The sequence below is a fragment of the Trachinotus anak genome, unplaced genomic scaffold, assembly GCF_046630095.1.
Source record: "Trachinotus anak isolate AG129_WGS33_773 ecotype Australia unplaced genomic scaffold, CSIRO_AGI_Tana_v1 ptg000021l, whole genome shotgun sequence".
Taxonomy (NCBI): domain Eukaryota; kingdom Metazoa; phylum Chordata; class Actinopteri; order Carangiformes; family Carangidae; genus Trachinotus; species Trachinotus anak.
This window is the reverse complement of record NW_027273872.1, coordinates 14,739,774-15,734,926: the sequence shown is the minus strand read 5'-3', so window position 1 is coordinate 15,734,926 and position 995,153 is coordinate 14,739,774. Positions and strand designations below refer to the sequence as shown.

Sequence of the window (995,153 nt, the reverse complement as noted above, 5' to 3'; positions counted from 1 at the left end):
AGGTGGAGCCACTTGCTTTTCATCATTATGATGGCTGATACAGTTGCCTGGTTTGTTGTAAGACCTAGTAGTGGAGCTAAACAATATGAAAATTAGCTTTACTCAAACTTACCATATTGCAGGTAAATTACAACAATATATTTTTTCAGTTCTCTGCCACCACCATCTACATTTGATGCCTTAGAGAAAGAGGATGCAAGGCTTTTTACTCTTCCAGAGTCAAGTGACTTTGGCTGTATGTTTTAATGTTACATTAAACATTTTCATAGCCTGTTTTCTTTTTAGTCGTTGCAAACCAAATATGACATCAAAGAGAAAAGAATCAAGTCAAATTAAGCCAATGAAAAGTTATATTTTGTAGTTTACTTTATGCTTTAACTCACATTTTAAAGGTCTTGGATATTGGAATTCCAGTCTTGTCACTTTTTTTTTTTTTACCAGGAAAATTGCTGACATTTAGGTTTTGTATTGAGTTTTTCTTTGCTTTTACATCTGCAATCACATTCAGATGCAACAATATATTATTTAATGGGAAAACTCTTTTTTTCTGGACTTCAGCTTATGTTTGCAGTTTTTCAAACATGACAAGAGAGTAGCTCCCACTCTGGCAGCCCATTAAGGCTTATAGGGATTTGAGGGCCACAAATCAAGGTTTATTGCATTTAAAGGCTTGTTTCTATTTTCATGTTTACATGTTTAATGCTTAAAAAAGATAAAGGAAGAAAAATCACTTTACCTTACCTTTACCTTATAAAGATTAAGGATAGAGGTGAAAGTCTGCATAACATCGAGTAATGACACCCAGCTTTAAAAGCACATCCCTCACTGTGCCATCTTGTATAGGGAAGCACTGGGTGAATGGTGGAATTCAGCTTATAAGAAGCTTATGAGCTGAATTCCACTTGATTTTGACATTTAGGAGCTTTTACAAGACATTTATATGCAGTATATGTTAATAGTTTTGTAGCCTGTGTTAAATGGGTCCCCTGACATTTATAGCAAATCTGGGTAAAGTCGGGACGGTCTTGGAAATGAGATCAAGCATTTGTCCTTCAGCTACTGCCAAATGGCTTATTTACATTTACATTTATATGTACACTTCAGGGAGAGTGATCAATATGCATAACACCAGTAAAGATACATTTTCCCTGAATTGCTCCAAGCAGCTGGTGAGAAGTAACAAGATATCCTTAGGTGTAATTTAACACTGGGACTTTATTTCAAGTATAAATAGATTAATCAAATACCTAAAACTAGAAAATACTAGACAGAAACATTATGTAGCACAGTGATCTATTCACTTAATGTAAACTGTAATAGACAGTATGGTTGGATGGATGAATGTGTTACAGAGAGTAGTGAAGGTGGGTTTTTTTTTGTGTGGCTTTTTTTCTTTCAGATGTTACGAAACCCTGTGCTTTCAAACATCATTGTTATTGAGTATAGCAGCTTAGCCAGAGACTCACCACTCTCTGAGCTCAAAGGATCCAATCCAGGCCCACTTCAGGCAGTTATTCTCCTGATTTCCTCTCCCTCCCTCTCTCTCTCTCTAAATCCCAGCATCCACCAGGGGGGCTCTGGGAGATGGAGGATAAGAGCAGCTGCAGGGGCTCCAATTTTGAATAGTAAAGATCAAAATAAATGAAACAAAGCAAAAGGGAGCACTGTCTCAGCAGTAAATTTACAGTCATACATCCCCCACACTGCAAGTGCAGATGGTTAAAGAAAAAAGTGAGTGTGGAGAGAAGAGAAAAAAAGAATGATGAAACAAGATTAAAGTTGTGTGGTTGTGTGTGTGTGTGTGTGTGTGTGTGTGTGTGTGTGTGTGTGTGTGCGCGCGCGTAGGTGTGTTGGAGACGAAGTGAGAGAGAGAAGAGAAAGGGGAAATGTGCGGGAGGTGTTTGAAAGTGAGCAGTGGGGTGTGATAGACTGTTTCTTAATGAGCTTTGTACCTCGAACTTAACTTGTGCATGAGAACTTCAGTTCCGCTTGAGCAACTCCAGAGAACAGCTCAGTCAATCTGCCTGACAACGGACGATGATCATAAACCATATCAGCCTCTGAGATGATATCTGCCAGGGCTGTCCCACTGTGCAAGGTGCAAAATGTTGCAAAATGTAGCATTTCCATCACACAACAATTCACATTTCTGCTTACTGCTCTTGGGGGCATTCATAAATCCAATCACACATCTGACGTTCCACATAGGATGAAAAGAGAAAACTCATAGAGCATGAAACCCACCAGCAAATGGGATAAAGAGTATAAATGTCTCAGCATCCCGACAGATGGTTTAATATGCCGGATACTTATCCTAATCAGTTCCTCATCAAGGACTTTAGTGACAGTAAACAGAATATGCTGTTGACATGCCCGATCTAAAAAAGGACTAATTTAGCATCCAAATAATAATGGGATAACATTCAGCATGTAAACACGTGAAATCACCACAGATATCTGACTCTTTTAAAAGCAACCCCCCCAACCAGCTTTGATGTTTTCCTCCTCCTTCCTGTCACTCGGGCACTACTGCATTTATATCTCATCTTTTCAAAGGAAGAGATGGGTGTCTTTTTTGTCATTTTCCTTAATGTCTGTGTGAAAAGCAGAGTTGTCAAGGTTTGGAAAAGTTCTAAATCACCACATCTTCTTCCTGTTGATCCTAAAAAGAAATTTCAGCTTCAAAAATGCCAAATGCCAAATGAAAAAATGAAAAAAAATGTTTTTTTTCATTTTTTCACAACATCGATGTGAACTTGCCCTAAATAAAATGATACAAAGTGAATGTGTTTATACTATCAAAATATGTCAACTTGGTTAAATTTCTCTCCACTGAGACATCACTGGAGGATGCGATGCTGATAACACTGACTGACTGCTGACTACACTGAACAACCGCTGTCTCTGAATGAGTCAGAAGCTTTTAGCCATTTAGCGTCTCACTCGTGACTGAGAGTTTTCAGCTCAGCCATGAATACTTCCTGTTGAAAGCTTGCTGAAAGACCACAAAAGCCCTAGAAACAGTTTTGTACTGAACAGACTTTAACATGTTGAACTAGTAATAAACAACAGACAGTCAGATCCTGTACCGAATATCATGACGTTATGAAAAAAAGTGAACAAACTATATAGTTTGAAGTGAAATGAATGAAACAATTTGATGGGACTCATTACTTCCACCTCTAATTTCTTATTCTTAACCTGCGTTTGCATCACATTGAGACATAGAGGCCTTGGTGTCTGGTGGTGCTTTCAGATTCCAGCAGGTTTAATGAAGTAAGTGAACACTGCAGGCAGAGGAGCTGTCCGTGGTGCTGATGGTTGCCGTTCACCACACTTCAAACCTAAAGAACAGTTATCTAACAACTCAGAGACTGGCTGACTTTTGTTTGACCCTTGTCTTGAAATTAGGACATACAACATTAATAATCAAAAGTAGGGAACCACTTTGAAACCTCTACCGCAGGAAAACAGTAGGGAATAGCAAAACTTCCAAGATACATTAGAATATCTTCTTCTTTAATCAAAGATCCTCAAGTAAATAATGCAGAGTCCTCCTCCTTCTCAGAACCTTGAGACATTGTAGAACTCTCTGGGAAACGCACCAATTGAGCATACAAGATGAAATTGGAAGAACACAGAGAACATAATTCAGAATACAAGCTTTCTGGAAAAACTACATCAAAGTGAGAGTGTCTGAGACTGACACACATATTGCAGATAAGGAGAAGACAGACAGAATTAGAGGCAGACCAGAAGAGAGAGAAGCAAAAGAGAAAGGGTAACCAGCAGAAGTCAAAGTTTGATAAATTTTCCGACAGTGTGATGCAATCTATTCCTCTAGAAAGACAGACAAGACACAGACATGAAGACAGACACAGCCAGTTGTGGCCAAGGACAGGAGAGAGAGTAATGAATAGATAAATATTTTTAAAAAACCAAATATTGGATGGCATAGATTGTAAAAGCAGAAAAACATTTCAGGGGCTCTAACAACACTTCACTCTTCTGCTAGTGTTGCATTCAGGGTCTAAAGATTCCCAAGTGCTCAAGTAGATATTCCAGAGGAGACAGTTTAATATTATAAACCAACAATGACACAGAAAGGTTATCTTCTTACAGCAGCCCACTGTTAGAGAGGACGCCACAGAAAAAAAGAGATGCACTGCAATGCAGCAGAGCACCAAGAACTGCTCGGCCTCCCTCCAGGGTAGCAGTGAAGAGGCAACATGCAAGGTCACTGAGGTTTCTTGACTCAGGCAGTTCAGAGAGGCTTTCTCAGGAGGAGTTCCTCACCAGAGACCAGGACCAGAAACAACAGCACCCCAAGGGAGGGATGTTTGACACCATGCCAGAGTCATTATCTGCAATGAAGCAGAGCAGTTGAGGTGCTGAAAAATGTGACCAATCGCACCCAGATACTGACCAAGCAGCTACTCTGAGACAGCCTAAGTCATTTTCAGTGAACTACATTTTGCTTTCTTTATGGTGTAAATACAGTCTGGGTGTACCACAGGGTTGTGTGATATGGGCATGAGACACTTGTTTAAACTCAAAGCTAAACTAGGCACATCTGTCTGATTTTTCTACCAAAACATTTTCTACCAAAGGTTTTTTACCAGTTTTGGTAGGAAAATGAGACAAATGTGCCTAGTTTAGCTTTAAGTTTCTTCTGTCAATTTCCCAAGTGTTTGTTTCAGTCTTGACCAGAGATCACATTTCAGTATGTCTTTATTTCTGTGCTTCTCAAACCACCTGAAAAGAAAAACATCTTGAGCAGAGCAGTGTTTTTCAGTGAACCACACAGGAATACACTTCACATTTGGATTTGGTGCTGAGGGGGGAAGGATGATAGGTTGCCGAAACTGTCCAATCATGAACTAATTGACGGCTATTCGAGTCTGCTTGTTTGTTTGTTCTTGTAATAAGGCACCGTGAATACACAAGAGCATAAAATGATGTTATAGTGTCATTCTCTGGTTTGGCGGATGATCCAGAGTAAAGATGTAAACACATCCTCAGTCATTACTGCTTCCCAGCTTGATAGGATACAGGGCCAACTCTACCCACAGTGGCAGAGAGGAAATTCTTTAAATGACCACAGTGGTGGGCTCACAGTTGCCTCAGAGTGGGAGGAAATAGATTACCCTTATCGAGGTTTTCTCAAAGGGAAGTTGCAGCCGTGAAAGCTAATTACACTTTGGATCCGCAGAGAACAACTATAAAAAAACCCCACTCATTCCTTACATTTTATTATCTCTGAGCTTTGCTGACAGGTATATGTGCACAAATTGTTACTTGCAGTTCTATTTTGTGTGTAATCATATTATCTGGTCTGTGGTGGCGTGTACTGTAGTATATGTCCCCTGCAAATCCTTCTAAGAGCAAAAATTAGGGACGTTATAATGAATTTAGTGCTCTTACCACCCATAAAAACTGGAAGAGAGAGGGTAAGTAAAGAATGAAGGAAAGGGAGGTTCCTGAAGTATGAACAGTCCACACATTAATCCTGCAGAGAGCAGGTTTAATATGATCAAATTAATGCTCGAAAAACAGCCCCCTCAGCCCCTCCAAACCTGTCTCGTATTTGTGGATACTGTCAGTCTAAATCAGTCTCTTTCACTCCTGAACAAATCACTCATTCCTTCAAACATTTGACACTGACAGGCTCTGACTGCCAATTAAGAAGACTTTTCTCCCTCTCTGTCTGTCAATCTATCTCTATATGTGTTCCCTTTATTTTCTTTGGTGCAGGTCAAAATAATCCCTGAAGAGCGCACACTGCCTCATACAAAGACAGTGAAAGTGAAAGATGGATTCTTGGCATGTCTGATTGAAAATGTATCAATATTCCACAGGGAGGCATTTAACATTCCACCGGCAGCTTCTTAAAGTTCAAGTGCAGTCTGACACACAAGACGTTTTGCCAAGACAAGTGAGATAAAAGAACAAACTGGTATATATGTCTACAAAATAATGTATCTGAAACGATTGGCTCTTCAACTATAAAAGAGGCAACAATTGTCAGTATATGAGTTATTTAGTAGAATATGCCCGTAGAGAAGATTGATCCCTGTGTAAAAGCTTTAGTGTTTGGCCAAGGCTTGAAAATTGCCCTTCATCTCAAGTATGATATAATAAATGCAATACACAAAGAAAATCCAAACCCTAAAGTAGGTGCACATATAAAGAACCCACTTAAGAGAGGCAGAATATTTTGCCCTCTTTTTGAATTTTGCAGCAATAGACAGAGAGGAGAAAATTCAAACTCAGGATTCAGGGGATGGTTGGTATTGTAGATTCAAGCCTGAGCCCTGCTGCATACAGCTGAACCACACAGGAAACTCAGTTATCTCTGCTGCCTGCCCAGCAGCTTGTTTTTGTAGTCAGTTCCTGCAAATGAGTCTGTGTTTGAGTTTTCACATCACACAGTTATATTTCAATCAGGATAGACTCACTGAAAGAAGGGGTGATTAAATTAATACATTTGACTTAGAGCACACAACAGGAATAGAAGATGATGGTGACTGGACCTGGGGTGCTGCTAAGATTTCAAGACACTGGGGCCTTAGCCCAGACCTTTGTAGGGCTAAGGTCGGGTCGAGTCCACCATACGTCCTTGAGAGAGCTCCAGGGGGTTCACATAGTAAATTCATAAATTGTTAAACCTCTGCATTATTTCAACTACATTTCTCTCTCACACACTCAGTTCCATTTCAATTACCCAAAACCTTTCTTTGATTGTTCACAAAAAAGACTCTAGTTGACTAGAGCATTTTCTGTGCTCTCCCTCCACTCCTCTTTGTTGTCCCTCCTCTGTTACTGTTGTGTCTGGCTCTTTAGACCCTGGTAGTAAAGGGGTAGAAGGCCTTCACATCTCTCTCTTACACTATCTCACCAAATTAGCACATAATTATAGCATGCACCCTACACAAATCTTGAATTATCTTAATATCTTGATCCTAAGAAATAGTTGATGTAGTGTAGTGTAAGAACTGCTCACCTCCCTCTGTCCCTATCTCTACTGTCTTCTCCCTCCATGTCCATCATCTTTTACTCTATTATCTTTCTCTCCTGATGCTTTTGTGGGATAGGCCTCCATGCCTCCATTTGTGACCTTGTTTTTGTGAGTGTCTCTGTATATTGTCTGTCTCTCCTTGTCTTTCATCCTCTCCTGTTGTTGCTGTCTGTACATTGTCTGTCTCTCTTTGAGAACAACCAGTCAATGTTAGCTAGTTCTACTACAGCACTTATTCAACTTTAACGTTACTGTAGTTGTCATGGGACATTCTGCATCGCTGTCACTGACAACATTGATTGATCATGCTGGTTTAACATATTCTGTATCAGTTTATTTCTCTTACCTCTATTATTTTAATAAATAAAATAAGTAACGTTACATGCTCTGTCCACAGCTGCTGCACTAGTTTGATTTACTCAATGAATAAAAAGCTCTATTTATGCATGACACTGATTGGCTCCTATACCAACAGTTACAAAACCCTCTGTCTCTCTAAATCTCTGTCTCGGGGCTATGTCCAGAAGGTTTGAGGCTGAGGGCCTTGATGAATGGCCCTAATGATGCCACTGGATTAGACCCAACTGTGACACCATTGTCACACAAGGGTGGTCATGCCATGAACTATACAGGAATATACCCCTGATGGTGTATTGACACTGGTTGTGGTACAGGAGTGAAGAATCTGAATATCTGGATGTATATCATGTGGAGCAGCATTTCTGAAAAATCCACTGGAAGGACCCATTGAACAGCTGGTTTTAGTGGAAACTGATGGAGGTGGTCACATGAGTCCGACACTGAAGTAAGAGCTGACAGCAGCAGAGACAGGAACGGTTTGACAGCAAGGACATTAGTGGCTCACAGAGGTCTTGGCAAAATCTGAATGCTTGAATTGAAAAGTGTAATCACCCTAAGTTTGATGATTACATTGGTAGCAGAAATGGAAAAGAGAGAGAAAAATAATGTGTAATAAATAGAGTAAGCATAAAGATAGTCTTCTTGATTGAACTTTGGCTAAGCTCCTCACTGTGTTGTTCTACTTTACGCCTTTAATGGACACACACTTACATACACAAAATATTCAAACACTGGAATTTCCTGACTTAAAAACAACCTCTATTAGCTCAGTTTGTCTTCAGTGTATATGTTTGTACAGGTTGGTATCAGGAATAGCTGTGGTAGAGGGGTTTCTTGTCTTTGTTGTTTTATCCATATCAATAAATATACAGCTCAACACTATTTCTGAAGCTTTTCAACCTGTTCAAAATTATGTGTGATCAAATTACCTTTAGTGAAATTACTGTTTTTTTAGAGTGAGCCCTATCTACATGACCATAGTCATCATTTTTCTCTCACTGCCACAACCCATGAGATCAAAAGCTAAACTGTGCAAACCATGATGAAGATGGCTCTGTGCCTCAGACACTTTCCGCAAGGTTCTTGTGCAACGTACCTAGGTCATGGTGGTCACAATGGTCCTGGGCTTATTCTGAGCACTAGCATCACAACAACAACTGTGATCATGTAAAATTTCATTCCGACACATTACTCTAAATTTTACTGGTTTGTTGGCTTGAAATTTTGAGTTTGCTCAACTTTTATCTTTTTTCCAGCATAAAACGTTTTGTCTAAACTTTTGGGAGTGATAGCAGATTCCACTCCAAGGTATTTTTGGAGGTGGAGCACCTTTTTTAAAATGCTATATTACTAACATATTGAAGTAACTTTCCAGTGTTGTTCCCCATTCTCTCTTTTTTTTCTCATTTGAATAGAATTGAAATTAACTTAACTTAACTTAACTTAACTTAACCCTGCATTGTGTTCAGCATTGTGTTCAACAGAAAACTAAAAATAATCAAATTTCAAGATACATGATATTGTGTGGATTCTCTGTCCACACAATACCAACCTAAGGTGGTGTTTTTGTCTCATTGTAACTTTCTCCCATCCCTTCTTTGGCCCGATCAAGTGTTACTTATGTATTTGTCACTTTCCCTTCATAACTAGACCTACTCAAACTTTTTTCTCCCACTTCTCTCTTGGTCTTACTGGGGCTAAATTCTGTCAAGAGTCTGATCATCCAGCCTGTCATCCTCCATCTCGCGCTTCTTTTACTTTATTTTTTCACATTGGCGCTTTCTGTCTTTGTCAGAGTTTTTCAGTTTTTATTGCTCCCAAAACCCAAAACTGTTGTGACTGTAAGCTTCCTCTCTCATCTCTCTCTTCACTTCCCCTGCAGCTTTTTAAATGCTGAATTACATCTCTAGTTCAGACCCTGCACTTATTCATCCTCTGACTTTATATCACTCCTACCGCCCCGTCTCTCAGTCATTCACCCTCAACTCTCTGCAGACTTTGCATCATGGGCTCAGGATGAGTCTAAGTGCACTTCTCTTATCTGTTTCTCTGGGTGTGACCCAAATTGTTTTGGACAGGCACGACATGGCTGCTGCTGCCAGAGGTCCTTTTGTTGGGCAACAATTCAGAAAGCTGTAAGTTGAAAACAGTCACGCACTGAGAGGCACACAGATAAAGGGATACAACATCAGGAGACAACACAGCCTGTTAACTGTCTCTCTTGAAGCTCTGCAGCAGGGTCAGGCAGGTTTATACATTACACATCAGATACATTAACAGCATCAAAGCCTCTCCAAGGGCAGTAAAGAGGTTAAACGGGCTACACACTTAGAGCAGCACTTCATACTGCTGCTGTCAGTAAAGAAAACATCCTTGAATAGTAAAAAGCTCAGATGGTTTTCTGATTATTTTGATATTTGCAAACAGCAGGGAATAGGAAGCTGAAACATGAGATTTCTTTGGGAGAAAATGTGTTTGACCTGTTGGTTAAAGTACAAAAGACAACAAAGCAGAACGGCAAACACAGACAGAACTGACCAGGTGAGGAGTGGAGTCTTACAGGATTTGTTATGCTCTATGAATATCTGTGTTACCCTGATCTAGAGGCAGTGATAAACTCTACCTTGGGCGCCGAGTTAGATCTTTCATATTCTTTTATCACTCACCTGGAAATAACTTCTTACACACGTGCAAACACACACAGTGTGAAATCTAATCCCCAACTTCTGTTACCACAGCAGCCACCCGTGAAGACGCCTTCCTCTCTCTTTCAGCAGAAAAACAAATGAATCACTGGTGAGGGGAGAAAGAGAGAAAAGGAGAGAGAAGAGGAAAACAAATGAAACACAGCCAGGGGTGCCAGGTTGGCAGTTTATGAGCATCTAGTATTTTCAAAACAACAGATGAGGCAGGAAAAAACACAATACATTTGATAGTAAAGCAACTGTTAAAACAAAACTAAACAAGTGTGACTGTTGCTGTACAGTAGTTCATACAAGGCAGGTGAAAAGTAACTCAGTACGTGAAATCAAGTATTTCCATTTAACAATACTTTATACTTTTATGCCACAACATTTCAGACAGAAATATTGTACTTTTGCAGTACTACTCTATACTATCATGACCACACAGATTTATCTTGTGACCATTTGGAGGAGGCTACTTACACACTGATGCTTCAGCATTAACAATCTGATGATGTCATATATAGTAATAAATTAATCTAATAAATGAAGTAAATATCACTAACCCCTTTGCAGAGAGATAGACAAACCTGGAAGGTCAAGCTGCTAAAAATCAACAAATTGCCACAAGCCACAGTGGTTACAACACAAGTAAAAGGCGGGTTTATCACCCTTGGAATATAATGGTGGATGGCTGCACAGATCAAACTGCAGTAAAACAGTCTATAACTAAAATAAACCTGTAGTGTAAATATAAACTACATTACAACATAAATTGTTGGGATGTGAGAGGCTGAATAAATAAGATTGTAACTGGAAGGTCATCATTTCCAATCAGTCCAATTTCCAATCAATGGCTTTTGAAAGAAGTCATTGCAATCTACAGTGGAGGTGTTTCTGTAACTCAAATGAAATAATGATTCTACCCATAAAGGCAGTGGCCAGAAGAATGGGTAATAAAAAGCAAGCAGCATGAAGGACGAAAAAGCAAGCTTCTGACAGGGAGGCTGCTGCCTCACTAGAGGAATAAGGTCAGGCTATAATATCAGGGGATAGTGCTGGAGAGGTCTGGAAAGTTTTTGACAAAGAGTTTGTTCAAATTCTATGGATTTGGACTGCAGTGATGAATTGAATCTCATTTTTAAAAATTACCATTCACTTATCCTTGATCAATGTGCTTTTTGGCCTTGTCAAGCATTTCAGAAGCAGAAAGAGAGAGTAGAGTCTTATATATTTTAAACCAATAACAGACGCTTGATGGTGGGGCTTATGAGAAAGTGAAGGCCATGCTTGAATACATGGCAAACCATAGAAAGTAGATTCATTGGATGGCATTGAATAAGTCGGCACAAATAAGACCAGGACTTAGATCAAATTCTGATTTTAAAGACAATATTCACAGACCACTCTTTGGCTTTAAGGCCATATGTCAAATATCAAACATTGGATTATGTTTAACTCAAATTAATTTAGAATGACACTGAAAAAAAACCAAAAACATAACGGCCATCAGTTTTTTGGAGACACTCAGAAAACACTGAAGTGACAGCGCAGATGATATTGTCTACAGAGGTGATGTGTGTCTAATTATGCTCCTGTATGATTTGACTTTATCATGACATGTTGCATTGTTCTCAGACAGAATAATAATAAAGAAAGTGTCACCTGGGAACTCTGCTGGGAAGAAATGACACCTGTTACGGCTCAACAACCACTGCAAGCTGTTAAGAGGACCTGGAACAAAAACTTTGCTGTTGGGCCTCTACTGACCCCCCAGTACTCATTGTACTATATTACAGTGCATTGCGTTCCATCTGTGTATTGTTGCAACATAATTATACTCCAAAACCCAAGCACTGCTCCCATGCTGAAATACGACCTGGTATCTTGTTATCTTATAGTGTAAGGCAACTTGACTTCACACAACTATAATTTGGACCATATGCTGTGTGACCACTAAATGAAATAAACAAGGTTTTAAAATCAGATTTTGAAACAGGGTCCCTCTACAAGACAGGGATAAGGCAGGTAGTAAAACTGGATCCATCTTAGTTGATTCTGTATTGTAGTGGTTCTGTTGCCCACATTGAGCAGCTTGTAATCCAGCCTCACTAACGCGATTCCCCTGAAAGTCTGGGCTTCCAGAATTTCTCTTTCAGAAACTGTTGGTAAACTAAGTACATTGAAATAAACTAAATTTTTTAACTGGATTTGGAGTTGTTATTATGTGTATTGATTATCTAGAAAAGACATCTTAACAAAATACGATGTGATGTTTTTAAGTGTTGCCATATTCAGGGCTTCTGGAAAGAATCAAATACCCCTGCGGCTGTTGCCCTGGTAACCTGCTGTTTTTGGAAGAAGATACAAAGAAAGTTTGGTGAAATTGTATGGTCCCACTGGGTTTTGGTGTAGAACACAGAAATTTAATTGTCTCATTATTTCTCTTGGAACTGTGTGAACTGTGTGTGTTCAATGAGTCCCAAGGACATCACAGAATCTAGCACCCCACCCTCCGATTTTTATTGCATAAATGGGTAAACTGTGCAGACTGCTAAGATATCAGCAGTCTTTGCTTTGTTGTTTTTTTTTTGTTTGTTTTTTTGGAAAATCATAGCAAAGCAATTCCAGTTAAAACCATAGTTAACTGTCAGCGTCTCATGGGACATTGCACAGTGTGTGACTGGGAGGTGTGTTTTTTTGAGTGCATAATACAAGAACGGTGTGTTCGCAAATTTACACAAGAGTTCCCAGCGTGCCATTGTGCCTCTGCTGCCCCCTGTATGCATGTGAACCTGAATATGTTGTTGCAATGGAACCTGAAGTTGTGCCAAAGTCATTTCCTGTCAATGTCTGATTCCCCTTACCCAACACTAGGACAGTAAAGAGACACACACTGACCACAAAGAGATGCTCATTTCCCTGTCAGGTTGGGGGTGCAGTAGAAGGGGTGGGGGGCTCAAGGTCTGTGCCCAGGGGCCCATTGTCTCTTACTCCGTCCATGGCCGAACCATAAACTAACCCAGGCCCCTAACCTCAGCAGCTGGAGGAGGGCGCCACGGGAAACACTACTCCAGAGGGAAAACAGACGTAGACACAACACCTGCAACCTTCAGGTTACACCTTGAAAAACTGAAAGACAGCTGGAAAAACTTTCTTTAAGACTCAGTGGAGAGACCCTCACCTCCAGGAGCCACCAGCAAAAGAAGAAGCAAACGACTGTGGATTTAAACCATGGTGTTACCTTGGAGGGGTCACACTGCTGAGTCAGCGTTAGCCTGGACGGCTGCACAGGTTTCTGCCACCACTGCTAAGCCTGGGCCGCTGTTCTCCACCACCTGCGGGCCCTCGACCGAAGCTGGATACCGTGACGAGTGCGCAGGACATTTTTCATCCTTACAGTCGGAGTAAGAACTGTGAAGGGCGACTTTCGGCTCAGCACACGGACACACTTCCAAGGCTTTCAAAGTAGCCTACAAACGGTAAGTGAAAGTCAGTCTTCATTTGCATGGTTTTCCCGTCGCGGTATCGCTTCTAAGTTGTGTTGCCACGCTAATGTGTCGCGCGTTCAGCCGTGACCTCCGAAGCTGGACGCTGCTCTGTGTTTCAGCGGCTACAGACTGCGTGGCGATTAGCCTCCGACGCGCCATGGCACTGCGGGGTCAAATGTGATGCATATGGATAAATTAATTTGAAGAGAAGTCCTGGAGCTCTTCACAGTGGGCCTTCCCACGAAACCCTGCCTTTTTTTATTTGCATAATATGGTATATTTCATTAATTTGTAGTGAAGTCATGTAGCTCTTTACAGTGGGGTTGACACAAATTGAAGAGCTTTAACTCACATTATACCATATTTATGGTTTATAGTCTGCAGTCTGTTTTGCCCAAATGCTTGCCAGCAGTAGTTGGTAGATAATATATCCTGTAATCATTTTTGGTCTTTTGGCCCCAACTATAAGCTGCGGGTTCAGGGACATTTCTTGCAATAAATGTATCAGCTTGCATTTTTCCAGAATGGCTTGTTATGCACAGACTATATGGATTTTTCTCATGATGAGCTGTAACTGTAAGGGGCAGCATCCCGTATCAAAATCATTGAGTAATCAATCAACATTTAAGAGTAAATCTGGCATAACAGCCACCGACTTGGTGTTTTGTGTGTAATCTTGCTTACATTCGATAAATTGTATGAGTACCAGAAAACATATTTTTGTTAATATTGTGGTATGGATCTCAATCTTTTCGGCTTGGGCCAAATCCATTGTTGTAGAGTTCAGTTTATGGCCTGGGTGATGAAATGATTGTACCAGCGACAGACACCTTGTCAGTAGTAATAAGAAAATTGTTTGATGGGAAATCAGATCAAGATTACATGAACAAACCCAAAGCCCGCTCCCTCCCTGGCTCATAAACACAGCCAGTCATGTCCCTATCTTTAAGTCTTGCTGATATCAGAGCACTATTGTGTGTAAACTGTGCAGGAAAAGCGTCCTGACAAAGAACAGGAATGCAACAAACTTTCTATATCCTCTTAGCTGCTTCCACAGCAACACGTCGTCACTCACAGCCAACATCCGCTACATCTCAAGAAATAACCCACAGGCTGTCCACGATGAAGAGGTACTGAGAAACAACATCGTATGACAAAACATTCTAACGTTACAAGGACATAACTCACACAGTAGTCTTTTCTCCTGGTCTTTATTAAAGATAGCTCATTAAGAATTATCAATAATTATCTGATATGACAACTTTTGACAGCTCCAACCGATATGAAAACTTTCATCATGGCCATAATGCCCAGCACTAGTTTATGGTAGTTCACTAAAACTGGCGTACAAAGATCAGTGGCTCATCTTTGCACATTCCCCTGCACCAGCCAGCCTGAAGAAGTCAAGGTAAACTTTACAGGAGAAGGGCAGTGGAGCCTGAAAGTGAGAGAACTGGACTGGGGAATGATAGATTTGAAGGCTTTTGACAGCACATAACATGGGTTGGAGATACAGCAAAGACAAGTGAGTGTAAAAGATAAGATATAAGACACACACACACACACACACACACACACAATAAGAAAATAGGTGTTGTCAGCAAGCATGAGGCAGAAATACTTAATCTGCATGATATTTGACAGCATCAGCTCTGCCCTGAGAAATCCTGCATCCCTGTGCATTATATAAAATTTATTACAGAGTGAAAGTTAAGAGAGAGCATAATGGACATTGCTGGGCATTTTTAACTTAAACTTCTAATCAAAGATGACCTTAAAGCATAGAAAAGGGGATAATAGAACAAAAATAGAGCTGCAACAAATGGGTGGTTGAATGGAGGAGCAACAAAGACGTTCATTAGATGCACACAGTGATACAGCCACATAATAGGCACACTCTAAAGTCAGCAAAGGAAAGTTTTTTTTTTTTTTTTTTAAATATAATGATACTTGAAAAAGAGAGATGGATAGAGATACTGTAGTATATTTGACACAAACAGGAAACACGAGAGCCAGCACTGAAAATCAGTGTAAAGCTGTCAACACAGTCCAAGATCTGAAAATAGATCTTGTTTTTCTCCACACACACTCATCCTCTCCCTTTACTCCCATGGCCAAGCTCTTGATAAACCAAACACATAATTATAGTTTCCATTGAACAAAGATGGGTAGGAATTAATTAGGTAACAGTCAAGTTGGTAAAACACTCTCCATTACAGCGTCGCTCTCTGTTTCCTCCAACATTCAGCCTTAAACTAATGAAGAAGTGGATTAGATCAAGAGGCAGTTGTCATTAGTTGGCAGAGGCTTTTCTTCTGTATTAAATGTGCCTGATGAACTTCAGGATCCATATAAATGCTTTCCTATCAGACACTTATTAGAAAAGACCCTTCTGGGCAGAATACCAGTATGACTGTGTGTGTGTGTGTGTGTGTGTGTGTGTGTGTGTGTGTGTTGAATCTGAGCCACATATGGTGTCGGATGACTAATTGCTATCCCAACATAACATTAAATAACCCCAGTGCTTAATTTATTTATTCTGTACTCAAATTCAAAGTCTCATAAGTACATACCTCAAAATGTGATTTTGGTTAATGGCAGACATAGGTTCTCCAATCACACGCTGCTTCTAGCCGTCCACTGAAAAAAATCCCACACTGAAAGAAATATTGGGACTGCTCTGTACAAAGCAGGACGAAAAGTTATGCACTGTATCACTGCTCACGTTTGGGTTGCAGAAGATGTAATTTTCTGAGGGGTTTCTAATTGAGAATGTGAAATAAAAATCAAGGAAATTATACATTTATTTATCTAAAATTTATTTTATTAAAAATTGTAATTCAGTCATATTGAGTCAGTTTTGAATCACAGCATCTAGTATTGTTACAGATTTATCTGTATTATCTTTGTATACAAATGTGGACAGTGTATTGATTGTCAGTTGCATCGAAATGTCGAGGAGGGGGGATACATGTGATAGATAGATAGATAGATAGATAGATAGATATCCTTAAAATGCAGAGAACATCCTATCATAACAGAATCCATATTCATGAGCTCATAAGATAAAAATAAGAAAAGATGAAATAATATGAATATAGATAAAACAACATGAATTGTTCATAATCCCCATGGGGAAATTTGGCTCATCGTCTCTGCATCACTCAACATCTCAGGGGGTGGTGGAGGAGAGAGGAGCATTAATATGGGAAATACACTCTTTTATTCTCTTCCCGTCACTCTGTTAAAAAACGCACACGCACACGCACACACACACACACACACACACACACACAGTCTGTTTAGATATCTTACATACAGAGGGTGGTATGCAAACAATCAGTTATGCATCCACTAAACAAGATAATCCATCTGTCAGTGTGTAGGTAGTGAAGTGTGCTTTTGATTGCAAATATCAGATTAAGGTTCATTTTTGCGCAGCTTTTTCCTTTCCTTTGTAGTCAATACAGGAATGAATTTCTGCTCTCTCCCCATTTCACCTCCCACACAAGCCAAACGTCAAGCATGCACACAAAGTCAGACTATATTAGGACACATGCCAACATATCACAGATAACACACACACACACACATAGAAAAGAACAGTTGAGTCTCTTACTCCCCCATTTAGGGAAGGGGAAGGTGGTAACCATAACAATCCTCTCTTTCTGTGCACACTTTCTTCTAGATTGCATTTCTCCTCCAGAATCTCTCCATCCATCTGCTGAAATTCTATTTTCATGACAAACAAAGAAGACGCACGCACTCACTCCATCACTGCTGCATGTAGCTGTCAGAGAGCCAGACGAAGGAGGGGAGCCAGGGAGGGAAGAAAAAAAAACACATTGAGGGGGAGGTGACAAAAGGGGAACCATCCGAAATCACAAGAAACTATATGAATCACAACACAATTTAAGGGATTACCAGTGTGTGTGTGTGTGTGTGTTTGTGTGTGTGTGTGTATACACACACACACACACACACACACACACACACACACACACCTGGCTATGCTACATACTGGACAGATGTGAGGTTGCCAAGTGTTACAAAGCAGCTGGTGACTTCAAGTCTTTGTCACTGTTTCACATGTTTTGTTGATGTGTTGCTGCATCTGTGGGTTTGTCATGCACAGCTCTGAAACATTTTCATTAATGTAACCAAGCTATTTTTTTATTTTTTATTTTTTACTGCCTGTATGACTATGAAGTCAGACATTTCTTTGCTGTCGTTTCTGCTGCTGCTGTTGTTCAGAGAGAGTTAAGCAGAAGAAACATGGCTGCAGTGAAGCACTCCAGTGGTGCAGGCTGCCAGCACTTCAGTCTCTGAAAGGTTGAGTTTACATGTGTTTCACGTTGAGTGGAAACATCAGATTAAGTCTAATCAAGTGTGTGAACAATTGAGGTTAACGGTATATCAGAGGTAAACATTGTTAGCAAGTATGAGAGATGTTAAAAATGCTCCCTTATATGATCAGAATAATAGTTAAAACAAGGCAAACATCAACAAAATACTAAGTAATTTGTAATTTGTTGATGTTTGCTTTGTTTTAACTATTGTTTTTGTTACAAAAAGTACTTAACCGATTTCCACCAAACTTGGACGAGGGATGGGAATTTTGACAGGGACAGACCCTTTTAATTTTAGTGCCAATCCAGTTAAAGGGGTGGATGCATTTTTTTTATCAGTTTCTCAGGAAATAATGTATCTTGATGTAAAAAGTCAGATGTATTTGTGGAGTTGGATTCTATAAGTTTGTACGATGTGGTGCAAACCAGATGTGTAGTACTGTTTGGCCTTGGAGGTATGTGCTCTGCCGAACGCCTTTCAAGTTCATTCTTTTGTTAGTGTTGTATATCCTTGTATTTCTGTTCTACGGTTTTGGAGGTGAGGTGCACCTCAGCATGCACTGGAAAAAAAGGAGTAACAAACACACCCTTAGATTGACCTTTAGGGGGAAACAAAGCCTCTTTTCGAAAGTATTTGCTTGGGATGGATGTTCTCCCCAGTTGCTGAGCAAATCATTTGATATTAAACATCTGAAGAGATGTATATTTTCCTGGATGATGCACCTGCACAGTCCACATGTTGCTCAAATTACACCTGTACTAAAGTTAGGAACTTTTATCCAGTTGAGATGGTTTTGAAAGATGAATCGCTCTGCATTGAGAAAATAGTGTGAGAGTGTGTATTCTCAGCCTTTTTGTGGTATTTTGTCACAAAACAGATGCAGTGGTTTTAACCCGCTCTGCTCTGATTATTAAAACAGATGAACTGAGTCGGTCAGATTTGGTAATAGTTAGCACCAGGCCGGATTTATCGAATCAGAGTGAGTCATTGTTAGAAAACCTCTAACACACTGGTCTGTGAATCTGTTCTTCCAAAAGGCAAACCTCACCCACTGAAAGTTCACGAAAACTAACTTTAGGTTCGTGGGAAACTGTCAACAGACAACAGACGTCCCTTTGTAATGTCTTCTGTTGGTTTTCCTCTTCTCACAGTGACAGGATACTAATATTCAATATTCATATATAGTTTGTACCTCTTTGTCCTCAATAGTCAGCAAAGTGACTGTTCATTGTTTCTCTTTCCTGCACTTTCATGATGTTCTCAGTGAATGTGCGATGCCTTGTAGTGACTGCAGTATCCAACCCTTGTCTGAAATTCACTCCGCTCCTAAAGCTTCTTTACCATCTTCTTCCTCTGATTCCAAAAGGACCACTGTACAACTCACACATTCACAAAAACAATGAAGGGTATGTCATACTGAGCCATCTCAGTCAGGAAGGTTTTCTCTACAATACACAATAAAAAAACTCTAACTTTACTCAGCGTGCCGTTATCCCTCTGTAGCCTTTTTGCAACAGTCTGTTAAATGGATTGTACATTCATATTTTAGCACTGCCGTATCATTTTGGCAAGTGAGAATTTGGCTAATGTGATAACAAATGATTTCCATTTTAACATTTTTTTTAGATGGATTCATTTACAAAAGCAAATATGTGAATATAAGGAAAGTAATTCGAAAATGGTTCAGTTTCCACAAAATACCACGCCCAGCTTTAACTACCTCAAAAGGTACAGTAACTTAATAGTGTTTCTCTCCTCTTGGATAAGTGTGGGCCAAGAAATTCTGTGGGAAAAAATCCAATTACAAACTCCTTCCAAGAGAAATAATGAAAATTCAAATGGGTTATGTAAATTCTGCTGTTAAGTGGCCGGGGACAAGTGTGGCAAGTATGAGATTGTGCGCATGCACAGACACACAGACACAGACACACAGACACACACACACACACACACACACACAGACACAGACACATTAGGCCTTTTGCTTCTCCAGCACTTTCATTTTCTGTATTCTAATCTGAATCCATCATTTCCTCCCTGTCACCTCTTTGATAGCGCTGCTAATGTTGCTTAATGAAATTTGTTGACAAAGGAGCAGCGCTATGTCCTGTTCTCAACATATTGAATTAGCTGTCTGGGGAGGGAGGAGGCGAGAGAAAAAAACCCAGGAGATAGATGACCTCCCCCAGTCAGTGCCAGTCACTGTCAGCACACAGAAAACTGAGGGAGAGACCTAAAATCTTTCTCTTCCCACCTCTCTCTCTCTTTCTTAGGGTTAATATGGCTTCTATACACTGCTCACTGACTTAATGCTGCATGAAAGTAGAGGAATGAAAAAGGGAGAGGAGGAGAGTTTGAGAGAAGATTTAGAAAAAGTGTCACTGTGGGGATAGGCGGTGGATAAACAGTAAAAACATTCGAGGATGAAGTGTAAGAGGGAGGGGAGAGTGAGAAAAGGGAGGCTAAAGAAAAGAGAAAGAGACGAGTGGACAAGAGCGATAGAGGCCCTAATGAGAGGCAGAGTCAGAATGAAATATGAGGCCTGAATGTGAGCGATAGCAACCACAGAGGAGAATGAGAGTGAGGCATAAACTTTGAGAGAAAAGCACCAGAGAGAGAGAGAGAGAGAGAGATATGGGGGGGGGGGTGGTTTGGAAAAACCGTCATGATATGAAATTAAAAAAAAGAATAGTTCAAGACAAAAGGCAGGAGGAGTAGAGAGGAGAAGAATGATGGCTGAAAAGGAGGAGGCCAGCTTTGGATCTGATCTGTCAACTCTCATGAGATGGGAGCATCTTCATACTAGTAGGATATGGAGTATAAAGGGTCAAGGTCATGTGTGTATAAAATTGAAGATGATAAAATAAATCTACATTGGTCTTTGCTGCTTTTCATAAGGAACAGTGTGCCAGGGAGCCCTCAAGTGACTTGATGCTGTGCCAGAGGGACTCATTAGTATACCAGTGAAGTGAACCTCTCCATTGGATTTGCATTGATTAAGACTTTCATTACTGGTTATCACTCTCACCACTGGAAGACTCTGGACCTACTGGTCCTATTTACTCTTCTGCTTCTTCTTCTCTGACCTTTCCATGGGAGTACTGTAACGTCACTGTGATCCTCTTCCTCCTCCTCCTCCTCCTCCTCCTCGTCTTTTAAACCATCTCAGTCCTTGACACCGAGATCTGCTTTCTCCTCCCAGGATGGATGAGGTCATGTTAAGATATATGTGACAGGGTGTGTTGGTAAGAGAGGAGGCACTTTTACTGTTAGGCTGAAATTCCTTTGTCATTTTATCATAATAAAAATGACAAAAGGGGAAAGCTAGGGGGCAGCAGCAAAGAAGTGACAGCAGGAGACGGGGAGAGAAAGCTTAGATAAAAATGTGTGGGAAGATTTCAGGCAGCAAAAGGAAGTATATACAGTAGGACAGGAATTTTATTAGGCACAATACAGTTGCACAAAAGTACATAAAATCTATGGATAAAGTATTTGATTTCCAGAACTAAAGCTATGTGCAATGAGAAAGGGAGACAAGATAAACTGGTACAGACAGATAAGAGGCATGAAAAGGGCAAGAAGATGAATGCGTTGGCTAGAGCATGGAATGGCCTACATTTCCCATGAGCACCAACTTTTAGTGTATGCTGATGGATCCTGCTGAGTAGACAAAGGTGGCCTTGTTTCCTCTGCCCCTGTGCACCTTTGCTTCTGTAGCAGTGCAGAGGCAACATTCATGCTTCCAGTAATTTCTTCAGAATAAATACATGCAATTTATTTGTTTTTTTTTTTTACCCAGAATGCAAATCATTAGTTAGATTTGTTTCACAATTTCAAAAAAATCCCACGAGATGTGTACACACACACACACACACACACACACACACACAGACACACACACACACAGTATAGTAAAGAGCTACAGAAGAGTTTAGTATTAGCCCATGTGTGTCTCTACACTATTTGCAGTATGTGCTGCCACTTCAGTGATGTGTTAGACGCCTTCCTGCTGTGAGGCTGTCAAAACCAGCTGCCACTCTCCCAGAGAAACTCCTAAAGTATTTTTCCCACTCTCATAAATTCTCATTTGAAGGATTTCTGTTATTGTAATGACAATCTCACATTTCACGTCTCCTGGGTAATTAAATAATACAGTACGGTCATGTTATGGCTGTCAGTTATAAATGTTTCAAGTTTGTTTATGAGAAATCCTTGGTTATCTATAAGTTTGGTAATGTAAATGAGTATCAGTATAGTAGCCTTGATTTATTTTACATTTTTCTTAATTAGTCTCGAAATCTCTTAACATCCTGGCACAAATATAATTACCTTATCTGCTTGTTTCATAGAGCCCTGGTGCTTTAAATCACATATTCCTGGTCTTTTCACTCAAAGTGGCTGGAGAGGCTCATTTTAGCCTCTGGATCAGGACCACTTCAACTCACGACTCCTCAAACACAAATATACTATAACTAGTTTCACTCTTGTATTTGAAAGCCCTCTGTATAGTGGACACTTGTACTCACTGTTTTATATGTATGCATTTTATAAGTATAATGTTTTAAAGATCATGTCAGCAAAACGTGTGAAATCTGTAAATATATTGATTTGATACAGTTGCACACATTTGATAGATCTGTAAAGAATGCTTACAGATTGAATTTGTTGAAATTTGCCATCTGGGAATCATCGTAGCGTGGGAAAGTATATTTGCAAGAGAATCATTTGATAGACTTGTCAGCAGAGGGCACTTTAAATTAATATGAAAATAAATATGAAGTTATTAAACTATGACCTTAATAATCAAAAGGATAACAAAATGTAAATCTCTGTTCTGAATGAATGCATTTACAAGATATTATGTAATCACACAGAAGGCTAAAGAAGAAAGAAAGAGAAAATCTCTCTCAGCTGGAAAACATCCTTATACAGCTGAATGAGAGGAAAGTCCAAACGGTGACCCTGTCCAATAAAACATGACAAATATAACACCCTTCATGGTTTATGTTAAATGTCTGAATGTTATCTGTACAAAGTGTGTTCTAATTATTACTAATAACAACTGTCATCAATGAGCCACTTTAAATAATGTCAGTCTTTACATCCTGTCCTTCTATTACTCTCAGTCATTATGTGGACCACTGACCATACGCACCCTCATATACATTCATACACATGTCTGCTCAAACTCTGTCTAAACTAATGTAATGTTGAAAGATGGAGAAGACAATGTTATGTCACACTGCAGGAGAGGACCCTCTACTCTCATTCACCAACAAACATGTAATTTAAGCTTCCATTTTTAGATGTAGCCAATTGTTCCTTGTTTCTCCCAGTAGAATTCACTTCCTCTGTCTATCAAACACAATGAAGAAGAAGGGCAGAAAAACAGTGTCAGAAAAAAAAAAGGGGGTGAGAATCAAAAGAAGAATAACAAAAGATATGTCGGTTCTTTGTCTTAAGTATGAACAACTTATTAAGGACTATTTTCTCTGTGGCGCTGGCAGGTGTCCAAGGCGACAGACTCCAAAGCAGCTCATCGACTCTGAGTATGGTGCCATTTCACGCACGGCTAAAAGCACATGCAGGTAGACGCAGGAAAAGGCATAAGATAAGCTTGAGGAGGTGGAAATTAGTGAGGAAATGGCAGCAAAAGAAAGACAATTGAGCTTCTAGTACAGATGAAATACAGATGAAAAAGAGCAGGAGGTGGAGGTGAAGCAGACATCAGGCAGTGGACTCAGATCGGAGGTCCTGGTGAAGCTGTCAGTCTCACAGACTAAGTCAGATGTGTGTGAATGAGGGAGACAGATCATCATAATGACTAAAAAAAACAACTTTACCCGATCTGTATGCACAGACTACCTTTAAATACTGTGTTATAAAAGCAGGTTTTCAAAACAACTTCAAAGTCAAATTTAATCATGATTTTTATATACAAGTATCAAAGCCATCTGCTAAATTATTAATGTGTAGATGGTCCTCCCATTAATATGGTGTGTAATTGAATCACACAGCTGGTGTTTGCCACACTCACATGAGAAATTTGCATGAGATTCCAGTTGTTCCACATCGTTGGAAAAAAAATAAAGTTCAGGATTTGACTGCATATTGTGTCTGATTAAACAAACCAAGAAGACAAAACCAGTGGTGACAAAGTAAGAGAGCTCCTCACTATGTCTAAGATCACACTATGCATTGAGATCATGGTGAATCAATTTGATATAGTGAAAAGCAAAAATCATGCCATTCTGAAATATAAAGACATTTCAATCACTAGTTGACAGAAAGTTGTTGTGAATGAATTGGTTGGTTGCATCACATGAGTGACATTGTGTAAAGTGTCAGGCAGTGAGATCAAAGTCGTTAGAGAGTGATCTTCCATTAACACAATGACAGACTGAAAAAAATGGCTCAACAAACCCTGTGTAGGCAGCGTGTAATATGCCTCACTAAGGACCACTGTCAGTGTTGACATCTCAGGGCGTGGGTGTGAAACAGAAGACCATGAACTGTCTGCTGTAGGCATCTTCTGAAGTCAGTCATGTGATGAAAACAGATTTTGGACAGTGACTAGGCACCAATAAAGCTAAGATAAATTCCAGCCGAAAGCCAAGGCTTCTGCCGTAAAGATGCCTTGGGCCATGAATTTAAAATGTGTACTCAGGAGTTCAGAAAGAATGCATTGCAATTTGCAGTATTTATTTATTCTTTTTTTTTTCTTTTTTTTTTGCCGAGTTCAGCTTGACTGTGGACCCCCATAGGACAGGTGTGAGTGTCAGATGGTGAATGAAGCACATTTCCAGTTGTTGTTTCTCCATAAGCACATGGAGAGCTGTGCAGTAACCTACTGCAGCACTGGTAATGCAGGCAAGCATAAGGCCACTCTTTCCCACAAGTGTCAAAAGGTTTAATCAAGTGATTGGCAGACAGAAACATTCTTCTAAACTAAAAGTTGACGAGTCATTTTTGTATATTGGTTATGGTATTTTCTATAATCAAAGCACTTGGACAGGCCGAGCTTTGGCTCGCTCTGAGGGCCGCCACCTGTCATCACAAAGAGATGTTACTGATTTGAAACGTGTTTGCTTTAAAACAGCAGGATTATCTTAAAATCAATGTAAATTCAGAGTTACACTATTGTTAAGTGAAAGCCAGTATTATATCTATGACAGTGTCTCTTCAAATGTGACCAAACCAAGTTTGCAGAAACATGTCCATGACACAGGTCAAATAAAAGCTTGTTTAACCCATTAAGACCAGAGGCGACATGCATGTATTTCTCCCTTTAAGACTGGATGAGACACAGATGTGTACCGTTTGATTTCGTCGTTTTTAAGACATATTGACCAATGAAATGCAATGTGATTTGCTGCAGTTCGTGTCAGGAAGGTGGAGTCCATTATGGGAAATGGAGTTTGTTTGTTTTTTGAGTGGTTTTAGAAGCAAAAGAGTTTTTAAAGTCGAGGTTTGGACAAAGGCTAACAAGCTGTGCGAGGAGAGCGATACCGAAGCAGATTACAGCAGTCGGGTGAAACTTTAATCTCATCTGAGAGTGAACGTGATTTGTCCCATTCACAAAATTTCTCTGTTCAGTTGCTGAGTTGAAATGATAAAGTCAGTTTTCATTACTTTCACAGCAATTTCATAGCTCCCTCTGTTCTCCGCAGTGGTTTCCCTGACTACGCTATCAGAGGGTTCAAATGAAGTAAGGTCTTCTGTTGCCGATAAATGAGAAGAGGGTTATCGAATAAACAGTGGTGTCTGTGTGTGTGTGTGTGTGTGTGTGTGTGTGTGTGTGCATGTGTGTGTGTGTGTGTGTGTGCACGTGTGTGTGCACGTGTGTGCGTGTGGGATGAATGTGATGATTCCTCATCAGAGGCTGTGAAAAGACAGTGCTCAGAATGTCTGAGCTGATAAGACAGGAACAGAGTGGAAAAGGTCATTGATGTGGCCTGAAAAGTGTGTGTCTGTGTGGAAGTCTAATCACCACATGATGGTGTGAGCTGATGAGGGACGCACACACACACAAACACCCCACTGGCTTTTTGACCATTGTCCTTTAGCAGGTTGATTGGGTGACTGACAGCCCCGGGGTGCTGTCAGTCACCATGGATGGGCACAGATGGGGTGAGTTGGCAGATCTTTAAAGTTGAAAAAACTTCAGAGTAGACCTCCGTTACAACAATTTTGCTTAACATGCAAGTTACATTTGTGGTTCTCCTAATACAAAGAAAAATATATTGTGGATTCTCTCAGCTGTAATTAAGCACTGTGGCATTTAGTATGAATGCTTCATTTGGTTGTTGTAATCAATTTAATTAAATTTAATCAATTAGACCCACATTTAAGCATTTTCTTATACACGGGTGTTGAGGAATGAGGTAGTTTCTGTAACATAATGGCGTTCCTGCAGTTTAAATAGATTTTGTGCATGTGGTGTAGGAGTGCATTTATTTCAATTATAGTATAGCATTAAATCTACTGCTTACACTACTTACTACCTTTATTCTCATTTGTTCAGTAACAGTTTGTAAAGAGATGCCTCTTACTGTAACAATCAGGTGCTGAATACATTTGTCTTTATTGTCTTGATTAATTGATGGTATGCCACCCGTTTGCTCAGGTGTGTGGTATTCGCCTGTGAAGGTGAGATGTTTTGGGGTTCACTTGGTATTTCTGTGAGTTGCTGAAGACTGATGTGGGTGACGTTAGATGTGTGCGAGTGAGAGACCAGAGACCTGATACATTATTTTCAAGAGTGACTGCTTTCTGTATTGTTCATGTTCTTCTTGCAAGGACCGGGCCGGCGGCAAACTGCAAGGCACTGTGATTAATACTATTTTTGCCACTCGTTTGCAGACTCACATAGATCTGTTTGAATCCTCAAAAATTACACAAACATAGGGCTGGGCAATAAACCGGAAAAGTGTCAAAACCAATATCTAGAACCTCTCACTAACTTAAACTTGCTCTTGTTGGTTAATTTGGTTACTAACGGTCTCCCCAATTTGTGTGTTAATGAATTGTCTCCTTAAAAAAAATACTACCTCGCGTTCAGTCACATCAAACAAACATTGATCCTTGTTTGGATGTTGGCAATATGGATGACACGAGTGCAAACACTGAGCCTCTGATGCTCGGAGTACACTGCCTGCATCGCTTGTGTGTGGAGGCTGCGTAGCTAAACTGCATTGGTGCTACTGCCAGCTCTTTCTTTCTACATTGAGTTTGCCTTGGATATGGCCATGAATACTCGAGTGTTGAATTTCTTTTCATTATAAACCTTATTTACCCTTTTTCAGAGCAAGACACACATACACACATAAAGAGAAAGAGAGAGTGCACCGTTAAAATACTGCCCTTCACCTGGTATTGACATAATGTTATTTTAGCCTACTTTGGGTTTCTGCTGTGACCATTTCGTACATGTGGCCTCCACCGATAAGCGCCAAAGTAATTGTTCATTAATTGTAATGGAGGTAAATGTTTGAAATAATCGGGATATTGTATATTATTTCTCTTGGATTACACATTCTTCACTGAGACATCTACATGCACAGTTACAGTCCAGTTTTTAATCAGATTGTATGACGTTCCTCTTGTTTGCTTGATTGAATTGCTACAGTGAAATCAGGGTGTCAGGGCAAGTAGAGTGTGTTTGCCGCACTTTCAAATTTGAGGGAAGATTCACCATGAATAAATTACTGAAGTTGAAACATACTGTACAACCTGTACAATACAATGACAGACTGTACAATACTGCAAGAGCTTGTATTTTACCTAAATGGCACATCCTCAGATGATGTGATGAAACTAGAGAAAACCCACACAACAAAGGGAGGAGGGATTAGACTCGGAAGGGCCCCAGCTGATTTTGGTATGAACCATTGAGTCAATGAGTCACTCGGACACCAAAACCTCGAATTGAACCTCTGAGACAACTCTCATTTATTTTTCATGAGTATAGATGTGTACAATGTTCATATGTATTATAAATGCATTCATATAATTGCAAGCTTACAGTGTAATTTAGCAAATAGCCAGCTGCATGTCAAGATCCTCATGTTTTTACGGAATTATCTATAACTAAACTGAATTAAACAAAAATAAGCATACATGTTTTAATTCAGTTAAAACCCCTCTGTGTAGAATGTTTATGTGATTAAATCATCTTTCATATTATAATGATGGCATAAGGTATTGGTTGTTCAGAGATGAGATAAGCCTGGGGGAAAATTGGTAAAGTTTATGTGTGGCTTTGAACCTAATCAGGCCAGGGTCCGTAGCTTGGATCTGTGGGTGTAGCCACCTTGGTTGTGGTGTGCCACAGCGTCACTTTTGATGTTACCACAAGAACTCATCAAAGTAAGAATTTTTTAAATCCTACACAGAGGGGGTGTCACTGTGTACTATATCAATGTTACCAAATAATGGACAAAAGACAAAAAACTCTTATGTATGAGAACCGTTATAAATATAATTATCATTGACAATCAAACCAAGTGTAAAGCCAAAATCATTGCAAAATTTGTCAGATACATAGTCATGACATGAGTGCATCATATTTACATTCTGCCTTTCTCTATGCTAAGCTGGTCTATCTGTTTTGTTCTCTCCTACTCTCACATATACAACATTTTAGTACAGACAAATTCCAAATAGCTTTTCTCATTTATACAGTTTGCTGTTTCTGTTGTTAGAAAATGCAACAAGTATAAGACAATGAATAAAACATGGCTCATTAAGTCTACATGTTAACCAGCAGTCACTTCCAAGCCATTTCCAAGCTGTTTTCCAAGCTACGCTTCATCTGTGATTTTGGCTATATTTGCATGTAAAATGATCACTTAGAGAAAAGTTAGAAGCTCATTCACGTCTGTGTCAGCTGTTGAATGAGAGGAAAAGGTTGAGCTTGTGCTCACAGGACAGTATTGGCAACTCTACAGAAAGCAGCGAAGGTTTTTCGAAAAAGTTGCTAATTTGTCAATAGGTGCTTTTTTTTTTTTTAAAGATTAAATTTTTAAAATATCACACTTATGGTTCATACTAATATATTGTGACACCCTAAATAATAATACACATAAGGATAGTTGCTTTAAAAGTCACCTTTGCCTGTTAATAGAAGTGAAATAATGTAAATATAATGATGCCCCTGGTATATCACAATATACCAACACTTAGGGGACAGCACAATCAGAATTTTGTACCTGGTGCACTTAGACTGAAATGAGTAACATCATGTGCTTCTTATTTGACTTAATTAAACCTTTTGGTTACATTAGTTCCATATCCATCCATTCCTGATCTCTCTCGGCCCCAAGTGAAGGGATAGATGAGACAATGCTATTGAGCTCATCCAGGACTTTCTGCAAGTTGTCTGCCGTCTCCCTGATTGATCTGACAAATCTCATGACCTCAGATCTGACTTGGGTGGTATTTGTGGAGGACTGGTCCTGTGTCTGTGATGTGTCGAAGTTGTGCAGTTGCATCATTGAGCTGGACAATGGTGCAGCTTGGTCAAAGGAAGACATAGACATTGACCCAGAAGTAGTGCCCCCTCCTCCTGCTGCTGCCTGTGCCTGTCTAATGTGGTGAATCTCTTTGGCATCCATGGCAATAAAGAAGATATCTACTGCTACAAATAACCCAGAAAGCACACCAGTTGCTACCTCTGCCACACGTACTGCCCTGGATGCCTGTGCTGCGATCTTTCCGATGTTCATCACTTGAACTAGTCGAACCAGTTCAGCAATGCCAGCCATGCCCCTCCCTGCCCTGAAGCCAAGCCTTGTCAGGTTCTCTGGGTTTAACTGGCTGGCTTCAGTGTCAAGTCTGTCAGCTGAGCCACATCTTCTCCTGATGTTCTGCAAACTGTTGCTAATCTCCTGTAACCAGGTGACAACTGCTTGAATTTTTTGTGCAAACTCTTTCAGGATGCTTCGAACAGCTTTGCGATCAGAGGACTGGTTGACCATATTTGTGATATTTGAGGTACCAGCAGTGATCCCACCAAGTGCACCCACCCCCACTCCAACCCCAGTGACAATAAGAGAGGCTCCCAAAGTGAAGGGGGCCAGTATAAGGCCCACTATAGATGTAATCCCCCCGGCTGCTCCAATGACTCCTCCTGCCAGACTACCGATGGTGGCACCCTGATGCACACTTTCCAAACCATCAGCCACATCTCTTAGTTTGGTTAGCTTGGTCTGGAGTTCCTTCACTGTGTTTTTGCTCTATTTTGAAAAACAATGACATTAGAAAGCTAGCCGTCTAGACACAGTTATTCAGTTAAGAGTAAGCTACTATTTATACCAATTCCATTTGATCAAGTGAGGCAAAAAATCCAGTTCATACGCTACATACCTAATCTATAACATCAATTGAGCAGTCAAGAAGACTGCTCTACTGTGTCTAGCTTAACTGAAAACACTGGTAGTTTGTGGTCTCGTACCTTGTTTGAGAGACAGGTTATGATGATAGGACGCTGCAGGATCTCACTGGCAGTTGGTCTTGATTGAGGGTCTCTACTGAATATTTGCTCCAAGAGTTGACAAAGCTCTGGGGAGAACGTGTCTGGGAGAGGTGGGTAAGGACCACGAATGATCTTTGGAATGAGCTGGACTATGGTGCCTGCTGAGAACTAATGGAAGATTATTGTTAAAAAAAAAACCTCATAATAATAATAGTTGTAATAAAAATACTTAACTCATTATTCAATGAAGAAAATAAAACATTAATCTTTTTTTACTTTCTAGAAGTCATACAATTACTGCAAACAACGTAGGGGCTCTTACAATAGAGAAGTCAATGAGCCAAAGCAACTAATTTAATGGTGATTGACTTAAATATTCAAGGGGGGGGGTAGATAGTAATATCTTGATAAATTTGGGCTAAAGGGGTAAATTACTTTATTGAAAACTTAAACATTAAGCTAGCTTTTCCTGTAAAAACATTTTTGAGAGCAACAGTCAAAATTATTCATATCAAATAATAATTTAATCAATAATACATTTAATAATAATAATAATAAGTTTAAGATTTTAGTGTCTGTTGAGCTGTTATTTCTTTGTCAACTCTGGAAGTTTCCTCTGAAAAAGTGATCATATCTTCTTTCATGTGGTGTTTTTAGCTAACTCAACAAACCCTGTTGTGCATTTCATGATTTTTAGTGGGCTCTTTATTTTCTAAGAACTGCCTCATGATTTGTAAGGAAAAGCTTCATTTCTGTGAACATAAAACCTACCCAGTACACACATTTTAGAGAAGTATGTATTTTCGTAATGCATAGAGATTATTGGTTTTACAAAATAATTACAGTTGTCCTTACGCTCTGTGAGAAAGTGTAGCAGCATATCTATGATGTGGAACATTCTGTATATATACTAAAATTAATTTTACACAGGAATACATAGCCCAGCTGTGTTGTTTTTTAAATCTTATTCATATTGTGATTACATTTTTACCTTTGGGTAACTTACCGCAGGTTTTCGAGTACACAGCTCATAGAGTATGCATCCCACTGACCAAATGTCACTGCAAATTAATCAAGTATATCTATTATTATTATGTTAGTAGCAGCAGTAGTAGTAGTAGTAGTACAATAGAGATATATTTTTTTAAATGCGATGATAACAAAACGGGTAACAACATTAGACCAAAAACAAAAAAACCCTGTTATCTTGTTCGAGTTGATATTTGTATGCAGTAAAATCTAGCTATTATACATTGAACACCATGGGCATGTTTCACCAAATTTCATACATGTAAGCTGTGATTTGCAACATAAGACAATGAAGGTCAAAGAGAGAAGTTCCTGAGTTACAGAAGCTAGCAGAACAGCAGCTATCCCAGATGTGAGGTCAGGACTTCAGCTCTCTGCATTAGTTCTAAAATTATGATGAGACCCATCATTTGTATCACAATGTTTTTCTTGTCTTGTTCTCATTGTGTACAAACAGACTGCATCTTGAATAACATTCAGATGAGCATACAACTTGAAGTTTTACATCCTATTATCCTATTAACAGGATAGGTGAAACAATTTGTGTGCCTGAATGCATCCTGTGTAGATACAGATGAAGGACTGAAGCTGCTGGGGCATTTTAAGTTTGGTTAAGAACATTTTTACCTGTGAGAATTATAGATCCCCTCTTCAAAGACTTCTGGTGGCAGATATGCTGTTTCCAGCAGATTTGAATTAGCGGTTGACTGACTGCTTTTTGAGCTGAAAAAAAACCCCACAAGAATAGAAAAGGATAGAAAGGTTTATTGTCATTATATGTTAGATATAATGAGATTGCAGGAGCAACTACATTTGTGCTTTAAAAACAGATAAACATGACAACCAATGTGAATATGACACACACAACCAGATAAGATAATAAAAAGCGATGAAATACATGCTAAATGTAAAAATGATGGTTTACATATCTATAATAGAAAGTGAAACGTGGAGGGTAAATTGCACTTGAATTAGAGTGTAATTGCACTTGAGGAGGGTAATTCTACTTGAGCTAAATAGATAATAAATAAATAAAATAAAATTTGTGTATGTGTGTGTGTGTGTACACAATATACATTGTGTGTTTGTGTATAATTTTTGTGTACAGTACTTTTCATTGATATTTCCAAAATCGCCCAAACACACAAGTCCAAACTCTGTGAGGAGTATGTTCTACAAAAAGAGAAGAGGTAAAACTGTAAGTTAAGTCACTTTTTATGAATTCACACAATTAAAATATTTTTTTGATAGGATCCCTCAAAATACATATGTATATTAATGTATATTTCACAGCCCAAAGGTGCATTCATTTAATTTCAAATGAGAAAAAAAATAGAAAAAGGGTTTATTTGAATGTCATATCACAACATCAGCACATTTGATTTCTCTTCTGATTATTTAAAAAAAAAAAGCTAATGAGAAAATTCTGTGGAAATGCACAATTGTTTCTTCAGTGTTCATCTAACTACTGTACCTCTGGTGTCAGATTTTTGTGAAGAAAGCCCTTTTCATGAATGGCCCTCAAAGCCACACAGATCTCAGCAATCCAGCTCAGTATCTGGAAAACAGTTGATGGTACTTCAAGAGTCGCATTGTAAAATAGACTAACAACCAGTGGAATGGCCTGTGGTATGATGTACTACAGAGATGTAAATTTGAAAAGTCTCTTGCATTAAAATACTGTACCTCAGACTCTTGTGGAGATGCAGTCCTCTTTCTGATCTTTGTAGCAAGGTTCCCTCCCTGACAGTAGTCCATCACTATATAGTAAATGTTCTCCTCTTCATCTTTATGGCAAAAAGGAAAACAAGATCTGTTAGCATTTTAAAACAAATCATCTTCAGTATATGTGACTGTGTAAGATACTGCTCTTAAGTACACAATATTAGAGGTTTAAGTTCACTGTTGAGTTGTTTTTAGCACTGAAAAATAGAAATTACACCATTTATTTCTTGTATAATTTTGCTTTGAAAGCATCTATCTTTAGAACAAGTTGCAAACAAGTGTTGTCAAAGCAACAACTGGACTTGGGCTGACAGTGTCACCAACTAGGTGACTGCGTCACTAGATTTAGCAACTTGTCAGACTTTTTATCAAACAGGTGACCAGTGACAAATGTAGGGACCTTTTGGACAAACATGAACTACTTTACAAAGAGTCGCCGGGACTGCCAAAGCGGTGACCTCCGGGGCTGAAAGCCAACACATAAGTGCCTGAATTACCACTTGAGGCTGGCTCCAAACGCAAGTCAATCCCCATAGACTTTGGTCTCCTTAGCTAATTTCCACCTTCATGACAACTGTATGGGGGCTGGATTTTCATATAACTCACCCATTTAGATTTTATTAAGGCTTAAAGTTATGCATAATTGAGGGTGTGTCGCTTTAAGTGACAGGTGGCTGAGTGTATGCTTGCCACAAACCGGCATGCACTGAAGTCTTAGCTCCACTCATGTCCCATCTCTTTGCCCAATTTTGGATTAGCTAGCAGTTAGCAGTCAGGCACTGTCAAGATGGTGACAGTGGAGCAGCACCATCTGAGCTTCAAAAGCGCTCTTTAGAGCCCTGTGGGTGACTGCATGGAGGCTGTGTCCATCTTTATATAGAGTCTTTGGTTATGCCCCACAAGCTAGAGTCACACCTGTCTCTGTATCTACACAGAAAGGCGGAGCAGCACAATCAGCTGCTGTACACGTGAATGAGCTGTATGCCGTGTGAGAGACAAAATAAAGATATTCTGTTGCTTCTAACTTTTTCTCTGAGTGATCATTTTATAAGTAAATAAAACTGAAATCACAACACAGCTATTGTTTATAACTTGTGTTTATGGTGATTTTGTCAGATGATGTCGTGGTTATGAAATCAGGATTTTAACAGTGCAGAGCAGCAGCTTAGAAATGGCATGGAAGTGACTACTGGTTAGCATGTAGTCTTAGGCCGCGTTTCAGTCACTGTGTTAAACTTGTTTCATTGTCCAGCAACACAAACAGAAGCACATGTAAATGAGAACAGCTTTGTTGGAAATTCAGCTGTACTGACTTGCTATATACACCTGTTGGGGTGCATTCCTCCAGTTATCTAATACGGCAACTGTAGCCCTCAGCCAGGAGCAGATGTCATCAAGTGGTATCTAACCTTCACTGGGTGTTTCGACTCTTAACCACAACACTCTCCAGTTGGTGGCCAGCAGTGGTGGCCAAGTCCAGTTCCAGCCTCCCTCCTCTCGCTTACTCCAAATCCAGCAAGAGGCTTGTTCAGCCTCTTCGCTGATTCTCTGAGCTGCTTGTTTTTTTGCTCCTTTCGTCCAGGCCTAGAGCTGATAACGGCCGCCATGTTGATCTGGCTGAGAAACCTCTACAGCTGATCTCCATGGGAAAAAATGATGGCTCCCATCATCATAGAAGTGTGCAGGGCTGAGGCCTTGCCGCCTGATGTAGGGGCTGCTCATGATGCCTCACAGTTTCAGTGAACTGACTGCTTGCTCTACAGCTGCGCTGGCTGCCCATTTAAACCCTTATTTGGTTGTGATGCCTGCTTGCTTTACCAGTTCATCAGCTGAGTCCCTCAGGCTCAGAAGGACTCTGCATTTTCAATTCCTCCACAACTAAAATACTGTATATGTGAGCACAGAAAGTAGGAGTGAAGCAAACAGATAAAGGCTGAAATGGGCTAACACTGGGCAGAATATAATGCGATGAGGTCACAAATATGGTAATTAGCACATGACATCATTTAGCAACATTTAGGGTGTGTACATGGTTATTTATACTATATGTTACACATTTCTGTATTTTGTCTTTTGTATGCAGATACGAATGTGCAGGAGTTGTGTGTGCATAATTTGTATTGTTGTATTTTACCTCACTTTTGATAAACTTTTAAATAGTATTTAAGTATTTTAGTAATTTGTCACTTTTTACATTTTTATATTTTGCTAATGTTGTTCATTATTGTTTTATTTTTATATACAGCCCTTTGAAAGATATTCTGTCAGACTATAGGAAACTTTGACTAGACTTGACAGAGCAGGGGCGGCCCGATGGCGGAGTGGTTAGGGCGCGTACCACATGAGCAGATGCTCTGGGCAGGCGAGCGCCGGCCCAACTCTCTCCTGTGTGTCATTCCCCCTCTTTCTCTGCCCCTTTCCTGTCACTCTGTACTGTCCTGTCAATAAAGGCAAAAAATGCCCCAAAAAATAATATATATAATATATAAAATAAAAAAAAATAAATAAATAAAAAAAAAAGACTTGACAGAGCAGAATTGAAACTACTTTTATATCAAAAGTAAGAAAACCTGAAAATCTCCAAAATAAAGTTCACGTTGGTAATAAAGCAAATCACTGAAAAGCCAGGAACATAACCAACTCATCAGTATGTTATACAGTTTGTTGACAGGGACAACATTCTTTATGATGAAATGTCAATATATCTTTAGTCTGTTTTCAGCACCCTTTAATGAACACTATTTAACACAATTAGCCCTAAACAATAGTGTGGCTGTGGCTAGTTCAGACATGGCTGTAATAACAGCAGGGCAAAGAGGATGAACATGTGTTTCAACAAACCTTATTTGTGTTACAACATTTCAAAGTTTTAAATTCATTTTTTGACTGTATTTTTAACTTCACCACCTGAAAAATGTCAGGTGGCGCAACCAAATTTTTGTAAAAATGTATATACTTTATACTATACTTCTATACTTTTTTTCTAATAAAATGGAGAGTTCTATAATAAAATAACATTTTCCTAGTTTTACCTTGGTTGTACCATCTGACATGAAAAGTGTACCAGCCTAACTATGAGTTGAAAGTTGCTATTTTTATCAATATTTGAGAGAGCTCACTTGGGGTCCTCTGGATGATGCAATATCCTGTTTGATGTTGTCACTATTCAATTCAGAATAAAAGATGCATGTATGCAGTTGCACCACCCTGACATTTGACAATACACAAATTCCCGGACAAAAGTTTTTGAATTATCTCAACACCTTTAAAACTATTAATATTTGTGAATTTAGTTTATTTGAAAGGTCTCAAACATGAAATCATGCCATAGTATTTATTTTGAATTTATTATTATTAAAATATCATATTTAATACTTTTCTCAGGCTGTTCACTAACTTGGACGGTTGCGCCACCTTACATTTTGGTGGTTTGAGAGGCCAAAATATAAACTATATACATTATTATAATGTACTGAAAACATGGTCAAACTACAGCAGTTCTATAGAATAAAATGATGCATGTCATGAATTAATTAAAATTATATTAAAGGACAGTAATACACTTGGACACAAAAATATGCACGTCATGTCAATGACCCAAATCTGTTTAAAAATTATGTAGTGTCCTGTTACTTGCATCACAAATTAATTATGTGAATACTATGTCCAAGCAGAGATTACCATTAATACTTAATTCAGAGGAGAATAAAACTAAAAACAAATTTACCTTTAAAGGAGTTCTTGCTGCTCACAATATGAGGATGACTTGTTGCCTTGAGGAATTCTATCTCTTCCTGTAATGCTGGAACAGCATTGCTGGGCATCTGTTAAAAACACCACTTACATAAGAAAGGCCTTGCAGCAGACAAGTTAAAGTGCTATGCCTTAGATAATAGTCAAAAAACAACAGATTCTTTAGCAAAACCCTTCTCTTGCACTCCTACCTGCTGCCTCTCTCTCTGCCAACCACATGATTGAATAAATACAATAAAACAGGTATGGCTATGGCTGTGTTTGCCATAGGAGGAAATTTGAATAGCTGAAATAGAACCTGCATTTTTTTCTTCTCTTCTCAGACTTTAGATGTTGGGATCCTGTTATGCAATATTCTTTTGTGGTGCTCAATTTTATTGTTTTTGTGTCAATCTCTGCCCTGGGAAAGTTTATTTTAAACAATGGTTAAACAAAGGTTTCATTTTCGATCTTGCAAGTCCAGTGTCACAGTATTTGCAGTGGTGGCATGTTGTACACATTTAAGCATATTTGTGGAAGTAACTGAACAAACCATCTCTTATCTCTTTTGTAAATAAAATAATAAGAGAAAATATGATATATAATATAATAAAAGGAAGTGCAATATAAGCAAGGTTTGCTCAGGAACTTTTTACTCACCTGCTGTAAAGTGATCCTTTTAATGAAAAATGTGTCATCTCCCTTTGTGGCAACAACAGCATTTTTTGTTTTTCTTTGTAGCACATAGCCATTCTTTTTCAGGGTGCTCTGTTCTGTCCCCATCCTTGTAGTTGTTTCTTAATTATGAACACATTATTAAATCAACACAAAACTTAACACTATATAGAAATACATAGAAATACAAATAAGTAAATATATCTCCTGAAGCAAACACACAAAAATGAGCACATCTTCAAATATTCAGATGCACTGTTTTTTTCATGAATGTAGAAAATAAAAATGATTTGTGTCGCATCTAAGTCTTTCTGTTCTCAATTTAGGGATTTTCACCCACTCTTGCTTGCAGATGACTTGTGTTTGGTCATCAGTTGGCAATTATTAATGACAATTCTATATTGTATGGGCAGAAATATCCATCAGTAGAAACTACATTTGAATAATTTATGTTTGAATTTCAATTGCTAAACTTGAATAACCAAAATAAACTACTTTTGAATCACATGATTTCAATTTGTGTTTTAAGTTGAATATTTGCAGTGAAAACTGAATCTGAATGGCATCTATCTGAATAGCATAATATGAACCTGAATTTATTAGTTTGAAACTGAACTCCAGTAAGCTTGAAACTGAACATAATACTATGAAACTGAAAATGTATTATTTCCCCATTTAAAATTCATCTCTATTTTAAGCTCATGAAAAAAGGCAGTAACAGCATTAACATTTGAAGAAAGGAAAAAAAAATATTTGGTCTGTTTGCAGCAGGGGATGTACAGTATTTACCTCTTTTCACTTAAAAAAATCAACAATATGTGGAATTTGTCTTGCACAAACTTTTGCAAACAAGTGGACCTTATGATATTGCTGTGACAAGAAACATTTGTTAAATTGTTGCAATTTTTTCCATTTTATATATTAGAATGGAAAAATATCACATTTAAGTTCAAGCTTAATTACAAACTGTTTCTTGCTGTTTCTCTTTCTTTGAGCCTGTATTATCTGACAACATACAAGCAGGAACAATGCCCAATCTTCTCTGAATAATGAACCTACCACTCTTAGATGATTCTTTCATTTATTTGTAAACCTTTTAATTATCCAAATTATGTACGTTTACTAAACCAAAGCTCTTCCAGCAATATCCTGAAATATTTCCACATGTCAAATAGTTTTGAGATAAATACAAAATATCACAAATACTGTACATACCCAGATGAACCCTTGGGTGACTCTGCTCTGTCTTCAGAAGTGCAGCAAAACGTAATGTTCAGGTCTCCACCCATATACTGCTGTCATTCTACATTAGCCAATGAAAGCCTTCAAAGAAGTCTTGGTAGAAGAATAATAGGGTGTTGTGTTTGTGTGTCCGATGTTCTTATTGTGTTCTGTATTTTTATAGTATTGTGTTTTATTGTATTGTGCATATTGTTGCAGTTGTGTTATTTCTTACCTGTTTTTTCCCTGACTGCAATTCAAGTTTCCCACTTGGGATAATAAAATTAATTTGTGTCTCAATGTTAAACTACCAGTGAGTGATCTACACTGGTACTGTCTGTTCTCTTATGTGTGTGTGCTCACGTAACAAAACTCTGAGAATATGTTCTGTCTGACATAGAGTAAAACTAACCTCAATGTCTTTGCACACATGCACACACTGTTCTTGCCCTCACACAGGCAGTGTTTCTCACATCTTATACTGTTATGGTTTCCTGCATTTTGTCACCACAAGGGAAGTCAGTCCGCTCTACGTGAGTAATTTATGCTCGCACAAGCACGTACACACACACACACACACACACACGTTATTATTATTAATGCTGTCAATCGATTCAAAAATTTAATCGAGTTAATCACATTAACAGGCTGTGGTTAATCATGATTAATCACAAGTTTTAAGTATTAGTATTTACTCATATTTTGGAGGGAGGTTAAGCAAATACAAATGTGGAGTTGGAATAAAAAAGTTCAATCAGAGTGGAATTAGAGTGCTTTTCAACTTTATTATAACAGCTCGGCTTAGTTTTGTTCTGAATTTGAACTGTGTATCTTAGCTTGCCAAGTAAAAACAGTCCCAGGAAGTGCTTGGCATTGCCAATAACATGTAACAGTGAGCAGGCCTATATAAAGTACTGAAGAGACAAAGTCAACAGTCCCTTTTCACACTCTTAGTTGAATAACATTACTTGGAACAGTGTGAACTTGCGTGATGTGACTAGTCAACCAGTTCATAAAGTCTGCTTTTCTTTTAACCAGTTGCTCAGGCAGACTAGCATGTTGACATGTTCAGATGACAGAGCTGAACTCTTCTTCTGCACAATGTGGCCTGCCAAAGAAAACAGTCTCACATGGCACGGTTGAGGCAGGTGTAGCCAAGTACCTTTGCGCAATATGGGCCAGATTACCATGGGCACCTGCGTGTTAGGACCACCACTGCAGTGGGCATGTCTCTATGCTGACACTGGGCTCTGCCCTGTACCATTTAATCTCTGGGGGTTTGTGATGCTGGTTGCCTGTCCTTCAGCATCTCACTCAGCTTTTGCCACACCTCTTCTCTCTCTGCTCTGGGCAGACACCTGAGGTCCTTGAATCTGGGATCTAAAGCTGTTGCTACCTTTAGCCATGAAAGGTTTGTGTTCTCCTTTCGTCTATTGAGGTCCTCCGTGAATGCAGCCTTGAAGCGCACCACGTAGGCAGGGTCAATGTCTGAGACCTCCATCATATGCAAGAGGTGGCAGAGTGCAGGCATCACCACAGGGCAGGACTCATATTTGTCACCACCCAAGAGATCTGTGACATACCTGCGAAGACACAAGACCAACCAAATTACTGACTACAGTTTTCATTCAGATGACACCCATTTTGGGGGCAGACCTAAAACTACTTCTAAAATACAATAACAAAGTGACATTTGTACTAACTTTATTTGTTGGAAAGTAAAATTGGTGAGGATAGGGAAATCACCTTACCTGCATGGCTCCAGAAATGTTTCCAACTTAGCCAGCCTGTCATATTCAGCTGTTAGCATGGCCAAGTTGTGCTTGTGCTGTGCCAGCGTTGCCTTTAGAGGGTCTTTGTTGTGTTGGACCCGCTTTATCATTCCAAGGGTTAAATTCCAGTGTGTTGGTACATCCTGGTGAGTGCCTCCTATTCTTGACCTTGCAATGCTTGCTGAACTTTCAGCTCTGCCGTGTTTGCAGGACTATGTCAAAAATGTCTGACAATTTCCAGCACTTGGCTAAAGCGCCGTCAGATCCGCTGTCACGGAGCGCCACTGTAATTACCCTTTGTATAATATGCGCTACACAGGACATAAGCTCGAATGGTAAACTCCTTACTGCTGCAGTCATATTGCGAGCGCTATCTGTCCCTATGGTGGTGACCTTGTTCATTATCTGCCACTCCTTTGCAACCTCAAAGAAACTGGCTAGCGCATGCTTCAGCAAAATGCCTTTTCTCTGTTTTGACTACACCTAAAGCGAACGAATTCAGCTGCTATTTGTCATCGATTACGTGTGCTGTTACACCGAGGTAGTTAGGGTTGCTTACCGATGTCCAGTGGTCTCCAGTCAGAGCAATAAATTTAGCTTGTGCTAACTGCTCCGCTTTTGTTGCCTTTTCACTACCATACAATTCATGAATTCTTGTGACAGTAGTTCCCCTCGAAGGTGGCTTGTATGATGGGTCGTTTTAGGTGATCTGAATAATGCCTTGAAGCCCCTGGTCTTCAACGATGTTGATTGGCCTGCAGTCAATGGCGATTCATTTAGCGATTGCATTGGTTAGCTTAGCTGCTGTCGCTTTGTAGACAGACTTCCCCTGACTGAAATCTGCCAATGTAGTTTGTCGAACATGGCTTGATCCTGTTGCAATACTAGCATCTTTGTTCACATCAGCAAAAATGTGCTTTGCCCGAAGATGGTATTTCAACTTGTTATGCTCCGGTGGAAATACAGTTCATCACTGCAATATGTGCACACAACTTTGCTTATGTCCAAACTTCCACCTGGAAGCTTTTTAAAATGAAATTTGCCATTCAGGGGATGTCTCCTCAGTCATCGTGTTATCTGCGTTGCACCTTTCAGTAATTGAGTTATACTGCGCTAGAATTACGGGAGGGTCAAAATTGATAATGATTAATCTTTGTTTAAAAAAAAATATGCGTTATGCGTTTCCAGATTGATCACGTTAACATTGACAGCCCTAGTTAATGTGCATGCAAAAATTCAATGCCTGTGTAATAACTGCAGCGGTTGATCTTGTGCTAACTTGCATTTTGAGTGTGCATATCTGCACACTGGTACAAGCAGAAGATGAAACTTACTTTAATGTCCTTGGAGACACAGTGTTTGGATTGTTGTGTTAGACTTTCACATCTCCATTTTATCGGCTGTCATAAACTATCATTACACGTCATTTGAATTTTCATTTTTAGTGATAATGACACATACCCTATAGCTTTAAATTTTCAAAAACAACTCAGTTGCATTAAATGGACAGACTTTTTTTGTTGTTGGTCATACAACGAAACTTCGTGGGAGCAACCTAAACTGAGCACAAAAAGTAAGGAAATTTGTGTTTGGTAGATTATTTCTTTGTTGTAACAATGCTTCTTGGCAATATATCTTATACCATTGGAAAGCCTGTTTATTTCCCTTTTAAATTGTGCCACATTTGTAAGGAACATGCATTTGTGGGATGAGCAGCAGAGCTAAGTATGTGGGTTGCGCCCATGAAAGATTTGCCTAATCTTTGCCAATGCCAAACAGCTTTTTTTTGCTATTGACTCTTGTTTCGTGTTATTTGGAGGATTGGATGATTGAAGTCTGAAGAAACAAGACATATTGGCAATTCAACAATTTATTAATTTAACAAACAGGAGCCTCAGTAGCGTGTGGAAGAACCATACACAGCCACAACAGCCTGGCACCTCCTCCTCATGCTGGTCACCAGCCTGGTCACACACTGCTGTGGGACGGCATCTCATTCTTCAACCAGCCTTTGTTGCAAGTCTGTCAACGTAGTTGTGTTGGTCACTCTGGCATGAACAGCACGCCCAAGCAGATCCAACAAGTGTTCAATGGGGTTGAGGTCAGGACTGCTGGCAGGCCATTCCATCCTCTCCACTCCCAAATTCTGGATGTAGTCTCTGATAAACCCCACTCTGTGGGGACAAGCGTTGCCATCTTGGAGGATAGAGTTTGGTCCCAGACTGTGGAGATATAGGATTGTCACTGGTTGCAAAATTTCATCTCGATATCTCTCTGCATTGAGATTGCCTCCAATGATGACAAGCCTAGTTTTTCCAGTGAGGGAGATGCTGCCCCACACCATCACACTGCCTCCACCAAAAGATGTTACTCTTATTGGTGCAGCAATCACCAAAGTGTTCTCTGATTTTTTTTTTTCCCACAGTGACAGAAGAGGTGACTAAAACACAGCGGCCATTGTCGGTGAATATGAACAATGCAATTCTATAGAATTAGTGTATTACAATTAAAAATGAACAAACCAGCCATCCACTTTCTTCTGCTTGTCTGGGGTCAGGTTACGGTGGCAGTAGGCTAAGCAGGGCACTCCAGACATCCCTCTCTCCAGCAACGCTTTCCAGCTCCTCCTAGGGGATCCAGAGGAGTTTCCAGGCCAAATGGGATATGTAGTCCCTCCAGCAAGTTCTGGGTCTACCTCGGGGTCTTTTCCTAGTTGGACATGCCTGGAAAACCTCCAGAGGAAGGAGCCCATGAGGCATCCTAATCAAATGTCCAAACCACCTCAACTGGCTCCTTTTGACATGAAGGAGCAGCGACTCCACTCCGACCTGCCAGCTGAGCCCAGCCACCCATGAATCCCATTTCAGTTGTCAATACCTGCAATCTCATTCTTCAGGTCACAATCCAGATCTCATGAACATAGGTATGGGTTGGAACAAAGATCGACTGGTAAATTGAGAGTGGACACCCTCCTCACCTCGGCTGTGCCTTGACATACTGTCCATGAAATCACAAACAGAATCAGAGACGAGGGAAAATCTTCACACATGTTAAAGTGCTATACCTTACATAACAGTCAACAAACAACATATTCTTTAGCAATCCCTTCTTTTGCACTCCTACCTGCTGCCCCTCTCTCTGCCATCCACATGACTGAATAAATACAATAAAACAATTATGGGCCCTGCTTTCATGAAAATTAACTCAAAAATGCAGTACAAATGCATTGATACATTTTTGCAGTTTTGGTGATCAGTGTGACCATGTGACACAATGTGGAAGAGAACACTTTGGTGTGACTCTTCCAGTCCAACACAACAGCTTAAACTGAGACAGGAAGTAGCGTAAGGACTACAAACGTTAGCATTAACAAAACTGCATTACTGTCAACGCCTGAATATATTATAATCAACCAAAGTGCAATAATAAAGATTGAAAACGAAAACATATTTTAGCCTAGTTTGCGATCTCCTTCCCAAATGTGACTTCTCTGCAGTTTGTGAGAGAAGTGAATAATGACCAATGCTTGAGCTGCCCTCAAGCACTAGTCATATGTGAAGGTATCAACATATAGAAAATGCACAGCAGAGGCTGTTGGCTTCTCTATATATCTACAGTAGCTATAACAGCAGGAAAGCTACTAGTGCTATAACCAGGACTAGCTCCCTGCCATTAGCAGCAGAGCTGCTAGCATCCTTGGCACTAATGCTACATTGTGTGCTTGTATGCTTTGTCCTGATCTGAGTTCTTTATCAGAGTGTACATGGTGATACTTGGTCTGATCCGATACTTATATTTACTTAAATATTGGTTAATTATGTATCTGACACCGACTGACTAGCAGCTATAGCCTCCTAAGTATGAGACACCTTGTAACCTAACTGATCCCAATATGGCTGGTTCAAAAATATTAAGTTTATATGACATTTCATACTTTTTCACTTTTTTTGCAGTACTACAGCCAAGTCAAATTTCATTTTTTCATTACCTTCACTTTGAACAGTTTTTTAGCAGATTTAAGGCAGATCGTTTGGTCTGTTTAAATTCTTGTGAATATCAACCAAAGTCAGTACAGGTCACTTTCTGCATCACCTCTTTACTTTGGAAACTCTCTTGATCACTAAACCAAGATCATAGACATAAATGTGACTGTGCAATACGTTGATCCACCCTTTAAAAGATGGAACAGAAGTAATGTTGATGGATTCTGTATAATCAGTGACAGTCAGACAGAATAAGATGGATTTTCACTGACACTGAACAGAAACACATTTCTCAATTTGTGTGTATGTGTGTGTGTGTATTAAAAGTGTGATGCTGCACAACAAATATTTGCATTATTATTAGAACCAGGAAGACCTATTTGTGTAGATGGGCAAGTCTCCAGGCCCATGAATAAAATGAATAAAGCAGGCAGTGAATCTTTAATGCTGTTTATTCTCAACACTGGACCCTGACTGTGACATCATCACTTAGCAATTCAAGCATGACTTTGCCATTTTAATGTTGATGCTAATAATTTGTGTGCGTGCACACACAGAATTTCATACACAAAGCAGAAGACAGGGTAAGGACTGCCTGAAAGACAATCATCATTTAGCCTTTAACTTCAGTAAAAATCAAAGGAGGATGTTGCTTTCAGCAGTCATTTTGTAACATCAGGAGGTATGCACTTATAATTAATATCTGGACATGTTTCATCACATACTATACTGACATGACTTCTGCAGTTTAATAAAAGGGTAAAAGGCTCAGACAGTCTTAAGATTAGTTAACACCACTGCCCTAGGGAGGACTTTATTCTTTCTTAACTGGACACATGGGCTCTTTCCTCTTGTTTCACTTTGTCTTAGTAATATCCAATCTGGGCAAGATGGATCAGATGTAAAAGATGGCGGGGGGGGGGGGGGGGGTTTATTATAGAGTAGGGGGTATAAGCAAGCAAGGGGGTATAAGCAAGAGCAACAAACAACCTAAATATGATGAATGAGGATTCATGTGGGAAGGGTTGTTAGGCTGAGGGTTCAAAAGTAGAGATGAAGGTTAAGAGGCATTGAAGAGAATATGAGAGGGGAGACTACAGAATCAAAATCGCTGGGATAGAGAAGCAGAATCGCATGCATTTGAAGAAACATTTGAAGAAACAAATGACATACACACAATTAAACCTGAACTTCTTCCTGTACCTTGAACCCTCAGCCTAATCCTTACCTCATATTAAAGGGATATTCACATCTATTCAATCATGTTCCAATGTTCATGCTACTGTTTGTGGTCATGGGATCATGGGTTCATGCATTTATGACAGGTTTACATGACAGGACTAACACAGACACACAAATTAATAATCAAACCCATGGCCAGTTTAAAGTATCTTGTTCACCTTAGCACCTTAGCAGCACATCTTTGGTTTGTGGCAGGTATGGAAACATGGAGAAGATGCCAACCGTGCAGCAGAACTCAAACCAGGTCCAGTGCTCAGCTTTGAATTCCTGGCCACTATGCTGTCAAATTGAGAAACTAATAATGAATTTACTGACAGAACACACAAAATTCAACATGTGACACAATAAATACTATAATTATATTAAATATATAAGTTATAGTGTCTTGATAAAGTATGGTGATCACACTGTTGGCCATAAAACATACTCATGGTTGTTTCTTTCCCTTTTTCTTCTCATTTATCATTGCTGACTCAGTAAGACTCTGTTGATGTTTTAAAGACAAACCATTAAACCAATTGTCAAATGGCCCACTGTGGATAACTCACCTTTTTTCTTTTGCATCTATCTGTAGTTTCTCATTTTCTTGGGTAATGTAATGCGCTTTGGTTAATAGAAAATAACCACATGCTGTACATCTCACCTGCTTAAACCACAAACTGTACCATCATAGGACTTTAGACCGAAGCCCTTTGTCAGTATTGACAATATTGTTTCCATTCATATCAAGGCAGTGGCTGATGTTGTAGTTGGAGCCTCTACAAAGCAGCACTGTCAGAGAACTGCTGTACTGTTGGGTCTCAAGCTGTCTGGTGTCACAACCAATAAAATATCTCAGTTCTAATTCTGCCTTGGCCTCAGAATTGACAGAATTGAGCGACAGGTTTCCTGCGTTACTGTAAATTCAGTTCTCTAGTTGTTCATCTTTTTTCTCAGTCTCTTCCTTTAAAATCTGAGATTAGAAAATGTCCTTCTGTTCATCCAGGCACCGAGCACTGAACATCACTGTGGTCCTCTCCTCTCTCCTTTCCTCTCTCATCTTGTTCTCTCTGCTTGTACCTCTTCTCTGACTTCACTCTTTCATTCCTCATTTAAAGTAATTAGAGATAAGCCATGAGTCAGCTATAGCCTGCACAGTGTCAATCAAATGGCACTGCCTTTATTCCCTGTTTTTCTACCTTTCCATATCTGTCCCTTCTTTCATTCACTCCCTCTCTGCTCATGTTGCGCTCTGTTTTCCAAAGCCTTTTGTAAAAACATGGAGAGATCAGCATCTCTGCCAGACTGCTTAAAAACAAAAAGTGGGATTTACATGAGAACAGCTGTGTGTAACAGTTGAGCCACGCAGCAAAAACAAAGAGAGACGGGAAATGAAAAAAGATGCAACACAAATATGAGTGAACAGAAAAGAGAGGCTGAAATAGGCAGAAGCAAAAGTGCCTAAGTAAAAGTTTTCCCTCTGAAAGTTAGACAGTTATTTAGTCCAGTCAGCACATGACGCACCACAGCTGGAAATGTCTGCAGCTGCTGTAGAAGTTCAAGAGAAGAGTTGTGCTGGAGACCAGGGCTCACTATGGAAAACGCTTATCAAGCAGAAATATTGAAATAGCTACAGAGACACTGACCTTTTGGGAAACACACTTGTTTGCTGTTGTAGGCAGAAATGTGTAGAGTAGTTAAAAAATGTTGACAACAATTTGATTTAATTTAAGGTGTTTTCATCTTTTTTACTACAAAGACCGGAAGCAGAGTGAAACTGTTCATTGTTCTTATCAGCACTAAATGCAGTTTCCTGACCAACAGCAGTTTGGTGCAGCGCCTGCTCACATGTCACTTGTAGTGGTGGCCATCTTGTTAGTGAAGAAGATGCAAAATGCATCTATAATATTGTTAGAAGTCACTTGTAATGGTGAGTAGTCTTTTTGCTAAGATGGCAACAAATGTCTGAAGAAGGTTCAGTTTTGACTTTCTGATCCGACTGTTGATAAGATGCTAAACAGGCATATTTCCCCAAATGTTACAGTTTTCTTAAAATATTTGATGCCAGGAATAGAAAGGAGGGGGAATTTATCTGTGTTTTTAAAATCTAAAACAAAACCCAGTGTTTGGTCATTCTTAGTGTTACTGTATTGTATCTGTATTTAACAGCCAGGTTTGGTGCTTTCTTTTATGGTTAAAAGCCTTTCATTGTTTGACAATTTCCTGTGACTACACTGAATACATTTTTATTTTTTGCTTTTTCCATTGCTGTTATGAATCTTATCAGACTGATTGTTAGAGTTGATGTTTTGTATTTTCTGTGGTGACCAGGAAGCTGTGTTAGCCAGTTGAACTGTACACCTATCAGTATCATACTGCCAGTCCAAAAACAAAACAGATATGACATTTATTGGAGTCAGCTGCCCTCTAGGGAAATTATATTGTCAGAGGTAAATCTGTTTTGAAAGTGACTGATACGAAGGAGGCAGGTGTTGAGTGCGTGTTGCAGTATTGCTTATAGTAGGTTGAATAACCCAAGGAAGGAGAGAAGAGAAAAGACCATGAGAGAGTTAAAGATGATGACAGAAGTTAAGTGGAACATGGTAATGATTGGACAAAGAGAAGACTATGTTGTCAGACAGGAGATAGAGATGTGGATAAAGTCCTCTATCAAAGAATATGTGGTCTGATGTCACATTATCCATATGCTGTATATTGTGATATCATACATTATATAGAGATTTGTAAAGGAATAGTTATCATAACATAAATGTTATGGAAACATGACTAATTGTTATTTTCTCATTCTTTTAAGCTGCAGTTAATATGCCGATGATTTTCTCCATCAGTTGCTTAGTCTTTATAAAAATTATGAAAAATAACATTCACAATCTCTCAGAGCCCACATGGATGTCTTCAATTTGCTTTGTTACTCTGACCAACAGGCCAAGAGCTTAACATTTTTAATATACTGTCACATATATGAACAAAAAAAAAAACCCAATAAAAAACAGCAAAACCTCATATTTGAAAAGCTGAAAATACATTGTATATATTTTCATATTGTTATGTCGCTCTCCAAAACATCCGGGCAGGCAGGGACTTCACATTCATCGTCATATACATCAACACATACAACACATAATGTTAGAAATGTTTTATTTTAATGTGACGTTGACTCACATAAAGACAGTCATGCTGATGATCTGATGGGATTTTATGAGAATACTTTGCATATATAATAGGAGTGTCTCTGAAAATGAACTGTGCAAAATTTCACAGGAAGGAAGAAAAAACATGGTAGATAAGTGTTAGAAAGCAGCTGAGGAATAAAGGGAACAAGGCAGAAAAGCAGCATTAGGATTAAGCTGCTGAGTGATTGCTGCATCAGCTTGTGCAGTGCACTACATCCAGTGCTGCTGAATCCAATGAAAGCCTTCAGTGTCCTGTAGCCGTGGCGTTCCTTCAGCCCTTCGTAGATGTGGAGAACAGAGCTGAAGTTCTCAGATTTTCTTTGTCTTCTTTCTTGTCTTTCACTGTTTTCTAGCTGAGACTTTTTTGTGGGTGTGTTAGTGTGTGGGTATCTACAGCCTCTATGACTGAGAAGCTAGGACCAGTGGAAACCACTGTGGAAGAAACCTGCCACACATCTGTCCTTCCATTGCTGAATCTGCTTTTCACTATACATCCATCTCCTCTCCTCTCCTCTCCTCTCCTCTCCTCTCCTCTCCTCTCCTCTCCTCTCTCCTCACCTGGACAGTGAAGATGATATGGAGGGTTTTACAACTGCAACTGGTTAATCAGTTGGTGGTATTGGTTGGGGGATGTTGATGGCTACTAAGAAATAAAATGGTAACTGAATCCATACAATTGGCATTGATTATATGTGTGGCACTCATGAAAGCTTCACTATGCATCATTCAGCTAGAGCAGAGGAAAAAATTCATGCTGTGTTTGATCTGAATAAGCTCTGACTCTTGAGCAGGCCACGTTTAGTCAATTTGATTAACTGCTGCGTTGCAGTAATGATGGACTGGACCTAAGAATCATTGTTTTTGTTTTTGTATCGATTTTATACCGTGAATTTTCCAAAAAGGCACCAATTCTCACCCATGTGTTATGTCCCCGTGCGTTGTAAAGCTGCTGTGTTGTCTGCTGAGTTTACAGGAAACAATATCCTTGCAGCTCAGTATGTATATTTTTTTTTCTCTTGGAGATGAAGAGAAAAATGGGAAGAAAATGCAAATGAGCTGCTGATTATGCACCACTGTCACTCAATATAAGCAAACAACAAGAAAACAACAACAATAAATGGTTAAACTGCCATTTTTGCAGTAAGTTTAAAATAGTTCCAGTGTTATTATTTCAGTCCAATCAATCATTGTTTCGTCAGTCCAATTCCTCATTACTTTAAGAGTTTAATCATTAAGATAATGATCTCCACATATAATGTGACAGACAGACAGATCAACTTGCCCCTTTTTTCTTTTTATCATTCTGTCTTCAAGTTATTTTTCTCAAGCTCTTTTGCTCTGTCAGCTCATTAATGCTGCTCTACAACCCTCCACTCTTTCTTGTCTCTGACTCTTTGGCCACAGAGAGCAAATGTCAGAGAGAAGGAAAGTTCAAAGCTAGTCTTTAGGGATGTTTGTGTGTGTGTGTGTGTGTGTGTGTGTGTGTGTGTGTGTGTGTGCGTGTGTGTGTGTGCACTTTTCTAAACTACATTCAGAAATCAAGTTAAACTCAGTGAAAACATTAATATTAATTTAACAGTAATTGATTAATTAATTTTATGGATTTATATTTATAACTGTGGGGAATGACGTTTAAGGTGAAGAAGATATCTGGGGATCTATGGTTACGGTTTTGATCAAACTGAAAAAATGAATTTTGCAGTGTTGGCCTGGTCAAAATGTCTTCGTTTGACAAGACCCAAACTCCTACACAGGAGAGTTTGCTGGTCGTGGGAGTTGTGTATTTGACTTATTATAATTTTTTTTGTTTGTTTTCTTTTTTGACAGGGAAAAAAAACCTGCTGTTTTTCACTTCAGTGTGAAAAAAAAAACACTGTGTGCTTCAGAGTCTGCAGTGACTGCATTTACAGAACAATCTGAATTCAGCAGTCATTTGCCTCATATTGGGAGCTACTGTATAATATATAACATATGCATTTCTGCAGCCTAATGTAGTAATGCTTTTCAGGGTGACATTACATTAATTCCAGTGATTCATTACATCTTTTCATATCAGTTCTTCCTCCCCATCATGTCTCTCTCTATGACCACACAGCAACTTGAAAGATCCAATCAGTCAATGTATCCTCTCTCTGCTGATTCTCTGAATCTCTGATGGTTTGTGGTTGTGTAACTGCACATTTGCCACACTTACAGAGGACAGGAGAGAACATTAAAGGTAAAAAAAAAAAACCTTCAGGCTGTCTTGTCTCATTCCATTTACTTGTCTAATCTAACACACACGAACACATACACATACACAAGCACAAGTAATTGGCACCCTTGCTGAGGAAGGAAGCCTGGTCATTAATACAAAGAGGGGCAGAGAAAGATTAGGCTTCTGTTAGCTCTGCAAATTGGACAACAGAAAATCAATTCAAGCACAAACAGAAGCTACTATACATTTCCCCATGAGACAAGGTCTCACTATATATGTATATGTGTGTGTGTGTGTGTGTGTGTGTGTGTGTGTGTGTGTGTGTGTGTGTGTGTGTGTGTGTGTGTGTGTGTGTGGAGGTCACTGCAGCCTCATATGAAAATAATAACATGGAAAAAGAAAGAGAAAGTTACTGGCAAAGAGGGAAGTCACTCTGGAACTAATACACTCAAGAAACCATAAATGGCCCACCCCCGCCTCCCTCGCTCTCCCTAATACACACACATACACACACACACACACACACACACACACACACTTATCTACATACCCAAAGAACCATAGAGTGATCAATTACTTAATCTCTGCTGAGTGACAGCCTTGATTGGAACCTTGAAGTAATCAATAAATGCCCGAGAAAGTAGGAGCAAACACACACCCACGCCTGCACACATACACACAGGAGGGCAGATAAAGGTTACTGGGCCATGTGACCACTGTTAAGATTTTTGAAATAAAAAATATGTCAATTTGCTAAATTTTGCAACAACACAGCAGTCGACAAAAACACCAACACACAACTATAACCACTAAAAACACTTTAATTTTCAGATCTAGTTTCCTCATCAATCAGGATGACAAATTCATCCTCCGTGACACATGAAGGATGGAGTCCCGTGTTATCAATCACAGCTTTATTTGCAATTTGAATAGCAACAAAAGATGCAACACCTGATTTGATTTCTTATGGTGCTTTGCTTTTTCTTTTTTCTTTCTTTTTTTTTTTTTTTTACAGATAAGCAGCTATTTGCAGCATGTGGCTGATGAGCTAATAAGGTGAGATAAGTGCAAGCATCAACAGATGTGGATTCCACCTCTCCCCGCTTTCACAGCAAAATTGTCTCCAGCATTGCAATATGTTGGCACCTGGAACTTTTGATGTTTGACTCAGCACGGCATTAGTGCAGCTGAGACTGGATCAAATACCCTCCGTTAGCTTTTGTCTACACAGGCTGCGTAGTGAAAACATCATGATAGTAGAGCAGAGCAGGATGTGTTCAGGCACATTACTGCCTGTAGGTCACCTGTGTTTTGGCAGCACTCACAGCCCATTACACAATAATCAAGCATGTAAAATAAAATAGACTTGAGGTGTAAAAGCTAACTGTGTCAGTAGCAATTGATAAAAACAGAGGCATAGCCATTCCCTCAGACAAATTGCTGCTATTGCCTGTGTAGACAGGCTTTTAGTGTAATAAGCCAAATAGTGTAATGATATAAAAGTCATATTAAGTTATGGGAACTATTTCAACCCTGTCTCCAAGGAATTATGATTATATGTAACTAATTTGCAACAGCAAATATGTGTTATAGGAAATTTAATTGCAGTCAGATTACGTTTTCTATTAACTTGATGAGGAAATGTTGCTAATTGAAGAATTTGGCGAATTACAAAGATACTGATACTGAACATATCACAGACAGCATATTTGTTTTAAAGCAAAATATCCAATTTTGCAGTCCCATACCCACTTTTGTTGTGGTTATGTTTTAGTGCACGGGACAGTGTTAGAAAAAGATCCTGGTCCAGTTTAATACAGAAAAAGTTCACAATGACTTTAGACACAACATGTTTACCTATATTTAACCATCTTTCCCTATTTTTGACCAAAATGTTTTTGTTCCTGGTCTCTGGTGTTACGGTCGTGTGCTTTGAAATCCTGCCCTCCACCCCAGCCACCTCCTGGCAAGTGTGCTGCCATTAATTAATGTTCATTCATTCGTTTTATATAAACGTAATTTCTAGGAGACAGGGTTGACCTTTTACCATAATTGCTTTCAAATGACCTGTTGATTTGCATAACCAACAGCATCCAACCAGTCTTTGTAATGCAAAATATCTTACTACATAGCCAATTCTCATTAACATGATGTCATGTAATTGCTTTTTTTTTTTTTTTTTTTTTTTCAGTTCACAGCATAGTAGAGCTTCTGGTAACATTTGAGTTTGATAAAGTTTATCAATCACCGAAAAAGAACTCACTGTTTTCTCACACATGGATGGGAACCAGACAACACAATCACAGACAGCCATTAGCTTCAGAGTAACATTTGAGCCTACATAGTGTTTCACATCCTGGTCTAAGCAGCCAATCCCTTCTGATCACAGTCTACATCCTGGTCTCTCACAGATGACTGCAGCCCCAAACTCTGGAGAAGAGCAGCAGTGACTCCACTCTCAAGTGAAATCAAAAGAGAGGAGAGGATGACACATGTGGGGCTTGTAGAGCTCAGTCCTGTGCTGTGTCCCATTTCACCTCTTTACGGTCACCCTCAGCCCCCTCCCCACTGACTGTGTGTTCATGTGAAACGGAGTGGTCTGCAGATAGTGCCTGATAGATTAGTGGTGATTCAGCTAGAAGAGGAACCAGCTTCAGATGGGTTGCTGTAAAAGAGCTGAGTGGCTCACAGCAGCCTGCTGGAATTAGACCCATAAAACCACAGGCTGTTAGATCTCTCACAGGTGATCCAGGCACCGGCCTGGACATAGCAAGCACACACACACTGCGAAATACACAATGGTCCCTTCACACTGTAGTAATGTAAGGTCACAGCTATTTAGCTCAGACATTCACATTAAATTTAACTAGAGACATTAGCACCAAGATAAAAGGAGAAACAAATAAAAATATATAAACAAACAATATATTCTCTTCTCCACAATCTTCAACTTCTCTCATCTTATTCGCAGAAATCTTTCTCTGACCATTATTCTGACACCAAAGGAACTCCACTGACCCTTCTGAGAAAAACACTTCACCAAAGCCAAGTACAAATCTGTCATTGGTTGAGGAAAGCATTGTTCACCTTTCAGTGGTGAGATGTGGGTGTGCTTTATTGTTGAGAACATCCTGTTTCAGGCTTTAAAGGGCATTCTGATTTATTGTCTGGAGGCACAACAGGGCCGTCAGCAACTTTGTAGCTGCAGAGTAAAGGGCTTCTGTCCCTTCATTACATCACAGGGTTTTAAACCTGGATTAATCTGTATTTTGTATTTTAGCATTCAGTCTAATCATTTAGTCTACTTCTTCCATAGGGCTGAAATTTTATGCTCTTCAAGTTTAACCCTTTCACAAGGAGGAGGAGGACATTCTCAACACACAAGCTTGGATAATCCAGCCGTATGCACCAAAGCTTTAAACATTATGAGTATTTAGTTTGGTTGTCAGAAACAGAGCAACAAATGACTGGTAATATTCTTGTATGTCTGGTGGAGGTGAAATTGGCAAAATAACTGATTGTGGGGACATGGTGGCATCTGTCAGCTGTTTTTGATGTTGTTCTGTTTTTCCCCTCGAGGTCAAAAATCAGTGCTATTCTGAATAAAACAGGCACAATCAGAGAGGAAGAACAGAACAAGAAAGCCACTGTCACAGCTGTCATAGAAATGACATCCTCCAGATGGTGACTGGAAAACCTCCTTTGTACAAATTGGATTGTGGTGTCACTTATTCAACAAAGTTTGTCTGCTTCATTCAGTCATCCTGTATGATTTAGCCTGCTTGTTTCCATTTAAAAGTCGTCCTTTTGACTTTTTATTTACTTGCTCAGAGCAGTCACAGTACAAATACAGCATTTCTATGCCCTTTGAGATACTGAAGCCTGAACTCTTATGACGGCAGTGAATTTCTGCTGAGGACTCGGGGGATTTTTACAGTCATGTTAAAATCAGTGCTTGAAGCTTTTTGTACAATCTCTGCATTCAGATGTAGAAAACCCTCGACAGTGCTTCAGTCAGGGTCACAGAGGAGCTTGAGAACGTTTCCAGAGGCCCTGCTGTAAATGCAGATTTGTTTTGATTGCAGCTTTTGGGTGGTTTAGCGTGGTGCCGTGAATAATCAATAACATCAGCAGTGCTCACTTAGACTGACAGACTGTCAGATAAAAGATGGACACCTCTTTTGTTTTGACATGTCAGGAGGGTTATTCGCCATCTCCTCAACCTGTGACCACAACTACATTAACTGCACCCACAATGTAGTGATTTCCTTTTCAAAGTGATGCAGAAGCAACTCAGCAGATCTCTTCTTCCAGTGCCAGATTGATGACTTTTTCTCATCCATCAGGAAAGCCTTAGGAGGAGTATTTTTTCCTCTCCTCTCCTGTCATAGCAGCAGCCATTGTATCAGGGTGACAGCCGTTCTCTCGTTGTGACAAGCATCACAGGCAACAATGTAATGAGACGTGAAGGGAGAGCACCCAAAGTGTGGCACAAATGTTTGTAACACAAACAATATCAATCACAGTCAGCTTCTCACTTCTGTCTGTGTTTCTCTTTGTGTGGGTTTCTGTACGTCTGATGCTGAGAATGAGAATGTCTCCCAGGGATAAATCCCAGGATGACTGTTCAGACACAGAGCTGAGCAGGACAGAGGAACACACAGTAGAACAGAATGAAGCAGAACAATGTTAACTGTCCCTCCTGGTTGGACAGTCCTTGTGTGAACTCAGACTGTGTGAATTGCTGTGCAATAATTTTTCTCAGCCACAGTGTGTGGAAAGATCCCTGAAACTGGCTGGATAGTAGATTTGTTAGTGACAAAACTACAGTAAAGCTACACAGTGCATTCTCCAGATACAGCTTTGGGGGTAACAACCAAGGTATGTAGTTTTAGTGACCATCTTCCCATTTGAACCCCACATTAGCTTTTAAAGGGTTATATCACTGGTTACGCTTTTTGGTGACCGGCCAAGTAAATATAAAACAGTGATGAAATGAAACTGAACCTGAGCCTCAGAGAAAAAGAGAAATACAGTCACAAATCACAGCTGCCATATCCGCTGCCTGAGAGTATAATTGTCACAAAGGCACTGCATAGAAACACACACGCACACACACACAAACACACACACAGTCTGTGACTGTAAAGCCTTTCATTCGTCGAGTTTTAGCTTTTTGAAATTTGAGAAAAGCTAATTTATCTCCAAATGAAAATTAGACTTCATATGCCCTGCAGCCCAGACACTTACAATAAAGTCCATATAAACTTAGATGCCGTAATAATGTTTAACTCGTTCAGTGTGCTTTGGTGCTATATACAATTAATTACTGAGAGTAATCAGATAAACTGTAGATGCTGTTGCAAATTAGCATTAATGGAGCTTGAAATTCAGCATCTTGCTAAAGGCAGAGGATGGAATGGTTGATTATTTTACTAAAAGTCTGTTTGTCCGTCCAATAATTCACCACCGATGTCAGCAACAGTGTACTTGATCTCATGAAGCAACAGTAGGAACAATCACTTGAGACACAACTTCAAAGGAAAAACACCTCAGTTCATATTCTAACTAGTAAACTTGGTGAAGATCAGAGTAACAAAATACACACAGGAGTTAACATGGATTTTTTCACTCACATACAGACATATTGAACATGGATAACCTGAATGCTGCTAAGCTTAATTTCAGGAAAATATTATCTGTCACACTGCAACAGCGTGTTGCATGCATCGTTAAAACAGATTAGATGCAATGTTTTCCTGTGGCCCTGTTAAATATATTCATTGCAGGAATAGGGGGGGATGAGATTATTTTTCAATCTGGCAAATAATGTGCAACTAAAAACTATGACTTACACTGATTAATATACATATATAAAATAAAAATGAAAACTGAAATATATTTGTATTGTTTATGACTGTAAACCCTGTATTTAGATGGATATCTAACTATCTGAGGGGTAGATATACTGTATATCCCTACTAATATATTCTGACCTTTTTGTGCCATGGACTGTTAAAAATCTTAGTCAACTATTTCATCTGCTTCATGAGAAAATAATACATCTAATTTGCAGCTGTGTCACTGTTAAAGATCTCTTTATTAATCAGTGCAATCAGTCATGCTGACACACACAAACACACATATTGCTGCACTGTTGTATCAAACACTTTGAGGCACTGATGGGGGGATATTAAAGTGGGGAGGTGGTTAAATGCAATGAGTAGTTTCAGCTGTGAGCTCCAGCTTCCTCCTCTTCCCTCTGTGTCACAGTGTTAACCATGGGAACTGGGTAAGAGGGCAGCAAGGAGTGATTGTGAGGGGATGAGGGAGGATCAAAGTGAAACATGGCTCTGAGTGGTGACCAAAAAAAAAAAAAAAAAAGACCACATACACAATCAGAGGGTACCTCACAACTGAGATGCTGATGCTCCTCATTCCGTAGAGCTGGTTGATGTGTCCTGATACCTCGCCCTGAGTGCCTCTCGATGTGACACAATAGACGTGCCTTGGTGCAACAAGGAGGATTTTATACAACAGGTTGGGAATCAAAGCTCACGTTTTGTTTTTCAAAATATATTTTAAAGATTTAACCTTGGGAATCTTCTTGAAGTTTCTACTTAGATATATCAAGTAAGCATCAATGGAGCAGGGACTGTGGTTCAGGAATCACAAGTTAAACAAGGTTCCTGTGTTTCAGACAGTGATCCTGAACTCCTCGAGAGGTTCCTGCAAAGATCTGGGTGCTAGAAAAACACGGATTTTCACTAGACGGGAAAGAAACTACCTCTGCCTAGAGCATAGAGAAAATGCACATAGAGAAGTGTTTCTAACATTTAGTCTACTGTAACTGATATAAATGGGTTTGACAAAACATTAGTCACCCAAAAAAGCAGATTTCACACACAAACCCCCCCCAGACATTCACACTGTCATTACTCACCTGTGGATCCTGTGACAAGCTGTTTTAACAACTGACAACCCATAATTATTTTTGATTTTTTGGCTATCTGGACATACAGTTTGAGTTGACCACTGTATCAGAACGGCAGATATTTTCTAGCTGTTTCTGCTTGTCACAGATCTACCAGCATGAGCATAAATCCTGGTCAGTAAGTAAAAGAAATTGGTGTTTTATCATCTGCAGTTTTAGTTGGACCAGACTCACATTACATATACTGCATCTTTCATTTATTTATCATCAAAACATTACTTTACATTTTGACTAGTGATTATGCTAATTTAAGATCTCTCCAAATATACTCTGTCGAGTGCGACTTTTAGTGAGACTTATAGTATTAATTTCTCTTTTCTCTTTTCCAGGAATCATATATCAAAATTATTACAAGCTGTACAGTATAAGCACATCCACACACTGTGCTATATATGAGGTACTTACTTTCAAATGTGAGCAGTTTATATAGCTTTGAATCACTTTCAAATCAAACTGTACGAATATCATTTAATGATAAATATGATTTATCATTCATACACATTTACATCCACTGCATTCATCTACATGTAAATATGCCTCAAAGCTGTACTCAGTGAAGGGCATTGGCTAAATGGGCCTCCAGCAGCAGTCAAGAAGGCGCCTTTCAAAGAAAATCCATGTCTACAAGCAGTTGGCTGGGATGACCTGCTGGTAAAGTGATGGAGGGAGTCAAGGAAAATCAAAGATTCACATCAATTTGAGTTTCAGTGTGGTTCAAGTATTGATCAGTGGTAACTCGGCTCATGTTAATGCTCATGGCCTATGGGAAAGTTGCAGTCGGAGGAAACACAAGTCAAGGCTATGTCTCTCTCTAGAGGGCTGATTGAATCCACTGACCATCCAGACACACACAACCATATTCATCTCACTTATACCATAGCAAACAATGGGCTGCATACTGTAGTGTAACAACACATAATGATCCAGAACGTAACCAGCCATGCTACTGGTTTGTGTTTTGTATCAAAATTCCCAATAAATGTTGGGCACTAAGTTGATTAATGCCTTGTTAATAATAAGTCCTTCAACAGAAAGGACCATATACTGCAGGTGGTTTGTCACTGTGATATGACCCACAGGAGCATCTCCTGAGACGGAGCCCCTTCAGCTGCAGGAGATATGCTGCAGACAAACTTAAAAATCACAGTTCAAAATAACCCTTTTATATTGTGGCAATGCTTTAGTAAACGTTTGGTTAGGTTTAGGCACAAAAACAACTTGGTTTGGTTTAGGGAAGATCATTGTTTGAGTTAAAATAAGTAGTTTATAAAGATTAGAGGATGTTCAGCATCATGGCAACAATAACAAACGTGGTTAAGGTCTTGGTTTAAAAGAAACGGCAACGTTGACTGTGGAAACAGGAAATGAACAGCAGTCTCCCATATTAAAGTCCATTGGCTTGTCGATGCATCCCTCCAAACTGACCTCCTTACATGGACTTTGTTGCTCTATAACCATGACAACTGACTTCCTCCTTTGCTCCCGTCAGAATTACTATGGCTGCTAGAGGGCTTTGTCAATTGAAAGTAAACATGTGGTTTTGGGGCTTTTGCTGGAAAGAGTCATGGTGGGTCACATGACAATTCAATGTTCCTTAACAATAAAGCATAACTACCCACTATACATCTTATTTGTTGTAGAGTTGAAATGATTAACTAAAGAGTTCAGTTATGACCATTACAAATTCATAGTTATCAAATTCAAATACAATAGCATCTCCTGTGGCACAAGTGTTTTTCCATATGCTGTGGACAAGCAGCTTATCTCAGCAGTATCTACAATCTTTCCCTGTCTAAAGGAAACAAGCATGGATGGTGTTTTCTGCGGAGAGGCTGCTCCCATGTACCATCTAGACATTTTCAGCTACCTCCTGCAAAGACAGGTAAATGAAATGCACAGAGAAAGGATGTGTCAGCCAACACAGCAAGGAAGCAGTGATATATCGACGGCTGTAAGTTCCCTGTGGATACACTGGAAAGTGAAAGAACAACACTTATTTCTAGGTGCCAAATCTGGTGTGGTGACATGTCACCAATATTTAAAACCAGACTAAACTCGAAGATGAGTTATGCTTTTAAGGGGCGTGTATCTTTCAAAACAGTTTCTCTCTGTATGTCGGTACTGAAGATGTACTCTATGTCCTCTCTGTTACATTTTACTGTTGTGCAGGATCCTGCTGTTTCTGTAGCATCTTTTCTCTCAATCTGTATGTCAGTAAGCCTTAATTTTCTGTTTCTTTCAGTTGTTGCTTTTTTTTTTCCACTGAGAGTTTCACTGAGAGAAATCTTTTTCAGGAACGCCCTGATGACACAGTTACACACATTCACACCTGGAAGCTGCTCAGTGAAACCACAATGTGAGCTGCTGGAAACTGAGCAGCTCCAGTGGAGCAGTCGAGGATTAAGGGCCTTGGTGAAATGGTTGAAATGGGGGAGGGAGAGCGGTTCTTTTTAACCTGGATCTCAGTTGGATTTTTCCTGCCACACAACCTCAGGAGGACTGTAAAGTAGAGACTTCTTAAAGCTTTTGCTTTGGGTCTCCTGTTGCATTGGCTATTTATCGTTCTTCTGGTATTTAGAAGGTGCAAGAGCAGATTAAAGTGTATGTTTCACTCAGTGTGTCTGTCTGTCTCTGTCCTTGACCCACACCTCCATTAATATAACAGTTACTTTTAGTTTAATTATAGCTGTTGAAAATTGGCAAAACAAGATTTGTAATGATTTCATGTGCATGCCGTTTGCACCAATAAATACTTTATTATTCTGTGACATAGAGAAATGTCTTCTAGTTTGTAGCATATCAGCAGCTTTCCCCTGGAAACAAACATGAAAGAAAAACTCTGATGTCTCACATCTTACATCATACCAGGCCATCCAGTCCCGCAGAGTGGGATCTGTGTCCGGATCCACAGTCAGTCTCACTCATTGTTGGTGGGTGTTGTGCTCTACCAGAGCTCTGCCTTGTCACTGTTTCTGTGTGTGACCTTCACTGACAGATTCTCTAGTCTCAGTTGTGGAGTGATGGTGTCCAGTCCGTTTTGATGATGATGATGTTCTGTTGTTATCTGACTTTGACCCCCGGCTTGTTGATGGGTAATACCTCCAAGTCCAAGGGCGTGGAGCTGTTCGAAAGTTGCTGAGCTGAACTGAGGGATGACCAGTTCCAACCTATCAGAGGAGTTTGCTTTGCAGAGTGAAGGAGCCTGTAACTGGCACTTTTTAAAAAATGAGTTGAAGGTAACCGGTTGAGGTGGATGGTAGCAGTAGTGGAAATTGAACTTGCACATGATGAAGAGATTATGTGTCCTGTCTGGCCTGCACATGTAGGAGCCCCCAGGTGGAGCTACTGGATGTTGCTGGAGACGAGGATATGTGGGCCTGCTGCCCCTGCAACCTGGACATGGATAAGTAGCAGGAGATGGATGGATGGATGTGAGGCTGGTTGGGTGGACACTGTATATCTTAGAGAGACACTCTGGGCTGTAGGAGATCCCTGTTGATGTTTAGTTAAGGTTGGCATTCTCTCCTCTCCACCTGTTCAGTGTCTCTTGTCAGAATCTCTGTATGGAGATGGTGACAGAACGCTTGTTGTTGCCAATCAAACGCTCCCACTTTGATTCTAAAGAGGTGGGAAAGTTGTTGTCTGTCTCTAAGCTCATTGTTTGTTTCTCCTCAAAGGCTTTTTACCTCTCGTCTGTCCCCCTCCTCTTCTTCCATCCCTCCCAGTCTCAGTCGCTCCCTCCTTTTCTGTGAAGTGCTGACAAGGAGTTCTACTGTTTACTGCCTAAGTGCTGTCAAGGAAAGCAGGTGCATTTACTTGTGAAGAATATTTCAGCATCTACATCTCTATCTGTGTGTAATAATGCTCTCTTTCGGAGCATCATATGCCTGGTCGCCGTCTTGTGTGGCACCCATAAGCTCCAGAGCTCTTTCTGTCTGCTCTCTGTATGTTTAAAAGAGACACTCACTTGAGTCCCTCGACAAGGATTAGATATTGTCATCTTTTATCGGCAGTCATTTCTTTGCAAAGCTCTGACAGTCTCCGAGGGCTGCCATTCGCTATAACTTCTTTCTCTCTCTCTCTCTCTCTCTCTCTCTCTCTCTCTCTCTCTCTCGTGTGTGTGTGTGTGTGTGTGTGTGTGTGGATTTTGCATATTTTACTCATCTTGAAGATAACCTTTCTCTTAAGTGGTTTCACACTTAAAAGCTTAAGGACTTAACAGCATGCATTTATTTTATATTGGCAGCAGCCCAGTTGGTTTCTGCTTTACATCAGTGGCACCCAGGGTTACACTGAGAGTAACCAACTATGACAGGTATAAAAGGAGTATATTTATTACCGTCAAGAAGATTCACAACAGGGATATGCACTTTAATGTGCAGTAATTCACCGTGTGTCTTTTTCAATTAGACACATATAGCTTTTGCTTATTGTGCATGGGAGAGAGAGAGTTGAGGTATTAATATTCATGCTGTCATGCTGTAACGTAAAGGATCAAATGAAATCAGTTAATGCTGGACAACAGGGGAGAGAGGACTGCAGAGATAATGTAGTTCCAATAGGCATCACTGGGAGGGTGAACAGTCAGAGAGTCAAAGACCCAATGATCATTATTTAAGACTAGAGCTGCAATGATTGGTCAATAAATCAATTAATTGATTGACACAAAATGTATCAGTAACAATTCTAAGAATTTTCAGCTTCTCAGTAGAGGCTGTGGCATCAATGATCATTCTTTTCACCCTAAGTTATCAACAGTGTTGTTGTACTCTTCCTCCTCTCTTGCATTTTCTGTACCACCCGCTTCCTCTCCCACCCTTCCTCTTCCTGTCTATCTCTAGTGCTCAATCTCCTGGCTCTTCACTCTCTCGTTTCATGCTCCATTAAATGCTGATGAAGTGTTGCATATAGATAGTCGTATATACAGCAGCCCTGCTCACTTTTTCGACCTCTTCTTACTTTCTTCATCCGTTTCCGTGTACACGCTTGCCTGTGCAGAAAGAGAGGAGGAAGAGCGAGGGGGTCAGGTCAGAGGGGGTGACAACCCAAAAACACACAAGTTTTTCAACATTTCTATCTCTCTTCCTGTTTGTCACTGCTTCTCTTTCAGCTGTTAACATGCCCAGTGGTCTAGAGAGGAGCTTTAATTAATTCAGAATGATAAACACCTTTGTTACACAACCAGCAAAGAGTCATAGCAACACAATTCTCCTAAGATCAGGATTCATCTGTGGCCACATAACCGTTACAAATGTTGATTTCGTCTGATGACTTAAAGCTGATACAATATTCACCTGCCAAATGCAGAGATTTGCAATTAATTGTAGAGTTCATACACATTTAGTTATTTTGTGATAAATCAACCAATTTCTCGCTGACATTTTCACATCTAGACAAATGGCAAAGGAAGAAATAGTGTAATTTTACATAATGTAGTTGTGTCAACTTGTGTCTTAATGGTTGAAACATGAATAGCTTTTAGTTTTGTTTCCGTTCAGAGTAGCTTCCCTCTGTTGCGTCCTGTGTTACTTTTACCAAATAATTACTCATCAAACCCCACAGGTAACTTTTTCATGATGCCATTTTATCACATTTTCTGTTCATTTTTGTATTTTACACTGGTGACTAACAAACACTATGAAAGAAAAATAATAAAGCTTGATTCCCTGAATCATTTATCATCATTACCCAGCATGCAGTACTGCAGTGCTGATGATATACAGCTTCTTACTGTCCCTACTGTATTTCTCTCATACTATATTTCATTTCATGGTGATGACTCTAGATTGCTGGAGAAAAATCTTTGATCCCTGCTGTCATTTTGACCGGACTGATGGATGGATCGATTGAATTTATATTTATATTTGTATGCACCTGAATTGGATGAGTTCAGTAGGGTTATCAAACATCTACTCAAGTGCTGCACGTGACCCAAAGCAACTTCAGAGAAGTGTCTCTGCAGCAATGAGCAGAGCAGAGCAGAGCGATTGTGTAGATGAATGTGAACAAAAATAAGTTGTGATACTGTTGTTGTATGCTTCTGGTGCACACTTGTGCAAGTGGTTCTACATTCTTGCATGAATGTTTAATCACGTGTGGCAGCGTGTGCATGCTAAAACGCAGGCAGAATGTGTGTGTGTGTGTGAGAGAGAGATAGAGAGAGAGAGAGAGAGTTGTTGTTTGATGGCTCTTCCTCTCCATATGCCAGTGTCTGCTTTGTCTTGTTCTGATCTATGTTTCATAGATCCAGTGCTGAGCATTATCATGATCTGAGATGAAGCACAGCAGCACAGACAAGTATTGCTACATTCACATTCAGAACATATGTATGGGCAACTAGCTATTGTCGGCCATTTCTTTTCCAGCAATACGTTTTCATATAGTTGCAGACAATGTACTGAGAATGTGTGTTAACATTTGAGGTTCTTTTAATAATAATGATGAATTTCTACATTATAACTCACTAACACTGTACTCAACTATAATTTCCTTGATAGAGACCTGGTACTTTATGATAAATAATGTTATTATGTTATTTAGTGTTTGACAGAAAATTCAAACTACTATTTCCAATTCTGATAACTAAGTAAACAAACTGTTTACATTGCTCGTCTGATGATGTTGTATTTGTGTCTTTACTGCAAAAAACACCGGCTCTTACTGGGAGGATGACCATTTTTCAGTCCTGAGTAGTGTGTGCAGTCATCCTCACAGTCATCCATAGCCATCCTCACACACAGCCCAAACAGCCTCCCCCTGAGAAAACAGGGCAGCGTGCATTTTGCCTGTGAGGCAAAACCCAGGGCAACATACAGTGTATGTAGCATCAACGTAGAGCTTCTTTCATCTGCACTTTGGCATCTGGTCATCAAGAGGACATTGTTTAAAGAGGTCAAATTAAATGTCAAATTGTAAAAGCGACAGGCTTTTCTTAATGTTGATGGCATTATTCATAATTCTAATAATAGAAATATTAATAAAGATTAGTTTATTTTGAAAATTTTACAAAAGGATTTTCACCTACTTGTGTTGTTTCATTAATAATTAACATTGAAATTAATTATACAAACACGCTTGTATCTTCACTGCTAATTTTGTCTTTATTCCCAACTGTGAAAATATTAATGCCAAGGCCTGATTCATTTAGCTGGGCTATCATTAACTATAAAAAGATCATTTGCAGTGGGTTGGAATCAGGATGCCAACTGATTATGGGCATTTATGTTTTGCTTTTTTGCAATACAGGATGTTTAACATTTGACTCAAGTAGGTCATAGTAATTCTGTCAGAGCAGCCTGTCTAAATTTTTTGTGAAATACATATCAGCTGTCCTTTATTATGTTTTCTGTTTCCAGTCCTCTTTCTTTTCACTTCCCTCTCTTCCTTTTAAACCTTTCCTCTGCTGCTCATTTCCCACAGTGGCTTTCTTTCTTTTTCATTTCCACTGCCTTTTCACCTTTACCTCCTGCCTGTCTTTCTGTCTCTGTCTGATGTGTATGTTTTGTAGATCCACGACAGATTGAATTGGTCATTATCTGCTTTTATCTCCAAAGGGCAGGCATTCAGGTTTCCTGTGGTTATGTCAGTGTGTGTGTGTGTGTGTGTGTGTGTGTGTGTGTGTGTGTGAGAGACAGAAAGGTTGAGACAGGAGAAAAGAAAGTTGGATGGAAGCACGAGGTTGACAGAAAGATGTGCCAAACATGATCATTGTAGTCCTTAGTTTTTCTAAGCTCTGTAACTTCTGCTGCAGTCTCGTTAGTGAAAGTGTTAAAGTTGGAATGAAACTGTGAAGACAGTGCTGTTTATCTTGATGTGGTGCTGTAGTGTTTGATCATACAGTGTTGTGTTTTATGTAGCGTAAAGTGTGAATGAACTACAGTATAATGTTAGCATACAGAAGAGCCTTAACAGTCCTCTAATAATTTCTCTGTTTCTGTAATGTGTACATTTTCAGAGCCAAGCCATGTTTTGGAGAAAGTTTGTCTCAATGGTTGACACTTTTGTTTGGTCTGCAGCTGGATTGTCCTGATGTCCACCTCACATACAGCTGTAACACGTTCTAATACAGCTTCAGCACATCCAAAAAAGTCACTGTGAATCAATAACAGTTTGTTTTAGACAGCTAGAGATTACATCATAATTATTTTTTACCACTTTCTTACCACTAAGTGTTAGCATTACTCACCGTGGCTGTGAAAAAATCTCCAGATGTTTCTCTACATACATTACATCTACTTCATTATCATTATAGTTTCAATCAGGGAAATGTGAAAACTGAGCTGGTTCTGTTTAGTTTGACAATGACACTTTTCTCTTGTTGAGATCTCTCTCTCTCACTCTGTGTGTGTATGAGAGAGAGTTGCTAAACATAACAGGATTTCTCTATTGGCTCACTATCTCTCCTACTTGCTAACTCTTACCTCTAAGTTTGCCAGAGAACTCAGGTCATAAACAATGTTGTGTGTGTGTGTGCACGTGTGGGCTGCTGACTCTGCAAACTGCGATTGTGTCAGAGCTAAATTGCTCCAGCTCCCTTTGGTGTGGGAAACAGCACACAGAAGATAAAATATTCAAAGCTACTGTCCTGTTTGTGTTTGTGTGTGTGTGTGTGTGTGTGTGTGTGTGTGTGTGTGTGTGTGTGTGTGTGTGTGTTTTGTTTGTGGCAGATGGATTGCTTGATTGGATTGCTTACACACACACAGCACAGTGGCCAGTCAGCTTCTGGTTGTGCCCGACTTGTGAATCTCTTCATCAGTGAGAGTCCAGCAGAGAAATCAAGGGTTTTGATTGGAGTTTGGAATCTGTCATTGCAACAACCTCTCCTCGTGACTCAAATGAGCCTCTAATTAAAGCTGCAAATCAAAATGTAATCCATGTGAGACTCCTTTCCTCTTCTCTTCTCTCCTCTCCTCTCCTCTCCTCTCTGTCTTTTTTGTCATCTGGGTTGTTTTCATGTCTGGATCATTTTTCTGCCTCACAATGAAAGCTCTCCTCTGGCCTGACATTTTCATGCTTTTACTGTGAAGGAGCTACAGCTTTCAGTAACCTTTTTAACACCAACACTGTCGACTGCTCACTCACTGGTGCATACAAATAAGCTCTTAGAGAAAATGTGGACATTACTGGGTATTTTTGGTCAGTGAATCAGACATTATTAACAGACATTATTGCTCTTTGGGCAAACACCAACCTCCATCATGTCAATTTACTATACTGTGCTGTTTGTATTTCTGTTGGAAAACTGCTTGTGCTGTGACCTTTTGCCAAACATCTGACCACCAGTTCCACTCTGTTTACTCTCCACTTGCCCTTGAAAACACCTTTTTGACAGATGTTTAAAACATGTATTGTATTGATTAGATAATTCTTCATAAGGGCACCCTCCTTACCACACCTTTAGCTTCAGCTCTTGGAGTTTGCGCTGACTTTAGTGTGTCTGTATGACTTATTTTCCTCTTGAAACATTTAACACCATTTACTCATGTTTGTTTTCTGCATTCACGCTCAGTACATCAAGTTCAAAATGCACTGTATGTGTTTGGTATTCTTCCAGCACACATACAGTACACAAGCTGAAAAACCATTGGAAAGCATCACACACTCAAGGCTGCACTGCAGTGTGAGTTGGGTTGTCTGTTTATTGATGTCTACTGATTTTCCCTCACTTCTTACTCTGGAGTCACACATCAGTACATTAGCAGGCTGAATCCTGGCTCCTGCTGATGTTCAGGCTGAAGTTTAGTTGACTGTTAGATTTTCTCTCCTTTGGCATTTTTCAAGGTTCTTCTCTAAGAGTTTGTTAAATTTGTTTTGACCGTTTTCATTTTTATTAGCTCAGTGTCCTTGTAGTGCCGCATCCTAAAAGACTTTGCAAGGAAACCTTTTAAAGCTACTGTAATTTTTGGCTTTTCAGAGGTTATACTGTTGCTGTGAAACTGAGTCAGATACAACTGTGTAGCACTGTGATGTCTGGATTGACAGCAGATGACGTGTCTCCACCTTACACGCACTGCAACGAAGCAACAAGGCGCACAATTCATTATTATTCTTCCACACTAACTCATCAGCTCGTGATCACTCTGTTTATTATATCAGGCTTGTTATTCTGTCTCACATAGAGAACACGCAGGTTGATAGTGCAGATTATAATGAGGTTTTTCTAGCATCCAAAAATAACTTGGACGAGAGACAGACTTGCAGACTTACACCCTCCTGGCACTGTGGATATGACCGTACACATTACATTATGTTAGACATACAGGTGTGGATAACAGGCTGGGAGGCTAATAGATGAGAGATCACTTGGCACCTCAATAATCTCAATTTTTCTTGTTCCATGTTCATGATATAAAAGTCCAGTTTTAGATTTCCTTACTTGCTTTAGGCAAAAGAAAAGAGAAATTTCACTTTCAAGACTTATCTAGATTGACCTGTAAAAAACAAGCCGATAGGTTGTTTGTGCAATAGATTGTTATGACCCAGGAGCAAAGGGAAAAGTGTGGTGACGTAGTCTATAGAGTGACAAAGTCTGCGTCAGGAGGAGGTTGGGGTGGATGGATGGGTCAACAAAACACAGGGACATGACACAAAAGAGCGGTGTTCGATTCCCATGTGAAAATAGCAGTTCATGTTGTTTCTGTTATTCATGACTGTTCGACAGAGTTAACCACGTTGCTCCTACTGTAACCATGACAACAGAGGTCGTCAAATGTTGACAAAGTACTTGTTTTAACCCAAATCACCATTACTGTTATTGAAGTAACCATGGCGACAAAGATAGGTATGCTGCTATCAGTAGGGTCCACTTGTGTAGGGGCGCTATTTCAGGAGACGCTCCTACGGGTCATATCATAGGGTTAAAAAAAACAATCTATATGGTTGTTCAGGTTGGAGGAGTTGGACTCACCATAGTCCTTCTCTCTGTTTCTATTTATCACGATCAGTTAAGAAATGAATCCTCGTCCAACTAAACCAGTTCTGTACAGTAAATATACATAAATATACTGTAAACAGGAGTAATGTTGTACTTATAAGGCATCATGTAAATATACTGTACGACTAAACAAAAGGAGACTTGGTTGAAGAAGTATTTCCTGTCATATTGATTTGCTAGCCACTGAAATTCAGTGAGCCAATCACCCAGTGCTGTGCACAATTAAATATTGATTTCTTTCTGTTGCCATCTCTTCATTTAGTTTTAATGACACTACTGTAGATGACTGCCTCCTCTTTTTTTCTCAACTGTTGATGGACTTAACTGTCTACTGATTACTGTGTGCTTCACATGCTCTCGCCACGAAGAGAAAATAAAATGAAATAGTAACAGGCAGACTTAAGTCACATCAGTAATGATTCATGGTTAATTGTGGCAGCTGACAGCATCTCGATGTTGTGCTCATTCTCATATGTTTGAATCCTGTCTTAGTCATAATAATGAGGCAGAGCGTGGAGACCAGGCAGCTGCTGCAGTGTGTGAAAGTGGGGCTCTGAGCAACGAATGAATGAGAGTGATGGAGTGAAGTGAAGTGAAGGAAACATGAAATGAGCAGGGATGTTTGGAGCGTCCTGCTTGTCTTCCTGTTGCATCATTACATTGTGGAGTCTTTTATTTCCCCCTCTCTGCTCACTGCCCTCCCTTTCCACTTTCCCTGCTCTTGCTTTTACCTCTTTTTTTGTTTCACTGCCATGTTTTCTCACTCTCATGTTATCACCCCCTGCACCTATTCTCTCATGTTCTCTTTCACTTGTTCACTCCTTTATTATAAGTGACAAGAAAATGTAATGTATTTCATTGACCGTGAAGCACCGTGTTGAAGTCACATTTGTGGCAAGAACAGGGTCACCCAGGTATGTGTGTGTGTGTCTAAATTTAAATGCCTCTGCTAAGGTCAGCAGAAAAGTGAAAAATATAGCAGAATTAATTAAAAAAAACCCAAAAAAACAAGCATGAAACCCACCCAGGCCCACTGCATGATGGTACTTGTGCTGATGTTACTGTTGGGCTTTCAAAAGGCTTTTCTCTAATCGTAGTTATAATTGGTTGGTCATATTTAGACTCCAATATTAGATGAAAATGTTAACAATATTTGGTCTGATGAAATAACTCCAACCTGACCTGCAGATTGACCACAAACAAACAAAACACAGATTCTGAAATATGGAAATTATGACTGTAAATGGCACAGCAGCTCTGTCCGGTGTTGAGAAACACACACACACAAAATTAGAAATTCAGGGCTGTCACTCATTCCTTTTGAGTTTTCATATGGGTGTGTGTGTGTGTGTGTGTGTGTGTGTGTGTGTGTCCTCTGGGGTGGCAGACAGTGCAGTATACTGATAAGCAGGGTAGAGCCTATTAGCCGTTTGGCCTGCAGCCTGAATGTCGCTGGTGATTTTCTGTCTCTGGTCAGAAAGCACATCCTCAGTTATCAGAGAGCCAGTGGGACATGGGATGGTTTCAATCACGTGATTTCTGTTATTTCTTTCTTCATTAACCTCAACCTCCACAGCCACAAACCTCATTTCTTGTCATCTCTCTTCTCATTCAGTCCTCTCTCTCTCTTGTTGTGTGTTTGCCTCCAGCATGCTGCAATCTGAACCAATCCTGTGTCATCTGGAGAGGAAAAGCAGCATTCATTGTTTTATCTGCATTTTAACAAGAGCACCCCTGAGATTATAGCTTTTGTAGCTCTTCCTCTTTTCTTCTCCTCAAAGTCACAAAAAATCTCAATCTTGTTTTATTTTATCACCATAGCAACAGTCAAAATCAAAATGTCCATCTTTTTTTTAATTTTTAATTTTTTATATACTTTTCCTTTTTTATTATGATCTCTGGCTTTTTCCATCTACAATAGTTTACAAACTTGTCAGGGGCATGAAGCTAATGATCACACATGTTCTTGTTCATCACCTAATGAATGTGTGTCTGAAACAGGAAGCTAAAAAAAAAAGAATGGAGGGCTGCATCCATTTTTTTATTGATTCATCTGATGATTGCTTTATCAAGTAACAAATTCATTGTTTTCTCTATATAACATCAGGAAATAGTGAACAATGCCATGTTTGTCACATTTCTATGAATCCCAAATATAGAAACACTACTTTTGTCTGATCCTAAGGTACTCAGTTTACTGCCACAGAAGGCAAAGAAAACCAACAAATAATTTACATTTATACAGCTAGAACCAGTGAACTTTTGGCATTTTGAACTATTATTTAAGTATCACAACTGTTGGTGATAAATGTTCTGTCAATCTACTAATCAGTTAATGAGCTAACTGTGGTAGCTCTACATTATTGTATGAAATAGATGAAAAGTTTACCACTGTATCTGTGATTTGTTTGTGGGAAGTCATGTCGTTTTTTTCTAGTGATTATTTTTAGTTTATAATTATTTTTAATTAAAAAAGAACACCCAAACCACCAGCTGGTGGTTATTATTGATAACACCATTACCTACACAGCTGTTCCTGGTCTCTCTCTCTCTCTCTCTCTCTTCTCTCCCCTCTCCTCCCCCTCCCCCTCTTTCTATCTTCTCCTAAACCCAACCGGTCGAGGCAGACGGCCGCCCACCCTGAGCCCGGTTCTGTTGGAGGTTTCTTCCTGTTAAAAGGGAGTTTTTCCTCCCCCCTGTCGCCAAGCGCTTGCTCGTTGTGGGAACTGTTGGGTTTTTCTCTGTAACAAAGTAAGGTCTTGACCTTACCCTGTAAAGTGCCTTGAGATAATGTATATTATGATTTGGCGCTATACAAATAAAATTGAATTGAATTGAATTGAATTGTTTGTTGAATAGTAATTGTCGCCTCTGGTGTCTCCTTGTTAGAAAAACGTGTCATTCATTGAAGTCATTCATTAACTGTAAAATGCAGCCAGTATCTCACTAAACTGAGTCATTAGCTCTGATGAACACAAACAATGGAAAGAATAGAGTAAAATATAAAATCCTGTCAAATTCAATTACTCTGTTATCAGCATTTTGGTTACCACTAGTGTCAGCTCAGACTGGCCACCTGTCCAGGGTGTACCCCGGCCTCACCCAATGTTAGCTGGGATTGGCTCCAGCCCCCCCACCCCGCCACATCAAAGTCCAGACAAGAAAAGAATATTAAACAAAACCACACCTATCCCGTGTGTGTGGGTGGGTGTGTGTGTGTGGATGTGGGTGTGTGTATGATTGTGTGTGTCAGACTACAAAACAGACAAGGAGAGAGTTTGATGTTTAAAGTAAGACATCAACATTTAGGGAAAAAAGCGAGCTTATTTACTGTCTTTTTGAAAGTGAGATATGAAAATGTCTCACTTTATTAGTCTCAAGCAGGTACACTGTTTTGTATCGTTTATTGTGTAATCTTGAAGGAAGTCTCCAACATTTTGGGGAGATTCTTTCATTGGCTTTCTTGTGGAGAGTCAGGTGAAAAGATCAATACTGTTCTTACATCTGTGAGTCAAGTGCGTACCTGGAGCCATGAAGCAGTTAGTTTAGCTTAGCATAAAGGCTGGAAGCAGGGAGAAACAGTCTGCCTCTGTCCTAATTATGCCTATAATATGCTGAGTAGCAGCACAAAAATCCCCTAAAACCAATTTTCAATTTTACATTTCTGTTAGCTAAAGTAATAAAAGTGTATTGAGGTGCTGTAGGTTGTATTTTCCAACGATGAACAGAGCCAAGCTAGCTGTTTTCCCTTACATCCAGTACTAATGCTAAGCTAGGCTAACTGCCTTCAAACTCCAGCTTCAGACATAACTCACAGACATGTGAGCATTAGACCATTCATCTAATGCTCAAAAAGAGAGAGATGTATTTCCCAAAACACTTTAAGTCTTCCCTCAAGAACATCAAATAAATATTACAAAAGCAAAAGCAATGTTAGACAAGTCAGCTTCTTTTATCACTCAAAAATAAAAGTCTTTACCTGGGATAAGGTGGCATATCTGTCAGCAAAAGGTCACCTGGCAAAAAATGTCATGCCGTGACTTCCCATCTTAATTTCACAAGATTTCTTGATTCCTGGACGTGGCTCTGTCACCAAAATGTGAAGGTTGTTGAGTCATGTAGCAGTCGTTCAGAATACATGGCAGGTGAAATCACATGACATAGAAGACCCTTTCGTGACATACATGTGTGAACAGTCCAACAAGTTGAAATCCCTGGCAGTGTAGCTTTTATTGAGCCCATATGACGGCAGCATATGTGAGAATGGTTAGTGCTAAACTGCAGCTAAAGCAGAAGCTAAAATAGCTTGTAAAGCTTTAGAAAATATGGCCTACCCATTGATTTACATTTAGCTGTGATATAGACTAGAACTCTATTGTCTGCTTTATACGAGTGTTGGCATGTTGCATCAAAACAAGCATCATTCAAAATGAAGATGAAATGAGTTTTTCGTAATAAGGCAATAAGGGAAAGGGTTATTTGTCCAGCAGAGAGCTCTCCCAGGCAATACATATTCAGCATTTTACACACACCTCCCATTAATCTGAAGAACAGAAGCGCTCGCCTTGTTTATTTATTATTGATCAGGGTAAAATACCAGAGGTGCTCTTGCTGCCTGTTAAATCAGAGCAGGATAGATATGGCTAAAGCAACCATTGATTTTTTTCCTTTCTTTTCTGCATTTAAAGCTCCTTATTATCATTAAAATGCAATGAGACCTCAATTTGTTTAATATTTGTAAGTGGTTGCTCTGTGTGTTTGCGTTGTCTTATCCCCTTCTTTCTCTCTATTTATCTCTGTCTTTGTATTTATTGGAGGGTTTCTTCGGTCCCAATAATCTGAACAGATGATTCAGTGTACAAATAGAAGCTGTGAGAAGGACACAGGCACATTTCGGCATGCCACCAGATCTCCTGTGTATTTATGCACATAATACACAGTACACAGAAATCCACTGTCGTTGTTTAATGCCACTTATTTCACGATCACAACAGGAAAAGAACAAGAGGCTTATTTGCAAACACTGAAATTGGTTTGCATGTGACATCAGGAACATCTTGTGGCTGTGTAGATTTGTAATTACTGACAATAGTGTCAGCAAATACAGTCTAACTGCTCTCGTCAGCTTGTGTTTGTATCGAAACTCCTGCCACAGTTTGTTCCGTCTCAAGGTCATAGTTAGCTATAAATAACAACCTGTTTTGTGACTTTATTGTCAGTTTATATCGCACAACAGCAGCTGAACCTGCTCATTAGAGCTGAAATGACTGATCGATTAATTGATTAGTCGGTCATCAGGAGATCAATCAGCAACTATTTGGTGATTAATTGTTTTAGTTGTTCTTCAAGCAATAATGCCAAATATTTTCTAGTTCCAGCCTCTCAAAGGTGAGGATTTGTTGCTTTTCTGATGTGATATTAAACTGAGTATATTTAGGTTTTGAACTGTTGTCAAATGTCAAATGATTAATAAAGGAAATTATCAAATGAATCAATATTGGAAAATAATATTAGCTGTAGCCCTACTGTACACACCTCATCAAACCTTTTCATATTTGCTGCACTAGCAGTGATTTGTTTGGTAAAAATGGGGAAGGACTTCATAGTGTTAGCGTTGATGTCAAGCATAGGGGGCAGAAGAAAAGCAGGCTTCAGTCGTGGCAGTTTGTCAGTCTTCATGTTCTTTTTTTTTTTTTTTTTTTTTTTTTTACTTTTGTGTGCAGTGACATTCAATTCAATGAAAGTACTATTTGCCGTACACAGAGGAACAGTGGGGTTATTTCATACAGTTGTTAATGCTTGTGGATTTCCTGTTTGACAGCCTTTAACAGAAAGTGTCATTTTATTAATTGATCAGCCCACTGGCTGTCTGTCTGCGCGGTTTAGTGTGTTGTTATTCACATCAGCTCTCTAAAACTCCATGTGCAGCAGCTTGTGCCTCACAGAGCTTCCTTCAAGATAAATCAGCATTTACAGCACAGTGTCTGCAAAAGGTTATCAAGCTCCTCTGTTGCCCCGAGAGGATCATCCTACCGTAGATACAGCAGGCGAGGAGTGTGTGAGGCAGTCCTTCCAGTGGCCCTCAACATTTGAATCCAGAGAGATTCGTTACCAAACTTCAAGCATGTATTTAATACGAGAGCCTGTTAAAGTATTTGGCTTTAAATGTACATTCCTTCAAATTGGTTGCAGTGTCAAATGCAAAAAACTGCTACATGGAAAATAGAAAGCAAGCTTCATCAATAAATGTGTGTCGAGTGACTGAGTCCAATTTGCTCTACAAATATCAGCTGATGGAATAATGCGTAATGAAAAAAAAAAACCTCTCTGGAGCCCGGTTGAAAGGCAAAACTGACATAGTGTTTCAGATCTGAGCAGGGAAAAGAAAAATCATTTTCACCTCTGGTGTCGTCAACAACTGCTGATGCAAAATGGCTGCACAGCTGTACTGTACAGTCACTTTGCAGCCAGGGGAGGGTTTGTCACCGTCGTGTCCCTGTGACTCCACAGAGCAGCAGTGAACAGACCACTGGCACTGTCTGGGTCCTCGACCGTGTGAGGTGAAACCAGGCCTCCCTCAGCTGCTCAGACTGAAGATAATCCAACGGGGAGGGGGAGGGGGAGGGCGTAGGCGTGTTCCCAAGAGGGCTCATTAGATTTCTTGTAGTGTTGGTTGAGAGACAATGGAAAAAAAAACTCTAATGTTGTGGGATTTGATGTTATATGCTGTTAGGGTGACTGGAGAGGCAGCAACATCCCTCCTTTGATATACAATGGCATGATTGAAAAAAAAATACGAACTCTAAATTGTACTGGGCAATATTAGTCAGTCAGTGGAATCATTTCATGCTAATTTCATATTGTGTAAACCTTTTATGAAGTTTTGTCATCCAAATCAGTGATTCCAAGGAAATTATAATTAAACACATTTAAATGTGTGAAGATTTTTGTCTGATGTACAAAAGTGGAACACAATTTATTACACTGAAAATCAGTGCCTGCTAGTAATAATAAAACATAATCATCTCACGTACACTGTCTAAAACGTTACAGAGGTAAACTAAACCTTTTCGAAAAAGTGGGGTTATTTGGTCAAATTTTTGCCAAAGGCTTCTCCATCAATACTTTGACAAGTGGATAATACTGTTAAACAGCTGACACTTGAACTTAAAATCAAGCTGAAGTAAAATCATTATATCCACAAGTTTTTATGATCTGTCTTCATAACTTTCCGAGCCTTGGTGTAGTAATAATTAAATATTATATATCAGAAGTACACTTCTATATTACTTTTGGGTAAATTTAATGCTGTCTTTTTTAATATGTAATTTCCCGGTTGTTGGCAGCCACTTTGTCTTCTTCTGACATTATACTCTTCCTTTCTTTCTTACTCCTTCCAAACTTTGTTTCCAAGTGAGACTTTCTGCTTCCTGTAAGATGGTGTGAAATGAGATCACAGCTGTTGTGCGTCTGAGAGCTGAGCATGTGCACGTGTTGAGCAGGAATTAGTCTTTGAAATCTTCGCTCTTTGATCAGTGATAATGCGAGCTGCCGTGCTCTCGCTCCTGCTGTGTTGACGTTGAGACAATATGCAGTCGACAACAAACCGCATCTTCAATGTTTTCCAGCTGGAGAATGACTCTCATCTCACCCTCCGTTTCCACTGAGGGAAACTGGCACCTGAAGCTGAGTTACCACAGTTTATTCCATGTGGTGATGAGGACAAAGTACGCCAGGTGTAATAAAGGTCAGTGCTCAAGTGTTGGTTATGTTCTTTTAAAAAAATGCTTTACGCCGTAGGTGCTATATTTCAAAGTCAAACAGTGAAAGCCCAAACAACAACATTACTGGTCCAGCTTTGATGAAACTACAGTGGAGAGATGATGCAACATGTTAGCAGTGAGCCCGAGGCCCTGCATCACTCATCGACGTAAACATGGTTCACACGGTTTGTTTGTTTGTTGTTGTTTTCTTGCCTTAAGTCTGTTCCTGTGTGGTGTGACTCCCTCTCTACCACTGTGTTTAGTCAGGACAAGAGAGAGAGAGCACAATCCAAGGCTATTGAAAACACGCACACAATCTCACACACACAGCAGCCCATTTTCCGTGTAAAGGTACATTAACTAGTGTGTGTACTTTAATTGGATTTCTCTAGACCACACAAAAAACACCCTTTATTTTCCATTCTGTTTTCTCACTAAGCCTCAAACCTTATGGCAGGATTAGCTTACTAATTCAATTTGGTTCTGCACATACAAAACTACCCGTTATCTGCAAATACATACAATATATAACACATATATATATTTTTAGCCATGCAAGGCTGTAGCCTTTCAGTCTTGTTTATTTCAGGGCTAGTAACTGTTGATTAAGTCCACAGATGTAGAAACAAATTAGACACTAGACAATAGATAGAAGATAGATTATTTGAGTAGAATGAAGTCAAGTAAATACTGCACCATACAGAATAGCTGATGGATGGATATATACTCTGGCCTGAGAGGTGGACTGAGGAGGAGAAACAGTGAAGGGAATGAGTAAAATAAAGTATCCAAATGAGGAAATGATGGTGTGTTGAACTAGAGTAATGAATTTGGAGTGGATATATCTTCTTCCTCCTGATCTCATCCCTTGTTTCACCATATGAGCAGACAGTTAATACAGCGTCTCTGTCTGACTGGCTTAACACGTGGTCCATCACCACAGCATCAACGTGGCACAGATTCAGAGTTGTAGAATAGACAGAAAGGGCCTATTATATTATCAAAATATTACATTTGCTGTAAATCTCCCTTCTCATTTCCTGCTTTTCTCCTCCTGTGTTTTCATTTATCTCCCTTCATTAGTGCCTCCTCCCAGCTCATCACCGCAAATATATGGATTCCATTACTGTTAATGTAGCTAATGCAGGTTAAATTTTTAAATTCGCTCACGCAAAAGATCATCCCGCTCCTCTTTCATGAGCCGAAGGAATGTGTCTGAACTACTGAGTACATGTGCCTGTCAGTCGTTTGGATTGATTATGTGTGTGTGTGTTTGTATATTTGAGTGTGTCTATCTGCTGAAACAGATGGAGAGTCTCGTCAGCTCTACATTTATTTATTTATTTAAATCTAATATTTAGTGCTATACCTGTCTCTTCCTGTGACTGAGATGCTGCCCGTCAATCCAAAAGCTGTACACATGAATACTGGATAGAATCCAGATGAGCTCCACTGCAGGAAAGCCAGCTCCATCTCTCTTCCTCTCCTTCTCCTCCTCCCATTTCAAGCTCTCCTCTTCCTCTCCGCCTAAAATCTCCTCCCCTCTGTCAGTCAGTTTCTTCTCTGCACTGTATTCATTTTCTGTTTCTTGCTCCTAAGTCCTTGAAGCTGTCCTCTCTCTCTCTCATCGCTCTCACTCCAGTAATCCTTTCTCCACCTTACACACATTCATCTTTTCTTGTTCTTCCAATTCTGTCTCCCCTTCTATGTCCTATGTTTTACATTTCTGACTGCATAACCAGACTGTAAACAGTGCAGACTAAAACAAGAAATTCTGAGATGCAGCGGCTGTAATTAAATCCACTTTTATTTCATTCAATACTAATTTACCTCATTAAGTCATGATCTTGAGAAGAAAATGTTTTGCTTACACTGTATAGCATGAAAATGAGATAAAATAAATTCAAACAATGGCTGATATGTCAAAGAAACAGAAAATAAACTATGATTTGAGATCATGGGCTAAAATAATAATGGCTTATGTGTGGTTTTGTTATTTTTTTATTTAAATATTTTGGATATTATTTTTAGTAATTTTTCTAAAAAGTCCTCCAAATGACAATGAGAAAAAAAATTGCCAGTACCTTTAAGCCTTTTTTTTATAGCCTGCAACCCTGACAGCAGGACGACTCTAGTGCTCTCCAAAGTCCTCACAAATCACTGTTGGAAAACCAAATCTATTTTATAATCTGACAACAGATTAAGGTTAAAGTTTGGTTAGATTTGGGCACAAAACAACTTGGTTAGAGTAGAACAATCATGGTCATGCTTAAAATAAAAGAAGAGGTTGAGTGTGATCTCCACTCTCACCATCTCTGTAACTGTATAACTCTATAACTCACCATCTTCTTCGCTCCTGATGAACAAGAGCTTTGTAAGTTTGTTTGATCATTTTCTGAAACAATGGATTCTGTCATTTTTGCTTGTAGGAAAGTCTAAGTTTTTCCCACGTACCATGACCAAGCAAACTCAAAAGCGTTCTCCACCAGCTGAACATCACACACCGGCCAGACCAATATTTTCAAAAACAATTTTTAAAAATGGCTCAAAATGGATCAAAATCAATGCAGCAAAACCAGAGATATCATAATTCTTCTTGCCATTACTTGCCACCTACAAAACCCGCAATGCAACTTGACTGCCTTTCAGTTAGAGAGTTGGGTGTGTAATGCTAGCTATAGCTAATGCAGCCTCATGCAGAGATGAGTGGGCTGCAGAGGCCTGGTAAACACACTTGTTTCTATACCCACTACATCCAAACTTACACTCTTCCACCCTGTCTCATGGGACATCTCTTAAGGTAGTTTAGCAGATTTTGTGCAGCTCCCTCTGGAGCCACAATAAGCTTTCTACTTGTTTTTCGTATGCAGTAATGCTCCCCAACACCTGTAACAACACTTAAATGTGTAAAGTCAGCGGAGCTCCCTGTTAAATAAACAGTATATTCCCACGACGACCCTCTGGCCTGGTCGTTTGCTCTTCTCTTGCAGGTACAGGTAATTGGTGAGCGGGGGCATCCACCTGGGCTGACTGGCAGCACTTGGGCCCAATGCTACCAGTCATTATAAACCTCTAAAATCTGCCACTTCAGTCCTCCCGGAGAGAATCTCTCCATGCGCTTTGTTTGGTTTCTTTATAATATTTCTCATCTCTGTTCTTTGCAGTTTTGTAAATAACTGCAAAAGTTTGGCATCTCTCCCTTTATGTATCATAACCCTTCGAGACAACAATAAATTATGCTTTCACAGTCTGCATGGCTGATTAACTTTGAATCACTCATCACTGAAGCCATTGTAGGCTCACATTAATCACAACACATCTTATAATCTTAAAAAGTTAAATCTTAAATCGAAGTCAATCTGGAATTTTGGAAAACTCTCTTCCAAAGATACTCGGCAAGTCTGTGATGTACAAAGCCAAGCTAACATTCAGACTTTGAGGCGGTTAGCATGTTATTATCGATGGAGCTGGTTCAGTTTGCTTTTCATCATGACATTATACACTGTGGATGTGAGTCTGTTCTCTCTATTTTATATTTGAAGTCTTCAAATGTTAGCTGAGCCTCTCCGACTCTCATCTGACTGTGGCTGTTTGGGCTTGATTTGGTCCGTTACTGGTTTAATGGATTTTTACAGGAAGCCCATTGCTTAAATGGTCCGGAAAAGCCACCCCACCCCCCTCCCAAGTCTAAAAGTGGGGGTGGGGTCTTCTGTTGGACACCTGCAAATATTGAAACTGATTTCATTGAGGCATCTTAACCAGGTTAATAAAGACAACCTTATTAATGTGGCAGATAATCTATCAACATGTAGCAGTTACCAAACAGAAGAAGTCTGCACTCCTGCCCCTGCTGCTCCGGAGGGATTTCCTTTCATTACTGCTGGCTCTGCTGAGGCACCATCCCACTCTGACAAGTTACTGCTGAGATTCAGATCACCTCCACCCACAGCACTGTTAATCTATTGAAAATCTGTCCATCCCATCTCACAGAAAAAAAAAAACATCTAAAAAAATGCTAATATAGTTACTCAAGTATTTAATAAGGAACCTGCACAAGGACATGAACTGAAAACTGATAATAAGCTTCGTTAAATGTCTAAAATTTTTAAGAAACAGTTGCAGCTTCAAGCTGTGGCAACTAAAGTGGATAAAAACTTTATTGATCCTGCTTCCTTATCCTTTTCTAATATTAGACATTTAAATGAACTTCATGTGACTCGACTATTCAAAAAACACAAAAAGATATGAGTAGATGAGCAAAGGTGAGCAAAAGTAAGCATTGAACTGAAAATGATTTTTACTGAAGTTGTATTTAGAGGATTCTGGTTTACTGAAAGGGAGTCAATGTATTTACATATATGGTTAGGCCCAAACATAGCAGTCCTTTATATTTTCATGTACAGTATGAGAAATATCCCCATGTGGTCATTCCAAGATAATAATGGTATTCACAGACTCCTACCTGCATTAAAGAAAATCTATGCGATGTCTACAACATTTGTTTTGGGTCCTGCAGGTTATTTTCCTTCTCTCTTCTCTAAATTAACCTCTGATCTTTCCTGCACAGACAAACCAAACGATGTAGAAAGCTGTTTACTTGTCTTGCTTATGCACGTTTTCCTCACTTCCCTCTCTTTCTTCCATCCCTCTCTCTCTCTCTCTCTCTCGCTCTCTCTCTCTCCTCCCTCTCTCTCTCCCTCTTCTCTTTCAGGTAGTTTGTCTGTGTGTCATGTCAAATGAATTTCTTGCCTCTGGCCTGTATTCAGAAGAAGAGTATCAGCACCTCAGATGCACATCACATCTGCCATTGCCGTTATTCCCCTCCTTCTCATGCCGCAGAGATTCTTTAAAGTGAGTGCAGTTAAGATTGTAATCCACTGTTGTTACGCTTTGATAGGTATATGTAAAATTGACTGCAGGATCCTGCCTAACTTAATGTTTCTCTCATAGAGGAGATGTTGTCATAAAGCATTGCTGCAGAGCTGGAGCTGATTGAAATGCACATCAAGGTTTGGGAAGCTGGCCAGACATAGTGTTTTTAAACTGCTCATTTCTGTTGCACATTATCAAAATACCACCTATAAATCATTAGTCTCATAGTCTTGTGGTGCTGAATTAGCTAGACCGATCTGTTATAGTGAGATAACAGACACCATCTGCTGAGGAAGCCTTTGTCTTTGTTTGCATGGATGACCTATTAATATGCTGTACTTTTACAGCAGCTGACTTTAATTTTGTCAAGCCTCTTACAGTTCTGATTTATATTATAAAAGGTATTTTATAATACACATTAGATAAGAAAAACATTTCATGATTTTGAACTTATGGTTAAATATGTCTGAATGTCTATAATTATTCTGAGGCCCTTAAATTAATTAATTCCCAATTTAGGAGATAGTAGCTTTTCATCTGCCTCAAGACATTCAAGTGGACAGCAGAGTTACACTGTTTTGGGGAATTTGCCACATTGAAGTTCTAGTTAATCAGTTAAAACATAAATACTTGGATCACCCTCATACCCCTGGAAAGCTGCTGGCTTGTGCCACATTTAGACTGTCTAAATGGGTCAACATGTGTCAGGCAAGCCTCGTTTTAACTGGGGTCGAACGCGGGTGAAACACTGCCCGTCTTTGGTGACTGTAAGCACTTTATAATTTATTTATACCAAAGTTTAAGCATCATTTAACTGACTCTTGAAAAAAAAAGGAAAGGAAGATAGAAAACATACATAAAGAATAAGAGAGAGAGATGAAAGATTGGCAGAAAGAGGACATAAACACAGGAGTTGGGGGAGAGAGAATACAAGGAAAGAGGTGAAACCTTACTTTTATATGGTAATTGTTCAATAGAATTCAGTGCAATTGTGTGGTTTAGCATGTAGAGTATGAATGTAGCTACACTGCAGACAGGAGTCTCTGCTGGTGTGCCAACCAGTGCGAGAGCTGTGGGCTGGGCTGAGCATGCGTTTATCTAATCTGCACCTATGCACATCCACACCACCTATAAAAAGGTATTAACAATAGACATGGAGAATCAATTAGTCTTATAGTTTTAAACACTCTAATATCCCCAAACCTAACTTCAATTGTAGATTCTTAATCACTAACTATAGCTTTTTTCCTTCCGCCTGCCAATTTTACCATAATGTAATGTTATGCAGGTTAATGAATGTTCTCCTCACCAAACTTGCAGAGTTAGCCAACTCCTAAAAGTTTCCAGTAGGTTTCTAAAGTAATTGGCTTTCACTTGCTTAAATGGTAATGTACTTACTTTAGTCAGATTTCAGTCAGAGCTATTATTGAATCAGACTATAATGTCTTGATAATATTGCACTTCCCACTTTCATAAAGGTTAATTAAGTCTAACTCAGTCAGAGGGGAGTTAAATGAGATAGAGAGAAGCCGTGTGAAGATAAAAAGTAAACTCGGAGATGAAGATACACTGAGAAGAAAGAGAGGGACTGGTTAGAGTAAGCACTTGTTTCCAAAGTACAAGAGGCTGAGGTTTGTGTGTGTGTGTGTGTGTGTGTGTGTGTGGGTGTGGGTGTGGGTGTGTGTGTGAGAGAGAGTTATGTCTGTTTCTCATGCTCCATTTTGTTAAAAGTTTCTGCTTTGTCAAGCTTGACGTCCAGGTCACTGTATCTGTCTCTTTACCTCTGTTTCTGTGGCTCTCTGTCCATCACTCTCTTCATAACCTCCCTTTCTTCTTCTATATTTGCTCTCCTGAATACAGACAGTGTGAGGAACAAAAGAAAAGAGGTTGAGAAAGGAAATTGGGATCAACTCCCTTATGGTCTATTTTGTTTGGTAGAAAGAGCAGTTTCATGAAATTTAGGACAAACACAACTGCAAGCACAAGACAGACAGAGACAGACTGGATTAATAACGGAGGAAAACACAAGAGACGAGAGATTTAGACCCTAAAATATTTTCTCTCTGGAACAGAGCTGAGATGAATGTTTTTTTTTTTCATTAAAGGTAGCCAAACAAAAACTGAAAGGGTCCTCTGCTCGTTACTTACTATTATTTGTGTAAGCTTTCTGGTCTGCTAATTTCCTTTCGGGAAAACTCCTTTACACGTTGTTTCAGCATCTTAAAATAAACCACTCTTATGAATTACCCTGTGTATGTGTTATATAAATAAGGTTACCTTGCTTTGTATTACTGGTGAGTCCCAGTAATATGTAGATTACTGAGGACATAGTGTAGCATTTGATTGGAATTATTTTTACATGCACCTTATTTGTTTTTCCAGGTACATTTTATGAAAAACAGTAATTGCTGCCAGGTCGTAGGTCAGGTGGATGTGTGGTGTTGACTTTTTCAATATCTAACCAAGGCCAAGCTCCCAATCTTGTGCTGTGTGTGCTGAAACATATCCATAAGACATGTTTAATCCTGTATTACTGCTGTAAGTAGATTGTATTGCACCACTTTCTCCTAGAAATTACATTCATACATAACTAATTTTCATCAGAAAATATGTTTGACAGAAATGTAATGCTGGCTTTGCTTTTGACAAACTGATGAAATGTTGTTAATTGACATAACTGGCAAGTAGCAGAAATGTTGACACTAACCGTATCAGTAAAATGTTTGATCACAATGTATTTAATCTGTTTTAAACCAACCTATTCAGTCTTTCAAAAGTGAATACAGCATTACTGAGCTTTTCAAGTGTCATTTTTAGATACTTGCAGCACTTGGTTCAGTGTCAGGAAAGATGGTCATCTGGTTAAATACAGATAAAGTTCACAGTGACTCAAAGCACAAGATACAATTTAACCAAAACCACAATCTTTCACTGACCTTCACCAAAGTGCTTTTGTTGCCTAAAGCTAACTACAGACAGGACTGTGGATGGTGAACCCTGGTCTCTGGCACCAAAGTCCTGGACTAACACCCACCGCCCATGCTGACCACATCCCTTCAGCTCTGATGTGGTACAGAAATCCAAGAAGCCTTTACATTTGTCACAACAATATAACTGGGGAAACATTGTTGTCATGGAACTAGCAACTCAGTGTTGAGTTGCTGGCATCATTTACACTTCACTGAAGTGATCTGGGACACGAGATCCTGTTTCTGTTTACAAGACAGACACTGCGTGAACTCCACTTCTTCTCTAGTATTTTCCTGATTGGTTGGGCCTCTCGTCGCTGATTATTTAATTGTTGTGTTCTCATGCTAAGAGGGCTAAGCGAACATCCTGCACCTAAATATCAAATGCGTGCGTGTGTGTGTGGGTGGTCGGGTTGGTGTGAGCTCACTTGTTATTCTGCAGCAATTGCTCACTATGGCAACCGTGAATAGTCCTTTGTGTTAATTACAAGGACATAATGGACCCTCCAACTTCTCTTGACCTCCCTTTACACACTCATTCACCTTAATGGGGATGATTGGCTAGATTGCTATGCAACACCTCCATGATTGCAGTAATTGTCATTTATTACATTGCCTGAAGTCTTTCAAAATAACCAGTTGCATTGTACCATGAGACAAAGAGAAAGTATTCGGTATGAAATTAGCGCTGACTACTTTCTATTAGCTAATGTTTATCAGTGAGTTTTCATACCTCAACTTAATGAGGTGCAAAAGTGTACTTGCAGTTTACTGAACACGGAGAGAGTGTGTAGAGGGTGTGATCCTCCAGAGCACACAGTCTACTTCAACAATTGTGTTTCTGTTATCATGTGAGGAGTGTGTTCTGGCCAAGGGCTGCATTTATCCTGCTCTGTGTTTCCTTGACTCTGTTGTGTGTAAGAGGATCAAGGCCAGTTGGTAGCACCTCTGTTTAAATGGGGGCCAGTTCGTCCACATGCCTCTCGTGTTTATTTTTTTAAGGAATACCTCTCTGCCTTGTTTGTTCAGTCTCTTTAATTACTTTTCTCCCCCCCCCCAGTGTTGTGTTAATGTGAATAGTGTTGTTGGCATTGTACAGTATTCTTTTCAGGGTGGGTAATTTATTAAACAGCAGCACCTTGGTTACAAGAGCTTATCTGTTTGGTTTGGACACTGCATTAAGCCTGTGGCCTCACTCATCTGTTTTTTTCCTCATTATAGTCGCTCTCCCTTTGTTCTCTCTCATTTTCTATTCCTAACTCCGACTCTCTTTTTCTCTCCTGCTTCATTCTCTGTCTCCAGCTTGGTTCCTCCAACATATTTCTCATTTATGGCATCTTGCGCTTTTTTCTTTATTTTTTTTTATTTTCCCTCATCACTGACTTTCCACCACAAACTCTCTCTGCTTCCACATCCTCACAGAGCTTTCTGTGGTTTCAGACATATTAAGTCGATCGGATAAAATGATATAACGATAGTCTCACATGAGCAATGGAGTGGATAAACATACTATACTGATACACTGTACGCTCAGACGCAATTGAAGCCTGTGGGATTTATGTGTTCATATTTTATTAAAGACGCTTGGTTATTCTCTTCCTAATGGTTCTCCAGTGACTTCAGTCATTTCCTCCATCAACTGTATTGTTCTGCAGTAAATATTAGCATTTCTGTTTCTTTTTCATTTCTGAATTCCTCATTTTAAAGTTGATACTCACACTTAAGGGCTCATAAGAATTAGGCTGGTTGTGAAATTCACTGGTGTATTTTTCAAAGGTAATATGAGGATGAGCCATTCTATGAGAGACATTTGAATACTGGCTTTGTTTTCTTGAGTGTAGCTGTAGCTTACATGTGTTAGCTTCTCCCTCTAGTCACCTTGCTGTCCTCTACTGAGAAATTCAGATCTGGTTTGTTGTGTCATATACCCTGTATCATTGATTTAGTAAATAAGAGGGTCATGTTGACGTTACAAGGTCACTTGTGCTACAGCAACATGAAATAACTTCACAGATGCAACATTGCACTTACACTGTCACCTCTGCTGCAGTTTGAAGGTGCAAAAAAAGTGAGTGTAGTGTAGTGGTGTAGTTTTATGATGGGGAAAAAAGTTTGGGGATGCTTAGAAAACATCCCTTAAAAAATATGTGATATTTGATTCCTCTGAGCTGTGTTAGTTTTTGCAAGATTTGCCAAACATTCAGATTGAAACCTGTATTGTGTAGAAAAAGTACAAACAGCTGCGTTGTTCGGGTTACCAATGAAAGAACAAGGTAATATCCAGGACAGCCATGGAGTCATGAGCATGAAGATTTAACAGACAGCAAAACGCTGCACAGTGACAGTGACAGGATTTCACAACCTTGAAAAGTGATCACAATGGCAATCGGTGTATGGTCTGTCTCAGCATTGGTTGATTGTGTTGCAATGTTAGACCTGCTTATTCCTGAATCATGTAGCATCAACACAAAACTTGTCATGCCATGAACCAATACTGTATGTAACCATCTCTTATTTCACTGTTACACTCCCGCTTTTAGTCCTTCCTTTACTTTTTGTTGAGATCTTTTACTTTTCTGTATCGTTCTCTGGTCATGTCACAGTTCAGTCACATTCACTACAAGCAGGTGAAGTTCTTTCCACCGTTGCACTTACTGTAAGCGACAGCTGGATAACATCATCTAAATATACAATTTAAAAGGTATAGCTCAGACTGAAAGTAGAAAAATATATAGAGATGAAACGGTTCTGTGTGTGTGTGTGTGTGAGCGCGCGTGCAGGGGGGCAGGCGGGCGTGCGTGTCCCTGTGGAGGGAGATAAGGTGACAGGCGGCTCTGAGGTCAGTCTGGCCATATCTTGCAGACAGCCTTGCTTGCCTGTGGGGGGTTTAACCAGACATCTGCTGAACTGAACATCAGATCCTGCAGGGCTTCACATATCTGCCACAACTCCCCTCATCTGACCCTGGATCTGTAGCATGCAAGGATTTTCATAATGTATGATGGTGTAAGAGGTGTAGCCTTTATGCTGGAGGCTGATATCAGATCAGGTCTTAAAGGTTTGGAGATAATATTGTCTCAGTCATCAGGGGCATGTCCTTTTAAACACTGATTGGAGATTGGGGCTCAGGGAGTTTATACAAGCAACAGCATGTGTTTGATATGCTGCTGAGTTCTTGCCTTCAGATCAGCAGTTTTCATATTCCAGTTATTTAGTTTGTTTTGCAGTCATATTTAATCAGTGCTTAAATTTTGAAGAAGTAAAGGATTCAGTTTTGAATAAATTTGGCTGAATATGGTCAAAACCAGCAGTAATGTAGTATTCCACCGTGACATTGTAAATTATGTTAGAATTTCATGAATCCAGCATTTATGATGTATACAAATACAGTTTTTTTGCTTGTCGATTCTATTTGTTTAGCTTTGTATCAAGATGAATTAACTCAATCTGATCTTATTTCCACCCACATATTTTTATGCACATTTTCTCACTTGTCTAAGATGGAAAAGTTGGTGTATTGATAAAAACAAAATGCAACTAGTAGTGCAATGAAAAACATGTGTGCATGTTAACACATTACTGTCAACCTGTTGTTAACACTTTGTAATGTGTTGTCAGCGTTTTGTTAACGCATAAAATTCTCACAGCCTGTCAACAACAAAATAATGTGTTACCAGAACAACTTCAGAAGTTAATTTTACTTTTGGATCATTGGATCTATCATGTAGATGTAACTCTGAGTTAAAGGCGAGAACTCTTAGCTGTTTTTGATGTGTTTTCTGTTTTTTTTTAATTGTCCACTCAAGCATATCGTTTAAAAGCTGATGCAGAGTTCGTGGAAAAAAAAAAAGGAAACAGGAACACTACTGATACACTGACATCTCCTTTCTTGTGTCTGTGATGAACAGCAGCTCACCTTTGCCTGTGTACAGATGCCATAGCAGTTATTGTCTTATAGAAGACAAAAGATGAAAGGCAGTATGAGTTTAAGCTATAAAAACAAGCATTTCTTTCCCATCGCTCTCAGTTTTGCTCACAGTGTGGTAGCTGAACAGATGCTGCGTCACTGAGCCAATGATACTGAACAGGAATGAGACAGCTGACAACGATCAAGTAATGAACTAACTAACTAATATAGTAATGTTCCAGTTTGTTGCAAGGTGTCTCTCTGCCACTGTGGATGAATCTTATTACTCTTGAGATTGCAGGCCTTTGCACCCTGCATGTATCCTCTCCAGCCCTTCACCTACATGTGCCTTTGTTTACAGCCTCTCACCTAAGGCATGAATAAGGAGCTCGCAGTGAATCAGTCGTGCTAGACTTTAGCCTTGTCTGATTGCTTAGAAGGGTGATGCTCGCCAAAAAGCTTTTGATGGGAACATCTCTGCCCTGATACTGGGTTGTTAAATGAGTTGAGTCTGGGTCAAAGAGGCGCTTGACAGCACGACTCCACTTTAAGATATCTGGAGCATATTTCAACTAAGAGTTCTTATAGGTTATGGTGACTTTTCAGCTGTCAGTTTCTGTGCCAACTCAAAAAAGTTTCCTCAAAGGGTTTATCTTGTCTTGTGACTTCTTGTATCAGAACAATAGCGTGTTTTGTGTTCAGCTAACTCAGCCAACCCCATCTACAATAAGACTGCAATATGATTGATTAGAAATAGCGTTGTTTCTGTGTTAGAACCCAGTTGAGTATGTTGTCAAGTATATTGAGGTTTCAAATTTTTCCTTTTCAGTGACATCTGTTGCAGTCACTGTTTATTTGGCCTGGTCCTAAAGTAGCAGAAAGGGGGAAAAGAAAAAAGTGCAGAACAGCCCCTTAAAACCTTGAGTGTAAATGAAGGTGGAGGAGGTGAGGGGATAGATCAGACACACCTGTGAGAATGGAGGGGGGAACCTACAAAAGCATCATTGGGTAGAACAGAAAGAGGAGGGTGACTGGTTAAAGGGGGAGATAACTAAAACTTTCTGGACCTCCATCCTAAAAAAGGAAAATAAGTGAAGACATAAAAATAAAGAGTGAGGGTTGTTTCAAGAAGTGGCTAGATTTCCTGGACATCCCTGGGTATCCGTGTGTTTCTGAAAAACTTCTGATCCCCGGAGCGAGTTTGGATGAATTGTTTTCTTCTCTGTCTTTGACCTGTTCAGACATACAGTGCAACTGTGGACTTTATTGTATTTGTTGGGCTTTGAAAGTAGCACTTGCTCTAGGTTTCTCATATTCTCATATTCTCCTGTTGCATAGACTGTTGCATTTTTGCAACATAGAGTAGTCAAGTTTGCATTGCCTAAAAATCCTACAATGACTAAAATGACCAGAAAAAAACAGAACAAAATACAGGAGCATGAACCACAACTTTAGGTAGTACTTACTAACTTACTCCTGTAGAGCCCACAGCTCATGCAGTCTGTGTCCCACTAACCAAATGTTGCTGAAAAGAAAGCATTCATCATTACTTTTCTTTTATCCTTGTGATGTTTTTGTTGCTGTTGTTATTTCAGATAACATCAGTATCATGCAATGGCTTGCAACATTAAAGTATAGAACTTGGTCAAGCAACCAAAAAAATGAAATGTTGACTTTGTCTCAGCGATGATTCACAATTTTAACATTTTCTTCTCCTGCGCAAATGTCAAATGACTAAGACATGTGTGAAGCAGTCTTATTTGAAGGCTTACTTCTGCAAACTGTTGAGTAAGAGAAGCAATAGAACTGTCCCATTTGCAAGGATGTCATCATTTATGCATATTGAAAGAATAATGGCTCTCATACAGCTATGGACTATCACCACTGGATGCTTTACATAAGTAGAACATTAGCATCCACTTTAATAATCTCTTTCAGCACAGAACCTTAAAGTCCCTAATCCATGTTTAATAGTGAGTAGGTTACTAGTTCATTGGGGAAGGCTGCAGACAGTCACAAAGACATACACGCAAAGGAAAAAAAAAATCATGAGCTTTAATATGAATATATTATTTTTGATATAATAATTGTAACTACTTGACTGTATAGTATATTTACAATCTAAAAAGGTAGGACTAATGAATTTGTTGATGCATTTTAGCGCTGTTGCTCAGGACATGTAGAAGTATCCATTAATCAGATAGTTTGTAGTTCAATTCCCAGCCCCTCTTATCCATATATTGAAATATTTTTGAGCCGCTGAACAAAATGAGTTCCTGATAGCCAGGCTAGCACTTTGCATGGCAGCGATTAAGCCTAGTGAATCTGGGTGTGAATACATTTCCTGTCTGTTTCTTTAGTCTTCTCTTTATTCAGCCAAAGAAGAACTAAAGAAGACTCAGAAGACAGAGAAATGTACAGTTGTATGTCATCTGCGTATGAGTGACTTCCTATCTTTGTAATTTTGTTGTTCACTACTGACATGAACAAATTAGGTTTGAACATATCTATTGACCAAACAGTGGAAAGTGAAATTTCAAAGATTCTTCCCAAAAATTAAATTCATGCTAAATAATAAATGAAATAAAAATAATTGTCAAATTTCGTTGAACTTAACAATACTTTAAAAGAGCTTTGGAGTTCTCTTAGGTTGGTTAGGTAGCAGACCTTTGAGTCCATTACAGCAACAGATACTGAATAAGCACTGTACTGTACTTGGACTGGCTATGAGGATATGTGAAACAATTTGATAGACCAATCCTATTAAAACAGCTGCCCCCACCTCCGTCTGCCCAGTAACCAACACTATGGGCCAGTCATTCAAGTCACATACCAATCAATTTTCAGCTGTAGTTTTTTTCTCTCTATTTTGATCTCATTGCCCAATTGTCCAGGGGCCCACTGGGAAAACTCCCAGTACTCCCGGTGGCCAGTCCGCTCTTGGCGACAGGCTGAGCAGGGACTGTCACAGTCCAGACTGAAATAGTTATAATAATATGATAATATAGCAACTAATGATTTGATTCAGACGCTTATGGTCCCCAGAGTATGTATCCTGATAACCTAGGCGACCCATTACCATCATCTAGTCAAAGTTTTAATTTGGCCTATACTGTAATTCATGATCAGATACCGGCAATACTAATGACTTTCCCAACATTCTCAAATGCCAGATGTGTTTAGTGCTAATTTCCAAATGTTAACCATCTAACACACCAAATCAAGATTTTGAGCATCATAACATCTATATGGTTGTATTGTAATTTAGAGCATTTTTAGCAAAGTTGCATAGTGTTCACAGAGTCACTAGCTCAACTGTAGAGTTTTCATCCTTAGATTCAACCTGTGTAGCATTCTCAACACACTGGGTTCTGTGTGCCACTGCTTTCACATTATCACACTTTTACTATGAAACACACATTGAAAAAGTTGTATAAGCATTGGTAAAATGAACTTACATTGTCAAATTAGATTATTTCGACTCATCTCTTTTGGGTTTTAGTTTCTGTTTTGTCCGTAGTGGTTGGAAAAGTTGCCCGTAGCATCTCTAAGCTTAAACAGAGGCACAAGTGAAGAACAGATTACTACACAAGGTTATTACTATTCTAAAGACTTGTTGGACTTGCTATTTCATTCTGGGCTCTTGTATATGAGTATGCATGAGAGAATTTTGTAGTTGTGTGTTTGTAATTCATTATCTGGTGTAGGGTGTCAAAGAGAGGATTACAAAAAGCAGACAGTGCCTCATTATCACAGCCAGTCCACACGAGCACAGGAGAATCACACTGGCACAAAAACTAAACAGAGGACACAACACAGAAATAAAGTGTGCAAATGGAGGGAGGGGTGAAGAGAGACAGATCTGTATTACAGGATTACAGACCATGATGAGCTACAGCTTCTGGATAATAATGACTAGCTGAAACAGAGACATGGAACCCTTTCCCGCTGTATGGTGATGTATCAGGAATGGCTATTCACGCTTGCCAAGTTGGATAGCAGTTAATACATCCACACAAAAAATACAGGATGTCAACAAAAGTGATCTAACCAAAGTAAGCTGAACCGAGTATCAGTGCTCTCTGCCTGGGGAGACAAAGTCAACCCCAAGGCATGCAGAGAGCTTCCCTTTCAGAATTGCCACAGGGTATATGTGACCTGGCAAAGAGAAAATGCAAGACTCACTTCCTTTTGTATGTCCGAAATACACAAACCAACAAAGAAGCTTCACAAATGTCATAAGAGTTGAATCTTTTACACAAATTAATCTGTAAAACTGTTACCATATTACCACCTTCTTAAAGCTGTGGAACAGAACTGGCATCACTGTCAACAGTGAGTATATTCTTGGGTTTGAGTAAACAACCTGATATTAAAAGTATTGTAGCTCGTAGAAATGTTTTTTCTGTGGTGGTGGTTTTTATGCTCAGCCAGTACCCCAGGCATAACTGCACAGCATTTCAACTAATGGAATAAGACCCCAAAGTATTTTAGTTGATTCAGTTTATTTAGTTATTCATTGTTGTTTTCTCGAGGAATTTGACATTTTGTCGGAAGACCTACTTTGTTTAAACCCGAGTAAATTCATTCATTACTCATTTATTATTGGATATTATTTTTTATACTATATGCTGATTTGTATGTTTGTCTGTAGACAAATTGCACATTTTTGCATCTTCAGCTGACCTACAGTACACTCACCAAAGATGTCAAGGAAACGCTAGCGTAGCATTTGGAACTAATTGGAAATGTAACAACTGATAACTCCCTGTAATTAGTACCAAATTGTATGGATCTCCCATAGTCGTGGACAGTTATGTTCCATGTCAATGCCATCCATCCATCCCAACCTTCTTCCTCTGCAGACTTTTTGACTCCATACTGAAGTCGCACTGTTTCCGCCTTGGTACTCAAGGGAAGAGAGTTATAAACCTGCTGGTAGAGGACTTGGTCACCTGAGCGTAAATATCTCTGCATTTTACGAAACAACTGAAGCAGTCATTTTTCTTCAGAGGACAGTCTCAGACCTTGGGGTAATATAGCAATGGGACAGGGGAGCTTATGTTGTAAACTTTGACCAAAAAAAAATCTGTTGAGCCTTAACTCAATTTTATCTAAACATTACCGAACTGACGCCTTTGGAATAGATAAACAGAGCACTCACAAGCAGATGAATAACTGTGTATATGTCTGAGAGTGTGTGTGTGCGTGTGTGTGTGTGTGTGTGTGTGTGTGTGTCTGTCTGTCTGTCTGTCTGTGTCTGTTGGATCCTGACACTTCTCCAGGCAATATGACGAGCAAAGACACTAAAGTGATGATCACAGCAGCCTTCAGGCCAAACATCAGGAAGTTAGGCGGCACTGGGGGGAAGACATACTCAGGAGATACTCAGACAGTGTGTGTGTGTGTGTGTGTGTGTGTGTGTGTGTGTGCGTACGTGTGTGTGTGAGGTGGAGAGAAGCATGCTGTATACAGGCCTAGAAAAGACCTTGTAGAGGGACAGATTACTTGTGGAGAGGATAACTTTGAGATAAGAAAGACACTTCATGATGAAAAAATGGATGTTGTTGAATGGACGCAGCAAGAGAATAAGAGAAATGGGGGATAGGGTTTGAACAAGGACAAAAATAGAGTCCTTCTCTGAAATGAAATGTATTGTCCTGTATGGCTTAGCAGCAAACCAGGACCCTGTCACAACTCTGCGACACTATTTTGTTCCCTACTTTTCTCCACCTACCCTTTCTCACCATCCCGGCTTTCATGTTAGTACCAAGTCCTCCGGGGTGGAGAGTAAAAAGCTATCAGCTCAATCCATCAGCTCTTGCTAAAAAGCCTTGCTGGCTCATAAATAAAGGAGGTGGATGAATTAGGAAGTTAAATCACCTTGGGTTGTTAATGTCACAGCCTACAGACAGACATGAAATACTCGCAGCACCTCTCAGTGTTTGGCTGCTCTGCACCCTCCCTCAGGCTCTGCCACCATCACTATATGATGGGGTGTCATAGCATGAGGTATGTGTGGGCATGTGTGTCAGTGTGTGTGAGGAGGGCAATAAGTGCATGACTCCATACTTTTTATTTTGGAGTGTGCATATGCTTATTCTTCGATCAGCCTGTTTCCTGCCCGTTATATTTTTTATGTAGCTCTCTATGTTGTCATGGTAACAATGCTTCCTTTGAGCTTAACTCAACCTACATGTTGTGTTTTTATTTTGCGACTGAACACTAGAAATAACATCACATGTAGTTGTACACACAATCTCAGCAGGACAAGTAGCTGTTCCGGAGCTTTTGATCATGTCACATGATTTTCTTCAGTTGATGGAAGATCGTCATGGATGAGAAGTCCTTAAGTGCTCTGAAAAAGGAAAAAATGGGAAATGGGTGAAGTCCATTCGCTGAGGAAGATCCTGTGATATGATGAAAAGCTGCAGAACAGCGACTTGATGCACCTTGTGGTAAGATCAACCTCTGTTTCCATAATCAACAATGAACTTTATATCTCAAGTGCATTGCATATGTTTTAAGTGTAATTATATCATAAATGTTGTACTGTATGGCTTGGTTTGCAGACATAAGATGGACTTTTTTAAATTATTGTTTTCTTTCTGCTGTTTGATTGAGGAAATAAAGAGACTAAGACCCAAGAGGTCTGGTAAATGAGTCTGATTCATTTCATTTTGCTCTTGACAAGAATTCTATAAACCAGAAGCTGTTATAAACAGATCAAACTCTGACCATTTTAAATCCCTCTACACAACAGTTATGTTACTTTTTCGCCTCTTTACGCATTGTTCAAGAAAGAGAACAGTCTCTCTCCAACGTTGTCTCTTACACGTTGTCTCTCTTTTGCAAACACACAGAGAAAGAGTAGAGTAAAGCTGACTGAGGAAAGTCTGTCTGTTTCCATCCCTCCTGTCCTTTCGTTGTATTGATTTGGTTTTTTTCATCGTAGTTTCTGCCAAAAACTTCAGCCCAAATCTGATTCATAACCAACCTCTCAGCGTGACCACTCTGGCATAAAAATCTGGACAAACCACAGTCCTTATTGATTTTCTGAAGACACCATTTTTTCATTACTGGATCCTTCAGGATTTAATGGTTGTTGCAGAACATGAAGGCAACCCAACTTGTTTTTCTCTTAACTTTAAATACTGTGAGAAGTAATACTTTCAGTTTTGGTGTACAGTAATGTTTAATGGAACTATCACTCCACCCTGTGTGCAGAGATGTCAGTGTGGAGGAGAGAGATAACCAAGCCTACAGTCATCTGAACCAGATAGAGCATGGCTAATGCACACAGGAGGATCAAAGCTAGCCCCTTCAGTAACACAGAGCTATTTCCGGGGTTAGCTTCAATCCTAACATCATGGTCTATTAGTGCATTTTAACATGAAAGCTGTAGCATGGGACTCTGAAACATTGCTAACGTGTGGGTTGTAGATTAAAGGTCTTCCTCCACAGAACAACATGAGTCTTTACAGTAGCATGTGATTATCAAGGTTAGCATGGCCTGTGTTCTGGCATATGTGGTTGTAGTTCCTCAGAGGCTAACAGTCTTATGCACAGGGGACAGAGATTTGTATATTTCATGCACAGTAATATCAAACCTGACGTGTCTCAGTGGAGCCCAAGACTGAAATCTTGTACTTATCTGATTTGATAAAAGTAACAAAACAGCAGGAAGGGATTTCATAAGAAGTGTGTTTTGCTAAAACTTTTCAAAGTGAAAAACCTTGAAATCTATGATTTCTACAAGTACAATGAGAGAATATTTATCACACTAATATATTTTAGTTCCGGCTGCTGTGCAGGAACAAAAAAGAAAACAAAAGTCGCCCTCCTCTGCCTCCACCTTATTAAATCTGACCAAATGCTTCGGTGGTTCTCTCCATTTGTTTCCCTGCCATGCATCTGCTTCTCTATGGTTATTATGATTCAGCGGATAGATGAGATACAAATGAGATGAATGCTTGCCACCTCTGGCATTACCTGCGGGCAGTGTTTGTGTGTGTGGCTGTGTGTGTGTGTCTGTCACGTACCAGTGGGGAACCAATGAAATGAACTATCCTGCTGGCTGCTCGAGTGTGTGTTGAATGTGTGAATATTAGTCTGAACACACACACTGTACTGGACTGTTTGCCAAAGCTGCAGAGACACAGAGCACATAGACAGGCACACTCCAATGCAAACTACATTAAACAAAGCATGAGAGACAGTATTATTCTCTCTGACTTTATAGGCCAAACCAGAGGCCCAGTCCATAATTTACTAAATATTGAACTCTGACCTCACAGATCATTAACTGCCTCTATCTAAATACTGCAGTATAGAAAAAACTGTAAAAAGAATGAGTCAGTCATTCATTTTGAAGCACAGCACAGTCCCACAGCCTACTTTTTAAGTATGCAGCTGAAGGCAGATACTAAACTTCTACACTCCCATTTTTCCCAGGAGTCTCCCGTATTTCAGGGTAATTTCCCGGCGCCATCACGTTTTGTCGTTTGTCCTTGGTAACTCCCGTAATTTGCACAGCCCTCAGCCTTTATTATAAATAATCGTCGTACATGGATCCATTCATTTTGTATGTTTGTCTGATGTTGCCAGTGCCAAACTGTGTATGAAAACACACGCTAGTCACACAATCCACACACATACAGACAATTTCAACAAACCATCTGTTACCAAAACCTGGCAACACACAACCCGATTCAAGTGGTGTGTGCAGCAGCTCTGCACAGGCAGGCAGGACATTCATTTCAATTCATTCATTGTTGTTAAATTAACAAGTTTAACAAAACGTATACATTTTATGTTCGTGTAATGAATCTAATATTAATTAACATGTGATAGAATTTAAATTTAAATGAAATCTTGTTATGTGTTTATTATGTAGGTATGTGAGTAAATCATTTATTTAGTTACTGTAACACCCAAAAAAAAAAAAAAAATTGAAACCTAATTGTCGGCAGGTATGGTTGTGCCTGGAGGGAAACAAGCAGGGGAGCGAGTGTGACTCGCTGAGGAAGGAGGAGAAAGAGAAGGTCAATCATTCAATATTCATATAGACCATCTTTTATCTTAACCTGGTAATGAAATGTATTTGATTGAGCCATAAAGTCCAGGGGGCAAATGTGCTGTAGTCGTATCCCTCTCCTCACACTAAGTAAGGCTTGGCTTGAAGTGCTTTTCAACATTGACATTGTCACTGCTGTGTCTTCATTTGCAGAGTTTTATTCTGTTTTCATGTCAAAAATATTATAATATCAAAATTCAATGTCTGCTTTTAAGTGAACCTTGTTACGGTTTGTGTGTTTGTGGGTCTGTCCATGTAACTGCTCCGTCTAGGAAGCAGCTAAGGGCACGACATTTTGAAGGAACGCTTCGTTCCTTTCTATTTTCCCTTGTACTGTGTCAGAGGTGGACAAAGTACCGAACTCTGTCACTTGAGTCAGTATAGATCCTCCTGGTCAATTATTCCAATACAAATGAAAGTTGTTCAGTCAAATTTCTACTATTGTAGTATTGTTCCACATTTTATTTGCAGAAACCTAATGACTCTGAAACAACCTACTGACCACTCTAACTTACTGGAGGACCTGTAGAATAAACAGCTATTAGAATATGACACAAAGACGATAGAAATGGGCATGAAAACACAACTGAATCAACAAAAGGAGCTATTTTCATCTTTGTATTTCTTTTTTTTTTAAGGGTAAACACAACAAACATTTAAAAATGAAAGAAACATTTCTTTATTTCTAAAATTACAAACATGGGTCATGGATCTCTGATGAAGAATCTTCTGTCTCATCTTTATCTAACGTAGCCGTGAGATAAAGGCCATGTCATTAGGTCGCTGCCATGTTCAAACTGAGCTGTTCAAAATGGCTGAATCCAAGGTGCTTTAGTGTAGTTCTGTCAGGTCTGAACAGGGCCGTTCAGACCTGGCATTAACATGCGTCTCAGGCGATTCCATCAAAAGTGGACAGGTCCAAGTACGTCAGTTCACACCTGACTTTAAAACACATCTCCACATATGTCTCAAGTGGCCACTTGTGATCAGATCTCAGTTCCCTGCTCTATATGCAAATAAAAAGGAATGCATTGTTGTTTTTAACCAGTCTGACTTCAGAGAGAGAGAGGAGGGCCTGTGAATCAATGTGCTGCACACAGCTCTACAATGAAATAAGATTTTACCCATTTGAAATAGTAAAATATTCAATCAGTAGAGTAGGTGGTCCTTCATGTCCTTCAGGGCCCATCTGCGTTCACACTGCTGAGTAAATGTGGCCACTGAGTGATCTGATCTCAGATACGTCCTCATTGTGTCTTGGATGCATACACACCTGTACTTAGCTGTTCGCTTGTGATAGGACCACCTGAGATGGATGTTAAAACCAATAGGATATGAATATGAATAGGGCCTAGGTCTACTCTGCTAGTATTTTATTGGAATAAATAGTCTATATTATGCCCAAAAAGAAGCCAACAACAGTAACAGCAAATTTGGCAAGATGTGAAGATGCCAAATGCAAGAGATTTGTGCACTGTACAAAATCTCCAGAGCAGCCATAATTATTCTTAAGTACAAGAAAATGACTAAGTTGGCATCTTCCTCCCACAACCAGTGTTCACTCACAGCCAGCTCTACACAGCCTTCTCTGGGGGGAGAGAGAGCCACCAATATTACTGATGGAAATGAGGAAGGAATAACAGACAACACTGTGTATAAGGAGCTACTATAATTCTGTATAAATAGCTGTCATTTTGGCAACCAATTTCTTATCAGCTGTTAACAAACAAGTTTTGTATTCCATTTTGTTTCTTTTTTACTCTTTACCTTTTATAATGACATGTATATTTCTATGCCTCACCTAATCTGTTTGCACAATCTCAGAGTGAAAGAAGGCAAACAGCATGTGTATGTGACAAATAATAACTATCACAAAAAACAATAACTATGACCTTACTGTACAAAAAATATAATATTATTATTTGTACACTTTCTTATGACAAATGTTTTGCCACATCCCTTTTAAATTTACCATTAATACTGCTTCATGGTTCGTGCTTTGCATAAAATGTTTATATAAGGCAAGATATTCAAGGGAAATCAGGGACACTGATTGTAAAAACAATACTAGGGCCAAAGTACGGGTTAAAAAAAATCTTACAACCCTGGAAGGCTGAAAGACGCTTATTGCATGACCCAAAGGGAGCTTTGTTCTATACTACCTTCTTTCTTTCAACGCTTGTCTGTAGTACATCTGACATGGTTTATTTTCAGGTGTCTGCTGTGCCGCAGACAGTTCCTAACACATTTAGTTGCTGAGTTAAGCATCACTGTGATGCTGATGCTTAGAAACATTCATGTCTGGCATGCAGTTACATAAACTATGAATTTCTTTTTTGTTTTTTTTTTCTAAAACATACAGTAGTTTAGGAAATGATTTGCAGAAGCTGATGTATTAATTTCTGTAATTAAAGCTGAAATCCACATGCACTTCTAGGCTGCAATATGTGGGAACTGTTACCATGTTATTTCAATAATTGATATCAAGGAAAGAATTATACAGTTCATTACCATGTGTCATTGTCATACAATTGAAATATCTAGCATAGGTTCTATGTTCTCTGATGTTCAGCGTTTGTTTTTGGTGTTAAATAAGTTATGGTATCACCTTAATGTGTGACATGAATTTTGTCTTTTTCATTTTGCCACATTACAAAGTGACTACCTGCCACTTGATCACAAATGTAAAAGCTACCAGAAACCTATATTTGACACAGAGTCCATTTTGTTACCATTTGGGAACAAGTGCACTTGAATGTGTATTCATGAGTGCTGAACTCTGAAGCAGGAGCTTATGCGGTGCACTCAATGCTACATTGTACTGTACCTGAGCAAGAAAGGAACAAAAAGAAGCACTAAAGAACTACTGCTATTAAACTGGCAACAGACCTTTATTAAAAATCTGAGCAAAGACTTTATGTCACTGTGCCATTGCTGAGGGCACTTGGTATTTTACTGATAATGACACTTCTTGCTTTACTTTGCTAATACTCGAGTCATTAATGTCATGTGATCACCTGGAGAGGTTGCTTCATCTCCATAAGTGCTCTCAGTTTGTCTCCTTTGGTCTGTTATTGGCTGCCTGCATGGATGGAGAGGCATGTTCCCGCTTGTTCAAGTGATTACCAGATTTATACCTGCTGCATGTGGATAAGGGCGGCCATTGATCGCCTCAGCATGCTTGAATCTAATTGGCACTGTTACCAACAATCATTCAGGTCAAGCACTGGAGATGCCGAGGTAGCAAAGAGGAGTTGGAAGCCTTTCCACTGAGAGTTCAATGATGTTGTTTTAGGTGAATATTTTGCCATGTCCTGTACCAAGCCCATCTCTACCAAATAGAGATCCAAATCTGTCAGTTTGTAGGAGGAGCATCGAAGCTGTGCGCGTATCAAACAGTAAATGTCATCTTATCGAAATGTGTGTCAAGATAGAATGAAGGATTTAATTAGTGGCTGTCTTGACTTTACCAGTGAAAAACAATCCATGCAGGGTTGACAATGCAAAAAGCAGTGCAGGCAAATGTAGAGAAAACTTTAAGCAGTGTCACAGAGCTTCATTGTTTTTTTTCAGCTCTGTAATTGGTCACAATCAGCAGTGGCATCCTGTAGCCTGGAGGCAGAATGGCCTCACATTCCTCTGCTGTGCCTTCATTAACACAAGAGCACAGTAGATGCTCTGTGTTTCTCAAGGTCTGTAAAAGGAAATTTTAGAGGCTAGACTCAACTGGTCACCCTCTGACACCGTGCTTTCTGCAGCTTATTATTATTGCTGTTCTTCAGGATGTGTGTGTCACCTGGCCTGTGCGATTTTTCCTTAAGCCCCAAATAATTCTTCATTTTCCCAGCAGTTTATCACGATGTAACTGAATGTCGGTAAAAGAATACAGCAGTGTTGGAATTTTGTAACTTCTGTGAACAGTGTTGTATTTTGTCTTCAGTAAACGGAGACTGATCAGAGAGGGTTTAACAAAAAATGGATGTATGCAGATTTTTAGCGGTGAAGGAGCTGAAGCTGAAGCACAGACATCCTCTCACGTAGACCCAGGAAAGCAAAGTGTGTAAATGTCTACATGAGTTCCAAGTTACATGAATATGGAACAAGCAGAGAAAGCACAAGTTATATTCAGCTAACATACTTTGCATTGCGCTGTAGCCAGCTAAACTGTTTTTTCTGATCATGTCAAACATGGACAACAGCTTCCATAACGCAACACATTAGGCTACTGAGCTGAGCTGATGTTAGTCAGTTCAATTAGTTGGCTCACTCACCAGAGATATCAGATTAAACTAGGAAATAAACACTGAATCTGAATGATTTAGATGTGTCACAAACACATCACTGTAGGTCAGTGTCAGGTGTCAGTGATAGTGGTCATGAAGGATCATGAACGTAACAGGAGCCCTCAAACGGTGGACAAACAATGTCAGGAATTGCCCCGCCGGTTTGAGCTTTATCTAAATTACACACTCTGCGTTGTAATTTAGCAGGCAGCTCAATGCCTTCCCAATCAGCAACGTTTGGTTGTGAAAATGATGTGGTTTATTGATAGAAAGGCTGAAACTAGACAAAAAACCTCATGCTTCCTGAGCTGCATATATCTGAGTAGAGCATAGTTAGGCCTACTAGTAACAAAGCTGGGCTAAAAAAGTAGAATCAATGCATTTACAAACATGACAAGTAAACGACTTAATACCTCATAGCACACAACAACAACAATAATAATAATATCAATAATAACAAACCAGTTTTCACATTTTTAAGCTATGTGTAGTTCTCACATGCAAGAACAAAAAGTCTCTTTAAAGCATGTTTTTAAAAGTGTTTTTACTCCCACCAACGCTCCTGCTTCAGGATACACCACAGAGCAACAAGAACATACATTTTAAGGGACCACTGAATGACCTAGAGGCTTATGTTTACTGCAGAGGACAGGAGAGGACATGAAACTAACTCTGGATATCCAGTTCATTTAGCCTTGACATGTTCTGGTTGCACCACCACTCCGTCACATTGTGGTTTAAATGTGGAAGCATTTCTGAGGTGAGGTGCATTCAAGCAGTCTGTCCTTCAGGGGCCACATGGCCAATCTTGTTTTGGATTGTTTTGCCAGCTTTTGTGCTTTGCAAGCATGATCAAAACACATTTTCAGCTCATTAATGATCAATGCGTGAACATATGCACGTTGTTTTTTAATTTACTAGTTTTAGGACACAGCAGTACATTAGCAAAAGGAAAACATAGCCTTCCCTATCCTTCCTCACAGACTTCACAGCAAAAGAAACAAACAATAATAGTTATAAGTGCATAACATCAGTAACAAAGTAAATGTGCAGCATAATTAAAGAGCAACTTAACACCCCCTGAAAATCTTGTTTTTGCTTGTTTAACTTCTCCCCTTGCTGCAGTGACGTACAGATGTACCCCAGGATACTGTGACATCACTGCTGGGTGTGGTTACAGGTGCAACAGATCACACCTCTAACAACACCCAACACCACCCATGAAACAGGCGTCAGAAGTTTAACCAGAGAGGGCAGTGAAACACTGATTTTCACCCTGGTTGTAAATTACTCTTCAAATATAAATGTGCATGTCAATTGTAAAAAAAAAAAATCCAGGAATTTGTGTGTGTTCACAATTACATTTTTACACTTCAGCAAGAGAGACAATGACTTGAATGGCAATCTTCAGTAATTGTGATCAACATCAACATTAAACATAAGCACCCCCTTAAATAAATAACCCCCAAATACAGTAATTGATCAGTCCTATTAATAAAAATCTTACTTCTTGAAAGGTGCATGTGAGCATCACAATCCTGCTCTGTTAGTTCAAACACACACCTTTGGCTCTCTGTTCTGTAGTGAGATTTTCCATGCCATCAACCAAAGGATGAAAAATAAATCCTTGTCAGTCAGCTGCTAATGGGTTGTTTCTTTTTTTCTTTTTTACTGAGGGGGGAGCATGTCTCTGCAGGCGAAACTGGGGATTTGCAGAAGACTGAAGGACAGAGGCCACATCAAACATGCCACTGTTAATAGAAGTTAGAGAGAAGAAAAGGAAAATATCCTTGCTCACATCCAAATACAACAGGTCTTCTTAAAGGTGCCAAGTCAAGGATTTGAACCACTATTTTCTGTTATTTCAGTAAAATGGCTCAGTCAACTTCAAATTAGCCGAGTGTTATCATGCAGATGGCCTCCTCTGGCTAAATGTCAGACTTGAGTCTCTGTATAATACCTGAATGTGTCAGTGTTTTGGACGCATAGTTGTTAAGATTTTGTTGTGCTGGTGCTGTGAATCTATGCAGGGGTTTGTACAGCTCATCAATTACGTGTGTGTGTGCGTGTGTGTATGTGTGTTTATTTATGGGATATCTGTCCTGACTTCAACACAGTGAGTAAGTCCACAGTGACACAGTGGAGCCAAGTCTGTTTTCTGTCTCTGAGCAGCTTATGATATAATAAAGCATCTCAGTTATATCCACATTATGCAATCGCATTTCTTGCACATTAGTATGTCCTCTCCTCTTCTATCCTCTTCTATCCTTCACAGGCTGCTCCTTCCTCTCTGTCATCCCACACACCAGTGTCTCTCAGTGGTCAGACAGACTCACACCTCGGGCCCCCCCCCCCCAAAAAAAAGTTTGTTTTATTCAGAATTTGTCTTGTTTTATACTTGTCTTTCTTTCAACTCGCTCAAGTGTGAGAGGGGAATATTTTTATCAGTGTATCAAACACAAATCTAAAAGTCATTTGTGAACAGCACAGAAAGGTTCTTCATCGAGACACATTTTAAAAGTCTCCCTTATGTAATCCCCTCCTAAAACATCCTTTGATAACAAACAATTAACAGTGATTACAGAACCATTCAATGCAGGTGTCCTCACAACAACAGTCACGCTGCACAAACAACAATCACCGACTTGGATACCACTGAGCATCATCTTCCTGTTTGACTGAGAGAGAAAAAGACTTGTTGTTTCAAGGCCTCATAGATGCTAGATCATTCAAAGGCTGTGAATATGCAGCATTGTCAGAGTTTGCTGGCATCACAATGCATTACAAACATCTTAAAAGCAACGAATTTACCTTGACACAGGAGCAGCTCCCCAGGCAAATTTGTGCACAAGCATCTCTGTTTTGAAATCAACAGGACCTGCCATGGGAAATTACTAAAGTGAGGAAGTCAGGAAAGTGAGGAGAGAACAGCATTCTTAACGATTTGAGGGGAGAATATGAGGGAGGAGCAATGATTTCAATGCTCTAATGTCATCCACGCAGCATGATGCAGTGTTGTTCTCTTTGTCAGGTTAAAAATCCATAATATCTCATGAGTATTAATGAGTATCAATGGATGGATAGAGAAGTGATCTCATGTGTTTAGGAGAATAAAAAGAAATTTTAGGAAAGTGAAAAGACAAAATCCATTTATTCAGAAGAATAAAGTGAAGGACAGAGGACGTGTGAGTTAAATAGTAAGAAAGCACTTGGTGATGAAAATGTTTCCAAACTATTAGGGCTGTCACAAATGAGTGCTTGAATAAGACATGAGCACAAAAGAGGGTGACTGTGGAAAAGAATGGAAAAATAAATGGAGTAAAATGGAGTAAAGATACAATGTGGAAATATCAGTGGTTGCCAACCCCAAGACAGTGGGCTGGTACTGGGCCTGGGAACATTTGCTATGGGGAAAAAATAATAATACAACCCAGAAAAAAAAGAGTAATAATTATATACAATGCATTAAGGAAGTATTCAGGCCCCTTCACTTTTTCACGTTTCGTTATGTTGCAGCTTTATGCTAAAAGCATTACATAACAAATCTACACTTAAAGAATCGTCACTAGCACTTATTGCTGCGCTAAACTTCTTATTGCACTTAACCTTGATTGTTCCCCTTTCTGTAAGTCGCTTTGGATAAAAGCATCTGCTAAATGACTAAATGTAATGTAAATGTAAATGTAAAATACTTTTCCCCTCATCAATCTACACTCAGTATCCCATAATGACAAAAAGAAAACACAATTTTAGAAATCTTTTGAAATTTTTTCAAAAAGGAGGAACCAAATTGTCACACTGACATAAGTATTTAGACCCTTTACTCAGTACTTAGTTGAAGCACCTTTGGCAGCGATTACAGCCTTGAGTTTTCTTGGCCATGATGCAACAAGCTTCACACACCTGGATTTGGGGATTTTCCTCACTGCAGATCCTCTTAAGCTCTGAACGGTCATTTTCAGGTCCCTCCAGAGATGTGGGATTGGGTTGAAGTCAGGGCTGTGGCTGGGCCACTCAAGGACATTGACAGAGTTATCTATGAGCCACTCCTGCATTGTCTTGGCTGTGAGCTTAGGGTCATTGTCCTGGACCTGGACCAGGTTCTCATTAAGGATATCTCTGTACTTTCCTGTATTTAGCTTTCCCTCAACCCTGACCAGTCTCTCTGTCCCTGGCATGAAAATCAGTTCCACAGCATGATGATGCCACCACCGTGGGGTTGGGATGGTATCAGGCAGGTGATGAGCGGTACCTGGCTTCCTCCGGACATGATGCTTAGAGTTGAAGCCAAACAGTTCAACCTTCATCTCATAAAACCAGTGAATCTTTCTCTTGGGAACCTTCAATGCAGCAGAATTTTTTGTAGCCTTCTCCAGATCTGTGCCTCGAAACAATTTTGTTTTTGAGCTCTGCAGGCAGTCACTTCCTCCTCATGGCTTGGTTTTTGCTCTGATCTGCATTGTGAGCTGTGAGACCTTATATAGACAGGTGTGTGTCTTTCCAAGTTATGTCCAGTCAGCTGAATTTACCACAGCTTGACATCAATCAAGGTGTAGAAACATCTCAAAAGTCTCAAAAAATGTATATATAATATAATTTATATTAATACTTATATTGATGTGATACTTCAGTTTTTCCTTTTTAATGAATTTGCAAAACTTTCTAAAATTCAGTTATTACTTTGTTGTATTGTAATAATAATATCACATTGAGTGTAGATTGATAAGATAAGGGATAAACATAGGGCTGAAACATAAAATGTGAAAGAAGTTAAGGGTTCTGATAGAATTTGCGAATGCACAACAACTTTACATGATGCTGTTAATTTTATAATGGAGTAATGGACAAACTTAAATTTAGTGTGTTGGTAGAATACAAGCTGAGGGGGAGATGAAAGTGTCCACCAAATTTTATAGCAATCCATCCAATAGTTGTTGAGACATTTCACTCAAGACAACAAAAGTAAATCTCATGGCATCAACCATATGAAATATCAGAGGATCAACAAAGTCAAAAGTCTTTGTCCTGTGGGGACCATCAATGTCTGTATTTCAGCCCACGCCTGAGGACTGACAGACTGAAAATCTGACATAGCCACAGAGCCACAACTGCTACTAGGACTAAAAAGATAAGATGTTGCTATGAGGGAAGAGCTTTATTAGAGCTGGTTTACGAGTCAGTGCTGTTCACTCAGGTGATGACAGATTACACTTTTACACTCTTTAATGAAGATTCACACGCACATCTGTCAAGTGTTTACTCTGAGGTTTCCAAACACGAGGAGATGCTGCAACTGAATGTCTGGTCGATTCAACATTGCTGTCATTTACACAGTGTCTCATCTGGACAGAGTTGGGTTTCAAAACAAACAGGCACCAGCTGGGCTTTAAAACCGTCCTCTCTGTTCCATCATGAACATTAGCATCTACACACAGCTTGATCTACATACTAGTCATGATTAACTGATGATTAACAAGCTTAGAAATCATCTTCAGCCTTTTCACAGTGCAAATGTTTGCGAATGTGTGTGGATTTTCACTGGAAATGAATGAACAATTGTTTCAAGTCAGAGCATCTTTGATCTCTGCAACAGCTTGGACATCAACCGGCTGGGTGTCTCAAATGAAAACATCTTCAAGCTCTTCTTACTTAAGACAACTTGTTGTCAACTTCATATTTTTAATTATTCCTCCTCGATTTTTTTTTTCTTTATGACAACTTTTGTTGTTTCTCTCTCTTGGGCTTCATTGTGTTTTGGGTCAAGGCATTCAAGCATGAGAATGCACCAAAATACCAGACAACAGTTTGCCACATTCCAAACCAAATAAATCAGTCTCTTATGGCTGCTTGCCGTAAAAATTGTCAAAGCTGACTGAAAGACTGAGTGCAGGGAAAGAAATGAGGATGAAAGATAAAGATGTATCTTCCCGCACAGCCCGTTCCTCTGCTCCCTCCTCTTCCTGTTAGCATCATTTAATCAATTATGCAATTAAGTGGGAGTAAGTGTTCATTTCTCAATGTCACTGATGCCCCTGGATATGAAGCCTCAAATGTCGCTGAGCAGCAGCAGCTCATACAAATAAACGGGCAAATAGACGCAGTTTGTTTTTGTTCTGTCACTGTGGCTGTCATGCTTTCTCCCTCCCTCTCTTCCTCCTCTAAGTGCCAGCAGAAGTTTTAAAATGGAGTAAGCCTTTATGAATTCTCTTTCATACATAATGCACTGTATCTGAGTGTTGTTGTCACTCTATCTTAACTGTAACTGCTCACCACAGAAATAGTTTCTGTTTCATGCTTTGCTGCAGTTCAGTAGGTAAGTTTAAGTAATTAATGCGCCAAGTTTATTTGAACAAATTCAATTCCCTATCAGCTCTGACATTTATTTAACAAATTACTAGTGTTATAACCATCTTCTCAAGAGTATCACTCATTGAGGCTTTGAGCCTTGCAGTTGTTTAATCTCATTTATTTGGCTGCACTGTAATTAATACAACATTGATGGAGGGCCCCGTCATGGTATCACACACAGAAGACGGTAAATTTTGACTCGGGACAGATCGACATCCTCAGATAAATTTCATGCAACAGCTTTGACATTTATTTGACGTTTTCTATAAGAAAAAATATTGGCTATGGTCAGATGTCCTATCACCATGTGCCTGTGTTAAAATGCCTTTTACAGACAAGATCATAAACTGGTGTTTTCTGCTGGTTCTTTACTGTTGTCTTTTTATGTTGTATAATAAGCAGAAGTTTCTGCAGCGATTGAAAGATAAAAGACTGAATAACACTGCATTTACATTTTTTTTTTTAGTTTGTTAAAATTGTTGAATTAACACATGCATGTAAAGTTGTTCCATTCAGTTTATTTTGGTTGACATGAAGTTGAATCATGTAATACTCATACACACGTCCTCTCCTCCTCTGCCACTTAAATAAAGCAGCTTCAGACTAAACCTCTCAGCCACCATTAAACTCCTCCACATCTCTCTCTGTTGGGCGGTCTGTCTGAACTGTGACAGAGAGGCTATCGAGGATATCATGCGAAAGGGGAGCCAACACCTCAGCACACAAAGCACTCAACGCCCTTCTGCTCTGTTTGGTTTACAAGGTAGACAATGAACAGGCAGGAAGAAGACGAGGGGGAAGTCACACCTTTTATAACTGTTTTATTTATCAGGGTGGTGTGCATGTCTGATCTGTCATGGCAGTGATTTTGGCTCGGCCTGTGAGCTTGATACATCTCAAGAACCAGCGAGGCGGCTGACACCCTGTCTGGGGTGTGAGTGTTGTGGTTTTACAGATGTGACAGAGGTTGTAGGACTGGAATCTCCACCTCTTCACTTCAGTGGTTGATGCGATGACTGTTACAGGACGATCAGGAGGCAGCTGGCTGCTCTGTGAGAGCACTTAGCCAGGATACTGCTGTTGGATGTTCAAATGTAATTACATCCACTATTGAAAAGACCTCAATGGACCAGTCAGGATTTCTTGCTCTGGCTGACCCTAACAAAAAGACACTTTCCTCTTAGTATGAAACTGATTTTATTTCTTAGCAATCTATTACTGAATTTAACATCACACTTTCAACATAAAAAGACCAGCTTTTCAAAATGTCTGAGTAAAATATTATGGGACGATGTGCTGTCCTTTTCTACTTTCCCTCTCTTTCTGTTTCTCTTTTCCTGTCACTGTAGGGCTGCAACTCCCAATTTTGAACCATGTGAAACCCATATAAAAGTGTCAGACTAACATCAGACAAAATTTGTTTCACATTCTAGTTTTAAAGTAATCAACAGTATAAATGTAGTCAGCACAGCATCATAACATAACTAAATAACGATAGCGCTTTCAGTGGAAAATATTTTATTTGTTAAAATTGGATATGGCTGCTTTCTAAACATATAAACAAATAAATAAACATATTTTTATAATAGGTGATAAATGTAGTTTTTTGGGTTAGAGGTATAATAATAATCATATTTGTTCCACTTAATGCCACCAAGCAAAAACTATCACTGCTGTGATTTTTGTAAGATGAGCTATAGCTTAAGTCTTTTTCATGGAAGCACATGTGTAAATAATAAATTGAATAATGGCTGGATTCCATTTAGCTGCTTCAGTTTCAGGCTCCTAGTGCTGTGCATGCTGCCTCACTATCACACTGTCAGGGTTTGCTGGGACTTGAACAGATGCAGCAGTGAATGAAATGTGAATAAAACATGTGGCTAGAATGGGAGCTTGGACACACTTGAAGCAGGCTGGACTGTATGGTAGGATTAAGCCACATTCACATTATGAGGTGAGGATGGAAAGACATGAGGTGTATGTTTGTTTGTTTTTTCAGACGTGTATTAAAGCACCATGCTGTGTTAACTTAACATGTTGCCACAGACAGGGGGTGATGGAGGGAGCTCACTGTGGCTATGTGTGGTATGCCAATGGACACAACATTAGTGCTTAGGTCTATTGTTATCCTTTGTGTGCATCTTTAGCCATGCACCCAAGATGAGATGTTCTTTTCAGTTTATAGTATCTTTATCTGAGTCTCACAGCCCGGTCTCCTTCTTGTATGTCTCTTAGTTCACATTTCTCACATAATAATGAAGGTCCTGTCTGTTTAACTTCCTTTTTATGTTAACGTCAGTTAATCTGGTCTTTGTGTCATCAACTTTTCCTTCCCTTCCCACCTCTTATTTTATTTCACCTTCTCTCACCTCTTTTATCTCCTCTGTCTGTTTATCCGGTCTTTTTTTTCCTCTCCTCTTACTTCCTTCCTGTCTCATTTAATCTATTATGCATCGATTGACTCCTGTCCTTCTCTGCTGTGCTGACTTGAGTGCACGACATCCAGCCACCCAAACTTTTTATGCCTCCACACCGGCAACAGCCAGGGCAGGAGGTTGTCTGTCATTCCCACAGCTCAGTAACGCCTCGATGCAACTTTTTCATAATTCAAACATTTATTTGGACTGCCGAATAAACAGATTTTGGTGGACTACATTTTGGTGTTCAGAGGTCAAAGGTGAAGGTCATGGTGACCTCACACAGACCAAGACTTTTGAACTGTACACACACACACACACACACACACACACACACGCATATACAAGATCCTATTAAGACGACAGTGCTCTCATGACTGCAGACCACTGAGTGTAGCACATTACTCCTCGACTCTCTTAATTCATCATCTCTCCTCATCTCTATTCTGTTCATCCTCCAGTTAAGTGGAGCAACTCCAGATTGAGCCCCTCAGCAACTGTCATCTCCTGCTCGTTCTCCCTTCAATTTTCTGTTCATGCAGCATTAAAGGAGCGTTTTAAAACCATATTAACCCACTGAGACAGACCCACAGCTATTCCAAAAAAAAAAAAAAAAAAAAAAGGATATCATGTGGAGGGATTTGGGAAACTGGTAAAGTGATGAATGCCCCAGGTTTATGCTAAAATCTGGCTGATTGTCTGTTGTTGTCTGTTCATCCTTCACTCTTAGTAAATAAAACTGTTTCACTCTGAAGCTCTCCATCACTTCTCACTAATTTTCCACCATGACATAAACTGTTGTAGGGGCAGGCTTTCATTAAAACCATATTAACCCCCAGAGAGAGACGTGCCAGTGTCTTCAAGAGGTCATCCATCTCCTGGGTTTTCTCTCATTTTCTCTCTCTCCTCCCTAAGACAGATAATTCAATATGTTCAGAACAGGACAGAGCACTGTTCCTTTACATAATTTTATTAAGCAACATTAGCAGCGCTATCAGAGAGGTGACAGGAAGGAAATGGATTTGAATTACCACATAATAAAGAAGGCATCAGTGGTAGAACGGTGAGACAGTGCATGCTGCAAAATGTCACACTAAAAACACGTCAGCCCCTCAAATGCAGAATTTACATAAGCTACTTACATTCGCATTATTTCTCTTGGGGGGGGGGGGGGGGGGGGGGGGGGGCTTGAGATTGGATTGTTGTTGGATTGTTTTGTTGTTTTGTTTTTTTTTTCAAACCAAACAATTTCTTACCCCATACCTACTTCAGTGTGCATTCTGAAGTGGTTCAATTTGCTTTGACTTGCTCCCCACGTACCACAAAATTGGTTGTGTTTATTGTGTCTCTTTGCACATGTGCATATCTACTGCATTCGTGCAGGTTTCAGTCTGTGTTATTGTATCAGTTTTATCTTGAGGGCTGAGACGCTCTTGTTTTTCCAGAATCCCCCAAGGTGAGATGCACAAGGCTGCTGTGGGGATACTCACAATCCCCCCCAAGCCCTCTGCATTTTGCTGATTAAGCAGTTCTTTTAGCATCATTAGAGTGTAACCTCCAGGTTGCACTGGGATGGTTTTCTGCTAATTGTACAGCAGCTGGTGAAACAGTCAGCACCTTGAAGTCTGAGGCCATCGCCATGTGCAGGGAAATAGGGGATTGGCTCATGTGGTTTAGGAGTAAGTTGCTGCCCTAACTGAGAGTCTGTCTGGGTAGTATCTCTGGGTCTTCTTTATGAGTGGCGTTAAGATGATTGACAGATAGGTTGTGAATGTTGTGGGAAGAGGAGGCTGAGCATGATGGCGAAGTTATTGATTTACCAATTGCCCTCACATGTTTGAAACTAGGGGGACCAATTCAGAAAAGGGCTTCAGCTGGTGGGGGCTTGCTGCCTCAGGTACCAGTCAGACATGAAATACAATACCAAGCAGAAGTCCAGTTTGAGGTTAAAATGCCACACTGTGGTTTATAACATTTTGAGAGATTTTACAATTCTGAAAAGTTATCACCATGATGATCATCAAGTAAACATTAGAAACTAGTGTTCATGTTACAAAGTAATATACCATGGATGTTGCATGTATTTGATTATCCAATGATGCAACTTGTTGAGCCAGATTCAACATTTTTGCTGGAAGATCTTGTGTTTTCTTTGCCATTTTCTGGAACTAACACCTCTGGCAGCACGCTGGAGCGTTGCTGCCTTTTTTCCTGCAGCCTTAGTGACAAGGTGAAGAGCACGGGTCCCTGACAGGAGCTTACAGCACGGCCCAGAACTGAGAGCTGAGGAGCTCCATATCTATTCTATGCATTAGAAAGGGCAAGTTGATGCAGTTACACCATCTGAGGAAGATGGCTCCCAGCCTGTGAGGAGGAGACCCTGGGACAGAGCCAGAACACACTGGAGGAATTTCATATGGCACCTAGGAGCTCCTCGTCTTCAACAGGGAGAGCTGGAGGAAGTGGCTGGGGAGAAGGACGTCTGCTTGGTAGACGAAAACAAAGCAGCCCAGCTGCTGTTTTACACTCTGTGGGCTGCAGAGAGACTGAAGAGACTGATATTTTGCAGAGTAGGTCAATCAGAGTGATGATGAGATGTTTACTCCCAGGTGAGTCATTGCTGTGAGTGATAGCATTGATTGTCAAATAATTTGCTCCCACAGCATCCTGCAGCTTACTTTGATGTTTGAGGGCAGTGTTGTCGTGACAGCACATGCTGACTCCACATCTGGGTCCTGCTCCTCATATGTGGATAACTGAGTTACAGTTGAGCTTGTTGACAGTTCCGAAAATGCCCAGGATTGTCTGTTCCCTGGAGCAAACTTTGGTCGATCTTGCTACCAGAGCAGCAGCTCAAATCTTCAAAGTCACAGGTTTAGTCAAAGTTTGATCTTTTTTTCCATCCATACACATTTTCAATAGTAGCTGTCCCTTTCATTAAAAAACACCCCTGTAGATCAGTGTGTTATTATCAGACAGGTTTTCAGAGAACAGCAAGATCCTAGTTTACATACAGAATCATCCCCAGCAATTTATTTTATTGTAAAAGTGTCAAAATACATAAACTGATGAAAGACACCCAAATGTTTTTGACAGTTAAGGAAACAGCTTTTACAGTTTCTCAAACATTTAATGTATCTGAAATATTCTGCACTGCCTGTGGAGTAATGTTGGGACATTTTCTTAGATAAGATACATTTCACAGAGCCGAAAATATTTAACAGTTGATGAGCAGCACAACACTTTCTTAAAGCCATGGTGCAATGCTGAGTTTTGACTCATGTTGCCATTTATAGCAGATCAGTTAGTTGTATGGAGATTAAAAGATCATTGAACTGAGTAACATGATATTAGCCTATATTAAGCAGGCAGTGTATGAGAGCGGGACCTTCTTCCCTCCTCATCATTTTTAATTCTGCTCGATCCTCCCTTCAGCCCTTTCTCTGGCAGCTGCAGGCAGCAGTGATGGAGTGAGTGTGTGCGTATCATTGTTTGTCATGAAAATAGGATTTCAGCGGATGGATGGAGAGATTCTGTAGGAGAAATGTAATCTAAGGGGAGCAGGACAAAATGGATGGATTGTTGTGGCTATGCGTTTCCTTCCTCCCAAATGGGGGAGGTGTGGGATGAGTTTCCAACTGTAATATTTCTACAGATACTCATTTTCAAATTAAAGTAAAAACAAGTTGCAATTTGGCAAAATACACATCAGAGTTGTATTGTTTAAGAATTTAGATAAACAAACACATTTCAAAGTTGTAGCTGCTGTTGAAAGGTCCTATTTTTTAGGGTGATGTCATTGCCAATAAATAAATAATAAATCTGAAATCTGTCAAACACATTTGTAGTTCACAGTTAATCTTAAAGTTAAAGCTGAATCTTAAATTCAGAGTTTACCCATTAGAGAGATGCTCTATGAACGACACTGCAGCCTGGTGATGGAGGATTTGTGAACTGTGCATGCGTCTCTCTGTCTGTGTTTTCTGTGAAACCCAATGTGGCAAGTGTGAAAGGAAATGCGAGGGGAATGAAAATAGATATACAGAATGCAAAGTGAACAACAGCGACTGAAAATCCTTCTTGAGCATGAAAGTGATGACAGAACAAACCTATGGAGAGAAAGAAAAAGTGGGCAATATGGCATTTACAATAAAAAGCTGAGATTTTTCCATCACTGGATTGGAACACACAAATATGCAAGGACGTTTGCTAGATAGATGACTGTCTTTTTTGTAAACTTTTCAATTTATATTGAAAGCATACAACAACTGTCTGCACCTCAACTGTGCATCCTCCAGAAACATTTTAGTATTCAGGCTCACTGATCTCGTCTGGTTTCAGACTTCTGAATCTCTGCATCACTGATTTCTTCTGCATCAGTGTTTTACCACAGCCCTACAGATCACAGAGTAAAGTTTGTAAGTAAAATATTACCATAGCTAAAAAAGAATGATTTCCAAAACTACAAAGAAAAAAAATTGTCAGAACAACACTGAATAAGGCTGAATGATGGAGGAAACAGAGAGTGAAGCTGCATCATAGCAGTCTTTTACCATCTTGACTGCTTCCTAATTAATTCGTATCCATGTTTGATCAGTGGAAACTGTAATTATGTGTTTGGTTTGCTTAGAGCTTGGCTGTGAGAGGAGTAAGGAAGTGGATGAGGATGTGTGAAGTGACGAAAGATCTATTTCCAGATCTTGGACTGTGTCAACAGCATTACTTTGCTCTCCAATGTGACTCTGTGCTTTTACTCTCATCTCTGTGCTTTCTGTTACAGCTCACTCTTGACAATCACAGTCGGTACTTAAGATATTAATTTCAGAGGCGAAAAGCAGGCAGGAGCTGGATGAGCTGAACTAAATGAAGTCATGAAGTCAAAAGTCTGCTTGTTTCACATGAGTCTCTAATCTCTCTTTTCTTTTTTCTTCCTGGCAGGTATCTTTAATATCCAGACTTTAATCTCAACATCCTCGCTAATTAGTTTTAGTATTCAATCACTCTGTGCATGAAAGACTGAACTTTACAGACTCAGAATTTCATTTCTCACATTTTTCTTTATCTGCTCTGACATTTAATTGCCAACTCTGGGCTGTCTTACTGTTTTTGTAATTTTTCTCCATCATTCTGTAGCGAGATGGATGGTGAAGGTAGAGACAACGTGAGGCTTCCCCATTACTCTCTTTCTACTGCATCAGTAAATGGCAGCCAGGTAAATAAGGCTAGTATGCAATGCAGACAGATGTTCATTCAGTCATGCACTCGCTTCTTCAGTCCAGACAGCTTCCCTCAGTTTTTCTTATCTCTTTTCTGTCTTCCTCTGCCCATATGGGGACAGACCGGCGCATGCTGGGATAACAGCGCAGCAGTTAAACTCTCTCAGACCTTTGCACCTGTCAGCTCAGTGCGATGGGAGCTGCTCTGTGGTTATAGTGGGCGGAGGGAGACTGGCAATCTTGTTATGAAGGCATGCCCTCCTCACCAGCAAATCTCTCTACACACAAGGGATATCTCTGTGCTTTACAGGTGAGAAGGTATTTTTAGGTTTCCATCTTCACAGATTTTTCCAGAGATTTATTTTGTAGTTTTGGAAGGTCATGGAATATAACTTTCATTTAGAAACTCACAGTTTTATCTGCAAAGTGGAAATCTTAGCAGACTCACTGGCTGCTCTTGGTTCTACATGTTATCTCTCTTGGGCCATTAAAATGGTCTATTAGTCTACAGCGCTGGATACACACATATATTAGTTCACACTAATCTCTTTAGCCTCATATGCATTCGCATTCCTCATCCTCTCTGCTTATTTACCAAGTGATATTTGTGTTCTGCTCTCTAAAAAGCCACATGTCAATGTTTCAGCATTATCATCATAAGTGTAATTGCAGCAGTAAAATGTGTAAGTGTGGTGCAAATGTTGACATTGTTACTGGGGCTGATATGAACTCATTAGGCCACGGAAGTCTTTTACCGTTTTTAAAGTTAATTAGATGTTCAAATTGGAGCTGCAAAGGTGAAAGGGTTTGGATCTTTTAACTCTGCTCCTTCATCAGCGCACAGCAGCCAAAAGAAACTAGACATTCACAAAGAAAGTCAGTCACTGAATGGGCTAAATCCCCTGACTAAATTAAATTTGTCCTTGCAACATTGTCTGACAGCCGAGCTCACAGGAGGACGGATTATGTCCGTGCTCTCCACTCTTTTTCCTCCCCTCCATTCTGTCCGCTCTCTTATAATGGAGTGTCTTTGAATGCATGTAATTAAACATTCGCCTCAACTACTGCGGAGATATTCCCATCACCATGGACACACACACACACACACACACACACACACACACACACACACACACACACACATAATTCAAACAATTTCTCATACACTCTTTTCATTTTTTAAAAAACAGAGCTTTTAAAAGAGTACTTGACCATATATATATTATTAAATCCCCAAAACCAGGGATGTTGGTATTACAACTTGTTTACAAATAAATGACTTTTCTCTTATTGTGTCGATGGTTTGTACGATGGGTTGACAAGTTTGGCTTTTGGTTTGTACTGCCTATATAATGTATATACATGTCTAAGTGCAATATCCAAATCGCGATTTTTCTGATAAAGTTAAAATGTATCACAACACACCATGAATGAAGCATTGTGTTGCCTACAAATCATGTTCTCCAGACATAAATCACATTTGGTGTCTCTTTGGTGTAAATGAAACATAAAAATGACCATTCTGACTGAAATGGTGACTCATATTGCAATATCTGCCAAAATAATCACAACATGATTTTTGCATATCACTCAGCCCTTATGATGATAGTGCTTTGCAGCTGTTAATGCAAGAGAATATATTCACAGTGAAGGATGTAAGTACAAAAAAGTACAGAATAACAGTATACCCACTAAATGTGAAAGTGAAGTTTTCCTTTTGCATGTGTTCGAGCAGGAATACCAAAAAATAAAATAAAATAAACTGCTCGTGCTTACTAAACAATAGATGCACATTCATAGTAACAATATACTTAAGCCATTTTAATGCATTTTGGTGAAAGATTAAGTCAAGTCAATAGATGCATACAGAGGTTGACACCAAAAAAACTCCTTTTTGTGCACATTGTTGTTACTGTGCATCTCTTCAAAGAATTTAATGGATGTGCATGTGTCTCCTAATGACTGCTAGTTTGTAGCTAAACAAAGAAACCTTTACAGTAGTTTTCATTTTTGTTTAGTTTTTTTTTTCTCACAGGGTATGTTCTCCATGAGCAAGTGAAGAGGAAAGAGAGTAAGGGAGGACAGAAGTGAAGACGCAAGAGGAAATCTAACTAAATGAAGAGCTTGAGAAACAGACTATGTTGCCACTCAGGAAGACGTACGTGACAGTGTTGATCCTCTGTGTTCCCATGACGATAGTTGTCATATCCTCATCCTTCATGTCGAGGTGTCAGAAACCCCAGGCAACACTGGTAATCTCTATCAAAACAGTGTAGCAGCCCATCGGGGACCTGCCTGAATCATACATGAGTTATTACAAACACATGACCTCTGTTTGGACTGTGAGGTTCACCTGTCACTCAGTCTGACCCAAACAAAGCCTCCAAATAACATCTGTTTCCCATTCAGCATTCAATTCTGTGATATAGATTCCTGTAATCAAAATCATTTGCCAGGTTCTGCGTTACATTGCAGTTTAGTATTGTTGTTACTTCACTTTTCTTGTAGTCATGTCTGATTAATGAATGCTCAAGAACCTTTTTTGTGCTTGTTACATTGTTTAAAAATGTCTTTTCACTCCTCTTTTTCTGTCTTTGTTAATCCCTGTCTTTCATCCAGCCTCTGCACAATGCTGATCTCAGCGGTTTTATAGAGACAGATCATTCAGAAGTTTAGAGTTGAGTAAAAAATAGCCATAAATGCTCAAGGGAACTTGTGGGGGGAAAAAATGTACTTTTCAAAATTCCTTAATTTGTGCTGCAGTTCGAGGAACAGAGGGTTGGGAGTGGAAAAAGGAACTGAATGAAAATAAATGAGATTATTTATTGTGTCTCTACAAGTTGTTTGATACTTTACTGGTGTTTGTACACACTGGATGTACTGTATGATTACGTATCCACCAGTTTTCCAGAGGGAGGCAGTCAATGAAATTCATGTGTATGTGTGTTTGTCAGTGTACAGGTCCGTGATGATTCGAGAGAAAATCTGAGGGCTGCTGGGTTTTGTCTGCTCTGTGCCCCAGGAGTCTCCATCGATCTGAGACAACAGACATGAAAGACACACGGAGTGAGGCAGTGAGGGAGACAGGTGGAAGGAGAGAGAGAGGAAACAGAAAAAGAAAAGAAGGTAATTTCAAGTCATAAACCATTTTTTCATATCTGACTTGCAGCTGATCGATAGCTTCTCCTGTGAGGAGCACACTGCCTGTCTGGCTGGCTGCTTACTATCACTTCCTCCCGGGCACGACAGAGACATAGTCCCCCAAAAGAAATTATATGTGGAAAAAAAAATGTGAGAAGGCTCAAGTGTAAAAACGAAACATTCATAATGAAAGCTCAATCTGTTTTATTACTATGCAAGAAGATTTGGAGCCTATGTTTGCTGATACATCCAGCAGTTTAAATTATAAATAAAGATTTTCGTCTCTGAAGCTGAGACATGAGGTTTCATCTGTAAAAATACAATTTACAATCACTGTGATTTATTAGCCATACAAATCTGAGCTACCATACAGAAAGATACAAGCTTTTTGCAGGACTTAAGTATACCAATGTTGGGCAGTTATTAGAACAAATCCTTATGTATGAGGCTTAACCCTGCCTTCAGCACAACTATCTGTTCAGAATTTCCACATTTCCACAAATATCAATACACAATGGCCAGGTTATTCTTGCTTTCCAGAGGACAAACCCTCAGCATTGTGGACACTTTGTTAGTCTTCTTCTTGCACCACCATTGGGACAAAATTTCAGCTTTTCATGATATATTGTCAGATTGACAAATTATTTGCTTGGCCCTTTGATTCTCCTGAAGAGCGGGGATAAACCTCTGGGATTTTAAAAACTCTGTGTGTAGTTTTTTCTACACACAGAGTTTTTGGTTGGTTCCAGATATCTGAATCGCTGACCATGTTGAGGTTTGGAAACTAATTGAGGTTGAGTTTTGAAATCAGTTGACAAATCAGGGCTATGAAGCAGGATGAGGAATGGTAGATGTTAGTTTCCAAAGCCTGGGAGAAGTGACCTCACATGTCATGGTCACATGACCAGTGCCTACCTTATGACGGCAGTCAGCAATCACATCATGCTCACAGCAGACATCCTCAGATTTGTATTTGCTAATCCACCAAGAAGTTTGATGAACTGAACCAGGAAATGATAGAAAAAACTTAAAAAACTTAGTGTATATGTGAACATCAGCAATGACAGAAGTTTGAGCGATTTGTGCAATCACAAGTTTTATGTAGTTGTGCACCAAGTTGATGGTTAGGGTTATGTTATTGGTGATTCACTACAATGGAGATAACTTTGTGTTTCTCTTCAAGTCTTTCCAATATACCACGCTCAAGACCATTACATACATCTCTGAATGTGAATATTTCTGAAAGCACATTCAAGACAATACTACGCTGTATGACTTCAATTCCAGTACCATTCATGACCATATTAATACATCATGTCACAACACGACCTGTCTTAATATTCTCTTAAAAGAGGCCCTACAGCCTGATCAGACATAGGAGCCCTGTGCTGCAGCTCTCTGTCTGAGCCTATGGACCCTATCTTACAGCTGGTGCAAAGCAAGCTTCTTTGCTAGTTTCAGACACAGGTGTCATTTCCCTGTCCAGAGCTACACTTGCACCCATCTGAGTGCCCATGGTTGGTCTTAAAATGAGGTGTGGTTAGGCACATTGTTGGTGCATTGCTATCTCAAGGCAGTGGAAACTGATTATGCGATTGGCCAACAAAACCTGGTCTTAAGTCAGTGGCGCAGTATTTCACTGTTATCTTAAGGGCCCATTGTCAAAAGAGTAATATATGTCCAACAGGTGCACAATGTGTATACACTCAACGCACAAGCAGAGTGTGCCACAGCGTTTCCCATTCATCACCTAAACTTTTTCCCACCACAGTTTCATAATGAATCAAAAATGTATTTACACTTCTCATAATAACATAAGCAATGTCTAACGTTGTGATTTGTGCTTCCGCTTCTTTGTAGAGCTGTGCGCAGAACACTGATTCATTCAGCCCTTCTTTGCCCCTGGGGACACACCGAGCTGCTGTGTGCACTTGCCTGGACTGGGCTCACTGGTTAGTTACAATATCTAATCAACTCGGCACAAATAGAATCTAATTCTGTATGAAACACTGCGTCATTATTATAGCAAACCACCAAGGTGCAAGCACGCCTGGCTTTTTAAAGGGAAAGGGAGATGGCATTCTAATTGGTTTGTTTCATTTTACACCCAAAACACTCTCATGACTAAAGAGTAATCAGTACAACCCTTTGAACCATGCACCCATAGAGCCCTGTTAGTCTTCAAATTTCTTCTTTTCTGACACTAAAAGCAGTGTTTCTGACAGAAAACAAGATGAAAGTGTAACGCTTCATCTGTCAATATCATATGTCCCTAATGATAATGGCAAACACATGTATAGTGAAATATGTATATACACCATCTGTAGTAGTGATTATATATTCTTATACCATTGCAAACAGAAGTGTTTTGCTGTGTATTTCACAATGTGAATAAATTACATTTTCTTACTATTGCTATAACTTAGACAAGTATCAGATGAAGCTACTTGATATGAGTTTAATAGTCTCAATTCCCACATGGTCAGGGACAGCTGTGCAAGAGTACTGACATCATCTTCCTTCCTTGCTAGATTAACACAGCTGCAGAGATTTTTGTCTTTGAATGAACTCCTAAATCAGCACTTCTGCTGTCTTCAGAAAAAATAGTTAACTACCGCAATTTCCATGTGGCCTGGAACTGATGTTGGCAGGAAGGACTGGTCATTTGCTACGTTTGGGCAAAACAAAATAAGCTGAACACTAACGAGACTTTAGACTTTGTTCTGAATGAGCTGCCTCGTACTAAAGTCATCAAGATCTGTATACAACAGCTTTCACCTCTGTCTTTAAATTTAGAGCATCGATTACCTCTGTGATAATAGAGGTAACCCATGTGTATTACTCTGACCTGAGTAACTTCACAGTAATACATCAGTGTGACTTTAGTACTTCCTCGTCTATTAGATGTATCCTCCAGTAATAGCTTGTGTCTTCTTCCAGACCCATATGTTTTAAAGAACAACACCTAGACGCTGATAAGAGACCAACCTGGTACCTCAAGCTATGTTTATCTTTTACTTAATTTGCCCATCTTCTGCTGTTAGTAGAGCAGAGGGGTAGATTCACATAAAGAATTTAAGGGAAAAAAATGAGATCTAATGATAACATTCCTCTCCTCTATCTATCCAGAAGATGACCTATTGATTCCTCCAGCCCAAGCATCAATGTGTTTGTTTGTATCTGTGTAATCTAATGTCTTTGAGTGTAATCCCTTTTGCTAAAAGGTTCTGTATGTGTATGTGTGTGTTTGTGTATGTGTGCAGAAAATGTATTTCTCAGTGTGTGATAAGAGACTGTAGAAGATGCAGCTCAGTGCCCGAGGTGGAGTTTATCATCTGAATAACACGCAGCAGATCCACAGCGTATAACATATTGTTATGCCTGGCCTAGGGGGAACCTGAGCAGAGCATAAAACGACTCCCCTCTTTCCCCACTCCCAGGGATGACCAGTGCAGTGCCTCTGCAGAGTTGCAGTTCAAATAGAATTGATTTATCCATCCATTAGGGTAGAACAGGTATTGGGGAGAGCACAGCCAAAACAGAAAACTATTTTTTGTATTTACTACCAACTTATCAGTCTTCAACAAAAGACAATAAAGGAAATAAAAGCATCTTACCTACCTCCCTAGCATAACCAAGAGAAAAGATGTCAACAAAAATGGCATCTCAGCCCAACAGCTATCAGAACTGCTCCTTAGGAAGATATTTGCACTGTGTACAGCAGCGATCTGATGACACTAAAGCAGCGGTCACTTGGCAGCACAGCATGGCACAGTTTGGTTACAGCACATAATGGCACAGTCTGATTACGGCACAGCACAGTCTGACTGAGGGCCAGGAAAGGGGTGAAACCAGCATCAGCAGGTGCCAGTTTAAAGTAAGCACCATCAGCTGTTACCTGCAACACAGCATCATGAGAAAAACACACAGAACAGGTGAACAGCACCACCCTCAGGCAGGGAGGAAGAACAAGAGCACAAAACATCACACGATCACCATTAAAAACAGTGCAAGTTATGACTTGGGGTCATAACACCATCCTGACAGAGGTGGATCCTGTTTGTCTCTTCTCTCTCAAGTCTTATAACACTGTAAACAGAGTGTCGTTTGAGGGATCCTTTAACTTGAATCAACAGGTTTATAGGCACCTTCTTTTTCAAACACCATAGCAGTTTTTCTCTGCTGGTTTTTACCAGCGGCAGCATCAGTATCGTTATCAGTTTCTCCATGAAATCCATAATCCCCTCCACTGACCATGCTACAGTCAAACTGACTTCGAAGGGGCCCCTGAAATTCAGAGAAAGAATTACAAAGCAATGTGCAAATTTCAACAGAATAATGAGTAAAAAGATACCAAAAATTAACATGTTGACTTGCTTGCTAGTGTTAATAGTTTCTGTTACCAAACAGCAAACATATTATTTATCTCTCATATTATTTCATTGTGATTTATATTCAGAAATTACACTTAGACCAATGGGCATGTGTCTGATACACCAGAAGACTAAAGCAGGCCTGGAGTCATTCAACATCAGTTCAGTTCATAGAGGTGAAAGAGAGGAAGTCGCTTTACACTCACTTTGGGCCTCATGGCAAAATCCAAAGAGAGATGAGTGGGAGTCAGGAGAAGAGAAATTGGATAGTGGAGACAGTGAGAATCAAAAGTAACTAGAGTTGTATTTCAACACTTTAAAACTGTGGAGGAAGTGAAGAGAGAAATGAGAAAGGAAGCACTCAGAGCAACCTCAGGCCATCAAAAGAAGACATAAGAGAAAATACAGGGAGAGCTCAAGAGATAGAGTGTAATGATGTAAGAGAAAGTGGGATAGGTAGCGTTAGATAAGTGGCCTCTATTGACTAGCGGAAGATTGACAGCTCGGGAGAGAGAAATGGAGAATGGACAGGCAATATAGAGAGAAATGATAAGTCCTCAGAGGCGACGATGGAATGACAAAAGCAGAGTGACTGAAATAACAGAGAGAGGGATCAGTTAACAGAGGAGGAAACACCGGGTGTGGGGAAGAAGGAGAGTCAAATAAATTAATAAATGAATTCCCGAGGCTTGTGCTTGGAAAAGGCCAACATGCTACGGATCCACTTCTGCCTGAGGAAGAATGATATTTAAGAGGTGAAGGCAGATAATGTTTAGCTGTTGGGATCCTGCTCTTTCTCTCTCTGTGCCAGACCTGTGGAAATGAAGAACACTTTGAAATGTTATCTTTCTGTGCTTGCCAGAAGGGTTGTTATACACACACACAAACACACACACACACACACACACACATGCACAGAGTCAATTTGTGATTTAAGTAGAAATGTCAGCTTGGATAGCCAGCCTGATAATGTTGTTATTTGTCTTCTTCTCAGCTCCAATCTTTTTATTATTTTACAGCAGCTGAAATGACGTGACATTCTCAAAATATAATCATGAAATACAGTCGATTCATTCCATTGTGTACGTAGTTGTGCATACCTGGGTGTGTGAGGTGTCTGAGGCATAATCTGCTTTCACTTCAACTCAAAATCTATGAGAAGAAACAGTTCAGATTTAATGTGTTTTAAATTTTAAATTAATTTAAAGCTTAAAATCTTTAAAGGTTGTCCTTTTGCAGCAGATGTAGAACAGGCTGACATTTGACTGGTGTTGTGGTCTACCCCCTCAAAACCAAACATCCTTGAGAATATTAATACACTATTATCTATTTGGTTTGCCAAGATTTACTGACCTCCAGCTGTCGCAGTAGGAGTTAAGAGAGCACTGATTTTGCTTCCAGCCTTGTTACGGCCTTTGCAAAAAAACAGCAGAAAGAAAGACCTCACTGGTCACGTGCAGAAGCTCCATACGAAGACAGAAAGAGCTGAATATAAAGAGCTGAATATTTTATAGACCTGACATATTCTGATTTTTTGTCTGGCTTTTTTTATTTCAGAAGCATTTACCTGTTACATGAGATTGAACCAGTTCTCTCCTCTGTATTTGGAAACTAACCTTTAATCCTCAGGAAACCTCCCACTCCAGGACAATGGCTGATTCTTTGTTTTGTTCATTTTACCCAGCGCACTCCAGCTGAGGACACACAAATGTTTTACAATCCATCACAGCAAAGACATAATATCTCTCCCTCCTCTCTCTCTTTTAGTTCTATTTCTATTTTGTGTGGCTCTTGTATTTTCTTCCCTTCTCGCTGTTTCTGACTATTTATCACCAATTTTCAGTGACAGTGTGAGTGATTTTCTCTTTTTCTCTCCTCAATGTGTGTGTGTGTGTGGTCTGCAGTGACACAGAGCCTATCAGCCTGGGGACTGGCAGACTGACCTAGATGTATGTGTCCGACAATGCTTTTCTGGTAAACAGTTACTCCTTCCTATTCTCATGAGAGCTGGTGGGCGTCTTAACAGCAACACTGATCCTCTGTTTTCTTTAATGTCAAAATGATCTAAGACAACATAGCTTTTCCATCACACTCACACTGTCATTTCTACGATTCTACAAAATGTCTACTCCTAAAATGTTTACTTTCACAACTCGGTCTCTATTCATGCCTTGGTCTTTCATTCATCTAGTGTTTCACAGCATCCTGCCAATCCCTAAAGACTCACTTGGCTGGATGATCAACAAGCTCAAGATCAACTTTAACCTCCTGTTAGACGAATCAGAGCTGAGTGCCATCCACCTGGACAACTTCAACAACAAGCAAGCTCTCTAGCAAGCAGTGCTAGTGCGTCCAGACGCCTGAGGGTAAGGAGGAGGGAGGAGAGGAGAGATCAAGGCAGGAAAAGTTGAGTAAAGAAGGGAGAGATAAACCCAAAACCAGAGCTGTGTTGTTGCCTCCAGCAGCTGAAAAGAGAGGGAGGGTAGAATGAAAAATTGAGGCCGTAGAGTTGATGTGAGTGCAGGTCAAACCGATGGAAATGCAAGTGGTGCTGCAGTTTTTCAGAATATTGATGCCCAGAGTTGCAGTGAGATGGATGAAAAGAGGTGGGGAAAGAAGGAGGAGTGGAGGTAGAGGGATTGGCAGAGGGATGGAGAGAGTGTGAGGGAAAAACAACGGAAGGAGGAGTGACATTGGGTACAGATTGATGGAGGAAGGGAGGAACATTGAGCAGGTGGTTGTAAGGAATCCTGGCTTTCCCTGTCAAGACTAGATGAGTGGGAGTCAGTCTGGGGGTCATTGGAAAAGCTTCACAGGTCAATCAGTTTGAGTGACAGCTGTCTCACACTTAAATGCTTTTTCATATTGGAATGACATTTTTATTATTTTAGAAGCTAAAAAAGGAAACCCAGCTGGCTCAACAGTCATTTATATTTTGTCTGTGTGTGTGTGTGTGTGTGTGTGTGTGTGTGTGTGTGTGTGTGTGTGTGTGTGTGTGTGTGTGTGCGTGTGTGTGTGTGTACATGACCCCGAAAATGTGCCAGTCCTCTTAAGACAAGATGTATGGTTTTTGACCTCAGTCAGTGAATTAACAGGAGCTATATATTCATAGTCACACAGAGACTTTTATTTTTGTTCAACTGTGTTTCCATCTCGTCTCTAACTCTAACTTTCTATCTTAAATTCTCTTTCTAGCCTGCCAGCCTCACTACTGTCCCCTGTTATCCTCCTCTGTGTTGTCTTTCTTCCTCTTTCTAGCAGCATTGGTCATTGTCTGTGTGCTGACAAATATGGCCACAAAACAACACCCTTTCTACACAGTCCAGTGTGGAAAGGTTCGCCTTTGTTTTTTTTTTGTTTGTTTGTTTTTTTGCCACATTGGCTCCCATTTGTCTGGCTGTCTTTCAGAGTTAGTACTTTGATCCAGTTGGACTGCTGTGTGATTGTCTTCCCTCTGTTTGTGTCATCTCGGCTGCTGGAGACAGCCTGCAGAGCTCTTTAATATTAAAATCTGGGGAACATCACAATAACAAGTGCAATCTCTGAGAGACATGAGGCCTACACCAACAAAGTAGGGCTGCACACGTGATATATGACGATTAACTGCAGAACAACGTGACTATTAAAACTCTTTGTCTGATTATCTTCCTCTCTTCATGACTCCCATCACACTATTTCGAGTGTAGTTTGACAATATAGTACTGCATGATCACTGTTAAAACTGTTAAATCTCTTTCAAGTTTGAGATTTAAAAAAGAAGAGTAAAATCTTCCAAATTTCACTGCTCAAAGAAAATATTGTTGGCTCAGCCACCTCCTCCCCCAATTTCTATATAACATACTGTTCAGAAGTAGCAGTAACATTCTTGTATTTTTGAGTCAGTTTGCACCAATCTTACTGACACCAGTAGCAGCTCCACTGCCAAAGGTCTCATATATGAGCTGATGCCCATGAAAAAAAACATTTTCCTTTGTTGATTCTCTTAGCAAAAAATCTGAACATAAAATTTTTAATACTGCCTATGATAATTCCTTTTGTTGGTAGAGGTATTATTATGAGCATGTTATGTCATATCCCCCTCTAATGCTCTAATCTCTCAAGACTCAGTAATACAAAGAAATCTTATCATTGACTTTGACCTTTTCTAAATCTTGGTAAAAGCTGCATCCCTCTTAAGAGACATGCACATAAAGGGAAACAGCAGAAAATGCTCTTATGTCTTGGCTGTGAAAAAGAGGACATATAAAAGCGGCTGACAGCCGTAGAGGATATAAAGTCTCAATGAAGGTTGTTAGTTAAGTGTCTATGTCTTCTGAACCTCAGTGAGTGGCCTTTTTAAGTAAGTTAAATGATTTGAAGGTCTGGTCCTGTGAAGTTACTTTTTACTGTTTAAAGATTTGCTCAGCCAATACACTGGTTTCATGCAAACATTTACATAAGGTGGTTGAAAACACTACAGTGAAGGTGGTAGCCCTGGCTCACTGATCATCTGATGTCGAGTGCACATTTAAACACAGGATCCACAAAGACTTTACAACAATTTTATTTGTTACACTTGAAGATTACTCAGGTATATGGATGGATGGATGCGTGGGTGGGTGGATGGATGGTTGATTTTTTCTATGCACGAAGGGAGTTCTCAAAATACATTAAGACAAATAAGTACAATAACATCATCAAATTCAGTTTACTTAATTTATGCACCCACTATCTCAGGATTTCCTTTGCTTTCAGGGTATTAAACAAAGGAATCTAATGCAATGTAATACAAATAAACATTCAGAATGCAATGCCATGTAATGTTAAAATACTAACCAAATAAAATAATATCAGGTTTGAAAGTCCAGTGGCTCTCTTTGTTCTCACAATAGTTTGGAGGCACTTTATAGACCAAAATGATGTGGTTATATGACTTCCTGGGTGAGGTTAACAGGATGACAGGTGATTTCAGGTAAGTCTGGGTATTAAACTGATGATTCAACAGTGCTGGTGAAGATTTTGCTCCGTTAGAGTTGAAAAAAGAGTAGTTAGAAATAGTAGACTGAAGAAATATCATGTAATAGGGGTTGATGAATATAGCCATCAATGAAAACAACAACTGCAGAAATGTGTGTGTGAAAATGCAGCACAGGTGAAGAAAGCAGACAAACATATGTGAGTAACAGTAAATGCACTCTAATTTTGTTTTGCATCACCGATACAAGAGAAAACAAAATGTGAAAGTTGCAATTAAATTTATCATCCATCACGAGTACAGAAGCTGCCGGAGCCATGTGCACCACTTCTTTTTCGGTTTATTTTGAAAGGGTCCATTCTCAGTAATTGGGTGTGATTGCATGCGAGCCCTGGGCTGCTCTTGCAGGCGATGTGTTAATGAGCACAGCTTAATGTGAGGAGTTCCTGTTTTTATAAATATGAACGAATTGTGGAGGCATGGTAAACCTAATGGTCCACACACACACACACGCACACGCACACACACACACACACAAACACACACAAACACAAACACATACGTAGATCCACACTTATTCCTCAAGCAAGTGACCCTGATGTGGTTTGCCTCTGTCACTCAGGGTTTGTTTGTATGAGCAGGAGTTCTTGACTTAGGGAAACTGGAAGGTGGTTGAGACATGCAGTTGTTGCAAAGATTGAAAGTTGGTGGTGATGGAAGGAAGACTAGATGACCTCTGCTTATTTGAATGACTGTCCTGCATGATTAGACTGGTACGTATATTTAAAGATACCTGAGGAGCAGATACCATTATCCTCAGTTTACATTTTCTGCCTTTGATGAGCGCCTGCTCTTGAATATTAAGTAGGTGCGGTTGAAAATTCAGCCACTAACTCTGGCAGCACTAATACTTTAAGATGTGTCAGTAGGAGATAGACATATTAACTTTATTCTGGGACACATTTATTCAAGATTAAATGTGAAGAAGAAGTACTCAAATTCTTTACAACCCTGTTTCCAAAAAAGTTTGGACACTGTGTAAAATGTAAATAAAAACACAATACAATGGTGTGCAAATCATGTAAACCCATATTTAGTAGGAAATAGAACAAAGACAACGTATCAAATGTTAAAACTGAGAAATGTTATTGTTTTATAAAAAGATCTATGCTCACTTTGAATTTGATGCCAGCAACATGTTTCAAAAAAGTCACGACAGGGGCAACAAAAGACAGGAAAAGTTGTGTGATGCTAAAAAAAACCAAAAAAAAACCTGGTTGAATATATAACAACTAATTATGTCAATTGGCATGTTACTCAACGCAAAAAATTGCAAAGTTTTTGGGAATTTCAGCATCTATGGTTCATAATATCATTAAAAGGTTCAGAGAATGGCTGCATTAAAAACAGACACGATTCTATAGTGAAAATCACTGCATGGGCTTGGGAACACAACTGAAAACCATTGTCTGTGAACACAGTTCACTGCTTCATCCAGAAATGCAGGTTGAAACATCGCCGACTTCTCTGGGCCAGAGCTCATTTAAGATGGTCTGAGGTGAAATCGAAAACCACGTCCTCCGAGCTACAGAGGAAAATGACGATCCAGCTTGTTATCAGGGTACAGTTCAAAAGCCAGCACCCGTGATGGTGCGGAGGCGCACGCATTAATGCCCATGGCTTGGGTAGCTTGCACATCTGGGAGGGCTCCATTAATGCTGAATGATATATACACATTTTGGAGCAACATATGCTGCCATCCAGACAATGTCTTTTTCAGAGAAGGCCTTGCATGTTTCAGCAAGACAACACTAAACCATATTCTGAGTGGATTACAACAGCATGGCTCGGTAGCAGAAGAGTCACTAAACTGGCCCGCCAGCAGTCCAGACCTGTCACCCACTGAAAACATTTGGCATATCATAAAATCATGATCTTCGCATTCTGTTTTTATTTACATTTTACAGTGTCCAAACTTTTTTGGAAATGGGGTAGTACTTAAGTTATAATTGTAACACACAATGTAAAAAATATTGGTGAAACTACAAGTAAATGTTTTGCATTCAAACCTTTACTAGGTATTATCAGCAAAGTATACTTAAAATATTTCAAGCAGGAGTATTCATTGTTAAATATCATTGCATTATTACTAATAGATTTTTAATGTCTAGTTGGTCAAGGGGAAGCATTTCCAATTACTTAGTATAGTACTGTATATACTGTTAATTTGTGTAATCAATAAAAATGTATCATATTATATAGGCTACATATGTTCATAATAGTATATTATATGTTTATAAATTATATAGTATCAAATATGCAGTAATGAGAATACTTGTTACTTACAGCTTGTTAATTACAGCTCTATATATTTTGCCTCTGAAACATAGTGGAGTAGAAGTATAATATACAGTAGCATTAAATAAATTAATTGCAAGTACCTCTGAATTATCCCAGTAAGTACCATACTTGAATGTACAGTATGTACTTAGGTGCTTTCTCTCTTACACTTTTATACTTTTCAGAGTAATATACTTAATCCCCATTAACCACCAGGTTACTATGGTTACACAACAGAGTTCTGACTCAGTATCTCTTTGACAAAATCTTAAAAATAAAACACTAAGCCTCACAAAGATGGCATTTCATTGCAGAGCTGTTAGGTTAGATTACATTATACTGTAGGTTGCAGGTGGTCGTTTATTCAATAGCGACATGCGGTTAATGCCGGAATAAAAAATGTTTCATTACCAGCTTGAGAGCTCATCAGTCTATGGACCTGTTGGCCTCAGATGAGGAGTTTCAAAGATTTTTCACACCAAAGCATAGAATTTCATAAAGGTTTTATCAAGGCCTCCTATTTGACAAGATGTAGCCTACTGTTTACACTCAGATATTTATTGAGGTGTAAGATTAAGAGGTATTGAGGATGGAAGCAGATGGCCAAAACAGCTTAACTTATACAGTAGATAATTTTGTGTGCTTGTTTTTAGGCAGTGAAACTACTTGTTACTAAAACATGACAGGAGACCTGTTTCGGTGGCCCATAATGGTGCCTAGACCTCACCAGATGAATGGCTAGAATCATGCATGAAATACGGCCTGCAATTAATGAATGTGGTGCTATATGGGATCTTCTTCAGGGCCCTTACTGTACCTTTAACACCTGGAAATCTTCATACAGAGCAAATCTCCAAGTGGATGCGCCATGTCAACCACTCCATCACACATAGATAGATAGACAGATAGATAGATAGATAGAATGGTCTGTATGGCTAGAGAGGAGGCGGGCTCTGGTAGCAACTGAGTGCAACGCTTTCACATAAGAAATCCTGAGGAGCCAACCTGCTGCAGGACGGGGAGCAGTGGACCTAACTTCCACCAGGGAGCTGGAGTAATGGACACTTTTACTCCCCCCGAGCCACCGAGTGAATGAGTGGAGGACAGGAATTTGTGAGGGAAAAGAAGTTACTTGTCAGCAGCATGTGTTAACTTTCCCATCTACATTTGGAAAGTTAGACAGTCAAATGTAGCAAACATTAGCACTAGCTATGGACAAACTGTGGTTGTACGAATTTTTAAACTGACCATCAGCCTGACCCTCCAGACCGTTTAAGGTCATTCATGACGTAATAGTTACAGTTTTAGAATCCTGTTGCATCATAAAGACCGACTGTTCGAGAACTCGACTCTAGAACTTTACTTCTGCAGTGAAGAAGCGTAAGATACTCTCCTTGTTATTAGTTTCTCTAAGTGTGTGGCTTCTTTTTTTATTCACACCTCTTTCACGTCTTTTGCCTACTAGCTACCTGCCACCGGTCCTGGCTCTCCCTCTTCCAGCAGAGAAACGGTGGTCCCCGGTAACGTGGCTCAGAACAACAAGGACAGATCAGATCATGCAACAGATTCAGAGATGTGAGTTTCACCAACAAGATACTGTAGACTCACTTAAACAGTGCTGGGTGATATGGCCACAAATGAAATATTGTTTTATGTCTAATTCATTAATTATTAACAATTTTAGCCTGTATTATTGTCTCATCCAGAAATAACATAAAAAAAGATATGTAGGCCTATAGGTGTGTGTGTGTGTGTGTGTGTGTGTGTGTGTATACTTATATATATATGTATGTATGTATGTGTATGTATAATTGTATGTACAATTGTATAGCACCTTTAACCAGACAGACAAACAAAACATTTGATTAGTTAGTCAACACAGTGATAGAAGCACAGCAGCCTTACAAACTGTTGTAACTCCTATCTCTCTGAATAGATGTGCTGTCGTGTGGGATTTTGGTGCATGCTGAGTTATCACACAAGATGCAGCACCATAAATAAGGATTAATGAGATAAGAGTAGAGTTGCATTCAATAAATTAGGCTTCCTCAGTTTGTCCAAAGGGAACTTGCCTAAGCACATTATAAGTGTCTGGGCACATTAGTCTTCAGCTCTCTGTTAAGATGAGAAACACATCAGAGTGTCCAGTAGTCAGTGAACTGATGCTAGCAGTACTGTATAGTAATGGCTGGAGTCTGTAAACTCTCTGTTCATCGAAACTGACTCTTTATCCTCACTGATGAACCCAATCTCCCTCCACCATCATGTGTTTGTTCATATGCGTTTAACTGGCATATACATGCAAGGTGCAGATTCCAGGCCAAAAAATGTAGACTAAACTGAATTAGAAACAACCATGAACCTTAAGAGCGGATGCACCACATCTGAACATAGATTTGCAAGATTAGATAGATTTGTTTGTCCTTTTATTGTGTGCTGTGCTAATATAATGTTGCATGGTACAAATATGTAACTCTTTTAACGACTAACGGAGAGCTGTGTGGCTCAGCTGACCCAGGGTAAACCCAGGGTATTGACCCCATAAACTTTAGGCTCAAGTCAAATACAGCTTTCAGCGGGGGAGAGTCTTATTATGTGGTGGCCTGCTGTGCTGTTAGCAGCAGAGTGAGCTGGGTCAATCTTATCGCAGCTTGTGTGTGAGACTAAAAATAGGTAGCACACATCCCAACCCAGAGCAGCTGGTACAGCACTCAGCTGAGCTTTTTTGTGCAATGTAATTATAAATCTTCCTCTGTGAGAGAAGAGTGCCTTTGCTCATTTTAGGAAGGAGATACTCTAGAAATGTGTGTAGCAGTTATGATTACAGTGTACTCTCTTCTTCTTTGAATCTGAGAAACCAGTCCAAATGGACCACAGTCTTCTCTCCTCTCCTGCTTTTCAGAGTCTTTTGTCAGCATCTCTGTGTGGAAACGGCGACAGAAAGCATGTTGTTGCTGAACAAGTAGAACTGATTTGATCCTCAAGAGGGGGAAAAGCTCTTTTGTTGTTGTTTCCTCCTCTGCTTGTTGTTCTCCTCTACAGCCGATGCTGATGGAAAGGACTCACAGTTTTTTTAAGTCATAATGCAACATTTATGAACAGACAGAAGATTTTGCAGTTGTTTGTGTATTATATCTACGAACAGTATATTTGGAATTGTGGTTTCCTGCCACTTGAATAAGTGTCTGTCTTGGCTTTTTCTCACAGCCTCCTTGTCCCTTTGGGCTATACAAGCAATCAGTCAGAACACACACACACCCTCTCCTTTTCACTGGTATCTTCAGTTGTTACTGGCCAAAAAGACTCCTTGGCTCATTATCATTCTTTATTTCTTTCCTGATTCCCACTCCTTTCCCTGTTTTCCTCTTCTCATCTCATCTCATCTCTTCTTCGTCCTCTAAATCTCATGTCACTTCCCTCGCTAGTTTCATGCATCACTAATCACTGATGAAATTCTGCCATATTTTATTGCCCTGTTTCTCTCATGCTCATGTTCTCTTCTTCACACTTCACTTTCTCTCTTTTCTACCAATGACTGAGTCTCTCTATTCGCTTTCTCTTTAACCTTAGCCTGTGCTGCCTTTTTGGTCCATTTTCTGTCTTTGCCAATCTCAGGTGCTTTGAAGGAGAGAGAGAGGAAGAGAGAAGGGAAAGTAGTGTTTCTGGGTAGTCTCAAATATGACTGTGAGCTGTAATACCGGTAGACTGGTGGAAGTGCCTCATATCTCTCAGACAGACAGTAGGTTAACATCTCTGAGGTCCCTGGCGTGAAAAATTTTAGTCATGCATGAGTAATTAGAAAAATAACCTTGCCTCAGACCCTTAATTTTTATCTCTCTCTCTGTGTGTGTGTGTGTGTGTGTGTGTGTGTGTGTGTGTGTGTGTGTGTGTGTGTGTGTGTGTGTGTGTTTGTGTATGTACCTACCTGGCATGGTTAAGTGGTGCGAGGATTTCCCAGTGTAGTACTATATGTGTGGGAGTATTTAAAATGTATACTCAACCCTGCCCCTGCAGAATGGATCTACAGTACTGCAGAATTACTATTTAGCACACTTTTTTTCACACTCCTCTAAAGTGCTAATGGCTTTCAAATTCAGGCAGGCTTTCAGAATAAAAAGGGCCACTTCAGCTCACTACTATCTAGAGATTCCTACTTTAATCAGTTTCTTTAACTAGTCATTGGCTAACAAACTGAAACTTTTAAACTTACATTTCAAATAGTAAATTGTTCATGTTCATGATCATGTTCTTATACATTTAATAATTAAGGTATTTAAAACAGTATTGTTTAGGAACTGGTATCAAAGCCAGAGAACTGTCAGTATTAGTACCAGTGTAAAAAAAAAACAAACACACCTTACCCTGCCATTATGTACTGTGTGTTATTGTCAAGGTGTAAATTATAGTCTTACCATCGTGTGTCCCTAGCTCTGATCTGCAGACACTGTATTTCAGCACCATGGACAGATCCACATCTCCAGTCTGGATACAGAGTCATTTGACAGTTGGTTTTTATTTCTCACTTATACCTGAATCAACCAAGAAACCAATAGCGAGACCAATGAAGATGTCACTCCTTCCATTTTTCATAATAACCTGTTAGAATACCCTCAACAAAAGTACATCCACTGCCAGTGAGTTTGTTGATTTGGTATTAATATTGTATTTTTTCACTGCTAGGTCCATCCTTTTTAATCAAAGGTAATGCCCCCTCCCTCCACCTCCCCACCATCCCCACCACACACACACACTTAGATGCCACTCTGTGATGTGGTAACAGCTGGCTGGATGTCATGTCTCAGGCTGACCTTCCAGCCCTCTGTGTTTGTGTGTGTGTGTGTGTGTGTGTGTGTGTGAGAGAGAGAGAGAGAGAGAGAGAGAGATAGAGAGAGAGAGAGAGTTGCTGATAACTGATCTGGACCTTAAACAGATGGTGTTTGATCCCCTGATCATATAAACTGTTTGGTGTCGCTCATATAGAAATGTATTAAGGAGAAGCCACCATTTAAAGATTATTAAATGTCCACATCTGTGGTCTTGCTCTAAGCTATTAAGTTCATCATCCATCCAGGTGCTTAAATAGATAGGGTCACAATTTTTGAGGTGTGTCAAATGGTCAGGTGCCTGTATGAAATGCTGAAAGATGTTTTGTTTGCTGTAATAATTCCTTCTGTTCATGTTGGCCATTAAGAAATCCCTTCCTAATGCTTTTTCACAAAATTCACAGTCCCCCAGTACAAAAATATTTTCAAGATGTTAATATCAGCATTTCACACTGAAATTTTGTCAAATCAAGGGGATATCTTCCATGGTTAGTCTTGTTAGTATGACATTCGTTCTTTGTTTTTGCCCGGATAGTCTTTCCCTGATGAGTTGGTTTGGAGAGGAAGTAACTCAGAGAAGTTTTTGTACTAAAAAGACAGAAACCTTGGAAAATGTTCACATGATCTCACTTACTCAGACCTCTGCTGTGCCTGAAGACTGATACTAGTGTCAGATAGACTTTAGACTGTATTTTTGCACATAACCAGGACTGTAGAATCTGTCTCCCATTAGTTAGAATGAAATGGCTTTGGGAGTGGATGTCCTCAGGGCCAGTATGAACGGGAGGAATGACTGCAGCAAGCAAATCTTGCTGCCACCTGACTATTCTTTCTAGACATGGCCCGTAAAAGTGTGAAGTGTAATCATGAGGTCTTTTGTCATGTATTAGACGTGACACCATCAAGAGAAGTGGCTTCAGGACCTTTCCTGAATAGGCATTCAGCTGCATTACAACCATAAGTGTGTTTTCATTAGAAATTTTTCACTTTGTACTATGTTTTATGTCTGTGGAAATATTGAAAGTTTCCCCTTGTGTGTACATAATAGTAGAACATGTTTTGAGTGCATGATGTGTGAATACCAGGGCCAACTGTGCAGCTACTCTGCAGTCTCATTTATTCTTCACATCTGTGATGGTGGACTTTTTTAAACAGCAAAAAATGCAAAGAGTTGTATTCATGGTGTGTGTGTGTGTGTGGGGGTGTGTGTGTGTGTGTGTGTGTGAGAGAGAGAGAGAGAGAGAGAGGAAGACTTGAAGATAGAAGATAATTGATGAGACTGGAAAACATTTCCCTAGCCAAACAATGGTACAGACTGCAGATACCTGACACTGCAGTTTTGTGTGTCTAGGTGTGTGTGTGTGTCTGTGTGTGTGTGTGTGTGTGTGTGTAGCAGCTCCGAGGAGATAAAATGATTTAAAGAAACAGTATCAGTTTACTTTGTGTATTTATTTTTGAAAGGAGTGTTTGTCATTTCTTTTTTCATGAGTCCTCCATGAAAGCATCTCTGCTTTTTCCTCACCAGCAAATATGTGGTGGTGAGCTAGATTGGATCTCTTCTCTTTAAAGAGAGAACCTGTGCCATGTCGTGCAGTGCTGTTTTTGACATCCCATTGATTGTGAATCAGCTGTTAAAGTGAGTTTAGTTGCTCCTAATCAATAGAATCTCTTTGAGTCTGTTTGGTTTTTTTTATTTTTCTTCAAGAGACACAATTGGACTTTAAAATACCTAATCGCATGCTGTAAATATGCTCTCAGTTTATGTCCATCTGTCTCTATAAATGTGTTTTTCATATTTCCTGACATGTAAAGGTTTGTGCATTATTTATCAGAGTTGTAATTCTGTCAGCTCACCTGCAGTGTGTTGGGGAAGATGTTTCACTTCCTGTAGCACAGGATATCCATCACCTTGTCACACTAATTCAAAGGTCACCTAGTTGACCAGGTGGGCGGGGTCGTCACTCGGCCTTCCACTGGACAGCTGGCCAGTGGTTTGATTGATGGGCGACAGTGGCTCAGTGTTGCTTCTACCCGACAGATTGATGTATGGTTTATTTTTTCACAAGGACGCACACAAGATGGATTTGTTTGCAAAATGGGCAGGACTGTGTCGATACTGGACTCGTGTGAAATGGAGAATATGCAAATGTTGTTTCACCTGCTATTCTCTTCTGTTGCAGAAATTAATTCTGTAAACTGTCCATCCCTGTAGTGATAACACATACGAACACATAGCTTTGTTACTACTCCACAGTGGAAGGAATAAGCTGTGGCTCTTCCAGTGTCAGAGGGCTATACAGTTGTGATTCTACATCTGTATCATCTTTTACTGGGCCAGCCCATCACCAGAATATTATACTTAGCAAAATATCTGTCTTATGAAGTAGCTCTTTAAAGTTATTGTTCTCATAAAAACCATAAGGAAACTGTTTTTCACATTAGCACAATGAATGCTTTCCAATATCCAATTGCCAATGAAGTAGGCAAATGTTTTCCCAGTATGAACTACAATTTCAGGTATTGTGCCTAGTGTAATAGAAGAGTGGAAACTAAATCACAGTTTATGAAGGCATATGTTATTGATTCTTGCTAGAACTGCAGGTGTAACTACATCACAACCTGTGTAACTAAATGATCTCACCTCAAAAGTCCATTTTGTAGCTCTTTTCACTGCATTTCATGATTTTCATCATTATTCAAAACTGGTCACAGCATTGACTCGGGAGGGGCCAAAGTAACAAGAGGATGACCGAGAATGACATCCATATCTAGTACCAAAGAACGTCCTTAAACAGAGACAGGGGTTACAGCCACCAAGGTCCTGACTTAGATCACCTGTTGACACCAGACTGTTGTGGACTGTTGAGTGCTGTGATCCAGAAAGAACTTCCATGCTCAAAACATTGCATCCTGTTGAAAGAATATCTAGATATCTAGAGAGAGACACATATAAATGTGAGGGCAAAACCAAATAGTTACTTTTTACTATCTCTGTTAGAAACGTGAGTGTAGACAATGACAGCTCCATTATTTCTATCATCCATTAAGAGCCAGCGAAGTCATTAGTGCTAGAAATGCATCCTACGGCACCGACAAACACATCGCTGATCTCAAGCCTCAAACAGAATGACAATCATCAGCCATGTGTGTTTGTGATGGATGGTAATGAAACTGCGAGAAGGATGTCTGTGGTCCATCCTGTGTGAGTTCTCGCTGCATCGTTAACGCAGTGGATTCAATTAATCACACTGTAGAGGGAAGAAGCCTATTTCTGGTTTCCCCTCAGTATCTCACCTCTACAGAGAAACTTACATTTCATTGTGTCTTCTCCTTTCTTTTCACAACTGTCACCAGCTCCAATTTGTAAATATTTTCTCAACTACTCTTCTATTCCCTGCCACCTAGCTTTCTATGTACTGAACTCCAACTCAGTCATGTTGCATTCAGCTGACCAGTGGTGGAGATATGATCAGTTAGTCAGTCAGTCAGGGACATTTGCGATTGGCTCCGCTGTTGTGGTCCAGCCACAAAAATACAGTTGACAGCAGTGAGGTAGTGTGCTCACAAAGATGAATGCCCATGTCAAGTAGGAATGAACTGTCACCTTCCACCACACAGATTCCACCTGTTTGACAAAGCAGAGTTACGACAAGATTCTTAGTTACATTAGGACAACACTTCAGTTTAAAGAACGATGTGGTTGACAACATTGTGATCTCTAAATGTCATCTGATGAGATCAAGAAATTAGCATCAATTGATGTGATGTATGTAAAGCACATACACACGCTTTGTTTACGGTCTTATTTTACTTGTGGATATGTCATTAGAAATTTCATGTCGTATAATTTATCATGCATGTACACAGAAACACGCACAACTATTTGTTTTGTCCTATTCTCAACACACCGTAAAACACAGTCAGACTCTCACACACACACACACATGCATACAGGTACAGCAGGGGCAAATATACACAGGTGGAGTTTTGAATTGCTGTGTGAATGTATTTTTGAACTCAAGTCTGCAGCTTAGCCAGGTCTTCAAGTTCTCAGTCAGAATATACACTCACACATACAAATGAGTCCTGACTTGGCTTTTCCTAATATATGGCACAGACACCTCTTGCCCGCCCCCTCATCTCCCTCCTTATCAACAACAAAGCAGCACTTAACTGGCTTAAATCGTACGGCTCTCAATTCTAAGGAGAGGGAGGCACCACAGACTGAAGTCAGAAAAGGAGGGAGGCAGAGACACTCAGGTCTGTTGGTGTTGGCTCAACAGTCATTTATAATTGTGTGTGGTCTGGCAGACAGTGCACTATACTGTTAAGCAGGGTACAGCCTATTAGCTGTTTGGCCTGCAGCCTGAATGTCACCGGTGTTTTTTTTTCTCTTTGGTCAGCACAGTCATTGTTCCAGAGCCAGTGGGATGTGGGATAGTTTCCATCATGTAATTTATGTATGGGCTTGGGCTATAAAAACAATTTGAGCTTGTAAAGTAATGTTCACAAATAATTTCATAGTTTGTAGTTGTAAATCGAGCTTTGTGAACCTGTCAAAATAAATTAATAAAATACAATTTGACCCTGTTTTTGCACCAGAATCTGATTGGACAGTCTAATCACAAAGAGTCCAGTCAGAGGGCAGTTGGTTTCATTATTTTCATCTCCCTCACAGACCTTACAAGGTGTAGGCCTAGTAGATTTTTAAGATGTATGATGCCTTTACCGACAGAAAGGTTCCAACTATGGGCCCAACTACGGGGTCCAACTATGGGCTGCTGTGGCAAACTCCCCAGCGGCTTTGTGCAGTTGATTGGGTTCCAAACCAATCCTCTGCAAGAAATAGCACTGTGATGTTGCTGGAAAACTATCGCAGCCAACTTCAATGGGGAATATAGCTGTGTTACCTGGCTTGTTTCAGTTGGTGGGAGATGGTCAGCCTGTCTTCCTAGGGCACTGTGAGTTCCCCTACGATGGTTTTTGCACTTCTGAATAAAAGAACCATGTCTGACCTGAGTGAGGTTGCCGCCACCTCCTCCAGGAAGACAAGTCTCTCTTGGCCACAGCATGCAGGAGGAAGGTCAGCTTACCCTGGTCAATACCCCAGAGCTCCTTCCAGGACAGTGCTTGTTCAAAAGCCTGATCCTAGTACATCCACTGACTGTGACTGGCGAGCCCTGCTTAGTGTTCCTCTTCTGCTGCCTCTCGGACCCTCTGCACCACGACTCCTCTCTTGCCTTTGGAACTGGCCTTGCTCCATCACTTGGTGTTGTATTTTCCTAGTCCTAGCTGTCCTTGGCAGATTACCCCAACAATGTCCAGGTGTTTCCCATAGGCCTCTGCCTCTCTCACTGCTTGCTAGGGCTTCACTTCCTGCTGCAATTGATAGTCTGTTTACAAGAGAACTTCTTCTTTCAGTGTCTTTGTATAACCTCACCACTGATATGATTTTTTCACAGATCTTATCCACCAAGTCCTTTTTTATTATGAATACAAATCTTTTCTACTCATGCAAACTTGAATTTCTCATGCATTTTTATTTGAAAGGTTTACAAAGGTTGATTTACAACTAAAAGCTTTGGAATTATTTGTGAACATCATCTTTACAATTTTAAATTCTTTTTTGTAGCCTAATTTGAGCACACATTCCTGTTGCATTTATTTTGGAGGAAGCTGCTTTTCATGAAAAATGTATGTGTCTGTTAATGTTAGATAGAGTGATGCCTCACTTACGTGTATAGTAGCCTGATAACATTCTTAATGGTGACAGTGAGACTCTAACTACCATCTATAAAACAACAACTTGTCATTTTACTATTAAGTTTTACTATGTATGGATTAAACAAACCAGACATAATGTATAAATGAATGCACTTAAGACCTTTGAACAGAGACAGACTAGATGTTCCCCATTTTCAGTGTTTATGCTTCATAAGCTAATGATTTCCTTGCTCTATCTTCATATTTAGCCAACAGGAGGTTTATATTAATACAGTACATAGAGCAATTCATCTAATTAACTTTAATTGTTATAGAGAGAAATGGAAAAATGCTTTCCACACTTGAGTGTATAGTGTTTCTGCATTTTCTCCTTAGCATCATAGCTGCTTTTTAGACTGTGGCAATTTCTTTCCAAAAAGGAAACTGAAAATGGCAATTCAGTGCTTTTCTTTAACTTTTCCCCCTGCTCTTACTTTCAAATTAGTGAGTGTCAGAGTTACTATGAACTAACACTATAGAATGCACATTGTTAGAGCATGATTAGAAGAAATATACAGTTGTTTTTTTTTCTAAAACAACTTGCGTCGTACTAAATATTTAAAATGAAAAATACTTTTTTTTGATAAAATTTGAGCCCCGTCAATGAGCAACGTGAAACTTCTAATGGAATCAACATATTTACTGTAGTTTCAGATGGACACATATGTTGGAAAATATCTCAACAGTGCTTGAAGCCTGTTTTGTTTGTCCTGTTTACTGAAGAAATGCAGAAAAGAAGGATCTATTTTAATCTCACCCAAATATGTTTCCCTAGTTTGTGAACTAGTGTGTGAACTATTCTACAGGCAAATAAATCTCTTTTTGGATAAAATGTTACCTTTGTACCCAGATAATGTCTGACCTTTCCAGGCTACACACACATACACATCACAAGTTTTCTTCTAGCTAAAACTGTTACAAGAGAGGAGCAGAGTTTCTTCTGTATTTAAATGGTTTCAAATTAAGATTATAGGATGTCAGAATTACCAGAGAACAGTCAGCACCACATATTTAAATTTAATTATGTTACTTGTTAGTCAAGTTTTTTCCGTTAGCACTGGTTTCCTTGTCCTCTCTTGCCTCTTATCTCGAGCAAACAATGACCTACTGGTATTTGTAACAGCTGAGTGTCCTGTTGTGTTCCTGCAGTCTTTAGGGTGGCTCTTAGGAATGGGCAATTAACTGAAAAAGCATCACAACCGACATTTAGAAACTCTCCCTAACTTAATCTTGCCCATGTCAGTTAATTCAGTTAATACTTTATTTTCAGTTATCTGCCTCCACCCCGTCCAACCAACATTAGTCTGCATTCACTCAAAGCAAAGCTGGTGATATGGATGACACAAGCTCTAACACTGAGCCTCAACAAGAGCAACTATACATTAAAAAAAGGCCATGTCTGTTGTTTTGGCACATTCTGGCTTTAGTGAGGGCGACATAAAGTCAAATGTAAACACTGCAGAAAAACTCTTTCAGCAACCAAATGTACCACCAATTTTTTTAATCACTTGGAGCACAATCACATTGCTGAATATGAAGAGTACAAGATTGATAAGAGCAAAAGTAATCATTTATTAATTGGTATCAAGGTAAAAGTTGTGATATTGCTATGGTCAACACCGGTGGTGGATGGGAGACTGCGAGAAAAGCTGAAAATATCACTTTTCTACAAGTTTATACTTGTTTAACAGGTGTTATGAGAAATTACTCTTATTGGCTCACAAAGTAATATGTTTCACTTCACCCACTTCTCTTCTCCTCCAAGGCCTCTCTGCCCTGCTGTCTCTGTGTGTAGAGTAGTGTGTGCCAAAAATGAACCGATTAATCTTTGCTACTGGTATTTTTGAGAGTTCGATAAAAATAGCGTTTACACTGGTGCGTACTGCCTCCAGGAAATAGTTGTATGCTTGCACTCTTAGTCAGTTACTAACAAAAGCTGTCACCTTCTCCCTCCTACTTGCCTTTTATATGTTCCCAAAGTAACTGTCAGCCATATAAATGAAAGTATTTCAACCTTAAAAAGTGTTACAAACTCACTGACAAAGTTTAGCTTTAAACACTGCAGGTGGTGACTGACTGACACGTTTTCCCCTCAGGGCCTACAGAAGCTGTGTGCACTTGCTGCTGAACCGTTCAGTACTACACAAACCCGTACAAACCCATATACTTGTCTCAACTCAGCTGCTGCTGATACCGGCTCTCTTGCAGAGTTACTGCCCTCAACACTTCCCGTACATGCCAAACTGTAGTCTGTGTGGCAAAGAATGCCGAAGGGACTGCTTGGGAGCTTTGGAATTCATGGCTGTCTGCTATTATACAACTCATATATAAGTTGGTAGAGTTTTGTTTATTTATGGTAAAAAATAGTCATGTAGCATCAACACAATTATTAGTTAGGTAAACAAAAACTTACACTTACTGATTTCCCAAGTCATCAGCTTTATATAGCTGACAGCTGATATGAAGGATAATGAAGCATATTGCTACCAGCATATCATGTTAGTGTGCCTTGCACTGTTGTGACCTGAAAAGTGGCAACACCACATACTGGAAAACTCTAAACATCTTGCTGCCTTATGCAGAAAAAAATCAAAACTCTAAATGGTCCTTGAACTTTATTTAACTTTTTGGCCATATATCTACAACAAAATCTGGAGGAAGGAAGGATGACAGTTGAGCTACATACCTCAGAGGATTAAATTCTACCTCAGTCAACACTAACACAATACAGATCTTGGCTTAATGGGAAATGGTACACAGTGCCCTTCACTTGGGCATCTATCTACTTATATACATGTATATGGATGTGAACTTTTCACGCTATTACTATGCAGCACACACACACATAAAAGTCACTTGAAAAAGCAATGTGTCAAAGAGGAAAGGACTGTATGAAGTCATCTTTTCTTCCAATTTATAAGGTAAACAGCAGCCCAGCTCCTCACATGGTTTTCTATTCACATTCTTAAGACTTTCTCTTCTCTCCTCACAGCACTTCCTCTCCCTCCATCTGTTATTCCCTCTGCAGTGGGTAATGAGAATGGCAGTAAAATATGTAAATCATGAGATTAAAAACTACATAGAAATATTTTAAGAGCCTATAATGCTCTGTCTGCAGCATACAGACAATGTGCTGGGTGGGCAGAGATGCTCTGCAGCAGGAATGGATATACAGTATTGACTGTAGCAGACATAAAGGTAGTGATCATCTGGAGTCAGGATAGTCTCTCTAACCTCCACATCATAACAGTCTTACTGATATTAATGACACCAAAACAATCAGAGGTTTCATTGCAGTTACACAAAACTGAAGAATTTTCATAGATACATGCAGGGAAAATCAATGTTCTCCTCAATCGAATCTACCCTCTGCTGGCTCAACAGGCACCAACGTGAAAGTAAACTGGCATGATTCATGAATTTTATCATTTATTCACTCTGTTACTACTATTTGCCTATGATCACTTTGATTAAATGCCTGTTGGAATTGATGTAGCTGAAGAAGGTGAAGACATCATGTGAATCATGACCAGATGTTTTGTGTTTTTATATCAAGAAAGCCTCTTTCCTGGAATCCCTGTGCAGTTTATGGCATCTTGCCAATTGGTGGTATAGGTGTTGAAATCTGATTCCTGATGGGCAGAGAGCCAATCACATTTCCGTTGTTTTGTAATTGGAACACTATAGAAAATATTTTATTTCTCCTGCGAGAGACTTCTCGCTCTGACTTTAGATGATAAGGTTTGTCTCCTGTATTGTATACAGTACATTCTATTCTTCAGCACGCCACCGTTTTGTGTGTTTATTTTATATGTTCTGAGAATTTTGCAGTCAATTTCCACTACTACAGCACCTCTGGTATTTTACTGTACAATAATAGATATAAGCTCTATAAATTCAAACTGTGGTCCTGTGAATTGAGTGGATTATGGTTGACTGAATGACTTTCTGCAGGTGAACTGGATAGATGCAATTCTGGCTCTACACTGTGACTGGATGAACTTATCAACAAAACCAAATCAAAGGTTTCCAATAATTTTCACACAAAGACAGCAGTCACCATCAGGTCCTTCTTAAATTACTATGCACTACCTATTTATTTTTGTTTTATCCCTGAACCGCAGTTATTTATATCCCTATGGCAACACACACACACACACACACACACACACACACACACACGCGCACACACACACACACAAATTATACATGACTGTTGAGCCAAATGGGTTCCGTTTGGATTTTGTTTTCTTTTTAACCATATCCTGGATTCAGCATTGGTTCCATTTAATTTAGGTTCAACCAATAGACAGAGACAGAAAAAAAACAACATACTTCAGGTGTGATAGTTATCTTTCTTTGTCCATCACAATGTCAACAAATAGAGCTTAGTGCTTTCAGCAAAATGCCACCCTCTTCTTTGTTTACTTGCACCTCTCTTCTTTGACATCTTCCCTCGGGCCCACTCACATTATGTAAGACCCATCCTCTTGAAACTTGGCAACTAATCAAAAAAGACAAATGACAATTTGTGACTGTGACAGCATATCTGCAGTTTTGAGTTCTCCAGAAAAGTAGGGCAGTTTTATCACATTCACTCCTCTGCATCAGTACATCCCGGCTTTTTACTGCTTCTTCTGATAGAAGTAGTCATAAGACACCTGTTGTAGTCAGTCACAGGGTGCTATGCTGAAAACAAACTTGCGTGGAGGAAGCCTAATAAGACAGGATGTGACTGTCATTAAGAGGTTCTGTTTTCCTGTGGAATATCCGCTCTCATATGCTGAATGGCAAGAGGCTTTCTTTATCACATCAGAAACATAATTTTGCTGAGTATCAGTTGCTCACAGTAACAGCCACTCATTCCTAACTTCTTAACTCAGAATTCTTAACTCTCTATTGGGAAACCAGGTCTCCCATGGTTCAGATCTCCCAATGGGAAAACTACATCCCAGGAGGGCTCATTAAAATCTCAGTGGAGTTTGTGTTAGAGAAACAGTGACAGTGAGACCAGAAGAGCTGTGAGGCAGAGATAAAAGTCAGAGGTTAGAATAATGGATGGACTGGTGAGAAGGAAGGCAGGTCATTAAGAGGGTCCACCAGTGTCTGTCCTGATGTCCTCCTCTTAATTGATATAAAAAACTGACAGGTTGTAAACGTCATCTATCTGGTATTTGGCTGTGACGGAATATCACTGAAACAAGTTGTCAGATGTCAACATAGACGCAGCATGCATCCTAGACTTTTAGAAATGGTGGCCGTAAAGATAAGGTGTTTTTAATATCACATATTGTAGATGTCTCAGACTCAAGACTGTGGTGGCTAAATGGCTAAACCTACTATTTTAAGGGCCAAGGAATACATAAACACTAATTAGTAGAGGGGAATAGTTGGAGAGAAAATGTAGATCCTGGTATAGTGTTAAGCTTCCTCAAAAGTTGAGTGAGAGAAGGTTTCTTAGTATTTATTTATATAAAATTGTCTTCACAAAATCAACAGGTACATTTATTTATATCATGCCAGACACAGACATCTAGACTAGATGTCATTTTGGTGTTGCACAGGTTGCAGTTGCAAGAAAAGTTTGTCTTAATTTTAATCCTTTATATTCTACAAACATAGATGACTGCAAAGCCTTTATAATTTCTCTCTGAGGTCCTCTCAAAGTTCTGGGACTTTTAATTGAAAAAGAAGGTGTGTGAAATTAATTCAGCATTTGTTGTCAGTTCTATACTAGCAGTGAGTTATTGATCATTAAATGTACTGTAGGCTACATCAATATATAAAATTAGTTATTTAAGTGTTCCTAAAGGGAAGAAAATATCGGCTGGTTGGGATTTGGGCTGAGCTCAGCATTTACTACAAATACAATTTCTTTGACCTCCAGAAAAGCCAAGCAAGCAAAACATATTTTTTTCTAAAAGTTGAAAAGAGTTTTTTTTTTTTTTTTTTACTTCTCAGTTTTCAGTAACAACCAAATCTAATTTAGTTTGACACTAGACCATGACATGGACTAAATCTTATTAATTAGGTTATTTATTTGTTTGTTTATTTAACAGGGACCATGCAGAAAAACATTGTTACATAAAGATAAGTAGCGCAACAGATGTAACTGATATTGGATGTCTAGCTGAGGCTCATTTGCAGCCTTACATCAAAGGTAAGTTGGACGCCGCCTGATGACCTGATTTTCTCCTGGCTGAAAGCTTCAGTCATAGGAAAGTGACTGAAGGTGTTAGCATATCTAATAGTTTGATCAATTGACAGATTTCCTTAAGGGTGAGGCCATTTATAGCCTATGCTTAAACATTGTTTTTAGGAACCAGAACTTTTCAAACTTAGAAAATTAGTTTGTGATAAATTTGATAATGTCACTGTTTGCTTTTCTTGGTCCATTTGAAAAACCCTGACAGGCAGGCATATCAGCACTAAGGTACACAAACTCTCTCTCTCCCTTTCTGTCTCTCATATACACAAATCGCACTTAGGTGAAACAGGTGGACTATTAGCAGCTTATTATTTTCACTTTAAAGATCTATATCCTTCTCAGCAGCGATGGCATACCAGCATCTGTCAGCTAGAGGAGACACAGTGAAAATGAAACAGAAATGTTCAGAGCAAGTTGTTGAGTTCTTTTAGGAGCAGACATATATGGATAGAAATAAACAAAAGGTACATATTTGTTTTCCACACCACGGAGACGTTATGGAGGCATCAGGGCCGTACAAGCAATGTGTGAGAACAGGAACAAATAGCTGAGACTGTTAGCAGTGGTACCGAAAACACCTCAGCAGCAGCAAACACAATTTATGCTCTTATAGCTGAAACCTCACTGGTAGAGCTCACCTCACCCATAAACTGTGTAATTCACACGTTTAATTCACGTTTAAGTTTTAAGTATTTACGTGCCTATGTGGGGCTAGGAAACATATCTGTACTCTACAACATAACAATTTGTGTGTATGATTCTAAACATACTTGTATTCTTACTGATTTCATGTGCCATATTGTTTTAAAGTGCCCATAATATACTTTTTGCATTTTTCCCATAACTTCAGATTGCTATATGGCTTTTTTGTGCATGTAAAAAGTCACCTTAGTTACAAAGCCCAAAGCCCACGGCAAAGGGAGTTATTCTTTCCCACAGAAAGGACAGCTGCTGAAGTGTTTTAAATGCCTTGTTTGTATTCAAGGCTTTCCTTTTCTCTTCTTTCTCTTTCATCTTTAATATGAATATTTGGGCATCATTATTCACCACATAGACACAAGTATGTGCTGTGATAAACTTTATGATACATGACACTGATACTGATATTAATAATGTGTACTCCTGCTGCCAAATTGACATGTGATTATTCCTTCTAAAGAAAACCAAAACATACAAACAGTAGGTTTGAATCATTTGAATATCAATGTATGTGCATTATGTCCATAAGAGGGCAAAGCAATACAATGACAGACATAACCTATACCTGTATAGATGCTCATTCGGGTAGATATTTTCGAGACGCGTCCTCAGGTTCCTTCCACAATTTCAAAATCTGAAGTATTTACAAACAGTGCTGAGTTGGGTTGTGAACTCTCTGCCATCATTACCACAAGGTTAGAATATTCGTTGACATCCCTAATGTGTGTGTACAACCAGCCACCCCCACACACAAACACACACACATATAAACACACTTATAAACTCATGCAGTCCTAAAAAAAAGAAACAAAATTCAAAACAGTAACATAATAATGTTGCTGTGGAATTAGATTTGTAGATCATATCAAGTGCTGTTTTTTCCACCACAGTGGTATATCTCCTGCTCTGAAAAGTCTGTCTAACTACAGTGTTTATATTTGAACACAACAGTATGATTAACATCACTTGTCAGAAACCGAATTTGTACTGCGTAGTTGCACAGTAAGTAACCTACTTAGTGGGAGTTATAGTTCACTGTAATGACTCCCTAGTGGCCTCCTTCAGCTGAGGAGTGTGTGTGTGTACGTGTGTGTGTTATCATAATTATCTAGCTCTAAGGCGATGTGAGCCACCGATCATTAAACTTTCAACACGGCAACGCCCAGATTTTCTCTCTTTCTTTCCTTCCTCATTCGCTTTGCCAAAAACACTGACAAAGACACAAACACACAACATAAACATATAAAGCAAGCTTCTAATGACTTTATTGGACATGCTGATTCACATTTTGACATGCATATAGTTTCGTACAATAGATCTCTGACAAGTGGGTCAGTATATCAACCCAAGCTTTTCTATGAAGATGATTTTGTATCATGACTATCCTTAAGGGATATAATGTGGTATGGCCTAGAGTTTAATGCATCTGTTAGAAATACACAATACATCTTGTATATGAGCAAAATATTCTAAAATAAAAGCTTTAACTATTAAAGTCTACATCCTAAGTTTCTGTATGTGATCGTAGTGCAGAGTTTCTGAGGTTAATGAAATGTCCTCTTGGGGAGATCATATTTTAATCCAGAGTCTCTGCAGCTGTGCGAGCCAGACACTGTGAAATCTAGTCATCTATCCAACCAAATCCATGCTGTCACATCTCCAAATCTAATCTGCCGATTAACTGTGCCATGAAAGCAGCAAATGAGCTACTTCCAAATGGCTTAAATCAGTCTATCACCTAATAGATACAGAGCACTAAAATATTCCCCACAGTGTCCCAGGACACCCTGTCCAGCTGATGCAGCAGCTGTTACCAGAATGTAACGGATGCATGTTACCTGCAGATACACAGGAAGGATGTCAGCTGGGCCATCTGGGTTATACAAATCAGAGGCAAAACCTAGTGACTGAAGCCCCGTTTGCAAACACTGAGCATACTGACTGTCAACTAATCAAGTCAACTTAGTGCAAGCTTTCATTTTGTGATGATTTTAACTGTTTTTAGAAAGTTAGCAAACTGCTTTAAATATCATTCTCATTATTCAGTAAGGAGTGAAGAGCACTCTACAGGCTAATTCATTTTATTCAAGCCTGTATGACTCAGTGATTGTATCCTGTTTGGCATCTTTCACATTTATCCCTGCATGGCCTCACTAGACAGATGGCACAGAATAGGAATGAGTCATTTAATGTGTTAATGAATTCACGTATTAATCATTAATGTAATTTTACACATTGTCCACTGTCCAGTGTATTTTATAGTTCATTCTCTGTGTGTTAATTTCCATTGGCATTATAGCAAAGACTAGAAGACTTTTGAGTGTTTGTAACTGCGAGTGTGTGTCTCATCTCTGTGCCTTGTGTTTGGCCATTTTTGTGTGTGCCACAGTCTGGCTTTCTTACCACCGTAATGTAACACATGATAGCAAATGCATTATTCAATTTGATGGCATTCTAAATCTGTCTCACACGTCCCTGTCCAGGTTTTGGAGGGTGAGGGACGAAATACATGGACATAACTCTGTTTTTTTATTAGTTGTGAGAGAGGAAGCAGACAGGAGCAATAAAGAGAGGATACGATCACAAAAGGAAGTTTTATAATCTTGTAATCACTTTGACGGTTTTGAGTGACATCAGGGCGCCGTTGGGGAAGGCGAAATTAATGCTTTTAAAATGAGCATACTTCAACATTACTTGGGTTCTGGCAAAAGAAAGGTCATTTCTCAGGCAGAATAATAAGAGAGCCTGTAGCAACCACTGTGATAGTTCTCTCAAACATCAGCACCTCAGCTGTGCTGGATCTGACTTAGTAAAGGGGAACACCACTGATTTTACAATTTAAAATTGGTTTACTTGTGATGAGTAATACAACTGGACCTGTGAAAATTGTTGACTAATGTCATCTGTGGCTCTGGAGGGAGTTTTTGAAAGTCTAAGAAAATAATCCTAATGATGTCAACCTGTGTTACAAACTTTGGGTGTGGAGTTTGGAGGACAGGGCAGTTTCCAGGCGCAGAGGTCTTTGTCATGAAAAACTTAATTGGCGTTAGGGGAACAGCAGGAACTAATGTTTTTGGAGCTTGATTTACAGTTTACCATATGGACTAAACGTCAGTATATCTCAGCCTCTGTTGCATCAATTCTGACCATACTTATTTTAATCTCTCTCTTGTGAGTCCCTCAGCTTATATAAAATGCAGTGCCATGTCTCTGGAGTACCTCTGCACGTACTCGATGTTTGAAGAGAGCTTGTGAAAAGGTTTGTCACACTCTACACAGGGTATGTTTCTGGTCATAGTTTAAAGTAAGGTCACATTCAACAGAAGCACAAGTTGAGGGGAACATCTAGATGATACTAAAGTCAACATGACAAATATTTAAAAAATATTTTTTAAAGACATTTCTGTCTGCCTAGCAAATTTCCATTTCACAATTTATTAATTCATTGTCTAATACATGCAAAGACACACCATCAATTATTCTTAGGAATTTGCTCTTAAAGAGCTACTTAATAGCCATAATGCATCATGCTCATAACTATGTGTGATTGTCCACTAGTGAGGACAAATCTGAGGTAGTGAAATAGATAAGAGAAGGACAGGAACCTGCCTGTGTGTCTTCTCTCCTGGAATTTATCACTTTCTACACTCTCACTCTGTTCCTTTCTCTTTCAGCTTGTGTCATTTGCCCTCGATGTGTTTGGAATTACATGTCACATCAAATAGGCTATCTAGTGTGTGTGTGTGTGTGTGTGTGTGTGTGTGTGTGTGTGTGTGTTTCTACAAGGACAGGGGTATTCAATTTAATGAATCTCTGCCATGACTTCAGTTTCCAGAATGAGTAGTGGAGGGGTTGTAATGTATCTGATAGGCATACAGTATATCATTATCACTGACCTTTCTTTTATTTGTGTGGTCTTCATCTCCTTTCTTCTGCAGCCATTTAAAGGAAGCAGAGGTAAACACAGCCATGTTGATATTTTGTGGCACATTATATTAGAAATAAAGTGCAGCACCTTCCTCAAAGCCCCTGACATTTTACAGTTTTTCATTGCTGCAGCGCTGCACTAGAGAGAGAGAGAGAGATGTTGCTGATTTAAATGCACAACACACACAAGTTTGGGTAGTTGGTCATTCATAATTGGGTCCATTATTATCTCTGTACTCGATGCATAAATATAATTTATTAATACATAATATTTATGCATCAATGCATAAATATTATGTATTATACATATTGCAAATCTGCCTTTTGATAACAAGAATGAAACTTGTATAGTTCTAGTTTTGTTTTCTGCCATGTGATGCAATGCCTGTTTTATAGTCGCTGCAGGATTACACTGCCCAGTGAGAGTTAATGAGGATCTGTACTGCAGCGACACTTGCTGCGAACTAGTTGCTCCTCTGTTAACCTGCTCTAGGGTGACATGCCTCATAAATATTTGAAAAAATACCCACCACATTTTCATAGTGGGTGAGGCAGTGTCTATTACCAACACACTACTGATATTTCCATTTCCATAACAGACAGCACTGTGTGAATGAACTGTTTAGAATACAAGAGGTCACTAGATCACAAAAAAATCGGCTTATACGTAGTAGTTGATATGATCTATTATCAGTGGCGGCTTCAGCTGTTGTGGTAATATGAAGAGAGTATCTTTGAGAGAAAGAGTTTAGGGTCTGTCTTATTGACATACACTCCTGCTCTTTCTCTTGATGTCTGTCTACTTTTGCTCACAAGTTGAAAATTTTAACCCAGCCTAGCACTGATATGCTGTACACTGTATCTGTACAGCTGGGATACTGGCCTCATGTCTGTGATTCTGGTACAGTGGTAGTTCTTTTACATACAACACAACAGTGCTGTAGAAGTTGTTGCTTTTCTTGATGAAACTTCTAAAAGCACTTGTTATCTGCACCTCTTTATGTAACCAGCTCACTGTAGCAGCTGTGTCTTTTACATTTAAAGTTGATCCCTTGACCAAAAAAAAAAAAAGATCTCAAAAAAGGTAATAATGCCATTTATATTTTAATCGTTAAGTAGTCAGTTGATAACCTCAGTGGCAAGGCTTTTTCAGGTAGCTGCTTCACAATAAAAGCCCTCCACTGGTGACTCAGTTGAAAGCTTTTGTGCTCCAGTGACTCATTTTGCATTAGTAGCAGCTTAACACAGCAAGAACAGCTCCTGTAAATGGAAGTTGGGTAGAAACAGTGATGCTCCCATATTTAGGTAGGAATAGAAATGCATGAGTAAAACTAGAGTGTAAATCACTGAAGCTTTAAAAAGCGTTTCGTTTCTGTCTATCCACCTGCATAACCATAAGGTACAAGCCAATCACTGTAACACAACAACACTGCTCAGTTAACTGTAGGGCCTGTCACAGTTTGGCTCCTGTTCATAAGCAGGACCACAGTATCACAGGTCAACCACACAGGTTATCCACTGCACAGTGACAACACCGACGATCACAGCTCAGCGTTGGCATGACTAAAGTGTGTAATTTTGAGCCAGTTGATAAGTGGCCAAAGTCATCTTTCTCCCTGCTGACACAGAGATGTCTCTCCCAAGGTGCTATTCGACGTGTCGACACTACAACTAGACCTGGGTGTGCATGTGCATTAAAATCCCAGTGTAGTGGAATATTTCATTTGGCCCCAGGGTGAACAGGGACATCAGTGCCCGTCTTATGCTTCATGTGTCTTTAGAGGGTGCTGTTTACATGGCTGTCAGTATAAATGTTGATGTTAAAGTTTGGGCAAAAGACGAAGTGTTATGGGCAAAACAGACAAAACGGAGCCACAACGGAGACAGGTAGGGAGGCAAAGATAAATAGTTGGTGAAAAGAAGTCAGTATAAGTCAGCCTGAAGAGTTGCTGCAGCACTGGGTAGTGAACTGTGAAAAGCCAGAAATGGGCCAGAACTGAGTCAGCTGAGCCACTTTGATGAAGTAGGAGCCCTTTGTCTTAGTCAAGAACAAATTCTCACAGAGGTGTTTTCTGAGCTTGCTGTCACATTGCTAGAGCAAAACAGCTGTTGAGGAACCACCACCATAGCATTTGTGTGTGTGTGTGTGTGTGTGTGTGTGTGTTTGTCTTGTCCTGTCTTGTCTTATGTAATGTGTCATGTCATGTGTGTATATGAGTATGCGTGTATATGTGTATGTATGTTGATATTTTTGCATGTATACATGTGTGTATGTATGTATTTTCTTCACTCATTCATTCATATATTGTTTTATCTTGTTTATGCTTCTGAATGTTTTATTCACTTTGTAAGTGTCCTTGGGTGCTTGGGTGTCTTGAAAGGCGTATATAAATAAATTTTATTATTATTTTTATGTTACAGTATTATAGTTTTTGCCGGTGGCTTTGGGCTAGCCGTGTCCTAACCAAGAACCTAAGGCTTTAGCTGAAAACTTTTCTAAGGATGGTGCGATCCCCATGAGTGCGATCTTCTGCATCTCTGGGGCATGGTGATGGCCTGGGATCTCTTCAAGATTCTTCTTGAACCCTTTCTTGATGGTACCAAGAGCTCCAGCCACCACTGGCACAATCCTGACTTTGGTGCTCCACATTCTGCTGACTACGATCTCAAGATCTTTATATTTTCAGCTTCTTTCAGCATGATGTTTTGGTCATCCGGGGCCGTTACATCTACCAGCAGACATCGCCTCTCCTTTTTGTCGTGGAGCACAATATCAGAACAATTTGCAACAATGGTGGCGATCTGTTTGCAATGCCATGTCCCACATTATCATCATCTCACCGATCAACTCATACATCTGTCAAGCTCCCATCTCTAGCACATGCAGCATGCAACTGTGATCTATTACAAATATTCAGGTGCTGACATGCGCACCTTAGTCATACATCAGTTTGATTGTAATCACACCAGCACTCTGCTCTTGGTGGAAAAATTCACTGAAAGCTGCGTTAGATGAAGGGTTGCTGTGTAGGTGGGTGGAGAGGGGAATCATTTTCAGAGTACAACCCTCTAATCAGTATTTAACTTCAAACATTTGCTTATGCAGCTAATTGAGGATGACAGATGAAGAGAGGCTAGCCTGCTCGCAGAGTGTAATTGGAGGCTAATTCTCTGTGATTTGTCTCATCTCAATGGGACAGATCAGTGGTCTGGGGAGTGGAGATAATCAGGTGAACAAATCACTGTAATCTCTCTCTAAATTCCTGTTGAACTGCTGGACCTGATAAGCCAGTCTGATTACAGACGAGAGCAGCACAACACAAATCACTTTTTTTTTTTAGATCAAAAATAATCTCAGTCAGATAAACTAAATTATAACGCCCAGAGAGATTGTATATAACTGTGGAATGGATGTTCTTGTTTGAGCAGTCATGTTTGCTCTTCAGCGTGTATGCCCACAGTGTTTTAACCTGGGCTAATGCCGCTTGTTGTCAGTTTTGTCTTGTGGTGTGGTTTGTTGACATATTACAAATCAGTATATTGGAAGGATAAAAACCCACAATCCTTAAGGCTCCTTAAATGTTTGCATTGCGATAACAGGGGGAATAAACTCTGAGAGAAATTAGGGAGTTACAAAGAAGCTGCACTAATCTTGTTATCTCACTGACATTGTTTTATTTCCATTCTCAGTGGCCTAGTGATACATACATACAGTTTGAGATATAATCAGATTAGGCATGCCCACATTTCAGTTGACGAACACACATTTTCAGTGTCTGTCTTTCTGTGTACATTCAGTGGCACCAACATTGATTTCTTAATGCTTTTGTTCTGCTGTGTTTTTCCCAGGATGACAACTTGAAGAGCTGGATTCCTGCCAAGTCCCAGGACCAAGGTAAGACAGCTCTGTCTGGGTCCTGTCATGTATGTTTATGGGTAACTTGGCCTGGACAAGGAGAAAAGATTGTTTAGGAAGCGAGAATTGCATAGAAAGCGAGAGCTCAATCAGTGCCAATTGTTATATGTTACAGATGGAAAAAAGAATTTTGATTATTTTGCAGCTGATTAGAAAAATACAGTCCTGTTGTACTCCAGCGAAACTTACACTGAAGCAGGGAACACACTTAAACATTAGTGAAACCTACAAAAAGTATACACCCCACAGGTAACTTATTTTCATCAACACACATTGATGAAATTTTTTTTTGTTTTCAAAATCAAAGACACAGCACATATTGAACAACTAATCACAAGACACTCTGTAACAGAGACTTATTCCATAAGGCAGGTGTAGTGAAAATTGAGTTTATTAACTCTGAGTTGAGGGAATTGCTGAGTTTTCAGTTGAAGAAACAGAGATCACTGTAATGCTGAGGCAGTTACTGTGATATCTTACCCTGTGAAATTGAACTGCTTGCTGGCAGGTTTTTTTCTCTCTGTCTCTTCCTGCTTCTGACACAACGTTTCATTTCCTCATTCTTACTGTCGATAGCAGAGGGCATATTGGAGCCCACTATTTTTCTGTCCTTGCATTCATCTATTACTCCCTCTGGATTGCTCCCTCTGGCAGGATAAGCATAATCATATCCTGTATTTATTTTTGAATCTTGTAGTCTGTGTGTGTATTTGAGATTAGAGAGAAGAATAAAAAAATACTACTAGGCCTACAACTACTATCTGGTTTTGTAAGACAATTCCCCCATACTGTCCTGCAAGTTCACAAATTATTACATACTCAAAGTTTTCAGTAGAAATTATTCAAACTCTAGCACCCCAGGTACCCCAGGGTGCTGGAGGTGGAGTTGGCCTTATGGAAGTCTGCTGTTTAAACAAGGAGCATGTAGAAAGTGAGGTACAGCTGGAATTGTGCTTAATTTCAGTGTGAGGAAATTTGAACATGGTGTGAAGTTTGGTGCTTTCACTGTAATAAATCTATTGTTCACATCCGTCATTAAGACAGTTGTCACCTGACAAACTGCTCAACATTTGTCAGTTAATTATGGAGAATATCACATCAAAGATGTTCCAGTGTGCATGTTTATACTTCATTACACACAGTTATTTATCATATAACATTACACCTTAGACTAATGAGTTCCTATAAGAATGATAAGGTGTAGAAGGTGATTATAAGCTGAAGTCTTTTGTGCTCCTTCGTAAGGCTCTGGCAGCTAAAGGAATATGTCATTATTCACTTTTACCGTTTCTGCTGAAGTGACTAAATGCCTGGAAACAGGCAAATGAACAGAGCTGAAGAGGAGGCAGTATTAAGGGAAGAGGACAATTTGTGCCATTATGGACAGACCCTTTTGTGTCTTCCCATAATGCCTCTTTATAGTTGATATATAGGAGAAGGAGAATTTCTCTCGTCAAAGCACTCGTCACTATGGTGAGAGTAAAGAAGGAAGGTGATCTAAGGTGATATAAAAAGGACATCTGAGAAAACATACAAGGGTTTGTTACTGCAAGTGGAAAGCAGTAGATAAAGCTTGATAAAGCTAAAATGTTCAGATGGGATATTTACCTTCACAGTTACCTGGAGATGGTGGCATGTGTTCATGTATGTCATAATATGCTCTGCTCCAGTTAATTTTTATATCTCTTTCTTTAATTTCACAATGAGAAAAGCATTGCTTTTATCTAGTGCCTCAACTAACAGTAATTATTATTGATTTTAATGTGTTGATTTTTTTCTTGATTAATCCTGATTACTTGAGATTTATTTTTAATTGTTCAATTTTAAATTGTTTTAAATTATTTATTATTTTACTTTTTCATTTTTTTTATTTTCATTTTTTTATTGATTTTTAAAAAAAATTTAATTGATTGATTCATTTTGTCAATAATATGTCAAAAACTTCTAAAAAATTTCCATTCCAGTTTCTTAAATTTCAAAGGTCTTGTTTTTTGTCTGATACAAAGTTGAAAACCCAAACACATCTATTCAGCTATTAGTCAAGCGACCACCTGTACTGTGAAAGAGGTCGTTCGTAGTCATGAACCCACAGAACATTATCACTGGACATTACCCCCTAGGTTCTATAGAGCACTATGGCATCTTTCAGCTCTTTAATTTGTTTTACAGGGAGCATCAGTTCATACTTACAGTTCTCATAGTCTTGTTCTTTTTGTGAAAAAGCTCTGATAAACCTTTTATTCGCTCCTTGTCCAACAACAAAAAGCAGTTAGCGACAGGCTGGAGAATTTAAAGGAGGATTTAGCAGCTAAAGAGCCAGATTTTTCACTAGGAGTTGGTGGAGACCAAAACCAAACGAAAAAGGAGAGTGAACATTGGGCTCATGTTTTTTTCAGGCAGCCAGGAACATTACTCCAAATAAATGATAATGTAGCTCTGGGTCTGCAGGATGTATAATCGGGCAGAGAAGTGATATTATATCAGTGTTGTGTTAAATTAAAAACTAATCTCACTTAACATATGCTCCATCTCACCATGGTATTTGTACTATTTACACATCAGGGTTGCTCCTGTGGCTCATAGTTGTTTCATTTCATTATAATCTATTCTAAATCTAGGCCTGATTTTTTTAATCCACAGGGTTCATGTTTAAACAGGGACTTTCTGTCACAGTCAGTTTGTTTTACTAAATCAAGTTCTTTCTCTTGTTTGCACATCTGATTAGTTTTCTTCCTTGGCTTTCTTCCAAAAACTTCTGGCCTGCATTCACAAAGTAGATAATTTACCAAACCCCACAGTACATTAGAAGCAATACCTCATCTCTTTAGTTTGATTCGTCATGGAGTCTTTACTGACTCCACAGAGTATGTGCTGATAGCTTCTGGTGTTCTTTTGTGTTTTGGGCTTTATGCTTATTTTCAGAGAAATATTGGCTACCTAAAAACTAGTGTTTGACTCCCCAAGTTCTGCAGCAAATGATCACTTCTCTGGCAAAATGCAGGTACATCTTTTGGAAATGATGAGAGATAAAAATAGATGATACCAAACAAAACTGTTTTGTCCCCATTGAACACACAACTTTACTTTGGTTGGTCTCATTTCTTTGAACATTCCTTGCCTTTCTCATACACGCATGAGTATCTCTTTCTTTGCATTTCCCATATGCATACAGTAATTATTGCTGCTTCTTTGATTGTTATTCAGTCTCTCTCTCGGCCCTCTGGTATTTTATCATCCACACCCCTCTATGTATTTGACTTTGTCTTCTCTCCTTGAGAAACTGACAGTTCTTATGTGTTGAGACCCTTGGATAAGTGTTAAATTATTTTCCAGTATGGGTAATCGTGAATCATCATACCAAAGACCTGTGGGATTTAGCTGATAATTATTTGCATGAATTTCACACATACTTGAGCAAAGTGGTGTGCTCATTATTATCTCACCAGTCTTTTGTTTTATCAGCCTTCTTATGCACTGCTTTAAATCTTCATTAGCCCAAACAAGTGCTGGAACCATCTGCCCAGTTTCTCCCTTCCTCTTTTGAATTCACGCCCAAACACAATTTCAGAGTGCTTGTGAAGTTTTTGGCTGAATATTTATGGATAATTTGAGAAGCTGTTCCTTTTTTCCTAAATTACACCAATAAACACTTCAGACATCTTTTTATATTAACAGTGTGTTTGTAACAGTGTTTGCATGAAATAGATTTAAATATTGGTGTATCCTCCTGCCTGTGAAACATCAGACAGACCCGACAAATAGGATATCTGGGACCATTTTTAGTGGTGATTATCAGAGTGGATGTTTTAGTTGTCATTGTTTCAGTCCAAACATTTTCAGTGCTGGAAATTAATATAGATTCACAAATAGCCTCTCAAGCTATCACTGGTGTCTCCTATTTCTGTTCAGTTTTTGGCACTCATATAGCATCTACTTCTACTTTTTCCACAGCTGCACTATGATGAGTCAATTTAACAATTAGTCAATCAACCAACCACTTATTTTTCAAGCAAAAATGTCAAATCACTTCTCTGGTTCTGTTACATATTTAAATATCTTTGGGTGTTTGATATTTGGATAAAACAAACTATAAAAATACATTATTTCAGTCTCTGTGTTATTATAATGGATACTTTTCTTTTCTTTTCTTTTGGCGTTTTATACACCAAATAATGACTCACTTAATCAATAAAATATTCTGCAGATTAATCAGTAATGAAAATAATTGTTAGTTCTGTTATCCTGAAGGGCAGGCATCACAGTTATGTTGTACTGTATAACATTTTACTAAATCAGACAAATTTGACATCTCAAACAAGAAGAGGCCACATATGATTTAGTTTAAACATTTTATATTGTGACTGTTTTCAGAATTTGTGACATTTCATATGTTTCACACCCAGCTTCCCTGCTAAGTGAGGGATATTTAACAAATATTTCAGGTGTGCTCACTTGCATTTTTTGCCTCCAAATAAAATGGTTTAGATAATCTAGTCTAGACTATTGGCTTGTTTACTACCTGCCTTATCATCTAATCCCTTCCTGTTGCACTCCACTGGCCTCAGTAATTACTCAGGAGAGCTTTTGTGGTACAATAATCAATAGAAATGATGGCCAAAACTACATGAACTATTAGAAAAGTGCAGATGTTGATGTAGAAGATGTACTGTGGCAGATTGATCTCATCGACTGGCTGAACTCTTTCCAACTCCTTTCCCTTTTCTTAGCAGGACAGCACTCTGGCATTTCCATTATTTTTGTTTTGAACAGTCACAATGAACAGTATGTCAACACAAGTACACCCATAAACATCTTTCAATGGGAAAGTCTCAGGTATAATGCCAACACTGTGGGCAGTGTTTTCCATCTGAAACAATACAGGGACATTATTAATGATCTGAATGTGTGAGGAAAAGTTTTACCTTTTTGTCACCATGGGCAGTTTTAGAATTGAGTGTTTGAGGTGTTAAGCTGTTTGCATTTGTATACAGTCTCTGTAATAGGTGATACTTCATTATGCCACAGCTAAATATCATTGTGTTGCCATGGCAATGGTCTGTTGGCCAGCACATTTAATTTGACATTCAGCTGAGGGTGCCTGTAGCAACTGCAGTTGCTCATTTATGTGTGTATTTGTGTTTGTGAATGTGAGGGTTTGACAGTCTGTTTAATGAATGTAATACTTCAGAAGCAGTGACAGGGCAGCTCTGACAAACCTTCCTCACCCATGTGCATACAGAGAGAGAGAGAGACAGAGTGAGAGAGAGAGAGAGATGGCGTGTTGGCAGGAGTTTTAGCTTCAGTGCTTGTGTAAGAAGCTGATGTCAGATAAGGTGTTCAAAGCTTAGAGGTAACACTGCTGTCACAAGATTGATCTTGAAGGCTGACTGTAGATCAGGCGCTCACTGTCACTGGGCTTCATGAGGACAGTCCCAGTGCAGAGGATGTGTCGTTTTGGATGGTGAGACCAAACACTGACCAAACTTTAGATTTTTGCAACCTAATACAACATTTCCCAGCTGAGCTTACTCATACTGATCCAAACACTCAGAGATCACATAAACACTTATGGCAACACACCTATTTATGCAAAAGGCTTACACAAACACACTTACACAAACTTGCAACCAAACGTACAAGTGGTTGCCCTTGCTGTCTGCCCCCCAGGTGTGACTGACTGCTGCAATCTCAGTCTGGAGCTGCTGCCTCCTTGTAGTCATTAAAATGTCAGCCGTGTCCTGACATTTACTTCATTTCCCATTTACAGGAGAGAGGAAAACACACCCATTCTCAAACAATCTGACACACTCACTGCACAGAGAATAATGTGAGGATACATAGCAAAGTCACACTCTTTATTCACACAGTCCATTGTGACAGTCCATAGCGTATGGACTCCAGTGTCCAGCTCATGATATCCTCAGGGTTTGTGCAGCCCTCCTCCAAAATCAGACTGTGATTTGTGTGTGTGTGTGTGTTTCGTGTTTGTTTTCATCATCTGCATTATTTTCTGCTCTGCCCCATCTGTAAGGGTTGGAGAATTTCCCTGAAAAGACCTTTAAGCCCAAGCAGAGAGACAAGAGGGGAGGAAGAGTCCTTGGGAGCAGATAAGAGTTGAGCTGTCAGCAAGGCTTGCCCAACAGATTTGTGAGGTTGTGATTGTAATGCATTATCTGGTGAACGCAGTCAAAGGGAGGATTACAAATGGCAGGCAGTGCCCCATTATCACAGCCAGTCCAGAGGAGCACAGGAGAGTCAAACTGGCACCGAGACACAAAAAGAAACACTGTGTACAGAAATTTGTACATAGGAATAGTGGTGGAAGAAAGACATGTCTGACTGCAGTCATTGCTCAGTTAATAATCATTGATCATCTCATTGTCTAGCCAAACCCATATCAATAAGCAGTGTGTCACAAGAGCATGAAGAATCACACTAATGTTCAGTGCATGTCCAACATTCTGGTTTACATTAGACAAAACTCTTAACACACTGAAGTAAAAACTTAAATAACTTCACTCATTGATTAGTTTTTTTTACTACAGTTTGCTTGGCATCATTATTTTGTTACAAACTCTCCAGCCTGAACAACCATATAGATCACTTCTCCAACCTACATGAGCAAACCAACAGCAGGTGTAGCAGACCTTTGTCGTCATGGTAGTAACAATAATTAACATACAGTTAAGCTTTGGTTAGGTTAAGGCACAAAGACTACTTTAGGAAAAGACCATGTTTTGGGTTAAAATAAGTTCTTCCTTAAGGTTTGAGAACCAGCATCGTCATGGTTACTACAGTACGCACAGAGTTGTCATAGATTTTTTTAAAAAAGGAAAAAAAAGAAGCAATTTATTGGTTTCACACAGGTACCAGCCTTCCTGGCACCGGACGTCAATATAATGTCAGAAAGACGTTTGACTCTAACCCCTGATAATGTCAGAACAACCTAAAATTTTGGAAATGAAAATTGGGTTGACGTCAAAACCCAACATTTGCTAACTGACATTGTGATGTTTAGCAGATGTTTAGAAGAGGGTGGGTTTTGCTCATGACGAGAATGTCGATATTTTTGTGTCAAGATCACCTTGACAGGAGACATTTGATAGACGTTGGATTTTGGTCACTTAACAACACAACTTAAAACTAACAAAATATCAACGTCAGCTGTCGTCAGTATTCTGCGTCAGGATAACGTTGGCATTGGATGTCACCCTACATTCAACCAAATACCAACGTCTAATAACGTCAGTGACCAGCTGCGTGCCAACAGGGAGAGATCTCCTGTCAGAAAGTTATCACCTGACTTCCCTCTTTGCTCCTGTCATAACTACTACAAATGCCATATAAGTATTAGCTTGCTATGATTTCACTGAAAGTCACGTAACAGTAATATTAAATTACCACATTTTCTAACAGAAATGCTGACAACCTCTGTTTTCATAGTTCACTGTTTATCTGTCCACTCAAATCAGTGTCTGTCTCTGTTGCTGGGTATTCATTTCCTGGGGGAAATGATTCCCAGAGGGTCAGACTCTCTCTCTGCTCATGCCTGTTTCACTTATTCGTCCATTTGAGTGCTGGATAATGTCAAAATATTTCATTTTCTTAATGAGGATTTAATAAAGAGAAAAAAGAAAGAGAAAAACTAAGCACAACAAAATAAAAAACACAGTAAATAAACAAACAATGTATTAAATGAAGCAAGAGCAAATGTATCCCAAGTTTGTAATGTTCTTCAGGCATTACACTTGTTGTTTACTGCTCTGGTTCAATAGAGACTCAATATCACCACCCATGACCTCGACCTCAGTCATTATTGTTATTACTCAGCTTCATGGAGGCGCGCACTTCCAGTGATCTGTCTGTACCAGGCAAAGAAAGCTAGAGCCAGACACAAGCTCTCACCCACATCACATTAACCTGTCACACATATAATCAGTGATGTGGGGTCTACTGACACACACACTGAGAGAAACAAGGAAAAAAAAGGAAATAAGGCACCGTGAATTGAGGAAGCAAACTGCTCAGGGGAGATGAAGTCAATTAAATTCTAATCAAACCAAGATGATGCCAGGGATTTGATTATGGCGAAAGTCTGCATGTGTGTGTGGTTGTATGTGGTGCCAGTGAAGCTCCAGATGCAGGTGATTTGTAGCCCGCTACAATTTATGAGCAGAACCAAAGTCAACAACAAACAAGCTCAGTCCAAAATGAAGCTGTGAATCATTGGAGCTCTCACCCTGGTGTTTATATGACACTGAACTGGCCATTTTAAAAGGCAAACAACACACATGCCTGTACATAAAACAAAGAAAAATTGATATGTGTGTGTTGTAAAGATTGGTATGGCTCTTTAGTTAGCAGATAAATAAGGTAAAAGAAAAAAAAAAGTTGCAACATCGTTATAAGAAAAGACACAGACTTTGTGACAAAGCAAAAGATTTCGGTCGGTTCAGTATCTGCTGTGCATTTGGAGGCCAGCCCTAAAGCTCTGCTCTGTCTCAGGAGGAAATATGGAGCCTGCAGCCAGAAAGGCTTCCCAGTCACACTGTTGTGCCTTAATTAACACAAAGCTCAGTTGAAGCATGGTGTCTAGCTATGCTAAACTGCAGCAGCAAAAGGAGCATTGCATCTGTGCCAAGGAATCAATCTTACGACCCACTGGCACTGTGTTTTTCTGCAGTTCATTAGCATTATGGTAATCAAGGATGCACTGCAGATTATTGTAGCAGGATAATTGAGAGATGGTGTCAGCTACAGGTATGCATGGACAGACAGAAAACAATGCAGCTTTTATCAGTTCTTTGTGAAATCAACAACTGGTAATTTAAAGCAACGACAAAAGTAATGTTAGCATCCAGCTTAGAGCTAAAATGGGGAATCAACTGGTCAATTAACAACTTTTTTGATAATCAATAAATGTTTTTATTGTAAAAATGCACACAAATTTATTGGGTCTTGCCTTTCAGTTGTTAGGCTTATCAGCTTTTTGCTGCTGTATATTATTGTAAATTGAATATCTTTGGTTTTTAGACTTGTAGTTGGACAAAACACCTTGTCACCTTGACAGATATTTCTTTTTACTATTTTCTGGCATTTTATGGGCCAAACAATTAAGCAGATAATTGAGAAAATAATCTGCAAATAAATTAATAATAAAAAAAAATTATCTTGAGTTGCAGACCTTGTCCACTTACAGTAAGAGCAGCCATCTCCGTTTCTGGTGTACAATATAGAATGCTAATGCTATAGATGATATATGGTCTTTGCGATAGTAGACAGGAACGTAACCCCAGAGAAACTGTGTTTGCTTAATGACTTTTACACTTAGTGGGTTGCTTTAACGAGAGTGTGGTCAGAAACAGTTTGAATACCGCCTTACCTTGTCACAGAGAGCAGAAGTGAGATTGGATTTTTGGACTGAAAAACTGTTAATATGACTCCATATTTATGTATACTAGAAAGTATTCTGTTTTGTAGGCTCTAAAACATTCATAAACATGAAATTTGTATGAAAGTGTAGGCATAGTTGACTACACTGTTGCTTTTATTTGCTGGGAACACACAGTTTCCAACATACTTTACTGTCATTTGTATTGTGTCATTGAATTTTTCGTTGAACCAAAGTAATACTTCAGTCTTATCTGCAAGTTACTGAGAGTTAGTTGTTTTTCTCTGAAGTTAATGTGCTTTCTCTCTTGGATTTGGAGTATAACTGATATCAAAGATGACTTTGTGGTAGGAAGGATAAAACCATCCTACTGGCATGCCGGCATGAGCACACACACTCAAACGCACACAAAGTGAGTTCCTTCCTTCAGCATCAGTCTTTAGCTCACATACGACACGCACAGAATCACAGGTGCAGCAAATCTTTTTTTAAATAAATCTATTAATGGCCAAACCAACCACCAAATTAACACAACCTTGACAGGCTTCCTGCTTTATTTAACAGCTCCTGCTTGGCTTTACAGCTTTATCACGAATACAGCCCTTGATTGGTTGATGGTAAAGAGGTCTTGTGTCCTTCCCTCTGACCTTGAGCAGTTCCTGATTTTTTTAGTCATACACACTCACATCGAGTGTTGGACAGTGTATTGGTTTGAATTTAGTACTGTATAATGCTAAATGAGTGTGTACTTAAGTGTTGAACTGATAGCTTTATTTCTCTGGAGCACACATCTAGCTCCAGTAACTTGAAGTTCAATTTCAGTCACTATTTTTGTTGATCTTATTTATATTTTTAATTATAACAAGGACAGAGTTTGGTATTAATGTTGAAGTCATGCAATTAGCTTTTGAATGTTGTGTAGAAAACAGACCCACTCAATGTTTCTCATACCTCTGTGCCAAAATAGCTAATTTGTTAAATTTTCAATGCCTCGGTTTAAGGAGGCTTGATATTTTAGATCCGTGGGACCTTATCTTGTGTCATCCCTCTGTTTAAGCAGTGGCTGCCAAAAAAGCACACATGTAGGATTAGAATATAGAAATATGAAGCTCTGATGCATAAACAACCCTCCAAAAGTTTTGTTGTGTTAGAAAACTGTCTGTTAGGAATGGACTCAAATACCTCTTTCATTCAGACCCAAAACAGTATGACCAGTGATGTGAGTCTGGTCTGGAAGGAGAGTCCCCTGCTGTCCTTGGATAACAGTTACAGATACAGATACAGTTAAAAAAGATTTTTTCTCTGACAAATCAAAGGTTACTGAGCTCTTGGTGGAAGGATAAGTGGCAGCAGATACTGTAGGTTATATAGATGACTTTGATGGTTATAATTTATATAAGGTTAATACAATGTATAAGGATATATTCAGTTTACTTTTAATTATGTTGGAGGCTTTGAATGCTACAAATAATACTTTATAGATTGAAGGTTGGCTTCTATTTCTCAGTGTCGGTTATGAGTTTAATACCACGCTTGAAGGAATCTGTTTAAACAGTCAGCTGATCCTTGGGGTCTGGATGACAATCTATTGATTAAGCAATTGCCTTTAGTCTGGTTTATTTTGTAGCTGGATGCTGGAAAGAATTTATTGATCTCTGAAAACATCACTGTAAGAGCAATGTTGCAGGAACAGCAATGTGTGAGTTGCTTGACACCAATAATATCGTATTCATGTATAAAAGCTGCATATGCTCTTCATGTCTGGTTTAATACACCTGATGTTAATACGCACAGCAAAAGTTTGCGGTTCGAGTTTGATGGCAAATATGGGAGAGGACATGGACAGCCATTTTTTTGCGCTTTTATGTGATCATGTGATGCTGTGTAAAACATTCTCCTCACAACTGTCTGTACATCCCATATCATGTTCAGAGGTTTTCATATTTCATCTGCAAATGATCTGGACTTGATCTTGACACATTACAAAATAAATGGTGAGAGGCTGAGAGGAGAACCCACACTCTCTAACTTGGCCTCACTTTTTATGTTACCATTTCTCGATTACAGTTGCATTAATACTTTACCATGTTTTGTGTCCACAGGAATGAACACTACCCAAGTGGCCATGTTCAATACAAATTTTCTGGGTATTAAATTTGTTCTATAACTTTATCTTCCCAGAGGCCTCTTTGTGCTTTCATCCCTCCATCATTCCTCTCTGTCATCCCTCGCTCCAGTTGCTCTCAAAGGATGAACAATCAGACCCAGAGGAATGTTGACAAAGCAGAGAGAGAGGAAGGTTTTATCTCCTCCTGATTTGTTTGTCTTTCTGTTTTCTCTCTCTTCATCTCTTTCTCTATGCTGCAGACCCCAAGGTAAAAGAACACAACACCTTTTAGTTTACCAGGGCCGGAAAGTGATGCTCATTTTTCTAATAACAGTCAGAAATGTATCCTTTGGGAATGGTTGTTGAACCTCTCATTTATTTAGTTTTAACCTGGTTTATTTGCTGTTTGGTGCTGGGCAGAGAAAAACAGGAGAGCTATGTGCAAACACAACACAAACGTGTGCTCTCCACCTTTTCGAAGACCTTTCACCGGCAACATTTTTTTCTTAAGCTGAGGGCTAACACCTTAAAAATTAGAACTGGTCAAAGTCACCACAGGTCACAGAAATATCCTTACTCTGAAACTAAACTAAGTAAAGTACAAAAATACACAAACACCCCAATGACCCCTGTCGAGCTCTTTTGCAATTAATTAGAGGCCACCTTCTATCTAAAAGGGCTTGTTGGCAAAGTGGCTTGTTCCCTTGGACTGTCTTTATTATCCAATCAGTGCTGGCCTCTGTCCAGTATTAGAGGACACAGGAATGGAGTGTTTCATCTTATCCACCTCTTTTGGATGCACTTTTTGTCTGAAGGCACATTGGATTTGAAATAAATAAAAAAAAGATACAAGACTGTGGTTTCTAGGGAGGAGAAGGTGTTGCACTTAACCTTTCCTGTTAAGATTTTCTCAAGCTTGTGGTGTTATGTTACTTTCTGAAATAGGCCCAGCTGAAAGTGTTGCAGCAATTAAACAGTGGTGTTTATGAATCATGTTTTGAAACACTTTGAGTCTGTAACAAATAAGTGTATTTGTAGGTAGAGCACCACCGCTACAACCATCTTACATTCTGCTTCATATTATGATTTAATGAGAGTGCTTTCTCTTTCTGAGCCAGTGCCTGCTTCTGTATTTACCATTGTTGTCATTGTATAAAACCATGACAAATATGATGAAAGTTTCAGATTCAGAATACTGCCAAAAAGATCCAATATATAATAAATGCATGATTTGCTAATTCAATCATAATACACTGGACCCAGTGTGCTATGAGCTGCTAAGTGTCAGGAAAAATGCATAATCAAGCAGAAAGCTACTAAGGGACGCAATAAGGCAGAAAAAGTAATGTGAAAAATAATAGGCATTGCACTGCTGGTATTTTAAGTTGCAGTTTTGTGAAGCCAAACAAAGAGCTCCCATGAAGTGCACTTCAGTATTTTTCTTTTCTATGTAGAGTTGGTTGTCAAAGCTGTAAACTTTTATGTCACCAATATGACAGTTATGAAAGTCATGTACATAAGAACCATGGTATTATAGGACAGTCCCTGACAGAGCCATGGAAAAGAGAAAGGCTTAATTGTTGAACATCATTTCATTGGTTCAAAAAAAAAAAAAAGATAATTTTATCTTGGCTCTAACCACTGCCACCCTTCCTACATTAATAGTAAGACAGTTTAATGAAAGTGTACTTAAGCAAAAAAATAACAGCAAAACTCCATGTGAAGACAGGCATATTCTTAAACTGTTTCACTGTATGAAGTTATACAACAGTGTGTCCAATTTCTCAAATTTCATGTTTTTTTTCTTTTTTGTGTTTTTTATTGACTCACAGATAAGACAGAGTCATTACCTCCACCATGGCAATTAATTGCCCATGATTAATTAGTTTTATTGTGCATTTGCATAAATCTCCATTCCTTCCTCCCATATTTGTGGTCCTGCAACCACTAAAAACAGATAATGCATTGCATCAAACAGCATTTTGTTTTTTAACTATTCAATTTTGCCAGCACAAAAGCAATAGAATCCATTTACTTAATGATAAACAACTCTACAAATTGTAAGTTAATGAACGCATTATTGTTTACAATTAACTTCTGTATCCTGTATTATAAGCTCACACTAATAAAAGCTTTCGGTACATTATTCTATTAACATGTACAATGCCTTAACACACACACTGGTAGTCCAGCAGCCTTTCAGTTATATTCTGTTGTGTAACTCTGATGAACCCAAATACAGAACACACACTCAAAGTAAAGATGATTCAAGTAAAGACTTATTGCAAAGAGATTTGGTAATGGATGGAGTGTGTGCAGACAGACTGACAGACAGAGTGAGAAGTGTCACGTCCACACCACAAACACTCTTACACAGAGAGACAGACAGAAGAAGAAGGAATAAACTGAAGTTACCATAGTGATCATAATGTATTCACCTTATGACTGACTTCATTCACATACTGACACTCATGTGTTTTCTGCTATGGTCAGTGAATTGGAAATAGATGAAGGCACTTCACCAAAAAACATTGTCAAGTTTGTCAATGAAACTCTGATGTTTTCTGAATGAGAAGAAGAAAATAAGTCAATGTAAATAAGATCGAGAATTGCTAGATGAAGAGAGAGGAGAGGTGAAAGGTGGCTGAGTGTGGTGAAGTGGTCCCTAGATTACAATGGACTGGTTACTTAATGAGTCAGTGCTGCTCACTCTAATTTTAAATGGATCAAACTCTCCACTCTCGTACTTATCATTCTTCAGAGCTTCCCCTTTTATCTCTCCTGACCCCTCTTTTCAGTGTCACTACATCTTTCTTCTTTCCCCTCTTTTGTGGTTCAGTCATGCGATCATTTCTCCTCCCAGCCTTCCTTTGTGGATTATTTGACTTTTCCTTCCTTTTCCGTCCTTTATTCAGGATGTTTATGCAGGTATCACACGATCTTTAGCATAAGGAGACATTTTGTATTCAAAACTCTACTGAATCTCTTCTGATTATTTTGATATTTGTCTGAGTGACTGTGCAGCTGTGTGCTGGTGCATACACTCACTCCACTCGTTTTCCCATCTCAAACTGGCTTTAACCTTCCTCTCTCATCTCATGTCATCACATCCTCACAGTGAAAATGTCATTTTTTAAGTGAAGAGGTAAGTCATGTCACCTCAAGCAGTGATAAACCTAAACATTGGTAGAGGAAGTTGCCGTTTCTGTCACTGTTTTTGGTTTGTGTGAAGTTTTGCGATTTCACAGTTTCTCACATAGAGAAAGGGAATGATCAGGCTTTACCTCCCACTGGATCTGTTTTTTTGATGGTGTATAAATAAGCTATGACACCTTTATTGTATATGTGTAGGTCTCATTTTCCTTCTGTCACTCCTCAACATTTTTCCCATCTTTATTCTGCAATAGTAATCTGTTTTTTAGGCTCCCTGTGTGACTCCCTAGTGACCAGAAATAGACAGTCTACTAGCTCGAGTGAGTGATGCAAAACTATGATGTAAAAATATATTACATATGTGCAAGTTTTTACTTAATGATGCATGTTTATTTTATTTATTCAACATTTATTTAACCAGGCTAGGATTTAGAGATTCAGGAAAGGGGGAAAAGAAGGATATTACATAGGCTCAAGAAAAAAAAAAAACATCATGTCTGAGGCAGATTTAATTTTAGATTTAACACTAATAATCAAGCATGAAAACAGCGATGCAGTATGTGATCAGGCCAGGAACTAGTTAATGTTCACATCAGACACCAGCTGTGGCTCAGAAACAACCCATTAGGCCCCACATGGAGACAAGGCCGCTCTCTTCTTAAGAAGTTTGCATACACATGCTAATGACTTAATGAAAAAAAAAGATCACTGTACCACATGAATGAAAACAGTGGTTCCTTTTATTATTTGTGTAAATCCACAAGTGCAGTGGTGCACTGTCCAGTGTGCCTCTTTTGTAAGATGATCTTCCATGGTGGTCTCATAGCTTCTACACTTTCAGCTTTTGTTTGCCACACTTTTAACTGTCACTGTCTTGTTCTACAACTTCTTCCACCTTCATTTATTTTCTGTCCCTCCGTCTGTCACCTGAAACTACGTTTGTGCTGTGAGCCTAGTGTGAAATGACATAATGCTCAGAGTCGGTGCGCAGCTTCGATCTTCGTCACCTTGAACGCCAGCTGTGCCTCGGTGCCACGACAATAACATCACCATGTATATTGATGTGGAAGAATGTGGGCTAAATGCACCACAACAGTTATCATACTGCAGAAAAACATCATACACTTTATTTATTATGTAGTTCATAAGATAATACAGTTTATTTTTGTTTTTCTTGATAAGTCCTGCTTTTTACATTAACTTTGATTTATTGCCTGTTTTACTGTTTGTTTGTTTTTTCTATTATAATTTAAAGTATTTGATACGTTTATACCTTTTCTGTGTATGTGTGTATATTGTGGAGTGATTTCATTGTGCTTTCCTGTATTGTAAAATGAAAATAAAGCTGAACCTTAAGCCTCAAACCTTGAATTCATTGTTTTTATTCTATTACCTCTTGTCTTTCTTTTTATAATTTATTATTGTTGTCAGCCTAACTTCCAAGTTAGACATACTGATGCTTGTGCATGGGTAGTCCCAGAAAAGTTTTCTTTCTGAATTATTTTGCTTTCATACAATAGACTGTCAGTATACACTCACACAGGAAACATGGGGGGAGAGATATGCAAAAAAGGTTAACAGCTGGATTTGAATCACTGACATTGTTGTCATATGGTGTCTTAATCACTATGCCATCAGTACATCCGGGTAACAGAATAGTAATGGTTTCATCCTGTACGTGTGACTCAGATGTCAGCAGAGGTCATTTGCAGTGATCCGTGACACAAACAACAAACCCCTTTAATACTGATTATGAGGCTTGGTTTGTCCCTGGCATCTCATCATGTGTAGGTCCAATTACCATGAAGACTCCCTATTTGAATACTTGTGTTATCCGTGATGACCAGACAGCCACCTGCACCAGGCACAAGCAGCCAAGCCACAGGTTACATGAGATTTTATCTGTTTATTTTCTGCCCAAAAAACACACTGGAATAGTGGATCTTTTATTAAATCTTCTTCCTCACCATTCTTTGGCCTCAGTTCTGAAGCGCTCAGTGCTTTCACTCTCCTTTATTGTCCATGTCACCTTCACTGTGACAAAAAGATAAAGGAATCACAGTCTAAGGACAACGCTACCTTCTTTATTACACACACACATACACAGCTGTCAGAGATGCTTTATTTAGAGAGTAAGGGAAAGTGGAGGTGACTCTGTCCTCTCCTGTTCTCTCCTCTCATCCTCTCTTTTTTGCATGACATAAATAGGTGTTAAAACAGTCTTTCATTAATACAATATTAACCCACAAAGAGAGAGTTGAAAGGAGAGTTTTGGGTGTTTTCAGTATGCCGACAGTGACTGGTGGAGGTCATCTGTTTCCTGAGTTTTCTCTCTCACCTCCTGCCTCCCCAGACAGATGATTCAATGTGATGTTAACAGAGCGCTGTTCTTTTGTCAACATATTTCATTAAGCAACATTAGCAGCACCGTCAAAGAAGGCGAAGAAGGGCAAATGACTGATTTGAATGAAATGTTTGAACTGAAAACTGTTCGAAGGGAAGCTAAGCCTTTGTGAGGCAAGTTTTTTGTAAAACATGTGCATGCATGTTTATTTATAACCAAAATCAGACACTGGCAAAATATGTCAGCATCACCTCATATGCAGAATTTACATAACTCATTTCAGTTTTCATCATTCTTCTTGGAGGGATTGTGTAATTGGATTTTCTCCCCCAACTAGTCCAAACAATTTCTTACCCCTCACTTACCTGAAATGAGATTTATACTGTTAAATTACATTCTGAAGTAGTCCGTCTTGCTTTTTGCATTGCATTACATTTGTACTGCAGTGAATAATAGAATGTCACTGGGCATCTCTGTGTCTAATGGTGTGTCTACATGGCTGCCTAATGGACATATCTGTTCATCTAAGATAAATAACCAATCCTGTCTCAGCGAATGTTTTCCTCACCTTCTTCTGTAAAGGCTCAAATGTGAGTTACATACCTGTGTATGAAACAAAAGACTGTCCTACATAAAGAATCTTCATCACTGCACCTTTATCTAAGATTCCTCGTCATTTAAATAAGGCAACTTATTGATTGATTGGTTGTGGTGTGTTTTTGCAGTGTAAATTAGAGCTCCGGAGCTGCTGGTCTGGAAAGATCATCTCAGTGAAATGTAATGGACCATGTCCCTGTTTGACCATGACCCTCAGCAGACCATCACACAAGACTGAGAAGACTGGTAAGAGGCTCTCTATTACTCACTGAGTTTAATTCAGAGACTGGTGAGTTAGTAACTAGTAACTGTTTAGATTTACTTCTCACTATTACATGCTAATCCACCAACGCAACTTAAAATATAGAGTATTGGGTCTTGTTAGGTTTTACTGTTGTTTTTAAGTGTTATTGGCAGAGCTTTCTTATGAGAGCAAAGAGGTCTGTGGCATGACTTGTGTGTGTGTGTGTATGCAGAAATGATGTGTTCATGAATATGGATGTGTCCTTGAGTCCAGAGATGACCATAAATCTTTAGCTGTATCTTTTTGAAGCTTCCTTGCCTCTTGTAACATGAATGTATTTACTGTATGTATAGTACCTATGCATCTTTTTTTTTTTTAATCTACCAAAGCTCTACTCTGATACATTTAAATTTAACTCTGCAGCATGTCTGAAACTGACTTATAGGCACTTCATGGCTTTTCCGCCTCTGCAGTCACATTAGTGCAACAGAACCAGTGTGTGACTTGAAATTCAAAGTTGTTAAAGAAGTTTAAGAAGCTCTGAGAAAGTTTGGAGAGAAAAGAAAACTTTCTGGATCAGAACTCAAGCTAAATTATTCAGTTTGTACAATATGATTGTGTAACCTTCCAGTTATTCCTTCATAGTTATTCTTAGCAGGTAGTTTTGTTCTGTATTTCAGCTTGAATATTTGACTGAATGTGAGACTGGAGAATACTGTTTTCAGCACCGGTACACTGATTCACTAAAAACTGTCCTGATCAACCCATACCTATCTGGAAGATCAGTTGAAGTCATTTCTAATTCATAGTTTGCCAGTGAGTGTTTTGCATGGGTAGTTACAACCACACTGGTTTCAGTTGTTTCTTTATTGTAGTTGGTTACAATTAGTTTCACCTCAATGAATCAAGTCATTGTTTTCAAAAGTGACCAAATCCAATATGTGAGTGTGTGTCTGTGGGGGAGAAACACACAGCTGTTTTCTTTGCTCTCCCTGTTGCCACAACCCTATTGATCTGAGTTTACAAATACTGCATGAAAGACTGAGTGAGGGAGTGAGGGAGATGGACGAGGGAAAGACAGGAGGGTAATTCCCAGCCATGATCCAGTGTTTGATAACTGACTTGTGGCTCAGATCAATAGTGTGTTTGTGATGAGAAACACACAACCTTCCTGGCTGGCTGTTTACCACAACTTCCTCCTGGGCACATGCAAAGCCCTGAGACACACAAACAAATGCTTTGACACACGCCGTCACCTTCCTTCGTCACTCCATATACAAGCCACACACAACCCTCCTCTGTTTTTCCGTGTCTACTTACTCTGCTCCTCTCATCTTCCTGTCTCGCTCACCTGGTGGCCAGAGCACAACTTACTAACACATTTGCTATAAAAATTTTATGGGTCAGACATGTGGCAACTTTGTAGCAGCCCACTTGTGTTGATGTTTTTCTGCCCCTTTATTGGGTCATTTAATTAATGCACTTTAATACATTAGTGTGTCTAAGCTTAAATGTGACTTAGCTTCACATGACAGTCGTAAAATTTTTGACAGATGACTGTTAAAGGCAGCCTAATTTTACAAAACATTAGTGTTTTTTTTTTTTGTTTGTTTGTTTTTTTTTGTACTTGCAGCATATTTTGGTTTTCTTTTCATCAGAATCAATAAATATAGTTGGAATCAGATATCCAGCTCTACTCTCTGTGCTCATGGTTGTTTAAATTTCACTTTTATCCATTTTTTCCTCCTCCTTTCTTTCTATTGCTCTATCCATCTCCATGTCATCCCCCCCTCCCCTCTCAGTGCTCTGTTCTTATATCTGATCGTGTCACTTCTGCATAAAGGGCAGATGGATGACCTACAAATCCCGGCTGCAGAAATGAATTACCTGCCTTGCCATTTCTCTCTCGTCCTGTTTTATGAAAGCTCTTTCACATCCAGTGTTTGCTCTCTGTTTGTCTTCTGCTTCACTATCATGGCAAAAGCTTCAGGTTGAGGTTTACCCATACCTTTATTAAAACGTATCTTAGTCTAAAGGTTAGCAAACCTTATAGAAGAAAAACTGAAGTTCGGTTTTGCTGTATTTGGTGTCCTAATGAGATACTGCAAAGCTGTGTTGGAGGCGTTTAGAAACAGTGTTACTGATAGATAGCTGACAACTGGGCACTGCTGCTGTTTCTATTGTTAATAATCTAATATCTGATCTTATATGTTTATGAATTTGTGTACTGTCATTTCAGAGAGTGCAGGAACCACAGTCTAGTCCCCTCAGGGCTGTTTGGCAGAGTGTCTCATTCAAGATGACTTCAGCAGGGTGAATGCTGCCCCTTACACGGGCCTCTATTCAAGGTCTCTCTTAACCACTGAGCCCCCTTGTGCTGTGAAAGTACAAGTGTTTTCCATGTATTCCCTGTGGTACAACTTTGATGTCAGTTCTGTGTCTGACTATAACATCTTTAAGCCGGCCTGACCCTGTTGGGCTGCTGAAAGAAACAGTTAACAGGACATTTTGTCTCTGTGTGTCTTGTCCCTTTGTATGTGTACCTCCCAGTGTGCAAATGTTTTCTGCTCCAGCTTTCTGACTCACTGCCCAGCAAAAGACTTCCATCACAGGCAGCAGTGCTGTGACTGCCCAAAACAATTTGGGTCACACCAAGTGAAACAGAAAGGAGGGTTCCTTCGAGACTCATCGTGAGCCACAGTGCAAAGTGTAAAGAGAGTAGAGAGGCAAAGATGGAGAGAGACAGAGCAGCAGGAGAATGGGAGGAGGAAAGAGCAGAGCGAATGTCAAAGTGAGCAAATTAAGTTTGTGTCCAAACACCAAAAACTGTCAAAGGAGAGAATGGAAAAGGAGCAAAAGGGAATATTTACGTGAACAAGACACATACCTCAGCTTCTTAGTTTGGAGAAGTGAGGTTGGTTGATGTTTCTAACATTCTGATTGTTATATTTGAATATATGAATAATATGAAATGTTTCAATTATAAACTGCCTGCATTCATTCTTTGTTGTTAGAATAATTAAAGTAAATATATGAAAATTGTTATGACCCTGGCTCAAGCGGCCACAACAAAAGGGAGACATGCCATGTTTAAGATCAAAAAAGACAGGACACCAGCACCTTTAATTTATTTAATTATCTTTCATTCATACCTAAGATTTAGAGTCTCCAGTTAACCCTGATGTGCATGTCTTTAAACCTAGAAGGAACCCACAGAAACACAGGGAGAACATGCAAGCTCCACACAGAGCAGGGTTTGATCCCAGAACCTTCTTACTGTGAGGCGACAGTACTAACCACTATACCACCATGCTGCCCCAAATCCAGGTGCCACATTAAATCTTCTAAGTATGAGGTCTATAAATCATTAAAATCAGTAAGTGTATGGTGTGCATGGTTAAAGAAGTGTATGGATGCAATGTTGTATAGAGCCAAACTAAATATAAACCTTTAACCAAGACAACATAACTAAACTCAAACTAAGGGGTGTCTGTGGAGAGGAGCAGAAAGAGATTAGTTGGCAGCCAGGACTTTTATACCCTGGAGATATGCAAATCAGCTGCAGGCAGACAGGTTAGGATCCCAAACTCTCCAAGAGGACTTCAGGGGTCGTTGAAAAATTGACCATCAAAAAATGTAGCAAACTTTAATGAGTATTACTGTAAAGACAATATAGAAACCAGTGTATTTACTATAGTTTCTATATATTGCTGTGACTGTACATGGCTAGAATCAGTGACTCAAGTGACTATAAACTAACCAAGCAGTGTGTGTGTGTGTGTGTGTGTGAGAGAAAGAGAGAGAGAGAGAGAGAGAGAGAGAGATGTTTGATACTCATCTGTACATGTTTTCTCTCACCTCACTGACAACCCATCCGACAATAAGCTGTACAAGTGTTGTTGTGTGCAGTCCATCACACCACTGCAGCAATCTCACCCAAACTCATGAACATACACACATACACACATACACACACACACAGACACACGTCACATCTCCCTTCCCACAGTAACTCCTGTGTTTCCTTCGCATGTTGCCATTTCTGTTCATCAATTAATGCTGCTGATTAAATGAGACTGTTACTTTCACACATATACACCATCTGCATGTGTCAACATGTGCATGTGTGTGCTTCATGTGATATGGCAAGGATGTGGGATTTACTTCCTGATTTATTTATTCTCTTGAGAGCATGCAATTTATTTTGCATTACTGCCCTCTACTGTTCATCTAGTTCGTATTTACTTTTTACACTTGATGTCAAGTGTTGTGGTGAACAGTTTGTTTTTAGGGCTGAAAAGTCACATGACAGAGAAGTGTTTTTGATTGGGAAACCAAGACATGTCATTTGAATGTGCAATCAGAGGGGGTGGGCATAGGGTTGCAGAGTAAAAAGTGGGACACGATCAAAGGGTCTGTGTGACGCAATGACCAACAGGTTTTTGTTTGTTTTTTTTTTTTTAATGTTTTATGTTTTTATGCTATTTAATCGGTTGAGAAGTCAGTTTGAAAAGCATCACACTGGCACTTGCTAATCCCAGTTCAAATAAGGTGATTTTGAACACTGACCTTGCTATGTTCTGTGAAATGTAATTACAGTTTTAAAAGCGCATGTAGGGAGCAGTTAAGAAGGAAAGAAATGAAAGATGCAGCAGTGACAGTGCATTGAACAAAAAAAAAATGTTGGAGCACAAGATTCAACTTGAACTCGTTTCCACAACCAAAAAGTGTCCAAAAATAGGATACAGTGAGTGGACATTCTCTACAGGGGTTGGAGAGAAAGTGATGAAAACGTAAGTGGCTGGGCTGCCTCCTGCAGCCTTGTGCAGGGAGAATGATGGGAAAAGGAATGAGGTACAACATGGAAATAGGAGGGAGACAGCAAGAATGAAACAGAATTGATAAGCATGGACAGGTTTTTGTAAACAGAAATTTTAAAGAGGTTTGTTGAAAAAATGAATATTTGACAGGGTTAAGAAGCAGACTATTGAGTCTAAGGCAGAATCAGGAAAAGATAAAAAACAAAGTGTCTTTTATGTGTTTGTTACTAGGGCATCTTACTGTGTCTGTGGGGCTGCCTTGTCAAAGATAAAATATGATCCAGACTTGAAGGAGACACACAGGTCAGTTTAGCTGAGTGACAGCTGTCAGATGCTCATCTGTATCCAAGGACAACGTGCCCACCTTGGATGCTACACCCACCAATAAAATTACACATCACACTATATTTCATGTTCTTATTTCTTAGATTCAAAGGAATCAGGAACACATGCACATTTGACATCTTTCAAATTAGTCCCATTGCCCGCAGCCATTCATTGCTGAGCATATTAGTCTTTTTCTCACAGCAATACACAGCTTGACCGATGAGTGTGAGCGTGTGTAAATGTGTAGATGTTATTAAAGGTGACTGGCTGGCCTTAAGTAGATATATGGCTGTTGTCCTGCAGCTGTCACAGTGATAAGTAATTGCTGGTTATGATACCTTTGGCCACAGGGGTGGGTTTAGTTTGATCTGAGTAAAACACAGAGGCTTGTTTGTCTGCTCCGTCTTTTCTTACTGTTTAATATGCTAAACATTCCTCCCTATCATATATTTGTGTCTGCTTTGTTCCTCTCTTCTCTGCCTCTATATGCTCCTATATTCCTCATGGTACTGAGGAGGGCTCCCTCAAGCTTATCCAGTGTCATGGCAGCACCGGCCAGTGTCGATGTGTGGAGTAATATGGCAACAAGATCACCAACTCGAGAAAAGAAGGCAACCCGAACTGGTCAGAACACAGCACTGACTTTAGCTGCTGTAAATGAAGCATCTAATTACATTGCATGGGTTTGGTAATGTAAAGGAATTGCAAGTGTTTAAAAAAAAAAGAAGGACTGAGTGTGGATGAAGAGCACTGACAGATTAGTTCTTTTATGATATATTTTGATTTTTATATATATATATATATATATATATATATATATATATATTTTTTTTTTTAACTTAACGTATGCAATATACCATTTTCATTTCCAATAATCCCTAACTTGTCACTTTTCAAAATGCAAATGATTCCCATCCCTTTTCTATGCATTTGAAAAACAAAATACCACCATCCATCCACTGTTACAACCTGGGACTCCAGTTCCACCCTTTGCAAAATACTGTGTCTGTCTCTCAGAGTTAGCTCCTTGATGCAGGTGAAGTGCTGTGAGGCTGTCATTTCTGTGCCTGTGTAATCTTGACTGCTGCAGAGCTTCTCTTTAAACATTATACTGAAACATAGTGAACAGTACAGTTACAAGTGTACTGCCTTTTTACAGGAGCACGGAGAACAATAACCATTTAAAGCAATTTTTTTACCAATAGAGGGCAGATGTTTATACATGTTTATACATACAGTAAAATACACAAACTTTGGCTAACATGTTAGCAAACACCTCTCTAACATTAAGCAACATGAACATCCTGTAAGGAATAATCTTATTACTCTCCCGCCAACTGCAAATCTAATTGAGTCTGTTTGGTCGACCAGCTGCTGAAAAAATATCTACTGAAGGTCTCTTTGGTGTAACAGATGTTAACTTTTTCTCTGCCAGCCATTTGTTTACTTTGTCTCTCCACAATGTCACACTGTGTAGGTATCATTCAATCTGCTTGTGTCGGCTGTTGTGCTGCTCGCAGTGCAGTTGCATTGTTTTGAGAGGCAAACTGAACTAATTAACTGAGGCTACATCAGCCTGCAGACTTTAATGTATAATATTTGTGAATTTGGGTGCATTAGCATTAGCATTAGCATTTGATTCAGTGTTTGAAATTTTTTTTTAAATCTATCCACAGTGGGATCTCTTGAGTGTGGGCTTGTTTGCTTGCATCCTCCTTCATAGTTGCATTTTAGGGTATTTAATCATGATAAATTTCACTGATAGAAAAGATGTACTTCCTTGGAGCTCTAGCAGCATTTTTTTCAACAGGTGAAAAAAACAGCTTTATATACTTTATAATGCAACCCAAACGATTGCCCTGTGATAAATACGTCCTTTGTGAAACTTAACATTTTTGCTGCCATTGTGTTAGAGGTTTTTTTCAGGCTGTAGTCTTTTTGTGTCTTTTACATTGCATTGCATTTCTTTCTTGGGTGTTCCTGTTTTTTGTTTTTCTTTTCCCCCAGTACATGTGCGTGTTTGTTTGGTGTTCTTTCTACTTTTCAGCTCAATCTTCCCTGTGTTTCCCCTCCAGGGAGATAATGGGTTATATATAGGCTATAACTAAGAAAGACTGCACAATCCAATTCAATCTGCTTGCCTCTTTGTCCGTTCATGTGTTATTGTCTGTGTTTATTTTCCTGCAGATGAGGAAAAGTGGGCATCAGGGGATTTTGGCAGCGGGGATGATGTCACTCTCTTTGTTGACCAAGAAGAGGAGTTGAACGAGGCAAACAGAAACAGCAGCATAACCAGATCCACCCCTAAGGAGCAACTGAGAACAATGAGAATACGGAGATGGAACAGTTTCTAGCTGTGTTTGGTAGCTCTGTCCCATCTACTCTGCCATCAGCTAGCCAGTGGTTCTGTTCTCTCAGCACAGATCTGAAGCCATCCACTAACTTTAGGGTGCATAATCTTCCATTAGCATGATGGGTGGAGGAGTGTGTTGTGGGAAGAGTGTGCACAGACAGCCAGTAAACAACCCCTCCTCAAGGGGTGAAAAGAAGATTATAACTGAATTTAGCTAATCAGTTCTTATAAATTGTCCCATTATAAAAACTGGTATTGAGTATTGAACATTTCTTTCTTTTGTAGTTTACCCATCTCCCTGTTCCATATTTTTGCACTGATTATTTTTGCCTAGGCATCTCTGGAGTGACAGTCCTTTGCTCTCTAGATCAACATCTCTGACTCTCAACTAAAACTGCTGTCTCTCACCCCTTTGTTCAGTTTTTCCCCTTGTTCTGTCTGTGCCTCCTATCTGTGTCTGTGTGTCATGGTCAGATCCTCTGGTCTGCTTTTAAACTTATTCAGTGTTCATGCTGTCACACTCTTGAGCTCTGAAACGCTTGTATTTTTTGTATTGGGGATCTTGAATGGTGGGGAAAGTCCAATAAACAGACAGATTTAATTGTGCTTTTTTTATTTGATTTGACGGTTGCTTTTATCACAGTGCTGCATATAACCTTCTTTCTTTCTTTTCAAAACTCGAAGAACAGAAAAATGTCGATTACATGACATGAAGAGGAGTGCACTTTGGCTACCTTAATAAATTTGTTAAAATATTCCTAAATCAAAATCATGCCCCATGTGTGTTCTTTATATAAACAAGGCCAACTGCCAAAAATTTTGATCTCCTTAAACACATTGGAAAAGCAGCCGTTTTCACAAAGACTCAAAGGGAAATAAAAGAATCAGTGTTTATCAGTCAGCTTTGAAAATACAGACATAAATGCTGCAGCACCAAAGTGTCAGATAAAAATCTGAGAGAGTAACAACAATTCTTCTTTCGAAGTCTGATGCACGTCTGAAGCAAGTTCAAGTCTCTCTCTCTGGAGTCTCTTTCTCCTGACGTGCTAAAATAATCGCTCAGATTAGAAACAACATTTGTGTCTTTGGATTCTGTTATAGCTAACTAACATATCTAAGATGGACCACTTTTCTTTTAGAAGTCCTTGTTGCAAGGATCATTATATTAAACTTGGAATATGTAATGCAGCACTAACACTGTTTAATCTCCTCTCTGATAAGCAAACTGCTATCTTACAGGTCACAGTTAGTATTTTCTTTAAAGAAGCTTAAGCACCATCTTAAGTTCATGTTAAGCTCAGTATGAAGTGATGTGTGTGCTGATAGCAAATAAATTTGCCATAGTATCTCATTATTATTAACACTGGCAGGAAAAGTAATGAAATAATTCACTGAGAAGACTCAGCTTTGAGTCAGGTAGAGCAGGTCATACAGCAAATCACAGGGTTGGTGGTTCAACCCCCGTTTTGTCCTGATTACATATTGAAGTGTTCTTGAGTAAGACCTCTATGTGGTTGCAGTTATCAGTTCCACACACTGGTGGCAGTGTGTGGAAATGGATGAGTGAGAGGTTAAGTGCTACATACATGTCGTCCCTTCACCACATACAATGTTTATTTCACTGAAATTCTACTCAAGAAAGAAAATACTGTTTGTCTTGTAAATTAGAAAAGTAATCTACTACTGGTAAATCATGTTGTGCCTGTCACACAAACAAGTTGATTAATGGGCACAATGTTAACTGTAGTTAAATAACAGAAGAGTAGGACGCTGTAAATAAATCTTCCTGTCAGTCACTCAGTCAGCGTCATTCTCGCTCCTGTCAATCAAGCAGAATTAAAGTCCCCCTGCAAAATTTTAATTAGCCCTCAAGCATGTTTAAAAAAAGAGACACCAATGTCCACTTTTCCATTTTACACTCTCCCCTTTCCCTTTCCCTTTTTTCTCCTTCCAGTTGATCTTCCTGTCTCCTCTTAACTTAACTCTTAACTCTAACCAGGAATCACTGACATCTGTTACACTCCTCTTTCACTGGCTCAATTCCATCAATTTCTCTTTTATATGTTTGAATGTAAGATGTTGATTCTCTCATTTAAGAGGCAAATAAGCTCATATCTCTTTCACTGAGCTTTGCTCTCGTTGTCCCCCCGTTATCTTCTCAAGATGAAGTACTGTGACCTGCAGGCTGCAATTGCACTCTTTGGCTGTGAATGGTCCTGACTGGGACTATATGGGTACACACAGATATGTACATTCAAATTAATACACAAACACAAACAAAATGACAATATTTGCAAATCTTTTCCTTGCTTCTGTGAATGTATAGTTTTTACTTTGACAAAAAAGGCAAAAATATGAAATCAAAGCTGATACAGTGAATTACCATGTGACATTGTCAAATTACATTCAAATAAACTGACGTGTGAAATTTACTGTTTAACAGGCTTTCTGTCTTGTTTTTCATCATTTTGACATTCTAATGAAATGGTGATGTTGCAAGCTGAAGAGTGTTTGGTTTTACTGTGATAGTGCAACAATGTTTGTCTGAAAAATTTAAGTTTTCTTGTCCCCTTCTGTCTGTTCAGTAAAAGCATTTTAAGAATATAACCCACACAATTAGTCATGTATACTAGCGTGAATTTGAGTAATGCATTTAGAGAGTGTTGTACAAATAATTTCACTCTGAGACGTTTACATATCATCCAAGTGGCATTGACTTTTGATCATTCCCATCATCATCCTTCAAAATAAGCTCGCCTCACCAGTCACGCCTTTGTCCTCATTTAATATGCGGTGTTAAATCCATTGAACTGATATTGCCCTTTCTGCAGTCAATTTGATTAATGCTGCTCAAAGAAAATCAATTTTCCACCATCTTTCTGCTCTGTTTCATCCTCTCTTCCCATCTTCCTTTCCCTATCAGTCTATCTGTGAGGTTGTCATGGCGGTGGCTCTGATGTAATGAGTTCAGACTGGTTTAAAGCTGCACTGCATGAGTGATGGCGTGGATTAGTGCATGTACTGGGCTCACTGGTATGAAAACTTGATTTTCCTTGGGAGTGACAATGAAGACCTCTCCTCTGGTGCCCTGAGATACCACAAGAGTAAACGAAAGGGCGCTCCTTCTGGGGTAGATTCATCTCAAACCAATTCCCTTCAACTTCTATCTTCCATTAATTGTGCTAAGAGCTAAAGAAGCACAGCCAAAGAAGTGCAGTGTTTATGCAGGTGGCGGGCGTTGATGGAACAGATGTTTCAGAACAGCTGCATTTGGTACAATTTGCATACACAAATATATGTTTTTCTGCATGTACAATGTTAACATGTATTCCATTTCTCCGTTGTAGATTGCTGGCAAAACTGATATACCACCAGGCCCGGGGAAAGCTGTGAGATTGATGGGAGCATCTGGTAATCTCTCCTTGGGGAGTGATGGGTGGCATCCAGGCTTTATCAGCTGAATGTGTCAACTGGAACACAGCACTATCCTCCAGGCTAACAGTGACAGCTAGCACATTGCTTGCTCAAGCAGGGCTGCTTGTCTTTTCATATTCATTAGTCAACATATATTACAGAAACAGAAAATAAGGCAAATAATTTTAAAGTCTAACCTAAACTGCAAAACACATTGAACTTCTCCTGAGGTGTGAAAGACAATTGGATTATGCTCTGGGTCAGTAAGTGGTGTAGGCAGGCCAGCTGGTCCACATTACCTTTGGGTTTAACCCCTTTCCAATGCATCATTAAGACTGACTGTTTGTTCTGGCCTTTAAATTGAGGTTATTGGTCTTAATCCACTGCCTTGATAAACTCCTAATAGCCTACACTGTGTGGACATGAAGTATATCTCACCCTATGCCTCAAAAGCCCTCATTTATATTTATGACAACCTTGACTCTTCATTCCTGATTAATCCACTTAATATTAGGACACAGATCCGTAAATCTCCCTTTGCCTCTGTGGAAAGCAGTAAGAGAGCCAGGGATGTGACAAGACTGTCAACTCTGAGATTTGTAAAGAAACATACTCACACCAAACCCTCCCCCTCCTGCTCCTGCAATCCCAAATCTTTGCACTTGTCCCAGAACCAAAATCTCACAGTGGTGCAGGAGATGACTGCCAGACACCAGCAGTTGCAAATTCTCATACTCATACAGCACATCCTAAGAAGATTGGTGTAAGTCATAAGCAAGCTATTGAAGTGCTGACAATTATGATCCTCTCTTTTACTGGGGAGGACAGCAAAAAAGAGCCTGAGAGACAGACACATACTGAGTCACAGATTAGCTGGTCAGCTGAGAATAACTGCTGCTTAATTCCCTCTGAGGAGTTCAAAGGTTTTCTCATCTGTGTTGATGCTGCGCTGCACACACCAAGGAGCAAATTAAGTTTTCATGGGAAGAGAAGCTTCAAAGCTTTAGCACGTCAGTGACAGGAAGGTTAAAAGAGTCGCAGAAACAGACGTCACAGAGCTTTGATTTGTTTTATGTGTAAGCATTTTTAATCATTTGTGTCTGACTAACTTTTACAGGTCAGAGATGTTAGTTGTCTCTGATATGCAGCCCAGAAGTTTCAAGACCTCCATATCAATGTGTTCATTTGTCTCTGATTATGTAACTGCCTGCTTCTTTTTACAAGTGTCTGATTGGATGCATCCTCAGTCCCTCTGTCACTCACATTTCTTGGAGATGACAAATAAGCCCGTGTCCTTGAATACCCCTGGCAGTACCTCCTTCCACCTTCACTCACCCCTCTCTCTCCACAACTCTACTTAAGCAGATGGCCACAGATGGGAAAGTGGAGCCCCCTGAACTTGCTGGCATCTGTTTTGGGTCACGCTTTCCATAACTCTCCCACATGTATCCCTATGTACACCACACACACACCCACACAGTATCTCTGTCTTACTCATGGCCTGGTCACTATGGCGCACAAACTAGTCACTCCTATCATGACATCATTACCAGGAAATTGAAGATTGCAGTTTATTCATTACAGAGCACAATGTGACATTCAGGAAAGGGCAGCCATATTGGCATAACAGTTATATACACGTGAATTAGAATTGATCAAGTTGAGTATCTGAAATGCAATAACTCACCTTTCATACCCATTGATCTGTGTTGTTAAGTTATAACTGATGCAAAAATGTTCACATTAATTTACATTATTAAAGCCAAATAGAGTATTCCCTGGAATCTTTAATACTTTGACTTTTAATTCAACTTTCTTTATAAACCATTTACCAACCAATACAGAGACCTAATTTTGGTCTTAAAAGTGATGCACTAAGTGGGGTTGAAGACACTAGGCTACACCATATAGATTTACCCAACAAGCAGTAGCTTTTACTGAATTAGTTTTATTTGTCTTTGTAACTATACAAAAATACACTTTAAATGTTTATTTAAGACCAAAGTATAAACAGTACAGTGTATAGGTTCATTGAAATATGAGTTCAGTAACATATCTAATATGTACTTATAGTGGAGTCACTTTGTACATAGCATGTACAAAATATACAAAGTAGCAATAAAAATGAGAAAGTAACAGTGCAGTTGTATATAATGTATGTATGTAAAACCATACTCTTGTTAGTCCATACAATCGTGATCTATGAGTTGGTAATTTATTTGTTATTTTTTATATATAGACAAATGCAGAATCTTTGGAAGTATTATTTTTGCACTACAATTTGAGGATCTTTCAAAAGAGAACACAAATTTGAAATGAGAAAACCTTGAACTGTTTTTAATTTAAAAATTGGTCCGCAGGTCAATAAAGGTTGAAAACCTTGTTATGACCTCTTATGTTGGTTGTATTCCTTACCGCTGCTATGATTAGAAATTCCTGTCTTTTGTCTTATTTAGCTAAAATCCTGGGTACCCTACAATCTGTCCACTGTCTCTGCTCCTCTGAATGCTCGTGTGTGACGACCAGGTAAAATGAGGTACTGGCCAGGGCAGCTCCCATCCACGGCGCAGCAAGCCCCATCTATTTCCAAGCGACAGATCATTACAGCTCTGATGGTCGACAGATGGTGATGAATTGGCACTGATACTGGTGCTGGACAATTTTGGAAGCAGTCAGTTGCACAAACTGATATATCACTTTTTCCCTGTGATGTAGCCATCCTGAGAGTGCCAAATACTGACAAAAACAACACCCACCACCTCCCACTCCCCCATTTCACCAGAGATGGGTAATACCACAGGGATAATCCTTGGGCTTGTTGCTTCATGCACAAGCAGATGTTTGTTCTGACAGAAACAATCACAATTCACTAAAGACACTGACTAATATCCAGCATATGGCAACTTAATAAAGTCTAACAATTAGTGTGACAGATATACAACAAGACCTGACTTCTGAGTGTCCCATCAAGCAATACACAAAAGAGAAGCTTGGAGGGTATGACGCTACCTCTTCAGCTAATAAGAATAAGTGAGATACTGGAGAAATCTTTCATTTTTCAACTAACCAATGCTGTCATCTAGTGGTCAAAATCTGTATAGGTCGTACTATTCTTTCATTGCTCTGTGTAAAAGAGAAAATGTTGGCTGTTTCTGTGTAGGAAATATCAGACTTAGTGTCCACATATTTTGTCCATATATATTTTTTTTATAAACATTTTGGGTCTGACTTAGGCCCTTACTGCCACATCCTTCTGGTAAATATGCTCTGCAAATAAACCTTTAATATACCTGTTTGAAATTGAAACATTTCAGGGAAAGCAATGCATCAGACCTGGAATCCAATGTGTTCTTTACAAGTAAAAATGTATATCGGGAGATATTTAAAGCACATTTTAAACAGGTTTCAAGGTAGAAATGCAATGATGCATATGCATTTAATGTTCAGATGGCTGGCACAGTTTGTCTTTCCTGCCAGTGTACTTGAAACAGATGGAACAATTGCTTTCCATATTTGCTTTTTAATTTTTCTAATAATAGGGGGTCCAAAGACAGATTGGACTACAACCACAATACATAGGATAGAGCATATACTACATATTACAATAAATGCATATGCATTAACAGTGAACAGTAACTTTTGGGTTGCAAATATCTTTCATCACATTGTGATGTGAGTATAAAGTGTGTACTAGTGATGTTTTTTGTCCTCCATCTGCTTTTCTATGTCATCTTTTCTTGTATGTCTAAAAGAAACTCTTATAAAATCAGATATTTCACTGAGTATCACCAGCCACATCTACAGAAAGCTCAGCAGCTAATTGTTGTACTGCAGAGTGACCTAAAACCTTTAAGAGCTACACTATACTTATATTGTACTCACACTATAATCTTAGTCTCACTCACAGCTCACCCAGCTTCCTACCCAATAATTTGAATCTGCATCATCAGCCTCAACACCAGAAGGTAAATGGACTACTTAGCTGCCTGGCTTAGGCCGAAAATATGCCGTAAGATTTTTTTTTTCTTCTATACCACCAGTTACATTAATTGGATGGCTGATCTTTCCCTTGTTTGGAATCGCCCACTCAGCAATTTGGAAGCCACATGGTCCCAACACTCGTAGGCTGAAAAGATGGCTGAACCCTGGACTTGGATAAAGGAAAGCTCTCATATGTATAACTTTCAAGACACCTGTTGCACCACAAAGTGTGGCGGTTAAATTTGAATAATAGTCTAGAATATTTAAGGAGAAAATTAGTTTTATACTACTCGCTGTTCTTCCTTTAGTCAATCATAAGCTAAAACCTGACAAAAGATAAGTAATAGCCCACCTCTGCCAGTAGTTTACAGTGGATGGCTGGGTAGCAGAGTTATCTTAAGTCTTTGAAGGTTGAATGTTTCCCCCATGCAGTGTTTAAACCCAGTGAGGGTTGATCGTTTTGTTTCTCAAAACTAAAGTCATCCGACAGGTTGTGCAAAGAGAGAGAGTGGTAAATTATATTAAGTGTGGTTATCTAATTTTCTGAAAGGTAAATCAAACGGTTATAACCACAATGTTCTTGTGTGTGTGTGTGTGTGTGTGTGTGTGTGTGTGTAATTGATCAGATCAAATCATACTCAGAACAAAAAATTAAATTATGTTCGAGGAAATGTGTCAACAACAAAAAAAAAGCTGACAGCAGCTAATCTGCGTTGTTCCGGTGGGGAAGAATATGTGGTAAGCATGTTTTCAAAGTGGCCAGCAGATGTCACACTTCACACTAAATATTTATGTAAACCTGTCATAAAAGTGATGACGATGTAATATGTATAAAACTAGAGTAAGATGACGTTGAAATTGAGTTTTTGAGTTTTCAGTGTAAAGTACAAACTGTAATAGCACCAACAGCAGCAACCTACTAACTCCACAGAAGTCTGTCAGTCACATTTCACAAACGCCAAATCCCACGATTCACAGTTATGGACTCCCGCCCGGCTTCGATGATGCGTTTAGTTTCCGTCCAATCGTTGCTTAGATTTCCATGATTGACACAGCAACCAAAAGATCTCATTGGTTTCTATGTGGTTTCCAGGAAGTGAACGCCACCGTTCTAACCACCTCCCACATGTGAGCCCCGTCGATAGCACCACGCGCGGCGTGTGGAGGAGAGAAACCGGTCGGGAAGGCAACGTCATTCCTCGGACCACCGACCCGACGTAGCGCAACAGACCGAGAGCGGAGCGGAGCGGCGTTGTCCGAGGCAGGTACCGTACCGGCTCCATTTGTAGAGCTTATATTCTCGTGCCTGAAAAAAGCTAACAGTTGGTTTCCATATGGTTTCCACGGGAACGGGGGAAAAGTAGGTCGTATTAGATAAGAACAGGGTGGACACTAGGGCCTGGCAGACTGTAGGCCTGTTATTCTCCGCGCCCTGTACTGACAGAGACAGCCCGGGTAGGATCTTTCCCTCACGGTCAGTACAGCTGCCAGTGCTGGTCAGGTGCCTTAACAGACACCGTGCCACTAGTTTGGAGAGGTACCTAGTCCAGCTAGTTAGGACTAGTTCTGTCTACCTAATGAGACTGTGAATATCGGTCAGCCTTGTTCCTGGCCGGTTTAAAGCATATGTTTTGCTCTTCTTTTTTCACGTCTTTTCAGGTGCTGAAGCGATTACAGCAGAAAGATGGCGGACGACCCCAGCGCGGCGGACAGGAACGTGGAGATATGGAAAATCAAGAAGCTGATCAAAAGTTTGGAAGCTGCCCGTGGGTAAGGGATCGATTTGAGCTGTGTGTTGATGCGGTAGCAGGGCTAACGCTACTAGGCTTTGTGGCTTCGGTTGATGGCATGAATGTGGACCGCCGCAACAGCTGGAGATCGGATAAGTCTGGCCGAATTTGGGAGTGGTTAGCTTAGCATAGATAACTTAGCTTACTGTAGCTTTTGCTGCTAGCTTGCTAATTGCTAAGCACTAACCGCTGTCGCATTTACCTTGTTTGGAGGTCAGAAACATTGTGTTAATTCGGAGGGATATATGTTTCGATTTGTCTGTATTGTGGAGCATGTTGCCTCGAGTCCCATAAAGGGTATAAAGCTCGTAACGGTAATGTTAGCTGTGTTGCTAATGAGACCCGCTAATAGACGTCATCTCTGGAGAGAGGCCGCCATGGTTATCTTTAACAAGAAAGCACGTTGATGAGAAAGGGAGGCCGGTTAGCTTCCACTTGCTCTTCCACATGTTCCGTTAGAAGCATTTCCACAACTTCAAATGTCGTATGCCTGGCGTTTTTACGGGCAGATTATTGGTAAGAGCTTCTTAATTCCCTTAAGAGTCCACTAAGTTAGCTACCTCATGGTAGCTGAGTTACTGAGCGTTGCATTAAAGCTTTGCCAGCTACATAATGGTCAGGTGAAAAGAAATCCAGATCAGTTGTTTGCCGGTCGGGACACTGTGGCCTTGTTGAATTATCAAACACGGCATGTGAAATGTTGGTGTTGCTACACTGGCTTGTGGCTTGCTCTGCGACAGCTTGTCGTCTAGTGTTGCGCAGAATTTGCTGTCCTGTGCTCCACCGCCTGCCATGTCACACACAGTTGACCATTTGCCCTATATTCATTCAGCTACTGCTACCTGAGCCTGTATGTGGGTGCTGTTTCAACCTGCACTGTTATGCTTTGTCTTTTGACGGGTAGTGAATGGGGGACAACAGTGTAGAGCTGTGACACTAAAGCCCGGTCCTTGGCTTCAAGGGCAGAGACTGTATACTGTGTAACTGAAAGCTCACCCTGTTTGTCCCTTAACCTATCAGACCTTGTCAAGGTGATATCTTGTGAGGGAAAGTTGTGTGTTTACAATATGAGAGAGTAAGAGATAGAGTTATTTTGAAAGCGATAAAATAGACAGGTCAAAGTTGTAGTTCAAAAAAAGTTGATGATAGTAAGAGTGAATAACACCTGTCAGGCCAGTATCATTTTGACTTTTATTTGAATCATGTTATTATGTTGTGGTAAAGTAATACTGTTTATAGTGTGCTTGTCGATATTGCATCTCATAGCATCTTGTGAGTATTTATGCATAAATGTTTATGTAAACATCAAATAAATCATCTCTCTCTCTCTATAGTAATGGCACCAGTATGATCTCACTGATCATCCCTCCCAAGGACCAGATATCCAGAGTGGCCAAAATGTTGGCTGATGAGTTTGGCACTGCTTCCAACATCAAGAGTCGAGTCAACAGGCTCTCTGTACTTGGGGCCATCACCTCGGTACAGCAAAGACTAAAACTCTACAACAAGGGTATGTGTTACAATGAAAAGCTAAATAAATCCTTGCTGACGTCAGTGTGGGATTTTGGTTTTCAGGGGTGGCTGGACAGAACTGATTCTTATCAGGATGTCTTTACATAAAAATTACCCTCATGCTCCCAGTGATGGCCAGATTGAAAGTCAGATGTAGTGGTAAATTGACATATAATCAAATGTTACTGATGTAAAGACTTAATTTTAGTGGCTGAACAAAAGCTGCTAAATTATCATCCAGAACAGAATGTCTCATCTGATTTTTGTGCTTGTGTACACTTAAATCCAGATTTATAAATATGAACAGGTTTTCAGCTAGAGTAGGTCTAAATCGATCTAGAAATCATGTAAATGCAATTGTCCTGCATCTCTCTCACCATGCACATCTTTTACATCTTGACATTAGTTCATTGTAAGGACATTGATAGAAAAAACATAACCATTCATGGCAGTGCTGTTCCTCCATATCAAATATGCTTCCAGCCAGCTAGTAAAGGAGAGGGCAGTATTAAACTGGCAGGGGATATGGTGGTTATAGCATTGAATTACGAAGTAGGTGGCTATAAGGTTTGGAGAAAGAGTATGTATTGCCCATTGGTACAATGTCAATGCATACATCATATTGGAAACACACTGGGCATTTTGTCACATTGTTGTAGCCTTTCAGAGCCTTGGAGTTCAACATACACAATTACATATTTCAGCCTCAGAAAGCTTGATGAAGCTGTGCGGCGTCTCTCTACGCCTCCATTGTGCCACCTCCGACTTCTTCAGAAACTGTACATTGTGTATCTGTATGTACAAAAACGTATTTGTCTAATCTATTAGCCGCTGACTTTTCTCTCTTACCAGTGCCACCCAATGGTTTGGTCGTGTACTGTGGTACCATTGTGACAGAGGAAGGCAAAGAGAAAAAAGTCAATATCGACTTTGAGCCTTTTAAGCCAATCAACACCTCCCTGTACCTCTGTGACAATAAGTTCCACACTGAGGTGAGAGCTGCTTCATGCTTTCTGTGTCTGTTTATGATATCTTCTTCTAGAGAAGGTTTTTGGGATGTAAGCTTCTCTTTTGGTGTCCTGCAAGCTCCCTGTCACATTTTCATCATCCATTCTTTCTTTACTCTCATAACACAGGCATTGACAGCCCTGCTTTCTGACGACAGTAAGTTTGGCTTTATCGTGATTGACGGTAGTGGAGCATTGTTTGGCACACTGCAGGGCAACACCAGAGAGGTGCTGCACAAGTTCACCGTGGACCTACCCAAGAAGCACGGTACTGACCCACAATACTCATGGCACTGAACTTTTAATATTTTTAACTTTTAGTTTTGCCCTGAAAGAAACATTGCGTCTCTTATCTTTCTCTGTCCTACAGGCAGAGGAGGACAATCTGCTCTGCGTTTTGCTCGTCTGAGAATGGAGAAGAGGCACAACTATGTGAGAAAAGTGGCTGAGACGGCTGTCCAGCTGTTTGTGTCCAACGACAAAGTCAACGTGGCAGGAATGGTCTTGGCTGGCTCTGCTGACTTCAAGACCGAGCTCAGCCAGTCTGACATGTTCGACCCAGTAAGTTTGTGTCTGTGTTTAAAAAGCAGTATCACTTAGTATTTATTATGTAATGTATGAGCAATTAATAAACATGAATGTCTTTCAAAACAATTGTGGAACTAGACTACTGGGAAATTAGAATCTCAGATTTGTTTCAAACAATGATTCTGTGCCAAAGGGATACAGGAAATGATTGAATTGTTCCTCTTTTGTAATGGACAAATGGCCAACAAATACAAACAAACAAGATAAATGCAAAGTTAAATCATAATGTTCAGTCAAGACAACTCAATTACATGATGCACTGTATACTAATAGCTTAAAGTTAGGTAAAGGTTTGTTTCCCTTATTCTTTCTGTATTCTGGGTAAATATAGTGGCAAGAAAGGGTATGTAAACCCCTGGGAATGACCGGTTGTGCTTTAATTGATCATAAAATGTGATCTGATCTTCATCCAAGTCACAAATGTAGACAAACATCGTCTCCCTAAGCTTATATCACATAAACAATTATAATCTTTTGTGTCTTTATCCAATACACCCCTGAATCATTCACAGTGCTGGTTGAAAAAGTGAGTGAACCCTTGGATTTAATAACTTAAACTCCTTTGGCACCAATAACCTCAAACAAGCTCTTCCAGTAGCCGCTGATCAGACCTGCACAATGTTCAGGAGGAGTTTTGGACTATTCTTCCTACAGAACTGCTTCAGCTCAGACATGTACTTAGGTCTGGTGTCAGCAGGTCTCTCCAGGTCATGCCACAGCATCTCTGCTGGATTAAGGTCTGGGCTTTGAATCCAACAGGTGGATTTGAGTTTGAAGTCATTCTGTAATAGATTTAGTTTGATGTTTAGGGTCTTTGTCCTTGTAACCCAACCTCTACTGAGCATCAACAGGTGGACAGCCACTCTGATATTATCCTTTAAGATACCTCGATAAACTTGGGAATTGTGGACTGTATTCTTAACCATCACCAATGATCTTTCTTTTAAGCTTTTAGCTGTTACACTGTGCTCCATTTTTACCTCATACCCGATCATTCCGCATTGTGCTTTTGGAGTCATTTTAGCTGAACACCCAATTCTAAGGAGAGCAACCTCAAAACTAACTCGTCTCCTTTTAGAGACAGTTTTTTCTAACTGAGGACTGATGAACATCTAAACTCATTGAAATTATTTTGTAACCCTGTGGAGCAATTCTTGATCCTTAGTGTTCTGAGATCTCTCTTTTGCAAGGCATGGTTTACATCAACACATCAACAGATGTCAACAAAAGTCAAAGTAGCTCTAATACACAGATTTATAATCTTGTTTCACTGATTGGACTTAAGGTTTGATAACTCCTGATTCTGATTAGCTTTTGTTGATGTTGTTAACCGACAGGTTCACATACTTTTTCCAGCCTATACTATGAATGTCTAAATGATGTGTTCAATATGGACAAGAACAATACAACTATTTGTGTCTTATTAGTTAAGATAAATTGTATTTGTTCGTAATTGTAAAATTATTGTAAATCATACATAAATGGATGTCATTCCAAACAATTGCACCTTATTACACCCCAACATTAGTAATAGAGGTGTAATGTACATTCATTATTAAACAGTGCACCTAATGTAAAGTATGGACTATATTGGAAAAAGTACAGAACAACATGAGGAACAACAAAAACAAGTTGATGATCTGCATATCTCAGGCTTCATTTGGGGCTGAGGTTGGCAGTTCTTGGGGTGCACTAACCCTTGAGCAATGATTTAGAATCTCAAGCTGCTCGGTAAATGGGCTAAAGTTTATTAAGTATGCTTTTGATTGTGTTCCTTAGTTCTTGTGTGGATATCTCTATAGTGTGTTTAATTTGTGTGTGTTTGTTTTTCTACAGAGGTTACAGGCCAAGGTTCTGAAGCTGGTGGACATCTCCTATGGTGGAGAGAATGGCTTCAACCAGGCTATTGAGCTCTCAGCAGAGGTTCTCTCTAATGTCAAGTTCATCCAGGAGAAAAAGCTCATAGGTAACTCATCCTGCTGACACACTGGAACAACTCTTTACAGGTGGATCTAAAGGAAAACAAAGCTTTTGTTGTGCTTGAGATTTTCCTAATGGTTGTCCCTCTCTGTAGGGCGGTACTTTGATGAGATCAGTCAGGACACGGGGAAGTACTGTTTTGGTGTGGAAGACACACTCAAAGCCCTGGAGATGGGAGCGGTGGAGATCCTCATAGTCTACGAGAACTTAGACACTATGCGTTATATTCTTCGTGTGCATGGGGCAGAGAGCAACGGAGCCGAGAACGGTACACAAACCACATATGCCTCACCTACCATTGCTGAGGAACTTGGTCATATATTTTGGCGTTGCTAAAATCTTCATGTCCCTGCTTTGATTTTCAGATGAGAAGACTTTGTACTTAACGCCAGAGCAGGAGAAAGACAAGTCTCACTTCACAGACAAGGAGGTAAGCCCTGCAAAGGAAGGATTGATCCCTGTGATCTAAGTTAGACCAATTACTCATCATGCCAAGTGTTTCTGACTGTGTTTATTTTTCTAGACGGGGCAGGAACATGAGCTGATCGAGAGCATGCCGCTGCTGGAGTGGTTTGCCAACAACTACAAGAAATTTGGAGCCACGCTGGAGATAGTCACAGACAAGAGCCAGGAGGGATCCCAGTTCGTGAAGGGCTTTGGAGGCATTGGGGGTGAGCACACAGCACATGAGCACATGACCCTGGAATTGTACATTTGTACAGCATCAAGTTAGGAAGAATGAAAGATATGTGTGGCTCAGTGGTTATTTCATTCAGTAAGTTTGTTCCACAGCTTAGTGAGTAGTTGTGCTGCGCTCTTCAACTGGAGAGGTGAGGTTCAGGCCTCCACATATCCACTGATCTGAAGTGGCTGTGTGCAAAGTATGAAGGATACCTTTTCAAATGCTTTCTGTTTTCCTTCACCACCTCCTCTTATCCTTTGCAAACGTGAATAGTGTGGGAAACAAAATAAACCTCCCAATTATCAGCCACATAAGCTTTCGCAAAAGAAAAATAAGTATCTTTTCAGGAAACGTTTTTGTATCCCTTGTTGAAGATCACATTCAATCTGCTCTGCCCAAATTCATTTTATGCAGATGTCAGCAACAATTAAGATACTGATACCCAGGGCTATATGATTGCAATAATGTTGAATGCTAGTAATAATCTTTGCCTGAAGACTATAACCTATACATAGAGGTTACTTCCTGAGTTTGGATGGGAGGTACAGAGATCAACACAGTGGAGGCAAACTAGAAGCATCCTGAATTCAAATGAATTTTCCTGTAATTGTTTACAAATGTATGTTGTCCTCCTTGTGATCAATAAAGTTTCACATTAGCCCTTCTTCACCCAGTGATTCAATGTGCATAATATTTAACATGGTTTCCTGCTACAGGTAAGGCCTTTTTCATTCTGATGTGTTATTGTGACATAGGCATTTGTATTATAGAGTCATGTAAAACATTCATATTCTTGCTCTGTGAATAGTTGTGATACACAAGATATTACAGGACAAATGTGGAATTGTTGAGGGTCTAAAACCTTGAGCTGATGATCAGAATCAGAATCAGTTTTATTGCCAAGTATGTTTTCACATACAAGGAATTTTTTCTGGTGATTGGTGCAATTGATCAGCAACAGTGGGGCAAGTGATGACAAGTCAAATGAATTTAATAGGAGCACTTTTTAAAAGAAAGAAACATACTGAAAAGAAGGAAAGGCATCAAAAGTTTTTAGACTCACTTCTCTTTATAAAAGCAAGTATTATTTTGTGGGTTTTGTAGTTCACCAAGTATCACTTAAAAAAAGGATTTCAGGAATTCTTGCCTATTAGATACTAATACTCCCACCCCCTTAACTAATGAGGATTAACTTATTCTAATACAAGTTATTCCTTTAATGCTGCCACAACATAACCTAATATGACATAAGCTGGCTAGACATCATGTTACCCATGTTAATCTATCATCTTTGTGTTCTGCAGGTATCTTGCGGTACAGGGTGGATTTCCAGGGCATGGAGTACCAAGGAGAGGACGATGAGTTCTTTGATTTGGATGACTACTAGGTAGTCGGGGACTGATATTGGGAGAAAAAAGAAAAGCAAAGGAATGAATGAAGAAATAAGGAAAGAAAAATGCCACCTCTCTTGCAGCAAGTGAGAGGTGCAATCGTGTTGACCATATATATGACAGACACACCTTCCAATTTACCTGTTGCATACACAAACTTGCACATACATTTCATTTGTACACACGACAAAATACATCACACAGGCTGAAGAGGAGTGAGATTTTCTTTCATCCAGAGAGGGAGAAAGCCCTTCCTGAATAAATCCCTGCCTTAGAGTGCTGGTTCCTTCCCCTAGTTGGATTGGACTCGACTCATTTTTGTTCTTTTTTTTCCTCCTCCCCTCCATTTTGAATGAACACAACAGCAAGTTCCCAGATTCCTCGCTGCCCCTAACCCGGTCTGAAGATGAACTTTGGACTCACTCCTCACATATAGAAACTATATTTTCCTTTCTTGCCTCATCATGTCCCTACCCTCTCTCTCTTCTCCCCTCTATGCTTTCTCTCTCTTAATTTTTTTTTTTTTTTTTGCATTTCATTTTTTTACTGGTAACTGCTGCTGTTGTATTTTATGAGAGTGGGGGATTTTTTTTACCTGGGTTTCTGTAGAGAAAGGGGGACAAAGTATTAAATTTGAACTGCTGAAAACCATTGCTACCTCCTCATCTGCTGTGGTCTCAATCCTGTGCTGTGTCTGTCTGTTCCTGGAAGGCTGGACATTTTCTCTGCTTTCCTGACATTGAAAGAATATGTTGTGATAGTCCCGTGTGAGGGATGGGTATGCATGACCGTATTTAGGGGATTCACTTGTCTAAGTGGATGAGGATCAGCACCTCATGTTGAAATTAAATTAACTTTACATTGCAGGCAGCAGTAATATAATTCTTGGATAAAGGTATTCATTAGTGTCCCCCTCGATATGAGATAATATGTTTAGTTCAAAAGGAATTCTCAAGTATTTGAAACCCAATTACCAGATTCCACCTATGACATGTGAGTGCATTTGTAAATTAATCTGTGACAGCTTCATGTAATCAGAAATCTATTTTATAATCTACATTTATCAATGCATTCCTGTGGATGTGATTTTAAATGTAATACTATGGTCATCTAGAAAGTCCGATATGGCATTTGCTTGCCTCCAGTGAAATAAGCTCAAAGATGAGGGCAAATTATCAAACATAAAGCTTTGTGGAGAAATTGTAAAGACAGGGCTAGCCTGTCCTCACAATTGCTGTTAAAGAATGAAATACACCAAATGTACATCTTTTTTTCTTTTCTTTTCTGAAACAATTGATTCACAGAAAAAGCTAAGGAAGTAAAACTACAATAAGGAGTTTGCTTTGAATAATTCTTAAAGTACTCAGCCTGATAAAACAAAACATCTTGCACAATACAGCATTAAAACATTTCTATTTTAACATTACAGTTTTGCAACTTTGGCATGTGAGTAGTTCCAATGTGGTCAATTAACTGGAAACCATATGTCTTTCATGCCCGTGGGATTCATTTAAAACAGGTCACCTTATATCAGTCCATGTTCAGGCAGTTCCAGACTTTACTCTGCAGAGTTGTGCAGTTAACTCAGTGACCCTGACTTTTGCCAGGGGCCCCAGGTTTAACCGCTATGTTACTTTGGATTATCCCTCTTATTCAGTTGCATTAATTTTAACCATGCATGATCCTGGGTGGATTTACAAAAATATGCAGCTGGGTGGAAATGTACTGACACTGACACCCAAACCTCTTCTCAAAAAAAAAATGTATTTGACCATTTTATCACAAAGCTTTAGAAATACTGAACCTTAAATCCTTGCCTCACAATTTCTGTTACTGTTTAATGGAGCTGCATTTGAATAACCATTTACTTTGATCACATGTGACATTAAAACAGCCAACATCCTGCAGCATCTCATAGCAAAGCTATGCGGATGATTGATTTTGCCTTAGTGTATTCCTCTTCGGGATAGCAACAGCATCTTCATCCATTTGCCCTTTTGTTTGGGGGAGTCACCGGGGAAGCCTTGGTAGCACGGTAAGCCAATCAATAAAAGGCAAAGCAATGAAACCACCCCCCTTTTGACAAAATCCGTCCAATTAGCGCGTCTTTTTCATAGCTTGGGCGTTCCCATCCCCCACCCACCCTTTGACACTGCCCTACCGGAGCTGTGTGGTTGAGCGAAGTGAATGACGTCTCTGCATTTACGGGCCGCCGACGCAGGGCTGGGTTTCCATTTTCAGAGCGAGTTTCGGGGGGGATCGTCAACATGGAGCCGGAGATGGAGGACAAAACGTTGGAACTGATGGTAAGAACCGTTTCGATATGGCATCCTGAATACCCGAAGGTTTTTAGTATTAGTTTTATGTTGGGGGAAGCGCCGAGGCTCGGTTCGACGGCAGGAACGGGCTGAGGCGGCTTGTCGGGAGAGGTGGAGGAGAAAGGAGGGGGGACCAGAAATTAGAGGGAGGGCCTGAATTTATCGATACATTTTGCTAAGAATGCTCTGCATAGTGGCCGGATTGATTAACAAGACCTGGACATTAGCACCCGATAAATGTAAAACATATGTTCTTTTGGGTGAAATTGGTCATCGGCGGGGAAATTAGAGGGCTGATGTCCAGTCGTCGGCCGAAGACAGCCGAGGGTTCTCGGGGAAGCGTTCACTGCGGTGACGCTGCGCCACTTTAACTGGGCCCTGTCTGATACTTAGCCATCCAGCTAACACTGACTAGAAGGCGATGAACCACGTAAATTTACGGGTATGTTATTTTATCTAGTATTTCGAAGACAGCCTAGATGGTAATAGATGTGTGGAACAGTCGGTCCGTTTCCACAGCACAGCGGATTGGTGTTAATATCGTAGCAGGACGCTGCTTGTCTGTTTATATTTTTAAAGTGCGTAGAAGGAAGTGTATTGCTTTTCATTCACATAAACGAGGTAGCAATTAGCTTAATAGCTAGCATGCTAAAAATGCTAGGTATACATGACAGCAATTTCCATACCAAAACAGTCAATTGGTCAGGGCGATAGGAGCTCTTTTGGTCACCAGAAACATAAATTATCAGTATAATACCGTTTTCCTGTATACGCGGATAGATTTGGTCAATAAGTAACATAGGTTTCTTGTGAAATGATTAGCTACCTTTATATGCTAGTCAGCTAGGCTAATGTTAGCTTAACAATAGCTAACATTTACGTTGCAGGGGTCAAAGTGGTCGTAAAGAAGACATCAAATAGGGAAACGCTCAAATGTATTTTATCATTTAAGTTAGACATCAATAAAGTTATAGCGTTAGGTATTCACACTCCGTATCTGAAATACCGCACAGCCTTCAGTTTCCTAAACAAGCAAATCAATTGTATTGTCATGCAGACATGACATATATGCTGAGAAAACAATATTCTGGACAGTTTAGTAGATTTCATGGACCACACATATCCTGAGGGACATAAACGTACCTGAGTGAGTAGTTTGTGCCTATTTTTTTGGTTTAGGGTGCTATACACAAACACAATAGATGTTTATAGACCTTGAATAACTATCGTTGAGAGAAACTAAATTCCTGTGTAGTGATAAATTACTGATGGAGACAGCCAGTAGATTACACTGTCACCAGACTTTATGAAGTTGTTTAAAAGATCATCCAATTTGAACAGCGAATTCAAATTGCTAAATGAAAACATAAGAATGAATACAATATAATAGATACACTGTTTTTAAAATCTTTAATTGATTACTTTATTTTGGTCTTTATTGAAATAAATACATAATGTTTTTTTTTTTTTTTTAAGAGTTTAAATGGGTATATAATAATAGACATCAATGTTGGAAAAGATTATAAGTGATCATAGAGAATGAAAAGGGAACCTGCTGTATGCAGCCCATGGGTTAGATGAATTCTGCACCTCATCTGCACTTAAGCTGAGGAAATATTATACTCAGGTGCAGGGTTTGGGGACTACAGAAAATTTTGAATTTTGTCTGAGTTGTGTCTGTGTATTTAATTTTATTTTTGATTTCTTTGTCCCAGTGTTATTCACTAACCACTCATGAGAGTGGGGATGGCAGAACAGTGGGTGGGGTTTTCTGTCAAAACAAGAGTGACAATAATTGACAATTAATCCCATTGCCCCTCCCTCTCCTCTACCTATCCCCACCCAGTTCATGTCTAATAATGCTTCTGTGTGTATGTTTATCAGTCTGTATCTTGTGTGTGAAGGAGTGTGTGTTCCTGCGCTCACTGTGCCAATGTGTGTGTAGCTCTAATACTGGTTTTTCCCCTCACTATCCCCCACCTCCTCCCCTCTTCTTCTCTCCTCACCTTTGATGATTACACATCCACCTCCTCTCAATTTCAAACCAAACCTTATTTATTTATTTATGCATTATTTTTGAATTCTTACACTTTTCCACACACCACCTGTCCTGTTCCTTACCAACTCCCCACCACTTCCATCCATCTGTCCATTCATTGATCCATCCATTCACTTCCCTCCTTTGGTTTCCTCCTCCCAACTTCCCTCATAAACCCCCCTCCTCTTTTCCTTTACTTGCCATCTCTGGTCTCTCGCTCTTCCCTTTCTCCTCCTCCCTCACCCTGTCCACTTCGTTCTCCTCCTCCCTTCCTCCCTTCCTCTCTCTCTTTCACACAGTGCTCTGTGCCTCGCTCTCTCTGGCTGGGCTGCTCCTCGGTGGCTGAGAGTTTGTGTGCACTCAGGTGCCTGCAGAGCATCCCCTCCACCCGGGCTCACAACCAGGTTCTGCCTCTCTCCTCTTAATTCTGCTGCTCCTCCTCCTCTCCCTTCCCTTCCTCCCTTGCCATCTCCTCACCCTTCACTTTTCTTCGCCCACTCCACACGACTCCTCATACCACCTTGGTGCGGACAGCACCCACTCACCCCTCCTCACCCTCCTACCTCCTCACCTTCCGTTGTCCTTTCCTCCCTGTTGGAAGCACACTGCTCTCAGGTTCTTCTCTGGTGCGTCCTCAATTTTGCTCTGTTTGAAACTGAATTTTAGCAGTACAAACTGTAATTCACTTCTTTATAATCAGGTCAAATCACAGCTCTTGCATCTAAATCAGGCCCCAGAATGCATAAGAAGTCAAACGGTGATTGTGCGCCGTAACATAAACTGGACACTTTTACAATCACCTGAGTTTGAATAGTAACTACTTCCTAAGTAGTTTGGAGTGAGTGGAGAAAGGATGTGGGGGGTACCAGAGAATAACCCCACATTGAGGAGTAATGTTTTCTCCCCTTCTACCTGGAGGTGTGAGGGCCGAGGTGGGGGTTCTTCCTTCAAGCTCTGAGAGGCTACATGCTTGCTTGCCTGCCTGCCTGGCCAAACCTGGTCTGTCTGTTTTTATTTCTCCTCCCTTCTCTTCTTCTACTCTGCATGATCATCAACACCAACGAGCCCGTTTTGGCTTCTTGTCCTGTCTGCTTTGGTCTTGGTACCTGACCTTTTTGTTTTTGTTTGTGTGGTTGTTTTAGTGGCAACCACTAATATGTTCTCTGTTGGTTTTGCTCTCCACCTGTAGCAGCATCACCAAGTTAGATGGATAACTGCAATGAGCAAAACCTGGTGCAGCTTTTCCTCACAAATTTGATGCGGTTCTTGGTTTTACTTAGAAATGAATATCTAGATAACTTAGCAGTCCTGTTTTTAAGATAGATCTGTTGGAAACCACCGATGGCAATTCTTGAGCCTCTGTAGAAACACTATCAAATGGGCTATTATACTGGCAGGCCTATATTCTAGCTTTTTTGCCAACATAGCCATTTTCAAAGACTTTGACCTTGGCTCTGATATTCAATAGCACTGACCCTCTCCTAGGTAAAGGCCCTGTGTGTCCCATTCCCTCAAATTAGCTTTTGAACATGTTTGCTTAAAGGGAAAATACATTTTTAGAAAGAATTCCACACATAGAAGAGAACCTGCAAATAATAATGATACATTAGGCCCTTTTTGGTGTGTTTCACATGTAGTTATGCGTTGACAAGGTTGTGCTGTTCCTGCTCATTTCTGGAAAGTTTGCAGTGTATGCGTTACAGAGCCTTTATAGTTGATGGACATGCTAATTTGATGAAAATGTTTCTAACATGTTGGGTGAAGATGGCCTCCTAATGTCAGTAGTCTAGCATATCCTCAGTCAGAACTGAAACCAGTTGAGCACAAGATAAACACTAAAGATTATCAGATCTCTTTGGTGGTGGTGTATGCATGAAGTGATGTATGTATAACAGTATTGCTGCCTTACTCACTATGACTTCCAAAGAAGTATACATGCTATGAAAAACCTGCTACTTACCTAATGAGGCAGATATATATTTTGCATATGATGATGATGTTAATTATTTATTATAAATTGGACAAATGGTCTCTGTCTCTCACTCTGTCACTGTCAATATGTGATTTCTGCCATAACCCTGTAGTTAGAATGACTCAAGTTTCTCAAGCTTGCACTTGCAGTGCACTTGTAAAGGACTCGGATCATTGTAAGACTTAAGATATGCTAGAAATGGATGGGATCTTGTTACTTCCCAGTTTTTTCTGTCCTCTGTATGTGCTAGAAGACCACTATCTGACTTGAGTTTCATTACAGTCATGCTTGAGCTTCTGCCAGTGACATACCCAAGATGCTGCAGTTTAATTTCCTGTCCAGACTACTTAGCCCACATCAGACAAGCAAGCAAATAGATTCCTTTTGTTGCAGTGCTCAGTTTTTTTCACTCCATATGTGTGTATGCACGGGTGTTTGTGCGTGCACGCCTCAGAAGTCATAATGGTTACCCTTCCTTGGCTGTGTTTGTGGCACTCTTGTGTCCAGCGCTATCCACACCGCTGCCCTGGCTCTCACAGTGCCTTTAACACAGACACAAAGATACTTAAACACTAACCTGCAATATTTCTTTGTTCTGTTCTTTTTCTACAGAACACGTCAGGGATGGAGTCACAGAACCTCGTGGACGATCTGTCGCCAAAGAAGAACACAGTTCTCAAGGTGTGTGTGCATCTGCTTTTTTGTTCTTGGGGTGCGAGTGGATGAACCTTTCATTTATCCATGATCACAACTTGCTGAAGAAATGAATCTGCAGCTCAGATTACTTGAATTCACTGTAAACCAAATATTACTGTATCTGCTGTGCAGGAATAATCCATAATGCATTAACTTTTAGGTAAATCTCCCAGACAAGGGAGCCTTCATGAAAAGGTTGATGACATGGAGTTTAAAACTTTCATAGGCTTAAAAATCATTGAAAATTTGAGAAAGTAAAATTTTAATAATATTAAATTGGATGACAGACTGTGACACCAGACTTTTTATGGATGTCTTGTTCCCTTTATGCCTCCATTTGAGTAAACACCACACACTGATGTTGACAAATGCTCTTGACACGAACATTTATTTTAAAGCATTATTTTCTCCTGCTCCCGCACATACAGCCTCGCCACAGAGGGCTTCTAGTGGTGTAATGAACTTTCACCCTTAGCAATGAAAATTGATTTTGAACTTAATCCATTCTACAACATCCTGCACATAGACTGTGATAAGGCCCACCACAACAACTTTATGTTTCAATCCCCATTTTAATTTGACATACTCACTTCAGCAATAGAAAAATTATTGTGTGTTATTGTGTTAGGGCCACTGTGGTAACCAAATTTCAAATCAAATTTAAATAGTGTTTTTCAGTCATTCCCAATGTAAGATTTACACCTTGTTGTGGCAGTAAGTGCGCACTGACTCAGCAAATGTTAAATATATTCACCCAGTCTACAGGTGACACCACCATCCAGTGTTTTCTCTATATGCAAAAACAACACATTGGGCAAGAAAACTTAGTGTACAGCTCAGATTAGTTTCTATGTAATACCTTGAGACAGGGAGAGTGCCCCCACTTCACTGACTGCTTCATATAAATCTCTCAAATTTCATTCTTTTAAAAAAACGTCAATAAATCTGCATGTGCCCCTGTCTATTTAGCTAAGTAATGGTCCTGTTGTGGGGCCCCGCAAGCGTCCATCAGAGGGAAACTATGAGAAGGAGAAGGAACACTGCATCGCCCTGTTTGACCAGTGGTCGGAGGCCGACCAGGTGGAGTTTGTCGAGCGCCTGATCTCCCGTATGTGCCACTACCAGCACGGCCACATCAACTCCTACCTCAAACCCATGCTGCAGAGGGACTTCATCACTGCGCTGCCAGGTACAAATAGTACAAATAGAGAGGATTATTTGAAACCGATTTATCTTCCAGAATTGATATCTGCCCTCCCAAAAGTGATGAAGTTGATCATTGTTGTTGAGAGTAAATGGGGCCCTCATCTAATGAACACTGCAGCAACAAAAAATAAATAAAGCTGCAGAGATTTTACACTACAAATGGCATTCCTAAAATTTTCACCTAGGTTTCTGTTTCAGATTCTTTTGGGATTTTTTATATTAAAAATAAATACCAATAAATTCACAGATTATTTAAAAATAAATAAATAAAAAAAACATAATACAACATAATAATGAGCCTTAGGCGAAGAGAAACCGACCAGATGAAATCCTATTAATTTTCGAGCAAACATTTACACAGCTCCTTCCCTCCCTCTCTCTAGCCCAAGGCTTGGATCACATAGCGGAGAACATCCTGTCTTTCCTGGATGCGCGCTCGCTGTGCTCGGCAGAGCTGGTGTGTAAGGAGTGGCAGAGGGTCATCTCTGAGGGTATGCTGTGGAAGAAGCTCATTGAACGCATGGTCCGCACCGACCCGCTCTGGAAAGGCCTGTCTGAGAGACACCAATGGTGAGAATTAAAAAAACACACACAGAGGGGTGGCTCTCCTACTACTGTATCACATAAACATAAAAATGCCTCACAATGACAGAAATTAAGTGGATACTGGTTGAGAATAGAGGTTTACTATTTGTCTCCAGACTCCCTGTTTGTCTTGTCTTTGGTATTTAAATTAGGATAAAGGCTGAGGAAGAGGAGGAGGAAGTAAGATTAGACTTTGTTGGTCTTGAGCGTCTATTACTGGTGAAAAATATTCCAAATGGACACAAAGCAGCTGTCACTTACATATTTTTCTTCCCCACCAGGGAGAAATACCTGTTCAAGAACCGCACATCAGAAGTCCCACCCAACTCCTACTATCACTCCCTTTATCCCAAGATCATCCAAGACATAGAGGTAAGACACAACAGCTAAATGGATTTTAGTATTAACTAAACACATGTTGTGTAGACTTTAATAACTTTGCACAACTTTCATTATTACACCAGATAATTTTTTCCTTCTATGTTGAAAATGCCACATTTTTATATGTGGGGACTGTATTGAAGTATTTTGTAACAAAAACTGAATCGAGTGACTCACCTGGACTTTGAGAGTGACCTAACCTGCATCACTGAACTTCACTTGGCTTCTTTATTCCTTTGAAAGGGTGAATAGACTTTTATGCAGTATTTCATTAACCAGTGGGAAATTGGTTAAGCTAATAGTGTTTTAATATGCAGTAAGTGTATTCACACTTGCGCAGCTGCTTCATTTAGACAGAATGGTTTGCAAATGTTGCTTCACTCACACAGAAATCTAAATCTAATCATGTTACTCTCACGACCACTTTCCACCTTGTTAGATCTCGTATGTTTCTGTCCCTTCTAATAACATTACGTTGTATGATATTTGACTCTGTCCTAGCTGTTAAAATGCAGTTTTTTTTTCTGTCCTGTCTTTAGATGCCTCCTGTGCTTGTGTTTTCTTTCTCATTGTTTCTCCCTCTTCCCTCCAGACTATTGAGGCTAACTGGCGGTGTGGCAGACACAATTTGCAGAGGATTCAGTGTCGCTCAGAAAATAGTAAAGGGGTTTACTGTCTCCAGTACGACGACGACAAGATCATCAGTGGCCTTAGGGACAATTCCATCAAGGTATGTGTGTTTAAAGTTAAAAATGTCTAGGACAGTTTATTGTCATCTTTTCCTCTGCATGCTGCCACCCGCTGGCCCCTTTCCTAACCATTCAGTTTCAAAGCTATCTCACAGGTGTGTACAACGGATGTATTAGCAGAAACGTTTTCAATTTAATAAAAGACTGTTTGTTTCATCATATAAGATATAATTTCCTTTTGGTCTAACGCCAACAAAAAATCATTTCATATGATTGTAGCTGATAGCACCTGTTCTGTACAACAACAAAGCAGCAGGGTGTGAATCTCATCAGAACCAGTTGATTTCGTGACTTCAACTGTTTTGCCCCACCACTATGTCGATCTTTTTTTGATGACTCAAGTGTCTTGATCTTTCAGAACTGATATATTTGATCAGTATCAGAGCCTGATTGACATTTCAGTTGTGTCAAAAACTAGAGGTCATAGAGGTGGCGAAGCCAGTTTCAAAAGTTTCACAACTTGTTGTTTCCTGCCACTGAGGCAGTAAAAACATTCTGTAGGCATGTACCAGTTTGCCCAACCGGCCCAAACTGACTTGTATAAGTAATTAACATTGATCCCATTTGTGTGTTTAACACCAGCAGTGGAGAGAGCCAAAAGTATTGTGAGAAACACATGTATACTGTGTGTGTGCGCATGTGTGTGGTTTTCTTCCGACCTGTGTTTGTGTATTTATGAATTGAATTTTTTCCTCTGGCTCAGTATGGCTTATCATCTTATTGTCTATGGCGCTGAGCTAAACCAGCAGACACTGAGACAAAACACAAGTGAATTATAGGATAAAAGGGCTCAGCTCCAGACCCGTTGTGTGTTCCACTTATCAGCCTGGCCTGGGAGAAGAGAAGAAGAAGATGATGATGAAGAGGATCGAGGGAGGACAAGAGCGGATTTGTCTTATTGTTCTAGAGCAGGCTGACACACACACCCAGAGAAGAGCTGAATGGCTCTCTTTCGTGCACGTACACACACACACATACACACACATACAGCTCAGCACAGCAGTGGGGAAATAGGGCATGAACAGTGCATGAACACGGCTATAAGAATAGGACATTCTTAGCATGACCTAAATCTGCAACCTTTTCAATACCACTTATTTTTCCTCTTTTTCTGTCCTCTGTCTATATCTTCACCTGCTTCACTCATCTTCCTCCCCTGTCTTCAATATGCTCCTGTCTTTTCTCCTTACAGATCTGGGATAAGCAGTCTCTGGAGTGTCTGAAAATACTGACCGGTCACACAGGCTCAGTGTTGTGTCTGCAGTATGATGAGAGGGTCATCGTCACCGGGTCTTCTGACTCGACTGTCAGGTACAGCACACGTCAAAGCTGTGTCAGCTTGACACAAGATTGACACAGATTGTCAATGATTCACATTACTGAACAGAAAGTTGTTAATCACTGTTAATGAGGCTGGATGTCTGGATGATTACTCCATCATTTATTCAAACTATTTTCAGATTGAACACAACACACTGTAAATCCTTGGCAACTGGCACCTTAATTAGTCAAAAAGCAGAGGGTCATTTATAGATAATAAATGTATTATGCTCAGTCTGGAACGACTGAGCGAGGAACTGTAGAGCAGTCAGGTTATAAGTCAGATATCATGCAGCTTCTTCATATTTCTAAAGGTTGCATACTCACTTGAATTTATCAGTTCATAAATCAGTGTTGAAGTATATAAACACTTGTGTTTCATGAAGAAGTGTACAAAAAGCAGAACAGTTGATTTCAAAGTCTAGAGATTGGGTGTTATGAATAAGTGGGTTTCTGCACTACAGGTTCTGAGTGAAGGGGAATAAAGTCAGGGCAGATACACAAAAATATGCTCAAGTAAAAATACATATCATACATGTCATTAATAAAGCAATTATTAATCATAAATTTCACTTTCAAAGAAGCTTTGACTTATTTTAAATCTTGTGAAAAGAAATTATTTTAGTCATAAGTATTCCTGCTGTCTCGCTTTTAATGTTAAAATGACATGACTCTTTACAAGAGGCAGCTTTGACTACAGTTCTGCTCTTAAAGGGAAAGTGTATCTTTATCTGGTAATGAGATTATTTATACATGTATATGATTTTCTCCAAACTTAAACTTAAAAAAAGGACAGTGATGTGTTGTCAACAAATTCCTAATCGTATTTCTCATCTAATAAGTGGAGTCTCATGCGATGTGTAAATCATTAGTGATTTGTTGCTATGCTATAAAATCATAGTCTTAGAGAATAATCATGTGATAAGAGGATTTATTTTCAGAAGCTATGATCCCACTTATATCTGGTAAAATTGGTATTTTTTAACAAAAAGAATCTGTCATTCTGAAGATCATTGACCAGTTTAACCAGTTCAACCAGTTTAAATTTTTTTCACACCTCATGAAGGTTTTCAGTTTGAGTCATCTACAACTGACTGTATCTGAAGAACACACTGAATAGCCCATCCAGGTTGCAAAATGTACAAAACTACACACTGGCATTGTTTGTATGAAGAGAGGACAACAAAAACAGCAGATTTCAAAACCTGCCTTTAATTTGAGGCAAAAAATGTTACGTAAAATACATCTCTGCTTTGAAACAGGTAGAGTGTAGTTGATTTAAACAATATTAATTTGGAAAATAAAAAATAGAAAATGAATTTCATTATGTCAGTTGATTAATAACGTACAACATACCTTCCTTACACCCTGTCTGTTCATAGTCTGTTGTGTAGTCCCCAGCCTTACTATTAGTTCCCATCCAATCCACAGCTGCTCCGCACAGTCTGGCAGTAAATATACTAGATACAATATATATCGGATGCAATATAAAAGACTGAAGTTTATTATTGTATGAGCTAGATTTACTATCATTACCAGAGATAGTGGGTTATGTTTTATTGCAGATATTTAAAGACCTGGCTTGTGCGTGTACGTTGACACTTGCTTGGCTACTGCACACAGAAGCTCAACATTAATTCTCTTATTACTTCACACTTCAGCCGTACTCGCTGGGCGGTATCCAAGGAAAATGTGACTTCACTTCCTTAGCAACAGCTTGACAGGCACTTTGTTTGTAGGTCTAGTTGTCAGCTTTTCCAGTGTGTTCTGCGTTTGACTCTCAATGCCCAGCGGTGCTGTTCAGTAACATGTTCTTCACAGCCACTCCTCTGTGTGTGTGTGTGTGTGTGTGTGTGTGTGTGTGTTTGTGTGTGTGTGTGTGCATGCACAAGTGTGAACTCTGAGTTACTCCCCATTGTAAAACTAATAAACATGATTCTCTCTTGTCTCCATTGTTTTCCTTTTTCCTTCATTCCCATTGCATGTCTTTTCCACTTTCCATCTTCTTTTCTTTCACTTTGACCACTCTTCCCGATGCCCCCATTTCATTTTTCTTTCCTACTCACCCCTTACCCCTATCATTTTCCACTTTTCTCATCCTTTTGTCATTCCTTCCCTCACTGTCTCACACCTGTCCCCTCTCATTCTACATCCCCATTTTCCTTCCTGCCCCATTCCACTTTTTCTTTTTCTCCCTCTCTCACCTTTGCACTCATTAATTGACCCTGCCATCTCTCCCTACTTCTGTTTTCACTGCCTGCTGTTTCCATCTGCCCCTCCCCTGCTATCTCTCTGCCTCTGCAGGGTGTGGGAGGTAATGACAGGTGAGGTACTGAACACACTGATCCATCACAATGAGGCAGTTCTTCACCTGCGCTTCGCCAACGGCCTGATGGTCACCTGCTCCAAGGACCGTTCAATTGCGGTCTGGGATATGGCCTCACCCACTGACATCAGCCTACGTCGGGTCCTGGTGGGACACCGGGCTGCTGTCAATGTGGTCGACTTTGACGACAAATACATTGTGTCCGCCTCGGGGGACCGCACCATCAAGGTAGCACAAGCTGAGAACTTGATTGAGAAATATTTCTCTGATAGTTGCTGCAGGGTAGGATTTTATTAAATATCATTTACCTGATGAAGTTTTGAGCACACACAGGTTTTTTTCCATATTCACAGTCTTCTATGTTGGTTCAACGGACTAGACAGTGTTTGTTATTAGTTTTCTTTATACTCTACAGCCATTTGTGAATTAAATCCAGAGGTTCTGCCAGGAAAGAAAATTACCAACTTGCAATGTGAAAGATTGAAGGGAAAAAACAAAGGTGGACATTAGAAAGTTTTTAGTATTACGGTGTAAATAATATGGACTAAGATACTTTAAATTAAACTGGATGTCACACTCGTTCTGTAGTTTCAAATCCAGCAAGTGAGTGTTTTGGTTTGTTTGGTAAGTTGTACACATCTGAATAAATACTAGTCATTGTTTTACAAAGCAGTCTGTTTTGGCCCGACCCTCTAGGTATGGAGCACCAGCACCTGTGAGTTTGTGCGCACTCTAAATGGTCATAAGCGGGGTATTGCCTGTCTACAGTACAGAGATCGTCTGGTGGTCAGCGGCTCATCTGACAACACAATCCGGTGCGTATGTGAGACTTGAGCATAAAGCAGCATATTTCAACCACCAAGTTGTTTATGCTGGAGCCTTAAGTGTTACCTCTGTGCTAAAGATGTTTAAAGTTTATATAGTCACATATTAAAATATACATTGTTGAAATCATTTTGAACAATGAATACCTGTTTATTTACTCTTCAAACATCAATGTGGATGTCTTACTCAGAAATTGATGAGGCTGAAAACATTCTGTCATAAAAATATACTTGGCAAGAATAATCCAGGTGTGAAGTGTCATTATACTGTCATTTATTGCTGTGTTTGTATACTAAGGCTTTTCTTTCTGCAGGTTATGGGACATAGAATGCGGGGCATGTTTGCGAGTGCTGGAAGGTCATGAGGAGTTGGTGCGCTGCATTCGCTTCGACAACAAAAGGATTGTCAGCGGCGCCTATGACGGGTGAGTGTAAATACACTTGGTACACTTGGTCTTGGTCTTGTACAGAGACTCAATCTGTTTCTGACATTCTATTGTGTCATGTTTCTCTCTGCAGTAAGATCAAGGTGTGGGACCTGCAGGCAGCCCTTGACCCACGAGCCCCCGCCAGCACATTATGTCTGCGCACTCTAGTGGTGAGCATCATTGATTTGTGTTGCGAATGTGCTAAGTGTCTTCAAACCACAGTTTTTCTAAAAGAATTGGCTTCAAAAAATCGCAGCTATAAAGGATTCTAAAAAAGTCAAACTCCTAACTTCTCTCAAAATGTGATTTTCACATTAGTTTTAACTATTGCTAACGGTTAATTTCACTTATGTGTATCTTGTTGATCATTAAGGAAATATGGAAGAGGTGACCACTCAGTTGGCTCGTTTTAATTCTTTCTTATGCAACATTAAATCCTTATGTCCTGCTGTGGGGGAAGTCCAGCATTTGCCAAACTTTGTTCATGGATATTGTCTCGAAGGGGATGTGGCCCTGTAAAATCAGCACTGAACAGTGAGAATTGGCTGCAAAACAGAACTGAATTCACAAGCTATTGGTCACCCATGTGTTTACCCTGATTGGTTTTTAGAGCCCATGTTCTGCTTGAATGCACAGGATATGTAAACAGAATTTCTTAATGTGTTGTGTGCTTTCAGGAGCACTCTGGCCGTGTGTTCCGTCTCCAGTTCGATGAGTTTCAGATCATCAGCAGTTCTCACGACGACACCATTCTGATCTGGGACTTCCTGAACGTCTCGACCAACGGCCAGTCAGAGGGACGGTCTCCCTCCCGCACCTACACATACATTTCTAGATAGCAGGTAAAAAGACGCTCACACACATTCACAATCAGCTAATGAAAAATGCATCATCCTGCATTATAGATAAGGTTGTGCATAGTTCAGAGAGTCATATTCAGTCAGTAAGCAGACCAGTGTGTGACTAAAGACTCTCTTCTTCTCCTCAGGTGGCGCCATCCACCGCACCCTTCCTTGGAGGAGCCCAGGGCTGATTGACTGATGGGTGCGTCCATCATGGAAAGGAGCCCATCTCTTCTCTTTCCTCCTCGTCATCTCTCTGTCCACCTCCCACCCTGCCCCTGCCACCTCCACCTCCCTGCCCGTTCTGACAGACTCTTAAGCTTGTGCCCATTGCCTGCCAGTACCGTGACATGTACACACAGACACGCACAGACACACAGGTAAACACTGATCAAGATGCCCTACTACAGAACCAATGCAACTCTCCCAAGAAGTTCACCTTCTACTCTTAATTTATGTTTGTAAAGTACACTAATGACAGTATTAACGTAGATCTTATATAAGTCACAAGCTCCCTTTTGTCCCCTTGATAGAAACTTAAAGCAGCTTCTGCTCCTCCGTTTTCAACACCTGCCAAAACAGGTTCCCACAGATATGGAATTGCTTATAGATATATATTTATATATATATAAATATATATAAATGACACACAAACACACACACACACACACACAGTGGCACAGTTGGACAGAGGATGACCGGAGCTGTGATGTGGGAGACAGAGACTCTTTACTCAGCTCTAGGAAAGGAGGGAAGGAAGGGAGATTGAGGGAGTGAATGAGGGAGAAATGCGTTGGGGATGATTTCCCTGCTCCCTCTCACTCCCTCTCACTCCTCCCTGTTTCTCTCTCCACCCTGCCCCCCTCCCTCGCTCCCTCCCCTCTAACCCCCAGAGATGCACACTCGCTTGGAATACGGGGGGCTCACACACTCAAGTTTGCATGAGTGTGTGTTTGTGTATGTGGACTTGTGAAACGGCAGAACAGAGCAGAAGCGTCAGACAGACATGCATGTGAGGTTGCCTTGGATACAGCATCCTGGTACACCTCTGCTTTTTCTTTTTTTTTTTTTTCTCTTTAACTCTTACTTTCTTACTGTTTTTTATTACTGTTATTTTCTAATTTTATTTGAGTATTTTGGTTCTTAGTACAAAAATCATACTAAGCGTAGTCTTCTTTCTCTTTCCCCCTCTCTCTCTCTTACTGTCTTTTTCCTCATTCTTTCTTCTAACTTTGACCCTCTTTCATCTGTCCCTTTCACTCCATCTTTCTCTCCCCATCATCTACGTGCTTGCTTTGGTTATGAGAGAAGCTGGAACTCAAGAGCTCAAATTTAGCTGTAAACGGAGTTGTCTTGTCAAAAATTGTGTTGTATATTAAAAATGATTTTTTAAAGAAGAAAATGACCTTATTGTGAATAAAGTACTTGACAGTGGTGGAGTGTTGAGCCAACTGTAACATGAATGAGTGTCTAATTGTCTGTCTGTTCTTGTCTGTGTGTGTATGTGTGGGTGGATTTGTCCTGCGCTGAATCTCTGACATGTAGATACAACACTCACTAGACCTTTGGTCTCTTCCTTTTCTACCGCAGACAAACAGCAGGGAGCAAAGAATTTGGATAGTTATTTGTGATTGTTCAAAAAACAAATTCTTAACTCAAGATCAAGTTACTATATTTTTCTGGAGCATATTGTATCTTTCAGAGTGGAGTTTTCTCTGTTGACCAACTTAACAGTCACTAAATCAACTGAGCAAACTGCTGTGAAGGACAAAGGAAGATGAAATTAAAATCTCATTGAAAAAGCTAATATGTACTTTCAGTTAAGTTTTATTTTTTGGCAGAACACCTGAAGAGACACTGTTCACACCTCACTTGAATTGATCAGTGTGTTTACACACTCACTAGTATCTGGTTTTGAGTCTTATCCTGGTTTTGACCATATTTGTGATTTGATGCTTAAATGGAGAACTGAAACCCTGTTTGCATGACTGTGTAGCTTTGTCTTGATTGCTCACTATGTTTTGTACCAACAAAGAATGTTCAGAAGCCTGGACAAGGTGCTTACTGTATGTGCTTTAGTTTACTGGTGTGTACTGAAACTCCACGCAGCATATCCAGGTTTTTCAAATCTGGGATAATGTCTCATCCAGGTTTCAGAAGACAGGATATACCTGCACAACACACACTGGTTTAGATCACTACATCAAATGTGATGCTCAAAACTTGCTATGCAATGTACAGACCTGTCATAGCTGCAGTTATATGTCTGATGATCTTGTGTAGCTGTTCTCAAGAGATTATATGCAGTACGCATGCACACTGTTTCTTAAAAAAATTACAAAACTTTGTTAAAAATATAGAAATATGTGTGTGGGTAAAAATGAGAAAGTTAAGTGACTTGACACAAAGTGGCCTTTCTTTGCTTTTCACACATACTGACCCAGAATGGTCAGTCAACTATATTCACTTTAACAATGTTTCAGTCATTGGGTAAAATTAGTTTAGACTGTTGACATGAAACATAAAAATTAGTACAAGTGTTTGACGGCAACAGAAATCTTTGGTTCTGTGACAGTCAAAACATGTATAGAGTAAAAATGTTGCAAAGGCCATTTTACGTCAACTAAGTCATGTTAAACTCAACTGTGTTTCATTTCTAACCACATTTTATGTGTTATAACTCACTGCTAATAGTTTTAACATTATGCACCTGTAAGTAATACTTACTTTTTACAGTTGCTTGAAGTAATTTAACAAGTGTTGGTTTAACTGTGCTGTGCAGTAACTGTATTAAGGATGGCCACCAGGTGGGAGTATGAACTCAGCTATCTCTTACAGCGTAACATGTTTATGAGACTTGGGCTCTGACTGTGTGGTAGCCAAGTTTGGAGTCTAAACAACCTGTTACAGTAGATCACATACTCGCTCTTGTAAACACCATGACTGTGAAGGAGAAATGTATGTTTGAAATGCTTAAAGTGGTGCATTTACACCATTTAAAGCTCAGACGAGTGTATTTGAGCTCTGTAATACGTCTGCCTGGTGACTGTACAGTGTGTATCCTCTCAGCTAGGAGAAGGAGGGGAGTTGGCCGGCTGATGGGGTTGGTTTTCTGCATTTCTGGGTTTAGTTCAGTATAGTAGAATGTTTCAAATTCTGGGAATAAGTTATGTGGGATGGATTTGTGCTTGGTGGAGCACCATTAGTATATGATGTGTGTATGTGTTGGATATGGGTGTGTGTGCTTCCTCTGGGTCTGTGGGATTTTGGCCCATAATTCCTGCAGCTCTCAGGTCACAGCTCCGTTCTCACGCACATATTTGGCATTCCTTCACCGACATGATTACCATACACCTTCCACTCTGGGTTTGGCTACGCGGGATATTTCCATCATTCCCGAGTGGAACTGGAGCAACGTTCCAGAAATGAACAACTCACCCCACCACCGCTACCCCCTACTCAGTCGTCTTTATCCCACCCCCGCACCCTGCTTCTCTCCCACCCCACTGTCTCGTCTTTATACTAACCCCCTCCAGCACAGATTCCTGCTGCCTTGCAATAGGAATCCTCTGGTACAACCCTTTTTTTCCCCCTGAGTCAGCTGTTTGTGTCTGCCGGCATGATTGGGTCATTTGGCAGCGACATCTCTTCAGTGACCTCCTGCTAGGACAGGGAAGGAAGGGGAGGGATGGGGGGGGATAAGAGTGGGATAGATGAGAGGAGAAGCAGCTATGAAACTCGAACTACTGCATGTTTCCCCTCCACTGTTCTGTCTGACCCTTCATGCTGCATATTCATGGCTGAACTTTATAATGTGGAGCCCCAACTGTCGAACAGTTGGGCTCAACAGTTTTCTTAAGCAATTTCAAGGGGTTCCTGAGTGAAGCTGGCCCACCTTAGATTTGTATTTTTCATGTAATTTAATATCTGAGGTTCGAGCTTCAGTGCCTTCAAGCCAAACCGACAAGAACCTGAGAAGTCGCTTTTTCTGTGGCCTTTAGATGCTTGCACCTTGTGTCTATTAGAAATCTGCCAGTTGAAGACTTTTCCCAGTTTGTATGAAGAATTGTTGTGGGAAATTCAGATTTTAATAGCTTCAGAATAACTCTCGTACCTGTTTGTAGGAAGAGAGAGAAGTTGTCTACTGCTGGCCCTTGATACTTTCCCGGAGAACATTTTCACATCTGTGGACTTGTTGTCTTGTAGTTTCCTGATAACTCTGAAGCCAGTTGTTGTTGTAACTAAGTAACTTTCATGATCATGTCTTTTATTTAATCAGTCTTTTCATCTATAAAATGCAAAAAATAGTGAAAAATACCTATTAGGAGAGGGTAATATGGATAAAAACTATCATGATAAATGTAATTTCATATTAAAATATTGATAGTTATTGTGATAAAGTAAATTTTCAGTACCTTCAAGTGAGAAGTTTATGGATAAAATAACTAGAGGGCAACATCTGTTTTTGTTTTAAGCAGTGAATTAAATACCTCAAATATGAAGGCAGATGGATGCAAAAATATTTTTTCTTTCTTTTTTTTCCCCTCTAAACAGTAGTTTAAGCCATGTAAAAAAAAAAAATTCAATCAACCATTTGAGCAGTAAACCTATCCAACCACATCTGGAGCGACTGTGAATCTCTTTCTACAGTCAACTTGTTGAGAGAAAAGAGTGTAAAGAAGCAGTGTAAAGAGGCTTGGAGACACAGGAAATGTTTCTGTAAGGTTTACTGAGTCGAGAAAGACTGCTGCACACAGAGCTGAAATAAATAAATGAAATAATTTTATCATAATAATTATAGTAACCATCATAGTAAGATTGCTTATTTAGGATTTCTGTCTTCTTTTATATATATAATATATATAACTTTCAATAAATTGTTCCCTTTAATATTTTTTCTCCTGTGTGTATGCATGAGACTTTGGTTTGTTCCACTGAATGTCCTGGTAGCAGCACTCTGTATCCACGGTATCGCACGGGAGCATCATCCCCTGGGTCGTTTCTATAGCAATGCTAATAGAGAAGGTACCCTCCCCGCCGTGCTCGTCCCTGCGCTCGTCACCCTCTGCACCTATAAGCTGAGGGTGTTGTGTCCTTGGGAGAAGGGGGGCAGGGCGTGGGGAGGAGTCATGAAGAAGGTCTCCAGTTGTCTTTGGTTGGTCGTTGGTTTGGTTTGCTGTGATTGGCTAGCTGTATTTGGTGCAGCTTGGTTTTTATACATTCCAGTTCCTAAAGCTTCAGTCCCTGCGGTGAGTTGTCACGGGTTCATGCAGGGACTTTATGGTCCCTTTCCAGAGTCCCTCGTGATCCAGCTTCACTCATGGTTGTTGGTGCACTCACTCAAACACTCAAGCGCGCGCACACACACACACACACACACACACTTACGTACATGTCCTTGTCTTCTTACAAACATGCATTTATTCAGTGAGTCACTCACTCGATCATTCCCTCATTCATCCTCTTGTCATCCATCCTTCCATTCGTCCAACAGTCTCACAGGTTCCCACCAATTTAGCAGTGAGACAAATAAGTGCGTCACATGTCAACAGTTCATAATTGGTCCATTTGATCTGTGAAGATCACTCCCTTTGTCCACTCCACCGTTTTCTTGTCTTCTCCTTCCTGTTTTCCCTTTATCCTTAGGCTAAGCACCCCACTCTCTTGTTCAGTCAGTCTTTCCCACCCTTGTTCTCTCTGTATGGTCCAGTTGTAATCCCATACTTGACAGTGTCCAGCTGGTCCAGAACAGGAGACATGAAGGCCTTGTGGTTTTTGTGGTAAGGCCTTTGTCGAGCCTGGGACTCTGGCTGCCCTTCAGGTTCCCTGTCAGTATTTCTGGCCAATGAAGGGAAGCAGACCAGGCCCATAGAGCTTCCAGCTACGGACCAGTAATTGTCCAGTTGATCCAGTAAGGGAACCAAAACTGAGAGGAATGATCACTAACTATGGGGCTGTAGTGGCAAATTAGTTGGTGTAAAGCTAAACCCCGTGAATGATTCATCAAGTTTCTGGTCAATGTTTGTCCCTTAAAAGGGAGTTGTTCAGTCATGTGAGACAGAAGAGATGACTGGGTTAGCCATTGCCAGGCTCAGGTCAAGGCTTTGGATGACGAGACAGTGGGTGCTAGCGTTAGCCACTACTAGCGGGGCCCAGTAGCGCGCACTCTCTTGCCCCGCTTGCTGACTGTGGTGAAGCGGAAGGGGGTGGTGAGGTCAGGCTGCTCCCCAGGCGGAAAACGCTTCATGAAGTGCACGTCCTGCTGGTTGGGGAGTGTGTGGGGGCCACGGCGAGGACGACCTCTTTTGGTGAAGCCCACATACCAACCCGTGTAGCGCGCTGACATCAGAGCTGTGTAGTGGTTTTCCAGAACCTTTTCCACAAAGACACAGTCGGCGCTTCGATTACTGGCCTTCTGAGAGAGCAGAGAAACCACAGGTACCCACACACATACACACACACACACACATATTCACACATTGGAAGAAACCAAGAGAGGCAGGTCAGGAAACTGTTTGATAAAAAGATGTTTTTGATAAACACGTCTCTAGAAAAAAGAAGTCTCACCTTTCCTACCAGCTTGCCGCGGCGGTTCATGCACAGGTAGAAATTGGTTTCTTTGCCACGGATTCTCACCTGGCTACCAAAGGTATCGGCCTCCACTACGAGCTGGGCTTGTGAAGGGACAGATACAGAGACAGACAGACATTAGAGCCAAAGGCAATAGAGCAAAATACAGTATGTTGTGTTTAGAGAGCCTTAAGACTGTATCACACAAATATCACGGATGGAAAGAACAGGGACACCCAAATTCAGGGATCATTTAGTTTCAGCATTCAAGCATAACCTTTTACACATTACCAGCACTAACACAACACTAGCACTAACAGACCCAGTGCCAAGTAGGGTTACCCTAATTGCACAGATTACCAGCCACCATTAAATCAGATCTGGCTTTTAAACCAGATAAGGCATTCACATTGAATCACAGTTTTAGGATTCATAGTTGCTATTAAATGTGCTGATAAATCACAGACAGATGTAAATGTCTCTGGCTGTGCAGATGGTTGTCAGATAAGCCTGGTCACACACATGTGGATGTGAGGCCGCTGACCACAAATGGGCCTCGTAAAAAAGATAACAGCCAAGAGTAGACGGAGCACGGTGAGCCGAGAGGAGCGGGAGAACACTCAGACTGTGTGCCTGCGATACTGTTGTTTTAAGGTGAGTGCGTGTGCGCATACACCCCTGTGTGTTTATGTGTGCAGGTGCATGCATGTTCATCCTTCCAGGCAATACTGCTCCACTAACTGCACATCTTCAGACAGCGCTTGTGCCTGTTTAAAAATAAATCCCTAAAATGGTTCCTACATGACCTTAGTCAACAAAGGGGTCAAGAGAAATCAATACCTCCCTCCCTCTTGCCCTCTTCCTCTCTCTTCCCCCAACTCTCCTCTCGTCTCCCTTCTGCTCTTCCTCTTCATGTTTATACGTTCATGTACCCGCCCCTTCTTTGCTTTATGTCTTCTCTCGCTGCTCTTGGCTGCCCTCATCCCCACAGTTGGTCAGTTTTTAATGGGTTTTTCCTCTTTTCCTTGTGGTATTTGTCAAAAAAAAAATCAGACAGGCATTGGTATCTATTATCCCATCTACGGGTTGAAGTGGTGTGAAGAGCAACCCAACATGTTTGTGAATGGACGGGATGAGTAACACGAGCTGCCTCTGGGGCACATACAGAAATATGAACTCTAGCTTTATGGCTTGGCTTTCTTCTGCCCATTGATTCTGTGTGTGGTTTAAGAATGGGTTAGACATCATTACAGACGGAGAAGGTGGAGAGGAGGTGGAGAGGAGGGGGAGGGAGAGGGGGATGGACAGAAGGAGTGTTAGAGGATGGAGGGAGGGGAGGGAGAGGAAGCCTGCTGTTTTAAATCCAGAGGAGACAACAGGGAGGATGAGAAATCAATGGAGGGATCGATGAAGGAGATGAGTTTCTAACACTCGGTCCAACACTCTACCTGCTAGGCTTCTCCCTCTAACTCACACTTTTTTTCACTAACACCTTTTCTTTCTCTCTCTCTTTCTTTTGCTCTCTTGTGAATCATTGAGTCAGCAGCCAGTCGATGAGGTCTTTGTACTCCCAAGACAAGCTCCACTGCCCCTCTGCCAAAGCCTGGGGAGGCATGTGTGTGTGCTTTTGTGAGTGTGCTTCCACAGTTGCATTCTGTATCCACTCATGCACGCACTTGGTCAGCCTTTAAGTCTTTGTACTTGCAGCCGTGCATGTGTGTGCAAGTAAGCATCTTTCTCAGTGTGCATACACACATTCACCAGAGTGTTTGCTTGTGTTCTACTGTGTGTGTGTGTGTGTGTGTGTGTCTGTCTGTCTTACCATATTTGTCTCCATCTTCTCCCCGGGCACTGATTCGACGTCCCAGCACCTGGACGTGTTTGCCGCTGGTGCGGCTGTAGAGCTGGTAGACCCGGTGGTGTCGTCGACTCATGGTGTCTCGCACCTGTGTCTGGTTCTCCACATGCACACTGAAGTTGACTCCATCCACACCAAGTACCTGCTGGGAACACACGCACAAACACACCCAGAGGTTGGCACACACACACACACACACACACACACACACACACACACACACACACACACACACACACACACACAGAGAGTCATGAACAGGCTCGAAAAACTGGATGTACTACTGATGTACAACTTATCTTACAATCACTCTTTGTCATGCATGCACATGCTAACCTGTAATGGATTGCACATCACCAGCAACATCTGGATACATCTGGAAAAAGTAGAAACAGATGAGTTTAGAAATATGTAAGCAACACTGAATGCTGGAAGAGTCAGACTTGACACCATCGTTTCCATCTCTTTCTTCTCTGCCGTTCTTTCTGTTCAACATCTCTTTTCCTTATTGGGTGATTACTCACACTTCTGGGTGTGCAGCTGGCACAGCGACTTGACATACAGACAGGCACATGTCCAGGGATCAGCAGACAGACAACACCCACAGCACTGTTTATAGTAACACTACCAGCCTTCTGTCCAAACCCACTTTCTGACCCGTTCATGACTTTCGCCACACCAAAATCTGGCCTCCAAATGACCTGATTGGACCGTGGCGAAATGGCAAACATGCCGAGACAACTAGAACATGTTTTGGTTTGGACATCTAAGGGAAACTGGCTGGCTTATTTGGCTGCTCTATGTATGTAGACAGCTGGGCTGGACTACAGGTGTACACTCTGCTGTGATGTGGCTTTGGAGCGGGGTGGACTGTGGTTACATTTAGAGATGCTATGAATAAGTGAGAACATGAGCTACCAAAATGTGTGGAAAGATGATTTATGGAGGAATCAATTGGTGAGGAGTAATCATGGTGATGTAGCTGGCAGATATAATGTATAGTGTCCATATAAAAATATAACTTCTATATTTCTTCTTACTGGCTATCTGAAGATTTAGAGACATATATGATAAAACAGATGGTCACAGTTAGAATTTAAACTCTTCTCACTTTATCACATTGCTTAATTGAAGTTTAGACCTTGACCTTGGTTATATCAAATGTTATTTACAACTTTAGTAAGGGAGTGATTGTGTTACGCAAAATCTACTCTGACAGTCCATGAACTGCTCTGAATTAGTGGCTGAGGACGTGATGAAGTTCAGAACCAAGTGTGTGGGCTGAAAAGCAATTCTACGAATTTTGTCTTTCCCCACCTCATCTTTTGCTATCTCTCTGCATGCCTCTTCTCTCTCTCTCTCTCTGCTCCACTGTCTTTCTCTGACTTGTTGTCCTCCCTCTCTCCTCTACTTTATCTCTCCCTCTCTGTCCACTCTATCTTCCTCCTATCGTTCCCTGGCTCCCATCTTCCTTTATGTTTGGGGTTAGCAGGATGACTCCTCCACACTGTCATGGGCATGCACACAGATGTGCAGATGTGTGCAGGGTGTGTGTGTGTGTGTACAGGAGGAGCAGGCAGCTGACAGCTGGGCCAAAGCAAAGACATACGCGCTGCTGAGAGAGGGAGATAGTGAGAGAGGTAGGCTGAGAGGTACACAAAGGGATCAGGAGAAAGCAGGACAGAGGAAGGTGAAATAAGAATAAATAAAGGGGAGACGAAGCCAGAGAATAAAAGAGGTGGGAGATAAAATCAGAAAGAATGGGCAGATGCACAGACGTGAGACAGACAGAGGAGAGGGGGTCAGAAAAGACTAAGGTTACATCTCAGAGAAAGGAGAAGAAAAAGTGGCAAAATGAGAGACAGTGCTGTAACCACAGAGTGTGGTCTGGCGTGAGAAGTAGACAAAAAGATAAATAATGGGAAAGAAGAGGAAGGGGGTTCAGCTCATGCACATCGTAACATATGTCACTGCCTCCTGACTCACACACATATATACCATCACAAGCCTCTTGTTTCCTTTCTCTTTTCCCTCCTGTTTCACAACATTTCTTTCCCATAGCTGGTGTGTTGGCCCCTGAATCCTTCTAATAGATGCAGACATCCTGGGCAACGCAGTAAAGTGTTGGCCCTCACATTTTGCCTGCACAGCCGAAAAAACCTGAGCGCCTGTGCATTGTGAGGACTCTCAGCTGTTAAAACACCACGGCTGCACTGCCGCCGAGGACACTGCAGGAAAAGTGCCTCAGCACTGGATTCCCCCGCTCCCACAAAAACCACCGACACTCCATATTATGCCAGCCACAGAGAGAAAGAGAAGGAGAGAGGAAAGAGGGAGACAGGATCAGCCAGGGGGTGGGGGAGGGATGAGAAAACGAGAGAATAAGAGAGCGCAGAGTAAAAGTCGGGGAGAGTAAAGACAGAAGGAGGTATGGAGAGAGGGAAAGCCCGGTGCGCCTTGGCTGGCTGCCAAAACAAGCAAGGGTCTGACATCATAAACCTGCGTCCCAGCAGATCTACCATATGGAGGCTGCGGTTAGACTAGCAGGCCTCAGCACCGAGGACTGGGCACCAGCGTGGAGTGAGAGCGGTCGGCCTGGTGGGACTCAGCACAGAGCGGCGGTTTCAGCTGTGTGTAGCAGTGGTTAGCGTGGTAGGCCAACAGTGGAGCAGTGGGCTTCGGCGCGGTGCAAGAGTTTCAGATGTTCAGCAGTGGGCCTTGGTGAAGAATAGTGGTTAGGCTAGTGGGTGTGTGAGTGGGATCAGCAATAATAGGGTCTGTGTTGGAGCAATGGTTAGAGATGAGGAAGACCTTGCCATTAAGCTGTGGCTTTAGAAGAGGAGCAGAAACAGGTTGTTGTGGCAAAAGGCCCTTGGCTTTTCTCACTGGCTAAAAACTTCTGATGAAGTTGGTAAAACAACATGTGGATGAAGTAAAGTGGCTGTGGTAAAACTGATAGGCAAGGAAATGAACGAGAGATGATTGTCTCTGGTAGACCTAAACTAAAACCAGCAGACTAAACAGCGAGACTGCTCCTTCTCAGATACTGCCAGGGGTGCCATCATTCATCAGTTATTAATCCATACTTTTTATCTGAGCAAGTATCTGTGGAAAAAAGGGGGCATAGGCAAGACAGGAAGACAGATGTAGACAGTTAGGTGAGTAAGTGGAGAGAGTGTGAGGGAGACACAGGCGGAGAGAGAAAGTCAGGCAGACACCAGCAGCAGCAGCAGCAGCAGCAGCAGCAGCAGCACACACCCTGTCCAGGTTGTCTGAGGAATGAGAAGTATCTGGAGATGACTGCCATCTGGGAGAAGTACAGCCGACACAAAGAAAGAAAAATAAATCCCTTGGCTTTTAACAAGACACACCTCGAATGGGCAAACTCAAACCCCCTGAGCCTGTATCCTCCTCCCTTAGATTTGCTCTTGGCACTTTATCATTTTCCTATCCCACTAGATAAAGCCGGTGTTATTTGACTCAACTTCTGAAATATTTTCAATAGGAAAAAAAAGCATTTTCTTGGCGATGGGAAAATGGCCTTCTCTAGGCCAGCTTGGCCATCCCTGAAGTAAGTACAGATGGTGATGGAGATGTTTATGGCAGGTTTTATGAGTAACATGGCCCTGACTCTGACCCAGTGACCTTGAACTGTCAGCCAATCAAAACAGGGCCTTCCGTGGTATGTTTTCTATGGGGACTGATCAGGAGTGATGTAATCGTTGCAGACTGCAACCTTCCTCTCCATCATCTTCTTCTGTAGCCAGGTCTGACATTAAACTAGTTTAAACAACTGAGGAGAGAGATAGGAGCTAAGTACATTAAAAAGATTATTACATGATGAAGTCGTATAAGTGACTTACAAGACGGTCAGCGTGGAAAGAAGGGACCACATTGCTTCCCCCCTCCACTATGGAACTTGGCCCAGAGACAGTCTCCTCGCTCGGTCTGAGCCAGTCCGACAGTCCGGAGTGTTCCCCTGTGTGTTTCGAATCCGCTGGATGTTGTGCAGAGTCAAAGAGTCAGCGGTCACTCCCGTTGGCATCGGCGGCGGTGTGCCCCGGTTCCCCCGGCGTGGGTAAATGTGCGGGCGCGGGCAAGGTGGGGTGTGAGGCCAGGGTAAGTGTGCCACTGTGACCGCCGGGCAACCTCTAACAGCTGTCCAGACCGGTGGAGAGACGGATGGGCGGGGGAGCAAAGGGTTAGGGCTTTAAACGCTGCGCGTCCCCGACAAAGAGAGGAACAGGTGAAAGCGCGCTCACGCGTCACATATAACCAACTCCAATCGACCTTGTTGACCCTCAGAGTGACGCTCGGCCCCGCGGACAGCTGCGGTGCGTGCGTAATCTTCTGCGTAATCCAATGCGTAACGTTTCAGCGCAACAGCGATCTTCTGGTCTCCAGAATGACTTCTGCAGGGGGTGAGATGATAAAAGAAAGTGGCGGAGTGTTTGTCCCGGCACAGACAGACAGGTTTAGTCCCAGCAGAGCAGGGTCTGGAGCTGTTGGAGGTGGGATACCTGGGCTGGCTGATGGAGAAGACGGCGAGCTGGAGACGGGGGCTCTGCGGGCGCAGGGTAATGCAGGGCGGCCTCGGTCATGTCTGCTCCCCCACGCTGGCTCAACGGGTCTGTGGCTCAGGTGACACCGACCAACAGTGTCCGACAGAGAGGGTGATAAGGTCCCGGAGCGGTCCAGCTCAGAGGGGTATATGGAGAGTACTGAATGAGAATGGGAGGGGATAATAAAGGGGAAAGAAAGACGAGGGAGGGAGGGGTGGCTGGAGAGGATGGGAACAGCTGTGACTGGGTGGCGGACTCAGCCACCCGCGACACGGCGAGGAAATGACAGCCGCACTTTGCACCTGATTTTCCGGACTTCCCCTCTCGCCTCAGCCGCTGGTTACCGCCTGGCTGCAGCAGTCCTCCCTGCGCCCTCTCGACACAATACCAGCCAAAACACAGCACGATGACATCACCTCCAAAATGTTTGAAGGGGGAAAATGCAATCTGATCTTTTTATTTATTTTTTTAAACGTAGAAAGTTTAAGCAGTTTCTCTGAAGGGGGGAAAACACGAAAGTCTCTTCGTTCCGAGAAAAACGAAGTCCGCGGTGCAAGAGGAGAGGAGTCGAGTTCGCCAGTTTCTGAAGAAATAAAAAGTTAAAACGGGCGCACTGAAAACGTGTTTACCCCAAATCACACTGACAGATCGACTCCCAGTCCAGAACCTGCACCGTTTCTCTTATATCTGCCTTTCTCTTTCATTCAACACCAGAGGAGAAAAGGCAAGAGAGAATGCAAGAAGAACCCAGCCGTGCGTTGTTATCCACTTCACTGGTATTATGCTGATCTTTCTCCCTTTCAAAAATTCCAAGGTTTCCTTCCATTAAAAGCTCTTCTTTAGAGGGGGGCTGCACAGGAGAGGCGCGTCGGCAGGCACAGACCTCACTCCAAGAAAAACCAGAACAAGATTTTAACAGACGCGGATCAATCCTCCCTCCCTCCCTCCTCTCCTCTCCTCACTCCCTCCCACCTCTCGCTCTCCTCTCTCTCTCTCCCTCACACACACGCACATGCACACTTATTGGATCAAAATGGGATTAGTCAGTCGCTATGCGATGCCGACCAAACTTACACTGCAAAAATATCCATTTTAACAAGTGTTCCGTTCTATGTGAAAAACATCTGGTAATGAGGTGAGATAATTTCACTTGTTTACAATGCAAACCAACTTGTTTCTATAATTTTCCAGAATCAGGCAGTTTTCTTTTGGACTATTATCTGCGTTACGCTGTCTTGTTTCAACTAATATTTGTTTATGGAAATTCTTCAAAAAAGTAAAAACGCATTGGAAACAATTAGAGTGATGTCATGGTATCGGAAGGAATTCACATGTTTCCAGAGAAAACTATTGTAAACTGGATTTCAGAACAAACGGACTCTTCAAAGAGTCTCAGACCGAAAGAGAAAGTGGCAAAAACCTTCTCCATTTCTAAAAAAAATCTCCATTAAACAAAGACACCTGTCACAATCAAGTGAACATCTGTCTTAAAGCCAAGCGGACTGCTCGGCCTCCTGTATCTCCCCTGAAGATAACCTCACCCCTGCGGACTCAGTGGCCCCGGACTCAGGTCCGAGGGTGGAGGGCAGCGCACTCTCTCACACACCCTTCAGAGTCGCCGCGCTTTCAAGTGATGTATTTTGACTCCTCATTTCATAACTTTTGAGTTAAACCTTAAGAGGGAAAATGAAACGGAGAATGAGAGACAGTCGGGAGGGCGGTATGTAAGCACGGACACGGATCCAAAACGAACATTTCTCAGGGATTTCGGCAGCAACGCCCGCTCTGCGCTCCCAAAACTCCCTCTCACCGCCGCACAACCGCAGACGGTCAGCCAAGCCAACACAACACTCCTGCCATACCTTTCATTCACACACACACACACACACACACACACACACACACACACACACACACACACGAGCAGAAAGAAAAAGAATAGAAGGAAAGAGTAAAATTGAGCGTGTGTGCATGTGTGTGTGCATGTGTGTAATAGAGGTGGGAGGGGGTTGGCCTCATACATCAGGGACAGTTATCTTGGCTCCAAATGTAGGCTTATTCTTTTCAACATTGTACTTTCAAATCACACACAAACACACACACACACACACACACACACACACACAGAGCTAAGACTGGACAGGGTTGAGCTGGGCTGGGTAAGGTACTGTGGTTGAATGCCTTTCCAGTCATGCTCCATAGACAAGCCCCTGGCCTTCTTTCCTACTACTGGCTCTCTCCGTCTTTGCACCTGTGTCTGGGTGCTTTTTCGCTGCTCACCGCACCGCTGCAAGGGACACGAGTGTAAATGTTGTGGAGAGGGATTTGAACCACATTCTGGTGGTGAGGTATGGGCCTGTCTGGTACTCTTAAGCCCAGATGGAAGGGTTCAGAATGGGGACTCCAGCACATCTTGGTACAATGGCAGTAGAGTATGATCTAACAGGCAGAAGAGCCCAGCTCCATTTACATGCTGGACGCGAGAGCCTGGTTTTAACAGTAGTAGCAGATTTGTAGATAGCAGTAGGTCTTCCAAAAGAATCCTGATGCAGAGATGATCTTACTCCCATTGTAAATCCATAAAGTTTATGTTACACAAAGGTTCCCCTGGGAAACAAGAGTTAGTGTATCTGGCTCAGCAATATGAACTCAGATTGAGGTTGAAGTGCAAAAAGAAAACAAAGGACAAATGAAAGTCTTAAGGTCCATTCACTTAAGGCCATACCTGCAGTGAGTTACCAGATTTTTCACATTCACATTGTCAGTCCTCATAAAAAGACTCATTACTTGCTGTGTGTGTAGAGTGGATGATGGACAAAATGATCGGCAGGTGTTTGTACTTGAAGAAAGATGGGATTGGGTGCAACTCAGTGTTTTAGAAATGATAAACATTTAGCCTTACAGTAACCTCAAAACAAGATAAAGTTAAGAAAAACTGAGATAAAACAAACCAGGCCTTTTTTTTCCTCTCCCCCTCTCCTTCTGTCACATCACTCTTTCTCTCATACATTTTCTGTCCTCCCTATCTGTCTCTTTAATCTCCCCGGCTGTTTTTTATCTGCTCACTCTGTCCCTCCCTCTGTTTGCAGCCAGCATATTGATTGCCTATGTCTTTGCCTCTGCAGCTCCTGCCTATTGATCCTTAGCTTGCATGCACACACACACACACACACACACATCCTCACATACATGGATGTCCCCTTCCCGCTTCCCCATACTCAGAAACCATCATACTTTGATGCAGACCAACTTTGCCACACATATAATTTATAAAAGCACACATGCATGTACTCGCATGTGCACAAACACATATAAAGAGGCACACACCAGGACACATATTTTTTGCATATACCCTCTGTTGTGTTGAATAGACTTGGCATTGATGGACGTTATGCCTTTGTGTTCCTCTCTCGACTCATTAAAGTGAATGAGAGCCGTGTGTGTGTGTCTGGGGCCCTGTAGCTGCTGTAGGTCTGGGCCCAGCAGCTTTCTCTCTGTGTATCTCTCTCTCTCTCTCTTTGACTGGGCCTGCAGGCTTCTTCATCCAGGGAGCCTGGTCAATATGGCCATTCTGTCTAGCAATTAACATCGATCAGCGCTCGTCAATACCGTCAGCACCCAGACAAAGACCCAGGGTGCATTGCGTGTGCTTGCCCTTTCTCTATCACAGTCCAACAAATCCCCAAACAGCACTCTCATTATATGAGGGCATTCTGGCCTGACCCCAAGGTCATCGCGGAGTAGAGGCATGGTGTGCTGGACTCTGTGCTATGGGTGACTGGAGAGGAACCTAATGCAGAACTCGGAGTATCTGAGCCATGGGCCAGTTGTTGAGTCACTATGACAGTCGTGTGTGTGTGTAGAGGTTGTAGGTGAAGAGTCAAGTGTAGATACGCCTTAGTTTGGTTGTAGTCAAAGACAAGTTGGCAGACAGGCAATATCATCCCCCTGCTGTGTACTCTAAAGTGTTAGACACTTTGAAAACTTTGAGCAGTATAAATGCAATCCATCATCTTGGTGACACACTGTGCAGATTTGGGGTTTTCAGATGTGTCAAGTGCAGTGGATTGTGTCCAATTAGCTTTGTGTATAAGGTATGGGCAGTATATGTTTGGATGGGAGGAGGGATGGGGGAGGCAGGCCTGTGTGTATGTGGGATCTCTGGGGGGAGAGAGGGGGCTTGTGGCTTTGATTAATACCTGCAGACATGGACCTTAAACTTCACATCAGATGTTGAGATGTCAGCCTAACATTGGTTTCTGGGATAGATATCCCTACTCTGTTAATCACGGGCCAAGTTTAAACTGTTCCCCAATGTGTAAATGTATGAGACACTTAATAAAGGCCCTTTGATGACAGGGGGGCCCATGCGAAGTCAAGGAATGTGTACAGTGTGCCGGGCTTTGAAATGAGAACCTGTTCGCCACTTGTCCGCGAGATGAGAGAATCGACAGCTGCAACTAAGTAAGAGCAGGAATTAATTAGTGGAGGAGCCGATTGTGCGATAGTGAGCCGAAGTGAAAAGTGAGATGAAGAGAAAAGCAAAATATTGTTTTTATTAGCGGCGATGTTGGTGGTGCACAGCCTGCTCCCTTCTCTCGCTTAGCAAGATTAATCCAGTGAATATGAACGTTTACTCTCCTCCGTCCCGGAATCCATTGCAGCTGTTGTCTCTATACATAGACCAGCTGAAGCACTGGAATAACTTTACTTTGACACTTTCAAGTTGGAGGGTTTGATGCTGCCTTGGATTTGTGTCAGGGTAATTATTCTTGCAATCTAGCCTGTCATTGTTAGGCCAGAATCTGGTTTTACAGAGGGAATGGTGCCCAGGTAGTCATGTTCCTCAGCCTACACCTGCCTTCTTAGCTGCATACATGGCACGATTTTCATTATGGATCTCATTCAGTGGTTTTAGGAGTTTATTGTCATTGTTGTGGATGAGGATTGCCAAAATGTGTAATAATGCAAAACATCTGTGTCTTTCAGATTAACCAAGTGCATAATACTGCCCTTAAATCCAGCAACACATGCAATCCAGCAGCTAGACTGTCTCATCTTTGCCTCTTTGCCATCTGGCAAAACTGCTCGTTGGAAGTTTGGACACTTTGCATTGATCAAGTGGTATGTAAAAAATATAATAACATAAAGACATCAAACTTGGAAGGGGCCATATTTATGCACCTGGATCATATATCAACTTGATCAGGAACTCATGACAGAACCTCATGCAGGGGCCAACTGTTCAAGCACGTCTGACCATCCCAATAAAATTAAACCAGGGAAATAAATGTGAGCAACAACAGGGACCATCTGAATGTTTGATTTGACATTTAGATGCACAAAGCTAAATAAAATGCCACACAATGGGGTAAACACAAAAATAATTCCTGTCTGACGGAGATTTACAGCAGCAGTGGCGCTCCATGCTGTCTGACACTGATTGGCAGGGGCTGGTTAGTGCGCACTATGAGGATGTACAAGTTAATTGCTTTTGACCAATGAGGTTGTACATAAATATGCAATACTCAGCAACTGGGTGGATGTTTGTTTAATTATGGTCCTTGTGGTTGTGTGTGTTTGGTTGAGTGTGAGTGTCATGACCCTCTGAGACAGACTCTGCAAAGTTGAATGTGTGGGTTTTGTGGCTATACTGTGAACAGTGGCAAGTATATGCAAAGATTGTGTCAACAAGGGTATGCACAAAGTGTGTGTTTTATGGTTGCAGTGTGCATTTGTAAGTGTGTGTGTGTGTGTGAGAGAGAGAGAGTTATCCTGTGCTCTCCATGCATAGTGATGTGAATTGCAGCTGTGGTTTGTGTTGGACTCTGATCCGGCATGTTGATTTTTTTTTCTTCCTGTTTCATGTTCAGGCGCTCAGCGATGGAATCCATGAGCATGGTAACCTTCACTCCTGTCATCTTTTCTGTTCATCTCTTCCACACTCCTCCCTTCTCTCTTCCTCCCCTTCCTCTCCAGTAAGTGCCCTTTACTCTTACATCCTCCTCTCTGCTCCCCTTTGTGCTCCTTCTGCTCCCTCTCACCATGTCCACTTCTCTCATTCTGTTTTTTCCCTCTCCCTGCCCCTTTAGCCTTGCCACCGGGCAGAGGAGGAACTGTAATGTTTATGAAACCCTTTAATGTGCTATGTAATTACCCTGGCAACACCTCCCATCATTACTCATGCCAATAAAGCACCTTTGAATTGACATGTCAGAGTGGGAGATCGAGAGACAGAGAGAGGGAGAGGGGCATAGCACACAAACTTTCCATCATTCACCCCCCCTTCCTCCATTAATCTCTCCTCCTTTCTTGTCTTTCCCCAGTCTCCATTTATTCATCCCTGTTTTGTCGTTTCTTTCATTCTTTCCATCCACAGCTCCTTCCTCTCCCTCTGCATCCCCTTCTCTCCGGTTCTCTGTGACTTCTGCCAGATGCCCAGGTGGTGGTCAATTACAGCACAACTCCTTTTGGAATAACAAAAGCATTCTTAAACTTGCTCCACTGAGCCTATTTTAGGAAGGCTTCTCTGTATGTTGGAAACTGGGTGAATGGGCTTGAAAGAGAGAGAGAGAGAGAGAGAGAGAGAGAGAGAGAGAGAGAGAGAGAGAGAGAGAGAGAGAGAGAGAGAGAGAGAGCGAGAGAGAGGGAGAATAAATAACACTTACTGAAAGAGCATAAACGAGGATGCATAAAACAGACAGGCAGCTGTAGGAGTAGCCTGAGTGGTGCATTCCTAAAACAAATTGTTGTGCGTAATGCAGGAAAGTTTGTTTATGCTAAAAACTTCCATATGCAATTAACACATACTCGGAGACTGAGCAGTCTCGCCTTTCCCCACCCACCCATGCTAGTCCTCCGGTCACTATACCTCCCACTTCGACAGCTGAGGCCCTGGCCCTTCTTGTGTTAGCACTTATGCTAAGTCCCCTAGCTTTTCTCTACAGTGCAAATGCTCAAACCCCATTTGCTGCCTTAACATCGGGCTCTTACTGTAATACCCTTTGCCCACCCTCTGATCATCTGCGGCTGTAGCCTCTTACTCCTCCTCTGTCCTGGCAAAATCCTCATTTGTAAGACAAATATTATAACAAATTAAGCAGCCAAACAACGGGTGGGTGTCTGCCTGACGTCAGCCTGCATTTCATTAGCAATCGCTAGGCTAACGCGTTCCATATGGAGGAGCCTGCAGGGTAGCCCCTGCTGCCCAGCCCAGCATGGCCCAGCTCGGCTTGGTTGCCACGGCTGGCCCCCACCCTCAGTCTCAGTCAGCCCCCAGTTTGGACCCCATCCGGGCCCCCACCATTATGTCATCTTTAATTTGGACTTGTCACACATCACCTGACACCTACCCCCGTCATGCTATAACCTTTTGTCCCATTGAAGCAAAAAAGCACTCCGGAGGCTTTCTCCCTTTCCTTTTCTCTCCCACTTTGCCTGTTGTTTTATTCTCCCTTTTCTTCTCATTCTTTCTCCTTCTCTCACACTCCTTTCCCCCCTCGCTCACACCCTCTCTGTTAGCTTCTGTCACTTTCTCCCTCTCTCTCTCTTCAGCCTCTCTCTCCATGTAAACCCACGTGCCCTTCCCCTCTGCCCTTTGTCATTAAGACTTAGGTTAAATATGTGTGTTTGTGCGTGTGGGTGTGTGCAGAGCACAGGAAACAACTGAGAATAATTCAGACAGGAATCTGATGACACCTCTGCTCAGTCACCCATAGCCCTATTCCCAGACCCCCGACAGACGAGCCGAATGATAGTGATGTATGGGAAGTGACAGTCAGAGGGAAAGTAAAGCGTTCTGGAAAGAGCTAAATTATAGCACATGACAGGATTCTGGAGTCAGACTGGTGTGTTGGACAGAGCTGTGGACTTCTGGAGAGCGGCAGGGCTGTGGGGCTGTCTCCTGCAATGGAAATATGGAATGCAATGGATCTCTGGGATTTTATAGAAGAAGAAGAAGAAGAAGAAGAAGGGCAGAGATGGAGAAAGAAGCACAGAGTAAAAGATGAGAGGAAACGTGCAGATAAAAAAGGATTCATAATGATAAGCAGGAGTTTACATGTTCAGTCAGTTTAAGTGTACTGCAACAAAGATGACTGTGCATGTGCACTACAGGTGTGTTGTACCTGTAATTACTTTTGTGCGCAAGTGGTTGGTAGTGCGGCCTGTGTGGCTGTGTTTGTGTGCTTGCCCTTTCCTGGCCTGTGTATCTATGTGTGCTTTTTAAGGCACATGTGCACTGGTGTGTGTGGGTTGCTGTGCACACCCATGTATGTTGCTGGGTGTCTCTGGTAGCCGTCCCTCATCACTGCTCTGTTCCCCCAGGTCTCTGCTGTTGGCTTCACTCTTCTCTCGTGTTCTGCTGTGCTGCCGTATGCTTTGTGTTTGGTTCTATTTTTTCCTTTCCTATTCTATTGCATTGCAGAGAGGATGACAAAGTGGAGCACTTGTAAAGGGATTTGCCAATGTACATACAGTATATTTTATGATACATATAATTTTGGGGTTTGACGGGTTTGAAACGCACAGTTGCATTGTTGGATGATCAAATTGTGGTCACGATAAATTCATGAGTTTTGAAAGCTCTATTTTTATATTATGCAAGTCACAACTCCCTTTTGCTTCTGAATGAATCAAGTAGTGACAGCTGGTAGACAAGCATTTGGTTAAATTATTCTCTTCAGCTCAATAGCCTGTATTCAGCTTGCTTGGAGGAAAATTATTTTTATTGTGAAGGAACTATTTTGGACTCTAATGGTCTGGTGAGAACTGTGCTGACTGACGTGAAAGGAAACTTCAGAGATTATAAATACCCAAACAACTACATATTGCACAAAATGGAAAAGAACAGACAGATTTGCATTAAACATGGCAGATATTCTTCATCTGAATTCCTCCGTATTGTACAGAACCAAAAAAAAAAAACAAACATTCCCACACATTTTTTCAATTCTGCACAGCAACAAAGTAACTTTTTTTTATAACACTGACTATTGACTTTTTCAATTTGTTGACCAATGACAAATCAAAGAAAACTGAATAAATGAGAACTTATAAACATAACTAAAGCAGATGGTTACAGAGAGGCTGTGATGGTTCACTTATTGATTTAATAGGATTAAAATGATGTGAATCATATGCCCTGGCCTTCACAGTCATCAGGTCTCAACCCACTTGAAAAGGCGAGGGAGGATTGTGATATGATCACGTTATGTCTAACATCACTTATGTTATGATATTTCCTCTAAATGAGGAAATATCTTGGTGGAGTGCTCCTCATTCCTCCAGTGGAGCTCAAAGACTTGATGTTTACCTATCTGTGTCTTTCAGTTTCATTTCCAGTTTTATTTGAGTCAGTTAATGTTTTCCCTTCTGATTGACCCCCTGAATCATGATATTTCTCCTAAATCCTAAAGTAAAACGCTTAAAATATGTCATGCATCAGTCTGTACATGAAAGTTCATTCTTCAGTTGTATGACCAACAGCGACTCAGGTGAGAGTCTGTAGGATTGCAAACAGCAGACCTACAGACAGATGATGACTATCTGAGGCAGAAAAGTAGAGTGTGGCATAGTGACACTGACTTTGGGTTTGTGTATGAGGAAAATCTCATCATCTAAATCATCACATCAGGTGTTCAAGTAGAAGTTTTTCAGCTTTGTTATTCTTCTGCAGTGAAACAGAAACATAAACTGTGCCGACGTAGTGGAATTGTAGCACTTCAGCTCTGTTTTCAACCAATAACTGTCACATTATGTGAGCTGTACTTTCAGCACACAGCTAAAATCACAATGCTTGCACATTCAAAGTAGTGAGGCTGGCTTATAAAATGACAGTGGTGGAGTGGTAAATACCAGAGTGACAACATCAGACATTTGTTTAGTGAGTTTGGAGTGTCTGGTTGCACGGTATGCTCAGTAGCAGTGTGTTTTCAGTGGCTGTGTCGTACGTGTGTGTTTGAAGGCATGGTTTGTTCATATGCGAGCAGTTTACAATGTGTGTGTGCATGTGCGTGTACATGAATGTGTGTAAAGCGCGTCAGTTGCTTGTGTGTCCAGTAGTGTGTGTGTGTGTTGGTGTGTGTTAGTGTGTGTTAGTGTGTGTGTGTGTGTGTGTGTGTGTGTGTGTGTGTGTGTGTTGGCTCCCTGTGGGGTTGTCGGTTGCTCATGCTGGTTGGAAGTTTATGATCAGTATTTTCCGGCTTGCATGACTTAGCGTGTGAAAATCCATTCACACCCAACACAAACACACACACACACGCACACACACACACGCGCACACACGCGCACACACACAGTAATGGTGTGGATCTTGATGATGTTCCATGGTGTGTCCGTTACTGTATGGTAGTCTTGGTAGCGGTGCAGTGCGGGGGGAGTCGGTGTGTGTGTGTGTAACTTTGTGTGTTTGTGAGTGCAGCTGCATGTCGGTGTGTGTGGAATGAGTGTAAAAGACATCAGACACCACCGTTAATGGGCTTAATCAATGACAGATGAAATTCTTGTTGTTTTTCTCACCGCAGCACTGTCTGCTCCAATAGAAACAAGGCACAGAATGTGCAGAGAGACTGATGGGGACGACTGAGGTTGGAAATCTCTCTTACGCTCTCAGCCACCATACACACACACACACACACACGCTTCAAGGAAAGGTTATACATTGGCATGAACCTGCTTGCATTTTGCTCTACCACAGAGGTAACGAATTGCATGAAATATGCATATTACAAATAAACTATGCATACACTGCTCTATGACTACACACATACGTCCACACACACTCACTCACACACACACACTTGCCAAAGTCCTTTCTGTGCTCCAGCTGGGGACCCAGCTGCAGTGATGTCATTGCTTGCTGCCACTTTGCTGATTGTGACTCTTATTGAAAGCAGAGCACTTTGATTCGGCTTCAAGAGCGGTCACTGTGCACAGACGTGCGCACGCATACACACAATGCACAAATACTAAAATAGATTGCACGCATTATGCACATATGCACACATACGGTTCATACTATCGGCATATTTTGAGTGAGTGCTCACACACACACACACACACGGATGGACAGACGGACAGACGGACACACAAAGTGCCTTAAGGTTGGGTCATAGTGATCACATCACTTTCACAGCACTTTTCCAAAGTAGACAAACAGATTGAATACTCAGGAGATGAGATAGAAAGCAGGATGATGGGGGAGGAAAGTGAAAAGGTTTTGCCCCTGAAGACTTGATCCAGAAAGAGTGAGAGAAAGACTGAGAGAAAGAGAGAAGGAGAGAGGTGGGAAGGCAGCATTGACAGTTTGCTTTGAGAGCAGAGATAACAGAGATGAAGTTACGCAATGAGGGAATGTCTCCTTTGCCTCTCCAAGCTATCCCCAAATACATCCATCTCCCTCACACATGCAAGTTTATGTGCACAAACACCTACCACACAGCACGCTGACAAACACACACTCATAACTGTGTGCAGATTTTGGTACAGACACACATAAACACACACACCAAATAGTCTTTGCCAGAACTTTTTTTTAATCTATCAAGATCTGATATAAAACATCATTCTCTTCTTAACCTCCCCAGCAGACACACATGCACACACACTGACAAAATCAGTTACAAGGTTCTGTGAAAGTCCTGCCAGTGTAAAAAGCTGCAAACATATGAGAACAGGCCTGAACAGTTTCCCCATATTATGGTCCATCTGGAATTGTCCCAGCACCCCCCTTTTCCTTCTGCGCTGGCCTTCGCTCTGTGTCCTCACTGCCAGTGGCACAGTCTCAAGTTCTCAACCCTCCATCACCTCCTCCACCGCCCCAAGACCTTTCTACCCATTCATGTCCCCAGACCCTATTCGTTTTGCCTCTCTCTAAACCTTTTCGCCTTGTCCCCTTCAGCGCCCCCCACACCCCCACACCCCCTCTCCTCTGCCTTGTATACACTCGTCTGTTGGCATGTCCTCTGTCTTTCCAGCCTTTGAAGGCTTTTCAGGCTGCTAATAAAAGACAGGTCCCCACCACAACAAAAGGGCTCAGCGCTGCCTTTGAATAAACAGTTTATTTCGTTTTTTTTTTCTCCCCATCATAACCCCCCTCCCCCCCTTCCTCCTCCCCCCTCCCCTACATCCTACCCCACCCCTGTGTGTGTTTTTTTCAGTCTTGGCTAAGGGGGAAATATGTGCACTTGCTATGTTTTTTTTCCATGTGATCACAATGCTCTGGAACAGATTAACAGAAGACGAGGGAGGGAGAAAGAGGGATGAAAAAGAGCAGAAGAGGGAACAGAAAGAGAGAGCAGGTAACTGTGGCAACCTTGGCCTTCAGAGTAGACAGGCAGTCTGCATGCGCGCGTGTGTATGTGTGTTCATCTGTCAGTTCGTCAGTCAATCTGGCCCTCTGTATCTCTGTGCTTGACTCGGACCATATTGCTCAGGGGTTGTGGGACACATGCTCTCCCCCCGTTTCAGCATCTTATCTTGTGAGCAGCACAGCACACTCCTACAAGCACCTGTAGTCTGCACTCTGAGGTAAACTCCCCAAACCATGTTAGGCCTGTGTACACTGGCAACACCTGGCTTTTCCTAAGGGGATTCAAATAAACATCTAGTTGAAGAGAGACCTGTTTTGTTGGATAAACTGGAACAACCTGGCTTTGAATCTGAGCGTAATCCACCACATCCAGGGGAATCACGTCAAAGTTGAGCTGACAATTTGTCCTGTTTACATGTGTAGAAATATTTCTCTGGCTAGAAATGACTTGCAAGGCATATTTGAAAAGGCGTATTTTCCCCCAAATGTAAATAAGTTCTCAGTTTGTTGGAACTGGACCCAGTGTGCCTGCTTGGAAAGACACTCTGCTACTGAACGGAGCCCCAATAGTCAGGCCAGGAACAGGCTGGGCAGGGCAGAATGCTCCCTCCAGCAGACAAACATAAATACGGCTCAAAATCTTTGAAATGAACCTTAATTCATCTCATCAGACACTGACACAACATCCACATGAACAAAAATTACTTGGAGGATTATTAAGCACTTGTAATGTGTGTTTTCAAGTGCTCGGAGTGAATTCAGCTACTTTCTTGCCCGAGTTTGTTTCCCTGCTCATTTCAGCCCAACCCACACAAGCCACAGCCAGACTGTAACACAACCAAACGCAGCACCGGACCAAACCACAGCTGGCTACTTCACATCCACCAACAAATCATCTCCCTCTCTGTCTGTCTCATTCTTTTCTTGTTCGTCCACCACTCCTCCCTCTGTCCTCTTCTGTTGTTTGCCTACCTTTTGCCTTCCTACCCCCTCCTCTGTTTTGCTCTTTGACTCCTTCTTTTTTCTCTTTCTGGTACTGGCAGGCTATGTTGCCGCAGCCCCAGAGCTCAAAGTAAATAAATGGTCATTTTTCGGCCTCTTTCTCTTGGAAGAAGAATAACAGCGAGAGGAGCATGTGTGTAAAGGTTTGTGTTAAGTGTGTAAGTATGTGTGTGTATTTATGCGTCAGTGTGTACATATCTCTGTATATATATGTGTGTGTGTGTTGTGTGTCTGTGTGTGTGTGTGTGTGTGTATGAGGCAGCAAACCACAGGCTTATTGGAGCTATTAGAGAGCTGGCTGAGCAGCACAGCATAGCAGCACCAGATGGGCAACTAGAAGTAGACACATTGCATGTAGACTCACACTACAGACATACAACACACACACACACAATATATCCCTAAAACACACACTTTGTGCACAGACACATGGTGCACATTAATACTGACAGATTGACAGAAGGAATATTAATACATACAATACACACATGTGCATAAACAGACTTCGAAACGCATGCAAACAAATTGATTACACACATGTACACTTGTGCACAGCTGGCATGCACAGCTGCCACACACTCTGGAGCCCCATGATGCTCCCGAAGAGTGATGGACGGAGTGAGAGTGAGGATGGGTGACACCAGAGAGCATCCCTTCATCTCTGTCACTCAGCTAATCCCTCTCTCCTCTCATCCATTACGTCACTCCACCTCTCGCCAGGCAACACCCCCCCCCCCTTTCAAAACCCTCATCCCGCTCTGTGCGTCAGTCACTTACTCTTTCCCTTCTCTGTTTGCCTACTTTCCTCCATGAGATCTTTTTCTTTCTCTCTATTCCTATCCTTCTCCAACTCTCCTTCTCCTTTGTTTGGTTCTGATTTTAAAACATGGAAATTTGGTTGATGTTTTCTATGACGTTCTGTTGTGTCATGTGCAGGGGTGGATGAAGTACTCAAATCCTTAACTTCAGTAACACCAAACTGTGAAAATACTAATTTACAATTAAAAGCTGTGCATTCAGAGTTTTAAACAAATGAAAGCACCATTATCGTCAAAATGATTTTCGTGTATCAAAAGTAAAAGCCCTCAGGATGAATGGGCCCTTTCTGACTGTATTGTTAAATATATGCTATTATTGGATTATTATTTCTAATGGAATAACATGTAAGCAGCATTTTTATGCGGGTTGAGAAGGAGCTAATTTGATATTTTATAAATGTTTGGCCTGTAAAATCTACAACAACATTCCCTATGTTATGAGACAATGGTATATTTTCAATATAAAAACCTAATATCCAAAGTAAAGACTATACAGAGGTATTAACTTAATGTAGCCAAGTAAAAAGTACAACATTTTCTTCTAAGGAGCAGTGAGCAGTAGAGGTAAATAAATTGTCTTTTTTTGGCCTCTTTCTCTGCGAAAAAAGAATGACAGTGAGAGAAAGGTTTGTGTTAAGTGTGAAAGTATGTGTGTGTATTCGTGTGTCACCACAGCTATCGTTAACAGCGCTCGTTAACAGCGCTCAGTGTGTGCTCATCTGTTTATATATTTACATGTGTGTGTGTTCATGTGCGTATGAGGCAGCACCACAGTGGAGAAGAAGTACAGTAGAAATACTCAAGACATGCAGTACTTAGTAAAGAGTTCTTACTTATTTTCTACCACTGGTCACATGAACCCTCACTCATGGACCTGCACACACACATTTGTATGCACAGACACATTATGTATGAATAAAGATGGTGGCATAAAGCCTAAAACACAACCTTTACTCGTGTTGAAGTTGTCCTCAACATTCCTCTACCTTCCACTCAGTTCCATCATTTGTATCTCTTCCAGTTTTGTTCTTGCTGTGCATTTTATTGCAACCTGTTTTGCCCTATTTTCAACCTGCAGCGCTGCCGTCAAAACCAGACTTCTCAGGATACATGATTTATTCCCTCCACATCTGTTTTTTACACCTTGCATTATGTTGAGGATAACCTGTGCAAAAAAAACTCCCCTTATTTAATCCCAGTGTTTTGAACCCCACAAAACATTACAACTCACACTTATGTGCTTCCCAGCAGTCACAACAGCTCGTCTACAATTTCTTATTTTCCCTGCAACGTTCCCTTTGCATCTCCCTCTTGGCCAGCAGGAATTTACTACAAGCTCCAGAGTTACCCCGAACCTTCTCCCATTTGTCATCCATCAGGCCCGGAGAACTTATTGGAACGTTGCAGCCATGCTTCCCATGGCGTGAATGTGGCCGGCGGGCACGTTCTTGGGGTTGCAGTAAAACAAGCGTCTAATGACACCCCCTGTAACCACAGCAAAGGGGGGGCACGCGTCACTAGCACTAACCCAGGAAATGCTTTGGTTGGCCACAGGGTAATTGGGACTGTCCCATGTAATTTGGGCGGAGAGGCAAGCAAGTTTGGCCGGCACTCCTGCACTTGTCTCTCCCTGGCTGTTGGTCAACCACACAGCACCACAGAAATGACAAAAGGATTTGGGGTGGGGGGAGGAGATAGGGTACCAAAAAAAGATAAGGCTGAAGTTAAGGAAAATGGGAAAACCAGTGGAGATAGAATACTGAGAGGTTGCAGGGAGGGAAATCAGTGAATAGAAAGCAGACAGAAACTGTACAGATTGACAGAGCGGAGTAGCAGTGTGTGTGTGTGTGTGTGTGTGTGTGTGTGTGTGTGTGTGTGTGTGTGTGTGTGTGTGTGGGGGGGGGGTGTTTAAAGGAGTGTCACAGCAAGAGTAGAGAAAATGAAGTGTGGTGTGTGTATGGTGGGCATTATTTTTCCCCACGCAGGTTCTCCTACGCTGAGGCAGATGGAAAATAGGAAAGGGGAGCAGGGGGAAATTCAGCTTAGTCAGGTCTTCTGCTCCAGCAGTGCACTCATCGCAGTGTGTGTGCATGTGTGTACGTGTGTGTTTTCTCTGTCTGTCAGGTCCTCTTCACAGGCACTGCTCACTTTAAGTGGGACAGACAGCTCGAAGACTAAAGAGTTCTCTGTGTGCTGGCCTGAAACCGCAGGTGTGTGTTTGTGTGCACGCTTATATCTACTGTATTTGTGTGTGTACATTTTCTCTGTGTTCGTATTTCTGTTTTGGTGTGAGTAGGTTCAAATGTGGTGGTCATGCATCTGTCCATTTTTAATACATGTTTGTGTAAAGTGTGTTTGTGTGCATTGAGAATTGCACAGCATGCTTATGACTAGTCATCAGGTGTTTTTCGAGGTGTGTGTGTGTGTGTGTAACAGTGTGCATGGGTGCATACTTATCTGTTCAAGTTAAAACTCACTAAACACCTAACTGTGGACTAGTGTGTGTAATTTCTCTCTTTCTGTTTGTAGTGGCTGCTGTGTCATACCTGTCTGTGTCTGTAGATTTCTTCATATTAGAGGAATTAGACGGCCTGTTCCACATGTTGTCTGCGTGTGTGTGTTCTGTCTCCCTATCTGTCTGTGTTTTCTTGACTCGCTTGTGTGTGTTTGTGTGCACGAGCAGAAGTATGTCTGCTTTCTGCTTAGGTTTATGTGTGTGTGAGCGTGCATATAGAAATGTGCAAGAATGTGAGAGTGTGTATGTGTGTGTTGCAGGCTATGGGGTCACCGACAGGTCCTCATCTCCTCAGACCAGACCAGACGATGAGGAGGGGAGCGGCTTGGTGCGGTGCAGAGTGCAGTGGTGTGCTATGTAGCAGTCTCCAATCTGGGACATGGCCTTGGGCTGCGACTAAATGAAAAATGAAACAGCACAGCAGCGGGGCCTTAAATGTTTGTAAATCGGAGACTGACTAAACCGCGCTAAACACAAAAACACACACAGAGCAGACTCCAAACAGATCTCCCGCAGAACAGTACCCCCTGACCTGCTTTCCTGGCCTGGCTCTGGCCCCGGTCCAAACCTAGTCAGGTACACACTAAAGGCGATTCCTCCACCAGTGGCCTGCCTTTGGTTTATTTTCCTTTTAAAGGCTGCTTTGTTTTCATGATTAATCAGAATGACGGCTTCTCAAACAGGATTCATGACCGCAATTGAATGCATTTTTAACTTCAATAAACAAAATATTTAGCAAGTGTTGTTGTTCTTTGCCCCAGATTCTTGCGTAACAGTAATATGTTTAACAAAGCACAGATGCTGTATCAGCCTGGAGACATAGCAGGTCTGCATTACAGAGGGAGAAAGACAGGGAGAGAGATTTTTTAAGAATGTCCCTACCTTTGGTTCAGCCACGACAAACATGTCCTCATCCAGCCAGAGGCAAGGGCTGGCCAAGCCCAAGACACACTCTGACCTTTCTCTGGACCCTGCTGACCTATTAAGTTGGTATCATGTTATCGTTGTGACATTTAGGCTCTGCTCTCCACACGTGGCTCGCAGGGGGATTTGGGCTTATACAGGAATAAGCTTAAGTGAAAACACAGAGGAGGAAGGGAGGAGGTGTTAAATGTGATGGAACAGGAGATGAGGAGAGACAAAATGGGAGAGACATAGAGAGTGAGAGACAAAATGGGGTGGGGTGAGGTGAGGGGAGAGGGTCCTGCCATAAACAAAGGGAGTGTGAGGTACACTTTACGCTAGAGACCAATAGAATTTTAAGCCTTCTGTGCAGCAGTTGAGGTTACAAGTTGTTTCAATTCAGGAAGGACTCTCCAAGCCAAAACACTTCCAGTATCCCTGCACCAGTACAGCAGACAACGCCAAACCTCTGCACAGCTGGGAAAGTCCATTCTGACTCATTTGTGGATTCCATTCAAAGTCCATGCATCCTACAGATGGAGAAATGCTGCTGCAGTGTAAATAAGACTGGAATATTGAAACACAACACCATGCAGCCCGTGCTGTCATCTCATCCATTTTGATGGTAAGCCCAACTACCAGCAGCCGCTGACCAAATGTCATCATCATGAGTTACCCCCATCACGTGACTGACATTTGAATTGGGTTTCCCTTTTTGAAAAAGTAATTTAAAAAAGTCTTTGATATACAGTACCAATAGCAGTTTAACTAAGCAGAGAGATGGTGGCATGTTTTATCATATAGTCACATTTTTCCTGACTACTGAAATGGCCATCAGCTATAGCATCAACAAATGTCAACACTCATGATGTTTCTGTTACTTGTGTAGATGAAAAGACATTGCCATCTCTTAGTCTTATTTTCATTCATTCCATTGTTTTTAGGAAAGAAAAACACAGGCTTGAGTAACAGTTGCGGGAAAGAAAAAAAAGAAAGAAAACAGCAGTTACGGCTGGGGTCCGTTATGTGATATAAACTACAGATGAACCTCTTTAACCCATGTGCATTCCCATCCATCCATTCATCCATCCAACCATTCATTCATCCATCCATCAGTCTGTATAGTCCACGTTCTTCCTTGACTCCTTCACTCCTCTCTTTGCTCTCTCATCCCTCCCTCCTGCTCCCTCATTCTCTGTCCTCTTCCTCTTTCATCTCAGGCCAGACATGCCCAACTGTAGCCAATTAGCATTTTTCTCCCTCTCCTTTTCTCCCCCCCTCTTCTCTTCCCCTCCATTTTTGCCCTCTCTTCTCTCCTCTCTCTGTTTGTTGTGTAAATTAGATTTGGGGGCTCTAGACAGATTTTGTACTGTTTAAGCGCTCTCTTTCTTCTGCTCCTTCTCTCTCTCTCTTAACATGAATAAACCTGCTGGCAATTAAACATTTATGGAACTGGCATGCCCCCATTTATCCCATCTCACTCTGTCTTTCTCTTTCTCTCTCTCTCTCTCTCTCACCCGCTCTCCCTATCCATTCACCTCTAACCTGCTTTCATCCCACTCTGTCACTCTCTCTTTCTTGTCGGGTTTTTTGCTTTGACACACACATTGTCTCCTGTTTCCTCACCTTTCAACACCTGCTATACAGGTCGTCCAGTCCTTGTGCTTGTCCATCCTCATCTCTCTCACTCTGTCTCTCTCTCCCTCTCTCTGAGTGGAATAGGGGAATGATTAGTGAGAACACATTCAGATTTTCCTTCCATGTGTCGTGCCAGTGAAACGCCCGTGTGCCCGCAGCATTTGGGACAGCTGTGCCAGGGAAGAAGTGGTGTTAAGAGTGTGTGTTGTGTGCATTTGTGTGTGTGTGTAGGTGGGGGGGTGGGGGGTGGTGGGGGCATGCATGAGAGAGTGTGTGTGTGTGTGTCTTAAGCATAGGAGAGACCAGGGTTAAAAAGCAACAGAGCGTGATACAATAAGCAGCACTTGCATAACAAAAATGAGGAACTGCGTAGCTGGTTGTACAATGTGTGTGGTAACTTATGCGTATGTCCATGTGTGTGTGTGTTGAAGTGGTGTGTGTGGTGCTGGATGTGCACATGTTCGCTGCTTTCACACCACAGATGTTTGTGTATCATTCATGGTTTATCAAGGTGTGTGCAGATGCATGTGAGTGTGTGTAGGCTATGTGTTTTCAGTCGTGGGAACTCTAATTCTGCTCTCGCAGCCCAGATGTGCTGCATGGTGCTATGAAACCTGACCCCCCCCTCACCAACTATAGCAGCAGCCCCCCCCCCACCTCCCTCCCTTGTCCTCCAAACCCGCCCAGAACTCTGCGTTAAGACACATGTGGAAACAATTCAGTCAATACCCTGAGCAGGGTAGCCCTCACACACACATACACACTTCACTCATACACACACACACACACACACACAAGATACACACACACACATTTCACACTCACCCCTCTCATATACTATGCGCAGACATACACACGCCCAGCATATGCTCACATGTTACTCTCATCTGTCCTCTGTTGAGGTGCTCATTGCATGGCATTTGGCAGTGTGTTAACTCTACTGTGATCCTAAACTGCTATCAGGTTGTCCACACTCAATCAGTAAGTCATGTGTATCCCCGGGATAGCTCAGGGTTTATGGACGAGGTGAACAGGGGGCTACACTTTCAGAACAATATGCGCAGGAGGAAGAGTGTAGATTTTTTGGAGCTTGCTGTAACATTATAATGCAAGGTACTAATGCTATATTGACTTCTGATGTCATATTGCTGCCTGTGATGCCAGTGTGTGTTGTCTGTGTGTTGTCATGTGATTATGAAGCAAATGACTGGTTTTAAACTTTTACACATGATTGTCAAATAATCAATCTTAATTCTGTTTTGTAGGTTTGTTTATTTGTTCTGTTTTATATATTTTGAACCTGTCTTGCTTTATTTGAAGATGTGTTGTCTTTCACTTTCTCAAAGTAATCATTAAATTTACACAAATGTAACTGTACGTTGGTGTTTGTCTCCTTTTTCTTTGACTTTAGATGCGTCTGACTGTAGCTTCCAGTCATTATGAAAGTCTGGTACCTTTCAAACAGCCCTTGACTCGTCATTTGGTTTAAGTGCAGCAATAATCACCAAGCACATCTCTAAGAATAATTGCTTGGATTGTTTATGATCATTGACATTGTTTGTGCTACTATTACAGTGCTATTCACCTTGCTGAAGATATACATTGTAAATTCATGCTTCAGTAATATTGGTAATACTGAAATTAATTCCCTGGTGTTCATCCTGAGTGTCTTTATGAATACAAGTTTTTCCCCAAAAATATGTTGTGTTATGTAAAACTTAAGCAGGATATAAAAAATTTGAGACCATTTAAGTGAATGGGAAATAGTCATAGCTATTTTGCTAAAATCATCTTGAGAATGGCTGCTATAATAAGTAAAAGTAAGCTAAAGTAACATGATTTCTCTAATGAACAAGCTTACACTCAGTGGTGCCTTCATTAGGCACATCTGTAGAATCTAATGCAATCCAATAAAACTTTAATAGCATAAAATCTTCTTTTATGATGTACGTAATGGCCAATTTTCATTGATACTGTCATTGAGTTGTTAATTCAATTATATGATTTAGCACTGAGGTCATACTTAATGATGTGTTGTTCTGGACTGCATTATATTCAGAAGTGCTTCTAACATTTTCCCCCCTCATGTATGTAAATGTGAATATAATGTGGACTACATTATATTGAGATGTGTTTCAAATTCCCCACCGCTAATAACGAAACATACAGTTAAATTAACACATTTCTCACAATGTCAACAAAAGCTCAACATTGTAAACTTGGTAAAGGTAGACTTTATGTCAGAGCTGTTATACTCATTTGCAGGTGCACCTCATAAAGTGGCCAGTGAATTGTTGCTTTGCACTGTACATCCACTAATAGCCACTTCACGACTCTTTGTTGTTCTCTGCATAAAAACAACATCCAACTGAACTGTAATCTAATCATTACATTTGGATCACATGTGTACATACAATTTCACTCATACTGAAAGGAAACAATAGTTTTGTTGTCATATAATCTGTGGTGCTAAAAGGATGACTAGAGTCTGATCTTATTTTAAAAAATATATGGTCTTGAAATGTTGTTACATTTCTTAAGGTAAACTTTGAAGCCTGGCTTTGCATTGACCTTCATTACCATTTTTTTCTCTAATTATGGGCAATGTGTGGATCCAGCTGAAGCTAAAGAAGGTGTAGCAAATGGCAACCACGATAAATGAGTATGATAATCAGAGAAAATCATGCAAATCAATCAAGTAAACACACATACCATCCAAATATGGTATAATATCCACTTAATGGAACAATGATTATCACAATTAATGACACAAAACTTTTTAAATGTATATGCCCTTTAAATGCTTTGCTATGAAACACCTCAGATCCAATTTTAGCTACTGACTAACTGACATTAGCAAAAACTACAAAATGAAATAAACATTGACTCATTAACAATGTTTATATTAGCAACTGTGAAATGGTCTGTTGATCAGTGTAGTAAGAGTTTTCTTGGAGTGCAACTTAAGGCATTTATGTAAGAGCTCCAAGATCTATGTGGTGACTGCTGTTTGACTCTGTTGCAGTATGTATGGAGAGTGTGTACTCTAAAATTTACATTGTTTTGAAATTGAAAAATGTCAGAACACATAATCAAACCACTGACTAAAAGAAAAATGCGTACTAGCACACTCAATAACATTGGAGTACTTTGCTCCTATCACCTGTAGCGAATGGTCATAAGCAGTTTGACATGTGAGTGTCAAAGTGTGAGAAAGTGTGTGTGCATCAGGTCAGGAGAGAGCAAAGGCTGGCTTGTTTTTGATATAGCCAAAGTGCAGAAACAAGCCCAATTCTGTAATTTAATATTTCACTGCCTTCACATCTGGAGCTGCATGTAAAAATGGAAAATAGAGGGGTGGGATATAAGACTGACATGGAGAGAGGGAGGAAGAAAGAGGAGAGAAAAAATACACCCTCTTCTCCAGTGCACACATTCATAGCCTTCACTCAACTCACTACTCACCCTATGACCACATGCTTGTCTGCGCACACACTTTTTACTGTAACACAGGATGCATACTTGCTGCATGCACATATACTTCTTGTCTTTCATTTTCTTTCTCCCTCTCAATCAGTCTCCCCTTCTTTTTTTTTTTAGACAGACACACACATACATAAACACACACACACCACTCTGGGGTGACTGGTGTTGTAAGTTGGCGTGAGCGTGTAGGTGATCTGGGTGTGATTACTGCTTGGCTCTCCGACAGCTCTGATGATGACATTCAGTGCTTTGAGCTCCTCTGGCCTGGGCCCGCTCCAAACACAACCAGGCAGTACACTCTCTACCTCGCAACCATGCATACATGTGGCTTAGATACTACAGCAACATACACTCTGAGTGTTGCAGCTAATGTTCAGCTGCACCTTGGGGTTCTGTTATGCGAGTGTGAGGTTCAGAGACAACAAAAAGCAAGTCAAATGTCAAATGATCTCTAAAGATGAGGTATGACGTACACAATTATGCCACATCACAGACTCTATATACAAGCCCATGTATAAGTGCAACCTGCTCTTGAGTCTGCTGTTGCTCAAATCTCTTCTATCTGTCTGTGTTGTCACCGCCTGTCTGTATTCCATTTGCTCCAAGTGTCTGTTTGCTTCATTTAAATGCCAAGCTTAGAGAGCAGCTGTGTATTGGATCGTTGCTATCAAGACAGAGTCAACATATGTACACACATACACACACAGACACACCATTCTCTCAGTTGTGGGGCTTCATGCCCAGATTGTGTTAATCCTTGCTGTCCTCCACACATTTCTCTACACCCATCAACGTCAACGCCGCTTTGATGAAGACACACACAGACACACATGCACACACACACACTTACTACTCTCCATCATTATCATTGTTTCAGCTGGAGAAGAGTCAGCGCTTTTGTTTGTAATTACAGGGGTTTGAAGTGAAAGGGAAGAATTTTCAAGAAGAGAGGAGGATGGATGGAAAAGGGGAAAAAAAGAAAGAGTAGGTCAGAAAAAAACACACCAGTATGTCTGTGACATATTAGTCACATTTTACCGTAATTGTTGTTCGACCCCATCCCACACTTGTAAAAAGAAGAAAAAAGAAATACTTTGGGAATGTGCTTTGCAGTGGATGGCTTCCAAGGTTTTGTCTGGTGTGTGCTGTACAAAGGGCAAAAGGAGCTTTGTGGCTGGCTGGTATGGCTTTAAAAACATTACAGCTATGGGTAAAGGCCTGTTCCACTTCCTAAGCCTGGGGCTTCAGTTAGGATTGACCCCATCAAAGCAGAATAGATGTGCCATTTGTAGAGGTTCTTCAGCTGCAGTCTTTTAGTTTTCTTAAAATCAAAATAAATCTCTTGGTGCAAAACCCAAGATAAAGGAAACAGGACTTGGTTCCCTCCCATCTGGACGTGTGGTGATAAGCCAACCTGAGGATCATCAAGACAGAAAAACCAATTGATTGATGGACTGATTGATTTTCTATTCAACAGACTTATCGATTCAACTTCTAAAAAGAGTAAGCCTGTTTGTCAGAAACATAAGCTTGTTTGACTGAGGCACAGAAGTGTTCAGAAACAACAGTGCTGAATGATGACAGGCACGTGGCACACAGCTACATCCACACAGCTTGCTGGGATCCCTCAGGGTTCATAAAACACAAGCCTCGTTAAAGCCTGCGCCCCCACTGTGACAAGCAAGCCAAGGTCACACTTCAGGGATAAGGGTCGTCATGAGTAACATCAGAGGGCGATGCAGACTTACTGTAGTAAACAATACTTGTCCCTCCGACCTTTAACCCTTCCATTTTGAATTTTTGTTCTGTGGACATATTGTCACGGCAGTTTTTTGCATCTGGTGAGTTTCTTTTTCCCCTCCTTGATCCCCTGTTTCTTGGACAATTCACACACACTCCTACGTGATATTCATCACACATATTTCATGCAGCATCTTGGAAGTGAGCACAGCTTTCACTTGTTTGTTGTGCGCAGGCATATTTCTAAAAGGAAAAACTGGTTTTGCAAAAACAGTACAACTCACGGCTGAAACATATGCACAAAACGTGCATGCACACTCGCACACATACAACTGCTTTCAAACTCGTGGCGCTCGGGGAGGTGTGTGACCCATGTACGTCCTCTCCTGACTCCCAGTGTTGCCCAACAGGGAGTGTTTGTGTGGTATCCAAGGGCAACGGCTAGAGAGGGTGGGGGAGGCTGATGTAGAGAGGCAGGGCTGCAGCCACACTTTCTACTCTGGTTTGTTTGCATGTCTGATTGCTGTATGTGTATGTGTGTGTGTGTGCCTGCAGAGCATGCAGGTGGGCTTATGCACGATGTCATTGTGTGACTATGTTTGTGTATGGCTGTGTGTGCGTGTGTATTTGTACATGCATGTGTGTGCCTAAGCAGTGTGTGGAAAGTGTTGTTGTCTGCTGGCTAACTATTACTGACAAGCACACACTGACTACTGGAGTCAAAAAGTTAAATGCACTCTATGCTCTTTTCTCTCCCCGGAGGCTCCCTCTTTCTGCCTCTCTAACTTTCTCTCCTCCCATTTTTATTTTCTATATTTTTCTCTCTGTCATACTCTCCTGCTTTTTCTCTCTCCCTGACGATTTCTTTCTTTTGCTGCCTCCTCCCTCCCTCCCTCCCTCCCTCCCTCCATCTTTGATGATTTTAGCAGAGGTGTGACTCATTGGGCATCAAGCCACATTGTCAGGTAGTGAGGGGAGGGCGGGAATGAGGTGGAGAGAGAGAGAGAGACAAAGAGAGAATGAGACGGGGAAGGAGAGTTGTTTTAAAAGTGGTGAGGTATAGTTTGGGGGTGGAGGCGAGGGGGGGTCAGAGATATGCAAAACAGAGTGGAATGTGCAAAAGGGAAAGAGTGAGAGTGAAAGAGGGAGACTGGGGAGAAGGAGGGGAGTACAGTCAGCACAAGGAAAACATAAAAAAGGAGGGAAATGAATAATTTCTGCAAACGGTTTCCGTCACGATTGAGTTTTTTTTCCTCCTTGCATGTTTTCACGATTGCTGCTCGTGTTCTGCCCATGCAGCACACTCTGTGAGCTGACCAATGTGTTTATGTGCAAACCTGTTATGGGCAGGCCTCCATTCATGACTTTTTATGCTTTAAAGTAGCTAATTACCGAGAGGGTCATTAATATAAGCCTGCCTTCCAATAAAAAAAAGACCTGGAGGCAATGGAGAAGAGGAGGAAGGAGGGATGGTTGGGAGAATGATGTAGAGATTGAGGAGGGCTGGAAAGAGGGGAAGTTGAGTAGGGATGGGTGGAGAGGAGGGACAAAAGAGTAGAAGTGGTGTGATTATGAGGATTTGGTAGAGAGAGGGTTACGCAGGCACATTCATGTTCATGTGGCTTGTCAATCAACTGTCTTTGTGGCCCCTAAGGCAGGGGCTCTCCACTCTCGTCTCAGTCTTGGCACTTGCCAACAACACAGAGAGAGAGAGAGAGAGAGACAGAGACAGAGAGAGAGAGACAGAGAGAGAGAGAGAGAGAGAGAGAGACAGAGAGAGAGAGAGACAGACTCTTGGCTGATAATACAGACATTCTGGTACTTTCTTCCTTGTGATGAGATGAATGATTTTGTTTAATATGCCCTAAGGTTCAGGTCACCAAGAACACATACGCATGTGCACACACACACACACACACACATACACACAAACACACACACAAACACACTTGAGCTTTGACTTCTGTCCTCAGTAGACACTGTATTTGTGCCAGAGCCATGTCTCTGTCTCCTCTCTGTCTCCCTTCGGTCTTCCTTTTTTCCTTCCTTATGTTTTTCTTCCCTCCCTCCTCTCTTATCAAAGATCATCTTGTTGACAATCATGAGAAATTATAAACATTAAATGATTGAATGTGACTGTATTGACTGTGATGATGGCTGTAGTTTTATTTCACTTAAATACACCAAACATTCCCATGATGTTATTTGTAATGTTTCAGGTAGAGCTCAGCTCAACTCACTGGAGCTTCTCTCAACACTGCCCCCTCCAGATCATTTTCTCTCACTCAACACAGCAAAAAAAAAAAAAGTGAGCGGTGCCACTGCTGCCCTATCTCTGCTTTACTTTGGACAGAGCACAAGGAAGTGTAAGTAGGTAAACAGACAGTCAGCACTGTGTAACTTAGGAGGCCTTGCAACTTATTATTTATGCAACCTGATGTGCACTCATTCCATGAAAACTACAGTATTACTTTGCAAGTATTTCGGTGTGGTGCTGTCATTACATCTTGGCGTGTGTATGCACATTATGATTAATTGGCGGCCGGCCTGATCCATCCAGTGTATTTAAGCAGTGGTGACAGAGGTACGGGGAAGATCAAAGTCATCCTGATAGATTGCTATCGCCACTCCCACCTGTTCCCTCTGGAATTTCCTCGCTTCCCAGCATGTGTGCAAGCGCGTGCACGTCTGTTATGTCTATCAGACTGTTTGTGTTTCTGCATGTGTGCCTGAGTTTGCATCTGTTACCAGGTGGACGTGGACCTGTGTGTGTGAGTTTGTGTGCCTGTAAGCGTGTGTGTGTGTGTGTGTGTGTAGTCTGTTTCAACACGTCTGCAACTTGCGGGAATCTTATAATCTGGAGCTGGAATATGTGCTCATGTCTGTGTCTGTCTAGCCCTGCTCCACCTCTCTCTCTTTCTTTCTTTCTATTTTTCTCTCACTCTCTCTTTTTTCTCTCACTCTTTGACAGCTCTAATAAGTTCAGAAGATCAGGTTACACCCCTTGATACATGCCAACTTATCCTTGTTTTTCTGTTCTTTCTTTAATTCTGTCTTCATGCTTCTTTCTTTTGCCCATTTCATATAAATGCTCTGTCTCACCAACAGCCACTTTCTCACGAACATGAGGATACACATACACACACACACACACACACACACACTGACAGAGTGTGAGACACAGTGCATACACGCACTGTCTCTGCAGGCCTCTCAGGTTGCTGACATTTTCCATTTTTGTGCATATAAAGTAATAATAATAATATTAGTGGGTGTGACAGAGCAAGGGTCCATTCACTGCCACTGCCAGCCTCCTATAAATATCCCCCTTCTTCGAGGGAATCCGAGAAGCAGCAGAGACCTTCAGTTTACACAGCTGAGAAGCATGTGGACGAAACCCTCTATTCTCTCTCTTTCCCTCTTTTTCCTCCCTCTCCTCTCCCCTATCCCCGCTCTTCAGTTTCCTATCACTTCACCACTTGGTCTGCTACTGTGTATCTTCAACCTTTTTCTGTTTTCTTTCTTCGTCTTGTCTTATCTCCTCTCACCTGCCTTCCTCCCCCATGATTTCTTGCACTTATCTCTCTGTCTGGTATGACCTCCCACCTTTCCTCTCATCCTCACATCTCTGTTTTTATCTCCTCTGGTAGATATAGTGGTGACACAGTGAACAGAGTTCAGCAGGTTATTATGGAAACTGCAGAGAGTGATGAGATGAAGCTAATTGCAGATGGAAGTCACCCCCCCTCTGTGTTTTGTTATCTCTTCACTTCCCTTTGCCTCCTGTGTCTCTCTGTCTCACACACACACACACACACACACATATGCTGAAGCAATCAAAATAATCTCTGGGGTGATACATGCACATTCATACATCTTATGATGATCCACTCTCTCTCTCTCACACACACACACACACACACACGTATATATTGTATGATACACACATACATATAAGCCTTAATTCATGTGTGAATGCATGTCAGCGTGAGAGAATGAAAGGTGTAAAATCGAACTGTGGCTTGTGTTTTATTGGTCTTTGGCTCCCCCTAGTGGACTCTCTGTGCCAACGTGACAAAACGTCAGGCCCCCATCAAATGTTTAATTATGAATTACACAGAATGTCACTGCTCATTAATACTAATATGTATCAGGACTCGATGAAAAAAAAACAGACCAAAGCCTGAGCCTGATCACCTCTGAGTTACTACCTCTCTAACTCTCTAAGGCTCTTTGTCTGAGAATTATTCGCTCATGAGTATAGTAACAAAAAGATACAGACGGGTGACAAAGTAAAAGCTGAAAAAAATAGTGGAGAAACAGGATCACAATGCCCCCATCCATAGGGCTCTGATGTGAATCATGTTTTGTTTTTTTTTGGTTTTTTTAAGGGGAAGGGGGGTGGTTAGAAAGCGCCCCCCTTACTAAGACACTTTATGTTGGATTTACCTCTAATTTGTCGCCCGTCTGTATGTCCCCGGAGAGATAAACTGCTATGGCCGTGGTATGACACTGTAGCACAGAATCCTGCACTCACCATATTATGACTTTTGGACCGCGGAGATGAGGTTTATATAGCCTACTCCTATGCAAAGAAACTGTTAAAATAAAAACACATTGTCACCATGTTCTTGTGGTTTGCACTCTCGACAAACAGGATCGGGTATCGTGCTGAAAGACATAAATAAAAAACCCGAGTCCGAGTCACGTCAGTTTCTGATGATAGGTCTTTTTTTTTTTTAATATAGAAGAATAATAAAGAAAACCATATGAGACAGAGGCTAATTAAAAGCCTTTTCCACATTACATGAGCATACATTTACTCATGTGGCAGGCGCTTTTATCCGAAGCAACTTACATGTAAGGTCATTTGGGGTTCAGTGCCTTGCTTAAGGCCACCTCGGTAGGAGCACAGGAGGAGGCGGGGATCGAGGTGGGCGCTGTCTGATGTTTTTCCCTTTCCCTTCATATCTCCGTAAGGCTCTTTGTATGATAACTAAACTATAAAAAGCCCTACATCAGAACAAAAAGACATGTCTGTGGAGAAAGAAATTGCTGTGGTCGTGTTATGATACTGTAGCACACGCCACTTCTGGATAGTGAGAATGTGCTCTATATATTCCCGTTCAAATAAATCCATATAATGAAAACACATTTCGATAGTTTTTTCTTGTGATTCACTCTCTCCGCAAATAACATTTCACCTCCCTCTCATGGACGTGATGACAGCAGCTCAGACGTACAAGTTTGTGTCCAGTAGAGGTCGCTGTAAGATGGCTCCACATTTTACGATCCTACTGTTCATGTGGTGCTCTCATGGTTTCCCCAGCTTTCCATCTTTAGAATAAATTTCCTTTAAGGTGAGGCAGCCCAGTCTATCAAGTTAAAAAAAAATCAAAATGCACTACTAAGGTGCTGAAATAGGCGGTAAGATAACTTACCAAAATTAGCCGGCTAATATTAAGCAAATCAAATCTGCACTGATAATTCATATTTCACAGAAATATTTTAGGTTGTAGCATTTCTTGTAAGACCTCCACTCTGACAGGCATTTCATACTACAAGTAGTAATAGCTTACTATTATTATATAGATTACTTTTTCATAAGGGGAAAGGCTATTAGAATTAAAAGGACTGCTGATGGGCTGTAGCCCTGTGACAGACTGGCGGCCTGTCCGGGGTGTAACCCCATCCACCACCCCACACCCTCATGGAGAAGCGGTAGGCTATAGCTAATGGATGAATGGAAGGACAATGGCCTATTTTAATTTACTGTAATTTGTTTAATTTTGCTCATTAATAACCTTAAAAAATATATATCAAACAAATCGACAAAGGAGGTAATAACAAACACTGTGCAAACGACACAGTCATTGTCAGCTGATGAGGGAACGACGTAGAAAACAACTTTCAGGTGCAGAGGTCACTGCGTCAAACCATTAATTTGATTGCAGAATATTGACAGTACTATTCTTCTTTGGCGACAGTTACCGTTGTGCCGATCAATATCCGGTAGATGGCGCACTAGGATCACACATGAAAAAAGACCAAACCACATTACAGACAATAAATGATGGCCTGTGAGTTGGACAAAGTGAGAACTACAGAACTGACAGATCCTGATTGATGCTGCTGGGCAGCACCAATCACCAACCATTCACCCAATCACCTTTTAATATTAGGTCTATTTATTCCTATAGATTAATCTCGCCTGCAGTGTATATTACAGTAACACACCTCACCCTCATCCTCTCACTTTATGTTATTGACTCATTCATAATAATTTCCCATTGTTTACAATGTATTGTATATGAGATTGCAGATTTTTACATTATCAGTACACACAGCAGTTTTCAGCCTAAAGAACTTTTTCATGTAAACCCATGAACTGGTGTTTGATGAGCCCAGTTATTACTATGACATGTCTTTATGTTCTTTATGTATGAGAGTCTTTGATGACTTTGGGGACTCCAATTATAATGATTGAACAGAGTCATTATCCTCTAATCATGAGTCTGCAGTGTTTTCAGTCAGTGGTTTTCAAGGGACAACCATCATGCCAAGACTCCAGGTTAAGAAGGGCAGCACTTTGTATATGGAATGGCAGAGTGTTATATGTTTTATAAGGATGAAATGTAGTGCAGGAGTACTTTCTAATTCAAACAATGCCACAAACAGTAGGCCTACTAATTCCCTCATTAGAAGCAGAGCAAAAACTGGAGTGATTACCAACCCGTAATTTAAAACTGTGACACCAAGACTCTGAGCCTCTTGTGTTGGGGTATTTATATTTCTTTTTAAATAGATCGAATAGATCATATTCTATATTTATGAGATATGTTTATCACACATACACATACTGAGAACAACTGAGGATCTGGTTCAAATTCCTTTGTTGTCTACATCCTTGGCCAATTAAGTGGATAATGCTTCTATATTGATAAGCACAATACTTCTTTGAATGGGGTCGTTCAATTGCTCACCCTGTTGCTGAGACATGTCATTGAGATTACAATAGACCCACTCATTTCCACACAGATTCACATTACAAACTGCCAGTAGATGGAGCCACAAGATCACGAATGAAAAAAAAAGAGTAATGATTCCGTTGCCCTCTCTTGAGCACATTAAATAAATAAAACGTAGCCTATACCTGGTCAACTGAGAACCCTTGAACCATGTGCTTCTTTATTTAAAGCGTGTAAAGAATAAACGAAAAACTATCCAACCATCAGTATGTGATGTCCTTGTCACCACCCCTAGCCACCTTTTCAACCTGTGACCCTCTCTTCAGGCAGTGGAGGGACGGGTCACGGTCAGGTGGTCGTTGAGCGGTAGTTCACAGAAAGTAATGTCAGTGTCTCTGTCGGACAAAGGGGTTTGCGAGGCGATAGGGGCGGATGAGACCGGCTTAATGTTCCGTGTAATGCATGTTAATGTAACAGGCACCGAGGGACCGCCGGCCGGAGTGCTTTGGGATTATTTATCACAAAACATTTGTATTCTTCCGTCGGAGAACGGTTGATCCCGGATAGCTGCACACTAATCCTTCACTCCGTTAATTAAAAAGAAGGGGAAACCAATGGAACTGGTGGTGGTGATTTTTTTTTTCTTTTCCAGAAATGTAATCATTTCTGGAGAAGCTTAACCATCTGCTTGAGGTTAAGTCTGCAAGCAGATTGTGTTTTCTGCTTATTTAAACCTGGGGATTTGGGTTTTTTGCTGGAAAAGGGGAGGATGTTGCATTTCGAGGGCTTGTTGTTGGACAGATAGCTCAGGAACAACTTTTGTTCCCAGGGAAAGTATACGTGTTACTTCGATATGTAACGTCTTATTCCATAATGAGCATTTACTCATTTGATAACACTGCAGTTTTTATTCCGAAATAACCTTTGTTACCCCCCTGTTAAATACCAGACTGAACATGAATTATACATTAACTACATCCCACCCCCATTCCCTGATTCCTAAAGTTATTATTCTCTTATCTGCTTAAAAGGGAAATGTCAGAAACAACCAGCTTCTCCAAGTTGAAGTATTCCCACAAGCCCCGTTTGATTTTTTCAAGTGAAATGTCAGAGCAACATTAGACATCAGTATCTTGGTTTTAAACTGAAAATGTGGCGTCTAGTGTAAGAGAAAATGTTGCCTCTAGGAAGCAGAAATATTTGTTTCTTGTTCTTTCTCTCTTATCCCCCTCTCGTCTTTCTTCTTTTTTAGTAGCTAACAAGCCCAGCGCTGCCCGGGGGCCAAGGCTGTGTCGTCAAGTCCCAAGAAGAGACTTTCAGATTTCAAGCCACCGTTTTACATTAGGATGCCACTCGTGTCTGTGTGGAGACGAACCCGAATTCACAAAGGCATCCTTTAGTTTCTCTCTCAGTCTCTCTGTGGTTCACTGGTTGTCTAACTGACCAGGATTAACAGGAATAAGATTAGATGTGAACAAACATGCGCCACTCTGTAAAGAGGCCCGAGTTGTCCTCTTCGTACTATAAAAACTGTAGTGCTCAGTAGTAATACTTTTGATCAGCTGAAGTCACTTATGAAAGTAGTCAAGGATTTAGCATGAAAAACACCTCCCACTGTTCATGCGCGCCTTTCTCTTTCTGCTAACTGTAAACACATCACCTGTGTGACAATGATCTAATCCCAACTATAATGCCTGATTAGAGACAAGTATGATTAAGGGTTTATGAAATTGCTTTTATGTTGATTGTGTTGATACATGTTCAGTCCTACTTAGGTGAATTAAAGTCGTGTAATGCGCATTTGTATGAGTGTATAGCCCACTGATGATTGTCACTATATAATCATTTTAAGCTCCAAATGTCGCTTACACTCATTTAAATATTGATGAAAATTGAATACCCTGACCCATCAAAGATTCTTTTTGTAAAACCCAATTTCGTTTGTGATGATTAATGGATGTGGGACTGTTTTTGCAATGTGGGCATTCATCTTCAAAGGGCTCTCATTAAAAGCATCATGGACTCCCAGGAGCCGGTGGCCACCGGCCCATTTGAGGCAAAGCGAAAGAGTGCTTAGTCCTGTGTGTTTTTGTTTTCTGTACTGCAGCGTGCAATGGTAGAGCCCCGGAAGAATGGTTTATTCTTTTATTCTGGAGCTGGGAGTTATGGTAAATCCAAGCAAAACAATGGTATCATTATATGTCATCCTGGGCCTGTAGCGCACTGTGGTCACCAAGACAAATCCTTGTCCATCCTCATCTGTTAAACGCAGCCTAGAAAACGACACTCACAACACAATTTATCTCTTAATCCAAATCTGGCTCTGACGTCTGGTGTCAAACTTACGCCTTTTGGTCTCTTTAATGGGTCAGAAAGGAACAGACATGAGGATGTGAAAGGGTTAAACGTCTACAGTAATTAGAGTCGCACTTCGCGTCGGCGTCCTCCAATACGGAGCTGCGAGAGGCTACGTCCACCCTCTATCCTCCACCACCCACCCACCCTTCTCTCTCTCTCTCTCTCTCTCTCTCTGCGTGTGTGTCGCCCTCACTCACACACACGCCTCCCACCAGCTCCTCCGAGCGTCTAATACACTGGAAAATCAAAGTGCGAGCCTCCCCCGTTCACACACCACCGGTGTTGCGCTTGGAGCACAACAGAGAGCGAGTGAGAGTGGGGTGTTTTCACTCTCCTCTTCCACGTCCCCTCAGCTTAACTATCCAGTAAAGTTATCCATAAACATAGATGTCACAAACTTATGTCTGAAGATTTTTTTTAAAACTCGGGACTGTCTTCTGCTTCTGTGCTTACTCTTCAGCTGTACAGCTGAACGCCTTTATGAGCAGAAAGATGTCTGGGTGAGGTGATTTTACGCACGCCACTGAAATGGATCACAGACTCTCCAGAGGCAGTTGGGTACCGGTGACCGGGATGGTTATATGCCTGCTTCTGTGTGCGTGTGTAGTGGACCTGGTTCTTGCGCAAATTCGGTACTCCATTCCCGAGGAGCTGGAGCATGGAGCTTTTGTGGGAAACATCGCCGAAGACTTGGGTTTGGATGTAGCCAAGCTGTCAGCCCGTCGGTTTCGTATAGTCTCCGGCGCAAATAAGCAGTATTTAGAAGTGAACTTGGAGAATGGCATTCTCTTCGTCAACGAAAAAATGGACAGAGAGGAGCTGTGTGAACGAAGCCCGAGCTGTTTTTTACACTTACAAGTGGTTATTGAAAACCCATTAGAACTGTACAGAGTGGAAGTGGAGATTTTAGATGTCAATGACAATTCTCCGAGTTTCCCGTGGACTGAGTTTAATCTCGACATCACAGAGTCGGCTGCGCCCGGCTCCTGTTTCCCGTTAGAGAGCGCACAGGACCAGGACGTGGGCACCAACTCTTTGCGCTCCTACCAGCTAAGCGCGAACGAGCACTTCGTGCTGAACATCCAGACGCGCAACGATGGAAGCAAGTTTGCTGAGCTGGTGCTGGACACGCCACTGGACCGGGAGCAGCAGAAAAAACATGAAATGGTCCTGACTGCCTATGACGGGGGGTCACCGGAACGCTCTGGGACAGCACTGATAACTATCACAGTGTTAGACGCGAACGATAATGTGCCCGTGTTTGACCGCTCCGTTTACCGGGCGAGCCTGGTGGAGAACGCACCGAGAGGGACGCTGGTGCTGAAGCTGAACGCCACAGACCTGGACGAGGGCTCTAACGGGGAGGTGACCTACGCGTTTAGCGGGCACGCACCACTCAAGGTGCGCGAACTGTTCAGCGTGGACCCCTACACGGGTGAAATCCGAGTGAAGGGCATTGTGGACTATGAGAAGGCCAGTGTGTATGAGTTGTATGTGCAGGCAAAAGACAGGGGACCCTCGGCAGTGGCAGTGCACAGTAAAGTGCTGGTAGACATCCTGGATGTGAATGACAACGCGCCCGAAGTCATCCTCACGTCGGTGTCCACTCCCGTCCAGGAAGACGCGCCGCCGGGCACGGTGATAGCCGTGATCAGTGTCATGGACCGGGACTCGGGAGAGAACGGGAACGTTGATTGCCAAATTCCGAGCAACGTCCCCTTTCAGCTGCATTCATCATTTAAAAACTATTACACTCTGGTGACGAGCGAGTTTCTGGACAGGGAAGCGGTGTCCGAGTACAACATCACCCTCACAGCCCGCGACCTGGGCTCTCCTTCGCTCTCCACCAGGAAAACCATCCTCGTTCAAGTGTCTGACATTAACGACAACCCCCCGCGGTTCTCTCAACCTTCATACACGGTTTATGTGACTGAGAATAACGCCCCCGGCGCTTCCATTTGCACTGTAACTGCATTCGACCCCGATTCAAACCAGAACGCCTATCTGTCTTATTCTATTCTGGAGGGTCAGATCCAGGGCATGCCCGTGTCCACTTATGTCTCCATCAATTCTGACAACGGCAATATCTACGCACTGCGCTCTTTTGATTATGAGCAACTTAGAAACTTTCAGATTCTGGTCCAGGCGCAGGACGCTGGTTTCCCCCCTCTCGCCAGTAATGTCACAGTCAACGTCTTTGTCTTGGACCAGAACGACAATGCACCTGTTATTGTATCACCGCTGCCCAAAAACGGCACCGTGGCCACAGAGGTGGTTCCACGGTCAGTGGACGCTGGGTATCTGGTTACGAAAATAACAGCGTTAGACGCGGACGCAGGGCAAAACTCCAGGCTGTCTTATCAGGTAGTGCAGGCTACAGACCCGGGACTGTTCAGTGTGGCTCTGTACACGGGCGAAATCAGGACTATTCGCCGGTTAGTGGAAAAAGACGCAACAAGACAAAGGCTGGTAATATTAGTCAAGGACAACGGGCAGCCGCCGCTCTCCGCCACCGTTTCCATTGTCCTCACAGTGGTAGACAGCGTGCCTGAGTCACTGTCAGATTTCGGAGACCTCACACTCAGCCCACAGCCCCCCTCAAACCTCGCTCTCTACTTGATCGTGTCACTGAGCACAATATCCTTAATATTCCTGGTGGCTATTATCGTGCTGGCCGCGGTGAAGTGCTACAAGGACAGGGAGACCCTCAGCGGGTACAACCTGCCCCCGTTCGCCTGCTGCTGTTGCGGGGGGTTTCAGCCTGAGCCGCCCCCGGAGGTGTTCAAAAAATCCAACCTTAACCTGCAGATTTCATCCGCTGCTAAAGTGCCCACAAACTGCATGGAGGTGAATGGAAACAGCAGTCTCTCTCAGTCATATTGCTATAAAGTGTGCCTGACCCCCGAATCTGCCAAAAGTGACTTTATGTTTCTGAAGCCGTGCAGCCCCGGCAGCACACCGAGGAACAACGAGGCGAAGAGCGCAGAAAACTCGTGGAACGCGCAAAGCCGGAGCGCATCTGTGAACAACGGAGCAACTACTCCCAGCGAGGTACAGTGTACGACTCAAGAGCGTGTGTTGATCGTTTAAACCCGCCCGCTTCTCTCACTGCCACAGCAAAACACATCTCAGATTTCTATCTGACAAGAATCTAGGCTGTGACATTCTCCCATCAAGGTCAAATCACGCATGCCAGACACATCTGAACTCAACTTGAGCAAAAACAGAAAAAAAGCCACGCTTTCCTTCTCTCCCCTCTCTTATTAATAAATGTGTTATACAGTCTGTCGTCTCCCCTGCTTTTTATAATTATGGCAATAATTTATCCTAATTGTGGTGCCTATGGTAATGTTTTGCACCGGGGAGATTAAATGAGACTCCGTGAGATTACATTTTAATTGACATGTTAATGAAAGTGTAAAACTCCGTCTTGCGAGGAGCATATGCTGTGCACATACTGTGTCTTATCATCTGTGGAGAATGAAGTGAGATATCAATTACTGTGTGAGAGGAAGAGGAGATGCACTTCAAGTAGACTGCTCTATTCAGCCTTGGTAACGTTTCCATGTGTCTCCACGACACGTTTTGGATTTACACGTGGAGGAAGCTTTTCAATAATAATCCATGAATTTAATGATGATAGCTTGTGCCATCATTCAGTGTCATTGCACCATACTTTTCATGCAATGAGAGGACACACACCTGCTTCCAGCACATCCACCTGAGTTTGAACAAAAAGTCAAGGTTATATACGTGACGGACAAGGTGAATGGCAGTTGTTGGAAATCATCTGCCTTGGGTCCAGACAGTTCTTGTTCGATCAGTCGGGTTTGCGACACGCCTTCTTGTTCTCAAACTAACAACACAGGACAGATAACCTCACTAACTATGCCTCAAGGGCACAAGCACGGCTGAGCCATTATACTATACACAATGTGGCGTAATCGCAAGGGGGGGCTGTCCATTATTGATGAAAAATGGCAAATGGCTGGTTTTGGGGAGACAGGGGAGGACATCGAGAGGGGAGGGGGCAAGGAGAAGGAGGGGGTGCAAGGACACGGCTGGACTGAGACGTGGGACGCCTGTAGATCGGCTCCGGCGTTGTCCTCTGAATGCGTGGAGAGAGAGGGGGAGAGAGATGTGGCTTCATATTTGTCGAGCAAGGACGGGGAAGAGGAGGGGTGAAATAGAAGGAGGGGGAAGGAAGCAGACAAGGAGAGAGGGATTTCACGGAGGCAGGATGTCTACATCAGTGTTTTCTAATTCTAATAGACGGGGCAGCAGACCGTAAATGTGTGCGTATTGCTCATTGTCCTCTGCCTGTTTTCACCAAAAGGCAGAGGGACAAAGACTCAGAGCCCTGATACCAGACTCCACCAGGCAGACTGAGAAATGTCAGTTCGGTCACTGGCGCACACACCTCTGGCCACAAGAGGGATTTCGAGGTCACGGTGATTGTTCCGCCTGCAGCCATGCTCCTTCAGGAGAAAGCGTCCTTCCTGTCGTTAATTGGTTCCCCTAATTCACCCGGTGGTGTCCCTCGGCGTACCCACATGAGTCGTGGCGAGGTCGTCAGTGACACATTAAATTTCAAAGACAAATCACAACGAGACTATCTGAGCATTTCACGTAGTAAGTGCGTGGGGCTGCTTAAGTTGATGAATTGAAGGTGAAAAGAGAGATTAAACACACACCCGAGCGTGTAAAACACGCAGGACAGGTGCGTGCCCGTGTATAAGTGCCACGGTGTATCGGCCTATGCGTGTTGAGCTGTCTTCAGCTGTGTGTATACAGCTGCGAGGACCGCAAACTTTTCAAGGCTCTCTGTGAGACTTTTAATTAAAAACCTTGCTCGAGGAGCATCAGGCAAATATTAATGTAAAATGATGCATAAAATCCACAAAACAATGACGTGTGTAATTTTCTTAATTTCCTCCCTGGCACGGTTTCCTTTGAAGATTAAAATCATGTTTCGTTTCATCCCGGTGGGGTTCTAATTGGTTTTGTGCGTAGTTGGCGAGGAGTGTATTTTGAATACCGATTCTAATAATACGCTTACGTCGCATTCTCCTTGTTAACAACTTTAAGTGAATTAATAGAGCGTGGAATCCATACTATGAGACTCAGACCCGGAATAAACATCACTCGGGTGCTCTCCTTCACCCTCCCCGCTGCGCCACTGAGGATAAAAGCAAGACTAAGAGACAGGCGAGTCGTAGCTGGAGGCAACAGCACCTCTGCTCTTAAAAAAAAAAAAAAAAAAAAAAAAAAAAAAAAAAATTCTGTTCTGCCAAACATCCACAAGGCGGCAGCGACGATCCATCTGAAAACAAGCCACGTCTCCATTTCAGGACAAACACAACGACAGACCGCTACTCATGTCAATTATCACTGACCTCTGCTGATTCAAGAGGGCAGAATCAACACACATCGCCTGTTGTCACAGTGGGTTTGATTGAAACGTATTATTATTATAATACATACTTTAGAGTGAAACATTTCACACAATATATCTGAGCAGTGACATTGCGGCAAAGTGTGCATTTACATGACGATTTTGTAAATTTTATTAAGTTGACATTAAATTATGTTACGTTCCCTCTTTGCAGCTGAAGCAGCCAAACACAGACTGGACCCTCACAAAAAACCAGAACTCCTCCATTAAAAGGTACTGTTTTGACCTCTGCATGTTGTCAGCCTAATGTAAAGCAACCTTTTTTCATTTATCTCAATATCACACTGTGTTTAAGCATGACATCTCACATCAACAACAAAAGTAGATATACTGGATAAAAATCACTTCGTCATGTTAAATTGAACACTGAATTTACATCTAAGTACAGTATATTGCAATCACAGCCTGGTGTCTTGTTTGTAGTTACAACTCCATCAACATGGATGGCACCCTCATGCGTAAGGCCATGCATGCAGACCCAGAAAACTATGTCACCTCCATGGCACCTGGACAGTACTGGACCTGGGGTACTCACATGAGAGGCATGAAAGGTAAGGCAGGCCAAACACAGTGGGCCACAAACAGCTGTCATCAAGACGACACACATTTAAGGTTGTGAATGTATTTACAGTATGTTGTGCATACCTCATGCTTTTATGTAATGACATTTTAAGCAAGGTTATATTTAGCAAGGTAATGGCTTTGTTTTTGTTGCTGATGTCATCTTTTCTTGTGCGTCACCGTTTACTGTCCTCATTGCAAAGCACTAAAGTTAAAATTGCTATGAAAATAAAAACAGCACTACAGCAGTAAGTCAGTATTGTATAATTAAGTAGTGGCGTCTCGGCTCCTTTCTTTTTACCTGTGTCATTCTATAGAATATAAGATGTCTCCTTCAACCAGTGGGGTCCCCGCTCGCCCCTGGACTCCTCGGTGCACACCTCCTCCCCAGCAGCAGCAGCCATCAGTCCCCTCCCACCCTCACCCACATCCTCCGCCTGATTACCACCACAATGTGTACATCCCCGGGACACCATCGGGCTTTTGCACCCTGAGGCCCGCTGTACAGCGGAGTGAGCTGGACGTCCACAATTCCTTCTCCACCTTTGGCAAGAAGCGACGTCTTCAGATGTCCCCCCAGGGAGAGGCAGCGATTATAAATAATGACCTGTACAACGACTGACTTTTAAATGACTATCTGAATGGATGATGAAAATGATGGATAACCTCACATGAATACAGAGGAAAGCACCATTCAGTACATAAATTAATGAACATATAGCTATATGACTTACAGGTGGTGTGAAAGAAACAGGGGATGTGCAATTCCCTGAGTCAAAGAAATAATGAACGAACAATCCATTTTGCCTAAAAGGCTGAAGGGAAATAAAGTCTGGTGACTATTTATGTGACAAGCCACTGAACATGGTCATTATATGTCTGCCTATTATCATTGTTATTATTATTAATGTTATCATTATTATTTAGACAATCAAACTGGTGCAGCAGTTACATCCAAAATGTTTTGAAAAGCATTAGTGGACAATAATTTTGCACATCCTTATGAATTTATATTTTTTAAGTTTTATTGAAGAATTCTTTTTTTTTTTTGGTATATATTTTTTTTGCTAACAGAGCTTGTGTGAATATGGCAAATAGTATGATAATGTATATGCAAGCTGCAACATGACGCAGACAACTGTAAAGACGGGGATTTCCTCCACACATGTACTGTATACATTTATGAAAATAAAGTATTTTTTCCACATGGTCTTTCTTATATCTCTAACATATGCACGTGTGGTCTGCTGTAATTCATATAACTCAAGGCCTAACCCGGCCCACGCGCTCAGTCAGATTCAGTCCATCTACATGCACAAAGCATTTAGATGTAAGTTTCCGAGATCTATGTTTAATTAGCTGGAGTCAATTATTTTGGGGTGAAAAAGTTCTACAGCCACTCTTACAAGGCTGGAAAGCTTTTTGCCATGGTAAGCTGTTTTCCACAGTGAGGAATAAACATAGTAAAATGCTAACATATGCTAATTGGAGTGCTTGCATTTCCATTTGCCCGCAGAGAATAGTGGGGTTCATTAACTGAACAAACAGGACCTCCTTTCTCGAAATACCACTTTAATTAAGACCACCAACATGAATACAAGCGTCAAGGAGAAGGGGGGCTCAGCTCCAAATGCCACACCTGGATGTGAGCTAGGAAGCCTGTGGCTTTTCTCTCTGTGCCCTTTTACAGCTAACTTCTCAGGGAATTAGCTCCTACCATCAACAGATGAGAGTTGGCCATTGGCCAGAAATGAGCAGGGTAATTAGGTCGTTGCATGGTTCAGATTTAAAATAATTCGGCTAATAAGGAAACGTGTGCCCACAGAGAGCATGGAGGGGAACAGGCTAACCTTCTCTGTGGTAAGGTGATCCATAGGGACGGCTGAAGGGGCAGCCGTATTTAGGTCAGCTTGGCTTACTTTCAGATAAGTGAGGGATGGAGCTCTATACCTAAAACAGAGCAGTGAGATTTTTCTCAAACTCTAAAACAAGAACAAGTTTAAAGAAAAAAAAAGCAACAACATAGTCACAAAACCTGTTCGAGAACATCAAATTCATGTATACATCTACAACTGGAGACCAAACCAAATAGGCTCATGCAAATCTTAGTTTCTTTTAAATCCAGTGATTGGTTAAACTGTATTGCAATTATGGTACTGTGATTGGTAACACTGTAGTCATGAGAAGTCTTACATATCACAGTCTCTTCCATTTTCAGGAATATGACACTCACCATAGAGGAAGCTATGTCACTTCACATCCTTTAACCACATTGGTCATTCACACCAGGAGCTGTCCATCGCCATGGTTCTGAAATTTGTTTGACCAATGATTCTTTTCTAGCCAGTAGTAATTTTGTCAGTTGTCCACCAGAGGGCACACCTGACACTTCTCAATGACCAATCATGGAGTATGTTGGAATTAATGCTTTGTGGGCACAATATGAATATAAGAAATAAATAAACCAACAACAACAAATATACCAACAACAGTGCTGTTGGTTGGAGCACTGAGGCATTTATGTGCAAGAAACATTTGAATATTGGTACTAATTTAGCTTCTTTAATCTATAAGAACACATCACATTTTAGAAACTGATGTTTTTTTAAGTAACATCTTGAGCTGCAAATTAACTATAGTAACTGCAGTGAAGTAAAAGGTACTGTATTTCACCCTGAAATGTACAGGATTAGAAGTATAGAGTGGTATTAAATGGAAATACTTAGTAAAGTAAAGTACAAGTACTTTAAATCTGTACTTAAGTAAACGACTTGAGTAAATGCACTTAGTTACTTAGTTACATTCCACCAAGGCTTGGTGCTCAGGCTTAAAGAATATCACTCTTGACGTGGAACCTCACAAGCAACATTCTTGTGACCCATTTACATGCCAGAATGAGAAACTGTAGATAAATATGGTTAGATATATTTTACTACCTTCAAGGATAGGAAGGTTTCCTATTTATATGGCAGTCAAATACTTGATACTGGAACTGTAGTCACTGATTCATAGACCCAGACACAATGTATCCCCCTATGAAGAGCATCTGCACCATGTTGTAACACTGCTTTGGCAACAAGTTTCTCCAGCAGAGGGCATCATTGAGTAAAACTCATTCTAACTCAAACAAAGAGGGTTAGAAGAGTAGATTGATTTTATATAGTAAAATCAGGGACTGTGGGGCTGGAAGGATAAAATGACATAAACCAGAACTTTGTCAGACAAAAAAGGGAGACTGGCTGAATGCACTTGTGGGAAGAAAAATAAAAATAACTGAGAGAGGAGGCTGGAGGACCAGAGGAACACATTCAGTTCTGTCCCTTGGAAGTTTCCTAAAATATTTTCGAACATTCAAAACTACAAAGTTGTGCTTTGTTTGCATTAAACTTAGTATAGTGTGTCAAGTGTGTTCTGGCCTGCAATGTAACTAACAACAACTTTGACTTGTCACTTGATGTATGAAAATAACCAGGCAGTCTGACTGAGACCTTCAGTATGTTGTAGAGATGTTGTAGATGTGACTAGTAATATTGTTACCCTTGGCAAAACAAGAAACAAACACTAATATGAAAGATAACAAGCAGCAGAGAAACTCTCCTAAAGCTGGCTATGTAGAGAGGAGACTTGCAATGCTGTAACTGAGACAGAAAACATGCAAGGTAGAGCAAAACCTCCAAGCCACAATCACAAACACGTGTAGAGGGAGGGTTGTTATAACCCTCATCTCACCTCACCTCATCTTTTTGTAAATAATAAAGTGATCGGTGGATCCTTGGGATGAATCATGTGCGAGCACAGCCCTGTTAAAATCTGAACCACACAGCAACCCTGCACTGCTGGCTCATAAGGGGTTTTAGAGTACAGCCACTGATGGAAAGTGTAGGCCTATTTTAAAGTACTACAGTTAAGCACTATTTTCTGTAATCGTAGGTATTTCATAGTACTTCTACTCCACTACATTTTAGACAACCCCCTGGAGCAGTGGGGATTTAATCAAAACAGGTGCACTCTGTACACAACCCTTCTCAGCCTAAATCTAGAATGAACAGGTTCCCCTGCATTTAAAAGCTAAGATTACTGACTTTTGACGTTTTCACTTTGAAGGCCACAGCAGGGTGTAAATGTTGATGTATATTCAAAAGTAATCCAAAAAACAAGTCAGTACAACAATGACATATATAACGATTTAGAGAAATACATTTTCCTATTGGTGCCTTATTTGTTTCACACTCTAGGCTTTAAGATAGCTAAGCTTTTCCACAACCACCATGCACATATATTATTGTCTGTCAGAAATACTGATTGTTTCAGACTGTACATGGGCTATGAAACGTAAAGACACGAATGATGGGCATTCCCCAGTGAGAATGGTATTTTCAGGCAGTTAAATTATATATTATGATTATATGATCACCTCATCCATCACAGTGCATCTATGATCCCCAAAGGGAAAATTGCGAAGCAAGGCTCAAAATTAACAATATATCTTTTTCCAATTAGCTTGAAGTTAATTTAATTTGCATTGCATAAGTGGTTTTGAATGGAATTATGTGATTCAGAGAAAATAACTCAATGGATAAAGCTGCTGTTGGACTTGGAGTAGGAAGTTTAACTGGCTTGAGTGGTAGATAGCACTGCAGAGTTTTGGGATTGGGTAGGATTTGATTGATTAAATGGATATGAGGACTGATTAATTCAATATGAGGTAGTTAAAATAACTACATCATATCTATTGTCATAATTGGGCTGAGCTGATATTTGAACAATCAAAGTTATCTTAATATCTGCTCCTGATGAACAGGTAATATGCTGTTGGGGAAAAAACTATTTTTTCAGTTCCATTATCCATTTTGTATGGTAACAAGATGTTCTTATTTTCTTGTAGCTTATGTTGGCTCCAGGTGGAATAAAATCAGCAACCGACCAGAAGCCATTAGCTAACTTTTAATTTCTTTTGGCTCTTCTGTTTCACATAAAAGTGCACACTCAACAACAGAGAAAATCCCCAAAGAAAAGAATGCAATCAAACAGTGTAAAGTAGCAACTTAAAAAGAGACTCAGGTAAATGCAAGTACAAAAAGCTAGTATGAAAAATCACCAAACAGGATTAGTTTTTTTAATGCAATTTTTTTATCCATTACTATTATTGTTCAAAATCTAAATTAGAATGTTTTGATTTTTTTCTTATTTCTGATCACACAGGGGTATCCAGCTTGTTTTATTTTAAAATAATGAAAAAACAATCACTGTGGAAAGCCTGTCATATTATTTACATGCATAAAAATACATTTAACTTGCTCCAGTACATTTTCGCTTATCCGTGAGATGAAACTTTAATCTGCAGGAAATGGGAAAGAACACGCTGCCAGTCTGTAACAGGGCCAGGACAAATCAACAGGCACATTCACACTCAATTTCTAACCTGTTGGTAATTTAGAGTGGCCAGTTAACCTGACCTGCATGTCTCTGAACTATATAACAGCGAATAAATTATGTAATACCAACCAGATAGAGAAAATGTTAATTAACATATTTGGAAAGTCTCAAAAATGTTAATACTTAATGTTAATGAGTGAAATGTTCACTGACATTATTTTTCATTTGTTTTCCATCAAATCTGATCTGCAATATATTGCAATGCAATATTTGCTTGTCGCAGGATTTAACTTTTTGTGGTTGTGTTTAGGCACTTGTTGTTGTTGATTAAGTTCTGCAGCACTCATAGTATATCATCATCCCAGAAATGTCTTTCCGGCCTCCTGTTGTGAGAGGATTGTGTGTTTTAGGGAAAGACAAACCCTATGAATAGGCTCTATTTTTCTAGTACCAAGCCACTGAATGATAAAATCTAAAAGACAAGTTAAACGGTAGCACACTGTAAATCCCCCAAAGTGAAAAAGTTGATCCAGTCTCACTCCAGTTATTTTCCTGATGTCATAATGTACTATAAATGCATACATAAAAAATACAAAATAATCAAGTCAAGAACACACATCAAATAGCAAACGAAGCCAGCAATACTTGGTTCCACTCGGATGCCCCTTGCTGCATCAAAATAGCATATTCAGATAAGAAATATGTGTGGACTATTGAAAATAATCCACTACTAGGAGAATATAAACTGAACAAACTGAAGCAGAGGTGGCTATTTCACAACTAACAGTGGCAAACAACCACTAACCTTTACAATCCTAGAGCATTATTCAAATTATTGTATGATTGACCTAAAGGAGTGGGACAAACATTTGGATGCTGTAATGTTTGGCTTGAGGACAAAGCACCAAATAACAACAAAGTTTTCACCATTCTTTCTGATGTTTGGTAGAGAGGCAAGGTACTCCTCTCAAATTCCTGCTAAATATAGGGTGAGGAGCACTTACAAAGGCAATTTAGAAAAAATTAAATTGAATTTTTGTTCATTATAATGTAACTATAATAACATCAATATCATTTTATAGGTGGATAGCAGTGTTGAGGACAATTTGTCCATTGAAGTCATAACGGACATGTTGAAACTCGACAAGGTTCTACAGACAGCAATATCCAATGCCACAAAATGGTCGAAACGAAATAAGTTAGCTATAATTTCCATGTGGGGATGAAAGGTGGGGATGTTAAACATGAGGAGCAAGCAGAGGAAAGGGGGCTAATTAGATCCTAATTACCTTGGGCCTTATACCATAGCCGCTATTGTGGAGAAAAGTGTGGATCTTGTGTACAGCCAAGGAGCGACACCAAAAATTTACATGGATCACTTGAAGCCATATGCAAAAGAACACCTAAGAGTTCCACACAAGTGTTCTGGACTGCCCTCTGCTTCTTCCTCTGGACAGCCCACCACGTCCACCCTATTTTTTATTTATTTTTGACATTGCTAATTGTGTTTTAACCTTGTGTCTCATAACAGGTTATTAATGCATATCTGACCCTCCTGGTGAGCAAATATAATAAAGAGAAGGCAGACAGGGCTTTTGCAGTGGACACGTTTAAAAAACCAGTGTATGGGAATGGAAAAAAACTAAAATTAAGGTATCTTAATATTTTCTCAATTATTTAATCCTAAGAAGTTGTCCATAATATATTATCAGTGGGCCTTTATTTGTTTGTTGTTTTATTATCTTACAGATTGACCCAGGAGTGTACAAATAGATTGTTGGCATCGTCAATGAAGGTCATCGTTGGATGCCTGGGTAATTTTTTTCAACTTGGTCTTGTAAGAGCAAATTGTAATGTGAGATTTTCTTCCTAATAGATCTTAAAAGAACAGCTGTGTATAATATACACAAATGGGTGACAGTTTCATAAGTGTCTTAGTAAAGTCTTGTTTCACCTCAAGCCTCCAAAAAAAGCTTCATTGCTTCCTTGTCATAGATTCTCAAAATCTCTGAACTCCATTGATGGGATGAACAACATTCAAACAGAAGTCAGTCTCTCATTTGGTGTTTTGATGCTGCTCTTATAGAGTGACGTCTAACACATTAATGTCCCATGGGCGTTCATTTGAGATATGGAGACTGTGAAGGGCATTTGTTCACTTTGGACATATGAAGATACCACCATACACATCGTCTCCACAAGTTCTTCCATAATTTAACCTTGAACATTTCAAATAAAAATATTTCCTTACTCGAGACAACAAGAGGCCCCCATCTCAACACAAAGCTAACATAATGTTAATTTTACTTTAATTCTCCTAAAACCATCCAGTGAGCCTGTGTCACTCTATAGAGGCATCTGCATTTGCCACAATTGCACTCATTTATTTATTTCCATTTAATTTGTCACCCATCTGGTATATGCTGTATGTATTGATAGGAGTATTCATGCATTAATTAACATGTGCAGTCTGTATAGTGCTGCTGAAAAACTGCAGAGATGGTACAACATCAGTTAATTAACTTTTAAATCTAAAATATGTAGGTCAGAGAGGAGAAGCCTTTTTCTAGACCCACTGGGGGAAAGAAAAGGGCGGGTGGAACACTGCAAAAATATTATGAGTTAAACTAGTCTTCACAATATTTAAGCACAGTAGGAGGAAAACATGGACATTTAAGTAAGTCTGTATTGTAGAGGAAATGAGACATAAAACTAAATAACTGTTAATACTGTAGACCCTGAAGGTATATTCATTATATACAAAAATACTTACAAGTCTACGTTATGTGCCCTTTACTCTAAAACAGTTGTTACTGCCATCTTCTCCATTGCGCTGTCTTCCATTAAATTATTTCACAATCATATTCATCAGTAGAAAACAGCACATACTCTGTTAAATTTTTATATTTTGATAATTCAGCAATTTTTGTTGTGTTGTATAGAATTGCATTACATGTTACATGTTATTTATGTATATTCTATAAATTTAAGCATCCCTACTGTATATGTCTTTCAGATCATTCATGCGACAAAGAGGGTTCAATGCATCGAGACGAGCATGTGACACAGTGCCTCACCCAGTTCAACAAGATGCTCCTTAATGTGGAGTCTATGCACTGAAAGTATGTATTACAGCATGATATGCTTAATCGTGTTGGAATTTAAATGACAGGCATTTTGAATTTCCAGCAGCAATATGCAGCTCTTCTTTCAGCAAAATAAGAAATTGAATTTGCAAAATTCATGAACTGGCTTTTGAGATGACACAGATGAAACATTAGTAACTCTGATCTCTGCCTTAAATGTTTGACAATAACACACAAGTATGCTACGTAACTATGCATAGACAATGATATTAAAACCAAGGTCACAGAACAAGTGTCATGTTCTATGTGTCTAGAGTTACAACAAAGACAGTTATTCAGAGGATAGTTTATTTCATATATGTCAGGATATATGATGTAAGAATCTATAGCATATTAATAACATTGTCCTGGTGTTTCCCTTTTACATGCTTTGGGTTACTTTTGGGTAATAATTTAAGTCATACAAATAAAGATGACTGCTATTGTCTATTTTTCTGTAGTGGGTGGTACATAATATTTCAATCACCTATTGTAAGATAAGTGTCCTCCCCATTATAAATCAATTTTGTACATTTTATTCACAGTTTGCTAAATGCATCTTGAGTGGTATTCCGGTGGAGTTTGATAACTCTGCCTCAAGTACTGCCATGATGAGACAGCAGACTGTAGTCTCTCCACTTGAGAATATAGGTAGCTCTTGAACATATTATACACGTTAACATGTTTTTGCAGTAGGCTTACATATTTTTCAAAACCGACCAAATCTTAACATTATTATTACTGTAATATGCAGTCAGAAAAAAAACGTGGCTTATAATTATGAAAAAGAAATTATTATCTACATGTTTTTGTAGATAACCTGACTGACCTGTGTTATTTCTGGGGAGTAATGTTTTACATGTCTTTCTCAGGTTAGTCTTAAACAGGATCATTATCAAAAAGTAACTGAAGATTATTCTTAAACTGTACAGATCATGCACACATGAAACAAGAATGGCCATATTTTAGTTGTAACCTATGAAGGCTGACTTTGTAAAATGAGTAATTTGCAGCCATTACTATTACTATTGAAACTATTTCCATATAATTTTTTTGGTTTCCTTATGTCTACTTCAGATTGGGTGTGACATCTGCCCACTATGGTACCACAGGAGATGCGCCATGAAGCCCTGCACAAGCAAAAACAAAAAATGTATTTGCAAAGTATGCCAGTAAAATGCACAAATAAATGTATGTAGTTATATATTTGTTGTATATACCTGTATATTTTGCATATGTTGTCTGAAACTATCTTCTTCATCTGAGGTAAATAAATTGGTTTGATGCTTGAAAGTATTCCTCAAAAATGCCTTGCAAATTATTTTGAGGCAGAAAACACATGATGGTGACAAGGTAGAGGCTGCAATCACACTTTGACAAGTGATTTAGTATTTTCTGTGTGTTATATTAGCCCTTTACATGTATTTCAGCAGGTGAAATGGACTGGGTGAGGTATAATAATAAATAATATAAGGTTAATTTCAAATCATTTCTTTATTTTATATATAGCCTGACCCATTCGTGAATCATGTTAATTACAGGCACGTTTCCAAGTATAAAAAGGATATTAGACACACACAAAACATCAGGAACAATACTACAACAACACCTACACAATGATTAAATGTCATGTCGTTTAAACAGCAAACACTTCTTTGGCCACGATTTTTATTTTTCGTTTCCAATAAAATATGAAAGATTCAAAAAGACATATTTGCTCTTACCACAGATATAAAGTTATGTGCAGGCTACTTAAAGGTTATAAGTGTTTGATCGAGGTAAAAGCGGCCGCAGACCTATGTAAACTGGGAGTACAGCTTTAAGAGGCTGTGCGCGCTCCCGCGGATCACCTTTTGGCAGACAATCAGTCTTTGGCACGACACTGGCATCTCTTAAATTATGATGACTATGCGATGCTTGGGAGTTTAAAGTCCCAGAACTATTTTTGACGTTTCACTCAAAGAGCAGTAAAATAGATGTGTGGTACCTTAGCTATAGGAGTTCTGAGTCCAGTGTGCAGCCTTTACCGGTCTCTTTGCCTCCAGTGAAGACCCAGGTGATCAGCAGGTGTCCAAAGATGGCGACGTCTCTCCCAAATAATTCATTTAACTTTGAGAGTTGGCTTGGTAGGTCCTATCTCGCAACACTGTGAAAAATATTCCAGATTTCCACGTCGGAAACGCTGAGCTAGAGCCTATAGCATACGCTGGGTTAGCAAAACAGTGTCCAGGAGCCTATTCACGTTGCTAATGAATGCTGACGGTATACACTCAGTTGGCTAACGTACTAACATAAACATGTGAAGCTATTAAACGCATGTAAGCAACTGTCTGCCGAACTTCGAGTAGAAATATCCGCAGTTGCTCACAGAAAAATGTGCAGAACTAGTGTCCTGGTGAAGACTGTCGAGCACAAACTTCACACACGTAAGGTGTCGCGACTTAGTCTGTCAAGGTCCCAAAACATAACACACTCCCACTTCCTCTCTCTCTCTTTTTACCTGCACATCCCTGTGCCCCACCCACCCCAACCAACGAATGACTAATAATGCTGTTACTCTCTAATGCAACTTCCCCTTACAACCAATTAACTCTTCACAATAAAGCAGGATATTAATAACTATGCAACTGAATCCTTTTTTTTTTTAAACGTATATGTTTAATCCAGTTACACAGAAATGCATGTGTCTTTCAAGTTTATAACATTTTTGTGTATTGTTGGAGTTTTTGTGACACTAATTTAATTACAATTCACCAAGAAGCAAGACAATGTAATGAAAAATGCATTATGATTAGAAAACCTTTTTAATGACAGGATTTGTTTTATCATACATTTCAAAGGAACCTGTTAATGACAGAACACTGAAAAGCTTTCCCTTAAAGTACAAGAGTGAATGATGTTACATGTTGTGAAACCATATTTTTATCCAGCTCAAGGCCAGTTCCTAGACTGTGTGCTGTCTCTGTCACATGGTGTCACTATTGACCACTAAAGCATAATGCATCTCTCTCCCTGAAGTCATGACACACCCATTTGTAAACGGTGTAGGAAACAGCTTTCTGGAAGATATGCGTTTTATTTTTAAAGTAACAACAGGAGACCCTAAACGATTTTGTCAAATCTTTAAAATAAAGAAAAACAACCAATGTTTTTAGAATCTGGATTATTTTTTCCTGCAGATGAAAGGATGCATTTTTGGACCACTGTCTTTGTCTTGTGTGCAGTATGGCCCAGTGCTTTGTCTGTGACACGGTACTCCATAGCCGAGGAGATGGAAAGGGGCTCTGTTGTGGCCAACCTCGCTGCGGATTTGGGACTTGAGCCTGGAGGTTTGGCACAACGAGAGGTAAAACTTGATATTTTCACGAACAAAAAATATCTAGATTTTAACAAAAAGACAGGGGAGTTGTATATCATTGAAAAGATGGACAGGGAATATCTTTGTCCGGCGAAACCTACATCCTGTTTTCTAAAGCTTGATGTTATCATAGAAAGCCCCTTACGTATCTTCAACATTGAACTGGGAATAACGGATATAAATGATAACGCCCCACACTTTCGACGAGACAAAGTAGAGCTCGACGTCCCAGAATCGGCAACACCAGGAGAGAGATTCTCCCTGCCTAATGCTGCGGATCCAGATGTTGGCATAAATACCATTAAAACATACAGACTCAGTGTCAGTGAACATTTCACCATCGAAATTCAGACAGGCAGTGACGGAACTCAATATGTGGATTTGGTGTTGACCAAGTCTTTAGACAGAGAGGAGAAAGCTGTTCATAATTTAATACTGACTGCTGTGGACGGCGGGATCCCTGTGCGCTCCGGCACTGCTAATATCATCGTTAGAGTACAAGATACAAACGACAATCCTCCTCGGTTTGACAAGCAGACTTACACAATTAACATGACAGAAAATTCCCCGATCGGAACCTTAGTGATGAAGCTTAACGCTACAGATCTCGACGAGGGTGTGAATTCAGAAATTGTGTACTCCTTCACCCTTTACACGTCAGAAAAAACACAAGATGTCTTTGCACTGAATCCTAACACAGGGGAGATAACTGTGAAGGGTACTATTGACTATGAAGATATGAAATTTTATGAGATGCACATTGAGGCCAGAGACAAAGGAGCGCATCCCTTACTGGGCCAATGTAAAGTAGTAGTTCACGTGACTGATATGAATGACAATTATCCAGACATCATCATACAGTCTGTTAAAAACACAGTGGATGAGAACATCCCTGTAGGAAGTGTCATTGCTCTAGTAGGCATAAGTGACAGAGACACTGGCGATAATGGAAAAGTAAGTTTATCGATACATCGGCCTATGCCCTTTGTTCTTAACAAGTCATCAGAAAGGCCCATGCATTACAAACTCATAGTGTCTGAGCCTTTGGATCGCGAAAAGGTACCTGAATACGACATCACGCTAATAGTGACAGATGCTGGTACTCCACCTTTATCTGATAATGAAACAATAACTGTGCATCTGATAGATATCAATGACAACGCGCCACAGTTCCCTCAGTCATTTTATACTATACGTGTAATGGAGAATAACGCACCTGGGGCCTTGCTCAGTTCACTCACTGCCTTTGACCCTGACCTCCATGAAAACCAGTATCTAGTTTATTTCATCCTAGAGAAGGAGATAGCCAACACCTCCATGTCCATGCTGTTCTCCATCAATCCAGAGAACGGAAATCTTTACGCTCTAAAAACTTTTGACTATGAGATTGAGAGGGAGTTTCTTTTCCACATCGAGGCCAGAGACTCTGGTTCTCCTCCACTCAGCAGTAACGTGACTGTCCACATCATTATTGTGGACCAGAATGACAATGCTCCTGTTATTGTCTCTCCATGGAGAGCACATGGCTCAGTGGTGGAGGAAAAGATCCCCAGATCCACCGATAAAGGATCTCTGGTTGCCAAGGTGATAGCCTTGGACACCGACTCGGTGCACAACTCTCGGATTACCTACCAGTTTCTACAGGTGACTGACGCCACCTTGTTCAGTCTGGACCAATACAATGGAGAGATCCGGACTATGAGGATGTTCAGTTACAGAGATCCACGCCACCAGAGACTGGTTGTTGTTGCCAAGGACAACGGGGACCCTGCTCTCTCTGCTACAGTCACCATCAAGCTGTCCACGGTGGAGACTGCTGTTAAGGCCTACTCTGACATGACTGAGGTGCCTCTGGAGTATGACATCTTCTCAGACCTCAACCTGTATTTGGTGATCGGTCTGGGCTCTGTGTCATTTCTCCTGCTGATCACCATATTGGTCACCATCGTGCTCAAGTGTCAGAAACCCAAGAGCAGCAAAGCAGCTCCTCCCTGCAGGAACAGTGTGATCAGTGAGAGGAACTCCACCATTGCAGATTCCACTCTGGTCTCCAACGATGCCTACTGGTACAGTCTGTTTCTAGCAGAGACCAGGAAAGGAAAGCTGGTGGTCAGACAGCCTCTGCCAAAGGGCTCCAGATACATCGTGTCCAGTTTACCAAGAGGCACAGGGCTGACAGAGACTAGTGACTCAGCAGCTTCTACTCTGCAGGTAGGAATCCAGTGTCAACTGTTCTTTTTATATTTATATTTTATCAATATAAAGTCATAATTCGTTTTAGATTCTCGTAATTTTAAAGTGACTACACTTCATCACTTAAAGTCACAAAGGGTGTTAATAAGTTAGATTTGTCTTGTCTCCAATACTTAATTTGAACTCACGTAGATAAACAAAACAAAAAAAAAAAAGAGAAAAAATAATGAAAACTCATTGTATTAAATGCAGCTGTAAGAGTCTTGTAAATCCTACAAGGTGTCGCTGTTCGTTAGTAAAATTCCAGCCCATGAACGCCATGACAGTAAGGCCTTGACGTTACGGGCAGATCGTGACTCATCCGGACAGCTCCGCGGTGCTGAAACTCCGCTCCCAAAAGGCGCTCGCCTGATTTAGTGCTGAAATATCATCAGGATTATAATACAGGGAATAGGTATGTTTGCCATCAGCGCCATACCTGCAAAATTCAACATTACTGGAAACCAACATAATACAGAATGAACTGCAGCAAATTACGTACACAACAACGAGGTATTTTATAACAATGGAGTCTCGCAAAAGGTACGTGCTGCTCATTGTTCTTTTTTCTTTCCTTCGTAACACATTGACCTCAGTAACTCATTATTCAATACCCGAGGAAATGAAAGAAGGATCAGTTGTAGCAAATCTTGCTACTGATCTCAGCCTGGATGTTAAAACACTGAATCAGAGGAAGATGCGTCTTGACATCATTGCAAATAAGAAATATCTGGATGTGAACAAAGAGACTGGTGATCTATATATCGTTGAGAAGATCGACAGGGAATATATTTGTTCTGCAAAATCGTCATGCTATCTTAGACTGGAGGTAATACTAGAAAATCCACTACGAATCTTTAATATTGAACTAGAGATTGTGGATATGAACGACAACGCCCCACAGTTTCGTAGAGACGCCATACATTTAGACATATCTGAAGCGACGCCAACAGGAGAGAGATTCTCTCTCAGTAATGCAGTTGATCCTGACGTTGGAAGCAATTCAGTTAAAACGTACCATCTGAGTGAAAGTGAGCATTTTAATATTGAAGTACAGACAGGAAGAGAAGGGTCGAAATTTGCTGAATTAATTTTAAAAAAGGCTTTAGATCGGGAGCAGCAGGCTGTTCATAATTTAATACTCACAGCTGTAGATGGAGGCAAACCTGCTCGTTCTGGCACTGCCAGTGTTATTGTTCATGTCTTAGACACTAATGACAACGCTCCTACATTTAACAAAACGTTGTATAATGTTAAAATAATGGAAAATTCTCCCATTGGAAGTCTTGTTATTCATCTTAATGCAACAGACTTAGATGAGGGATCAAACTCTGATATAACATACTCATACAGTTTATATACCTCAGAGAAAACACAAGAAACATTTAATCTGAATCCTTCCACAGGTGAAATTACTGTCAAGGGAATGTTAAACTATGAGGATTTCAGGATTTATGATATGGAAGTTATAGCCACCGACCATGGAGCCAGTAGTTTATCAGGACAATGTACCATAAAGATTCTGGTTGAAGACATGAATGACAACCACCCAGAAATATCTATCAAATCATTTCAGAGTCCAGTCAATGAAAATATAAAATTGGACACAGTGATAGCTGTAGTTAGTGTCAGTGATAAAGACTCAGGGGACAATGGAGTGGTTGACCTTCATATTCCAGATAATATGCCTTTCAAACTGAGAGAATCCTCTGATAACTATTATGAATTAGTGGTGTCAGAGCCGTTAGACCGAGAGAAGGTCCCAGAATATGAAATCACTTTCACTGTTACAGACAGAGGTTCTCCTCCTTTATCTGACAATGAAACTATGACTTTAGAGCTGCTGGATATCAATGACAATGTTCCTCAGTTCCCTCAGTCATTTTATACTATACGTGTAATGGAGAATAATGCACCTGGGGCCTTGCTCAGTTCACTCACTGCCTTTGACCCTGACCTCCATGAAAACCAGTATCTAGTTTATTTCATCCTAGAGAAGGAGATAGCCAACACCTCCATGTCCATGCTGTTCTCCATCAATCCAGAGAATGGTAATCTTTATGCTCTAAAAACTTTTGACTATGAGATTGAGAAGGAGTTTCTTTTCCACATCGAGGCCAGAGACTCTGGCTCTCCTCCACTCAGCAGTAACGTGACTGTCCACATCATTATTGTGGACCAGAACGACAACGCTCCTGTTATTGTCTCTCCTTGGAGAGCACACGGCTCAGTGGTGGAGGAAAAGATCCCCAGATCCACCGATAAAGGATCTCTGGTTGCCAAGGTGATAGCCTTGGACACCGACTCGGTGCACAACTCTCGGATTACCTACCAGTTTCTACAGGTGACTGATGCCACCTTGTTCAGTCTGGACCAATACAATGGAGAGATCAGGACTATGAGGATGTTCAGTTACAGAGATCCACGCCACCAGAGACTGGTTGTTGTTGCTAAGGACAACGGGGACCCTGCTCTCTCTGCCACAGTCACCATCAAGCTGTCCACGGTGGAGACTGCTGTTAAGGCCTACTCTGACATGACTGAGGTGCCTCTGGAGTATGACATCTTCTCAGACCTCAACCTGTATTTGGTGATCGGTCTGGGCTCTGTGTCATTTCTCCTGCTGATCACCATATTGGTCACCATCGTGCTCAAGTGTCAGAAACCCAAGAGCAGCAAAGCAGCTCCTCCCTGCAGGAACAGTGTGATCAGTGAGAGGAACTCCACCATTGCAGATTCCACTCTGGTCTCCAACGATGCCTACTGGTACAGTCTGTTTCTAGCAGAGACCAGGAAAGGAAAGCTGGTGGTCAGACAGCCTCTGCCAAAGGGCTCCAGATACATCGTGTCCAGTTTACCAAGAGGCACAGGGCTGACAGAGACTAGTGACTCAGCAGCTTCCACTCTGCAGGTAGGAATCCAACACACAAATTTGTTTTTATATTTATCATGTATCAATATAAAGTTACAATTTTTTTCCCTATTGTAGTCATTTTTGAATAACTGAACTCCGTCAGTTAAGCTCACAAAGGGTGTCAATAAATTTAATGTTTCTTGAAAGAAACAATCAGTTGGAACTCACATTGATAATCTCCTGGAACTTCAGGTCATGGTGTTAAACGCAGCTGAAAGCGTCAACAAAACCGAAAGGGCGGCGCTGTTTGTTAGCAAAATGCCAGCCCATGAACGCCATGACGCTGACTCCCTGACATTACAGCAGATCGTGAATCAAACGGACAGCTCCGTGGTGCTGAAACTCCGCTCCGAAAACGCGCTCGTCCTGTTTAGTGTTGAAATCTCCTCGGTACGAAAACTGTGTAAATATGTTTGGGATCAGGGCCATGATAGCAAAATTCTATATTACTGGAAACCTACTTTATAAAGACTGAACTGCAGTAAAAACGCACTCAACAATGCCGGCCTTTGTAACAATGGAGTCTCGCAAAAGGTACGTGCTGCTCATTGTTCTTTTTTCTTTTCTTCGGAAAATATCGACCTCAGTGACTCATTATTCAATACCCGAGGAAATGAAAGAAGGATCAGTTGTAGCAAATCTGGCGATTGATCTCAGCCTGGATGTTAAAACACTGAATCAGAGGAAGATGCGTCTTGACATCATTGCAAATAAGAAATATCTGGATGTGAACAAAGAGACTGGTGAACTGTATGTTGTGGAGAAAATTGATAGAGAATATATTTGCAACACAAAGTCATCAGCTTCGTGCTATCTGAGACTGGAGGTAATATTGGAAAATCCATTAAGAATCTTTAACATCGAAGTAGAAATTCTGGATATGAACGACAACGCCCCACAGTTTCGTAGAGACGCCATACATTTAGACATATCTGAAGCGACGCCAACAGGAGAGAGATTCTCTCTCAGTAATGCAGTTGATCCTGACGTTGGAAGCAATTCAGTTAAAACGTACCATCTCAGTGAAAGTGAATATTTTAACATTGAAGTACAGACAGGAAGAGAAGGGTCGAAATTTGCTGAACTAATCTTGAAGAAGGCTTTAGATCGGGAGCAGCAGGCTGTTCATAATTTAATACTCACAGCTGTAGATGGAGGCAAACCTGCTCGTTCTGGCACTGCCAGTGTTATTGTTCATGTCTTAGACACTAATGACAACGCTCCTACATTTAACAAAACAATTTATAATGTTAAAATTATGGAAAATTCTCCCATTGGAAGTCTTGTTGTTCATCTTAATGCAACAGACTTAGATGAGGGATCAAATTCTGATATAACATACTCATACAGTTTATATACCTCAGAGAAAACGCAAGAAACATTTAATCTGAATCCTTCCACTGGTGAAATTACTGTCAAGGGAATGTTAAACTATGAGGATTTCAGGATTTATGATATGGAAGTTATAGCCACCGACCATGGAGCCAGTAGTTTATCAGGACAATGTACCATAAAGATTCTGGTTGAAGACATGAACGACAACCACCCAGAAATATCTATTAAATCATTTCAGAGTCCAGTGAATGAAAATATAAAATTGGACACAGTGATAGCTGTAGTTAGTGTCAGTGATAAAGACTCAGGGGACAATGGAGTGGTTGATCTTCATATTCCAGATAATATGCCTTTCAAACTGAGAGAATCCTCTGATAACTATTATGAATTAGTGGTGTCAGAGCCGTTAGACCGTGAGAAGGTGCCAGAATATGAAATCACTTTCACTGTTACAGACAGAGGTTCTCCTCCTTTATCTGACAATGAAACTATGACTTTAGAGCTGCTGGATATCAATGACAATGTTCCTCAGTTCCCTCAGTCATTTTATACTATACGTGTAATGGAGAATAACGCACCTGGGGCCCTGCTCAGTTCACTCACTGCCTTTGATCCTGACCTCCATGAAAACCAGTATCTAGTTTATTTCATCCTAGAGAAGGAGATAGCCAACACCTCCATGTCCATGCTGTTCTCCATCAATCCAGAGAACGGTAATCTTTACGCTCTAAAAACTTTTGACTATGAGATTGAGAAGGAGTTTCTTTTCCACATCGAGGCCAGAGACTCTGGCTCTCCTCCACTGAGCAGTAACGTGACTGTCCACATCATTATTGTGGACCAGAACGACAACGCTCCGGTTATTGTCTCTCCATGGAGAGCACATGGCTCAGTGGTGGAGGAAAAGATCCCCAGATCCACCGATAAAGGATCTCTGGTTGCCAAGGTGATAGCCTTGGACACCGACTCGGTGCACAACTCTCGGATTACCTACCAGTTTCTACAGGTGACTGACGCCACCTTGTTCAGTCTGGACCAATACAATGGAGAGATCCGGACTATGAGGATGTTCAGTTACAGAGATCCGCGCCACCAGAGACTGGTTGTTGTTGCTAAGGACAACGGGGACCCTGCTCTCTCTGCCACAGTCACCATCAAGCTGTCCACGGTGGAGACTGCTGTTAAGGCCTACTCTGACATGACTGAGGTGCCTCTGGAGTATGACATCTTCTCAGACCTCAACCTGTACTTGGTGATCGGTCTGGGCTCTGTGTCATTTCTCCTGCTGATCACCATATTGGTCACCATCGTGCTCAAGTGCCAGAAACCCAAGAGCAGCAAAGCAGCTCCTCCCTGCAGGAACAGTGTGATCAGTGAGAGGAACTCCACCATTGCAGATTCCACTCTGGTCTCCAACGATGCCTACTGGTACAGTCTGTTTCTAGCAGAGACCAGGAAAGGAAAGCTGGTGGTCAGACAGCCTCTGCCAAAGGGCTCCAGATACATCGTGTCCAGTTTACCAAGAGGCACAGGGCTGACAGAGACTAGTGACTCAGCAGCTTCCACTCTGCAGGTAGGAATCCAACAAACATATTTGTTTTGATATTTAACATTCATTGATATTAAATCTAAATTCGTTTTATAGGATTTTTGAAGAAATTAATCTGCATTAGATAAACTCACGAAAGGTGTCAATAAATCAGGTTTTTCTTTTCAGCAATACTCAATTTAAACTACCATTCATACTAATACACGACATTTTAAGGTCATTGTGGTAAATGTTGTCAAATGACACCCGAAAAACCTAAAGGGTGGCGCTGTTTGTGACTAAAATGCCAGCCAATGACCGCCGTGACAGTGAGTCGTTGATATTACGCCAGATCGTGAATCAACCAGACAGCTTCATGGTGCTGAAACTCCGCTCCGAAATCGCTCTCGTCCAATTTGTTGCTGATATATCGCCGGGATTAAATTGTGTTAAGATATTTGGGATCAAGGCAGTTGCAGCAATATTCAATATTCCTGGAAACCTATATCATAAAGACTGAAATGCGGTCAACTCACACACAATAATGCCGTCATTTGTAACAATGGAATCTCGCAAAAGGTACGTGCTGCTCATTGTTCTTTTTTCTTTCCTTCGTAACACATTGACCTCAGTGACCCATTATTCAATACCCGAGGAAATGAAAGAAGGATCAGTTGTAGCAAATCTTGCTACTGATCTCAGCCTGGATGTTAAAACACTGAATCAGAGGAAGATGCGTCTTGACATCATTGCAAATAAGAAATATCTGGATGTGAACAAAGAGACTGGTGAACTGTATGTTGTGGAGAAGATTGACAGAGAATATATTTGCAACACAAAGTCATCAGCGTCATGCTATCTAAAATTGGAGATAATACTAGAAAACCCGGTACGAATATTTAACATAGAAGTTGAAATTGTGGATATGAACGACAACGCCCCACAGTTTCGTAGAGACGTCATACATTTAGACATATCTGAAGCGACGCCAACAGGAGAGAGATTCTCTCTCAGTAATGCAGTTGATCCCGACGTTGGAAGCAATTCAGTTAAAACGTACCATCTGAGTGAAAGTGAGCATTTTAATATTGAAATTCAGACAGGAAGAGATGGTTCGAAGTTTGCTGATTTGATCTTAACAAAGAGTTTAGATCGGGAGCAGCAGGCTGTTCATAATTTAATACTCACAGCTGTAGATGGAGGCAAACCTGCTCGTTCTGGCACTGCCAGTGTTATTGTACGTGTTTTGGACACTAATGACAACGCTCCTACATTTAACAAATTGAATTATAATATAAAAATAATGGAAAATTCTCCCATTGGAAGTCTTGTTATTCATCTCAATGCAACAGACTTAGATGAGGGATCAAACTCTGATATAACATACTCATACAGTTTATATACCTCAGAGAAAACACAAGAAACATTTAATCTGAATCCTTCCACAGGTGAAATTACTGTCAAGGGAATGTTAAACTATGAGGATTTCAGGATTTATGATATGGAAGTTATAGCCACCGACCATGGAGCCAGTAGTTTATCAGGACAATGTACCATAAAGATTCTGGTTGAAGACATGAACGACAACCACCCAGAAATATCTATTAAATCATTTCAGAGTCCAGTGAATGAAAATATAAAATTGGACACAGTGATAGCTGTAGTTAGTGTCAGTGATAAAGACTCAGGGGACAATGGAGTGGTTGATCTTCATATTCCAGATAATATGCCTTTCAAACTGAGAGAATCCTCTGATAACTATTATGAATTAGTGGTGTCAGAGCCGTTAGACCGTGAGAAGGTGCCAGAATATGAAATCACTTTCACTGTTACAGACAGAGGTTCTCCTCCTTTATCTGACAATGAAACTATGACTTTAGAGCTGCTGGATATCAATGACAATGTTCCTCAGTTCCCTCAGTCATTTTATACTATACGTGTAATGGAGAATAACGCACCTGGGGCCCTGCTCAGTTCACTCACTGCCTTTGATCCTGACCTCCATGAAAACCAGTATCTAGTTTATTTCATCCTAGAGAAGGAGATAGCCAACACCTCCATGTCCATGCTGTTCTCCATCAATCCAGAGAACGGTAATCTTTACGCTCTAAAAACTTTTGACTATGAGATTGAGAAGGAGTTTCTTTTCCACATCGAGGCCAGAGACTCTGGCTCTCCTCCACTGAGCAGTAACGTGACTGTCCACATCATTATTGTGGACCAGAACGACAACGCTCCGGTTATTGTCTCTCCATGGAGAGCACATGGCTCAGTGGTGGAGGAAAAGATCCCCAGATCCACCGATAAAGGATCTCTGGTTGCCAAGGTGATAGCCTTGGACACCGACTCGGTGCACAACTCTCGGATTACCTACCAGTTTCTACAGGTGACTGACGCCACCTTGTTCAGTCTGGACCAATACAATGGAGAGATCCGGACTATGAGGATGTTCAGTTACAGAGATCCGCGCCACCAGAGACTGGTTGTTGTTGCTAAGGACAACGGGGACCCTGCTCTCTCTGCCACAGTCACCATCAAGCTGTCCACGGTGGAGACTGCTGTTAAGGCCTACTCTGACATGACTGAGGTGCCTCTGGAGTATGACATCTTCTCAGACCTCAACCTGTACTTGGTGATCGGTCTGGGCTCTGTGTCATTTCTCCTGCTGATCACCATATTGGTCACCATCGTGCTCAAGTGCCAGAAACCCAAGAGCAGCAAAGCAGCTCCTCCCTGCAGGAACAGTGTGATCAGTGAGAGGAACTCCACCATTGCAGATTCCACTCTGGTCTCCAACGATGCCTACTGGTACAGTCTGTTTCTAGCAGAGACCAGGAAAGGAAAGCTGGTGGTCAGACAGCCTCTGCCAAAGGGCTCCAGATACATCGTGTCCAGTTTACCAAGAGGCACAGGGCTGACAGAGACTAGTGACTCAGCAGCTTCCACTCTGCAGGTAGGAATCCAACAAACATATTTGTTTTGATATTTAACATTCATTGATATTAAATCTAAATTCGTTTTATAGGATTTTTGAAGAAATTAATCTGCATTAGATAAACTCACGAAAGGTGTCAATAAATCAGGTTTTTCTTTTCAGCAATACTCAATTTAAACTACCATTCATACTAATACACGACATTTTAAGGTCATTGTGGTAAATGTTGTCAAATGACACCCGAAAAACCTAAAGGGTGGCGCTGTTTGTGACTAAAATGCCAGCCAATGACCGCCGTGACAGTGAGTCGTTGATATTACGCCAGATCGTGAATCAACCAGACAGCTTCATGGTGCTGAAACTCCGCTCCGAAATCGCTCTCGTCCAATTTGTTGCTGATATATCGCCGGGATTAAATTGTGTTAAGATATTTGGGATCAAGGCAGTTGCAGCAATATTCAATATTCCTGGAAACCTATATCATAAAGACTGAAATGCGGTCAACTCACACACAATAATGCCGTCATTTGTAACAATGGAATCTCGCAAAAGGTACGTGCTGCTCATTGTTCTTTTTTCTTTCCTTCGTAACACATTGACCTCAGTGACCCATTATTCAATACCCGAGGAAATGAAAGAAGGATCAGTTGTAGCAAATCTTGCTACTGATCTCAGCCTGGATGTTAAAACACTGAATCAGAGGAAGATGCGTCTTGACATCATTGCAAATAAGAAATATCTGGATGTGAACAAAGAGACTGGTGAACTGTATGTTGTGGAGAAGATTGACAGAGAATATATTTGCAACACAAAGTCATCAGCGTCATGCTATCTAAAATTGGAGATAATACTAGAAAACCCGGTACGAATATTTAACATAGAAGTTGAAATTGTGGATATGAACGACAACGCCCCACAGTTTCGTAGAGACGTCATACATTTAGACATATCTGAAGCGACGCCAACAGGAGAGAGATTCTCTCTCAGTAATGCAGTTGATCCCGACGTTGGAAGCAATTCAGTTAAAACGTACCATCTGAGTGAAAGTGAGCATTTTAATATTGAAATTCAGACAGGAAGAGATGGTTCGAAGTTTGCTGATTTGATCTTAACAAAGAGTTTAGATCGGGAGCAGCAGGCTGTTCATAATTTAATACTCACAGCTGTAGATGGAGGCAAACCTGCTCGTTCTGGCACTGCCAGTGTTATTGTACGTGTTTTGGACACTAATGACAACGCTCCTACATTTAACAAATTGAATTATAATATAAAAATAATGGAAAATTCTCCCATTGGAAGTCTTGTTATTCATCTCAATGCAACAGACTTAGATGAGGGATCAAACTCTGATATAACATACTCATACAGTTTATATACCTCAGAGAAAACACAAGAAACATTTAATCTGAATCCTTCCACAGGTGAAATTACTGTCAAGGGAATGTTAAACTATGAGGATTTCAGGATTTATGATATGGAAGTTATAGCCACCGACCATGGAGCCAGTAGTTTATCAGGACAATGTACCATAAAGATTCTGGTTGAAGACATGAATGACAACCACCCAGAAATATCTATCAAATCATTTCAGAGTCCAGTCAATGAAAATATAAAATTGGACACAGTGATAGCTGTAGTTAGCGTCAGTGATAAAGACTCAGGGGACAATGGAGTGGTTGACCTTCATATTCCAGATAATATGCCTTTCAAACTGAGAGAATCCTCTGATAACTATTATGAATTAGTGGTGTCAGAGCCGTTAGACCGAGAGAAGGTCCCAGAATATGAAATCACTTTCACTGTTACAGACAGAGGTTCTCCTCCTTTATCTGACAATGAAACTATGACTTTAGAGCTGCTGGATATCAATGACAATGTTCCTCAGTTCCCTCAGTCATTTTATACTATACGTGTAATGGAGAATAACGCACCTGGGGCCCTGCTCAGTTCACTCACTGCCTTTGACCCTGACCTCCATGAAAACCAGTATCTAGTTTATTTCATCCTAGAGAAGGAGATAGCCAACACCTCCATGTCCATGCTGTTCTCTATCAATCCAGAGAACGGTAATCTTTATGCTCTAAAAACTTTTGACTATGAGATTGAGAAGGAGTTTCTTTTCCACATCGAGGCCAGAGACTCTGGCTCTCCTCCGCTCAGCAGTAACGTGACTGTCCACATCATTATTGTGGACCAGAACGACAACGCTCCTGTTATTGTCTCTCCTTGGAGAGCACACGGCTCAGTGGTGGAGGAAAAGATCCCCAGATCCACCGATAAAGGATCTCTGGTTGCCAAGGTGATAGCCTTGGACACCGACTCGGTGCACAACTCTCGGATTACCTACCAGTTTCTACAGGTGACTGACGCCACCTTGTTCAGTCTGGACCAATACAATGGAGAGATCAGGACTATGAGGATGTTCAGTTACAGAGATCCACGCCACCAGAGACTGGTTGTTGTTGCTAAGGACAACGGGGACCCTGCTCTCTCTGCTACAGTCACCATCAAGCTGTCCACGGTGGAGACTGCTGTTAAGGCCTACTCTGACATGACTGAGGTGCCTCTGGAGTATGACATCTTCTCAGACCTCAACCTGTACTTGGTGATCGGTCTGGGCTCTGTGTCATTTCTCCTGCTGATCACCATATTGGTCACCATCGTGCTCAAGTGCCAGAAACCCAAGAGCAGCAAAGCAGCTCCTCCCTGCAGGAACAGTGTGATCAGTGAGAGGAACTCCACCATTGCAGATTCCACTCTGGTCTCCAACGATGCCTACTGGTACAGTCTGTTTCTAGCAGAGACCAGGAAAGGAAAGCTGGTGGTCAGACAGCCTCTGCCAAAGGGCTCCAGATACATCGTGTCCAGTTTACCAAGAGGCACAGGGCTGACAGAGACTAGTGACTCAGCAGCTTCCACTCTGCAGGTGAGAATCCAGTGTCAACAACTGTTTCTATATTTATCGTTTTAAGTCATGCTGTGTTAAATATTGCAGATTTGTCAAGACTTACAAATCTTCATCAGTTAGTTTAATGAAGAACAGCAATAAATCTAACCGTTCTCTTTAGCCATATCTGCAGTGGTTATGCAGTTAAACGCAGCTAAAGCATTCTAGTAAAAACCTAGTGTGTGGCGCTGTTGGTCCCTTAAAAACCAGCCCTTGTAAGCCATGACAGTGAGTCATTGACGTTGCCGCAGATTGTGAATCAACCACGCAGCTCTGTGGTCCTGAAGCGCCGCTTTGTAAACGCTTTTGCTCTTTTTAACGCCGAGATATATTTGGGATTAAAATGTGTAAATATATTTGTGATCAGGACCTTGACATCAAACTTTAATATTACTGGAAACCTACATGACAAAGACTGAAATGCAGTAACCACGCACACGACAATGTGGTACTGTGTAACAATGGGGTCTCGCAAAAGGTACGTGCTCCTCGTTATTCTTTTTTCTTTCGTTCGTAACACATTGACCTCAGTGACTCATTACTCAATACCCGAGGAAATGAAAGAAGGATCAGTTGTAGCAAATCTTGCTACTGATCTCAGCCTGGATGTTAAAACACTGAATCAGAGGAAGATGCGTCTTGACATCATTGCAAATAAGAAATATCTGGACGTGAACAAAGAGACTGGTGAACTGTATGTTGTGGAGAAAATTGACAGGGAATATATTTGTCCTGCAAAGTCGTCTTGTTATCTGAGACTGGAGATAATACTCGAAAGTCCAGTACGAATTTTTAATATAGAACTAGAGATTGTGGATATGAACGACAACGCCCCACAGTTTCGTAGAGACGTCATACATTTAGACATATCTGAAGCGACGCCAACAGGAGAGAGATTCTCTCTCAGTAATGCAGTTGATCCCGACGTTGGAAGCAATTCAGTTAAAACGTACCATCTGAGTGAAAGTGAGCATTTTAATATTGAAGTTCAGACAGGAAGAGAAGGGTCGAAATTTGCTGAGCTAATTTTAAAAAAGGCTTTAGATCGGGAGCAGCAGGCTGTTCATAATTTAATACTCACAGCTGTAGATGGAGGCAAACCTGCTCGTTCTGGCACTGCCAGTGTTATTGTACGTGTTTTGGACACTAATGACAACGCTCCTACATTTAACAAATTGAATTATAATATAAAAATAATGGAAAATTCTCCCATTGGAAGTCTTGTTATTCATCTCAATGCAACAGACTTAGATGAGGGGTCAAATTCTGATATAACATACTCATACAGTTTATATACCTCAGAGAAAACACAAGAAACATTTAATCTGAATCCTTCCACAGGTGAAATTACTGTCAAGGGAATGTTAAACTATGAGGATTTCAGGATTTATGATATGGAAGTTATAGCCACCGACCATGGAGCCAGTAGTTTATCAGGACAATGTACCATAAAGATTCTGGTTGAAGACATGAATGACAACCACCCAGAAATATCTATTAAATCATTTCAGAGTCCAGTCAATGAAAACATAAAATTGGACACAGTGATAGCTGTAGTTAGCGTCAGTGATAAAGACTCAGGGGACAATGGAGTGGTTGACCTTCATATTCCAGATAATATGCCTTTCAAACTGAGAGAATCCTCTGATAACTATTATGAATTAGTGGTGTCAGAGCCGTTAGACCGTGAGAAGGTCCCAGAATATGAAATCACTTTCACTGTTACAGACAGAGGTTCTCCTCCTTTATCTGACAATGCAACTATGACTTTAGAGCTGCTGGATATCAATGACAATGTTCCTCAGTTCCCTCAGTCATTTTATACTATACGTGTAATGGAGAATAACGCACCTGGGGCCTTGCTCAGTTCACTCACTGCCTTTGACCCTGACCTCCATGAAAACCAGTATCTAGTTTATTTCATCCTAGAGAAGGAGATAGCCAACACCTCCATGTCCATGCTGTTCTCTATCAATCCAGAGAATGGTAATCTTTACGCTCTAAAAACTTTTGACTATGAGATTGAGAAGGAGTTTCTTTTCCACATCGAGGCCAGAGACTCTGGCTCTCCTCCACTCAGCAGTAACGTGACTGTCCACATCATTATTGTGGACCAGAATGACAACACTCCTGTTATTGTCTCTCCATGGAGAGCACATGGCTCAGTGGTGGAGGAAAAGATCCCCAGATCCACCGATAAAGGATCTCTGGTTGCCAAAGTGATAGCCTTGGACACCGACTCGGTGCACAACTCTCGGATTACCTACCAGTTTCTACAGGTGACTGATGCCACCTTGTTCAGTCTGGACCAATACAATGGAGAGATCCGGACTATGAGGATGTTCAGTTACAGAGATCCGCGCCACCAGAGACTGGTTGTTGTTGCCAAGGACAACGGGGACCCTGCTCTCTCTGCTACAGTCACCATCAAGCTGTCCACGGTGGAGACTGCTGTTAAGGCCTACTCTGACATGACTGAGGTGCCTCTGGAGTATGACATCTTCTCAGACCTCAACCTGTATTTGGTGATCGGTCTGGGCTCTGTGTCATTTCTCCTGCTGATCACCATATTGGTCACCATCGTGCTCAAGTGCCAGAAACCCAAGAGCAGCAAAGCAGCTCCTCCCTGCAGGAACAGTGTGATCAGTGAGAGGAACTCCACCATTGCAGATTCCACTCTGGTCTCCAACGATGCCTACTGGTACAGTCTGTTTCTAGCAGAGACCAGGAAAGGAAAGCTGGTGGTCAGACAGCCTCTGCCAAAGGGCTCCAGATACATCGTGTCCAGTTTACCAAGAGGCACAGGGCTGACAGAAACTAGTGACTCAGCAGCTTCCACTCTGCAGGTAGGAATCCAATACATACATTTGTTTTAATATTTATATTTTATCAATATTAAGTCAGAATTCGTTTTAGGCCTGTGTTGTAATTTTTTTAAGTAATAAAGCTCAAACGATTTCATAAATCTAATTTCTTGTCAACAATACTCATTTTCAACTCTTATTGATAACAAAACAAGACTTTCTAAGTTCATGATGTTAAACCCAGCTAAAAGAGTCTTGCAAACCCCAAAGGGTGTCGCTGTTTGTTCGTTAAATGCCAGCCCATGAACGCCATGATAGTGCATCGTTGACATTACGGCATGATTGAATCAACCGGACAGCTCCGTGGTGCTGAAGCTCCGCTCCGAAAACGCGTTCTTTCGTTTTAGTGCTGGATTTTCCTCGGGATTAAATTTGTGTGACTATGTTTGGGATGAGAACATTCCGGAAAAAAATCAGCATTACTGGAAACCAACATAATAAAGACTGAATTGCAGCAAATTACGTAAACACCAACGTGGTCTCTTATAACAATGGAGTCTCGGAAAAGGTACGTGGTCCTCCTCGTTCTGATTCTTTTTTCTTTGGGCCGTAACGTATCAGCCTCTGTGACTCATTATTCAATACCCGAGGAAATGAAAGAAGGATCAGTTGTAGCAAATCTTGCTACTGATCTCAGCCTGGATGTTAAAACACTGAATCAGAGGAAGATGCGTCTTGACATCATTGCAAATAAAAAATATCTGGATGTGAACAAAGAGACTGGTGAACTCTATATCGTTGAGAAGATTGACAGGGAATATCTTTGCCCCTCAAAGTCGTCAGCAACATGCTATCTAAAATTGGAGATAATACTAGAAAACCCGGTACGAATATTTAACATAGAAGTAGAAATTCTGGATATGAACGACAACGCCCCACAGTTTCGTAGAGACGTCATACATTTAGACATATCTGAAGCGACGCCCAAAGGAGAGAGATTCTCTCTCAGTAATGCAGTTGATCCTGATATTGGAGGAAATTCAGTTAAAACGTACCATCTGAGTGAAAGTGAGCATTTTAATATTGAAGTTCAGACAGGAAGAGATGGTTCGAAGTTTGCTGATTTGATCTTAACAAAGAGTTTAGATCGGGAGCAGCAGGCCGTTCATAATTTAATACTCACAGCTGTAGATGGAGGCAAACCTGCTCGTTCTGGCACTGCCAGTGTTATTGTACGTGTTTTGGACACTAATGACAACGCTCCTACATTTAACAAATTGAATTATAATATAAAAATAATGGAAAATTCTCCCATTGGAAGTCTTGTTATTCATCTCAATGCAACAGACTTAGATGAGGGGTCAAATTCTGATATAACATACTCATACAGTTTATATACCTCAGAGAAAACACAAGAAACATTTAATCTGAATCCTTCCACAGGTGAAATTACTGTCAAGGGAATGTTAAACTATGAGGATTTCAGGATTTATGATATGGAAGTTATAGCCACCGACCATGGAGCCAGTAGTTTATCAGGACAATGTACCATAAAGATTCTGGTTGAAGACATGAACGACAACCACCCAGAAATATCTATCAAATCATTTCAGAGTCCAGTCAATGAAAATATAAAATTGGACACAGTGATAGCTGTAGTTAGTGTCAGTGATAAAGACTCAGGGGACAATGGAGTGGTTGACCTTCATATTCCAGATAATATGCCTTTCAAACTGAGAGAATCCTCTGATAACTATTATGAATTAGTGGTGTCAGAGCCGTTAGACCGAGAGAAGGTCCCAGAATATGAAATCACTTTCACTGTTACAGACAGAGGTTCTCCTCCTTTATCTGACAATGAAACTATGACTTTAGAGCTGCTGGATATCAATGACAATGTTCCTCAGTTCCCTCAGTCATTTTATACTATACGTGTAATGGAGAATAACGCACCTGGGGCCCTGCTCAGTTCACTCACTGCCTTTGACCCTGACCTCCATGAAAACCAGTATCTAGTTTATTTCATCCTAGAGAAGGAGATAGCCAACACCTCCATGTCCATGCTGTTCTCCATCAATCCAGAGAACGGTAATCTTTACGCTCTAAAAACTTTTGACTATGAGATTGAGAAGGAGTTTCTTTTCCACATCGAGGCCAGAGACTCTGGCTCTCCTCCACTCAGCAGTAACGTGACTGTCCACATCATTATTGTGGACCAGAACGACAACGCTCCTGTTATTGTCTCTCCATGGAGAGCACATGGCTCAGTGGTGGAGGAAAAGATTCCCAGATCCACCGATAAAGGATCTCTGGTTGCCAAGGTGATAGCCTTGGACACCGACTCGGTGCACAACTCTCGGATTACCTACCAGTTTCTGCAGGTGACTGACGCCACCTTGTTCAGTCTGGACCAATACAATGGAGAGATCCGGACTATGAGGATGTTCAGTTACAGAGATCCACGCCACCAGAGACTGGTTGTTGTTGCCAAGGACAACGGGGACCCTGCTCTCTCTGCTACAGTCACCATCAAGCTGTCCACGGTGGAGACTGCTGTTAAGGCCTACTCTGACATGACTGAGGTGCCTCTGGAGTATGACATCTTCTCAGACCTCAACCTGTATTTGGTGATCGGTCTGGGCTCTGTGTCATTTCTCCTGCTGATCACCATATTGGTCACCATCGTGCTCAAGTGCCAGAAACCCAAGAGCAGCAAAGCGGCTCCTCCCTGCAGGAACAGTGTGATCAGTGAGAGGAACTCCACCATTGCAGATTCCACTCTGGTCTCCAACGATGCCTACTGGTACAGTCTGTTTCTAGCAGAGACCAGGAAAGGAAAGCTGGTGGTCAGACAGCCTCTGCCAAAGGGCTCCAGATACATCGTGTCCAGTTTACCAAGAGGCACAGGGCTGACAGAGACTAGTGACTCAGCAGCTTCCACTCTACAGGTAGGAATCCAGTGTCAACTGTTCTTTTTATATTTATATTTTATCAAAATTAAATCATAATTTGTTTCATATTTTCGTAATTTTAAAGTAATTACACTTCATCACTTAAGGTCAAAAAAGGGTGTAAATAAATTAGATTTTTTCTCGCCAGCAATACTTAATTTAAATTCACGTTGATTAAAAAAAAAAAAAAAAGAAAGAAAGAAACTCATTATATTAAATGCAGCTGTAAGAGTCTTGTAAATCCTACAGGGTGTCGCTGTTCGTTAGTAAAATTCCAGCCCATGAACGCCATGACAGTAAGGCCTTGACGTTACGGCAAATCGTGAATCAACCGGACAGCTCCGCGGTGCTGAAACTCCGCTCCCAAAAGGCGCACGTCGTAGCCCATTCATTGCTGAGATATCCTCGGGATTAAAACTGTGAAAATATATTTTGGATCAGGACCGTTACAGCAAATTTCAAGTATTATTGGAATCCTAGGATATAAAGACTGTACTGCAGCAAAAACGCATATAACAGTGCGGTTCTTTGTAACAATGGAGTCTCGTAAAAGGTACGTGCTGCTCATTGCACTTTTTCTTTTTTCTTTCGGTCGTAACGTATCAACCTCTGTGACTCATTATTCAATACCCGAGGAATTGAAAGAAGGATCAGTTGTAGCAAATCTTGCTACTGATCTCAGCCTGGATGTTAAAACACTGAATCAGAGGAAGATGCGTCTTGATATTATTGAGAATAAGAAATATCTGGATGTGAACAAAGAGACTGGTGAACTGTATATCGCTGAGAAGATTGACAGGGAATATATTTGTACAACAAAGTCATCGGCGTCATGCTACCTGAGACTGGAGGTAATTTTAGAAAACCCAGTACGGATATTTAATATCGAAGTAGAAATTCTGGATATGAACGACAACGCTCCACAGTTTCGTAGAGACGTCATACATTTAGACATATCTGAAGCGACGCCCAAAGGAGAGAGATTCTCTCTCAGTAATGCAGTTGATCCTGATGTTGGAAGAAATTCAGTGAAAACGTACCATCTGAGTGAAAGTGAGCATTTTAATATTGAAGTACAGACAGGAAGGGAAGGGTCGAAATTTGCTGAACTAATTTTGAAAAAGGCTTTAGATCGGGAGCAGCAGGCCGTTTATAATTTAATACTCACAGCTGTAGATGGAGGCACACCTGCTCGTTCTGGCACTGCCAGTGTTATTGTACGTGTGTTGGACACTAATGACAACGCTCCTACATTTGAAAAGTTAGGTTTAAGTGTAAAAATAATGGAAAATTCTCCCATTGGAAGTCTTGTTATTCATCTTAATGCAACAGACTTAGATGAGGGATCAAACTCTGATATAACATACTCATACAGTTTATATACCTCAGAGAAAACGCAAGAAACATTTAATCTGAATCCTTCCACAGGTGAAATTACTGTCAAGGGAATGTTAAACTATGAGGATTTCAGGATTTATGATATGGAAGTTATAGCCACCGACCATGGAGCCAGTAGTTTATCAGGACAATGTACCATAAAGATTTTGGTTGAAGACATGAACGACAACCACCCAGAAATATCTATCAAATCATTTCAGAGTCCAGTCAATGAAAATATAAAATTGGACACAGTGATAGCTGTAGTTAGTGTCAGTGATAAAGACTCAGGGGACAATGGAGTGGTTGACCTTCATATTCCAGATAATATGCCTTTCAAACTGAGAGAATCCTCTGATAACTATTATGAATTAGTGGTGTCAGAGCCGTTAGACCGTGAGAAGGTGCCAGAATATGAAATCACTTTCACTGTTACAGACAGAGGTTCTCCTCCTTTATCTGACAATGAAACTATGACTTTAGAGCTGCTGGATATCAATGACAATGTTCCTCAGTTCCCTCAGTCATTTTATACTATACGTGTAATGGAGAATAATGCACCTGGGGCCCTGCTCAGTTCACTCACTGCCTTTGACCCTGACCTCCATGAAAACCAGTATCTAGTTTATTTCATCCTAGAGAAGGAGATAGCCAACACCTCCATGTCCATGCTGTTCTCCATCAATCCAGAGAATGGGAATCTTTATGCTCTAAAAACTTTTGACTATGAGATTGAGAAGGAGTTTCTTTTCCACATCGAGGCCAGAGACTCTGGCTCTCCTCCACTCAGCAGTAACGTGACTGTCCACATCATTATTGTGGACCAGAACGACAACGCTCCTGTTATTGTCTCTCCATGGAGAGCACATGGCTCAGTGGTGGAGGAAAAGATCCCCAGATCCACCGATAAAGGATCTCTGGTTGCCAAGGTGATAGCCTTGGACACCGACTCGGTGCACAACTCTCGGATTACCTACCAGTTTCTGCAGGTGACTGACACCACCTTGTTCAGTCTGGACCAATACAATGGAGAGATCCGGACTATGAGGATGTTCAGTTACAGAGATCCGCGCCACCAGAGACTGGTTGTTGTTGCCAAGGACAATGGGGACCCTGCTCTCTCTGCCACAGTCACCATCAAGCTGTCCACGGTGGAGACTGCTGTTAAGGCCTACTCTGACATGACTGAGGTGCCTCTGGAGTATGACATCTTCTCAGACCTCAACCTGTACTTGGTGATCGGTCTGGGCTCTGTGTCATTTCTCCTGCTGATCACCATATTGGTCACCATCGTGCTCAAGTGCCAGAAACCCAAGAGCAGCAAAGCGGCTCCTCCCTGCAGGAACAGTGTGATCAGTGAGAGGAACTCCACCATTGCAGATTCCACTCTGGTCTCCAACGATGCCTACTGGTACAGTCTGTTTCTAGCAGAGACCAGGAAAGGAAAGCTGGTGGTCAGACAGCCTCTGCCAAAGGGCTCCAGATACATCGTGTCCAGTTTACCAAGAGGCACAGGGCTGACAGAGACTAGTGACTCAGCAGCTTCCACTCTGCAGGTATGGAAAACATCAATTAAATATATCTCAACATGAGTTGTTCTGAGTTAACCTAAGAAAGTTAGTTTGATAGATATTCAACCCTCTACTCTGCTGGCATTAATAGATTTAATTGTTTATTTATTTAGCACCCCATTTGGTCCTGGAATATAATGTTTGAAGAAAAGGTCCTGGTCATTTTGACATCCACCTTTTCGGGGCTATACCCTGAAACTTATAAACACATTTTTAATATGTCAATCTGTAAAAGCCACCGTCAAAACCCAAACCAAAAAAACCTCTTCACGTTCTAAAATCACCTCCATCAAATTTCTGATCACGACTGCGTAAATTGCGGCTCAAACATGCTGTACATTCACCTTATTTTTTTCAGCATACCCTCGTACCGACTAACTGAGTGACACAAAATAATTTTATCGTGTATTTTTAATTATTGTCACAATAAATGCTCGATATACTTAGAAATATTAAGATATAAGTCTCGTGTTTTCGTTTCCAGATGGTATCAGCAATATTTGACACACAGCGTCGCTCCTCACCACCAAAACAACGTCGTTGTGACGCAACTTCGGCTAGACGGTTATTGAAAGAAGCAGAACAGCCATTTCTGTACAGCTCTCTTATCAAGAAGGCCAGGGTCGCAAAAAATATTCTTATTTTTTTGTATTTTCATACAGTAACGTTGTCCTGAAACCAACATATAATTTCTATTTATTAGAATACCCTTTTATTGCTGACAAACACGAAATAATGATCATGGATTTTAAATTCCGCAACCGGCTTTGGAGAAGGTACGTCTCGCTGTTCATTTTATTGTGTGCGGCCATGTCTCCTACATCTGCCGTTACACACTACTCAATTCCCGAGGAAATGGAGCAGGGATCTGTGGTTGCTAATCTAGCGTTGGATTTGGGTCTTGATGCCAAAGCCTTGGGTCGCCGCAAAATGAGACTTGATGTCATTGCAAGTAAGAGATATCTTGATATCAACAAAGAAACAGGAGAGCTATTCGTTGCTGAAACGATTGACAGGGAATATCTATGCAACAGCAAGAATCCTTCCTGTTTTCTTAAAATGGACGTAACAATTGAAAATCCAATTCGACTGTTCAACATTGAAGTTGAGATAATGGACATTAACGACAATGCACCTCATTTTCGTAGAGACACAATGCATTTGGACATATCCGAGTCGACCTCACCAGGGGAGCGTTTTTCACTGACCAATGCTATTGATCCCGATTTTGGTTCGAATTCAGTAAAAACCTATCATCTTAGCGAGAGTGAATATTTTGCGGTCGAAATTCAGACCGGGAGAGATGGGTCGAAGTTTGCAGATTTGATCCTTAAAAAGGCTTTAGACAGAGAGCAGCAGGCTGTTCATCATCTCATTCTGACTGCTGTGGACGGTGGAGTCCCCACGCGCACAGGTACAGCCAGCATCATTGTCCGCGTGCTTGATGTGAACGACAACGCCCCTTCATTTGAAAAAGACAGATACGTGGTAGATGTGATGGAAAACTCCCCGATTGGAAGTCTGGTCATCAAACTAAACGCCAGTGATTTAGATGAAGGGTCCAATTCCGATGTTGTTTATTCATATAGTTTGTATACGTCAGAGAGAACACAAAATATGTTTAACCTGAATCCAGAAAATGGTGAAATCAGAGTGAAAGAGATGATTAATTATGAAGATATTAAACTTTATGAAATGGAAATTATTGCCAGTGATAAAGGTCAAAACTCTTTATCTGGACAGTGTAAACTGACAATACAGGTGACAGATATGAACGATAATCACCCAGAAATTTCCATCAAATCCTTTCAAAGTCCTATAAAAGAAAATGAACCAATAGACACAGTGATAGCTGTAGTTAGTGTCAGTGATAAAGACTCAGGGGACAATGGAGTGGTTGACCTTCATATTCCAGATAATATGCCTTTCAAACTGAGAGAATCCTCTGATAACTATTATGAATTAGTGGTGTCAGAGCCGTTAGACCGTGAGAAGGTCCCAGAATATGAAATCACTTTCACTGTTACAGACAGAGGTTCTCCTCCTTTATCTGACAATGAAACTATGACTTTAGAGCTGCTGGATATCAATGACAATGTTCCTCAGTTCCCTCAGTCATTTTATACTATACGTGTAATGGAGAATAATGCACCTGGGGCCTTGCTCAGTTCACTCACTGCCTTTGACCCTGACCTCCATGAAAACCAGTATCTAGTTTATTTCATCCTAGAGAAGGAGATAGCCAACACCTCCATGTCCATGCTGTTCTCCATCAATCCAGAGAACGGTAATCTTTACGCTCTAAAAACTTTTGACTATGAGATTGAGAAGGAGTTTCTTTTCCACATCGAGGCCAGAGACTCTGGCTCTCCTCCACTCAGCAGTAACGTGACTGTCCACATCATTATTGTGGACCAGAATGACAACACTCCGGTTATTGTCTCTCCATGGAGAGCACATGGCTCAGTGGTGGAGGAAAAGATCCCCAGATCCACCGATAAAGGATCTCTGGTTGCCAAGGTGATAGCCTTGGACACCGACTCGGTGCACAACTCTCGGATTACCTACCAGTTTCTGCAGGTGACTGACACCACCTTGTTCAGTCTGGACCAATACAATGGAGAGATCCGGACTATGAGGATGTTCAGTTACAGAGATCCGCGCCACCAGAGACTGGTTGTTGTTGCCAAGGACAATGGGGACCCTGCTCTCTCTGCCACAGTCACCATCAAGCTGTCCACGGTGGAGACTGCTGTTAAGGCCTACTCTGACATGACTGAGGTGCCTCTGGAGTATGACATCTTCTCAGACCTCAACCTGTACTTGGTGATCGGTCTGGGCTCTGTGTCATTTCTCCTGCTGATCACCATATTGGTCACCATCGTGCTCAAGTGTCAGAAACCCAAGAGCAGCAAAGCAGCTCCTCCCTGCAGGAACAGTGTGATCAGTGAGAGGAACTCCACCATTGCAGATTCCACTCTGGTCTCCAACGATGCCTACTGGTACAGTCTGTTTCTAGCAGAGACCAGGAAAGGAAAGCTGGTGGTCAGACAGCCTCTGCCAAAGGGCTCCAGATACATCGTGTCCAGTTTACCAAGAGGCACAGGGCTGACAGAGACAAGTGACTCAGCAGCTTCCACTCTGCAGGTAGGAATCTAATAATCAAATTTGTTCTGCTATTTAAGATTTATTCATATTAAGTCAGAATTTATTTTATATCCTGCTGTAGGAATTTTGAAGTAATGAATACTCATTGGTTCAGCTCAAAAAGGGAGTCAATAAATCTGATTTTTCCAGTCAGCATGACTGAATTAAATTATTCATACTGATATATGACATTTTAAGGTTAAATGTAGTTAAATTAATCTTGAAAAACCAAAAGGGTGGCGCTGTTTGTTACTAAAATGCCAGCCCATGAACGCCATGATAGTGCGTCATTGACGGTACGGCAGATCGTGACTCATCCGGACAGCTCCGTGGTCCTGTAACTCCGCTCCGAAAAGGTTCGCGTCTTATTTAGTCGTAAAAATACCCTCGGCATTAAAACTGTGTCAATATGTTTGGGATCAGCGCCATTACAGCAAAAGTCAATAATACTGGAAACCTACATTATAAAGACTGAAAGCCGGTGAACTCACACACAATAATGCGGTCCTTTGTAACAATGGAGTCTCGGAAAAGGTACGTGCTCCTCGTTATTCTTTTTTGTTTCGTTCGTAACACATTGACCTCAGTGACCCATTATTCAATACCCGAGGAAATGAAAGAAGGATCAGTTGTAGCAAATCTTGCTACTGATCTCAGCCTGGATGTTAAAACACTGAATCAGAGGAAGATGCGTCTTGACATCATTGCAAATAAGAAATATCTGGACGTGAACAAAGAGACTGGTGAACTCTATATCGTTGAGAAGATTGACAGGGAATATATTTGTACAACCAAGTCATCAGCGTCATGCTATCTCAAACTGGAGGTCATATTAGAAAACCCATTACGAATATTTAACATAGAAGTTGAAATTCTGGATATGAACGACAACGCCCCACAGTTTCGTAGAGACGCCATACATTTAGACATGTCTGAAGCGACGCCAACAGGAGAGAGATTCTCTCTCAGTAATGCAGTTGATCCCGACGTTGGAAGCAATTCAGTTAAAACGTACCATCTGAGTGAAAGTGAAAATTTTAATATTGAAATTCAGACAGGAAGAGATGGTTCGAAGTTTGCTGAATTAATCTTAAAAAAGGCTTTAGATCGGGAGCAGCAGGCTGTTCATAATTTAATACTCACAGCTGTAGATGGAGGCAAACCTGCTCGTTCTGGTACTGCCAGAATTATTGTACATGTTTTGGACACTAATGACAACGCTCCTACTTTTGAGAAATTGAATTATAATATAAAAATAATGGAAAATTCTCCCATTGGAAGTCTTGTGATTCATCTCAATGCAACAGACTTAGATGAGGGATCAAACTCTGACATAACATACTCATACAGTTTATATACCTCAGAGAAAACACAAGAAACGTTTAATCTGAATCCTTCCACTGGTGAAATTACTGTCAAGGGAATGTTAAACTATGAGGATTTCAGGATTTATGATATGGAAGTTATAGCCACCGACCATGGAGCCAATAGTTTATCAGGACAATGTACCATAAAGATTTTGGTTGAAGACATGAATGACAACCACCCAGAAATATCTATCAAATCATTTCAGAGTCCAGTCAATGAAAATATAAAATTGGACACAGTGATAGCTGTAGTTAGCGTCAGTGATAAAGACTCAGGGGACAATGGAGTGGTTGATCTTCATATTCCAGATAATATGCCTTTCAAACTGAGAGAATCCTCTGATAACTATTATGAATTAGTGGTGTCAGAGCCGTTAGACCGTGAGAAGGTCCCAGAATATGAAATCACTTTCACTGTTACAGACAGAGGTTCTCCTCCTTTATCTGACAATGAAACTATGACTTTAGAGCTGCTGGATATCAATGACAATGTTCCTCAGTTCCCTCAGTCATTTTATACTATACGTGTAATGGAGAATAACGCACCTGGGGCCCTGCTCAGTTCACTCACTGCCTTTGACCCTGACCTCCATGAAAACCAGTATCTAGTTTATTTCATCCTAGAGAAGGAGATAGCCAACACCTCCATGTCCATGCTGTTCTCCATCAATCCAGAGAACGGTAATCTTTATGCTCTAAAAACTTTTGACTATGAGATTGAGAGGGAGTTTCTTTTCCACATCGAGGCCAGAGACTCTGGCTCTCCTCCACTCAGCAGTAACGTGACTGTCCACATCATTATTGTGGACCAGAATGACAATGCTCCTGTTATTGTCTCTCCATGGAGAGCACATGGCTCAGTGGTGGAGGAAAAGATCCCCAGATCCACCGATAAAGGATCTCTGGTTGCCAAGGTGATAGCCTTGGACACCGACTCGGTGCACAACTCTCGGATTACCTACCAGTTTCTACAGGTGACTGACGCCACCTTGTTCAGTCTGGACCAATACAATGGAGAGATCCGGACTATGAGGATGTTCAGTTATAGAGATCCACGTCACCAGAGACTGGTTGTTGTTGCCAAGGACAACGGGGACCCTGCTCTCTCTGCTACAGTCACCATCAAGCTGTCCACGGTGGAGACTGCTGTTAAGGCCTACTCTGACATGACTGAGGTGCCTCTGGAGTATGACATCTTCTCAGACCTCAACCTGTACTTGGTGATCGGTCTGGGCTCTGTGTCATTTCTCCTGCTGATCACCATATTGGTCACCATCGTGCTCAAGTGTCAGAAACCCAAGAGCAGCAAAGCAGCTCCTCCCTGCAGGAACAGTGTGATCAGTGAGAGGAACTCCACCATTGCAGATTCCACTCTGGTCTCCAACGATGCCTACTGGTACAGTCTGTTTCTAGCAGAGACCAGGAAAGGAAAGCTGGTGGTCAGACAGCCTCTGCCAAAGGGCTCCAGATACATCGTGTCCAGTTTACCAAGAGGCACAGGGCTGACAGAGACTAGTGACTCAGCAGCTTCCACTCTGCAGGTGAGAATGTTTTCTTCTGGCAGCTTTATCAGATGTAATACCTTTGGATCGATGTTCCTTTCATTGACGACCACTTTTTAAATCCTAATATATTGGACTATATAATGTGTAAACTTTCTGTGAAAGTTTTCGTCTTTCAGTATTGCAACTTAGAATATATAGCCTACATATTCATTCAAGACGCCCTACATTTATTTCTTCTCTATTATGCAACAGAGGTCAATGTTTTACTTTTATAGTCAAATTTGTGCGGTGGCACTCAATTTACAATAATAATAGAAACCATAATATAGTAATTCATTTGTTTCAGTGACGCACTTCCAACAACTGGAATTTGTAATTCCCGTCTCTTACAATTAATCACTGGGAGCTTTTCTCATTCAGTATAGCAAGGAAAGTAGACGGGGAATGGGACATGAAAAACAAAAAGAAAAAACAAAAATCAAACAAATACATAAAACACAACTTAACATTATTTCAGACAAAAGAACACCGTTTGATTAGAATTGCGTTATATCATCAAACAAACCATATAAAAGAGAACGAAACAGTTTAAGAAAAACCTCCAAACCGACCAAGACGACGAAGGCGAATGTACAGCATGTGTTCCGGTCGAGGCTGACTTTGGCAGAGAAAAGTAATTTACATTTGCATATATTAACATTGCTGACATGGTCTGTGTCTTACATGCAGCGTCGCTGTTCCCCAGTCACGTAGGCTATACTTTTGTGACATCACGTTCACCATGACAGTTATCCGCTCAGTGAAATGGAGAGGACACAAACGAACAGCTCCTGGTGCTGAACCAATTTGGATTTTCAGGATTTTTTCAGTGTCTGTCCTCACATTTCTTTTGGGAAACTGACTGAAGCTTCGTGTCGTTCCTAAATCCTGCGCGGAAGGTTTTACACTATACTGAGGAAAACAAAGATCCAGGGTGACAATGGAAGGTTTTATCTGTTCTCAACATTGGAAAAGGTATGTGTCGGCAATTCTTCTTTTCGTTGCCACCTTAAATTTCACATCAGCTGTAACGCACTATTCTGTCCCCGAGGAACTCGAAGAAGGCTCTGTCGTTGCAAATTTAGTTGGAGATTTGGGACTCGACGTGAAGACGTTAGTCGAACGGAAAATGCGCATCGAGATCATTGCCAGTAGGAAATATCTGGATGTGAACAAAGAAACGGGGGAGCTGTACATTGTTGAACGAATTGACAGAGAATCTCTCTGTCCCGCCAAGACATCCTGCTACCTGAAAATGGAAGCAATAATTGAAAACCCCAAGAGGATATTTTATATTGAATTGGAAATACTGGACATAAACGACAACGCACCTCATTTTAGAAGAGACACCATAGATTTAGATATTTCAGAAGCTACACAACCTGGTGAACGCTTCTCTGTAAGCAATGCGGTCGACCCAGACGTTGGCTCAAACTCTGTCAAAACATACCGCTTGACGGAAAGTGATTATTTCACAACTGAGATTCAAACGGGAAGGGATGGATCAAAATTTGCTGATTTGATACTGAAAAAAAAATTAGACCGAGAGCAGCAGACTGTTCATTATTTAATACTTACAGCGGTAGATGGCGGTAGCCCATCTCGTTCTGGTACTGCCAGCATTATAGTTCATGTTTTAGACACAAATGACAACGCCCCTACATTTGATGAAGAGACCTACCACATCACTGTCATGGAAAATTCTCCCATTGGAAGTCTTGTTATTCATCCCAATGCAACAGATTTGGATGATGGGTCAAATTCCGATTTAATATACTCATATAGTTTGTATACGTCAGAGAAAACGCAAGAAACATTTAATTTAAACCCAAATACAGGTGAGATTACTGTAAAAGGAGTGTTAAATTATGAAGATGTCAGGATTTTTGATATGGAAGTTATAGCAACTGATAAAGGAGCCAGTGCTTTGTCAGGACAATGTAGAGTGAAAATTCTTGTGGAGGACATGAATGATAATCACCCAGAAATTTCAATCAAATCATTTCAGAGTCCAGTGAATGAAAACATAAAATTGGACACAGTGATAGCTGTAGTTAGTGTCAGTGATAAAGACTCAGGGGACAATGGAGTGGTTGACCTTCATATTCCAGATAATATGCCTTTCAAACTGAGAGAATCCTCTGATAACTATTATGAATTAGTGGTGTCAGAGACGTTAGACCGAGAGAAGGTGCCAGAATATGAAATCACCTTCACTGTTACAGACAGAGGTTCTCCTCCTTTATCTGACAATGAAACTATGACTTTAGAGCTGCTGGATATCAATGACAATGTTCCACAGTTCCCTCAGTCATTTTATACTATACGTGTAATGGAGAATAACGCACCTGGGGCCCTGCTCAGTTCACTCACTGCCTTTGACCCTGACCTCCATGAAAACCAGTATCTAGTTTATTTCATCCTAGAGAAGGAGATAGCCAACACCTCCATGTCCATGCTGTTCTCCATCAATCCAGAGAACGGAAATCTTTACGCTCTAAAAACTTTTGACTATGAGATTGAGAAGGAGTTTCTTTTCCATGTCGAGGCCAGAGACTCTGGCTCTCCTCCACTCAGCAGTAACGTGACTGTCCACATCATTATTGTGGACCAGAACGACAACGCTCCTGTTATTGTCTCTCCATGGAGAGCACATGGCTCAGTGGTGGAGGAAAAGATCCCCAGATCCACCGATAAAGGATCTCTGGTTGCCAAGGTGATAGCCTTGGACACCGACTCGGTGCACAACTCTCGGATTACCTACCAGTTTCTACAGGTGACTGACGCCACCTTGTTCAGTCTGGACCAATACAATGGAGAGATCCGGACTATGAGGATGTTCAGTTACAGAGATCCACGCCACCAGAGACTGGTTGTTGTTGCCAAGGACAACGGGGACCCTGCTCTCTCTGCCACAGTCACCATCAAGCTGTCCACGGTGGAGACTGCTGTTAAGGCCTACTCTGACATGACTGAGGTGCCTCTGGAGTATGACATCTTCTCAGACCTCAACCTGTACTTGGTGATCGGTCTGGGCTCTGTGTCATTTCTCCTGCTGATCACCATATTGGTCACCATCGTGCTCAAGTGCCAGAAACCCAAGAGCAGCAAAGCAGCTCCTCCCTGCAGGAACAGTGTGATCAGTGAGAGGAACTCCACCATTGCAGATTCCACTCTGGTCTCCAACGATGCCTACTGGTACAGTCTGTTTCTAGCAGAGACCAGGAAAGGAAAGCTGGTGGTCAGACAGCCTCTGCCAAAGGGCTCCAGATACATCGTGTCCAGTTTACCAAGAGGCACAGGGCTGACAGAGACTAGTGACTCAGCAGCTTCCACTCTACAGGTATGGGAAAACCTCACTTAAATGTGTGTTTGCACAGATGTTCTTGGAGAATTTCCATCCAACAATGGCATAAATAATCGCGTGCATCACTACATTTTATAACGGTTGTTGTTTTGTCACTGAAGGTGAAGATTTCCTCGAAATATTTTTTTCAGCATTCATCTTGCTGTCTTGCACATAGGTGTCCAAACCCTTAAAATGTACAATTCATTATTGTTTTGTCAATGAGTAAGCAAACATATCTAACACCTTCTTACTGATTGTAATCAAAGTTGACATCCAGATATTGTGTATATGGTATAACAACTATTTTATTTTATTTTTTTTTAAATATAAGACAAATCACTGTGTATTTCCACCATTGGTGCCTTCCATAAATCAGTTTGGCCTCCTATACTGTACATATGTACAGTTTAAAATCGAGATTACATAGGTAATGACAGTAACAGATTGAAAGAGAGACCAAATGAGTTTACCTAACTATATTGAACTGGTTTTACGCATACAAAACAGCGCCTAAAAGTCAAACACGAAGGAAAATGCTGTGACATAATTTATCTGTACTGACGGAATATTATATAGTCGTCTGTACGCATGATAAAAATCTTATAAAATAAGTGCCTTTACAAACGTATAAAAAAAATAGGCAACAGGCAATAAAACAGAACAAATATTTTAATACGTTCTAACCGAAATGAAAAGTTACTACACAACTCATAACAAAACCTTGAAATCCTCGATATTTCATGAGGCGCAGAGGCTGATAAAGGACTGTTCACGTCGCTACTCTCCACGAAAACATACTCACTGATGAAGTCATCGTTCTCAAGATAGTTGATTGGAGGCTGGGCAGGCAGACATATTCCACGCAAATCTCTGCTGATCCCAGTAGAAAGAAACGTTTTCACAGAGGAGCCTCGTTACCTTTTAAAGACGAAGAGAAGGACTTTTTCTCATTGCTCAAACACTCATCACATTCCAAGGCGTTAAAAACGGATTCTTCGCTATGGCGGATCATACTCAGAATTGCCTGAGAGGGTACGTTTCCGTGTTTCTTTTTCTTTCTGCCATCATGAACACGGTATCCACTGTCACCCATTATTCTGTACCCGAAGAAATGGAGGAAGGCTCTGTCGTTGCTAATTTAGCAACTGATCTGGGATTAGATGTAAAAACTCTGAATAAACGAAAAATGCGCATAGACGTTGTAGGCAACAAAAAGTATCTTGACATTAACAAAGACACGGGAGAGCTCTTTATTTTGGAAAGAATAGACAGAGAGTTTCTGTGCCCCTTGAAAACAGCCACGTCTTGTTTTCTTAAATTAGATGCTGCAATTGAAAACCCGATACGAATGTTTAATATTGAGGTGGAAATTGTGGATATTAACGACAACGCCCCTCATTTTCGGCGAGGAACGATGCATCTGGACATCTCTGAATCAAGCCCCATTGGAGAGAGATTCTCACTGAACAACGCTGCAGATCCAGATGTTGGGACGAATTCTGTGAAAAATTACCACCTGAGCTCAAGTGAACACTTCTCCATTGAAATTCAGACCGGGAGAGATGGGTCGAAGTTTGCAGATTTGATCCTTAAAAAGGCTTTAGACAGAGAGCAGCAGGCTGTTCATCATCTCATTCTGACTGCTGTGGACGGTGGAGTCCCCACGCGCACAGGTACAGCCAGCATCATTGTCCGCGTGCTTGATGTGAACGACAACGCCCCTTCATTTGAAAAAGACAGATACGTGGTAGATGTGATGGAAAACTCCCCGATTGGAAGTCTGGTCATCAAACTAAACGCCAGTGATTTAGATGAAGGGTCCAATTCCGATGTTGTTTATTCATATAGTTTGTATACGTCAGAGAGAACACAAAATATGTTTAACCTGAATCCAGAAAATGGTGAAATCAGAGTGAAAGAGATGATTAATTATGAAGATATTAAACTTTATGAAATGGAAATTATTGCCAGTGATAAAGGTCAAAACTCTTTATCTGGACAGTGTAAACTGACAATACAGGTGACAGATATGAACGATAATCACCCAGAAATTTCCATCAAATCCTTTCAAAGTCCTATAAAAGAAAATGAACCAATAGACACAGTGATAGCTGTAGTTAGTGTCAGTGATAAAGACTCAGGGGACAATGGAGTGGTTGACCTTCATATTCCAGATAATATGCCTTTCAAACTGAGAGAATCCTCTGATAACTATTATGAATTAGTGGTGTCAGAGCCGTTAGACCGTGAGAAGGTCCCAGAATATGAAATCACTTTCACTGTTACAGACAGAGGTTCTCCTCCTTTATCTGACAATGAAACTATGACTTTAGAGCTGCTGGATATCAATGACAATGTTCCTCAGTTCCCTCAGTCATTTTATACTATACGTGTAATGGAGAATAATGCACCTGGGGCCTTGCTCAGTTCACTCACTGCCTTTGACCCTGACCTCCATGAAAACCAGTATCTAGTTTATTTCATCCTAGAGAAGGAGATAGCCAACACCTCCATGTCCATGCTGTTCTCCATCAATCCAGAGAACGGTAATCTTTACGCTCTAAAAACTTTTGACTATGAGATTGAGAAGGAGTTTCTTTTCCACATCGAGGCCAGAGACTCTGGCTCTCCTCCACTCAGCAGTAACGTGACTGTCCACATCATTATTGTGGACCAGAACGACAACGCTCCTGTTATTGTCTCTCCATGGAGAGCACATGGCTCAGTGGTGGAGGAAAAGATCCCCAGATCCACCGATAAAGGATCTCTGGTTGCCAAGGTGATAGCCTTGGACACCGACTCGGTGCACAACTCTCGGATTACCTACCAGTTTCTGCAGGTGACTGACACCACCTTGTTCAGTCTGGATCAATACAATGGAGAGATCCGGACTATGAGGATGTTCAGTTACAGAGATCCACGCCACCAGAGACTGGTTGTTGTTGCCAAGGACAACGGGGACCCTGCTCTCTCTGCTACAGTCACCATCAAGCTGTCCACGGTGGAGACTGCTGTTAAGGCCTACTCTGACATGACTGAGGTGCCTCTGGAGTATGACATCTTCTCAGACCTCAACCTGTACTTGGTGATTGGCCTGGGCTCTGTGTCATTTCTCCTGCTGATCACCATATTGGTCACCATTGTGCTCAAGTGTCAGAAACCCAAGAGCAGCAAAGCAGCTCCTCCCTGCAGGAACAGTGTGATCAGTGAGAGGAACTCCACCATTGCAGATTCCACTCTGGTCTCCAACGATGCCTACTGGTACAGTCTGTTTCTAGCAGAGACCAGGAAAGGAAAGCTGGTGGTCAGACAGCCTCTGCCAAAGGGCTCCAGATACATCGTGTCCAGTTTACCAAGAGGCACAGGGCTGACAGAGACTAGTGACTCAGCAGCTTCCACTCTGCAGGTATGGGGAAATATGTGTTCACTGTGTGTACAATCATAAGTGACCAAAGCAGTCATGGCCTTTTTGTAAGGCTCGTGCTCAAGAAATTGCGCTCTTTTCTTTACTTTTTATGTGTGTGTGTGTGTTATCATGCATAAAAAAATAATAACCGCATCTAGATTTAGTTGCATTAATAAATAATCTGTATTTTCCCTTTCCTAAATAGATTTTCCTTGTTATTGTTGTTATTTTAGGTATTGGAAGGAGGAATGAGTTACGATGAAATCAAGTGTCCGTGTGTGTGCAAAACATGATGAAATCAAGTGTGCCACACATGGACACTTGATTTCATCATGTTTTGCACTGCTTTTACACACAGACACTTGCACATAAAACTTTCAGAACATGAAGGGAAGAGGATACAGTGATACACGCTGTCTGCCTTTGCAACCACTGTATACACATGACAAAAAAACAAACAAACCACAAAAATGTTTATACACAAATGCAAACATATAATGAATGGAAACCAGAATTCCAAGTCCCATACAAAACCCAAAGGTCGTTGCCAATTTAGTATTTAAGTTGAAAGTTAAGGGAAACTTAACTTATAGCAACTAATTTTTATGCAACTTCTACTGTTGTGAGAATGTGTTTGACATTTTAGGTAAAGCCTTAACGTTGTCTGAAACCCACTTTCACATTTGTGAAACCTTGATTGAAGACTGGTCAAATCTGGACTAGATTAGCCCAGAGAGATTTAAGAGTCCTTAAAACACGGTCTAGGATTTGTGAAACTCTTACAGTAGTTGTGAAAGTGCAAAAATAGGGAGATTTTACAGCTTTTTTCACATCTAGACCACATTGGTCCAGGTCCAGATTAAAAACTATTATACCGGGACTGGTCAAATCTTGACTATATCTCAAAGAAGCCAGAGACTCTTTAAAACACAGTTTCAGATTTGTGAAACTTTTGTTTCATCATGTAAATTTCTCTCCCTTTCATTTTTGATTCCCATGAAGAGCTCATCTATCTCACTTCACGACAAAAGTTACTTTTACCCTTTAAAATGAAATCAAAACATCTTCATAGATTGGTGAATTGGTTAATTTTCTTCTTTCAAACAAAAATTGCTGTGGTTTTCTCACCTTTCCTCTCACTTGCCACGCTCCACATCTCATTGTTTCTTCCAGTGCTATTTTCCTAACTTTTGCCAAGGTCTTTACCGTGGCCCGTGTTAGAACAATAATTTAGCCATTAATGTGCTTATATTTCATTTGATCTTTACATGAGGACATTTTGATTAAAAGGTTTCCGAAAAGGTTTTGTCAAAATTAACAACATTTGACTGAGAAATCATTTAATTCATCTTGTTTATCTGCCCACTCACAACTTCTTCTCCTGCCCACCAGTTGTCCTCATTGTGTTCTTTCCTTTACCAGTCACCTGACCTTGCAACTGCCTGCCAAAATGATCCATTATTACTGCACAGCCTAGTCATTGCCACGCTGTGGTTTATGTTTTCTAGTAGTAGCGTTGCAGCCCTTTTGTTGTGCCTGAATCTTCCTGCCTACAATTGTGATTTTGAACATTGTTAGTTTTTTTTTTTTTTTTTTTTTTTTTTTTCCTTTTTCCTGCCTGCCTTAACCCTTTACTTGTTAAACCTTGGTGTCCTGTGTCATGGCTGCTGATAGGGTCACTGCTGTTTTTAAGGCTCCTGCTTTTTGAGTTTGCTGTTGGGTCAAAGGCAGTGTTTCTCAGTTTCTACTCCTCTTATTGTCACGTATTCCTAATATAAATAGTTATTATTTTATACATTTATTATTTTATTTATTTAATTAAATTATTATAAATTGTTATACAGTTTCAAGTACCTACATAGCCCTTTAACTACTACTAAAACCTCCATATATAAGTGTGTCTTAGTTTTTCCTGCTGTACTCTTGGTCCATTTCTCAATTTCCTTCTGTCTGAATATTTGTCCTTCTTACACTTTGTACATTTCTGTCTCTCATTTTCTGTGCTTCTTTTCTTTTTTCTTTCCTTTTCTCATCTCTGTTCCCTTATTCCTGTTTCTCTGCCACTCAGTTACATGCTGTTGTTCTTTATCTGTCACTTTACTTTTCCCTTTATACTTCCCTATTCCCTTCTAACTTCCTTTTTATTTTCTCACCAGTTCTCTGTACTTTTTCCATGTACCTTTCTTTTGCTATTGTTTCTCACTGCTGTTTTCTTCTGCCCCTCCTTTCCATCTACCCCTCAACATGATATCATTTTATATCTTTTACGCTCTGTATGGAAAATATACTGACAATACAAATTTAGTGCATCAGACTTTTTTACAATGCATGCCATGTACCAGGCAGGACCAAAATGAGCTGAAACCAAGTTTCTCTCAAACCAAACTGCCACAATTCATACAATTCCTGTGTTAGGTATTTTATTCCAGAAGATACAGTCTTCTTCTCTACTTTTACATAGTGGAGTGAAAGTGAAGATGTTTGTAGCCTGCTGTAATTGTTTAGGTGAAATATTTTATAAAAACAAAGTAAAATATACTTTAAAAAAAAATGTTTGCAAATATCTCAATTATATAGAACAGAAAAAATACCAATATTTACCTACTTTAATCTTAACCACCAATAACTTATTTTTCTGAAGTATTTAAGAAACAGAAAAAAATGTGTTCATGGATACAAGTTCAAACTGCTGTCCACCTACCTCTGACAGCATCACATTTACGATGTATTTGATCCTGTCAGTGGACACCATTGCACAAACTTTAGCAGAGAGGGTGTAAAAGCTATCGAGGAAGTCTGACAGGTATTTGACTTTCCTATCCAGCTGGGTGTCATTGTCAAAGATGACTGAGACCCATCGATCTTCAAAAGTAAAGTGGGGCTGCTCCTCACCAGAGACACTGGCCTGAAAAGCATGCATTGAATAAACTCATTTTTAATGTACTTAGTCCACCCTCTTTTTCTGGGACAACAAGCCCACTTTGTTTGGCCCAACCCTGTCTCTGGAAGGTTATCACTCACCCTCATATGACAGCCATTATACAGTAACCTACTTTGCTGGTGTGCACTACACAGTATTTCCTCTGTTGTAGTATAATGTAGCATATTTAAAGATGATGTAGTGTCTAGTAGAGGAGACCAAGAGTTACACATGAAAGATTTTAATATACCTCCAGCAGAATGAATCATTATTAACCTTACTGCAGTTTCTGTAGGCTACCTTTTCATTACATTTTATTCCTTTGTGATGCATCATGTGTGTATGAATTTGGTTATTTGTCTTTAGCTACAAAGACTTTTTTGAGCTTGACCTGGTCTGATGTGGTCTATTGGTGAAAAAAGCAGTGAAATCTCCCTTTTTTGAATTTTCACAAATAGAATGAAGGTTTCACATATTTGAAAGGTTTCACAAAGTTTCAGATAGCCTTAAGGCTTGACACATGTTATGACTAACAAGCTTTTACAACAGTAAGAGATGCAGAAACGTATAATCGGTCGCTCAGCACAGTAACTTGAGTGTCCTTTATCTTCCCCTTTACTGCCGAATCGGAAACGAACTTCAGCGTCTTGTCCCTCCCAGGTAATTCGAAACCAGGAAGCAAAACGTCACCAAAGAACTTTAAGTTTCCGTGATCGATATCCACTACCAATCTAAGTTTGGAATAATATTCATCTATTGTTTTAAAAGGTTGCAAAGACTCAAACAAGACTATTTTCGTCGCTGTTCTCCACGAAAACTGTCACCGATGAGTTCATGTTCTCACGATAGTTCATTGGAGGAGGAAGATGAAATGTCGAAACGTCACTCCCTGACTACGCGTGGAGTGACGTTTGCTTGGAAGATCCTCGGCTCGTTTGTCTGTTCAACAAGAGGACAGTTTATGCACATTTCATCACATTTCCAGGCTTTGTATACGGGATCTTCATGATGGCGAAGGATATACGACCGTTATGCGGGAGAGAGTACGTTTCCGTGTTTCTTTTTCTTTCTGCCATCATGACCACGGTATCCACTGTCACCCACTACTCTGTTCCCGAAGAAATGGAGGAAGGCTCTGTCGTTGCTAATTTAGCGACTGATTTGGGATTAGACGTGAAGACGCTCAAGAGAAGGAAAATTCGCTTATACGTTGTCGGCAACAAAAAGTATCTTGACATTAACAAAGACACGGGAGAGCTGTTAATTCAAGAAAGGATAGACAGAGAGGTTTTGTGCCCCTTAAAAACAACAACATACTGCTTTCTTAAATTAGATACTACAATTGAAAACCCGATACGAATGTTTAATATTGAGGTGGAAATTATGGATATTAACGACAACGCCCCTCATTTTCGGCGAGGAACGATGCATCTGGACATCTCTGAATCAAGCCCCATTGGAGAGAGATTCTCACTGAACAACGCTGCAGATCCAGATGTTGGGACGAATTCTGTGGAAAATTACCACCTGAGCTCAAGTGAACACTTCTCCATTGAAATTCAGACCGGGAGAGATGGGTCGAAGTTTGCAGATTTGATCCTTAAAAAGGCTTTAGACAGAGAGCAGCAGGCTGTTCATCATCTCATTCTGACTGCTGTGGACGGCGGAGTCCCCACGCGCACAGGTACAGCCAGCATCATTGTCCGCGTGCTTGATGTGAACGACAACGCCCCTTCATTTGAAAAAGACAGATACGTGGTAGATGTGATGGAAAACTCCCCGATTGGAAGTCTGGTCATCAAACTAAACGCCAGTGATTTAGATGAAGGGTCCAATTCCGATGTTGTTTATTCATATAGTTTGTATACGTCAGAGAGAACACAAAATATGTTTAACCTGAATCCAGAAAATGGTGAAATCAGAGTGAAAGAGATGATTAATTATGAAGATATTAAACTTTATGAAATGGAAATTATTGCCAGTGATAAAGGTCAAAACTCTTTATCTGGACAGTGTAAACTGACAATACAGGTGACAGATATGAACGATAATCACCCAGAAATTTCCATCAAATCCTTTCAAAGTCCTATAAGAGAAAATGAACAAATAGACACAGTGATAGCTGTAGTTAGTGTCAGTGATAAAGACTCAGGGGACAATGGAGTGGTTGATCTTCATATTCCAGATAATATGCCTTTCAAACTGAGAGAATCCTCTGATAACTATTATGAATTAGTGGTGTCAGAGCCGTTAGACCGTGAGAAGGTGCCAGAATATGAAATCACTTTCACTGTTACAGACAGAGGTTCTCCTCCTTTATCTGACAATGAAACTATGACTTTAGAGCTGCTGGATATCAATGACAATGTTCCTCAGTTCCCTCAGTCATTTTATACTATACGTGTAATGGAGAATAACGCACCTGGGGCCTTGCTCAGTTCACTCACTGCCTTTGACCCTGACCTCCATGAAAACCAGTATCTAGTTTATTTCATCCTAGAGAAGGAGATAGCCAACACCTCCATGTCCATGCTGTTCTCCATCAATCCAGAGAACGGTAATCTTTACGCTCTAAAAACTTTTGACTATGAGATTGAGAAGGAGTTTCTTTTCCACATTGAGGCCAGAGACTCTGGCTCTCCTCCACTCAGCAGTAATGTGACTGTCCACATCATTATTGTGGACCAGAATGACAACGCTCCTGTTATTGTCTCTCCATGGAGAGCACATGGCTCAGTGGTGGAGGAAAAGATCCCCAGATCCACCGATAAAGGATCTCTGGTTGCCAAGGTGATAGCCTTGGACACCGACTCGGTGCACAACTCTCGGATTACCTACCAGTTTCTACAGGTGACTGACGCTACCTTGTTCAGTCTGGACCAATACAATGGAGAGATCCGGACTATGAGGATGTTCAGTTACAGAGATCCACGCCACCAGAGACTGGTTGTTGTTGCCAAGGACAACGGGGACCCTGCTCTCTCTGCTACAGTCACCATCAAGCTGTCCACGGTGGAGACTGCTGTTAAGGCCTACTCTGACATGACTGAGGTGCCTCTGGAGTATGACATCTTCTCAGACCTCAACCTGTACTTGGTGATCGGTCTGGGCTCTGTGTCATTTCTCCTGCTGATCACCATATTGGTCACCATTGTGCTCAAGTGTCAGAAACCCAAGAGCAGCAAAGCAGCTCCTCCCTGCAGGAACAGTGTGATCAGTGAGAGGAACTCCACCATTGCAGATTCCACTCTGGTCTCCAACGATGCCTACTGGTACAGTCTGTTTCTAGCAGAGACCAGGAAAGGAAAGCTGGTGGTCAGACAGCCTCTGCCAAAGGGCTCCAGATACATCGTGTCCAGTTTACCAAGAGGCACAGGGCTGACAGAGACTAGTGACTCAGCAGCTTCCACTCTGCAGGTATTAATTTTAACTCACTGCAGATTAAGCTCTTTCTCTTAAGTTTTGTGAGGAAAAGTATCTGTCCTATGGTCTATTTATTTATTTTTTGAGTAACTATTGTTTAAGGCAAGTAAAAGTGATAAAAAAGGTAAATAATAATATGTTTTGCAATTTCTACAATGGGAAATTTAATTCCAAATTAAAAAAAGCAAAAATAAGTAAAGTATCAATATACACATTGGGTAGCAGTACACAGTATAGACCCCATGCATCTTTTTCCCCTCTAACTGTGATGTTGCCTGTGTTTGTGTTTTACACTTATGGTACTTACTTACCTTACTTACTTACTTCTTCATGCAGTAGCTGACCATCAGCTGCCATAACAACAAAATTCCTCATCTATCACTCAGTCTATCATTGTTGTATTGTAAAAATTCTGTTGTCATCCCCCAAAAATGCAGTTAAGAGTTCAACTCCTAATTTCACCCGTAAGATATGATGAGTGGAAAAGTTTTATTTTTGCTGACCTAACCAGAAAATGGTTTAATTCACTTACTCACTAACTGTAAACTTTAATTCATCATTCAAATAGAAAGCCAAGAATAATCAACAAAAAGACAAATATACCAGGTTATACCATTGCTTCATAAAATATTCACTCTTTGTATTTGAATTTTTTCTGTCATTTTGTAGAGCAGGACTTGCTGAAAAGGCTATTCAGTTCAGATACATACTTGATACATTGATACATTTTTTGCACAGCATCAGTTTGTGGCCTGATATTACAGGAATGGTTGTCGTCACTGTTGTATTCACTGCAAATTAAAACACAGTCAAGTCTAAAGTAGAACAGAAACAATGCCTAAAGAGTTGTCAGACTTTTTTCAAACAAACAAGTCTGTAACTACAGAGTCTTGACTAATGACTAATAATCTTTTCTATCTAATCTAGTAGAGCTACATAGTATTTAACCAATAATGAAAACAGAATGCGCCACACAGTTGTCTCTGTCCTGAGCAATGACAGAAAGAACACAGTGTGGTGCATTTTAACACACGTGATCTCTGCTGTTTGCGTGGTGCAGGTCAAGCACAGAGTCGGAAGAACTGAAGAGTGCGGAGCTGTGTAGGGACCTTTTGTGCTCTGCATCACCACAGGACAAATACAGAAAGCTAAACCAACAGTTAAAAGTTCTGCCAGAATATAATGTAGAATAGCATCTTTCTGTCTATCTATCTATCTATCTATCTATCTATCTATCTATCTATCTATAATGGTAAGTATGCTGCTGGAAGAACAAAGAATTGCACAGCTAAATGTAAAACTGTTTTATCCCACTTTTATATGATTGATTGTAACAAGCTGAAGTATCTGTTATAAAGACACTAATCATGCATAGTCTGTGGTATACAATGCCAGGCAGAAGTTTGGACACACTTTCAGTGTCTCCAAATGTTTGACTCGTACTGTATTTCAAAGCTAACATAACATTCATAGTGCCGCGACAACAACTCTGTGATCATAGCATACACAAATACACAAATAATCCTTTTTTGTGCTTGCAGTGACCTGACCATTGAATTGCCTGTTTTTTTTCTCCCCACTCTTAAGTACCCTAAATGAGGGAAGTCCACTCTGCAGTTGGAGGTATGCAGGAGTCTTACTCCCCCGCTCCGGATGCCCTTTTTTGAATCATGTTACAGAACTTAGTGTTTGAATTATGTTTTGTGTTTGTTTTGTTCTCAGTGGATGTTTTATTTTTATTATTCCTTTGTCTTGTTTAATTTGTCTTGGAGAAGGAGATTTTTTTAATTGCAAAGGGTCACTTAGTTGACATCACATGCAGTTTGCCAAATCTTCTGTGTTAGCCTCTTCATGCCCACATTTTGGTTCCTGTTACTCATATTACAGCCCACTGAAACATGTCTGTGCAATCTAACTACCACAATATTTAACACTACTTCTGGCAATATTTTAAGATTATTTCCCCTCCCCTAACTTTTGTAGAATTTGACAGAGCCTAAACATATAGCCATAATGTCCTTGGTTGACCTCAGGGGACAAAGACATTAAGACATAAAAATCTAAATGGGACTGATTTTACAATTACATTTGAGTGCGACAGGCTGTGGTCTGTTTTGCAGACAATCAAGCAAACATGGTGATCCAGATAAACTGTTATTAAAAAAGGATTCCTGTCCTGGCCATTAGTTTGGGTGAACAAAGTGAGGGGTCAAGTATCGCCAGTCCCTGACCCACACACCTGTCCCCTTTGCTCAAGGAGTACTAATTATTCAATAAAAATAACATCAACATGTTGCTCCACCTGAAGGTCATTGATAACAGATCTAAAAAAAATCCTTCACTTCAATTAACAATGTTACCATTTGCTGGCTTTGCTATTTTCACAATCAGGCTTTTGCAGCTAATACACATGTCAAGAAAATATTGATTTGTCCTTAATTGAATCTCTATGTTCTCAAAAGGGTGCTGTGCATGTGAAGATTATTCTGTGTTCATCCCCTACTGATCCATCACTTATAGATTAGGAGTGTATCCTATTTTTGAATGTTTGAATGAGATTGGTCTGTATTATTGAATTAGCCAAAAATGTAATTCAACTGAGTGTTAATAACTTCACATATTGACACTTCTGAATTCTTGTCTCTCTGTAGTGTGAATTGTGACCTAATTCTTTGTGCAGGAGAGGCGCAAAGTGAAACCAGTCACCCAGTTACCTAGCAACCACTCTCCTTCACATAATCGTGGAGCATGGTATTCATTGATAGATGTGCTAACTCACCACTACATGTTCAAGGATCTGCCCAACCCCTTCACCCACTCTGTCTTCTGCCTGAAGCCCCTGTCTGAGTGGCAGATGTCGGCTGCATGAGATATATCAGTTTGGCCAGTCACACGACTGTCAGTGCTCTAGTTCTTCTCCAGATTTATGTAATTCTCTTGTCTTGTTGGCAGGCATCTACCACCAGCAGCAGCAGTTCCACATAAGGCCACACACCTCCAGCTACAAACTGGATCTACGTTGACAGGAAAGCTTCACAGAGGAAAGGAGAAACCCCTGCCCCCAACCCACCCCATGTCCTTCCTGCTCAGTCTGGTGCCTGTTCTTCATCTTGTGTAGTTGTCAAATTTTAACACCAAATGGGCTGTGGTGGCTAATCAAAGACACGACCCTCCCCCACTCTGTCTTTAAGAACATTTAAAAAATCAACAATGCCTCCCTGTCCATTGAGTATGCATGATAAGGCTGCATGGCTTCAACCACACTCCAAGACCTTCTTACAAAAAATTTTCAAGAGGAGACACGTGCAAAGAAACAGACTGTACAAAAAAATTGCATCAGTGGATTTTCAAAGAAGCCACAACAAAGATGAATAGAGTGGACACGGAAATGTTGAAATGCCTTTAAGACTGTTTTCTCTCTCTATAAAAGAAACACATGTTGGATATTTCATTTTTAACCTCTGTGCTTTGTCTTGCCCCATAACAGCATTGATGTATTATATATATCAGTTAACTAAGAAGTGAAACAGCACAATTAACTAAATATGAGAAAAGCACCAACATACATTTTTTAAGTGTGTAACTAACAGGAATCAGTATTTTATAAATGTGGTAGCTTTCAGTAGTTTTTTGTTTTGTACTTAACTTTATGCTTTATATATGAGCTAGGCCTGATATATGAATGAGAGTGCTAAGAGATTAAACTAAGTTCACCAGTACATCAAATAGAAGAGTGAGGCCTCTAGCCATTATGTATCTGCCTTTCAGTTGTTTTTGCATGGAATAATCAAAGTACTTTGATAGTTTTAGATATTTTCTGATATTGAGCAATCCATTGTCTGCAGTTAGGCATCATGGCTTAGACTTTTTCAAAACAAGATGGAATATAACATTTTAATGGGACCACGTTAACAAGTATAACAGTATTATACTTTCTGATAAAGAAGTCCTAAGATCTTCAGAGAGAGTCAACTGATTTGTAATTTCATTCCTGTTACCTAGGCAAAAGGAAAATGGCTGGCAGCAGTGGGAATTTTTTTTTTATGGATTTAGAAAGTTAAGTGTACTCTCAAGTGTACAGTCAGTGTGTTTGAATGTTACGTCCACTAGGACATTAGTGGAGAATATGAGTCTAGGTGATTAAACTGAATACAAGTAAACACAGTTAGTCTTTGTGAATGGATTAATAAATGTCTCATTATAACTACTTACACAAACATTACCATGTACTTTCACTTTTTTGATTTTTAAAGTCAACTCTGTTATTAATTTTTAACATTTTCTGAGACTATGTAAGAAGTTGAAAACTCAGAACTGAACATTAAGACTTTATGTTTATGTTACAATACTGAAACAACATAATTGTGATTGATTTTACTCAATGAAAGCTGTGCTCATGTGTATTACTGGCTACTTTATGTATCTGTATATGCAACACATACACAGAGATACAGATGTGACTGACAAACAGTATATCATATTTCTGTATCTATACATATGCCTTTCCATTGCAATATCAATGCTGAACTGAAACAAATAAAGTGTAACTCTTGTGCCATAAGATTTATGGGCCAACTAGTATGTGAAACTGTAAAACAATCAGACATCATGTAGTCAAACTCTTTAGCACAGCTCACATTGCATTACTTGTGTAGAATTGTAATGTGTTACAGGAAAACATACAGTATGTGCTTTTGTACAGTGGTACTTTTATGGTGCAATATGTAACAACTTGTGTAATGTGGGCTGATTGTATGCTATGGTCTGGTCTGTATGATATTAAACACAGAAACAAAATAGAACAAAGTTAATGTTGCTCTTCTTAATCTCTTGAGTTTTGCATCAAAAGGCATAATCTCCCTTTGGGACAGCTGCATTACTGTAATTCTGGTCTATTTTAAAGAAATTTTATGTTAACATCCTAATTGACATAAACTAGGTCAAAGTCAGATGATATTTGTGTTGACAATGTTATTAGGTTAAATACCTGTCCAACTATTGTGATTTAGCTAACCAACTTACCCTTATTATGCTCAATTTCAGGTTCATACTTTCATTTGGGTGTCTTGTGTCCCAGTCTGTTTCCCCATCGAAATCTGCCCCCCCCCCAGCCCAGCCACCATGCAAACAGTGAGCGAAGCACACATTGATGTAAAGCTCGTTCTTTTTAGCCTGATATTGCTCAAAGTCCTCATCATAACAGGGGGGAATGCATCCTGACAGCTGGAAACCAAATTTACTGGACTTACCAGATTTGTGATCTTCCCTTCCTATTAAAGTCACAGAGAACAGTATCTGACACCAACATTCCCAGCTGTCAGGATGTGTCCCCCCCCCCCCCCCCCCCCCCCCCCCCCCCCCCCCCCCCCCCCCCTCTTATGATAGGGAAATTAACAGGACTTACTTTTTATGGGTAGACAAGTCAGCAGGATGAATTTGAGAGATTTGTGATCTTGTGCACCTACTTTCACCCTCTAGCTGAACTAGCCCCCGTGTCTTTAAAAAACCCTGTTTTACATTTGTCTTTACAGGTACATTTGTGAACAGGGACCTACAGATCCCAATGAAGTAAAAAAGTATTTGTTGTGCCAAGCTACACTGGTAACGTGTAGCATGTGCATGCAGCACAATATGTAATGTAAACACTTACAGTCATGTCAGACCAGTGACATCATAATGAGGCAGCAACCTGTAATAGACTCATCACAATCTCAACATATTTGAAGTAATTGCACATCCTCTAAAGTAATTAGTATTTGCCATTTGCTCAGGTACAAGTGTACAAAGGCACTGGGATTCTTGTGCAGATTTCTCAGTTAAGTAATAGAAAAACACAATAAAAGATTAGATTAGATTAGATTAGATTAGATTAGATTAGATTAGATTTAATTGTCAATGCACAGAGTATAAGTACTGAGACAATGAAATGCAGTTCAGCATCTAACCAGAAGTGCAAAAAGCAGTACTGTATAGAGGTATATGAATAACTGAGAAGTATATATGAATATACTAAGATAAATACATTATGAATGGCATAACAGAACAGAGTGAAATGAATACACTAAATTATATGCAGCATGTGCATCAGTTATAGTAGGCAATTGCACCCCTGTGGAGGTGAACAGAGTTTTTTTTCTCCCACCACCTTTTTCCAAAACCACAAAGACCACAAAGATTTTTTCAAAGATGATATCCATCAAGTGGACAATGCTCCAGTCCAACATTTGACATGGACAAAGACTTTGATTTATATTTTTTTCTTTTTTATGTACGTATCGCGGAACAATGAGTCAAGTCTGTTTAAATTTTTCTTATTCAGACATGTTACACTTTATATAACTTTTTTGTTATTCTCAGATATATTTATGTATTTTTACTTTATTTATTATGTGTTGAAAATAGTGCAAAACTGAAGTGCAATAGCAAATATAACATGTACTAAATAAAGGAAAAATAAAGGATAAAGGGAAAAATAAAGAAATGTAATACTTACAGAATGTTGACTCAGTCTTCACTGGCTTGGCTCTGCATCTCCCTTGCTGGCCTTTGGGAAGCACACTTTGAAGAGAGGATATTCAGCAGATGTTCAGCAGATGTCTTGTCGACGGGCAGTGTAGGGTAGGCAGATAGAGTCTTTAAGTATAGTAAAGAGAAAATCAAATATGTAAATAATTGCAGAAACGGTACACATGTTCACAAGTTGTAAATAGCAAAATGAAGGATGAACCTGCCTCCCAAGATGGCAATGGAGAAAAAGTTTTGCAACGTCCTTCAGGATTCTCATGTTTGTGACCTTCTCCAGCTTGTAGAAGGAGCTGCTAAAAAGAACAAAAAAAATTATATATTACACCATGATACCACTTCTTAGTAGTACTTAGTACTCCTCTTAGACAGTATTTGCAATTAATTTATAAAATGTAATTAATTGAATGAGTAGGTGTGACTAAAGGTCCTAGAATATTTATGATCACCAATTATAAAAAGAGGAGTCATGTGATAATGTACATAACAAATGCACCTACAAAAAAAAGAAAATGTACCCTGTGTGTGTGTTTCCACCAATATCTTTTTTCTACAGCCTCACTGATTCAAGAACACAAGCTGTCATTATGGACTTCCCCACCGCTGGAATGTAAGTATAGATTAAAACAAAACTTCCTTCTTTTATTATATTTAAGATTAAGACATTAATAACAAAGACAAACAGGAATCTATAACATAGCACCCAAAATATCTGCAAGGCAAATTCATCTATAATGAATTCTGGATAACAAGACATTCATCTTTTCCTTATGTAACTACTTCAGCTAAATAATAAATTGTTTTTTTTTCAGACAGAAAGTTTTTTCTGTCTGAAAAAGAGTAACAACCTACTTATAGGCTAAAAGTTCTGTCTGTGCTTTCAAAGAACAGGTGAAAGATGGCACACTCTGTCCCAACCTCAGCAGTACTGTAGCATTGCACTAACATTGTGCTAACATGCAACTATTAGGACTTTAACTTCAAACTCTGCAGCAGTGCTTTTCTGCCACAAAAGATTGGTTGTGGACTTACTGAGTGTTTTTAAAATAAACATCATTGTATCCATTGGAATATTCATACAAGTAGTCATGGTAGCAGTGATACTGCATAAGAATGTTCTGATATTTCTTACAACAAAATAAACAACAACTTTCTGTCTTTAACATTTTAGTTAAATACTGTTAAAAGCAGCACAGCTTACCTACAACAATAAATATGTCTTTTTATGTGTCCTGGTTCACTTTCAGCAAGAATACATCACTTGAACATTTTAAGAATTAGGATTTTTGATTTAAAATACTTATCCAGGGGGCAATATTCTCTTTACATGCTTTCACATTTAAGTCATTACTTATAGCCTACCTTTTTATATATCCATCTATCCAGACAGACATTTTAGGAAGTGCATTAAAATACCTTTCTCATATATAATGGCAATGGAGACAGGCTCCAGCTATGTGCCCCTTCTGGGCTGTCTGCTATCAGCACATCCACCTTGCGTGAGGACACTATGGCCATCTTTATTCTGCAAAGAAAAACAATGACAAAAATAATTAACATTTATAGGAAAGCAGCAACCACATTGTGTCTCAACTGAAGCTCTAAATATGGTCTGATGAATTGTGTGTTGAAATTTGAAAAGCTAATTTAGTGTATAGTTATCATATGAAGATGCATTTTATTTATCATACTGTGATATACAAATTCATCAGTAGGTTTAGTTAAATGTTAACACTGTTTTACAGACAATGCATGTTTGCAGGATTATTTTTTTCTGAATGTGGCCTAGTGAATGTGTCTGTCTCTGTCTCATTGTGTGTGTGTGCGTAAACATGACCTCATCTCTCTGGGGAGATGAGGTCATACATGTGCAGGAGCGATTGAAATTGTAATCCCACAGGATGAATTATTTTGATTTAATATCCTCCGTACCCCCAAATCTTAGCAGCACTTGTTTAACACTCAAGGCTAGTGTCTTTGTGATGTCTTTTAAATAAAGAAAGAATTAATGCTTTTATATGGGGTCTGGTCTAGCTAATATTTGTTAGGTTGCAGTAAAGTGAGATAAGAATCATTTCTTGGTTTCCTTTCTTATCACCATCTGACCCTGAGAGGAGACGCTCACACTGCCTGTTGTCTGCAGCACTGGTCCTCTGAGAGAGAAGTACACTGATACATGACATAACAATGCACCCATGTGGAACAAAACACTAGAACAACCACCAGCTGGCACTAGTAGGCTAACACATACACACTATACATCGTGCTGTGATGTATCTTATTTATTAGCATATAGGCCTGTGTGGGGTCTTTCTATGATTTTTTGAAATATTAAGGTAAAATGATGGAGAAGGGTAACTTGTATCTTACATATTTTAGAGAGTTCACAAATTCAGGATGTGTGTATACAGCTGACTTTCTTTGTCTGCAGCATTCATAGCTCCTCCATCCCTCCCCCTCTGCGCCCTTCCTTCCTGGGAGCGTGCTTGCTTTCAGCACCACGGACAGCGACCTGCCTAATGGAGCTGTGTTGTCATGGTGACGTGCTGTCTGTTCGCTGGAGCCGCCTGTAATTTCATATTCTGACAACAACACCCCCCACCCAACTGCACGGGTCAGCATCCGCAGCTTGCAGACATCAGATGAGCATTCCCTGCGAAACATCACCGCCTCCTTTGCCTAACAACAGCAGATTATGAAGGGAATGAGGTTCTTTAAAACAATGCAGGCAGAACATCGGAGGACACGATGAACAATGCGGCAGCGCACATGCACGCGCACATGCGCGCGCACGTATACGTTTGGCCTAAATCACCAATACGTAGCCATAGCAGGTGGGAGGGGTGCGTAGAGTCGGGTTTTTTTTTTTATTATGTAGGTCACCTTGTTTCCTAGCTGCTGTTAGTATGGGTATAATTTTTGTCTTTTCTTTCATATTTTTTTCTGGATTTTGTCATGCGGTGCTGCAGTGTGGACAGACCACTGCAATGGGAACAAAGCACAGTTACATATGATCAGTGTAGAGCTGCCATGGGGCTCATCAGAGCAGCACTTGCGGGTTTAATCCATGAGATGTCACTGCTCACCACAGCAATAGGAGGCAGGTTGTGGGAGTGTGCTGGGCAAACCACAGAGAGTTTAAAGAGATAGAATGTGAATATCAGCTCTACTTATATTATCACCAACACAACGAAAAATAGGTAAAGTTTTATCTTATGGGTCCATGATTTTCGAATAATTTACAATGCATTTTCAATGAGTTTCCTGGAAAGAACAGTGTAATTTGGCCCCAAATTTAAAAAAAAAAAACAGAGCCAGTGTTAAGTTGATACACGTTCAACTCATTAATTAGTTTTAATTGAAACCATTATCAGGGAGTCTTTTGGCCACAGTTCAGCCGGTCAGCTGGGACATAAAACTGCGAGATTTGTCAAGAAAAAGCACATAATTCAACATATGTGGTGAATAAAAATAATAAGTGACAATGAATGAATATTTATCTGTTTGACAAAATTAAAGGTCATCTGTTCAGCAACAGTGATTTTGATGACAACTATTTGTGGGAAATAGATATTCAGCAGGACAAAATGAAATAACATAACTTGAACACAGACATTTTGGAAAGAGAAGCCCAACCTTTATATAAAGACCATTTTCATGACTGGTGTGCGTATAACTACTTCTACACAAGTGGGACGGTTTTTCAGCGAAAACACAGGTTAAACTGGAAGGAACCCTTTTATCGTCACAGCAGCATCGCTGCAGTGACAATAGGTGGTGCTGTTACACTATATATCACCACAGTGGTTGTGTGTGTGAGGGGTGCATCTTTTTTATGTGCATTCAATACCAAAAGAGAGCGACTGAAAGAACGCACTGAGCAGACTTCATCCTTTTGCTACAATGATGGTTCTCGCAGACCTTTATTGTTTATTATCACTAACAACAAACTGAAAATCCTACAAGAACTTTGCCGACGGATTAAAGACCGTTGATTTAAGGGCTTTTTGCCAAACCATGGCGATGACGGGAATCAAAGGACAATGGCTGGATGTGTGGATTTGCTTTTGTCTATCATTCCTGGTCGGGATTCAGTTGGAAGGGATATCTGCTCAAATAAGATATTCCATTCAGGAAGAATTAAAATCGGGGACGGCAGTTGGAAATGTGGCGAAAGACCTTGGGTTAGATCTTGGAAGATTGGCAGACAGAAATCTTCGCGTTGTGTCGGGAACAAAGCAGGATCTGTTTAAGGTAAATCCCAGAGATGGAGTTTTGTTAGTCAACCAGAGAGTAGATAGAGAGGAGCTATGTGCAATAACTGTTCCATGCATCACAAATCTGAAAGCAGTTGTAGAAAATCCCCTCGAGATGCATCAGGTTATTGTTGAAATACTCGATGTAAACGACAATTCACCGAAATTTCCCGAGGAAAACTACACATTAGAGGTGTTGGAGTCCGCAGTAGTTGGATCCCGATTTCAAGTCGAAGGAGCCCACGACTTGGATGTTGGTTTGAATTCCTTACAGTCCTATAAGCTAAACCATAACCAGTATTTTCGTTTGGAAACGGAGGAATTTGGGGAGGATGGAAAAGTTCCATTCCTGATTTTACAGCGACCTCTGGATAGAGAACAGACTGCTCAAGTCTGGTTACTATTAACAGCCACAGATGGAGGGAAACCCTCAAAATCTGGTACAATTAATATCACTGTTATTGTGTCTGATGTAAATGACAACTCACCAGTGTGTGATAAACAGAAATACACCATAACAATAAAGGAAAACGCACCTCCAGGGACATTCCTGCTGACAGTAAATGCATCTGACTCGGATGAGGGGATGAACGGTGAGATAGAATATACTTTAAGGAATAAATTTAGAGGACTCTCATCTGACCCGTTTGATTTGGATAGCAGAACTGGCAGACTAACAGTTAAAGAGGGCCTTGATTACGAAGAAAAGCAAGTCTATGAGATTAAGGTACTGGCTGCTGACAAAGGAGCCGTGTCTCTGTCCACGCACTGCAACGTGGTTGTTAGAGTGGAAGACGTGAATGATAACCAACCCGAAATAGAGATCACATCCCTTTCAAGTCGAATTCCAGAGGATGCACCTCTTGGCACGGTGGTGGCGTTGATGGGTGTGACGGACCTTGACTCAGGTGTGAATGGACAGGTGGTCTGCAGTGTGCCCAGCCATTTACCTTTTGAATTAAAGCCATCTCCTGACGGGCAGTCATACTCTTTGGTCACCCAGGACTTACTGGATAAGGAAACAATACATATGTATGACATTACAGTAACGGCCAAAGACTTAGGGAGACCCTCTCTTTCATCTACGATGGTGATACAAGTAGATGTGCTAGATGTTAATGATAACAGTCCTATGTTCACTGAAAACCCATATACTTTTTATGTGCCTGAAAATAACAAGGCCGGGATGTCAATTTTTTCAGTGGCCGCAATAGATGCTGATGGGGGTGAAAATGCGGCGGTCACATATTCACTCGATCGAAAGAGTGCGGGGCCAACTGTGACCTCATTTTTAAATATAAACCAAGCGAATGGCACGATTTCAGCGCTGAAAAGTTTTGACTTTGAAACATTAAAAACATTCCAATTCCAAGTTGTTGCGTCAGATTCTGGAACTCCGTCACTAAGCAGCAACGTCACAGTGAACGTCTTCATTCTGGATCAGAACGACAACGCTCCAGTCATCCTGTATCCAGTCAGCTCCAACGGTTCTGCTGAAGGTGTGGAGGAGATTCCCCGCAATGTGAACGCAGGACACTTGGTGACTAAAGTCAGAGCCTATGACGCTGATATAGGATATAACGGCTGGTTACTGTTTTCACTGCAGGAAGTTACTGACCACAGTCTCTTTGGTTTGGACCGCTATACAGGACAGATCAGAACACTTCGCTCATTCACAGAGACAGACGACGCCCAGCATAAACTGCTCATACTGGTCAAAGACAATGGGAACGTTTCCCTCTCAGCAACAGCTACTGTGATTGTCAAACTTGTGGAGCCAAAAGAAGCTTTTGCAGCATCTGATGTTAAAAGTTCAGCAAAAGACAGTGAAGATAATAATGTGACTTTTTATCTGATGATAACTTTGGGCTCAGTTTCAGCACTTTTTCTCATCAGTATCATTGTGCTGATTGCAATGCAGTGCTCAAAATCCACTGACTATACTTCTAAATATCTACAAGAGACTAATTATGATGGGACACTGTGCCACAGCATCCAGTACAGATCTGGAGACAAACGCTACATGTTAGTTGGACCCAGAATGAGTATAGGATCTACTATAGTCCCTGGCAGCCATGCGAATACACTCGTGCTTCCTGACAGGAGGAGAACATCTGAGGAGGTAAATGTTTTTTCAATTAATCAAATGACATCTGATGCATTGACACACTGTTATTGAATTGTTGTCCCTACATTTATATAAGTTGATACACTTTTCCTTTTGTGTTTTTCTTTGATCTTTTGACTCTGCTGGTGTAAAGTGTCGCTGCCCATGGTGGTGAAATTTTGCTCTCGGTTTTTTTCTTCAATATTTATTTAAATGTATTTTTTCTTGGCAGCACGATTAGGGCAAATAGAACTAAGTGAATAATCACCTGAAGTATTGTTCTGAATAAAGTCTGTGTTCCACATTTAGTTAGTATCCCCATATCTGGACACATGTTTAGGTTTAACCAAAGCGAATCCATAGTTTATTGAATTTTCAGTGCGTGTCTCCTGTTCTGTGCTGCATTGATTACATTACCCCGAGATAATTTGAGGATGACGAGGTGTGCATGTCACTTAACAATACATGAAAACAATGCATATAATTTAAAGTGTTATTGTTTGTCTCGTTAGTTGTTCAATAACCATATATCAGAGTCACAGCGTGATTGGAGGCTGCTGAGAAACATACAAGACATGTTGGTGATTTGCTGGAAGAGGCAGACCTTTTAATTAGCTCATCGCTTTTCTACTGGACTATGGGCGGCATATACTGCAATAAAAGTCCCGAGCGAAGGGGGTGGTATAGTAAAACACTTGAGAATTCATACTGTATTATAGCCAAGGGGCCACATGGTGTCAGTGTGGCCTAAATGATGGTTGTATTGCTCAATCTGCACAGGCCCTGCCCATCCCTGGCTCATCTCTGGTGGGGGTGGTATGCTTACAGAGTACACATCGTAGACTACGTATCAAGTTATATAAAAATCGATTCATATTTATGCGTGAATTCTTCCATTAGAGGATGGTGAAACGGATCTAATTGGACTGACTCGATTAGCAACTGGATCACTGTATTTACTTCAAAGAAAGCCGCCTGATCCGCCTTCTTTACTTCACAATGGGAAGACGAGGACAAAGGCGCCGAGTGAACTGCTGCTCGGTTGCAGGGATTTTGTTGCTGTGCTTTGTGGAGCGGGTTCTGGCTCAGCTAAAATACTCTGTCCCAGAAGAAGTGCGAGTGGGATCCCCTGTTGGAAATGTTGCCAAAGATTTAGGTCTTGACACAAGCACCTTGACAGACAGGCGGTTTCGTATTGTTTCGGGTCCAAATCATGCTCTGTTTCAGTTAAATCAGAACAACGGAGCCTTGTATGTTGGGAAACGTATGGACCGCGAGCAGCTCTGTGATGGAACCAAGGTTTGCCTGATAAACCTGAAAATTGTTGTCGAAAGCCCACTGGAAATACATTATGTTGGTGTTGAAATAACGGATGTTAATGACCATTCACCGACGTTTCCAGAAAAGGAGCAGCGACTTGAAATAGCAGAGCATACTCCTCCAGGTACTCGTTTCCAAATTCATGCCGCCAGAGACCCTGATGTGGGTACACAGTCAGTTCGATTATACAAGTTGAATCCAAATGATTTGTTTGATACAGACGTGAGAGACAGTGACGAGGACAAGATACCATTTTTAGTGTTGAAAAAGCCTTTGGACAGGGAGCAAAAGGCAGAACATCGGTTAGTATTAACGGCGCTTGATGGAGGCAGTCCCTCCAAATCAGGGAGCCTTAATTTAACTATCACCGTGCTAGATGCAAATGATAATCGCCCTGTGTTCAGCAAAGATACTTATAGTGTGTCATTAGATGAAAATGTCCCGATAGGAACTCTAGTAATACAATTAAATGCTACAGATTTAGATGAAGGCTCGAACAGCGAAATTGAATATTCCTTTGGAAAAACACAAAAGAAGAAAGTGCATGATGCCTTTGAATTAGACAGTGTCACTGGTGAGATTCGAGTTAAAGGAAAAGTGGACTTTGAGGACACAGAGATTTACAGATTAGATTTGCAGGCTGCAGATAAGGGTCAACCACCTTGGACGGCCGAAAGTAGAGTTGTGATAAAAATTAGAGATGCGAATGATAACGAGCCAGATATTGAAGTTACATCATTGTCCAACAATGTCCCCGAAGATTCAAAGCCGGGCACTGTTATCTCTCTCATTAGTGTGACGGACAGAGATTCAGGTGTTAATGGAAAAGTTATTTGTAAAATATCTGATAATGTTCCGTTTGATTTGACGCCATCCATTGAGGAGAACATGTACTCTCTTGTCACGAAAGGAAGTTTAGACCGAGAAATTGTGTCTCATTATGACATCACGATAACAGCAACTGACTGTGGGGAACCTCCACTTTACTCTGCAAAAACCTTGCGTGTTCAGGTGTCAGATGTAAATGACAACAGACCAGTTTTTAGTCAGAATCCAGTTGAACTTTATTTGGTAGAAAACAATGCACCGGGTTCCTTAATAACTGCTGTAACTGCTACTGATAATGATCTGAATGAAAATGCAGCGATCACATACCGTATAATGAGAGGGGATGGGCTGCAGGGTGATATGACATCTTTCCTCAATGTAAATTCGGAAAACGGACAAATATCCGCGCTAAAGAGTTTTGACTTTGAAACACTGAAAACTTTCCAGTTCCACGTTGTTGCGTCAGATTCTGGAACTCCGTCACTAAGCAGCAACGTCACAGTGAACGTCTTCATTCTGGATCAGAACGACAACGCTCCAGTCATCCTGTATCCAGTCAGCTCCAACGGTTCTGCTGAAGGTGTGGAGGAGATTCCCCGCAATGTGAACGCAGGACACTTGGTGACTAAAGTCAGAGCCTATGACGCTGATATAGGATATAACGGCTGGTTACTGTTTTCACTGCAGGAAGTTACTGACCACAGTCTCTTTGGTTTGGACCGCTATACAGGACAGATCAGAACACTTCGCTCATTCACAGAGACAGACGAGGCCCAGCATAAACTGCTCATACTGGTCAAAGACAATGGGAACGTGTCCCTCTCAGCAACAGCTACTGTGATTGTCAAACTTGTGGAGCCCAAAGAAGCTTTTGCAGCATCTGATGTTAAAAGTTCAGCAAAAGACAGTGAAGATAATAATGTGACTTTTTATCTGATGATAACTTTGGGCTCAGTTTCAGCACTTTTTCTCATCAGTATCATTGTGCTGATTGCAATGCAGTGCTCAAAATCCACTGACTATACTTCTAAATATCTACAAGAGACTAATTATGATGGGACACTGTGTCACAGCATCCAGTACAGATCTGGAGACAAACGCTACATGTTAGTTGGACCCAGAATGAGTATAGGATCTACTATAGTCCCGGGCAGCCATGCAAATACACTAGTGCTCCCTGACAGGAGGAGAACATCTGAGGAGGTAAGACATATTTCGATTTCAGTTTAAGTTATTGTTCATGAACTCACAAAGACTTTACTGTGGGTTACATTCAGATAATTTCCTCCTGACAGATAAGATGACCTTTAGAAACATGAAAAACAATGAATGTTTACTACTAAGAGTTCTTCAATTGTTGTATGCCAAATGCATTCAAGTCTTACCAATGTAACTAATGGCTCTCTTAAATTTAGAAAATGTGCTGAGGCTACTAACATGACACCATCATGATGCTATCAATGCTTTCTGTCCTAGTGCTGTCCAAGGTGCTGAAGTGTAGCTTTGGTGGTATTGGTCACACTGTGGTGACCGACGCTGGGATTTGAGTTGAAGTTCGTTTATGTCTTTTTTTAAAGCAACATTGTTAGGCTACTGCACGAGGAAATCAACAGCAATATAATGGCGTTTCAGCGCTGTCAATGGCGCTGACACACTTGAGTCACAATTGATCATATAAATGTGATTTTCAAATCAGAATATAAGTATCATGTATTTCATTTATGGATTTCAGGGACCAAATTCATAGTTTTCATTTCAGACTTTTACCCTTTTACTACATTAAGTTTGTAACTTACATACTACTGTGTTTTAGAAATCTAGATATACCACATATTGTTCACCTTTCCAGAATTTTCTGGTGGTTCCCATATATTTGCATTTTAAAGTCCATTTGCACCCAATTTTCAAACTTGCTTGAGTAATGTCCACTACACTGCATCCAGTCTGGATATGATCAAATTATTAACATTTTTCTTTCAGAAATGTAGTACACACTTTGTTTATGCTGCACTGACATGAGGCAATAATGTAACAAAAGCAAATTAATGGAGAAGACAACAATGCAGATAGGATGACTGTTGTGATGATAAGGTATTATCAAAATCTGTGCAGTCTTGAGGCTACTGCAGGCTACAGAAATTAAGTGAAACAAGGAACCTGTAACGGTGTAAAAAGATAAATGTAATTCATATCCAAAGTGAGTAAACTGCATTCAAGCATGATCACCAAAATGCTAATTATTTATCGTTAAAAATCTACAATATCATTTGAAACAAGTCATAATGTTTTCTGTCCAGAAGGTGTCAGTGTCATATCAGCATAAACTGTTGTTTTACACTGTTGGCCCTGCCCCTTCCAGAGAGGTTTTGTTCTGGTGAACGGACAGGAAACAGTGTACCTTCAAGACAAGCGAGTGTTGTCGTTGTGGCATTTGCAGGTAGTTAAACTGAAAATATGGGACACATTTAAACAGTGTATTTTGTGCCTTAGGCAATTTCCTAATTCGTAATGACTGTGAGTGGATAAAATAATAAAAACAATATTAAACTAAGCTGAAACGATGGGAGCCGGAGGACAAAGACGAGGAATACACTACTGGTGGGTAGCCTTCCGCTTCTCTGTGATGCTGAGCTGCGTGGAGCGGGTTTCAGCTCAGATAAAATATTCAGTTCCAGAGGAAGTCAAAGTGGGATCTGTTGTTGGAAATGTCGCCAAGGATCTAGGATTGGACATCAGCTCGTTGGAGGACAGACGGTTTCGTATTGTCTCTGGAACTGAAGATGCTCAGTTTGAAGTCAGTCAGAACAATGGCGTGTTGTATGTGCATAAAAATATCGACCGAGAGGAGCTCTGTGAAAGCGCTTTGTCGTGTTTGATAAACCTGAAAATGGTAGCTGAGAACCCCATGGAAATACATTACGTGGCGGTGGAAATTATTGATGTAAATGATAATTCACCCAGTTTCCAGGAGGAAGAACATTTATTAGAAATTTCTGAGTCCACGGTTCCTGGCAAACGCTTCCAATTACCAACTGCCCGCGATCCAGATGCTGGCATTAATACAGTACGGGTGTATAAATTAAGTCAAAACGAATATTTTAATGTACAAATTCGAGAGACAGCAGAGGACAAGATACCATTCTTAGTTTTGCAAAAGTCTCTAGATCGGGAAAAAGACCCTGAGCACAAACTTATATTGACAGCAGTTGACGGTGGAAATCCACCGAGATCAGGGACTCTTAATGTCACAGTCGCAGTCCTCGATTCAAATGATAACCATCCCGTTTTTAGCCAAGAAGTGTATTCAGTGACTATACCTGAAAAAGTGGACGCAGAAACAAGTGTAATTACGGTAAAGGCAACGGATGTGGATGAGGGTGTAAATGGAGATGTTGAGTATTTTTTCGGTGGCCAAATTGATCGGAAAGTATATGACATGTTTGTCTTAGATAAAGACACTGGTGAAATTCGAGTAAAAGGTGAAATTGACTTTGAAAAGCTTGACGTTTATAAGTTAAATGTCCATGCCACTGACAAAGGACAACCTCCAATGAGTACTGATTGTAGGGTGATCATCAAAGTACTTGACAAAAACGACAACAAACCTGAAATAGAAGTGACATCCCTGTCAAACATGGTATCTGAAGACTCAAAACCTGGGACTGTGGTTTCTCTTATTAGTATTACAGACAAAGACGCTGGTTTAAACGGCAAAGTAATATGTAGTCTTTCAGATAATGTGCCATTTGAATTGAAACAGTCATTTCAAGATAATATGTATTCGTTAGTTCTGAAAAATCGTTTGGACCGAGAATCAGTTTCGCATTACGACATCGAAATAACAGCTACAGACTGTGGACAGCCTCCCCTGTCTACATTCAAAACTCTGAGCATTGATGTATCAGACGTGAATGATAACAACCCAGAATTTTTACACAATCCCATTGAACTTTACCTGAGAGAAAATAACGTACCAGGAAACACGATATTTTCTGTGACTGCCTCGGATAAAGACTTGAATGAAAATGGGGCTTTAACTTATCATATCGTTAGAGAGGAGGGAAGTCACGTTAAAATTGTAGCATTTTTAAATATCAATCCAGAAAATGGACAAATATCCGCGCTGAAGAGTTTTGACTTTGAAACACTGAAAACTTTCCAGTTCCACGTTGTTGCGTCAGATTCTGGAACTCCGCCACTAAGCAGCAACGTCACAGTCAACGTCTTCATTCTGGATCAGAACGACAACGCTCCAGTCATCCTGTATCCAGTCAGCTCCAACGGTTCTGCTGAAGGTGTGGAGGAGATTCCCCGCAATGTGAACGCAGGACACTTGGTGACTAAAGTCAGAGCCTATGACGCTGATATAGGATATAACGGCTGGTTACTGTTTTCACTGCAGGAAGTTACTGACCACAGTCTCTTTGGTTTGGACCGCTATACAGGACAGATCAGAACACTTCGCTCATTCACAGAGACAGACGAGGCCCAGCATAAACTGCTCATACTGGTCAAAGACAATGGGAACGTTTCCCTCTCAGCAACAGCTACTGTGATTGTCAAACTTGTGGAGCCAAAAGAAGCTTTTGCAGCATCTGATGTTAAAAGTTCATCAAAAGCAGATGAGGATAATAATGTGACTTTTTATCTGATGATAACTTTGGGCTCAGTTTCAGCACTTTTTCTCATCAGTATCATCGTGCTGATTGCAATGCAGTGCTCAAAATCCACTGACTATACTTCTAAATATCTACAAAAGACTAATTATGATGGGACACTGTGTCACAGCATCCAGTACAGATCTGGAGACAAACGCTACATGTTAGTTGGACCCAGAATGAGTATAGGATCTACTATAGTCCCGGGCAGCCATGCGAATACACTAGTGCTCCCTGACAGGAGGAGAACATCTGAGGAGGTAAGACATATTTCGATTTCAGTTTAAGTTATTGTTCATGAACTCAGAGAGGATTTACTGCGGGTTATTAAGATAATCTGCTCCTAACAGATAAGATTTGATTTAAAAAATCTGAACAATTGTTTAATGTTTAATACACACAGTAAATGTTCTTAAGTATTTTAACACGTTTTTATCCAAGTATTATACATTTCTCCTATCCCTCTGTTGAAATAAGAAGATGCGATTAGGCTACTAACATGACACTGTATTTAATGGCGCTATCGATGAGTTATGGCCTAGCGCTGTCCGAGGTGCTGAAGTGTTGTTGTGGTGATATTGGTCACACAGTGGTGATTTTAAGTGGGGTTTTGAGTTGAAGTTCGGACATGTGTTTTTAAGATGGCATTTTTTCCACTTGAAACTTTATATCGACAGAACGGCATATTTTGTAGCCCTGTCCATGGTGCTGACACTGAGTCACGCTTGGTCACATTGAGGGGATTTACACATGAGAATGTAAATTTCCTTTTAAGGTTTTATGCATTTCATTGATAGATTTCAAGAATCAAACATGTGGTTGGTATTTTATACCAATTACTCCAAATCACTGAGATTGTTACTCATCACACCGCTGTGTTTAGATGTTAATGTATGTTGTCCGCCGTTTACCAGGAATCCAGTGGTTCCCATAGATTTGCACGATATTAAACACATGAGCACACCCTTGAAACTTTAATTTCCATTGCACTACATCCCGTCTAGATACATTTTTATAAAGGTATCATTTTTGTTAAGGAAATTGAATACTCGCTATTTTTACATAGCACTGCCACGAAGCGATAATGATACACGCACATAAACATTATTGCAGACGTCGTGTTTACGGTAATGAAAAGGTATCCTGTGGAAGACAATCGGTTAACTGGTTGTCATGGAGAAATGAAGGGAAACTAGTCACCTAGATTTGTTTATAAAAAGAAAGAAAGAAAGAAAAAAAAAACATAAAGCAAAACTACAACCGCAGAATCTATATTTAAACTCTGGTCAGCAAAATATAAATTAATTGTAGTTAAGACGCCATAATTACCAAACACAAAGGTATTTTCTTTTAATGTTGCGGGTTGGTTTAGAAACACGTCATAATGTGTTCTGTCCAGAAGGTGTCAGTGTCATTTCAGCATAATCTGTTATGTTATACTGTTGGCCCTGCCCCTTCCAGAGAGGTTTTGTTCTGGTGAACAGACAGGAGATAATGTACATTCAAGACAAACCAGGGTTGTCGTTGTGGTATTTGCACGTAGTTAAGTTAAAAATATGAGTCACATTTCCACAGTATATTTTGCTTCTTAGGCGATTTCCTCTGACATAAGGATTTTGAGTGGATATAATAATAAAAACAATATTAAACTAAGCTGAAACGATGGGAGCCGGAGGACAAAGACGAGGAATACACTACTGGTGGGTAGCCTTCCGCTTCTCTGTGATGCTGAGCTGCGTGGAGCGGGTTTCAGCTCAGATAAAATATTCAGTTCCAGAGGAAGTCAAAGTGGGATCTGTTGTTGGAAATGTCGCCAAGGATCTAGGATTGGACATCAGCTCGTTGGAGGACAGACGGTTTCGTATTGTCTCTGGAACTGAAGATGCTCAGTTTGAAGTCAGTCAGAACAATGGCGTGTTGTATGTGCATAAAAATATCGACCGAGAGGAGCTCTGTGAAAGCGCTTTGTCGTGTTTGATAAACCTGAAAATGGTAGCTGAGAACCCCATGGAAATACATTACGTGGCGGTGGAAATTATTGATGTAAATGATAACTCACCCAGTTTTCAGGAAGATGAAAAAATATTAGAAATTTCTGAGTCCACATTGCCAGGAAAACGCTTCCAATTACCAACTGCCCGCGATCCAGATGTTGGCATCAATACAGTACGGGTGTATAAATTAAGTCAAAACGAATATTTTAATACACAAATTCGAGAGAGAGGAGAGGATAAAATTCCATTCTTAGTTTTGCAAAAGTCTCTAGATCGGGAAAAAGATCATGAGCACAAACTTATATTGACAGCAGTTGACGGTGGAAATCCACCGAGATCAGGGACTCTTAATGTCACAGTTATAGTCCTCGATTCAAACGATAACCACCCTATATTTAGCCAAGAAGTGTATTCAGTGACTATACCTGAAAACGTGGACACAGAAACAAGTGTAATTACTGTAAAGGCAACTGATTTGGATGAGGGTGCAAATGGAGATGTTGAGTATTTTTTTGGTGGGGAACTTGATCCTAAAATATATGACGTCTTTGTCTTAGATAAAGACACTGGTGAAATTCGAGTAAAAGGCGAAATTGACTTTGAAAAGGCTGACGTTTATAAGTTAGATGTCCATGCCACTGACAAAGGACAACCTCCAATGAGTACTGATTGTAGGGTGATCATCAAAGTACTCGACGAAAACGACAACAAACCTGTAATAGATGTGACATCCCTGTCAAACATGGTATCTGAAGACTCAAAACCTGGGACTGTGGTTTCTCTTATTAGTATTACAGACAAAGACGCTGGTTTAAACGGCAAAGTAATATGTAGTCTTTCAGATAATGTGCCATTTGAATTAAAACCGTCATTTCAAGATAATATGTATTCGTTAGTTCTGAAAAATCGTTTGGACCGAGAATCAGTTTCGCATTACGACATCGAAATAACAGCTACAGACTGTGGACAGCCTCCCCTGTCTACATTCAAAACTCTGAGCATTGATGTATCAGACGTGAATGATAACAACCCAGAATTTTTACACAATCCCATTGAACTTTACCTGAGAGAAAATAACGTACCAGGAAACACGATATTTTCTGTGACTGCCTCGGATAAAGACTTGAATGAAAATGGGGCTTTAACTTATCATATCGTTAGAGAGGAGGGAAGTCACGTTAAAATTGTAGCATTTTTAAATATCAATCCAGATAATGGACAAATATCCGCGCTGAAGAGTTTTGACTTTGAAACACTGAAAACTTTCCAGTTCCACGTTGTTGCGTCAGATTCTGGAACTCCGTCACTAAGCAGCAACGTCACAGTCAACGTCTTCATTCTGGATCAGAACGACAACGCTCCAGTCATCCTGTATCCAGTCAGCTCCAACGGTTCTGCTGAAGGTGTGGAGGAGATTCCCCGCAATGTGAACGCGGGACACTTGGTGACTAAAGTCAGAGCCTATGACGCTGATATAGGATATAACGGCTGGTTACTGTTTTCACTGCAGGAAGTTACTGACCACAGTCTCTTTGGTTTGGACCGCTATACAGGACAGATCAGAACACTTCGCTCATTCACAGAGACAGACGAGGCCCAGCATAAACTGCTCATACTGGTCAAAGACAATGGGAACGTTTCCCTCTCAGCAACAGCTACTGTGATTGTCAAACTTGTGGAGCCCAAAGAGGCTTTTGCAGCATCTGATGTTAAAAGTTCATCAAAAGCAGATGAGGATAATAATGTGACTTTTTATCTGATGATAACTTTGGGCTCAGTTTCAGCACTTTTTCTCATCAGTATCATTGTGCTGATTGCAATGCAGTGCTCAAAATCCACTGACTATACTTCTAAATATCTGCAAGAGACTAATTATGATGGGACACTGTGTCACAGCATCCAGTACAGATCTGGAGACAAACGCTACATGTTAGTTGGACCCAGAATGAGTATAGGATCTACTATAGTCCCTGGCAGCCATGCGAATACACTAGTGCTCCCTGACAGGAGGAGAACATCTGAGGAGGTAAGACGATGTTTCAATTTTAATTGAACATATTGCTTATGCGCTTACAGAGACTTTACTTTGGTTTGCATATGATAATTTCCCCCTAACCAACAACATTACCTCTATAAACATGTAAAACAATCCATGCTCACTGCTTACAGGAAAAGTCTTTGGTGTTTTAAGATAATTTCATTTAAGTATTGTCACTGTAACTTATGTCTCTCTTAGAACAAGAAAATGTGTTTAGGCTACCAACATGACACCATGTTCAGTGGAGTCCTCGATGGTTTATGTCCTGGCGCTGCCCAGGTTGCTCAAGTTTTGGTCGTATAAGTTACAATATGGTGATTTTAAGTTAGGATTTGGATTTCAGTTTGGATATGTCTTTTAAGCATCATTGTTGGGCTAATCCACTGGGAAATCTACAGCACTTAGCCAGCATAGTTCATAGCACTGTCCAAGGTGCTGACACTGGGTCACTGTCAGTCATATTGAAGTATTTTTCAAGACAGATAGATAGAAAGATAGATAGATAGATAGATAGATAGATAGATAGATAGATAGATAGATAGATAGATAGATAGATAGATAGATAGATACCGTGTTCATTCCCTTGTAGAAAATCAGTTGTTCAGCAGTTCGCATATGTATGCAGTTTAGATTATTTTTTTTAAAGCAATGGACACACAGTTACGTGGTTTAAAGCTACAAGGACGTGTTGCTCGTCTGTCCGGCACATGTGCATGACAGTGTTATGTGAGTTTCATTTTAAAACTTCACGTACTTCATTTATGCATTTCAGGGATGTTGGTCACTTAAGAACTACTGTGTTTTTAAGTGTCAGAGTATCAGAACACTTCGCTCATTCACAGAGACAGACGAGGCCCAGCATAAACTGCTCATACTGGTCAAAGACAATGGGAACGTTTCCCTCTCAGCAACAGCTACTGTGATTGTCAAACTTGTGGAGCCCAAAGAAGCTTTTGCAGCTTCTGATGTTAAAAGTTCATCAAAAGACAGTGAAGATAATAATGTGACTTTTTATCTGATGATAACTTTGGGCTCAGTTTCAGCACTTTTTCTCATCAGTATCATTGTGCTGATTGCAATGCAGTGCTCAAAATCCACTGACTACACTTCTAAATATCTACAAGAGACTAATTATGATGGGACACTGTGTCACAGCATCCAGTACAGATCTGGAGACAAACGCTACATGTTAGTTGGACCCAGAATGAGTATAGGATCTACTATAGTCCCGGGCAGCCATGCGAATACACTAGTGCTCCCTGACAGGAGGAGAACATCTGAGGAGGTAAGGGCTTGAAAACAATGTGATATGTAGCATGTTATATGCATTCCACTCCATTATTACTATTCTTTATCACTACCAAACATCTCAACACAATCTCGACCACATCACAAGTCTGACTACAAGTTTTTAAAACAATGATACTCAACTAAGAAACTTAATACATATCATAATTTGTGCAAGCCCATTAACTGCAGGATGTTATATACACTTCAACTAATACACTGCTTAGAGTAGCTCCAGAGACATTCTATTCATCTTGTATTTTTACACAAACAACTTGAACAAAGATATCCATTTGGAAAGCTTTATTGTAGCCCTTATATGAGCACCACTGGTTTGAATTTTTATTTTGAGAATATATAGTCTAGTACTCCTCCTATGACCTCTGGGTGTCAGCATTACATTGGGAAACCATTGGAAAACTTGTCCCTCCCCTCTCGCAGCTTTTGTTTGCCCCCTGAAAGACAGAAGAGAAGGCAGTTGAATCAAGCTCGCCATCAGATGGAATCGTATTTGCAAACGTGCAATGGGTTGGATATAGAAAATCACAGTTTGCAGTAACAGGCTTTTGTGTATACATTGTATATTTTGCTGAATAAGGATGGGGACTAAAAGAACACCCAGAAAGAGAAACTCCTGCTTTTCTTTTTACTTGGCTATACTGCTGTTTTTCGGAAAAATGGCTTTGGCAGAAATAAGGTACTCTATTCCAGAGGAGGTTAAAGAAGGAACTGTTGTTGGAAATGCTGCGAAGGATCTTGGCATTGACATCACCTCTTTGTCTGACCGAAGGTTCCGTGTTGTTTCTGAATCTAAGGAGGGGTTTTTTGAGGTAAACCAGAACAATGGGGCACTGTACGTTCATAAGAAAATCGACAGAGAGGAGTTCTGTCACGGCAGTGGTGCCTGTCTGATGGAACTAAAAGCCATAGTCGAAAACCCTTTGGAAATACACTATGTAGTCGTGGAAATTACCGACGTAAATGATCACTCCCCTAGTTTTCCTGAAAAACAGCAGACGTTTGAGATAGCAGAGCATATCTTGCCAGGGAGGCGATTTCAGCTGCACACTGCTCGTGACCCGGATGCTGGAATTAACACTATTCGTACGTACACTTTAACGTCAAATGAAAACTTTGAAATTGATATCCGTCAAAGTGATGAGGATAAGATACCGTTTTTAGTGCTGAAGAAGCCGTTAGACAGAGAACAAAAGAGCAAACATACGCTCCTGGTTACAGCAGCTGATGGAGGTAAGCCTCCACGAACAGGCACACTGAATGTTTCCATTATTGTTCTTGACATTAATGACAACCGTCCGATATTTAGTCAGGAGATTTACCAAATTGAAATACAAGAAAACGTTCCAGTCGGTACGTCCGTATTTCAAATAAATGCGACGGATCCAGATGAAGGCACCAACGGAGAAATTGAATACAGCCTTGGAAAAACTCTTAAAAAGGTGGTGTATGAAACTTTTGAACTGGACAAATTAACTGGAGAGATTAGAGTAAAAGGAGCAGTGGACTATGAAGAAAACGATGTTTATAAACTGGATATTGAGGCATCAGACAAAGGGCAACCTCCATTAACGGGTGAATGTAGGGTCATTATAAAAATTAAAGATATCAATGATAATCCGCCGGAAATAGAAGTCACATCACTGTCAAGTACAGTGTCGGAAGAGTCAAAGCCTGGCACTGTGATTTCGCTTCTCAGTGTTCGAGACAAGGACTCCGGTGTCAATGGAAAAATAATTGCAAGTATAACCTCGGACGTGCCTTTTCAATTACAGCCATCCTACAAAGAGAACATATATTCAGTTATTACTAAGGAATTTTTGGATAGAGAAGAGGTGTCACTTTATGAAATAACAGTAAAAGCCACTGATTGTGGTGAACCTCCCTTATCAAATTTCAAAACTCTTAGCATTCAGATATCAGATGTTAATGACAACAGTCCACAATTCTCTCAAAATCCTTTACAGTTTTACCTGGTAGAAAATAACGTCGCTGGAAAGTCGATATTCTCTGTAAGTGCAACAGACAAAGATGTCAACGACAATGCAGCTATTTCATATCGTATTATGAGAGAAGGAAGTCAAAATGACATTTTGTCCTTTCTAAATATAAATCCTAGTAATGGGCACATCACCGCGCTAAAAAGTTTTGACTTTGAGACACTGAAAACTTTCCAGTTCCACGTTGTTGCGTCAGATTCTGGAACTCCGCCACTAAGCAGCAACGTCACAGTGAACGTCTTCATTCTGGATCAGAACGACAACGCTCCAGTCATCCTGTATCCAGTCAGCTCCAACGGTTCTGCTGAAGGTGTGGAGGAGATTCCCCGCAATGTGAACGCAGGACACTTGGTGACTAAAGTCAGAGCCTATGACGCTGATATAGGATATAACGGCTGGTTACTGTTTTCACTGCAGGAAGTTACTGACCACAGTCTCTTTGGTTTGGACCGCTATACAGGACAGATCAGAACACTTCGCTCATTCACAGAGACAGACGAGGCCCAGCATAAACTGCTCATACTGGTCAAAGACAATGGGAACGTTTCCCTCTCAGCAACAGCTACTGTGATTGTCAAACTTGTGGAGCCAAAAGAGGCTTTTGCAGCTTCTGATGTTAAAAGTTCATCAAAAGCAGATGAGGATAATAATGTGACTTTTTATCTGATGATAACTTTGGGCTCAGTTTCAGCACTTTTTCTCATCAGTATCATTGTGCTGATTGCAATGCAGTGCTCAAAATCCACTGACTATACTTCTAAATATCTACAAGAAACTAATTATGATGGGACACTGTGTCACAGCATCCAGTACAGATCTGGAGACAAACGCTACATGTTAGTTGGACCCAGAATGAGTATAGGATCTACTATAGTCCCGGGCAGCCATGCGAATACACTAGTGCTCCCTGACAGGAGGATAACATCTGAGGAGGTAAGGACATGTTTTGATTTTAACTGAAAACATTTTTCACACACTGACAGAGTTTACTGCGGGTTAAGCTAATTTCCTCCTAACTGATGAGATTAGAAACGTATAAAACATTTAAGTACTAAAGGGCAAATGTTATCAAATGTTTCATGCAATTTTCATTTAAATCTCACCAGTTTCACTTATACCGGTGAGTTTATGCGACTAACACAACACTGTATTTCATTGCGCTATCGATTTACAGTATTTGATAGTCACAAGTCAAAACTTTTGACACAGTGTGTACATACGTTTGAAAGTGTCTCCAAACTTTTGACAGGTACTGTATATATCCTAGCGCTGTCCAAGGGGCTGAAGTGTTGTTATGGTTGTATTGGTCACACTGTGGTGATTTTAAGTTTGGATTTGAGTTTCAGTTCAAATATGTCTGTAACAATATTTTTAGGCTACGCCAATCTATGCCAGCAGGACGGCGTATTTCATAGCGCTGTCCATGGTGCTGACATTGAGTCACACTTGGCCATATTTAAGCAGTTTTCAAGCCACAAGGTAGGTTCCCTTTTAAAGCTTTATGCATTCAATCGATGGATTTCAAGGACACTGTGCCACATTATCTAGTGTAGATCTGGAGACTGAATAAGTTGATTCGTTATGAAAACATAGTATTGATTATTTAGGAAAGAGACAGAGTATTGTTGTGCGTTTCGATCAAAGTCTTAACATTATTTAACGTTTTCCCTTTTTGTAAACTGTGGTGGTTTTGCCCACGTTTAAACACTTTAAAAGGTAGATAGTTTAGTTTGCCACCATAATAACGCATCGGCTTTTGCGCCGTCCATGGTGCTGAAAGATTTTTTTCCAAGTATATGAGGTTTCGTGAAACTACACAGTGGAATCCTGTCTTTCTCCTTTTTAACAAATGTAAGCACTGAATGGTCCACTGGGTGTCAGTGTTACAGTAGCAAATTGCTGAGGCATCAGGCGAAATAGACTGCCCCTTTGAAACAGTGTCTTTTTTCGGTTCGACCACAGAGAATGCCATCTTTTCGGATTTTGATCCCTACACTTCCGAGTGCGAACGTCGTTTTCTGAAATATGATCTCAGGACAACTGGAGGTGTTTTAAAAGGAAGATACATGTGGATGCCATTTTAATTGATTACACCAAAGGGGACAAAGGACAAAGAGCAGGATGATGTTTTGGTCGCGTCCTCTGTTTTTCTCTCTGCTGTTTTGCTTTGGTGAGCTGGTCATCGCTCAAATAAAATACTCGACTCCAGAGGAAGTTAAAGTGGGAGCTATTATTGGAAATGTTGCCAAAGATTTGGGCCTGGATGTCAGTACCTTGACAAACAGACGATTCCGCATTGTGTCTGGAGCTCAGGACGCGCTATTTGAGGTAAACCCGAACAATGGGGTTTTGTATGTTCATAAGAATCTAGACCGGGAACAGCTGTGTGATAGAAATGGCGCCTGTTTAACAGACCTAAAAATCGTCGTTGAAAATCCACTTGAAATCCATTATGTCACAGTGGAAATAACTGATGCGAATGACCATGTACCGAGTTTTGCTGAGAAAGAAAAGATCATTGAAATAGCAGAGACGACTTTACCAGGGGCGAGATTTCAGCTACCAGGCGCACGTGACCCTGATGTTGGAATAAATTCCATCCAGCGCTATAAACTTAGTCAAAACGACAATTTCCATCTAGAAATTCGAGATAGGGGAGAGGATAAAATCCCTTTCTTAGTGTTACAGAGACACTTGGACAGAGAGCAGAAAACAAACCATAGCCTTATTTTAACCGCTATAGATGGAGGGGCACCGCCAAAATCTGCAAATCTTAATCTTACCATAAAGGTTCTCGACATCAATGACAACAGACCTACTTTTTCGAAAGAGGTTTATTCTGTGATGATACAAGAAAATGTTGCTTTAGATACAGTTGTGATAAAAGTCGAAGCAACTGATCTGGACGAAGGAACGAATGGGGATGTCGAGTATGCCTTCGGGGGTGACAGGAATTCCAAGGTGTTGGAGCTGTTTACCCTAGACAGAAAGACAGGCGAAATTCGAGTTAACGGACAAATTGACTATGAGACAGCCGATGTATTCAAGTTAGACGTCCAAGCCTCTGACAAAGGTCAGCCGCCGATGACAACGGACTGTAGAGTCCTAATAAAGATTCAAGATATCAATGACAATAAACCGGAGATAGAAGTGACATCAATATCCAACATGGTCCCAGAAGATTCAAAACACGGGACCGTAATTTCTCTTATCAGTGTTACAGACGTTGATTCGGGCCTGAATGGCAAAGTCATATGCAGTCTGACAGAGAATGTACCATTTGAATTAAAGCCGTCATTTAAAGAAAATATGTATTCGTTGGTGACAAAAGAAACATTGGACAGGGAAACTGTGTCACATTATGACATTTCTATCACAGCCACCGACTGTGGGGAGCCTCCTCTTTCCACATTCAAAACCTTGAGCATTCAGGTGTCAGATGTCAATGATAACATCCCAGAGTTCTCACACAGTCCCCTGGAGTTATATTTAACTGAAAACAATGCTCCTGGCGCATCGATATTTTCTGTGTATGCATTTGATAAAGACTTAAACGAAAATGCTGCAGTGTCCTATCGTATAATCAGAGGGATAGGCGGTCATAATGATATGGCATCTTTTCTAAATATAAATTCTGATAACGGACACATTTCAGCCCTGAAAAGTTTTGACTTTGAAACACTGAAAACTTTCCAGTTCCACGTTGTTGCGTCAGATTCTGGAACTCCGTCACTAAGCAGCAACGTCACAGTGAACGTTTTCATTCTGGATCAGAACGACAACGCTCCAGTCATCCTGTATCCAGTCAGCTCCAACGGTTCTGCTGAAGGTGTGGAGGAGATTCCCCGCAATGTGAACGCAGGACACTTGGTGACTAAAGTCAGAGCCTATGACGCTGATATAGGATATAACGGCTGGTTACTGTTTTCACTGCAGGAAGTTACTGACCACAGTCTCTTTGGTTTGGACCGCTATACAGGACAGATCAGAACACTTCGCTCATTCACAGAGACAGACGAGGCCCAGCATAAACTGCTCATACTGGTCAAAGACAATGGGAACGTTTCCCTCTCAGCAACAGCTACTGTGATTGTCAAACTTGTGGAGCCCAAAGAAGCTTTTGCAGCATCGGATGTTAAAAGTTCATCAAAAGCAGATGAGGATAATAATGTGACTTTTTATCTGATGATAACTTTGGGCTCAGTTTCAGCACTTTTTCTCATCAGTATCATTGTGCTGATTGCAATGCAGTGCTCAAAATCCACAGACTACACTTCTAAATATCTGCAAGAGACCAATTATGATGGGACACTGTGTCACAGCATCCAGTACAGATCTGGAGACAAACGCTACATGTTAGTTGGACCCAGAATGAGTATAGGATCTACTATAGTCCCGGGCAGCCATGCAAATACACTAGTGCTTCCTGACAGGAGAGAAGCATCTGGAGAGGTAAGACTTAAAACAAAGTTGTATAAATATGTTTACAAGCATGCAGGCTCTTCTTTGTGTTGTGCTCAAAGTTTTCTTTTTATCTTGTCTTTTACAAAATGTACTGTTTCCTGTTTACTTTTATAGGGCTGTTTGAATTTCTTTTACCTTTTATTGTCTCATTTATCATGAAAACTGCTTGGTTACATAGAGATGTAAAAATTTAAGGTTGAAATGGATGTTGCTCTGTCTACAACAGCCACAGTGTCTTGTTCATGCACATGCACACTAAGGGCCTTGATGAATACTAATAAATGTGATATATATAAACGAGCTCATCTTTTGTAATAAGGGCAGTCTGCATGGACAACCTGTGGATGTGTCCACTCTTTGTGGTACTGAAATGAAAGCTTAACAGCAAAACAGAGCAATTGTATTCTGTGTTTAGGAATGTGTGGGCAGTGATTTTTTTGACAGTTGAGTCTTGGGCCATTCCAACTTTTACTGACTGAAAAGCTGGAAGAAGTTGTTGTGTTTATGTTTATTTCTTTGAGCAGCATGGATGTCTTTGTTGTTTAAGTGGTGAACTACTTTTGTGCTACTTTTGTTATTGGGAGTGCGACTACTCATGATTGCAGTCCACGATGCAGATGTTGAAGAAGGTATAAAAAGATGTGATGAACTGAGGAGTATGTTTTGACTTAGTTGTTTTAACACTGTTTTAACGAGTTTTTTATTGGAGAGTAATTACTTGTGATTGCTGTCCATGGTGCTGAAAGACATGAACAGGTCAAGCGTAAAACAATTAATGATGAATCAATAAGCCGTTTGGTAACTTCAAGCCATATAGAATATCAGAGAGAAAAGACAGAACATAGAGCAATGTTAAAACAATGTTAAAATGCTGGACGCTGTAGGTTTACAAGGCCTGTCACACCTCTCTGTTTCTGCGCTCACGGCTGCTGGGAGATTTGAAAAATGTGACAGTATTAATTCGCAGTACCAACCTCTGGGTGTCACCATTAAATCGGGAAACCACAAACGAGTTCATCCCTCCCCTCGCAAACCGATTGTTTGCGATCTCAGTCGAGCAAAGAAAGCTCTTGAATTAAGCTCACCAGCCGATGAAATCACGTCTACGTTCTGTAAATATGCGATATTTAGGAGGAATGATTTATAATTGTTTATCGCATTAACGGGCTCTTGCGTATTTATGTATAGTTATATAAGGATGGGAACGGAAACAAAAACTAGAACGAGGGACTGCCCTTGTTTTGCTTTTTGTGCGGCTCTTCTGCTGTTTTTCGGAAATCAGGCTTTTGCCCAGATCAAGTACTCTGTTCCAGAGGAGGTGAAAGACGGAACTGTTGTTGGAAACGTTGCGAAGGATCTTGGGCTTGACATCACTTCTTTGATTGATCGAAGGTTCCGTGTTGTTTCTGGAAGTAAAGACGCTATTTTTGAAGTAAACCAGCATAATGGGGCGTTGTACGTCCATAATCATATTGACAGAGAGGAGCTCTGTCAAGGCAGCGGCGCCTGTCTAATGGAGCTGAAAATCCTTGTTGAAAATCCTTTGGAAATACACTATGTAGTTGTGGAAATTACTGATGTAAATGATCACTCTCCTGCTTTTCCTGAAAAGGAGCAGACATTTGAAATAGCAGAACATACGTTACCAGGAAGGCGATTTCAGCTGCACACTGCTCGAGACCCGGATGCTGGAATTAACTCTATTCGTACGTACACTTTAACGTCAAATGAACAATTTGAAGTAAATATCCGTCAAAGTGATGCGGGTAAAATACCATTTTTAGTCTTAAAAAAGTCGTTAGACAGAGAACAAAAAAACAAACACACGCTACTGGTTACAGCAGCTGATGGAGGTAAGCCTCCGCGAACAGGCACACTGAATGTTTCCATTATTGTTCTTGACAGTAATGACAATCGTCCGATATTTAGTCAGGAGATTTACAAAATTGAAATACAAGAAAACGTTCCAGTTGGCACTTCTGTATTTAAAATGAATGCCACGGATCCAGATGAAGGCACCAACGGAGAAATTGAATACAGCCTTGGAAAAACCCTGAGGCGTAAAGTCTATGACATTTTTGAATTGGACAAATTAACTGGAGAAATTAGAATAAAAGGAGCAGTGGACTATGAAGAAAACGACGTATATGAACTGGATGTTGAGGCATCAGATAAAGGCACACCTCCACTGACAGGTGAGTGTAGGGTCATTATAAAAATTAAAGACGTCAATGATAATCCGCCAGAAATAGAAGTTACATCACTGTCAAATACAGTGTCTGAAGACTCAAAGCCTGGCACAGTGATTTCACTTCTTAGCGTGCGGGATCAAGACTCCGGTGTCAATGGAAAGATTATTTCACACATAATTAATGATGTACCTTTTGAATTAAAGCCTTCCTATAAGGAGAACACATATTCTGTTGTTACTAAGGAATTTTTGGATCGAGAACAGGTGTCACAGTATGAAATAACAATAAAAGCCACCGACTGCGGTGAGCCTCCCTTATCTACATTTAAAAGTGTGAACATTCAGATATTGGATGTAAATGACAACAGTCCACATTTCGAACAAACCACGTTAGAGGTTTATCTTGCAGAAAATAACATAGTGGGGAAGTCAATATTCTCTGTCAGCGCAACAGACAGTGATCTGAATGACAATGCAGCAGTTTCGTACCATATTATGAGAGAAGGGAATCAAAATGACGTACTGTCTTTCCTCAATATAAATTCTGATAATGGACAAATATCCGCGCTAAAAAGTTTTGATTTTGAAACACTGAAAACTTTCCAGTTCCACGTTGTTGCGTCAGATTCTGGAACTCCGTCACTAAGCAGCAACGTCACAGTGAACGTCTTCATTCTGGATCAGAACGACAACGCTCCAGTCATCCTGTATCCAGTCAGCTCCAACGGTTCTGCTGAAGGTGTGGAGGAGATTCCCCGCAATGTGAACGCAGGACACTTGGTGACTAAAGTCAGAGCCTATGACGCTGATATAGGATATAACGGCTGGTTACTGTTTTCACTGCAGGAAGTTACTGACCACAGTCTCTTTGGTTTGGACCGCTATACAGGACAGATCAGAACACTTCGCTCATTCACAGAGACAGACGAGGCCCAGCATAAACTGCTCATACTGGTCAAAGACAATGGGAACGTTTCCCTCTCAGCAACAGCTACTGTGATTGTCAAACTTGTGGAGCCAAAAGAGGCTTTTGCAGCTTCTGATGTTAAAAGTTCATCAAAAGCAGATGAGGATAATAATGTGACTTTTTATCTGATGATAACTTTGGGCTCAGTTTCAGCACTTTTTCTCATCAGTATCATTGTGCTGATTGCAATGCAGTGCTCAAAATCCACTGACTACACTTCTAAATATCTACAAGAGACTAATTATGATGGGACACTGTGTCACAGCATCCAGTACAGATCTGGAGACAAACGCTACATGTTAGTCGGACCCAGAATGAGTATAGGATCTACTATAGTCCCTGGCAGCCATGTGAATACACTAGTGCTCCCTGACAGGAGGAGAACATCTGAGGAGGTAAGACCATGTTTGAATGCCATCACTCTAGCTGGTTTGCAGACACAGTTTCACGATGTTATTTTACATTTATATCCAAATAGCAGGAATCTCAGTGACAAGAAAGATTACTTTTACAAAAGTAATACATTTTTCCTGGCTTAATATGGTATCAACAATAAGTGTCAACTTTGATTCTTTTTCATTTTCTTGATTTATATTCATGGGAAGCATCTCTCCTTGCTGGCTATATAATGGGAGCTTAATGGTCAATGTTTTTATACACCGTTTTTGCTTAAATTGTTGCCTTTCACGCTTAAAAAGGAAAGTAGAATGATTCATTCCTATAGAATGAACAAAGGAAATACACACAAAATTGTAATTAAATCTTATATGCGTGAGTCTAAATGGCTTGTTGTCATGTGAGATGACCAGTGAATTGCCTTCTCATGAACAGTGTTTGGTTATAAGATCATAAGAGTTAAAATAAATCCGTTTTTTTGTGATAGAATCGCATGGTGGCACTAAACAACAAGAAATACGCACCACGCAGTTCATTATATGTAGGTCTGTGACGCTGCCTCTGAAGCATTCAAGACAGCACCATCATAATCCGAGTGTGTTTATCTTAACGATTTTCTCCTCCATACGAACCAAGCGTAAGACGTGGCTTCTTTCTTCAGGATATGTAAACAGTATTTACATCACTTGGTATTTGCTGGATTTATCCATCGACATCAGACAATGGAACAAAGCGGACAGGATTCTTGGCGACAGGGCAGAAAATGGGTTGCCTTCGCGTTGGCTTTTACTTTAATTTTAGGCAAGGCCTTGGGACAGATAAAATATTCTATATCGGAAGAGATCAAAGAAGGGACTGCTGTTGGAAATATAGCGAAGGACTTGGGAATCGATCCAACTATATTAAAAGCAAGGGGATTTCGCATTGTTTCTGGCTCCACTGAACCGCTTTTCCAGGTAAACCAAAATGACGGGATTTTATACGTGAATCGTAATATTGACCGAGAGGAAATATGCCAGCGGACCAGTGTATGTTTGATAAACCTTAAAAGCGTGCTGGAGAACCCATTGGAGATCCATTATGTTGCAGTAGAGGTATTAGACGTAAATGACCATGCTCCCTCTTTCCCAGAGAACAACAAAAGGCTAGAGATTTCAGAGTCCACTTTACCGGGAACAAGATTTCAGCTGCACGCTGCTCTCGATCCCGATGGCGGCGTGAATTCCGTTCAACAGTATAAACTAAGTCAGAATAATAATTTTCGTTTAGAAGTGAAAGATCGCGGGAAAGATGGCAAAGTGCCTATTTTACAATTACAAAGCCCATTAGACAGAGAAGCATCTAGCAGACATACACTACTGCTTACAGCCCTAGATGGGGGTAAACCGCCGAAATCGGGGACCATGGAGATATTAATAGATGTTTTAGATGTGAATGACAATGCTCCAGTTTTTACAAAAGATGCCTATTCTGTAGAAATAAATGAGAATTCACCAACTGGCACAATAGTCATACGAGTAAACGCCACAGATTTAGACGAGGGTTTAAATGGAGAAGTTAGTTATTCCTTTGGTAATGTAAATAGCAAGGTGCGCGAACTGTTTGATGTCGACCCGGCCACAGGTGAAATAACTGTGAACGGACAACTAGACTACGAAGTGGATGACAGTTATGAGATAGATATCCAAGCATCCGACAGCGGTGCTGTTCCATTTAGAACTGATAAAAGCGTTACTGTAAATATTAAAGACATAAATGACAATGCACCTGTAATTGACGTGACGTCACTGTCTAACAAAATATCAGAGGATTCTAGACCAGGAACCACGGTGGCACTTCTTAGTATTACCGATCTGGATTCTGGAGTAAACGGAAAAGTTATCAGTTTTGTAAAAGGCGATGTTCCTTTCACACTAACGCCTTCAATACAGGACAACATGTACGCTGTAGTGACAAAGTCACAGCTTGACAGGGAAAACAAATCGATTTATGATCTAACGGTAATAGCGAAAGATGCAGGTGAACCAGCCTTAACATCTGAAAAGACATTCAGAGTTGTTGTATCCGACGTAAACGACAATAGTCCAGAGTTTTCCATGAGACGATATAATTTTTATGTTACGGAGAATAACCTCCCAGGAGCGTCGGTATGTTCTTTAATCGCGTATGATCGTGATGAAGGAGATAATGCTCTTATATCCTATTATATTCTCAGAGATGGAAGCGAAGATAGTAAAGTGACTTCATTTCTAAACATAAACTCTGATAATGGAGACATTTCGGCGCTAAAAAGTTTTGACTTTGAAACACTGAAAACTTTCCAGTTCCACGTTGTTGCGTCAGATTCTGGAACTCCGTCACTAAGCAGCAACGTCACAGTGAACGTCTTCATTCTGGATCAGAACGACAACGCTCCAGTCATCCTGTATCCAGTCAGCTCCAACGGTTCTGCTGAAGGTGTGGAGGAGATTCCCCGCAATGTGAACGCAGGACACTTGGTGACTAAAGTCAGAGCCTATGACGCTGATATAGGATATAACGGCTGGTTACTGTTTTCACTGCAGGAAGTTACTGACCACAGTCTCTTTGGTTTGGACCGCTATACAGGACAGATCAGAACACTTCGCTCATTCACAGAGACAGACGAGGCCCAGCATAAACTGCTCATACTGGTCAAAGACAATGGGAACGTTTCCCTCTCAGCAACAGCTACTGTGATTGTCAAACTTGTGGAGCCCAAAGAAGCTTTTGCAGCTTCTGATGTTAAAAGTTCATCAAAAGCAGATGAGGATAATAATGTGACTTTTTATCTGATGATAACTTTGGCCTCAGTTTCAGCACTTTTTCTCATCAGTATCATCGTGCTGATTGCAATGCAGTGCTCAAAATCCACAGACTATACTTCTAAATATCTGCAAGAGACAAACTATGATGGGACATTGTGTCACAGCATCCAGTACAGATCTGGAGACAAACGGTACATGTTAGTTGGACCCAGAATGAGTATAGGATCTACTATAGTCCCAGGCAGCAATGCTAATACCCTGGTTATGCCTGACAGGAGAAGAACATCTATAGAGGTAAGACTTTAAAAGTGTACTTCCTTGTTTACGAGCAAACACCTCCTATTGGCCTGTGATGGTTTACAAAGCCGGACTAACACGTTTTCAAAACCCTGAAATAACCATCAACACTGCAATTAAAAAACACACACAGACACATGAACATCACAATATGTGGACGGAGTGCAAGGCTCTCTGTCTGGAGGATTTCAGTTTCTTTTACACGTGTGGTTCTGTTTCTAACAGAAGTTAATGCTGTTGGGCTGTGTCCATGACTACAGTTGTTAATCTGCCAATCAGCTAAATAATCCATACTTTCCCTTTCTGACATTGACTATTGTTCTCCTAGCCCATACGATTTATATTTCCTGCACACATCAATATACTCTCAAGACCATTATGATTACCTGAAATATTTCAGATATGTGGAATAAATAGGCTAATTGTCCCCCATTTAAAAATGAAGTATAAAAATGTCGTGGAAAAGCTAGCTTCTTTTGCCAATATGTTTTCACACTGATCTGCCCATTACCTTTCCAACCTAATTCTAATTTCTGGCTACATTTGTTGTTGGTTCTATGTCATTGGAATATTTTGCAGGGGGCTTGATATTTTACCACAGAGCTCCTTCGTTCAGGAGCTCGGTTATGTAAAGAGGAGTTACCGCTGTCCAAGGTACTGAAATACATCGCCTTCACGGTTGTCAGGATAATAGATTGAACAGGAAATATAATGTTATAAAGAACTTGGTAACACTTCTTCAGAGCACTTAATTTGCATTAAACAGGCGGTTGAACTGTCTAGATCATGAGAATAAAATAGGTTATTGCTACTACAAACCGTTTTAAATATTTTTCATAAAACCGTTTCTCTCCAACTAAGTTTGCTGATAAAACATATTACTCTGCAAACGAATATTCTTTTATACACTTTAAGGTCATATAAAGTATTGTCCTCTTGGTGTCACTGTAACATCAATGAGTCCATAAAAGAGGTCGTCCCTCCCCTAACAAAGCTTTTGTTTGGTACCTCACAACAGACCGTACATTTAATGTGAGAACGGGAGTCAGATGACACCGTGTAGTGGTCGGACAAAAAGAACTTATCACCCGAGGGGAAGGATACTGCGTGTTTTTGTTGTTCGATAACGATGGAGAGCAAAAGACGATCGAGTGACTGTTGTTGGTTTGTTTTTCATTTGTATTTGCTAGTGTTTTTCGGAAAGCACGCTTTGGCTGAATTGAGATACTCTATTCCAGAGGAAGTGGAAGAAGGAACTGTTGTTGGAAATGTTGCCAAGGATCTTGGTCTGGACAAGACGTCTTTGGTTGATCGACGTTTTCGTGTTGTGTCTGGATCTAAGGAGATCTTTTTTGAGGTAAACCCGGACAGTGGTGCTTTACAAGTCAGTAAGAAAATCGACAGGGAGGAGCTCTGTCAGGGTAGTGGTGCATGCTTAATGGAGCTGAAAATCCTCGTTGAAAACCCCTTGGAAATGCACCATGTCGTGATAGAAATTACAGATGTAAATGATCATTCACCCACTTTTTCCGAAAAGGTACAGACATTTGAAATAGCAGAGCAGTCATCTCCAGGAACACGATTCGAACTACATGCGGCCCGTGATCCCGATGCTGGAATAAATTCTATCCGCACATATACATTAACATCAAACGATCACTTTGAAATAGAAATTAGTCAAAGCGATGAAGACAAAATACCATTTTTAGTGTTGAAGAAGTCGTTGGACAGAGAACAAAAGGATAAACACTTGTTATTTGTAACAGCAGTTGATGGAGGTAAACCACAAAGATCAGGCACACTAAATGTGTCTATTATTGTTCTTGATAGTAATGACAATCGTCCAATGTTCAGTCAGGATTCTTACCAAATTGAAATTCAAGAAAACATCCCAGTTGGCGCCGCTGTTACAAAAGTGAATGCAACAGATCCAGACGAAGGTAGTAATGGCGAAATTGAGTACAGCCTCAGCAAAACATTAGCACGTAAAGTCTACGAGATATTTGAATTGGATAGTTTAAGTGGACAAATTACATTGAAAGCATCATTGGATTTTGAGGAGTCGGAGATTTATAAACTAGAAGTGCAGGCATCTGATAAAGGGCAACCTCCATTAACAGGAAGGTGCAGAGTCATTATAAAGATAAAAGACGTAAATGATAATCCGCCGGAAATAGAAATCACATCATTGTCAAATAAACTGCCCGAAGATTCAAAGCCTGGCACGGTTATATCACTTCTTAGTGTGACAGATAAAGACTCTGGTGTTAATGGAAAAGTTATTTTACATATAATCGATAATGTACCTTTTGAATTAAAGCCGTCCTATAAGGAAAATATCTATTCAGTTGTTACAAAGGAATTTTTGGATCGAGAGCAGGTGCCACAATACGAAATAACAATAAAAGCCACCGACTGCGGTGAGCCTCCCTTATCTACCTTTAAAACTCTGAACATTCAGATATCAGATGTAAATGACAACAGTCCACATTTCAACCAAAATCCGTTACAGTTTTACCTGGTGGAAAATAATGTTGCTGGATCGCCAATATTCTCGATAAGCGCAACGGACAATGATGTTAATGAAAATGCTGCTATTTCATATCACATCGTTAGAAGACTGAGTGAAAAGGATTTAATGTCATCTTTTCTAAATATCAATTCAGATAATGGACAAATATCCGCGCTGAAGAGTTTTGACTTTGAAACACTGAAAACTTTCCAGTTCCACGTTGTTGCGTCAGATTCTGGAACTCCGTCACTAAGCAGCAACGTCACAGTGAACGTCTTCATTCTGGATCAGAACGACAACGCTCCAGTCATCCTGTATCCAGTCAGCTCCAACGGTTCTGCTGAAGGTGTGGAGGAGATTCCCCGCAATGTGAACGCAGGACACTTGGTGACTAAAGTCAGAGCCTATGACGCTGATATAGGATATAACGGCTGGTTACTGTTTTCACTGCAGGAAGTTACTGACCACAGTCTCTTTGGTTTGGACCGCTATACAGGACAGATCAGAACACTTCGCTCATTCACAGAGACAGACGAGGCCCAGCATAAACTGCTCATACTGGTCAAAGACAATGGGAACGTTTCCCTCTCAGCAACAGCTACTGTGATTGTCAAACTTGTGGAGCCCAAAGAAGCTTTTGCAGCTTCTGATGTTAAAAGTTCATCAAAAGCAGATGAGGATAATAATGTGACTTTTTATCTGATGATAACTTTGGGCTCGGTTTCAGCACTTTTTCTCATCAGTATCATCGTGCTGATTGCAATGCAGTGCTCAAAATCCACTGACTATACTTCTAAATATCTGCAAGAGACTAATTATGATGGGACACTGTGTCACAGCATCCAGTACAGATCTGGAGACAAACGCTACATGTTAGTTGGACCCAGAATGAGTATAGGATCTACTATAGTCCCGGGCAGCCATGCGAATACACTCGTGCTTCCTGACAGGAGGAGAACATCTGAGGAGGTATGACTTTAATATGTACCTATTGTGGTGTTATCTTTTCAGGTGTGGATCGCCTTATTTGACGTTTATAGACTTGTCTTAATCATTATGTTTAAACCGTGTTCAGAGTTATTTGGGACATATGCTATTGTGTCCTCTATTTCCATAAGAACAGACCTTCCTGCTCCTTTCGACAAAATCCACTGTCTGATGAACAGTCCTCTCTTGGCTTCTCTCTTCCATAGATTCATCTGTATACTCAGTCATGATCAAATCCAAGAGCTAAGCAAACATTTTACTTAATTGTGACCTCCGTGTGGCAACGAAGGGAAAGCTTTCCCACATACAATCTACAGTAATAAATCTATCTACTATAATACAACTCTAAATAATACCTGCCTACACTGACATTCTGTTGGCTATTTGCGTTTGTAGTATTTATCATCACTGCAAAAGGTTTACTAATTAAGGAAGCAAACAATGTTTTTTAAGACAGAATATACTATGAGTCTGCCTATAATCGCTATCCATGGTGCTGAAATCTACTGGCTATATTTGAATTGTTTTCAGGCACGAATAGCCTACGAGTTGAACTAAAATACACAGCATAGTGAATGGGCTTCTATTTTTTTGTTTCTCTCTGCTCCTTCATTTATACTGCCATTTAAGAGTGTTAACTACAGTATTTAGATTCTTGCTGGGCATAACATCCCACGTGGTTACACTAATTTGTGTAGTAAGAGGGTACAAACAGCAAGTACAAAGACCTAAAAGGATGTTGGAGTACTTTCTATTGTATTTAGGTGTTGGTAATCATGTTGATTTTGGGCAACCTGCCTGGTCTGTGTTTTAACGATTTTAAATCGTCTAAAATATTACCCTCTTGGTGTCACTGTTACATTATTGTGGCCACAAAATACTTAGTCCCTCCCCTAACAAAGCTTTTGTTTGGTACCTCACAGCGGATGATAGATTTGATTTAAGTGTGTGAGTCGGATAAGACGGTGCACTGTGTTTTCTAAACATACGATACTAAACGGCTCGGATATATTCATTAGATTTGCTTCAGAAACAGGGCACTGTGTGTATATGTGTTCTTGGATAAAAATGGGGCGCGAAAGACGATTCCGATGTAATGACCACTGGTTTGCTTTTCATTTTTTCTTCATAATATTTTTCGGAAAGCAGACCGTGGCTGAACTGAGGTACTCTGTTCCAGAGGAGATGAAAGAAGGAACCGTGGTTGGAAATGTTGCCAAAGATCTTGGCCTGGACAAAACCTCTTTGCTTGATCGGCGATTCCGTGTTGTGTCTGGATCTAAGGACGCTTTTTTCGAGGTAAATCCGGACAACGGTGCCTTACAGGTCAAAAAGAAAATCGACCGAGAGGAGCTCTGTCAGGGAAGTGGTGTATGCTTAATGGAGCTGAAAATCCTCGTTGAAAACCCTTTGGAAATACATTATGTGATTGTGGAAATTACAGATGTAAATGATCATTCGCCTAGTTTTTCCGAAAATGTACAGACGTTTGAAATAGCAGAACATACGTTACCAGGAACACGATTCGAACTACATTCGGCCCGTGATCCCGATGCTGGAATAAATTCTATCCGCACATATACATTAACATCAAACGATCACTTTGAAATAGAAATTAGTCAAAGCGATGAAGACAAAATACCATTTTTAGTGTTGAAGAAGTCGTTGGACAGAGAACAAAAGGATAAACACTTGTTATTTGTAACAGCAGTTGATGGAGGTAAACCACAAAGATCAGGCACACTAAATGTTTCCATTACTGTTCTAGATATCAATGATAACCGTCCAGTGTTTAGTCAGAACAGTTACCAAGTAGAAATATATGAAAACGTCTCGGTTGGAACAACGGTTACAAAAGTGAATGCAACAGATCCAGACGAAGGGCCAAATGGGGAAATAGAGTACAGCCTCAGCAAAACATTAGCACGTAAAGTCTACGAGATATTTGAATTAGATCGTTTAAGCGGACAAATTACATTGAAAGGATCATTGGATTTTGAGGAAGCAGACATTTATAAACTAGATGTTCAGGCGTCGGACAAAGGGACACCACATTTAACAAGCAGATGTAGAGTTATTGTAAAGATAAAAGACGTAAATGATAATCCGCCTGAAATAGAAGTAACATCACTGTCAAATACAGTGTCTGAAGATTCGAAGCCTGGCACAGTTATCTCACTTATTAGTGTGACGGATAAAGACTCTGGTGTCAATGGAAAAATTTTTTCAAGGATCATCGAGGAAGTTCCATTTGAATTAAAACCTTCTTATAAGGAGAACACATATTCAGTTGTGACTAAAATATTTTTAGATCGAGAGGGGGTGTCAAATTATGAAATAACAATAAAAGCCACTGACTGCGGCGAACCTCCCTTATCTACTTTTAAAACACTACACATTCACATATTAGATGTAAATGACAACATTCCACATTTCGACCGAAATCCGTTACAGTTTTACCTGTCAGAAAATAATGTTGCTGGAAAGCCAATACTCTCTGTGAGCGCAACGGACAATGATATGAATGAAAATGCAGCTATTACATATAACATTGTTAGAGGAGAGAGTGGAACTGATGTAATGTCATCTTTTCTAAACATTAATTCAGATAATGGACAAATATCAGCGCTAAAGAGTTTTGACTTTGAGACACTGAAAACATTCCAGTTCCACGTTGTTGCGTCAGATTCTGGAACTCCGTCACTAAGCAGCAACGTCACAGTCAACGTCTTCATTCTGGATCAGAACGACAACGCTCCAGTCATCCTGTATCCAGTCAGCTCCAACGGTTCTGCTGAAGGTGTGGAGGAGATTCCCCGCAATGTGAACGCAGGACACTTGGTGACTAAAGTCAGAGCCTATGACGCTGATATAGGATATAACGGCTGGTTACTGTTTTCACTGCATGAAGTTACTGACCACAGTCTCTTTGGTTTGGACCGCTATACAGGACAGATCAGAACACTTCGCTCATTCACAGAGACAGACGAGGCCCAGCATAAACTGCTCATACTGGTCAAAGACAATGGGAACGTTTCCCTCTCAGCAACAGCTACTGTGATTGTCAAACTTGTGGAGCCCAAAGAAGCTTTTGCAGCTTCTGATGTTAAAAGTTCATCAAAAGCAGATGAGGATAATAATGTGACTTTTTATCTGATGATAACTTTGGCCTCGGTTTCAGCACTTTTTCTCATCAGTATCATTGTGCTGATTGCAATGCAGTGCTCAAAATCCACTGACTATACTTCTAAATATCTGCAAGAGACTAATTATGATGGGACACTGTGTCACAGCATCCAGTACAGATCTGGAGACAAACGCTACATGTTAGTTGGACCCAGAATGAGTATAGGATCAACTATAGTCCCGGGCAGCCATGCGAATACACTAGTGCTCCCTGACAGGAGGAGAACATCTGAGGAGGTAAGATGGATTACTTTCATGGCTTAATTGGAGTGGCAATGGCACATACGTTTTCCTCTTTTTGTGTTGTAAAGATGTACATTTTGGGGGAATGGCTACCCATTCTGCTAAAACTGCATTTACCTTTGCTTGATTGTTCTGAAAGCCACGAGCTATAGTATGGAGGCCTTCACCGTGTATGTATCTTGGTAAAATCCCCAGTACTATTTTAATGAGAAAACCTTGAACTATGTCATTTTCATGGAGGAACAAAGTTACTGAAAAGTGATCACTTGGTGTCAGTATGCGAGAAGAAAAGTGTTTCAAGAGAAACCTTTTGTCAGAGATAAGGATCCTCCCCTTTGTGGGATGGGTTTTCACATTTTAGAACTGGATACATCCTTAACACTAAGCGAATATTTTGCATCTGCGATTTGGATAATATGGTGCAAACTGGAGCCTACATGTTATGTTAGGTGTATCGAATTGTCATCTAATAACGGAGACGTTATTTTGAATGATCGGGATACATTTTTGTGTGCTCGTTATGGAGCAGAAAGGATCTGGAACATCGAGAGAGCAATGGCGGTCGATCGCTTTTATTGTTTCATTAATTTTGCTGTGGAGCAGAGCTTCGGCACAGATCAGATATTCCATCGCTGAGGAAACTGAAGAAGGAACGGTTGTTGGGAATATAGCCAAGGATTTGGGATTAGAGATGAACGAACTGAAAGAGCGAGGGTGTCGTATTGTTGAGGGTTCAACAGAGTCAGAGTCATTTTTTCATGTAAACCAGAATGACGGAATATTGTATGTGGACCGATTAATTGACAGAGAGAAGGTGTGTCATCGGAGCAGTGTGTGCTTGATCAACCTAAAAACAGTGCTGGAAAACCCTCTTGAAATTCATTATGTGACCATAGAGGTGGTGGATGTGAACGATCATTCTCCCAGCTTCTCGGGCAAACAGTCACATATCGAAATTTCAGAGTCAGCTTTACCAGGCTTGCGTCTACAGCTGCAAGCAGCATACGACCCTGATGTTGGTCAGTTGTCGGTCCAGGAGTATAAACTTAGTTCTAATGATCATTTTCGTTTAGAAGTCAAAGATCGTGGAAAAGATGGGAAAATGCCTATATTAGTTTTACTGAAGACGCTAGATAGGGAAAAAAAGAAAAGTCACAAATTGCTTCTCACAGCTATTGATGGAGGCAAGCCAAGTAAATCTGGAACAGTCGAGCTTTTTGTTGACGTCTTAGACGTTAATGATAATATGCCACTTTTCACTGACGATTCTTACTCGGTACTTCTGGAAGAAAATGCTCCAATTGGTACAACAGTTATAAACGTAAATGCCACTGATTTGGACGAAGGATCCAATGGTGAGATTATCTATTCGTTAGGCAATAACGTGAATAACAGAATACGAGAACTTTTCCGTGTAGATCCGAATACAGGTGACATTATTGTTCAAGATCTAATTGACTTTGAATTAGAGGAAAGTTATGAAATTGATATACAGGCGTCAGATAAAGCATCGGCTCCTTTCAGGACAGATAAAAGTGTGCTGGTGAAGATTGTTGATTTGAATGATAACACCCCGCAGATAGAGGTTACATCATTTTCAAGGTCAATACCAGAGGATGCGAGACTGGGAACCACTGTGGCATTAATCAGTGTTCGCGATAAAGACTCTGGTCTTAACGGGAAAGTTATTTGCTCATTTAATGAGGATGTTCCTTTCACATTATCACCTTCAACGCAGGACAATATGTATTCTATAGTCACGAAATCGTCTCTGGATAGAGAAAAGCAGGCCATATATGATGTTACGATTGTTGCAAAAGATTCAGGTGTACCATCGTTGTCTTCTGAAAAAAGCATTACTATTATTATATCAGATGTGAATGATAACAGTCCAGAGTTTTCAGCGAGCCCTTACACATACTATGTTATGGAGAACAACTCACCAGGAACTTCACTGTTTTCTGTGAGGGCATCAGACCGCGATGAGGGTGATAATTCTCGTATTTTATATTATATTTTAAGAGATGGAAAAGAGAATACTAAACTCAATTTATTCAATCTAAATATCAACTCTGAAAATGGAGACATTATGGCGCTGAAAAGTTTTGACTTTGAGACACTGAAAACTTTCCAGTTCCACGTTGTTGCGTCAGATTCTGGAACTCCGTCACTAAGCAGCAACGTCACAGTGAACGTCTTCATTCTGGATCAGAACGACAACGCTCCAGTCATCCTGTATCCAGTCAGCTCCAACGGTTCTGCTGAAGGTGTGGAGGAGATTCCCCGCAATGTGAACGCAGGACACTTGGTGACTAAAGTCAGAGCCTATGACGCTGATATAGGATATAACGGCTGGTTACTGTTTTCACTGCAGGAAGTTACTGACCACAGTCTCTTTGGTTTGGACCGCTATACAGGACAGATCAGAACACTTCGCTCATTCACAGAGACAGACGAGGCCCAGCATAAACTGCTCATACTGGTCAAAGACAATGGGAACGTTTCCCTCTCAGCAACAGCTACTGTGATTGTCAAACTTGTGGAGCCCAAAGAAGCTTTTGCAGCATCGGATGTTAAAAGTTCAGCAAAAGCAGATGAGGATAATAATGTGACTTTTTATCTGATGATAACTTTGGGCTCAGTTTCAGCACTTTTTCTCATCAGTATCATCGTGCTGATTGCAATGCAGTGCTCAAAATCCACTGACTATACTTCTAAATATCTACAAGAGACTAATTATGATGGGACACTGTGTCACAGCATCCAGTACAGATCTGGAGACAAACGCTACATGTTAGTTGGACCCAGAATGAGTATAGGATCTACTATAGTCCCTGGCAGCCATGCGAATACACTAGTGCTCCCTGACAGGAGGAGAACATCTGAAGAGGTGAGTAAGTAATTAAATTAGCTTGATATACTTTTTTTTAGGATCACTTTTGTCCTCAGCCATTTTGCTGAATTTGGATTTCAACTGAACCAACTTTAAGAACCTTCTCAGTCAAAGCACTACGACGTATGATTATTAGTATTGGTCAGTTTAAGGTGATAAAATGCACTATCACACATATTCACAAGGTGGCGGTACCTTATCAGTATAACGCTCAATAGCGTCTCACCGTAATATACACAGTCCGCCCCTACTGCGTTCAGTCCTGTTAGACAACATTCTGCTGGCAGACTCGGAATAAGCGCACGGTGACAACAAATCGGTGACTTTTTTTGTCCCCGTGACTGTTTTTGTGTTTTGTAAATTACATTCGTCGGAGAAGCGAGTGTATTTCTTGCTGTAATGGACATAAAAATCTAGACAAGTGGACAATGATGGACGCGTTTGGATTCGTACATTTACCTCATATTATGAAACAAAGAAGACGGGATTCATGGCGACCACTATCACCATTGCTCACCGGTTTGGTTTTGCTTTTATTTTTCACAGCGACCTCGGCACAACTGAGATACTCTATATCCGAAGAACTAAAAGAGGGGAGTTTTGTTGGGAATATAGCTAAAGATTTAGGAATAGACCTCAGTGTAATGAAGCACAGGGGATTTCGTATTATGTCTGGCTCGGGTGAAGCTCTTTTTAAGGTAAATGAGAATGACGGGGTCCTTTACACGAACCATAAAATAGACCGTGAAGAAGTATGTAGGGAGAGCACTGTTTGTTTAATCAACCTCAAAACTGTTCTCGAAAACCCACTAGAAGTACATTATGTCAACGTGGAGATAATGGATCTAAACGACCACTCTCCCACATTTCCAGAAAAAACAAAAAGGCTCGATATCTTTGAGTCTGCATTGCCAGGAGCAAAGTATCAGTTACAAAATGCCCACGATCCAGATGGTGGCACAAATTCAGTCCAACAGTATAAAATTAGCCAGAATGACCATTTTCGTTTAGAGATTAAAGATCGAGGAAGAGATGGTAAAACCCCGATTTTACAGTTACAGAGACAACTAGACAGAGAGGCAAAAAGCAACCATAAATTAGTTTTGACGGCTGTGGATGGTGGGAACCCACCAAAAACAGGCACAGTTGAAATATATATAGATGTTCTGGATGTTAATGACAATATGCCAGTGTTCACCAAAGACACATATTCAGCAGTGTTACAAGAGAATGCCCCAATTGGCACAACAGTCATCCAAGTTAACGCAACCGATTTGGACGACGGCACCAATGGAGAGGTGGTTTATTCATTTGGCAGCGATGTAAAAGATAAAATTCGAGAGGTGTTTGATATCGACTCTGTTACTGGGGAGATAATTGTGAAAGGTCATGTAGACTTCGAGGAACAAGATAGCTATGACATTGATATTCAGGCCTCTGATAAAGGAAGCATTCCATTTAGGACAGATAAAAGTGTTATCATTAAAATAGGAGATACAAACGATAATCCTCCTGAGATAGAGGTGGCATCATTGTCAAGTGCAGTTTCAGAGGACTCTAGACCAGGAACAACCGTAGCTCTTATCAGCATTACCGATTTAGATTCTGGGATGAACGGCAAAATCATTAGCTATGTCGCCGAAGAAAGCCCCTTTACATTAACTCCATCAATACAGGACAACATGTTTGCTGTCGTCACTAAATCACTGCTTGATAGGGAACAACAATCAAAATATGATATTACAATAATCGCTAAAGACGCAGGTGAACTACCCTTAACATCCGAAAAGATTGTGAGCGTTTTTGTGTCGGATACGAATGATAACAGTCCGGAGTTTTCAGTGAGTCCCTACACTTTCTACATCACCGAAAATAACTCCCCAGGAGCCTCCATGTTTTCTGTAAGAGCGTCTGATCGTGACGAGGGAGATAATGCGCTTATTTCATATCATATTCTCAGGAATGCAGGTTATGAAAATAAAGTGACATCATTTCTTAATATCAACTCTGAAAATGGAGACGTTTTGGCGCTGAAAAGTTTTGACTTTGAGACACTGAAAACTTTCCAGTTCCACGTTGTTGCGTCAGATTCTGGAACTCCGTCACTCAGCAGCAACGTCACAGTGAACGTCTTCATTCTGGATCAGAACGACAACGCTCCAGTCATCCTGTATCCAGTCAGCTCCAACGGTTCTGCTGAAGGTGTGGAGGAGATTCCCCGCAATGTGAACGCAGGACACTTGGTGACTAAAGTCAGAGCCTATGACGCTGATATAGGATATAACGGCTGGTTACTGTTTTCACTGCAGGAAGTTACTGACCACAGTCTCTTTGGTTTGGACCGCTATACAGGACAGATCAGAACACTTCGCTCATTCACAGAGACAGACGAGGCCCAGCATAAACTGCTCATACTGGTCAAAGACAATGGGAACGTTTCCCTCTCAGCAACAGCTACTGTGATTGTCAAACTTGTGGAGCCAAAAGAAGCTTTTGCAGCATCTGATGTTAAAAGTTCAGCAAAAGCAGATGAGGATAATAATGTGACTTTTTATCTGATGATAACTTTGGGCTCAGTTTCAGCGCTTTTTCTCATCAGTATCATTGTGCTGATTGCAATGCAGTGCTCAAAATCCACTGACTATACTTCTAAATATCTACAAGAGACTAATTATGATGGAACACTGTGTCACAGCATCCAGTACAGATCTGGAGACAAACGCTACATGTTAGTTGGACCCAGAATGAGTATAGGATCTACTATAGTCCCTGGCAGCCATGCGAATACACTAGTGCTCCCTGACAGGAGGAGAACATCTGAAGAGGTAAGATCAATAGCTGGACTCTCTCTGTTGTTAGTCTTTTTTGCCTGTGTGCCATTAAAGGTAGCAGCTGTGCTGTAACTTGTTGTGACACAGCTTCTGATGTCTGGTGCCCTCTGGTTTGACAGACGATTGGATTGTCTACTTCTCTTTGTTTAACTTCCTGATAAATTAGGGAATATTTGTGCCAAACAAATTTTTTTGCCATTCTTCTTATCTTATCCATCATTTTGTGGAGTACGCCTGAAAATGCGCTGGTGGTTTCGCTGGGTATAAAATGTCGCTGTCTATGGTACTGAAACAGTCTGAAGCAAGTCCCAGTCTCTTTTTATGTCTTTCATACTTATTAATGACAAAATCCAACACTATTTTAAAGCATGATATTAATCATGGTTTTCAGGCATCTTTGCCTCCCGCGTGCTTTATTAGGGAGAAGATGACGGGCTTCTTTTCTTCATTATTTTTTTTTTTCAAAAGCTTTCTTTTTCGTCCAAAGTCGCGTTTTTAATACATTTTGCTATTATTTCAAACACAGTGATGCAATGTGATTCTCGATCACTTGGTGTCGGCATAATTACAAATAAAGCTTCCACATATTTTCGTCATAGCCACTAGACCCATCCCCTTTCTCTCAAACCATCACCAGCAGAGCCGTTTACGTACTAACCGCTTGAGCACACAATTTAGTGTAAAATAAGTCTCATGTTCTGCTGGAGATGGGTTGGATTGGGACAACGAATGTGACGAAAAAACTTTGCGTTTAATATAGGAGTATAGCTCTGTGAAAGCTGTTTTTTTTTTTTCATTTTAAATGTTTCATCTTCACGACATGGAACAAAGAGGACGCCAGACAGTGAGGAAGCGGACGAAGTGGGTTGTCTACATGATGATTTTGGTGACGTTTTGGAGCAGAGCTTCAGGACAAGTGCGATATTCTATCGCTGAGGAAGTGAAAGAAGGGACTGTTGTTGGAAATATTGCGAAAGATTTAGGTCTCGAGAAGAGCACACTGAAAGAGAGGGGGTACCGTATTGTCTACAGCTCGACAGAGCCTCCTTTTCAAGTGAATCAGAACGACGGTATCTTGTATGTGAACCGAAAGATTGACAGAGAGGAAGTGTGCGACCGAATAAAGGTTTGTGTAATCGACTTAAAAACCGTGTTAGAAAACCCACTGGAGGTCCACTATGTAGCAGTGGAGATTCTGGATGTAAACGATCACGCACCAAGCTTCCCTGAAAGTGAAAAGATGTTAGAGATTTTTGAGTCTGCTTTACCCGGAGCGAGATTTCAGTTACAAGCGGCGCGTGATGCTGACAGCGGTTCGTTATCCGTTCAGATGTATAAGCTGAGTCATAACGAACACTTTCGCTTGGAGGTCAAAGATCGTGGCGAGGACCGTAAAACCCCTAGTTTAGTTCTTCAAAAGCCACTTGACAGAGAAACCGTCATGACTCATGTGTTACTTCTGACAGCCACTGATGGAGGAAAACCTCCAAGGTCCGGTAACATGACAATAATTGTTAATGTCTCCGATGTTAATGATAACCCTCCAGTTTTCACCCAGGACTCCTATCGTGTAGAGTTAAAGGAAAACTCTCCTTTTGGCACGACTGTTATTCATGTGAATGCGACAGATATGGATGAAGGTTCAAATGGTGAAGTTTTATATTCATTTGGCAATGACGTGGATGCCCGTGTCCGTGGGCGTTTTGATTTAAATCCAGTGACTGGAGTTATTACTGTGGCAGGGGCCATAGATTTCGAAGAGAGTGGCAGATATGAAATTGATATCCAGGCATCAGACAAAGGTGCAGCGACACTGACAACAGACAAAACCGTCGTTATACACATTGTTGATGTAAATGACAATGCGCCAGAGATTGAGGTGACATCTTTTTCACGTGCGCTCCCGGAAGATTCAAAACCAGGAACCACAGTGGCGTTGATTAGTGTTAAAGACTCAGATTCTGGTCTCAATGGAAAGGTTATCTGTCATATAGGCGAAGGTCTTCCTTTTCTGCTCACTCCGTCTTTACAAAATAATATGTATTCTCTTGTAACCAAATTACTTTTGGATCGTGAGCAGCAATCGCAATATAATGTAACAATTGTTGCGAAAGACACAGGCGAACCATCCTTATCATCAGACAAAACTATTAAAATAGTTGTGTCAGATGTGAATGATAACAGCCCAGAGTTTTCACAGAACCCGTATACGTTCTACATAAGTGAGAATAACAACCCAGGAGCATCTATTTTATCAGTGACAGCCCGTGATAACGACGAAGGAAGTAATGCTCTTATTTCATATCTTATTTCAAGGGACAGGGGAAGAGAAAACCTGCCTACCTCCTTTTTAAACATAAACTCTGACAATGGAGACATTATGGCGCTAAAAAGTTTTGACTTTGAAACACTGAAAACTTTCCAGTTTCACGTTGTTGCGTCAGATTCTGGAACTCCGTCACTAAGCAGCAACGTCACAGTGAACGTCTTCATTCTGGATCAGAACGACAATGCTCCAGTCATCCTGTATCCAGTCAGCTCCAACGGTTCTGCTGAAGGTGTGGAGGAGATTCCCCGCAATGTGAACGCAGGACACTTGGTGACTAAAGTCAGAGCCTATGACGCTGATATAGGATATAACGGCTGGTTACTGTTTTCACTGCAGGAAGTTACTGACCACAGTCTCTTTGGTTTGGACCGCTATACAGGACAGATCAGAACACTTCGCTCATTCACAGAGACAGACGAGGCCCAGCATAAACTGCTCATACTGGTCAAAGACAATGGGAACGTTTCCCTCTCAGCAACAGCTACTGTGATTGTCAAACTTGTGGAGCCCAAAGAAGCTTTTGCAGCTTCTGATGTTAAAAGTTCATCAAAAGCAGATGAGGATAATCATGTGACTTTTTATCTGATGATAACTTTGGGCTCAGTTTCAGCACTTTTTCTCATCAGTATCATCGTGCTGATTGCAATGCAGTGCTCAAAATCCACTGACTATACTTCTAAATATCTACAAGAGACTAATTATGATGGGACACTGTGTCACAGCATCCAGTACAGATCTGGAGACAAGCGCTACATGTTAGTCGGACCCAGAATGAGTATAGGATCTACTATAGTCCCAGGCAGCCATGCGAATACACTAGTGCTCCCTGACAGGAGGAGAACATCTGAGGAGGTAAGATTATTTTGACAGTAGCTGATTATGGCATGTATGTGTTCTGGAGGATGAAGAGTAAAAGTGTGAATTCATTAGACATTTTTATTTTTACTGATTGAAGCTGTCAACTTTCACTGACTGTGGTGCTGATTTTCTTCATAAGGATGTACGAGTAGCCTATAAGTATGGATGTCACAAGTAGCTACTATGCTTTTTATAAACAATCACTCAGTTTAATGTTGATAGTTCAAGTGCTTTGATTTAAACACTTGACGATAGGTTTGAAAAAAATTCAATCATCACTCTACACTCTATATTACAGATCGGCGTCTTAGTTTTTTGGTCATGGTCGTGCCAAATCCTTTCCTCAAAGTCAAAAAGTCAAACCACATCTGTTTTGCCCTGTTGGCAGTAATGTTGAGCTATACCGTAAATTGTTAAGACTACTGCAATCTGTGTCAGTAACCATTTCAACGCTTGGTGTCAGTGTAGTTCAGCGATTCTGTGCATTTTGCAGCACTTTACGTCACAAGCTTTATGTGAACCAAGCCCTTGCATTTGTCGAAAACAGCAGAGTTGAGCGTAAAATCGTGACTGCCATCAGCGGGTGTGTTTTATTTTCAATGGTTTTTGTAAAAAGAGATGTGGGTCATCGTTAAGGACTGTGACGCATGAAGTCTCTGTAATAATACGACACGTTTTAATGGACTATTCTTTATCATCTTTAAATTATGGAACAAAGAGGAGGATGCAAAGCCAGGAGGGAACGACAGTGTTGGTTTGCCTTCATGGTTGTTTTGGATGTTTTATGGAGCGGGGCTTTTGCACAGATCAGATATTCGATATCTGAGGAGGTTGAAGATGGAACCGTCGTCGGGAATATTGCTAAAGATTTGGGTCTAGATAAGAGTGCACTCAAAGACAGAGGATATCGCATTGTAACAGGCTCAACCGAACCCCTGTTTCAGGTGAATCAAAATGATGGTATCCTGTATGTGAAACGAGGGATAGACAGGGAGGAGGTGTGCGAACGGACCAGCCCATGTTTGATCCAACTGAAAACTGTGCTAGAAAATCCGCTGGAGATTCACTATGTGACCGTGGAAATACTCGACATAAACGACCACTCGCCTGTTTTCCAAGAGAAAGAGAAAAGGCTTGAGATTTCCGAGTCGGCTGTGGCGGGAGCGAGATTTCAGCTTCAAGCTGCAGGCGACCCCGATGTAGGCCAGTTCTCCATTCAGAAATATAAACTCAGCCACAACGAGCACTTCAAAGTAGAAGTCAAGGATCGAGGCGAAGATCGTAAAGTGCCATTTTTAGTTCTGCAGAAGCAGTTGGATAGAGAAACGGCTGAGAAACATAAGCTACTTCTCACAGCCGTTGATGGAGGAAAGCCGGCGAAGTCTGGCGATACAGAAATAATTGTGAATGTACTTGATGTTAATGACAACTCGCCCGTGTTCACTAAAGAAGTGTATTCTGCCACACTTAAAGAAAACATTTCCGCTGGGACGGTAGTGATTCAGGTAAATGCAACTGATTTGGACCAGGGTGCAAACGGCGAAATAATATATTCATTTGGTAACGAAGTTGACTCAAAATTAATGGATCTCTTTAGTATAGACCCAAACACTGGTGAAATCCAAGTAACAGGCCCTATAGATTTCGAGAAAAGTAGGAGTTATGAAATCGACGTTCAGGCGTCTGATAAAGGACCAGTTCCTCTAACAACTGACAAAAGTGTTCTGATAACTGTTATTGATGTTAACGATAATGCTCCTGAGATAGAAGTAACATCATTTTCTAGCTCTATTAAGGAGGATTCAAAAGTAGGTACGACAGTGGCCCTCATTAGTGTCAGTGATTTAGACTCTGGAATCAATGGTAAAGTCATTTGCACAATCAAAGAAGATGTCCCTTTTACGTTAGCGCCATCGTTACAAGAAAATATGTACGCCGTTGTCACCAGTTCGCAGTTAGACAGAGAGATGAATTCTCTGTATGACGTCACAATTGTTGCTAAAGACAGAGGTGACCCTTTGTTTTTAACTGAAAAGACTATAAACGTCGTTATATCAGATGTGAATGACAACAGTCCGGAATTTTCATCAAGTCCTTACACTTTTTATATCACTGAGAACAACAAACCAGGAGCCTCGGTGTTTTCAGTAAGAGCATCTGATCGTGATGAAAGTGACAATGCTCTCATTTCGTATCATATTTTGAGAGATGGGAGCGGAGATAAATTGTCTTCGTATCTAAACATACATTCTGATAATGGAGACATTTCGGCTCTTAAAAGTTTTGACTTTGAAACACTGAAAACTTTCCAGTTCCACGTTGTTGCGTCAGATTCTGGAACTCCGCCACTAAGCAGCAACGTCACAGTGAACGTCTTCATTCTGGATCAGAACGACAACGCTCCAGTCATCCTGTATCCAGTCAGCTCCAACGGTTCTGCTGAAGGTGTGGAGGAGATTCCCCGCAATGTGAACGCAGGACACTTGGTGACTAAAGTCAGAGCCTATGACGCTGATATAGGATATAACGGCTGGTTACTGTTTTCACTGCAGGAAGTTACTGACCACAGTCTCTTTGGTTTGGACCGCTATACAGGACAGATCAGAACACTTCGCTCATTCACAGAGACAGACGAGGCCCAGCATAAACTGCTCATACTGGTCAAAGACAATGGGAACGTTTCCCTCTCAGCAACAGCTACTGTGATTGTCAAACTTGTGGAGCCAAAAGAGGCTTTTGCAGCATCTGATGTTAAAAGTTCATCAAAAGCAGATGAGGATAATAATGTGACTTTTTATCTGATGATAACTTTGGGCTCAGTTTCAGCACTTTTTCTCATCAGTATCATCGTGCTGATTGCAATGCAGTGCTCAAAATCCACTGACTATACTTCTAAATATCTACAAGAGACTAATTACGATGGGACACTGTGTCACAGCATCCAGTACAGATCTGGAGACAAGCGCTACATGTTAGTTGGACCCAGAATGAGTATAGGATCTACTATAGTCCCGGGCAGCCATGCGAATACACTAGTGCTTCCTGACAGGAGGAGAACATCTGAGGAGGTAAGATTATTTGAATGATAATTGTGGGATGACTAACTGTGTTCTTTGTTTGTTAAACATTAATTATGCCACAGTGGGAAACGTTTTGCATAGCATGGCATTGGATTTGTCAGCTTCCTTAGTTTCCCCTGGCAATTATGACTTGAAGTCTGTAAATTTGTGGTAAGAGCGGCTAATTTAGGTTGACTTGCAATTGTTGAACAGCAGACTTTATTTATTTCTTTTTTGCAGTCTCCTATTTTGTGAATATCTTCATCAGCTCTTTCAGAACATTTCTGACTTCATGCAGATGAAGAATGCTTGTAGCTCTATTATTTTCCTGCGGGATTTTGTTGTTTTACGTTGATTAATATGTCTAATTTTAACGTCTCAAAAACTTCTAATTTTACACAAGGTTGATCATTTAAATTTGCGGAAGAACAGATGAAAACGAATGTATTTCAGTTTGGTGCTTGTGCATCATCACTTGCCAGGACCATCACATTATGAAAAAGTAAGCTATCCATGCTGTAGAATTGCAAGTACACTATGTTAGTATGAAATCCTGCTGGAATCAACTCAGCATTACTGAACCTGATAAGATGTGACAGTCCCCTAACTGAAATGCTATATTGAACTGCAACACGTTGCAATTGCTGTCAGTGCTGAAAGTGTTGAGCTTCGTTTTCTGTGTCATCACAGGGACTTAATTCACACAACAATAATCACAGGAAATGAACAATGTTCATTCTTGATGTGTACAATCGTCGACATATATTTTGTTTGTTGTACCATTTTTGGGAGGTTTTTGTTTCATTTTTTACAGACCTTGCTCAGAGGTTTGCAATGGCTAAAAAAAGCGACCATTGACCTGCTGTAAAGAACATCCTACAAATTTCTGCAATGTGAAATAAGGACTAGTGGTGTCAGTGTAATGTAAACATTCAGTGTTGTAGGAGCTTGTCGTCATTGCTAGTTGGTTCCACCTCTTGAAACCACTCACTTCGACACTGACAGGACCGTTCATATGCTTGCTCTGTCTTAACAATCGATTTGCCATAACGTCTGCACATATAATAAGTGAATGAATATAAGAAAGTGTTGGATTGCGTTTTTTACAAAGTAAAAACCGTCTCTGGGATGGATTACTGATGCTTTCGATTTTGACGATGGAACAAAGGAGACGGGAGCCAGAATGGACGCGCAGGTATTTGGCCGGCTGCGTGGTTTCTGTGCTTTTATGGACTCTGGCCTCGGCGCAATTAAGATATTCAATCTCCGAGGAAGTTAAGGAAGGAACTGTGGTTGGACATATTGCAAAAGATCTGGGGTTAGATAAAAATACACTGAAAGACAGGAAGTATCGGATTGTTTCCAGTGGCGCTGATCCTCTTTTCCGTGTAAATCAGAACGATGGTATCCTGTATGTGAGCCGAAAGATTGACAGAGAAGAGGTGTGTGCGCAGAGTAATACGTGTTTGATAAATGTAAAAACCGTGCTCGAAAACCCACTAGAGGTGCACTATGTGGGAGTGGAGGTTCTGGATATAAACGACCATTATCCTACTTTTACAGAGAAAGAGACAACACTGGAAATTTCAGAGTCTGTGTTACCCGGAGCACGTATTCAGCTAAAAGCCTCACGGGATCCAGACAGTGGTCCTTTTTCGGTGCAACAATATAAAATAAGCGACAGTGATCACTTCCGCTTGGAGGTTAAGGATAAAGGAGATGATGGCAAAATACCTATACTGGTTGTTAAAAAATCTTTAGATAGGGAGACTGCAGCAAGCCACTCTTTAGTGCTGACTGCACTGGATGGGGGGAAACCTCCTAAATCTGGCAACATGAAAATTATAGTAAATGTTTTGGATATTAATGATAACGCTCCTGTTTTCACTAAAGATGTTTATTCTGTGACGCTCGATGAAAACGCACCAGTAGGCACAACAGTCATACAAGTGAATGCAACTGATTTGGATGAAGGACCAAACGGAGATGTAATTTACTCTTTTACCAACAGTATCAATCCAAGGTTATTGAAACTATTTGATATAAATCAGTCAACCGGCGAGATAATTGTAAAAGGATTAATAGACTATGAGGAAAAGGACAAATACGAAATTGAAATTCGAGCATCAGATAAAGGTCTCGCCCCACTTGCGACAGAAAAAAGTGTAATTGTCAAGATAGTTGACGTGAATGACAATTCACCTGAGATTGAAGTTACATCATTTTCCAGCTCCATCCCTGAAGACGCAAGACCTGGAACTACAGTTGCCCTTATCAGTGTAAATGACTTGGACTCTGGTCTGAATGGGAAAGTTATTTGCTCCATAGGTGAGGATGTTCCTTTTGATTTATCACCATCCTTACAGGACAAAATGTATTCATTAGTGACCAAATCCCATCTGGACAGAGAGAAACAGTCACAATATGACCTGACCATAAATGCAAAAGACTCTGGGCACCCTCCACTATCCTCTCAGAAGACAATTAGTGTTGTGGTGTCAGACGTGAATGACAACAGTCCAGAGTTTTCACTGAGCCCCTATACTTTCTATGTCACCGAAGCTAATGAGCCTGGTGCCTCTGTGTTTTCAGTTAAAGCTTTTGATCGCGATGAGAATGAGAATGCACATATTTCCTATCATATTTTAAGAGATAGAAGCGAAGATAATAAACTGACGTCATTTCTCAATGTAAACGCTGATAATGGAGACATTATGGCGCTGAGGAGTTTTGACTTTGAGACACTGAAAACTTTCCAGTTCCACGTTGTTGCGTCAGATTCTGGAACTCCGTCACTAAGCAGCAACGTCACAGTGAACGTCTTCATTCTGGATCAGAACGACAACGCTCCAGTCATCCTGTATCCAGTCAGCTCCAACGGTTCTGCTGAAGGTGTGGAGGAGATTCCCCGCAATGTGAACGCAGGACACTTGGTGACTAAAGTCAGAGCCTATGACGCTGATATAGGATATAACGGCTGGTTACTGTTTTCACTGCAGGAAGTTACTGACCACAGTCTCTTTGGTTTGGACCGCTATACAGGACAGATCAGAACACTTCGCTCATTCACAGAGACAGACGAGGCCCAGCATAAACTGCTCATACTGGTCAAAGACAATGGGAACGTTTCCCTCTCAGCAACAGCTACTGTGATTGTCAAACTTGTGGAGCCCAAAGAAGCTTTTGCAGCTTCTGATGTTAAAAGTTCATCAAAAGCAGATGAGGATAATAATGTGACTTTTTATCTGATGATAACTTTGGGCTCAGTTTCAGCACTTTTTCTCATCAGTATCATCGTGCTGATTGCAATGCAGTGCTCAAAATCCACTGACTATACTTCTAAATATCTACAAGAGACTAATTATGATGGGACACTGTGTCACAGCATCCAGTACAGATCTGGAGACAAACGCTACATGTTAGTTGGACCCAGAATGAGTATAGGATCTACTATAGTCCCGGGCAGCCATGCGAATACACTAGTGCTCCCTGACAGGAGGAGGACATCGGAAGAGGTAAGATTATTTTCAGGGTAGCCGATTCTGATATGTATTTTGAGTATTATATGTGTGAGTACTGTATGTCAAGGTCATGGCTTTTTTTTTAAAGTTATCATTGAATAGGCATGGTTAGGACTGACAATTAAAACATACTCGCATAATTAAAGTAAGTATGGCTCGCTGACGTCTAGTTACTTTCACTGTCCTTGGTGCTGATTTTTTCGAATGTTCACCGAACATTAAGATATGCATCACAACTTCCATTGCTTTTCGGACAGTTTAGGCAATTTCTGAGAGTGATTTTTCGTTCGATCTCAAAATGCTTTTGGGAAATCGAGATACATAAGAGAGGGATGCAGAGAGGGATGCTGTATATATATATATATAATGGACTGAGATATGAGACCAGCTAAGGTGCATACGGTAAAACTGGTGGGGTTTTTGAATTCTTCTCATTTTCTTGCGATGAAAAAATAGATCGCATGGTGTCAGCAGTGGAAAAAATAAGCTCTTCGGAAGAGCTCTTGCTACTGGAACCGCCCTCGTTGATGACATTACTCGTTCATAGTACCACTGTTGTTCATGAGCAAACGGTGTGCCATTGTAAGATTTCCTTTATCTCAAATATACTGAAAGGCGTAAAGGTTTTGCACGTAGTTCTGCGCAGGATGGTGTGTCTCTGATGCAGTCATTCTTATCCTGAAGGATTATTTTTACCATTTATATTGATGACCATGGAACAAAGAAAATGCGAGGCACGAAGGGCGACACGACGGTGGGTCTGTTTCCTGGTTGCTGTGCTTTTGTGGAGTGTGGCCTCGGCACAGATAAGATATTCCATATCTGAGGAAGTTAAGGAAGGGACTGTGGTTGGGAATGTCGCTAAAGATCTGGGATTAGATAAAAGCGCGTTAAAAGACAGGAGGTATCGGACTGTTTCTAGTTCAACGGATCCGCTTTTCCACGTAAATCAAAATGATGGCATGCTGTATGTGAGCAGAACGATTGACAGAGAGGAAGTATGCGAAAGGAGCAGTACATGCTTAATAAATCTGAAAACCGTGCTGGAAAATCCACTGGAGGTTCATTATATTGCTGTAGAAATTTTGGACGTAAATGACCATTCACCCAGCTTCCCCGAGTTAGAAAAAACGTTAGAAATTTCAGAGTCTGTCCTAAGTGGAACAAGCTTCCAGCTGCAAGCAGCACGGGATCCAGACAGTGGTCATTTTTCTGTGCAACAGTATAAACTTAGCCCAAATGACCATTTCCGACTAGAAGTACGAGATAAAGGAGAAGATGGTAAAATACCTATATTAATTTTACAAAAACATTTAGATAGGGAATCTGCGGGAAGCCACTCATTAGTGCTGACCGCGCTAGATGGGGGGAAACCTCCTAAATCTGGCGAAATGAATATTCTAGTAAATGTTTTGGATGTGAATGACAACACACCTGTTTTCACTAAAGATGTCTATTCCGTCATGCTGGATGAAAATGTTCCAGTGGGCACAACAGTCATACAAGTGAATGCAACTGATTTAGATGAAGGACCAAACGGAGATGTAATTTATTCGTTTGGCAACAGTGTAAATCGTAGGTTATTCAAATTCTTTGAAATAAATCCATCAACAGGTGAAATAACTGTCAAACATCCAATAGACTACGAAGATAAGGACAAATATGAAATTGAAATACAGGCTTCAGATAAAGGTCTTGCTCCTCTAACAACAGAAAAAAGCGTCATTATTAAGATAGTTGATGTGAATGACAATGCACCTGAGATTGAGGTCACCTCATTTTCAAGCTCCATCCCTGAAGATGCAAGACCTGGAACTACAGTTGCCCTTATCAGCATAAATGACTTGGACTCTGGTCTGAATGGAAAAGTTATTTGCTCCATAGGTGAGGATGTTCCTTTTGCTTTATCACCATCCTTACAGGACAAAATGTATTCATTAGTGACCAAGTCCCCTCTGGACAGAGAGAAACAGTCACAATACAGTATAACAGTACTTGCACATGACGCTGGTGAACCTCCACTATCCTCTCAAAAGACAGTAAGTGTTGTGGTGTCAGACGTGAATGACAACAGTCCAGAGTTTTCACTGAGCCCCTATACTTTCTATGTCACCGAAGCTAATGAGCCTGGTGCCTCTCTGTTTTCGGTGAAAGCTTTCGATCGTGATGCGGATGAAAACGCGCATATTTCCTATCATATTCTCAGACATAGAAACGAAGAAAATAAACTGACATCATTTCTGAACATAAACTCTGAAAATGGAGAAATTATGGCGCTAAAAAGTTTTGACTTTGAGACACTGAAAACTTTCCAGTTCCACGTTGTTGCGTTAGATTCTGGAACTCCGTCACTAAGCAGCAACGTCACAGTGAACGTCTTCATTCTGGATCAGAACGACAACGCTCCAGTCATCCTGTATCCAGTCAGCTCCAACGGTTCTGCTGAAGGTGTGGAGGAGATTCCCCGCAATGTGAACGCAGGACACTTGGTGACTAAAGTCAGAGCCTATGACGCTGATATAGGATATAACGGCTGGTTACTGTTTTCACTGCAGGAAGTTACTGACCACAGTCTCTTTGGTTTGGACCGCTATACAGGACAGATCAGAACACTTCGCTCATTCACAGAGACAGACGAGGCCCAGCATAAACTGCTCATACTGGTCAAAGACAATGGGAACGTTTCCCTCTCAGCAACAGCTACTGTGATTGTCAAACTTGTGGAGCCCAAAGAAGCTTTTGCAGCATCTGATGTTAAAAGTTCATCAAAAGCAGATGAGGATAATAATGTGACTTTTTATCTGATGATAACTTTGGGCTCAGTTTCAGCACTTTTTCTCATCAGTATCATTGTGCTGATTGCAATGCAGTGCTCAAAATCCACTGACTACACTTCTAAATATCTACAAGAGACTAATTATGATGGGACACTGTGTCACAGCATCCAGTACAGATCTGGAGACAAACGCTACATGTTAGTTGGACCCAGAATGAGTATAGGATCTACTATAGTCCCGGGCAGCCATGCGAATACACTAGTGCTCCCTGACAGGAGGAGAACATCTGAAGAGGTAAGGTTTAAACAAGATTTTTTTTTTTTCGTTTCAAAAATTACTTGCAGATATTGAGCACAATATGTTTCTGATAACCCACATATTTTTGTCAAGGCATGAGGCAAGCTTTCATATTCAACAATATTTGCAAAATTTCACCTCCGTGATTTGTTCCCAGACACAGTTAAAATGAAAGTATCTCAGAAGTTCTTGTTGCTCATTTATAAATCCCTTCTCTAACCTTTGTTGAAAGTAGCTATATCCATAAAGGACTGTGAAATTGTGGAAAATAATCAAAACACTTGGTTGAGATTAGAGAAATCATAGTGGTCTTGGAGTGGCACAAATTATTGCCAGTGTTAATTACATATGAAACTAATTCATAGCAGATGGCATGTTTGCTGACAGTCTGTTTGCTTACTGCACATACTGTCTGTTATAGGATTGCAAAATATGGTTTTAAATCCTTTGGCTGTTCTTTGGTTTTACATTGCTGGTGTGATCTTTTGTCCTTTTCACAACACATTACCTTTTCATACTAACAGCGGTTTCCCTGGGCTTAGTTAAACATTAATAGTGAAAGGCCATTTATGAGGCAATAATTGTGAATATTCTCACTTCTTTTAGATACAGATTTGCACTCTGGTCGCTATTTTCCACCTCTTACGAGTCATAATGTAATTAATGCTTCTTTGTCTTTATCTTGCAATGTTAAGTTGTGTTTGTTCATTAATTCATTGTCTTTCTGAACTTCAGATTTTCATATTGTTATATTCAAACGTGTAGCATGTGTATACCTGTAGTATTTGTAAAGTTGACACTAATTCGAACCTCTTTGACCGGCTTTGTTTCTCTTCAACTTTACTGAAAGGGTTATCTTTTTGTGTGTTAATTTACTGACAAGGAGAAAGCCACTTCATCTCTTTCCAATCATTCCACTGTTTGGTTAATGAATCATGGTCAGCTGCAAAACGATCTACTATTTATCTAAATTGCTAAAAAACATGTGAGGTTTTTCTGCAGTGAGGGGTTTTGTCGCATGGTGTCAGTGTAATGTCAAAAGTCTGGAGTACACGTGCTTGTCGTCACTGCTTTTGGACCCACCTCTTGATAACTGTCTCACTTCGGCATTCGGTTTTTCTGTTTGTATTGCCTGCCGCTCTTTTTCCCTGCGTAGGAGGAGAATGGACATATATATGTCAAAGCGTTTGAGTCTATTTTAAAACGTAATTGTTGTTTTCTTGTGACTGTTTACTGATGATTTCGGCTTTAACGATGGAACAAAGAAGACACGAGCCGGGAAGGACGCGCGGATATTTGGCCTGCTGCGTGGTTGCTGCGCTTTTGTGGACTCTGGCCTCGGCGCAGATACGATATTCAATCTCCGAGGAGGTTAACGAGGGAACTGCGGTTGGAAATATAGCGAAAGATCTTGGATTAGATAAAAGCACACTGAGAGACAGGAAGTATCGGATTGTTTCCAGTAGTGCGGATCCTCTTTTCCACGTAAATCAGAACGATGGTATCCTGTATGTGAGCCGAAAGATTGACAGAGAAGAGGTGTGCGCTCAGAGTAATACGTGTTTGATAAATCTAAAAACAATACTAGAAACCCCACTGGAGGTGCACTATGTTGGAGTGGAGGTTCTGGATATAAATGATCATTCTCCCAGTTTCCCAGAGAAAGCTAAAAGGTTGGAGATTTCAGAGTCGGTGTTGCCCGGAGCACGGTTTCAGTTAAAAGCTTCACGGGATCCAGACAGTGGTCAGTTTTCTGTGCAACGATATAAACTCAGCCATAACGATCACTTCCGTTTGGAAGTTAAGGACAAAGGAGACGATGGTAAAATACCAATATTAGTAATTCAAAAATCTTTGGACAGGGAGACTGCAGCAAGCCACTCTTTAGTGCTGACCGCACTGGATGGGGGGAAACCTCCTAAATCTGGCGAAATGAATATTCTAGTAAATGTTTTGGATGTGAATGACAACACACCTGTTTTCACTCAAGATGTCTATTCCGTCATGCTGGATGAAAATGTTCCAGTGGGCACAACAGTCATACAAGTGAATGCAACTGATTTAGATGAAGGACCAAACGGAGATGTTGTTTACTCGTTTGGCAACAGTATGAATCAAAACATATTAAACCTATTTGATATCAATCCATCAACGGGTGAGATAAGTGTTATAGGTTTAATAGACTATGAGGAAAAGGACAAATATGAAATTGAAATTGAGGCATCAGATAAAGGGCTCGCCCCATTAACGACAGAAAAAAGTGTAATTATCAAGATAGTTGACGTGAATGACAATCCACCTGAGATTGAGGTCACCTCATTTTCCAGCTCCATCCCTGAAGATGCAAGACCTGGAACTACAGTTGCCCTCATCAGTGTAAATGACTTGGACTCTGGTCTTAATGGAAAAGTTATTTGCTCCATAGGTGAGGATGTTCCCTTTGATTTATCACCATCCTTACAAGACAAAATGTATTCATTAGTGACCAAATCCCCTCTGGACAGAGAGAAAAAGTCACAATATGACCTGACCATAAATGCAAAAGACTCTGGGCACCCTCCACTATCCTCTCAGAAGACAATTAGTGTTGTGGTGTCAGACGTGAATGACAACAGTCCAGAGTTTTCACTGAGCCCCTATACTTTCTATGTCACCGAAGCTAATGAGCCTGGTGCCTCTGTGTTTTCAGTTAAAGCTTTTGATCGCGATGAGAATGAGAATGCACATATTTCCTATCATATTTTAAGAGATAGAAGCGAAGATAATAAACTGACGTCATTTCTCAATGTAAACGCTGATAATGGAGACATTATGGCGCTGAGGAGTTTTGACTTTGAAACACTGAAAACTTTCCAGTTCCACGTTGTTGCGTCAGATTCTGGAACTCCGTCACTCAGCAGCAACGTCACAGTGAACGTCTTCATTCTGGATCAGAACGACAACGCTCCAGTCATCCTGTATCCAGTCAGCTCCAACGGTTCTGCTGAAGGTGTGGAGGAGATTCCCCGCAATGTGAACGCAGGACACTTGGTGACTAAAGTCAGAGCCTATGACGCTGATATAGGATATAACGGCTGGTTACTGTTTTCACTGCAGGAAGTTACTGACCACAGTCTCTTTGGTTTGGACCGCTATACAGGACAGATCAGAACACTTCGCTCATTCACAGAGACAGACGAGGCCCAGCATAAACTGCTCATACTGGTCAAAGACAATGGGAACGTTTCCCTCTCAGCAACAGCTACTGTGATTGTCAAACTTGTGGAGCCTAAAGAAGCTTTTGCAGCTTCTGATGTTAAAAGTTCATCAAAAGCAGATGAGGATAATCATGTGACTTTTTATCTGATGATAACTTTGGGCTCAGTTTCAGCACTTTTTCTCATCAGTATCATTGTGCTGATTGCAATGCAGTGCTCAAAATCCACTGACTATACTTCTAAATATCTACAAGAGACTAATTATGATGGGACACTGTGCCACAGCATCCAGTACAGATCCGGAGACAAACGGTACATGTTAGTTGGACCCAGAATGAGTATAGGATCTACTATAGTCCCGGGCAGCCATGCAAATACACTAGTGCTTCCTGACAGGAGGAGAACATCTGAAGAGGTAAGGCTTAAACAAGAGCGTTTCAAACATTATTTACAGATATTGAACATTATATGTTTCACATAACCTATGTATTCTATGTCAGCATATGAAGTTAATTTTCATATTCAACAACATTTGAAAAATTACACCTCCAATTATATTTCCCAGATATAGCCAGAATTTAAGTTATCTGAAAAGTTCTTATTGTCTAAATTTAGCATGCTGTATCAGCAATGTCACATTACCCAATACTCATGTACTGACGACATATAATATGAACTCTCTCAAAACTGGTGCAAAGTTGTAGCATGAAAAAGGAGAAATTGAGCTTATGGTGCAATTTATGGAGTTTATGGTACAATGAACTTGACATACACTTACATTCCGCAAAAGTAGCTAGACTCAACTGCAGTTTGCCATAATCGCTGTCCATGGTGCTGAAAGTGTTTGGTCACATTTTCAATATTTCTTGATAAAATAAAACAAACGTCAAACCACGAAATTACATGATTATAGTGATTTATAACCAATTGAATAATGAATTTGCGGCCTTGTTTTTTAAAAGGTCCCATATTTTACACTTTACCTGTGTTTTGTTTTAAGAGTTGATAAATAAAAGAAGATATATTTGTGGCTTTAAGTATCAAAAACCATTTCAATGTAGTTTTACATCTCTCTCAGGCTTCTCTCGAGAGCGAGTAAGAACAAGTCGTTGACTGATTTCTAAGTGATCAAATTATAATATAGCAGATTTCAGGTAAACACTCAGATAAACCAAATCCTGCAAGGCGGGACGTGGGGTGGGCGTGGGACGGGCTTGGGGCATGGCTGACAGTGGTGACTCTGTTGTGACATCACAAAGGTTGTTGTGACATCGCACATTCGGTGGACTTGTTTACTTGATCTCCTTGCACTTACTAAATAGAAGTAGTACTTCGTACTTACGCCAAGGTTTCCTATTGCACTGACGCTTTAGTGATGCCCCTCATTTGTAAGTCATTTTAGACGCATCTGCCAAATGAGTAAATGTAATGTAAAGTTACGGAGGTCCTGACGGCTCGTTTTAAGGAACAGTTTCTGAATCGGGCTGAATGAATTTCTCTTTAGACTGAACGCTTTGATACTTTCACAGTATTAATATAGCACCGAGACCTGCTTTATAAAGGAAAAAAGACATGGAAATCTCACTTAATACAATATGAAACCTTTTAATTTATTTGAAGGATTTTCTGCGTGCTTGTTTACTAACCTCATCTCTTTCCAATGCCTACTGTTTGGTCAAAGAATCGTAGTCCGCTACAAAAGAGTTTACCATTTATATAAAGTGCGACAAACCCTACGAGGTTTTTTTTTTTTTTTTTTTTTTTTTTTGCAGCGATGGTTTTAGTCGCATGGCGTCAGTGTAATCTCAGAAGTCAGCAGTACACGAGCTTGTCGTCATTGCATTTTGGTTCCACCTCTTGACAACAGTCTCACTTCGACATTAGCTTTTTCTGTTCGTATCGTTTGCCACCATTTCTCACTGTGTAGGAGAAGAGAGGATATCTATAGATGTGAAAGTGTTTGGTTCTGTTTATAAAACTAAGTTGTTATCGTGATGGATTACTGATCATTTCGGATTTCACCATGGAACAAAGAAGACACAAGCCACGAAGGGCGAGTGGATATTTCTTCAGCTGCGTGGTTGCTGCGCTTCTATGGAATCTGGCTTTGGCAGAGATAAGATATTCAGTGTCCGAGGAGGGTAACGAAGGAACTGTGGTTGGAAATATCGCAAAAGATCTGGAATTAGACAAAAGCACACTGAAAGACAGGAAGTATCGGATTGTTTCCAGTAGTGCGGATCCTCTTTTCGATGTAAATCAGAACGATGGCATCCTGTATGTGAGCCGAAAGATTGACAGAGAAGAGGTGTGTGCGCAGAGTAATACGTGTTTGATAAATCTAAAAACAGTATTAGAAACCCCACTGGAGGTGCACTATGTTGAAGTGGAGGTTCTGGATATAAATGACCATTCTCCCAGTTTCCCAGAGAAAGCTAAAAGGTTGGAGATTTCAGAGTCCGTGTTGCCCGGAGCACGGTTTCAGTTAAAAGCTTCACGGGATCCAGACAGTGGTCAGTTTTCTGTGCAACGATATAAACTCAGCCATAACGATCACTTCCGTTTGGAAGTTAAGGACAAAGGAGACGATGGTAAAATACCAATATTAGTAATTCAAAAATCTTTAGACAGGGAAACTGCAGCAAGCCACTCTTTAGTGCTGACTGCACTGGATGGGGGGAAACCTCCTAAATCTGGCGAAATGAATATTCTAGTAAATGTTTTGGATATTAATGATAACGCTCCTGTTTTCACGAAAGATGTTTATTCTGTAATGATCGATGAAAATGTTCCAGTGGGCACAACAGTCATACAAGTGAATGCAACAGATTTAGATGAAGGACCAAACGGAGATGTTGTTTACTCTTTTAGCAACATTATGAATCAAAACATATTAAACCTATTTGATATCAATCCATCAACGGGTGAGATAAGTGTTATAGGTTTAATAGACTATGAGGAAAAGGACAAATATGAAATTGAAATTGAGGCATCAGATAAAGGGCTCGCCCCATTAACGACAGAAAAAAGTGTAATTATCAAGATAGTTGACGTGAATGACAATCCACCTGAGATTGAGGTCACCTCATTTTCCAGCTCCATCCCTGAAGATGCAAGACCTGGAACTACAGTTGCCCTTATAAGCGTAAATGATTTGGACTCTGGTCTTAATGGGAAAGTGATTTGTGCTGTAGATGAGAATGTTCCGTTCACTTTATCTCCATCCTTAAAAGCTAGAATGTATGCATTAGTAACCAAATCATCTCTGGACAGAGAGCAACAGTCACAATATGACCTGACCATAAATGCAAAAGACTCTGGTCACCCTCCACTATCCTCTCAAAAGACAATTAGTGTTGTGGTGTCAGACGTGAATGACAACAGTCCAGAGTTTTCACTGAGCCCCTATACTTTCTATGTCACCGAAGCTAATGAGCCTGGTGCCTCTGTGTTTTCAGTTAAAGCTTTTGATCGCGATGAGAATGAGAATGCACATATTTCCTATCATATTTTAAGAGACGGAACTGAAGATAAAACACTAACGTCATTTCTGAACATAAACTCTGAAAATGGAGACATTATGGCGCTAAAAAGTTTTGACTTTGAGACACTGAAAACTTTCCAGTTCCACGTTGTTGCGTCAGATTCTGGAACTCCGTCACTAAGCAGCAACGTCACAGTGAACGTCTTCATTCTGGATCAGAACGACAACGCTCCAGTCATCCTGTATCCAGTCAGCTCCAACGGTTCTGCTGAAGGTGTGGAGGAGATTCCCCGCAATGTGAACGCAGGACACTTGGTGACTAAAGTCAGAGCCTATGACGCTGATATAGGATATAACGGCTGGTTACTGTTTTCACTGCAGGAAGTTACTGACCACAGTCTCTTTGGTTTGGACCGCTATACAGGACAGATCAGAACACTTCGCTCATTCACAGAGACAGACGAGGCCCAGCATAAACTGCTCCTACTGGTCAAAGACAATGGGAACGTTTCCCTCTCAGCAACAGCTACTGTGATTGTCAAACTTGTGGAGCCCAAAGAAGCTTTTGCAGCTTCTGATGTTAAAAGTTCATCAAAAGCAGATGAGGATAATAATGTGACTTTTTATCTGATGATAACTTTGGGCTCAGTTTCAGCACTTTTTCTCATCAGTATCATTGTGCTGATTGCAATGCAGTGCTCAAAATCCACTGACTATACTTCTAAATATCTGCAAGAGACTAATTATGATGGGACACTGTGTCACAGCATCCAGTACAGATCTGGAGACAAACGCTACATGTTAGTTGGACCCAGAATGAGTATAGGATCTACTATAGTCCCGGGCAGCCATGCGAATACACTAGTGCTTCCTGACAGGAGGAGAACATCTGAGGAGGTAAGACCTTTTTTGTGAAAACCCAGCTTACTTCCGCTTATAGTGTTATTCATTTGTTTGTTCAGTCATTGCATTACCAGCCTACTGTTTATTTGGCGTAATGCTATACTTCACTAGGACAACGGAATGGCACCTTGTTGTTTTCAGTTGCAACTTTGATTATATTTTACGTCCTTTAAGTCACGTTATTTTACGTCCTTTAAGTCACGTTGATGTTATTAGTGATATTAGTGGTCCAAATGATATCATTTCTACGCATTTCAATCGTTTCGCCCGTCATTTACTGCCGCTTAGGATTGGAGGTTAGACATTAGAAAAATGATGAGGCATGAAATGACATTCGAAAAGCAACAAATGAGAAGTGAGGAGACGTGAAACGTTTAAAAAAGGGGGTTTCTTCATACATAATTTGGTGATACTGGACAGCGAGATTTAAACACTTGGCAGTGAAAAACATTCTGAACTTTCACTCAGATCAAAATGTGATTTGAGCTTTTGTAGTAATGCAACCTCAAATAAAAGGCCTTTATGTGGGCAGGCCAAGTAATAACTGGTGTTATTCGCTGTCCATGGTGCTAATACGTTTTACCCTCATGTTCTGATACATGTTAATAGAATATAAGAACTGGCAAAAGCCACTCATTGGTTACAGTAAATAGTATTACCTCATATGTTATTGTTTATAAATATTAATCGAACAAAATTAAAAGTTAGGCGAAAACATTAAACATTTTGGGAGGATTTGATGCCTCCATCGTCACCCAGAGCAATATAAGTTTTGCTTGTTAAATTAGGTTAGCTAAAGAATTGTTCTACTCATCTAATGTAGTGTTTGTCCACAACCTCAAAGACAAGTTAAATAGATATGAATTCTTGCCAAACTGCGATGAAAATATTGAAGAAACTGTGGTGTCCTTGTAGTATATACATGGATCGCATGGTGTCAGTGTGTTAGGAAAATAACGGCTTGTGCTCGGCGTCACTGCATTTTGGTTCCACCTCTTTATAGCGCTGTCAGACCGATAATGGCAGAATTGCTTGTCGGCTCGCTACTGCCTTTATAAATACTGTCTTGTATTTTCAACATTTTTGGAACAGAGCAATCATTGGTATATCCGGATGTGTGGGATACAATACGATTATTAATCCCGCAAGGAATTGACAGGAGTTTGGTTTTCAGTCATGGAACAAAGACGATACGAGGCGAGACGGGCGAGAGGACGGTGGATCAGCTGCGTGGTTGCTGTGTTTTTGTGGAGTCTGGCCTCGGCGCAGTTAAGATATTCAATCTCCGAGGAAGTTAAGGAAGGAACTCTGGTCGGAAATATCGCAAAAGATCTCGGATTAGATAAAAGCACACTGAAAGACAGGAAGTATCGGATTGTTTCCAGTCGTGCGGATCCTCTTTTTCATGTAAATCAGAACGATGGCATCCTGTATGTGAGCAGAAAGATTGACAGAGAGGAGGTGTGTGCGCAGAGCAGTACGTGTTTGATAAATGTAAAAACCGTGCTCGAAAACCCATTGGAGGTGCACTATGTGGGAGTGGAGGTTCTGGATATAAATGATCATTCTCCCAGTTTCCCAGAGAAAGAGACAACGTTAGAGATTTCAGAGTCTGTGTTACCTGGAGTACGTATTCCTCTAAAAGCTTCACGGGATCCAGACAGTGGTCCTTTCTCTGTTCAGCATTATAAACTCAGCCCAAACGACCATTTCCGTTTGGAGGTTAAGGATAAAGGAGAAGATGGTAAAATACCTATATTAATTGTGCAGAAATCTTTGGATAGGGAGGCAGCTGGAAGCCACTCATTAGTGCTGACCGCGCTGGATGGAGGTAAACCTCCGAAATCTGGTGAAATGAATATTCTAGTAAATGTTTTGGATGTGAATGACAACACACCTGTTTTCTCTAAGGATATTTACTCTGTTACACTCACTGAAAATGCTCCAATAGGCACCACTGTTGTACAAGTGAATGCAACTGATTTAGATGAAGGACCAAATGGAGATGTTGTTTATTCATTCAGCAAAAGTGTGAGTCATAAATTGTTAAACCTTTTTGATATCAATCTATCAACGGGTGAAATAACTGTGAAGGGATTAATAGACTATGAGGAAAAGGACAAATATGAACTTGAAATTCAAGCAAAAGATAAAGGTCTCGCTCCTCTATCAACGCAAAAAAGCGTCATGATCAAGATAGTTGACGTGAATGACAATTCACCTGAGATTGAAGTTACATCATTTTCCAGCTCCATCCCTGAAGACGCAAGACCTGGAACTACAGTTGCCCTTATCAGTGTAAATGACTTGGATTCTGGTCTTAATGGAAAAGTTATTTGTTCCATAGGTGAGGATGTTCCTTTTGTGTTATCACCATCGTTAGAGGACAAAATGTATTCATTAGTGACCAAATCCCCTCTGGACAGAGAGAAACAGGCACAGTATATTATAATGGTAGCTGCAAAAGATGCCGGTCAGCCATCATTATCATCTCAGAAGACGATAAGTGTTGTGGTGTCAGACGTAAATGACAACAGCCCAGAGTTTTCACTGAGCCCCTATACTTTCTATGTCACCGAAGCTAATGAGCCTGGTGCCTCTGTGTTTTCTGTGAAAGCTTTTGATCGCGACGAGAACAACAATGCACATATTTCCTATCATATTCTCAGAGATCGAAGCGAAGATGATAAACTGACATCATTTCTCAGCATTAACTCTGAAAATGGAGACATTATGGCGCTAAAAAGTTTTGACTTTGAGACACTGAAAACTTTCCAGTTCCAAGTTGTTGCGTCAGATTCTGGAACTCCGTCACTAAGCAGCAACGTCACAGTGAACGTCTTCATTCTGGATCAGAACGACAACGCTCCAGTCATCCTGTATCCAGTTAGCTCCAACGGTTCTGCTGAAGGTGTGGAGGAGATTCCCCGCAATGTGAACGCAGGACACTTGGTGACTAAAGTCAGAGCCTATGACGCTGATATAGGATATAACGGCTGGTTACTGTTTTCACTGCAGGAAGTTACTGACCACAGTCTCTTTGGTTTGGACCGCTATACAGGACAGATCAGAACACTTCGCTCATTCACAGAGACAGACGAGGCCCAGCATAAACTGCTCATACTGGTCAAAGACAATGGGAACGTTTCCCTCTCAGCAACAGCTACTGTGATTGTCAAACTTGTGGAGCCCAAAGAAGCTTTTGCAGCTTCTGATGTTAAAAGTTCATCAAAAGCAGATGAGGATAATCATGTGACTTTTTATCTGATGATAACTTTGGGCTCAGTTTCAGCACTTTTTCTCATTAGTATTATCGTACTGATTGCAATGCAGTGCTCAAAATCCACAGACTACACTTCTAAATATCTACAAGAGACTAATTATGATGGGACACTGTGTCACAGCATCCAGTACAGATCTGGAGACAAACGGTACATGTTAGTTGGACCCAGAATGAGTATAGGATCTACTATAGTCCCTGGCAGCCATGCGAATACACTAGTGCTCCCTGACAGGAGGAGAACATCTGAGGAGGTAAGACTGTTTTTGTGAAAACGAACCTGTTCCACTGGCAGTGTATTTTGTTCATTAATTAGTTCAGTCAATCAACCACTGCATATAGGCTACTCACTGCATGAGTCCTGTTTGCTTGGAATCACAACACTTAACTGGCAACCTGTGGTTTTCAGTTTCACTTCTAATAATACTGTTCTGCTTTTAATCATAAATATAACTATAAAAACAGTTGTTAACATAGGTTGACTAAAAAGGAGAAGAGGGGGTTCTCCAGGAATTAGCTGGTTGGTTAGAGCGGCAAGGTGTATGGTGTGTGTCCCCGTTAAAAGACACGGATACAGATGTCCAGTTTGTGGTGGATTTAATTTGGCTGTGGTTCTATGATAAAGATACAAACAACAATCAATACAGAACACACCATACATAATGTACATAACAACACAACTCCGGATAAAAAGGACCGTATTCAGTAACCAAACATATGATGAATGACTCACGTATTGTAAACAATCACCTCACACGAGGCTCACAGCAACACGGTGAGAATTAGCTTCTAGCTGAACATCACAGCGGTATGGGCTAGCATTAGCAGGTACACAGTACACATTAACACAACGTAACATTTGACTTGGACAGTGAAACATCATAAACTCACCTTCTGACATTTACACACAATAAACCCAGGATGTACAGGCAAATGTTGGATGAAAACAGGCAAAGGCAAATTACGAGCTGTTCACTGCTGCGCCAGGAGGAAAAAGTAAACTTACAGTTACGGCATCGCACACACAGGTGTGGTGCATTCAATAACGTCGGAACGCCTATGGTGCGTTCACGAGCGTAGAACATATGAAAACTCACCGTAAAACACAATATAAATGAACAGTATTTAACTGAAAACACCTAAACAACATGGGCTTTCTAACATTGACATACTCCTATATGCTGAATGATCCTTTCTTATTCCTAGTCCCCCACTTTTCACTTTACTCTCGAAAAACCTATCCATAGTCTGCACAGTATCAAACATTCTGCACTTTCCCTGAAACCAGAATGTGATTTGAACTTTCTAACCTCTGTAATTTACCGTGAACTCATACATGTGACCTGACCAGATAGTAAGTGCTGTTATTCGCTGTCCATGGTGCTGAATACAATATAGGAAATTTCACATAAATATGTGACTCCTTCTTTACCTCTGTTATTGTTTAGAATAAAATGCTAAGTTTTGCAGAAATATCAAACATTTTGGGAGGATTTGATGCCTGCATGTTTATCCAGAGTAATATAAGTTTTGCTTGTCAAATTACATAAAGAATTTATTTACTGATCTAATGTACTTGTCCACAACTTCAGAAACTGGTAAATAAATATAAAACTTTGCCATGCCGCTATGAAGAGAATCATAGAAACTTTGGTTTCCTTGTAGTAAATACTTGGATCGCATGGTGTCAGTGTCTAAGAAAAATTACGGCTTCCACTTGGCGTCACTGGATTTAGGTTCCACCTCTTTACAGCGCTCTCATTCTGATATTGACAGAATCGCCTGCCGGCTTTCTGCTGCCTTTATAAAGATTGTCTTATATTTTTAGCGGTTTTGAGACACAGTGACCATTGGCATACCCGGATGTGTTGGATTGATTTCTCTCAATACGATTATTAATCTTGCGAGGAATCGACAGGAGTTTGGTTTTCAGTCATGGAACAAAGACGATACGAGGCGAGACGGGCGAGAGGACGGTGGATCAGCTGCGTAGTTGCTGTGCTTTTGTGGAGTCTGGCCTCGGCGCAGTTAAGATATTCAATCTTCGAGGAAGTTAAGGAAGGAACTCTGGTCGGAAATATCGCAAAAGATCTCGGATTAGATAAAAGCACACTGAAAGACAGGAAGTATCGGATTGTGTCTAGTACTACGGATCCTCTTTTCCGTGTAAATGAGAACGATGGCATCCTGTATGTCAGCAGAAAGATTGACAGAGAGGAGGTGTGCGCTCAGAGCAGTACGTGTTTGATAAATGTAAAAACCGTGCTCGAAAACCCATTGGAGGTGCACTATGTGGGAGTGGAGGTTCTGGATATAAATGATCATTCTCCCAGTTTCCCGGAGAAAGAGAAAGCCTTGGATATTTCAGAGTCTGTGTTACCTGGAGCACGTATTCCGCTACAAGCTGCGCGAGATCCAGACAGCGGCCCTTTCTCTGTTCAGCAGTATAAACTCAGCTCCAATGACCACTTTCGTTTGGAAGTTAAAGATAAAGGAGAAGATGGTAAAATACCAATATTAATCGTGCAAAAACCTTTAGATAGGGAAATTGCGGGAAGCCACTTTTTAGTGCTGACTGCACTGGATGGGGGGAAACCCCCGAAATCTACCAACATGAAAATTATAGTAAATGTTTTGGATATTAATGATAACGCTCCTGTTTTCACTAAAGATGTTTATTCTGTGACGCTCCATGAAAATGCTCAAATAAGCACAACAGTTATACAAGTGAATGCAACTGATTTAGATGAAGGACCAAATGGAGATGTAGTTTACTCGTTTAGCAACAGCGTGAATCATAAATTCTTTAAGATTTTTGAAATAAACCCTTCAACAGGTGAGATAACAGTGAAAGGACACATAGACTATGAGGAAAAGGACAAATATGAACTCGAAATTCAAGCATCAGACAAAGGTCTCGCTCCTCTATCAACACAAAAAAGCGTCATTATTAAGATAGTTGACGTGAATGACAATTCACCTGAGATTGAAGTCACCTCATTTTCCAGCTCCATCCCTGAAGACGCAAGACCTGGAACTACAGTTGCCCTTATCAGCATAAATGACTTGGACTCTGGTCTCAATGGAAATGTAATTTGCTCCATAGGTGAGGATGTTCCTTTTGCTTTATCACCATCCTCACAAGACAAAATGTATTCATTAGTGACCAAATCCCCTCTGGACAGAGAGAAACATTCACAATATGACGTAACAATAACTGCAAAAGACTCTGGTGAACCTCCACTATCCTCTCAAAAGACAGTAAGTGTTGTGGTGTCAGATGTGAATGACAACAGTCCAGAGTTTTCACTGAGCCCCTATACTTTCTATGTCACCGAAGCTAATGAGCCTGGTGCCTCTGTGTTTTCAGTTAAAGCTTTTGATCGCGATGAGAATGAGAATGCACATATTTCCTATCATATTTTAAGAGACGGAACTGAAGATAAAACACTAACGTCATTTCTAAACATAAACTCTGATAGTGGAGACATTATGGCGCTGAAAAGTTTTGACTTTGAAACACTGAAAACTTTCCAGTTCCACGTTGTTGCGTCAGATTCTGGAACTCCGTCACTAAGCAGCAACGTCACAGTGAACGTCTTCATTCTGGATCAGAACGACAACGCTCCAGTCATCCTGTATCCAGTCAGCTCCAACGGTTCTGCTGAAGGTGTGGAGGAGATTCCCCGCAATGTGAACGCAGGACACTTGGTGACTAAAGTCAGAGCCTATGACGCTGATATAGGATATAACGGCTGGTTACTGTTTTCACTGCAGGAAGTTACTGACCACAGTCTCTTTGGTTTGGACCGCTATACAGGACAGATCAGAACACTTCGCTCATTCACAGAGACAGACGAGGCCCAGCATAAACTGCTCATACTGGTCAAAGACAATGGGAACGTTTCCCTCTCAGCAACAGCTACTGTGATTGTCAAACTTGTGGAGCCCAAAGAAGCTTTTGCAGCTTCTGATGTTAAAAGTTCATCAAAAGCAGATGAGGATAATAATGTGACTTTTTATCTGATGATAACTTTGGGCTCAGTTTCAGCACTTTTTCTCATCAGTATCATCGTGTTGATTGCAATGCAGTGCTCAAAATCCACTGACTATACTTCTAAATATCTACAAGAGACTAATTACGATGGGACACTGTGTCACAGCATCCAGTACAGATCTGGAGACAAACGCTACATGTTAGTTGGACCCAGAATGAGTATAGGATCTACTATAGTCCCGGGCAGCCATGCGAATACACTAGTGCTTCCTGACAGGAGGAGAACATCTGAGGAGGTAAGACCTTTTTTGTGAAAACCCAGCTTACTTCGGCTTGTGGTGTTGTTCATTTCTTCGTTATCAGTTCAGTCATTGCTTTATGAACCAACTCGTTGTTTGGCATAACAATATAACCTACTTCAGTGGGACTGGCACCGTGTTGTTTTCAGTTGCTTTGTTGTTTGATCGTACTGTCAGAGATGTATCCTTAACAACAGTTATTAACACAAGTTGATGTGGGACTTTATGCTGACTAATCCCTTTGCTATTTCGTTGTTTCCTCCATTTTCAATATACTCTGAAAAATATCGCGATATCATGGGATGGCGTATGAATTATACTCCACGTCAATACATTTTGCGTTTAATTTCTACTCATTTCAAGCTTTTCGCGTGTCATTTAATATTGCTTTGGTTAGGGCTCGGGGTTATTCATTCGTGAAATGACGTGGCGTGAAATGACACCCGACCCGAAAAGCAACAAATGCGCTGTGAGAAGACGCGAAATTACTTAAAAATTGGGCCGTTATTCATACGCCATGTGTTGATACCAGACAGCGAGAGTTAAAGACTTTGCAGTGTCAAACATTGTGAACTCTCACTCACATCAGAATGTGATTTGAGCTTTTGTAGTAATGTAACCTCAAGTCATAGGCCTTTATGTGGGCAGGCCAAATAATAACTGGTGTTATTCGCTGTCCATGGTGCTAATAATTTTTGCCCTTGTGTTCTGATGTCTGTCGACAATATGAGAATTGCCAAAAGACACTAGATGGGTAAATACCATTACCCCATGTATTTTTGTTTCTAAATAACACATGAACCCAAAAAGTTAGGCGAAAACATCAAACATTTTGGGAGGATTTGATGCCTCCATCTTCAGCCAGAGCAAGTCAAGTTTTGTTTGTTGAGTTAGAGAAATAATTGTTCTACTCCTCCGATGTAGTGTTTGTCCACAACTCCCGGGAAAATTTAAATAAATATGAAATCTTGCTGTACTGCCATGGAAATACTGTAGTAACTGTGGTGTCCTTGTAGTATATACATGGATCGCATGGTGTCAGTGTGTTAGGAAAATAACGGCTTGTGCTCGGCGTCACTGCATTTTGGTTCCTCCTCTTTATAGCGCTGTCAGACCGATAATGGCAGAATCGCCTGCCGGCTTTCTGCTGCCTTTATAAAGATTGCCTTATATTTTTAGCGGTTTTGAGACACAGTGACCATTGGCATACCCGGATGTGTTGGATTGATTTCTCTCAATACGGTTATTAATCTTGCGAGGAATCGACAGGAGTTTGGTTTTCAGTCATGGAACAAAGACGATACGAGGCGAGACGGGCGAGAGGACGGTGGATCAGCTGCGTGGTTGCTGCGCTTTTGTGGAGTCTGGCCTCGGCGCAGTTAAGATATTCAATCTCCGAGGAAGTTAAGGAAGGAACTCTGGTCGGAAATATCGCAAAAGATCTCGGATTAGATAAAAGCACACTGAAAGACAGGAAGTATCGGATTGTTTCCAGTAGTGCGGATCCTCTTTTCCATGTAAATCAGAACGATGGCATCCTGTATGTGAGCAGAAAGATTGACAGAGAGGAGGTGTGCGCTCAGAGCAGTACGTGTTTGATAAATGTGAAAACCGTGCTCGAAAACCCACTGGAGGTGCACTATGTGGGAGTGGAGGTTCTGGATATAAATGATCATTCTCCCAGTTTCCCAGAGAAAGAGACAACGTTTGAGATTTTCGAGTCTGTGTTACCTGGAGTACGTATTCCTCTAAAAGCTTCACGGGATCCAGACAGTGGTCCTTTCTCTGTTCAGCATTATAAACTCAGCCCAAACGACCATTTCCGTTTGGAAGTTAAGGATAAAGGAGAAGATGGTAAAATACCTATATTAATCGTGCAAAAACCTTTGGATAGGGAGGCAGCTGGAAGCCACTCTTTAGTGCTGACTGCGCTGGATGGAGGTAAACCTCCGAAATCTGGTGAAATGAATATTCTAGTAAATGTTTTGGATGTGAATGACAACACACCTGTTTTCTCTAAAGATATTTACTCTGTTACGCTTATTGAAAATGCTCCAATAGGCACCACTGCTGTACAAGTGAATGCAACAGATTTAGACGATGGACCAAATGGAGATGTTGTTTATTCATTTAGCAACAGTGTGAGTCATAGATTGTTAAATTTTTTTGATATCAATCCATCAACAGGTGAAATAATTGTAAAAGGAGTAATAGACTATGAGGAAAAGGACAAATATGAACTTGAAATTCAAGCAACAGATAAAGGTCTCGCTCCTCTATCAACACAAAAAAGTGTCATCATTAGGGTAATTGATGTGAATGACAATTCACCTGAGATTGAAGTCACCTCGTTTTCCAGCTCCATCCCTGAAGACTCCAGACCTGGAACTACAGTTGCCCTTATCAGCGTAAATGACTTGGACTCTGGTCTGAATGGAAAAGTTATTTGCTCCATAGGTGAGGATGTTCCTTTTGCTTTATCACCATCCTTACAAGACAAAATGTATTCATTAGTGACCAAGTCCCCTCTGGACAGAGAGAAACAGTCACAATATATTATAACAGTAATTGCACAAGACGCTGGTCAGCCATCACTATCATCTGAAAAGACAGTAAGTGTTTTGGTCTCAGATGTGAATGACAACAGTCCACAGTTTTCACTGAGCCCCTATACTTTCTATGTAACTGAGGGTAACAATCCAGGAGCATCAGTGTTTTCAGTCAATGCTTTCGATGGGGATGATCATGAAAATGCACACATTTCCTATCATATTCTCAGAGATGGAAGTGAAGAAAATAAGTTTACTTCATTTCTGAACATAAACTCTGAAAATGGAGACATTATGGCGCTAAAAAGTTTTGACTTTGAAACAGTGAAAACTTTCCAGTTCCACGTTGTTGCGTCAGATTCTGGAACTCCGTCACAAAGCAGCAACGTCACAGTGAACGTCTTCATTCTGGATCAGAACGACAACGCTCCAGTCATCCTGTATCCAGTCAGCTCCAACGGTTCTGCTGAAGGTGTGGAGGAGATTCCCCGCAATGTGAACGCAGGACACTTGGTGACTAAAGTCAGAGCCTATGACGCTGATATAGGATATAACGGCTGGTTACTGTTTTCACTGCAGGAAGTTACTGACCACAGTCTCTTTGGTTTGGACCGCTATACAGGACAGATCAGAACACTTCGCTCATTCACAGAGACAGACGAGGCCCAGCATAAACTGCTCATACTGGTCAAAGACAATGGGAACATTTCACTCTCAGCAACAGCTACTGTGATTGTCAAACTTGTGGAGCCCAAAGAAGCTTTTGCGGCTTCTGATGTTAAAAGTTCAGCAAAAGGCAGTGAGGACAATAATGTGACTTTTTATCTGATGATAACTTTGGGCTCAGTTTCAGCACTTTTTCTCATCAGTATCATTGTGCTGATTGCAATGCAGTGCTCAAAATCCACTGACTATACTTCTAAATATCTACAAGAGACTAATTATGATGGGACACTGTGTCACAGCATCCAGTACAGATCTGGAGACAAACGATACATGTTGGTTGGACCCAGAATGAGTATAGGATCTACAATAGTCCCTGGCAGCCATGCAAATACTCTTGTGCTCCCAGACAGGAGGAGAACATCTGAGGAGGTAAGAAAGATTGTGTAGTATCAAGGCAGTTCTGTTATGAATGCTAATTATAGATATAGAGTGATATAAGGTTGCCAAAAACATTGAATCAGACTTCCTATTCAGAACAGCTGGATAGATATGGACTATAAAATTCATCACTGTGGGATATGAGGAGGTTGTATATTTTTATGCTGAGTTAAGGTATTGATTTACAGGTAGTTCTACTGTTGGTTCTCTCACAGACCTGATCTTTAGTTGATTAAATCACACAGTGGACTGAGGATAGTCTGCTTTGTTAGCAACATAATGTTGTTGTGTCCCTGGGGATGAGCCCTTGGAGAGCAAAGTGCAATTAATACAATACTGTCTTTATTTTTATTTTTACATAGTTATGCAGTACTTTTGTGCAATCTGAGGACACATTTATCCAGGTTGCCATCACATGACATAGGGTAATTTTTTTCATGAATAATCGTTTGTTTGAAGAAATAGTCTCTTGATCTTGCTCTTGAACATGAATTAAGTGCAGCAGTTGATTTCCAATAGCTGAATGCGTCACAGAATTCACACTCCTCCTTATACAAAATTGTCAAATGCAGTGGGTGAAATTTAAGAACATAGATGTATATAATTTTTGATGAAATTCGGCACCTTTGTTGTGTCTAGCTGACATCATGTTGATTTGTTTTTGGATACACACAGCGCAGTCTACTTGTGGTTGTTATACTAAATTCAGTTTTCCGCAACATTCAAATATGCAGGGATGGTGTCACCATGTGACGACTGTAGTCTGTGCTGATTTATCTCAGTGCGACAGGAAGCGTCGCTCTCCGTGGTGCTGAAAGTTGTTCCATTAAACGCAACCATTTCCCCAAATGTCACAGGAATAAGTACTTCGTAGGAGTATAGATTATTCCAAATAATAGCTTTTGAAGTGGGAACTGACTGTCATTCCAGCCCAGTGCTTCAGACAAAATGGCTTCATTAATTTTTTTCTCATTACATTAAACGGACTGCTTGTCTCCTTTCCTCGTGTTTTCGTTGTATGAACTTTTGATTTTACAGTTTTAAATAAACAGCGCTGCAATAATGTTGTGGATCGCATGGTGTCGGTATAAAGGCAGACAGGGTCTTTTGATCTTTTCGTCATCACCATAAGGTCCAACCTTTTCGGCATTGAGTGAAAAGGGGTTGAACATGAAACTAGCTCTGTGTGATTCCCAGTGCTGAATTGACGATGGAGCACAATTTGCAAAGGAATAAGGTTGTTCATTATTTCTTGACCAAACTATTATAGATTCGGATTTTTTTCTGTACATAATGGAACATAGAGGACGCCAGGCGCGGACTGAGCGATGGGGATGCGTCGCTTACATGGTGGTTTTGGTAACGCTTTGGAGCGAAGCCTCAGCTCAGATTAGATATTCCATCTCCGAAGAGGTGAAAGAAGGAAGTGTTGTTGGAAACATAGCGAAAGACCTGGGAATTGATAAGGCTACACTGAAAGACAGAGAGTATCGTATTGTTGGCAGTTCAACGGAACCCCTTTTTCATTTGAATAAAGACGACGGTATCCTGTATGTCAGTAGGAATGTGGACAGGGAAGAGATCTGTGAACGAAGCAATGAGTGTGTAATTAACCTTAAAACAGTGCTGGAAAACCCTCTGGAAATCCATTATGTGGCCATAGAGGTGCTGGACGTAAACGACCATTCCCCCGTCTTTCCAGAGAAAGAGAAGCGGCTGGAGATCTTTGAATCGACATTACCGGGAGCAAGGTTCCAGCTCCAGCCTGCCCGCGACCCAGATGGTGGTCAGTTTTCTGTTCAACGGTATAAACTGAGTCACAACGACCACTTTCGTTTGGAAGTTAAGGAGAGAGGCGAAGACCGTAAGATGCCCTTTCTGATTTTGCAGAAGCAGTTAGACAGAGAGTCTATGAGAGATCACAAGCTTCTGCTCTCAGCTATTGATGGTGGAAGGCCGGCGAGGTCAGGAACAATAGAGATACTGATTGAGGTACTTGACGTTAATGACAATTCACCAGTTTTTACACAAGATGTATATTCTGCTATTCTAAATGAAAACGCGGCCCCTGGCACCTTAATTATCCAGGTTAATGCGACAGATTTGGATGAGAGCACAAACAGCGAAATTGTTTACTCATTTGGTAAAGAAGTGGATGTAAATGTACAAAAACTATTTAACATAGACTCAGAGACTGGAGAAATTAAAGTGATAGGCGTAATTGATTTTGAAGAGAAGAAAAGCTATGAAATTGATATACAAGCTTCAGATAAGGGCTCTGTACCTTTGTCTACAGACAAAACCGTGATAATAAAGATAATTGATCTTAATGATAATACTCCAGAGATTGAAGTTACATCATTTTCGAAATCTGTTCCCGAGGATTCTAGAACTGGAACAACAGTAGCTTTGATCAGCGTCAATGATTTGGACTCAGGCCTCAATGGAAAAGTTTCTTGCTTTATACGTGAGGACGTTCCTTTCGCTATTTCTCCATCCTTGCAGGATAATATGTACGCCATAGTAACCAAGTCTCCCCTGGAAAGAGAAGAAAAGTCTTTTTATGAACTTTCAATTGTTGCAAAGGACACTGGTGAGCCACCACTCTCATCTGAAAAGACAATAACTGTGGTTGTATCAGATGTGAACGATAACAGACCACAGTTTTCATTGAGTCCATACACTTTTTACATAACTGAAAATAATGACCTAGCAGCACCGGCATTTTCCGTCAGGGCATCTGATCTTGATGATGGTGATAATGCACATATTTCATATCACATTCCGAGGGACAGCAGTGTAGATAGTATTAGTCGGTTTTTAAATGTTAACTCTGAAAATGGGGATATTATGATGCTGAAAAGTTTTGACTTTGAGACACTGAAAACTTTCCAGTTCCACGTTGTTGCGTCAGATTCTGGAACTCCGTCACTAAGCAGCAACGTCACAGTGAACGTCTTCATTCTGGATCAGAACGACAACGCTCCAGTCATCCTGTATCCAGTCAGCTCCAACGGTTCTGCTGAAGGTGTGGAGGAGATTCCCCGCAATGTGAACGCAGGACACTTGGTGACTAAAGTCAGAGCCTATGACGCTGATATAGGATATAACGGCTGGTTACTGTTTTCACTGCAGGAAGTTACTGACCACAGTCTCTTTGGTTTGGACCGCTATACAGGACAGATCAGAACACTTCGCTCATTCACAGAGACAGACGACGCCCAGCATAAACTGCTCATACTGGTCAAAGATAATGGGAACGTTTCCCTCTCAGCAACAGCTACTGTGATTGTCAAACTTGTGGAGCCCAAAGAAGCTTTTGCAGCATCGGATGTTAAAAGTTCATCAAAAGCAGATGAGGATAATAATGTGACTTTTTATCTGATGATAACTTTGGCCTCAGTTTCAGCACTTTTTCTCATCAGTATCATTGTGCTGATTGCAATGCAGTGCTCAAAATCCACTGACTACACTTCTAAATATCTGCAAGAGACCAATTATGATGGGACACTGTGTCACAGCATCCAGTACAGATCTGGAGACAAACGGTACATGTTAGTTGGACCCAGAATGAGTATAGGATCAACTATAGTCCCTGGCAGCCATGCGAATACACTCGTGCTTCCTGACAGGAGGAGAACATCTGAGGAGGTAGGGAGATCGTCCACCCATACACGTGATGTACCGGCCTGTCTGTTTCCCTGTTTTTGAGTCACAGCCTCCTTAGTTCAAGTACTCTTACATGAACTAATGAGTAGCATACGTTTATTTCTGAATGTTGCATTTGTTTGACTTTGTACATCTCATCCCACAAAACCTACTTACCTTGTAATAATAATCATGATAATAATAATAATTCAGTTGAAATGGATCTTAACAGTTTTGCAATGCCCCCCCCCCCCCTTCCCTACACGTTTTAAAGATAGACAGACAGAAAGAAAGAAAGAAACACAGAAAAAGAAAGTTGTGGCTGTACAGACAATGTTGGATTGCTCTTGTGCTTAATGTGGATTCTTGGCAAATGTGTCAAATTAAGTCTGACATATTTTTTTTATTTTAGAGAAGCAATTTGTATTTCCTGCTAGGCAGCATCTGATCGCATGATGTCACTGCGCAGGCAGGGCTTCCTTTCTATATAGCATACCCTGATAAAGAAGCCCTGCCCTTCATGTAGGTAGTTTGGCAATTATTCGGTAAGGGCAGCGTTTTACGGTCTCAGTGGATGCCAGATCTAGATCTGTAAATTCCACAGCATTTTTTTTTTCTGACATTTTTTGTATGGGCGTTCTGACGGCTGACCTCTCTTTTTCAGTTTAGTTCTTTTCAGATTTTTGTGGATTTATATCCATTTTGCCCTTCAAATATGGCAGAACGAGGAGGATGGCGGACGGGACTGGTCGCTGTGGTGGCAGCAACGTTTATGTTGTGGGACTTTAGCACTGCACTGACAAGATACTCCGTTTCTGAAGAGCTGAAAGAAGGCACTCCCGTTGGAAATATAGCTAAAGACCTAGGCATGGATCTCAGAACTTTAAAGATTAGGGGGTTCCGGGTTGTATCTGGGTCGAGCGAGCCCATGTTCCAGGTGAATCAAAATGATGGCATTATGTACGTAAATAAGAAAATAGACAGGGAGGAGGTGTGTGAGCGCAGTAGTACGTGTTTGATGAATTTGAAAGCTGTGCTAGAAAACCCATTAGAAATCCATTATGTCTCGGTGGAGATTCAAGATATAAATGACCACAGTCCCACCTTTCCTGAAAATGAGGCTCGTCTTGAGATATTTGAGTCAGCGCTGCCCGGTGAACGCTTCCAGCTCCAAGCTGCGAGCGATCCAGACAGCGGGATGTATTCTGTTCAACAGTACAAACTAAGTCAGAATGATCATTTTCGTTTGGAGGTAAAAGACAGAGGAAACGATGGTAAAATTCCTATTTTGTACCTACAAAAATCACTAGACAAAGAAACTGAAAGACATCACAGGCTTTTGCTCTCTGCCATTGACGGAGGAAAACCTCCTCTGACAGGAACTACAGAGCTGTTAGTTGAGGTTTTGGATGTTAACGACAATCTACCCATATTCACGAAGGATTCATATTCTGTCCTGTTACCCGAAAATTCGCCAGTTGGCACAACTGTCATTCAAGTGAACGCCACTGATTTAGACGACGGTTTGAATGGTGAAGTCTTTTACTCATTTGGAAGTAATGTTCATGGTAAATTGCGTACACTTTTTGATATAGACGGAACAACAGGTGCAGTAACTGTTAAAGGATTAATAGACTTTGAAGAGAAGGACCGATATGAAATCGACATAAAAGCATCTGATAAGGGCACTGTTCCTTTAAAAACGGACAAAAGCGTAATTATAAATATAGTGGACCTAAACGACAACATTCCCGAGATCGAGGTAACATCCTTTTCTAGCGCTATCCCAGAGGACTCTAAACCTGGAACCACAGTCGCACTGATTAGTGTTAGTGACATGGATTCTGGATTGAATGGGAAAGTTATTTGTTTTATTCGTGAGAATGTCCCTTTTACCTTAAGTCCGTCCCTACAAGACAATATGTATTCTGTTGTCACTAAATCGTCTCTGGACAGAGAACAACAGTCTCATTATGATATCACAGTAGTTGCAAAGGATGGAGGTGATTCAGCTTTATCATCTGAAAACACAATAAGTGTTGATGTTTCTGATGTAAATGACAACAGTCCAGAGTTTTCACTGAGCCCCTACACTTTCTATGTCACTGAGAATAACACCCCAGGAGCATCATTATTTTCTATAAGGGCCTCTGATTGTGATGAAAATGAGAATGCCCTTATTTCTTATCACATTATCAGAGGTGGAATTGAAGATAGAAAACTGATTTCATTTCTAAGCATTAACTCTGAAAATGGAGATATTCTGGCACTAAAAAGTTTTGACTTTGAAACACTGAAAACTTTCCAGTTCCACGTTGTTGCGTCAGATTCTGGAACTCCGCCACTAAGCAGCAACGTCACAGTGAACGTCTTCATTCTGGATCAGAACGACAACGCTCCAGTCATCCTGTATCCAGTCAGCTCCAACGGTTCTGCTGAAGGTGTGGAGGAGATTCCCCGCAATGTGAACGCAGGACACTTGGTGACTAAAGTCAGAGCCTATGACGCTGATATAGGATATAACGGCTGGTTACTGTTTTCACTGCAGGAAGTTACTGACCACAGTCTCTTTGGTTTGGACCGCTATACAGGACAGATCAGAACACTTCGCTCATTCACAGAGACAGACGAGGCCCAGCATAAACTGCTCATACTGGTCAAAGACAATGGGAACGTTTCCCTCTCAGCAACAGCTACTGTGATTGTCAAACTTGTGGAGCCCAAAGAAGCTTTTGCAGCTTCTGATGTTAAAAGTTCATCAAAAGCAGATGAGGATAATAATGTGACTTTTTATCTGATGATAACTTTGGGCTCAGTTTCAGCACTTTTTCTCATCAGTATCATTGTGCTGATTGCAATGCAGTGCTCAAAATCCACTGACTATACTTCTAAATATCTGCAAGAGACTAATTATGATGGGACACTGTGTCACAGCATCCAGTACAGATCTGGAGACAAACGGTACATGTTAGTTGGACCCAGAATGAGTATAGGATCTACAATAGTCCCGGGCAGCCATGCAAATACACTAGTGCTCCCTGACAGGAGGAGAACATCTGAAGAGGTAAGAAAGATTGTTTTATATCAGGGCATTTGTGGAATGAATGCTAGTGATAGATGAGATACAGATCCTAATGTTTTAAGTGCCAAAAAATACTAAATCTCACCACTTATTCAGAATAGCTCGATAGAAATGGACTATAAAATTCATCACCGAGTTAGTGTGCTGCATTGGTACCTAAATCTGTGCTTCAATTATGGCAGTGTTCGAGGAATTAATTGTTTAATTTTTATTTATTTTTGTTGTGAAATACTGGATAAATTAATTTCAAAGTTTAGGGAGATGCTGCTGTGAGTAGTGCTTTCCATTACAAATGAACACATCCAAACTAAACTTTTTTTTCCTAAACAAAATGAATGCTTCCGTCCCTTGCGTCTCTCTCTGCTTTGTATTTTATGACATTCTGTATTTCGCGTACTGACCCGTTTGACTATTAATAATTTAAAATGGTATGTGCCTACTAAAGACCATGTGAGGTTGTGTCATAGTAGGCCAGAAACCTACTATGAAACATAACAAACGCCTCATTTTTTGCAGATCTGTGGAGTAAGGACAGGTTTATGTTCAGTTTTAATAAAATGAAGATTAGTTAATTCCAGTAGCCACTGGCCATTTGTTTTAGCTCATCTGAAGGAAAAGTTTGTTCCCACAATAACTGTTGCAGCTTTTCCTACCACCTGCATCATTTCAGCAACTGCATCTGGTCGTTCTCATAGAAAATATGTTCTTTCACAAACCTAAATATCCAGATCATCATTTGTAAGACATCACTATTATGTATCTTTTCTTTTTAACACAGGGTACAGAAATTGTGGTCTGTGTATTTTACACATGTACATACAACACATGTTTTCCTGCTCTACGTGCCTGTCTGTTAGAGTTGTCAAATGTGTGTGAAGGGAGTGACTGACCAGCTTACAGAGTGAATGGCTGGAGCTACGACAGAGAGAGGAGGGGAGAGAGCCTGCAGCTGATGTGCAGTGAATCACAATGTACAACCAGTGAGGTGGGGTTGGGACACTTTGCTTCAGCAGGGATCTTCATTCATTATGGAACTGCAAGCAATATATTTTTACCATTTTTCATTTGATTGTGCTTTGGACTAGACAATGATGTAACAGTGTATACAGTTCATGTACAGACACACTAGCTTCTGAGCAGTTGATCCCTTTTGACTGACTGAAAAATAGGTCATATTTTATCACATGTGTGAAGCTCTGATTCTCTGTCGAACACTGTGCGTTGCCCATAGCAACACACTGAGAGATCCACCTCTCCGATTCTACTGGTTTCCACAGACTAGCATGCACTCATTGGTCTTAGCAACAGCAGCAGAAGAGGATGCAGGAGAGAGGGAGGGATAGAGAGAGCAGTAGAAGAGGGGGAGGGGAAGTAGCTTTTGTATGGCTCATCTATAGACATCTCACAACATTTAATGAAAATAGGTTTATTTAGATAGAAAACACATAGATTATATGAACAAAATCTCCATTGTAAATCAGGCAGCAGATGGTGCAGATATAGAAGCAATTGTGAAGGCAGTTGAGCTTTTAATTAGATATTTTATAGTATGGAGATAATCTTTTCTCTCAAACAACTGGGTCAGCCTTGGATATCCCAGCTTGAGAATGACAAAAAAAAGAGATATATTTTAAACTGTCATTAATTTTGTCTTCGTTGAAAGCTGAGGGTGTATTTTGACCTACTGAGTAGCATGTGGAATAAAGCAGTATGCCAGAGTCGAGTCTGAAGGTAATGGATTGGTTCAGACTCAGAGTATGGCAGCATCTGGGCTTCATGGAGTGCAGGCTGAACACACTTTCTCTGCAGTTCCAGTCCAGTTCTATTCAGTGCTCTACTAGCAATAACTCCATCTTTGTGTGTATGTGTGCATGTATGCATATTTTATGTGTACATGTTTGTGTGGGGAATCGTGTGTTTTTGCATTACAGCGGCAGTGCTAAGCTGTGCCTGGACAGCAGATGCCCAGAAAAAGATTTATTTATGTGATTAAAAATGAGTGCATTTCATTAAAAGTGCAGGCTGATGTCAGTGGATCACATTAGTTCTCTCTGCTCACACTGATCCGGTTGAACATCTCTTACTGAACTGTGAGGCACTTTACTTTGCCATGGTATTTTTGCTTGCATAATTAGGACAGAAAAAATGGATGAGAAGATGAGTGGATGAATTCCAACTAGTGTTATTCAGAATGAAAAGCACACAGGAATTAAGAAACATATTGTGTTTGTATTATTAATGCGACAAAATTTTAAATGTGCTTCTTACTATTTGTAATTACACAATTTTGATTTTGATAAATGAAAAACAAGAGACTGTAAACTGAATACAGCATGTCTATCATTGTATATTCTTAGTATACTTTCCTTCTGGATGCTCTTCTTGGCGGGGGTGTGGCTGCTTGCTCCAGTGGCTTTGTCTGTCTGCTTGGCTGGCTCAGCAGATCTGTGCAATTGCGTTTCCATGTTGAGTGTCTGCACTGAAAATCATTCACAGTGCAATGAACCTTGTGTTTTGTGTGTTTGTGTATGTTGTCTTTGTTAAATGGGTGAGAGCAGTTTCCTTATTAAACTGTATTCAGTGTCACTGGGGAGTGAGGGTGAGAGCACAAGCAAAATGTCAGGGGGAGAGGAGACACAGCTGTTACAGCAGAAGTGGACTGAAGTGTAATATCAGCAGCTTGAAAGAATTAGCCTTATTTCATCTGGTTCTTCTAAATGCTGACAACTTTCTCTGAAGCAAACTCTTCTGCCTGTGTTTTACCTTTGTATTTCCTTTTCTGCATCCACCTTCCTGACCCATTCACCCACATTTCATATAAACCTTTCAAAACCTATGTTGTATCATGTCCTTTTTCTTTCACTGTTCATTTTCAACTCCACCAACAAACTGTTTTCCCCATCTTCTTTCTTTTTTGTTATATACTATAGTATGAATGTTATGCAATAACATACCATTCCTTGCTGTACTCCCTGTTCAGTTCTGCCTCTGCTCTTTTCTCTTTCATACACTGGCCTGCATTTCCTTCCTGCAGTTCCTCTTTGCATCTCCCCTCACTGTGTCCTCACTATTCCTCTCCTCATTCCTCACCCTCCATATTGTTATCACTCTCAGTTTTCCCCCTCCCCCATCCCACTCTTGGCCTCCTTTCCCCCTTTTATGTGTCTGTCCTTCGTTTCCTCTTTCATATGCCACACTTTTCTGTCTCCCTATCGTTTTCTGTCTTTTTTTCTGTGGTATGTCTCCTCTCTCGTTCTGCCACATGCTCTTTAGCTCTGTGTTGCTCTGCCTCATGCCTGTAGGGTTGTGGCTGCAGATGCTGCATGTGCTGTTGTGTGTCACTAGGGCACACTCTCTCTTATTGCTCAAGCTTTGTTGGAAGATGGCGCCACTCACATTGAGGTCAGCAACAGTGATGATAATTTTATTTACACACAAAGCAGAGTACAGTGAAAAGAGCTACTATCTTTATGTTCACACTTTATACATGCACACTTGCTCTCATATACACACGCTATAACACATCAGACATACTCACCTACATCTAATCCACCATACAGAAAGGCACAAAATGTCACTAAGGAAGGGGGTTAGATGGATGGAGGAAGAGGCATGCAGAGAATAAGAAAGCAGAGCCTAAGTAGAGAGTGCTCCCTTAGTGAACTAGTGACTCCCAGACAGAAACAAGGCACGCCCACTAAAGACAAATATATTATAATTAAATCCATAACATGAAAAATCAGATGTCCTGCATTGACTGAAAATATGTCTTACAATATCATAAGGACATGGCTTTTTGCCATGATTTCAGAGTTAAATCTTCTATCTCAGACCAAACATTCACCACTGAGATGATCCTGATACAGACAACAGCTTCCAAATGTGCAAAACTGAATAAAACAATAACACTGGCTGAACCATGTCACTAAGTATACTCAATAGGTGTGTAACTACACAGGTAATATAGCTATTTAATAGTGTTTAATAATGGGACTAACTGTAGCTACTGTGTCTCATTCTTTCTTACTCAATATACTGTATACTTCATTAAATGAATCTATTTCATTCTATCATTCCCCTTCTCTCTACTGTTGTGCTTTCCAAACTTTAAGTCTGTATGTTCTCTGTTCACCTGTTTGCTTTCTGTGTGAAACATCTCCTTTAAGCCTTGTTCACCTTTGATCAATCAATGAGACTCAATGATCAGGGATAAGCCCTCCCCCCATTCATTTTTGTTTCAATCTGGGAATCAAGCACTATACATGATTTAAAACTTTCATAAAAGCTTGTGGAGGCAGGTAATTAGCTGTGAACATAATGTTCATCAGTAACATTTAACCCCCTCACCTCTATATATGTAAGGAGGAAAGGTGAACGTAGACCAACTTAGGCCTGCCACTGATGATTCTGTTTTAGATACAGTAACAGTTTTGTTTAGCTAGACCTGCGCTGGCACAGCACACAAGTAGCACTGAGTTAGGTCTGGCAGTACAGCAACACTCACAGTACAGTACTTGAACAATGATGACCAGATCTGTCTTTCTACAGCAATGTAATTGCTGTCCTTTGCTTGTTTTTGTCATCTAATAATTCCTTTTTCTGTGTCATGGGGTATTGTCTTTTTTAATCAAAAATCACTAACACTTGACGAGGTTGAGTGGAGAGTTATTTTTCACTAATTAAGTTGATGTGAGTCTTTGACTAAATGGAGGAAATACTATATTAATTTTGGTTGGTGACCATTACATTGTAATTGTGTTGATTAGTAGTTAAATAAATATTTGCTGCTCTATTGTATAGAGCCACATAAACTCCGTCTGTTGCCTGGGTTGTTGACACTATACATACTCTCCCTGTGTGTGTGTGTATCAGCAGTTCCTGTGGACTATCCAGGTGACTTGTGGTTGGTGAATCTGCAGGGTGTTATTGTGAATGTCAGCAAGCACAGCCACTGCTGCAGTGCAGCTAATACATTATTTTGTCAATAAAGTGTTTGTTCATCTACGTGTATTGCTGTACTTTGACTGTGGAGTGGCAGAGAAGTAATGGACAAAAAAGTGAAATGTCTCTTCTCTGGAGTAACTGTAAATTAAGTTTTGTGACTTAAACCTTTGAGTCTTGTATATCTAGTTTAAATTCTGCTGTTTAGTGTGAATTGATCCCAGTTTTTTTTCTATTATGTGTAACACTGACAGCAATTTCAGCCAAATGTCTTCAGTATCATTATGGTCATACAGTACAGAAAACAGCCTTTTTTCCTAATGTTTCTAATTTGACAATTGTTAAATTATCTAGTAATAGTGTGGCATGCAGATGTACTAGATTTTTTTTACTGTGGTCAAAGTCAGTGGGCAAAAATATTCATGGCAGGCTTCATTCACAGCTGTAGGCTAAGACTCCCTGGCACTGCTCCTTTCACTCGTTGTTTGTCCTAGAACATGACGAGACTGGTTCAGAGCCATGTGTGGCTTTGATGTGAAAAGGTCTGGGCTAGTCACTACTCTTTAGTATATGGGTCAAACCTGGGTCTTTTATGGTAATAAAGAGATATGCCAGTTTTATTTGTGATTTTTCTAGCACATGTGACAGTTGTATCATTGCTGCAAAAATATTTTTCTTTTTTCATGACTGGTATTGTTTGAGCTGGTCTGACCCATTCCCCTCTCCTCTCCCAGTTATATAAGCCCTCAGTTTCATTATGTCTCAGTTCATTGACTCAGGGCTGTGTGGATGAGTCCTATAGCTTGGACCTTTCCACTTTCATTGTAGAATCACTCCATTGCAGCTGATACAATCAGGGCACTGAGGCTTTTCTCCAGGGTTTAGCCTAGTCAACTTCTATGATCACTAGCAACATCACACTAATGAAAATTATTTGTTTACACAATCTTCATGTGTCATTTTCAATCCTTGCTGGATGATATGAGCTTTGCTCAGGGTGCTGCATTATGCCAGTATGTTCTTTTGCTTTATTTGTGAATGAACTGATATGTTAACAGTCCAGTAATTTACCTGCAATAGCAATATTAATACAATGTTTAACAACACACAGGCCAAAATAAATGTTTATCTCTCTGATGTAATAAGCAGTCCTCAATAGCTGTGTTAAGTACAGTTAGCTCTGTGCTATGTTTAAATAGTTTTTCTTTTTTTTTCTGAATCAACAGAGATCAGAACAGATGTAGGTCTACGCTGTTGTTTGGCATCAGTGCTCATGCAGCCACAACATCTGCTGCTATGCTTAGGTCATCACTGCATGCCTGGAGGATTGAACTCACTGAGGGGTCAACACAAGGCAGCATGCAAGACAGCCGGCCATCAAGTGGAAAATGAGTGAAGACACAGTTGGTTGAAAATCCACTCTAAGTTCACTTTGGTGTGCCCAGTGAAGTATCCTGAGATCTAGATTTTGGGGATGGGGTTGCGATCTCTGCTTGAAACAATGTATGAATGGATGAGGGGAAATCCAGAGTCAGCTGCTTAAACACTGGATGCAGCCTTGGTAAGAGGATTGCCTTCTTACAGCAGTATCCTTGAACTGCTCACTGTGGTGTAGATGGGGTATACAGCCACACACTTAGTGCCATACACTTGTCTGATTAATACCGTATGTTGTATTTATTTCTGGCCATGCATAGATGGGATCAGATGTTAGCTGTGAGGGATCCAGTCTCTCACTGCAGGGATCCTTGTCCCCCTGTGGCTATTTGCCCCTGCCCCACTAATCATCATGGGTAATTTCTCAGCCTTGTTTATCGCATTACAAGTGTATTCTTGTTACTCTGAATGTTCCCTGTTTGGGTATTCTCAAAAATGCAGCTTTATAGTCAAACTTTTTGTATATTACTTGCTTATTTAATGTAGCAACAACACAACATTGTTGACTCTTACTAGTTACAGGTTATTCATTATGATTTGTGCATAGATTTGAGACAGGCTAGATTAACAGTCATGTGCTCCATCTGTTTGGTTGTAAAGCTTTAACTACAACTAAACAAATAAAGAAACCGCTTTTCATATCTTGTTTAGCATATTTTATTAATTAAAGGTTGAGTGCACTGAGTGGTCAGATCAAACTGGGGAGAACCTGCCTGTCTGTGAGCTAATGGTGATATGTGTGTCAGGCAAAGTGTATACTGTTAAGGTAAAATTCATGACTCCAAATGTAGTGGTTTTGCTTGTTATAACTTAAGGTCAAGAATCACATGACCCTCTGACAAGACCCTGCATCTCTTGAACTGTCAGGCGCAAAAGCAATAGATCAACTCAAACAAGCCTGACTATTATGCTGTAAATGAATTTTTGTTTTTCCTAAAATTTTAAAAGGTTTAGGTTTTCACCTGACATCAGTGATAAATAATTTTACCACAAAACAGCATTTTCTCCTGAAAAATGTGGTCACTATGCACTCAGCTATATATTTATAGAAATAATAATAATTCATTGATCTATGGTGTCTCAGGACTGCACACAGAGTCACTATGCTGTGATATCAAGTGTGTGTCATTACATGACATTGATATAGTTATGCAGATACAGAGAGAAGGCTGTTTTTAACACTGATTAAAGCTATAGTGTTGTTTTCTTATTTTCAAAATGATCTTTTTTGGTCGTCTGGTCATCTCTTTGAGTGTGAACCAGTGAGCTGTTCTGTACAGTGGGTGAGTCATCTCATCCCACATGTAGCTTTTCATTTTGTGAAGTTGGTCTGCTGTGTTTATTTTTAGGTGAACCATCTGTCATAAAAAATGAAATCAGGAATATGGGCATTTAGGGTTCGTGCTAGTATTATTATATCATGATATTAGGGAGATTAGTTTATGTGATGCCCGGTAGCTACACACACTTGAGTTGTGTATGCGTGTGTTTATGTGTGTCGATGGCTAAATGTTCTTCCATGATTGCCAGCATCTTATCAAGTAGCTGCAGAGAATGAAAATAACAATGAGACTTGGGTGTGAAAGATGAGTGGTAATGCTGTAAGCCTGACTCATATCCCACACTCTCCTCCCACCGACCGGCTCGCTCTCTCTCTGCCTCTTCCTCTGCCTTTGTTGTCGTTATCACTACCCCACTTTCCTACAGCATCATGTGCTTTTCCTCTCATCTTCACCTTTTATAGGTTTCATTTCTTACGCTACATCGTTTCTCCAATTCTTATCATTGCTTCCATATCTCTTCATTCTCATCCTTACACAAAGAATCCCTTTCTCTGATTTTCTTCATCCTTCACCTCCTCCTCCCACGCATCCTGATTTCCTCTGACTGGTGCTCTCTTATGCCCCCTCCTGTTTGTACACGTAACTGCAAGCTGATAGAAAATGGCTGACACCTTTTGGAGGCTGGGTTACTCTCTCCCTTCTTCTCCTTCACCTCTTTTTTCTTTTGCCTCTGTTATTCTTAGTTTGTTGCTAATTGCTATTAGGATACATATTTTTTCCTTAAGTCTTTACTCCATCAGGCACCCTCCTTTCTCCTCACTCTTTCTGACCACAGACATAGCCTCTCCTCTGAACAGTACCTCCTCTTTCTCCACAAACTGAAGCTGTGAAGAGAGCCAAATATGTCAGAGCACCTTTCTGTCTCACAGCCTTATGACTGCGGCAGAAGTGGGGAGATGGAAGCACTACAAAACCTTAGTCCAGCTCTTCACAGCCTCAGGCATGGAGCCAAAAGCAAGAGACTCTGAACCTGTCCTCTTTTACTGTGTGCATGTGTGTGTCTTGTATATGAACCCACAGTGATTATTTCAGCTATGTGTGGTTCAAGTGATTTTGCTTCAGTAACTGTAATTGACTACTTCATATGCAGCATGAGAAAGAGACATGGTTTTAAATTAAATAATGTTCTCAAAATAGGCTTTCAAGTTGCTACACCCACGCCCCTCATTTCAACCAACACTTGCCTTACAAATGTGTTGCCATCTTTTCACACTTACATTTTACATACATTGAACATACAGTAGTTTTTTATGTGTCTGGGTTTGTGTCAGTGTGTGTGTGTGTGTGTGTGTGTGTGTGTGTGTGTGTGTGTTAGTGTGTGTGTGTATCCACAAGTACACTATGAAAAGTGACCTACTTTCTCTAGCATTACTTATCACTACTCAAATTACTCCTCAATTTTCTTAGGCTTCAGGGAAGGATAGTTATTTTGGTTAATGCTGGGTTAATGTTAGGATACATTTTGGCCACAGTGTTGTTTTATTTGTTATATAAAATACTACATGGTCCTGTTCTTTCCCATCAGATGAAAAATATTTATTTCAATACAAAGAAGGGAATTTTTATAAACTTTTAAAAACTGTTGAACAATTAGGAACAAGTTACACTTCATATACCATGTGATACATGTTGCTCTGATTTAAAGATGGAACTCTGTGGCTTCTGGAGTAGAGTCTTGGGCCTAATCCTAGTGCTTTAGGTTGTTCATGAGCGTGCCAGCAGAAGTAATGTAATCATGATTATTATTATTATTACTATTTTCAAGAAATAGTACAGCATTGTGCTGCATAAATATGGTTCCATTGATAATGAATTAGTATTTAATATTCATTTTAATATAACTTTAAAGCCACCTTTGCAACAAATATATCATTAAAATTCGGAATTATCAGATTTAAAGCAAAGGGGAATCCTTTCTAGAAGTTTAATAATCATTATCAGATGCAAAATTGTTTTTCTTGCTTTTTGTCATTTCCTTTGCCTGCTGCCATCACATTTTCCAAAGCTGATCTTTGTTAACTTTTTCTTAAAATTTTGGTCATGCAAGTACATGTTACACATTCAAGGACTCTGTCTCGACATATATCACCTCAACACTCAGTGCTTAATTCTAATGGTGACTTTCTTTGACTTATGTGGATCTTAATAACATTAACATGCTGTTGTGATGTAGTTTTAGTTGTAATTGTGTCCCTCTGTATTTGTGTCTGTCATCTCACATACAGCAGCATATGGCCTACAGCCCAGGCCTCAGTGCCGCTGTTACTGTGTCATATAATTTTTTGCTGTGTTTAGTCTGATGGTTTTGATATCAGCAGCAGATAACAAGATCAGTCATCATGTGATGACCTGAATTTTTTTTGAAACTATGTCTTTCATGCACACCAAAAATAATTCATCTACATTAGAAACTGGGCAAGATAAACTAAGCATCACATTACAGATAATGAAGCAAGAATCTGCTTAATGTGAGTAAGAGGAGCAAAACTGAGCAGAGACAACAAAGGCGTTAAAAACAAGATACCAAAATAACAAGGAGTTTGGTCTGCTTGTTTACTGAATATTGCAAATGGGGTCTTTGCGATAAGACTGAAGTATAATTGTTCCCTAAGCCCTTGTTTACTCCCAAATGTTCGTCTTAATCCTGACTCACTTTGCTTTGCCCTCTAACTGAGAAATTAAGTGCTAAGTTGTGCCGACATTGCTTCTTATGGAACAAAGATATATAATTATATTAAAATAAACATAGAATTATATATAATTAATGCAGTAAACATTACTTTTGTTAAACCAATATATAGATCTCCATGTAATTATAATGTAATTATTTGTTGCACCAAAACTCACAAAACATTATCCATGTTCCTTCAGGTGTTTTTGATGGGAAATTCCTCTCAAAGCATTGTCTCCATTGTGCCACTGCTGTCAGCATTCTCAGCTGTCCTGGATTAGGGCTTCCGCAAAGTGTGGAAAGTAATATTTCTAGTATGGCACCCCTCTAATGCGATTAGGTGGAATCATCTTAATGATCCCATGAAGAGTAGCTCTGAAAAGCAGCAGCACATAGAGTAGGTCAGGATGCCACTCACCCTTAAATTCCAGGCTAATGTCCAGATTTCTATAGTTAATAGATAGTTTCTACTTTGTGTTCTTTTACTGTTGCTATGCATTTGCTTTGGCCTTGTCTATATTAGTCTTTGCATTCAATGTCACAGTTTTATTCATGTTAAAAATCACATATGCATAAAAACCTCTGCAATCTTAGCCTGCAATCTTTGGTGTATAATTTATTGTCAGTGGCATGGAAGGGGTGTTGATTGGAGGCTATAGTTTGTAGTATTGTTTAATTGTACTGCATTATACTGATGAATGTTTCTAATATTAACTCTAACAAAATGGTGTGGACACAATACTAGAAACATCTTTAAGAATAACATAATACAATTCAACAGCACCACAAACTACTCCTCAGCCTCAGAAAGACATTATAACTATCATGAAGGTGGGATTTATGCAGGGCTATAGCATGAGTCTTAGTCAGGTGTACCTAATCAACTGGCAACTGAATATATAATCCCTCTACCTCTCTGTGTTACACACACACACACACACACACACACACACACACACACACACACACACACACACACACAAGCTAAAATGTATGTTGCACCTATATCCTCATCATTCTAACCACAGTATAAGAAGCTGCTGTTACTACACATGCTGGGGCAATGGCCACAAAGCTGTTTAAGTTTTGATGCTGATGAGAGTGCAGGATGCTGTTTGCTATTCTCGGAGAGTGGCAGCAGCAGAGCCCAAGCTTAAATGATCAGTGGGCAAGTCATTATTTTATAAATAGTTATCTTCATTTTCTGTAGAAAGTGGAGCAACCTCACGAAACCATTTCAACCATTTCCAACATAAGATTCTCTGCAGGCCAGCACTCTCCTCTATTATTCAGACCTTTTTTTTTTTTTTAAAGAAATGGGCCAAGCCCTGGTGCAGCAGGCCTGCACCTGCAATGCACTTCCCATGCAGCACTGCCTGCTGCATATTCAGGACTGCATGACTAATAAGAAAGTAAAAATAGACATTACACAATACTACACTGATAAAGGTATAATGTGCTGATGCAGGGAAAATATAAATGAGACACCAAAGAGTGGTTGCCTTTATGTATTTGTCCTTGGGATGTGAATGATGTAAACAATATATGCAAGTACTCCATTAAAGATACCATATATTCTGCATAGTCTTCAGTTGTGGGTGATCCTCTTTGTTTTGATATGTATCAGTGTGGACAGGAATGTGCAGGCATTGTTAGATACATCCACATCTCCTTTCCCCTCTGGGAGAGTTGACATTTTAATTTCCGCAGGCAGGGGAGATGTGTGACAGACACCAAGACTGCTAGTGTATCTGTACCACTGATACAATTTCTGGAGTGTGTGAGTGTGCTAATCTAATATGAGGCTTTATAGCATTGCCTGCCTCCTGACACTAGTGAATCTGTCTGTGCATGTGGAAACTGCTATTGAGAACAAAGAAAAGAGCTGAAAGGCTCCCCCTTGTGGCAAAACAGTGGAAATTACTTCCAACTTCCTTTGTGCAGTATGTGTGTCTGTGTGTCAATATATTCAATTATTTAGCATGTTGCCACTCGGTATATGGTAGTATATTGACTGGTATTGTTATTGAGTTTTTGTGTCAGTATTGATCCACATATGGCGAGTCCTGTCCCATTTTCCATTCTGATTTAAGCCAAACAGAGACTATGCCCTCTTCCCCGGAGAACTGTCTGATTGACAAATCTAGGTTATTCATGCCTGACTATGAAGCTAGATTTATTCTTAATCCCACAAAAAATTGTTTCTTTAGGCTGTTTCTGTGTGTGAGTGTGAGACAGAGAAAGACAATAAGAGACAAAGGGTGTGCAGGGAGTGTGTGTATCTTCTATTGTGCCAGATGTTTCTTTTAAAAAAAATAAAAATATAAAAAAAAAGAAATAAAATAAAAGTGTTTTAGTCAAATGTAACAGAGTTAATAGGTGTTTGTATGGTTGTGAAAAGGGAAAAGTAAACACCCTGTCCTTGGCATATGTACTGAGTGCTCATAAAGAGGGGTGTGGAGGAAGGGGATGCAGGGAGGGGCACCGAAAGGGGCTGCATCTGTGTCACCATGGATACAAGAGGGGAGACAGTGAATCAATTATGGGTAAAGCAGAGATCTATCCTACACTGCCTTTGTCACTAGGCACAGTGTTGAGCCAATCAGAGTTTCAAGTGCAGTCACATTGATTGTAGCTGACCAATCACATTTCTATGGTACCTTTGCTGTTACCAGAGCATATTATACATCCTGTTTATTTATTGAAAGTTTTGATGAATGGTCTGTAAGTGTAAAGGATGACTGTGCCTGTGCTATCACAACTAATTCTCACTGTTCTACAATTAAGTATATATGAATGAAATTCATGAAAAGACACATCTTGTTTCTGTTTGTCTCTCCCACCCTTTCCATTTCTCACTCTCACACCTCTCTTACACACACACACAAACAAATGCAAATCACACAAACCCTGATCAATCCTTCCTACAGCGCCACTGCAGTCCATGCTGTAAAGATGCTTACTACTAATTACTGTAGATTTACCATTATACGTTCAATAACATAGAGCATGCACAGTACTGTACAGAAAATGTAGGAATACTAGGTTTGTAGACTAAATACTGAATGCTGAATTGAAATCTAAATTCTACTGTCCTGTCTCCATAATTGATTAATGACAGCTCATGACAACAATGAATGGAACAGTCACTCGTGCAACAACAGCATGCTGTCTCCCTTGCCTGTTGTTTTACAGTAGAGTAACTAATTATATGATTTTTGGGCATTGTGCCATTACTTTCCAAATGAGTGAACACTGGGTGGATGTGCTTCTTGTTTTATCTCTGGGGTATTTGCATGTGTGTGATTGGGCATGTTCCATATTGCTGTGTCCTGGTTTTTATCTTGTTCCGGCTCATGTTTCCATGGACCCCCCTGTCCTACTTACTCCAGAAACCAGTGGAGGCGAGCACAGATTTGGAAATAAATGATTAAGTGGTATTTGGATTAAATACTATGAGTGATTAATCTTCCTCCCACCTCTTTCTCTGTTTCTTTCTATCTACTCATATCATATGTCTCACAAATTTTTACAGATAATACCTTTCTGTCACTGTTCATGTGGAGATGTGTGCATATATCACTCTTGTCACTTAGTAAATGGACAGTATTCTATAGCATTCTACTTGTGTCTGTGCATGGCTGTGGATCCTGATATAAAATACAAAAATACAAACAAAAATAAATTAAATAAAAAAAAAAAAACATTTTTAAAATCTCAGTGTCACATTGTAGATATGGAGGTAATTCTCCATTTGGAAAATATCCTCTGCTGGAAAACCAAGTACATTCCTCTCTATTTTTAGACTTCTTTATCTTCCTGATCTTATTTTCCTTCCTCCCTCACATTTTACTTCATTTGTGTTGCTATTCTGAAATTTCTCTTCCCAGTAGTCTGTTTCTATTACATTATAACAATCATTTTACCTTCTTATCATCCCTCAACTTTATCAGCACACCTAAGTCACTGGTGTACTGCTGCATTAGGGTGTGGTCCTAGTAACACTGTTCCTAAAACCAAACACTGTCAGCAGAGAATGTCGACAAGTGAATTAGGCCCAGCTGCACCTCAGAAGAAAAGGAAAGGAAGAGATCCGAACAATAAGCATAATATAGTACTAGAAGATAGGTACTGGGTAACATGCACAAGGAGTAGGTTGCCCCCTTGTGCCGTGATGAGCCCTACTCAACACAAAAACAGCACAGTGACGTCAGTATCTCGTCACTTGAAGCAGGATGTAGTGTGCAGACTGCAGAAGTGGGGGTGGTCCCCAGAGCCCTTGCCCAGAGAGGATACAGTGGGTTGGGCTGAATGCAAAGGTCAGGCTCTGTGGGGCTGTGGGGGTGGTAAGAGAAGCAGGCACTGCTGCTAAAGTGGATCTGTCAGTGAATATGGTGCTGCAGTGCTAAATTACCAATGCATGAGCAGCCCAACTGCAACCCTGGGCAGCCTGGTTTGGTATGCATGCAGGAGTTGTGGTTTGTGTTTGCCTGGGTGAGTTTGTGTGTGTATTGCAGATGTCACTATGATGTGATCTGATTTGCTCAGAGAGATGAAACTGAAGAGCAGCAGATAGAAATGTAGGTGGATAAGAAATCCACTGTATTAATTTTAGTACGATCCCATGCCTTTTGAAAAACGAACCCATAAGCTTCTAAATTAGTGACGTGTGTGTGTGTGTGTGTGTGTGTGTGTGTGTGTGTATTCATCATGTCTGTGCCTGAGATGGCGTTGCTATGGCGACAAGAGAGCTGTGCAGAAGGAGAGAGGAAAGGGGGGAGGGACTCGCCTTGAAGCATGTTCAGATAGCACCCTTCCCCCATCTACTCACACACAGATGAACAGTACAGTACACACCCATATAACACACACTTACTCACAAGCACACACACAACTGATGGCTATGCAAGGCACTATCATGAGATCATTAGTATGGAGGAGATACAGAATCTAATTTGGTGAGTATATGTGGTGGCAGCCCTTTAATAATGCAGTGAACACGCCTAAAACACTGCTGTTGACTGCCTTGCAACCCCCACGCCCCTCACCTACCACTGTGTTCCTCTATTCCTTTGATCACACTGCTCACTCACACACACACACACAGCTCTCGGTGCTTTTTACTATTTCTCCTTTATCACATGATAAGTAAACCCCAGTCAGAGAAGTCAGAGAAGCAGGTTAACAGGCACACATGTATTTAACCACTAGATTTAATTATGCACAGCTCCATGTGTACAGGGAACAAATACTGTGTATTTTTCTTAACCGCCATTTATTCATTATTAATTATTCAGCAGATTCAATTATCATATCCTCAGGAAATGTGACTTTCATCAATGAATACAGAGTTCATAAAGAAAAACTGAAATGCTGTTTTCATAAGGACTTGGTTAATCAACTAAAACTTTATCAATTACAGGAGCAAATGTATTTGTGTATGTGTTTGCAAATTAATGTCTACTGTTACTGCACTAGTGCATACAGAGCTGTTACTAGATTACATGACCCCTCTGCAGACATGACAGTGTTTTCTCCACATGGCCTATTGAGCATGCTCAGTAACAGCCCTGACTTTGTTCTCAGGCTGGATTAAGTAGTACAGCCTCTGATATCATTCATATACTGTATGTGGTCTATGGAGTGCAAGGTTTACTTGTGGATTGTAAATGTAGACACTATTGTAGCTTTGTTTATTATTTCTTGGAAATTTGTGACTGGTAGTAGTATAGGTGTTTATAACTCATATAAATGGCTTGTTCTTTTAGCATAAAAAATAAGGTCACAGTGGCAGCAGGCCGTGAAGCAGAATTGAGACCTTTTAAAAGATAAATTATCTTTACAGTCCTGAATAAATTGTAGCATAGTCCATATATATCATGTTGATTTTATGACAAAGATAATCCAGGCTGAAGTCCCATAAGGTCAATTCAGTATAGACAGCGACCTAAAAATAAACTACAAATCACTGAGTTTTATCCTGGGCTGTCTGGGTCTGAGGGGTCAAGTGATCTTTATGTGTGCATGCTTGTGTGTATGTAAATAACCATGTGCATGTTAATCATTGTCCTTGTATAAAACACATACAATTTCATTTTGCCATACATTAGGGAAATTGAGCACACGTTCACCCTATTATTATTATTATTGTGTTTTGGGGTTAACAGATGACTGTGGCTCAGTGTGTGATGGTTATTAATATTTTCAAATCAAATCATGTTTCCAACAGAAGGGAAATAGGACAGGAGTTTCTGAATCCAGGGCTTAATCCTGGGATTACAAATGAGGGAATGTTCATAAACCCATGACGACACCCTCTGTGGAAATGTGGAGAAACACTAAAACACACTCAAATACACCACAGCACACAGAGCTCTTGCCTGTGTTCATGCATACAGCTGGACACTAGGATGCAATTAAAGCTATTTATTGGTCTCAAGGCTGACACAGAAATACAAGAAAAAAAGGAATGGGGAGTTATGTGGTTGCAGTAGGAAGAAAACAAATTATTTATTTCTACTATTTTTGGCTACTGTTAAGCCACCCATTGCACTTATACAAATATACAGTTTGTTATAAGGATTTTTTTATTTTATTTTTAAAAAGTATGTGGTAATTTAATACCATTGGAAAAAAAGGCATACATAACTAACAAAGAATGGCACACTAAAACTGAAACCAACTTTACTGACATAGTGTACACAATTAGCACAAATAACTGGCTAAATCAAATGACAGGGAAAGGATAGGGGTGGAGAAGTGCATGGTAGAATGAGCTGCAGAGAGAGGGAGAGAGAGATTTTTTGTGGGGGTTCATCATGTATTAATACAGGAACAGTCTGGACACAGTCACCACACTTAAGAACAAGCTGAACGGGCTTTACACCTGACATACTGTAGTGTGCTGTCCGAGGTGCTGAAATGCTCTCTTGTTCCCTTGCTCTTTTCTGTTAGACTATTCAGCAGCAGTTGTGTGTGTGTGTGTGTCTGTGTGTGTGTGTGTGTGTGTGTGTGTGTGTGTGAGGGAGAGAGAGGGAGAAGGAGAAAGAGAAAGAGAGAGAGAGACAGAGAAAGAGAGATAACAGCTGCCTAAAACTCAACATATGAGATTGACAGTGCCCTCTGCATGTTAACTCATTTACCACACGGCGTCGCTGTTGATCCATCAGAGACAGCTCGACTCTCTGAACCAGCTAAGCCCCTCCTGTTTCCAGGCGGCGGTCTTCGTTACAAAGAGACAGAGGACGGTGAAACAAAAAGAATTTTCGGCTCATCATCAGCTCACCTCAGCTGATATCTTCCATACTGATTAAAAACTCTGACCGTGATATTTGTGCTTTGGTTACATACAGAATTATGTCTCCACCTTGTAGATGGAGATATTTCGGGATATATTTAGGGCTTCTTCTACTGGATTGTTACTGGGAAACGGTGTCTGGGCAGCTTTCCTATTCCGTCTCAGAAGAGGTAAACCCGGGGAGTCCTGTTGGAAATATCGCTAAGGACCTAAATCTTAACTCACAAGACTTGGAATCCCGTATGTTTCAGATTGTTACTGGATCAAAAAGAAAATTATTCGAGGTAAATCTCAAGACTGGTATTCTGTATGTCAGCGAGAGAATAGACAGAGAGGAGCTCTGTGCAGAGGAACTTAAATGCTCAGTAAGTGTAGAAGCTGTGATAAATAACCCGTTGAAGCTTTATCGTATTGACGTAGACATTATAGATGTAAATGACAATGCCCCATTATTTACGACCAAATTACAAAATTTGTACATCGCAGAGAGTACTTTACCAGGAGTGAAATTCGCATTATCTGAAGCAAGTGATGCAGACGTGGAGAGAAACGGAGTCAGTACTTACAAATTAAGCCAAAATGAACATTTCTCTTTAGCAGTGCACAAAGCAGGCGACAGTGTGTCTGCTGAGTTAGTACTGCAGAAAGCTTTAGACCGAGAAAAGCAGCCTGTGATCACCATGACACTGACCGCTGTAGACGGAGGGAGTCCTCCAAAATCAGGCACCTCACAGATTATTGTTCAGGTTTTAGATATTAATGATAACATTCCGATATTCAGTGAAACGTTGTATAAGACAAAAATTACTGAAAACACGGCCCTGGGTACAACAGTAATCGCTGTGAATGCCACCGATGCAGATGAGGGCCTGAACAGTGAAATTGTGTATTCGTTGAGAAGTAAAGATCAAAATCATATACTTGACATCTTCGAAATTGACAGTCAAACAGGTGTCATTAAAGTAAAGGGCAAAATAGACTATGAAGAGAAAAAGGCTTTTGAAATACGTGTAGAGGCCAGTGACAAGGGCCAGCCTCCCATGTCTACGCACTGTAAAGTGCTGGTAGAAGTGATGGACCTCAATGATAACGCTCCGGAGATCACTGTGACCTCACTGCACAATACAGTAAAAGAGGACGCTAATGTAGGTACTGTAGTTGCACTTGTGTCAGTCCTCGATAAAGATGGCGGAAAAAACGGTGATGTGAACATAGAAATAAAAAATGATGTTCCACTCAAACTCGAAACAAACTACAAAAACTATTATTCTTTGTTAGTTGACGGGACCCTGGACAGAGAGATAGTCTCTAACTACAACGTAACCATTGTCGCCACTGATAAGGGAGCCAGGCCACTCTCCAGCACGACTGTAGTTTCTATACACGTTTCTGATGTCAACGATAACGCACCTCGGTTCCCAGAGCCCTTTATTAATATATACGTGAAGGAGAACAGTCCAGTGGGAGCAGTTATTAAAACAGTAACTGCAACCGATGCTGACATCGACCAGAATAGCCAGGTGAGATATTCATTTTTACAAAGTGTCAGTGACACCCTGCCATTATCTGCAATGGTGAATATTAACTCAGAGACAGGAGATATAGTCAGCCTGCAGTCTTTTAACTTCGAGGAGTTAAAGACGTTTCAGTTTAAAGTTCAGGCCACAGACTCTGGTGTTCCTCCACTCAGCAGCAACGTGACTGTCAACGTTTTTATCCTGGATGAGAATGACAACAGTCCCGCGATCCTAGCGCCCTATTCTGAGCACGGCTCCGTTAACAGTGAGAGCATCCCCTACTCTGCTGAAGCGGGATACTTTGTGGCAAAGATCAGGGCTGTAGACGCAGACTCTGGATACAATGCGCTGCTTTCTTATCACCTCTCTGAGCCCAAAGGAAACAACCTCTTCAGGATCGGAACCAGCACCGGGGAAATCAGGACTAAGAGGAGAATGAGTGACAATGACCTGAAAACTCACCCCTTGGTGGTCTCGGTTTCTGATAACGGAGAACCCTCCCTGTCAGCTACTGTGTCTATTGAGGTGGTGGTTGTTGAAAACACAGCTGACATCCAGACTCAGTTCAGACATGTGCCCATAAAGGAGGACAGCTTCTCTGATTTAAACCTGTATCTGCTGATCGCCATTGTGTCGGTGTCAGTGATCTTTCTGCTGAGTCTCATCAGTTTAATAGCTGTCAGATGTCACAGGACAGACGGCAGTTTCAGCAGGTACGGCGCCCCAATGATCACCACCCACCCTGACGGGAGCTGGTCTTACTCTAAAGCTACTCAGCAGTATGACGTCTGTTTCAGCTCAGACACGCTCAAGAGTGACGTAGTGGTTTTCCCCGCACCGTTTCCGCCTGTAGATGGGGAGCTGATCAGTATTAATGAAGGAGACACTTTTACCCGGACTCAGACTTTACCGAACAAAGAGAAGGTAAGAAAACTATGAAAATGCAACTCGTTTCATTGCATGTGACACTTCATTCTCAGGGCTGTAGCTGGGAATATGTAATTTTGTTCCTTTTTTTTATAAATGTAGTGAAATGAAAAACTTTACAAATTCATTTGTTTTGTATGATGTGTTAAAATACTAGGCCTCTCAGTCATTATTTTAAGAGCGCCTCAACAACGTGTCGTTATCCATGGTGCTGAAATAAGCACAACAGTGTGTGGTGTGTGCTGGATGGAGGGTGTAAACCTGAAATTTAATCTAGTGCATAGTGGCTTTTCTTGGTGTCACCCAGCATTTTCTCCTGAGTTTTCTTACAGTCCTTTACACTTGTTGATGCATGATGTAAACCAGATTTCATCACACTTGGAGGAAGTATGCTTTTGGATAATTCCATTACCTTAATTTAGAGACTTCAATAGAAATACAGAAAGGCAGCATTGTTAATGTGTATTTTTGTTTTTTCTATCTTTTCTATTAACAAGCTCCTGTGAATAAGTAGGCTAAATAAGGCAATAAGCCATTTTTCCGTGTCTTATGATTTGACTTGTTAGCTGTATGTTGACTTGGACTTTCGGAAGAATGTAGGTTATTTATGCTTTCTGAGGTGAGTGTAGTTATTTCAAATGACCACACAGGGACAGTGTAGACCATCACATACTGATGTTCCTCGTGGTTGCTTGAGGCTCCACCCAGATTCAGAGGATGATGACGTTTCTCAGGGCTTTGTGACAAAGAGACACAGGGTGAGAGTGGATTGTGTAGCCATCATTTTGTCCGTTTCCCCTACAAAGAGCAAGAATCTGGATTCTGCTATTTTTCTTTTATTCTGAATTAATAGGTGGGATTTTGGAGACTGGGATCCATATGCTCTGCTCATGTTGGATAAAAATATGTCGACGCGGAGGACATGCAGCCGTTTGGGGATTTTTGTAGTCGTTTTTCTGTTGGATTGTTGCTGGGAAGCGGTGTCTGGTCAGCAATCTTACTCTGTATATGAGGAGGTAAACGTGGGAACTACTGTGGGAAATCTCGCAAAAGATCTAAATCTTAATGTTCACGATTTGGAGGCACGTATGTTTCAGATTGTAAGTGGATCAAAGAAAAAATATTTCGATGTAAATCTGAAAACTGGTGTTCTTTATGTCAGTGAAAGAATAGACCGTGAGGAGCTCTGTGCGAAGGCTACAAAATGCACTGTCAATGTAGAGGCCGTGATCAACAGTCCACTGAAACTGTATCGTTTAGAGATAAATGTAGTCGATATAAATGACAATGCGCCAGATTTCGCTGAAAATTTGCAGACTCTTAACATTGCTGAAAGTACAGTATCGGGAGGGAAATTTGGATTTATCGGGGCGTCAGATCTGGATATTGGTAAGAATAGTGTTAGCACATACAAGCTGAGTCCAAATGATTATTTTTCTTTAGAGAATCACAAGGGTGGGGGTAGTGTATCTGCCAAGCTTGTGCTTCAGAAAGCTTTAGATAGGGAAACGCAACCAACAATAAAACTTACAGTGACCGCAGTCGACGGTGGAAATCCACCGAAGTCAGGGACAGCCCAAATTATAATAAATGTTTTAGACAATAACGACAATGCTCCGATTTTCAGCAGCCCTTTATACAAGGCGCGCATTTTGGAGAACTTACCAGTAGGTAAAACTGTGATGGTTTTGAACGCGACAGACGCAGACGAGGGTTTAAACAGTGAAATAGAGTACTCATTTAGAAGTAAAGGACAGGAACAGGTTTTAGATTTATTTCTAATAGACTCGAAAACAGGTGCAATTCTAATCAAAGGTGAGATCGATTATGAGGAAAATACAGCGTTTGAGATTCATGCACAGGCCAGTGACAAAGGCCAACCTCCGATGTCAGCCGATTGTAAAGTGCTGGTAGAAGTGATGGACCTCAATGACAACGCTCCTGAGATCACTGTGACGTCATTAGTAAATACAGTGAGGGAGGACGCTGAAGCAGGTACTGCTATTGCACTTGTTTCTGTATTGGACAAAGACAGTGGGAAAAACGGGGCAGTGAAAGCTGTAATAGCAAATGAAGTGCCATTTAAACTGGACACAAATTATAAAAATTATTACTCATTAGTAGTTAATGGTCAGATTGATAGAGAAACTAAGGCTCAGTACAATGTTACTATTGTAGCTACTGATGAAGGGACTCCACCTCTCTCCAGCTCCAACATAGTTACTGTTCACGTTTCTGATGTCAATGATAACCCCCCTCACTTCTCGGAGCCGCTGGTTAATGTTTATGTTAAAGAGAACAGTCCAGTAGGAGCAGTTATTAAGACAGTGACGGCAGTTGATGCTGACATCGATCAAAATGGTCAGGTCAGATATTCATTTTTACAAAGTATCAGTGACACCCTGCCATTATCTGCAATGGTGAATATAAACTCAGAGACAGGAGACATTGTCAGCCTGCAGGCCTTTAACTATGAGGACTTAAAAACGTTTCAGTTTAAAGTTCAGGCCACAGACTCTGGTGTTCCTCCGCTCAGCAGCAACGTGACTGTCAACGTTTTTATCCTGGATGAGAATGACAACAGTCCCACGATCCTAGCGCCCTATTCTGAGCACGGCTCCGTTAACAGTGAGAGCATCCCCTACTCTGCTGAAGCGGGATACTTTGTGGCAAAGATCAGGGCTGTAGACTCAGACTCTGGATACAATGCGCTGCTTTCTTATCACCTCTCTGAGCCCAAAGGAAACAACCTCTTCAGGATCGGAACCAGCACCGGGGAAATCAGGACTAAGAGGAGAATGAGTGACAATGACCTGAAAACTCACCCCTTGGTGGTCTCGGTTTCTGATAACGGAGAACCCTCCCTGTCAGCTACTGTGTCTATTGAGGTGGTGGTGGTTGAAAACACAGCTGACATCCAGACTCAGTTCAGACATGTGCCCATAAAGGAGGACAGCTTCTCTGATTTAAACCTGTATCTGCTGATCGCCATTGTGTCGGTGTCAGTGATCTTTCTGCTGAGTCTCATCAGTTTAATAGCTGTCAGATGTCACAGGACAGACGGCAGTTTCAGCAGGTACGGCGCCCCAATGATCACCACCCACCCTGACGGGAGCTGGTCTTACTCTAAAGCTACTCAGCAGTATGACGTCTGTTTCAGCTCAGACACGCTCAAGAGTGACGTAGTGGTTTTCCCCGCACCGTTTCCGCCTGTAGATGCGGAGCTGATCAGTATTAACGGGGGAGACACTTTTACCAGGACACAGACGCTACCCAGTAAAGAAAAGGTAAGAAACTATTAATTAGCAAAATGTCTTGATTAATATGATTTAACTCTCGTTAATTCAGGTCGAAAGCAAGCCTCGACGTTCTTTTTTTACTTATGAAGTAAAGTTACTTCGTAATAACTTTCCACATTGTATTTATAGACTTATTTTAAGGCTTTGGTTTTGTTTTTTAAATGTACAGTCGTATATGAGCCAAAGTAATAACAGTATTTGAACTTCATAAGCCTCTCACACGAGTCACAGTTTGCGTCGTTGTCCATGGTGCTGAAATAAACAACGCAGTGTGTTGTGTGCGGTCGACTGAGTCAAACGTGGAAACGTGTGTACCTGCATAAAAGTCATGTCTTTTTCTGGCACAACTACTTAGCTTTTATGACAATTATTATTACTATTTACGAATGAATGATGCAACCCAAGTGTATATCACATTTAGAAGATAACGAAAGATAAAGAAAACAATCGTTTTTTTCTTTTGAAAAAGAGGTAAATATGCAGATTATTATTTGCAATCAACGGTCAAAGTCTCTCTGTATCTAAAATGTGTTGTAATGTTTTACTTGTAATGTACGCCTTGTTTTAACATTGTGTAGCTTTGTAGCCAGTACATCAGTAAAGTGAAGGTCTATTTATGAATAATAATAATAATAATAATAATAATAATAATAACATAAAGAAACACTTTGGAATCAGAGAGCTTGGGCTATTGTGTCGAATTGTGTTCATTTTGATCGTCTCATATAATTGAACACAGTTCAGGTTGTCATTATTGGGAAATTGCTCAGTTTGGACATTTGGTTAGTTATTCCTGTGTAACTGTCAGAGGATGAATGCAATTATGTTGCATCACCACATGGGGACTCTGTAGACCATGACATCTGAACGTTATCTGGGAAGGCACAAGACTCCTCCCAGAAACACAGGATGATGATGATGATGTTTCTCCAGGCTTTGTTACAAAGAGACGCAGGGCGAGAGAGGAAAGGATGAGAAAAAATATCCAGTTGCCTTTTAATATGAGTGTTTGACGAAGAGTGGTTGGACTGGGTTTTATGCATTTTTCGTGTTGGATATAATTATGCATTTCTCAAGCAGAACGAACCTTTGTTGGATTTATCTTGCGCTCATGCTGGTGAATTATTGCTGGGAAGCGGTGTCTGGACAGCTCTTGTATTCCGTCTCAGAGGAGGTAAACCCGGGTACTTCTGTTGGAAATATCGCAAAGGACCTCAATCTCAACGTCCACGAGTTAGAGTCTCGTATGTTTCAGATTGTTAATGGATCAAGGAGAAAATATTTCGACATAAATCTGAAAACGGGTGTTCTTTATGTAAATGAGAGAATAGACCGTGAGGAGCTCTGTGCAAAGGCTACGAAATGTACTGTCAATGTAGAGGCCGTGATCAACAATCCACTCAAGCTTTATCGTTTGGAGATAAATGTGGTCGATATAAATGATAATGCGCCGCATTTCTCTGAACATTTGCAGTCATTTGACATTGCAGAAAGTACTTTACCGGGACTGAAATTAGAACTGATAGGGGCATCGGATTTGGATGTTGGCAAGAACAGTATTAGTACATACAAGCTTAGTAGTAATGATTTCTTTTCTTTGGAAATTCACAAAGGAGGAGACAGCGTGTATGCCGAGTTAGTACTGCAGAAAGCTTTAGACCGTGAGCATGACTCTGTCATAAAACTCACACTAACTGCAGTAGACGGAGGAAATCCACCCAAGTCAGGAACATCGCAAATTATTATTACAGTTTTGGATATTAACGACAATACCCCTGTTTTTAGTAAATCTTTATACAAAATTCAAATTCCTGAAAACTTGCCAACAGGGTCTAAAGTGATCATTCTGAACGCGACAGACGCAGACGAGGGTTTAAACAGTGAAATAGAGTACTCATTGAGAAGCAAAGGTCAGGATCACGTTTTAGATTTATTTCAAATAGACTCGAAAACAGGTGCAATTTTAATCAAAGGTGAGATCGATTATGAGGAAAACGCAGCGTTTGAAATTCGAGCCCAGGCCAGTGACAAAGGCCAACCTCCGATGTCAGCTCATTGTAAAGTGCTGGTAGAAGTGATGGACCTCAATGACAACGCTCCTGAGATCACTGTGACGTCATTAGTAAATACAGTGAGGGAGGACGCTGAAGCAGGTACTGCTATTGCACTTGTTTCTGTATTGGACAAAGACAGTGGGAAAAACGGGGCAGTGAAAGCTGTAATAGCAAATGAAGTGCCATTTAAACTGGACACAAATTATAAAAATTATTACTCATTAGTAGTTAATGGTCCGATTGATAGAGAAACTAAGGCTCAGTACAATGTTACTATTGTAGCTACTGATGAAGGGACTCCACCTCTCTCCAGCTCCAACATAGTTACTGTTCACGTTTCTGATGTCAATGATAACCCCCCTCACTTCTCGGAGCCGCTGGTTAATGTTTATGTTAAAGAGAACAGTCCAGTAGGAGCAGTTATTAAGACAGTGACGGCAGTTGATGCTGACATCGATCAAAATGGTCAGGTCAGATATTCATTTTTACAAAGTATCAGTGACACCCTGCCATTATCTGCAATGGTGAATATAAACTCAGAGACAGGAGATATAGTCAGCCTGCAGTCTTTTAACTTCGAGGACTTAAAAACGTTTCAGTTTAAAGTTCAGGCCACAGACTCTGGTGTTCCTCCGCTCAGCAGCAACGTGACCGTCAACGTTTTTATCCTGGATGAGAATGACAACAGTCCCGCGATCCTAGCGCCCTATTCTGAGCACGGCTCCGTTAACAGTGAGAGCATCCCCTACTCTGCTGAAGCGGGATACTTTGTGGCAAAGATCAGGGCTGTAGACGCAGACTCTGGATACAACGCGCTGCTTTCTTATCACCTCTCTGAGCCCAAAGGAAACAACCTCTTCAGGATCGGAACCAGCACCGGGGAAATCAGGACTAAGAGGAGAATGAGTGACAATGACCTGAAAACTCACCCCTTGGTGGTCTCGGTTTCTGATAACGGAGAACCCTCCCTGTCAGCTACTGTGTCTATTGAGGTGGTGGTTGTTGAAAACACAGCTGACATCCAGACTCAGTTCAGACATGTGCCCATAAAGGAGGACAGCTTCTCTGATTTAAACCTGTATCTGCTGATCGCCATTGTGTCGGTGTCAGTGATCTTTCTGCTGAGTCTCATCAGTTTAATAGCTGTCAGATGTCACAGGACAGACGGCAGTTTCAGCAGGTACGGCGCCCCAATGATCACCACCCACCCTGACGGGAGCTGGTCTTACTCTAAAGCTACTCAGCAGTATGACGTCTGTTTCAGCTCAGACACGCTCAAGAGTGACGTAGTGGTTTTCCCCGCACCGTTTCCGCCTGTAGATGCGGAGCTGATCAGTATTAACGGGGGAGACACTTTTACCAGGACTCAGACGCTACCCAGTAAAGAAAAGGTAAGAAACTATTAATTAGCAAAATGTCTTGATTAATATGATTTAACTCTCGTTAATTCAGGTCGAGAGCAAGCCTCGACGTTCTTTTTTTACTTATGAAGTAAAGTTACTTCGTAATAACTTTCCACATTGTATTTATAGACTTATTTTAAGGCTTTGGTTTTGTTTTTTAAATGTACAGTCGTATATGAGCCAAAGTAATAACAGTATTTGAACTTCATAAGCCTCTCACACGAGTCACAGTTTGCGTCGTTGTCCATGGTGCTGAAATAAACAACGCAGTGTGTTGTGTGCGGTCGACTGAGTCAAACGTGGAAACGTGTGTACCTGCATAAAAGTCATGTCTTTTTCTGGCACAACTACTTAGCTTTTATGACAATTATTATTACTATTTACGAATGAATGATGCAACCCAAGTGTATATCACATTTAGAAGATAACGAAAGATAAAGAAAACAATCGTTTTTTTCTTTTGAAAAAGAGGTAAATATGCAGATTATTATTTGCAATCAACGGTCAAAGTCTCTCTGTATATAAAATGTGTTGTAATGTTTTACTTGTAATGTACGTCTTGTTTTAACATTGTGTAGCTTTGTAGCCGGTACATCAGTAAAGCGAAGGTCTATTTATGAATAATAATAATAATAATAATAATAATAATAATAATAACATAAAGAAACACTTTGGAATCAGAGAGCTTGGGCTATTGTGTCGAATTGTGTTCATTTTGATCGTCTCATATAATTGAACACAGTTCAGGTTGTCATTATTGGGAAATTGCTCAGTTTGGACATTTGGTTAGTTATTCCTGTGTAACTGTCAGAGGATGAATGCAATTATGTTGCATCACCACATGGGGACTCTGTAGACCATGACATCTGAACGTTATCTGGGAAGGCACAAGACTCCTCCCAGAAACACAGGATGATGATGATGATGATGTTTCTCCAGGCTTTGTTACAAAGAGACGCAGGGCGAGAGAGGAAAGGATGAGAAAAAATATCCAGTTGCCTTTTAATATGAGTGTTTGACGAAGAGTGGTTGGACTGGGTTTTATGCATTTTTCGTGTTGGATATAATTATGCATTTCTCAAGCAGAACGAACCTTTGTTGGATTTATCTTGCGCTCATGCTGGTGAATTATTGCTGGGAAGCGGTGTCTGGACAGCTCTTGTATTCCGTCTCAGAGGAGGTAAACCCGGGTACTTCTGTTGGAAATATCGCAAAGGACCTCAATCTCAACGTCCACGAGTTAGAGTCTCGTATGTTTCAGATTGTTAATGGATCAAGGAGAAAATATTTCGACATAAATCTGAAAACGGGTGTTCTTTATGTAAATGAGAGAATAGACCGTGAGGAGCTCTGTGCAAAGGCTACGAAATGTACTGTCAATGTAGAGGCCGTGATCAACAATCCACTCAAGCTTTATCGTTTGGAGATAAATGTGGTCGATATAAATGATAATGCGCCGCATTTCTCTGAACATTTGCAGTCATTTGACATTGCAGAAAGTACTTTACCGGGACTGAAATTTGGACTGATAGGGGCATCGGATTTGGATGTTGGCAAGAACAGTATTAGTACATACAAGCTTAGTAGTAATGATTTCTTTTCTTTGGAAATTCACAAAGGAGGAGACAGCGTGTATGCCGAGTTAGTACTGCAGAAAGCTTTAGACCGTGAGCATGACTCTGTCATAAAACTCACACTAACTGCAGTAGACGGAGGAAATCCACCCAAGTCAGGAACATCGCAAATTATTATTACAGTTTTGGATAATAACGACAATACCCCTGTTTTTAGTAAATCTTTATACAAAATTCAAATTCCTGAAAACTTGCCAACAGGGTCTAAAGTGATCATTCTGAACGCGACAGACGCAGACGAGGGTTTAAACAGTGAAATAGAGTACTCATTGAGAAGCAAAGGTCAGGATCACGTTTTAGATTTATTTCAAATAGACTCGAAAACAGGTGCAATTTTAATCAAAGGTGAGATCGATTATGAGGAAAATACAGCGTTTGAGATTCATGCACAGGCCAGTGACAAAGGCCAACCTCCGATGTCAGCTCATTGTAAAGTGCTGGTAGAAGTGATGGACCTCAATGACAACGCTCCTGAGATCACTGTGACGTCATTAGTAAATACAGTGAGGGAGGACGCTGAAGCAGGTACTGCTATTGCACTTGTTTCTGTATTGGACAAAGACAGTGGGAAAAATGGAGAGGTGAAAGTTGTAATAGCAAATGAAGTGCCATTTAAACTGGACACAAATTATAAAAATTATTACTCATTAGTGGTTAATGGTCCGATTGATAGAGAAACTAAGGCTCAGTACAATGTTACTATTGTAGCTACTGATGAAGGGACTCCACCTCTCTCCAGCTCCAACATAGTTACTGTTCACGTTTCTGATGTCAATGATAACCCCCCTCACTTCTCGGAGCCGCTGGTTAATGTTTATGTTAAAGAGAACAGTCCAGTAGGAGCAGTTATTAAGACAGTGACGGCAGTTGATGCTGACATCGATCAAAATGGTCAGGTCAGATATTCATTTTTACAAAGTATCAGTGACACCCTGCCATTATCTGCAATGGTGAATATAAACTCAGAGACAGGAGATATAGTCAGCCTGCAGGCCTTTAACTATGAGGACTTAAAAACGTTTCAGTTTAAAGTTCAGGCCACAGACTCTGGTGTTCCTCCACTCAGCAGCAACGTGACTGTCAACGTTTTTATCCTGGATGAGAATGACAACAGTCCCACGATCCTAGCGCCCTATTCTGAGCACGGCTCCATTAACAGTGAGAGCATCCCCTACTCTGCTGAAGCGGGATACTTTGTGGCAAAGATCAGGGCTGTAGACGCAGACTCTGGATACAATGCGCTGCTTTCTTATCACCTCTCTGAGCCCAAAGGAAACAACCTCTTCAGGATCGGAACCAGCACCGGGGAAATCAGGACTAAGAGGAGAATGAGTGACAATGACCTGAAAACTCACCCCTTGGTGGTCTCGGTTTCTGATAACGGAGAACCCTCCCTGTCAGCTACTGTGTCTATTGAGGTGGTGGTTGTTGAAAACACAGCTGACATCCAGACTCAGTTCAGACATGTGCCCATAAAGGAGGACAGCTTCTCTGATTTAAACCTGTATCTGCTGATCGCCATTGTGTCGGTGTCAGTGATCTTTCTGCTGAGTCTCATCAGTTTAATAGCTGTCAGATGTCACAGGACAGACGGCAGTTTCAGCAGGTATGGCGCCCCAATGATCACCACCCACCCTGATGGGAGCTGGTCTTACTCTAAAGCTACTCAGCAGTATGACGTCTGTTTCAGCTCAGACACGCTCAAGAGTGACGTAGTGGTTTTCCCCGCACCGTTTCCACCTGTAGATGCGGAGCTGATCAGTATTAATGGAGGAGACACTTTTACCAGAACTCAGACATTACCCAATCAAGAAAAGGTAAGAACATGCTAATATTATGTAGTCTATGCGGGCATTTTATCATACTACACTTTGATAGATGTGTTTTACTTTAAGCAGTTTTCCAAAAGCTTTATGCCAGATGGCAAATAAATGGATTTCAGTTTTAGATGGAGTAGAAACTGTCACAAGCATTTGTGTGTGTTCACATAAGCCTGCTATGAATATTTCGATGCATCACTGTTCTTGGTCATAATGTCCTGCATATATGATTTTGAAATTACCAATTACAAATGAAAGACATCAGATTTAGTCGAAAAAGAAACATTTAAAAGTATTGATGTGTCTTGGTATAAACATGTTATAAATGTGTTGATGCATCAATGGTCTCATTCATTACTTGCTGTAATCAGTTTGTTGCTCAACTAGTTGGGCAAGGTTTGCTGTCCTGTGTTCTGTCTTAAGTACCGGAAAAAAAGGATCACTATATAACATGCACAGTTCTACTGACTCCTCCTTCAGTTATGGAATTGCTTGGCTAATCGTTCAAGGGAAACCAACAATGTAAAGATATGGCTGATCTTGTAATGTGTTGAAGTTGAATGTAGTTCCTGAAAGTGTCCACATGGGGACATTGTAGACCATCGCATTTGAACTTCCTCTTCAGTAGATCGGGCTCCTCCCAGGTTTAGAGGATGGTGTTTCACGGGCAACTGAAACAAAGAGACTATGTGGGCGAAACAGACCGGCGCGACGATCATTTGCTTACTGTAGAGTAAATATGACGAAAAAGGTGTTGAGGTCATGTCGTTATTCTGTTTGATTTCACTATTTTAGTGACTTACTGGGCAAATCTCTCTTTATACGTTGCTCGATGTATGGAATGATGCATTTATCAGGCAGAATGGGCTCTGTGTGGATCTATCTCTTCTTCGTGCTGCTGGATTGTTACTGGGAAGCGGTGTCGGGGCAGCTCTCTTATTCCGTCTCAGAGGAGGTAAATGTGGGGACTGTTGTCGGAAATATCGCTAAAGATCTGAACATCAACGTCCAGGATTTGGAGTCGCGCATGTTTCAGATCGTTTCTGGATCAAAGACAAAATATTTTGAGGTAAATCTAAAGACTGGTGTCCTTTACGTTAATGAGAGAATAGATAGAGAGGAACTCTGCGGCGATGAATCAAAATGTTCACTTAGTGTCGAAGCAGTTATTAATAATCCTTTAAAACTGTATCGGATTGAAATTATTATCTTAGATGTGAATGATAATTCTCCATCATTTAGCAGCAAGTCACAGATAATAAACATTACTGAGAGCACAGCAGCAGGGGCTAAATTTCCCCTGCATCCAGCTCACGATGCAGACGTCGGTAAAAATACAGTAAATACCTACAAGCTTAGTCAAAACGAACACTTCTCTATCGATACATACAAAGGGGAGAGTATAACACCCGAATTAGTGCTTCAGAAAGTTTTAGACAGAGAAAAACAGTCTGTGATTCGACTCACACTGACTGCCATTGATGGAGGAACTCCTGCTAAATCAGGGAAGATGGTCATTACAATTAATGTATTGGACAGTAATGATAACGCTCCTGTGTTCAGTCAAACTCTGTACAAAGCCAGTGTGTTTGAAAATGTGAAAATGGGCACATCGATAATAAGACTGAACGCTACTGATTTAGATGCAGGCTCAAACGGAGAAGTGTTTTATTCATTCAGTGAAGTAGGCAGAGGGAAACAAAGTGATCTGTTTGCTATAGATGAAAAAACTGGGACTGTAACAAATAGAAAGAACATCGACTTTGAACAGAATAATGCTTTTGAGATTCGAGTACAAGCCAGTGATGGAGCTTCTTCTCCTCTCACATCTCATGCAAAACTATTGATTGAAGTTTTAGACGTTAATGACAATGCTCCTGAAATTTCAGTGACGTCACTGTTAAACACCGTGAAAGAGGACGCGTCCATTGGCACAGCTATTGCGCTAGTTTCAGTGTTTGATAAAGACGGAGGTAAAAATGGGATGGTCGACTGTAAAATTTCCAATAACGTTCCTTTCAAATTAGAGTCAAACTATAAGAATTACTATTCATTGGTGGTGGACGGTCCTCTCGACAGAGAGAGCTCATCTCAATACAGTATCAGCATCACTGCTACTGACGAGGGGAGCCCACCTCTCTCCAGCACAAGTGTTATTACTGTGCACGTCTCAGATGTAAATGATAACAAACCTCTATTCACAGAAAATATAATCAGTGTCTATGTGAAAGAAAACAGCCCAGTAGGAGCAGTTATTAAAACAGTTTCAGCAGCTGATGCTGATATCGATCAGAATGGTCAGGTCAGATATTCATTTTTACATGACAACAGTAACTCAGTGCCACTCTCGACAATGGTTAACATTAACTCAGAGAAAGGAGATATAGTCAGCCTGCAGTCTTTTAACTATGAGGACTTAAAAACGTTTCAGTTTAAAGTTCAGGCCACAGACTCTGGTGTTCCTCCGCTCAGCAGCAACGTGACTGTCAACATTTTTATCCTGGATGAGAATGACAACAGTCCCGCGATCCTAGCGCCCTATTCTGAGCACGGCTCCATTAACAGTGAGAGCATCCCCTACTCTGCTGAAGCGGGATACTTTGTGGCAAAGATCAGGGCTGTAGACGCAGACTCTGGATACAATGCGCTGCTTTCTTATCACCTCTCTGAGCCCAAAGGAAACAACCTCTTCAGGATCGGAACCAGCACCGGGGAAATCAGGACTAAGAGGAGAATGAGTGACAATGACCTGAAAACTCACCCCTTGGTGGTCTCGGTTTCTGATAACGGAGAACCCTCCCTGTCAGCTACTGTGTCTATTGAGGTGGTGGTGGTTGAAAACACAGCTGACATCCAGACTCAGTTCAGACATGTGCCTATAAAGGAGGACAGCTTCTCTGATTTAAACCTGTATCTGCTGATCGCCATTGTGTCGGTGTCAGTGATCTTTCTGCTGAGTCTCATCAGTTTAATAGCTGTCAGATGCCACAGGACAGACGGCAGTTTCAGCAGGTACGGCGCCCCAATGATCACCACCCACCCTGACGGGAGCTGGTCTTACTCTAAAGCTACTCAGCAGTATGACGTCTGTTTCAGCTCAGACACGCTCAAGAGTGACGTAGTGGTTTTCCCCGCACCGTTTCCGCCTGTAGATGCGGAGCTGATCAGTATTAACGGAGGAGACACTTTTACCAGAACTCAGACTTTACCCACCAAAGAAAAGGTAAGACCATGATGATATGACATGCCCAGGCATGTTATTATACTACACTTATGTCGACTGATTGGAAATCGATGAAGTTTTACTTTCAGTAGATTAAAAAAAAGCTGTTTGCAATGTCACATGAGTGACGACCAAATTACAAATGAATAGACGTCAGATTTAGTCGAAAGAGAAACATTTAAAAGTATTATGTGTCTTGGTATAAGCAAGTGATAAATATGTTGATGTATCACTGTTCTCATTCATCATATGCTGCAATGAGTATGTCGCTATCCTTGGTGCTGAACGTTTCTGGTCGTATATTCTGTCTAAACCGCCGAAAAAAGAATATTCTGATTAATATGGAATAAAAGATTTATAGTGCAGTAGTACGGTAATTGGTGCAGTCTTTTAGAAATTGTGTGTGTGTGTGTGTGTGTGTGTGTGTGTGTGTGTGTGTGTGTGTGTGTGTGTGTGTGTGTGTGTGTGCATTTAAACATACTTAAACAGTATGCTCCTCTGTAACCCTAATCGCTGGCTGAACACATTTTGAATTAGATTTCTAAAAACAGGTCATATTATTAAAAGTACATTTAGGTATAAAACGTTAACTTAAAGGATCAGTATAACATTCACAGTTCACCTGACTCTTCCTTGAGATATGGAATTGCTCGGCTTCATGTTGTAGGTGTTTAAGTTGAATGTAGTTCCTGAGAGCGTCCACACGGGGACATTGTAGACCATCACATCTGAACTTCGGATTTAGTGGCTCCGGGCTCCTCCCATGTTCAGAGGATGATGTTTCTCAGGAGATTGAAACAAAGAGACCATAAGGGCGAACACATCGGTGCGACGACCATTTGTTATTGTAAAGAAAATATGGCGAAAAACTCCAGTCTTTTATTGGGTGATTCAGTTTAATTTCTTTATTTTTGTGACTTACTGGGCAATTCTCTCTTTATACGTTGCTCGATGTATGGAATGATGCATTTATCAGGCAGAATGGGCTCTGTGTGGATCTATCTCTTCTTCGTGCTGCTGGATTGTTACTGGGAAGCGGTGTCGGGGCAGCTCTCTTATTCCGTCTCAGAGGAGGTAAATGTGGGGACTGTTGTCGGAAATATCGCTAAAGATCTGAACATCAACGTCCAGGATTTGGAGTCCCGCATGTTTCAGATCGTTTCTGGATCAAAGACAAAATATTTCGAGGTAAATCTAAAGACTGGTGTCCTTTACGTTAATGAAAGAATAGATAGAGAGGAACTCTGCGGCGATGAATCAAAATGTTCACTTAGTGTCGAAGCAGTTATTAATAATCCTTTAAAACTATACCGAATTGAAATTATTATCTTAGATGTGAATGATAATTCTCCATCATTTCTCAGCACGACACAGGTGATCGACGTTAGTGAGAGCACAGCAGCAGGGGCTAAATTTCCCCTTCATCCCGCTGACGATGCAGACGTCGGTAAAAATACAGTAAATACGTACAAGCTTAGTCAAAACGAACACTTCTCTATCGATACATACAAAGGGGAGAGTATAACACCCGAATTAGTGCTTCAGAAAGTTTTAGACAGAGAAAAACAGTCTGTGATTCGACTCACACTGACTGCCATTGATGGAGGAACTCCTGCTAAATCAGGAACTATGGTCATTATAATCAATGTTTTAGATATCAATGATAATCCTCCTGTGTTCAGTCAAACTCTGTACAAAGCCAGTGTGTTTGAAAATGTGAAAATGGGCACATCGATAATAAGACTGAACGCTACTGATTTAGATGCAGGCTCAAACGGAGAAGTGTTTTATTCATTCAGTAAAGTAGGCAGAGGGAAACAAAGTGATCTGTTTGCTATAGATGAAAAAACTGGGACTGTAACAAATAGAAAGAACATCGACTTTGAACAGAATAATGCTTTTGAGATTCGAGTACAAGCCAGTGATGGAGCTTCTTCTGCTCTCACCTCTCATGCAAAACTATTGATTGAAGTTTTAGACGTTAATGACAATGCTCCTGAAATTTCAGTGACGTCTCTGTTAAACACCGTGAAAGAGGACGCGTCCATTGGCACAGCTATTGCGCTTGTTTCAGTGTTTGATAAAGACGGAGGTAAAAATGGGATGGTCGACTGTAAAATTTCCAATAACGTTCCTTTCAAACTAGAGTCAAACTATAAGAATTACTATTCATTGGTGGTGGACGGTCCTCTCGACAGAGAGAGCTCATCTCAATACAGTATCAGCATCACTGCTACTGACGAGGGGAGCCCACCTCTCTCCAGCACAAGTGTTATTACTGTGCACGTCTCAGATGTAAATGATAACAAACCTCTATTCACAGAAAATATAATCAGTGTCTATGTGAAAGAAAACAGCCCAGTAGGAGCAGTTATTAAAACAGTTTCAGCAGCTGATGCTGATATCGATCAGAATGGTCAGGTCAGATATTCATTTTTACATGACAACAGTAACTCAGTGCCACTCTCGACAATGGTTAACATTAACTCAGAGACAGGAGATATAGTCAGCCTGCAGTCTTTTAACTTCGAGGAGTTAAAGACGTTTCAGTTTAAAGTCCAGGCCACAGACTCTGGTGTTCCTCCACTCAGCAGCAACGTGACTGTCAACGTTTTTATCCTGGATGAGAATGACAACAGTCCCGCGATCCTAGCGCCCTATTCTGAGCACGGCTCCGTTAACAGTGAGAGCATCCCCTACTCTGCTGAAGCGGGATACTTTGTGGCAAAGATCAGGGCTGTAGACGCAGACTCTGGATACAATGCGCTGCTTTCTTATCACCTCTCTGAGCCCAAAGGAAACAACCTCTTCAGGATCGGAACCAGCACCGGGGAAATCAGGACTAAGAGGAGAATGAGTGACAATGACCTGAAAACTCACCCCTTGGTGGTCTCGGTTTCTGATAACGGAGAACCCTCCCTGTCAGCTACTGTGTCTATTGAGGTGGTGGTGGTTGAAAACACAGCTGACATCCAGACTCAGTTCAGACATGTGCCCATAAAGGAGGACAGCTTCTCTGATTTAAACCTGTATCTGCTGATCGCCATTGTGTCGGTGTCAGTGATCTTTCTGCTGAGTCTCATCAGTTTAATAGCTGTCAGATGTCATAGGACAGACGGCAGTTTCAGCAGGTACAGCGCCCCAATGATCACCACCCACCCTGACGGGAGCTGGTCTTACTCTAAAGCTACTCAGCAGTATGACGTCTGTTTCAGCTCAGACACGCTCAAGAGTGACGTAGTGGTTTTCCCTGCACCGTTTCCGCCTGTAGATGCGGAGCTGATCAGTATTAATGAAGGAGACACTTTTACCAGGACTCAGACTTTACCGAACAAAGAAAAGGTAAGAATATAGTTGCATTAAGCATTTATTATTGCAGTTTCTAGAACTGGAGGCGACATGTTGCAGTTTTAAGCTAATTTTGAATGGCTTTGTGCTGTGTAACAGACATGTAAGATAATTTGAACTATTGTTCAATGTAAAATGGAAATGACATCAAGTATAGGTGGAGTAGGTTGATATCTTATGAACTGTGGCCTGCTGTGTAGTCTACATGTCATGTTTTTTACATCACACTCATTGCTCCCTGCCTACTCAGTATTTTAACATGTGGGTCACTGTCCCTGGTGCTGAACTCCAGGTTCTGCATGTTGGCTGCTTGTCATCCTCAGAACATAAATGTGAAAGTAAAGACTATGTTGAAGTGTTTCATATGCTGTATTTGAGTACCTTTACATATATCGTATCTAACGCTGAACATTACAGTGCATCAAATGTCTCACTGATCGTTTTCAAAGTATCTGTGTAGATTTAATAGCTGTCGTCAGTTAGATTTGTAATTTTCATAGGTGACATATTTACGTTTATTCATAGTTTAATAAGAAAAAGGCTGGATCTTAAAATATTTAGGTGTATTATTGCACTATGTCGGAAAAGAAGTTAAATGCATTTTTGATTTATTAAATTGTGCCTTTTTGAGACATAAATGACGAGAAAATTAAAAGTTAAAGACTTGAACAGGACAAATTAATTTTTTTTGTAGGCTGATATACACATGCTCTGTTTTAGGGATTTAGAAATTCAGAGTCATTTTTGCACCATTTTTGGCATTTTTGAAGTGAATAGCACTATCCATGGTTCTGGACGGATGTTAGTGAATGTGTGGACCCTGAATTCCTCAATCCATAAGGAATACGAAGAAACAGATTGGTTAATAGCGAAAATTGTTACGCTATGGTTTTATGTAAACTTGCACACAAGTGCATTCTATGAGATTTTATCATTGTCAGGAAAGGTGTGTTTGTCAATATTATCTATATTTTGCCTCGCTATTTGCTGAAGCATAATGTTTGTGCATATGCAGGAGGTGAGTAATTGTTTATGTTGTGTATGTGACGTTTTTATTAATTGTGCATTTATAGTTAGTTTGCTTTCTGTTTGCAGAACAGTTCAGTCATTGTAGAAGCATTGAATTATGAGCTTTAATTCTAAGTTAGTTTCAGGACGAAACGGACTTTATGAAAAACAACAGTGGCATTAAATGAAGAGTTACATTGACCGTGCCTGTAGTACTTCATATTTGGCTGTGTCACTGAACATTAATATTATGATCGTTGTAATACTGTAATGTGTCGATGTGGAATGTAGTTCTTAAAAGTGTCCACATGGGGACATTGTAGACCATAACATTTGAACATACTCTTTAGTTGTTCGGGGCTCCTCCCAGATTCAGAGGATGATGATGTTTCTAAAGCTATTGAAACAAAGAAACGAAGAGGCTGAGGGAGACCGTCGCGGAGATCATTGTCGTGTTGCCGGTTAAATTCCTTTTGATTATGAGCCTATAAAGCGACGGTTCTTCATTTTTATCTCATCATCGTTCAAAATTGCCCGTATGAATTCCCTCTCTACATGGAATGATGCATTTATCAGGCAGAATGGGCTCTGTGTGGATCTATCTCTTCTTCGTGCTGCTGGATTGTTACTGGGAAGCGGTGTCGGGGCAGCTCTCTTATTCCGTCTCAGAGGAGGTAAATGTGGGGACTGTTGTCGGAAATATCGCTAAAGATCTGAACATCAACGTCCAGGATTTTGAGTCCCGTATGTTTCAGATCGTTTCTGGATCAAAGACAAAATATTTCGAGGTAAATTTAAAGACTGGTGTCCTTTACGTTAATGAGAGAATAGATAGAGAGGAACTCTGCGGCGATGAATCAAAATGTTCACTTAGTGTCGAAGCAGTTATTAATAATCCTTTAAAACTGTACCGGATTGAAATTATAATCTTGGATGTGAATGATAATTCCCCATCATTTCTTAGCACATCACAGGTAATAAACATTACAGAGAACACACCAGCAGGGGCTAAATTTCCCCTGCATCCTGCTTATGATGCGGATGTCGGTAAAAATACAGTAAATACCTACAAGCTTAGTCAAAACGAACATTTCTCTCTGGCTACACTCAAAGGAGAAATTGTAACACCCGAGTTAGTGCTTCAGAAAGTTTTAGACAGAGAAAGTCAGTCTATAATTCGACTCACACTGACTGCCATTGATGGAGGAACTCCTGCTAAATCAGGCAGTATGACTATAATAGTGAATGCGTTGGACATTAACGACAATCCTCCTATATTCAGTCAAACACTGTATAAAGCCAGTGTTTATGAAAATGTTAAAATAGGCACAGAAATAATAAGACTGAATGCCACTGATTTAGATGCAGGCTCAAACGGAGAAGTGTTATATTCATTCAGTGAAGTAGGCAGAGGGAAACAAACTGATCTGTTTGCTATAGATGAAAAAACTGGGACTGTAACAAATAGAAAGAACATCGACTTTGAACAGAATAATGCTTTTGAGATTCGAGTACAAGCCAGTGACGGAGCAGTTTTTCCGATGACCTCGCATGCAAAACTATTGATTGAAGTTTTAGACGTTAATGACAATGCTCCTGAAATTTCAGTGACGTCACTGTTAAACACCGTGAAAGAGGACGCGTCCATTGGCACAGCTATTGCGCTAGTTTCAGTGTTTGATAAAGACGGAGGTAAAAATGGGATGGTCGACTGTAAAATTTCCAATAACGTTCCTTTCAAATTAGAGTCAAACTATAAGAATTACTATTCATTGGTGGTGGACGGTCCTCTCGACAGAGAGAGCTCATCTCAATACAGTATCAGCATCACTGCTACTGACGAGGGGAGCCCACCTCTCTCCAGCACAAGTGTTATTACTGTGCACGTCTCAGATGTAAATGATAACAAACCTCTATTCACAGAAAATATAATCAGTGTCTATGTAAAAGAAAACAGCCCAGTAGGAGCAGTTATTAAAACAGTTTCAGCAGCTGATGCTGATATCGATCAGAATGGTCAGGTCAGATATTCATTTTTACATGACAACAGTAACTCAGTGCCACTCTCGACAATGGTTAACATTAACTCAGAGACAGGAGATATAGTCAGCCTGCAGTCTTTTAACTATGAGGACTTAAAAACGTTTCAGTTTAAAGTTCAGGCCACAGACTCTGGTGTTCCTCCCCTCAGCAGCAACGTGACTGTCAACGTTTTTATCCTGGATGAGAATGACAACAGTCCCGCGATCCTAGCGCCCTATTCTGAGCACGGCTCCGTTAACAGTGAGAGCATCCCCTACTCTGCTGAAGCAGGATACTTTGTGGCAAAGATCAGGGCTGTAGACGCAGACTCTGGATACAATGCGCTGCTTTCTTATCACCTCTCTGAGCCCAAAGGAAACAACCTCTTCAGGATCGGAACCAGCACCGGGGAAATCAGGACTAAGAGGAGAATGAGTGACAATGACCTGAAAACTCACCCCTTGGTGGTCTCGGTTTCTGATAACGGAGAACCCTCCCTGTCAGCTACTGTGTCTATTGAGGTGGTGGTGGTTGAAAACACAGCTGACATCCAGACTCAGTTCAGACATGTGCCTATAAAGGAGGACAGCTTCTCTGATTTAAACCTGTATCTGCTGATCGCCATTGTGTCAGTGTCAGTGATCTTTCTGCTGAGTCTCATCAGTTTAATAGCTGTCAGATGTCACAGGACAGATGGCAGTTTCAGCAGGTACAGCGCCCCAATGATCACCACCCACCCTGACGGGAGCTGGTCTTACTCTAAAGCTACTCAGCAGTATGACGTCTGTTTCAGCTCAGACACGCTCAAGAGTGACGTAGTGGTTTTCCCCGCACCGTTTCCGCCTGTAGATGGGGAGCTGATCAGTATTAACGGAGGAGACACTTTTACCAGGACTCAGACTTTGCCAAATAAAGAAAAGGTAAGAATATAGTTGCATTAAGCATTTATTATTGCACTGTTTCTATAACTGGGGCGGTATGTTGCAGTTTTATTTATTTAGACAATTTTTTAATGGCTTTGTGCTATGTAGCAGACATGTGAGATAATTTGAACTACTGTTCAATGCAAAATGTAAATGACATCAAGTATAGGTGGAGTAGATTAATATCATATGAGCCGTAGCCTGCTGTGTAGTCCATATGTAATGGTTTTCTTATCTCATTCATTGCTCCCTGCCTATTCATTTTTTCAATGTATGGGTCACTGTCCCTGGTGCTGAACCCCAGGTTTTGAATGTGGGCGACTTGTAATCCTTAGAAAATAAAGATTAAAGTGCAGACTGTGTTGAATTGTTTCACGTATTGTGTATCAGTAAATTTACATATATCTTATTCAATTTTGAACACTATGGTGTATCAAAGGTCTCATTAACCCTCTTCAAAATATCTATGTAGATTTAATAGCTGTTGTCAGTTAGCTATGTTATTATAAATGGTGGGGTATTTACCCAGACTGAGAGTTTTATAAGAAGATGGCTGGATCTCTGAATCTTTGGCCATATTATTGCAGTGTGTTGGAAAGGAAATTAAATACAATTTTGATTTGTGAAAATATGGCTTTCTGAGACACAGGTGAGGAGAAAAGTGATAGTTAAACAGACTTCATGTTTGAACACGACCAATCAAAATTTTCAGATAGGCGAATATATGCATGCTTTGTCTTAAGGGATTTAAACATTGAGAGTAATTCTTGCAGCATATTTGGCATTTTAAGGTAAATATCTCTATCTGTGTTTCTGGATAAAAGTAAGTGAATGTGTGGACCCTGTAATCCTCAATCTATTAGGCATAAGGAGAAGCAGATTTATTAGTATGTAAATTTGCACACAAATGTACTCTCTGAGATCTTATCATCTCCGGAATGGTATGTGGGTCAATATTATCTATATTTTGGTTCACTATTTTGCTTGTGCATGTGCAGGTGGTGAGTAATTGTTTAAATTGTGTATGCAATGTTTTTCTATGAATTGTGTATTTATAGTTAGTTTGTTTTCTGTTTGCAGAACAGTTCAGTCATTGTAGAAGCATTGAATTACGAGCTTTAATTCTAAGTTAGTTTTAGGACAAAACTAATTTGCTAAAACACAATATTGGGATGAAATGAAGACTCACATTAACCTTGTCTGTGCTACTTCATATTTGGCTGTTTCATGGAACATTAATATTATGATCTTTGTAATATTGTAGCCTAATGTGCTGATGTGGAATGTAGTTCTTAAAAGTGTCCACATGGGGACATTGTAGACCATAACATTTGAACATACTCTTTAGTGGTTCGGGGCTCCTCCCAGATTCAGAGGATGATGATGTTTCTCCGGCGATAGAAACAAAGAGACGGTGAGGGTGAGGAAGACCGATACGGTGATCATTGTCGTGGGCAGTTTTAGTTCTTGACCAAAAACGCCTTTATGATTTCTGTGGATACACGGAGTTATGCATTTACTGGGCAGAATGGGCTCTGTGTGGATCTATTTCTTCTTCGTGCTGCTGGATTGTTACTGGGAAGCGGTGTCGGGGCAGCTCTCTTATTCCGTCTCAGAGGAGGTAAATGTGGGGACTGTTGTCGGAAATATCGCTAAAGATCTGAACATTCATGTCCAGGATTTGGAGTCGCGCATGTTTCAGATCGTTTCTGGATCAAAGACAAAATATTTCGAGGTAAATTTAAAGACTGGTGTCCTTTACGTTAATGAAAGAATAGATAGAGAGGAACTCTGCGGCACTGAACCAAAATGTTCACTTAGTGTCGAAGCAGTTATTAATAATCCTTTAAAACTGTACCGGATTGAAATTATTATCTTAGATGTGAATGATAATTCTCCATCATTTCTGAGCAGGTCACAGGTAATAAACATTACAGAGAACACAGCAGCAGGAGCTAAATTCCCCCTGAAACGAGCTCACGACGCAGATGTCGGTAAAAATACTGTAAATACCTACAAGCTTAGTCAAAACGAACACTTCTCTCTGTCTATGCTTAAAGGAGAGACTGTAACTCCTGAATTAGTGCTTCAGAAAGTTTTAGACAGAGAAAAACAGTCTGTAATTCGACTCACACTGACTGCCATTGATGGAGGAACTCCTGCTAAATCGGGCACTATGAATGTAATAGTGAATGTGCTGGACATTAACGACAATCCTCCTATATTCAGTCAAACACTGTATAAAGCGGGTGTGTATGAAAACGTTAAGATAGGTACATCAATCATAACATTAAATGCTACTGATTTGGACAAAGGCCCCAACGGAGAAATATCATATTCCTTTATAGAAATAGACCAGGGGAAACAAACTGATCTGTTTGCTATAGATGAAAAAACTGGGACTGTAACAAATAGAAAGAACATCGACTTTGAACAGAATAATGCTTTTGAGATTCGAGTACAAGCCAGTGACGGAGCTTTATCGCCCATGACCTCGCATGCAAAACTATTGATTGAAGTTTTAGACGTTAATGACAATGCTCCTGAAATTTCAGTGACGTCACTGTTAAACACCGTGAAAGAGGACGCGTCCATTGGCACAGCTATTGCGCTTGTTTCAGTGTTTGATAAAGACGGAGGTAAAAATGGGATGGTCGACTGTAAAATTTCCAATAACGTTCCTTTCAAATTAGAGTCAAACTATAAGAATTACTATTCATTGGTGGTGGACGGTCCTCTCGACAGAGAGAGCTCATCTCAATACAGTATCAGCATCACTGCTACTGACGAGGGGAGCCCACCTCTCTCCAGCACAAGTGTTATTACTGTGCACGTCTCAGATGTAAATGATAACAAACCTCTATTCACAGAAAATATAATCAGTGTCTATGTAAAAGAAAACAGCCCAGTAGGAGCAGTTATTAAAACAGTTTCAGCAGCTGATGCTGATATCGATCAGAATGGTCAGGTCAGATATTCATTTTTACATGACAACAGTAACTCAGTGCCACTCTCGACAATGGTAAACATTAACTCAGAGACAGGAGACATTGTCAGCCTGCAGTCTTTTAACTATGAGGAGTTAAAAACGTTTCAGTTTAAAGTTCAGGCCACAGACTCTGGTGTTCCTCCGCTCAGCAGCAACGTGACTGTCAACGTTTTTATCCTGGATGAGAATGACAACAGTCCCGCGATCCTAGCGCCCTATTCTGAGCACGGCTCCGTTAACAGTGAGAGCATCCCCTACTCTGCTGAAGCGGGATACTTTGTGGCAAAGATCAGGGCTGTAGACGCAGACTCTGGATACAATGCGCTGCTTTCTTATCACCTCTCTGAGCCCAAAGGAAACAACCTCTTCAGGATCGGAACCAGCACCGGGGAAATCAGGACTAAGAGGAGAATGAGTGACAATGACCTGAAAACTCACCCCTTGGTGGTCTCGGTTTCTGATAATGGAGAACCCTCCCTGTCAGCTACTGTGTCTATTGAGGTGGTGGTGGTTGAAAACACAGCTGACATCCAGACTCAGTTCAGACATGTGCCCATAAAGGAGGACAGCTTCTCTGATTTAAACCTGTATCTGCTGATCGCCATTGTGTCGGTGTCAGTGATCTTTCTGCTGAGTCTCATCAGTTTAATAGCTGTCAGATGTCACAGGACAGACGGCAGTTTCAGCAGGTACGGCGCCCCAATGATCACCACCCACCCTGACGGGAGCTGGTCTTACTCTAAAGCTACTCAGCAGTATGACGTCTGTTTCAGCTCAGACACGCTCAAGAGTGACGTAGTGGTTTTCCCCGCACCGTTTCCGCCTGTAGATGCGGAGCTGATCAGTATTAACGGAGGAGACACTTTTACCAGAACTCAGACATTACCCAGTAAAGACAAGGTAAGAATATAGTTGCATTAAGCATTTATTATTGCACTGTTTCTAGAACTGGGGCGACATGTTGCAGTTTTATTTATTTAGGCTAATTTTGAATCGCTTTGTGCTGTGTAACAGACATGTGAGATAATTTGAACTACTGTTCAATGTAAAATGGAAATGACATCAAGTATAGGTGGAGTAGGTTGATATCTTATGAACTGTGACCTGCTGTGTAGTCTATATGTAATGGTTTTCTCATCTCATCCATTGCTCCCTGCCTATTCTGTATTGTAACGTGTGGGTCACTGTCCCTGGTGCTGAACTCCAGGGACTGAATGTTGGATGCATATAATCCTTAGAAAATAAAGGTTAAAGTGCAGACTGTGTTGAATTGTTTCACGTACTGTGTATGAATACATTTACATATATCTTATTCAATTTTGAACGCTACGGTGTATCAAAGGTCTCATTAACCCTCTTCAAAATATCTATGTAGATTTAATAGCTGTCGTCAGTTAGCTATGTTATTATAAATGGTGGGGTATTTACCCAGACTGAGAGTTTAATAAGAAAATAGCTGGATCTTTAAAAGTTTGGGCATATTATGTTGGAAAGGAAATGAAATGCAGTTTTGATTGGTGAAAATATGGCTTTCTGAAACAAGGGTGAGGAGAAAATTGAAACCTAAATGGATTTGATGTATGAACAAAACCAATCAAAATTTTCAGATAGGCGAATATGCATGCTTTGTCTTAAGGGATTTAAACATTGAGAGTAATTCTTGCAGCATATTTGGCATTTTAAGGTAAATATCGCTATCTGTGTTTCTGGATAAAAGTAAGTGAATGTGTGGACCCTGTAATCCTCAATCTATTAGGCATAAGGAGAAGCAGATTGATTTGTTAAAGAGAAAATTGGAACAGTATAGTTTGATGTAAATTTGCGCACAAGTGTATCCTCTGCGATTTTATCATTCTACGGAGATGTAGGTCGGTCAATATTATCTATATTTTGGTTCACTATTTGCTGAAAAAATAATGCTTGTGCATATGCGGGTGAACAGTAATTGTTTACGTTGTGTGTTGCAATGTTTTCTATGGACTGTGGAATTATAGTTAGTTGTTTTTCTGTTTGCAGAACAGTTCAGTCATTGCAGAAGTGCTGACTTATTAGGTTTAGTTCTAGATTAGTTTCAGGACGAAACGAATATGCTGAAAAACAATAGTGGGATGAAATGAAGAGTCATATTGACCGTGCCTGTAGTACTTCATATTTGGCTGTGTCACTGAACATTAATATTATGATCGTTGTAATACTGTAATGTGTCGATGTGGAATGTAGTTCTTAAAAGTGTCCACATGGGGACATTGTAGACCATAACATTTGAACATACTCTTTAGTGGTTCGGGGCTCCTCCCAGATTCAGAGGATGATTATGTTACTCCAGCGATAGAAACAAAGAGACGGTGAGGGTGAGGAAGACCGATACGATGATCATTGTCGTGGGCAGTTTCAATTCTTGACCAAAAATGCCTCGATGATCTCTTTGGATACATGGAATGATGCATTTATCAGACAGAATGGGCTCTGTGTGGATCTATTTCTTCTTCGTGCTGCTGGATTGTTACTGGGAAGCGGTGTCGGGGCAGCTCTCTTATTCCGTCTCAGAGGAGGTAAATCGGGGGACTGTTGTCGGAAATATCGCTAAAGATCTGAACATCAACGTCCAGGATTTGGAGTCCCGCATGTTTCAGATCGTTTCTGGATCAAAGACAAAATATTTCGAGGTAAATTTAAAGACTGGTGTCCTTTACGTTAATGAAAGAATAGATAGAGAGGAACTCTGCGGCACTGAACCAAAATGTTCACTTAGTGTCGAAGCAGTTATTAATAATCCTTTAAAACTGTACCGGATTGAAATTATAATCTTAGATATGAATGATAACTCTCCATCATTTAGCAGCAAGTCACAGATTATTAATATTAGTGAGAACACACCAGCAGGGGCTAAATTTCCCCTGCATCCTGCTCACGACGCAGACGTCGGTAAAAACGATGTAAATACCTACAAGCTTAGTCAAAACGAACACTTCTCACTGGCGACACATAAAGGAGAGAGGGTAACTCCTGAATTAGTGCTTCAGAAAGTTTTAGACAGAGAAAAACAGTCTGTGATTCGACTCACACTGACTGCCATTGATGGAGGAACTCCTGCTAAATCAGGCACTATGAATATAATAGTGAACGTGTTGGACATTAACGATAATCCTCCTATATTCAGTCAAACACTGTATAAAGCCAGTGTTTATGAGAATGTGAAAATAGGTACATCAATAATCACGCTAAATGCGACGGACTTAGATGCAGGTCAAAACGGAGAAGTGTTATATTCATTCAGTGAAGTAGGCAGAGGGAAAGAAACTGATCTATTTGCTATAGATGAAAAAACTGGGACTGTAACAAATAGAAAGAACATCGACTTTGAACAGAATAATGCTTTTGAGATTCGAGTACAAGCCAGTGACGGAGCTTTATCGCCCATGACCTCGCATGCAAAACTATTGATTGAAGTTTTAGACGTTAATGACAATGCTCCTGAAATTTCAGTGACGTCACTGTTAACCACCGTGAAAGAGGACGCGTCCATTGGCACAGCTATTGCGCTTGTTTCAGTGTTTGATAAAGACGGAGGTAAAAATGGGATGGTCGCTTGTAAAATTTACAACAACGTTCCTTTCAAATTAGAGTCAAACTATAAGAATTACTATTCATTGGTGGTGGACGGTCCTCTCGACAGAGAGAGCTCATCTCAATACAGTATCAGCATCACTGCTACTGACGAGGGGAGCCCACCTCTCTCCAGCACAAGTGTTATTACTGTGCACGTCTCAGATGTAAATGATAACAAACCTCTATTCACAGAAAATATAATCAGTGTCTATGTGAAAGAAAACAGCCCAGTAGGAGCAGTTATTAAAACAGTTTCAGCAGCTGATGCTGACATCGATCAGAATGGTCAGGTCAGATATTCATTTTTACATGACAACAGTAACTCAGTGCCACTCTCGACAATGGTAAACATTAACTCAGAGACAGGAGATATAGTCAGCCTGCAGTCTTTTAACTATGAGGAGTTAAAAACGTTTCAGTTTAAAGTTCAGGCCACAGACTCTGGTGTTCCTCCACTCAGCAGCAACGTGACTGTCAACGTTTTTATCCTGGATGAGAATGACAACAGTCCCGCGATCCTAGCGCCCTATTCTGAGCACGGCTCCGTTAACAGTGAGAGCATCCCCTACTCTGCTGAAGCGGGATACTTTGTGGCAAAGATCAGGGCTGTAGACGCAGACTCTGGATACAATGCGCTGCTTTCTTATCACCTCTCTGAGCCCAAAGGAAACAACCTCTTCAGGATCGGAACCAGCACCGGGGAAATCAGGACTAAGAGGAGAATGAGTGACAATGACCTGAAAACTCACCCCTTGGTGGTCTCGGTTTCTGATAACGGAGAACCCTCCCTGTCAGCTACTGTGTCTATTGAGGTGGTGGTGGTTGAAAACACAGCTGACATCCAGACTCAGTTCAGACATGTGCCCATAAAGGAGGACAGCTTCTCTGATTTAAACCTGTATCTGCTGATCGCCATTGTGTCGGTGTCAGTGATCTTTCTGCTGAGTCTCATCAGTTTAATAGCTGTCAGATGTCACAGGACAGACGGCAGTTTCAGCAGGTACGGCGCCCCAATGATCACCACCCACCCTGACGGGAGCTGGTCTTACTCTAAAGCTACTCAGCAGTATGACGTCTGTTTCAGCTCAGACACGCTCAAGAGTGACGTAGTGGTTTTCCCCGCACCGTTTCCGCCTGTAGATGGGGAGCTGATCAGTATTAATGGAGGAGACACTTTTACCAGGACTCAGACTTTACCAAACAAAGAAAAGGTAAGAAGATCTAGTTAACAGGTAAATGATCTTTTGTAGAGTTGTGATGTCTGATCTTGGAGTGTAAGCTAAAGAGAGATTTTCAATATGTACTAGTTTCTGCGGATTTGCATTCACAAGTCTCAGTTTTGTTTTGTTTGTTCGTTTTTTTTACCCGAATGTGTGCTCCAATATCGACATAATATTTTCTCGTTTAGGCTTCCTAAAACGTAGTCAGTGCGTCCTGTTTACTTAAATGTGATGAAAAAAAAACAAAAAAAAAAAACAATTTAGTCAAGCTTTAATTCACAACCTCAAATTTAACACGAGAATAATTGTAATGCTAAATGTAATCTAATTATATATCTATCAAAGTTTACTCTTACTGCTTATAATGTGCAATGAGTATGTTCCCCCAGAAAAATATAATCATCAAATGTACTCATGCGAAATCAATCTTTTTACACACTTAGCTCCATGACTTGCCTTTTCATAGTGCTTGACTGGGATTTTGATGGAGAGGGTTCAGAGAGCACAATCAATGTCAAACGGTTGGAGATACTTATAGCGTTTCAACTTAGTTTTTTCAGTCATTTCATTTGCATGCAAGCATTGGTATTAATATATTCTGTAAAGAATTGTAGAGTTATGCACTACTTTCTTGTATAAAGTAGCCTACAAAAATCGCATCGAATTTTGGATGCAAATTCAAAATATCTTAAGTACAGTAAGAAAGGAAAAAGCAGCACACAGTTATGATTTTTCTTATGCTTGCTGACTCGTGAATCTTTTTGTCAATGCATTTTGTATACAAATAGCCGTCTAACGTTGGCTCTGCTCATGTACTGCTACATGTTACTCCGACAGTACTTTTTTATTTCGATCAACCATCATTAAGATCGTCTTTCAGGCCGGGTCACCGCAACTGTGCTTACCACGATGCATCTGCATTATGATGCTTAGTCCATGGTTCTGAAGTATATGGCGAATACACTATGTAACGGTATGAGGACATAACAGTACAGGCAGCAATGAAGCAGCTGTCATTTTTGTTTTTAAATCACTGACGAGTAACTTCATTCTGGTGACTGCTTCCAAAAATCAGTGTTTGACTGTTTATTTCAAACCACTGTAGTTCTTTCAAATGGCCATGAGATGACAGTCTAGACCATAACACCGCCAGCAGGTCGCTGATGTGTAGGACCCTCCCATCTTCAAAGGATCACCATTTTTTTCAGTGCTTTGTTAGACTGAGACACAGGACGAATGAGAATGCATACAGAAATCATACCGCCACATAGATTGGTTTTACAAACGATTTTTTGGTCTTAATACGTGAAAGGCGCATCGATATTCGGATCTATGCTTTGTTGTTGCTGTATGGAATTATGCAGCTGCCGGGAAGTAAGACCTCTATCGGGATATATCTAGTGCTTGTTGTCTTGGAGTATAACTGGGGAGCGGTATCCGGGCAGCTCTCCTATTCCGTCTCAGAGGAGGTAAACCTGGGGACTTCTGTTGGAAATCTCGCCAAGGATCTAAATCTTAATGTACAAGATTTGGAGTCACGTATGTTTCAGATCGTTACTGGATCAAAGCGAAAGTATTTCGATGTAAATTTGAAGTCAGGCTTTCTTTATGTCACTGACAGAGTAGACAGAGAAGAGCTCTGTGCGAAAGCTGCAAAATGCACAATAAATGTAGAGGCTGTGATTAATAATCCATTGAAACTTTATCGTATTGAAGTTAATATCCTCGACGTAAATGATAATCCACCCTCTTTCAGTGCCAAATCACAAACTATCGACATAGCCGAGAGCATCTTGCCGGGAGCTACATTCCCCGTGCTGTCGGCCTACGATGCCGATGTAGGCAGAAATGGTATTAACACATACAAGCTAAATCCCAATGAATATTTTTCTTTGGCGGTACACAAGGGAGAGAGTGTGTCAGCGGAGTTAGTCCTTCAGAAATCATTAGACCGAGAAAAACAGGCTTTTATTAAACTCACACTGACCGCTGTAGATGGAGGAACACCTCCAAAATCAGGCACGTCAGAAATATTAATTAATGTTCTTGATAACAACGATAATATTCCAGCTTTTACCAAAACATTGTATAAAACAAGTATTACAGAAAATGCACCACTTGGCACTACAGTAGTGACAGTGACTGCAAGTGACGCTGATGAAGGTCCAAACAAAGACATTGTATATTTACTAAATTCCAAAGACCAGGACCATGTCTTGGACATTTTTGAAATTAACTCGGAAACAGGAATAATAACAGTTAAAGGGAAAATTGACTTTGAAACAAATCCTGCCTTTGAAATCCGCGTGCAGGCTGCTGACAAAGGCCAGCCTCCATTAACAGGCCAGTGTAAAGTACTGGTGGAGGTGGTGGATCTAAATGACAATGCCCCGGACATCACGGTGACGTCACTGCTCAATACGGTGAGGGAGGACGCTGAAATCGGTACTGCCATTGCACTTGTTTCAGTTCTTGACAGAGATGGGGGCAAAAACGGTGAGGTGAAATGTGAGATACTGAATGCGGCTCCCTTTAAATTGGAGACAAATTATAAAAATTATTATTCATTAGTTATCAGTGGAGATCTCGACAGGGAACACATTTCCCACTACAATATCACTATCAAAGCTTCAGATGAAGGTAGGCCCCCTCTCTCCAACACCAGCGTGGTTATTATTCAGGTTTCTGATGTAAATGACAACATACCTCGATTTTCAGAGACTGTAATTAATATGTATTTGGAAGAAAATAGCCCAGTTGGCACGGTTTTGAAAGCAGTATCTGCAACTGATGCTGACATTAATGAAAATGGTCGAGTGAGCTACTCACTAGTCAGTGACAATAACTTAGTGCCGCTGTCTACTATGATTAACATCAACTCCCAAACAGGAGACATTGTCAGCCTGCAGTCATTTAACTATGAGGAGTTAAAAATGTTTCAGTTTAAAGTTCAGGCCACAGACTCTGGTGTTCCTCCGCTCAGCAGCAACGTGACTGTGAATGTTTTTATCCTGGATGAGAATGACAACAGTCCCGCGATCCTAGCGCCCTATTCTGAGCACGGCTCCATTAACAGTGAGAGCATCCCCTACTCTGCTGAAGCGGGATACTTTGTGGCAAAGATCAGGGCTGTAGACGCAGACTCTGGATACAACGCGCTGCTTTCTTATCACCTCTCTGAGCCCAAAGGAAACAACCTCTTCAGGATCGGAACCAGCACCGGGGAAATCAGGACTAAGAGGAGAATGAGTGACAATGACCTGAAAACTCACCCCTTGGTGGTCTCGGTTTCTGATAACGGAGAACCCTCCCTGTCAGCTACTGTGTCTATTGAGGTGGTGGTGGTTGAAAACACAGCTGACATCCAGACTCAGTTCAGACATGTGCCCATAAAGGAGGACAGCTTCTCTGATTTAAACCTGTATCTGCTGATCGCCATTGTGTCGGTGTCAGTGATCTTTCTGCTGAGTCTCATCAGTTTAATAGCTGTCAGATGTCACAGGACAGACGGCAGTTTCAGCAGGTACGGCGCCCCAATGATCACCACCCACCCTGACGGGAGCTGGTCTTACTCTAAAGCTACTCAGCAGTATGACGTCTGTTTCAGCTCAGACACGCTCAAGAGTGACGTAGTGGTTTTCCCCGCACCGTTTCCGCCTGTAGATGCGGAGCTGATCAGTATTAATGAAGGAGACACTTTTACCAGGACTCAGACTTTACCCAATAAAGAAAAGGTAAGAACACTTGTATTAATTGCCCCTCATACTGATCATTGACAGTGAAAGTATAGCTACTTGTTACATTAACTAGGACTTTGTGCAACAACAATATCTCATTGTAATGAATGAATTAGAAAGTCTCTGTGTTGTTGTCTTCCTTATGTTGATATAGGCCTGCGCTACGTTGTTACTACATTATATTATTGTGGTTGCAAAGTCCTCTCTTTTTGCTGCCAAGTCTGCATTTAGATTTGTATGTCGCTGTCCGTGGTGCTGAATGCAAGTTTCTGAACGTGCTCTGCCTGCAAGTTTATCCCATATGGAAAACATATTCTTGAAAACAAGCTGTTCAGTTCTGCAATATATTTGCAAGTGTGCCAATATCTTTATCTCGTTAATAGAATGTGTAACAAAACGTGGTAGAGAAATGTTTATCTCTGTTAAAAATTCGACTGCACAGTGAAATTGATGTCAACCTATGATACTCAAAAAATGTCAAGTCAGTCATTGTTTAACTTGTTTATGTCAGAGGTGTGTATGTCAGCGTTCACAGACTTCATGCTTTAACCCTTCCTTTAATATTTTATCGATTGATGAGGCACTTTTGCAATGAGTTTGCATGGAAATCCCCAACTTCCATCTATAAAGTCATGTTTTCTACTTCAGACTTGATTATTCAAGATCGACTGCTTTTATTATGCAAACTATACCAGAAAGAAAATATATTTTCTCTTACATCCTTAAAACATCAATTGATAAATTCCAAGTTTAAACACACTGTTTCATTTATGTCGTGTAGCCTTAATGTCGACGTTTAATATTCGTTCAAATCATTTGTCATTTGGATAATTTAATAAAACAATGTCACAGAAGATTCTTTCTTAGCTACAGAAATGCACTTTTTTGTGTGTGACTGATCCTATATTCTGACATGTATTATGTGTTTTTAACATATAAAAACCATTCCAATAACTCGTGGTCCCCTTTACAATTCAGTGTTTGACTGTGTTTATTGGTGAGGAGGGAAATTTTACACTTGTTTGTGCAGTTTATCAAAGTCACCACACAGTGACGCTATAGACCGTGACACTGAAATGTTGAGGCTCCTCCCAGAGTAAAAACGGCGTGACTGTGGATTTTTTATCACAAAGAGGCACTGGAAGAGAATGGACGGCATGATGGATATTTTGTCTTTAAAATATGAAAGTTGAAATAGTGTCACCTAAAATTTGGTCACATCTCATCAGTCCACGGTAGAAACACAATTGTGGATGTATGCTTTGTTCTTTCTCGGCGGAATTATGCCTTTACCGAGTAGCAGGAGGTCTGTTGTTACATATATGCTGCTGGTGTTGTTGGATTGCTACTGGGAAACGGCGTTTGGGCAGCTCTCTTATTCTGTCTCAGAGGAGGTAATCCCGGGAACTAATGTCGCAAATATTGCCAAGGATCTTAACATCAATGTGCAGGATTTGGAGTCCCGTTCGTTTCAGATTGTTACAGGATCGAAGAGGAAATACTTCGAGGTAAATCTAAAGACCGGATATCTGTTTGTCAATGAGAGGATAGACCGAGAGGAGCTTTGTGCGGATGAACCTAAATGCACCGTTACCGTAGAGGCTGTGATAAACAACCCCTTAAAGCTTTACCGCGTCGAGGTTGAAATTAAAGATGTGAATGACCACTCTCCGTCTTTTAACACAAAATCACAAATATTGGACATTGCAGAGAACACTTTGCCTGGATTTAGATTTGCGTTATCTGAGGCAACCGATGGTGATGTGGGTAAAAATGGTGTGAGTGCGTATAAGCTCAGTCCAAATGAATACTTCAGTCTGGCGACACACAAAAGAGGGGAGAGCATATCTCCAGAGTTAGTGCTGGAGAAAGCCCTAGACCGGGAGAAAAAGCCAAATCTACAGCTCCTGTTAACTGCGGTAGACGGTGGATCTCCACCAAATTCAGGCACATCGGATATTGAAATAAATGTACTAGATATTAATGATAATGCACCAATGTTCAGCAGCACTCTATACAAGGTTAAAACTTTAGAAAATACCCCGATTGGTACGACGATTTTCACCTTAAATGCGACAGACGCTGATGAAGGCACAAACAGTGAAATAGTGTATTCTCTTCGTAATAAAGATCAGGACCATATTCTGGATATTTTTAAAATTGACCCTGAAACGGGGATTATTTCAGTCAAAGGAAAAATCGACTATGAGGAAAGAAAAGCTTTTGAGATCCGTGCAGAGGCTAGGGACAAAGGCCAGCCTCCTATGTCTGCTCATAGTAAAGTGCTGGTAGAAGTAATAGACGTGAATGACAACGCTCCTGAAATCGCTGTGACGTCACTGCTCAACACGGTGAATGAAGACGCTGGTGCAGGTACGGCCATTGCACTTGTTTCAGTTCTAGATAAAGATAGTGGAAAAAACGGCGAAGTGAAATGCGAGATCTTAAACATAGTTCCGTTCAAATTAGAGGCAAATTATAAAAACTATTTTTCTTTAGTGGTCAACGGGCATCTAGACAGAGAGGTAACTCCCCACTACAATGTGACAATTTCAGCCACAGATGAAGGGAGTCCTCCTCTTTCGAATACCAGTGTCATTACTGTTCACGTTTCTGATGTAAATGACAATGCGCCGTATTTCACAGAACCTGTAATAAACGTTTATGTGAAAGAAAACAGCATAGTAGGGACAGTTATTAAAAAAGTGACTGCAACTGATGCTGACACTAGCAACAATGGTCAGGTGAGCTACTCATTGTTAGACAGCAATAGTAAATCTGTGCCCCTTCCCACGTTGATAAACATTAACTCAGAGACAGGAGATATAGTCAGCCTGCAGGCCTTTAACTATGAGGAGTTAAAAACGTTTCAGTTTAAAGTTCAGGCCACAGACTCTGGTGTTCCTCCGCTCAGCAGCAATGTGACTGTCAATGTTTTTATCCTGGATGAGAATGACAACAGTCCCGCGATCCTAGCGCCCTATTCTGAGCACGGCTCCGTTAACAGTGAGAGCATCCCCTACTCTGCTGAAGCGGGATACTTTGTGGCAAAGATCAGGGCTGTAGACGCAGACTCTGGATACAACGCGCTGCTTTCTTATCACCTCTCTGAGCCCAAAGGAAACAACCTCTTCAGGATCGGAACCAGCACCGGGGAAATCAGGACTAAGAGGAGAATGAGTGACAATGACCTGAAAACTCACCCCTTGGTGGTCTCGGTTTCTGATAACGGAGAACCCTCCCTGTCAGCTACTGTGTCTATTGAGGTGGTGGTGGTTGAAAACACAGCTGACATCCAGACTCAGTTCAGACATGTGCCCATAAAGGAGGACAGCTTCTCTGATTTAAACCTGTATCTGCTGATCGCCATTGTGTCGGTGTCAGTGATCTTTCTGCTGAGTCTCATCAGTTTAATAGCTGTCAGATGTCACAGGACAGACGGCAGTTTCAGCAGGTACGGCGCCCCAATGATCACCACCCACCCTGACGGGAGCTGGTCTTACTCTAAAGCTACTCAGCAGTATGACGTCTGTTTCAGCTCAGATACGCTCAAGAGTGACGTAGTGGTTTTCCCCGCACCGTTTCCAACTGTAGATGCAGAGCTGATCAGTATTAATGGAGGAGACACTTTTACCAGGACTCAGACTTTACCTAGTAAAGAAAAGGTAAGCGGTGCTCGCTTTCATTTACACATAAGAGTGCTTTTTTTTTTTAAATTTGTAAATCTTTGCATCATGTGCACGTTTGCTCTAAGTTTTTAAAACATTTCAGGTGTTGCAAAATATTTTTCAACTTTACCTACAAATTATTATGATGTGCAGCTATATTCACATAGTGTTTTAAAGGGGTGCTAACTTTGGGACCAACAGTTGTTGTTGTCTGTATGTCCCCAGTCAATTCTTTTCAGGCACGAAAAACTTGTTCTCAATGGTTTGATGTTGTATGACTAGATAGTTGGCAGGTGAATTAATGAGTCTGTGCTTGAGAATGGTTTGTGGTTTAAGAACTATTTCAGTCCAGCAATGTTGAAATCTTGTCACTGGGTTTTACAGTATCCTCAGCAGTCACTTGAGCAATGGCATTACAACTGCATTGAGCCACTGTCCATGGTGCTGATAACAGCTTGCCTGTCTTCTGTTCTTTTACTGATTCGGGTGCTGTCCATGGTGCTGATATTGTAGGTTATAGTCCACGTCCTAGTGTTGAATAACTGAATACAGACAAAAGCAACATAGAGTAACTTCATAAATAGATGTGGTAATGAACAACAAGAATAGTTTATTAAACTGCAAATTTCTCTGAAAAAGATTATGCTGTGAATACTCTTCCAAAATCAACCCATTAATTGTAGCAGTTTACTCAGCATAACGTTAAAAATACTCCACTTAATAATAAATATGTTTTGGGTCATCTTTCTATATACAAAAGTGTCAGGAGATGTCGCTAGAGACCATGCCAAAAATCATGCGTTCAGTGTTTAGAAACTCCTCCTCTATTCATGACAAAACACGGAAACGTCATGATCTGGCAGTTCTTTGTGGAGATAGCGTACAGACGAGTGGAGACCTACAGGGAGAGGACCGTAAATCCGAATGGATACATAAAAAAGCTGTTTTTCATTTTTCGCAAATAGGCCAAAAGTCTGAAACCAGGATTCGTTGCTTTTGTCTAAACAGCGATGGCTGCTCGGGAACAATGGGATACCATTGGGTGTCTGCTTTTCACTCTGCTTTGTCTCTGCGACTGTTCCGTGGCTCAGATATCCTATACCATTTCAGAGGAGGTGGACAAAGGGACGACAGTGGGGAATCTCGCTAAGGATTTAAATCTCAATGTGCAGCGAATGGAATCTACGGGTCTCCAGATTACCTCCGGGTATAGCAAACACTATTTTGACATAAATCATGAAACTGGAGTACTTTTCGTTAGCGAGAGGATAGATCGGGAGGAGCTTTGTCCTAATACGGTAAAATGCTCTTTAAATATAGAGGTCCTACTGAGTAACCCTCGCAGCCTCCATCGGATTGAAGTTGTGGTTAATGATATTAATGACAACGCGCCGTCTTTTCTAGAGGAAATATCTACAATTGATATTTCCGAGTCTTCATATACCGGGGAAAGGTATCCACTGCCGATAGCTCATGACGCAGACGTCGGGGCCAACTCAGTGCAAACTTACAAATTAAGCTCGAATGATTATTTCTCTTTGGATATACAGAACAGTGGTGACCAGAGTGTGTCCGCAGAGTTAGTGCTGCAGAAGGCATTAGATCGAGAAAAACAGGATGTTATTGAACTCGTGCTGACTGCCATAGATGGCGGAAAACCTCCAAAAACGGGAACGTTACAGATAAAAGTTAATGTACTGGATGTAAATGATAATTCACCTTTGTTCAGTAAATCTCTGTACAAGATCCAAGTGGTTGAAAATGCAAATATTGGTACAGCGTTATTAACACTGACCGCCACTGATTTAGATGACGGTGTTAATGGTGAACTTGTATACTCATTTACAGAAAGGGGACGTCTAAACCCTGATGATAAATTTGCCCTGGACCATAATACTGGAGAAATAACTGTAAAAGGAAACATTGATTACGAGGAAAATCAAGCATATGAGATTCGTGTTCAAGCACGAGATAAGGGCACTCCTCCGCGCAGTGCACATTGCAAGGTTTTATTTGAAGTTATTGATGTCAATGATAATGCTCCAGAAATCTCTGTGTCATCACTCATGAGTCCAGTGAAAGAAGACGCTGAAATAGGCACAGCTGTTGCGATGGTGACTATCAATGACAAAGACGGAGGCAAAAATGGCCAGACAAACTGTAAGTTAACAGGTTCCGTGCCATTTAAGTTAAAATCAAACTACAAAAATTACTATTCATTGTTGGTTGACGGGCCTCTTGACAGAGAGAGTGTTTCCCAATATAATGTATCAATTACAGCTACAGATGAAGGAACGCCGTCTCTGTCGAGCGCAAGTATCATTACTGTTCACGTTTCCGATGTCAATGACAATCCTCCTCGATTCATGGTTCCTCATATTAATATTTATGTGAAAGAGAACAGCCCGATTGGAACTACAATACATGCACTGACGACGTTAGATTTAGACTTAAATGAAAACGCAAAATCAACTTATCACTTGATTAATAGTTCTCCAAAGACCACACAGATAGCCTCGATGATAAACATTAACTCAGAGACAGGAGATATAGTCAGCCTGCAGTCTTTTAACTATGAGGAGTTAAAAACGTTTCAGTTTAAAGTTCAGGCCACAGACTCTGGTGTTCCTCCGCTCAGCAGCAACGTGACTGTCAACGTTTTTATCCTGGATGAGAATGACAACAGTCCCGCGATCCTAGCGCCCTATTCTGAGCACGGCTCCGTTAACAGTGAGAGCATCCCCTACTCTGCTGAAGCGGGATACTTTGTGGCAAAGATCAGGGCTGTAGACGCAGACTCTGGATACAATGCGCTGCTTTCTTATCACCTCTCTGAGCCCAAAGGAAACAACCTCTTCAGGATCGGAACCAACACCGGGGAAATCAGGACTAAGAGGAGAATGAGTGACAATGACCTGAAAACTCACCCCTTGGTGGTCTCGGTTTCTGATAACGGAGAACCCTCCCTGTCAGCTACTGTGTCTATTGAGGTGGTGGTGGTTGAAAACACAGCTGACATCCAGACTCAGTTCAGACATGTGCCCATAAAGGAGGACAGCTTCTCTGATTTAAACCTGTATCTGCTGATCGCCATTGTGTCGGTGTCAGTGATCTTTCTGCTGAGTCTCATCAGTTTAATAGCTGTCAGATGTCACAGGACAGACGGCAGTTTCAGCAGGTACGGCGCCCCAATGATCACCACCCACCCTGACGGGAGCTGGTCTTACTCTAAAGCTACTCAGCAGTATGACGTCTGTTTCAGCTCAGACACGCTCAAGAGTGACGTAGTGGTTTTCCCCGCACCGTTTCCGCCTGTAGATGCGGAGCTGATCAGTATTAACGGAGGAGACACTTTTACCAGGACTCAGACTTTACCTAGTAAAGAAAAGGTAAGACAAATGCACCCATCTCAGATTTTTCTCCCCATAGTATTAATAAGTTCTCAAATCCACGCACAAATATTTTCAGTGTGAAAACAATACGTTTTTAAGTGGGTGGCTTTTTACATTATGGTTTTGAAAACTTTAATTTCGTTTTTGAAAAGTTTTGCTTGAGACAAAAATACGCTTGACCCAGTGGTGTGCCTGACTGTGTTTTAATTTATTTTTTATTTTTATTTTTTGGCATATTGTACAGCGATAGCAAAAAAAAAAAATCAAGGGTAAACTTAAACTACAAGAAATAAACCGGACAAACCGTTTTTGGTAGCGTTTCAGTCTAATTTATCAACATCAAACGTGAAAACATAGGAAATACAAGCTGCTTTCCCATACAATTTATATTACTGTAGTTGTGAGAGCTCTCCACGTGGTGACACTAAAGACCGTGACACTGAGAGTTCCTATGTAGTATTTTCACGCCCCTCCCAGTTTTAGAAGACGATTTAGCTCTCCAGTCTTTGTCACAAAGAGAGAGCGAAAGGACCAAGGGAAGGGCTGTTTTATCCATGTGTACACATTTGTCGCAGTCTGAAGTTGTATTTTTTAGTGCTTGTAAAATTAATGACGGAGTTTCCTTGCATTGGACCTGTGTTTAAAATCGCTTTATGGAATTATGCCTGCATCTGTGAGGACGTCTATTGTTTCCTATCTGGTGCTGGTGATCGTGCTACTAGAGTGTTGCTGGGAAGCGGAGTCTGGGCAGCTCTCCTATTCCGTGTTAGAGGAAGTGAATCCGGGGACATCTGTTGGGAATATCGCTAAGGATCTAAATCTCAGTATTCAGGACTTGGAATCCCGTATGTTTCAGATTGTTAGTGGATCAAAAAGAAAATATTTCGAGGTAAATGTAAAGACCGGTGTCCTCTACGTTAACGAGAGAATAGACCGAGAGGAGCTCTGTGCGAAGGCAACAAAATGCACAGTCAGTGTAGAAGCCGTCATAAACAACCCTTTGAAGCTGTATCGCTTAGAGATTAATATACTTGATGTTAATGACAACGATCCGTTATTCACGGAAAAGTCTCAAATTGTAGACATAGCGGAGAATACTCTGCCCGGAATGAAATTCGCTTTGTCAGAGGCTATCGATGCAGATGTAGGTAAGAATACGGTCAATGCGTTTAAATTAACACCAAATGAATATTTTTCTCTGGCTACAATCAAAGGAGGAGAAAGCGTGTCTGCCGAGTTAGTTTTACAGAAAACGTTGGATAGAGAGAAACAGGCTGTGATACATCTCACTGTGACTGCTATTGATGGAGGCACTCCGCCGAGATCTGGCACGTCAAAGGTCACTGTACACGTTTTAGACATAAATGACAACCCTCCAGTGTTTAATAGTCCCTTATACAAAACTCATATATTTGAAAATACCCCAGTTGGGACAACTGTTATCACATTAAATGCATCCGACGCAGACGAGGGGACAAACGGTGAGATAGTCTATTCTTTAAGAAGTAAAGGTCAGGACCGCATATTAGAGATTTTTCATATTGATTCCATCACCGGTGTGATAATGGTCAAAGCTAATGTCGATTTTGAGGAATATGCAGCGTTTGAGATCCGTGTAGAAGCAAACGACAAAGCACAGCCACCGATGTCTGCTCATTGTAAAGTGTTGGTAGAAGTAATTGATGTAAATGACAACTCTCCCGAGATCACGGTGACGTCACTGTTCAATACTGTAAAAGAGGATGCCGATGTAGGTACAGCTATTGCCCTTGTTTCTGTCCTGGACAAGGATGGGGGACGAAATGGTGAGGTTAAATGTAAAATCTTAAATCAGGTCCCATTTAAACTAGAGACAAACTACAAAAACTATTATTCTTTAATTGTTGACGGGGCTCTTGACAGAGAAATTACCTCCAACTACAACGTCACCATATCAGCTACAGATGAAGGGACTCCTCCTCTTTCCAACACTAGCATTATTACTGTTCATGTTTCTGATGTAAATGACAACGCACCCCATTTCTCAGAGCCCATGGTTAATGTTTATGTGAAAGAAAATAGTAAACTTGGGGTAATTATTAAAACAGTATCTGCATTTGATGCTGACATTGACCAGAATGGTCAGGTCAGATATTCATTTTTAGACAGTAAATCTGCACCTGTAACCACAATGGTAAACATTAACTCAGAGACAGGAGATATAGTCAGCCTGCAGTCTTTTAACTATGAGGAGTTAAAAACGTTTCAGTTTAAAGTTCAGGCCACAGACTCTGGTGTTCCTCCGCTCAGCAGCAACGTGACTGTCAACGTTTTTATCCTGGATGAGAATGACAACAGTCCCACGATCCTAGCGCCCTATTCTGAGCACGGCTCCGTTAACAGTGAGAGCATCCCCTACTCTGCTGAAGCGGGATACTTTGTGGCAAAGATCAGGGCTGTAGACGCAGACTCTGGATACAATGCGCTGCTTTCTTATCACCTCTCTGAGCCCAAAGGAAACAACCTCTTCAGGATCGGAACCAGCACCGGGGAAATCAGGACTAAGAGGAGAATGAGTGACAATGACCTGAAAACTCACCCCTTGGTGGTCTCGGTTTCTGATAACGGAGAACCCTCCCTGTCAGCTACTGTGTCTATTGAGGTGGTGGTGGTTGAAAACACAGCTGACATCCAGACTCAGTTCAGACATGTGCCCATAAAGGAGGACAGCTTCTCTGATTTAAACCTGTATCTGCTGATCGCCATTGTGTCGGTGTCAGTGATCTTTCTGCTGAGTCTCATCAGTTTAATAGCTGTCAGATGTCACAGGACAGACGGCAGTTTCAGCAGGTACGGCGCCCCAATGATCACCACCCACCCTGACGGGAGCTGGTCTTACTCTAAAGCTACTCAGCAGTATGACGTCTGTTTCAGCTCAGACACGCTCAAGAGTGACGTAGTGGTTTTCCCCGCACCGTTTCCACCTGTAGATGCGGAGCTGATCAGTATTAACGGAGGAGACACTTTTACCAGGACTCAGACTTTACCTAGTAAAGAAAAGGTATGTGTTCTTTAGTTATCATTTTATTTTACTTTACAATTGCAACGATTTACACACTGTAGTAGCTATTTCATGTAGGCCAATTGTGCATAGACAAGTCATGTGGACCTGAAAACAAGTCTTGTAAGTTGTAGTATAGCCAAACAGCTCTGAAAGTGCCATAGCAACAAGGTTCGCTGTTCACATTAACATCTATTGTACTTTATAAGTTAACTAATAGAAATCCGCATCAGTTACAGAGTTCAGTTACCAATTTTGTAACACCTGGCAGAGCATGTTTTATAATCCTGAGATGACAGTAGTTGAAAGGATCATTTGATCATGTCACACTGAATGTAAAGTGCTCTCCTTGGTGCTGAAATGAGTCAATGCAATCCCTGGGATTTGTGAACTCTCTGGCTCTTTCGATTGTTAAACTAATCTAAGTGAAAATAAATAAGACTGTTATCAACGTATTCTTTTGTGGATTCGTTGACTGACTATTAATTAAATCATTTATAATTTTATGTAAAAATTAAACACTGACCACCAAGTTTCACGGCCTGAATTTCCCTAAAATACAGTAGACTATTTTTTTCTAAACAAATTGTATCACTGGGACTTTATTGTAGCCTTGAAAGCTTCCTTAAAGTTTCAGATTTAATTCCAAAAACGTCCGTGACTAAATGTTTAAAATCTAATATGAAATTACACGGGGCTGACAAATAACCTAAGCTCTTTCATACATAGAAGCCAATGTATTTGCCATTCATATTGATGTGTATGTCATTTGCCACATGATGTCGCTGGAGACCACAGATATATTTGTTAGAGTATGTGTAAAACTCCTCCCTGCACGGGAAATCTGAAACCGTCACTAGCCATCAGTTTAGAGAGAGACTGGGATTGTACTGTGGCGAGAAGGGCTGCTCCTGGTGCTCTGTTTATGACGGATAAATATATATAAACTGGAAATAAATGAGCAGCGGGGATTCAACGTTCATTATTCAAGGATGGGAAACAAGGAATATGCCTGGATTCATATTGTTACATTGCTTTGTCTTTGTGACTGGTCTGCTTCGCAGTTATCTTACTCCATTTCCGAGGAGGTGAACAAAGGCACCGTGGTGGGAAATATCGCAAAGGATTTAAACCTAAACGTACAGGATCTAGAAACCAGAGATCTGCGTATTGTTTCGAGTTACAGTAAGAAATATTTTGACGTAAATTTGCGGACTGGAAACCTCTTTGTTGACGACAGAATAGACAGAGAAGGGCTTTGTCCGAACACGGCGCAATGCTCCCTAAGAATACAGGCTGTTTTGAGCAACCCAATGAATGTACACCGCATTGAAATCAGTGTTTTAGATATAAATGATAACTCGCCAGAATTCATTGAACAGTCCTATTGGTTAAATATCTCAGAATCACTGTCACCAGGAGAGAGATATCTTCTCCCAGTAGCAGTGGATGCAGACATAGGCAGCAACACAGTAAAGAACTACAAGCTGAGCCAAAATGAACATTTCTCGCTTGATGTGCAGAGCGGTGGAGAGCACGGTGTGTCTGCTGAGTTAGTGCTGCAGAAAGCGTTAGATCGAGAGAAACAGCCGGTTATTAAACTTATTCTGACGGCTGTAGATGGAGGAAAACCTGCTAGATCTGGTTCACTGCAAATAAATGTAAATGTAAATGATGCAAATGATAACCCACCAATTTTTAGCAAATCGCTTTATAAAGTGCGTGTCAGAGAAAATGCCAATCCCGGAACACCCGTAATTAAGTTAAATGCAACAGATTTAGACGAGGGCATGAACGGTAAGATCCTGTATTCCTTTATAAAACGAGGTAATATTGATCCATCAAATATTTTTGATCTAAATTCAGAAACTGGAGAAATTACTGTGAAGGGAACATTAGATTATGAAGAGACGCCTGCTTATGAAGTTAGGGTTCAAGCAATGGATCAAGGCACGTCTCCTCGTAGTACACATGCTAAACTATTGATAGAGATAATCGATGTAAATGATAATGCCCCAGAAATATCAGTGACGTCACTAATGACCCCTGTAAAAGAAGATGCAGAACGTGGGACAATAGTTGCTTTAGTTACAGTGAGTGATAAAGATGGAGGAAACAATGGTGCAGCTAACTGTAAGGTAGAGGGCTCTGTTCCCTTTAAACTAAAGACCAACTACAAAAATGATTATTCATTAGTAGTAGATGGACCACTGGACAGAGAAAACACTTCTGTTTACAATATTACTATTACAGCCACAGATGAAGGGAGTCCGCCTCTGTCCAGCATCAGGGTCATTACTGTTCATGTTTCTGATGTTAATGACAACGCACCTCGTTTCATGGAGCCTGTGATTAATGTTTATGTGAAAGAAAACAGTCCAACAGGATCCATTATTTATACAATTAATGCTTTTGATCCGGATTTGGACAGTAATGCAAAGATGAGTTACACATTGTTAGACAGTTCTCCAAAACATATTCCAATTTCATCTGTTGTAAACATAAACTCAGAGACAGGAGATATAGTCAGCCTGCAGGCCTTTAACTATGAGGAGTTAAAGACGTTTCAGTTTAAAGTTCAGGCCACAGACTCTGGTGTTTCTCCGCTCAGCAGCAACGTGACTGTCAACGTTTTTATCCTGGATGAGAATGACAACAGTCCTGTGATCCTAGCGCCCTATTCTGAGCACGGCTCCATTAACAGTGAGAGCATCCCCTACTCTGCTGAAGCGGGATACTTTGTGGCAAAGATCAGGGCTGTAGACGCAGACTCTGGATACAATGCGCTGCTTTCTTATCACCTCTCTGAGCCCAAAGGAAACAACCTCTTCAGGATCGGAACCAGCACCGGGGAAATCAGGACTAAGAGGAGAATGAGTGACAATGACCTGAAAACTCACCCCTTGGTGGTCTCGGTTTCTGATAACGGAGAACCCTCCCTGTCAGCTACTGTGTCTATTGAGGTGGTGGTGGTTGAAAACACAGCTGACATCCAGACTCAGTTCAGACATGTGCCCATAAAGGAGGACAGCTTCTCTGATTTAAACCTGTATCTGCTGATCGCCATTGTGTCGGTGTCAGTGATCTTTCTGCTGAGTCTCATCAGTTTAATAGCTGTCAGATGTCACAGGACAGACGGCAGTTTCAGCAGGTACGGCGCCCCAATGATCACCACCCACCCTGACGGGAGCTGGTCTTACTCTAAAGCTACTCAGCAGTATGACGTCTGTTTCAGCTCGGACACACTCAAGAGTGACGTAGTGGTTTTCCCCGCTCCGTTTCCGCCTGTAGATGCGGAACTGATCAGTATTAACGGAGGAGACACTTTTACCAGGACTCAGACTTTACCCAATAAAGACAAGGTAGGCATTATTGCTGAGTGCTTGTAAAACTTAACAACGCTTTCATGAAACATGATGAAATTTCCTGATTGCTTATTACCCTCAAGATATACAATACTAAATTATATAAAAATGTACATATGTAGCATATGTAGATCGTTAATAAAACATCCATGAGGCAACAAATTACTACCACCGATTTCCAATATACTGAACTTGTTGCATCAACTAATATAACTTTCCATGATAATCTAACGGTAATTTTAGGCAATTATATGTTGCAACCCAGTATCATGCCAAATAATTTGAAATATAATCTCTAACCCTTTCAGAGTGATTTTGATTCCACGTGTGTTATACCTTAAGTCGTCTGTGCCGAGATTCCAAATTTCATTCATGTTTAAGTAAACAATTGTGTTATATTGGGATGATCGAACTTGTTTACAGCGAGTATTTTAATAGTGTTCTCTGTGGTGCTGAACTCCATCTTTGTGTCTCTCAGTTGCTAATCCCGCTGCTTTTATTCCTGTTAAAAACATTTCTTTGGTGATTAGAATTATTTAAACAGTTCCTGGCCTGAATTAAAACATCGATGGTGGTGGTGCTGCAGCTTGTAACCTTGGGTCTATGTAGCTGATGTTACTCTGCTGTGATCTGCAGTGCCCACTGAAACCAATTGTAGGGAAATGCGCTGTCCGTGGTGCTAGAAATTGTGTTGAAGGCTTGTGGTTTCGTTCCCATCCTGTGTGAAACACACTCGTTTCTTTCATTCATTAATAATTCTAAATATAAGACCTGAAAAGTACAGTCATTATATTTTGGAATTTAATTGAATGCAGTTTTGTTTCTGGACATGTTGCATGACGTGTACTTAAATTTTAGTGGCTTAATCACTCTATTGAGCTCCTCCATTTGCACAAAGCTCTCACACTAGATATTAAGACTGTAAACCTAATCATTTATGTTATTCATAATGTTTCATATTCTGTGGTGTGTTTGCTTAGCTATGATTCACCACATGAGGTCGCAGCAGACCGCAGACGTGAATGTGTTTGTACGTCCAAAACTCCTCCTCCTTGCATGGGAGAAAAGAAATCGTCATCGGTCATTAGTACACCCGCGGAAGGTGCCATGATAAGAAGGGCAAGAGTTTCCCCACAACAATATTGTATTGGATGGAAATATCAGTGCTGAGGATAAATGATCAACTGGGTTCTGTTCTTTTGTTGCATCGACAATGTATATTCGACGGGAAAAGGAGCACATCTGGATTTATATCGTTTTGTTTCTTTGTCTTTGTGACTGGTCTGCTTCGCAGTTGTCTTACTCCATTTCCGAGGAGGTGAACAAAGGCACCGTAGTGGGAAATATCGCAAAGGATTTAAACCTAAACGTACAGGATCTAGAAACCAGAGATCTGCGCATTGTGTCGAGTTACAGTAAGAAATATTTTGAAGTGAATTCGCGGACCGGGAACATCTTTGTTGGCGAGAGAATAGACAGAGAGGAGCTGTGTCCCAATGTGATGAAATGCTCTTTAAAAATTCAGGCTGTTTTAAATAATCCGATGAATGTACAACGCATAGAGGTCAGTGTTTTAGATATAAACGATAATTCGCCTGTTTTCATTGAAAAAACGTATTCTCTGAACATTTCTGAATCATCCTTAGCTGGAGAGCGATATTTTCTCCCAGTAGCAGTGGATGCAGACATAGGCAGCAACACAGTAAAGAACTACAAGCTGAGCCAAAATGAACATTTCTCGCTTGATGTGCAGAGCGGTGGAGAGCACGGTGTGTCTGCTGAGTTAGTGCTGCAGAAAGCGTTAGATCGAGAGAAACAGTCAGTGATCACACTTCTATTAACAGCTGTAGACGGAGGCAAACCGCCTCGATCGGGTTCATTACAAATAATTGTTAATGTCATAGATGTCAATGATAATATTCCCACTTTTAGCAAATCGCTTTATAAAGTGCGTGTCAGAGAAAATGCGACTCCCGGTGCACGTGTAATTAAGTTAAATGCAACAGATTTAGACGAGGGCATGAACGGTAAGATCCTGTATTCCTTTATAAAACGAGGTAATATTGATCCATCAAATATTTTTGATCTAAATTCAGAAACTGGAGAAATTACTGTGAAGGGAACATTAGATTATGAAGAGACGCCTGCTTATGAAGTTAGAGTTCAAGCAATGGATCAAGGCCAAGTTCCTCGTAGTGCACAAGCTAAACTATTGATAGAGATAATCGATGTAAACGACAATGCCCCAGAAATATCAGTGACGTCACTGATGACCCCTGTAAAAGAAGATGCAGAACGTGGGACAATAGTTGCTTTAGTTACAGTGAGTGATCAAGATGGAGGAAACAATGGTGCAGCTAACTGTACGGTAGAGGGCTCTGTTCCCTTTAAACTAAAGTCCAACTACAAAAATGATTATTCATTAGTAGTAGATGGACCACTGGACAGAGAAAACACTTCTGTTTACAATATTACTATTACAGCCATAGATGAAGGGAGTCCGCCTCTGTCCAGCATCAGGGTCATTACTGTTCATGTTTCTGATGTTAATGACAACGCACCTCGTTTCATGGAGCCTGTGATTAATGTTTATGTGAAAGAAAACAGTCCAACAGGATCCATTATTTATACGATAAATGCTTCTGATGCTGATTTGGACAGAAATGCAAAGATGAGTTACACATTGTTAGATAGTTCTCCAAAAAATATTCCAATTTCATCTGTTGTAAACATTAACTCAGAGACAGGAGATATAGTCAGCCTGCAGTCTTTTAACTATGAGGAGTTAAAAACGTTTCAGTTTAAAGTTCAGGCCACAGACTCTGGTGTTCCTCCGCTCAGCAGCAATGTGACTGTCAACGTTTTTATCCTGGATGAGAATGACAACAGTCCCACGATCTTAGCGCCCTATTCTGAGCACGGCTCCATTAACAGTGAGAGCATCCCCTACTCTGCTGAAGCGGGATACTTTGTGGCAAAGATCAGGGCTGTAGACGCAGACTCTGGATACAATGCGCTGCTTTCTTATCACCTCTCTGAGCCCAAAGGAAACAACCTCTTCAGGATCGGAACCAGCACCGGGGAAATCAGGACTAAGAGGAGAATGAGTGACAATGACCTGAAAACTCACCCCTTGGTGGTCTCGGTTTCTGATAATGGAGAACCCTCCCTGTCAGCTACTGTGTCTATTGAGGTGGTGGTGGTTGAAAACACAGCTGACATCCAGACTCAGTTCAGACATGTGCCCATAAAGGAGGACAGCTTCTCTGATTTAAACCTGTATCTGCTGATCGCCATTGTGTCGGTGTCAGTGATCTTTCTGCTGAGTCTCATCAGTTTAATAGCTGTCAGATGTCACAGGACAGACGGCAGTTTCAGCAGGTACAGTGCCCCAATGATCACCACCCACCCTGACGGGAGCTGGTCTTACTCTAAAGCTACTCAGCAGTATGACGTCTGTTTCAGCTCAGACACGCTCAAGAGTGACGTAGTGGTTTTCCCCGCACCGTTTCCGCCTGTAGATGCGGAGCTGATCAGTATTAACGGAGGAGACACTTTTACCAGGACTCAGACATTGCCAAACAAAGACAAGGTATGTTTAACTTTACTTGAGAATTCTTGAATAATTGATTTAGGATTTAAAATGAGGATAACTGAAATGTAATTGCTTTCTTTGACTTCCTGGGAATACCACCTCCTTTTATATAACATTTTATGCAGGCGTGCATGAACATAAAATCTATACAATTTACAGCAAGGCAAGAAAACGAATGTCTCATTTGTCAATTGCTGATAAAAAAACAAATATAAGCTCTCAACGACCACACTTTATAAAGGTGATTTAAGTAAATTACCACTGCACATTCAAATCAAGCTTCTTAACTAAAACAAGTACCACTATAATAATAACTCGTAGGCTTTTCAGAATCCCTGACAAATATTTTACTCTTGCCTCAGCCATAAGTTCCTATCTCCGTTAAAGCACCACACACTAACAATGTATTTCAGACTACATATGTATATCGTATCTTGGTCCAGTAAACGTTGAAAGAGCACACTTGTTCGTTTCTGTCTTGAGTTAACAATGTGGCACAGTAAAAAAAAATCGTTTCTATAAAAACCATCTAGATAAATTGAAATTGTAAGGCAGATTGAACACAGATTGTGGTTTTCAGATGAAAATCCCTCTCGTTTTTAATATCTCAACAATATAAGTTAACTTGACCAAACAATTCAAAACTTGTAGTGAGACAGAGCTCGCCATGGTGCTGAACTTGCAGCAGTCGGTTTCGGTAGTCAGCTCTGAAACACCATTTCCACATTTTCTGAAAACGTCTCATGTATTTGCATTCGTTGTGATTAAACGGCGCTCTCCGTGGTCCTGAAAAAAGGCATTCAAAATGTGTTTTTTATTATTAGCATTGTTTATTTACATAACTTTAAAAAAAATATGTATTTGAATTGAAAGAGTAAATTAATTACCCTTTTGTTTATCTTTTTGTCATTTTTCCAACCATATACAAAACATTATTTGGACTTCCCACCAGCTTGTCGGTCTTCTGAACTGTACATCACCGGAGGGTTGCTGCACACTGAATATTTTTTTTAATACTTAACATTGGTCTTTATAAATGTAAACACGGTTAATTCAAATTATACGGTCGCGAATTTTGATCAAAATAAACTTGCGAGGACATAGTGTATTTAGAATAACACTGCAAATGACTTGACAAAGTTTTGATGAGCATTTATCTACTATTCACCACACGATGTCGCTGGAGACCATGGACTTGACTGTTTCTGTGCAATCTAAAACTCCTCCTCTTGCACGGGAAACAAAATCAACATCGGCCACTATACTTTTAGACACTCGGTGGTGTTGAGACGAGGAGGGAAAGAGCTAAAACAGAACAATACAGCTTTAAACAGAAAGACCGACACCACGGATAAATGAGCTGTCGGGTTAATATCTTTTGCTGTTTGAAGGATGTATGTGCGAAGACTAAAGGGATATGGCTGGATTCATCTTGCTGCACTGCTTTGTCTTTGTGACTGGTCTGCTTCGCAGTTATCTTACTCCGTTTCCGAGGAGGTGAACAAAGGCACCGTGGTGGGGAATATCGCAAAGGATTTAAATATCAACATACATGATCTAGAAACCAGAGACCTGCGTATTGTTTCGAGTTACAGTAAGAAATATTTTGATGTGAATTTGCGAAATGGAAATCTCTTTGTTGACGAGAGAATAGACAGAGAGGAGCTTTGTCCGCATGTGATAAAGTGCTCCATCAAAATACAAGCTGCTATAAATAATCCAATGAACGTACACCGCATCGAAGTCAATATTCTTGATATAAATGATAACTCGCCTTCTTTCATTGAGCAATCGCATGTATTTAACATCTCTGAATCACTGTCACCAGGAGAGAGATATCTCCTCCCAGTGGCAGTGGACGCAGACATAGGCAGCAACACAGTAACCACCTATAAATTGAGCCAAAATGAACATTTCTCGCTTGATGTGCAGAGCGGTGGAGAGCACGGTGTGTCTGCTGAGTTAGTGCTGCAGAAAGCGTTAGATCGAGAGAAACAGTCAGTGATCACACTTCTATTAACAGCTGTAGACGGAGGCAAACCGCCTAGATCAGGGACTTTGCAGTTAACCGTTAATGTTATAGATGTTAATGACAACACACCCACTTTCAGTAAGTCTCTTTATAAAGTGCGTGTCAGAGAAAATGCGACTCCCGGTACACGTGTAATTAAGTTAAATGCAACAGATTTAGACGAGGGCATGAACGGTAAGATCCGGTATTCCTTTATAAAACGAGGTAATATTGATCCATCAAATATTTTTGATCTAAATTCAGAAACTGGAGAAATTACTGTGAAGGGAACATTAGATTATGAAGAGACGCCTGCTTATGAAGTTAGAGTTCAAGCAATGGATCAAGGCCCTGTTCCACGTAGTGCACATGCTAAATTATTAATAGAGATAATCGATGTAAATGATAATGCCCCAGAAATATCAGTGACGTCACTGATGACCCCTGTAAAAGAAGATGCAGAACGTGGGACAATAGTTGCTTTAGTGACAGTGAGTGATAAAGATGGAGGAAACAATGGTGCAGCTAACTGTAAGGTAGAGGGCTCTGTTCCCTTTAAACTAAAGTCCAACTACAAAAATGATTATTCATTGGTAGTAGATGGACCACTGGACAGAGAAAACACTTCTGTTTACAATATTACTATTACAGCCACAGATGAAGGGAGTCCGCCTCTGTCCAGCATCAGGGTCATTACTGTTCATGTTTCTGATGTTAATGACAACGCACCTCGTTTCATGGAGCCTGTGATTAATGTTTATGTGAAAGAAAACAGTCCAACAGGATCCATTATTTATACAATTAATGCTTCTGATGCTGATTTGGACAGAAATGCAAAGATGAGTTACACGTTGTTAGACAGTTCTCCAAAAAATATTCCAATTTCATCTGTTGTAAACATAAACTCAGAGACAGGAGATATAGTCAGCCTGCAGTCTTTTAACTTCGAGGAGTTAAAAACGTTTCAGTTTAAAGTTCAGGCCACAGACTCTGGTGTTCCTCCACTCAGCAGCAACGTGACTGTGAATGTTTTTATCCTGGATGAGAATGACAACAGTCCCACGATCCTAGTGCCCTATTCTGAGCACGGCTCCGTTAACAGTGAGAGCATCCCCTACTCTGCTGAAGCGGGATACTTTGTGGCAAAGATCAGGGCTGTAGACGCAGACTCTGGATACAATGCGCTGCTTTCTTATCACCTCTCTGAGCCCAAAGGAAACAACCTCTTCAGGATCGGAACCAGCACCGGGGAAATCAGGACTAAGAGGAGAATGAGTGACAATGACCTGAAAACTCACCCCTTGGTGGTCTCGGTTTCTGATAACGGAGAACCCTCCCTGTCAGTTACTGTGTCTATTGAGGTGGTGGTGGTTGAAAACACAGCTGACATCCAGACTCAGTTCAGACATGTGCCCATAAAGGAGGACAGCTTCTCTGATTTAAACCTGTATCTGCTGATCGCCATTGTGTCAGTGTCAGTGATCTTTCTGCTGAGTCTCATCAGTTTAATAGCTGTCAGATGTCACAGGACAGACGGCAGTTTCAGCAGGTACGGCGCTCCAATGATCACCACCCACCCTGACGGGAGCTGGTCTTACTCTAAAGCTACTCAGCAGTATGACGTCTGTTTCAGTTCAGACACACTCAAGAGTGACGTTGTGGTTTTCCCCGCACCGTTTCCACCTGTAGATGGGGAGTTGATCAGTATTAATGGAGGAGACACTTTTACCAGGACTCAGACTTTACCCAATAAAGACAAGGTGAGTTGGTGAGTTGTGTATTCCACTGAAAGTTGCCAAATCGTTTCTCCCTACTTTTGTATAAATGACTTTCAAACATAACAGAAATTAGCATAGCCTCATGACGAATTTCCCTAATTAAGAATGTCACATTTCACTGAAATACAACGTAGTACTTTTGCATTTAAACAAACAGACCTGTCTGATGGGACCTGATTTACAACGGAAAATAGTGGGCATACCTTGGAAGCAGATTTGTAGGGCGTTTTTGCGGTGCTGAAAACATAGACTACTGGTGTCTTCTTGGTCTTCTTCGGCTCACAATCCAGAAACACTGACTTGAACGGGTTGAATTGTACTATCACTTGTTTTGTTAATTGCTTAGGCTGTTATCCTCAAACGCTTATGGTTATTTTTTTTGATGTGATGAAAATCATTTGGTTTACTACATGTTTAACAAGCCTCAAATAGTTATAGTTTACAGTTTCAGGTTTTTTGGAGATCATTGTTTTTTTCTGATGTAATTTGTAATTGTGTTGCGTGATGTTTTCCTCTTTACACCGCTGTTCTTAATCCACTTAATCCATAGTATTAGAGGTGTTTCAATAGAGTGTGGTACTCTGTTCTCAATTATTTTTATATCCAGGTTGTAACGCGTGGGGTCGCTAATGACCGCACATTTTTGTGAGCTCGTTTTTTTTCTGTCTCCTCCTTTCCGTGTGGGGCACAGCAGATTGCGAGTGCATTGTGAGAGGAACACGGATGGCGATGAAAAGCAGAGGACTGGAGTGTGTGGGATTAAAAATACTGGCCGATCGAGTGGTGTTTTGCGGATGAATATCATTTGTATCGCGTCTCTTTGAAAGCAGCGATGGGCAGCGGAGGGAATAACGAAATTCTGTGCTGGCTGTTTATCCTGTTTTTATCTGACTGGTGTGCAGCTCAGATATCATACTCTGTTTCCGAGGAGGCGGACAAAGGAACTGTGGTGGGGAATCTCGCTAAGGATTTAAATGTCAACGTTGGAGACCTGCACACGAGGAATCTGAATCTCGTGTCTGGGTACAGTAAGAGATATTTCCAGGCAAATGTTAAAACGGGAGATCTGTATGTTAATGAGCGAATAGACCGCGAGGAGCTTTGTCCAAACGCGATGAAATGCACAATAAACTTCGAGGCCATACTGAGTAATCCTATGGTGCTCCACCGCATTGAGGTGCTAATTGTTGATTTAAATGACAACGCACCTTCCTTCGTTGAGAAGTCACATTCACTTAACATATTTGAATTTTCGCCGACGGGCGAACACTTCTTGCTTCCTCTGGCTCTTGACGCAGATACAGGCATCAATTCAGTAAAGACTTACAGACTAAGTCCGAATGAATACTTCTCCTTAGATGTGCAGAGCGGCGGAGAACATGGTGTATCTGCTGAGTTAGTGCTGGTAAAAGCTTTGGATCGAGAAAAGCAAGCTGTTGTTAAACTAACACTGACCGCTGTAGACGGAGGGAAACCTCCGAAGACCGGAACTGTACAGATAAATGTAAATGTTTTAGATGTCAATGATAATACTCCATCATTCAGCAAAACACTTTACAAGGCACGTGTAAATGAAAATGCTCCAACTGGATCATTAGTAATTCAACTTAATGCCACAGATTCAGACGAGGGCGATAATGGGAGAGTCATTTACTCTTTTGTCCGGCGTGCAAACTTCAATCCTGCAGACGTGTTTTTTATAAATGCAGAGACTGGGGAAATAACGATTAAAGGCAATTTGGATTACGAAGCACAGTCAGCTTATGAAATTCACGTTCAAGCAACAGACAGAGGATCGTCGCCTCGGAGTGCAAATGGAAAGCTGCTGGTGGAGGTAGTTGATGTGAATGACAATGCCCCAGAAATTGTAGTGACGTCACTCATGAACCCCGTTAAAGAAGATGCTGACATAGGAAACGTTGTTGCTTTAGTGACAGTGACTGATAAAGACGGAGGAAGAAACGGTCAAACAAATTGTAAATTAATTGGCCCTGCACCTTTTAAGCTAAGATCCAACTATAAAAATTACTACTCTTTAGTTGTAGACGGACCTCTGGATAGAGAAGAATGCTCTTTTTACAACGTCACGATTACGGCGACCGATGAGGGGACCCCGCCTCTATCCACCAGCAGCGTAATTACTGTTCAGGTTTCTGATGTCAATGACAACGCGCCTCGTTTCCTTGAACCAGTGATTAACATATATGTAAAAGAAAACAGTCCAGTTGGAGCTCGTATCTATACGATAACTGCAGTTGATTCTGATATAAATGAAAACGCTAGAGTAGCATATTCATTTGATGCTGATTCGAGAAGTATTCCTATAACTTCTGTTGTAAACATAAACTCAGAGACAGGAGATATAGTCAGCCTGCAGTCTTTTAACTTCGAGGAGTTAAAGACGTTTCAGTTTAAAGTTCAGGCCACAGACTCTGGTGTTCCTCCGCTCAGCAGCAACGTGACTGTCAACGTTTTTATCCTGGATGAGAATGACAACAGCCCCGCGATCCTAGCGCCCTATTCTGAGCACGGCTCCGTTAACAGTGAGAGCATCCCCTACTCTGCTGAAGCGGGATACTTTGTGGCAAAGATCAGGGCTGTAGACGCAGACTCTGGATACAATGCGCTGCTTTCTTATCATCTCTCTGAGCCCAAAGGAAACAACCTCTTCAGGATCGGAACCAGCACCGGGGAAATCAGGACTAAGAGGAGAATGAGTGACAATGACCTGAAAACTCACCCCTTGGTGGTCTCGGTTTCTGATAACGGAGAACCCTCCCTGTCAGCTACTGTGTCTATTGAGGTGGTGGTGGTTGAAAACACAGCTGACATCCAGACTCAGTTCAGACATGTGCCCATAAAGGAGGACAGCTTCTCTGATTTAAACCTGTATCTGCTGATCGCCATTGTGTCGGTGTCAGTGATCTTTCTGCTGAGTCTCATCAGTTTAATAGCTGTCAGATGTCACAGGACAGACGGCAGTTTCAGCAGGTACGGCGCCCCAATGATCACCACCCACCCTGACGGGAGCTGGTCTTACTCTAAAGCTACTCAGCAGTATGACGTCTGTTTCAGCTCAGACACGCTCAAGAGTGACGTAGTGGTTTTCCCCGCACCGTTTCCACCTGTAGATGCGGAGCTGATCAGTATTAATGGAGGAGACACTTTTACCAGAACTCAGACTTTACCCAATAAAGACAAGGTGAGTTATTGATAACTAAAGGGGGGGTCTGGGGTCGTTCTGATGTGAGGTTAGAATTTTGGTCATCGTATTATCAGATCTGGGACATTTTCAACACTTGATGACTTTTCTTTATATACTTTCAAGGTGTGACTGTGGAAGCAACGTGATAAAAAGTGGTACATTGGGGAATAAACATGGAAATCATCATTTAGCTGACAGATTTCCTCCTAGAAAGGTAAATCACTAGTATGGTGGTGGATGTTGGAGAGTTTATGCAGGACATCATTTGAAACAGTTGGTTAATGACGGCATTTTAAGCAGAGATGTCGCTGGTCAACAAATGTGGCTATTGATGAGCAGTGGCGCTGTCCATGGTGCTGAACTGTGGATGGTGTAGTGGCGTGCCCGAGCAAAGGCTGCTCGCTTTTATGTCATTTAAACCTTAACAGCAGACTATGCAACACCCCTGTTTTCATCTGATAACACAAAACTGATATAGTTTTTTTTTTTTTACCTACGCACCAGAAACATGTGTTTTGTGGTAAACGAGGTTTTATATAGTTTTCCACTGAAATCGATCGTCCCATTGCTTTGGCCCTCTGCACACATATAGGCGATATTTATGTACAGAATATCCACGTCTTTCTACACTAGCACCAAAATAACAGTTGGTGTCGCTGGAGACCATATTACTTGTGTGGCTTCCTTTTCCCAGACTCCTCCTCTGCGTGCGAAGCATCAGCAGTCCACCACTGCTTTGTCAGAAAATACACAAGTGGTCACAAGACGGAGAGGGCTTCGTCTGTTGTTCACTTAAAGTGTGGACATGTTCGAAAATGATTATTTTTTTCATTCTGTGTCAGCGATGGGACGTGGAGGACTAACAGTCACGATTTGGATACAGATAATAGCTTTGCTTTGTTTGTGTGATGGGTCTACAGCGCAGCTCTCGTTCTCCGTTTCCGAAGAGGTTGACAAAGGAACGGTGGTGGGAAATCTCGCTAAGGAATTACAAATTAACGTTCATGAACTGGAAAAACGGGATTTACGAGTTGTCGCCGGGAATTCTAAGAAATATTTTGACGTTGATTTAAAAACCGGGGCGCTATATGTTTGCCATAGGATTGATCGAGAAGAGCTCTGCCCAAATACGGCAAAATGTTCCCTGAATATAGAAGCGATTCTGAGCCATCCAATGCATCTGCATCGCATAGAAATCCAGATTATTGATATTAACGATAATGCACCGTCTTTTCGTGAAAGAGAGAAGACTTTCAATATTTCGGAATCTTCTTTTACTGGGGAGAGGTATCTACTCCCGATGGCAAACGACGCAGACACGGGAAGTAATTCGGTGAAGAGCTACAAGCTGAGTCCAAATGAGTATTTCTCACTGGACGTGCAGAGCGGCGGACAGCACAGTGAGTCTGCTGAGTTAGTGCTCCAGAAATCTTTAGACAGGGAGAAACAGTCTGTAATCCACCTGATTTTAACTGCTCTGGACGGGGGAAAACCTGCTCGAACAGGGACATTAAAAATAGTGGTATATGTTATGGATATAAACGACAATGTTCCGGTATTTAGTCAACCTCTGTATAAGGCCAGGGTCACTGAAAACGCTCCATTTCAGACATCCATACTGACTGTAAGTGCTACAGATTTAGATGAGGGAATAAATGGTGAGATTATATATTCATTCATTGAAAGGGGAAATTTCAATCCAGAGACTTTGTTCTCAATAAATCAAGACACAGGGGAAATAACTGTGACAGGAAAAGTAGACTATGAGGAGAATACAGCATATGACATCCGTGTACAGGCAAGAGATAAAGGTACACCTTCTCGAAGTGTGCATGGTAAAGTGTTGGTGGAAGTAACAGATGTGAATGACAACAGACCTGAAATCATAATCTCATCTATTATGAGCCCAGTTAAAGAGGATGCTGAAATTGGTACAGTGGTCGCTTTGGTGACTGTGAATGACAAAGATGGGGGTAATAATGGCCTCACAGGTGCTAAACTTCTTGGGTTGGTGCCTTTTAAACTTAAGGTAAACTACAAAAATTATTATTCATTAACAGTTGATGGACCTCTTGACAGAGAGAGTGTTTCTCAATATAATGTCACCATCATAGCCACTGATGAAGGCACTCCACCTCTCTCCAGCACCAGTGTTATTCCTGTTCATATTTCTGATGTGAATGACAATACCCCTCTATTCTCAGACCCTGTGATTAATGTTTATGTGAAAGAAAATAGCGCAGTGGGGGCTACTGTCTTTACTATAACTGCAGCTGACCCTGATATAGAAGAAAATGCAAAAGTAACATATTCTTTGTTAGACAGTATTACCAATAATATTCCAGTAACTTCTGCTGTAAACATTAACACAGAGACAGGAGATATAGTCAGCCTGCAGGCCTTTAACTATGAGGAGTTAAAAACGTTTCAGTTTAAAGTTCAGGCCACAGACTCTGGTGTTCCTCCGCTCAGCAGCAACGTGACTGTCAATGTTTTTATCCTGGATGAGAATGACAACAGTCCCGCGATCCTAGCGCCCTATTCTGAGCACGGCTCCGTTAACAGTGAGAGCATCCCCTACTCTGCTGAAGCGGGATACTTTGTGGCAAAGATCAGGGCTGTAGACGCAGACTCTGGATACAACGCGCTGCTTTCTTATCATCTCTCTGAGCCCAAAGGAAACAACCTCTTCAGGATCGGAACCAGCACCGGGGAAATCAGGACTAAGAGGAGAATGAGTGACAATGACCTGAAAACTCACCCCTTGGTGGTCTCGGTTTCTGATAACGGAGAACCCTCCCTGTCAGCTACTGTGTCTATTGAGGTGGTGGTGGTTGAAAACACAGCTGACATCCAGACTCAGTTCAGACATGTGCCCATAAAGGAGGACAGCTTCTCTGATTTAAACCTGTATCTGCTGATCGCCATTGTGTCGGTGTCAGTGATCTTTCTGCTGAGTCTCATCAGTTTAATAGCTGTCAGATGTCACAGGACAGACGGCAGTTTCAGCAGGTACGGCGCCCCAATGATCACCACCCACCCTGACGGGAGCTGGTCTTACTCTAAAGCTACTCAGCAGTATGACGTCTGTTTCAGCTCAGACACGCTCAAGAGTGACGTAGTGGTTTTCCCCGCACCGTTTCCACCTGTAGATGCGGAGCTGATCAGTATTAATGAAGGAGACACTTTTACCAGGACTCAGACATTACCCAATAAAGAAAAGGTAAGGTTTGATAGAACATAAAACACAGGGAAGCAGATTATTTAATTGTTTTATTTTTCACATTATTTTATTGTATTTATCATCTATGGAAATGAGTCTGAAAATGTACTGTGATGCCCTTAACACTGACGTAGTTGTGTGTGATCCAATATACACCTCATAATGCCAGTTTAAGATTACTCATTTGTGCCAATACTGTAAGACTGTAACACCTTTTTAAGGCTACTTAGTCTTGCTAGAAACGCCAGGTGATCATTCTGTTGCTTTTAAATTGATGGCAGATCAATATAGATTTTGGGTTACTTAATTTAAACAAAACACTCCAGATTTAATGACTTTATCGCCCTTTCGTCTTTTTTTTTTTTTTAGCTCTGATTTCAATATTTCCACAAGATGTCGCTATCACATCACAGAGGTGCAATACTTTTCTTCTGTGCGATGCTCCTCCCTTTTCGTTTAAAAGAAGGTTTGTAATTCTTTGTTTGTAGTAGCGGTACAGAACACCCTCAGTGAATGGAAGGGCTCTGATGTGGACGTATCGTTACAAAGCAATGTTACCACTGGAGTGATTTTTCCAGATTAACTTGTCGAGTAGGCTTTGGACAGGATGCAACAAAGGAATATTTTCCGGCATTGGATTTATTTTTTGTTCCATGTATCTCAAATATGGAGTCTCGCAGCTGCACAGATTGTGTATTCTGTTACAGAGGAATCGAGCCCCGGTACCACTGTGGGGAATTTGGCGAAGGATTTACATCTAGATGTGCAGGGACTGGAAAATCGAGGTTTTCAGATTTCAGGACCTAATACGAGGCATTTCGAAGTAAATGATAAGACTGGAATACTTCTGGTGAAAGACAGAATAGACCGAGAGGAGCTCTGCTCTCGTAACGTTAAATGTTCTCTGGAAGTGGAAGCCATTGTCAACTCTCCGCTAAATCTCTACCGCTTTGAGGTTAAAATTTTGGATATAAACGATAATGCACCCTCTTTTCGGATTCCGGGAATTGTTTTGAATGTGTCCGAGTCAGCTTTTCCTGGTGAGAGATTTACATTAGCAAAGGCATTCGATGCAGATGTCGGTAGTTACTCGGTTAAGGGCTACAAGCTGAGCCAAAATGAACATTTCACCCTGGATGTGCAGAACGGTGGACAGCCGACTATGTCTGCTGAAATGGTGCTGCAGAAAGCCTTAGACCGCGAGAAACAGCCAGTTATCAAACTAACTCTGACAGCAGTAGATGGAGGAAAACCTCCTAAATCAGGCACGTTACATATCACCGTTAATGTGCAAGATGTAAATGATAATGTTCCAGTTTTTGAAAAGACATTATATAAAGCCACGGTGCCAGAAAACACACCGCAAGGCGCATCAGTAATTTCTGTACATGCTCGTGATTTAGACGAGGGTCTTAACGGAGAAATCATGTATTCTTTTATCAACCACGACAATGACAACAATGTAAATAAATTTGCAATTAATCCCGTAACTGGGGAAATTACAGTAAACGATGAGCTAGATCACGAGAAAAACAGTGCAGTTGAAATCCGGGTACAAGCAAAAGACAAAGGACCAAGTCCTAGAGCATCTCATTGTAAAGTACTCATTGAAATCACTGATGTTAATGACAATGCGCCAGAAATATCAGTAACATCTTTCGTCAACATTGTCAAGGAGGACGCAGCCATAGACACTATGGTTGGACTTATAACAGTGAGAGATAACGACGCAGATAAAAACGGCGCTGTTCAGGTTAGAATAGCTGATTCTGTGCCATTTACAATCAAGAACACTTACAAGAATCATTATTCTTTGGTCGTAGACGGAACTCTAGACAGAGAACAAGCTTCTCAATATAACGTGACAATAACAGCGACTGACGAAGGGGTCCCGCCTCTTTCCAGTACAACTGTTATTACAGTCCACGTTTCTGATATCAATGACAACGCACCTCGTTTTCAAGAACCAGTGGCAAACGTTTTTGTCAAGGAAAATGGCCCCGTAGGCGGTGTCATCTATACCATGACTGCCGATGATCCCGATGTAGACCAGAATGCAAAAGTCACGTTTTCAGTGATGAATGATAATAATAAAAACAATGTAATAGGGTCAGTCGTAAATGTCAACTCAGAGACAGGAGATATAGTCAGCCTGCAGTCTTTTAACTATGAGGAGTTAAAAACGTTTCAGTTTAAAGTTCAGGCCACAGACTCTGGTGTTCCTCCGCTCAGCAGCAACGTGACTGTCAACGTTTTTATCCTGGATGAGAATGACAACAGTCCCGCGATCCTAGCGCCCTATTCTGAGCACGGCTCCGTTAACAGTGAGAGCATCCCCTACTCTGCTGAAGCGGGATACTTTGTGGCAAAGATCAGGGCTGTAGACGCAGACTCTGGATACAATGCGCTGCTTTCTTATCACCTCTCTGAGCCCAAAGGAAACAACCTCTTCAGGATCGGAACCAGCACCGGGGAAATCAGGACTAAGAGGAGAATGAGTGACAATGACCTGAAAACTCACCCCTTGGTGGTCTCGGTTTCTGATAACGGAGAACCCTCCCTGTCAGCTACTGTGTCTATTGAGGTGGTGGTGGTTGAAAACACAGCTGACATCCAGACTCAGTTCAGACATGTGCCCGTAAAGGAGGACAGCTTCTCTGATTTAAACCTGTATCTGCTGATCGCCATTGTGTCGGTGTCAGTGATCTTTCTGCTGAGTCTCATCAGTTTAATAGCTGTCAGATGCCACAGGACAGACGGCAGTTTCAGCAGGTACGGCGCCCCAATGATCACCACCCACCCTGACGGGAGCTGGTCTTACTCTAAAGCTACTCAGCAGTATGACGTCTGTTTCAGCTCAGACACGCTCAAGAGTGACGTAGTGGTTTTCCCCGCACCGTTTCCGCCTGTAGATGCGGAGCTGATCAGTATTAATGGAGGAGACACTTTTTCCAGAACGCAGACATTACCCAATAAGGAAAAGGTGAGTTGTTGATTCTCACACTAAAAGTTAGATGTCTTTAAGTTAAACTCAGACAATCCCTGATAAAGAAAATACACAATGTAATCCTTCTCAATGAATTGACAGACTACACGTTTTGTAACGACATTACTAGCTTCCCTGAGCTGTAACAGAAGTGTTCCCTATCATTTGCCTCTGTGGCCTATTGCTCTCTTTTGCTGCCTGCTTTGGGATATGCGCTGTCCGTGGTACTGAAATCGCATGGGCCTGAGCTGCATTGTCACAGTAAAGGCCGTTATACACCAGAGGCCTGTACCACGAAGCAAGTTCAACATACCCAGGATATATTTTTGTCATCTGGCTTAACTTAAGCTAATATTGACCGTCCCGGATAATGAACAGTGTGCGTGGATAATTTTTAGTTTAGTTTTTATTTCCGGCTTTCGTCACAAAGTCTGTTATTCCGAGCTGCAGCGATGGAGGAACAGTGTTTAAGCCTCAACACCGCCAGGAATCCTGTCGGGACTAAAGAACCATTGTTCAATTAATATGAAGCTTTAATAGGCCTAGTTACGTATTTATTTAGTGTGATACATTCTCCCTGCATTTGTTAGAAGCTCGGTTTTAAAACCAAAGTGGACAAGGTCTGGAAAAGCAAAACGCTTCGACTGAGAAATGTCTACTGCTCGTTATTATTTATCACTTAATTGCAAACTCTTTTGTTCTCATCGGGATCTTGTAGAAATGATGACTCGGTTTTTCCAGTAATCTGATTGGTCAGTAATTTGGCTGTTGACAGGTTTTGATCAGACCTGATTGGTCTGGAGCAGGTTAGGGATTCAGCATAAATTGCAATGGTGATATGCCCCGGTAAGAAAATGAACCACCGACTGAAAACCCCAGGGTTAAACCTTAGTAGTGCGGGCGTCGGGAATGAAGCAGAGGGCACAACACAAAACTGGGGTAGTAGTGTAGTAGTGTTTTCATGCAACGCAAGTAGAGCTCCGTGTCTACTGGTAGCAGTCTAGAAAAGTCAACCTTTTCCTCACCATTTAGGCCTATTGGTTAATGGGGTTTGTGAGCTGTAACGTAATCAACTATATCATAAAATTGCTGTCAGACAGCTGAGTATTTCGTGCTTGACTCTACTAATATGGGGTCTGTTTCAAGAGGCTAGGTTAGGAAGCTAACATTTGACCTCTGAGGAATTCACTATCGATGTGTGAATAAGGTAGGCCTACTCACCGCCACTCTTGGGGGTTTACGATGCAACCGGACTTGCTTGAGGTTCTCGAAGACGTAGACTTCTGCTGGAGAGGTGGATGGAAAAAGTTGTAGCTTGCAGCAGTTGTTGTTAGCCAACCTGGAGTCACAGTGGTCCCACTGGATTCAAATAGCGACGCAGCCTGCAAAAATGGTCAAAAACGTAACCTCTGGTGTAGCAAGCACAACCTATTTCCAAAAGGTTAATCCCAGGTTTGGCCCAAACAGTTTCTCTACAACAAAGCGAGTGCAGCAGCCTCTATGTAGCACCAACACTGAGCCGAAAGTGGCTCATCTTACTGGTCATTTAGCTAAGAGCAAAGGTTATTTTCAACAGGCTGCACCAATATTTCAAAGGCGGAAACTATGGCGCAGGTGTGTTTCTGAGAGGTTTATCCTGAATACCCCTGATGTTCATGGCACATTGGGCTGCTTAATGGTCATAAGTTGAAAACACAAACTCACTGACAGGTGACACACCTTGGTCGTAATCATGGATGTATTATAAGACTTATAATATATAATATAATCTTATAAATCATCCACGGTCGTAATAAATGCGCGGGGTTTCCTTTGTGTCAACGACTCTTTTAAAAAAAAATCCAAAATGGCACATCTTCTTCGCTCTCCACTTACTGGTTCACGGCGCTCAGTGCTGCCGCTGCAGGGCTTCGTTTGGATTTCAACTGGGTTACATTGTCTCACGTCAAAGTTGCCGCGGTCCCACTGAGTAAGTCTTGATTTTGTTATTTTACAGGTGTCTTACATCGATTTTCTTCCCTCTCTCTGTCAGTTGATGTTAACGTTTGGCTTATTACAAACCCTGCCCTGTCATGCCAACGAGACCATGGCTTGGCTGGGAAAGCAGGAGTAAACACGGCTACACCTACGTTTTTGATGACCTGCGGTGTTCTGTTTTCTTTCCGTGCTGTGAGAAAACCTGTAATAGCCTATACCACAGCCTGAAGTGACACATTTCGTGATGCCTTTTGTGGCATTGCACTTGCAATTGCAGAAAGCAGCTAAGCTATATTTTACGGGCGGGCCATTGTTTTGATTTGCTTTAGCCTAGCCTATATGATTAGCCTTTACATTTAGTCATTTTTCTGGTTGCTCTCTTAAGTTATCCTAATTTGCTCCATTTTTGCGAACTAAATCAGGTCTTGGGCTACTCAGAGCTCTTAATAACAAAAGTACAAACAGCTTCTTGTTGAGCTTCAGCAGCCTTCCAAAACTGATTTCTCTATACAATCATAGGGCAAAGTCTGTCATCAAAGAAACGATTTCTGATCCATATTGTCTGATCTAGTTTTTCTTTGTATTTTGTTCAGATGTTGGTGTTAAAGGCCCTGCACATTGTGATTTTGGCTCACTGGGTCTCAGGCTCAGGTTGAAATTAGATGGTGTTATGCTGAGAATTATGTGTAACTCAATGCCAATTTCATAGCACATGTTTTAATTTGTCCTGGTAGGAAAAGCCAGGTGTTAAAGAGCTAATAGCATTAATGATTGCTCTGTTTTGTTGTATCTCAGTAACCTGTGAGTGAGCCAGCATCCACAGTTCCAGGACATTGAAACTTGTGCAGCTAAAAGGAATTAATTGATTTTACCATTTTATGCAACATGCCCAGTTTCCCCCTTATGTGGTACAACAGGAAACTGGTGCAAGTGTCAACCAAGCATATGTGCAGTGTTTTGACAGGAGGTTATTGGCAAAAAAAGTGGGAAGACTTGTGTGGGTGATACTGTGGATTTGTAGGGCCTTTAATTCTCTCAGGGTTGGAACTGTAATGGCTTTTCATCCTTTAACAACCCCTTCTCCCTCTCTGATATGGAATAATCCATCTTTCTCTCCGTCCTTTCTGTTGAACTGCTCCAATTTTAGTCTTGCAGTCAACTGTGTTTCTCCTGAGGTAATTCCATCTGCTTCTTTGGAGTAGAGCTTTTAATACTCTACTCTTTGTACCTATATCCCTGCATTTTACCCAGAAGTATTGTTATTTTGTTGTTTAAGTAGTATTTTTTAATCCCATAACACCAGGCCCCCTTAATATATTTTAGTTTTTGCACTCCAAGACCCCAGTGTTTTGTGAAACATGGTTATACTTTTATAGGGCACTGTGTGATAGTGTATTTCTAATAATAGATTTACACCCTGACAATGAGTTACTCTTTTCCAAGCCATTTTATTCAGTACAAATAATACTCCTCAGATTGTTTATTTTCTTTGGCTTTTTACTCTCTGCTCAAAAAATAGCATACAGCTTGTTTACACATAAATATAGGTGTAATTTATTTGCGTACATACTCTCATCCTCCAAACTGTGTGTTGTGCAATTAGATCTGCTAGTTGTACTTGTAGTTTCTTATTTATTTTTCTTCTTCCTCCTACCTGCGCTCTGTCGCCATTTCTTTTGCTCTGTGATAACAAGACATACACGATATTATTCATCTCATGCCGGTTCCTTTTTCTTTTCCTCCTCCTCCATGCTTTCAGGTTTCTTTCCCCTGCCCCTCCCCCTCTCCTTCACCAGCGCTCCCTGAGAAGGGGAGCAGCTGAGAGAAATAACAGGGAATTAACGTCCATCTCTGCAGACATGTGTGCCATGCAGCCTTAGAGCGCTGTAAACACGATCTAATATATTTTCATTAACATCTGTGATGTGTGTACAGAGCAGAGGCAACCCTGATCCGCTCATGCCAAGAAGCACATCATGTATTCTGATTTAATTCGCCAGTGGATGAATATAGATTTTAATGTAGTTTAGCGTGGCATTTATTCATGTTGGCTACATGTATTCAGTAATGATATTATTGCTCCTAACTGGTGGAATGTGTTCAGATATTGTCGGTGACGCTCACTGTACACTGTGTTGCTGTGGCTCTATGATGCTTTGAGTCACTCAGACGACATGACCTCATTTCAGGGAGTGGTCCAGAACAAACAAGCATGGCCCAATCTGTCAAAAGCTGTTCGTTTGATTGGTTAAGTGTGAAGGAGACTGAGCAAGGGCTCTCTGCGCTCTCAAACAGACTTTGCATATTGCAAGCGATGCGTATGGGCTATGTGAAGCTTAGAAGTGGGTCAGCGTGTGATTTAAAGATGGCAGCGCGCTACATGCACCATCTGACTGAGCCTGTGTTTGGTAGCGGACTCGCTCCTTTTCCTGATACAGTCTCTGGTTTGTGCACAGCCTCTCCACGCTATGGTTCCTGAAACAATGCCCGAAGCTGTCTCTCTGCGTAAAAGTGGTTCAGTACGTGTTCTGTATGCTGCGGCTTTCTGTTGAATGTGAGTGAGGGGGAGGGGCAGGTAATTTTCCGCTACTCGCTGCTGCAGCAGCAGCAGCAGCAGCAGGGAGCTTCAGTACCGAGGTATCAGCTCCGCTCGGCTCAGCTCTCCCTCCAGCTCTGCTCTGCGGCTGGGCGGGGCTGATAACACCTAGTGTCAGTCACAGCTAAACCGGTTGGGGGGGGGGGGGGGGGGGGGGGGGGGGCAAAGGGCTAGGTTGGATGAGGAGGCGGCTTTTATCCACGTAACCATCATAACATAGTGTGTCTGTATCAGTGTGTTGTGCTACAGGACTTCTGTGTAGCCGCAAGACTCCACATGCTTGTGTATGACAGAAATTGTTGTGGGTGTATTGTAGTACAATGATAATATTCGTATAGGCTACACATCTAAGAACCTGTGAGAGGGCTGTGGCTTTATGGCAGTGCATAGGATGATGACTTGGGGTTTACAGTTTGTATCCAATAAAAGCTTCTAACTGTGCCTCCCCCTGTACTGCAAAATGCATTAAATTATTGATTCTACAGTACATTATCCTGGTGGAGGCACACAGCTAAGTGGTTCACAGTTCATAGATTGCAGTCCTACAGCAGAGGCTTTCACCTATGTCATTTTGGTGGAGTAGACAGATGGGTTCAACAGATGGACCAAAAACATGACATGGAAATGCCCTTGCCTCATCAGTTTTATTACAAGGCGACAGAATAGCAGCATGTTTAACAGAAAATGTATTTATTTCTCTTCTCTATTTATCTTTGTCTGTCACACACATACACGTCGTCTGTACTTCCTGTTTTTCCCCTTTACAAGGGTGTGTCCATTGTGCTTGTGAGGTTAGCTCTGCTGTCTGTGGTTACCATGGAGACTGTTCTGAGCCATAATGAAATGATGAACTAGTCTGTTTCCAGGGAGCTGCCAGTATGTACCCGCCCCCACCTAGACATCCATCCCAGCATGTGTTGTAGACGCAAGCAGGAAGGAAACAGGGTGGACACAATGGGAGGCAGGAGAGATGGAGAGAGAGCAAGGGAGAGACAAAGAGAAAGATGCAGACCAAAGATGTACAGCATCTTAGGCACAAATGCCAAGTCAGACGAAGCAAATGAGGAATAGTGAGAGAGTGTGTGAGATTAGAGAGGCAGTTCTAAAATGGGATAGGGTTTTAGAGGAAGTCACAAATACAGCAGTACAGATTAAAGCCTTGAGCATGAGATAGTGAGAAAAATGGAGCTTCTGAGGATGATTTGGACAAAAAAAAAAAACGCATTAAATACATGCCCTGGAGCTGAGTGAGAACATCACAGGCTCACAATTGGTCACAGATAAAAGGAAGAACTTATCACCACCCGTCCCCTTCTCACCAACTTCCACCAACCCATTCTCCACCCGTGCTCCCTCTTAGTGGCATCGGGATGCTGTTGCAGTCATTAGATTAGCTTTGTCATGCTCAAAACCACGGGTTGCATCCTCTTCCATCCAGCAAGGATACAAAGCCAGGGCATCCTAGGAGGGAAGTATCCAAAGCCTGCCTGCATTTTCTGATAGCTTTGTTCAGTGCCACAACAAGAATCTGTTTGATTTATGCATAGGCTGAACCAGGACAACCAAGGAACTGTTTAACCCTTGCAGGGCCCCAAAGGGAGGGATTTGTGCTGCTTTTAGTTCTCTCATGGCCTTTATGTTTGAAAGCAAGGTACACAAGGGATCAGCACAAACAAACATACTCAGAGAATTCCTCTCCACCCGCTTACTGTGTCCACCTGAGTAAAAGGATTGTGGTTTCCATGGGTCTTTTGTGCTGGAGATTTTAAAATTGGAAAGTTTTTGTGCATAGAAAAAATTCTCATAAGAAGAAAGTATGAGAATACAGCTTTGTCATAGTGCTATTAAATAATACACTGGATAACACCAGTCACCAGTCTGTTTTTGCTGATACAATTTACCAGTCTGTATTTTGTGTTTTGCATTTCAGAAGTTTTTTTTTTTTTTGCACATATTTTATGTTATTTGTAAGAGGGATACTGATAAAGTTTGATTGATAGTAAAACGAGAGCAGATTGTGGTACCTTATCTTTGATAAAAGGTACAAGGTATTATTTTTCTATGGTCATTATACTGTAGCCTTAGAGAGGAGAGCTGGAGTTCACCTGGCTTGTTCCCATCTTTTACATGTGTGATGAGTGTGAATGAGATATATATATATATATATATATATATATATGAACAAATTATGGTAAATCTATAGACTATTTATTAACAAATACACATAGGAAAGTGGTAATGTAGGTTCTACCATTAGCATGCTTTATATTAAACTTTCTCATCTGGCCTCTGGAGGGTGCCTTGCCTTATTATATATTGCTTCATCCACTGTGGTCACTGTTATGGAAATGAGAAAGAAAATGACTGCCATTGCAGCCTGATGTCTGTGCCCTCCTTCTCTTGTTCTGTCTCTCTCACACTCCCTCCCTCTCTCACTGTCTCAAACAAACACACACACACACAGACACACACACTCATAGCTGGGATTATCCTTTAGTGCTTTGGCTTAATGAGAAAGCCTGTGTGGGCAGTGGGGTGATGATCACATGTCCAACCCTTGTACTACCGATTTATTCCAACAGAGGGACCAATTTCTCTGTCTCTCCCACCTCTGCTCCCTCCTGCTCAGCCTGTGTCTCCCACTCATACAGTGGGATTACATTTTGCAGTGCCATTGGCTGGGGTTTTTTACCTTTCTTTTTTCTTCTTTCTTTCTTTTTCTTTTACTGGGGCATAACTCTTAATATTCAGCAGTTTTGAGATGTATCCTCAAGATGCAGTTTAGGGGCTGTTTTGTGTTATTTCAGTGCCTCTTTTTTTATTTTGGAAATCTGAAAGCACATTTCCTGACACCACAGACACTGCTGCCCAGCGTGCAAGCATTTCCTCTATTTCTCTTGCTCATCTTCTCTGTGAACAAACGTGAAGAAAAATGAAAATACTACCTCTGCATTTAACATTCTACCACTAATTCATAGTACAATATGACAGCATAAAGCGGCACTAAACTAAAACATTATGATCTAAGATTTTGACCAGAAAATTTCTGGTCAACAGTCCTCAATTATGGACATGAACAATGATCTTTCCCCTTTTTCTGTAAATGTTTCAAAGTAAGGCACATAATGAACATTACCTGTGAATCAGAAGGTGTGGTCAGAGCCTGTATGCTCCTATTGCCTGCAGTTAGTGCATCTGTTTATCAAAGCCCTGGCTGTTCTCTGCCATTTAAGAATGAGAGTTATCAACAGCAAAGGCTCTTCTGACATTCATTCAGACAAATTAAGTTTGTCCTTAGATAGCATTTTTTTTGTTGTTGTATGTTACACTGCCTTTGTGAGTGTGAGGGAGCACAGATGCCTACAGGCACAAATGCCCTTTAAGCTTGCATGACTGCCTGTTTGTATGTGTTGAGTGAGGGAGTGATGTAAGGAGTTCATGATAGCCCAGCCGTGACCCGTTTCACTGTAGGTCTCTCCTGTAATCTCACTCACTAAAAAAAAGAGGGTAGTCCACATAACAGACTCTTAGGGGAAGTAATATGAATGGGTTTTAGAGTGGCCGCTTACAGTATTAATGAGGATGAGTCTTAGTGAAGAGAATGTTATTAATATGGTGGCCATCTTGCATAATTGATGAAATGGGGGATGTTAATATTCTGGCAGAGAGAATGAACAAAGGAGGAGTGTCAATTTTTAAAAATCTGAATTATCTTTCTTTCCTGTATCTACTGTATCTAACACAGGACTTCCTCTGTAAAGCCAGCATTTTTTTCTCGCCCACTGATTTTTTATTTTATTTTTTTTGTTTTTGTCTATTAGTCTGTAAAAGGCATGAGCTCTTGTGTTTCCACTTAAGACCCCAGTATGCCCCTCAGCCTGTCCTCAGCTGGAACAGCGGATGTCTGACAGAGGCGCAGCTGGAGACACTCCAGAGATGAGTCTAGGCGAGAGACGATTGGGGGTAGTGAGAATATGGGACTGGATGGGGGTTGAGAATACTAAAAAGTCAAGGTCAGGTAACTGAAATGACGAGGAAGGGGAAATATTTTCTGCCAACCAGTTGTCTTTAAGACAAGATACAGGAAAAATAAACACCAATTAGGCAATTAGCTCTTTGAAATCAGTGTTCATTGATGCATAACAGACGTCTGTCTGCAGGTGGAATAATGGTGATAACTTTATCTGCAGCACCCTTGAGTGAAAAATGAAATAATTCACAGCTCAGCGGCGTGTAATTAACGCTGAAACAGATGGGCGTATTTGAAACAGGCATGAGAGAGCTGTTATCATGTCAAATAGGCTACATCAGAAGAGTAGAGGTCGAAAAAGGAGGAGAATGGGCGAGATAGGTGCAAAGGTCAGGTGTAAATCCAACTCTGTGTTTGTTAGTGAGAGATAAACGTCGCCTGTTTTCTTCGTTTGTGTGTGATTGCCAAACACGGAGGTTCAAACGTCCCACCGGGAAAATCCGCTAAATGTCACGGGGTAGCGTGGCAGACGGTACATGTGGACCCATCTGAGACAGCCCGGCTAAAAGAGATGCTATTATCACGGCTGCTCAGTGAGATAATTATGCAGAAATCCGTAACATACAGGCCTAGTTGCCCTTTAAAAAGTCTCTCATAATCACTGCACATGAAGGCAAAACGTAGTCATCTGAGGTCGTTTGAAAGCGGCGTACAAATAATTTTCTCACCGGCCGACAGCCTACAATGTGCGCACTTTGTTATTTTACTGATAGAGATGAACTGTAACACACATTGAGTCTTTTGTATGTAAAAAGGCGCCATGTTTTGCACGTAGTTAATAATCTGTCCTCCTTCAACGGACATTTGGCTGCTTCTCAAATTCCCCATTTCGCCGCCTCCTCCTCGTCGCCTTCGAGTGTGAAGAGTCGCTCTGTAGGCTATCTACCCATCCACTAGCAGCATCCGAGTGAGTCACTGTCTTCTCCTCGTCTCCCGGGATGCCAAGCGCTGTCATCGCCGTGGGCTGACCGGGCGTGGGTGAGAGCGGCGGAGATTGGGAGAGAGAGAGAGAGAGAGAGAGACAGAAGATTATGTGGGCGGCGGACGCTCATCTTGGCCCAGTGGCTGGGGCGAACCAAGAAAGCTCAAGGTCTCGTAAGGCCAATCCGTCACAGCGCAGCTTGTGTAAAGAGTGGTGATAGATCATATAAACACCGTCATAATGTGTATTATCTTTCCTGAGAATAATTTGCATTTATCTTCTTGGTGGTCCTTATCAGGATCCATCCTCATGAAACTGCGAGGAATGAATTAAATCTGTTTCAGACGTCGCTCTATGTGGAGATAAAATTGAACGGTGGTGACAGATCTCACAGTTCTCTTTGTCATGTTGTCTGAATTAGGGTTAAGGTCTCTACAATTAACCTGCATCCAATTTAGATCTGAATTTAATTGAGGTACACGGGTACCAAGGCCGGAGTAATTGGGGGGCAGCCTGAGCATGATGATTTGGGTGTTAAATTCGCCACCTGCTCCACTGCACATGCGCAGTTCAAACCGTCTGCAGATTACAGCATCTAAACGTCTTGGTTTGTGGATTCTCACGTCGTCACCTGAAACTGAAACAGCATCTGGATTAGCGATGTGATTTGGCTGCAGTTTCCCAAGGCGTCTTCTAACATGTGAAGTTATTAATTTAAGGATTATAAAGATGAGGACCGCACTATGTAGCCAATGTGTGTACAAAAATAATCTAAAGATATGAAATGGTGATGTGGTTACTTTAAAATATTAGTGTCTGCGTCCAGTTTATGTTTGCATAACTGCTGGTGCCTGTCAGGAGAGGCTAGCGTTTATTTTTTGCCAGATGTGGAAAGGGGGTCAGATCTGGAGCATCTTCTCTGTGACCCGGTTAGCATCCTCACCAGTGAAAACCTCGTGACTTCACAGGCTTAGTGTGTGTTTCATGAGGGAATGAACCTGTGGCGCAAAAGGCTCTGCAACACCCGCGTCCAACAGATGTTTAAGAGAAAAGCCTCGCCAACTTGTAACTGACGGACAAAGTGATACCACGAAAGAACAAAAACATTTATTTGTGCTGACAAAGGTCTCCCGGTTCTCAGCACATACGTCGTGACATGCACAATGTGAGAGAGCCAGATCCATGATGTGGCTGACAACAGGCAAAGAAACGCTTCAAATGCACCCCCAACACCATCGCCCAGTTCGCCTGTAACTTCCCCTTATTCCCTTGGCTTTTGTTGTGCCTGCCTGCAGGTGGAATAATGGTGATAACTTTATCCGCAGCACCCTTGAGTTAAAAATGAAATAATTCACAGCTGAATATAATAATGGCTATGACGAATATTAATAATTGCCAAATGTGTATCATGGTCGCTGAACAGTACATAGAGTTGCTGCACTAAATTGACATAGAGCTATTTTACAGTTGCTTTATTTGTTTATGTTTCCTTTCATTTTTAAAATCTATCAGAAATTTGCTTTTCCCTGTGGCTGGAGGGCTCCTGAGTAATTGTGGGTTTGCATCAGTGAGGACGTCTAATCGCCAGGCTGGTGTATAAATCAGTTTCCCAGCGCACAATGAAAAGGGCGGTGGCACTGACAAAAAGAGGGAAAACGACTGTGCCGAATTCATTTCCCCGTGATCAGTGTGCAGATGACATTTGCGGCTCCATGTTCGTATCCATACATGTTGATCGATGATAAAACCCCCAGGGTTTCCGTTTTTAGGGTTTTTATTTTTATTAGATCTTGCCCGATCATTTTATCAGAGGTGCTGAAATGCAGCCAGCATCGTTTGAGCGAGTGGCTTCCCCCTCCCCTTTCTGCTCACATACACCATCACCACATAGCAGAGAGAGGGAGAGAGAGACCAATAGGCAGCATCAGTGAAGGGAGTCAGCTTTGCCAGGAGCACAGAGAAATTCAAAAACACACAGACAAAGGAAAACATGGATGCGCAGGGGAAAATTCCCTTCAAACAGGCACCAGAGAGGATGCGGCGGTCGTCCAGCACATAGTCGGAGTTATGCACGGACTATTCCCTCGTTTTTAATGAGGCGGGTGGGGACGCACAGTAAGCTGAAAAGGCGGAAAGATTTCTCCAACCCGTCTGCAAATCCTGCCTGCCTGCGATGGCTGTGACGGCGCGATGCTGTTACAGTGTAAAGGAGAATGTGCCTTTTTCTTTATATTTGGTTATTGTCGTACTCAGTGGCCTTACAAATGCACAAATTCGATACTCCATTCCCGAGGAGCTGGAGAACGGGGCACAGGTCGGTGACATTGTCCGGGATTTAGGTCTAGACCTGAGAAAACTTTCCACTCGACGGATCAGAATCACATCGGACAGTGGACGGAGATATTTCACCATTAACCACAAAACCGGGAAGCTGGTGGTGAGCGACCGCATTGACCGAGAGACAGTCTGTGAATTCAGTGGCACCTGTTCACGTAACCTGGAGGTGGTGTTGGAGAATCCACTTGAGGTGCACAACGTGGAGGTGGAGATCTTGGATGTCAACGATAACGCACCACAGTTCCCTCGAGATGAGTATCAGCTGGAGGTGTCGGAGTCCGCTCTCACTGGGTCGCGGTTCCACATTGAGGGAGCTCAGGATGCAGATGACGGCTCGAACTCCGTCAAGCAGTACAGACTCAGCCCAAACGACCACCTCACTCTGGACTCCATTAAGCCCTTTTCCAGTAATAAGCACATTGAGCTCATTCTCAAAAAGCCCTTTGACCGCGAGCACATGCCCTCTCATCAGCTGATCCTGACGGCAATGGATGGAGGCACCCCACAGCGAACTGGCACGGCCAAAATCAATGTTCGGATCCTTGATGCCAATGACAATGTGCCAGCGTTTGACAGCTCCGTCTACAAAGTGAAACTGTCTGAAAACTCTCCAAAGGGCGCACTTGTGATCAAGCTAAACGCAACAGACCCTGACGAGGGCCCCAATGGAGAAGTTTTTTACTCCTTCAGCAGTTACACACCTGAGAGAGTCAGGCAGATGTTTTCCATGGACACAGACACAGGGGAAATTCGAGTGAAAAACAATATAGATTATGAGGAGACAAACTCATATGAAATGTACATACAGGCAATGGACAAAGGGCCAGCCCCTGTGGCAGTGCATTGTAAAGTAGTTGTAGAAGTTTTGGATGTCAATGACAACATTCCTGAGATTGTACTGTCTTCACTGTCCAGCCCTGTACGTGAAGATGCCCGGGCTGACACGGTTGTGGCATTGATCAGCGTTAATGACCGTGACTCTGGACCAAACAAACAAGTAACCTTGGAGATCATGCCCCATCTGCCTTTTAAGATCAAGTCCTTCCGGAACCACTATACCATCGTCACATCCGCCTTCTTGGACCGGGAAACCATCTCATCCTACAATGTTACTGTCAACGCTGTGGATGGAGGCACTCCACCCCTGTCATCTCAAATGACCTTCAAGGTGGACGTTGCAGATGTGAATGATAACCCTCCTCGTTTTGAACAGACATCATACACTGTTTATATTACAGAGAACAATGCTCCCGGTGCACCTCTATGTGTTGTTAAGGCCACAGACGCTGACGCTGGAGAAAATGCACGTATCACCTATACTGTCCTCAACGACAACAACCATGGTATCCCTGTTGCCAGCTATGTCAACATCAAACCTCATACAGGTGAGGCTTATGCCCTGAGAGCATTCGACTTTGAGAAGCTGAGAGAGTTTCACTTTCAGATTAAAGCCCAGGACAATGGAGTGCCTCACCTCAGCCGTGTGGCCACAGTATATGTTTACATTATGGATCAGAATGACCATGCACCCAAGATAGTCTACCCACCTGCCAATGGGAGCCGCACCACAGAGATGCTGATGAAAAATGCTGAAGCGGGTGTGTTGGTTAGCAAGGTGACAGCATGGGATGGTGATGCAGGGCAGAATGCTTGGCTGCTCTATGCCCTGGAGCAGACCAACACAGACCTTGACCTGTTCAAGGTACATGAGTACACAGGTGAGATCCGCACCACAAGGCGAGTCATTGAGGACAACTCCACTTCCTTTGTTCTGACAGTATTGGTGCGTGATAACGGCCTACCACCACTCTCCTCCACTGCCACTATCCACGTGTACGTGATGGAGCTGCCCCCAAAGTTGGCCCCAGACCCCAAGCGCATCATCAGGCCCAACAGCCCCTTAATGTTTTCCAATGTCACCCTCTACCTCATCATTGCCTTGAGTGCCACAACCTTTGTGTTCCTGGTTACCGTTTTTGTGCTGGCCATTGTGCGTTGCCATGCATACTGTACCCAGCCTGGCTCCTGCTCCCCATGTTGTGTATCCAAGAAGAGTGCTCCAGAGGGCGGCACCACAGCAGGTGCTGGTGCAGGTGGAGGAAGAGCTGCAGGTGGAGGAGGTGGCGGGCAGCCAAACAACAATGTGGCCCTGCGCCGTGACCTCAAAGTGGAACCGCATTATATTGAAGTGCGGGGAAATGGGTCTTTGACCAAAACTTACTGTTACAAGACTTGCCTGACCGCCACATCAGGAAGTGACACTTTTATGTTCTACAACACGGGACGGCCTCATAGTGGCACCTGGGGCTCAGGCTACGTCACCAGCCACAGTGGACAGAGCCAGATATTTGTACGGCGTCTCAGTATGCCAGACGCAACTGCCATTCAGGTGTGTGTCTGGTGTGATCTCTGTATTTGTTATTTCAGATTGCCTCACAACAGCATATGACACACAAAGCACAAGGCATAAGAGGAAAATTCTTAGTTACTGTATGACTCCGGCTTTGCTCTAGGGCGGTGTTCTTGCAGTAGGATTGCAGACGACATTTGAAGACTTTTCATCTGGTGTTTGATGTTTGAAAAGATATGTATTTTATATAGACAGATTGTTTTGCCTTGCATTTATATCAGTTGTGTCCAAGGCAAAAATAATGTTGTGCCACTCCTAGGATTGGGTTCGTTTTCGCAAACAAATTTATATGGTCTGTGTTTATCAGGATGAAAAAGACATACCAGCGTTTTGTTTATGTCAATGGTTCCATTATTACCTTCACTTGTCAGTACATTATGAGCCATTTCTCTTTAGGTCTGTATCTTAACATTAGATAGAAGAAGTGTGGGTAGCTTCTCTAGGTTGTGTGTTTTTATTCGAGTGGGTGGGTGCACTTTGATTTGCTGAATGTGGTAGATAGTGTCTTTATGTGTGTTCTATGCTTGTTAAAGACAAGTTGTTTGGCAATTCAGGATATAAGATGTTAAAGTGCATCTGTCTTCCACAGTTGTGCAAAGACCTGTAATCAAAAATTCAAGAACCATATCTCTCTTTCTCTTTCTCTCTCTTTTTTTTTCCTCTGTCCCTTTCTCTAGTAGAGTAGACTAGTATATTTCAGTAGCTCATTCACCTATGACCCCACACAGCCAGTGTTATTTGTCTGCTGTGGGCTGTATGCCACAATATGCAAGTCTGTACAGGTCCAGAGGGCATTCACTGGTCATCTCTATAGAGAGGTAGTGCAGCCTTTGGCAGCTACAAGGACCACCAGTCCCACTGCACCAAAATATCCTCTTCTGGTCACGTACATCCCTGGCACTGAACACTAAGCCAGAGTTTGGGAATCGGTGAAGAAGCCAGGAATGAGGCAGAGATGTGTCTGAGTTTCATGTAGATTGTAGTTTTATTTAATGGTTTCATGGACAAGATGGACTGAGCTGCTTGCATCATCTCTCGTTGTGGTAAAACAAACAGTATTAATAGGATAACACATACAGCATTTATTTTCCACATAAGCATGTTTGCTCTGATGCTTCTGTGGTTCTGTGTGCGGTGCAGAAAAGGATATGGGAGAAAATAAGTGATAGAAAGAGGGATAAAGAAATATTTAAGGTAATTGTTCTGTTATCACTTGACATGTTCCTCATTAAATGCCAATCATGTTTGTTCTTGCTATGTAATTAACTGGCAGCAATGTGTTTCTCAGTGCTGTGCATGGATTGGCTGACTCCGTGCAGATGAGGCGGGGGATGAAAGGTGATTGGACACAGTGTTGATGGCGGAGGTGTGAGCTCTGTATCCATGCTAGGAGTGTTCACTCAGAGGGAGGGGGAAGAATGGAGGAAAAGGCGAGAAAGGGTTGAGTGGCCAAACCAAAAGCTTTGTTTCTTCCCAGATTTACAATGTAGAGCCAGGCAAGGAAATGAATACGCTAAAAACCCTTGGGAATCTTTTTTTTCCCCTGTCTCCACTTAATTTAGTTTCTCCCTTTTCAAATGATGAAACAGAATGCACTTAGAATTTGTTTCTTGTTTTTATTTACATTTACTGTGTGGATTTGTAATACTTTTGCCTTTGTGTCTTCCCTTGGGAGTATTTTAGACTGCAGATGTGTTTAGGTTCCAGGTGCTGGTATCTAATGTTTCTATGTGCTAGTGTGTGTTTTCATTTTCCCCATAAACATCATACGGCCTCTTCTCCCTTCGGCCACTGCCATGCCGCAACAGGGAAAACATTTTACAAACCCATTCTGTTCCATTTGTGGGCAATCTGGCCTTATTATGAATGTTTTTTTTTCTTTTGTGTTACTCTCTCCCCATGTTATGTGCAAATGGTAAAATTAGACAACTTTTTTTTAATTGTGTGCTTAATGCCACACTAACATCTTTTTCCTTTCACTACCAGTGTGGTTACTGATTGCTTTTTGATGAGTGACTGTCTTCAAGTAATCAAGTTCACCCTTAGTTTCCAGTATGCATAAGTGTTGCAGATGCTACATTTTTCTGAATCCATATAGACATTCTGCTCTATTTGAATGACTCCAGGAGGAATACCAGGCTTCTCTCATTAAGACCAACTATTGGATTTCAAGGGTGATGAATGTCCACTGCAGATTCATAGAGGTCAATGCAGCTTCAGCAGCAAGTGAACATCTGTCATATTTGAAAGGAAATGGGATTGCAAATAGGTCTCTTATGAACTGCATGGCCAAGCAGGGAGAGTTTAGTGTCCTCAGTCAGATCAGTGGTTTAGGTTGACATTAGAGAAAATGCAATCTCACATGGTCTTATGTGGTCGGGTAAACAGCCGATTTTGCTGCACCATGAGTATGATCTTACAGAAGAATCTCTACCAATCAGTTACTTTTAATTGTTTAACCACATTTTTTCAGGTTATATAATGTTATATCTTAATTTTTTTTTGGTAATAGAAACTTACAATAAGCGTAGACACTGAACGCTGCCATTAGAATGTCACTAATAAATTTAATTACTGACACACAGGCACAGGTTGTGGTAATACTGTCTCTTTGTGTCCCACTGATGTGTCTATGTGTAGATGCAGAGCTGACAGGGTTAATCTGATATCTGCCCTTGCCTACCCTCCTCCTCCCTCCACCTGTGACCTTCACAGGAGTGAAATGAGGAAGGGGGTGGGGGCAGGCTAAAATTTAGACAGGACTCTGCACAGTTACCATGGTGAGATGTGTCAGACTCACTCTAGCAGCCTCTGTGCAAGTGAAACTCAAGGTTTTGATCAGTGTACAGAGGATATAACAAGGAGAAAGAACTAAGCAGCAAAGGAGAGGGGATGGTGAGTCTACAGAGCAGGAAAAAGGAAGGGAGAGGGTACTGGGAAAAGGGAAAATCGAGTTGTTTGAAAACCATCATCTAGTAGTGCTGGAAAACATATTTCAGTAATTTTCTGATAATTAATTTTCACATTGTGGAATATCCTGAGTGAAAGAGATTGGAGAGAGGGGTTGGAAGGCATTAGGTAGACAGCTGAAGCTTTGAATTAAGTCTGTCATCAGCACATACATACATGTGAGGGGGCGGGGTGAGTGCACCTACAAGCTTCAATTCATCATTCACCTTTCTCTGAAAGCAGGGGCAAGCTGTCACCGCTATGGTTATGTGTTGGCGTGTGCATGAGATGGAGTTTGTGTATTTCTCTGTGTGTGTGTGTGTGTGTGTGTGTGTGTGAGAGTGAGTGTGAGTGTGTGATGCGCACGCACTAGCACTTCTCTCCATGACTTATTAATAAGATGGTATTGGCTTTCGCCTGTACTTAAGACTCAATTCCTCTTGCTCTCTCTTGCAGCCCAAGGCGCCAAATGCAGACTGGAGATATTCAGCCTCCCTGAGAGCAGGAGGGGTAATGCAGAGGTAAGCAACCCATTTTCTTTGTCACATAACAGTAAATATGTCATTGTACCTCACTAGTCATATTCATCATGCTTTAGTAAACACCAAAACATGTACACTTGTCCCATGGGATAGTCTATGAAGATTTAAGCAAGTACCCAAATTCTGCATCATTTTCTAACAGACTGATCTTAAACCCCACCCCGCTTTGTGAAGACTTACTACCATCTAAGACAACTGGCTAGCAGTTTCATATAATCACCTAACAGAAGCATAGAGTTGATTCATGCAATATATCCTCAAATAGGCTATGCCTTTTTGGCATACTGTTTATTCAAGATGTAAAAGCATATGAGCATGAAGTGACATGCAACTAAGCTAAACATTAAAGCAACATCGCTCTTCTGTCAGTTCAAAGGGAGAAGCTCTGTCATCCTGCAGCTGAGGCCAAATATAATAATTTCAGACTGATAAATCAGTCTCTGTTATGGTTTGTCCCCAACATGTATTTCTAAAACAACGATGTGCATATGCAGATAATATCCATCTCGCATTCCTTTGCAGCTTGGGCAGAGTAATTTGGGTAAATGGAGGTAAAATGAATGATGTAGTCATTTGTTTTAAAATATTAAGACTCATGCAAATCTGCTAGCACCCCTTTTGTTCCCTCTAAGTTAGTAAATGCTAGAGAACCAGTTGATGCATAGTTTGTGATGGGATTAATTAGTACACTGGCATGCAGCTCAGTTGATGTTGAGTTGTCACTGAGGACTACTGTAAAGTTTAATCCACTCTTGACATGTCACTAAATCAGTTTTACTTTGTTGCAATGTAATGAATAACACCATCACGAAAAATGTAAAATGTCCCTATCACATAAGCCACTAGAAAAAAATCATAAAATGTCTTCAGAGTCATACCCATCTTTGTACCACAAAGCTAACCAGGTGAGGCTTTTCACAGGACTATTGCAGTAAAGATGTCTAAGATAATCTTTGCTGTAGCTGTTGCTCAGTTGTGATTGCAGTGCTGCTGGGAAGAGGTGGGACTCAGGATCAGTCAGTTCCAAAACAGAATAATTACCATCATTTACATTTCCTAATGCACACTATTTCTGTTAAACATACAGTTAAGTTATGAGAAAACTCCAAATGGTCCAAATTTTATTAAAACATCTCATTTTAATAACATAAAATTATTACCTTAATAAAGACAATTGAAAAGAACAGAATGTGAAATATGAGAGAAGCAACATTGTAAGGAGAAATGCAGTTGAAGGCTCTCTTAGTGTAACAGACAGATGGAGAACTGACAGGAGGGAAGGATAAGCTGAGCAGGAGTCAGTGATGGATGAAGGGCAGGTAGTCAGGTAGACAGATGGCCTATCAGGAACACTGGGATTGCTGCATGACCTCACCAGTGATCATTTTACCCATAACACACTGGGTTGTTACCTGCTGTAAGATCAGCTGGACACAACCAAATCAAGGGTCATGCTAAAGAGATGGCACCATAATTACATATAGCAGCTAGGCTTAATGATTTTGACTCAACAAAGGTATCTCGCATGTGTTACTTTATTTGTGCTACCGTCCAGTTTGCAAGCATAATGCAGTGCCCAATGTCGTTACCTCAAATCATGTAATGCAGTTTAGATCATCACACATACAGTATGTATGTATTTATGTGTGCACTCTTGATGTTCATGTCAGATTAACAAGAGTAAACCATGTGAGTGTCATTAATGTAACACAAATTCCCTCATAATTACAGCAGAGATTAATGAGAGTTAATGTGCTTCTATGAAGCAGTCTAACATTTTAAATCTTTGTTGTGACTCACTACCTCTGATGTGTTTGAGTCTGACTATTCCCCCTGTCCCAATACCAAGCCTCACAGAATGTTTTTCTATTTATACACTGACATAATCAGAGCTTGTAAGAGATTTTGGATACCACACCCAAACACCATGTAATGGCACTGACCTATTTAATTGCATTTAATCTATGGTGGAATGCACAACATTTCCTCCTTTTTTTTTTTTATTTTTTTATGAGTGTATGTCCGCGTTCATTTTGTCATCAGTTATGATTTGCAACACATAAATTTGGCCCTATGGAAAAAGATGAGGAAGCATTGCAGACAGTAGGAGAAGACGAGATGATGAGGAATGAGAGAGAAGGACAGGTATTAGCTGAAATGTGTATCATCAACCCAGTGTTTGCCATTAATTTTTGATCAGTGTACCCAGATGATGCTTATGCTTAGCAGCACTTAAAATGGCTTCCATCGCCAGATCACTTTTCTTCTCTTCACAGAACCACTGTATATGGGATGTAGATTCATACATCTTTAACATGTCTTTAGCACTGATAGATTACACACTCATGCTCTTATTTACAGATCTCTGTTTCAGTTCTCCCTGATTCTTAAGATCTAAAGACTGAAAACTGGTTCTAAAGACTGAAAACTTCTCTTTGTCAAAGAATTATTGATGTTTCAGATTAACACAAATTACCAGGAAGAAATAGCAGCTCACACAGACCTTAGTAAAGGTTTTAACTTCTAGAGACCTAGTTTATACTCAGACAGTTTGGAGAACAGCTGACAGGTGGACTAAAGTGGAACAGTGAGAATCAGAGTACTGACTAGGTTTTAGGTAGGTTTATATGTTTCTGTATCTGATCTACCTCTTTTTATTTTAACAATATAAAGTGTCAAGAGGGTCTTTAATCATCTGCTGCTAACACCTAAATGGGTGCAGCCAAATCACAGAAAAATGATTTCATATTACTATCTATATGATTAGATATCCTGTTCATGGCTAGGAATAATGTCTCATGGCTAGGCTGCTATTTTTGTATAATTTGGGTATATTAACCTTTTAGCCCCCTGTGCATGAATGATATCAGAATGCAGTGACCCTCTCTGTAAGATAAAAAGATAAGTGTAGAGAACTGTAGTTTTTAGCAGCATTTTTGTTGCTGTTGTTTAGTTCTGGAGAGAGTGTGGAGTCTTTCTGTAGAGGGGAGAGTGCTGAAATCCCACAGAGCGGGTGTGAAAATGTAATGACAGCCATCTTTAATCCATAATCCAGAGAATGTCAGGAAAATGTAGGGTGAATACTTTAATCCTAATCTGAATTTCACATTTCTGAGATTGTGTTTTCTGTACCCCCACATTCAGAGTACCGAGGTCTGAATTTGTAAGATTGTATATTATAGGAGACATGGAGACAGGAGAGTTGGATATGTGGGAGTTTAAATTGTAGTCACATTAAACAATCAGAACATGGAGTTAGCAAAAAAAAAATATTTCTCTGGATACCTTCTGTACTGTATGTAGGAGAATACCTTACCAGTGTGTAATATGTGAATGTGTGTTTTTGTGTTCCAGCTCAGTGCACATGGAGGAATCCTCTGTAATGCAAGGAGCCCAGGGGGTCCTGGTCCAGAACTGGCCCACTGCATCCAGCGCCGCTGGTAAGAATCAGACAAGCTACTTTCAGATAAGCTGATCAGAACTAACTTCAGCAGAGGCATGGACACAGTAAAGAAGAAACTTAAATGACGTAAGAGCTCCACTTTGTACACATGGACTCAGTGTAGTCCTGAAAATCATAAACAGTGACATCCATTTAACTTTTAGTTTCATGGATTTCTGCGCAACACATTCCATGACACAGAATCTGACAAATCTGACTACCAACTGATACCAATAACTATACATTCCTCAAGAGCTTATCAAACCACAAGAGAGTAATAAAATGAGGTTCAGAGATATCTGCTGCAAAATCACCCCAACCCACTCCTACCACTTCCCATTGCTGCAGGGAGAGGAAATGACATGTGCCACGTAGGCGGAGATGGATATCTCTGCTCCCTGTAGCAGGAAGAGAGACAATATAGAGGGAACGAGAATGAGAGAGAGAGGGTTACTAGTTGATTGGATTATCAGCAAGATGTTTACAGAGGAATAAGCCACTGAAGCTCTGAGGATAAACATTAGAAAACACATCGCAGAAGAATAATAACACATAATTAGGTTCCCTTTTCATTTAATATGAATCTCTCTCAACCTGTAGCTCTTTTATACATATAATCACAGAGACAAGAGATGAATGATGTGGGCAACAAATAATATGGCAACTCTTCATCATTTTTACCCTAGTGCTATATAAACATTTATATAGGCAATAACCAATCATCTGTACATAATAAAGTGGCCACTAATTGTATGTACCTGTGTTTTGATACAGACAATGTGCAGTTGCTTTCTAGCAGTTTTGCAGTGGTAGATTTTAATATTGCTCTCGTGTAGAACGATCTTTGAAAGAACTTAAGCCATCATTTCAGTTGCAAGACAGTCTGTGAGTCTGTGAAATTGCAAACCTGAGTCAAATTAGAACAAAATGATAATTATTGACAGCGCTTTTGCTGTTAAGCAGCTGCAGGCAAGTGATGCACGTGGAGTGTTGAGTGACATTATTATCTGATAACCATTAAGCCTAACTTGAACTGTTTACACCTTTTGCTGCATCATTGTTGTCACGTAGGCAGGAATATTGCAAGGGTAGAGCAGACTTGCATGCAGTATATCCGCCTCTCTCATAAAGACTGGAGCTTTGTCCTAATTATGTTAACTGATGATGACAGGAAGGTCACACTCGTTGCAGAGAAGTCACTTTGTTTGCAGGCGACAAAAGGACAAACTGTTTTTGGCCTTTATTAGGATGGAAAAGACTTTACCAAGGCTTCAACAAAGCACTGCAAAGGAGCTAATCATAAAACAGCGCTAGATGAATTGTAAGAACAAGAACACTGGAGCAAAACAAAACTCAAAATGACAGCATACCAAATGCTAGACGACATTTCACGGACATTGTAATGTGAATGTCATTGCATATGGTGCCACATCCCCTGCCCCTAACCTAAATTTATGAACAAATGTGTACACAGTGTCAGCGCCATCCTTGCATTGAGTAAAATTTGCTTGTCATCTCTTGACTTTGGCAAGTGGGGTCAAAAAGGATTAAGAGTAAAATAGAGACAAGATTGCCCTGGTAGAGAAAAGTGAAGGAGGAGCCAGGTAAGAGAATATGATAGACATATGTGCAATTAGATTGATGCAAGGATGACATTGCAATGAAGTTTAGATTAAGAGGCAATTTGTTGTAATTAAGAATGTGGAGATGGCCTGGCCTGGTGTCTTTTATAGACAGGAGGTGGTGGGGCTGGGCAAGCAGACAAACTACCCACACACTGACTACTGTCTCTTCCTATCCTCACACACACACACGCACAGCCTCCTCCGCTCTGCCATCGATTTCTTGCCTTGGCTGAGGACTTACAGACTGCAGGCTCTTCAAAAGCTGAGAAATGGATGGATAGAAAGACAGAGAGAGAGGGAGAACAGAACAGGCAGTAGTGACGTCTTCAGGATGGGTCAGTGGTAACAAGATCAGCTGGTGAGGATTTAAGGTGGTCTAATTAAGCCACGGCAATTCAAGAACACATTGTGTGCACTCATCTTGATTTGCCTCTCGGCTAACTGTCCCTTCCTTATCTCATTGTTAGTCAGATTAAAAATGGAAATCTCAGCTGAGGGCTATATTAGCTTCAAGTCAAACTTTAGGGTTAGACTAAGGATAATTCAGAGTTAAGAGCATCATGAAAAGCCTTTATACATTACTGAAGGGCAAGATTGAAAAACCTGTGTGTTCTGACTTTCAAGTCGATTCTGTTTATCAGAATCTGTGTCTAGGAAATGAGAGAAATGGAGATATTGATTCAATGTGGCCTGTCACACTCTATGAGTCATAGGCTGTGCTATTTATAGCTAAATTGTCTTGTTTGTTAGACGGGCGGTGGTCCTTAGGCAGATAGCAGCAGTATATGGGAGTTTGGTTTGTTGAGGGAGTTGTATCAGTCTGGGTACTGTACCTACAGGGTGCTGGTTTGCTTCACAGTCTATTTTTTGTTTCCATGTGAGAAACAGAGCTACTGTCGACAACGCCCCTCTCTCTTCCCGTCTGATTCAGACTGCGAGTGTTGGTATCAATTTGTGTGTGTCTCACTGCATCTTGTTTTGTGTTTTTGTATGTACGTGCCTATATGTGTGCGTGTGTGTTTGGCTGTGTTTCCAAGTGTGTTTTGGCTGCTTTGTGTGATGCTCCTGCTGTGACAGATGGAGTGCAGCCCACACCCAGATTAACAGACCCACATTAATGAAATCAGGGCTCTGCTTGCTGTCTAACTCTCCCTCCCTATCTGCTCCTCGCTCTCTCTGTGTCCTCCTCTTCTGTCCCCCTCTCTCTATATCACAGCTCTGTCTCTTAACCAACAGCACATACAGAGAGAACTGCGCATAAATTGCAACCATCCCCTGGAGAGATGGGCAGAGAGAAGGAGACAGGAGAGAGGAGGGAGATGGGTGATTTTGTTAAGCCAGACATTGAAAAGAAACAAGAGACTAAACAATGAAGTAAAAGGTGGATAGAAAGGTAGAGAAGTGATATAGACATAAACTGTTTTGGAGGGAGTGACAATGAGTAAATCAGAGTGATTGACTTTAGCAAAATCTGCAAAGGAAAGAGAGGAAGCTGTGTGAGGCTGCTGTTGCTAGGGGAGAGTGGTTAGACTAGAAAGAGTGAGAGAGGAAAAAAGAGAGAGAGAGAGAGAGAGAGAGAGCTTGCAGCATTATTCTCCATCAGCACAAGCACTGTCACCATGACTCCTACCAATGTCCTACTACTTCACTGGAGGATGTTGTTTCCACGGCAACCATTCATGGGCCCTAAAATTGGCAGGAGAGAGAGGATGGGGGGTGGGGCTGGTATATACAGGGAAGTGCAAACATATGGTGTGGGACAAAAGGTTTTGGGGAGGTGGGGTGGGGAGGTGGGGTGGGGGGGGGGTGGGGGGGGGGGTAGGAGGATAGGAGGATAAAGGAAAAAGCTGACTCTGGCATCAGGTGAAGGACAAGCTAAAACAGGATGGTGGGGAGTGTTAGATTTAAAGGAGGGAGGAATATGTTTGGAAAGTGAGAGTTGGAGTTAAGAGGTGTAAAGGGAGGGAGAGAGCAGAGAAACAGGAGGAGAGTGACCTACATTCACTGGGGCGGTGGTATACTGCAGAGGTGGATGCTGGTCTGCTGTTTCCTCTATCACCTCAGATCACATGCACATATACACAGGAGCATATACACAGAGGAACAGAGAGATGGATTTGGTTGAGTTAGCTGTAATCAACTGCAGCAGGCAACTGTCAAGGCAAAAACAGACTCAGGGGTAAAGGCAAAAGGCCAAGTGAGGGGAAAAAAGTGTTGAGAGATAATGGAGAAAAGGATGGACAAGACAAAACATCACTGAGGATTTATGCATCATTTTGCTTGAACTGCTATGTCAAATTCAGGTCCATGACCCTGTCCATTTATTTTTTTTTATGTATGTGTGTCTCATTAGGAGGAAAAAATAAAGAAGACATTACGATAGGAAGTTGATGTAAAATAAATTCAAGGCTGCTTGTCATACCTTATGACCACAGTCTTTCAGTTAATGTAGGAAAGATAGGAAAGATTTTTAGTACAATCAGAAAAGTAAGGCAGAACAGTCTTGAAGCTGTCAGGGACTTCACTGTTTCTGAGTCCCTCCTCCCCATCTCTTTCCTATTCTCATCTTCAGTTATTTGCTCTCCTTTATTGTCACTCTGTTTTTTGTTCCCACCCTGCACTCTCTGAGTCTTTAAATATCTCAGTAGCTCTCTCTCTCTTTTTTCTCTGGAGAATAAATCGATTTATATTTTTCCATTTATTGTTATCGCACCTACACATACTAACATGTACTGTACACACACACAGATAACAACTCAAAACTCCTACACAAACACCAACATTCAGTGTTATTTTTATTGCATTAAGTCCTGTCGCTTGGGATTGCTTGTGTCCACCATCTGCCACATGATCCAGTTGGGAGCGGATAACAAGGTGTTCAACCTGGCATGAAACCTAAGCAGTCACACACATGCAAACACAAAATTGTACCCTCACAAATGGATATGTAGAGGTATAATTGCTCTACCTGCAACCAGCCATCATTATTTTATTTTTACCATGACAGTTTTATTTTTGTACTTCATTTACTGTTAGCAGATTGTGGGAAATATGGTAATTTATGCAGGCACCCAAATGCATTCTTCTATCACCACCCAGGCATAGCAGTGAAAACACAGACACATGAATAAGAATAAGGTTTTGAATAGACGGCAACATCACATTTTGTCAAAATGTGCACACTTGCTGCACAACACACCAACAGACAGAGATGTCGTCCTGGAGAAGGGTGTGGTCCCAGCTGACTGTTTGCTATCATAACCCATAGATATCTCCACAACTGCAGTGTGAAAAACAAAATTAAGTGCACCTTCATGATCTTTTAAATCTATTTCCCCTCCTCCCACCCTCCGTTTTTGGTGGTGAGCATCGTGTTTCATATCTGCATCCTTGCGCTTCCTGGCCCTTCTTCTTCCTCCTCCTCCTCCTCCTCTTCCTCCCCAGCTTGTTATGTAACGCTGCACTGCGCTCCACTGCGCTTCTGCCCAACTGGCCGATGGTAGGGTGAGACAAGGGGATGGATAAAGCAGACGTGGCAAAATGGAGATGGGTGATTTAAGAAAACCTTGAGCTTTACAGGGGTGCAAAGGGACATTCACAGTCAGAGGATTAAAGCCTCAAACGCAGGGGTGGAATCAGAAAAATCATAGACTATAATGCCAAATTATTGATTACAATTGCTTGTGTCACTCTAGTATTTCATATACAGATGGTTTAAAATGTGATAGGGTTGGTGGTAACAGTTGTCACTATGAAACTAAGAAATCATCCTTGTCTCTAATGTGTCTGGTCGTTATCACTGATGGACAAGCTGTTTAATACCCAATCACATTAATGTTACTGTAAACATTGATAGGCATGATTAAGACTCTTGTCAATAACTGGGAGGGACGGGTGCTGGCTGGCTGAGTTTTCACGCTAGATTAGAGGAAAGGTCAGAGGAAATGAGAGATGGAGAGGAGGGGTGGTATGAGAACAAGAAGGAGGGAAGTTGTGCAAGATTTACAGAGAGAGCAGAGAGAGAATTTTGCTCTGCAACAGCCATCGACAAATCAGATAGAAGAAATGGTTGTATGGAGATCAGGTGGAAAAGGTGAGTTGGTTACTATCATGAAGTAAGAGAAGGAAAGGAGAAGAGAAAATGAAGTGAGAGAAGACATAATGAAACATTATGAGATACACCAAAGGGCTAAGATGACAGATGTGTGCGTTGTTTCACGCACACATCTGTATGTGTGCGTTGTTTCCCTTCTCAGGTCAATTCACATATAAACACTGTTGCCATTATCATCAAAATGACATAAATTGTTGGAAATATTCAAAAAAAAATTAATAAACCTCCCACATCAGTGAAGACTATTTTGATATTCATTTTTCAGTTGCATCAGAGTTTAACACAGCTGGACTACACTATGCCCCATGATTCGTCTTCTGTCTTGTTTTTAAGACATTGACCCTTTTAAGAGTGTTATCCTGCCCTGCCTTCCCCTTTTCTTTCTGTCTGATCTCAGCATGACTCATCACTCTCCGGGTTGTTGTTTTGTTTATGAATGTAAGTTTGCATGGGTGCACTGGTGCCTCATCAAGTTCCCACATTGGGTTAGACAGGTAATTTCTTAGAGGCAAGAGAGTGGACACTTTGGAGCAAAGCCAGCACTCCAGTATTCTGGGTTTTATCATTCAGAATTGTTGTGCTTTCTGTTTTCCTCTTGAGATTATAGAATCAGGGTCATGTTTCTGCTGGCGGAGTCAGATGAGGACTTATCAACTAGGGGAAGACTCTTTCACCATGTAAATGAATGTGACTCTAGCTGTCTTTGTGTCTTCAAAGTGATTTCATGTGGAGGAAGCAGTGAGTGGATCTAGGCTGTCCTGTTCTAATCTTCTCAGTCTCTTTGTCAAATTCTGTCTTCTCTGTGCAGCCTTTGCAGCTGTGCTGTCGCAGTTGGTGAAAGCATGCAAGTTTTTGGGGAATAGTGATGTGAAACAATTCAAAATATGACCCATTTATTTCTTTTACAGAGGTCCCAGTGTTTTATTTTGCATCCCTTTTCATTCAAGGGAATTAAACATGTTAAAATGACATGTCACACCTTAGGGCTATAACTAATGATTATTTTTATGCATATTGTTTTCTCCATTATTTGTCCAGTCTATAGAAAAGAGCCTTACCTCCCTAACCAGAGTTAGTGTGTGTTTTAGTTCACATACACAAAAAATTATAATTAGATTAAATGCCATTGTCTGCTACAACTTGTGTATGTCCCCTGCAGAAGGAGGAGCTTTGCAGCAGAATGTGCCACTATGACTGATTAGGATTGTACGCCAAGCAGGAGACGTCATGTTTTCTGTGGATTTACTCTGCAGATCTTTCACTGTGAGCAGAAATCACTGAGAGTTAGTAATTGAAAATGGTGAAATACAGAAGGGAAGACAAGCAAGAAGAGTTAGCAAAAATATGAATTAAAAGCCAGGATAAAGATTAAAGAGGAAACTAAAGAGGAAACGATTGGAGTATATCATATTTGAAAGAGGGGAGTAATAGAGTACATCATCTCCACAAATTAAAGCTTCCTTGTTATTTGTGGCTGAATTAGTTTTTCATTATTTATCATCCTACATCTGTATAACAAAGCAATTCATTATTTTAATTGCCAAACACAAACACATTAACTTCATGTGTGACTCTTGGTGTTTCTTACCAGTGTAATGGAGAACAGCTGTAGCGGCCTGGCCCTATCATTACCTTAGCCACTATGTGTTGTATCACTCAGGTACTCATGACTTGATGAATTTCATCATACTTCCCACAATACATTCATAGTTTAGTCAGAATTACGTCTGCACTCTCTTTGTCCAGTTGCATTTAGGATGGCAATTTATTTTGTGCGAGACATGTAAAGGAAGAAAACTGAAAACAAACTAGTGCATATTTTGGGGTTGGCTGGGTAAGGAAAGGGTAAGATAATATTGGAAGCTGGTATTTTCTGCCCTTGGTACTACATGAGGTCAGGCTTCCTCTTCCAGACACTGTTCCTTCTGGTTGGATGGAGCCCTGCTCATTTAATCTCCCCTTTGGAAAGAACTCAGAAAAGGAGTGAGAGAAATAAAAGTAATATGTGAGGGCAACTGTGGCAAGTAGGTCATTGCTGTGAGGACAGAACCAAAATGACAGGGTCTTTTACTGGTAGAGTGTCTTTAAGTTTGTTATATACTGCACATAGACAGATTGATTGTCCTGCCATTTAGTTAATAATGATGTGTTTTCTTTATGTCCACTTTTCTTACCAGTGTATTTTTCATTTTTTTCAGTTTCAGAGTTATTTATGTGTATGTTATGCACACCCTTTGAACTTTGACTTGTGAGAGTGAAGAAAGGTTTTTTCCATGAATTTACAGGTTGCACTTTGCCGGCACAGTTAGACCAAGTCACCTCGGTGGCAGTGTACAAATTTAACCTCCTAAACACTAAAATTCACCTTAAGCAAACATCTGGGAAAACATTCAAGAGCTATGTAAAGCTGCAAATACTGCATCTGATAAAAGTGAAATGTTGCTTTTCTTGCAAAACAGTTTAGTTAAATTTCACTGAAATACCACAGCTTTAATTCATGACCTTTCTCAGCCTTTAACATAATGATGAAGCGTTTAATGTTTCATCAAACAGTGCTACAGATGTTAGCTTTGGCCAGGGGGGAGCCTTTGATTCATTGCCCACTTTGCAGTCTCTTCTTGGAAACCTCCCATTAAGTTCCACCGCCGCCTGCCTTTTATAAAATGTCATGGCTTTTTCTCATATAATGCCACACATTATTAACCAATTAAGGTTTTTACAGTGGCCGCTGTGGAAATCAGTGACTTCTGCTTGCAGTCAAACTTTTAACACAGTTGGACTGTTTTTTGTATATAAATGCACAGGGCACATTTGCACTGTACTTACTATATAATTTGCAGTAGCTAATTTTATGGCCAGTCATGGAGGCAGCCTCCTACAGGCACATTCTGTGAGCTCAAAAGGTGCAGTTCAGGGGTGAGATATGTCTGATATCAGTAAGTTCTGAGGAGAAATTAAAATGTATCATGTATCATAGAAATATTAGTTAATTACATAACAAAAGGCTGCAAGTCATCAATTATTAAGAAAAATAGATGGGTGTTACTGATTAAATTAAAATAATGTTAATAATAAATATAGTCCATGAATAATATTTACTTATACAAAGATTTGTGATGATGCACAGAGGGAAAGATTGTTCAGGGAAAATGCAGCCCACCACAGTGTACCTGTCATCCTAAGAATGTGTTTAAGTGCAGCAGCAGCTCAGCAAACATCATTTATACATTAAGTACAAATATATATATTTGTTGTATAGAAATCTGTGCTGAAAAAAGAAAAGAATAATAGGTTTTTAGAAAGAATGGCAGACTACCATAGTAAATAATAAATGAATATAATAGCATTTATAACATTTTATAAAACAGAGGACTGTACACACCTGCTCATATTTGCATCTGTTCTTCAGTGGCAGACCATTTTCCGCATAAAACTGACCCTCCAAATTGAGTTAATGTTGGTTAATTCAGCAGAATCGGCCTCCCCTATCATGTCTTCCTCGGTTATTTGTTCAGCACTCCCTTACACATGCATGCATGAAGGTTTGTCTGAAAAATATTGCCGGTGAATAATGTGTGATTGCAGCTTTTAATTTGTAGCTTTTTACATTACAATACAGAAAGTATGAAATATAATGCTATAATGTAAGAAAATCATAACATTTGGTTTCATTCAATAACCACATCTGTTTGAAGCAAATAAAGAACAAATAATAGCCTATCATCATTCTCTTTGTTTCTTTCAGATGGTGAAGGGGGAGAGGTGTCCCCCCCAATGGGGGCTGGTGTAGACAGTAACAGCTGGCACTTTCGCTATGGCCCCGGCGGTCCTGGTGCACCACCACAACACCTGAAGCCTGGCGAGGTTCCCCCAGAAGCCTTCATCATCCCTGGCTCACCCGCCATCATATCCATCAGACAGAACCAGGGAGGAGAGGACGACAAAAGCGATTTCATCACCTTTGGCAAGAAAGAGGAGGCCAAGAAGAAGAAAAAGAAGAAGAAGGAGAAGAAAGACAAGAAGGATAAGGGGAAGGATGATGGAGATGAGTAGAGGAGCAGAAAGAGAAACAGCAAAGACGAAAAGGGCGTTGTTAAAACAGAGGTACCAACTAAAGTCCACTGGGCAAAAAGAAAATGTGAAAACTATCATAGATTTTCCGATTTCATTTGATTACCTACATTTTAAAGCTCTTTCTGTTATAAACCTGGCCTTACCAAGATTTATTTTACCTTCAGGCCCTTGCTGAGGTAAATTATTGATCTTGCCTTGATAAACACTAAAATGATTGATTTTGCTCCAAGCCCCTATGTGCCTATACACCCTTAGTCAACTCATGTCAGTCATCCTTTCCAGTGAGGAAGGACCACTCTTTGCCCTCGTCTTGAATTATTTCTCCTTTAACCCACTGGGCACGTTGGCACCTCTGTCTTACCCCCTCCCCATCTATAATGTGTAAACCATTCTCTCTGAGAGAAGAGAAATACTTTGTACAAGAACAACGAAAAGCTCTGTGCCAGCTAATGAAAAGAAGAATGAAACAGAAGATTGAGACAGATGTATGTGATCTGGAGCTGGACACACATTACTTGTAAATAGCACAGACGAGAGTCACTGAAACTAAGGCTAACATGACACTGCTGCAAATTCTTGGTAATTACCAACAGTGTTTCCTGAGATCTCAATGAAACCACCTGCACACACACGCATGCTCACACATTCAAACATGCAAACACAAAAACATACACTTGCCATGACGAAGCAGACATGGGAAGCACTTGAGACCTAGAGAAAAGGAGAAAGATTTAAAAAAAAGGAGAGCAAAACAACTGACATCAAAGAAATGTGCTTAAAACCAGACACTGCAAGCTTTTCGCCCTGCACAGACGCCTATGCGGTGCACACGTGTACATCAACTCTCTCAGGATGGAAGCAGCATCCTTTGCAATCACTCTGTTTTTGCTCACTGCATTTGAAGGACACAGAGAGCTTCATCTCCAGCCAGAACCCCAGCTGAGGAATGCAGAGAGCACCGGAAAGATGGAGAGATAGGAAGTAACCTCACATTCTCCTGAGGATCACAGAGGGGAGAGTCCAGCTGAGCTGGCTTGTGACTCCGCATTCAGTCAGTGGACTCTGATGAAACCGAATACAGAATATTAGTGTCTCGGGATTTTGATAACACCCTCTCTTCCCTCCCTGCCGCAGCAAAAGCCTAATGCTTTCTGCTTTGAATGTTTGGTAGCAACCAGTCCTTACCTGATACCTTGAGTTTACAACTGCTCACCTGCTTGTACTAACCCCTAGCTGCCACAAGCCATCCTCCCCTTCTCCAACTGCCTTTTGTCACCCATCCCATTAACTGCCTCTTCATGTGATGATAAAGTTTGTGGACTGATTCTGTTTTCATTTATTCTTTAAAGAGATTTGTTATTACATACTCTGGCTTTTTAAAATTTCTTTCTCATAGCTTTAACTGCTTTTTGCATGTCATGCCCACCCCCATCTACCCTTGGACACTGCTCCTAACCCCTAACTGCTCTGACCCCCTGCTCAGGATCACTCCTGGCAATGGTCTGCTCTGAACATTGTGGTGTGCTGAGAACAGCATGGAGTAATGTGGATGAGGCCTGAGGAAGCCCAGTCGGGGGGTCCACACTCTGAACTCTTGTCAGATGTCTCTCTAAGTGCAAAACGGTTCAGTGCTTTTAACTTGTGAATACTACAGTTCGCTGTTCATTTTCTGTTAGTAGCCACTGATGAGAGGGGACCAGGTGGGATGAGGCAGATTACAGGGGTGGAGGACTGGGATAAAGTGAGGAGACAGGTGCCGTGGGCTGGCCCTCCACCTCCATGTACAAGAGAAGAAAGTTGTTCTCCACATTGATTGTTTAGGATCGTTGAGTCACATATTAGCTTTTATGTACGCTGTAAATATAGCGTAGACTTCTCATAGATTGTCTCTACATTAGTATTGAAACCTGCTAAAAATATGGGCATCTAGGGATTCCCATCCCACAGCTATATCCCACCAATCCTCTCTCACAAAGTTTTGAAAAAGGGGCACACACATGCCTCAAGACCTGCTTCTGTTGGTTCCCCTCCCCTGCCTGTAACTTGTCGCCACGTCCCCAAAGTTTTGCGGCTCAGTATGACGTCACTCCATTAAGTGGCTGCTGCATGTAGTGCTCTAAGGAAACACATACTATATAGAGAAATATATATATATAAATAGATAGATGGCTATGATTTTATTCTTTTGTATTATCATTTTTCTTCATTATTCGCACAGGAGATATTTGTATGTACTTCTGTCTCTGCCAAACATCTACGTACTACAATCTTCACGCTCCACAGATGTTGTATGGCATCCACTGAACCTCTTTAGATATTTGTAAATGCTATAGTGTGATACCTTTCAACGCAAGTTTATTATTTTTCTTTTACCAACTATAATTTTTGCTTTTGAGAATAAGTAAAGCAAGAAAAAAAGGAAAAAAAAAATCACTCTATGTGTCTGGCTTTGACATGACGATCTAACTAACACTGTAATATTGTAACTGAAATATGTATGATCCTATGATGAGCTGTCACTTCCCTTTCACTCTTAAAAAATGAAAAATGACAGAAAAAAAAAATTCCAGTGTAAACATAAAAAAAAGGTATATGTAGTGTATGCTTGTGTTTAGTGAGCGTTCATGCTGTCATTCTTTCCCAATGTATGGTGGTGAACTATGGTGGCAATGTGCTGTCCTAAATGGAACAGCCCTGATCTGTTGTAAAACCCTTTTTTGTACACCCGCTCATCAATTGTAACAGTGAAGTAGTGAATTTCATTTATTTCATTTATTTTCTGACTTTTTTATTTTACCTAAATGGATACAGTGGTAATGTGTTTTGTTTATAAATCACTAATAAATTTTTCTTTCTTAAAAATACATTTTGAATTTATTGTCTTGGGGGCATTTGTGTGTGTGTGTGTGTGTGTGTGTGTGTGTGTGTTTAGACCTTTTGATTTCTCTATCTTTCATTTGAAGAAATGTGTAACAGTCCAGTTGGTCACTTATTGTAAACAAATTGCCTGCGTGGAATGAGAAAAATTACAGAATATTGAATTTGGATATTAGTTTGTTTTAGGTTTTTATTAAAAATTGCAATGTTTTTGATTACACAGTTCCTCTTATTTTAAATACTAAGTAATGAATAACACTGTTTTTTTTTAATTAAAGGAGAGCCTTATGTAATGAAAGCCATAATTAGAAATCAGTATCAGAATTGTTCATATTTTACAAATGAGACTTTTATCTCCAGAGAGTTAAAAAAGGGTCAATCCAACAGTCCAGAAGAGAGGGGAAAGAATGGATTAGCAGGAGAGAGAGAAAGAGTACATCTCTTCACATCAGTGAGGGAAGGACTGACAAACTATGTACAGGCTGCTCTCCTCTATCACATACGTTTAGATCCCTCTTCTTTCTCTGCACTGACAAGCACTCAGAAAGTCTCATTCCCTGCAGAGATGAGAGACACAGTCAGAATGACCTGCCCAGCAATGATGCCTCATTTCTCCTTGTTGAAAGCCATGGTCACAGATGGTCCAAACAGTCCCTTGTGAAAGGAACCTTCCAGATGTAACGTAATTTAATAGAGTGGCTAAGTAGATTTATTGTATCCCAGTGGGTGAGTCTGTAGAAAAAGCACAATATAGAGACATCAGTCAGGCTGGCCTAGATAAAACGCAGCATTGATAATCAATACTTTCATACAGTCATCTACTCAGACTGTCAACTCAATATTTTCCGAAAGGGTCATTTAGAGATCTGGAAGCCACAACAAAATTCACATTTTAAACTGATGCTGATCTTGAAATAAATTTAATAAAGTCTCTGTCTCCAGTTCTGGCTTTCATTTTGCACCCAGAGATGGGATATAGCAGTGAGAGAGGTTCAAGAGTTCATGTTAGAAAAAATGCTTGCGGAATTGCTACATCCCTTCATTTTATTCTCTCCAGGAGACAAGACAAAATAGTTTCTATGGTTACATCTATTTGGGGAATAGTCTCTATGGCAACAGTCTTATATATGTAGCAAACACAGGAGGGCTGAAACAGTGGGGTGCCCAGGATGGGGTTAAGGATGTGTGGGGATGTGTCCTTTCACACACTCCTTTCATACACTACAAACAGCATTGGTGACTTCTGTTTTGATGATGATGTATAGCCACAAATGTGTCTCTGACTCCTCATCGACATTTTACAAGTAAGAAGTGTGGATCTATGGAAGAAGCACACTTTAACAAAAAACACTAACACCCACACATTTAAATTGCCTACAGTTACATATCCCCATGAGAATTCACAGAATGCGCTCTGGTACTCCTGAATTTTGGCTCATTTGAGTTATACAAACAAATTAACAAATAAGCAAGCATCTCAGTGCTCAGAAAAGTAGCCCACAGTGTTTAGTCTGCAGAACAGTGAAACTATGAATATGGATACTGTGGCAGCGTGAACAAAACCATGCATGCAGAGCATTGGGCCACTGTGCTCATTCTCTTTAGACATTTGTCTCTGTGGACTGGATATGAGTACATACTCCACTATATTGTGGTATACCATATTTTTTCCAATATGAATGTAACCCACAAAGAGATGAAAACCAATAATAAAATATTTCTATATATTTATTTACATATAACTATAATTAACACAACTAAAATGGTCTAATAATATGAAAAGAATCTTTAAACACAGAACAGGAGTATATGCAGTTCACTGGAACTGAGGTTTGCATGTGTTTATCATAGTGGGTGTTGGCTGGTGACGTTGCCAGCTGCAGTGACTCAGCAAAACCCTCATTCTGCTGACAAGGCAAATGGAATGACTTGGAACCAGCCACGATGAAGATGGAGAGATGCACAATATTTTTTGCCTGTGGCAGAAACAGCACTACGCATTACACTTTGGAGACACAGGGTGTGTGAGAAAATGGAAGGGAGTAAATGAAACAGAGTGAGACAGCGGGTTGAAAATTAATTAAATTTGTTTCAGCCTGTCATGATTAATGGAAATGAACATAACCGACTTACTGGTAGCCGAGATAGAAATGTACACGTAACGCTCAAGTGCAAATTTGGCCTTGCAGCCTCTTTGCAGTTTCCATTTTGAACATCCATCCATTATCTATACCGCTTATCCATACAGGGTCGAGGGGGGCTGGAGCCAATCCCAGACATTGGACATTGGGCACCCTGAACAGGACGCCAGTCTACTACAGGGCTGACATATAGACCATTCACGCTCACATTCACACCTACGGGCAATTTTAGACTCTCCAATTAACCTAATGTGCATGTGGACTGTGGGAGGAAGGCGAAGTATCCGGATGCTAAACCCACGCAGCCACTAGGACAACATGCAACCTCCACACAGACAGGCCCTAGGCCTAACTCACAATCTATCTATCTAGATATGATATCTGTCTATCTATCTATCTATCTATCTATCTATCTATCTATCTATCTATCTATCTATCTATCTATCTATCTATCTATCTATCTGTCTGTCTGTCTGTCTGTCATATTGATGTTTGATGTTGGATATAAGCTGTAGCCCAGGCTTTGTGGGAACAGTCAATCAAAAGCGACACATGTCTTTTGTTTACTACAGCACCACAAACTGTAGCCTTTTGCTGCAAATCAAGAGTAGGTCTGCTAACACAAGAAAAGGTATTCTCTATATCAACACAATGCAGAGGTCATTTCATAGGCTACAATGCCCACGATTATGTCTGTGTTTAGAACATTTGTATATGGAGGAGGGAGACAGATTTGCCTTTTTCTTCTTCTGTTACCGTGCTCAATAACGTTGACGTTGAGACATGCTGCAAATAACAAGGCAACACTTCATTAAAATATGAGATAGTGTAACAGGATTAAGTGTTTCACTACATGTACCATGATGCAGAGCGTGCAGGACGTTGGATGTCATTTTGGTCAATGCTTGAGGTGTTAAAGCTTGAAAGACTTTTGAGTTACTCGAATCTAACAAGATGATGGACGTATATGGTCACGCGTTTACAGTGTGGGAGATTTTCAGAAGCTATTAACAGTGAGGTTCATGGCCATGTTATAAAACCTTATTGTTCGAAAGCACAACATGCTGGCAGCACACTGCGTTTTCCATTCAGTCCCATCTGCTGCACTTGTTCTAGCTGCAGGAGTGGTAAGCAACAGGCGCCATCTTCTGGTCAAAATATCACAGTACATTTGGCTATAGCAGCAAGTCAACCAACCGGTTAGAGAAAAACTGTTCTCAAGCAAAAAACATTGTCATATGTCCTATGTGAACTTTTACCCGGAGTCATATAGACAAGAACATGGTGCAGAGCAAGACAAGGATAATAAAACTTTCCATTTATTGTACTTTCAGTGTAATTTTTTATTTTGATATTTAACTGCCAGTAATTGTGAAATTATCATCTTTAGCATGTCTTGTGATTGAAGAATTGATTTCAAATTCATTTCTAAAGAGAGTACTCGTCATTATGGGTGAATTTGGCTCACAGATGATTTTCAGTATGCTGTTTGTTAGAGAACTTCCTCAGAAATATTCTTGTTTTCCTTGCTTCATTTCTCAATTTGTTAAGAAACATAGAGTATCTATTCAACAATTTTGTAAGATGTAAAAGCAAACAAACTAAACATTTGCAACACTAGATCAAAATGAGACCAAGGTTTGTAATATGGTTGGTGTAAACACCTTGCATTTTTTTTAAGTAATCATATTACCTACTGCAATTATTACAGATGGCCTCTCTGTAATCCAGGCCTTCTTCAGCAATCACTTTTATACAACTCAAAGAAAGGCTTAAGTTTCCCATCAATCAGATTTCAAAGATATTTGAATTATGTCAGGCTTTCAATATTAAACTTGGTCATAAAGGCTCAGGCCTACAAACAGTTTGCAGTTTTGTTTCACTTTCTTTCCTTTCCTCATCACTGATTGGCTCATGTTTTCATCCTCCTTTATCAGACTGTGGGGCCTCATGTACAGAGCCTCTCTCCACCCTTAATTTAATATGGCAATGAGTATTAGTGCTTTGAATACCCCTCTCTACAGAATCAGAAAAAATGGCTCTGGCTGCTATTGGGCAAATTGCAATATAATATTAGCCTTGTCAGTTACATCATATGGGAACCTGTTCCTTTAATTTTGTCATTCACTTTGTCCAAAGCTGACATTGTTATGTATTTCATCCTCTTGCACATGCTTTTATGTCCACTTATTTAATTGCATACATGTGGATGTGTTATTGTTTACAGTAAGACCCATGTGTCTGAACTGTAGTTTGAGGAATAGTTGTTTTCACATGTGTCTGACAGACTCTTAAACAAGTTCCTAATGTCAGTAGTTTCACTACATCACCTCTAAGTGACTCCAGTTGACCAAAACCCTTAGAAATGTGCATAAGCCAGACAGGAAGTTCATTTTACTCTTGTTACATCCGACCGTGAGCGTGAAAGATGGCTTACGCCCCTGGTCATTTTAAGGTTAGACTTCACTCCCACTCATTCATTCTTTTTCACCTTTCACTCTTAAGTTCTTATTCTATGTCCATATTAGTCTCAAACTGAGAACTATATTTATCCTTAAGAGGGACATATGAGACTACTTTGATTTATTCTCTATTTGTTTCCTTTTGGATTCAGCAACCTATGTGTGTTCTTCCTTTATAAATGGAGTTCTTTTGAGATTAGAAAATAAATCTTTGGTCAAAGGATTAGGATTGATATTCCATGACTTTGTTTCCATGCACACAATGAGGGAGGCCCCAGCGAGATGGGATTAAAAACCACTTTGTCTGAAATAACCATGTTAGAGAGTACAGACAGCAGGATGAGGTGGTTCACCCAAAGGCTACTCATAAGTCCAGCAAGATAAGACCAAAGGACTGAGTTGCAGCTCTAGCTGCCCATAGGGCTTCTGTCCCAGAAAACAGGACTGTTTCGGTGGAGTGGCTGCTTTGAATGAGAGAAAAGATGGTCCTTGACCTGAAGAGACTGGGATGGACATGTGGTAGGACTACTATATGTTACACTTTTTGGAGTTTTGAACCCAGCTAGAGGGTTGGGTGAGGGAGGTGGGGAAGTATGAACAGCAGGCCTGCCTGGTCCAAAATGGCTGCAACGTTGATATATGATCCAATGGCCAATGCGGCTGTCAGGGCCTGATCTTTTACTACCCTTGCATTACTACATACATTTTAAGTAGATACTTTATTGCTCCAGTGTGCTATTTCTGTAAAACAGAAAATGAATCAATTCTCACTTATTCCATGAATGTACTTCTGGATTGAAGATCCTTATTTGATTTACCAATGCTTCAACAACTTGAAACCAATATTAGAAGACATGGTCTTGTTTCTGAACTGCAGTACGGACCCAGAATCTACTAACAATGCTCTCAAACTTATCTGTCTTGTTGGCAAATATTACATCTACAAGGCTAGAGTGATCAGATCACACCTAATATATGTATGTTTTGTATTGAACTACAACATTGACTTTGTTCTCAAGATAACTAACGACAACTACAGTTATTACATCTAAAATAACTGGAAATTACTTTGTAATAAAATAAATGTGTAATTGAATTTGCATAATATTTGTTGAAGTTTACATTTCCCTAGTACAGATTGGTGTTGACTATTTTGTTTTTCTTTTCTTTTTTTTTTGTGACTCAAATCCGGCACTGTGGTTTGTCCAAATGGCTTTGCCTTGTGTAGTTTTCCAAGATGGCGACTCCGCTCGCGCATGCGTTCTGCGGATTGGGCGCGAAAGCAAAGCAGGAAATGACAACGACTTCTTTACATACATATATATTGTAGCCGCCGCTCATTTTATATTCTTTCCTTTTCTGGTTTAAAGTTAAATGTGACAGTCCAGCAGTTTAGTCAAAACTCTTGCCAGTCTCTTGAGGTGTAGTGGTTTTTGACCATTTGGACCTTTAGCCAGAGTCTTTAGCATAGACTGGGATAATCTAGCCCAGACTTGACAAGTCTAAATATAATATATATGGTTTCTGATCTGGACCTGGAGTCTAGATGCAGAAAAAAGCTGTGAAAAGCATGTGGTCAAATGTTTATTTGGGTCAGATACAGTTAACTAGAGTTGACCTAGCTTATGCTTTTGTTGGGCGTGTCATATTTATGAAATCTGGTCTGTCAACATTAATTCTACCGTAATTTTTCTCTTTTTTTTTTTTTTTTTTTGCAGAGGGAGCGGGAGCAACGTTTATCAGTGATTTAAAAAATGTGCTGTATGAAGGAAGGAGAGGTGCATTAAAAACCCATCTCCTGATAGAGGTAAGTAGTTTCGCCTCACAAACTGGTGATTCATGATTAGTAAGGCTCATAAATAAGACTCATAATTGAAAATAGTTGGCTTGTATATGTGGTTATTAGGCTCAATAACCATTTTATCATCTGTGTAAACAGCACCAGAAGTTTACATTAGTAATGTGTTGTGTGGAAAATGCATGTTCACCAAATTTAATTTCATACTATAACGTGTTGATATGAAAATCTAGTTGTAATATACACTACCAATGCAGTATGTAGTATGTTTTAGCCTATAGGTTGTTGGTAGGGATAATTGGTAATTCAGACCAAGCTTCTTATGCCATCATTAGAAACCACAGTGTATAACAACATTTATTCATATTGTATTGTTTCCTTTAACTTAAACTTATTGTTCTTCAATTTATTATTGCTAGAAGACAGGTAGTAATGGAATTTATAGCTGCAACATCATTTGGTTCAGCAGAGATGTACAGTTGTGTCATCATCATCATCGTCAAAGCTGGTGGAAACATAGATCAGAAATGGAAACATACACTGTGCTCTCTGATGATATCACCAAGCGGCAGCATGTACAGTGAGAATAATAATGGACCTAAAAAAGCCTTACTGGAATTCCTCCAGTATACTGTTTTCTCTGTGAAAGGAGTTTATTTGCACTGAAACTACCTATTCAAGTATCAAGTATCTATTTCAAGTACTGTCTAGGTTTGGTTTCTTTAATAAGGGTTTTACAACAGCTGTTTTCAAGAGATCTATTTGTAATGTTTGGTAGGCTACATGAAACACTTGCTTGAAACACTGTCAAAGACCTGCTTAAAAATGCTGTTGGTACAGGGTCAATACATGAAGAAGAGGCATACTCAGTGACAGTCCAGCAAATCTCAGCTAATGTAATACAGGTGACTTTTCCAATGATACATTTTTTTACGGGGTTTACTGAGATCATATGTGTTTACATCAACAGTAATACAGGCTCTAATTGAATTTATTTGGTTATTGAAGAATAACGCAAGTTTGTTACATTTATGCAGAGAACTTTGGGGACTGTGTTGACCAGGTGGTCAATCATGGACAATAATAGAGTTTCCAGCATTTTCTGTAATAATCTTAGTAAAAAGTAATCCTTTATTGCCTTTTTTTAATGCTTTGTTATAGGCAGTTATTGTTTAAGCCTTTTGTTCTAGGGTGTTATGCCCTGATAGGCTTCAAGTGAGATCAGCTTTGAGAATTCCAGTAGAAAGAGGGATCAATCTCCTGTTGGCTGATATAATGTAATGATAGCCTAGGTACTGATAATTCTGCTTTGACTTTAAGAGCATGATATTCAAATGATGTAAATTCCCAGAGGTCAATGTCATTACACACAAACTGTGTAGTGAAAATGGCTGCAATCCCTCCTCCTTTCCTGTTTTGCCTACTGTAAAAAAGGATTTGAGTTTTTAGTTACTTCAGCAGAATTTTGTAAGTCAGTTCAACTAAAAAGTTGTATGTACTTGAACTATCAAGTTTAACCATTCCCAACTAATCGGTTCAATCTGACAAGTTCAGGCAACATATATGTCTTAGATGACTTAACTATGCTTGTGTTGCCACTGCAAAAATGCATATGCAACCCCACACAACCAACAAGGGCTGTCCATCTCCTGCTCTGCCATGTGCCAAACGAAACCTACTTTTATAATTGTGTCCCTAACCCGTTCTACCACTTTCCTTTTGACGTGAAAGGTAGGAGCAATGGGTGCAGTAGATAAGTCACATTTTTTAAAAGAATTAAGAAAAACAAAGTTTGGCGCCAGCGGGTGCTAACATTGTCTAGCTAACCTAGCTAATGTTAGCACCCACTAGTAAAAGCGGGTATGCCTGATATAACCTATGGGCTTAACAGGGTGTTTCTTGCTGTAAGCCCACATCTTCGTGTTTCGGTTATCAGTCCTTTTCTGTGCTCTCCAAAAAAAGCAACTTTTTGACTTTTACTGTCAATTTTTCCAACTGCAGAATTCAACATTTTTATGGCCTGTAAAGTGAACCCAATGCCGACCTCTTTGCTCATATTTACTGTCATACGGACCTACAGAGAAGAGCAAATCTTAGTATTTACTTAACTTTTATTACACTACCAAATCACTAACCTTGCTTTCCATTGTCCTAAAGCACACTGTTGCTGGAGTAATGTAGTTCCATGTTGTAATGTAGCTCTGTGCTGCTATGTATGTAGACTATATCGATATAGTACAAGGCTCTACCTGTGTATGTGTGTATTTTATCATTGTGCTTAATGTTGTAAGGAAACAACTGACAAGTAATTTGTTCTTCTCCTTCCAGATGAGTCTAAGTATTTCCACCCTTTTTCCTATCAAATCAAACAACTCCCCTATCCTTAAGTAATACTGTTAATATTGTTTTGCAGTTAAGATTTTTACCATAGTGTTGTTTTGTCTTGATAACCTTTTTCAGGACTTGCATTGAATTAAGGTGCAGTTAAGACTTATTCTACTTGTGCTTTTAATTGCTACATTTGTCACAATTTACCATTGTTGTTTTTGATCTTATGTTTTAGACTTCAAACCAGAAGAGAAGAGCAGCTGCTTTCCTTTGACTTCCACACTATCTGAAGGAGGATCCCATCAATTTCATCTGTGTCTGCGAGGTGTGTGACTGAGTTGATTTCATTGTTGCATGGGAAACTCCTATCACATTGAAAAACAATTTGTTAATTAATGTAAGACAGAAGGTTAAATTAGTGTAATTTCATTCAGTTGTGGCACAGTTAATGCGCTTACCTACTACTGGATTGATATTTCTATACTTGTTAAAAATGCTGGAGTCATAGATGGAAAAAACTGCATTTTAAAATCTTTTCCAGTCATAATTGAAAGCATGAGACTGTTTCCCTGCCATCTTTACAAACATGATATTAACAAACCTTTGACAGCGTCAGAACAAACATTTAATAATTGTCTAGTGTTAGTCAAGCTACTGAAAGTGCTGTCTGTCAGTTTGATGGCAAGTCCAGATTTAAGTTTTGAAATTTGGTTAGCCATTTGGTTTATGTTTGGATCAAGTAGCTTTAAACTCAAGAGAAAAAAAGATTCTCACACTGTATAATCAAATGAAGTTTATGAACAGTATGTCGATTTCAAGCCATATGATGGTTACACTTAGGAAAATCTTCAAACCTTAAAACACATGTTTTAAAAAAAATCTATTCTACTTGTCTTTTGCATAATTTTTTACGCCAAATTCAGTCTATCATGTCTGGATCACCACTAGCAAAACAAAGTTTGCGGCTTTAAAACCAAAACAATTTATTTATGACACTAACTGTATTTACTAATGGCATATTATATATAGCTAAAGCCTGTTATAACTTATGCTTTTGTGACAGCAGTTTTCCAAAACATACACACATAATAAACATGCCTTATCATGGCCATAATTATGGTGTTTTCCTTAAACGCCAAGTACAAAACTAGGCACATGTGTTTCAATGTGTATCTCCATTGTTCTGATTATGGGAACAGGGATACAGTCTGTACTTGACTAACAATAAATTACATTGAAATATTGATTGTCTAATAATTAATATCAAGGGGTTTTGGAGTAGTATTTTACAATTTAGGTTAAATGGCACCTTGTCATTTGGTGTTTTGCAGAATGGAGCATAATGTTGTCTTTGTTGTCATTGTGTCTTTCCCAACATAGTATAGTAAAAGTTTAGTACAGTCAAGTCAGGGCAGGAGGAAAGACAGACAGAATGTAGGATCACATAAAGACAAATCAGACTATTAATGAAACTAACTAATAATTATAATAGGACTAATAATAGGCACGATACATGCTGAATTACTGAATACTTCATGATGTTCTTTAGACCTCCAGTTCGGCAGAGGAGGCTGTAAAAGGAGTGGGCGTTGGCTTTCTCATTGTTGTAGAGGAAGGAGAAGGCAAGGAAGAGTTGCTGGCAAAAGAGATCGTTGATGTTGCTGTTGTACTGGAGGAGCACATCATTCTGCATGAGCTAAGAAATGTTGCTAATGCCTTTACTACACTGATGGTCTTCTTTACTGCCTGAACACAGACTATCCCAAAGGACTGAAGTATACATTTGAGCTCATACAAAAAGTTTTCATGGGCATTGGTAGTGGAAGTTATTCAGCCAAAGTACATGGACTGCGCAACAGGCTGCTTCAAGGCAAAGTGTAGTGGCAAGTCCGTCAAAGCAGCACCATGCCAATATACACATCACATGGTTAGGTCACTCAACACAGGGCCTATGTTAAAAAGAAAAAGTGCAGAAAATGTTTTTATACAAAATGTTATAGTTCATTATTTGTTCCGTTAAAACCTAAGAGGTAATCTGCTACTTAGAAGTTTGTGCAATTTAACTATACTTCAAGCAGGAAGTTTTTATATTTCAGTTTCTGCTTTTATTCCTGTATACCAGTTATTTTCTGTAGGTAAAAGAACAGTACTAAGGCTGTTCTGCTCAATGTTTTACAAAATAAATGTGTGAAAACGTGAAAAATGTGAAAACATGTTAAATATGTGACATTTGTCATATTTTCAGCCATGGAAGTGTTATAATATCAGGCTCATACTAAAAAGGTCACTGTCAGTTCTGAAATGTATTAAAATAGCATTCTGAATGTTTTTGGATTTTGATGAACGATCATTTCTATGTAGTACTGTTTGAGAGAGAAACTCGGGTTATGTGGGTAAATTACTCAGTTCAATTTTTTGGATGAACTTAACATTGCAACTACGATGAACTTTTCCTGAAATGTTGCCTTAAGGCTGCCTTAAAAAGACAAGTTAGTCCAACAAAATGCTTAGTTGAGCCAACTTTGATTACAATATTTGCATCAAAAATCATAAGTTACTTTAACAAGATGCTTAGTTAAAACAACTTTAATTTTCATGTTTGCACAACTCAAGATGCCAATACAAGTCGGTTGGTTTTATTGAACATTGTATGTTGTCTCAACTAGAATTTATGTTTGTACAACTTAGAAACTCTTGTTGGTGTCACTATAATATCTTGTTGATTAAACTTTAATTACAAAGTTGATGGTACTGTTTTATCTGCTTCAGTTTTGTCACCCCAACTATTTATTCTAAGTTTAAGGAACTCGGATATATGTCCAAAAAACTGAAGTTTCATAGCTTACCTCACTCAATGTTTTAAGGCAGCCAGGTTACAAATTATTTTAAGTTGAACCAGCATGTTCTTTTTTACAGTGTAACTGATAAATTATAGTTTGGAAGACAAGTCTCTCTCAGTGTTGCTGCACCAGTAGTGCTGTTTAGCCGTGTCTCAATTAAAAAGACAGTGCACATTATTTTCAAATGAAGAGGCACGGGGTCTGTCTCATCTCCGGTGGACACCTGAGTGGTGATGTCTGTGGTTCTTGCTGTTAAGTAGTTCATCAGTTTGACTGAGCTTCAGTGTGGCAGCTTGATGTAACTCCTTAATTGATGATAATGCTTGTGACAGAGGCATCCTCTGAATGCCTTGTACAATGTGAAGCAGTTCAGGTGAGGGAGATACACAGGCTGCCTGCCAATGAGTATTGTCCTGTGTTTGCTGAGAGAAGGGTGGGGGCAGGTTGTCTGTCTGTGCAAGAGCCAGATTTCCATCGCAGAATGTCACAGGATCCAGTGTGGTCAATAATGTTCATATTTCTTGGGTGTGCAGAGAGGATAACGTGCACATTGTGAACATACATTATGGTAAGATGATAATGGTTCAAGTCTTTATTGAATAAGCTGCAGCTATACTTTATACATGGTGCTGAAAGGTGCATTTCCATCATGCTTTATCAGTGAAAAGCATAATTTCAAAGTTTCAAAGTTTTAACGGATTCTTTAGGTTTAATACAAAGTCAATACACATCGTATATAACGCCAATATTAGATTATTACATATTAAAATGTTTAAATTATCAGATTGAATTACCAACTTAATTATATTTTAACACAATACATGAGATTGTATCGTTTATGTTTTACATGTGACACACAGTTATCCTGAAAGTGGTTGAGGACAAAGCGGGTTTTGTGAAGGATATTGCTTGCAGGTGTAAATAGTGAAAAGCGACTCATGGTGCCGCTGTGGGCTAGCACTACAGTATCACAGACATCCCCACCCACTGGTGCTTCATTGAAATCAGTTGTAATTTCTAAGAAGAATCCCCTGTTTCTGCAGCTATTTTTCATCGTGCTCGCTGTTTTAAAACACTGATTATTGACATTGGAAGATATTTTTTTATTTTTCCTCTCGACAACCATTTGTCCAAACCGAGGACGCATATTTTCCGAGGATGGGAGACAAAGGATTTCCAGGGCTTCGTCAGATCTTCTGCTTCGCTTCCTTTCTTGTAACGCTGCACCTCGTTTGTGGAGACCTGAGTTATTCTATCCCAGAGGAGATGAAACGAGGTTCTGTTATTGGAAATATAGCGAAGGATCTTGGTCTTGATCTGAGGAGCTTATCTTCCCGAAAGGCCCGTGTTGATTTTGAGGGATCTAGTAAGCGGTACTGTGACATGAATCTGAGCACCGGGGATTTGATAGCAATGGAGAGAATTGACAGAGAAAACCTTTGTGTCAAGAAACCATCGTGTGTATTAATGGTTGATCTTGTGTTAGAAAATCCTTTGGAGCTTCATCGCGTGAATCTTCATATTCAAGATGTGAATGACAACTCTCCAAAATTCAGAGAAAATCTGACTGAAATGGAAGTATGGGAGTCAGCTGAGAAGGGTAACCGCTTCTCAATCGAGGAGGCCCATGACGCAGATATAGGTCAAAATGCTGTTCAGAGGTACAGCCTACAAAAGAACGACAACTTTATTCTCGCTGTTGACAGTAACACGGTTGAACTCGTGTTGGAAAATAAACTTGACCGAGAGAAACAAAAGGAGCTGAATTTGCTTCTCACAGCTTTGGATGGTGGGTCTCCTCAGAGATCAGGGACCGTAGTCATACACGTCACTGTGCTGGATGCTAATGATAACGCCCCAGTGTTTAGCCAGGCCGTTTATAAAGCCAGTCTGTCTGAAAACTCTCCTCCTGATACCATAGTGATTAAAGTCAGTGCTACTGATGCAGATGAAGGAGTGAATGGAGATGTGACATATCAGTTTGGACATATATCTGACGATGATGTAAATGTTTTTTCTATTGATCCTAAAACGGGAGAAATCAGAGTAACTGGTGTGATTGACTTTGAAGAAAGGAGTTCCTTTGAAATGAGAGTGCAAGCGAAAGATGGTTTAGGGCTAACCTCATACACCAAAGTCATAATAGATGTTACTGATATAAATGACAATGCTCCAGTGATATATCTGAAATCACTGTCTAACCCCATACCTGAGAACGTGTCACCTGGTACAGAGGTGGGCATCATTAACGTGCAGGACAGAGACTCTGAGAATAACAGACAGGTCCGCTGCTCCATTCAGCAAAATGTCCCTTTTAAGTTGGTTCCTTCTATTAAAAACTATTATTCTCTGGTGACCACAGGACAACTGGACCGTGAAGTAGTGTCTGATTACAACATTACAATCACTGCCACTGACGAGGGCTCTCCACCTCTGTCCTCCTCTAAAAGTGTTGAGTTATCTGTAGCTGACATCAACGACAACCCACCTGTGTTTGAGGAACAGTCGTACAGCGCATATGTGAGTGAAAATAACAAACCTGGCTCCACTTTATGTTCCGTTACTGCTCGGGACCCCGACTGGAGACAAAACGGTACAGTGATTTATTCTGTGTTACCTGGTGAGGTGAACGGTGCCCCGGTGTCCTCCTATCTGTCTGTTAACGGAGACACGGGGGTGATCCACGCTGTGAGGTCGTTTGATTATGAACAGTTCAGGAGCTTTAAAGTGCAGGTGATGGCCAGAGACAACGGTTCTCCTCCACTCAGCAGCAACGTGACCGTCAGTGTCTTCATATCAGATGTTAATGACAACTCTCCTCAGATACTGTACCCCGCCCCGGAGGGGAACTCCTTCATGACCGAGCTGGTCCCCAAAGCTGCACACGGAGGCTCTCTGGTGTCCAAAGTGATCGCGGTGGACGCGGACTCCGGACAGAACGCCTGGCTGTCCTATCATATAGTGAAATCCACTGATCTGGGACTTTTCACTATTGGTCTCCACAGCGGAGAGATCAGGACACAGCGGGACATTTCTGAGTCTGACAGCATGAAACAGAACCTTATTGTGTCAGTGAAAGATAACGGACAGCCCTCTCTCTCTGCCACCTGTTCCATGTATTTACTTATCTCTGATAACTTGGCTGAGGTGCCAGAACTGAAGGATATTTCTTATGATGAGAAGAACTCCAGACTGACCTCTTATCTGATCATCGCTCTGGTGTCTGTCTCCACCTTTTTTCTGACCTTCATCATCATCATCCTGGGTGTGAGGTTTTGTAGGAGGAGAAAGCCCAGACTGTTGTTTGACGGAGCAGTCGCCATCCCCAGCGCTTATCTCCCTCCTAATTACGCAGATGTTGACGGCACAGGAACTTTACGCAGCACCTACAATTATGACGCCTACCTGACAACAGGTTCTCGAACCAGTGACTTTAAGTTTGTGACATCTTACAATGACAACACACTTCCTGCTGACCAGACTCTGAAGAAAAGTCCATCAGACTTTGCAGACCCGTTTGAAGACTTGGGTGCAGCTGTAGAGGTAGGAATCGTTCAAAGTACTTGGCTGGTATTTAATCTTTTGGCTTGTTTAGTGAATCCTTTAAATGACTGATTGCAGCATGTGCTTATGTTTCCAGAATGTAAATGTGCTTTTGTCGTTGTTGAAACGAACTGCATAATGGAGGTGGACTTTTTTTAGGCCTATATATATATATATATATATATATATATATATATATATATATATATATTTATATATATATATTCATACTTTTTAAGTTACGCTATGAAATTATTACATATTTTTTCCTGTGACGCTTCAGAACCATGAAACTACTCACTTGGTTTCTATTTGCGAAACTAGTTGTTTCCCCCTTTTGTCATCACATAGTGGTGAGTATTCTGTTGATGGATTACATTATACAAAATAGATGTGGCTGTTATTACCTCAAGTGGGGCTATTCAGCTCTTTATTGAAGTAATCCTTCGCGACCGAGTAGTTTCTTCAACCCGGTCTTTATCAGCAGAAGTTCTCAGCCACATGGGAAGAAATAGCAAATAGCAAAGTGTAGTTAATGACTTAACTTGTCGCCGATTTATTTTATTTAAGCGTTTTACTCAAGCGCTACATTGTTCACTGTAAAATCGTGCAGTCACCATCATTTGGTACCGATCGTCATTTATTAAGACATGATGTGACCAGTGCTCTGATTCTTGATCTAACCTCGTTGCAAGTTGCTTAAGTTTCGGGTCTGAGCTCAGTGGCCAGGAGACCAACTCAGCGTTCAGTATCTTTGAGCCTTCACCTCTGTCACCTCTCAAGGTCCCTGTCCGTGGTGCTGAAACATTGTTAAGGGGCTCAGGCACAACAGCGACAGGAGACGTCTTTTTGTCTACCGCCATGCTGTCTGGCTTTTATCAGCCATTAATAATAATAATAATAATAATAATAATAATAATAATAATAATAATAATAATGATAACGATAATTATAATGATAATAATAAATGAAAAATAATTATAATAAATGAAAGTAAAATGTTTGAATTCTTGTAATACCCGATTGTCTCAGTTCATTGTGGTAAGATAAATTGATTAACCCCAGTTTTACCTACATTACATTCCCGGTGTCAGTGGACGTTACAGTGTTGTACCGAAAGATTAGCTGATTTTTCCTCTCAAAGGCTCAGACAGTATATGTTTATCTTTGGCCTGTTTTAATTTGTAAATACCATCTTTTTTAAAGGTAAAGCACAGATAACACTGGTTGATGCTACGAGGGTAACGAACCAAATCTAGATGAGCTCAGTTGAACGAAGGTGAACAACACCTACATCCCTATCTCTGAGCCATTTACAGTAGATCATTCATGTGTGTTTTAAGTAAATGAAAGCCATGCACAGTTCATAAAATAGTGAGTGAGCATTGACTTAATGTGGTTCAAGACCTTTGAAAGAATGTTTTATTACATCCCATTGTAAAGATAAAAAGTGACTCATGGTGTCGCTGTGGGCTGACAGAAAATAATGCCTCACCACTCCACCCACTACTACTGCAGATATCAGTTTCAGATTTTTCAGAGAAGCGGTTAAATTTCCGATCACATTTGATGGTGTAAGCTGCTGTGAAGTGTGTTACTGACTGGTTTTGGAATATTTAATTTCGTCACACTGGACAGTATAAGTTGAACGAGTTGAGGACGCTTTTTGTGTCACGATGGGAGACAAAGGATTTCCAGCGCTTCGTCCGATCTTCTGCTTCGCTTCCTTTCTTGTAACGCTGCACCTCGCTTGTGGAGACCTGAGTTATTCTATCCCAGAGGAGATGAAACGAGGTTCTGTTATTGGAAATATAGCGAAGGATCTTGGTCTTGATCTGAGGAGCTTATCTTCCCGAAAGGCCCGTGTTGATTTTGAGGGATCTAGTAAGCGGTACTGTGACATGAATCTGAGCACCGGGGATTTGATAGCAATGGAGAGAATTGACAGAGAAAACCTTTGTGTCAAGAAACCATCGTGTGTATTAATGGTTGATCTTGTGTTAGAAAATCCTTTGGAGCTTCATCGCGTGAATCTTCATATTCAAGATGTGAATGACAACTCGCCAAAATTCAGAAAAAATTTGATTGAAATGGAAATAAGTGAGTCGGCAGACAGGGGTAACCGCTTCTCAATCGAGGAGGCCCATGACGCAGATATAGGTCAAAATGCTGTTCAGAGGTACAGCCTACAAAAGAACGACAACTTTATTCTCGCTGATGACAGTAACAAGGTTGAACTCTTATTGGAAAATACACTTGATCGAGAGAAACAAAAGGAGCAGAATTTGCTTCTCACAGCTTTGGATGGTGGGTCTCCTCAGAGATCAGGGACCGTAGTCATACACGTCACTGTGCTGGATGCTAATGATAACGCCCCAGTGTTTAGCCAGGCCGTTTATAAAGCCAGTCTGTCTGAAAACTCTCCTCCTGATACCATAGTGATTAAAGTCAGTGCTACTGATGCAGATGAAGGAGTGAATGGAGATGTGACATATGACTTCGGCCATGTATCTGACGATGATGTAAATGTCTTTTCTATTGATCCTAAAACAGGAGAAATCAGAGTAACTGGTCTGATTGACTTTGAAGAAAGGAGTTCCTTTGAGATGAGAGTGGAAGCTAAAGATGGTTTAGGGCTGACCTCATACACCAAAGTTATAATAGATGTTACCGATATAAATGATAATGCTCCAATAATCTATCTGAAATCACTGTCTAACCCCATACCTGAGAACGTGTCACCTGGTACAGAGGTGGGCATCATTAACGTGCAGGACAGAGACTCTGAGAATAACAGACAGGTCCGCTGCTCCATTCAGCAAAATGTCCCTTTTAAGTTGGTTCCTTCTATTAAAAACTATTATTCTCTGGTGACCACAGGACAACTGGACCGTGAAGTAGTGTCTGATTACAACATTACAATCACTGCCACTGACGAGGGCTCTCCACCTCTGTCCTCCTCTAAAAGTGTTGAGTTATCTGTAGCTGACATCAACGACAACCCACCTGTGTTTGAGGAACAGTCGTACAGCGCATATGTGAGTGAAAACAACAAACCTGGCTCCACTTTATGTTCCGTTACCGCTCGAGACCCCGACTGGAGACAAAACGGTACAGTGATTTATTCTGTGTTACCTGGTGAGGTGAACGGTGCCCCGGTGTCCTCCTATCTGTCTGTTAACGGAGACACGGGGGTGATCCACGCTGTGAGGTCGTTTGATTATGAACAGTTCAGGAGCTTTAAAGTGCAGGTGATGGCCAGAGACAACGGTTCTCCTCCACTCAGCAGCAACGTGACCGTGAGTGTCTTCATATCAGATGTTAATGACAACTCTCCTCAGATACTGTACCCCGCCCCGGAGGGCAACTCCTTCATGACCGAGCTGGTCCCCAAAGCTGCACACGGAGGCTCTCTGGTGTCCAAAGTGATCGCGGTGGACGCGGACTCCGGACAGAACGCCTGGCTGTCCTATCATATAGTGAAATCCACTGATCCGGGACTTTTCACTATTGGTCTCCACAGCGGAGAGATCAGGACACAGCGGGACATTTCTGAGTCTGACAGCATGAAACAGAACCTTATTGTGTCAGTGAAAGATAACGGACAGCCCTCTCTCTCTGCCACCTGCTCCATGTATTTACTTATCTCTGATAACTTGGCTGAGGTGCCAGAGCTGAAGGATATTTCTTATGATGAGAAGAACTCCAAACTGACCTCTTACCTGATCATCGCGTTGGTGTCTGTCTCCACCTTTTTTCTGACTTTCATCATCATCATCCTGGGTGTGAGGTTTTGTAGGAGGAGAAAGCCCAGACTGTTGTTTGACGGAGCAGTCGCCATCCCCAGCGCTTATCTGCCTCCTAATTACGCAGATGTTGACGGCACAGGAACTTTACGCAGCACCTACAATTATGACGCCTACCTGACAACAGGTTCTCGAACCAGTGACTTTAAGTTTGTGACATCTTACAATGACAACACTCTTCCTGCTGACCAGACTCTGAAGAAAAGTCCATCAGACTTTGCAGACCCGTTTGAAGACTTGGGTGCAGCTGTAGAGGTAGGAATCGTTCAAAGTACTTCGCTGGTATTTAATCTTTTGGCTTGTTTAGTGAATCCTTTAAATGACTGATTGCAGCATGTGCTTATGTTTCCAGAATGTAAATGTGCTTTTATCGTTGTTGAAACGAACTGCATAATGGAGGTGGACTTTTATATATATATATATATATATACATTTTTTTTTCGATTCATATTTTTTAAATTACGCTATGAAATTATTACAATTTTTTTCCTGTTATCCTTCAGAACCATAAAACTCCTCACTTGGTTTGTACTTGCTAAACTCGTTGTTTCCCCATTTTGTCCACACATAGTGGGGAGTGCTCTTTTGATGAGATATATTTTTCCAGGTCCCCTCTGAGAGAGATACTGTGTATGATTTCCTGACAAAATAGATGTGGCTGTTATTACCTTCAATGGGGCCTTTTCGCTCTTTTTTGATGTAGGCCTAATCCTTCGCGACCGAGTAGTTTCTTCAACCCGGTCTTTATTAGCAGAAGTTCTCACCCACATGGGAGGAAATACAGTTTGTTACAAGGACATTTTTACTAGCAAAGTGTAGTTAATGACTTAACTTGTCGTCGATTTATTTTATTTAAACGTTTTACTCAAGCTCTACATTGTTCGCTGTAAAAAAAAAAAAAATCAGTCATCATTATGTGTTACTGATTGTCATTTATTAAGACATGATGTGACCAGTGCTCTGATTCTTGATCTACCCTCGTTGCAAGTTGCTTAAGTTTCGGGTCTGAGCTCAGTGGCCAGGAGACCAACTCAGCGTTCAGTATCTTTGAGCCTTCACCTCTGTCACCTCTCAAGGTCCCTGTCCGTGGTGCTGAAACATTGTTAAGGGGCTCAGGCACAACCGCGACAGGAGACGTCTTTTGTCTACCGCCATGCTATCCGACTTTTATTTGCCTGTTGTAATAATAATAATAATAATAATAATAATAATAATAATAATAATAATAATAATAATAATAATAATAAAATGTTTGAATTCTTGTAATACCCGATTGTCTCAGTTCATTGTGGTAACATAAATTGATTAACCCCAGTTTTACCTACATTACATTCCCGGTGTCAGTGGACGTTACAGTGTTGTACCGAAAGATTAGCTGATTTTTCATCTCAGATGCTCAGACAGTATATGTTTATCTTTAGCCTGTTTAATTTGTATATACCAACTTTTATAAAGGTGAAGCAAAGGTAGTTGATGCTACGAGGGTAACGAACCAAATCTAGATGAGCTCAGTTGTACGAAAGTGAACAACACCTACATCCCTATCTCTGAGCCATTTACAGTAGATCATTCATGTGTGTTTTAAGTAAATGAAAGCCATGCACAGTTCATAAAATAGTGAGTGAGCATTGACTTAATGTGGTTCAAGACCTTTGAAAGAATGTTTTATTACATCCCATTGTAAAGATAAAAAGTGACTCATGGTGTCGCTGTGGGCTGACAGAAAATAATGCCTCACCACTCCACCCACTACGACTGCAGATGTCAGTTTCAGATTTTTCAGAGAAGCGGTTAAATTTCCGATCACATTTGATGGTGTAAACTGCTGTGAAGTGTGTTACTGACTGGTTTTGGAATATTTAATTTCGTCGCACTGGACAGTATAAGTTGAACGAGTTGAGGACGCTTTTTGTGTCACGATGGGAGACAAAGGATTTCCAGCGCTTCGTCCGATCTTCTGCTTCGCTTTCTTTCTTGTAACGCTGCACCTCGTTTGTGGAGACCTGAGTTATTCTATCCCAGAGGAGATGAAACGAGGTTCTGTTATTGGAAATATAGCGAAGGATCTTGGTCTTGATCTGAGGAGCTTATCTTCCCGAAAGGCCCGTGTTGATTTTGAGGGATCTAGTAAGCGGTACTGTGACATGAATCTGAGCACCGGGGATTTGATAGCAATGGAGAGAATTGACAGAGAAAGCCTTTGTGTCAAGAAACCATCGTGTGTATTAATGGTTGATCTTGTGTTAGAAAATCCTTTGGAGCTTCATCGTGTGAGTCTTCATGTTCAAGATGTGAATGACAACTCTCCAAAATTCAAAAAAAATTTGATTGAAATGGAAATAAGTGAGTCAGCTGAGAAGGGTACCCGCTTCTCAATCGAGGAGGCCCATGACGCAGATATAGGTCAAAATGCTGTTCAGAGGTACAGCCTACAAAAGAACGACAACTTTATTCTCGCTGTTGACAGTAACAATGTTGAACTCTTATTGGAGAATAAACTTGATCGAGAGAAACAAAAAGAGCTGAATTTGCTTCTCACAGCTTTGGATGGTGGGTCTCCTCAGAGATCAGGAACCGTAGTCATACACGTCACTGTGCTGGATGCTAATGATAACGCCCCAGTGTTTAGCCAGGCCGTTTATAAAGCCAGTCTGTCTGAAAACTCTCCTCCTGATACCGTAGTGATTAAAGTCAGTGCTACTGATGCAGATGAAGGAGTGAATGGAGATGTGACATATGACTTCGGCCATGTATCTGACGATGATGTAAATGTCTTTTCTATTGATCCTAAAACGGGAGAAATCAGAGTAACCGGTGTGATTGACTTTGAAGAAAGGAGTTCCTTTGAGATGAGAGTGGAAGCTAAAGATGGTTTAGGGCTGACCTCATACACCAAAGTCATAATAGATGTTATTGATATAAATGATAATGCTCCAATAATCTATCTGAAATCAATGACTAACCCCATACCTGAGAACGTGTCACCTGGTACAGAGGTGGGCATCATTAATGTGCAGGACAGAGACTCGGAGATGAATGGACAGGTCCGCTGCTCCATTCAGCAAAATGTCCCTTTTAAGTTGGTTCCTTCTATTAAAAACTATTATTCTCTGGTGACCACAGGACAACTGGACCGTGAAGTAGTGTCTGATTACAACATTACAATCACTGCCACTGACGAGGGCTCTCCACCTCTGTCCTCCTCTAAAAGTGTTGAGTTATCTGTAGCTGACATCAACGACAACCCACCTGTGTTTGAGGAACAGTCGTACAGCGCATATGTGAGTGAAAATAACAAACCTGGCTCCACTTTATGTTCCGTTACTGCTCGAGACCCCGACTGGAGACAAAACGGTACAGTGATTTATTCTGTGTTACCTGGTGAGGTGAACGGTGCCCCGGTGTCCTCCTATCTGTCTGTTAACGGAGACACGGGGGTGATCCACGCTGTGAGGTCGTTTGATTATGAACAGTTCAGGAGCTTTAAAGTGCAGGTGATGGCCAGAGACAACGGTTCTCCTCCACTCAGCAGCAACGTGACCGTGAGTGTCTTCATATCAGATGTTAATGACAACTCTCCTCAGATACTGTACCCCGCCCCGGAGGGCAACTCCTTCATGACCGAGCTGGTCCCCAAAGCTGCACACGGAGGCTCTCTGGTGTCCAAAGTGATCGCGGTGGACGCGGACTCCGGACAGAACGCCTGGCTGTCCTATCATATAGTGAAATCCACTGATCCGGGACTTTTCACTATTGGTCTCCACAGCGGAGAGATCAGGACACAGCGGGACATTTCTGAGTCTGACAGCATGAAACAGAACCTTATTGTGTCAGTGAAAGATAACGGACAGCCCTCTCTCTCTGCCACCTGTTCCATGTATTTACTTATCTCTGATAACTTGGCTGAGGTGCCAGAACTGAAGGATATTTCTTATGATGAGAAGAACTCCAAACTGACCTCTTACCTGATCATCGCTCTGGTGTCTGTTTCCACCTTTTTCCTGACCTTCATCATCATCATCCTGGGTGTGAGGTTTTGTCGCAGGAGAAAGCCCAGACTGTTGTTTGACGGAGCAGTCGCCATCCCCAGCGCTTATCTCCCTCCTAATTACGCAGATGTTGACGGCACAGGAACTTTACGCAGCGCCTACCTGACAACAGGTTCTCGAACCAGTGACTTTAAGTTTGTGACATCTTACAATGACAACACACTTCCTGCTGAGCAGACTCTGAAGAAAAGTCCAACAGACTTTGCTGATGTTTTTGGACAGTCCGATGGCTCTCCAGAGGTAGGAATAACTTTGTATATCGCACTGACGGTTCATTTCGACCTTTTTTCTTTCTCTTGTTTGAGTAGAAATAATATGAATTTCTTTGGGGCAATCTTTTCAAATGTAACTGTTTTCTAGTATTATTGATAGTTAGTCTTAAATGCTTTACACTACAAACCACATACATTGACATTCATACAGCACTTTTTCTATGCAATCATTGCACATGCACATAGTCACACACCGAGAATTCATTGGGAGTAATGTGTCGCTCAGTATCTTGCCCAAGGAAACATGGATAAATTACTAAATGTCACACATGAAATAGTTTGGGCCAGCCTAAAGATGTGTGGTTTGCAGGTCTGCCACTTTCATTCCTTTTCGAATCGACCACTTGTCTTCAAAGGTGGTCTTTACTTTTTATAGGACTAATTTCTTCTGATAGTATTGTTTCATGCATATGTGTCTGTTATGGACAGTAAAACTACTAAATATTCATTCCTTGCCTGAAATATTCGTGACTTATCATATTTTGCGTTTTCATTGGTGTCGACATACGGTGAAACGAACAAGAAAACAGTTGTATGCATGAACTGTTGCTGCTTCAAATGCATGGATGAAATTGGACTCACAGTGTCGCTGTTTACCAGCAGAGGAAATACGCCTCCACCCCTTTCTCATGCTTTGTTACTGTAGATTTGAGCTGTTCCTTGCCAAATTAAACCCTTGGGTGTGCTTTGGGTCGACCATTCCCTTCACATATGCTGTTTGCGAGTACATCTGATTTGTGATTATGTTATATTGGACTTCACGGATTTTCGCACGGGGATAATTTACACCGCTCACCGTTTTGAGTTTTTTTTTTCTTATTTGTGAGTCATAATGACACACAATGGATGTTCAGCGGCTGGCCTGCTTTATGGCATGGTTTTTTTCCTTCTGTTGCTTCACATTGGTAACGGAGACGTGACCTATTCTATTCCCGAGGAAATGAAACCCGGATCTGTCATAGGAAATATAGCAAGGGACCTCGGACTGAACGTGGGGAAATTATCTGCTCGAAAGGCCCGCATTGACAGCGAGCTGAATCGTGAACGGTACTGTGACATTAATCTCAACACTGGAGATTTGATTGTAGCTGAAAGAATTGACAGAGAGGCGCTTTGCGGAGAAAAGGCCTCTTGTTCCTTAGCATTTGAGTTGATCCTAGAGGCCCCCTTAGAATCGCACCGCATTTCACTAAAGATACATGATATCAATGATAATCCGCCGGTGTTTGCAAAAGATGAAATCAAAATAGAAATCAATGAATTGGCTGTGAAGGGATCGCACTACCGTGTTTTGGAAGCGCATGATATAGATATTGGGCAAAACGCAGTTCAGAACTATGTGTTACAGTCAAACAATTATTTGGTGCTTAAGGTTCAGTCGAAATCAGATGGGGGTAAATTCGCAGAACTGGTGTTGGATAAGGAGTTAGATCGTGAGGAACAGCAGGAATTGAGGTTAGTGCTCACCGCGCTAGATGGAGGCACTCCTCAAAGAACTGGTACTGCAACCGTGCATGTAACTGTTCTGGATGCTAATGATAACGCTCCAGTTTTTAGCCAGACAGTATATAAAGCCATTCTCCCTGAAAACTCTCCTCTTGATACTGTGGTGGTTAAAGTCTCTGCAACTGACGCAGACGAAGGTCTAAATGGTGAGGTTACTTACGAATTAAGTCGTATTTCAGAAACTGGTAAAAAAGTCTTTGCTTTGAATCACATCACAGGAGAAATAAAAGTAATCGGGACTTTGGATTTCGAGAAAGAGTCGATGTATGAAATGCGTGTAGACGCCAAAGATGGTTACGGGCTTACCTCAGATTCCAAAGTGATAATCGAAATCTCTGATGTTAATGACAACCCCCCTGAAATCAATTTAAAATCTCTTAATAATCCCATAGCCGAAAACGTGTCACCTGGTACAGAGGTGGGCATCATTAACGTGCAGGACAGAGACTCTGAGAATAACAGACAGGTCCGCTGCTCCATTCAGCAAAATGTCCCTTTTAAGTTGGTTCCTTCTATTAAAAACTATTATTCTCTGGTGACCACAGGACAACTGGACCGTGAAGTAGTGTCTGATTACAACATTACAATCACTGCCACTGACGAGGGCTCTCCACCTCTGTCCTCCTCTAAAAGTGTTGAGTTATCTGTAGCTGACATCAACGACAACCCACCTGTGTTTGAGGAACAGTCGTACAGCGCATATGTGAGTGAAAATAACAAACCTGGCTCCACTTTATGTTCCGTTACTGCTCGGGACCCCGACTGGAGACAAAACGGTACAGTGATTTATTCTGTGTTACCTGGTGAGGTGAACGGTGCCCCGGTGTCCTCCTATCTGTCTGTTAACGGAGACACGGGGGTGATCCACGCTGTGAGGTCGTTTGATTATGAACAGTTCAGGAGCTTTAAAGTGCAGGTGATGGCCAGAGACAACGGTTCTCCTCCACTCAGCAGCAACGTGACCGTGAGTGTCTTCATATCAGATGTTAATGACAACTCTCCTCAGATACTGTACCCCGCCCCGGAGGGCAACTCCTTCATGACCGAGCTGGTCCCCAAAGCTGCACACGGAGGCTCTCTGGTGTCCAAAGTGATCGCGGTGGACGCGGACTCCGGACAGAACGCCTGGCTGTCCTATCATATAGTGAAATCCACTGATCCGGGACTTTTCACTATTGGTCTCCACAGCGGAGAGATCAGGACACAGCGGGACATTTCTGAGTCTGACAGCATGAAACAGAACCTTATTGTGTCAGTGAAAGATAACGGACAGCCCTCTCTCTCTGCCACCTGTTCCATGTATTTACTTATCTCTGATAACTTGGCTGAGGTGCCTGAACTGAAAGATATTTCTTATGATGAGAAGAACTCCAAACTGACCTCTTACCTGATCATCGCGTTGGTGTCTGTCTCCACCTTTTTTCTGACCTTCATCATCATCATCCTGGGTGTGAGGTTTTGTAGGAGGAGAAAGCCCAGACTGTTGTTTGACGGAGCAGTCGCCATCCCCAGCGCTTATCTGCCTCCTAATTACGCAGATGTTGACGGCACAGGAACTTTACGCAGCACCTACAATTATGACGCCTACCTGACAACAGGTTCTCGCACCAGTGACTTTAAGTTTGTGACATCTTACAATGACAACACACTTCCTGCTGACCAGACCCTGAAGAAAAGTCCAACAGACTTTGCTGACGTATTTGGCCCGGCAGATGTGTCTCCAGAGGTAGGACATATATAGTTTCTTATGTAACATTTAAGTGTTGATTGTGACCATCCATTGGCACCGTCATGCACTTCCAGTAAACTTGCAACTAAATGTTTGCGTATACATTAGACCATTTTAGCCATCATCAGTTACTTCCCTTTTGTCATTTTTGTATGAAATTACTTTTTGACATAAATTACTTTATTTATAATTTTGTCTATTAGTTTAAGAGATCTTTTTTTCTCGGCTGCGCTACTTTTCATTTAGTGCTTGATAATGACTTTCTTCACATTTTCTGGACCGCATGCCTTTTAAATGATTGGAAATGACCGCCAAGGAGGCATGAATTTAGTTGGCTAACTTACATGAAAATACATCGGTGAGTCGATGTTAATTTTTGTTACTCATTTCAAATCAATGGTTTAATTTCAGTTTGAAGCTAGGATGTGGTACACATTTATATAGTCGTTCATTGCTGTTAAAAAACTCTTACCACTAACCTACACATCAAAACACGTTATACTGATCGATCGAATTTACCTCTTTGCCTGCATATAAACAAATCCATCTTTACAGGACATTTGTGACTGTATTCCGTGAAGTGCGTCGATCATTTGCTTTTGGACATAGCATTATCTGTTCTTTTCATCACATGCTCCTTCAGAGGAGCAGTTGGCTGAACAAAGATTGAATTTGTAGTAGGCCCTACTTTTTTAGAATTATAAGGTGAACAATGGTGTGCTTAAGCTACAAATAAAGGCTTGACCTATGTTTTGACAGCCTACATTTCAAACCACTATTTGAAATATTACCACGATTGATCATATTTGTTTTTCTTAATGGACGAAAAGCTAAACTGTTTGTTCTATAAACATACAGACTACTGAGTGTGTTCACTCAACATGCAGTTTGCCTATTGGATTTTAGACTTATATGTAGCCTGTCGCTAGAAAATAAAATACAATAACCTTCCACTCTTTATTACATAAACATATGTGTAAGACCAAAATATTTTGTAGGCCTCATATTTGAAATTTAAATATGTTTTTCTATTGTCAGTTTATAAATAATGTGGTATGTCTCTTGGCACTTGAAATGTGAGAATATAATCCTTTTTTTTAAATTTCGGTGCTCAGTGTGTTTTATTAATATTTAATTACTGAAATATTAAATAGGGGTAAACTGTGCGTCTCCCTTTCGCCATACAAATGCTGTCCATGGTGCTGAATGGTATTTTCGGTATATGCGCCTATGAGAGCAATGCAAACATATCCCAGTAAAAAACAAAACAAAACACTGGAAATATAGTATTTTAGTGTTGAGCATGGCAGCAACTTCGGGAATCGTTCATTGGACTACTCCTTGTTTTTTTGTAATATTTCAAATTAACTCAAGGCGTCGCTGCTCACTTGCAGATATGAGGTAAATTTCTCCACCCACTGCAAAAGAAGTAATCCAAGCATTAAGAACAGACCTGCTATTGTTGTCGGGTCGGCGTATCTTAATTTTATCAGTACGTTATTAGCGACAACTTAGAATTGCGAGTTTATATCTTCATGAAAAAAATGGACCAGAGAGGACAATCGTTGTTGAGATTTGTCTGCGGCTTTGCTCTTTTTATCCACATCGCCACTGCAGACCTCAGCTATTCTGTTCCGGAGGAGATGAGGCCCGGGTCCATTGTTGGAAATATTGCCAAGGACCTCGGGCTGGAAGTAGGGAAATTGTACACTCGTAAAGCCCGTATTGATACAGAGGAAAACTACCAGCATTACTGCGCTATTGATCTGAAAACCGGAGATTTTGTCGTCAGGGAAAAGATTGACAGAGAGGAGCTGTGTGGAGAGAAGGTTTCGTGTATGCTTAAATTCGAATTGGTCCTAGAGAGCCCTTTGGAGCTGCACCGCATTTCACTGCTCATCCAGGATGTAAATGACAATTCACCCGTTTTTCCAAAGGATACAGTCAAATTGGAAATAAGCGAATCGGCCGACAAAGGAGCTCGGTATCGTGTCAACGAGGCACATGACGCGGACATTGGACAAAATACCGTTAAACAATACAGTTTACAAAATAATGAACATTTTGTTTTGTCTGTTCGAGACGATACCGATGGATCTAAGAGCGTGGAGTTGGTGTTAGACAAAGAGCTAGACCGTGAGAAAGAGCACGATTTAAATTTCATGCTGATTGCGGTTGATGGCGGTAAACCACAAAGATCAGGAACCGCCAGTATACACGTGACTGTGCTGGATGCTAATGACAACGCGCCGGTGTTTGACCAGGCAGTTTACAAGGCCAGTCTGCCTGAAAACGCTGCCCTTGATACAGTTGTTGTCACTGTAAGTGCCAGTGACGCAGATGAGGGAATCAATGGGGAGGTGACTTATGAATTTAGTCGTATTTCAGAAAGAGCTAAAAAGGTTTTCTCACTGAGTAGTAAAACTGGAGAGATAAAAGTCATAGGACCACTTGATTACGAGAGTAATTCTAAATATGAAATGCGGATTGATGCCAAAGACGGTTATGGACTTTCGTCTGATTCCAAAATCATGATTGATATCACTGATGTTAATGACAACGCTCCAGTGATATATATGAAATCCCTGATGAATTTAATACCTGAGAACGTGTCACCTGGTACAGAGGTGGGCATCATTAACGTGCAGGACAGAGACTCTGAGAATAACAGACAGGTCCGCTGCTCCATTCAGCAAAATGTCCCTTTTAAGTTGGTTCCTTCTATTAAAAACTATTATTCTCTGGTGACCACGGGACAACTGGACCGTGAAGTAGTGTCTGATTACAACATTACAATCACTGCCACTGACGAGGGCTCTCCACCTCTGTCCTCCTCTAAAAGTGTTGAGTTATCTGTAGCTGACATCAACGACAACCCACCTGTGTTTGAGGAACAGTCGTACAGCGCATATGTGAGTGAAAATAACAAACCTGGCTCCACTTTATGCTCCGTTACTGCTCGAGACCCCGACTGGAGACAAAACGGTACAGTGATTTATTCTGTGTTACCTGGTGAGGTGAACGGTGCCCCGGTGTCCTCCTATCTGTCTGTTAACGGAGACACGGGGGTGATCCACGCTGTGAGGTCGTTTGATTATGAACAGTTCAGGAGCTTTAAAGTGCAGGTGATGGCCAGAGACAACGGTTCTCCTCCACTCAGCAGCAACGTGACCGTGAGTGTCTTCATATCAGATGTTAATGACAACTCTCCTCAGATACTGTACCCCGCCCCGGAGGGCAACTCCTTCATGACCGAGCTGGTCCCCAAAGCTGCACACGGAGGCTCTCTGGTGTCCAAAGTGATCGCGGTGGACGCGGACTCCGGACAGAACGCCTGGCTGTCCTATCATATAGTGAAATCCACTGATCCGGGACTTTTCACTATTGGTCTCCACAGCGGAGAGATCAGGACACAGCGGGACATTTCTGAGTCCGACAGCATGAAACAGAACCTTATTGTGTCAGTGAAAGATAACGCACAGCCCTCTCTCTCTGCCACCTGTTCCATGTATTTACTTATCTCTGATAACTTGGCTGAGGTGCCAGAGCTGAAGGATATTTCTTATGATGAGAAGAACTCCAAACTGACCTCTTACCTGATAATTGCTCTGGTGTCTGTCTCCACCTTTTTCCTGACCTTCATCATCATCATCCTGGGTGTGAGGTTTTGTCGCAGGAGAAAGCCCAGACTGTTGTTTGACGGAGCAGTCGCCATCCCCAGCGCTTATCTGCCTCCTAATTACGCAGATGTTGACGGCACAGGAACTTTACGCAGCACCTACAATTATGACGCCTACCTGACAACAGGTTCTCGAACCAGTGACTTTAAGTTTGTGACATCTTACAATGACAACACTCTTCCTGCTGACCAGACTCTGAAGAAAAGTCCAACAGACTTTGCTGAGGCGTTTGGCCAATCAGTAGAGTCTCCAGAGGTAGGCCAAAATGTATAATTATATATATTTTCTGTTTATTTAAGCATATTAAAAAAGCTTTAAGTGGGGTGTTAGTTAACAACAACCACGATAATAATAATTCTGCTTTAATTTGACAGTTGAGGAAAAGACAGACAGCGAATTTGGGAGGGTTTGAGGATTATGACATGCAATAAATGTCCCAAGCCGAAGTCGAACCGAGGATGCTGCAATTATATGGTACTCGTCTGAAACTGAAAGCATTGGCGACGCTCAGTTTCGGGCGACCTAAAACGCTCATTTAACATACATTGCTGATTATTTGTTTCGTATAAGTGGCATCCAATGTTTAAGTAATAGGATATAACAGACAATTTCAGACATGACAATTTCCATTTTATGTCTGTGTGATCAGTTTCATATTTATGAAGCACTGTCATTCATAACAGCAGGCATAACGGTTTCCTATTCTAATTTTTTTAATATTTTTGTTTCGTTCCTGCTTTTAAGGCTTGCTTTGCTGCGACGTATATTCCCGAAAGATTGCATATCATTACAACGTTTGGATTTTGCGCAGTTTAGTCATAACTGTGGAAATAACAGCATTTGACGGCATCATGGCGCCGTCTTGTTTCTATTGCATAGTATTGATAAGTCGTCTTTGGAAACTGCATCAGTCATCACTTCATAATCTCTCCCATCAACACAATTTTGATTTCGAATGCTGGCCTATAAATTGAGTATTTGTATGAATCGCCATCTGACCAAACAAATAATTAAGAAGAATAAATGGGTGAAGTTCCAGCCTAAATTCCCATTTAGTGTTGATTATTATCTTATATATGTTAAATGTCAAATAAAAATTGCCAGCTTTATTTAGAGTTTTTCACCACTTTACATGGAAAAGAAAAACATTCCTAACTGCGCTGATTCCCACAAAAATATATTCACAAGTAATAAAATGACACGTACAGACTCCCTTGGTAGCGCTTTAACCTCATAGCAAGAATATTATCGGTTGTATTCCAGCGACTTGCTGTTCTGTGTGGAGTTTACATGTTTACCGTGTCCAGTTGGACTTGCTCCAGATTCTCGCGGGTTCTCATGCAGTGAAAATACCCTGAGGTTAAGGTGAATATGAATTTCTGAAGTGCCCGTTGGTGTTAATGTTATGATGTTTGTCAGCCATATGAGACTGGTAAGACGGCCAGGTGGTACAATGCCTCTCGTCCAGTAGCGTTGTGAACTGCAGTCCCCTGCTACCCTGAACAGGCATACGGACACAAGTATAGGTACAGCATGATTAGATGTGGCCACAACAAATTGTTCTATACTTACATATGCCATCAAGTGGCATATTCTTTTGTTGACTTAAGGGCATCTCACAGAAAACTACATGTCATATTTGATGTTAATAAACGGGGAAACGACAGACGGTTAGTTTGTTTTGATCTGTAAAGGCTCATGATTTGACAATATGTTCTTACCGTCATCACAGTGTATTTAGGATACCTGTAATATTGCTTCGAAATGTGTGATGGAAGACCAAATATTTGTCATTTTTTCAAGTGGACGCGTTTCTCATCCACGTTTTGGTAGGAAGACTTGTTTGTCAAGCGTTCGAATCAGCCAAAGTAATTGTATCGCTTAAGAGATCTGAAGATCATTATTCGACCGAGAGCTGTTCCTACTCTGTCCATGGTGCTGAACTGTTTTTCTAACAGTGTGGAATTTGAAAGCATGCGTTTTTAAACGCCTTGGGAAAACTAGCATAAAGCACCAATATTACCATGTTTAAGTTGGTTTAAGGCTCTGGAGTTTTTTTTTTTTTAAATCTAAATATGACAGTAACTGTGACATCGTGTTGTTCACTTTGACTTTTTCATTTGTAATTTTCTAGTTGATCCCACGGTGTCGCTGCTCGGTTGCAGATATGCGGAAGTTTTTCCCCCACCCACTGCAAGAGGGCAGTAATCCCAGACATAAAAGCAGAGCTGCCATTGTTGAGAGAGCGGCGTAGGTTAATATCATAGAATTACAAGTGCATTAGCGACAACACTATTTTGTGTGTCCATTTTTTTGATTGGGAGAAATGATGGACCACAGAGGACAATCGTTGTTGAGATTTGTCTGCGGCTTTGCTCTTTTTATCCACATCGCCACTGCAGACCTCAGCTATTCTGTTCCGGAGGAGATGAGGCCCGGGTCCATTGTTGGAAATATTGCCAAGGACCTCGGGCTGGAAGTAGGGAAATTGTACACTCGTAAAGCCCGTATTGATACAGAGGAAAACTACCAGCATTACTGCGCTATTGATCTGAAAACCGGAGATTTTGCCGTCAGGGAAAAGATTGACAGAGAGGAGCTGTGTGGAGAGAAGGTTTCGTGTATGCTTAAATTCGAATTGGTCCTAGAGAGCCCTTTGGAGCTGCACCGCATTTCACTACTCATCCAGGATGTAAATGACAATTCACCCGTTTTTCCAAAGGATACAGTCAAATTGGAAATAAGAGAATCGGCAGTTAAAGGAGCTCGGTATCGTGTCAACGAGGCACACGACGCGGACATTGGACAAAATACCGTTAAACGATACAGTTTACAAAATAATGAACATTTTGTTTTGTCTGTTCGAGACGATACCGATGGATCTAAGAGCGTGGAGTTGGTGTTAGACAAAGAGCTAGACCGTGAGAAAGAGCACGATTTAAATTTCATGCTGATTGCGGTTGATGGCGGTAAACCACAAAGATCAGGAACCGCCAGTATACACGTGACTGTGCTGGATGCTAATGACAACGCGCCGGTGTTTGACCAGGCAGTTTACAAGGCCAGTCTGCCTGAAAACGCTGCCCTTGATACAGTTGTTGTCACTGTAAGTGCCAGTGACGCAGATGAGGGAATCAATGGGGAGGTGACTTATGAATTTAGTCGTATTTCAGAAAGAGCTAAAAAGGTTTTCTCACTGAGTAGTAAAACTGGAGAGATAAAAGTCATAGGACCACTTGATTTCGAGAGTAATTCTAAATATGAAATGCGGATTGATGCCAAAGATGGTTATGGACTTTCGTCTGATTCCAAAATCATGATTGATATCACTGATGTTAATGACAACGCTCCAGTGATATATATGAAATCCCTGATGAATTTAATACCTGAGAACGTATCACCTGGTACAGAGGTGGGCATCATTAACGTGCAGGACAGAGACTCTGAGAATAACAGACAGGTCCGCTGCTCCATTCAGCAAAATGTCCCTTTTAAGTTGGTTCCTTCTATTAAAAACTATTATTCTCTGGTGACCACAGGACAACTGGACCGTGAAGTAGTGTCTGATTACAACATTACAATCACTGCCACTGACGAGGGCTCTCCACCTCTGTCCTCCTCGAAAAGTGTTGAGTTATCTGTAGCTGACATCAACGACAACCCACCTGTGTTTGAGGAACAGTCGTACAGCGCATATGTGAGTGAAAATAACAAACCTGGCTCCACTTTATGTTCCGTTACTGCTCGAGACCCCGACTGGAGACAAAACGGTACAGTGATTTATTCTGTGTTACCTGGTGAGGTGAACGGTGCCCCGGTGTCCTCCTATCTGTCTGTTAACGGAGACACGGGGGTGATCCACGCTGTGAGGTCGTTTGATTATGAACAGTTCAGGAGCTTTAAAGTGCAGGTGATGGCCAGAGACAACGGTTCTCCTCCACTCAGCAGCAACGTGACCGTGAGTGTCTTCATATCAGATGTTAATGACAACGCTCCTCAGATACTGTACCCCGCCCCGGAGGGCAACTCCTTCATGACCGAGCTGGTCCCCAAAGCTGCACACGGAGGCTCTCTGGTGTCCAAAGTGATAGCGGTGGACGCGGACTCCGGACAGAACGCCTGGCTGTCCTATCATATCGTGAAATCCACTGATCCGGGACTTTTCACTATTGGTCTCCACAGCGGAGAGATCAGGACACAGCGGGACATTTCTGAGTCTGACAGCATGAAACAGACCCTTATTGTGTCAGTGAAAGATAACGGACAGCCCTCTCTCTCTGCCACCTGTTCCATGTATTTACTTATCTCTGATAACTTGGCTGAGGTGCCAGAGCTGAAGGATATTTCTTATGATGAGAAGAACTCCAAACTGACCTCTTATCTGATCATCGCTCTGGTGTCTGTTTCCACCTTTTTCCTGACCTTCATCATCATCATCCTGGGTGTGAGGTTTTGTAGGAGGAGAAAGCCCAGACTGTTGTTTGACGGAGCAGTCGCCATCCCCAGCGCTTATCTGCCTCCTAATTACGCAGATGTTGACGGCACAGGAACTTTACGCAGCACCTACAATTATGACGCCTACCTGACAACAGGTTCTCGAACCAGTGACTTTAAGTTTGTGACATCTTACAATGACAACACACTTCCTGCTGACCAGACTCTGAAGAAAAGTCCATCAGACTTTGCTGAGGCATTTCAAGATTCTTTGGAGCCCCTAGAGGTAGGCACATGTGTGGAATCCCTTAATTTTTGAGTTTTTTTTTTACACCGAAACATATTGAAACCATCTTTGTTTGTTTTAAACGGAGTTAATAGTTATTTAATTGGGTGGGCTTATGGAAAACAATATATCCGGAAAACAGCTCTTGTGATTGCCCATCAGAATGTTTAGTTAGTTTGCCTAGCAAACTTTCAGAGAAGCTTACCCAGAAAGAAAACCAACAAGGAAAAAACGCCAACATAAAACTTTAAATAGGCGTATTTGGTTTTCTGTAAACATTCTTCGCCTTTCCCGGGATATGAGGTTATTTCATCATAGCACGATTTTTTGTTTAGGTCTGCATCTTCTGCATCAAAGCTGCATTATCTGATGAAGAAGAAATCTGACTCCAAAGACATAGGTTGTTTTTCTTCTAAACACTTTCACTACCACGTTTATAATGTTTCCCGGATGTACTCGTGGAACTTACTTTCTAATACAGTTCATGGCGTCACAGTGATTCCTGCATTTTCATTACACAAGGCAACCTTACATGTTACACGGTCTATTAGAATTGTTTCATGTGTATAAATACTGCATAGGGCTGATATTAAAGCTCCCCGCTGTGTTAGGTTATAGGAACTGGTGCACAACATTAACCTAAATTAGTTTAGTCAACGCCTTAACTTTTACTGGAGACCAGAAATTGCCGTGAAGACAGCATTTTCGAGTGGTGGGAGAAAACGTTAAGGAAACGATATCAAATGAATTAGGCTATGTATATATCAAATAAGTATTATTTTCATGGAATCAACTCCCTACTGCTAATAGTATCATGCAATGTAGCCCACTATTTTCTTAAAGGAACCGGGGTAAATAAGCGGATTTGAACACATGAATTGTTGTATCATATTCAAAAATAAGATCACTTTTTCGTTCGTATTAGTTTCATTCTTCTGTTTGGTACGTTTGTTGTATCTCCTGTTTAATACGGGTCCTGCTCCATGGTGCGTGGTACATTGTTCAATAGTATCTATCCATGGTGCTGAAAGTAACCCAGGCCTTAGAGACTCCTTTTCTTGTCACTGCTTTGCAATAAAAGCTCTTTTAGATAGTTAAGTACACACTGGCAAATACAACGGACTATCAACTACATTTGTAACGGTCTTTTATTTATGGTTGAATCATGCAGCCTAGACTTTGTTTTTATTGTTTTATTTTTCTCATCAGAACACTCAATCATTTATCTCTTTTATTTTTTTTGTAATACCTACACTTTGCTCACAGTGTCGCTGTCCACTAGCTTTTATTAATGCCTCTGCATTAGGTTATCCCACACGCTGCTACATTTTCAAACCAGGACAGATTGTTCGTCGTTGAAAGCAACAAAGTCGCAACATTTATACCCGCTCTGCAGGTATTGTCTGAAGAGGATTACGGTCGGGTGGTAATTTTTACTTCCCAGGTTTTGGTCGTGGTGGATTCGGCACTGGTCTTCCAGGAAAATGGGAAACAAAGCGTTTTCAACGCTTGGCCTTGTTACCTTCTTGGGAGTATTTCTTCTGTCACTGCGAACCGTCAGCGGAGATGTGGCTTATTCTTTTCCAGAGGAGATGAAACGTGGCTCGGTTATTGGAAATATAGCGAAGGACATAGGACTTGAAGTGGGCAAACTATCTGCTCGGAAGGCTCGCATTGATGCAGATGGGAATAACAAACGTTATTGTGACATTAATTTGAGTACCGGAGATATCATCGTTGCTGATAGGATTGACAGAGAGGGGCTTTGTGGAAAAAAGGCTTCTTGTCTTTTGAAGCAGGAGCTCGTTTTGGAGAACCCTTTAGAGCTTCATCGCATTAACATTCACGTTCAAGATATCAACGACAATTCACCGCAGTTTAAAAAAAATACAATAAAATTTGAAATTAGGGAATCGGCACTCAAAGAAAGTCGCTATCGTTTAGATGAGGCCCATGATGCAGATGTCGGCCAAAACGCCATCCAGGGCTATAGCATCGAGGCAAATGAGAACTTCAGATTGAATGTTGTTGCAAAAAGCGGAGGAGGGAAATACAGCGAGTTAGTTTTAGAGAAGGAGCTGGATAGAGAACAGCAGGGGGAGATAACGATTGCGCTTGTGGCAACAGATGGAGGCACACCTCAGAGATCGGGTACTGCAGTCATTCATGTCATTGTGCTGGATGCTAATGATAACGCCCCAGTGTTTAGTCAGACCGTTTATAAAGCCAGTCTGTCTGAAAACTCTCCTCTAGATACTGTGGTGGTCACAGTGAGCGCAACTGATGCAGACGAGGGAGTCAATGGAGATGTGACTTATGAATTTGACCACATTTCCGATGAGAACAATAACGTGTTTTCTATTGATCAGACAACTGGTGAAGTAAAAGTAAGTGGATCAATAGATTATGAGGAGTTGTCGACCTATGAATTGCAAATTACGGCCAAGGATGGTCTTGGATTAGTTTCATCCTGTACATTAATAATTGACGTCACAGATGTGAATGACAACGCCCCTAATACGTTTATTAAGTCATTGACAAATCCCATACCCGAAGACACCCCTCTCAATACAGAAGTAGGCATCATTAATGTGCAGGACAGAGACTCGGAGATGAATGGACAGGTCCGCTGCTCCATTCAGCAAAATGTCCCTTTTAAGTTGGTTCCTTCTATTAAAAACTATTATTCTCTGGTGACCACGGGACAACTGGACCGTGAAGTAGTGTCTGATTACAACATTACAATCACTGCCACTGACGAGGGCTCTCCACCTCTGTCCTCCTCTAAAACAGTTGAGTTATCTGTAGCTGACATCAACGACAACCCACCTGTGTTTGAGGAACAGTCGTACAGCGCATATGTGAGTGAAAATAACAAACCTGGCTCCACTTTATGCTCCGTTACTGCTCGAGACCCCGACTGGAGACAAAACGGTACAGTGATTTATTCTGTGTTACCTGGTGAGGTGAACGGTGCCCCGGTGTCCTCCTATCTGTCTGTTAACGGAGACACGGGGGTGATCCACGCTGTGAGGTCGTTTGATTATGAACAGTTCAGGAGCTTTAAAGTGCAGGTGATGGCCAGAGACAACGGTTCTCCTCCACTCAGCAGCAACGTGACCGTGAGTGTCTTCATATCAGATGTGAATGACAACTCTCCTCAGATACTGTACCCCGCCCCGGAGGGCAACTCCTTCATGACCGAGCTGGTCCCCAAAGCTGCACACGGAGGCTCTCTGGTGTCCAAAGTGATCGCGGTGGACGCGGACTCCGGACAGAACGCCTGGCTGTCCTATCATATAGTGAAATCCACTGATCCGGGACTTTTCACTATTGGTCTCCACAGCGGAGAGATCAGGACACAGCGGGACATTTCTGAGTCTGACAGCATGAAACAGAACCTTATTGTGTCAGTGAAAGATAACGGACAGCCCTCTCTCTCTGCCACCTGTTCCATGTATTTACTTATCTCTGATAACTTGGCTGAGGTGCCAGAACTGAAAGATATTTCTTATGATGAGAAGAACTCCAAACTGACCTCTTATCTGATCATCGCGTTGGTGTCTGTCTCCACCTTTTTCCTGACCTTCATCATCATCATCCTGGGTGTGAGGTTTTGTAGGAGGAGAAAGCCCAGACTGTTGTTTGACGGAGCAGTCGCCATCCCCAGCGCTTATCTTCCTCCTAATTACGCAGATGTTGACGGCACAGGAACTTTACGCAGCACCTACAATTATGACGCCTACCTGACAACAGGTTCTCGAACCAGTGACTTTAAGTTTGTGACATCTTACAATGACAACACACTTCCTGCTGACCAGACTCTGAAGAAAAGTCCAACAGACTTTGATGAAGCGTTTAGTCAGTCAGAGGAGTCTCTAGAGGTAGGCCTATATTTTTGTGATTGGTGTTTTACCACTAATCTTCTTTTGTAGTATTTCCATTTCATTGTGGATATTGATTTGCTCTTCTTGTGTCTCTGTTTCTGGTTTTGCACTAAGGTAATATATCACGGAGTGGGTTGTGATGTTTCCACATTAAGCTAAAGAAGTCATATAGATTAAAGTTTTTTGAAAAAAATATGGGCCACATCCTCAGCCAGCTTGCCAGCGGTTGTATTCTTCAATAACTGCATATTTGGGTTTAAAATTAAGTTAAAAAAGTGGAGTTTTATTTGCATGATCTGCATTATCAAGGCATTCGTATTGAGGATATTCTCATTTCTTGTGTTTCCTTTCAAAATATGTTTTTCAAGGCATTGCAGACTACTTTTAATATTACATAATTCATTATTAATGAAAAAAAAAATGAACTGATTAACTTTGGTCATTTTTAAAATATTTGTTTTAAATTTGTTTATTCATTTTACCACCCCTCAGATTTTATTTGTGTATGATTTATGGACTAGGAGCTGTAGTTTAGACCTAAAAATATCCAGATACAACTGCATAGATGACCAAAGTATTGCAGGTATATTAAGTTCATTTAAGATAATATTTCTCTCACTTTGTATACTGTTGATTGCAGAAACTCATTTGTATCCATGCTGAAATGTGCAAAATTTAATTTGCAAACATGTAGTTTCTCTACCACAAGTAGACAACCCACAAAACAATGGGTACATGCTTGAACCCTTGGCACGTCTTGCAGCAATATATGTAATAACTTGAAAATGTCTTTAAAAACACTTATCTTTTTCAGACTGGACTTCATGCTGTTGTAGTGCAGTTTTGTAATTGCCACTTATACCCTGTGAATTCACATGGGGAAGCATTACACTTACGACAACTTTAATACTGGCATTTCAATTTGAAGCTTTTATGTTTATATTTTGACATTTTGACTAACCAACCTTAGTCATAGCTTAGAGACAGCATAAAGATTCTGATGTTTGAGTGAGCGATGACTGGAATGGTGGTTGTTACTTGTGTTAAGTGTTGGCAATTTAGTTTTTAGATGGGGTAATCCAAGAACAACAATTAAATGATGATGATTAATATTTCCAGTAGAACTACATTGAGCAAGCACCGTTTTTTTTGTATATCATCTTTGAAATGTGTTCGGTTGACATTTTCTTATATTCCGTTAAAGTGATGCATGTGTTTCTGTCCATACTAGCTGAGCAGTAATGGTTAACTACAGGAGCGTAGCTGTATGGAATAGTAGATTTATTGTTGAAATTGCACCGGTCAGTTTTGTTCTCTGATCATTCCAGCACTTAATTTATACAACATATGGCTGCAGACCTAGTTAGCAGGAGTAGATTGCATTTTAAGTGCCACTGTATCTGTTTGTCTTTCATGCATTCGTATTATGAACAAGTAGAACACATGTTGCATTTCAAATTGGGATTTCAACCAGAAAGTTCACTTGTTGTTATGTGGTGATTGGGTAAATGTTAAGATACTGCACACTGCTACTGAAAAGATGAACATCAACATTTGATGGGTTACACAATTGAGAGAAACTTTTGGCAAAAATGTGCATTTATGTTACACCAGTATGTCATCTATTAGGAAGATTTTCAACAATTTACACAGCAACATTGTATATTACTGGAAAATAGGGTAAAACAGGCTAATACAGAAAAAGAAGACCCACTAATCTAAGCAGGGTGAGAGACAGTAAAGTCTACACACTGAGTAAATCTGTTAGAGTGAAATTTATTGTCAACTGAGTCTGGCATTTTCAGCGTCATCTAAACTGTTTATTCGTTCAGTGTTTTAGAGAATGGGGTTTTCAATCATACTCATTCTTTCTTTTCTCTCTTATCTGAGGCTTCAACATTATTTTATTTTTTCATGCTTTATGCTTTTGCATCAGAAGTTAATTGTCAGGGATTGAGTAGGGAAGTATTTGTCTTTTCTTGATACTGCACCTAAGCTCTCTTGTTGTATCATGCATGTACTTAAACGATGCAATAATGCATTTTTCTTGCTTGAAAGTTGTTTTTTTAAAACACATGCTGGCCTCTGTGGTGTCAGTTTGCCTACAGCAGCCTTTTCAGAAGGTCACTAAATAGCTTGAACATCTAAATGGATACAAAGTTTGTTGTCCTCTTATGAATAAAGATTACACCTTGGTGTAGTTTTTCCCCCCTAGATTTAGGCCTGTATTGAGTGTTATAATAGATAATTATAGTGTTGCAATAGATAATTATATAGTGTTTTAGTTTTTTAAGGTGGTCTATTTAGCAAGTTCAAATAAATCATTTATATGTTCTTTGTCTCGTAAATTTTAACCCAGTACATACTACACAAGGCATTTGTTTACAATAGCCCCTTTGATTTTGGTATTAGTGATGCGCTCTACAATCATAAATTTAATCCAACATCTTATTTTCCTACTACACATAATACAATTTCCAGTGCATTTTCAATATAAGAACACTTTTAAACCACGTTACCACTGCATGTTTCCATTTTATTAACTGTTTTGTCACTTCTTTGTCCCTATATGTAATACAGAGAGAAGTCATGCTGGTCTCCCTGTGGTTAATGAGTAATGTGCATCGTGTGTCTTTGTTATTTAGCCTCAGTCTTTTTAGTTTTGGCTTATAGCACAATTTTATGTTGCATTTTATACATTAAGAGGCTCTGTGCACATCGTCTTTAAGCTAAATTGGGATGGATATTTCACTTTTTCAGTAAATACTCAAATACAGCATTGAGTAGATTGAGTATTGGAATATAGAGTTCTTTTCAGTATTATACTGTATATATAAGGGTATGTGTTATACAGACAGATTATGAAAAGCGTAATGCAGAAAAGTATCCAATGCTCAAACAACATTAGAGCCTCTACAGAGAAGGAGTTCGTAGACAATGGATGAGGCCATCACAGCAGTCACTTTGTCATTTATAGCAGTAAATATAACTATACACAATCTAAATAACTGTGCAGTTATAATAATTACATAATGACTAAACAACAGTAACTAATGCCTTGATATAGGCAGCGAGATTGACGACTTGTTTTGGAAAGAAGTGCTATAACTGATTGAAACTCCTGGTGTCACTGTGCACCAACAAAGGAAGAAAGCGTCGGTTGCTTCATTCAGTCTCTTCCACCATTGCAAATCGTGGTGCGGTGTGCGTCGGTTAAGGACGACAAAGGCCCTACTTCGTGCTGATATTCGGATTATTAATTACAAAGAAAACTTCCTTTTTTGACCCAATGGTCGAATTTGATAGAACTGGCCAGGGAAGGGTGAACGCCTGGCCGATCATGGGAAAAGCAGTGTCCAGAGGAATTTCTATGAATCGCTATTGTGTTGTTTTCCTTTTCATCAGCCTGCATTTCGCGTATGGAGATGTGAGCTACTCTGTTGCAGAGGAGATGAAACGCGGGTCTGTGATTGGAAATATAGCCAAAGATCTCGGCCTTGGGACTTCTACACTTTCCTCGCGTAAAGCTCGCATTGACACAGACAGGAATGACAAGCAGTATTGTGATATTAATCTGAGCACCGGAGATTTGATTGTTACTGACAGGATCGATCGAGAAGGTCTTTGTGGTAAGAAGACGACTTGCGTTTTAAAAGAGGAGCTTGTTTTGGAAAACCCTTTAGAGCTCCACCGTATCAGTATTCGTGTGCAAGATATAAATGACAACGCCCCACAGTTTAGTGAGGACTTGATTTCATTTGAAATAAGAGAATCAGCCGTGAAAGGAGCTAGATTCTTACTCACAGAGGCCCATGATGCAGATATCGGTACGAATGCGGTACAGCGCTACAATTTACAAAATAATGAGCACTTCACTATTAGTGTAGATACTGATAGCGGTGGACGGAAACACTGTGAATTGGTTTTGATGAAAGAATTAGACCGAGAACAAGAGCAAGAACTAAAATTAGTGCTTACAGCTCTAGATGGTGGGTCTCCTCAGAGATCAGGTACTGCTATCATTCACATATCTGTGCTGGATGCTAATGATAACGCCCCAGTGTTTAGCCAGAGTGTTTATAAAGCTACTTTGCCTGAAAACTCTCCTTTACATACAGTAGTTATTGCAGTGAGTGCTACTGATACAGACGCGGGGCCCAATGGAGATATTACTTACAATTTTGATCATGTATCTGATGACCATGTCTCTTTGTTCTCACTTGATCATAAGACGGGAGAGATAAAAGTCATCGGCCCTGTCGATTATGAGACTGAGACCTCCATTGAACTGCGAATAAGGGCAAAAGACGGACCAGGTCTTACCTCATATTGTACAGTCATTATCGATATAACAGATGTCAATGACAACCCACCTGCTATCAGTTTGAAATCACTGTCTAACCCCATACCTGAGAACGTGTCACCTGGTACAGAGGTGGGCATCATTAATGTGCAGGACAGAGACTCTGAGAATAACAGACAGGTCCGCTGCTCCATTCAGCAAAATGTCCCTTTTAAGTTGGTTCCTTCTATTAAAAACTATTATTCTCTGGTGACCACAGGACAACTGGACCGTGAAGTAGTGTCTGATTACAACATTACAATCACTGCCACTGACGAGGGCTCTCCACCTCTGTCCTCCTCTAAAAGTGTTGAGTTATCTGTAGCTGACATCAACGACAACCCACCTGTGTTTGAGGAACAGTCGTACAGCGCATATGTGAGTGAAAATAACAAACCTGGCTCCACTTTATGTTCCGTTACTGCTCGAGACCCCGACTGGAGACAAAACGGTACAGTGATTTATTCTGTGTTACCTGGTGAGGTGAACGGTGCCCCGGTGTCCTCCTATCTGTCTGTTAACGGAGACACGGGGGTGATCCACGCTGTGAGGTCGTTTGATTATGAACAGTTCAGGAGCTTTAAAGTGCAGGTGATGGCCAGAGACAACGGTTCTCCTCCACTCAGCAGCAACGTGACCGTGAGTGTCTTCATATCAGATGTTAATGACAACTCTCCTCAGATACTGTACCCCGCCCCGGAGGGCAACTCCTTCATGACCGAGCTGGTCCCCAAAGCTGCACACGGAGGCTCTCTGGTGTCCAAAGTGATCGCGGTGGACGCGGACTCCGGACAGAACGCCTGGCTGTCCTATCATATAGTGAAATCCACCGATCCGGGACTTTTCACTATTGGTCTCCACAGCGGAGAGATCAGGACACAGCGGGACATTTCTGAGTCTGACAGCATGAAACAGAACCTTATTGTGTCAGTGAAAGATAACGGACAGCCCTCTCTCTCTGCCACCTGTTCCATGTATTTACTTATCTCTGATAACTTGGCTGAGGTGCCAGAACTGAAGGATATTTCTTATGATGAGAAGAACTCCAAACTGACCTCTTACCTGATCATCGCGTTGGTGTCTGTTTCCACCTTTTTTCTCACCTTCATTATCATCATCCTGGGTGTGAGGTTTTGTAGGAGGAGAAAGCCCAGACTGTTGTTTGACGGAGCAGTCGCCATCCCCAGCGCTTATCTGCCTCCTAATTACGCAGATGTTGACGGCACAGGAACTTTACGCAGCACTTACAATTATGACGCCTACCTGACAACAGGTTCTCGAACCAGTGACTTTAAGTTTGTGACATCTTACAATGACAACACACTTCCTGCTGACCAGACTCTGAAGAAAAGTCCATCAGACTTTGCTGAGGCATTTGCAGATTCTGATGCTTCTCCCGAGGTAAGAACCTCAAATATTTCACCCAAAAATGTATTTTAAAAAAAGGCTTCTCACTTTTTCAGATTTGTTTCCGGCAGTATGACATTTTTATTGACCCAATCACCTCTTAAAACATCTAAAAATAATTTCTCACAAGTGATTGTAGGTTAATTTTAGGATTTTTTTTGTGTAGAAACATAGCTGCAGTGTTTCAGTTCAAGTTATGTTTAATTCTTTCCACAATAATTCTCAATTTCTCTTTGCAACATACCAAGTCACTGGTTGATCTTTAATTAGATGCGTTTTACTCTCATTGTACAGTAGCTGTCGTTGGTTGCCTTTGCGGCTTTCCTTATAACTACATGTACCCTCTTTAAGAGGTTGTTTGTTTTGATTTTTTAATCATGGCGCATTCACTCCTGATTGCTTTAATTCCCAACAAAGGTTTGGTTATTGTCACCACGTTAAGAAGAAAACTTGCCTTTTTAAATTCTTGAAAAAGTTTCAGTTGTTAATTTCTTTGCTTTTATACTCTAATTTTACTTTCCCGAATGAAAGTTTAAACATGTCCTGGTCTCAGTGCTTGTTGTTATGGCTACGATTCCTCATTCATGGGATACACCCATGCCTTGGAAACAATATTATGTACTATACTTTTAAATGACCTGGTTGATCATCTGTCGTTTATGTCGCACAACAGCTTCTTCTACGCTACAACTATACGCCTTAGATTTGAGGAGTTTTAACGTCTAAGAAATCCCTGATCGTTTGTCCATATATTATCAACACAATCGTAAGGTCCGGCATAATATATATTTTCTGTTTACCTATAGCCTATGCTTATTCAGTTAGTGGTGTTTTGAAAGATGATGAATTTATTTCCCATATTGGCTCGGTTTTGTAGTTGAGTCTTGCTCTTCGTCCAACGTTTTTGATTTTGTAAATACTGAGCTGCCTGTGAGAGATTTTAAAGGAGATGAGCCAAGTGACTATCCTCTTGCAATCAAATCAAACTTGGTTAATAACCTGTACATTTTTCATCTGTCTTTCACTTTACATGGTAAAAAAATCTTAGTGAATTCTAGTTTCTAATTAATGTTAAATGATCTATTATATTACTGAAGTAATTTAGTTGACCATTTCCTTCACTATTTCAGTAAGTTTGATGGTTTTGTCCAGTGTCAACAAAAATGTTATAATTTGAGGGCAAAGCGATTGTTTGTAGATAGCTTTTATACAATTTAAAGAAACACCTAAGCACAAAGATTTTAACCCTAATATTACGTACTTTTTGTTTTTAAAGAAAATGACATAAATGTTGAGTCAAATATGAGTTTACCTGCAAATCTAATTAGCCGTGCTCAATATGAGTTGACAAAGTAAAACATGCTTTTGTATTAGAAGTGCTCCTTATGTTGGATCCTCTTTACATGTCTCAAGAGATTTCAGTGTATAATTTCTCTTTTAAATCAGTCTGCTTCCCATAGATGATTGTTTGCATTAAGTGTGTGCCTTGTACGTTCTTGTTGCAAATGGACAGTATGCAATTTGTAGAAGAGACTCACGATGTCGCTATGCACCAGCTGTAGTTTGTGTGGCGATATCCACCCACTGTTGTCGACGCAAGATGTGACCTAATGTGTTGCAGTTGATCGACGAGAGAGGCAGACTCTTGCTTTTGGATTGTGATCATTTTGGTTTCAATTCTTTTTTTTGCTGTGTTCCTGTTCACCGACTAGGAAGCGTTTTCTTTGTCAGATCGGCGTCACGATGGCTGTTACGGGATTCACATTACAAAGCTATGTTGCTGCTTTACTGCTCCTTTCTTTGCATTTTGCCAGTGGAGATATAAGCTATTCTTTTCCAGAGGAGATGAGACGTGGATCCGTGATTGGAAATATCGCCAAAGACTTGGGTCTTGAAGCAAGCACGCTGTCCGCTCGAAAGGCCCGCATTGATACCGATGGGAGCGACAAACGTTATTGTGACATAAACCTCCGTAACGGGGATCTGACTGTTGCCGACAGGATCGACAGAGAGGGCCTATGTGGAGACAAAGCATCCTGCGCTTTAAAACAAGAGCTCATGTTAGAGAATCCGTTAGAATTGCATCGTATCAGTCTACACATCCAGGATATAAATGATAACGCCCCTCAGTTTAATAAAGAATTGATCCATATAGACATAAGGGAATCCGCAGCAAAAGGTGCTCGTTTTCCAATAGAGGAAGCACATGATGCAGATATTGGCAAATATTCAGTTCAGACGTACAACCTACAACGGAATGATAATTTTATCCTGGGCGTTGGAACTAATTCTGTGGAACTTGTGCTAAACAAAGAGCTTGACCGTGAAATTTTAAAAGAAATCAATCTACTTCTTACAGCTCTGGATGGTGGCTCTCCTCAAAAGTCAGGTACTGTGGTCATTCACATCAGTGTGCTGGATGCTAATGATAACGTCCCAGTGTTCAGCCAGACAGTTTATAAAGCTAGTCTGCCTGAAAACTCTCCCCTTGGTACTGTCGTGCTGACAGTGAGTGCTACTGATGCAGACGAGGGACTAAATGGAGACGTTATATATGATTTTGGACACATTTCAGAAGACGTGAAGTCAGTGTTTACGATTGATCATAAAACAGGTGATATAAAGTTGTCAACGACGATCGATTTTGAAACAGCGTCATCATTTGAATTGCGTGTAACAGCAAAAGATGGTTTGGGATTAACCTCTTACGCCAAAGTCATCATAGATGTTACTGATGTGAATGACAATGCCCCCGTTATATATTTAAAATCACTGTCTAACCCCATACCTGAGAACGTGTCACCTGGTACAGAGGTGGGCATCATTAACGTGCAGGACAGAGACTCTGAGAATAACAGACAGGTCCGCTGCTCCATTCAGCAAAATGTCCCTTTTAAGTTGGTTCCTTCTATTAAAAACTATTATTCTCTGGTGACCACAGGACAACTGGACCGTGAAGTAGTGTCTGATTACAACATTACAATCACTGCCACTGACGAGGGCTCTCCACCTCTGTCCTCCTCTAAAAGTGTTGAGTTATCTGTAGCTGACATCAACGACAACCCACCTGTGTTTGAGGAACAGTCGTACAGCGCATATGTGAGTGAAAATAACAAACCTGGCTCCACTTTATGTTCCGTTACTGCTCGGGACCCCGACTGGAGACAAAACGGTACAGTGATTTATTCTGTGTTACCTGGTGAGGTGAACGGTGCCCCGGTGTCCTCCTATCTGTCTGTTAACGGAGACACGGGGGTGATCCACGCTGTGAGGTCGTTTGATTATGAACAGTTCAGGAGCTTTAAAGTGCAGGTGATGGCCAGAGACAACGGTTCTCCTCCACTCAGCAGCAACGTGACCGTGAGTGTCTTCATATCAGATGTTAATGACAACTCTCCTCAGATACTGTACCCCGCCCCGGAGGGCAACTCCTTCATGACCGAGCTGGTCCCCAAAGCTGCACACGGAGGCTCTCTGGTGTCCAAAGTGATCGCGGTGGACGCGGACTCCGGACAGAACGCCTGGCTGTCCTATCATATAGTGAAATCCACTGATCCGGGACTTTTCACTATTGGTCTCCACAGCGGAGAGATCAGGACACAGCGGGACATTTCTGAGTCTGACAGCATGAAACAGAACCTTATTGTGTCAGTGAAAGATAACGGACAGCCCTCTCTCTCTGCCACCTGTTCCATGTATTTACTTATCTCTGATAACTTGGCTGAGGTGCCAGAGCTGAAGGATATTTCTTATGATGAGAAGAACTCCAAACTGACCTCTTACCTGATCATCGCTCTGGTGTCTGTTTCCACCTTTTTTCTGACCTTCATCATCATCATCCTGGGTGTGAGGTTTTGTAGGAGGAGAAAGCCCAGACTGTTGTTTGACGGAGCAGTCGCCATCCCCAGCGCTTATCTCCCTCCTAATTACGCAGATGTTGACGGCACAGGAACTTTACGCAGCACCTACAATTATGACGCCTACCTGACAACAGGTTCTCGAACCAGTGACTTTAAGTTTGTGACATCTTACAATGACAACACACTTCCTGCTGACCAGACTCTGAAGAAAAGTCCAACAGACTTTGCTGAAGTATTTGGAGATTGCGATGCTTCTCCTGAGGTAGGAACAAGGGTCACTTGTTTGACATATTTACATTTCCACCATAATGATTTAACCAGTATCTTACTTTTATTACTTTTATTTACTTTCCTTGTCTTCTTTACTTTAGAAACGACAATTTCAACAATGTAACACAGTTCTGCTTCTTAGTTACATCTTATCGTTTTCCAGTAAAACGTAACTACAACCTTCAATGCAAAGTCATCACTTTCATTTTTTACTAAATCTATACACTGAGCATGATAATGCACCCTGGAGTATGATGGCCTGCATGTACAGGTCAGAGAAGAGTTCTTCCATCGTAGTATGCAGATATTGCAATTGTTTTGGTCATTCAAAAGAACGATGTTTTTCCCCCCTATGAATCTTAGTATTTGTTCACAAAGCATGTGGGTATCTGCCTGTGTGTTTTAGCAGAGCTGCAGCTTGTTTTTTGTGGCGCTGTCCTTGGTCCTGAACTTTGCGGTTCCCCGTGATGTATTTTCTGGAGCAACTTAGCCGCGTCTACTATATTTCACCTTTTAGATTACGGTTTATATTATCAGTATGTTTTCTTGACACACCTGCGTGGCATTTCCACTCAAGATTTGTGCTCTATATTGCAGTCATATTTTCATATAAAGTAAAATGTCAAGGGAAAATTGCAGTGAAATGTGCATAAATTGTAATCAGTCAGTAGCAATTCCACGTTTCCATGTTTGTCAGAGCATGTTATTAACGACTTGTTGTTTATCACTATTAACGGTTATCTTGATGCAGGAAGTTTATTATCTCCATTTTTTTCTTCAACGTTAAACCAGAGATGGAGTCCAAAACAGATTTTTTTTTAAAACCAGTGCAACATGAAATGCATGCTTGCAGTATTACCCGTTTGTTTTGTTTACATGCAACATGTAGCTATCTACAGTGTCTGATGTGTAATTCAGAAGGTCTTTGGTTGAAGCTGACGGCAGACTATTGAGTATTTCAAGAGAAAATTATGATCTTTTCCACAAAGAGAGAGTTGAGCTTCTAAGATTTTGATGCATTTAGCTTGCAACTCAAAAGGACATTAATCTGGGGTGAAACGTTACTTAATTAAGGTTTGGAGAATGTTGTTTTACTTATATCATTATGAAAAGCTTTCGGTGAATTTCTTCAGGTGGTGACACACTCTTGTTTATAGTCCATGCTACCAGGGAGATCAAGCATCCCAAATACATAAACCAAGACAAAAATATGATGGTGCATTATTGCACTTAAAAATATCTCATGACAATTAGCTTTTAATCAAACATGGTGGCCAAACGACCCGACTATGTATTAAGAACATTTGCATCACTTATGGAAAACTGCTATAATACGTTTGTACTCACGGTGTCAGTATAGACCAGCTATGGAGTCGAATGCTTAGCTTGCTTTGCACACCACCCATAATTGGGATCGACCAGCCCTGTGTCCCTACAGCCTTCAACAAAGACGGCAAATGCTCTGAAGGCACATATACTGACCGAATAACGTATTTTAAGGCTTGAAACGATCGTATTTCGATTTGTGTAGCTGGTGTTTTAAGATGATGCATCGACAGTGTGGACTTCAAAGCTATGGCTTTGTGCTTTTCTTTGTTGTGGTGCACTACGCTCACGGAGACTTGAGCTATTCTGTACAGGAGGAGCTGAAGCGCGGATCTGTTATTGGAAATCTCGCCAAGGATCTGGGACTGGAGGTGGGCAGACTGTCTGCTCGCAAAGCTCGTGTTGACATGGAGGGAAGCGACAGACAGTATTGTGGGATTAACCTACGAAGCGGGGAGTTATTGGTGGCAGACAGAATAGACAGAGAGGAGCATTGCGGAGAAAAGCCTTCGTGTGTTCTGAAATTCGACTTGCTATTGGAGAATCCCTTAGAGCTACACCGGCTGTCCCTGCAGGTGCAGGACGTGAACGACAATGCGCCAGTTTTTCCGAAGGATGTTATAAAGCTGGAAATTGGAGAGTCAGCTGACAAAGGAGCTAGGTATCGCATTAATGCAGCTCACGATGCAGATATAGGGAAGAATTCAGTCGAAAGCTACATTTTGCAACAAAACCCCCACTTTGTGTTCAGTATTCAGACGACAAATGCCGGCAGTAAATATGGTGAATTGGTTTTAGACAAAGAGTTAGACCGAGAGGAGCAGCAGGAAATGAAATTATTGCTCACGGCTGTGGATGGTGGTTCTCCTCAGAGATCCGGGACTGTAGTCATACACGTCATTGTACTTGATGCTAATGATAACGCCCCAGTGTTTACTGAGACCGTATATAGAGCTTCATTACCGGAAAACTCACCTTTGAAAACCAAAGTTATCACTGTAAGTGCTACAGACGCAGACGAAGGTGTCAATGGAGAGGTCACATATGAATTCAGCAGACTCTCTGATAAATCACGAAAGCTTTTTTCACTGGATGAGAAAACAGGAGAAATCAGTGTGATCGGTGTCATAGATTATGAAGAGGGATCCAAATATGAAGTGTTTGTTGAGGCCAAAGATGGTTATGGGCTCTCTTCAGAAGCAAAAGTGATTATTGATGTAACTGATGTGAATGACAATGCCCCCGTTATATATTTAAAATCACTGTCTAACCCCATACCTGAGAACGTGTCACCTGGTACAGAGGTGGGCATCATTAACGTGCAGGACAGAGACTCTGAGAATAACAGACAGGTCCGCTGCTCCATTCAGCAAAATGTCCCTTTTAAGTTGGTTCCTTCTATTAAAAACTATTATTCTCTGGTGACCACAGGACAACTGGACCGTGAAGTAGTGTCTGATTACAACATTACAATCACTGCCACTGACGAGGGCTCTCCACCTCTGTCCTCCTCTAAAAGTGTTGAGTTATCTGTAGCTGACATCAACGACAACCCACCTGTGTTTGAGGAACAGTCGTACAGCGCATATGTGAGTGAAAATAACAAACCTGGCTCCACTTTATGTTCCGTTACTGCTCGAGACCCTGACTGGAGACAAAACGGTACAGTGATTTATTCTGTGTTACCTGGTGAGGTGAACGGTGCCCCGGTGTCCTCCTATCTGTCTGTTAACGGAGACACGGGGGTGATCCACGCTGTGAGGTCGTTTGATTATGAACAGTTCAGGAGCTTTAAAGTGCAGGTGATGGCCAGAGACAACGGTTCTCCTCCACTCAGCAGCAACGTGACCGTGAGTGTCTTCATATCAGATGTGAATGACAACTCTCCTCAGATACTGTACCCCGCCCCGGAGGGCAACTCCTTCATGACCGAGCTGGTCCCCAAAGCTGCACACGGAGGCTCTCTGGTGTCCAAAGTGATAGCGGTGGACGCGGACTCCGGACAGAACGCCTGGCTGTCCTATCATATAGTGAAATCCACTGATCCGGGACTTTTCACTATTGGTCTCCACAGCGGAGAGATCAGGACACAGCGGGACATTTCTGAGTCTGACAGCATGAAACAGAACCTTATTGTGTCAGTGAAAGATAACGGACAGCCCTCTCTCTCTGCCACCTGTTCTGTGTATTTACTTATCTCTGATAACTTGGCTGAGGTGCCAGAACTGAAGGATATTTCTTATGATGAGAAGAACTCCAAACTGACCTCTTACCTGATAATTGCTCTGGTGTCTGTCTCCACCTTTTTTCTGACTTTCATCATCATCATCCTGGGTGTGAGGTTTTGTCGCAGGAGAAAGCCCAGACTGTTGTTTGACGGAGCAGTCGCCATCCCCAGCGCTTATCTGCCTCCTAATTACGCAGATGTTGACGGCACAGGAACTTTACGCAGCACCTACAATTATGACGCCTACCTGACAACAGGTTCTCGAACCAGTGACTTTAAGTTTGTGACATCTTACAATGACAACACACTTCCTGCTGACCAGACTCTGAAGAAAAGTCCATCAGACTTTGCTGAGGCATTTGCGGATTGCGATCATTCCCTAGAGGTAGGGACACATTTTATATTAATATTACTCTGTTGACGTCCTCAAGACGTCGTTCTGATTTGCTCTACCGTCGCATTTTCTCTTTATGTCCTTGCCAAAGAAAAGCTTTTCAATTACGCTTCCGTCACTCTGTCCTTGGTGCTTCAATCTGGTTGACCTCATGAGGCATTTTCAGGGATCCTCTATTTCAGACTTTTGATTCCACCGTAATTTTTCTCTTCGCTGGGTTTTATTTCAGTGAATTTCATCTGATATTTTGTTTTATTCATGTGTTTGGGTTCCATCCATTTCATGTCTCGATTTATTGGGTCATTTGGGTTGTACTGAAAAACATCTCTTTCCTTTAAATCAGTATGGTACGTGCTTTTTCAGACAATATGGAATATCCTTCACAAAGCTCCAGTGAGGTTTCGCGTTCATGTATTTGACTCATTTATAGATAACATTCACTTTTATTATACAAAAATCTTAATACTAAAGTTACATAAGTGATTCGGTAGGCAGTACTCGAGGTTTCGGTGTCTAAACCAGAAGATGTGCTTTACAAAGGCATGGCGTTGTTGGACAGTATTGTGAAGCATGTCATTCACAACTTTAACTTTGGTATCAGTGTTTATCTCACTCTCTTTTATTACTATCTACTTTTATTTTTATTTTGTAACTGATATGGACATATGTGTCTGGAATAAGCAATAAAGTGAAGTAAAACGTGAGTGAAAATCTATGTAGGCAGGAGAAAGAGAGAAAATGATCTTTCCATTCAAATGCATGAAATTGCAGTCACGGTTTTGCGGAGCGCCTCGCAGAAACACAGTATGTTTTAGTCAAACAAAGATAGTGACTCATTTCCTGCATGTTACTGTTCCAGCAAAATAACTCAAATGACAAAACTATTTACGTGGGCTTTGTTACAGGTGTTGGTCAGCCTTTCTTATATGCCAAAGTTCAGAGTTAAATCAGTGAAGGATATCGCCATGTTCAAAGCATTCATGAATAGTCCTCTGTCACTGATGTTGATTACAACAGCAATTAAAATCATATTTTTGATGCTCATAAATGTAGATTGAATCATTATGATTTGTTTTGGACAAAGGGAGACAAATGTGTTTGTGATGTTTTTGTCTCTTCCAAGTTGTCAGGCTTCTTGCACTCCAGTTATTTTTCCAAGCAGCTATTTGTGCCATTGTGATGCATTAACACAAAGTCTAAAACTATTGTTGAAATGGTTTTAAGTGCACAACACTTCAGTATCAAGCCCTGTAACAGTCAAATGTTGGTCTAATCCAAATGATTAAAAATGCTTATACCAGTTTTTCCACATTTGGATTCAATATTCACAATTAGTAAGGTGTTTGTTATTGGCCGCATAAACACACAGGATTTATTAGGATGTTTACAGGACAATTTGGCTTTTCAAGTGGCATGTAGATTTAAGGTCAAAGGAAACATTCCCATAAACCTAAAATGAAAGTGTTCCCCTGTTATTTCCTATGCTGTCTACACATTGACATAATGATCAAAAAACACAGGGTTGTATCTGAGACACAGTTTGAATAGTTTCATGTACATGGAAATGTTTTTATGCTCTCTTACTTCACAAGTGGGATAAAACTTTAGGTAATCCTAAAATAATATAGTTAAATTTATTATTCCTATTGCTGTTGTTGTTTTAATTAACAAAGTTCTCTGAACGGTTTTGAAGTTAAACCCTGCAAAATATGTCATCGCCTTGTCATACCTAAACAAATGCTCATGGTGTCAGTGTGTACCAAAAAACGAGAAGGCACGGTCATTCTCCACCCTTCAGTGTCCACGAATTCACAGCCTGATTCTGCTATTGTGCTATTGTGTTCACAAGAACGCTTCGTAACATGACCGGAATTTGAGGATTGCGAATATTTGAGGATATCACTGGTTTGATATTATCTACTTTGTAGCAGTCGCGCTTCTTCTATCAGTAACAATGGGACATAAGGGACTTGCGCTGCACCACGGCCTTGCTTTTATTTTTCTTGCCTTCCACCTCGTCTGTGGAGACGTGAGCTACTCTGTTCCGGAGGAGATGAAACGTGGATCTGTGATTGGAAATATAGCTAAAGATCTGGGGCTTGATTTGGGCAGATTGTCCGCTCGCAAGGCTCGTATCGATACAGAGGACAACAGCGTTCAGTACTGCAGTGTAAATCTCAACACCGGGGACCTGATTGTTCAAGAAAGGATTGACAGAGAAGCGCTTTGTGCTAAAAAGGCATCGTGTGTTCTGAAACAGGAACTTGTTCTGGAAAATCCATTAGAACTGCACCGTATTAGTATCCGTGTCCAAGATATTAATGACAATTCACCACAGTTTAAGGAAGAGTCACTTAGAATTGAAATAGGGGAATCGGCTGTCAAGGGCGCGCGTTTCCTTCTTGGAGAAGCGCACGATGCAGACATTGGTGAAAACGCTGTTCAGGGTTATTCACTTCAGGATAATGATCACTTCAAATTAGATGTAAACACAAAAACAGGTGGGCGGAAATACTGTGAATTAATCCTAGAGAAAGAGTTAGATAGAGAGAATAAAAAAGAGATGATGCTGTTGCTCACCGCATTTGATGGTGGCTCTCCTCAAAAATCAGGCACTGTGGTCATACACGTCACTGTCCTGGATGCTAATGATAATGTACCAATATTTAGCCAGGCCGTCTATAAAGCCAGTCTGCCTGAAAATTCTCCTCTGGATACGTTGGTGATCAGAGTGAGTGCAACTGATGCAGACGAGGGAGTGAACGGGGAAATTACTTACGGATTTGATCATGTTTCAGATGAAAAGAACAACGCATTTTCTCTACACCCTAAATCGGGAGAGGTGAGAGTGGCTGGAGCTATTGATTATGAGAAAGTGTCAACCTATGATATGCAGATCAGCGCCAAGGATGGTCTGGGTTTAGTTTCATATGCAACGTTAATGATAGAAATTACTGATATAAATGATAATGCTCCAGTGATATATCTGAAATCACTGTCTAACCCCATACCTGAGAACGTGTCACCTGGTACAGAGGTGGGCATCATTAACGTGCAGGACAGAGACTCTGAGAATAACAGACAGGTCCGCTGCTCCATTCAGCAAAATGTCCCTTTTAAGTTGGTTCCTTCTATTAAAAACTATTATTCTCTGGTGACCACAGGACAACTGGACCGTGAAGTAGTGTCTGATTACAACATTACAATCACTGCCACTGACGAGGGCTCTCCACCTCTGTCCTCCTCTAAAAGTGTTGAGTTATCTGTAGCTGACATCAACGACAACCCACCTGTGTTTGAGGAACAGTCGTACAGCGCATATGTGAGTGAAAATAACAAACCTGGCTCCACTTTATGTTCCGTTACTGCTCGGGACCCCGACTGGAGACAAAACGGTACAGTGATTTATTCTGTGTTACCTGGTGAGGTGAACGGTGCCCCGGTGTCCTCCTATCTGTCTGTTAACGGAGACACGGGGGTGATCCACGCTGTGAGGTCGTTTGATTATGAACAGTTCAGGAGCTTTAAAGTGCAGGTGATGGCCAGAGACAACGGTTCTCCTCCACTCAGCAGCAACGTGACCGTGAGTGTCTTCATATCAGATGTTAATGACAACTCTCCTCAGATACTGTACCCCGCCCCGGAGGGCAACTCCTTCATGACCGAGCTGGTCCCCAAAGCTGCACACGGAGGCTCTCTGGTGTCCAAAGTGATCGCGGTGGACGCGGACTCCGGACAGAACGCCTGGCTGTCCTATCATATAGTGAAATCCACTGATCCGGGACTTTTCACTATTGGTCTCCACAGCGGAGAGATCAGGACACAGCGGGACATTTCTGAGTCTGACAGCATGAAACAGAACCTTATTGTGTCAGTGAAAGATAACGGACAGCCCTCTCTCTCTGCCACCTGTTCCATGTATTTACTTATCTCTGATAACTTGGCTGAGGTGCCAGAACTGAAGGATATTTCTTATGATGAGAAGAACTCCAAACTGACCTCTTACCTGATCATCGCGTTGGTGTCTGTCTCCACCTTTTTTCTGACCTTCATCATCATCATCCTGGGTGTGAGGTTTTGTCGCAGGAGAAAGCCCAGACTGTTGTTTGACGGAGCAGTCGCCATCCCCAGCGCTTATCTGCCTCCTAATTACGCAGATGTTGACGGCACAGGAACTTTACGCAGCACCTACAATTATGACGCCTACCTGACAACAGGTTCTCGAACCAGTGACTTTAAGTTTGTGACATCTTACAATGACAACACACTTCCTGCTGACCAGACTCTGAAGAAAAGTCCAACAGACTTTGCTGATGCGTTTGAAGATTGTGATGTTTCCCCTGAGGTAGGATCAGGTGTCACTTGTTTGAGCTATTTCTGTTTTTGTCTTTATTGCTCAACCAATACCTTGAGAGTTTTTTGTATTTGCCATCCTTGAATTCTTTACTTTAGAAAGGACAATTTTAACACACATCAGCCCTGTAGTTAAGTTGTACAGATTCAATATCACGTTAGAAAAAAGTACGACCCTCAATGAAAAGTCACTGAATTAATTTCCTTCTAAATGCATACACTGAGCATCTTAATGCATCGTGAAACATGATAAATCGTAATCTTTTTAGTTGCCTTTTGAAGTTTAGTTTTGGCAGTATCTTCAAGTGTTCGGAGAAGAATTTTTCCACCATACTGTGCAGATGTTGCACATTTTGTGGACATTCGAGAGAGAGATGTTATTTTCCTATATTTCTTCCTTCAAACCGTTTTTCTTTACACAACGCTGGTGTGTCTGCCTGTGTGTTTTACCAGAGCAGCAGCTTGTACTTAGTGTCTCTGTCCTTGGTGCTGAACTTGGCGCTTACTCTTTTGACCTATTTCCTGGAGCAATTTACCCCTGTCTTGTATATTTTCACCTGTCAAAGATTTTAGATAACAGGTTAGCTTGCCAGTGTGTTGTCTTGTCACACCTGTGTGCAATTTTACAAGTAACATCCGTGCTGTGTTTTACAGTTATACATTTCTCTGAAGTCAAATAACAAGGGAAAGTTACATTGAAATGGTTGAGTGTTGTTTGGAGACGGTGAGTAGCACGACATGATTGTAAGCATGTCTCATTAATGGTTTGCTTTCATTTACTGTTTTGATTGTATATATAGGAAGTTTATCATTCCTCTTTTGCCCGGAGGGATTTGGAGGTTATGATGGTTCTCACGAGGTAGGGACACTTCACATATCAGTAAACTAATTTTCATTGTTCTGAAAAAGATATTTTGGTGTTTTCCTTTCACTCGTTGAGTCGTATCTTTCTTTATGTGGTGGTGATTTAAGACACTTTTAATGGTTCTTTAAGTCGTTTTGAAGTCATGATTTTCTCAAAGACTACAGATGTCTGTTGTGAGCCATTTGTTTTGTCTAATTATGCTTCAAGTGTTTAAGTCTGTCCTCTTCAAATCCACCTGTTTATTTTCAGTGACAGAAATGCTTTGTTTTGCCCTAAACAATTCAAACTATGCTTTTTGTCACTGTCCTTGGTGCTGAATTGCAATGCGATCGTCTTCTGGATCCATTGTCATTACAGTTTTAATAGATGAATTGTTTAAGCAGTCTGAACAAATTGCAAATGGAACCTGTGTGTTTTTTCTGTTAGTTAGTTAGTGGAGTCTCCTTTGCCTATGATGCCCCTCTATATGTAAACCTAGTGACAAGCTTTCATGAAAAATGTGTCCTCCTTAAATTAATGTCCTCCTCAAGTTTTTTTTTTTTTTTTTTATTCAAATTTATTTGACCTTCCAGATGTAAATAGTATTGTTATAAACACACTACAGTACAGATTAATGAACAACAAATGCAAGACACTTCAGTCAAATTTTGACAGGGCATCTTGCCCAAATAATATCCCATTTCTTTCCATGGGAGTTTTGCAGTGTTTTTTGATACATTTGCACTGTTATAACTTAACAATTTGAATTCATCTTTGTACTCTTTTGTACTCTTTGCAACAACTCTTTATAACTGCCAGCTTGTTTTAATGTTGGCCAAACTTCAGAGTAAAATAATGTGTGGTCGAGCAATAGCTTTCACCATGTTTGAAAATATATCTAAAAACTGAGTCTTACATCACTCATGTTTTAGCATCTAATTATGTTTTTGTTGCTCATCACAAGAGATTAAAACATAGATAGAAATATATATCTAATCTCTCCTTCAAGTTGTCATGACTTTTGCAGGAACATTGATCTTTCTTTGATTGTAGTGTATTAACTTAAAGTTAAAAACAGTCTGTGGTATGTCTGAAAAGTGCAGTTTACAATAGAACAGTCAATAGATGGTTGAGCAGGTTCAGCCTCATAGGTTAAAAAGCAGTAATATTTTTTTCACATGCTCATCAACTGCAAAATTACTAAATGGAGTGTTGTCTCATACGATATGTGCAAACAAATGTAAATCTGAAGGCAGTTGAGACTTTCCTTGGTTGTGCTTGAGCCAATATTAACCCAGTAAAACGGGAAGAAAAAAAAAGTGCACAAAGAGTAAAAATATATGATCACCTTTTCTTCAAGGAAGGACAACTGATTTTTGGATATCAGTTCTCATGGAGCTTTGAGATATAATGAAAGATGAACAGAAAAAATCTTAAAGGACAATAGTCCTGGTCTTGTCTTCAGACATATTATAGTTTCTGTTTCTTTTGAAATTGTTGTTTGGAAGTACAAGCTCTTCCCTGAGACACAGTTACAGAAACCTCATGATTGTTTTGCTTTTTTCCATTTAAAGTGGGCCATTTAGCAAAGCATTGCTGTTGTTGTTTTAGCAAATAACTGTAACTGAAAGAATCCATGGTTTAAAAATGCGCAGAAAATTTAAAAAACAAAACAAAACATAGGCTATATCGCCTTGTTATACCTAATGAATACTCATGGTGTCAGTGTGTACCAATGAACAAGAAGTCACGGTCATTCTCCACCCTTCAGTGTCAACGAATTTAATACCTGATTCTGCTTTTGTGCCGCAGTTCACAAGAACGCTTCGTCTATGACTGCACTGTGACGTTTTTTTGTTTATTGGATGAATTCACGGATGCATCGTTGATATATTTTGACCTGCTTGATGATACTTTTAATGTATATGCGCTCTTTCTCGGAGTAACAATGGAATACAGCAGATTTGAAATTCACTATGGCCTTGCTTTCATTTGTCTTGCCCTCCTCCCTGTCTATGGAGACGTGAGCTACTCTGTTCCGGAAGAAAAGAACCGTGGATCTATTATCGGAAATATTGCCAAGGATCTGGGACTTGATTTGGGCAGATTGTCCGCTCGTAAAGCCCGAATCGATACAGAGGACAACAGTGTTAAGTATTGTGGTGTAAATCTGAATACTGGGGACCTGATTGTTCAAGAGAGGATTGACAGAGAAGGGCTTTGTGCGAAAAAGGCATCGTGTGTTCTGAAACAGGAACTCGTACTGGAAAATCCATTAGAACTGCACCGTATTAGTATCCGTGTCCAAGATATTAATGACAATTCACCACAGTTTAAGGAAGAGTCACTAAAGATTGAAATTCGAGAATCGGCAGACAAGGGCTCGCGTTATCTGCTCGATGAAGCGCACGATGGAGACATCGGAGAAAATGCTGTTCAGGGTTATTCACTTCAGGAGAACGAACATTTCAAACTAAATGTTAAGTCGAAGAGCAGCGGGAGAAAATATGCCGAATTAGTTTTAGACAAAGAATTAGACAGAGAAGACAAAAAAGAGATGATGCTGTTGCTCACAGCATTTGATGGTGGCTCTCCTCAAAAATCAGGCACTGTAGTCATACACGTCACTGTCCTGGATGCTAATGATAATGTACCAGTGTTTAGCCAGGCCGTCTATAAAGCCAGTCTGTCTGAAAACTCTCCTCTGGATACGTTGGTGATCAGAGTGAGTGCAACTGATGCAGACGAGGGAGTGAACGGGGAAGTTACTTACGGATTTGATCATGTTTCAGATGAAAACCAAATTTTCTCTCTAAACCCTAAAACTGGAGACGTTAAGGTGGCTGGGGCAATTGATTATGAAAAAGAATCGTCCTATGAAATGCAGATCAGCGCCAAAGATGGTCTGGGATCGGCGTCATATGCAACGTTAATAATTGAAGTTACTGATATAAATGATAATGCTCCAGTGATATATCTGAAATCACTGTCTAACCCCATACCTGAGAACGTGTCACCTGGTACAGAGGTGGGCATCATTAACGTGCAGGACAGAGACTCTGAGAATAACAGACAGGTCCGCTGCTCCATTCAGCAAAATGTCCCTTTTAAGTTGGTTCCTTCTATTAAAAACTATTATTCTCTGGTGACCACAGGACAACTGGACCGTGAAGTAGTGTCTGATTACAACATTACAATCACTGCCACTGACGAGGGCTCTCCACCTCTGTCCTCCTCTAAAAGTGTTGAGTTATCTGTAGCTGACATCAACGACAACCCACCTGTGTTTGAGGAACAGTCGTACAGCGCATATGTGAGTGAAAATAACAAACCTGGCTCCACTTTATGTTCCGTTACTGCTCGGGACCCCGACTGGAGACAAAACGGTACAGTGATTTATTCTGTGTTACCTGGTGAGGTGAACGGTGCCCCGGTGTCCTCCTATCTGTCTGTTAACGGAGACACGGGGGTGATCCACGCTGTGAGGTCGTTTGATTATGAACAGTTCAGGAGCTTTAAAGTGCAGGTGATGGCCAGAGACAACGGTTCTCCTCCACTCAGCAGCAACGTGACCGTGAGTGTCTTCATATCAGATGTTAATGACAACTCTCCTCAGATACTGTACCCCGCCCCGGAGGGCAACTCCTTCATGACCGAGCTGGTCCCCAAAGCTGCACACGGAGGCTCTCTGGTGTCCAAAGTGATAGCGGTGGACGCGGACTCCGGACAGAACGCCTGGCTGTCCTATCATATAGTGAAATCCACTGATCCGGGACTTTTCACTATTGGTCTCCACAGCGGAGAGATCAGGACACAGCGGGACATTTCTGAGTCTGACAGCATGAAACAGAACCTTATTGTGTCAGTGAAAGATAACGGACAGCCCTCTCTCTCTGCCACCTGTTCCATGTATTTACTTATCTCTGATAACTTGGCTGAGGTGCCTGAACTGAAAGATATTTCTTATGATGAGAAGAACTCCAAACTGACTTCTTACCTGATCATCGCGTTGGTGTCTGTCTCCACCTTTTTCCTGACCTTCATCATCATCATCCTGGGTGTGAGGTTTTGTAGGAGGAGAAAGCCCAGACTGTTGTTTGACGGAGCAGTCGCCATCCCCAGCGCTTATCTGCCTCCTAATTACGCAGATGTTGACGGCACAGGAACTTTACGCAGCACTTACAATTATGACGCCTACCTGACAACAGGTTCTCGAACCAGTGACTTTAAGTTTGTGACATCTTACAATGACAACACACTTCCTGCTGACCAGACTCTGAAGAAAAGTCAATCAGACTTTGTTGATGCGTTTGGAGGTTCTGGTGATTGTGATGCTTCCCCTGAGGTAGGATCAAGTGTCACTTGTTTGAGCTATTTCTGTTTTTATCTTTATTGCTCAACCAATACCTTGAGAGTTTTTTATATCTGCTATCCTTGAATTCTCTTTCCTTTAGAAAGGACAATTTCAACACACGTCAGCCTTGTACTTACGTTGTATAGATTCAGTATCACGTTAGAAAAAGTACAATCTTCAATGAAAAGTCACTGAAATAATTTCCTTCTAAATGCATACACTGAGCATCTTAATGCATCGTGAACCATGATAAACAGTAATGTTTTCAGCTGTCTTTTGAAGTTTAGTTTTGGCAGTATCGTCAAGAGTTCAGAGAAGAGTTCTTCCACCATACTGTGCAGATCTTGCACATTTTGTGGACATTCGAGAGAGAGATGTTATTTACCGATATTTCTTCCTTAAAACCGTTAGTCTTCACACAACGCTGGTGTGTCTGCCTGTGTGTTTTACCAGAGCAGCATTGTAATTAGTGTCTCTGTCCTTGGTGCTGAACTTGGCGCTTACTCTTTTGACCTATTTCCTGGAGCAATTTACCATTGTCTTGTATATTTTCACCTGTCAAAGGTTTTAGATTACAGGTTATTGCTAGTGTGTTGTCTTGTCATACCTGTGTGCAATTTTAACAATTAACATCCGTGCTGTGTATTACAGTTATACATTTCTCTGAAGTCAAATAACAAGGAAAAGTCTCATTGAAATGGTTGAGTGTTGTTTGGAGTCGTTGAGTAGCGTGACATTATTGTAAGCGTGTCTCATTAACTGTTCACTTTCATTTACAGTTTGAATTGTTTATCTATGTGATGGAAGTTTATTAGACCTATTCTGTCTTCAATGTAACATAATAGCTGAAGTCAGTGACAGATTTTTCTCTAGGAGTGCAACATTAAATGCATTATGTCATGCTGCTCTGTTTGTAATGTTTGTATGCAACACGTATCTTTAATTAGAGACTGTTACGTAATTGAAGTTGAAGCTGACGGCAGATTCTTGTATGATCTATGACAAACGTGTTGAATTCTCATTCTTTAGAAAGTGAGAGAGACATGAGTTTCTAATCGATCGTGACACATGTATCTTGCATTGCTAAAGAACACGATTTGTGGTCCACTGTTACTTAACATTTGGGGAGTGTTTTACTGGTATCATTTATAAGACGCTTTGGGTGGATATTTTTCAGGTTGAGACACACCCTTGTTTATAGTTCCTAATAAAGTGAAAGGGAGCATCCCATTTTAGTGAAATAAAAAAAAAAACTTGTGCGGTTTATCATACTTTACAACGTCTCATTACAATAAGCTCTATTTTGAAGATTATTGCCAAACAATCTGATAATGTATTAAGAACATTTGCATCGCTTGTGGAAAACTGCTATAATACATTTATACTCACGGTGTCAGTATAGACCAACTATGGAGTCGAATGCTTAGCTTGCTTTGCACACCACCCATAATTGGGATCGACCAGCCCTGTGTCCCTACAGCCTTCAACAAAGACGGCAAATGCTCTGAAGGCACATATACTGACCGAATAACGTATTTTTAAGGCTTGAAACTACCGTGTTTCCATTTGTGTATCGCTGTTTCAGGATGATGCATAGACAGCGCTTTCTACAGAGCTGGGGCTTTGTGTTTTTCTTTGTTGTGGTGCACGACGCTCACGGAGACCTGAGCTATTCTGTACAGGAGGAGCTGAAGCGCGGATCTGTTATTGGAAATATCGCCAAGGATCTGGGACTGGAGGTGGGCAGACTGTCTGCTCGCAAAGCTCGTGTTGACATGGAGGGAAGCGACAGACAGTATTGTGGGATTAACCTACGAAGCGGGGAGTTATTGGTGGCAGACAGAATAGACAGAGAGGAGCATTGCGGAGAAAAGGCTTCGTGTGTTCTGAAATTCGACTTGCTCTTGGAGAATCCCTTAGAGCTACACCGGCTGTCCCTGCAGGTGCAGGACGTGAACGACAATGCGCCAGTTTTTCCGAAGGATGTTATAAAGCTGGAAATTAGAGAGTCAGCTGTCAAAGGAGCTAGGTATCGCATTAATGCAGCTCACGATGCAGATATAGGGAAGAATTCAGTCGAAAGCTACATTTTGCAACAAAACCCCCACTTTGTGTTCAGTATTCAGACGACAAATGCGGGTAGTAAATATGGTGAATTGGTTTTAGACAAAGAGTTAGACCGAGAGCAGCAGCAGGAAATGAAATTATTGCTCACGGCTGTGGATGGTGGTTCTCCTCAGAGATCCGGGACTGTAGTCATACACGTCATTGTACTTGATGCTAATGATAACGCCCCAGTGTTTACTGAGACCGTATATAGAGCTTCATTACCGGAAAACTCACCTTTGAAAACCAAAGTTATCACTGTAAGTGCTACAGACGCAGACGAAGGTGTCAATGGAGAGGTCACATATGAATTCAGCAGACTCTCTGATAAATCACGAAAGCTTTTTTCACTGGATGAGAAAACAGGAGAAATCAGTGTGACAGGTGACATAGATTATGAAGAGGGATCCAAATATGAAGTGTTTGTTGAGGCCAAAGATGGTTATGGGCTCTCTTCAGAAGCAAAAGTGATTATTGATATAACTGATGTGAATGACAATGCCCCCGTTATATATTTAAAATCACTGTCTAACCCCATACCTGAGAACGTGTCACCTGGTACAGAGGTGGGCATCATTAACGTGCAGGACAGAGACTCTGAGAATAACAGACAGGTCCGCTGCTCCATTCAGCAAAATGTCCCTTTTAAGTTGGTTCCTTCTATTAAAAACTATTATTCTCTGGTGACCACAGGACAACTGGACCGTGAAGTAGTGTCTGATTACAACATTACAATCACTGCCACTGACGAGGGCTCTCCACCTCTGTCCTCCTCTAAAAGTGTTGAGTTATCTGTAGCTGACATCAACGACAACCCACCTGTGTTTGAGGAACAGTCGTACAGCGCATATGTGAGTGAAAACAACAAACCTGGCTCCACTTTATGTTCCGTTACTGCTCGGGACCCCGACTGGAGACAAAACGGTACAGTGATTTATTCTGTGTTACCTGGTGAGGTGAACGGTGCCCCGGTGTCCTCCTATCTGTCTGTTAACGGAGACACGGGGGTGATCCACGCTGTGAGGTCGTTTGATTATGAACAGTTCAGGAGCTTTAAAGTGCAGGTGATGGCCAGAGACAACGGTTCTCCTCCACTCAGCAGCAACGTGACCGTGAGTGTCTTCATATCAGATGTTAATGACAACTCTCCTCAGATACTGTACCCCGCCCCGGAGGGCAACTCCTTCATGACCGAGCTGGTCCCCAAAGCTGCACACGGAGGCTCTCTGGTGTCCAAAGTGATCGCGGTGGACGCGGACTCCGGACAGAACGCCTGGCTGTCCTATCATATAGTGAAATCCACTGATCCGGGACTTTTCACTATTGGTCTCCACAGCGGAGAGATCAGGACACAGCGGGACATTTCTGAGTCTGACAGCATGAAACAGAACCTTATTGTGTCAGTGAAAGATAACGGACAGCCCTCTCTCTCTGCCACCTGTTCCATGTATTTACTTATCTCTGATAACTTGGCTGAGGTGCCAGAGCTGAAGGATATTTCTTATGATGAGAAGAACTCCAAACTGACCTCTTACCTGATCATCGCTCTGGTGTCTGTTTCCACCTTTTTTCTGACCTTCATCATCATCATCCTGGGTGTGAGGTTTTGTTGCAGGAGAAAGCCCAGACTGTTGTTTGACGGAGCAGTCGCCATCCCCAGCGCTTATCTGCCTCCTAATTACGCAGATGTTGACGGCACAGGAACTTTACGCAGCACTTACAATTATGACGCCTACCTGACAACAGGTTCTCGAACCAGTGACTTTAAGTTTGTGACATCTTACAATGACAACACACTTCCTGCTGACCAGACTCTGAAGAAAAGTCCATCAGACTTTGCTGAGGCATTTGGAGGTTCTGGTGATTGTGATGCATCTCCTGAGGTAGGGACAAGTGTGACGTGTGCTTTCACTCATTTATTCTTGTGTCTTAGTGGACAGTACCCTGACAGTAAAGTGTCCTTGCATTTGTTGTCTTTTCTTTAATCGACGATTTTAACAATATGTCACACTTGTGTGATGAAGTTTCCTTTTTAGATTCACCGCATTTAGAAATTACTTCAACTTTATTTAGCTTTTGTGGTTTTTCATGAAAATACAGAAGAGTTCTTTTATCATACAATGGCGATATTTTGAATTTTCTGAAAAGTTGGTATATCTATTTTGTTGCCTGTATTTTCCCCAGAGCTATACCTTTTGTTCACGCAGTGTCAGTGTCTCTGCCTGTCTTTGAGTAAAGCTGCAGCTTGTTCTTTGTGTCTCTGTCCTTGGTGCTGAATCTTACTTTTGCTCTTGTGCTGTATTTGTTTTTGCAACTTACCCGTTGTCCATGTTTTTACCAACATTTAGAGTTCTTTCTTTCTTTCTTTCTTTCTTTCTTTCATTCTTTCTAAATGACTAGATTATGTAATTGCAATAATGTGAATCAAATAAGGTTTTGTCTTTAGGTTTTCATTGTACAAGAATGAACCCAAATCCTGGAAAGTTCGAGTGTTCAGTGAATCTCCAGAGGAGGAGTACCTTGATTCTGACTTGTTGCTCATTTAATAGTGCAAATCAAGCTAATCATAGCGTGCATTTTAGATACAGGTTGTTGTGGGAAGAATGGATATTTATTTATTTATTTTTTTTGTTAAATCAAAATCAGGCAGTCACAGATTTGCAGTTGCACAAAGTATTTGGGAGACTATACGACAGAAATGATCACAGTATAATTCATATGTTTAATTTTTAGTTCCTTTTCGATCCACGTAAAACATTAAAAATGCTGTTTGTTAGCTGTTCAAACCTGGGCAAGTTTGGGGAGATGAAGTGGACGGTTTTACATGCAGCTATAGTGAAAGCTAAGAACTCTGCAGGTCAGAGGGCATCAGTGACAGTGTTACTTGGGCAAAAAGAGTATGGTAGGTTTTGGTTGTTGTGCTAACTCCCTCTTCCTCAGAGGTCAGGGATCTTCAACAAATTATTTTATTTCAAAGGTGGATAGTAATGTTAGGGAAGGCTATGTTTTTTGTGACATGCTTGAGTCTGTGCATCATGTATTTATTTAAAGTCTTTAAATGTTATCTTTGCTGTCTGTCTGTATTATCTGCTGTCCATGTGAAGAGTTTGTTTCTCAGAGTGGGTGTATATTCTAGGGCGCTGGAGTTCAATGTTTGAGTGTGTGTTGGTTTGGTAGATTAGAGTTGGATAAGTGTGTTTTGTGTTTTTAAATAGTGTGGCGAACAATTCTGTCCCTAATAGTCAGTAGACATGCCTTAATTGAGGAGTTTAAAAGTCAAGTATCTATCTCTGAGTAGTTTAATATTTCAGTAAGCCCTTAATTCATCAAGTGCTGCTTTTGAGGAAATTTGTTTGATTTTTCATGATTTGTTTCTGGATTTATGTCTTTGTTTATTCACTATGTTAGACTGTAACAACTTATTTTATTTATGTGTTTTTCAGGTATGAGTTTAGAAGATGTTTAATTTCAGTCAGATTTCTTTGATTTTTACATACTGTTGGAAAATAGCTTGAATGTTTCAACTTAATGAGAGCAACTTACCTTTAATTATAACAGTTACTCTTGCAGCAACAGTTTGTATTGTGTTATGACGATGGGTAAAAATGTTTAACCAATTAATATCAATCCTCTATAATCTTAAAATACCACTTGCAGCTATGTTATTATTATTATTATTATTATTATTATTATTATTATTTGTGCATTCTGTTATTTCTTCATTCGCACTCATGGTGTCGCTATTAGCTAATCTACATGAAACATTTCCACACCACCCTCTGGTGTGAAGACCAATAAAAGGCCAGACTTTGGTTGGGGTTGGTCTTAGGATGGATCCAGAGTAATGGTGGAGTGCTGTCGATTTTCTTTTGTCTGAACTGTACAATCCTTATGCAGTTTTAAATTTAAACGGTGCTGTTTTTCAGTAGTCTACCAGACGCATCGCCATGATGATGCGCCAAATGAGCTGCGTCGTTTTCTTTCTATTGTGGCAAGCCGCGAATGGGGACGTGAGTTATTCCTCTCAGGAGGAAATGAAGCGCGGATCTCACATTGGGAATATAGCGAAGGATCTTAACCTGGATTTGAGTAAACTGTCTTCAAGAAATGCCCGTGTTGATGCCGCGGGGAATCGCAAACGATATTGTGACATCAATCTCAGTTCAGGGGATTTGATTGTTGCCGACAGGATTGACCGAGAGGAGCTTTGTGGCGAAAAGCTGTCATGTGTGATAAAACGCGATATCGTACTGGAGAATCCCCTGGAACTGCATCCTTTCAGTTTACACATTCAGGATATTAATGATAACTCACCACAGTTTAACGAAGAATTGATCAATATAGAAATTCGAGAGTCGACAGACAGGGGAGCTCGTTTTGTGATAGAGGAGGCGCACGATGCGGATGTAGGCCAAAATGCAGTTCAACACTACAGCCTGAAGAAGAACGATAATTTCGTTCTGGCCGCTAATGGAAACACAGTAGAGCTCGTTCTTGATAAAGAGCTTGATCGTGAAAAACAAGAGGAAATTAATTTGGTCCTCACAGCTCTCGATGGTGGCTCCCCTCAGAGATCAGGGACCGTAGTCATACACGTCAGTGTGCTGGATGCTAATGATAACGCCCCAGTGTTTAGCCAGGCCGTTTATAAAGCCAGTCTGTCTGAGAACTCTCCTTTAGATACTGTGGTGGTCACAGTGAGCGCAACTGATGCAGACGAGGGAGTCAATGGAGATGTGACATATGACTTTGGACATGTTTCAGAGGACGTGAAGAAAATTTTTAGTATTGACCGTAAAAACGGCAAAATAAAAGTTAATGGTGCGATTGACTTTGAAACAGTTACATCATATGATTTGCGCATTAAAGCAAAGGATGGTTTAGGATTATCGTCATACACAAAGGTAACTGTTGATATCACCGATGTCAATGACAACATTCCTGTAATCTATGTGAAATCTCTGGCAAATTCAGTCCCGGAAAACGTGTCACCTGGTACAGAGGTGGGCATCATCAATGTGCAGGATGCAGATTCGGATAATAACCAAAAGGTCCGCTGCTCCATTCAGCAAAATGTCCCTTTTAAGTTGGTTCCTTCTATTAAAAACTATTATTCTCTGGTGACCACAGGACAACTGGACCGTGAAGTAGTGTCTGATTACAACATTACAATCACTGCCACTGACGAGGGCTCTCCACCTCTGTCCTCCTCTAAAAGTGTTGAGTTATCTGTAGCTGACATCAACGACAACCCACCTGTGTTTGAGGAACAGTCGTACAGCGCATATGTGAGTGAAAATAACAAACCTGGCTCCACTTTATGTTCCGTTACTGCTCGAGACCCCGACTGGAGACAAAACGGTACAGTGATTTATTCTGTGTTACCTGGTGAGGTGAACGGTGCCCCGGTGTCCTCCTACCTGTCTGTTAACGGAGACACGGGGGTGATCCACGCTGTGAGGTCGTTTGATTATGAACAGTTCAGGAGCTTTAAAGTGCAGGTGATGGCCAGAGACAACGGTTCTCCTCCACTCAGCAGCAACGTGACCGTGAGTGTCTTCATATCAGATGTTAATGACAACTCTCCTCAGATACTGTACCCCGCCCCGGAGGGCAACTCCTTCATGACCGAGCTGGTCCCCAAAGCTGCACACGGAGGCTCTCTGGTGTCCAAAGTGATCGCGGTGGACGCGGACTCCGGACAGAACGCCTGGCTGTCCTATCATATAGTGAAATCCACCGATCCGGGACTTTTCACTATTGGTCTCCACAGCGGAGAGATCAGGACACAGCGGGACATTTCTGAGTCTGACAGCATGAAACAGAACCTTATTGTGTCAGTGAAAGATAACGGACAGCCCTCCCTCTCTGCCACCTGTTCCATGTATTTACTTATCTCTGATAACTTGGCTGAGGTGCCAGAACTGAAGGATATTTCTTATGATGAGAAGAACTCCAAACTGACCTCTTACCTGATCATCGCTCTGGTGTCTGTTTCCACCTTTTTCCTGACCTTCATCATCATCATCCTGGGTGTGAGGTTTTGTAGGAGGAGAAAGCCCAGACTGTTGTTTGACGGAGCAGTCGCCATCCCCAGCGCTTATCTGCCTCCTAATTACGCAGATGTTGACGGCACAGGAACTTTACGCAGCACCTACAATTATGACGCCTACCTGACAACAGGTTCTCGAACCAGTGACTTTAAGTTTGTGACATCTTACAATGACAACACACTTCCTGCTGACCAGACTCTGAAGAAAAGTCCAACAGACTTTGCTGATGTTTTTGCGGATTGCGACACTTCCCTTGAGGTAGGGGCACATCTTATATCAATATTGTTCCGATCAGTTTCTCACGATGTCCCTCTGCATTTCTCTGCTCTGGTGATTGCTCTTTATCTCCTTGCCAATGAAAAACCTTTTAAGTACGTTTCCTATACTCGCTCCTTGGTACTGAACTCTGCCAGATTATTTGATATATTTTCAGGGGTAGTGGATGCTTTCTTCTGATTCCACTGTCATTCTTCTATTTCCTTGGTTTTATTTCAGTATATTTCCTTTGATATTACCTTTACAAATGCGTTTAGTTTCCCTCCTTTTCATATCACGATTCGAATATTTAGTGCCTTAAATGTCATGCCATGATATGAGTCATGTCTGAAATGTTTGGCTTTTTAGCTGTTTTCACACAGCGAACAAGAAGAGTGCACCTCTCGTTCATCCTGCTTTAGTATGGCTTTCTTTGTCCTCGGTGGTCTTATGTCTTGTGGGTAGTACTGCAAAGCGTGTCGTTCGCGACTTGAACTTCTGCTTCCAGTGACAGCCGCGTTAAAATGTGCTCACGCACATCAAAGGGAGAAGGAATGTCTGAGAAATCATCTCTCCAATGAAATGCAAAAAAATGCGGTCACTGTTTTGTCGGAGAGTCTCGCAGAAACATTGTATTTTTAAGTTAAACTCGGTTGATATCTTGTTTGGTGCATGTTACTGTTACAGCAAAATAACCGAAATGACAACATTGTTTGATTTGTTACACTTTTTGGTAAGCAGTAAATGATATCGCGATGTTCGAAGCTTTTTTAGAGCAGTCCTCTGTGACTGATGTGTACTACAACAACAAATAAAATAATATTTTGATGCTCATCAAGGTAGATTGAAGTATTTACGTAAAGACGTTGTTTTAGACTTTGGGAGAGATAAATATGTCTGATGTTTTTGTCTCCTCCAAGTTGTCAAAGTTCTTGCATGACAGTCATTATTCCAAATTGATCTTTGTGTCACTGTGATGCATGAACACAGACTGCAACACTGATGCTGATACAGTTCACAGTCTGTAACAGTCAACTGATGGTCTAATCCCATCGATAAAAATGCTTGTATCACTTTTTCCACTGAAGATTTAAATATGCATAATTACGAGGTAAAATTGTGTTTGTTAAAGGCTGGGAGAATTTTTTTTTTTTTTTTTTTGGGGGGATTTTTACAGGACACATAAGCTTTTCAGGCGGCACGAAGATTTGAGATCAAAGGAAACATTTCAATAAATCTAAAATGAAAGTGGAGCCGAGACACAGTTCGAATAGGTTGATGTTGATGTCTACTTTTTAAATTCTCTCTGACTTAATAATTGGGGCAAAGCTTTATATAATCCTAAAGTAGTAAAGTTAGTAACATTATTGTTGTCTTTGTTTTGATGAACAGGGTTCTTTTAGCGATTGTATAGTTAAATACTTTTTAAAAGAATACATCGCCTTGTCATACCTAAACAGATGCTCATGGTGTCAGTGTGTACCAAAAAACGAGAAGGCACGGTCATTCTCCACCCTTCACTGTCCACGAATTCACAGCCTGATTCTGCTATTGTGCTGCAGTTCACAAGAACGCTTCGTAACATGACCGGGATTTGAGGATTGCGAATATTTGAGGATATCACTGGTTTGATATTATCTGCTTTGTAGCAGTTGTGCTCCTTCTATCGGTAACAATGGGACATAAGGGACTTGCGCTGCACCACGGCCTTGCTTTTATTTTTCTTGCCTTCCACCTCGTCTGTGGAGACGTGAGCTACTCTGTTCCGGAGGAGATGAAACGTGGATCTGTGATTGGAAATATAGCTAAAGATCTGGGGCTTGATTTGGGCAGACTGTCCGCTCGCAAGGCTCGTATCGATACAGAGGACAACAGCGTTCAGTACTGCAGTGTAAATCTCAACACCGGGGACCTGATTGTTCAAGAAAGGATTGACAGAGAAGCGCTTTGTGCGAAAAAGGCATCGTGTGTTCTGAAACAGGAACTTGTTCTGGAAAATCCATTAGAACTGCACCGTATTAGTATCCGTGTCCAAGATATTAATGACAATTCACCACAGTTTAAGGAAGAGTCACTTAGAATTGAAATACATGAAATGGCAGCCAAGGGTGCGAGATTCCCTCTAGGAGAAGCGTATGATGCAGACATCGGAGAAAATGCTGTTCAGGGTTATTCACTTCAGGATAATGATCACTTCAAATTAGATGTAAACACAAAAGCAGGTGGACGTAAATATTGTGAATTAGTCCTAGAGAAAGAGTTAGACAGAGAGAATAAAAAAGAGATGATGCTGTTGCTCACCGCATTTGATGGTGGCCCTCCTCAAAAATCAGGCACTGTGGTCATACACGTCACTGTCCTGGATGCTAATGATAATGTACCAGTGTTTAGCCAGGCCGTCTATAAAGCCAGTCTGCCTGAAAACTCTCCTCTGGATACGTTGGTGATCAGAGTGAGTGCAACTGATGCAGACGAGGGAGTGAACGGGGAAGTGACTTACGGATTTGATCATGTTTCAGATGAAAAGAACAACGCATTTTCTCTACACCCTAAATCGGGAGAGGTGAGAGTGGCTGGAGCTATTGATTATGAGAAAGTGTCAACCTATGATATGCAGATCAGCGCCAAGGATGGTCTGGGTTTAGTTTCATATGCAACGTTAATGATAGAAATTACGGATATAAATGATAATGCTCCAGTGATATATCTGAAATCACTGTCTAACCCCATACCTGAGAACGTGTCACCTGGTACAGAGGTGGGCATCATTAACGTGCAGGACAGAGACTCTGAGAATAACAGACAGGTCCGCTGCTCCATTCAGCAAAATGTCCCTTTTAAGTTGGTTCCTTCTATTAAAAACTATTATTCTCTGGTGACCACAGGACAACTGGACCGTGAAGTAGTGTCTGATTACAACATTACAATCACTGCCACTGACGAGGGCTCTCCACCTCTGTCCTCCTCTAAAAGTGTTGAGTTATCTGTAGCTGACATCAACGACAACCCACCTGTGTTTGAGGAACAGTCGTACAGCGCATATGTGAGTGAAAATAACAAACCTGGCTCCACTTTATGTTCCGTTACTGCTCGGGACCCCGACTGGAGACAAAACGGTACAGTGATTTATTCTGTGTTACCTGGTGAGGTGAACGGTGCCCCGGTGTCCTCCTATCTGTCTGTTAACGGAGACACGGGGGTGATCCACGCTCTGAGGTCGTTTGATTATGAACAGTTCAGGAGCTTTAAAGTGCAGGTGATGGCCAGAGACAACGGTTCTCCTCCACTCAGCAGCAACGTGACCGTGAGTGTCTTCATATCAGATGTTAATGACAACTCTCCTCAGATACTGTACCCCGCCCCGGAGGGCAACTCCTTCATGACCGAGCTGGTCCCCAAAGCTGCACACGGCGGCTCTCTGGTGTCCAAAGTGATAGCGGTGGACGCGGACTCCGGACAGAACGCCTGGCTGTCCTATCATATAGTGAAATCCACTGATCCGGGACTTTTCACTATTGGTCTCCACAGCGGAGAGATCAGGACACAGCGGGACATTTCTGAGTCTGACAGCATGAAACAGAACCTTATTGTGTCAGTGAAAGATAACGGACAGCCCTCTCTCTCTGCCACCTGTTCTGTGTATTTACTTATCTCTGATAACTTGGCTGAGGTGCCAGAACTGAAGGATATTTCTTATGATGAGAAGAACTCCAAACTGACCTCTTACCTGATCATCGCGTTGGTGTCTGTCTCCACCTTTTTTCTCACCTTCATCATCATCATCCTGGGTGTGAGGTTTTGTAGGAGGAGAAAGCCCAGACTGTTGTTTGACGGAGCAGTCGCCATCCCCAGCGCTTATCTGCCTCCTAATTACGCAGATGTTGACGGCACAGGAACTTTACGCAGCACTTACAATTATGACGCCTACCTGACAACAGGTTCTCGAACCAGTGACTTTAAGTTTGTGACATCTTACAATGACAACACTCTTCCTGCTGACCAGACTCTGAAGAAAAGTCCATCAGACTTTGCTGATGCGTTTGGAGATTGCGATGCTTCTCCTGAGGTAGGATCAGGTGTCACTTGTTTGAGCTATTTCTGTTTTTACCTTTATTGCTCAACCAATACCTTGAGAGTTTTTTTATATTTGCCATCCTTGAATTCTCTTTCCTTTAGAAATGACAGTTTCAACACGCACCAGCCTCGTAGTTACGTTATATAGATTCAATATCACGTTAGAAAAAAGTACAATCTTCAATGAAAAGTCACTGAATTAATTTCCTTCTAAATGCATACACTGAGCATCTTTATGCATCGTGAACCATGATAAATAGTAATGTTTTCAGTTGCCCTTTGAAGTTTAGTTTTGGCAGTATCGTCAAGAGTTCAGAGAAGAGTTCTTCCACCATACTGTGCAGATGTTGCACATTTTGTGGACATTCGAGAGAGAGATGTTATTTACCGATATTTCTTCCTTAAAACCGTTAGTCTTCACACAACGCTGGTGTGTCTGCCTGTGTGTTTTACCAGAGCAGCAGTTTGTTCTTAGTGTCTCTGTCCTTGGTGCTGAACTTGGCGCTTACTCTTTTGACCTATTTCCTGGAGCAATTTACCATTGTCTTGTATATTTTCACCTGTCAAAGGTTTTAGATTACAGGTTATCTTGCCAGTATGTTGTCCTGTCATACCTGTGTGCAATTTTACAATTAACATCTGTGCTGTGTGTTACAGTTATACATTTCTCTGAAGTCAAATAACAAGGACAATTTTCATTGAAATGGTTGAACGTTGTTTGGAGTCGATGAGTAGCATGACATGATTGTAAGCGTGTCTCATTAACTGTTCACTTTCATTTATAGTTTGAATTGTTTATCTATCTGTAGGAAGTTTATTATAACTATTCTGTCTTCAATGTAACATAATAGCTGAAGTCAGTGACAGATTTTTCTCTCGAAGTGCAACATTAAATGCATGTTGTCATGCTGCTCTGTTTGTAATGTTTGTATGCAACACGCGTCTTTAATTAGAGACTGTTACGTAATTGAAGTGTTTTTCGTGGAAGCTGACGGCACATTTTTGCATGGTCTACGACGAAAGTGTTGTATTCCTCTTTTTGAGAAAGTGAGAGACATGAGTTTCTAAGCGATTGTGGCGCATTTATCTTGCATTGCTAAAGAACACGATCTATGGCCAAACATTACTTAACAGGTGGGGTGTGTTTTACTGGTATCATTTATAAGAAGGTTTCGGTGGATTTTTACAGGTTGAGACACGCCCTTGTTTATAGTTCCTAATAAGAGTGAAAGGGAACATCCCATTTTAGTTAAATAATAATAAAAAAACAACTTTTGCGCCTAATCAAACTTTACAATGTCTCATTACAATAAGCTCTTTTTCAAACATTATTGCCAAACAATCTGATAATGTATTAAGAACATTTGCATTGCTTACGGAAAACTGCTATAATACATTTATACTCACGATGTCAGTATAGACCAGCTATGGAGTCGAATGCTTAGCTTGCTTTGCACACCACCCATAATTGGGATCGACCAGCCCTGTGTCCCTACAGCCTTCAACGAAGACGGCAAATGCTCTGAAGGCACATATACTGACCGAATAACGTATTTTTAAGGCTTGAAACTATCGTGTTTCCATTTGTGTATCGCTGTTTCAGGATGATGCATAGACAGCGCTTTCTACAGAGCTGGGGCTTTGTGTTTTTCTTTGTTGTGGTGCACTACGCTCACGGAGACCTGAGCTATTCTGTACAGGAGGAGCTGAAGCGCGGATCTGTTATTGGAAATATCGCCAAGGATCTGGGACTGGAGGTGGGCAGACTGTCTGCTCGCAAAGCTCGTGTTGACATGGAGGGAAGCGACAGACAGTATTGTGGGATTAACCTACGAAGCGGGGAGTTATTGGTGGCGGACAGAATAGACAGAGAGGAGCATTGTGGAGAAAAGCCTTCGTGTGTTCTGAAATTCGACTTGCTCTTGGAGAATCCCTTAGAGCTACACCGGCTGTCCCTGCAGGTGCAGGACGTGAACGACAATGCGCCAGTTTTTCCGAAGGATGTTATAAAGCTGGAAATTAGAGAGTCAGCTGACAAAGGAGCTAGGTATCGCATTAATGCAGCACAAGATGCAGATATAGGGAAGAATTCAGTCGAAAGCTACATTTTACAACAAAACCCCCACTTTGTGTTCAGTATTCAGACGACAAGTGCTGGTAGTAAATATGGCGAATTGGTTTTAGACAAAGAGTTAGACCGAGAGGAGCAGCAGGAAATGAAATTATTGCTCACGGCTGTGGATGGTGGTTCTCCTCAGAGATCCGGGACTGTAGTCATACACGTCATTGTACTTGATGCTAATGATAACGCCCCAGTGTTTACTGAGAACGTATATAGAGCTTCATTACCGGAAAACTCACCTTTGAAAACCAAAGTTATTACTGTAAGTGCGACAGACGCAGACGAAGGTGTCAATGGAGAGGTCACATATGAATTCAGCAGACTCTCTGATAAATCACAAAAGCTTTTTTCACTGGATGAGAAAACAGGAGAAATCAGTGTGATCGGTGTCATAGATTATGAAGAGGGATCCAAATATGAAGTGTTTGTTGAGGCCAAAGATGGTTATGGGCTCTCTTCAGAAGCAAAAGTGATTATTGATGTAACTGATGTGAATGACAATGCCCCCGTTATATATTTAAAATCACTGTCTAACCCCATACCTGAGAACGTGTCACCTGGTACAGAGGTGGGCATCATTAACGTGCAGGACAGAGACTCTGAGAATAACAGACAGGTCCGCTGCTCCATTCAGCAAAATGTCCCTTTTAAGTTGGTTCCTTCTATTAAAAACTATTATTCTCTGGTGACCACAGGACAACTGGACCGTGAAGTAGTGTCTGATTACAACATTACAATCACTGCCACTGACGAGGGCTCTCCACCTCTGTCCTCCTCTAAAAGTGTTGAGTTATCTGTAGCTGACATCAACGACAACCCACCTGTGTTTGAGGAACAGTCGTACAGCGCATATGTGAGTGAAAATAACAAACCTGGCTCCACTTTATGTTCCGTTACTGCTCGAGACCCCGACTGGAGACAAAACGGTACAGTGATTTATTCTGTGTTACCTGGTGAGGTGAACGGTGCCCCGGTGTCCTCCTATCTGTCTGTTAACGGAGACACGGGGGTGATCCACGCTGTGAGGTCGTTTGATTATGAACAGTTCAGGAGCTTTAAAGTGCAGGTGATGGCCAGAGACAACGGTTCTCCTCCACTCAGCAGCAACGTGACCGTGAGTGTCTTCATATCAGATGTTAATGACAACTCTCCTCAGATACTGTACCCCGCCCCGGAGGGCAACTCCTTCATGACCGAGCTGGTCCCCAAAGCTGCACACGGAGGCTCTCTGGTGTCCAAAGTGATAGCGGTGGACGCGGACTCCGGACAGAACGCCTGGCTGTCCTATCATATAGTGAAATCCACTGATCCGGGACTTTTCACTATTGGTCTCCACAGCGGAGAGATCAGGACACAGCGGGACATTTCTGAGTCTGACAGCATGAAACAGAACCTTATTGTGTCAGTGAAAGATAACGGACAGCCCTCTCTCTCTGCCACCTGTTCCATGTATTTACTTATCTCTGATAACTTGGCTGAGGTGCCAGAGCTGAAGGATATTTCTTATGATGAGAAGAACTCCAAACTCACCTCTTATCTGATCATCGCGTTGGTGTCTGTCTCCACCTTTTTCCTGACCTTCATCATCATCATCCTGGGTGTGAGGTTTTGTCGCAGGAGAAAGCCCAGACTGTTGTTTGACGGAGCAGTCGCCATCCCCAGTGCTTATCTGCCTCCTAATTACGCAGATGTTGACGGCACAGGAACTTTACGCAGCACCTACAATTATGACGCCTACCTGACAACAGGTTCTCGAACCAGTGACTTTAAGTTTGTGACATCTTACAATGACAACACACTTCCTGCTGACCAGACTCTGAAGAAAAGTCCAACAGACTTTGCTGATGCGTTTGAAGATTGTGATGTTTCCCCTGAGGTAGGATCAGGTGTCACTTGTTTGAGCTATTTCTGTTTTTGTCTTTATTGCTCAACCAATACCTTGAGAGTTTTTTGTATTTGCCATCCTTGAATTCTTTCCTTTAGAAAGGACAATTTTAACACACATCAGCCCTGTAGTTAAGTTGTATAGATTCAATATCACGTTAGAAAAAAGTACGACCTTCAATGAAAAGTCACTGAATTAATTTCCTTCTAAATGCATACACTGAGCATCTTAATGCATCGTGAAACATGATAAATCGTAATCTTTTTAGTTGCCTTTTGAAGTTTAGTTTTGGCAGTATCTTCAAGTGTTCGGAGAAGAATTTTTCCACCATACTGTGTAGATGTTGCACATTTTGTGGACATTCGAGAGAGAGATGTTATTTTCCTATATTTCTTCCTTCAAACCGTTTTTCTTTACACAACGCTGGTGTGTCTGCCTGTGTGTTTTACCAGAGCAGCAGCTTGTACTTAGTGTCTCTGTCCTTGGTGCTGAACTTGGCGCTTACTCTTTTGACCTATTTCCTGGAGCAATTTACCCCTGTTTTGTATATTTTCACCTGTCAAAGATTTTAGATAACAGGTTAGCTTGCCAGTGTGTTGTCTTGTCACACCTGTGTGCAATTTTACAAGTAACATCCGTGCTGTGTTTTACAGTTATACATTTCTCTGAAGTCAAATAACAAGGGAAAGTTACATTGAAATGGTTGAGTGTTGTTTGGAGACGGTGAGTAGCACAACATGATTGTAAGCATGTCTCATTAATGGTTTGCTTTCAATTACTGTTTTGATTGTATATACAGGAAGTTTATCATTCCTCTTTTGTCCGGAGGGATTTGGAAGTTATGATGGTTCTCACGAGGTAGGGACACTTCGCATATCAGTAAACAAATTTTCATTGTTCTGAAAAAGATATTTTGGTGTTTTCCTTTCACTCGTTGAGTCGTATCTTTCTTTATGTGGTGGTGATTTAAGACACTTTTAATGGTTCTTTAAGTCGTTTTGAAGTCATGATTTTCTCAAAGACTACAGATATCTGTTGTGAGCCATTTGTTTTGTCTAATTATGCTTCAAGTATTTAAGTCTGTCCTCTTCAAATCCACCTGTTTATTTTCAGTGACAGAAATGCTTTGTTTTGCCCTAAACAATTCAAACTATGCTTTTTGTCACTGTCCTTGGTGCTGAATTGCAATGCGATCGTCTTCTGGATCCATTGTCATTACAGTTTTAATAGATGAATTGTTTAAGCAGTCTGAACAAATTGCAAATGGAACCTGTGTGTTTTTTCTGTTAGTTAGTTAGTGGAGTCTCCTTTGCCTATGATGCCCCTCTATATGTAAACCTAGTGACAAGCTATCACGGAAAATATGTCCTCCTTAAATTAATGTCCTCCTCAAGTTTTTTTTTATTTTTTTTATTCAAATTTATTTGACCTTCCAGATGTAAATAGTATTGTTATAAACACACTACAGTACAGATTAATGAACAACAAATGCAAGACACTTCAGTCAAATTTTGACAGGGCATCTTGCCCAAATAATATCCCATTTCTTTCCATGGGAGTTTTGCAGTGTTTTTTGATACATTTGCACTGTTATAACTTAACAATTTGAATTCATCTTTGTACTCTTTTGTACTCTTTGCAACAACTCTTTATAACTGCCAGCTTGTTTTAATGTTGGCCAAACTTCAGAGTAAAATAATGTGTGGTCGAGCAATAGCTTTCACCATGTTTGAAAATATATCTAAAAACTGAGTCTTACATCACTCATGTTTTAGCATCTAATTATGTTTTTGTTGCTCATCACAAGAGATTAAAACATAGATAGAAATATATATCTAATCTCTCCTTCAAGTTGTCATGACTTTTGCAGGAACATTGATCTTTCTTTGATTGTAGTGTATTAACTTAAAGTTAAAAACAGTCTGTGGTATGTCTGAAAAGTGCAGTTTACAATAGAACAGTCAATAGATGGTTGAGCAGGTTCAGCCTCATAGGTTAAAAAGCAGTAATATTTTTTTCACATGCTCATCAACTGCAAAATTACTAAATGGAGTGTTGTCTCATACGATATGTGCAAACAAATGTAAATCTGAAGGCAGTTGAGACTTTCCTTGGTTGTGCTTGAGCCAATATTAACCCAGTAAAACGGGAAGAAAAAAAAAAGTGCACAAAGAGTAAAAATATATGTTCACCTTTTCTTCAAGGAAGGACAACTGATTTTTGGATATCAGTTCTCATGGAGCTTTGAGATATAATGAAAGATGAACAGAAAAAATCTTAAAGGACAATAGTCCTGGTCTTGTCTTCAGACATATTATAGTTTCTGTTTCTTTTGAAATTGTTGTTTGGAAGTACAAGCTCTTCCCTGAGACACAGTTACAGAAACCTCATGATTGTTTTGCTTTTTTCCATTTAAAGTGGGCCATTTAGCAAAGCATTGCTGTTGTTGTTTTAGCAAATAACTGTAACTGAAAGAATCCATGGTTTAAAAATGCGCAGAAAATTTAAAAAACAAAACAAAACATAGGCTATATCGCCTTGTTATACCTAATGAATACTCATGGTGTCAGTGTGTACCAATGAACAAGAAGTCACGGTCATTCTCCACCCTTCAGTGTCAACGAATTTAATACCTGATTCTGCTTTTGTGCCGCAGTTCACAAGAACGCTTCGTCTATGACTGCACTGTGACGTTTTTTTGTTTATTGGATTAATTCACGGATGCATCGTTGATATATTTTGACCTGCTTGATGATACTTTTAATGTATATGCGCTCTTTCTCGGAGTAACAATGGAATACAGCAGATTTGAAATTCACTATGGCCTTGCTTTCATTTGTCTTGCCCTCCTCCCTGTCTATGGAGACGTGAGCTACTCTGTTCCGGAAGAAAAGAACCGTGGATCTATTATCGGAAATATTGCCAAGGATCTGGGACTTGATTTGGGCAGATTGTCCGCTCGTAAAGCCCGAATCGATACAGAGGACAACAGTGTTAAGTATTGTGGTGTAAATCTGAATACTGGGGACCTGATTGTTCAAGAAAGGATTGACAGAGAAGGGCTTTGTGCGAAAAAGGCATCGTGTGTTCTGAAACAGGAACTCGTACTGGAAAATCCATTAGAACTGCATCGTATTAGTATCCGTGTCCAAGATATCAATGACAATTCACCACAGTTTAAGGAAGAGTCACTTAAAATTGAAATTCAGGAATCGGCTGTCAAGGGCTCGCGTTATCTGCTCGATGAAGCGCACGATGGAGACATCGGAGAAAATGCTGTTCAGGGTTATTCACTTCAGGAGAACGAACATTTCAAACTAAATGTTAAGTCGAAGAGCAGCGGGAGAAAATATGCCGAATTAGTTTTAGACAAAGAATTAGACAGAGAAGACAAAAAAGAGATGATGCTGTTGCTCACAGCATTTGATGGTGGCTCTCCTCAAAAATCAGGCACTGTGGTCATACACGTCACTGTCCTGGATGCTAATGATAATGTACCAATATTTAGCCAGGCCGTCTATAAAGCCAGTCTGCCTGAAAACTCTCCTCTGGATACGTTGGTGATCAGAGTGAGTGCAACTGATGCAGACGAGGGAGTGAACGGGGAAGTGACTTACGGATTTGATCATGTTTCAGATGAAAACCAAATTTTCTCTCTAAACCCTAAAACTGGAGACGTTAAGGTGGCTGGGGCAATTGATTATGAAAAAGAATCGTCCTATGAAATGCAGATCAGCGCCAAAGATGGTCTGGGATCGGCGTCATATGCAACGTTAATAATTGAAGTTACTGATATAAATGATAATGCTCCAGTGATATATCTGAAATCACTGTCTAACCCCATACCTGAGAACGTGTCACCTGGTACAGAGGTGGGCATCATTAACGTGCAGGACAGAGACTCTGAGAATAACAGACAGGTCCGCTGCTCCATTCAGCAAAATGTCCCTTTTAAGTTGGTTCCTTCTATTAAAAACTATTATTCTCTGGTGACCACAGGACAACTGGACCGTGAAGTAGTGTCTGATTACAACATTACAATCACTGCCACTGACGAGGGCTCTCCACCTCTGTCCTCCTCTAAAACAGTTGAGTTATCTGTAGCTGACATCAACGACAACCCACCTGCGTTTGAGGAACAGTCGTACAGCGCATATGTGAGTGAAAATAACAAACCTGGCTCCACTTTATGCTCCGTTACTGCTCGGGACCCCGACTGGAGACAAAACGGTACAGTGATTTATTCTGTGTTACCTGGTGAGGTGAACGGTGCCCCGGTGTCCTCCTATCTGTCTGTTAACGGAGACACGGGGGTGATCCACGCTGTGAGGTCGTTTGATTATGAACAGTTCAGGAGCTTTAAAGTGCAGGTGATGGCCAGAGACAACGGTTCTCCTCCACTCAGCAGCAACGTGACCGTGAGTGTCTTCATATCAGATGTTAATGACAACTCTCCTCAGATACTGTACCCCGCCCCGGAGGGCAACTCCTTCATGACCGAGCTGGTCCCCAAAGCTGCACACGGAGGCTCTCTGGTGTCCAAAGTGATCGCGGTGGACGCGGACTCCGGACAGAACGCCTGGCTGTCCTATCATATAGTGAAATCCACTGATCCGGGACTTTTCACTATTGGTCTCCACAGCGGAGAGATCAGGACACAGCGGGACATTTCTGAGTCTGACAGCATGAAACAGAACCTTATTGTGTCAGTGAAAGATAACGGACAGCCCTCTCTCTCTGCCACCTGTTCCATGTATTTACTTATCTCTGATAACTTGGCTGAGGTGCCAGAGCTGAAGGATATTTCTTATGATGAGAAGAACTCCAAACTGACCTCTTATCTGATCATCGCGTTGGTGTCTGTCTCCACCTTTTTTCTGACCTTCATCATCATCATCCTGGGTGTGAGGTTTTGTAGGAGGAGAAAGCCCAGACTGTTGTTTGACGGCGCAGTCGCCATCCCTAGCGCTTATCTTCCTCCTAATTACGCAGATGTTGACGGCACAGGAACTTTACGCAGCACCTACAATTATGACGCCTACCTGACAACAGGTTCTCGAACCAGTGACTTTAAGTTTGTGACATCTTACAATGACAGCACACTTCCTGCTGACCAGACTCTGAAGAAAAGTCCATCAGACTTTGTTGATGCGTTTGGAGGTTCTGGTGATTGTGATGCTTCCCCTGAGGTAGGATCAAGTGTCACTTGTTTGAGCTATTTCTGTTTTTATCTTTATTGCTCAACCAATACCTTGAGAGTTTTTTATATCTGCTATCCTTGAATTCTCTTTCCTTTAGAAAGGACAATTTCAACACACGTCAGCCTTGTACTTTCGTTGTATAGATTCAGTATCACGTTAGAAAAAGTACAATCTTCAATGAAAAGTCACTGAAATAATTTCCTTCTAAATGCATACACTGAGCATCTTAATGCATCGTGAACCATGATAAACAGTAATGTTTTCAGCTGTCTTTTGAAGTTTAGTTTTGGCAGTATCGTCAAGAGTTCAGAGAAGAGTTCTTCCACCATACCGTGCAGATCTTGCACATTTTGTGGACATTCGAGAGAGAGATGTTATTTACCGATATTTCTTCCTTAAAACCGTTAGTCTTCACACAACGCTGGTGTGTCTGCCTGTGTGTTTTACCAGAGCAGCATTGTAATTAGTGTCTCTGTCCTTGGTGCTGAACTTGGCGCTTACTCTTTTGACCTATTTCCTGGAGCAATTTACCATTGTCTTGTATATTTTCACCTGTCAAAGGTTTTAGATTACAGGTTATTGCTAGTGTGTTGTCTTGTCATACCTGTGTGCAATTTTAACAATTAACATCCGTGCTGTGTATTACAGTTATACATTTCTCTGAAGTCAAATAACAAGGAAAAGTCTCATTGAAATGGTTGAGTGTTGTTTGGAGTCGTTGAGTAGCGTGACATTATTGTAAGCGTGTCTCATTAACTGTTCACTTTCATTTACAGTTTGAATTGTTTATCTATGTGATGGAAGTTTATTAGACCTATTCTGTCTTCAATGTAACATAATAGCTGAAGTCAGTGACAGATTTTTCTCTAGGAGTGCAACATTAAATGCATTATGTCATGCTGCTCTGTTTGTAATGTTTGTATGCAACACGTATCTTTAATTAGAGACTGTTACGTAATTGAAGTTGAAGCTGACGGCAGATTATTGTATGATCTATGACAAACGTGTTGAATTCTCATTCTTTAGAAAGTGAGAGAGACATGAGTTTCTAATCGATCGTGACACATGTATCTTGCATTGCTAAAGAACACGATTTGTGGTCCACTGTTACTTAACATTTGGGGAGTGTTTTACTGGTATCATTTATAAGACGCTTTGGGTGGATATTTTTCAGGTAGAGACACACCCTTGTTTATAGTTCCTAATAAAGTGAAAGGGAGCATCCCATTTTAGTGAAATAAAAAAAAAAACTTGTGCGGTTTATCATACTTTACAACGTCTCATTACAATAAGCTCTATTTTGAAGATTATTGCCAAACAATCTGATAATGTATTAAGAACATTTGCATCGCTTGTGGAAAACTGCTATAATACGTTTGTACTCACGGTGTCAGTATAGACCAACTATGGAGTCGAATGCTTAGCTTGCTTTGCACACCACCCATAATTGGGATCGACCAGCCCTGTGTCCCTACAGCCTTCAACAAAGACGGCAAATGCTCTGAAGGCACATATACTGACCGAATAACGTATTTTTAAGGCTTGAAACTATCGTGTTTCCATTTGTGTATCGCTGTTTCAGGATGATGCATAGACAGCGCTTTCTACAGAGCTGGGGCTTTGTGTTTTTCTTTGTTGTGGTGCACGACGCTCACGGAGACCTGAGCTATTCTGTACAGGAGGAGCTGAAGCGTGGATCTGTTATTGGAAATATCGCCAAGGATCTGGGACTGGAGGTGGGCAGACTGTCTGCTCGCAAAGCTCGTGTTGACATGGAGGGAAGCGACAGACAGTATTGTGGGATTAACCTACGAAGCGGGGAGTTATTGGTGGCAGACAGAATAGACAGAGAGGAGCATTGCGGAGAAAAGGCTTCGTGTGTTCTGAAATTCGACTTGCTCTTGGAGAATCCCTTAGAGCTACACCGGCTGTCCCTGCAGGTGCAGGACGTGAACGACAATGCGCCAGTTTTTCCGAAGGATGTTATAAAGCTGGAAATTGGAGAGTTAGCTCCCAAGGGAACGAGATATCGTATTAATGCAGCTCACGATGCAGATATAGGGAAGAATTCAGTCGAAAGCTACATTTTACAACAAAACCCCCACTTTGTGTTCAGTATTCAGACGACAAATGCCGGCAGTAAATATGGTGAATTGGTTTTAGACAAAGAGTTAGACCGAGAGGAGCAGCAGGAAATGAAATTATTGCTCACGGCTGTGGATGGTGGTTCTCCTCAGAGATCCGGGACTGTAGTCATACACGTCATTGTACTTGATGCTAATGATAACGCCCCAGTGTTTACTGAGAACGTATATAGAGCTTCATTACCGGAAAACTCACCTTTGAAAACCAAAGTTATTACTGTAAGTGCGACAGACGCAGACGAAGGTGTCAATGGAGAGGTCACATATGAATTCAGCAGACTCTCTGATAAATCACGAAAGCTTTTTTCACTGGATGAGAAAACAGGAGAAATCAGTGTGACAGGTGACATAGATTATGAAGAGGGATCCAAATATGAAGTGTTTGTTGAGGCCAAAGATGGTTATGGGCTCTCTTCAGAAGCAAAAGTGATTATTGATGTAACTGATGTGAATGACAATGCCCCCGTTATATATTTAAAGTCACTGTCTAACCCCATACCTGAGAACGTGTCACCTGGTACAGAGGTGGGCATCATTAACGTGCAGGACAGAGACTCTGAGAATAACAGACAGGTCCGCTGCTCCATTCAGCAAAATGTCCCTTTTAAGTTGGTTCCTTCTATTAAAAACTATTATTCTCTGGTGACCACAGGACAACTGGACCGTGAAGTAGTGTCTGATTACAACATTACAATCACTGCCACTGACGAGGGCTCTCCACCTCTGTCCTCCTCTAAAAGTGTTGAGTTATCTGTAGCTGACATCAACGACAACCCACCTGTGTTTGAGGAACAGTCGTACAGCGCATATGTGAGTGAAAACAACAAACCTGGCTCCACTTTATGTTCCGTTACTGCTCGGGACCCCGACTGGAGACAAAACGGTACAGTGATTTATTCTGTGTTACCTGGCGAGGTGAACGGTGCCCCGGTGTCCTCCTATCTGTCTGTTAACGGAGACACGGGGGTGATCCACGCTGTGAGGTCGTTTGATTATGAACAGTTCAGGAGCTTTAAAGTGCAGGTGATGGCCAGAGACAACGGTTCTCCTCCACTCAGCAGCAACGTGACCGTGAGTGTCTTCATATCAGATGTTAATGACAACTCTCCTCAGATACTGTACCCCGCCCCGGAGGGCAACTCCTTCATGACCGAGCTGGTCCCCAAAGCTGCACACGGAGGCTCTCTGGTGTCCAAAGTGATCGCGGTGGACGCGGACTCCGGACAGAACGCCTGGCTGTCCTATCATATAGTGAAATCCACTGATCCGGGACTTTTCACTATTGGTCTCCACAGCGGAGAGATCAGGACACAGCGGGACATTTCTGAGTCTGACAGCATGAAACAGACCCTGATTGTGTCAGTGAAAGATAACGGACAGCCCTCTCTCTCTGCCACCTGTTCCATGTATTTACTTATCTCTGATAACTTGGCTGAGGTGCCAGAGCTGAAGGATATTTCTTATGATGAGAAGAACTCCAAACTGACCTCTTACCTGATCATCGCTCTGGTGTCTGTTTCCACCTTTTTTCTGACCTTCATCATCATCATCCTGGGTGTGAGGTTTTGTCGCAGGAGAAAGCCCAGACTGTTGTTTGACGGAGCAGTCGCCATCCCCAGCGCTTATCTCCCTCCTAATTACGCAGATGTTGACGGCACAGGAACTTTACGCAGCACTTACAATTATGACGCCTACCTGACAACAGGTTCTCGAACCAGTGACTTTAAGTTTGTGACATCTTACAATGACAACACACTTCCTGCTGACCAGACTCTGAAGAAAAGTCCATCAGACTTTGCTGAGGCATTTGGAGGTTCTGGTGATTGTGATGCATCTCCTGAGGTAGGGACAAGTGTGACGTGTGCTTTCACTCATTTATACTTATGTCTTAGTGGACAGTACCCTGACAGTAAAGTGTCCTTGCATTTGTTGTCTTTTCTTGAATCGACGATTTTAACAGTATGTCACATTTGTGTGATGAAGTTTCCTTTTTAGATTCACCGCATTTAGAAATTACTTCAACTTTATTTAGCTTTTGTGGTTTTTCATGAAAATACAGAAGAGTTCTTTTATCATACAATGGCGATATTTTGAATTTTCTGAAAAGTTGGTATATCTATTTTGTTGCCTGTATTTTCCCCAGAGCTATACCTTTTGTTCACGCAGTGTCAGTGTCTCTGCCTGTCTTTGAGTAAAGCTGCAGCTTGTTCTTTGTGTCTCTGTCCTTGGTGCTGAATCTTACTTTTGCTCTTGTGCTGTATTTGTTTTCGCAACTTACCCGTTGTCCATGTTTTTACCAACATTTAGAGTTCTTTCTTTCTTTCTTTCTTTCTTTCATTCTTTCTAAATGACTAGATTATGTAATTGCAATAATGTGAATCAAATAAGGTTTTGTCTTTAGGTTTTCATTGTACAAGAATGAACCCAAATCCTGGAAAGTTCGAGTGTTCAGTGAATCTCCAGAGGAGGAGTACCTTGATTCTGACTTGTTGCTCATTTAATAGTGCAAATCAAGCTAATCATAGCGTGCATTTTAGATACAGGTTGTTGTGGGAAGAATGGATATTTATTTATTTATTTTTTTTGTTAAATCAAAATCAGGCAGTCACAGATTTGCAGTTGCACAAAGTATTTGGGAGACTATACGACAGAAATGATCACAGTATAATTCATATGTTTAATTTTTAGTTCCTTTTCGATCCACGTAAAACATTAAAAATGCTGTTTGTTAGCTGTTCAAACCTGGGCAAGTTTGGGGAGATGAAGTGGACGGTTTTACATGCAGCAATAGTGAAAGCTAAGAACTCTGCAGGTCAGAGGGCATCAGTGACAGTGTTACTTGGGCAAAAAGAGTATGGTAGGTTTTGGTTGTTGTGCTAACTCCCTCTTCCTCAGAGGTCAGGGATCTTCAACAAATTATTTTATTTCAAAGGTGGATAGTAATGTTAGGGAAGGCTATGTTTTTTGTGACATGCTTGAGTCTGTGCATCATGTATTTATTTAAAGTCTTTAAATGTTATCTTTGCTGTCTGTCTGTATTATCTGCTGTCCATGTGAAGAGTTTGTTTCTCAGAGTGGGTGTATATTCTAGGGCGCTGGAGTTCAATGTTTGAGTGTGTGTTGGTTTGGTAGATTAGAGTTGGATAAGTGTGTTTTGTGTTTTTAAATAGTGTGGCGAACAATTCTGTCCCTAATAGTCAGTAGACATGCCTTAATTGAGGAGTTTAAAAGTCAAGTATCTATCTCTGAGTAGTTTAATATTTCAGTAAGCCCTTAATTCATCAAGTGCTGCTTTTGAGGAAATTTGTTTGATTTTTCATGATTTGTTTCTGGATTTATGTCTTTGTTTATTCACTATGTTAGACTGTAACAACTTATTTTATTTATGTGTTTTTCAGGTATGAGTTTAGAAGATGTTTAATTTCAGTCAGATTTCTTTGATTTTTACATACTGTTGGAAAATAGCTTGAATGTTTCAACTTAATGAGAGCAACTTACCTTTAATTATAACAGTTACTCTTGCAGCAACAGTTTGTATTGTGTTATGACGATGGGTAAAAATGTTTAACCAATTAATATCAATCCTCTATAATCTTAAAATACCACTTGCAGCTATGTTATTATTATTATTATTATTATTATTATTATTATTATTTGTGCATTCTGTTATTTCTTCATTCGCACTCATGGTGTCGCTATTAGCTAATCTACATGAAACATTTCCACACCACCCTCTGGTGTGAAGACCAATAAAAGGCCAGACTTTGGTTGGGGTTGGTCTTAGGATGGATCCAGAGTAATGGTGGAGTGCTGTCGATTTTCTTTTGTCTGAACTGTACAATCCTTATGCAGTTTTAAATTTAAACGGTGCTGTTTTTCAGTAGTCTACCAGACGCATCGCCATGATGATGCGCCAAATGAGCTGCGTCGTTTTCTTTCTATTGTGGCAAGCCGCGAATGGGGACGTGAGTTATTCCTCTCAGGAGGAAATGAAGCGCGGATCTCACATTGGGAATATAGCGAAGGATCTTAACCTGGATTTGAGTAAACTGTCTTCAAGAAATGCCCGTGTTGATGCCGCGGGGAATCGCAAACGATATTGTGACATCAATCTCAGTTCAGGGGATTTGATTGTTGCCGACAGGATTGACCGAGAGGAGCTTTGTGGCGAAAAGCTGTCATGTGTAATAAAACGCGATCTCGTACTGGAGAATCCCCTGGAACTGCATCCTTTCAGTTTGCACATTCAGGATATTAATGATAACTCACCACAGTTCAACGAAGAATTGATCAATATAGAAATTCAAGAATCCACAGACAGGGGAGCTCGTTTTGTGATAGAGGAGGCGCATGACGCGGATGTAGGACAAAATGCAGTTCAACACTACAGCCTGAAGAAGAACGATAATTTCGTTCTGGCCGCTAATGGAAACACAGTAGAGCTCGTTCTTGATAAAGAGCTTGATCGTGAAAAACAAGAGGAAATTAATTTGGTCCTCACAGCTCTCGATGGTGGCTCCCCTCAGAGATCAGGGACCGTAGTCATACACGTCAGTGTGCTGGATGCTAATGATAACGCCCCAGTGTTTAGCCAGGCCGTTTATAAAGCCAGTCTGTCTGAAAACTCTCCTTTAGATACTGTGGTGGTCACAGTGAGCGCAACTGATGCAGACGAGGGAGTCAATGGAGATGTGACATATGACTTTGGACATGTTTCAGAGGACGTGAAGAAAATTTTTAGTATTGACCGTAAAAACGGCAAAATAAAAGTTAATGGTGCGATTGACTTTGAAACAGTTACATCATATGATTTGCGCATTAAAGCAAAGGATGGTTTAGGATTATCGTCATACACAAAGGTAACTGTTGATATCACCGATGTCAATGACAACATTCCTGTAATCTATGTGAAATCTCTGGCAAATTCAGTCCCGGAAAACGTGTCACCTGGTACAGAGGTGGGCATCATCAATGTGCAGGATGCAGATTCGGATAATAACCAAAAGGTCCGCTGCTCCATTCAGCAAAATGTCCCTTTTAAGTTGGTTCCTTCTATTAAAAACTATTATTCTCTGGTGACCACAGGACAACTGGACCGTGAAGTAGTGTCTGATTACAACATTACAATCACTGCCACTGACGAGGGCTCTCCACCTCTGTCCTCCTCTAAAAGTGTTGAGTTATCTGTAGCTGACATCAACGACAACCCACCTGTGTTTGAGGAACAGTCGTACAGCGCATATGTGAGTGAAAATAACAAACCCGGCTCCACTTTATGCTCCGTTACTGCTCGAGACCCCGACTGGAGACAAAACGGTACAGTGATTTATTCTGTGTTACCTGGTGAGGTGAACGGTGCCCCGGTGTCCTCCTATCTGTCTGTTAACGGAGACACGGGGGTGATCCACGCTGTGAGGTCGTTTGATTATGAACAGTTCAGGAGCTTTAAAGTGCAGGTGATGGCCAGAGACAACGGTTCTCCTCCACTCAGCAGCAACGTGACCGTGAGTGTCTTCATATCAGATGTTAATGACAACTCTCCTCAGATACTGTACCCCGCCCCGGAGGGCAACTCCTTCATGACCGAGCTGGTCCCCAAAGCTGCACACGGAGGCTCTCTGGTGTCCAAAGTGATCGCGGTGGACGCGGACTCCGGACAGAACGCCTGGCTGTCCTATCATATAGTGAAATCCACTGATCCGGGACTTTTCACTATTGGTCTCCACAGCGGAGAGATCAGGACACAGCGGGACATTTCTGAGTCCGACAGCATGAAACAGACCCTTATTGTGTCAGTGAAAGATAACGGACAGCCCTCTCTCTCTGCCACCTGTTCCATGTATTTACTTATCTCTGATAACTTGGCTGAGGTGCCAGAACTGAAGGATATTTCTTATGATGAGAAGAACTCCAAACTGACCTCTTACCTGATCATCGCGTTGGTGTCTGTCTCCACCTTTTTCCTGACCTTCATCATCATCATCCTGGGTGTGAGGTTTTGTAGGAGGAGAAAGCCCAGACTGTTGTTTGACGGAGCAGTCGCCATCCCCAGCGCTTATCTGCCTCCTAATTACGCAGATGTTGACGGCACAGGAACTTTACGCAGCACTTACAATTATGACGCCTACCTGACAACAGGTTCTCGAACCAGTGACTTTAAGTTTGTGACATCTTACAATGACAACACACTTCCTGCTGACCAGACTCTGAAGAAAAGTCCTACTGATTTTGCTGAGGCTTTTGGAGAATTGGAAGGATGTGCAGAGGTATGAAAAGCGTCAATAATCACGAATTGTATTCATACAATCAAAAACAAAGCTCTCTAACATTGTGGTTTTAGCTTCATTGAACTTTCCTGAGTGTCATTTTGTCCGTGGCATTGTACGTAATTGCTCTGTTTGGTCTTTCTGTGTGAGGATTATTATTTTAAAAAACTTTTAATTCAGAAAACTGATTTAGGTTCAACTCTGGCAGGTTTCATTTTAATTGGTCTCATAATTTTTTGGTGTCTGAATATGATTCAAAAATAATTCCTAGTAAATGTTGCTTTTTAACTCATGCTTCCAAGCTATCTATCAAAACATTTGTGTGCAACCCTCATGAACTGCAGTTTTCCTGTCATCACTCTAGTGCCATTGCTAATGACAATGACACTTCTGAATGTTGTCTCTAGTCCCTAACTCGAATAGGTTGTACATCAGACACTCAAGATGTGGCATGAGACTCATTGTTACTGGAAGACGTCATAACATGTTATTATTGATTACATTTGTGGTATTTACAGGTTATTTAAGTAAATCAGAGAGTTCTGGTTGTGATGCTTATTTCACTTGCATTTATATTTAATTATCAGAAATATTATTTATTGTGAGAATCATGTTCTTCATAGATTTGTTACGCTGATGTGGTAGGCACACTTTGAAACTTGTTTATCAGTCAAGCATTTTGTCGGACTTGATCAGTCATTAGTGGTTTGCTATTATTAATGTTGCGTTGCTTGCATAAAAGGTGACACAATGTCATTCTTTTTTTAAAGGTGTAGTTTCTCGTATTGTTTTTACTAAGTGGTTATTAGTTTTAATTACATAAACATTATCAAATATACAGATTCTGTGGCTACTTACATGAAGTACAACTACCTTGTTGACAAAAACAAATACTACATTTACATCACTAATCAGATTAATTGCAACATAGTGTGTGCAGTGTAACTGGTTTTTAATAATCAGATTCAGTATAGGCTACCATATACATAAACTATCAATAGTAAATTATGTCTCTCACAAATCACATAATCATTGTTGAAGAGGAAAGTATGCGTGTGGCCATAATCACCAACACATGTCATATACAGTAGCTGACTTTGTTGCTAAATATTTCTTAAAAGCACTGAGCTTTCAACGCTTGTACTAACTTCATGAGCATATGGGGAAGCAAATTAATTTCTTATCAAGGACCTTTATTATGACAGTCTTTTGTCTTTGTTCTACCAGACTGTATTCTGTATATCTATTCTGTGATTTTTTTTTGAAAGGTGATTTTTTATTTTTTTTTGTGTCTCTAATAAGAAAGACATGATTGCGAGGTGGGCCCTATTTCTGCTTCACACTATGTGATGTAGTAAAATCAAAGTACTGCAATAACTTTAAATCACCATAAAATTTGTACTGGCAACGCATGCAAGTTTGTAGTTGTATACTATTGACATTTTTAAGACCAGGTTTTTCCTCTGAGCAAGTTTTCCAAGGTTTTGATTTTTGCATTGAGTTTCTGTTGGTTGTTTGCAGTTCTTTGTCCAAACATGGAGTGCTAATTGAAGTAGTTTCTTGGTCAAAATTTTAAACATTTTTTTTTTTTGTCTTTGTTTTTAAACTTAATGCATGTATCATACTCTTCCTGGAACCCGAAATATGAAATTGTGTCAACATACCGAAGCTGATTGTAGGATGTCAGATGTTACCCATTTTGTACCCAGGTACAAAAGTCCCATTCAGCCTTCACATTAAAGCGGAAAAGATTAGCCTGCTGGACTGAACATCTGAACAGAATTCTAATCATATAAAATAAAAACTGAGGCAAAGGAGATTTGTCCAGCTATTTACTGTCTTCTTCTTCCCAAACCATCCCTTCCCTTTTCACTCGCACTTTTTCTGGCCTGACCTAAGAATACTTCATGAAAACGCTTGGCTCCCTTCTAATTGTAACAGTTGCTATGGTTACTGGATATCATTTAATCTGCAAATATACTTTTGCTGCTAGGGACATTTTAACTTGGGAATGTAGACCAACTGACAAGAGCCTGCATCAAAAACCTGACCTAATCATACACAACCTTTACTTTTACATCACTGAAGAGAGACTATTGGCACTTTTAAGAAGCCCTTAGGTTAGATAAAATAAAGCTAAGATACCTTTACTTTAAATGCAGATCATATACTTTATTTTACAGTAAGAATATTACAGCAAAAAACTATAAAAAATTGATTCAGTTGTTGTGAATATAGAAATACAACAATTTTTCAACTATCAATTTCCTCTATTCCTTTCTTATCTATTCTAACTGTTCTGCTCACAACCTCCTTGAGGCTGAACGATGAAACAGTCCAAAAATCTCAAAAAATGTTGTTATCAGCTCTTGAAGATATCATTTTATGTCAAAGAGGATTGTCAGCTTCTGAAGTTCCATAGCTGAATCACTCTGGCCCATCAGGTTGTCTTGGCTTAAATCACAAATCTGTCACTTTGGCAGTTGATTCTTTCCAGGAGTCTTTCACTTGTTGAGGTGCTTTGGTTGAGGTGACTCAGCGTCTCCAGGCAGTGGATGAGTGCTCCCTGCTTCTATAACACCTAGGATTGTTATACCCATGTCATCTTCCTTATATGGACATCCTACATTAGATCATTTGTAGTTACCAAATAGACTGAGTGGACCATGGCCAAAAACATCTTCAGTTTTGGTAAATTTCTTAGGTCATGTACTGAATGTCTGGATCATGGTCGCCACAAACTCACAATCTTGCTTTTTTTTTTTTTTTTTAAACCAACAGTAGTTTAATTCAGGTACTTCACATGCCTCCCACCATCTGTGTCTGCTCAGCCTCTTTGATACTTTTACTTATACTTCACCATCCTATAATTACACAAGCATTGGATTAAAAATAATTAACAGTTCATCAAACATCATTCAACAGCAATTTCCAGAATTATTTGTGCTCTCTTTCTCTAATTTTTATCTTTTGATATTTATAACATGTCTGTAAAACAATCATCAACATAATCCTCCCATCAGATTACTTTTAAGAGTTAAATCCATGGCCATACACTGATTCAGCCCATTGTATCTCTTACTACTGTCTTAAATCATATTTCTTTTGAACCATTTACCATTCTTCTCTTGACGGTGTTCTTACCGTTATGGTTTTGGATCTCTTTTTGTAGTTGATAGGTCAAGTAGCCTATTAGTTACATGCAGGTGGAATAGTTGAATACCAGTTCTGGTTCTTTCTGATATTCTGGATTCCCTATGTGCTTGTTGGTATTCTTTCTCTGTGCCTGTGGCCTCCTTTTTGAGCATGTGGTCTTGTTTCTCCATACTGATGCTGCCATGGCATGGCCATCTCAATTTTAGAGGCCTATAAGGCTGCCTAAATCTGGTCTAGAAGAGACTATTAGGCTTCCTGAATCTAATACTGATGTCCATTTTTCTTGTATCTTTGACACAGCCCTTGACAGCCCTGCTGGGTCTTGGCATTTCTAGACCTTATGAATTTAATATACATCTAAGGTATGATGTAAAGTCAAACAAACTTTGATTACAATAAATTACTTCAAACTGTTGCATTAGCTTGATATTACACTGCAGCCAGTCTAATATGTGATGTGATTTTACTACAAATTACTTTAATGCACATGGATAGTTATGTGGCCATAGCAGCTATCTGCAGTTGCGCTACAGTACATTAGACTGCAAATTAGTAATACCTTATTATTTCATTAAAATTATGCTATTTAAGTGTAGTAACTCTTTAAAGACCACCTGAACTGATTTACAAGACTTCTTGTGTATGCAGTTTGCCCATGATATAGTTATTTTAAAAAAGTCTGGCTTGAAGTGCATGCTGTCCTCATACCTTCATGGGAGTCTGGGAGTCTGCACTGACGTAAATGCATGCACAGCATAACTGGTTTCCTGATTGGGACTGGTTGTGGGGACTTTAGGTTGCAAATGTTGTAAACATCAAAGTTAATTCACCTTGTGTTTTATTTGGAATATGTTTAAAGCTGTATAGGCGGAGACGATTTTAACAGTGTTTCTTATGATTTTAAAAAAAATCATTGTTATTGTTGAATTTAACTCACGGTGTCGCTATGCACCATCCTTACAAAGATTTGATTCTTCTAACCTCTGTGGACTGACGTTGTACGCCCATTGACCGGTTTAGATATCACCGCAGTCACGCTGAATTGCTGTTGCTATTCGTGTTATATGGTAAAACTGGTTTTATTGTTTCTTCACCGTCCGGGGAGCTCATCGTTGACTATGGATTCGAAAATGATCTTGTTCCAGCCGTACTGCTTCTGCTTCCTCTTTCTTTTGTGGCATATCGCATATGGAGACATGAGCTATTCTTTTCCAGAGGAGATGAAACGAGGATCAGTTATTGGGAATATAGCCAAGGGTCTCGGGCTAGAAACGGCCGCTCTCTCTAAAAGAAGAGCCCGCATTGACACCGATGGGACTGACAAACGTTACTGTGACATAAACCTGAATAACGGAGAACTGATTGTCGCCGACAGGATTGACCGAGAGGGGCTTTGTGGCGAAAAGGCTTCATGTATCCTAAAACATGAGCTTGTGCTGGAGAATCCTCTTGAACTCCATCGGATTAGTCTACATGTTCAAGATATTAATGATAACTCACCACAGTTTAACGAAGAATTGATCAATATAGAAATCCGAGAGTCGACAGTCAGGGGAGCTCGTTTTGTGATAGAGGAGGCGCATGACGCGGATGTAGGCCAAAATGCAGTTCAACACTACAGCCTGAAGAAGAACGATAATTTCGTTTTGGCCGCTAATGGAAACACAGTAGAGCTCGTTCTTGATAAAGAGCTTGATCGTGAAAAACAAGAGGAAATTAATTTGGTCCTCACAGCTCTCGATGGTGGCTCCCCTCAGAGATCAGGGACCGTAGTCATACACGTCAGTGTGCTGGATGCTAATGATAACGCCCCAGTGTTTAGCCAGGCCGTTTATAAAGCCAGTCTGTCTGAAAACTCTCCTTTAGATACTGTGGTGGTCACAGTGAGCGCAACTGATGCAGACGAGGGAGTCAATGGAGATGTGACATATGACTTTGGACATGTTACTGAAGATGTAAAGAAGATATTTAGTATTGACCGTAAAGTAGGTGAGATAAGAGTAATTGGCGCTGTTGATTACGAAAGTACTAAAACATTTGAAATACGCGTTAAAGCCAAAGATGGGTTAGGACTTTCATCTTATGCTAAGGTAATAATTTCTGTCACTGATGTGAATGACAACGTCCCTGTAGTCAATTTAAAATCACTGACGAATCCCATACCAGAAGACACTCCACCTGGTACAGAGGTGGGCATCATTAACGTGCAGGACAGAGACTCTGAGAATAACAGACAGGTCCGCTGCTCCATTCAGCAAAATGTCCCTTTTAAGTTGGTTCCTTCTATTAAAAACTATTATTCTCTGGTGACCACAGGACAACTGGACCGTGAAGTAGTGTCTGATTACAACATTACAATCACTGCCACTGACGAGGGCTCTCCACCTCTGTCCTCCTCTAAAAGTGTTGAGTTATCTGTAGCTGACATCAACGACAACCCACCTGTGTTTGAGGAACAGTCGTACAGCGCATATGTGAGTGAAAATAACAAACCTGGCTCCACTTTATGTTCCGTTACTGCTCGAGACCCCGACTGGAGACAAAACGGTACAGTGATTTATTCTGTGTTACCTGGTGAGGTGAACGGTGCCCCGGTGTCCTCCTATCTGTCTGTTAACGGAGACACGGGGGTGATCCACGCTGTGAGGTCGTTTGATTATGAACAGTTCAGGAGCTTTAAAGTGCAGGTGATGGCCAGAGACAACGGTTCTCCTCCACTCAGCAGCAACGTGACCGTGAGTGTCTTCATATCAGATGTTAATGACAACTCTCCTCAGATACTGTACCCCGCCCCGGAGGGCAACTCCTTCATGACCGAGCTGGTCCCCAAAGCTGCACACGGAGGCTCTCTGGTGTCCAAAGTGATCGCGGTGGACGCGGACTCCGGACAGAACGCCTGGCTGTCCTATCATATAGTGAAATCCACTGATCCGGGACTTTTCACTATTGGTCTCCACAGCGGAGAGATCAGGACACAGCGGGACATTTCTGAGTCTGACAGCATGAAACAGAACCTTATTGTGTCAGTGAAAGATAACGGACAGCCCTCTCTCTCTGCCACCTGTTCCATGTATTTACTTATCTCTGATAACTTGGCTGAGGTGCCAGAACTGAAGGATATTTCTTATGATGAGAAGAACTCCAAACTGACCTCTTACCTGATCATCGCGTTGGTGTCTGTCTCCACCTTTTTCCTGACCTTCATCATCATCATCCTGGGTGTGAGGTTTTGTCGCAGGAGAAAGCCCAGACTGTTGTTTGACGGAGCAGTCGCCATCCCCAGCGCTTATCTGCCTCCTAATTACGCAGATGTTGACGGCACAGGAACTTTACGCAGCACTTACAATTATGACGCCTACCTGACAACAGGTTCTCGAACCAGTGACTTTAAGTTTGTGACATCTTACAATGACAACACACTTCCTGCTGACCAGACTCTGAAGAAAAGTCCTACTGATTTTGCTGATGCATTCGCAGAATTGGAAGGATGTGCAGAGGTATGAATTCAAATGGCAACAGTTTTGCCGAAAATTAAGAGTCAGTTCAAAACCATTTCCTTTCATACGTTTCATTTCAAATGATTTACATATTTAATACTCATATTTTTCCAAACTCATGAAATATTTTTTTGCGTAAAAATGGATTGCGCTGCGTAATTTTTCTATAGTGTCTGTTTTTTTTTTTTTTTTACCTCTGTCTATCTCTGTCGCTTCCAAGCAGTTGTTATAAAAGGTATTTTAATCAAGTTCAATAGTCTCTTTAAAAGTTTTTTTTAGTTCCTGAAATTTATTTAAATTCAACCCTTGCTTTCATTTCACTATTGTGCTGATCCGATTTTAGGCATATTAGATAAAATTTTGATTAGTTTTCCTTTTAGATGTTACATGAGTCTTGCTAGTTTTACCCTTGTCACATGTGAATACTTATCTGACAGAGGGTGTTTGAATTAGTTTTGGTAATTATATGACTGTTTTCAAGCTCAGCAGATTTATGTCTCTTCAATCACATTTGTCTTCAGCAAAAGTATGCGTTTTATTCCTAAATTTACTGTCATTACAAGCTTCTGCACAAGAGCGGCGCCTTACTGGGGCTGATTTTTCATCTCAAGACCCATTGTTATTGGTCTTTGGTCAGCATAAATTAACTTTATTTTTCGTTTCACATTTTGACATTGCGACATTCATTTTTAAGAGGATTGATCTTGCAGTGTGATGAAAGACATGGTCTTCACTTTTTCACTAATATTATCTCATAACATCTGAAAAAAAAAAAACAATAAGTGCATGCAGTACTTAATTCAATGTATTACTTAGATAGGCATGTTAGTAGCATTAACCTTTACACTACTGATCAGCTGGAGCATAAAGTGTCAAATGTTACTGAGTTTCAGTGATGGCCTTTGGCAGACTCAGCACATACCAGTTACATTTTATGTTTCTCTCAGTGCTAAAGCACATCTTCAGCACAATCTGACGATTATTGTTGGACAGTAAACACTGTCTGAAGCCATGCATGCTATGGTATGTCACTTTCAGGATGTGACTGGTGCAAAACCTTTGTCTCTCTCTCTCTTTCTCTCTCTCTCTCTGTCCGTCCATCTCCACCACTCACTCCTCTCAACAGACAGAAACAAACAAACAAACTCACTTCTTATGCTTTTATGCCTCACCTAATACACCTGCAATCTTGTGCCCCTTTTGTCAGGAGGAATTTCAAACTAAGCTCTCTGTTAGTTATTCATGATGGCTTCCTCTTGATTGACTGTGGCTTGGATTATATCTCATTTGTTGTTGCTTTAGACAGAGGTGCCTGCAGCATGAATACATGTAAACGTTCACTCTGATGTTGCACTTAGGCCCAGGGAACTTATGTTATCATGATATCTAGTAGACTGCTACAGATACCTTAAAAGGTAAATGACTGAAAACCGACATGATGGATGGCATCTCTGGTAGCATGTAGGTCTTTACTTTTGAATCCAGTCTGCTATGCCTTATTAACAGGCATTTATTCAGGCGTCCTGTTGATAGAGTTTTGTTATGGTTGATTTCTTTCTGGTCTGACCACTATTAGTGAAAATACAGATAACACAAATGAAGAGAGAGAGAGAGAGAGAAAAAGTTTCTGTTTTATTTTCAGTTCTTCAATTTGGACTGTAGTGTCTGTCACATGGATTTTTTTTGCAGTGATTGTGCTTGCTCAGTGATATGCTCTTAATGAATGACTTTTATTTCATTCACAACATAGTGATTAATGACTCTTTCATCCAGTCTGTGTTTCAGCTTGATCTTGCGCTGTAAACCAGTAATACATTTTCTTAGGTTGGGACTTGGCAGAATACTAGTCACCTTGTCCATCAAAATACAGTCTGAGGTTTGTACAGGTAATCTTGTTAGCCATGCTCAGAGAATGAGTGATTTTCCCTTTAAGGTCACCAAAATAATTTTTATAGTGTACAGTGATTTTGGTGACAGCTGTTCAGCCTGTTTTTTTGTCTTTTTTTCTGCAGATTAACTGGGAATCTGCCTGCTACTATTATTTATTTAGATTACCTGCATATAGCTATGTTTTGGTGAACCTGAGGCCATGTGACTGTGAGGAAGTCTACATCACAGAACAAAGAAAGGATCCTCACAGTAAAAAAACATGAGGTTAGAAATGTAGCAGTCATGAGTTTATGAATAGAAAAGAGGGCTTTCATAGTAAAAGCATAGCCTAATGTTGATCTCAGTCTGCATTTTAAGCACACTGTAAGACTTGATTGTTGACTTTGCTAGTTTCCTTTTTGTTTCCTGGTTTGATTCCCATGTATAACTGCAGTTGGAAATATTGGTTATACATCACGGTAGATGTCGTGACTGTTTAATATACATATGAACAGCAATTGTAAACAGACTGCAGCTACTTTGAAATGTGGCTTTTGTGTATATTATCAATGTTTTTGTTTAACCTAACTCACGGTGGCGCTATACACCAGGCTTAAGACATTTAAACCGTCTATCCTTTGGTGTGGACACGCATTCTTGTGCTCTTGTATTTTCTCACAATTGCTCTGGAATCGCAGTTGCTCTCCGTCTTATGAGGTTGAATTGTCTTTGTTCGCTTTAATCTTCAACATCTTAATAACTCATCGTTGAATATGGATTCGAAAATGATCTTGTTCCAGCCGTACTGCTTCTGCTTCCTCTTTCTTTTGTGGCATATCGCATATGGAGACATGAGCTATTCTTTTCCAGAGGAGATGAAACGAGGATCGGTTATTGGGAATATAGCCAAGGATGTGGGGCTAGAAACGGCCGCTCTCTCTAAAAGAAGAGCCCGCATTGACACCGATGGGACTGACAAACGTTACTGTGACATAAACCTGAATAACGGAGAACTGATTGTCGCCGACAGGATTGACCGAGAGGGGCTTTGTGGCGAAAAGGCTTCATGTATCCTAAAACATGAGCTTGTGCTGGAGAATCCTCTTGAACTCCATCGGATTAGTCTACATGTTCAAGACATTAATGATAACTCACCACGGTTTAATGACGGCTCGATCGATTTAGAAATTCAAGAATCCACAGACAGGGGAGCTCGTTTTGTGATAGAGGAGGCGCATGACGCGGATGTAGGACAAAATGCAGTTCAACACTACAGCCTGAAGAAGAACGATAATTTCGTTTTGGCCGCTAATGGAAACACAGTAGAGCTCGTCCTTGATAAAGAGCTTGATCGTGAAAAACAAGAGGAAATTAATTTGGTCCTCACAGCTCTCGATGGTGGCTCCCCTCAGAGATCAGGGACCGTAGTCATACACGTCAGTGTGCTGGATGCTAATGATAACGCCCCAGTGTTTAGCCAGGCCGTTTATAAAGCCAGTCTGTCTGAAAACTCTCCTTTAGATACTGTGGTGGTCACAGTGAGCGCAACTGATGCAGACGAGGGAGTCAATGGAGATGTGACTTATGACTTTGGACATGTTACTGAAGATGTAAAGAAGATATTTAGTATTGACCGTAAAGTAGGTGAGATAAGAGTAATTGGCGCTGTTGATTACGAAAGTACTAAAACATTTGAAATACGCGTTAAAGCCAAAGATGGGTTAGGACTTTCATCTTATGCTAAGGTAATAATTTCTGTCACTGATGTGAATGACAACGTCCCTGTAGTCAATTTAAAATCACTGACGAATCCCATACCAGAAGACACTCCACCTGGTACAGAGGTGGGCATCATTAACGTGCAGGACAGAGACTCTGAGAATAACAGACAGGTCCGCTGCTCCATTCAGCAAAATGTCCCTTTTAAGTTGGTTCCTTCTATTAAAAACTATTATTCTCTGGTGACCACAGGACAACTGGACCGTGAAGTAGTGTCTGATTACAACATTACAATCACTGCCACTGACGAGGGCTCTCCACCTCTGTCCTCCTCTAAAACAGTTGAGTTATCTGTAGCTGACATCAACGACAACCCACCTGTGTTTGAGGAACAGTCGTACAGCGCATATGTGAGTGAAAATAACAAACCTGGCTCCACTTTATGTTCCGTTACTGCTCGGGACCCCGACTGGAGACAAAACGGTACAGTGATTTATTCTGTGTTACCTGGTGAGGTGAACGGTGCCCCGGTGTCCTCCTATCTGTCTGTTAACGGAGACACGGGGGTGATCCACGCTGTGAGGTCGTTTGATTATGAACAGTTCAGGAGCTTTAAAGTGCAGGTGATGGCCAGAGACAACGGTTCTCCTCCACTCAGCAGCAACGTGACCGTGAGTGTCTTCATATCAGATGTTAATGACAACTCTCCTCAGATACTGTACCCCGCCCCGGAGGGCAACTCCTTCATGACCGAGCTGGTCCCCAAAGCTGCACACGGAGGCTCTCTGGTGTCCAAAGTGATCGCGGTGGACGCGGACTCCGGACAGAACGCCTGGCTGTCCTATCATATAGTGAAATCCACTGATCCGGGACTTTTCACTATTGGTCTCCACAGCGGAGAGATCAGGACACAGCGGGACATTTCTGAGTCTGACAGCATGAAACAGAACCTTATTGTGTCAGTGAAAGATAACGGACAGCCCTCTCTCTCTGCCACCTGTTCCATGTATTTACTTATCTCTGATAACTTGGCTGAGGTGCCAGAACTGAAGGATATTTCTTATGATGAGAAGACCTCCAAACTGACCTCTTACCTGATCATCGCGTTGGTGTCTGTCTCCACCTTTTTCCTGACCTTCATCATCATCATCCTGGGTGTGAGGTTTTGTAGGAGGAGAAAGCCCAGACTGTTGTTTGACGGAGCAGTCGCCATCCCCAGCGCTTATCTGCCTCCTAATTACGCAGATGTTGACGGCACAGGAACTTTACGCAGCACCTACAATTATGACGCCTACCTGACAACAGGTTCTCGAACCAGTGACTTTAAGTTTGTGACATCTTACAATGACAACACACTTCCTGCTGACCAGACTCTGAAGAAGAGTCCTACTGATTTTGCTGATGTGTTTGGGGACGTTAATGATTCCCCTGAGGTAGGGATATGTTTTCTATCATCTGTCCCAGTTGTGTAAAAATTTTCATTATTTTGTTTTACACACACACACACACACACAAACACACACACACACACACACACACACACACACACACACACACACATACACACACACACCGCAACCTGTCCGTTTTCTCTGTCCTTGGTGCTGAACACTGATTTCCTGATGCATTTTTTTGGGAGCCTTGATCTTTTAGGTTTTCTTTCTTTTAATGCTTTCACCTGATTAAGTCACAGCGGTTTCAGAGTTTCAGTGTAAGATCTTTTTTTCATCCCTTGAGATTGTTCCTAAGCTGACCTATTTTGAGGGGAAGTAAAGTTTAATGTCACATCTGCCAGAGAAAACAATAAAATTATGTTTTCTTCTATTTCTTTTGTAAATTCAGTAGACCCCAAGTAGCCTACTTTAGTTTGTTTTTTAATGTGATTTTATTCAAAAAATCACAAGGTGACCATTTACATAGGTTCTTTGCCTTTCAAATGACAGATGGAGATACAATAAAACAGTTGGCATTGGTACTGAACATTAGCAATAATTAATTTGCTTACCAAGTTAATTACATTTTTATGAACTTTGATTTTTTAGCTTGAGAGTAAATACACCTTTCTGCAGATACAATATCTCAATATTGTTATATGTACATCTTAAATTAATTATTACAATCCTTATTTTACTGTTATATGTAAAATCACTTCTCAGTGATTATATTTTATGTGACATAATTATAGCCATCAATCAAAAAATTTAAATATTTCTATACAGACTTGTAGTAAAGTGAAACTATAGTCATCAGGCAATAACCTAATATTCCTCTCACTAATTGTAAGTGGAGTCTCTAATTTTGAAAGCAATCTATCAGACAGAGTACTATGTCACAGTAACAAATCTTTCTTACATTTATCTTACAGTATGAGCAGTAGAAGATGAACAATGGTAAAATCATATAATCATTTGACTTTAAATGAAACCGTTTTTCAGCACAGCAGTATATCTCTGAGCTCTTTGTGATTTGTGTCAAAAATCTGTCGGAGCCTTTACAACAACTTTAAAATTCTGGACTGATTTTATTTTGTAATTATCAGTGGTGACCGGTGAGAAACAAAAAGTAAACTTACACAGTCATTATTCTTTGAATCTCTGAATACACAAAATAAGTAAAAAGGAGCTTCATCTTAACAGAAGTATCCTCTTATTAGTGCTTTCTCCAATACAGCATTTTTACTGTCCCTTACTTTCATTTAATGTCATGTTTGAGTGGTTTTACACATGCATTTTATTTTTTTGTTTGACTGTGCGGTTAATACTGATTTATTTCATATTGACAAATTCTCTGTTGAACAATTTGATGCACTAAGAAGCTCTCATATAGCTTACATGGCTTCTTTAACTGGCAGAGTGTGATTAGAAACTGTGTTGGGTTGTGTTGGTTGTTTGTGTGTAGATTGCTCTGTACCACCTACCAGAGGAAGAAGTTGAATCAATTAATGCTTAGGGTGTGAGGGGTCTGCAGTGATTCACTGTGCAGAACTTGTTGGTTTCCATAGGCAGCATATTGTTGAGTATGAACAGCTGGAGGATTGAGTGTGCAATGTCCACTGTCATCTTCACAGTTACAGTATGAGCATGTTAACCTCCAGTACAATGTAATTTAATGCACTACAGCACTACAAACGGAACTCTGGTAAATATTAGTTAAATCATTGTGTCGGAAAGAATAAAATGAGGAATAATTAAAATAAAAGTATTAGAATTAAGCACAATGACCTTTAAAACGTTGGGTTCATTGCAAAACTGTATGGGATTGCATAACATTTTTCATATGTTGCTTTTACTGTGTCCATCCTCTGTTGCTTCAAGCATGGTTGTATTCGTCTTGTATAACATTAAGTTCGCACAATGATTTTGCCCGTGTGGCGCAAGCTGATATTAAAATACGAACAAATATGATGCATTGATCTTATTGCATGCTATCCACTGTTGTAATTATTCTCTCCGTCTGTTGGTGACGCTCTTCTATAATGTCTGACTCACTGACTCATGGATGCTATGGCGTGTCTCACTCTATCTGTGTCAGTGGAACTGGAGTATTGGGTTAGAGCCAAGGGCTGTGTATGCAAGCGTGTTTGTGTGGCTGTGTATGAGGGAGAGAAGAAGAGAGAGAGTGCGTGTGAGCGAGTGGGTTAGTGTGTGTGTGTGAGAGAGAGAGAGAGGGACAGGGAAAGAGAGAGAGAGAGGGGCAGAGAGAGAGTGGTGGTGAAAGTGGGATAGAGAGAGGCATCCAAGCTGACAGCTTCCCTAATAGAGCATGATTAACTCAGCTAGAGAAGCAGGGAAACGTTGCATTACAGCAGCATTTTCAGTTCGATATTTGGTTGTAAGTGTTTAGGTTTTATCCATAATGTCGACAGGACATTTGTTTCTGAAAGCATTTTTAGTAATGGAGCAACGAATAAACTTAAAATGGTGGCTGCGATTTTTGTTGTTTAGCCTCCTTTTTGGTGTTTCGTTTGGAGAAGTCCGCTATGTCCTTCCAGAGGAGATGCAGCGAGGCACGGTTATCGGGAATGTGGCGCGGGATCTGGGGCTGGAAGTGACAGAGCTTGATGCTCGTCGAGCCCGGGTTGTTGCAGAAGGAACTAGCCAGCTGTGTGAACTGGACACGGCGTCAGGCAATCTTCTGATCAGCCAGCGGATAGACCGAGAGGAGCTCTGCGCGCAAGCAGCTGTCTGTATCCTACAGTATCAGCTCTTACTTGAAGATCCCCTTCAAGCATACAGCATAGTTTTGGATATTACAGATATAAATGACAACAGCCCAGTTTTTGCTGCAGGAGAGATAAATCTAGATTTGGTGGAATCCACAGTTCTAGGAAGGCGCTTTCCGTTGGAGAGTGCGCATGACCCTGATCTGGGTACCAACTCTGTCCGTGAATATAAACTGAGCCCGAATGACCATTTTACACTGGAAATGACAACCCAATTGAACGGCAATGCTTATCCGGAACTAGTTCTTAAAAAGGCCTTGGACCGGGAGGCACAAGCTGATCATGTACTGAAAATCAATGGAATTGATGGGGGAAATCCAGTCAGATCAGGAACTGCTTCTATCCATATCCGTGTTCTGGATGCTAATGATAATGTCCCAGTTTTTAGTCAACGAGTTTACAAAATCTCTGTGCCAGAGAACTCGGCCGTAGGGGCCACCATTGCAAAACTAAATGCCACGGACTTAGATGAAGGTGTTTATGGAGAGATAACTTACTCTTTCAGTCACCTCTCAGACAAGATGGCAGGTGTAATTGATATGAACCCTTTGAGTGGAGAAGTACGGGTGACAGGTCTTATTGACTATGAAGAGGCCAGTACGCATGAGCTGGACGTTCAGGCTAAAGATGGCGGTGGTCAGGCCTCTCACTGTAAACTTATAATTGATGTCATTGACGTAAATGATAATAAACCAGTGATAGAAATAAAGTCAGCCTCTGCTGACGTGGCTGAAGACTCCAAACCGGGAACTATGGTCGCTCTGATTAATATTTATGACCTGGACACAGGAAGCAGTGGGCGCGTCACGTGTTCAATCTCCAACAATGTTCCATTTAAATTTGTATCAGAGGTGAAAAACTATTACATGTTAGTGACTGACGGAATACTAGACAGAGAACTTCAACCACAGTATAACATTACAGTCACTGCCACTGACGCGGGCTCTCCCTCACTCTCCAGTGTAAAGGTTTTAACAATTGCGGTTAATGATGTAAATGATAACGCCCCAACTTTTACGCAGAGCGAGTACAGTGCCAACATTTTGGAAAACCAACCCATTGGCACGTTTGTGATGAAAGTCACAGCAGAGGACACGGACGATGGATCTAATGCCAAAGTACTGTACCAAATATCAAAGGACACAAAGTCAGAAGTGTCCTCTTTTCTTACCATCAACTCAGAAACAGGGGAGCTCTTCACATCGCGTCTGTTTGATTATGAAAAGTTCGTCCACTTCCAAATCAAGGTTACAGCTCGAGATGGGGGCGACCCCGTACTTTCCACTACCTGCACTATAAACGTTTTTATTAAGGACCAAAATGACAATGCACCTGTTGTCCTTTATCCTGTCCAAAGTACCGGGTTCATCGCTGAGGATATGGTGCCAGCTGAAGCGCCTAAAGGCTACCTGGTTACTAAAGTGGTAGCTGTGGACGCCGACTCTGGCCATAACGCCTGGCTTTCCTACAGAGTAATCAGAGCAACGCAGCCTAACCTGTTTGCGGTAGGTCTGCACACAGGAGAAATCAGAACAATGCGAACATTCATGGAGGAAGACGAACCGAAACAAACTGTTGTTGTTTTGGTGGCGGATAACGGGCCGGAATCTCTCTCCACCACTGCTACAGTCAGCATAATAATTGGTGACGGTCTGCCTGTTTTAAGCGAACTTTTTGAGCTTGCTGACGAATCACAGGACAGCGACAACTTAACGCTCTATTTGATTATCGCTCTGTCAGCCGTTTCCTCGCTTTTCATCCTTTTAATCAGTGGAGTGTTTTATTTTAAGCTCTGCCGGCGCGGTTATGTTTACCGTCCAACCGCCGCCAGTCTCCCCGTTTTCCCCACCACCTACTTCCCGCCTAGCTTCACAGATTTAAGTCGTTGTGGTACCCTGCTGAAGGATGAGCGGTACGATTCCTTCTTGACCACTGGGTCTTGGAGAGGCGATTTTCGTTTTGGCTCAAGCACAGATACCGACACACTGAAGAAAAGGAGTGCAGCCTATCAAAAAAACACCCTAAGGCGCACCAGCACAGACAGAGCTAGTCTGAAGGTGAGGGCAGGTGCACCTCATCCATGCTACGTGGTCAAGTGAGAGTCCAAATAATCCCTGTCCCCCATTTAATCTGGACCTTCTGACTGTCAAACGCATTGTAATTGCATCAGATTTAGTCTTGGTTGTGTAGAATTACTAGAAAAACCCAAACTGTTGTTGTGTTTATTTAAAATGTTAACATTTTTCCACACAAGTATGTGTGCATGAATATGCTGTCAGTGCATCAAAATGATTTGTAATGATCTTGGAGATTTGCTATAATTTAGACCCATTCCCCATAGAGGCAATCTTAACCTTGTACACAGTCTCTTCTCGAAGGGTTTTAAAAATAGTATCAAAGTAATTATTCTATTTATACATGTTTTGCTACTGATTGTTTGTATCAAGGACTGTAAAAGTTTGCATCAGACAGTTCTTTGTGGTAACTTTAGTCAGGTCTGTTTTGTTTGCCTGCCTCTTTTTAGTCTTCTACTCTGTCACTAGTTAGTAGTCTCTGTTTTTCTGCTGGGTCACCATGTTTTGTTTTCCCTCATTTATTATCTGCAAATGTGCATTGTTGCCATATCTTGGCTAACTAACTTAACAAGAGTGCATGTAGTAGCATTTGAGAACAAAATAAGTGTGAATGTCATCTGTTTCCCTTAAAAGCACAAACATAAATATTGGATTGTCAGTTAAGAGGGGAATACAACATATGAAATAATTAGCCTACATATGACTGATGTGTCTCATTTCCTGCATTGAGAATGCATGGTAGACCTCTCTGACTACTCTATCACTGTGTTTTCGGAGCAGATACAGTTTAGGGAATATACACTTAGCTATTAATGTTTTTGCTTTGTCCGTGGTGTACTTGACATGTTTTTATGTTTTTGTATAAGAAGGTCTTTGCACTTTTACTTATAGTTCATTTTTACTTGGAACACTGCAGCCAAGTTTTGATATTGCCATGTTATATTTTCACAATATAACACATGATTTATTGTGTTACAGAGACATGAAAAAAGCCTTGTGCTACATGTCATGAATTGAACAATTTGTAAACAGACTGTATACTTCATGAAAAATAAACAGGAGGACAAGATTGTGTTCTACTTTTCCATGTGCCTAATGATCTTTTGCACAGAACTTGAAGAGATAGTCATCATAACAACAATACAAAGGCACCAAAATAAAACTTGTACCATGACAAAGATATGCATGTCTTTGTCATGGTACAAGTTTTATTTTTATTGGTTTTATTGGTGTCAGCTTACACCAGTCCATAGTAGAAAGAGTTTTAAAGGAACCAACCACTTATCATAAATTTGGCTGTTTACTATTTTGTCTTTTTATGGTGCATTATAAAGAAGGGTGAAGACTGCCTCTACCTTTTCAGCTTTAAATTTATTGAAAAAGCAACGTTTTCGGCAATACATTTTTGGCTGTCAGGCATGAAAGCCTGATGAATGCAAAACGTATTTTTCATCTATGAAAATGTTACTATTTGAATTAAGAGATGACTTTTTTTCAGAAGTTTCTACATTTTTTTGTGTGACATTTTCTTCTCTGCATTAGACATTATTCACTTAAATGTGCTTCATTCATAAATCCCACTTTTCTTCATGCTTTCCTTAAAGTTCATGTTAGACGACAGGTCAAGTGTAATAACTTGAAATGGAGAAGGGAACATTTTGTTCTCATAGTTGATCATAAAATTGCAATAATATGCATCTACTTCATTTTTTTTCTATAGGTTTCCATTGTGCAAGCAAGGATCTGTTATCTCCAAAATAAATAAAAATCAATCTTTAATAAAGGTTTAATTTGCTAAAACACCATACAAAACTAGCTAATCACAGAAATAAAGTTGTAACTTCAAACAGATACAAGTTGTTGTGGAAAGGTAGATTCTACTAAAACCTCTTTAGCATAATGACAAAAACATTTCAGCAAAAGAAAAGTAAACATGCAATCCATGACAGTAAAAACAGTAAAAAATGAGAAACCAGGAGAACAAAAGCAAAGCACTTTTAATGTAATATTAACAACAGAAAACAATATTTTTTTAAATGTTTGAATGTTGGAAAGTAGTGAAGCTTCACTCAGGTCAGTGGCTAGTCTTATACAACAGTTAAATGGTGATGTGTCTGTGATTCTGTTACATAAAGTGGCTGTATGTGTGTGTATTCCTGCCTACTACTGCCTGTGTCGTGGTGGTGAAGCAGAGAGGTTTTGTCATCAAAAGAATTTCCATGTGAATTCATGTGTGTTCCTCTTGCTGTTATAGCTGGAGGCCCATCAGTGCTCCTAATTTCAGCTATGGAAGCAGGGGGAAAAACAGGCACTGCTTAATGTGGGTGATAAGAACACTGTTTTAAGCAGTGTAGTTTACAGAATTGGAAAATGATAGAAAAGTAAGTCAACAGCATGGCTGATGGCAATTAACACAAACATCACAGAGTCCACAAAGAGTCCTTGAATACTGTGTGTAGTTTTGTTTTCTTGGTGTACACACATTGTACAAAGTAGGAGATGAAATGTTGGAAAACCGCTGCCACAGTGCATATAATTCTAGGAGTGCCCTTTTTTTGGCAACAACTTTATGCATGCTTCATGTCTTTGTGTATAGAAACAATATTTTTCACTTGGTAACTCTGAAGACATCAAATTCATTTTCCTCTCAGTCTCTTAAATTCGATGCTATATTGTCACCCAATTAGATGATTCTACTACACCATTCACCTTTCATTCACATGAATTGACACTGTTCTACATAAAAAGGTCTGGTAAATGATGAGGTCTGGTAAGTTAAGTATAATGTCATGTAATTAAATGGCCAAAAATAGATTAACTTTAAGTGTGAAAGTTTCCAAAAAAATGTTCAGCCCAGGTTAAATTAAAGGTCAGGGCAGTCTTATAGGTATCTACTGCCAACTGACAGTCAAAACTACAAGTTTAATTTTAAAATGGGAAGCTCCACAGGTCCAGTTTTCGTTTGCTAATAATGTTCTGTAGTGTGGAGGAAATGGAGACAAACACAGCTGAGCAAGCTGAAACTTAAACTTGACAATGTTTTATTATTATTTACCAAACACAGCAAAATTCTCCTACTTCATTAAGTGTATCTTTGTAAAATCAGTCCATGGAAGTTCTCCTATGGCACTTTTTTTCATGGTGATGTCTGTGGGGCAGCGATACAACATTGTTACACCTTGTCAACACAGTGTCTGATATGTCACAAGATCATAACATTACTCATAACATTATCCATTATTTCCCAATGGATATGCACATAATGCACATGAATTTTAAAAGATGTGACAAGATCTGATTAAATTGTGTTTTTCAGGATTTATCAGGATTCATACTAACTGTTCTTTTTTTCTCCTTCCTTTTCTTGTTGCTCTTCCTGAATGAAACTTCCATTTTGATCAAACAGGTAAGATAATTTTTTTATTTTCCTTTCTCTTTAAATCCCTTACAGTACACTATTTGTATTTCTCTATGTTAGTTTTACAGCCTCATCAACACCACACTCAACCACCACAATCAATATAAGTTGACCCAGAATGAGTTTCTATCTCTTTTCTATCTCTATTCTTTATCTCTTTTCCTCTGTATCTCTTTTTCACCATACATACACTGTAGAAGCCAACAAACATACCAAACATTATAAATATTTATAAGACACATTTCTTCTCACATGATATTTTGGAAGTCATATCATGCAAGACTGAAATTTGAACTTGCAGTCTTGTAACACAGGCAGCTGCATTGCCCTTATTTTCGTGTGTTAGGAGATTCTACCCTCGGCTTTAAATTTTAAATTACATGAATATTAATAATCCTGGCTGCTGCTGTGCAGTCAATTCCTGAATAATGCACAATCATGATGTGCAGAATGTTATGCTCTGCAGCTGTAAATACTAATACTGTGTGTGTGGGCAAGGGACAATGCAAAGCACCATCATGCCAACATTATGTTTTAGGTACTTACTGACGAAATTATACTGCTGTGATATTTTTACTGTATTTGTTCATGCTTGTGGGTGAGTGTTGCAGTGGTGTCATACTAGCTGGTAATTCCACTGCTCAAATGTAGGTCACTGTACTCATCAGTTAGATTGGATGGAAAGAAGGGAGATTATCTATCTATCTATCTATCTATCTATCTATCTATCTATCTATCTATCTATCTATCTATCTATCTATCTGTCTGTCTGTCTGTCTGTCTGTCTGTCTGTCTGTCTGTCTGTCTGTCTGTCTGTCTATACCACATTTTACTCTGTGTCTGTGTATATTTGCACTATTTGTTCTTTAGCATATTGTTTATTAAACTCATCAGCTCACTCTCTTACATTTGAGATGATAGAGCTGTTGCATTTTGAAAGGACCTGGAGGTAAGTTGTTTGATTGCTTTCAGTCACTTCCCAACACAACAGAAAGATACAAAGAACAAAGATCCTGATGTTGAAACTCAGCAACGTTAAAGGCAGGAAGGGCTTTACGAGTTTGCATTCACTGACTAGATAGACAGTGGAGTATCGCTCCACTGTGGTTTACTGATGTTGTTTAACTTAGTCACTGTTGGTGGTGCTGTTGCCTAAGGAGACTACTTGTATAACATCGGCCTTATCACAGTGACAGTCTCCACCCGCCTTTGACGGAAATAGGGGATGACTGTGTGCATATACAAAGGCTGTAGTTTGGATGGTTGCATTGTATGGATTTGACAGAAGACTATACAAAATACATATGTCGTAGGTCTACATATTGTGAGCGAGACACGACGCATCGCTCCCTACACGGATAACTGTGTTATTTTGGATCTGATGTTCGGTGGAAGAAATGGATACTCTAAAGAGCAAAGGTACCTCATTGGATTGGAGAGTCTCCATTTTGCTTTTCTGCGTTGTTGCTGCGGTTAGTGGACAAATTCGTTATTCTGTTCCAGAGGAGATGAGGAAAGGGCTGTTTGTCGGAGACGTTGCAAAAGACCTGGGCCTGGATGTAAAAAGGTTGATTTCTGGTCGGGCTCGACTTGTTATCGATGGTGATAATCAGTATGTCGTGCTGAACCAGAACAAAGGACATATTATTGTCAATGAAAGAATTGACAGAGAAAAATTATGCGCCAAGAAATCTCCATGTAGCTTTAGTCTAGAAATTGTCCTAGAAGATCCACTTGAATTGTTTTCCATTACCATCGAAATACAGGACGTAAACGATCACGCTCCTGCCTTTCCCAAAAAGGAAATTAATTTGGAAATTAGCGAATCGACGCCCACGGGAACTGTATTCTTGCTTGATAGCGCAGCCGATCCTGATGTAGGAATAAACTCACTGCAAAGTTACTCTTTGAAAGCAAACGATCATTTTGCTCTCAAACAGCACACTCGAGCAGATGGGAGTAAATATGCTGAAATGATGCTTCAGAGTGGTTTGGACCGAGAGGAGCGAAGCGAACATACGCTCATATTAACGGCTGTCGATGGTGGGGAGCCGCAGAGGTCTGGGACTGTAAAAATACATGTGTCTGTTCTGGACGCAAACGACAACGCACCCGTTTTTACGCAGTCTTTATACAAAGCGTCTGTCTCGGAAAATGTTTTGCGAGGCACAGTTATTGCTAAAGTTAGTGCTGTAGATGTGGACCAAGGTTACAATGGTAACGTGACATATTTTTTCACCCACATGGAGGAGGACTCCTCCTGTCCCTTCGAAATGAATTCTTACACAGGAGAGGTTAAACTCACCGGTGACATTGACTACGAGGTTTCTCAACATTACGAAATAAACCTTCAAGCAAAAGATCCATGGGGTTTAGTGGGCGCCAGCAAATTAAGTATCGAGATAGCGGATGTGAATGATAACAGTCCAGTGATCACAATGGCTTCATATTCGGGTAAAATATCAGAGGATTCCGCTCCGGGTACAGTTGTGGCGTTAATTAGCGTCCAAGATAAAGATTCAGGTAAAAATGGACAGGTTCATCTGAACATAGATGAAAATCTCCCTTTCAAAATTAAATCATCTCTCAGAAACTATTACACATTGGTCACGGAGCAAAACCTCGACCGAGAAAAGCGTTCCAGGTACAATGTCACTCTCACTGCCACAGATGAAGGCCTGCCGGCCTTATCAAGCAAGAAGACTGTGGTTTTAGAAGTTACTGATATTAACGACAACGCACCGGCCTTCAGCCAAAGTGTTTACATCACTCAGGTAATGGAGAACAATTCTCCTGGTGTCGCTCTGTTGCAGATCCACGCGACTGATCCAGATCAGGGTCAGAATGCACGAGTATCATATTTTTTAATTGACAGCGAGTTGAATGGAAATCCTGTCTCCTCATACTTCTCGATTAATACGGAAAGCGGAATTATTCAGTCTTTGCGTTCACTCGACTATGAGCAAGTGAAAGAGTACAAAATACCAGTTAAAGCACAAGATGGAGGCTCACCACCACTAACTGGTAACGCAACAGTTATTGTGCGTGTCCAGGACCAGAACGACAACCCTCCTCAGGTTCTGTACCCAGTCCAGACTGGCGGCTCTCTGGTGGCTGAAATGGTGCCTCGGTCAGCAGATGTGGGCTATCTGGTGACTAAAGTGGTGGCTGTTGATGTGGACTCTGGACAGAATGCCTGGCTCTCCTATAAACTGCAGAAAGCCACAGACAGGGCGCTGTTTGAAGTGGGCTTACAGAATGGAGAAATAAGAACTATCCGCCAAGTGACTGATAAAGATGCAGTGAAACAGAGACTGACTGTTATAGTGGAGGACAACGGGCAGCCCTCTCGTTCAGCTACAGTCATTGTGAATGTAGCGGTGGCGGACAGCTTCCCTGAAGTGCTGTCGGAGTTCACTGACTTTACCCACGACAAGGAGTACAATGACAACCTGACTTTTTACTTAGTGTTGGCTCTGGCTGTGGTCTCCTTCCTCTTCATCACGTGTTTAGTGGTTATTATATCAGTGAAAATCTACAGATGGAGACAGTCTCGCATCCTGTATCACTCCAGTCTCCCTGTGATTCCATATTATCCTCCACGTTACTCAGACACTTTGGGGACAGGGACTCTCCAACACGTGTACAATTACGAGGTGTGCAGGACGACTGACTCCAGAAAGAGTGACTGTAAGTTCGGCAGAGCTGGTAGTCAAAACGTGCTGATAATGGACCCCAGTTCTACAGGGACGATGCAGCGGATACAGAATGAAAAGAGCATCCTGGATGAACCAGACTCTCCTCTAGAGGTTGGTTAACAGTTTACCTTCGTTTGTGCGTCTTTCTTTCTCTGTTTTTATTTTTGTTTTATTTTTTTTGTTGTTTGCAGTTGAATTTCTTAATGAACAGTTACACACCATGATGTCAGCTTCAGCACCTGGACAGCTCAGCTGGTTTTTGTCACTGATGCGAATTCTGCGTCTGCAAGCCTCTTGCAAGTTTTAGCAGTAGAAAACACAGTATGTAGCTGTCAAACTGTATCTCATATGTACATATTTGAAATAGCAGAAGTAGTTTTCACACTTATCCTTCGTGTAGGCTACAACATTTAAGGTAAACATTTTTACTTGGTTAATATCCGCGCGTTAAAGGGATGGCGAGACTATGGTTTAGACTGAGCATCTAAAAGCACGTAGTAGCCCTGACTATGACACAACACCGTAAACACGTTAAAGGCAACACATCTATCACCCCGATTTACACAAACGAATGTTTCGATGCAGTACCATATATGAAACACAGTGGGCTATTAGTAAGGCATTTTTACCATTAAACATAAGTCCACATGCATAACTTTGCACTGTTACATAGGAATCAGCTCAATTCAAATATTAGCACGAACGGAACACCTTGTAAGCGATTGCTTTATTGTGGGGACCAATTACTGCCCTTACACAATGAAAACATGCCTATTTTCTTAAAGTTAAATAATTTATAGAATATATCGCGTGTATGTTTTATTTTCTGGAAGAAAGGCTGGTTTATTTATTTATTACAATCTGCTGCAGTGTAAGCTTATTATTGACAAGTGTATCATAAAACACTGTGATGTTAAAAAAATTGCTTTTATTACAAATATTATTTTGTAACCCAAAGTTTATATAAGATAGACAGAGACGTGTGAATTCCCTCAGTGAGTTTCAGGGTGTTCGTAGCCAACTGTAGTCTTGGCTTTATTTGATGTTCACCCTTTAGACTCTAAGGGACGCTGTTGGTCAGTAAAATATTTTCTGTGTTGTGTCGTCATTCAGTCCATCCCCTGACTGACTACACAGTGGAGAAGCCTCTCTGTGTTTTGTCGGGGTTTGAGGCGAACATGTCCTCACAGTCTTGCATGTAAACCTTGAGGACGTTTTTAGACGCATCCAGGAAAGGGATATATCAGAACCAGCTGAACCATCATATCGATCGGATATTAATCACCCTTTGCGATTCTTTGTTGCTGTGATGGCAACTCGAAGATCTCCCACCTACATGTCATTAAGATGGCGATTGTTTTGTGAACCGCGACGGAAAATAGGACTGCTAATGTTGCTGTTTCATCTGGTTAACATGGTAGGTGGTCAGATTCGTTACTCTATACCAGAGGAGATGAAGAAAGGCTCGGTTATTGGTAATGTAGCGCAAGATCTTGGCTTGGATCTGAAGAGGCTCCGTTCTGGGCGGGCCCGCATCGTGACCGGAGAAAGCATCCAGTACACCGAGCTGAAGACAGACAAAGGGATTCTAGTCGTGAATGAGAGAATAGACCGAGAGCAGCTTTGTGGAGACATAACGCCATGTAGCTTCAGCTTTGAGATGATTTTAGAAAATCCTATGGAACTGCACAGAATAACTGTTGAGGTTTTGGATATAAATGATCACGCTCCCGTCTTCCGAAACAAAAATAAACCTATCAGTTTTGAAATAAGTGAATCAGCTGTAGTGGGAGTACAGTTTCCACTGCAGAGTGCAGAGGATCTAGATGTGGGACAGAACGCGTTGCAAGATTATGTTTTGTCACCAAATGACAATTTTATTTTGAAGCAACATGCAAATCCAGACGGAAGCAGGTATGTTGAAATGGTGCTTCAGAAGCCTTTAGACAGGGAACAACGTCCACATTTGTCTTTGAAATTAATCGCAGTAGACGGAGGAACACCACAGAGATCTGGTACAGTCAATATAGACATCACTGTGTTAGATGTCAATGATAATGCTCCAGTATTTAACCAGTCAGTGTATAAAGCATCTGTGATGGAAAACACCGCTCGAGGCACAAACATTATTACTGTGAATGCCACAGACGCTGACAGTGGTTCAAATGGACTCATTATTTACAGTTTATCTAAAATGAAAGGAAGCGCAGCAGATATTTTCAGTATTGACGAAAACACCGGAACGATTTCTGTGTCTGGTCAAATAGATTATGAGAAAGACAGAAAATATGAGGTGAGGGTAGAGGCAAAGGATCAGGGTGGTCTAACTGGGACAAGTAAAGTGATACTTGATGTTACTGATGTCAATGACAATGCCCCAGTTATAAGTACTATGTCATTTTCTACTCCAGTATCTGAGGACGCACGTCCTGGTACAACGATTGCTATTTTGAACATAAAAGATGCAGATTCTGAGAAAAATGGGCAAATCAAATGTTCTATAGATAGTAAACTTCCCTTTAAAATCGAGTCATCTCTCACAAACTATTACAATTTGGTGTCAGATGAACATTTTGATCGAGAATCCATCTCAGAATATAATATAACAGTAACAGCCACTGATTTTGGATCTCCCCCACTTTCCAGCTCAACAAAATTACATCTTAAAATCTCTGACGTGAACGACAACGCACCGTTATTTGATAAAAGCAGCTATTCTGCTCACATCACAGAGAATAATTCCCCCGGGGTTTCAATATTTGCTGTGAGCGCGAAGGACTCTGACTGGAACCAAAACGCCAGAATCTCGTATCTTTTAGAGGACACAGAGGTCAGTGGGAGTCCAGTTTCTACTTACGTGTCTTTAAACTCAGAAACTGGAGTTCTTAGCGCGGTTCGGTCATTTGATTATGAGCAAATCAAACAGATGCAGCTTGTAGTCAAAGCTCAGGATGGAGGCTCTCCTCCACTCAGTAGTAATGTGACTGTGAAAGTACTGATCCAGGACCAGAACGACAACCCTCCTCAGGTTCTGTACCCAGTCCAGACTGGCGGCTCTCTGGTGGCTGAAATGGTGCCTCGGTCAGCAGATGTGGGCTATCTGGTGACTAAAGTGGTGGCTGTTGATGTGGACTCTGGACAGAATGCCTGGCTCTCCTATAAACTGCAGAAAGCCACAGACAGGGCGCTGTTTGAAGTGGGCTTACAGAATGGAGAAATAAGAACTATCCGCCAGGTGACTGATAAAGATGCAGTGAAACAGAGACTGACTGTTATAGTGGAGGACAACGGGCAGCCCTCTCGTTCAGCTACAGTCATTGTGAATGTGGCGGTGGCGGACAGCTTCCCTGAAGTGCTGTCGGAGTTCACTGACTTTACCCACGACAAGGAGTACAATGACAACCTGACTTTTTACTTAGTGTTGGCTCTGGCTGTGGTCTCCTTCCTCTTCATCACGTGTTTAGTGGTTATTATATCAGTGAAAATCTACAGATGGAGACAGTCTCGCATCCTGTATCACCCCAGTCTCCCTGTGATTCCATATTATCCTCCACGTTACTCAGACACTTTGGGGACAGGGACTCTCCAACACGTGTACAATTACGAGGTGTGCAGGACGACTGACTCCAGAAAGAGTGACTGTAAGTTCGGCAGAGCTGGTAGTCAAAACGTGCTGATAATGGACCCCAGTTCTACAGGGACGATGCAGCGGATACAGAGTGAAAAGAGCATCCTGGACGAACCGGACTCTCCACTAGAGGTGAGGTGCTATAAGGAAAGTGTTTACTTATACAAACATTGTTTCTCTATACTGAAATGAAATTGCAATTAGTTGTTGCTTGAAGTTTAAGTGGAAATAAGTGAACACGGTGCTGTTCAGCACCACGGTGCGGACAGCTCCTTAATAGAGAATGCTTTGTCTTGAAACGTTTCCTTTCCCTTATCACTTGTAATCGGAAGTGCTAGCGTCTGTTCATACTACTCATAATGATAATAACTAAAATGTCATTAATCATTAAAAATAGAATTATAATGATTATTATGTGTCATAATTACATTTAAGAACATCTTGTAGTTTGATAAATAACAGGTCCATTTTATTACATGTTTTATAACGATAATGGCAGCTTTAAGGGACGTGAATCTATGAGTCTGACTGCCGAAAAATGTATAAAAATTACTTTCATAACCAACACAGCAAATGGACATGATCACGTATGTCCATTCCCTACTGTCTCATTTTTTCCCCTTTGTTGCTGTTGCCGTCGTTTCTTACGAGGCAAAAGCTGGTCGTCATACATATTTCTAATTTTGCCAAGAGAAAAGAGACGTTTAAATCTTAAATATTAAATAGAGGTATTGGAAAAGCAACCTTCAATCATAAACGTATTTCTATTGCCAAGTGTGCCATTATGGAGAATATCAGAATATCATCCACACTCATGGTGTTGGATGTTTGGTTATTCAAGTTTCTATTCTTGCCTCTAAGTGACGCTGTTGCCTGGTAAATCAATTCGACCTTCCATTGCGAGGCAGACTAGTTCCCTCCCCTGTCACTGCGGTTTATAAGAGGGGACGGTCCTCATATCAGCCGGGGCTCATCGGATAAACGGTTCATTTCGACTTCTAATGCTCATCCAATGAACCTGGAATGTATGCGTTTTCCTCACTGAGTTGAAATCTTCCCTCCGTTGCTCGGTTTGCTTGAATACCCTGTTTTCACATGGCTTTGAAAGAACATAATCGAGATAGAGGTGTAACATGGCAATTGTCTGGCCGATTGCGAGGGGCAGCGTACCTGTTTATGTTACAGTTTGTTTTTCTTATTCAAACGGAGGCACAGATTCGGTACTCGATCCCAGAGGAGATGAAGAAAGGGTCCCTTGTTGGTAACGTGGCACAAGATCTTGGTTTGGATTTGAAAAGGCTCCGTTCTGGTCGGGCCCGCATCGTGACCGGAGAAAACATCCAGTACACCGAGCTGAAAACAGACAAAGGGACTTTAGTCGTGAACGAGAGAATAGACCGAGAGCAGCTTTGCGGAGACGTGACACCGTGCAGCTTCACCTTTGAGATTTTACTGGAAAAACCAATGGAGTTACACCCGGTTACCATAGAGGTATTGGACGTAAACGACAACGCTCCCACTTTTCAAAACAGTCACCTGGAATTTGAAATAAGTGAATCAGCTGCACTTGGCTCTCGTTTTGTTTTAGAGAGCGCTGACGATGCTGACGTGGGGGAAAACGGTCTGCAAAACTACATTTTAACTCCGACTGAGAATTTTGCTTTGAAACAACATGTTAATCCGGATGGAAGTAAATATGCTGAAATGGTGCTTCAGAAACCTTTAGACAGAGAAGAACAGCCACGCCTGTCTCTAAAACTGTTGGCCGTTGACGGCGGAAATCCACAGAGATCGGGTACAGTAAATATAGGTATCAATATCTTAGATATCAATGACAATGCTCCTGTTTTTAATCAATCAGTGTATAAAGCCGTTGTGATTGAAAATGCACCAAAAGGCACTCACATTGTTACAGTGAATGCAAGCGACGTAGATAGCGGTTCTAACGGTAGAGTAACATATTTCTTCTCCAAATCAAGAGCAGGAATAGCTGATTTGTTCGACATAGATGAAGCTACGGGAAGAATTTATGTTGCAAAGGAAATAGATTTTGAAAAAGACAAAAAAATTGAGTTCAGGGTTGAAGCGAAAGATCAAGGAGGACTGACAGATTCGAGCAAAGTTGAAATTGAGGTTATCGATGTAAATGACAACGCTCCGGTCATTAATGTGATGTCATTTACGAGCCCTGTGTCTGAAGACTCTCCAGCTGGCACCACCATTGGAATTATTAATATTAAAGACGTTGATTCGGGTGAAAACGGTCAAGTAAAATGCACGATCGAAGGCGGTGTCCCTTTTAAAATTAAATCCAACGTGAGAAATTATTATGCACTAATTACTGATGCTACATTAGATCGTGAACATCTGTCCGAGTGCAACATCACTGTTATTGCCTCAGACGGAGGATCACCCCCTCTGTCATCTAAAAGAACCTTTTATCTAAAGGTCTCAGATGTCAATGACAATGCCCCAGTATTTCCACAAAGCTTTTACAGTGCTTTGATTGGAGAGAATAACTCTCCGGGTGTATCTGTACTAAGCATTAATGCTAAAGATCCTGATGAAAACCAGAACGCCCGTGTTTCTTACATTTTAGAAGAGTGTGAGATAAGTGGATCTCCAGTATCTGAATATGTTTCTGTAAATGCAGAAAATGGAGTCATTCGTGCTGTTCGCTCATTTGATTATGAGCAGATTAAACAACTGGTATTCATCGTCAAAGCTCAGGATGGAGGCTCTCCTCCACTCAGTAGTAACGTGACTGTGAAAATACTGATCCAGGACCACAACGACAACCCTCCTCAGGTTCTGTACCCAGTCCAGACTGGTGGCTCTCTGGTGGCTGAAATGGTGCCTCGGTCAGCAGATGTGGGCTATCTGGTGACTAAAGTGGTGGCTGTTGATGTGGACTCTGGACAGAATGCCTGGCTCTCCTATAAACTGCAGAAAGCCACAGACAGGGCGCTGTTTGAAGTGGGCTTACAGAATGGAGAAGTAAGAACTATCCGCCAAGTGACTGATAAAGATGCAGTGAAACAGAGACTGACTGTTATAGTGGAGGACAACGGGCAGCCCTCTCGTTCAGCTACAGTCATTGTGAAGGTGGCGGTGGCGGACAGCTTCCCTGAAGTGCTGTCGGAGTTCACTGACTTTACCCACGACAAGGAGTACAATGACAACCTGACTTTTTACTTAGTGTTGGCTCTGGCTGTGGTCTCCTTCCTCTTCATCACGTGTTTAGTGGTTATTATATCAGTGAAAATCTACAGGTGGAGACAGTCTCGCATCCTGTATCACTCCAGTCTCCCTGTGATTCCATATTATCCTCCACGTTACTCAGACACTTTGGGGACAGGGACTCTCCAACACGTGTACAATTACGAGGTGTGCAGGACGACTGACTCCAGAAAGAGTGACTGTAAGTTCGGCAGAGCTGGTAGTCAAAACGTGCTGATAATGGACCCCAGTTCTACAGGGACGATGCAGCGGATACAGAATGAAAAGAGCATCCTGGATGAACCAGACTCTCCTCTAGAGGTGAGTTTTAAAACGTTAAGTGTTTATTTAAGCAACAATTTTTCTCTGAACCTATTATAAACTGCAAGAAGTAGTTGGCTGCAGTTTAACCGTGATAAGTGAATACCGTTCTGTTCAGCACCACAGTGTGGACAGCTCCTCTTGAACTGTAAATGCTTTCTACCATTGATTATCGTCCATTTTCGTCATAGTTCCTAATCAGAAATGGTGCCGTCTACTATTTCTACTACTGATAGTGATAATGACAATAATAATAATCATCTAATAATGATAATAATATATTTTCACTCTGTATCCGCTGCATCGTCCCTGTAGAACTGGGGTCCATCTCAGGGACGATGCAGCGGATACAGAGTGAAAAAAGCATTCTTGGTGAACCGGACTCTCCTCTCGAGGTTAGTTGCAGGTTACCTTTTATGCGTCTTTATTTCTCTGTTTTTGTTTTTGTTTTATTTGTTTTGTTATTTGAAGTTCAATTCCTTAATGACCAGTTACACATCTTGATGTCAGCTTCAGCACCCGGACAGCTCAGTTGGTTTTTGTCACTGATACGAATTCCGCGTCTGCAAGCCTCTTGCCAGCTTTAGCAGTAGAAAACACAGTATGTAGCTGTTAAACTACATCTCATATGTACATATTTCGATGGGAGAAGTAGTTTTTATACTTAACCTTCTTGTAGGCCACAACGTTTAAGGCTAACATTTTTATCTGGTGAATATCCGCACATTTAAAGGATGGCGAGAGTATGGTTTGGACAGAGTACCTAAAAGCACTTAGTAGCCAAATGTTACTGAAGACTTTGTGAATGCTGTTTTTAATATTAATTAATAAAAATATTAGAGCTGACTAATCCTGACTAATTTCCACAAACAAATCTTTTGCTTTGTTAGCGTAGCCATTAGGAAAGTTACACCATAGCTTATTTCCTATATTAATAAGGCATTTTTACGATTAAACATAAGTCCACATACATAACTTTGCACTGTTACATAGAAGTAAGCTCAATTCAAATATTAGCATTAACGGAACATCTTGTAAGCCATTGCTTAATTGTGGGGTCGCATTACTTCCGTTACACAATAAAAACATGCCTATTTTCTTAAAGTTAACTAATTTATAGAATATATCATGTGTATGTTTTATTTCCTGTAAGAAAGGCTGCTTTTTTTATTCATCACTATTTGCTGTAGTGTAAGAATATTGTTGTGAAGTAAGATTTAATTGGATCATGTGGGGTTATAAAATTAGCTTTTCTTACAATTATTATCTTGAAACTCAACGTTTATAGAAGAGAGATAGAGACGTGTTAATTCTCTCAGTGAGTTTTAGAGTATTAGTTGACATCTGTAGTCTTGGCTTTATTTGATGTTCACCCTTTAGACTCTAAGGGACGCTGTTGGCCAGCTAAATATTTTCTGTGTTGTGTCGTCATTCAGTCCATCCCCTGACTGACTACACAGTGGAGAAGCCTCTCTGTGTTTTGTCGGGGTTTGAGGCGAACATGTCCTCACAGTCTTGCATGTAAACCTTGAGGGCGTTTTTAGACGCAACCAGGAAAGGGATATATCAGAACCAGCTGAACCATCATATCGATCGGATATTAATCACCCTTTGCGATTCTTTGTTGCTGTGATGGCAACTCGAAGATCTCCCACCTACATGTCATTAAGATGGCGATTGTTTTGTGAACCGCGACGGAAAATAGGGCTGCTAATGTTGCTGCTTCATCTGGTTAACATGGTAGGTGGTCAGATTCGTTACTCTATACCAGAGGAGATGAAGAAAGGCTCGGTCATTGGTAATGTAGCGCAAGATCTTGGCTTGGATCTGAAGAGGCTCCGTTCTGGGCGGGCCCGCATCGTGACCGGAGAAAGCATCCAATACACCGAGCTGAAGACAGACAAAGGGATTCTCGTGGTGAATGAGAGAATAGACCGAGAGCAGCTTTGTGGAGACATAACGCCATGTAGCTTCAGCTTTGAGGTGATTTTAGAAAATCCTATGGAACTGCACAGAATAACTGTTGAGGTTTTGGATATAAATGATCACGCCCCCGTCTTCCCAAACAAAAACAAACCTATCAGTTTTGAAATAAGTGAATCAGTTGTAGTGGGAGTACAGTTTCCACTGCAGAGTGCAGAGGATCTAGATGTGGGACAGAACGCGTTGCAAGATTATGTTTTGTCACCAAATGACAATTTTATTTTGAAGCAACATGCAAATCCAGACGGAAGCAGGTATGTTGAAATGGTGCTTCAGAAGCCTTTAGACAGGGAACAACGTCCACATTTGTCTTTGAAATTAATCGCAGTAGACGGAGGAACACCACAGAGATCTGGTACAGTCAATATAGACATCACTGTGTTAGATGCCAACGACAATATTCCGGTTTTTAACCAGTCAGTGTATAAAGCATCTGTGATGGAAAACACCGCTCGAGGCACAAGCATTATTACTGTGAATGCCACAGACGCTGACAGTGGTTCAAATGGACTCATTATTTACAGTTTATCTAAAATGAAAGAAAGCGCAGCAGATATTTTCAGTATTGACGAAAACACCGGGACGATTTCTGTGTCTGGTCAAATAGATTATGAGAAAGACAGAAAATATGAGGTGAGGGTAGAGGCAAAGGATCAGGGTGGTCTAACTGGGACCAGTAAAGTGATATTTGATGTTACTGATGTCAATGACAATGCCCCAGTTATAAATACTATGTCATTTTCTAGTCCAGTATCTGAGGACGCACGTCCTGGTACAACGATTGCTATTTTGAACATAAAAGATGCAGATTCTGAGAAAAATGGGCAAATCAAATGTTCTATAGATGGTAAACTTCCCTTTAAAATCGAGTCATCTCTCACAAATTATTACAATTTGGTGTCAGATGAACATTTTGATCGAGAATCCATCTCAGAATATAATATAACGATAACAGCCACTGATTTTGGATCTCCCCCACTTTCCAGCTCAACAAAATTACATCTTAAAATCTCTGACGTGAACGACAACGCACCGTTATTTGATAAAAGCAGCTATTCTGCTCACATCACAGAGAATAATTCTCCCGGGGTTTCAATATTTGCTGTGAGCGCGAAGGACTCTGACTGGAACCAAAACGCCCGAATCTCGTATCTTTTAGAGGACACAGAGGTCAGTGGGAGTCCAGTTTCTACTTATGTGTCTTTAAACTCAGAAACTGGAGTTCTTAGCGCGGTTCGCTCCTTTGATTATGAGCAAATCAAACAGTTTCAGCTCGTAGTCAAAGCTCAGGATGGAGGCTCTCCTCCACTCAGTAGCAATGTGACTGTGAAAATACTGATCCAGGACCAGAACGACAACCCTCCTCAGGTTCTGTACCCAGTCCAGACTGGCGGCTCTCTGGTGGCTGAAATGGTGCCTCGGTCAGCAGATGTGGGCTATCTGGTGACTAAAGTGGTGGCTGTTGATGTGGACTCTGGACAGAATGCCTGGCTCTCCTATAAACTGCAGAAAGCCACAGACAGGGCGCTGTTTGAAGTGGGCTTACAGAATGGAGAAATAAGAACTATCCGCCAAGTGACTGATAAAGATGCAGTGAAACAGAGACTGACTGTTATAGTGGAGGACAACGGGCAGCCCTCTCGTTCAGCTACAGTCATTGTGAATGTGGCGGTGGCGGACAGCTTCCCTGAAGTGCTGTCGGAGTTCACTGACTTTACCCACGACAAGGAGTACAATGACAACCTGACTTTTTACTTAGTGTTGGCTCTGGCTGTGGTCTCCTTCCTCTTCATCACGTGTTTAGTGGTTATTATATCAGTGAAAATCTACAGATGGAGACAGTCTCGCATCCTGTATCACTCCAGTCTCCCTGTGATTCCATATTATCCTCCACGTTACTCAGACACTTTGGGGACAGGGACTCTCCAACACGTGTACAATTACGAGGTGTGCAGGACGACTGACTCCAGAAAGAGTGACTGTAAGTTCGGCAGAGCTGGAAGTCAAAACGTGCTAATAATGGACCCCAGTTCTACAGGGACGATGCAGCGGATACAGAGTGAAAAGAGCATCCTGGATGAACCAGACTCTCCTCTAGAGGTTAGTTAAATAATTGTGCCCGTTGTTCTTTTTCCTCTTTAGTTTCATTCATAAAAGGAAGTGCATTTCATTCTTTCATTTTCAGCACCATGGATAGCGTCTCAATTTGCATCAACTGATACAAACGCTGTTTCGGTTAAAGTCTTCTTAGATATAGCTTTGGAAAGCATGTGCTTTGAATCGAATCTCCTACCAACACTGCTCTGTAACCACTTCATGTTATGTTGTGGGAATACATTTTGGGGAAAGTAATTCTGCATGACTAATGTTTAAACTTCACGTGACTGCGTCAAGTTCACAGCCAACTTTTTTATTTTGTTTTTTGTACAATATTCTTTGTAAAGGAAGGGTGTTTTAAGATGTGAATTTGAACATTGAGTCACAGTTTAACGCAGAACCCTTTTCCCGTACATGCGTTGTCTTCAGAATTTTAAGGTGACTAACCTTCTTCATGCTTTTTCACTGCATATTGATGAACGTGTCCTAATACAGAATTGTTTCATATCAACATATTCTGGAGTGCCTATATTCCAGGGAGAGAGTGATACAACGTCGTAAATCACTTCACTATCGGAGGGAGTTACTAATGCAATATTTGAATTTACGCATCGATATCTCCCAGATAGCTACACTTTCTATTAAGCCTATTTGATTTTAAATCGTTTTTTTCCTTATAAGAGCGAATGCACTGTAGACGAATTGATGGAGGATGAGATTTGATATTCTGTTGTTTTTAACTTGTTCTTTGTCTTTTTACCTTTACACAGAGTTTGTTATAATACATAATATTGACTCGAAACATGAATTTTTGATTTCTAAAACTCATCCCATTGTGATTTCCTTAATAAATAGAGATTTGTTCATGTTGTTTGTTTTATAGTCTTAGCACTGTGGCAGAGGCCTTATTTGATGTTCACCCTTTAGACTCTAAGGGACGCTGTTGGTCAGCTAAATATTTTCTGTGTTGTGTCGTCATTCAGTCCATCCCCTGACTGACGGCACAGCGAAGCAGGCTCTCTGTTTTGTCGAGGTTTGAGGCGAACATGATCTCACAGACGTCCACATAAACGTTGAAGACGTTTTTAGACAAGACACGTATATCAGGACCTAGTTTATCGTCAGATTAAGTGGATATACATACCTTTCCTCCGCTTGTTTTTGAATGATGGCAACTCGAAGATCTTCCATCTTCATGTCTTTAAGATGGCGTTTATTGGGTGGATTGCGACGGAAAATAGGACTGCTAATGTTGCTGCTTCATCTGGTTAACATGGTAGGTGGTCAGATTCGTTACTCTATACCAGAGGAGATGAAGAAAGGCTCGGTCATTGGTAATGTAGCGCAAGATCTTGGCTTGGATCTGAAGAGGCTCCGTTCTGGGCGGGCCCGCATCGTGACCGGAGAAAGCATCCAGTACACCGAGTTGAAGACAGACAAAGGGATTCTCGTGGTGAATGAGAGAATAGACCGAGAGCAGCTTTGTGGAGACATAACGCCATGTAGCTTCAGCTTTGAGGTGATTTTAGAAAATCCGATCGAACTGCACAGAATAACTGTTGAGGTTTTGGATATAAATGATCACGCTCCCGTCTTCCCAAACAAAGATAAACCTATCAGTTTTGAAATAAGTGAATCAGCTGTAGTGGGAGTACAGTTTCCACTGCAGAGTGCAGAGGATCTAGATGTGGGACAGAACGCGTTGCAAGATTATGTTTTGTCACCAAATGACAATTTTATTTTGAAGCAACATGCAAATCCAGACGGAAGCAGGTATGTTGAAATGGTGCTTCAGAAGCCTTTAGACAGGGAACAACGTCCACATTTGTCTTTGAAATTAATCGCAGTAGACGGAGGAACACCACAGAGATCTGGTACAGTCAATATAGACATCACTGTGTTAGATGTCAATGATAATGCACCAGTATTTAACCAGTCAGTGTATAAAGCATCTGTGGTGGAAAACACTGCTAGAGGCACAAGCATTATTACTGTGAATGCCACAGACGCTGACAGTGGTTCAAATGGACTCATTATTTACAGTTTATCTAAAATGAAAGGAAGCGCAGCAGATATTTTCAGTATTGACGAAAACTCCGGGACGATTTCTGTGTCTGGTCAAATAGATTATGAGAAAGACAGAAAATATGAGGTGAGGGTAGAGGCAAAGGATCAGGGTGGTCTAACTGGGACCAGTAAAGTGATATTTGATGTTACTGATGTCAATGACAATGCCCCAGTTATAAATACTATGTCATTTTCTAGTCCAGTATCTGAGGACGCACGTCCTGGTACAACGATTGCTGTTTTGAACATAAAAGATGCAGATTCTGAGAAAAATGGGCAAATCAAATGTTCTATAGATGGCAAACTTCCCTTTAAAATCGAGTCATCTCTCACAAATTATTACAATTTGGTGTCAGATGAACATTTTGATCGAGAATCCATCTCAGAATATAATATAACAGTAACAGCCACTGATTTTGGATCTCCCCCACTTTCCAGCTCAACAAAATTACATCTTAAAATCTCTGACGTGAACGACAACGCACCGTTATTTGATAAAAGCAGCTATTCTGCTCACATCACAGAGAATAATTCCCCCGGGGTTTCAATATTTGCTGTGAGCGCGAAGGACTCTGACTGGAACCAAAACGCCAGAATCTCGTATCTTTTAGAGGACACAGAGGTCAGTGGTAGTCCAGTTTCTACTTACGTGTCTTTAAACTCAGAAACTGGAGTTCTTAGCGCGGTTCGCTCCTTTGATTATGAGCAAATCAAACAGTTTCAGCTCGTAGTCAAAGCTCAGGATGGAGGCTCTCCTCCACTCAGTAGCAATGTGACTGTGAAAATACTGATCCAGGACCAGAACGACAACCCTCCTCAGGTCCTGTACCCAGTCCAGACTGGCGGCTCTCTGGTGGCTGAAATGGTGCCTCGGTCAGCAGATGTGGGCTATCTGGTGACTAAAGTGGTGGCTGTTGATGTGGACTCTGGACAGAATGCCTGGCTCTCCTATAAACTGCAGAAAGCCACAGACAGGGCGCTGTTTGAAGTGGGCTTACAGAATGGAGAAATAAGAACTATCCGCCAGGTGACTGATAAAGATGCAGTGAAACAGAGACTGACTGTTATAGTGGAGGACAACGGGCAGCCCTCTCGTTCAGCTACAGTCATTGTGAACGTAGCGGTGGCGGACAGCTTCCCTGAAGTGCTGTCGGAGTTCACTGACTTTACCCACGACAAGGAGTACAATGACAACCTGACTTTTTACTTAGTGTTGGCTCTGGCTGTGGTCTCCTTCCTCTTCATCACGTGTTTAGTGGTTATTATATCAGTGAAAATCTACAGATGGAGACAGTCTCGCATCCTGTATCACTCCAGTCTCCCTGTGATTCCATATTATCCTCCACGTTACTCAGACACTTTGGGGACAGGGACTCTCCAACACGTGTACAATTACGAGGTGTGCAGGACGACTGACTCCAGAAAGAGTGACTGTAAGTTCGGCAGAGCTGGTAGTCAAAACGTGCTGATAATGGACCCCAGTTCTACAGGGACGATGCAGCGGATACAGAGTGAAAAGAGCATCCTGGATGAACCAGACTCTCCTCTAGAGGTGAGTTAGGTTAATTTTACCTTTCCACTTTGCCTTTCTGTGTCTCCACCTTTATCATTGATGGCTTCATTGGTAATGACACATTTAAACGTAATTCTGACATTTTCAGCACCATGGACAGCATCCCAGTTAGTTTGGATCATTCAGCAAATTTCAACTGAAAAACGCTTCATAAACCAAATAATGGCTTTCAAACCAAATCAAATTAAATAAGTTTTAGTGCATATGTCTAGTTTTTGCATAAGTTCTGTTGTTTTTGCCTTTTATGTGCAGAACATGTACTACATACTTTTACTTCGTTCATACAATAGCCGCACGTTGAACTTGAAGGATGCAAAAGTGTTGCCCAGGTAGGCAGCTGAAAGCATTTGCTAAATGTTTTGGAAATGTTGTTGTCATGCTTAATTAGTAGCTGTCAGCACCTGTCACGCCTGGTGTTGATGGCAATCCTTTTAAAACCATATCTCAACTTTCACATCCTTATTGTTTTGCTTCAAATTCAAACGTCTCCTTACAATGGCGCTGCCCATCACTGTTTAACAGACGCCCAACCGCAGACCAGTTACATATTATTGTAACTTGTACGCAATTGATTCAGCTTCCCTACACGTCTTTATGTAACGTCTTTATGTTCAAGGGACTGAGTTACAAGACTGGCCAGTGATGCCGTGTCAGAAGGAAGATGCAGATTCAATATTCCATAGTTTGCGTGGAACTACTGAATTAAAATAGTTCAGTTTCTTCAGTTGGACTTTTTTGTGCAGTATTTTTGGGCAGGTTGATTATTTCCGGAAATTTTATTTTATTTTCCCATTATTTTAATGCTTTAGTGCGTAAAAATTAAGAGCATAATATAATTAAAGTTTTGATTGTTTATAGTCGTAAGATACATTGTACTGTATTGCATTATACATGATTGTGGCCCCAGTGTTCTACCGAATTTGTCATATGCATATTTATGCATTTGTTTACATTTCGAGGGCTGTGTCGATATTCTCTTTAAGGGGAACTGTCTGGATGCAGTTGCTCTGGAAATGGCAGTTACTTTGTTTCCTTTTGTTGAGATTCAGGGACTGGACTCTAAGGGACGCTGTTGGTCAAGTAAAAACAAACCTGATCAGTGTTTTAGGCGGTGCCCTCCGTCATTCTGCTCTGTGTTGGATATGCTTTAGACTGTGAACGACGTTGATATGAGCACAGATAGACTGCCTTTGATTTGACTTTTTTTCTTCGGGAGAAAGAAATCTAGAAATGCAAAACTTTTTATAATAAACTACACTCGATTTCAGTATTGTTAATTCTCGGGTAGCGCAAGAGTAATGTTTGGATAGTATTCTTTTTATTTCGCTTATTTGATAACATGGATTTCGGAAAATATCTCTGCCGGACTCTAAGATGGCGTTTGTGCTACAAACTGACGTCGCAAAACATTCTGATTCTCTTTTTTCTCAGTCATATTGCCAGTGGTCAGATACGTTATTCAATCCCAGAAGAGATGAAGAAGGGTTCTCTTATTGGGAATGTCGCATTGGACCTTGGAATAGATATGCAAAGGCTCCGTTCTGGTCGGGCCCGCATCGTAACCGGAGAAAGCATCCAGTACACCGAGCTGAAGACAGACAAAGGGATTCTAGTCGTGAATGAGAAAATAGACCGGGAGAAGCTTTGTGGAGATTTAACACCCTGTAGCTTCAGTTTTGATTTGATTTTAGAGAACCCTATGGAATTACATCACGTTACAGTCGAAGTTTTAGACATAAATGATAATTCACCTTCTTTTCATCAGCACGACATGAAGCTGACGATTGGCGAATCAGCCGCTCCGGGAGCACGTTTTGTTTTGCCAACAGCCAATGATCCCGATGTAGGAGTCAATGGGCTTCAGGATTATCATTTATCTCCAAATGAAAATTTTATTTTAAAAAAACATTCAAATACTGACGGAAGAAAATATGCTGAGATGGTACTTGAGAAACCGTTGGATAGAGAGCGATATCCAAGTCTGTCCCTACAACTGATAGCAGTGGACGGTGGAACGCCACAGAAATCTGGTACAGTAAACATAGATATCACTGTCCTAGACGTTAATGATAATTCTCCTGTTTTCAATCAGTCAGTCTATAAGGCCACTGTAATGGAAAATGCTGCAAAAGGTACCTATATCACCACTGTAAATGCAACTGATGCGGACATTGGATCAAATGGTTTGATTTATTATTCCATTTCTAAAATGCAAGGTAACATTGACAGTTTTTTCGAAATTAATAAGACAACCGGTGTGATATTTCTCTCAGGAGAGGTTGACTTTGAAAAAGCAAAGAAATATGAAATACGCATTGAAGCTACAGACCAAGGAGCTTTGACAGATTCGAGTAAGGTTATGGTTGATGTGATTGACATCAATGATAATCCACCTGTCATTAATGTGATGTCATTCACTAGTCCTGTGTCAGAGGACTCCCCTCCTGGTACAACTATTGGCATTATAAATGTAAAAGACCTCGATTCAGGTGATAACGGACAAGTCAATTGTAGAATAGAACAAAATGCACCTTTCAAGATTAAATCCAATTTAAGAAATTACTATACATTGGTAACAGATGCTGTATTAGATCGTGAAAGTGTTTCAGACTATAACATCACTGTCGTTGCGACAGATGCAGGAATGCCTCCTCTCTCAACCAAAAGAACCTTTCATTTAAAGGTCTCTGATGTGAACGATAATTCTCCTATGTTTTCACAAGGTGTTTACAACGCGTTTATTACGGAGAATAACTCTCCAGGCGTTTCACTTCTCACTGTCATGGCTAAAGATCCTGATGAAAACCAAAACGCCCGAATTTCATATATTCTGGAGGATACTAATATCGGTGGCTCTCCAGTTTCTGAGTATGTTTCTGTTAATGCAGAAAGCGGAGTTATACATGCAGTGCGCTCATTTGATTATGAACAAATAAAACTGCTGGTTTTCGTTATCAAAGCTCAGGATGGAGGCTCTCCTCCACTCAGTAGCAATGCGACTGTGAAAATACTGATCCAGGACCAGAACGACAACCCTCCTCAGGTTCTGTACCCAGTCCAGACTGGCGGCTCTCTGGTGGCTGAAATGGTGCCTCGGTCAGCAGATGTGGGCTATCTGGTGACTAAAGTGGTGGCTGTTGATGTGGACTCTGGACAGAATGCCTGGCTCTCCTATAAACTGCAGAAAGCCACAGACAGGGCGCTGTTTGAAGTGGGCTTACAGAATGGAGAAATAAGAACTATCCGCCAAGTGACTGATAAAGATGCAGTGAAACAGAGACTGACTGTTATAGTGGAGGACAACGGGCAGCCCTCTCGTTCAGCTACAGTCATTGTGAATGTAGCGGTGGCGGACAGCTTCCCTGAAGTGCTGTCGGAGTTCACTGACTTTACCCACGACAAGGAGTACAATGACAACCTGACTTTTTACTTAGTGTTGGCTCTGGCTGTGGTCTCCTTCCTCTTCATCACGTGTTTAGTGGTTATTATATCAGTGAAAATCTACAGATGGAGACAGTCTCGCATCCTGTATCACTCCAGTCTCCCTGTGATTCCATATTATCCTCCACGTTACTCAGACACTTTGGGGACAGGGACTCTCCAACACGTGTACAATTACGAGGTGTGCAGGACGACTGACTCCAGAAAGAGTGACTGTAAGTTCGGCAGAGCTGGTAGTCAAAACGTGTTGATAATGGACCCCAGTTCTGCAGGGACGATGCAGCGGATACAGAGTGAAAAGAGCATCCTGGATGAACCAGACTCTCCTCTAGAGGTGAGTTAAACAATGTAGCTCCGTCTGTGTCTGTCTTTAGTTGCATTCAGAGCGAATTTGAGAGTTCGATATTTCAGCACCATGGACAGCATCTCACTTTGCACCATCTAATAGAATTTCTGCTTCTGAATTCACATTCAAAACTTTGAAATAATTAAAAACTTTGCTATCATTCAGTGTTGTGATGAAATTGCACACCCACATTTCTTTGGTGAAGTTGTTTTTCGAAACAGTTTCACTAATTCAAAATGTTGATTTACACAGTTATCATTAACTAATTGTCAATGTATTTGTCATGTGTATTCCTTAGTTGTGGAATTGGTATGTATTTTAACATTTCATGCTCGATTCCAAGTAAATATTTTATGCAGATAATAATTAGTGCTTGATCATCTGTGACACTTTAGTACTTTTGGACAGCTCTCTAATAATAGGTTTAAAGTTTTCCTCTCAGTTAAACTTCGAAAAGTTTGCATCACTCCCATACTTTTTCCTGTTACTGGTAAGTTGGATAACTTAGACTAAAACTTTTCCTTATAATTCATTGAGTTTCATAAGGCGTGCATGCTTTTGCTCTGTCAATGCTAAATACTAAATCTTTATATAAGCAGAGTTAAAGACAACTTATATCCTCCTTCATGCTCTACCCACTAAGGGACGCTGTTGCTCAGTGAAACATTCTACAGTGTTGTCAGCAAAAACACCGCCTCCCCCCGTCGCCTCAATTTAGAGGAGAGGCTTTGTCCTGTAGAGGCAAAACGCTGGTATAGCTACGCCACAAAGTTACCGAGAGAAAAATCTGCTGCAATTCTCGTTCTTTCCCTTGAATTCCATCACGTCTTCTATTTGCTATTAAAGGATTTTTATTTTTGGGTGTCGCTACAAACAGCAGTATGGCTGCTGTCGGATTACTGCGACATTTTAAAAGGTACTCAGGCTTGGGGTGGCCTGCACGGGTAGTTGCTTGTTTTCTCTTTCTGACGTCGGTGGTAAATTGCCAGATACGTTACTCTATACCAGAGGAGATGAAGAAAGGCTCTCTGATCGGTAACGTGGCACAAGACCTTGGTTTGGATCTGAAAAGACTCCGTTCTGGCCGGGCCCGGATTGTTACTGGAGAAAACACCCAGTACATTGAACTGAATGCAGACAAAGGGATTTTATCCGTGAATGAGAGAATAGACCGAGAGCAGCTTTGTGGCGATGTAACACCGTGCAGTTTCAGCTTTGAAATTATTTTGGAGAATCCAATCGAGTTGCATCGTATAATGGTTGAAATACTGGATGTAAATGACCACTCTCCTGTGTTCAGAAATAACCACGTACGGATGGAGATAAGCGAGTCCGCTGTAATTGGCTCTCGCTTCGTATTGGAAAGTGCGGATGACCCAGACGTAGGACTCAATGGTATGCAAAAATATGTTTTAAGCACAAGTGACAATTTTGTGCTGAAACAACACGCCAACCCAGACGGCAGTAAATTTGCAGAAATTATCCTCCAGAAACCACTAGACAGAGAGGAGCAACCCCGCCTCTCCTTCAAACTGATAGCAGTGGACGGTGGAACGCCGCAGAGATCCGGTACAGTAAATATTGATATTACCGTGCTAGATGCCAATGATAATCCTCCAGTATTTAATCAGTCTGTATACAGGGCTACTGTCTTAGAAAATGCAACACCAGGGACTCACATCATAAGCGTAAATGCTACTGACGCTGACAGTGGATCAAATGGCTTGGTGACTTATGCATTTTCTAATTTGAAAGGGAACTTAGCTGACATGTTTAGCATTGACAAGAACACTGGTAAAATAACGGTTTCTGGACAAATTGATTTTGAAAAGGACAAAAAACATGAAATAAGAATTGAAGCTAAAGATCAAGGAGGGTTGACGGATCTCAGTAAGGTAATAATTGATATTGTTGATGTTAATGATAACGCACCAGTCATAAGCGTTATGTCCTTTTCTAGTTCTCTGTCTGAGGATGCTCCAATCGGCTCCACTATAGCTGTTTTTAATGCTAAAGACGCAGACTCGGAAAGAAACGGGCAAATCATGTGTACCATTGATAGAAACTTACCCTTCAAAATAACATCATCACTGACTAATTACTACTCACTGGTCTCAGATACAGCTTTCGACCGTGAAAAAACACCAGAATACAACATTACTTTAACTGCAAAAGATTTGGGTTCTCCGGCCCTATCAAGTGCCATAAAATTGCACCTTACAGTTTCTGACATTAATGACAATCCTCCCTTGTTTGATGAATTAATTTATAATGCTCACATCACAGAGAATAATCCCCATGGGATGTCAATACTAACTGTCAGTGCACATGACTCTGACTCAAATCAAAATGCGAGAATCACTTATATCTTGGAAGACACACAAGTCGGTGGTTTCCCTGTCTCTACTTATGTGTCTATGAACTCTGAAACAGGCGTTCTTAGTGCGATTCGCTCCTTTGATTTTGAGCAGATTAAACAACTTCAACTCGTTGTCAAAGCTCAGGATGGAGGCTCTCCTCCACTCAGTAGTAATGTGAGTGTGAAAGTACTGATCCAGGACCAGAACGACAACCCTCCTCAGGTTCTGTACCCAGTCCAGACTGGCGGCTCTCTGGTGGCTGAAATGGTGCCTCGGTCAGCAGATGTGGGCTATCTGGTGACTAAAGTGGTGGCTGTTGATGTGGACTCTGGACAGAATGCCTGGCTCTCCTATAAACTGCAGAAAGCCACAGACAGGGCGCTGTTTGAAGTGGGCTTACAGAATGGAGAAATAAGAACTATCCGCCAAGTGACTGATAAAGATGCAGTGAAACAGAGACTGACTGTTATAGTGGAGGACAACGGGCAGCCCTCTCGTTCAGCTACAGTCATTGTGAATGTGGCGGTGGCGGACAGCTTCCCTGAAGTGCTGTCGGAGTTCACTGACTTTACCCAGGACAAGGAGTACAATGACAACCTGACTTTTTACTTAGTGTTGGCTCTGGCTGTGGTCTCCTTCCTCTTCATCACGTGTTTAGTGGTTATTATATCAGTGAAAATCTACAGATGGAGACAGTCTCGCATCCTGTATCACTCCAGTCTCCCTGTGATTCCATATTATCCTCCACGTTACTCAGACACTTTGGGGACAGGGACTCGCCAACACGTGTACAATTACGAGGTGTGCAGGACGACTGACTCCAGAAAGAGTGACTGTAAGTTCGGCAGAGCTGGTAGTCAAAACGTGCTGATAATGGACCCCAGTTCTGCAGGGACGATGCAGCGGATACAGAATGAAAAGAGCATCCTGGATGAACCAGAGTCCCCTCTGGAGGTGAGTTAAATAATGTTGCTTTGGCTCTGCGTCCTTATTTCGTTGTGTGTGTAGTTAAATTTATCATGAACTGCTCCGCGCTATACCTTCGTTTCAGCATCATGTACAGTGTCTCATTTTACTTCCCTTGATAAGAACCATGCTTCTGTATTGACATTCAGAACAACACCCTTGACCCTAAGTTAGTGCTGTGCTGTTTTATTGTTTCATATACACACTGGTTTGAATCAGTTGCATTTCTTTACGCAAAGTGATAGCTTGCTTGTGTGTGTTGTGGACTTGGTTCAGCGTTGTCATTTTCACATGCATTCACTCATGACTATTGAAAAATTGGTTTTCGTGTGACTTAGATTGTTATATTCAGAATAAAAAAACGTCAGTGTTCTCATTTATTTATTAACAAACTATTATGGTTTCTTTACCAGCGCTTCCTGATCCATAATATAATTTTAATTGTATTTTACTTTCGTGTTTTGTCTATTTTAGTTGTTTTATTTAGTCTTTCTTAAGTCAGATATCAGAGCATTTGTTGAGCTATCTGCATAAATACTGAATTACACTAAATCTCAGGAATATGTCTTGTTTTGTGTTGAAATATTTCTCCAGTTGAATGCTATATCTTTCCAAAAGTAATTTTGTGTCACATTGCGTTACAAATTGTAGACTCTAAGGGACGCTGTTGGTCAACCCAACATAATGCTTCGAAGATTACCAGAGTCCCCTCCCTTGCTTCCGTGAGAGAAAAGGAGACAGTGCAGGCTACATTATGTGGGTTGACATTCGAACAAACAGACTCGCGTTGAGCGATACATCCATTCAGATATACACAGGAAACTGGAAAGACAACACATTTTTTCTTCAGTGGTTTGTTTCATGTATTTTTCATAAAAAGTGTTGCGCTTGGAACATTGTAGAGCATATTTTCGTGTTTTTCTCTCGCTATGGCATGTGGAATATTAACCAATACCTGGTGCGTAAAATGGCGCTTTGGCAGCGGAATGAATTGGCAGTTGCTGTTGTTCCTTTTTTATTTCAACCATATGGTCGGTGGACACATCCGATATTCAATCCCAGAAGAGATGAAGAAAGGCTCCCTTATCGGTAATGTAGCTCAGGATCTTGGCTTGGATCTGAAGAGGCTCCGTTCTGGCCGGGCCCGTATCGTGACCGGAGAAAACATCCAGTACACCGAGCTGAAGACAGACAAAGGGACTTTAGTCGTGAACGAGAGAATAGACCGAGAGCAGCTTTGTGGAGACGTGACACCGTGTAGTTTCAGCTTTGAGGTGATTTTAGAAAATCCTATGGAGCTACATCAAATTACAGTTGAAATAACAGACATAAATGACCATTCACCCACGTTCAAAAGAAATAGCATCCATTTTGAAATCAGTGAAATATCTAATACTGGCTCTCGTTTTCCATTGACCAGTGCGGACGACCCTGACGTGGGTGTTAATGGACTCAGGGAATACTTTCTGACTGAGAATGACAATTTTGTTTTGAAACAAAATTCTAATGCGGATGGAAAGAAGTACGCAGAGATGGTGCTTCAGAAGCCATTAGACAGAGAGACCAATCCTCATCTATCACTGAAGTTAATAGCCGTAGACGGTGGAAGTCCGCAGAGGTCTGGCACAGTTAACATAGATATCACTGTTCTTGATGTCAATGATAATGCGCCTGTATTTAATCAGTCGATGTATAAGGCTATTGTAATGGAAAATTCTCCCAGAGACACTTACGTTACCACTGTTAATGCTAGTGACGCAGATACCGGGTCAAACAGCATTGTTACATATTATCTTTCAGATCTCAACAGTGGTCTAAGTGATTTGTTTATGATTGATGAAAAAACAGGTGTCATTTCAATAAAAGGTTCTATTGATTATGAAAAAGACAGAAAGTATGAACTCAGGATTGATGCAAAGGATCAGGGAGGTTTAACGGATTCAAGTAAAGTGATAATTGAAGTAACTGATGTGAATGACAACGCCCCTACTATCAGCGTCATGTCATTCACTAGTCCTGTGTCAGAGGACTCCCCTCCTGGTACAACTATTGGCATTATAAATATAAAAGACCTCGATTCAGGTGATAACGGACAAGTCAGTTGTAGAATAGAACAAAATGCACCTTTCAAGATTAAATCCAATTTAAGAAATTACTATACATTGGTAACAGATGCTGTATTAGATCGTGAAAGTGTTTCAGAATATAACATCACTGTCGTTGCGACAGATGCAGGAATGCCTCCTCTCTCAACAAAAAGAACCTTTCATTTAAAGGTCTCTGATGTGAACGATAATTATCCGGTGTTTTCACAAGGTGTTTACAACGCGTTTATTGCGGAGAATAACTCTCCAGGTATTTCTGTTCTGACGCTGGTGGCTAAAGATCCTGATCAAAACCAAAACGCCCGAATTTCATATATTCTGGAGGACACTAATATCGGTGGATCTCCAGTTTCTGAGTATGTTTCTGTTAATGCAGAAAGCGGAGTGATCCATGCAGTGCGCTCATTTGATTATGAACAAATTAAACAGCTGGTTTTCGTTATCAAAGCTCAGGATGGAGGCTCTCCTCCACTCAGTAGCAATGTGACAGTGAAAGTACTGATCCAGGACCAGAACGACAACCCTCCTCAGGTCCTGTACCCAGTCCAGACTGGCGGCTCTCTGGTGGCTGAAATGGTGCCTCGGTCAGCAGATGTGGGCTATCTGGTGACTAAAGTGGTGGCTGTTGATGTGGACTCTGGACAGAATGCCTGGCTCTCCTATAAACTGCAGAAAGCCACAGACAGGGCGCTGTTTGAAGTGGGCTTACAGAATGGAGAAATAAGAACTATCCGCCAAGTGACTGATAAAGATGCAGTGAAACAGAGACTGACTGTTATAGTGGAGGACAACGGGCAGCCCTCTCGTTCAGCTACAGTCATTGTGAATGTGGCGGTGGCGGACAGCTTCCCTGAAGTGCTGTCGGAGTTCACTGACTTTACCCACGACAAGGAGTACAATGACAACCTGACTTTTTACTTAGTGTTGGCTCTGGCTGTGGTCTCCTTCCTCTTCATCACGTGTTTAGTGGTTATTATATCAGTGAAAATCTACAGGTGGAGACAGTCTCGCATCCTGTATCACTCCAGTCTCCCTGTGATTCCATATTATCCTCCACGTTACTCAGACACTTTGGGGACAGGGACTCTCCAACACGTGTACAATTACGAGGTGTGCAGGACGACTGACTCCAGAAAGAGTGACTGTAAGTTCGGCAGAGCTGGTAGTCAAAACGTGCTGATAATGGACCCCAGCTCTACAGGGACGATGCAACGGATAAAGAGTGAAAAGAGCATCCTGGATGAACCAGACTCTCCTCTAGAGGTGAGTTAATAATGTAGTTTCGACTCTGTGCTTTTATTTCTTTGTGTGTAGTTAAAATAGTTGTGAACCATTTCAGCACCATGGACAGCATCTTACTTTACATCACTCGATAAGAACCCTGCTTCATTATTGACATTCAGAACTTTTAAAAGAACAACAGTCTTGACCTTAAGTTAGTGCTGTGCTGTTTTATTGTTTCATATACACACTGGTTTGAATCAGTTACATTTCTTTCGGCGAAGTGATAGCTTGCTTGCTTCTTCCAACATGATAAGTGGACTTGGTTCAGGGTTGTGATTTCCACACGCATTCACTCACGACTGTTGAAAAATTAGTTTTTGTGTGATTGAGATCATTATATTTAGAATAAAAAAACGTCAGTGTTCTCTACACTCGTACAACCACTGTTGTAGTTATATTTTGTTTTTGTGTTTTGACTGTTTTACTTGCTCTTTTTATTCATATTCATTAGTATTTGTTGAGCTATTTGCATAAATACTGCATTACACTTAATGTAAGGGTGAGAATATCTCTTGTTTTGTGTTGAAATATTTCTCCAGTTGAATGCCATATCTTTCCAAAAGTAATTCTATGTCACATTGCGTTACTATTTGTGGACTCTAAGGGACGCTGTTGGTCAATTCAATATAATCCATCGAAGATTACCAGAGTCCCCTCCCTTGCTTCCGTGAGAGAAAAGGAGACAGTGCAGGCTACATTATGTGGGTTGACATTCGAGCAAACAGACTCGCGTTGAGCGATACATCCATACAGATATACACAGGAAACTGGAAAGACAACACATTTTTTCTTCAGTGGTTTGATTCATGTATTTTTCATAAAAAGTGTTGCGCTTGGAACATTGTAGAGCATATTTTCGTGTTTTTCTCTCGCTATGGCATGTGGAATATTAACCAATACTTGGTGCGTAAAATGGCGCTTTGGTAGCGGAATGAATTGGCAGTTGCTGTTGTTCCTTTTTTATTTCAACCATATGGTCGGTGGACACATCCGATATTCAATCCCAGAAGAGATGAAGAAAGGCTCCCTTATCGGTAATGTAGCTCAGGATCTTGGCTTGGATCTGAAGAGGCTCCGTTCTGGCCGGGCCCGTATCGTGACCGGAGAAAACATCCAGTACACCGAGCTGAAGACAGACAAAGGGACTTTAGTCGTGAACGAGAGAATCGACCGAGAGCAGCTTTGTGGAGACGTGACACCGTGTAGTTTCAGCTTTGAGGTGATTTTAGAAAACCCTATGGAGCTACATCAAATTACGGTTGAAATAACAGATATAAATGACCATTCACCCACGTTCAAAAGAAATAGCATCCATTTTGAAATCAGCGAATCGGCTAATATTGGCTCTCGTTTTCCACTGACCAGTGCTGACGACCCAGATGTGGGTGTTAATGGACTCAGGGAATACTTTCTGACTGAGAATGACAATTTTGTTTTGAAACAAAATTCTAATGCGGATGGAAAGAAGTACGCAGAGATGGTGCTTCAGAAGCCATTAGACAGAGAGACCAATCCTCATCTATCACTGAAGTTAATAGCCGTAGACGGTGGAAGTCCGCAGAGGTCTGGCACAGTTAACATAGATATCACTGTTCTTGATGCCAATGATAATGCGCCTGTATTTAATCAGTCGATGTATAAGGCTATTGTAATGGAAAATTCTCCCAGAGACACTTACGTTACCACTGTTAATGCTAGTGACGCAGATACCGGGTCAAACAGTATTGTTACATATTATTTTTCAGATCTCAACAGTGGTCTAAGTGATTTATTTATGATCGATGAAAAAACTGGTGTCGTTTCAATAAAAGGCTCTATTGATTATGAAAAAGACAAAAAGTATGAGCTCAGAATCGAAGGAAAGGATCAGGGAGGTTTAACGGATTCAAGTAAAGTGATAATTGAAGTAACTGATGTGAATGACAACGCCCCTACTATCAGCGTCATGTCATTCACTAGTCCTGTGTCAGAGGACTCCCCTCCTGGTACAACTATTGGCATTATAAATATAAAAGACCTCGATTCAGGTGATAACGGACAAGTCAGTTGTAGAATAGAACAAAATGCACCTTTCAAGATTAAATCCAATTTAAGAAATTACTATACATTGGTAACAGATGCTGTATTAGATCGTGAAAGTGTTTCAGACTATAACATCACTGTCGTTGCGACAGATGCAGGAATGCCTCCTCTCTCAACCAAAAGAACCTTTCATTTAAAGGTCTCTGATGTGAACGATAATTCTCCTATGTTTTCACAAGGTGTTTACAACGCGTTTATTGCGGAGAATAACTCTCCAGGTATTTCTGTTCTGACGCTGGTGGCTAAAGATCCTGATGAGAACCAAAACGCCCGAATTTCATATATTCTGGAGGACACTAATATCGGTGGCTCTCCAGTTTCTGCGTATGTTTCTGTTAATGCAGAAAGTGGAGTTATACATGCAGTGCGCTCATTTGATTATGAACAAATTAAAGAACTGGTATTCACAGTCAAAGCTCAGGATGGAGGCTCTCCTCCACTCAGTAGTAATGTGACTGTGAAAGTACTGATCCAGGACCAGAACGACAACTCTCCTCAGGTCCTGTACCCAGTCCAGACTGGTGGTTCTCTGGTGGCTGAAATGGTGCCTCGGTCAGCAGATGTGGGCTATCTGGTGACTAAAGTGGTGGCTGTTGATGTGGACTCTGGACAGAATGCCTGGCTCTCCTATAAACTGCAGAAAGCCACAGACAGGGCGCTGTTTGAAGTGGGCTTACAGAATGGAGAAATAAGAACTATCCGCCAAGTGACTGATAAAGATGCAGTGAAACAGAGATTGACTGTTATAGTGGAGGACAACGGGCAGCCCTCTCGTTCAGCTACAGTCATTGTGAATGTGGCGGTGGCGGACAGCTTCCCTGAAGTGCTGTCGGAGTTCACTGACTTTACCCACGACAAGGAGTACAATGACAACCTGACTTTTTACTTAGTGTTGGCTCTGGCTGTGGTCTCCTTCCTCTTCATCACGTGTTTAGTGGTTATTATATCAGTGAAAATCTACAGATGGAGACAGTCTCGCATCCTGTATCACTCCAGTCTCCCTGTGATTCCATATTATCCTCCACGTTACTCAGACACTTTGGGGACAGGGACTCTCCAACACGTGTACAATTACGAGGTGTGCAGGACGACTGACTCCAGAAAGAGTGACTGTAAGTTCGGCAGAGCTGGTAGTCAAAACGTGCTGATAATGGACCCCAGTTCTGCAGGGACGATGCAGCGGATACAGAGTGAAAAGAGCATCCTGGATGAACCTGACTCTCCTCTAGAGGTGAGTTAAATAATGTAGTTTCGACTCTGTGCTTTTATTTCTTTGTGTGTCGTTAAAATTGTTGTGAACAATTTCAGCACCATGGACAGCGTCTCACTTCACACTACTCGATAAGAACCCTGCTTCTGTATTTATATTCAGAACTTAAGAAGAACAACACCCTTGACCCTAAGTTAGTGCTGTGCTGTTTTATTGTTTCATATGCACACCGGTTTGAATCAATTGCATTTTTTCCTTGACGCGAAGTTATAACTTGCTTGTTTCTTCCAACACTATGAATGGGCTTGTTCAGTGTGTTGGTTTCCATTCTCTTAATATGTATTCACTCGTGATTGTAAAAAATGTTTTTTGTGTGGCTTCGATGAGTATACTGAGAATCAAAAACGTCACTGTATAATTTGATTTGAACTATAGCTTGAACAAACTACTGTGGTTTGCTTTGCCAGCGCTTCCTAGTCCATGACAGAAATTTAATTGTATTTTGTTTTCGTGTTTTGTCTATTTTAGTTGTTTTATTTAGTCTTTCTTAAGTCAGACATCAGAGTATCTGTTGAGCTATCTGCATAAATAATGAATTACACTAAATCTCAGGGTGATAATAATTCCTTTTTTGTGTTGAAATAGCTATTTCTCCAAGTGACTGTAATATCTTTCCAAAAGTAATTCTATGTTACATTGCGTTACAAATTGTAGACTCTAAGGGACGCTGTTGGTCAACCCAACATAATGCTTCGAAGATTACCAGAGTCCCCTCCCTTGCTTCCGTGAGAGAAAAGGAGACAGTGCAGGCTACATTATGTGGGTTGACATTCGAGCAAACAGACTCGCGTTGAGCGATACATCCATTCAGATATACACAGGAAACTGGAAAGACAACACATTTTTTCTTCAGTGGTTTGATTCATGTATTTTTCATAAAAAGTGTTGCGCTTGGAACATTGTAGAGCATATTTTCGTGTTTTTCTCTCGCTATGGCATGTGGAATATTAACCAATACCTGGTGCGTAAAATGGCGCTTTGGCAGCGGAATGAATTGGCAGTTGCTGTTGTTCCTTTTTTATTTCAACCATATGGTCGGTGGACACATCCGATATTCAATCCCAGAAGAGATGAAGAAAGGCTCCCTTATCGGTAATGTAGCTCAGGATCTTGGCTTGGATCTGAAGAGGCTCCGTTCTGGCCGGGCCCGTATCGTGACCGGAGAAAACATCCAGTACACCGAGCTGAAGACAGACAAAGGGACTTTAGTCGTGAACGAGAGAATAGACCGAGAGCAGCTTTGTGGAGACGTGACACCGTGTAGTTTCAGCTTTGAGGTGATTTTAGAAAATCCTATGGAGCTACATCAAATTACAGTTGAAATAACAGACATAAATGACCATTCACCCACGTTCAAAAGAAATAGCATCCATTTTGAAATCAGCGAATCGGCTAATATTGGCTCTCGGTTTTCACTGTCAAGCGCAGAAGACCCAGACGTGGGTGTTAATGGACTCAGGGAATACTTTCTGACTGAGAATGACAATTTTGTTTTAAAACAAAATTCTAATGCGGATGGGAAGAAGTACGCAGAGATGGTGCTTCAGAAGCCATTAGACAGAGAGACCAATCCTCATCTATCACTGAAGTTAATAGCCGTAGACGGTGGAAGTCCGCAGAGGTCTGGCACAGTTAACATAGATATCACTGTTCTTGATGCCAATGATAATGCGCCTGTATTTAATCAGTCGATGTATAAGGCTATTGTAATGGAAAATTCTCCCAGAGACACTTACGTTACCACTGTTAATGCTAGTGACGCAGATACCGGGTCAAACAGCATTGTTACATATTATTTTTCAGATCTCAACAGTGGTCTAAGTGATTTGTTTATGATCGATGAAAACACTGGTGTCGTTTCAATAAAAGGCTCTATTGATTATGAAAAAGACAGAAAGTTTGAGCTCAGGATTGATGCAAAGGATCAGGGAGGTTTGACAGATGCGAGTAAAGTGATAATTGAAGTAACTGATGTGAATGACAACGCCCCTACTATCAGCGTCATGTCATTCACTAGTCCTGTGTCAGAGGACTCCCCTCCTGGTACAACTATTGGCATTATAAATGTTAAAGACCTCGATTCAGGTGATAACGGACAAGTCAGTTGTAGAATAGAACAAAATGCACCTTTCAAGATTAAATCCAATTTAAGAAATTACTATACATTGGTAACAGATGCTGTATTAGATCGTGAGAGTGTTTCAGACTATAACATCACTGTCGTTGCGACAGATGCAGGAATGCCTCCTCTCTCAACCAAAAGAACCTTTCATTTAAAGGTCTCTGATGTGAACGATAATTCTCCTATGTTTTCACAAGGTGTTTACAACGCTTTTATTGCAGAGAATAACTCTCCAGGTATTTCTGTTCTGACGCTGGTGGCTAAAGATCCTGATGAGAACCAAAACGCCCGAATTTCATATATTCTGGAGGACACTAATATCGGTGGCTCTCCAGTTTCTGAGTATGTTTCTGTTAATGCAGAAAGCGGAGTGATCCATGCGGTGCGCTCATTTGATTATGAGCAGATTAAAGAACTAGTTTTCGTTGTCAAAGCTCAGGATGGAGGCTCTCCTCCACTCAGTAGCAATGTGAGTGTGAAAATACTGATCCAGGACCAGAACGACAACCCTCCTCAGGTTCTGTACCCAGTCCAGACTGGCGGCTCTCTGGTGGCTGAAATGGTGCCTCGGTCAGCAGATGTGGGCTATCTGGTGACTAAAGTGGTGGCTGTTGATGTGGACTCTGGACAGAATGCCTGGCTCTCCTATAAACTGCAGAAAGCCACAGACAGGGCGCTGTTTGAAGTGGGCTTACAGAATGGAGAAATAAGAACTATCCGCCAAGTGACTGATAAAGATGCAGTGAAACAGAGACTGACTGTTATAGTGGAGGACAACGGGCAGCCCTCTCGTTCAGCTACAGTCATTGTGAACGTAGCGGTGGCGGACAGCTTCCCTGAAGTGCTGTCGGAGTTCACTGACTTTGCCCACGACAAGGAGTACAATGACAACCTGACTTTTTACTTAGTGTTGGCTCTGGCTGTGGTCTCCTTCCTCTTCATCACGTGTTTAGTGGTTATTATATCAGTGAAAATCTACAGATGGAGACAGTCTCGCATCCTGTATCACTCCAGTCTCCCTGTGATTCCATATTATCCTCCACGTTACTCAGACACTTTGGGGACAGGGACTCTCCAACACGTGTACAATTACGAGGTGTGCAGGACGACTGACTCCAGAAAGAGTGACTGTAAGTTCGGCAGAGCTGGTAGTCAAAACGTGCTGATAATGGACCCCAGCTCTACAGGGACGATGCAGCGGATACAGAGTGAAAAGAGCATCCTGGATGAACCAGACTCTCCACTAGAGGTGAGCTGTATTACGCAAGGGTTTACTTATGCAAACATTGTTTCTCTGAACCGTTAATAAATTGCAAGAAGTAACTGACAGCAGTTTAACCGAAACTAAGTTAACACGCTTCGTTTCAGCACCACTGTGTGGAAAGCTCCTCTTGGACTGAAAATGCTTTCTGTCATTTAGAATCATCCATTTTTCCTCAAAGCTTATCATAAAAGTCTACTGCGACTAATAATGATAATCAGAGACATATTATTGTTATCATTATACATACACACTCCTTTGGAAAGTTCCTCAAAATGTGCAAATGTAATATTTAATTATTCCTCTCTCTCTCTCTGTCTCTCTCTTTCTCTCTCGCTCCCTGTCTCTCTCCTTTTTATGTCTTTAAGCCGGAAGTCGTGATGATACAAACACATGTAGCCGGGTGAACTAGGGTTACAGTGCTTTTTGTGTATATGTTGGGTGATAAGGGAGTAAATGTTATTGTCACTTTAAGACCAGCGACTGCAAATCTCGCGAGAACTCGGAAGTCCCATGATACCTGACAGACCCGCGAAATGTTGTGGACACTTAAGCTAGCGACTGCTGTGGTGTGTAATTGTCAACTGTGAGGATGGAAACATACTGAAAAACGGCGAATCACAGAGTGAACAATTAGCAGAGTCAGTCGAGTGTTACAGAGCTAACAAGCTGGTGTGTGACGAGTAAACGCACTTTGTCAGTGGGAGCATATGGTCAGGTGCGTGTGTGAGCTGTCTCCATTCCGCTGAGTGGCGGATCGGCGTAAGTGACACAATGAATGATAAAAGTCCTTGTTATGGCGTCTTATGTTGTTGATTTTACTAAAAAGTGTGATTTTGTATATTGATGCACATTACAGAGGGGCGAAAGAGGAGTGTTTTATGCTGTGTGAATCGAGGCTGTATACTATTCACTGGACGTGAGTGAGTTTATGATTTACATGTTCAAAAGAAGTTATTTAAGTTCGTGTAGGATCAGTTGTAATAATATGTTTGAATGCTGAAAATATATGTTTCTGTTTATTTACGTAATTTCACTGTAAAGGATGGGGTTCGTGATGTGACTGAGTGTCTTATTTTCTGTTTATGTAGGAAAGCAGCCACTACTGTTGTTTGTCTGTGTTTAGTGAAGGTTAAAGTTCACAAAATCAACTTTGCTGAGAGGGAAAGCAGTGTTTTGGTTTCTTATTTTTTTATTTGAATTTGTTTCATACCACCCTCAAAATTATAAAATTAATGCTGTGTTCTGGCTGAGAACAGTCGGGGAATAAAATAACCCACGAAAAATATTTCTTTGTGTCTGGTCCTCTCTTATGACCTGGCCACACACACATTTATCATGTTTCCTTGCCTTGAATACTTTCTTCATTGTACTTTCAAACTGATTGGTGTTCACATTTTGGACTCTAAGTGACGCTGTTGAACAAGAATATAATGTGTTCCCATCATCTCTCTGTGTTACGTTTCGGGGACGTTCTTTGTAAGCTCCCATTGAAGTAGGCTTAGAGGCACCATCCGGAAACGTGCGCTATACATCTCGGAAAAGAAAGGCTTTTGGATTTTAGTGGCTCCCCTTTCTCTAACATATGAACAAAGGGTTGATGTAGCTGGATTCAGTTCGGATGATCTCGGTTCTTTCTCATCGGAAAATGTCCCTCTCTGACATGGCGTATCAGCAACCACTCTGCAAATGGCGTTTGTATTTCGGACCTCGGCGGGTAATGGTTATTTTTTTGCTTTACTTGTTCAATGTGGTGGCTGGTCAGATCCGCTACTCAATACCAGAGGAGATGAAGAAGGGCTCTCTCATTGGTAATGTAGCTCAGGATCTCGGTTTGGATCTGAAGAGGCTCCGTTCTGGCCGGGCCCGTATCGTGACCGGAGAAAACATCCAGTACACCGAGCTGAAGACAGACAAAGGGATTCTAGTCGTGAATGAAAGAATAGACCGAGAGCAACTGTGCGGGGACATAACACCGTGCAGCTTCAGCTTTGAAATAATTTTAGAAAACCCTATGGAGCTACACCACATAACGATTGAAGTGCTGGATGTGAATGATCATCCGCCCGTGTTCAAGAAGTCAGATATTATGTTAGACATAAGCGAGTCCGCTAACGTCGGGGCGCGATTTGTGCTGGATAATGCAGAGGATCCTGATGTTGGCGTCAATGGCCTGCAAAATTATGTTTTAACCTCAAACGACAATTTCGTTTTAAAGCAGCATTTAAATCCAGACGGGAGTAAATATGCAGAGATGGTGCTTCAGAAGCAGTTAGACAGAGAGGAGGCTCCCAGTCTCTCCTTAAAGCTTATTGCAGTAGATGGCGGAAATCCACAGAGATCTGGTACAGTGAATATAAACATACTAGTTTTAGATGCCAATGACAACGCACCCGTTTTTAACCAGTCTGTTTACAAGGCCACGGTGATAGAAAACGCAGCAAAGGGCACTCATATCGTCACTGTTAATGCTACAGACGCAGATAGTGGATCGAACGGTTACATCACATTTTCAATTTCAAACGTGAAGAGCAATATAGCTGACTTGTTGTCCATTGATCAAGTCTCTGGTGTGTTGTCTGTTTCAGGCGCAATAGATTTTGAAAAAGATAAAAAATTTGAACTCAGGATTGATGCAAAGGATCAGGGAGGTTTAACGGATTCTAGTAAAGTGATAATTGAAGTAACTGATGTGAATGACAACGCCCCTACTATCAGCGTCATGTCATTCACTAGTCCTGTGTCAGAGGACTCCCCTCCTGGTACAACTATTGGCATTATAAATGTTAAAGACCTCGATTCAGGCGATAACGGACAAGTCAGTTGTAGAATAGAACAAAATGCACCTTTCAAGATTAAATCCAATTTAAGAAATTACTATACATTGGTAACAGATGCTGTATTAGATCGTGAAAGTGTTTCAGACTATAACATCACTGTCGTTGCGACAGATGCAGGAATGCCTCCTCTCTCAACAAAAAGAACCTTTCATTTAAAGGTCTCTGATGTGAACGATAATTCTCCGGTGTTTTCACAAGGTGTTTACAACGCGTTTATTGCGGAGAATAACTCTCCAGGCGTTTCCCTTCTCACTGTCATGGCAAAAGATCCTGATGAGAACCAAAACGCCCGAATTTCATATATTCTGGAGGATACTAATATCGGTGGCTCTCCAGTTTCTGAGTATGTTTCTGTTAATGCAGAAAGCGGAGTGATCCATGCAGTGCGCTCATTTGATTATGAACAAATTAAACAGCTGGTTTTCGTTATCAAAGCTCAGGATGGAGGCTCTCCTCCACTCAGTGGTAATGTGACAGTGAAAGTACTGATCCAGGACCAGAACGACAACCCTCCTCAGGTTCTGTACCCAGTCCAGACTGGCGGCTCTCTGGTGGCTGAAATGGTGCCTCGGTCAGCAGATGTGGGCTATCTGGTGACTAAAGTGGTGGCTGTTGATGTGGACTCTGGACAGAATGCCTGGCTCTCCTATAAACTGCAGAAAGCCACAGACAGGGCGCTGTTTGAAGTGGGCTTACAGAATGGAGAAATAAGAACTATCCGCCAAGTGACTGATAAAGATGCAGTGAAACAGAGACTGACTGTTATAGTGGAGGACAACGGGCAGCCCTCTCGTTCAGCTACAGTCATTGTGAACGTGGCGGTGGCGGACAGCTTCCCTGAAGTGCTGTCGGAGTTCACTGACTTTACCCACGACAAGGAGTACAATGACAACCTGACTTTTTACTTAGTGTTGGCTCTGGCTGTAATCTCCTTCCTCTTCATCACGTGTTTAGTGGTTATTATATCAGTGAAAATCTACAGATGGAGACAGTCTCGCATCCTGTATCACTCCAGTCTCCCTGTGATTCCATATTATCCTCCACGTTACTCAGACACTTTGGGGACAGGGACTCTCCAACACGTGTACAATTACGAGGTGTGCAGGACGACTGACTCCAGAAAGAGTGACTGTAAGTTCGGCAGAGCTGGTAGTCAAAACGTGCTGATAATGGACCCCAGCTCTACAGGGACGATGCAGCGGATACAGAGTGAAAAGAGCATCCTGGATGAACCTGACTCTCCACTAGAGGTTAGTTTAGTCTAATCCCCTGACTAAATCTCTGGTGTTTTGTACCCTAAATCCCGAATTTACATTTTAGAATTTGCAATCCCTTTTTATTGTGTATATTATTTTTTTTGTTGTTTTGTATGTAAAATGATAAATGAAGTGAACTGACCAATAGCAAAACCAGTAATGTGTGTATGTCCAGCAGCAATCACATGGTTCACTTTGTGTAAACTGAATGTGACTCTTCCATATTCAGACAAACAACGTGATAATACTGAGCAGAGTTTCGTTACTATTTCGTTTTGTGTCAGTGTTTTAGTTTGATCTTTAACACCTTTGGCTCATACTTGTCCTTTCACTGCATTCGTGATGCTTCTTGTTTCAGTACCACAGACAGCGATATTCCTTCACTTTTTTCCTTTTCCTTTCCTTTTTTTTTTTTTTACCTGTTATAGTCATCTTTTGCTTTTTGAATGTCATCTAATATTTCTAACAGTACAACATTTGATTGAATGTCATTGCAGTATCTGTAATTTCTACTGTTGTTTCAATTGACTCCGTCCCCTCACCATCACACAAATGCAGTAATAGTAAACTTTTGAGCACTAAGTTCATAAATGCGCCTTTTACTTAAGGTGAGGAGTAAGGAGTTCAGGTTTTGAACTCTAAGTGACGCTGTTGGTCAGCAAAACGATTTTAGTGTTCACAGCCAGCCTACCATTCCCCCTCCCTCTGTAGTTTGTCATGACAGCGTAGATATAGTCCTTCATGTGAGGACAGGGCGTGAAGAGCCGATTTTTTAATATAGGAGGAGCGCATTGCTTTCAAACACCAGTACAGTTTTTAAGGAGGAGTACAAGCTCATTTCCATTTTTTCTAAGTGGGGACACTTCATTCCTCAGGATCTACTGTTTCTGTTATGGCAACCCGAGACCAAATCTACCTTCGGAGTGTAAGATGGCGATTGTTTTGTACGTTACAATGGAAAGTGGGATTTCTAATTTTGCTTACTTCTGTGGGTGATAGGGTGGCTGGCCAGATTCGTTATTCTATCCAAGAGGAGATGAAAAGGGGCTCCGTTATTGGCAGTGTAGCACAGGACCTTGGTCTTCGTCTGGAAAGGCTCCGTTCCGGTCGGGCCCGCATCGTCAGTGGAGAAAACATGCAGTACACTGAGCTGAAGACAGACAAAGGGATTCTTGTCGTGAACGAGAGAATAGACCGAGAGCAGCTTTGCGGAGATGTGACACCGTGCAGTCTCAGCTTCGAAATGATTTTAGAAAATCCAATCGAACTTCATCGTGTCACTGTGGAAATTCTGGATATAAATGATAACGCCCCTTTCTTTCCAAATAAAGACATCCAGTTTGAAATGAGCGAGTCTGCCACGGCTGGAGCAAAATTTCCCGTTGAAAGCGCAGTTGATCCCGACGTTGGACTAAACGCGTTGCAAAATTACATTCTGTCTCCGAATAATTATTTCATTCTGAAACAACATGCAAATCCAGACGGCAGTAAATACGCTGAACTGGTGCTCCAAAAGCCATTAGACAGAGAAGAACACGCCAGTCTCACTCTAAAAGTAATAGCAGTAGACGGCGGAAACCCGCAGAGATCTGGTACTGTGAATATAAATGTATCTGTTTTAGATGCAAACGATAACGAGCCTGTATTCAACCAGTCAGTCTACAGGGCCGTGGTCGTGGAAAATGCGCCAAAAGGTACTTACATTACAACAGTTAACGCTACTGATGCAGACATTGGCACTAACGGAGAAGTAATATTCAGTTTTTCAAAAATAAAAGGCAGCACGGTTGATATGTTTAGTATCGATGAAAACACAGGTGTCATATCTGTTGCCGGACTCATTGACTTTGAAAGAGAGAAAAAATATGAGCTCAGGTTAGAGGCAAGGGATCGAGGTGGTTTGACAGGGACCAGTAAAGTCGTAATTGATGTCACAGACGTCAACGACAATGTTCCGGTTATAAATATCATGTCATTTTCTAACACTGTATCAGAAGATGCCCCTCTCGGCACAACAATAGCCGTCATCAATGTCAAAGACGCTGACTCAGAGAAAAATGGACAAATAAAATGTGTGATAGACAAAACGCTTCCTTTTCAAATCCAGTCGTCATTAACGAACTACTATAATCTAGTGGCTGATCAGCATTTTGATAGAGAGACTACATCTGAATACGACATTGAAATAATAGCCATCGATTCCGGTGCTCCTCCTCTTTCTAGCTCTGTCACATTACAACTTAGAATCTCTGACGTAAACGACAACGGCCCGTTGTTCGACAAAAACTCATATTCAGCTTCCGTCGCAGAGAATAATTCCCCTGGGGTGTCCATCACCACTGTCAGTGCGCAGGACTCTGACTGGAGTCAAAACGCGAGAATCTCCTATTTCCTGGAGGACACACAAATTAACGGGGATCCAGTTTCTAACTATGTGTCCATAAACTCTGAAACTGGGGTTTTGCATGCGGTGCGCTCATTTGATTATGAACAAATTAAAGAGCTTCAGCTGACTGTGAAAGCTCAGGATGGAGGCTCTCCTCCACTCAGTAGTAATGTGAGTGTGAAAGTACTGATCCAGGACCAGAACGACAACCCTCCTCAGGTTCTGTACCCAGTCCAGACTGGCGGCTCTCTGGTGGCTGAAATGGTGCCTCGGTCAGCAGATGTGGGCTATCTGGTGACTAAAGTGGTGGCTGTTGATGTGGACTCTGGACAGAATGCCTGGCTCTCCTATAAACTGCAGAAAGCCACAGACAGGGCGCTGTTTGAAGTGGGCTTACAGAATGGAGAAATAAGAACTATCCGCCAAGTGACTGATAAAGATGCAGTGAAACAGAGACTGACTGTTATAGTGGAGGACAACGGGCAGCCCTCTCGTTCAGCTACAGTCATTGTGAATGTGGCGGTGGCGGACAGCTTCCCTGAAGTGCTGTCGGAGTTCACTGACTTTACCCACGACAAGGAGTACAATGACAACCTGACTTTTTACTTAGTGTTGGCTCTGGCTGTGGTCTCCTTCCTCTTCATCACGTGTTTAGTGGTTATTATATCAGTGAAAATCTACAGATGGAGACAGTCTCGCATCCTGTATCACTCCAGTCTCCCTGTGATTCCATATTATCCTCCACGTTACTCAGACACTTTGGGGACAGGGACTCTCCAACACGTGTACAATTACGAGGTGTGCAGGACGACTGACTCCAGAAAGAGTGACTGTAAGTTCGGCAGAGCTGGTAGTCAAAACGTGTTGATAATGGACCCCAGTTCTACAGGGACGATGCAGCGGATACAGAGTGAAAAGAGCATCCTGGATGAACCAGACTCTCCTCTAGAGGTGAGTTTTTTGATCCTTCGTTCTTGACAAACTTGCAGTGCATCAGTTATGGTGTATTTTTAGATTGCAGATATTACTTATTTTTTATGGTTTGTCTCACTGTCTGTTTAGTGGGTATCTTCAGTACTACTAGTAATGGACAGCTCCTTTCAGAGTTGTGCCAGTTCCTTGAAGTGAGAGGGAATTAGCAAGGCAGATGAACACTCTGCTGCTATTACCTGCTACTAATCTGTAATGTTTTCTGTACTGCATGGGGTGCTTTTGTCTGTTGTCATTAGAAAATATGCTCTGACTTTGTGAATTGAGCTAAGCTATTTCAGGAGGGAGAAAGCAAATGCAATACTACCACAGTACTGGTACTGTGGTAGTATTGCATTAGTAGGAGTGTTTTCAGTTAACAGCAACGTGTCCTGTGGCTGCAGATGCATTTTGCTGTCCCACTTTGTTTCTGTCGTTGAAACAGAATGCACACTTCTAGATCCTTTAAACGTTTACTGCTCCCCACACACTGAACTGCTTTTCAGAGACGAGTATTTTCCCGCTTTGTTTTTTGACAGCACTTGTTATTTTCATATCGGACTCTAAGGGCCGCTGTTGGCCTTCTAAGCATGTGTAAAGCTTTGGAAATGCAGTTACACCTCCAATCCTCCTCTTAGTGTACCGTGGAGAGCAGGGCAGTCGGTCCTTATTTTCACCATTGATTTTTCGACTGACGATTTTGTTGTCACTCTGTGGATTATACACACACGAACAGAAGGACTGGACGGGGTTATTGGCAGGTTGTTTGCACCATACTTTAATGTGGAGTTGGACGGATTGCTTCGGGAATATGGCTCTTATTAGCAGTGAAACCAGGATTAAATGGCAAGTACAGGCCTTCATCCTTGTTTTTCTTATTGAGGCGACAGTCTGCCAGATCCGCTACTCTGTCCCCGAGGAGATGAGAAAGGGCTCTTTTGTGGGAAATGTGGCTGAAGATTTGGGAATCGACGCTAAAAGACTGAAATCAGGCGGTGCACGAATTGTTAGCGGTGATAGCAGCGAGTATATTAGGCTGGATGTAGACAAAGGGATTCTGGTCGTGGGAGAAAGAATAGATAGAGAGCAGCTCTGCGGGCAGACATCGCCCTGCAGCTTGAATTTTGAAATGATTATGACGAATCCAATGCAACTACATAGCGTCGTAGTGGAAGTGTTGGATGTTAATGATAATGCACCTGTATTTCATGAGAAAGAAATGCATGTAGAAATACTAGAATCTGCTCTTCCGGGAACCGAAATATTACAAGTGAGTGCCACCGACACTGATGTTGGTATCAACGCTTTAAATGGCTATACGTTACACCCAACCACACATTTTAATATTAAGGTCTTGTCCAGCCCAAACGGTCATAAATATGCACAGTTGTATCTTTCTAACGCGTTAGATCGGGAGAAAGAAGAAAAGCTGCTTCTCACTCTAACTGCTGTGGATGGGGGTGAACCACAGCGATCAGGGACACTAAAAATACACGTCACTGTCAGAGACACAAATGACAATGCTCCAGTTTTTACGCAATCAATTTTCAAGGCGTCTGTTAAAGAAAATGTTCCAAAGGGGACATTAGTTGTGAGGTTGAGCGCAACAGATGCAGATGAAGGGATGAATGGACGTGTTACATACCACTTTAATCACATGTCAAGTAATGTTGCTGAGCTATTTCTTCTGGATGAAGACAGCGGCGATTTAACTGTAAACGGTGTGATTGATTATGAAGAGAATAAATTATATGAGATCGGTGTGCAGGCAAAAGATCAAGGTGGACAAAGCACATCAACAAATGTAATAATTGAAGTGACGGATGTAAATGACAATGCACCTGTGATAACACTAACCTCGTTTTCTAGTGCCATCGCCGAGGATTCTCCTAGTGGAACTACTGTAGCCATCATAAACGTTAAAGATCTAGATTCAGGCAAAAATGGCAAAGTGGGCTGTTCAGTTAACGGCAATATCCCGTTCACAATCCACTCATCCCTTAAGAATTATTACACTCTGGTAACAAACGGTGTCCTTGACAGGGAGAGTAATCCTGATTATAATATCACTTTCACGGCTGTGGATGAAGGTAGCCCACCACTCTCAACGAACAAAACAATAACACTTCGAGTCTCCGACGTCAACGATAATGCCCCCATATTTGAGCAGAATTATTATGAAGCTAATATAATGGAGAATAATTCCCCCGGATTGTCTGTGTTTGCCGTGAAAGCAGGCGACTCTGACTCAGGGCAGAACGCACGAGTGTCTTACCTGCTTATTGATACTCAGTTAAATGGTAACCCCATATCCACTTACATATCTGTTAATGCAGAAAGTGGAGTCATACAGGCGGTTCGATCATTTGACTATGAGCAAATCAAAACAATAAATATTTTAGTAAAAGCACAGGATGGAGGTTCCCCACCTCTAAGCAGCAATACAACCGTCAAATTAAACATCCAGGACCAGAACGACAACCCTCCTCAGGTTCTGTACCCAGTCCAGACTGGCGGCTCTCTGGTGGCTGAAATGGTGCCTCGGTCAGCAGATGTGGGCTATCTGGTGACTAAAGTGGTGGCTGTTGATGTGGACTCTGGACAGAATGCCTGGCTCTCCTATAAACTGCAGAAAGCCACAGACAGGGCGCTGTTTGAAGTGGGCTTACAGAATGGAGAAATAAGAACTATCCGCCAAGTGACTGATAAAGATGCAGTGAAACAGAGACTGACTGTTATAGTGGAGGACAACGGGCAGCCCTCTCGTTCAGCTACAGTCATTGTGAACGTAGCGGTGGCGGACAGCTTCCCTGAAGTGCTGTCGGAGTTCACTGACTTTACCCACGACAAGGAGTACAATGACAACCTGACTTTTTACTTGGTGTTGGCTCTGGCTGTGGTCTCCTTCCTCTTCATCACGTGTTTAGTGGTTATTATATCAGTGAAAATCTACAGATGGAGACAGTCTCGCATCCTGTATCACTCCAGTCTCCCTGTGATTCCATATTATCCTCCACGTTACTCAGACACTTTGGGGACAGGGACTCTCCAACACGTGTACAATTACGAGGTGTGCAGGACAACTGACTCCAGAAAGAGTGACTGTAAGTTCGGCAGAGCTGGTAGTCAAAACGTGCTGATAATGGACCCCAGTTCTACAGGGACGATGCAGCGGATACAGAGTGAAAAGAGCATCCTGGATGAACCAGACTCTCCACTAGAGGTGAGGCCTATGGCATATTGATTTTCACCCATTATCATGTTTGTGCTTTTTCAGAGGTCATACAAAACAGTGCGTGCCCCCTGGGCTCACATATAACTGGTAACCCAAGAGGCATTTTCAGAACCACAACTCAGGGACAGCTCCCCTGGCAGGACGTCCTTTTTAAACTAATGCCCAATTCACTTTGAAAGCGGGGCCAAGTGTTGAAGTTTTAGTTGCCCAGCCAATGTCATTGTTTACGAGAACTGTCATAGATATATTTTCACATAGCCTAATTAAGGCTCAATACCATTTGGTCCAATGCAAATCAATGCATCTCCATGGACACAAAATCATCGGTTATAATTAATGACAAATATGTGATCAAAAGTGGTCATTTTCTGTTTTGGTTTCGATTAACAATGTTTGGTCTTCTACAGATAGTGATTGGCAAAGACACTTTTATTGTCTGCTTTTGGTCATGATATTCATGCTTTGGACAGTAAGGGACGCTGTTGGTCAGTGAAACGAGTATTCAGAGCTGAGTCAGTGGAGGCAGAGCCCTCATCTTCTCATTTAGTCAGGAGAGAAAACAAACTGTGGGCTTCACAGGCAGGACTGCGACCACAAATTCATTCGGAGCAAGGACTTTAAAATCTGAGGATTACTTGATGCAACCGCCTTTGTTTTTTACGGATTTTGTACAACAGGCCGTTGGTAATACGTTTTCTTATTTGTGCAATGGCGTTTGAAAACTCTCCTCCTTCGTGCGTGAAATGGCGTTTGTGTTGCAGCTCAGTATGGTCGTTTCTGCTGTTCCTGTGGTCTCTTAGTCACATCGTGTCGGGCCAAATCAGGTATACAATTCCTGAGGAGCTGAAAAAGGGATCACTTATTGGTAACGTGGCTCAAGACCTTGGTTTGGATGTGCAAAGGCTCCGTTCTGGTCGCGCCCGTATCGTGACCGGACAAACCATCCAATACGCCGAGCTGAAAACAGACAAAGGCATTCTAGTCGTGAATGAGAGAATAGACCGAGAGCAGCTTTGTGGAGACGTAACACCATGCAGCTTCAGCTTTGAGGTAATTTTAGAAAATCCTATGGAGTTGCACCGAATAACAGTGGAAATAATTGACATAAATGACAATGCCCCGACATTTAGAAAAGATGAAATCAAATTTGAAATAAGCGAATTAGCCACACTGGGATCACGGTTTTTATTAGCCAGTGCCGAAGACGCAGATGTGGGCAGTAACGGTCTGCAGAAATACATACTGACTACCAATGACATATTTGGTTTGAAGCAACACTCAAGTCCAGATGGTCGAAAATATGCAGAGATGATCTTACAAAAGCCACTAGACAGAGAAAGCGAACCAAGAATATCACTGAAGCTCATCGCTGTTGACGGTGGAACTCCGCATAGATCTGGTACAGTAAATATAGATATCACAGTGCTCGATGTTAATGATAATCCTCCCATTTTTAACCAGTCTCTCTACAGGGCTACTGTCTCGGAAAATGCATTAAAGGGCACCTATATCACGACAGTGAATGCAAGCGATGCAGATAGTGGATCAAATGGTCTCGTCACATATAAATTTTCAAATATGAAAGAGCAGCTGGCTGACATATTTCATTTAGACGAAATCACGGGAACTATAACACTTGTAGGACAGGTAGATTATGAAAAAGATAAGAAATATGAAATTATGATTGAAGCTATGGACCAAGGAGGTCTGACAGATTCAAGTAAGGTGCTAATTGAGATTGTAGACGTCAATGATAATGCACCTATCATAAATGTGATGTCATTCTCCAGCCCTGTGCCGGAGGATTCTGCCCCGGGCACCACAGTTGCGATAATTAATGTGATTGACGCAGACTCGGAACAAAATGGTCAGATTATTTGTAAAACAGACAGCAACCTCCCATTTAAAATAAAATCAACATTGACTAATTACTATGCATTAGTAACAGACTCGGCGTTTGACAGAGAAGTTGTACCAGAGTATAACATAACTGTAAGGGCTGCCGATTCAGGATCGCCGTCCCTGTCAACCACAACAATATTACATCTGAGAATCTCTGATGTGAATGACAATGCCCCATTATTTGATAAAACTACTTACGTTGCTCACGTCACGGAAAACAATTCCCCTGGAGTGTCCATATTTTCCGTCAGCGCACGGGACATTGACTGGAATCAAAATGCTAGAATTTCGTACTTTCTTGAAGAAACACAGATCAATGGTAGTCCAACCTCGTCTTACGTCTCCATAAACAGTGAAACTGGAGCTATTAATGCGATACGATCATTTGATTATGAGCAGATTAAACAGCTTCAGCTAGTAGTCAAAGCTCAGGATGGAGGCTCTCCTCCACTCAGTAGCAATGTGAGTGTGAAAATACTGATCCAGGACCAGAACGACAACCCTCCTCAGGTTCTGTACCCAGTCCAGACTGGTGGCTCTCTGGTGGCTGAAATGGTGCCTCGATCAGCAGATGTGGGCTATCTGGTGACTAAAGTGGTGGCTGTTGATGTGGACTCTGGACAGAATGCCTGGCTCTCCTATAAACTGCAGAAAGCCACAGACAGGGCGCTGTTTGAAGTGGGCTTACAGAATGGAGAAATAAGAACTATCCGCCAAGTGACTGATAAAGATGCAGTGAAACAGAGACTGACTGTTATAGTGGAGGACAACGGGCAGCCCTCTCGTTCAGCTACAGTCATTGTGAACGTGGCGGTGGCGGACAGCTTCCCTGAAGTGCTGTCGGAGTTCACTGACTTTACCCACGACAAGGAGTACAATGACAACCTGACTTTTTACTTAGTGTTGGCTCTGGCTGTGGTCTCCTTCCTCTTCATCACGTGTTTAGTGGTTATTATATCAGTGAAAATCTACAGATGGAGACAGTCTCGCATCCTGTATCACTCCAGTCTCCCTGTGATTCCATATTATCCTCCACGTTACTCAGACACTTTGGGGACAGGGACTCTCCAACACGTGTACAATTACGAGGTGTGCAGGACGACTGACTCCAGAAAGAGTGACTGTAAGTTCGGCAGAGCTGGTAGTCAAAACGTGCTGATAATGGACCCCAGTTCTACAGGGACGATGCAGCGGATACAGAGTGAAAAGAGCATCCTGGATGAACCAGACTCTCCTCTAGAGGTTAGTTAAATGATGTATCTTCCTCTCTGTGCCGTCATTTCTTTCAGTGTGTAGTTAAATTCATTGGGAGCTGTTGCCCGCCATACCTAGTTTTTCAGCACCATGGACAGCATCTCACTTTACATATTAGATAACATGCTCTTGTATTCAGTCACATTTCACTTGCATATTAGCCTAGTTTTACTTAATTTCATTGTGTGTCGAAGCAGACAGTTAACGTGCTTGTGTTGTGCAGAGTGAATATGCTTAGTACTGACAATCAAAACTCCTCCTTTCACTGACACTTCTCTAGAATTTTGCCGACTAAAATGTGCACATTTCTCGTTGTAGTTACTATTCTTCTTTTACCTTTATATTAACCTCTGCAATGTTGCACGGCTCCATACAATGAGACGTGTTTGGTATAAACACTGCTATAAATCGCTGGCTCTCTGACTATGGTTTGATTTGATTATATGAAGTGTTTGATTTGATGTTACACTGTGGTTTCAGGTTATTCATCTATTAATTTCCACTTTCGTATTCTTGTCGGTTCACACAATAGATTGCATGGATTTTTTTTTTTTTTTTGACTGGTTCTTTCCTCCGTTTGGACTCTAAGAGACGCTGTTGATCAGTAAAACAGAGTCTAGTGTTGTTAAGACTTTGATAGAGGAGAGAAAGGGGAGGGGATAAAAACACTGTCATCATACAAGGAGACATTCGACGGAAATACTCTCGGGCTGAAACAGCCCTTTTTTTTGTTTGATAATGACCGACAGATTTTGCTCGTCAGAAATGCGGCACTACTGAACTGGAGTGTAGCTTGCGTCTGTATGTGTGGCTGAAGAATTTAATTGACTTGCACATATCGGATTTTACTCTTAACGACATGATGATACGTCAGGACCGATGCGGAAAATGGCTGTTGTGTTGGACATTTACATGGCAACTGTTCATGTTTTACTTCATGATTTCCACCATCAATGGCCAGATCCGCTATTCAATACCGGAGGAAATGAAGAAAGGCTCTCTGATCGGTAATGCAGCACAAGATCTAGGTCTGGATCTGAAAAGGCTCCGTTCTGGTCGGGCCCGCATCGTCACCGGAGAAAAGAACCAGTACACTGAGCTGAAAACAGACAAAGGGATTCTAGTCGTGAATGAGAGAATAGACCGAGAAGAGCTTTGTGGAGACGTAACACCGTGCAGCTTCAGCGTTGAAATTATTTTAGAAAGCCCAATTGAACTGCACAGGGTAACAGTAGAAATATTAGACGTGAATGACCATGCACCAGCTTTCAAAAATAATGTAATTAATCTAGAAATTAGCGAATCTGCAACAATAGGATCGCATTTCGATTTAGAAAGCGCATATGACCCCGATGCAGGGACCCACAGTTTGCAAAATTATGTTTTATCCCCTAATGATAATTTCGTTCTGAAACAGCAGTCCAACGCAGACGGAATCAAATTCGCTGTAATGGTTTTACAGAAGCCATTAGACAGAGAGTTGAACCCACACCTCTCTTTAAAGCTGATAGCAGTAGACGGAGGAAGTCCACATCGATCTGGTACCGTAAATATCGAGATCACTGTTCTTGATGCCAATGATAATTCTCCTGTATTTAATCAATCACTGTACACTGCCACTGTGACAGAAAATGCAGCCATAGGCACCTATATAACCACTGTGAATGCATCAGATGCCGACAGTGGGTCTAATGGGTTGGTAACATATGCTTTTTCGAATATAAAGGGAAAGTCTGGGGAAATATTTGAAATTGACAGTTTCTCTGGAAAAATAACTGTTGCTGAAAATATTGATTTTGAAAAAGATAAAAAATACGAAATAAGAGTAATTGCCAAAGACCAGGGTGGCCTAAGTGACGCAACCAAAGTTGTCATTGAGGTCACTGACGTAAATGATAATGCACCGGTTATAAATATAATGTCATTCACCAGTCTGATTTCAGAGGATGTCCCTCCAGGCACGACGATTGCTGTTTTTAATGTTAAAGATGCTGACTCTGAAAGAAATGGTCAGATAACATGCTCAGTAGATTCTAATCTCCCCTTTAAAATCCAATCATCTTTGACTAATTATTACAATTTGCTGTCAGATGCAGCTTTTGATCGTGAATCCAAACCAGAATACAACATAACCATAACTGCAACTGATTCTGGATCACCTCCACTGTCTACTAAAGCAGCCCTGCTTCTAAAAATTTCTGATGTAAACGATAATTCTCCAGTCTTTACTAAACCGAATTATTGTGCCTATATCAATGAAAATAACGCCCCTGGGTTGTCAATATTCAGTGTGAGCGCACAAGACTCTGACTGGAATCAAAACGCAAGACTTTCGTACTTTCTGGAGGACACACAGGTCAGTGGCAACCCAGTTTCTTCTTATGTGTCCATAAACTCTGAAACTGGAGTTATACATGCAGTGTGCTCATTTGATTATGAACAGATCAAGCAGCTTGTATTCACAGTCAAAGCTCAGGATGGAGGCTCTCCTCCACTCAGTAGTAATGTGACAGTGAAAATACTGATCCAGGACCAGAACGACAACTCTCCTCAGGTCCTGTACCCAGTCCAGACTGGTGGCTCTCTGGTGGCTGAAATGGTGCCTCGGTCAGCAGATGTGGGCTATCTGGTGACTAAAGTGGTGGCTGTTGATGTGGACTCTGGACAGAATGCCTGGCTCTCCTATCAACTGCAGAAAGCCACAGACAGGGCGCTGTTTGAAGTGGGCTTACAGAATGGAGAAATAAGAACTATCCGCCAAGTGACTGATAAAGATGCAGTGAAACAGAGACTGACTGTTATAGTGGAGGACAACGGGCAGCCCTCTCGTTCAGCTACAGTCATTGTGAATGTGGCGGTGGCGGACAGCTTCCCTGAAGTGCTGTCGGAGTTCACTGACTTTACCCACGACAAGGAGTACAATGACAACCTGACTTTTTACTTAGTGTTGGCTCTGGCTGTGGTCTCCTTCCTCTTCGTCACGTGTTTAGTGGTTATTATATCAGTGAAAATCTACAGATGGAGACAGTCTCGCATCCTGTATCACTCCAGTCTCCCTGTGATTCCATATTATCCTCCACGTTACTCAGACACTTTGGGAACAGGGACTCTCCAACACGTGTACAATTATGAGGTGTGCAGGACGACTGACTCCAGAAAGAGTGACTGTAAGTTCGGCAGAGCTGGTAGTCAAAACGTGCTGATAATGGACCCCAGTTCTACAGGGACGATGCAGCGGATACAGAGTGAAAAGAGCATCCTGGATGAACCAGACTCTCCACTAGAGGTTGGCTTTGTCTTTCTATAAAGTTGTATGAATCTCCACTTCATTGTAATTCTCTGCTAGATATGCAATTTGATGCCAGTCAGTTGCTTATGATTTTATATCAGTTATTCAGCAGTTTAAAAAAAAAAAAATCATCTTTGCATTTGCTATTTTACGGATGTAAACCAGAGTGATATGTGTACCTAAAGTGACACTGAATTTGATCTGCGACGCTCTAATTACTTGGCAAAATAAGATCCTCATTAGACGTTTATTATTATTATATTGTTGTTGTTGTTGTTGTTGTATTACATTCACTGTAAATCATCTGAATTAAGGTCACATACAGAGAGTCACACTTGAAATTTGAAAGGGCTGTGTACTCTCATTGTCTCTGCCTTTCCTGTGTCTGTCAGCACCATGGACAGCGCAAAATTTACCAGACTTTGCTCTTCCCATTCGTATGGTTGGCTTCTTCTGTGTGTCTGTGTTTTTGCACCTTTGTGTGTGCCTGCATGTCTTTGTGTAAAACAGGAGTGCATAAAATTTGTTCTTATATGGATACAGCACAATATCACATTTTATTACAGCAAGTAAAATCTATTTTTGTTTGTAATTAACGAGTTTGAATGCGTATTATATAGGGAAAAACAAACAAACGAGCAAAAAACAAACAAAAAAAAAAAAACAAAACAGGAAGATCTGCGTGATGTGTAGTTCAGTACATTCAACTCACAGCGACGCTGTTGACCAGTCTGCTGATATTTCAGAGCTCATTGCAGCTGTACCTCCCCCATCATCTCGAAGTGTTACGGAGAAAGAGAAAAAAACATGATCGAAAAGGCACAGCTTGGAACAAGGAGATTGTCCATCACGGTGATACGAAGCGAATTTTCAGCACTCGTGGGAGTGTGGATTCCGGATAATTTTACTCACGGTTCTCTCCAACGGATTTGATACCATTGTTTAATGTACGGGAGAATGTCGGACATAACAATGACACGGCAAGTGGGCCTACTGTTATTTCTGTCGTTTGTTTCCCCCAGGTCTGTTTTGGGGCAGGTTAGCTATTCCATTCCCGAGGAAATGGCGAAAGGATCTTTGGTCGGTAACATAGCACAAGATTTAGGTTTAGATGTAAAACGGCTGAAATCAGGGAAAGCTCGTATATATACCGGAGAAAGTAAAGAATTCATCGAGTTAAATAAAGAAAGAGGAGTCCTTGTAATCAAAGAGCGGATAGACAGAGAGGAGCTCTGCGGACAGACGACGCCCTGTTCTCTTGATTTTCAAATCATTATGGAGAACCCAATGCAATTCTATAGCGTCACAGTCGAGATCACTGACATTAATGACAACTCTCCGGTTTTTAAAAACAGTGAAATGAAATTTGACATTAGTGAGACGGTGCAAATCGGATCGAAATTTGTCTTAGAAAAGGCCGTTGATGTCGATGTGGGTATTAATGGGCTCCGGAGCTATTCGCTAAGCTCAAGTGACACGTTCATTTTAAACCCGTATAAAATAGGTCGCAGTAGAAATGTTGAGATGGTTTTGAAGAAGCATCTTGACCGAGAGAAACAGGAGCGGTTGTCTTTAGTATTAACTGCTACAGATGGTGGCGACCCACAGCTCTCTGGAACGATGCAAATTGTGATTACTGTGCTGGACGCAAACGACAATGCACCTGTTTGTACTCAAACAGAGTATAAGACTAATGTGAAAGAAAACTCGTTAAAAGGAGCTGTTCTAACCACTGTGAGCGCTTCTGATGCAGATGAAGGTCTGCACGGACACATACAATATTCACTTACTAATGTTCCTGAGGGCGCACTTGAACTTTTTCACGTAGATAAGGAAAGTGGCGTGGTTATGTTAATGGGGAAACTTGACTATGAGAAATTTAGGCATTATGAGATAGACGTTCAAGCATCAGATGAAGGCGGTAACTCGGACGTATGTAAAGTTATAATAGAGGTGCTGGACACAAACGATAACCCACCAGCTATCAACATTATGTCGACGTCATCCAGCATATCTGAGGATGTTAAGCCAGGCACGGTTCTGACAATGATGAACATTCAGGATCCAGATTCAAATGAAAATGGCAAAGTTCACTGCGCTCTAAGTGAAAATATTCATTTTGCGATCATGTCAACGTCAAATAATTTCTTTACCTTGGTGACAGACAGTGAATTAGACAGAGAAACAGCCTCTGAGTATAATATAACAGTCACCTGCTCTGATGAAGGAGTGCCCTCCCTCTCCAGCAGCGTCACTCTCACCTTACAGATCTCTGATGTGAATGACAACGCTCCTGTCTTTGAGAGGAGCTCATATGAGGCCTACATTGTAGAAAACAACACACCAGGCCTCTCTATATTCACAGTGAAAGCCAGAGACGCTGACTGGAACCAGAATGCCCGTGTTTCTTACATACTGGAGGACTCCTCTGTTAACGGAGTGCCAGTCTCCTCATATGTGTCCATTAGTGCTGATAGTGGAGTCATCCATGCAGTGCGCTCTTTTGACTATGAGCAGATCAAAGATTTCCAGTTCCGCGTCAAAGCTCAGGATGGAGGCTCTCCTCCACTCAGTAGCAACGTGACTGTGAAAATACTGATCCAGGACCAGAACGACAACCCTCCTCAGGTCCTGTACCCAGTCCAGACTGGCGGCTCTCTGGTGGCTGAAATGGTGCCTCGGTCAGCAGATGTGGGCTATCTGGTGACTAAAGTGGTGGCTGTTGATGTGGACTCTGGACAGAATGCCTGGCTCTCCTATAAACTGCAGAAAGCCACAGACAGGGCGCTGTTTGAAGTGGGCTTACAGAATGGCGAAATAAGAACTATCCGCCAAGTGACTGATAAAGATGCAGTGAAACAGAGACTGACTGTTATAGTGGAGGACAACGGGCAGCCCTCCCGTTCAGCTACAGTCATTGTGAATGTGGCGGTGGCGGACAGCTTCCCTGAAGTGCTGTCGGAGTTCACTGACTTTACCCACGACAAGGAGTACAATGACAACCTGACTTTTTACTTAGTGTTGGCTCTGGCTGTGGTCTCCTTCCTCTTCATCACGTGTTTAGTGGTTATTATATCAGTGAAAATCTACAGATGGAGACAGTCTCGCATCCTGTATCACTCCAGTCTCCCTGTGATTCCATATTATCCTCCACGTTACTCAGACACTTTGGGGACAGGGACTCTCCAACACGTGTACAATTACGAGGTGTGCAGGACGACTGACTCCAGAAAGAGTGACTGTAAGTTCGGCAGAGCTGGTAGTCAAAACGTGCTGATAATGGACCCCAGTTCTACAGGGACGATGCAGCGGATACAGAGTGAAAAGAGCATCCTGGATGAACCGGACTCTCCACTTGAGGTTAGAAATGTTTCCACTTTGGTTATGTCAGAGTTGCACATTTAAACATGTCTCTAACAATTTAATTTCAGTGGAGGAGACCAGACACAATCACAGAGTTAAGTTTTTTCCACAACTAATGACGTAAACAATGTAGAACTACACTTGTTCAGTTAAATTTTCCAATGATTCAATTTAGGTAGTTTAACTTTCGAACTTGTTGAACAGTTTGATAGCGGAGTTTAACGTGAATTTGGGAAAATCATTTTTTAAACCCCTGGTTACCCTTACATATTTGTGTTTCACTTGTTGTATTACTTAAACACGGGATATCATATGTTTTTCGCTGTAACTCGTTGCCCAGTATTTGAAATGTGGCGTTTTCAAAAGGAAGTATTTTTTTTCCCTAAATCAGCACCACGGACAGCGTCTCAGCACGCCTCACTTCTTGGTCAGTGTTTTCTTGTTTGGAGACAAGTTATTGTTTGAATGTCAACCTGTGTTTGGTTTAACAAAGTCCTTCCACAACACAGTTTTATCTGTTCTCAGTGAAAGATCAATTTCCTCTACTCTGGGGATATTTGTGACACTGTGTTTTCTTCACTTTTCTATTTTTTTATTTACTTATTTCGTTTCTTTGGCATCAGTTTGAGCATACCTAGAAGTGCTATGATGTGCTGTTTGTCATCTGATTTGAAATAGAAATATGTATCTTTTTGACTTGACATCGTCTGAATAAAAACGTAAAATTTGTCGGACACATATTTATGTATGGTTTACCTGCATAAATGTACATCCAGTTCCACTCGGTTGACTTAAAAACACTTCATAGGTGAGTCAGTGCTACAAACCTAAATTATAATTTACTCACCTAAAGGTGTGTTCAAATCCTGATTGCAATTAAAACCACACTGTTAATGCAAGGACCTTTACAGGTTGCTGCGTTTGATTTGAGATGTTGCTCTTGGAATTCGGTTCGGACAAACCTTTGTGGTTTTAAAGCTGTTTTTTTTATACACAGTGAGCTGGATTAATTTATTTAACGGTGGTTGAAAATAATACAGAATGCGCCCGAAAGAAAGTGACACTGCAGCTTCAGGAGCTCGTGTGTGTGTGTGTGTGTGTGTGTGAGTGTGTGAGAGAGAGAGAGAGAGAGAGAGAGAGAGAGAGAAAGAGAGAGACACTTCGAGTAAATCTATACGAGCCCTCATCACTGTTTGTACCTAATTTACAAAGGCCAAGTTTCTGTTTTTCATGTTATTGACCTTTCAGGCTCATCGTAAAATACAAATAAACCTAAGAGGATGTAAAACAAAAATTTTGTCACATTAAATCGCCATGTTAAACTCAAGAATTCTGAAAACCTGAATACTGAAAGTGACTGTGAATAGTTTCTGTATTCTACAGCATGCTGTCGTTCAGCATGATGAACTCTTAGGGCCGCTGTTGGCCAGTCTGTGTTAGCTGGGAGAGGAAATCAGCAGAACCTCCCACATCATTTCAGACAGAGAACGGGAGAAAGACACAAGAACAGTCAGGGATACGAAGACTGGTTCTCTTAGCGTTAATTTGGACGCATACTGTTATTTTACATTTGTAATTTATGATCTAACTGGTGACTGCAACCGACCCAGGGACATAGAAAGAGTCACTACTGAAGAGAATGTCGCTTTTTACAGGAATATTACGCGGTTCATTTCACAGGAACACGACGGACAGAACAATGAGACGGCAAGTGCTGCTGTTTATCTCGATCCTCTATTTCAGTACAGTGATTGGGCAGTTCAGCTACTCCATCCCAGAGGAAATGCCGAAGGGCTCTTTCGTGGGTGATATTGCACAAGATTTGGGTTTGGATGTAAAACGACTGAAATCAGGAAAAGCTCGCATATATACGGGAGACGGTGCGGAATACATCGAGTTAAATAAAGAAAGAGGCGTTCTCCTCGTCAAAGACAGAATAGACAGAGAGCTGATCTGCGCTCAGACGTCGCCCTGTGCTCTCCATTTCCAGGTTATTTTGGAGAATCCTATGGAATTTTATAGCGTTACCGTCGAGGTTACAGATATTAATGACAACGACCCGATTTTTAAAAGAGGTGAAATGAAATTCAGAATAAGTGAGTCAGCTGTTGCAGGAACTGTATTTGTGTTGGAACAGGCAATGGATCTGGATGTCGGAGTGAATGGTCTTCAAAGTTATTTGTTAAATCCGACTGATAACTTCATGTTGAGGCTGCAAAACCAAGCCGACGGAAGCAAGATGGTTGAAATGGTTTTACAAAAACCTTTAGACAGAGAAAAACAGGATCATTTGTCGCTTGTATTGACGGCAGTAGACGGAGGTGAGCCTCAGCTCTCCGGGACTGTTCAGATCAATATAAATGTTCTCGATAGTAATGATAACGCTCCGGTTTTTACGCAGAAAATCTACAAGTCCACCTTAAGAGAGAATTCGCTCGCAGGAACGGCAGTGATTGTAGTTAGTGCTTCTGACTTAGACGAGGGATCTAATGGAAAGATATCCTATGCTATATTGAACTCTGATGATGCATCTGAAATATTTGACATAAACAGAGAGACTGGGGAAGTTAAATTGGTCGGAAGCACTGATTTTGAAAAGAAGCGACAATATCAAATACATGTCCAGGCCAGTGATGAAGGAGGATTAACTGATTCCAGTAAAGTTATGGTGGAAATACTTGATACAAATGACAATATACCTGCAATAAATGTCATGTCAAAATCTAGTGTACTAACAGAGGACATTCAGCCTGGCACTGTTGTGACGATTGTAAATATCCAAGATCCAGACTCTGGTGAAAATGGAAAGGTTCAGTGTTACATTAACAAGAACATTCCATTTTCAATTTCCTCCACATCAAATAATTTTTTTAGTATAATGACAGACAGTGAATTAGACAGAGAAACAGCCTCTGAGTATAATATAACAGTGACCTGCTCAGATGAGGGAGTGCCCTCCCTCTCCAGCAGCGTCACTCTCACCTTACAGATCTCTGATGTGAATGACAACGCTCCTGTCTTTGAGAGGAGCTCATATGAGGCCTACATTGTAGAAAACAACACACCAGGCCTCTCTATATTCACAGTGAAAGCCAGAGACGCTGACTGGAACCAGAATGCCCGTGTTTCTTACATACTGGAGGACTCCTCTGTTAACGGAGTGCCGGTCTCCTCATATGTGTCCGTTAGTGCTGATAGTGGAGTCATCCATGCAGTGCGCTCTTTTGACTACGAGCAGATCAAAGATTTCCAGTTCCGTGTCAAAGCTCAGGATGGAGGCTCTCCTCCACTCAGTAGCAATGTGACAGTGAAAATACTGATCCAGGACCAGAACGACAACCCTCCTCAGGTTCTGTACCCAGTCCAGACTGGTGGCTCTCTGGTGGCTGAAATGGTGCCTCGGTCAGCAGATGTGGGCTATCTGGTGACTAAAGTGGTGGCTGTTGATGTGGACTCTGGACAGAATGCCTGGCTCTCCTATAAACTGCAGAAAGCCACAGACAGGGCGCTGTTTGAAGTGGGCTTACAGAATGGAGAAATAAGAACTATCCGCCAAGTGACTGATAAAGATGCAGTGAAACAGAGACTGACTGTTATAGTGGAGGACAACGGGCAGCCCTCTCGTTCAGCTACAGTCATTGTGAATGTGGCGGTGGCGGACAGCTTCCCTGAAGTGCTGTCGGAGTTCACTGACTTTACCCACGACAAGGAGTACAATGACAACCTGACTTTTTACTTGGTGTTGGCTCTGGCTGTGGTCTCCTTCCTCTTCATCACGTGTTTAGTGGTTATTATATCAGTGAAAATCTACAGATGGAGACAGTCTCGCATCCTGTATCACTCCAGTCTCCCTGTGATTCCATATTATCCTCCACGTTACTCAGACACTTTGGGGACAGGGACTCTCCAACACGTGTACAATTACGAGGTGTGCAGGACGACTGACTCCAGAAAGAGTGACTGTAAGTTCGGCAGAGCTGGTAGTCAAAACGTGCTGATAATGGACCCCAGCTCTACAGGGACGATGCAGCGGATACAGAGTGAAAAGAGCATCCTGGATGAACCTGACTCTCCACTAGAGGTTAGAATTTAACATTGTTTAAATTAAATTTCACATTTGATGCAGCAATCAAAAAACTTCAATTCAATTTGAAGAAATGTGACATATACACGAAATGAATATGTTTTGAGTAGACCTTGTTGTAGAGATTTTGAGCTTTTCGCTGATTATCACAATGTTTTTTGTTCCCTGTAAGTGTTATGTTTTTCCCACTAACACGTATAGATATTAACTGTGTCTTAATATAGGTCTTTGATAAGGCCAGGTACCTTTATTCTGTTTCATTGCTTTGTGTTTACATTATTTCAGTGTATTCAGGATCCCCACATGTTACCCAATAATCATTTCATACTCTCTGTATCATTAAGATTATGCATGTGGGTAGTTGCTAATTCTGCGAGTGGTAACAGCGCGAATTACGCTTTCAAAGCCCGTCTTCATTGCTTGTGTATGTTTATCTAACTTGAAAAGTCATTTCTTCTCTAGAAAAAAGATTTGGTCTATATTTCAAAAGTATTTGCACCATCGCGTGGGGGCTTATATTACTGGTGTTTGATTGAGGGTGGTGTGGTCGTTAGGTGCATCATTGAGTGTGAAATATCTGACCCTCACCTGAGATGTCAAACGTCTGTCCTCCACATGATAGGCTTCGATACTTTTCCATTTGCACAGATTTGTGTAGTACATTAGATTGAACTCTTAGGGCCGCTGTTGGCCAGTGTGTGATAAGTGTAGAGCAGGTTTCAGCAGCACCTCCCCCATCATCTTCTTTTCTTCTTAAATCAGTGAGAAACAGACACGCAGTGTGAATATTACACAGTAAGAGTGCACCCAGGACCGACACGGAAAGCTGCAGTAAACGGCCAGGAACTGATTACTCCAAGCTCTTTTGTATATCAAGATAATACTTTGGATGTATCTTCCAACGGAGATAGCACTGAAACTGGATTCGTGTTGCATGGAGACACCGGACAGAACAATGAGGCGGCAAGTGATGTTGTTTATCACCTTCCTGTCTCTTTCATCGGTGGCCGGACAGGTCAGCTACTCTATTCCTGAGGAAATGGCCAAGGGCTCATTAATCGGTAACATCGCTCAGGATCTTGGTTTAGACAGAAAAAGATTAACATCAGGCAAAGCTCGGATTTTTACAGGAGACGATGCAGAGCACATCGAGCTGAACAGAGAACGGGGAGTCCTCCTTATCAAAGAGAAAATAGACAGAGAAGCGCTGTGTGGACAGACGACGCCCTGCGCTTTGCATTTTCAGGTTATATTAGAAAACCCTATGGAATTGTACACTGTTGTTGTAGAAATTACAGATATAAACGACAACACCCCAGTATTTGAAAAAAATGACATGAAATTCAAAATAAGCGAATCTGCCGTAATAGGAGCGAAATTCTTGCTAGAAAGGGCAATAGATCCCGATGTTGGCATGAATAGTCTGCAGAGTTATTTTCTGACTAAAACCGAGAATTTTGTGCTGAAACTCAAAGATCAGCCCGATGGAGAAAAGATAGTGGAAATGGTTTTACAAAAACCTCTTGACAGAGAGAAAGAAGAGGAGATATTTCTAGTCTTAACTGCGGCGGACGGAGGGGAACCAAACCTATCTGGGACAGCGCAGATACATGTTACAGTGCTTGATGCGAATGACAATGCACCTGTTTTTACAAAGACAGTTTACAAAGCTACAATAACAGAAAACGCCCCTAAAGGTACAGTCATAACCCGGGTCACTGCTTCTGATGCTGATAAAGGATCAAATTCCAAGATAACATATTCAATATCCAACACCGCTGCAGATGTACGAGACATATATGAAATTAATGAAATAAATGGGGATTTGATCTTGAGAAGTAGTGTAGATTATGAAAAGGCACGTTACTATCAAATACATGTACAAGCCAGTGATGACGGAGGCCTGACAGATTCATGTAAGATTACAGTTGAAGTGATAGACATTAATGATAACAAACCAGTTATTAATATTATGTCACAGACTAATGTAATTCCCGAGGACTCTAAACCAGCAACAGTTGTGACTATGGTAAATGTTCAGGACATAGATTCTGGAGATAATGGCAAAGTCCACTGCTCCATTAATGAACATATTCCTTTTACACTAAAGCCGACGTCAAATAATTTCTTTAACCTACTGACGGACAGTGAATTAGACAGAGAAACAGCCTCTGAGTATAATATAACCGTGACCTGCTCTGATGAGGGAGTGCCCTCCCTCTCCAGCAGCGTCACTCTCACCTTACAGATCTCTGATGTGAATGACAACGCTCCTGTCTTTGAGAGGAGCTCATATGAGGCCTACATTGTAGAAAACAACACACCAGGCCTCTCTATATTCACAGTGAAAGCCAGAGACGCTGACTGGAACCAGAATGCCCGTGTTTCTTACATACTGGAGGACTCCTCTGTTAACGGAGTGCCAGTCTCCTCATATGTGTCCGTTAGTGCTGATAGTGGAGTCATCCATGCAGTGCGCTCTTTTGACTACGAGCAGATCAAAGATTTCCAGTTCCGTGTCAAAGCTCAGGATGGAGGCTCTCCTCCACTCAGTAGCAATGTGACTGTGAAAATACTGATTCAGGACCAGAACGACAACCCTCCTCAGGTTCTGTACCCAGTTCAGACTGGCGGCTCTCTGGTGGCTGAAATGGTGCCTCGGTCAGCAGATGTGGGCTATCTGGTGACTAAAGTGGTGGCTGTTGATGTGGACTCTGGACAGAATGCCTGGCTCTCCTATAAACTGCAGAAAGCCACAGACAGGGCGCTGTTTGAAGTGGGCTTACAGAATGGAGAAATAAGAACTATCCGCCAAGTGACTGATAAAGATGCAGTGAAACAGAGACTGACTGTTATAGTGGAGGACAACGGGCAGCCCTCTCGTTCAGCTACAGTCATTGTGAACGTGGCGGTGGCGGACAGCTTCCCTGAAGTGCTGTCGGAGTTCACTGACTTTACCCACGACAAGGAGTACAATGACAACCTGACTTTTTACTTAGTGTTGGCTCTGGCTGTAGTCTCCTTCCTCTTCATCACGTGTTTAGTGGTTATTATATCAGTGAAAATCTACAGATGGAGACAGTCTCGCATCCTGTATCACTCCAGTCTCCCTGTGATTCCATATTATCCTCCACGTTACTCAGACACTTTGGGGACAGGGACTCTCCAACACGTGTACAATTACGAGGTGTGCAGGACGACTGACTCCAGAAAGAGTGACTGTAAGTTCGGCAGAGCTGGTAGTCAAAACGTGCTGATAATGGACCCCAGTTCTACAGGGACGATGCAGCGGATACAGAGTGAAAAGAGCATCCTGGATGAACCAGACTCTCCACTAGAGGTTAGTTTTTCAGAAAATATAGATTTTCCTCCTCTGCTATTCTTTTGCCTCTTTTATTTATTTATTTTGCAAGACAGCGAATTAGACCATTTCCATCGTTTCACTTGCGACATGTTTCATTTCTATTTAATTTATCTTGCTGGGAATAGACGTGTACTTCATTTTGTAGTTGTTCTGGTTCAGCACCATGGACAGCGCACAGACCAACAGTGTGACTCAAATGCTTTACTGGAAAAGAAAATTGAAATGGTGAATTGACTTTTTCTCTCTCTCTCCCGGTCTGTTTTTGTTTTTGTTTGTATGTGTACCTCAGTGTTATGTATTATTAGTTTTCTTATACATTTCTTTTCACATCTTTAATAAGCTTGTCATTGAAAAACGTACTTATTTAATTTCAGTATACACAGCTTGCAGGTTCTCGACCAAACACCATATGGAATTGGAAAAAATGGCTTTGTAGAGTGTATGCCATACCATGCATAGCGCAAATGATATTTGTGTCGCTGCAGTGTGTATGAAGTACATGGTCTAACAAATCATATACATTTTGCCCATTTCGTCCTCTTTGACTCTTGGTATATGTCTCTGCCTTTGTGTCTGTGTAGCTGCACCTGTGTTTTTGTGCTTTTAGCTTTTTCATGTGGTTGTATTACTTCTTCATAGTCTAATTTATTCGTTGCTTCAGTAATATGTTTATTGTTTACAGATTGTATAGACAAATATGAATTTTAGTGTATAATGAAATTTAAAACCAGCCAGATATCTCTTAATAAATCTTTCTCTTACATATTTTTTTTATTTCTTTAGTGTGATTACCACAACAAGACGCCATGTAGTTCAGTTCATCGAACAGAGAGGGACGCTGTTGGCCAATGAGTAGCTGAGGAAGCATTAATAGCAGTTGTACCTCCCCTATATCTCAACATATTACACTGGGAAATAGAGAGAGGCAGAGTTAACAGTCGGGACTGCCATGAACAGAATAAGCCAGGACGGCATAATGGGATTCCTTTTTGCCACAATTTAGGATAAGTGCTCACCTTTTGGGGCATTTGCGTGTAAATACAGGTTAAAATCGGAACCTGGGGCCAAGAAACAGAGGATTTTCTCATTTTCTTCACAGACGCGTCGACCGGAAAGATGGAATGGCAAGTGCTGTTGTTAATCTCATTGATCTCTGTCAGTGTAGTGTGCGGGCAGGTCACCTACTCCATTCCTGAGGAAATGGCTAAGGGGGCTCTAATAGGAAATATAGCCCAGGATTTAGGTTTAGATGTGGAAAGACTGAAGTCCGGTAAAGCTCGTCTTTATACTGGTAACACTGTAGAATATATTGAGCTAAAGAGAGAAAGAGGAGTCCTCCTAATTCAAGACAGAATAGACAGAGAATCGCTCTGCGGCCAAACAATGCCCTGTGCGCTCCATTTTCAAATGATCCTGGAAAACCCAATGGAGTTTTACACGGTCACTGTCGAAATCACCGATATAAATGACAACCCTCCCACATTTGAGAGGGGTGAGATGAAATATGAAATTAGCGAATCGGCTCTTAATGGAGCTCGTTTCGTCTTGGACAAAGCCATGGATAGTGATGTTGGTGTCAACGGGTTGAACAGCTACGCCCTAAAACCCAGTGATAATTTCGCTTTGAAAACCATCAGCCGAGGAGATGGCACTAAGCATGTCGAGATGGTTTTACAGAAACCCTTAGACCGAGAAAAACATGAGCATATATCTTTAATATTAACCGCTTTCGATGGTGGGGAACCACAGCTCTCAGGGACCATGCAGATTCTCATAGCCGTGTTAGACGTAAATGATAATCCTCCCGTTTGTTCGAAGGCGGAATATAAAACAAGTGTTACAGAAAACGCTCCTGTTGGTACTGTAATAACTACGGTGAGGGCTACTGACGTAGATAAAGGCAGTAACGGAAAAGTAACATACATGATTTCGAAATCTGGAGCAGCAAGTCTCTTTCAAATTGATGCAGAGAATGGAGTATTGACCTTAGCTGCAAATGTCGATTATGAAAAAAGGAGACTTTACGAAATTGATGTTCAGGTGTCAGATCAGGGAGGATTATCCGATGCATGTAAAGTAATTGTGGATGTGACAGATACAAATGATAACCCTCCATCCATTAACATCATGTCTAATTCAAACACGGTATCTGAGAACGTGAAACCGGGAACGGTTGTAACAATGCTTAATGTACAAGATCCAGACGCAAATGAAAACGGCAAAGTCGTGTGTGTTTTAAACGAAAACATCCCTTTTTCTATTAGATCAACAACGAACAATTTCTTTACCGTTGTCACAGACAGTGAATTAGACAGAGAAACAGCCTCTGAGTATAATATAACAGTGACCTGCTCTGATGAGGGAGTGCCCTCCCTCTCCAGCAGCGTCACTCTCACCTTACAGATCTCTGATGTGAATGACAACGCTCCTGTCTTTGAGAGGAGCTCATATGAGGCCTACATTGTAGAAAACAACACACCAGGCCTCTCTATATTCACAGTGAAAGCCAGAGACGCTGACTGGAACCAGAATGCCCGTGTTTCTTACATACTGGTGGACTCCTCTGTTAACGGAGTGCCAGTCTCCTCATATGTGTCCGTTAGTGCTGATAGTGGAGTCATCCATGCAGTGCGCTCTTTTGACTACGAGCAGATCAAAGATTTCCAGTTCCGTGTCAAAGCTCAGGATGGAGGCTCTCCTCCACTCAGTAGCAATGTGAGTGTGAAAATACTGATCCAGGACCAGAACGACAACCCTCCTCAGGTTCTGTACCCAGTCCAGACTGGCGGCTCTCTGGTGGCTGAAATGGTGCCTCGGTCAGCAGATGTGGGCTATCTGGTGACTAAAGTGGTGGCTGTTGATGTGGACTCTGGACAGAATGCCTGGCTCTCCTATAAACTGCAGAAAGCCACAGACAGGGCGCTGTTTGAAGTGGGCTTACAGAATGGAGAAATAAGAACTATCCGCCAAGTGACTGATAAAGATGCAGTGAAACAGAGACTGACTGTTATAGTGGAGGACAACGGGCAGCCCTCTCGTTCAGCTACAGTCATTGTGAATGTGGCGGTGGCGGACAGCTTCCCTGAAGTGCTGTCGGAGTTCACTGACTTTACCCACGACAAGGAGTACAATGACAACCTGACTTTTTACTTAGTGTTGGCTCTGGCTGTGGTCTCCTTCCTCTTCATCACGTGTTTAGTGGTTATTATATCAGTGAAAATTTACAGATGGAGACAGTCTCGCATCCTGTATCACTCCAGTCTCCCTGTGATTCCATATTATCCTCCACGTTACTCAGACACTTTGGGGACAGGGACTCTCCAACACGTGTACAATTACGAGGTGTGCAGGACGACTGACTCCAGAAAGAGTGACTGTAAGTTCGGCAGAGCTGGTAGTCAAAACGTGCTGATAATGGACCCCAGCTCTACAGGGACGATGCAGCGGATACAGAGTGAAAAGAGCATCCTGGACGAACCAGACTCTCCACTAGAGGTTAGACTGATTTAATTTTGTTTCACTGTTACACACAACTCTTTTCTTCAAGTAACAACCAGGGGATTATACAGTTTTATGGGAAATTTTAGAGACGAGGTTTTATGCTGTATATAAAAATGCTGTATATGAAAAATGAATGCGTTATTTTTTCATACATTTCCCTACAAAAAATAGGCTACGCTGTGCTACTGAAGAAGGAAAAAAAATGAAAATGTATTCGAAAATGTTTGGGGTAAACGTAATTACCCCAAACATTTTCGAATACATTTTCTTTTTTTTTTCCTTCTTCAGTAGGACAGTAGCCTATTTTTTGTAACACCGACACCAATAATAATGATAGTATTATGAGGAGTAGTACGAGCGGCTGTAGAGGCTGCAGATGTCTTTAGCGCCACATTGTATTTTTAGTCACAACAACAGCAACAATAATGATAGGAGTAGGATGAGTAGTAGTTCAAGTGGTTGTCGAGGTAATGGAAACAGGATACGAATATCTGTCATAGAAATGTTTCTAAGTATTCTCCAAACATTATATGGGTCTATAGCATTACGTGCTTGACTACAGTTGTGGCCCTCATTCAGAGTGGATTCACTTCAGAACCACGGGCAGCGACTTCCGTTGTTCCAGTATTAGTAAACATATTCTAGCCACTTACTTGGTGTTTTTCCTACAGTTTAAATGTCGGTCTCTTCCACTTTTCTTTTTATTATTTGTTCATAATTGCCATTGTTTATGGTAACCTTCGTTTTCTTCGTTCTGAGTCCCTCTCCACTCTTTGTGTCGGATTTCATATCCACTCTGATTCTTGAGACGTCTGCAAGATCTGATACACACTTTAGGCTGCCTTTGACGGTTTATCTACTATCATCAAATGTATTATTATTCTGAGCTAGGCTGCAATCATGATGCATTTCAAAGTCTTCATGCAGTCGCTTGGGAAGTCTAAGATATTACTGAAGTTGGTTCATTGGTTTACAGTTAGTTCCCTCAGTGTTTAATTTTAGTTGGTGTTCTGCAGTTTTCCACCATGGACTCTTAGGGCCGCTGTTGACCAGAGTGTTGATGAGTGAGAGCAGGGTTGAAGCAGCACCTCCCATGTAACATCGTCATAACACAGAGAGAACTCGAGGAGCAACGAACGGACAATTATTTTTGTGGACAATTATTGAAAAAGAAGCTATTTCGACCTGCGAGTAAATTTCTTCAAACGAATGCTTTATGCAGCTGGTGATTTGAGATTTGAGATTGGATTCTCAGGGTTACCTGTTTTATGGAATATAAGCAGACTGTGAAGCCTAACTGGGAAACAATCGGATAGAACAATGAATTGGCAAGTACTGCTGTTTATCTCTCTCCTTTCCCTCGATTCAGTGTTGGGGCAGGTCAGTTACTCTATTCCGGAGGAAATGGCGAAAGGATCTTTAGTGGGCAACATAGCACAAGATTTAGGTTTAGAAATAAAACGTTTGATATCTGGTAAAGCGAAGATCTATACTAGGAACAGCGACGAGTACATCGAGCTGAACAGAGAAAGAGGAGTCCTCCTCGTCAAAGAGAGAATCGACAGAGAGGCGCTGTGTACAGAGACGGCGCTTTGTGCTTTGCATTTTCAAATCATTTTAGAAAATCCTATGGAGTTTTACTCTGTTACAATCCAGATCACAGATATCAATGATAATGCTCCGACCTTTGAAAAAAGTGAAATGAAATTTAAAATTAGCGAGTCAGCCATCACGGGGGCAAAATTTGTGCTGGAGAGGGCTGTGGATCTTGATGTTGGAATTAACGATCTTCAAAGCTACGAATTAAAACCGGCCGATCATTTTGCTCTAAAACTGCACAATAACGCTGATGGAAATAAAAATGTGGAGATGGTGCTACAGAAGCCTTTAGACAGAGAGAAACAGGAGCAGATTTCTCTTGTGTTAACGGCTGTAGATGGAGGAGAGCCGCAGATGTCAGGAACAATGCTGATCGTTATTACAGTTTTAGACGTAAATGATAATGCCCCCGTTTTTACACAGTCCACATACAAAGCTACAGTTACTGAGAATTCACCTAAAGGAACAGTTGTAGCTACTGTTACAGCCTCAGATGCAGATGAAGGCTCTAATGGTAAAATTACTTATTCAATCACAAATACATTAGATAATGTAAGGAAGATATTTGAGGTAAATACGGAAAACGGCCAAGTTTCATTAATTGGCGATATTGACTTCGAAAGATCAAGACATTTTCAAATAAATTTACTCGCTAGTGATGAAGGAGGACTCACAGATTCTTGCAAATTAATTGTGGATGTACAAGATGTAAATGACAACAAACCAGAAATCAACATAATGTCGAAGTCAAACGTGATATCAGAGGATGCTAAACTCAATACGGTCGTTACAATGATAAACACTGAGGATCTAGATTCAGCAGAAAACGGAAACGTGAAATGCTTTATCAGCGAAAATGTACCCTTTGTTTTAAAGACATCGTCAAATAATTTCTATAGCTTAGTGACAGACAGTGAATTAGACAGAGAAACAGCCTCTGAGTACAATATAACTGTGACCTGCTCTGATGAGGGAGTGCCCTCCCTCTCCAGCAGCGTCACTCTCACCTTACAGATCTCTGATGTGAATGACAACGCTCCTGTCTTTGAGAGGAGCTCATATGAGGCCTACATTGTAGAAAACAACACACCAGGCCTCTCTATATTCACAGTGAAAGCCAGAGACGCTGACTGGAACCAGAATGCTCGTGTTTCTTACATACTGGAGGACTCCTCTGTTAACGGAGTGCCAGTCTCCTCATATGTGTCCGTGAGTGCTGATAGTGGAGTCATCCATGCAGTGCGCTCTTTTGACTACGAGCAGATCAAAGATTTCCAGTTCCGCGTCAAAGCTCAGGATGGAGGCTCTCCTCCACTCAGTAGCAATGTGAGTGTGAAAATACTGATCCAGGACCAGAACGACAACCCTCCTCAGGTCCTGTACCCAGTCCAGACTGGCGGCTCTCTGGTGGCTGAAATGGTGCCTCGGTCAGCAGATGTGGGCTATCTGGTGACTAAAGTGGTGGCTGTTGATGTGGACTCTGGACAGAATGCCTGGCTCTCCTATAAACTGCAGAAAGCCACAGACAGGGCGCTGTTTGAAGTGGGCTTACAGAATGGAGAAATAAGAACTATCCGCCAAGTGACTGATAAAGATGCAGTGAAACAGAGACTGACTGTTATAGTGGAGGACAACGGGCAGCCCTCTCGTTCAGCTACAGTCATTGTGAACGTAGCAGTGGCGGACAGCTTCCCTGAAGTGCTGTCGGAGTTCACTGACTTTACCCACGACAAGGAGTACAATGACAACCTGACTTTTTACTTAGTGTTGGCTCTGGCTGTGGTCTCCTTCCTCTTCATCACGTGTTTAGTGGTTATTATATCAGTGAAAATCTACAGATGGAGACAGTCTCGCATCCTGTATCACTCCAGTCTCCCTGTGATTCCATATTATCCTCCACGTTACTCAGACACTTTGGGGACAGGGACTCTCCAACACGTGTACAATTACGAGGTGTGCAGGACGACTGACTCCAGAAAGAGTGACTGTAAGTTCGGCAGAGCTGGTAGTCAAAACGTGCTGATAATGGACCCCAGTTCTGCAGGGACGATGCAGCGGATACAGAGTGAAAAGAGCATCCTGGATGAACCAGACTCTCCACTAGAGGTTAGTTAAATAGTTTAGCTTCGTCTCTGTGCCTTCATATCTCTTTTCGTGTTAACCTGTAATAATAGTAAATTGTTGCACGCTACTCCACCATTTTCAGAACCATGGACAGCTCCCACAGCCCACTTCTTACTCAATGGATATATTGACACACACCTTACTTTGACTTGGTTGTTTTTTGTGTTAAAGCGGACTGATAAATGCTTTAGAGATAAGACAAATTAAGCATTGTTTTTCAAACTTATATAATAGTACACATTTTTGTCTTTCAGTATCAAATTGTGGCATTTCAGAAAATTTCAACCACTTAAATTTATTGTTATAGTGTCTGCATCTTTAACAATATACTCATTTGTAGAACATTTTTTAATTGTACTGCTTTCACTTTCTGTGCAGCCTTGCACAGAAAGTAATTTGGCTTTGGTTTGTAACTTTTTGTCGATATTTAGGCCTAACTGAATATCCATTTTACTCTTTCAGTTTTACATCTTTTATATTTTATTATGGTCCAGATTATGCACTGTAAGGATGTATTGAAAACCTATTATACACGTGGTTCCATACGTGACACTTTTCTTAAGAGGAAATTGGTACATCTACCGTGAAATCACTTGTGATGCTGATGTGGTAAATTCAGAAAACTTTCATCATTTCAGGACCTTGGACAACGACATATTTAGACTCAGTTCCATCTCTCCGTTCCACTAATCTTCTCGTTGTTTTTCCTTGTTATTTGCTAATCTATTTTAAACATGCTTTTGTGTGCTTCGCGTTATTATGGGCACATTACTGTACTTCAAGATTCCAACAAAAGTTAGAAAGTTGCCTCTATGAACGCAAATTTTTGCCTCATTTCCAGGTAGACCTTCATAACAGCATGTCCTCTGGACAGATTAATTCATGTCGTTTTCTGCAGTTTTGTGCAGTTTTGCAGCTTGAACTCTTAGGGTCGCTATTGACCAGAGTGTTGATGACTGAGAGGAGAGTTGTATCGGCACCTCCCATGCAACGTTGACGTAATGAAGAGAGATTACGACAGGAAAGAACGAATACTCGAGATCTGTATAATATCTGATACCAGAGACAACGGGCACTGGGCTTTTTTTTCTGCAGTCTGGATTATGCATTTGGAAATAGATGCTTGACATTGGAACAGATTTCTTTTTGTCGGATATAAAGCCGAACTGTGGAACCTCAGTAAGAACATACGCAGATAGAACAATGAAAGGACAGGCGCTGTTGTTTCTCTCTCTGCTTTCCCTCGGCTCCGTAACTGGGCAAGTCAGTTACACAATACCGGAGGAAATGGTGAAAGGGTCTTTAGTCGGTAATATAGCGCAGGATTTAGGCTTAGAAACCAAACGTTTGACTTCTGGTAAAGCTCGAATTTATTCCCGAGACACCGACGAGTACATCGAGCTGAACAGAGAAAGAGGAGTCCTCCTCGTCAAAGAGAGAATCGACAGAGAGGCGCTGTGCAGACAGACGACACCGTGTGCTTTACATTTTCAGATTATTTTAGAAAATCCTATGGAATTTTACTCTGTTACAGTACAAATTACCGACATTAATGATAATGCACCAACCTTTGAGGAGGGCGTAATCGAATTCAAAATTAGCGAGTCAGCGATCACGGGGGCAAAATTTGTGCTGGAGAGGGCTGTGGATCTTGATGTTGGAATTAACGATCTTCAAAGCTACGAATTAAAACCGGCCGATCATTTTGCTATGAAAGTGCACAATAACGCTGATGGTTATAAAAATGTGGAGATGGTGCTACAGAAGCCTTTAGACAGAGAGAAACAGGAGCAGATCTCTCTTGTGTTAACGGCTGTAGATGGAGGAGAGCCGCAGATGTCAGGAACAATGCTGATCGTTATTACAGTTTTAGACGTAAATGATAATGCCCCCGTTTTTACACAGTCCACATACAAAGCTACAGTTACTGAGAATTCACCTAAAGGAACAGTTGTAGCTACTGTTACAGCCTCAGATGCAGATGAAGGCTCTAACGGTAAAATAACGTATTCAATCACAAATAGAGATGATGTAAGGAAATTATTTCAGGTAAACAAGGAAAATGGTGAAGTTACTTTAGTTGCAAATATTGATTTTGAGGAGTCGCGAAGTTTTCAAATAAATTTACTCGCTAGTGATGAAGGAGGACTCAGAGACTCTTGCAAATTAATTGTGGATGTACAAGATGTAAATGACAACAAACCTGAAATTAACATAATGTCAAAGTCAAACGTGATATCAGAGGATGCTAAACTCAATACGGTCGTTACAATGATAAACATTGAGGACAGGGACTCAGGAGAAAATGGAAAAGTGCAATGTTTTATCAGCGAAAACATGCCTTTCACTTTAAAAACATCAACCACTCATTTCTATAGCTTAGTGACAGACAGTGAATTAGACAGAGAAACAGCCTCTGAGTATAATATAACAGTGACCTGCTCTGATGAGGGAGTGCCCTCCCTCTCCAGCAGCGTCACTCTCACCTTACAGATCTCTGATGTGAATGACAACGCTCCTGTCTTTGAGAGGAGCTCATATGAGGCCTACATTGTAGAAAACAACACACCAGGCCTCTCTATATTCACAGTGAAAGCCAGAGACGCTGACTGGAACCAGAATGCCCGTGTTTCTTACATACTGGAGGACTCCTCTGTTAACGGAGTGCCAGTCTCCTCATATGTGTCCGTTAGTGCTGATAGTGGAGTCATCCATGCAGTGCGCTCTTTTGACTACGAGCAGATCAAAGATTTCCAGTTCCGCGTCAAAGCTCAGGATGGAGGCTCTCCTCCACTCAGTGGTAATGTGAGTGTGAAAATACTGATCCAGGACCAGAACGACAACCCTCCTCAGGTCCTGTACCCAGTCCAGACTGGCGGCTCTCTGGTGGCTGAAATGGTGCCTCGGTCAGCAGATGTGGGCTATCTGGTGACTAAAGTGGTGGCTGTTGATGTGGACTCTGGACAGAATGCCTGGCTCTCCTATAAACTGCAGAAAGCCACAGACAGGGCGCTGTTTGAAGTGGGCTTACAGAATGGAGAAATAAGAACTATCCGCCAAGTGACTGATAAAGATGCAGTGAAACAGAGACTGACTGTTATAGTGGAGGACAACGGGCAGCCCTCTCGTTCAGCTACAGTCATTGTGAACGTGGCGGTGGCGGACAGCTTCCCTGAAGTGCTGTCGGAGTTCACTGACTTTACCCACGACAAGGAGTACAATGACAACCTGACTTTTTACTTAGTGTTGGCTCTGGCTGTGGTCTCTTTCCTCTTCATCACGTGTTTAGTGGTTATTATATCAGTGAAAATCTACAGATGGAGACAGTCTCGCATCCTGTATCACTCCAGTCTCCCTGTGATTCCATATTATCCTCCACGTTACTCAGACACTTTGGGGACAGGGACTCTCCAACACGTGTACAATTACGAGGTGTGCAGGACGACTGACTCCAGAAAGAGTGACTGTAAGTTCGGCAGAGCTGGTAGTCAAAACGTGCTGATAATGGACCCCAGTTCTACAGGGACGATGCAGCGGATACAGAATGAAAAGAGCATCCTGGATGAACCAGACTCTCCTCTAGAGGTTAGACTGCTTTAAGTTTTTACAAAGTATTTATGAATTTTTTTTTTTTACATTTTAAAACTAGTAGTTTTTTTCAGTTGAAATTATGCGGCAAATGAATATCAGAGGATAATCTTCTTGATGTCTTAAACTGTCTTCCTTTACTCAGTAGCCCTGTTATATTGATTTCTGTCTTTAATTTCCATTTTATCAATGCTCCATTTTCGATTTTAACCTCATTGCAGACGTTCACTTGTTTGATTTAGACTTATTATTAATACATTTGTTGGTTTCATATACCTTAACTTCTTCCAAAGACAGATACACAACAACCATAGGCCTACTTACTTTGCATTGTGCATGAAAGCTCAACTGACTGTTTCAGCACCCCCTGCCAACATTCATCGACTCTTTTTCTTACATGTTGTCACTTTTTGAACATACACGAACGTTTTCAATATAATAATGTGGTTGATATATTTATTTTCGTGGCCAGTATTAATATCTTTTTGTGGGAATCATTCACACAAAAGTTATTCAATTTTGGGACAGTAGTGTATTTTTTGTGAGGGGACTTGTGCGGGGTATCCAAGTCAGAAACTTATCCGTTTCAGAACATTGGACAGCGACTTTATCCGCTTCCTTTATTTCTGCTCGATGTATTCACTCTATATTGAACGATCTCTTCGTGTTTTTGCTTCAACTTTTTTATTACTTAGAAGATGAAGTGGTATATAAATAGTACAGCATCTAAAAATGACTGTAAAATCACGCAACCACAGCTTTAAAGATATCCCCGCAGAAGTGAAGGAATATGTTCACTTTGTCTCTGTATTTATGACTTTTGGTCATTTTCAGATTTTTGAACAGCAGGTTCTCTGAACAGTGTCGTTTATGTTGGATTTCTGTAGTTTTATCATGTGGACTCTTAGGGCCGCTGTTGACCAGAGTGTCGACGGCTGACTGAAGGGTTGGAGCGGCACCTCCCATAAAACGTCGACATAATAGAGAAGGAACACGACGGGAAAGAAGGGACACTCGGCTCCTGAAAAATATTGGAAACGCTTTGAGACTTTCTTTCTTTTGTGTGGATTGTGCAGGCGACCTTTGCCAATTGATATTGGAATCGATATCAGTTATATGGGAGATAAAAACATTGAACCTAACTGAAGCAATTCGGAAAGAACAATGACAAGGCAAGTACTGCTGTACATGTATCTCCTGTCTGTCGGCTCGGTGCTCGGGCAAGTCAGCTACACCATTCCTGAGGAAATGGCCAAAGGATTTTTAGTGGGTAATATAGCACATGATTTAGGTTTACAGACCAAACGTCTAGCATCTGGTAAAGCTCGGATTTATACCAGGGAGAGCGGCGACTACATCGAGCTGAACAGAGAAAGAGGAGTCCTCCTCGTCAAAGAGAGAATCGACAGAGAGGCGCTGTGCAGACAGACGACACCGTGTGCTTTACATTTTCAGATTATTTTAGAAAATCCGATGGAATTTTACACGGTTACAGTACAAATTACTGACATTAATGATAATGCTCCGACCTTTGAAAAAAGTGAAATGAAATTTAAAATTAGCGAATCGGCCATCACGGGGGCAAAATTTGTGCTGGAGAGGGCTGTGGATCTTGATGTTGGAATTAACGATCTTAAAAGCTACGAATTAAAGCCAACGGATAATTTTGTTCTGAAACTGCACAATAACGCGGATGGAAATAAAAATGTTGAGATGGTGCTACAGAAGCCTTTAGACAGAGAGAAACAGGAGCAGATCTCTCTTGTGTTAACGGCTGTAGATGGAGGAGAGCCGCAGATGTCAGGAACAATGCTGATCGTTATTACAGTTTTAGACGTAAATGATAATGCCCCCGTTTTTACACAGTCCACATACAAAGCTACAGTTACTGAGAATTCACCTAAAGGAACAGTTGTAGCTACTGTTACAGCCTCAGACGCAGATCAAGGTTCAAACAGTAAAATAACTTATTCAATCACGAACACGTTAGATGATATTAGGAAAGTATTTGAGATAAATGAGGAAAATGGTGAAATTAGTTTAATTGGAAACATTGATTTTGAAGAGTCCAGACACTATCAAATAAATTTACTCGCTAGTGATGAAGGAGGACTCACAGATTCTTGCAAATTAATTGTGGATGTACAAGATGTAAATGACAACAAACCTGAAATCAACATAATGTCAAAGTCAAACGTGATATCAGAGGATGCTAAACTCAATACGGTCGTTACAATGATAAACATTGAGGACAGGGACTCAGGAGAAAATGGAAAAGTGCAATGTTTTATCAGCGAAAACATGCCTTTCACTTTAAAAACATCAACCGCTAATTTCTATAGCTTAGTGACAGACAGTGAATTAGACAGAGAAACAGCCTCTGAGTACAATATAACAGTGACCTGCTCTGATGAGGGAGTGCCCTCCCTCTCCAGCAGCGTCACTCTCACCTTACAGATCTCTGATGTGAATGACAACGCTCCTGTCTTTGAGAGGAGCTCATATGAGGCCTACATTGTAGAAAACAACACACCAGGCCTCTCTATATTCACAGTGAAAGCCAGAGACGCTGACTGGAACCAGAATGCCCGTGTTTCTTACATACTGGAGGACTCCTCTGTTAACGGAGTGCCGGTCTCCTCATATGTGTCCGTTAGTGCTGATAGTGGAGTCATCCATGCAGTGCGCTCTTTTGACTACGAGCAGATCAAAGATTTCCAGTTCCGCGTCAAAGCTCAGGATGGAGGCTCTCCTCCACTCAGTAGCAATGTGAGTGTGAAAATACTGATCCAGGACCAGAACGACAACCCTCCTCAGGTCCTGTACCCAGTCCAGACTGGCGGCTCTCTGGTGGCTGAAATGGTGCCTCGGTCAGCAGATGTGGGCTATCTGGTGACTAAAGTGGTGGCTGTTGATGTGGACTCTGGACAGAATGCCTGGCTCTCCTATAAACTGCAGAAAGCCACAGACAGGGCGCTGTTTGAAGTGGGTTTACAGAATGGAGAAATAAGAACTATCCGCCAAGTGACTGATAAAGATGCAGTGAAACAGAGACTGACTGTTATAGTGGAGGACAACGGGCAGCCCTCTCGTTCAGCTACAGTCATTGTGAATGTGGCGGTGGCGGACAGCTTCCCTGAAGTGCTGTCGGAGTTCACTGACTTTACCCACGACAAGGAGTACAATGACAACCTGACTTTTTACTTAGTGTTGGCTCTGGCTGTGGTCTCCTTCCTCTTCATCACGTGTTTAGTGGTTATTATATCAGTGAAAATCTACAGATGGAGACAGTCTCGCATCCTGTATCACTCCAGTCTCCCTGTGATTCCATATTATCCTCCACGTTACTCAGACACTTTGGGGACAGGGACTCTCCAACACGTGTACAATTACGAGGTGTGCAGGACGACTGACTCCAGAAAGAGTGACTGTAAGTTCGGCAGAGCTGGTAGTCAAAACGTGCTGATAATGGACCCCAGTTCTACAGGGACGATGCAGCGGATACAGAGTGAAAAGAGCATCCTGGATGAACCTGACTCTCCATTAGAGGTTAGTCAAATGGTTAAGCTTGGTCTCTGTGCCGTCATTTTTCCTTCAGTATTTGGTTGTATTATATTGATAGTAATCTGTTGACACTATTCCACCATTTTCAGAACCACAAACTGCGTCCCACAATGTTCTTCTCAGTCCATAGCCTTTTATCTTATTTAACACCAACCTTACTTTGGCTTGGTTGCATTTTATGTGAAAGTGGACTGATAAATCCTTTAGAGGTAAGACAAATTAAACATCATTTTTCAAAACTATTCAATAGTGCACCTTCACTTTCTTTCATTAACAATTAGTGGCGTCATGGAATTCCAAGCACTTAAAATTGCTATTGCAGTTTCTTCATACTTAGAACTTTGTATTTTCCCTGTTTTTACTGACCTCTACTTTATAAGCAATCCTGCATAGGTGGGGGAGGGGATGGGGGCTCTTTTGGTTGTAACTTGGTGTCGATATTTAACTTATTTTTACTCAGTTAATCAATATTAAAACATTTTTTATTATGGTCCAGGTGAGGCACGGTAAGGTTTCATTAAGCACATCGACTTATTATTCACATGGCTTCATAATGAAAATTAGTGCTTTAAAAAACATCAGTGTGTCTTAAGATTTGTTAATTTGAAATCGGTACATAGACTGTGAAACCACTTGTGATGGTGATGTGGTCAGTTAAAAAAACTTTTGTCATTTCAATACGTCGGAGAGCGACATTTTTAAACTCAATTTGTTCCTCTCCATGTCACACGTTTTAATTTTCTTATCAGTTTAATCTTTAAGTTGTTTTCCTTGTTATTTGCTAATCCATTTCAAAGATGTTTTTCTTTGATACTTTCAGTCAGATGTGACTTGTGTTCCTTATAGATACATTATCATCTCTGCAGATTCAAAAAAAAAAAAGCCAGAAAGTAGAAACATAAACTGTCTTGTAGTGGCAACTCGCCGTTTGCGAAGAGGATAATGTTCCTTGCGTGGCTATTGTTGTTGTTTTTTTTCCAATTACAGTTTCCTAAAAGTAAGTCTTCTGGACAGATTCATTAATTCAGGTTTTCTGCAGTTTTGCAGTATGAACTCTTAGGGCCGCTGTTGACCAGAGTGTTGATGACTGAGAGTGGGGTTGCAGCAGCACCTCCCATGTAACGTCGACATAACGGAGAGAGACTTCGACGGCAAAGAACGAACATTTGGAATCTGTAGAGTATCTGATACCAGAGACAACGACCACCGAGGCAGTTTTTTTTATCTCAGTGTGGACTGTACGGTTGAAAATTGAAGCTTGACATTTGAATGGATTTCAGTTTATGGGATATGTCGCCGGACTGTGGAACCTCGATGAGAAAATACTCGGCTAGAACAATGAAAGGACAGGCGCTGTTGTTTCTCTCTCTGCTTTCCCTCGGCTCCGTAACTGGGCAAGTCAGTTACACAATACCGGAGGAGATGGTGAAAGGGTCTTTAGTCGGTAATATAGCGCAGGATTTAGGCTTAGAAACCAAACGTTTGACTTCTGGTAAAGCTCGAATTTATTCCCGAGACACCGACGAGTACATCGAGCTGAACAGAGAAAGAGGAGTCCTCCTCGTCAAAGAGAGAATCGACAGAGAGGCGCTGTGCAGACAGACGACCCCGTGTGCTTTACATTTTCAGATTATTTTAGAAAATCCTATGGAATTTTACTCTGTTACAGTCCAGGTCACAGATATTAATGATAACCCTCCGACTTTTAAAAAAAGAGAAATCAATTTCAAAATTAGCGAGTCAGCGATCACCGGGTCAAAATTTTTGCTTGAGAGGGCTGTGGATCTTGATGTTGGAATTAACGGTGTCCATAACTATGACTTAAAGCCAACGGATAATTTTGTCCTAAAACTGCACAATAATGCGGATGGAAATAAAAATGTTGAGATGGTGCTACAGAAGCCTTTAGACAGAGAGAAACAGGAGCAGATCTCTCTTGTGTTAACGGCTGTAGATGGAGGAGAGCCGCAGATGTCAGGAACAATGCTGATTGTTATTACAGTTTTAGACGTAAATGATAATGCCCCCGTTTTTACACAGTCCACATACAAAGCTACAGTTACTGAGAATTCACCTAAAGGAACAGTTGTAGCTACTGTTACAGCCTCAGATGCAGATGAAGGCTCTAATGGTAAAATTACTTATTCAATCACGAATTCAGTAGAAGATGACAGGAAAGTATTTGAGGCAAATGTGGAAAATGGTGAAGTTACTTTAGTTGGAAACATTGATTTTGAAGAGTCCAGACACTATCAAATAAATTTACTCGCTAGTGATGAAGGAGGACTCACAGATTCTTGCAAATTAATTGTGGATGTACAAGATGTAAATGACAACAAACCAGAAATCAACATAATGTCAAAGTCAACTGTGATATCAGAGAATGCTAAACTCAATACGGTCGTTACAATGATAAACACTGAGGATCTAGATTCAGCAGAAAACGGAAACGTGAAATGCTTTATCAGCGAAAACATGCCTTTCACTTTAAAAACATCAACCACTAATTTCTATAGCTTAGTGATAGACAGTGAATTAGACAGAGAAACAGCCTCTGAGTATAATATAACAGTGACCTGCTCTGATGAGGGAGTGCCCTCCCTCTCCAGCAGCGTCACTCTCACCTTACAGATCTCTGATGTGAATGACAACGCTCCTGTCTTTGAGAGGAGCTCATATGAGGCCTACATTGTAGAAAACAACACACCAGGCCTCTCTATATTCACTGTGAAAGCCAGAGACGCTGACTGGAACCAGAATGCCCGTGTTTCTTACATACTGGAGGACTCCTCTGTTAACGGAGTGCCAGTCTCCTCATATGTGTCCGTTAGTGCTGATAGTGGAGTCATCCATGCAGTGCGCTCTTTTGACTACGAGCAGATCAAAGATTTCCAGTTCCGCGTCAAAGCTCAGGATGGAGGCTCTCCTCCACTCAGTAGCAATGTGAGTGTGAAAGTACTGATCCAGGACCAGAACGACAACCCTCCTCAGGTTCTGTACCCAGTCCAGACTGGTGGCTCTCTGGTGGCTGAAATGGTGCCTCGGTCAGCAGATGTGGGCTATCTGGTGACTAAAGTGGTGGCTGTTGATGTGGACTCTGGACAGAATGCCTGGCTCTCCTATAAACTGCAGAAAGCCACAGACAGGGCGCTGTTTGAAGTGGGCTTACAGAATGGAGAAATAAGAACTATCCGCCAAGTGACTGATAAAGATGCAGTGAAACAGAGACTGACTGTTATAGTGGAGGACAACGGGCAGCCCTCTCGTTCAGCTACAGTCATTGTGAATGTAGCGGTGGCGGACAGCTTCCCTGAAGTGCTGTCGGAGTTCACTGACTTTACCCACGACAAGGAGTACAATGACAACCTGACTTTTTACTTGGTGTTGGCTCTGGCTGTGGTCTCCTTCCTCTTCATCACGTGTTTAGTGGTTATTATATCAGTGAAAATCTACAGATGGAGACAGTCTCGCATCCTGTATCACTCCAGTCTCCCTGTGATTCCATATTATCCTCCACGTTACTCAGACACTTTGGGGACAGGGACTCTCCAACACGTGTACAATTACGAGGTGTGCAGGACGACTGACTCCAGAAAGAGTGACTGTAAGTTCGGCAGAGCTGGTAGTCAAAATGTGCTGATAATGGACCCCAGTTCTACAGGGACGATGCAGCGGATACAGAATGAAAAGAGCATCCTGGATGAACCAGACTCTCCATTAGAGGTTAGTCCTTCAGTTACAAAGTAGCCTTGTTTTTTATATTTTTAACCAAAATGACAAAAACAAGTAGACAAAGAAAAAAAGTAGAAGAAAAAAACCTTACAATCACACTTATTGCTGAATTTCACCAGTGTATTGTCATAAATGGGTTTCAGCACCACGGACAGCGCTAGACTAATCACGATACTTAGGCTAATACAGAATTTGTGTAAAAGCTCAGTTTTCCAATATTTTAGGTCGTGTGTGTGTGTGTGTGTGTGTGTGTGTGTGAGAGAGAGAGAGAGAGAGAGAGAGACTTTTGTGTTTTTCTGTAGAGTGTTCTCGTAACATTCTCTTGCACAGTACAGTTGACATCCAGTTGTTTCTTTTAAACACGCCATCCTGTTTTTGGCTTTTATTTCTTTGTGTTTCCGTCATTTATTAAAATTACTTTGGCATTAAGGGCAGTCACACTACGCAACTCGATTGTGTCCATTATTTGAATAACTTTTTAACCTCACCATGGCCTGTCTCCTTAATGCCCTGTCTGGTGCAATTTCGTGTTGTGCACTCTTAGGGACGCTGTTGGCCAGTGTGTGGTAGTTTCACTGCAGAGCTCAGCAGCACCTCCCCGATGATTTAGATTCGCTGGAAACAAGGTCTATACAGTACACAATCCGAGATACCGAGAACACGACACACGGGCAAAGGGGTTTAAAATATTTTCATCGACATTTGTGCTGACGGGTTTTGAGTCTTGGTCCTGCTCTGTGTGGAATACGACTGTCTTTTTGCGGATTTTTTCCTGATTTGTTGTGATGGTAGAGAGCCATTGAACGAAACAATGAGACGGCAAGTACTATTGTTTGTGTCCGTGGTCTCTCTCTGTTCCGTGCTTGGGCAGGTCAGCTATTCTGTCCCCGAGGAAATGTCGAAAGGCTCACTGGTCGGAAACATCGCACAAGATTTGGGTTTAGATTTAAAACGGCTGAAAACAGGGAACGCTCGCTTGCACATTGGAAACAGCGCTGAATACATCGAGCTGAATAAAGAAAAGGGACTCCTTCTCATCAAGGAGAGAATAGACAGAGAGGCGTTATGCAAACAAACGACTCCCTGTGCTTTACATTTTCAAATTATTTTGGATAACCCCATCGAGTTCTATCGCGTTACGGTCGAAATAACAGATATAAACGACAATGCACCCACATTCAAAATGAATAATATGCTATTTGAGATAAGCGAATCGGCTGCCAAGGGGGCGAAATTTGTTTTAGAGAAAGCATTGGATTCTGATGTTGGAATAAACGGACTCAAGACCTACTCCCTTAACCCAACAGATAACTTCGTTTTAAAACTCAACGACAACGCTGGTGGAGAAAAGGAGGTAGAGATGGTCTTGGAGAAACCTCTCGATCGTGAGAAACAAGAGCATTTGACTCTGACACTAACTGCCGTCGACGGAGGTGAACCTCAGCAGTCAGGGACAGTGCAAATTCACGTAACTGTATTAGATGCGAATGACAATGCTCCCGTGTTTACGCAGTCAACATACAAAGCAAGTTTAATGGAAAATACCCAGAAAGGAACTTCATTAATGACTGTAACAGCCACAGATATCGATCAGGGCACAAATAGTTTATTAACGTATTCTATTTCTAGTAACACTGACGGAATCTTGGATTTATTTGAAATACACGGAACAAGTGGAGAGGTACGTTTGATTGGAAAAATAGACTATGAGACATCAAAACATTATCAGCTACATGTTAAAGCAAGAGATCAAGGTGGGCTCACGGACTCATGCAAAATACTATTTGACATTATTGATGTTAATGACAATACTCCAATAATTGATTTGATGTCAACTACACAATCGATACCGGAAGATTCCACATTACAGACAGTTGTTGCTGTGATGAATGTACATGACGCTGACTCAGAAAATAACGGGGTGGTTAAATGTTTTCTGAGTGACAGTGTACCTTTCATCATTGAAAATACATCGAATGGCTTCTATAGCATACTAACAAACACCGATTTGGACAGAGAAACAGCCTCTGAGTATAATATAACTGTGACCTGCTCTGATGAGGGAGTGCCCTCCCTCTCCAGCAGCGTCACTCTCACCTTACAGATCTCTGATGTGAATGACAACGCTCCTGTCTTTGAGAGGAGCTCATATGAGGCCTACATTGTAGAAAACAACACACCAGGCCTCTCTATATTCACAGTGAAAGCCAGAGACGCTGACTGGAACCAGAATGCCCGTGTTTCTTACATACTGGAGGACTCCTCTGTTAACGGAGTGCCGGTCTCCTCATATGTGTCCGTTAGTGCTGATAGTGGAGTCATCCATGCAGTGCGCTCTTTTGACTACGAGCAGATCAAAGATTTCCAGTTCCGCGTCAAAGCTCAGGATGGAGGCTCTCCTCCACTCAGTAGCAATGTGACTGTGAAAATACTGATCCAGGACCAGAACGACAACCCTCCTCAGGTTCTGTACCCAGTCCAGACTGGCGGCTCTCTGGTGGCTGAAATGGTGCCTCGATCAGCAGATGTGGGCTATCTGGTGACTAAAGTGGTGGCTGTTGATGTGGACTCTGGACAGAATGCCTGGCTCTCCTATAAACTGCAGAAAGCCACAGACAGGGCGCTGTTTGAAGTGGGCTTACAGAATGGAGAAATAAGAACTATCCGCCAAGTGACTGATAAAGATGCAGTGAAACAGAGACTGACTGTTATAGTGGAGGACAACGGGCAGCCCTCTCGTTCAGCTACAGTCATTGTGAACGTAGCGGTGGCGGACAGCTTCCCTGAAGTGCTGTCGGAGTTCACTGACTTTACCCACGACAAGGAGTACAATGACAATCTGACTTTTTACTTAGTGTTGGCTCTGGCTGTAGTCTCCTTCCTCTTCATCACGTGTTTAGTGGTTATTATATCAGTGAAAATCTACAGATGGAGACAGTCTCGCATCCTGTATCACTCCAGTCTCCCTGTGATTCCATATTATCCTCCACGTTACTCAGACACTTTGGGGACAGGGACTCTCCAACACGTGTACAATTACGAGGTGTGCAGGACAACTGACTCCAGAAAGAGTGACTGTAAGTTCGGCAGAGCTGGTAGTCAAAACGTGCTGATAATGGACCCCAGTTCTACAGGGACGATGCAGCGGATACAGAGTGAAAAGAGCATCCTGGATGAACCAGACTCTCCTCTAGAGGTTAGAACATTTTCCCCTTTGGCTTTGTCAAAATTGCATGTTTATGTATGTCTACTCGCTGACTGTTTAGTTTCAGCACCATGGACAGAGGCAGCCCCATGCATCCCGCTCCCCCTCTCTTGCTCCCATATTTCGTGTCACACAGTTGTAATAATATGTTTCAATTTCTGTTAGTTATTCTTACTCCGTTTTTGTTTTGTGGCTATGTTGTGACATGTTACCTATATTTTATATTCGGATCGACGGAGCTCACTTTTTGATAAATATTTTTAAAGTTTTTCCTCATACAATAATGCACCTTCCTAAACTGTTTCAGCTGATAACATTACTTGTCTTGTAATTTCACTCCTTGAACTCCGTGGGCCGCTGTTGGTCAACGCGTTGCAGTTGGAGAGAGGATCTGAAGCAGAACCTCCCATGTCGTGTTGTTATTCTAGTAGAAAGAAAAGAGGCGAAAGCTCTATTCGCGGACAGAAAGCCCATTAGACGGACACATTAAGCGGATAGATTCCTCCGAAATTTGTGGATTATATCAACATTCCTTTATTTATTTTTACATGGAGATATCTGTGTTGTGAAATCGAGTGTAACTCTTTTGTGGTGCGACGTAGACTGTGGATAGAACAATGACACGGCAAGTACTGTTTTTCATCTCGATCGTCTCTCTCGGTTCAGTTCTCGGACAAGTCAGCTACTCTATTCCAGAGGAAATGGCAAAAGGCTCTGTGGTGGGTAACATAGCACGGGATTTAGGTTTAGATGTGAAGAGATTAAAGGCAGGTAAAGCCCGTATTTTTACGGGCGACAGTGCGGAATACATCGAGCTGAGTAGAGAAAGAGGAGTCCTCCTTGTGAAAGAGAGAATCGACAGAGAGTCGCTCTGCAGACAGACGACGCCTTGTGCTTTACATTTGCAAATTATTCTAGAAAACCCAATGGAGCTTTTTCGAATAACAGTAGAGATCACCGACATCAACGACAACAGTCCCACTTTTAAAAACGACGAGAAACGTTTTGAAATTAGCGAATCCGCAGTTACAGGATCAAAATTTGTATTGGAAAGAGCGGTCGATGCAGACATTGGCATTAATGGCCTGAAAAATTACAGCTTGAAACCTACGGATAATTTTGTACTGAAAATACAAAGTCAGGCGGATGGAAATAAAAAGGTTGAAATGGTTTTACACAAGCCGTTGGATCGAGAGAAGGAGGAGCAAATATCATTGTTGTTAACAGCTGTAGATGGAGGAGAGCCTCAGATGTCTGGAACTGTAAAGATTTATGTGACCGTACTCGATGTAAACGACAATGCTCCTGTTTTTACGCAGTCGGTTTACAAGGCGGCAATAACGGAAAATTCTCAGAAAGGAACAACACTGACAACAGTGAGTGCTTCTGATGCAGATAAAGGAACAAATGGGGAGGTTTCTTATTCAGTATCGACGACTATGGACAGCGTGTCTGACACATTTACAATAAATGAAAATGGTGAAGTAATATTAGTTGGCGAAGTCGACTTTGAAAAAGCCAAGTATTACCAAATTGATATTGAGGCTAAAGACAGTGGTGGTCTGTCTGATTCCAGTAAGATTATAGTTGATGTCATTGATGTTAACGACAACAAGCCTGTGATCAGCATACTTTCCAAATCTGATTCAATCCCAGAAGATTCTCCTCAAAATACAGTCATAGTTATCTTCAGTGTCCTTGACCCAGATTCAGCTAACAATGGCCAAGTGAACTGCAGAATAAATGGTAACATACCATTTACAATAACTACTTCTTCAAATGATTTCTATAGCTTAGTGACAGACAGCGATTTGGACAGAGAAACAGCCTCTGAGTATAACATAACAGTGACCTGCTCTGATGAGGGAGTGCCCTCCCTCTCCAGCAGCGTCACTCTCACCTTACAGATCTCTGATGTGAATGACAACGCTCCTGTCTTTGAGAGGAGCTCATATGAGGCCTACATTGTAGAAAACAACACACCAGGCCTCTCTATATTCACAGTGAAAGCCAGAGATGCTGACTGGAACCAGAATGCCCGTGTTTCTTACATATTGGAGGACTCCTCTGTTAACGGAGTGCCGGTCTCCTCATATGTGTCCGTTAGTGCTGATAGTGGAGTCATCCATGCAGTGCGCTCTTTTGACTACGAGCAGATCAAAGATTTCCAGTTCCGCGTCAAAGCTCAGGATGGAGGCTCTCCTCCACTCAGTAGCAATGTGAGTGTGAAAATACTGATCCAGGACCAGAACGACAACCCTCCTCAGGTTCTGTACCCAGTCCAGACTGGCGGCTCTCTGGTGGCTGAAATGGTGCCTCGGTCAGCAGATGTGGGCTATCTGGTGACTAAAGTGGTGGCTGTTGATGTGGACTCTGGACAGAATGCCTGGCTCTCCTATAAAATGCAGAAAGCCACAGACAGGGCGCTGTTTGAAGTGGGCTTACAGAATGGAGAAATAAGAACTATCCGCCAAGTGACTGATAAAGATGCAGTGAAACAGAGACTGACTGTTATAGTGGAGGACAACGGGCAGCCCTCTCGTTCAGCTACAGTCATTGTGAAGGTGGCGGTGGCGGACAGTTTTCCTGAAGTGCTGTCGGAGTTCACTGACTTTACCCACGACAAGGAGTACAATGACAACCTGACTTTTTACTTAGTGTTGGCTCTGGCTGTGGTCTCCTTCCTCTTCATCACGTGTTTAGTGGTTATTATATCAGTGAAAATCTACAGATGGAGACAGTCTCGCATCCTGTATCACTCCAGTCTCCCTGTGATTCCATATTATCCTCCACGTTACTCAGACACTTTGGGGACAGGGACTCTCCAACACGTGTACAATTACGAGGTGTGCAGGACGACTGACTCCAGAAAGAGTGACTGTAAGTTCGGCAGAGCTGGTAGTCAAAACGTGTTGATAATGGACCCCAGTTCTACAGGGACGATGCAGCGGATACAGAATGAAAAGAGCATCCTGGATGAACCTGAGTCTCCTCTAGAGGTTAGTCACATGGAATAACAGAAAGTGTTGCATTACTCCCTTCATGGCACCACATGTTCTTTTATCTTTTCATTATGTTGCACATTAAACTGGGGGCTCTTGGAAAGCAAGGAATTGCAATGCTGTTTACTTATACTTTTTTCTCTCCATTTTTCATCCTCATAACCAACCTTCCTGAATGAGTTTTTAAAGACACCTTCAATATCCACCTCTGCATGTTTACATAGTTTTATAAAACCTGCAAGTAGTTGTATCTGGTGCAAAGTTCAGCCACATCAAAGTTTTGTCTCTTTGTATCAATTTTTGATATTTATTATAATCCAGTGTCTTGCAGAATGAGCACTTTTGGTGACTAAATTGATGCTAAATTATTGATAACAAATTTAAAAGAGTTGTATTCGCAACATTACAGAATGACAAATGGGTCAAATGCTTATTGAATACATAAGTGATTCACAGTGTGCATTAATTTATGATATTTCTTTCTACTGATTTATTGTCATTATTCCCCCATACTATTTGATGAAAATAATAGCGATTTATACGTTTATTTGATAAAGATGATTCTCTCTTGAAGTCTGCAGCTGTTTTTCACCTTTGTCCATTAAACAGTTTGGAAGTCAATTTGAGATTTCATAGTGGTGCAACTTTTAAGTAGGAGCTCAAAGTTTTGTGTTTTTAAATGTCTGGCAACTCAAATTTTGAAACACTGTCTTGAGTACCATTTACAAGACACCTAGGATTGCCAAAAGTGACACACTGTCTACAAATTTACTGCTTGTCTCTTTTTGGCAACACATGAGACTTACATGAAGTAGATTATGGAAAAAAATACAAGCCTAGCTTCAGATTGTGCTGGCACGCATAAAAGTGTCTTTGCTGTCTTGGATATATTATTTGTGAAATGACTTTTGATTCTTGACTTGTAATGAGGGCCAGGATCTAGCATAAGGTTGAACTGGCTGCAGTTGTGTACTAAATATGATAGCTGAAAACATATTGTCACTAGCATCATCCTTGCTGTCTGTGTTGTCTGCATTATCGACCTGTTGTTGATTCAGCAAAGACACACCCATGACAATATATTAATCATTACCTTGTTGCTTTGTTGAGATCAGCTGTGATCACAGTCCACCTAACACTCCTGCTGTTCAGTGTCTACATATGTCTGGGTGAAGCATAATAAGCCACTCCACCTGAATTCCTGCAACAAATGTATCCAAAGAACTACTTTTTTGACAGGATGGAGCTGTGGGAAGTAAACAAAATAGTTTGAAAATGTACAGTAGGTTACTCTTATTTACGCCTCAGCCCTGTGGAAAGTAAGTAGAAAATAGTCATGACACATCTACTGTCAGTTTAAATGTCAAGTACATAGAAATCAAATGGAGAACAGAGTGTGGGTGGGTGTATTATGAGGTGACAAGCCATCTTGTGCTTCATCTGTGCAGCAAACAAGTTCAGACAAACTATATCAGTTATCAAACTTATCAGCTTGGCACTAGTCATGGCTGACAAGACTGTAATTACCTAGGAAGAACTCCAGCTGGTTAATTAGTTTTATGCTCTGCTGAATGATAGCTTATAAAAAAGTTTCCTCTCAGTGGTCACGTTAACTGCCAAAAAAAGGTAGAATCTAAGTCATTTATCAAGGTCTGATGATCGCCTTTTCCTCTAGTTTTCCTCTAAAAGAAAAATTACTTCAGTGAACCGTTTGAGCTCTGACTTGATTGAAAAGTGGACTATTAAGTTAGTATTTACTTCCAGGATAATCTAAAGTATTTAACTATTTCTGATTTGCTCAACAAAAATGACATCTTTCTAGTAATTAAGACCTACATACTAAAAGAAGAAACGCCATTCTAGCCCCAATAACTGAACTCTCAATCCATTGCAGACATAATGTAATTTTAATTGAACTGTCCTCTTAATTGAGCAGTGGCATGATTTCATTTATTCTGTAAAGTAAGGCGTTGCTCCCGAATCACATAGGGTGGCGAGATCTACTGCTTTTTTGAAGACTGGAGATCCTTTTTATTTCTTCATACTGAAGCTGCTACTGCACAGTGTAGTTTCCTGCAGTGCAAGTCTTTTGACTCTCAGCGCCGCTGTTGACCAAGGCAGAACCTTCCCCTTTCAATCTGTTATATTAAACACAGAAAGAGACACACGCACAGCACACTGGCGTCGTTGCAGAAGCCCGGACGTATCTGTACTGCGATTCATTTATTTCGGATTCGGGAAAGACGGCGATAATCAGTCTTCCTCTGGAGCACTTTGTCATAGAGGAACCTTGGCGCTTTGGATTACAGCCCTCTTTACATCTTCAGGGTTTTTCGTGGATAAGATGTGGGGCAGAACAATGAGACGGCAAGTACTGTTGTTTGTCTCGATTTTTTCCCTGAGCTCAGTGTTCGGGCAGGTCACCTACTCCATTCCCGAGGAAATGACAAAAGGCTCTCTTGTTGGTAACATAGCGCAGGATTTAGGATTAGACGTGAAAAGACTGAAGTCAGGTAAAGCTCGCATTTATACAGAGGACAATGCAGAATATGTCGAGCTGAATAAAGACAGGGGAGCTCTGCTTGTGAAAGAGAGAATCGACAGAGAGGCGCTCTGCGGGCAGACAACACCTTGCGCTTTACATCTTCAAATTACACTGGAGGACCCGATTGAATTCTATACAGTCACCGTCGAAATCAATGACATTAACGATAATGCACCCAGTTTCAAAAAGGATGAGATGAAATTTAGGATTAGTGAGTCGGCCGTGATCGGAGCGAAATTTGTGCTAGAAAGAGCTATGGATCTAGATGTCGGTGTTAACGGATTGCAGAGTTATTCACTAAAACCTACGGACAACTTTCATCTAAAACTCCAAAATCAGCAGGATGGGAGTAAAAAAGTGGAGATGGTTTTGCAAAAACCACTAGACAGAGAGACGCAAGAGCACATCTCTTTAACACTGACAGCTACTGACGGTGGTGATCCTCAGCTGTCAGGAACAATGCGAGTAGAGATTTCAGTGCTAGACGCTAATGACAATGCCCCAGTATTTACGCAGGAAGTATATAAAGTTACTATAATGGAGACCGATTCAAAGGGCACAATTTTGAGTACCGTTAGTGCTGTAGACGCAGATGAAGGTTCTAATGGAAAAGTGTCCTATTCAATAACAAACACTTTGGATGACGTCCCTGTTATGTTTAAAATTGACGAAGTCAGTGGTGTGGTAACTTTAACTGGAAACCTGGATTATGAAAAGGCACAGCACTATGAAATACATGTACAAGCTAGTGATGATGGAGGACTAACAGATTCGTGTAAGATTATTGTTGAAGTGACTGATACGAACGATAATCAACCATCTATTAATATCATGTCTAAAACGAATTCGATATCAGAAAATTCTACGCCAGGAACTGTGGTAACTATATTTAATGTTCAAGATCCTGACTCTGGAGAAAATGGGAAAGTCTCATGTAATATCGAAGAGCACATGCCATTTCTGATGAAAACAACGTCGAAAAAGTTCTTTAGCCTCGTAACAGACAGTGAATTAGACAGAGAAACAGCCTCTGAGTATAATATAACAGTGACCTGCTCTGATGAGGGAGTGCCCTCCCTCTCCAGCAGCGTCACTCTCACCTTACAGATCTCTGATGTGAATGACAACGCTCCTGTCTTTGAGAGGAGCTCATATGAGGCCTACATTGTAGAAAACAACACACCAGGCCTCTCTATATTCACAGTGAAAGCCAGAGACGCTGACTGGAACCAGAATGCCCGTGTTTCTTACATACTGGAGGACTCCTCTGTTAACGGAGTGCCGGTCTCCTCATATGTGTCCGTTAGTGCTGATAGTGGAGTCATCCATGCAGTGCGCTCTTTTGACTACGAGCAGATCAAAGATTTCCAGTTCCGTGTCAAAGCTCAGGATGGAGGCTCTCCTCCACTCAGTAGTAATGTGAGTGTGAAAATACTGATCCAGGACCAGAACGACAACCCTCCTCAGGTTCTGTACCCAGTCCAGACTGGCGGCTCTCTGGTGGCTGAAATGGTGCCTCGGTCAGCAGATGTGGGCTATCTGGTGACTAAAGTGGTGGCTGTTGATGTGGACTCTGGACAGAATGCCTGGCTCTCCTATAAACTGCAGAAAGCCACAGACAGGGCGCTGTTTGAAGTGGGCTTACAGAATGGAGAAATAAGAACTATCCGCCAAGTGACTGATAAAGATGCAGTGAAACAGAGACTGACTGTTATAGTGGAGGACAACGGGCAGCCCTCTCGTTCAGCTACAGTCATTGTGAACGTAGCGGTGGCGGACAGCTTCCCTGAAGTGCTGTCGGAGTTCACTGACTTTACCCACGACAAGGAGTACAATGACAACCTGACTTTTTACTTAGTGTTGGCTCTGGCTGTGGTCTCCTTCCTCTTCATCACGTGTTTAGTGGTTATTATATCAGTGAAAATCTACAGATGGAGACAGTCTCGCATCCTGTATCACTCCAGTCTCCCTGTGATTCCATATTATCCTCCACGTTACTCAGACACTTTGGGGACAGGGACTCTCCAACACGTGTACAATTACGAGGTGTGCAGGACGACTGACTCCAGAAAGAGTGACTGTAAGTTCGGCAGAGCTGGTAGTCAAAACGTGTTGATAATGGACCCCAGTTCTACAGGGACGATGCAGCGGATACAGAATGAAAAGAGCATCCTGGATGAACCGGACTCTCCTTTAGAGGTCAGAAAACTGTAACACTCACAAGATATATAGTCCATTAAGATATTTTGTATTAATTCCATTAGCAGTAGCCTTCAAGGGTTAACACTCACAGGATTCTGGAAAAAGACTACATATATATATATATAAAATCCTGAGAAGTTTACATAATGCTACAACGTTTGTATTCAGCACCATGGACAGCGACACTTTAACATAACGAGGTCCAACAAATGTCTTGTGCTTTTATTTTCGTCTTGGCTTCACCACTTTTATTCATGTCAGTTATAATAAAAAACATTTATTCTCTAATTACAGCATTTAAATATGTTACAAAAACACTTGACCAGAATATTATCAAAATTTTCATTGGGAACATTAAAGCATAGCCTACAAAATCAATGGCCAAATTTACTCTGGTTTTGGTTCTGTTTGACAAACGGTATGAATGCACTAACATTTTATTTGATATAACTAGTTGCAATTTGTGTTGTCAACTCAAAGGGTCGCTGTTGCCATACAACTAGATGTTATTTTTGTCTGTGTCCTGCCCCTTTGAGTCGATACGTTGGACAAAGTCAGAGAAAGGCAGAATGCACAGTCCGCCCTCATAAGGAGCACGGCCAGTAATGGTGTAACTGGATACATTGATCAGCTTTCTATAGTTGGATCGTGGATTTCTTTTCTCTTGCTATCTACCTTCGCATTGACTGCAATGGGAATGCTTTTCTTTTACGGTGCAGGAAACAATACGACATCAGGCAGAACAATGAGACGGCAAGTACTGTTGTTTTTCTCGGTGCTGTGTCTGAGCTACGTGCTTGGGCAGGTCAGCTACTCCATTCCCGAAGAAATGGCCAAAGGCTCTGTAGTTGGTAACATAGCGCATGATTTAGGTTTAGATCTTAAAAGGTTGAAATCTGGTAAAGCTCGTGTTTATACTGGAGGTAGCGTAGAGTACATAGCGCTGAATAAAGAAAGGGGAGTCCTCCTTATCCAAGAGAGGATCGACAGAGAGGCTTTATGTGGAGAGACGACGCCTTGTGCTTTACATTTCCAGTTAATTCTGGAAAATCCAATGGAATTGTTTCGTGTTACAGTGGAGATTACCGATGTAAACGATAACACTCCCAGTTTCACAAATGCAGAAAAACGCTTTGACATCAGCGAGTCCGCTGTTATTGGATCGAAATTCGTATTAGAGAAAGCTATTGATACCGACATTGGCATGAATGGCTTACAACAATACTCACTTACCCCAACGGATAACTTTGTGTTAAAACTAGAAAATCAGGGAGACGGAAGTAAAAAAGTAGAAATGGTGCTACAGAAGCCACTAGATCGAGAGAAGCAGGGATACATTTCACTGTTACTAACCGCTATAGATGGAGGAGAGCCGCGGATGTCAGGGACAATGCAGATATTTGTCAACGTACTGGATGCGAACGACAACGCACCTACATTCGCTAAACCGCTATACAGAGCAAAAATACAAGAAAATTCCCCTAAAGGCACCAGCGTAACGACTGTTAGTGCATCTGATAAAGACATTGGCTCGAACGGAGAAGTATCATATCTGATATCTCCCAGCAAACGTCCTTTATATGAATTATTTAAGATTGACTCAAAAAGTGGTGAAATTGTCCTAATTGGTGGAATAGATTATGAAAAGGCTAACATTTATCAAATCGATGTTGAAGTTGTAGACAGCGGGGGACTCTCTGATTCCACGAAGGTGATCGTTGATGTTATTGACGTAAATGACAACAATCCTCAGATAAACATTGTTTCTAAATCAGAATCCATACTAGAGGACTCCCCTTCAAACACTGTTATTGCTATGTTAAGCATAAACGATCCCGATTCAGAGAATAATGGAAAAGTAGAGTGTAAAATAGATGACAACATCCCCTTCAAAATACAAACTACATTAAATGCATTTTATACTATAGTTACAGAGGTCACTTTAGACAGAGAAACAGCCTCTGAGTATAATATAACAGTGACCTGCTCTGATGAGGGAGTGCCCTCCCTCTCCAGCAGCGTCACTCTCACCTTACAGATCTCTGATGTGAATGACAACGCTCCTGTCTTTGAGAGGAGCTCATATGAGGCCTACATTGTAGAAAACAACACACCAGGCCTCTCTATATTCACAGTGAAAGCCAGAGACGCTGACTGGAACCAGAATGCCCGTGTTTCTTACATACTGGAGGACTCCTCTGTTAACGGAGTGCCAGTCTCCTCATATGTGTCCGTTAGTGCTGATAGTGGAGTCATCCATGCAGTGCGCTCTTTTGACTACGAGCAGATCAAAGATTTCCAGTTCCGCGTCAAAGCTCAGGATGGAGGCTCTCCTCCACTCAGTAGCAATGTGACTGTGAAAATACTGATCCAGGACCAGAACGACAACCCTCCTCAGGTCCTGTACCCAGTCCAGACTGGTGGCTCTCTGGTGGCTGAAATGGTGCCTCGGTCAGCAGATGTGGGCTATCTGGTGACTAAAGTGGTGGCTGTTGATGTGGACTCTGGACAGAATGCCTGGCTCTCCTATAAACTGCAGAAAGCCACAGACAGGGCGCTGTTTGAAGTGGGCTTACAGAATGGAGAAATAAGAACTATCCGCCAAGTGACTGATAAAGATGCAGTGAAACAGAGACTGACTGTTATAGTGGAGGACAACGGGCAGCCCTCTCGTTCAGCTACAGTCATTGTGAATGTGGCGGTGGCGGACAGCTTCCCTGAAGTGCTGTCGGAGTTCACTGACTTTACCCACGACAAGGAGTACAATGACAACCTGACTTTTTACTTGGTGTTGGCTCTGGCTGTGGTCTCCTTCCTCTTCATCACGTGTTTAGTGGTTATTATATCAGTGAAAATCTACAGATGGAGACAGTCTCGCATCCTGTATCACTCCAGTCTCCCTGTGATTCCATATTATCCTCCACGTTACTCAGACACTTTGGGGACAGGGACTCTCCAACACGTGTACAATTACGAGGTGTGCAGGACGACTGACTCCAGAAAGAGTGACTGTAAGTTCGGCAGAGCTGGTAGTCAAAACGTGCTGATAATGGACCCCAGTTCTACAGGGACGATGCAGCGGATACAGAGTGAAAAGAACATCCTGGATGAACCTGACTCTCCTCTAGAGGTTGGTTTTTTTCGGCTCAATTGTAATTGGGACATGCCCGCATTTTCTCTGTAAATGATCGTGTTTCTCATACTAGGAATCACTTATTAGTCTGTATTCAGCACCATGGACAGAGGCACTGTTATCACTTTCGATCTTTTTTCTTGTTTTATGTTCATGGTGTTTCCAGTGACGTGTGTGTGTTTGCAAGTATTTATACCTAAAAACTCCTGTAGACACAAACGCACAAGTTTGTGTCTACAGGAGTTTTTAGGTATACTCATCATTTTTTTCTGAATAGATTGTTTGGATAAATTGTTAGTCCATGTTAATTTTGCAAAGTAATTGTCGCTTAATACCTATCTATCTATCTATCTATCTATCTATCTATCTATCTATCTATCTATCTATCTATCTATCTATCTATCTATCTAGTAACATGAACATTTAGAAAACATGTAATAGTTTATGGGTATTTGATTCTTACTTATTGGTGGTATAAATCATGTGAATTTCAGTGGTTGTCCATATGTGAAAATAACTTAATGTTATTTCCTGTCCACTGTGTTATGTTGGGATGTATGAATAGCCATTTCAACCAAATTATCAAGAAAGCCTTCTATTATCCAGGATTTTTTTTTCTCACATGGAACTTTCTGTAGTTCATGACTGTGTACTCTTAGGGCCGCTGTTGGCCAATGTGTTGACGTGTCTCAGCAGCTTTAAAGAGAAGCCTCCCCCATCATGATGATTTCAGAAAGAGAAAGACAGACATAGGGTTACAACGTCGGCGTACACTTAAACGACGAGAGTGCTGTAATCTTTTTTTTTAACCGGCGTGGATGATCATGAAGTGTCACCTTGTTTATCATGAAATATAATGGACCATAAATTTCCGGCCATCGTGGAACATAATTCGTCTTATTAAATTTCGCGAGGATGTTGTCGGACAGAACAATGAGACGGCAAGTACTGTTGTTTTTCTTGGTCCTTTATCTCCGTTCAGTACTCGGCCAAGTCAGCTACTCCATCCCTGAGGAAATGCCGAGTGGCTCTCTAGTCGGTAATATTGCTCAGGATTTGGGTTTAGATATAAAACGACTGAAGTCAGGTAAAGCTCGTCTGTATACAGGAGATAGTGCGGGATACATCGAGCTAAATAAAGACCGAGGAGTCCTCCTTATCAAAGACAGAATAGACAGAGAAGCGATCTGCAGACAAACCACGCCTTGTGCTTTGCATTTTCAGATTATTTTAGAGAACCCCATGGAGTTTTACAGTGTCACAGTCGAGATTACAGATATAAATGACAATCCTCCTACCTTTGAAAAAAATGAAGTCAGTTTTAAAATCAGCGAATCTGCCATAATTGGAGCAAAATTTGTATTAGATAGAGCAATAGATCTTGATGTCGGCAAAAACGGTCTTCAAAAGTATGATCTTAAACCTACTGATAATTTTGTACTTAAACGGGAGAATCAAGGTGATAGAACAGAAAAAGTTGAAATGGTTTTACAGAAGCCTCTCGACAGAGAAAAGGAAGAGTTGATATCTTTAGTTTTAACAGCTTTTGATGGAGGAGACCCGCAAATGTCGGGAACAATTCGGATTTTCATCACGGTGTTAGATGTCAATGATAACGCACCTGTTTTTTCACAGTCCACCTACACAGCCACTGTTTTTGAAAATGCCCCAGAAGGCACGGTTGTCACCACCGTCACTGCATCAGATGCTGATTATGGAACAAATGGGAGGATAAAATATTCAATCACAAACAGTTTAGATCAAGCTCATGCATTGTTTCAGATAAACGAAGATAGTGGTGAAATTAGATTACTTGGAAATATTGATTATGAGAATGCACGGAATTACCATATTAACATACGTGCAAGTGATGATGGTGGACTTACAGATTCCTGTAAAGTCATAGTTGAAGTCGTGGATATGAACGACAACAAACCGATGATTAATATAATGTCAAAGTCAAACATGATATCTGAACACTCTAAACCGAAAACAGTTGTAGCAATGATGAACGTTCAAGACCCGGATTCAAATGAAAACGGTAAAGTTCACTGTGTTATCAGCGATAACACACCTTTGACCATAATGTCGACATCAAATAATTTCTATAGCTTAGTGACTGACAGTGAATTAGACAGAGAAACAGCCTCTGAGTATAATATAACCGTGACCTGCTCTGATGAGGGAGTGCCCTCCCTCTCCAGCAGCGTCACTCTCACCTTACAGATCTCTGATGTGAATGACAACGCTCCTGTCTTTGAGAGGAGCTCATATGAGGCCTACATTGTAGAAAACAACACACCAGGCCTCTCTATATTCACAGTGAAAGCCAGAGACGCTGACTGGAACCAGAATGCCCGTGTTTCTTACATACTGGAGGACTCCTCTGTTAACGGAGTGCCGGTCTCCTCATATGTGTCCGTTAGTGCTGATAGTGGAGTCATCCATGCAGTGCGCTCTTTTGACTACGAGCAGATCAAAGATTTCCAGTTCCGCGTCAAAGCTCAGGATGGAGGCTCTCCTCCACTCAGTAGCAATGTGAGTGTGAAAATACTGATCCAGGACCAGAACGACAACCCTCCTCAGGTCCTGTACCCAGTCCAGACTGGTGGCTCTCTGGTGGCTGAAATGGTGCCTCGGTCAGCAGATGTGGGCTATCTGGTGACTAAAGTGGTGGCTGTTGATGTGGACTCTGGACAGAATGCCTGGCTCTCCTATAAACTGCAGAAAGCCACAGACAGGGCGCTGTTTGAAGTGGGCTTACAGAATGGAGAAATAAGAACTATCCGCCAAGTGACTGATAAAGATGCAGTGAAACAGAGACTGACTGTTATAGTGGAGGACAACGGGCAGCCCTCTCGTTCAGCTACAGTCATTGTGAATGTGGCGGTGGCGGACAGCTTCCCTGAAGTGCTGTCGGAGTTCACTGACTTTACCCACGACAAGGAGTACAATGACAACCTGACTTTTTACTTAGTGTTGGCTCTGGCTGTGGTCTCCTTCCTCTTCATCACGTGTTTAGTGGTTATTATCTCAGTGAAAATCTACAGATGGAGACAGTCTCGCATCCTGTATCACTCCAGTCTCCCTGTGATTCCATATTATCCTCCACGTTACTCAGACACTTTGGGGACAGGGACTCTCCAACACGTGTACAATTATGAGGTGTGCAGGACGACTGACTCCAGAAAGAGTGACTGTAAGTTCGGCAGAGCTGGTAGTCAAAACGTGCTGATAATGGACCCCAGTTCTACAGGGACGATGCAGCGGATACAGAGTGAAAAGAGCATCCTGGATGAACCGGACTCTCCACTAGAGGTTAGAATACAGTGCTTACACTGAAGACGTAAACTCTCATCATGATATAATTGCTCATTTCTGACGTCATTTCTATTTTTTCTTATATCTAATACACAACCTGTTTTATTAACAGTCTAGGTGAGACTAAAGAGCTACACTGGTCAATAGAAGTGTTTTGTAACAAGGTTTTACTGTTCATACTTTGATTTTATCCTTATTTTATCCTTATTGAACTTTGAACCAATAAGGATACTACCCTGTAATCTAACAGTTTATTATTATTATTATTATTATTATTATTATTATTATTATTATTATTATTATTATTATTATTATTATTATTATTATTATTATAACAACAACAGCAATAATAATAACGTTTTGCTTTGTTTTTCGTCACCAACCACATTCTCATCTCCCTTACCACTTACTTTTGCTGTTTGGTGTTATGAACAGAAAGGGCCGCTATTGGCCAGAGTGTGGCAGTCTTCGATAGGGCTGGTAACTGTACCTCCCCCTTAGACTGACATGGTAGACAATAAAACACGGACCAAACGCCTGCCCTCGTCTAAACAGAAAACTGCTCACGGACATGGACAGCTGCTAATTTTTGTTGGTATTTTACTTGAGATACGAAAGGAATTTTTAAAGATAATCATATGGATTACAGTTTTATGCAAACGACTCAGGAATACACCGACAAAACAATGAGACGGCAAGTACTGTTGTTCATCTTCGTTCTCTCCGTTCCCTCGGTGCTCGGCCAGGTCAGCTACTCCATTCCTGAGGAAATGGAGAAAGGTTCATTAGTCTGTAATGTCGCTCAGGATTTAGGTGTAGATTTTAAAAGACTCAAATCTGGTAGAGCCCGCATTCATTCGGGAGACAGTGCAGAATACATCGAGCTGAATAGAGAGAGGGGTGTCCTCCTTATCAAAGAGAGAATAGACAGGGAGACGTTGTGTGGAGAAACGACGCCCTGTGCTTTGCATTTACAAATGATTCTGGAAAATCCGATGGAACTGTTTCGCATAACAATAGAAATCACAGACATAAACGACAACGCTCCCAGCTTTGCATCAAGCCAAAAACGTTTTGAAATCAGCGAGTCGGCTGTTATTGGGTCTAAATTTGTACTGGAGAAAGCCATCGATGCAGACATTGGTGCAAATGGTCTCCAAAGCTATTCGCTTAATCCAACAAACAACTTTGCATTGAAATTAGAGAATCAAGCAGATGGGAGTAAAAAGGTAGAAATGGTTCTACAGAAGCCACTAGATCGAGAGCACCAGGAACAGATATCACTATTATTAACTGCTCTCGATGGCGGACAGCCGCGTATGTCAGGGACAATGCAGATAGTTGTTAACGTGTTAGATGCAAACGACAACGCACCGGTTTTCACTAAGTCAGTTTACAAGGCAACATTAACCGAGAATTCTCCAAAGGGAACCAGGATTATTACAGTTAGTGCATCTGACAAAGATGGAGGCTCTAATGCAGAAATATCATACTTAATTTCAAATAGCAAGCGTCGCTTATCCGACCTGTTTCAGATCGATACAAAAACTGGAGAGGTTATCTTAATCGGTGAAATAGATTATGAAAAAGCGAAGCTCTTCCAAATTGATATCGAGGCTATAGATAATGGTGGGCTGTCCGATTCCAGTAAAATCCTAATTGATATTATTGATGTCAATGACAACAGCCCTCATATTAAAATACTCTCCAAATCAGACAGCATTTTCGAGGACTCTCCTGACAATACTGTGATTTCTATGCTAAGTGTAAATGACCCTGACTCTGAGAGGAATGGAGAGGTGAAGTGTAATATTAATGATGACATTCCTTTTAAAATACAAAACACAATGAATGGATTTTACAGTTTAGTAACAGAGGTAGCTTTGGATAGAGAAGCCGCGTCCCAGTATAATATTACAGTGATCTGCTCTGATGAGGGAGTGCCCTCCCTCTCCAGCAGCGTCACTCTCACCTTACAGATCTCTGATGTGAATGACAACGCTCCTGTCTTTGAGAGGAGCTCATATGAGGCCTACATTGTAGAAAACAACACACCAGGCCTCTCTATATTCACAGTGAAAGCCAGAGACGCTGACTGGAACCAGAATGCCCGTGTTTCTTACATACTGGAGGACTCCTCTGTTAACGGAGTGCCAGTCTCCTCATATGTGTCCGTTAGTGCTGATAGTGGAGTCATCCATGCAGTGCGCTCTTTTGACTACGAGCAGATCAAAGATTTCCAGTTCCGCGTCAAAGCTCAGGATGGAGGCTCTCCTCCACTCAGTAGCAATGTGACTGTGAAAATACTGATCCAGGACCAGAACGACAACCCTCCTCAGGTCCTGTACCCAGTCCAGACTGGCGGCTCTCTGGTGGCTGAAATGGTGCCTCGGTCAGCAGATGTGGGCTATCTGGTGACTAAAGTGGTGGCTGTTGATGTGGACTCTGGACAGAATGCCTGGCTCTCCTATAAACTGCAGAAAGCCACAGACAGGGCGCTGTTTGAAGTGGACTTACAGAATGGAGAAATAAGAACTATCCGCCAAGTGACTGATAAAGATGCAGTGAAACAGAGATTGACTGTTATAGTGGAGGACAACGGGCAGCCCTCTCGTTCAGCTACAGTCATTGTGAATGTGGCGGTGGCGGACAGCTTCCCTGAAGTGCTGTCGGAGTTCACTGACTTTACCCACGACAAGGAGTACAATGACAACCTGACTTTTTACTTAGTGTTGGCTCTGGCTGTGGTCTCCTTCCTCTTCATCACGTGTTTAGTGGTTATTATATCAGTGAAAATCTACAGATGGAGACAGTCTCGCATCCTGTATCACTCCAGTCTCCCTGTGATTCCATATTATCCTCCACGTTACTCAGACACTTTGGGGACAGGGACTCTCCAACACGTGTACAATTACGAGGTGTGCAGGACGACTGACTCCAGAAAGAGTGACTGTAAGTTCGGCAGAGCTGGTAGTCAAAACGTGCTGATAATGGACCCCAGTTCTACAGGGACGATGCAGCGGATACAGAGTGAAAAGAGCATCCTGGACGAACCAGACTCTCCTTTAGAGGTTAGTCATATTCGCAGTATAACACTGATAAGTGCGTTGAAAGGCGTCATTTAGGCGAAATTACAGCACCTTGGACAGCGTCAATGAAAGCAAAGTTTCACTTTGTTTTCCTCTTTCACTTTCACTCTCTATGTTTTTTTCCTTGTCTATAGTAACCTGTCTTAACCAGTATTTGAATTCCGATTTCATATCTTTTTCCAGATTTTTTTCAGTCTGACAATTAGCACAGGCTTTGTGTATGATACCTTTATTATTCTTAATCTGAATGTAACATCGAATTTTCATGGCATTATTTCTGTTTTTCTTATGTACTTTCATCATTTGAACTCATCGGGCCGCTGTTGCCCAGTGTGTGGCAGTTGAGAAATGCTTTTGTAACAGATCCTCCCAGTCATAGCTCTGGCATAATACTGACGCACACGCTCAGATGTAGAATGCACACTTCGGAGATCAGACTATAGGCTACTATCCACGGATACCTCAAACCAGGATTTTATTTTTGTGTGGATTTAAACATATTTCTCTTCCATTTTTAATTTACATGTGACAGAATCTTACTCCTAAACCGGATTAACATTCGGTATCTATTGTGCAACGGAGGTATCGGACAGAACAATGAAACGGCAAGTACTGTTGTTAATCTCCATCTTCAGCCTGAGTCCTGTGAATGGGCAGGTCAGCTACTCGATTCCGGAGGAAATGGCAAAAGGCTCTTTGGTCGGTAACATAGCACAAGATTTAGGTTTAGATGTCAAACGACTTAACTCGGGTAAAGCTCGTATTTACACGGGAGACAGTGCTCAGTACATTGAACTGAACAGAGAAAGAGGAGTCCTCCTTATTAAAGAAAAAATAGACCGCGAAGCGCTCTGCAGACAGACAACGCCTTGCGCTTTGCATTTTCAAATTACGTTACAGAACCCATTAGAATTATTCCCAGTTACTGTAGAAATTACCGATATTAATGACAACGCTCCACTTTTCCAAAAGGAGGAGAGAAGATTTGAAATTAGCGAGTCTGCAGTCATCGGCTCCAAGTTCCTGCTCGAGAAAGCGATTGACCCTGACATCGAAGGGAATGGTCTGCAGAGATACACTCTAAAGCCGAGTGACAATTTTGTGCTTAAACTGCACTCTCAGTCTGATGGCAGCAAAAAGGTAGAGATGATTTTACAAAAACCGTTGGACCGAGAGAAACAAGAGCACATATCACTGGTTTTGACAGCGGAGGATGGAGGAGAACCACAAATGACAGGAACGATGCAGATTCATGTGACTGTGTTAGATATAAACGACAATTCCCCTGTCTTTAGTAAATCAGTTTACAAAGCAAGCATTACAGAAAACTCGGCAATAGGAACACTTGTTACTAAGGTCAGTGCTTCTGATGCAGACAAAGGCTCAAATGGAGAGGTGACCTACGTCATCGGGAATAGCATGGATACTGTTTCAAAGTTATTTCACATTAATAGTCAAGGCGATGTAATATTGGAAGGTCCAATAGACTATGAAAGAGAAAAACATTATCACATCGATATAGAGGCAGTTGATCAAGGCGGACTCTCAGATTCGAGTAAGATAATAATTGATGTAATTGACGTGAATGACAATAGCCCTGTTGTAAATATGATATCAACATCAGAATCAGTACCAGAGGATTCAGCCCACAAAACAGTAATAGCTTTAATGAGTGTAAATGACCCTGATTCTGAAACTAATGGGAAAGTCAACTGTGTAATAAATGAAAACCTGCCATTTGAAATTAAATTCACATCCAATAATTTCTACAGCATACTAACAAATAGTGATTTGGACAGAGAGAGAGACTCTGAGTATAATATAACAGTGACCTGCTCTGATGAGGGAGTGCCCTCCCTCTCCAGCAGCGTCACTCTCACCTTACAGATCTCTGATGTGAATGACAACGCTCCTGTCTTTGAGAGGAGCTCATATGAGGCCTACATTGTAGAAAACAACACACCAGGCCTCTCTATATTCACAGTGAAAGCCAGAGACGCTGACTGGAACCAGAATGCCCGTGTTTCTTACATACTGGAGGACTCCTCTGTTAACGGAGTGCCAGTCTCCTCATATGTGTCCGTTAGTGCTGATAGTGGAGTCATCCATGCAGTTCGCTCTTTTGACTACGAGCAGATCAAAGATTTCCAGTTCCGCGTCAAAGCTCAGGATGGAGGCTCTCCTCCACTCAGTAGCAATGTGAGTGTGAAAATACTGATCCAAGACCAGAACGACAACCCTCCTCAGGTTCTGTACCCAGTCCAGACTGGCGGCTCTCTGGTGGCTGAAATGGTGCCTCGGTCAGCAGATGTGGGCTATCTGGTGACTAAAGTGGTGGCTGTTGATGTGGACTCTGGACAGAATGCCTGGCTCTCCTATAAACTGCAGAAAGCCACAGACAGGGCGCTGTTTGAAGTGGGCTTACAGAATGGAGAAATAAGAACTATCCGCCAAGTGACTGATAAAGATGCAGTGAAACAGAGACTGACTGTTATAGTGGAGGACAACGGGCAGCCCTCTCGTTCAGCTACAGTCATTGTGAATGTGGCGGTGGCGGACAGCTTCCCTGAAGTGCTGTCGGAGTTCACTGACTTTACCCACGACAAGGAGTACAATGACAACCTGACTTTTTACTTAGTGTTGGCTCTGGCTGTGGTCTCCTTCCTCTTCATCACGTGTTTAGTGGTTATTATATCAGTGAAAATCTACAGATGGAGACAGTCTCGCATCCTGTATCACTCCAGTCTCCCTGTGATTCCATATTATCCTCCACGTTACTCAGACACTTTGGGGACAGGGACTCTCCAACACGTGTACAATTACGAGGTGTGCAGGACGACTGACTCCAGAAAGAGTGACTGTAAGTTCGGCAGAGCTGGTAGTCAAAACGTGCTGATAATGGACCCCAGTTCTACAGGGACGATGCAGCGGATACAGAGTGAAAAGAGCATCCTGGATGAACCAGACTCTCCATTAGAGGTTAGACTGTTACATTAAATTAGTATTTATTATTTTGCATCTATATGTATTTAATTACCATACTATGCATTTAATTGCTGTTCCATAGTAAAATTGACATATTCATATTCAGCACCAGAGACAGAGACAGAGTTGGTTGAAAGAATCTGTGATTGTTCATTGCTTCTGAACATGTAGTGTGTGCCTTTACTTATCCTACTTACTACACTTGTGAGAAAATGTATGTATGCAACATCCCTTTAATAATTTTATAGATGCAATCTCAGTCATTTTTTACGAAACGCACTTGTGTTTTCTCAACATAGAACATAGTGATTAATTAAATCACTGCAGTTTAATCTTCACCTGTCTGCTCCAACCCGTTTTTTTTTTTTTGTTTTTTTTTTTTCTTTTAACACTTTCCCTGCAGTTTTGCATGTTGAACTCTTAGGGACGCTGTAGTCCAGCATGTTGCTCAGGAAGAGTATATCGTCAATAGTGTCTCTCCATCTTAAAACGCCAACGAGGAGCGGAGGATACCAGATATAGCACACGAAGGGTCAGAATCAACTTGTCTCGTTTGGACTATTTTCCTTCTTCGTTGTGGAATATGCCCAGATTTCCTGCTTCTTGCTGAGAGATACATTTTAAACATTTTACTCGACAGAAAAACGCATATTTTTTCCTTTAACACAATATCGAGGAGAACAATGAAACGGCAAGTACTGTTTTTCCTGTCGTTCCTTTTTGTCGGTCCTGTGCTCGGCCAGGTCAGCTACTCCATTAACGAGGAAATGTCAGTGGGTTCCGTAGTCGGGAATGTCGCTGAGGATTTGGGTTTAGATGTAGAGAGACTAAAATCACGTAATGCTCGTGTCTACTTTGGTGACAGCAGGGAATACATTGAGCTGAATAAAGCCAGGGGAGTCCTCCTTATCAAAGAAAGAATAGACAGGGAGACGCTCTGCGGACAGACGACGCCTTGTGCTCTGCACTTTCAAATTATCTTAGACAAACCCATAGAATTTTACAGGATAATAGTTGAGATCGTAGACATCAATGATAACCCCCCCGCCTTTGAGAAAGGTGACATTAAATTTAAAATAAGCGAGTCTGCAGTCACCGGATCGAAATTTGATTTGGAAAGGGCGGTGGATTTAGATGTTGGAATTAATGGTCTCCAAACGTACCGTCTGGAACCAACTGATAATTTTGCTCTAAAACTACACAGCCAAGCAGACGGCTCCAGGAGTGTCGAGATGATTTTGAAACAACCTCTTGACAGAGAGAAAAACGAGCATTTGTCTCTAGTGTTGACGGCCGTGGATGGAGGAGAACCTCGGATGTCTGGAACAATGCAGATTATTATTACGGTGCTGGATGCCAACGATAACGCACCCGTTTTCACAAAGCCCACATACAAAGCCACCGTTGCAGAAAATTCACCAAAAGGCACAGCTGTGACCACAGTTAGTGCATCAGACGCCGATCACGGATCGAATGGAAGAATGACATATTCGATCAGAAACACTTTAGATGATGTCAGACATTTGTTTGAAGTAAATGAACATACGGGCGAGGTTAGATTGATTGGAAATATAGACTACGAAAGGTCACGAAATTATCAAATAAATGTACGTGCAAGCGACGACGGAGGACTAACAGACACATGCAAAGTGATGGTCGACATTATAGATGTCAATGATAATTACCCGGTGATAGATGTTATGTCTAAAACAAATGTGATATCCGAAGATATCAAAAGCCACACTGTTGTAACAATAATTAACATTCAGGACTTAGACGACGGTGAGAATGGTAAAGTCAAATGCACAATAAATGAAAATATTCCGTTCATATTAAAGTCTACGGAAAATAATTTCTATAGCTTAGTGACTGACAGTGAATTAGACAGAGAAACAGCCTCTGAGTATAATATAACCGTGACCTGCTCTGATGAGGGAGTGCCCTCCCTCTCCAGCAGCGTCACTCTCACCTTACAGATCTCTGATGTGAATGACAACGCTCCTGTCTTTGAGAGGAGCTCATATGAGGCCTACATTGTAGAAAACAACACACCAGGCCTCTCTATATTCACAGTGAAAGCCAGAGACGCTGACTGGAACCAGAATGCCCGTGTTTCTTACATACTGGAGGACTCCTCTGTTAACGGAGTGCCAGTCTCCTCATATGTGTCCGTTAGTGCTGATAGTGGAGTCATCCATGCAGTGCGCTCTTTTGACTACGAGCAGATCAAAGATTTCCAGTTCCGCGTCAAAGCTCAGGATGGAGGCTCTCCTCCACTCAGTAGCAATGTGACTGTGAAAATACTGATCCAGGACCAGAACGACAACCCTCCTCAGGTCCTGTACCCAGTCCAGACTGGCGGCTCTCTGGTGGCTGAAATGGTGCCTCGGTCAGCAGATGTGGGCTATCTGGTGACTAAAGTGGTGGCTGTTGATGTGGACTCTGGACAGAATGCCTGGCTCTCCTATAAACTGCAGAAAGCCACAGACAGGGCGCTGTTTGAAGTGGGCTTACAGAATGGAGAAATAAGAACTATCCGCCAAGTGACTGATAAAGATGCAGTGAAACAGAGACTGACTGTTATAGTGGAGGACAACGGGCAGCCCTCTCGTTCAGCTACAGTCATTGTGAATGTGGCGGTGGCGGACAGCTTCCCTGAAGTGCTGTCGGAGTTCAGTGACTTTACCCACGACAAGGAGTACAATGATAACCTGACTTTTTACTTAGTGTTGGCTCTGGCTGTGGTCTCCTTCCTCTTCATCACGTGTTTAGTGGTTATTATATCAGTGAAAATCTACAGATGGAGACAGTCTCGCATCCTGTATCACTCCAGTCTCCCTGTGATTCCATATTATCCTCCACGTTACTCAGACACTTTGGGGACAGGGACTCTCCAACACGTGTACAATTACGAGGTGTGCAGGACGACTGACTCCAGAAAGAGTGACTGTAAGTTCGGCAGAGCTGGTAGTCAAAACGTGCTGATAATGGACCCCAGTTCTACAGGGACGATGCAGCGGATACAGAGTGAAAAGAGCATCCTGGATGAACCAGACTCTCCACTTGAGGTTAGAATTGCAGTACTGTCGTTCAAACTCATAGCCTACTATTTACAATTGATTTATTCAGTGATGTCATTTACAGCCCCTACAGTGTCAGTACCTTGGACAGCGAAAAAACAGCCTCTTGTTTTTTTTTTCCTCTCTCTCTCTCTCTCTCTCTCTCTCTTTATATTTTCGATTTTCCTTCTGTCTCCTTCATTCACACTTAAATATTTGCTCAGGGAAAATATCGTGCTATGTTTCATCATTTTGCTCGTACTGTAAATGAAGAACAGTAGTGTGTATGTTTGGTGGTAGTTTATTCAGTGACCATACAGGTAACAGCAGAGGTAACTATTTTTTCTTTAACTCATGTAGTTTCGTGTTGTGAACTCGGTGGGCCGCTGTTGACCAGCGTCTTGGCGTTTTATGTCATATTTATACTGGGACGCCCCCCTGTCCTCTCACAAGCGAGAGAGGCTTCGGGAACACAAACGCATAGTCGCCGCTGGATGCAACACAATGCATGGAATATCAAGCTGGAATAATTTTACCGTCAGTTTCTGATTAAACTGGAAATATATGGGATTTTATTTGCATCAGCAACGCTGATATCAAAAGAGAGGAGAAGACGTTAGTTTGTTTGGACGGAGGTGCCTTACAGAACAATGAGACGGCAAGTACTGTTGTTTTTCTCCGTCCTCTGTCTGAGTTCAGTGCTCGGCCAGGTCAGCTACTCTATTCCCGAGGAAATGGCCAAAGGCTCCTTGGTCGGTAACATAGCTCAGGATTTAGGTTTGGATGTTAAACGACTGCAAGCGCGTAGAGCTCGTATTCACACGGGAGATAGCGCCGAATACATCCAGCTTAACAAGGAAAAAGGACTCCTCATTATCAAGGAGAAAATAGACCGGGAAGCTCTTTGTGGTCAGACAACGCCTTGTGCGCTGCATTTCCAGATCGCCTTAGAAAACCCGATAGAGATATTCCCGATTACTGTTGAAATCACAGATATTAATGACAACGCTCCTACATTTCAAAAGGACCAGAAAAATATTGAAATCAGCGAGTCTGCAGTCATTGGCTCTAAATTCATGCTTGATAAAGCTATAGATCCTGATATCGGGCTGAATGGTCTTCAGAGCTATGCACTCAAGCCCAATGATAATTTTATGATTAAATTACATAGTCAGTCTGATGGTGTTAAAAAGGCGGAGATGATTTTACAGAAACCTCTGGATAGAGAGAAACAGGAGTTTACATCGTTATTGTTGACGGCTGTAGATGGAGGAGAGCCGCAGAGATCTGGCACTATGCAGATTCATATTACTGTGCTAGATGTAAATGACAACGCTCCTGTTTTTACACAAACCGTGTATAAAGCAAGTGTGAAAGAAAATTCCCTCAAGGGAACAATCATTACCAAAGTGAGTGCCTCCGATGCAGACAAAGGCTCGAATGGAGAGGTTAGCTACACGATCAGTAACAGCATGATAGGAACTTCTAATTTATTCCACATCACTGAAGATGGTCATCTTATATTAGATGGGCCTATTGATTTTGAAAAAGCCAGAAATTATGAAATTGATGTAGAGGCAGTCGACCAAGGAGGTCTATCCGATTCAAGCAAAGTGATCATTGATGTAGGTGACATTAATGACAACAGTCCCGTTATAAATATGATTTCATCATCAAATTCAGTTGGAGAGGATTCCCCTTACAACACGGTGGTAGCTGTAATGAGTGTAAATGATCCAGATTCTGAAGAAAATGGGAAAGTCCGGTGTGTGATTAACAAAAATATACCATTTACGATTACATCTACATCCAGTAATTTCTACAGTTTAGTGACTGACAGTGAATTAGACAGAGAAACAGCCTCTGAGTATAATATAACAGTGACCTGCTCTGATGAGGGAGTGCCCTCCCTCTCCAGCAGCGTCACTCTCACCTTACAGATCTCTGATGTGAATGACAACGCTCCTGTCTTTGAGAGGAGCTCATATGAGGCCTACATTGTAGAAAACAACACACCAGGCCTCTCTATATTCACAGTGAAAGCCAGAGACGCTGACTGGAACCAGAATGCCCGTGTTTCTTACATACTGGAGGACTCCTCTGTTAACGGAGTGCCGGTCTCCTCATATGTGTCCGTTAGTGCTGATAGTGGAGTCATCCATGCAGTGCGCTCTTTTGACTACGAGCAGATCAAAGATTTCCAGTTCCGCGTCAAAGCTCAGGATGGAGGCTCTCCTCCACTCAGTAGCAATGTGAGTGTGAAAATACTGATCCAGGACCAGAACGACAACCCTCCTCAGGTCCTGTACCCAGTCCAGACTGGCGGCTCTCTGGTGGCTGAAATGGTGCCTCGGTCAGCAGATGTGGGCTATCTGGTGACTAAAGTGGTGGCTGTTGATGTGGACTCTGGACAGAATGCCTGGCTCTCCTATAAACTGCAGAAAGCCACAGACAGGGCGCTGTTTGAAGTGGGCTTACAGAATGGAGAAATAAGAACTATCCGCCAAGTGACTGATAAAGATGCAGTGAAACAGAGACTGACTGTTATAGTGGAGGACAACGGGCAGCCCTCTCGTTCAGCTACAGTCATTGTGAACGTAGCGGTGGCGGACAGCTTCCCTGAAGTGCTGTCGGAGTTCACTGACTTTTCCCACGACAAGGAGTACAATGACAACCTGACTTTTTACTTAGTGTTGGCTCTGGCTGTGGTCTCCTTCCTCTTCATCACGTGTTTAGTGGTTATTATATCAGTGAAAATCTACAGATGGAGACAGTCTCGCATCCTGTATCACTCCAGTCTCCCTGTGATTCCATATTATCCTCCACGTTACTCAGACACTTTGGGGACAGGGACTCTCCAACACGTGTACAATTACGAGGTGTGCAGGACGACTGACTCCAGAAAGAGTGACTGTAAGTTCGGCAGAGCTGGTAGTCAAAACGTGCTGATAATGGACCCCAGTTCTACAGGGACGATGCAGCGGATACAGAGTGAAAAGAGCATCCTGGACGAACCTGACTCTCCTCTAGAGGTTGGTTATTTAGGCTTCATCTTAGTTGTAAATTGTTTGCATATGTTTGTCCCATGTATTATATGATGCTATAAATAATCGACGTCAGCAATAAATCAGCACCATGGACAGAGACGGTGTTTGCGACTTAAATCAGACTCTTCTCTAGAGGTTATATCTTACTAGATATTTATTGTCACTATCTAGCGGATACAGAGGCAAAATAGCATCCTGTATGAACGAGACTCTCCTCTAGATTTTAGAAAGGTGTTACATCACCCATGCTTTCCAGTGTTGCTTGTCATTACCAAACACTTATCCCACTGTTAAAGCATTTGGAAAAATTAATTTGCTCCTTCTTTCGGCACCTTGGAGAGGATTATGGGGGATTTATACATTCATGTTCCTCTATGTCATAGAAAATGGTAAGTGTTTATCCCCCTACTTTGAATATCTTTGAATTCTCTTAAAAGATTTTTTTCTACATATTTAAATTGTATTCTGATTAAAATACGTATACAACATATTACATCGATTTAATCCAAACCTTCATAAATTATTTCCTCAGCATTTCACACATGTTCCATCTTACAAGAGTATTTTTTTTTCTGCAGTTTTGGTTTCTGAACTCAGTGGGCCGCTGTTGCCTAGTCTGTTGTAGTTGTATTATATTTACAGCTGTACCGCCTCTCCATGTCGATGTATGAGAGAGAAAGGGCAGGCGCAGACCGCATTGTCTTCCGATATACACGACGAGGCACAACTGTCTTTATTTTTCTCGTAATTTGAGGACTGCCTTTTGTTTTCACTCCCGTCCATCTTACTAACGGATTCTAAGAGGCTGCTTTTTCTTATTGCCTTGACAATTCAAAAGAATGAGACGGCAAGTACTGTTGTTTATTTCGCTCGTCTGTCTTCGGTCAGTCTCCGGTCAGGTCAGTTACTCCATTCCGGAGGAAATGCCAAGGGGCTCTATCGTCGGTAATGCAGCTCAGGATTTAGGTTTAGACGTTAAACGACTGAAGTTGGGTAACGCTCATGTTTATTCAGGCGACAGCACAGACTACATCGAGCTGAACAGCGAAAGAGGAGTCCTCCTTATCAAAGAGAGAATAGACAGAGAGGCGTTGTGCGGTGATACAACACCGTGCGCTGTGCATTTCCAGATTGTGCTGGAGAATCCTATGGAATTTTATAGCATAACAGTTGAGATTACAGACATTAACGATAATGCACCAACCTTTGAAAAAAGTGAGATTAAATTCATAATAAGTGAATCTGCAGTTGTGGGAGCGAAATTTGATTTAGAACGAGCAGTGGATCTGGATGTAGGTACAAATAGTCTTCAAAGCTACATACTCAAGCCAACCGATAATTTTTTACTTAAACTGCACAGCCAAGCGGATGGTACAAAGAATGTTGAAATGATCTTACAAAAAGCCCTGGATAGAGAGAAAAATGAGTTTATTTCTTTGGTGTTAACGGCTGTAGATGGAGGAGAGCCACAGATGTCAGGAACAATGCAGATTCTCATCACGGTGTTAGATGCTAATGACAATGCTCCTGTTTTTACACAGCCGATATACAAAGGTACAGTGGCTGAAAATGCTGCAAAAGGCACAGTTGTAACTACTGTTAGTGCCTCAGATGCTGATCATGGTTTAAACGGTAAAATAACTTACTCAATCACAAACACTTTGGATGACGTCAGACATATGTTTGAAGTAAATGAGGACAATGGTGAGGTTAGGTTGATTGGCCGTTTGGATTATGAAAAGAAAAGACATTTTCAGATCAATGTACGAGCAAGGGATAATGGAGGACTGACGGATTCTTGTAAAGTGATAGTTGATGTAATTGATATAAATGACAACGAACCAACAATTAAAATCATGTCTAAATCAACGATTATATCAGAGAGTGCAAACGCCAACACCGTCGTTACAATGATTAACATCCAAGACCCAGACTCGGGTGAAAACGGTAAAGTTCAGTGTTTTATAAATGACAACATTCCGTTCTTACTGAAATCAACATCAAATAATTTCTATAGTTTAGTGACTGACAGTGAATTAGACAGAGAAACAGCCTCTGAGTATAATATAACAGTGACCTGCTCTGATGAGGGAGTGCCCTCCCTCTCCAGCAGCGTCACTCTCACCTTACAGATCTCTGATGTGAATGACAACGCTCCTGTCTTTGAGAGGAGCTCATATGAGGCCTACATTGTAGAAAACAACACACCAGGCCTCTCTATATTCACAGTGAAAGCCAGAGACGCTGACTGGAACCAGAATGCCCGTGTTTCTTACATACTGGAGGACTCCTCTGTTAACGGAGTGCCTGTCTCCTCGTATGTGTCCGTTAGTGCTGATAGTGGAGTCATCCATGCAGTGCGCTCTTTTGACTACGAGCAGATCAAAGATTTCCAGTTCCGCGTCAAAGCTCAGGATGGAGGCTCTCCTCCACTCAGTAGCAATGTGAGTGTGAAAATACTGATCCAGGACCAGAACGACAACCCTCCTCAGGTTCTGTACCCAGTCCAGACTGGCGGCTCTCTGGTGGCTGAAATGGTGCCTCGGTCAGCAGATGTGGGCTATCTGGTGACTAAAGTGGTGGCTGTTGATGTGGACTCTGGACAGAATGCCTGGCTCTCCTATAAACTGCAGAAAGCCACAGACAGGGCGCTGTTTGAAGTGGGCTTACAGAATGGAGAAATAAGAACTATCCGCCAAGTGACTGATAAAGATGCAGTGAAACAGAGACTGACTGTTATAGTGGAGGACAACGGGCAGCCCTCTCGTTCAGCTACAGTCATTGTGAACGTAGCGGTGGCGGACAGCTTCCCCGAAGTGCTGTCGGAGTTCACTGACTTTACCCACGACAAGGAGTACAATGACAACCTGACTTTTTACTTGGTGTTGGCTCTGGCTGTGGTCTCCTTCCTCTTCATCACGTGTTTAGTGGTTATTATATCAGTGAAAATCTACAGATGGAGACAGTCTCGCATCCTGTATCACTCCAGTCTCCCTGTGATTCCATATTATCCTCCACGTTACTCAGACACTTTGGGGACAGGGACTCTCCAACACGTGTACAATTACGAGGTGTGCAGGACGACTGACTCCAGAAAGAGTGACTGTAAGTTCGGCAGAGCTGGTAGTCAAAACGTGCTGATAATGGACCCCAGTTCTACAGGGACGATGCAGCGGATACAGAGTGAAAAGAGCATCCTGGATGAACCTGACTCTCCATTAGAGGTTGGTTATTTAGGCTTCATTTTAGTTGTAAATTGTTTGCATATGTTTGTCCCATGTAATATATGAATCTATAAATCGTCGCCATTGATAAAAATCTGTAATCAGCACCACGGACAGAGACAGTGTTTGCGACTTAAAACGAAGTGTTCCCTAGTGGTTAAATCTTACTAGATATTTATTGTCACTTAAAAATAGCTTTTTGTGTCAGCTTTTTACATAATAGCTAAAAAGGTAAATCGTTTTGTAATGAAAAAATCTTCCTCTTGCTTCCATTCTCCCTGGTTCCAGAAAAAACCTATGTGTACTACGAGGTGTTATAAATTCAACTTGCATCCTCTTAAAAATACCGTTACAGTCGCCTTATTTTCTTGTTTTCTTTATCCTACAAAAATCACACATTTTAACTCTGTCTAACAATTACTTGTCATACGGCTGGTATTAGTATCCCTCGTGTAATTTTGATTTTGAACTCAGAGGGACGCTGTTGACTAGTATGAATCAGTTTTACAACACAAATGTAGTGGACCCTCCCATCAACTCCGTATATTTGAGCTAGAGGCGAGACAGAGAGATACAATGGAGCACACACGCGGATGATCTTACAGGACTCAAACACGGAGTTATTGAATGGCTTTTTCTTCCTTCTCTTGGGGGATTTCAAGACTATGTATTAACAGCGGATTTATGAAAAACGAATACAAAAGATGACTCAAAGGTTTACGCAAGGATTTTCTACAATGACGATGTCGGACGTAACAATGAAACGGCAAGTACTGCTGTTTATCTCGGTCCTTTCCTTCGGCTCGGTGCTCGGACAGGTCAGCTACTCCATTCCCGAGGAAATGCCCAAAGGCTCTTTCGTCGGCAACATAGCTCAAGATTTAGGTTTAGATGTCAAAAGACTACTCTCCGGAAAAGCTCGCATTTTTACACGAGATAGCACAGCATACGTCGGGCTAAACAGAGAAAGAGGAGTCCTCCTAATTCAAGAGAGAATAGACAGAGAGGCGCTCTGTAGACAAACGACGCCCTGTGCTTTACATTTTCAGATTTTATTGGAAAATCCAATGGAATTCTACAGTATCACTGTTGAAATCACAGATATAAATGACAACCCTCCCACCTTCATCACGAGCGATGTTCAATTTAATATCAGCGAGTCTGCGCTCAGTGGCACTACATTCAACTTAGATAGGGCTACTGATCTTGATGTGGGTGAAAATGGTTTAAAAACCTATGTCTTGAAACCCAGTGATATATTTTCTCTCAAAGTGAATAATCAGGGAGATGGAAGTAAAAATGTTGAGATGGTTTTGAATGCACCGCTGGACAGGGAGAAAAATGAACACCTGTCTTTAGTTCTGATGGCGGTGGATGGTGGCGAGCCGCAGATGTCAGGAACAATGCAGATCCACATCACCGTTTTAGACGCAAATGACAATGCGCCCGTTTTTTCACAGTCTGTTTACAAAACCTCTATTAAAGAAAATGCATTATTAGGAACAGTTGTACTGACAGTTACAGCAACAGACGCCGACCGCGGATCTAATGGTAAGATAACATATTCAATTTCAAGTATGCTAGATGATGCCCGTGGAATGTTTGAGATAAATAAGGACAGTGGCGAGGTCACCTTAAATGGAAAACTTGACTATGAAAAGGCGAGAAATTTTCAGGTTAATATTCGCTCTAGTGATGATGGAGGACTGACGGGTTCTTGCAAACTGATAGTTGATGTATTAGACGTGAATGACAACCATCCTGATATTCATATTATGTCAAAATCAAATGTGATTTCGGAAGATGCAAAACCTAACACTGTCGTAACAATGATAAATGTGGAAGATGCAGACTCTGCTGAAAATGGAAAAGTACATTGCGTCATTAATGATAATAACAATTTCATGTTAAAGTCAACAACCAATAATTTCTATAGTTTAGTGACAGACAGTGAATTAGACAGAGAAACAGCCTCTGAGTATAATATAACAGTGACCTGCTCTGATGAAGGAGTGCCCTCCCTCTCCAGCAGCGTCACTCTCACCTTACAGATCTCTGATGTGAATGACAACGCTCCTGTCTTTGAGAGGAGCTCATATGAGGCCTACATTGTAGAAAACAACACACCAGGCCTCTCTATATTCACAGTGAAAGCCAGAGACGCTGACTGGAACCAGAATGCCCGTGTTTCTTACATACTGGAGGACTCCTCTGTTAACGGAGTGCCGGTCTCCTCATATGTGTCCGTTAGTGCTGATAGTGGAGTCATCCATGCAGTGCGCTCTTTTGACTATGAGCAGATCAAAGATTTCCAGTTCCGCGTCAAAGCTCAGGATGGAGGCTCTCCTCCACTCAGTAGCAATGTGAGTGTGAAAATACTGATCCAGGACCAGAACGACAACCCTCCTCAGGTCCTGTACCCAGTCCAGACTGGCAGCTCTCTGGTGGCTGAAATGGTGCCTCGGTCAGCAGATGTGGGCTATCTGGTGACTAAAGTGGTGGCTGTTGATGTGGACTCTGGACAGAATGCCTGGCTCTCCTATAAACTGCAGAAAGCCACAGACAGGGCGCTGTTTGAAGTGGGCTTACAGAATGGAGAAATAAGAACTATCCGCCAAGTGACTGATAAAGATGCAGTGAAACAGAGACTGACTGTTATAGTGGAGGACAACGGGCAGCCCTCTCGTTCAGCTACAGTCATTGTGAATGTGGCGGTGGCGGACAGCTTCCCTGAAGTGCTGTCGGAGTTCACTGACTTTACCCACGACAAGGAGTACAATGACAACCTGACTTTTTACTTGGTGTTGGCTCTGGCTGTGGTCTCCTTCCTCTTCATCACGTGTTTAGTGGTTATTATATCAGTGAAAATCTACAGATGGAGACAGTCTCGCATCCTGTATCACTCCAGTCTCCCTGTGATTCCATATTATCCTCCACGTTACTCAGACACTTTGGGGACAGGGACTCTCCAACACGTGTACAATTACGAGGTGTGCAGGACGACTGACTCCAGAAAGAGTGACTGTAAGTTCGGCAGAGCTGGTAGTCAAAACGTGCTGATAATGGACCCCAGTTCTACAGGGACGATGCAGCGGATACAGAGTGAAAAGAGCATCCTGGATGAACCAGACTCTCCTCTAGAGGTTGGTTATTTGGAATTCATTTCGGCCGTAAATTGTTTCCATGTGTTTGTCCCATGTAATGTATGATTCTATTAATTATCGACATTAGTAGTAAGTGTACAATCAGCACCATGGACAGAGACAGTGTTTGCGACTTAAGGCAGACCGTTCTCTCGAGGTTAAATCATATTTTTTGTCAATTAAAAATAGCCTTTTTATGTCAGCCCTTTATATGTTAGAAACAATGTAAATCGCTTTATAATGAAAACATCTTCCTCTTGATTTGATTTTCTCTAGCTTCATTTAGAAAAACAAACAAACAAAAAACCTCATTGTGTAATTCGAGGTGTAATTTTAAGTTGCATCCTCTCAAAAATACCGTTACCAATCACCGTCTTCTCTGGGATGTAAATGGTTTGTCTCTTGCTTTCTTTATCTTACCAAAATCTTTTTTCTAGGCATTTAAACTGTCTTCCAAGTGCCAGTCGCTGAAACGAACATTCCTCGTGTAATTTTGACTTTGAACTCAGAGGGACGCTGTTGACCAGTATGAATCAGTTTTACAGCAGCTATGTAGTGGACCCTCCCATCATCTCCGTTGATTTGAGCTGGAGGCGAGACAGGGAGATACAATGAAGCATACACACGGGGGATCTAACAGAAATCAAATATGGAGTTACTAAACAGCCATTTCTTCTTTTTCTTGGGAGATTTTTAAGGCCCCACATTACCAGCGGATTTACCATTAACAAATGTCAGAGGGGACTGAAAGGTTTACATAGAGATTTCCTGCAAAGACGATGTCGGACATAACAATGAAACGGCAAGTACTGTTGTTTATCTCGGTCCTTTCCTTCGGCTCGGTGCTCGGACAGGTCAGCTACTCAGTTCCCGAGGAAATGCCCAAAGGCTCTTTCGTTGGCAACATAGCTCAGGATTTGGGTTTAGATGTCAAAAGACTGAATTCTGGCAAGGCTCGTGTTTTCACACGAGATAACGCAGAATACATCGAGCTAAACAGCGCGAGAGGAGTCCTCCTTATAAAAGAGAGAATAGACAGAGAGGCGCTTTGCGGACAAATGACGCCCTGCGCTTTGCATTGTCAGATCATATTAGAGAATCCGATGGAATTCTACAGTATTAACATTGAGATCACAGATATAAATGATAACCCCCCAACGTTTGAAACAAGTGACATCCACTTCAATATTAGTGAGTCTACGCTTAGTGGTACAACATTTATTTTAGACAGGGCTATTGATCTTGATGTTGGCAAAAACGGTTTAAAAACCTACATTCTGAAGCCAACCGATGCATTCTCTCTCAAACTGAACAATCAAATCGATACGAGTAAAAATGTGGAGTTGGCTTTGCACACACCGCTGGACAGGGAGAAAAATGATCAGTTGTCATTAGTTCTTACAGCGGTGGATGGAGGCGAACAGCAGATGTCAGGAACAATGCAGATTCACATCAACGTTTTAGACGCTAATGACAACGCTCCTGTTTTTACACAGTCTGTTTATAAAGCCTCCATAAAAGAAAATGCACCAGTAGGAACAGTTGTACTGACAGTTACTGCTACAGATGCAGATCGTGGCTCTAATGGTAGAATAACATATTCAATTTCAAGTACTCTAGACCATACTCGTGGAATGTTTGAGATAGATAAGGAAAGTGGCGATATTAAGTTAATTGGAAAACTTGACTATGAAAAGTCGGGAAATGTTCAAATAAATATTCGTGCAAGTGATGGTGGTGGACTAACTGGTTCTTGTAAGGCGATAGTTGATATATTAGACATAAATGATAATAAACCTGATATTCATATTATGTCTAAATCAAATGTGATATCGGAGGATGCTGGACGTAATACCGTAGTGACAATGATAAATGTTGAGGATACAGACTCTGGTGAAAACGGTAAAGTACATTGCTCCATCACTGATAATACATATTTCACTTTGAAGTCCACATCAAATAATTTCTATAGTCTCCTAACAGACGAGGAATTGGACAGAGAAACAGCTTCTGAGTATAATATAACAGTGACCTGCTCTGATGAGGGAGTGCCCTCCCTCTCCAGCAGCGTCACTCTCACCTTACAGATCTCTGATGTGAATGACAACGCTCCTGTCTTTGAGAGGAGCTCATATGAGGCCTACATTGTAGAAAACAACACACCAGGCCTCTCTATATTCACAGTGAAAGCCAGAGACGCTGACTGGAACCAGAATGCCCGTGTTTCTTACATACTGGAGGACTCCTCTGTTAACGGAGTGCCAGTCTCCTCATATGTGTCCATTAGTGCTGATAGTGGAGTCATCCATGCAGTGCGCTCTTTTGACTACGAGCAGATCAAAGATTTCCAGTTCCGCGTCAAAGCTCAGGATGGAGGCTCTCCTCCACTCAGTAGCAATGTGAGTGTGAAAATACTGATCCAGGACCAGAACGACAACCCTCCTCAGGTCCTGTACCCAGTCCAGACTGGTGGCTCTCTGGTGGCTGAAATGGTGCCTCGGTCAGCAGATGTGGGCTATCTGGTGACTAAAGTGGTGGCTGTTGATGTGGACTCTGGACAGAATGCCTGGCTCTCCTATAAACTGCAGAAAGCCACAGACAGGGCGCTGTTTGAAGTGGGCTTACAGAATGGAGAAATAAGAACTATCCGCCAAGTGACTGATAAAGATGCAGTGAAACAGAGACTGACTGTTATAGTGGAGGACAACGGGCAGCCCTCTCGTTCAGCTACAGTCATTGTGAATGTGGCGGTGGCGGACAGCTTCCCTGAAGTGCTGTCGGAGTTCACTGACTTTACCCAGGACAAGGAGTACAATGACAACCTGACTTTTTACTTAGTGTTGGCTCTGGCTGTGGTCTCCTTCCTCTTCATCACGTGTTTAGTGGTTATTATATCAGTGAAAATCTACAGATGGAGACAGTCTCGCATCCTGTATCACTCCAGTCTCCCTGTGATTCCATATTATCCTCCACGTTACTCAGACACTTTGGGGACAGGGACTCTCCAACACGTGTACAATTACGAGGTGTGCAGGACGACTGACTCCAGAAAGAGTGACTGTAAGTTCGGCAGAGCTGGTAGTCAAAACGTGCTGATAATGGACCCCAGTTCTACAGGGACGATGCAGCGGATACAGAGTGAAAAGAGCATCCTGGACGAACCTGACTCTCCTCTAGAGGTTAGAATTTGCTAGCTATCTGTTCCCGTGTTGAAGTCACACACAAATATTTTTTCTCTTAATTTCAGCACCTTGGAGAGCGACACAATTTCGTACTTTTTCCAGTTGCATTTGTTTCGTCTTTTTAAGGTGGCTGCTCTATTTATACAAAATGTAATTCACTTCTAACACTTACATCACATTTTATTCATTTTGGTGCCCCTGTATTTTTCAGTTAAACTGTAGCATCCAATAGCACCGCCCACTTAAAGAGATGTTCTTCTTTTTATTCTTCATCTAAGCATGCCAAATTATTTTTGCACATTTCAGCTGCAGTTTGACTTTATGAACTCAGAGTGCCGCTGTTGACTAGTTCGTATCAGATTTACCACAGACTCTTTGTCCCTCCCATCAGATCTTTATTTGAGAGAGAGAGAAAGAGACTGAAGCAAAGCGCGCCGTCTGGAATTTACCGGAGATACACGACGTCGAATCCTTTTTCATGTCAGGAATATACTTAAAAATCCGTGTTGACCTTTGAATTGGGGAAGACAAATGTTCAAAAGGCGGTGATGGTTTACACAAGGACAACGTCGGACAGAACAATGAGAGGGCAAGTACTGTTGTTTTTGTCGGTCCTCTCTCTGAGGTCGGTGCTCGGACAGGTCAGCTATTCCATTCCTGAGGAAATGCCAAAAGGTTCTCTAGTCGGAAACATGGCCAAGGATTTTGGCTTAGATGTTAAAAGACTAAAATCGGGTAAAGCTCGCATCTTTACTCCAGACAGTGACGAATATATTGAGCTAAATACGGAGAGAGGAGTCCTCCTCATCAAAAATAGAATAGACAGAGAGTCGCTCTGTGGACAAACGACGCCTTGTGCTTTGCATTTTCAGATTATATTAGAGAATCCGATGGAATTTTACAGCGTGACTATTGAAATCACAGATGTGAATGATAACCCCCCGTCCTTCGAAAAGAACGACGTCAGATTTAAAATTAGTGAATCCGCTGTTAGTGGGGCGAAATTCATATTAGATCGCGCAGTTGATCCTGATGTAGGTTCAAATGGACTGCAAACATATAAACTTGAACCTAGAGATAACTTTATTGTTAAATTACATGATCAAGCAGACGGAACGAAAAATGTCGAAATGGTGTTAGAGAAACCTCTTGACAGAGAAAAGCACGAACACCTGTCTTTAGTTCTGACGGCGGTAGATGGAGGAGAGCCGCAGATGTCAGGAACAATGCAAATTCTGATCACTGTTTTAGACGCTAATGACAACGCTCCTGTTTTTACACAGCCCATTTATAAAGCCTCCATAAAAGAAAATGCACCAGTAGGAACAATTGTACTGACGGTTACTGCTACAGATGCTGATCATGGATCTAATGGTAGAATAACTTATTCTATTTCAAGTATATTAGATCATGCCCGTGGGTTATTTGAAGTAAATGATGAAAGTGGTGAAATTCGGCTGAAAGGAAATGTTGACTATGAAAAAGCTCGAACATTTCAGATAAACGTTCGTGCAAGTGATGATGGAGGACTGGTTGACTCCTGTAAAGTGATGATCGACGTCATTGATATGAACGACAATAAACCCGATATTCACATAATGTCTAAATCAAACGTAATATCAGAAGATGCCAAACCTGGTACTGTTGTGACAATGATAAATATTCAGGACGCAGACTCGGGTGAGAATGGAAAGGTTCAGTGTACTATGAATAATAATATTCCTTTTGTGATGAAGTCTACAACCAATCATTTCTATAGTTTAGTGACAGACAGTGAATTAGACAGAGAAACAGCCTCTGAGTATAATATAACTGTTAACTGCTCTGATGAAGGAGTGCCTTCCCTCTCCAGCAGCGTCACTCTCACCTTACAGATCTCTGATGTGAATGACAACGCTCCTGTCTTTGAGAGGAGCTCATATGAGGCCTACATTATAGAAAACAACACACCAGGCCTCTCTATATTCACAGTGAAAGCCAGAGACGCTGACTGGAACCAGAATGCCCGTGTTTCTTACATACTGGAGGACTCCTCTGTTAACGGAGTGCCAGTCTCCTCATATGTGTCCGTTAGTGCTGATAGTGGAGTCATCCATGCAGTGCGCTCTTTTGACTACGAGCAGATCAAAGATTTCCAGTTCCGCGTCAAAGCTCAGGATGGAGGCTCTCCTCCACTCAGTAGCAATGTGAGTGTGAAAGTACTGATCCAGGACCAGAACGACAACCCTCCTCAGGTTCTGTACCCAGTCCAGACTGGCGGCTCTCTGGTGGCTGAAATGGTGCCTCGGTCAGCAGATGTGGGCTATCTGGTGACTAAAGTGGTGGCTGTTGATGTGGACTCTGGACAGAATGCCTGGCTCTCCTATAAACTGCAGAAAGCCACAGACAGGGCGCTGTTTGAAGTGGGCTTACAGAATGGAGAAATAAGAACTATCCGCCAAGTGACTGATAAAGATGCAGTGAAACAGAGACTGACTGTTATAGTGGAGGACAACGGGCAGCCCTCTCGTTCAGCTACAGTCATTGTGAATGTGGCGGTGGCGGACAGCTTCCCTGAAGTGCTGTCGGAGTTCAGTGACTTTACCCACGACAAGGAGTACAATGACAACCTGACTTTTTACTTAGTGTTGGCTCTGGCTGTGGTCTCCTTCCTCTTCATCACGTGTTTAGTGGTTATTATATCAGTGAAAATCTACAGATGGAGACAGTCTCGCATCCTGTATCACTCCAGTCTCCCTGTGATTCCATATTATCCTCCACGTTACTCAGACACTTTGGGGACAGGGACTCTCCAACACGTGTACAATTACGAGGTGTGCAGGACGACTGACTCCAGAAAGAGTGACTGTAAGTTCGGCAGAGCTGGTAGTCAAAACGTGCTGATAATGGACCCCAGTTCTACAGGGACGATGCAGCGGATACAGAGTGAAAAGAGCATCCTGGATGAACCAGACTCTCCTCTAGAGGTTAGACTTAGCTAGCTATCTGTTCATACGTTAAAGTCACGCTTTTAAGCGTTGAAATAACTTTCCTCTTAATTTCAGCACCTTGGAGAGCGACACGATTCCATGTTCCACGACGTGCATTATCTTGTCTTTGGTTGCTATAGATATATTTTTCAAAATTGTATTTACATCTAACATTCATATCTCATATTCCTCATATAGGTACTGTTTCATTTGTCAGTTAACTGATATATCAAGCAACACTACCCAGTTTCAGGGGAACTATTGCTCTTTTTTTTCTCAATCTAAGCATATCGATTTAATTTTGCACATTTCAGATGCAATTTGACTTTATGAACTCAGAGTGCCGCTGTTGGCCAGTTCGTATCAGATTTACCACAGACTCTTTGTCCCTCCCATCAGGTCTTTATTTTAGAGAGAGAAAGAGGCAAAAGCAAAGCGCACCGTCTGGAATTTACCGGAGATACAGGACGTCGAATACTTTTTCATACCGGGAATATAATTTAAAACCTGTGTTGTCCTTTCAATTGGGGAAGATAAATGTTCAAAAAAACGTTGATGGTTATACTGGGATAATGTCGGACAGAACAATGAGAGGGCAAGTACTGCTATTTTTGTCCGTCCTGTCTCTCGGCTTGGTGCTCGGACAGGTCAGCTATTCCATTCCTGAGGAAATGCCAAAAGGTTCTCTAGTCGGAAACATGGCCAAGGATTTTGGCTTAGATGTTAGAAGGCTTCAATCGGGTAAGGCTCGTATATTTACTCGAGACAGTGGCGAATATATTGAGCTGAATACGGAGAGAGGAGTCCTCCTCATCAGAGACAGAATAGACAGAGAGTCGCTCTGTGGACAAACGACGCCTTGTGCTTTGCATTTTCAGATTATATTAGAGAATCCGATGGAATTTTACAGCGTGACTATTGAAATCACAGATGTGAATGATAACCCCCCGTCCTTCGAAAAGAACGACGTCAGATTTAAAATTAGTGAATCCGCTGTTAGTGGGGCGAAATTCATATTAGATCGCGCAGTTGATCCTGATGTAGGTTCAAATGGACTGCAAACATATAAACTTGAACCTAGAGATAACTTTATTGTTAAATTACATGATCAAGCAGACGGAACGAAAAATGTCGAAATGGTGTTAGAGAAACCTCTTGACAGAGAAAAGCACGAACACCTGTCTTTAGTTCTGACGGCGGTAGATGGAGGAGAGCCGCAGATGTCAGGAACAATGCAAATTCTGATCACTGTTTTAGACGTGAACGACAACGCTCCTGTTTTTACACAGCCCATTTATAAAGCCTCCATAAAAGAAAATGCACCAGTAGGAACAATTGTACTGACGGTTACTGCTACAGATGCTGATCATGGATCTAATGGTAGAATAACTTATTCTATTTCAAGTATATTAAATCATGCCCGTGGGTTATTTGAAGTAAATGATGAAAGTGGTGAAATTCGGCTGAAAGGAAATGTTGACTATGAAAAAGCTCGAACATTTCAGATAAACGTTCGTGCAAGTGATGATGGAGGACTGGTTGACTCCTGTAAAGTGAAGATCGACGTCATTGATATGAACGACAATAAACCCGATATTCACATAATGTCTAAATCAAACGTAATATCAGAAGATGCCAAACCTGGTACTGTTGTGACAATGATAAATATTGAAGACGTAGACTCGGGTGAAAACGGCAAGGTACAATGCAATATAAATAATAATATTCCTTTTGTGATGAAATCTACAACCAATGATTTCTATAGTTTAGTGACTGACAGTGAATTAGACAGAGAAACAGCCTCTGAGTATAATATTACAGTGACCTGCTCTGATGAGGGAGTGCCCTCCCTCTCCAGCAGCGTCACTCTCACCTTACAGATCTCTGATGTGAATGACAACGCTCCTGTCTTTGAGAGGAGCTCATATGAGGCCTACATTGTCGAAAACAACACACCAGGCCTCTCTATATTCACAGTGAAAGCCAGAGACGCTGACTGGAACCAGAATGCCCGTGTTTCTTACATACTGGAGGACTCCTCTGTTAACGGAGTGCCGGTCTCCTCATATGTGTCCGTTAGTGCTGATAGTGGAGTCATCCATGCAGTGCGCTCTTTTGACTACGAGCAGATCAAAGATTTCCAGTTCCGTGTCAAAGCTCAGGATGGAGGCTCTCCTCCACTCAGTGGTAATGTGACTGTGAAAGTACTGATCCAGGACCAGAACGACAACCCTCCTCAGGTTCTGTACCCAGTCCAGACTGGCGGCTCTCTGGTGGCTGAAATGGTGCCTCGGTCAGCAGATGTGGGCTATCTGGTGACTAAAGTGGTGGCTGTTGATGTGGACTCTGGACAGAATGCCTGGCTCTCCTATAAACTGCAGAAAGCCACAGACAGGGCGCTGTTTGAAGTGGGCTTACAGAATGGAGAAATAAGAACTATCCGCCAAGTGACTGATAAAGATGCAGTGAAACAGAGGCTGACTGTTATAGTGGAGGACAACGGGCAGCCCTCTCGTTCAGCTACAGTCATTGTGAATGTGGCGGTGGCGGACAGCTTCCCTGAAGTGCTGTCGGAGTTCACTGACTTTACCCACGACAAGGAGTACAATGACAACCTGACTTTTTACTTAGTGTTGGCTCTGGCTGTGGTCTCCTTCCTCTTCATCACGTGTTTAGTGGTTATTATATCAGTGAAAATCTACAGATGGAGACAGTCTCGCATCCTGTATCACTCCAGTCTCCCTGTGATTCCATATTATCCTCCACGTTACTCAGACACTTTGGGGACAGGGACTCTCCAACACGTGTACAATTACGAGGTGTGCAGGACGACTGACTCCAGAAAGAGTGACTGTAAGTTCGGCAGAGCTGGTAGTCAAAACGTGCTGATAATGGACCCCAGTTCTACAGGGACGATGCAGCGGATACAGAATGAAAAGAGCATCCTGGATGAACCTGACTCTCCTCTAGAGGTTAGAATTGACAGTAGAAGAAAATACAACTATCTCTAGTGTCCAGTACCATGGACAGAGACACAAAATCATGACCACCATATTATCTATCTATCTATCTATCTATCTATCTATCTATCTATCTATCTATCTATCTATCTATCTATCTATCTATCCATCTATCTATCATGAGATCTCAATATGTAGCCTATAAATATTATATTATGTATTTCTGCAATTTCATTTTACGTCCCTAAGTGCCGCTGTTGGTTAGTGTGAGAAAAATAAGGACCCTTTCCTGAGTGAATTCCTCCCTCGTCTGTCTGATGCGTTGTTAGAGCTCTATTTTAATCGGAACTGTATCCTGACGAAGCCAAGCGCCCAGTGTTTAGCAATGAGCTCATGATCACACAGCCTATCTGGTCGGATTTCAACACTGATTCGTTTTTAGATTCATATTCTACAAACGCTCTGGCCATGATGGGCGTTCTCTGTTGTGTGGCCGAAGAAAGATCATTTTCATGGAGGCCGCTGCTTCTCATCATTTGTGTCGCAGAAATGGCTCTCGGGCAGGTCCGTTATTCTATACCTGAGGAAATGGCGACGGGCTCCCTAGTCGGGAATATCATTCAGGATTTAGGCTTGGACGTTAAACGGCTGAGATCTGGGCGGGCTAGGATATTTACCGAGGACGGCAGTGAGTACATTGGTCTGAATGCAGAAAAAGGAACTCTGGTCGTGGCTAAACGGATAGACAGAGAAGAATTGTGCAAGCAAGTGTCTCCCTGCTCTCTTCATTTCCAAATCATCCTAGACAATCCAATGGAGTTGCATCGAATTGATGTAGAGATCACAGATATTAATGATAATGCTCCGTTCTTTTCGAAGAAGGAATACAATTTCCAGGTTAGTGAATCTGCCTCACCAGGCGCTCGTTATTCCCTTGAGAGTGCCAGAGATCCGGATGTAGCACATAACACCGTTCAAACATATAAACTCAACCCTGCAGATAATTTCAAATTGAATATTGTTTCTCGGTCTGATGGAACTAAATATATTGAAATGGTTCTTCACACATCCCTTGATAGAGAGAAACAAGAAGAGCATAGGTTGACCCTGACCGCGTTTGACGGTGGTAATCCTCAGAAATCGGGTTCTGTCAAAATAAATGTCGATGTTTTAGACGCAAATGACAATGCACCAGTATTCAGTCAGTCTGTTTATAGAGCAGCAGTTCCCGAAAACGCGTCGAAGGGCACCGTTATTTTAAAAGTCAGCGCCACTGATGATGATAAGGGAGCAAACGAAGAGTTAATGTATTCGTTCTCCCACCATACCGATGGTGCAGCATCCCTGTTTAACATGGACCCCAATACCGGGGAAATAGCCGTGATCGGTGTTTTAGATTACGAAAAAGCCAAACATTATGAAATAGATATTGAAGCTAAAGACAAAGGAGGGTTGGCAGACACAAGCAAGGTGCTAATTGAGGTGACAGACCTAAATGACAATGCCCCTGTCATAAGCATAATTTCCCTCTCTAATCCCATACCAGAGGACTCCGCTCCTGACACTGTTATAGCTATGCTCAATGTCAAAGACTTGGACTCAGGTAAACATGGCCAAGTTAAGTGTTTTATTAGCCCAGATCTACCTTTCAAAATCAAGTCATCATCGACTAATTTTTATAGCCTGATGTCTGACGACGTCTTAGACCGTGAAACAGTGCCTGAATATAATATTACAATAACAGCAATGGACGAGGGTTCCCCGCCTTATTCATCAAACAAAACAATTAATTTAAGATTATCAGACGTAAACGATCACGCCCCAATGTTCCCACAACCATCTCTGAACGCTTTTATCAGTGAAAATAATTCACCTGGCATGTCACTCCTCTCTGTCAAAGCCACTGACAAAGACTCTGGGAACAATGCGCGCATTTCCTATTTCCTTGAGGATAGCCAACTGAATGGGATGTCAGCCTCGGCTTACTTTTCTGTGAATGCAGAGAGTGGAGAGATACTTGCTGTGCGTTCCTTCGACTATGAGCAAACAAAAGAGTTCCATATTCGCGTCAAAGCTCAGGATGGAGGCTCTCCTCCACTCAGTAGCAACGTGACTGTGAAAATACTGATCCAGGACCAGAACGACAACCCTCCTCAGGTCCTGTACCCAGTCCAGACTGGTGGCTCTCTGGTGGCTGAAATGGTGCCTCGGTCAGCAGATGTGGGTTATCTGGTGACTAAAGTGGTGGCTGTTGATGTGGACTCTGGACAGAATGCCTGGCTCTCCTATAAACTGCAGAAAGCCACAGACAGGGCGCTGTTTGAAGTGGGCTTACAGAATGGAGAAATAAGAACTATCCGCCAAGTGACTGATAAAGATGCAGTGAAACAGAGGCTGACTGTTATAGTGGAGGACAACGGGCAGCCCTCTCGTTCAGCTACAGTCATTGTGAACGTAGCGGTGGCGGACAGCTTCCCTGAAGTGCTGTCGGAGTTCACTGACTTTACCCACGACAAGGAGTACAATGACAACCTGACTTTTTACTTAGTGTTGGCTCTGGCTGTGGTCTCCTTCCTCTTCATCACGTGTTTAGTGGTTATTATATCAGTGAAAATCTACAGATGGAGACGCGAGCGCTTGTTTTACAAATCCAGTGGGAATCTTCCTGTGATTCCGTACTACCCGCCCCTTTACGCAGACGTAGGAGGTACCGGTACGTTGAAGCAGGCGTTCAGTTATGAGGTGTACGGAACTACGGACTCCCGGAAGAGTGATATAAAGTGTTCTCAACCCTTCAGCCAGAGCACCCTGAGTGTTGACCATCATGCTACCAGGACAGTGCCACGGCATAAAACAGAGTCAGAGAATATGCTCACCGAGGTGAGATCAGCCTATCCCTTGCTTCCGGAAAACCCCCTTCCATAGTTTTTGTTTATTTTGTATGTTTGTGTCCTTAAATATAGTTTATCCACTGTTCAGTCATCATTTGGACAGTTCTGATACTGTGTCCATTTTACTTATTAAGTACACACTGAAAAGTCTTCTCAGTCTCACATTTATCTTATTGTGCCAAAAGTAGTCAACAAGTATTTAGTCTTTAGCTTCTCACAGATTATCGTGTTGTTGAATTTAAGGTTACACAAGTTTTTCTTTTTTTTCTTTTTTTTTTTTTTTGGGAGGGTTTAGGCCTTTTTACTCTGCCTCCTTTTCAGCTCTCCCAATTTTTGCATTTTATTCAGATGAAAAAGAATCACAATGCATTTCCGATTACTTGCTGGGCACACATATGTACTGGCATATTTTTGCTGCATTTTTTACTTTCATGTCATTCTTTGATGTTCATATTGATTTATTTATCATATACTAGTTCTGGCAATTATATGCCAGCAGTAGTTGAAACATGATGGTTTGTGTGTTGAAACATGTGTTGAAACATGATGATTTGTGTGTTGAAACATAATGGTTTGTGTGTTGAAACATGATGGTTTGTGTGGACAAACCAAGTAGGAATATGTTTAGTTGCCTAGAATTAGATCAATTTCTGCTTTCCCAGGCTGAATTATAATGTCCCATCAGAACATCATGTGATGACCTGCAGAGGTGTGAGATATTAATACAAAAGCTACAATGAAAGAAAAAAAATCCTGCTCATCCCTGCTCCAGCTTTGCTCCAGATTGTGCTCGCATAGAAACACACAACCATGCAGTGCACTATTTTTTCAGTGACCTAGTTCCCTTCACAACACGGTTCAGTCATAGACACAGGGCTGCATACACAGAAAAAAGAAGCAGGGATGGACGCAGACAAACTATAACAAAGGTAGTTGATGCAGATCAATAAACTGAATACAAAGAGAGACACAATTATATTTATTAAGAGGTTTAAAATGTGGTAAAGGAGAAAAGGGAACTGTCACTACAGATGCTGAGACTGAGAACAAGGGAGAGAAGCAGTGTGATGGAGAGGCAGAGAGGCAGCGGGGGAGGGGAAGAGGCACGTGGTAACCAGCACAGTCTCTACCATCCCTGTGCAGCATTTGTGTTGGTGATGCACAGCAGCCATTTTGATCTGCAGCCCTCTTTGTTGAAATGTAGGGCTAAGAGAAGTCTTACATGTGAGAGCTATGATTACTGACTGCGCTGTAAAGGACACAGACAGAGTGAGATATGTCTTGATAGGATATAAATGAATGGAAAGCAATAAGTCACAAGAGAGAGGGAGAGACATCTGGGCTGCATATGTTATATAAGGAATGACGAGAGGATGTCAGAAATCAGGGCAGAGGCTGAATGTGTTTGAACGGAAGAATTTAATGAGGAAAGAAAACTGAGCTTCTGAAGAAATTAGGCTAGAAAGTATTGAAATCTGACAAAGGCTGTATAATACTGACTCTCCTGTAGAGTGCTAATATGATTAACACAGTAATAGAGTAGAATTGCTGTCTACTGTAAGAGCCTCCACCTGTGAGGGCTTACATTATGTGCCGCAAATGAAAGCCATGCAGAGGGTGGTTTTCCCCTTTGTTGTGTGGTAAAAGTGACAGTGTGGTCGACTTGGCACAAACAACCCTGTCTTTATAATGACGCCTGTGGTGAGGAAAATGAAAGCATGTGTGCAAAATATCTTTCTTCTTTCAAAGTTGGTGGAAATAACATTTGTCTTCAGCTTAAGGGCACACAAAGCTTCACTTAAATATTTAGGTTGATGCATGAGTGATGACTAAATGCTTGTATGATGTGGCTGAGGATTGTCTGCCTACAGTTATGTTTGCTGGAGTTCCATCCAGTTTTGGAGGAAGTACTATCAACTGGTGTGCATGGTTTAATCGCTCTGGGAGGCGTATGTGTTTTAGCAGTAAAGTCTGTGTGATACTGTGTGTGCATGTGAAACTCGAAGCTGATAAACTACAAAGCAGAAACTTAGGTTAAGTGTATTAACCCCCATATCCGCTGGAAGTAGTCTGTCATCATTATCAGCCCACATCTGTGTCTGCTTTACCTGCTTCTACTGTGTTTGAACCATTATGTCTCATTTTCTCAGGTTTATAGTGGCAAACGTTTTTACTGAGCATCATAAATTCTTTTGACCACAGTGTCTCCTTAGGGGTCAAAGCTCACAGAAACTATTTGCAACCATCTACACAGTTTGGTCTTTTTCATATGCTGTACCTCTTCAGTGTGTTGGTGTTTCATCTTTCTGTTTAAGAAACCTATCTTGGAGATGTCATCAGCCAACTTGCATCTCCTGCAAGGTCCACATCATCAGTTTTTTTAAAACCTGTTCCTGATCACAAAACTATAATCACATGCCGAAGCTCCCAGTTCCCACAGGCTTGAGCTTTTGTTTAAGTGTTCCGGTTTCTTAGCCAAGTTGTCTGGTGAGCAGCTGTGTTCCCATATGTGTGCCGGTGGGACCCGTCAACATACTGTGATCTATGTGTGCGTGTGTATGTGTGTGGGGATGTTGTTCATGTATAAATCCTCACTGTATTTTTGTTGATATTCCGGATATTTGAGATATCAGGGGCCTTTTGGTGTGACTTCATTCCCACAGAGGAGATGTACAGCACTTTCATACACTGAGTGTAATATGAACAGATGAAAAAAATATGTACATAAGCGCCTGAATTCAAATATGGGTTCACTTATTCTGAGGTGGCCCATCCAACTATTTGTATCCTGTCCTGCTCTGCGGGTAATGATCTCCATCAGTGGAGAGGCTGAATCGCAGAGACTCCTTTCAAATGTGTACATAGCTTCAGTGTATCATACTCTCTCCAACTGAAGACTGCTTGGGCTAATAGAGATAGATAAAGTCAAGCAGTTAGAAAACATACTTAAGTCTAAGCTTCAAGCGTCTCCTCAGCAGGCATCTATCCTGCTTAAGTTTCAAGAACATGGCGATATTCTATAGCTGACCATGACTGTTTTTTTATTATGGAAGTGGGGAAGTAAAAAGTACATTAGAATGGAATTAACACATTTCACATCTTTACAGCCATTATTAGCAACAGACGTGTTTTTCATGTAACAGTTACTGATATATTGCTTGGTAAAACATGTAGAGATGGCAAATTTATTGTTAAATATAGTGCAATAGTAACATCTATAGTAAATAGGTGTTGATAGGTAGCTGGTCAGGAGGTTGTGACTTGTCACTATGGGGTGTCAGTCAGGACAAGGGAATCAGCTATTCCTTTCACGTTATTTATTCACTGTCTAGGTATAGTTCTAGTGGGTTTAAGGTTCTGAGTCTCTCTTTGTGTATGCGCGATTTGGTCATTCAGACACATTCCCACGTTGGAACTGTACTGTAAACTACAAAATTAATTATGTAACTAAACCTCTGAGCCCACGCAACAGGAGTTATCTTGCCAACTGCTGAGAAGGGTTGCTTTTCACACTGGTAGGGGTGTTGGCTCATTACTAGCCAACACAAACTCATCCTTTCGAGAGTAAAGGAAAATGACTTATATTAATGTGAGGTTTTTGCCTGATCACCCTTTTGTGCAACTATAGAACTGTATTATCTTTACTTTATTGTGTGTCAGATAAATCAGATATATATGTGCTTAAGAACATACAAACCAAGTTGTCTTTCGATGTGTGTTGGTCACCCAGAGGTGGAAGTGTGGAGGTCTGTACTGGCTGATAGGATTACACCAGGGATTACCTACAACGGTGGAATATGGGACAATGGCCAAGTTTGTGTCAAGCTCACAAAGACTGAAAAACAACATATTCACATAGGGTTTACTGAAATATATATAATGTCTATAAATTCCAAAATTCCTCTAATTTTGGCACGATTGTAAGTGTGTGTCTGACTCTCAGAAGCTGTCAAGCTCTATCCAGTTCTCAACCTTAATACTTTAAATGTCAATCAGGAGAAAGACGCAGTCTTGCCTTGTAGCCAAATAAAGATGTTATAGATCATAGTTATATTACATTATAATTATATTATAATGTAGTTACAATATAATACATACATGTAATTATCATGGATTATATTAACTTTGTTATTATACTGTATCCTAATGGAGTGGTTACAGTAATTCTATGAATATTTGCTTTGATCATTTGTTTATATTTTTTATTTACTCTTTACTTTATCTGTTAACATTGTGTCAAATTGTGCCTAAAACTGGAACGTCACTGTTTAGCAGTCGTTCTTGGTTTCTAGCAGTCTTTCCTTTTTCTCCTGATCTCATTTTCTGCATCCCTCCCCTCCCCCTCTCCAGCTGCACCACTCTGCTGCGGAGAGAGAAAGACAGAGAAAAGGAGTGGGAGATTTCACAGTATAGGACATTTTGTTCTGTCTATAAAAAGACATTAAACACAAATTGTGTCATTTCATCCCTGTGTAGGTCATAATGTCTATGACAAGGGGAAATATATCCTATGCACCTCTTTTCATCCTTTTTTTTTTCGGGAGATTATTTAATACCCATGTGGTATATAAACATGTGCTTTATTTGAAGAACGTATTATCATTGTACACATTTGTGTGTGTGTGTCTAAGCGGTGTTTCTCTTCCTTCCCTCTGTCTTCTTCTTTATCCTCCATGTTGTTTTTGTAACTCCTTTTTTTTGCCACCATTGCCAGCTTGCAGGAAGCAGGGTGGGATGCAAGCAAGGGAGGTGGGATGTGTTACCATAGCAACAAGCTGACTCACTGGCAGGACCGTACCATTTTCATTGAGCCACAGGGGGTCAGCAGCAGATGCAGCCTAACATGTGATGGCTACATGTATTTGTTGTTGCTGAGAGGACAGGAGACACCCCTGTTTTAGGCAAATAGGTGCAGCATCCTCAAACCTGGGGTGGGGATGATGATGGAGAAAAGGGAGGGGGAAGGGGTGATCATGGCTGCTTGTGTTATTTATTCTGATCAGTGCTGCCCTGTTTGTTTTGTCTTCCCTTGCTTCAGCAAACTTGTGTCCATTATAATTGTATTGACCAATATATAAGCTTAGATCAACTAATGTCTTATTAAATTCTGTGTTTATTTTATATGGATAGAAAACATCCTCTTGGTATCCTTTGTATCTTTGTTGCTTGCTTTCCTGAGTGACCCGTTTATTTTCTATGTATGCATGTTTTGGAGAACACCCTGATCGTATCTTATTACTTAAAATTCATTTTCATACACACAAGGTATATTATCTACACTTTTATTTAAACTGTGGTGCACCAATCTGAAAAAGCAGGTGTTGCCCTCACAAAGACACTCATGCACACATCAGCTGTGACAAACACAGGGTCACAGATCAGAGAATCTCATTAATAAGGCATGGATTTATCTCAGGGCATCGCCTTGAGGCCCCCTGCTGTTGCTGTGAGGGTAGTGGCTTTGTGCAGCAGTTCAGGCTGAAATTGTTGGATTTTACCAAAGTATGTATATCCTTCTGTTTTTTTTGTTGTTGTTATTGTTGTTTTTGTTGTTGTTTTTTGTTTGTTTGTTTGTTTGTTTGTTTTTTGGGGGGTGTTGTGGTAGATTAATGTACTTACTTTCTATTGCACAACTGAAAATATTTTTAAAGCAGCTACAGTGACCTGTTTTTTCAAGAAAAAATATCAACATTTTTTGTCTTGGTCATTGTTATAATAATCACCCCTCTTACGAGGACAGCATAACAAAAAGCTTCCCTCAAGCTCCGTCCTCTCTCTCTCTTTCTCTCTCTCTTTTTCTCTCTCTCTCTCTCTCTCTCTATCTCTAGCTCATTCAGTCTCTCACAGACACAAACACACACATAATGTAATGTGAATATTATTCAGCATGCAACTCTAATTGTTATATTACCATCATAATACATGAAATAACTGTATCATACTTTTGTGTTTGTTTGCATTGTGTTTAACAACAAGCCACTATATAGCATGTGCTGATGGGCACTTAATCTTGTCAGTGCTGTACTGACACAGTTTACAGATCAAGTGACACATAATTGTTTCCACATTTTTAAACTTTGATAGTTCAAGTGCACACACAGCAGATCCAATTGAGCAATCCAATTATGAGAGACGCTTTATTATCAAGCAAAATAAACAAAAATGACATATTCTGTGAATTAACACACATAATCACACCATCCTTTGTTCTGAGCCTCACGGTAAGTATGTGTGGTAAGCCTTCCCAAAGCCAGGCTCTGTTTTCTGACCACCAGTCTAACTGACATCCTTTCTCTCTTGTTTTTCTCTTTCATGTGCCCTCCTTGTTACCTGGTGTTGTTCCTGTTCCCTCCCTGACTCCTGTTCAATCCTGACTCACCAAATAAGGTAAGAAAAAGTTTTCATTCATACTGTTCTAACCATCAAACACATGCAGTAGTGCAATCTTTTATTATTCTACAAACAGATTACTGCCACACTGACAGCTGAACATCATGCTCTAGATCACCATACAATAACAGGATTCAAACACAAACTATAACAGTGACTAGTTTTACAGTGTGCAAATATCACACATTGGAACTGAGTCAAACACTTAATCAGATTTTCCACAAGCGGCACACATGTTTATATACCTCACAAAACATCCAGCACCACTGATGATAACATTAAGCAGGTGTTGATGGACAGACCTTTTGTTAACAGCAGATCATGAGTGACAGCGTGAGTGCCTTGATGCTCATACATGATGTGATTCTTTTGTCTGAGGTGTTGCTCTGCATGACACTCATCAACACATGGACATAATTTACAATTTTTGCTGTATATATACAGACACTTACATTTTATTAGTAGTCTCTGGGTATCAAATGACAAGTTAAACCTCTGTAGATAGTCTCATTTTCAGTTTGTACTATTTAGTACATTTGAACAACACATTTGAACAGTCAGACAGCTCTCCCTACTAACAGGCTTACCAGGTTTAAAAAAAAAAAAGTATGAGCAGGAGAGACCAACTGTTAAAGTAACTCATGCCTGAATGAGGTTGCAATGAATATACTGTCCAGCACTGCGTCATTTAGCCTTTGGTTTGGTGCTCTAGGCCAGCATACACTCAGAGAGCATGACATCACAGTCACTAAATGAAATATTGCAAGACAATGGGTACAACACAAGTGACAGTATAGAAAAATTCAAACCATGTGACACAAAAAGTTTGTTAATAAGACACCATGAAGCTACATGCAGTATTTTAGCATATCAGAAGAAATTGACTAAAACTCAGGCAAGGGGGGGGTGTCAAATAAAGAAGCTGTAATTTGTAATGTTGATGTACTGGATTGCATTATATCACAAGTTGTTCTTCATACATGGAGTTGTCAGTCTATCAGGTTCTGATAAGATAGGTTTTTGGGAGGTTTTGAATCAACTGTACAGTAATTTTGGAGGGTGTTTGTGATGCTGTTGAACTGTATTGTGTTATACAGATAGGTCTTCCTGTTATCTAACCTACCCTCACTCATCACTGGGTCACCACAGCACCACAATTGCCCCAACTCAAGTAGACAAAGACTAGAAAAACTTGTTATATAATGCAGACCAACAACAAGACCACACATTCCAGCGTGAAAACATACCATATAACTGATTTAACAACAAAACCTAAAAATACTGTATGTTGGGTAGTATTTATAGTTTTTATAGGTCTCTTGTATTCTATTGCATCGCAGCCTTCATGTGTTGCTCTGTTTTTTACTCACTCAGTATCAGTTCTTCTAATGCAGGTTTGGATACGAACCAAAGTGTGCATTAACTCCATAGTCATTTTCATTTTTGATCAATGACTGATCAAAGATGGGCTTAGCACAGTAGTTATGACAGTAGTCACCTCACAGCAAGTTCATATACCCTGGCCAACTGACAGTCTATGTGGGTGTAAATGTAGTAATTGTACAGTATATTAACCCTGTGATGTATTAGTAGCCTGTCCAGGGTGTTCCCTGCCTCCTGTCGATTGTGAAATGAGATGTGCTCAAGCCAGTACAGAATAGAAAATTCATGATGGCACAGATGGATTGTTTTGCCTTCCCTTGTGTACTGATAAAATATCTGTAAGCTTTAGTAAAAAGGAAAACTCTTCAGCCCTGTGCACTGCAGATCAGCAACTGGCAGTGAACATGTGCAATATTAAGCTTAACTTGAAATTTTAAGTTTGAGTGAAATGCATGTGTGCTGTGCCTCCAAATGTGTACATTAGAAATATGCTTGTTGTTTCTTGATGCCTACAAATATCACTCTTGGAAATAGCCTCCCTGGACTTGTAGCAAAACAGCATCAAAACTATTTAAGACGTAAATGGACAAGTGCTGCCTTGATAATTGAATCCTAAATTATGTCATTATCTAACTTCTCTGAATGTGTGCTTCCCTTCCCTGTAGGTATAACATCAGAATAATATATTTTTATACTTTCCCAAATTGCATCATTGTAAGTGTGACTACATTCTTGAGCTTTCACTGTTATTATTTTCCATCCCTGTGTTTACAACAGTAAAATTTAATTGGGAGAGCCTCTGGCACGATGTAATCTTGTATGTATTCCGGTATTCAGTTAGTAAAACAGTGAGGATGTTGAGGTTTCGACATCCTGGCTGCCTACTGTCTTCAGTGAGAGCTCCAGCAGCAACTTGCAGCGGCAGCGGTTGGCCGCCTGTGTGGCGCTGTCCACCTCCGTGGTGCTGAAAGCAGCTCCAGCGCTCCCCCCCTCCCTCTCGCCGTCTCCCACACTGCCTCTCTACATCTCCCTCTGTCGCCCGCCTCCACTTAGAGCAAATGACGATTGCAGATATTAGAGGTTTATTATTTCATGTCGATTTGCACAAGTTGTTGTGGATAATTATCCTTTTGAACTTTATTATCATTTTATTTGTCAGTTTATAATGCCTGCAACCAGTACATGTTTACATTTACATGTTAAAAAAAACTACTACTACTAATAATAATTGTTATTATTATTATTATTTATGTATAGCACTTTTCAATACAAGTAACAATGTGCTTAATATGAGTCAAATATAAAACATCCAAACAAATAATTTAAAAGGATTTGAGCGTAGAATGCATAACACAGACTAATCTGTCTCTAAAATGTACAACTGGTCGGCGATATTTGGGTAAATAATGCTGTGCATGTGGGTGTGTGTGACTGAAACCAAGAGAAAGGGAGAGATCAGGAGTAAACGCCTTCCTACACCATCTGAGCTCCCCCTCCCTTTTCATTTGCCCTACAGACCTCCATACGGGTATTTTACGTTGGCTGCTGACAGAGTTATGTCTCTGGGGCTTGTTGAGAGCTGTGAAGACGTAATGACGTGTGTGCAGGCTGCACTGTCTTTCTCTGGCCACAGGAAGGCAACGGAGAGCCTTGTCAGCCACAAAGGCATGTGCATGCTTGCAGGTAGATACAGGCAAGAGCACAGATGGATTAAGACAAAGAATTATATGAGTGATCGTATCTTGATCACTCTTCCAGTTATATGCAAGACACTGTACTTTAATCATCTATTATCTAGAGCAGTTTTTAATAATTAGCGTATTGTATAGTCTTTATATTTATGTTTATATTCTTCATACATACATTTAAAATCAGTTATATATAACTGATTTAAATGGAAAAACTGTTAAATGGGTAGTATTCACGATTTTATATTTATATTTATATATATAGTCTTGAAATACACATTTTAAAAAAACGTTGAAGGTTATGGGGAGATTGTTAGATGAGTAGTATCAAATGATATTACATTTACTGTCCTAAAATATACATTTTAAAACTGTTGTATGGTGATAGGCAGACTAATGAGTAGTAGTAATTGACAGCTCATATAACAGAGTAATTGAAACCATTTTTTCCTGTGGGTCATACTTTTACGTCACTGCCCTGTAGATGTTCACTGATGCCTTGATTGGTGGAAGTAGGTATATTTTGTCCACCAATGGCAACCAGAGCTGTACAAAGAGATCTACTCCGTCTCACCGAGTAGCTTCAGCGTCGTAACCATCGCAATGCTCTGCACAGGAGGGGAAGGATATGCAGACACAAAGCATGACTGTTATGTATGAGGACGCATTTACATTGGATTATAGACCTTCTCTACTTAATCATTTAAGAAGTTGGGATTGGAGTGAAGAGAGATGGGATTTATGGAGCGAGGAATAATGTGGAACAAACTGCCTGCATGGCAGGTTTTTTTGTGGTGGCATCATTTCTTTCTATTGTGGAGTACAATTGATGGACAGATTCGCTACAGCATCCCGGAGGAAGTGAAGCAGGGCACTGTGGTAGGAAATCTAGCCAAAGATTTGGGTTTGGTTGTATCTGAACTGTATAGACGTAAATTGCGGATAACCTCGGAAGCTGGTAAGCAGTATTTCAGTGTGGACTTGGGCAAGGGGGAGCTGGTGGTGACTGACAGAATAGACAGGGAGGAACTGTGCGGACAAAGACCGACGTGTTTGTTGCCTTTGGAGCTGGTTATAGATAACCCTCTGCAGCTGCACAGAGTCGAAATTGAAATACAGGATGCAAACGATAATTCTCCTAGTTTTCTTACTAAAGAGAAAGTGTTGGAAATTGCAGAGCTGGTGAATCCAGGCGCGCGATTTCCTTTAGAGAGTGCACAGGATCCTGATGTCGGCACAAATTCTGTACGCACATACCTCATAAGCAAAAACGACAATTTCAAGTTGACTGTTAAAAACCACAAGGACGGGAGAAAAATCCCTGAACTGGTCCTCGAAAAACCTCTTGATCGAGAAAAGCTGCCTGTACATAGTCTTATCCTCACCGCTGTAGATGGCGGAGATCCGGTGCGCTCAGGGACATCTGAAATTACAGTTGTAGTACTTGACAACAATGACAATGCGCCACAATTTGAGAGACAGGTGTATGAAGCTAATATCAGCGAAAAGGCAACACCTGGAACTGAAATACTGCAAGTTAAAGCTACAGATGCAGATGAAGGACTGAATGGAGAAATTGAATATTTTTTTGCTGAGCAAACTACGGATCTAATTTTATCGTTATTTGACATTAAACATTCCTCTGGAGCTATTGTTGTCAAAGGAATTTTAGACCATGAAACAAACGCTTTACACAGATTTGACATAATTGCTAAAGACAAAGGCAATCCTAAAATGGATGGGCATTGTAGTGTCGAAGTTAAAATAGTTGACATTAATGACAATGTTCCTGAAATAATAGTGACGTCTTTAACAACACCTGTTCCAGAGGATTCTGCAATTGGAACAGTTATTGCATTGATTAGTGCAAAAGACCCAGATTCCGGTGACAATGGCAAGGTAACGTTGACCGTATCTTCCCAATACCCCTTCAAATTAAATCCGTCGGTCTCTAACCATTATTCATTAGTGACGAATGGGCCACTTGACCGTGAAAAAAATGGCCATTATAATGTAAAGATAAGTGCTTCTGATTCTGGAAAACCCCCTCTATCAAGTGAAAGAATAATACTTGTTGAATTATTAGATGTAAATGACAACCCACCAGTTTTCTCCCAGCCTTCTTATGTCGTCTATGTAAAAGAGAACTATCCTCCTGGGAAGATTTTGTGCTCAGTATCAGCCTCTGACTCTGATTCGGGTGACAACGCGAAGATTTCCTACTCCATCTTGGACTCTAAAGTGCAGGACGTCTCTGTCTCGTCCTATGTTTACATCAACTCAGATAACGGCAGCATCTACAGCATGCACTCGTTTGACTATGAGAAGCTGAAGGTGTTTCAGATTCAGGTTCAGGCAAAGGATCAGGGCTCTCCGTGTCTCAGCAGCAACGCCACAGTCCACGTTTTTATCCTGGACCAGAACGACAACGCCCCCGCTGTTATTTACCCCTCCTCCGCCGCCCTGGGCTCCCTCTCTCATCAGAGGATGCCCCGCTCCGCTAAAGCGGGTCACCTGGTCACTAAGGTGACGGCCGTGGACGCTGACTCGGGCCATAACGCCTGGATCTCCTACAGACTGGCGGAGGCCACAGACGCCTCTCTGTTCACTGTCAATCTGTACACAGGGGAGGTGAGGACTAAACGCGCTGTGTCCGAGCAGGACGACTCCTCTCAGAGGCTGCTGATAGAGATCAAGGACGACGGGGAACCGGTCCAGTCGTCCACCGTCACGGTGTCCATCCTGCTGGAGGACGGTCTCCATGAGCCCATCTTAGACCTCCGTCAGAAAGCGGCCGAGCCCAGCAAGAAAACTGGGAGAATCACCCTTTATTTGATTCTGTCTCTGGCCTCGGTGTCCGTGCTGTCTCTGGTGACTTTCCTCATCTTAACGGTTAAATGCATCAGGAGCAGCAGGAGCAGCGGTAGTTGCTGCATGAGACGGAGCGACTGTGATGATTACAAGAACCCCAACAGAAACCTGCAGATTCAGCTCAACACTGATGGACCTATAAAGTACGTGGAGGTCCTGGGAGGAGACATGTTGTCTCAGAGTCAGTCCTTCAGGTCCTGTATGTCTCCAATGTCAGAGTACAGTGATTTCACTCTGATTAAGCCCAGCAGCACCACCGACTTTAAGGAGGTGATCAGTGTCCTGGATGCGTCTTTACCCGACAGCACCTGGACCTTTGAGAGCCAGCAGGTGAGCAGAGAACTACCATTTATGTTAATAATGGAGATACAAAGATCATGGCTATTTTATAGAAAAATAAATGATAATATCATAGTGTGTTATGAAAGTCAATCAGTTGTCAAAACAACATCTATCTATCTATCTATCTATCTATCTATCTATCTATCTATCTATCTATCTATCTATCTATCTATCTATCTATCAATAATAATCATAATTGGCAAGACTGTTTTCAGAAACAGTTAAAATAACTGTGCTCAAGACATCTGCCAATACAGACTCACGTGTGCACATGTCCATAGCCCTTCCTGAATAGTTCAGCACCACGGACGTGGACAGCGACTCTTAGTGGGACACAGGGATGCTTACACCATAGGCTTAAGATTTAACAATGTGAGCATGTGTGTTTTGCTTCTATACTTGAAAATGTTTTTGAGAGGAAAATATTGTTTCCTGAATTTTTTTTTTTAAATAAAAATGAATAAATAAATAAATAAGAAATATCGTTCGACAAACAAATACCTTTTACTGTGGAGAATGTGATTGTTTACATCTGAAGTTATTTCAGGCAGGTTTACATTATTTCTTTTCTTTACATTCTTTGCCTTTCCATAACCCTCATAATATAGCCTTTGGTTAAAGTGAAGGAGCACAAACACAATACATGCTGCCTCTTTAAGAGTGTCGATCAGTTCCTCTCTCATTGGATGTTGGAAATGGATGCTGTGCACCAATAGGATTCAGAACTGTACAAAGCAATCTACTCCCTGCCCCCATGCAGCCTCGGCGCTGTAACACTTGACTGCAAAGAGCTAGAGGAGAGACAGCTATGAGCTCGTGTTTTACAATATGAAAATTTTATATTTCAGTTTACATTCAAGCTCACTCATTTTCGATAAATGTTCTATGGGATTAATACCTGCAATGATGGATTTCAGGATTTTTCTATACACTATGTCGATTGGAATTAATGTATTATAACGGACCAAGGATGACAAAGAGAATGGGATACCGAGACTGGAGATGGCAGGCGCTTTGGTGGCATCATTTCTTTCTCTTGTGGACTACAATACACGGACAGACTCGTTACAGCATCCCAGAGGAACTAAAACAGGGCTCTGTGGTAGGAAATCTAGCCAAAGATCTGGGTTTGGGACTGTCTGAGATTTTTGACCGTAAACTGCGAGTCGCCTCTGAGGCTGGAGAGCAGTATTTCAGTGTGGATGCGGGGAAGGGCGAGCTGGTGGTGAATGACAGAATAGACAGAGAGGCTTTATGTGGACAAAGCGCCAGCTGTGTGTTGCCACTGCAAGTTGTAATTGAAGACCCATTACAACTTTTTCGTGTTGAAGTTGAGATACAAGACATAAATGATAATTCGCCCAGGTTCCCATCAAATGATATCACATTGGAGATTGCTGAATCTACAGTTGCAGGGGTTCGATTCCCTTTAGAAAGCGCCATAGACCCAGATGTGGGTAGTAATTCATTGAAGTCATACACTCTCAGTAAAGACGAATGTTTTAATATTAGAGTTAAAGAAGTTGCCGGTGGAAGGAAAGTCCCTGAATTGATTTTAGCAAAAGTTTTAGACAGAGAGAAAAAGGCTGTTCACAAGCTTTTGTTAACAGCTCTAGATGGAGGCAACCCGGTGAGATCAGGAACCTCTCAAATATCTATCAAAGTCCTTGACATTAACGATAATGTTCCTGTTTTTGAGAAAACCTTGTATAAGATATCTATAAATGAAAATGCTGCAGAGGGTGCAATGATTCTACAAACAAAAGCATCAGATATGGACGATGATCAAAACGGAGAAATAGAATACTCGTTTGGAGCGCACACATCAGATACTGTTCTCTCTGTTTTTAGTATTGATCAGATATCGGGAACTATATTTCTAAAAGGAAATCTAGATTATGAATCAACTTCAAATTATGAAATAGACATAAGTGCGAAAGACAAAGGCATTCCGAGAATGGAAGGGCACTGTACTGTGCATGTTGAAGTTTTAGATGTTAACGATAATGCCCCAGAAATAATACTCACCTCTCATCCAAAGCCAGTGCGCGAAGACTCGCCAAATGGTACTGTAGTAGCTTTACTCAGTGCCCGAGACCTTGATTCCGGTGACAACGGTAAAGTAACATTACAGCTCATTAAGAAATCTCAATTTGCCCTTAAACCTTCGTTTTCCCAAAATTACGCACTGGTTACCAGCGGTATTTTAGACCGAGAAAATGTCTCTGAATATAACATTGAGATAACAGCCACTGATTCAGGCTCTCCCCCTCTGTCCAGTAAGAAAACTATTCACGTCACCATAACTGATGTGAATGACAACCCCCCTGTATTCACTCAGCCCTCCTATAATGTATATTTGAAAGAGAATGGGGTACCAGGGTCTATACTGTACTCAGTATCAGCCTCTGACCTGGACTTTGGTGAAAATGCTAAAATCTCTTACTCTATACTGGACTCTAAAGTGCAGGACGTCTCTGTCTCGTCCTATGTTTACATCAACTCAGATAACGGCAGCATCTACAGCATGCACTCGTTTGACTATGAGAAGCTGAAGGTGTTTCAGATTCAGGTTCAGGCAAAGGATCAGGGCTCTCCGTGTCTCAGCAGCAACGCCACAGTCCATGTTTTTATCCTGGACCAGAACGACAACGCCCCCGCTGTTATTTACCCCTCCTCCGCCGCCCTGGGCTCCCTCTCTCATCAGAGGATGCCCCGCTCCGCTAAAGCGGGTCACCTGGTCACTAAGGTGACGGCCGTGGACGCTGACTCGGGCCATAACGCCTGGATCTCCTACAGACTGGCGGAGGCCACAGACGCCTCTCTGTTCACTGTCAACCTGTACACAGGGGAGGTGAGGACTAAACGCGCTGTGTCCGAGCAGGACGACTCCTCTCAGAGGCTGCTGATAGAGATCAAGGACGACGGGGAACCGGTCCAGTCGTCCACCGTCACGGTGTCCATCCTGCTGGAGGACGGTCTCCATGAGCCCATCTTAGACCTCCGTCAGAAAGCGGCCGAGCCCAGCAAGAAAACTGGGAGAATCACCCTTTATTTGATTCTGTCTCTGGCCTCGGTGTCCGTGCTGTCTCTGGTGACTTTCCTCATCTTAGCGGTTAAATGCATCAGGAGCAGCAGGAGCAGCGGTAGTTGCTGCATGAGACGGAGCGACTGTGATGATTACAAGAACCCCAACAGAAACCTGCAGATTCAGCTCAACACTGATGGACCTATAAAGTATGTGGAGGTCCTGGGAGGAGACATGTTGTCTCAGAGTCAGTCCTTCAGGTCCTGTATGTCTCCAATGTCAGAGTACAGTGATTTCACTCTGATTAAGCCCAGCAGCACCACCGACTTTAAGGAGGTGATCAGTGTCCTGGATGCGTCTTTACCCGACAGCACCTGGACCTTTGAGAGCCAGCAGGTGAGAGGACAATAAAATAATCTTTTGTGTAAATTCTCATCCAAAATTCCCTTAAATTTCTCATTAGTCATTTTTTCTTCAAAGGGATTTGATTTGATACGATGCATGAAACATTGCTACAGCATCATCTACTCAAATTCACATCTGCATAATTTTTAATCCACATATAACAGAAACATATTTTGTGTCATAACCAACACACATCCCTCTGAACATTATCACTTTTGGGCTGAAATACCTGTGCATTCTTACAAAACACGCACTAAATATGAAAAATAAAAGTGACAGAACCTTGAGGTAAATTGATGTCTATGAATCGTAGCCCATATGTGGCATTTTGACATCGTTGAGCATTACAACTATACTCTTCTTAAGCTTTTGAAGACTTAAACTGCCTTTAGTTGCTGTAGGGCTTCATGAGCGCACCTGTTATGTGACTGGTTGACTGTTTGATGCAAACATTAAGGCAATATAAGGAAGTACTTTTTTGAGGATGTGTCAGTGATCATTGTAACCTACCTACTGTAATTAAAATGTACTGCAAGGGTCATTTCGTTTTTTATGTTGGTGTGGATTTCATATTTAGACGTCTTGCAAAATTGGGATGAATGTTATCATGTAAACTGGGCAATGGATGACTTTCCAGTAACTGTTAAATAATAAACAGCAAAATAGAGAGAGAAAAAAGTCATCGCACGATTAATGACCGCCTTCAATTTCGTTTAATTATTCTTATCAGAAGCTCCTCTTTGTGCCAGTTCACACATTCTTGACTTGCACTGCTGGGTCTGCAACACATTTCTGTTTCGTGCTCATTGGATGTAGGTTAGATGCTGTGCACCAATAGCATTAGGAGTTGTACAAAGAGATCTACTCCCTCCCCCATCCATCCTCACCATTGTAGCCAGTGCATTGCTCCGACCCGTGATGAGAGGAGGATGCGCTTAAACAACCACATCAAATAATACGACTTTAATTTACAGCTCAGGATGCACAAATATGAGTATCTTTGGAGTACAGCAAGATTATCGTTGATGGATTTTCACACCGACGTCTTTATGTTAACCGATATCCCGATGGGAAATAACGTCCTATTGTAACGGACCGGGGATGACAAAGAGAATGGGATACCGAGACTGGAGATGGCAGGCGCTTTGGTGGCATCATTTCTTTCTCTTGTGGACTACAATACACGGACAGACTCGTTACAGCATCCCAGAGGAGCTGGAACGAGGCTCTGTGGTAGGAAATCTAGCCAAAGATCTGGGTTTGGGACTTTCAGATATTTTTGATCGTAAACTGCGAGTCGCCTCTGAGGCTGGTAAACAGTATTTCAGTGTGGATGCGGGGAAGGGCGAGCTGGTGGTGAATGACAGAATAGACAGAGAGGCTTTATGTGGACAAAGCGCCAGCTGTGTGTTGCCTCTGCAGGTTGTAATAGAGAACCCGTTACAGTTACAACGGATAGAAGTGGAAATAAAAGACGTAAATGACAACGCTCCTAGTTTTCTCAAAAGCGATCATGTCATAGAAATTGCTGAATCCACTGTTGTAGGTGTGCGTTTTCCCTTGGAGAGTGCAGAGGATCCAGATGTTGGGAGTAACGGGTTAAAGACGTATACTCTGAGTAAAGACGATTGCTTTATTTTAAAAGTGAAAGAAATTGAAAATGGAAGGAAAATACCTGAATTAGTGTTGAATAAATCATTAGATCGGGAGAAAAAGGCAATTCATAATTTATTCCTCACTGCTATGGACGGAGGAAATCCGGTCAAGTCTGGAACGTCAAAAATAACTATAACTGTACTTGATAATAATGATAATGTCCCATTATTCGAAAATAATGTTTATAAAATTGCTGTTCAAGAAAACACTGCAAACGGCTCATTTGTAATTACAACAAAAGCAACGGACATAGATGAGGGTCCAAATGGAGAAATTGAGTACTCGCTCGGCATTCACACACCACCATCGCTGCTGTCATTGTTTCATATAGATGCTGTAACTGGAGATATATACTTGAAACAACAGTTAGACCACGAAGATCAAACTTCCTATCGAATAGACGTCAGTGCCAAAGACAAAGGCTTGCCGAAAATGGAGGGTCACTGCAGTGTGCAGGTGGATGTCTTAGACGTGAATGATAATGCTCCAGAAATTGTGCTGACTTCAAAACCCACTTCTGTGCCCGAAGACTCTCGTAGTGGGACAGTGGTGGCTTTGCTCAGCGTCCGTGACCTTGATTCAGGTGATAACGCTAAAGTGACGTTACAACTTCCCAGTGGTTCTCCCTTTACTCTAAAACCATCATTTTCTAACAATTACGCACTGGTTACCAGTGGTTCTTTAGACAGAGAGAGTTTCACAGAGTATAATGTTGAGATAACAGCCACTGATTCAGGCTCTCCTCCTCTGTCCAGTAAGAAAACTATACCAGTCAGCATCACTGATGTGAATGACAACCCCCCTGTATTCACTCAGCCCTCCTATAATGTATATTTGAAAGAGAATGGGGTACCAGGGTCTATACTGTACTCAGTATCAGCCTCTGACCTGGACTTTGGTGAAAATGCTAAAATCTCTTACTCTATACTGGACTCTAAAGTGCAGGACGTCTCTGTCTCGTCCTATGTTTACATCAACTCAGATAACGGCAGCATCTACAGCATGCACTCGTTTGACTATGAGAAGCTGAAGGTGTTTCAGATTCAGGTTCAGGCAAAGGATCAGGGCTCTCCGTGTCTCAGCAGCAACGCCACAGTCCATGTTTTTATCCTGGACCAGAACGACAACGCCCCCGCTGTTATTTACCCCTCCTCCGCCGCCCTGGGCTCCCTCTCTCATCAGAGGATGCCCCGCTCCGCTAAAGCGGGTCACCTGGTCACTAAGGTGACGGCCGTGGACGCTGACTCGGGCCATAACGCCTGGATCTCCTACAGACTGGCGGAGGCCACAGACGCTTCTCTGTTCACTGTCAATCTGTACACAGGGGAGGTGAGGACTAAACGCGCTGTGTCCGAGCAGGACGACTCCTCTCAGAGGCTGCTGATAGAGATCAAGGACGACGGGGAACCGGTCCAGTCGTCCACCGTCACGGTGTCCATCCTGCTGGAGGACGGTCTCCATGAGCCCATCTTAGACCTCCGTCAGAAAGCGGCCGAGCCCAGCAAGAAAACTGGGAGAATCACCCTTTATTTGATTCTGTCTCTGGCCTCGGTGTCCGTGCTGTCTCTGGTGACTTTCCTCATCTTAGCGGTTAAATGCATCAGGAGCAGCAGGAGCAGCGGTAGTTGCTGCATGAGACGGAGCGACTGTGATGATTACAAGAACCCCAACAGAAACCTGCAGATTCAGCTCAACACTGATGGGCCTATAAAGTACGTGGAGGTCCTGGGAGGAGACATGTTGTCTCAGAGTCAGTCCTTCAGGTCCTGTATGTCTCCAGTGTCAGAGTACAGTGATTTCACTCTGATTAAGCCCAGCAGCACCACCGACTTTAAGGAGGTGATCAGTGTCCTGGATGCGTCTTTACCCGACAGCACCTGGACCTTTGAGAGCCAGCAGGTGAGCAGGTTATTGTGATGTTCCCAAGCACATGTTTTTTTTTAATTTTCCATATTTAAAAAACATATCATAATGTTTGATGTCATCTGATGATCCCATTTTCATTGTAAAAAAAATATATGAAAGCCTGCCTTCTTAACACTGTTTTCATCAGCTTCATATGCTGGAAAATATACAGTGACCACTGTGGTACTGTTTTTTTGTCAGGTGCACATTAGGTCTTTATTAAGTGCGCAATCAATAATTAGATTCGGTAACACCATCCAATTTCAATCATTCAGTTGAGTCAAATGAGGGATTTCTTGCTTCAAGAACGACTTTAACTTTTCACACATGCCTTGTTAAAGAGGGTGGAGGTTTTGATTAGCTCGGTTAATTTGGTGAATAGCATATTCTGTTCTGTGAATGAACGTTTCATTTGATTGTATGACTGGCGTAATGTTCCAGCAACGCAATTTTAAAACCAGCGGTATGAGAAAGCTCTTGCACAAATCACACACGGCAGTGCATCTCTGCTGACTCTCGTGAGCGCAGCTGTGTCTTTAAATGCACTGCTCAGTCCCCTTGCTATTGGATGCCAGTGATCGATGCTCTGCGCCAATCACATACAGAACTGTACAAAGAGATCTACCTCCTCCCTCTTGCAGCCTCAGCACCGTAAACGTTAACAATGCAAAGAGCTGGAGGACGGTGGCTGCTGCGTTCGTATCTCGGAGATGAAAACGAAACCGTTCGTTTAAGTTTCAGACATGAGGAAAAATGCTTCATATATTCGTATGGGAGTAGTTAATGCTGTCGTGGAATTGGATATTATCTGCGATTTTCTCGATGGGAAATAACATATTCTAACCGACCGGAGATGACAAAGAGAATGGGATACCGAGACTGGAGATGGCAGGCGCTTTGGTGGCATCATTTCTTTCTCTTGTGGACTACAATACACGGACAGACTCGTTACAGCATCCCAGAGGAGCTAAAACAGGGCTCTGTGGTAGGAAATCTAGCCAAAGATCTGGGTTTGGGACTGTCTGAGATTTTTGAGCGTAAACTGCGAGTCGCCTCTGAGGCTGGAGAGCAGTATTTCAGTGTGGATGCGGGGAAGGGCGAGCTGGTGGTGAGTGACAGAATAGACAGAGAGGCTTTATGTGGACAAAGCGCCAGCTGTGTGTTGCCTTTGCAGATCGTTATTGAGAACCCTCTAAATCTACATCGGATTGAGGTCGAAATAAAAGATATAAATGATAATTCGCCCAGATTTCACACAAAAGAAATGTCTTTGAAAATTGCCGAATCGGCAGCAGTGGGAGCTCGTTTTGTTTTGGAGAGTGCAGAAGATTCAGATGTTGGAAGTAATTCGGTGAAATCCTACACCTTGACTAAAAACGACTGTTTTACATTGAAAATGAAGGAAGTCGAGGATGGCAAAACGGTCCCCGAGTTGGTGTTAGAGAAGCCTCTTGATAGAGAGAAGAAAGCAGTTCACCAGCTGCTCCTGACTGCATTAGACGGGGGGAACCCAGTCATGTCGGGTACCTCACAGATCACAATCACAGTGCTCGATGTAAATGACAATTTCCCGGTCTTTGAGAAAAACATATATAAGGTTTCCTTACAGGAGAATTCTGCAAAGGATACTTTTGTTGTTAAAATGACAGCAACTGACGCTGACGAGGGACCAAACGGAGAAGTGGAATTTTCCTTTGGCTCACGGACACCGGATTCCGTCTCATCGGTGTTCGAGATAAATTCAGTGACAGGCGAAATACATCTGAAAGGAGACTTGGATTACGAAAGAGCCGCATCTTACAAAATTGAAATAACTGCCAAGGACAAGGGGGTTCCTGAAATGGAGAGTCACTGTCGCCTACAGATAGATGTTGTAGATGTGAATGATAACTCTCCAGAAACTGTCCTCACCTCCGTCCCGCAGCCAGTGCGCGAGGACGCACCACGTGGCACGGTGGTGGCCCTGCTCAGCGCACGTGACGCTGACTCCGGTAATAATAGCAAAGTGACACTGCGACTCTCCCAAGGGTCCCCCTTTACTCTGAAACCATCATTTTCCAACAATTACGCACTGGTTACCAGTGGCCCGTTAGACCGAGAGAGTTTCTCTCAGTATAATGTTGAGATAACAGCCACTGATTCAGGCTCTCCCCCTTTGTCCAGTAAGAAAACTATTCACGTCACTATAACTGATGTGAACGACAACCCCCCTGTATTCACTCAGTCTTCCTATAATGTATATTTGAAAGAGAATGGGGTACCAGGGTCTATACTGTACTCAGTATCAGCCTCTGATCTGGATTTTGGTGAAAATGCTAAAATCTCTTACTCTATACTGGACTCTAAAGTGCAGGACGTCTCTGTCTCGTCCTATGTTTACATCAACTCAGATAACGGCAGCATCTACAGCATGCACTCGTTTGACTATGAGAAGCTGAAGGTGTTTCAGATTCAGGTTCAGGCAAAGGATCAGGGCTCTCCGTGTCTCAGCAGCAACGCCACAGTCCACGTTTTTATCCTGGACCAGAACGACAACGCCCCCGCTGTTATTTACCCCTCCTCTGCCGCCCTGGGCTCCCTCTCTCATCAGAGGATGCCCCGCTCCGCTAAAGCGGGTCACCTGGTCACTAAGGTGACGGCCGTGGACGCTGACTCGGGCCATAACGCCTGGATCTCCTACAGACTGGCGGAGGCCACAGACGCCTCTCTGTTCACTGTCAATCTGTACACAGGGGAGGTGAGGACTAAACGCGCTGTGTCCGAGCAGGACGACTCCTCTCAGAGGCTGCTGATAGAGATCAAGGACGACGGGGAACCGGTCCAGTCGTCCACCGTCACGGTGTCCATCCTGCTGGAGGACGGTCTCCATGAGCCCATCTTAGACCTCCGTCAGAAAGCGGCCGAGCCCAGCAAGAAAACTGGGAGAATCACCCTTTATTTGATTCTGTCTCTGGCCTCGGTGTCCGTGCTGTCTCTGGTGACTTTCCTCATCTTAGCGGTTAAATGCATCAGGAGCAGCAGGAGCAGCGGTAGTTGCTGCATGAGACGGAGCGACTGTGATGATTACAAGAACCCCAACAGAAACCTGCAGATTCAGCTCAACACTGATGGGCCTATAAAGTACGTGGAGGTCCTGGGAGGAGACATGTTGTCTCAGAGTCAGTCCTTCAGGTCCTGTATGTCTCCAATGTCAGAGTACAGTGATTTCACTCTGATTAAGCCCAGCAGCACCACCGACTTTAAGGAGGTGATCAGTGTCCTGGATGCGTCTTTACCCGACAGCACCTGGACCTTTGAGAGTCAGCAGGTGAGCAGAGAACAACTGTAGAGCTACTGTGTAATATCATATCGTTGCATAGACCTACAGTTCTTTTCAAAACTTGAAATACTGAACTGCCCTCTGGCAACAATGTGTTTTTATTGTCAGTAGAGGTAAGCTACAAGTCATCAGTCATAAACATTTGCTCTTTCTGTATTTGTTACTTTTTTAAATGTAATTATTTATCCTGTGATCTCAAATAGTATTTGGCGTTCTGATGAAACTCCCTCTTAGCTATCCTACATTTACTTTAAACTCATGATATTACATAGTCATAGTATACAGACATTTCTTTAAAAGATTATTGTTGGTTAGATAATGCGGACAAGATAGTGAGATGGCCATTATGTCCTCATTTTAATCCAGTCTTCTTCATCATCACACCCCGACCATTACGCTGGGCTTTCTTTGCTCAAATATTTGCTGTTTGCAAAGATGATTCCTACATTTCAACCCTCCTCAAATCTGTTTCTTATAAAAAAAAAATCCTACATCATGTTTGAGTTCAGATTTTGTTTTCAGCTTTGTTTGCGTGATACTGTATTTTTGTTTTTTGGGATGCTACTGAAATAATTGGATGAATGGCACTTTGTTTCAGCACCACACAGCTGGACAGTGAAAGCTTGAACAGGCTTAACTTCTTTAGGTAGCTGCGCAACGCTGCCACTTTTTGACTGATTTCAATCAAAACAAATTGTTCAATCAAAACTTCGAGCAACCAGAACACAGACAGTATTTGTATTTTTGCAATCACATTTCATGTTGTGTGCGGTAGCATTCTTGGCGATAACAGCAGTCGTCCAACCATTTCTCTACACACTGTTAGTGCATAGAGGCAGATTCACTGATGGGCGGCTGTGTCTTTAAAAGCACCGCTCACCTCCGTTCTTATTGGATGGTAGAGGTGGATATTGTGCACCAGTCAAACGCAGAGCTATACAAAGAGATCTACTCCCTCCCCCATGCAGCCTCAGCACAGTAAACACTTACATCGCAATGAGCTGGATGAGAGGGAGAGATGCTCTTTTCGGAATTAAAGAAAAATATATTTGTTCACTTTTTGGTATGAAACGATTTTGGATGATTGTTTTGGATTAATGCGGTATGGCAATGGATGGACACTATCATCATTTCGATTACCTTCATGGGAAATAATTCTAACGGACCGGGGATGACAAAGAGAATAGGATACCGAGACTGGAGATGGCAGGCGCTTTGGTGGCATCATTTCTTTCTCTTGTGGACTACAATACACGGACAGACTCGTTACAGCATCCCAGAGGAGCTAAAACAGGGCTCTGTGGTAGGAAATCTAGCCAAAGATCTGGGTTTGGGACTGTCTGAGATTTTTGAGCGTAAACTGCGAGTCGCCTCTGAGGCTGGAGAGCAGTATTTCAGTGTGGATGCGGGGAAGGGCGAGCTGGTGGTGAATGACAGAATAGACAGAGAGGCTTTATGTGGACAAAGCGCCAGCTGTGTGTTGCCACTGCAAGTGATCATTGATAACCCCTTACAACTGTACCGAGTCGAGGTAGAAATACAGGATATTAATGATAATTCTCCAATATTCCCTTCGCAAGAGGTGACATTACAAATAGCAGAGTCGACAGCGACAGGGGCACGTTTTCCAGTGGAGACGGCTCAAGATCTTGATGTTGGAGTGAATTCAGTGAGGTCGTATACCTTGAGTAAAGACGATTTTTTCAGTTTAAAAATAAAAGACGTATCTGGTGGGAGGAAAGTCCCAGAGCTAGTCTTGTCTAAATCCCTGGACAGAGAAAAAAAGCCTGTTCATCAGCTTGTACTAACTGCTATAGACGGCGGAAACCCAGTGAAATCTGGGACCTCTTTAATAACCATAAATGTACTCGATATTAACGATCATTTCCCTGTATTTGAGAAAAATGTTTACAAAGTTTCCATAAGCGAAAACAGTGTACAAGGTGCATCTGTCCTAAAACTTTCAGCAAAAGATATTGATGAAGGTGCTAATGGAGACGTAGAATATTCATTTGGAACTCACACACCAGATAATGTCTTGTCCGTGTTTGATATTGATTCATTAACCGGGGAAATAAGTCTTACAGGGAAATTAGATTTCGAAACAAATGCAAATTATGAAATTGACGTTTGCGCAAGAGACAAAGGAACTCCGAGAATGGAGGGACATTGCACTGTGCACATCGAAGTGATAGATGTCAACGATAATGCTCCAAATATATTTCTGACCTCCCAACCTAACTCTGTGCCTGAGAACGCACCAAGTGGTACTGTAGTAGCATTAATCAGTGCCCGAGACCTTGACTCTGGGGACAACGGTAAGGTGTCATTACTGCTCCCCAAGGGGTCTCCTTTTAACCTGAAAGCCTCTTTTTCTGATAATTACGCACTGGTTACCAGTGGTCCTTTAGACCGAGAGAGTTTCTCTCAGTATAATGTTGAGATAACAGCCACTGATTCAGGCTCTCCTCCTCTGTCCAGTAAGAAAACTATTCACGTCACCATAACTGATGTGAATGACAACCCCCCTGTATTCACTCAGCCCTCCTATAATGTATATTTGAAAGAGAATGGGGTACCAGGGTCTATACTGTACTCAGTTTCAGCCTCTGATCTGGACTTTGGTGAAAATGCTAAAATCTCTTACTCTATACTGGACTCTAAAGTGCAGGACGTCTCTGTCTCGTCCTATGTTTACATCAACTCAGATAACGGCAGCATCTACAGCATGCACTCGTTTGACTATGAGAAGCTGAAGGTGTTTCAGATTCAGGTTCAGGCAAAGGATCAGGGCTCTCCGTGTCTCAGCAGCAACGCCACAGTCCATGTTTTTATCCTGGACCAGAACGACAACGCCCCCGCTGTTATTTACCCCTCCTCCGCCGCCCTGGGCTCCCTCTCTCATCAGAGGATGCCCCGCTCCGCTAAAGCGGGTCACCTGGTCACTAAGGTGACGGCCGTGGACGCTGACTCGGGCCATAACGCCTGGATCTCCTACAGACTGGCGGAGGCCACAGACGCCTCTCTGTTCACTGTCAATCTGTACACAGGGGAGGTGAGGACTAAACGCGCTGTGTCCGAGCAGGACGACTCCTCTCAGAGGCTGCTGATAGAGATCAAGGACGACGGGGAACCGGTCCAGTCGTCCACCGTCACGGTGTCCATCCTGCTGGAGGACGGTCTCCATGAGCCCATCTTAGACCTCCGTCAGAAAGCGGCCGAGCCCAGCAAGAAAACTGGGAGAATCACCCTTTATTTGATTCTGTCTCTGGCCTCGGTGTCCGTGCTGTCTCTGGTGACTTTCCTCATCTTAGCGGTTAAATGCATCAGGAGCAGCAGGAGCAGCGGTAGTTGCTGCATGAGACGGAGCGACTGTGATGATTACAAGAACCCCAACAGAAACCTGCAGATTCAGCTCAACACTGATGGGCCTATAAAGTACGTGGAGGTCCTGGGAGGAGACATGTTGTCTCAGAGTCAGTCCTTCAGGTCCTGTATGTCTCCAATGTCAGAGTACAGTGATTTCACTCTGATTAAGCCCAGCAGCACCACCGACTTTAAGGAGGTGATCAGTGTCCTGGATGCGTCTTTACCCGACAGCACCTGGACCTTTGAGAGCCAACAGGTGAGCAGAGAACAACAGACCTGCTATTACACATTTTCAGAAAATATTGGCATATGAAGTTCGTCTTTAACCTATAAACTGTGTTGACTAACTTGCAGGACAGAAATATGGAGGTACGGTGTTTTGACCTGGTTGAATTTAGATTTTTGGCAGATTCACATATATTTTTTTTGATTGTTGCACACATGAAATCCTTTCAGTATCCTTTAATATAGTCCAGTATACCCATTTAAAATCGTGATGCAATGAAGCATTTAAACACCGCCGCTTGTGTCTTATAATTAGAAAATTAAGTTTTCCATGTCTACAGATTTGACTATATTTGTTTTCTGTCTCATGCAACGTGGCATTATATCGCTCGTTCAACAAATGACTGAAACTATGTTTTATTGTTATTGTTTTTTTCACGAAACGTGTATAATTTGAGACTATGTTTTTTTAAATGAGAAATTCTGAATATCATTTTTAATGACCACATTATTTCTGAGGAAGTTTGCACATATACAATATTTCCTTTTTTTAAAGTCTGAGTCGCTCCCCTATGACACAATATATCCTAAACATTACTCAGTTGAATATGAAATGTCTTTGAAAAGCCTTTCATGATTGAATCATTAATTAGTTCTATTAATTTGATAATAGGCAGGATTCTATATGGCAGCAGCAGTCACTGAAAATGTGATGCCAAGTTGAATGCTTTGTTATATAAATCCTCGTTTTTTTTCCCCATGTGATAATTCAAGTGAAATTATCACACAACCCTGACTTCCTCTTGTCATTGTCGTTAATACATATTATGACGGAGGGGGTGAAGTAGCTTTGTGAGCAGTTAGCTCTCTGTGATTGGACGGTAAGGATTGATGCTGTGAACCAATAGCATACAGAACTGTACAAAGAGATCTACTCCATCCCCCATTCACTCTCACCGCGGTAACCCTCACAGTGCTCAGAGCTGGAGAGGAGATGCGCTTTTTCGAAGCAGTCCGGAATTTATCCCTTTGTTATTCGTGGATTTATTTATGATGAAATTCCCATTCTGGTGGTGGAATTTATATTGACCTGGCTGTCTGAACAACACTTCAATGGTAAATAACATATTCTAACGGACCGGGGATGACAAAGAGAATAGGATACCGAGACTGGAGATGGCAGGCGCTTTGGTGGCATCATTTCTTTCTCTTGTGGACTACAATACACGGACAGACTCGTTACAGCATCCCAGAGGAACTAAAACAGGGCTCTGTGGTAGGAAATCTAGCCAAAGATCTGGGTTTGGGACTGTCTGAGATTTTTGACCGTAAGCTGCGAGTCGCCTCTGAGGCTGGAGAGCAGTATTTCAGTGTGGATGCGGGGAAGGGCGAGCTGGTGGTGAATGACAGAATAGACAGAGAGGCTTTATGTGGACAAAGCGCCAGCTGTGTGTTGCCTCTGCAAGTAGTAATAGAGAATCCGCTACATCTTTATCGGATAGAGGTAGAAATAAGAGACGTCAACGATAATTCCCCGAGTTTTCTCAGCAAAGAAAGAAATTTGAAAATTGCGGAGCTGACAGCGGTGGGTGCTCGTTACCCTTTGGAGACCGCACAAGACCTCGACGTGGGTAGTAATTCACTGAAATCGTACAGTCTCAGCAAAGATGAATGTTTTAGTTTGAAAATGAAAGAATTGGCAAATGGAAGAAAAGTGCCGGAGCTTGTTTTAGAGAAACCGCTAGATAGAGAAAAACAAAACGTCCATAATTTATTGTTGACAGCGTTAGATGGGGGCATACCTGCCAAAACTGGAACATCAAAGATCATAGTGACCGTCTTAGACAACAACGACAATGTCCCGGTTTTCAAAAAGGCGTTGTATAAATTAAGTCTACCTGAAAATAGTCAAAGTGGATTCATGCTCGCAAAGGTAGAAGCCACTGACGCAGACGAGGGTATTAATGGAGAAATTGAATATTCATTTGCTGACCACACACCCGAAACATTGCTGTCCATTTTTCAGATAAACTCGGAAACAGGAGAAATTTTCCTTATAGGTCAATTAGATTACGAAAACGTTGCCACACATGAAATAGACATTACCGCAAAAGATAAAGGCATTCCTGAAATGGAGGGCCATTGTCGCGTTCAAGTGGAGGTGATAGACGTGAATGATAATGCTCCAGAAATTGTTCTCACGTCAAAACCGAGCCAAGTACCCGAGGACGCACCCAGAGGCACAGTGGTGGCTCTGCTCACTGCTCGGGACCTTGACTCCGGTGAGAATGGAAAAGTAACATTACAACTTCCCAAAGATTCTCCTCTAACGCTCAAGCCCTCATTTTCTAATAACTATGCGCTGGTGACAAGGGGTGGTCTAGACAGAGAGAGTTTCTCTCAGTATAATGTTGAGATAACAGCCACTGATTCAGGCTCTCCTCCTCTGTCCAGTAAGAAAACTATTAATGTCAGCATCACTGATGTGAATGACAACCCCCCTGTATTCACTCAGCCCTCCTATAATGTATATTTGAAAGAGAATGGGGTACCAGGGTCTATACTGTACTCAGTATCAGCCTCTGACCTGGACTTTGGTGAAAATGCTAAAATCTCTTACTCTATACTGGACTCTAAAGTGCAGGACGTCTCTGTCTCGTCCTATGTTTACATCAACTCAGATAACGGCAGCATCTACAGCATGCACTCGTTTGACTATGAGAAGCTGAAGGTGTTTCAGATTCAGGTTCAGGCAAAGGATCAGGGCTCTCCGTGTCTCAGCAGCAACGCCACAGTCCATGTTTTTATCCTGGACCAGAACGACAACGCCCCCGCTGTTATTTACCCCTCCTCCGCCGCCCTGGGCTCCCTCTCTCATCAGAGGATGCCCCGCTCCGCTAAAGCGGGTCACCTGGTCACTAAGGTGACGGCCGTGGACGCTGACTCGGGCCATAACGCCTGGATCTCCTACAGACTGGCGGAGGCCACAGACGCCTCTCTGTTCACTGTCAACCTGTACACAGGGGAGGTGAGGACTAAACGCGCTGTGTCCGAGCAGGACGACTCCTCTCAGAGGCTGCTGATAGAGATCAAGGACGACGGGGAACCGGTCCAGTCGTCCACCGTCACGGTGTCCATCCTGCTGGAGGACGGTCTCCATGAGCCCATCTTAGACCTCCGTCAGAAAGCGGCCGAGCCCAGCAAGAAAACTGGGAGAATCACCCTTTATTTGATTCTGTCTCTGGCCTCGGTGTCCGTGCTGTCTCTGGTGACTTTCCTCATCTTAGCGGTTAAATGCATCAGGAGCAGCAGGAGCAGCGGTAGTTGCTGCATGAGACGGAGCGACTGTGATGATTACAAGAACCCCAACAGAAACCTGCAGATTCAGCTCAACACTGATGGACCTATAAAGTACGTGGAGGTCCTGGGAGGAGACATGTTGTCTCAGAGTCAGTCCTTCAGGTCCTGTATGTCTCCGATGTCAGAGTACAGTGATTTCACTCTGATTAAGCCCAGCAGCACCACCGACTTTAAGGAGGTGATCAGTGTCCTGGATGCGTCTTTACCCGACAGCACCTGGACCTTTGAGAGCCAACAGGTGAGCATAGAGAAATATAAAAATGACAAACAGGCTACATGTTTTTTTAACACCATTGCTTAAGCTACAGTGACGGCTAAGAAATCAGAACTTCTGCTTTCTTTGTGAGAAATCATGATAACTTGGCAATTCAACAGATCCATTAAAATTCTGTTTATTTGTTCCTTTGTTAGTCGATGTATTTGAAATGGAAAGATTGCATTTATATCAAAATTAAAACGTTCAATTTATAACGTCAACAACTGTTGTAGCACATCATTTGACGTGGAGAGTGTGTTGGATGTCAAATTGCTTTTTGAGCTGAGCTTTTCAGCACCACAGGGATGGACAGCGACTCTGACCCCTGAGGTTTATGGAGGGCACGCCAATAGATTATTGTTGGTGTTATTTACTCAAGGGATAACACTGTAGACGAATGAACATTTAACTGGCACATTTAAGTATTTTTCACTTTTTTAATTTTTGGATTTTTTGACTGAATTACATAAACGCGGGTGATGGCATTTACGCACCAGAGATAAAACCCAAGAAGACAAATTTGGTGTCTGCAGAATCGTATGTTAACAGTATGATCATAAAGCATTTACTTAATACATTTATTTGTTTTATATTTACTCAAGTCATAGACCTGTTAAACGGTATCTTCTGGTTGCGTTTCACTTGCTCTTTCATGTGCAAAACGGTGTGTGTGTGTCTTTAACGGTGTTCCTCAGCCCATCTCTCATTGGATATGAGAGATGGATGCTGTGCACCAATAGCATTCAGAACTGTACAAAGAGATCTACTCCCTCCCCCATGCAGCTTCAGCACCAAAACCACTGTGCTCGGACTGAGGGAGAGTAGGTAAATGGTTCATCTAATACTTGAAGTATAAGGTTGTATCTTAATCTTATCTTTGACCATGAACGTGCATCTTTTTGACGGAATATGCCATGCTCATGGAATAAGGATTTTGACTTTATCTTCTTCGTTACTGTGGATTGGAAATGATGTATTTTACTGAATCGGAGATGACAAAGAGAATGGGATACCGAGACTGGAGATGGCAGGCGCTTTGGTGGCATCATTTCTTTCTCTTGTGGACTACAATACACGGACAGACTCGTTACAGCATCCCAGAGGAACTAAAACAGGGCTCTGTGGTAGGAAATCTAGCCAAAGATCTGGGTTTGGGACTGTCTGAGATTTTTGACCGTAAGCTGCGAGTCGCCTCTGAGGCTGGAGAGCAGTATTTCAGTGTGGATGCGGGGAAGGGCGAGCTGGTGGTGAATGACAGAATAGACAGAGAGGCTTTATGTGGACAAAGCGCCAGCTGTGTGTTGCCTCTGCAGGTGATTATTGAGGACCCGCTACAGTTACACCGAATTGAGGTAGAAATACGAGATATTAATGACAATTCTCCAAGTTTCCTTTCAAAGGAATTACCTTTAAAAATAGCTGAACTGGCATTAGTTGGCACCCGCTTTCCTCTGGAGAGCGCAATGGACCCCGACGTTGGAAGCAATTCGCTTAAATCATATACTCTCAGTAAAAATGAGTGTTGTTCCCTGAAAATCAAAGAAATAGAGGGTGGTAAGACCGTCCCGGAACTTGTTTTAGAAAAGCCTCTAGATCGGGAGAAAAAAGCTGTTCACAAAATATTACTAACAGCACTAGACGGTGGGAATCCAGTAAGATCTGGAACCTCACAAATAACCATAAGCGTGTTGGACATAAATGATAATTTTCCAGTGTTTGAAAAAAACGTTTACAAAGTTACCCTGGATGAAAAAAGTATAAAAGGGGCTACTGTTATCAAGCCAAAGGCAACAGACGCAGATGAAGGTTTAAATGGTGAAATTGAATTTTCATTTGGCTCTCGGACACCAGAAGCTGTGTTGTCAGTCTTTGATATTGACCCGTTAACAGGTGAAATCAGTCTGAAAGGAGAGTTAGACTATGAAACTGCCAAGTCATATGACATCGATGTGACTGCAAAAGACAAAGGCAGCCCTGAAATGGAGGGCCACTGTCGTGTGCACGTTGATATTACTGATTTCAATGATAACGCTCCTGAAATTGTCCTCACGTCTCAGCCGAAGCCAGTACGCGAAGATGCACCAAGTGGCACAGTCGTTGCTTTGATCAGTGCGAGAGACCTGGACTCTGCTGATAACGGCAAAGTGACATTACACCTAACCAGGGGCTCACCTTTTGATCTAAAACCTTCTTTTTCTAACAATTACGCACTGGTTACCAGTGGTGCTTTAGACCGAGAGAGTTTCTCTCAGTATAATGTTGAGATAACAGCCACTGATTCAGGCTCTCCTCCTCTGTCCAGTAAGAAAACTATTCACGTCACCATAACTGATGTGAATGACAACCCCCCTGTATTCACTCAGCCCTCCTATAATGTATATTTGAAAGAGAATGGGGTACCAGGGTCTATACTGTACTCAGTATCAGCCTCTGATCTGGACTTTGGTGAAAATGCTAAAATCTCTTACTCTATACTGGACTCTAAAGTGCAGGACGTCTCTGTCTCGTCCTATGTTTACATCAACTCAGATAACGGCAGCATCTACAGCATGCACTCGTTTGACTATGAGAAGCTGAAGGTGTTTCAGATTCAGGTTCAGGCAAAGGATCAGGGCTCTCCGTGTCTCAGCAGCAACGCCACAGTCCATGTTTTTATCCTGGACCAGAACGACAACGCCCCCGCTGTTATTTACCCCTCCTCCGCCGCCCTGGGCTCCCTCTCTCATCAGAGGATGCCCCGCTCCGCTAAAGCGGGTCACCTGGTCACTAAGGTGACGGCCGTGGACGCTGACTCGGGCCATAACGCCTGGATCTCCTACAGACTGGCGGAGGCCACAGACGCCTCTCTGTTCACTGTCAATCTGTACACAGGGGAGGTGAGGACTAAACGCGCTGTGTCCGAGCAGGACGACTCCTCTCAGAGGCTGCTGATAGAGATCAAGGACGACGGGGAACCGGTCCAGTCGTCCACCGTCACGGTGTCCATCCTGCTGGAGGACGGTCTCCATGAGCCCATCTTAGACCTCCGTCAGAAAGCGGCCGAGCCCAGCAAGAAAACTGGGAGAATCACCCTTTATTTGATTCTGTCTCTGGCCTCGGTGTCCGTGCTGTCTCTGGTGACTTTCCTCATCTTAGCGGTTAAATGCATCAGGAGCAGCAGGAGCAGCGGTAGTTGCTGCATGAGACGGAGCGACTGTGATGATTACAAGAACCCCAACAGAAACCTGCAGATTCAGCTCAACACTGATGGGCCTATAAAGTATGTGGAGGTCCTGGGAGGAGACATGTTGTCTCAGAGTCAGTCCTTCAGGTCCTGTATGTCTCCAGTGTCAGAGTACAGTGATTTCACTCTGATTAAGCCCAGCAGCACCACCGACTTTAAGGAGGTGATCAGTGTCCTGGATGCGTCTTTACCCGACAGCACCTGGACCTTTGAGAGTCAGCAGGTGAGCAGAGAGCAACTGTAGAGCTACTGTGTAATATCATATCGTTGCATAGACCTACAGTTTTTTCAAAACTTGAAATACTGAACTGCCCTCTGGATACATTATGTTTTCATTGTCAATAGAGGTAAGCTACAAGTCATCAGTCATAAACATTTGTTGCTGTTTGTTGTGATTGTTTTGTTTTTAGATCCATTAGCGATTTTCAGCGATTTCATTTTAGCACCTCTTTGCTTGATCTCTATAACGAAAACCAAATGGCACAAATTCTCTGCCAAAGTTTGCAGGGCTAGCCCACCTTCACCATCAGTGTTTACAACTGTTGCTCATTAACTATGTGACAAAGCCCTTTTTTGTTTTTGTTAACTGTACAAATAGGCCTATGTGATACTTCCAGCCCTCCTGTAGCCTACTGGCAATTATCACGTACTTTTTAAATTATGATATATTTTAATCACTTTAACAAATCCGTCGATTTAAAGGAAAATTTCATATCATGTCACAATAGCTTTAATAAAAGTTAAATAATAAAACTTTGGTCATGGCAATAGCTATAGAAGTATAATGTGATACTGTTATTTGGATGGATGATTGTATAGCTTAACTAAAACATAATATCAATTTCATCTTGCATTTCTTCATGTAAGAATAAAAATATTCATTTTCAGTTTAAATGTCCAGGTCAAAGGAGATAAGTCTTTTTTTTTTTCTTACCTTCTTTCATATTATAGTTATAGTATATAGTTATAGGCATACCATAACATTGCTTTTTCGTCTCGACAAAAGTCATTCAGGCTCTGTGTCCTGCATCTTCAAATTGCAGGCATTTTTATAGCTGTATGTACTTTTAAATACTTTATAGAACGGCTGAAAGTTATAATGCAGTTATAATCCCCATTACAACTTTCCTTTGATATGGACTTAGGCTAAGAAAAAAACATTTTGGAAAGTGTGCCCCCCTGCGGATAAAAATAGCAGCGCTGAAAAAAAAAAAAACAGCTGTTGATATACCGTTTTGTCTTGACATGAGGAGCTCTCACTGAGGCCATGTGAGAGATTTTCCCCTAATGTGTAACAATAAGAGGACATCAGCAGCCCACTTTTTTTTTTTTTTGGGGGGGGGGGGGGGGGTTGAGAAATTGATTTGCACAGCCATAACATATTCCAACTCAAGTTTTTGTCCTCTCAAACTTTTGAAATGAAAGTGAAGTAGATAGCCTACACGCTGGTCAGTGGAAGCGGAGGCACTGCAAAGTTTTAACTGTGTGTGTGTGAGAGAGAGAGAAAGAGAGAGAGAGAGAGAGAGAGAGAGAGAGAGAGAGAGAGAGAGAGAGAGAGAGAGAGAGAGAGCTGTGTGACAGCACTGGTCCAGCCCTGTCTTCCAAAGAGGGGGAAGGCCTCTGTGGCCTCTCCCCGCCCATGAGGGGAGTGAGGCGCTGGAGATAGAGCACAGAGTTTCAGGGGAGACGGAAAATACTTTGATTTTTGTCCTCGTTTTCTTTTTAAAGTCGGCCGTCATGATCACATCAAAACTTCCCATCGCTCTGTTTTTAAAACGGAAATGTTTACCATCGAGCCTGGCAGCCTCGTTTTAATACCACTATGGATACGTTACGGTGAAAGACGAAGTTAGAAACTTTCCCAATCCCCGATCCTCGGAGCGCAGCACAATGGACGCCAGGCAGAGGAAGCGCTCTGGAGCAGGGAGGCTGTGGAGGATTTGCTTTTATCTCGCTTGCCTCTCCTGTGCGTCCGCTCAGCTCAGCTATTCCGTGTCGGAGGAACTAAGCCCGGGCTCTGTCGTTGGGAATATCGCTAAAGATTTGAGTCTCACTGCTCAGCGGATTGATCAGAGGAGGTTGCGGGTGGTCTCGGAGTCCACAACGCAGTACTTTGAGGTAAAGCAGGCGACCGGCGATTTGGTCATTAAACAAATTATTGACAGGGAGCAAATGTGCGAACTAAGTTCAGCATGTTCACTACATCTTCAAATACTTCTGGAGGATCCTTTAGAAATTCATCGCGTCGTGGTGGACATTCTGGATGTGAATGACAATGCACCGCAGTTTTCAACCAGCAACATTTCTTTGGAAATATCGGAGGCGGCTACGCCGGGCACAAGGTTCCGTTTGGAGAGCGCACACGACCCAGACGTGGGTACCAACTCGTTACGCACTTACCATCTTGCAGCAAATGACTTCTTTACTTTGAATGTGGAAAGTAAAAGTGACGGCAGCAAATTTCCAGAGCTAGTGGTGGACAAACCTTTGGACAGGGAGACGCAGGCCAAGTTTCGCCTGTTGCTCACTGCTGTTGATGGGGGTCAGCCTGAGAAATCTGGCTCCACACTGCTGCTCATTAAAATTCTGGATGTAAATGACAATGCGCCCGTCTTTGACGAACCAGTGAAGAAAGTTAGGCTATTAGAAAATGTTGCACAGGGCACTTTAGTAACGAAACTGAACGCAACTGACGTGGATTCGGGTAACAACGGAGAAATATCTTTTCTGTTTAGTAAATATACACCGGAACGGGTTCTCAGACTTTTCAGTGTGGATTCTAAAAGTGGGGAGATCCGTGTGAAGGGTGATGTGGATCATGAGAAAGCCAGTGCATATCACATCACAGTGCAGGCCAGAGATGGTGGCTCTCCTGCTATGGAGGGCTCCTGTAACGTCATCGTGGACATCATTGATGTGAATGACAACGCACCAGAGGTGACGCTGACATCACTGACCAGTCCCATCAGAGAGGACTCGGCACCAGAGACAGTGATAGCGCTCATAAGTGCACGGGACCTGGACTCTGGTGAGAATGGGAAGGTTACATTAACTGTCCAACCAGGTTTACCATTCAAACTTATTTCAACCTTTGACAAGCATTACAGCCTGATCACTGCGGGCAACCTGGACCGTGAGACTGTCCCAGAGTACACAGTGGTCATCAGGGCCACTGATGCTGGCTCCCCTCGCCTTTCCTCTCAAACTACCTTTGTGGTAAAGCTCTCTGATGTAAACGACAACGCTCCCACCTTCTCTCAGCCTTCATACTCTGTGGACATCCCAGAGAACAATGCTCCCAGTGCCCCCATCGCTGCTGTTTCAGCCACTGACCCAGACCTCGGCGACAATGCTCGCATCTCCTACTCCATCCTTACCAGCATGGTCCAGGGCTCACCTATTTCTTCCTATGTCTACATTAACCCAGAGAGTGGCCACATCTACAGCATGCGCTCTCTGGATCATGAACAGCTTAACGCTTTCCGTATTGAGGTGCAGGCCCGGGATGCTGGGGTGCCCTCTCGGACAGCCAACGTCACTGTGCATGTGTTTGTGGTGGATGTGAATGACAATGCACCAGTGATAGTACACCCCTCTTACCCAAAAGACAAAGAATTACAGCTCACTGTGCCCCCATCTGCCGGCCCAGGGCACTTCATAAGTAAACTTGTAGGGGTGGATGCAGACAGTGGGCACAATGCATGGCTGTTTTACTCCATCGCCCCTGGACCAAATGCTGGCATGTTCCGTATTGGGGCAAACACTGGGGAGCTCCGCACGGCCCACAAGTGGGCTGAGGAGGAAGGGGGCTCAGCTTATGACATTATGGTCATCATTCAGGACAATGGTGACCCACCAAAGTCCAGTTCTGTGAACATTACAGTAACTGTGGATGAGAAGGGCACAGCCAACAATGCTCCAGCAAGGCCTCGCCACACACCCTTCTACCACCATACTGGGATGTCGGACATCACCCTGTACCTCATCATCTCTCTAGCCTGTGTGTCGGCTGTTTCCTTTATCACCTTTGTCATCCTCATGGTACGCTGCCTAAGGCACCGTGGCCCAGGCCTGGGGGGCTCTGACTGCTGCTGCTACGGTCGTCACAGGTCCAGCCGCTACCATCAGAGGCCCAGCAAGGACCTGCACCTGCAGCTCAACACTGATGGTCCCATACGTTATATGGAAGTTGTGGGAGGCCCCCAGGAGCCACACACACGCACTTACAGGCCCTGCTATTCCACCATATCCAGCCGAAGTGACTTTGTATTTATGAAGACACCCATGCTGAGTCACAACAACACACTCAACATGACACTCAGCAGGAAGCACCTTATGAACTCAGCCAGTGAGGTGAGGGCTCAAGTGAGAGAGCTGGAATAGCATTGGTGGAATATGCCATGGTGGTATAAGACCAATACTGGTGTTTCAGTATGGATTTACGGGTTTTGGAGATGCATAAGTATCTTAAACATTTGTTTCATATGCAGTTTTGATATTGTAATGGTACATCTGTAAAGGTTGTAGGTTAGTAACATTGTTTTGACGCTTCGACTCCTGACAGTAGAATAATAACCTAGATTTCCTCAGCAGCACGTAGCTCTGCAGTATTTTGTCTGGAACCACATTGGTTTGAGCAGGAGTATCCATCTTCCTACATGGTGAAAAAGCTCTAAGAGCTTTGTTCTCCTCCTAGAGGTTTGGGCGCTTAATATTTAATCTGACCTAATGCTAGGAAACATGGTCACTATCTCTGACTTTCAAAAACTAAACTGGCAGAGAAGAACTGTCCTTTATGGATGAGAGAGGTGCAGATAGAGAGATGGAGGCTGAAAGAAGATAGCTGAAGAAATGGCAAAGGGGAAAAGGGGAGACATAAGTGCTTCTAACAGATGGAGAGGAGGAGACAAACAGATGAAAATAGATCCTGCAGTGTTGGCTCAGTGGAATGGCTGGGAGACAGAGGGGAACAGGATGACAGAGGGAGAGATTGGAGGGGTTGAAGGAGAGGAAAAGGGCCAAGGAAGTAAATGGTAAGAGGGGTGGGGGGAAAGAGTCAAAGAATAAAGCGGTAGCTGAAAAACAGGAATTCATGGGGTCAGTGGCCTGACCCTCGACTTCCTGTTGTCCTCTGAACTTTTGGTGATTGGTTCCAGGACTCAGCATCACATGACTGAGGCTGTTCTCACTGTGCAGCCTTTTCTAATTTTCATTTTTAGATCCTTCTTTCTACATGTTCAGAGTTGGGTGTCAAGGAAAGCTAACCAATAATCACATGCACACATAACCCGTTTAGTGGTTTCATGTGAAGGAGGCACCGCCTGGGAGAGAAGATGGCTGACAGTGCTCTCCCCAGGATGAGTCATTTTCAGGAAATTCAGTGAAAAAAAAGTTTTTCATCCTCAGTCATCTCATGTTTAATGTAGAGTTAATGATATTATATTAAACATGTAGCTATTTTGATGGTAGTTATTTCTTCTCCACACAACAGGATGTTTTCCCCTTTAATATCATTAAATTCTCCTGTTTGTCATCAGTCTGTATTACACAGACTCTCTCTCCACGCTGAATTAGGTTGTCCCTGAGGTCAGCAGCGTACCATCTGTCTCCCTGCTCTGGTGACACGTGTGCAATGAGGACAACAGAGGAAAAGAGGTAGAGGGATAGATAAAGGCAGAGGAAGGATGGCTTTACACACATGTGCCACAGCAACAGACGGCACAGGCTGTAATGGCTTTAGAGCAGCAGCCATCACTGTGAGTGTTTATGTGCTTGTGCGTGGGATTGTGTGTTAAAAGCATCAGGCACGAGGAGCCCTCCAGTAGTGTGTAATTTTAGCAGGACCCTGGGGCCTTCCCACTGCCCTCCTTTGTATCCTCTGCTCATTTGCCGTGTGCTGCTTTGGCACACTCACTTTAACCATGTGCTAACACAGAAAGTTTGGGGAAAATTGTATTGAAGGTTTTTCTTCCCTGAAGCACTGGCAAATAAATTAAAAGGTGATTGCTTCCAATTGCCCCATAACATGTGAATCTTCGTCTTAAAAAAACAATAGTTGCAGGATCAATGGAGAGTTTTGGCTTAGGATGAGTTTGACTCACTAAGTCAGTTGTGTGTTATCATTTGACTCCTTTATCTTTTCAGTTTATCACTTTTCTCATTATCGGAACTTTCCTATGACCGCGAGTTAGTTTTTCGGTCTTTGAGTCTGTGTGAGTTTATAAGGGTTGGCACGTGCATAGAGTTAGGTCGAGTGTGTTGTAAATATACTTTTTTTATGGACAATAAAGCTGCACATGTGACAAACTGGTTCTTGCGGTTCAGTAAAACTGTCCCCAAGGGTTTTGTCTGTTGAGTCATGATGTTTGTTTTAAAATCAAGCACTACACATTCAGTTTTTCTCTCGTGTCAGTGCTAACACTTTCCCTTATAGTGAACTAACGGTGTAATGGATCCAGCAATTTAGAGGTTAAACATCCTGATTTCCACTGGCCTAACCGTGGCCTAGCATTAAAGAGCACTGCCTTTGGCAAAAATGTGAGAATTCTGGGAAACAGCATGAGGCAGTGACTGTGTCTGTGTCTATGTCCTGAAGGTTATATGTTGTGGTGTGTGCTAAAGATTATCAGAGCAACAGAATAGAAACGGCTTCCTCTTTTCAGACAGAGCACCAGGTGCAGCCCAGCCATGGTTCTTTTAACACCAATACAATTTGTGTGCGTGTTGGGAAACTGGATCTTCTACAAAGAGCACCAGGTGGACCAGGTGATATTATATTGATTTTTGTCCACCAGGATAAATATTTGTGTATTACGATACAGAAGTGGTTAATTAGTAAACCTGATGCTTTCGCAAAGTTAACATTCACATGCTGGGTGGAGTCCAGATAGGTCAAGCATATACCCCCTGTTGTTCTCACATAATGAATCTCCAGCTCATCTCTGAAGATGATAATGCTTGAACTGACATACAGTATGGTGCAGTAGCTAAGGAGCCCAGTCAGGTTGTAATTCACCTGGAGATCCCTCAAAGCTTTTTGGTACAACTTCAAGATGTAAGGGAAGCAGACTGACAGTGAGTTAAGCTTCGAGGCTGGTATGAGAGTCTCTCTGTTGGATGAGAATTGAGGCCCACAGAACTGTAAGCCCTTCATCTCTCTACACTGGCCGAGCCTGTCTGGTAGTCTGTCTGACTTTCTCTCTCCTGCCTTTAAATTTAACTTGGGCTATGACAAAAAACCATCTTGGCATTTTTAATAGCTTCATCCCATCATCAACTCACTTCAGAGATAATGTAATAAAGAAACAAGCACAAGAAACAAGCTAAAGATGCTCAGATAATTGGAGCTAAAGTCAATTAGATTTTGATCCCTGCATGTCATTAAACCTGGCTTGGGATTTGTTTTCCCTGGCAACTGTTGTTGGATAAACTATCAGCAACTATTTAACTGTTTGTGGTTTGGTTTGGTTTGGTTTGGTTTAGTGTTTAGAATTCAATCTATTTTTTTTTTTACTGAGTTTTTACTTGAGCAGAAGAGAATTGCATTCCTATGAATATCACCTGTCTGCTTGTGATGTGTATGTGCAGCCAAGCTGTTAAACTTAAGCCAGCAGTGAGGCCCAATATTCCAGCACAGAGGCTGTTACCCTTTACTCCACATACATAGAGTGGGATCTGACCTTGGAAATGTCAAGTCTGTCTGTGAATGTGTCTGTGGTGAGAACAAGTCACACAGCTGGAACGCTGGGCCTCTCTGCGGATGTTTGCCTCCACTCAGTGCCGATCTTTTTCTTCCCCTACCAGAACTCAGACAGACTTAGCATGCCCACGCACATATACTCATCTGAGTCCATTTTTAGACTCTCCACATCGACCAAGCTCTGCACTGAAGGAGGATAAGAGTTCAATTGCATCCTCCTCCTCTCATCCTCATCCACTATGATTTCATGTTGTAATAATACCAACTTGTGAGTTCTGGCATTGCAGTTTGTTATGAAAGGGCAAGCAGACTTGTCTTCTCTTTTTCTCTTTTTTCCACAAGTGTTGAAGACTTAACTGATTGTGTTGACTGATCAGGGTGAAACAGACTCTTGTCGACAACACTGAAATTGAATCCACTGACATTCAATGAACCACAGTAGTTTCTTTCACTCCCCTAAGTTGCTGTTGAGTTCTCTTTATTTCTCTTTTTGCGTGGTGGCAGTGACTTGTTTTTTCTTTGTGGATGCTGAACCCTATTTCCTATTTCACTTGTTTCAACAACCCACATTTGCCTTTTGTTCTTTTTGTGTATTCATTGAGTTCCCATTCATTGGTGCATTTTCTCTTTATTTACCTATATTCTAATAGCTACTCCAGTCATGAGAGTCACCTGTTATAGGGATTTTTCTGGGATTTTTCTCTCTCTGTTCTCTCTCCTGCTGCCTTGCCTCTTTCGATGATTCCCTCGGGTAGAACAGCTCTTTTAATAATGCAGCACATCATCCTGCTGGCCTCTCTCTCCGGGGAGCTCTTGTGTCGATTAGGCGGCAGAATCTGGAGGCAAGCCAAGGGTCTATTCACCGCATCACTGCACAGCAAGAGAGCCTGAGAGAGAGGGAGAGAGCTAGAGAGATGGAAAAGACATGGTGACATGGCGAGTGAGGTAGAGATGGACAAGAGTGCAATGGGCTGGAGGACATTAATAGAGAGCAGCAGAGACATATAGAGATGAGAGAGGCTTTTATCCCTGCTGATCTCCCATTGTAGCCCTATCTATGTGAAGTTTTGGCATCAAAATAACAAACTATCATCTTTCAAGGACCCTCTCTGCCCTCTGCATTTAGTAAAAGAATGTTATAACAGCCCTGTAGTTACTCGCTTAGCAGTGTGGGAAAATAATCAATCTGTCTTTTCAAAAGTCTTTTCAGCACGGGTCGCATATACGGGCGAGTGTCATAGTTTTGTTTTGCCTGCTTTTTTTTTTCTCACTTGTGCTCTGCTAAATTCTGGATTTTAGACGGATCTTTCTGTGTATCATCTCCCAGTGTGAGAATCCCTTTTAGATGCACGTCCTCTGGAAGTCTAATTCAGCTTCTGGCTGCACTGGTGCATTCCTCTGGCTCCATACATTGTTGTACAGCTGACTGCCCACTTATGTGATGGTGTAGTTCTCTTTTTGATTTTATCTGCATTTTGTTTTTAGTTTTGAGCCCCATTTTATATGCAGAGCCCAAGTTTGTGTGTTTGTCTGTGTGTGCTCTGCAGCATTTTATGCTCCGCAGCTCTTGGAACAACATGGATGCCTGAGTACACAGATATTTGTGCCATCTGTAACCCTTTGTTGACCTTACTGAAAAAGAAGTTTTCTAAATCACAGACTGACACATAGGACTCTCAGACATGAACACCTTCACACACTGATGTGTCACTGCAAAGCAACATCTCATGAACCAAATGGTGCACCTCCAAAACCTCTTGCTGTTGTTGCTATGAAACATACATTTCATGTTGCAATCCTCTGTTCTCTTCACAGCAAAAGCCCCCCAACAATGACTGGCGCTTCACACAGGGACAGAGACCTGGCCCTAGCGGGTGAGTAAACTGACACACTCAAACACACACACACACACACACACACTGATAAAATGCAAAAGAGCAGCTTATCGTAAAGGCAAAGAGAGTGACGAGGGATAAGGAATAAAAAATATGGGGTGGGGGTGAGTGCTGTAGCCATAAGAACTCACTGCCTGCTGGGTGCTGATTTTATAGTCCTAATGATATTGAAATCATAATGCAACCCCTGAATCTGGTTTTGTATTATATTGGTAATGTAAGTTATGGCTGCATTTTACTGCAGGATGCTGCTCTGCGAGTTCAGATTCCTGATTTACACTCCTGAATGAGCATCTCTGCCTGTTTCCAGGCTGCTTTGTAAAATGGCTGCCGCAGCTTCCACTCCCCCTCCCCCTCCCCTCCTGTTCCTCGCCTCTCTTCGCTCTCTGAGCCTGTGCGCCATCACTCAGTACTACTGATGAGGGACGGTGACCAGAGCTGGTGGGGGGATGGGATGGTGTCTTGCTCTCTCTTCATTTTCTTCCATCTGAGGGGTTGTGCTGACTGAAATTTACCCATCAAATGACAACAGATGAATTGTGTTTCTCTATTTCAGTAGTGTGTTTTAGTGAGTGTGTTTGCTGCTATTTGCCCATGCCGTGTGGGCTAAAATGGAGTGCCTGCAGTAACAGTTTTCACAACAGTCATTGCACAACACCTCCTGTGAGTCGAGGCTTCTCACAGAAACATATCAGCTGGGGCAAAAAGCCCCACTGAGCCAAGTCAGGAAAATGTTAGACACACACATGCATAAGCCACTGCAGTTTTAGAAGACCCCCGGGATTACAGACACATTGGACACAATTCATGTTAGTGGTCAATAAAAAGAAAACTAACTTCCCATCTCTGGTATTTTAAATGGATATTACAGCCTCAACATATTTTCCACAGAGATCTTGATCACAATTTCTCCGTATTTTCCTTTTTTTTTTTACACTAACCCCAACATTCAGTCAATTCAACATGGTTCTTTCAGGCTGTATAACTTGTTGTGTTTTTAGTCCCCACATGCCATACGGTACACACATACGATGGACGCCGAAGAGTGGGACAAGGTACCAATTTAGACGTAGACATTGTACGGTCCCTTTCTGTCCTTAGTAGCTGATCAGTGTTCGGCTTTATGCGGTCACTGTTTGGTGGAGGAGCGACCTGATCAACTGATAAGGGCAGACAGTGGCTAAAATCTTCTAGGTAGTGCACTGCAGTTGAGTGCTGTGCTGTGTGTAGATGTACCTAACCCATAGCTTCTGTTCCCTAAAAGTTTGATGGGGTTTGTTGATCGATGTGCATAGGCCACAATGCCTGCTGTGGCGTAGAAAGGATTGTGACACTTTTGAGTTTGCGTGCAGTGTTTTGTAGATTTGCTGTGCCTTGTATGTGTGCTTATTACATATAGTCATTTTTAGTCTGAGAACTCTTGTTTTCTCTCCCTCTAGGGGACTGGCTTACCATGCAGTGTTGCCTTTGATGTGTGTCTGTGATGGTTGTAGCTCAACATCACCACATGTGGCTTTTTCATGCCATTTATCACCTGATGATAAAAGACAGAAACAGTGGATACAGCAGTTCCATATTGATTGTTTTAAAATGCCTTTTAACGGGCAAAAAAAAATCCTTCATGGAGTAAACACTACTCCACATTCAGCTCTTGAGGTCAACATGCAGGAGAGACAGATTTCAGCATGTACTGGCTGTATCAGCATGAAGTAAGGTTGAGGTTAGTGTCTGGAAGGTTCTCTGCTCAAGGACCTTATCCTTATCCTTGGAGATAAAACATGTTGCATAAGGTCACAGAGGAAAATTGATAGCAATGTCTGGCCAACCGAGGACATCCCTCTACAGTTCACAATTTTGCCCACAGGAAGTGATAATCCTGACCACAGGAAGCGCTTAACGCAACCACAGGATGTGATAAGCAGAGAGAGAGAGATGCTAATTTGGAACAAATGAAGCATTCCTTTTCATCTTTACTGATGTGAAGGGGGACAAAATGGCTGCCCTGGCTTTACTGACCGTGCTCTTACGCAGCCTGTTTCTCATTGGCTGTCTGGCACAGGACGTACATGTTTCTCTCCCTCAGTCTTTCTCTGGCTCCGAAGTGAAAACCACTTCAGAGTTTTGGCAGTGTGATCTGGCAACCTGCTCTTGAACAGAGCCCAGTTTTTGTGTCAGAATTCCTCTTTCACTTTTCTCCCTCATTGTGTCTTTTACTTTCTCTTAATTCCCTTGAGCAGATCAATTTGTCCAAGGTTTTTTTTTTTTTAGTTGCTTTTACATAGAATGGGGGGGCTTTCCTTTTTATATCCCATGTATTGAACACACTATAGATATAAATACTTTGTTTTCATTATGTTTTCCTACAGACTTTGTTAGAAGTAAGACATCAGTGTCATTGTAATCCCTGATGTGTCATTGACTGTCCTCTTTGTAGCTGTACACTCCACCAGAACCTTTTACCCGTGTCACTGTGGATTAATGATCCTCCACTAAATACCCTCAGGCGGTTTGTTGTTGCCCAAAACAGTCAAATAACCAATGTTATTATACACACAGACACACAATTCAGCATGTTGAGAGAGAGACAGAGAGAGAGCAGTTCAAGCCATCTATGTTGTTTTTGCACTAGTACAACTGAACAAGCAGCATCCATAGTGTCCTGGTAGCATGAAGGTAATATACCACAGTTTCACTGCCAACTAAAGTCACTATATTAAAATCCAAAATTACAGTTTTTATTTAGCACAACAGAGGCAGGGCCGTGATTAAAGTACTGTGACCTAGTTGTCAGTTGTGGAGCTTGTGTTGGTGTGTCACAAGTGTGGGAATGGAAATAAGTAGGTGAGCATAATAGATCGCAGGTCTGCTTTCTCCTTTGTTGCCCCCTCATGCAAATTGCAGACTTTAAATAAACAAGCCTTTGAAGGTGAAGTTTGCCCAGATGGAAATGTTCAGTGCTCACTGAGCGTTGCATGTGTGACTATGCAGACAGCTATTTCCTTTAAAGGTGGGATCATTAAATATTTAATCACAGTTACTAGACGGCACAGCGCTCATGGTCATACCGGAGAGAGTGTGAATGTTGTACTCTCTGTGTGTGTGTGTGTGTGTGTGTGTGTGTGTGTGTGTGTGTGTGTGTGTGTGTGTGTGTGCGTGAACACGCTTATTACTGTGTGTGTCTGTGTGCAGACACATTTGTACATTCTTTACAAGAGTGTGTTTGAGAGTGTGTGTTTGTTTGCGACACACCCTGTTCCGTAAACTCTACATGCTCCCTGTTATCTTTGCTGAGTTCTCCTCAGGCTGTGTACTTCGCCGTCAGCTGCTTTGCCTTTACATCATAAACCACCAACTGTCAACCCAATGACAACACACACATACACACACACTACAGGACAAACCATCAGGTATTTACATTCGCTCTCGTCTTGTTTTCGCCACAGGGCAACTGGAGGACCTGAGGTTGCCATGGGAACTGGCCCCTGGCCCCAGCCCCCTACTGAAGCTGAGCAGCTCCAGGCCCTTATGGCTGCAGCCAACGGTGAGTCCTATACCTCATCACCATTTTCCTCTCTATCAATTCATCTTCTGTTCTCCAAACCTATTTCTGTCCGTTCATCAGGTCAGCCAGTGTGTGTGGGCAGTGGTGGTTTATTTAGGTTCCTGTTTGTTTAGAGGGCAACAAGCCAGACTTACTTATCGATAAACTCCTCTCTGTCCACATTGATGTTTCCATGTTGTGGCTGTGTCCATTTAAGCCTCAGATGATATTCAGACAGTGAAAACAGCTACCTGCCATTCCTCTGATAAACAGCACAGTTGATGTGTTGAATTCAATAACATGACAGAGTTGCAAGTTTCCACTCAAACACACTGATCACATGCACAGTGTTTTATCATAAGAGGCAGGGGGCTGTAGAGCTACATCAGCACTTCAGAAATATGCAATCTTCAGGCTCCTACACAACTAAAGATTCACATATTGCACAACACATGTCCTCCTCCTCCTCCTCCTGCTCTCCTGCCCCTCTGCTCCTGCAGTGACTACCTAACCAGCACTGAGGGGACACACACACAGTGACTCATCTTTGGGCTGTTTCTATGGAAGACTTGGTAATTGGTGGAAAAACACGCATAAAAGTGGCTTTGAATATAGTGACAAGCAAACGCAAAACAACACAGAAATGGTGGAGAGACAAACTCAACAAGACATATTGCCAGACAGAGTCAAGTCATTGTTTCCACTGTTATTTTAACTAATGACACATCACACACACACCCTGCCCTCCTCTTGGACACTTCTCTGGATGTGTGGAATTTTTCTTTTGGAGTGAACCAAGAGAAAAAAATTCTTAGGCTGAGTGGTAACCTGCATGTCAGCACAATGTCAGACAGAACAAACAGGGTCATCAGGAAGGAATAAAAAAAGCAGTGCATGTGATAAATACTGAAGGTCATGTCTCCTCTATGCGTTATGTCACTGTGTTGATAAGGATGATGCAGGAGAAATCCTACAGAAAGAGTATTCCAAAACTGTTTTCAGTATTAAATCAGTTCAGTTAGCTTATCAGTTTTCCTTTCCAAATGTATGTTTATATAGGCTGAGAGGAACTACAGGATGGGGGGAGGGAGCGTTTGTGTCTCTGGCTCTGCAATGCAGGGGCTGTGGGAGAATTATGAGCGTAGCAGCTACGTCATTCGCACACAGACTCAGGGCATGTGTGACAGAAAGAAAGAAAGACAGAGGAGTGTGCTGGGGAGACTGTTTCAGCATCGCTGTTAAAACAAAAAAATCTTCACACCATGAACCATGTGGTACCGTCTTTTCTGCCTCTTATGTTCCAATTTTTTTCTACTCATGCCCTTGTTTTTTAGATGGCTTACTGCAACCTTATGTTTTGCCTGAACATGTTTGAACGAAATCTAATGTTCACACTGAATCTCCCTTTAATCAAATACCTTATCCCTTATAAAAATTTTAACAGTAGTCTCTTTTTACGACCTGTTTTCATTTCACCGCCCCTGTGTAACACCGTCATACTAAAAACCTTCAAATTCTTTTTGTCTAACAAGTTTCATCCCTCTCTCCTTCTCCCTCCTCACCCCTTATTCCCCCACTCTGTCTCTCTTCCCCCCAGAAGTGAGCGAGGCTACGGCCACCCTGGGACCTGGCACTATGGGCCTTAGCACCCGCTACAGTCCCCAGTTCACTCTGCAGCACGTGCCCGATTACCGCCAGAACGTCTACATCCCCGGCAGCACTGCCACCCTCACCTCCAACCCTCAGCAGCAGCAGGCCACGGCCCAGCAGGCCACCCAGCAGGCACTGCCCCCGCCCCAGGCCTCGGCCCAGCCTGAGCCCCCCAAGGCCGCCCAAACCCCTGCCTCCAAGAAGAAGTCCACCAAGAAGGAGAAGAAGTAGATTCCTGACGGAGAGAGGTGGAGGAAAGATAAACCCGGCTTGATCTGATGAGAAATTCAACCCCCCATATCCCCCCATTAGGTATCTGACTGCTCCGCTGTCACTCATGCTAGCCACGGTCCAAATATTGACAGCAAATCAATTTTGGCCGCATGAACGATGTTGATGGTTCTTTGAAAGAGTGTCTTGAAGAATCTGAATGTTCAAGGCTGTTGCTGATGTTCATAACCTGTGCTGTGCTAAAGGTCTGGTATTGCTCATGTAATCTTTGTTGGTAGATATTTTTGGCAGGGTATGGGGGGTTATTGTGATTTTTTTTTTTTTTTTCTTTTGGCAAACTCAAATGAACTTGGACAAAGAGATTCAGTGTAACGAACCTTGCTGGGATGACAAGGCTTTACGCAGTGATGTATTAAGAGATGAAATGTTAATGTCTTTCATGTTGGAGTTATTGTTCTCTTTCCCTGAGGTGGAAAGTCAGCTATTGTAAAGTACGCTAGTTGCCATCCATTAGATTCCTATATAGGGTCAGCCTCGCAGGGTCTTAAAGCATAAGTCCTGTGGATATAAGGCTGTTGTTTGACAGGTATTACAAACTCTTCTGCATGCTGTTTAAGGTTCAAACCACATATACTAGTTTAGAGTTGCAAACTATGCATTGCAAAAGCAAAGAGGAGGAAAACCTGAATCTATTATCCTCCCTCCAATCGCAGGTCAATATAATGCACATGTAGCATTAACTTGACTCAAAATGAAAATTACTTTTGTAATCATAGTTTAAAAGATAAGATTTTAATCTTCCGCTATTTTTATGACCTGAGCATGCACCCAGAGGAAGGGCTGGCAGAGGGTGGAGTGGCCCGGCATTGTGTCGTGGAGTCATGAGCCATGCTGTCCATGCAGGTGGTATAGCAGCAGGGACTGGCTTCTTGTATAACAGCTCCAGATGGGCACAGACATGTCCTGCACCCTCTACCATCCCCTCGTCATACCCAGCTCGTGTCCTCCCCTCACTCACTACCCCACATTGAGAGCCAAACAAAGAGAAATGCACTGTTCGTATTCTGAAGTTGAGATGATGTAGGGGTAGCAAATCACTTTGGTCTTTAGGGAAACACGTAGATGTGGTAAACTTAAGTGCTTAGGAGTTTCTAGACACTTTGCAGGCCTCTAGGGTCTCAACAGAGTATTTCCCCTCACTATCCTGAAGTGCTGAAGAAACTTATTGATGTGACACAGTAACGTTTTTCTTTAATTTGGGAGTTAATGATTCGATAGCATAGAGGAATTGTTTGTATAAGAAATGAAGTCTTTACTTTGCCGTCCATCTGTCTGTCAGGCTCCTGGCCAGATACAACTGCATGAGAAAAGGCAGCTTGCAGGCTGGGTCAGGGGGGAGTGGAGGGGGTTGTGGTTAAGGGTAAACAGATTGAGGTGGCACCATTACATCAACCAAGGGGGTGGGGAACACCCTTGGCTCTACCCACTGAATGTACAGAGGAACCAATGTTGACCCACCCACCCCCCTAAACTTTCTCTAATGCACTGACCCAGGTAGAGGTCAACAGAGCCAAGCACAGCTGTCCCTGTTGGTGAGGAGACGCCACCTGATAGCCCTTTGAAATATCCTCCTCCATTGAAATCAATGGGAAACCTCAACCTCTCTACCACTCTCCTCTCCCCTCCACTCCCTGGTCCTGTGAGGCTTATCCCCACTGTAAATAAACTTAAGTCCTGTCGATGGTATGAGCCAGTTGTTTGTATAGTAGGGACCACGTCCAGCATTTTCAAAATAAAAGTCCCTCTCCACAAGGCGTGGCTTACTACTGGAATGTGTTGCATTTTGTTTTTCAAGAAAAATAAGAAAACCACAGTTTAAAAAAAAAAAATCAATAATGAATAAAAATCTGAGATGTTCTTCAACAGTTTGTGTTGCAATGTAGTAACTAAGCACCATGGAAGCCAACTAACTCTTCAGTGTAAATAAATGAATTAAAGATAACTTTAGATAAGTAAACAAAGTGACACACGTAGACTAGTTAACTTGTGATATGTGTTGCGCATATTTTTGTGTTCATTTTCTCTCTACTATCTTTTATCACCCTGTAAAGAAAACAAAAAAATATGGAAATGTTTCTATCCTTCTGTAACCTCTTAATGTTCTTTTGCGGTGATTTTATCCTGTGCATTTGTGAAAGAATGCCTCTCATTCTCTTTCTGTCCATATGAACAAATGATTATAAATATTATATATGTGTAAGTCCGTCCGCTGCTGAATTAATACTGCTCTATCCTGCTGTATTATCTTTCTTATCAAATGCTTAGCCCCCACGCTATACCCCCGTGTTACTCTCTTATTTTTATGCTAATATTTATATTGCTGTTTTATTTTCTCTTGGACACTGACATTTCAAATAAAAAGATTCTGAAATCATTTAAAAAAAATATATATAGTCTGCGTCATTTGTTTTCTGCTGATATGTGTATTTCTCCTTATTAACTTAAAGACAACTGCTTTATGTTGAGTTAAATTTGTGTATCATTTACACTGCCAGTAAGACTCACCTGTGAAGAGCATTACATGCTGTAAGGGCCAGTGTGCTGTGCATTAAGAATCTTTCTTGTTCTGTTTTTTTTTTTTTTGGACTGTGTGACCCCCCGTTCAGTGGAGCTGCAGCATTCCCAAGAAGCTTTGCTCCGGGTCCTGGTCCATTTCAGGAGCTCTGTGAGGCAGACGAAAGAGGGACAGTGTTAGTTCAAAATGAACATAGACTTTGCTCCCTTTTAAATACTGTCCCCTCATTACACATAAATGGGAATAACAAATTGGGGCACTTTATTGTAATGCAACTTCTGTTGATAGAATGATCCACAACTATATCAAATATAATTTGATGAAGTTTAATTGATTGAAATTCCCATTTAAACGTCACAGCAGCAAGAAAATGAGTTAAATAAAAGGATTATCCTGAGCAGGAAAAATGGTATTACATATGAGTTATATATTGTATATTTCATATAAACTTTTTTTTGACAGTGAAAACCTAGTAGCACAGCCAGTACAGGAAAGTTGCTTGTACCAAGCACCAATGGCTGATTGTACAACACCTGATTTCACACTGTGTGATATCTGATGTCTAAATACAGGAAACAGACAAACAAATAAAACTGTGTTAAAGTAAAACATGCCTATATTTATACACCTCATTCCACCTAAACTGATTATCTTCCACTGAAGCTCATCATGGGAGAGCTAATTTTTCCTCCCAGAGACTACAGGGAACATGGTAGCCTGCTCAGGCTCTTTGTGCCTTTCACAAGGTCTTATACAATAACATATGTCCCTATAAATAGCCAGTGGGAGACGTCACTAAGCAAAACAAAAGGAGCAGGCTTTAACTCACTGCTGCAGATGTTGGGGGATGGAAGGAGGGACTGTTGAGCTGGAGTGATGGAGATGATGTGAGTGTTGCTCATGAATCTGGCATGACTTAAGGTTGCTTCCTGAAAATTACACAAGAGCTACGACACATTTCAGAGCACGCCTGAATAAAGATGCTTTTTGTTTTTTACACAAAATTATTCTTAGTAAGCTCTTAAGATCAAATTTTAACTTGCCAATCCAGTTGTTCACAAAGCAGCATTACGTCAAACACTGCAGATTCACATACCCAAAATGGCCGACACCACTCCCTCCCCTCTCTTGTTGTATTATGTGATTGCTATGGCAACAGTCAGCCCCAGCACTGGATGCTTTTCTCTTGTTCTCCACATCTTCATTACAGATCTGTGCAGTGGCCATTATTGGCTCCGCTCAGGGCCTGTCTGAGCTGAGTGACCTGCAAGAAGACAAACATATTCAGCCACTCGTCAAACCTGGCAACACAGAGAGAGACATATGCAGGAAACATGGCAGAGCTGAGCAGAGAATATCCCACACACAGACTCAAGTGGATGAGTCAGAGGTAATAACGTGTTATGGGTTTGTCCCAGTTGATTCACTGGAGGTTTACAGGGTGAGCTTCCATTTGAGAGCTATTCTAATTCTGGGTAACAATCAACGGAAATTGGAATATCATTCATGTGTGTTATAATGCATACTATATTTGCCTTTAGAGGTACTTTGTCAGCTGATGTTTGTCATCCTGTGACTCCTGATGTCCTCACCGTCCCCATGTGTCACCCATTTCCTGGAGGGGAGACCCAACAGAATGGGGAGATTGTTCTTTTATTGCCACCCTCCTCCCTCCCCTCCTCGCTTAATTAAGCACATTCCTGTTGATTATACACACACACACACACACACAGATATAAACAATAGTGGCACAGTCATACATAGGCAAAAAAAAAAAAAAAATCAAACCAGTGATATATAGGAGGGTTGTCCAGTGAGGGGAAGCTGTAGCAGACGGGAACTTGACAATGGACTGCCTGTGTGTGATAAAACCATTAGTCAGACAGCCAACAGGCATCATCACATCCTCAATGTGACACATGTACAGTGAAGAAGTCAGACATTCAAACACACTCAAAAACAAAAGTGCTGAAAAGCTAATTTCTTGAACAGCTTCATAATCAGAGTTATCTTAACTTAACTAAGAACAGTGGGACAGAAAGCAGAGCTACCTCTTTTCATTCTCAGTGTGTGTGTGCTGCCAGGAACTTCCAGCAAGAGGAAACGAGGATCTCATTTCAGGCTGAGGAGGATCACCCCTGATCCATGTGTGGAAAGACCAGGACATGACGTAACAGGCCGCTTGTGGCGGGACAGGAAGTGGGTTTCCGCTCCTTTTTAACTTTTTTTCCCTCTCAGTAGTTCAGCGAAGGGAAGCAACTCCCCCCTCATCCTCTCTCACTGACTTCCTCTCTTCTTCCTTTCCTGCGCCCCCCCCCCCCCCCCCCCCCCCTTTCCTCCCATCCTGCAGCTGTCTCTGCTGTGTGTAGGGTCACCACATGTTGGAGGACAGAGCTCTACTCTGTGGATATGTTCACTGGAAACACAGCAGGGATAAAGACCAGCTTAATCTGGACTTTAGCTCTAGGATGAAATGTATATTTTTACAACGCCACGATTTAAGTGGGGCCTAAATCCAAGTGACACAGTTAATGGAGATTATGTTTGAAAGTCCCAGAGACAGGCAGCAGTGAGTTAATACGATTTCTTCTCATGCAGTGCAGAGACAGAGAGAAAGGGACTCCACTGTTTTCTGGATGGATGTTCCTAATAAAAAATTAACAGGGAGAGAAAGGAATGGAGTCTTTTTTTCTGTTGGCTCACTCGGCCAGCTCCAAAAATAAGTCCTGACTGTCTTGCAGGACAACAAATATCAGGCGGTCTTCACTGATTGGTTGAGTATCAAAACACATTCCATACATGCATTGTCTTACATTTTCAACCATCAACTCTATGTTTACCATATTTCTTACATAATTACCAAAAAGCCTGTTTTCATTTATTGTTTCAGCCAAGAGGAATGTGCCCATGAACAGGGAGTTCAGTGGTCTTTGGCTGACAGAAGAGGATTCAGCCATTGAACAGGAGCACTGGAGCACTGGAGCCTGAACGTTGCTAAGGCTAACACTACCCTGATTTAAAGAGACACAGTAATGTGCTGGCTGCTGGCTCGACTAAATCACAGAGATGGAGCTGTAGCAATGTGGAAGAAGAACACAATGCTCCCTTTCAAGACAGCAAACCCCTTTTCTCTTCATCTGAAAAGCCCCCTCTCTACTCTTTCTTTCTCCAGCTCTCTCTCTCTCCGTCTCTCTCGCTCGCCTCATCTCCTTTGCCAAGAGCTCTCGCGCCTGTTTTCTCAGCTGGGAGGATGGAAATCAGACAGGGGGGAGAGCGGGAGACAGGAATGAAGGGGAAAGAGACTGAGGGACGGTGAGGGCTGGATTTAGGTGATTGAAGGGATAATTGCCTTCTTACGGCTTTCTTACGGAGAGGATGGAAGGAGAGAAGATGAGAGGATTGCATCAGGTGTTACTTTACTAGGTTACAAGTCAAAGGTCAAGTGTGTGAAACAAACAGAGGCAGTAAAGTCATGTTAGATTATTACATTAGTTTCCATTCACTCGACAAGATGGGACAATGTGTGTGTTTTTAAGGAATCAAATGCTTCCATCTGGTGCAATGTGGTTTGGGGCATCTTCTACGCCCACCTCATCTCTACACTCTCTCCAACAAACACACACACACACAAACACACTAAAAAACAACACTCAATCATATCCCTAATCCTTCTTTACAAGCCATACACCCCATAAGCACCCCTCCCCCATACAGCACTCACACACATACAGCTACCACACCCCCAGGACAGTACAGAGTATCTAATCCATTTCCTCCAACGCTATTGTTGTCATGGAAACGTAAAATTCCCAGTCTGAGTAAGGAGAGAAGGAATGGAGCCAGGAGGGAGCAGAGAGGAAAGCAGAGAATAAAATATGTAAGGAGGCAACATAGAAACCAATAAGCTGCTGCTTCCTGATACACTGATGCTATAGAAATGTGTGTGTGTGTAGCTACATGTCAGCACCACCGCATGTGGAGGATGTCGTGCTGCATGTATGAAATTTTGCACATGCCAGGGCATTGGGGGAGTAAGTGTGTTCACTCTGTATGTGTGTGTGTGTGTGTGTGTGTGTGTGTGTGTGTGTTCTCAGAGGTTGGACATGCTATGAATGTGCAACCCCTCAGACATGCAGACATTGACACAGAGGCATGTCGACAACTCAGCGCCATGGCGACAGGTGTTGCCGCGGAAATGGTGCAGCTGCTGCATGGATATTTCATCCTAATAAGCGTGCACTAACCAAGCTCCTCTCTGCTTTCCCTCCCCTCCCCTCCCCACTGCCCTGCTCTGCTCCCTGAAGCAACACACCCCTGCCTGATATCGGAGGCTGGAATGCAAACTCAGAGGAGAGTCCATCTTGAACACACAACTGTGTTTATTCTGTGTTATTACATGTTCAGCTGGCTGTTTGATAAGAGAGCAAGTTTAAGAGGCTGAACTTAATGACCATTTCCAAATTAAAATTGACCATTTGAAAAAGCTACTCTGACAAGGACCTGCTGTCATGAAATAAAACTTAAAAGGATATATTTGGTCCTTTAATTCAGAAAACATTTTTTTTTTTTTTTACATAAGAATTACATAAATGAGTTACCATGTGTTAACTTAGCTTTAGAGGTGCTGGTGGGCAGATTTATTTTAACCTTCAGACAGAACCAGGCTAACCTTTATCCCTTACTTCCACTCTTTATGCAAAGCTAAACTAATCACTTCCCAGATCCAGATCCATGCTTAAAACTCCCTCAAAAACTCAGCAAATCTGCCACATCAGGCCTCTGTGGGTGTGGTCTCATCAAATCTGACCAATAGTATCATCTCCCTTCCAAAAAAAATAAAAACAAACAAAACGAAAACCACAAGTGTAAACAGATCCCTCCTCTTATATTGTTATATTGTTAAATTCTCCCTTTTCCAACAGAGCCATGCTGACCTCAAACCTGTGAGAAGAGCAGCGAGACTCAACAAATGTCTACAACGAGCAGACATCTCCAGATGGAACGCGCACACTGGAAACTATATGAAAAAGTTGCATATTTGTGAAACACCAGGGAATAACAAACTGGAACCGAACACATGGAATCAACAAGGGGAACTACTGGAATATTTTAAGAACTACATATCTCATATTCCGACACTGGCCTGAATGTCAGTAATGCCGATGGGATAAGAGGGACTCTGCTGCAGACCAGGACCTATGGGACAGGTGTTAAACACATCAGCAGCTGGAGACACTCACAATACTGGGAAATGGGAAATCAACTCAAACAAAACATACCAGATGTTTAAACTGATTGTTGAGTGATAGAAAAAGATGTAGAGAGAAAGATGCATGCATTCTTCCTGCATAAGGCTCATTCTAGCATCTATTCTATAAACTAAGTGTATTTTGAGAGTGGATGAGGATCCAAAAGAAGATTTATGACACAGAGCTGTAAACCAGTGATGAGAACATGGGTCATATTTGTTCTAGTTTCTGTGGTTTTTGACGCACTGCAGTCAGACTGTGTCACTATTAAAACTTCCGAAGTCAGTTCACTGTCTTATTTGTAAATCTGCATGAATCATGACTAGCCTGATTGCATGAGTATGTGTGTGTATCAACAGCAGGCAGAGGAAACAACCCTCAAAGAGGATTAATTAAAAAATACTGCAAGACGTACAGAGAAATGGGGAGAAAAAAAGGAGGAGGGAAGAGAAGAAAAACAAGCTCCAGTGCCCTAATTTACTGCTCTCATGGCACGTCACCCACCCTCCCTTCATCTCTCCTTCTCTTTGTTCTCCCCCACCCATCATCTCTGCATTTCTACCAACACACAAAACTCATTTACTTGGTCAAAATCCTTTCATTTTTTTCCTCATCTCTTTTCTATTACTGGCACTACATCCATTCCCTGGTCTGTCTTCTGCTAACCCAGATAACCAGACACACTCTGCCCTAGATAAAATGGAGGTCTGTCAGTCTCTCTTTGTGACCCCGCCTTTTCTCCATCCATCCCTTCCCTGCCTTCTCTCCTCTCCCCCTTTCGTGACCTCTCGGTGTTTCCGACTGAGGTGGTGGTGGAGGTCCAGAGAGCAGTTTGTGTCATTCGTCTGTGTCCGTGTCCATGAAGCTCAAATATTCATGCGCCTGCTCTGAGTCGTGCAACAACTGATGATGTCGGCCGGCAACAGACTCGCAGTTTCCATGGCAACCTCCACCATCCATCCCCTCCTCTCCTCTCTCTTGACTCAGTTGGGTGGGTAGAGAGGAATGGCAGCAGCTGTGATTTCCTCCCTGGCAGCATGTAGCAAAGGGGGAGACATGTTAGCGTCACAGGGAGTAGATCTCTAGGAGGTGAGGCAGAATGAAGTGAAGAGGGGGACAAAAAAAGCAAACTACAAATAATTGATGGTGAGTAGAGAGAATCAAGTCGTAGGAAAAAGGTGATTGTAGACTGAAAGAGTCTCAACAGGGGATGACTCCACAACAAGTCTCCCCATCCTCCTGCCCTCCCTGCCAGCTCTGTCTCCCTCCTGGTCTCTTTCTCTGTGTTGCCTCTTTGTCCTTCCCCCTCCTCCATAAAGAAGCAGCGAGACTATAAGCTGCTTACTCTAATACAGCTGCACAATGGCTTCTAATACTCCTCTTTTACCCACCCTGCCTGCCTGTGAACTGGATTGTATGCTGCCCCCTGTCCACATGTACGGCTTTACAGTAGGTGTTTCTAGGATGTAGCTCTCCTCAGTGGGATGTTACAGCACTTTACCCTTCCTCTCTGCAGAGGAACGTCTCTGGAATAGGTTTTAATAGAGCACTTGACCCTTCTGTCCTTTATGTTATCAGTATAGAGCTGTGACTCATGTTGGCTGCACTGTCCTGCTGTAACTGTCCACAAATCTCAGTTCAGTCATTGTTTACAGGCCTGATCTTTTCTTCCCATCGCCTCTGCTGCCATCATTATTTTATGTTAGACTGAGCATCATCCACAGTGGTTATTACACTCTGTTTAAGATGCACTGCCTTTTCAGCCACAGCTATACTTTCACATCTGTGTCTTCTTTGTCTATGTGGGTCATCGGTATCTCTGCATCATTCCCTCTCTCTCATCTGGTAATGCCAGTCCAGACTCCATTTTTAATCTGAGGAGGAGAAAACCTTGATAGCTTGAAGGAAAAATACATTATACCCAGCATGTAGAGAGAAAGAGCAAGCAGGAGGGAATAGACGAAGAGGACAAAAAAGAGAAAAGGGCATACATGGAGAGGAGGTTAAAAAAACAAGGAAAACAAGGAGGGAAAAAGATGAGACAAGAGGAAGAGACATAAAAGAGGAAACAAAGTGACTTAGAGCAGAGAGAGAGAGATGAGGAAAGCAGACGAGACAGACAGGGAGGGGGTAGAAAAAAAGAAAAATCAAGGAAAGTCGGGTATGGGTGCTGATTTTTGCCAGCAGGAAGTACGTGTAACCATGGTTACCAGGCAAAGGAGTGATGTCATCGCCTCTAATAGGTGCCTGGCATGATGGGGGTATTTTTGGGGGTTGGAAGTGTGACTCTGTCTTTACCCTCAGCTGTTTATTGTCTCACATCAGGAGAAAAATAGAGACCATTGTGTAAAAGAGTTTATGTATTTGGATTTTTTGAGTTTTATTTACAGCCTCCACAGATAATAAGACATGAGGACTGGCACTGCACCAGTCACTAACAGAGGAAGCCAACTTCATCATCATTACCTTGCAGTTTCCCTCTCATTCAATTTTCTGAATTGTTTCCTTCCAGCTTTTTTCTTATTCTTTACATAGAGACTAAATCATGAAGCCAGAACATCTGTCACAGTAATAGCAGGGCTGCACTATGATTTGTATTTCCATTATCAATTGATCTGTTGATTTTTTTTCCCCAGTCAATCAATTAAGTATTTGACATTTTTGCATAACAGATGACTGAAACAATCAACTGATTTTTTTAATAACTCAACTAATCACTTCAGCACTGAAGACTGTGTGTGTCTATTATGACTTTAGGTCACAGGGTCAACATGAAAAAAGCTATTCACTGGAACATCTGCACATAATTACACGATCAAGAAGAACCAGGGTATCAACAGCAAACACAATTGAAGCATCACTAAAAAGATTTATCTAGTGATAAAGATTTGTCTCCATCTTTAGGGCCGTGAACAGAAATGTTTTGAGAGGTATGAATTCATGCCTGTGTTAGAATCTGCTCTGCTTAACCTCTAAATGTCACTGGTGATATGGGTTACTTATCTTCACCCCATACTCACCAGCCTCTTGAGATGGGGTGATACCTTATGTAGGACACACACACACACACACACACACACACACACACACACACGCACGCACACTCACATAAATGTAGACGTGGTTGCAAGACATGCATGCATGCACACACAACCTCACATATATGACACACCCAGAAATTTACTGTGCCCAGAGGAAATCAGACCGCTGCAGGCTCAGCTAATGTAGGTCAATTGACTTACAACTCCCCTACCTCCATCAATGTGTATGGACAGATAGGGGGCAGGAGGGAGGGGTGCACACACACACACACACACACACACACATACACACACACAAACATATAGGAAAACCAAACTCTTGATTTTCAAGCTCTCCTTCCACAATGACATTAAAATGTAACCACTGACAACAAAAAGAAACGTGAATAAGAGCAACATGCCTGTGTGTGGATGCGTAAACAAACTGTAAACAAACGGGATAAGCTCATCAAATGGGGTCAGGGGCTCAGATCCTTGTGATTAGAGCCTGACTAGTCCAAATAGACACAACAGCCTGAGGGGTTCCACATGGACACCAGCGTCTCTTCAACTTCTTCACATCACTGTTATCAGTCATCAGTTACTGCATCACCACGCCCTGCCTTCCTCATGCTGGGGTCCAGAAAACCCTGAGGTTAAGACAGGACCTTGGAGTTTTGTCCCAGTTTTTGTCTCATTGGTAAAGAGCATCTATGTGTCCATCTAAAAAGGAATAATCACCGTTTTCTCTGGCCTGCAAGAGCATGAGGTTTATCCCAACACAGCAAAGGTCCTTAAGGAGCAGTGAGGACGCCCACAAACAGAGCAGCATTATGATTTCTACATCCTGAGGAACAAACGCTATCCACTTGTTTCCTCAGAGGGTATGCAGGGACTGAATCATTACTGTCTTTATAAACCACAAAAATTCAATGTCAGCCACAGAACAGCTCTATTGTTCCAACTATCCACCATATACCACTACAGGTTTAGAAGTATCTGTTTAATTATTTCCATTTCATTCACTACGGTTAATAAATACAGCCTGATAAAAGCGATGGGAAGAATAAACTCTTTAACAGTATTGACAGACAGCTGAGGAAATAATCATGGAGACAGAAGAATGTGACAGCATGGCTTGGGTTTCAATCTGTACACTTACATGCACATGGTATGTACTGAATGACAGGGATGGTCCACATCAGTCAGATGTGGTCACATTAACACATTGGCAGGACCATCATCAACAGGGGGGACCCATGGAACCAGGACTATGCTCAAGTGTAAGATTATGGCACTAAACACAGTTACAGTTTGTCAGCTTGTCACTATAAGCCGTGTGTGATGTTAAATGTCAGGTTTGTTGTGTCCACACCGATGCCGTACATACACGTGGGCCTCTATACCTCTGCCATTATTATTAATTTACTAAATACGTGGGGACTGTGCGTGTGAGAGAGAGAAAGGGAGGGGAGCAGAGAAAGAGAGAGAGCACTATGGTCATGCATGTGGCTGTGCAACCCCTGGTGCTCATTGATATTCTGTTTGCATCAGCCTTCAGCCCAGCCTGTGGGAGAGGACAGACCCTCCTCTCTCTCAGTCTCTCTCATATTTTGGGGAGAAATTCATCCCCAGAGAGAGAGAGAGAGAGGCGCTGATCCACTGGGATGAGCCATGACATTGTGGATTAGGAGGAGAAAATGCTCACAAATGAAAATTGTGGGTGGTGGCAGGATTTATGTGTATTTCTGTGTGTTGAAGTGGGTTAGGGATTGTGGGGTTCATGGTGAATTTGGGCAGAGGGAAAAAAATTGAAGGAAACATCTGGGAAAAATGGCGACTTTAGTTTCATCTTGCAACATTACTACAGGAGAAAAAGCGACTTTGCTTCCTTGCTACCGCTATAATAATGTTAAGTGAAAAGAGGTAATGGCAGATGAGAGATAGACAAAGTAAAGGAGAAAGAGGGAGCAATTACAGGAGAAAGCAAACAAGGAGAAAAAGAAGAAAAGAAAAGGAGGAGTTTTCTGATAAAATAAGAATAATGGTTAAACTTTGTAACATCAGATTCAGATAATGCACTGTTCTCTTTACAAAAGCCCCATCTGCCCTGTAATGGGATTTACTGCCTAGGTTGTCTCTATATGTTGGACGTTCTGAGATCTGACACATGACAATACACTCACATCAAAGTCCTTTTCACAACATGATGCCAGTCACATAAGTTCATGTTGAAATGCAGGACATGCTGACTGTTTTTTTTTTATCAGCAGACACATCATATTCATCACTTCCAGATGAGCAAACCCACAAACGAGACGCAAACAGAGGAGAAACTGGCCTAAAAATCAGATGACACGCTGATATGACATGGAGAGACAAACAAAGAAAACAAAGGGATGGAGGAAGCCAGGAAGGAGAGCGCATGGAGGAAGTGAGACAGAAAATCAGTGTTAGACAAAATGTCCATGAGCAGTCAGGGATGCTTGAACATATAAGGAAGGACAAACACATTCATATAAAGAAGCAACTCGACAATGGGAGGGAATAGGCTATACAGTGTGTGGAGACAGAAGCAGACAGACTCACAGAGCTCCGCATGAGAAAGGCAGACAGTATTTTTATCACTGCACCCTGGTGCCTCGGGGTGACCACAGGCAGTGCTGTGATGATGGAGATGTCACTCAGGGGTGTGACGGCACAGCCAATCGGTTGACACTCACTGGCCCATGTTAATTGTCTGCTAATTGTGCGTCACATGGAGAGTGTTATACAAGCAGCCGAGTAATTCGATAAAGGGGATATCATTAAGATATGATGACCCACACATGGAGACTGAATGAAGCAGGAGGAGACACCAGACTTGTGTGTGAATTCATGCACTCACAAATGAGAACATAAATGCACAGACACACACAACTCAGCACATATTTAAAAAAAATATATATACATACTGTCGTACACATGCTATCATTCAAAAACATCAGCAGAAGCCCTTTTTGTTTTTGCATTCGTCAGCAGTCACTCAAACCCTGTTTGGCTGCAGTTTAAATGCCACAGTAGAGTGTATTTCTCTCTTCAACCAGCAGGAAAGTTGAGAAATGGCCAATCTAAACAAATGAAGTGAGGCCGTAATCCAGAGTTCTCAGAAACTGAGAGAGAGAGAGAGGAACTGTGGAGTGTACAGCCAAGTTTAAGACAAATGAAACACATTTATTTCAGAGCTGGCAATGAGGATGCCACACACACACACACACACACACACACACACAGACACAAGCACACGTCTGGGTCAGAGGAAAAGAGAGAGAGTTAGATAAAGAAGGGATGGGAAAATAGAAGGAAAGAGGTAACATACAAAAAATAAAAGATAACATGTTCTGTGTGTATATCTATTGTTTTCTTTTTTCCTCAGCTGAGGTCGCATCTCCACATCTAACACTCCCTCCTCCTCCTTCCCTCTCCTCCAGGAGGCAGAGGGGTGGCCGATATACTCCAAGGTTCACTTTGCTACCTGGAGACCGACAGCCTCCCTCAGCTAGCCAATCAGAGGCTATGAAAAACAGCCTCCTGCTCTTCCATTGGTCCACTGCTCCCGGGAACTCATTCCACTATCAATGGCTGTGTCATTGTGTCGTCTGGCAGGTCTGAAGCCAATTATACTGCCCCCTGTCTTTGTTCAGAGCTCTTTTCTCCAGCAGACCCCCTTCACACATATAAGGGCACAGACACACACACACACGCATACAAATCTCCCCCGACTCCCTGGAATGTCACAAGAAGAGACCGAGGGAGTCTGGGAATCAAGAGGACCTGAAACTCATAGTAATGAGACCTTATCCACAACAGGCCCACAGCCATTAACAAAAACATCCTTAACCTAATAAATGAATAAACCTTTTCACTTCACCAAACCATTGCCATAACCTGCTGATACGAATACAAATTACAAATACAATACAAATTATGTTCATAGTAATTTTTGTGAAGCTACAACACTTCGCAAAAAGTGTTAGTGTTGGTTACATTTATATAGTGAAATGAAAAGCAAGTGTGTGGAGGCTGTTTGCCTTCAACACCTGTGTCCCAGTATTAGTTAGTGTTGACATTTTTATTATTTCATCACAATCTGTTTTTGACTTTTAATCACCAAACCTTAACCATACTCGCTACAGGCAGGTATCATAATCCATGATGATAATCCACTGAAAAATATCAGTGATGATGAACATTCTGCCTCATATTATTGAAGAAGAGCCACACAAGAGTCTCTCTGTCATAACACCATCATGGTAGCATGCTAACAATGGCAATGCTAACATGCTGATGATTAGTAGGTATAGCCATGTTCACCATTTCCATTTCTTGCTCATTTAAAAGTAGCATAATTTTTCCAACTGTGAGAATGCACATACAGCTAAGCACAGACCAGTGTGAGCTTCAGTACAACTATTCTGCACTATGTCCTGAAAATGTTCAACTATGTGGTAAATAGTGAAGAATGGCTGAGATAGCCAAAAATGTTCAGTTACCACCTGATGATGATAAGATGACGGAAAACACTGGTGAAAAAGACATGGTGTTCTGGTCAGCAACACTTTGTACGCAGGATGATAGAAGCAACATGGGTGTGTAAACTAACACCACAGGAAGTGTGTGGGAGTGCAGGACCTTCACTGGACACATATCAAATAACTGTCAGTGACTATGAAGACATGCCTCGCAATCCATTGCATCACAGACACTCTGTCTTATTTTCATATGCTGACATGAACTCACTCAAAAACAAAGTTTGCTTTCTGTGCTCCACCTGCTGCTAACATGAACAGGATGTGTTTACACAGGTAACTGTGGTGTCTCGAGCGTGAGTGTGGCAGAATGAAAGCACACACACATTTAGACACACCCACGTAAGAACACACCTACAGTCCAACTCTACTCAAGGATGCAAATGTGTCAAACAAACAAAGAGGATGTGTACATGGTGGGCATGAGTCCAGAAAGCACACACAGACACACACACAGAAACACAGGCAGGTCGTCTGTTCTCGGCTGCTCCCACGGTGTTGTCGGTGTGAACAAAGTCTCCAGCCTTTTAATCCACAGGCCTCCACTTCTGTTTGTCAGCTAATCACTTCATCATGGCCAACATTTCCTCCCATCTACCCTCTCTGTTTCAGGCCCTCAGCCTCTTTTCAGCTGCTCTTCTGTATGTCCTTCTTTTCATTCATTCTCAAACCTCCACACTGCTTTAGTAGCAACTCTCACCCTCTGCTCCAGACTATATTAATCACTCAAGCTCTCTTCTTCAGCATTTGGCAGAACTCTTTACGTTAGTATTTACTTTTTGCTGTGTGAATCATCTGTTGAGGTTTTTTTTTCTCCTCACTTTTAAAAGCCTTATCATCCTCCTCAGCTCATTTTGTCCCAACTTTCCTTTCATTCACACCTAAAACATTTCATTTTGAAACAAATGACCACCACCTAAAATATTATTTGGGTAGTATTATCCCGGTATGAAGGGAAAGGTGGAGTGGAGAAGGGACAGAAAACTGTATCAACTACAAATGACTGTCAAGAGATTAAGGGTCAGAAAACAAAGTGTCTGGTTTCTTAAATCCTACATTTCATCCTGTGATGCAACAGTGGTAGAAATTTAGAGTTCTGTTTTTTTTTTTGTAGTTAAGAATTTACAGGTTGATGCTTTTATTTTGTGTTATTTGTGTTCATTTCATGTCGTGGATATGTGTAGCTTTTACTAGTAAATAAAACGCCTGGAATTATGTTACACTGGGAATAAATTTGTTTAATATATCTTAGGCCATAACATCCAAGAATGTTTTGTAATAATTTTGTGGAAGTGCATCAAGCATAAAGTGATGAAAGCATTGATATGTTTACACTAAAAAGGAGAAATGTTATTCAAGAAATATGTGAATTTGTTCTACAACAGACAAAGTTAACACCATGTGTTGCTTTATGTTCCTCAGTCAGCTCTTATATTAATGATTAAGAACCACTTAATTTATGGTGTATTTAAAAAGGTATGTTTCTACTTTCAAAGCATTTTAAACCAGGAAAACAGGGGTATGTATGCATAGATTAATATTTCTTTCCGGCATTCTTAAAATGTCATTCAAAAGGTTTAAAGTTTTATGAATTTTTTGTCCTATTGTTTTTACTAGTAATAATGACAATTATTCCTTAGTCAAAGACAGAAACTCCACAACATGACTAACAAGGACATTCCCAGTGCAGTTCTGCTACACAGACACAATTTTCTTCAGCAACCCTTCTGTGGATAACATAAGGAGCGCACACGCTCACAAATACCAGTGAAAAACAAAGACCTACGGCCTGTGTTTTAGTTGACTTTGATTGGAATCAGATGCTAGAGAATGATTGTGTCTGTTTTCAAAGAGACAGGAAGAGTGACAAAGACACACAGACGGATACAAAGAAATATAGCACAGATATTTTGATTTACCATCTTCTTTAGTGTTGAGCCAGAATCATTACTGCCGTGAGGACGCCATGTGTGCGTTTTCCCAAAGAAAAGTCGTAAACGATGAAAGGAAGTCGTGGTTTTCTGGTAAAATTAACAGGGGCAGTTAATGAGGTGAAAGGCCTACAGCATCAGCTTAGATTCACTGAAGAGCGGAGGCCTTCATTCACAGTGCACAGGAGCGCTGGTGGGAAATGGATTCCTTATTCTCCAGGTGTCTGACATGAAATGACTTCCAAAAACAGAACTCATTATTTTCTGACAGACTGTTGAATCAGAGATGAGACAGTAAGCAGCTGCTCCATTTAAAAATGAGAGAAAAGCAAATGTAGCATTTTTAACAATAAGAAAAACAATGGATACTTTTAGATTGTATTACTATACTTGGAGTATGGTAGAGATCATCAGGTAAGTGCTTTAATATTTGGAGTAAAACTCCAGAAACAGTGCTTTCCTAGTTTCACTACCCAATAAATACCCCAACTCTAATCTGGCTTCTTTGACTGATGTTTATCGTCCTTAGTAACAGAGGCTGACCTGAACATGGAGCAAGGGAGAATAAATGTGAATTCACTTTTCAACAGTATACTGTCAAAGAATAAAGGACATGACCGATGCTCTTCTTTTTCCTGAATAAAAAGCAGATGCAAAGGTTTCAGTCTGAACATGTTGCAGTCAGAGAGCATCCTGACAAATACTGTGAGAGATTTAGGAGATGTGGAAGTAAGGATGTCCAAGAAGAGGAATCAACTCACCCTCTCTAAAAAAGCTGAGGTCAACTAAACTTCTCCAGCTGTTTTGCCAGGCTTGCATCTGCGGTGGCTGGTGTGACACAGCAGGGCATTTTTGAGATATTCCCAGAAAGAACAGGCCAGTATGGCAAGGCTGACCACCACAGGGAGGAGAACAGGGATCAGTGGAAGTCATGATATTTCATGTTAGGAAACTTTTTTGAGTCAGTGCTGCTGTCCAGGAAAGGAGGAGATGGGAGATCCAAGCTCACAATCTTCCTGATTGTCAGGTGGAATACAAGTGTGCTTCCTGACTGCTCTGTTAAAGGGCAACTCCAGAGAGTTCACACATTAAATCTGTTTAGAGGTTTTTGGGAGTATTACTGCATATGTGAAAGAGCTGTACGAGGTCTTGTGCGGCTCCAAAGAGAGCAGCGTGAAGTGAGTCTAACAATGTTCTACTACTCTTTTAAAGAGAGTTTAAATAAAATGGTAATCTGAGGCCAGACTGCTGAGATTTTTTGGTGTCGCTGGAGTGCAATTGTCAGAGTTGAGGTATTAATAACAGGCATCAAGGAAAAGGAGAAGGTGGCCAGGAAGGACAGCAACAGGAGAGAGAGGATGCACGATGAAAAACAGCATAAGGCATAACCGCTCTCCATCTCTCTTGTGCACACACTCACAGACACACTGTTAAATGGCCCCAGCCAGGGATCATGTTGAACACTGGCAATCAATGTTGGAAAATGTCTCTGGAAACCCTGGAGCCATGGAAAAGCCTGGAATTTCTCTGTAAAAATAACTGATTCCACTGTTTATTCATTCCTCTGCTTTCTTTTGGCAATAAAATTATAGCTTCGCAGACAGCAGTGACTATCTGGTATTTTACTGCACAATGTGTTTACATGAGAGAGAGGGAAGGGGGGGATGTGCTTCAGGAATTTCCTTGTGCAAAAACACAGGAATACAGCTGAGCTGAAAATTACACACTCATTTTATCACATTAACACCACAGATGATGTGTACACTGACCAAAGAATGGGCCAATCATATCATTTAATTACTTAAGACATTTTTAATAGTTTTGTGTAGCAAACAGAATGACCATGAGCATTATTCTGTGTACATAGGGAAATCTGAGAGAAAAATGGTCTCCATTCAAATACATTAAAATAATCAACTGTAAAAATCCACATAGAAAACATTCTCTTAAAAAAAACTTTGAGCAATAGGAATGACTCAAATTAAAAAACAACTAACATTCCAGTGATGTTCTGATATCGTTTCTCACTCCTGAATGTTGAAAACAGCTGGTATCTGGTACACACAATCACCTTGCACTGTCCACCTGAAGAGATGGGCAGAATATTGCAGAGGTGAAACAGGAGCCGTGTCTCTGGTTTAAAGTCAGCTACAACATATATTGTGCTTCAGAGTGGGCACAGCAGTTTACATCTAATTATTCTCAATGTTACTGGATTAAACTGAAGCACCAGTGCTTGATCAGAACAAGGATTTCTACACCTACTGTGCTTAAAGAACCTCAGTTGTTTTTATGTTGTTTAAGTGCCAGTTCCTCCATGTCTCAAAGATGCTCACATTTCTATGGAAGGTGTCATGTAATTGCTGGTGCTGTTGAGAAAAAAATGATGCTGAATGCTTTTGGAGACGAAAAATGTCCACAATAATATGTAGCCCTGATCTTGAATCAGTTTGTTTATTAAGACCACTGAAGTGTTTTCAGATCCTGAGGCTGGCTGGATATCAGGGCTAGAGTGCATGCTGCAGTATTGTGTTTGCATAGGAATAAATATTGCATGGAGCAGCTGACATCACCTCTCAGGATTCCTGTCAGATATTACACTACAACATCATGGCAACATGTATGCTGATGGCTACTGAATACCAACAGAAGCAAGGCCAGACATTCAGCAACTACTGCTGCAGTTCAGTGGGAGGGGAGGTGGGTGAACAACGCACACACATACAAACAGACAACTGAACAAACACACATACTTGTCTCAGCAGTTTTTGGGCAGTTTTCCAGTGTGCTACATCCTCAGCAGAAAGACCACAAAGCTGTTTATGAAACCTTACATTTATGACAGCATGGTCGGTACCATACAGTAATTACAGATGGCAACACACACGCACACTCAAACCTACATGCACAAACACACACAAATGTAGGGAGTCGATTGTCCACACAAAACTAAATATAGGCAGCTTACTGCAGACACACTGACATTCTCATACACATGAACAAACAGGCATGTAAACTGCTCAGGCTAGCATTTGTATGGAAACAGCCTTTTAAAATGCAAAGTTTATTTTTTGGTTTAACTTACTGTGAAAGAACTTTCTCCTCCCATCTAACTCTACTTCCCTCTGGAGTTTATGACAATGTTCATGTTCATGGATGAAAGGAGATTTTCTTTATGTTCTTTCTTACTGTTGTGGGCATGTGTGGCATCACAGCCAAGACAAGTTTATGTAAATTATCCTCATTTTTATGTGACTTTATGTGACTCATGCATGCAAATGTGAATTAATCCCTTCTCATTCAAAAAAACAAGCAAACAAAAAAACACACTGAAACACATAGGTGATGACTGGTCCACGCACCATCCCAGTGCAAACTGTGACTGGACAAAACCTGGAAGTAAAATGACAAGACTGGATTTCTATTGGTTGGCACTTTTTTTCATAATACAGCAAAATGATTAACATTTCAACAGTATATTAGACAGCAACATACAGTATATTAGACAATTTAGAACACAATATGTTCCATTGGTATATTAAAAAAAAAAAAAAAAAGGTGAAAGCGCAAAGTGATCATGGCTGAAACATCCAGAGAAAAACATGAAGCTGTTGCAGGATATGCCTAATTCCAGGCATTCCAGGGCAAAATTTTTAATTTGGAAATAACCGCAAAAATAAAGGGTGGATCCCTCCTGAGTAAGTCTTTGGAATTCCTCAATATGCCCTCTGATGAACAACAAGTAAATACATTAACAGATATGTGCACATGCTGAACAAAGCAATGAACATTTTATACGACACTGGCAAAAATCCAAATGTGAATGAGGGACATCCAAGAGTTGAGGTGAGAGTCCCCGCCTTCATCCTCTGCCTCTCTCAGTCCTTATAGAAGACACAGTCAGTGCTACCCTAAAAGATGGTTCTGTTAAGACAAAGGTTGGAAAAACACAGGCCTTTTTTCACTAAGATAATCTCAGATTTATATTGGCCCCTGGAATGTCTAAGACATGTATCTGCGTTTGGATATCACTGACTCTGAGTGAAAACTTTCTGCCTGCACTGCCCTAATTAGACCGAGGGGGAGCAACCTCCAATAACTCCTCTAATGACTCTGCCCCCTCTAGTTTAGCCTCGTCTTTCTCCTCTGACTTCTTCTTTGTGGGCACTTTACTTGATGAAGGTGTGTCCTCCTGCATCAGCTCTTTGGCCAGGATGTTGGTCACTGCATTACCAGCTCGTCGGTGGTTGGCTGAGAAAGAGGAAGACAGAATGAGTGAGGTAAACAAATAAAGAAATGATAATAAATTACACACTGAGTTTTTTATCATATCAAGTCCATATAGATATGTCATTGCATGCCATGGAGTGACATATCTGATGTACCAGCAAAAAAGACATGTAAAAACATGCCAGTTAGCCATACAACATGTCAGCAGGCAGATACTGAACATTTGTCACTGCAAATAAAAAGAGACAACCAGTTTGATTAGTTAAACCACAGACTACTATGCTGCACACAGTCACAAGTGTGAGCCTCTGAGAACATCATAGGTATGTGTTTTGAATGATAAAACACAAAATAGATGCTCCCTTTCTTTCCAACATGCATACACATGCATCGCCGTGGCACACACACTGCACACACACACAAATGACAGAGAGTCACAATACAAAGAGTATTGTGGCTGTGTATATGTTTGGATTACAGTGATTGAACTCCCTGCCAATGTCAGGTTATACCTAAACATGATAAAAAAATGAGGAAAAGAAGCACAAAAAAGGGACATTTAGAGGAAGAGGAAATGGGACCGATGAGATTAAGGAATGGAGATGGTGAATGTGTAAAAGCAAGGAAGGAAAGAAGGGGGAAGACAGAGGGTGAGACACAGCAAGAGCGCAATGATTCATGCTGTGGGAGGATTAAAGAGGCAGGGATGAATGAAAATGAGACAAACATGGATGGAGAGACTGAGCGAGAGGAGGAATGAGCCGTGAGGAATGACAGAGATAAGTAGTAAAACAAATCATGGGGAAACAGCGGATGCAGTGAGGAGAGATAAGAGATGCACAGGGATGGACAGAGACACAAAAGTGTGACAGATTGTGCCCTGAGGATGCTGTCATTTTTATCCTACCTGCTTACTCTGTTATTTCTTCCCCTCCTCTCCCCCCCCCCCCCCCCCCCCACACACACACACACACACACACACACACACACACACACACACACACACACACACACACACACACACACACACACACACACACACACACACACACACACACACACACACACACACACACACAATCATCCTTGCCTTTACCTCTCCTTCCCTCCCTCTATCCTTTACCAATGCGTAGGAGGACAGCTGCAGCAGCGGCCATTTTGAATTTTATAGGTCAGTGGGAGATTGTGTTTGTGTGTTTGCTGTTATTTTATGCCTGGTGTATGTCAACAACTCTTTACACCTAAAGCAAAAGATGCTTTGAATATACAGCACAAGACACATTTGTTAACATGAATACACACATTGATGTAACGTGTTCTTGTGCTACTGATGAAAAAAAAACTGAAAACAAATCTATCCATCAACTTCATGATGCAAACCAATAGAAATATACATGCAAATGAACCATGGTAACACAAACAACACAGCAAGACTTGACACATGGTTCTGATGGAGCAGAAATATGAACACAAAAACACAGACACAGTTACCGAGCAGGTCTCCAGAACTAGCTGTGACAAAGACACAATTGAGTCTGGGGAGAAAGAGGAGAAGGAGGATTTAGAGATTTAGAGTCGAGCCTCAGCTGTACTGATCAGCACAGACAGCTGGGGTGTCAAACCATCACCTCACACACTTTCCTATGAGACACACAGATCATAAACACCAATACATGGGAACAGTTTCTCTCTTTCTCAGGCTCCTCTCACATACATCCCTCAAAAGCTATTTCTGTCCCGCTCCAAACCTCCTCTCCCTGCCTTAAAACTTAATTAATTAGAAATTATGCAACTGACCCAAAAACAGGGAGAAAGAGTGTGTGTCAGTGTGGGTGTTACTCTACATGTATGTGTGCTGTGCCAAGCTTGTCCTGAAGAGAAAAAAAAAAAATCGAACCCGCAGAGAAAAGCTCTTCAAAGGCTGTCAACCCTTCCTCTCTCCTCTCTCATCCTCCTCCACTCCAGAGAAGAAGACAGAGAAGAGGATAAGAGTCAGGATCAGAGGGTTGCAGCATGGGAACAGGATGAATTTAGACAGAAACCTGCAGATTAAAGTAATGAGAAGAAAATTCTGAGCAAGTATATTTTTATATTTAAATATAGTTAAAATACAACAACTCCAGCAGCCTCAACAGTAAATAATACATCACCAAATATAAAATTATCACGTTTTATAGGTAACACGAGTCAAAAAAAAAGGTTAGAGTTGGTGATGTTCTACATCTTTATTATTATCATCAAATCCCATGAAAAGACCATAGCCATCAATGCATTAGTGCATCTCTCAACTTTCTGACCCTTGTGGCACTCAAGCATACGCCCATTCATTCTTAATGAATATGTACAGGAATTATTCAAAAACAGGTCAATGGAAATATATACTTTCATTTCATTTAAGTTAATAAAAGTTTCCAAAAATAGCTGAGTACTTAACTTTTCAACAAGTGTTATATAATATATAATCATCTTTTAGGGATTGACTCAACTTGACCAAGTTCCAATACTTCCCACTGGAAATTAGCTGGAAAAATCTTGCAATTTGAAGCTTTCACATGAGATTGACAATAAAAATATTGTATTGTCCTGACCAGTGAGTTTGTGATCTAATTTAATCATTTAGAGGGCCCTTTTATGATTTTTTATATCCATCTCTTGCAAGTTTCCTAACTTTGCAGAAGTGCAGTATAAAATCAGTGGAGTACTCCTTTAACACGTGGCATTACAAACATAGGAAATTCTCAGCGTGCATGTTTTATCCACAACCTAGCTCTGATGTCGACTAAATGATCCACACACTTGGCATGAAGCCTGGTGGTTGCAGCAGTAGGAAACAAGACGTCGGGACTCACAACAAAAGTCTGTTTACTGGTGGGTATGAGATTGAATGAGTGTGTTTGCACACTGAGGGGCAGATCAGAGGCACAAAGAGTGTAGTTAAAAGATCATCTGTAACACATTACACTCCAGGAGACTCAATAATGATTGCCTGCTGAGGGAAAGAACGCTTTTGTTTTACAGTATATGTGTGTTGCCCTTATGAGTGAAAAAGGAGAGGAGTGAGGAGAGAGTTTGCAGACAAACAAGTGTAGTGCAGTTTACCATGAGAGTGTAGCAAGAACTAGCTCAGTGTTAATGTTGAAGTACACAGAGAATGCTCAACTCTTCCCTGACCACAGATTATACCAGCCCCCCTACCTAATGCAAGTGAAATCTGCACCAGTGTGTAGCAAAGATGCAGTCATATTTCTGCCCTTATTTATTGTAAAGCAGCAAAGCAACAGTCACATGACAACATGTTAACAGTGTCAAGACTAGCATGGTGGTGTATTTGCAGTAGGCTGGACCTCCATCAGTGTCTCCAGCTTAGAGACACATATTGCCCTCCTCAGGCTGCACCGGGTAACACACTGCTGCTCTGCACTAGAGGACTGTGGGAAAGAGTGACGTCATCTAGCACCACTAGTGTCTCTGGGTTAGTATTGATTGGCAAACGTGCTTTTTATGGCACTGAATGAGCCCAAATGGTGCATATATGTGGTTTGCTGACCTGTGTCTCAGTGGGTGTTATGTATGCATGTGACATCACCACTACTTCAATAAAAGTTTGACTGTTGAGTGTTCTCCTATTGGTCTGAATTGTCTGTCCTGTGTGCATCTGTGTGTGTGCATCTATGTGTGTGTGTGTGTGTGTGTGGACATCTGTGAAAGCAGAAATCTCTATAGGGGATCTTTTTTCTTCTTTGTAAGAGCAGACTGTCTGCAGAGCCAGCGTGTGCCTCTATTGTTGCTATCTCCTTTATCTCAGTGTCTCTGTTGTGATTGGTGCTTTGTAAACTAGTTGCTACTGTGATTGGTTGTTCTAACAAAGGTCAAGACCCAGCAGATGGGTCTATAGTGAGTGTTTAGACGCATCATTCCTTCACTTAAAATGCTTTGAGAACATATCCACACAAATTAGCCTAATGTTGCCAAACTGACAAGTCTGTATTCTTACAAAAGGACATAGACAGACCTTCAGCTAACAATCTAAAGCTGATATGATGGTGTTTGAAAAAGTATGCAAGGTTGTCTGTCCTCTGGAACATAATGTGACAGTTTGGGTGTATGTATTGGTATGCAAACATCTATGTGTGTCTTTGTGTTGGCATGTGAACATCTGGTTTGTGAGTATTTTGTCTGTATGTGTTCAAAGGGGGAGGGGGCTAGACAGACGGAGGGTAGACAGCTGAGGATCCCCCATGCAGTCTATTCATTTTATACAACCAGCACAAACACACACACACAGTGAACTGAGGTACAGGTCAAAGGTGAGAGCCTCAGCAGCCTCGTGGCTATCCATTCAGTTACACTGCTGTGACACAATGAGCATGACAACACACTCAATAGGCCCTCAGTAGTCCCTTAACACCGAGTTGGTGACGTCTGCAGTCAGCACAGCTGTGAGGGAAGGAAACAAAGAGGAGGGGAAAGGAGGGACACACTTCATGTAATGAAGACCATGACATGCACAATGGCAATCAATAGCTGCACAGACAAAAATATTACCCTCACCCTAACCCATTCATTTTCACAAGCTTCATCAAAAACATGACTTATAATGTAACAGAATGTAATGTAAAATGTTAAGGTACCTAAAATGGCTTATATGTGGGTAACTGGGAGTGAGATTCATTATAACTGTAAATGAGGTGGTCATAGAAGGTTGTTTGCAATTCTGATAAGGGAAAATGTAAAATGTTCTGTGCAGGGTTAAAAAAAAAACTTTTCTAGCCAGTGGTTTCACATGTCACACAACTGGGTCCCATGAAAGACCGACTTTTCAAGTTGTATGCACAAGTTACACCCTCTTATGCTGATGGAGACTGCTTGTAAATAAATTTGCAACAGGTTGTGAATGTATAAGTAGCTCAGCATCCAGTGTGTGCATGTTTCTATGGCCCACATTAGAAATAATTTTATCTCTACATAGTTTTAAATGAGGATTTTTTTTAAATCAATTTCCTTAATGTGTAGGATTATTTGGCCTTAGCAGAGGTATGTGCCCTACTAAGAGCCATTCTATGTAAGTGGAACTCAACAAAAACTCATGTCCTTTCAAGTCAACTGTCTCAAGTCAAAGTCAAGTCGAGTCTTTTATCAGTCTTAGTGAAGCAAGCGAGTTCCCAAATTTGAGACAAGTCTGACTATAGTCAAGTCATGTGACTCAAGTCCCCCCACCTCTGTAAGAGACTGTCTAAAAAATGTGAACCGTGATCCAGATCCTCTCTCTGTGGAGGCTTTTTGGTCAGGTATTAACACTTTTGATTTATGACAGGGTCGGTCGCACTTAGCCAAAAAAAACTAACAAAAACAACACAAAAAGCTTCTTTTCCAGTATAATCTGGCCCTTAGATGATAATAACTCAGCAAATGCAGACCAAATAGGTGTGTAATGAGGGGCCACACCTTAAACAATCTTTGTTGCCGTAACAAACTAGGCACAAGGTTGTGCTCAAGTTTTAAAGCCACAGAAAGACATAAAATTTCAATATATTTATGGAATATGCACACATCTAAGTTTGCCCTGTGATTGGTTAACTCACTTAAATGTTTGTCAGTAGGCTAATTTAATCCTTTGTTGAACTATTATTATAATGTTTGCCAGGAACGGAAAAAGAAACTCTGTAATTACACCCATCGTCACTCATTAATTGCCTTCTCATGCTCCTGACCCCATCTGGAACATGCTGATTATTATCTAACATGCTTGATTGTTTCCTCAGTGATTGTTTCCTCAGCGATCCTTTATTGTGAGCAACTGAACACGCTTGATTCTAACTCTTAAGACTTTACGTATGTTGATACAGACAGTAATGTGAGATGTCTCTGATGAAACAATGTCTGGCTACCTGGCTGTACAGGGCAGTTGATCTGATTAGATGTTACATACTGCAGCAGCTCGATGCATAAATTAGTATTTTGTTAACAAATAACAACGTTGCCTACCCTGTGATATCAGGTCCATCGCAGCCACAGAAAAGACTGTCTGAAGACATTTCCTTCTGACAGACAGGTCAGTTAGACAGGTGAACAAGTTCAGACAGATTTGATAGGGCTGTCATACAGAAGCAGCTTATTTATACAGCATCTTTTTGATCATTTACATAGCACAGAGTCACATCGCAATAACAACTAAAGCCTGGTCAAATAACCCCACTGATATGGAAAGTGGCTAAATCTCTTTCATTAAGCATTTGCAGCCCAGCTCTGTATCACTACTTCGGTTTCTGTTGTTTCTGGCTTAAACATACTTGAATATGTACTAAGAGTTTCGAACAGACAGAAAGTCTCAGCAATAACACTGGGAACTGGATTAAGTAGTATGACCTGTTTTAAATCAGTTTGTGCTTTTTTTCCCCGTTTCTGGGAGCCTGAGGAATATTTGCTGCCACTTGAGTTGCGTTAGAGGGATGACAAGAAACTGAAAGGTAAGTCACTATGGATTATAAAGTACAAACTGCACTCGTGTTTAGACTGACATGAGGCTGAGTGGATACTTTTTCACATTTGGGATAAGTATTATAAATGTTTTATTACATTTCATATTTATACCCCAGATGTATTATTAAGTCTTATGTTAAAATAAGGGAAATCTTAACATTACTATTATTCCCAATTGATACTCCAGTTGCCTCAAATGCAAACCTAATTAGACTATGAACTGCCTTACAAGGTGTAATACAAATAAACCTGCCTTGCACTAGTGCCTGTTTTTAATGTATGAAGGTGGTTATGCTGGGATATGAGGCAGCTGAACCTACTGTTTTAATGTATGGCTTCACTTTTGTATAGTTGTTCTTTTCCCTTGCTAAGAGGAACTGACTCCTCTGCTCCGATGCTTATTTATAGATTGTTCAAGGGGATGAACCTTTGTTCTGTGTTTGTAGACTCATTATGTGACATCTGATCTGTAAAAACACTGATCAAAAGAATCTAAATTAACAGTGTTTTAGCTGCAAGGGAAAGTAATTACACAAGGTAAGATGAGCGACTGGTTTAACTGGACAATATTCCAGTGACATATAATCTCTCACAATCAATGAGAGAGAGAGAGATGAAGAAACTCATCACCAAAATTATGCCACTTTTATAACATTTAACAGCTTCAAATATATCCACCTCTGCAAAGACACAACAGACATATTTTCCTGAAAGATTCATGATAATAAATAACCTTTTACCACAGCTATAGGGCTTATCCACTTTTTCTGCCTTGTATGAAAAACCTTTTATAGATGTATTATGTGAATCATTATGGAGCAAACGCTAAAAATACTCTCCATGTATACATGAGGTTGATAGATCTGTGTTTTTAGCCTGCTGCCTGTGGCTCCAGTGGTTCCAGATATGTATCAGTTGATCCAAAGTCAGGATGTGCCTCCTCCTACTTCAGCTCCACTAAATTAAGATGTCTGACTCAACCAACCAGTCAAACATGCGCACACACACAAACATAAAGACACCCTCCTATTGTGTGGGTGAAAGACTTCTGGCCCTTTCTTGTCATAAGAAGCAAAGTGGGTAAATGGTGAAGGAGCAGTCTTTTCTTCATCAGTGAAGAAAATATAGCACAGCATAGCTTCATAACCTCCACATGAGCCATGGAAAAGACTGGATTGGGCAAAAGAAAAACAAAATGACAAGAGGAGGAGACTGTGATACATACAGGCACTTATACTTTCCTACCACAGACAAAAATGCGTAGGGAGCAAGGCTCGCTCTCCCTTTCTGTCTCTCACACACATGTTCAGGTATTTCCTGTTAGGAGTGTGAGGTGGCCACACTATATTATGGGTGACTGACTGAGCCCTCAAGTGGGCCCCAATCTTACTCAAACAGTGCTCCTTCCTCCACTCCCTCTTTTCCCTCCATATCCTCCTCTCACTGTTGTCTCAGTCACTTTAGAGGTGATGAGCCTGAGCTGTTTGTTATTAACAACTGCCCTCAGAGATTTTCTCTGTATCACAACCACTGTTTTACTGTTACATAAGTCCATTTAGTGAAAGAAAGAAAGAAAGAAAGAAAGAAAGAAAGAAAGAAAGAAAGAAAGAAATAGTACAATCTACCCTCTGGTTCTGAGCTATTCTACTCTGGATCACTGCTTCACATCTGGCTTCTATTGAGGGAGGGATTGGGTTGCACACACTCTTGCCCAACCTCTCTTATGTGTGAAGACTCAACCCACACATGTGCATGTGAATAAACGTACACACAGGCTCTCTCTTGCTCTCTCAGTTTATGGGCACTGGACACTTTCTCATTCACATGGTTGCACATGAGTCTCCTAACACCAGGAACCATGTTACAAAGTTACTATTCTAACAACTCACATTAGCTCATTTTCATTTGCATGGTCTCACCAGGCTATATTATTCACAATATGTGCTACACAGAGAAAGAAGAGAGAAAAATACTCTAGTCTCCAAAAAGTGAAAATGACAGGATCAGGCAGGAGGACAGAAAGCAGAGAAAGTACCGAACCACATTACTCTTCTTTGTATGAGCTTCCAAACAGAACTACATGGCCTAAGTGAAAATCAATACAGCCTAGAGCTGTGCTTAGGAGGATGTTCTCACACACAAGACATATGGACTTCTGGCTGGCCCAGTAATGAGAAAAACAGTGTTCATGATTATAATACCATAGATTTTTATACCTTCACAACCTGCCAAAAAACCACGTAAAGCAGGTTTCTACTACTTCTTTTCTTAGTGTATGTGCACAGTTGGTTTCAGGTTTTTTAACATCACGCTCGTGTAAGTTGCATATTGGACCATGATGGACCTCCCAACAAGTTGCAATGTTACAAAATTGTGCTCATATGTGCACGTTTTGAAACTCTTCCTCATTAGTAGTTGGATTTGGAAACTGCCTGACATACAGTGAGAAACTTTAAAGTGAGTTCCAAAAAGAAAAGCAAATTTTTGAGGGGGAGTTCTTTTTCTTCTTTACTTCATACTTTAGCCAGTAGTTCATACATGTTTCACCTATTTCTCACTCAATGATCTCACTTCCTTAAACTTTCTACCCACACTCTGGTTTATCTTCCTTGGTTGTACATTTATATTTCTCTTACATTTTCCAATTCCACAACCACACCCTCATTCATTGCTCCTCTCTTATGTATCTTGCTGCCCACACCCTCCCTTGGCAGTCTCCCACTTCTTTTGTTGTTGTGCCAGCCATTTGTTGAATTGACTCTGGGGCCTGGTAACTATGGTCAGAGGATACTACCACAACCCACAGTCTCTGAGCCATGCAACAGATTGAACAGAGACATGAACATAAACAAATCTGCTGTTGTGTGCTGACAGAAACATAGAGACAGTGAGGAACAAATCAGTCTCATATGCTACACGTGTTTCAGTATAGAATGCATACCACAAATATATGTGAAAGGAAACTGAAATCTGTAAATCAAGTAAGACATGACACTTTGAGACATCGACATGATTTTGTTAAGATTTAAGGTTCTGTTTGTGTATGTGTACCTGCTTGCCGGGGTCCTCTCTTTCTTCTGAAAGCAGCGCCGGACTGCAGTGCCTCCAACAGGCCATCCATGATACCAGTTTCATCATCCTCTGTAAACACAGCATCAAAACATGATATCAGCAAGATGTCAACAAAAATCAACGTGGGGAGGCAGATTTAAACTTTTATTCATGTCTCTCTCTCTCTCACACACACACACACACACAGAACCCATTTTTTACAACCATGTTATTTTGAATCAAAACCCCATCCTAACATATACAGACATTTCCTTTCCCAACAACATTGCAGTAAGTGGTGGTTTTGCAAAACCCTCCTCCTATTGCTGTTTCTCTCAGACACGCCAACACACATGTGGGCAGGGGGGTTATTTACCAGCCACATGGCCACTTTGGCAAATTAGCTGTATTAACCTACATAGGCAGTGACCTAACTCAGCTACTGTCACTGCTAGGGGATAAACACTGAACTTTCAGGGAGATAAACTCTACAATACAAACACAACCTTATTGGAAAGACACACCCACTGAGACCAAACCTGCTCATAAAGATTAAAATACTACAAAATGAGTAATTATGGTTTACAGTTAAAAGGTATTGACTGAAAAGGATCTTTGTGTGTGTGTGTGTACAGGCACATTTTGGTATGGGTGGTCTCACAGTTTTTTGTGTTTGTTTACATCCACATTCTCTGCACAGCTTCAGTGGCTGGTGGCCTTAAATCACAGAAGGGGCAAAGCAAAGGGGTGTACTCCATGGCAATGCTGCTGTGTGTACATGTGTGTGAGTGTTGTCATGATTGTTTGTGGGCAGGATTCAGTGGCACAGCTCAGCGCTCAGGCAGATGGTTTTAATTATTTCTATTTGAACCTGAAAAGATACAGAGGGGTCTGGAAAAGGGGGCAGTAGGGCTGGGGGTTAAAGGTTTATGTAATCACCTCCCAACCCCCAACACACACACACACACACACACACACACACACACACACACACACACACACACACACACACACACACACACACACACACTATTTAATCCTGCAGTAAGCCATGAAGCAGATGGCCAGTGGTCTCGCCTGTCACGTCAGAGAAAGTCTCTCTCACACACTCCCCAAGCCTTGCACAGCTCACATACACCCCTCAATGTTCATGTCCTGGAACTGCACAGACAGTTCAAACGGATGTAGGCCACGTTTTTCTCCTTCCGGGGAAACACATCTGGCACATTTCCACTTACACTAATCACATGGTTGGCTTAAACCACTGGTGGGAGCACACAGACACACAAACCTATTTGTGAAAATGCACTGGAGGCAGTAGAGGGACCACACAATGACCTAGTGTGTTTAAAACAGGCTTATTGTTGACCGAGTGAACTCCTAACTAAAACTGGACTGTTCTGGGGCCTGTGTACTGTGTAACATTGTACATACCACTCTTTTTTTAGTCACCTCATGATAATCATGTCCTTCTGTTAATTCACGATTTTTCTGTGGAATTGGTATCTGGTTAATGGTTTATTATTGACAGTCTAAACAAAATCAATACTGAACTGGCCTCAAAAGCTGTGATGGTAAATGCAGGCTCAGTGCAACAATGCAACACAGGCATGCGTACAACATACAAACAGCAAGGTATTGCCTGAAGCAACAAAGAACATAAGACGGATTAATTAGTGTAATAGCATTAGATTATCAGCTTTGAAGATATCTCATTGGATCTGATCTACATTGCATGTGCACACACACTGACACATGCTATCTGGCACAGACACACACAGACACACACAGACACACACAGACACACACAGACACACACACACACACAGAGGGAGGACAGCATCTTGTGTGGAGCAACAGCATCCCTAATGGTTGTTCACACAATAACAAATGAGGTCACAAACGGAGAAATTTACAGAGAAGAGAGTCGGAATAACAAGTGTTGGGGAAAAAAAACTAAGGAAAATGTAAAGAGTAGGAGAAGGAAAGACAGTGTTCAAATGAGTTGAGGACAGATTTTCCACTTTTCTAATGTGTCATGATTGTGCCTCTCCCTCACAGTTGCCTGGGGTGAGACATCAGGCTACCCAGACTTATCCCATCTGATCCACTCCCTCACCTTGTGCCTTTCTCTTCTCCTCCTCTAACCTCCTTTTCCAGGAGACAACAACACAGTCTAATCCCCAAGAGAGCATCTGCTGCCCTACTCTCCTCTTTCTCTTACCCTCCCCCACACTACCCTCTCACTTGCTCTCTGAGTGGAGCACGAGCACTCCTAGTGGCAGTTCCCATACCAGCAACTGTATGGGTGTGTAAACCACAGATGAACACACCCTTTGCCATAAAAACACACAGCCCCATGCAATCTTTTAGAGACAGTACTGACACCTAGCTGTAGAAATAAGGAATAGATGCTTTCCAAGCAGCTTTGGCATATGTCCAAAGATGAAATGTATGACAAGCATGGATGGCTTTTTCATTACAGTAGCAGAGAGTATGTATCAGATCAAATCAGAGCAAAGATCTTACTTAAACCACAGATGGTGAATGTGGACTTTTGGATGCGGCATCTGCCAGTCTGGTATGCTGAATCCTGAACCTCCATGTTTTACAAGAGCCAAACAATGTGAGTAAAAGCACTTAATGCTCATGAGATGAGATAAGTAATAATTTACAAAGATTCAGAGAAGGATCTGTTATTCACAAAAACTAGCATCACATGCTCAGCACATGTGAGGCTCCTCTGAATGAGCGTCTGTCTGTCTGGCTCACAGAGGAATGACAAGGCCACAAACTGCAAACACACACTGACCTTCCAGGGTTTAACCGACAACTGAGATATTGTGTTTACACATTCAGAGAGTTCATGAGACAGTAAGAGTATGTGAGTAGAAGAGAGGGTGATAGAAAGAAAAAAGGGAACCAGGAAAACTAGCTGCTGAAAACAACCATTGTGTAAAGGCCATCCAGTATGAGGGTTATAAACAAATGCAGAACAAAGACCAGGTGTGTATATGCCGGATTTGTGTGTGGTTGAATTTAAATACGGGGGATATTGAATGACTCCAGGCGACAGGGGCAGTCAAATATGCCACCTGTATGTAAATGATCTCTAGCCCTTTAATGCACATGCACACATCTTTGAAGCACTATTATGTTCCATTCATGCATGCCTCTAGAGACTGAACATGAAATCTGACTACCTTACTTTCTACCACAAAATGTCTACTACATACTTTTAACACAGACACAATATTCCAAGCAAAGCGCTGTCTCTTTAAGTGCCCTTTAAATGAACGACAGACACGGGGGAGGGAAAGGAAAATAGAAGAGGGAGCAATGGAACAAAAGTAAGAAGGAGAGGAAAGGAGAAGCCAGCTGGAACATAGAGCACTAGGAGAAAGGCCAGAAAGAGTTTTGTAAAAGAGGTTCACAAAACACACACACATTCTTACACACACACACACAGTGCAGACTCACTCTGGCCAACACAACGTTTCTCCAACACATAGGCAAAGCAAAACAGACACATTCACAGGAAAAAGACACAGTAATTTTGTCACACACATACATACACAAATACACAGAGAGCACTAAGGCTGTAGCAAATTTTGACTGTGGAGTCCCAGGAGAACCCGAGTGGAGCCAAAGAGAGGAGGAATGTTCTGAAACTAGGTCACAGTCTCAGAGAAGGGAAAAAAGTGCCTGAGCATAAATGTGTGTCTGCAAGGCAGGATTTGGGTTTTAACTGTGTGTATACAGGGATGAGAATGTGAGAATTTCTGTATGTTACACAGGAAAATATTCTACTAGCATTTCTCAAAGTAAAACAGCATCTCATAGAGGGAAAGAAACATGTTTTTGGTGATAAAGAGATTTAGGCTTCAATTCAGTTCAATTTTATGGAAGCGAATCCCCTTTTCACCAGAGGACTGAAAAGAGGTCAGACGGTTCCTTGTATACATCCTCCTCGCCCTCACTTTCTTTGGAGCTTGTTGTTACTTACTTACTTCAAAACACGGGTCATCAACATTAGATTAACTCTGGTGTACAAATACTGATGAGTTGCTCTTTCACACACACGCATACACAAAGACACACACACATATTTTCCACAGAAGTGTGGACTCTGACTGCCCCCAACTGGAATCTGAGGGAAATACAAAGTTAGAGATGTGGAGTGTGTTCCTCTCTCTTTCAGTTACATGCAAGTAAAAAGATTTGATCCAGCAATTGTGACCTGCGTTGATGTCAAGGAGCTGGTTCCTCTTCAGTTTCTCCTCCTTCTCCTTCTCTGCCTTTTCTCTGGCCAGCTTGGCCTTTCTGATCTTCTCCTCAGCCTCCTTCCTCTTCTGGTTCTCCTTTACTGCTTGCTGTTGAGGGGAGTAAGAGAGAAGGAGAAAACATCCGATGATGTAGAGGCAAATATAGATCGAGTGTTAGTGTGGATATCTAATATTAAGTTGAAAGTGACTCTTTGAACACAAATTTAAAAAGACAGATGTAAGATGGATTTGTTGGATGTCTTTGTATGTAAACAAAACTTCAAAACCAGTGGATGGCGGTTATCCATGATAACTGGTAAAACAAGTTACTTCCTGCAGGAGCCCTACCAAATGGCACATTCAAAGCTGATGTATAAACTGATAATACAATGGAGTCACTCTCACCCACTTTTTCATTATTATGTCAATACTAACAGGTGCACACGCTCAGTTTTTTCATATCCTGGTTTCACATTTTAGTTTCATCTCTTCCTCTTTCATCTACTATTTTTTCCAAGCTCCTGTGTGTATGTCTTTGTCCTGTATGTGTAACAATGTTTTTTGAGGGTGGCCAGGAAAGACTGAAAACCACACCACCCCTCTTTTTGAATAATATCAAACTTGGGTTTGTTAATTCACATGCAAAAAAAGTCACACACCTGGAACATGTTTTTAAAGGTGTTGAGGTCCCCAAAGAATTCCTCTACAGAGATTTTTCTTGGGTCAAAGACAAAAAAGTCTCCAAGGTCAGTATATTGCTTCTCCATATTCTTATGCAACAGATCCAACTTCTCATACTGCTCATGGGCACTGACAACAAAACTGTGGAGACATCTTGTTAAGGAATGTAGAACCAATATATCTGTATCTTAACAAGACATAGAAATGATAAGCTATGAGAAAATCTATAAAGTGAATTTTTATACAAACAAACTCTTTCCGGTGACTGCTCAACTATTCTATTATATATGTAACTGAATAAGAGGATATGGACATCTTCTCCACAAACAGGTCCTTGTCATTTTGTGCAGGAGGGAAGGTTTCCAGATCCTTCTCCAGGTTCTTGATCTGACGGCCCATCAGCTCTAGGTTCTTCTGAATTGTCTCTGCAGAAACTGCAGGGGACATAAGGGAAACGCTGATGATATAGAACGCCTTCATACTGTGCATCCACCCACATACATAGCTTATAACAGACATAGCACGTGTCATTTTTTCATATGACTAAAAGTGTTTAGGGTGTTTAGGGTGCTACATATCGGTATGCAATGGCACCAGCTGACAAAGTGGTAGCATGTCATATAACCAAGAGTGTAAAGAGTGGTTGTAATGGACGATACTCTGTTGGGAAAGAGACGTGGTCAGTCAGGTCAGTCAGACGTCCTGTTTACCTCTGCTGGCCTTTTCCACATGGATGAGCTCATCTGGAAAACTCATGATGTCAGGATACTGCTCCTGGCACACATCAGCGAGGAAATGGAGCAGTGTTTGCTTCAGATCAGCTGTTTTGGTGTCACGCAGCTGATTGGAAGAAGGATTGATTTAAAAAAAAAAAAAAAAAAAAAAAGGTAACTCATTCAGAAGTTATTCAATGTCTGCATGTGCTGTTAGTGTTTCACACTTTTCTGTTTACAGCTATGTGGAGTAAGATTAAGATCGTGGGTTTCCAAAAGTGTGAACTTTTGTCTGTGCGTTCATATTGCCTTTTCTACATTACAGAAACAGATGAAAATACATTAGAATTAATACAGTATAGATATCACTGTTGCTACACTTACCCTGTGTAGCATTAACTGTATTGATGAAGACATTATGGGTGTCATCTGTACATGTGTATACCTGTGTTATATATACTGCATACAGTACCTAAAGGTAATATTGAATAGGCAAGGGGAAAACCTTGCATGCTATTGTCTACATACATATATTTCTGTAGACCTCCTCTCATCATTCAGCTGTATAAAATGGAATAACATGGCATGGGAACAGATGTTGAGTATGAGATTCAGATATAATTTAGTGAAAAGATAAAAGCTTTACAGGGACCATTTCACATTATTTACTATATGTCATATGTAAGACTAAAGGCTGTTCTGGTACAATCATTCAGTTTGTGTGTGTGTGTATGTGTGTGTGTGTGTGTGTGGTATGTCCACCCCTCATTTTACCTTGCACAGGTATGATACGGAGAAGCCGAAGGCTTTTCCATTACGAGAGCCAGAGTTCATGTAGTTCCCAACAAGAAGGGTGATCTGCAGCAGCTTGGCGAAGGACTGGCTTTGCCTGAGCTCCTCGCAGGCTGCTGTCACAGAAACCACATCTGGTTTAATGTTGTTCAGCTGCTCCTCAAACTGCAGCTTGAACAGGATGGCCTGAAGCCGTGGCATCAGTCGCTTCACGCTGGACATCTGGAGAGAGAAAAGAGGGTGGGGGGTTTGAGACCCATTCCTGGTATGCCTGTTGCCATATAGATTGTGTGTGTGTCAGTAAGTGTGTATGAGTGAAGGGGATTTCATCCATTACTCACATCTTCCCCAGCTGAACAAAGCAGTCTGTGTTCAACTGCATGAGGGTATTCTGTGTCTAATATGGTGACAATGGTATGACTCTATCTCACCATTTCAACATTTTCTTTGCCTCATTTGCCACCACACTGATTTCCCTGCTAGGTTTGTGGTTAAGTCATGTCCCAGTCAGCTGGGAATTCAAACTACATCTATTAAAAAAACAACAACTAGAATCAAGAATCATCTGTCTGTTTGTGTGTGTCATTCCTCACCACTACACCAAACTGTTCGGACTCAGCCAAGTCATCATATTCGTCCTTCATCTCTCCCAGGACACTCAGCTGCTCTGCTGCTGGTAGTTGTTTGACCAGGTTCTACATGGTAATAAAAGAGAGAATATACTTGACTAACAGGATATAGAGATACTTATGTTTGTGCCACTTATATGTGTCACAAACCAATCCTTGAACAAGACATGGGTCTAGACAAAAATAAGAAGACGGACTGATTGTCCTTGACAGAAAACTTCTCTTGGTCAGTGAGCAGCAACATTGAAGCTGGCAACATTCAATGTGTTGTTGAAGGACACATCAAAAGGCAAAAGTATACTTGTTGGGCACTTAGTCCCTGTAAATTGGTATAGGAAGGTAGTATTTGGCTGCAGTCAGAGAACACAGTGCTTACATACATTGCAGAGTGGTATCGTATCACAAATAAACAAATACATCAATACATCAATAAACAACTATGTATGTATAACTAAATGCATTCAAAGGGGCGTAGAAGTGAAATTACATCGCCCCCATTATTAAACAGTAATCATTAACCTATCTCTATCACTACTACATTAGCACCAAGGAATTAAATCCTGTTATCTGTATGCACACAATGATATGATGAGCTATCTGCATTGGCTACTTTGCTAAACTCCAAATAATTTTGAAACAAACTTCCTGTGCTTTGAATGAATGAAAAGACATACCATGGGAGAAGCTACTTACTGATGCTGCCCTGCTGAAAAAAAAACTATGCTGTGTGCCACTCTGTCAGTAACTTCACAATAACAGCCCTGAACCTTGGAGATTCACAACAACACTATATGCTCCATACATTGTTCTCCTTCTCTTTATTTTAACTCATGACTCTGCAAATAGATATATATGAATTTAACTTTACTCTTAAAGGCACCACAGAGAAATATGGTGAGGAAACCTTGTATACAGACACTGGGGTGGCCCCGAGCTCAGTACCTGAACCATGGACTCCGTCAGGATCTTCTCATTGACCTCCAGGATGGCATTCTTAATCTCTTCATATGGGAGACGGAATGATCCCAGGAAAATGGCTGCATGAGCAAACACAATTAACAGCACTCATTCAAATCCAATTGGGATTCAGTTGAACATGCTTTATTGGTGACACTTCCATGAAGGAGTTCACTTAATGCACTTGAAGAGCCAAGCCGTTGGTATGGGGGATCGAGATATCAAACGTTAACTTCTGCTAGTGGACTTACAGAGGTTCTGTGAAGTCTTGGGATCAAGAATCTTCAGCTCCTTCACCTTCTTCTTCTGCACCTGCTTCTTGTCATCTCCACCATCCTGCTCCTTTTTGGCTGGAGAGGTGGAAAAGAGAAATTGGGAGGGTGGTGGTAATACACAGAGAAGGACAGAGGAAAGCAGACTTTGTTAGAAAGCACACTTCTTGGTAACTTTCTTAATGCAAGATGACTAGTACTGCTGGATATGAATAGAAATAACGCTAGAAAGAAGGACAGTAGTGAAATCAGTCGGTTCTGTGAAACACAGAAAAGTGGATTAAAGGGATAGATGGAGGGCTTATATGATTGCTATGAAAACTGACAGACTTGGCATGGCCTTCATGTTTTTCACTCTCTCCCAACTGTATGGTGTCATGGAGGTGTTAGGATTATTGTATCAGTGACCCGGGGTGAGACTGAACTACAATGAAATGGCTATAACACTGGGGGAAAGATGTCCCTGGTGTGTGTAGGTCTGTTAAATATGGTTGGACATTTGTTAGCTAAAGGCATTTAAAGTTTGCAGTCACTTACACACATGCATGTACAGTACAGCCTATTGCACACACACCCACCCACACACACACACACACACTGACACGACAGAAACACTTCACATTAACTTGTTCTGACAAGGTCAGGATTGTGACTGTAAGGATGTGTCAGTGCGTGGGGGTGAATGTACACGAGATGAGAATTAGGAGTGAAAGATGAACAAGCACATTGGTTTGACCACATATCAGCCCACCGTACACAGGCACATCAGATCTAAGGTCAGCAGAGTACTCAATGTCACAGTAGTTCACTTGTTTTAGCCAATATTATCTATCTGCTCTAACTCGATTTTAACATTCATCTGAAAATGAAACACAAACAATGTATGTCATGATTAGTGCTAAAATCATTAGGAAAACAACAACAACAAAATTAACCATTCAGTCGTTGACAAAGAATGTGTGTATACCCAACATTTTCTGGTTATGACTTCTGAAATGTGATGTCTCTTGTTTCAAGTATAAATGAAATGTCTTTTCAGTGGGTCAGACAAAGACATTTTGAGAGACTGTCCAGGCTGATGCAACGTAAGATATGTATACGCCATGACTTCTGAAATGTCATAGACAAAATAGTTATTTTGGATATAAATGAACAATTAAATTACTGTTAGTGGGCCTTAAATGCAACACCAATAATGCATCAGGTAAAGCCCTAAGAGTACACCTCAGTCTCAAAACCACAGCTAAACCTGTGCACAGAGTATAAAAAATCTTACAGGAAACAATGGCCTCAACCATTTCTCATCCTTTTGTACAATGTCTGTGTGGCAAAAAAATCAATAAACACTGGAGCATCTCCCCTGCATAACTCTGTTCCCCTCTCTTTTTAGATTTTTCTAAATCTCTTTTTTCTCACTTGTCTCTGTGCGGCTTTGTCCTTGTCTGATCTTTGTAAAAAAACAGACAGGAACAAGAAACAAGAATTACTGTCTGGAAAACAGCCAGCAACAATGCTGGTACAGCATATAAAGTATGAGTACGCAGAGTCTCTTTGTCACTTTCTGTCTGAAACACACAGACAAACAATATGAATCAAAATAAGCCCTAGTGTGCTCAGCCGCCCACCTGTTTCCACTGCCTGGTAATGACCTCACGCAATGACATCTAAAGCTATAAATAAGTGGCTAAACTACTGTTACCACTGTAAAATAATGACTAAATGCTATTAAGACAGACTTACTTATACTTGCTTAATTTACCAGTGTTACTAGTATCTGTTATCCATCCTCATTGTCCATGTCTATTTTCACATATTTTCTTATTTGTCAGTCATTCCACTATATTTTTTACACATTCAACTGCAGTGAAAAACAGTCTCATTCAAACAGCAACACGAAGTATTCTCTCCACAGTCACAGAGCCAGCCACTACAGCATAACAACTCATTCATCCATCCGTCCATCCTTCCATATGTCCAGTCAAACAGTGTTTTGTCTTGATGTGAGAGGCCAGTCAGTCGGACAGTCTGTTCTCCTGAGTACAGGCCTCTTAATGAGCTCCTCATCTCTCCATTTAGCCGTTCATTTCAAACACATACGTACACACAAAACAGTCAGTCAGTGGACTGTGGCCTCAATAAGTCCTATTGTTTCACTCAGTGTCAGCTTCAGCTTTTTGAAACTCCCCTCTCAGCACCAACCATCACTGTGTCTACAGTTTGACCCAAACTAAAGGCAAAACAGATCTGTTTGAACTCTGTACTTTCACCGTTTGCAATTTGTGTTGTAATCAGTGTAATCAGGCCATGTGTATCACTACCATGAATCAATAATACAATTATGTGTCCAACACGCCTGCCATAGTCCCTGCTGAGAGCAGGAAACCACGGCAGGAAGTCAACCATTACACACACACACAGGGTAGGAAACTCCATCAGGACATCTGAGAGGAAACTACATAAATATCTTCGCACAAACACATAAACACGGCTGAAAGGTTAGGAAAAGAACTCAACGGAAGTGACTTGCATCCACAAATAAACATCTCAGGTCAGAGACACAAACAGGGAAACTGATAACAACATAAAATGATCCACTTGTTGAAGACAGTGTCACCTAGAAAATGAGAGAAACTCTAACACCTCTGAAGATAATAGCGAGAGAAATAAATATATCTAAGAGTAATCGCAATAATATCAGTAAAAGCTTAGACAACTTAACACCCTGTACACACAAACACATATGCACATGGAGACTTGTACAATGACTGTCTGGTCCTTAATCTTAAGAAATAACAATCCAGTTAGTGTGGGACTTAGTGACCTAGTGACGGCATCATGTCACTGGGTCAGTGTGTGTGTGTGTGTGTGTGTGTGTGTGTGTGTGTGTGTGTGCATTTCAGAGAGATGGAGAACAGGAGAGGGAGCATGTGTGTTTGTGTGTGTACATCCCTGCTGTAATAGCTACAGTGCCAGCTGTGCTCCAGCCAATGGGATGAGGTTTAGCTATGTTGACATCATGGCTGATTCATAAAATGGGGTCTGGTGTTGTAAAATGGCTGCTCCGTGGTTCCCACATGCTCAGGCAGCGTTTCATTTATGAGCCGATGGCACCTCTACTGGTGGCTATGGTGCATTGCACCGTGTTAAACTTAGTCATTGTTGGGGAGGAGGGGAGATGACAGAGGCAGAACACACGTGTGAACAGACACACACACAAAAAAAATACTCAAGCACATACGAACACACTTGTGGAGTGCTGACATCTTAACATCCACATGTTTTATTGTCCCAGCTTCACACAAAGAAGGAGCCTTTTCTGGGAATAAATCACTTCTTTTCCTGGAACACCCCCCCTCCATCTCCTCAACAGCTGCTTGGCTCTGAGAGATGAGAAAAGGGGGGGGGGGGGTTGTGTCTGTGTGTGTCTTTGCACGCAAACATGCTATGTGTGTCATGAAAGAAAATTCTTCCATTTCTGACTTCTGTTTTTAATTAAGAGGGGGGGTGAAGGAGGAAAAAAAGGAGATGGAGGGGGAGAGGAAGAGAAGGAGGGGTACATTGAATCATGAGGAGCCGAGTCATGCAGACGTCCCCGTCAATATGTAACTAAGTGTATGCGTGTGTGTGTGTGTGTGTGTGTGTGTGTGTGTGTCTGTCTATCTGCACAAAGAGGAGTCTGTTTATCAGTCAGCAGACCTGAGTGTGTCCTTCACCCCCCTCCCTCTCTCCTGCTCCCTTCCTCTCTTGTTCCCTCAGTCCTTAAAAGGAGAAAATGTGTGGTGGGGAATGTGATAGGTAGCCAGGCTTAGAGAAAGAAAAGAAAAAAGAAAAAGACAGATGGAAAGAAAGAAAAAAGAACACAGGGAAACAAAGACAGAGATGAATAAATAGAGGAATAAATGTATGGAACACATTCATCCCTGACCACTTTGAACTATGGCCTCAACTCAAAGAATAGTTTCAGTCCTCTTTCAGAAGGCATAGCCTCCTCTCTTTTCTATCTCTTTTCTACTCTTTTCACACAGTCTATTCATCCTGTCATCTCCACTCCCTGCTTGTGGAACGCTACAGTTTATTTTTAACCCACTAAAAGCTTTCAGATGATGAACTCTATTGTATATCTGTGGCACTGCCAAGAGTGCTTTTCATGGGCCCTCTGGTGGCAAAATAGGAGAAAAGCATTTTTATTAACTTTATATAACTTTAGACTAACTTTTTTTCCATTCAGCATTCCAGGGTTGGAGATTGTCTAAACTGGAACAGAGGAGAGGGTTTATAGTTTCAACATCAATATCTGTGGGGTGAGCAGTTCTGTGGAAAAAGTTGCTGAAGTTGCTTAAGAGAGAGAGAAAGAAAGGCACACGGAGACACAAACAAATCTTGTGCCAACTTTTAACATCAACAAAGACTAAACACATTTCAGGGAAATTTAATAAGAACATTTAATGTTTTTGATTTTAGAAAACTGACTTTAAGAAAGCTAAAGTATTGGTACTGAAAGGGGAATGAAACAAAGAAGAGAAAGAAAGGGAGGGGGGCATAAAGTTCTTTGTCTAAAGTAAACAGAAGGCCAAAACTGTGGCAGACAGAAGGACAGCTGTAGCCTTGGTCCCTTTAAACTTTAAATGTCCAACATTCTGTCAGTCTCAAAATAAGAATGTGTGTGTGTGTGTGTGTGTTACAATGTAAGCGTGTTTGACAGAAGAAGAATAAGGGGGTTTCCACGGTAACCTCGGGTCTGAAAGAGCCCCTTCATCCTGTTTTTCACTATGAAAGGAAACGAGGAGAAAAGATTCCTGACTGTGTGTGTATGTGAGTGTGTGTGAGTGTGTGTGTGTGTGTGTGTGTGTGTAATTGTGTGAAAAGGACCAGATGGCAGGGTGGGGCAGTGAGGAGGGGGGACGGGGGCAGGATGTGGGAGGACCAGGATCCAGGGGGAGGGCATGTGGGAGGGGCTTAGACGTGCTCCCTTGCGCTCCCCTGGTGTATGAATAGTGTAACTGCAGCTGAAATTATCTGAACTGATTAAGTTGGATATAATAACACTTAATTTGCTTTAGAAGCACAAAAAAATAGAAAATAAAACAAAAAAAACACCTACAGCCAATATTTAAACCTAAAACATTGAGAAAATCTGACTGATTAAACTTTAACTTTAATTTTACAGATTTAAGAGCACCACACATCTCAATTTTTGTTTTTCATTAGAAGTTTCAAAAAGATTTTTTTTTAAATGTCTTGCCCCATGGAATATGTTTGTACTAATGTTCAAAATATAATTTTGTCATGCAACAGTCTTACATGATGTACAGTTACATGTAGAACGACAAATTTTATCAGATTAAATTTAAAATGAACATCAAACAGTTCTGTGTTCAGTGGTCTTTGTCATTAAATTTTGCTAACACAGCATCTTGTATCTTTCAGGCACAATCAGACATTTTAAATACATGAATTAAAGGTATATTTGAGTTTTTTGACTTATTAAGTATTAGTCCATGTATTAAATGTTAAATGACAGTTCATTTCTGAGTGAGAGGACACTGCAAAATGGTGTTCTGAATTTTTATTGTTTGGTCATATTTGGATGACAGACAACTTCTGCATACTTTACACTGAAAGAACTCTATTACAATAATCTACCACATACCTTCAATGTTAAGTCGTTGAAAAGTTTTTTTTATATTTGCCCTGAACTTAAAAAAAAAAAAAAAAAAAGAAAATCACAATTTAAAATTTTTTTACTCTTCCTTTAAATTAAGTACTATAGTGTAGTGTAGTCTAGAGAATAAATGGGTTTTATTTAAATGTATTTGCTGCAGGAGACACAAAGTGTGGGTACATCAGTGAGGTTACAGTTTATACATGGAGTCACAGTGCCCTCCACTGGTGAAATTGATGTACTGCTGCTAAATGGTGTAATGGTGTAAGGCTGTCCCTACACCTGGGTACACAGTTTATTACCTTCACACCCCATCTCATTCACCATTCAAGTTGTGTGTGTGTGTCTGTGTGTGTGTGTGTGTGTGTCTGTGTGTGTGTGTGTGCGTGTGAGAGAGAGAAGAATAAAAGCTGAAATTAAGAATACATGGCTTGTGAGTGTGTGTATGTGACAATTTTAGGGGGTACAAAAGGGGGGACAGAGATGCAAAGGGTGTGCAGACGTGTTTGAAGGGGAATTACGGGACAGTGGTTTGGAAGCAGTGGGTCTGTGTGTGTGAGAGTGTGTGAGTGTTGTTCTCTCAGGGCCATTCTGACCTCCCTCTGCTCTTCTGGCCATGAAGGTCTTCAGCGATGACGCACACACGGCACGTACCGGCATCACTGATGAGACACACATACACACACGGAGTATGCTGCCTGCATTGCTGATAAGGTGCACTACAGTCGACACACCGACACAGCACTACCTTGAACTCGAATTTGCACTTGCTGAAACCACACAAACAGACCATAAATCCCCATAGCAAATAACAGAGGACACAGACAGACCTCCCCACCGCGCACGCGCGCACACACACACACACACACACACACACACACACACACACACACACACACACACACACACACACACACACACACACACACACACACAGAGGTGAACCGCTATGGTGTGCTTATTAAATCAGTCCTATATCAGCCAGTCTCCTTGGGACAGCAGTAAAGATTTACTACAGCAATTACACTGGCTAATTACAAGGAGGAGAGACGGAGGGAACGAGGGAGAGCTGGAGCGCTGGAGAGTTTAAAGGAGAGAAGGAAATCAAATCAAAAGGAGCAAGAGCAAATAAAGGCGTAAAAACTGAGCTGAAGAGAGAGCAAATAAGAGAGATAGAGAGAAGTTAGTTTAAAGGACAAAGCTGATGAGAATGTGACCTTGAGACAGACACAACACCTGAGCCTTGAATGAGGTACATGGAAACGACACAAAAACACAAAGGTTCAGTGTTCAACTCACAACCTAGCTGTGTGTGTGTATGTGTGTGTGTGTGTGTGTGTGTGACTGACTAACTGAGTGACTCACTGAGTATGAAAGTAGTTTTCTGTGTGGTGCTTTGGTGTTTGTTATTCACAGTGTGAATGTCCTTGACGCTGCACTGGCCTTCACTGCACAATGCTCCCTCTACGGGGATGAGAGGGAATTACACCATTAAGCAGGCTTGCTCACTATTATGAGTGGTATTAATCAACCCTGATCCTTGTTCCTTTGCTGTAAAAGGCATGTGATGACATTTGCAGCTAATTAACATACTTCATGTAAGTGTGTGTATGACACTGACTAATGAGATAAGTGCTCTTACACATCTGTGAAGGTCTGACAACCATAAGGTCTCATATTGAATATAACCTATAAGAGCAGCAATGAACAACCACTAATAACTTCTTACTTAACTGATCCCCTTAAAGAAATACAGTTTTCACTTCAACCTTACCTTTTATAAACAGTGGGAGTTCACATTTAAATACAGGTTTTGGAGATGCTTGGATTCAGGTCGTGCAGTTAAATGTTAGTCTCTCCATATACAGTGCCAGCTGCCTGCCAAATGCACTGACATTTCCCTGCAAGCCAAGTCTACTGTCCATCCTGACCCCTTCTATGACGTGTGCACAACCATGCAAAAAGTCTCATTTACATGAGCCCAGAGGTAGAAATGAAAACTTATAAATTGGGTTTCTATCTCAATTAAAAAGTTAGATGAACTGTAACACACATGCACCCCATGAGGCACATTTTGCCCTGGGCAAAAAGGATTAGGTGAAGCTCTTCTGTCAGCCCTCAAATATTCATTATTACCTTATAGAAAGATAGCAGACAGAGAGCGAGAGGGCGCAAGAAGGAGCAAGAAAAAGGCAGAGTGCAAAAAGGGAGCATGAGTAAGAAATAGAGAGGCACTTTATGAATACAAGCAGTTCTGACTTATGAAAAGCAAAATAGATGAAAGGAGGACTGAGAAAAATGGAGGTCTACACGGTGTCATGCCATGGAGGACAGTTAAAAGCTAGTCGCAGGGCTGGAGCACACACTCATCCTCTGTTAATCCCTCAGCTTCTGTCCTCTCGTCTCCAACCATCCATCCCTTCACTCGTCTTTATCTCTGCTTCAGTGATGAGTACAAAGGAAAGCACTCACTCATTTGCTGCCCCCCTCTCCATCACCACCACCACCCCCTGTCTCTTGGTCTCTTCAGGCAAGGCTTGCAGGCCTGATTAGCAATTGTGACTTGACCGCATGGTGGAAAGATTGGCACACATGCATGTCCACACACCCATACATACACATACATACATACACACACACACACACACACACACACACACACACACACACATACATATATGCATACACACATATGTGGCAAAGAGAAGGACAAGAGCCAGTTTTGCTAGGTCTAATGAACCCTTGAGCAAGGCCCAGGGACAATGAGGGGGCTGGAGAGGAGGAGGGAGTTTTGCCTTTTCTAATGTCAGCCATTGCTCGCAGGATACACATATACAGACACTTGAGAAAGTGTATTTGTCTGGAGGCAAAAAAGATTGGGTTGTATTCTGGTGCTTGTCACTATGTTTTTTTCCAGCCAACATGTTAATATGGCCAAGGAGAGGAGAGGAGAACAAGGCAAAGATGATGAGTAACAAAGTATAGCAATTGCGAAGAGAGATGAGGAGAAAGTTGGTGCGATATGGTCAGCAGAGTTAGAAGAGAGAAAAGGGGAATGAGAACCCAGTTCCAGAAAGACTTTGCCTCAAATATGATGAGTAACACACTAGACAGGCACACAGCCACCTCCATATACATACAGACACAACTTCTCTCTTTGAGCTGGAATTTAGTGTATTTCATGTACACATCTGAATCTTCGGAAAAGTGGCCAGTATAGTGATCCTGCAATCCATACTGCTAAGAGCACAGTAAAGGTTTCTTTGCAGTGGTGTATGTGAACCTATCCCTGTGTTGCAAATGCTTTGCGGAAACTACTGCAGGTGTTTGAAATACATCAATAACACTGGATCATAGTCAAACTAGGCAGCTGGAGGGGGATGACAACCATGATCTGGCAACCTCTACCTTTGCGTAGGAACCTGGGGAAAAGTCTGTCTCATCAAAGATCTGTTGGAGTGCTTCAGGGTTTCAGTTTTACCCCCTCACCAAAAGAGAGAGGAAAAAAAACCCTCCAACCCCTGAAATAAACTAAACAAGAGAAATAGATATTTAAACAGAGAGACAGGCGCACAAATCCTCTCCTAGAACATCTGTCTGCTGGCCTCTCTCAGGAATTGGCTGTAGTTGGGGCTAGACAAAAATACACACATGCAGGCACACAAAGACACAAACAAAAACACACGTACACAAAAGTACGCACGTAATCCCACCATGTGCTTAGTGAGCCAACAGGGGACGTGTTGCCAATCAGACAGCTATGTGAGGCTGGGCGAATGAAAACAATCAAGGAACAACACAAAATATGGCTCAGAGACTAGCACGTGTTTGTGTGTATGTGTGTGTATGCTTGTGTGACTTGAGTTCACAAATTCACAGACACACACAGACACACAATGCCAACCAGAGACCAGACTCTGTGTTCACTCAATACATTCCGGGAAGGACTGTGTGTGGAGAGATTTTCTTGGTCTTCTGTTATGATTGATGGAAGAGTGGCATACTCAGGAAAATCCTGCTTTAGGATTGTTATACATCCTACACACATGTATTTGGATGAAAGTGTCTGCAAAATGAATGTATGTATTGTAAGGATCATGCTATGCACTGTAGAGCAACTTCCATGGATGTGATTTGTTTTCTCATGTTACTTAAACAATGAGACTGTAGAGCAATAGTGCCCATAATCTTTACAATGACAGCAGTGAGTGCAATGTTATACTTTAAATATATTAGACAAAACTGTAACAATAAAACACAAGTTGTAAATAACAGAGTTTGCCTTAAAGGGCTGACAATAAGTCAGTAAAATGCTCCCAAAAATATTGGACTACAAACAAGTGTAGTATTTTCTTTATTCTACCTGTTGTTTGTACTGTGGACTTGTGACCTAGCATGTGTGTGTATGTCTAGTGAGCTATCGCTCCTCTCACTGTCTTGTCTCTTCTCACGGCTCAGTGAGTGTGTCAGTCTGCATTGGCCCTCTTTCAGAAGCTACTGAGAGATGGCAGCGCCATTAAAATTTAACCCACTATCTCACCACTCACCGCACACTGACAAGCGAGGGAGAGAGAATGGCAGAGATAGCCAGGCAGGCATACAAGGATATACAGGCATGTATCTAACCACAGATATGCACACACACGCAACTGCACATGGACACACATGCTCCCTAGGAGTCAGTCAGATGTGATAGCAAGAGATGGGTAGCGATGGAGCGAAAGATCCTACACAGATGGAGAGGAGTGAATGAGATGGAACAGATTACTGCTCGAAAACCACACACATACACACATATCTGACGCATAGATGGCTAAGGAAATGAGTGGCATCAATTCAGCAGGGGAAATGGAGAATGTGTATGGGCTTTATGTCTGCACTATCCATCTCTCTAAATCCACATTTCCACACTTTCTATTACTTTCTCCATCATCAGCTCGGGCTTCTCGCTTCTGCACAGGCAATCCTCCTTTTAGTTTCCCTCTCTCTCCTTTCTAAATCTATCACTCTTTGTGTTCAATATTTTTTGACACACAGCTTTTTCATTTTTCCTCTGTTCTCTCTCTCTCTCGCTCTGTCTTCTGTGAAAGGTAGAAACTGTTCTCTCTCTCTCTTTGTGTTCCTGTCCTTTTCTGCCCCAGTGGAGTGTGGGATAGAAGGCAGAGCTGGGAGGCCCATGGTCTCTTAATTAAGAAGCAAGGCGGAACAAGGCCACAGTTAACAAGGACACACACTCACACACAGACGTCTGCATTGCTTTACTTGTAAGGACCTGCACTGTCTACAGACCCCAGTGCTAAAGTTAACCAACAGCACCACCAGCCTGACCTCAGCCTGTACCCTCTGACACTGATCTAGACCTCACAGAGACAGAGAAACACAAGAACACACACACACACACACACACAATTTCCTCTTCTTTCACACATCACAACACCTAATCAGAGGCTGAGGACCTGGGTTGAAAATCTGCAGGGCTAAGACTCAATCAGCTAGTGCAATCAGACACAGGACAGACACACACACACAGAGCTACAATTACACACAGGGACGACACACGTAATAAGCCCTGAGCTGACGGACGAGAGGAAGGCCATGATATTATTCAGTCTACCTCATCACCACTGTAACCGGCACACACACACACACACACACACACACACACACACAGGAGGCGGGATGGAAGTAGCTATTTTGAGAGCGCGTGCGTCCATTCTCTGCGAAGGTGACTTTGGGCTGGCTGGAGTGGTAATTGGGTACACATACAAATGCCTTTTTCTTCCTCTCCTCCACGTTTGCTTCAAACTCCCCCTCCACCCCAACCCCTATTTCTCCAACTATATGCCCCCCCCCTTCCCTTACCACAGCCCCCGAACGTGATTACATTTCCGACATGAGTGAGGGGTGAAGAGAGAGAGCAGTGGAATGAAGAAAAAGTGAGAGACAGATGACTGACTTGAAAAACAAGAGAGGGTAGAAAACAGCCCTTGCAAAAATACAAAGAAAAAAAAAAAAAAGAACACAAATGTGTAGACACATACATACATAGGCATTTGCCCCGTGTACAAAAAAAAAAAACACCTATATACACATACATATCATTTACTCTGCAGGGGAGTGAGGCAAAGCAGAAGAAATATACACAAAATGTCACTCAGACTGTCACCCTGATCTTTTCTGTTGAGACGTACGCAGACACATACATAGTGCAATGGCCATCTCATTTCCTCAGACAAGTGACATTTTCTCTCCCTCTCTCTTTCTGTCTCTCCTATTGCACTCCGTCGCTGTGGAGATAAAATTAGCATTCCTTTCCTTTCTCTGCTTCTCTCTCCCTCGACGGCTGGACAAGAGGTGAGGACCACAGGGACAGAGGGAAGGAGAGAAGAAAGAAAAACAAGATGAAAGATGGGAACAAAAGAAGGCATTAAAAGAAAGAGGAAAAAGCCTGAGAGAGACGCTAAGACAAAGGAACAAACAGACAGCAGAGTCTGACAGACAGAGAAAGAAAAGGGATAGTAAGACAAAGACAACAAGATGCAATGAGAGAGAGCAAGAGAGAAAGAGAAGAATACAGCCAAGTGGACAGGATGCAGACTTGTGGAGAGAATAAATGAGGGGGGAAATATACCCTCAAGGGATTCGTATCACCATGACAACCCTTTCCTGTCTCCTTTGCTGTCCAGTTGCATGATGAACTCCTGCTACTTTAGTGGACCTGAGCATGGACCAAATATCCAATCACTATTGCTGCCCAATAATCAGTGGTGAAATAATTAGCTGTATTAAGATCCAACATACTTTTAATAACTAATTTCAAACTAGAAGTGTGTTTGAAGAAGCAAGGAGAATACGCAACCTTTTAAATTAACATCTGGACAACCGTGGTTGAGCCGACTTTGTTTATTCCGCGCGAGTGCACTCCACTTCCTGCATGTGAGCAGGTGCATAAATCTGCATGTGTGCATGTTTCTACAGGGACAGGGTAGAGGGCCCACAGAGTATAATTAAAAGCCAGAGACAGAGTCCTTGGGGGTGACTGCAGCAAGAACTTTATGGGCAGAAGAAAAAGGAGGGACAAACAGAAAAAAAAGAAAAAGAAAACTGACCTTTAAAAGCACAAAGAGAAACAGTGAGAGATGAGAGAGGTGTAATGGAGGACGGGATAGCTAGAGACAGACTGAATAAGATTATGCTGAATTGAATGTGAAAAAGATGGAACCAAAAAATGACAGAAAGCACAGGAAAGGAAACATTACTGCACTTAGTTGTTTGTGAGGGAGGGACAAGAGAGGAGAGAGACAAAGACAGGGAGAGGGACCACAACAGAGAGAAGGAGGGAATGAGAGAATCCTAATCAGAAATCTGAAAAACAAAATAATAAGCCTGTCTGACAGCAAATGTCAGCTTGGGGAGGGCAGCGGATTGGGGTGGGGTGGGGGGGTGGGGGAGAAAAAAAAAAAAACATTCAGACGGAGACAGGTGGTGTTGGAGTGATGGAGACACTTCTCCATCACTGCTCCCTCCAGGAGGAGGGAATACAATCATCTGACGCTAACATGCAACACCTCGCCAGGAAAGATATTCCCCATCTCCCATTGGAGGGAAACAGAGCCACCAGGTCAGGCGGGTGAATCCTCATATGAGGGTGTATACGTGTGTGTGTGTAAATTTGTGTGCTTATACACACAAACACATTCACTGCCTGGCTGTGAAATGTTGCCCTTGAGCCCACCTTGACTGCTGTTTCACTCTGGCTAAGCCTTGCTTTAATTCCCAAATCAAAAGCCATCTCTTTCTCTCTCCCGTATAACTTCATCACAACTTGATGATGAGACAGAAGCTGAACAGTCTCTCACAATGCTGTTGTAGTGTTCCTCTTAAGCTAATCAGTTCTAGTCCCAGTCTTAGAGATACACAACAAGAAACAAGAGGGAGCAGACCCATGAATGTAACTAATATCTCCAATGAAAGGAAACAACTGCCTCTAAAATGCAAAAAATGTTTTTCTTCACATCACCATCGACAGCCAAAACCAGGAGAGTAATCAACCATTTATGCTAAAAAAAAGGTCAAATATGTCTGTTTCTAATCTACAATTCTATAATTCTACTATTAAAGTAACTGAACTTTGGTCACAGTCTTTAAAATTCAAATACTCATCAGTGTCAAGAAGCCAAGCAGAAGTCAGTAGTGAATCAGATAATATATGCATTGTGTCAGGGAGAACATGAGCAATGTGAATCTTAAAAGCAAATCGAACTTTAAAGAGTTAAACAGTTCTTTTAAGTTAACCTAAGGTCAGGGGGGTAAAGCCAGGGTTATTCAGAAGTGAAAATCACAGATTCCACTAAAGTCAGATGGTGCACAGCATCATGTTTCAGCCTGGAACTCTGACTGGTCACAGATCTGTTGCATTGGTTGTTATAATTCCCATAATGCAAAACTGGCCATGCGTTACCATTTGCCAGCCCTTGTAGTAGAGCTATACCCGTTTAATCCATTTGTTATTTACAGTTGTATGAAAAAGTTTGGGCACCCCTCCAAGATTTCATGATAATTTGCACTAACTTTATAAAAGAAGATCACAGCAACAAGATTTGATTTCCTACAGAGATGTAGACATTTAAATGTTGTCCAGACCAAAATTCTCAGAGTAGCATTACATAGTTTTATTATGATAAATTAAAATGTAAAAAATGGTATGTGCAAAAGTTTGGGCACCCTTCTAATCACATTGATTTCAAGACCTGTAGGGATTTATAGCTGATAGGTTGCAGCACAGAATTGCTTTGACTAACTTGTGAGACCTTCAATTACAAAGACAGGTGGAACCAATCATGAAAAAGGCTATTTAACAGAGGCTATTGCTGGCTGTGCTTGTCCTAGGTTCTTTTTTAGAGTGTGGCAACATGGGGGCATCGAAACAACTCTCCACTGACCAAAAAACTAAGATAATTCATTATCATGAATTAGGAGAAGGGTACAAGAAATTATCAAGAAGGTTTGGACTGTCTGTCTCCACAGTCAGAAATGTGGTGCAGAAATGGAAGGCCACAAGAACAGTCTTTGTGAAGGAAAGATGTGGTAGGCCAAAAGAAATACTGGAAAGGCACAGGCGAAGGATGGTTAGAATGGTCACAGACAAGCCACAGACCACCTCCAGAGAACTACAAAAACATCTGGCTACTGATGGTGTAGTTGTTCATCGTTCAACAATCCAACGTACTTTGCACCAGGAAAAGCTCTTTGGAAGGCTGATGCGCAAAAAGCTTTTCCTGAGTGTTCGTCATAAGAAGAGTCGCATGAGGTATGCAAAAGCACATCTGGACAAGCCAGAAGCATTTTGGAAAAAAATACTGTGGTCAGATGAGACTAAGATAGAGTTATTTGGTCAGAACAAGAGGAGGTATGCATGGCGAAAAAAACACACTGAATTCCATGAGAAGAACTTATTGCCTACTGTGAAATTTGGTGGATGGTCCATCATGTTATGGGGCTGTGTGACTAGCACAGGGACTGGAAACCTTGTTAAAGTTGAGGGCCACATGAATTCCTCTCAGTATCAGCAGATTCTTGACAAGAATGTTCAAGAATCTGTCTCAAAGTTGAAGCTACGCCAGGGTTGGATCTTTCAGCAGGACAATGATCCTAAGCACTGTTCAAAATCCACCAAGGAATTCATGCAGAAACACAAGTACAATCTTCTGGAATGGCCATCCCAGTTCCCAGACCTTAACATCATTGAAAACGTATGGATTGATTTGAAGCAGGCTGTTTACGCACGGAAGCCAAGACACCTGACTGAACTGAAGGCGTTTTGTATGGAGGAATGGGCCAAACTACCACCTGCCAGACTTCAGGGTCTTGTCTGTGGCTATAGGAGGCGTCTACAGGCTGTTCTTGCAGCAAAAGGAGGCTCTACTAAATATTAATGGAATTATTTCTTTGGGGTACCCAAATTTATGCACATGCCTATTTTTGTTTAAATACACATAAAAAAGAGAATAATTTCACTACTGAGATGTTTCTGTTTCCATAAGGTATAACATATGTTAAAATAAAGTTGCTGCTTCAAAAGCTCAGCAAGTGACAAACTGACGCAATGATTTTCCTAAGGGGTGCCCAAACTTTTTCATACAACTGTATGTGTAGCACTGAACTTTGCTTGTACGCAAAACCAGCACCAGTTGACACATGAACATTTTATCAACTGCAGGTTATTAATACTAATTCAATAAGTTAGCCAAATGACCAAATCAAATGCTTGGCTGTTGGCTGGTCAGTGTGTTCTGTATTATTTAGGCTGGATCAACACTTTCCTAAAGAAACCACTGTCTGCTTGTTTTGATAATGCTGCAGATTGAGGTTATTTTCAGTTCATAAAGAAAAACAGAGTGACAGGTAGACAGCAGCCATTTACTGAAGGTAATAGATAAGTGCAAAACAAGTGGCAGGTAACTCCCACAGTTGAACCTTTAAGTGTATCATATCAATATTTCAAGCTTAACTGAGATCTCAGGGATTCAGGGCTGTGAAGCTTCATCATTAGCAATTACTCACTGGTAATTACTCACTATTAACAAAGTTGGACAACACATGCAGTTGTCACAGATAAACATCTGAATGTCATGAGGATGTTTTCATGTTAGGGTTGAGTTCAAATGTATTTGAACTGATCATTTCCTGTAAACTTGCTATCCACTATTGTCATCAAACCCATCACAGAACAGCAGGACCTTTCAGGTGACACTGCTCAATCCAGGATCAGCGACGTGACATTTGTTGTCGGTATACATTAATATTAACATGTGCTGGAAAGTGCAATTTTTTGAAAACAAAAAGCTGCTGATGGATCCCTTACTGTAATTATAAGGTTCAGATATGCTACATTTATTCCAAATTACAGAGGAAAGCACTTTACACAAGGAGCTTATTAATAAATGTCAAAACGAATATTCTTAGTTTTGCAGGCATACAGGGCAGTTGATTGTTAAATTGAATTTTCAAATGCTTTTGTCTTTAGAATAAACAACATGTTCCAGTGTGAAAAATACTAAATACTAATACTAATAAACTAATTTTGGAGCTTTTCACAGTTGTATCTCTCTATAACATTGTAGCTTTGATTAAGTTGTTATTAAATACATTTTTGATAAATTCAAAATTTAAATGACTGCAGCACTTACATTTCCTTTGTAACTGCATTGACATAAAACCTACTTTGATTCAAAATTAAGAACTGTAAATATAAGGAGCACCTAGATATCTTGATCCAAAATATAATTACAGTTCAGTAAACGCTCACATTTGGATTATACATTAAGGATTAAATGTGTATGGGCATTGTGAATTTCAGATGGAAGTTTCAGGTGGAAATCTTGACAATTATCTCAACTTCCACTGGAATAATAGCATACATTAATCCCTGAGCTATATCTCTATAAGAAGGTCAAATAGAGATAGAGGTTATCAACTGCATTTCCCCATAAACCACGGTTTCAACATAACACCTCAACCGTCTTCCTCAGTAAGGACATCTTCCCAATCACTTGTTCTCCTACTCTTTCCATCCCCTCATCTCTCCCTCGCTACACCCAGTGAGTAATGGTGGGAGCAAAGGATAGTGGCAGAGAGCTATAAAAGTGTAATTTGCTCCATTTTCCTCAGGAAACCAAATTCACTTTCTGTCCTGCGTTACAATCTGTTAACATTCAGATGGCCAAGCATTGCAGACAGCGCATTACCCGCCTACACTCGCTACTAATGACCCTCACACAGAGTGCACACATACACACACTCGCAAGCAAGCAGAGCAAGGACACACAAGCAATAAGCGTATAAAAAGTACAAAGTGTGTGTGCGCATATAAACGCATGTGCACAGGCAAACACACAAAGACTCAAGTTCTGATTGTAATGGACTGAGAAAGGGCACAATAGGGAGGGAGAAAGGAAAGAGAGAGAGATTATAAACAGAAAAAGGTAGACAAAATGAAACTGTGGAGAAGCTAAGTATGTTTCTCTCTGAATTAGATTAAATAACTTGTTCAATCTTGCTCCTGAAGAAAGAAAAATGAGCTCTCTTAGCTGCCCCACGAGCCTTTCTCATCCTCTAATCTGTCCTTCCTCCCCTCTTTTCCTTCCCCTCTTTCTCCTCCTCTGCATAACTCTCCCAAACTGTTGTTCCCTTATTCCATCTCTTTGTCTCCTTGCGCACTTCTTCCATGCCCATCTCTCCTTCCCTAACTTGTTCACCAATTCTCTCTCACACTCTCATCATCCCACCCTCACAGCAATCCTTTCTCTCTTTCTCTATCCCTCTCCTCCATTTCCACCACTCCACTCTCAGGGAGCTAATAGCCTCCTCCTTTGTTCTTGGAGAACAGCGGGGAACAATGGCGGAGTGGGGCTTGTCGTTGTGGCAACAGGCATGAGACAAGAGAGAGAGAGGGAGGGAGACAAAGAAGAAAGGCAGAGAGAGAAAGAGCAAGCACAGAGGGGATGCTGGTTGTTAGCCGGGCGGCAGGGAAGCGAGCGCTGGCTAATTACACTCGTTTCTATGCACACCGCAATTAAACCCTGATGCACACACATACACCGCCCGCGCTCAGAATATCCACCGCCAGCCACACATACACACACTCGCTCTGCAACATCAGAGAGAAAGAGCAAGCAAGAGAGGAGGTGGCGGAGAGGCAGAAAGGGGGAGGCTGGGAAGGAAAAAAAAAAGAAAATGACAAGAAAAGACTGAGGCTATTTTAAATCAATGCTACTGTTCTCTCAAGTAGCACAGTGAAAGTTCATTAAACTTCTGGCTCAAACAAAATCAGCTTCATCAACTCTATTTAAATACTGCACGTTGACATTTAAGTATTAGTTGGCTCAGTGACCTAATCACACCCACACATTCTCCACCTTAATCTAATAGTCAAACACCAAAGAACAGCTAACCAACAGTTGCTGTATTGTCACCAGTTGGCCTCGATTTCTATACTCTATCACATTAATTCATCCTCTCTCTTTGCTCAGTTGTATTCCTCCCACTCGCCAAGTACCATCAGTTCATCTCTACCCATCTAATCAGCTCATCTGGCTCCATCTCTCCACAGGATGATCACCCTCTCTCCAGAGATGAAAAGATTTAACTTCACACAAATTAACAAAGTGGGAATAGCGGAGGGAGTGAATGAGAGGTTGAGATAAATGTGAGAGAGAAAGAGCAAGAGAGATGGAAATGGGGAGACTTACATCCAGGTCACACCACCCTGTAGGGTAGAACTTACACTCTGTCTCATAAACACTCCTTCCCAGCTTCCTTCATCCTTCTATCCATGCCCTAACACTTTTTTCCATTAACACACGACTTGGAGAAACATGTGTTCCATGCCGTCTGCCTGTCTATTCTATTATTCATGCAGTTTAATGCATGCCCAAAGTGTGTGCATGTGTGCGTAGCTCATGTTAAAGAGCAGGAACGTGTCACTGTCTGAAGACCAGCTGATGTGTTGGTCACATTGAGCTTTCAGTGTTAAGAGCAAAAAAGCAGCCACTGAATGTGCATGTGTGCGTGCACATGTATACCAAAATGCACACAAAAAGCACAACTTAACACAGCAGCACGCACACACACACACACACAAATTCAGGCTGCCAATGAGGCACATGAGGAGTGAAAGGAGTCACATTAAACAGCCAAACTTGTCCTGTTTCGCTTTCATAGCCTCAGTCCATTTTCATAATGCATTAAAACCACCGCTGAGAAGAGAGGGAGACATGGGAGGGAGAAGGAGAAAGATGAGGAGGGGGTAGAGAGGGAAAGAGACACAGAGAGAGAAATGGAAGAGGAGGGAGAGGGGACAAGAAACATTCTCAAAGTAATCCAAAGCTGGTGAATGTATGGGGGTGCGAGGAAACAAGATAAGGATGAAGGGAGTGGAGGAGTAAGAAAAGAGAGCTCATCTCAGAGGCAAGATATGGGAATAGAAAGTGTGTGATAGAGGCACAGACAGATTAGGGAGGTGGATAAAAGAAGATGGGATGCACTGATAAAACAAGTAAGGATGACAGCAAGAGATGGGGAAGATGATTTAGTCACAAACTTTGACTGTGTGTATTATGAATGCATGTGGGTTTTTTTTTATGTGTGCTTGTGCTCTATGTTGAGTGTGTGTATGTGTGTGTGGTTGTAGGGTGGCAAGGGGCAGAAGGTTCTCTGTTTCAGCACCAGCAGGCTGATGAGAGTTTGGGGCCAAACAGCCTGGAGGCAGAACTGGCCTTGTTACTCTCTCTCTCTCTCTTTTTTCTCTCCATCACACAAACAGACAAGACACAATCTCAAATTTAAACCAAAGCTACCAGCACTGCAACAAGCTGTGCATTTTCAACACTGAACATTACATCTTAACACCGTTTAACAACAGTAAAAATGTTTATTTAATTTTAATTAAATTTTTAGAATGAATGTCCATGTGCATTATAGCTAATGCATGTTAGCAATTAATGCATTTTGGTTAAATATATCTTCATGTCACATAAGACAATCACTGCATTAATTGATGACAAACCCATTTCAGTGTGTTTGTCATCATATTTTTGCTCTTTAAAGCTTAAACTCCATCTAACTAACATCCCATTCTTCAGCGATGTGCAGCTTTCAGCTCATTGTTGTGCTTCACCAGATTGTACATACATTGCATTACCTTAACAACACAGACAAGACATATGCTATCTGGTCAGCACAAAATATTGGGGGGCAAAGTAAATGAGTCGCTGAAGAAACTCACAAATATCTGACAAGCTAAAAAGACAATATATTCCATTTTGGAGGGAGCGGTCCTGGGATAAAAGGTGAATTTTGAACGTGTGCATATCAATTGGCCATGTATGTGACTCCAGTGAGATTCCCATGTCTCTATTTGCTGCATAATTAAACATGCTGATGTTTGTGAGCACTTTAGTCATAAGATTTTGAAAAGCTGAGGTTTGGTGTTCTGAGACAGTTGGGAAACTTTTTTAATTTAGTACAGGATAAAAGTCAACTTGCTAAGACTTGAAACTTGCTTGAGGTACATAATCCATCACAGCTAACACTATGCCTTCTTAGTTCCAGCCTGTGACAAAGTTTCGTTACTGTCATCAGTGAAACTGCAGGTGTAATGCGTTTATGACCTGGAGAGAAGCTATCTAAGTCACAGTAACTCAAATTATTCTTACATTATGCTTATCCTGTTGTTTGTCTCCAAGGTTTGATTTTCTAACAAAGCCTCTGATATGTTATGAATATATTATTGTGTAGCAGGAAACTCTAAAGCCATCTTTTACCAACATTACTATACAAAGACAGCTTTGGCAAAAATAAAATTCATGAAATTTACTGATGGATGACTTCTAAAACAAGTTCAAAATCTCTACAAGCTGATTTTTATACCCCGCCAAAATAAGAAATGACAAAAACAGAGGCCTTTAAGGTAAGAAAACAGTAAAAAACATGAAAATGGTAGCTATTTATGATATATGATTTTTCAATGGGATAAACACACTGTGCACCCAGTATGATCTATTAAATGTCTAATAAGTTACAATCAAATCAGAGTCAGAGACCAATTAAAACAAGTCTGTCTGTTTATGAGTAGGGAAGGGAAGAGTTAAAGAACCAGTTGGGGCTGAGGCATCCAAAAGCCTATCTCATCCAAGTCAATGGTGTGAAGGCTATCTCACACACACCTGACAGAGACAGAGTGCTGCCAACAGTGCCAGAGGGAACAAGAAAAAGGGAGGGCAGCAGACAGTAAGAAAAAAAATGGAAAAGAGGGCGCAGAAAACAGCAAAGAAAGAAAACAAAGAAAGACAGCATACAACCAGTGGCATGAAAAATAAACGCAGTGGACAGAAGATGACTATTGGTTGTTTTGATTCAAATACCTGTTGCTCATTATGGGGAAAACCAAGAAGTTGGAGGCAGCATTTTTTATTTTTGTGTGGGCTGACAACTCAAAGAGGCACAGTGTTATAAAAGCAGAAAGCAACCACACACTAAAACTTAAATCAGGCATTAATAAAAACAATATTATTACTGCCTGCCTAAGGATGTATCAGCACACACCTCACTGAATCTGGCAGGCAGGCACACACAAAATTACAGTCAACAAAACACTCACGCAGACACGTACAACCTCATAGATGATTGGATTTTTACTGTTTTTACTCCATCTCCATTTCCCTCCTCTTCATCCTCCTGCTTTTTTATTGGCTTTCATCTGTCAATCTATCTCTAAAATCACTGTGTAAGCTAAAGCACAAACAGAATACAAGTGTGCACACTTCCACAAATGAGCAGCTAGATGGGAGGAGTGAAAAAGCAGGAAGACTGAAAGCATCATCTCAAGGACAAAGGTAAGACACTCAACTCTTGTCCGAAAACAGAGCTGCTTCATACAGCAAAGGGGGTGAGACTTGAGTCAAGCAATTGTAAGTAGCAGCTCCCCAGCTGCACTCTTCACCACAGAAATAAAGAAAAACGCCAGACACAAAATGGACATCCAGAGTGGCACACCTGAATGCTGCAGCCTTCTTGAAAGAGTAGCAGAGCTGTAGAAATCTCTCACACTCTTTCTGTCTCTAACAAAACTGGGCTGGGAGGATGAAAGCACTGAATGAAAGCCTACACAGGACCTTAAAAGACAGGATAATGGTGGCACAAAAAGCAGAAAGGAGTTGCAGAAAACAAGTAGCGAGGAGAGGTCTGAAAAAGAAATTTTATGGATGTCCCTAGAACATACAAAAGGAGGCAACTTGAAGGGAAAAAGAGTGTGAGGATGGATGAAGAGTGAGAGAGGGTAACAAGTAACAAGGAGGATAGTAAAAAAGTAAGGCAGCCAGAGAAAAAGGGAGAGGGGGCAGAGGGAAAATGAAAAGAGAAAAACTGAACAAGAAAGTAATAAAGTCAGAAAAATCATAAAAAATTACTTTACTTTTCTTTCTTAGTTTGGAATAATCCGTGCCCTATATACACACTCAAACAGAATGAGATGTGTGTATGTGCACGCATGTGAATGGATCACGCTCTGATAACATTACACTCCTTAATTCCTAATTAATCCTTCTAAACTGGATTATGGCGCAGAGCATGACAAGGCCAGGATTCCACCCTTCGCCCCGTTAACTGTGTGTGTCTGTGTGTGTGATGTCACTTTGCTGTTTTTCAGCTTAAGGTCTCATAAGGCCGGCCTGTCCTCAGTTACATGATGTTGGGAAATGAAGCTGACAGTGTCTGCGGTCCCCTATGACACAAACACTCATATACACACTCGCTTACACTCTCTCTCACACACATACAACGCCTCCTGTACACATACAAGTGTACACACATACACAATTGTGCAAGAAGTCCCTAGACTACAGGTCTTGAAACACTTATGAATTATTGTGGTGAGTGGCAAGATCTCTTAACATTACTTTACACATTTTAAGCGAGGACTCATGGGGGATATGTGCTTACTCACATAACAGACACACATCCCCTGACACACACACTTGTCCTGGTTTGAAAACTGCCACACAAACTGTCCCATGCGATGTATTCTGATTTACACTGCAGTCTGAAATCAAACCAGGGGGCTCTACAGACCAAACTAATGACTTCATTTTTATGTTCCATCGTACTTTGTAGACAACTGACAACGGTGTTATTGCAAAACAGCTTCAATTTGTGTTCCTCCTACTCCTATCATTTCTTTTTAGGGAAGACTTGAGCTATATACCACCAGGAACAAACTATGTGGTTCATGTCAGGAGTAAATCCTAGTAACAGACACCGCTATTTGATACCCAAGAGGATGTAGTAGTGACTGCAGCATGATGTTCCAATAACGGGTACTAACACTGGAGCAGGACATATTCACAAAATATGTAATTAACTCTACACAAGGCTATGTGCTGATGTAACAGTATGCTGGCCAGGGAACTTTCACATACCACCACCCCTCTCTCCGCACACTTCCAGTTGCTCTCCACTTTTGACTGTTGACACTTTTTTCCCTCTTAAACTTAACTAGAATGAAATTCCACTGCTTTATGAGAAAAGTCAGACAGACAAGAAAACAGACGTCCTGCAATGAATATACACCAGTGGAAATGGTTTTCTTATTAAATAACCAAGATTACAAGTTCCATATCTGAATAAGCTGCAGCTGTTTTGATGTATTGCATTTATGTCTTGAGCTTACATGCTAACCTTTACAAAAAAAGTATCAACAATTTTGTTGTAATATACAATAACCCGTTTTAGGTGTAGTTGGATGGATGGATGGATGGATGGATGGATGGAACAGGGTTACAAAGGGATGGGTGGAGCGAGTTGGGGGAAATTAGCATGCTTTCTTGCGTTCTACGCCTCAGTGGAGCACTACGGGGCTTGTTGATGCCTCTAAGTGCTATGCAGTATTAAGTAGACAATCTCTAAGGAGGCCCTGTGGCATAGAGTGTGTGTGTGTGTGTGTGTGTGTGTGTGTGTGTGTGTGTGTGCATGTGTAGGTGTGTGTGGGATGTGTGCTGACTGACCGCTAACTGTGTACAGTTAAGTACCAAGCCCTAAATAACCTATTTGGGAAACAGAAAGAGGGAAGGGAAGTGGAGAGATTCTGTGGAGAGTCAAACATTGTCAGAAGAGTGAGGCATTAAAATGCTTGCTGTGATGCGTTCCACCCCTCAGAGAGGAAAAGTAGAGAGAAAGGAAGAGGCAGAGCAGTAAAGTAAGATTAAGAGGCGGGGAAAGGTCTCAGTCCATCCAGGCTGTTCTCTCACATACTGTACACTGACTGAGAAAAGGACTTTCAGTACACACATGTTGATCAAGTCACCTTTTGCTAAGAACAGGAGTGTCATCTCTCCTGCAGAGACCTCCACTGCAATCAGCTATTACAACAGCCAGCAATACAGTCTGTTACTATGACCAACCTGAACACCTCAACTCTTGTCCAGCTCTCTCATTTCACCTTTTCTCCTCCTCATGTTATTAACTCAGTTTCCTCATTTTACCTCACCTTTATCTCCATCACTCTAGTCCCATCATATCTCTTCACCTTTTGCTCATGTCATTCCTTCCTCTTTTCAGTCATACACAGATCACTCCTGTCTCCATTTGTCCTTCTCCAGGCCTTATTCATTCTGTGCCTCTCTCCTTCACTTCAGCCTCAATAATGCCATCCATTTTCTCATCTACTCAACCAAGAGTACTCTCCTTCCATGTGTACTTTCAAAACAAAGCTCTGTGCTTTTTTCTTAATAGTATATGCAGGTTTCTAAAGTCACAGTAGTGTCATCTAGAATAAAATGAACTCAATTTACAAATAAAGAAGATCAGTACAGAAACAGAACAGCTTAACAATGACCCTTACTATTGACAAATACTGACTACTGACCTACTAGCTTCAGAATGCAAATGTGAACCCATTACTCTCCTCTGCCAGTGTATCTTTATTTTTTTTGTTTTTTTTTTCTTTCTGGCAAACAGTGCACTGGCCTTCATCTCTGTTTCCTTCAACTGACTTCAATCAAGCAACATACTTGTTATCATCAATCGAGCTCTCAAAAATGTGCACTTTCCCATAGTGTTGGTGAGCTCTTATCTTTCCTACGTTAGCCAGCTACCTTGTGAGCCAACAAACAACTGCTTTTAGTAACTTTCTTTTAAAAACAAGCTGCAGCGCTCCATCGAGTGCTACCCACATTTTTCAGAGTCTGGAAGAAAGGGAAAGCATAATGTTTGTAGTTCCACTGAGAAGCCTTACAGCGCTGACTATCCATAAAACTTAACTGCCTATAAAACTGTTTAATTTTAAATTTCTGTTGAAATGAAGTTCAATTGAAAAGAAACCTGTCTTTATTTGCGGAATACGTCACTGTAATCATTTAAGAATCATTTTTAACATCTGCCAATACTTTTTTATACTTACTTTTTTATTTTATCATTATTAGTATTATTTCCAATGCTGTTATGGTCTGTTGCTCTTGCAGTATTAAACCCCAATCTTCTTTGAGGCTGGGAACAGTGAGGGGAAAACTTCAGAGCAAATATCAACATGAAACTTTGAAAGCACAAACTCTCTGGGTTCTTCAAAAACTTTCCAGAACAGACTTAAAAAGCCATTCTTAGAGAGATCTTTAGATGTCTCTGGCGTACCATCGTATTCACCCAAACAGACAGAAGCTGCTGCTGATGCCATGTGCATGCACAACAAGTCCCTGAAAGGTTCACTCTGCTCGCTGCACATCTACAGTGTAACGCTTCTAGCAAACAAAGCACTTCTAGGTACAATACATACAAACCAAAAGCCAGAGACAGTATAGATGCAAAACTCTCTATCCTCTATCTGACTTCAGTCTGCTGACATAGTGCATCATGGTCGTACTGTCTACACTGATATCTCATATTCCTGTCCCAGTGAAACAGGAACAGGAAGATGGGGTAAGTTTTGTCTCTGAGAGTGGTCAAAAACAAGCTGAGAAATGATTAGAGAATTCAACAGGGTATTAAGTCACTCCACAGGCTTTGAGTTTTTGGGTGAAGTTGGACTCTGCTCTGAAATGGTGCAACTCCAAAGCCCACTCACACATCAACACTAAAAGTAGTAACTTCATTCACACAATGACAAATTACCCATCCGCTTTCTCTCTTTTTCCTTTACTGTCAGTCCCTGATGCCCTGCTACCATCACCCTGCTTTGCCAGTCTCAGTTTCACCCGGCAGTTAATCTGCTGGGTGGAGTGATGAGTGCTTGGGGAACCGACAAGAGGAAGATGAAGGAGATGAAGGAAGAGGCGAATGAGAGGAGGGGGGAGGTGATGGGGAGCGAGAGATGGCCATGCATTATTGAGCATACAGAGTGGAGTTTTTAGGGGATAAATGTGAAAGCGTGTTTAGGGACAACCTTTTCCTTTCTGCCTCCTTCCTTCCTTCATTCCTTGCCCTCCCTCCAACTTTCCTTTCCCCATGAGGACGGCCACATCTCTTATTCAGTGGGGAGGTTAAAAATTCAAAGCTATGAGGGAGGAGGTGGAGGGGAGAAGGAAAGAGAGTACCTGAAAATGGTCAAAATGAAGGAATGTCTTTAGGGAGTTTTCTCAAGTGCTAATCTAGAGAGCTCCTTGCTTTGATTAGGCATGTACGTGTGTGTGTATGTGCGTGTGTGTATGTGTGTGGTGGGGGGAAAACGAGGACGGGGGAGGTAGATGAATAGAGAGGGAGAGGAAGAGGGAGCAGGAGAGGGTGTAGACGTACACTTTCATGCAGTGCAGTGTAGTGTAGCACACAGTGTGGTGAAAAATTCAGGTGCCTGCAGGGTGAAGCAGAACCCACGTCTCACAGAACACGACACATGCAGATACTGAGTAATGGAGCAGGGGCTTCAGCATGCAAATACACACACACACACAAACAGGCAGCTATGAGCACAAAGACACAGGAGCAAAGCAACTGTAAATGACCAAGCAGCATATACACACAGTATAATTGTGCTTACATAAACCATGCATCTAAGTCTAAGTGCCTACACATCCATGACACACAAACATAAATTTTAGTGCACATACACAGGCACACGGTTACTGGTAGCAGATTAAGGTCAGAAAGTGGAGCATGGCCTGGTCCAGCAAGCCTTGTAAATACCATCGGCGTCTGGTGTAAATGCCACTGGGTTATCCATATTACACACAGGCTCCACAGCTAGAGACCGGGGGCCCTGCTATACTGACAAGTGGCAATAATATATGGGCAGGTTCCAACACACACACTGGCCAAGTACAGAGTGCATGCACATATATATGGATATAAACAAGATAATGTACACCTAAAGAAAGTTGGTACAAGTGTGTACAAAGTTTGGGTGAAATTGATAGTTTTAATATGTGTGGTTGTGTGAGAACCCCGAAGACATGGTCTAAGCCATCAGCATAATGGGGAAGATAGTCTAATAGCATCCTAATAACTCACTTGCTAGCTAACACCGCATCAGTAGCAGCTTAAGGCTACTGTTAAACAATTCGAATGAGATAGAAGCTTTGGACTTTAAAAGGACACTTTCAAATGCTTCCGTCGCGGCCATCTATCTTTCCTTTTCTCATTTCACAGCTTGTTTTATCTTAAACCCCCCCCCCCCCCCTTCACTACAAGTCTTCAATCATTTTTCTGGTTCTATCCCTTGCTCATTGTCTCTTTTCATAAGAATCCCTTTATCAGGCAGAGATAAGAGAAGAGAGGTGAGGAAATCAGGAGAGAAGAGAGGAAGAGGAGAAGAGGGAAGGGAGATGGGGGTTAATGCTCCTATCTTGTCAACTCGATCTTTGAAGTTCTTGCTCTTTACCGCTCCATTTTTTTTTTTTTTATGTATGATATCAGTGACATCAAAGTGGGCTAAGTCTCCTGTGTGAGTGTGGGTGTGTGTGTGTGTGTGTGTGTGTGTGTCACTGCCCTCAGGGGTAGGTAGCTAATACTGAAAAAAATAAACAGAGGGGGAGTTGCTGCTGCATGGCAGAACAGTCAATCTGCACTTTTAGCTGCACTACACTTTGACTCTTTCGTCTCCTCTCTTTATTTTTCTCATGATAAACATGCTTTCTATGCATGTCATGGATACGGCCCTAAAACTTCCCTTCCTCCGCAACCTATCAATACCAAAATTAATGCACCTTTACCTTCCAGAACACTGATGTTTCAGAAATGCAGGCATGCAAATATGTAAGTCCACACACACACACACACACACACACACACACACACACACCATAAATATATAAGAAACAGGGGGAGGGAAAAGAGTATGCTGCTGTGACCGAGAGGAGCAAAACAGAAAGGAAGAGTGGGTGGAAGGAGTGTAGGTGTGCATAGATATATCCCTTCATCCCCCATCTCTGTTCATGTGTTTTCCCTCTTGGCCTGAGTGAAAAGAGACAGAATCACAAACATTGGGGATACTTAGCATCTGTAACAAGCTTTTGAGCTTATCAGCCAATCCCTCAATTAAACACACACACTCACAAAGACTACAAATGTACTCACTAGCGCAAAAACACACACACACGCACACACACAGACGTTCTCTCAGCCCCTGCTCAGCTGTCATATCACTGGGAACATTTAAATGGTAATGGTGTTGGGATGAGAGATTGGAACGCTGGCTGGCTGACCGGCTGGCTGGCTGGCTGGTTGGGAGAGGAGCCAAGTGAAGCGAAGAAGGCCTATTCCGTTTAAAAACAGGATAATCTCCAGGAAAGAGAAAAGGCAGCAAGGAGATTAGGCACACACAGCGGTAATGCTGCGGCATGAGTACACAGCTCATTTGCATGTAAAACAGAGGAGAGAGAGATGTAACGAGGGAGGGATGGAGGGAAGGATGGAATGAAGAGAGCGAGTGGGACAAAAGCATCTGTGAGTGTGTGTGTGTGTGTGTATGTATATGTGTGTGTGAGCACACTTACTGTTTATGCATAAGTGTATGCTTCTGTTTGTGCATGTGAGTGAGCTATTGCAGTTGGCAGTGAGAGCCAATGTGAGCACACACAGATGTGTTTGAACCTGATAAGGCCTGATGAATGAGCGTCGTTTTGCGGCTGTTCCTCAACCATAAAGAGATGGTGAATGAGGGAACGCTTGCTATTGCCGCACTGAGAATACACACCGAGGCTTAGAGAGCGAGCAAAGCCAACCTAATGCACTGTTGAGGGCTTAAGAGGTATAGTTAGTATTTAAACTTAAGCATTGGTACACATAAACACTTAAATGTACACACAAACACACAACACCAAACACATGCTACGACCATCAAATCTTCCATTTACAGGTTAGAGCTGCATATTGAAAAGCCAGTCTATACGTGGGCTATAGGTGCTCTTTAGATTTATGTGTCTCACTGTACTCAGACCCCTAGTCTTCCAATCATGTGGCCATTTGTTGGTGGCAGAAAGGTGGAAAGAGAAAATGGGGATCGAAGCTATAAGTGGAGAAATGGCTGCATCCAGAAATGAAATGAATAAGAGAGAATAGAAAGAAAGAACAGTGTGATATTTTTCCAGCTCTTTCTACAGCATTAGTGACCCTTGCATTAACCTGCTTCTCCTTCTGTAGCCCCAGCGTGAATACCACATGATTTATTAACAAGGCCTGCTAGTGTGGGCTACACAAGTACAAACGTACACACAAAGATATACACACACTCATAGAGAACTTATAACACAGTAAATACAAGCTTTTCAAAGCCAGTCCTAATTTAGCACAAGCGCGCACAAACACTCTTATGGCTTAATAAAGTGTGCCCATTTCTCGTTTAGTCATATAAGTGCTTTATTAGTACATATTTTAAACAGTCTCTGGAGACTGCAGCTCTGAGTCTACACATCTCTTAACGCATTATCTAAACTCTCCCTAATTATACACAATCATACACAAAAATGAATGCATGCGCACACACACACACACAGAGCAACTCGCAAATATTTCTTGGCTGTGACCTTGAGGGGAAGCAACAGTGGGAAAACAAACATGATGGAGAAGGAGGAGACAGGGAGGTAAGAAAGGAGCGATCTAACCATTGAAGTGAAAAGCAGGGTCTTCCTCTTTCTCACCTGTAGAGATTTTTAACAAAAACTTTCAAGTCATTTTTCAGGCCTGTGTGCCTTGTAACTGACCGAAGGGTAAATCTACAGTGACAATATTTCACACATATGATACATTTTGTATCAGACTGTTCACAGTAAATAACCCTGCTTGAAGAGTAGGCGTGTGATTAAGTTTGCATGGAAATTCTTCTTTGACTGATGATGACCTTGAGTCACTGTAGTGTAACAAAAACAAGTCACCAAATGTGATGAACTCTGTTTAGCAGAAGATGTAATGATATAATCACCAACACGGCCACACAGTTCTCCATGCCTCTTGGTCCTTTATGGTTAATATATTACATCTCTCATCTCTTAAATTGAACTCAACAACTCAAGAAAGGCTCCACGCAAGCACACGCACAAGCACACGTGCACGTGCGCACACACAGTAGGCTGATTGGTGCCTCATTAAGGGGAAAAGTGAATGGAATAGACCTAAGAGTAAACTGCAACACAAATACACGTACATCCATCCATGCACGCACACGCACACACACAAATACCTACAGAGAAGGAAATTGATTTCTTTAGAACATAGGGAGATCAAAAGACTTATTATAATTGGTTTGTAAATGTGGCTGAGCTCACCCACCCACTCTCTCCAACACATACAGCAGCATACACACCCTTGCACTGACAAACACGCATTGATCTGCAAAAACTTGTCCATAATATTACAGGAAGCAAATGTGTTACAGGAAGGTGCTGTTGCATGTGTAGGTGTGTTATGCAGCAATACCCAGTGGATGGCATCAAAAAATGCCTCCTGTGGATGGGTAGGTGGGGGATCTCTACCAAAAAAGAAAAATGAGGTCGCCTTACTACAACAGACCACAGAAACACAGTGTCAGAGACTGAGACACCGAAGAGAGCAGGGTGTAAAGGCTGGAGAATTGGGATATGAAAATGATCTTCCCATTATGAGGATTAATAATCATATATGCTCCTGGCCCTTTCTTCTTCTTTTCCCTCCCGAATCAAATTAATCACCATGGCTCCCTCTAGCTCAGCGTTTCCATCCGCTCACTTGTCTTTTTTTTTTTTTTTTCACCCACCTCCTCCTTGCTCCATCTTTCACTCTCATTCTTTCGCTAATTGGGCTATCTGAGGTGCTGACTTCAAAAAGGCACCTGCTATCAAACACAAAGTGAGTGTAAAAAAGTGAGAAAAGGACAGTTCAGCTTATATATACTGTTAGTAGATGAACAGTGTACAAATTCTAGTACTGTCACTATCATCTGGCAACTTGGTAAAATTGCATTAAAACAACCTCTGTTTGGATTCTGGTCACCTGTAATTATTACTATTATCATAATTAATAAGATTAGCAGAAAGAGAGAAGAAAACAAATACTAAAAAGTAGAAAACATACACAAGCACTTTAAAGTGAGGGATTAAGAACCAGTAGCTTAAGGCAGACTGTGGGGATAAGCTTGCCGCCTGAGACGTTATACACTACACTAACTGCTTTACAGCCACACAATTAGGGTGTTTACAATTGCAAATAGTCATAGCAGGTCTCTGATTGTAAGCCCTCGCATTCACAAAGTGCAATGATGGGAAAAAATAGTCTTTTTTGCAGAAGATGGCAGAATAATAGCACGGTTCCTCCACTACAAATATAGCACTGGAATTTGGCTGTTTACGTACTATTAAATTCCTGTGATGGAGATTAAAATAGAATTTTTCATCACATCAAGCTGTACAAATGTACAGTGAAACAGCTTGCCATTATCTTAGACTGGGAATCAGTTCAACCACATTCAAAAGCTTAGATACATGACACAACTCTGCATGGTCGTCACATGTTTTCTTTTCAAAAGGCAGCGTTTAGGTAAAATTAAGACACCCACCACTTAAACTGTACCTTTACCTCATTATGGTTTATCCACATCACACAAATTGATACCCTGGACCACAGAGAGAAAGCTGGTAGGTACCATCTGAGCAAGAGGTCGTGCACCTTCTGAAAACTTTGACAGTAAAAATCTAACTCAATTTATTGACTGACAATATAAATTAATATTTCTCATTTCCCACGTTAGCAGCTTAGTTTCATGTTTCCATCCTGGAGAATAAGATGATCGGTATCACAGCACTACTAACTGTGACCTTGGCTGCAATAGTTGTTTGCAAGGCAAGTTCAGCAGTTTGAGAGGAGAAAAGTCTTAAGGTATGAAGACTAGGCTAGAATAAATCAAGTAAGCTGGAGTATTTCTCCAATAGCAGTCTGTTCATGTTATTGTCTTGCCTGACCTTTGAACTACGGTTGAAAACATGTAGCCAAGTAGACTCAATGCTGAAATACAATTTTATCAGGCAGAAGGAGGTCTTAGTGTGTGTGTGTGTGTGCGTGCGTGCGTGCGTGCGTGCGTGCGTGCGCGTGTGAGAAACTAAAATAAGATGAGATGAGATTAATACATTTTAAAAAGCCAACCTAACACCAAAGAGGAAACATTTAGGAAAAGCTCAATAGTAAATTTGCTATAGATGATAAAATATTCATTACACTGACATAAACAAACAGATAATTGATGCCTAGAGTCTGAAACAGTTTCAGTGACTTTTGTGGATGTTTGGTGAGCTGTGCAAGACAAAAGTAATATCCCTTCATAATACAAGTAATAGAAGGTTTCAGTTCTGATTTGATTGGCTTGTGGGCCACATTTGTTAAGTTAAATTATAACATGCTCAGTAGCTGGAGAGTCAGTAGCATGGAGAATAACTGGCCTGAGCTTTACTACTGATACACAGATACACAGACTGAAAATAGAAATAACAACATACATAAAGAGCAAAAGATAAAATAGAAGTACACTGTGTGTCTGTGAATGTGTGTGTGTGTTTGTGTCAAAGTGTGAGATTGTGTCCACAAGAGCCATGTGCAGCCAGAGGGTGTGTCTCCCACCATCAGCTCTCTGCTCTTCCATTGAGCCTCTGAGGTCAACACCTCTGACCCTGCCCTGAGCACACTACACACCCCCCTCCTTCTGTTTTCTGGTTTTCTGTGTGTGTGTGTGTGTGCATGCAACCCCAGTTGCGCTGCTGGGCAGCTGATGGAGAGGAGGAGGAAGGGTCAGGGAGGGTCAGCGGTGGCTCCATGTGGTGTCGGTCTGCTTTTGCTGGGTAACAAGGAATGGGAGAACAAGAGGATGAGGAGGAGTAAGATGAGGATGAGGAAGAGTGAAGCTGGGCTCCCAGAGTGAGGGATAAGGAGGATGATAGGGAGGTCAGGAGGAATGCATTAGGCCTTGAGCCGTGTGTTTAAGCAAGAGATGGACAGATGAGGGGTTAGGAGTCAATCTGCATTACCAGAGCTGGTAGCTTATTGAGCCTGTGTGCATGTGCGGCCGCAGACACACATACAGTACACTCACTACGGATACAGTTGGGATCAGACCACACATGGGCACAAACACAAAACATAAGATGCTTACACAACAGTTCAAGTATTTACATGCTCCCAGAAGGAAGAATCATCCAAACTCATATCATCTCTTTTTACTGCTACAAAGATGATACTCGACCACCCACTCAATTCCCAAAATCAGGCCGACGTTACTCAATTTCAAAACTGTCTCCAAAACATTAAAGACTGGTTGGCTAATAATTTCCTTCACTTACATGAGGACGATACAGACCTCCTACTCTTTGGCCCCTGCACATCATACAATTGTTATTGCTCAGCACCTCAATCACTTTTCCGCCCTCATCAGACCACAGGCCAAGAACCTGGGTGTTATATTTGATGGCGATCTAATTTTCAACAAGCAGGTACATTCCCTTGTCAGGTCCAGCATCCAAAATAAGGCATTTCTAATCACCCTCTGAGCTAGAAAGAGTCATTCATGCATAATGTCATCCAGGCTTAATTACTGTAACTCCCTCTACTTGGGCATCTCTCAGGTTACCATCTCCTGTGTACAACTAATTCAAAATGGTGCTGTCCAGACCACAGCACCCCTATCCCTGTCTGTCTTTCTGAAGCACTTTGGTACAAAACCTGTTCGCTTTTTAAAGTGCTATATAAATTAAATAAACTTGACACTTTGATGAAATCCCAATTGTTCAAAATAATGTTTTATTCCTCACTAGCAGACTTCATCACATTCAAAACACGCACAGGAAATCAACAACACATACAGAGTAATAAACACCTGGTGTCTCTTTTTCTCTCTCTCCCTCTCTCTCACACACAGTGCATCCGCACAGGCAGACATACAGACAGGTGTGTGCCTATGAAAAGGCCACGGTGTCTTTATAGTCAGCTCTCAGAAAAGGTTATTAGACATCAACCGGAACAGACGGCTGTCTCAGCCAATAAAAAGGGGAGGCGTGGGTGCACAGGCCAAGGGGTAGGGGGGTCAAATTAAGGAGTGACAGGCGGACGTTAGGACTTGCCATACAGGTGAATGCAGATGGGACAGCTGCCAACACTGACATTTAACTGACATCAACAGCTAGCATCAGCCACGTGTGCCTGTGCGCTTCTGTTTATGTATATGACATGAGCAAGAGAGTGTGTGTGTGTGTGTGTGTGTGTGTCTGTGTACTGAGACTGAATCTGAAGGTCAGATGGAATTATATACACACCCACACACACTGTCTGTCTCTGAGTTCCTGGTGTCCTGGTTATGATATGAATATGGAGGAGTTAGAGCAGAAGGCACAGTGACACTAGGACAAGGTGATAGGAGTGGGCAGGTGTGCGTGTGTGAGCGTGCGCCTGTGTGTCAGCACTTTGTGCCAGGACAGCAGGTGGCTAGTCAAAGGACATCAGTGACCTTCTTCTTATCCCTACTTCTATCCCCCTTGCTTTGTCCATCTCTCCCTTGGTCCCTAAGTCCCAGTTCAGCTCACCCGGATGTGAGCACTGTCTCTGCACAACAAGTCATGGGCACATTGAGAAGATGAACACAAACACAGGTGTGGGTGGTTTATTCATGAACTCGTGAGTTGCTGGTTTGACACAGCGTTGCTGAATAATGTAAATGTGCAGTGTGTCCTCCTAGCAGAGGAAGACAAGGGTGAAAAAGGCTGAAGATGTGTGAAAAAAACACAACTAAATGGAAGTGTGTGTGCATGATATTCTTACCTTTAGTGGCTGATGGAAGCAGAACAGGAGGATTGAAATAGATATGGAGTTGGGGAGACAGGGGAGGGATGTGGGAGAGGTGAGAAGCAGAAAAAGACATTGCTTATTACTGTGAAAAACAACATGATAGCCACAGTCGTAAAAAACACAAAACACACACTCACTCTTTGTCTGTGAGGAGAAGGCCAAGGTAAGTTTGGCAAAGAGCTCATTGTTTTCAAATTGCTCCTCTTTCGCCTTAACCCAGAAACTGTTCTCAGAGAGGTCTTCAGGTCCAATCTAAGAGAGTAATGCCAGTATGTACAGAGAGAGAAAGACAGAGAAAATGAGAAAGAAAGATATGTATTGAATCTGTTAGCTAACCACATCATCAAATTGACTCAATTTTCCAAAAATGGTCATCTGTGCACCTGGCAAACAATGAGATGAGCAGATAAAGAAGTTGAGAGAACAAAAGAAACAGCAGGGCAGTAAAAGGAAGAGGCAGCAGTACGGTAGTGAGGGAGGGGACAAGGATGGAGTGAGGAAGGAAGACACAAAGAAAAAAGGAAGAGGAGGAAACAAGTAGTCATTTGCTCTCATCTTTGCACAGTCTCTACCACAAAGCATATTGAGCTTCAGAGCTTCACACACAGAAATGCAAAGAAATACAGGGGTTCCACTTTCTTCTTCCTGTCTTCACCCTTACATGGGTGCTCTCTCTGTATTCTTCTTTGTCTTGGTGTTGCACGCACACACACTCTCTCTCTCTCTCTATTCTAGTCACAAGACACAATTAACTTTGTATGTTTTTCCTCCACTTTCTGAGTGTTCTCATCAAGGGAAAAGACAAAGAGAGTGAAATCAAGAGAACGAGTGAGAAAGCAGTGGTAGTAAATTTACAGATATCAGGCCTTTCATTATGGACAAAGCCTCAGGGATGGGGATGTAGGACAGAAAAGAGAGTAGGGAGAGGAAATGTGATATTGGGATGAGCTGAAAGAGCAATAAAGAAAGCAAGAGAGCACGCAAAGAGGAGGATGAGACCAAGCCAGAAAAAAAAGTTAATTTAAATTACAAAAGAATACTGTCCTTTCTAGCAGCAATTTAATTATCTTTCAGTGGTGCAGTTAAAAGAAGAAGGCTTATTAAAAAGCAATTTCTGTGACATCCTCGTCAAACACTCTCACCAGCTAGAGAGACAGAGAGACAGAGAGAGAGAGAGAGAGAGAGTGAGTGAGAGAGAAGGAGAGAGAGAGGGGGAGGAGAAAGAGAGAGAAAGAGGGGAGAGAGAGAGAGAGAAGCTAAATGCTGATGAAGTCTGCTGAAGCCATTAAACAGTAGCTTTAGGCTAAAGAAAGACAGAGGGCCGTTTTGATGTTTTAACCATCACAGATGAGAGGGAGGAGAAGAACATGAAGCACACAGTCATGAGATACACGTATGCATGAAAGTCACTTTAGGTCAGAATCTCACTGTTAAAGCTCCATCTCACACTGTTGCACACATAAAGCACACGCTGAGCTATTACTAAGTGTAAATTGTAGAACTTGGCATGCAAAATTTAGTTAATGTTTGAATTATTTAAAATAAAACCCCTACCTGTTTTTATATGAGTATTATGCTCATGTGATAATGAGGAGCTGAAATACAGTTTTATTAGCACAGAACTACCTCATTTTCAACACTGGTGTGATTTTGGCATTAAAACAGGTTTTCACCATCCCAAGCAAACACAACTTTTTGGAAGAAAAAATTTCTGAAGATGCCATGGACTAATTCAGAGGGTTAGAGGGATGAGAGTTAGTTGTATTGCAGGTCATAATTATGAATAAGCTATTTAAGAACATAAGCTTTTCTCTTTTTTCACAATATTTTTATATCACCAGATAAACAGCTGACAATTTTGCAGTCGCTCTTTGAATATTGATAATATATTGGACCATCTATCTCAGAACTGACCTTGCGCCAGTTGGCTCTCTTCAGCTGGACCTCAGGCTTGTAATCCTTCTTAGGTTTGAGCCCATGAGGCAGCTGAGCTGGTGCAGGGGCACCCCAGCCTCCCATGCCAAATGGTGGAGGTGGAGGCATACCAGGGCCTGGTGGTGGAGGAGGGATACCAGGACACCCAGGCAGTGGCGGCGGTGGTGGAGGTCCCATCCCAGGTAAGGGGGGAGGAGGAGGTGGCCCTGGCATGCCAGGAAGAGGTGGGGGTGGTGGAGGTCCTGGCATGCCCGGTAAAGGAGGTGGTGGAGGAGGAGGAGGAATAGAAGCATGGCCTGGTAAAGGAGGAGGGGGTGGGGGCTGGGGAATAGGTATGGCTGCATGGCCTGGTAGAGGCGGAGGTGGAGGTGGAGGGGGCACACCTACATTCTGGCCAGGGAGAGGAGGGGCGGGTGGAGGAGGAGGCAAACCAGGTGTTGGCACAGGAACAGTAACTGTGACAACTTTAGTCTTGGCCTCTTCCAGATCCTTAGACAGCTGTTCGATCTGCAGGGAAGTAAGGACACAGCACATCATCATAAACATTGATTACCATCTACCACTGGACATATATTCAAACCATATGCAGTACAGTAATTTAATTTAATTCAATTCAAATCACTTTATTTATCCCCGAGGGGCAATTTAAAAGGCCCAAAGAGTAGCTACACACTCACATAATAAGAAACACAACACACTAAAAAGAAGAATGCATTGCTTAATGCTATTTATCATATAGCATGTATTGATTGTTATTTGCAGTTTATTGTTTGAATTGACATTAACTTTGTGTAGATTTGGCAACTTCCACCATTTCCAACGAACAGCCATGCCAACAGAGTGATTAAATTTGAGAGAAAAAAGAACAAAAGAGGGGGAAAGAGTAACACAGAGAGGGATTAAAGTCTGGGCAGGATTGAGTTTGGGGAGAGAATGGAGAACAAGGCGCAGAGAGAAAAACATAGCAGGGGGGAATTAAATCCACAGAGGAATTCAAAAGCTAAAGTTTTGAAGAGAAGGACAAATTTTTATATTAAAAGTGAGGGTGAATCATTTTTTTATTTCCACACTGAAATACTGATTAAAGTATTTATATCAGCGAGGCGACAATTCTTGAGAAAACTCAGAAGTCATTAAAGTTAGACAGCTAATATTGGGCTGTGAGAGAAGGAGCTGAATGTGAATTCTTTCTATGTGATTTAAAGAGTACACACATAGAGAAGTTCATTTACTCTAAGTCTTTCTAGGTGTATAAAGTGTAAACGTTGTGGATGTATGAGTGTGAACGAGTGTTTGTATGCAGAGCAACAAATTGTGCTGTTTCCTCAGACTTTGAAAAGAAGACAGTAACAGACATAAAGGGCCTCCGAGGCAGGCTTTCTTAGTGAGGCAGCAGATGAAAAGTTGGGCACAGCATCACACAGAGGAACAGTGAGAGATCTCTACATGTGAAGAAATCTTCGATGGGCAGTGCCTCAAACACAGGGAAAGTGAGCCATCTTAGTATGAGAAGCTTGTTTGATGCCTGGCTCATGATGTTGTTGATGCTTTGGACAACTGCGTGTGCGTGTGTGTGCATGTGTGTGTGTGTGTTTTTGAGCTTTTGTGTGTTGAGAAGATGCCTCTGCTGGCATTAGCCTCTTTGGATGAAGCTCATTCAGGGAGCTGTATAGTTATCTTACTGACAGACACACACACACACACACACACACACACACACACACACACACACACACACACACACACACACATATATAAACCGAGAGACAGATAGACAGACAGACACAGACTCACACACACACACACAAACACACACACAGGAACATCTTCATGTGGTTATGAGCACACATGCAGAGGCAGACGGTTCTGGGTCACTTGGTGCGTTTGTGAGTTGGGGTGTCACTGTGAGGCAGAGTCCAGCTGGTGTGGCAGCAGGACACTGACAGCTAAACAATCCTCATCTTTGCCTCCCAAGTGCATATATACACACACACACACACGTACACACAACACCCTGCATGTGTATCTGGGCCTTAAAAAATTCTGTTTGTCCTTAGGAAATTCTGTTTGTCCAATCTCCATCCCTTCCCTTTCTTCTTCCTTTAGTCACTCTTTATACTACCATTCCCCCACTTTCCATGTTTTTATTGAGTTTCTTAATCTCTAAAGGATTTGGCTTCTTCTCACAATATGCTTTTAGATTTTCTTCTTCCTTTTATGCCATGCTAGAAGTTGGCTAAATCATTTAAGGCCAAGGGGCTTCTGTGTTTGTGTGGGTGTGCATAGATGTTGGACAACTTTTGGTACTTAGACTTCTGCAATATTTTATTTCTTTAGGCCTTGAAATATTTTACTTCTTAAAGCTTTAGCAGAAGTTTGTGTTTTGCGTGCATGTGTTTCCAGGATAATAAAAAAAATGACTGATTCAAACATTTGACTCAGTTTTTATTCATTCTGTCCTAATGTTTTGGTTCTTTTATGTTGACAATGGCATGAAGTAATGATAGGAAAACAGTCTGAGGTCAACTCACCACTAAGATTTCTGGAGGTATGGTACCGGGTTCAACTCACTTTCAATTCAGTGAATTTGGGCATTTTGGACACTTTGGTCTTGATGGTGCTACTTTAGGTGTGTTTTAATGTGTAAAAGGCTTCACACAACCTTAACAAATTATACATTGTTTAAAAAAAAACAAAACAACAACTTACATTTCTATCATTCTCATGCCTCTTTAATTTTGGTCCAGTATCTCTTTATGAGTATATGGATGAAAATTTAAAGAGTTACATTTCAAAGGAGACCACAGTTAGGACTGTAACCGAAAGAGTTGAAGTATAGTGACCTTATTATTTTCAGGCTCATACACAAAATTGCCAGTGTTTAGATTAATTCCCATATCCAAACCTTATTGAACGAAGATGTCACATTAAGCTTATTGATTCAATAGTCCATAGTAAAAAAAAAACACCTCTATTTAGATTTTGAATTATTTGAATTGAAAAGGCACTGAGGCCCTCACAGACAGGTGGGTGGTGTATGTATTTGTGTTTACCTGCTGCTTCAGAGAGTTTAGCTGTTGTTGTAGTCCCTGGTTCTCCTTTTCTCGCTCCTGCTTAGAAGAAGCCAGCTGTTCTTTCTCTTGACTCAGGTCCCGTAGCTTCTGCTCATAGTCACCCTCCAGTTTCTTCAGCTCCACCTGCAACTCGTGGCGTGCCGTCAACTCTGCATCCAGCTATTACACATGTAGAGGGTCACAGAGAGGGACAGACTTAGGCACACTGTCCTAAAAAAGTGCTACGAACTGTTTTTGGTGACTTTACAGTTCCTGTGTAGCAGTCAGTTTCAAGGGGTATTAGCTTAAGGGCTAGTAAACGCAGGTTTTTTTTGTTTTCAGCTTTCACTCAGGTGCTAAAAAAATATCCCATTAGTAACCTGACTACACAGATACCGTGCCACTGTTGTCAAGTGGTGTTGCTCGTGTGTTTGTGGAATGAATATTCAGCTAATTGTGTGCAACATTTACTTATGCAGTACCACCAGTGACAGCCGCATCCGACTGGCAAACAAATCTCTTCCCCTTTATTTGGACAACCTCTGAAGAGGCGGCACAGACTGAGTGGGCAAATAAAACATAATAAAGTGGTGTGCATTTAGTAGTATTATACTGATACCTGAGAGAAAAAAACAACAGATATTTTTTTGGAGTAACTGAAAAATACAATTTAAAAATAAAAAATCAATATGTAATAATAATACTAATAATAATACTAATACTACTACTACTACTACTACTACTACTAATAATAATAATAATAATAATAATAATAATAATAATAATAATAATAATAATAATAATAATAATAACAATAATAATAATAATAATGAATGTGAAGGAGAACTGTCTAAAAACTTTCCAGCGCCTTAAAATGTGTCATTCTTCAAGGCAACATTAGAGACTGTGAGATAAAGGGTTATATAATGTTCATAATGTACTCATGAATAGATATCAGTAGTTTACTGTCAATGTTATCATAACCTGGAGAAGAATCTCTTATATTGATTAAGAGTTCCTGAACCTCATCTTCAGTAACTGGTAAAATATGAAAGTTTTCATTGATTGGAGAATTCATAAACTGAGGAGGCCTATAGCTGCTGCGTGGAATTGTGCAGACCAGAGCTGGACCAACTACTGAGAAAAAGCAATTAAAATTGTTGGCAATTAATTGTGGATCAGTGATAAGACCCCCATCAGCCTTAAATTCATTAGGTAACCGCTTGTTCTTTTTGTTGAGATACAATTAATTGTTCTCCAAGAAAGGGTCATGTCATTTTTGTTTTTAGATAATTCAACATTGCAGTTGTGTTTTTTTAGCTCCTCTGTTAATGTGGTTTAATTGATTTCAGTAATTTTTAAAATCAGGAAAGATTAAATGGAGTGGGACTGAGGAGATACAGTATGTGTTTGTACAATATCTGTTTAGTATTCAAGGATTTCATGATGGTTAAAGGTATCCATGGTTTGGTCGGTTTATGATGAGGTTTGGGAGACACCTATCCAGGGGGAAAGCACAGATCATAGGCCTGTGAAATACAGTACATTCTGAAAACAAAGCAAAAGCCTGATGTGGATCTATAGACTGTAGGACATTTGTCCATGGATTCTCACTGACCACTATTTTAGATGCAGTGTAAATGTAGACTTATCATATTCCTTGAATGCCATCAGAAAGATCTGATAATAATCAGTAACATCCCTATACACAACATCTGATTTCACATTCTTACCCAACATATTTGCAAAGATATTGTCTATCAGTGTGGCAGAAGCCTCTGTCACTCTGGTTGGTACTGCAATCATAGGATGAAAATAATAACAGTACATTGTGTTAATAAAGTCCTAATTAAATTGTCAGTCTTGTAGTTTACTATATTGATATTCAGATAACCTTTTAAACAGCAGTTTTACCCTTCTTAAGCAACAATATTTGCTAGGTCAGTATTGAATACATACAAACTAAAGCCAGCTATAGATACAAGTGATATGCTTTTCAATGTCATGGCTGTCTTTATAGACTGGGCTAGGGATGAGATATAAGGACACCCCCACCCCACCTATCTGGTCTTCTCAGCATCTATACAAGTAAATATATATAGGTTATCCATACAGATCAGCATTGTCTTTAGCCAAGTTCTGTTACCATATTACATTAAAAGAATTTGAGGCATAAAGTATCAGTTTTTGGCTGGCTGCATATGCTGATATGAATATGAATAAGGGAAAAGTCACTTTTTAATTTTTGGAGGTCAATAGAAGATTTAAATTCTTTCTCACTGTAGTAATCACATATTACGAAATAAATTTGTTTCTGTTGAGCAAACTGATTGTTGAAAAGTATTGGAAAAATTGTCAATTAAAGGTTAATTTGCCTGATCATACAGGTCAGTGTTCTCCATAACAAGCCAGAGACGAATGTAGGGAGGTTTTGGTAAAAAGTGTCAAATTGCTTGAGTGGAGATGATGTCATAGTAATTTGGTAGGGAGAAAAAACCTGTTATATAAAAGTCACCTTCTTGATCCTGATGGTAAAAATTCACTGTGTGGTTTCTGTCATCTGCTGAGGCTTTTCTGATTTAACCACCAGTCTAAAAACAGGTCTTCAAAGGCCAAATTATTTTATAAAAAAAAGTTATTTAGAGGATGACTGAAGAGAAATATAACATTTTGTAAAAATATTAAGTAAATACAGTCCTGATGCAACTGAAACACTAGTATCTCCAGTGAGATATGGGAGCAAAGAGTTCTTGCGTGCATAAGCTTTTAGCCTCCCTCTTGAAGCTGCAGAAGTTTCCATATCTCAAAAACATGTAGCCATTTCCTGCAGTCTAGTGCTTTCAGTTTCATTGTATAATTTACACTGCAAATTAGTGTCAATTATTGAGTTAGGATGCTTCAGTGCACTTGTATGAGCTCACTTCTCACTTCCATTTTAAAAGACTTCACATCCATAAAGAAAAAAGAGCAAGAGAAATATTTTACCCCCAGTTATATTTTTCTAACTTTCATAAATTTTCAAGGATTTTTCTTCTAGGACACTTGACAAACAGGATAAGAGTATTTAAACAGATGAATACATGAATACACAGACACACATGACTGTTTAATTTGCACACAGCAGATCTGTTACTCTTGCTGTCAGCATCCTGACAGCCTCACCCTTAATTCCTGCCAAAGAGACTGCCTGCAATTACCCCATCATGCACAACTGGCACCATGGTGTGTGTGGTCAACGAAAATGAATCCAAGTGTGTTCATGTAATGTGTATTTGTGTTCAATGGCTATGAGCCTGTGCAAGTGTGTGTGTCTTTATGTGTGCCAGGATGAAGGCTAGTTTCACCTCCCTCTTTGCAATTATCCTGTCACTCGGACAGAATCATCAGGGTAGCAGCACACTGCACTCAAGGCATTTACCCCGATTGCTAGCCTGTAAGAATATTTGTCTGCACGTTGGCTGTCAGACAGACATGTGTATGCTCATTCTCTTAGTCACCCTCTGTTTGTCCCCTTTTCTCATTTGTCATCCCATGTCAGCCACACACTGGTCACACAGAATTTCATTATGATCCCCAGTGTGTCTGTGTTTGTCAGGGGGAAATGTATGATTTTCTGTTGTGTCAATATGATTGTAATAGCTTGTGTGCTTCTGGGTTGACAAGTAAGTTTGTCTGTGTGTATAGCAAGTTATGTATGTGTGTACGCATGTGCACTCATGATTGTAAATATGAATACATTTGTGTGTATATTTCACCTTCTTCTCCAGCTCAGTGGCCTTGGCCTCACTGGTCTCCACCTTGGTCTGGTCCACCATGTTGTCTGTGGACAAAGAAATGAAGAAAGATGGGAAAGGAGAGAGTGAGTGGTGGATAAGGGCTTCAGACAACACACCTGCACACACATAACCGTAAGGGCACTGCATCCTTCTGTCTGGCACAAGCTGTGTGCATGCATAAATTCACAAACAGAAACATACACACCAAGCAGGTGGCCTATCCGTCACTCTGTTTTTCTCTTGGAATAAATAAAGTTAATAACTGTGAGGCAATTGTGGAGGCATCTTATTACGATAGGATGCTATCTGTTGTTTCTTCTGGACATTTTACCTTTAAAGCCTCCAATACATATACCCTTGTTTGACTATGTATATGTGTGAGAAAGGTGGGTGAACACCAATTTCCCTCTAAGTGAAAAATATCTCACACCACTTTTTTGAATTCTTCATTCATCTGTTCTTTTTGGATATATTGAAAAAAAATAAAAGAAACACTCTAGAGAAATCCATTATCAGAGAATCTGCTTTGCAGAGGGCAGGGTTAGAAGGACACAGACTGACCAACAGGGTATTTTTACAGAATAATTGCAGGGTCTACAGGTGGTTCAGTGCCAAAGGGCTTTGCGAGCATGTGCAGTAAAAGAGCTAATTAACATGAAGATGAATGCCGCAAAGTCACTGGATCAAAGACAGCTAATCATGATGCCCAGGAGGGGGATCAAGCACATAGATCGCTGAGATAGAAGAGCTGTGAAAAGCTAAAATAGAAAATGAAGAAATTACATGAACTCATAGAAAACAGAATCATATAGATTGTGAGATAAAGTACAGCTGCAATGGAAAAATGGCTAGTGGAAAAGGGAGTTGAAACTATGCATGATTCTTACTATCTAGATAGATTTGTAAGCGAGGCAGAGCAAAGGGAGAAATCTATTTTGCGAAAGAGAAGGTTTTGCCAGATGAAAGAACTTCACAATAATATGCCAACCCGCATACAATTTCAGAGTGTGCATTTGTGTGCGAGTTTACATGGTTATTGGATGTGTAATGGAGGGGGGGGTTACTTCTGTCATGGTGGCTGGGCTAAATGGGACAAACTTCGAATAGAGAGCACTAAGGGAGACAGAATGTAGGGAAAAAAACTGTGCTGAATTTCAGAGTTCAAAGAAAAACACTAAATAATGCATGCAGGGCAGAATTGGGCTGCTTTCCACCGATAATAACTCTGGCAGTCTTAAAGGAGGCCAGCCAGCCTGTGTGTGTCAGGACGCATTTAGAAGCAGTGCAATTAGAGCCTCCTGTGGTGAGCAACGGAGACCTGCCATAAAGGAATATTGAACTCTTGAGACATGGCCTGCACCTCCAACCCTGCTCTGGTTTAGCTTACAATTGTCAGCAGGTGGTTCACAAAATCTATACATGTATATACCAGTGGTTACCACTTTTCACCAAAACGCTTATATTTTGGTAAAAATGCAGCATTTTAGGTTTGTTTTCAATAGAGAGTGACAGGAGATGACATGGATCAATAGCCATTGTAATACATTCTTGATCCGTGTAGAAAAGTGTGTGTCACCGCTGTAGCTTGCAGGGATTTTGTCTCTTCCTCACAGGCACTAAAGCATAGGAGGTGCTTGCAGACACATTTGATTCCTAATTATCGGCATTTGACCTACTATACTGTGAAATCAGATTCTGCTTAGATTGTCAAAGCTTTTACCCTCTTGATAAAATTTATTTTGCAGCACCAACATATGACTGTAAAACCTGTAGCACAACTTAGCCCACACTAATGCACACTGCCTCTCTGGCTCCACCTTGTGTTGTTTCTGAGCCACTGCACATTTTGTCCACCTTGTAGATAGCCAATATGACATGTATTATGGCCAAATTCACTTAAATTAAATCACAATGGGCAGGTATATTGCCATTAACAGTAACACAGTGATTGGAATGGTGCAGTGAAATATGGTTGAAAACAACAATGTTTGATTTTCCCTGGCCAGTGTATATTCTGTGCCTGTATATAGCTTTAAATATTACGTGTGTTGGGTGATGGCTATAAGGCAGCACCATGGACAGAGGCGAGAAGAAGGGAAAGACTTGATCATGTGTGTGTGGTCTAGTCAAACAACTCACCTATCAAGTTTTCAATGTTGAGGCTAAGGTTACGGCACTTGAAGTCAGGGTCTGCTCCATTCCTGTGAAGCACGATCTGAGCGATACACTCGTCTATCAACTTGTAGTACTGAGGCCTGTGGGAAGGAGGGAGTGACAGATTTACAGAGAGATGGATTAGGAGACAGAGAGAAAGAAATGGAGAAAGACAGGGGGAAGATAAGACGAGAAGGATGGAAGGAGAGTAACAATAGAGAAGGAACGTTTACATGTGGTGCTGGAGATAACGTAAGAGATAACGCATAACTCTCAACATCCTTTGCATGTTGTGTCCACAATGACAAATATAGCATATGTATATAATAAATGTGGCACATTATGTGAATAGAGAGTGGGACTGACAAAGTGCAAATGGGTTCATTTGTGCAGATTAATTTGTGAACACACATGCTTTGTCACTCTGTCTGCAACTGAGATTGTCTCTGTCTGTGTGAGCCTGACAGTTTGAGTTTCTTGTCACAAAGATTGATTGTGTGCAACTGTGCTCGTGAGGGTGTGCTGGTGTATGTCCAGCGCCCTGTCTGATCAAGCCAGCTTCAGACAGACACTCAATTTTGGAGGTGTCTTATTCCTTGACCCCATTAGATGCTGCCAGAGTCACAAACTCAACACCTTATTTATTCTGTCTCTCTCCTTCCCTCCTCTGTCTCTCTTAGTCACCCTGCCTTTGTCTTACACTTACTCCAATCATTCACTATATTTCAAGTTTTTTTTTTTTTTTTCCATAAAGCTTAGATTCATCCATGGAGCGAGAGAGACATCTAGTGTCATTCTGGAGAACGGAGTCAAAATGAAATAGATTTGTATTTAACTATATCCTGGATTTCTCTCTTTGTGAGAGCAGATCAAATCCCAACAAATTAAATTTAGACATTAGGTGTGTTAGGAAAGAGGTTGTTCACAGGCATAAGGCTATAGACATTTTGACAAATTCGAAACTACAAATATTGATGGCAATGGGTTTTTCTCTGTCTTTTAAGCCCTTAAAAGTTTGTGGACATGCATAGGCATGCATGACTATAACTATGGCCATTTATATGAGTCCATTTGTGTAAATTCCCTGGACTCCATCTCAATTTGATATTGAAATACAGCAAGACTGAGAAGGAAAAATAGAGCAAATGGCAGGTACTCTTTCATTCATTCCCACACAAATGCTAACCCTTTCATTTCCTGTATGTACTTCCCTCATTTCCTCAACATCTACCTAGCAATTTATCTTAACTCTCAATTTCTTCCTCATTATTGCCTTGCCCTCCACCTCCCTTCTCCTTCCATCTCTGTAATTACCAAACTGTGTTTTCTGCCAGTCTACAGCTCTCCCTCCCACACCTCTCTTCCTGTCGCTGTGTGGAGTCTATTATGGACCACCTCTATTGTGTTCCACCGGATCACCTGAATGAAGAAAGCAGGAAGGAAAGGAAGCATGAATGAGATAGAAGAGGGAGTAAAGAGACTTTAACTGGGACCAGATGTTGGGACCAGCCTACTTTTTCCATCATCACAATTTATTCCCCAAACTGTGCTAAAAATACACAACAATTTCCTGTCGGATACCATCAAGACAACACCGGACAACACAACTAACTCAACTCAAATATGTGCATGCCTACACGTTTTTGTGCATTTTGCCCTTTTCTGTGACATTTCATTATGAAAACCAGTCTTCCACTCCTGTTGTCAAGCGTGTAAGTGGACATACTATATGTGTGTAAATGTGCACACACTATCTACTCCCATCTTGTCATTTAATCATTCCCTCTTCCTGTTTCCACAGCTACACCCCTGAGGGCTTTGGGAGATAGAGGGGAGAGACATTAGCATATTTCTGGTGATAAGAGGTCATGGTGCTCATTTCTATTAAAATGGAATTTGACTTTTTTGCATGTATTAATTTCACTTAGGAATGGTGCACTAAAAAACAAACAGGAAATGAAGGGAGGGGCTACGAGGAGGGACAGGTGAATGAAGAGAGGCAACAGAAAAAAATGCAAAAAAACTAAATTCTCCTTTTGTCACTGTTATTTTGGCATTTTTTGCATGACCACATAAATATTATGTAGGAAATTGCAGCTTTGCATTGTTCTACATGCAACTTTTCTCTGCCCACCTCAGAAAACTGTGATTGTTATTTGTTATGCCTTCTTGAATATTGTTTACCATGAAGTGTAAGGTGATATGATGATCTAACAGTGACGGTATTTTTTATTTTTATTTTACTTTAACACGGCAATCCCAGATGATACAGTATCTAGTCTCTTATTACAAAACATATCAGCTGTGTGAATATTTGAATTTGTGAGCAGGAGCAAGTGTAAGAGAGTATGTACTGTATACTGTGTGTGTGTGTGTGTGTGTGTAGTACCTGGCCAAATAATCATTACGGATCAGCAGCAGGTGCTGCATCAAGGACTGGAAGTAGCTTTCAGCTTTGGAGTCCTTCACAGTGTTGACCAGAATCTCAAACACTTCCCTCACATCATTGAAGCAAAACAAGTTAAGGCTCAATTAGGACAATAAGAAGAAGAAGAGGTTCAGACAAATATTAAATACATCATACAGAACATCTTCAATAGTCACTGTAGCAAAAGCGATGGCAACTCTGAATAGTCTTGCACCAACATTTCCTGCATATATAACATATGTAAGGCTTTGAACAACACAACTGAACACTGTCCTTTGTGCACCACAGAATTTCAGTGACATACAAGTCAGATGGACACTGGACTTGTTCATCCGAAAACCTATGTTGTGTAGCCACAGTGTGAAGTTATCTGTTCCTAAACAGCTCAATCAGACAGGTATGTTAATGTTTTAAGGGGTCTGAATACACTGTATGTAGTCAGTCAGACTGTGTGTACACTGTATTGAGTAACCCTGGGAGACACCTTGTGTTGGAAATTGTAACTGCATGTCAAAAGCAGCAGAAAGCACTACAGCAGCTGGTGAAATTAAAAAATACAGAAGATTACACTAGCTCCCTAAGGGAAATATTAATTTAAACTGTTTTGGAAGAAAGTGGTCAGGCTAATTATAAAGGGGAAGAAATGAGCAGCCTTTTGTGTGAACAATTGACTCATTTTTATAATTCAGGGAACAAATGCATATGATTCTACATACAAAGTGTCTGAATCATACATATTTTTTCATTATGAAAAACAAATCAAATGAAGGTTATTCCTCTTGCTCATCAAGCTAGCAAAGTAATGTAAATATAAAAGTATAAATGCAAAATTATGTTGTAACCAGGTTATAGATTTTGTCAGAGTGACACTTTTCACTTTCAAAGTCAAAAAGTAGACTTTGAATTTCTGCAGAGGAACAATTTTTTACAGTGGAAGGATATTCCATCTCAATGCGAATATCATCAAGACGTGCTTTGAGGTCCTCAGAGTCATCCTCAGCCTGCTCATCAAACACGGTAAGTTGCACCCTCAGCTCTTCATTTTCTATCGTCCGCACCTCCTGTGGAGAGAGGGATAGGATGCAGGTGGAGGGATGAAAAGCCAAGAGGGAGAATGACAGGAAGAGTGTGGTAATCAAACATTGAGTTGAGAGAAAGTTTTTACAGCATATGAGTGTTCGTCAGCCAGTCAGCAAGACAGAGGCATCAAGAGTGAGAGAGACATGAAGAGTAAGGCTGTACAAATGTGTGTTATTGGGGAGTCACTCTGAGAAGAAAGATCAAAAGAGTGGGACTTCTGTACCGTCAGCAGGTCTCTGAGTCCCAGTCTGAGTAGTTCAGAGCGAATATGGATCCTGAAGTCCAACTCTTCTCCTTGGCTGATCAAGGCGTTGATTAGCTGCATGCAGCCACCCTGCCAAAAACACATCATACTAGAATTACCACCTTGCAGGTGTATGCCTCCACCAACAAGTAAAGGTACAGTTTACACGATTCATATATTTAAGTAGTGCTGTTTGTCAAACAAAAAGGCAAAAGGGATTTATAATCATTCAAGTATGTGTGGGCATCTGTGATCAGTATATATCTATATATATATATATATATATATATATATAGATAGATATAGATATAGATATATATATATATATATATATAGATAGATATATATGTAGATATGTACCTTAAGAGCAATGTTGTTACTGTTCATGCCAGCAAGGAGAGGTTGAAATCTCTCAATGTCCTGTCTCTCAGCCTCCTCTGTAATGGCCTCCAAGACACGTTCATGGCTGTAAAAAAATACACAGTTGTGTATAATAAATTGTTAGTGCATGTGGCTAAATTAAAAAAATACATAAGTAGAACATTTACCATGAAAATATAATACATAAAGTAAAAGTGCATTTTGTTGCTTTATTTGACAGCTAGTCAATAGAGCAGTTCAAGACTGTGACTTGTGCTCCACAGTTTAACTGTGGGGAAGAGATGACCATAATTTCTGTGTGTTCAGCTTATTAAATGGCATCATGTCAACCTTTCACTAATGCTTACAGGTTATCAGAATGATGCAAAATGGAGATGGCAGACAGCAGCTTGACAGCATCCACCATCATATGAGGCACTGCAGGGTTGATGGCTCTGACCAGCAGAGGAATTCCCTCATCTGACTCCAGCATGGATTTTAGACCGTACTAAAAGGGAGAGAAAGGAGGGAGGTAAAGTCTGTTAGGGTTCCTTTTCTGCAGGCAAGAGGAAGGCAGAGCTTTCATGGTTCAAATTATAGTGTTTACATCAGAAGAATAAGTCTCTCAGTCCAGATAAAACTTTCTCTGACTAAAACAACCTGAAATTGACATGCACACATTTATTTTTAGAGTGTTGGTGTAACAATCTGACAGCAGCTAGCACTTTTAAAACTGACTGCATGATTACCATCTATAGTAAGCATTATTACTATAGGTTGTTGCTATGGACAATGATTCAATTAAGGCTATGACAAATTTACTGTTTATTCAATATGTAATAATATGTTAAGTTTTTAGCTGTTATGACACTGATCCTTGTGAATCAGTACTATGTTACTTTAAGATATCAAAAGTAGTATAGCATTCTGTCTCTCTTAAGCACTAATAACTGATATATAATAATTAAATATGAAAGATTTTGAATAGATCTATACTGGTTACTAAGAGTTAGACACATCAATGGACAAAATACTCAGAGCATTCTCAAATGTTATCAGTGTCTGCATTCACTGTAATGAGCAGACCAAAGTTTAGCCCTCTAGTGGAAGAACTGCTACACTACAACAAGGACATGAAATGGACAAACGATGGAAAGGATTAGGTATTCTGATGCAGGTAAAGAAACAGTCAAGCATCTTACCTTGTTGTTCATAAAGGCTTTTAGACACCGAATGATCTCATGTTGGCATTTCACTCCCATCATTCTAGTTGAAAGAAGAGAGCAGACACACACACAGATATTACAAACACATTGCTAGAAAGAACATTTTTTGTGTTCTGTGGATTAAGTGTCTTACGGGTACTCGTCTTTCTCTTCCTGCATTCTCCTAAGCAGATTGAGCAGCAACGCCAGGCCTTCATCTCCAAAGTTCTGCACCCAACTAGAAGTGACAAGACCACATGATAAGTACACTGATATTTTTTTTTTTTAATAATTTTGAATTTCATCACACACTTTGTTCCTTCTAGTATTTCCCATTTCTATGGGATGTATTTTCGCCGATTTAATTTAGCTATTTCTGTTTTGATATGACTACTTGTGTCTTCTGCATATATTATGATAAATGATACATTAAATTAATGGCAACAATGACCTCTATGCTTCAGGGTTATACACTGTATATTACAAGTGGACAATAATAGCCAAGTGTACTGTGACATACTTGTATTTCTTGTCATAAATTAATTTTATTATGTAAAAAATTGCTTGTTTTTCAAATTTGCTGATGGTTTGTTAGCCATGGAAGGTTTCACTCCTTTCTCAAATAAAACATGTTGGACTAACAGCATTATGTTTAAATAATGACAGTTGAATTGTTATGTATATGGTCATAAATCTACCGATTGGGGCTTTCAAGGTCAAAGGACAGCACAAATTAAATGTTTTAAAACTTTAAAACAGTGAATTAATCACACATCTTAACATTGACACCAAAGAAAGACTCTGTAATGCCAAAGTCAAAATCTATACAAACCCCCCAGCGCGCGCGCGCACACACACACACACACACACACACACACACACACACACACACACACACACACACACACACACACACACACACACAAATTATCACTAGAGCAGTTGGCTGTCTTAAGAAGTCACATAACAAAGAGTGTGTTTGCATGGAGTTCACCTGTGAGAGCGAATGTTTTTCATTGTAATTGGCCCCTTCATGAAAGTATTTAGCAGAGGCTTCTTTACCAGCAATTGAAGCCTAAGTGAATAGGTCTGTATCAGCTTTGTGTGTCTAAACACTGCAATTCTTCATGATTATTCTTTGCCAAAAGGTCAAGGTCTGTAAAGTTGCATGGTAATCATGAAAGATGAGCAATTTCTAAGTACTGCTCTAAATCTCAACTGAATTGTGGTCTGAAATCTGACTTGGCACCAGGAGATTGACAGTTATTCTAAAGCAATCCTGCATTTATTTGACAAAGTGTTCTCTTTTTATATGCATTGTGTGTATCTGTATGTAAGTATGTGTGTATTACCTGACAGGGTTGTTATTGAGTGAGACTCGTAGAGACTCCAGACAGCTCAGCAGCACTGGGCCTCGGTAGTCTGACTTTAACTCCTGGATGTACATCAAGGCTGATCTGGAGCTCTCCTTCTGGTTTTGACCCTAATGAACAAAAACAAACAAACAGCAGGCACACAGACACAAATTCACTTTGTTTCTGCATTTATAGTTTTCTTCTCACAGGTTGTAATTTGTTTTATTTCCACAAGAAAGCCCAACTGGAAGGCACAGAGGGCAACAGTCAAGCTTAATTTGAAATGTTGATTTGCAGAATTAAAGGGTACTGCGTGTAAGAATTTTCTCCTGATAAGGCTTATTTCACAGTTAAATGAACTGTACTAGCAACCATCAGTGCTTGGTTGAACAGGTCCCTGCAGCTACTTACTTTCAGCATATTTAATTATATTTCTCCTGCTGCTTTTGAAAGATTATTTACCCAATTGAAGTATGAAAAGTGCAGCTGGTCCTGCCAATGATGTTATGATTTTTTATTGATTCTACATTTCAACTGTGAATACAGTATACAGTATATAATAAATTCAGTCTGAATAAGGCAGTACTCCAGTCCTTGAACATTCTTTACAGATAGTCAATGGATGGCCTTAGTCTGCAGACTACACAATGACTACTATCTGATCTTTCTTTTTTATTTTTTATTTTTAATTTAGTCTTGAAAACACATTCGTCTGGTTTCATTCAATTTCTGTAAGTGAATATGACAAAACAGGCCCATATGTGGCACTATGTATTTAGCATAGGACTATTAAGCATGGGACTATATGGCATGTAAAGGTCCAAATGTGATGTAACTTGTACCAATATTAGCCAAAACTGAAAAAAAAACAACAACTTGGATGCAGCTGTCTGCAAATTCTCTTCAGCACACTGTATTGGTCCTACTTATTTTGATACTGACAGCTTTAGATGTGTGGAGGTACTGAGAGACCATCTCTCGCTTGATCATTATGTCCTTCTGTCTTAGAGGCTGCTGCTTCTCCTCATTCAGGTTCATATCCACCTGGAGAAAAACAGGAGGAGGGGGAGAAGAAGAAAAAGAAAGAGGTTGGATGGAGAGGTAAACATTAAGTATTGTGAGACGAGGATATTTAGTATGATAAAAACTAAAAAAAACAAGAAAAAACAAACTGTGGAAAAGCAATTAATAAACAGAAAATATATCATAAAATGGGGTCCAGGATACATTTGACAAATTACTATGACGTGTCTTTCCTAAATTGGACACAAGGTAGATAAAGCCACTGTGAGATACTAACAGATGCTCTGTTTAAATGTTTGAGCAGAGGTGATTTAACTGTGCAGAGCAGAATCATTAGATTATACTACTTTAATTAAAGACTATTCTTGACTCAAGAGATTAGTCCTTTGTGCTGTAAGGTAGTCCTTCATGTTTTTGTCAAAGCATATCTATTTGGAGCAAACATACAAAAAGAACAAACTCTTTTACAATGTTTTTTGTACACACATTACACTATGCTTTAGATTGTATTTAATGGTTTTGGAGTAATTCTTCATTAACGGTCAATATTCAGTGAGTGATTAAGTTTTTGTGTGTAAAATATACCAAATACAAGTTTCCATAGCTGTTCAGCTGAGTTAATGAATTGGTGATTCACACAGAGACACAGACACAGACACACACACTTTTACGGCCTCTCTCACCAGCATCTGTTCAAAGAGCTCCAGGACGTATTCATCGCTATGATCATGCAGCATGGCACTCTGAGGATTGAGCTCATAGCTGGCAGCTGAAGAGTGACGCTGACCTGGCATATGGCCGGGCTTCTCCTTGTCCTTTTTTATCCTCATGCTGGTGAAACGCTCCAACTGGATTGGCAAATAACATGACACAGGTTAGATGAAAGAGGTCAGAGTGAAAAACTGCAAATTGAAATCCATCACTGTAGGGCCACAAAAACGAGGTAGCGATCCCTCATCAACTCACATTTTGAAAATAGGTCTACTGTCTTAATACCAACGTTAAACAATTATTTCTCCTTTATTTCTCCTTCAGTTTTGGCATTCTTTTCTTTCTCATTTTCTTCAACAGTAGAAACCTTTCAACAATGTGAGACGATGATTAGGGATTAGAGACATCAAAGGTTTTTGCACACAAACATTACCACACAAAGTCAACATGCAGTTGACACTGATGGGGAATTTCCTTCCCTCTGGTTTTAATGACTTTCTGTGGTACATTACCAGTACTTGCAAATGAAAAACTAAACTTTAAGGTGCATGTAACTAAGGTGCATGTAACCTTGGCACATATTGACATAATGACCCTCCATAATGATTCAGTACGTATGATTTTGGCACCCTCCTGTTTCAGGCACATGAAGGCATCACTGCTTTATGTGCCAAGTATTTCATGCTGTCAGTGTGCATCTTGAAAGCATGCAGCACATGACAAAACACAGATACTTAATAACATGTGTTAGGGTGGATTAGATTTGAGACAGACGGTGACATGGCAATAAATGGATAATGGTGAGTTTGTTTATTAAAGAGCACAGTGACAGATGGACGAGTCGAGCACACAGGTGATGGTGGTAATCCGTAACCAACCTACCTCATCAGGAAACAGCCGTTTGAGTTTCTGTAGAGGGTGAACAAATGAAAGGGAGAAGTATGCCACGGAAGGGTAAGAGAAATCAAAAAGACAGCAGGGAAAAGCAGTGACAAGAAGGGAATCAGATGGAGGGAGAAAAAAAAAAAGAAGACTCAATTAGACAGAAATCATATACGATAGGAACCAGATGCAGGAAACTGTCAGTTTCATGACATGTTTCATGAGTGATTCACAGTAGGACAGAGGGAAACCCTGCAAGGGAAACACTGTGGTAACTCCATCCAGTTATTCATACACATTTCTAGAGGACAATTACATCTAAATTAGTAAAGACATTCTAACTTGAGTTAATTAAGACATTTGGAAGGTAGTAATTGCAGGTGATCGACAGTCAACAGTCATCAACAGTAAAAGGTGGGTCAGCAGAAGGAAAAAGGGAAAGCTCCACCATTGTATCTTTAATAATTACAAAAAAAAAAACACTAGCATGTCTTGGCCACTAGATGTCAGGCTACACCCAATAATGTTCCTGCAGGAAGCCCAGTCCAATCAGCAGTACCAATTTTAGATCAGAAAAACTTGCCCTGAGAAGGCTTGTGTAGAGCAAATAACACAAAAATATCTCTTAAAATAAGCAGACCTAACATTAGTATCACAAAGGGAAAATGAAGCGTTAAGAAAAACCCATAATGAAAAGTTCAGTTTTCTTATTAAAGTTTAAGGAGGACGACATAAACATTTAGTTCTTGATAGCAAATTTGCCTAGTATTCAAATTTAAAGACAAGCTGTTTTCCATGTATTTTGACAGACAAGTGCTTAACTATGTCAACAACCTACAAGACAGATCAGTCTGGACAAAACACTCCTTGTTCTGAAATCAAATAGTATGCAACCCCGGGGAGGGGTTGTTTGAGCTGCAAAGGCCTGACAGTCAAGGGGGTCACAAGGTCAAACACAGATCCTCTTGTTTAAGGACACACACAAACAGACTGAATACAGTGCTATTCACAGATGTTTCCTCTTCTCCTGCTGTTGGTTAAAGCCTAAAAGAGCTGCACTAGCCTCCTTATGGTTAGGCTTGTAAACAAAATATACACTCAATATTTCTCATGTCTCTTTATTTCAAAATATGAGTAAATTCCTAAACTTCCTGAAATTGAGGTACAGGGTAAAAGAAGGGAAAGCATGTGCATAAATCAACTATTGCACAAAACAACAGTTAGAGCAAATGTTTAGCATTACCTTTAAATTTTTCATAAGTAAACAAAATGAACAAGTGAAAAAGCCATGACAGGTTTTTCCAGCATTGCTGCTTCTTCATCTTATCTTTCAGCCCCTCTGCTATGTACAGCTGCAAAGATAAACTGGCAGACTACAGTGCGGTGCCATTCCATTTTATCGATGGACTTTGAATACAGCTGGGTTAAGACAACAAAATGGTCATGTCTGGGTGAAGAAAGAATCAAATATACCATGAACACTGTGACTGCAGGTTTTGCAAATTAAACACATTTACTCTAGTAAGACCTGATCAAGCTATTTTTTTCTTTATAAAAGGGCATTAATTACTGTGAAAACAAGGTTGTCAAAGACTTAAATTATGACATTAGGTGCTTCTACAATTCTCTGAAGGCGCTATGTAGAGACTGTCAGTGTTATCTTCTAAATGTATAATACTCACCACAGCATCAAACCTAGTGTTGTTAAGGAAAAGGGCTCACTTATTGGAGGCCTTTTTTAAACATAATGGTAACTATGGAGAATTGTCTTTTCTGAAAAAAGTGTCTTCCTTAAGGCTCATATTACTGGTATATTGCAAAGTTGTGACAAATTGTGAAAAATTGTTTTTCAGTAATGTAAAATGACACCATCTACTAAGCTACATATCTAGTGACTACTTCAGTAAAACTATTCTGTATTTTGTAATTCTAGAGCTTCACTTGCTATTATTTTTTGGCTTATATTCTCTTTGAACTCCAGATGTCTCTCAGCTCTAAATTAAAATGAGTATTGTGCGATTTAGCATTCATGTGTCTTGAAATACTAACGAGCAAAATAACAGTGGGACAAACCCAATTCTACCACAATGCATTGTGATACATTTGTTTTGTTCCTTCTTGACTGTGCTGGTGTGAAATCACATGTCTTGCCTACAAGGTGTCAGTCTACACCCAATGATGTCCCCATAGGAAACTCACTGTTAGCAAAGATGCTCAACAGTTATAAAACATCTTCATGCCCAAAAGGTCTTGAAGAAAGCACTTATATAACATCACAAAGTTTTTCATCAATGCAATTAGAAGTCACATTAGAATCAGAAAGACTCACACCAAGAAAAAGACAGAAGAAGAAAGGACACTGTAAAAACTCAGGGTCTACACTGCAAAATGTCAAACAATGCTTAACAATTCTGCTCCAGCAACTGAAAAATTAAATGCATGATAAACTCAAAGGATGTAAAAGCAAAGGTATATCATAAGTGGTTCTCAAGCTTTCGCTAATATGTTCCACAAAACTGATGCTCGCACTTTTAATGTGTCTCTCTCAAATACAGTGCAGGCCTGACTGATTTTTACTTTGACTGCATTTTAGAAAACAATACTTTTACAAATCATTTATTCCTTCGGCAGTTTTCCCTGGATCCATGTCAATATGTGCATGTGTGCAAGAGTAAGCCCATTGACAGCCTTCACATCCAAATAAATCACAGTTGACAAATTTAATGAATAAAGGTTGCAGTGAGATCCACATCTAACAATGCAACATTTGCAAGCTCTTGTTCTAACTTGTTTCTTTTCTCTTTGTGTTTTTATATAACCAGACCTGCTGCTTTTACCTGAGTCAGAGGTAAATGGTGCAACAAATTTGATGTTATTTCATTGTTCAAATCCAGTCTCCAGGTTTAAACTAAAACCTACGATGGCTGTCTCCAGGCATGCGATTTAAACAGATGGGCCTACAAAACTTTAGCCTCACAGATCAAAAATCTGTTGAAAGCACTGAAAACATTTACTGTATAGATTTTACAACCATAGTGTAGTTACTATGACTCTCTGTGCCCTTGTCAAGTGATGTCTGTACACCTACAATAAGGTGGGCTGTCCCTTTACTGCAACTGCCACAGCTGGACAAGTTAATTGGATATTCTTTTGTAGCAGGAGAGTAACAGGTAAAGAGGAGGGACAAAGAAAGAGGGAGACAGAAAGAAGGCACTCTGATTATGGGGGGACAGCAGGCAAGAGAAGGATGTTTCCGCTTACACAGCTGCCATTAAATAACAGACCCTCAATCCACAAGCACACACATGCACACACACAAACACACACACAGTGGTGGCAGACACACGCAAACAAATGTTGTGGTGCTATTCAGCCCACAGAACAGAAACATACAGCTGACAGAAGGTACAGTGGATTCTGGGTAATCACATGGGAAACTGAATAAGAATGTGTCAGGAAGAAAGCTATAGAGATAGATGGGGGAGGAAGAGACAAAAAACTTTCTTGAATTTAACAAACTGTAAATTTCCGCTTTTCAAACCACAAGTAGAGTTAAGAATATAAGCACTCATAGACAATCTCTACCACAGTGTTTGAGTCACGCCTGTCACTGAGACAAAAAACTGCCTCTTTGTCTAAGGGGAAATGTAAAGGCAAAAATGAACCACTTCAAAACCACTTTCAGAACTGCTCTGAGGGCCTAGGCCTCTGTTAAATGGATGAGCTAATGCCATTTTGTAAAAGGATTACATGCTATGATCATATAATAATCCACTGAAAGTCCCAACACAACAATAATGATTCCCTGACCCTAGATATTGATGAATAATATCATACAAAGATAAAAATCTGAATGAAATGTCTGAGAGCTACACTGATCACTGATCACTGAACACTAAAATAATGCACTCAGCCTGTGGTGCAAAAGGCTGTACCTCCACAAATTGAACAAATTAGCATAATCCCACTAAAATGAACTACATAGACTGAATCTACTCATGTTTCAAATTGAACCTATACAATATTCTTCTGACAGCAGAAGACATTCTCTCAATTTTGTCTTACCCCACCTTATGGTAAAAATTAATAGTCAACTGGTGAAACAGTGAATCAACAAAAAGTTAATCAACAACTACTTTGATAATGGATCAAATCATTTATCAAGCAAAAATGCCAACTATATGCTAGTTCCAAGATCTCAAATCTGTCGAATGGCTGCTATTGACTGTTTATTGTAAGTCAAGTTGAATACCTTTGGTTCTGGATTGTAAAGTGGACAAAACAAGCAATTCAAAGACATGCCGTTGGGGTTGGGGAAATTGTGATGGGCCTTTTTTCACTATTTTGTGACATTTTACAGATCAAATGGTCAGATTAGATTTGTTGGAAAAGTGAGATGGCTCTACAAGGGATCTGAAGGTTGTTGGCCAAAAACCAAACCCACAAACTCCTTGATTATAATTCTGAGAGCTCCCATAGCACAGGCTGCTGGTTAAATCAGTTGTTTCATCTGGTCAGCCACAATGAGCTGATCAGATGAAGTGGTGCATGTGACAGGCTCCTTCTTACTACAGTTTTGGTGAACGTGACCAACACCTCACCAAGGTAAGCAAATTTGGTAATCTAAGGCAAACTATTACTAATAATTTGATTGTGTTTAAGTCCAACAAAAAGCAACAAAAAGCTGCAGAAAGTAGAGGTTTCCCAGAATTCAAACGGTTAAACTGTGATATGAATTATAACTGACAGGAAATTATGTTTTAAGGGGATTTTTACAAAACAAAGAAGTCAAGGGGGGGTGCACTGAGTCCTACTTTATGATGTTCTATGCAGGACAAAACCCCAAAATGCCCCAAAGCAAACCCCTTTTCAAAACATGCACACATTCACAGACACACATCCAGTACATATACAATAAGTGTTCCAACACATAATTACACCGACATGAAGGCAGTAGTAAAAATGAGGGGGGCAGGTGGGTAGGTGGGTCTGTCTGTCTGTCTGAGAGACCAGACAGCTAAAGAAAACACAAATCAGGAGAGGCATTCGTCTTGTGACAGTGATATAATGAGCCAGTCACACACACTGGCTGATGTTTCTGTGTGCACTTACCTACACCTGCGGTATCTGTGCATACATATTTAACTAGCAGGTCTTGAGAGTAGTGAGAGGCATTATGCAAATCAGAGCAAGAATGAAAACTGAGTAAATGCAGACTGGCAGAAGGCAGAGTGGCCACTTTTACAGGCAACTGTGTGAAGCAGCCACAGCTCTGTCAGATGATGATTCCTAATTGAGGCTTACTAGGTTAATAGTTGGGCAGCATAATATGTAAAAAAAAAATACAATTTGTCAGAGAGATATTGATTTGATAAGAATGTGTGCCAGTGTCACACAACATGCACCAGACTTCAGAGAAAAAAATTCAAATTTATAGTAAATGATCTGTAACCCTTCTTATATCCTATATGAGCATATTGAATGGTCTATTTTTTATGCTTCTTTTATTTCTGTTAAGCACATTGAATGACCTCTGTGTATGATAATGTGCTATACAAATAAATTTGCCTTGCCTAATCTGGTGTTTAGTGCTTTCTTCTGCTGCTTAGAAAGTATCCACTGTCCATTTCTAAAAAAGAAATCTGGCCAGGGACCTTTATAATAAAGGCAGAAAATATGCCCAAAAAAAAAAAATTAAATAGGAAACTGGAACACATTAAAAAAAGAAAATAAAAGACAAAAGAAAGAAAGTAAAAAAACACAGAATTGCAATAATAATAATAATTGCAATCTAGATGTGTTTTACAAACCTAGAAATAGACTGTAGACCAAACTTAAAACATTTTGTCTCTGTCTATGAAATATACAGAACATGAAATAATACCACTGTACATACCACAGTACAAATATGGTATTATTTATACCACACCCTGTGAAGACAGGACTTCAGGTGGTATTTATAGAAATAGAGAGATAACAAATTACCTGTCTCTTAAGATGGATGTGTGATTATTGTACTCATATTTCTGTATGTGTTTTTCTAATGGGTAAAATTTGGTACTGGGATTGTAACATTTCTAGATTTTAATACTGTGTGAACAGGTCTGTGAGCAGAGTTGACTGGGGGAGGGGAGTATAGGTGAGGGTGAGGGTGACATGAATGTGTGGAGAGGGCAGGTGAGGACAGCAGCTGTGTGAATGGAGTGTGGCAGTAGGGGGAAAATAAAGTGGCGATAAAGGGTAATGGAAGTGTGGAGGAATGCACTTTATTCCTACTTAATATGTTTTGAACAAAGCTGGATTTTATATCTGAAAACCTACAACTACCAAACATTAAGCTAAAGAACAAAATGTTTGTGGAGATGCAGTGGAGTGTGTTTCTGTATGAGTGTGTCATCATGTTAACCACCCTGAGTTAATATTATTTACAGTGTTGCCATGGCGACATGCTATCATACAGGGAGAAGAAGTACCTAGGCAGGCACACCCAGACACAGCTGAAGAGTTTCCTACGCACACAGCTGAAACAGGAAATTGCCAACAACTCTGACATATTACACACTCACGCAGCTGCCTGGTTAACAATATTATATCTTTCATATGAATACATATACAGTTGAAGTCAGACGTTTACATATACCTTAGTGGAGGCCATTAAAACTTATTTGTTAACCACTCTACAGATTTCATGTTATCAAACAACAGTTTTGGCAAGTCAGTTAGGACATTTATTTGTGCATGACAAGTAATTTTTTCCAACACTTGAAAACACAAAACAGAAAGGCGAAAGTGCCTAAATAGCAAAGGCAATATTTCTACCAATCCTGTGAGGTTCTAACCCTAAGACGTCAGTGTCTCCTTTACACCAAACTGAATTTGGACGTCTTCCAATTCTTTCACATCTGATTTTCTCTAAGCTGCACTTTTTAATGCTCCTACACGCCTCACTGACCTACTGACTCAAGGTCTATTGGAGTGCACTGACTGTCTATGTGTGAGAGATATTATGATTGTATGTCAGTCCAAGTGGGCCATGTTTGCTGCATGACTGCTCCTCGTCCTTGGTCTACTGTTGTTAGTAGAGACATAAAACCCAACCACCCCCACCCACCTCCCCTTAAATCAAGGGAGGCCACTAATGCCATGTCCCTCTTTTTGCAACTAACTCTCTTCTCAAACTGACTGAACAAACTTTAATATTCAAATTTCAAAGAAATGTGAAATGAATAATATTCAGTTAATAAAGGTAAATCTCTAGCAGTTGTGTCATGGCAGAAATAAAACTGATAAAAGACTATGTGACATTAATGCCCCATACACACACACTGCCAGTTACAGCAGTCCAGAGACGCTGTCCTGCACACAAACACACATGCGTACACTTTGACAACACAGTGGTGTGTCAGCTGCTAGGTCTTTCACTGTCACACACTGACACAACTGCGCATAAACACATGCAGGCTTCAGCACTGAATGTTGATATAAAGATATACAATTAGTTGAGGGAGAAATTTGTACTTTTTCATTAATTTATTTAAACACTTAAACATTCATTAAAAATGTGCTGTTAAGAGAACCAATTTAAAAAATCCTCTTCACTTTCATATCTGCAAAAGTAACTGGCCTGCATATCACATCTTTGTTATTTAACAGATTGTCTTAACAACCAGCACCATGTCAACATATGGGATGTGAATTTATTTTGTGCGTAGTTAAAAGCAAAAGGTTGTGAACCTGTCAATCCACAAATCTTCACAGACTTCTTGTCAGGTATATACATTATATACGATGATGCACTTGTCTAGGTGAGTGCAGGTTAGTCCATGTTCATGACTCCAGCCATGTCTTAAAAATATCAGATCCTTCCTTGGCAGCCTGAACCTCCCTACCCTAACTGAAGAACAACGTGACTGATCAGATGCACCCATCACTGTGGAGGAGACTGTGGAGGTCATTCTAAGGCTACTATCTAATAAAGCCCTTGGCATAACAGCTTCACAGCAGAGTTTTGAAAGTAGAGCTGGCCCCAGTACTTTTGGATATGTGCACAGAGGCATTTGAAACCAGTTACCTGCCTGTCTCCCTGATTGATGTAGTTGGCGATGTTATTTTAAAGAGTGGTAAAAACCCAACAGACTGTAAAAGCTGCCGGCCTATCTCACTGCCTAGCTATGACGGGTGCTGACAAAGCTTATATCCAACAGGCTTAATAAAATTATCACTACCCTGATGCACCGTGATCAGGTGGGCTTTCTCCCCAAATGCATCTATGCTGACAATTTCAGATGCCTAATTAACATTTTATGTGCTATTAATGATAATTCCCCCCAGCTGCTATATCTATAAATGCAGAAAAGATGTTTTTGATGGGGTTGAGTTTCCCATTTGGTTTTAGTGATAAATTCATCCCCTGGATACAACACCTGTATACCTATCCTAATGCCATTGTGTTAACTAGTGGTCTGGATTAACCCTGATTTGAGCTAGATAAGGGGACCAGGCAGAGCAAATTTCCTCCAGTCTTTTCATGCTGATCCTGGAACGTCTGGCTACAGCCATCCCATTGGAACCATCCAATACAATACAAATTAGCTAATCAATCCATGACCTTATGCTGCATGCAGATGGCATCCTTATTTTTGTGTCTGAGCCCGAGCACTCCCTGCCCATCCTATTTAAAATTATATGCACCTTCTCTCACCTGTCTGGTTACCAGGTTCATTGGCCGAAATCAAAAGGCCTCTCCTTAACCTCACACTGTCCTCGGACCATGTTATGGAAGGGAAACTTTTCCTGGCCTAGCAATGGCCACTAGGTTAGCAGACCTAGTAAAGGTCACCGATGAACCTCTGATGAATCAATTTGAAGTAAATATTGAAAGATTGGCCCCTCTTTTCTTATCACTGTGGGGTTAGCCCAGTGTTTTGAAACCTGTGGACCAGTTCAATTATATTCTCCTGGCATTCCCAGTTATAATTCCACCTAAATATTTCAAACAATTTGATGGCACACTATGTATCTGCATGCATGGAAAAAAGTTGAACCTGGCTCTAATGCATTAAAATGTCATCCAGCAGGGCGCTGTGTTGGCCAATTATCATGCAATCAGTGAGACTAAAGATAAAATATTTGCGATAACTGAGTTTTTAAAATACCGTCTAACAGTATCATAAAGCTTTGTGCCGTGTTTTGACATCTAAAACTGCATTAAAAATTTACTATATATTCACTATATATTCAGATTCTATTGTCCAATAATGTTTAACATAGTAATAAACCCAGATATGACTTGTAGTATGGTAATACCACTCACCCCTGAAATGAGTCCTTGTGGAAGAGCAAAACTGAGGAGACAGCCAAACAAATACATATGCACACATGAACAAATGCAACAACAACAAAAATGAAATATCACACACCAACAACCACACAAAGCTGTGTGTAGGAAACAATGGGGGGGGGGGGGGGGGGGGGCAGATTAAACAACACAAGACTATGGCTGGACCTATAATTTGGAGAGGAGCAGGATATTACGGGATATTAATATTATTTACCCTCAGAAGTTGTAAGGCATGCCTATGTTTATGTAGGTCGGGAAAACACAAAAGAAAGACTAAAATAAGGTCAAGCCCATCTACATTTCCATCTCCCTGCAATACAACAGTCCAGTTCAGGATAAGAGAGAGCCCTCCCCCCATCATCACCAACCACAAGAGGTTGTTTATCCTCATAATTTTTATGTAATGAAACAGCAGCATCAAGCCAGTATAAAGATTAATTTTATACATGACTTCTGAAATGCCACCACAGAATACAGAATGATGAGGCAATCAAGTTTATTAGAGTGGTTGAAGGTACTCGCTTACTTTGTGGAAATTTTCACTTTTTAAAAAAAATGTAATTCCTACTTGAGCACTAGTAAAAGTTTTCCATGGGTTAACTGTCATTGCTGTCACCTAGCCTGATGCCGTAATGCCTCCACAAACAAGCTTTAAGCTGATTCTGTTTCATCACTGCAAGCTTCATGGTCCTTAGCTTACTTTGCACTTCTTACAGTCATTTCAACACAGATAGAATAAAAATACCTCTGGTGGTAATATATAAGGCCTGCAAAGTCATTTAAATAACCGTTGAATCCTGAAGCCTAGAGTCATAGAGGTAATAAGACTGCCACACAGACTGCACATTTAAACTCTTCCACCTACACACATTGTCTCCTCACAAGCGGAGTGGAGCATCCATCAGCACACTTTGCAGTAACATCTCTCAAACACAAATACACTGTGTACAAATCTCAAACTTTTACCTCCATCTTATGACGAGAACTGATAAGTGTCACCCACGGGCACACATGGGCACACATTCTCTCTACCTCCCTCGTAACCTCACACACTTAGTCCACTGTACCAGCACACAGAGACGTGGCTAATGTGCATGCATCATCAGCTGCTCCTTCTGATGACTGCAACCCTCTGAAACAAGAGAGACAGAGGTAGGGCTTGTTCCTATGATGGCTTAGAGACCCAACAACAACTAGCTCATTCCTGACCTATGACCTAAGACAGGCTTATACAGTAACTAAAGAGAACTGCCTAAAAAGAAAATATACTTAGGAGAAAGAGCAAGAAAGCTCTTCATGGGTGTCAGTCTGCCCCTGTCTGCTGCTGTGTGTAACACCACAACATTAACTCAGGCAGAAGCTAAAGCCCTTGGATCACAAATATGTGAGAACAACTCAAATAATAAAATAAATAATATAATATAAATAATAACTAGGAGTGTGAACCAAACAAATACAATCTGGGTTAAAAAAAAAAGGGAGGTAATAACAAAATAACTACACTACACTAGCTCACATGGTATCGATTTCATCTCTGAGTTTCTCTTTTTCTTGAATATGTCATGGCAAATGTCAAAACAGGACACTTGGAGACTCATGGTGGACACCAATAACCAAATGTTATTCTGAGGGTATCTACATGTATTTCCTTTGACATTCTGGCATACTGTCAGCTAACATACTCACAAACTGTCTTAATTAATGTAGCTTACTACTCTTATTTTGAATATTATTTGGACATCTCCCATGGCTGTTGTCTAGATTTTGTTGGTACAAAAGCAAAGCCCCAGAGTTATGTTAAAAAGAGAAACTTAAATACTGCTAAACTTTATATGGGATTTATTTATATTTAACATGAACAGATGCTATTGCCTGTGGTCTGACACAATTCCACCTACTCATTAGTTGACAATTAGTACTAAAGCCTCTGCTGTTCGTCAGCTCACATAATGATTACAAAGTGAAGAAATGACAGATTTCAAGTTAAGATGTTTCATACTCTCGTTGCCAAGACACTGCAGGGTGTCCAGCAGCTAAATAGCTTCCATAGCCTTGAATGTCCTAACATTCCCAGTAATAGGCATTAACCCTTTTCCTCCACACACTCAGCTGTGAGAGCAGCATGTAGGCCCATGCTTATTACAGTCGTTGTGTTGAGATACACAGAGCAGTCTGAGATTAACTATAATCTGTCAGGGGGAGACTAGGGACAGTCACAGAGGAGGACTGACACTGTAATCCTAACTAAGACCCCCACACAAACATAGGTAACACACAGTCAAGAGCATTCCTATCAGTGAGGATCAGTCTACAAGTCTGTCTATCCAGCTCTATGCTGGTTGTTAAAAATACAAAATTATTAATGGGAAACACCCCTCACAACACTACAAAGGGCATCACCCTCTATGAGCTAATCCATTTATGACTACAAGACCAAAATACACATTGTGGTAGCGCTCAGACAACAATCAATGTAACTGCTTGTCTTTTTTAAAGATAACATCATCAAGCATATGTTGTCTTAACCACTTGTAGAGTAACAATTTGCAATACCTAAGTAGTACACAAGACTTTGCATTTAATTCTGGAATAACCAAAACACATCAGAATAATTGTAAAAACAATATAAAAGTAACTGAAACACTGTTAGGCTGTACTTTATCAATCACCAAAGCCTTTTGTTTAAAAACAAAAAGTTACCATTGTGGCTCTTTTTTTAAGGGATATATGTTGGTAGAGGTGGGAAGGGTGCTTTGCAAATCTTTTAACATCTATGCACAATATTCCTGAATCAGGATTCAGAGGGCTTCCCATCTTAACAGCCAATTACTCTTCTCCGTCTGGCAGCTATTTTTGATGTGGTCCTAAACAAGGTTATAGCACCCCCTAATCCGACATCAGAAAGGTGTAGGGGGAGGGGTTTCCAAAGCTACTTGACCATCCAACAAGCACTTCTGAAGAAGCATACTGGCATCTTAAGAAGCAAAATATCTTGGCCAGCTCAGTCAGTGTTATTCTACTGCATTAACACAAAACTTCAGACACATACAGGAACACAGGTAAACTGCTGACAGGTCTACTTATAAAACTTGAGCCATAAATGCAAGAAGCTTACAGGCAGTGGACAATGTGAAAATATTAACCTGTTTCATAAGGTTTATTAAACCAAAAAAAAATAAATCAGCAAAACAGCCTGACCCAGCTTGAAAGAAAATACCCATAAGCTAAAACATAGGTGGTTTAAAATATTTTCTCATTTTGTAAGCTATAATAAAAATAATATGATTCAAAGACGACACAATGATGAAGTCAAAGCCACAAAACAAAAGCTGAAAAACCTTTAATATGCTGCTCCAGCATTTCTTCAAACTCATCAGGGGTAAAAAAGGCTAGGCTTTGGACAAAGATCCTAAGACAATAATTTCACAAACACTACAACTGGTGGAAAACTGTCACAAGGTCATTTCAATTGAGCTTCAGTCTGTTTCAGTGAGCATGGCATTTGCCCTTCTCAAGCACCATATTAGGCTACTGTAACAAGTATTTGGTTCTCAATCATAAGTAGCATAGATACCATGGGTCCATTTCATCTAAATGTCTACACTACTGTCTCGTGAAGTAGTCTCACAAAGTTAATGTCAAGTTGGTACTTTGGCTGAGGAGCTCAACAGTGAGTTATAATTGTTGGCAAAATGGTAAGGTTGGTAACATTAAATCGTTAAATCATTAAAGCATTAAAGCAGCAATTTGGAATAACAAGTGCACTAGCTAACATTAGACTCAATGGAAAAAATGTTATGATCCAATATCACATTTAGGGTTGTGCCGATGGACTGTGATCGACAATCATCAGAGCAATCACTGACAGCTTATGCCTTTGTCAAGATGATATTTGGCTTGTTTTCCCATTCATGTATTGACTTAATATTATCATTAATACTACACTTAATTTCCCTGCTATAGTCTCACAACTGCATCACCTGCATACAACCGATGCTTGCACACACTCTGACCAGCTGACTGTTATCGAAGTAGGTGCTGAACTGTGATTAAACAGAGCAGAGATCAACAGACAGACCATCACCATCCCTCCAATTATATTGGCTATTTGAAATTTCACAAGGTGACAATCTGACTATAGATAATATCTCGCAAATCTTGTTACATCCAAATTGTGATGGTTTTTCTGCATTTGCTGAATGAAAACAATTCAACCTTATCAGGCAAATTAACAGTCCCAAGCATTTCGTTGATCAAAGTAATTGTTAGTGGAAGCCCTAATTAGGACTTGAGATCACAACACTAGTAGGAGTCGCATAGGTCCTAGTGCACCCCTCACAACAAAGACCACCACCATATTTTCTGTTTTTCTGAGGTTTTAAGGATTTCACTACCACTATCCCTTTACAATAGAGGTCACTAGAATTTAATTTGTGGTGCTCAAAGTATTTAAAAGATTAAATATATCAGAAGTCCAACAGCAGAAACAATGCCCTGATTATTCAGGATAATACAGTTACTAAGTGTTATCCATCTCCACTCTCTGGAATGTGTCAAGCCTGTCTGTTAGGTTCCAATGATAAAACTCTGTTTTAACATCATCCAGGCCTCTAAAACAACCAGGCCTCTGAAATCCAGCAAGAGCACTGTGTGCATGTTCATGAACATTAACTAGCCCACTGGTACCTCCTTGCACAATGGCTGGAAAGGAGGGAATGAGTGAGATAAGAGTATGCAATAATGGAGATGAATAAGGAAGCATCCTGTTTGCTATTTTTGCACAACTTCCTGTCACAGCCGACAGAATTTGAGAAATAATATAACAGGGTAGAAACACTGACATTGTGTGTGTGTGTGTGTGTGTGTGTGTGTGTGTGTGTGTGTGTGTGTACGCATGTATGCAAGTACGTGCACACATTCGTAGCTAGAAAGAGTAATAAGGAGAAGTAAGATTTAACAGTTGGCAAAATGAGCGTGAGAACAATAACGCCCCAGAGATCAGAGTAGTCTGAAAACAAGATTCATATGTTCCTTCATATTTTCATAACTATCCCTCTTAGAATAGACAAATGCCACTGTAAAGGGTCGGGACTATCCTGTTTATTTATTTTAACTGAACAGATTCTACACCTAGTGAAGGCTTCAACAAGGTGAAACTGCTTGAGGTAAAAATTCAAGAGCTGCCAGCAACATATGCACACAGACACTTGTTGAAAGTACTTCTCTGAATAAGGGGAAATAAGCGTGACAAAGAATGACATGCACAGAAACAGAATGCTGTGTTTCCTCTACAGCTTTTCAGTATCACACCAAACACGAGTGTCAGCACGCACATCTCTAAGCAAGTCCAGAAGACAGATCATACAAGTGACAAAAAAGAAAAAAAAGTTAGCGGCACCATCTGATAATGGTTTACATAGCAGGCTAAAAATAATGTATCTGATCAATTATCTTAAGTGACAGTGTGACAGTATGCCAGAAGCAGTAGCACTTTTTTTTTTTTTTTTTTTTTTAATGATTTCCTCTTTAAGCATGCAGAATGCCGTCGTCGGGGATTGGACTAATTAGAAAATGACACCAACTGTGGCCTCTGTGAATTTATTCCTGGTGGTACAAAACAGACAAGCTACATCTTTTAGCAGTGGCATGGCTGCTCCATTAGACAGTCAGTCAGGAAAGCTACTGCTTACATAAAGTACATTAATTACTAAAGGTGGGCAATATGGATTAAGTCTTCTGGCAACTAATGATTATTTTGATTATCAATTAATTTTGTGATGATTTTTTTCACTTAATTGATTGATAGGACCTTGTATGTGAAAAATAGTTTAAAATAGTTGGAAAAGGGAGGACAAAATTTAAAAACTTCATATAAATGTATTCTGACATTCAGCAGGCTAATGTGACTTGCAGTGGTAGAAGGATGATCACTGAAATTATGGAGACTTTTTTGCCTGAAGCAACATGCTGGGTCCCCCACTATTCCATGAACCCACTGACACTACCAATCTGTGAAATGTATAAAAGCTGTACAGACACTGCGTACCTGATGATTTTAATCAAATGACACAGGCTCAATAAATTAACTGTGAAATGTCAGTCAAAAACACATCTACATCAACAACCCAAATGAAGGTGAAAGACAACGCCAAGTATGATATTTCAGTTGTGTCGTGAATATGCATTCCTGTGTGTGCCTGCCTCAACAAAGTGGTCACCAGCACATTTATTACACAACTCAGCTCTCCCATCCAGTGAGAACAGGCAAAGTTGAGCAAACCAAACACAGCCCTCAGCTGAGCCAACAGTCACTCCTCTTGTGAAGTACACTAAGAACAGAAAACAGAGGGGACTTTGCAAGTAAACCATCATGCTCACTCATGGAGGATTATTCCAAAGCGCAATTTTATTCCATCTGATTACTAATGTCAGAGGAGGATATTAGTCTAACTTCAGGGTGAATGACAACTGCTGGAAGCTAGGTGTTTAAATTTAAGCCTTCCGTTCCCATCACACCACCTGTAACTGGTTATCACTGACTGCACCCTCATTCACGCACATTTACTGCTTTCCCTATTCGTCTTATCTCCATTTCTCTTTTCTGACTTCATTCCCACTCTTCCCACAACTGATGGCTCAGTTGCTTTCCCTTGCTCCACCTAACTCTATAATACTCCTGTTTACCCTGAGCCAAGAGGCCCCCGCCACTAGCAGTCCATTAACCACTCCAGTTTCATGCTGGCACTCAGTCATCCTATTCTTCAGTTCACAGTATGCTCTTCTTGCCCTGAAATGCAGAGAGCAGGACACTGTCTGTCTGTGTGTGTCTTGGTGTGTGCATGTATTGGGGGAACAGAAAAGACATGTATATAAAAAAAGAGAGGCAAAGGGACCTACTGTACACTGAAGTCAACTCTTAAGTATTAAACTCAACTCAGACTACTTGAGTCAGACTCTGTGACTTCAGAGTGGTGACTGATTTAATTCATGGTGTTATGTTATATTAAGCATTTGCTAAGGTGGTTCCCGCAGGAAGTAGGTGCACCGCTGCACAAAGGCATCTGCAGGCTGAAGTTTTGATGCTTGAAGGCAGATGCATTTATTTACATTTGCTTGCTTATATTTTTAGTTATATTAATATTCTATTAATAAGATATTAATCAGACCTTTATTGATCAACACCAACATGTTAACCTGCATTCAACAATTAAACCAGTGCCCACTGGCAACGCAGGCACCAACCACACATAAAAGTCAGACACAGAGGAAAACAGCTGCTCCATTCACTTAGTGTTTTTGGTTGCTCTTGTTATGACTGACAGTGCTAGAGCGTATTGTGGTTTTCCACAGAAGCTGCAACGCAGATGCATAACGTTACTTAAGAGGTAGGACAAACAATCAGTAGGGCAATATATGACACTGTTTTCTGTATCAAGATTCTTCAGCTGGCAATCTCTGTATCTCATAATTTGATTGTTACTCAAGGTGCTATAATCCTTTTACGAAATGTTTTATTGACATAAATTTTTTTATTGCAACACTTATTCCACGTTAACAATACAAAAATTATTCATGATGTAAAAAAGTCAAATGAAATCACTTCCAGTAACATTAATATGACAGCAGTAATCCAGCTGGTAGGTTGAGGTTGCATGCATGAGCAAGTCAGCATATTTTCTAACTCAGTAAATATTCAACAAGAGAGAGAAATATGTCTCTTAGACACTAGCTTGAGGGTTCTTTGTTTGGTATCAACTAGAACAGGTGTTTAACGTGCATCTGTGTGTTAGCTTTAATACTAGAAGTTGCAAGTTACATACTTTATGATGATAATTATAATCTTTTTTCCAATTATCAGAACTCACAGCATCAATTTATGTAATGCAAACCATCCCACAACACAGCTTCAAATCTCTAAAAGGAAAATTCTGGCTCCAAATCCAGCCCTCTATGTTATCACATTGATTAAAATGAGAATTTTAAAATGCCAAAGACCAGTGAATAACCAATAAATCTAAGAGAAATGTCCTAAAAGGCCTCAAAAGAATATGCCCAAGTTGCACAACTCACTCCAAATATTGCTTACTGGTCTCCTTGACATGAAAAAGTCAACTTCTACTTGAGATAATTCAGCATGCTTTCACCTACAAAAAAATCAGATAACTTGCCAAATGCAACGAGATGTTCCTGAGCTAGAATCTGTGATCTACAAATTCACCTTGTATCCAAAACAACTGTCCAAGGCAGTGATCCCTGGCTAATCCACACTGCGTCTGCCTGCTGAGCTCAGCCAGCCTGTTTATGTCAACATCATTCATGGATGCGGATCCTCTCTGTCTCTCTGGGCCTGAAGAACACAGATAGATCTTCAGGGAGCAAAGCTAAAACTACCTGCTTTTGGCTTCAAACAAAATACCTGGGTCATGCTCAGCTGCAGATGTACCTGTAAGCACAGTGAATAATGTCAAGCATTCCTTTCAAACATAACTACAGGTTACATACACTAAAAACAAACCAGTGAAAGAACTGAGACACACACAAGCAGACTCACATGCACTCAGGCGTATACAGACATTTACACACAGCAGGGTAACATTACATCCATCCAGTGTGCTTTTGTGGGATAGAGCTGTAGTAAACATTACATAGGTTTGTGTTGCAGTTAGGCAACATTTAGTCTTGCACAGCCAGCAAGGATGATTTTTTTTTATGTTTGATTACACTTACAGTGCTACAACTGTAGTAAAAAGTTCACTTCTCACTGGTCTCCACCACTGCCTTTGTGCTGACTGGTGTGTGTGTGTTTGTGTCAGAGAGGAGAGGCTGCAGCCCAACCATAGGGACAATAAACGTGGTAGAAAACATTAAGCATAGTTAGTTTTTCTGCTTAATTCGGCTCAAACATTACGCCTTGAAAACCCTGTGTGAATGAATGGTCCGCGTAAGTAAAATGACATTTTTTTTCTAATTCATCAAATTCAGTCAGTCTTTTATAATGTGTTTACTGCAAGTGTTCATATCGTAATGACGATGAAAATATGAGTTATCGGTCAGCAGTAATGCAGACTGTGTAATCCAAATCTTCATCAAAACTTGCTAATTTCAGTGTGTAGATTGCTAGCTTGAACTGTTGCCGTTGCCCCTGTAGCAGGGGATTTTGAAAACAGTAACAGGCAGGGGAAGCGGAAAGGGAGGAGAATGCCGCCTAATGACAGGGGTTATTCCCACAACCTAAATCCAGTGAGTCAGACTGGGCAACATTTGATGGTTTGACGGATGATAAAGCAGAATATAAATACACTTATTTTGATTAAGTAAAAGTACAAAAATGTCATTGTGTCATTAATTCTGCATACTCCAGAGACCATGCATTTGTCTTCACAAACTGTTCTGAATGTAACTGTGTGTTACCAGAAACAGTTTGTGTTTAGTCCTTTCAGCAGGATATAAAGCACCATATGGTTCAAACAAGGGAGCTTCTGAACCAATAAAGAGCCTGAAAACTCTCTGAAAGTAAGTGTGCATGAACATCTGCACATGTGCGTGCACACGTCTGGAGCTGTTTATTCGGCGACCAAACGTGTCTTCTGAGCATCCTCTATGGTTACCGCTTGGCAGACGTATACCCACAAACTACATCCAGTGAGTCAGACTAGGCAACAATTGATGTTGTGAATGATGATGAGGCAGAATATAAATACACTTATTTTTGTGAAATAAAAGTCATTCTGTCATTAATGCTGCATGTTGCAGAGACACATAGCATTTGTCTTAATGCAAAACTTAATTGAAATCAGTGGCACTATTCCAACAACATAATATTGTTTTGTTTTGTTTTTCTTAAACAAAAAAAAATCATCCATCCAGTCACAGATTAATCCAGAAAATGTGACCATGTCTAGGAAAAGAGATGATGACTAAAGCTGGATAACCCACCCACACTGCTTCATTCAGTCCCAGACAACACAATGGAGATACATTCACTAACGGATGATTTTGGCTTGGAATACCAAATACCCAGCTCAGTGGAGACCACAAACACGTCACTAAGTCATACATTTCACATCATGTTATCATCACTGGTATGTCTGAAAAGAGGCGAAAGCAGAGAGTGATGTCATAGATAGTTGACACAGAAAATCACACTGCTGATCAAGTACACCACACATAATTCTACACCCCTTTACCTTTGTCTGAACTCTGACCTTGGTGTAGTAAAAATTCTGCCAGAACAGGTTCAAATTTCAGGGTAAGTGGTGTACTGAAGTCAAGGACAGACCTCACTCTCAGGTGAGCAGTCTGGTTACACACACAGACACACTCACTCTTTTAGACAGACTCACTCAAACACGGACTCACGTATGCGGTGTTATCTCTGGACATTGCACAATTGGTTTCTGTTCATGACTCATGTTTACTTATAGCCCTACCTAGACCTGTGCATAGATAAAAACTATTATAATATTATATCATTCACCAGTATATTTTCTTTGTTTTCATTTATTTTTCTGTCTAGTCTTTGAGACAGAAATTTGTTTTCAAGGGCATAAATAATAGGTTTGCACTATGCCACTGACTGTGCTCGCATGTTAGTGTAGCCAGACTGTACAAATGTGCCAGCTGTCATCAAAACCATGCTTTTAACACATACCAACAACAATCTCCTATCCCCACTGCTTGGCATAGGTGCTATCATGCGCTGGTAGTACTATTTACCTGAAAAATCTTCAACAAACTGTTCTGAATGTAACTGTGTTACCAGAAACAGTTTGTGTTCATTCCTGTCAGCAGGATATAAACCACCATATGGTCAAAACTAGGGGGCTTCTGAACCAATGAAGAGCCTGAAAACTCTCTGAAAGTGAGTGTGCATAAATGTCCGCACATGTGTGTGCGCACACGAGTGGAGCTGTTTGATCAGTGACCAGATGTGTCTTCTGAGCATCCTCTATGGTTACCGCTTGCCTGTTTGTACAATATCAGTTTTCACCTGTTGCTAGACATGGCCATGGGGTTAAGTTACGCAACAGTTTGCTCTGGCTGACGACAGACACCAATACCAATGACCCCCTCTGCTCTGCTCCCATCAAGACACCACACTGAATCACACATGCTGACAGAGCCAACCAACCGCATGACATCACTGTGCCACACCTTAGCACAGAAAGTTTCTTCATTCATTTTGGGATTACACTATTCCAATGCTTTAGTTTTATATAACAATCAACATACACACAGTCCTCTCTGGAATAAAGAAATACACCAAAAACCTAATGACTAAATGGCATTGTTGTTTTAAAAGCTTTTTCAAATGTTGTGCAAAATGATAAAACCTTTGGGTCATGTGTTGACTTGTTACAATTCGTTAAGACTGCACAACTTGAGGTGTATTGCACAGTCTTCAAAGTTGGAGGGCCAGCCACTTCCTCATCCACTGACACACACACACTTCGACCTAAATCGTGAATCCTACAGGGCAAACATTTCAAGCTCTATTGACAGCTGGTGAACAGCTTTAGGGGGTGAAAGTAATTACAGGTAAGGGGCAGTTTGCTGCTTCGTAGCCTCACTTGAAACATGAGAAGAAGAAGAGAATGTAACCATCTGTCGTGTTAGGTGCAAAACTTTTGACCCCATGTGCCAACACAGATCATAATAGTACAGCAAGTCGAGCCTGTGGGATACTCACAAATTTCTTTTTCCCATCTCCATCCTCATAGTTCTTCTTTGATTTTTTGTCCTTCTTGGGACCACCTGCTGAGGCAGCGTTGCCCGTGTTTGGATCCATATTTATGAATTAATCCGTTTCCTTGAATTGAGTGTCAAAATAAACCCGTGTGGCGGTAATCTCCCCGCTCAAAACACAAAGAAAAAGTTTCCTCCAACGGTGTTGTCTTAACTTGCGAAAAAGGCCAACTGTTCCTTTGGGCCTGTGCTACCTCCCTGGCTAACTAGCCACAATTAGCACAGTGCTGCTAATGATTTGGTAGAAAGCCAACTACACCGAACGGACCTCTCGCTAAGCCGCCTGTCCGTATCTCTGAAGGAGGGAAATTCAAAGCACAGCCCCTTGCCTCGGCACGAAAAGTACGAAAACAACCTGTTGCCTCGGTAAAACACAAATAAGGACTTTACTCTATAAGTATCCACATGTAACAGAAAGTGAAGCTTTTACAACGTGAATTTAAAGTCCCGAAAGTATGCTGCTCTGAGTGAGCTAACGTTAGCTGTAGCTAGGCTAGCTGGCTGGTACAGTAGGTAAAGTCTCCGTAGGCAAGTTAAAAAAAAAAAAAACAAACTCCGCTCTTCTCACGGGTTGTTTCGGTGACAAAAACACAAGCGGCGAGTCGGCGTTACGGATAACTTGGGTCGACAGTGGCTCCCAAATTAGTTTCCATGACTGCTACAAGTTTAGTGAACTTTTTAACCCCCAAGTGACAGCGGGGAAGTGTCTACGTCTGTAGCATTAGAGGAGTCTTCCTGTTCTGTTGACAGTCCGGTCGGGGCTGGTTGGGGAGGAGCCTGAGCTCTGCAGCTACACCTGAGAGGATTTCACTGGCTGCTCCAGCCTCAGGTACAGGGGCCATCAGAGGTTTATGACAGAACTGCTGATCGATGCTATAGAAATCATCCACATGTCAGACAGTTTTGAGTAAGAAAGGCCATTGCAGGTTAATGTTTACATGGCATCACTATTCAAGGCTTGTGCTTAAAACAACACAGGGGCTGATGCAGGCTAACAAAGTAGGCTATTTGATGATAACTGTGCCACTGTATAGAATCTAAAATCCAGAAGAAGAGATGAAGGGGGGGGGGGGTAAAAAAAAAAAAGTGTAACTTCATTTAAAATGTCAGTTTGAGCAGTGCAGTAGAATAACTCACCACCAGCAGGCAGCACAGGACAGCCACAGATAGCAGCTGATAGTAACAGCTACTGGCGTGATGTCTCATAGTAGTGGTGTCATGGCAGACTTTCTGGCATTTGGATGATGATGCTATGGAGTTATCAGTTTGCACAACCTCTATCACGGAGGTTTGAGTGGAACTGTAACTTATATACACTGAAGTTTAACCGGGTGCTCATATTTGAAATGACCTAAGTCTGTTCACAGTTCAGCATTAAATCAGTTCAAGGGAGTTAAAGGGTTGTGCAGGTGTAATTTGAGCAATAGCCTTTTAATTTTTCCAATAATTCTAATATAACCATGTTAGAAAAAGCTGGATGACACAAATCTCTGTGTCCTTTAACTCTGAAGATTAAACGAAGACTTGACCAGAAAACCTACCACCTCTACTCATATAACTAGATCTCACACAAGTAATTCACCCTATCACCTGTGTGAAAAGGGAACTTAGCAGATGGAGCAAAATAATATAATAAAATCTTAACTATGCAAGGGTTACAATAAATATTAATAAAATGTAGGTCATCATGAGGAACTTTATCTTCCCCACTGAGCTAACAACACCAGTGATGTTGCTTGTAAAGGTGGTGGTTTAAAATGTGGTTTGGGCCCTTTGCACTGCAGCCTACTGTAATCATACTGTGGGAACAAATAGTCAGAGTCGGGGCGCCACCAAGAGGCTGAAATATAAACGGCAGGCGCTGCGCTGTCAACAGAGTTCATACAGCAGGTCAAAGTTAGAGCAACGCACCAACAGGAAGCAATTGTGATGCAACCTACTTTATATAATAATCACCGTGTTTGCCCATAAAGGCAACTACATCCCAGCAGCATTCAGGAGTCACTCAGTGAAAGCTCAACTCAATTCTTTGAGTCCAGTTGATAATTTCGACATATAGTACTTGAAACGCACTGTTTGTCTAATACAGGCCTGTGCGTACACATTGCACACACACACACTCACACGCACACGCACACGCGCACAGGATTACAGAGACAGGCTCGTCTATCTGTCTTGGTATGTGAGAGATGTTTTCCAACAACAAGACTGGAGAGGATTTGCGTATCAGCGGTGGCACTGAAACCGACAACGGTTTGGTTTATCTCGCAGGTCTCGTCATATATACAGCTTCGAGTCTTCATTCTCCGGGATATTGGCGCTATAAATAGTGGGGGGGGGGGGGGGGTTAATTAGAAGAGAAAGTGCAGGATAAGGCTCCCAGCCCTGTGGCACTCCCATGAACGCCTCTGTGGACGTATTAAATGATTAACACTTGGTCTTTCAGCCTCTGCAGCTTCATCTTCAGCGCAGCCATTCATACACAGGTGGATAGACGAAAAGACTGCCACTGCAAAGTACATTTAAATACCTTTAGTCTGTCATTTAATTACCATTTTACAATGGACAAAAGGTCGTGGATTGTATGTTGATTGCATCATTTCACAAGACAAGACAGTTAAGTTATAGTCATACAAAATATATTATATACAAACTGCTGTAGACCCCTTGTATGCTGACATAAGTCACTTTCCCCTGGAAAAAAACAAACAAACATATCATCTTATCAGGGCCAGTTTGAAATACCGTGAATTTGGACCCAAACTGCAGGTCAAATTTATAAGCAACTAGGTGAATGAATACAAGCTTGGGAGTACACTCTAAGGGAATAAACAATTTGTTTCCAAAGGGGACCACAAGGGGGTTGCAGTGGACGATGGATTATTTCACAATTAATTCATTGATTACCATAAACTTTAAGAGTCACTCATTTTAATCAGGAGTTAAATTGTTATCTCTCCACCTCCCGCAGGCACAAACACACCACCTGTCTTCTGAAACGCTGTGGTCTGAAGGGATATCTTTACAGGACGGAGCTGTGGCCCTCGAAGTGAAAAATGCGGGCAACATTTGGCACAGCCGATAACCCGACTACTCATGTTTGGGTCTTGTTGAGGATTCCAGGTTATGTAGACCATCCGCTGTGTCCAAGACAACCCATAAAGGCAACTACTTGATGTGTCCAGTAGTACGTGAAGAAGCAGTTCAGTTAGTCCTTAAACCCCCAGAGGAGTCTCATGACAGACCCGGAGACCCAGAGGTTAGTCCCGGCGGTCCAGCCTTACTTGTAGGAGGACCGGGCCTCTCTCAGTGATCTGTCATATGGCATGGAGGCGAAGAAAGAGTTCCGGAGCTGGCAGTTGATGAAGAACACAATGAGCAGCACCAGCAAGAAGAGCAGCAGGCACATGACTATGTAGGTGATCAGGTCCGGTTTGTGCATCTCGCCCTCCCGGAGCCCGCCTCCACCTCGCCCCGTGGTGGGTCTCAGAAGAGCCGCCACGCTCACCGAGCCCCCGTGGGAGGCGTTCAGGGAGGAGGGGGCGTGCGTGGAGGACTGGGCCATGAGCCCCAGGTCGAAGTCTGGGGTGTCGGTGGAGTTGAGGAGGATCTGCCTCAGCATGGCGCCCTGCGAGCTCGCCGGCTGCGTTGGTCGGCTGCAGGAGGAAAAGACACGGAGAAGGTTATGTAGCCTACTGACCCCGTGTTTGTGCAGCCTGGGTGTCCCGTGTCTGATGCAGCAACGTGATAAAAAAAAAAAAAAAAAAAAGAATCAGGGGCGATTTATTTAGAAAAAGCTTAGGAATATGAAAATCCAGTGAAGTCATTGCAAGTAAAATAGGCTACCTAATGTCTGACAAGGTCACTGATTAACTCCATCCAGGGACAACAGATAATCTACACTGATGAAAAAACCTTAAAGTGGGACGGAACTGCTGTTAAAAACAAACTATAGGTTCCTTAAAAAAAATACCGCAGGACTTTGTTATTTTGCTGTTTATGGAAGCGTCGTTAAACGAACCAAAGCACATGGTTTAGTTGAGAGAACCACTTACTTTGGTGTGCGCTGCGAAGAGTCCCGCAGGTGAGCTGGAAAAGACACAATCCCGGCTCCGCATTCCTCAGCGTCCCCAGCTCTGTCCGCTCCAGCCCCGCCGACGACGCGCTGTGGAGAGGCGGTGGGTCGATGGCTTCAAGTCTGCGCCCACGGACCATATGTCGCTGAGAGGTATGTGAACGCAGCGACTCCCGTCACATTAAACAGAAATGGGCAAATCCATGTGTCAGCGCAGATCAGAGTCCCAGTAAAGGAACAGCCTTCATCACCAGTCTCCACTTGCTGGCGTTTAAATCCAGTTCGCCCTGCCACGCGTAAGGTTTAAACACGAACTGAATTATACAGTAGACCACTGTGGCGAAATCCAAGTGACCCTAGGGTCTGTCAGAGGAGGTGAAGTTCAACTGCATCGCTGGTGCGCACACATGTCTTCTTGTGCGTCGTGGTGCGCAGGAGGCTGCAACAAGATCTTCTTTGCCTGTGCGTACAGGGCGCAGAGGAAGGGCACACGATGCCTAAATTTCCAACCCTTTGGTTGTTCTTATATCCAGAGAAGGGTCGAGACGCGTTGGATAGATGCTATCGAGGCTCTGCCATTACGGGATTATCGATCCAGTATGACTGGAATCAGACGAAAGGAGGGATTGAGCACAAAGCACAGGAACACACCGGGTCGTGAACAGCCTCCCATCCTCGCCCTGTGTTGTCTGTGTACGACCGAGAGAGAGAGAGAGAGTTAGAGCTAGAGAGAGAGAGAGCGAGAGAGAGAGCGAGAGAGAGAGAGAGAGAGAGAATTGCAGATCTGGAGTGGGGAAGAGGCACATCACCGGATAGAGAAATCTATATCTATCTATCTATCTATCTATCTGCTATCTATCTATCTATCTATCTATCTATCTATCTATCTATCTATCGCTAGTACTGTTTTCAAAGTGATGGGAGAAAGTTGAGTCAGAGCCATTTCTGGACCAGTGTGGGGAATGTCTCACACTGGGGTGATGAGAGAACAGGAAAGGGTGTGAGATTGGTGAGTGTGTGTAAGAACTCATAGGGGTGATTAAATCGTAGAAGAGGTCTACCAGCAAGGCCATTGTCTGAGTCTTAGTGCATGACTCATCTGAAGTGTTGTGTGTGAGAGTAATCCTCTCTGTCCATTTACGTTAGGTAAGACTTTTGATAAAAAAGCAACAAAGGATGCCCTTGTATCTCTTTCACGTGGCCTGATCTGTGTGTTTGGAACATACGTGTGTTTGCTCTCTGTGAATTTGGCACTGGAGCTCGACACTGAAAAAAGAAGGTGCTAAAGATGGAGATTTGAAGCCCGCTTGCTCTTACATGTTGCTTGCATGCATACAAAGGGTCAGACCCTAAAAGCTCTGCCGATCTCTTTCATATTCATCTGCACCTGTTCCGTCACATTAGAATGGCTGGCAGGTAAAGAGAGCAAGGACAGAGGGCCACACACACACGCACACACACACACACACACTAAAGCAAAACTACTGCAAACCACCCCCAAATTGAAAAACGACTTTGATGGCCCTTGCACAGATACACAAACAGACAATAAAAAGTTTAAGGCAACTAGACAACAAAAAACAGACAAATACCTGGCAGTGTCCTGGTGTCCACATCAACGGTGTATTCAAGAATGAAGAGGATTACAGGGAACCACAGTTTTGTGGAATGTGCGTGTCACATGGGAAATCTAAATACAGCCTAAGGCCTTGCTTACATACGTGGAGGGACAGCAATAATTGGGACGGCTAAGGAGATTATTGTTTATTATTGCTTTCTGGATGTGGCAGTCATTCCCTGCTTCACTGTGGGCCCGCTGCTATCCACACACACACTCACACACATGCACACAGGCAAGACAGACACAAAGACAGTCTGACCCATTTTGCCAAAAACTGTGCGAATGCCTTCAAGTGGTGACCAGTGGCATGTTCGCGAAACTCCTCTGTGAGGTTGGTAACAGACCCGAGTCACCCATCACAATCAGGCCACGAGGTTCAGCTGAAAGGAGAAACAGAAAGGGAGTGAGAGGAGGGTTGGGATATGCTTTGATGTACATGTTGATTGATGCTGCTCTCTGTGACTAATTGTGAGTTATCTTGTGTTGCTCATTAGCTGTAACCCATGACAGTGGAATTTTGATTAGGACTGGTGAATTGTAATTCTCTGCTACTATAGACTTTATCGAGGGTCTCAGCCAATCTGAGCCCCCCTCAACCTCCCTGTGTCACACATGCACACGCTAACAGAAGCACAATGCAGAGTCTGTACATCTCTGGCTCCTTCACCTTTCACGTCCTACTCTTCGAGTCGTTGTTGGCTTTCTAATTCCCTCGTGTCTCTTTTCCATTTCTGTGTTGTGTGGTCGGTTTCTCTCACTTCTCTTTGTGTCTTTTCCTTCTCTCCTCCCCTCTCTCTCTCTACAGCCCTCTCTCCAACTCCTTCTGTTTCTTAATCCTGTTAATCCATAAAAATGGGGGGGGGCAACTCATCCATGAAGCACTGAGAGCTCAAAATGGAGATAAACAAGAAAACTAAAAGTCTGAGGATTCCTTTTAGTGAGTTTAATAATGTTGTTTTTACGAGATGAAGAAAAGATACAGAGAAGTGTTTAATGTTCAGCTTGATGAGACATAACCAAAGCAAATGGCAGGCTATGCGAGTCAACTGGGATTATGTATGTGTAGCCTACACTCACCAGCCTCAACACTCTCTCTTTCTCTCATTTACACACACACACACACACACACACACACACACACACACACACACACACACACACACACACACTGATAAAGCACACAGCGATACACCCTCCTCTGCACTGTCAGCTGACTGGAGAATTGGGTCCTCTCAGGGGCTGTTATATTATTATTCTTAATTTTCATTATTTCCAGGGGGGAAAGGATCAGCATTTAGAAAATCTTCCCTCAAAGCTGACAGCCACTGTTTTACATCATTAAGTTTCAGTCACCTCACATTATGCCATGTCAAGCGAGGTTGAAGTAAAGAGCACTAACAAAAAGCGCTGGTACTCACAGCAGTGCTTTCCTCAGCTAGTGCTGCTAATTCCTTTGAGACAGAATTGCTCGAGTCTACTGAGTTTTGTTTATTTTCGCTTCATGAAAGAGTAATATTGTTTTGTTGCTTTCCTCAGCATGAGCTCCTCTGTGCAGTGGAGTCATTTGCCACACAGGCAGGAAACACACAGCCACCCAAATATACTATCTACAGACTCTATCCATTTCTCCTTTTCACTGTTTCACTGGCAGCCTGTCTCATAAAAAACAATGCTACCATAGCTCCCAAATCCTTAATGGTCAATCATTCTAAACAATAAAACCATCACACACACACACACACGCACACACACACACACACTTCATCTGATAACAGTGATACATCCAGACAGAGTCTCTAGACTGAAACACCCAGACAACAGAGAGAGACAGATTATGTGAACACTGAAATGCACACTCCTGCATGTGCACATACAAGCACATACACAGTCACCTGGCATGTATAAACCACAAGCAGCCACATATATATATACACACTGCTACACTCTTATATAAACATAGAGAGACAGACAGAGAGGGAGAGCGAGAACACATGCAGTCACACAGCACAGACAATATGATCACTAATGGCTACGCAAGAAGCTAGGACTCCTTTATCTCTGATGTCAATACAGTTCCATTTTCCGTCTGACTGATTTCCAACAAAAATCATGAACAAACAAAAAACGTGACATGCAAATGTGTCCCCTCTCTCATTCTCTGTAATTGTGTTTATTTTCTTTGAACCATCTCCTCCTTAACCTCGGAGGAAAAATCAACTGGTAAAATAGGATTTCTCCCTGTCAGTGCATCAAACGCCCCCATTGGCAGAAATCAGACGCTCTACAATTAGTCACTTGATTATCTCGCCAGAACACCAAATGCTGCTTCTCATCTCGGGGAGGAATAAAAGGAGAAGCATTTAGTTTCCTGCACAGTGAAAATAGCAAATGGATAGTCAAAATGTATGCACGCACACAGAACACAGGACCACCACTACATTCAAATTATACACACAGTAAATATGCACATTGCATCCATTCAAATTTTATTTTGTGAGACCAAAATATATTTATGCCTTTTCATGTTGTCACAGGAAAAGGCATAATTTTTCAAAGTCACAGTAAAATTATGGTAAAATTAACTTTAATTTTGTTGCAACATTAATGTAATTGAATGTTTTGCTTATATGTATATAATTTTATTTATATTATATTATGTTTTATTGCCATATAGGCTTGAATACACATTATGTTTTACTGTGTTTATAGGGTAGGCCCAGATCTCAGTGCAGGTCAAGTGGCTTCTCAGCTCCATGACAAACAAAGCAGAGTGAGCCAGTGTAGGCCACCAGGGTGTTTCAGAGCGTGATCTTGAGAACAGTAAACAAACAGCAAGAGAGGGGCAGAGATGCTGAGGCTCAGCTTACTCCTCTGTTCCCTTCTTTTTATCTGCATTTAAAATGTGAATCACTTTGAGGAGGCTGTGTTCAGGATCAGTGGAGGAGGTTTTAGGAGGGAAGGTTTGGTGTGCCCCAGGTAAATGGGCGCTTGTCTGAATGTGGGGAGGGTCCCTGGTCCAGTAGCCATGCGATAGAGCTGAGATTCACCCGAGAAGCCCTGGTTATTCAAAACACAAAGGAAAGGATAGATAGGGAAGAAAGAGGGAGGGCAGGAGGAGGTGTGAAGTGTAGGAGAAGGGTATGGAAGAGGAGGGAAACTAAACAGATCAAGAGGGAAATAAAAGAACTCTCTCTAAGACATAATCTCTGATCCCACCAGCGCGTGTGCGTTTGTGTTTAGTGTGAAGTTGTGCTGTCTGTAGGCTGTGTCTGGATGAGAAGAAGACGATGAGACAGAAGAAAAACAGACAGAAACAGCTAATTACTCAACACAAGTCCCGCTTCTTGTGTCACTAGGGTCACAGCCAGCAATGAAAACTAGTGACAGAGAGAGGAAGAGCCAAACAGAAACACAAAACATGAGAAGTAAAGAGATGGAAACCGAGTCAACAGAGACAAACAGAAAGTGACAGAGAATAAAAGAGATGCTGAGACAGACCAAAACAAACAGCAGGTTTGAAAAAGATGAAGAAGCGAAAAGAAAATAGGAGGGTGAGTGAGTGAGAGGAGGTGAAGGTTAAAGAAAACAAGAACCCGGGCCAGAGCAGAACAAAGGGAAAGAAAGGCAAAGTGAGTCAGAAGATGGATGGCGGTGCAGCAGCTATGGCTAGCCCATAAAAGGGAAACTATGTTGTAGGTACATAAATATACTGAGGGGAAATGTTGCTGTATATTACGAGCAGCAGTGCTGGGGCCGTTATAAACATAACTTCCTCTCTATGTCTCACTCATTCTCCTCTCTTACTCACACACAACTCTTATAGAAAGTGAATGGGAGAACGCTTGTCGTCCAGGAAGTGCTGTAGCAGTTTCTGTGGAGCCTTTCATGTCTATTAGTCACTGCTGTCAGTAATAATGAGATACATAAGCTCCGAAAGCACACTGAGGATGAGAACGGAGATAGTACTGTAGCAATAAGTCAAGTACAGCTAAACTGATGATGATGATGATGATGATGATGATGATGATGATGACGATATACTGAGTCATGGTATGAAAAAGTATGCCTGCTGAGATTCTCTGTGTTCACACAAATGGGATGGGTTTTGGAGTAGGATTTTTCTCCCCACTTTGGACTTTTGAATTAGTTGAAGGCGCTTCTTTGTTTTTACACAGTGTGATTACAGGAGAATTTTTTTTTTTTTTTAATTTACAGGTTGTTATCATAAGAAATATTGTGTGGACAGTGTGCTGTAACATTTTGCAATGTTGTAAATTTTCTACTTGAAAGGATTATGTGTTCCTAGAATATTGTTGCATGTTTATTACATTAATGGTTACAGTGATAAGATGCTGTTTATGCCAGATGCATTGACTTTATCTTAGTAGAGGCAAAAATTGGGCAGAGGGCCACTGAGGAGGTATGTCACATGGTTAGAGAATTCAGAAGCAGAATAACCTTTCAATCCTAAATCTCAGTCAGGAAACATCCTGCTGGAGGTTCATAAAGAGAAATCTCCTCACATGCTCAGGGCAGGATTTGGGCTGAGTTGGGCCCAAATCAGGCAGGCTTATTCACAAAAGAATTCAGACATTTAATTGGCCTTTATATTAGGTTAAACAGCAGGTCAAAGACTGCATGCTTGATTAAGCTAACTTGTACACCAAGAGGCATCAAGCTTCTTAATAATCAGCCTCTATTATTTGCTCAGTAAACCACGGCAATTCACAAATGGATTAAATTTTGTGCTCATGTTCTGAACCTCAAACAGGACAAACTATCCTATCAGATCTGTCAAAATGCAGAAAACAACAATGTTGTGACAGTCATGATGACAAAAATGTATCCCAGGTGCTCTATTTGCAATGAGTGCACTCATGGCTGCGCATACTCTCATTCCTTGGTGCTGCAGTTCACACGCTTCAAGGGCCGGTTGAGCCACCTGGAGGGCTTGTCAGGGAGTTGTCATATCAGTCCCTCCATCCATCTGGAATCAGTGCGCTGTGGCTTTGAAGAATTGGTAAACACTCAACGAGTCTTTCCTTCTGATAGCCCCCCTGATATCCCCTTCCTCCACCACTCCATCAGCCCTCTGACTGCTCCAGAAATGAGATATTGGCGTTTCACCAATGATGGCGACTCATAAAAAACATTCTCAGAACTATGGTCTCGTGATTTTTCACAGGCTGGCATGTGAAGCAAAAAAATCAGTTGGAACAGGTTGGATGGTATTCTTATGACTTTAATAAAGGTTGTATCTTTGGTGATAGATGGCTATGATTGTAAGATTGTGACAGCTTTATGCTCTACGATTGTTTGTTTCAGAGGTTTGTCCTGATGAGGTCCTCTCCAGAGGGCTTTCTTCTAATGAGATGCTGCGATGAGAGACTGAGATGGCTTAAGGGGGTGATTGCCTTGGATAAGGTCTGTATCTGTGTGTGAGTGTGTGCAAAAATGATGACTGACACATACTCGTCTGTGAGCGTGCACCTGCGAGAGTGAGCGCCACAGAGAGACTTTTGAGCTTAAGCCTTCTTTGGTGTTAATGCATCCATTGATATGTGAGTGTTTGCTTTTGTTTGTTTGTGTACAAGCAAGTTAGTGTTCACTTTTTCAGTGTGAGTGTTTGTAACAGACAGTCTGGTGTGTGAGTGTGCATGCATATGTCAGTATTCACGCCTGAGTGCGCGTCGTGTGTGTGGATTTTTGGCAGAGGGTGATTGAGCCCACCCACATGAGTGTTCAAGCCTCTAATTTTATACAAGGAAGGGTAAGCTGCTATGTATGTATATGTTTATACAAGCAAGTGAGCATATCTTTTTTATATATTTGTGCATGCTGCTAAGTTTGTCTCCTGAGGGGGCTTCCAGGGAGTAGGTGGGAGGCGCGTTGGAGAGTCTATTCTCTCCTCCAAATCCCTGGAATCCCTGTCTTTCAGAGACAGGAGGTCATATCGCTCACTACTCTGCCAGGAGAGACAGAAACAGAGGAAGACAGATGGAGGAGGCGAGAGGGATGGAGAGGGAGGGAGGATGAAGAGGAGGAGAGAAGGAGGGGAGAGGGAGGGTGGGCTGGAAACACTTCCTTGCCTTGGGCCTCTGGGACAAATTACACCAGAGAGGGGATGTCAGTTATACTGTGTAGTTCTATGACGCATGCACGCACACACAAACACACACATGCACAAGTCTTCAAGGTCTTCTATGCGAGCACACGGGCCAAAGTCTACTCACAATTTATACACAACTGAGCATGAACAGACACATACATCAAATTCTTATCTTGTGATAAAAACAGACAAAACGCAAACACATGTGCAGCACACACAGATGCACAAATACACACCCACACTGACAGTGGGTTATTGAGTAACACCCTAAAGGCCCAAACTCTTATCAAAAGTCTGAGGGAGAGCAGTGAAGAAAATCAGATAATAGAATTTCCTGTTAACTTCCAAAACCACATATCCCTCGGACTGACTTTGTTGCTATGGTGATTGGCCAGTAAGGGTCTCAACGGCTGTTTATGTGCATGCGTGTGCTGTACAGCATTTCTTGGGTTGAACTAAGTCTTTTCATTTTGAGACAATGTTTTGGCATTTCTGTTTTATTGGTCTGCATATATAGTGCAGCAGTGAATGATGGAGGGAGAGAGGAAGAGTGGAGGAAACAGAAAGATGTGACAAAGGTTATAAACCAGACTCTACAACAAGATGAGGACGGAAGCTCCTGAGTTTTTCCTGCATGTTTAAAGCTGTGCCTCTGTCATGAGAGGCCATCAGTGTGGGAACATGCCCGTTGTGGCTTTAACACTAAAAAAGCAACATAAATGGAAAAGTTAATTTAAGCATTTCTGCTCTTCAAATGAAAACGTTTTACAGAGTTTGTTGGCCTTTGTGTAATGGCAGACTAGACAATAAAAGGAATTCTGTCAGTGACAGCCTGAAACAATGCAGAGTGCTCAGTGACAGTGGTGAATGAATGGTATGGAGTAACTGAGCTTACATACGTTGGAATGAACTGTTCACTTCGCTGCTTTAAAGGGCAGCTTTCAGGATGTCTCTGACACGCCAAGTGTGTAGGCGAGGTCAGCACATGCAGGTGCATGACACATTTACAGGAAAGTCACTTTCCTAGTCACAGGGGTTTTTGTGGTTTTAAGACCCTCTTCAAAGGTGCTCTAAAACACACACACATATATATATATATATATATATATATATATATATATATATATATATATATACATGTGGATTAGCTTTATACAACACTTTTACAGTAGGGTGAGAGTGTTTTCGATAGTGTGTCATAAGTGACAGTGCTATTATTGGGAAAAAACTTTTGCTTCTGACAGTTAGTTATGTATTTAGTACTTTGTTAGCTTTAGAGTATGAGCTGTGAGTTTATGTAACACTTGTTTACAGCTGCATATAAGCCATTATAAAAATTGTAAAACATTATAACATCAGGGTACCCCGGCTGCCTGTATAAATATGGTACTGTAATTTTTAATAAAATAAAATGCATATTATGTGTGTTATTACAGTGTGTGTGTGTGTGTGTGTGTGTGTGTGTGTGTGTGTACATTTTGCCATTTGAATACTCACGGCTGCTCAAATGTTTGTTTCAAAAGCATTTGTTCTGAATGTCTGTGTCTGTGTCTGTGTGTGTGTGTGTGTGTGTGTGTGCGTGTGTGTGTAAATACCTTTGCCAATGTGCAAAACAAAACTGCAGCCACATGTTTGGTTTTGCTCCAGTGCCAGGCATCAACTGCGGGCTACTGACAGGGACAAACATTACAGTCTCATTTATTTACTCTCATTGAAATTCATCAACTCCAACCATCAGCACAAACAAATCAAACACTCCAATGATAAAACAGCCAGTTTAGAGCTTACTGTCTTTAATTTAAGGATCAAAAATATGACAATATACAGTACAAGATTTTGCTTTAATCAACATTTCTTGCTTACAAGTTAAAAATACAGTATTTCAGGTAATTTGTCTTTCTGGCAGTGGGAATTATTAAAAACCATCTCTTTCCATTAGTAGCCTGTTTCTGCACACGGAAAATAGTTAGCTGCTCTTTCACTCTCTTACACACACAGAACAAATAAATAAATAAAGACACAATTTTAAGTCCAACTACTTATTTAAATGAAACTTGACTCCAAACAACCTTTGTGTATCTTTAAAAAATTGTGTTGTTACATGTTGAAAACCTCATATCTCTAAGAGGCTTCTTCTATCACTCGACTTTGATGGTGTAAAGAAGTGGGTTTGGGCCTACAACACCTACTAGTGAGTTTAGCCTTTTTAACCTAAGAATCTTAAAACCTACCTGCAAGGGTTTACATACATTTGTAATACATTTGTCACGGCAGTAACTCATCTCGGTCTTGCAAGCTGAAGTTTTACTGTAATGGATTATGATGTTAAGATGAACAAAATTTGATATGTTTATCCAATAAAACAAATGACAACAACAACATTCCTCTAAATGTGTTATTAGGTGCAGTAGGTCCCTACTGATCCTTCAGTAGGGACCTACTGCACCTACTGTACTGATGACATTTGATAGCATCCACATGATAATAGAATAACATGTGAGGTTTTAGCTTGTTAATATTTAAACTTGATGTTATCCAATTGGTTTCGAAGGGGGTGGGAGGGATTGTATGATGTATTCTTATTATCTGAATCCCCAGCACAACCATGGGGGGAACCTGTACAGTCCATTGAATCAATCCAAACATTTTATTCAACAAGAATTATAAAATAAAATACCAAAACGATGATGAAGTTTTGAAATGACAACATGGGAATATATGCAGACCAGTTTTGTGTTAACACTGGATGTTGCTGTTTCCCAGAAGCAATGGGAAAACCTTCAAGTATGAAACTGTAACTTTAGGAAGTTACTGAAGCATTATAACTAGAAATATGAACATAATCTGAGCAAATCTTGTACAAGTTTGGGATTTGTCTGCATCTAAACATAATGGCTTATTTTTGTTGTCAAATTCCCAACCTGGGCTGCTGTTACAGGAAGGACAGATACTGTGACTGGCCAGCTTAATCTTTAGCAGCCCATTTGTATCTACATCTGTATGTTGTATGTTGTAGGAAGTGTTCCCCTTTGCACAATAAAAAAAAAATTCATTTATAGTGGGCAGAATAAGCAATTTATCATATTGCACATTATAATTGGGATCACATTTTTTCCAATTTTTAGCAGTTCATCTATTACCTATTCATCCACGTGTCAGTGGGATCACTGGTGTCTAATAAAACAAGTTAGCTAGTGCATCAGTATGTCTAATGAGTCTCCAACAGAAACACAACAGCATAAAATTACTCCACACAGCTTCTGCAGCACAAACCCAGCGTTCACAGACAAATGATTGCACTGCTGTTGTAAAAGAAAAATATCGCATATCTCTCCACGATTTTCTAGTCTCATAAATGTCTGGTTTCCCTAAAGCAATCAGACAGAGGAGTTTTTGCTGTGTTCCTGCACTTCTCATAGGCACTGACCTACTGCATTTACAGTTGTAAACACAGCTCCTCGAGGACATGTCGCTTTTGGTTGCTGTGTTAGAAAACGAGTCGCAGAGAGACACTTTGTGCTACAAAGGCACAATGAGGAGGTGGATATCCACATCACTTACCACTTGTATTGGTTTAAAGCTGTTCCATATGCATGAGACCTAAACTTAAACCAATGCAACAGAGGCATCATGAAATTCTTTTAAGTAATTAGAAAGAGGATGCTGTCTGGAGTAATGTTATTGCCACTTTGACTTTTTTGTAACTCCACAAAGTTTATTCTTACTAACACAGGATCTCTTGGAGACAGTTCCCATGGAGATGCAATACTCTATATATGCAACACACTGTGCGTTATGTGGACATAGACATTTCTGTAATTGATTAAGATGAGAGGATAGTGAGCTTTTCAGTGAGTTATTTCTTTAATGCCTTTCAACTGAGTGCATAAATCCTACAGTGTTTTTTTCCTGAATTCTCTGACCCCTGATCACAGGTTGTGCATTGTGGATGGAAATGCATTAATTAGATAGCCTGGTGTGTAAAGCGGTGTTCAGTATCTCAACAGGCGTCACTGTTTGTCCTGACAAAGTGAAGACACAGAAGCAAAGCCAGCCTTTCTGGTGTGAATAACAGTGGCATTTTTTTTATTCAGATATCTTTCTTTCTTATCCCTCCTCCCCCTCCCCTTCAGCCAGTGTCATCCCTTCTCTGGGTTTCCCTCCCTCTCTCCTCCAAGTTGGCAGTGGATGTGGGGGCCCTCATTGCTGCTTCTGCCCTGTGGTGCCTCTTCATATCTCATGGTGCTCGTGTTCTCCCCCTCCTTCGTCTCCCTCATCTCCCTCATCTCCCATCCAGCCTGCAAGCCTCTGTCATCCTCTCCTCTCTCACTCCCTGAAGATGCTGCCTTTAATTAGAATTCAACTGTCAACACAACCCCTGCCCCCCAGCTTCCCCTCTGACCCTTTGACCTCATGCTCACTTGCAGTTGCAGCAACATTCTTTTCAAATTCCTCCCTAATTGGTCATTGCATATACAAAACATTTGCTTTTTGCCTTATGTTAGCAGTTTTCACTCAGTGCCCAGTTTATTTCTCTTAAGCCACTCTTCCACTTTCTTCCCTTTCGCATCTCACTTTTCTCTCCCTCCGCCTGCCCTGACCCTGCTCTCTGCCCTACTCCTGATTTCACCCTCTTTCACATCTTCCTCCCTCCCTCCCTCCCTCACTCCCTCCCTCTCTCTCTCTCTCTCGCGAGTCCCGTCAGTGTCTCATGGTGTTCTTGCCAAACTTGTCACTAAGTTGTTGGATGAGCAGAGCCAGCTCCCCTGCAGCCTGGGACTTCTCCTCCAGGAGCTCATAACGGAGGCTGGAAATGTCTTGCTTGATCTCCTTCAGCTCACCTACAACACAGTCACACACGGACACAACAATCAGAACATGTGAGCATGAGCTAATAAAGACGTGTGTACAAGTGAGCACTTATCTGCGAGGTCACACAACTGTGCAATATGTGACACGTGAGTATATGCAGTATATACAACACAATGACATACAGCATGTACCCCTGCATGACTTTATTTCATGGACTTTATCTCACACATACGCACACACACGTCTCTTATCCCGCGCACACAATACCTACACCCATGCACACACATGCCCTTAATGACACAATGAAAGTGGGCCTTGATGAAGAGGGATTTTTTACCTTCATTGACTTCATCGCTCTCTCTGTCCACTTGAGCCTTAAGCACATACCGTTTAATCAGGCGCTTCATGATCTTCTACAAGAGGGAGAGAAAAAGAGAAGGTCAGACAGAGGGAAGGTCACAAGGTGATGGGACAACACACACTGTATGCATCCAGCCACTTCTCTAATTACATTTTTCAAACCGTGTGCTCTTTTGTGTGTACGTGCATATGTGCGTACACACAAAACCGCACAGATAGCGGTAGAAAACGGCACTGTGCCTCTGAGAATGAGGTGTGAAATGTTGAGTATTGATCTGCAGCCAACAGGGATGTCCTGCAGCCACTTCCAAGGCTCAAGCAGTCAATCCCTGCATGTAGGCACTCTGGAAATGGGTCGATACCTGTCACCACACATACAAATGTCTAATCAAGTGACATCTCAGTGCTTAGTGTTGTGTGTGCTCTTGTGTGTTTGTGTGCTGGATGAAAACACACACACACACACAAACACACACAAACTGGGAGGGTTGAGAGAAAAGTGCAGCAGACCAGTGAAGGAAGTTAGATTTCCCTTAGGGCAAAGGTCTTGGGCAGACTAAGGGCGAGAGCATCTTTCTCCACAGTGCCGTATTTTGAGCTCATTTATCGGGTGCCTGCTTTCAATCTCCGTCAAACAGCTCATTAGAGGCATTTTCAGTCTTTCCCTGCTGCTTTCTTTCTCTTTTTGCCAGTTCTCCTCTCCCTCTTTCACTTGCAATCACTTGTTCAAACCTGCCTCTCCTCCCATTCCTCTTTGCTTTGTTTTATATTCTCAGCCCGTATATTTCTCTCATTTCTTTCTTCCTTTTACCTTCTTCCACTCATTCCTCTCTGAGATTCTCCAGTTTCACTTCACTCCACTCTTTCCTTGCTCTCTGTCTTACCTGATACCTGGTCGGGTGTTTTCGAGATTTTCTGGGCATGAATTCTTCTCCAGGTCGTGGATAAGACCTGAAGCGCTCATCCTGCAGAAACGGCAAGATACAGTCCAGTGTTAACGTCACATTTCAGGGTTGAGTGATCCTTCATAATGGAAGCATTTGAAAAGGATGTTAGAGGAGACAACACGCTGCAAAAACAACAACAATGAAAGGCGTGGCTCAGTGTTTGTATCTAGTGCACAAAGATGTAGTCAAAGAGGAAGCAAAGAGAGTCAACAGCATCACTCGAGCAGTGTGAATCTCTATTAACTGACTTCTAGATGCCTTCCACATCCATGACCTTGCTCTGCAGCTTGTGTGTCATTTCAGCACTGTAGTGTTGAAAACAGTTTCAACTCAAGTGTGGACACATGCTATATGATCTAAAGCGGCAGAGGCCTGGAGATATAGGAACATGATAGCTGAATAAAATCAAAGTTTAGTCATGAATAATACACAACATGGAGACTTTAGCTTTTTGTGAAGAATAACAGACAACGCTTTAATGTGTTAACCCATGTTTTCAGCAACTCACATTGGTTTTAAAAGTCTCAGCTGTGCTCAGTTTCTCTCCAAGTGCAGCTGAATGTTTTGAAATTATGAATAGCCATCATAAGTGTGTTTATACTTAAAATCAGATTCATTTGAAAATGCTATACATCATAACCAAAAACATCACTGAAGTTTATCATGTAACATCTTTGCCAGCCCACTTATACTGATAGAGAATCAATTACTGTATATACTATAGGTGTAATTTCAAAACTGAGGATTTCAGTTACCATCGAGGGCTACATTAATTTGTCACCCTGAATTAGTTTTTCACTTTGCAGGCAAACCCAAAGTGTGTTAAAATAACAAAGTGCACAGTATTTTTTAGGCCTTTGTAGAACAGAGAACACCTACTGACAAAACAAATGATTTCACACAGAGAGGCAAATTTACATTATCCACACACCGCCTTATTGAACCCCACAACCAGATGGCAACTACTTTTCCAGCTTCATGCGAGTGTGAGCAACACATCTTTTATGCAGAGGTTTTCCAAAGCCCTTCTCTGTTGTGGACTCTGTGATCTAGTTCTTATCAGTCATCTGCTTTGTCAGCCTCTGCTGCCCCCATTTACCTGATATTCATGTTGTTTGCTTTTTGGCAAGAAATTAACTACTACTGACCACTGTGAGTAAATGAAAGGCAAATTCACCAAAGGGCCTGAGCAAGAAGTACAAATACTTACTGAACAAACGTTAACTGTTGAATTTTTAATCAACTCCACACACAAATGTTCCTCAAAATAATAAATTATCAGAGGCTCAGTCAGTTTCTCCTAAATATACACAGTCAGTCATTAAAACCAGTATTTCACCAACCACTGACTTGGTTGTCTATCCTGCTTTGAAACAATTTTCAATTTAGTACATTCCTTTCTCTAAAGTGGTGGATATTCCTCAGAAATCAAAAGAAAAGAAAAAATTACTGATACAGAAAGAGCATCCTATCTTTTCAAAATCTCACTTGACATTCTCTGACAATGCTGCACTGTGGTCGAGTGTGAGCTTACGTATCGATCGCTTGCTGCACCTGCTTGGCTCTGCAGTTAAAGTGTCAGAACTGCAGAGAACTTTAGGGGCTCAGCGAAGCAGCAGGGTGTAACCCATCTTGTCCTCATCCACAACCTGCCCAGGCATTTGAGCAGACGCAAGCGGATCCAATGGCCTGACTAATAGCTTAGCCGAGGCAACGAGGTGAGCCATTTGAGCTGAGGAATCAGACAGAGGAAATGCCTGCGGACAAGGCCAGCGCTAAGATTGATTCTGTGTTAAATGGCCTATGATGTTTTCTTCACGCAAGACTTTCTTTTCATCACAGTGATTTTATTTAGATGGACAGTTGTTGAGAAGGAGAAAGTGTGAAAATGAACAAAGCTTAAGTTGCATCCCAGGCTTTCAGTGGGAATATCATATATTTCCTGGAGCTTAACCACAAGGCTTTCTGAGTACACTCTAAATACTGTGTTACCTACGCTGAAGATGCAGTAATTGACAGTCTATGCTATAAACAGTCAGCCCTAGCTCATCTAAGCAAGTTGACTGCAGATGTGTTTGATGCAATTAGTGAGCTTGTCGTTTGCCCTTTTTCCAATTTCAACAATTCGATAACTAAAGCCACATTGTAAACAAACATAATAGCTTGCAAAACAGGAAGTTCTGGAATAAAAGAGCACTAGTGGGAGTAAACAAGCAATTAGTATGTCAAACACTGCAGAAAAAAATCTTTAAATATCAAGAAAAATTGCACAAAAACAGAGAAAATGTGAGATGAACAGAGTTATTTATTGCATTTGTAAGTGTCAATTCATAATACTTTTTTCCTTTTGTCTGAGAATAATACGCTGAATTGGGGTAAGAAAACAATACATCAGGAATTAGCATAGTCACAGGAATAATTCAAACAAAAATACTGACGTAACTTGGCTTAAGTAAATATTCATCATGACATCAAAAATAATTTCTACCCATTGGCCATCAGTTGTTACATGTCACACAGGACAATGGAGGCTATGCAAAGTAGCAAAATACTTTTCAGTTGTGTCTGTAATTTGTCATGAGACTAGGGATGAAAACGACACTGACCTTTGCCTGTGAGTTGAGCTTGCCCATCTCCAGCTCGTTGCTATGGCGATGGCCGTTGGCCTTGCAGAGGTGTATCAGGCAGGACTTGATGCGGAGGACCAGGTAGTAGAAGGACTTCGGGCTGGGAACCAGGTTGAAGGGGGCAGGCAGGGTGCGGCCCTCATCAAAGTAGGAGAGCCACAACTTGGCCCGGGCAAACTTCCACTCCACATCGGCATCCTCCTGCAGAGACACACACAGAGAGTGTTTTTGCAATAAGCAGCGCTAGTGACGTGGAGTGGAGACAAGAAAACATCATAATACAGAATATTAAAAAAAAAAAAAAAAAGCTGCTTTTTGATTTTTTAGTATTGAGGAACAAATTATCAGTTTAATTCCATGGTTTATTTTTAGTCAAGTCAAATAATTCCAAACTTCATACTTCATTAGGTAAATATATATAAATAATTATCATAATTACAAGTACATGTGGTTGTTATGAGAGAAACTATGTTGGGTTAAATGAATCAGCATTTAACATAGGATCATTTGGGGAGAACTGTGTGTGTGACTGCTTTTACTCAACTACTAGAAAATAAACAACTGAACACCTCTGTGTCCACTTACTCTCGGCAGTGGTCTTTTTTTTATATCTTAGTGGAATATAAGTACAAGGTAAATCACATCTCCAAAGAGCTCCAATTCTTGCTAAAAGTGTCAGTTTTATTAGACCATTTAGAAAATACTACTAGTGCTGTTTCTCTTTCAGTTTTCCAGCTTTTATTTTGTATTCTGTGTTTTTGTTTGTTGCCACTGCATTGATTTCTTACAGCTCATGGTATTTTTTTAACTGATTTTTAAATTTTCCTGTAGGCACAGAGGTGAGCAAACAAAGATCCTCATTGACTTGCTGACAACATTATACGCTTTCGGTGTTGTCTGACCATTTCATTCATGTACCTCTATCTCCTGGTATGAGCTGTTGATCATGGCAATGAGCATGTTGAGAAGGACCACCACCATGGTGACATTATAGACGCCGTACAACACGTAGCCGATGTTCTCTATGAACTTATGGTCATACTTTAGCACCACTGAGATCACCTCAGACAGCCCGAAGATCGACCAGAAGAGAGTCTTAAAACTCTCTTCCACGCTGCAAGGAGAGAGAGAGAGAGAGAGAGAGAATATACGACAGTAAGGAAGCATGACAGTGAACACTCACATAAAAAGCCCTCTGTGTTAGCAGCTAATTGCTCTTTCAGTCACACACGTACAAACACATGAAATGCATTTTAGTGTTGTGGGGTTTATGAGGTGGCACTGATGAAATACCTGATGAGTCATGTCCAATTTTAACACATTATCCCACTTATTTCTCTCTCTCTCTCTCTCTCTCTCTCTCTCTCTCACACACACACACACACACACACACAGATGTACATATACACCTACAATTACACACAGAATGCACATACACATTCATAAAAACATGTCTGACTTACGCAAAACTGTAAAAGCAGGAAATGACTCAACTTCAGCATTTGAGAGATCATTTAGTTTGTAGAACTCAGTACATTAAGTCTGCAGCCTTGTGCTGTGTCAACCTTTACACAAAATAGAAACTGGAACGCCGCTGCAGTCAAGGTTTGTTTCTCACTCCATAACTTAAAATGTGTGTGGGTTTTTTTTGCATTGTTGTAGCTGTATTCAAAAGAAATACATGAAGAAACCTTTCAAAATTCATGGTGGCCAAATTGTTTTCTTTAAGTTTAATTTGAAGGTCAGTGTGGATTTAATTTCTAAGACTGTTCATTGGAGAGACATCAGACTGTGGTTGTATTTGAAATGTGTACAGTCCTTGAGCTCCGCTAGTTTTTTCCCTTTGACATCTAGATATGATAAATCAAGCACTGTTAATATTGCTCCATTTAAAAATGTAGTGTGAGGCCCAGAGTCAAATCGGCATTCAGCCTGAGGGATCATTCTCTGACACTGTGTCTGTTTGTGTGGCAGAGGATTGAGACAGAAGAAAGCTGCAAGAGCACAAAGCTGCGGGAGCTGTGAACATTGACATTCAGTGACATATCTGTTGTTAAATATTCCATGAGTGAGTGGCAAGCATGGGCTTGAGATGACAGAGGGGGGGCTTGGTAGGGAGGAAGAAGCCGCCTGGTTGGATTGCTGGAGGGGATGGAGGTGGAAGGAGGCTGTGAGGAGAGGAGATCTGTAGGCTCCTGGTCTGGAGCTGTGGGCGTCTTCCAAATGAACTTCTTTCAAAGAGGCACAGTTTCATTGGCATGCAGAGAGCTAGGTGAAAGCAGAGAGAGCAAAAGAACACACTCTCACATGCATGTGTCTCACAAGATGGAGACAGATCCAAACACACACAGGCACAGACTGTTTCCTCCTCTCTCTTACACATATGAAAACAGGGACTCCTCCGAGTACTTCAGCTTCACCTTTCAGGACGAAAACAAAACACTCTCTTACCCTCAAGAATGCATCTGTGAGAGTGTCTGTCTGTTCTCTCCACCTTACTAAGCTGCAAAACATCTAGGAATATGCTCTGCCTTTGTTCAACACATTTTCTTGAATGAGACACAGTGTTCCAGGAAACTTTTACCAACACGCTGAGTGTTCCTACCAGGTTCAAACAGACTGATCAAACTCTGTAACTACTTAGACGCTGAAAACCCATATTGTCATCTCTTCATACATTATATTTAATTGAACCTTGTTCGTTTTTTTTGTTGCTCAGTAGTGTTGGGACTCAGGTCATTCAAGATGGGGGAGACCACAAGTCACATTGTGAACACCCTCCCCAACAATTCTCCACTTTTCACACCTGTGGAGGACCTCCCCGACAGACCCCTACTGACCAGTAAGGGTTTGTTTACCTCACATCAATTAATCTCTTTATCAGGTTGCCCTTTGGGTGACTACTTGCAGTCACTATTACCTGTGCACCTCTGAACCTAAGCTGAATAGCCTCATTAATGGACAGTACATGCCATATATTGATAGCATAACATCTGAATAGATTACTGTTTCTCTAAACTTCAAACATGGCGTCACATGGAGAAGACATTTCTCCATGTTAACATGTATTTATGATCTGCTCACCTGCTAACATGTCAGATGTGCTTATGATATTCTGCTTAGGATCACTGCTAACCTGTATGTTGATAAGTTGCATATGTGAGGTTATGCACATAGCTTTGTACTGATTTTTTTATTCCATTTAACATGAATGTGCCCAGGGGTCTGCAATCTCAGGGTTATTCATCTTGAGCTAATTAAACTAGCCTAATTAGCCTAACTCAATCTTGATTGGACCAAAATAGTCACGTGACATGTAGCTGCATTAATAGGTGAGAAATAGGTGAAAAATAGGTGTAATACGTAATATTTACAAAATGTAGAGATTGCTCGAGTAATTTTGTGATTCACATCTGCTATAGTGGTAATTATAAAGTGAAAAAGGAGTTTTGTTTATATTAATAACATAATAAGAGCTCAACATGTTGCACCTGCAGCCGGGCAGCAGGTTGGGGTTGGGGGTAGGGGGTGGCAGTGTTGTTTTATGTTCTGTCTTACTGTATCATGACACAAGATTGTGGACGTTGTTGTATCACGATTTCAGTCTTGGTTACAGAATCGTGACATCCCAAGACAAATATTCAGGTTTTCAGGTGCTTCCAGGACTTTGCATGGACTCAAAGATCTAAAATTTCCTGGGCCACCATCCAGCTCTCTAAAAATCACGTAGAGCCGGCAGCAGGACGTCATGGCTGTTATGGAAACAAACTTTCAACACCAAAATCCCCAGGTAATAATATGTTTTCACACAGATGTACTGCTCTTGTCCTAACCCCTACTATAAAGGAGATCTCCCACCTTTACCTCTCCCCTTTTGCTGTCGTACTCCATGGGGGAGCTAATAAGCAACATCATGAATAGAGAAATTTCCATGTTTTAGCCTTTCAATTTTGCTGTTTACCTCTTTTGTTAGAGAATAAATGGAGATGATATCCAATGATATCCTGGCCTCTTCATGAAAACACAATGTACGCAATGCAAGACATTAACCAGTTACATTTCAGACACATCTTCAATCCAACAGCACAAATGATCTATACAATCACCACAGTTCAAAGATTAGTGTCACCAGTTCAGTATCTAACCAAGTGTGAGATATGGTCACAATCTTCCCTTCTGTCTCAAAATGTAATCAGTTTATCCTCGAGTCCAAGTGAATGTTTGTACCAAATCTGAATACATTCACTAAAGGTGTTACTGAAATATGGCATTCACAAGAATGGGACGGACAGAAGTACACACAGACAACCCAAAAATGTAATGCTCAGCAAGGCACTGGATGGCTACTATTCCACTGTAAGTGTTCCATACTGACAGTAACACCAACACTAAGCTGCATCCGACCGAGGAACATGCAGGGACAACATACAACCATAGAAACAATTTTTTTTCTGAACCACATTGACATTTGAACTGGTTGACACCTCGTCAAGTTATTTAAAAAGTACTTTGAGAAGCGAACTCAATGCAGGGGCATGCACATTACTATCATAAGCACCAACACATCACAGTGACAGAAACACATTCACAACCATTAATAGCAGTTCTAAAGTGGTTTTCCCCTTTGTGTTGTGGTAATAGAAGGCCTCAACATCCGATGGGCCAACTAAAGGCTGTTTTCAACAACACCATCTTCTCATTCTCTATTCACATCACACACATCCACCAGCCTATCATGCAATCAGGAGAGCTGAGGAAGGTGATTTGGTGAACTTGCCTTGAAAACCTGTTATTTCGAACCTTCTCTCTTTAAATAATGTCTCGTCACTTATCTGGAGCCTCTCTTACAAGATAAAAATGCTTTACTGTGGCTGTGAAATATGAAACGAAATAAAAAGAGGACAATTATCTGCTCTTGATTATGTTATATCCCAGTTATCTTTTTAAATCAAATTATTCTGTCTTCCAACTCTCCATCCCACCCGTGTGAAATGCTCACTCGATTTAGGTTTTCATGTTCCCAAAATGTGAGTGTAGATAATGATGAAGGGCTTTGTTCCAGGCAACATTAATGGGCCATTAAACCAGACACACACAGGGATAAACAGGCACACAATTAGAATTACTCACTCACCACATGGCAGATTATTTATATACATTGTTTGTCTGTTCTGAATCGAACAAGTCAACAATACATCACTATACATGGCTACAAACCCTACACCTCCTCACTTCTATACATTACACATTACACAGAGAGAATATGGATAGCATACACAAGTTAAGAGTCTTCTTCTATCCTCGATACTGTGGATTTGTGGGCAGCCATTGCTGCTGTGCATCAATATTTGTTTTGCTCACCTTGTTGTCTGTGAAATTAATTCACTGAAATCTGCCTTAGACACTGTATCTTTCAGGGAGGAAGTTCAATTATGGAAAATCTAAAATATATCCCTGGCGATCAAAACACTGATAAATCTGAATTTGTCTTTTGCTAATATTAGCTAAGGTACTGGTCACGTGTGCGTGTTAATGTTACTGAGATGGATGAGATGCTCCGTGCTCTAGATAATGGAAGACTTTTCTAACAACCTAAGAATGAGATTATTTCATTTTGTGCGTGTGTGTGTGTGTTTTATAACAGCATTGTACACCAGGCAGTGAATCAGCAGGGACAGTGGGCATCTGGAGACAGAGATGGACAGTGTGTTATTATCTGTTATTAAGACTGGCAGCTCCCAATAGGCTGCACACAGCATGATGGCTTCACACATACACACACACACACACACACACACACACACACACACACACACACTCTGACCCCTGCAGGACACAGACAGTAAAGAACAGACTCTGTTATTCGCTCTCTTTCGCTCTCTCTCTCTCTCTCCCATACACATGCACACACTCATGCCACGTACAGCATGGTGTGCGTCTGTGTGTGTGGGAGAGCAGTGAGTCACTCTGGCCCTGCAGGAAGCAGTCCAAACCCAATCACTGACAGGCCCAAATCAACCTCTTCCCCCCCAGAGACATGCTCTGGGTCTCTCTCGCTTTATTCTTTACTTTATGCTTTAAATTTGTCTGTCGTTGTCTTCGTTTCTCTCTCTCTCTTTCTCTATCATCTCTGCCTCTCGTTTGTTTTCTCTCTTACCCATTTTCTCATTATTTTCCCATTGCCATTGCTTTTATATCTTTCTCTGCATCACCCTGCTTCCCGCTCTCATGCTCTCTTCATCTTTCATCCCAGCAGCTTTTAGTTATTTCCGTCACTCAATCTGTTCTTTGATTTATACATTTTTTTTTGTCTTTTTCCTCTTTGTTTCATCTGTAGCAATATTCTCACATTGGCCGAATGCAAATATAAATGTGAATTGCTGAACCCAGCCTTCTGCTCTGTCTCTCTGCTTCTGCCCTTAAGTCATTAGCAAGATATTAAATTTCTCCTCTTTTTCTTTTTTCTCCTCTCCTCTCCTCTCCTCTCCTCTCCTCTCCTCTCCTTTCCTTTCCTCTCCTCTAGAATGGACAGACAAACAGGCAGGTAGTCCAACAAAAAGGTAAACAAAACATCTTTAAATATTGAACTGAGTTCAACTTTTTATCTTTCACACCAAAGAGGCTGTCACCATGGGGACAGCAGGGGTGTGGCCTTGCCCACCTCTGCTTTTAATATTTGAATGAATGAATGAATGCTGCTCCTGAGAAATGCCTGCTTTCCTGTGTGTGTGTGTGTGTGTGTGTGTGTGTGTGTGTGTGTGTGTTTTCTAGCGAGACAGGAAGGGCAGAGGGAAAGAGAAATTGATTTGTGTATCTCATGAGCATGCCTCTTATAAATGTGTGTATGTTTGTATGATAAACAGAGGGATAAAAATTAAGGCAGAAAGAGAGCAATGCAAAAGGAGGTTGTTTTTGTGTGTCTTCAGGCAAGTTATGAGAGAAAACTTATTAGGTGGGGAATACAACACCACAAGATGAGCAATTGAGTGTTTTGAACTTTTTTTTTTATGTGCCTGCTCCCTGGCAGTCTGTCTCTTTAACAGTCTCTCTGTTTGCCTGTGTTGTCTTTATCTTTTCATAAGATTCAGATCAAACCAATGTGTTGCGATTGATTTTGGTTATTATTATGTGTGATATTAGCCAGTCTCACTGAAGGTACCTCCAGAAAATGACTTTTTTTTTTTTTCCCTTGCACTTTTCATCTATAATCTAAACTGTAAATTGACCATTCACCAAACCTAAGAACAGAAATTGTCCAATCATAGGTTAACCACCAGAACTAGACAAGCTTTTGATTTCTCCAGAGGTTGAAGCAGTCTGCATGTGGCTTTAGCTAAAGGCTGATACTCATACAGAAAACCAACAGCATATGATCAAAAGTGTAAGAAGTCTTGCAGATTGTTTTGTGGGGTTTCAGGTTTTGTAAAAAAGAAAAAAAGGACACATTCACAATTAACACCTCCACTGTGTGGGCTGCTGTATCACAGCATAGGTAACAATAGTGGCGTTGTCCTGTTCCTTATTGGATTTGGGGAAGTTTATGCTCCAGCAATGCCAGCCAAACTCGATACCCACGGTATCATCACTGTGTTATGTTTGCCCAACAAAGTGGTTTGACAGCATCCTCAATGCATTACCATATGTTTGCTAAGCAGCAACCACGTGGCAACCCACTGTGATGTCACCCATTGGATTGTGAACTGCTGTTTTGAAGGCTCGAGTTTGTGCTTTGGCTGTTGCCATCTTGGCTTTTTGAAACCAGCCGTGTGTGGTACAGTCTGTAAATCACATGGAAGCCACGCCCTAATGCATACGCTGCTTTATTGTCTATTTTCCTCTAGACGGGACCATCATTAAAAAACAAACATCATGTTGTATTGAAGAAGACTTGAAACTAGTGATTAAGACCATCAACTCATCAGAAAAATGTTTACTGAGGTAATAAATCAAGTGAGAAGTTTTTCATTTTTTTCATAGACTTCAATACAATCAGACCTCTTTTTGCAACCAGTGGAGTCGCCCACTGATGGTCATTAGACAGAATGCAGGTCTAAGGCACTTCAGCATTGGCTTCACTCTTCAGACCTAGTCTACGTCCATTTTTATATAAAGTCTATGGCAGCAACACAGGGTTATGTTGAATACTAATGTCATTATAATAGTCATTAACTAGGTAGCTAGCTACAGCTGATGAAGTCTGCTGTCAACAGTCATGTTTCAGTCGGCAGAATCAGTGGTCGCTGATTACAAGTAAAAAGCCAGCTGTTGTCTTCTAACTGAATCCCTGAGAGTCAGACGACGGTCTGAGGCCTGTTTCAGCAGGATTATATCTCACTAAAGGGAAGCTGAATACTTGGCATCATTTGTCTTGATAATTGAAAAATGTATTGAAAAATACTAAATATGGGCCCAAACTGAAGCCACTGGTCCGGACATTGACATTGACACTGTATTTGTCACACCGCACGAATGCTCTTTTTTGGGTTATTTTTGTCCCTCTCTTCTTTCTGTCTGTCTCACCTTAACTGTAATTGTGCCTCCTCTCCTCATTTTGACATTCAGATGTGCTTGACTGGTAAAGGCTGAACACGACACTTCTGCCTTGCGTTGAGAGCCAATAAATTCTCTCTTTTGCTCACTCCAACTCAACCATCTCTTTTGCTCTCAGCCACCTCTTATCCTTCTTTCAGACCCCGTCTCTCACCACGATCCCTGTCTTGCCACCATGTTCCAACTCTGTCACTCTCGTTCACGCTCCCTTTGTTTTTTCTCCTTCCTCCTGACACTTTCTCTGAGTCTTTAGTTCAGCTTCAACTCCACATTCCTGCCTGCATCTTCATCTCTAAATTTCTATGTGCAATCTTTTATCCCCTCATCACTCTCTCTGCATCCCTGCCCTCTCTCTGTCTCTCTCCATTTTCATCGCATTATATGCCTTTGTCCTTGGCTTTAATCTGATATTCCTCCTGACTTGCCCATACCATCTCAGCACTCATTGTGTCTTTCAATTCAATTCAAATACACAAATGTTTCTCTGGTATGAAAAGAAATCCATGTTGCCAAAGCAACTTATTGTCTCTAACTGATATAACATAAAATAGCACATTATGGCATGTAAATAGCAATTCAGTGAACAGATATTAATTATTGCATTCAATCTGTAAACTGTACATACTATATCAGTTATTTTCTGATTTCTTCCCACCTTTTTAAATGATTACTGATAAAATGTGTGCGGTCTAAATCTGTGCTAAGCCTGCGCTTCTGGCTGCTTGACCTTCGCTCATCCTCTCTCATTCTCTCTCCCTTCTTCTGCCTCCTTTGTCTATGCATCCTGGCTGGGCTCCAACATTTCCCTGAACACACAGCCGAGCCATAAACACGCTCCCCTGCCTCTGTATCTCTCCCTGAGGTTTTCTTCTCATCCCTCATTCCGTCCGTCCTCCTGCTCTTCCCAATGGACTTTATCTCCTCACTTTGTTGTACTGCTGTCTGCTGTCCCTATGATGGTGCTGCATTTATTCATTTTATTTCACTTCAGCCTCAATATAATTATTATTATGATTTTTTTTCAAAGTCTTTGCCACTCTGCTCTCCTTTTCTTCTTTTTCTTCTTTTTTTCTTCTTCTCTATACACAAAATCTGCATGGCTTTGACCTCTGACTATTTCAAAACACTTTCCTATTTCATCCGTATCCACATTTCTGCCTTTACTTCCCCTGTCCTCTCACTCTCTGTCACTCTCTCTTTGTGCAGTGTCATGCATGGCTGACTAGAACATACAGACAGGTCCACCGCTCCACCAGCACTGTCCAAATCAGAATCCTGATAAGTGTGTGTCTGTGTGTGAATTGATCTGTGCAAAAATGTTTGTTTGCCCAGCTAAGCGCCTGTTATAGCATATGCAAAAATAGACACTGTGTGTGTGTGTGTGTGTGTGCATGTGTGTGTGTGTGTCCCTGCTTAAGTGTATTTGCACATGTCTCACATTAGTGTGTGGGCACACAACAAAGAGCATGTGGTATGTGTGTGTGTTTTTAAATGTCTCAGTGAGTCAGATATCCATTTGAGGATACACACCTCTGGGGCTTGGGCATGTGTGGCTATTACTGCTCATTCTTTATTAAGCCCTATCCAGATGTGCACTGTGTATATGTGTGTGAGTTTTAGCTCGTGTGAATGTGTCTGTGTGTGTGAGAGAGCATGATATCCTGAGCCTTACTCCTCTGCCGTACCCCACACAAGTGGCCCCTCCTGGTGTATCATTACTACCTCCACCTGGTTCCCTCCTAATCTTCCTGTATAAGAGTTATCACTCCAGCCCTTTCTTCTGCCCACACACACACACACACACACACACACACTCATACACATACACATACGAGCATATGTTCTCTGCTGGGTGATAGAGGAAACAGATAGACAGGAGATTGTTCTTTGGATAATTCACAATTTTTGCACAGCATTGACAGTCCTATTAACAGTTATACCAAACAGTCACACCTAGTAATTGAATTAAGTGGGACAGAAAAAAATAAACAGGCACAGACACAAAAGAGACGCTTCGAAAACGCTTCACTGTGCACACAGACTACAAATTGTATGAGATAATTATAGGCAAAATATTGAACAAAAAGGTTGATTAGGTTCACACAACAAAAAATTAAAAAATTAGAAACAGTACAGAAATAAAGGCACTGGCACTGTCAACCACTTTATTGAGGGCTTGAGATTTAAAGCCAGACTGACCCCTGGTGGTGAGACTGACAACAACAACACAATTGAAGGGGGTTCAGTCATGCTAAAAACCTCTCTATGCAGCTCCCACTAAGGGAGTGACAGACAACTGAAAACCTTTTAGATGAATATTAGATGCTGAATTTAAGGTAAGTAAAAAAAATAATAGATAATCGACTGACAAGAAATGCAGCCAGAGGTTATTCAGATGAGTGGTTTCCATGTTTAACATGTCTGTGTTAACTCTGATTTTTGAAATCAGCCTTGATGTTGATCTCTAAAGCAGAGAGAAGTGATAAGGTGTCAGAGCCGTACAAGGCTGGATTGTACACTCATGATGGAAATGAATGTGTAATGGTGATGATAAGGCACTTGCATCTACAGGGCCCAAGGTCTTTTCTGAACTTGTCCTTTGCTTTCTGAGAAGTCTTCATTATGTCTGTCAGTTTGTGACCATGTTCTGTCTATTTAACTCCATTAGACGTTTCTACCTGTCGATCTGCCTGTCTGTCAGTTAACTCCCTCTCATGCCGCTGCTCTGTCTGTCTGCTCATCACGTTGTCTGGTTCTTTGGCGCCATGTGGGCAGCCAAGCAGAACTCACAGCCTCTATAAGACCCCTGAGCTGCAGCTCAGCAGAAGAGCTATTATAAATGCACAGCACTGTGGTGCAGGGAAAGTCGGCAGGTAGAGTCCTCACACTAGAAGTCCAACACACATCGTTTTATCATCAGTGATTCTATCTATGGTGAATGCTCAGCAGGTCATAAATTTGGATATTGCTCCCAGGCCACTCACACCTCATAGTTGATATGTGAAGATAAAGACCTGAAAACATCTGGTGCATTTAAGCAAATAACTGAAGCTGCATCTATGTTACAGACTGGTAAATGGTGTTATCCCACCTGGTATTTGACCCATCTTGCTTTATCAGCTGTAGTTGTTTTATACTATGTTTTGGACTATGCTGTCTGAAGATGCTGCAGTTTCAAAGCTTTCTGACCTGATGATGCTAAAAAAAAAAAGGTGTGTAAATGGACATATGAGTGCAGGCTATTATACATAGCCTACACACTAAAGAGAAATGCTCCTGTATCAAGTGAACATACAGACCCAGGTGCATAACCAGATAATAAGAACAGGCGGACAGACAGATGGACAGGCGAGCAGTTTGGCACAGCTAAGTGCCAGGGAAACTGAATCACAATCATTGTACAGCTTGCCGAAACAACCAGAAACAACAACATGGTGGCAATGCTCTGAGGTCATTGTAACTTTATCATGTTTAATCATTCAGCTTTGCTTGTATTTAGAGCTGAGACTTGGGTCCAAAGCAATAAGTCCATGGTAAACTCTGGTGTGTGATCTACTGTAAATACGCTAAACCAGCAACAGCAAACAAGCCCACAGCACGAGGTTTATGCTTATGAGGAGACAGATGCTAACATCTGGCAGCCGTTTGTCATGGTTCATATTCACTTTTCTTTATGTTTTTTAACTAATATGAAAAATCCAGAAGGTGAATTATGCAAAAGAGCATAGACAAGACCACCATGCTCCACTCAGTGAACAGATATTGCTTTTCAACCTGTCTTTTGCTCTAACCTGGTCAAATGATGACTCTCTTGCAGCTATGAAGTGCGAACCTAAATGAACCAGATGAAAAATAACATAATTACAAACCAGCATATAAAGCATGTTGTACTGAGCAGAAATGGTGCATTGTCATCTGTTTATATCTGTAGAATGTCTTCCTCTGAGAAAATGAAAAATGACCTGTGACAGAGAGAGACCTAATAGAGTTTTCATCTTGAGATGAAGATGAAATATTCTGTCAGTGGGCAAAGATGGATAACTTTCCTACAAATATCAGACATTGACAGTGAAAGATTCAGCATCACTCTGGCTGCAGCTGATGTGGGAGGATAGGCAGGTGGAGATATGGAGAAGCTAAAATGAAAGAGGGAGTGTTGTCGCTCAGATTGATGTGTTGCGGGGCTTGTTAGACAGGTTGACTGCTTTACAACCAGGCTGATATATAACCCAACAACTTTAATGTGTAAATGCTACAGTAAAATGAATAGACTTTGAATCATTTGCTGCTGAGGTGGATAATATTTAAACAAGTGAAAGAACATATTTAAGGTGTTGTATGGTTGCAGCCTTGAAGTACAAACTGACTCTTCGATGTGCACTTCACCCTTTGAAATGAATGACCCTGGTAACTATGTCGAAAGCAGCTCTTTACCAGGTAAAGTGTACTATATACTGAGTGTTGTTATCGACCCATTTGTACATTCAGCTGGATGACTTTCAGTTATCAAACACAATAATAGCCTGTGGCACTTGAGCTGTTTTACTCAGACGACTGAAGCCAGAACAAGGACTTTGTTCCAACTCTTACAGTTGTCACGGCCAGTGTGGAAAGGAGGAGATGCACATATGGCAATGAATACTGAATAAAATTAACCTTCGAAAAATGTGATGAATCTTGAAGGATTCTTAGTTAAAGTGTTCAAATAAGTCCGCATAGTGACCTTTAGTTCTACATGGGTGGCTGTCATTTGGTACAATGTTTTCCATCATATAAGTGTCAACCACTTTCCTGTCGTGTGAAATCCTGCTTCAGGTCAGAGTGGGTTGATAAAATGAACTGACTGCACCCTGGCACTTTATCATTATCACTTTACGATCAAGGAAACTTTGCCATAAAAAACTTCTGAGATACTGTCAAAACATCTCCAAACATCTCCTCGTGTTCTCTTGTTACTTTCACTTTCATGTAAAATTAAACATATTTTAAGAAATCTAACAAGCTCAGATTTTAACCTCTAGTCATATCAAATGTATTTTTTTTTTTTATCAATCACTAGGCATTTAAATGAAATCAATATTGATGCATTTTTCCCACAGCTCTCACTGACAAATACCACCTAATTTTCACATTTTCCATTTTAATTTTGGTCAGTACTTGTGTTTATAGTGGACATAAGGAAGAGTGGAGCCCTCTTCTACAGCACAGTATACACAAACTGGTGCTGGGAAAATGGCTTTTTTTTTCCTACCCACAAGTCTGTTAAAGTTGTGAGATACATCAACAATTCACCAGTGATTGTTATAGATTTTAAAAGTGAAGCACCCATTCAACATTCTCCTTATTAAATTTAACAAACAGCCTGAGTTAGTCTTGAGGGGAGATTAAAGTTCGATCTCTGCCACTGATAAAGCACCATGGATTTAATGAACCCTGCAAACAGTCTCATCAACGAGATGAGGACACGTGACGATCTATAATGTCCTGGGGATTATCTTGTTCTCCGACCTGGTATAGCAATAATGGTAACATGGGACCCAAATCAGATACCTGACATGATTTTTTTTTCTCTTTTGCAGTCAGTTCTGATGTAAAATGACCAAGGTCTGGTCATCATGTAGCTCCACTGCATTTACCTTTGTTTAAGAGTGAGGATGGAAAAATGCAGACATGCAGACATAAAGGTGTACATGTGTTTAGACATAATCATTGCCTGGTCACACAGGCACACACTGTACAGGTACTGTCCACACCAAAACACTCTCACACCCGGGCATAACTCACGTAGTGAAGGCAGGATTGTACTTGGCTCCCAGGTAGTACGAGTACAGGTTGAACATGCCAATCATGAAGGCCACAAACACCATGATGAAGATGACCATGAACTTGAAGATGTCTTTGACTGTGCGCCCCAGAGAGATCTGCAGTGGGCCGAAGCTCTCGTTGGCTGGCAGGATGTAGGCGATGCGTGAAAAACTCAGCACCACGGCGATGGCGTACAGGCCCTCTGAGATGATTTGGGGGTCAGACGGGCGCCACTTGTTCCTGGCTGGAGGAGGAGAAAGAGAGAGACAAGTGGCTGAACAGGTGGATAATGTGTAATCTGTGTGTAATCTGAATGAGCTACTCCAGAATCAAACCAGAAGTTTTTGTGTAATAATTTGACTTTGAGGCAAACAAGTGCAGTTCCAAAGTTGTTGAATAATTCACATCTGCTTTCATGAATTCAGGATTTAAATCTTTCTGATATAGATGCTAAAAATGGGGAATTAAGTTAAGTTTTACCTAAATCTCTAAACCAGCCTCGGATCCATTCTTTCAGTTTAATTAATGCTAAGAATTACATTATACTGTATTATAAACACAGTGTTTATATGGTGATTATAAATGCTAAATACAAGAGGTCAAAGTATAGTGTTACCTTGTTGTCCATTACTCCTATTATGGAAATACTGTACTTAAGCTTGAAGAGAAACTCAGCCATCACCTTCGAATCATTATTTCATCAAATTATTGCTGGTTAAAGCTCAGTTTGTGCAGAGCAAACATTTAGTTACAGTGGGATCTCAATGTTTGCAAGAGATGTTTCTAAAGAGCATAATCTTGGCTTTTAAGCACATGTGCTTTGATGGAGGAGAACGAATAGTAAGAAGATGGATTAAGTGAGGACGGAAAAAGGAGAGTTGGAGAGAAGAGGGAGAGGAAGGAGGGAAAGCGACAAGTATGACATTGGTGGATGGCAAAGAGAAGGGATAAAGGGATAATGTGTGTAAGGGGAAGCAAGGACAGGGAGGGAATGGCAGGAAAAGAGGCACGGTCAGACGTGTTGAAGGTGAGGAAAACTGAGCGAGATTGAAAACTGAGATACAAAGGAAATCAATAAAACAAGTAACAACAAGGTAAAAGAAAGACTGTGTCTGTTTCACTCATTGCTGTTAAACTGTGGCTCAGACAAAGAGTGAGCACATGTTATACACAATATGTGCAGATGTGGAGATATGGGAATCAGGTTATGAAGATTATAAGTAACAGTAACATCTCACACACACTTCAGTATTTACTGATGTGTCATGACAGAGTCAGACCACCAGATGACAGCACTGATGAAGGTTCAGTCCAGTAGCCTGTGGGCTGCAACAGTTTTTCTATCTGTAGTGAGAGGAAGCTTTGGGTCTGATAGTGAAAGAAAAGTTTATATGTTCTATGATTTTAAAGTTTTCCTGATATGTCAGTACATTTCCAAGAAAGGCAGACAAGGCAGGGAATTTGGATATTAATGGTGGGTTTGAATATATCGTAAGCTGTATATCTGTACCGACTTGTTATCATGACTTTATTGCATAAAATGTGTGTGAACCTCTTGGGTTAAGCATGCGGTGACATCTAAATGACAAATACACTCTCATCCTCCAGTGCTCCAGCTCAGGTTTTTAGTTATTTGTGACATTTTTACACAAATACTCCTCTAATTAGCTTTTCCTTATCAGTGACTGATGTAGCACAATGATTTAAGCAGCTCAGCGTTTACATTTTATCATGTGGTGTCAAATTAGCATTTTCTGGTAGATAAGAAGTGATGCAGTTTAACATTTTGTGCCATAGAAACAAGCATTGTTGAATCAAGAATAGAGATAGTCACAATGGCTGAGAAAACAAAGAAAAGAGTGCCACGTACAGGAACTCAGACTCAGTTATCAACATTACACTAAATTCTGCCATTTGTTGTATGAATATATTTAGAGTAACCGCTCACCATAAGTGAAATAGGCGACTTCGTCAGGAAGTGAGGCGTTACTGAGGTCTTCATCTGGTACATGCATGTCCACATACTGCTGAGCTTTGGACGCCTTGAGGAACGCCATGAAGCGTGCCGTGAAGGACGCCACAAAGATGGACAGCATGCCGAAATCCAGAACGTTCCAAAGGTGCATCACGTACTCCCTGGGCCCGTCGCTCCAGATCTCCTTACATTCTGACCAAATCATACCTGAGCAAGAAGATACACACACTTTAACACATGGACATACAGTGGAGAGATGGGAAATACAGACGGTAAATACAAATACACAAAGATGAAGAGGCTCTCACCGGCACTCACACAAGCATAAACAAATCTATACAAAGAAACTGTCTTGCACATACGCAGATGTTGACAACAAAGCATATAATTTATACTCAATCACTCAGACATCCCTACTTGTAGCTCAGGCGCGTGTGCACACACATGCACGCACATGCGCGCACACACACACACACACAGGAAAACCTAATTCCCTCTACACAGCCACTCCGTCATTCTCTATTTGGAGGCAAAATAAGGAGAAAATTACTGAAAAGGTGCCCTGATCTGTATCATCTCTGTAACAATTACTGGGCCTTCAAAGCATGCTGCTGGAATTACAATTACCCTGGTCCACGTAAGCCAGGAGTCACTGCACACGCACACACACACACACACACACACACATGCACACACACACACACACACGGAAACACACTCACATGAGCACCTGCTGCCAAAAATTACCTCGGATGGGAAAAGAATGGTGCCATTACATGTAACCAAATAAAAATAGACAATATGTACGCCAACTTACACAAACCACACACATAATGCTATTATATCTGTGTGTGTGTGTGTGTGTGTGTGTGTGTGTGTGTGTGTGTGTGTGTGTGTGTGGATGGAAAGAAGAACATCAGCAGATGGGAAGCAGCAGCTGAGGTCTGACAGATATTGCCTTGGACTATTTATCTGTCGAGTTTGTCTTTGTCTTTGTGTCACCCCTTCTATCTTCCTCTTTTTTCATGCCTACGTTCTCGTATGCCACACACTCAACTCCTTCATTTACTCTCGTCATTCTCCCCAAACTGATTCCACCCTTTCCCCATTGTTCTTTCTCTCTTTCCCTCTGACTAATATTTCCTGAGCACCATCTCTCAGGTCAACCTCCATATTTCCCTCCAGCTTATCATTACGACTCAGCATGGCTGCTGCTTTAACAAGGCTGTCCTGTGCTGCATCTAACCAGTAAACTTTTATTTGATCTTGGGAGATAAGAGAGAATGAGTTTTTGTTTTCCCATAATCTTGAGTTTTGTCCACTTGGTTGGTATGGTACTACATTAATCTGCCCAAAGTTGGGCAAAAAAGTTCACAGACTCTTTTCAGGAAGTTTTCTGATTTATAGGGAAGCTGTTGTGTTGTAGGAAAACTTAAAAGAAAGCTTATGATTAGCATCAAAAATACTTAAAACTTGCTATAAACTATACCACATGCCATGTCAAGTTTTTTTTCTAATCATGATGTCTTGACAGTGACTATGTTACATCTATTTGCATTTTAATTGGCTCCAACTGTGCAGAATTTCAAACTAAGCCACGGCATGTGTGTGAACTGTGTGTATGTCCAAAGGTGACTCACCCAACACCCACTTCATGATCAACATCTCTGTCCAGGAGAACTGGGTGGTCTTGACCCTGAACACCTGTCGTGGGTGGTCTGTGATGGTCTCATTGGGCAGATTCTTGACGCCCTCAAATCGGTCGGAGGCGTTAACGACCAGCAGACCCAAGAAGATGGTGAAGGAGACAGCGTGAGCCACGAACTTCATGAAGGGGCTTCGCAGGATCTGACCGAGCTGGAAGTGAAAAGATTCAGGGAATACGATTTATGTGTCAGGATGTATCTGTGGTTTACGAATATTAATGAGAGTGAAATTAAAATGAGATTAATAATATTTGTTTATACCTGCATTTATTATTATTATTATTTTGTGACAAACAATGAAACACTACTACCTTATAAAGATGATTTTGTGACTTGGTGCCTTGAGGGAAATTTGTGGTTTGTGATACTGGGCTACATAAATAAATTTGACTGTTCAGCAGACACAGGGTGACATTTGCATTCAAATGTGTTTCTGGCCACAAGGTCAATATCCACCCTCCTTTTAGTTGTTTTGGCTGTGACCAGGCTAGGAATCTCATCATTTGAGGGGCAAGGCCATTTAGCCTTCGGTGTCACATAAGTTTTTAGGGCTCTAAGGTCACATCCCAGGGCAGAAAGGCCATTAAGTGACTTGATGCCAAAAAACAAACAGCTGGACTTTCTGATAAGAAAAAAAAAACAAGAAAATGGTGATGAGCTGAATGTGTCTTTTTAGCTGCTAAATGCTCTACTATGTTCACCAGCTACTTGCTAACTTCGCCTGTCTGCTGTTTGGTGGTTGACAGGTAGCATACTGTGGACAGAGACAGTTGAGAAAGGAAACGGCTCACTTTCAAGTATAATATATATGTACACTTTCAAGAGTGCAGGCTAATTTTACCTTTCATTGTTTTATTTGTTGTGGAATGACTGAACATTTTTCTACTTGTTTTTGATATGTCTCTTGTTGTGAGGTAATATTAAACGATAGTTTATGATAGAAACCATTTTGGTTTTGATTTCAGTCAAAGTTGAGGATATCAGTATCACCAGGGCAAAGGCATAGCCTAGAATGTGTATGGGTAATTAGTTAAGTTAGCAATAAGAAGAGGCTATTTTGTTGTCCGAGGACTTGTTAGATTGTTAGATAGATATTTATATGACTTGGTACCTGGAACACAGCAGTAAACAATATTAAGAAGAGTAGATTTAAGGTCACTGCAATGTACACTAGAGTAGAATGAAAGACACATCACACCATTAGACATTTTTACTCATCTTACTTAAGAAGTTATGTTCAGTTGTGTTCGCCAGCACAACAGCCTGTAAAATTTACTCTTGGATCAGGGAGTCATGTTGAACAAACATGTTTGAGTTGTAGGTTTTTGAACAAAAACTAATTGCAGGGAAACAAAACATTTGCTTTTTATTTACTGAGTGAATAATTCATGGCTTTTGCACAGTCCCTGAGATTTTGGTCCTCAGAGATCAACATTTGAAAAGCATCACTACACAACCACCTTAGCACGCAAACAGCATCTGTTGTGATTCATAGATGTGCTTAACCAGTAATCACTTTCACAGCAACATAATGCCAGAGTAAATGCATGCCAAACAATGAAGTGTTGGTGGGAATGCACCATATGGGGAGAACGTAAGGAGCGTTAAACATGCCACCACACAGAGGGACCTTTTCATAATTGCACAAAAATATGCCAAGACAGACAAATACACAACCATGCACAGACACACACAAACACACAGACAGACATAAACACACACTTCCAACCCCATACAGACATCTGAGATCCCAACATTTGCTACTCTCTAAACCTGCTGTGTTCAATATTAACTACCCACAGGATATCTCTACTCTCTGCATGCACAGTAACACATAAGATTCAATAGCTGCTCCCAAGCCACACACACTCTACTAAACCATGCTGGAAGAGGTTGTCTGGTATATCTTAACCCTGCAAAACCTCCTCTAAACCTCCTCCTGCCACTGGGATGGCTTCTCATTTCTCCCATCTCCTTTGCTGATAAGGCTGATCCATTTCACCCCTCAGCTTAAATGAGATGGTCATCCTAGATCAGGCCTACCACCTACCACTACATGAAGACTGCAAACCCCAAGGGTTTCTTTTTTTTTGCCAATTTGATAGTGACAAGAGCTGATCTTCTCTCCTCCAATAAAATGGTGTCTGCTGGCAGCAGGGGCATGCAGACTAAATAAAAGAGGTTTGGTGTGAAATGGAAATCTCAGAAGGCCAGAAAGGAGCTGCGGTGTCCTCTATTATTCTCAAACATCTTTTCACCCGGGAGAATTGAACCTGACATACACTTAGTGTAGACTGACATTCATTCTGAATAGCTAAGTATCTAGGTAAGACCAGGTGTCATCCTGTAGATATATTGTATGTACACTTAATGTTTAAATAATTATAGATTATGTGGGACTATATGTACATTTTTGAGTCTCAGTTCTCACTTTTCCTTCCATCTCCATTACTCACACACAGATACACAATCCCATTTACCAATATAGATAATTTAATCAGTCAGCCATCAAACTTGCAATCACAAATTTGACTATATATATTTTGCATTTTATTGAAGGTGATACAAGTTTTTCATCCTGACAAAGGTTAAGGTGCTGCAGGACTATTCAATAATGTTCAGTCATTTCATCACTGATAAATGGATTGTGACCCTCCTCTGAGTGTATCAACTGGACTTTATTTCTCGTAGTGACCTGGGTTTGAATCTCACCAGAGACAAGACAGCATAGGACAAAAGAGACTGAGTAAAGGATAGAGATGCAGGGAAAGAGCCAAAGGAAATCTTGAGTGTGAACAAAAGAATCAAAACGGTGGGGTCAGAGCTTGGATTCAAAGAGACCTTAGAGCAAATTAAATTAAAGAAAAAACCATTAGCTAATATGGGAGTGTAGGACCAAGATGTGGAATTCATAAATGTCAACCTATCATTTTCAAACTGATTGTGATAACTGGTATAATTACCATAAATAAATAGCCTCTACAGTATTGCCAGTAGACCACATTTATCATAATTTCTGTATTATGCTTTTAAGATGTACTTGTATTTAGCCATCTTTCCTTACACATACCTGCACGCCCTGTTCTAATGTGGGATTGCTGGCTTTTGGAAAAGCCGATGCTAAAGTGTTGCTGCTGGCTGTTAAAAAAAGCTGAGCTTTATTGCTTGAAATGTCAGAAACTAATCTGCATTGTTGGTATAAATTTGTATGAAGGAGTAGATGAAGTCATATGAAGTGAAAAAGGGCTGAAGGATGCAAAATGTGCCATGAAAGGAGAGTGAAATTTGTGGCCTTGAGGATGAGTCGAACTGAAAAATCAGAACATTCCATCCATTCATTTCTACGGGGAAATATTGTTAACAAATATCTCGGAAAATTGGGAGACAAATCGCTGCGAAAAGTGGTTTGCATGATCAAACTGCTTGTTCTGGGGCTTAGAAGAACATATAGTGGGATTTCTTGCACAGCAATCCTTCCAATAAAAGCATTGATGACCACTGGCCTAACACTGTGCCGACATATAAAGGAAACTGAATAATAGGGCAGGTATAATAAATTCAGTATTTTATACAGTAACAACTGCCCGTTTTCAATGGTCTAATTTTTAAGGGGTTTGTGTTAATTACCTACTATGATATAAATATTTTCCTGGGAAGCTGTTTGCTGTGTTGTAAATACAGTAATAAAGTCATTAGTATAATAAGTTATAAATAAAATAAGTTATTCCCTAACTAAAGCATGATGCTTGTTTAAAAGAAGGGGAACCTGACAGCCACTTCAAGGATTTTTTTTTTTATACTCATCGTTTGTTTTCATTTCTTTCCTGCCACTCAAGCAAGGCTGTAGAGTATTCTCATGTGCACCAGAGATATGTATCCAATCACTTGCTGCATGTTTTCCCCAATTTTTCACCCTCTTCAATCAATCAGAAACATGCAGTATCAAAATACGTATCTGTTTTTCATCTCTTCCAAAGCATATCTCATTTTTTCCCATTACAGGAGATTTCCAAAGAAGATATCCACGTAATGTATCCATGTCTGTCTGCCTTTATCCTGAGCATCAAAAATATCAATATCTTTTCTTCAGCTCTCCCAGCTGGTTTAAATTGTAATATTCTTTGGTATTCTGATAATGTTGTGTTGTGTTGCTATAAAAAAAAAAAAAGGAGAATATTATGAGCAGTAAGAGATGAGCAGTTGATGAGATGAGCAGAACAGAGTTGCATGATTAGCACCAGGTGTAGGAGGGCACAGTGCACACAATCAACCAAAACACATCAAAGCTTTCTCTCTGCAATCTGCATGTGTCTTGATGTATTTTTCACAGAAACTCTGTTTTTATCTATTTCATTACCAAATTCATTTAATATACCTTTTTGTCTGTTGAGCTGCTGTCACATTGTTATCAAGAGTCCATAAACATCTATTTTGTCTTAGTTATTAACTTGATTAATTGTTTTTATTGCCCCTTCCCTCTGTAGTTCTATCTTCTCCACATCTCAAATACCTGATAATAATAATATTAATAATAATAATAATAATAAAAGTTACAACGTGCTTTGTATCCTATATTAATGTGTTGTTTCTCCACACTGCTACCTTTTTTCCTGCCCTATCAGCTGTGTCAGAAATGGCAGACTGTGATCATACATGATGTAATCATACATGCATGCATGTCCATACGTGTGCACGCACATACACACACACACACACACACACACAGAGTGAGAGCGAGAAGGAGAGAGATTAACATAAACAGGTGTTTTTGCGACACAGGGAGGTCTGAAGCAGCTAGTGTCTCGTGATTAAATCCACGGTTCGCTGGTGGAGATGTACTCTCAGTGATACTGCTCTCCATTCTCTCATACACACTTGACATCAGCTGCTCTCTTTCTCTCTTAGTCTACAAAATGACTAATTCATTAGTCATACCTAACACTTGAACGTACTCAGCCCTGTTACTGAATCTCAGCACAAACACACTTGTTTTACTACATTCATGGGGACCTGTCATTGATAAAATGCATCCTCAGGATCTTTATCCTAACTTTAACCATCACAGCTAGATGCCTAACCCCAACACTTACCCTAACCATTAAACCAAGTCTTAACACTGCAGCATCTTTATCCCCACAAAACTGTTGGACTCCACAATTACAGTGGCTCCTGCTTTTTGGACACCACAAATATAGTACAACAAGACCTCTTTCACACACACCACTTGATCACGTAGAGGATTATCCGGGTTGAAGAGCAGATCTGCATAACCACTAGCTCAGATCTGCCATATTGTGTCACTTTCCAGATTATAATTTGCTTGATGGAGTTTTAACAAAATGTGATAAAGTGGCTCAGGGCCCTATAATCAAATGGTGACCATACAGAGCTCTTTAAATCAGAATCTGTAATGTTTTTAGCAACACTTGTCATTTGGTCTGTCTGTATCTTTACAGCTAGCGGATAGATTGACATTAATTTGACCTCATATTCATGGTCTGCTGAGAAATAAACCTAATGACCTCTGTGCCTGAAAGGCAGATGGAGGATGGGCCAGGGAAGAACCCATTCAATTTTGGGGAGGATCATTATCATTTACTCTGAATTAGAATTTTTTTCTCTTAAGTCTGATGCATAGTGTTTCACATTGGCCTGGCTGCAGGTCTGCATTCTCTGAGTATAGTGGTTTGTTTGTTACATCCACCAAGGAGGTTGTGTTTTCACCTGTGTATAAGGCCGATTTCCACTAAACTTGGTGGAAGGATGGGCCATGGGCCAGAGAAGAACCCATTAATTTTTTTTGTAAATCCAGTTAAATGGGTACAACTTTCTGTAACAATAAAGGACATTTTTTGACATTTTTGTCAGTTTCTCACAAAATAATGTGTGGATCTTCAATCAGGCATATTTAAGGTGTTGAGACAATGAGTCTGTACATTGCCGTGCAGATCCAGATAATATTCTTGATCTGGTGGAAGAAAATCTAGAATTGTTTGGCCTTGGCGATGGTATGCAGTCTCCCAAGTGTCATTCTAGTTTTTCATCCATCCTACACTTGTCATCTGCTGTGTCATGTGCCTTTAAGCTGCCTGGGTCAGAGAAAAACTCTTTTTTTATAATAAAACCAGAATCATCCTTCAGGACGACCAGAAGACATAGATAGTACATAGAAACAACAGCAACAAGGTAATTTCATTGTGTATGTGTGTGTTTGTGTGTGTGAGCAGAGCTGCATACTGAACATGTTCATACCTTGCTACATGGCATTATCCAGTAGGCGATGGCCAGGAAGGGCAAACCTACGGTGACCCCCAGCACTGTCCAGCACTTCACCCCGATGGACTGCTGCCTCAGACCAGGCAGGTTCTCATACCAGATAGTCAGCAGCTGCTGCTGGCAGTTGGGATGGGCAACGAACTAGAGAGGGAGATGGGGACAAGAAATTTAAATCAATGAAGAATAAAGGGAGAGGAGATGGAGGCACAGGACAAGAAAGGAGAGAGAGGGGAGGGGAAGAGAAGATCAATTAGTAAACAGACATCAATAAAGATGTTTCCAGAGAGCCAATACTGATTTGCAGCAGCAAATGCACTGAAACGGCCCAATGGTCACATAAAGGAGGTAGCTGGCTTTACAGGCTGACAGCAGAGGCTTAGATATGTTGGGATTTAATTAAAAAAATAATAATAATTTTTTTCCTTTGAGATACTATATTCTTCACTTGTGTCATGTTGTCATTTCAAAATAGGTGACAGAGATAGTGAAGGAGGTGTGTTCTCTATAACAGAGGAAGCTGTTCTACCTTTTCTATTTTTTGTTTGTTTGTTTATGTCCAATCACCATCTTTCCATCTATTATGCCCCACCCAAACATCCTGTTAGGATTTTCATGCTAAAAGCAGCAGACTGAATTTCTCAATTCTACGTAGTATGAATTATAACACCAATGACATCTTCATCATGAAAAGTATGCATGATGGACTTGGCACTTTCAAGTGCTTTTGAATTACATCAATGCAATTAAAATAAAATGATTGAAATTCAAAATACTACTGTATTCATGAAGAGGGCTTCTGGTGCTCCTCTTTATGTTAATATTCAAGGTATTCCTAAGTAGCTGAGTGCGCAGCCTCCTCTTCTATTTAGAGAACATCCATTGTGTATTCATTGCTATCAAAATATATTATTCACAGCTGCCACTTGGCTTCATTTAGAAAGAAAAAATGCCAAGAAGCAGGTTGGCAAATCAACTTAAGATACAGTATGCATAAGAAAGCGGGCTACAAATAAGAAGCACTGAGTATTCACATTCATTACGGAGGCACGTTTGCTTTATTAGATAAGGCTTGGTCTGGTATTTCAGCATCTGTTGATGATACTACTCCAAGAAAGGACGTGACAAATGAAAGCTCCCACTGGTGTGGTGAGGCTGGAGAGGATGGATGTTTTTGTTCCAGCTGGAGGAAGGATGTGGAACAACAGAGCAATCAATGCTCAGTAGGCAGTCAACTAGTGTAACAGTCAAACTCCGTGTTTGTGTATTGTTTATCGTTCACATCTATGATGTGAGCAACAGGTAAGGTCTGTTCAAACCTGCTTTCACTTTATTTCCATTAGCCTTTTTGTTTTCTCCCTCCATCAGTCAATAACAGCCCTTCACCAATCAGCCTCGGCCATCAGATTCAGGGAGCATTTATCTGAGCTGACGATTGACACCCTCTCCTCCCATCTGCCAATTGAATTGCACACACGAAATGTGCATATGTGCAATCAGTCATTTCTACATTCAGAGGGAAACAGCACACAACCACACACCCCACCCTGCAAAACCGTGCTTAACGTAGTTTCCCACTGGTGTCCAGTGACCAGGCTATCAACCTGCTGACCCATGATATGAACCCTGCCTGTGTCCAGCAACATGCATTGCACACAGCCGTGCTCCACCTGGTTTCCATGGTGATCTGTCTCTCCCTCCCTCCTCTCCTCCTGTGTAATTAGCTCCCAGAGTATTCGTCACGCTCCCTTGTACAGGATAAAAACACAGCTCCAACAGGCACACAAACACATGCACATACACTACCACACTAACATGTACACACACACACACACACACGCGCGTACATGGGATTTACTTGATTTGAGAAAACATACAGCACATGAAGGTCAAACAGGAACCTGCGTGTGTGTGAGAGAGAGAGTATGGCAGGGTGAAATGGGGAAAAGGGATTTGGTTTGACATTTAGTAAGAACACCTCTGCTCAGCAGGGATTTGCTCTCTGACACAGAGGCCAGTTTGTTGTTTACACAAAACTGAGGTCACAAACTCAAAAATCCACAAACATACTATATGTACATGTGCACAAAATGGCTCAGCTTTCTTACACACACAGAAATGTGCAAGTCACATTACATGTAAAATACTTTTGGTATTATTTTGTGTTAACCCTTCAATAATTACTGTATGGCACATAATGCACCTAATTTATTTTTAAAAACAAACCCAAATAACAAATTAATCCTAAACAAAACAGGATGCAGATAGAAATTTGGTAAAGTGATGTGATTTATTCATTGATGAGGTGTTTAAATTAGTTTTCTTTCACATGGACGTCAGCAGTTACAGTTGCTGGTGTGGATTGAGAATCAGTTGCACAATGTCATCCATGGATTTGGGAAAGTTTACAAAGGCCTGAAAAACAACCCATGTTTATATCATAGTGAGAGCCCATGTTACAATAGTTGCTGAGTTTGAAAAACATTGGCATGTTTCAGGAAGTGTCTTAGAAGTGATGTTATCATCTTGTGGGAAATGAAGGTGTTTTTAGTGCTTGACCTTTGTTAGAGACTAAAAGCTACCATATCTCTACCTCTGATTCTTCTTCTTAATATGTGTCTTGCTAATATTACATATTATCATTAAATCCCTGGAGTACCCCTTTAAGGTTAAGTTTTGGGAAGATCACTGTCATGAACCCTGTTCTGCACTGACAATAAACATACTCAGTCACTTTAAGCTGCAGTTCTTCTCTGTCCTTCATACTGTGCTTGCAGATGAAAACTGGTCACTGTTTACCCGCTGCAGAAGTGGTATCAAGGAAGATGTTTGAATCAGTTAATGTTCATCAGGCACTGGAGTTACATTTGAGGTTGTTTAGTTTCAGGGCACAGGCAAACAATGTAAACTATTGACTATAAACTACAACTGAAATTACCGCCAGTTTGTTTACATATTTTTTGTAGAAGATAGTTGATTCATTACTTATATTTTGGGTATCTTACCTTCTTGACCTCATACTTGATGGCAAGTTTGACACGGCTGAGGCAGGGTCGATTGTAGGGACTCGGGGGGCACTGATCCACGTCACCATTCAGTATGGCTTCCACTTCCTCTGTGTCCCGGCAAAGGTCCAACACACCCACCACAAAGTCCTTACACTGCATGGACAGCTTACGGTAGTCATTCTGCATCGGGAGTTCAGGGTGGATGGTTTAGTGGGGAAGAGAAGAGAAGCTTGAGTTACAACATGATGTAAACATTTAAGTCATCTCACCAGCCGGTTTCAGACAATACACCACTCTTCAGATATATAAACACAACCATGATGACCGACCAAGAATCAAACCATCACTGTGCCTTCAGCTGCTGGCTGTTGTGTAGCTTTTCACACCATCCTCCTGCTTGAACTGTGTATTCTTCCTCTTGTTTTGAAAAGTCTTTATGATGCTTTAGATGGGCTCAGTTCTACCAATACTCTTTGTGTGTCTGTCTCTTCAGAAAGTCCCAGTAACTGATGATTGGTTGTCAACTTACCTGACACATGTCATGCTTTTGTAAGTGAAGTCAGATTACCTCTACAGCCTTTTGTGCAGTTTAAAAATCGTTTCATCGTTGCCAGTAATGGCTTAAAGCTGCTTGTCCTGCCCTCACTGCATGTTGATCTACTGTAGTGTGGGACATTTCCTGTGTGAGCTTGGACATCATTCCTTTTGTTGGTTAATGACTTGAGAAATGTTAAAGTCTCACAGACATGTATTCTCATTTGCAATTATAATATAGCTTGAGTGTAAGAAATGGAAAGGGTGATACTGTAATTTGGTTAATGACCTTTTCATTTTGAAACATCAAATTTAGCATCTTACACACTTTGTCTTTAGAGATGGTGTTTACCTCTGGAGGGTGTCCACTTGACTTGTTTTTATCAAACTAGCCAACCTAATCTGGTGTACTAATAAAAAGACCCGTCCTTTGTCATTCTAATAGTCATCTGACATTGGAAAATGACTTCATTATTGTCATACTTCTATGACACAGCAGACACAGCACTCATAAATGCAGCACAGTACAAGAGAAACCCCATTAAAGCAGAATTAAAGGATCCACTCAGCTTTTGTAAAGCTAAAATCAAATGATCATTTAGTACATTTCCATCCACCTGTTTTCTGCGGTTTGAATCTGCACCTAAAAAACTGAATGGAAATGAGTGAAATTTCATTGCAAGATGAGCTCTACACTAAAAGACCAAGAAGTAAGAAAAAAAAAGGCATCTGAGAAACACACCACATAGTTGAAAGGAAGGAAGAGTGTGAACACAAGAGGCTAATCCATTCATTCAATGAACATAACTGTCTTCTCTTAATGATATCTGCGTAACAGTGGATGGAAACGCTGATTTGCATTTTATTTTGCCAACGTTATCAAAATTTGATGAATGGAATAAAAGACAATTAAAAACTGCGCACTCCTAACTCTGATGCAGTTCAACTTCCCAATCTTTTTTGGGATCATAACAGCAGTTACCTGATTGGCATTTAAAGATCAAGCCAATCACCTTGAGGTCAATCAAAAGCCCAACACATGTCCACATTATCGAGAACACAAGAACCTTTCTTTCTTTCTTTCAGCCCATAAAGACCAAAACATTCATGTTTATAAGTTGAAACAAATGTATTGGAGTTATTTTAATAATCTTTTCTGGCTTTTTATGTCTTTATTTACAGGTACAGTGATTGAGAGGGGATGACATGCAACAAAAAAGGGCTGCAGGTTGGATTGGAACCGAGGCTGCTGCGGTTAGGACTAAGTCTTGATGGTATGGGCTCTACCAGGTGAGCCACAGAGATGCCCTAATGTATTGGAGTTATGAGTTTGCAGTTCTCTAGTCTCTTTTAAAGTCTTCACCTTTGTACCAGCATTTCACTAGAATGGATGTTGAATTTCACTTGGTTTTCAGTGAACTGAAATGAAACAGAATTAATGTTGATTATTTAAACCTTGCTGTTGACATCCCTGGTGTAGTGAAGCTGATACTGCAGCTGTACTCAGTATGTCATGAGGAAGATGTGAGTTTTTGAGAACTGCGAATAAATTCAGTGACGGCACCTCAATCCCGCGCAGTCCCCAAAGTCCTTAAAGACACGTTATGATCGTGTGGGCACAAGATGGAAAATATTGTCTTTCAGGACACTGGAGGCTTAATGAGCCAGTCACTATTGTCAAATGTAAAAACTGAATTGAGCTTTTACCACTGAAAACCTGGTATCTGAATATAACTTCACCCACCTCACTGCAATGCACAATTCTTGTCAGTCTTTTCAACCCTCTCTCCTCTTGTTCCTCCACTGAGTGTTCCAGTTACAACCCTTTGCCCCTCTATGTTGTGGGCCCCCCCCCCAACAGTTCACTTCCCACCCTTACACCACCTCCCCCTGTTCTCCTGCCTCAATCTGTTCCTCAGCAGTTGGTTCAAGCAGGAGAGCAGCAGACTGAGGCCTCTGGCAGGTTTAGACTCCCTAAGGAATGATTCTCATTATGTATTCACTGCTGTGTGTGTGTGTGTGTGTGTGTGTTGTTTTCAAACATACCATTATAATGTGTTGATAATGGCAATTTTCACCAAAACTTTCACATTTCTCCCCAACAGAATCATCATCATTAGTTACCAGTTCTGCTCTCTCTTTCTTGTAGGCCTGCATGCAGATGTGAGGTATGTAGAGACTGTACTGTATTATGGTACACCTATTAACCATCAATATCATTTGCATTCTTCCAGCATTTAACCCTTTTAGTAAGGGAGTTTTTTTTTCTATTATGACTTGGACCAAGTCTGTCTTGAATATGAAAGGGTGTAATCAGTTTTGTGGATACCAAACAGCTGCAATTAATGCAATACATTTTAAAATGAAATGCTAAAAAATTGATCATAGAAAAACAAAAAACAAATTAAACAGAATGACATGGTTGGTTAAACGACCAATCACTTTCTACAAATTAAAAATGGCAACTTGCATATATATTACCCCTTTAGGGACATGAAGAAAAGCACAGCATTTGGTGTATTTTACCTTTAGGCTGCTAAGTAAAAGAAATCAATTACAATCTCATGTCTATTTACTTTCGTGGAGTGGCAAAGCTTCAGGGTAATACAAGAACAAGAATGCTTTCTTAATCAATGACATTTGCACTGTAACACACACGTCAAGATCACATACATAGAGACACCACACACATTCAGTCAATGTGAAAATCCAATCACAACTGGAGGTATGTGGTTTTTGCCTTGGGCACTGAGATAAAGGAAAGAGAACGATGCTGTGAGATTGAAAATGGAGACAGAGCAGAGTGAAGCAGAGTGAGAATGGTTACAGATGAGTGGACTGAGGGGGACACGAGCCAAGCCTTAAACATGGAGGGCGGGAGAGGAATGGAAGATAGAGAGACGAGAAGAAGACATCCACCACTATTGGTCAACCTCTGTTTCACTTTCTCACTTGCTGTCTGTCTCTAATTGCATTTGTCTCAATTTCTGACAGTCAAAAGACGCTAAATTAAACTAAAATTGACATGATACAAGAGCAGACTAAAATATGATTTAAAAAATTAAATGACACCCTCCTCCGCCTCACTTTCTCTCTTTCTGTCTCTCCTAAGGGTATATGTGGAGGGTGAGTGTATGTGTGTCTGTGTGTGTCCAGAGGCTCTTATGAGAGATTGATGGGCTGCTTTGAGAAGTAAGATGTTTGAAGATAAATGTTAGGCTGTTAGGGGGGCCCTGATGTGCCTTTAGCAGTCCCTTCATAAACATCCGATATGCAGCATAACCATGTGACATGTTGTGTATTTGGCCAGTGGGTGAGAAAATGTTGTTTGCTTGCACTTGACTGTGTATGTGTACAGTATATACATTCATTATTTTCTGGAAGACAATCACTGGGGTTTATCCTCTGGGAGACAGAGAATGTGTACACCAGATTTAGCGGCAATCTATCCAATAGCTGTCATGATATTTAAGTACAGAAGTACAGGCCAAAGGAATGATGGGCTAGCCAACACTACTGTCTCCGTGGTGCTAGGACACTTGTGTGCCTATGAGAACATGGTTACATGAGGCAAAACTGTAGTCCTGAGTGAAGTACTTTATACTGAGACTGGATTTTTATAGCTGGACCAAGCCACAGAATTTGGGATGCAGAGGGGAATCAAATCTATACTGAGGAACACAGGTTTATCTGTGTGACTGTCTCCCATGCATTTTTGTGCATGTGAAGATCTTGAAAGTACTGGTGAGAAACTTGAGCAATGGCTGCTGTTTAATTCAGAAAACCAAACAAAACAAGCAAAAGGAAAACATGGGTTTCTTGAATTAACAACCTAGTATATGGTCACTGTATGAGACATCATCATGCCTAGTGTCAGCTGGTTTCAGCCCTTTATCTGTTTGCTTCTCTCTCACTCCCTGTGCTCACATATACAGTACTTCCATACAGTCAAATTTACAATAAAGCTGTTCTCTTTCATGTTTTTATGTTTATGCTGACAAACAACGGAACAAGTTTGAAACAGTGACTGAGACACGGTCCATTTAGACACATTAACTTCTGAGCCGTTTCCAAGCTGCTGCTCTGCTGCTGCTAAAAACCTGATTTTATAACCATGCATAGTCTCACACAATCACCAAACACATGAGTTAAAGACAAAGACTGTGCTGTGTTTTCACGTATATTCACTTATAAAATCACTCAGAGAAAAAATTAGTGACAGAATATCTTTCTTTTTTTGTCTCCTACACAATGCACTGTCTTGGTCTCAATAAAACGAACTGCTGCTCTGTGGACACAGCAAGAGAAGGAAGAACTGGTGAATCTTCTAAATATCCAAAGTTTTTCCAAAAAGTTGCTAGATTTGTCCCTGTGTGCTTTTTATGAAAAAAAGTCTCTAGTAAGTAAAGTAATTCTAGTGACAAATGCACTAAATTGGAACACTGCATTTGCAATTATAGGGTTGGCCCCCCTGTTGCGGGTCCAGCCAAAAGGGTTGCTTTCAGCAGCAGCACCACAGCACATGTCATCTACATAGCATCTAAGCAGTCTCAGTCAAAACACAGGCCTTTTTTTATTTATTTCCATATTTATATGTGGGCTCAGGTTACATCTCATCATAAGTGATGCTAAGGTAATAGTTCAATGTTGTGGGAAATGATTTGCTCTCTTGATGAGAGTTACATGAGAAGTTCTACCACTGTCATGTCTTGTCTGTTAAACATGACACCACAGCCAGGAGTCTCCACTGGTTCCATGGCACCCTTTAAAGTGACAACAAGACTCCTGGGAAGTTACTGTCCCCTGCTAAGAAATAGTCCAGCACATAATCCTGGATAAAACCACTAATTGTCAGATTAAACTAACAAGACATATTAATTTGTAAACTTTTTGCAGTGGGTGATTTTTTTTCTTTGGACAGAGACCGGCTAGCTGTCTCCCCTTGTTTCCAATCTTTGTGCTAAATAAGATAATCAGCTGCAGCAGCATATTTACCACACAGACACAAGGCTGGCATCGAACCTCTCATCTAATTCTCAGCAGGAAAGGGTATAGGAGTATTTCCCTTAATGTTTACTCTTTTCTCTATTATTTTAAGGAACACAAATGGAGTATTAACAATTTGAGACTGATTAAACACTGACATGATCAAATAGACACATGCACCACAGTCTTTAGTAAGATGGGATTGAATCAGGAATTGTTCAATCCAAAAAACATAGTGGAGACAACACAAATCACTGCGCTGCCCCATGGAGTGAATATTGTTTCAAAGGTTTTTCTGGGATGAACACTGGATATCTGTATGTTTGAAAACAGTTGCTACATTTTCAAAGCATGCTGGCATTGGCATGTTGCTGGTGAAGATAGAACATAGTTTGAAAGCGTTTGAAAGTGCTTGGGTGTTATAAAGGTGTAATTAAACATGTCACATTGATTCTCAGTGACATAAACCTCAATCTATGTCCTAACTTTTATTCCCACATTTGACTTCCCTTTAAAAACTGGGCTATGTCTAAGGCTATTTGCACACTGTTTTAACATTATTTGATATTTTAACATAATGAGATGATGATGTGAAGAGGGACAGGGAGACAGAGGGGTGATAATGAGATGGTAATGAGACAGATGAGCTCCAACACAACTCTGGTCCCTCTGGTGAGCCCTTCTCATTAACTTGTCTGGAGATGGGGAACAGAATGACAAGCAGAGAGGCCGAATGACAAACACAAAGGTGGGCAGATAGAGGCAGGGAGGGACAGACAGAAATAAAGAGACCATGAGGAAAAAATGCAGCAACATGTGGGCAGACAAAACGCGAGAAATGGGCAGAAAGACGGACATTGTGATCATCAAACCATGGTTATCTGATTGGTTGAATTATATGATTTCTCTTTCACATTAATGATCTCGACTATAGATGTAATTCAGTATTAATCAGTGGCCGTGTCTGCCATTTCAGAGTGAAACATATGTACCTGGGGATTTTCTATAAGTATCAATTAAAATGGAATCATAGTCCTATAGCCTACAATATAAAATCTACAGTAAATGTAAAATAAATGTGTTGAGAGAAACTGAAAGGAAATCATGTTAGAAACAGCACAAACTGTGCATATGACATGCATAATGCAACAATCATTTGGCTTGAGGTGAAGGAAGGGGGTTATCTACAGTAAAACCAAAACTTTCTGCTGGCTTTGGGAGGAAGGGATGATACACAGAAGAGGGCTTTTTTTCCTATACTGTGCACTTTAAGACTATCAAAAGATACAATGCCACAGATCCAGCAAAGCTGCTTTTAATAGGTCTCCCTGCAGAGAGACAAGGGAAGACACTATTCCTGAGACATTTTATACAATTTTTGCCATGCCAAAATCAGAAAACAGTGCAGTCTTGTTTTTGTTATTGGCTTTCAAGATTTTCCTGTCACTTGGATCCCTTATCAGATTTGTTCCATATGTCTGTATTTTTCCATGCATCTTAGCATAATACATTGTATAATGACAACTGAAAATATCGTAATTATTATCATGATAATGGTTTTATATCACATTGGCCTATATTATTACACACACACACACACACACACACACACACACACACACACACACACACACACATATTCTAAGCAAGTCTGTTGAGTTTTTATCCACGAGTTTCTCTCATTTGTCAGTGAGTGTGGTAGCCTCAATATCTCAAGCGAACTGATGTGGGACAGGTTTGCGAGCTGGCACAGTAGGGGGAAATCATCCACCTCAAACCAGTACTTGAAGCTTGCCCAAATCTGATATGCAATCTAAGGGTATGTTGTACCCCCTCCCCGAGCCAATCAGCCTGCTTCAGGACAGATGCTGGCACACCCAGGTAGGTTTGATTCTTGTTAAAAAAATAATTGACATTTTTTACGGTTATATTTTCAGCTTCAGTTACAAAGATACTCTGTGTATGTGTGTGTGTGGTTGGGTGGGGTGGGGGGTATTTAAAGACCTTAGAACCAGTCACTTCCAACAACATCATTAACATCAACATCACTATTATACATGAGCAACATAACTTTCGCCAACACATGCACACATACAACCTTCTTGGTGTTTTTCCACCACCAGCATTATCATGGAAGCGAGGCCCATTTCAACAGCAAAAATTGCTCCATCAGGCAAAGTGTTCCAGTGTACAATTCTTATTTCACCACAACCTAAAGAGAGATTGCATTGGTGATAGGTTCAGAAGAGTAATAAAAAGCTGATGGCACACTGGGAAATCCATTCAAGATGAGAGTCTAGTGACTAACTTAAGTCATTGTCAGGAATGGGTTGAAACATTGGCAGATGGATCTTCACATTTTCATTCAGCTCTATATTCAAACTCTGCCTAAACTCTGACAAAAAGCCAAAAAAAACCAAAAAAAAAAACACAGCAGGTGATGATACCTGGACTGAAATGACATAAGTTGATTGAATATAATTTGCACTTACAGTATGGCTGTTCTATCATTCCAAAATCATAAAAATGAAATGTGCTGTCATGTGTCCCATAAGGAAGAGAATTCCTTTTTATACAGAGTGTATATGTATTTTAAAAAGATAGAACATGAAAAAGTAAAACATAGGCGTAAATGTGAAGTAAGACGGAGAGAGTACCTCACCTTAAACTCTGTCTCGATGTTGGCCAGTCTTGCCAGTTCGTTGCTGAGCTCGAGAGCAGTCAGCACAGGGTCTTCACTGCTGAGCGACAGGTACGCTGCACTGGCCAGGCCCTTGTAAGCATTCATCCTGGAGCGTGAGTGACTGAACGAATCTTTCTTCTGTTTCTCCACACATTCTGAACACTTACAGAAGTAGTCATGTGGCCTTTCTATGCGTGCGCCCTTCGTCAGAAGGATGTGGACGATCTCGTACTCCTGGCAGTGAGCAGCCAGGATGATGGGCGTGACGTCATGCGAAAAACGTGTTCCATCCTCATCATAAGCGTAAAAGTCGTCATCACGCATCTCCTGCTCCAGGGGGCTTAATGCCAGTCGCAGGCCCCCACCAAAGGCAGGGTGGGCGAGAATGGCTTCAACGATTCGAACATAACCCTTGGAGATAGCCAGAAGCAGGCCATCTCCGATCCTGGCCAAACCATCCTTCTTTAACAGCAGCTCAGTCACTTCTAGGTGCTCATTGCCCACCGCCAGCTGCAAAGCATTCTGACCCATGTAGTCAACACAATTGAAGTTAAGGGTTTTGGATTCTTCCAACATTTTGCGGACCACAGGAATGTTTCCGTATTCAGCAGCATCCAGAAAACGCTCCTCCTCTGCAGTGAGGGGTGAGCCACGTTCATTGAACATGTATGCCGGGCCCCGCACTGCTTGGCGACGCCCCTTCTCCCTCAGTGTGGTGTGCCGGCGATGCATGGCTTCCACCCTGGAGGCAGTAAAAAAACAAGGATTCATTTGAGGGAGAAATTAAGCATGTAAGATTCAGAAGACAGAGCGATAAAGTAGCGAACAAATGATGGAGGCAAGAGACAGGACCATAAGTTACATCGAACTGACTGTGGTTTAACAAGGCAAACAGAGTCATTACTGTCACACAATCAGCAGTGCTTAACACAGCCTTCTCCCCTGACCTCGGAGAAAGCTCTGTCATGAAATCTGTTATATACCTGTCTCCGGTTAGATCAATGAACCAATAGGCTACCTGGGTCAAAGCTCACTGAGGGGCCATCTCAGGTCAACAGCTCTGATTGGCAAGGGAGAAATGAAGCTGTCACCTTAATTGGCGTTGGCATGACAAACTCACACTATGAATCAGTGGTCATCCAAAGTGTCTCTTTGGCCAGTGGTGAATCTGTCTTTATCTATCATTGCATGTATACACAGAGGAATGAACATGCACTTCCTGCTCTATGCAATATGTCCGTTTGTTTTTCTTCCGAAATGGGACACTGTTTCCTCAGACCATTATTTCCCAGCAGGACAGAATGGGTAAAAGCCCCTCTTCATCAATAGGGACTTGTCAAATAAAAGAATAATAAAAAACTAGCTGTACCCTCCACAGAAGCCTTGGTAATCACCCATGCCGCTGCAAAACACTATTCATTGGCACTATTGTATTCCTGCTATTGTGTCTTAGAAACACAAAGATCTGTCACACTGTCTGCACCTGCTGTGTGGTCTGACACTCTGACCCACATAGAGAAAAAAGCCTTGATGTTCCACAAAGCCGGAAAAATGAGAAAAGCCTGAGTGACAATGTGGGAGCAGAGCAAAATATACTGGGTATGGGTGAGCTCTGAAATCAGCAGCAAGAATTGGAAATTAGGAGTGCTGCTGGTGAAAAATTATAGCCCAGAACAATTTGATTTTCCAATATGAAATAACCAATTCAGCATTGGGATTTAATTTATAAAATGCTAATATGATATCATGTCACTCAGAGCACAACTGGACCAATTCTTATTGAGTGGTCTAAAAGGAATCACACCTAATATGCTGATATTGTCCACACAAAAGACTGCCCAAAGATTTTCAATTTAATTCTGAATGTCTGTGTTATCTAATTTGGTGCAGTGACCTTACAAATAACAAGGGGTCCAGTTTCACAATAAGAGCTACCACCAAAATAAAAAAAAAAAACAAAACAAAACAGGAAAGGGTAATTGTAATACAGGCTATTTGTGATTCCCCTTACTTTGCATGTGTGTGTGTGTGTGTGTGTCCAGGTGTGTGTGTATGCACAGAGACATTGGACATTGAAGGAAAAGGTGAAAATGGAAACTCGTTCATGGTGGAAGTATTCCCCAGGGGCATCAAAGGATGTGGAACCAAGAAGATGAAGAGAGCTCACCAAGGCAAATCACTTGAGAGAGTGTGAGTCTTTGTGTGTGTGTGTGTGTGTGTGTATGTGTGTGAGACAGAGAGAGAGAGAGAAAGAGAGATGAAGAGAGTGTGGTTGTCAGTGTGCGATTAAAGGGTATAAAAGGTCTGCAGCTCTTGATTTTCGATTTACACAATCAGCTGTGCCTTAGGCTGCCAATCAATGGTTGATGGTAAAATTTCCCTCTCTCTCTCTCTCTCTCTCTCTCTCTCTGTCTCTCTCACACACACACACAGAGGCATGCACAAGCATAACTGCACGCTATCTCACAAATGAACACACACAAGAATACATATGTGCTCATAACCCATGGACAAACACGTGTAACGTGTAATCAGCAGCATTAATACACATGCTAAATGTGGACCCAAATCAGCTGTAAGATGTGATGCAGGGCGATGCGAGGGCCTTGTAGTAAATGTCACCTTTATGAAGATTATAATGGTTGATCTTTGTTGGCTGTGTCAGAAATGTATAATGATAATAGTTTGTGCTGTTGATTTGCTACAATGCATTATGCTGTAAGATGTATCTAACATCTCTACCAATCCCCCACCTCCACACATACACCCTCTTTCACAGACGTATTTGTAAGCATTGGAAGGATTCCTCATAAATGAGGGGACAGTCAGGCTGCCAGCCTATTTAGATAACCTTATACACAGGTAATGAATCGCCATTTTCCATCTCTCCCCATCTTCCTCTCCATCAATCTCTGACTGTTTGTGATTCTGATGTGAAATAGAATTTACCTGCATCATTTCTGTGTGGAATTACAGTCACACAGACAGGAGGAGGGAGACACAATGGAGATGGATAGATAGAGAGAAACGATGTGTGTGTGGAGGACAGAGACAGAGATGAACAAATCCAAAAATTAGTGAGTGAAGGAGAGATTGTGTATTTGTTTGTCTGCTTATATACAAAGTGTGAGTGACTATTGATTGTCCATCATATAGTATTGTTAAGACCAAAGGACTGGTCATATTATCACTGTTAGACCAGGCTTTATTTCCCACATGGGTGTAGCAGAGCATGATGTCATGCTACAGAAAGAAGAGCTCCCACTTCCATTTCTTCCTTAATACATCATATTCCATCTCATCCCACTAGTGAGTCCTTTTGATGTTTGACTGTACCAAAGTAATCACTGAAAGTCACTGAAAGCTGCAATAGGTTGTAGAAATTGCCTTGATTTGTAATGGGAAAAGCAGTGTAGGCAACCTTTTCACATTTCATTTGATTTAGTGTTGAATTATTAATGAATAATAATTATTATTAATGAATTAATGAATTATTTGAATCAGCCTCACTATATGATTATATGTAAGAGTCTACAATCCCTAAACAACACTGCAACGATGCAGCTATCTGAGTCCACCCAACTCTCATTTTAAAGCTGCATCTGAGTCAGAGGCTACTGCAGATCACTCAGAGAGCCTGTCCAAGCACGCTCCCTCTCTTATTAACAACAAAACTGTCAGAAAGGGGAGACACTATCTTGCATGACTGCTGTTGTTGATACCAACTATTATTTAAACCCCAGCACACCATTGCAGATAACTTCCTTTGTCCAGCCAAGGATATCCAGCCATAATTCTTTAATATAGAATATATCATATTCAGATTATATTATACTGGCAAGTATGTTGACTGTGTTTACTGAGTTTTTTTTTAAGTTAGTTACATTTGTGGTATGTTGAAGTGCCCCAGTTTCTGAAACTTCACGATTGTCTACCAGTATGATATAAGTGTTATTATCATGGGCTATGTATTTCCCTAATCAGTCTAATAACAAATGTCACGCCTGGGATGGCAGTGATGCAAATGTTACTTGTAGTAGGCTGAAATATGCAATACCACTGATTGGTGTAATTTTTGTAAACACATAGATGCATTTAATTTAATAATGACCAAATAGAAATGGAAGGATTACTCCAAGAGTGCTGAAAAATGTAAATACTAACAACATACTTACAATACAGCTTCAGACTTTACTGAAATTATCTCATAAACTCATTTTTTAATTGAATGTCATCTCTCTCACAGCTGAAAGTTCTGGGGCTGGGACACCAAGTTATGTATAATCAGCTCAAGCAATCAACCAGATTAGATCATTTACTGGTGAACTTCAAACATAGAGAAGAAGTAACGAAGAAGAATCGGGTTTGAAATCTAATTTTGAGGATAATGAGTGAAAGAGAAGTTTTGAGTCAGCAGGAATATTTACAGAGCTGACTAATGAGTTAGTACTTTATCAGTGCACAGGCATGAACAGAATACTTGAAAAGAGTTTCTCCACCTTCTCTCTCTCTCTCTTTCTGTCTCTCTCTCTCTCTCTCTCTCTCTCTCTTTATCAAATACACACACACAGACACTTTGTCAAGCAGTAAATTGCCAATTTTTAAGATCAAAGGTGAGCTGCTCACCATATTTCACTGGTAATGAGAAACAGGCGCATTCACCCTCTCTTACCCTCTCTTTCACACACACCCAGCATTTAGCCTGGTGAGCCATCAGTGAGAGCATACGTGCTTCTTGTCCATGCAAGATGAACACTGGTGTATCAAAGGGGCAGACCAGGGAAGATCAAAGACCCAACACTGAGGCCTGCCATGCTCAATATCTGATAGTCACAGCTAAGCTGGCAGTGCTACATGAATATCCATTAAGTGTCATAATTTATGTCCCATTTTGTCTCTGGGATGTTTCCTACATGGATGCAATGGACTGCATCCACCAAATGTTCTTGAAAGCACTTATCTCACAGTGGAGTAGTTTAACATATAAAACAGCTGAGAGGAATTATATAGACATTGCATTTACAAAATGATAGAGAGGTTCCCAATCAGGGTTTTCACAAGTGTGTCTGTGAGTGTTTTGTGTGATGAGTGTGGTATTGTGGGGATGTACTGTGCAATCCCACTGCTCCAGCTCAGTGTCAAATGGTTTTGCTCAGATGCCCATCTTTTACTCAAACTGATACACAACAAAACACACACACACACACACACACACACACACACACACACACACACACACACACACACACACACACACACACAGAGAGAGAGAGAGAGAGAGAGAGAGAGAGAGAGAGAGAGAGAGAGAGAGATGCACAATCCCTGTTGACCCCTGCTAATGCAATCATGCACTGGAACCAATCAAGACACTGTCTCTCAACACATAGGGGCTGTACAGTGGATAGATGCAATAATGCATTCAAACTCACATGCCTCAATAAAATGAGATAGGGAAAAGTAAAAGTTAAGTTTAAATAAAAGCAGTACAAGTTCAGATGTGACTCAGTTAACACTTCAAGTGTCTAATATAGGAAAGCTCCATGTGAGGGACACCAGTTTGCAATTATAGATGCAATTTAACAACAACATATATGATGATCTTTCACTAACACTAATCTGCTGAGTCCAATCCCCTATTTCCCTTCCATATAAGTGTCAGCCACTGGTCCATATAGACAGGTGGATGCAGGTGGCTCAGTGAAAACCCTGTGGCTGCTTTACTTTACTCTCTCTCTCTCTCTCTCTCTCTCTCTCTCTCTCTCTCTCTCTCAAAACTGACCTCTACTCGTTGACATCCCAGGTGGATTAGTTGCTCTTGATTAAATTCTCTCAACCCAGATAAGTTCTGCCATTTCCAAACTACTGCCCAGTGTCCTGTTTGCATAACTGCAAATTGCAGAGCTTTTACATAAGCACATGGGCTCTACACAAGGCCACGAAACTAGTCGCTTTACTTATTCATCATTTCTTTTTCTGGATAGGTAAGTTAAAGTTGTCGGTGAATAATAAAAGGAGGACTCACGTTTGCCGGGTTTCGGAGTTGAACTCGGTGTCTATGTGTTCCACTGTGCAGTGGTTCCCGTAGTCCGAGAGCTCCGGAGCCCGGTGGAGCCTCTGTCCGCGGTGCTGAAAGCGCTCAGCGTTCGCCGCGCCTCGTCCTCTCCACTTGGGAAACGGGTCATCGTATCGGTCATACACTGCATCTATCCGCACATCCTGCCCGGAGAGAACCGGAGAGCCGCTGTCCCCGGTGAGCTGGAGGAACTTGTTGTGCGGCGTAAAGTGTGGGGAGTCCCCGGGCTCCCGGTTCTCCGGAGAAGGGTGCAGACACTCCGGAGAGGCGAGGTAAGGCGGGTCTGTGTCCCCCAGCAGCGGAGAGGCAGAGGAGAAGATGTCTAGGGGCCGCTGAGAGGAGGGGGATCCTCGGGGAAGACAGAGAGACGGAGGCGGCGAGGGAGACTCAGAGGGATGCGCTCTTTCGCCGCTGTCGCTTTCTTCTCCCTCGTCAGACATTGTGAGAGTTCGAGAACAACATATGCTTTCAGTTATTTCAGCTATGTGACGGACATTTCACGCTGTTTGTCAAAGTTTCGGCCGCACAAGTTTCTCCTGCGGCAGCGATGAGCCGAGCCTCCACCTTCACGCAGGCGCGCTCCCACCAATTAGAGAGGACTGAGGGTGCGCGCACAGGGAGCCAGCCCTTTACAAAATGGAAGAAAACGCCACAACATAGCTGAACTTACACACTGCACCGGCCCGCGAAAGTGAATGCATGCACTTACATGTATCATGGAGAAAAACGTTCAAACTACTTATGGTCAGTCTGATGTAGCTGAGTATTTGAAAGTGCCCCTTTACCTCTAAAACAGGGTTTTATTGCGATTATGTGTGTGTGAGAGAAGAAAGACAGAAAAAAAACACAACGCACCAATTGTGGAAAGTGGGCTGCTAGCAAATAAAAA

The 995,153-nt window shown here is 41.2% G+C and overlaps 76 protein-coding genes, 5 long non-coding RNA genes and 2 pseudogenes across 163 annotated transcripts; 75 read left to right on the top strand and 8 right to left on the bottom strand.

Annotated features, from left to right (window-relative positions):
- Positions 1 to 653: 653 nt before the first annotated feature.
- LOC139605750 (uncharacterized) lies at positions 654 to 13,435 on the bottom strand. Its single transcript, XR_011684463.1, has 3 exons — positions 13,307 to 13,435; positions 10,045 to 10,171; positions 654 to 4,364 (listed from the first exon to the last, which is right to left on the bottom strand). It is a non-coding gene; the product is annotated as an uncharacterized lncRNA (long non-coding RNA).
- A 14,390-nt stretch (positions 13,436 to 27,825) lies between these two features.
- On the bottom strand, positions 27,826 to 38,803 carry LOC139606134 (uncharacterized). Its single transcript, XM_071458156.1, has 10 exons — positions 38,755 to 38,803; positions 37,525 to 37,661; positions 36,860 to 36,956; positions 33,094 to 33,194; positions 32,882 to 32,965; positions 32,519 to 32,580; positions 32,035 to 32,130; positions 31,385 to 31,439; positions 30,358 to 30,546; positions 27,826 to 30,139 (listed from the first exon to the last, which is right to left on the bottom strand). Exons 2-10 carry the CDS (start codon positions 37,645 to 37,647, stop codon positions 29,180 to 29,182), a joined length of 1,767 nt encoding a protein of 588 aa, XP_071314257.1. The 5' UTR covers positions 37,648 to 37,661; positions 38,755 to 38,803; the 3' UTR covers positions 27,826 to 29,179.
- A 23,764-nt stretch (positions 38,804 to 62,567) lies between these two features.
- Positions 62,568 to 75,987, bottom strand: LOC139606317 (uncharacterized). Its single transcript, XR_011684602.1, has 3 exons — positions 73,034 to 75,987; positions 70,639 to 70,734; positions 62,568 to 63,111 (listed from the first exon to the last, which is right to left on the bottom strand). It is a non-coding gene; the product is annotated as an uncharacterized lncRNA (long non-coding RNA).
- Positions 75,988 to 132,126: 56,139 nt separating this feature from the next.
- On the top strand, positions 132,127 to 182,146 carry LOC139606019 (uncharacterized). Its single transcript, XR_011684527.1, has 4 exons — positions 132,127 to 132,288; positions 155,983 to 156,028; positions 173,770 to 173,887; positions 181,220 to 182,146. It is a non-coding gene; the product is annotated as an uncharacterized lncRNA (long non-coding RNA).
- Positions 182,147 to 189,889: 7,743 nt separating this feature from the next.
- etf1a (eukaryotic translation termination factor 1a) lies at positions 189,890 to 198,381 on the top strand. Of its 4 annotated transcripts, none has more exons than XM_071458616.1 (11): positions 189,890 to 190,045; positions 190,440 to 190,550; positions 191,905 to 192,080; positions 192,935 to 193,074; positions 193,219 to 193,357; positions 193,460 to 193,650; positions 195,514 to 195,643; positions 195,752 to 195,925; positions 196,023 to 196,087; positions 196,181 to 196,328; positions 197,644 to 198,381. In XM_071458616.1, the coding sequence occupies exons 2-11, from the start codon at positions 190,465 to 190,467 to the stop codon at positions 197,724 to 197,726; spliced, it is 1,332 nt and encodes a 443-aa protein (XP_071314717.1). In that variant the 5' UTR covers positions 189,890 to 190,045; positions 190,440 to 190,464; the 3' UTR covers positions 197,727 to 198,381. The 4 variants fall into 4 exon arrangements, with proteins under 4 accessions (XP_071314717.1, XP_071314719.1, XP_071314720.1 ...); XM_071458618.1 differs by having other exon boundaries at positions 189,906 to 190,041; XM_071458619.1 differs by having other exon boundaries at positions 190,004 to 190,254.
- A 1,499-nt stretch (positions 198,382 to 199,880) lies between these two features.
- fbxw11a (F-box and WD repeat domain containing 11a) lies at positions 199,881 to 214,878 on the top strand. Of its 2 annotated transcripts, none has more exons than XM_071458614.1 (13): positions 199,881 to 200,036; positions 204,671 to 204,739; positions 205,724 to 205,943; positions 206,344 to 206,530; positions 206,827 to 206,917; positions 207,519 to 207,656; positions 208,868 to 208,986; positions 211,300 to 211,549; positions 212,018 to 212,136; positions 212,460 to 212,570; positions 212,665 to 212,743; positions 213,251 to 213,415; positions 213,562 to 214,878. In XM_071458614.1, the coding sequence occupies exons 1-12, from the start codon at positions 199,998 to 200,000 to the stop codon at positions 213,410 to 213,412; spliced, it is 1,584 nt and encodes a 527-aa protein (XP_071314715.1). In that variant the 5' UTR covers positions 199,881 to 199,997; the 3' UTR covers positions 213,413 to 213,415; positions 213,562 to 214,878. The 2 variants fall into 2 exon arrangements, with proteins under 2 accessions (XP_071314715.1, XP_071314716.1); XM_071458615.1 differs by lacking the exon at positions 199,881 to 200,036 and adding an exon at positions 200,238 to 200,490.
- A 3,246-nt stretch (positions 214,879 to 218,124) lies between these two features.
- fgf18a (fibroblast growth factor 18a) lies at positions 218,125 to 227,326 on the bottom strand. 3 transcript variants are annotated; one of them, XM_071458621.1, is made up of 5 exons: positions 225,707 to 227,326; positions 222,180 to 222,219; positions 221,808 to 221,988; positions 219,983 to 220,089; positions 218,125 to 219,827 (listed from the first exon to the last, which is right to left on the bottom strand). In XM_071458621.1, the coding sequence occupies exons 1-5, from the start codon at positions 225,736 to 225,738 to the stop codon at positions 219,558 to 219,560; spliced, it is 630 nt and encodes a 209-aa protein (XP_071314722.1). In that variant the 5' UTR covers positions 225,739 to 227,326; the 3' UTR covers positions 218,125 to 219,557. The 3 variants fall into 3 exon arrangements, with proteins under 3 accessions (XP_071314722.1, XP_071314723.1, XP_071314721.1); XM_071458622.1 differs by having other exon boundaries at positions 218,125 to 219,830; positions 221,808 to 221,985; positions 225,707 to 227,324; XM_071458620.1 differs by having other exon boundaries at positions 218,125 to 219,830; positions 225,707 to 227,321.
- A 15,137-nt stretch (positions 227,327 to 242,463) lies between these two features.
- Positions 242,464 to 243,790, top strand: LOC139605995 (uncharacterized). Its single transcript, XR_011684523.1, has 2 exons — positions 242,464 to 242,745; positions 243,311 to 243,790. It is a non-coding gene; the product is annotated as an uncharacterized lncRNA (long non-coding RNA).
- A 16,621-nt stretch (positions 243,791 to 260,411) lies between these two features.
- On the top strand, positions 260,412 to 267,371 carry LOC139606155 (protocadherin-10). Its single transcript, XM_071458183.1, has 4 exons — positions 260,412 to 263,194; positions 265,753 to 265,811; positions 266,022 to 266,149; positions 266,477 to 267,371. Exons 1-4 carry the CDS (start codon positions 260,672 to 260,674, stop codon positions 266,779 to 266,781), a joined length of 3,015 nt encoding a protein of 1,004 aa, XP_071314284.1. The 5' UTR covers positions 260,412 to 260,671; the 3' UTR covers positions 266,782 to 267,371.
- Positions 267,372 to 277,524: 10,153 nt separating this feature from the next.
- Positions 277,525 to 324,574, top strand: LOC139637842 (protocadherin alpha-C2-like). Of its 7 annotated transcripts, none has more exons than XM_071506755.1 (3): positions 277,525 to 280,229; positions 321,356 to 321,391; positions 322,721 to 324,574. In XM_071506755.1, the coding sequence occupies exons 1-2, from the start codon at positions 277,806 to 277,808 to the stop codon at positions 321,365 to 321,367; spliced, it is 2,436 nt and encodes an 811-aa protein (XP_071362856.1). In that variant the 5' UTR covers positions 277,525 to 277,805; the 3' UTR covers positions 321,368 to 321,391; positions 322,721 to 324,574. The 7 variants fall into 7 exon arrangements, 5 of the variants coding, with proteins under 5 accessions (XP_071362856.1, XP_071362854.1, XP_071362859.1 ...); XM_071506758.1 differs by lacking the exon at positions 277,525 to 280,229 and adding an exon at positions 292,164 to 294,755; XR_011694697.1 differs by lacking the exon at positions 277,525 to 280,229 and adding an exon at positions 307,611 to 311,051 and having other exon boundaries at positions 322,721 to 322,773.
- On the top strand, positions 280,470 to 283,254 carry LOC139637840 (protocadherin alpha-C2-like). Its single transcript, XM_071506752.1, has one exon. It carries the CDS (start codon positions 280,777 to 280,779, stop codon positions 283,237 to 283,239), a length of 2,463 nt encoding a protein of 820 aa, XP_071362853.1. The 5' UTR covers positions 280,470 to 280,776; the 3' UTR covers positions 283,240 to 283,254.
- On the top strand, positions 283,493 to 286,117 carry LOC139637846 (protocadherin alpha-C2-like). Its single transcript, XM_071506762.1, has one exon. It carries the CDS (start codon positions 283,664 to 283,666, stop codon positions 286,100 to 286,102), a length of 2,439 nt encoding a protein of 812 aa, XP_071362863.1. The 5' UTR covers positions 283,493 to 283,663; the 3' UTR covers positions 286,103 to 286,117.
- Positions 286,557 to 289,025, top strand: LOC139637845 (protocadherin alpha-C2-like). Its single transcript, XM_071506761.1, has one exon. The coding sequence runs from the start codon at positions 286,572 to 286,574 to the stop codon at positions 289,008 to 289,010; it is 2,439 nt and encodes an 812-aa protein (XP_071362862.1). The 5' UTR covers positions 286,557 to 286,571; the 3' UTR covers positions 289,011 to 289,025.
- LOC139637844 (protocadherin alpha-C2-like) lies at positions 289,465 to 291,948 on the top strand. Its single transcript, XM_071506760.1, has one exon. It carries the CDS (start codon positions 289,480 to 289,482, stop codon positions 291,931 to 291,933), a length of 2,454 nt encoding a protein of 817 aa, XP_071362861.1. The 5' UTR covers positions 289,465 to 289,479; the 3' UTR covers positions 291,934 to 291,948.
- LOC139637843 (protocadherin alpha-C2-like) lies at positions 295,043 to 297,728 on the top strand. Its single transcript, XM_071506759.1, has one exon. It carries the CDS (start codon positions 295,265 to 295,267, stop codon positions 297,719 to 297,721), a length of 2,457 nt encoding a protein of 818 aa, XP_071362860.1. The 5' UTR covers positions 295,043 to 295,264; the 3' UTR covers positions 297,722 to 297,728.
- On the top strand, positions 298,193 to 300,983 carry LOC139637847 (protocadherin alpha-C2-like). The gene has a single exon (XM_071506763.1). It carries the CDS (start codon positions 298,201 to 298,203, stop codon positions 300,631 to 300,633), a length of 2,433 nt encoding a protein of 810 aa, XP_071362864.1. The 5' UTR covers positions 298,193 to 298,200; the 3' UTR covers positions 300,634 to 300,983.
- Positions 301,333 to 303,786, top strand: LOC139637848 (protocadherin alpha-C2-like). The gene has a single exon (XM_071506765.1). The coding sequence runs from the start codon at positions 301,348 to 301,350 to the stop codon at positions 303,769 to 303,771; it is 2,424 nt and encodes an 807-aa protein (XP_071362866.1). The 5' UTR covers positions 301,333 to 301,347; the 3' UTR covers positions 303,772 to 303,786.
- Positions 304,259 to 306,768, top strand: LOC139637839 (protocadherin alpha-C2-like). Its single transcript, XM_071506751.1, has one exon. The coding sequence runs from the start codon at positions 304,259 to 304,261 to the stop codon at positions 306,746 to 306,748; it is 2,490 nt and encodes an 829-aa protein (XP_071362852.1). The 3' UTR covers positions 306,749 to 306,768.
- Positions 311,058 to 313,576, top strand: LOC139637849 (protocadherin alpha-C2-like). Its single transcript, XM_071506766.1, has one exon. It carries the CDS (start codon positions 311,086 to 311,088, stop codon positions 313,462 to 313,464), a length of 2,379 nt encoding a protein of 792 aa, XP_071362867.1. The 5' UTR covers positions 311,058 to 311,085; the 3' UTR covers positions 313,465 to 313,576.
- A 5,403-nt stretch (positions 324,575 to 329,977) lies between the features above and the next one.
- On the top strand, positions 329,978 to 333,554 carry LOC139606313 (protocadherin alpha-4-like). Its single transcript, XM_071458401.1, has one exon. It carries the CDS (start codon positions 330,308 to 330,310, stop codon positions 332,723 to 332,725), a length of 2,418 nt encoding a protein of 805 aa, XP_071314502.1. The 5' UTR covers positions 329,978 to 330,307; the 3' UTR covers positions 332,726 to 333,554.
- On the top strand, positions 333,555 to 336,294 carry LOC139606314 (protocadherin alpha-3-like). The gene has a single exon (XM_071458402.1). The coding sequence runs from the start codon at positions 333,653 to 333,655 to the stop codon at positions 336,029 to 336,031; it is 2,379 nt and encodes a 792-aa protein (XP_071314503.1). The 5' UTR covers positions 333,555 to 333,652; the 3' UTR covers positions 336,032 to 336,294.
- Positions 336,295 to 336,627: 333 nt separating this feature from the next.
- On the top strand, positions 336,628 to 339,753 carry LOC139606256 (protocadherin alpha-8-like). The gene has a single exon (XM_071458331.1). It carries the CDS (start codon positions 337,362 to 337,364, stop codon positions 339,744 to 339,746), a length of 2,385 nt encoding a protein of 794 aa, XP_071314432.1. The 5' UTR covers positions 336,628 to 337,361; the 3' UTR covers positions 339,747 to 339,753.
- Positions 339,754 to 341,116: 1,363 nt separating this feature from the next.
- Positions 341,117 to 344,057, top strand: LOC139606257 (protocadherin alpha-8-like). Its single transcript, XM_071458332.1, has one exon. The coding sequence runs from the start codon at positions 341,122 to 341,124 to the stop codon at positions 343,504 to 343,506; it is 2,385 nt and encodes a 794-aa protein (XP_071314433.1). The 5' UTR covers positions 341,117 to 341,121; the 3' UTR covers positions 343,507 to 344,057.
- Positions 344,058 to 345,060: 1,003 nt separating this feature from the next.
- LOC139605684 (protocadherin alpha-8-like) lies at positions 345,061 to 347,794 on the top strand. Its single transcript, XM_071457385.1, has one exon. The coding sequence runs from the start codon at positions 345,378 to 345,380 to the stop codon at positions 347,754 to 347,756; it is 2,379 nt and encodes a 792-aa protein (XP_071313486.1). The 5' UTR covers positions 345,061 to 345,377; the 3' UTR covers positions 347,757 to 347,794.
- A 1,119-nt stretch (positions 347,795 to 348,913) lies between these two features.
- Positions 348,914 to 351,587, top strand: LOC139605673 (protocadherin alpha-8-like). Its single transcript, XM_071457375.1, has one exon. It carries the CDS (start codon positions 348,918 to 348,920, stop codon positions 351,372 to 351,374), a length of 2,457 nt encoding a protein of 818 aa, XP_071313476.1. The 5' UTR covers positions 348,914 to 348,917; the 3' UTR covers positions 351,375 to 351,587.
- Positions 351,588 to 351,673: 86 nt separating this feature from the next.
- Positions 351,674 to 354,957, top strand: LOC139605670 (protocadherin alpha-8-like). Its single transcript, XM_071457372.1, has one exon. The coding sequence runs from the start codon at positions 352,441 to 352,443 to the stop codon at positions 354,955 to 354,957; it is 2,517 nt and encodes an 838-aa protein (XP_071313473.1). The 5' UTR covers positions 351,674 to 352,440.
- Positions 354,958 to 355,526: 569 nt separating this feature from the next.
- Positions 355,527 to 357,943, top strand: LOC139605687 (protocadherin gamma-C3-like). Its single transcript, XM_071457387.1, has one exon. The coding sequence runs from the start codon at positions 355,537 to 355,539 to the stop codon at positions 357,904 to 357,906; it is 2,370 nt and encodes a 789-aa protein (XP_071313488.1). The 5' UTR covers positions 355,527 to 355,536; the 3' UTR covers positions 357,907 to 357,943.
- A 1,058-nt stretch (positions 357,944 to 359,001) lies between these two features.
- LOC139605688 (protocadherin alpha-8-like) lies at positions 359,002 to 361,384 on the top strand. The gene has a single exon (XM_071457388.1). It carries the CDS (start codon positions 359,027 to 359,029, stop codon positions 361,382 to 361,384), a length of 2,358 nt encoding a protein of 785 aa, XP_071313489.1. The 5' UTR covers positions 359,002 to 359,026.
- A 1,062-nt stretch (positions 361,385 to 362,446) lies between these two features.
- LOC139605679 (protocadherin alpha-8-like) lies at positions 362,447 to 364,856 on the top strand. Its single transcript, XM_071457381.1, has one exon. It carries the CDS (start codon positions 362,447 to 362,449, stop codon positions 364,844 to 364,846), a length of 2,400 nt encoding a protein of 799 aa, XP_071313482.1. The 3' UTR covers positions 364,847 to 364,856.
- A 459-nt stretch (positions 364,857 to 365,315) lies between these two features.
- Positions 365,316 to 367,741, top strand: LOC139605677 (protocadherin alpha-8-like). The gene has a single exon (XM_071457378.1). The coding sequence runs from the start codon at positions 365,316 to 365,318 to the stop codon at positions 367,725 to 367,727; it is 2,412 nt and encodes an 803-aa protein (XP_071313479.1). The 3' UTR covers positions 367,728 to 367,741.
- A 397-nt stretch (positions 367,742 to 368,138) lies between these two features.
- LOC139605672 (protocadherin beta-15-like) lies at positions 368,139 to 370,628 on the top strand. The gene has a single exon (XM_071457374.1). It carries the CDS (start codon positions 368,147 to 368,149, stop codon positions 370,619 to 370,621), a length of 2,475 nt encoding a protein of 824 aa, XP_071313475.1. The 5' UTR covers positions 368,139 to 368,146; the 3' UTR covers positions 370,622 to 370,628.
- Positions 370,629 to 371,351: 723 nt separating this feature from the next.
- Positions 371,352 to 374,437, top strand: LOC139605682 (protocadherin alpha-7-like). The gene has a single exon (XM_071457383.1). The coding sequence runs from the start codon at positions 371,352 to 371,354 to the stop codon at positions 373,743 to 373,745; it is 2,394 nt and encodes a 797-aa protein (XP_071313484.1). The 3' UTR covers positions 373,746 to 374,437.
- Positions 374,438 to 374,460: 23 nt separating this feature from the next.
- Positions 374,461 to 376,832, top strand: LOC139606110 (protocadherin alpha-3-like; annotated as a pseudogene).
- A 1,102-nt stretch (positions 376,833 to 377,934) lies between these two features.
- LOC139605680 (protocadherin alpha-8-like) lies at positions 377,935 to 380,336 on the top strand. Its single transcript, XM_071457382.1, has one exon. It carries the CDS (start codon positions 377,935 to 377,937, stop codon positions 380,329 to 380,331), a length of 2,397 nt encoding a protein of 798 aa, XP_071313483.1. The 3' UTR covers positions 380,332 to 380,336.
- A 687-nt stretch (positions 380,337 to 381,023) lies between these two features.
- LOC139605668 (protocadherin alpha-C2-like) lies at positions 381,024 to 525,500 on the top strand. Of its 20 annotated transcripts, none has more exons than XM_071457363.1 (4): positions 381,024 to 383,387; positions 509,296 to 509,360; positions 512,736 to 512,821; positions 522,308 to 525,500. In XM_071457363.1, exons 1-4 carry the CDS (start codon positions 381,024 to 381,026, stop codon positions 522,613 to 522,615), a joined length of 2,823 nt encoding a protein of 940 aa, XP_071313464.1. In that variant the 3' UTR covers positions 522,616 to 525,500. The 20 variants fall into 20 exon arrangements, with proteins under 20 accessions (XP_071313464.1, XP_071313466.1, XP_071313467.1 ...); XM_071457365.1 differs by lacking the exon at positions 381,024 to 383,387 and adding an exon at positions 392,017 to 394,508; XM_071457366.1 differs by lacking the exon at positions 381,024 to 383,387 and adding an exon at positions 396,076 to 398,547.
- Positions 383,398 to 387,466, top strand: LOC139605674 (protocadherin alpha-3-like). The gene has a single exon (XM_071457376.1). The coding sequence runs from the start codon at positions 384,627 to 384,629 to the stop codon at positions 387,066 to 387,068; it is 2,442 nt and encodes an 813-aa protein (XP_071313477.1). The 5' UTR covers positions 383,398 to 384,626; the 3' UTR covers positions 387,069 to 387,466.
- LOC139605685 (protocadherin alpha-8-like) lies at positions 388,611 to 391,644 on the top strand. Its single transcript, XM_071457386.1, has one exon. The coding sequence runs from the start codon at positions 388,611 to 388,613 to the stop codon at positions 390,984 to 390,986; it is 2,376 nt and encodes a 791-aa protein (XP_071313487.1). The 3' UTR covers positions 390,987 to 391,644.
- LOC139605676 (protocadherin alpha-4-like) lies at positions 429,828 to 432,383 on the top strand. The gene has a single exon (XM_071457377.1). The coding sequence runs from the start codon at positions 429,957 to 429,959 to the stop codon at positions 432,366 to 432,368; it is 2,412 nt and encodes an 803-aa protein (XP_071313478.1). The 5' UTR covers positions 429,828 to 429,956; the 3' UTR covers positions 432,369 to 432,383.
- Positions 443,262 to 445,859, top strand: LOC139605678 (protocadherin alpha-8-like). The gene has a single exon (XM_071457379.1). The coding sequence runs from the start codon at positions 443,451 to 443,453 to the stop codon at positions 445,851 to 445,853; it is 2,403 nt and encodes an 800-aa protein (XP_071313480.1). The 5' UTR covers positions 443,262 to 443,450; the 3' UTR covers positions 445,854 to 445,859.
- On the top strand, positions 447,416 to 449,809 carry LOC139605681 (protocadherin alpha-10 pseudogene; annotated as a pseudogene).
- Positions 449,829 to 455,380, top strand: LOC139605683 (protocadherin alpha-8-like). The gene has a single exon (XM_071457384.1). The coding sequence runs from the start codon at positions 451,311 to 451,313 to the stop codon at positions 453,699 to 453,701; it is 2,391 nt and encodes a 796-aa protein (XP_071313485.1). The 5' UTR covers positions 449,829 to 451,310; the 3' UTR covers positions 453,702 to 455,380.
- Positions 461,360 to 466,038, top strand: LOC139605671 (protocadherin alpha-3-like). Its single transcript, XM_071457373.1, has one exon. It carries the CDS (start codon positions 462,609 to 462,611, stop codon positions 465,114 to 465,116), a length of 2,508 nt encoding a protein of 835 aa, XP_071313474.1. The 5' UTR covers positions 461,360 to 462,608; the 3' UTR covers positions 465,117 to 466,038.
- On the top strand, positions 465,875 to 468,499 carry LOC139606109 (protocadherin alpha-3-like). The gene is made up of 2 exons (XM_071458135.1): positions 465,875 to 465,937; positions 466,115 to 468,499. The coding sequence occupies exons 1-2, from the start codon at positions 465,875 to 465,877 to the stop codon at positions 468,494 to 468,496; spliced, it is 2,445 nt and encodes an 814-aa protein (XP_071314236.1). The 3' UTR covers positions 468,497 to 468,499.
- Positions 525,501 to 531,378: 5,878 nt separating the features above from the next.
- On the top strand, positions 531,379 to 537,627 carry LOC139606214 (uncharacterized). Its single transcript, XR_011684573.1, has 4 exons — positions 531,379 to 531,537; positions 531,835 to 531,923; positions 534,478 to 534,567; positions 535,792 to 537,627. It is a non-coding gene; the product is annotated as an uncharacterized lncRNA (long non-coding RNA).
- A 37-nt stretch (positions 537,628 to 537,664) lies between these two features.
- On the top strand, positions 537,665 to 540,717 carry LOC139606213 (protocadherin gamma-A12-like). Its single transcript, XM_071458259.1, has one exon. The coding sequence runs from the start codon at positions 538,241 to 538,243 to the stop codon at positions 540,695 to 540,697; it is 2,457 nt and encodes an 818-aa protein (XP_071314360.1). The 5' UTR covers positions 537,665 to 538,240; the 3' UTR covers positions 540,698 to 540,717.
- A 1,364-nt stretch (positions 540,718 to 542,081) lies between these two features.
- On the top strand, positions 542,082 to 818,424 carry LOC139606386 (protocadherin gamma-C5-like). 50 transcript variants are annotated; one of them, XM_071458548.1, is made up of 5 exons: positions 542,082 to 544,686; positions 810,478 to 810,536; positions 811,559 to 811,612; positions 814,001 to 814,098; positions 815,696 to 818,424. In XM_071458548.1, the coding sequence occupies exons 1-5, from the start codon at positions 542,302 to 542,304 to the stop codon at positions 815,977 to 815,979; spliced, it is 2,880 nt and encodes a 959-aa protein (XP_071314649.1). In that variant the 5' UTR covers positions 542,082 to 542,301; the 3' UTR covers positions 815,980 to 818,424. The 50 variants fall into 50 exon arrangements, with proteins under 50 accessions (XP_071314649.1, XP_071314666.1, XP_071314655.1 ...); XM_071458554.1 differs by lacking the exon at positions 542,082 to 544,686 and adding an exon at positions 546,220 to 548,720; XM_071458538.1 differs by lacking the exon at positions 542,082 to 544,686 and adding an exon at positions 548,790 to 551,984.
- Positions 553,272 to 555,955, top strand: LOC139606414 (protocadherin beta-15-like). The gene has a single exon (XM_071458598.1). It carries the CDS (start codon positions 553,523 to 553,525, stop codon positions 555,938 to 555,940), a length of 2,418 nt encoding a protein of 805 aa, XP_071314699.1. The 5' UTR covers positions 553,272 to 553,522; the 3' UTR covers positions 555,941 to 555,955.
- On the top strand, positions 580,040 to 582,547 carry LOC139606399 (protocadherin beta-15-like). The gene has a single exon (XM_071458581.1). The coding sequence runs from the start codon at positions 580,055 to 580,057 to the stop codon at positions 582,536 to 582,538; it is 2,484 nt and encodes an 827-aa protein (XP_071314682.1). The 5' UTR covers positions 580,040 to 580,054; the 3' UTR covers positions 582,539 to 582,547.
- On the top strand, positions 585,236 to 591,878 carry LOC139606108 (uncharacterized). Its single transcript, XM_071458134.1, has 3 exons — positions 585,236 to 587,724; positions 588,497 to 588,501; positions 589,178 to 591,878. Exons 1-3 carry the CDS (start codon positions 585,246 to 585,248, stop codon positions 591,740 to 591,742), a joined length of 5,049 nt encoding a protein of 1,682 aa, XP_071314235.1. The 5' UTR covers positions 585,236 to 585,245; the 3' UTR covers positions 591,743 to 591,878.
- Positions 635,624 to 641,539, top strand: LOC139606180 (protocadherin beta-4-like). Its single transcript, XM_071458211.1, has 2 exons — positions 635,624 to 639,482; positions 640,767 to 641,539. Exons 1-2 carry the CDS (start codon positions 639,111 to 639,113, stop codon positions 641,529 to 641,531), a joined length of 1,137 nt encoding a protein of 378 aa, XP_071314312.1. The 5' UTR covers positions 635,624 to 639,110; the 3' UTR covers positions 641,532 to 641,539.
- On the top strand, positions 642,708 to 645,236 carry LOC139606177 (protocadherin gamma-A7-like). Its single transcript, XM_071458209.1, has 3 exons — positions 642,708 to 643,110; position 643,222; positions 644,405 to 645,236. The coding sequence occupies exons 1-3, from the start codon at positions 642,721 to 642,723 to the stop codon at positions 645,229 to 645,231; spliced, it is 1,218 nt and encodes a 405-aa protein (XP_071314310.1). The 5' UTR covers positions 642,708 to 642,720; the 3' UTR covers positions 645,232 to 645,236.
- Positions 646,135 to 648,883, top strand: LOC139606179 (protocadherin gamma-A7-like). The gene is made up of 2 exons (XM_071458210.1): positions 646,135 to 646,539; positions 647,824 to 648,883. Exons 1-2 carry the CDS (start codon positions 646,135 to 646,137, stop codon positions 648,637 to 648,639), a joined length of 1,221 nt encoding a protein of 406 aa, XP_071314311.1. The 3' UTR covers positions 648,640 to 648,883.
- On the top strand, positions 648,929 to 652,673 carry LOC139606407 (protocadherin gamma-A7-like). Its single transcript, XM_071458590.1, has 2 exons — positions 648,929 to 650,600; positions 651,894 to 652,673. The coding sequence occupies exons 1-2, from the start codon at positions 650,212 to 650,214 to the stop codon at positions 652,669 to 652,671; spliced, it is 1,167 nt and encodes a 388-aa protein (XP_071314691.1). The 5' UTR covers positions 648,929 to 650,211; the 3' UTR covers positions 652,672 to 652,673.
- On the top strand, positions 653,809 to 656,310 carry LOC139606404 (protocadherin gamma-A7-like). Its single transcript, XM_071458587.1, has 2 exons — positions 653,809 to 654,216; positions 655,510 to 656,310. Exons 1-2 carry the CDS (start codon positions 653,825 to 653,827, stop codon positions 656,285 to 656,287), a joined length of 1,170 nt encoding a protein of 389 aa, XP_071314688.1. The 5' UTR covers positions 653,809 to 653,824; the 3' UTR covers positions 656,288 to 656,310.
- LOC139606412 (protocadherin gamma-A7-like) lies at positions 657,191 to 660,457 on the top strand. The gene is made up of 3 exons (XM_071458596.1): positions 657,191 to 657,342; positions 657,716 to 658,011; positions 659,299 to 660,457. Exons 1-3 carry the CDS (start codon positions 657,191 to 657,193, stop codon positions 660,081 to 660,083), a joined length of 1,233 nt encoding a protein of 410 aa, XP_071314697.1. The 3' UTR covers positions 660,084 to 660,457.
- Positions 663,411 to 666,789, top strand: LOC139606107 (protocadherin beta-4-like). Its single transcript, XM_071458132.1, has 2 exons — positions 663,411 to 664,717; positions 666,005 to 666,789. The coding sequence occupies exons 1-2, from the start codon at positions 664,342 to 664,344 to the stop codon at positions 666,787 to 666,789; spliced, it is 1,161 nt and encodes a 386-aa protein (XP_071314233.1). The 5' UTR covers positions 663,411 to 664,341.
- LOC139606410 (protocadherin beta-4-like) lies at positions 667,311 to 670,128 on the top strand. The gene is made up of 2 exons (XM_071458594.1): positions 667,311 to 668,051; positions 669,339 to 670,128. Exons 1-2 carry the CDS (start codon positions 667,676 to 667,678, stop codon positions 670,121 to 670,123), a joined length of 1,161 nt encoding a protein of 386 aa, XP_071314695.1. The 5' UTR covers positions 667,311 to 667,675; the 3' UTR covers positions 670,124 to 670,128.
- On the top strand, positions 671,086 to 673,591 carry LOC139606395 (protocadherin beta-3-like). The gene has a single exon (XM_071458575.1). The coding sequence runs from the start codon at positions 671,086 to 671,088 to the stop codon at positions 673,579 to 673,581; it is 2,496 nt and encodes an 831-aa protein (XP_071314676.1). The 3' UTR covers positions 673,582 to 673,591.
- On the top strand, positions 675,158 to 677,662 carry LOC139606398 (protocadherin beta-11-like). Its single transcript, XM_071458579.1, has one exon. The coding sequence runs from the start codon at positions 675,158 to 675,160 to the stop codon at positions 677,639 to 677,641; it is 2,484 nt and encodes an 827-aa protein (XP_071314680.1). The 3' UTR covers positions 677,642 to 677,662.
- Positions 678,511 to 681,000, top strand: LOC139606402 (protocadherin gamma-A10-like). Its single transcript, XM_071458585.1, has one exon. The coding sequence runs from the start codon at positions 678,525 to 678,527 to the stop codon at positions 680,994 to 680,996; it is 2,472 nt and encodes an 823-aa protein (XP_071314686.1). The 5' UTR covers positions 678,511 to 678,524; the 3' UTR covers positions 680,997 to 681,000.
- LOC139606405 (protocadherin gamma-A7-like) lies at positions 681,769 to 684,231 on the top strand. Its single transcript, XM_071458588.1, has 2 exons — positions 681,769 to 682,170; positions 683,455 to 684,231. The coding sequence occupies exons 1-2, from the start codon at positions 681,769 to 681,771 to the stop codon at positions 684,229 to 684,231; spliced, it is 1,179 nt and encodes a 392-aa protein (XP_071314689.1).
- Positions 684,929 to 687,381, top strand: LOC139606413 (protocadherin gamma-A1-like). Its single transcript, XM_071458597.1, has one exon. It carries the CDS (start codon positions 684,931 to 684,933, stop codon positions 687,373 to 687,375), a length of 2,445 nt encoding a protein of 814 aa, XP_071314698.1. The 5' UTR covers positions 684,929 to 684,930; the 3' UTR covers positions 687,376 to 687,381.
- On the top strand, positions 688,226 to 690,699 carry LOC139606409 (protocadherin beta-4-like). The gene is made up of 2 exons (XM_071458593.1): positions 688,226 to 688,624; positions 689,909 to 690,699. The coding sequence occupies exons 1-2, from the start codon at positions 688,238 to 688,240 to the stop codon at positions 690,683 to 690,685; spliced, it is 1,164 nt and encodes a 387-aa protein (XP_071314694.1). The 5' UTR covers positions 688,226 to 688,237; the 3' UTR covers positions 690,686 to 690,699.
- LOC139606406 (protocadherin gamma-A2-like) lies at positions 691,613 to 694,073 on the top strand. The gene has a single exon (XM_071458589.1). The coding sequence runs from the start codon at positions 691,613 to 691,615 to the stop codon at positions 694,070 to 694,072; it is 2,460 nt and encodes an 819-aa protein (XP_071314690.1). The 3' UTR covers position 694,073.
- On the top strand, positions 695,670 to 698,124 carry LOC139606408 (protocadherin beta-16-like). The gene has a single exon (XM_071458591.1). It carries the CDS (start codon positions 695,670 to 695,672, stop codon positions 698,121 to 698,123), a length of 2,454 nt encoding a protein of 817 aa, XP_071314692.1. The 3' UTR covers position 698,124.
- Positions 699,004 to 701,712, top strand: LOC139606390 (protocadherin beta-16-like). The gene has a single exon (XM_071458570.1). The coding sequence runs from the start codon at positions 699,004 to 699,006 to the stop codon at positions 701,710 to 701,712; it is 2,709 nt and encodes a 902-aa protein (XP_071314671.1).
- LOC139606417 (protocadherin gamma-A2-like) lies at positions 702,595 to 705,839 on the top strand. The gene has a single exon (XM_071458600.1). It carries the CDS (start codon positions 702,595 to 702,597, stop codon positions 704,986 to 704,988), a length of 2,394 nt encoding a protein of 797 aa, XP_071314701.1. The 3' UTR covers positions 704,989 to 705,839.
- Positions 709,039 to 712,340, top strand: LOC139606400 (protocadherin beta-16-like). Its single transcript, XM_071458582.1, has one exon. The coding sequence runs from the start codon at positions 709,822 to 709,824 to the stop codon at positions 712,300 to 712,302; it is 2,481 nt and encodes an 826-aa protein (XP_071314683.1). The 5' UTR covers positions 709,039 to 709,821; the 3' UTR covers positions 712,303 to 712,340.
- LOC139606403 (protocadherin beta-16-like) lies at positions 713,455 to 716,191 on the top strand. The gene has a single exon (XM_071458586.1). It carries the CDS (start codon positions 713,455 to 713,457, stop codon positions 715,921 to 715,923), a length of 2,469 nt encoding a protein of 822 aa, XP_071314687.1. The 3' UTR covers positions 715,924 to 716,191.
- On the top strand, positions 719,598 to 723,041 carry LOC139606393 (protocadherin beta-16-like). The gene has a single exon (XM_071458573.1). The coding sequence runs from the start codon at positions 720,398 to 720,400 to the stop codon at positions 722,954 to 722,956; it is 2,559 nt and encodes an 852-aa protein (XP_071314674.1). The 5' UTR covers positions 719,598 to 720,397; the 3' UTR covers positions 722,957 to 723,041.
- On the top strand, positions 725,801 to 730,554 carry LOC139606415 (protocadherin beta-16-like). Its single transcript, XM_071458599.1, has one exon. The coding sequence runs from the start codon at positions 728,138 to 728,140 to the stop codon at positions 730,550 to 730,552; it is 2,415 nt and encodes an 804-aa protein (XP_071314700.1). The 5' UTR covers positions 725,801 to 728,137; the 3' UTR covers positions 730,553 to 730,554.
- LOC139606397 (protocadherin beta-16-like) lies at positions 737,315 to 740,317 on the top strand. Its single transcript, XM_071458578.1, has one exon. The coding sequence runs from the start codon at positions 737,633 to 737,635 to the stop codon at positions 740,117 to 740,119; it is 2,487 nt and encodes an 828-aa protein (XP_071314679.1). The 5' UTR covers positions 737,315 to 737,632; the 3' UTR covers positions 740,120 to 740,317.
- Positions 746,157 to 749,237, top strand: LOC139606411 (protocadherin beta-16-like). The gene has a single exon (XM_071458595.1). The coding sequence runs from the start codon at positions 746,778 to 746,780 to the stop codon at positions 749,223 to 749,225; it is 2,448 nt and encodes an 815-aa protein (XP_071314696.1). The 5' UTR covers positions 746,157 to 746,777; the 3' UTR covers positions 749,226 to 749,237.
- On the top strand, positions 752,406 to 755,607 carry LOC139606106 (protocadherin beta-16-like). The gene has a single exon (XM_071458131.1). It carries the CDS (start codon positions 753,103 to 753,105, stop codon positions 755,605 to 755,607), a length of 2,505 nt encoding a protein of 834 aa, XP_071314232.1. The 5' UTR covers positions 752,406 to 753,102.
- LOC139606391 (protocadherin gamma-C5-like) lies at positions 773,942 to 780,650 on the top strand. The gene has a single exon (XM_071458571.1). It carries the CDS (start codon positions 777,737 to 777,739, stop codon positions 780,440 to 780,442), a length of 2,706 nt encoding a protein of 901 aa, XP_071314672.1. The 5' UTR covers positions 773,942 to 777,736; the 3' UTR covers positions 780,443 to 780,650.
- LOC139606396 (protocadherin gamma-C5-like) lies at positions 780,786 to 783,656 on the top strand. Its single transcript, XM_071458577.1, has one exon. It carries the CDS (start codon positions 781,167 to 781,169, stop codon positions 783,654 to 783,656), a length of 2,490 nt encoding a protein of 829 aa, XP_071314678.1. The 5' UTR covers positions 780,786 to 781,166.
- LOC139606401 (protocadherin gamma-C5-like) lies at positions 787,292 to 790,567 on the top strand. The gene has a single exon (XM_071458583.1). The coding sequence runs from the start codon at positions 788,065 to 788,067 to the stop codon at positions 790,537 to 790,539; it is 2,475 nt and encodes an 824-aa protein (XP_071314684.1). The 5' UTR covers positions 787,292 to 788,064; the 3' UTR covers positions 790,540 to 790,567.
- LOC139606392 (protocadherin gamma-C5-like) lies at positions 791,645 to 794,227 on the top strand. The gene has a single exon (XM_071458572.1). The coding sequence runs from the start codon at positions 791,645 to 791,647 to the stop codon at positions 794,210 to 794,212; it is 2,568 nt and encodes an 855-aa protein (XP_071314673.1). The 3' UTR covers positions 794,213 to 794,227.
- Positions 794,974 to 798,156, top strand: LOC139606394 (protocadherin gamma-C5-like). Its single transcript, XM_071458574.1, has one exon. The coding sequence runs from the start codon at positions 795,269 to 795,271 to the stop codon at positions 797,783 to 797,785; it is 2,517 nt and encodes an 838-aa protein (XP_071314675.1). The 5' UTR covers positions 794,974 to 795,268; the 3' UTR covers positions 797,786 to 798,156.
- A 16,690-nt stretch (positions 818,425 to 835,114) lies between the features above and the next one.
- Positions 835,115 to 855,554, bottom strand: LOC139606354 (protein diaphanous homolog 1). Its single transcript, XM_071458459.1, has 10 exons — positions 855,372 to 855,554; positions 855,106 to 855,200; positions 854,128 to 854,229; positions 853,517 to 853,756; positions 852,740 to 852,869; positions 852,340 to 852,463; positions 852,008 to 852,173; positions 851,324 to 851,456; positions 847,084 to 847,173; positions 835,115 to 837,573 (listed from the first exon to the last, which is right to left on the bottom strand). Exons 2-10 carry the CDS (start codon positions 855,112 to 855,114, stop codon positions 837,389 to 837,391), a joined length of 1,179 nt encoding a protein of 392 aa, XP_071314560.1. The 5' UTR covers positions 855,115 to 855,200; positions 855,372 to 855,554; the 3' UTR covers positions 835,115 to 837,388.
- Positions 855,555 to 888,549: 32,995 nt separating this feature from the next.
- LOC139606353 (protein diaphanous homolog 1) lies at positions 888,550 to 932,955 on the bottom strand. 3 transcript variants are annotated; one of them, XM_071458455.1, is made up of 18 exons: positions 932,065 to 932,953; positions 911,036 to 911,062; positions 910,126 to 910,290; positions 909,362 to 909,463; positions 908,417 to 908,547; positions 907,219 to 907,302; positions 907,062 to 907,125; positions 906,228 to 906,367; positions 905,860 to 905,965; positions 905,479 to 905,589; positions 905,119 to 905,236; positions 904,137 to 904,254; positions 901,733 to 901,848; positions 899,573 to 899,637; positions 895,818 to 895,997; positions 892,744 to 893,271; positions 890,952 to 891,081; positions 888,551 to 888,823 (listed from the first exon to the last, which is right to left on the bottom strand). In XM_071458455.1, the coding sequence occupies exons 1-18, from the start codon at positions 932,161 to 932,163 to the stop codon at positions 888,651 to 888,653; spliced, it is 2,457 nt and encodes an 818-aa protein (XP_071314556.1). In that variant the 5' UTR covers positions 932,164 to 932,953; the 3' UTR covers positions 888,551 to 888,650. The 3 variants fall into 3 exon arrangements, with proteins under 3 accessions (XP_071314558.1, XP_071314556.1, XP_071314557.1); XM_071458456.1 differs by lacking the exon at positions 888,551 to 888,823 and adding an exon at positions 890,289 to 890,811 and having other exon boundaries at positions 890,967 to 891,081; positions 932,065 to 932,952; XM_071458457.1 differs by lacking the exon at positions 911,036 to 911,062 and having other exon boundaries at positions 888,550 to 888,823; positions 932,065 to 932,955.
- Positions 932,956 to 934,637: 1,682 nt separating this feature from the next.
- LOC139606265 (small integral membrane protein 32) lies at positions 934,638 to 936,888 on the bottom strand. Its single transcript, XM_071458342.1, has 2 exons — positions 936,176 to 936,888; positions 934,638 to 935,776 (listed from the first exon to the last, which is right to left on the bottom strand). Exon 2 carries the CDS (start codon positions 935,740 to 935,742, stop codon positions 935,401 to 935,403), a length of 342 nt encoding a protein of 113 aa, XP_071314443.1. The 5' UTR covers positions 935,743 to 935,776; positions 936,176 to 936,888; the 3' UTR covers positions 934,638 to 935,400.
- A 9,899-nt stretch (positions 936,889 to 946,787) lies between these two features.
- trpc7b (transient receptor potential cation channel, subfamily C, member 7b) lies at positions 946,788 to 994,839 on the bottom strand. Its single transcript, XM_071458031.1, has 12 exons — positions 994,214 to 994,839; positions 988,171 to 988,933; positions 979,986 to 980,168; positions 976,960 to 977,124; positions 970,642 to 970,858; positions 968,975 to 969,208; positions 967,006 to 967,270; positions 953,590 to 953,785; positions 952,651 to 952,872; positions 949,982 to 950,062; positions 949,075 to 949,150; positions 946,788 to 948,766 (listed from the first exon to the last, which is right to left on the bottom strand). The coding sequence occupies exons 1-12, from the start codon at positions 994,702 to 994,704 to the stop codon at positions 948,627 to 948,629; spliced, it is 3,033 nt and encodes a 1,010-aa protein (XP_071314132.1). The 5' UTR covers positions 994,705 to 994,839; the 3' UTR covers positions 946,788 to 948,626.
- Positions 994,840 to 995,153: the final 314 nt, after the last annotated feature.

Bases quoted from the DNA above. Each gene is read 5' to 3' on its own strand.
- LOC139606134 (XM_071458156.1), bottom strand. From the start codon at position 37,647: ATGGGGACAGAACAGAGCACCCTGAAAAAGAATGGCTATGTGCTACAA. The intron at 32,966-33,093 runs GTACAGTATTTT...ACTGTTTTCCAG, and splicing joins CATCTCCACAAGAGTCTGAG to ATACTGAGCTGGATTGCTGA. The intron at 32,131-32,518 runs GTACTGTACACA...GTTTTTTTTCAG, and splicing joins TTTGGAAATATCAATGAAAA to CTCAAAAAGCAGTCAGTCAA.
- etf1a (XM_071458616.1), top strand. From the start codon at position 190,465: ATGGCGGACGACCCCAGCGCGGCGGACAGGAACGTGGAGATATGGAAA. The intron at 195,644-195,751 runs GTAACTCATCCT...CCCTCTCTGTAG, and splicing joins CCAGGAGAAAAAGCTCATAG to GGCGGTACTTTGATGAGATC. The intron at 196,088-196,180 runs GTAAGCCCTGCA...TTATTTTTCTAG, and splicing joins CTCACTTCACAGACAAGGAG to ACGGGGCAGGAACATGAGCT.
- fbxw11a (XM_071458614.1), top strand. From the start codon at position 199,998: ATGGAGCCGGAGATGGAGGACAAAACGTTGGAACTGATG. The intron at 206,918-207,518 runs GTAAGACACAAC...TCTTCCCTCCAG, and splicing joins AGATCATCCAAGACATAGAG to ACTATTGAGGCTAACTGGCG. The intron at 211,550-212,017 runs GTAGCACAAGCT...CCGACCCTCTAG, and splicing joins CGGGGGACCGCACCATCAAG to GTATGGAGCACCAGCACCTG.
- fgf18a (XM_071458620.1), bottom strand. From the start codon at position 225,738: ATGTGGTCCCTTCTTTCCACGCTGACCGTCTT. The intron at 221,989-222,179 runs GTTAGCATGTGC...GTGTGTTCCCAG, and splicing joins TGATGTGCAATCCATTACAG to CAGGTACTTGGTGTGGATGG. The intron at 219,831-219,982 runs GTGAGACTTCTT...CTGCTCTCTCAG, and splicing joins GCGGCAAGCTGGTAGGAAAG to AAGGCCAGTAATCGAAGCGC.
- LOC139606155 (XM_071458183.1), top strand. From the start codon at position 260,672: ATGGATCACAGACTCTCCAGAGGCAGTTGGGTACCGGTGACCGGGATG. The intron at 263,195-265,752 runs GTACAGTGTACG...CCCTCTTTGCAG, and splicing joins GAGCAACTACTCCCAGCGAG to CTGAAGCAGCCAAACACAGA. The intron at 266,150-266,476 runs GTAAGGCAGGCC...GTCATTCTATAG, and splicing joins TCACATGAGAGGCATGAAAG to AATATAAGATGTCTCCTTCA.
- LOC139637842 (XM_071506753.1), top strand. From the start codon at position 277,806: ATGTTTTTAGAATCTGGATTATTTTTTCCTGCAGATGAAAGGATGCAT. The intron at 280,230-322,720 runs GTAGGAATCCAG...TCTTGTTGGCAG, and splicing joins CAGCAGCTTCTACTCTGCAG to GCATCTACCACCAGCAGCAG.
- LOC139637840 (XM_071506752.1), top strand. From the start codon at position 280,777: ATGGAGTCTCGCAAAAGGTACGTGCTGCTCATTGTTCTTTTTTCTTTC.
- LOC139637846 (XM_071506762.1), top strand. From the start codon at position 283,664: ATGCCGGCCTTTGTAACAATGGAGTCTCGCAAAAGGTACGTGCTGCTC.
- LOC139637845 (XM_071506761.1), top strand. From the start codon at position 286,572: ATGCCGTCATTTGTAACAATGGAATCTCGCAAAAGGTACGTGCTGCTC.
- LOC139637844 (XM_071506760.1), top strand. From the start codon at position 289,480: ATGCCGTCATTTGTAACAATGGAATCTCGCAAAAGGTACGTGCTGCTC.
- LOC139637843 (XM_071506759.1), top strand. From the start codon at position 295,265: ATGGAGTCTCGGAAAAGGTACGTGGTCCTCCTCGTTCTGATTCTTTTT.
- LOC139637847 (XM_071506763.1), top strand. From the start codon at position 298,201: ATGGAGTCTCGTAAAAGGTACGTGCTGCTCATTGCACTTTTTCTTTTT.
- LOC139637848 (XM_071506765.1), top strand. From the start codon at position 301,348: ATGATCATGGATTTTAAATTCCGCAACCGGCTTTGGAGAAGGTACGTC.
- LOC139637839 (XM_071506751.1), top strand. From the start codon at position 304,259: ATGCGGTCCTTTGTAACAATGGAGTCTCGGAAAAGGTACGTGCTCCTC.
- LOC139637849 (XM_071506766.1), top strand. From the start codon at position 311,086: ATGAACACGGTATCCACTGTCACCCATTATTCTGTACCCGAAGAAATG.
- LOC139606313 (XM_071458401.1), top strand. From the start codon at position 330,308: ATGGCGATGACGGGAATCAAAGGACAATGGCTGGATGTGTGGATTTGC.
- LOC139606314 (XM_071458402.1), top strand. From the start codon at position 333,653: ATGGGAAGACGAGGACAAAGGCGCCGAGTGAACTGCTGCTCGGTTGCA.
- LOC139606256 (XM_071458331.1), top strand. From the start codon at position 337,362: ATGGGAGCCGGAGGACAAAGACGAGGAATACACTACTGGTGGGTAGCC.
- LOC139606257 (XM_071458332.1), top strand. From the start codon at position 341,122: ATGGGAGCCGGAGGACAAAGACGAGGAATACACTACTGGTGGGTAGCC.
- LOC139605684 (XM_071457385.1), top strand. From the start codon at position 345,378: ATGGGGACTAAAAGAACACCCAGAAAGAGAAACTCCTGCTTTTCTTTT.
- LOC139605673 (XM_071457375.1), top strand. From the start codon at position 348,918: ATGATGTTTTGGTCGCGTCCTCTGTTTTTCTCTCTGCTGTTTTGCTTT.
- LOC139605670 (XM_071457372.1), top strand. From the start codon at position 352,441: ATGTATAGTTATATAAGGATGGGAACGGAAACAAAAACTAGAACGAGG.
- LOC139605687 (XM_071457387.1), top strand. From the start codon at position 355,537: ATGGAACAAAGCGGACAGGATTCTTGGCGACAGGGCAGAAAATGGGTT.
- LOC139605688 (XM_071457388.1), top strand. From the start codon at position 359,027: ATGGAGAGCAAAAGACGATCGAGTGACTGTTGTTGGTTTGTTTTTCAT.
- LOC139605679 (XM_071457381.1), top strand. From the start codon at position 362,447: ATGTGTTCTTGGATAAAAATGGGGCGCGAAAGACGATTCCGATGTAAT.
- LOC139605677 (XM_071457378.1), top strand. From the start codon at position 365,316: ATGATCGGGATACATTTTTGTGTGCTCGTTATGGAGCAGAAAGGATCT.
- LOC139605672 (XM_071457374.1), top strand. From the start codon at position 368,147: ATGATGGACGCGTTTGGATTCGTACATTTACCTCATATTATGAAACAA.
- LOC139605682 (XM_071457383.1), top strand. From the start codon at position 371,352: ATGTTTCATCTTCACGACATGGAACAAAGAGGACGCCAGACAGTGAGG.
- LOC139605680 (XM_071457382.1), top strand. From the start codon at position 377,935: ATGCTTTCGATTTTGACGATGGAACAAAGGAGACGGGAGCCAGAATGG.
- LOC139605674 (XM_071457376.1), top strand. From the start codon at position 384,627: ATGATTTCGGCTTTAACGATGGAACAAAGAAGACACGAGCCGGGAAGG.
- LOC139605685 (XM_071457386.1), top strand. From the start codon at position 388,611: ATGGAACAAAGAAGACACAAGCCACGAAGGGCGAGTGGATATTTCTTC.
- LOC139605676 (XM_071457377.1), top strand. From the start codon at position 429,957: ATGTTGGATAAAAATATGTCGACGCGGAGGACATGCAGCCGTTTGGGG.
- LOC139605678 (XM_071457379.1), top strand. From the start codon at position 443,451: ATGTATGGAATGATGCATTTATCAGGCAGAATGGGCTCTGTGTGGATC.
- LOC139605683 (XM_071457384.1), top strand. From the start codon at position 451,311: ATGCATTTACTGGGCAGAATGGGCTCTGTGTGGATCTATTTCTTCTTC.
- LOC139605671 (XM_071457373.1), top strand. From the start codon at position 462,609: ATGTATGCTTTGTTCTTTCTCGGCGGAATTATGCCTTTACCGAGTAGC.
- LOC139606109 (XM_071458135.1), top strand. From the start codon at position 465,875: ATGATCTGGCAGTTCTTTGTGGAGATAGCGTACAGACGAGTGGAGACC. The intron at 465,938-466,114 runs GTAAATCCGAAT...TCCGTGGCTCAG, and splicing joins AGACCTACAGGGAGAGGACC to ATATCCTATACCATTTCAGA.
- LOC139605668 (XM_071457350.1), top strand. From the start codon at position 503,317: ATGGCTGTGACGGCGCGATGCTGTTACAGTGTAAAGGAGAATGTGCCT. The intron at 505,870-509,295 runs GTGTGTGTCTGG...TCTCTCTTGCAG, and splicing joins CAGACGCAACTGCCATTCAG to CCCAAGGCGCCAAATGCAGA. The intron at 509,361-512,735 runs GTAAGCAACCCA...TTTGTGTTCCAG, and splicing joins GCAGGAGGGGTAATGCAGAG to CTCAGTGCACATGGAGGAAT.
- LOC139606213 (XM_071458259.1), top strand. From the start codon at position 538,241: ATGGGAGACAAAGGATTTCCAGGGCTTCGTCAGATCTTCTGCTTCGCT.
- LOC139606414 (XM_071458598.1), top strand. From the start codon at position 553,523: ATGAAAAAAATGGACCAGAGAGGACAATCGTTGTTGAGATTTGTCTGC.
- LOC139606399 (XM_071458581.1), top strand. From the start codon at position 580,055: ATGGGACATAAGGGACTTGCGCTGCACCACGGCCTTGCTTTTATTTTT.
- LOC139606108 (XM_071458134.1), top strand. From the start codon at position 585,246: ATGGAATACAGCAGATTTGAAATTCACTATGGCCTTGCTTTCATTTGT.
- LOC139606180 (XM_071458211.1), top strand. From the start codon at position 639,111: ATGGATACTCTAAAGAGCAAAGGTACCTCATTGGATTGGAGAGTCTCC. The intron at 639,483-640,766 runs GTAAACGATCAC...GTGCGTGTCCAG, and splicing joins TTACCATCGAAATACAGGAC to GACCAGAACGACAACCCTCC.
- LOC139606177 (XM_071458209.1), top strand. From the start codon at position 642,721: ATGGCAACTCGAAGATCTCCCACCTACATGTCATTAAGATGGCGATTG.
- LOC139606179 (XM_071458210.1), top strand. From the start codon at position 646,135: ATGGCTTTGAAAGAACATAATCGAGATAGAGGTGTAACATGGCAATTG. The intron at 646,540-647,823 runs GTAAACGACAAC...ATACTGATCCAG, and splicing joins TTACCATAGAGGTATTGGAC to GACCACAACGACAACCCTCC.
- LOC139606407 (XM_071458590.1), top strand. From the start codon at position 650,212: ATGGCAACTCGAAGATCTCCCACCTACATGTCATTAAGATGGCGATTG. The intron at 650,601-651,893 runs TGTTGAGGTTTT...TGTGACTGTGAA, and splicing joins ATGGAACTGCACAGAATAAC to AATACTGATCCAGGACCAGA.
- LOC139606404 (XM_071458587.1), top strand. From the start codon at position 653,825: ATGATGGCAACTCGAAGATCTTCCATCTTCATGTCTTTAAGATGGCGT. The intron at 654,217-655,509 runs TGTTGAGGTTTT...TGTGACTGTGAA, and splicing joins ATCGAACTGCACAGAATAAC to AATACTGATCCAGGACCAGA.
- LOC139606412 (XM_071458596.1), top strand. From the start codon at position 657,191: ATGATTGTGGCCCCAGTGTTCTACCGAATTTGTCATATGCATATTTAT. The intron at 657,343-657,715 runs ATTCAGGGACTG...AAACATTCTGAT, and splicing joins CTTTGTTTCCTTTTGTTGAG to TCTCTTTTTTCTCAGTCATA. The intron at 658,012-659,298 runs ACGTTACAGTCG...GTAGCAATGCGA, and splicing joins GAACCCTATGGAATTACATC to CTGTGAAAATACTGATCCAG.
- LOC139606107 (XM_071458132.1), top strand. From the start codon at position 664,342: ATGGCATGTGGAATATTAACCAATACCTGGTGCGTAAAATGGCGCTTT. The intron at 664,718-666,004 runs AAATTACAGTTG...GTAGCAATGTGA, and splicing joins AAATCCTATGGAGCTACATC to CAGTGAAAGTACTGATCCAG.
- LOC139606410 (XM_071458594.1), top strand. From the start codon at position 667,676: ATGGCATGTGGAATATTAACCAATACTTGGTGCGTAAAATGGCGCTTT. The intron at 668,052-669,338 runs AAATTACGGTTG...GTAGTAATGTGA, and splicing joins AAACCCTATGGAGCTACATC to CTGTGAAAGTACTGATCCAG.
- LOC139606395 (XM_071458575.1), top strand. From the start codon at position 671,086: ATGGCATGTGGAATATTAACCAATACCTGGTGCGTAAAATGGCGCTTT.
- LOC139606398 (XM_071458579.1), top strand. From the start codon at position 675,158: ATGATCTCGGTTCTTTCTCATCGGAAAATGTCCCTCTCTGACATGGCG.
- LOC139606402 (XM_071458585.1), top strand. From the start codon at position 678,525: ATGGCAACCCGAGACCAAATCTACCTTCGGAGTGTAAGATGGCGATTG.
- LOC139606405 (XM_071458588.1), top strand. From the start codon at position 681,769: ATGTGGAGTTGGACGGATTGCTTCGGGAATATGGCTCTTATTAGCAGT. The intron at 682,171-683,454 runs GTTAATGATAAT...TTAAACATCCAG, and splicing joins TCGTAGTGGAAGTGTTGGAT to GACCAGAACGACAACCCTCC.
- LOC139606413 (XM_071458597.1), top strand. From the start codon at position 684,931: ATGGCGTTTGAAAACTCTCCTCCTTCGTGCGTGAAATGGCGTTTGTGT.
- LOC139606409 (XM_071458593.1), top strand. From the start codon at position 688,238: ATGATGATACGTCAGGACCGATGCGGAAAATGGCTGTTGTGTTGGACA. The intron at 688,625-689,908 runs GTGAATGACCAT...ATACTGATCCAG, and splicing joins TAACAGTAGAAATATTAGAC to GACCAGAACGACAACTCTCC.
- LOC139606406 (XM_071458589.1), top strand. From the start codon at position 691,613: ATGTACGGGAGAATGTCGGACATAACAATGACACGGCAAGTGGGCCTA.
- LOC139606408 (XM_071458591.1), top strand. From the start codon at position 695,670: ATGTCGCTTTTTACAGGAATATTACGCGGTTCATTTCACAGGAACACG.
- LOC139606390 (XM_071458570.1), top strand. From the start codon at position 699,004: ATGTATCTTCCAACGGAGATAGCACTGAAACTGGATTCGTGTTGCATG.
- LOC139606417 (XM_071458600.1), top strand. From the start codon at position 702,595: ATGGAATGGCAAGTGCTGTTGTTAATCTCATTGATCTCTGTCAGTGTA.
- LOC139606400 (XM_071458582.1), top strand. From the start codon at position 709,822: ATGCTTGACATTGGAACAGATTTCTTTTTGTCGGATATAAAGCCGAAC.
- LOC139606403 (XM_071458586.1), top strand. From the start codon at position 713,455: ATGACAAGGCAAGTACTGCTGTACATGTATCTCCTGTCTGTCGGCTCG.
- LOC139606393 (XM_071458573.1), top strand. From the start codon at position 720,398: ATGAGACGGCAAGTACTATTGTTTGTGTCCGTGGTCTCTCTCTGTTCC.
- LOC139606415 (XM_071458599.1), top strand. From the start codon at position 728,138: ATGTGGGGCAGAACAATGAGACGGCAAGTACTGTTGTTTGTCTCGATT.
- LOC139606397 (XM_071458578.1), top strand. From the start codon at position 737,633: ATGGATTACAGTTTTATGCAAACGACTCAGGAATACACCGACAAAACA.
- LOC139606411 (XM_071458595.1), top strand. From the start codon at position 746,778: ATGAGACGGCAAGTACTGTTGTTTTTCTCCGTCCTCTGTCTGAGTTCA.
- LOC139606106 (XM_071458131.1), top strand. From the start codon at position 753,103: ATGACTCAAAGGTTTACGCAAGGATTTTCTACAATGACGATGTCGGAC.
- LOC139606386 (XM_071458516.1), top strand. From the start codon at position 762,007: ATGCAATTTGACTTTATGAACTCAGAGTGCCGCTGTTGGCCAGTTCGT. The intron at 810,537-811,558 runs GTGAGTAAACTG...TTGTGTTTTTAG, and splicing joins CAGAGACCTGGCCCTAGCGG to TCCCCACATGCCATACGGTA. The intron at 811,613-814,000 runs GTACCAATTTAG...TTTTCGCCACAG, and splicing joins ACGCCGAAGAGTGGGACAAG to GGCAACTGGAGGACCTGAGG.
- LOC139606391 (XM_071458571.1), top strand. From the start codon at position 777,737: ATGGGATTTATGGAGCGAGGAATAATGTGGAACAAACTGCCTGCATGG.
- LOC139606396 (XM_071458577.1), top strand. From the start codon at position 781,167: ATGTATTATAACGGACCAAGGATGACAAAGAGAATGGGATACCGAGAC.
- LOC139606401 (XM_071458583.1), top strand. From the start codon at position 788,065: ATGACAAAGAGAATGGGATACCGAGACTGGAGATGGCAGGCGCTTTGG.
- LOC139606392 (XM_071458572.1), top strand. From the start codon at position 791,645: ATGGACACTATCATCATTTCGATTACCTTCATGGGAAATAATTCTAAC.
- LOC139606394 (XM_071458574.1), top strand. From the start codon at position 795,269: ATGACAAAGAGAATAGGATACCGAGACTGGAGATGGCAGGCGCTTTGG.
- LOC139606354 (XM_071458459.1), bottom strand. The intron at 851,457-852,007 runs GTGTGTGACTTT...TCCCCTCAACAG, and splicing joins CCTTTAAAAACATGTTCCAG to CAAGCAGTAAAGGAGAACCA. The intron at 847,174-851,323 runs GTCACAATTGCT...CTGTGTTTACAG, and splicing joins GCTCCTTGACATCAACGCAG to AGGATGATGAAACTGGTATC.
- LOC139606353 (XM_071458455.1), bottom strand. From the start codon at position 932,163: ATGGATCCAAACACGGGCAACGCTGCCTCAGCAGGTGGTCCCAAGAAG. The intron at 908,548-909,361 runs GTCAGTATCAAA...TTTGTTCATTAG, and splicing joins ACCTCCACACATCTAAAGCT to GGTCAAAACCAGAAGGAGAG. The intron at 893,272-895,817 runs GTAAACACAAAT...ACTTCCCTGCAG, and splicing joins TAAACTCTCTGAAGCAGCAG to ATCGAACAGCTGTCTAAGGA.
- LOC139606265 (XM_071458342.1), bottom strand. From the start codon at position 935,742: ATGCTGAGGCAGATCCTCCTCAACTCCACCGACACCCCAGACTTCGAC.
- trpc7b (XM_071458031.1), bottom strand. From the start codon at position 994,704: ATGTCTGACGAGGGAGAAGAAAGCGACAGCGGCGAAAGAGCGCATCCC. The intron at 977,125-979,985 runs GTAAGATACCCA...CTCCCTCTCTAG, and splicing joins TCAAGTATGAGGTCAAGAAG to TTCGTTGCCCATCCCAACTG. The intron at 952,873-953,589 runs GTACATGAATGA...GTGTCTCTGCAG, and splicing joins GCTCATACCAGGAGATAGAG to GAGGATGCCGATGTGGAGTG.